Below are 1,063,323 nucleotides of genomic sequence, written 5' to 3' on the forward strand. Positions count from 1 at the left end.
GTCATAAACTTCTTTTTCTCATCGTCATGACACAAAGCATCGTCTATTTGTACTTGAATCGCTCGTGGCTTCATTTTTTTCTTGTAAGTGAGATGTGTTTGTTTTATAATTATTGGATACATACCTCATGTATCTCGGGCGGAGGAAGTATTTACATCGCGGAATTTTGGACTTAAATTGTTTTTAAAACGAAATCGTCAATCATGTACACTTCATATCTGAAATTCATTACACTTAACTTAGGATCTTTTACTATTATCATTTTAGCCATGTTGAATTAATATACCTTTTTATCATCTAATTCAGTCATATTGAGCGCGAGTATTTCTAGCCTTCAAACGAGGTGCAAGAGTGACGTAGAATACCTTTTAAGCGTGTGTCTGCATGCTATTCTAAAATTCTACGTGACTGCTGTACCTCGTTTAAAGGCTAGAATTGCCCGCTCTGAACATCCCTGATCTAACTGAACTGTTGCGAAACTCTGTGTATGTCTATACTTTGTAAGAATTGAGTCAAATCTAAGTTACCGACATTATTACCAAATCGCGAGATTGTCGTGTGCCAGGCAGTGCATTGGATTTTCAGTGCAACTTGTTTGCTTTAGCTCGGCAAAGATTAAAATGCGTGGATTTGCCATAACAACTGTTGCACTATGACAGCGACAAAATCCTGTTTATAGATCGCAGTCAATTGTCTGAATTGTATCGAAAAATATGTATTTTAACCAAGGTTACGTACACAGTACAGCAACGCATTTTCTTGACTGGAATGAAATTATTGAAGAAAAAGTCGTATTCGTTGTGTTTACGCAAGTTTCGGCAGTGTTTTCGACAACAGCGCACTGTTAAATTATTTAATAAGTGTAAATAAACAGGTTCTCGAACATTTGAAGATATATCTATGAGGAAAATGCATTACAGTGCTGTGTAACTATGGTTAAACATACGTACCTATTTCTCAATACACTTTAAACAAATGACTGAGAATGACAATGTAAAATGCCAGCAGAATTGTATCGTCGGCTTAGTGCAAAAACTGATGAGACAAAACCACGCAGTGTGTCCTTTGCCAGGCTGAAATCGTACAACTTGTCGGAAAAATCCAACGCACTAGCTACCACATGGCAACCTAGCGGCTCGGTAAGAATCTTAGGTTTGACTCGCTCTGAATAATCCACGTAAAGATTAATTTTTGGTCCTACAGAATATATGTCTTATGATAACAATGATTATTAGAGGAGAAAAATTCGCTCCGGTGCTGCACCGGGGATCGAACCCGGATCCTTGGTTCTACGTACCAAGTGCTATAACCACTGAGCTACGCCGAAGTTCAATCCACAGCACCGGATCGAATCCCTCTCCTCTAGTGTTTTTCCCTTTGTGGCCTGACTCCAAGTTCGACATATATGTTGACATATATTAAGTCAACTGCCATTATACAAGAAGCGCACTCAGCTGAGTGACTTGGTGGCCGGGATTCCCAGTAATATGTATTATTGGGCAAAGAATCGATGTAAAGATTAATTTTTAGTCCTACAGAATATATCTGTTATGGTAACAATGATTATTAAAGGAGAAACACTAGGGGAGATGGATTCGATCCTGTGCTGTGGATTGAACTTCGGAGTAGCTCAGTGGTTAGAGCACCTGATACGTAGAACTAAGGAACCGGCTTCGACCCCCGGCGCCGGAGCCAATTTTTTTCGTCTAATAATCATCGCTCTGTATAAGTTAAATTACTACAAAACAGAACATTGGTAGAAGCAAATGTTACGAACGTCAGTATGGTTTCAAATAGTAGAATCCAGGATTTTGAGAGGCCTAAGACGAGAAAAGATATTTCTTTAGAAATAGAAGGAGAAGAAATAGGTGTCGCTCGATGTGGTTAATTTTAAAATTAAGCAGAAAATCCGCAGAAGAAAGTGGAGCAAACAAAAATATGTACATGGCAGAACACCGCTTTCTAAAATAATTTTGAGTTATGCTTTCTACGGAAGAAGAACTATGAAAGAATGAGAAAGATTGAGGAATTAATGCTAAACAATAATTAGATGATGTTTATGTTTGTGATTATGAAGATGTTGAAGAAGAAATTCGTAATTTTTCTATCACATCTCTGAATTAATTGACATGTAGGTACGTGTTTCGCATCTCTAAAGGAATGTTATACCCATAAAAGATGAAGTAGACTCTATCTTACCATAAGCTCTTAGCTACACGTTACGTTTTCATAACGATTGTAGCTCTCATAGCTTAAGGCTTTACAGGATGCATTAAATACTGAACAAGATGTCGTTTGGTATTGCTGCTTTCACCCTCAGGTGCTTGTAAAATTCCTGCATGACTGCAAAGCTTTAATCGCAGATCAAACGCAACTTCTCTGAAGTTCGCACCTTTGTATCATACTTTCCTTTATGTTAAAATTAGTATCTAGTCAATTTATTTTCTAAGTTTAAAACTAACTCCACCTTAGATTGCAATACAATTTTGTTTTTCTTCACTGTAACATTGAACTGAGACCAAAAGTATTTTATTAAAATTTTCAACTAACTCCTTACGGCTATAATGAACGAGATTGATAATTTATAATGTTCACCACGGTTGAAGGTATGAGATAAGATAATTCATAGGTAAGGAAAGGGAGTATCATCATCTTGAAGATACACAACTAATTTATGTTACTTAATGTCAACCAGGTAGAGATACTATCTGATTTATATTTCACCCTGGAATATCATCATCGCGGCAATAAGCTGGCGCCTTGTTCACACAGCCCACAGTGCGTGCGAAGAGGTTGTAGCTCTTCTTTGCATGTTGCCTCTAGCAACCTAATATATCACCACGGGCTACCAAAGCGCTAAGATGATTTGGACCTGCCAGCATATGTTATTTTTATTTTTATAAGGGGACGAGAGCTACAAAAAAAGTGATAGTAAAACGCATGCATGTCTGAGTAGCTATCTATGGTATAAAATGATATAGAATGTTATCCAATATGCCCTCAAACTCACACGACACTTCATTCACCATTATTATTGTGCGAAGTATACACAAATATTGCTTGACACTTTTATTACTCGTATAATAGACCTATATATTGAAACCACTTTAGTACATTATGCAACGAGCCTATAAAGGTAGTAATTAAGACGCGAGTATGTTTATGAAATGAGCGCAAGCGAGTTTCATAATTTTCATACGAGCGTCTTAATTACCATTATAGTCAAGTTTCATACGACTTTTTATGCTCTAACTTGAAATTATTTATAAGTATTCATGTTATTCTTATCTGACTGAGGAGCGGAACTGACCTTGTGCAATACCTCGTAAATTGTGAGATGTGCATAGACGCGAAAGTATTGATTTTTTCAGAGAAACAAATTTCGAGGTTGACCTTGATATAATCTAGAGAGTAAAATAAACATTAATCTTGATATAACCTTGGAATTGAATTAGACATTGAAAAACGAGATGACAAATTCAATTTATTTGAATATTATTTACAATTAACGCTAATTATTATAGTAACAGAACTAGTTGTCTTTCGATTGCATATCCGAGAATAATCGATACTTGCGCTTTCATATTGCTACAACGGTATTTTCTGATTGGTGGAACACCTGAACTTTAATGAATAGGTGTACTTTAATGAGGTCCATTAAAGGGCTGCTACCAGATGTATAATTACTACATTTCGGCATGGTCGAGCATAAAAATTTTTTCAACATAACTACGAATATACGAGTATCATGTCAGGGCCTATATTAGGTTGATGCATATGTTAGTAAAGTTTTCATTTTCCACGGCAATGTGGCTCTTGTAAGAATTTTGTTTGGGATTTGTCACTTATTATTTTAATGCCATGGTATTGTGTCAATGAATAAGTCTTAATTTTTCCGTTTTAAGAAAGTTTGTGTTCATTGTGGGTTAAAGAAAATGGAGTGTCAAGAATTTCAAGTATACTTTTGAGTTTAACCGAAAAGTAAAGGCATAGGAGGCCGCTAGAGACATTTTTGTCCTCTAAGGAGAGAACGCCATCTAGGGGGAAAAAAGGTACGAACATGATTTTCTCGTTTCAGAGAGGGCCATTTTGACATGAATGAGATTCTCCACGTTCAGGAAGACCATCAGACGTTGATGAACAACGTTTAAACGCTTCAATTCACGACCACGTTAATCAATTTTGAAATTGGCCATTATTATGAACTGTGACGAATCAACCATTCTACGACATTATCGTAAATAATATATTTGAAAAGAATACAAAGTGAAAGGAAACGAATTACATTAATTTCATGCAAATTATAAGATCAGGTCACAACGAAAAACAATTCTGTCAAATACCGGTACATAATCTTTTTAAATGCCAGGAAGACCAAGCATTGCATTGCTGCTGACTGTGCAAATGTATAATATTCGGACGTTATGAATGTAAATTAAGATAAAAAGAACAGATAATCAAAACAAGAAGCCGCCCTATCGTCTACTTCGCACGTGCATAAGATTTTGAAAGTTTCACAAGAACAGTGCAATAAGATCAGCGCAGAAATTACAGGAAGTATTGACAGACGTCTTTGCGTTCGCTAAATTCGAATTTCGCCGCCTGTGAACAATAATATAGACAGGACAACGAATTTTCTGTTTTTTACTTGTTGACGTGGCTAATCAGAATATTTAATTTTATTATGGTGACAAGTCTATGAAACTTCAACAGTTTGTGGAGTGCTTTGGATTTTAGAACTGCTTAGCTGCAAGATATTTATTAATTTTGAATTAGTTTTTTTAACGATGCATAACAATAAATGTAGGCCTAATGTAGGCCTACTGTTTAAGCAGCGAGTTAAACGATACGCAAATTTCACAACTGATGGCGTCTTAATAGACCTATTCTTAGTAAAAAAGTCATTAGAAATAGTAAATTGCTTAAAATAAAGTTTTTTTTTTTTCAATTTTAACAATGCATATTTTGTTATTTTTAGTGCATATTTTCTGGTTTTTAAGTGCATACGAGCATGCATATTTTGCCGATTTTAGTGCATATGAATCTGCCCCATATATATCAGTCATTTGTATCTTCCACAATTCAACCCTGTCAATAGCTTTCTCGAACTTAGATAAGTAGTTGACCACTAACTAGAGATGAACCAAACTGCCGCTCTCGCTCGCTGTGTTCGTCGTACTTGTCTTTCGAGTCTCGTCCTGTCATTCTCGTGCGCTTCGAGTCTTGCTCATCATTCTCGAAATAGCATTTGGTCGGCGTGGAAAGATTTCGTAACTTTGAATAACATACATCATTAAATAAATAACATTATAAATGTTTAAATGAGACAAAAACACAAAACAAAACAGCATCATAGTTAACAAAATGTTCTGGTTCTATTATTAGATATTACCTATGGTTATATATTAAAAAATCTCAAATAAATATGCATTTCTAAGCAACATAAAACATAACGGTAAATAAAGCGTTAATATTCTTTTACTTGAGATTGTACACTTGATCAAAAACATACCGAAAAAAATCCTAGTCTTTCAATAAGATCCTAGTAAAATAAAGGTTAGGAAACGGATTATTGTACACTGAAAGGTAGAGATGATGTTACAAGTAGGCTACTTGATTGTTTATACATATATAACAGTTACCAAAACAGACAAAAGTTCAGTCTGGTATAAAGAACTGTGACGATTCAAGGCTGCCTGACGTTCGAGAGTTGACTACTCCCGAAGTCTTGATCGCTTGATTCACTCACAAGCAGTGAACGCGTCGTAGGAGATATTGTCGTGCGGGTTTTCGGCTTTGCGAGCGCTGTTAGTCTTGATTTCTCGATCGTTGTTCAACTCTACCACTAACATATTTTCAAAAAAATGTTGTGATCACACCGGTATCAAGATTTCAGAGAGAGTCCACTGCATATTTTAGTAACAAAACACTTGATTATGATATAAAAGTTGGTCATTCCTAGTTAATGAAATTGGATACAAAAATATTACACTCAATAGTCCTATTTTAAAATGCACCGACTACACACTGTCATGAAGTTCGACACATATTACTTTTTAATCAACTTCGCTGACAAGTAAGGAGATAGGATAGGTTTTTAAAACTCATGGAAACAAGTTTTACGTACGAAATATATAAACAGCAGATCTCTAATTACGTTTGTTTTTCAAATCTAGTTTCTTTATATATCTGCTATAAAACGTCGCTTGTAAACACAAAAATACTTCGACTTCGATGTATAAAAACAAGAAACTCTGTCTTTCCTTATACAGAAACTCGTGAAATTTCCTTTTCGCCAAATGGTTTAGTTCTGCGCTGCTAAAACCCATACTTTTTCCCCCCACAGCAAGACAAGATGGCGAAAAATAAATAAAAATATAAAATATAGAGTAATCAAAAGAACTACAGTAAAAAAAAAGGCTACAATTTCACGGATTCTCTTTCCACTAAGTAAAAAAATCTATTCACTATACAGTCTACGGTTTAAATGTTACACGATATTTCCAATAAAAAAAAAAAGTGGAAGAGAAAACTTGTCTCCCTATAAATTTTCGCATCTTACCTCATGTCTTGGTGATATACATGCTTCTTTAATGCAGAAGAGTTATTGAATTCGTTATTCTATTCATTTTCTGTCAGTGGAAGAAATTTATCCCTCTTGCCGAACGTCTTCAGTACGTATAAAGTTACCTGTAACAGAAGAAGACAAATATATGTAGTCATTCAGGTAGCTATTGCAGTATCGTGACGATTCAATTCAAATTTACAAAATTATGAACGGAAAATTGATGATGTTCATTCTCTTTAAGCAAGCTATGAGGCGTGACCAAATGAAACCCGTTTGATTCACCTCGCGTTTCAGTAGTCATTAACTGGTTTCATCTAGCTTGTGGCATACATTTCTTAAGTATTCTCCTTACAATAAGAACAAACCTCAGTGTCTAGTATAGGAGACTACAAGTGAAGTGTTCTATGATAACGGTTATTTGAAAGCTCCGTTTAAATGGTCTAAGTAGTAGTCATTCACTTTCTCATAGACAAAGACTGCCAATTTCAGGGAATTCATGCGTTAATTCACTCTTTATCTCCGTCTAACGAATAAGAAAAAATGAGTATTAGCCTCTGAGCACAGCAGAAGTGAAAAGTGTTAACCTGTTAAGGCCGGTCCACAATAAACCGGGAACGGAAACGACAAGAACGAGAATGGAAATGTATGTATGTACAGTATGTATGTATTTATTTACACTGCAAGTGGGCAAGCACCCGGTGGCAGTGGTATACACAATATAAACAATACACAATAAAATTACAATACACAATACAATTATACAATACACAATACGATTATATACACAATAAAATAAGAATACACAATACAATTATACAATACACAATCCAATAAGAATACACAATACAATTGAACACATAATTACAATTAATAATAACACATAAAATAACCTAATTAATAAGTGAACCTAATTTTACAATACAACCTACATATGTATAGGCCCTACATAACTTTCTCATTGGTACTGATAATAGTCTTTCATTTTACTCTTATCTCACTCACTGTAGTGGCACTATGACGCATTTCACTGACACTTTAGGACACATTTCACTGACCCTCTATAACACAATCCACTGACACTATAGAACACATTTCATTTACACTATAAATTATCACTGATCGGAACTATTCACTGCACTGTAAAACCATAACTTCACTGATTCACCACGCTTCACTGATACAACAGCTCAAATATGACAAATACTTACACCCTTATGCATACTTATAAACAGAACTAGATTTAAGCTAAACATTTCTAGCCTAAGACCCTCTTACACGCTATTTTCAAATAATTTACAATTCAAACTAAATAAATATGTCATCTTAAAAAATTAAATGTTAAATGTCACCTTAATTTTAATTTACACTTTATACACAACTTCTTAAGTTATCCTTGAATCTCCTTAAGGAAGGACAGCCCTCAAAGACCGCTGCAGGTAGTTAATTATGAATGCTTACATTTAAATACATTTATTTTAACATTATTTCCGTTCTTGTTCTCGTTGTTTCCGTTCCCGGTTTATTGTAAACCAGCCTTTAATGTGTTCTTTTTAAACGTTCGGGGAATTACAGACGATAAATTAGGTCTGAACTTAAGAATTTTATACTCAATAATCTTTAGAAATTAAAAAAAGAAACAATTGTGTGGTAGATAAAATAAAATATGAAAAATGAAGCACATGAAACCAAACTGATTGTTTATGAATTCCTTTCAAATATTTTATAAACTCATTTATTTAATTTAATATCTTTATGTGATAAACTACGATTTAAGTTAAGATCAGAGGTTAAATTTTGGGGAGAAAAAGATTCAAAATTTAGTCTTGTGTACCAAATAATTATTTGGAATTTTCTGCGTAAATTGGTAATTTATTGAAAAATTATAATTATTGTAAGTTCATTTAGTCACGTATTATTTTTTACATAACAAACTAATTTTTTATCCCGCATTATTGCATAAAAGTATCTACGAAACTATTTGGTGAAAAGGTTGTGGTTTGAAGTGTTTTGTAGCTGAATGTTTGTTTCATTAAGTTACCGGCAACATTGAAGATTATAATGGCTGACTTTGTTGTGAATTTTCAAAACAAGTATAGTATTCTGTGTTTTTAAAAATGTGAGTCTGCCTAATGTTTACTTTGTCGCTCGTTTTTCTCGAAGTTAAAAATTCACAACATATGTACTAGAGATGAAAAAGACTAACTTCCGCTCTCGCTCGCTGTGTTCGCTGCATTTGTCTTCGAGTCTCGTCTCTCGTCTCGTTATTCTCGTGCGCTTCGAGTCTCGCTCATCATTCTTGAAACAGCATTTGGTCGGCGTGGAAAGATTTCGTAACTTTGAATAACATGCATCATTGAAATAAATAATATTATAAATGTTTAAATGAGACAAAAATAAAATTCAAGTCAGCTTTAGAGGAAGCTATACCTGAAAGCCAAATCTAACAGTTATTATGTTTCAATTTAGGCCTCGTACAATCAACACAGTCGAATATGTATATAGCCCGAAAGTAAAGATATTTGTGGTGTGATAAATGATAGGATTGTCGGACCATTATTCTTCTGTGAAGCAAGAGTAAATTATACCGTGTAGCTTGACATGTTCAAACAGTTCGTGTATTCCAAATTAACTTATTTACAATGGTTCTACAATATCCATGTACATCTATGACAAGGTGAAAAAATAGACAAGTGCATTGCCTCACTTACTATACTGCACATCTTTACGCAGAACTACATGTGGGTGCAATCACCTATCGACAGGTGTATAACTTCACATAGAACTACGTGTGAAAGGTGCGATAAATGAAACAAGGAGAAGAGGAAGAATAACGGGAAGACAAGGAGAACAAAGAGAAACCAAGGGATCAGGGAAAGACAAGGAGTTCAAGGGGATTGCAAGGAGAACACGGGAATATAAGAGGAACAAGGCGAAGACAAGAAGAACTAGACGAAGACAAGGAGAAGAAGGTGAAGACAAGGAGAGCAAGGAGAACACAAGGAGAAAAAAAGAGGAAGGCAAAGAGAACAAGAGAAAGGCAATGAGAATCAGAGGAATGCAAGGAGACAAGGGGAATATAATAATAACAACAACAAAGCAAAAACAAAGACAAGGCGAAGACAAGAAGAACAAAGCAAAGATAAAAATAACAAGAAGAACAAGACGATGACAAGAAGAACAAGACAAATACAAGAAGAACAAGACGATGACAAGAACAAGACGATCACAAGAAGAACGAGACGATGACAAGAAGAACGAGACGATGACAAGGAGAACAAGAGGATGACAAGGAGAACAAGACGATGACAAGAACAAGATGACAAGAGGAACAAGACGAAGACAAGGAGAACAAGACAAATACAAGAAGAACAAGACGATGACAAGAAGAACAAGACGATTACAAGAAGAACAAGACGATGATAAGGAAAACAAGACGATTACAAGAAGAACAAGACGATGACAAGGAGAACAAGACGATGACAAGGAGAACAAGAGGATGACAAGGAGAACAAGGCGATGACAAGGAGAACAAGACGATGACAAGGAGAACAAGACGATTACAAGAAGAACAAGACGATGACAAGGAGAACAAACGATGACAAGAAGAACAAGACGATGACAAGGAGAACAAGAGGATGTTAAGGAGAACAAGACGATGACAAGAAGAACAAGACGATGACAAGAAGAATAAGACGAAGACAAGAAGAACAAGCTGACAAGAAGAACAAGACGAAGACAAGAAGAATAAGACGGTGACAAGAAGAATAAGACGATGACAAGAAGAACAAGCTGACAAGAAGAACAAGACGAAGACAAGAAGAATAAGACGGTGACAAGAAGAACAAGACGATGACAAGGAGAACAAGAAGAACAAGACGAAGACAAGAAGAACAAGACGATGATAAGGATAACAAGACGATGACAAGAAGAACAAGACGATGACAAGGAGAACAAGACGATTACAAGAAGAACAAGACGAAGACAAGAAGAACAAGACGATGATAAGGAGAACAAGACGACGACAAGAAGAACAAGACGACGACAAGAAGAACGAAGCGATGACAAGAAGAACAAGACGATGACAAGGAGAACAAGACGATGACAAGGAGGACAAGACGAAGACAAGAAGAACAAGACGACGACAAGAAGAAAAAGACGACAAGGAGAACAAGACGATGACAAGGAGAACAAGACGATGACAAGAACAAGACGATGACAAGAAGAACAAGACAAAGACAAGAAGAACAAGACGACAAGAACAAGACGACAAGAACAAGGCGATGACAAGAAGAACGATACGATGACAAGTAGAACGAGGCGATGACAAGAAGAACAAGACGATGACAAGGAGAACAATAAGAATACGAGAATAAGGAGAATAGAAGGAGAAGAACAATGTAAACACAAGGAGAATAAGAAGCATATATGAGAACAAGGGGAAGACAATGACAAGGACAGCAAGGGCAAGAGAAGGAGAAAAACGAGGCGGTTGCATTTTTATGTTACGGCCAAGTCCCAAGTTATGCCCCTCATATTTAGTGAGGAGAAAACGTACTTCTAACTAAAAATCTGAAGTTCAGTTTCAATTGCCAAATGATACAGTAGTAACTATACAAATAACGTGCACCTAAATGAAGCGAGACTGCCACTGCACAGAACGTAATACCTTATAAGCTAGTAAAGAAGTTCAGATTTTAAAGTAATACTAGACATAACACATAATGGGACACTCTGGTACTGTGATTGGTAATTCAAAAGGTTAGTGCTTGAGACAATACGAAACAAAATGCAAGAGAAGGGAGACACGCCGAAACCCTAGAGAGAAAAATTTACTATTTCCTGCCGCAAATCACACTCAACTAGACCAACGTTGGTTTTGTAGTCTGAAAAGCTATCGCTTGTGCCACAATTGTGAACTTCTTAAATTAGAATAAATTCCTTAAATTCCATTGCTTCGGATAGTACTTTCCATTACGGGTGTATTAACTACACGCAATATTTTTGTTCTGTCACGTAAAGTATGGAACAATCATGTTTAATCAGAGCGGTAAACATGACCTGGAACTGGGCGTTTGCTGGTACGATTCCAAACGCGTCCATAAATGGAAAGCAAATCTTATCAACAGATGTCCTTGCATATGTAGAAACGTGATAAAATTACTTGGCAACACGGCTGGAGAATGACCCGTCACTCTGTAAAATTAATAGTTGTGTGATTTAGAATGCAAGACCGCTGTGTTGCGATGCTACTGGCAGTGTTAAGCATGGCAACACATCACTCACTTTTCTGATGAGAGCAGATGGAGTTTGCAACAGGCATCCGTATACTCATATACAGTATGGGTGATACTGTCATGACTGCATTACCTGGAAATTTCTACCATTTTCCAAAGTATTTTTATCGTACTTAAAAGCTACTTTGAGCCGTATTCATAGACATTTTTAGCGCGGGATTTCGGTGGATGATCAACGTTTTTCGTATTCATAAACCAGTGTTAGCGATAGGATATGATTTGAATTCTGTACAAGTAACCAGTGGATAGTAGGGGCTAGCTTAGTACGCTCGTAGCGCGTGCTGCGAAATATCTATGAATAGCACCCATAGAGATTAATCACGAACGAAGCCAGGAGAATAAAACAATATAATTGTACGTATAGGTACGTGGATAGGACTTCGGATACTATCACTAATTGTGGTGATAATTCTGAATTGTCGGTCACAATTGCGCAACTGTTAATACTGTGAGGTTTGAATGGGGAAATCAAAATCGTTCCGCATAATACTACAATCTTTAGTTATTACACTATTTTATTATTTCATTTAATACTTCCTTGTTTTCCTATATAGCTATTTTTCTTTCCCTCTTCTGTAGTTATATTTCCATCTACCTTGCTCATTTCTTCTCTTTATTTGTTTCTGTCTCTTTTCCTTTCTCCTGTCTTTACTTTAAACTTCTTTCACTTTCTTTTACTCGTTAATTTTTTCTTTATACTTTCTGTTATTATTATCGACCTTCATTTTCTTGTTTCTTTCCTCCTAACCGATCTTGTTTTTTACTGTCCCTTACTCGTTTCCTTTTCTTCCGTTCTTTATCTTTTTCATTATGTTAATGATTAAATTTTCGTTATAACTTTCGCTTTTCATATTTCTTTGTCCTGTTGGGGCCCTTTCTAAACTCCTCTTTATTAATTATTTGTATCCTTTTCACATGTTCAAATCATTATGTTTAGTTTTTACAACCTACATAAATTATTTTTTAAAGTTTATTTTCTCTCTCTTAATGTATCTTTAAAAAATCCATTTGCGTTGACTGCCATTGATTTTAATTTACCATTAATATTCCATGGTTCTTACACCATGAGTTATAAACTTTTCACTACTCATTTATAAATATTGATTTTAGTTTAAATATTTTATTTATCCCATAAAACTGTGTTCCACATTGCTATTGAAGATCAAACATTACTATTTTCTCTGTTATCCCAAGATAATTTTTTCTTCTTTTGTAATGTCAACAAGAAAAGAAGAGGAAGACCTATGAAATCTAGCTGGAGGGTGTTACTGGCATAATGAAAGCGAAAGGATGGTGACTGGGAAGGTAGAAATGAATGGAGGAATAAAATTTAAAATTCATAAAAAATTGCGCATATAAAGATGTATTCACAATTTTGAAACTGTATATGTACACACATATTTCCTTTCTTTTTAACTCACTCACTCTCTCTCTCGCTCTCTCTCTCTCCTCCTTCCTCTTTTGTTAAAGTATTTCTCCTTTTCTGTGTTTCATTTATTGGTTTTTTTCTATATTTCTTTCTCCTTACAATTTCACTCTTTTACCATTTTCTGTGTTTGTGAATTGAAATTCTTTAGTTTCTTTTTCTTTTTTTCATCTTTCGCTATTTGGTTTCTTATTCGCTTTTAAATGCCTTTCTTGTGTTCTGTTTCATTGCACATATATTTCTTTCTTATTCACTTCTCTCGTGTTTCTCTCTTTCGTTCCATCATTATTTATTTTTTCGTTCTATGTACTTGTATTTATTTCCTCTTCCTTTTAATACCGGTGGTTCCTTTTTTATTCAATTTTTCTTTACTCGTTTTCTCCGTTTCATTTCTTCGTTTCTTTCTTTCTTCTATTCCAATTCTCATTTTACTCTCTTTTCCCTTTTCTTCGTCTGTATATTCAAATTCCTTCATTCCTTTACATCTTACTCTTTTGCGAATTTGATTCTTATTCGTTCTTTTCTTCATTTGTCAATGCTTTTCTTGGGTTATTTGTCCTACAAGTATACTTTCCACTCCAAAGGCCTTATTTTTTTTCAATTCTTTTCTTTCTCACCCACTTCTTACTTTATTGTTCGCTTTCCTTTCTTTCCGCCCCTCTCCTTTCTTTTCTCACAATCAGTTTTCATTTCATCTTTTTCATTTATTTCTCTCGTGCTTCTTTGTTTTATTAAATTACTTCTTCCTTTTCTTTTCTCTCTGTGTACACGTATTTATTCCTTCTTTCTCTTAATATGTTTTCTTTTATTCGCTTTTCCTTCTCTCCTTTTCTGCATTAAATTCCTTAGTTTTTTTCTTCATTCTTAATATTTTCTCCTGAGCCAATGTATTCAAATTACTTGCTTTATTTCTTACTCTTTCACTATTCCGTCTCTTACTCGTTGTTTTCTACTTGTCAATGATTTGTTTGCTTTATTATTCTTCTTTTCTTCCTTTTTTATTCTCATTTAGAATATTTCCTTATTCCCTCTTTCTTACTCTTGATTTTGTTCCCTTTTCTTTTTCCCCTCTTTGTTGACTTTCCTTTTTTATTTTTATTCATTCTTTTCTTATTCATTTACTTCTTTCGTACTTCTTTCTTTTATTCCATTACTTCTTTTTTTTCTCCTCTTGACCTTTCTCATCATTTCCCTTTTTTTCTGTTTCTTGCTTTATTCTTCAGTTCAAAGTAACGTTCGCACTCTAGAAAATTGTACAATTTTCAGACAAACCAGACATAAAACTTATAATGCCGGCACACCTTCAGTTCATTACCTGCGATCTCGAGTTCGGGCAGGGAGCTGCAATACCGGCAGGCTGTCTAACACGTGTGGGGTCCAAGTGGTTGGCAGGTCGGTCACGCCATTAATAACTGTAATGTACGTGAAGTTATTCAGCCTCTTATGGGCACTCTTACCATCTTAGGTGCGAACTACGTGCTCTCTAATTCCCCCGCATTCTGTATACAATGGATTCGCAAACAAATAAGAGGCCAGGTGAATGCCAAGTAGCGCTCTGCTGCAATGATTCTGTGGCAGTCTCCCTCACTACTCCTCCCTTGTAGCTGAATATATTATTCTTGCCGTATGCAACGTAACAACTGTTAACATTTGCGTACATGCAGGCCAACACTATCCACACAATGCCTATGGAAGGGTGCTGGGCCGTACAGTTTTGTCTCGTGTTATATGATAGTTGAGGAAGTTGATAACGTTATACTTAACGTCCATTTCAAACTAATTTGTAACGTTTCATTTAACCCCTTCAGACCTGTATTTATATTTTAAAAGAAATGAAAAAAACTGGTCACATAATCATTCTGGGGATTCAAAAATCCCAAATCAAGTCTTCACAGCAAATCAAAATTTGGAGGAAATTTTGACCCCTGGGGCCCCACAATTCTAAATTTTATTTTCAATTCAGGTATAGAAATGTTTCGAAAATTCAGGGTTTTTGAGAATAAGGTTCTTAGGAAAATATTTGGGGCTAAGGGGGATGAAGTTACAGGAGAATGGAGAAAGTTACACAACGCAGAGCTGCACGCATTGTATCCTTCACCTGACATAATTAGGAACATTAAATCCAGACGTTTGAGATGGGCAGGGCATGTAGCACGTATGGGCGAATCCAGAAATGCATATAGAGTGTTATTTGGGAGGCCAGAGGGGAGAAGACCTTTGGGGAGGCCGAGACGTAGATGGGAAGATAATATTAAGATGGATTTGAGGGAGGTGGGATATGATTGTAGGGACTGGATTGATCTTGCTCAGGATAGGAACCAATGGCGGGCTTATGTGAGGGCGGCAATGAACCTCCGGGTTCCTTAAAAGCCAGTAAGTAAGTAATGAAGCAATGGTGAAATAGCGGGTTAGTACAAAATAAATAGACGTTTTCAATGTTGCATAAAATAAAAACTGTGTGTGATGCCGATATGCATTTTGTGCTGTTAGGTTGAGGAAAAGTAGAAATTTCGACAAGACACACTGTTGATATTATTGCGTTGATTGATGTGCTGGTGCGAGCATAATAGCTAAGATGGCTATCTGTGATATCGATATGCATTTTGCGCTGTTAGGTTGAGGAACTGCCTCAACTGCATACGGAAGGGGGGAACTCCATCTTCTAACAGGATGACTGAGACAAGGGTGTTATGAATTATCTGGACGAAACAATTCTACAGCGCTGGATTGGCTGTGCAACAGACGACACCGCACTCTCGCACAGTGGCCACCAAGAAGCCCCGATCTCACACATTGTCACTTTCTTCCTTTGGGGATTTGTGAAACACAATGTTTATTTCCCCTAGTGATTTAGTCGAGTTCAACCAACGCATCACGATTGTTGTGGCTAGCGTTTATGCAGTAGCTGAGTGGTCAGACCTGCAGCCTGTCACGCAGGCTACCTATCGGGTTCGAGTCCCGGCCAGGTCTGTGATTTTTCATCCATAGTGGCATTTGTGACGGGTAAAGTAACAGTTGAGATTTTTCTAGGGATTTCCCCGCTTCTCTATATTAGCCATCTACATCATTCCATCAACTTCATTTCGTCATCATTCCATAGTATTCCCCAAAAGCCGACTGGAGACGCACGGAGGGGGTTGACCTAGCGATGAGTGGGGTTGCCTGCTCGAAACCTGGGTACGTAGTGCACCTTAATAAAAGTCAGCCGGTGTGGGTTGAGAATGCGCCTAGCTTGAGGGTTAGCGAAATATATAGAATGGGTCGTAGTGCCCCCTCCGAAATTCAATTAAATTCAAAACCTCATGCAGTTTCTAAGCGTTGCTTCTAAGCCTTAGGAATCACAAGTCTAGCACATGAAGGAATGCTCAAAAGTCCTTTTCTAAACAAAATCACCGTAAAAGACTAATTTACATATGGCAGCTTCTATAGGAAAGAAACTCGCTGCAATATTAATTATAATATCATAAATATTAAGTCTAGATACAGTTCCGAAGTACTGAGAATGTTAGAGCTAAATCCAGCGCACAATGAAATGTTAAAAATGTCTTTTTTTAAATACAATAACTGTGAAAGTCTTAAATCTCATATCATCAGCTTCTATAGGGAGAAAATTCACCACAATATTAGTTATAATAATAATAATAATAATAATAATAATAATAATTTATTTAATCTGACAGGATTAAGGCCATAAGGCCTTCTCTTCCATCCTACCAGATAGCACATATAAATACAAAAAAGAAATACAAACACTGATGAAAATGATACAAATTAAGTTAAAGCCCTATAGAGGGTCAACAGAGTCAAAAGTACATTATAGTGCTCTCATCGAGCTAATACAACGAAAAGAAAGAAAACAGAGATAGCAATGATGTTATTGATAACTGACAATAATAATAATAATAATAATAATAATAATAATAATAATAATAATAATAATAATAATAATAGTAGCAATAATAATAATAATAATAATAATAATAATAATAATAATAATAAATACATTACATATTAATTTTCAATTTTACAACAGCATAGTTACAATATTTACTATATGTCATGGGTTAAGGTGAAGTTGCGCAACCTGACATGTGTTCAACAAACAATTCCACGAACTAGAATGTGATTTTTTAATTTAAATTTGAATTTTGATATTGTCCGACAGTCTCTGACGTGGTCAGAGAGAGAATTCCAGAGACGTGGAATAGATATGCTGAAAGATGATGAGTAGAAGGATGTTCTGTGCAGAGGAATAGAGAGAAGGTACATGTTCCGGGTTCGAGGTAGTGAAAGGTAAACAAAACGAGATGCTAGGTAAGAGGGTGTGGAGGTGTGGATGATTTTAAATAGTAATAAGAGAGAGTTGAAGAATCTTCTTTCTTTAAGTGGGCTCCAAGACAACAATTCTAGTGACGGTGTTACATGATCGAATTTTCTAATGTTACAAACGAAACGAACGCAGATATTGTGAACACGCTGTAGTCTATGGGCAAGATCAGTATTTAGATTCGTGAATAAAGAATCGCAATAATCGAAGTGGGGCATCACTAAAGTTTGGATCAGGTTCTTTTTAAGGCTGAGAGGTAAAACATTGGTTAAATGTTTGAGGGAATGAATTATGGAAAAAGTTTTCTTAAATATGTAGGTCACTTGACTTTGAAAATTTAAATTTGAATCTAAATATACCCCTAAATTTTTTACTGTCTTACTATATGTAATTGTAGTATTATTTATTTTTGTATTTGATACAGTGGCTAGATCTATTTTGTTTAATGCTCGTTGGTGGCCCATTATTATAGCTTGTGATTTGTCTGGGTTTAGTCTGAGTCCAAATTTTTGCGCCCATTGAGCTACAGATGCTAGATCTTCATTAATTCTGGTCACAGAGTCATTGATTGTACAAGTTCGGGAATGAATGTAAAGTTGTAAGTCGTCGTTATATTAGGTACCATGAATATTAGACCTACATGCAGTTACGAAGCACTGAGAATGTTAAATCCACCACAGGATGGAATGCCAAAGAGTCCTTATCTGAACAAAATAACAGTGAAACTCTTAAATCTTATATCATCCGTTTCAATAGGAAGGAAACTCACCACAATATTAGTTATATTAGGTATCATGAATATTAGACCTACATGCAGTTACGAAGCACTGAGAATGTTAAGTCCACCACAGGATGGAATGCCAAAGAGTCCTTATCTGAACAAAATAACAGTGAAACTCTTAAATCTTATATCATCCGTTTCAATAGGAAGGAAACTCACCACAATATTAGTTATATTAGGTACCATGAATATTAGACCTACATGCAGTTACGAAGCACTGAGAATGTTAAATCCACCACAGGATGGAATGCCAAAGAGTCCTTATCTGAACAAAATAACAGTGAAACTCTTAAATCTTATATCATCCGTTTCAATAGGAAGGAAACTCACCACAATATTAGTTATATTAGGTACCATGAATATTAGACCTACATGCAGTTACGAAGCACTGAGAATGTTAAGTCCACCACAGGATGGAATGCCAAAGAGTCCTTATCTGAACAAAATAACAGTGAAACTCTTAAATCTTATATCATCCGTTTCAATAGGAAGGAAACTCACCACAATATTAGTTATATTAGGTACCATGAATATTAGACCTACATGCAGTTACGAAGCACTGAGAATGTTAAATCCACCACAGGATGGAATGCCAAAGAGTCCTTATCTGAACAAAATAACAGTGAAACTCTTAAATCTTATATCATCCGTTTCAATAGGAAGGAAACTCACCACAATATTAGTTATATTAGGTACCATGAATATTAGACCTACATGCAGTTACGAAGCACTGAGAATGTTAAATCCACCACAGGATGGAATGCCAAAGAGTCCTTATCTGAACAAAATAACAGTGAAACTCTTAAATCTTATATCATCCGTTTCAATAGGAAGGAAACTCACCACAATATTAGTTATATTAGGTATCATGAATATTAGACCTACATGCAGTTACGAAGCACTGAGAATGTTAAATCCACCACAGGATGGAATGCCAAAGAGTCCTTATCTGAACAAAATAACAGTGAAACTCTTAAATCTTATATCATCCGTTTCAATAGGAAGGAAACTCACCACAATATTAGTTATATTAGGTACCATGAATATTAGACCTACATGCAGTTACGAAGCACTGAGAATGTTAAATCCACCACAGGATGGAATGCCAAAGAGTCCTTATCTGAACAAAATAACAGTGAAACTCTTAAATCTTATATCATCCGTTTCAATAGGAAGGAAACTCACCACAATATTAGTTATATTAGGTATCATGAATATTAGACCTACATGCAGTTACGAAGAGCTGAGAATGTTAAGTCCACCACAGGATGGAATGTCCAAGGGTTCTTTTCTGAACAAAATAACTGTTAAAGTCTTAAATATCATAACATCAGCTTCTTTGGAAGAAATCTTACAGCTGTTTATCAACTGTTCAGACCTGTCTACGGATCCGAACCCCACAAGTGATACCAAAATGACACCACTCATGAGGCAAATGGCCTGGAGATAATGGGATAGGGTGGCCAGCTCCTTTCCCCCTTCATTGCATACATCGCCGTTTAGATACATATTACACTAATCAGACATCAGATGTACTCTTACACAAACAATTATTGTTCTTCCTCTGACACAAATCCTCAATTGACATGTACTGCCTGATAATAGATGTACATATCAGCCTGAATCTCAATCAGAGGTAAATCTCATAGTAATGTTGCTATTTTACCCTTAAGATGAAATTTAGGTACATGCAGTTCCGAAACACATGGAGAAATATTCAATGTCTGCTTCTGAAGACAATCACAATTACAGTTTTAAGTGACTCTTCAATTTTTGCACTGTCAAAACTTTGAGATCTTCGTTCAAGTTATCAAAGTATCGTGATTTCAGACGAACTAACATTCTCCTACTATCTGACATTTTTTCACAGCTCTCTTAGTCAATCTCCCATCCTACATCTCACATATTTTTAATTGGTTATTTAACGACGCTGTATCAAATACTAGGCTATATAGTGTCGATGGGATTGATGATAGCGAGATGGTATTCGGAGGGATGAGTCCGAAGATTCGCCATAGATTACCTCACATTCGCCATACGTTTGAGGAGAACCTTGAAAAAAACACAGGTAATCAGTCTAAGCGGGAATCGAATCTGCGCCCGAGAGCAACTCCGGATCGGCAGCAAGCGCATTAGCCGACTGAGCTCCGCCGGTGGCACATAATATGTTCAATCTATTTAAGTCGTCTGGCTTTCATTCTTTCTACAGCATCAGGCTCTTGAAATTTATCATAAATGATAACGCAATAGCCTCAATTTTTAAGAACTTCATCTATTGACGAGTACTGGGGTATTTCGAGTAAACTTCCACAGCGGAGGTTCAATGTTCTGCTGAGAGTTGAAGGATTTACAGAGCAATGTGATTATGCACGACAAATCAAATAATTCTGTGTTAACGTGTGTAGGAGCATTTACATCTGCCCGACACCACGCCGGCCTCCACCCAGACTTGGCTGCATGTACTATGGATATCGGCCGCAAGAATCTGCGAGCCACGAGCCGGACAGGAAGAGCGGCGTAAGTCCCACGCGCTCCTGTTGGATAATTGCTCTTCTTTGTAGTACAATACCAACGGTGGCAAAACTTAGGAAAAGCCGATCTTGAATTGTGAATCCTGTCATCCTAGTCCCAAGAAACTACGCAGTGAGAAAAGATTAATGTTCTCCATTTTTAAAAGGAGTTGTGAAAGAGACCGCTGCAAAATCTTGTATACATCCGCCATATAAGCGTGTCAGAGAACGTCTGGTATTTAATATTACCCTTCATTCTTTAAAAGGATCTACCGATATTTCTGTTTTAATGTTCAACAGCTGCTTACAAAATCGATAAGGTGATAGAAGCTTTGTTTTAATAAGAACTATGCACGCTCAAAGATGTAGATTGCTTGAAGTTAGAACCTTGCTTTTACAAATGGCTTTTAAGAAACCCGGAGGTTCATTGCCGCCCTCACATAAGCCCCTATCCTGAGCAAGATTAATCCTGTCCCTACCATCATATCCCACGTCCCTCAAATCCATTTTAATATTATCCTCCCAACTATGTTTCGGCCTTCGCAAAAGTCTTTTCCCCTCAGGTCTTTCAATTATCACTCTATAAGTATGTATGGATTCACCCATACGTGATGCATGCCTTGCTCATCTCAAACGTTTTGATTTAATGTTCCTAATTATGCTAGGTGAAGATTACAATGCGTGCAGTTCTGCGTTGTGTAACTTTCTCCATTCTCCTGTAACTTCATCCCTCTTAGCCCCAAATATTTTCCTAAGCACTTTATTCTCAAACACCCTTAATCTCTGTTCCTCTCTCAAAGTGAGAGTCTAAGTTTCACAACCATAGAGAACAACTGTTTTATAAATTATAACTTTCAGATTTTTTGACAGCAGACTAGATGACAAAAGCTTTTCAACCGAATAATAACACGCATTTCCCATATTTATTCTGTGTTCAATTTCCTCTCCAGTATCATTTATATTTGTTCCTGTTGCTCCAAGATATTTGAATTTTTCCACCTCTTCGAAGGATAAATCTCCAATTTTTGTTTCCATTTCGTACAATATTCTCGTCACGAGACACAATCATATACTTTGTCTTTTCGGGATTTACTTGCTTCAAGTAAAGTCTTCGTGTTTTCCTTAATCGTTTGTGGATTTTCTCCTAACATATTCACGTCATCCGCATAGACAAGAAGCTGATGTAATTCCAAACCCTGTCTGTCATCCTGAACTTTCCTAATGGCATATTTCAGAGCGAAGTTAAAAAGTAAAGGTGATAGTGCATCTCCTTCCTTTGGCCCGCAGTGAATTGGAAAAGCATCAGATAGAAACTGGCCTATGCGGACTCTGCTGTAAGTTTCACTGAGACACATTTTAATTAATCAAACTAGTTTCTTAGGAATACCAAATTCAATAAGAATATTATATAAAACTTCTCTCTTAACTGAGTCATATGTCTTTTTGGTCCACACCTGTGGAGTAACGGTTAGCGTGTCTGGTCGCGAAACCAGGTGGACAGGGTTCGATTCCCGGTCGGGGCAAGTTACCTGGTTGAGGTTTTTCCGGGGTTTTCCCTCAACCCAATGTCAGCAAATGCTGGGTAACTTTCGGTGCTGGATCCCGGACTCATTTCACCGGCATTATCACCTTCATCTCATTCAGAAGCTAAATAACCTAAGATGTTGATAAAGCGTCGTAAACTAACCTACTAAAATAAAATAAAAAATTTTAATGTATTTTTTAAATCTATGAATAACTGATGTATTGTACCTTTATACTCCCATACTAGAGAAATTAACCTATTAAAACCTAGTTTATTGAAGCTTTCATACCGAATTCCAACACAATTTGAATATGTTTTGTACAACTGCTGTTAGAGAATTGCTTAGCGAACGCCTTATAGTGGACAGCTAGGTGGGAGGTCTACATTTCGCCATGTGAGCTGTACTGCCGCTCGTAATCAAGTGGGCATATCCTGTGCGTTACAAATACAATCTGACAGCACTTGAAGAAACCACCAACGACTGCGGTCTGAGACAAAGATTACGGTTACTGCTCTAATACAGCATTAAACAATGGAAATTAAAGCCAGCGAATATCAATCCTACTGGCCGATATATCCACTGCGAACTATAAAACAATTTAATGAAGTTCATGTCATTAGTCATCCTGTGCTATTATATTAGTGTTTTGACTTATTAAAAGGAGTGAAGGGTGTTTACAAATGAGGTGCTACATACGTAGAGCATTTTAATTTAAAATTGTGAAAATAAGCAACGATGTGACAGAATATATTTGTCCAATTGGAAATGACATACAATAAAGAATTCTGACAGAGTTAATTGGAATAAACTTAAGGGGATTCTGAAGAAAACATGTGGATTGGAAATAGAGGAGGCTTTCTGTAACCTTTACATAGGGTAATTCACTTACGGTGCTTATTTCCGAAGACATTCTGAGCAAAAAATATCATATAAACATGTGTCCTAATCTCAATTTATTCAGAATTACAACTAATTTGAAGTTGTTTGTAAAATACCATTATTCTTTACTTTTAAGGGTAAAAGAATATTAGAGATAAAGAATGAACTATTCAGTAGTACCATTTCTTTAATGAGCTGTATTCTGAAGCTAATGATGTGTTGTGAATTCCAGATTTTTTTTTTATTTTTAACCACAAATTTACATTTTTCTTATGCATTTATCACAACAATTGTCACAAATCACGCCACTCTTGGGACATTGCTTAAAATGTCTTCGGAAATAAGCTCCGTAACTGACGATAAATTCTCGTAAATCACACTGCATATGAATCAACAACACAACGTCAGGATAGGATCAGAAATATCAGAGGATAGTGAAGTAGGGAGAGGAATACGACAAAGATGTCCTTTATCACTCACCTTGTTTATCTACTCCTACGTGGAGGATCTAGTGAAGAACTGTTTCCAGAACATGAAAAGGGTGATAGTAGGAGAAGGAAGAATAAAGTGCATAAGATTTGCTGATAATATTGCAATGTTAGCAGAAGAGGAGATGATACTGAATAATATCGTCCACACCTGTGGAGTAACGGTTAGCGCGTCTAGCCGCGAAACCAAGTGGCCCGGGTTCGATTCCCGGTCGGGGCAAGTTACCTGGTTGAGGTTTTTTCCGGGGTTTTCCCTCAACCCAATATGAGCAAATTCTGGTAACTTTCGGTGTTGGACCCCGGACTCTTTTCACCGGCATTATCACTTACATCTTATTCAGACGCTAAATAACCTAAGTTGTTAATAAAGCGTCGTAAAATAACCTACTAAAAAAAACGAATAATATCCTACTAGAGCTAAATGACAGCTGCGACAAGTATGGGATGAAGACAAATGCAAACAAGACGAAGAGTATAGTCATCGAAAGAAAAATTAATAAGATAAACGTGCGGATTCGGAATAAGACAGTACATTGGATTTAAATCTGACGATCGGGCAGGCCATTCAATACGTTCCCCTCGACCAATCCATCTTTGGGGAAAACGGCGATTCAAACGACGACGAACTTTAAAACTAAACTGAGCTGGAGCGCTATCATGCAGGTACTACATTCAGCGAATAATGTCCAGAGGTACACCATCCATTAAATGGTGCGGTTCGTTTCTGAGAAATCGCCGTTATATCACTCCTGTGAGATGTAGCCTAAGAGATAGGGACTAATAAGATGACAAAGTAAAACAAATCTCATAGCCTGCTCTAAATAAAAAGTTACAATAGGTCTATGAGAACAGTTTGAGTTGATTACTCTTCAGGAGTCAATGTAAGAACAAACGTCTTACAGACTCTAAATGTAAGGATTTTCAGGACCGTGTTTATTTGAAAATTGTTCAGTGTTGTTTTGTTAGGAACAGGACATCAAAATAATGGACACCAATTTGCATACACTTCGTATATGAATTATTACAGCCATCTAAAATTTTTTAGAAGTACAAAGCACAATTAATTAGTGAATCTTACTATTCCAGAAGGAAATTATTTCCATTCTGAAAATATTTGAGGCGCCTGAGTTTCGTACTAAATCATGAACAATCACCGAACGTTTCACTCCCTATGGAACAGGTTTCAACCGGTTAACAAACACTCCCTCCAGAACAGATTCTTCAATTGAGAAGTAGGTCCTTTATGAAATCAATCATTGTCAAGCAGAACTCTGAAATGCAAATTGATCTAAAGGCCGCATGCATATCGCGTGGCGCCAAATATAAATTGATTTCTGCATGAAGAAAGAACACCGTAGAAAATTAGCGATCAATCAGACTTTAATTAACCATTATATGTCTTACATGAAACACGAGTCTGCTGGAAAGATTTGCATAGTCTGGTGGACTACATGAGAAACTGACAGTTACGTCTGAAATTTAATTTGTTATTTATTTACTTATGTAGGTAGACTTCATTATTCATTCAATAATTTGCTTATTTACTATTTATTAGGCTTTCAGCACTCCTATGTTACTCAAAAAATTGTGCTTCCTCCTATAAATCCCGTGATCGTGGCTTCGATTCACGGCACGAATAGGATAAGACTCGCCTTTCTTTCACGGAGACTGGAAGTATGTTTCTCGTACAGTTGTCATCCTACTTGCTTTGTAGTATTTTATTTAAAGATGCCTTCAACTGTGGATTTTATTCACCGTCGATTTCATTTTCGTGTCATTTATTAGATTCCATAGACCTAACATCAACATTGTAGTTTTAAGATCCGTAAAAAGTAAGAAATTATAGCCTACAATAACATACTCACATATTGACACACAGTAAGCAAATTAATTCAACGTATGTGCATAGAAGAGATGAGTATGGATAAATGTTATTAATTCTGTTTCTACTTCTTTCCCTTCACCCTTCCAAGCTTTAAAAAAATTAGGCAGTGCATTGAGACCGTAATACATGAATTAGAGATGAACAAAACTAACCACCGCTCTCGCTCGCTGTGTTCGTTGCATTTGTCTTTCGAGTCTCGTCTCGTCATTCTCGTGCGCTTCGAGTCTCTCTCATCATTCCCGAAATAGCATTTAGTCGGCGTGGAAATATTTCGTAACTTTAAGTAACATACATCATTGAAATAAATAACATTATAAATGTTTAAATGAGACAAAAAGACAAAACGGAAGAGTATCTTAGTTATCAAAACGTTCTGGTGCTATTATATGATTTTACATATGGTTATATAAATAAAAAAAATTCTCAAATAAATTTTCATTTCTAAGAAACATAAAACGTAACGTTAATATCTTGTTACTTGAAATTGCACACTTGATCTCAAACATATGAAAAGAAAGTTCCTAGCCTTTTAAGAAGGGTCTAGTAATTTAATAAAGATTGGGGAACGGATTATTATACATTATTATACATTAAAAGGTAGAGATAGGCTACTTGATTGTTTATACATATATAAGTTGCCAAAGTAGACAAAAGTTCAGTCAGGTATAAACAACTGTGGCGATTCAAGGATGCTTGACGTTCGGGACTTCGGGAGTGATCAATCTCGGCGTCTCGAAACACTCAAAAGCTGTTTTTACATCAATGACGTGACGTACAGAACATTGTCGTGCAGGTTTTCGGCTTTGCGGGCACTGTTAGTCTTGCTTTCTCGATCGTAGTTCATTTCTAACATGAATAGCTCAGACTAAGGGAGGGCAGATGGAGAGCTTATTTGTGTCTTGCATTACAATCATGAATGTATGAATGTTGTGATTAGTACTAAATGTATCTTAATTCACATTTGAAGGGTCTTTATATCATCAAACTGTTTTCAGAATATGGTAGAAGTGATAGTAGGAGGAAGAAGACTAAAGTGCATAAGATTTGCTGATGATATGGCGTTCTTAGCAGCAGAGGAGATGATACTAAAGTATATACTACAGGAGCTAAATGGCAGCTGTGAGCAGTATGGGATGAAGATAAGTGCAAATAAGACGAAGACCATGTTCATAGGAAGAAAAAAACAGAAGATAAACTTGAGAATTGTAAATGACGCAGTAGACCAAGTGGACAGCTTCAAATATTTGGGGTGTACTATAAGCAGTAACATGAGCTGCTGCCAGGAATTCAAAAAGTCAAGAGGAGGAGAATAGAAATGACAAAGGAAGCCTTTAATAGAAAAAAGAGCATTTTCTGCGGACCTCTGTAAAAATAACTAAAGAAGAGACTAGTGAAGTTCTTTGTGTGGAGTTTGGCATTGTATGGAACAGAAACATGGAAATTACGAAGTGGACAGACAGAATAAGAAATGACGCTGTGTTGAAAAGAGTGGGTGAAGGAAGAATGATGCAGAAACTGATCAGGAAGAGGAAAATGAATTAGTTGGGTCACTGGCTGAGAAGAAACTGCCTACTGAAGGATGCACTGGAAGGAATGGTGAACGGGAGAAGAGTTCGGAGCATAAGAAGATACCAGATGATAGAAGAACAATTGTTTGTATGCATCTGAAGTCTGACTAGTGTAATATGTAGCTAGTCAGCAATGTATGCAATGGAGAGGAAAGGAACTGGTCACCCTACCCCAATATCTCCTGGAATAGTTGCCTCATAAGTGGAGCCTTCCTGGTATCACTTATGAGGTTCAGACCTGTCTTCAGACAGTTGACTCGAGGATATAGAGAGAATGGGTCTTCTCATTGGTGCTAGATGAACAATTCCAGGCTTCCTAGCAAAATTTTGGAAATCTCTTTCCCTGCCAACATCTATTTAAAAAAAAATAACTGTTGTCATTATCAGGGGTTCCCTACAAATATACAATATGTATATATGGATCATATGAGGAGACAAAGAGGAAGGCAGAAAATAGGAAAGATTGGAGAAAGTTGAGTTTGCAGTGAAAGACCTGCCCTTGGGAAGAACACTGACTGAATGAATGAATGAATGAATGAATGAATGAATGAATGAATGAATGAATGAATGAATGAATGAATGAATGAATGAATGAATGAATGAATGAATGAATGAATGAATAGGAGATAAGGATATCAATGCGTAACATTTCGTGTGATTACCCAATTTCGAACCAAGAAACTTTGTGCTTATAGATTGTTTGAGTTCATTTTCAGTTATAATCTAATATCGCAGGAAAACAGCACTATTATGTGTATTAAATATTGAACATAAGAGAAAATTGGCCGACCAATTTTGCCTATACCCCTCTGTAAAGGGCAGGGTATTTTACGTGTCAGAAAACTATGACAGAGTGGCCACAGTTTTATCATTGGCTGACTACACTAAGGTTGACTGCGTACCCAGGTTTCGAGCAGGCAATCCAACTTGTCCTAGATCAGCCCCCTCCTTGTGTCGCCAGCCGGCGTTCGGGGAGTGCTATGGAATGATGAAATGGAGAAATGTTGACGGAATGGTGTAGATGCCTAATGTGGGGAAACGAGAGAACCCAAGAAAAACCGCAACTGCGACCTTGTACGCCACAAGTGCAGCTATTCATTTTCAATAAAAAAATCTAGGACTAATGTTACTCAGTTATAAACTATTAAACTACACTTAATTTATACAGTTGGAGAGGTTTGCAGTGGCAGCAAAGGATAGTTGGAGAATGTAAACATTCACGCAGGGTCACATGCTTTTTACTTTCCCATTTGGTTGGCTCGTAGCAGGAGGGAACACGCTGCGGCGTATTTACATTTTCCAACTAACCCATGACGCGATTGCACCTCTCCCCTTAAGTGTTCATGACTTCCCATGGCTAGGAAATCTGAAGATGATACATCATATCGAAACTAGTCATTAAGTTAAATTACTAACATAGTTTCAAGTATTAGAAGTGTGCAATCAAGAATTAATAAAAAATAATATTCTGAGAAAGAGACCAGAATATTGTACGAAATGGAAATATAAAAACTGGAGATTTATCCTTCGAAGAGGTGGAAAAATTCAAATATCTCGGAGCAACAGTAACAAATATAAATGGCACTCGGGAGGAAATTAAACGCAGAATAAATATGGGAAATGCGTGTTATTATTCGGTTGAGAAGCTTTTGTCATCTAGCCTGCTGTCAAAAAATCTGAAAGTTAGAATTTATAAAACAGTTACATTATCGGTTGTCCTATATGGTTGTGAAACTTGGACTCTCACTTTGAGAGAGGAACAGAGATTAAGAGTGTTTGAGAATAAGGTTCTGGCGCTAAAAGGGATGAAGTTACAGGAGAATGGAGAAAGTTACACAACGCAGAACAGCACGCATTTATTCTTCACCTGACATAATCAGGAATATTAAATCCAGACGTTTGAGATGGGCAGGAAATGTAGCACGTATGGGCGAATCCAGAAATGCACATAGAGTGTTAGTTGGGAGACCAGAGGGAAAAAGACCTTTGGGGTGGCCGAGACGTAGATGGGAGGATAATATTAAAATGGATTTGAAGGAGGTGGGATATGATGATAGAGAGTGGATTAATCTTGCACAGGATAGGGACCGATGGCGGGCTTGTCTGAGAGTGGCAATGAACCTGCGAGTTCCTTAAAAGCCATTTGTAAGTAAATAAGTAGGCTATTCTGAGAGACAGAAAAAGCAATTATAAAGGGAAAATAAATACATATAAAGAAAAGAAGCGTAAAAGATGGTAGAAAAAAGAAGACAAATTGAAAATAAATAATGTATTGAAGTAAAATACTGACTCACTCTCTCACTCATTCACTGACTCACTGACTTACTGACTGACTGTATTACTGACTTACTGGCTCACTGACTGAAAGAGGAATTAAATTAAAATTGAAATAGTAAGAAACTCGGTCTTTTGCGATACAACGTCAAATACCGCAAAGACACGCTTTGATATTCCTCTCTTCACCGTCGCAAAATATGCATAACTCCTGAAACGAACCATGAAGTAAACACAATTTGTTGCAACATCCAAGATTCAGCTGCGTATTTTACATGTGATTTCCATACGATTACGTTCTTCCTTGTATAAGTTAAACATATGCCCTTCTCCCACTAACTTCATCTGTACCTGAGGAGAAGGTGTAGCTGTACACAAGCCCGTCACAAATTATTCACTTGAAGAACGGCTTCACGTTGCTCGGACGCGAACGCGTACTCAAATTTATTAAATAGGATTAAAATCATCGTATAGATAGCAGCAAACTACATCTCTGTATCCTGGAACTATCTCGCACTGATCACAGCTAGTATTACGCCATGCGGGCTGCAAGATCATTACTTTGTTGGTTACCGAAAGAAACACGAGTGAATTCGCACAATAGCCAATGAGTACATGCAACGTGAACTGCACATACACTGTTCTTTATTGTGTTATTTAAACAGCATTGTTTCAACTAAAGGTAGTATTTAATACCGGTAAGATTTGGTGCATGGTACAGTGATAAAATGTCCCGGATCCTAAGCCTGATCATAAACACTGCTCTCTTAAATTGATGAGCATATTGGGATTTAAATCAGTGGCTTTCCTAAAACATACCATGAAATGCTACATACAAAACAATTTTTATCTCGAAAAGGAAGCAAAAACGAGCTAAGTTGTATTAAACTGTTTTCTTTGAAATGTCTCAAAGAACAACCCCTGAAATTAATGATATTACTTACGGTTCACCCTGTATACATTGTAAATTAAAATCTTTTATACATTCAATGAACTTCATCGCATCTTAAAATAATTACACTTACCTTCATGTTTGCACATTTTAATTACTTCAATCAATGTCAATTTTATTGAGCCGATGGTACTTAAGAATAAATTATTTATTTACATCTAAGACAACTATATTAAGAATTCTTAGTGTTTCCTATAGTTGATGTCCATTGGAGTTTACAGTTTTGAGCCTAGGTTTACTTTCTCTAATCATCACGAACTACCATCATACCACTATCATCAGCCTCATCATCACATCCTATTTAAAAACGTAGTAATTAACTGCAGTATTTAATTTAACGACGCCATCAACTGCAGAAGTTATTCAAAGTCGAAATTCAACGTGAATGAAAAATGTTTGACAAATTTTGCCTAGAACCCTGTATACCCTGTGTGGTTGTATTTGTTTGTATGTGTTGTTTGTGTGTTGAGAATGTTAAAAAAAATGTTATGTTTTATTTAACGACGCTCGCAACTGAAGAGGTTATATCAGCGTCGCCGGATGTGCCGGAATTTTGTCCCGCAGGAGTTCTTTTACATGCCAGTAAATCTACTGACATGAGGCTGTCGCATTTAAGCATATTTAAATGCCATCGACCTGGCCCGGGATCGAACCCGCAACCTTGGGCATAGAAGGCCAGCGCTATACCAATTCGCCAACCAGATCGACGTGTGTTGAGATGTTTTTGTAGAGTATTATTTGTTCTGTATGCGATGTTGTAATTTAATTTCTTGAATGAGGTTGCAATCTTGTGTTTGTGTTGTATTCTTATGTTTTTTGTGATTATGTTTTGGCTTTCGTATTATGTTGTCTGTTATGTTGGGGTTTTATCCGTTTTCTTGTGCTATGTATTTGATTGTGTTTAGTCTTCTTTGTAATCATGTTGGTTCATTGGTATGTTGAGTAGTCTGTGTACCATTGTTCGGAATGCACCTTGTTTGTGTTGTGTTGGGTGATTGGATATATTGTGTATGTGTGTTGTTGTTGTGGGTTTTCTGTAAACTTTGAATGTGTGTTTGTTGTCGACTTTTGTTATTGTGATGTCTAGAAAATTTATGGATTTGTTGTTTTCAATTTCTAATGAGTAGTGAAGCTTTGGGTATATTTTGTTCATGTGTTGATGCAGGTTTTGGATACAACCACACAGGCGTATACAAACTCAAATGTAACAACTTATACATACGACAGACAGGCAGATCATTTCAAACACGTTACAAAGAACACATCACAGCCATAACAAAATTACAAAATACTTCCACATATGCAGAACACATCACAAATGCTAACCACACCTACAGAGACATCAACACAGACAGGGAAATTCTACACATCCAATCAAAAAGCCAGAAACTAAACACACTAGAACAATACGAAATATACAGACACACAAAAACACATCCAAATGAAATTCTCAACACACAACTCAATTTCAGAACACACACACACACTCTTTGACTCCACATTACACTACACAAACACACCCTCACAAGAAACAAAACAAAAGGCGCCAAGACCAGCAACAACCAGTTCTGAAAAAGACCAATAGCAGGCCGAAACATGTTAACCAGGTACGGTAAAATTTAACACGAGAAAGATATATAATACATATTCCGAAATAACTTCATTATCATATCGACGTTGTTCCTGCAACAACTCCTATGTGCAAAATATAAAATTTTTCAGTAGGAAGAAAAAACACATTTTTATTCACCCTATGGCAGACTGTGAATTCTTACACTTTCGAACAACATAATATCAATATTTGATCATGTTTGAAAGTTGGACTTTACAATCAGTAATATGATAGATTGGCTTTGCGTCTGCAGACATTAAAACCCATAACTTGTAGTATTTGTGTTCACACCAATACAACATTAAGAATTTTAACTTATTTTAATTCATCATGTTTTATCGACAATTTTAGAAGGAAATGTTTGTTACACATAACACAGTAATTTTAACATGATTGAAAGTATCATATTATCCAATCTTCATTGCATTCGTGCACACTTTTTCACAACATATTACATTTGATATTTTAAAACATTTGATATTGTTATGTACCGCCTGATGATGCACCAAGAAGGCGAAAACGTTCGTATTTGTAATAAATTCATAAAAAATGTTATATAAATATATATTTTCATTGTTAAATTATTAAGATTGATAATTATAGAAACTTGATATAAGTATACTTTTTTATAGTTTTGCGCTAATTTATTTCAATTCCGAACATAAAGTAAATATTTGTTAAATATGTACAGTACATACTGTATATAAATACTGTAGGCCTTTATATGGGATATCCGTTAATATTTGAACCTACAGTTTACTTTTGTTGTGTTTTAATTTTAGTGCTGAATGCACATAATAGCTTTATGAAGTCACATTGCGTATATTTGTCTTGTCTGTGGCATAAAGAAACAAGAGGAATAACCTACACGTGTTTTGATCTCCTGTCGATGACATCAACTGGAATTCCCCTCATATATGTTGGCGTGCAAAGATAGGACAACAACAAATCATATTACCATTGCTAGATTATTCAACGAATCTATGCAGTTACTATGGCCAAATACCCGTAGTGTACAGTATGATAGTGCATTACTTTTACTTATAGATGCTGCATCTTACATGCGGAAAGCTGCAGACGCCACATGTGTGAGCTTTCCAAAAATGTTTCACGTGATTTGTATTGTGCATGGTTTGCGCAGGGTGCGTGAAAGTGTCCAAACCCTTTATCCCAATGTGGACATACTGGTATCTAACGGAAAGAAAGTATTTGTCAAGGCCCCAACTAGAATTGATCTTTTCAAAAACAAAAATTCAGGTCTCCAACTACCACCCACACCCGTAATTACTTGCTGAAGTACTTGACTTTCCCCTGTGGTGTATTATGGAAATAATTTTGAGAGTGTCAAATCAGTAATAGACGCATCATAGAAATAATACAAAAGTTTCTAAATTACAGGTCTATAAAAAGTGACTTAGCGTACATTTCTGACAACCACAGTTTTTTATGTGAGTCAATAAAAAGATTAGAAGTAACAATGAAACTCTTGGCAGAGTGCGCAATGTCGGAAGAAAATTATACTCGCTCAGGGGCTCTAAAATGGAAACTCAAAAACAAATTCAGAAGTGTGTTAGAAAGCAAATATTTTTAAAAATTTTAGCACATAAGAATAAATATTTTCTCACTTTTTAGCACCTAAAAATCACATCCCTATTCATTAGATATTTTATCCAGAGATCGTAAACATTTCATTTCTAGGATTGGATGTGATTTTAGTTCTGTTTCCCTAATAGCCAACATTTACCATCAAAGAGTAATCCTGGGGTAGCCATAATCTAATATAACTTAAGTTTATATTTCTTTTCTAATTGTTTTGAATGTTCTTCTTAACATTCCACATATGTTCTGAAATTTGTGAAATTTTTTATCTTTGTATGGAACATACAGTAGTTGTACCTTACATCGCAGACTAAATATTTAAAATGTTAAACCTGATCGATCGTTTTATATTTTATTTCGATTTTTTTATCTAATAGGAGTTTCTGCAAATAAGGTTTTCAGGTATAACTCCCTGTAAAGTTGATTTGAACAATTTCGAGGGAAAAATTGTTCAATACGAGTTCTTCCTACGAATGTCATAATTCGTAGTTTTATTAATAGATATATTTAAGTTATAATCCTCATATATCTCAGAAGATGGTCAATACCGAACTACAGCTCTAATGTGTTTGCGGATCTCAAGGTCAACACCAGATGCTGTAATTTCCAAATTTATTCGTATTATGAATAATGAATGGGCTTTGTAAAATGGACGTACAATAAGTGACGACACAAGAACAAGAAAGGAACAAAAAACAACGCCACTTCACAAACGTCGCAAACCTGTTATTGTTGATTTCATCCATTCGTGAAAGTTAAGATGATGTCATCACTTTACAAAAACGAATCTTGTGCTTAAAAGATTATAATAATACAAATTTCATTTAGATATCTAACACTGCACACTTCATCTTATTAATCTTGAATGTCATTCTTTCTTACAAGAGATTAATTTTCAGCAAAACCTGCAAGCAGTAAAGGTCAGGGTAATGTGTACCTATTACACAACAACTCCATTGTCTATTAGAAAAGAAAAAGTTAATAGACAGTGAAGAAGATTTTTGGGTTTTCCAAACCTAGATTGAGGTGCGGTATCTTCGACATTTTAGACCTACTTACAGGCTCCATCAACAGTAGCGTCTCGCCCAAGATTAGTGAAATTGTCAGCCCAACAAATAAAGAGAATCGCTGAGGGGTAGAAATATAAGTTCCCTTCCTCTCTTTCACCTTTCCTTGATTCAAGTAACCACAACTTCGATCAGCTCTTTTCACACCTGCATGCCACTAGATTATTAGAATTCGTGGCGGAACAGCTCATGACCAGCTGACTGCTGGCCTCATGTCCGCATGCCTCCGCAGTTTTACAAGTATTGTAAGAAACATAGTGAATCTTCAGTGATTTATATTGGGTGTGCAGTGTGTTGTAGTGAAAGTGAGGTGAGCTTCAAAGCAAATTCCGGAAGTTATAGTGATGAGAAATGAGACTGATTTACAGTGAAAGGATGTGAGTTATAGTGAACGTGCTAAAATAGCATGTAATAGGGTCTAGGCTAGCTATTTTGAGATTCATATAGTAAGTTCGATTCTACGGAATAATAAGGGTGTCATTGATGTTTTGTTCTTTGAAGTGTTGTATCAGTGAAGAAGTATGTTGTGTCAGTGAAGTTTTAATAATAATAATAATAATAATAATAATAATAATAATAATAATAATAATAATAATAATAATAATAATAATAATTTATTTATTTAATCTGGCAGAGCTAAGGCCAGTAGGCCTTCTCTTCCGCCCAGCCAGACTCAAATTCTGATAGTTCTATAGTTTAGTATTTGAACAGTAAAATGTTTTTGAAGTGTTAGTGAAATCAGAAGAGTGCAATGAGTGAGTTGAGTGTAGTGCTGAAAGGTACTTGTGCATGTATGAACACAGTTTATACACTCGTGAGTTTAAGTTCGAACTTAGGGTCGATACAAATTGGACTTACTTTTAATGTTATTTTAATAACCGTGCTTCATTTAATTTAGGATGCTCCTTATTATTATTATTATTATTATTATTATTATTATTATTATTATTATTATTATTATTATTATACTATTATATTATTATTATTATTATCATCATCACCATCATCATCGTCCTTGCAGATATTAGGCCTAGTGGCCTGTTACGGTCTCCGTCCATCTTTCCAGGGGGCGTCCCAAAGATCGTCTTCCATGTGGTATATAGCGGAGAATTTGTCTTGGGAGTCTGGAACGGTCCATTCTATTGACATGATTAAGCCATTTTTGTCTATAGTGGTTGAGATGTTCATAAATAGGTGTAATTTTCAATTCTTTTGTAATTAGTTCATTCCTTTTGTGGTGAAGCAAGCTGTAGCCGGCAGTCCTCCTTAGGAATCTCATTTCCGCAGTTGTTAGGCGTTGAACATCTGAGTTTCGGACAGTCCAGGCCTCACTACCGTACATGAGGACAGGTCTTGCTAGAACTTTATATGCTTTTAACCTGGTATGTTTTTGCGTTTTCGTGGTTGAGAAAACCTGGTTGATGGTTCTTAAGGCTCCATTAAAATGTTGAATATTTTCAGATATATCAGTAACAGGTAAATATGTCAAATTATAACCTAAGTATTTAAATGAGTTTACCTGTTCTAACGTATGGGTTCCAATGCAAATTTTACTCCTAACTGGCTGTTTACCTTGGAACGCCATAATTTTTGTTTTGTTTGTGGAAATGTTCATATTGATATTTTGTGCTATTATATTCAGGTGATGTATAGAGTATGCAGCTCGTCTTCATTTGTAGCAAAAAGAACCTGATCATCTGCATATAATAATGTATCTAGAGTACAATTTCGGAAGAGCGGGATGTTTCCATGAATTGTTAGCCGCCAATGTCTGATGATGGAGTTGATGTATATATTGAATAAAAGTGGTGAGAGGGGGCATCCTTGACGAACTCCACAGTTTATCGGTCTCCATTCGGTATGTCCTGATCCAATAGTAATTTTGATAATATTGTGGTTATATAATTCGTAAATTGTTCTTATAATTGCGTTTGGAACTGAATCATCTACCAAAATTTGAAAGAGCTTATTTCTGCCAATCAATAAAAGCCAAGTGAGTTTCTTTATTAAATTCTCTATATTTTTCGATCAAAATCTTCAAAGTAAAATAATATAATAATAATAATAATAATAATAATAATAATAATAATAATAATAATAATAATAATAATATTATTATTGTACTATTGTTATTATATTATTATTATTAATTGTAATTAATCATCATTATTGAGTGTAATTAGCTACCACTACCACCGGGTATTTACCCATTTGCAGTGTGAATAAATACACACAAGTTTTCCGGAGTCATCCTCAAATGCTGGGTACTTTGTAAGTCGTCTTCAGCAAGTTCCCCAGAAGAAGGGCAGATGTTCCATGGCCTTCTTTTGATCCAGTCTCTAACCCATATTTTCTGTGTTCTATTTTCTTTTTCATCGAGAGCTGAAGTCACTACACTAAGCAAACGTTCAGCAATAATTTTCAAAAATTTTTTCACAGCTGATGTTCATTTTTGTGATTTCAATTTTGGGCTGTATGGCTCTATTCTACCATATTATTTTCCATTTGCGTGTGAACGGGTACTTACCAAATTCGGTAGAGTAGAGTAGTCTGGCTAAAATGTATTCTAGTTTACTCTACTGCTAACTCTACTAATGAAAACTAGGTCTAATTAGCGTAGCTTAGCTTATCTTGGATTAGCACAGCGCTCTGTGTGTGCCATTCCATATAACTACATTAGAGCGACTTTTTTCCTTAGCTTGCGTAGCTCTGTTTAGTCCAGCTTTCTATGTGTGGTGGCCTTTAATCTTCTGTTAATCTGTGGACCTCCATGGCCTGTAATAGGGATACATTCACCATTAATATAACTATTTAACACTTCATCTTTTAGAGTTCATTCTCATATTTTGGACTCAAGTAGATGGTAAGATGTCGATAAATAAATCGAATCTGTATATAAATTAATATTATTATGAGATTATTTATTTATATTTAATAATTTAATTTTATTTCTTTATTCATTTATTCACTTTGTTTGTTCGTTCGTTTGTTTGTTTATTTATTTATTTATTTAGGCTAACTAGCTAGCTAGTGAGTACAAATTAAATTTATAAAACAAAAATGTTTCTAGCCACTACCGTAAGAGCCAGGCTCATGTACGGTGTGGTCTTAGTCAAGAATATACCATAAAATTTACAAGGACAGATTACTAAATACAGTAAGTAACTTAATTCAAACCAATAAATAACACACAGGAGCAAAAACAAAAAAGAAGAAGAAAGAAAATAAAGAGAGAAAACTACACTTTTAATATAAATTGACAATCAGACAAAAGCCAGTGATATTCAATAAAAACATAAATATAGTCGACAGAAATAAAAGGTAAAAAAAATACACTTGAAGAGTTCGCGGGAAAAACGATGACTGTCACAGTTTTGTTAAGGTTGATGTCATTATCTAATTCAATGGATCACTGCGAAATTTAATGTTGTTCTTATGAAAAATGGTAAAAAGGAGAATATCACTACGAATACAGTAATCCTTTCCTTTATTTTCTATAGAAACAGCACTACATCTTGCAGTTATAGACTCAATTAGATCATTATCTAATCCTTAACAGATATGTGACATTCATCGTTTTTCCCGCGAACTCTTCATTTGTTAATATTATATATCATGAATAATTTTAGATCTTTGAATTTTTGTTGGTATAGTGATAGCTTGGTTGGTAACTGTCTTCGTTATTACGGTAAACTGTTTCACACTTAATGCCTCAACATAATGAAAATGTCAAGTGAATTCACACTTACGGACTCTGTCATGAAAATTAATATAAAATCGACGTATAAAGTCGTGACACAGTATCTAGCCAACACTTCGCCATCAATCATCGCCTTAACTGCCATAAAAAGAAATCCGTAGCAATGAGAAAGCCACAAAAAAGCATGAACACGCAATAGATTAAGTCTCTAGATCGTGGTATTAGGATTTTGAAAGCAGGGAGATCCTGTTTCAGGATTTCCAATTAAGTTAGAAAGGCGGCGGTACCTGTGCAGCTGTCAGTCTGTCACTTTCCATATACCTAAACAGGGCTGAGGAATCCTCGAGTCTTGCTTGATTCCTATTTGAGTGTTGTAACAGGTCATTACAAGAAGGGCACTGTGGAAGCTACGGCCCGCGGGCTGAAGGTGGTCCTCCTAACCGTATAATTAAATATACATGATGTATTATGGATGATTACATGACACGTTGTAGTATTAACATTTCTAAATGTGAAGAACAAAAATAAATTCTCCTCGGGTGTATACGCAGCAAATGGAGTCATATAGGGAGATGGCAATGTGTGGAGCAATACGGAGAATTTCGAAATGGACTGCCTTGAAGAGACGCCATTTAGAATTCCGAACATTCGATTGAAATCGAGTTGTAATCATTCGACTTATGATGAGCTTGTTTCCAAATAATGTTAGTAATACCGTACGTTGAAAAGTTAGATCTACGATACTATGTAAATTCTCACAATTTTGCATATCAAACCCAGAAGAGTATATAGTCCAGGTCAGCTTACTTCATACCGTAAGGGTGAAACCTAACCATTTTTCCCCCATTACTACATATGCTAGTAGATTGTGGTGATTTTCTAGTTTGCAGGTTGAATTTTCTTTTGCCAACTTCGTTTCGAATTTCGATACTGACAAATACTACAATTGGTAGTGATTTTGTAACTGGTATGTGGGCAGCTGAGACAAATGTCAACAATATTTGTCGGTATTGGAGTTCCATGAAATTAAAATTGTTCTAGATTTCTGAGCTGGTTGCTGGAAGCTAGTGAAATTTGAACATACTCGTACTAATAAGTAATTAATATCTGTATTAAAATTAATACATAATAGTTATTTTATGTGTTGAGTTGTGGTTATAATTCAAGACTATAGCCAGGGTGTTAGTTGGGAGGCCGGAGGGAAAAAGACCTTTAGGGAGGCCGAGACGTAGATGGGAAGATAATATTAAAATGGATTTGAGGGAGGTGGGATATGATGATACAGAATGGATTAATCTTGCTCAGGATAGGGACCAATGGCGGGCTTATGTGAGGGCGGCAATGAACCTCCGGGTTCCTTAAAAGCCAGTAAGTAAGTAAGTATAGCCAGGTGAGTTTTTGGAGTTAGTACTAATAATTTCATGTGGTCAAACAAAATACATTTTTAGGTTAGGTCTCGTTAGTCAAACTAATGAATTTCGTATTGCCAGACAAAATACTTGGCATGTTGATCCCTTTCTCGTATAGTTTGCCTACGAAAATATGTTGAAAATTATTGAATTATTTATAATAACCTTCCAACATAAAGTACGGTAAGTAAATAAGTCATTTAGTACGTAGGATTGTGTGATATCTGGTAACAGTTGGCAACCCTGACAACACGGCAATATTTTGCTGTTTAAGAATTGTTCTTATTTGATCTTCACTATAAAGTTTGTGCAATTATGCACTCATCAAAACTTAATTGTTTGAAATCACGGAACTAAAGACAAACATGAATAATGAATACAAACAAAATTAAGAACGAAATGGAGTTTAAAAAAAAGTAGGCTTAGTTTTGTAAAAAAGGAGCATCAAGCAACACCAGATAACGACAGAATTATTAGGGTCGTTAACCTTCGCCTGCAGAGGAAATTAATCTCCGAATTAAAATGTTTACAAAAAAAAGGTAATTGATTCACATTCTTCTATTACCTTGCAGTGCGAGACTTCGATCGACATTTGAAACACGAGAAGCACGCCGATAGATGTATAAATTGCATATTACGTATGATTAATGGTTAACAGCTAACATCACATATGTTTTCTATATCTGACGCTGTAAAAATAAGATATTAAAACCAGTATTACGAGAGCAGGAGTCGCGAAAGGTATTACAAAACGAGTAAATCAATTTGTGACGGATGAATAAATCATTTGAAAACTATCATCAAGTCATTTAATCCCATATTAATACTCAAGCACACAAATTGTAATTCTGAAACAATGATTTTAGAGTTTAAACATGGTTGAAACATTACTTTTCACACTGATGTCGGTTTCTTTATGTGATTTATAAACATAAAAATAAATTGCTGTATGTCAGCAATAATATGCTACAACAATAATAAAGTTTGATTTAGGGAAGTGTACAAAAGAAGTTATAAATGCAAGATTTATACACTTCTATCGTGTTTAGCGTAAATTTCTTCGGTAAGAAACTCAGCTATGCATTCAAAAATTTCGAACGCCCTTCAAGGTAGAGCAAAAGAGTATGTATTTTTGGCACCTCCGTAAAGTCACAGAGATTCATTCTTCACAGTACAAAATGGGTTATAGAGATGTTTTAACATGAAACGTTCATGCTTTTGACTATCGAAAAATCTGGTGACATTTTCTGCTAATATGGTGATGTCATTAATTACAGTAGGCTCCGGATGGCTGAAATTATGATGACTTTTAAACAAAGTAGTTTCGAATCCAGGCAGCGGTAATAAAACTTAAAGAGGAAACGAATGTGACATCATAATGAATTCATTATTATTCGTATACAAATGGGGGGTCATTAATCAATGCGAGGAGTATGATAGTAAAATCGAGTCACAACTCCTCCGATATCTTCCGATGCCCAGTTGCTATTGCTCCCTATCTGCCTAGAGATAATCTTCCAGTCCTCTTTACTTGATCTCTTTATCTATTCCTTCCCTCCAGCTTCCTCGTGGTCTTCCTCTCCTTCTTCTTCTAGCTAATGTTTACTGCAACACAATTTTGCAGTCGTTCTTCTGCCATTCTTTGAACATGTCAATACTATTTTAGTTGTTTCATTTTAATTTCGTCTACAATAGTGTGACCAAACCCACAATTTTCCGAATTCTGTCGTTAGGAATTCTTTCGAGCATGGATCTACCAGCGGCGCGTCTCCAGTAATCCATTTCTGTTGCCTCAAGAGTCTTTACTGATAGTCTATTTTACCTGTCAAACTTCACTGCCATTTATGGCTATGCTACTGATGATGGTATTATAAATACGGAATTTATAATCATTGTTTGGGGAGGGGGGGGGAGAGGAAGCTGCCGCTGTGGCTATGTGGATAGCGCGAACGTTTCCCGACTAAGCGGTCCGAGGTTCGATTCCCGGCGTGCAAAATGGAAGAAATTCATCTTCCGTTCACGTTACTGGGTGTTTTTCCGTTGTCTTGTGGCTGTCTTGTGATGCCTCTGCGGTAGCTTGTATCATGCTAATCACATGACCACGGGGGCCCGCACTTGCGAGATTGTATTGTATTGTATTTATTAAGATTCAATGGTATTCGTTCATTGCTTCACATTTAGAATATGGAACAAGTCAAAAAACGTAATACTACTATAAAGACTTTTTTTATTGGGTTATTTTACAACGCTGTATCAACATCTAGGTTATTTAGCGTCTGAATGAAATGAAGGTGATAATGCCGGTGAAAATGAGTCCGGGGTCCAGTACCGAAAGTTACCCAGCATTTGCTCGTATTGGGTTGAGGGAAAACCCCGGAAAAAAACCTCAACCAGGTAACTTGCCCCCACTGGGATTCGAACCCGGGCCACCTGGTTTCGCGGCCAGACGCGCTGACCGTTACTCCACAGGTGTACACTATAAAGTCGTAATTTACAGTCACAGTCTAGTTGAAATACATACAGAAGAGGTTTACAATAGTCTACTAATACAACACAAAGTTTCAGTAACAATTTCATGAAGCGTTGGTGAATGTCATGAATTCACCTACAGAATAGAAGGCGTGAGAAATTAGGTACTTCTTTAATTTGGCCCTGAGTAATCTTATGTTTTGTGTTTCATTTTTTATATCGATAGGGAGCCTATTAAAAATGTTTACTGCCATATAATGCACTCCTTTTTGATAGCATGACAGACCTGCCGATGGAGTAAGAAAGTCATTTTGACGCGTATTTATGCTATGAACTGTTGAATTAGTTACAAAGTTTTCTCGATTAAATACGAGGAAGGTTATTAATGAGAAAATATAGACAATGAAAAAAATATACTGTCAGATACAGATGTCTACTGTATGATTTAATGAATCTTCCTCCCCTACCCGCAGTGGCGTGTAAGACGGAAAAGGGAGAGGTTAAACCGACAAAGAAATAAGAAAGAAAGATAAAGACAGAAATAGTTAAGACAACATAGTATAATTCTAAAGTAGCTAATTAACAGTGATATTAACTTCCAAATGAATCCAATTTTCTGTAATGACATATTGAGTACAACTTCATGATTTTTATCCACATTTATATCAGTATTGATATTATTTTTTATTGTTTATTCCGATTGAATAATTTCAACATTGGATTCTGTATTGCTTTACTGTAAACTGTTTTAATAAGAAAGTTCGCACTAATTTTACAGCTGTTATCTACAATATTTTATTTTATCAAAGATTTTGACTACAGTAAGGAGGACGAACTTTGTTCTTTTAAAGCTAAACTTGAAATCTATGTAACTAATGCGTATTGTTCTATTTTATTTTATTTTATTTTATTTTACCATTTATTAAAAATATAATTATCTTTAATATATTATCATTATCACCATGATCTAAATCTTGTTATGGAAAACAAAAAATAATGTAGAATACGAACGGTAAAATTCTAATATTTCTCAATTAAATTTTCACATGTTATAACTGAAAGAAGTATTTATTTTTTAGCTGAACAGACGCTAGTAGCGATAAAAATAATGAGAACAGGTAGCTCATCAAAAGGAAGAAGAAGTGGTATAATTTATGAGACAGTTCTCAGTACAGAATGAAGTTGAAATCATATAAACATGTAGCTATGCTATACGTCAACGATATCTTTCAACAAGAATGAACTAGATAGAGGTTAAAAAGAGGAACTTACATTCATGTAATTAAATACCAACAATTATCTACGAAACTCGAGGAGAAATCATCGTCGTAACCACCATCTCACAAACCACAAGCAGGTGTAGTTGCTCTGCCGTCTACTTGAGTTGACGTGAAGGGTAATTGTTTCATTCCCGATGGCTTGTTTAGTATTTGATTCTCATCTCGAGCATACGAGCTGTCTATCTGCGGTACAAAAAACCCCACTAAAGTGTTGCATACCTTGACTTGTACAATGGATTCCTAAGTTCGTACACATTTAAAAACAGGGGTGAACAGGCTGACACAAAATCTTTGAAACTAGCCAATGTAGCTAGTTTGGAAAAGAATAATTGAAAAGAAGAGAAACACGCCACGAAAGGAAACCAATTTTGACTTAGAATGGGATGGAATGGGATAGAATTTCGGGAGAGGGCACTATGACCCAGCACTACAACCTTTCAAGATCTATTGCGCTAATCCTCAAGCTTGGCGCATTTCCAAACCCACGCCGGCTGACTCGCTGCGTACCCACTTTTCAAATAGGCAACTTTCCTCTTCCCTAGACCAGCCCCCTCCGTGCGTCGCCAGCCGGTGTTAGAGGAATGCTATGGAATGTTGACGGAATGGAAAAATGTTGACGAAATTGTGCGACCATGTCCTTCAATAGTATCACTACGGATTTTTCAATGACTGGGACTCGAACCCGGTAAGTACCCAGAGTAACAGGCTGAAAGTGTGACCACTCAGCCATCGCAGGGGTAATTTTGACTTAAGTTTGACTTAAATCTTCGCTCCACTCCAGTGATGACGAGTCTTTCTCTAAAATTTCCGTTTTGTTAATCAAATACAAATTTACAGTATTCAGTATGTGTATTAATATGTATTTTATTTACATTTAAAATGTTAAAATCTTAAAAACAATCATCTATAAATGGTTCCGGGTGGATTGACATACTGCACTTTACCTACTGCTATTTGACATAAAATAATTTGACACATAACCTATTTTACATACAAGTATTGGCTTATTTATTTTTTATCTAATGTAATTTGACACAATCTTTCAGTAAATTATACTTTTTTCTGGCATACAACTACTTTGTTTCATACCATATTCTGACATGCTTTAATGTAATTATATTGTGCACATTGTTAATAATTCCTCTTAAATTTTCTAACGTTACTTGTCTTTGCTTAAAAATTATAGAGGTTTCGAATGTATAAAAATTATGGAGGGTGAATTTGTAGAAATAACAAGAGGTGGGCAACATTTATCTTTTAGGCCAGGAGTTCTCAAACTGTGCGTCGCGAAGCCCTGGTGTATCGTCGGTCTATGTTTGGGGCGTCGCAGCTATAAGGTAAAACTAAAATAATTTATAACACAGCCTGTAGTGAAACATGACGTGCAAGTTCTCACTATGTGTAGATATTTATTTTATTCCAATTTTGTATTTTTACAAGCTGGTAAGGGAGGCTAAATGACTATTTTCTTAAAAAATACCACCAAATCTAATTTGAGCATTTTTTTAAATTTTGGGTACAAGAACGTCGCACGGAAAATCTGACATGTGAAGGACGGCGCAATCTCGAAAAGTTTGAGAACTCCTGTTCTAGAGGATTCTTATGTCTGAAGACTACAACATCTAGTCCAAAGATATCAACAACATAAGGGTGAGTGACGCATTTTGGATTACTTAAAAATATGTGGCCACAATTTTACTTTATAATTTGTTATGTTCATTTTTTTAAATGTCAGTACATTATACAAAATACTATACCAAATTAATAGTAATCAAATGATAAGGGTGCCAAATTTAATGAGTAGGCAAAATGTGAAGTAAGTAAAAAAAATTGTATCCAAGAAAAACATATATGTATGTTAATGAATGAATGAATGAATGAAATGAAATAGCCTTTGGATTTCCCGTGAAGGGCTATGGCCTCCTAAAAGGGGAGCTCTTTAGAGATCATGCGGTGAGCTAATCCGCATGACGGTAGATTCTGTTCTATATAAGTTTTGTTCGTCGTTTGTGTGTGTACACTTGCACTCTCACTCGATACTGGCAAACTGTAGCGATCTCCATTCTTCTCGGTTCTTGGCTGTTCTGGACCACAGGGGTCCAGCTAGGCTCTTGAAGAAGTCCGCCCATCTGGTCCCAGGTCTTCCTCGGTTTCGCCTCCCGATGCGTGGATCCCACGTGGTGGAAATATGCGCCCATCTGCAGCCTTGGAGTCTCGACACGTGGCCTCCCCATTTCCATTTCAGGCGTTCCCCTTGGTGTGCCATGTCTCTGGTGTTTGTCATCTGCTTTAGTCTGGTGTTGGAAATCTTGTCTCTGAGGGAGAGTCCTAGGATTTTCCTCTCCATTTTGCGCTGGCAGATTTGAATCTGTGTCTTCTGGTTCACGGTCAGTTTCCAGGTCTGACAGCCGTACAGTAAGGTTGGGAAGATACAGGATTGCAGCACCTCCAGCTTTAGTTTGCGGTTCAGTTTCTTGTCAAGGAGTATGAATTGCAGTGACCAGAAAGCTCTCCATGCTGATGCAATTCTTCTTTTTAGTTCTCTCGTCATGCAGCTTTTGAATCCGACCAATTGGCCCAGATAGATGTAATCTTCCACGTACTGTAAACTGGTTGCGTTGACTTGGATGGGTTGTGGTTGGCTGTTCGTCATGACTTGGGTTTTTTCCATGTTCATGCTTAGGCCTGCGTGTGCGCTGCAATCGCTTAGTTCCTGTATCATCTCTTGTAGGTCGGTGGCGTTTTTAGCGAAGAGTACGATGTCGTCCGCGAATCTTAGGTTCGTCAGCCGATATCCGTTTATATTGATTCCATGTCTTTTCTTCCACTTTAGCTTACGGAATATGTCTTCCAGGAGGCTAGTAAACAGCTTTGGTGAGATCGGATCCCCTTGTCGGACTCCTCTTCCTATTCTGAATATTTGTCCTTCTCGTTCTGTCATCACGATGGCGTGCGAGTCTCCGTAGAGCTTAGTTAGGATGTTGATATATTTGTGCTCGACTCCCTGGTTGCTCAGCGCCTGTAATACACAGGAGTGTTCTACCGAGTCAAATGCTTTCTTGAAATCTATAAATGCAAGATAGAGGGGAATATTGAATTCGTCCGTTTTTTCTATGACCTGGTTGATTGTCTGTAGATGATCCACCGTGCTGTAACCTGAGCGAAATCCTGCCTGGTCTGGAGCTTGGTTGTCATCCAGTACTTTCGTGAGTCTCCTTGTGATTATCTTAGAGAACAGCTTGTAGACATTTGACATCAGGCTGATTGGACGGTAGTTGTTCAGGTCGTCCTTGGCACCTTTTTTGTGGAGTAGAATAATTTTGCTTGTCTTCCATTGGTGGGGTACTGTCTCCGATTTGAGTATTTCGTTGAAGACTGCGGTGAGCGGTGTTAGCAAGGAGTCGTGACCGAGTTTCAGGTGCTCGTTGTGGATGTTGTCTTCTCCGGGCGCTTTTCCGGGTTTGAGTTCCCCTATCGCTGTCCTGACCTCGCTTTGAAGTATTGGTGGGACCTCGATGTCGTCTACGTTGTTCATCTGAATACTGTCGCTTGGATTCGCTTCCTGTTTGGAGCTGGTGTATAGTGATCTGTAGTAGTTTGTGGCTGCCGTCACAATGTCTTCTCTTTCTGTTAGGCGGTTGCCTCTGGGTCCCCGTGCTCCTAAGAGCCATTGCTTCCCACTTCCTCTCTGTTTTCTTGCTTGTCTTGTTGATTTGGATGATTCCAGTATTGTTCTTACTGCCTCTGTGTTGTGTTCACGTACGTCCCTTCTGATCGCCCTTTTTGTTTGCTTATCAATCTCTGCGTACTGGTTTTTATTGTCCTCGTTTTCATCCCTGCTTGGATATAATCTCTTCCTTTGTTCAATTAATGCAATTGTTAACGGGCTGAGCTTGGAACTGTTTTCTCTAGTTCCATTTGTTCTCCTGGCTGTGATTGATGCTTGGGTAAGGGCCTCTTCGATGGAGTTGTATAGATCCTGTGGGTCGCGCTGGGAGGATAGGTCCATTTCTTGTAGTCGTTCCTGTAGTGCAAGGCCGAAAGTGTGCCTATCTAAGCTGTCAATTGTGCTCGCTATTGTATTCCCAAAATGTCTTCTGTTTCTCTTTATATTCACTGTGGCACGTACCATTCTGTGATCCGTCGAGAATTTCAGGTTTGGTACGACTTGTATGTCCCTCGCACCTGCTAGGCTGTCGGTTAGTATGTAGTCCAGTTCGTTTTTTGTCGTGCCGTTGGGGTGTCTCCAGGTCCACCTTGCTTCGCTACGCTTTCTGAAGAACGTGTTTAGTATCACCATTCTCTGTTCTGTGGCGAATTGTACCAGTCGTTCTCCTCTTGCGTTCCTTGTCCCGTAGCCGTACGGCCCAACTGGGTCCTCTTGTGCGTGGAGTTTGTTCCCTACTTTGCTGTTGAAGTCGCCTAATATGAAGTTCCTGTGTGATCTGTGTCTCTCAATTGTGTCTTCTAGCAGTCTGTAGAAGTCTTCGCTGTCTTCGTCACTATGGTTCTCTGTGGGTGCATATATTTGTATCATAGTTACATCGCATGTCGCTGTCTTTATCTTTAGAACTATTATTCTCTCTGAAACCCCTATGATTTCCTTCACCATGGGTTTGATGTGTTTCTTTATCAGGAATCCCACTCCTTTCTGTCCTTTGGTCTGCCCGATGTAGCAGAAGAGGTCGCCGTTATTCTTTTCGATTATAGTTTCCCCCATTCTTCTGATCTCGCAGAGGCCCAGGATATCGCAGTTAATGTTTTTTAGAGCATAGTTTAGCTCCTCTTCTCTTTCTTCTGTCCTGAGTGTGTTCACGTTTAGTGTGGCTATTCTGAATTCTTGTCTGGTGGTACGTTGGTGTGGTGTCTGTACTGGTGTGTTGTGAGATTCCGTTGGCGCTCTTGGTGGTTCTAAGTTGTTGTTTGTTGCATAGTGCTTGTTCCTGGGATGCTGATTTGTTGTTGTGGCCGCTGCGCGTTTTTTGGTTGGGGCAGGTTCCGTGGTTGCGGCGGGTTTCTTGCCTGGGGCAGCTCGTTCCAACGTATCCATCTATCATTTATCAGTATTTTCTGATATCCCACCTTGACGTTGTTGCCTTTGTTTCTCTCTTCAGTAGCTAGATTACGTAGTTGGGTTTGTATACTCCTTTCCTGGAGTGTCATGTCATCATCGATGAAGCATTCCTCCCCCGCTAATTTGTGTTTGTTCTTCATTATAGTCATTTTGTCTTCCATGCTGGCGAGTTCAACCCTGGCTAGTCCTCTGTCGGAGTAGTCTTTGCAGATGTACATAACTTTGCTGTATGGTTTGTTGAATTCTACTTTTGCCAGTATTTCATTTACTTTATTGGTCATTTCTTCATGGTTGTCTGGTCGTATCTCTTTGTTTTTGATGATTATGTTTTGTCTTCTTTCTCTCCTCTGCCTCCTCTCTTCCGCTTCCTCTAGTGACCTTAATTTTTTCTCTATATGTGTGGTTCTCTCATCCATGGTGTTATCTAAGTTGCGTACTCTGGTTTCCAGGTTGTTGCACTTTTCTTCTATTCTCTTGTCAAAACCTTTTATTTCCTCTCTCAAGTCTGCTATGTCTTTCCTTGTTTCAGCCTTAAAGTCCGTGTTTTGTTTCTTTAGGTCTTTTAGTTCGGCTAGGATGTTACTGAACATGGCTTGTATGGTCTGATTCGTGTCGGTGTCTTCTTCACTGCCGCTGTTCCGTTGGTTCGCCCGTTGTGCAGGTGTATTTCGTGATTTTCTTGCCGCCATTTTGGACGTGCTCCTGGGTTTGTCGCACTTGTGAGGAGGTTCCGCCTAGCGTGTTGGTTAGGGTGGTTGGCTGCCCGCTGCCGTGTGGGCGGTTCCCTTCTAGCACTGTTACTGTGTGGGCGGGCTGACTTCCCGGGTTGGTAGTAATGTCCTCTGTCGCTAGGGCTCGCCCGCTTAGTTATTACTTCTCTTGGTGCTTGTCGCCTTCTGGTGGGGTATCGCTGAACTCGTTCGGTTATTGAGTTGAACTTCCCCTGCGTCACTTCCGGTGTCAGGAGCGCTTGTGTGACTTCCTTCCCTGTGGAGGCACTCTACGATCTTTTAACCTCACTTAATGTAGCGTTTGTTTTTTCTCTGTTGTGGCTTTTATCCTGCAAGGATGTTGCTACTAACACTCCCCGGCTGTCTCTGAACTATTACTGACCTTTTTGTGGTATTGTGGTTGGTTTGCCGCCCTTTATCTCGCTATTTTACGCATGGATAACGCACCACTATAATTCCACTTCTACTAGTAGTCCGCCATCTTCGATTCTCATGTATGTTAATAATGTATTAAAATTTGTAATGTCAATTTTGAATATGTCACATCTCTAATGTATTAAAATTTGTAATGTCAATTTTGAATATGTCACATCTCTAGTAAGTGAAAAGTAGTATGTTTTTCAACTGGGTACGTCTATAAATACTTTTAAATAAAATCTGTTACATGTTAAAACGCCCATATAGAATACAATAGTTGTTTGATGAAGTTTTACATGTTACAGAATTATAGGACTACGGCTACTGAAGATGAGGCAGCAAGCCTCGAAACATGTAGGCCTTCTTCTTCTTCTTCTTCTTCTTAATTGGTACAACAGCCCAGAAGAGCCTTAACCTCCTCGATGAACCTCTTCCATCCATCTCTATCCTATGCACGATGTCTCCAATTGCTTACTCCAAACCTTGACAAGTCTCGGTTTACACAATCCCACCATCTGGATAATTACTTAAAATCATGCCGACCCCCCTTGTCGCTTCCATTCGTCCAAAATGCCCTATCCACCTTAATCTTGATAGTCTTACGAAGGATTCTATAAGTGTTTCCTTGCACATTTCATATAGCTCCTTGTTAGAAAGTGAGTGCAAGTAGTGAGAGTGAACCGGAAAAGCGATCCAATAAAGTGAAAAAGTGATAAGTGATTCGATCAAGAAATTGCAAGAAGGTATCACAAACATTAGAACATTGCAATAAGAATTGAGACAAATAATATAATAAGATAAAATAGATGAGATAGTAGAAATATTAGTGAATACTAGTCAGAGATAAAAAGGTTTTAACGTTAAACATAAAAGTAGGGATAACGGTAACGAAAGATGACAAGGATAGTAGTAGAGATGGAGGAATAGATGTAGACGCGAATGTTTCTATATAAGAGTAAGGTGGACAGTTTTGCATAGTATTTGGAAATTATATTGAGGGAAGATAAAGAAGGTTAAGAGATGTAAATACTGTACATCAGAAAGGATGAAGGAAGAAATAGACAGAAGTAGGGTTAAACTTTAGATAAGTGGCAGACTGGGGGAGACATAGATGATAAGAGAAATATAAAGGATATATGATGGAATGTAAGCAAGGTAGTGGTGGACCGTATACAGAAATGTGAGGGAAACCACTACCTGAAAGACGCTTGATGACAATAAATATGAAAAAAAAAAAATATATATATATATATATATATATATATATATATATGAATACAGCTCCTTGTTGTAAACATGTAGGCCTATAGCTCCATTAAATAACTGTATTGTATATGAACGTTTTTAATTTGTAACAGATTTTATTTAAAATGTTTAAACAGCTGTTTTTTTTTTTTTTAGATTTTAACATTTTAAATGTAAAAAAATACCTAGCCTATACATATTATTAATTTCCGCTTTCATTCACTACGAGTTTCACTTTGAGCTCGCATTCACCTCAAGTTTATGTAAGTCCGAAGTAAGAAGCAAGAAGTCCAAAACTTCTAATAGATCCAACAGATAAATTCCCATTTTCCTGTGTTCCTTGAACACATACCTAGCTTCGAAACACTGACTAAGTCTGCATGGTGTAAAGACCAGAAAATCTAGAATCATTGTTTTACATACTATGTTTACAATTTACCATCATTATTATCAACTGCATGGTATAGACCATCAGCCTATTCCGACTTAGGACAAGACAACAATACCTTTTTTCATCTACCCTGATCTCTCCTTCATTCAGGGATGTGGTCAAGAATGCTCTAGGGATTCTTGCCCTGTTCATCTTTATACCATCCTCCTCCAATTTTGTCTATCACAAATGTCACTTCGACTATGCCCAAGATCGAGTCTCAAGTTAGTGGAACTGAGAGGTATGAAGCTATCGAAGGGATAAGATACCATTTCACAGTACCGGATAATACGTTGTAGTTATGTACTCCAAAGCTTAATGTTTACACATTGTTGATATAGCCTATCTAAAAACATTCGTAAAATAACAAGGGAAATGTAATTAAGCAAAGGAAATTTCCACTACAAAAAAATACATACAACTCTGATGTGAGCATTGGCGTAGCTTATGAATAGGTCAATATTCCCCGCTCTTGTTCGATAAGATGAAAGACTGTATTTCCAAACTCAGGAGTCTCCGCAATAGGGGATCTCAATGCAAGAGACCGGGTAAAATTGACTCCCCGTCATGACTCACCTGGCTATTATGAACATGTGACGAATTTGAGTTATTACTCCTCCTATCTAAATGAAACCATTACTCTCGGTAACGCTGAATTCAGTATTGAATGAAGGACCTCCATTCACGAAAGCGTATCGGATCATAGCAGCCAGAAATCCTGTTAGTTCAAACCCTCCCAGATTCCATTATAATGGTATAATCATCATCATCCTCTCACCGTCACTTAAAAATAATCACAGATGAATTTATCGTTTCATAAAGAAATAGCAGCAGAAACTATAGATGCATATGCAGCAATGGAAGTAGCAGCAATAGCAATAATACAGTATTAATGTTAGCAGCAGTCACAGTGGCAGTAGTTCATATGGTTCCCTGATAGCGATACTAAAACTTAAGGTAACTGAAGGGAGACAATTATTATGGATTGATTTGTAGTGAATGTAGGCTCTATTTTAACTATATGTCGGTGATCATTTTACAATGATTTCCGTGAATATTTCGTGGAAATATGAAGGTTTGGGTTAATATTTCGTGAAAATATCAGGAAACGGCATACAAAATTAATATTATGTGCAAAAACGTGTACAAATCTATTTACTAATTTTGTTACAAATTCCTTTCCTGATAATTTCAATATTACGATTTATGAACATTAAATTAGACTACATAAATTAAAATTTGCTTGAAAATAGCTATACTACCAATCATTGCTTAATGTATACATATTTAGAAAGAGAGAAAATTGTCTGGGTCACTGGCTGAGAAGAAACTGTCTCCTGAAGGATGCACTGGAAGGAATGGTGAACGGGAGAAGAGTTCCGGGGCAGAAAAAAGATATCAGATGATAGACGACATTAAAGGGTTACAGCAGTAAAATCTTAGAAATATTCAACTTTTATTTCCTCCGTTATTGTAGCTTATAGAATAATGAAAACTAGTATGTGTAAAATACTGTCCTCCTGCTATATGAAAAAATATTTTTACGATTAAAAAATTATTTATATATATATATATATATTTTTTTTTTTCCAAAATTCAGTTCACTGTACAGTGATGAAGCGTTTCCCACATAACTCAAAAACTATCCAACATTCTGTGATGAAATTTTTTGTGTGTATTTATGCAAGTCATATCTACAATATGATGCAAGATCACTTCTCTACCTTTGATAGATTGTCTGATAAGAAATAAATGCATTTCAAAAAATGGTCAAATATCAGTATTTTCTTCTAACACAAAATAAAAAAAAATATTATTTAATAAGGAATGTAGTTGAAAGAGCATGATATTGTAAACACGAGTTTCAGCAATAAAATAAAAGCTAGAGAACATGAAAAAGTTAACAAGTTTATGAGTTATGTGGAAAACGCTTGATCACTGCACAATAAACTGCCATCATTTTGAATTTTGAAAAAAAAAAAATTAAATCGTAAAAATATATATATATTTTTTTTTCATATAGCAGAAAGACAGTGTTTTACACATACCAATTTTCATTATTGTACAAGATACAGTAATGGAGGAAAAAATATTGACTTTTTCCAAAAAGTTTACTGCTGTAAGCTATACCTAACCCCTTAAGATATAAATGGATCATACGCGGAAAGGCAGAAAATAGGAAAGATTGGAGAAAACTGGGATTGCGGTGAAAGACCTGCCCTTGAGCAGAACACTATCAATAAATATTTAGAAAAAATATTGATATAACTCTGACCAATCCACAAAGTGGGGAGAGTTAAATCTGACCACAATTAGCATATCATAAATTGGTTTAGGTATAGACTAAACTATTCTGCTCTTGAATATGAAGGCTGAAAATATTTTCAACATTTCGCAGTTAAATGTCATCCACCTTCCAGATTTTAGTCAGATGTGTTTGTTTTGTACAATTAAGCTATTTCGTGTATTTCATTAATACCAAAAAATCGCACCCCTATGCATTATGAATACTTACTTCACCGCCACATAGTTTATTCGGAGCAATCAAGATTTGGTTACTCTTCAGAGCTACCATTCTAGTATCACGGAATTTAAGTGTCAAGAAAAATACGAGAATTACATAGATGTAATATATACTTTTACGCAGTGAATTATCTACGATCTAATGTTCAAATACAAGTTATATTAGTTATGGTATATATCGATCTTTCAAATACCACATTCATTCAAAATTTTGGAAAATAATATTTTTGCCTCACTTGAAAGCACATTTTTCTAGTTTACAAAAAATATACAATTTGTATCAATTATCTCAATAATTTATAATTATGTAGCCTTTATAATATAATCGTACTACAATTTCTACTCCATACGTCATATTTAACACCTATTTTCACCTATTGCAGATTTTTCTACATTTTTTTTTTATCCTTTCGACAGACAAAAAGTAAACTTTCAATTATGGAAAATATTTCATTCGGGTATAAAATTAAAGCTTAAAGATGTGGCTATATTTTACAATAAAGATATTAATTTATAATATCAATTAGAACTAACTAATTATAAAAAGTATGAAAAGATATTATATTTTTTACTCATATAACGTAACATCTATACTAATAATAAAACTGTAGCCGAAATTTTTCTGGTAATTTTCGATTTTCCAAAAATAATTGGTCCTAACATGTATAATTAACCACTCTGAAACCGAAAATCGCTTTTTTTATTTTTGTTTGTATGCCTGTCTGTCTGTCTGTCTGGATGTTTGTTACCTTTTCACGCGATAATGGCTGAACCGATTTATATGAAAATTGGAATATAAATTAAGTTTGCTGTAACTTAGATTTTAGGCTATATGACATTCAAAAAACTTTATTTAAAAGGGGGGGTTATAAGGGGGCCTGAATTAAATAAATCGAAATATCTCGCTTATTATTGATTTTTGTGAAATATGTTACATAACAAAAGTTTCTTTAAAATAACAATACAATACATATTCACCGCCACCTCAGATTATAGCGTCGTTGTTCCTGCAGTAACTCCTATGTGCAAAATATAAAATTTTTGATTAGGAATAAAAACACATTTATTCATTCCATGGCAATGGTACATAGGAGATCGTGAATTCTTACTTTTTTCGAAAGAACGAAATATAATTACATATCACTGTTTATGCTGTATCACTATTTAAGTTATTTGAATGGTTCAGAATAATAGTGGGCCAAGCGCCATTTACTGAAGACGTAGAAAACAAGGGTTAAAATTAAGTTATTACGATAATTCAGTGGAAACATATAGCGAGTAATATAAAGTTTACACATTAAAACTAAATGATATTTATACCTAGAATGACTATATGGTGATTTTTATTAAGATCTTGTAATATAGCTGCCCCACCTTCATTAAATTTATTAGGTGAAATTAGATTATTAAATAGTTTGGTTGGCTGGTCATGATTAACTATATATACTTTAATATTTTTATCGTTAAACTATGGTTGCAGGTAATAACAATTAAGAAACATGTTAAAGGAATTGTCATTGCACGACCAAAATGATCGCATTTTAATTATTTAAATACAATTTAAATTAAGTAACATATTAAACGATTTATCCTTCTATCAAACACGAATGTTCCCTGGAACAAATGTCCTATTTTAATTATGTGATTACTTTATATTTATTTTTAACAGGTGCAGCGGAGCGCATGGGTACGGCTAGTGTTTTAATATACCTATAATTTTACCATATAACAAGCACCATATGTAGTGGATCATTTGGGCAATAGAAATTTCGGCTAGGCCATAGTAATAGTGATCCACGATAGTTCTATAAATCAGTGAATAAAATAAGAGTGTTCTGTTAAAGACTAGTATTCTACCTGGACAAAAAAAATAAAATACTACATATTTGGAGTAAAAATTAGTAGTTTATCGTGCACCAAATTTGTGGTGAAACGGCTTAAGCACACATTACCGTGGATCACCAAAGCTGTTTCGAAATTTCACTCTAGGCCAATTTTCATTTTTAATTAAGTTAGCTCTGCCCGAAATTTTATTTAAAAATTATTTGGGCCCCAAAATTTTATTTTTACGTTTCAATTACAGTATATAAATTGCTTACTTTACGCCTAAAAATCATTTCGTCAAAGATTGAAAGAAAAACATTAAGTAAAAAATGTGAATTTCTGTCCTTCAGAATTGATGTATGTCTTAATGCTACCATTCAATCACAGTATTTAAGTGGCAAGAAAAATATGAGAATTGAAGGGTTCAGAGCCATAGTGGGCCAAGCGCGATTTATTAAAAACGGAGAAAGCAAAGATTAAAGTCAAGTGAATACCATAGTTTAATGAAGATTGACATATAATTTAGTTTTAATGTGTATACTTTATATTACTTGCTATATGTTTCCATTGAATTATGGTAATAACTTCATTTTAACCCTTGTTTCTTACGGTTTTAGTAAATGGCGCTTGGCCCACTATGGTTCTGAACCCTTCAATTACACAGATGTGACGTATACTTTTATAGAGTGAATTACTATCTGTGAATTTCATGTTAAAATAATTCGATAATATACATTAAAGGAGATATGTTACAGTTATATGAACACTTTATATAAACTGTAACATATGTCCTTTAATGTATGTTATCGATTTTATGAACACTGTAATATTGACCAAATATGTGTATTTTATAATTAAAATAATTCGCTTCCTAGCAATCTGCATTGACGAAACATTGAAGATGGCGAACTATTGAGAAATGAGTGAATGCATCTGATATCTAGATCGTGAGATGGCAGGCAGCTATGTTAGTAATTAGCTTAATGCGCGGTCAGGCTTCAAGATACTATCTCAGCATAATTTAAATGGAATGGAGGTTACTACTGCTATAAAATTCCAAGTGGAGATCCAGCCTTAGGATTCGATCCAGGATCTCCCGATTTGTAATCTAATGGAGAGTCCATTACATTTCTATCGAAAGAGTCAATCAAACAACAAGAATGAAACGGTGAAGAAGTCGGTTAAAAAAAAAAAGATACCACAAATTTCATAGCCTGGAGTGGGCTTCCAACTCCAGAGCATCAGCACCTATTCACTTCAACAGTACGTAAGTGAGATCAGTGAAATTGATTTTCATAGAAAGCCTAAGGCGATGCCTACGCAAGAATTTTTTATAATAAAAGTTAGTCATAGTCGGAGCTGAGACTTAGTCTCTGTGAAAGGTGTTGTGTTAATATTTCTTAATAATTAACTTGACATTTTCAAGTAGAGTTTCATTACTGAGTGATCACGACGGGTTTGTTCTGTGCCCACTGCACTTGGACCAGTATTGCAAAATAGGTCCACGGTATGACGTCGCATAACGTTACTGTAAGTGTATTACGGATCTGTTTCGTGATGTTTAATACAAGTACTGCCTACTCAGTTTTACTTCGCTATTTCGAAATATAAAAAAAAATAGATCTTGTAAGGCGAAAGAAAAGGAATAATGGATTGCAAGATAGAACTGGCGTTTTTTTTATCTTTTCTTTACGCGTCCCCATCTTTAAATATATTATATTCTTCCATTTCACTTTCCACTTCTCTCTCTCTACTCTCCCTTCTTTTCCTCCTCCTTCTATTTATTTTTTCATTTAATCTATTTCTTATACTTATGAAATTCTGCAGTCCAGAAAGTTAATAATTATGTGATCCGTGTTCCAGTATTCTATTTTCTAACACAATTTCTAACTTTGCTCTCTGTCCCTCCTTCACGTCGTTTTTCACTAATATTAAATCTCCATTTATTAAGGAAGCCCTATTTTACAAAAGTATGTTAGGGTTATAGTTAGAAACATTCTAAAAAATAACTACCTATGGTATACTATTAACTAGTGTGACTTAACCTATCTAAGATACACAGAAATTATATATTCAAAATTATCCATATCGTGATTTAATGAAATACCAGATTATTTATCATGTAAGTCTTAAGATACGAATAGAAAATATATAGTGAATTTAGTACATAGCTTGAAGTTTTGTGAATATTAAGTTAATGAACATTAAAAAACTCTTGCACAGCACTTGTGAAATAAATGTTACTGAGCGGGGTTCTGTAGTTCTTGTTTCAAATGTGGAGATGTGCAATCAACAGTAAACACTGGACAGTCAAACAAAAGATGTTCTAATAATGAAACATTTTCTTGCACATGCATAGTTTTCCACTGGTGACACTGATATTACGGTAAATCTCTCAAAGTAGCTGCCGAATTCACCATGTCCTGAGAGAAACTGGGTAAGAACATAGTTGGTTGAGAAACTTCTGCACTTGAGTTAATGCTTCTTATTTTCCTATTCTTTTCATTTTCATTTCATTTTATTTAACATATCCTATAGATCTTACATCAGCATGTTTGCTATAAGATGTGGAACAAGTATAAAGATACACGAAAATATACAATACATAGCAAACAGATTAATTCAATTTACAAGCATAAAGCAGTTCATCAGCTGAGTATAAGATACGAGTATAAAGAAATTTGGTTAATTCTGTTTTGAACCTTTTCTCATGGCCCTTCAAAGCTTTAAGAAAATTAATTACTCAGTACATTGAATTGTGAACTACTTTTTTATAACAGCTGAGACTAAAGTGGGTAGATAGAGATCTGATTTGTATCTCGTATTAGAATTATGAATTCTTTGATTAATACTACACATATCTTGATTTTAATATAAAACATTAACAGGGCCTCAATTGTGCATTGATCTCTTTTATATTCTACCTGTAATCCAATTATTCTGTTCTTCCCCTCTCTTTCCATTTTCGTCCTTTACCTTTCCTCTCCCAATTCTTCCACTCGTATACATTATTATTTTACTTTTTCTCCCGTCTTTCCTTCTTAATCTCTATACTTGTATTTCAACTTGTACTTCTAACTAGTGTTCTGTTTTCTGTTTTTAATTCACCTACTTCTTTCCTTTATTCTCTAACTTCTTTCCTCTCTTTCCTTGTCTCCTCATCGGCATTCATAATTCCATCCTTTCACAACACATCTCCTTTTCAAATAACCTCCCTCCTATTCTTCGTCTTCTATGAGCTTCTTATAATCTCATGTTACTGTTTGCCTCTCCTTACTACTTTTTTTCATCTCATTTCTATTTTCATCCGTGCTACTATCACAGTCTAGTATATAAAGTCACGAAGCTTGAGTTGTGAGGTTGCTAGGAACAATAGACTGTGCCGGTATTATTTTGCATTGCCTGTAATGAGGCGATATTAGCGAACCTAGTGGTTAGCAACTATCTATGGATGCATATTTACTACGTATTGAGCTTCGTGACTCTATATACTAGACTGTGCTACTATTCTCTTCTTGCTCTTTCTACTCTTCTTTCTTCTCTTTTCCATATTCTTTTCTTCTCTATTGTCCTTATTCATTTTTATCTTTTCTTTACGCGTCCCCATCTTTAAATATATTATATTCTTCCATTTCACTTTCCACTTCTCTCTCTACTCACCCTTCTTTTCCTCCTTTCCTCATATGAACATCAGCAACGCATTCAGTTCTCTAACTTGAGAGAACCTGACATCCAGTCCGGTTTCATAACATCCGAGGATATGTAAATGTGTAAGATTCGTGTGACTTGAAAAATAATTCTTTCCCGGCTGTTCATCTGAGTGTTGTAATCATCACGAACTGCAAGCCCACATGCACGTGGCTGGCTCCAGAACGTGACGTGTTGACTCAATTACGTGAACATAGAGTAACAAATTTATTTCTCCCCTTAGTCAAGCTACACCACGGAGTTCCGTTATTTGTTGTGACTTACGTCACAAGTGAACCAAGTATTTGCATTCTCACAAGAGTTCAGATAGGCTGAATTTTAAACTTAAGGAAAGTAACGTTCTCAAAACATGCCAGGCAAAAGTGACAAAGGATTCATAGGATCCCTGTGATTGCGTGAAACGCTTATGTTCTCGGTTGGCAGTCATTGTGATATTTAGATTTTTAATGAATATTTGTTCTTATTTATAAAGACTGTGAATACGATTTAAGGTTAAATAAATTTAATATAATTTATATGTTATATTATTATTTTTCCTTTATTTATTTATTGAATATGTACCATATATGTACAAGTACTTAAAATAGAATTACAGTAGAATTCCTCGTATCCGGTAACTGTGGAACAAAGCCAGTGCCGGATAACTGATTTTGTCGGATAATTGGAAATACGTTTATAGGTTATGTAAAGACATATGCCTACTGTATTGCACAAACTTTTTTTTTTCCATATTTAAATTTAGTAATTTTCATATATGTAGATATATGCCGGATACGAGGGATTTTACTGTACTATATTTCATCAGATGTTAAAATTCTCATAAAATTTTGTTCACCTGATACTCGATGAGTCACGTTAAAAATACAAACGGAATTAATAAGCAGTTAAAAATGTTACCCATAGGACATACTGGGTAACAGAAAATAAATAAGCTCTCATTTACAGTTTTAACAACCAAAGTGTTAATCTTTTATGGTATACATCAGTGGTCGTCAGCACTCGCTGAAATGTGCAACGGGTACGCGGTGCCGTCCCATGTACACCGTCGTGCAGCAGGGAGAGATAGAGAGCAAACCCGCTAGCAGCTGCGCAGTGCCCTATGGTGCGCTGCGTTTGCAGCGGGTAAGAGATGCTAGCCCCAGCGTGCTCTGTGCTGACGACTCCTGGTACACATCGACGGCCCAATTCAAAAGGGAAACAACTCAAAATTTAAAGTTTTGAGTAACCTGCATTTTAAATCTTTATTTTTCTGTAAAAAAAAATCAAAGGATCGTTGAAATTACTCCAAATTCTGTTAATGATATTTTATATACAGGGTGTTTCATAATTCCTATTAAAAACTTCTAGGGGTTGTAGAGGGGACTAAGTAGATAAAGTTTTGATTAGGAATCCATGTACGGAAATGTATCGTTTCGATGCAAAATAAGTTTGATGATCGATTCGATTTAAAATCTCCCGCTTCACGGTACGTAAACAAAATGGACTGAGGGCGACTTCTGCAGTCCCCTGATATTGTGTATCTTCTGTTTATAATCAGTTCTACTGAGTCGGCTTTCACATCAGTTGTGATTGAGCAGTACAGGACGAGACACACAATAGCAGGGGACTGTTTCTCGTCCTAGTGTAATTACTTAAAATTTAATTACAAAACATAAAGATATGTTTTTTTGACAATTATGTTTACATTATTTCATATAAAGTAACTAATAATAATGTGCTAAAATTTAATTATAGCTGCATCTGAAAAAATATTATTTTGTGGAATAAGTCCTTTTACCTGAACACCGTCGATATGCAAGCAAAATATTCCATAAAAATGCAAGAAATATATTTTGTGCCATGCAGTACGATTATTTAGTCCTGACAGTCGCCGGAGATGAGCGCGTGGGACAGGCGAGTCCATTTAGTTACGCCAAGGGGTGTTTGGGTTATTCACTCGCTTGCCTTTACCGACCGCTCGCCCTATCTCTACTCCGGAACTCTCCCCACTCCTCCTATTACTTCTCCTCTTTCGCGTCGCTGAGCTGTCAGGACTAAATAATCGGTCTATACTAGTTCATAATAAATTATTCAATTTCTCCATGGATACGACATAATTATATACATACTAGGTTCAAAAATTTCCCGGAATTTGCTAGTATCATAGAAACAACGTACCTTAAACACTATTCTACAGCATTCCCTTCAAAATAGTTGCCTTCCGCAACAACACACTTTTGCCAACGCGTGTAGAGTTCCTGGAAGCAGGCCTGGAAGCCATTTTGTGAAACCCGTCTTAGTGCTCTCGTCGCGTTTGCGATGACCTCTTCAGCATTGAATCTCCGTCCTTTCAGATGACTTTTCAGACGGGGAAACAGAAAGTAATCAGGTGGTGAGAGATCAGGAGAGTATGGTGGGTGATCCAAAGCAGTTATGTTGTGCCTGGCAAGAAAATTCTTTAGAATAATTGCGCGATGAGCAGGTGCATTGTCATGCATAAGGAACCAGTTGTTTTCTACCCACTTTTCTGGACGTTTCCTTCTCACTGCGTCCCGGAGGCGACGGAGGATTTCTATGTACAATTCTTTCGTTACAGTACGACCTTCTGGAATGAACTCATGGTGGATGAGACCCTGAGAGTCGAAGAAAACTTCCAACATAACTTTGCCTTTGGAAGTGTCCCTAGGAAATTTTTGCTTCCGAGGAGATGTTTTCGATTTCCACTCAGATGACTATCGTTTAGGGACTGGGTCGTACAAGTAGCACCAAGTTTCATCACCAGCAATAATTTTGTTTAAGAAATCACCATCTTCATCAGCCATACTGATCATGTCCCCAGCAAGAGTCATTCTTGTTTCTTTCTGTTCTGCCGACAACATTTTCGGAACTAACTTCTGAGACACGTAATGCATGTTGAGATGCTTGTGAAGAACATTGTGTACACTTCCGACTGATATTCCAACCTCTGCTGCTATCTCTTTTATGGTTTTACGTCGGTCGTCCCTCACAACATTACGCACACGCTGAGCGATTGCTTCATTTGTTGCAGTTGTTGGTCGGCCGCTGCGTACGTCATCTTTGATGCTATCGCGGCCACCAGAAAAGAGTTTATGCCAGGCATACAATTGAGTTTTTTTCATTGCTGCTTCGCCATATGCTTCTTCCAACAATCTTAATGTCTCTGCAGGAGTTTTGTGTAACAAAGCACAGAACTTGATGTTTGTACATTGCTCTGTGGACATAATTACAAAATGCGACGAACAAACAAAACACTATGATAAACAATTGCCTACAACTCAAAACCAACAATCGCCATTATCAACAAACTTAAAGGAAATGACATCATGAATGTTACCAACAAAATAAATGTATAATATCCCTTGTTACGTATTAATACGAAAAATGGTAGTAAAATTCCGGGAACTTTTTGAACCCAGTAGTATTATACAGCCCCACTATACCTTTGCGGGCCTAAAAAACTTTTAAAGGCCCTAGGATCAAAAAAATATGACGTTTGTTTACTTATATTTATTTAACTGACAACTTTTCTTCAGGTCGTCTGGCTTTATTGTTAAATTCAGAGACTGGTAACTTAACAACAAAGAAACAATAGCATCATCCATGGCCTTCCTCAACGAATATTTTTATTCTAGTATATACAGTCCCTAGATACCAAAACAAAACACGCTAAACAAGACAAGCAAACACAAAGCGAAATTCTAACTTAAAATTCTTATCAAAAGTTTTAATTTATCCAATTACGGAATAGCGCGCTACAAAATAATGTATGAACCTTTGACGAAATTTCATATTTAAACCTCGGGCCACTTGCACCCTCAGGCCAGAGACCCTCGGCAGCAACCCCATAGCCCTCGCTATAAACATCTTCATTTCGCCCTTGATACATAAATTACTATTTCTTTTAATTTTCTGTGACATCTAGATAGATTCTGATTTAGCGAATTTTATGGCGATATATCTATCTATTTTTAAAGGCTATTTCGTTAGAAGTTCAAACACTGTAGCAAACTGTCGTCAAAATACATACTTTTAAGTAGGTTATCTTACGACGCTTTATCAACATTTTAGGTTATTTAGCGTCTGAATGAGATGAAGGTGATAATGCCGGTGAAATGAGTCCGGGGTCCAGGACCGATAGTTACCCAGCATTTGCTCATATTGGGTTAAGGAAAAAACCCGGAAAAAATCTCAACCAGGTAACTTGTCCCGACCGGGAATAGAACCCGGGCCACCTGGTTTCGCGGCTAGTCGCGCTAACCGTTACTCCACAAGTGTGGACCAAAATACATAATTCTAGAGTTTTTGTTTATTGGCAATTGTTTCTGGATTTTGTTTCTTTACTACAATTTCAAAGTGAACTTGCCATAACTTCGCCCAGCTACTGTAACTACTAGATGATGATCACCATCATCAGGCGTGGAAAATATTCCCTCTCTCGCTCTTTTTTTCTCTTTCCCTTTCCCCTTCCCTCTCACGGGTTCGCTCGCGGCTTGCTGTTCACTCCCCACCAAGACAGGGGGCTTTGAATTATTATAACTACGGTTGTTGAGTTATACGATGAATATAAGATGATATAAAGATTTCAGAACACGTTACCCTCTTGTGTACAGTTGTGTAAGTCTTATTTAAAAACAAAACAAAAAATACAATAACAAAAAAGTATCAATCGCTGTAACCCTAGTGTAAATAGAAACTGCTAAACAGGCGGTTTCAAAACAGACGTTTTGTTTTATACTCTTTTTTTTCTTTAGTTAATCTATAAATGATACGATTTAAATGCTACAATGCTCGTTAATTCTCTACGGTTAATGGTAACGGATCGTTATATTGTTAAATGGAACAACCCGTGGTTGAAAAAGTGATGCAAAGAGCACGTAGTCTAAAGGCAAAGAAGACTTGTGTTTCTTCTTTCTTGCACACGCCACGATTCAGAATTTATTTTAAACACGAGTCGTTATTTAATAGAGTGGCTTCCAGTTTTTCACAATTCCTCGGCAATTACTTCTTCAGGATTTACAAGACTCATTTTCGCTTGAAAAAGAACATTAAACAAGCGAAGAATTGAAGACTAACAACAATAGATCTTAACTGTTGCTTGCAATTAATAGGAAAAGTTTATCTCAACTTCCCGAAGTCAAAGTCAAAGCATTTCATGTCCATTATTCCATATAACACGAGTCCATGTCTGGACTTCAGCGACAGACTCAAAGACATCTGAGACACTAATCCTATACGCGTATATCTCTTAGAGAGGCAAGGCCTACCATTAGACTGCTGGTCTCACGTTCACATACTTCTGCAGAGGTGAACGATCATTCAACTATGTAATACAGTTTGTGCTATGTTTAAAAAATCCTTCGCCTGTCATCAACAATTCCAATAAAAGAGGATGTGCTTACGATCTTAAGAGCCAAACATAGATCTGTGCTTAACGAAAAACCGAATGATAAGCGTAATGATTTGTTGCCATCTTGCTCAGGAAATTTCGAGAACGGCAAACATGGCGAAAGATAGGTTCAGTGCATCAGTTATGATCAGTATTTTAATTAAACACGTCAAGGTCTTTCAAAATACCGACAGAACTTTCATTGTTTGGGTTTTAGGTATGAATCTGACTGAGAAATTTAAAATTAGACTGCATAAGCCTAAATATTTTGAATTTAAGGACTACCACGAAATTATAGTCTACCAGTCCTTCTACAATTTATTTGAGGTAAAAATGCTGACATGTAACTTCCTGAAATCAAAAAATGTACGTACATCAAAAATACTATTTTTTTTTCAATTTGAACCTATTTTTTTGCATCAAAACCTTAGTATCATGAAATTAGCCAAGTCTACCCTACAAAATGTTTGGTGTGCTCGTTGTCTCAGACACATCCAGAGCAGTTAATTAGGAGGCCTACCCAGGTTATTACAGGCGAAGATGTTTGGATTGACGTAGAAGATAGCCGCAATGATGGTTTCTTAAGAAGAATTAAGAATTAATTGTATGTTTGGAATTGATGGCAGCATCAACCGCCCTAAAGAACACCATTATGCTGACTACAACTCTCATTACTAGAAAGAACTGCACATCCAAGGTGGCTTCACTATGAAAGTTTGAATAGGCACAGCTGACAAACAGGTCATTATAATCGAAGGGAATGTTGAAGCTACAAGCTACACAGCATTTCTTGAGCGACAATTGAATAATGTGTTAGAGGATGTGCCACCAGCAACAAGACGGCCATTCCACTCACACGGCATTAATGGCCCGTGCTGTATTAAATAGACATTTTGCATTTTCCAGGTATTAACATACATGAAATCATAAATATTTTGTTTAATAATAACAGTAATAATAATAATATATTATTATTATTATTATTATTATTATTATTATTATTATTGTATGTGTTCAACTATTAATTGGGCCAAAACTACGCCGGATCTCCAATAAATATGATAATACATGCATTCTATTTCTTTTATGTATTTATTAATTCATTTATTTAGCTAGCAAAGTGAGTACAAATTAAATTTATAAAACAAAAATGTTTCTAGACACTACTGTAAGTCAGGCTCGTGTACGGTGTGGTCTTAGCCAACAATATAACATAAAATTTACAAAAACAGTTTACTAAATATAGTAACTTAATTCAGACCAATAAATAACACACAGGAGCAAAAAAAAAACAGAGAAAAATACAAATTTAATATAAATTGACAATCAGACAGAAGCCAGTGATATTCAGTAAAACATGAATATAGCCGACAGAAATAAAAAGTAAAAAAATACATTTGTTAATATTATATATCAGGAATAATTTCATAAATTTCTTTTTTAAAAGGTTCAATTTTAAAGTATTTCAAATTCGGAAATGGTTTGTAATTTTATTATAAAGTCTTGGGCCGAAACTAGCACCATGTTTAAGTGCTGCACTTGTATGACATTTAGATTCAGTTATTGGGAAAGTAGACTTTTGTCTTCCAGTACGATATTCATGGCGATTAGATTTATTTGATTTTTAAATGTCATGTTTTATTTGACGATGCTCGCAACTGCAGAGGTTATATCAGCGTCGCCGGTGTGGCGGAATTTTGTCCCGCAGCAATTCTTTTACAAGCACACTTAAATGTCATCGACCTGGGCTGGGATCGAACACGCAACCTCGGGCATAGAAGGCCAGCGCTATACCAAATGCGCCAACCAGGCCGACTTTATTTGATTTCTGTGGAAGTTAGTAAACTATATTTATAAATTTCTTCAATAGTTAATACTTTAAAATCTGTATAAATTGAATTTGTTGGGTAATCCATATTTTTAGATAGACAAATTTTTATTAATCTTCTACGTAATAAAATTAATGGATTAAGTACAGATGATGCTACTCCACTCTAATTTATTATACCATACTGTATTGAGCTAAACATACAGTCAAATCTGGATATAGTGAAGCTAAAAATACAGTCAAATCGGGATATAGTGAACTCGGTTATAGTGAACATTCGGCTATAGTGAACCTAAATCGTTGGTCCCGATCCGCATACATTAAAAAGTACATTAATATTTCCGTTTATACTGAACCCTCATTTCGGTTATTGTGAACCTTAAAAATTGAAGTTACAAGAGTTATATCCTGAGAAATCCTTATTTGAAGCCAGATCTTTTTGTATAAAATTGAAAGAATGTGTTCAGAACAACATTCTAAGTTTCTTACTCCTTCAGTCAAAGGACAAAGGTAGGATTAGTGTGTACTGTAAATCCAGGCAATGCGTGAAGACCTTTCCTCGCTCAACAATCAAAGGGTTACCATTCTGTTCTCAGGCACACTACTCTATTGTTATTTCTAATCCTCCACCGTCAAATGTTTGTCTTTTGTTCTCAGAAACATTTCCAGTATGACGGATAGCATCGAAACGGAAAATGAAATTGTCTTCTTTTATTTTAAAGGGGACGGACATTATGTCCAGAGCATAAATGAAGGTAAGATTCCGATGGCTTTCAAACTGCATCAACTCCCTCCCTGTTTCAATTAAGTGACCCGGGAAATTCCAAGGCGTTTGTCATTTTTTACCTCATCAGTCTGTTTCTAGTGTTCGAACAGTGAATGCACATATAAAAATGTCGAAGCGTAAAGTGTTTCCTTTGGAAGATAAGGAGAATATTATAAATGACATTGAACGTGGTCTTTCGCGAGCGGACGTGGGTCGACAACATACAGAGGTGTGAAAATTATTAGAATAATCTTAATTTTAAAGGGTTTTTAATAGTTCCTTCACAAATATTAATTGAATTGATGAATATTGGTATATATCACTATACTGATGTAGGATATATTTACTACTAACAATGCCGGAAAGCATTGTTGTACATTGGTATTTTTCTTATTTTACAATTGTTATGGGAATTCAGAAATTATTATATTATGTTGGCGGAATTGGAAACATAAAAAATTATATGCCCAAAACAGATGTATACGTTCATTTGAACCTTCACAACAATGTAAACGCAAAGAACAATTTGTTCAAAGCATTTCTTAATTAATTGTTGATGTTTCCAATTCCGCCAACATAATATAATAATTTCTGAATTCCCATAACAATTGTAAAATAAGAAAAATACCAATGTACAACAATGCTTTCCGGCATTGTTAGTAGTAAATATATCCTACATCAGTATAGTAATGTTATATACCAATATTCATCAATTCAATTAATATTTGTGAAGGAACTATTAAAAAACCTTTAAAATTAAGATTATTCTAATAATTTTCACACCTCTGTAGTTTAGTTAAATCAACTATGAGTAACAGTATACAGTGTAATCCATTCGACAAAAATGAAATATTTTAATTACTGTATAGTATTTTATTTTCTTGTTCACAATTTCATTCATTCCTGTCGCTTAAGGTTAGGAGAGAGACACTTCGGATTTAGTGAATCTCGGATATAGTGAACGAAATATGCAAGTTCGCAGAGTTCACTATATCCAGCGTTGACTGTATTATGTAAATACTGATTAAATAAATACGCAAATAAGAATTAATTTTTAAGCATGTAAACAAGTCTCAAAAAGTAGTCTAAATATGAGCAAAAAATAAATTTTATTCATTCTTGTTGCAATAAGTCAACAGCAGCGAGAACTCACCGTAACCAATTACTTAAAACAAGATGATGATAATGTTAATACACATCATCATAAGAATGTGGTTGGTATGAAATACATCCACCAAACAAATAAGCCCATTACAATGACAAAATCAAAACAATGTCAATGTTGCAATTATTTTGCCTATTGTAATAGCCAATTAGGACGGGTTCAAAGTTGACTGAACCTGTAGCCTGTCGATGTTTCCAGGAGACCACCGCGCTGACAACACAATGAGACTTGTGCCCCGGGGACCCGCGTGCCCCACCTGTTCTCTCCGTCATGTCCCGCTTGGGGCCACGTAAACAATTCCCGATGAACAAAAAGAGCAAGGATACGAATGATGCGGCCATTGTTTTCTCAAACACTTGTTGTGGGGTTTGAAAAAGCGCTCTCCGCCCCCAGGCCTTGTTTCGCACCTGCTATTGATAAGATACCCATCGTCAATTATAAATCGCTTTGGCGGTTTGTTCGTACCGACACTTCATTATTACAATTGTATTCTCTAGGAAACGTACAGTCTGGTGATAGCTAAACCCGATTTCCTTATCTTATTACAGAATAAAGCATTACTTCCAGTTCAAATTAATGAGTTTTTAAATATTTGATGTATAGATTAGAAATAAAGGTTGTTTTGTGCACAAATATTAATCATTCTTGTCGGAAATTAAACACTCGTAACTCCATTTATAATAGTTTCCCTTTGTCTAATATAAAAACATTTCGATATTTCTCTAAGATGCTCCACGGAAAATGCAATATTGCTTGAACATGTAACCAATTAGGTTTACGAGTATACAACATAAATTATTATTTCTACAAATGGGTACAACATTTATCTACAGCAATAAATAGACTCATGAACAGCTACAGCGTAAAGTTCAAATACGAGAGGACTTACATAACAATTTAAAGCACACAAATAGAAAAGATCCAAAGTATACCCAGGCAGCATAACGTAATGGCGGGAGAATAGGATAAGGGGGCGAAGCGGATAGAAAAAAAAAAGTAAACCCCCGCCAAATTTCGAGATTGCGAGATATAAAAGGAATTGCTTACAGATGGTCACCAGTAGTGTCTAAGGCAGTCATGTCAATTGATGCCCATAGGCGCAAGCGCGCGCTTTAGAGCTCAGGAGAGCCTGAGCGCTTTACAGCGGAAAAGAGACAGACGAAAGAGGTGGTATATGCCGCTTGGTCGAATTGTATACAGGGATGGCCAGCACTGATTCAATAGATAAAGGGAAGAAAACTCATTACAACTGTATCCGTGTTAATTTTTAGATTTGTTTGAGAAGTATAAGTGCATTATAAGAATGTATGCTTTAATGCTAATGCTCATTTTTCACAAGTTTGCTTTCTTTTTATTCGAAGGAAATATTTTCTCAACTTTTTTTATAGAACAGTGAAATTTTCAGATATAGATCTACAGTATTTATTTAGTAGCCTTGCAGGTACTGAAACAATGTTTTCGTAAATGTAATATACCGTAAATACATATTACTGAGTATAGTGCATTACAAATTTTGAAAATATTCGCATGGGAAATGTTTGTAAGGAAATGAATTAGCAAAACAACTACTGTTACATCATAAGCAAAAGATATGTGTCCATGTGTTGTAAAAATGTCAGCTCTATAGCTTCAGCAGGTCCCGAGAAAATAATTTAATATTCTGGTGATAGGAAGTTGCTCACCAATATCACCTTAAAAGGATAATGCGATCAGAGTTTTGTTATGAAATATTAGTAACACATAACACATATACATATGTAACTTTGATCTGTACTATAATATTGTTTTGATTAGTTCATTGATTACTTTTATAAGGCTAAAGATACCATGAAGATCAATTCCAACTTATCACGTCATACTCAATCTCTTTTTGGGGGGGGGGATATCACAATATTAAGAAATTGGTGTTAGTAACCTACTTTTGTTTTACAGACAATATAGATAATTTCAAACAGAAAGAAGCCATATAAAAATAAAGACATAAAATGTCACGTTTCGTTTGAAGTTTGTGCACCACTATTTTCTTAATGCAACAGGCTGCTTATTTCTCCTTCCATACCTAGCGCTTGATGCCTACGCACGACGTCAAGGTAAAAAAAAATGCGCTTGCTTTGATATCACTGGTCTAAGGCGTCGCTGAAATTGCTTGGATATCAAAACGGACTAAGAAAACGCCAGAAATCAGTGCTTTTGTGAATTTAAGAGGTAAGTTTAGTTTGCATTTATCCAAATTTCTTAATTTTTACCAACAGAAAATAGTGAATATTATAACTCACTTAAAGTAAATTGTGTATACATTAACTAATACGCATAGGCGGAGAGAAAACCTTTTCCTTGGGGGGGTGAGGAGGCAAAGCAAAACCATAGCATCCCGATATAACGAGGTTACGGGGGATATCATTTACTTACTCCCCTGTTATAGCTTGACTGTGGTACAGTATATCGGAATATCATCATTTAATAAAAGTATTTTTGGGGTGCATGTTTCTTATAGTGTTACATCCATATCCACTATGTTTCGGGCAGAGTTGTATAGGGGCTGCAACTGTAGGTCTACTACAAATGATAATAGGGCATAACCATAGGCAGAGTTATAGGAGGGTATGTGGGGACACTGCCCCCCCCCCACGAAATTTGTTTGAACTCTTTTTGTTCTATTAACATTACAAAGTATTGAATTCAAAAGACTTTCCTTGTTTTTGTTTATGAATGGGATATTATTTGTAACATCTTCCTGGAAAATGGCTGTTAAAAAAAATCTTTGGACTATGGTTGTTTTATAAAAACTACTAAAAATTTTCACTCCTTTAACTTGGGAGTATGGTGCTTTTTTTCAATAACACCTAATTCAGTAGATGGGCGCTGCAGACTTCTAACACAGGAGTACAGGCTGTTGCAAAAGAAACATTACAGTGTTTCCATTCCTCAAACGAGGTATACAAATTCTTATACATTCAGAAATTTAAAATAAATATTATAGTCCAGACACATGATCTGAAGACATTAATTCAATTTAAGCACAGAAACTTAATCATAAACAAAAGCAAGAAAAGTGTTTTGTATTCAATATTCTCTAATGCTAATAGAAAAAAAAAGTGTTCAGACAATTTTGGGGGGGGGCAGTGCCTCCCCATGTCCCCCACCCTCATAACTACGCCTATGCTTGTCCGAAAGAGGATTCTTTGGGGAACTAGCAACTATTAAAATTTTTCATTTTGCCATTTTTATTACCTTTATAAACAGTGCTTTTTGAAATAACAACAAGGGTGAACAGGTGAATGGTATTCTCAGAATAATTCTGAAATCATAAGCTAAATTATTTTCAAAAAACAGTTGAATTATGAAATTATTTCTATGAGATAACATCTAGATTACCTTCGCGGTAATGCCATAGGAGTGTCTGACTTTAGATCTGAAAGTTCTGGTTCGACTCCCGGCACTCCCAAATTTTCTGAGGAGTACAGATTTTAACCATGTATGGCGGGTCCGCACCACCACAGACAGCATGGCGCATCCTCAGGTTGCGGATAGAGGAGAAGCCCTCCAGACATGGAGGGTAGTTGTGAATATATTGAATAAGCAGTTGTGGATAGTCGATAAGGAGTGGTTCTCCAGCTTGGAGCTTGGGCGAAGGGCTAACAACCCAAAAAAAACAGCTTGTTACGACACCAAAAATCGCAATGGGACTGATTGTCTGGCACGACCACAGCAAAGGAATATTATTCCGCTGAGAAGCTTTTGTTATCCAGTCGCCTCTCAAAAAATCTTAAAGAATTTATAAAACAGTCATATTACAGGTTATTCTGTATGGCTGTTAAACTTGGATTCTCACTTTGAGAAAGGAACAGAGGCTAAGGACGTTCGAAAATAAGGTACTTAGGAAAATATTTGGGGCTAAGAGGGATGATGTTACAGGAGAATGGAGGAAGTTACACAACGTAGAACTGCATGCATTGTATTCTTCATGTAATATAATTAGGAATATTAAATACAGACATTTGAGATGAGCAGGGCATGTAGCACGTTTGGGCGAATCCAGAAATGCATATAGAGTGTTAGTTCGGAAGCCAGAGGGAAAAAGACCTATCCTGTGCAAGATTAATCCAGTCTCTATCATCATATCCCACCTCCCTCAAATCCATTTTAATATTATCTTCCCATCTACGTCTCGGCCTCCCCAAAGGTCTTTTTCTCTACGGCCTCCCACCTAACACTCAGTATGCATTTCTGGATTCGTCCATACGTGCTACATGCCCTGCCCATCTCAAACGTCTGGATTTAATGTTACTAATTATGTCAGGTGAAGAATACAATGCATGCAGTTCTGCGTTGTGTAACTTTCTCCATTTTCCTGTAACTTCAACCCTTTTAGTCCCAAATATTTTCCTAAGAACCATATTCTCAAACACCATTAATATCTATTTCTCTCTCAAAGTGAGAGTCCAAGTTTCACAACCATACAGAACAATCTGTAATATAACTGTTTTATAAATTATAACTTTCAGATCTTTTGACAGCAGACTAGATGTCGAAAGCTTCTCAACCGAATTATAACAAACATTTCCCATATTTATTCTGCGTTTAATTTCCTCCCGAGTGTCATTTATATTTGTTACTGTTGCTCCAAGATATTTGAATTTTTCCACCTCTTCGAAAGATAAATCTTCAATTTTTATATTTCTACTAGCTGAAAGTACCCGGCGTTGCCCGGGTTTTCCTTTCTGCTTCTGTTTTCAAATGAACTATTTGTTAAATTTTCGAAGATTTCGGAAACCCAACTACAGACAACCAAAACGAATTGTTTTACTAAGCTTTCCTCGCACATAAAGATGAATCTTTACTTAACTTCACTTACATGAATTAATACTCCTTAGCCAAATGCCTGCCAGGTTTAACTAAATTTAAAACAATTGTAGATCAGGCACCGAAAAGAAAATATTTCATCATGTGCCTGACGTTCAACTTTGTTTTAAATTTATATATTTATTTGTTTTGTTTATTTATCTCTGCCGGTCAGTTACCGCTAAACTTCAAGTGCTTTATCTTAGTCGTGGCTGTCAGCGTATTAAACACCATTAATTTTTCTGCTGTCTCCTTTCCTCCCCGCCACAAATGTGACGTTGTACAGAGGCAGAGAAAAAATAATTATAAGATCTGTACATTTAACTGAAGCTGTGCTGACATACATTTCACGTAATTTCATGTCTATGTGTGCTTTCACTTGAACTTCAGAGACAGCTGATGGTAATTAGAGAATTCCCTTGTTCCCAGTCTGAATCGTTGGGGTGTCATCGTGAGCCTAAATTTATCTATCGATCGTACCAAAGAATCAATATATACGTATGTAATTCAATTTATATTGGAATATTTTTTACCCCTTGATAGCTGTACGCCCGCTTATATCATACCAGGGCTTTTTAAAATATGACTTAAGATATAATATCTAACAAATTTAGAACATATTAAATAATTACTTTTTATTATATATACAGAATGCAGATAGAAGTCATTGTTCAGCATAAATAATAATATTCTGAAAGACATCCTATGTTATAGAAAATGAAGTCACCGTTCTTTCCACAACGCTTGACATACTACACTGGCAACCTGATTACACAGATAAAATTTCGCAATAACACATTATTGGACATGGGCAGTAATATTTTGATAGATATATATTTTAGAATTAAGTAGTATATCGAAATGATAGCCGTCCAAATCTTGGATTTAAAATATCGGCATCCCAATCAATTCAAATTAACAAAAACAAAGAAAATGTAAATTAATGTCTTATTTTTAGTGAGCTTACGTATATTCACATACTACATTAGGAGCATGACAAAAGTCTCATTGATATGCATACAATTCGTTTTCCCATCTTTTGTATAAATATCTATATATGTTTACGTGTGCTCACTTGAAAGCAAGTTACGCAATTATTGACAATATGAAAAACACGGAGATTTAGGTGCATGTCTGCAACTTTGAGCGACTATCCTTGAGCTTTATTTTACTACGGTCATTACGAATGCTAGTTGCACTGAAATGGCAGTTGCTTAAAATCGAATGGCATGTTACTGGCTATCATAAGAATATGTGGGATAAAAACATCTTTTCCTTTCGTTTTGCCAGTTAATACTGTCACTTCTATTACGTTTGTCATCAGTTTTTTTCACACCAATTCCTGTTCCATTGCATAGTTCTTGTGGATCAATATTTCGCAATAGTACTATTGGTGATTCAATATTAAGTATTAAATTATGTGTTGGCAATCCTTGTGATTTCAAAGAATTTAAGAATTCAATTTGATAAAACACAGTCTGCTCACTATCTACAACTGTCTCGAGAAACACATAATAAGGTTGTGGACTGCATAAGGATACTTACTGCATGAATAAATTGTCTAGATTTTGGCCTTCATGATGTATCTACAATGTTATTTTATATCGTTTTGCTTTTTCCATGGCCTCATGAAAGTCGATGTTAAATACAACAGACAATAATAAAGAACAATTGACTATAGAAGATTGCATTTTAGTATTATACATTAATGTTTGATCGTATTTATTTTTTTTTTTTTTTTATCAATTTAACGTCCATTTTATCAATTTTAATATAGCCTATGTTCTTCTCCTGGTTATGAAGGTTAAATGTGCAAACTTTGGTACATATTGGTCAAAGCGTGTAGATTTGTATAGGGAACATACATACATACATACATACATACATACATACATACATACATACATACATACATACATACATACATACATACATACATACATACATACCCACATTCCCTTTTATATATTAGATTTCATACAATATTCTGGTCACGAGACATAATCACATACTTCGTCTTTTCGATGTTTACTTCCAAACCTATACTTTACTTGCTTCAAGTAAAATTTCCATGTTTTCCCTAATCGTTTCTGGATTTTCTCCTAACATATTCATGTCATCCGCATAGACAAGAAGCTGATGTAAGCGTTCAATTCTAAACCCTCCGTGTTATCCTGAACTTTCGTAATGACACATTCTAGAGCGAAGTTAAGAAGTTGAGGTAATAGTGCATAATGAAAAATTGTAAGTTTTAAATTTATAGGCCTATATTCTTATTGTGCAGTAGACATAAAACAAATTATATTTAATTAAAATTCAGGAATCCGCCCCTGAGCACGAGTTCTACTCCTTCAGGGGTGAACTAAAGTTTTATCTGTTTATATTATATTTTATGTTATAATTATTAGCAAAACAAATACATAAATAAAAATAAAAATAAAATAAATTACAAAATCGTATTATGGCAACAAAATTAGCAACAAACGCTTATGAAAACAACAAACACACAATAGTATTTCTGGCATAGTTCTAAAAAAATATAGCCTAAAATGTATTAATAAAGTATATTAATTTATATTTGATATTAAAGGATAACTTTTATAAATGTTGAAATTCGAGTGATATTTACAAACGACATTCAGAATAAGCTTATTATAGCAAATTCGCTCTGCAGGAGTAAATGTTTTGACTCCCGCACAGAAAATAATAGCAAGTTTTCAGAAAATCCAGAAGGCTGGAAATTCAATTCGAATACTGGTACCGGTAGACGGAATCCTAGTTAAACATTAAAGAATCGAAGAAAAAAATGCTGCAATTCGAATCGTATGCATGTAAGTCAGTAGTAAGAGAGGTTCTGGCGCAGGCGTGCCACACTACGCTATTACGATAATGCTAGGTCACTGCCATCTGGCCCCCTCGAACTGCAGCGGGAGCAGATTGCTCTCTTCCTCGTCCCGACTGCAGCAAAGTGCAGCGCTGCACAACTGCTTCAACTCGACAACGGTATATGTCACTTCATCCTCCATCAGCTTATTGACATTACAGCCTGTTTTTAGAGAAGAATCTTCAATTTCTTGAACCATCGCTTTCTTTTATTTCGTCTTCAAGAGGGCTCTGTCCATAGTCCTGTGGTACACCGAAAACAACGAGGTTGAGATTTACTCGGTGTCCGCTTGACTTAGTTTGTTTAAGTTACAATAGGGTAAAGGTTGGTAAACTGTGGTACGAGTAATATTGTAATAGTTCTTTTTGAGAATTTATTACAATTTAACTGGGCGAGAGGAAGACCGTGTTTTTGCGTCATCGTATTAAGGGAATGTCCGTGGACAAGTTTCTGCACAAAACCGGTTCTTCTCTCGCTCAGTAAAATTATAATAAATACTCAAAAAGAACTATCACAATATTACTCGTACCATAAATTACCAATCTTTACCCTATATCATAACTGAAAGTTCATTTTAACTTTGAAAGTCGTCTGCCGTCATTCAGTCGATCCTCCCCTTCAAAATAACCCGACAAGAAAAATCGAATGGGTTCAGATCAGGATGTCCTAGGGATCAATCAACCCTTCCTCTTCTACCAATCCAGTTTCCTGAGAACTTCTGATTAAAATAGTTTATCAATCCCTTACAGAATATGGAGGGCAACCATGTTGCTTGAACCAGATATCCTTCATAATAACTATCAATAACATTATCATCATATGGTCTTAGATAGGCCTACTTGGGCTTATTTTTAAAACCAGTACTATTATTTCTTTTTAAATTATAGATTCAATATAAACAAAATACAGTAGTTGCTTCCTGTTTGGTTCCCCTCTATTATAACAGCCAATCATCATCATCATTCATCATCATCATCATCATCACAATTTCAATTCTCTCGTCTTCTTTATGATTGGCATGTTGGCCAACTTAGGAGCACTTCACTCAGGGAATCATTGCTTATTCAATTGTTTTCGATTAGCGTCTGTCCATGATTATTGACTTTATACCCATCTTTGTTCGCAGTAGTGATAGATTTATATTCAGATGTAGGCTACTTCTCCATTTTAATTAATTGTTGGGTCCAAACAATAACAACATGCAAATACATAAAATGTTTATGATTTCATAATATATTACCCGGCAAAACGAACTTCGCACTTGACCTTGTAAGTCAGGGCGCTGTCTGTTTATGTTACGACACGATGACGTCACAGTGTTGTTGTTGCACATATTTTCCGCGTCGGAAGTTCGCTTTACCGGGTAGTAATTATGTTAAGACTTGCAGAATATAAAAATGAAAAAATTAACAGAGAATCTCATATAATTCATCGATTTGTGTTGTGGATAACGCGAACTGCACAATAAATAAAAAAGTGTAGATGTATGCTTAAATATTATTTACTATTTTCTGTATTATTATATAGTGTTAAAGGCCAATTCTAAATATTGTAGTATGAAATGTTAAAAATTCAATATTTATCTTATTCTTGTTTTAATTCAATAGGTATATCGCATTTCTTTATTAATAATAATGTTTAAGTTATTAGCATGATGCCCATTGCGGGGCCGGTCACTGAACAAATTGACAGAAAAGAACACATCTAAAATCTGCTGATTGACCCGATTGTACCAACTTTTGAAACGTAATACAATAATTTGGAAGTAAATAAGAAGGATTTTTCTCCATAATTTTTACCTTCACTTATTTAGTTTTGAAGTTCCTAATTAAGTTTGCCATGTATATCATATGTTGGTGATATTGGCGTTCCTTTTGTGAAAATTACAGTATATTTTACTGCAAGGTTCTGTTTGTCGGCCATTTTGTAAGACCATAAATAAGTGAAACGAGACATAGTATGAAATAATAGTAATATGCGTTACAAGAGCGGTATGTTGAAGTTTTCATGTTCGAGGAAAAGTTTGAAAAAGCGAAACGTACTTGAGCTTTTTTAATTTCCGAGAATTGAAAGAAAACATACCGCTCGTGTATCGTACATTATTTTGTGCGAAGATCGTTTGTTACATACCTGAAAGAGGAATTTCTAATTAGTTGCAATGAAATCTCCATCTTGGTTTCTGTTCAATGACGGCAAATTTGCAAAACAAAAATATCTATCTTCAACCCTGTTGCTTTAAAATATTTTCTGTGTTTACTATACTCCAGCAGGCCGTAATATACGTCTGTCTTTTTTTTCCCCCAGTCTATGATGAGTCCGGAATCTTGTTGATTTATTCACGGATTCCTTAATGTTACTGCATCACGAATGCAGTAACTTTAGTGGAGTTGTAGAGTTTACTTAATTTTTGCAAATATTTAAAAACAATAATTAACAGTGCAATTTAGGTGAAATTGTAGTGGTAAGTTTCCAATTTATAATTATTACTATATTGAACGTCTCTAAAAATAGTATGTTAAAAGCCTAAAGCAGTAAAATCAATATGTCACTTAAGCGTTAAGAAGAGGGACATTGTTATGTGTGTTAGGTTGGGAATACTGAATGTGGAATTTTAGACTTTCAGCGGTTTGGTTTTGTGCGGAAACCAAGCAAATACGCACGATCTCGCACAAAATATTTTACATTACAAGGGCGGAAGTGTTTTACGCATTTCTTTCGAAGTAAGCATTTCAACACATAAAAAAACGTCACTTCTGCCCGTGAAACGTAAATAATAATTTTTTTATTAAAATAACCAATATTTCAAAACGGCTGTCCAAAATATCTTGTATGCAATAAGTGTGAAAAGTATTACAGTCAACGAATTGTACACCGAGGTGAAATGGACAGTCTTCACGTTTCTTACATTTAACACTCACATTTCGCGACCTGTTACATAATTTTAGCTATTATGAAATTATATTCAGTTCACAAAGTAACCAAACAAAAATAATGTATACGATGTTCCAGTCATGCATCGAAATGTGCTCAATAATTTTGAATGGTGAATAGAGAGGACGTATGTACGTACGTACGTGTATACTAGTAAACACAGCAGAGTATTATAGCGGTAGGGAGTTGAGTTATTTCTCCATGTTTTAACACAGAGTGTGATTCCGCAGTGAAGCTTGTCTCTCAATCGCTTAAATGAATAGGGCCGCACCCAAAAATACCGTGACGAGCACCGCTTTACACGCTGCATCCTGTGCACGGCTTGATCCTCAGAAGCCATATATCATTCACAGTGAATTGATTAAGCTTACATGCTCTCAGGTATTTAAGGTCATGTTCACTTGCATGCAAGAAGACAAAATCTTCTGATAAAAGTACCTTTGAGACTTGCTGAATAAAGCGTCTGTGAGGAAGTTTTATCTAAACAATAAGTTTTCTCTTATTATTTATTAGACTGGCAGTTTTTCGGAGTAGGATTAATACGAAATAAATCCAAAATATGTGTACTTCTGTATTTTTTCATTGACGTCATAAATCATAGTTTTTCTTTGGTTTTAAACTATATACAATGTACCAAGTCAACTAAAAATGCGAGCATGGTACATTTTATTTATTTTATGCCGGTGAAATGAGTCCGGAGTCCGGCACCGAAAGTTACCCAGCATTTTCCCGGAAAAAAACCTCAACCAGGTAACTTGCCCCGACCGGGATTCGAACCCGGGCCACCTGGTTTCGCGGCCAGACGCGCTGACCGTTACTCCACAGGGGTGGACGGCAGCATGGTACATGTCTGCGATATAAACTAACTTTAGAAAAATTTACTACTTAGAATTTAAAAATCTGTAAAACTTATTTCTGAATACGTAACATTTTTCTCTAATGTCAACGTGGTTAAATGTGTTGAATAAAATACGATTTACGGTTAACAACTAATCCTCCATGTCTGGTCTATCTGGAACTGAAGGTAGCCTATATTAATTTTATAGAAAAATTATATACATACACATCGATTTAATGGGATCAATTTATTGTATACAAGGTGAATCATAAGTAAAATCATTAATTTCTGGGAGATATTCTTTGAGATATTAAAAAAAAAGTCAATTTAATTTTGCTCTTTTTTCCTTCTTTTCCGAGATAAAAATTGTTTTATATGAAACATTTCATTGCCTGTTTTGAGAAAGCTGTTGATTTAATTTCCAATCAATTTAAGAGAACAGTGTACTATGATAATAAATTATGGAAAAACTGTGAAGAGAATTATTATGTAGAAAGTGACAGTAGTTCTATAGATCAAATAGACATAAAAGAATTAGAAGCGGCTTTAAAAGTAACAAAAAATAGAAAAGCTACTGGATTGGACGGAATTAATGCTGAACTAATTAAATATGGTGGAATGATATTAAAATTCTGTTTCCTTCATTTTCTGAACATGTGTTGGAAAAATTGTTCAGTGCCCATGGAATGGAATACAGCCAAAGTTATTTCCCTATTCAAGAAAGGTAATAGAAATGACACAGGAAACTATAGAGGAATAACCTTATTAGATGCAGGATATAAAATCTATGGAAAAATTCTTAATCAAAGATTACAAGCTATTGCTGATGTAGTAATATCAGAGGAACAATCAGGCTTTAGAAAAGGACGCTCATCTAGTGATAATATATTTATAATGAGGCAGATTATTGAAAAACGTCGAGAGTTTGGTTTGGAAACCCACTTAGCATTCATTGACTATGAAAAAGCTTTCGATAAAGTGAAAAGACCCCTTTTATGGAAAATACTGGAAATAAGAGGCTTTCCTAAGCACCTTACTAGTGCCGTTAAGAGTTTATATGTAAATACCAAAATAGTTATTAGCTCAGGTTTTAAAGTGTCAGAAGCAATTTTAACAAATTTAGATGTTCGACAAGGGTGCAGTTTATCACCCACTCTGTTTAATTTATATATTGACGATCTAGTTTTGAAGTGGAAAGATGAAATACAGACTGCGATTAAAATAGAATCTAAAACACCTTTAAATACTTTACTATACGCTGATGATCAAATAATTATCCAGGAAACAGAAGATAACCTACAAAGAGCAGTGTATAGATTAAGCCAAAACGCAATATTTTACAATCTAACTATATCTGCAAACAAAACAAAGATAATGGCTTTTAAAGGGAAAAATCCTGTTAGATCTAAGATAATAGTAAATGGAAACATTTTAGAACAAGTATCCCACTTCAATTATCTAGGATGTGATATTAGTTTTAATTATGAGAAAGATATTGAGAAGAAAGTTAATAGATTTCAGATGATATGTGGAACAATTGGAAGAACTTTAGGAAGAAAAGCGAGAAAAGAAACTCAAATGAAATTTTATAAAGTTATGGCTGTACCTACTCTTATATATGGCTCTGAATCATGGACAATAACAAAAAAAGAAGAATCACGTATACAATCAGCAGAGATGAAATTTATGAGATACGTAAGAAGATGCACTAAAGCCGATAAAATAAAAAATGAAACAATAAGATCAGATTTAAATATTTTCTCAGTACACGACATGGTAGAAGAAAATAAAACAAAATGGAAAGATCATGTTGACAGAATGGCAGAGAATAGGCTACCAAAGAAGATAATGAATTATCGCCCGATCGGGAAAAGGGATCTGGGTAGACCTCGCAAGAGGTGGCTGGACGATAGAGACCGGAACAGGTGATATCACCTAAACCTTGAAGGGAGAAGAAGAAGAAGAAATTATGGAAAGAATTTTATCTTTGACCACTAAATGTGCAGAAATTTGATCCGAACAAACGTAAAATTTTAAAAGTCCTTTTCAGAACGAAAAGTTACATTTCCTCGGATCCAATTTCTACACATTTAAAGGACAAAACTAAAATTCTTTCAATAATGATTATTAGAAAATGTTTAGTTGTAATAAATTGTGCAATCACCAATGTGGGTTTTGTTATCTAATCTTTTATTATTATTAATTACTATTGCAAATTCATACCAGAAAGTAATCTAAAACCTAATAATTCAGAAAAAATATGGCCATTTCCTACAGTAACAACAAAGATGATTATAATTATTAGACCTGATATATTTTCCACACAAAAATTACATAGACTGTTGATGATCCTTAATCAATAACAAAATTGTGGACTGGACAAGGAAAACGGTATATGTGCCAAAATGACAACTTGTGGGAAAACACAAAAAATTGTATACTTGCAATTACTATTTAATTTTTTCAATATAAAGTGTCTCAACATCCAATTAATTTCCCTGCAAACATATTGAGCTGTGAAACAACCCATTACTGACAATATTATGTAGTGTAACTGGCTCCCACATTATCGAAGTCTGACAACGATATAAGTGCCATGTATAATTTCCTTGAAAACGGTACAAACAGTCGAGTGATTTGTGAATATTAAAAGATAGAACACTAACAATTTGATTTGTAAGCATGAGAAACGGTTTGTCTTACTGGCACAGATCCTTATAAAAACCATGGTACTTAGTGTCTATGAAATCTAACATTGCCAGAAGGTCTTTCTTCTCTGCCTTTAAAGAGTTCTTAGGAGTCAGCATAACAAAGTTCTCCAGATTTGTAATAGACTGCAGTGTTCGTCCTTTTCTTAGAACCTGACATGTCTTCCACTGTTCAGAACCACTCAAGTTATTCCTGGTAAGGACCAATGTTGGACGATCGCAAGCAACTCGAATCCATGATACTTGAGTAATGCGCAATGTTAACGAATTTAGAGCCCTATCAGCTTCTGAAGCCACATCCAAGAAGTCTTCAGATTTCATTGACATCACTTTGAATGTTTTATTAATTCTGGCCGACTTTACAATGTCCTGCATCTCATCAGGAACCATGGCTTTACAAATCCTCTCCCTTAGCAGTTGTGTATGGCTTCCCGTGCTGCCGTAGTTTCCTATTTTCTACACACTTCTTTGCCTTAGATACTTTTATACTTAGTGGCCTGTTATTATCCATGATAAATGCTACAAAACCGCTACATTCACTGCAGATCAACACAGTGAGTAACCCTCCACAGAACATAAACTAGGTGGTACTTATATCGTTCATCAGGACTATACTAGTCTACGGGACTTAGCTATATCGAGTGTCATCTAGAATGCACTCATTTGACTATATGGAAGGATGTTTGGCACATATTTCCATTACTATGACATTGGCGCTGCTACATGTATCACATTCCATGACAAAAACAAAATTTGACCTCGGAGGCACTTATACCGTTTTCCATGTCTGCTCCTCAATTATTGTCAAAAAACAGCAAACTCGTATAATGTTTGTATTTGAATAGTGATTATTGAATAATACCATTATCTTCTACATCACATTATAATCAAGTAGCCTATGCCTATTGAACAATCGCTCTACGTTAGTTTTGCCAACTTGAAGCTAAGAACATTTTTAAGGCCTCGGTACAACATAATAGTAAGTGACATTTATCAAAATCGAAAGGCCACCATATATTAGTATAGAAAGTGAACTCACCTTATTCACAGTTATATGAATGTATATTCCAAATGGATTGAAGTACAGACCCTGCAATTTATCGTCATTATGGATCTTGTAAAAATTTAAAAGACCGGCTCCGGGGGAGATAAAAAAATGTTGTGGTACATCTAAGTCTTCAGAAAACGTTTTTAGACAATGCAACCTGCCATCCAAAGACTGACTTGTCTAACGTGAAGTTAATCTATTTTCCATCAAACACAACTTCAGTTACACAACCGTTGGATCAGGGTACAATTTACACTCTGAATTGATGCACGACGCGAAGGAAATCCTACAACGTTTCCTTAAAAAAAAAAAAAAAAAAAAAAAAAAAAACCGCGGTAATATCCACTTTAAAAGAAATGTGGGGGCCAAGAAACTAGGGCGCAGAGAGAGAGGGGGGGCTGTAATTACGTATGTTAATATTACGAAAATAAAATTCACTTTGCATCTACTGTAGTAACTTTTATTTCAAACTATTTCTTCATTGTGTTCTTCCTACAGTGAGCATATTGCAGTAGTCTATTCTTTGTTTTGCCAAAACTCAACCCTTTGCAAAACGAAAACCTGTGAAAACGGAAAAAAAATTCTGGAACGATCGCGTTTCGTTTTAGGCAGGTTTAACTGTAACTGGAGAATAATAATAATAATAATAATAATAATAATAATAATAATAATAATAATATTATTATTATTATTTATTTAATCTGGCAGAGCTAAGGCCAGTAGGCCTTCTCTTCCGCCCAGCCAGACTCTAATTCTAATTGAATACAATTTGTTACATAGTTATTACATTAATATCTAGATCATAAAACAACATGAAAGTAAATAATGAAAGTTGGATAAGTAATGTTAGTGTGACAATAATAAACATTGGTAAGAAATAGTGATAATAATAATAATAATAATAATAATAATAATAATAATAATAATAATAATAAATTTTGAAAACGAGACGCAAGATAGACAGGGAGACAGGGGTGGAGAAATGCAATATGTGAAAGAGAAGGGAAAGACAGTGGATTTTCCTACGATCTTATAGAAGGAGCCAGGACAACATTTCGAGGGATGGTGTTACGTGATCAGCCCGGCGGATATTGCAGACGAAACGGACGCACATATTATGAACACGTTGTAGTCTCTGCGCCGAAGTAACGCTTAGGTCAGTAAACAGAATATCACAGTAATCGAAGTGGGGCATCACGAGTGTTTGCACTAACATTTTTTTCATGGAAAAGGATAGAAAATTCTTCAATCGCCTAAACGAGTAGATTAATGAGAATACGTTTTTGCAGGTTTCTGCAACTTGAATGTTCCAATTTAAACTTTTATCCATATAAATACCTAGATTCTTTACTGATTCATTGAACGGAATTTCGGTGCCGTATTTTTAATCGCGGACAAATTTGGTTTGGTAATAGTGCTTAAACAAACGTGAATGGCCCACAATGATTGACTGTGATTTTTCTGGATTCAGTTTAAGTCGATTCGTTGAATATAAATGGTTTCTAAACAATGAACTTGGCAAACATTTCAGTTTCTATTAAATAGCACAGCATACCGAGATAAGGTACTGGTGATGCAGGATTACGCACGATAACGACGTGTTCCAATGATACGACAAATTCAATTGAAGTCGAAGAAACGATTCAAACGCTAATGATGGGTGGAGATCGTAACACGCGAAGAGGTATTGTTGCAAGTCCCTACTTGTTCTTCCTTATTAAGGCAAGCAGACTAAAACTATTTTCACTTAAAGCTGTAGGGGAAGAGGTGATGAAATAAAAAATAGCTTTAATTTAATTGGGCCGTAAACTAGCATCAGAAAGCATCAGTTGGCAGTGCAGTACCTCCAACTGACTGGTTTAATTCTATTTCAAACACCTTCCGGATGTGTGCGTCAAATTATGTTCCCCGGCCCGGGCTAAGCATCGGCCTCGGTGCACGCCACCGCAACTGTGACTAATTAAGGTAACCGCACTTGTGCCACTCTTCCACCAACATATCACTCTCTTAACGATGATTTATGGTCTCGCCTCATTAAGCTTGGCCCATCGTACGCGCTCTCATACGCCAGATACCACGCAAAAAGGGAGCAAACACAATTTCATAGAAAGCCATAACCATATCTCTCCTTCATTATAGAATTTATCTTTCATCAAAATCATTAAATATTATCTTAGATTTCTAGTATTTCATTTATACTTCTCTTTGAAATCATAAATCTTTGGCTCCTGACACGGTTTATGAGCTACAATATCCCCGCCTAATGCTTTCGAATACGCCGCTCTTGCTCTTAGCTGTTAGCAGCACGAACTGTTTCAGGTCAGTCACACACATGGCTGCAATGTATGTATCATAACCTACTCTAATATTGTGACGATCCGTAACACTTCCCCTAACAAAGGGTACGTAGACTTCCTGGAAAAATTCAGAGCGTATCAGCACATGAGCTCTATCTATCGTAACTTCCTCTAATCTTGTGACGATCCATAACGCTTCCTCTAACAAAGAACACGTAGATATCTGAAAAATGTTAGAGCATCCTCTACTCTTGAGACCATCCATAACGCTTCCTCTAACAAAGAACACGTAGATATCTGAAACATGTTAGAGCATCCTCTACTCTTGAGACGATCCATAACGCTTCCTCTAACAAAGAACACGTAGATATCTGAAAAATGTTAGAGGATCCCCTACTCTTGAGACGATCCATAACGCTTCTTCTAACAAAGAACACGTAGATATATATTATAGCATCCTCTACTGTTGAGACGATCCATAACGCTTCCTCTAACAAAGAACACGTAGATATCTGAAAAATGTTAGAGCATCCCCTACTCTTGAGACGATCCATAACGCTTCCTCTAACAAAGAACACGTAGATATCTGAAAAATGTTAGAGCATCCTCTACTCTTGAGATGATCCATAACGCTTCCTCTAACAAAGAACGTGAGATATCTGAAAAATGTTAGAGCATCCCCTACTCTTGAGACGATCCATAACACTTCCTTTAACAAAGAACACGTAGATTTCTTAAATATGTTAGAGCATCCTTTACTCTCGAGACGATCCGTAACGTTTCCTCTGACAAAGAACACGTAGATATCTGAAAAATGTTAGAGCATCCTCTACTCTTCAGACGATTCATAACGCTTCTTCTAACAAAGAACACGTAGATATCTGAAAAATGTTAGCGCATCCTCTACTCTTGAGATGATCCATAACGCTTCCTCTAACAAAGAACACGTAGATATCTGAAAAATGTTAGAGCATCATCTACTCTTGAGCCGATCCATAACGCTTCCTCTAACAAAGAACACGTAGATATCTGAAAAATGCTGGAGCATCCTCTACTCTTCAGACGATCCATAACGCTTCCTCTAACAAAGAACACGTAGATATCTGAAAAATGTTAGAATATCCTCTACTCTTCAGACCATCCATAACGCTTCCTCTAACAAAGAACACGTAGATATCTGAAAAATGTTAGAGCATCCTCTACTCTTGAGACGATCCATAACGCTTCCTCTAACAAAGAACACGTAGACATCTGAAAAATGTTAGCGCATCCTCTACTCTTGAGATGATCCATAACGCTTCCTCTAACAAAGAACACGTAGATATTTGAAAAAAGTTAGAGCATCATCTACTCTTGAGCCGATCCATAACGCTTCCTCTAACAAAGAACACGTAGATATCTGAAAAATGTTGGAGCATCCTCTACTCTTCAGACGATCCATAACGCTTCCTATAACAAAGAACGCGTAGATATCTGAAAAATGTTGGAGCATCCTCTACTCTTGAGAAGATCCATAACGCTTCCTCTAACAAAGAACACGTGGATATCTGAAAAATGTTAGAGCATCCTCTACTCTTCAGATGATCCATAACATATGCCAGCAAAGAATAACATTTCCATTTTTGTCTAATTACTCTTCTTTGTTTCTTTCTTTCTTTTTATTTGTTCTCTTTCCTTCCTTCTTTCTCAGCCTAACCTCTCACTTCATCCGATTTGCACACCATTACGTGTAGAACAGAGAGATTTATTTGACCTCACAGTAGAATCTCTCAAATGCTGGCCTCCTTAGTCATTGGATCGATATGACGCAGGGCCATCGCAGAGACATCACAGGACAATCACAAGCAGATACAGGATTTTAAGTTAGAAACCTATTTTGTTCCTGAAAAGTATTAATATGTTTCAAGAATTGTTACAGTAAGTCCTAATTTTAGAGCGCCTAAAAATTACTAATTTGACGTTAGAACGTACTTCAGCTATTTTTTTTTATTTCAAGATAAGAGATGGGTGAAAATTCTAACTTATACAATTTTTCAAATACAGTGTTTAAATTTTGCACACCTACTCCTCTTGGAACACGTATATGCTACAAAATTTCATTCGTGTCACTTAAAAAAGTAGTTTGTTCAGTTACGCATTTTTCCAATGTGTTATATTTTCAAAATTCATCTTTTAGCACAAACTTTAAGTAGTGATCTACAAGTTTCTGTGTAATACCACAGTCTACTATATACAGTCACGAAGCTTAAGTTGTGAGGGTGCTAGGAACAATAGACTGTGCCGGTACTATTTCGCATTGTCTGTAATGAGGCGATATTAGCGATCCTAGTGGTTAGCAACTATCTATGGATGCATATTTACCACGTATTGAGCTTCGTGACTGTATATACTAGACTGTGGTAAGATACCTCTGACATATTTAGAAAAACATTGAGTATATCCATATTTTAAAAATGTGTCCTGAGAAAAAGGAACGAAAATTTACTCGCTCAACACACAAATCTTTTTTTCAAGAGACTTTCTTTCACCATAAATGGTAGGAATTTCACTTACCTCTCTCTTTAAAATATTAGTAATACAGTTTTGTCTCTTCCTTTTCTTTGTTACTATGAAAATCAACTCGCTTCATCTTGAATAAGTGGAAGACATTATTTCCTTTTTGGAAGCTAGGCACTTTTTAACTCCTACGTTAAAGGATCTTCTTAAGGTTGACTAAATTCACATCAAGATGGCTTACATCAGGTCACATTTTGCATTCTCGTGTGCTGTAATTGCTTCTTTGAAAACTGCAAAGTTATGATAGGGAGAAACTTAACTCAGGATTCGAATTAGTTGGAGGAAAATTACGCGAACTAGAAAATGTTGTTCAGAAGACTCCTGGACTTACCGCTCTCAATGGAGTAGCGATTGTTTCGCTGGAGAAGTGCAACAAAATGTGAAAAGGTGACTTTCCAGTACACACAATTCCAAATTTGAAATATGCTTCCCCAACATCAGTACACATTAAGCGATTAAGCGTTCGGTTTCTGCCTACAAGCTTGTAGTAACAGAAAAGAAGTGTGACTTGTCTCTGGAAGGTTTCAGAAAGTTATTTTGTGTATTGCGAGTGCAATTACGAAAAGTGCATGTGGTTAAAGTGAATGAATCTTAATGTAAATTCAGGGAATAAAGTATTTCTTAGTTATTCATCATCATTGCATAGTTTCATTCTATTTTAGTATACTCTTATGTAAACAAGTAGAGAAGTACACTATTGTTTAAAGAAATTTCTGAAGAACAAGATTTTTTTATAAAATTCTCAATACTTAATTAAAAATAGTAGGTATGAGATATTTATTATTTCCGAGTAAGTTGCTTGAGTGGTCATTTTTTAAAATGATTTTAGAGCCTATTATATTTAGAGGCTATTACATATTTTAAATGAGTCTATTTTAGGCGCATAAAATCTAATTTTTAGAGTCTAAAAATTCCTAGTGTAACCATAAGACAAATGATAACCATCTATAGTCCCGTGGCCGAAATATATAAAGGGGTGAGAATGAGATAGTCCAAAGCCACACTTTTAACAATTTTTTTTGTGCGAGATAATTTCTTAAACGTATGGGGAAGCTTTTAGTAAAATATTATAAAAAAAATACTCAACAAATGACGTAAATATATTATTATGATACCGCACCTAGTAGCATTGGACTCTAAAGCTTTAATACTGTTCTCCAACCAGGAGATCAACCGTGAAAGGAATGTGCTTACTATTGCCTCATCTATTGGAACGAAGTAGATAAATAATATTACAGTTATAACGCCAGTTTGAAAACCATGCGCTCTCCTGCATATGTTATTTCCTGTATGAAGAGGTTAAAAGACCAGGAGATTAACTGTAATCTAATTTTGTAACTAGGGTAGTATCAATATGTGTGATCAATGTTATTGTTTGTGCTGTGAGAGCTAGCCAATAGAGATAAGAGTACCTACGTGTGCGACCTTATGACATCTTATGACATCAACATTCATTCACAGCATTACCCTCCTTCGTCTCATCCGGCAGAGACTTTCTCGTGGTTGGAGCACAGTACGTTCTCCTGTAAAATTTTGTCTGTGTGGCTTAGGACTATATTATTCTCATCCCTTCGTATATTTCTTCCAGTGCCCTCTCCGGTTTCAATTTGTTTTTGTCATTGTTACGATTTATTGCTCCTTGTTTTTCTAATTTAACTTCATTGTTTATATATATATCCTTTAAAAAGGCTTAAGGACTTTACTAATAGACGGTTGTATATTATACACACTATTTAAAGAGTGTAATTGATATTTTGTTATTTGAAGTGTTGTACCAATGAAGAAGTGTGTTGTGTCAGTGAAGTTTTATAGTCTATAGTGGCAGTGCAAAGTATTTGAACAGTGAAATGTTTTTGAAGTGTTAGTGAAATCAGGATAGAATCAGTGAAATGTGTCGTAGTTCCAGTGCAGTGAGTTGACAGAGAAATGAGTGTAGTGCTGAAAGGTACTTGTGCAGGTATGAACATATTATCATACTAGTGGGTTTTAGTTCGAACTTAGGGTTAAGTTACAAATTAGATTTACTTCAAATGTTATTTTAAGTGATCGTGCTTCATTTAATTTAGGATGCTCCCTGTTGTTGTTATTATTATTATTATTATTATTATTATTATTATTAATTGTATTTTTATTAATTGTGTTTATTATTGTCATTATTTAGTGTAATTAGTTACCACTGTCACCCATTTGCAGTACGAATAAATACACACATAAAAAAGAGCATTTGAAAAATGTATTCTAATTTCGTAACGGACACATAATAAAGTATGTTATATTGTTATGTTATTATTAGGAGGAACTCATTATGAACCAGCAATACAACCTTGTAGATATTTTATGCCGACTCTCCCACTACGCGCATTTCCATCTGACAGCGCTAAGGTTCGCTGAGAATCAGGGTTTCGGCAGGCAGACCTCCTCGTCTCTAGATCAGACCCATCCACGATTCATCGCATATAATGCTATACTAAGAAAGATATTAGAATAGACACGCGATGGAATGATATTCATGCTTAATATGGGGAAATCCCCGAGAAAATACCCAACTCCGATCTTGTTCACTACAAGTGGCACTATGGAACTCTCAATGAAAACTTCCATGCCTGACCGATACTCGAATGTGGAAAGCTTTCTTAGATTTTATGAACCAGCAATTTTAAGAATCTAATATTACCTTGTAAAGAACTAGGCCTATAATGATTCCCCTAAGGACACACAGACTTTTCGAAAATTAATGGACTTCTATAACGAGATCCAAACAGCGGTGGAGTTTCCAGCCGCGCTACACAAGGTCAGGAATGTTGTGGGAAGGTGTGAAGAGATATCCCAACAGTCAACGGCCTAGTTAGGTCGCGTATTGCATTCATTATGAATCCATTATTTCTGAGTGATTGTTAGAGTTTGGAAAATAAAAACAAATATTAAGTGACTTCTTCTATAGCAGAGATAATTTTTATTTTTTAGTGAGAACGGAAGGTCATAAGAAACTGAAGCTACATTTTAGACGAGATTATCCGGAAACATAAGTTCCTTCGCAATCGTATGCCTATGAAGTTATGAAATTCATAATAAATGGAGCTCTACGGGATCTGTGTATAATAAAATGAAGACTATTATAAACAAACTCCTTACGAAGGAAAGGGTTAATGACGTTCGAGTGCAGTCCTTTATAAGAAGTTGTAAGAAATGTTTGGAAGCGGAGGGTGGTGACTTCGAGCATGACAATTAAATTTAGTAAGAAGGCCTAATTTCATGCTTAATTTATTATTTATTAATTCCGTATATTGCTTTATTGTTCGTTAATTTAATTTATTATTAATGAACTACTTAATTTATTTATTAATTATTAATTTAATAGAATGTTCCCTATTATATTAAGTGGAAAAAGCAGTGACAAAGCATTTTAGAGCAAACTCCATTTTTTGTTGGACCTCTCTGTATTAAACTCCAGGCTATCATCCACTCTTATCGCCTGACTATGCATGATACTACCACAGTCTAGTATATACAATCACGAAGCTCAATACGTAGTAAATATGCATTCATAGATAGTTGCTAACCACTAGGATCGCTAATATCGCCTCATTATAGACAATGCGAAATAGTACCGGCACAGTCTATTGTTCTAGCACCCTCACAACTCAAGCTTCGTGATTGTATATACTAGACTGTGATACTACCTCTGAACAAAGCACACATTAGATATCCTGTAAAATTTCACGGCATTTAGAAACATAAGAGAGAATAACGCGTCTACGATTTTTTTTACTAAATAACAGAGAATTTGAGGACATGAATGTTATCTCAATTTTCTCTAATCTTGTTAACATGCACAATACTTCCTCTAACAAAGGATTATGTAGAACCTTTAAATAATTCAGAGACTTTTAAAACGAGCTCTTTGAGGCAGTAGATAATCTTTACAAATCTACGTGATCGTCCAATTTTATTGAAGCCAAGCGATAAAATTGGTGCATGTACCATAAAAATGACAATTGCATGTTGAATGAGCAACTGGGGCCACAATCCGAGCCATGAAATGCAGGGTTTATTGACTCTATACGTTTGGACAAATTTGCGAATAATTTTCCCTATCATTTATGTAAATGATAGCAATAAAACAAGTAGTGACTCGGCAATAATAGTTTTAACCTAGCTCAATTAAAAGTACATTCCACTAATCCAGTTAATACAGAAGAGAATAAAAAGTTGTTTATTCTCTTAAACATCTTACAACCAGTATAATTGCTTCTCTCTGTAAAAATAACGCTATAATTTATTCGAATCCTACTATTTTCTTTCAATATTATGTTCTCTAGTTAAAAAGAAACTCCATTCTTTAAGAACAAACATTTATTCGAAACGAAGCTCAATTACGTAGCATTTGATGCAAATATTCAAACTAAACACGAACACATTTTTAAAACCAGTGTTTTCTTGTGTACTGCCTCATAAAAACATTTCCTTTCAGGATTAACTTGTAATATGAAGAGTTCGCGGGAAAAACGATGAATGTCACAGTTTTGTTAAGGTTGATGTCATTATCTAATTCAATGGATCACTACGAAATTTAATGTTGTTCTTATGAAAAATGGTAAAAAGGAGAATTATTACCACGAATACAGTAATCCTTTCCTTTATTTTCTATAGAAACAGCACTACATCTTGCAGTTATAGACTCAATTAGATCATTATCTAATCCTTAACAGAAATGTGACATTCATAGTTTTTCCCCGCGAACTCTTCATATGTTTTAGTGTGATTTAGGTTTTATTTTAATAGTAAACATTTACTTTTTACTCCATAGATTTTATAATTTATTTTAGTTTTGTACATAAAATTAAATAACAAAACACGCACACAGACATTCAAAAAGATTTTAATTGCTACATAGGCCTAAATTGCATTAGTTTTTTTTTCTTTTTTACAAACTTCACCAAGATCATCTAACATAGGCCAAGATAAGGAAAGATCTCTGCAAACTACACATGGAATCCATTTAAGAAACTGAAGCCACACAAACAGTGTTGCCAGATTCTCTCATCAGGAATCTAAGACAGTGATGATACTGCGTACCTTAAAGTAACTACACCTTTGAATTAATTCAATTTGCAATACAACTGATTTTATCTATTCGTTTTATGTATTTCAACTATTTATATAGAGCCTAACTTTTAAGTTTGTTATATTTTCCCTAGATTATGAAATTTCCTTTGAATTATGTATTGATAGAGTCTGAAAAAATAATGCCATAGTATAGCCTGATCTATACAGAAAAAAAACCATGATACAGTGTTTAAATCCTTTTAATAATAAACCAACTTCCAAAGAGAATACAGAATAGAGACACTGTATCATACTATAGCACTGTCACTTTTATTTCAATACAGTCCGATAGGAAGCGCCAGACAACGTTGAACATAGGTTGGACAGGGTCTGGAAAAAAAAAACGAATAAGGAATTTGAAATATACGAGTATATATACATATTTATAAATGAGAAAAAACTTGTATATTTTCAACTTTTTTTTATATTTCGGGGCAAATATAACTCAATCCACGGACATACGACACACCATTCAAACACAGAACAATCCTGGAAAATCCAGGAAGTCTGGCAATCCTGCTCACAAAACTAAAAAACATTGTTTCATAATTACAGACAATTTCATCTCGTTTCAAGTGCAGCACTAGAATAATGCATTCTCAGCTATGTGAAAACCGAGTGTCCATATAATATTCAGGTTGAAGTCTGGAATTTAAGAACAGTGATTACTTTCAAAGTACAAAAAAAAAAAAATGCAAAAAATTTTGCACCATGCCGGAACGATGCCCGTTGCTCATAAAAAAAAAGATATGTGAACTAGTTCGTAGTGTAGTTTATGAATTTTTGTGTAATGGAATTCACTTCCTTTAATAAAAAAAAGTATATAAAATAATAAACGTGAAAATAATACAGAATAATAGAAAACACACAATCACATTAATACAGTAGATTGCTTGTTCGCCTAAGTAGTAATACACAGTATCCAAAAGTTCCAGTACCATTATAGTTAAAGATTGCTCAAAAACCACATATAATAGAACAATACGGCTTTTGCAACATGTTCTACATCTCTCAAAGTTTTGTTTTCACTTTTTTTGCAGATTTTAATTAAACGGCAATGACGACAACAGTGGAGGAGCCCAATGTGTATGGTTCTATGCTGAGTGTAATTTGCAATTTATAGGTTTGAAGATGTAGCCGTTTATAGAAGACTTTATGGATGGTTGATTTGGATATAACATGCAGTTCCCGTGAAGCACGATGAATCGACTTCTGAGTATGCTAGTTTTAGAAAACAATGTGAATATTTCTAAGTTTGCAAAGTTGAAGTCTTTTTTAAATCGGAAGTCAGTTGGCTACAAATTTAGAATATCAAAGATTTTTACAAGAGAAGAAATGACTAAGGGCTGCGTTGAAATGCAACTTGCACATTGTCGACAGTTGGCTGAGTCACAACTGGTCGTCCACTCCGTGGCAAGTCCTACCAGTCTGTTGAAAGTTCATGACCCATCTCATTATGGTGAATTTGGATGGAGGATTCTTCCATATTGTCGACGAACAATTATTGGTAATTTACACTCAGCATACCACCACAGACATTGGGCCTTCTCCACTGGTGTCGTCATTGTCGTTTAATTGAAATCTCCAAAAAGAATGACAACAAAACTTTGAGAGGTGCAGAACATGTTGCAAAAAACAGTATTACTCTATGTCATGCGGTTTCTGAGCAATGATTAATTATAATGGTACTGGAACTTTTTAGTATTTGTTCCGCAGTCCCCAACAGTAAAAGGTCGACATTATTTCTGAACGATATCCGTTTTCTGGCGAGTGTTATGTAAAAGCGGTAAAGTATGTATGTATGTATGTATGTATGTATATATGTATATATGTATGTATGTATGTATGTACGTATGTGTACAAGGTCTGACAAAAATGTATGTTAAAACTCCAGGGAAATATTCCTCACATGTAAAGGATGAAAATATTATGTTACATGAACGTGAGTCCGAATATTTCCTTGACAGAGCTCTTTTTCTAAGCTCTGCTTGCATTGTACGATGAGCAAACTATTTTGTTTTTGTGTGGAATGTCATCACATCTATCATGTACATTACACCCCATACCAGAACATTGAACATCAGAATTGTGGGAAAAACACAAAAGCAGAATGTGATGTACTCCTAGGAAGAGTCTCAACGCAATTTGAAGACGTAACAGTCTCCCGAAGATTCATGTTCTAAACAGCTCGTATGATGACCATATCCCGAATCTCCAATAGTGCAAACTGCTAGTTTTTAAAACAAAACTCATAATTTTATTTCATATTATAAATTTGTAATATCCCTTTCATAAATAACATATTTTGAAAAAGGGTGTTTAATATTCTTTAATATATTATTGTTTGGTTGTTGTTTGATCAACTTTCCCAAGACAAGTTTGAACCTCACAAGTGATACCAAGAAGCCACTACTTATGAGGCAACTAGGTCAGGAGATAATTGGGTAGGATGGCCAGTTCCTTTACCCCTCATTGCATGCATCGCTCAATATATTACACTAGTCAGACTTCAGATCCATACAAACAATTGTTTTTCCTCTGCTACTCGTACATATCGTCAAGTGAGATGTACTGCCTGATATTAGATGTACATATCAGCCAGAACCTAAATTATAGGATGAATATAGTACTATTATTAGGTAAAATTAACGGCATTTATATTAATTGTAACACGTACAGAACACATTTTTAAACTAGACAAACGAATTAATTTGAACTTATCGTGGTAATAGTCTTCATACGAGCAATGTACGGAAGTTGTGTAACAAAGTATGTACATATGTTTGCAGAGTTTATGTATTTTCAAGTGACAAGCTATAACTTTCCTGTCAAGTAATATAATTACGATTTGTTCTCCTTAGGATCACATTAAGCTATACCACATTCCTGAGTGCCAGCGTTCCCACTCTTACTAACTTATTCCAAATGAAAGGCAACGTAGCCAAAGGGCTTTGTCTATTCGCAAATACTTTAAATATTTATTACTAATGAGGATGAACGTCGGTAGGTGCATGAGCAATCCTCGTCGTTGATGTATATTCATCAATATGCTAAAAACAATGTTAATAGCTCGTTAACTGGTTTCAGCAACTTTGAGACCTTAATTTTAAGAAATATTTATGACTAAATAACGTCGCCGTGTTTTGCATAATTAATTGCAGGCCGCGTATGAGAAATACATTTTCTGCTAAGAAATCATCTATATCATTCTGAACTTCGTCAACATCATAAAGTAGATTGAGAAGACGCTTCATAATGAACATGGTCTGCGAACCGCGTAAATTCTAAACCCCTATCGTAATAATTTTGCATACGATGTATGATAATTTCATAATACAATACATTATTTCATGTGTATAGTCATATATTTCTAAAACATGCTCCTCACTTTGAAAAACAAATTGCACATAAAGACAAAACTACTAGGTATTATTATTACTTACTTACTGGGTTTTAAGGAACCCGGACGTTCATTGCCGCCCTCGCATAAGCCCGCCATTGGTCCCTATCCTGAGCAAGATTAATCCATTCTCTATCATCATATCCCACCTCCCTCAAATCCATTTTATATTATCTTCCCATCTAAGTCTCGGCCTCCCTAAAGGTCTTTTTCCCTCCGGCCTCCCAACTAACACTCTATATGCATTTCTGGATTAGCCCATACGTGGTACATGCCCTGCCCATCTCAAACGTCTGGATTTAATGTTCCTAATTATGTCAGGTGAAGGATACAATGCGTGCAGTTCTGTGTTGTGTAACTATCTCCATTCTCCTGTAACTTCATTCATCTTACCCCAAATATTTTCCTAAGCACCTTATTCTCAAACACCCTTAACCTATGTTCCTCTCTCAAAGTGAGAGTCCAAGTTTCACAACCATAAAGAACAACCGGTAATATAACTGTTTTATAAATTCTAACTTTCAGATTTTTTGACAGCAGACTGGCTGATGAAAGTTTCTCAACCGAATAATAACAGGCATTTCCCATATTTATTCTGTGTTTAATTTCTTCCTGAGTATCATTTATATTTGTTACTGTTGCTCCCAGATATTTGAATTTCTCCATCTCTTCAAACGATAAATTTCCAATTTTTATATTTCCATTTCGTACAATATTCTGGTCACGAGACATAATCATATACTTTGTCTTTTCGGGATTTACTTCCAAACCTATCTCTTTACTTGCTTCCAGTAAAATTTCCGTGTTTTCCTTAATCGTTTGTGGATTTTCTCCTAACATATTCACGTCATCCGCATAGACAAGCAGCTGATGTAACCCGTTCAATTCCAAACCCTCTCTGTTATCTTGGACTTTCCTAATGGCATACTCTAGAGCAAAGTTAAAAAGTACAGGTGATAGTGCATCTCCTTGCTTCAGCCCACAGTGAATTGGAAACGCATCTGACAGAAACTGACCTATATTATTATTATTATTATTATTATTATTATTATTATTATTGTTATTATTATTATTTTAATATCATCATTATCATCATCATCTCAGCAAAAAGATTACAAAATCAGTTTTTTCTAGCTATACTTTGTCCAGAACGTACTGGATCATCAAAATAATTAATTAACTGTGGACGAGACAGGAATAATGAATTAAAATATATGCAATGAAGCGTCATTGGAAAGGGTCTTGATGTAGCTTATAGAAAACTATATGAATTCCATGTTTATTGGTCATTTTTATCACTCTATTGGTGACTGTTTCACTGAAGAAACTCAGAAAATTTTAAATCCGAAAAAAAAAGCCGAAGCGTCCTCTCTATGGGCTCAAAGCTAGCTGAACACTAGAATCCATCCTTGACACATTCATCTCAATTACATCCACAATTACAAATTCCTTATTTAACCCATTTATGACCACTGCCCCAGTAGTGGGCGGTGTATATTTTAGCCTCCCCTGTTCACGAAGGCTCTTTTTCCTTGCCGTAACCGTTTCGAGACGTTAAGTTGGTACTACTGAAGAACGACAATGATCAGTTTATACAAGCGGAGCCTTAAGTTCTAGACGGAGTCCAAAGGAGGAGGTTTTATGAGAAGATGGCATCTACAGTTATTGATAACGTGATTAAATTTTATAGTAAACACTTTCCAAATAAAGTAAGTCGAATATGCATTCATCATATTATTTCAGTCCACTTCAGTTTTCTTTCTATTACGTGTTACATTATACCGCACCAGAAGTGGGGCACTGGGCGGTCGGGTTTGGGTTTTTTCTGGTATACGTAAGTGTTTTTCTCTCCTTTCAGACTCACTATAGACGAAATTATTGCTATTGTTGAGGAAGATAGTAACATCCTGGATGCTGATATATTTATTAACCCTCCTGAGATAACCGTTTTGGAGAAATTTTACGATATTTCAATGTATGTGATAATGGAAAAATAGATCAAAAGGACAACTTTGCTTAAGTGAAGCCACTGTGGCCGCTTCTAAATGAGCGCTAGTTGCAGTTCTTTCCCGGAGAAACCAATTTCAACATCGACGAAGCAATAATACCACATTTTGGGTGTCACAGCACGAAACATGTTCAAGGTAAACCCATAAGATTTGGTTACAAGTCATGGCGCTTGTATACACGTCTTGATTACACATTCAATCTGAATCGTACCAAGAGTTTCTACTGGGAAGATAATTTCTGAGTAGGTCTGTTGCCAGAATTTATTATCTTGCCAATCTGTTGTGGTGGACCTTCTTGCTGAATTTCCAGAAGAAAACACTTATTTCTTATATATGGATAATTCCTTCACTTCATTGTCACTTTTCAGAAAACTGAAAGAGAATGGCCATGATGCAACTGACACTATAGAGGCAAATCGCTGAGCAAAGATTCTCCTGAAAACTATAGAGGTCATGAAAAAACTTCCGCGTGGTTCACATGAACAAGTGACTCTGGTGGGTTACTATGATAATAGTATCGTAACCGTTACATCCACGAGCACAGGCATAGAACCCATTGGAGAAGCAAGATGTTGGAGTGCAGTCCAGAAAAAGATCACAGTTCACACAATTATGAACTATAATCTGTTTATGGGCGGGGTAGACAGGATGGACCAAAATATATAATCTTACAGAATCAATATTCGAAGCAAGAAATATTATTGGCCTCTCATTGCTTTCGACTTCAATGCCACCATGGACAATGCTTGGCAACTGTATGTCTAACACAAAAGGGTAAAGAGGGTGGTATGGATCTTAGTCCACGTGATGCATTGTACAAACATATCAAACGCAATACCCAGAGACTAGATTACGTCCTCGTTGCTCACCACTCACTAGAAAACGACGGGTTCCTGATGACGCTCGCCTCGATGGTCGTAATCACATGATTGAAAAAAGTGAAACTCAAGTAAGATGTGCTGTGTAATACTAATTGATATGATATGCATAATCTAGTTCTGTAGATGTGTCAGAAAATGGATGACTGAGAAAATGAATAAAATAATGGAACAAAGAATAAATAAATAAATAAATAAATAAATAACGGATTTAAAGAATGAACGTGTGAAAGAATGAACAGGACATACATTGAATGAATGGAGTGAGTGAGTGAGTGAGTGAGTGAGTGAGTGAGTGAGTGAGTGAGTGAGTGAGTGAGTGAGTGAGTGAGTGAGTGAGTGAGTGAGTGAGTGAGTGAGTGAGTGAGTGAGTGAGAATGGTTCCGTGCCGTATCTGAATGACTGCTGATTCGATTCATCATGAGGGAAGACTTCTTTTCATTAGAGTTCGGCTACAGTAAGGGACCGGTGCCCACCCAACACCATGACGGACTTGAGGAGCTACAGTAAATAGCAAATTCTAGTCTTTCAAGCCAGCTATTAACGGCTAGATAGATCATCGTGCTAACCACGCGTTATTTCCGTACTGGTTGAATGATCATTCACCCCTGCCAAGGCATGTAGACGTGAGGCTGGTCGGCCTTAGCGCAATGGATTTCTTTCTGTTTTTTTTAATTTGGATTTATTAGGAGAAAGAAAAATGAATGAACATAAGAAAATTATTAAAAGTATTCTCAGTTATTAATATTTGAAGAGTCCACTGCAAGAATGATGGATGTCATTTGAAATACTTTTGCAGGAGAAGCAATTGAAATTTGAAATGCTTAGCGCTCAAAGCTTAACTGTGATTTTCCGATCATTACTGGACAATGACTATCAGTGTCAATGCCATATAACTCTCTATGTACATTCTATATATCTTAAGCTATGCATTGATAATCTTGGTTCATTTTCGACAAGAAAGTGACATCGATCATTCTTGCAGTGGACTCTTCATTTGTTTCAGACTTCACAAATTTCGTAAGCTGCCATAGTCTACAACAGCGGGTGAAATTCAAGGAAGACTTGAAGGGTTGCATCAAACCACGAGAATCGATCTCATTACTCGAATAAATCTGCAGCATAGCCTCGATAAAGAGAGTACTGCGATAGCTGACAGAGAACGCGAATCAAGACGCACAGATTAAATAGAATAATTACGAGTTCATGAACGATAATTACAGCGTTAAGTAGGTTAACAATCAATGAAATATTTCACTGACCACAAGGCACCCTGAATGTGCTACATTTCATCATGTTAGCTCACTACAGTGTACTTCAATGTTGTTATAATGTTAAAGAAAGTATTTTATTTATATTATTCAATCATATATATATATATTTACTTTTTCAAAGTTAATTTAACTCTAAAGATTATTTAATGAGAATGATATATTGGGAGATTAAAATTCAATGAAAAATAATTACTTACAAATAAAACAATATTCTCTTGCTTGAACTTACTCTCTCTCCAGAATGAATGAATGAATGAATGAATGAATGAATGAAGCCAAACGTGTCCCATTAAGGACTATGGCCTCCCGAATGGGGGTAGCTTCTATTCCTAAAACTCATATGTACTGTACTAAAAAATTAAGTCGACCAGCATATAGCATCTGCTTCACATATTGCAATGCAAAAAAGGAAAGAATCTGCAAAGAATTCCATAGATCCCTCAGTTATGGTCGTGGAAAAGTGGGTGTAGCTGCGAAAAACTAATTGGAAAGGGTCATAAACGCGAACCCGGACTACGGATTCTTTTGTTCAGTGAAGAAGGTTATTTGTGGCGAAAACTTGAATGAAGAATTTGACCTGACACTGTCACAAATACGTTCATTGCACCCAAACTTCTTGCGATGTAGAGACTTACAAACGCAAGAACCTCGCAGAAACCAATTTAGAAATGTTGTTAGGCTGACACCTGTGCAAAAAAATTGAAGCGAAATAACATTTGGAACAAAAATGAAAGTGCATATTTTAATGTATTTTTCACTTGATCGTGTATATTTCATAGTCTGATAGTGCATGAATGCATGCATATTTTGGGATTTTATAGTGCATAGAATTCTCGTCTCTAGTAATAAACAATTCAATTCCATCGTTAATGACAAAAAATCAAATGTATTCCTCACTTCAGTGAGAGATACAAAATGAATATTAATACATGGGAAGTGAAAGGACTTCTTTTGGCGCTAGGGGAACTTCATTTAAGTTAACCAAAACCATTCTCCTTTCTCTTAAATTTTCTAGTAAGGACATTAACAAAATTTGTTTAATGGTACTGAGAGATTCATTATCCATTTTACACAATCACTTGTATAATACTACGTAATATTTTTTTTTTTTACTTCATTTCATTACTCTTCAATGTACTTTCATCTCATGTTTCTCTGAAATCAAATAGTACTTTATTTTTAAATTTAGCATTGTTCCGTATTCTCTCCGCAATCATATTGTATTTTTAATTTAACCTCTTCTTTGTATTCTGGATCCTAGTCATCAGCCGTAGATGTCGGCCAGATGTCCCAAATTGTGGAATTTGTTGTTAATAAAAACGATTAGGCCTATCCTAACAATAAAAAATAACACAACATAAAACAATACAACAAAGACATATTTGTGCGAGATCGTGCGTATTTGCTTGTTTTCCGCACAGAACCAATACGCGGTAAGTGTGAAATACCACATTCAGTATTCCCAACGTAACACACATAACAATTTCCCTCTTCTTACCGCTTAAGCGCGACATTCATTTTACTGCTTTAGGCTTTTAACATATTTTTTAGAGACGTTTAACATAGTAATAATTATAAATTGGAAACTTACCACTGCAATTTCACCTAAATTGCAATGTTAATTATTGTTTTTAAATATTTGCAAAAATTAAGTAAAGTCTACTACTCCACGAAACTTATTGCATTCCTGATACAAGTAACATTAAGGAAGCCGTGAAAAAATCAACAAGATTCCAGATGCTGATGTTATTACTGCAATATGTTATATAAATAATATTGTTAAAATATTAAAATGAAAAATAAATCATTACATAACCTTACCGTTTGTTTTAAGTTCGCATTTATAGACTGGGGGAAAAAAAAGACAGACGTATATCACAGCCTGCTGGAGTATAGTAAACATAGAAAACATTTTATAGCAACAATGTTGAAGAAAGATATTTTGGTGTTCCGAAGTTGGCGTCATTAAACAGAAACCAACATAGAGATTTCATTGCAACTAATTAGAAATTCGTCTTTCAGGTATGTAATAAACGATCTTCGCACAAAATAATGTACGATACACGAGCGGTATGTTTGTTTTCATGTTCTCGGAAATTAAAAAAGCTCAACTACGTTTCGCTTTTTCAATCTTTTCCTCGACCATGAAAACTTCAACATACCGCTCTTATAACGTACATTACTATTACGCAATCATCGGGATTCTATGAACCCCTGTCTTTTTTAATTAGACTAAAAAAAGTACTATTTTTTATTCAGTCTCCCTCGATGGCCAAAAAAGAGGCAATTTACGATACTTAAAAGAATTCTGAGGCGGCCTGTGACACAATATAGGAAAAACCTTACGTGACTTAAATATAGGTTTCTTTGTTTCTTCTAACCAATATAAAAAGTCTCAAACGATTCAAGCCACTAATTAAACGTAGAAAATTCTGGTGACAGGCAGAAATAACTCTGAAAGAACTTTCGTGTTGTCAAAGCCACCTGTTAACTTGAACTGTGTTCCAGTTGTGATGCACGGAATGAAAATCTTGCGAAACGCGACATTAAAAATTCAAGGATGTTATTGTGCGTTGGGTCCAGCACAAAATGACCTGGCTGCCGTAATTAAGCAGGAGAACAGGGCAACGCGGTGTCCTGCAGAGAGCAGCTATAAGCTGACGACAGTGATGGCTTGTACAGATAGCCCAGGTTACACAAACGTAATAAGGGGTCGCGACTCGGCGTCTTTCATCACTAAGCAGCCATACAGCGGACACATTGCGAATACAAGCCATTAATTCTGGTTTTATCTCACAGTGACTCAATGGTAGCGCATTCGTGCCGGATTCCCTGCCCAGAAATTAAGATTTATAGGCCTCTGATGTCTGAAGCGATATTCTTAATATTCTTACGCCATGCTGACCATCTTACTAACTTTGAATGTATAATTAAGGCGCGAAACCCCGAGAATGGAACGAAATGTAATGAAGGATCCAACATCTGAAGTAAGGTCACAGCACAATATCCATAAAACTTCAGTCTTACAAACGTATTTACCATCATTCATCATCAATAGCGTAAGACGGTGGTTCAATTGAAGGGTTCAGAACCATGGTGGGCCAAGCGCCATATATTAAAGACGTAGAAAACAAGGGTTAAAATTAAGTTATTACTATAATTCAACGGAAACATAGAGCAAGAAATATAAAGAATGCGCATTAAAACTAAATGATACGTCATCTTTATTAAACTATGGTATTCACTTACCTTTAACCCTTACTTTCTACGTTTTTAATAAATGGCGCTTGGCCCACTATGGCTCTGAACCCTTCAATTGAGGGCAGTAGAAAATTTGAGAAAACTTCGGAAGTAATAATAATAATAATAATAATAATAACAATAATAATAATAATAATAATAATAATAATAATAACAACAACATAAAGATAGATAGTCGCCACTAGTTTTATTACTCGTACTTCTTCAAAGCATCTCCAGATCTGTGTCCATGATAATAGCGACATGTGTATTGTTCTATAGAGAGCGCTACGAATCCTTTCCTTCATAGATTTCTGCCCAAGGGTAGGTTCTTCACTGCAAACTCAGCATACTCCAAGTTTCCCTATTTTCCGCCTTCCTCTTTGTCTCTGCATACGATGTATATATCTTAATGTGTCTATCATTTGCTATCTTCTTCTGCCTCGAATTTTCCTCCCGTTCACCATTTCCTTCAGTGTATCTTTCAGTAGGTAGCCATTTTTTTTTTTCATCTTCCCGATGAGTTTGAGCATTATTCCTTCTTCACCCACTCTTATCTAGCACAACTTCAGTTCTTATTCTGTCTGTCTTGTCCACTTCACACGCTCCATTTTTCTCCATATTCACATTTCAAATTCTTCTACTCGTTTTTATTCACCTCGTCGTAATGTTCATGTTTATGCACCATACAAAGCCACACTCCGCACGAAGCACTTCACTATTAGTCTCTTCCTTAGTTCTATTTCCAGAGTCCGCAGAAGATTCTACTTTTTCAATTAAAAGCTTCCTTTGCCATTGCTATCTTCCTCTCGACTTCGTGGCAGCAGCTCATGCTACCAAGTATTTGAAGCCCCAAGTATTTGAAGCTGTCCTCTTGTTCCACTGCATCAGTTAGAATTCGCAACTTTACTTTCTTTATTTTTCTTACGATTATCCTGCTATTCGCTTTGTTTGCATTTATCCATTCCATACTGATCACAGCTGTCATTTAGCTCCAATAGCATACGCCTTAGTATCGTCTCCTCTTCTGCTAACAATGCCACATCAGCAAATCTTTTGCATTTTATTCTTCTTCCTCCTACTATCACCTCATTCATATTCTGAAAACAGATCTTTACTAAATTCTCCAAGTAGATGTTGAACAGGGTAGGTGAAAAGAACAGTCTCGTAGTATTTCACTCTCTATTTTACTTCCGTCTGACATTTCTTCTCTATACTGACTTTGACTCGTTTCATATTCATTCATTCATAGTGTTCTGCCCAAGGGCAGGTTTTTCACTGCAAACCCAGTATTCTCCAGTCTTTCCTCTGCCTTCCTCTTAGTCTCCGCATATGATCCATATATCTTAATGTCGTCTATCATCTGATATCTTTTCTGCCCTGAACTCTTCTCCTGTTCACCATTCCTTCCAGTGTATCCTTCAGTAGGCAGTTTTTTCTCCGACAGTGGCCGAACCAATTCCGTTTCTCGTCCTGATCAGTTTTAGCATTATTCTTTCTTCGTCCACTCTTCCCAAAACAGCTTCGTTTCTTATTTTGCCTGTCCATTTCACACGCTCCATCGTTCTCCATATCCATATTTCAAATACTCCTAGTCGCTTCAAATCACTTTATCGTAATGTCCAAGTTTTTGCCCCATAAAATGCTAAACTCCACACAAGCTATTTCACTAGTCTCTTACAAGCAAACATTCTGTTGGAGGCAGATAAAAAAGTTGTTTTTTTTCTTCCATCATGTTAATAATGTCAAAAGAAGTGCTTATAAAAATTTTGGCCACTCGACCGCAATTACGAGGCCGACCAGAAAGTGGTCTTTCCCTGGGGCCGTTTACAGAAAAAAGCACAATTTCTTGGAAAAATTTATTGAAAAAGATACAGCAGTTGTTGCGCTATTTGTCAACATACCTCCCAATGGAATTGAGACATCTGTCATACCATGGGTTCAACTTTTGTATCCTTTTTGTATCCCTGTCAACCGACTGGGATCGCAACCAGCATCTCTCTGTCGATCCCATGGTATGATAAATGTCTCAAATCCGGTGGGGAATATGTTGAAAAATAGCTCAACAACTGCTGTGTCTGTTCCAATAAATGTTTCCTATGAAATTCTGTTTTCTTTCTGCTAACGGCCCCTGACGAACTTAATTTTTTTACGGCCCTCATAGTTGCATAAGCACTTCTTTTAACATTATTAACACGGTGAAAGAAAAAAAAACTTTTTTTATCTGCCCCCATCAGAATGTTTGCTTGTTACTTCTTTTCCCAAAGGTCCGCAGAAGATGCTACTTTTTCTATTAAAAGCTTCCTTTGTCATTGCTCTTCTCCTTTGGACTTCCTTGCAGCAGTTCATGTTACTGTTTATATAGATATTACCCTAGATCATATATACCCAGATAGGTCGGCCTTATAGGCTTTGAGGTTGACAACTTTTGTCAGGTTTATTATGCTGCCATCTAGTTCTTACATAAGGAGTCACGTCATAATTCCCATTTAAATTGCAATTAGCGACTGTGCTGCCATCCCGTGTTCGTTTACGGCGGACGGGTCGCGATCCTGGCGGTTGTTCTCTTCAAAGTGCTGCCGATTTTAACATAGCGATGAGTTATCTGTTACATATATGATCTAGGATATTACTGAATAGTCTCCTCTCTTTCCAATCTACTTACACCAATTTTTTTCAGGATCCCCATACGTTTATTCCATTTAGTACTTAAATGTATCATGTTGTGAACAAAAGTTTAATCCTACAGCTAACCTGAATATGGTTATGCAACATCCCAATCCTCAATCCCACTATACACAGCACTTACTTCACAAACCACTATATGACGTACCGGTATTTCTACACATCCAACAACGTCATCGCCGTACCACAACTAAAATTAATCTCTTCGGCGTTCCTTCCATTACCGCTGCAATCATTGCACGATACCACAGCCATATTGCTGCAAATTGTAGGCACATTATCGTACACAAACACATACTTATAAACAAATAGCCGTCACAGCACATTTTATATGCTTATTTAGACCTCTAGGCCAATAGTTTAGGTAATGCCTCACGTTGAGATCACACATTAAAAATAATAACAATTTACTAAAATGAAATACAGGATCATAGCAATTTGTAACGCGGCTTAATTGATGAGTCTATTGCGAATTCTAATCAATCAAGCTGTTCCGTTTGGTCACGGTCTGGCTGAATGAAGCCTCTACAAAACGCAGTAATTTATTGTTTATACCTTCCAACAACGGTTGCTCACTCCATTATAGCAAGACTCCGTTCCTAGTGATACTCAGCATGTCTGGTAGGAATAAATAATGGTACGAAATCTTTCATTCATGACATTTGCATGTCTAAGGCATCTCCAAGCACTGTTATGACGGATTAAATCGAAAATGAACAAAAGAAAATACCAAGATGCAATAAATAACACATACTCATGTTTCGAGGGCTATGCACTTATATAGATGTCCCTGTAGGCCTAAATATCCATTATGTGTTATCGGAAACTTAGTTATATATTCAATCATTTCGATAATAGGAAGCATTTGATCAGTTAAGTCACTCTGTGTCATGAAATCATGACAATTGGATAGGAAAGAGTATTGTATTGTATTGTATTGTATTTGCTTACATTTCGTGGTATTCGTACATCGCTTCACAGCTAGAATATGGAATATTCATTCATTGTGTTCTGCCCAAGGGCAGGTCTTTCACTACAAACCCAGCATTCTCCAGTCGTTCCTATTTTCTGCCTTCCTCTTTGTCTCCGCATATGATCCATATATCTTAATGTCGTCTATCAATTATCTGATATCTTCTTCTGCTCCGAATTCTTCTCCCGTTCACTATTCTTTTCAGTGCAACCTTCAGTAGGCAGTTTTTTTCTGACCCAGCCAATTCCTTTTCCCCTTTCTGATCAGTTTCAGCATCATTCTTTCTTCATCCACTTTCCTCAAATCTCCTACAGTTTCAGAACTAACCAAGAACCCTCACAATAATTTGAAAGACATTTTGGCTTTTGGAAACAACAAATATATCCTGTCACAAAGGGAAATGACGCGTGAGAAGAATATCATTAAACACTAACGTACTGTATACTTATAGCATTACTATGTACCATTGTTTTACAGAGTTTCTTTCAACAGTTTGAACCTCAGGAAAGAGAGATCTTAATACGATGAAGTAATATATATCACTGCATGCAACAAATTACGGACAGTTTCACCATAAAGGATATTGTTTACAATAATTACAGGGTGTGCATCAGAAGGGGGTGTGACATGGACTGTACAGATAAATCAACAAGGAACATTAAGACCCCCCCTTCTCTTGTGCAATAAGGCGATTAGTAACTTAAGCCATTAAGCTAAGCACCAGTGTTCTTAATGGAGGTTGAGACGTGCCAGGAATGCAAGAATTCAGCTCACAGTGATATCTGCTGTACAGAAAGGCGTGTTGCTGAAATTTCCGTATAGTAAGACTCTGTAGGACACTTTAAACTAATTTTTTCGCCCACTATTATACAGTCTGTGGATTAGGCACACACATGAGCTTCATGGCGAAGAATAGTAAACTTTATTGAAGAGATGAGCTTAAAGTAAAAGTTTCTGCTAACCGATGTAATTTTGAGAAGCTTCCAATTGCTGACTTGTGAATGTAGACAACAAAAGGTTACGTAATTTGAAGCCCAGACAAAGCTGGACTTTTGTTTGGTTAGTTATGACCTTCACAGTCGACCATAATTATGTGACGTCAACTCCATTAAATGTCTCTATGTTTGGATTTTTTTGGAGCTGCGAGTTCATTATCCAACAGGCCCAACTCAAGATTTAAAGGATTAAGTTAAATTGTGGTATATTTTCATCTGAATAATGGAAATTATTTTCGTTTACCGGTACTCAAACACTAAATATTATGCTTCGTCAGTGCCACGTAAAACGAAAAAAATGTGCAAAAATAATAAATTTATTGAAGAACACTCTGAATCGTAAGAAGTGCTTCAGCAAGGAAGTAAAATTCCGGAGCACTTTTAAAATATGAACTGAAGAAAATGATAAAATTCGAAGTGTATAGCAGCACTTAATAGTGAATCTGACTGGATGATGATGATGATGATGATGATGATGATGGATATTATTATTATTATTATTATTATTATTATTATTATTATTATTATTATTATTATTATTAGCATAAGGGCAGAAAAGAAAAAAGAAAACTTGTTCTTAGTATCATCAATCTGTCGAATGACAATTACAAATATGAAAATGTTACATAAACCTTTAATTAAAGGTAAGTCACTTAACAGTCAATAAAACATACTATGCAATAATTCAATTCAGTGTATCAACAAGTAACTTCTCAATATAATTACACTAGGATCTCTTAATGTTATTTTTAATTATTACTGATTGAGTAATTAATCCACTTATATCGACATAGCCACACAGATCTAAATTGCGAGGCCGCCGTAAGGACCAACACGGGTGTATCAGATATATTATATATTACGAGATTCAGGTTAGCAAAGAAATGCTATAAAACTTGCCGCGTCACATGTGTCCCCAATTCAAATTAAATTTGTACCGATATATATCTTAAGATAGGTGCATGAAAATTCATGAATGTTTTAAAGCAACAAAAAAGCTTTCTTATACAAGACCTCCTATCATCACGAAGAACGATTGTAAGAAAAAAAGGAAAGAAAACAAAAAGAACGGGTTTTAGGAAATTTAATTGAGCTATGTAATGGTTTGAGACAGTCGCCATAAAACAAGAGACGGGAGATCATTCTTCATCGCAAGTATTTCAGGTACTTAAATGTTTTATATCAATATATTAATGGGCGCGTTTAAATTCAGCCACAAGCCTGGAAACTGAATTCGTTGATTAGGCTACTCTGGGTGGTAGAAAAGATATCAAGGAATAGGCGTGCACACTCCATTCATTTGGGTGGGCCTTCTTGTTAACTGCTAGACGATGTAGAACGGATCATGTCGCAAATTCTACTGATGAAATCGATAGAAATATAATAGAGAAGTGTGCCCCTCGAATTATAGCAGAAGGTGGCGAAAAATTATTATGAACAATGGAGAGAAAGTAGGTATTGTGTCATCACAACAATAAGATTTCGAGATTTCCACAGAAGAACATCATACCGGGACGATGCCTTCTAACATGTCAACAATCTCTTCGTGTGTATAGGCAGACTTCTGAATTATTCGATTAATGTCGTTCGTACTGAACATCTGCTAGCCGATTCACTGGGAAAGATGCACAAAAATACAGTGAAACTTACATTAAACGACCACTCATAGTTTCATGTAAAATTGGTCTTTCAGGCCCGGTTTTATAAATACGGTTAATCTAAAGGTTATGTTAAACCTAACCGTGAGTTTAACTCAATGTGCCGTACTACAGAGTCTCGGTTAAGTTAAACTGTAGTGGAATACGATTGTATTACTGCTAGGAAAGAAAAGGCGATCGCAAATTGTTTAATTATATTATTGACTTAATATAGCTGACCCTCGTAGAGAATCTTCATTAAGAAATATCTTTGTTCTTCGTTATCAGAGAGAGTATCATAATAAAACCTAAAGAGGCCCAATACCGCTCACTTCAAAATGCTTGTCAGACTTAACCTCAAAAAGTTTCTTAACGCTGGCTACCAACATTATACTCCCAAGCACAATGCAACCAAATTAAACCTTGCATGACCATCCGCGACGTAATCAACTGAGTAATGAAGTAATAATATTAGTGTGCGTATTTTATGTTGTTAGCTATAATATTTATGAAACAGAATTCAGTCAAACAATAAAATTATTTTTATGAGTCTAGTAAAATTAGGTAATATTATTAGTGTTTATAAATCGGGCCCCATAGTAAATCTTACCAGGAGACTGTCTGCCACACAAGGTATAATGCGCAATAGGTTTATGGTAGATTTACGGACACCTTCGAAATCTTCTATCGTTTTCAGTATGCCTACTACCAGAGGAAAAATATCGCAACGAAACTAGTAACTGATGCAGAGATTCAACATAATCTCTTCCAAAATAAAAAAGAAATCATTTACCTTTTCAAATAATCTTTAAATTGAAACTCTGAAACACATATTTTTGCACTTTCTCATTTTTCTGTTGAATGTTGTATCCGAGTTTCAATTTTTCGAAACATTTTTTTCATTTATGTATATTTTAAAGTGGTGCATTCTATTTCGAAAAATTCTTGGCCACCGTGGTCATTCAGTAATATTGATCACACATTAATCGTCACTCATAAGTTCTTGAAAAACATCTGAAATATCCATATGTATTGCGGGAACCGCCATCTTACACTGTTCAGCCTTGAACTGCAGTTTAAACGGCAGAGGACTGCCGATCAAGCTAAACCCAAATTAACTTATGATTAACTAGTAGTTAAGGTTTATAATACGAAGCAGAACAAAAAACTTCAGTTTAAACTGAACGTAAGGTTTAAACGACATTTATAATACCGGCCCTTAGAGAGGTAGATGTGTAATAGAAGGAAGCTACTTTACACAAATAATGAGTTAATTTGATATGTATTGTTAATTATATTAAGTTGTGTACAGAATTTTATCCTCAAAGTCATTAGTTTCGTCTTAAAAATCATAAATTGAATTCTGCGTCATTTTATTACTTTTTTTTTCTTTTTTAAATTTAATTCTCTGAACTATCCTTCATTTACACGTTCTCCAGTCACACAATCTTTCAATTGAATTCCACTGGGTTTTAATTTTTTCTTCGATTTTAAAACAAAAATAATGCGACTATGATTACATTTAAATTATTCCGCTAATTTTCACATTCACGAATCACTTTGACTCGATCCTTCAGCGATAATGCACTTCTCAATTTGCTGAACATGTTTTTACTGGTAACAACATTCATAATTCCAGAAGAAATTAAAGTGTTAAACAAGGGAGCAAATACCCTGAACACCGTATGCAGCGGTCACAACTTTCAACAACAACTCCTTTCTCGCTAGAAATTCCTACATTCCTAACGTAACAGGATTAAAGCAGCGGTCATCAGCACAGTGCACTCTCGGGCTAGCGTCTCTTACCCACGGATAAGACATTGCACTATCGTGCATCCGTGGCTGCTGGTGGGTATGCTTTCTCTCTCTTCCTTCTGTACGACGGTGCATATTCTGAGACACTTCTTACCCTTTATCCATTTCAGCGCAAGCTTACGACCACAGGATTAAAGAATCGGACATTCGTCACGAATAGCTAATAGCATTGTCAAATTCAATTTTAACTTTCGAAGATACAGTACAGTATTCTTATCAAGTTCTCATAACTTATTTAATACATTAGATATATACTGTACTTACGATGTTGGTGACGTATAAACGTCCGTTGATGTGATATATTACTGAATTTAAATACTATTATAGTCACAATCATGCCATGGTATGAAAGAAAAATTTCACAACCTCGAGCGGGATACGAACCTGCGACTTCCTGTACTCCGGTCAGGCGCTCTACCACTGAGCTATCGAGATCGCCTCACGCCAAAGGCTCTGGAATTATCCTTTCTACTGGCGGCTCGAGGTTGTGAAATTTTTCTTTCATACCATGGCATGATTATGACTATATTAGTATTTAAATTCACTATAATGTACAATTAAAATGCGGTACTGTACCTTAATATTCAAATCTAGTCTCCAAAAAGTGGCAAAATTAAGAAAACGGATATAAATTAGCTGGCCAGTGGTCGGGGAGAGAGGTGGTTCTTAAATGCATGTAAAATACATTTGCTTTATGAGTTTTATATCGGTTCTAAAAACATCAGTCTCTGACAGGGGTGATCTTATGTGTGGTTTTTCAAAGAAGCTTCTGTGTATAATACTAATTGTATTAAAACAACACAATACAAATTGAAAAACATTTGCTGAAATGGTCTCCAATACTTCAAACAATTTAGAACGTATTTCTACCATTTTATGTCAAAGAAATTAATTTTCACCAACAGGAGGTAAAAAGAAAGTCTTAAGTGTTCACAATATTTTGTACACTGTGTGCGTGTGCGTGTATATATACACACACACACACACACACACATATATATATATATATATATATATATATATATATATATATATATATATATATAACTACATACAATTTTTTTTAATTTTAATACATATGCTCCGTTACTTGTTGGTAATACTACAGCCTTTCTAAACATTTACATTGATCCTTACTACTTAATTACAATTATTATTATTATCCATTGCATATAAATGGCTTTTGCTTTACTTATTTGATTTTTCTTTTGTTGTTTCATATCTTAAGTTCGTCTGCCTCTTAACTTTAACGTTGTAATTATTCATAATTTCGTTATTAAGTAACACGTATCTTAACTTATCACTTACGTAGCCTATTTTAGGTCTGTAATCCATTCTATTATTACCATCTCCATACCGTTATTACTTATTACCATTATCATTATTAAATAAGCGTATGTATGTATGTATGTATGTATGTATGTATGTACTGTATGTACGTATGTATGTATGTACGTATGTTTGTATTTATGTACTTACGTATGTACGGATTTTGTGGAGGTATGTGTAAGTCATTTAGAGGTTAGTGGACAATATACAGTATCTTTTAAGTCTTGGTTCTTACAGCACTGAAAATGTGTAACTGAGGAATGTGAGCTGGGAATTGAAAGTACTCTTCTTAGTCACTATTATTATTCAATCCTGGTGTTTCAATAAGACCAAGTACAGAATTTCGGTAGTGGAAATATTACTTTGGTAAAGAAATGGAACTGTAGAAATATTATTGTGTCTTTTAATGATGGCCTACCTATGTTTTACGTTACTGCTATTCAAAAAGAGAAGACATGAACTATACTGTAACTGACTTTCGTACTTCCAGCTTGTGATCGATTAGTACAGTATTTGTATTTAAGGTTCCTTTGAAACTGTGGAGGCTATTCACAGAAATTTTAACAAGGCGATACTGAACAAATGCTGTCATAATATAAATAGTCATCCAAGTCTCGGAAAAGTCCTTCACGATTTTTATATCTAGCATGACAATCACGATATCTGTCCAGGATCGAACGTTAGGTTGTTTTGTGTTAACTTGGCCTCACTGAATAAGATATGGCTAGTCTGTGAATAAACAAACATTTTCTGGGTACTTGCATTTTGTTAAAGAAGATAAATGCAAAGTTTCTGGCAATTAGTTTATGCGGTTTCAGTCTTGGCTGTAATTTTCGAGTGTATCTTGCAATACTGTAAAAAGTCACGGTTAAGAAAAACAAAGCCCATTTGTCCGTTCCCATTCTTCACTTCTAAAGAAGTATTTGATTAAGTAATTTTATTACCTTGCACAAAAATATTCACAGCAAGATGGTTCGCATACGAGTGCAGCATCTTTCAGCTTTTTTTCATTCTTGGCACAGATCCCGACAGTTTTATCACCTCGCATTACTCTTCTCGTACACAAAATGAAGAAGTCCAGCAAATACTGAAGCACTTTCAGGAAATCTCCAAGAATAGATTCTTTACATTCTAACATTTAGCATACTTTGACTTTTTGTCACTGAAATCGAATAAACTTCCTTAAAGATTTATATTTTCTTAGTTTGAATGGAGTAAAAAGTGACCTAAAATGAATCTCTCTTAATCGTTAAAAGTCCAGTTTACTTAAGTTTTCGGCAATGTTGTACAGAAACTAAGACAGTGATTTAAAATCTGTTAAGATATGATTTTCGTCCTTGTTTTCGTCATTTCCTGGTACCTTAAATGGAAGACTGTCAACGTGGAAACTCCACTTTGCTGGAGTTCCATCACAGTCTAGTATATCAGTCACGAAGCTCAATACGTAGTAAATATGCATCCATAGATAGTTGCTAACCACTAGGATCGCTAATATCGCCTCGTTACAGACAATGCGAAATAGTACCGGCACAGTCTATTGTTCCTAGCACCCTCACAACTCAAGCTTCGTGACTGTGTATACTAGGCTATGGTTCCATCATGTGAATGTCTACTGGGGATCTAAAAGACCCGTAAGTGAATTTAGTGTAACTCCAATATGGGTTCGATGTGCTCGGAAACGAGATAATTTAATTATGCTTTCAGCTGCAGAGCAAGTCATAAAAGATAAAGTGCCACAGCGCACATCACTGATGCACAAAGAAGATAGTAATGCGGCCAACAAAGCTTTCTGACGGTCTTTAACTCTCAGGAGAAATATGAAACTCATTTTGCAGCAGTTTGAGTGCACCAACTGATACAAAACTGCTGATGACATCAATGATAATTATTATTATAATTTTTGATTGGCATTGTTGATGATAGCGATAATATTGGTGACAACGATGACTCTGACAATGATGACGAATGAAAATTACGACGCAGTAATGAAAAATAATTTTAAAATGACAGTAATCTATTTCCAATAATATAATTTCTTAAGCACCACCATAGCCGGACCCAAGCTATAGTAGAAAATCCCGTTAAAACACGCCACCCCAGTAATCTGTTAATATTCACCAATGTTGGGCTTGCCAAGTTTGTAAATTCTCTAACAGTAAGGAATACGTTAGAATATATAACAAAGAATACTTAATAACTTATGGCACTTTTGCATTTTTTCAATTCAGATTTCTTTCACTTATAAGCCCTTGTCTCTGTGATAGTTTTGTAAAAATATGTTACTTTTTCTTCCCTTTTCTTCTTTTTTCTGTTGTTCAATTGATCGCCAGATGAATTTATTATCGTACCCTTTTTATTGTTGACTATATAAATTTCGTATTTTTCTTATTGTATTACATTCCATTTGTTGTATTCTTTCTTACGTTTTCCCTATTAACTATTTGTACTATATTCCAATGTTTATATCTGTATTTTACTTTCTTTTTTTTTTCTATTGTGGTATTATTTTCATATTGTTTAGTGTCGATTTTGTTATGCTATTATTTTTTGTAATATGTTAGTATCCTGTTCTTTAACTTTTTGTTAAATTTTCACTCCTTGTATACTTTGGTTTCTGGTATAGTGTAAAAGAAGACCCTATGGCCTTAACTCTGCCAGTATAAATAAATAAATGAATAACAATTATTATTATTATTATTATTATTATTATTATTATTATTATTAATTATTATTATTATTATTATTATTATTATTATTATTATTATTATTATTATTAGAGAATTTGAAGGTTCATTGCCGTCCTCACATAAGCCCGTCATCGGTCCCTGAGCAAGATTAATCCAGTCTCTACCATCATATCCTACCTTCCTCAAATTCATTTTTATATTATCCTCCCATCTACGTGTCGGACTGACCAAAAGTCTTTTTCCCTCCGGCCTACCAACTAACACTCTATATGCATTTCTGTATTCATCCATACGTGCTACATGCCCTTCCCATCTCAAACGTCTGGATTTAATGTTCCTAATTATGTATGTACGGACACTGCTGTACGTTTCAAGGAGACACATTTTAATTATTCGATTAATTAAAATATAACAAAGAATAGGAAGAAAAAAGTCTCTCTTACAGGACATTTAATTACAAAAAAGGATTTGGTTACACAATGACAGAAGCTGATCACCATGATCACCACGGTGGCTCAGTACTGAGTGCATTAGGCTTATAAACCAGCGATCCTTTGTTCAAATTCCGGTGGGTCCGAATTTATAACTTGGGATGGGCAAGCCCGTGGTCAAGAAAGCACAGGGGTTTTCTCCAAATATTCCGTCCTCATGTGACATCCGAACAATTATTCCCCATTACCATGATCATTCATTAGGAGTGTAATGTGGATCCCCGCATATGGCGCACTCTGGATAGTCTGACACGAACTAAATGGTCTACGCTCCTCAGCACTAGCGACATCTATGAGCCACGGCCTGCCATTTGACATAAAAATGGCGGAAGCTGTTCATTAATGCACCTGCAGAGAATTCTGAAGTAGGAGTAAACCGGACTCTTACGGGCTGTTTCTTTCTTCTAAGATCTAGACTCCATGTCAACAATAAACGTAGGATCACGATATTTTCTACGAAATACGTTTTTTTAGTAGGGGAAAGGAGAGCGATGCCGCTCAGAGGGCAATGGCGCTCAGTAGCTTGCTTGAATAATCGTGCTACTGTAAAGCGAGAGGATTGTGCTGACAGCTAGAGGTCACTCCCGAAACCCCTTAGTAGAAGGCGGTTGTTCTAGAGTAGTTGCATGAAAGTTTATGACAGAAAAATGAATCCGCATTGATCTGTTATAAGAAGTCTTTATTCATATATCAAGGTATGAGACTATATTCTTTGTAATGGATATTTGCCTGTGTTATAATATTGAATCCTGTACACTTTGCTTTGATAATACCACAGTCTAATAGATACAGTCACGCAACTTCAACACTTTTTTTGCCAACATTCGCGGCACTAGCGCCCAAGCGGCAGGCAAGGCACTGCTCATAGGGTTGATACAGCCAGCACGTGCTTTAAAGGGATTCGAGATGTTATAATAACGTTTTAATCATGCGTCGGAATAAAGGCAATGTGTGCAATGACGAAAATTGCAGTAACAACAAGTTTAAATCCCGAATTTGTCGTTCTTCAGATTCCCTAAAGACCAAGAGAAAATCACAACTCAGTCATAACCAATAATCCACGTTGTAGGTAGTCTACGTATTGTGTTCTATAAGACATTTATTACTTATCAGTTACCTATTTGTATGTCAGGAAGGAAAGTTTAAATAAAAACGAAGTTAATGCCTGTTACGGTATATAATTTTTTTGTACAGATCATATGTGTAAATGTGTAACCATTCCGATTTTGGATAATGTATCTACAGTTTTTAATGCAAGTAATTCCATAATTTTTGTATTCGTGTTTTTTCCTTTATATTTTTCAAAAGTTGAATGTTATATTGCATGCAAGTAGGTATCATGGTGTTAATTTTGCAAGAATTCATGGAGTATAGTAATCCTTTTGCAAAATATTCAATTCTTGAATCAATTCAGACTGTGTCGATAAATTTCTGATGTGTTGGTGCAGATTCATGTGGCAGACGTATTAAATTCTCAAGAAATAAAATAACCTTTTCTAAATTTAATATAAAAAGGATTCTTTTCTGTAATAATTTGCATGACTGTTATTGGTGTTGATTTTACATTCCCAGTGATTATTTGATCCGTTCGTGCTATTCACTGACTATTAATAGTTTAAATACATTCAATATTAACTGCCACTTTGCGCTGTATTTTACAGAATGTTTACTTTAACCCTCATTACCCATTTTTGACTTACACCACTTCTGGTCTGAAAATAAAATTAGGCCTACATTTTCTGAGTTAATTGAAGTTACAATTTTTTCAACAAAATTGTGTGTTTATTTATTTGTTCTCACCTACGTCATATTAACAGTAAGTGCATGTAAATTACGTATTATATAGGCAGGATAAGTTAAAATTAGGCATTATGTGTGAAAACTGGAAATGTAATGTAAAATGCGGTAAACTTGCTATAAAAATTTAAACCATAACATCAGCGCTATTTGTGACTCAAAATAATAAAGGAAATACCGGTTCTTAAGAAATGGAAAATTAATGAACTTCATATTAATGTTTAAATCTTCCCCTTTTTTATTTTCAAGTTTACCTCAGCGGCCGAGTTTACCCCAATTTGCGGTATGCAAAATCGTTAATTTCTCAGGAAATGGGGAGAGGAGTTCACCACGCGATGTACCCTACGAGATACGCCCTACAATTTTGAAGCTACTAATTTTTACTTTTCTCACAGGAAATACAAAGTTCCAATGATTCATAAATATATTTAGGAATGAATTGAATTAACCGACCACGCACGAACAATTATATTATTTCAAACCATGATCCGTGATCAGGGCCATGATTCAGTTGTAAGGAGCAGAAATAATTACGTTTATTCCCAGCTTCTGAAACTTGTAGATTAACTGCGTGTGAAATTCTTCCAGGATTCTAAAGTAGAATTAATAAGAACCATATACACTTATTGTATAGCATAAAAATATAAAATAAATTACGCAAAACCCGTTTTCTGATGTGTTATCATATGTCGTGTGCACACTTTTAACTTGCCTGCCGCTAGAGGGCTACTGTCGCGCCAGCTGTCAAATGTTGGCATATTTTGTACGTATGAGTTGCGTGACTGTATCTATTAGACTGTGATAATACCATATTCGTCTTACATTCACCACGTGTTAGCGGCGAGACTGTAACAAATAACAAAGATGGCCATGTCGGGCGATGGCGCTCAGACCGAGCGGCATTGCCCTACCACTGAGCGCCATTGCCCTATACACGATTAAATATTAACTCACTATGAATTTATTTTATTACCGTTATTTTAGGTGTTAATAACTCATTATAATTAAATCTATCTTTACCTTCGATGGGAGAAACTGCCCACAATGTTTGTTATATTTTTATAAAGAATAAGCCTCGTTCGTTTTCATAACTTTCTATTTGTTAACATGTTACAAAAATAGGTTGGTATTCATTCTATGTAAGTTAAGCAAAACTAAGTATGTGTCTCCATGAGGGTCTAGTTATCCCTAAAATTAGCAAATGAAAATATCTCCGATTCCAGGACATTCCCATGCAAATAAGCCAGAAGCATGCAGGGCTCAGTCAAGAAAATTGAGATCAGAAATATTGACGGCAACCCCTATGAAAAAAACTGGAAGAAACTGAACGTTGCAGAACCAACAAACTCCTGAAAACCAAGGAAAGCAGTGGAAAAAAAACTCAAGAAAGAAAAAAGAGAATTCCTAAGAAAGTGTTATTTGAGAGTTCATGGGATGAGGATATTGATATCAATACACTATGCAATGATTCTGATGATTAGGAAATTGTAATGAATTTTGAGGATAACAGCGCACGAGATCTGTGCTTGGTATGTGGGGAGTTTGGGCGTGACAATGAACTTTGGTTTCGCTGTGTACTGTGTTCACAATGAACTCATGAGGAATGCAGCGGAAAAGACAGTCCATATGACTGTGTATGTGATTATTGCTCAAAATAAGCATTTATTGTCTTTTTTAAGAGATCAGTAAATAATTATTCAATTAGAATAATGCTGAGCGTAATTGCCCTACTACAGAGGGCAATGCCGCTCAGCGTACTTCTTTGTTTTTCCATTTTTTATTTTGATATTTACACAGCTAGAGTTTCAATTATATGGTCTACAAGAAGATAAATGTCCAGTGTTAAACTTTATACTTATATTAAATCATTATATATAAAATCTTGTTTCTTTTAAACATTCTTTCTTAGGTGAGCGCCAATGCCCTTCCTTCCCCTACTTATATTAAATTCATTAGACCTATAGACCTGTAGACCTATATTACATACCAACATTTTAGTTATTAACCAGATAAAAAATTATTTTTGTACAGTGTGGCTGTAGACTAAAAGAGATAACTTCGCTGCTTCGTAATACTGGAGTAGTAACCAGTACAAGGCAGCAGAAAAATGTGTACACCACATGTCTTTTGTCACTTGAAACAAGTTTGTAAGGGCGTGAGTGTCAAAATTACCGATCCTTCTTATCAAATACTTCCTATTCTTTGTTGTCAATACAGCCAATTCGGGAAAGAGAGATAGTCCTGTTATTGTATGCGTGAATAACGTACCAAATGCTTCACTGTGTGGCAGCCGTGAAGGTGGAGAACTATTGCACCTCTGCGTCAATAACACCTAACTTTGTCTTCTAACAGACGCCAGTGTCCTCAGTCATTTAGTACGCTACTTACTGGACAGATAGGTAGTCTATCGCTGAAGATTACTGATGACCAGAGAAAGGAAGTTCATGCTCTAAAAACGTGAAGAATATGTATGCATTTATGCCGTAAAAATAGATAAATATGCTACAAAATATGTATTATCAGTCTGAGATTATTTCAACAGAATAATAAGGTATAGGTAACTTACGTTTAGTCTATGGATTTTGAAGTGCTTGCCTCATTGCTGAATGCTCCATTTATGCTGTTACAGTTCACAACTAAGCAGTGACGTATGTTTTCTGTTGTCATTCTTCGCCTGTTGTCTCTCAGCATAGCTTTGTAGCGCGAAAAACTTCGTTCTACTTCACAAGAAGTAAGAGGGGCTTGCACAAAAGCTGTGAGCTGTTCTATAGAAAATTTTGTTGGTTTTTGGGGTGTTTTTCCTCCGAGAATATCTTGAATTTCTTTAAGTTGATAATAGCCAGGGTTTTTGGAAAGAATATTTGCTGTTTTCTCGTTCACTTTATCTCCTACATTTCCTGGAACTGATGTTAAACTGGACATTGCTCTATCGAAATCTGCTAAAGACTGCAGTAAAGGAATACCAATTGCTAACTTGAGAGGCTCCCTATGAGGGCGTCATCGTTACGTTCAAAATTCATAAACATAAATTAGTCGTGTTTACGAGGTTACATACTTTTAAAAATGAGGCGAAGACAAATAAACGTATATAATATGCAGTTTCTTTGCACAAATGTTAAAATATGATGCTTTTATAAATAAAGGCAAAATAGGCCTATGCACTCTTATGCACAAAAAAGTAATATCATTATATTCAGAAATTTGTGATTCATGTAGATAATCTTTCAGCATATTCACACAACGACAGAGAACAAATATGTAAATGCATGAACTTCCTTTCCCTACTGATGACTTCTCAAAGAGTGGTGATCAAGGATTACAAAATGGAGTAGTGTGAAACTACGAAAAATCAGTCAGGATAGCCGACCCTTAGGATTCAACCCAGGACCTTGCAAATAAAAGTAATTTTAACTTACATATTCTCTATAGGTATAAATCTATACAGGTCATGCACGGTACATTAGTCAACTTTTAAGTTATAGACTTAAAATCTACAGATTTGTAAACATGAAGGATGTATTCAACAACTGAGGCGTTCCATGGAACACACAACTTAACGTACAGTTACCCTTAAAAAGAATGAGACGATTCTTGGTCGTCGGAAGTTAAAGTTCTACAGCGCGGTTCACCCGATATCGACGTAACGATACATAACATGAGAAATAGTACAAGAATTGTTACAAGGGCCACAACAAGGACAAGGACCAGAATAAGGATCACGAAGAAGACTGCCATTTAAGGCCAGGATTTCACAACATAGCTCGAGTCACAAAATATCATTGCTTCACTGTACCGAATGGCAAATGCCTGCTAAGGGATCTACATTCTGGACTGCTGCTGTCACTGTCTTGTCTCGGTAGCTCATATAGTAGCGTGCTGGTTCCGCTGTATAACCGAAACGTCTCGTGTTCGATCCCGGGTAAAACTTTTTTTTATTGAGGTTTAATTAATTTGTTCAGAGTTCCTCGACTGTCTAATTTGTCGAAAAATATGGAATAATTTATGCCCAATTTCTGGGTTTTACAAGTTGGCTGAACCTCGTCAAAAAAAAATAAAAATAAAACTTACTTGGAAGTTAAAAGTATTCTTCCTCAAACAAAAATCATAGGAAACAAAAAGAGACCTGTTAACTTAAAATCTTGCCCACATGCCATCAGCTTCTAATACAGATCTAAGTCGATCCGGCATGGATGTCACGAGACTGTGAAATAAGTTCTGATCAACGGCGAGATCTTCCCAGGTGTCAACAACTTGATCCCACAATTCGTCTCGATTTCGAGGGCGTCGGTGGGCATAGGGACTATCCTTCTCTTTTTCAATTCCACCCATAAATTTTCGATGACATTCAAAACAGGTGACTTCGGAGGCCAATTAATGATTTCGATCTCGGGTCTCCTTTGAAACAATCTTTGAATGCTTGCAGCATAGTGCACGGGATGGCTATCCTGCTGGAAGAGCAATGTTCCTTCGGGAAAACGTTCTCGGGCGGAGGGAAGGAATATATTTTCCAGAATGTGCTCGTAAGTTCCCGCATTAAACCGGCCATAGATGCTTCTATAACGCCAGGTCCATCGTAAGACATCCACCCCCAACACGATATGCTAAAGCGCCCCGATCTTTCACGTCGGTGCACATAGCGCTGGTCATGTCGGAGACCATCCTCACGATAGACACGGACAGGACCTTCGTAATCACTCGAGATGGTTGTTTCGTCAGAGAAAATTACATTTCTCCAATCGAAATCCACTCGTTTGGTAGCGAAGGCAAGACGGTCGACAGCTTGTGCTTCCCCCAATATTTCCATTTGCGCAGCCCTCCGGCTCCTAATACCGCTGTTTCTCAACCTGCTGATCACAGTCTGTGAAGAGCCGGGAAAGTTAGATACTGCTCTTATTTCGTTAGCAGTCAGAAAGGGGTCCTGTCGAACTGTCTCGAATAAGAGAGCATCCTCTTCCAATGAAGAAATCCGCGGACGCCCAGGAATAGGGCGATTTTCGACCTCCCCTAAATTTTAGTAACGATAACCCACCTCGCGGCTGTACTTCCAGGAACACCGACCAAACGGCCAGCAGATCTAGCCCCATATCCAGCCTCAACTAGAGCTATAACTCGCTGTCTCATGTCACGTCGGTTCGCCATTACGATGAGAAATGAGGGATGACGATAATACTTTAGTGTAGACAATGACTATTTAACGTGATATAGAATTATTGAAATAAGAGGCATCTTGCATAGTAAGAGTTAATAAATCAACCCTAAATTAAATATCTAAATAACAGGATATAACAGGAAGTCCAACTGTTGCGAAACTAATCAAATTAAATCTAAGCTGAAGTAGCACAGCCATTGATAAATGTTTTGTACACAGAATTAGACTGAATTCCTATTCGACAGAACCTATAATCAATGGCTTGTCTGAACATGATAAACAAATCCTAAGTGTTTCCAATGTCACTGAACAATTTCAAAATATTAACTTAAAAACTAAGAAAGGATCGTAAATGTTGTATCTAATGGTTATTTACATTTATGTCTACAAAATGAATCTTGGAAAAACGTATATGATACTGGTACTACTGATATTAAGAGTTAATGTATTGCATTTTTCACTTAATTTCATAATCACTTCAGTGGATTTTCTCCACTCAATGTTGTGAAAAAATTCAAAAGTAAAAACATGTAGATAACGCAGGGACTTAAAAATCTCATGTATTAAAAAGAAGAATCTATATGTAATGGGTTGCAATGTAATGATCCTCATGTTCTTAAATACAGCAAGGAATACAGTGTAATTTATCAAAAATTATGAAAGAGGGAAATAGAATATATTTGAATAGAAAAGTACAAAATTCAAATAATTCAATTAAATCTATTCGGAATATTATTAAATTTAAACTTGTAGATATCCTAAGAAAGAAAATATTTTTTTCACTAAAACCAATGATTATAAAGTAGAGGATCCCAAATCTATTGCAAATTCTTTTAACGTATTATAGTATATAGTACAGAAATATTATTGACAACTTAAACATTCAAGATTTTGCAAAAGATACTGCAATTGGTTACTTAACAGATGTATTTAATAATTAGTATTAATATATGTAATTAGTCAATAACTGCAACAATGCTTTTCCATTCAATCATAACATGAATAAAATTGAATGCATACTAAATTAAACACTATTGCAAACACGTAGATAAAATAGTTAAAATTAACTGAAGGTGTGAGAATGAAATAATCTAAAGCCATACTTTTAACAAAAATTGTTTTGTGCGAGTGCATTTCTTACACATATGGGAAAGCTATTAATAAAATATTGTAATAATTACTCAACAAATTACATAGCCTAAGGACTCTAAACCTTTGTAAAAGTTTGTCTATTATTATATATATTTTTATAATTTCATTTTAATTGTTAGTTTTTAATATATATGCATTTACATTGTATATGTGTGTGTATAAATGCATTCATTAGATTAACGTTTATAATATTATAACTTGTAATTTTGTATTGTTTGCGATCATTAACACTTAATCTCAGGACTTTGTAAAACTCTATTTCAACGTTACTTAGCTACTTCAACGTTATTTAGACAAAAAAAAATCTTTGTATAAACTAAGAATCGAACTCGCACTCTCCTACACAACACGCAGAAGTCTTACCGTCTGAGCTATTGCAACGACACGAAAGCTTTCCTTTCTGTGTGGAGTGTCGATCTAGTCATGAAGGTCCATTGTCGATTTAACTACACGATTTATGTATATATTTATCTTTCATTTACGTAATATTATCATATTTTTTGCAGTTTTTGAAGTGAATTTCAAAACGATGCTAGTAACAAACCAAATAGTCTGAATTTAAGTAACTCAATATTCATTATCTTGTGTATCAGTGCTCTGGTCTCCGATCATGCGCAGTGTCTCACATCTGAGACTTAGGAATATTCAATCGTCTCATCCTTTTTCAGGGAAACTGTACGTTACATCGTCTTCCCGTTTGAAACTTCCTTAATAACACATCTCCCTCCTGACAAAATATTATATCCCTCCAACAAATGCAGCGCCCTCTAAAAACATTTTAATGTTGTTCTGGGAAATGCTGCTATACCAGATGTAAAATGTTTGATTCTCTGTACCTCAAATTCAATAAGTTATTATTCCATAGACCGCCTCAATTTAAGTCATAAATATATTACAAAATAACATAATTTTTTACTCATGAAGCCGGAAGATGGACCTAAGAATACTAATCCTTGTACCAAGTTCATGATGATGACGATAATAGTGACAGATATCTAAGAATAATATCAGAATATTCCAGTAAATATATACACAGCCCCAACTCCAATACTGTAACATCTAACATAACAAACAGGCAGTACAAGATGGGACATACCAGAAGATGCGGTTACAAATATTCCAACATTTCTTTAGGCTATTTTGTGTGCCCAAGGCATTTTAATTAAAAACCAATTCCCTTACTTCAAAAAAAGAAGCTTTTCGTGGTCCAGTGAAGCACGTAGATAACAGCTATTACTCTGGTAGATGCGGCGGTTAATGAAGGCCATGACAGGAGTCCGTGGCCAACTGTAATCTTTTCCGTAATGCTACATTCATTACTGTAACCAAACTGTTTACAAGTACGAAACTGTAAGTATAACGAGAACAGATATTATCAATGGGAAGTGATCAAAAAGAGTTGGGAATCAAACTGGCTGACAAGCTGTCAAAGAAATACAAGATCAGAAACAGTACAACTAACTAGTAATGGTATCGTAGTGCTGATGATGTGTAAGATGTTACATCAACGTCTTCGAGTTCAAGCAACGGTCTTGGTTTCTTTGAACCTTTTCATCCTCTTTCTGGCAAGTATGTTTGAACCAACATTAGACATTCACAAGAAATGGACTCTATTTGTACAGATACGGAAATAAAATTTGGAGCTCGTGCACTTCCTTGCACTTGTTATTAAGAAATACCATGACTTAAATCGATTATATTTTCAAATATCAGCTCTGTTATTACATAGTGAATAATAATTATTATTAGCTTATTATAAGTTGTAAGTTGTTTGATCATGAATTATTTCCAAAGTTATATTTAGTGGGACCTAACTTATTTTCCATACCAATTTTCCTATAGGCCTAAATCTGTTCAGACATTATCGAGTAAAAAGGTAACAAACATACAACAGACAGACAGACTTCCAAAGACAAATTTCTAAAGTGCTGTTTTCGGTCTCAGGATAGTTCATTATGTTTGTTAACACCAAATATTTTTGCGAAAGCGAAAATTACCAGAAAAATTTAAGTTACAGTTTTATTGTTAATAGGTTCAGATTAGCCTGATTGAGGCTGCATTGACATAAAACGCGTTATTGCCTCAAATCTAATATATCTCGTTAAATATCAATCCTATAAACATTTTACATATGATAAAACTTGTCGGAAACATTTTTAAAGCAACTTAAAGGAGATATTTCGATTTATTTATTTATTTCAGGACCCTTTATAACCTCCCTTTTAAAGAAAGTATTTTGAGTGCCATACAGCCTAAAATTTAAGTGGCGCCTAACTTATTTTGCATACCAATTTTTAAATAAATCTGTTCAGCCATTATCGAAACAGACGTACAAATAAGAATTAAAAAATTGCTATTTTCCGTCTCTGGATAGTTTATGAATTAATTATACATTCGAACACCACTTATTTTTGCAAAATCGTAAACTACCAGAAACGTTTAGGTTACAGTTTTATTATTATTAGTTGGGATAATGGCGCCTTAGAGTTTTTCGATAGTTTATGACTATTTCCGTTATCATCATCATCATCGTCATCATCATCATTATTATCAACCACGAATTAGGCCAAGTACAGACCTTATTCAGTAGTCTTTCAAAGGTCTTCTTCCTTATTTTTATCTTCGTGTTCTGTAAACTGTTACTATTTTAGAAACTGTTTTTCTTTAATTCTCAAAACGTGTCAAATCTACTAATTATTTTAATGCAATCAGATATCAGAAGAAGGCATTACAATAACATATAAATAAAAAATGACGAAAAATTAGAAGTCTATTTTTGCAGATGATTTTAATCACTAACCTAGAGGACAATGCATATAAGGATATACAGTATAAACATTGCGCATTTTTCGCAAAAAAATAATAATAACAATAATAATAATAATGTTTATTGCTAGAATAAAGATACATATTGTTATAATATGTAACATTTTAAAACAAGTATTTAATTAACTAACAAAAAAAAATAGTTAAAAGAGAAAAATAAAAACACAGATATTACAGTAATTGAAACTTTATATTGCCTCTTTAAACAATAATTTTTAACTGATTTTTTTTAAAATAAGGAGCATTAGCAAACTGAATGTTTGGTAATTTAGCTGTTATCTTGTTATAGAGCCTTGGACCGGAGATGCTACTGTGATTATAAGCTACAGCTGCGGTACATTTACAGTAGGTTCTGTCAAGCATATGTTGTCTGATCTTTTGGGTTTATATTTATGTGAATACAAATTAAATATATTACGGTTTTTATGTACGAAATTCAAGAAGACATTGTTATAAATTTTATGGATGTTAGATACTTCAAATTTTCAGAATACAACATTTCCGACAGATAATTAAGAGGCTTATTAAGACATTTTTATTATTCTTTTCCGTAGCAGTGCTAATGGATGTTTGAGAATAAGGTGCTTAGGAAAATATTTGGGGCTAAGAGGGATGAAGTTACAGGAGAATGGAGAAAGTTACACAACACAGAACTGCACGCATTGTATTCTTCACCTGACATAATTAGGAACATTAAATCCAGACGTTTGAGATGGGCAGGGCATGTAGCACGTATGGGCGAATCCAGAAATGCATATAGAGTGTTAGTTGGGAGGCCGGAGGGAAAAAGACCTTTAGGGAGGACGAGACGTAGATGGGAAGATAATATTAAAATGGATTTGAGGGAGGTGGGATACGATGGTAGAGAATGGATTAATCTTGCTCAGGATAGGGACCAATGGCGGGCTTATGTGAGGGTGGCAATGAACCTCCGGGTTCCTTAAAAGCCAGTAAGTAAGCAGTGTATCATACTGTAATATAGCTTATACTAACGCGATGTAAATCATTTGTAAAGTATGGATAGTCAAGGAGATTCAACAAGAATAATAATTTCCTTTTATTCGTTTTGGTGCGATTCACATACCGTGCGGTTACACTTTCGCCTAAAACAACACAGAACATGTTGACAAAGGGTAAACATCTATATCTAAAACAGGATTCGAACCCGTCACTGTTGCCTCTTAAGGGGTTAGGTACAGCTTACAACAGTAAAATTTTGGAAATATTTAACATTTTTTTTCCTCCATTACTATATCTTGTACAATGATGAAAACTAGTATGTGTAAAACACTGCCCTTCTGCTATATGAAAAAAATATATATATTTTGACGATTAAAAAAATTATTTAATTTTTTTTTCTTTTCGAAATTCAGTTCACTGTGCGGTGATGAAGCGTTTCCCACATAACTCAAAAACTTTCCAACATTCTGTGATGAATTTGTTTGTGTTTATTTATGCGTGTAATATCTACAATATGATACAAGATAACTTCTCTACCTTTGATAGATTGTCTGATAAAAAATAAATTCATTAACAAAAATGTTCAAATATCAGTATTTTCTTCTAACACAAAAAAAAAATATTATTTATTAAGGAATGTAGTTGAAAGAGCATGATATTGCAAACATGTGTTTAGCAATAAAATAAAAGAGATAGAACTTAGAGAAGTTAACAAGTTTGTGAGTTATGAGGGAAACGCTTCATCACTGCACAGTGAACTGCCACCATTATGAATTTTGAAAAAAAATATATATATATATATAATTGTTTTTAAATCGTAAAACTATGTTTTTCATATAGCAGGACAGTGTTTTACACATACCAATTTTCATTGCTGTAAAAAATGCAGTAAAGGAGGAAAAAAAATGTTGAATATTTCCAAAACTTTTTCTGCTGTAAGCTGTACCTAACCCCTTAAGCAAAAAAAACGAATTAGCCATTGCTTACATCACGGTTTCTAACTTCATGATATCGAAACTGATAAAATATCATCAAAAATGTAATGATAAGTTACTCGTATTACGAATACGTCCACTCTCCAAATGTAAGCTACCGTTATGAACGGTACCTCTTCGCCCACACCTTAAAAGTTATCTTTAACTGTAAACTGATGAGATATCGGTCGAAGAAAATATTCTGAAAGCGAAATGGCCTTACTACGATCATATTTATCTGCAATAATTTGTGAGCAAGTTAATTTATCTTCCATGAATCTCAGAATGAAGGTCGAACGAATAAAGGACTGTTCTCAAGCCATAACTCTAAACCACTCCTTTCATAAATAGTAATAAGGCGCAATTCAGAACTCGGTTTTAAAAAAAAAGTAGATGCAGTACTTAAAAAATATGCAACATTTATTCATCTCATTTTAGTCATAAAGAAGTCGCAGTGGAACGACTGCCTCAAGCAAAACAGATTTACTTTTCGATATCACGACATGTCCAAGTATATGGCATCTAACATTAGAGACTGACTTTTTACCTTCAACTTTCATTAAATATCCACTGTAGCCTTCAAGGACATTCAACCCAATTTTTAGCAAATTACGTACTGTAACATTAAAAGATCAGCTTCCATTAATTAAATATTCAATTTTGTGGTAATTCACGCCTACAATCAGCACAGATAAATCAAATGTACAGATTGTAGAATTCATTTGATTTAATCGATGTGTGAATAACCAACTACACAACACCTGCTAACCCGAGAAGGAACCTCAAATCGTATGCTCAAACCTTTAATATAAGTTAGATTTTAAAAAATTATAGTTTACAAGAGCGTTCAATTTTACGTCGTGGTTTCTTTAACCTCAGTGGCACGAACTGTATATCCGCAAGATTCGCGGTTCTAGTCTGTTACCTCTCAGAGATTGCGTTATCTACAGTCAACTAAGAAGCTGTCCTAGCCTTCAACTATCCAAACTACCGCATAATGTGCTCAGCCATATGGTATCCTTATGTTTCCGAGTAAGGTACTTTCACGTCGCGTCTGTGAATCAATTTAGATCCCCGGCCAGGTAGTGATGAAATTTGTGGACAAAGCAGATGTTGTGGAGGATTTTTTCGGGGCACTCTTGTTTCCCTCTACTACTCCACTAGCACTCTCCACCCCCTCATTTCATTTATCATCTGCAATAGTAAAAATAGGCTGGAGTGAAGTCCTGACAATAAGGATTTCCGATGCTGATATACAGGCTGTGAACGATATAATAATAATAATAATAATAATAATAATAATAATAATAATAATAATAATAATTAGGGCTAGGATTTTGATGGCCTATAAATCATGAAAAAATGTCCTAAAACAATGCATTTATGACCTAAAAATCTTTCAAAAATGCCCTTAAAAATACCCTAAAAATTGCTCTTACATAATTGGCTTAGTAGGAAAAGAGGTTTCGTACTATTTAATATTTAGACTAGTAATTAAATTAATTCTAGTACCAACATTTAAGTTTATTTAATTTTACATAATTTTTCTATGTGGTACGCTTTAATTAATTATTTTACCTGATGTAGTTTCCATGTAGTCCACCACAAGGCCACTCTTATCAGGAATTAGCAGGTATAGAGGAGTATACAGAGTGTTTCAAAAAAACGGGGCATAATTTCAGGTATGTATTTCCCACATGTAGACAATCAAAATAGTTCATTGCAACATGTGTCCGGAAATGCTTCATTTCCAAGTTATGGCCTTCACAACATTGAAATTCACCGGAACGTTTTTCTTTCCGCAGGTCGTTGTCATTACACAAGATGTTCAAAATGTCCACCTCCTGCTTGAATACAGACCTCACATCGATGTCTCATTGACCTGCGAACACGATCCCAAACTCCAGGAGTATTGCGTATATCCTCAGAACATGCCACAATTCGATTCCGAAGGGATTCCAAATCAGGCACCGGAGACGAATAAACCAATGATTTTAAATGGCCCCACAAGTAGAAATCGAGAGGGTTCAGATCAGGTGAGCGTGGAGGCCAAGCTATTGGACCACCTCTACCTATCCATCGATCAGGAAACCTTCGATCCAAGTACCGGCGAGCCGTACGACTGAAGTGTGCAGGATCGCCATCATGCAAGAAGTGAATGTGTTGACGATTGATCAGTGGAATGTCTTCTAAATCATGAGGTATGGTGTTTTCCAGGAAGTTTGTGTACGCCTGCCCCGTAAGTCTGTTTACAAGTACATGGGGTCCAACTAATCGATCACCAATGATACCGGCCCACATGTTGAGAGAGAACCGCACCTGGTGATGAGATGGAACAGTTGCACGTGGGTTTTCATACGCCCATACATGCTGATTGTGGAAATTTGTTGTGCCATCTCGTGTGAACTGTTCTTCATCTGTAAATAATACTAAGGCAGGAAATTTCGGATTTACACCACACTGCTGCAAGAACCACTGACAGAACCTAACTCGTGCAGGGTAATCTGCTGGTGACAGGGCCTGTACACGTTGCAAATGATAAGGATACAATTGATACTCTTTAAACAGTCTCTAGACAGTCGTATGAGGAACATTGACTTACAACGCTACCCTTCGTGTGCTGATAGAAGGAGTCATGTTCACAGCCTCCAGAATCTCCTCCTGTACTTCTGGAGTTGTAGATCTTGGTCGTCTCCTTCCCAAATCAGGAGAGTTAAATTTTCCATACTCGCACAGACGGTAATGGAAACGTACAAATGTCTTGCGATGTGGACATTGTCTCTGTGGGTACCTCTCCTGGTACAAACGACGAGCCAGCGCAGCATTGCCGTCCGCCTTACCGTACATGAAGTGTATCTCTGCCAGCTCTTGATTTGAATACATGTCGCACAGTCTAACGCCTACACAACACTGAATGTAACCTTCGCCTCGGAATGAACTGTCAGAGTGTCCTCTTAATGTCCCCTTTGACGGCAACGACCTGCGGAAAAAAAACGTTCCGGTGAATTTCAATGTTGTGAAGGCCATAACTCGGAAATAAAGCATTTCCGGACACATGTTGTAATGAACTATTTTGATTGTCTACATGTGGGAAATACATACCTGAAATTATGCCCCGTATTTTTTAAACACTCTGTATATTGAAGGGGTGGTTGGAGTGTACTACGATAAAATGGCAATATTTGTATAGAAAAACGATTAAAATATTATACAAAATAATGGGTATTAGCTACCGGGGTAGCTTTGTCGATTAAGGCGCTTGCCTGCCGATCCGGAGTTGCGCTCTGTCGCGGGTTCGATTCCCGCTTGGGCTGATTATCTGGTTGGGTTCTTCCGAGGTTTTTCAGAACAGTAAGTCAAATGTCAGGTAATCTATGGCGAATCCTCGGCCTCATCTCGATAATATCATATCGCTATCATCAATTCCATCGATGCTAAATAACCTCGTAGTTGATACAACGTCGTTAAATAACCAAGTAAAAATATAATTGGCATTAATGGACAAAATATGTAGACAAAATGTCAAAGGGAATAAACATTATTTTATATTAATAATGGGGATTTATCGCCAAAATTAAATGAAAATGTCTCAAAAATGTCCGAAAAAATTAAAATATGCTCTTATGAGTTCAAATAGACAAAAAATGCAAAAAAAAATGCCCTAACAAATATGTCTTAAAACACTCAGTTTACCCCATAACATATAAATACTAAAGCAGCAATGTTTCTGGCTTACTAGAAAAGAGATGCAATTTCATCAAAATCCTAGCCTTAATAATAAATAATAATAATAATAATAATAATAATAATAATAATAATAATAATTGTTATTGCTAGAATAAAGACACATAAAAATATGTATAGAAACATCACTCTAGCACCCTCAGAAAGAGTATATACAGTACTCGTCATAAGGGGGATTCCACAAAATTTTAAAACAAGTATATTTAATTAACGAAAAATAAAAAGTAAAACACAGATATTACAGTAATTGAAACAATAATTTTGTAATTATTTTTTTTAAATAAGAAGTATTAGCAAATAGAATTTTTGGTAATTTAGCTCATCTTCTTATACGGGGTGGGCAAAATAAAACTGGCCCGCGGAAAATATATATGAAATATATGAATTTATACGTATAAGACTGACGCGGAAATGACCCTGACAATGCAGGAAACCGTGATTTCGATGCAACAATGGGTTGCTGTCACATGTCCGCGCATGCGCATCTCCCGCATGCTCTGTCCCGAGCTTCGCTCTGTCATTACGTTTGAGTGAGTGAGATGAGCAGACGTGTTTATGGCCAGTTGAATGGAACACAAAATGGTGCTCACGATAAAACAACGCGTGTTCATTGTCGAGTATTATGCGAAGCACAATTCATGGAAAATTTGTGCGGAACTGTTTGGGCAAGAGTTTTAGGCTGGACGTGTTTTGGCAAAACCTCCAGCAAAGGCTGCAATGCAAAACTTAGTGGCAAAATGACGTGAAACGGGCTCTGTAGCGAATGAAAACCTTACATATCCGAAAAGAGTTCGATCACCAGAAAACATTGCTCGAGTGCAGGAAAGCCTGGAACAAAGTCCGACGTAATCCCAACGAGAAAAATGGCCAGATTTATTTTGTCCATCCTGTAGAATATAGAGCATTGGATCGGAGTTGCTACTATGATTGTAACCTACAGTTATGGTACATTCAGGTTCTGTCAAGCATATGTTGTCTGATCTTTCAGTTTTACATTTATGCGAATACAAATTAAATATAGTAGGTATTACGGTCAAATCGGCACAGAGGGTGGCGAGAGGTAAAGCTTCCACTTTTACAGACAATCGGAATTTAATCGCAGTAGAGATGTCAGTCCTACGTGCTCGCCGCCTTTACCTCCATTTTGTTAGAGGCTGGCCATAGTGCGGCTGGAAGGATTAGATCAATGGAAAAAATCAATGACCCCATTGGGAATCTAACCCGTGATCTTGCGCCTTGCAGCGTTACGCCTTAACCGCGATTCTATGGCGCGCCGCCATCTAATCCTCAATTATACCTAATTTATTTCAACATTTTGACTTAATAATTTTGCACCAGGCGTAATGCTGTTATTCAATTCTGCATAGTTTTGAAGATAAAAATCCAATAGCTTCGTTTACTCATCCTGTATATAGAGTTCTTTCGTTCTGTAAACGAGACAAATGAAGTAGGGCGTCTATAAAACGGGGTCAGAACAAATTCAGGTCTTGACACAACACATTATATACAATATATACAAACTCAGCCTCAGAGCTATATATTAACCGTTGTGTATACTACGATTTAAGAGATAACTGATTAATGATTACATAATATATATTTTATTTTCTGTATTAGTGTCTGAAGTTAATAATAACAAATAAGCTATTACTTGAACTATAAAAAAATAGTAAACATCTTTAGCTCATTATGGTTGAATAAAATGCATTGAACCTTCCGAAATTTCATCCTCATTTCAAGTAGGCCTATAAATAAAATTATACTGATCGTAAACGTGGAGCTCCCTATGACATTTATGATAGGTAAACTGTTGCTAGTGAATCAAACATTTTGATTCTGATTGGATGAGGCAAAGCATATACCGACAGAAAAAGAAAAGCGAATTACAAATGAATCATTTATCAGAAAACTAAATATAAGCTTACACAAGGTAAGTCGAATAGCATTAACATTTAATAAATTGATTGTAATGTTTATTATTATTATTATTATTATTATTATTATTATTACTATTACCGTTATAATTAATTCTCATGAATTCTTATACAATCTTTTGTTTCCTTGGCTAATTCTATGTATCACGAGTAATTGATTTTCACATAGTATTATCACAGTCTAGTATATAAAGTCACGAAGCTCAATACGTAGGGAATATGCTTCCATAGATAGTTGCTAACCACTAGGACCGCTACTATAGCCTCATCACAGACAATGCGAAATAGTACCGGCACAGTCTATTGTTCCTAGTACCCTCACAACTCAAGCTTCGTGACTGTATACTAGACTGTGGTACTATTTTAGGAGTCCTTTAAAGAGATATTATTATTATTATTATTATTATTATTATTACTATTATTATTATTATTATTATTATTATTATTATTATTCATCTCTCAGTTCTGTGCTAGTACACATTACAAATACATTAAGCTTAGTATAGTTTAAGACTTTTAAGGACTTTCACAAGGTTTGATACCTTTTGCTTTTGCTCTGCGTCACATATTCGGAAAAATACAATATTTCGAAGCTTTATGTCGACTTCATCATTAGGGAAAGAATGGAAAGGGAAAAGCACAATATATTGAATTCATTATGTAATACTTTGCTTTACAATATGATTTTGCAAAATTATTTTTTTACTCATTGTTAGTTCATATAAAAAAATTAATTATAACGATCTTTTGGAAATATGATCAAACTAAAATTAAAAATACATGGTGAGTGCACTAAATATGCTCCTAATCTCTAAATGTGAACATATATGCACGAACAACCATGCGTCAATGATCTTAACTAACCATTAAACACGTAATTACTAAGTTTCATCAAGATATGCAGTTGCGAAACAAATACTGTATGTATTTGTATACTCGTATATTACTTTTCACTATTATCCTTCACTGGCTGTGGTCAGTGCAGATTCTGGATGTGAGCCCGAATCATGCTATCACACGGCGAATGCGCCAGCTCACTCGCTAATGAAGTACACAGAATAAGTGCCTTGCTCCAGTATACATCATCCAAGACATCTGCAATTGCCTCCACGCTTTCATCTGCATGTCCTGTAATATTCGGTACGTGTTGTGTGGGTCTGTCGATAAATTCAACATGCAGCGTGAAGGCAATATATATTTATTTTTTGTACAACTTCGAACTCCAGGTGTATTCCTCGTTATTAATTACCTGGGAACAGATTTATATGGACTAAAAATGTATGAAGTATGTAAATATACTGGCGGACAAAAAATTTGAGACACTTGAATTTTACTCTGCAAATGTATAATCGCCGCGGCCTCATGCTTAATATGTCGGCATCATACAATAACGTGCGGTGTGCTTTTAAAACATAATTTTGCCGATCGATTGTTGCTCTGTAGGTTTCACTCTAAGCGTCACGTTGTTACGTCTGCTTCCTCGAAAAGAATATTGTTAAATGACTATTATTATTATTATTATTATTATTATTATTATTATTATTATTTCATATACGAGTACGTTGACATTCTTAACTCTTAATAATAACTCTTTAATAATAATTTTTAATCACATACCTTAATGTTCGGTCTCAGCACAAACATTGCAACCTCGGTTTTAGTCCACGTGGATTAGACAAGTAGATGTCATTTTGTAATGGAAGCAGCTTATTGGTTGCAACATTGAATTTGGGGCGAGTGATTGGAGCGGCGACATAAGAAATTGAAAACAATAACACAATTAAATTTCAAAGACGTGCCGAATGTTACGCACGAGGCCGCTCAAAGACCTGCCGAATGTTAAGCATGAGACCGCGGCGATAATATTTAATAGGTCACCAATATGTTTTAAATAGTGATTAATAAGATTATAATCTTACTATATAAAAAAAGAAAATGAAAATGACTTCATAACACCAACAATAATTTCCATTGTTGTCACACACTGCGTAAGCAAAATTTTGTTCAAATCTAGATTGTGAAGTTATTGTTGGTGGTATGAAGTCATAATCATTTACGTTTTCAGTCTATGTTACGTTTATAATCGTATAATTACATTAATCACCATTTAAAACATATTGGTGACATTCATTCATTCATTCATTCATTCATAGTCTTCTACCCAAGGGCAGGTCTTTCACTGCAAACCCAGCTTTCTGCAGTCTTTCGTCTTTTCTGCGTTCTTTTTTGTCTCCCCATATGATCCATATATCTTGATGTCGTCAATCAACTAATATCTTTTTATGTCCCGAACTCTTCTCCCGTTCACCATTCCTTCTAATGCATCCTTCAGTAGGCAGTTTCTTCTCAGCCAATTCCTTTTCCTCTTCCTGATCAGTTTCAGCATCATTCTTTCTTCATTCACTCTTTCCAACACAGCTTCGTTTCTTACTCTGTCTATCCATTTCACATGCTCCATCCTTTTCCATTTTTTTAGTTGGTTATTTAACGACGCTATATCAACTACTAGGTTATTTAGCGTCGATGAGATTGGTGATAGTGAGATTTATTTGGCGAGATGAGTCCGAGGATTCGCCATAGATTACCTGGCATTCACCTTACGGTTGGGGAAAATCTCGGAAAAAACCCAAACAGGTAATTAGCCCAAGCGAGATGGAACCCGCGCCCGAGAGCAACTTCAGACCGGCAGGCAAGCGCCTTAACCGACCGAGCCACGCCGGTGGCCACTCCTTCTCCATATCCACATTTCAAATGCTTCTATTCGCTTCTCTTCACTTCGTCGTAATGCCCATGTTTCTGCCCCATACAATGCCATATTCCATACAAAGCACTTCACTAGTCTCTTCCTTAGTTCTTTCTCCAGAGATCCGCAGAAGATGCTTCTTTTTCTATTAAAAGCTTCCTTTGCCATTGCTATTCTCCTTTTGACTTCTTGGCAGCAGTTCACGTTACTACTTATAGTACACCCCAAGTATTTGAAGCTGTCCACTTGCTCTACTGCCTCATTTAGAATTCATAAGTTTACCTTTGTTACTTTTCTTCCTATGACCATGGTCTTCGTCGTATTTGCATTTATCTTCATTCCATACTTCTCACAGCTGTAATTTAGCTCCGGTAGCATATTCCTTAGTATCATCTCCTCTTCTGCTAACAATGCCATATCAGCAGCAAATCTTACACACTTTATTCTTCTTCCTCCTACTATCACATATTACACACAAAGCAAACTTCAAGTCCCAAATTTTTTGTCTGCCAGTGTATGTATGTACTTATTCCTAACTTTTCCATACTGAAATGCTGATGTTCAGGGAAAGGATTTATATGTAAATACATATTTATTTATAAAGCTAATATAATTTATATTTTGCATTATCTTTATGTTTCACAATGTGTAGGGTTGAAAAATCCTACTTTTATTTTCCATATTTTTCCATATTTTAGAGTTTAGTACATATTTTCGTTAATTTCCATATATTTTCCATATTTCATATAAAACAGTCCATATTATATTAGGTTTAACAATAAAACAAAACAAAATTCCATTAACTTTTAAAAATACATTTTAACAATAGAGATTTAAACACATGTTCAGTAATCCCTTTAACATCAGAGTTATTTGAAAATTAGCAGTCCTATCAACAATGGGAAAGTAAGTTACAAAACTGTATTAATTTAATTTAAAATTTTTAACAGACTTCAGTTGTGCAGCTCAACAGTTAAATGCCAGTCAGAGTACACATAGGTTCAGTTTTGTAAATCATACTATAAAGACGGTAAATATGCCAAAAGTACGTCATTCAGTCAATTTAAAATCAAAACTAACAAGTTACATTTCAGAATTTAAAGAAGATGGTTTATCAACTGACAATAAAATATTATTTTGTAATTTGTGTCAGTGTGCAGTATCATCTACACAAAAGTTCCTGGTGCAACAACACATTACAACTAGTAAACATCAGGCCAACAAACAACTAAATTCCAAGCAGAGACAATTGTTTTTAACACAACCAACAACATCGAATGTAAGATCTGAGTTTAACATCGACCTGTGCCGTTCTCTCATCTCTGCTGATATTCCTCTCTACAAACTAAAGAATAAGGTCTTCAGGGAATTCCTTGAAAAATATACTCAACATACAATCCCGGATGAGTCAACACTTAGGAAGACGTATGCTCCATCCATCTACGATGAGACAATACAGAAGATAAGAGATGAAATTAAAGATAGTTCAATTTGGGTTTCCATTGATGAGACTCCCGACAAAGAAGGTAGACTTGTTGGTAATGTAGTTATCGGTTTGTTAAGTGAACAATATTCTGAACGAATTCTTTTACATTGTGATGTTCTAGAAAAGTGCAATAACAAAACTATAGTTAAACTGTTCAACGAAGCTATGGGTATCCTGTGGCCAAAGGGTATTATGTACGATAATGTGTTATTCTTTATTAGCGATGCTGCCCCTTATATGGTCAAAGCTGGACAAGCATTATCTGTTGTATATCCTAAATTGACTCATTTTACTTGTGTGGCGCATGCATTTCATCGTGTGGCAGAAGTGGTCAGAGACAATTTCCCTAAAGTAGATTTGTTGATTTCATCAGTGAAAAAAGTATTTCTCAAAGCTCCCAGTAGAGTTAACGTGTTGAAAGAAATGTACCCTGAAATTCCATTGCCACCAAAGCCAATTTTAACTAGATGGGGTACATGGCTAGAAGCAGTTGAATATTATGCCGAACATATAGACTCTATTAACAATGTTCTCCTTGCATTGGACTCTGAAGATGCAGTCTCAATTGATACTGCGAAAACAGTTACCTGTGACATAAGTGTGAAGAATGACTTAGCTCACATTCAGCATACATTTTCATGCATCATAAAAACGCTCAAAAGTCTCCAAAATAGGCACCTTTCACTATCTGAAAGTTTTGAAATTATAAATAGTACTGTGGAACAACTGAATTGTGGTAGAGGTAAAGTTGCAGATGCAGTAAGAGCTAAGGTGGACACTGTACTTTCAAAAAACCCTGGATATGAAGAACTACAAAAGGTTGTTGCTGTGATGAGTGGTGAATCAACAGTGAAGATTAACTTGGACTTATCCCCAGCAGACATTGTGAAATTGAATTATGTACCAGTTACTTCTTGTGACGTCGAACGCTCTTTTAGTCAGTATAAATCTATCCTCAGAGACAATAGAAGAAGATTCACTTTTCAGCACTTGAAAGAAATGTTTGTAACCTATTGTTATGGTAACAGACAATAAAAATTGTGTTTTGTTGAAACTACATTGGAAGATAAGGTACGTCCATTATATTTTTTGTTTAGTTTGATTAAAATGTACCAATATTTAACGTACATAGTCATTTTTTTATAATTTTAAGTCCATATTTAATTCCATATTTTGGTAAAAATCCATATTTAATTCCATATTTTGGTAAAAATAACTACATATATATTTACATATTTCATATATTTTTAGTCCATATAAATCCGTTCCCTGCTGATGTTGAATGCGTGTTCAATGTAATGAATTTGATGAAATCTAAATTCCGAAATAGAAGGAAAACTGAAACACTTTAGGCTATTATGTGCATTAAATTCGGCTTGAAAAGAGTCAACAAATGCTGTCATACCTACAGTTTACCAGAAGATGAAGTTATACAAATTGGTACCTTACAGTCATATACGCCCGCAGCGACAACTTTTCTAGAGGAGCATGTCGTCTTTGAAGAGGCGGGAGGAGAGGAAATTTTATAAGGTAGAATTATAATTTCTGAATAATGGGACGTATCTTTTATTTGTATTTTAACACAAATGCTACCACATAAGTAAAATTAATAAAATTCATATTTTGGTAATTTTCTGGTGGTTTTTATACTTCTATTTGGTGACATTTGATTTGACGAGTTGGCAACTCTGACTGGCTCAGCGGCACTTACTACCGTCCATGTCAATATCATCAAATTTTGTAAATCTGTAGGCTATACATTTTAATTTTAATTTTCCTCCTTCACGATTTTGATCGCTCAATTCTTTCCCCATTTGCCACCTAATTGCCCGTTTTAATTGTATTTCTCATTTGCATTATTAGTTGCCCATCCTCGTTTAGTTTCTTAAATGAATAATATTAATATAGATCTTAAGCTTATATTAGAAGAGCAGATGGGATTTCGTAAAAGTAGATCCACAATGGATAATGTATTTACTCTGAAGCAAGTGATACAGAAAAGGAGAGAGTATAATTGTGAAACACATTATACTGTTTGTCGATTACTCCAAAGCGTTTAACAAAGTTATTAGAAGAGATCTCTGGAACGTATTAGACAAAAGAGGTATCCTCGACATCTTATAAGAATATTGAAGAATATCTACAAGAACACTAAAATCTGTATGAAACAATCAATTGGTCCTATTTTAGAAGAGGGTATTAATATGGGTGTTAGACAAGGGTGTTCATTATCCCCGCTTTTATTTAACTTATACATTGACAATGTTATCCGGCAATGAAAACAGCAATTAAAGATTACGGATAGTTGGAATAAAAAAAAAATATGACACTCTTATATGCAGACGACCTAGTGATTCTCTCTGATAATGAAGACATATTACAAAAAAAGTATATAAGTATTAAACAAAATAGGGAAGCAATACAACATGACCATCGCGCCTAATAAAACTAAAATTATGGCTTTTAGAGGCAACACACCAGTGAGATCGAAAATAATAAAATTATTGATGGACAAAGTTTTGAACAAGTTAGATGCTTGAACTATCTTGGGTGTAAGATATCAAGTCAAGATGAAGCAGATGTCCAACATAAAATAGAACGATTTAATCAGCTATGTGGCACTATAAAGAGAACACTTAAAAATAAAACAAGAAAGGACACAATGATTAAATTTTATAAGACAATAGCTACACCCATATGGCAGCGAAAGCTGGACATTAAAGAAGACAGATATAAGTAGAATTCAAGCAACGGAGATGATATTTTTGAGATCAGTATTGGGAGTAACAAGAGAAGATAGAATAAAAAACGAAACGATAAGAAAGGGCTAAATATCTTGTCCAGGGTTCGATTATTCTCGGATGACTGTATCGTATATAGGGAAATAAAAGTCATGAAGATTTCTTCAGAATGACCACAATAGAATAAACGATTGGGCAATGGCCAACAAAATGAAAATAAATTCTCTAAAGAGCAAAGCCATTAGCTTTACAAGAAAAAGAAATAAAATAATTACATCGTATATGTTAGGGGTTGAAACCATTCCGGAAGTTAACAAATGCAAATACCTAGGAATAACATTTAGCAGCGATCTCGGCTGGGGGGAACATGTTACTGACACAGCGGGAAAGGCATGGAGGGCGTTACACTTTGTGATGAGGGTACTAAGGAAAGGCTCTGATAAATCCAAAGAGATTGCATATAAATCACTAGTTCGTCCAGTAATGGAATATGGTGCTGCATGTTGGGATCCTTACAGATTAGAACATATTAAGACACTGGAAAAGATTAAAAAACGGGCTCTCAAGTGTTGTCGTAATAATTCACCATTAAAATGGGACACACTCACGGACCGGAGAACGCGAATTCGATTATGCGCAATGTTCAAAACATACAGAAGTGAGCCTGCCTGAAGCGAAATAAAAAATAGATTGCAGCCGCCAAGTTACTCTTCAAGGAACGACCACTCATATAAACTGAGGGAAAGAAGACAGAGGACGGACACTGGAAAGTTTTCTTTTCTCAATCGTACTATCAAGGACTGGAATGCTTCACCTGCGGACTTACTAAAGGCTTTACCAATAACCAAAAATTTATTTAAAAATAGGCTTAAGGACTTCACTAATAGACAGCAGTATTTTATACACACTAGTTAAAGGGTGTAATTGATATCTTGTTATTTGAAGTGTTCTATCAGTGAGGAAGTGTGTTGTGTCAGTGAAGTGTGTAGTGTCAGTGAAGTCTATTGTGTAAGTGAAGTGTGTTGGTGTCAGTGAAGTATTCGAACAGTGAAATGGTTAGAAGTGTTAGTAAAATCAGGTAGAATCAGTGCAGTGAGTGAGTTGACAGCGAAATAAGTGTGTAGATATGAACCTGTCAGACTCGTGGGTCTTAGTTCGAGCTTAGGGTTAAGATGCAAATTAGATTTACTTTAAATGTTATTTTAAGTGACCATGCTTCATTTTAATTTAGGATGCTCCTTGTTATTAGTATTTTATTATTATTATTATTATTATTATTATTATTATTATTATTATTATTATTATTATTAATTCTTGTTTTTATTAGTTGTGTTTATTATTAATTGTCATTATTGAGTGTAATTAGTTACCACTGCCACCGGGTATATACCCATTTATAGTGAATAAATACACACATACAAATATATACAATATACATAAATGAAAGAATTGTGAATTTTAGAAATAAATGGCTAGAACACGTACAACGTATGCCAGAAGAAAGATACCCAAGAAAAGCTTTGAGGTACAAACCAAGAGGGAGAAGAAATATAGGAAGACTTCATAAGAGATGGATAGACCAATTTGGAGACGCAACAGGCTAATTAGTCTAAAGTATGCAGTAGAAGAAGAAGAATCTTAAGCTTTATTTAATTGTATACAGATCTAAAATGTTTAATATTTCGTATTCTATTGCTTTATCATTTTGTATTATTGCAAATTATAAATGTTATTTTTATCTACGTTTTTGTGTAATATTGAGTGTTACTAATTAGTTTCTTTACTGCTGTCCAAAAATTTGTATGTGTACATTATCCTAGTGGTGTCGAAGAGAAGGCCTGATGGTTTTAACTCCACCAGAATAAATAAATATTAACTACTCTTTAATCTGCCGAAATATTTCTACTTTAGAGTATTATATGAAAAGTTGGTTTTGAAGGCTTTCATGATCCGTTATCATCTCTACACGCTGTTGTAAGGAATTAGCAGTAAACACTCGTCAGAAGGCAGCAGTGTACGCCACAAGGAGTGTTGGTTGTGGCGCTAGATAATTCTTTATAAACTGGGTCATCCACCTCGCCTTTACCTTAACCCACATACTAGCACTCCCACGACATCGAAGGGCCCTTCATTTGCCGAGCATAAGCCCTACTACATGACAGATTGTGCGTGTTAAAAAGCCCATTCGTTATTCTTTCGTTGAATTAATTAGTGCACTGTAAACAAGAGAATATTACGATAAATTAATAGACATCATTTTTTACAAGCAAAAATGACGTCAACATCCGTGCGCTGTTAATGCTGTCACACCAAATTTCTCTTTATCACAACATCCTGCAATTTCATACGTCACACAAAATTAAATTGATTTCAACGACTCCAAAGACTTGGTCCGCTCATCTTCCTCCTTCTCCTCTTCGTTTTTGTGTCCTTCCTTCTCAAACCCCATGTCTTCTTTGTGTTTTCTTTCTCCCACTTCATCTCTTCTTTGTGTTCTTCCCTCCCCATTCGATCTCCTGTTTATGTTCTTTCTTCTCCTAATCAATTTCTTGCTTGAGTTCTTTTCTTTCTCTTACTCCACCTCTTCTTTGTATTATTCTTTCTCTTACTCCATCTTTTGTTTGTATTCTTCTTTCTCTTACTCCATCTCTTACTTCTGTTGTTCTTTCTCTTACTCCATCTCTTGTTTCTGTTGTTATTTCTCTTATTTCATCTCATGTTTGTGTTATTCTTAATCTTACTCCAGCTCTTGTTTCCGTTGTTCTTTCTCTTACTTCATCTCATGTTTGTGTTATTCTTAATCTTACTCCAGCTCTTGTTTCTGTTGTTCTATCTCTTACTTCATCTCATGTTTGTGTTATTCTTAATCTTACTCCAGCTCTTGTTTCTGTTGTTCTATCTCTTACTTCATCTCATCTTTGTGTTATTCTTAATCTTACTCCAGCTCTTGTTTCCGTTGTTCTTTCTCTTACTTCATCTCATGTTTGTGTTATTCTTAATCTTACTCCATCTCTTGTTTCTGTTGTTCTTTCTCTTACTTCATCTCATGTTTGTGTTATTCTTAATCTTACCCCATCTCTTGTTTCTGTTGTTCTTTCTCTTACGTCTTCTCATGTTTGTGTTATTCTTAATCTCACTCCAGCTCTTGTTTCTGTTGTTCTTTCCTCTTACTTCATCTCATGTTTGTGTTATTCTTAATCTTACCCCATCTCTTGTTTCTGTTGTTCTTTCTCTTACGTCTTCTCATGTTTGTGTTATTCTTAATCTCACTCCAGCTCTTGTTTCTGTTGTTCTTTCTGTTACTTCTTCTCATGATTGTGTTATTCTTAATCTTACTCCATCTCTTGTTCCTGTTGTTCTTTCCTCTTACTTCATCTCATGTTTGTGTTATTCTTAATCTTACCCCATCTCTTGTTTCTGTTGTTCTTTCTCTTACGTCTTCTCATGTTTGTGTTATTCTTAATCTCACTCCAGCTCTTGTTTCTGTTGTTCTTTTTCTTACTTCTTCTCATGATTGTGTTATTCTTAATCTTACTCCATCTCTTGTTCCTGTTCTTTCCTCTTACTTCATCTCATGTTTGTGTTATTCTTAATCTTACCCAATTTCTTGTTTCTGTTGTTCTTTCTCTTACTTCATCCCATGTTTGTGTTATTCTTCATCTTACTCCAGCTCTTGTTTCTGTTGTTCTTTCTCTTATTTCATCTCATGTTTGTGTTATTCTTAATCTTACTCCAGCTCTTGTTTCCATTGTTCTTTCTCTTACTTCATCTCATGTTTGTGTTATTCTTAATCTTACTCCAGCTCTTGTTCCTGTTGTTCTATCTCTTACTTCATCTCATGTTTGTGTTATTCTTAATCTTACTCCAGCTCTTGTTTCTGTTCTTCTTTCTGTTAATTCATCTCATGTTTGTGTTATTCTTAATCTTACTCCATCTCTTGTTTCTGTTGTTCTCTCTCTTACTTCTTCTCATGATTGTGTTATTCTTAATCTTACTCCATCACTTGTTCCTGTTGTTCTTTCCTCTTACTTCATCTCATGTTTGTGTTATTCTTAATCTTACCCCATCTCTTGTTTCTGTTGTTCTTTCTCTTACTTCATCTCATGTTTGTGTCATTCTTAATCTCACTCCAGCTCTTGTTTCTGTTGTTCTTTCTCTTACTTCTTCTCATGATTGTGTTATTCTTAATCTTACTCCATCTCTTGTTCCTGTTCTTTCCTCTTACTTCATCTCATGTTTGTGTTATTCTTAATCTTACTCCATCTCTTGTCTCTGTTGTTCTTTCTCTTACTTCATCTCATGTTTGTGTTATTCTTAATCTTACTCCATCTCTTGTTTCTGTTGTTCTTTCTCTTACTTCATCTCATGTTTGTGTTATTCTTAATCTTACCCCATCTCTTGTTTCTGTTGTTCTTTCTCTTACTTCATCTCATGTTTGTGTCATTCTTAATCTCACTCCAGCTCTTGTTTCTGTTGTTCTTTCTCTTACTTCTTCTCATGATTGTGTTATTCTTAATCTTACTCCATCTCTTGTTCCTGTTCTTTCCTCTTACTTCATCTCATGTTTGTGTTATTCTTAATCTTACTCCATCTCTTGTTTCTGTTGTTCTTTCTCTTACTTCATCTCATGTTTGTGTTATTCTTAATCTTACCCCATCTCTTGTTTCTGTTGTTCTTTCTCTTACTTCATCCCATGTTTGTGTTATTCTTCATCTTACTCCAGCTCTTGTTTCTGTTGTTCTTTCTCTTACTTCATCTCATGTTTGTGTTATTTTTAATCTTACTCCAGCTCTTGTTTCTGTTGTTCTTTCTCTTACTTAATCTCATGTTTGTGTTATTCTTAATCTTACTCCACATCTTGGTTCTTTTGTTCTTTCTCTTACTTCATCTCATGTTTGTGTTATTCTTAATCTTGTTTCCGTTGTTCTTTCTCTCACTTCTTCTCATATTTGTGTTATTCTTAATCTTACTCCAGCTCTTGTTTCTGTTGTTCTTTCTCTTACTTCATCTCATGTTTGTGTTATTCTTAATCTTACCCTCTTACCCCATCTCTTGTTTCTTTTGTTCTTTCTCTTACTTCATCTCATGTTTGTGTTATTCTTAATCTTACCCCATCTCTTGTTTCTGTTGTTCTTTCTCTTACTTCATCTCATGTTTGTGTTATTCTTAATCTTACTCCAGCTCTTGTTTCTGTTGTTCTTTCTCTTATTTCATCTCATGTGTGTGTTATTCTTAATCTTACCCCATCTCTTGTTTCCGTTGTTCTTTCTCTTACGTCTTCTCATGTTTGTGTTATTCTTAATCTTACTCCAGCTCTTGTTTCTGTTGTTCTTTCTCTTACTTCATCTCATGTTTGTGTTATTCTTAATCTTACCCTCTTACCCCATCTCTTGTTTCTGTTGTTCTTTCTCTTACTTCATCTCATGTTTGTGTTATTCTTAATCTTACCCCATCTCTTATTTCTGTTGTTCTTTCTGTTACTTCATCTCATGTTTGTGTTATTCTTAATCTTACCCCATCTCTTGTTTCTGTTGTTCTTCCTCTTATTTCATCTCATGTTTGTGTTATTCTTAATCTTACTCCAGCTCTTGTTTCTGCTGTTCTTTCTCTTACTTCATCTGATGTTTGTGTTATTCTTTATCTTACTCCATCTCTTGTTTGTGTTTTTCCTTCCCCTTCTCAATTTCTTGCTTGTGTTCTTTTCTTTCTCTTACTCCATCTCTTGTTTCTGTTGTTCTTTCTCCTACTGCATCTCTTATTTGTGTTCTTCTGTTACACCATCTCATGTTTGTGTTATTTTTATCTTACTCCATCTCTTGCTTCTCTTGTTCTTTCTCTTACTCCATCTCTTGTTTGTGTTCTTCTTTCTCCTACTGCATCTCTTATTTGTGTTCTTCTGTTACACCATCTCATGTTTGTGTTATTTTTATCTTACTCCATCTCTTGCTTCTCTTGTTCTTTCTCTTACTCCATCTCTTGTTTGTGTTCTTCTTTCTGTTATGCTATCTCATGTTTGTGTTTTCTTTATCTTACTCCATCTCTTGTGTCTGTTGTTCTTTCTTTTACTGCATCTCTTCTTTGTGTTCTTCTTTCTGTTGCACCATCTCATGTTTGTGTTATTCTTTATCTTACTCCATTTCTTGTTTGTGTTCTTCCTTCTCCTATAGGTGTAGGCAGATTTGTTAATGAAAGCTTGGGTGCAAGCAAATACTGTAGATACTAATACCGGAAAGCTGGCTGTCATATGTGCGACATCGACTAACAGCGCTCCAAGCGGAAAGGTTTGAATAAGTTGACGAGAGGGTCGGCCGTGCGAGAGGAGATCGAAACATTTCTTGTGTTGCCTGCAGCGAGCTAGAAGCACAGTCTACATAGACTGTGACAAAAGTAAGATACAGTACTACCTGTTCTAATATAACCTATGCATTCTACAAAGTCACAAACTTTTAAGTAAGCCCTGATTGTTGTATTTTTATATTCCTGGCCCTAATATCGTAATTGTTATTTACTAGCAAATATGATTACAATATAAAATGTTTCGAAATATAATATTGTAAGCCTTATAAAGCCCAAAATTTATCTTGTTACAGATAACTTGGAGAATGTTAGAACTCCAAAAAGAGAAAAAATTTCGTCTGAGAAAAAAATACAATTTCTTACTAACAAACTAAGGAATGCGCAGAAAATTATGTCAAGACAAAGGAAACTCATTCAAACCCTAAGAGCTGACGTACAAAAACTGAAAAAATCTCATTCATCTTTAGAATGTGATCAATCGCTGGTAGAAGATTCATTTCTTAAATCTCAGTTGAAGCTAAGAAAAAGAAAACCTATGGGAAGGCGATACACCGAGTATGAAAAAAATTTCGCACTGGCATTGCATTATTCTTCACCAAATGCATATCGATACTTGAGGAAGACTTTCTGTCTGCCGACTATTCGCTCCTTACGTAATTGGCTGCAACAATTGGGTGTGGGTCCAGGTTTCAATGGGCAATAATGCAACTGCTTAAGATAAAATCGAGAAGTCTGACACCAGCTCAGAGAGTTGTTTCCATTGTACTTGACGAGATATCTTTGAAACAAAGTTTCTCGTATGATGCAAAATCAGATTTATTCGATGGCTTTGTAGAATTTGGACCGTACGAGAGTCAAAATCAAACAGAAAGTGGAGAATTGAAACCCGCAAATCAGGCTTTAGTATTTATGATTAGGGGCTTGCAAACCAACTACAAGCAGATAATAGGATATTTCCTACCTAATAATTCCACGCCCGGTGATGTTCTAAAAGATCTTCTTTCCGAAGCCATCCGCGAGGTTAGTAAATGTGGTTAATTTCCTAAAGTAGTCGTTAGTGACCAGCCAGCCAGTAATATTAGAATGAGGAATTTATTGGGATGCGAGGTTGATAAACCATTTATTGAAATAGATGGAGAAATTGTGTACTTCTTGCATGACACACCACATCTCCTAAAGTCAGTACGAAACAACTTTAAGCGGCACGACCTTTCGTACAAAGATGAAGTATACAAGTGGCAACATGTTGTTGAACTGTATAATAAGGATAAAGATATGAATCCACGATTATGCCCAAATTTGAGACAAAAACATATAGAACTTCCACCTTTCTCGCCCATTAGGGTTTGTCTGGCTACACAGGTGCTTATTCATTCAGTCAGCAAGGCCATAAAAACTCATGTGTCGTTTCAGTCACAACCTGAAGAAGCTCTTCAAACAACTGAGTTTATAGAGCTAGTGGATCGTGGATTTGACTGCTTTAATTCATCGACCATGAACGATGCTAAATCCTCACGCAGGGCTTTACAAACTACTTCTTGTCATTGAACGACTCTACAAAAACTGGAAAGTCTGTTTTCAAAATTAAAAATTCTGAGCGAAAAAAAGACAAACCCACCTTGCTTTAAGGGTTGGATACAAAATATAATAGCGCTACGTCACTTGTGGAGAGATCTGGAACAAAATTTTAACTTTCGGTTCCTGCTTACAAGACGTATAACACAAGACAGTATTGAAAATATTTTCTCTGTCGTGCGTTCTAAGGGTAGTTATAAAGGGTAGTTATAACATTATCCCTGACAGCTGTAAATTCAAGTCTGCCGTCAGAGGAATTATGAGCTGCCAGCTCTTAACACCTTCAGAGAAAGGCAACTGTGAAATTGAAGTCAGTGATTTTTTAGTTACGAAGAAGGAGATTGAAGAAAGTTCATTTAGAATCTGCAGTGATTATCCAGCAACAGAAAACAGTTTTGTAGAAATCGCTGAACTTGAAGAGGACAATCATGATCAGTGTATGATTCCAGATAATGCATTAACATATGTGGAGTGTCGTTTCAAAACGTATTAAATACATCCTCGGTCGAAATTTGGTTTGAAGCGATTTCGCATAGCTGAGACGGTATTCTTTAAGACCCTGATCTCATATTGGAGCAATTCGTATTCTTTCCCGCCTTTTTTCTATGATGAAAATTGTGTGTTGGATCAAATCATATTGTGTACAACTTCCATGATGTGTCGGATCAAATCGTATTATGTGCAACTTCCATTAGTTAAAATCTTAAATGGACAGCGTTGGCCAGAGTGTTGTATCTTCCCACCATTATTGAGTTTCCCGCTGTTGTACAACATTGTGATTATCAAGGTATGTACAATAGCAAAATCTATTAAGAGCAGTAAGGGAACCAGAGAGACGAGAGGTGGTGCCCGAAAGAGAGCACTATATGTGGCTAAGAAGAGGGAAGTAGTGTAATTTATCTCTAAATTAAGAGCAAGTGGTCCACACCTGTGGAGTAACGGTGAGCACGTCTGGCCGAGAAACCAGGTGGCCCAGGTTTGATTCCCGTTCGGGGAAAGTTACCTAGTTGAGGTTTTTCCGAGGTTTTCCCTCAACCCTATATGAGCAAATGCTGGATAACTATCGGTGCTGGACACCGGACTCATTTCACCGGTATTATCACCTTTACTTCATTCAGACGCTAAATAACCTCAGATGTTGATAGAGCATCGTAAAAAAACCTACTATAATAAAGAGCAAGGGAATCATATTACAATAGAAGTAAAAGTCAGAGAATTTATTTGGCTTCCGACTTAAATATTACAAAGCTCTTCAAAATGTACAATAAAAGTGTTAATACCCGACTTAAGAGTAAAAAGATTCTTTTTTTTTTTTTTTTTTTTTTTTTTTTTTTTTTTTTTTTTTTTTTTTTTTTTCCCCAAATATTTCTCGGACAGAATTCAATAGGCTATAGGATTTTTTACACCGGCCAATGATGAATGCAGTTATTGCGCACACATGCTGTTCCCAATAAGAAACTGCGATGATACACTGAAAAAGACTAGGCTCTTAGTCGATTTAGGCGCACATAAGCTTCGTGCCAATACGTTCCATAAAATTATGAGAACAGAACCTAATGAGACACAGTCATTTTTCTTCGACTTACAGCAACTGCAACCGCTCTCGAAACTCAGCATAGGTGAAGTATATTATTCAAGACAATTAGCTTTCTATACTCTCTGTGTAACTGATAAAGCTTCACAGAAGCCAAATTTCTTTACAGGCTGGGCGGGCGCTATTGAAGTGGCATCTTGTGTCACTACATTTATCAGTGAATTTAATTTCGACAGTTCATCAAATGTATTAGGCTGTTCGCCGATGAATGAATGATATATATATATATAAGGATTGAAGAATAAAATATACAGAGTGGGAAAAAAGTCCCATTAGTCCATATTATTTTGTGTCATGAGAATAATGGGGAACATACTGACTCTTTAGATACTTAGGTATACACAGTTAGTGTACAGTGGTTATTTTGTTTGTATGTTTGAATTATGACCAGAATTACATCAATAGTGTGCATATTTGAGGTATTTCAGATATTTAAGGGGATAACGGAACTTTGTGCTCACCCTGTAGATGCCATAATTATTTAAAATTTATATTCAATGTGAGTTAGAGATCGACCCGGGTGACCGCACGATCCAAAGTATGTCTCTTTAGGCAGCTCCGTTCGAAGGGTTGCAGGTAAGAAACTCGCCGTTCTTTATCACTATATTCCAGCAGAAAGCAATAAGAACTATTGATTATCGTCCTACGTAGTATGCTGCTGTAAGAACCACAGAAAAACTGACAAATGACAGGGCACAATTCAGCGTGGTTTATAGATGCAAATCGTATTATGTGACAAAATCGCTTCAAAACGTATTAAATACACTGTGTCGGTGCAAAACGTATTAAGTGCAAACTTCAATTGACAATATCATGCAATAGATTAAACAATCAGTGTCAGTGTTTATTACATTTGGTGTCATTTCACAATGCCTAAAAAGTGACATTAAGATATTTAAAATTTTTCCATTATCTTAGCCGTGAAACGTTTTTTACGTTTCCTGTAAAATTTGTTTTTCTGCATTTAATACGATTTGAAACGACACTCCACATATGTGACAGGGTGGGCTTGTAGCAGAATACCACATGAGTTTTTCAAACTGGAACTAGCTAGTTTCAAATCTGAAAACTTGACAGGCATTTATCAGCATATTGCAAATAAAAAGTATGACAGTGCTAATTTTCTAATTCCCACAAGTTATTAGTTTCTTTATCTAAAATTATTCGATCAACATTTCACACGCACTTTAGAAAAATTCTTTCATCAAGCAGACAAGGTGTAAAAACCAAGTTAATGGCCCTTATTTTTAAACAAATAAATCAAACTAATTCAGTATGTAAAGATTTTAAACATGTTTTCGTTAATAAGTTCCTTAACGTAATGATCAATTGTTTTGTAAAAAATGAATGTGACAGAGTAAGTTGTAGAACAGTGACTGGAAAAAAGAACAGAAAGGCTAAAATAGTAATGCATCAGTAACCTGGAGAATAGAGAGTTAATGGGACAATTAAGAAGTATGTGCAGTAGCTATACTGTAGCTTTAATGATGTTTTTCACCAATGTGATATCTCTTTTAAAACATCTTATAATATTATTATTAGCATCATAATGTTCGTTCAATAGTTATGACAATTAAATTAACGAGAATGTAAATCTGACCGTTCTGTACTGATTTCTTTAGCTCTCATGTAATACTATATAGGCCTACCACAAGTCCTCCCAACCCCTCCTAGATATGTACGCAATCAAATACAGTAGAGAGCTTCGTACGTTATTTGAAGCAATACATATTGGAAGCATTGTTCAAACCAAGCCGCTAGACAGCGCTAGTGTTCTCGTGTCGCCGCCCGACACCATGTTAATCGCGTTGCTTTCCGGTATTAGCTCTCTACAGTATTTGGTGCAAGTTACCAATGAGTCACATGGCCGATATTTATCACTTAATGGATAAAATCGAATTTAACTGTACTGCATGCTCAATGTAAAGTATCATGCACAGTTTTCAGTAGTAATTCATTACCCTACATATAGGTTTTTTTTTTTTTTTCAGTATTTAGACGAACCACTCACACTCGAATAAAAAATTAATCATCCTTTAACTCCTCCAATCCGATATGCATTGAACTTATACCGAATCCCTTCTCTCTGTTGCCCATCACCACTACTAACTGTTTCAGCGCCATTAACTGATGATTCTTTGTATAGTTCTTTCGACAATTTCATCCTTTTCATAATAATGTTGTTACTTTTCTTCAGTGTGACGACATAAGTTCTTCCATTCTATTTGCACAATTTCTTCAATCATCCGGCGACATAATAGTTCTACATTTTTCAGTTTGAGTGTTATGTGTATATGCAAAGTTCTCAAAGAAAATGTAGTCTTTGATAGTAGGTATTATTCACCAAAATAATAAAAAATGTCCAAAAATATTCCAGAAGTTACAGATAGTTATTCCATTTGGCAAGCGTTACGATAAAGCAGCATTAGACCTACATCGAGTGTGAAGCAAGAAACATCTCATTTTAATTTGTTTACCTATACCTTACGCTAAGGCCGGAGGACGCTATTTCACATTCTAGCGTGCAAGGTCAATCAATGACTTCGATACATTACATCACAGGATTGTGCATACCCATCATCGGATACGTGAGCAATAAAAATTCTTAAATAATCGCGTGCTTCTCCGCATTGAGAACTGACCCCTGTGTAGAATTTACTGGACGCCACATACCAAAACTTATTGCAGCAACAACAATGAAATTCTTGTAGCTCAGTAGATATTAGACCTAGAAGTAGTTTATTTATTTATACGAGTATTATCTACTATGAAAGTCTGAAACTCTGTTCTTGAACACTTTGTATAAGTACAATTTATGTTTAAATAATATCAGTTTCTTCGTCCATCATTCATATTAGGTAATTAATTCACTGAATTTGTTAAGTCCATCGATATGCATTCCAAAATGTAATTTCTTAATTTTTCCAGCCCTATCACGTCTAAAATAATTCTTGAACATTTCACTTCTGCAGACTGTGAACGACTTTTGTTTTAAGTAGTTAAAATGTAGTTATAATGAAACCTCTTCCAATTCTGAACTTGCAGCTAGCTTCGGGTGGTTATGTTGGCAAAGGACATGTCCGCAAATAAAATACAATAATATACGGTACGACCTTTCAATAGTTTGTGAAAGTAAATGATCACCTAGGCCGTGTTTTCAAAGAAAAAATCTATTAAGAAGAGATTTGTGCGTAGTTATATTTAGAATATTATTGCTTCTAGCTTTCTAAAGCAAGAAAACATCAGTTTACACTAATCATAGCTTAAGAGTTTACCGCATCAAATGGTATATTACAGATTTTGTGCTACACAGAATTCACAAGGCAGTTGTTTCCTTCACACGATAATTTTTAATCGGTTCGTAAACACATGGTATTTTAATGGTATTTTAAAATTAATCGTTTAATCGTGCAACTAACCGATTAAATCGACAAAAATTATAATAATAATAATAATAATAATAATAATAACAACAACAATAATTTCAACATTTTTTTTTCTACATAGGCCTAATATCTAGTCTTCATACATTACAGTCACGAAGCTGAGATGATTTTTGCATTTCTCGCAATACAGCGGTTAGCAACTAGGAGTACTAAAACAATAGACTGTGCCGGTACTATTTCGCATTGTTGCTTGTGAAGAAAAGTTGTGTAAACTGTGAAATGTTCGTTATCGGTTGTAATAAAATAATGTTAATGCTAAAATACAATAATTGGAATAGTAATATGGGACAAGGAGGATACATTACACTTATTAATCCATATTTTCATTAATGGTCAGCGCGTCTGGCCGCGAAACCAGGTGGCCCGGGTTCGAATCCCGTTCGGGGCAAGTTATCTGGTTGAGGTTTTTTTCCGGGGTTTTCCCTCAGCCCAATAGGAGCAAATGCTGGGTAACTTTCGGTGTTGGACCCTGGACTCATTTCACCGGCATTATCACCTTCATATCATTCAGACACTAAATAACCTAGATGTTGATACAGCGTCGTAAAATAACCCAATAAAATAAAAATAAAATTTCCATTATTATTATTATTATTATTATTATTATTATTATTATTATTATTATTATTATTATTTTGTTGTAATGCTAACTGCAAATTAATATTTTATTAGTTTTGTAGTTCATTATCGCTATAATCTTCAATGAGTGGAGCGATTATAGTAAATTTCAGTTCGTTTTGCATAAACACTAAAAAATAACATCACTATTTCTTGTATCTTCTTGTTTATGGTGGAATTTAATATGTTTAATGAAAATAATAAACAAATCTTATGTATTTAATATTTCAATAATGGAAGGAAGGTGTCAATTTTTCCAAAAGAACACGATAACGAAAGTATAATATATTTTGTCTTCTGCTAGAAATTGGGTCTGTAATGAGGCGATAGTAGCGATCCTAGTGATTAGCTACTAGCAAGTTCAACCACAGTCTAGCATATACAGTCACGAAACTTGAGTTCATGAGGGTACTAGGAACAATAGACTGGCAGGTACTAGTTCGCATTATCTGTATTGAGGCGATAGCAGCGATCCTAGTGGTTAGCAGCTATCTATGGATGCATATTTACTACGTATTGCGCTTCGTGACTGTATATAGTAGACTGTGGTTCAACTGTCAATGGATGCATATTCCCCGTATTGAGCTTCGTGACTGCAACTTAATTACATAAAATTCAAGGTAATCTTATTTTCATCATACTGCCAATGAAGTTACAGAACAAATGGCTTCGAAATCTAATGCAGTTTTTTTTCGGGGGGGGGGGGGGGGGAATGGTCTAATAAAAGAAGTAGAATGAAAATCGACGCATGTTATTCATTTCTCACTTTAGGCCTATGTTAAAGTTATGACAAATGCACTGATAAACCAACGATTTCTTTTTTTCCTACGTTCAACACCAATTATTAAACTCATACATGACGAACGAACATCATTTTATTGAGCAGCTGTTTATCATTATACAATTCATTGCTTAACGAAATGCAGGCACGCATTGTTACGGTTACATAGCACTGCACATCTTGCAGGATATTACATTGCAAGCGATTGGTGGCAAACATGGGCAAATCAATAAACGCAGAGATATGAACGAACATATCTAATATTTCCAGTCGCTTTAATTGGGTTACTCTGTTTCGAAACAATGAGCAAAGCATGGTCATAAACCAATCAACAATCTCGTGGGCGTGGACTATTTCACTGACATCCACCGCCGCCTGGTGAGGTGTAAACGTATTATCACATCCAAGAAATAATGTCATGATTTATTACTAGAAGAAAGATTTGAGAGTATGAAGTGATACCTTGCCATGGGTACCGAGGTTGTTAAAATTCCTGGAGACGGCGAGGATACATGAAAACTATCCGGCAACATGGAGTGGGCTTACCTGGAAAAAAAGAAACGCACGAATCAAATTACGCACTTCGAATACATAAATAAAAATAAGATTGATACATATGTTGGGAATTACAATCGTAAAAATTAAACATAAATTTAAAACCTGACAGAACAAGCCGTAAGAACTACTTTAAAATACACAGTAGGTATATAATAAAACTGAACTTATTTTCGTTGTTAGCACGCAAGAATTGAGTTTGACGCTAGCATACAAAGATGACTATTAACAGATTTGATTACCATGCTGTTTTGACGCATATGATCCATTCGCATGAACACATAATGCGAAAATAATAATGGCCGCTAAATGACTCAACCAAGCGATTTTCGGCACGGGCGGAAATATATCCCCATCCCATGGGACTGGGTGCTTGTTCTTTGTCCTGTGATGGTTCCGCGGTAACTCTGTATTATACAAACCACACTATCAGATTCGCATTATTACTCTAATACACTTCTCTACACCACACTGTCATTTAAGTCGGTAAATAAGGAGAGTGTTAAAAGAAATAAATAAATTGTAAAAGTTATTATTATTATTATTATTATTATTATTATTATTATTATTATTATTATTATTATTATTACTACAGCGTGCTAGGGTGTAATGTGTCTCTCAACATAACTTCTAGAATTCTCATCCATTTTTTTTTTGTCCTCAAAACCTTCGGGTAGTGAGCCAAGACGTGGAAAATGTTTTCACCAGAATATTTCTGAAATGGAAAGGCGCTACCAAGAAAAATGGAGTCCAAATATTCTGGCAGACTACTGCTGGACACTCACAAGAGATGTTTCTCAAGCCAAATATAGCCTAAATTTATTTCACACATATTTTAGGTGAGTAAATATCATTTTAGGTAATATGTTGTAAGGTATAAATACTAGAAAAGCTTTAATTATATTTCGTATAATTACTCAAAAACTCTGGACGATAGAACAATGTTGGAAACAGATTTGAAATCAGCACGAAAAAATGCTATAAGAATCGCCCATTCTTTATATTTCATCAAAAATATGTTTAATTTTGTTGAAAAGTGTATAATTTAATAAAGATAGTGTTGTAAATATAGGCTTAATATACTATTAGTATATATATATATATATATATATATATATATATATATTACTTAATAGAAAGCCACTACCAAGAAAAATCGAGTCCAAATATTCTGGCAGACTATTGCTGGACACTCAAAAGAGACGTTTCTCAAGCCAAGTATAGCCTAAATCTATTTCACACACATTTTAGATAAGTAAATATTTTTGATAAAAAGTTGCAAGGTATAAATACTAGAAAAGTTGTAATTACATTTCATATAATTACTCAAAAATCCTGAGTAATAGAACAATTTTGAAAACAGATTTGAAATCAGCACGAAAAAATGCTATAAGAATCACCCATTCTTTATATTTTATCAAAAATATGTTTAATTTCGTTGAAAAGTGTACAATTTAATAAAGATAGTGTTGTAAATTTAGGCCTAATATACTATTAGTATATATTACTTAATGGAAAGCCGCTACCAAGAAAAATCTAGTCCAAATATTGTGGCAGACTATTGCCAGAGATGTTTCTCAAGCCAAGTATAGCCTAAATTTATTTTACACATATTTTAGGTGAGTAAATATCATTTTAGGTAAAATGTTGTAAGGTATAAATACTAGAAAAGTTTTAATTACATTTCATATAATTATTCAAAAACCCTGGACGATAGAACAATGTTGGAAACAGATTTGAAATCAGCACGAAAAAATGCTATAAGAAACACCCATTCTTTACATTTTACCAAAAATATGTTTAATTTCTTTGTAAAGTGTATAATTTAATAAACATAGTGTTGTAAACATAATAGACTATTAGTATGTATTACCTAATATTGGCACATTGTTCCATAAAACATTTCATCATTACCGCGTGAATCATCAGGCTAGATTTTTAGACATGATAGAAGTCTAATAGTATGGTGCTTATTTTTAATTTACTCCGTAAAAGCTTATACATTTCTAAACAGAAGATTTAAAAACCTAAAGAATCCTAAAACGTGGGTTAGAAAATTCTAATTTTAGCTTTTTAAAACCTAAAAATGCGGGACTTGATTATTATTACTTGGGCTATTACTACCAGTACAGTCCTTCATAAAACTTAATGGTCCATTCAGATTCACATTACGTTTGTGCACAAGTCCGTTGCAATGTTCAATTTACGATTTCGTGCGAACATGAATGAGACAAGGAGCGATTATAATTAATCGTTCCCTGATAGTAATCCTGAAATTAGCGCATTAAAAATTAATTCACCCTCAGGAAGGCGCTGTATAATTCAATTTCGTCGTGATCATGCCGTATCAGCAACATATATCTTGGCTTATTAAACACCGACGCTATGAGCCGTGTCGTCAACACTATATTTCATATTACAAGTTATTTAAGGTAACGGGAGGATCTGACCGAACGCTTGCTTAATTTCCTGCTGCCTACTAACAAACTGTTTCTTCTTCTATTGCTATTTTTCACGAATGAGCAGGCGAACTTCCCGTTCCGAGTTCATACCAAATCTTTTCATCTTTTTCCTGGTATTTGTACTATAGGGTCATTATAAAGTATCATTATAAATACTTTTCTAACAATTCTTGTCAACAATAATAGCTCTTTCAGGTTTCTCAATGTTTAATGGTTATATATATATATATATATATATTTTTTTTTTTTTTTTAATTGGGTTATTTTACGACGCTGTATCAACATCTAGGTTATTTAGCGTCTGAATGACATGAAGGTGATAATGCCGGTGAAATGAGTCCGGGGTCCAGCACCGAAAGTTACCCAGCATTTGCTCGTATTGGGTTGAGGGAAAACCCCCGGAAAAAACCTCAACCAGGTTACTTGCCCCGACCGGGATTCGAACCCGGGCCACCTGGTTTCGCAGCCAGACGCGCTGACCGTTACTCCACAGGTGTGGACTGGTTATATATAGGCCTATATATCACAGAATAAATATTTAAATTATCTCATTATTATTATTATTATTATTATTATTATTATTATTATTATTATTATTATTATCATTATCATCATCATCATCATCATCATCATCATCATCACTATTTCTTACCAATGTTTATTATTGTCACACTAACATTACTTATCCAACTTTCATTATTTACTTTCATGTTGTTTTATGATCTAGATATTAATGTAATAACTATGTAACCAATTGTATTCAATAAGAATTAGAGTCTGGCTGGGCGGAAGAGAAGACCTGCCAGATGAAATAAATAAATAATAATAATTATTATTATTAAAGTAACTAACATAGTTGAATATAATTGATAAAGAAATTGAGCAATCGAGATCAACTAAGCGAATATGAAATGTATGAAGAACGGGATTTAGTTATTCAGTGGTAAAAACAATTTCTTTTATTGTTATGGTGCAACAATTGAAGGGTTCAGAACCAAGCGCCATTTACTAAAACCGTAGAAAACAAGGGTTAAATGCAGTTATTACCATAATTTAATGAAAACATATGGCAAGTAACACAAAGTATACACATTAAAACTAAATGATATATCAATCTTCATTAAACTATGGTATTCACTTAAATTTAACCCTTGCTTTCTCCGTTTTTAATAAATGGCGCTTTGCCCACTATGGCTCTGAACCCTTCAATTAAGCTTTGAGCATTAAAAGAAGTTTGTTTCTCATTTGGCTTGTTTATTTATTACACATATTTTGCAAATTTGAGAAAATAGTTTTCAAAATTCAAACAAGAATTGATTTGGTGAATATGGTAGGAATTCAACTGCAGAATTAAGATGATATCGGACAAAATGCATCTGGGAGACGATTCTTTTAGAATTATTTCCTAACGCCCATCAATTAACAAGTTAGAAGCAGCTGGTCCAGTTCGTAATAAAATCAAATCGGAAAAACCATGGAATAGTGATAGATCTATTCAGGCCGCATTATGAAAAGCAAAACCTAGCTAGAGAAAACTTCGTCATCGGTCAGCACTGCTAATGTGCTAATCACAATATTGTCATCATCATATTCTGCACAATCTTCATGCATTTTACATTATCATGACATTCTACATCATCACCATCATCATCCTCTTCTTTATCTTAATGACCTTTATCATCATCTTCATTATCTTTTATCGTCATTTTCGTCATCTTTATCATCTTCATCACCTTCTTTAATTTCATCTTAATCACCTTCTTTATCTTTATTTTCATCACCTTTTTATTTTCAGCTTTCCCATCTTCTTCATCTTCACCATCTTCATCAACTTCACTATCGGCTTCTTCATCTTTACATACTTCCTCATCTATCTTCTTCTTCATCTTCATCTTAATCTCCATCACCTTCATCGTTAACATCTTCTTTATTTCCATCTTCATCTTCCTTATCTTCATCCCTTCTTTGTTTTCACTATCTTCTTTATCTTCACATTCATAATCTTATCTTCATTTTATCTTCTTTATCATTTTATTTATCTTCATCATCTTCTCCTGTTTTTTCATCTTCATTGTCTTTATCTTCATTACCTTCTTTACCATCATCATTGCCAGCTTTATTTTTATCATCTTTATCCCTATCTTATCGTCTTCATCTTAATTATCTTCTTTACCTTCATTCTCTTCTTCTTCATTATCCTTATCTTCTACTTCTTCAACATTAATCATCTTAATCTTAATCTCTACCTTCTTCTTGATCTTCATCTTCACCATCTTTTTGTTCTCATTTTTTAATGTTTATTCAAGATCTACTCTGATAGTACAGAAATAATTGTAAATTGTCTACACACCTTCTTCTCCGGCGCTCTTACGTATTTCCAAAATGTTTATTTGCATAAGTGCTCGGAGTGTCCTTGAATCCATGCTTACTTATGTTCGTACCAGCATCTATATATTTTCATTTACAGAAAAGACGAACATAAAGACCCAGGGATCGGTAAGTAAAAACATATTTGCAGATGGAACAGCTGAGAATTATATTGATTTTGTAGTGTCAGGTCAGTTATCGTTAGAAACATTTTGAGACAGTTTGTTAGATGCCTCGCAGCTGATCGACAAAATAATAACAAGCGGCCCACTTTTGGTTCATTTCCATACTGTCTGACCCTACCCAATAATGTTCTGCGTACGCGCGCCAGTGAGTGCCCTCGCTGTGGTAATCGTGACTACATTAATTGCTATTCGTGACCAGTAGGCGATACACACGCCCACTCCTCCGCGAGATGTCAGCACTCGCTGTATACAGAATGTGTCGCAAACATTGCCCTCGCATCCGGACTTGCTGCTAAACTTCTCATTTAACACTCGCGCTTCGGTTAGACGTCAGTTTCCTGAGAGAGGAATTTTAATTATATTCCGATCTTGTTGGAAATGGCACTTTCATCTTCCTCTTTATCACAGCTTCAAGTCTGACATTGAAAGTGACAAGACGTATAAAGATTGATGGGAAAAAAATTGTGAAAGGTAGCCCACTCTCATTATCTCGTGTTTGAAAGTCTGCGAGTTTATTGTACAATTTGTTAACTCAAAATTCTTCTTGTCTCAATGAAAAACTACTATGAGAACGTATGACAGGCAAAAGAGCCAAAACGAGTATGCATGAAAGTCTGGAAGCACGTTTATCACCAGGGAACGGATTTATATGGACTAAAAATATATGAAATATGTAAATATATATGTAGTTATTTTTACCAAAATATGGAATTAAATATGGATTTTTACCAAAATATGGAATTAAATATGGACTTAAAATTATAAAAAAATGACTATGTACGTTAAATATTGGTACATTTTAATCAAACTAAACAAAAAATATAATGGACGTACCTTATCTTCCAATGTAGTTTCAACAAAACACAATTTTTATTGTCTGTTACCATAACAATAGGTTACAAACATTTCTTTCAAGTGCTGAAAAGTGAATCTTCTTCTTTTGTCTCTGAGGATAGATTTATACTGACTAAAAGAGCGTTCGACGTCACAAGAAGTAACTGGTACATAATTCAATTTCACAATGTCTGCTGGGGATAAGTCCAAGTTAATCTTCACTGTTGATTCACCACTCATCACAGCAACAACCTTTTGTAGTTCTTCATATCCAGGGTTTTTTGAAAGTACAGTGTCCACCTTAGCTCTTACTGCATCTGCAACTTTACCTCTACCACGATTCAGTTGTTCCACAGTACTATTTATAATTTCAAAACTTTCAGATAGTGAAAGGTGCCTATTTTGGAGACTTTTGAGCGTTTTTATGATGCATGAAAATGTATGCTGAATGTGAGCTAAGTCATTCTTCACACTTATGTCACAGGTAACTGTTTTCGCAGTATCAATTGAGACTGCATCTTCAGAGTCCAATGCAAGGAGAACATTGTTAATAGAGTCTATATGTTCGGCATAATATTCAACTGCTTCTAGCCATGTACCCCATCTAGTTAAAATTGGCTTTGGTGGCAATGGAATTTCAGGGTACATTTCTTTCAACACGTTAACTCTACTGGGAGCTTTGAGAAATACTTTTTTCACTGATGAAATCAACAAATCTACTTTAGGGAAATTGTCTCTGACCACTTCTGCCACACGATGAAATGCATGCGCCACACAAGTAAAATGAGTCAATTTAGGATATACAACAGATAATGCTTGTCCAGCTTTAACCATATAAGGGGCAGCATCGCTAATAAAGAATAACACATTATCGTACATAATACCCTTTGGCCACAGGATACCCATAGCTTCGTTGAACAGTTTAACTATAGTTTTGTTATTGCACTTTTCTAGAACATCACAATGTAAAAGAATTCGTTCAGAATATTGTTCACTTAACAAACCGATAACTACATTACCAACAAGTCTACCTTCTTTGTCGGGAGTCTCATCAATGGAAACCCAAATTGAACTATCTTTAATTTCATCTCTTATCTTCTGTATTGTCTCATCGTAGATGGATGGAGCATACGTCTTCCTAAGTGTTGACTCATCCGGGATTGTATGTTGAGTATATTTTTCAAGGAATTCCCTGAAGACCTTATTCTTTAGTTTGTAGAGAGGAATATCAGCAGAGATGAGAGAACGGCACAGGTCGATGTTAAACTCAGATCTTACATTCGATGTTGTTGGTTGTGTTAAAAACAATTGTCTCTGCTTGGAATTTAGTTGTTTGTTGGCCTGATGTTTACTAGTTGTAATGTGTTGTTGCACCAGGAACTTTTGTGTAGATGATACTGCACACTGACACAAATTACAAAATAATATTTTATTGTCAGTTGATAAACCATCTTCTTTAAATTCTGAAATGTAACTTGTTAGTTTTGATTTTAAATTGACTGAATGACGTACTTTTGGCATATTTACCGTCTTTATAGTATGATTTACAAAACTGAACCTATGTGTACTCTGACTGGCATTTAACTGTTGAGCTGCACAACTGAAGTCTGTTAAAAATTTTAAATTAAATTAATACAGTTTTGTAACTTACTTTCCCATTGTTGATAGGACTGCTAATTTTCAAATAACTCTGATGTTAAAGGGATTACTGAACATGTGTTTAAATCTCTATTGTTGAAATGTATTTTTAAAAGTTAATGGAATTTTGTTTTGTTTTATTGTTAAACCTAATATAATATGGACTGTTTTATATGAAATATGGAAAATATATGGAAATTAACGAAAATATGTACTAAACTCTAAAATATGGAAAAATATGGAAAATAAAAGTAGGATTTTTCAACCCTACACATTGTGAAACATAAAGATAATGCAAAATATAAATTATATTAGCTTTATAAGTAAATATGTATTTACATATAAATCCTTTCCCTGTTTATCACCAAACATTTGATTATAGATGTAGGTCTAGGCAGAGTAAGGATGCCAAATTTCCCGACTTTTGCGGATTCACCGAAACTTAAAGAATTTATATTATCATTTCCCGCTTTCCGAGTTAAGCTATCAATTTTCCGCTTTTACTCTCTTCAAGTTGAAAAACTTTGTAAAAGTTGAATTTCTTTGATTTTGCATGTTTGGTAACATCACGTGACTCATAGGCGGAGCTAGAGAATTTCATTAGGGGGTGCCCCTCATGCCGAAAATTTTGTGCCTTGGAACTACAGCTGGATTACAATAAAACAAGTCCTGTATTCTTGCATATTGTATTTGTTCATTTTTATGCAAGAAAAAAGTTATATTTGCAGTAGGACTATATAATAGTTTCAGCAGTCTGTAGGGTAAAGTTACCTATTTCCGTGATACCCCTAATCCCGTGATACTTTTTTTTAAATTGAATGTCAGTCAAAGCTTTGCCGTTCGACCATAGCGCCAGACATCTTTCTCGAAAGAGTGCATCTTTCGCCTACTTTTGAGACATTGGTGAACTTTCTAGCAAGATACCTAACCCCATAACATTCAGTGAAAAAAAATGTATCACGAGATTAGGAGTACCACGGAATTAGGCAACTTTATCCTACTTAGAAAGAAATATATCTAAACATTTATTTTGTTGCATGTAGTTCATCTATTATTGCCTGGTTACTTGAAACATGGCATCACTATTATTCTGAAAACCGTACAGTCTACTGATAACTGCTTAAAATGTTATATTTTTATAAATAATTAAATTAGTTTATGTCAATGCATTTTTTCTAGAATTTCAGCCAATTCTGATGTAAGTAAAATGTGTCTATAACTTATTCATGTTATTTTTATCTCTTGATTTATTAATTAGAATCCGTATTGTATTCTTTAATATATCTGGATATATACATTGAGATAGACATACATTTAAAATTAGGATTAAGAGAAATAAAATATACAAAACAAGAACATCAAACTTTTTGACTATTATTAGGTGTCATTATAGCAAAAAACGCCTCTGAAAAGAAACCATGTTCGTAAAATTCATCGACTACACTGATGTAAGAAGAAAAGAGAGTTTGTCTGAAAACACGTGAGCTATACCATTCCGGTCCAGAGTTAGCCTTTCAATTTATAACTGCATGTTGGTATGAAAAAGGGTTATGTACGGAATATTTTTTGAGTTTGGTCAATTTTCGAGGAGTTTCTTTCAATTTTTGAGGAGTTCACAACTTCATTAGAGGATGTCCAGGCATCCCTGGCACCTCTCGTAGCTTCGCCTATGTGTGACTAATCAATTGTAACACTAAGCCTGAGCCAGTGTCATCTGTACTTACTTATATAAGCCATGAGATAAATTTGAAAATATTATTTCTTTATGAAACTCAGCATTGTTTCATTAAAAATAGTTTTATTTTTAGTTAGAAGGACATTAATCTTACGAACAGTCTTATTAGTTTAATGAGCAATGCAATGAACTTAAAATGTCTAAAATATCGGTTTCCCAAATTTTTGTAAAATTGAATATTTTCCAAATTTTTACAAAACCCATCTGGCAGCCTTAATGTAGAGAAAGAACCCTCGGTGATCCATTATCGGAAGTTGTCTCTCTTAAATATTATTAGGATTCAAATTAAGAGACAAAGGAAGAAACTAGTAAAGTGCTTTGTTTGGAGTGTGGCATTGTATGGCGCAGAAACATGGACATTACAACGAAATGAAGAGAAACGAACAGAAGCATTTGATATGGAGAAGAATGGAGCGTGTGAAGTGGACAGACAGACTGTGGAGGCGGCGGTACGATCATCCACTCCTCCTCTTTATCTTTCTTATATTGGCTGCTTTCGCCAGGTGGACGGCACATTGGAAGGATTGGATGTGCGCAGTGGAAGACTTTCAGAAATAAATAGCGTGAATTTGTAAAACAAATATAATTAACAAATATTTTTAGAATTATTTTGGTTTTTATGGGGTTTTATTTTGTTATTAATGACATAATTTATTTTATTGAATGGGATATTATCAAATATAAATAAAAAACATAAAAGAAATATTAATGACTGAACTATTCATCAAGAATTACCTAATAAACATAAAGGGATTAAAAAAATTGTACATAAATGGAAAATGAAATAACAATAAATATGAAATGGGTGAGTGAAAATAGGACAAACTAATCTGAAATGATATCCCCAGGATATGTAAATCATGTAAGTATCACAAGGCTGAGGCCAACACACTTATAAGTGATGAAACAATCTAATATGGCCGTCTCTCGACAATCAGTAACTAACCTATTAAGCATATGTTCATGAACCACTCTCTAAAAAAAAAATATATATATATATATATATATATTTTAACTATCTGAGTACGAATCTGAACACAGCACCCAGCCAGCACTTTAACTTAATGCATGATCCATTCAACCGTAGATACCACTCAATCTGAGTAACCAAACTATAAATACATGTACACTCAATAAGAAAGAAACTCTACCCAGCATAAGGCATTACATGACTGATCACTATACATTACCCATTGCACATATTGCTCACATAAACTGTGCAAATTGCACTAACACAAATCTCTGCACTTTACAAAATGAACACCCAACGGAGAGAGAGAGGGATGGAGACAGATATACGTAATATGTAAACGGACGATAATTCCAATCTCAACGATCATTTAAGTAGCAACAAACTCGACGCATATAACAAAATAGCGGCGAAGGAAACCAATAATCAAATGGAGCAGGGATTACACTAAAAACAATATGTGAGACCGTAACCGCTGCTCTATCACTCTAACCGTCTCGTAACATGAACTCACGTTTCAAATCAATCTCATTACATAATCCCCAAATCAATTTACCTCGACACATATATATCTCACAAATATGTTACTCGATGCAAATACTAAAACTTGCCCCCAAGACGTATCACTAGCAAGCGATGTTTCAAACTACGATCCACTAAAATCCCAAACACACACGACGCAATTTAACTACTCCACTGATCTATTTCCAACACGTACAAAGCCCGAGTCACGTTGTCTATGTCTGCCGCGTACTAAAATCCTAAGACTTGTTAATGTTTCTGCCGCGGACGAGAGCTTGAATCTGAGCCAACTGTTTCCGTATATCTCCCGCGTACGAGAGCCTAAAAGACTGTATCTGCCGCGTACCGGAACCCGAGTGACGCTCCGTGTATCTCCATTAAAACAGGTAAACTCTCTCCCCCTCTATCCTCGTGAGACGTAATGAACCGGCCAATAGGGTTATTTGGAAAGAACAAATGAAGGGATTAATAGCGCTATCTATACTGTGACGTCTGAGAGCGCTCTGACGGATGAAGTGACGTACTAGGTGAACGGCCGTGGTCGTGGGCACGGCTCAAGACTAAGAAATGAAGTTGTGTTGGAAAGAGTGGGTGAAGACAGTATGATGCTGAAACTGATCAGAAAGAGAAAAAGGAATTGGTTGGGTCACTGGCTGAGAAGAAACTTCCTACTGAAGGATGTACTGGAAGGAATGGTAAACGGGAGAAAAATTCGGGACAGAATAAAATATCAGGTGATAGATGACATTAAGATATGTGGATCATATGTGGAGACTAAGAGGAAGGCAGAAAATAGGAAGGATTGGAGAATGCTGGGTTTGCAGTGAAAAACCTGTCCATGGGAAGAACACGTATGTATGTATGTATGTATGTATGTATGTATGTATGTATGTATGTATATGAGAAGCGGGAAAGGAACTGGTCACCCTATCCCATTATCTCCTGCCCTACTTGCCTCGTAAGCGGTGTCTTCTTGGTGTCACTTGTGAGGTTTAGATCTGTCTTCGGACAGTTGACTAAACAACAACATATGAGAAACTTCCAAAATCATCAGATTGAAACTGCCTTTTTTAAATTGGTACTGTACATGGATATATATTCTAGAGCAGTGGTCGTCAGCACTCGCTGAAATGGGTAAAGGATATCCAGAGCAACATCAAATGCACCGTCGCGTCGTGCAGCAGGCAGAGAGGGATAGGGCATACCCGCGAGCAGCTACGGTGCACCATAGTGCAGTCTCTTATCCGCGGGTAATGGACGCTAGCCCGAGCGTGCTCTTTGCTGACGACCGCTGTTCTAGAGAATGTGCTCGGGGCGTGGCTTCGATTCCCACTTGAACTAATTACCAGGTTGCTTTATTACTAGGTTTTCCTTAATTGTAAGGCGAATGTTATGTACTAGTCTATGGCGAATCCCCGACCTCATCTCGTCTTTTCAGGAATACTCTGTATTTTCTCAAATCCTCCATTTTCTTTAATTTATTGGAAAACTGTGCAAGTTTGCTCCTTTTTTTTGGTATCACAGCGGTTGTCTTAATCTTTTTTACACTTATACACGTGATTATTTTTATTTTCTTTTTATTTATTTATTTATTTATTTATTCATTTGTTGATGAACATAACAGGGAAAGCCCAATTACAATGTTCACGACTAACAAATTAATTGATAAAACATAGACAAGGAAAAGGAAACATACACTTATTAAAAACTGAAACATAATAGAAAAAAGGGAAAGAAAAAAAGAGAAATTGAAATAAGGTGTGAAAGTAGCTTCAAATTAACTAACAACAATATACTGTAAAATATGATAACAAATAATTCTGTATCTAGAGAATTCATATTGAAAATATCAACATTCGGATGATGATGCAATTTATTGTATAACTGTAACATTTGGAAAATTGGGGAATTTTTGTGGGATTCAGTATTTGTCCTTGGTATGTAAAACAAATTTCGAAATTTAGTTTTAAGCTTAGGTGCATATAATGTTATATAATAAAATAAACCAACACAGTCCAACTTATTGTTAATAATTTTACAAAGAAAGTTTAAAGATTGACAATTTCGTCGAATTTGCAAACTAGTAAAATGGAAATGTTGAAGCATTGTACCATAACTCTCATAGGTAGGATAATCATTATAAAGTCTGTAGTATAACCATTTTAGAAATTTATTTTGAATTTTTTCTAGTAACAGAATATATTTGTTAGTAACTGGGTTCCAGATAACAGCAGCATATTCTAATTTAGATCGAACAATGGAATTATACAAAATTATTATAGTTTTCACTTTGAATTTACAAGAATTTCTCATAACAAAACCTAAACTTTTATAGGACAAATTTATAATATTATTAATATGACTATAAAACGTAAAATTGCTGCTAAATAATATACCTAAATCTGTATGTTCATTTTCTGCTGGTAAAACTTTTGCCTCTATTTTATATGAAAATTTAATTGTATTTTTCAATCTAGAAAAGGTCATATGTATACACTTATTTATATTAAATAACAATTTATTATTAATACTCCATATATGTAAGTTTGTAATATCTGTTTGAAGTAGCTTACAATCTGATATAGTTTTGATTTCTTTATACAATTTAATATCATCCGCAAATAATAAAATTTTAGAATGTTGTACACAATTCACAATATCATTAACAAACAATAAAAACAATAATGGACCAAGATTGGAACCTTGAGGCACACCAGAATTTACCGTAAAAGGCTTAGAAGTATGTCCATGAAAGTTCACAACTTGTACTCTTCCTTTCAAGTATGATTTAATTAACGATAGCAATGAGAGGGAAAATCCATATTGTTTCAATTTCAATAAAAGAATATAATGGTCAACCTTATCAAATGCTTTCTGAAAATCTGTATAAATAACATCAACTTGTAATTTATTATCTAGTTGGGAGGAAACAAATTGAGTGAAATGTAGTAAATTTGTAACAGTTGATCTTCCAATTATAAACCCATGTTGATCATGTGAAATTGATTTTGCTACGTAAGTATCAATTTGTTTATATATTAATGATTCAAATATTTTAGCTGGTGTCGATAAAACTGCAATAGGTCTATAATTTTGAATTTCGTTAATTTTACCAGACTTGAATATTGGAGTAATTTTTGTACATTTCCATTCTTTAGGGAAACAGCTGTGTTTTATAATGAGATTGAATATACTAGTTAGTGGTGATACTGAATTATCTGCACAAACTTTAAATACATAAGGTGGTATACAGTCTGGTCCTGCAGATTTTTTGGGACGTAATTGTCTTATAACACATTTTACATATTCATGTGTAAAATACATTATGTTTAAGAGATTACAATCATTGACTATATCAGTTGATACATCACACACAGGGTCCACATTATAAGTGGGTTCAGTTGAAGAATAAACAGATTTAAAATAGCTGACAAAACCTTCACATATGTCATTCAACAATGACAATTTTTTCCCATTATACTCCATGCAAAGCAAATAATTTGTGATTTTTCTTTTATTTTTAACAAAATTCCAGAAACTATTAGAATCAAACAAAACTGTACTGTCTATTTTATTGACATATTGATCATAAGCTTTTTTCATTTCATTTTTCGTGAGACTCCGATAAAATTGATACATCAGTAAGTAATATTCTGAAATATGTTTTTTCTTTCTAAACTTTTAAGTTTTAAGTTTTTTATTACATTATTATTAAACCATAAAGGATACTTATTTTTGTATGGTTTAGTTCTAGGAACACATTGATCTATAATAAAATACATTTTAGTATAGAATATATGAACAGCGAGATCAACATCCTCACTAAGATAAATACTTGTCCAGTCACATTGTTGTATAAGTCGATATAATTTCTCAAAGTCAGCTTTATGAAAATTATATTGTCCAGACTGACTGACTGACAGAGTTACTAATTTAACTAATTTAAATGTTACAGACAATGCAGGGTGGTTAATATCTATCTGTACTAAAGACGGAATTTCTTCTTCAACCTCTATATATTCTATATTGCTTATTATGAGATCAAGAGTTCTATTGTTTATATTAGATATTTTATTACGCGATTTTAAATTGAATAAATTCATAAATCTCATTAACTCTCTTGCTTTAAGCGATCCTCTCGACAGATCATACGTATCATTAATAATTTCAGGTATATTAAAGTCTCCCAAAATCAAAATTTTACTGTCTGAAAAAAATTTTATAATTTTTATAAGCGATTTCAAAAAAGTTATTATAAATTTCAGTTGTTGAATTGGGTGGGAAATATACTACACAAATTAAATATTTCGTATGATTATAAAATAATTTAACCCAAATACATTCCAAAGTATTGTCTGTTTCGAAAATACGTTCAACTTCGAATGAGGATTTTATAGCTAATAGTACTCCCCCTCCATGTTTTTTCTTTGAAGTATTAGGAGATCTGTCATTCCTAAAAACAATATACCTGTCATCAATTACTTCAGAATTATAAAATGAATTATTTAACCAAGTTACAGTTAATGCTATTACCGTAAAATTATTACAAAGCACATTACTAAAAAAATCATTACTTTTTGTCTAAGACCTCTAACATTCTGATAATAAATAGTAAAATCAGTTACTGCACTCAATGAGATTCAATAAATTTAGTAATATCGATTTCATTTCTAATTTGGAAAACAGGAGATTGAGCATGAAGACGGAGAAATATATTTCCGCTTCTTGTCCATACATACTTGGCGTTTTTAAGTCTTCTTGCTTCACGAGCCTTGGCTAAGAGTTTGCTCCTGTCACTGCAGAGAGATTCATTGATGTAGACTGGATTATTGAAGTTGTAGCCTGAATCAAGGGTGTTGAGGTTGCGCTTCACTCTTCGTTGCTTCAGAATGTCTTCTTTAAACCGCCGATGAGTGAATTTAACTACAATAGCAGGGAGTAGAGTATCAGACCTGGACTTCAGACGGTGACAAGCATCAATAAATTCATCTTTAATTTCAAGACCAAGAACTCTTCCTATATCTTGCACAACAGTAGTAGGATTTTCTGCAGGTTTCACAGGCACTCCGTGTATTTCAACCATGTTCACTCTTGAGTACTGCTCGAGATCAATGATTTTCATTTTCAATTCAGTATTTTCTTCACGTAAATTATTATTTGCAATTTTTAATTGTTCCACTTCCTGCATACATGCATCAATAATATCGGCATGCTTTTGCAGTAATTCAATATTTTCATCAAGTTTTTCATGTGCAAGATCCAAAGACTTTGCTAATTCAATTTCCCTGTCTTTACCTAGTCTCTTTAGCTCTTTCACTTCCTCAGACAAAGAAACAAGTAACTTATAAACATCCTTTACACTAACTTCAGGTTTCCCCCTGAAAACATGTTGGCACAATATAAACAATCAGAACGAATATTACAACAAATTAAATACAATTTGCTTTACTGTATGAGTGACTTGCGTGTTATCAACAGCTGCCTACAGGGAACACACACAACAGTGAAACATGGTTACGTCGAGAAACCCTGTAAGTCCGCGAATTAAGGAGCTTCAAAACCAAAGCAAGTATATGCTTTGTCCTCACAAGCATTCTATACACCAGACTTGCGGTGTTTCAACATAAAATGATGCGTCTATGTTGCGACTTTCCTTTTTTTCGCATAAAACAAAAATGATAAAATAAGTGACTTACAGGGTTTTAAAAATAACCGACTCAATTAGGTTCGGGCTGACTTGTTTCTTCCTCAAAACCTTCCATATATCTCTACACGGAAGTTTATCAAAGGCTTTTTCTAAGTCAATTCAGCAAACATGTATCTTGAAATCATGATTCTTACTTATCTGCTTGAAGATCAGATCTTGACTACTTTTTTTTTTTCCGGAAACCGCACTGTATTTCATGAATGCTTGGTTACAATAAGTAAATAGGCTTCAGTTAATCCAGGGTTAGATCTCGAACGGGACCTTGTAATAAAAAATAATGAATTACGATCGACTATTTCGAAGCGCGTGCTACCATAGAGCGACAACGGCTGATTATATTTTTAATAAATAATTTTTTAGCTTCACATTTAATAATTTATTGAATGCGCCCAATCATGCGATCGACCACTTCATTTCGCGCCGCCCACTCAATGATCTTATTTTAATTACAAACTTCGGCCCGTCCACGAGTTAACTTAATTAAAATATTTTTTGTAGTAACAAACAGGTTCAATATGATTTGCTACCCCCGCTGCTGTGCACGATCTGCGAGTCCTGCTACCTGTGGATTTGTTATTGAGGGGCACACGGACGGTCTGCAGACGCCATCGATTAACGACTCAAATGCAAGCAGGCGATGAACATTAAAGTCTCCTGCGGTACACTCCAGTGACTAACAAATATCTAGAATATTCTATTTTATTCGTTCTGAGTGTCGCAGAATGAATCAATATCCGATAGACGACAAATATATCTAAATCAGCATTTAATAATGCAAATCTTGAAGTTTTATATACAATTTAGTTTAGTTTGCTTAAAATCCATTAAATAATACAAATTGAAATAGGCTTAGTCAAAATTAAAACTATTTACATAAAATTACATTCAATATGTTCCTGCACTGTGTAAAAGTTTCGCTGAAAGATATATCATTTAATTTAGTTTTAAAACTCTAATATTATCGAAACTCATTTAATTTTAAAAAGGATTTTATTGAAAACTTTCACATCCACAACAAAATGACTATTACAAACCTTGGCTGATCTACATTTAGGAACAGTTAGGTTATGGTTATTTCTAGTCTCATGAAAATGTATCGTATTACCAGATTCATATTCATGTAAATGTTCATATATGAACATAATATTAGCAAAAACATACAATAAAAAGAGAGTTAGAATTCCAAATTCATTAAATAAGGACTTACAACATTTTCTTGAGCCACAACCCTTAAGAATACGCACAGCTTTTTTCTGAAGAAGAAAAACATCTTTTGCAATGGCAGTATTTCCCCACAGTAAAACTCCATAATTCAAATTAGACTGAAAAAATCCATGATAGGCATTTAATAAGGCAGAGATAGGAACTAATTGTTTTAATCTCCTTAATAAGTAAATAATAATTTTTGACAATTTAATGCACAACGCTTGAGTACCTTCCTTCCAGGTAAGTTTGCTATCGAGATAAAAGCCTAAAGGCCGTATTCATAGACATTCCTAGCGCGGGCTTCCGGTGGATGATCAGCGAACCAACGCTTTTCGTATTCATAAACCAGTGTTAGCGATATATGATATGATATGATATGATATGATATATGATATGATATGATGTGATATGTGATATGTGATATATGATATGATATATAATAATAATAATAATAATAATAATAATAATAATAATAATAATAATAATAATGGCTTTATTTAACCTGGCAGAGTTAAGGCCTTAAGGCCTTCTCTTACACTCAACCAGGATTAAAACTTGCTTACACAGTTGATCATAAAACTTGATCAGAATTAAGTAATTACATACTGATTACATAATGAGATCAAAAGAGGTGTTACATAAAATTTACCTCATAAAATAAAAATAAACATAGTGAAATACATATTAATTTGCGAGAATGAAATGCGAATCACATAAAAGCAGAAGCCGATAATTCAATAAAAAAAGAAAAATGTACACAATAAAAATAAAAATAAACACATTAGTATACATATTAATATTAGATTACAATTAAGTGGGACTTACATAATTAAATCAGAAACCGACAATGGAATAAAATGTACACAAAAATAGATTAATAATAAAAAAACAACAACACAGTGGGATACATATTGGCGTTAAGTGATAAATAAACACGATTTAGATAATCAAAATAAGAAAAAAAAATAATAATAATAAATACAGTGGAACACATTTGCAACACGTTAGGTCTGGCAACTCATCATAACACACTTTTCTAATTTACATTTAAAGGAAATTAAAGTTCGGCAGCCCTTGACTTCAGGCGGCAGAGAATTCCAGTGACGAGAAGTAGCAACAGTGAAAGACGAAGAATGAAGAGATGATGTGTGGAGTGGTATTTCTATCGTGTTGTCATATTGTGACCGAGTATTTAAGTTATGATACCGAGAAAGACTGTGGAATCGGACAGATAAGTAAGAGGGAGTAGAGGTGTGCAAAATTCGGTATAAGAGAGAAAGGGAATGTAACTTTCTCCTCTCATTTAACCTGAGCCACAATAATTTATCGAAAGAAGGCGAAATGTGATCGTAGTAGCGGACATTACAAATGAAACGAACACATGCATTATGAACACGTTGCAGTTTCTGGGATAAATCCACCCCGAGATCACTGAATAAAGCGTCACAATAATCGAAATGAGGCATAATAAGAGTCTGTACAAGCATCTGCTTTAATTTAGCTGGATAGTAGTACAATCTTTTTAACGAGTGAAGAGTGGAAAATACTTTCTTGCATGTGTGTTTGATATGTGTGTCCCAGGTAAGGTTAGATTCAAAATGAACTCCCAGGTTTTTTACAGTTGAACTGAATGAATGATCGCTTTATTCAGGGTCACAGGAGGAAGGTTGAGCTTATTAATATCGGGGATTAATCTTTTATTCGAAAATAAGATAGCCTGTGATTTATCTGTATTTAAGTTAAGTCCGAATTGTTGAGACCAAGATGAAACGGATTCGAGATCTTTATTGAGTCTATTAATACAGTCACTTAGTCTATCAGGGCTGGCGGAAATGTATAATTGAACGTCATCTGCATAAATATGATATCTGCAATATTTAAATGACTTGGCGATATCGTTAATATAGAGACAGAAAAGCAATGGACCTAATACCGAACCCTGGGGAAATCCTGACTCTACTCTCTGCCAGGAGGAGAACCGATTATTAAAGACAACACGCTGCTGGCGGCCAGTGAGGTAGGAGTGCATCCAGATGTTAACCTTTCAGAAAAATTTAACACTCGAAGTTTAGTTAATAGTAGCTCCATGTCAACAGAGTCAAATGCTTTGCTATAATCCAATAAAATTAATATTGTTGCTAGTCGTTTATCCATAGCCTCTCGTATATCTTCAGTTAAATTCAATAAAGCAGTGGAAGTGCTATGCCCGCTTCTGATTCCAGATTGGAAGGGGTCGATAATATTAAATTCAATCAGATATTTGCTTAATTGCTTATGGAGAATACGTTCAAGAGCCTTTGACAGAACGGGAAGAATGCAGATTGGCAGATAGTCTTTAGGAGATGTAGGTGTGTCTACTTTAGGTATTGGACGCACCAAAGCCGTTTTCCAAAGATTTGGGTAGGGAGAAGTACTGATGGAAGAATTAAAAATGTGTGTTATCACAGGAAGCACGATATCGATTAATTTATTAATAAAAACAATGTTTATATTGTCAGACACTTGCGCTGTAGATCTGGTGTTTTTAAGAGCCTGCCTAACTTCAGTGTCTGTAACATTAGAGAAGAAAAACTTTTCGCGAGCAGGAAGAGGAATGGCTAAGAGAGTATTAATGGTGTTAAGTTTTTGTTGTTTGTCAGGTTGTGAGGTGGGTGGTGAAGTAAAGAACTGATTAAGTTTATCAAGTGATGTGTTTGAGATTTCAGTTTCTGTAGTTTTACTTCCTATTCCCATGTCCCGTAAATGCTTCCTAAGATACCGTGGGGTAATGGAGGGGTCGACAAGACTGAGAGCATGACGGCGTTTGGCATTTCTAATGTTTTGCGTTGTTCTGTTCCTAATTTTTTTATAGTTGTAAAAATTTTCCTCAGATTTATCGTGTCTATACTTCCTGTAGGCAGCATCACGTGACGCCATGAGGTTACGTATGCTATCAGTCATCCATGGAGCAGGACGATGAGTGGCACGTCTTTTCTTTAATGGTGCATGTTTATCAAACAATTGTATCACCATGTTATTAAAAGCTGTCAATTTTTCATAAACATTGACTAAGTTAAATATTGTATGCCATGGCAATTCCATAGCGTCGAAAATTAATTGGTGAGATATGATATGATATGATATGATATGATATGATATGATATGATATGATATGATATATGATATATGATATATTATATATGATATATGATATATGATATATGATATATCATATATGATATGATATGATATGATATGATATGATATGATATGATGATATGATATGATATATGATATATGAATCCCGTACAAATAACCAGTCGATAGCCGGGGCTAGTTTAGCACGCTCGTAGCGTGGGCTAGCGAAATGTCTATGAATAGCATCGCATAAGTTTAGCTTATTTATTATAAAGACTCAATACAAAAGTTTGGGTTTTAGCCAGATAAAGACTTAGACAATATTAGCACTAAATCACTCAGATAATTATAATTATGCAGTGTGCTTGCCATATTTACATTTATGTAAATAAAAAAAATGTCTGCATAATTCATAAGCTGAATAGAAGATCCTTTACCATTCATATCTACAATTTGCTGTACGCCTGTGGGATACGACTTAATTATAGATAATTACTTTCCTTTTACACCATAAAATGAGAGTTTATAAAACATAACATCATGAGCTATTAATGGAGAAAAATTTGCTCCAGCGCCGGGGATCGAACCCGGTTCCTCGGTTCTACGCACCGAGCGCTCTAACCATGAGCTATGCCGAGGCTCAATCCACGGCACTGGATCGAATCTTTCCCCTTTGGTATTTTCCCTCTAGAGGAAAATACTCAAAAGCCACAGTATGAATTATTATTATTATTATTATTATTATTATTATTATTATTATTATTATTATTATTATTATTATTATTCATAGGTTAAGGGTGTTTGAGAATAAGGTTACAGGAGAATGGAGAAAGTTACACAACACAGAACTGCACGCATTGTATTCTTCACCTGACATAATTAGGAACATTAAATCCAGACGTTTGAGATAGGCAGGGCATGTAGCACGTATGGGCGAATTCAGAAATGCATACAGAGTATTAGTTGGAAAGCCGGAGGGAAAAGACCTTTGGGGAGGCCGAGACGTATATGGGAAGATAATATTAAAATGGATTTGAGGGAGGTGGGATATGATGATAGAGACTGGATTGGTCTTGCTCAGGATAGGGACCAATGGCGGGCTTATGTGAGGGCGGGAATGAACCTCCGGGTTCCTTAAAAGCCAGTAAATAAGTATTATTATTATATTATTATTATTATTATTATTATTATTATTATTATTATTATTATTTTACAAAGAAAGAAACTGGTCACCCTACCCCATTATCTCCTGGCCTAGTTGACTCATAAGTGATGCCTTGTTTTAAGAATGACTAGCCTACTCTTGGAGAGAAGGAATGCGGGTCCCGTATCATAGATATACAGAACTTCAAAAGACGATATTCCTGATGGATGACTTCAAGCCAAATTTGTCAGCCATTTCTTACCAACGCGACGTTCAACTTCTGCACTCGGAAACGTTAATTACAATACTGCCACCTAATGTGCATTCATAGCATGACAGAAAGTTTTGCAATACTCTCATATTATACGAAATATAGAAATATAAAGAGAATGTGTTATAAAGCTGAATAACATCTAATTTTGGAATTTCACTGAAAAACACGTTTTCACCACTCTTCATATCGAAGTGGTTTTTGAGCATACCGTCTTCCTATGTATAGAAATTTCTTCTAAACTATGGAAGAGATTTTAGTCACATTAAGTATTTTAAGTGTTAATTTATGCGGATGTGATGTATATCATCATCATCGGAGTGAGACAAGTGACCAACAGCTTTGGAGCTCACATATTTCGTTTTTCTCAGCCCCAAACTCCCTTGTATAGACGCATTTTCGCGTACCTTTTAATTGTTTCTCCTATTTCCTATTGACTCCATCATCATCATCATCAATGTCGAGGATTGGTTCTTTCTGGATCCGTTCCGACTCCAAACTTGTACTGCCCATCTTTTCAAAATTTTTCCTAATATTTCCTGCCAGCTTTTGTATAGCTATAGTGTAGAATTATCCTTGGTAATATGTTGTTGCTCATCCGCAGTACATGTCGCGTCACTGTGTTCTATTTGTTTAGTTCGTCTATTGTTAATTATTTTCTTATATCTTCACTTCTTTTGCCTAGAAATCTCTAGTCCCCCACTACTCTTAGGTTATAAATTTCTTTTCTGAATACTGTATTTTATGTATATATGAAATTTCTTTCTATTTAAGGCCTTTGACCCATATAATAACATTGTGACTGCCGCAATTTTATACAATTTGATTTTATTATTCTCCCTTGTTTTATTTCTTTAGTTATTTAGTGACGCTGTATTAACTACTAGGTTATTTAGCGTTGACGGCAATGATGATAGCGAGATGAGGTCGAGGGTTCGCCATAGATTATCTGACATTCGCCTTACATTTGGGAAATATCTCGGAAAAAACCCAAACAGATGATCAGCACGCGTCCTTGTATTATTAAGTAAGGTTCTTCTTATGGTCACTGATGCGTTGGAATGTGGGTATTTTCTTCGTGGATACCCAAGTCTGACGTGTAACTTAAGTATTTACATTTTGAAACTTGTTCTATGGTATGTTATCAATGATAATGCGAGTTATAACATGATTCGTTTCTTTAAAAATCATTACTTTCGTGTTAGTGTTCGAAATTTTCACGTTCACTTATAACATTATTAAAATTTCTGGGTCATTATTTGTAAAGTCGTCTTCAGAATTTTCAGTGTAAGTTGGTCATCAGTGCACATAAAATACATATACATATTTTTTTTTTTCAGTAAAAATTTAGTAATTGTATTTATGTTAGGAAGATATGGTCTGTGTATAAACCTTGAAGTAGTAGATTTTGATATAAATACCTAGTAAGTTCTCTTATATGCGTAGTTTTAAATAATAAAAAAAAATAATATTTTGCAGTGTTTCAATGAATGAATGAATGAATGAATGAATGAATGAATGAATGAAGGCATTCGACGGCACAATAGTCTCAAGAGCGCTGAGACAATCTGTTCGAAGGAAACTGTATAGAAGGAAGTTTTATAGCTTACAGATAAATGTATTTCACGTCTATTTGTATTTGCTTCTTGATAAAATCAAGCGGGCGGGGCTGAGAATTTTTCACAGGCCGAGATAATACTGCAGCCAAGAACAAGGTTGGTACAAATTTGCTCTTCCTTTGTAAGGTCGACTAGTTAAGTCAAGAACAATGGAATGAAGAATGAAATTCTTCTGCCTGCCTGAATATAAATCTCTTTCCCATCTATATATTTCATCGCATTATTCTGCACTTGATGATATGGAAAAGATTATCTACGATTCAAAATCAAATAATGGAAGAGATATCAATCAGTTTGCCTTTGAATCAGAACCTACGGGTTGGGAGTGAGACTGAAACCTTTCGCACTAACATCATGTTTGTCGTAACTAACTTTACTTTGATTATTGTTGTTGTTGTTGTTTAGTCAACTGTCCGAAGACAGGTCTGAACCTCACAAGTGATACCAAGAAGCCATCACTTATGAGGCAACTAGGCCAGGAGAAAATGGAGTATGATGGCCAGTTCCTTTCCCCCTTCATTGCATACATCGCCGATTAGCTACATATTACACTAGTCAGACTTCAGATGCATACAAACAATTGTTCTTCCTCCGACAAATATCGTCAAGTGAGATGTACTGCCTGATAATAGTTGTACAGATCAGCCAGAATCTCAATCAGAGGACATTGTATAACTTTGAAATGCATATTTTCTTAACATAAATACAGAGTGAACCGTAAGTAATGTAACCAGTTTCAAGGGGTTATTCCTCGAGACATTTCAAACAAAAGAGTTCAATACAATTGTATTGTATTGTATTTATTAACATTCCATGGTATTCATACATGCTTACAGCTAGAATATGGAACAAGTCAAAAAACTTAATACTATTATAAAATCTTAATTTATAGTCACAGTCTAGATGAAATATATACAGACGAGATTTACAATATAGTCTACTAGTACAACACATAGTTTTAGTATCAATTTCATAAAGTGTTATTGAATGTCATGAATTCACCTACAGAATAGAAGGCGTGAGAAATTAGGTACTTCTTTAATTTGGCCCTAAATAATTTTATGTTTTGAGTTTCATTTTTTATATCGATAGGGAGGCTATTAAAAATTTTTACTGCCATATAACGCACTCCTATCTGATAGCACGATAGACTTGCCGATGGAGTATGAAAGTAATTTTTTTGACATATATTTATGCTATGAACTGTTGAATTAGTTACAAAGTTTTCACGATTACATACGAGGAAGACTATTAATGAAAAGATATATTGACAAGCCATGGGCATTATTTGTAGTTTTTTTAAAATAGTCCTACACGACTCCCTAGATTTCGCACCTACTATTATTCTAATTACTCTTTTTTGTAATAGAAATATATTGTTACTATCTGTGGAATTTCCCCAGAATATTATTCCAAAACTCATTACCGAGTGGAAGTATGCAAAGTATATTGTTTTTAAGGTATTGATATTTACTATCTTTTGCATAGATCTAATAGCAAAACAAGCTGAATTTAGTTTGGGGGTAATTTCTTTAATATGATTTTTCCAATTTGCTCGTCCTTGCTTCCCTTTCGAGATAAAATTGTTTCATATGAAACACTTCACAACGTGTTTGAAAAGATCATTCATTGAATTCCCAATGTGCTCAGTTAGTTCAAGAAAGCAGCGCATTATTGTAATAAATTATTGAAAGAATTCCAGGTTTGTCCTCCAAATGTGCAGAAATTTTGTTCCGAATAAATATAACTTTTCGTTTTTCGGAGGAACTTTACAATGTTACATTTGTTCGGATGGCTGCAAAAGGGTATTTGTCGAATACAGAGGAGAGGGCCATTAATCCTTCCCATTGAATATATCTTAAGAAGGAAAAAAAGCTGCACAAAACTGAGTAGCATAAAATATGACGAGAACAAAGTAACAAATATAGATATTCCATTAGCGACAGAATACAATAATTTCGTAGTAATTGGCAGGAAAAAAAATTAAAAATTGCAAGACGAACTACGTAAAAAAAAAAGCGATATACCCAGAACTGAAACTCTAGATATAAGGAGTTCAACACGAAAATGGAGAATTTTCTTTGTAAAAACTGACTGTGAAGTCAAAACAACCTATTTTGTAAGTATGCCTATGGTAGTAGTGGGAGTTGCAGTAATAGCAGCAGCAGTAACATCAGTGGCAGCAGTGACATCAGCAGCAGCAGTAGTAGTAGTAATGTTGAATGCATTCTCCAGTTCTGTTTTGATGTTTCGTACAGATAACGGCCGTTGCTTTTAAACGCGAAGAGAAATAGATGATCGTTCACTGATCATGTGATCGCTTATAGTCCACTATATGCACAGCTAGTACCAGGTATAAATATGGGTTTATACAAAGTGCGGATAGCGATGCAATCTTTGTTTGACAAATAATATTGCATGTAACATTTCAAGCTGCAGATGTTAAAATGAGGCCAATTAGAGTTGATCCCTGACTTTTGCCAAGCAAGTGGTTGTAAAACATATGCAGGCCGTAAACAGTCAACCTCTGCCCGTACAAGGCACCCTACTGCCAAATTAATTCGCTTGGTTTCTGCAACTTTTTCATTTGCTTTCGTTCTTTTCTACTTTTTTAATATGAGCACGTTTCTTGAGAAAGTGATATCCCACGAACTGCCTTCACTGTAAAAGTCACTGTTTAGGTTTTCCTATATAATTTATTCAAATAAAATAGACGATATTGTTTTTATAATCTATTATTTCACTTGACTTATAACAAACTCGCAAGCCAAAATCTGCTATTAGATTTCTTTCAGCATCTTATTTTATGAAGTTTTTATAGAAACATATCCTTAGCGTCCATAATACTGAAAAAGTGGTTTGGTCATGCAGTCTGTCTGATATTTCTTCTACGTTACTGCATGAATTGTATTCATATTCAGTAACAAAGATCTATTAGGCTGATGTACAAGTTCATAGCGTTTTTGTTCGCTATCACAACACTGCGTTGTTAAGAGATTGTTTATCGTTTCTCGTTAAATTTATCATTTGTTATTTGGGGGTTCGGAATTTAATCCCAGAATATTTCACAGAAGAGACAATTCACTCAAGAATATTAATTTAAAGATAATTCGTCCAACACATTCCATTCTTACCTTCACCCTACGAACATTCACCCAACAATATTCCCATATCCATATCCGTGCTAAATTGGTAACATTTCTATTTTGTATACAGTTTTAAATTATCACTTGCTCATACAACAGTATACAGTTTTAAATTTCCAGCTGCTCATAAATGGTCTAATGAGCGACCTGGAAGAAATTATTTATACAAAGTGAAAGGAATGAAATGATTTTGGTCCACAGAGGATATCTATGTAACTTACACTCAAGAAATTCTAACAGAACTAAATTGTGTTGGGTTTGTAGAAGAAAATCAAATTGCACGAAACGGGATATTACTACAGCGCCGGATGCTAACAATGTACAGGTTTTGAAGGCTGTTGATCACGATCATCCACCATCGTTAGAAGAAGTGAAAGACCTAAGGTGTTGTATTAGGCTAAAGACAGTTGCAGAGAATGAGCCTGTTGCGGGTCCAGCGCAAATTGTCCAAGGTGAGCTGGAGAGTGTATCATCAGGAGTGCTTCCGTTCCTTCCTTTGCGTGAGTCACTAAAAAGGAACATAAATAAAAGACGTCAGAGAAAATTTCCCTCAAATCCAAAGACACTATCAGATCTTGATGCTTTACCGCAAGAATTTCGAATAACAAGTGATGAACAGTTTTTGATGTTCGATAGTTTTGATGACCATGACAATGATGATGAAGACGATTTTAATCGAATAATAATACTTGCTTCGAAATCCCACATACGAAAGCTGTCCTGTTCTGCCGGGACATTCCATACAGCTCCAAACATATTTACACAAATATTATAAATTTGGAACAATTTTCTTTAGTTGAACTTTCTTTTAGATTAATAATTTTGGGCAAATTATCCACTGGACGACTGTTCCGAGGATGAAAATGCTCCTGGGTGAAAATTTTCTGGATTAATTGGCACCAAACCGTTATTTGGAGTGTTGTAGTAAATAAACCTTGAATTTTGCGGATTTGAGAAAGTTTGTGTTATTTGTGGGCTAAAATAGATGGGTTATCAAGCACAGAAAACGAACACCCGACATATTCTTCTGTTTGAGTTTAAAAGAGGAGCAAAGGCAGCGGAGGCGGCTCGAAACATTTGTGCCGTGTACGGGGAGAATGCTATTGAGAAAGAACTGCAAGAAAATGGTTCACTCGTTTCAACACACAACAAACCATACAGCAGTTAGTGTGGGTAATAGTTATTTATGCAACAAGTGGATAATATTTATGATTAGGGCATGAGTGAATGCTTGTCGCACGGACGATAGTGAGTGCGACAATTTTCACGAGAGTCATAATCAGATTATACGCGAGTTGGATACAACACATTATGGCATCTCAGCATTATAAATTGTAGGAAAGAAATTATAAAAGAAATTCGAGATCCATAGAGCTGACAAATTGTCTTCGTATGTTCGTATCGATTAGTTGCGCCTGGCCTTGGCATTGAGTAAAGTGTAATGGATGACCTTGCAGTTTATGTTACTAATGTTTCTTTATTTTGTTAATATAGTTTCTCTGAACCACAGAACTGTTTTATGTGATATTACTAAAGTTATACAAAATTATTAAAGATTGGAAACAAATGATACATTACCTTCTGTCCTGCATTTCATTTCTTGTTACGTAGCGCGTAGAAACGATAACCAAGATAGCAAGCGTTCCGGTATTACGTCATTGCTTTTATCATCACGCGTGCCACAATAAGCCAATTATGCACGATTTTCGATTTAATAACAACCTATTTATAATGCTAGGATGGCATAAAATAATTGATGCATAATGAAGAGATTATTAATTACACAGGCAAGAGAAAGCTAAGAATCTCGAATAAAACATGCTATACTCTCCACTCTCCCCGAAAATGTTCCATAAAATTCTTCCGTGATAGAATCTCGGTTCCTTCGACGAGATACTATTGTCTATCTGAGCCTTGCTTAAGCCAATGAACGGTTTCCGATTGAAAAAGTAACAAAGCATGTACTTTAATACGGGCACTGTGGTTTTCGTACCTTACCATTACGTATCATAATTTATTACCTGCAATTTAGCTTGGAAGAAAAAGCGTTCCAAGCATGCTGCGCTGCTGAACTGTAATCACACGAAGTGCGGACCAGTTCCAATGAAAGATCGTAATTCCTACGAAATCCCGAGACCCTCAAACACTTAATTTTGCCGTAGAGTGTATTTTATTTGTGCGTAACAGCAATGGAAGAAATTCATATTGCAATAGAAAAATATTTCTAATTAACCAAACAAGAATCAACATTCATAAAAATAACAATAATCTCTCTTTCTACATTCAATCTTCTTTTATTTTCTTTCTCATTACACGAAGATGAAGAGAAAGTACTGGGATGCTGCAAAATTGATTTGTGATTTTCAACAGGATAAGGGCCCTGAGGGTGAACAACTCTAAATTAAGTTTTTCAGGTATTCTCAAAGAGAACTTCATGTTAAATCTACAGTGGTTTTCAGAAAAATTCTATCTTAAACCAATAAAAAGCTAGAGAACTTTAAATATACAGTCGTAAAATCATTCGCTTTGAATAAACAGAAGTTAAAGTTTACTAATATTCAACTTTCTTACTTTCACTTAGTTTTAATTAAAATTAAATTAAAAAAGACTCGCCTTATTCACAATTTAATTTCGTGTAGCTAGAACAAATTCTTAAAAAGCTGTATTGAAAAATCTAAACACATTATTAAAAAAAACAGCACAATGAAAAATGAGAATCATAAGAATAATAAATCGCATTTTAATAGATTTATTTATTTATTTACTTATTTATTCATTTATTCATTTATTCATTTATTCATTTATTCATTCATTTATTTATTTATTTATTTATGTATTTATTTATTTATTTATTTATTTATTTATTTATTTATTTATTTATTTATTTATTTATTTATTTTGCTAATAATTGTAACATCTTAATATATAAAATTGAATGTGGGTATGTATGTATGTATGTATGTATGTATGTATGTATGTATGTATGTATGTATGTATGTGTGTATGTATGTATGTATGTGTGTATGTTCTCTATACAAATCTACACGCTTTGACCGATATGTGCCAAAGTTTGCACATTTAATCTTCATAACCAGGAGAAGAACATAGGCTATATTAAAATTGTGCAAATGGAAGTTAAATTCATTAAAATTATAAAAAAACAAAAATAAATAGATCAAATCTTCATGTATAATATTAAAACGCAAAATCTTCTACAGTCAATTCTTTTTTATTATTGTCTGTTATATTCAACATCGACTTTCACGAGGCCATGGAAATTTTAACACGAAATTAAATTACATTGTTGTTACAGATCATGAAGGCTAAAACTAGATAATTCATACAATAAGTATCTTTACGCAGTCCAGGACCGTATTATGAATTCCTCGATGCAGTTTTGTAGATAGTGAGCAAACTGTTTTATACAACTGAATTCTAGAATTCTTTGAAACTACAAGGATTGCTACCACATAATTTACTTAATATTGAATAACCAATAGTACTATTGTGAAATATTGACCCACAAAAATTATGCACGAATAAGAATTTGTGTGAAAAACTCATACGAAACGTAATAGAATTGGCAATATTAACTGCAAAATTAAAAGGAGATGTTTTTATTCCACGTATTGTTAGGATACTCATTCAACTGCAATCTGAATGCCAGAAGCATTTGTAATGGCCATATTAAAATGAAGCTCAAGGACAATTGCTCAAAGTTGCAGACATTAACTTAAATAGTCCGTATTTTTCACATCCTCAACTATATTTTATACAAAGAATTGAAAAAAAAAAAAAAAAAAAAAAAAAAAAAAAAAAAAAAAGGATTTTACACATATCAATAAGCAATTCAATGATACTTTTGTCATGTTGCTGATGTGGTATGTGAATGTACATAAGCCTACTGAAAATAACATTGTAATAATTCTCAAAATATTGTTGTTCACGTTGCAAATTTAGTATATTAAGCGTTGTGGAAATAAAAATCTCTTAATTTCTAAAATACCGGTAGGCCTATACGTTTCTCAGAATATTAGTCTTTATGTTAAAAATGACTTATTGCGAGTTTATATTGTATCTGTATTCTGTGTGTAAAATTAGAATTAATATAATATGTTCTGAATTTATGAGATATAGTTTCAAGTTATATTAAAAAAAACTGGGTATGATATAGGCTAAGTGGGTGTAGAGCGTTCAAGAGGTAAAAAAGTCTTCCAATATAAATTAACCTATATATGTATATATCTTGGAGCAACAGTAACAAATATAAATGACACTCGGGAGGAAATTAAACGCAGAATAAATATGGGAAATGCGTGTTATTATTCGCTTGAGAAGCTCTTATCATCCAGTCTGCTGTCCAAAAATCTGAAAGTTCGAATTTATAAAACAGTTATATTACCGGTTCTTCTGTATGGTTGTGAAACTTGGACTCTCACCCTGAGAGAGGAACATAGGTTAAGGGTGGTTGAGAATAAGGTGCTTAGGAAAATATTTGGGGCTAAGAGGGATGAAGTTACAGGAGAATGGAGAAAGTTACACAACACAGAACTGCACGCATTGTATTCTTCACCTGACATAATTAGGAACATTAAATCCAGACGTTTGAGATGGGCAGGGCATGTAGCACGTATGGGCGAATCCAGAAATGCATATAGAGTATTAGTTGGGAGACCGGAGGGAAAAAGACCTTTAGGGAGGCCGAGACGTAGATGGGAGGATAATATTAAAATGTATTTGAGGGAGGTGGAGTATGATGATAGAGACTGGATTAATCTTGCACAGGATAGGGACCGATGGCGAGCTTATGTGAGGGCGGCAATGAACCTTCGGGTTCCTTAAAAGCCATTTGTAAGTAAGTAAGTATGTATGTATATATTGATTCAATGCTGAAACTGATCAGAAAGAGGAGAAGGATTTATATTTTCGTTGGGTTATACTGTGTTTATAGTTTGATTTTTCTATTAATTTATTTGTATTTCTGGTGGTGCGGAAGAGAAGGTCTAATGGCCTTAACTACACCATAATAAATAAAATAAATAAATAAATAAAAATAAATAAATAACTAAAAATAAATAAATAAATAAATTTAAAACAACAGTTTAACGTCAGGCACATGATGAAATGTTTTCTTTTCGGTGCCTGATTTACAACTGTTTTAAATTGAGTTAACCCTGCCAGGCATTTGGCTAAGGAGTTCATTAATTCATGTAAGTGACGTTAAGTAAAGATTCATCTTTATGGACGAGGAAAGCTTAATAAAGACAATTCGTTTTGGTTGTGTATAGTTAGGTTTCCGAGATTTCCGAAAATTTAGTAACCAGTTTAATTAAAAATAGAAGCAGAAAGGAAAACCCGGGCAACGCCGGGTACTTTCAGCTAGTAAAATATAATAAAAATTTTTAGCTCACCCCTGAAAGAGAAGAACTCGTGCTCAGGGGCGGATTTCTGAATTGAAATTATGAAGTATATAATACAATTTGTCTCATGTCTACTACGCAATAAGGATATATAAATTTAAATTTACAATGTTTCATTATTTATAAAATACATACATTTTTTAATTTAATACTAGAACTATATATATATATATATATATATATATATATATATATATATATATATATATATATAACTTAAATATAAATTTGTTACAGTATATATTCTTGGGCCTAAATTACTATTATGATTAAATACTGTAGCAGTGTTGCATTTTGGTTCAAACAATCTTAAAGAATTCATTAACAACTAACAAAAATAATAATGATGTAAGTGATAAATGTAATTCAACCAAATAATGTTAATATTATAAACTAGCCGTACTCGTGCGCTCCGCTGCACCCGTTAGAAATAAATATAAAGTAATTATATAATTAAAATAGGACATTTGATCCAGGGAACATTCGTGTTTGATAGAAGGATAAATCATTTATTAAGTTACTTAATTTAAATTGTATTAAAAATTAAAATGCGATCATTTTGATACAGAAACCACTCATTTGCTCATAAAAATTATTTTAGGAACTACAGAAAACGAATGTACAGAATAGCCTATCAAGTTTTCTGTGCATAAGAAGCTATTTTAATCTTACCTGTCCTCGATTCACTCAGAAGTTACTGTAATAACATTATAGCATTATGTCCATCTAGAGAAACTATATTTTCCAATGGTGAATTAATAATTAATTATACAAATCGGTTAATTTAGCTTCTGATATTACTTCATACAAACAGAGATACATTCTCTGTAGGCTATGTTTCTTAGCTTTCGATTGTTGTTGTCCAAAACCCCTTATAGACGAAGTCACTTTTTTATTTCATTACACTGCCTTAGATGGCGTTGTTATTGTAATTTTGAAACTCATTTATCTCATTAAATATCAGTCCTATCAACATTTTATATAGAATAAAACTTATCAGAAATTATTTTTAAAGAAACTTTTGGTATGTAATATTTTTCATGAAAATTAATAATAAGGGAGATATTTCGATTTATTTAATTCAAGCCCCCTTATAACCCCCCTTTAAAATAAAATATTTTGAATGCCATATAGCCTAAATTCTAAGTTACAATGAACTTAATTTATATTCCAATTTTCATATAAATCGGTTCAGCCATTATCGCATGAAAAGGTAACAAACATATAGACAGACAGACATACATACAAAAATTTCAAAAAAGCGATTTTCGGTTTCAGGGCGGTTAATTATATATGTCAGGACCAATTATTTTTGGAAAATCGAAAATTACCAGAAAAATTTCGGCTACAGATTTATTATTAGCAGGGAAAGGATTTATATGTAAATACATATTTACTTATAAAGCTAATATAATTTATATTTTGCATTATCTTTATGTTTCACAATGTGTAGGGTTGAAAAATCCTACTTTTATTTTCCATATTTTTCCATATTTTAGAGTTTAGTACATATTTTCGTTAATTTCCATATATTTTCCATATTTCATATAAAACAGTCCATATTATATTAGGTTTAACAATAAAACAAAACAAAATTCCATTAACTTTTAAAAATACATTTCAACAATAGAGATTTAAACACATGTTCAGTAATCCCTTTAACATCAGAGTTATTTGAAAATTAGCAGTCCTATCAACAATGGGAAAGTAAGTTACAAAACTGTATTAATTTAATTTAAAATTTTTAACAGACTTCAGTTGTGCAGCTCAACAGTTAAATGCCAGTCAGAGTACACATAGGTTCAGTTTTGTAAATCATACTATAAAGACGGTAAATATGCCAAAAGTACGTCATTCAGTCAATTTAAAATCAAAACTAACAAGTTACATTTCAGAATTTAAAGAAGATGGTTTATCAACTGACAATAAAATATTATTTTGTAATTTGTGTCAGTGTGCAGTATCATCTACACAAAAGTTCCTGGTGCAACAACACATTACAACTAGTAAACATCAGGCCAACAAACAACTAAATTCCAAGCAGAGACAATTGTTTTTAACACAACCAACAACATCGAATGTAAGATCTGAGTTTAACATCGACCTGTGCCGTTCTCTCATCTCTGCTGATATTCCTCTCTACAAACTAAAGAATAAGGTCTTCAGGGAATTCCTTGAAAAATATACTCAACATACAATCCCGGATGAGTCAACACTTAGGAAGACGTATGCTCCATCCATCTACGATGAGACAATACAGAAGATAAGAGATGAAATTAAAGATAGTTCAATTTGGGTTTCCATTGATGAGACTCCCGACAAAGAAGGTAGACTTGTTGGTAATGTAGTTATCGGTTTGTTAAGTGAACAATATTCTGAACGAATTCTTTTACATTGTGATGTTCTAGAAAAGTGCAATAACAAAACTATAGTTAAACTGTTCAACGAAGCTATGGGTATCCTGTGGCCAAAGGGTATTATGTACGATAATGTGTTATTCTTTATTAGCGATGCTGCCCCTTATATGGTCAAAGCTGGACAAGCATTATCTGTTGTATATCCTAAATTGACTCATTTTACTTGTGTGGCGCATGCATTTCATCGTGTGGCAGAAGTGGTCAGAGACAATTTCCCTAAAGTAGATTTGTTGATTTCATCAGTGAAAAAAGTATTTCTCAAAGCTCCCAGTAGAGTTAACGTGTTGAAAGAAATGTACCCTGAAATTCCATTGCCACCAAAGCCAATTTTAACTAGATGGGGTACATGGCTAGAAGCAGTTGAATATTATGCCGAACATATAGACTCTATTAACAATGTTCTCCTTGCATTGGACTCTGAAGATGCAGTCTCAATTGATACTGCGAAAACAGTTACCTGTGACATAAGTGTGAAGAATGACTTAGCTCACATTCAGCATACATTTTCATGCATCATAAAAACGCTCAAAAGTCTCCAAAATAGGCACCTTTCACTATCTGAAAGTTTTGAAATTATAAATAGTACTGTGGAACAACTGAATCGTGGTAGAGGTAAAGTTGCAGATGCAGTAAGAGCTAAGGTGGACACTGTACTTTCAAAAAACCCTGGATATGAAGAACTACAAAAGGTTGTTGCTGTGATGAGTGGTGAATCAACAGTGAAGATTAACTTGGACTTATCCCCAGCAGACATTGTGAAATTGAATTATGTACCAGTTACTTCTTGTGACGTCGAACGCTCTTTTAGTCAGTATAAATCTATCCTCAGAGACAATAGAAGAAGATTCACTTTTCAGCACTTGAAAGAAATGTTTGTAACCTATTGTTATGGTAACAGACAATAAAAATTGTGTTTTGTTGAAACTACATTGGAAGATAAGGTACGTCCATTATATTTTTTGTTTAGTTTGATTAAAATGTACCAATATTTAACGTACATAGTCATTTTTTTTTATAATTTTAAGTCCATATTTAATTCCATATTTTGGTAAAAATCCATATTTAATTCCATATTTTGGTAAAAATAACTACATATATATTTACATATTTCATATATTTTTAGTCCATATAAATCCGTTCCCTGATTATTAGTATAGATAGTGAATGAAGAAAGAGAATTTATTTTTTAAAAATTGCAAAAAAAAAAAAAAAAAAAAAAGGTATCCAGGACAGTGATTTGGATGAGTCTATGATAAGAGAAGTAATTATGAAGGATATGTAATATAGTTTTGCTGAAATTTTTAATTCTATAATCAGGGTATATCTATGTACTATTGGCTACACTGTTCATAGAATAACTAATGAAGCCACACTGACACGAAGAATTATCGATCACTATCGATTAGTAGGGATCATGTATCTTTGAACTACAGTGTACAACGGCCGTCTCTCACATGCATTTTTGTCCAAAGTCCTACTAATCCAGCAGAAAAGTTTCTACCACATTTATGACATTCTACCAAACCAATTCTTATTTGAAAATTTAAAACCATATTCTCAAAAATGGGAAAAATGTATATTAAATAAACAAGCAAAATATCTAACCAATTTGTTGATTCTTTCTAAGATAACTGTTGCGTCATTAACAATGGAAGTATTTGTTTTGGCATGGGAAAAAACAATTCCGCTCAGTTCACCTACGATAGTTACTTGAGAATAACCCTATACTTCTCGTCGAACAGAGTTACGCCGCGCAACCAAACGCTATCTATGGAGTACTTTGCTAACTACTTCATTCCGGCGAGATTACAATAGAATGACACTAGATGCCGCTTGCATACATTTTGCTTTTGGAACAGACCATAAAAAATAAATTGCTTAGTCCTTCCCACTTTTACGACAAGATTAGAGTGGAGCAGTGAAATGGATAATAGTAAATTTGGCCTAAGAAGGGAACTTAAGTAATAAAGATTATGAGATTTTCAAACTTTCACGGTAATTGTGTTCTGAAAGAGAATTTGGGGTTTGCAGAGTCCTGCCGCTGCGCCGGCGCTGAATGGTTCGTTGTGTCTGGCTTCAGATCTTATACCACCCTCATAGTAATACTTGCAAGTACGGAAGGTCGTATATATTAATTCTCAGCACACCATCATAAGCTCCCAATTTTCCTTCATTATTACAAAAGTTATTGTCATAGACGTTTTCAAATCATTTTATTTGTAGGTGGTTCAAGACAGTTGATAAAATGCTGCTAATCATGAGTTCTAAAATAGCATGTCAATACTCTTGCGTCATAATACTAGTCTTACTGACAAATATCTGTAATAAAAACATTATAAAGCTACTTATTTTAATTACCATAATTAGTCTACTGAAAACAGTAACAGATTTAACAATAAAAATAGCTGCAACCAGGGTTGCCAGATTTTCTGAGCAGGAATCCAGGACAGATGATGATACTACGTACCTTTACGTGACTAAATATTTTAATTAATTAAATTTGCAATACAATTGATTTTATTCATTTTATGTATTTCAGCTATTTATACAAGGCCTAAACTTTTAAGTTTGTTACATTTTTTAATAGATTATGAAATTTCCTTTGAATGATTGATAAAGTATAGTATACTGTTGTGTAGCATCATTTTTATTTTTTATACAACCTGATAGGAGGCACCAAGCGGCATTGAAAACGACACTGCACATAGATTGGACAGGGTGTTGAAGAAATTAATAAGGAATTTTAAAAATAATTTTATAGAAATTAGGAAAAAAAAATTTTTTTTAATTGCGGAACAAATATAACTCGACACAGGACACATCATTAAAATTCAGACCAATCCTGGTAGATCCAGAACGCCAGGCAACTCTGGCTCCAACAGTAATTATCCTTAATATTTTTTATTTCAGCGCGATCCATAAAAATTTTTTTCATCTTAAATTTGTTTATTTTAGCGCGTTTCATAAATGTATTTTTTTACTTAATTTTATTATTTAGCGCGTTTCATAAATCGTTTTTTCTCAATGATTTCTATTTTAGCGCGTTTCATACATCATTTTTCTGCTTAATTTTTATTTTAGCGCGTTTCATAAATCGTTTTTTCTCTCAATGATTTCTATTTTAGCTCTTTTCATACATCATTTTTATCAATTCCCCTTGGTTTGTCCGTAACAGCCAACTACACAGAGAAACTGGTATTGACACAATCAAACAGTTTATTCATTCACAAGCTAAGAAGTTCTATGACAACCTAGAAAATGTTCCAGGCGCCGTCCATTACTCTCTCGGAAAGAAGTCCACATTTCCCACCAGAATCAAGAGCCGACTTCCAATGGGCCTCATATTATAATCAAAATTTATCATCACACCAACCTATGTAAACAATTACTTATTAACAATTATTTTTGTTCATTGAGGAGCCCAATCTAGGCTGCCCTCAATTCAGTGTCATATATTGTATTTGTAATTTTTAGAAATGAGCTGTATAGCGCTAAATGCACTGATCGATCAATAAATTGTTAAAAAAAAAAAAAAAATCATTTTTCTGCATAATGTTTTTTATTTTAGCGCGTTTCATAACTCTTTTTTTTTTTCTTTAAACTTGTTTAAAACTGCTCTTCTGAAAATTATTTCTGGTGGAGATTTACAATAATGTCGTTTAAAACAAACATTAAGTTACTGTACTCTTTGAAGTTTTGTATTCCATATGAATTGGCCTACTTATTAAATTTATAAATGTATTATAAGATTTATAAGTAAAAAAATACATAAATTGACGGGGGATTTATGAATTGCTTTGGATTGCATGAAACGAAGTAATGAAGTTCACAAGTTCTAGGTCTTCTTCGTGTTACAGCCTATCACACACATTACAAATGTAATCAAACTTATTCTTAATAAAATACTTATAAAAACAACAAAAAGGTTCTTTGTAACAATGTCATTCTGTAACATTAATAATATTATATTTTGCACATTTAATTGATAAGTTATAGAGTTAGGCTATTATAGGCTATAGCTAATACAGTATAAAAATTGCTTGTCGTTCTTTTTCAATCGTCTATACTTTCTCAGACGTTCTTTTCTATTCTTTTTTTTTTGACAAGTTTTGGTTTTACCGGTCCATCATTATCTTGTCTTTTTCGCATGCACCTTTTTTATTTCCATGACAAAGCAATACTAACTCGCACAAAAGTTATCAATTTAGACTTTTACATACAGAAATATAATGAATTCTTAGATTTGTTCTTTTTAATTTCAAGTTTCATAGGTAGACTCGATTTGAGAACTGTCATCTATTGGTTAATGCAATAACGTAAGCGCTTGGCACTGTACATAGAATCAACTTTAGTAACTTCATCTTACACAAAGTGTTATATATTTTGGAGGTATGATATAGATTTTTCATGTCAAAAATACATTACAAGTTACTTTCAAACCAATCTCTACGTGTGATAGTAAAATCGTCAGAATCGGTGTAAGATAGTTTTAGAAAAACACTCACTTGAGAGGACGCGTTTTCATTTTTTTTTCTATACCGTTATTCATTATTTATTAGGTGATCCAGATTCTTGCCTGCTCCAACACATTTACCTTCTCCTAATTTCAAATTTACCCATAACCTCTTGCCGATTAGATCACTGAAAGCATGAAAGAAATCACCGCTCTACTAAGTCTTTCTACGACCAACTTCAAACTAAACGTAAAAATTACTGACGGAAATAAGATACACATACTGCGTAAGGCGGTAAACAATTAGTAAAGACAATGTCAGACTACGCCAAAACTATTTTCTGCCCACTTTACGAAGCAAGAACCACTCGTTCAGTGTTTATTCTCAATTTCTTTCAAGTGCAATTCCATTGTTTTAACATGAATTAGATTTTCATGCCAAATAGACTGAGATTAGATGAAACTTTTAAGAAGTACGGTTGTCAGTAGAATGGGTAAATAGAGGCTGTTCGATATGTTTTGATACAACCCACAACCACAATAAATATGATTGGGGGTGAAATTACAATTCGAGAATAGGTTGGTTTTTCTCTGAGATTCCATGGAACATTGGATACATTCACAATTCCATTGTAACAAATAAATGATAAAGCTTTTCTTATTTTCTTATACAGGCTCAAACGATAATTTAACTAGTTATTTATGTAGGGATCGAGAAATAGAATTTCATATTCCTTCTTTTAATAGGTAGCCTATTCGTAGAGTACGTGGCAAGCAATTTTATTACCTTTTATGAGTTAATAAAACTCATTTGGGTCTGAATGGGGCACTCATACGCACGTATATTGTTATTGTGTATAAAATTTCGTGGTATTGTTTAGATTTAATACCAAGCAAGTAAAAAGTATTCAACATTGCTTGAAACTTTCCTACGTTTAATTTTAATCTTACGAAGAAATTCTATAGCCTATTATGCACAAGTTATGAAGGTAAATAAGAAAAATTTTAAACACGTTTTCAAAAACAATGTAAAGAGTGTCCCAAGGCGCCTGTATTTTTAATGACCTTTTTTTTTTTCTTGTTTTCGTTTTGGTTTGCTTAGTTTGTTTTTTTGTGCTTGTCTGCTTATTTATTTATTTATTTATTTATTTATTTATTTATTTATTTATTTATTTATTTATTTATTTATTTATTTATTTATTTATTTATTTTTTATTTATTTATTTATGCATTCATTCATTCATTGGCTCACTTACGCACTCATTTATTTATTTATTTATTTATTTATTTATTTATTTATTCATTCATTCATTCATTCATTGGCTCACTTACGCACTCATTTATTTATTTATTTATTTATTTATTTATTTATGCATTCATTCATTCATTGGCTCACTTACGCACTCATTTATTTATTTATTTATTTATTTATTTATTTATTTATTTATTTATTTATTTATTTATTCATATAATTCCAATTAGATTCATAGTTGTAATTTTAAATTATTTTTAATTTATTGTATCAATTTTATTTTCAACTATAAGCAACTATTTTGTGGTCATGTACAAAGTGTGAATGCACTTCATCTCCCACACGGTCTCCTTATTATCTATAGTAATAAATTGGTGTAATGAAGCACTTCTCGTTACTATGCTCACATGCATTTGATACAATTTTTACAAAATAACAATCTACAAATGGTAAAAAAAAAGAAAAAATGATGTAAGTTTTGAGACCTGAAGAATCCAAATACTAAAAATAAGTACATATGTCATTTAAAAAGATAGACTCATTGTTACACCCTTTACAAATGAAAAACATAATTTTTTTAAACATGTCCGAAACATTACTTTTTCACCTGGAAAATAAGGAACTTCAATCATTTCAATACAATGAAATTATAATCATTGTAGTCTGTCATTTATACTAGTAACGCCAATTTTTTTGTTGTTATTCGCACAAACAAGTAATTATCTGCTGAAAGAAAAACTAATTTCATTTCAACCCTTGCTTTGTCATCATGACGTCTTACTTCTTTGTAACGAAGTTATATAAATCTGCAAATAAAGAGGCAAACAAAAATTTCTTGTCACGTACACTACGAATAACTATTAAAGAAACGAACATTACTTCAACATGAAGTTCTAGGCCTCGATCTCTAAATAAATAACTTGTTAAATTATCGTTTGTGTCTGCAGTGTCGGCGCTAGGATTTGCGAGGCCCTAGGTAAACCTGTAGTCAAGGTCCTGTATCAATATAATAATAATAATAATAATAATAATAATAATAATAATAATAATAATAATAATAATAATAATAATAATAATAATAATAATAATAACAATAATAATAATAACAATAATAATAATGGTTTATTTAACCTGGCAGAGTTAAGGCCATATGGCTTTCTCTAACACTCAACCAGGAGTAAAAGTGCGTTACAAAAAACACTACAAATTTACAAAGTACACTACAATATTACACACAAAACTGAATAAAGTAATAATAATAATAATAATAATAATAATAATAATAATAATAATAATAATAATAATATAATGTAAACAACAAGTAAGTAGAAAACAGACATAATATATAACATATAGAAAAAAAGGAAAATGCATAATAAAATGTGAACAGCAGGTCAAAATAAATGAGACAAACAGAGTGTAAAAATATAAGACAATAATAATATTGATCATAATAATAATAATAATAATAATAATAATAATAATAGTAATAACAATAATAATAGTAGTAATAAAATAGTTAAGTACAAAGCATACAAGAAACACAATATTTTAGGTACATTATGATTATATACCGGTATAGCTTATATACCACATAGATATGCCATTATCGGGAAATATGAAAGCAAAAAGATAAAATAAGTTAAATATCGCTAGAAGATATATATATATATATATATATATATATATTTATATTTATATATATTGTGAATACGTGGAAACATGCAATACAACAATAGAACAATTTTTAAGTTAGTTTGGCAACTCGTCATAAGATAATTTTCTAACTTGGATTTGAAAGATTTCAATGTTCGGCAGCCCTTGACTTCAGGCGGCAGAGAGTTCCAGTGACGACAGGTAGCAAAAGTGAAAGCTGAGGAATACAGAGATAATAATAATAATAATAATAATAATAATAATAATAATAATAATAATAATAATAATAATAATTTATTTATTTAATCTGGCAGAGCTAAGGCCAGTAGACCTTCTCTTCCGCCCAACCAGACTCTAATTCTAATTGAATACAATTGCTTACATAGTTATTCCATTAATATCTAGACCATAAAACAAAACATGAAAGTAAATAATGAAAGTTGGATAAGTAATGTTAGTGTGACAATAATAAACATTGGTAAGAAATAGTAATAATAATAATAATAATAATAATAATAATAATAATAATAATAATGAGATAATTTAGATATTTATCTGTGATATATATAACCATTAAACATTGAGAAACCTGAAACAGCTATTATTGTTAACAAGAATTGTTAGAAAAATATTTCGTTAGTCTATTCTTAAATTGGTTTGATGTCTGACAGTCCCTGACATTACTCGGTAGAGAATTCCAAAGTCGAGGAACAGCCACAGTGAAAGAAGATGAATATGAGGATGTTCGGTGGGAGGGAATGGATAATATTGAGGAGTGTCGTGATCGTGTGTCTAGGTTATGATGGGTGGATAAATTTTGAAAACGAGACGCAAAATAGACAGGAGTGGAGAAATGCAATATGTGAAAGAGAAGGGAAAGACAGTGGATTTTCCTACGATCTTCTAGACGGAGCCAGGACAACATTTCGAGGGATGGTGTTACGTGATCAGTCCGGCGAATATTGCAGACGAAACGAACGCACATATTATGAACACGTTGTAGTCTCTGCGCCGAAGTAACGCTTACGTCAGTAAGCAGAATATCACAGTAATCGAAGTGGGGCATCATGAGTGTTTGCACTAACATTTTTTTTCATGGAAAAGGGTAGAAAATTCTTCAATCGCCTAAACGAGTGGATTAATGAGAATACTTTTTTGCAGGTTTCTGCAACTTGAATGTTCCAATTTAAACTTTTATCCATTTGTTTTTTCAAATTTCAAATTTCAAATTTATTTACAATTTACATTTGAATTGAATACATATGAATAGATACCCGAAATGAGCATATGCTCGTGCTCGGGTACAGTCCAGTAGTCTACATAAATTTTACAGAAATAGCTAGATTCTTTACTGATTCACTGATATGTCAAGTGGCATTTCTAGCGTGTTATCGCTTTGTGATCGAGTCTTAATATTACGAGAGCGAGAGAGTATGAAAACGGGCGAATAAATAAGGGAGGGATGAAGTGTGCATATTTGTTTGATATTGCCCAGCCCACCCAAAAATCCTTTCACATGATTTAAAATCGGTGCCAGTGTTTTCTTACCCCCTCGATACAACCTCAAAATTACAACCAATGGACCAGGATATAATCAAAAGTTTGAAACAACACTATTGAAAATGAGTCGTTCGGAAGGTCGTCGGGAAAATTGATTGTGAACTGCCATTAACTGACACCAACCTTCTTCATTCTATAATGTTGGTGCATAAGTAGTGGGCCGATATTAAAACGGAAACAATTTCAAATTCCTTTCTTAAGCAGGATTTTCGTATGATGAGTCAGGGCGCGATGACCGTGAAGAAGATGAAGAGGAGCTAACCACCCTCGCTCCTGATGAATGGTAGTGCAACGGTGGATACGGTGGAATGAGAAGAAGTTGCGTTAGTTGAGGTTACGCAGATCGAATGTTATCCAACACCATCTGCGAACCAGGTGTTAGGTGTTCTAACAACAATTCTATCTTACATCCAGGGACAGTCGTATGTGAATCATAATCTTTTCAGTGCTGTTAATGTGTTGGAAAATTACGTGGAACAAAACAAGATGAAAAACGAGAAACAGAAGAAAATGACAGATTTGCAGTAATACAGCACTTCTCTTGTAAAACATAATCCCGCATACACAGGTAATCTTTTAAGGACATACAGTACTTTATTTTGTAATTTTCCAATGAAATTTCAATAACACGAAATTTCTATAAGTCGAGCTATTTTTTTGGTCCCGTTGCGAATCGATAAATCGAGGTCAGACTGTATGTAATCGGAGTCCTTGTATTGTTGAATGAACAGACGAGCGTGAATGAAATGCTACGGAACTGCAATGAAAGTTGCTTACTGATAAGAGTTACTGGGCTACGGTTTACACCCACATAATGGTTTACATACAATGGGAGTACTCAAATTGTGGATGTCACGTGGTGCTTAATGAGTGGGTGGGTGGAAAAAAATACACTCTGTATGATATTAAACTTGTTTGAATTTCGAGTGTACATGTAACATGTAACATTTATCTTTACTAGTTGTTATATAATTTTGTAAATTTAAATAATATTGCCTCCAGTTCTTATTTCCTTTATTAACATATCGATGGCCCAGAACCAGACTGTTCCAAGTCCATCGTATTAGTTCTAATCAACTATTTTGAAACTGTAAGTCTTCAATTTCGCATACTATTGTATTATTGGTTTTTATTTTATTTATTCATTTATTTATTCATTCATTCATTCATTCATTCATTCATTCATTCATTTATTTATTTATTTATTTATTTATTTTAATTATGTATTTAATTTCCAATTTTGAGCCACTTCTTGTAATACCTCCTTATTGCCAATTGTTGTTAGTAAATAATGCATTTAATTCGTAAATTTCAAGTCATCTCTTAATACAGATATCTATTGCTTTTAAAATAATGTGTTTAGTAACTATTTTATTTTTATTTATATATATATATATTTCTTACTATAACCATTAAGGTTGCCATTAGCAAAGAGTACCGTGATTCAATAAGTATAGAGAAATGTCTTGAGGCTTTATGAAACACGTTGTTACAGTGAAAAATAACAAATTGAAATAGATTGAAACACAAAATAATATACGAAATAACGTCAAGAAGATGTGAATTACAGTCATGGTCCCTTTGAATGATGCCTGAAAATAGCTATTAATCCTTTGCGTGTTTGTTTTTTAAAATAATGTGTTTAATCTGTAACTACAGTCAGTGTACTGTTATTAGTATCTCTTTGTTGTTACCTATTGGTTTAAAAAGAATGTGTTTAATTTGTAATCTTAAGTCATTTTTCTACTATTCCTTTACTGTACTGTTTACGTTTGTTTTTAAATCTTTTGTATTGCCCCTACCATTATATATTGCCCTTCAAGAATTTCGGTATTCGTTAGTTGTAAGTCATTACTTGTGTTATATTTTAATTATTGTAATTGTTCCTGAATCATGTATGTAACTTGTAACCGTAATTCATTCCTTGTAATATCTATTTATTACTCTTAACTGTTTCATTGTTCATGAATTTGAAAGTGAAAGTGAAACTTTGTTTTATTAATCTACTATTGATTATCTTTTTAAGATCGTGATTCACTCTGAAACGGTTAGACATTCTTGTATACCTTTTATATTGGTTATTCCTCAAGCATCTCATTAATCTTTAACAGGAGCCATTCTTTCACTATTGTGTATGTTTCTACATAATTAAGGTAAATTGTAACTGTGACCACTATTTTATGTTATCACTTTACTATTGTTTATTGGTTATAAAATATGTATTTTGATGCCAACTATAACCCTAATATACCTCAGGGTGAAATAGGGTTTATTAAATTGGATTATAAAAAAAGTCTTTTTTTTTCAGGAGAGCTATTTTAAGCTCCTGACATTCAAAGCTTCATGAAAAAATTTGGAATAGCTCCATAGCAACCTTATGGAGAGGAATATTTATAACTAGCCGTACCCGTGCGCTCCGCTGCACCTGTTAGAAATAAATATAAAGTAATTACATAATTAAAATAGGACGTTTGATCCAGAGAACATCCGTGTTTGATAGAAGGATAAATATTTTAATATGTTACTTAATTTAAATTGTATTTAAATAATTAAAATGCGATCATTTTGGTCCAGAGACCACTCATTTGGTGCAATGACAATTCCTTTAACATGTTTCATAGTTTAATGAATGTACAAAATAGCCTATTAAGTTTTCTGTGCATAAGAAGCTATTTTAATCTTACCTGTCCTCAATTCACTCAGAAGTTACTGTAATAACATTATAGCATTATGTCCATCTAAAGAAACTACACTTTCCAATGGTAAAATAATAATTAATTATACAAATCGGTTAATTTAGCATCCGATATTACTTCATACAAACACAGAAACATTCTCTTTAGGCTATGTTTAATATCTTTCGATTGTTGTTGTCCAAGGCCCCTTATAGAGGAAGTCATTTGTTCTTAGATGGCGTTATTTTAATTTTAAAACTAATTTTCTCATTAAATATCAGTCCTATGAAAATTTTGCAAAGAATAAAACTTATCGGAAATCATTTTTAAAGAAACGTTTGTTATGTAACATTTTTACAAAAATCAATAATAAGCGAGATATTTCGATTTATTTAATTCGGGCCCCCTTATAACCCCCCTTTCAAATAAAGTATTTTGAATGCCATATAGCCTAAAATCTAAGTTACAACGAACTTAATTTATATTCCAATTTTCATATAAATCGGTGCAGCCATTATCGCGTGAAAGGTAACAAACATCCAGATAGACAGACAGACAGACAGACATACAAACAAAAATGTCAAAAAAGTGATTTTCGGTTTCAGGGTGGTTAATTATATATGTTAGGACCAATTATTTTTGGAAAATCGAAAATTACCAGAAAAATTTCGGCTACAGATTTATTATTAATATAGATGTTGTTTCTATTCTTATATGAAGACAAGAAGTGGAACACAATGAAACACAGATTTCTTTCTCATAAAAAGTTGAACTTAGAACAGTCTGGTTCTCAGCCGTCGATATGTACCTTATTATTCACACTTCCGTATACGTTTCGTGTGTAGTATGCTTCATAGAACATAGAACTAAACACTAAACATTTCTTGGGGCTCCACGAGAAACTTTTGCTTCAAAAAGGGCTCCGTGGCTGAAAAAGTTTGGGAACCACTGTACTAGACTGTGGTCCAAACCATGACGTGAAGAAGAAGAAGAAGAAGAAGAAGAAGAAGAAGAAGAAGAAAATTTTCCTCTACTTAGCAATACTGGTCTAATGGTCTTAACAGACTTCCTGACATTTATGAATGGCACTTGTTAGCTACGCCGTAAATATTTAATTCTTGTAAGGAGAATCCGGATTCGTAATTGTCTGAGCGAGTTTGCAAGTCGCTGTTATGTAAATGCTGGGTAGTGTGTTACACTGTTTTATCATGAGATGACAGTCTGTGATTATAAATTACAGAATTTAAGCCAGACCGTGAATACCAATGGTCTTTGCCAGGTGACAGTTTTCCATAAATTTCGTTTATTTATGTGAACGATAAGGCTTTTCTTTTCGTAATTTGGGAGTAGAATTTTTCTTAACATACAAATGAAAGACAGATGTCATAATTATCATCAGCAAATTATCTACTTCCGTATTAGTGACGCTTGTACAATGATACTACACATTACAATAATAAACAATAATACAACTGTAGACTAAACTATGCTAATGAGTATTCATAATTTATCAATACATTAACCCTTTTCACTTCTACGTACTTCTTACTTGCAAAGAAAACAGAAGTAGGCCTACTGATGAATATAATATATTTCTCCCAATTTAACTTCACTCTTATAAGTTCTTTACCAACAAATGTTTTGAGGAATCAGTGATTATCAAGCGTTTAATTTATTATCATTATTTTATTTTATTTTTTATTATATTTTATTTTATTTTAAATCCACCACCAACAGAAGCAAGCTTCCAATTATAGGTGGCTTACATAGATACATACACAAAATACATAATAAAAGAAAAAAACAACAAAACAAACAACACAAACGAAAGAAAGAAAATACATAATGGTAATAGATGCTAGAATTTAATATTACAGTTAATATAGTGCCAAATGTCAATATAATGATGCAAAATTATTTAAAAACTAGAGTGAAAACATTATAATACACTTCTTCATAATTTAAATATCTAAGGAAATACAATTCTGTTTAATATTGTATGAAATTTTTCAATTGTTAAACTAAAATCCAATTGAGAATCACAGTTTAAAGACAGAGAGTTGTAAGTATTACACATAACAAACAATGGAGAGTACTTGAAGAAAACAGTTCTAGGAATAGGAATAATAAAAGGTTGCCTATGACGTAATTCTGTTCTTTTTACATTGAACTGAAGGAATTTAAGAAAATCACAGTTATTCAATATACCGTTAACAGTCTTATAGAGTAAAATTTGGCTATTAATTAATCGTCGAGATTTTAAAGTTATATAATTAAATTCAAAAAGTAACTGATTATATGAAATTTGCTTGTCATAAGGCGACACGTGATGTTTTTTAAAATACAAATAACGTAAAAATCTTTTCTGTATCCTTTCTATTTGCATGTGATGGGACTGGAACTGAGGTGACCATATTACAGACGCATACTCTAGCTTACTTCTAACTTATTATTATTATTATTATTATTATTATTATTATTATTATTATTATTATTATTATTTGGAATGTCACAAGTCTTTATAGAACAGGAGGGGTAACATTAGTAGCAAAGAAACCAGCTAGATATAATGTAGAATAGACTTTGTGGGAGTACAGGAGGTTAGGTTAGATAGGAATGGCGTATTACCAATAGGAAATTACATATTGTACTGTGGGGAAGGAAATAATAATAATCAATTAGGAACACAATTCTTTAGTCATAAGATAATAAAATCTGCAGTAAAAGAGGTCGAACTTATCAGTGATAGGTTATCGTACTTAGTACTTAAGGTAGATGGTGTGATATCGTAGTTATAAATGCTCACACCCCTACAGAAGAGAAAGACACCTTATAAAGGTTATATATTATATGAGTAATCAGAACACACATTTTATCAGAAGACACTTTTCATCAGTTATATAGATATCACATGAAAATTTTATTGGGGGATTTCAATGCTAAAGTAGGACGGAAGGATATTGTTACAGCGACTATTGGAAAAAAAGAGCGTGCACGTAACTAGTAATGATAATGGAGTTAGGTTAGTTAACTTTGCCACATCAAAAGATTTAATTGTCAAAAGTGCATTTCCGCCTAAGGATATACATAAATATTCTTAGATTGCACCAAATGGATTGACACACAACCAAAGAGAACACATCTTGATACATAAACGAAGACATACTAGTACAGTAGACATTCGAACATTGAGAGGGGCAGACTGTGATTTTGACCATTATGTGGTAATTGGAAAATAAGAGAAAGCCTATCAATAGCCAAGCAAGTAGAGCAACAAGTTAAGGTTAGGAGATGCAACATTCCGAAATTAAAAGACGTGGAAACTAAGCAACATTATCAGGTCGAAATTTCAAATAGGTTTGCCACTTTAGGATGTTCGGACGAAGTTGAGAAAGAGTTAGATATTAATAGTTCATGGGAAAATATCAGAATAATATCAAAATTGCAGCTGGGCAGAGCATAGCTTATTATGAAACTAAGAAATAGAAACCATGGTTTGACGAAGATTGTTGTCTGATAGTTGAATGAAGGAAACAGGAAAAATTGAAATTCTTACAAGATCCAGTCCAGGCGATTAGAGATAATGATTTCAATGAAAGACGGAGTCATGGACTTTGAAACAAAAAGAGAGATTACTTGAAGGAAAAACTGAATGAGGTAGAAACAAATAGAATAAAAACATTAGATATTTATATAAGGGCATAAAGGAATTTATGAAAGGACATCAGGCGAAGGTAGACTTGATCAAGGACGGGAAAGGTGACTTACTTGCAGACTCTCATTTCATTCTGAACAAATTAAAAATTATTTTGGGCAACTACTAAATGTACATAGGCCAAATAGAAATGATATGTACGAAATTCACAATACAAACTGAGGAGCTATTTATACCCGAACCCACACTTTCTCAAATCGAAATCGCGGAAGAAAATCTGAAAAATTACAAGTCTCCAGGTATCGATACAATTCCAGCAGAATTAATACACGAGGGTGGAAACGAAAATCTAGCGAAAATTAAAAGCTTGTATTTGATACTTTGGAAATGGAAATAGAAATAATAATAATAATAATAATAATAATAATAATAATAATAATAATAATATTTATTTAATACTATACACTTGAGCTACATTAGGCATTGCAGCTCGAAAGAGCAGAAGTTCGTGCTCGGGCGCAGTTCAGATCAGTTATACAAAATATATCACAAAATTAAGAGAGTTCATTGAGCACAATAACATTAATAAGTGGTAAAATGCATACAGCATGTAATAACAGGGTCTATATACAAATAGGAAATACAAAAGTACATGAATATTAGAGTATCAATTTTTAACTCAATTAGCTTAAACAATTAAATAATTAATCTGATTTATTTCTTAAATCTATGTGTGTTAAGTGTACTTAGCTCAGGGTAAGCTCTAATTAATGTATTATATATTTTGGGTCCAAAATTTCTGCTGTGTTTCAATCCAGCAGTTGTGTGGCATTTGGGAGTATTTAGAAAGAAACTGTAGTTTTGTCCCGTATGGTATTCATGAGGATCAAATTTAAATTTATTGTGGTTTTTATGGAAGTAAATCAGCAATGTTTGTTTATAAATTTGTTCTAGATTTGATACGCCAAATTCCTGAAAAATTAATTTTGTTGGGTAATCAAAAGGTTTATATAGACAAATTTTGATAATTCTTTTTTGGAGCAAATTTAAAGGATGGAGAGTCGATTTTGCCATTCCTCCCCAACCTAATATACCATGCTGAATTATTGATTGAAACAGAGCTAAGTACACAGTACGCAGAACATAAACAAGTAAATAAGAGCGTAGAATGGAAAATTTGTGGATTGTTTTACGCAATCTGTTACACAGAAAGGAGATATGCTTGTCCCATTTTAAATGTTGGTCAATAATAATGCCTAAATATTTAACTTGTGAGGATATACTCAAAGCATTATGAGCAAGTAGGTAGGTTACAATCATGTATTGTTAAACTTCTGTCATTATTCATTTTTAGTTGCTCAAGGCCATGTGATGTTAACGAAAATGGTATTAATTTTGTTTTAGAAACGTTCAAAGAAAGTAAGTGAGCATCCAGCCATTCTTTAATAATATTAATACCACTGTTAGAATTTTGATAAGCTTCATTCCAACTCGAACCGCTAAATATAACCACAGTATCATCAGCATAAGAATACAGAGTACCAGAATATTTCTCAATGTCAATTTTAAGTAAATCGTTGATATATATTAAAAACAAAACAGTACCTAAAATCGTCCCCTGAGGTACACATGTATCAATGTTACGTGATAGTATCAGAACAATTTAAGGAGTCCATAATTGAAGACCTCGGTGCAAAAATCGGTTAACCAATTTCATTGACGCTGTCGTTAAATAACAAAGTTAAGAAAAACTATTTACAAGCTTACTCATATTGGCTGCACTCAACATTTTAAGCTTTAAAATATAGTACAATAATAATAGTTTGAAAATATATTATATACGTTATAGGATCGGTATTGAATCGCTTACCACACAGGTGCTTCTTCAACGATCCAAAGAGATGGAAATTGGAAATCACTAGGTTCCCGGTCGATGCTGTAGGGAGGATGATCCAGTACATCTCACCGGAAGCGCCGTAATAATTCACGCATGTAAAATATGAAGAGAAAAATGTTATACCTTTTGGCCAGTTTAATCCTATTTACACCAGTCGATGTGATGGCATGCAACTCGAATATCTCCTAGAAAACCTCGGCACGCAACTATGACATTTTTCCCATTCCGCATGCAATTCGCAAACACGGACTTGGTTGACGCGGGAAGGAATTCGGTTTGTATCTTTATCTACTTATTATCAACCGCAAGGAAATCGAGTTCGCCCTCCGAAACTTTTGCCTATGAAGTGTGTGAAATCCTCTATACACAGTTATCTGTTGAATGTGATAATTAGTGTTGCGTGTAAGTTATATTGTGGTAACTGAAGTGTCATATTAAATTACATATCTTGCAGCTAAGCAACTAAAATTCAAATAAGAGACCTTTACTGCCCGTATAGATTCTTTGCATTCGTACGAGTAATTGATTCTATTAAAGTCGAAATACTTGAGCTGTACAGTTCGTAATTATATCATGGGATAGTTACTATGAAACATTTAAGTATTGTGCTCTGAATTAATTTGCCAAACCGGATTATATACTGCCAGGTATAAAAAAAATCAAGAATCCTATCAAGCCAAGAATTAGAAGGAAGCCATGATGATGATGGTGATGATGATGATGATGATGACGGTAAAAATAATAATAATAATAATAATAATAATAATAATAATAATAATAATAATAATAATAATAATAACTGTGGTTTGGTAGTACACCTGCCCTATATTAGACAAGTACAGAATGATAAAAATGATTTTACCATATGCTAGGCGATGCACCTTACCTTTAATATTTATAGAACAATAGAAAATACAAGAAAATAATATCGATGATTAAGAAGTGTTTGATACCTCGTATCTGTAAATTTGCAGGTGAATAAAAATACTGTTTTAAAAATTAATTATTCTCAAAATGAATGAACTTTTAATATACGTAAAGATTAATTTTTGGTCCTACAGAATTTATCTGTTATGGTAACAATAGTTAATAGGGGAGAAAAATTCGCTCCGACGCCGGAGATCGAACCCGGGTCCTTGGTTTTACGTACCAAGGCTCTAACCACTGAGCTACGCCAAAGTTCAATCCACAGCACCGGATTGAATCCCTCTCCTCTAGTGTCTTTCTCTTTGTGGCCTTACTCTATGTTCGACATATTGTACAGGGACATAATTTTATTTTTACTTCAATTTTTATTGTACTTGAGTTTTTTAATGTACTTCACTCTCACCCCGTCTACTAGTAAACTTCCAACCTTTCTCAACACAGAACCAAGCGTATACAGTCAAAGTCGCCTTACGGTCATAGTAAACACAAACAGTAGGCCTACTGAGTTAGTAAGTATAGTACGTTCTAAAAATATGTTCGCGTTTTCCAGCGACGAAAGAGCTTTCAATATTGAATCATATTTTCGCACAGGTAATGTCGTCCGTTTGCCTATGTCGCATCCCGGTTTCCCCCACCCGCTTCCGTTCACCCACCTCTGTAAAGGCTAGTGACTAGGGTGTCTTAGCTCTTTTCTGAGAAAATTAATTACTGTTAGGAATTGGACGTCTACGTAATATTATACAACTGTTTAAAATAACTTAAATAAAAGGGCGTCGTTAATTAATTAACTGTCACGTGATTTCCCTCCTTTCTACGACCCTGCAACAAAACCAATTGGATGCACAGGAGATAGCATGTCTGAGTAATTTTATATTTTCTGATCTGGCAGAAGTGAAGACTGAATTTGCAGTACGTAAGATACTCTTTTATAGAGTAAGTACAGAATTATTTCAACATGAGTTACTAGTACGAAGGACGAAACTGCTAAATGGAATTATTGGAATTAGGTACAATAATCTATAGTGCGATAATATGCAAAAAGGAACTGAAGCCTATATTGAAATGGACGGCCACCATTTTCAAAATTGTCTTTAAATATACATATTATGATTATTTTTCAATTTAACTTCATTCTCTATATTGTACGCTAATGTGCTGTAGACAGTGTAATGTACACTGCATAATGAATACGTCCGAATTGATAGCTCAGTTCGTTAGTGAAAACACTTATTGTTAATACCTACAGTACTGTATTTTGATTAAAGAAAAACCTAATGAAAATTATCAAACTCAAAATCGCGAAATTTCCTACTATACCTAGTAAAGTGATTTGTTTGTATTTTACGCCAGTATCATCGAACTCTAGTCGTGGAAGGGGGTAGCAAACAGTGTTTCCGGTTCTTAACCGTTAATTCAAAGGTATAGCCAGGTTAATATTAGAAATGTTAGTAAAAATAAAATGATCGCTGTATATTAAGTCAACTGTCATTATACAAGGAGCGCACTCAACTGAGTGACTTGGTGGCAGGGATTCCACAGTATATACATCTACGTAAAGATTAATTTTTGGTCCTACAGAATTTATCTGTTATGGTAACAATAGTTGTTAGAGGAGAAAAATTCGGCAAAACATGCTGAATTCAGTTGGGCAGTAATTCTTTAACATGATTTTTCCAATTTAACACATGATCGATTTGTAATCGATGTGTATTCTATAGCACTGATGATAACGAATATTGAATTGGAGAGTGACGGAGAAATGACGAAGGAAAACGGGAGAACCACGAGAGAAACCCTCAGGAACCTAGATTTGCCCATCACAGAGATTAGAACCGTGGTCTGCAGACATCGTAAACCATTGTTCTTCCAATTGAGCTACTTATACAGTAGAATCTCTATTATCCGTGGTAATGAAGGGTGTGGAGTCAACGGTTAACCGAAAAAATCGGATAATCCGTACCATATAATGTTTTCATAAATTAAGTGCATAACACAGTTTCGTATTTCCTCCGTGCTCTTGTGTTTTTAACATGCCAAGTAGTCGATCAGACGTTCACTAATTTAAGTCTGGTTTTCAATGACTAGTTTTTAAGAGTCAAGGAAACTCCTTATGCCGACTGTCTGTTGAAAGATAGGAATAATGCAGGTCTCCTGTTGTACATTTACATACTTATTACACTTTATTTTGTTTTTTAATTAAATCGTGCACAGTTGTAATGCCTATTTCGTATTCTATGCGAGATGACCCACAGTTTCTCTTTTCTCAAACCACTCAATTACTTGCACTATTTTTCGTAGCACAACTCCTTTTATTTCACACCTGTGGAAGGCATTTTACAAAGAATTTAGGCCCCTCGAAGAGTAGACCATACTGTAAAAAAAAAAAAAAAAAAAAAAAAAAAAAAAAAAAAAAAAAGTGTAGAAAAAATTCGTACTAATATAAGGTACAGTACTTCATATTTTTTCTGCAGCAGAAAAAAAAAGAGCTAGAGAGAAAAACGGTCGGATAAACCACCAATCGCTTAATAAGATAACGGAAAATCGGGGTTCTACTGTACATATGTTACAAAGATCTTTTTCTACCAGTAAAAGGAAGGTGATACCTTAGAATTTCACTGATTATACCCACATCAATTGTTTTAAATAGACTGTCCAACAAACAACACATGAAATTGATTACGTTAATGACATTTTTCGTGTATTTAGAGAAAGAACGAAGGATATATTTCTGGACAGTAGGTGCGATATCAAAACCTTTGTATAGCATGGAACGTAAGTTAGAAGCATACTTTACGTATAAAGCAAAGCTCTATCAGGTACACATCAATCACTAAGCTACCTACTCTGCTTACTTAATCAGCATTGCCGCAAATATCCATAAAACTCGGGCTTTCAATTGCTTGGAACGTAAATAAATTAATAAATTATGACGTCAGTAGTAACTATTAACCAATAACAAATGACGTATATTCTGATAATAAATTGACAACACGTGTATATTATTCTGTAGAACAGATAAACAGACCATCATACGTCACAAGGATTTTTATTTGAAACTTGTACATTATTACTCAAGTCATTCGTGGTATAAGTCACAGAAAAGAAAAGCAAAGCTGTACAATTACAGCTCCCAGAGGTTGCGTGATATGGCCATCGCAGCTCTATTATACAGATGCGAAAACTAGGTTTTAAGGAAGGATCATGTACAGCTGGCGCTAGCGTTTTTGGCGTGTGTCCTAGATATATAGTGCCCAGTTTGTGAGCATGTTGCTAGTGCAGCTGAGAATGGCACCACTTCCTATACATGTCACATCAACCATTTGCCAAACACAGTTGTCAGACTGACTGCAGTAAAACACTCGCACTTAACGTTACCATTACTCTTTTCACACGCCAAAAACGGTGACGCGTACTGTAAAAGGAGAATAGAAGTGACCAACATGCTTAGAGCTAATATATTCAGGTTTCTCAGCCCTGAACTTCCTTACAAGGGCCCGTTTTAGCGCGCCTTTTAAAGTATCTCCTCCCATTTTCTTTTCTAATTCATCTATTTGGCCACAGCAGAGCTGTGGTTCTGTAGTTTTTGAGAACAGCGTGCCTGCTCGTACCGCACCAAAACATTACTGCAGCGGTGACCAAAGCGGGTGTCGTGATTACATCGTGTAAACACAGACATTCAAACGGGTACGAGGAATTGCCTGTACATTGCTGTGTGTTTCATTCACGTACTGAAGCCAAGCAGTGGCGGTATCATGTTGCTCTACAAACTCTGTCTCTATAAGCAGTTAGAGGTGGTTTCGTAAAGAATGAGTAGGAGAAGTTTTTTGTTGTTCTGTCGGACAAAATCTAATGTATTTACTTTGCTCATCGGTTCAATTAGGAGTATACAGAAACATTAATTGCCACGCTGAATAATGTACTGCTACTACCACCACCACCACCACCACCACCACCACTACTACTACTACTGACCACTAAGTATACGTTTCTATTATTCTTCTGTACGTGCATGAATATTGATTTTTAGATCTCCCTAGAAGGATAAAATTATTAGGTTTTATCTCAATTTTAATCTTCTTAATCTTTAGATGAGGGTAACTATTTATTAGTTATTCATTTAATAATAATATTGTAGAAAACTGATTCAATATTATGTGTCAATGCCAGAAATTGACATGCCTTAAATCATAGCCAGGAAGACAAAGATGACAAATAAATGTAAGGAAGTCAGCTACCTAATGGGGTTTGAAATATCTTGCGCTCTAAAGCCTTTTAATAGAACAGAATTTCTCAAAAGAGTAATGATTAAAAATGGCTTAAATAACTTGTCCTTAAGAAGTTTTTAATTTTGAAAAACTACGAATTTCTCGACCAACTATCGAGAGAAGAATTTAGAAAATTCCTGATTAGGCCTATATTCAAGAGGAAGGTTAAAGAAGAAGCAAGAAAAATCGTATATTATTCACTGGCTCTTGATGACAGCAGTGACATTACTGATACAGCAAAGCTTGAGATATTTATCCGCGGGACTGATCAGGATGTTAGTAGTTTTCATTCCAAGTACCTTTCCTCCGTCCCCTTACTTCATAGGCTGTCTGTCGCATGTAATCACTGCAGCTCGAGATTTGGTCACCGCTGCATTACTGTCTCAGCCAGGGAAGTTGGCGTGGGGAGCTAAGAGTTGGTCTGCACGACTCAATTGAATTATTTACGCCCAAGTCTGATATAAAGGATGTTCTGAAAAAAGATTCCAATATTTAGAAAGAGGTAGTACGCATCAAAACAAGAAATAAAAGTTTTACAAACATGGGTTCTAAAGTTAATATCTTCTGAGAAATGAGCAAATGATTAGGCCTACCATCATAGTCACATGTCTTGTTTCTTGCCCAAGAGCTCACAGTACGTAGAAGATACTCGCATCATGCTGCTCGTACAGTTATGGTAACACGCTTCTATTCAACAGATACGAAACTAACTTACTTGACCAGTACTGTAATAGGCTACTACTGCAGTAGTACGATTACGAACTCTAACGTACTGTCGTCTGTTTATGCGTTCTTTTGATACAAACACATACGGTTTAGAGTTGAACAACGATCGAGAAAGCAAGACTAACAGCGCAGGCAAAGTCGAAAACCCGCACGACAATGTTGTCTACGTCATGTCGTTGCCGTAAAGACTGCTTGTGAGTGTTTCAAGACACCGGGACTTCGGGAGTGACCAACTCTCGAACGTCAAGCAGCCTTGAATCGCCACAGTTTATACCAGACTGAACTTTTATCTACTTTGGCAACTATTATATATAAGTATAAACAATCAAGTAACCTATTTTAAACATCATCTCTACCTTTCAGTGTATAATAATCCATTCTCCAATCTTTATTAATTACTAGGCCCTTATTAAAAGGCTAGGTATTTTCTTTTCATATGTTTGAGATCCAGTGTGCAATCTCAAGTAAAAAGATATTAACGTTACGTTTCATGTTTCTTAGACATGCAAATTTATTTGAGAATTGTTTTTTTCTATTTATATAACCATAAATAATATCATATAATAGACCCAGAACATTTTAATAACTAAGATACTGTTCTGTTTTGTCTTTTTGTCTCATTTAAATATTTATAATGCTATTTATTTCAATGATGTATGTTATTCAAAGTTACTCAATCTTTCCACGCCACCAAATGCTATTTCGAGAATGATGAGCAAGACTCGAAGCGCATGAGACTTATGAGACGAGACGAGACGAGACGAGACGAGACGAGACGAGACGAGACGAGACGAGACGAGACGAGACGAGACGAGACGAGACGAGACGAGACTCGAAAGAGAAATGTAACGAACACAGCGAGCGAGAGCGGCAGTTAGTTTTGTTCATCTCTAATATGGTTGCATTCTGTGTCCTTATTTGTTTCTTGTCAAAGAGCTTACATTGGAAGATATGCCGTTCTTAGAGTGATGGTAAACATTTGCTCATTTCTAATAAGATATTAATTTTAGGACCCATTTTTGTAGGACGTTTATTTCTTGTTTGAAGCATACTACCTCCTCTATTATGATATTTTTTTCAGACTATTTTGTACAATATGTAGTAAAGATTTAATGTACCTAGCAATCAAAATTATAAGAGCGTCTACACTTTGAACATGACGAAATATACTGAAAAAAGTGTGAGATAATGGCTTGTAAAGTTTCTATGGAACTCATATTCAAAGCTGCAGCCATTTAAATACAGATTAACTTTCATTAATTCAAGCGCTGAAAAACATGAAATTTGCAGGTCATATAGACTAAATAAGAGACTCCGGTTTCATTTTTCACATAAAAAAAACGAAAATGCGACTTTTGGCTGAAAATGATGAAAATTTCACCCGTCTCCTCCCTTAAGGTGTGTCTGGCCGATTACATAGCGCAATTTTTCCGTCCGTTTCAGGCTGTTTCGATCAATATTTTTGGGTCACTTTTCATTTTTGGTACTCGGGCATTTAGGTAAATAAAACATTTCGGTCCCACGAAATTTTTGGTACAGTATTTTCGGTAATAGGCCATTTCCGTACCGCGATTTTTTTTGGTACAGCACTTCGGTCACTTGGGTCACTTTATCATTTTTGTCATTGCTTTGTTTCAGTCATGTTGCTTGGCCATTGCTTATGAAATAAATTTAAGTTGAATCACATTTCTAGCAATGGGCAAAATAATTTGCAAAATGCAATAAAATTTGTGAGTAGAAGTAAAATCATTCCTAGCAACGAAAAAAAACTATTTGCAAAGAAACGTAAGGCCTCTCCTGATAAAATATACATCAAGAACCAGGAGCAAATGGTGTCCATTGTGGAAAGATACGAGGACTACAAGACCAGAGAACAGTTGGATGTTTATTTAAGGACACTGGTCTACAAACTGAAGATCAACCCCAGTGAGCGTGCGGCTCATAGTGGTAGTGAAGAGGAAGAAATGGAATCTACTCAGACAGTAAATTTCTGTGCAATTGCTTAAAATAAAAATAATTGTTCACTACAATCAAAATAATTATTCCTTCCATATCATTTCATTTTGAGGGTATAATGACCGAAGTGGGTACCAATATGCCATAATTACCCAAAAAGTCATTACCAATATGCAGTGACCCAAAGCTACCAATGACCGAAAAAGCGTGACCCAAGTGTCAGGTACCCATAAATCTGTTACCTATCTGTCTGTTTACCGAAAATGTGGGACAGAAACAGCCGCTAATCTTTCCTTCACCATAAGGTTCACTTTTATAGAAGAAAAAAGAAAAAGGAACATCAAATTGATACTGAGTTTATAACATCGTTTCCACTAGATGTTTTCGGGATTCCCTCAGTATTTCTTTTTTAGTTTATAAATAAAGTACAGTAATTGTAAAATTCAAGTCATGTGTACAACAGAACGTTGCGTAAATCTTTACGTGGGCATTCAACATGTGTTTTAAGCTGAAAGAACCCGCATATCACCGCGATGCTGCCTGAAAGCAGTCTCATCCTGAAGAGCAGTTGTTTCCGTGACATCACCTTGAACGTAATTTATTATTTGCCACCTGGCGGCGTATATTTGATAATGGGCGAGAGTGTGAATCTTCTTACTTCTCTCTCGAATGTTCTATTCAGAGCAAAATTGCAAGTCACTTTGTTATGAGATTAAGGAAAGAATAGATGATGAAATTCGCAAAGTTACAAGCAAGTGTTCGACAACAGAAGTTCCTTAATCGCTTTCAAGAGTTTGTGTGAAGTACTCATTAAACATTACGAGAACAAAGCAAACAATGTGTGTCGATCTCGCAAATGAAAATAAATCTGTATCGCCTCTTAATCAAACATGTTTGCGTATTGTTATAGAATTAAGCAAATTGACCAACACGAACTTCACAATGCTATTCTTCGGCGAAAACCAAGTATTATCGCCGCGCTCTCATGGTTACATTCGGCAGGTTTTTGAGCGGCCTCGTGCATAAAATTCGGCAAGACTTTGAAATTTACTTGTATTATTGTTTTCAATTTCTTATGTCGTCGCTCCAGTCACTCGCCTCAATTTCAATATTGCAACCAATAAGCTGCTTCCATTATTAAATGACACCTACTTTCTAATCCACGTGGACTAAAACTGAGGTTGCAATGTCTTGTGCTGAAGACGAACATTAAGGTATGTGATTAAAAATCATTATTAAAGAGTTATTATTAAGAGTTAAGAATGTCAACGTACTCGTATATGGAATAATAATAATAATAATAATAATAATAATAATAATAATAATAATAATAATAATAGCCATTTAACAATACAACAAACTAGTGCTTATTCTTATCGAGGAAGTAGACGTGACAACATAATGCTGACGCTTAGAGTGAAACCTACAGAGCAACAATCGGTCGGCAAAATTATGTTTTAAAAGCACACCGCACGTTATTGTATGATGCCGACATGTTAAGCATGAGGCCGCGGCGATAATAGCTTTTCCATTTATATACACAAATTCGCAAACTTTCATAACTTTATTCAGAAATATTGATTAATATTGGGGATATGGCAACACTATAAATATATTTGAGCGATGCTAGTTTGAATGAATTATTAAACAATTAATATTGGAGGAGAAAAATTCGCTCCGGCGCCGGGGATCGAACCCGGGTCCTTGGTTCTACGTACCAAGCGCTCTCATCATTGAGCTAGGCCGAAGTCCAATCCATAGCACCGGATCGAACTCCCCTCCTCCAGTGTTTTTCCTTTGTGGCCTGACTCCAAGTTGGGCATGTAGGCTATATTGACATTTTATTAAGTCAACTGCCATTATTATACAAGGAGCGCACTCAGTTGAGTGACTTGGTGGCCGGGATTCCACAGTAATATGCACAGTAATCTGTACAGAAATATGCACTGTTGCTAGAAGAATTTACTAAAGATTATTATTTTATTGGTCCTCCAATATTAATTGTTACCAATAACCGATATATTCTGTAGGACCAATAAAATATTTTTTGTGAATTATAAGTTTTGAGTTTTAACAAGAGAATCGCGTGTTTCAATCATGCTCCCCACCTTTTTCTTTTAAATTTTGATTATATTTATTTTTTTCCAAGTTGTAAATTACCAACTCATTACTTTATAAAAATAAAACATAATATTTCCAAAGATAAATAAATTATTTACTTCAAGAATCATTTATAAAAATTTTTCAGACCATATATATTAAGTTTTCAATGCCCGAATACACAGGGTGATCCGTTTGGGTATGGATAAAATAAAAACACCGTAAAACAATTAAATATACTGAACTTTATTTGTTGAAACTTTGTGCACACAACACTGAAAGATGGGAGATTCTTCAGAGCTCAACATGACTCTCATTGGCACCCTACACAACTCATAACGGTGATGCAATTCAGCCCATGTCCGAGGGGTGATTTGTTGAAAAGCTTGAGTAATTTTCACTCTCAGATCATCAATGTTCCTGGGTTTCTGTGAATAGACAATGTATTTAACAAAACCTACACGAAGAAGTCAGGAGGGGTTAGATCTGGAGAGTTTGGGGGCCAAGCCAAGAGATAGCTGCTTCTCGTACTGGGTTTCGCATGCGACATCTTGCAAGTTTTTTAACACAGAATCTGTTTCTACAAATATTCGATACCACAACATTGTGGAATCGTATTTAGGTACATTACGCACACCATACTCAGGTCGAAATTCCATTTAAACTATTTCAACACTCTCAAATTTAGCATACCAAAGAACACATTGTGCCCACTATTGATTTGGAGTAATCATTTTAATCATCTACGATTTTCATTTGTCTTTTCAGATTATGCATTGTTGATTGTCATACATGGAAACTCCCATATTTTAATTATAATGTAACCACCAAGAAATTTTTCCTATCATAATAGCTTTATAATAATAAAAAAATAATATTATCCATACCCACAAGGATCAGACTGTAGTACTGGAAAAAGGTTGTGTATAAACAAAACTAGTAACAAGCTTCCAAATCGGTAATGACATGTGATAATTTAATGGTCGAGTGCACCAATCTCGGTTAGGAACGTTTAAGTAATAGCTAATAGTTAACGACGCATTATGTTGTATTATTGTGGCACCAGGCCCGGTTACGAGTTAAACGAAACTAACCATGAGAATCTACTAACCGGTCGAATGCGAGCAGTTAAGTAGCTAACCGTGGCAGTGAATGGATATTTCACGAAGATCCTGACTCCACATTATAGTTCAGCAGAGTTTCATGCACATTTACACACAATCCTGAATTATAGGATTTTTTAACTTTTCCGAAACTAGCTTACTGTAGGTTAGCTCCTTTTTTCCCCGAGCATATTTTACAATAACGCTTCAAAAAATAATCTGTTCACTACCTCCTAAATGCTATGAAGAATTTCTCCGGAGATGAACAATGACAAAATAAACACTGGCAACTAGCCGCGGTTTCGTAACCAAATGAAGTCGAAGTTATATAGGTTTTATTCTTATTAGTTCACCATGGGTATCTAACCACGCATTCTAACCGACATTGGTGCACTCGGTCATAAGATTAATATACTAGATCCCTCTCAGTTGAACAGGAAATGCATGTGTGTTGTCTTCAATTCGACCACGAATTTAATTTGTTGTGTAAGAAACGACAAGCTCAAGTTTCTCACAAATAATTCAAAACGTTTATTGTAGATTTAAGTCAATAAACATCACCTGGAAAATAAATATGTTTATTCTATTTTTTCAGTAGACGATTTTACGACGCTTTATCAGCGGCTTAGGTTATTTAGCGTCTGAATGAGATGAAGGTGATAATGCCGGTGAAATGAGTCCGGGGACCAACACCGAAAGTTACCCAGCATTTGCTCATATTGGATTGAGGGAAAACCCTGGAAAAAACCTCAACCAGGGAACTTGTCCCTACCAGGAATCGAGCCCGGGCCACCTTGTTTCGCGGCCAGACACTCTAACCGTTACTCCACAGATGTGGATTAATTATATTTAAGCACTTGAATATTTTTCTCTTTTTATTTTCTTTTTAAATTAATATTGAATGAAATGATTTTAATTATTTTTACCGGCAATATCACAACGTATCAAATTTTCGCGACACGCCTTGCGAATTTCACTGCATATTCATTGAGAACCACTGATATAGTCCCATCACAGTATATTATCTTTCCAAATGCTCATAATACAAGGAATGCCATTATGTCTACCTCTGACATGAAGACAATAACATTCCCAAAGTATTACAATCAGCAAGACTCGATAGAAGCACCGTTACTGCTTGGTTTGCGTCAGTGCGATATTTCCTGTCCATACTTCACTGATTGAGTGCCTTAACGTCGAGTTACGCAACCAGCTACTGGGGAAATTACGAAGGAAAAGAATTTACACTCTTCAGTACGTCAAACATACATATTTTCAACTATTTCCAAGTGTTTTTATGGTTTATTTTACGACAATGTATCAACTGCGATGGTTATCTAGCGTCTGAATGATATGAAGGTGATAATGCCGGCGAAATGAGTCCAGGTTCCACCGCCAAACGTTACCCAGCATTTGCTATTAATGGGTTGAGGGAAATCCGTAAATAGATGAAATTATTGGGGATCATCAGTGCGATTTTAGATGTAATAGATCGAGTATTGATCAATTTCTTTTGTATTTGACAGATATTGGAGAAAAAATTGGAGTATAAGGGTACAGTACATCAGTTATTCATAGATTTCAAAAAGGCATATGACTCTGTTAAGAGAGAAGTTTTATGTAATATTCTTATTGAATTTGGTATTCCCAAGAAACTAGTTCGATTAATCAAAATGTGTCTCAGTGAAACTTACAGCAGAGACCCTAGAGGCCAGCTTCTGTCTGATACTTTTTCAATTCATTGCGGGCTGAAGCAAGGAGATGCACTATCACCTTTACTTTTTAACTTCGCTCTAGAATATGCCATTAAGAAAGTTCAGGATAACAGAGAGGGTTTGGAATTGAACGGGTTACATCAGCTTCTTGTTTATGCGGATGACGTGAATATGTTAGAAGAAAATCCAAAAACTATTAGGGAAAACACGGAAATTTTACTTAAAGCAAGTACAGCGATAGGTTTGGAAGTAAACACCGAAAAGACGAAGTATATGATTATGTCTTGTGACCAGAATATTCTACAAAATGGAAATATAAAAATTGGAGATTTATCGTTCGAAGAGGTGGAAAAATTCAAATATCTTGGAGCAACAGTAACAAATATAAATTACACTCGGGAGGAAATTAAACGCAGACTAAATATAGGAAATGCGTGTTATTATTCGGTTGAGAAGCTTTTGTCATCTAGTCTGCTGTCAAAAAATCTGAAAGTTAGAATTTATAAAACAGTTATATTACCGGTTGTTCTGTATGGTTGCGAAACTTGGACTCTCACTTTGAGAGAGGAACATAGGTTAAGGGTGTTTGAGAATAAGTTTCTTAGGAAAATATTTGGGGCTAAGAGGTTGAAGTTACAAGAGAATGGAGAAAGTTACACAACACAGAACTGCACGCATTGTATTCTTCACCTGACATAATTAGGAACATTAAATCTATACGTTTGAGATGGGCAGGGCATGTAACACGTATGGGCGAATCCAGAAATGCATATAGAGAGTTAATTGGGAGGCTGGAAGAGAAAAGACCTTTGGGGAGACCGAGACGTAGATGGGAGGATAATATTAAAATGGATTTGAGGGAGGTGGGATATGATGACAGAGACTGTATTAATCTTGCACAGGATAGGGACCGATGGTGGGCTTATGTAAGGGCGGCAATGAACCTGCTGGTTCCTTAAAAGCTATTTGTAAATAAGTAAGTAAGGATTGAGGGAAAACTCCGGGAATAAAACCTCAACTAGATAACTTGTCCCAGTCAGGATTCGAACTTGGATCCGCTCGTTTCACTGTCAGACATGGTAATCGTTATTATGCAGAGGTGAACTATCTCCAAGTGTTTCCCTAAAGTTCCTGTATTAACAATACACAATAAGGCGTGTTTATAACTGTTTATGTCCTTGTCGTGTTATCAGCGGCTCCCAATTATTTTTCTTCAAGGATCACTTATAATAGTGTTCAGACGTGGGCAGAGGACATAAATTGTCAGTTAATAATAATCAGATGGTTAAGAAAATATTCTATTTACATTTACTTACAAAACCGAAACTGTTTATCAGGATGCCTAATAATCAGAGTGTTTCCGGCAGTGAGCCAAGCTGAAGGCTCTCTCGTCCCTCTTTCTCATGTATACATGTATATATATATATAGTAGCACCCCGATTATCCGTCATCCTATTAACCGATTGTTGGATTATCCGTCTTTACTGTGCAGGAAACGTATTGAGTACTGAACAATACATTAGTAACTTACGTATTTTTTTTTTATAGAGAGTGATATTACAAACTTTTGCTCTTACATATTATGATCTACTGTTCGAGTGACATGTTTAATTTCTCTCCAAAATGTCTTCCAGAAGTGCCAAAAGAATACATATTGTGCTGCGTATCGAAGAGAAGTGCATATAGTTGAGTGGTTTTGGAAAAGCGGAACTGTTGTTCATCTCACATCGGAATACGAGATTGGAGTTACAACTGTGCGAGATTTCATAAAAAAAAACAAGGATAAAGTGTATTAATTACTTAAATCTATAACATGAGACCTATACTTTTCCTATCTTTCCACGGAAATTCATCATAGAAGTTTCCTTGACCCTTAGGAAACCGTCATTGATATTCATTTATTCATTCATAGTGTTCTGTCACTGCAAACCCAGCATTCGCCAATCTTTCCTATTTTCTGTCTTTCTCTTAGTCTCCGCATATGATCCATATGATCTTAGTCTCCGCATATGATCCATATATCATAATGTCTTCAGTTATTTGATATCTTCTTCTGCTCTGAAATCTTTCTCCGTTCACCATTCCTTCCAGTGAATCCTTCAGTAGACAGTTTCTTCTCACACAGTGACCCATCCAATTCCTTTTTTTTTTTTTTTTTTTTTTCTTCCTGATCAGTTTCAGCATTACTCTTTCTTCACCCACTCTTTCCAACAGAGCTATTAGGCCTATACTTAAAACTTCTCATCCACTACCTAATGTGTTAAAACACATGATCACGGAGAAAATTACAAAACTGTATTATGCAACACTTAATTTATGAAAGTCTTCTATGGTACTGATTATCCGATTTTTTTCGATTAACCATTCAGACCACCCCCTTCATTGCCACGGATAATAGAGGTTATACTGTGTGTATGTATATATATATATATATATATATATATATATATATATACTGTCTGTATATATATATATGCTGTCTGTATATATATATATTTATTTATATTTATATTTATATTTATATATAGGGTGAACCAGCCAGGACTAGACTCCTAACCGTACTCACGGCGGCTGATTCCTACGTCCTAACCCGCCCGTAGCCACCGTGACCTAACCCAGAGGTTCCCAACCTTTTTTGACTGGCGACACACTTTACTGAACGCCCACGATATCGCGACACACTTATTTGATTATTATTATTATTATTAATAATAATAATAATAATAATAATAATAATAATAATAATAATAAAACAACCAGTGCTTTTTTCTAAAGAAATAGGTGGTGGAACTTTGTGTAGAATATTTTATAGCGAGTGGGGAGATGATTACTGTTCATTGCACGGGAATTTTGTCGTTTTTATCCTCCTTTTGGTCAAACTAAGATTTTCAAAGTCTAAGCCGTTCTAGCGCGTTCCGCCAGAAAAAAAGAAAGCACTGATAACAACTTCTATGTAGTGTCGGACATCCAGTGTTGTAGATAGGTTGATGTTAACAAGCAATCGAAAAAAGAAAAACAAGCAGCAACTTGAGTGACATTAGAAAAAAACAAAGGTACAATACCTGTGTGTCAAGAATCCCAACTTAACTATACTGGATGTCCGATAAAAGATTTGTATTATCGTTTTTGAAAACTCACCTAGTTAAAATAATGTGAAGTCTGCGCTTAATGGCTTACACGTGGCCTTATACAGGCCAACACGTAAATGATCTTCAAGATGCAGCAGTCCGTTCCTTGTTTTAGATTTCACTATTTTCATGGTAGAAAAATGCTGACTGACACAAGTATGAATTTGAAAACGGCAGTTTCCAAATAAATTTTCAGTTTATTCGACACCATCGACTAATTTGACAAAACATTTCCGCATATAAGGGTTTTGTTTATATTCATCTCCACGTCACGTAAAACCATGTCGCAAGTATTCATCACTATATTTACGGAACGCAGTACGTTTTTGTGAATCATAAAGGGAATTTTCGCTCACATTATTTGAATTAGCACTTCTGTCATTTAACCCAGAACTTGATTCAGATTGTCTTTTTCGAATTAAAAATTTGTCCATGATAAAATCTAAGTAAAGCACTTTTGATAAAATAGGCGCACTATCACCCGCTTACACGTATATATTACTAAAACTCATCAATATGTTTTGACGATTTTAAACTCTGTTTTTTACTAAGTGGGAAGAGTAAACTAATCACAAAGCATTGTTGCAGGTGTTCACTTTAATTGGAATATCGCCAGGCAGAAAAATTAAACTGTGCATTGTTACAAGTATTCACGTTTCATTGGGAAAGTCTGTCTCAAAATAAAATGTACAATATCAAAGACTTCGTTGTAATTCGTTGTAAAAAGACTTTCTGAATGGAATAAAATTTATTTTTCAGTTCCAAAATTCCGCGACACACTCCATAAGGCTGCGTGACACACAGGTTGGGAATCCCTCTAACCTATGACTTTACAGGAATTAAGCTGGTAGTTAATGGTTGTTAAAATTTTTAACAATGTTGATGCACCTGGTATAAGTGTCTGTTTATTGTGATCTATTTGTCCTGCTTACGGCAATCTTCTGTTCATCAAGAGACTGAAAGTAAGAAAATTGTCTTAGAAACAATTTATAGTAAATAGTATTTAATTTATTCGAACAACAAATAATAATTATGCGCGCGTGTGCACGGGATTAGGCGTATATTTATTATTTGTGGACAAATTAATTTAATTGTAATTTTAACATGAAAACTTTATAATCCAGTGTCAAATGAATAAATGTTACAAAAACTTCAGTATCTGACGTCAATTACTTAGCAGGGATCAGACTCTTCTCTCTAATGCCATGAAGGTGTGTTGCAGGCATGCAGGTAGAGCCCCATGCTTTCATGGCCTCGGTACTAAAATGAAGCCTCATTCTCCTACCGCCTTTTACACTGGAGAAAACATATGATATAGCATGACAACATACAAAACATAGCGCTTCCGCTCTAGAGTTTTGCATAATGTCATACTTCCACATCCACTAACTGATAACGAGGGGCGTTGACAGACAGGTAGGCCATTTTACACTTTAATACTAATAGACTAACGTAGTACGAATACAACAATACTATGTTAAACTATCTAGAGTAAACTGTACTTCATAGAAGCCGATCTGTACTTTACCATAGACTCAAGCCAAATGACTAAGGATGGCAAAAATATAACCCGTTGTTTTGAAAACCGGTTGTTTTTATAAGATTAACAAATTAATTACCGGTTAATTTTCCTTGTCAGTTTAACCTGATAACTGGTTATTTTCGGGCATCGGGAACTGCACACCAAAATTTGCTATCTGGATTTTGCTCAAATACGAACTGCACACCAACATTTTCTACCTGGATTACGGTCATATAGGAACTGCACACAAAAATGTTTTCTACCTGCTTTGCCGGTACTACACATAGTTTTAATTCACCAAACTGTTTTAATTTTGTTCGAAATGTAGCGTTTGTTTACATCTGAAAGTGAACGGGGAAATTTAGCGCTGGTGTATGATGACTGTACATTTTATAAAGCCAGGAATTGAAAAACTATGAAGTAATGTGGAGGCGTTGTGTTAGAAAATGCAATGCAAAAATTTATACCTTGCTGAACAATATGAAAATTATTAGAGAACGCGGTGAGCATAACATGTGGTGGACATTAGCATATTAAATCGTCAAATAATTAATACAGACACGAAAAGAAAAGCCATCTATAACGTTAATAGTAAGCCATCAAAAATAGTTCATGCTGTATGTCAAATCTTGCCTAAAGAAAACCTGAAATTGCGTGACATATCTCGAATAAAAGATAACTTATACAGATCGCGGAGAAAACTTCAGCCTGTTCTACCTAAAGTTCATGACAGACTGAGTTATTTAAACTTTATTAATTACTAACCGAGGCGAACATTTCGTTCTTTTCAATGGCAAAGACAGTGGAATATTTGTGTTTACCTGCGTTTCCAATCTGGCATATATATGTGGACTTGTTGCAATATACATGGACGGAACATTTCGTTATTGTCTTCAGTTTTCATATCAAATATTTACAATTCACGGCGTAAAGAACGATCAATATGCCCCTTCGATTTTTTGTACTTTACGTAACAAAAGTGTTCAAACGTATGAAAAGCTATTGCTGGTAATTGTAAATAAAATGTGCAGCGTGCAACATGAGCTTCACTTCATCTAATGTAGTAATAGACTTTGAACTAGCTATACATGCTGCAGTGGTGAAAACTTGGGAATGCGTTACTATTATACTCGTAGGTTGCAGCAGAGGCTCAGGATGGTTTTTGGAATAATGTAGTTGAATCCAGAGGAAGTCGGGGATTTCTTCGCTATGGAACTGGCTGAAGTAAAACTTATAGATACTAGACTTGAGAAATTTTCACATTACTTACTAGAAACATACATCTCCGAAGATTCAATTTTCCCTCCTATTGTATGGGCAGCCATGACTGCATCGACCTCTCGCACAACAAATGGCTGTGAATCATTTCACAAGCATTTTATTGTCAGTTTTTACAGCAGTCATCCTTCATTGTATAAATTCGTGAATCAACTTTTGGACATTACAAACTGAGACTTATATTAAACTGCAAAGCAATGAAGGAAGTAAGCGCAATTTTAATGTAAAGTCAGCCAAATGCAAAAGAAACATATTTTGTAAATTGTGCAGTTTCCGGGTAGGATTAGTAAAACCCTCGTGAAATAGTGTGCAGTATCCGCGTAGGATTAGTGGGTCCCTCGAAAAGCAGTGTGCAGTTTCCGGATAGGATTAGTGGATCCCTCGAAAAGCAGTGTGCAGTTTCCGGATAGGATTAGTGGATCCCTCGAAAAGCAGTGTGCAGTTTCCGGATCAAAGTGTGCAGTTTCCGCCTACTCGTTATTTTAGTCAATAACCGAACGACTGGTTATTTTTTAAAATATGCACTAAATCAAATATATTTTAAGTGTGCCGGTATCTCAAATGCCAATCTAACATCGTTTCATTTTATTTGTACTCTATATAATGAACTCTGTAAACCAATTGTCTCCATTCCTAGAAGGGTCATGTGTTACTGCTTTACAGTGTGCCGGTATCTCAAATGCCAATCTAACATCGTTTCATTTTATTTGTACTCTATATAATGAACTCTGTAAACCAATTGTCTCCATTCCTAGAAGGGTCATGTGTTACTGCTTTACTTACTTCATCTGTCAATAAATGCAAAATGAGATTCGACTTCGATTCAATTGTCGATAATCTATGGCTAAAATAATCGCTGAATTTGTCTGATTCGCTTATATAAATGTGCGGGTATTATGGCATTTCAAACGGATATAAATAATATTTTCACTTCAGCATTTATTGGTTATAAAAAAGTAGATTTCCTATCGGAATGTGTTATCAAGATTAGTATGGTACAAATTATGTAATTGTGCCATTTGCTTCGTTTTTATTTATCCTACTTACAATCCTAATGTGAGTGAAGTCATTATGTAAATCGTTTAAACTACAATTTCATAACCTCTTATTGTTGGTTATACTTTGCTTAGATAGTCTTTGATAATCTTCGGCGCCTAATGACTTTATTTATCTATCTTCTGGTTGGTTCACATTTAGTAGTACATAGTTTTTTTATGTCCATCAGTAAAAACCTCTCATTTTGTTTTCGTAACTAATTTTCCGACTTTAAAAAGGTTTGAAAAATAACCCGTTAACCTCCTTCAGATAAATTTTTGTAACCGCTTAACTGATGACTTTTTTTTCGAATAACCTACCATTCCCACACCAGTCTGACAGAAGCATTTGGTTTCTACTCACTTTGAAATGTATGTTGTGTGATTTGGAGACTGTGTGGGCTCTGGTGCGTTCTGGAATTTTGGCAACGGCATCACCTGAAATTAAACTCAGGATCTTTCAGTTCGTAGTCACCTGATCTACCAACTAAGCTCTCCGACTGAGAGTTTTTCTACAAAATTGTGCTGGAAATGAATGACTAATAAGTCAAGAGTAGTATGTACAGGATCTATAAAATCATTTATACAAAAAGCGGAAGTTTTGCTTGTTACACAGTACCGTGTACACTTACCCGAAGAGTCACGACCTCATCACAATAAAAACTTTTATTACTTTTTCTAGATACCACGCCTGCAGTATCTCCCGTCATCCATCATAAGTTCGTCAGTAACTATGATGAATGGAATAGCAACCGGTCTATGTCAACGCTGCAGTCAAATAAAAAGCATTAGATATTTAATTGGCAGCAGTATCTTGAGTTGGGAGCAAAAGCACTTCGAACGTTCCTTGCACATTTCGTGTAGGCCTACCTTACACCGGAACGAGGTGAAAAGAGAGAAAATATTGAGGCCTGGGAATTTATTTAAACCTTTTAATATAAACGCATTGTAAAACGTGTGACAAATAATTACAGATGGCATAGAAAGATGTTAGAGTCACACGAAATTCTTCTATAATAATGGCAAAATATTGATGCCCCTCCCCTCAGAGTAACAGAATGTGCATAGGATTCCTGTAATAATTGCGTGAAACAATTATGTTCTATATTGTGTGTTATTGTGATATTTAGATTTTTACTGAATTTGTTCTTATTTATAAAAAATGTGGTTATGATTGAGATTGTAATAAATTTAATGATATGTATGTGTTGGTATGGTATATGGTATGATATGATAAATGATAAGACACGTCACGAAACGATGGTAAGATACATGTGATACGATATTATACGTTATATTACAAGGAATTCCAATATAATAGAAAAGAAAAGTTCAATCGTTCAGATAATGTGTTTACGCGAAATAAAGAAGTCCCCGAAAATTCCAAATTAGGTGGAGATCTTTCGATTTTTCCCAAATAAATACATTTTACTAGCAAAAGCTACTTTACAGTTTTCATGCCTTAAGAAGGATATCAGAAATCAGATTTAAATGCAGCGTTGCCGTACTAACACCCCTAAAAAGCCTTGAACGAGTGTTCATTTACGACAACTTTTTGAAATACGAATCTTGTAGAACAGTTGTAACAAACTTCCGTCAGTCATTCCCTGATTCGCCAGGCCTTCTAAAGTAATGATTAACAATTTAGTGAAGAAATTTCGTACAACTGGATCAGTATTGGACAAGAAATAAACATGTGTGAGCGTGTTCTCACTGAGGAGATGTGAGATGAAACTGGCCACCGACATCATTCTGCCGTGTAGCTCAGCAGGTAGGAGTGTCAGTCTTCAGTGATAAGAGGTACGAAACAATTAAAATTAAAACCTTACAAAATTCGTGTAGTTCAGAGGTTAATGGAGCCCGATTATCAGAGCAGACTTTGGTTTTACATAACTTATGGTTCCAACAGTCGGTGTATGATGGACTACTTGACCCCACCTTAATTTTTTATAGTGACGAAACATGGTTCCACCTCAGTGGTTAAAAGTAAAGTTTATGCCAATAACCCACATTCACTTCAGGAACTCAAAATATCCGGCACGAAATTCGAGCTATTTCGGAGAACGAACTGCGGCGAGTTTCTGGACATGTCTTCAGGAGATGTGCTGCCTGCCAGATATTATAACTAACAAGGACGACATTTCGAACATGAATAAACTGTGAATTCGGTAAATACATCATTACGCAATACTAACCGCAAAAGCGCAGAACGAATCCTACGCATATGGTATCGGCCATACTGAGGCCTATTGTGCACCCCGAAGTGTACGGTATGAATGAGGATGAGGCTGTACCAGCCCACCGGCCGCATGTGACTCCTCATCCGCTCACCCAATGAGGGGCCTCCTACCCTCCAACGCTCTAAGTTCACACCGCCAAGGCAACAAAGCAGCACGGATTCATTCCAACGGCCCTTCCAAGGTGTCGTTGTTAAGTCGTAAGTAACGGTGCACTAACGATAACCATTGTTAAAAGTTTGTTTAACAGCTGTAAGTTTTAATTGGTGATCGATGGCCAATTAAGTTATTAAACAATAGTTAATTACTTTTAGAAGTACAAGATGGTAGAAACATTCGGTAATGATAATTTTGAAGATGAAATGCTGCAGTTAGATTATTTAATTCGACATTAAAGTCAACATGATTAAATAAAAATAAGACATCCGAAGAAAAACAAGGCCAAAAATGTAGAAGAACTTTTGTAATATCAGCTCCATCCCCATTAAGACTTGCTTTTATAATTTTATTGTTAGTATAAGGTTAGGAAATGTTTTTATCTGCACTGAAACCCGGTCTTCAAGATAAAAAATTATTTTAGAATTTTCCAATCATCTTCACAAGCAGAATCGTTACCTAAGCCGCTGATATCTAAATGCCTTCCACTATGTAGGCAAATCGAATTGGTGCATAAATAAAATATTATTTTATTCAGAATTAAACTTCTAATTTATTAAAAATCCTTTGTTCATTTTTACTTTAACATCTTTGATTAAACGAATATGAATTCCTTCTTCTTTAAGCATGTCGAAATTTGAATTGGAACACCCTACTTCAATAGCGAGAGACAGCCACTACTGCTATAAAAAAAACCTGCATCGGGCACAACTCACCTTTCTTGCAACCCCTCATAGCAGTGCGCATAAGGAAACTATGCTGATTATTTGAACATAACCTACCTGCTCCTTAAAGTGATGTTTCTATGTACAGTATATAAAATTCTATTTTTACTTGAAACTATAATGAAACAGTATAATATAATGAATTATATTATTTTGACGTTTCGATTTTTATTTTCACTAAAGACAACAAAGAACATCAGTGTGTTTGAAAATTATATAATAGTCTTATTTTTAGTGTTGTGCTCTCACTAACCAATGAACAGCGTATTCAGTATTTAGGCCTATCCAAGGAAGATCAACAATAACAGTTTCTCAGTCATTGTTATTTCAGTTCTACTAAAATGTTCCGACAGTCTATGTGTAATCTTTGAATTTATATAAGTACAAACTTTCAGACCAAACGCCACGTTCATTTTAGGTTCTCTTATACTTTAACATGTAAAATTGTTACCGTTTTCATTTAGATAGTGAAAAAAGTTATCAAGCACTTGAGCAAGAAGATTTCTCGCGTACACACGTTAGGAATAATAACCATAAAGGTATAAGGAGATAGCATTATATTTACATAACCGTTTCATATGTTAATTGTGTAAATTAAGTAGAACTGAATAAGCGCTTTGGGTATTACTGAAAAGACACTTGATGTATCATTGGAACAATAAGTAATGACCATTTAGAATACAACAGACTTCTAATTTGAACCCAAATCTGTGTCAGGTTCGGATTGTGGTTTATCATGTTATATGGAAATATTATACATTGACACTACTTTTCACCAATAAAACGGTACGGAACGACGTATTTCAACCAATCAGGGCTGCTTATCCTACAATTTCTATCACCTCCTAGCATTTGTTTTTTTTATCACCGCCCAGCATTTGCTTATTTTTATCACCTCTCTAGCATTTGTTTCTTTGTTTACCAATATTGTACTTTCATTAATTGTACCTTTTAAAATTACTCATGTTTATTTCATCATCCTTAATTAAAACTTTTCTGTCATTTATCTTGTTTATGTTATTTAGGTTATGTTACAGCTTCTGCTGAATGAGATTATGGATAGTCACGTATAACAGATTATTTAATACTGTATAGCCTATATTGATAATTGAAGTGGAATGTAACTGTTTTAATAAAATTGAAACTAAATCAACAAAGTCTTCTTGACTAGTAATCGTCTATAGAGTTCGATGAAGATTGTATAGTTGGCACAACTGGTAACAAGAGAACAGCACATCATAACACACTACTGCCATCTTGCGGAATATTTGTAATGATGAGATAGTACAATAATACATTTTGGAGACAGTTTAGTATTTTCGTAAGTCAATTAATATTTTATTGTATTAGAGTACTTTATTTCTTCTAATCTTTATATACTTTCTTCTAATCGTGTAACAGTCAAATCTCACTCGAGTTTTGATTTTCCCTAGATAAATCAAACCCTCTAGTGGAACTACTGTAGATAAAGAACCTTAAATTGCTAATCTCATTTCGTACTTTTAGACTGAAATTATCTTTTTGGAGCAACTTTATTAAAATAAAATAATGGTATGTCGCCTAATTTTCGAACAGAGCAATTGATAGGAGATTTAAGGAAGTCCCAATTATTGTGTGAAATGTATATAATCAAGTAATAGGTAAAATACCATAATTGTACTGTAATGTATTTTATTTGATATTCATGTACAGTATACACCCAGTATTGACATTACTAATGTGTGACAAGTCCCGCGCCGTGGCGTCGTGCTCAAAGGCATTCTGCCTGGAATTCGGGTTACGGAATGTGCGCTGGTTCGAATCCTCATGGGAGAAGAAATTTTCTCATGAAATTTCGGCTAGTGTATGGGACCGGTGCCCACTCAGCATCGTGATGCACTTGGGGAGCTACGATAGGTAGCGAAATCCGGTTACGCAAACCAGCTATAACGGCTAGGGGGCTCATCGTGCTAACCACACGATACCTCCATTCTGGTTGGATGATCGTCCACCTCTGCTTCGGCATGTGGCCGTGAGGCCAGCAGCCGGCTGGTCGGTCTTGACCTTTCGTGGGCTGTAGCGCCACGGATGATGATTATTATTATTATGATTATTATTATTATGATTATTATTATTATGATTATTATTATGATTATTATTATTATTATTATTATGATTATTATTATTATGATTATGATTATTATTATTATTATTATTATTATTATTATTATTATTATTATTATTATTGTGTGACAAACCTCGAGACACATTAAACAGAAAATGGAGTAAGACGGATTGTGTGAAAAACCATCATGCACGAATTTCATCTTACACTTCTGTTTTATAGTATACCGCGAATGATATCACAGTAAATTATTCATGTAAAAACGTTACAAATTTTCTTTATTGTACTTCAAACATATTACGTTTTTCACGTAAAAATTGGTGTTGAACAGTAACTGCACACAATTCACTGGACATTAAGATTTTATAATATAGTGTCCTCATACCTTGCAGGCTTCGACTATTATTACGGAATGAGGAATGGTTGGAGTCTTTATGGAGGATGAAATCTGCAGTGCTTGGGAAAAGTGACATAAGTCAGTTTCCGCAAATCTTTTTTGATAATTTACTGACAACTTACGAAACATCTGCTCGCTTGGAAAAAGAGACATAAGTATTTCTCCCATTACAATAATTCATACAGAAAAAAATCAAATCGACATAAACCAGTGTGAGTTGTCAATAAATTATCAAAAAAGCTTTGTGAAAACTGACGTATGTCACTTTTCCCAAGCACTGCAGAAATTTTCTTATGAAATTTCGGCTGGTGTATGGGACCGATCTCCATCCAGCATCGTGATGAATTTTATTATTCCCGCGAGGTTACATGTCGATTAGGAAGCCTTGACCCTCTATGGGCTGCCCCGTCACAAATATATTTAATAATAATAATAATAATAATAATAATAATAATAATAATAATGGTTTATTTTAACTGGCAGAGTTAAGGCCATTCGCTCTTCTCTTCCACTCAACCAGTGCGATACAAAAATACAAAATTACTATATTGCTAAGGAGCAAAACATAATTAATACAATACAATACAATACAATACAATATATAACAATTCTTTTACCTTCCCAACAATCCAATGAAATAATTATGTACTAATAATAACATTAATAATAATAATCATACCTAAATATAATTAAATCATTAAACTCGGTTGTGATTATAATTACAACTTCAATTTGTCTGCGTCAGTAAGAAATTGTTTGCTTTGTCTTGAAGGTAGTTATTCTCTGGTAGTCCCTAATCTTCTGAGGTAGAGAATACCAATCACGTGGGACGGAGACAGTGAAAGAGGATGAATAGTGGGATGTTCTATGGGGAGGAATTGCTAGGATTTGGCTCTCTTGTGACCTGGTGTTTAGATTGTGATTGCAGGATAAGTAGTTAAACCGGGAACGTAATGACTAAAAATTCTTACGCACGAAATAAAAGAAGAAGTAACAATTACCTGAAACTTCTTTATTTAATTGAGGATAATAGTATATAGTCCAGCAAGTAAGGTGACATTAAAATTAAGGTGACATTTAACATTTCATTTTTTTAAGGTGACATGTATTTATTTAACCTGACGAGTTACTTCCTTGGTTTGAATTGTAAATTATTTAAAAATAGCTTGTAAGAGGGTCTTAGACTAGAAATGTTTAGTTCAAATGTAGTTCTGTTTATAAGTACAGTATGCATAAGGGTGTAATTATTTGTTTTATTTGAACTGTTGTATCAGTGAAGCGTGGTGAATCAGTGAAGTTATGGTTTTACAGTGCAGAGAATAGTTCCGATCAGTGATAATTTATAGCGTCAATGAAATGTGTTCTATAATGTCAGTGAAATGTGTTATAGTGTGTCAGTGAAATGTGTCCTAAAGTGTCAGTGAAATGCGTCATAGTGCCACTACAGTGAGTGAGATGAGAATAAAGTGAAAGACTATTGAAACTTATGTAGGGCCTATACATAATTATGTAGGTTGTAATGTAAAATTAGGTATTTTATTTATGTTTTATTATTATTGTGTTAAATTATATTGTGTATTCTTATTGTATTGTGTATTGTATAATTGTATTGTGTATTGTAAATTTATTGTGTATTGCTTATCATTTCTCTTTTTGTGTATTGTTTATATTGTGTACACCACTGCCACCGGGTGCTTGCCCACTTGCAGTGTAAATAAATACATAACATACATAACTCTTATAACAAAAAGGACGTTAATATTGGAGGACCGAGAAAAAGTTGAAGGGATCAATTTTAGCCTGCATATGAATTCGGAGAAACCACTCGGTTTAACCGATGAATGATGATGATGATGATGATGATGATGATGTAGCCATTTCATTAATTATTGCATAAAATGTACTCATAATTAGAAGGAATGTGCTAATTATAAAAAATGGCATTTCTTTTGTTTCTCCCGAACTCACAGCATCAGTCACATTACAATCCGACACTGATGCTGGAATTCACTGTTGGTTCTCAAGCATTGGACATAAAACTTCCAAGTGTTCGATGTCACCTACTGTTTGCAGAAACTCGAACAGTATGTACTGGTTCGTTTTGTTAACCTTGAAGCTTCTACCAACCGACAATATACCTTCCTACATTTTTTACAGTCGTTCAAACAATGCAGCTGTGTTCGACAAACTTTTCTCACCCGTGCTAAACAACCTGAATTCACAGCGAGACTATGCCAGCATCTTCACATTAACAAACATATATGACGGCATATCTAAAATTTCTTCTTGTGAAACGAGAAGGAAAAACGATAGAGACCAAGGGAATGCATTTCCTAAGATCGGTTGTAGGACCATAGATAGGGTTCCCAGACATATTGAAAAAAAATATGGGACACTTACCGGTTTTCACTGAGTAAGTTTAGTATGCGCATTCATCAAAATGCCAATCTTTAAAAGTGTTAGTGTAATTAAGTTTACTACACAAACACTTTACTAACTAACTAAGGGTAAGTAAACCAAAAGTAAACAAAATTGTTAGGGAGCATATTTGCATTAAGTTTAAGCTTCTTTATGTAAGTTGCCTTCAAATTTTTTTCACTAAATTATTACAGAAATAGCTACAAATACACTGAGTTACTCACGTGACAATATTCTTATAAATCAATCCGCCTTGGCCTTGCCATACTTCTCTAAAGAATGAATTTCACTTAACAATTGTTTATTTTGAAGAATCGTGTGTGAAAAGCAACACAATCCTCACTGAAAAATTATTTTACAATAAGCATTTATTTTACTGTTCTTACAGACAATTTATTTTTCTCATTAGTCCATAGAGCACACATGCGAGAAAATACAGTAATCTTTCGACACACGCATTTGTTCCAGGGATACACATAATGAACTCCACCACAGTCTAGTATATACAGTCACGAAGCTCAATGCTTACTAAATATGCATCTATAGACAGTTGAAATATGCATCCATAGATAGTTGCTAACCACCAGGATCGCTACTATCGCCTCATCACAGACCCTTTCCCTAGCAGACGATAAAATGTATTGTACTTTCGACATCGTATTCTTTTGAAAAAATTAACACCTTCCTTCCACTATTGAAATATGAAATACATAAGGTTTATATATTATTTTCATAAAGTATATATTATATTTTATAGACTCACCTTCCTGATCTTTCGGAAGGATAACTCTGACCTCCTTTTCTTACAATTTATAGTGCTACAAACGTCTCCTCGTCCCATATTATTATTCAAATTATTGTATTTTAGCCATTTACAGTTATTACAACCGATAACGAACATTTCACAGTTTACACAACTTTTCACAACAAAGCGAAATACGGCACAGCCAATGCCTTTTCGATCTAGACTAGGCCTTAATGTATGTTCGGGTTTTCTATTTCAGTGTATGTAGCTCAGTGAAATATTATAACTTTATTGCGTATCATTGCTAAGTTTTATTTAGTGTAATGTGTACATAATTTCCGTTTACTTCTTTTTGCATAATATTTGCATAAATAATCACAAAACTGTGTTATTTTAATGTGAAGAGAATTTTACATGTTAACATAATCTGTTCGCATCAACATTTTAAGTTTAGAATGGAAGCTATTTTGAGGTCTAATAAAAATAATTTATATTGTGATTTTAATTTAGCACATCATTAATTGTAGACAGAAAATTTATCATACCACTCCTATGAAATTAGTGTACGTACGATTGTATTACTTCATCTCTTAGGTAGTAGATAAATACAATAATTCAGTACTCAATTGTAGTATTAAAATACAGACAAATTGAATGTGAGGGGTGTCATACATGACATTATATTTAATTATAATGTATAATTGCGAATATAGGAATATAAGTTAAATATAGTAAACATAACCTATAATTTCCATATGACATAACATATGTAGTGGCAGGGCATTGGAGACCACTAAAATTAGACAGAAAGGGGCAACAGTACAGTAAACATAACCTATAATTTCAACATATCTGAATATCCGTGCGGTGCAACTGAAAATTATTGAATCGTGCATAAATGAATATACAAGAATTTCGCAATATTTAATCGAAATAAAGGCAGGTATTACATATACTAACAACGTAATTTTCACACCAAAAATAATATTACACCTTAACTCGCAAGTGAATTATGTCTGAAGTGTCTCATAATCATTGTTTTAAATTCTATTAATGCAATTATACTACATTTTAGAGAAATATGTGTTACTCTTTATGCATTCCAACTAATTTATATGGTTGAAACGCCGCCCTTCGTGATCCGGTTAAACGAGTCACATGGTCTGCCTTACGGCCTGTATTAGATCACGACATTGGCACAGTCTATTGTTCCTAGTACTCACAGCGCTCCAAGCGGCTAGAAACTATCGCCAGAAATGCAAAAAATCATCCCAAGCTTCGTGACTGTCTATACTAGACGGTGACTCCACTATCCCCTTCAAATTTGAGAGTTCTCCTTCAGCACTTTTAAAAGATCCACCAGGACTTCATCTAAACATTTGGTATTGCCATCACTCGCCTTGAGAAATTAATAACTCACAATAATATTGTTTCGTAATAGTCAATCTACAGTACAATGCAATGAAGAAGCGCGATGTTTGTAATTTGTAATATAGAATAGACATTGTAACTCTTCCATTTTTTCTCAGTTCAGAACTCTAAAATACGGGACGGAAATCTGTCGCGAAGACTTTTCTCGGGACAACGGGACACATTGGCGAAAAACGGGACGATCCCGTATTTTACGGGACATCTGGGAACCCTACCATAGAAGAACTGAAGACACGATAAGATGAAACTAAGGTACTAACATGGATATTAAAAAACTTGTATTGCATGACTTCAATATTTCATTATTGCATTATGTTGTATTTGTTCACTTTAACAAAATTTCAATGTAAATAAAGTAATTTCACTGTCCCCAAACTTTCATCATATCCACATTTGACTGTACACACTGTTCTTTCTATGGCGCAATACGTAAATATCCAAAACCTGTAACACAGTGACCACTGTAATCACCTTGAAATTATTATGAACATTAGATTTTCATTTGTAGAATCTCTCCTCAGTGTCCATGGATTTTGTTGATTATTTTCCTTTGTAAATTCACAGTCTACACTGCTTGAAACTTGCTGATCGAGATGTCAGAGTTGGCATTTGGATTAATGAACCCATAACGGGGAGGCTATCGCACTGGACGTAATATAATTGCTTCACTCCTTGAATAACATCCGGTGAAACAGGGTCAGCTGATACGGAAACAGGAAACCAACAAATCTCTGCCCTTTGTAACTCCCTGAGTAATTACTTTTTTCTCAGGCCATATACAAAAGAAAATTCCTACTCTCTGAAGTTACAAAGACTTCTAAATAAATGCAGCTCCACACTGAGAATTACATATTACAAGCTCAGGACTCCTCTTGTTACACGCATTTCAACTTTGTGGAAAATACTAAGACAAAGGACTTACTTCACTCGCCTAACTTGACTGAAAACACTTTCACTTGAAGGACGAATTTGAAATGTAAATAAACATGATATATTTCCTCCTTTATGGAGTTTTCTAACAATCCTACGAAAAAAAAATGTACAGGTACCCACCTTAATATTCGGCCAAACTTTAAATTTCATTATTTTCGAACTTGAGTCACGTAGTAAGTGCAGAAAACTTAAAAAAGTTTAATTAATAAATTCAAGCAAACGATAGAAGAATATTGAAAAAACACTTATTGATTCAGAATTAATATATACCATATAATTTGTAGTTTTGAATATAAAAAGCAAACAATTGTATACACTTTAATATGCGGTCAGTGTGATACGGTCCCCTTTTCACTGTGTTTACTATGTCGTCTGCAAGCACTGCAAGGTGAAGGGTGGGCGTGGTAAGCTTCAGTTGTCTTCTTACTGTTAACACTTGCAGACCTGTAGTCCGATTTTGCAAGATCATTGTAATAATGGACCGCAAAGGTAAGAATATTAGTTTTGAAAAACGACAGCTTATTTTCCACCATGCGAAGGGACGTACACATAGAGAGATCGCCGAAATGTTGAATATGAGAAGGAGTACAGTCGGGGACATAATCAGAAGATATGAGAATGAAGACAGGATTGAATATGTGCCGCAGAGAGGGCAACCAAGGAAGTTAACAGACAGAGATGTACGTTCGATCATCAGGAAAGTTAATAAGAACCCTCGAATAAGTGCTCCACAACTAGCAAAAGACCTAGCAAAAGAACCTTCAAAGACTGTGCACCATAAAACAATTAGAAAAATGTTAAGGAAGAGAGGTTACCATGGAAGAATGACTAGGAAAAAACCTCTGGTATCTGAAGTTAACACAAAGAAAAGACTTGAGTTGGAAACAACAATATTGACAAGGATGAAGCATGGTGGAATGACGTTATTTTCGGAGACGAAAGTCCATTTAGCGTTTTTGGTCATGCTGGTCGGGTGATGGTGTGGCGTAAGGTGAAAGAAGACACGAAAATCGACAACTTGCAACCAACTGTGAAGCATGGTGGTGGAAAGGTTATGGTTTGAGGCTGCATGTCAGCTGCTGGAGTAGGGGAGCTCGTCTTCATTGACGGTAACATGAACAAGGAATAGTATCTCCAAAATCTGGAAAAAAATTTACACAAGAGTGCTGAAAAGTTGGGAATACATAATACATTCAAATTTTACCAAGACAACGACCCCAAACATAAGTCGCATATTGTGCGCAATTGGTTACTGTATAACTGTCCGAAAGTTATCAATACGTTTCCCCAATCTCCCAACAGTAACTCCATAGAAAATCTATGGAATGAACTGAACAGAAGACTGAGAGAAGTGCCAGTTTCTTAAAAAGAAGAGTTAAAAAGACGACTGGAAGAGGAATGAAGTCGTATTGATGGAGCATATACAAGCAGGATCGTTGCCAGTGTGCCCAGACGATTGCAGCATGTTATCCAGCAGAACGGATACCCAACAAATGATTAATTTTCTGTTGCTGTTATGAAGAAGTATATTTTTGATTTCCTAACTTTTGACCGAATATTAAATTGACTATGATATTTTTGTTTATGTTGATAACAGAATAATGTATTATATTGTTTACTTTGTATGAAGTACAAATATTTTTATTTTATACGCATTAATGTATTTATTTCGCTTCAAATAGTTTATTAAAGTTTTTAAATATTGAATATAAAGCCTGACCGAATATTAAGTTGAGCACCTGTATGTATGATCAAAGGGTCCATCGTTGTGGAGTAACGGTTAGCATGTCTGATCGTGAAACGAGCGGGACCGGGTTCAAATCCTGATTGAGGTTTTCCGGAGTTTTCCCTCAACCCATGCTGAGTAAATGCTGAGTAACTTTAGGCGCTTGAACCTAGATTCCTTTCGCTGCCATTATCACTTTCATCTCACTCACAAGCAAACGTTCTGATGGGGGCAGATACAAAAGTTATTTTTTTTTCTTCCACCATGTTAATAATGCCAAAAGAAGTGCTTATACAAATTTTGGCTACTCGACCCCAATTACGAGGCCGTCCAGAAAGTGATTTTCCCTGGGGCCATTTATAGAAAAAAGCACAATTTCATGGAAATATTTATTGAAACAGATACAGCAATTGTTGCGCTATTTGTTAACATATCCCCCACTGGAACTGAGACATTTGTTATACCATGGGATCAATTTTTGTGTCGTAGATGTCAGCCGCCTCAGATCGGAACCAGTGTTTGACTGCCTCTGCACCTCTCTCTGTCGATCCCATGATATGAGAAATGTCTCAATTCCGATGAAAAATATATTGAAAAATAGCTCAGAAATTTCTGTGTCCGTTCCAATAAATTTATCCAATGAAATTGCGTTTTTTTTTTCTGTTAGAGGCCCCTGGCGAATTAATTTTTTTACGGCCCTCGTAATTGCGGTCGAGTGGCCAAAATTTGTATAAGCACTTCTTTTGACATTATTAACATGGTGGAAGAAAAAAAAATAACTTTTTTATCAGCCCCCATCAGAACGTTTGCTTGTCAGATGCTAGATAACCATTAGGCTAAGGAAAGTATCTGTATTTTCTTCGAACTAACACACATTTAATAACCATACACATCATGAAAGCATGAATACATATATACACATACATACATACATACTGTACATACATACATACATACATACATACATACATACATACATACATACATACATACATACATACTGTACATACATACATACATACATACATACATACATACATACATACTGTACATACATACATACATACACGTATACCATACATGCACACACACACACACACACACACACACACACAGACATATAGGGTGGAAGGAGAACGATGCATCAAAATGTAAGAGGTGATTCTATGTTAAATGTAACAAAACTTTTATTACACATTTCCTTCGATGAAGCACCGTTAAGTAGGAAAAAAAAAATAGTCTTTGCCCAATGTTTGCAGCGCTCTAAATATTGCGGTAATAGCCCGAGAGAAATGGCTGATTGCTACACAAGCAGATAGGTAAAAATAATCTAAATAGTTGTTTTTAATCTTATTTTTTTAATATCAAACCGTTTAGCCATGAATTTAAATTTATAATTGCGAAAATCGTTAAAATAAATCCGTCGCGCGTCTCCGACTGAGTACAGCAGAGGGAGAGGAGAAGTTAAAGAGAGCAGGCCGCGCTTGGTAGAGTTATTGTAGTAGCCGTGATGTTGTCAAATGCTTCATAGAAACATAACGATTTCCTCTAAAACGGTGAATGTTAGAGAAAAACTTATTTAGATTTTCATACCTCTCCTCATGACCTATTATCAGTTCCATTTTGGTGCAGAAGTCATCAACAGAGGCGTGGTATTCAGAACTTGATGTCTCGAGAATTATTAACGTGGCGGATTGCGGGCAACACAATTGGCACGTAACTGAGTTGGCATAACGAGTGCACAAAAAGCCTACTTGGATTGAAATCCTTAGGAATGCGTCTTGACCCTTTAAGCACCTTTACATTTAATAGATAATAAATAAATAAAATGCATAAATGCATGCAATACAAATAGTATAAACAATACTCGTACCTAACATACATAGGCCTACCTGTACCTACATGTATGTGTAAATACATAACATACATTTATACTGAACATAAAATATACGTTATATACATACACACACGGAAGTCTACACGTTACATTACATATTCAAACATCAAAATGGATGATAATTAGGAAAAACGAGCGTTGAGGTAGTTCCGGTGATCTTGGAAGTAAAAATGGTCGAATTTGTAAGTGATTTCTTGCGGAGATGGATTTCAAAAGTTAAGGATTTTATAGGCAAATATTTAAAAAAAAAAAAGGAAATTATTCGGAAATGTAGTAAATTGAGTGTGAAGTGTGAAGTGCGTGGTAATGGAAGTGAAAACGTTGCAGTTTCTAGTGAAGGAAGGGGATGTAAGGACATAAAATATATGATACTCTGTAATGTGAAGAACGCAAAACTTGGATTAGGTAATTGAATAACCACTGGAATATAGTGAAATACAACAAATAACAATGAAATAGACACAAAGTTTCTATACTGTAACTTCGTTTCCACGTCGGCCATTACAAGAGTCAGTACTGACAACATCGCTAAACAAAATTCACCAGACTTTGAAAATCCTGCAGAGATTCATATGTGCGAAGGATAATAAAAGCCTAAACTTAACCTAACCTGTCACATATTCATAAACACAACGCATAACAAAAGCCTAAACCGCCCTAACCTAACCTGTCACAGATTCGTAATGCAAGGCATAGTGTTAGTGTACACTAGCGGGAAACTTTCGTAATGTACCAAAGTTATGTTGGTATGAGACTTGAGACACTTGAAGATGCATAAGCGAAGTGTGAAGGGAACTACCTCAGCGTTCGTTTACCCGAAAATTATTGCGCAGAAATTTTAATAAATTTCAAGCGGTAATAAATTGGTCGTAAGTAGATGGCACGTTTGCAATTAAACTTTGATTATAATCTATACGAAAAAGTGTTTCGCTACATATCTTCACTTCATATCGCAATAATAATGAGCGCGAACAGAACTGCTTTACGTCAGCAGGAGTTGGTTTCGATTGGGACAGCGGGTGTTCAGTTCCCAGCAGGGACAGGTATAATTCTCCCCACCACCACGTCAAGGAAACGGGGGGAGGTCGAAGCCAAAACCTGATTTATCATCATCTGTCGAATGTTGGTGTGAGCAATTCACATACATCTCGTCACCTACTTAACAGCGTAACGTGAAAAGTAAGTTACGCAAATCCACACTAAATTTAATGATGAAAAAATGTTTGCAATTTCCCGGGGATAAATAATATTAATATCAACTTGACATTACAAAACAAAGAAGTTCATGGAAAAGAAGAAGAGTAGCACATTTTAATTTAACAGTTCTTAGCACCTCAATGCTTTCAATATGAATTAGAGATACGGAAGGCATAAAATGAAAAAACAATAGAGGTGGAAAAAAATAACGTAACGGTTATTTTGGAACAATTCTTTGTTTGGAACTGTTCCAAAATGTAACAGCACCTTGGAATACTACGTTCCAAAATAAGTGTTGTTCTGAGCTAGTACGAAATACTTGCTGTTACAAAATACTCGTTTCACTTTGGAACTACATTATGACAACGCCTGTTCCACAGAACGGAACATATTTGGCACTATTGGAAGCAGTGACGCCAACTTTTGGAAAACAGTGGGTGGGCTCAAACATTTGAGGTGTATAAGTTAAATAAATCTCATAACACGACAAATTATTGGGTAGGCTTGGACCCCCTCGCTATGAAAAGTTTGGCAAGCCCTGTTATAAACTATTATGTACTGACTGTAGCTGTAATGTGAGTCCATCGCTGCGTGAACATTTTGCTCCGGTTTGGAAATTGATTTATGTAGCTAATACTGTGAACTGTCAATGGATGCATACATAGGCGGAGGTATGGGGCGGCAGTGCCCCCCCCCCCAAACTTGTCTGAACTCTTTTTTTTTCTATTAACAATAGAAAATATTGAATGCAAAAGACTTTTCTTGCTTTTGTTTATGATTAAGCTTCTGTGTTTAAATTGACGAATTAATGTCTTCAGATCATGTGTCTAGAGCTCTAGACTATAATATTTATTTTAAGTTTCTAAATGTATAAGAATTTCTATACCTCGTTTGAGGAATATAAGCACTGTAATGTTTCTTTTTTAACAGCCTATACTCCTGTGTTAGAAGTCTGCAGCTGACATCTACTGAATTAGGTGTTAGCGAAAAGAAAAAAACACCTTAGTCCCATGTTAAAGGAGTGGAAATTTTCAGTAGTTTTCATAAAACAACCATAGTCCAAAGATTTTTTTTGTGAAAACAGCCATTTTCCAGGAAGATGGTACGATAGTAGCATTTACAAATAATATCCCTTTCATAAACAAAAGCAAGAAAAGTCTTTTGAATTCAATATTTTATAATGTTGATAGAAAAAAAATTCGGGGGGGGGGGGGGGAGGCAGTGTCCCCACATACCCTCCCATAACTCTGCCTATGGGTTATTTTACGACGCTGTATGTACATCTAGGTTATTTAGCGTCTGAATGACATGAAGGTGATAATGCCGATGAAATGAGTCCGGGGTCCAGCACCGAAAGTTACCCAGCATTTGCTCGTATTGAGTTGAGGGAAAACCCCGGAAAAACCTCAACCAGGTAACTTGTCCCGACCGGTATTCGAACCCGGGCCACCTGGTTTCGCGGCCAGACGCGCTGACCGTTACTCCATAGGTGTGGACCTCTGCCTATGGTTATGTCCTATTATAATTTGTAGTAAACCTACAATTGAAGCCCTACACAACTTGATCCCAAACATCGTGGATATGGATGTAACACTGTAAGAAACATGCACCCCAAAAATACTTTTATTAAATGATCATATTCCAATATACTGTACCACGGTCAAGCTATAACAGGGTAGTAAGTAAATGATATCCCCCGTAACCTCGTTATATCGGGATTCTATGGTTTTGCTTTGCCCCCCCCCCCCCAAGGAAACAGTTCTCTCTCCGCCTATGGCATGCATATTCCCAATGTATTGAGCTTTCCACTCCTTTAACATGGGACTAAGGTGTTTTTTTCTTTTTACTAACACCTAATTCAGTAGATGGCCGCTGCAGACTTCTAAAACAGGAGTATAGGTTGTTAAAAAAGAAACATTACAGTGCTTCTATTCCTCAAACGAGGTAGAGACAATTAGTCCATTTCGTGGGAACGAATTCTGGTTGTATTTTTAACTTATCATCTTGATGTCAGGAAGTGGTAGCACTGGACGGCTAAACGGAGCCGCTCTCCTCCCCTTGCACAGAAAACGGGAACCAAATCTCTGGGATAATGTCACAACAAATGACAGAAACACAACTCGGTTATCCTCTTGTAGTGCATCAATCACAGAAGTTGTTGAGTGTACAACTAAAAGATTATACACAATTTTTATAACCCTGTATTGTGGCTATGATATCAATGAGAGAGTTTAAGAAGAACATGTCATACAAACTGCGCGCATTTTTGTAGAAAAGTACCCCTGGTACTTCATGCACACCAGTGCACAAGGTGCTTGTGCATGGATCAGCAGCAATTTCTGTTGCCCTCCTACCAATTGGTAATATGCTAGAAGAACCACAAGATGCAAGAAACAATATAAAACCACACAAACATCACTCCAGAAAGATTTCCAGAACTGCTACAAATAAAGATATTTTCCTAAGATTTCTGCTAAAATCCAACCCTTTTATTTCTATTATCATACATTTTCCAAAAAAAAAAATTACAGGATCACTGTACACTGATGTAGTTAATCTTAAGAAGGCACCAGAATGTACTAGAATTTCAACAGAATTTCCATCTTCAGAGGAGGAGAATAAGGAAGAAAAAGAAGCAATAGAGGAAAACGATCTATCCGATTAGCTAGGTATCTTTTAAGCTATTTAAAAGCAATATCTTTTTGTTAATAGGTTGCAACATGTTGTATGGAAATAATGTATACTAGTAGATAATAATCAGGGCAAGTCATAGAGAGTTCTAAACGCTAATATTGGCATGTACACAGCCAATGTTTTGATTCTTCGCAGGACACGTACAGGTTCCGCGAGTAGATAGCATGTACTTTGTATAGTCCGGGTCAGCTTACTTCATACCCTAAGGGTGAAACCTAACCATTTTTCCCCTATTACTACATATGCTAGTGGATTATAGTGATTTTCTAGCTCTCAGGTTGAATTTTCTTTTACCAACTTCGTTTCGAATTTCGGGTACTGACAAATACTAGAACTGGCAGTTATTTTCTAACTGTTATGTTGGCAACAATAACTTCGCTTTGCAGTAAAGTAAACTGATGAAAATGCAAGTACCTAGGCTTGTGAATTAACAATCAATTAGTAATACCGGTATTAATATTAATATACAAGTCAGTTCTGTTGCGTTGTGATTCCAATTCAACTCTATATTCAGGTAAGTGTAATTAAATAAGAAAGAGTTTATAGACCTACTTCGTATGAAACATGAACATATTTGACAGTTTAATTAAATTCTTTCGTGCTTAGATTTTTATTAAAATGCCCAACAGAGGAATGAGCATGATAGCGACTTCTTCAAGAAAGAAAGTGCTTGGTAGTATTTTAAGTAAGCTATACATTTTAAAGTGGTGTTTTGTTTTCGGAACTGGTACTAATCATTTCACGTGATCAAACCACATTCTTAGGTTAGGTCTCGTGAATCGTAAACTGTTTAGTTAAAGCAATGAATTTCATGTTGCCAGACAAAATAAATTTTTATCTTTGATCATACTAATCCCAATTACCAATATAATATGCGAGAAGTCCAGGAGGAAAATATACTATTTCATAATTTATTGAACCATTTATAAAACACCTCGCAACATAAAGATGAGATGTGGTAAATAAGTAAGACATTATTATTGTTAATTACTATATTATTATTATTATTATTATTATTATTATTATTATTATTGTTTCAGTACGTAGTATTGTGATTCTTCCCTCTTTGGTGACAACTGGTATTAGTTGGCAACACTGAAGAGACGGCAAAAAAAGGAACTTTTAGGAACCACACTTACGTGATTCTCACTATACAGAGGCCACCCTTACTTAGTAACCAAACTCTGAAGCGTACAATTATGTGAAGGAAATAGCAACGTACAAGTTATTTATTTTACTTTCACGTTAAATATATTACGATTACAGCATTTCTATATTATACAAACATTATTAAAGGTACGTGCAATAAATTTATCATTCAATATATTATTATTTCTTACTATTATTGTAATTTTACGAGACGTTGTACATTATAATGCCGAAACATAAACCAAATACAAATAATAAACTGAAAGCATGTGTTTCAAAGTGTGGTGACAATGTGTTTGCTATTGCGAATAATAAACTGTTCTGCAAACTTTGCAATATCGAAATTTTAGACTGTAAGAATTTCAGTGTTGATCGTCCTATTCACTCGGATAAACATAGAAAAGGACTTGAAAAAACAAAAGTTCAGAATTTACAGCAAGAGCACGGTGGTTCATATAATACAGTGCATGACTTTAACACAGATTTATGCAATGCATTTATTTGCTCCAACATTCCACTCTTCAAATTAAAAAATAACACACTCCGTACATTCTTCCATAAATACACAGGACGACAGATTCCAGATGAATCAACATTGCGAAAAGTGTACGTAATACAAATTTACGACAAAAACATAGAAGAAATCAGAAATGAACTGAAAAATGAGAGCGTATGGGTATCCGTAGACGAAACACCAGATGCAGTCGGTCGTTACGTAGCTAGTGTTATTGTTGGTTCACTGAAAGCGGAAACTCCTAGTAAGCCGTATCTTGTGACCTGGAGCCCTTAAATAAAGTTGACTTTTCTACAGTATGTGAATTATTTGAAAGTGCGTTGAAACTGCTTTGGCCATCTGGTATCAAACACGAAAATGTGATGCTGTTCATTATAGATGCTGGAGCTTACATGATAAAAGCTGCAAAATCGTTGAAAAAGAAGTATAGAAAAATGATATATGTAACTTTCTGGCACACGCTTGCCATAGAGTTGCAGAAAAAGTGAGGTCACATTTTCCTATTGTTGACAAGTTAATTGAGGACCGTTTTCACAAAACTCAACAAACGCCACTCTAAAAATTTTACAGGAAACATTTTTTTTTTTTTAGTTTATTCTCAGACCTTTGATGCTACAATTCTGAAAAAAATTGGACATTGTTCCTCTTTCAGAGATGGATTAATTGATATAAAGTGCAACTTTTATTGTTATCTTATTTATTTGGAAAAAAATATGACAAAAGTTTAGAATTTTACAAACACATGATCCGGAGGCATATAGCTATGGTGACGGATATGAAAGAAATGTTTAATTTATTTAAAAACTTCAGAGCTTTCCAGATAACCAACAAGCATAGCAATCATTATGCAATTTTTATTCTGAGACCCACAAGAATCTAAAAACAATATCTAGGATTTTTCTGTGAGTAAACATTTTTTTTTCCAAATAACCTATGTAATCCTTTAATGTCGTAATAACATACCTGTCACTTTTCTAAACGTAGCAGCACATAGGTCTACTAGGAAACCGTCTCCATTTTCACCTCTTACGAAATATTAAATAGACACAAATCTTTCTAACTTTTTGAAGTCCTTCTATGCCGTTTAGATAGATCAACTTTCATATGTCTTAGAAAAAAATTATCCTGTTCAACTTTTGTGCTATCTCTGTATAAATTGTCTCCAAAATTAATTAGATCAGTTAAGCAGAACGAGCCTGCAGCGCGTTTTATTTTTTCCCTTTTCTCAATGATTACAGTCTAGTTTGGATGTATGCCGTTATTTTTAGGCGCAACTGTATATTTCTTACTCTTAGTTTAACGTACTCTGCTTCTACTCTTCCTGCTCCTTTCAGTAGCTTGAACGGATTTAGAATACTCAGGGTTCTTATCCAATTTTCATCAGTATTCACAAAATACATGTACTTAAAACAGCGGCCAGATTTATACTGAATTAACGCAGGAAACAACAAAATATTATATAATATTTGAGCACCGAAATGTGTCAGTGTTGTCAAAATGCAAATGTATTACATTGTTGTAAAATATTGTAGCTTGTGAAACAGGATAGAAGTGTGAAATGTTGAGTTAGAGGATATGTTGAGTTTTGTGAAAATTTAAGAACTGGAGATGTTGAGTTTTGTAAAAACTCTCTACATTGAGGCACTCTTTTCAACGGAAAATATTGAGTTTTGTGATATTATGAGCAGTGCATCATTTTCCCCTCATTACAATTGACCAGAATCCGTCAAAATCCGCAATTCGAAAAAAATGGCGTTTGTTGAGTTTTGTTAAAACGGTCCTCAATTGCAAATATGAAAAAAAAAAAAAAAAAAAAAGTATTTGTAAAATTTCCTGGCCGAGTCTCTGAATTCAAAAAAGAATGTCCTGATGTGCCTCTTCTTCCATGTCCAGTACTTACTCGGTGGGGAAAATGGCTGAAGTCTTGTAATTATTATTAGCGTTTGAATCTCGACAGTGTGAAGAAAGTGGTTCAGTTGTTTGATCCCAAGGACGCGAGTGCAATTGGAATTTGTCAGGAATTACTAAAAAAACTCTACTGTTGAGAACAACTTAAAAGACGTCACGGCATATTTCGGATTTTTGCCTGATTCCATTGTTGCATTAGAAAAATCTGGCGCGGGACTAATCAAATAAACATAATGAGATCTGCATTAAAAAAATTAATGGCGCGGAAAATAGCATTGCAAAATTAGTTTCTGAAAAAATGAAGAGTATTACATAATAATTCTGGGTACAAGATTCTAAGTCAAATTTCAGATATACTGCATTATTCCCATGATACAGTAGGAGATTTAGATCCAAGTGATATTGCTTGTTTCAAGTACGTGCCAACCTGGAACGGAGTTTTTCTATATATAAAATAATATTTTCTCCCTTCTAACAGGACACTTTCTCATGGGAAATTTTGAAAATGTTACTGGTTGTGTACTATAATACTTCGCAGAGGATTAACATATTCCTTGTATTTCAGTCCAGTACATAGTTTCTTGATTTGTATAACTTATGTGAAGTAACAAAAGTGTTGTTCTGAAGATTTTCAGTGAGTATGTGCCAGTTTCGATGGGCAGATTGTACTAATGCTCGTGCAATACCTGTATCCAGTGCCATGCGCTCTATCTACACCAAGTCGCAATATATTTTATTACAGCTCCCCATGCCTTGCCCTGATAATAATATGAAGTTAATAATATAGTACCGGTAGCTATAATTTAAAGATATTTTACGAGAGTTTTCTATTCTGTAATACTCTAATATAACAGGGTTTACATTGGTTATAAAACATGTAATACTCATTTCTTTCTAAAAAGTAGTTTGAAAGTGATTTTTGTAAATAATTTTGCCTCTATGATTTTTGCCATTTTTTGGATCACTATGCATCGTCCGGAGTCTTTCTTCATAAATATTCTTTATATTGTGAAAAAAAAAAACGCAGTCATAGCTCGTCACAAGGACGAGACTCTCACGTGGCTTTCGCAGTGACAGAACCGTTTCCCGTGAGGAGCCAATGTGATTGAGAGAAGAGAGGGGAGGAGTTGGAGGGAGGGGAGTTGGAGGGAGGGAGGAGTTGGAGGAAGGGGATGAGTTGGAGGGAGCGGGGGAGTTGGAGGAAGGGGAGGAGTTGGAGGGAGGGAGGAGTTGGAGGGAGGGAGGAGTTGGAGGAAGGGAGGAATTGGAGGGAGGGAGGAGTTGGAGGGAGGGGTTTTTTTTGGAGTTGTGGGATAGAGGGGTAGTTGGGGTGTGGAGAGGAGTTGAGGATAGAGATGAGGAGTTGGGGATAGACATGAGGAGTTGGGGATAGAGATGAGGAGTTGGGTATAGACATGAGGAGTTGGGGATAGAGATGAGGAGTTGGGGATAGAAAGGAGTTGGGGATAGAGAGAAGTTGGGGGTATGAAGGGGAGTTCGGGTAGGGAGGAGTTGGAGGTAGAGGGGAAGTTGGAGGTAGGGAGTTTTTTTTTTTAGTTGTGAAGGGAAGAGTGGCAAACACTTAGCTCTTGTCACGCAGGATTACGTTTTGACACCACTAGGCTCACGAATGAGTACCTATGACGGTTTTATTATTATTATGATTCGTGTTTATGTAGTAATGTTAACCAACACGTAGCATATGCAAGAGATAAACGTTATTCAAGTGTTGCAAATTTTTGTTATATGTACAATATATTTTTTTCATAGGGTTACGTAAATTATATATTTCTCTATCAAATGACACCAACTTCAATGATCTAACCATATAATCAAATGTGGGGAACTACGGCCATACCATGTTGACAATACCAGTTCTCGTCCGATCACCAAAGTCAAACAACATTGGGCGTGGTCAGTACTTGAACGGGTGATCGCTTGGGAACACCACGTGCCGTTGGCGTACTTTTTAACCCTAATCACGTAAGTGAAGTGGATAGGCATTGCGCACACACACATACTTCCACAATAGCCGAACATGACAAATGACAATTCGGTTGTTGTGTTTACGGTTCATCTATGGCAGTGATGGCAAAACAAGCGCATTTTTTCTGATCTTGACGTCGTGCGCGGGCAAGAAGCGCTAAGTATGGAAAGAGGAAGGGTTGTGTATATGAATAAGCAGCCTGTTGGATTAAGAAAACAGTGATGTACAAACTTCAAACGGAACGTGAAATTTTATGTCGTTATTTTTATATGGCTACTTTCGGTTTGATATTATCTATATTGTCTGTAAAACAAAAGTACTAACACTGATTTCATAATATTGCACTTGTGTTTTAAATCTTAATAACATAATAGAGAGTTAAGAAGGAATATTCACTTAAATTCCATAGTAGTATAATTATACTGTATTAAGTAAATGAAACACAACATTCATAAAGAAAGTGATATTTAAAAGAAAGAGATTGAGTATGACATGATAAGTTGGAATTGATATTGATGGTATCTTTAGCATTACAAACGTAATCAATAAACTAATCAAAACAATATTACAATATAAAGCAAAGTTACCTAGGTACTGTATATGTTTTAAGTGTAACTAATATTACATAACAAAACTCTTATCGCATTATGCTTTTAAGTTGATACAGTATTTGTGAGCAACTTCCTATCATCAGGATATTAAATTATTTTCTCGAAATCTGCTGAAGCTATAGAGCTGGCATTTTTACAACACATGGGCACGCATCTTCTGCTTCTGATGTAACAGTAGTTGCTTTGTTAATTCATTTCCTTACAAACAATTTCCATGCGAATATTTTCAAAATTTTCAATACACTACCTTCAGTAATACGTATATACGGTATACTAGATTTACGAAAACATTCTGTAAGGCTACTAAATAAATAGGCCTATATCTGAAAATTTCACTTTTGATAAGGAAAGTTGATAAAATATATATTTTCAATAAAAAAATCAAACTTGTGAAAAATGAGCATTAAAATTAAAACTTACATTCTTATAATGCACTTATACTTCTGAGGCAAATCTAAAAATTAACACGGATATAGTTTTAATAAGTTCTCTTCCTTTTATCTATTGAATCAGTGCTGGCCATCCCTTAATATAGCTCGACCAAGCGTCATATACTATCTCTTTCGTCTGTCTCTTCCCTTTCCGCTGTAAAGCGCTCAGGCTCTCCTGAGCTCTAAAGCGCGCGCTTGCTCCTATGGGCATCAATTGACATGCTGGTCTTAGGCCGGGAATACAAGGACGCCCTGCGGCAGTAACGCATTACATGTAATGCGCGGAGTAAATTGTGCGCTCTCGAACAAGCGGTGCGCACGATACGAACCATCTGAGCAGCGCGCAAGCCTCGAACACCTTTCTAGTTCCATTCTATCTCGCACGACCATGAAAAATGAGGAAGCTTTTTATAACTGCTATTTGCGCTTTGGTAGTAGCAGGATACGGTACATTTTCAACAGAAAGGAACGTAGACCTACGGAGTTGTACAAGAAGCGGTTTGGGAGTAAGACATCGGCGGCCAGTATAAAAACCTTAGGACTACTCGGATGATATCCACCAATTCTGGAGAATTATTGATGGAAATCGGACCTAACTTAAAAAAATCGACCACCAACATGCGAGAACCAATTTCAAGTCAAGATAGGACAGTATTTATTGTACTGAACTCAATTCATCCTTGAAGAATGTTATTGTGTAATTAACAAAGTATGTAAAGTACTATTTTTGGTTGATTGCATGTGTCAATATTCCAGATTCGCAGTTACTTTACGATTCTCGGTGACAGGGGATTCGTTTACAAGCCTTCAGTACCTTTTGCGAATTTCCAAATAGGCTATCGGAGAAATAATTCCAGAAGCTTGCCCAGCAATTGTCAGCGCATTAAAGGAAAGTATCAAGATGAATTAAATCATAGTACCAATATAATGTGCTTCTTTAATGGGGATATTTTAATTACAGCACAAATAATGAAATTTTGAGAGAATTGCAATTAAAACATTCGAAATATCACACCAAGAAAAATCAATAATATTTCGAAGTCGCATTGTAATAAAGAAACACGTAAAAACTACAAACATTTTCATTTTTCGGGTAATCAAAATTTGATTGCCAAATGATGTTTTTAATTTAAGTGTACAGTCAAAACAAGTATTTTAAATCAGCTAAAGAAAATTATTTTAAAATAAAACATATAAATGCAAAATATACACAACAAATACTACAAAAATTGTTATTCAATTCATTAAAAATAATAATAAGAAAAAAACAGAAGATATTAAACGTGCTGGTTTTGACTATCGTAGTAGCTTATGTGATGAACATTCTGGGGAAGACTCTTGAGGCGGAGGACGTTGTGGTGGTTCGGGAGCTGAACCATAGGAAGTTGAGGGAGTAATTGGTTGAGAAGATTGTCTAGGATAACCCATTTGGGAAGAAGACATCGAATGAAGGTGCAGATGAATGAAAACGTTGTTGTCCACAGTAAGTTGGCATTTCAAAGAAGTTTCGTTTTGCTTTCATCTGAATGTCATAAATAGCTTGCTGAATCCCTTTCCTAGTAGTCGCACGATATGCTATCATTTTCGATGAAAGGAGAGGACAAAATGATTTGACTTCACATTGTTCAATAGTGATCTTCAACCTCCCAGAAGCCATTGGCGTGGTTCAGGCGGTAGCGCGTTTGCCTGCTGATCCGGAATTACGCTCAAACATAGATTCGATTCCCGCTTGGGCTGATTACCTGATTGTTTCTCCGAGGTTTTCCTCAACGGTAAGACGAATGTCAGGTAATCTATGGCGAATCCTCGGGCTCATCTCGTCAATTGCCAACTCGCTATCACAATTCCATCGACGCTAAGTAACCTAGAAGTTCATAGAACGTCGTAAAAATAATCAATTAAAAAAATTAACGTCCCAGCAGTGGCTTGCATAATTCCAACGGCGGTTGCCAGTAATTCTGTACCTATCATACTGCTTTTTTCTCTCGTTTTGGAGCCCTGTCTCATTTTGCGCGTTAATTGGCAGGTTCTGTTGTTTTTATTATAATAGTCAATATCACCAGGTTCCACAAAACTGGACATAATTTATGAGGTCCAAACTACTTCAGACTATTCCATGCTTGAGGTGTGCGCGCTTCACGAGACAAACGGCAACGAACCCGTCCACACTGCGGCAACGAATCCCTTTGTGTTCGCGAGAAAAACCGACAAGAAACGGATCGCTGCGCGGCATTTGAGGTGTGCGCGTTCTTGCCGCAGCGTGTGCTTGAAATCGCGTACAAACGAACGAACGATGCCTCGAATTCTGTTTGACCCTTGTTGCATACAGCCGCGGCATGTTCGTGTATTCCCGGCCTTCATAAATCTTCTTCATACTGTGAAAAATGCAACGAAAAAAGGGAGATGAGTCGGAGATGTCACCAAGGCCGGGTCTCGCGTGGCTTTCGCAGTGACAACCGTTTCCTGTGAGAAGCTATCCAGGATTTGATGCCAAATTGATTGCGGGAGAGAGGGGGGGGGGCAAACAATAAACTTTAAGCTGCAGCAAGTTTCTGAGATCATTAAATGGGTATACAAAAAGTTTAGCAAGAGTATTTCGTTTATAAGACGTCATTCCATTTTCGGCCAATGAAGTGTAATTAAATTTTGAATTCCAACCAATCAGTCATACATCGCGATAATTTCTGCAGCTCGATTTATCACTATCAATTTACCGAATGGTGGTTCTTTTGTTTAGTCAACGTCGCCAACTGTTTCGAAGTAAATCGATGAGCACGAATCCATTCTACTAAATGAAGTGCGAAATCTTACTTCCACATCTACATCTTTACCTGTTAGTTCCATGTCCATTGTACATATCTAAAGAAAATGTCATTCCTTAATAACAATTATTCATTTAATTAATGTATTAATCAGTTTATTTGTAGTTATATTACAAAATATTTAAATTAAATTATGATTTCAGCAGATAATGAAAACGTATTTCTGTTATAATAACAAGAGAAAAGCGCAGTATATGTAATTAACATTTTTAAACCTGTATTTCGCTTTTCTCAATTGGCATTACTGAATAACATTCAAATTATTTATTGCAGTAATCGCTATTCACCTATTTCGACTTCATAATGTCTGAATAGGTTAATCATAAATATACAATTAACATTTTGTGAGCGAATTTTAGGGATATATGATTTACATTTTTATTTTATTCACGAAATAGTCCTAATAAATGTCACTCGAGGTCTGAGATTTGCCAATAAATCCACGAGCGAATCTTGTGACATTACTATAGATAAAGAACAATGTTCGTCTCAGTTAATTGAACTTATATTCAATAAAGGCTAATCTACAAATATGAGTAAAATGGAACATTGTCAAAATAAGCCCTGAGGTAGTACCTAAAATAGGGAGAAGGGACACTAGACATCAGAGGAATAAATCCAGACGAACAGGCACCTGCCTAAATCTTTATATACGACATTAACATATACAACGGAGAGTTAATAAGTTACAAATGGAAGCAACGACCTACATTTTTTAATGAGGCCACTAAAGTTGTTACCGCGAGATGGCAGTATCACCGATGTGTGTACAAACGAAATCAAGAAGCAGAAGTTGCAAAATGTCGTTACTTCTACACAAGTATACCAATGGGGATCTGATCGGAGCATTAAACCACCCTGTCTCTAGGGCTGGTAATGATACACTCCAGACTTATTAGTTTAATATCTCTATCTATCAGGGCTAGCATCGTCTCCTATGTACTCGGATCAAGTAGCTAATCAGTTGCACATTTGCCACCGTAACAACCTCTGCTGGCCAATCGACTCGGTATTCATTCTTTTTCGCCCTTCAGACTTCTGCGCTTTATTAACTTTGTAAATAAAATTAATTTGGGAAATATGCACCATTACCAGACATCGAAATTTTATTTTCATGAAGAAGCTCTATAATCAGAATATCACTAATTGTTGACCTTCCCAATTTCATTTTTACATGAATTGATCTAGTTACTTAAAAATTGCTTAATAAAACGATATGAAAGCATGGTAAAAGGGCCATCGCAGAAGAATTTTCGCCCGAAATCTTCTTAACGCGACAGTGAAACTTCTACCAAATTTGTAACTCTGTACCAAACCATTTCTTGTTTGAATATTTAAAATCATTTTTTAAAACTTGGAAATGTGCGTAGTAAACAAGACAAATGATTAACAAACTTTTGTTTATTTTTCAAAACTTAATTTTTGCAGCACAGCACCGAGAGTATTATTATTATTATTATTATTATTATTATTATTATTATTATTATTATTATTATTATTATTATTTTAACAAGAAATAGTGAAATCCAGTTCTTCCACATTCCATTGCCGTTTAGGTCATCTTGACTGCTCAATTTATTTAGTAATTATATTAAAGTAGGCCAAAAGTTCATTTTCGACGAAATTTGGTCGAAAATTCAATCTTTTTTTTTTTTCAGGTATTGAAAAATATTCATACTTCAGAAAATGTCTCAACAAGAACAGAAGAAGAATTCTGAGGGGGCAACATACGGAACAAGGTAGTTTTGTGTAAGGAAGATATATGAAAATTTTTGGTAACAAATCTTTATTTGCTTATTTTTCGAAACAATTTTTTCTGCTTCTTCCATCATATAAAAAGTTTCATATATTGTACTTTTAGTCCTATCGAGACAAAATTGTGCAAGTAAGTTAAGAAAAGTAAGAGGAACAAGAATAGGTAATATGTTTCGACGCAAAGGCTAATAAAGTGCACAATTCAGACGTTAAATTATGTATTATGATTATTTTATGCAATTTTGAAAAATCAGACAAAAAATTTCTACACGACAAACTAATCAAGACACATAAAAAACTGATACCAAATTTGAAGACTGTATCCATGGGGAATGTATTGACAAAAATTATAACAGGGGAGGATATTTTTATGACGTAAATTAGAAAAAATATGAATTATTTTATAATTCATAAACTATATTTAATATTTAGCCTAGGGATTTTAAATTTGATCAGTTTCTATTGTGGTGAAAATTGCAAAAGGATTAGGCGAATAGTTTCAGATTTCCAAATTTCACTCATGGTTAACCTTAATTTCAATTACGTCACTTTATAGACTAATAATTAATAACTCTATATATTTGATAAAACGTAATTTTTGTACAATATACATGGTGTTCTATTCAAACATCCCTGATTTCAATTAATCATTGCTAACAAGATATGCGGATTTATGAACTGAGACTGGTACTAGAAGGAAGAGAAACCCAAAGAATTTCTATTTCATTTGTTTGAAATTGATTGTTTTGTCACTACGTTGCGCAACAATCGTAAAAGCAAAGATGGCGACTCCACAACAACGCGGGCAAAAGTGATGTGATATGTGGAGACGAAATCCGTGATTTCAACGTAACGAAATTACAGGTTGTTGGAGGCACATTGAACTGCCTTGATGCCTGGCGAATGGATTTACTCAGGCTTCACTGAAATCCCGCTCAAATTTCTTCCACCTTTTCATCTTTCACGGAACGCCGAGCTCCACCAAATTGTTTTAGGAGACTGCCGTAGTAAGAAACTTATTGAACCAGAGCCTAATTGATTCAGTCGCCATTTTTGCTTTTGCGATTGTTGCGCAACGTAGTGAAAAAACAATCAACTTCAAACAAATGAAATACAAATTCTTTGAGTTTCTCTTTCTTTTAGTACCAGTGTCATTTCGTAAATCCGCATCCTAGTGATGAGATAAACTGCTCTTTTGTGATCACTGTTCGACCTGTGATTGCTCATTCATGATCACAGTGTTCTTAGACAGTGAAACAGTGATTGAACTGCGAACTTATTCGAGGGGAACACTCAACAGTTCATTCTTTCCCGCTCATCACAGCGTCTCACTGCGATGTTTCAGTGCTCTCGATATTTCGCACATGGTAGGTGAGGGCGAGAATATGTTGAGGTTGTGTGTTTGGACTTCACACAAGTCAAGTGTAAGCACAATACTGAGATGTAAATACAGGCGTTTCATCATTTTAAAAACAGATCGAAGATTTAAAGGTCAGTATTTATTTATTTACCTATTCATTTGTCTAATTATTTATTCATTCATTTAATCTAATGCTATAGACAAACTCAACATTTTTCGTCTGGCTACCCAATATAATGATTTCCATTTAATGTTGTCCACTCTTCCTGACGTGAAATATTATAAGGAAAAAATGGAAAATTAGTCATTTTGACATTGTGTGTATGTGTGTATGTGTGTGTGTGTGTGTGTGTGTGTGTGTGTGAAATGACACATCACTCAGAAAATGAATAAAACATTGTTATTTTTAAATCATTGTCATATTTCGTAAAATTTTGTTATTGTCATTTTACTGGTTGATTAGTGTAGCCAATTAATAATGTCACTGCTTAAAATAATGGAATCAATTAAGCAATGTAAAAACCTGCCAGGTTTTCGGCTGTCGGCTGACAATAGTATATTTTCCGGCTTTAAGAAATGGAAATCTGCCAGGATCAGCCTGAAATCTACTGAGTTGGCTACACTGAATGTATTGTTAAACTCGATCGCTTACAGTTCGCGGGCGTAGTTGTTCCCAGTGTTAAGCACAAGCACAGCAGTGAGTAAAGAAAGTGAACTGTTCAGCTGGTCAGCAGTTTAGCTCTCGAACTGTGATCACTGTTTAATCACAGGTGTGATCGTGACTTTTCGATCACCGTGATAAAATCACAGGTCAGTGATTTTCTGCTCATCACTACGCATACCTAGTCAGCAATGATTAATTGAAATCAGGGAGGTTTGAACGGAACACCGTATATTTTGTTAAAAGAATATTAAAAGTGATAGCACCTAAGGGTGCTATGCATAGACATTTCGCTAGCCCGCGCTACTAGTGTGCTAAACTAACCCCGGCTATCGATTGATTACTTGTACAGGATTCATATATCATACCGCTAACACTGATTTATGAATACGAAAGCGTTAGTTCGCTGATCATCCACCGGAAGCCTGCGCTAGGAATATCTATGAATACGGCCCTAAGTGTTTTAAATATAATTTTATCAAGCTTTTATGCGTTAATGATACATTTTATACAATAGTAGTCATTGCTGATTGTCATATTCCTTCATGGTGAAGAAACAGAGGTTTATCTTATTGGCTGAAACAGACAATAGTGTAGAAACTATATGAAAACATATTATGAAGACTGCGACTCCTTTTACTAGTTAGAGGAATGTTAATTTTACTGTTTTTTGTTGGCTGTTAAAAATCATTATTACATTATGTAATTTTGGTTACTGGAGCTCTTAAAAACTATGAAGTTGTGTTAACGACAATATATGTATGTACATAATAAACGAATAAAACAGCAAATAAAACAGAAGCATAAAGAGAAAATAAGCGCACCAGCTGCTCTTTCTGCCACACAGGAACAACCCAGAATTGAATCCCGGTCCTCTTTGGTGAACAGTTGACAGCTGACTGAACTACAGTGAATCCAAAAACACTTAAACTCGAATTTGAGAAAAATAATTGTTCGATTTATCACAATTACATAAACTAACATGGCAGTCGCGTAAATTCAGATGTTTCCAATTTCATTCCATACACATTTAATATTTCGATATGCTCGTGTTTCTTTGACGCAACAGTTAATTCGAACTGCGTCACAGAGCCAACGACATAATCTTAATTTAGTCAGTCAGAAGTGGCTTTGAAATGAGGGGATTGGACGGAAAGTCATTACATTAGCATTTCGCTTAATTAAGACTGATTTACGCTAGAGGTACACTCCCGGACAATTTTAAGCAGATATAAGTTGAGTTCATTCTGACTTCTATTCGAGCTGCTGGATGGCAGTAACATTAAATTGGACCTCAATTTTCAGTCACAAAAATCATAATAATATTGTATTTATCAACACCCTCATTATTGCTTCAAATGTTTGGAAAGTCTCTTGTTTCGACTTCAGCTTCCCAACTCATGACATAGACGACCAACGACTCTTTTTTTCAAGTTTGTATAAAATAAATATTTTGTATCGTAGTGCAGAGGTTCTCAACCTAGAGTACGCGTACCACCAATGGTACGAGAAAACTGCTGGGTGGTACAATTGTGAAATAATAGTACTTTTTATCGTGAAGTTTATTTAATTTTCGTATTCCTTTTCTTTTTTATTATTATTTTATTACATCCCATTTTGATATATTCTTCCTTACGTTTTTCCATATTAACCATTTGTACTAAATGAGTTGCTTTCAGTATATTCCAATGTATTTTACTTCCTTTTTTTTCTATTATGGTATTTTTTCATGTTGTTTAGTGTCGATTTTATTATGCTATTATTATTATTATTTTTTTGTAATATATTAGTATTCTGTTCTTTAACTTTTTGTTAAATTTTAACTGCTTGTATACTTTGTGACCTGGTAGAGTGTAAGAGAAGGACCTATGGCCTTAACTCTGCGAGTATAAATAAAGAATTATTATTATTATTATTATTATTATTATTATTATTATTACTTTATAGTATAAGGGAGTAAAATTAGATTTTATGCGCTCCAGTCGAAGCTGAAGGTGATAATTTCCACGAGCGCATAAAATTTGTTTACTCTCGTCTGCTATACATTATTTTATCCATTACTGGTATCTAAATTTCATTATTGGTATCTAAATTTAATTTTAAATTGTACGCCTTTTCCTTGTAACATGTAATTTCCGCGAGTGTATAAATATGTCTTGATTCTCTTGCACCATACATTTTATCTAACACTTGCTTATAAAGTTAAAGACAGACTTCTTAGTTTTTAAATTAAAATATATAAAATATTAATAATTAATTCCTGGAATAAATTTAGAGCACGACCATCTGGATATATGTCACAAACATCGTAATACGTAATATGAGAGAACCGATGAAGGCTAATCGTTTCTAGGCAATTGTTTTCATTGTTGTTTAGTTTGAATGGTACGGTAATTGATTCATTAATAATTATTAGGAAAATGTTTAGAGGTACTGTCGTGAAAGAAGAAGAGAATGTCTTTATTATCAAAGTTTTGAAGGAACCCAGGTTATATTGTTGAAAATACGTGGAATAATACACGTCTCTGATCTTCAGCGAATAACAATAAAACTCATTTCGAGCTTATGGTTAATAAAACGCCATTGATTGAACATATTATGCTAACTTCTAACGTGGCCAAAATGGTGTCCAACATTTACTTGTATCCAATCTTATTCTTGCCAATAATCCGCAATGACCTGAAATAGCTACTACTTTACTCCTGCATGGAAGAAAAAAAAAAAAACCGCTGAGCACCTTGACATTGTTACTTGCGTTTTTGCACTGAAACTCAAAGAAATGAAGATTAATACGTTCAGCATTTGACATAAAATTCATTCAGAGGAAAGTTCTTAAAAAAGAAAAAAAAAATTGGCAAGGTTACACTTCATTGAGTTATTAAGTTACTTTGAATGTTACATCTTTCGTGGAGTTTGTTTCATTATTATGGAAAATATCTGGTATTCTGCGTGGAAAATAAATCTGAAAAATCTTTATTTAAACTTCTAACGAACTTAGTCTGCAGCATTTGCTGCACTAGTTCTATATATTTCCTGGAGAAAAAGTTTAACTTCTTGGACGCTGCCAATGATTTTAACTAGCATTCCTTCCCTCCATGGATGAATGCAACTGATATAAATGCTGTAAATGACACCAGGAGGAGGAGTTGAAATTATTTTTAGCAGTGAGTGTACACGTGGTGGATGAAATAACATCGTCCTGTGGCTGCGGGGACCCGATCTGTTGACGTCAGAACAAGTGAGCCTGTATTTTCGTTCTAGGTATATCTGGAAAGTATAGGGTATTCAAACAAACACCCACATATCATGAATATTGAGACGGTTCCTCGTATAGGATGAGGAGATTTTCATTAGATTAGTATTTAGTGTTAATATTCTTATATGGATAGGATGCGCGGACGTGTAAGTTAGTTTCAAAATCTGAGACGGAAGTAACAGGTGGACAGGAAGGCCGAACCCAAGCTAGGGGGACAGGAAACATGTGTCCAGGCGTGGAGTTGACTGATGAGGGAATGTATGGACTTTGCCTGCGGGTGGTCAGTAAGATGACGCCAAGCCAGGTTCCAATAGAGATGATCTGGTATATGTCAGAGAATGGTCAGGACGCCGGAAGTAGGAGATGTTCTAGTTAACGAACAATTTTTGAAGAACGCGTCTTAAGTGACGTAAGTGTAATCATGGCCAATCAGGATTCTTAATAGAGACACGTGATATATAGATAGGAGGGCGAAATTCTATGTTTTGGTGGTTGAAAGTAGGGGATAGATTTGGCAGATGGACAGAAGGCTTATAGAACGCGTACGGAGAAGTTGCACTCCACATATTCTCGGCAAACCTAACTCGGAAGTATAACAATTTACGGACTTAGAATTTTTTAGTGAGTGCAGTAAGAAGTCGTGTGTTGCATTATTATTATTATAAGTCTGAATTCTTTCCTCTCATCACGTTATCAACTGTCCGTTATATTACTGGTGTTTTATAGTACAAAAGATATAATTACGTGAACTCAGAAATTAGTATACCAACTTGCGGGAAGTGAGAGCGAGATATTATACACTTGGACGCGCATTTCTGCTAATCTGAAACGAACACTTAATAATAATAATAAACGTTTTCATTGTTCTTACCAACAACTTCTGGTGTGCGCCTACATCATTTCAACCTACGAGCACGTCTCCCAAACCCCATGTCCCGACCGTTTTGCAGCTGACCTGGGAACCTCATCCTCTACCGGAGTAATCTCGGGGAGGCTGGCGCCCAAATTAATCAGTGTAAATAATTAATTATTTACATCGACGTGCCATCCTCGAGATACTTTCCATATTTCGGAGCTGGCAGCCGAGGGCAAGGAAAGGCGTCGTGGGCAACGACGACGACTGTTACAAAATTGGCGTCCCAACGTCGGGCACGAGATGAGCAGCGAGGCCCGAATGAACAACGAGCTACAAGATGAACACCTGATGGCGTGAGGAATCCACGGCGGGGATCGACGCGAGAGCCGACAGCCGACGCAGGGTTAATGCGGCTCGAGATGGCAACAATGACCACGGCGGGGATCGACGCGAGAGCCGACAGCCGACGCAGGGTTAATGCGGCTCGAGATGGCAACAATGACCACGGCGGGGATCGACGCGAGAGCCGACAGATGACGCAGTGTTAGTAGAGCAGCCTGCAATATCATGCAGTGTCAACGACCGACAGCCACAACACCATGCAGACCCGAAACAGCTGAGAACAACGTTGGACTGTGGGGGAGACGATCAACCAGGCGTAACCTAGAAGACGTCGATACGTAAGCATAAAGGGTTTCATTTCAATTGTTGTGTCCATATATATGTACATGTGTGTAATTCATTTTGGTAGGGTTTATTTTGTTTTTGAGTTTAAGGGGAATTGTTGAAGATATATTATATATTACATGTTGCTAAGGAGCCAGACTAGAAGTAAAAAAAAAAATGGAGACTACAGCAGGGACGAGTACTAGCCAAGATAAAGAAAGTTCGCAAGGTTCGGACAATGTCATGTCGAATAGTGTGTTAGAGCGGATATTGGAACAGATGAATCAGATGAGGAACGAAATGATAGAAACTAGTAATAAATTGAAGAGTGATTTGAAGAGTGAGATGGGTAATTTGAAGAGTGAGATGGCTGAGAATAGTAGCAGGCTAGAGAGCCATAGTAGCAGGCTAGAGAGCCATAGTAGCAGGCTAGAGAGCCAGTTCGGTAATTTGAAGAGTGAGATGGCTGAGAATAGTAGCAGGCTAGAGAGCCAGTTCGGTAATTTGAAGAGTGGGATGGCTGAGAATAGTAGTAGGCTAGAGAGCCAGTTAATGGAAAGTTCTGACGTATATCAAGAGCAAATTGGTCAATTAAGAAATATAATGAACGAGAGATCTAATAGATTGGGAAATATGATAGAAGAGAGCTATAATAGATTGGGAAATGTACTAGCCGAGAACAATAATGAAGTGGAAAGTAAATTAATTGAGGATATTAGTGAATTGAATAATAAGGTAGCCGAGAGTAGTAATGAAGTGGAAAGTAAATTAATTGTAGATATTAGTGAATTGAATAATAAGATAGCCGAGAATAGTAATGAAGTGGAAAGTAAATTAATTGAGGATATTAGTGAATTGAATAATAAGATAGCCGAGAATAGTAATGAAGTGGAAAGTAAATTAATTGTGGATACTAGTGAATTGGATAATAAGATAGCCGAGAATAGTAATGAAGTGGAAAGTAAATTAATTGAGGATACTAGTGAATTGAATAATAAGGTAGCCGAGAATAGTAATGAAGTGGAAAGTAAATTAATTGAGAATATTAGTGAATTGAATAATAAGGTAGCCGAGAATAGTAATGGAGTGGAACGTAAATTAATTGTGGATATTAGTGAATTGAATAGTAAGATAGCAGGGAATAATAATGAAGTGGAAAGTAAATTAATTGTGGATATTAGTGAATTGGATAATAAGATAGCCGAGAATAGTAATGAAGTGGAAAGTAAATTAATTGTGGATACTAGTGAATTGGATAATAAGATAGCCGAGAATAGTAATGAAGTGGAAAGTAAATTAATTGTGGATATTAGTGAATTGGATAATAGGATAGCCGAGAATAGTAATGAAGTGAGAAGTAAATTAGCTGTGGATATTGATGAATTGGGAGATAATCTAGATGAAAATTGTAATGTATTGGATAATAAATTAGAAGAGAATATTGATGAATTGAATAATATGGTAGCCGAGAATAGTAATGAAGTGGAAATTGAATTAGCTGTGAATATTAATGAGTTGAAAGAGAAACTAGTTGAAAATAGTACTGAACAGAAAGATAAGTTAGCTAAGAATATCAATGAATTGAGTAATGAACTAGATGCCAATTGTAATGAAGTGGAAATTAAATTAGCTGTGAATATTAATGAATTGAAAGAGAAACTAGATGAAAATAGTACTGAACTGAAAGATAAGTTAGCCGAGAATATTAATGAATTGAGTAATGAACTAGCTGAGAATTGTAATGAAGTGGAAATTAAATTAGCTGTGAATATTAATGAGTTGAAAGAGAAACTAGATGAAAATAGTACTGAACTGAAAGATAAGTTAGCTGAGAATATTAGTGAATTGAGTAATGAACTAGCTGAGAATAGTAACGAAGTGGAATTTAAATTAGCTGTGAATATCAATGAGTTGAAAGAGAAACTAGATGAAAATAGTACTGAACTGAAAGATAAGTTAGCTGAGATTATTAATGGATTGAATAATACGATAGCAGGAAATAGTAATGAAGTGGAGAGTAAATTAGCTAAGGATATTAATGAGAATACTGAGGAATTGAATATTAAAGTAGCCGAAAATAATAATGGGCTGGAAAGTAAAATAACTGCGGATTTTAATGAATTGGGAGATAAATTAGATGGTTATAGTCATGAATTGGAGAATAAAGTAGATAAGAATATTAATCAATTGAATAGTAAGGTAGCTGGAAATAGTAATGAGCTGGAAAGTAAAATAACTATGGATATTAATGGATTGGACGATAATCTCGATGAGAATAATAATGAATTGGAGTATAGGTTAACCGAGAACAGTATCAGGCTAGAGAGACAGGTGTTAGAAAGTTATAGAGCATTCAAGGAGCAAGTAAATAGAGTAATCGAAAAGTTTGATGAGTTTGGGAGCTATAGTGGACTTGTGAAAGAGGATGTGAAAACCTTCACAAACATGGGGCGGAGGGCAGAAGAAGCCTTCCCACTCCACAGAGGGTACAATAGCAATGACCATAATGACGGTTGGAGCAGGGATCGGCCACACAGTGCTGGCGGTCATGGTTTACAACCCTACAATAATGACCGATTTTCTAACAATGGTACAAAGCGGTACTGCGACGATCAAAGGAGTGAATATAGGAAGGGCTATTGGAGGCCTCATTTTTCTGCAGGAGGAGAAAAAGTTAAGTGGAAGCATGCTGGTAGATTTAATGTGAGGAGTAGCGTGTCTCCACGTGTAAACTGTCAATTTAAGAATGGCACAATGACATATGAGGAAGGCCGCAGACGATCCCATTCGGAGAATGACGATCCGATTTATGATAGACATCCAGGCGACGTACCAGGTTAATAAACGAGAATTTGTGTAAAGTTGAAAATAATATGATTTTAATTATAAGAAAAATAAGAATGTGTTTGTTTTGTGCATGTAGTCTTTGAGCGGTATAAGCAACTAGAACCAAGAACTGATTTCAGTGCTGAAAATGTTTCCTCGTGAAAAGTGTTGTTACTTTTGTTTTCTTTTTGCCACCTTCAGAATTAGTTGTTTTTGTGTGTTTTCTTATAAGATCACGCGATAAGTAGTATTCCCTGTGGCAATAATTTAAAGATGATATTAATAAGAATTAACAATGATTAATAATAATGATAGAATATTTTTTTTTTAATTAACTTCATTTATGTTCATTCATTTGTAGAGGTTGAATGATTCGATTTGAATATGTATCCATTTTTTTTAGAATCAATATTAAGTGCCAGACCATCATTTTAGTTCGAGACATAAAGTTGTCCTCTATATTGAGGGGACGTTATTCGAGATGTGTATTCAAGGTTGCAGCTAGTGTATGAGATAGGATAAGTAGGGTCAATTAGTATTTCAGAAGTATTGTGTATCGTTTAGTATAATTTTGATTCTGGTTAATGGTTGTTATTTCGGTTTTATGGACGTAAATGTGTTGTCAAGGTTTCAGCTAATGTGTGAAGTATGATATAAAGGGTTAATTGGTATTTTAAAATGTATTATGTATTATTTAGCGTATATTTTTTTTTATTGTGGTTCATAATTCTTATTTCTATGTTATAAGTATAAGTATGTATCAAGGAACCGATCATGAATGTGAGTGAGAGAGCGCCATTGTATTCGGATGTGCCCTGAATGTTACGATTGGATGCTGTATATATGTCAGGTAGAAGTCAGTTAAACTGGCGTGTGAGATGTAAGCAGGCGTGAGGTGTGTATATAGATTCATACATGTAAATAGTTGTAAATATGTAATAATTGTAAGTGTAAATTTGTACATTGTTTATAAGCATAGCAAAAGGTGTATCCAAGTGTGACTAATTAGGGGACACCGGAGACTAGTAGCGAAGGGATTTTATGGGACGTCTCATAACAACAAATATTCCCTTGGGAATATTCTTTGTTATGAGAGGGCATTTGAGACGGTTCCTCGTATAGGATGAGGAGATTTTCATTAGATTAGTATTTAGTGTTAATATTCTTATATGGATAGGATGCGCGGACGTGTAAGTTAGTTTCAAAATCTGAGACGGAAGTAACAGGTGGACAGGAAGGCCGAACCCAAGCTAGGGGGACAGGAAACATGTGTCCAGGCGTGGAGTTGACTGATGAGGGAATGTATGGACTTTGCCTGCGGGTGGTCAGTAAGATGACGCCAAGCCAGGTTCCAATAGAGATGATCTGGTATATGTCAGAGAATGGTCAGGACGCCGGAAGTAGGAGATGTTCTAGTTAACGAACAATTTTTGAAGAACGCGTCTTAAGTGACGTAAGTGTAATCATGGCCAATCAGGATTCTTAATAGAGACACGTGATATATAGATAGGAGGGCGAAATTCTATGTTTTGATGGTTGAAAGTAGGGGATAGATTTGGCAGATGGACAGAAGGCTTATAGAACGCGTACGGAGAAGTTGCACTCCACATATTCTCGGCAAACCTAGCTCGGAAGTATAACAATTTACGGACTTAGAATTTTTTAGTGAGTGCAGTAAGAAGTCGTGTGTTGCATTATTATTATAAGTCTGAATTCTTTCCTCTCATCACGTTATCAACTGTCCGTTATATTACTGGTGTTTTATAGTACAAAAGATATAATTACGTGAACTCAGAAATTAGTATACCAACTTGCGGGAAGTGAGAGCGAGATATTATACACTTGGACGCGCATTTCTGCTAATCTGAAACGAACACTTAATAATAATAATAAACGTTTTCATTGTTCTTACCAACAACTTCTGGTGTGCGCCTACATCATTTCAACCTACGAGCACGTCTCCCAAACCCCATGTCCCGACCGTTTTGCAGCTGACCTGGGAACCTCATCCTCTACCGGAGTAATCTCGGGGAGGCTGGCGCCCAAATTAATCAGTGTAAATAATTAATTATTTACATCGACGTGCCATCCTCGAGATACTTTCCATATTTCGGAGCTGGCAGCCGAGGGCAAGGAAAGGCGTCGTGGGCAACGACGACGACTGTTACAATATAAATACTGCACAGATCTGTTACCAATATGTCTGATGTAGTGATAAAAACATGATGACTGTTCATATCTCCCAAATTGGGAAGACTAACTCGATATATTCTTTGTGATTTCATATCATTTCATCACTATATATTACAGAGATTCTAAAAATAAGGGGAGAGTCTTCTCCTTAAGGCGATGTGAGAGACAGTTTGAAGAATGAATTAACATGAAGTGATTCTTCTAGAAGTTAATGTATCCTAAAGAGAGAGCTGGAACCATTCTAGCTACAAAGGAAAGGCGCGTTAAAAGTAAATACAAATAAAAAAATCATGTATAAAAAGTGAAGAGTATATCATGGAATAAGTTTTTGAAGACAGCCAACTGTTTTCATATAAAATAGAGGCAAAAGTTTTACCAGCAGAAAATGAACATAAAGACTTAGGTGTATTATTTAGCAATAATTTTACATTTCATAATCATATTAATAGTATTATAAATTTTTCTTATAAAAGTTCAGGTTTTGTTATGAGAAATTCTTGTAAATTCAAAGTAAAAACTATAATAATTTTGTATAGTTCCATTGTTCGATCTAAATTAGAGTATGCTGCGGTTATCTGGAACTCAGTTACTAACAAATATATTCTGTTACTAGAAAAATTTCAAAATAAATTTCTAAAATGGTTATATTACAGAGTTTATAATAATTATCCTACTTATGAGAGTTATGCTACAATGTTTCAAACATTTCCATTTTACTAGTTTGCAAATTAGACGAAATTGTCAATCTTTAAACTTTATTTATAAAAGTATTAACAATAAGTTGGACTGTGTTAGTTTATTTTATTACATAACATTATATGCACCTAAGCTTAATACAAAATTTCGAAATGTATTTTTATACCAAGGGCAAATACTGAATCGCATAAAAATTCCCCAGTTTTTCAAATGTTACAATTATACAATCAATTACATCCTCATCCGAATGTTGATATTTTGAATATGAATTTCTCTAAATACAGAATTATTTGTTATCATATTTTATAGAATACTTTTGTTAGTTAATTTCAAGCTACATTCACACCTTATTTTGAATTTCTCTTTTTTCTATTTTGTTTTTAATAAGAGTATGTTTCCTTTTCCTTGTTCATGTTTTATAAATTACTTTGTCAGTCTTGAACATTGTAATTGGGCTTTGCCTGTTATGTTCAATAACAAATACAAAAATTGTATATTCTTTATTATCTTCACAAAACTTAAATGAGTTCTGCGATCATTTTACATCACAATAATAGGACAAGTTAAATCATTACTAAAAGAATGTCTAAAGTAGATAAATGATTCTCGCAGAAATGGATACAAAAGAGAACAAAACTTCAGGGAAGTAGAAGAAGAAACTGAATAAGATGTTGGCAGTTGGAAATATGACAAATTGTGATAAGAGTGGTGACGGATTATGAAGATATTGGAAAAAGTAAAGATTATGGTGGTGCTGGTGGTGGTGGTGGTGGTCGTGATGATGGTAGTGGTGGTGGTGATGGTGGTGGTGCTTGTGGTGGTGGTGATGCTGATGGTGGTGATGGTGGTGTTGGTGCTGGTGGTGGTGATGGTGGTAGTGGTGGTGTTGGTGATGATGGTAGTGGTGGTAGTGGTGCTGGTAGTGGTGGTGGTGATGATAGTGTTGGTGATGGTGATGGTGGTGATGGTGATGGTGGCGGTGCTGGTGATAGTGGTAATGGTTGGTAGTGGAGGTGGCGGTGGTAGTTATGCTTGTGGTGGTGGTGATGGTGGTGGTTGTGGTGATGGTGGTAGTGCTGGTGGTGGTGATGGTGGTGGTTGTGATGCTAGTGGTGGTGGTGATGGTGGTGGTTGTGATGCTAGTGGTGGTGGTGGTGATGGTGGTGGTTGTGATGCTAGTGGTGGTGGTGATGGTGGTGGTTCTGGTGATGGTGGTAATGGTGGTGGTTGTGGTGATGGTGGTAATGGTGGTGGTGATGGTGAGGATGGATGTAGTGATGGTGGTGATGGTGGTAGTGGTGATGGTTGGTAGTGGAGGTGGTGGTGATAGTTATGCTTGTGGTGGTGGTGATGGTGGTGGTTGTGGTGATGGTGGTAGTGCTGGTGGTGGTTGTGATGCTAGTGGTGGTAGTGATGGTGGTGGTTGTGGTGATGGTGGTAGTGGTGGTGGTGGTGGTGAAGATAGATGTAGTGGTGGTGGTGATGGTGGTAGTGGTGGTGGTTGTGCTGGTGGTGGTGAGGATGGATGTGGTGGTGGTGGTGGTGGTGGTGGTGGAGGTGATGATGGTGGTGCACACAGTGAAGGAAAATATACTGCAATTATGAAGAGAAAAGTGGTAAGAACGAAGATAGTGGTAGTAGAATAATTATAAAAATAGTGATGCCTAAAATGAAGAAAGATTATTATAACTGTGGTTATGAAATGGTGAATGATGAGAACAGTGGTGATGGTAGAGGTTGTACGACAGTGATGATGGATGCAATGAAAAAATATGATTATAAATTAAGGTTATGAAGTGGACAATGATAAGATAGTGGCGAAGGTGGTGATTATGTAAAAGTGGTGATAGCTGTAATGAAGAAAATATTATTATAATTACGGTTATAAAATGGAGAATAAGAGGAACAGTGGTGATGGTAGAGATTATATGAAAGTGATGACGGTTGCAGTGAACAATATATGATTATAAATTATTATTATTATTATTATTATTATTATTATTGAGTGGATAATGAAGAAGATACTGGCGATGAAGATGATTATAGTATAATCATCTTCATTGCCAGTATATATAAGTGGAGACAGTTGTAATGAAGAAAATGATTGTTATAATGATGGCTGTCAAATGGAGAATGATCAATATAATGGTGATGGTGGTGATTATATAAAATTGGTGATGGTTGCAATGAAGAAAATGTCGATTATAATATTATGGCTTTGAAGTGGAAAAGGATGCGGATAATGGTGATGGTGATCATATAAAATTGGTGATGGTCGCAGTGAAGGAAAGGGTAATAATTAATAATTTATTATGAAGGGAATGAGGAAAAACGAAGATGGAGAGGAGGAAAGATAGAAGTCAAGGAAATGAAAAAAAGAAGACTATAATAAGAAAGAGATAAAATTTGGACAATGATGTTTGCGATTAAGAAGACAGTGATGGTAACTTTATTGGAATTGATAATAAGGACTAAGAGAAAAAGGAAAACAAAAATAAGTATCTAAAGATGCAGGAAGAAAAGGGATGAAGATGGACATTTTAAAGAAAATGAAAGTGATAATATCATAAGAAAAGTATATGATGATGATGATGATGATGATGATGTGATGGAAGTAGTGTTTTCTCTTTGTTTATTATGATAGATTCAAGCATTGACTTTTATTGTGTTAAGATTGCAGTTTGACAATATAAAATATGTGCAAAAATGGTCGTTACCTACGTACAACAAATCTATATTCAGATGCTGAGTTTAAGTTTAACCAGAGAGAGCATAATATGCATTACATCCGTGACGAGGAACAGTGCGATGCCCATCGTTTATGAGCTTACTGAGCGAATTCCTCACAGTCCAGTTAAATATCCATCCATGACAACTTGTGCGCCTCTTCGAGAATGAGAAACGTACTCCCATATTACGCTCAAATTTCTCAGAAGTAACTCTGGTACAACCTTTGTCAGGAAACCGCGGAGTAAAGAACAATGATATTGGCATCAAATTCTTGGAAATTTGCAAGTGAGTATTTTTCCACAGGAGAGTCTAAACAAAATACTTCATTCTTCATGCAATCAACTCCATAATATTATCTTACATAAAAATATGGACTTTAATGTGTCAACAAAATAATGTTGAGTCATTTTTAATTTGGTCGAGCTGTAATTCAAATGTATCTCACCGAAAGGAGCCCAAGGTTCTTTTTTTTTTTTTTTCAGAGAAAAATTTTGGTAAACTACGCAGTTTTTAATATCTCACCATCGCCATAGTAAAAAACCAGGCGCTGCTTCATCGAATAAATTAATTTTCCTTGAGGCCAATAGTTAGTAGTTTCTAGATTTATTCTACTCGTATGTAGCCTATTCATTTTTCTATCGTGTTGCATCCAAATAACCTTGTATATATTAATTTGTAGAAAATGTATTTGATTTCCAGTTTCTGTAAAATTTCATTTTTTTTTTTTTGATCTAACAAGGTACTTCCAGATGTTCAAAGAAGTCACATCTTTGTAATATTCTATTTTACTGATTTTTATTTCCAAAAAAATCAAAATCTTTCTACCACAAAGTAGTGTTGTAACTAGCAATGTCTTATTAAGTTTTGTGGTTAAGGTTAACAATTTTATTTTTATTTATATCTATGCATGTATGAATATTAGTTACCTTGATCTGAAATACTGAATATACGTAGTAAATTCGTTTAGTACTTGATTATTCGTATGCGCTATAATTTTTCTTCTAATGAATTGTTCCAAAAATAGAATTAATTATTCTAGAATGGATGAAGGGAAAGGAATGTTAAAAGCTCCATCATCAAAGAAAAAATGGCTTATTAATTCACTAAAGGATATTTTTGTGAAGGACATATTGATAACAATTTCGGACCAGATATCGGATGGTATATCAAATCCTTTTTTGTCATTTTAGCAGCTTTTCAGGAAATTAACATCTCCATTTATTTATCAGAATGAACGTTCATGTTTGTAGATTACCTCCACATTAGCATACAATAAGGCATTTCATATTTATCAGGTTTTAATAAACTTTATTTCGTTGATCAAAATAGGTTTAACCTAGTCATAACTGCTTTCAACTGTAAAAACTGGTCAAAATAAATAAAAGTCTTATTGGAAATGCATTAACAGTTGACTTTATTTCCAAAACCTTTCATGTACAAGAATGCATTTTGTAAATGAAACAATTTTATTTTTCACAATAATAGCTTTTTACGGTGCAGCCAAAGAGTACCAGAAAAATATAACATATTTTACTCCAAAAATGAATTAATGTAGTTTACTAAGTAACTTAGTTACAAAATGAACTCAGTATGACGGCAGAATGGTCATCGCTTCTGCTTGTAATCAAGAGATTTGGGGTACAGATACGGAAATAAAATTTGGAGCTCCCTTATTGTATAAGATTCGCTTGCAATACACTGCGCATGTGCAGTAAACAAGATTTTTTTACTTGGTTATTTAATGACGCTGTATCAACTACGAGGTCATTTAGCGTGGATGGGATTGATGATAGCGAGATGACATTTGGCGAGATGAGGCCGAGGATTCGCCAGACATTTACCTTATGGTTGGGGAAAACCTCGGAAAAACCCAAACAGATAATCAGCCCAAGCGGGAATAGAACCCGCGCCCGAACGCAACTCCGGATCGGCTGACAAGCGCCTTAGCCGACTGCGCTACGCCGGTGGCTAGTAAACAAGATCCCCTGCATATATGTTACTTGTGGAGAGACGTACGAAATTGTTGCCTACATACAAGTGGACTAACATCAAGACTCGCTCCAAATTTTAATTCCATATCTGTACAATCCCAGACAGGCTATTCTGACTTGGATTTTTCATGGTTTCACAAGTCCCTTCAGGCGAATGCTGGGATGTACTATTTACAAAGAGCCATGCTCCACCTCCTTCCGAATGTAAATAACTCTTCATCACCGTTTCTCATCAACTTCCGCGATAGATGTGACACCTAACCGTGAGGCATCTTCCAGGCAAACATGCCCTCCAGCGGGCATGACGGAGACTTCGGCATTGTGGAGAAATCCGGGTAGAGGGATTAAGAATTTAAAGAATACTGAGAGTGAACTTGTGGATTTTATACTTCACCTACAGATGTACTGTGAGTTTTGGTTGAATTGGGAGAATACTTTTACGTAACAGTTTCGTATAAAAGTTTATGATGAAAAGTGTGCTCGAATTTTTCCAGACACGAGTTTTTCCACGACTTGACCCTCATCGTGTATCCAATCTCATTTCGTTGTAGTTAAAAGCAACGTCAAATAAATAAAGAATTACATACCTATTACTGGGCAAAAATTCGTTCCGGCACCGGGAATCGTACCCAGGACCTTTCAGCTCTGCGCGCTGAGCGCTCTTTCCATCTGAGCTATACCGAGACCCGATTCACGGCGCCGGCTGAACTCTCCTCCTTTGTATCTCCAATAATAGATATCTACAGTATGACTACTCATAGTCATTGATTATTTAATGAGGACGGCGAAGCCTCATATATGAATATAAGTATATATGTAAAGAATTAGTATTGAAATTTGTAATAAGACTTAATTTTCAAAACACTTTACTTTCCGATACAGTTTTATCAGTTCCCTACAAGCATGTTTATCTTATTGAGGAGGTTCTGGAGTTAAGAAAACTTTAAAAAGGTGCATGAAAGTAGCTCAATCGTCTAATCCTGTACTTATCATTTTCATTAGGCCTACTTATAAAAAAAAAAGTAACAGTAAAACTTATTCAGTTTCACTTATTCCATTTCCAGTATGTCATTAATGACCATTCTATCTCACTTTAGGTACTTACAATTGTTATTTTTACGGCCTCATTAAATAAGTCAATATAATTTAATATCGAGATTAATGCATATGAACGGTATTTTTCCGTTTCAAACCTTCCCTCCGAAGTCATTTAATTGCTCTGAGTAAAGACTGAAACGGACAGAAAGAACAAAAATCATTTTCTGTGAAGGACAATGGCAACAATCGCTCTATTTCATATAATATCAAGACATTATATGGGCACAAACATAACACTAGTCAACAAATTTCAACTTTGAAAAATTGTACAGAAATAAAACACTGTCATTATCCATTATCCATATCATTATCCATATATTTACCATGCTAAATCCGAAAATGTAACCCATTTTTTCAGCAGCGCCCTCGGATTTTTAATTATCACACTTCTGAAAATTTTGATACTAACTAAGCAATTTCACATTTTAATATCTAATGTAGAATGCATCAACTTTATAATGGTGTTAATACTGGAGATAAAGTATCTTCATATTATGTTATGTAAATGGCTACTTGCATTTATGTAGTAGAAGGCAGGAATCGCTTTAAAACAATTTGTCTTTTATGTGTTGTAGTATCCTCTCTTTGTACGAACCAGCAGTAATCACTCGTAATGGATGGAGCCCATCTCCTTTTATAACGCTGTTCCATCTGCAAAATGTCTTGAAAAAAGAGTTCCCCTTGTTCGTCAATCGCTACACTCAAGTTTTCTTGAAAAAAATCGGAACGAGGGTGCAGAAGTGAATTTTTAGAGACATCCTACATCCCAAATCCTTGTAATTTTGAAGTGAGTTTTGAATTAATTCTTCACCATTTTCTTCCTTCTTGTTGCCGAGGAACCCAATCAAGACACCTTTAAATTATTCCCATGCTGCTACTTCATTATTTAGCGTTAAAAATTACAAAAAAAAAACATTCTTCATCTATCACTATCACTTTTTTAATCTGAGGCCCAATGAATACTTCTTCTATTAATTTTTCATCACTCAAATCAGGGAAAATTCTTCGTAGATAATTGAAACCCTGCTGTTTTGTCATATCTTCTTCACAAATTTAAGGGTACACGCTACTGAGTTTTCGTCAATTTTGGTCAATGTTAAAAGTTATTTTTTTTTACTGATGAACTGTATTGACTAGGAACAAACCCATGCACCATTTCATTGTAGGTAGTCTTAGCATAATTTTAAAAGTTTAAGAAACAAATTATCTTTATATGAGACCCAGATATTTGTTTACTAAAATTATAAACACTTTTTTATATTTTATTTTTTTCCGAATATATTTTTCAACATAAAATTTTGAAAATAATTGTGCACATGTAACTCATCAACATCTATTCGATTTTAAAATTTCAAAAACTTAAAATCAAAATTGTGGAGATTAGAAATCTCAGTAGCGTGTCCCCTTAATGTGTAAAGAAGAAATAAATATATTTTGTGAATCAACTAAAGGTTTAAATTCTATGTTATGATTCACGGGAGGGAATTATCTCTTCTTGGCCATTCCTTGACTATGTAGTGTTGTCGAGCATCACGGCCGTCCCAAAGAGATAGAAAACAAGAATATTTAGTAAATTCACTCTGTATTCCAATCAGAAGACTAATAACTTTAAGGTCCCCGAAAATATGTCAACTATGGTTTTTTTTATTTAATATCTTCAAGAATAAGACACATATTTTCGTAAGTTTCCTTCATTGCTACACAATATGCTACAGGTATAAAGGGAAGTTTATTGCCAATGTGTAACAAAACGGCCTTTAAACTAATTATTTTAGAAGCATCTATAAATAAGCGGCACTCTTCAGCATTATGTGTAATACTCAATTTTAACATTAGCCCATTTATATCGCTGCATACACAAACTACAGAATCTGTAACTGAAATATCTACTGTAATAGATCCTTATTTCTGTTTGTAAATAATGAAATTTTAGTAGCTTTATTCTACAACTTCCATAAAAAATATTCGGAGAGTTTTTACAACTACACCTTTGTTCTTTCATAATTTCACACAGAACACCTCACTACTATCGAAACCTCTGCACCCTAACTGAACAAACACAGACTGAATGCCTTGCTTACATTACTAGCCACCCCCTTACCTTTCTAGACGTCAACATCGTAAAATAACATAAGTCAAGTGAAGAGACACTTGGTATAATGGACGGAAATCAAAGAAGTGCTGTATGTAGGCCTATACATGGCTATTGATAAAATATGTCATTGAAGTCTGACGTCATACACAAAATGAGATTACACATTCGTAATCAGAGTATCAGAATTGGTAATGGTCAATGTTCATTATATCTTTACAAAAACTATTATTATTATTATATTATTGTTATTATTATTATTATTATTATTAATTTACAATAATTATCCCGAGATTTATTTTAACATTTCAACTGAAAAATAAAAGATTATGGCATTCAGACGGAATATCATAATAAGATCAAACCTAGTGTTAAACAATAAAGTAGTAAAATAGGCTGGAAAATTTAATAAATTGGTTGTAATGTAACATATAAAAATAATAACGAAAATTAAAGAGTAAACTAAATAAATATCAATACATTTGCGGAATAATAGAAAATACATCAAAATGAAAACTCCAAGTGAAACAAATCTAAAATTTTATAAAACAATGACTGTTCCGATTTTATTACATGCTTCTGAAACATGAACTATAAGGAAGACAGATTGGACTCATATAGACTACAAGCAGCAAAAGTGAAATTCCTTCGAACAGTGAAATCGTGTATTACTCGACCAAGGCCAGTGGAGTCCTGCAGCACAGAGCCGTGGCGCTACTGCTCCTGCGTTCGTAATACCGCATCGCGATAGTTCACATTACGCCCGCGGCTCCACTCGCCTTGGTCGATTAATATTAGATTAGACGAAATTAAGTATAAAGATACCCTATTCAAAAAAATTTAAAAATTAATTACGTTGAATGAAAAAATTATAATATACAAGAAGTAGTGGGATAATCACCTCTTGAGAATAGTAATGTTACTTTTTCTGGGAAAAGCATATACGTACATAATGTACATAATATACATACATACATACATACATACATACATACATACATACATACATACATACATGCATACATGCATACATGCATACATACATACATACATACATACATACATACATACATACATACATACATAAAAGTTCTGCAGGTGTTTCACTGCAAATCCAAAATTCTCCAATGTTTCCTATTTTCTGCCTTTCCCTTAGTCTCCGCATATGATCTGTCATCTCATATCTTCTTCTGTCCCAAACCTCTTCTCCCGTTCACCATTCCTTTTAGTGCATCTTTCAGTAGGCAATTTCTTCTCAGCCAGTGTCACAACCAAATCTTTTTTCTCTTTCTGGTCAGTTTCAGCATCATTCTTTCTTCACCCACTCTTTCCATCACAACTTCATTTCTTATTCTGTCTGTCCACTTCACACACTCCATTCTTCTCCATATCCACATTTCAAATGCTCCTATTCGTTTCTCTTCATTTCGTCGTAATGTCCATGTTTCTGCTCCATGAAATTCCACACTCCGCACAAACCACTTCACTAGTATCTTCCTTAGTTCTTTTTCCAGAGATCCGCAGAAGATGCTTCTTATTCCATTAAAAGTTTCCTTTGCCATTGTTATCCTCCTTTTGACTTCCTGGCTGCAGCTATGTTACTGCTTATAGTACATCCCAAGTATTTGAAGCTGTTCACTTGCTTTACTGCCTCATTTAGAATTCGCAAGTTTACCTTCTTTATTTTTCTTCCGACAATTATAGTCTTCGTCTTCTTTTCACAATTTTGTTTCTTTGCGTCGAACCTCGAAACCATTGATAGATACTTGTGTAGGAACAAAAGCAGATGTGATGCAGGATTTCTTTGAGTATTTTCATTTCCCCTGCCATTCTCATTTCTTTATTATTGTAGCAGTCTTCTCATAATTTCATCGTTTCTGACTGCCTCTATATAAAAAAATTACGATAAATTAGCCACGTAAATTTAAGTGTTTAAGTAATAACAATATAGCAGCTGACAGACAAAGATACTAAAAACTAATAAACATATATGTGCAGAATTACGTTTATATGTTAAAATGTTCCTTCGTATGTCACTAACATTACCACGAGGGGAAGAAAACATCAAATTCCTCTTTACAAGACAATACTAAAAGTAATAAAATTTAACTTCTTACCGCAAAATGACACCTATCTTAAACATAATGAACTTGTTAAACTCAAATGAAAAGTTGGAATTTTTACCAAGCTTCAACATTTCTCGAGTTCGTAACAAAATTATATATAGCTGCTTAAATTCTTGATAATGACCATCATGTCGGCTGTAAAAATAAAAATGAGTGGCCTCTCCCACTCTTGAGTGACGCAAAGAGTGACCTCGGTGTATGAACGCGACGTATTACAGGATGATAGAAAATAACTGGTTCAAATAAAATATGCCTCACGAGACACCATCATATAAACAAACAATACGGCAAAACTACTAGTCCCCTTGCGAAGTTTGAACTAAACAATAACAGATCCTGTGCCAGCAATCCACGTCCTACTTTACGAAACGTCTTTGTATTGAAGTGCACTTAATAAAGCTTTTGTCATAAACATCCTCCAGTTCATAAATATTTCTCTTTAAAACAAACGTTTGCATAGTGAACCATAAAACTTTCGTTTGCATGGCGAGTGTTTACGAACTCTAGAGATGAGGTTCAAGTCAAAATGATCGTACTCCTAGTAGTACGCCCAAAAAAAAGTTACGAGACCATCTAAGCACGTGCATTCAAATGTTTTATATTCCACCTTCAGAAAGACGACATCTTCGTATAACTCAAGTTTATAATTCATTCATTTAGTGTTCTGCCCAAGGGAGGTCTTTCACTGCAAACCCAGCTTTCTCAAATATTTCCTACTTTATGACTTCCTTTTCGTCTCCTTATATGATTCATATATCTTAATGTCGTCTATCATCTGATATCTTCTTCTGTCCCGAACTCTTCTCCCGTTCACCATTCCTTCCAGTGCATCCTACAGAAGGCAGTTTCTTCTCAGCCAATGACCCAATCAATTCCTTTTTCTCTTCCTGCTCAGTTTCAGCATCATTCTTTCTTCATCCACTCTTTTCAACACAGCTTCATTTCTTATTGTCTGTCCACTTCACACGTTCCATTCTTCTCCATATCCACATTTCAAATGTTTCTATACGCTTCTCTTCACTTCGTCGTAATTGCCATGTTTCTGCCCCACACAAAACACTTTACTAGTCTCTTCCTTAGTTCTTTTTCCAGAGGTCCGCAGAAGATGATCCTTTTTCTATTAAAAACTTCCTTGGCCATTGCTGTCCTTTTGATTTCCTGGCAGCAGCTCATGTTACTGTTCATTGTAGGCTACACCCAAAGTATTTGAAGCTATTCACTTGCTCTACTGTCTCATTTAGAATTCGCAAGTTTACCTTCTTTATTTTTCTTTCTATGATCATGGTCTTCGTCTTATTAGCATTTGAGCTATTCCATCTCAAACCGACCGAAATATAGAGAAAATTGACCTTACAATTTCTAAATATAATGAAACTTTTTTTGTACGTAGAGAACTGTGATACAATGCTTTGTGCAAAGTTTGAGGCATCAGAACTTCATACTGTTTAAATTAAAAATATTTAAATTTATCGTATTTTCATAAAATTAGCAACTTTAAACTGTTGTAGCTCCGAAACCCTTTCACCCAATGATCAAAATCATGGCTTATTTTGATGCTGAGAAATTAAAGTTTATATTGACATATAAACAGATTTTCTTACTTTTTATGGAAATGGAGAAATTTAGATTTTTCCTCATTAAGACGCCTTTGGCCAGGAAATAATATTTAAAAAATATATAGTTAGATTCCGCATTGACAGTAAAATTAAACACATTTTTTACTGATGGTATGTTGATAAGAAAGTATTGAAAATATCAAATAAAGAAAATAAATAGTACGTGCGTGAAGTAACCAGCTGACTGTGAGACGGGAGCTAGCTGAGGTAAGCAAGGCCAGGAGACAAACACGTGATGTGTCGTCTAGCAGTCATGACTGTGCTAGCTTTATCACAGGTTTTCATAAACACAGGGGTATAATGACGCCCAACGCTCGCTTATCTTCAGCTCTCGGCCAGTGCGTGCGGTATAAGCGCCGTTCAAGTCTAGGCGTGTGAAAATAATCTATTTAATACCCTCGAAACTTATTGCCGTACCACTAAGCAAACAATGCCGAATCCCTCTTAATAATGCAAGGTTTTTTCTCGATATTTTTTTACATTTTTGCAAATGGCCAAAAAGCCTAAAAGCAAGTAAAATGAGATTATCTGTCTCTCTGTGTACAATAAAAATAAGGATTACTTCTTAACATAACCTACCAAATGTCAGCTTCAAAATAAGCTCTCGTTCAATGTTCTCCAGTAAATGGTTCCAGAGTTCTGAACGCTGAAAGGGGCTTGTTTTTATAAAATACGCTAAATTTGTCACTCAATAATACGAAAACCGTTTGACTTTCGATAGTATATTTTTGAAAATGCACTCCCCTCAGCACCTTGTATAAGTAGAGAAAAAATTAGAGTATAAAAAATGCGAGGTTTTTTACTGATCGATTTCATATGGAATAGCCCATTTATTTTCATCCTATACTGCTCACATCTGTCATTTAGCTCTAGTAGCATAGCCCTTAGTACCGTCTTCTCTTCTGCTAACAACGCCATATCATCAGCAAATCTTATTACACTTTATTCTTTTGACTCATACTATCACTCCTCCTGTGTTCTGAAAACAGTTCTTCACTAAATCCTCCAAGTAGATGTTGAACAGGGTAAATGATAAAGGGCATCCTTGACGTACTCGTCTCCCTATTTAACTTCCTTCTGACATTACTTCTCCTATCCTGACTTTGACTCGTTTCATATAAAGATTAGGCCTAATAAACAGACTTCTCTCTTTTCAATATACATCTATTTTATTTAGGATTCCCGTCAGTTTATTCCAATCCACTCTGTCAAAAGGCTTTCGTAGGTCCACAATTACTACATACACTTCTTTATTCTTTTCTAGGTATCTTTCGCCGATTGTTCGTAGCATTCCAATTGCATCTCTCGTACCTTTTCCTTTCCTGAAGCCAAACTGCTCTTCTTCCAACTGTTCTTTCGTCTTAGAATATAAACGTCGATTCAGTATTCGCAAGAGAATCTTCGCCGAGTGCGATATCAGGCTGATAGTCCTGAACCCGTTATATTTCTTGGCATTTTTCTTCGATAATAGCTTATTAAATTATTGACATAATTATACAACTTCAAAATGATTAGATAAAAGTTATTAATATTTCATGTCCTGCACCGAGACCAGACAGTCTGTTATTTATTACCTATTATTCATCCTGGAATAGATGAATCAGCTGAAATTGAATGGATGGAGATTTACAGTCCGGAGACACCATACAGATTACCTATAGTTTCATAACGGTCACTAGATCTACGGAGCAACATCAGATGGAGGAATCGGGTGTCTTGGATTGGCTTGGTTGCTCGAACACTGGACTCGGGCTGGATGCATGCACTTTGGCTTGTAACAGTTCGCTGTGCACCATATATAAGCGATGATTGTTTCAAGCCCGACGGGTCAGAGTGGCATTCGTGAATCGGTTAAATTTCAGAAAAAAGTTACCTTTCTTCCCCTCTTCCCGCAACATTCTAACCTAGTGCACAAACAAATTATTGGCACTGAAAAGTTCCTTTCCATAAACATAATGATGCGCATTCGACAAACACAAACAAATCTGCTCTTTTCAGTATTTTAAGGGGTTAGGTACAGCTTACAGCAGTAAGTTTTGGAAATATTCAACATTTTTTTCCTCCATTACTATATCTTGTACAATAATGAAAATTAGTATGTGTTATACTTACTTACTTACAAATGGCTTTTAAGGAACCCGAAGGTTCATTGCCACCCTCACATAAGCCCGCCATCGGTCCCTATCCTGTGCAAGATTAATCCAGTCTCTATCACCATACCCCACCTCCCTCAAATCCATTTTAATATTATCCTCCCATCTACGTCTCGGCCTCCCTAAAGGTCTTTTTCCCTCCGGTCTCCCAACTAACACTCTATATGCATTTCTGGATTCGCCCATACGTGCTACATGCCCTGCCTATCACAAACGTCTGGATTTAATGTTCCTAATTATGTCAGGTGAAGAATACAATGCGTGCAGTTCTGTGTTGTGTATATGTTATATGTATGTGTAATATGAAAAAAAATATTTTTACGATTTAAAAAATTATTTACATTTTTTTCTTTTCAAAATTCAGTTCACTGTGCAGTGATGAACATAACTAAAAAATTATCCAACATTCTATGATGAAATTTTTTTAAGTGTATTTATGCATGTCATATCTACAATATGATGTAAGATCATTTCTCTACCTTTGATAGATTGTATGATAAAAAATAAATTCATTTTAAAAATGGTAAAATATCAGTATTTTCTTCTAACACAAAAAAAAATTATTTGTTAAGGAATGTAGTTGAAAGAGCTTGATATTGTAACCATGAGTTTCAGCAATAAAATAAAAGAGAGAGAACATGAAAAGTTAACAAATTTATGAGTTCTGAGGGAAACGCTTCATCATTGCACAGTAAACTGACACCATTTTGAATTTTGAAAAAAAAAAAATACATAAATATTTTTTTTAAATCGTAAAAATATTTTTTTTTTTCATATAGCAGAAGGACAGTTTTTTTTACACATACTAATTTTCATTATTGTACAAGATACAGTAATGGAGGAAAAAATGTTGAATATTTCCAAAAAAATTACTGCTGTAATCTGTACCTAACCCCTTAAGATAACTGCTGGCAGTGAGGTAACAGTAAAATGAAGTTTTTTCCCGTGAATCTGATGTTGTTAGATGCGCCCTGGCAGCCATTCCCAACAGCAGTCCAACGACTGAGAAGTCCAAGGACCCGGAGCCCTTTACTATATCAGCAGCGGAAACTCGTGCTACTCCTAAGGACTATATCCAAGAGTGTATTTCAGGCCTGGCGGAGCCAACTACTATTTTTTGAGCGCCAGGGCACTTGTCTGATTTTCTTATTATTAGGCTCCGTATTCCAGCTACCTCATGACTGAAGTTGTATACACATTTGGTATATAGTACGCCGAACACAGGTAATGCAACAGATAAGGATATAAACAAACAGATCGTCGCTACGTGTTCGTGGAGTACAATTAACTCCCGACATTCTGAAGTTATACTAGTAAACACATGCTTGAGCCGTGATGTTCATTTTCGTCGTGATCTTTGCAGTGAATAATAACGTGCATTCGTAACTTACGGTACTTGAACTTATCGGATCTCACTTGAAATGATTTTATATTGCAAGAAATTCTTTCAATAGCACATGACGTTTTGGTACTTGATGTAGTACAAGATATTCCTGTTGTCTGATACTTTTTCGTGTTTCATTAGGATATTGCACTGAAAACCCACTAATTTACTATGTACTTTTCTAGAAATTACCTAAAATGTAGATTATTTAATTTATTAATTGGGATGTTGGCACTGAACATCATGGTAAGCTATATAAATTCATGCTAAACGTCGAGTTAATATTTTCATAATTTTCAGATTTTGATGGTAGGCCTACTGGTTCTTATGGATTCCATGAATTGTAAATTAATATCAGGTACCGTACCGGTTCTCTTTCCGACCCCAATCGAAATTTGGTAGCTTGCCACTTTCAGATAACGCCCGGTAAATACAGGAAAATACACTAGATGGAATCCTTCAATTGGGAAAACGTCGTCGTCGTCTGTATGCTTCAACAGTAGCCAATGCATTACCATCACAAAATCAAAAACGAAAAGTATGTCTGCATATTCAGTATGCGAATACCCGACTTAAATATCAAGTGAATGTGTATTCAATTGTGTGCATTGCGCTGGCATTGCGGTGCTCGGATGCTGCCGTGTGCAAAATATCTGGCATAACCCGTCAAGTATAATATAGGGAACCGCAAGACGTTCCAGTATTTCTACCCTTAATTTCTCCCCAAGTGTATACATAGGTATATCAGGTTAAATCGATGTAGGTTAACGCAATCTACATTATCCTGAAGTATTTTACATTACTTCTGAGACACCCTGTATAACTATTCCCCATTCTCTCTTGTTTCGACCAAGAAACAGCGGTAACAAAATTTCGTCACGCTCCCCGGCCAGTGTGTACCCTAGTATAACCCCCATATGACCTGACAACAAGACGTAATTCAGGTTAAAACCAGAAAAGGATGACGTCGAGTGCTAAGAGAAGATAGTTAGTTGAAATTGGAAAGCGCTCTCCCGATGTTACACGTGAAAATTTAAATAAGAACGTAATTCCCGCACTTCAGAAAAGATAAAATAGTTGGAGGGAGAGAAATTTCTCCAAAAGCTCCCAAGAACTCTTCCGTGTAAATTCCAATTTCTTAAAAAGATTTCAATATGTCCACATAATTTAGCAAGCAGTTATGAAGGGTTCAGAGCCATAGTGGGCCAAGCGCCATTTATTAAAAACGGAGAAAGCAAAGGTTAAAGTTAAGTGAATACCATAGTTCAGTGATGTCAAAGCAAGCACATTTTTCTGACCTTGACGTCGTGCGCGGGCATCAAGCGCTAGGTATGGAAGGAGAAATAAGCAGCCTGTTGCGTTAAGAAAACAGTGGTGCACAAACTTCAAACGGAACGTGAAATGTTATGTCTTTATTTTTATATGGCATTTTTCTGTTTGATATTATCTATATTGTCTGTAAAACAAAAGTACTAACACCAATTTCTTAATATTGCAGTTGTGTTTTAAACGTTAATAACATAATAAAGAGTTAAGAAGGAATATTCACATTAATTCCTTAGCAGTACAACTATACTGGTGAAACATATCATTCATAAACAAAGTGATATCCATTGAGTATGACATGATAAGTTCAAATTGATATTGATGGTATCTTTAACCTTATAAAAGTAATCAATGAACTAATCATAACAATATTATAGTACCTATGTATATGTTTTAATGTAACTAATATTTCATAACAAAACTCTTATCGCATTATGCTTTTAATGAGCAACTTCAGAATATAAAATTATTTTCTAGAATTCTGCTGAAGCTATAGAGCTGACATTTTTACAACACATGGGCACACATATTTTGCTTATGATGTAACAGTAGTTGCTTTGTTAATTCATTTCCTTACAAACATTTTGTGTGCGAATATTTTCAAAATTTGTAATACACTATCTTCAGTAATACGTATTTACAGTATATTAAATTTACGAAAACATTGTTTCAGTACCTGTAAGGCTACTACATAAATAGATTTATATCTGAAAATTTCACTTTTATATAGAAAAAGTTGAGAAAAGCGCGCGCTTGCACCTATGGGCATCAATTGACATGACTGCCATAGTTTAATGAAGATTGGTATATCATTCAGTGTTAATGTGTATACTTTGTATTACTTGCTATAAATATGTTTCCATTGAATTAAGGTAATAATTTCACTTTAACCCTTGTTTTCTACGGTTTTAGTAAATGGCGCTTGGCCCACTATGGTTCTGAACCCTTCATATATTTCCAGTAACTGCTATGAAATGGATAAGGATTAAGGTTTATGAATTGACAAAAAAAAAAAAAAACAAATATCTTCTTTTTACTAAGTGTCATGCCCATCATACCGTATGATGCCTGCTTTCAAACTGTTGTGTAAGTTAAAAACGACCTGTAGAAATCTTATTCGGCAAGGCCTCCTCTTCTAAACTGAGACATCTTTCCTCGGGGTCCGGTATCCGAATTTATGTAAGCAACAAAGGACGTTCCCACGCTCCTGTAAAGAACGTAGGGTTGTTCTATCGCAGCATGTTTATCACGTCTTTCCTGGCACGATTATTATTTTCAACTGTAGACGGCGATTAGCATGCCTGCACCGTACCGGAACATCAACTGATCGCATTACACACGACGGATATAAAAAAAATACTGGTGCTAAATAAATCAAGGTCCCACAAACTCGTTTCTTCTTAAATTTATCTTCACGAACTAGGGGACTGTAAAGCGCTAACACAGCATGTTTAAGAAAACGCAAGCAAAGCATAGGCCTACAAGTTACGGTTATGGAACTGTCACTGTTAGAACAGTTGATGGATTTGATCTTTATAAACTGTTGTTCAGTGCTTGGGTTTCATTTAAATAAATTATCAGCAACATATTCTGTACGAATGCATTTTTATGAAGTACTGATGTTCTGTAGCACCGTTTCTCAAAATGAGTTTCGCGAGCAAATCCTAGAAGTTGCAAGAAACATAAAATATAGTTTTCAAATTCTATTTTATACTTAAGAATACAGTAGAGCATCGATTATCCGAATACCGATCAACCGAAACATCGGTTAACGAAAGTGTTCCAGTCGGCAAATTCAAATTTGCGAGCGCGGCATGTAGAAGTTTCGCTAGCGCTGTTTGCGAGATTTAGCGGCAAAAAAACGAGTCTCAGCTGCAAAAAAAAATAGACTTCTTTTCCTAAACTTTAGGCCTACTTTAATGGCCATTTTGAACTTGTCAAACTAGCCTAGTCAGTTTTCTGTGTTATTTGCAAGACGTGTGATACAAAATATATACCTACTCTATGTACAGTTTTATGTTTAATATCAGTGTTCCTTTGTTTCATACTGCTCCTATGACACCGGTACAAATTGTTTCGTAAATGGTTGGTTATCCGAAAAATCAGTTATCCGAACACCCCTCATCCCCAATTTTACATAATATAAGTTACACAGTAGGACAAGGACTGAATGGTACACGGATTTTACTATAAAATTATGTGGGAGTTCGTGGGGTCATTATATTGAAAGCAGGTAATGACTAATTTACAAGTTGGGAGAAACATTCCTTCCAAAAAGTAACTATAGACTTCATATTTTGTTCTGCAGCAATAAAAGAAAGAGGAAAAGAGAGCGAGAGAGAAATAGAGAGACAGTCGGATAATCGGTTAATAGGGTGTCGGATAATCGGAGTGTATATGCCATATTTCCCGAAAGTTGCATAACTCAAGAACTATTTAATCGACATGAATGAAATTTTGTTGTATGTATTGCTCTACATATTCCAAGACGAGCAGGTGTGCGAAGCTAAACTGTTGTCTTCTTCTTCTTCTTCTTCTTCTTCTTCTTCTTCAGTCCCTTCTGCTGCTAACCGTCGGGTTCGCCTTTCTCCGTCCATTTCATCCATTTTTCCCGGTCTCTACACATTCTCTTCATGCTAAACTGTCCAGTTAAAAAACTGTAGAAATTAGAATTTCCAACCATTTCTTTTTTCAGTCTTTCAGGACACGTTCCAAATAAATTTTGAAAGGAATGGGCGACAAGCAACATCACTCTTTAAGCCCTTTTCTAACTTTAAATCCTTTCGTTAGTCCATTACTTATCTTCACTTTGGATGTTATTCCGTCATAAAATATCTTTACATATTTTACAATCCAAATATTAAAGAGGTAGTATACATTATCATATCTGTATCTTTTTGAGATCAACGTAATATCACAATTTAGTATATACAGTTGCGAAGCTCAATACTTACTAAATATGCAAACATACACAGTTGAAATATGCATCCATAGATAGTTGCTAGCCACCAGGATCGCTACTATCGCCTCATCACAGACTCTTTCCCTAGCAGACGATAAAAATGTATTGTTCTTTTGATATCGTGTTCTTTTGAAAAATTAACACCTTCCTTCCACTATTCAAATACGAAATACATAAGGTTTATATATTATTTTTAATAAAGTATATATTATATTTTATAAACTCATCTTCCTCGATCTTTCGGAAGGAAACTCTGACCTCTCTTTCTTAGAATTTACAGTGCAACAAACGTCTCCTTGTCCCATATTATTACTCAGATTATTGTATTTTAGCTATTTACAGTTATTACAACCGATAACTAACATTTCACAGTTTACACAACTTTTCACAACAATGCGAAATACGGCACAGTCAATGCCTTTTCGATCTAGACTGTAATATATGTTCGGGTTTTCTATTTCAGTGTATGGAGCTCAGTGAATTATTATAACTTTATTGCGTGTCATAGCTAAGTTTTAAGTGTAATGTGTCCTAAGTTCCGTTTACTTCTTGTTGCATAATATGTTGCAGAAATAATTACAAAACTGTGTTATTTTAATGTGAAGAGAATTTTACATGTTAACATAATCTTTTCGCATCAACATTTTAAGTTTAGAATGGAAGCTATTTTGAGGTTTAATAAAAAGGAATTTATATTGTGATTTTAATATAGCACATCTACCATCCTTAATTGTAGATAGAAAATTTACCATACCACGCCTATTAAATTAGTGTACGTACGATTGAGCTATTTCGTCTCTTAGGTAGTAGATAGATACAATAATTCAGTACTCAATTGTAGTATTAAAATACAGACAAATTGAATGTGCGGAGTATCATACATGACATTATGCCTAATTATAATGTATAATTGCGAATTTAGGAATATAAGATATATTAAACATAACCTATAATATTTCCATATGAATGGCAGGGCATTGGAGACCACTAAAATTAGAGAGAAAGGGGCAACTGGGTCAGTAAACATAACCTATAATTTCAACATACCTAAATATTCGTGCGGTGCAACTGAAAACTATTGAATCGTGCATAAATGAATGTACAAGAATTTCGCAATATTTAATCGAAATAAAGGCAGGTAGGTTTATTACACATACGAACAACGTAATTTTCACACCAAAAATAATATTACACCTTAACTCGCAAGGAATTATGTCTGAAGTGTCTCCTAATCATTGTTTTAAATTTTATTAATGCAATTACACTACATTTTAGAGAAATATACAGTAGCGTGCAAATTAATCCGAACAACGTAATTACTTATACAAAAACATTCAAACGGGATAAAAAAAAAAAGGATCTAAGACATACCTCAGTAATCTATGTGGCCTCTCTTGTTCCTAATAACAGCTCTGAGACGATTTGGCATGGATTCCACTAATTTCCCACAAATATTCTTCATTTCTTCATCGCGAAACCATACACCAATGAGGGCAGAAATCATCTTCTCCTTTGTAGAACAATCCATTTTTTGCATTCGTCTTTTGCAAATTGACCACAAGTTCTCAATGGAGTTGATGTCGGGTGAGTTGCCTGGCCAGGGGAGTACCTGAATATTCTTCTTGTTGAAGAATTCTGTAGTTTTTCGAGACGTATGGCATGGTGCCAGGTCTTGTTGGAACACACCTCTGCCATCCGGAAACGATTTTTGCAGCTGGGGTTCGATTCTGGTTTCCAATAAGTGAATATATTTGTCAGAATTCATCATTCCCTTGATAGGTATTAATGCTCCAGGCCCTTCAAGTGTAAAACAACCCCAAAACATTACTTTAGGAGGGTATATGGGTGCTTGTTGGAGATGAGCTGCTGTTACTTTTTCGGATCCTTTCCGTACGTAAGAAACACGGTGGCCTTGGACCTCGAAATGAGACTCATCGGAAAAAAAGTACATTTTTCCAGTCATTCACTGTCCAGTGTTGATGTAATTTTGCCCACATTAAGCGTTTTTTGCACGTAACAGGGGTTAGCAGTTGATTCTTAATAGGCTTACGAGCCCTTCGTCCAGCTTCCAAAAGCCTACGCCGTACTGTTGTGGCGTGAATATTCGCCCCAGTGGTAGCCATTAACTCGCGAGTTAAGTCGACAGCAGTTAGTCTAGGATTTAATTTACTTTTCCTGACAATTAAACGATCATCTGCAGGTGAAGTCTTCCTTTTCCGGCCACAGTTTCCTTTTTTCTGGGGTGTGATGCATCCAGCCTCCCTGTATCGTTTTATGATGGAATTAAAAGTAGCCAAACCGATGTGACATTCTGCAGCAATTTGCCTCTGTGTCATAGAAGAATGCTCTGCTAATATTATAATTTTAGATCGTTTTCGTGGAGTTGTATCCATTTGTGAAGACGACAGAATGTACACAGGATTGCAGTATTAAGTCTTCAACACAACTAAAATGCTTATAAGTACAAAACGACAGGCAAAATGTCACATATTATAAAAAAAATAATGACAGACCTTCAACAATGGAATTACACGTACTACAGATGTCAATTAAAGCGTTATGAGCAGCTGTGAGGCCAACAATGACAGAAAATGTAAAAAATATGTCGTGTTCGGATTAATTTGCACGCTACTCTATGTTACTTTTTATGCATTCCAATTAATTTATATGGTTGAAACGCCGCCCTTCGTGATCGGGTTAAGCGAGTCACATGGTCTGCCTGACGGCCTGTATTAGATCACGATGGCAGTGACACAGTCTATTGTTCCTAGTACACACAGCGCTCCAAGCGGCTAGCAACTATCGCGAGAAATGCAAAAAAATAACCCCAAGCTTCGCGACTGTATATACTAGACTGTGATAATACGGTGACCATTTTCTCAATTATTTGGGTAAGCGTAAATAGATATTCGACTGTTAATGGAATAAATAAAATCGTCCCTTTCCTGTATGAAAATGCAAGGAAAATCGGCATTCCTCCAGTCTTTGCTGCTCTTAAGAGAGCGTGCAGATATTTCTCTGGCATGCTGTACTTGCGATGTTGTCTCTGATCAGGTGTCTCTCCTAAATTAATTTGCTACATGTACCAGGCTACCTATGTGACGTCATGTGTGACACGTAAAGATAGCCTCGCTGCTTGCATAGAGCAGGAAGAATAAGAGACTTGAGAACTATGATGGTTCAAAAGGCGAATCGTATTAGCTAAAATCTTGGATCTCTCTTCACTTTGGGATACAGTATATTATAATGAAGACAATTATGCCTTAACTGAGTTAATTTTAACAAAATAAATAATCCAGGCTTTTTTCATTATTTTAACCTGAAAAGTTTATGTGCTCCGCATTCGAGAAGTCTAGCTTCTTTTGTAAGCTCCAGGTATTCTTACATTCTTTTATCTACGCTCTGCGAAAAAAAGTATAGTTTCAACATTCCATTAGTAGATACATATTTCTTTAAGGAAAAACTAAAAAAGCTGCTGTTTAAAATTGTGCAAGAAAACAAACTCAGTATTTGTTGCATAATACGGCACATAGCTAAATTTTCCATGAATTTTTTAATGCACTGAAAGAATCAAATTTCTTTTTGTCAAGTGATGTTGACCAGTTTCCTTACAAATCCGTCGATTTTATCTCTCGCTGTTATTACATTAGCAACTTCGCCTTGCAAGCTACTATTGAAAGTGTTTAAATGTTAGAAAAATATATCAGTAAGGTAGGCTAGTCTAAGAATCCAAAGAGAATTGGAAAATAGGTTTGCATAATCCGATTTTTCGTCATGAAGCTACCAGCACTTCAGAAGTCGAATGGTATCACTAGTTTTGAGTACAATTATTACTGTTTTCGATTTTAGAGGAATTTGTATTTTTTGAATGGGGTTAATTACCGGTACGATAGTGAAGGGTTACAAACAAACTGTCTCGCCTGAAAGTGGATCGCACCTTCAAAACGTTTGGAAACCACTGATCTACACAATCATCTTAATACAGCGTTTCTCAAACTTTTCTGAAGTGGGGACCACTTTTTAAGTCGGAACAGTTCCACGGACCACCTTACTCTTGTTCCCTTCCAAAGCAAATTTATCATTTATGTAGCATATTTTAATACCAGTATACTTACATTTAATGTAGAAATAAGTAATTAAAATGAATTTAATTCAATTCATTTTATATTAGTATTAACTAATTAAGTTAATATTAATGGAAGAAAATTTCTTATATCGTCGTTTGCAAAAACAGAAATAAAAAAAAAATTAATGCACAAACATGTCCGATTTTCAACAAGTAAAGATGCAATTTTGCATGTTCTATTATTGGTGTACGACGTACAGTACGTGACCATTTGAATGTGCAGACTGGGTGTCAGCAAAACTATTAAGAAAGTCATAAATACATGAAAAGGTTCGGTACTTTGGTCCTGTTATGAATTCGGGTGGTCCCTAGCTGGGTAACAGGCACAGCGCCAGATTTGCACGGAAAAGATGGCGAGAAACACCAAATTCATAGTACTTTAAATCCATCTTTTGTTGCTGAGAGTAGAGTGAGAAGGTGATAGACGGATAGGTTAAATAAATTTCATAAAATGTCAGTACTCGGAGAAAAATTGAAAGGTGATTGCCATGTGTAATTTACAAAAACTGAGATTTTCAGCTATAGTGTGATACACAATTCGATTGAATTTTATTTTATCTTCTGTCTGTTTTGAAGGACCACAAGGGTAGACATCGAGGACCACAGGTGGTCAGCGGACCATAGTTTGAGAAACGCTGCCTTAATATATAGGATATTACTTGGAATTTGTAATGACTACAGAAAGGGAACCAGAATCCATAAGGCGCAAGAGGAGTGTCATATTTCTATATTTCGTAAAATGAATTCATGCGTTAAAATGTAACAAGTTCACCAGTGGGGTATATAAGATTTCGTTTGAGGAGGAGACAAGAAAAACAATTACTGAAAACTATGGAATAGTAGTTTCATGAATTAAATTCTAAGACTATATTATGTAAAGTGGATTGTACATTGTTTTCAAGTAAATTACAATACGCATTTGACACAACTGATGTATTTATTATTTAAGTGAACTGTTATTTTCTGACAGACAATCTCGTCTACCTACATCCTTTGCATCAATTTCTCGTACAGCCTAATTTGAACGTCACTTATCCTAGACATGACATGTTGAAACTTGAAATCTGAGAACACAATTTCATTCAAGTAATGGCAAGTGGTAGTGAAGATACCGAAATAGCTATGAGTGGGTTGCGCTACCATTTTGTAGTACGAAGAGGCATTAATGAAACCTGTCATTAGGTCGGGCCTCGTCAGATCAGCGCGGCCTTCAGAATAAACTTCCTCGCGGCCTCCACTACTTCAGAAGTCAAGCCCGTATGTGCTAGTAGGCCTACCTGCTTGGTATTTAAGCATCACAATAATTTTCCGATATGTTAATAGAATCCCTAGCATCGCATGCACCTGTCGTCGCGCAATGTACTTTCAATATTAAATTAGCCTCGGGCGTTAATTTACCTGAACCATGACCCTGTGTACTCACACATATAAATCCGTTGTTTGCACTGAGCTACGTTTTTGCCCGCACAGTATAAAGGTAAGAAACGAGTCAAAAGAATTTCGGCGTATCAGTTTCATGAGTTGCTGATGGAAATTTACCGAAGTGAAAGGAATAGAGCCAAACAAATGACAGACCAGTAAAGTAAATATAATAAAAGTATGTGCTACAAGACGACACAATTGTTCATTTCATATTTTAAGCGCTTCGTAGCAATTCAGTTTTTGTGATGTTGCGATTGGCATTCTCCTTTACAATGTACTGTATGTCCTTGAGTTATTCGAAAATAGGTACTTGTATATATAGGCCTATTACGTAGGCATCTCTGCAGTCAAATAAGACATCATCCCCGGTGTCTGGCAGTTAGTGTGTTGTCCGTTGGATCTGAAGTTCTTTCTTTCTTTTTCCGTTTAAGGGGAGAGGATAGTCTTAATATGGTGGAAAACCAGTGAATTAAAAAAATGTTTTTGCTTCAAAATAACCTTTTATAATGTGTGAAAAATATATTATATAATATACAACGCGCATTTATAGCCTTGTTAGCTTCTATAATAGTACATTATGCAACGAGCATATAATGATAGTAATTAAGACGCGAGTATGTTTGTTCATGAAACGAGAGCAAGCGAGTTTCATAATTTTCATACGAGCGTCTTAATTACCATTATAGGCAAGTTTCATACGACTTTTTATGCTCGACCACATTTCTAACTTGAAATTATTCAGAAGTATTCATTTTATTTGTATCTGACTGAAGATCGGAAGTGACCTTGTGCATAGCTCAGAAATTGTGAGATGTGCACAGACGCGAAAATATTGATTTTTTCCCGAGGAACAATAATGTCATTGACCTTGATGTAATGCAGAAAATAACATGAACTAATTTTGATATAACCTGGAAATTGATTTAGAATTGAAAAACGAGATGACAAATTGAATTTATTTGAATATTATTTTAATTAACGCTAATTATTATAGTAACAGAACATAACCTTCTGCGACAGTATTGGATTTCCAGCCTCCGTGACGTTTCCCTCGTTGTATTTCGATTGCATATCCGAGAATAATCGAAAACCTGAACTTTAATGAATAGGTGTACTTTAATGACATGCATTAAAGGACTGTTACCAGGTGTATAATTATTACATTTCGGCATGGTCGAGCATAAAATCATTTTTGTAGCTCTGGTGCACCAGGTTTTTAAATGACACTACATTTTGATTGCAATTTGCCGTAACTTTAACTTTTTGCTTTATTCTCGTGCAAAAAGCAATATATTTTTGAACCATTAATGCTACATACTTGATATGATATTTGAAACACAAATTCTAAAAGCTATTACGAAACTTTTCCTGTAACAGAAATTCGTTATTTTGTTGCATTTGTAAAATATCCTTCCATATTAATATAAAAGTATTTCTAAAATTCATTCTTAAAATGCAATCGTTTATCTTAAATTTTTAAGTCCCAAAATAAAAATTATATGCTACAGACATTTTAAACTGTGTTTTTAGGACTAAAATGTCAAAGATATTTTGAATTTTTCTGCAATTGTATTACAGTATTCTGATACTTTTTTTTTTTTTTCAAAATTTATGCCCCAATTTTTTTAATTAATCTCGAATTTAAGTTGCTGTAGCAAAGATATTTCTACAAAAAAGAAAAGAAAAAAATGAGCATTAATTAGGAAAACAAATGTCAAATTATGCGTCTTTTACCCTTAGCTTTCTCCTTTCCTACCAACTTACGGTATGATGTAGGGGAAGGTACATAGCTGTGGACCAGTACTTGACATCGCAGGCCTCCCTCGTCGTGGGGTCAGCGCGGCGCAGGGCCACTACTGAGACAACACAAGACAGCGCATGACAAGGGACATATCCCAGTCCTGTGGCCGAAAGAGAAATCACTTCCACTACCCACGTACGGAATCAAACCATAATTTCATAGAGTTTAAATCATTTTCTTCAAGAATATGTTTGCATTTTAATAATATCTACAACGTTTCATGTGTCAGCTTACACTACGTAACAAAAAATCACGAAGAAATCGTTGGCTTCGATTTGAAACGGATCATCGTAGTGTCATGGATTTCAAATAAAGTGCATCATTCCCGAATAAATTCCGGATTTTTCTAGTTGTCAAAACTTCCAGAACAGCCCCACATTCATCCAAATTGATTTCCGACGGTAAAAAAGGCACTCAAAGTTGGGTTCTGGGGTCTTGTCAGCCCATTTGATTTGTGTGGATATAAAGGAAAAATGTGACGGTGTCGTGTATAGTTCCTGGGTAGCTCATTCGGGAGAGCATTCGGGATCAATACCCGGCCCCGGAACAATTTTTCCTTGAAATTATTCAAACAGTTTTCCATTGTTTAATCAATTACACTGAGGTACTTGAAAGCTCTGAAATAGCCCATCTCCTTCTTCTGGATGGCAACTACAACTTTTTCAATTGAATCACGCTCCCAGGTTCGTCGCTTTTTGGCAGGCATCTAGAATAAAACCCGAAATATGTACTAGTAAACAGTGAAGCTAATTTTCGAGTACCCGAAATTGAGCAACACATCACTACCCGAAATTACGAACCGCGTCTTTGATTTTCTTCCGGCATTTTTAACCTCAAACTGAATAACTGTAGGCATTTTCAATCGATTATATATGAATAAGGACGACTTTAAAGTACTGGATCATATATAGTTTTAAATTGGGTCTTACCTTGACTGAAAAATGTCCTCAAGATGAACATGGCAGAAAAATTTATTTTCTTGCAATCATGCGGAATGTCTTCTAACTCAACACAGCTTCACGGTAGCAAGTTCATAATGGCGGCTCGGCCTGTCCTTCGCTACTAACTACTTACGTCAGTCGTAGAGTGCAGCACTAAACAAGTGGGATAATAAACTACCCGAAATTAGGAAACCACCCGAAATTATGATATTTTACCCTAGTATCGTTTACAATGACAGATTGAAGTCTTTGGACTTTTGTTCGGAACACGGGGAACAAGTACAAAATTCTCAGTTGAATGTTCTAAATCTCTTGGATATCCTTTAAATTTTGAAACTTATTACTTTAGGGACAGTGAAATATTCTATTCAGAGTTTAAGAAATCACCTGTAGGCCTTTATTTAATTATACGTCAATCTCCGGTAACCCGATAAGTCAAAGGAGTTGTCGATTTTTGTCATGCCCATGCATAATGATATTGCAATATTGAAATTGAGTTCATTTTCAAAACGTCTCTTGTCCATCTGATAACGAAAATGAACTCTGCATTCTTCAAATATAACTCTACACACAACTGTCATAATTTGGCTTCAGAACGCCCTCTAAACCACTAAAATCTTGCGTTAAAAGTGACTATTGGAATCGAACTTGCTCTTGTTCACAGCAAAATTGCGGCAAAATATTAGTTACTGCTTTGGAATCAAAGAGTCTCAGGTTCCCATTTGATCCTAAATGCAACCAACATCTTTGGTCTCATAATGTCTCATCTAGCTGGTAAGAAATTTTAGACCTAAAAACATTTTTCGTGATTTCCTACAAAGTTATGGGAATGGACAAGAGTCGTTTTGAAAATAAGCACTCAATTATGTATTAATATAAAATATTGTACAATGATGCATACTTGTAATGTATAACTATTAGGAGATATGCTATACAAAAAAAAATGTTTAATTACTTCTACTTGACAGAGAGTCTATTTCCCCTTCTCTACAACTAAGTGTGGATGCCTACATTATAAGCGAAAGTACAAACCTGTACAGATTTTGGTAACAGTGCTGAAACGTCTGTGTGCGACAATGTAGCTACAACAAATTCATAAATCATAAGACGTCGATGGAAGCAGCTAAGAGGAGTCTTCAAAAGCTAATTTATCAATTTCATAATACATTAATGCAATTAAAATGTCCAGCAATCTATCTCCGGTTAGATCTGTGGCCGGCAGAAGTTTCAACACAACCCGCTGTCGCCATCCCGGCTGCAACGAGACGGAAACTCTTGGTCACGTGCTGGGATTCTGTCGAAAAACGGAGCTGCTGCGCAACAATCGACACCATAAGGCCAGGACCGGTATTACTGATGTCCTCAAGCGTCGTGGGTGGAAGGTACATGAGGAGATCCACTGCGTTTCATCCTTAGATTCAAACAGAAGAGCAGATATTGTAGCCATCCACAGGACTCAATCTAAGGGAATAGTTCTTGATCCTACAATCCGGTTTGAGAGGGATGCCCTGCAGGCACAACACGCTGATGAGAAGAAATCCATTTATGAGTCCTGCATCCCTTATCTAAGTGAAAATATAACATTCCCACTAGTCAGTGGAGTGTTTCTGGTCTTTTGTTTGGTGCGCGTGGCACACTTCCTAAATTCACATGTAATATTTTAAAAGCACTCGGGCTCCGATTTTTTTAAATTCAAAAAATTGTGTTGAATATTCTCAAGGATTCAATCCAAATGTTACATTACCATTTATATTTTGGCCATTGATGATTCTATTGTGTTTGCATTTCTCTTAATTTTTTACTGAACAATTCCTGTCTTTCTAAATTATTCTGTAGTGCTTTTATTCTGGATATTTGTGGTCACCCTCATTGAGAGCAAATTATTTTGTTTAAAAATAATTATATAGGACTGTCTGAAGGTGAGTAAAATAAAATTACCTGCTTCTTCTTGTTTATTTTAGGATATTGGCTCAATATTAGTGCTGTCGATCGATCAAAATATTTAATCGATTAACTATTTGAATTTAATCGATAGATTAATCGAGCTTTGATCGATTTGAAAAAAAGTGAATATACTGTAATATACAATTACTCGTATTGTTAAATTTAACTTCTGTTCGATGATAAGCATAAGTATTAAAATGTTATGTATCTATACATATTGTATCGTTACATTACGAAACAACTATTTTAGTTATTTACTAACATATTTATTATGAGGCTTATAATTTATTGTGTCAATTTCTCCGGGAAGTTTTGAGACAACCATAAATAAAGAAAGTTTGAAGACTCACTACTTAATACTGTTTCATCCATGATTTTAAACATGTGAGTGCATTCACATGCTTCGAATTAAATGCCGCTCTACGTTTAGTAACAATGTTTCCTACATCACTAAACACGAAAAAACTTTTTTTTTCTGTCAAGCACCTCTCCACAATAGTTCAATTTAAATCCAAACGTTTCACTGAGTTTACCTCTCAAATTTTCATATGCCAAAATGAAGTTTTCACTTCTCACAGACCACACAAATTTGATTTTTTTTTCTTTAGCAAACTAAACACACAAGCTTCATCTACAAACTCAGTAAAACAACTGCAACAAAACAGCAGACAGGTCCCTATTCTAATCGGGTTACAAAATTTTAGAAGGAAAAGAAGACAGTCACTTGCACACAGTTTAGCCATGGCTAAGGGATGAGGAGGGCGAATCCCAGAAAAGTATGTATTTCATATGCCTGGAAGACAAGCTGACAACAAGGTGAAAGTTTTCTTGAAAAACCATAAAACTTAATAAGGGTTTCGCATTATACAACTTGCAATATGGGGTAGACAGTTCACTGTCCTCATATCTACATCTCTTTCTGAAGAGTTTGTGCAAAGATTTGCTGTACCAGTACAATTGTGCTTTGAAGTAAGCAATGTTGTTGGAGTTTTTAGTCTGAGTTTGCATTAGCAAAATAATAATTAATATCAAGTACAACCGATTAATTTTCATCGACTCGATTATTCGATTAAATATTTTTATCCATTAATTTTACAACAGAAATTAATCGATTAATCGGTTACAGTAATCGATTAAATCCCACAACAGATCCTCTGTCATTTTGCGAATCTGGCAACCCTAACCAAAGAGGATGAGTAGGTATTACAAGAGACTTCATAGTTCAATTACAATAGTATCGAGAAAAAAAAAAGAAACAAATGAAACGTTATCCATCCTTCCAGCTCCTCTAAAGAGCAAAAACTGGCAGTACTTCTTCTCCCCTCCTTCACGTGTGAAGTGAACCACAACACAACTGTGATGAGTGTCTATTAATAGCAGCGATTGTGTGAGGATGCGGGCGTAGATATATTTGAGCCGTGCGACATATGCGGATGCGTCACTTGGCCTCTTCAGGTGTTCCCACGAATTCTGAAAGGACGAATGTTGTGAGGTGACAACCAGCAGCACAGGGACTGCAATCCGATGATTCTCAACAAGGCGGATGTTCCAACATTGCCTTATAGGCCGCTTCAAGGAGCGCTAGCCACAGCTAAACCCAGTGTGCAAACTGAAGGGGGGAGGGGGAGCTGGGTAATTTTCCCCCTTCCCCAACTTCTGCATTCCTAATGTTCATTCCCAACCGGGAAGAGAAAGTTATCCTCTCTGAATATATGTTTTAATACCATTAGTAGCCCCCATGTATGGTGGGTCCCTATCACCACGGCATGGCGCGTCCTCAGGTTGCGGAAAGAGGAGACGGCCTCCAGATATGGAGGGTAGCTGCGAATATATTGAATAAGCAGTCGTGGACAGCCGATAAGGGGTGGTCCTCCAGCTTGGGGGTTGGGCGAAGGGCTAACAACCCATCACCGTAAAAAACAGCTTGTTACGAATTCCTACAGTAAGCCTCGGAATAGGACTGATTCTCTGGCACGACCACAGCAAAGGAATAAGGTTTTGAGATTTGGCACTTGGAACGTAACTAGTCTTTATAGAACAGGAGGGGTAACATTAGTAGCAAAAGAACTAGCTAGATATAGAATAGACTTTGTGGGAGTACAAGAGGTTAGGTTAGATGGGAATGGCATATCACAAATAGGAGATTACTTGTTGTATTATGGGGAAGGAAACAATAATCACCAATTAGGAACAGGATTCTTTGTACATAAAAGAATAAAATCAGCAGTAAAAAAGGTCGAATTTATCAGTGACAGGTTATCATATTTAGTACTTAAGGGTAGATGGTGCGACATCATAGTTATAAATTCTCACGCCCCTACAGAAGAGAAAGACGACTATATAAAGGATAGCTTCTATGAGGAATTGGAACATACTTTTGATCAGTTCCCTAGATATCATATGAAAATTTTATTGGGGGATTTCAACGCTAAAGTAGGACGGGAGGATATTTTTAGACCAACTATTGGAAAAGAGAGCCTACACGCAATTAGTAGTGACAATGGAGTTAGATTAGTCAACTTTGCCACATCGAAAAATTTAATTGTCAAAAGTACAACATTCCCCCATAAGGATATACATAAATATACTTGGACTTCTCCAGATGGATTGACACACAACCAAATAGATCACGTCTTGATAGATAAACGGAGACATACTAGTATAGTAGATATTCGAACTTTCAGAGGTGCAGACTGTAATTCTGACCATTATTTGGTGATTGGAGAATTAAGAGAAAGATTATCAGTAGCCAAGCGAGTAGAGCAACAAGTTAATATTACTAAATTCAATATTTTGAAATTAAAGGACGAGGAAGCTAAGCAAAATTATCAGGTCGAAATTTCGAATAGGTTTGCCACTTTAGAAAGTTCCGACGAAGTTGAGAAAGAATTAGATGTTAATAGCGTGTGGGAAAATATCAGAGATAGTATCAAAATTGCAGCTGAGCAGAGCATAGGTTATTATGAAACTAAGAAAAAGAAACCGTGGTTTGATGAAGATTGTTGCATGGTAGTAGAAAGAAGGAAACAGGCAAAATTGAAATTCTTACAGGATCCAGTTGAGGAGAATAGAGATAATTATTTCAATGAAAGACGGGAAGCAAGTCGTACACTTAGGAATAAAAAGAGAGGTTACTTGAAGGAAAAACTGAATGAGGTAGAAACAAATAGTAAGAATAAAAACATTCGAGATTTATATAAGGGTATAAAGGAATTTAAGAACGGGTATCAGTCAAGGGTAAACGTGATCAAGGATGAGAATGGTGACTTGCTTGCAGACTCTTCATCAATCCTAAACAGATGGAAAAACTATTTTGCGCAACTACTAAATGTACATAGGCCAAATAGAAATGATCGGGACGAAATTGAAATACAAACTGCTGAGCCATTTATACCCGAACCCACGATTTCAGAAGTCGAAATTGCGATAGAAAATCTGAAAAAGTACAAGTCTCCAGGTATCGATCAAATTCCAGCAGAATTAATACAAGAGGGTGGAAGTGCATTATATAGCGAAATTTATAAACTTGTACTTGCTATTTGGGAGAAGGAAATTGTACCAGAACAATGGAAGGAGTCCATAATTGTACCTATTTTTAAAAAGGGGGACAAAACCAACTGTGGTAACTTTCGAGGAATATCACTTTTGTTGACGTCGTACAAAATTTTGTCCAATATTCTTTTGAGGAGATTAACTCCGTACGTAGATGAAATTATTGGGGATCATCAGTGCGGTTTTCGGCGTAATAGATCGACTATTGATCAGATTTTTTGTATTCGGCAGATAATGGAGAAAAAATGGGAGTATAAGGGTACAGTACATCAGTTATTCATAGATTTCAAAAAGGCATATGACTCGGTTAAGAGGGAAGTATTATATGATATTCTTATTGAATTTGGTATTCCCAAGAAACTAGTTCGATTAATTAAAATGTGTCTCAGTGAAACATACAGCAGAGTCCGTATAGGTCAGTTTCTATCTGATCCTTTTCCAATTCACTGCGGGCTAAAGCAGGGAGATGCACTATCACCTTTACTTTTTAACTTCGCTTTAGAATATGCCATTAGGAAAGTTCAGGATAACAGGCAGGGTTTGGAATTGAACGGGCTACATCAGCTTCTTGTCTATGCAGATGACGTGAATATGTTAGGAGAAAATACACAAACGGTTAGGGAAAACACGGAAATTTTACTTGAAGCAAGTAAAGCGATCGGTTTGGAAGTAAATCCCGAAAAGACAAAGTATATGATTATGTCTCGTGACGGGAATATTGTACGAAATGGAAATATAAATATTGGAGATTTATCCTTCGAAGAGGTGGAAAAATTCAAATATCTTGGAGCAACAGTAACAAATGTAAATGACACTCGGGAGGAAATTAAACGCAGAATAAATATGGGAAATGCCTGTTATTATTCGGTTGAGAAGCTCTTATCATCCAGTCTGCTGTCCAAAAATCTGAAAGTTAGAATTTATAAAACAGTTATATTACCGGTTGTTCTATATGGCTGTGAAACTTGGACTCTCACTCTGAGAGAGGAACATAGGTTAAGGGTGTTTGAGAATAAGGTGCTTAGGAAAATATTTGGGGCTAAGCGGGATGAAGTTACAGGAGAATGGAGAAAGTTACACAACACAGAACTGCACGCATTGTATTCTTCACCTGACATAATTAGGAACTTGAAATCCAGACGTTTGAGATGGGCAGGGCATGTAGCACGTATGGGCGAATCCAGAAATGCATATAGAGTGTTAGTTGGGAGACCGGAGGGAAAAAGACCTTTAGGGAGGCCGAGACGTAGATGGGAGGATAATATTAAAATGGATTTGAGGGAGGTGGGGTATGATGATAGAGACTGGATTAATCTTTCACAGGATAGGGACCGCTGGCGGGCTTATGTGAGGGCGGCAATGAACCTTCGGGTTCCTTAAAAGCCATTTGTAAGTAAGTTGTAACCATTAGTAGCCCGAATAGCGATTCTTTCCTGAAATTGCATTTCGGAAAATTTACTTTTATTTTTTGTAATGGTCAAAACATTTTCTCCTCTACACTGAATTTTCTATAGAGAGCTTATTCTCAACTGCATGTCTTTTGTTTATATAACCTGGATTTTAACCTTAAAAATTATCACTTAATATAAAAATAGTACATTAACTGCATATTTTTTAGAACTATGTCAGAAGGACTATACGTTTGTTTCCATAAACGATCGTTATTTTCATAACACGATTTTGTAATTAATCTGTAAATTACCCACAGTGCACACGTACAGTTTATATTTCCACGCTCGCATGTGTGCAGCTGCGGTGTGCACTGCCACGTCCACTGTACAACCGCGAATGTAGAAAGATAAAATGTATACTCTATAGTATTTGAGTCATAAAGTCGGCTAGAAAGAGTTATCATGGTACCAGAAATTCGAAATACCATGTCAGTGTCACAGTAATTAAAATGGACGACGATGATAATAATAATAATAATAATAATAATAATAATAATAATAATAATAATAATAATCTTTCACTGAGGTTCTGGCTGATATGTACACTAGTCGCCTGGAATCTGAAAGCATAGCGACCATTAGCTTCGTCTGTAAAACAGAGAATGAGCATGCGCGAGCATACTACAGTACTGCTTCTACCTACCGCGTAACGTCACTCATGCTTGCAGATCCCAGGCGGGAAGTGTACGTCTATTATTATACCTCACTTGACGACTTGTATCAGAGAAAGAAGATTGCAGTGAAAGGGAAAAGTAACTGGCTACCCTACCGCACTATCTCCTGGCTTATTTGCGTCATGAGTTATGCCTTATTGGCGTCAACAACAGCAATAATAATAATAATAATAATAATAATAATAATAATAATAATAATAATAATAATAATACATGACTTTATAACAATAAACGTTAAAACCGAATATTGTTATAAATTGATACAAATATCTACTTAAAAATTAATGAAACATTAGTAGGCCTATATAAACGAGATATTCCTCTACATTTTTATCAATTTGAACACTGGTTATGCAGAATCAAAAGGACTCACCATGTCCACCAATACCAATACCTAGAAATTTAAAACTTTGATTATCAATAGCGCCATCATACGTCCTGCTTTAAACGGAACGGTCCTGATTCATAATATGCGGGCCATTCCGTCGGTTTTATTTAAAAATACTGTTTTGTAAATTTTAATTTGAAATTAATTTTAAATGTAGATCTACAGTAACTAAAATTGCCGCGTTTCTATGAAAATAACATCAAATTTATAACGTAAACCAAAAACAAGGCTCCAGCGTATGCTGTAACATTATTAATTCATAGGCTATATGAGTTACTCATTCGCCGGAATTTTAATGTTATTGTAACGATGTGTCCCTTGATGTATGGTCACAATTTATAATACTCTGTTCCGTTTTCAGCTCAGAAAGAATGATGGTTATAAGCTTAAACTGTCTTAGGCTCATAGTCTTCAGAACTTATGTTAGAGATGTTACGTGACATCTTCACAGAGTTCGACTCATCTACGTATCGTCTATAAACTAGGAGTACAGCGAAGTTTTTTGCCTTCCCTGTTTCGCCCGTTATACCTTACATTTTTTTTTACGTCTGGAACGTCCCATTATATTACTACAGTCTAATATATAGTCACGAAGCTTGAGTTTATGAGGATACTAGGAACAATAGACCGTGCAGATACTATTTCGCATTGTCTGTAATGAGGCGATAGTAGCGATCCTAGTGGTTAGAAACTATCTATGAATGCATATTTACTACGTATTGTGCTTCGTGGCTATATATACTAGACTATGATATTATTTCCCATGATGATGGGGTGCACGAAGAGAGAGAAAATAAACGCAAAATCGTTCATTTCTAACAGAAAAAAATATTTCTCAAATATTTAAAATTTCTTTCATGGATATAATTCCTTTAGTCTGAGTTTATTTCCTGGAAGAAGACCACTCTGGCTAGCAGTGGGAACTTGAATGCAAAGTTTTGTGATCAGTCTGGAACCTGATATTATAAATAGTACGCCTATTACACTAATATGTACATACCTAATAATGATGTATGTATGTAAATAACCATATTTTCCATGATAGGATTAGCAGATATTATTACAAAAATTGGCAACGATAAAAGGGGATACAATTTAGCAGAATAAGTTAATACAATATTTTTTATTCTGCCTGAACAGTCCCTAGAGACACGAGGATAGACACCAAAACAGTTTTCAAGACACTGCATACTGTACTGTCATAACACACTTTCTAGTCTGACGCGTGTTTAAAGTCAATTTCATGCAAAACCTACTACAATAAAAGTATACTGTACAATACACAATCCTTCCCACATCGTTGTATTGCAGTGACATTTGGAATCTCCAAGTAGAGACTGAAAGCAACTGAGAAGAGATTCTTAAGAAAACAGCAGTTTACGAACTTTTGGACTAAAAGAGAGAAAATGTAATTTTAGAATAACAGACCGTAAAAACCGTCATTAACAAAACATAAAAACATAAAAATAAATGGAATTAACAACTTTTGAAAATTGTATTAACAAAAACGTAATTAGAATAATAACACAACACAATATTAAACAGAATGAGAAACAAAATTAACTGTACGAAGTAAATTGCATATATTTTGTTCTTATGTAAAAGGAAAGGAACATAAAAGGAATTAACCATATTAAGGATATGGCACGTGGCATTTGAATTTATAATTTGGAAGAAATTCAGATTTTCCATGTTAGAATTCAATTCCAAATCCAGTAAATTTCAGACACTACATAAACGGCAAAAGAAAACCAAACTGCCTTAAAGAATTAAATACCGAACATTATAATTATTGTCAGTGAAGGCGTCAGTGCCGTGCGTGATATACAACGATAAATTAACACAATAATAGATTAAAAAATAGTTTTTTCCAAAAGTATTGTGAGATAAGTGCAATATTATCAGCTGTCAAAGCAGGGAAAACCTCTTTTGTTTATTGCTACGTCGACATCCACTATCGCCCTTTACAAGACTAAAGCAGATAGAATGCACTGACCAAAACGGCCGATAGTAATATTTTTTAAATTGTGGGGTTACTTTGCCACTATTCACTATCTCCTAAGTAACCATTTAATATTAAAGATAATGTAGATAATTATTACAGTTGTCTGAACACCATTTATTAATAAAATGAATAAGTTTATAATGAAATTTCAATTCAATACATTGGATCATTTTATTTTTTAACGATGTTGTCTTAGACTTTGTATTTTATAAATGTTATACTTTTAGTAGTATATTCAAGATCTTTATACATTCCATTCTCTTGTTGCAGTCGTGGTACAACCACTGATGATGGGGGAGCACAGCCCCCGAAACATGTATGGTTTCTAACCAATTTTATTTATTTTATTCATTTTATTAATAAATAGTGTTCAGACAACTGTAACAATTATCTACATTATCTTTAATCTTAACTTATGAACACTGTTGTATTTCGACCTTCTAAGTATTTAACCATTTAATATCTGAGAAAAAAAATAAGTGTACACTCCGCCGGTTTGGCCTAGCCAGGACTGTAAGCCTATTCGAACTTTTGTCCAAATCCCTCTTGGGCTGATTACCTGATTTGAGTTTTTTTTCCCCGAATGACCTTTAGCATAGACGTATTTAGGGGCCTACGTCAAAATATTTGTAGGCTCTAATGAATTAATGAATGAAGGAATCAATCAATGAGTCAATGAAGAAATTAATCTCCAATTTGTGTTACACATTTCAAATAATAACACATTAAATCTTCAGTAAAAATTATAAGACCTAATATTTCATGTGCATCAAAGCCGAATGAATTAACTCGTAGACTTTGAACGTTAGCAAAATCCGTCCAATGGTTTAAGACAAATTGCTGTCCATGTGACGACAAGACTGGCGCCATTAATATAATTGGTACTTTCTCGGTATTGAGGGTACTGAAAAACGCGTTATCACGGAAAATAATAAAATTAGCTCTATACGCACGGTAATAATTTCTGTTTATACTACAAACATTGAGAAACTAAAAGCAAAAAAAAAAAAAAAAAGATAAGGCTAACTCACAATCAGCAAAGCGTGAAAGTTATGCAATGTGAAAGATAAAAGCTACAAAATTATAATATACATGGAGGCAAATTGTAAAGATTAAATTATATAAGAAAAAGTTACAACTTATAGGTAGCGTGCAGAAAAAATAAACTCCAATTTACTAAAGGAAATCGACGAAGTTACCTTGCAACACTGCAGAGTTTTAACTGAACTACGTTCTTAGTTGCAGCACATACCTGGAAAAAAGAAGAAATAATAACATTAATAATAATAATAATAATAATAATAATAATAATAATAAGGCATAATTTACAGAAAATTAATGCTATGGAAACGAAATATGAGGGCTTTTTTTGAACATCACATCGTCAGCTCAGATATGAATGCCTTAAGTTAAATTATATTATCAGAGCTAATCTGGTGAACTTCATATTGCTCTGATGTGAGAACACAGTGAAACACAAATTTTTTCTTATAAAAAGCTGGACTTAGAACAGTCTGGTTCTCAGCCATCGATATTGCAATAATCTACCCTCCATGGACTATAATAAAGTACTTCTAGTAGATTATATACAGTATATGCGGCCTGAATAGGAATGGACTTATTTCATTGTCATTTTATCGGACATGACGTAAACATTTCCATGCAATATTAATTGAATTTCCGTTCCATAAAACCGTTCATTTTTGCTATTAGTGTAGTCTGAATAATATAAAGGTTACACGTAAAAAACTCGTATGTATGCTTCAGCTCCGCTATCATCTCTGTAAACAACACGAGCGCTTCTCTTCCCAACCATTCATTACAGCGTAAGCCGGGCTGTTGCTCCAGAGAATGCACAATAGTACGTGTCTGCTGCGTGTCCCAGTGCACGTGGTCTGCGAGTTCTTATTAACAACAACGTGGGTTGGGTGTCTGATCGCTCTTCTGACGTCAAAGCCCCTTCGTGTGGTATGCCGCTACATTGTTCCGCTGAACAAGCAAGCATCAGCTCCAGGCCGTGACTTGCTTCATCACTCCAACGCTATTCAAGCGAGCAACTCCTCCGAACTAAATTACTAAGGCGTTGTTGGAATCTACCTACAAATCTTGCAAACATATTTTACCAGATTCTTCTTTCTTTTGATTAAAAACAAAGGATTTCACTAACAACACTCTTGTAAATTATGGTGGTCAAGAATTAGATTCATTATTATTATTATTATTATTATTATTATTATTATTATTATTATTATTAACAATATCAATATTAGTAGTAATAGCATTAGTTTTTCTTTTTCGCTTCTCGGGAGAGAATTGCTGGTAGGACGCTTCAAATATCTCATTTTCAGAGATAAACACTGTGGTTGATTAATAATTATGAATATTATTACTAGCACAATTACAAAGCATAAACCATAAAAATGAAAATGGACTTTCCACAGACTGCTTCAGCAAAAGCGTGCATATATTGAACAGGAAATAGTGGATGCTCTATGGAACATTTTCAGACACGAACTTGGGGTCTGCGAAGTCAGATTAATGAGCAGGCTTCGAGACTTCGGACCCGATACAATAAGTTTACAGTGCATGCACTATAGGTTGTTGACTCGCTGCACGTAGGAAGAGATGAGTTGAGGTAACAACGTTACTATTTAGAGTAGAGTTCGGTAGTATGGGGGAACACACCACACACATATGTACATTCTGAAAGTAAATATACATAACACAACGACAATGTCAAAAGAATGTGAAAAGTATTTATTCTCCTGTCCTTTATAAGCATTTTTGTTTAATTATACTCAGTGTTAATGGTGGAAATAAACATGTAGCAATTTTAATTTCTTCATTTATCCTATTGGTCGTCTTTAGGAAGTGCAGTTACAGTACCGAATTCCAATGTACTACAAGATACATTCTCAGTGTCTCAAACGTAAATCTTTTTCAGTTATCTGCCAAAGTTTGTACTGTAGAAAGCTGCGCTCTACGTCGCATGACGTGATAGGAGCAAAACGAAAAAACCTAACATCATTGCAGTCTCTAAGAGACAGTTCTTTATTCTCGGGTGACTCTATGCCCACTAATTTGCTGTTTATGTTACACAATGTTCCATATCCGTTATTTTTACATAAAATTGATTTCCACTTCTGTTTCATACGTTCAGTAACCGGTGTACTTGGTGTCTCATTAATTCTCTGTGTTATTTCCTCAATTAATTTCAGGGCTTCCGGCATCTCTTGCTTTGACTTTTCTAACCGTGTAATAGTTTCAGACACAGTCTGAAAATGGGTATAAAGACCAAATTATTCGTCAGAACCTTCAAATCCAGAGCGTTTTCCTTTGCGTATTTGTTGGCATCCATTCTACAGTACCGCCACTCACTGTACGCTTTACCACTATACTCAGTACGCCGTTATGCGGATTTCCCACTGAACTGCTCTATTGGGTCCGAAATCTCGAAGCCTATTAATGAGATAAATGCTTACTGTTTTCATATTACCTACATTTATTATTTATATTCATTTAGTCCACACCTGTGGAGTAACGGTCAGCGCGTCTGGCCGCGAAACCAGGTGGCCCGGGTTCGAATCCCGGTAGGGGCAAGTTACCTGATTGAGTTTTTTTCCGGGGTTTTCCCTCAACCCAATACGAGCAAATGCTGGGTAACTTTCGGTATTGGACCCTGGACTCATTTCACCGGCATTATCACCTTCATATCATTACGCTAAATAACCTAGATGTTGATACAGCGTCGTAAAATAACCCAATAAAAAAATATATTCATTTACACTATAATTAGACATCGGATTTTTAGGCACTAAAAATTGCAGTTTTAGGCGCCTAAAATAAGCTCAAAATTTGTAAAATTAGGCTCAATTTTAATGAAAATAGGCATTTTAGGCACATCAAGGTATCATACTTATTTCTTTCACTGAAATTTTTAGTTATACACTAAAATACGCACAAAAAAGTATGTTTAAACATTAAAAAAGAATACTATATTATATTTATAAACAGAGCTGCACAAATTTAATATATTGAAACTAATGAAATAATTATTATTGATATCAAGATTACTCATTTTAAGTTATTGAAATTCAGTTCCATGCTCAGACTTTATTATAATTATCTGCACAGTACACCACCAGAATTTTTTCTAAATTCTCCACACTTAACCTTTGCCTTTTGTCACTGAGAATCATTTTGAAAGCAGAAAAACTTCTTTCAACCGAAACTGATTTGAGAGGAGCAAATTTTAAATTAGGTACAATAGAAACATCAATACTTACTGGAACATTTACACTTTCCCCCGATATCACTCTTGATACTTTTTCCAACAATGAAAATCCTACATTCTTATTTAATACGTTGTCCCACTTATTTTTAACTTTTTTCCCAGTTTCGCCCAAAGCAGAATGTATGTTCACTTGAGCTTCCTTTACTATTGCTATTTGGCTACAAAGAGATTGTTTTTCACGTTCTAATTGTTCAATGCTTGCAGGTATGAAAGAAAAGTTTGATGTTATGTAGGCAATATCGTTTTTCACTCATGAGTCATTCAGACAATCTTTCACTGCTTTCACACACGCTGCACTATCAGTTTCAGGTAATTTATCAATAACTGTGACCACTTCTTTAAAATACCTAGAATAATACACCACTGACTGAATCCAGGTTCCCCATCGTGTAACAACCGGCTGAGGTGAGAGTGGGATATCTGGAAAGTTCTCTCTGAATATTGAAATCCTGGATGGGGCTTTACAAAAACATTTTTTTGTGTTAGAAATAAACGAATTGACAAGAGGAAATTCATTCCGGATTGTTTCAGAAACCCTGTGAAGGCCATGTGCTAGACAGGTTACATGCGTGAGGTTAGGATAAAATGTTTTAAGAAGTGGAGCTGCAGCAACCATGTATGAGGCAGCATCAGTACAAAACAACAGAATTTTAGAATCGTCTATATTACCTGAGTATAAAGACTGTAGGCCTTTATTTACAAAATAAGCAATGGCTTGGCTATTCACTTTCGAAAGTTCCTTAACACATACGAGGTGTGGAATCGAAGGTCCATCAGGACTAAGTTTTCCTACTACCATATTTGCTATATACCTATTCATAGGATCTGAGGTTTCATCCACAGAGACCCATATGTAAGAATCACCTATATCCTCCCGAATGGAAGCTAAAGTTTCATTGTATATTCTGTCTAAGTAATTTTTTCTTAGGGTCGACTCAGATGGGATATTTTGTTTGCAGTATTTTTGTAAAAGCTGGCTTAAAACCGGATTTTCAATTGCATTCCAGGGAATGTTAGCAGCAACAAACGCTCTGGTTAAATCAGCATAGAAATTGCTGCTGAGATTGGATGAAGTTGGCTGTGTTAGTAAAGTTTGTTGCACTTGATTGTTCTGCTGAGCTTTAGCCTTATGAGCCGCTCCTTGCACATGCTGCTTTAGGTGGCACTTCTTTTCTTGCGAAATCTAAAAATGTAAAGTAAACTGAATTAAAATAAAATCCTAATTGTTGTATTGCCGTATTTCTATCACAAAGTTAGTGGGTTCGAACAATCAAAATTTTAATGACCTGCAAATACTTTAACTATCGGAATTTAAAAGGTTAAAGTGTAGTGGTCTTAAAAAGAATTATACCTCAGGATAGCTCACTCAGTGTATAAATATTATAGGCCTACTCATTAAAATTAATAGAATTTATATATTTCAACTATTGTTACATACCTGTTTGCTACAAATCTTGCAGAATATTATTTTTCTATCATAAGTGAATTCTGAATATTCTGTTAGCCATTGCCGGATCAATGTAGATTTTGCACTTATATTTTTCGGCATTATCGCGTTAAAATTCACAGGAAAACGTCCTACCGCTCAAAACTTCTCAACACAAATAAGGTGAGGGAAAGAGCAACTGTTAACGAGCATTCAAATGAACCGTTGTTATTGAGATTCAATTGGACAAAAATACAAAGTTCCACTTATTGTTGCATTTCCTGGTAGTGTTAACACTAGGCGGGCCATTCTTTTAAATATTTTATAACGGTTTACCCTACTAATTCGCAGTTTTACGACTTTTCATAAATATTTCAAAAACACTCTTTCTCCAAAAATTGTGATTTTATGACACTCTGAAGGGCAGTACAGCTAATCGGTTTCAGACCGAAAACAGTCATTTTTATAGTATAGTATATCTCTGAATCGGTAGCAGCACATGTTGTGATTGTTGCCTGCTTCAAAACTAAGGTTGGTTCTTTGTCGGCATTTATGCCTCCAAACATGTTAAATTCGGTGAAATCTATTGCGAGTGTTGTGAGATTCAAAACATTTTGTTTCCTTTATCAATGGTTTCATGGCCGGTGTGAAGCAAACTTTCCACTTTTTAAATGCCTTAAATTTCGCAGTGAATGCATGTATAAATTATAAAAAGTAAGAGTAAAATGCGAAACTTTACAGTGAGTTAGGCATTTTTAGGCGAATATTAACAAATTAGGCTCTAATAACCGTTTTAGGGCATTTTAGGGCACTACAAAACTCTTTGAATACCTTTAAATTTCCATGAAACACAAATATTAATAATTATTTTTACTTTTCTCCTAAAGAAACAAAATAGGCATTTGCCCTAGAATCCGATGTCTGACTATAATTAACATGTTTAGGGTGACCAGACGTCCTCTTTTGCCTGGACATATCCTCCTTTTTAGAACTTTGTCCGGGGTCCGGGCGGATTTAAAAAAAATCAAGAAATGTACTCCTTTTCGCAACTTGTATGTCTGATATTTTGATTTTATATGATTTCATGCCTTTTTCAAGTAATTTACCTGTAGGTGACAGTAGCATCGACGAAATATACTCTTTGCCAACGATCATAACTAAGAGTAAGGCTTACAAAGTGATATTAAATTCACATTTTGTGCGATCTTTTTATGTATTTTGATAGTAATTTATAGTTCCCTTGGCCTCATAATGTAGTTAACTGTGAAATCATTTTATATTATTAAGTTTTACTGTATACTGTAATAAAATAGATATTGACATAATTTTAAGTATAATATAGGTCTAAGCCTAAATCTAAATATATATTTTCTGTCCTCTTTAATAATTATAGTTAATTTGAGTTTCATATGTAGCTAACTGTAAAATCATTAAAATTATGGTTTATTTAACGACGCTCGTAACTGCAGAAATTATATCAGAGTCGCCGGTGTGCCGGAATTTTGTCCTTCAGGAGTTCTTTTACATGCCAGTAAATCTACTGACATGAGCCTGTCTCATTTAAACACACTTGAATGCCATCGACCTGGGACGGGGTCAAACCCGCAACCTCGGGCAAAGAAGGCCAGTGCTATATCGACTACACTACCCAAGCCGACTGTATTGTAAATATTTTGTAAGAAAATTAGATATTGACGTAATTTCTAGTATAATATAGGCCTAAGCCTAAATCTAAGTACATATTTTCTGTCCTCTTTTTTCGAACAATGTCCTCCTTTTTGAAGCTTCGTGTCCTCTTTTCTATCGGTGTGAATCTGGTCACCCTAAACATGTTTATTATTTTTATATCGTTTACAAATATAAGTAGGTTCTAGAAATGAGGGTCACATGTATTTTTTACATTTATTATTTCCACGTAGGCAATCCATCTATTTTTTGTTTGTTGATCTATCGTCCACAAAGTGGTTTTCTGTCCATAGTGTTTACATTGTCACATTGCAAATCATGATACAAGTCAACGACCCTTGCATACCATTCGAAGAGTTAATTACAGTACGTTTTCAACTCAGAATTGTAAATGATATAACTATAATTAAACATATATAAATAATAATTGCAAATAAATACAAATATTAAGTGCAAATAAATGTGGAAATTATGCAAAACAATAACCGATAGCGATATACTGTACATGTTTAAGCTCTTATCACCTTCAATACCACAAGTTCCATACCTCAAATGTTCTATACACCATCCCGCATTTCTGTTAAATTTTGCACTGGTACTTTAACTTCGATCGTGACTGTAATATAATTTGAAATATATAATTTGATTATTAATCATAATCAGGCATAATTTACCAATAAAAAGCATAAAGCTTAATGTCTGACCTCAGAAGTCAGCATTTTAATAACAAATCATCAAAATAATTTTCTACAGAAATATCTAATAATATAGTGTACTTCAAAATTTCATGAATATTACAAAAACGGTAATGAACTACCAGCTATTAAAAAATTTATTCTGACTGCTTTCTCCAGCCTACATAGTGTGCAGACGAAAGTAGTTCTGTGTTTAATCCTGAATATAATAATTTTTGTCTTAATGCCCTCTTTAAAAATAAGTACCTACTGATATAGTAAATTAGAGATATTACTATATGTCATAAAGATTTTTTATCTCCGTTCAAATTTGTGTGGGAACCTTCATTTCGTACAGAAAATTACCGGAATAACTTACAATTTGAAAATATATCTAACAAGGTATTACAACGGTGGTAGTAGTATTAGTATTAGTAGTAGTATTAGTAGCAGTGGTAGAGCAGCTGGCTACGGACTGGAAGGTCCGGGGTTCCGATCCAAGGTGGTGACAGGAATTTTTGCTCGTTACCAAACTTTCAGAACGGCCCCGAGGTTCACTCAGCCTCCTATAAAATTGAGTACCGGGTCTTTCCCGAGGGTAAAAGGCGGTCAGAGCGTGGTGCCGAGCACACCATCTCATTCTAGTGCCGAGGTCATGGAAAGCATGGGGCTCTACCTCCATGCCCCCCCAAGTGCCTTCATGACATGTTACGGGGATACCTTTACCTTTTAGTAGTAGTAGTAGTAGTATTTGTAGTAGTAGTAGTAGTAGTGGTAGAATTAGTAGTAGTAGTAGTAGTAGTAGTAGTAGTAATAGTAGTAGTGTGTAGTAGTAGTAGTAGGAGTAGTAGTAGTATTTTGTTTAACGATGTTTGTAACTGAAGAAGTTTTCATTGACGAAAAATAGCCGAAAAATTCTTCCTGAAGCCCTTTACCAGGGATAGAACTCAATTACACTTTTGTCTACATTATTGAAGTTTACTGAATAACGGTTTGGGCATACAGTAGACATCGATTGTCCGAAACAATTGGGGACGGGAGGTGTTCGGATAACTGATTTTTCGGATAACCAATCATTTACGAAAACAATTTGTACCTGTGTCATAGGAGCAGTATGAAACAAAGAAACATTGATATTACAAAACTGTACATATTATATAGCCTATATTTTGTATCACACGTCTTGCAAATAACACATACAACTGACTAGCCTAGTTTGACAATTTGAAAATGGTCATTAAAGTAGGCCTAAAGTTTAGGAAAAAAGTCCCTTTTTGACCCGAGACTCGTTTCTTTGCCGCTAAATCTCGCAAACAGCGCTAGCGAAAGTTCTACACGACGCGCGCGCAAATTTGAATTTGCCGACTGGAACACTTTCGGTTAACCGATGTTTCGGTTGATCAGTATTCGGATAATCGATGCTCTACTGTATTCTAGATTTTAACTGAATTTGATGAGTCCACTTGCTTTATAAATTCCAATGTGATGTTTATTTTCAGTGCACTTTGATTTTTCAATAGTTATGCAAACTTAAAATTGTAATAATCATGTATTATTCCAACATAGCAAGAATAGCTCCGAAACTGTTTACTCAGTCAAAGTGTTTCAAATAATCTTCGCCTATATAGCGTTACGTATGGTAGTGCCCTGGACCATTCGGTCTCATTTGTGTTACGGCGACGTAATGTAGCGGAAATACTGAAAAACTAAGGAAATTATCAATAGAGCCCAGGAAATCGGAAGCTGTGGTTTACAAACCTCATTTTCCATTATAAAAATTGCCTTCAGTTACGTAACAGAGTACTGCGATAATTACCACCCGTAATATACGAGTAACTTGCCTCCTTCGCAACTAGCTGTCATGCGTTGAGTTAACTTGGCAGAGAAATGTTTGCCTTCAAAATTGATCACATCTCGAAAATGCTCAGAAATAACTATTCTAAGACAATTTTAAAAATTTTGCTCGCACTATACCATTTTTTACCTCAATTTATATAGCCTATTAAATTACCATACACTTTTAACAATTTATTCTGTTAAAATTGAGATAAATTTCTCGCTATAAAATTTATATATCTACAAACAAAAGACTATAACCTCTGAGATAATGTAAACCAAAATAATAAAAAAAATGTCAAATTACAAATAGTGTATTCGTAGATAATTTTATATCAGTTTTAAAACATGAACAGAATAAATATTTGTAACAATTAAAATTACAAAACTCAAGAAGTAAATGAATAAATTATGGAACGCCTCTTTGATGTGGTGGTTAGCTTGCATCTCTATGAACGAAGAGGTCCCGGATTCGATTCCTGCACAATGAAAAAATGCCAGAAGAGAATATTATAGTGTTTAAATAGTAATTACCGGAGACCGGAACTTTGGCAGAATGCCTTTTTGAATGTGTTAAATCTAATCTTCATTTTGAAAGTAAATCTGTACGAATTATACCTTTGTGATTGAAACGTCACTTTTGTGTTGCCCTTTTCTGCATTTTCTAATATAATTTCCTAATTTACAAAACAAATGCTTTTTTGCCTTCATTTGATTATTTATCTATTATTATTAATTTATTATTAAAAATTGCCTACAGGCATATTTTTATTACCATACCGCTACAATGAAAGTGACTTCACCGAATGTATATTATTGTTAGCTCATATTCTCTTTGCAACAATGAGTGCTGCCGTGCAAAAATGTATAACAGTAAGCGTTTTAATTATTGCTTGTGTTTATTTGACAAGGCAACAATGAGTGTGGGTCTAACGTTAATTTTAACAGTTATTTTTCTTTCAGTTTTCATTGCGACGCACAGTGGTTCCAAACTCAAATCTGACTGGACAAAAGGTATAAAAGTTTGAACTTCAAAACAATATAAATACTGCAGTTCTATAATCCTAAATAGTCGTGTATCTACGATTCGTATTCAGTTTCCCATAAAAATTATTGTGCTCTGCGCAGGAGCAGGTAGAAGTCAAGTGTTCAGCACAGACATTCTATTCTCGTTAGCATCTCCCGGCAAGTTACCTTCGGAACATCGATGTGTGAAGATATAATATATTGCCAATCCCCTTCGAGTTTCGATGAATAAAACTACAAGTATTTCCCTACATTTTTAGTGCATTTTCGAACTTTAACATTGTGTTATTTAGTTATAATACTCATTAATACACAGAGAAGTGTTCCATGAAAATTTTTAAAATTGTATTTGCTGTAGCAGGCCCGCAAAAGCAAAGGCCACAAAAGGCCACTGTCAAAGCAGGTTCAGCATTTACATTAGTCATTTAGGTATGTAATTATAAAGGTTTTGTAACTAACTTCAACCACCTTCTCCTTTTATTTATATTTTAGTGATGGTAGACGGAATTCCAAGAAGAGAACTAGTTGACATTTCGTGAAAAGAAAATAATATTTTAACTCTTGATGTCCCAATGTCACCTACAGGTGACGCTCCCTAACAAGCTGTCCAAAATTACCAATAAATATATTTAAACATAAATTGCCGTCGACAATGCCTTATTAGACATCTGGTAACTGAATTTCAACCATTTTTGGCGACTAGCTCGTAAATCTGCAGCAGTAGGGAAGAAAACATCAGCGTGGATGCAGAAGAATCTCAACTTCGTGCGCACTTCACATAATGGCTTGTGAAAATAGTACTAAGAGTTAAGTAGTTTTATTTTTGTTTCCATATATACATTACTAATCTATTGATATTGTATATGCAATTTTCAAAAACAAGTAAAAAAGTTGCATATAGTGTATATAGGGACTACAAAGTGACATGTCACCTCCAGGTGACATTGGTCAGATAGACCTACATTAAACGTCCGATCTCATTATATTAGTATAGTTATGTTACTTATTTTTCTTCTATAGTCTGACTGTGTATGAAATACTGGAGGTGATGGACGAAGATACAGTTGGAGCTTCGTCTGTTATTGATATTACCATATTTCCACTGGCTGATGGACCAGTTATCGGTGAGGAAAGTGGTGACGAAACAACCAGTGACATCAACCATCTTCCAGGAAGAATACTCAGACCTACATTTGAAGTCAACGTTACTTCTGCCAATGACGTACTAATAGATAATGATGAAGGAAGTAACCCGAGACTATCAACAATTGACGAGATAACAATGTCCAATTCTTATATTGAGGAAATAAACACTGAAGTTTCAACAGACAAAAACAAACTACCGAAATCAGATATGAATATACATGGAAGAAATAATTATGGTCTACGAAAGAACACAGTGTTATTCTAACATTTCTCGCGATGAAAGACAATCTATTTCTAATATTAGACTTCAGCAGAGAAAAAAAAATTAATCTACTTCTAATATTTCTTTTCGTAATAAAGAGTGGTCTGACAAAGAAGAAATCTTTACTTGTAAATCTGGAAGAGGCGACGTAGATGAAACATTTACAGATTATAATGATTCAAAACTTACTCCTGTCTAATGTTTCGAGCTCCTGTTCAGTAAAGAAATACTCGCTGTCATGTGTAAAATGTCAAAATTTTATGCCCTCCAAAGGAATCATTCTATTGAATTGGACAAAAATGATATAAAAAGTTTACATTGCCATTCTATTACTGATGGACTACATGTCTCCCCAAAGCATAACAATGTTTTGCGAAACAAAATCAGATGTACACAATGAACTTGTATCCAATACCATGAGGAGAAATAGGTTTACAGAAATCCGTAAGTATTTACATCTTTCGGACAATTTCAGTCTTCCTCCTAATGATGAATTTGGTAAAGTCCGAAGATACTTCGAGATTCTAAATGGCAATTTTGGCCAACAGTTTGAAAAGATATGGTGGAGTCACAAATCTATTCATGAAACAATGGTTCCTTATTATGGGAGACATAGTGGCAATCAGCATATTCATATTCATGCGTTTTGGATATAAACTATGGTCAGCTGCTACACGTCTTGGCTACCTCGCTAAGCACATGAAAAAGCGCAATCGTGGTGCAATATCTTTCGCTGTGACACAGGATGATGCTGTTGTTCGATGGCATGATAATAATATTGCCACTCTTGCTTCAAACTGACACAATATAACTCCAATTTTGAAAGCAGATCGAGTCAGTGCTATTGCAGGGAAACGAAGCAAAATTCAAGTGGATTGCCCTTCAGTTATTGAATAGTACATCAAATATATGGAAGGAGTAGATAGATTTGACGAAAAAGTTCATTCTTTGAAAGTGAGCTTTCATGGAACGAAATGGTGGTACCCAATTTTGCATGCATTTGATCTCGATGCAGTCTGTCATAATGCGTGGTTAGTATCAAGGAGAGATGCAATACAAAAAGACTTGAGATATTGTGAATTCCGGCGAAATATCGTGCAAGTATGTTGTGGTCTTTATAGAAAAGCTCCATACAGACATCCAGCCAGCGATTCAGTCCCATCCAGTAGTATTATTACATATATGCTAACTTAAATATTCTCCACTGAATAAAATATGATATTGCAGTCATTAAATGTGACAAGATTTATTGCCCAATGTCACCTACAGGTGACACCCCTACAATTCGTTTGTAAATATGATTTTCCATGAATTCTCAATAAACAATACTTCTATAGGCTATAATAAACATTATTTAATCATTTATAAACAATTTGTACATCTGTAATGAGTTTGGGCTAAGACGGGTTAAGAAGATTAGCCTGTGTGTGTGTGAGTATGTATTAATGAAAATGGTTTAGGAGATTCTGAGGGACATGATCGTAAATTAGTGCAGAAAAAAGTGCTGAATTCTGAATGAAACAAAGAGCAATGGACTAATTGCCTCTACGTATTAAAAAATTTTCTTAAGGAAATACTAGGATTGGTTAAGTGTTAAAATGACTTTTTTTTAAATAGAATGTGTCTAGCAAAGAAAAAACAAAAATCGTCCACAAAAGCCGTTTCATGAATGTGCTGAGAAAAGTCAGAAGAGGAAGCTGAAGCCTTTGCTGGAAACACACTCGGTTGAAGAGATTGCTCTTGTCGCAGAAATGGATTTGAGATCAACATACAGGCTTGATGCAGCGCAAATGGTAAAGCAAGTGTTAAGTTTTTACTCAGAAAGGGTCACGAAAATGAATGAAAGAAAAGAAAACAAGATCGCTTGCGTAAAGAAATGGGACTTTATGTCGACATTCCCAAACCAGAATTTGGTACGACTAATGCCGGGATTAGCACGCGGAGGTTCTTTGAAGATCCAGGTTTGGCATCAGAAACTATTGGCGTAGATGAAGGCTTGATTCGGTGATTTGGAACCATCTTTAAAACCAGTGGTCGTCATTTCGTAACTCGCGAATATACAAGCAGGGGGGAGGGGTAAGGCATGATTTACATCCCCTTAGCCAACACTTGTTCATTCAACGTTAAGCAATCTGGATATCCTTCTCTCCTACATTCCCCTTCGCTGTGTATTGCGGGCTGCATTTTATATGACGTAATCTTTGCCGACCACTGCTTAAAACAATCGCCAGTGGGTACAGTATTAATATTGGAGAGTTTGAAAAAATACTGCTTGGGCACTGTAGAATTATACATCCAGAAATATAAGTGGCATTACATGCGGCAAAGTGTGCATAAAATACCTATGGTGCGCATTTGATAAAGGAAGCCGTACTTCAGTTGGGATGATGTCCGAGGAACCCCAAGAAGTCCGAAATAAAGATTACAAGAATTTCAGGGAACAAGCTTATCAAAGCGCAAATTTTGTAGAGCCGATACGACGATGGATTTGATGGAATTTCCTCTGGCCCGATGGTAAGCAGTCTTCATATCTAACGCCAAAAGATTAGAAAAAGTGTATCTTCTGATGTACACCTATTGAGACTGCTCCAGGATCACGATGGTGATGATGATGATGATGATGATGATGATCAAGATGATGATGTTTGAAAATTAATAGAGTTACAACTCTCCCAAATATCTGTAAATATTTCAAATGTAGGTTTATTTAACCAGAGTTAGCGGTTTTGTTAAAATGTATTAATATGTAGGCTATTTTATTAAAAAAAAAATTAAATGATATTTGACTCAGTATGTACACTGTTGTGTATTTTTAGCATCTTTCACACATTAAAATCTAATAGAAAGTATATAATGCATTTGTGATTTCGTTCCAATCCCTGCGAAAATCAGTTTTGTAAAATTATTATAATTTTTTAAAATTCAACCCCTGTAGAAGGGTGGTTTATTTTATCCAATCGTAATCAGAGTTTACACACAAATGCAAAATGCCATTTGTAATCTGTATACAAAATTTCATGAAAATCTGTTAGAAACGAGGAGAGTTATTAATTTTGTCCTGCTAGATTTGTATTTGGAACCACTGTGCGACGTTGCGAATATTTCATACCGCAGCATATCAGTACAATCAAACACAAAAATGCACTTTCCAAGGCTACTGGGAAGAAGATTTCTTTGCTTCCAACAGTAATTGCAACATCGAGTCGAAAATTTCTTGCTGCCGAAATTACTTTGTGCAAAGTGCAAGGTTGTGGGTCTAGTGCAAGGTTTTTGTAGTTGCCTTTTATTGCGATTTTAGCTATTTATAATGCCTTTTTGCCTGCCTATTTTAGCTATTTATGATGCATTTTTGTCTGCCTATTTTGGTGATTCATTATGCCTAAACTTCCGGTCTCTGGCAATTATACTGAAAATGTACTACGCGTATATACTGAATGGTGGCATAATAATATAAAGTAAATATTGCAGTTCGAGTAAATTTTATTTCACTTGATGTATAAACACAATATTAGAGGACCAAGATATTTTGGACTCAAGAAAGGTCATCTGTAAAGTCAGACAAAATATGTGTGACAAATAACTGTGGGTATAAAATTGTACAAATTTTATTGTTGGACAAATATATACAAAGAACAACGTAAACGAGTGGGTAAAATACTAGTGGACATGTCCAATACCGATAAAATGTGTTTGATGTTATAATACGTTACAAAAATTAACCTATTGCGCAACACCCCATGGAGGACCAAGGCCTTCCAGCCGACTCACGGCCTCACATTCATATGCCTCAGCACAGGTAAACGATCATCCATCCGGAACAAGGGTAAGGTATAGTTAGCACGATAATCCCCCAGTCGTTATAGATCGCTTTCGAAATCTCATTTCGCTACTCATTGTAGCTCCCCAAATTCATCATTATGCTACATTTGCCGAAATTTCATGATAAAATTTCTTTCCCATGAAGATTCGAACTAACGCTTATTCCGTAGGGCTAGTCCAAGGCATGACGCCTTAGATCACGCAGGTACGGCGAGGGACAATATGTGATATATCACATAATATAATGGGATATTATATGAGACATACCTTGCGATACACGAGGTGGAAGGGCACTAAATAGGGCTATTTTGAGAGATGAATGAAGGAGGGCTAAATATAAAAGTTTACTGTAATATCATTCATCGTTCTCGTCTGTAAACGATGTGTGAGCTATTAATTCAAATAACAGCAAACGGATGGCAACACTGCAGCATTTGTAACACAAGTTAACGTAACATTAGCGGTTCAGTTGCGAAATTATGTGTCCTAGTGTTCTCATCTCCAAGCTTTATGCCAAAATAAGCAAAGTATGTTTTCCGAACAAATTCCGATATTTGTCGGCGTCTTGTATTTCACATAAATTCCACATAAGTAACAGACTGTATCAGGGCTATTAACACACTGTCTTCCTGAAATGTTACAAACAAACACCACTTCGATGAAACAACGCCACTGACAAGTCGCGTAAGTGCCTTCTTCCAGCCCTCGCACGCACTAAACTGTGGTAAATAGCCTGCAGTAGATTGGGAAGAGGGGTAGCTGTGCAGAGAAAACTGTAGGTGATGGAAAAAAACTGATGTCATTTTCATGTTCAGGGGTGCCAAATTAGTAGAGAACACCACTTACTTTCCAAACCCCAGAACCCATGTTGACCTGTGTAATGTCATTCAGTTCTTCCATTTACTAATATTTTCTCTTTCAAAATCTGTACAGAATTCAGAAGAAATCCTGCTAATTGTTCCCTATCTTCTCAGATTCTCCAATGCATTCATATCACGCACTAAGACCAGTCCGCGTCTTGGTTATTTCGAGAAATAAATATGCAAAAAAATAAAAGAAAAGAAAGAAAAAGGACTGGAAATGTAACAACCCAGACAATAAAAGCTTCAATATTTGTATTTCTTACATTCCAAATAAACATTGGCAAAGTAACGGAAAAGCAGCAACTGAACACGTGTTTTCTGGTCCCGTGTTCCAGAATGTTTAGCTCCTCATATTAAGCAAATTTTAATGTAGTGTCACTCCACTTATCAGAGTTGCATCCTGCCATTATGCATGGCACATGATACTGAGCACAGATAGTCAAATAGGTTTACGACCACGCAACTTTCTCGTTAAAGACAGTGGACATTTTGAAATTTCTTCATATAATAGCATGATAAAAACGTAAACTTATATCATGCATTCTGATTTATAACATGCACATTAGATGTAACGCAGTTTCATCACAGAAAGTAGGATGTTGCTTGTCTTATCCAAGTTTTTAGCTGTTCTTTAGTTGACGAAGATAAAGAATTACCGTTAGAGATTAGAAAAACAGAAGAGAGCTTAAAGGGAATAAGCTTGAAAGCGGTGGGATGAATATGACCAGTGTTGCCAACTCCAATCTTAAAAACCCGCTATGAAACAATGCAGAAACCGCTAAATTGCTATATTGTCAATGTAAAGTGATATTATCCGGAAAAACTAGATAATGCGCACGGTAGAGCAATGTCAATAGTCGACGTTACTCGCTGGCCACTAGTCACCGGGTCGTACCGATCCGTGTCAAACAAGACAATCGAAATGGTGGTAGTAAAATTCGCGACTATATTCTTAAACAAATCACTCCATTAGTCAAGTGCAAGGTTTATGCAGTACAAAGACGATGTTTTGAATGCACCAAAATATAATGCATATGTAGTAAGATGTTAAAGTAGGTTATGAGAACGAAATAAATGGAAAAAAGGCGTGTTTCATGGAATATCATTTAAGTAACGGAAAATAAATTTCCGGCCAATGTTCGCCAAAGCGTTAAGTACGTAATTGTGACCGCGTTGCAGTTTTATTTGTGGCCTAGAGAAAATAGCTATCCTTTTACGAAAAAAAAAAAAAAAAAAAACTTTTAGGGGCCATGAAATTATTCCCCGTTTTAATTATATTATGGTTTATCAATATTACGAAACAAAAACTGTCATAAAGGCTATGACCGACTAGAAACATCGATACCGAAGAGATATACCCATTCGGCCGTGATGAAACAAAAGAAAATACGAGAAAGATTTTAGTTCGAGATAAAATGGACCCACACTTTTGATGACCATACTGTTAGACATATTGGAGAACGCTTGTAAGATCTGTCTTAATCTTCTATTTAGAAATGTCGTCCAAACAAATTGGTGATCCAGGGAAAAATCATTGAAATAGATGAGAGTAACAGTAGTGCTATCTCTCAGTAATGTTCAGAACGAAGGAGGTAGAGAGAAAAAGAAATAAATTTCTCCTTCTAACAACACCACAGACCAAAGCCATGTTCTTATGTTGGCAACATTGTGTATTTAGTTAAATTTGGTCATAACCGTTTCGGCACGGTACAAAGCTACTATTCTAATTCTCCAGTTTAGCGTATTATCCCGCTGTGAGTGCTAAAAATATCCGCTAAATCCCTATATCAGCAATACAAATTTCATCAATTTTACCCGCTAAACTAACACAGAAAAACACCAGATCTAACGAGAAAACGCTGAATTTGCAACACTGAATATCACGTCAAATTACACCAACTTCCCACTATCCTCCGCGAACCGGCAAATATTCAATTGTTGATATTTTATATGGCTATATTTAAATATCTATTTAAAATTTCAATAATGGTTATTTCTACAGCAGTTAAGCAAAAAATTTCAGGAAATACTCTGACTGTTCACATGCAAGTTTTAAACTGCGTAATTAGAGGGCGGATTTTAGCATATTTGCATGTTTTATTCCTTAGTTTCAAATCATATTCCATCATTATATAAATTCACTTCAAGTTACTTGCAACCTAAGATCAAGATTTTATGTGCATATACAGAGTGTCCCGCAGCGGGACCTATGTGCTCCTGGGATTATATTGATTGAAAAAGTTCTAATCAACATGGGTCTCAATTTCAATGGTATCTGCAGAAAACACAATTCTAAATTAATAATTTTACTTGTGATTTACTTATAACAGTATGCTACTTGTGATTTACTTATAACAGTATGCAACCTCGTCGTAAGGGTTACTTCAGTTGATTCTAAACAGAATGCGCGCACAACGCTCAGCTACATGACTTTGTTTTATACCCATTTCACATCTAAGTGTCCAAGCTCTAGAACCAAATCGACGGTCCCTAGGAAGAACATTGTAACTGACATTTTGAAGAATTTGAGTTTTAATCGTAGACCTGACGGTTTCATAACAGACTATCTGTGGAATAAATATGATTAAGATCGGCTGGATATTTGGGCAGTAATCGCGCAATATTGAAATATTGTAACCAACATTCGTACATTTTATACGTAGAAAAGTATTGTTTCTCACTTAAGAATTTGTCGACTGCCTCCTTTCGCAATAAGGTCCCGTTAAAACTATTGTGACACAGTTACCATAGTATTCTCCGAATGAATAATTGAATCAGTGTATGTAATTTAAAAGTATTGTATCTGCATTTTGCAACAACATGCAGACCTATAATAATCCGAGACACGACAGCCCATGAAGGACCATGACCAACGAGACCAGCCGACTGCTGGCCTCACGTCCACATGCCGAAGGAGATGTGGACGATCATCCAACCAGAATGCAGGTATCGTGTGGTTAACACGATGATCCCCCGAGCCGTTATAGCTGGCTTTCAAAACCAGATTTCGCTACCTATCGTAGCTCCCCAAGTGCATCACGATGCTGGGTGGGCACCGGTTCCATACACTGGCCGAAATTTCATGAAAAAATTTCTTCCCCCATGAGGACTCGAACCAGCGCGCATTCCGTAACGTGAGACCTAGGCAGGATGTTTGCGAAGGAGGTGTATCTATAAAGATGCAGAAGATGATGTTCCTGGTAAGTTTGATTTTGCTATATTTTGTTGTTACTTACTATATAGTGTGTTTTTGAAAACTTTAGCTTAAGAATGAAATATCCAAATAACTATCGTGTGACCACATTCATAACTAAAAATAGACAAGTTCTCCTTGCACGAACAATATAGGACGTCCATATATTCTACTGTATATAATAAAGCATATGGTTCGTGTGGCTCTGGTTTGTTGCAATATTAAGGCACGGTTATTACAAATCTATCTACAGTTTACTTGCATTCTAGATTTGTTAGTAACTGCAAGCTTGTACCTCAGTCTTGACATTTTATTTTGAATCTCAGTTAGCTCTGTAATGGTTTTAAGTTATAATTAAATACACGTATATTCTTACAAATGAGTTCTATGCTCTTAAAATAATTTTAAATGAAAAAGGTGAGTTTTTAACTTCTTCTCCACCGTCTGAAATTTCCAGAGTAGCCTATTATAAAACATTTTCCATACTTGGGTCTGAGGGCGAATATTTCGATTCAGATTATTCATTGAGATCCAACGTTTAGTTTCCCTACTGATAACCTAACATTAACTATAATATTGTATTGTATTACTTCAACTAATACAATCATGATTCGCTTTTTGAATGTTGCTAATTTCATAAGAAAAAATTGCGATATAACAATGGAATTCTAACATTTCATTTTGTATCACAGATTGACCTGCAACAAATGGAAATGGCACCACAGCAAGATACTTCTGATGATAACATTGTATTTGACAATAGTATTATAATATGTCTGTTCAGGATAAATTCCCGGAAAAAAGAACACACATGGAATAAAGCAGATTCAATCCATCCTTTAAATGAACGAAGAAAAAAAGGACGAATAGTATTCATTCTGAACAACAGATAATGCTAGTGAAAATGGCTAAAGCTAGTGGAAACTCTATGAGGTAACTTAAATAGCACAAATCGATTTTAAAAACTTGAAGTCTCTAATCGCCAACGAAAAGGACAACTGAAATTTGACAGAAGAAAATGAAAAAGTGTTTCGATGAAAGTGAAACAAATTCAAATTGTTCCTGAATTAAGCAAGAAAATATTCATAAAATACAATCATATTGATGAACAAGAACATACAGTAGCATTGATATACAACGCAAAGTCAAACTCAGGACTTGGAAGGAAATAAATCTAAAATATGATTACATTGCTCCACTATCCATCTCCCAAAGTAAAGTATTCATCTATCTGCTATCACTGTAACGAAATACACCCCATATCCCTGGCATTTATCACGGCAGTGATGAATAACATTAAACTCAGTGGCATTGTAAAACAAATTACTATACTTTTTGCAAATATTTATGTACATTCCTGTTTGTAGTTATGTAGTTACAATTCTGTTAAATGTAAACTATGACATTATCGCTCCTTCTTTCACAAGCAATACTATTGTATGTCACATACAATGTTCTTACCGGGAATTTATGTTAACTTTCTAATATTGTAAGTAATAATACGCATATAAGGAATGATTTCAGAGAATGTGTTATCACTATAATGGAATAAGACAACAATTTCAATAATGGTAATGCAAAGAAAAAAAGGCCTAATGAAAAATCCTGATTTTCACAGCCATCCGAAGTTGTTTTTAATTCTACTGCAAAAGTTCATTTTGTCAGTTACAATGTTCTTCCTTGGGACCGTCGATTAATGATGTTCCTCTTCTTATCAGACAAGGTATGGTTGCAGCGAGGTGGTGCACCTCCACACTTTAGCAAGCGTATGACTGAATTTAAAAATTCCACATCGTTGGATTGGCCAGGGAGGTCCAGTGGCTTGGCCACCAAGATCACCAGATCTGTCTCCATTAGATCACTTCTTTGGGGGCACATGAAATCGGTTCTGTATGCTGCTTGGTCGAACTTCTCTGGAAAATAATGGAGTGCAGTGAAGGCTTGAGAAATGATGGAGGTGTTGTAATGAGAGTGATGAAGTCTCTTACAGACAGAGCTCAAAGATGACTCTACAACCATGGTGGTCATTTCGAACCTCAAATGTGACAATTCAGAATGTGTAATCCTCAAAACAAAATTGTAAGTCAATCACAAATAGGCTAATAAAATTATTAACTTAGAATTGTGTTTTCTGTAGATACCATTGCAATTCGGATCAATGTTGATTAGAACTTTTTCACTCAAAATAATCCCAGGAACACGTAGGTAAGCCATGGGCATCCCGTTGCGGGACATTTTGTATATGCATATTTAAGGGATTAATGCATATTTTAGCTTTTAGCGCATATAAAAACATATTTTGTTATTTTCTAGCAATGTCAGCTTAATCCAAGGTTTAGAATACGAAATATCTAAAAAATGGAATACAGAAGAAAAATAGACATTGAAACTACATTATGGTAGTTACATTGTACTTACTGCAATATGACAACATGCAGACAGTGCATTGTTGTCCAGGAATCATTGTGCACAATAATTTACGTGGCAATCAACAAAGCGCCCCATAATTAAATACATTGCTGACTATGCAAATGTATAAAATTGCAAAGCTATGGTGGATGAAAGTTGAGATTAAAAGAACAGATAAAGATATACTCAAAACAAGAAGCCGCGTTAGGGTCTGTTTTGCATGTGCATAAGATTTTGACATTGTTACGAGAAGACTGCAATATGATCGGCACGGAAGTTATAGAAGCCGCCCTCAATCGAGCTCAGGCGCTTTCCTTTGTAAGCGACAATGAAACACTTTTCACTGTTGACCACCTTCCTACTAATTAAAAAAAAAGCGGGGAGGCAGTTGTTTTGTGACGCGTTGTTGCCGTACTTCATACTCTACATATTGTTAAACCTATTCGCACTTAATGAACACTATGCAATAGCCTACTACTAAAACTAGTTAATTACGCACTATCAAATAAAACTACAAAAGTAATAACTCTATACAGAAACATCCAACTAAAACACGTGCTCACTAAACAAGAATGCACTGATTAGCAACAGACGAATTAGCAACAGCGCAAATTCTGGCCATAAATTATAATCCACAGCTGCAAGACGGTGTCTTTGACACTGACATTGTCGTCTGCTCTTTATACCTCAAAGCCTTCCGGTTTCTTTGATAGCGCCTGAGCTATCATCATCATCATCATCATCATCATCATCATCATCATCTTCTTCTTCTTAAAATTAACCTTGGCGCGCGTTCCACATGCAGCAATCGTTGCAGCTTACTCTATCGGGCACTAACTTTTAAATTATAATTATGAAAATTCTAATTATGACACAGGTAAGATTAGGGTGACCAGATTCACATCGATAAAAACGAGGATATAAAGTTTCAAGAAGGAGGACATTGTTCGAGAAAAGAGGACAGAAAATATGTACTCAGATTTAGGCTTAGGCCTATATTATACTTCAAATTACGTCAATATCTATTGTATTATTAGTCTAAATATTTACAGTACAAATTTAGGCTTATAAAGTATGTTAATATCTATTTTCTTACAAAATAATTATGAAAACACTCAATAATAATAATTTCACAGTTAGCTACATATGAAAATCAAGGGAACTATAATTATTAATGAGGACAGCAAATATCTTTTCAGATTTACATTCGCACCTCGATCTGTCGATTTACTATCTGTGAGCAACGACCATAACAAGGGAGAGCAAAGAGAGTTATTATGATAGTTGGCAAAGAGTATATTCCGTCGATGCTGCTGCTACCTACAGGCAAGTTACTTGAAAAAGGGATCAAATCAGATAATTTCAAAATATCGGGCATACAAGTTACGAAAAGGAGGACATTTCTTAATTTTTTTTAAATCCGCCCGGACCCCGGACAAAGGCATAAAAAGGAGGACATATTCGGATGAAAGAGGATGTCTGGTCACCCTAGGTGAGATGCACATGTATTCGATTTTCACTTATTTATGAACATTTTCTACGCAAAACAGGTTTCAGAAACTGAAATTACTATCGCAGAAACGGCGGCGATTTTGCGGTAACTGTGCGAAGCGTATAACACAAAAACGAGAAACTGGCGCTGAGCTTGCGGAGTGAGAGGTAGTAGTAGTAGTAGTAGTAGTAGTAGTAGTAGTAGTAGTAGTAGTAGTAGTAGTAGTAGTAGTAGTAGTAGTAGTAGTAGCAGAGATAAAATTAAAACATCTTTGCCGAATCACTTCTATCCAAAGTTCCGGCCACGCCTCCACTCCTACAGCGAATAGTCCGCCAAAAATAAAGGTTGTATACCCCTGCACTAGACCATCGAGGACGAGTATGCAATGGAGATGTCTAACTCAGGATGTTCAATCGGAATTTTCTAACTAAAGACTAAAGAACAGTTAAAACAAACCAGGCAGAACAACAATCAACAGGCAACTTGCATGTTTGAAAACGGCAGGCATGAGATAAGTTTGGGGTTTTTCGTATGATACTTTCGTATCAAGACAAGTAGTAATTTCAAAATTTCCACTGCCTCTCGAAAAGAGTTGCGTGGTCGTACATTTACTTGGCACTCTGTGCTCGGTGTCACGTGCTATGCAAAATGGCAGGACGCATCTTCACGTGCCTGATAAATTGGAGTCAGTAAGACACTGTTTTGGTACATTTGTCCTTAATGCGAGGTACTGAACAGCTTCGGAACACGGGACCTGACAACACGTGTAGCTTTGCATCAATGGGAAAGCGCAAAACTTTAGTACTAAACCTGTAAAAACCCCGTTTACAGTACCAGCCCAAAGGCGACGAAGAATGTTAATAGTAAATAGAATAATTAAACTGTTCATATTTCAGACGGAAACAGTGCAATCTCTCATGACAAAAATAATAATTATTTTTCTCAGAATTCAAACTAGTAAGAAGAGCAGGGGTTCATAAAAATATAAGGTTACAAAATTCGCAATAATTGAGCCGCTCAGAGCAAAAGTGGTGTAAGTCAAAATTGGGTAATGAGGTTTAAAGTAAAAATTCTGTAAAATAAAACGCAAAGTAGCAATTAATATGTCCTTCTTGTTATCCACTGACTACTAGTAGTTCGAATATTAATTGCTTCTTTGCGCTGTATTTTACAGAATGTTTACTTTAACCCTCATTACCCATTTTTTACTTACACCACTTCTGCTCTGAACGGCTCAATTGTCTAGAATTGTTTAAAATTCAATTACATCTTTGAATAGCAATTCCGGTCGCAATTATACTGGTTTGAATTCCAGTCCCGACATCCACATGAACTAGATCTCTTGCCTTGTGTTTATGTTATGTTGTAAATCGTAATCATACGCCATGCTGACCACATGATAGTTGTTGTTGGTTAGTCAACTGCCCGAAGACAGGTCTGAACTTCACAAGTGATACCAATAAGGCGCAACATATGAGGTAACTAGGCCAGGAGATAATGGGGTAGGGTGGCCAGTTCCTTTCCTCCTCCATGGCATACATCGCCGATTAGCTACATGTTACACTAATCAGACTTCAGATACATACAAATAATTGTTCTTCCTCTAACGTCTAACACATATCGTCAAATAAGATTTACAAAACGTAAAGGTGAAATGGATCTAAGTTTCCAACTTTGAAACTGATAAAGAATGGTGGTGGTGATGGTGATAGTGATGGTGATGATGATGATGATGATGATGATGTTGATGATGATGATAAATTCCCGGTCGTTCTTCCGAATGCAACTCATAGATGGATAATTTTGTGACCAACAGTCAGCAAGTGATATAGGCTTATATTCGTCTTCTGTCTTCTTTGTACGTCTGGTAGTCTTGCAGAACGCTATTAATAATTTCAGCCAACCCATTGCGGGTTCTATTATCTGAAGTTCCCACTCCATCTTTAATACAGTACAGAAAAAAACCTTTAATCGTTCAACATTAATTGCGGACTTAGGTAGTTATCTAAGGTTCCCTCTCCATCTTAGTGAAATTTGATATTGTAGATGTTCCATTAATATACGTAGAAGTTTCAATTCATTATTGCTACTTATTATCGGAACGTAGTCTAATAGAAATAACTGTACTACTACTACTACTACTACTACTACTACTACTACTACTACTACTACTACTACTACTACTAGTAGTAGTAGTAGTAGTAGTAGTAGTAGTAGTAGTAGCAGTTGCAAAAGTAGTAGTTATGTTAGTCTAGTAGTAATAGTAGTAGTAGTAGTAGTAGTAGTAGTAGCAGCAGCAGCAGTAGTAGTAGTAGTAGTAGTAGTAGTAGTAGTAGCAGCGGCAGCAGCAGTAGTAGTTGTAGTAGTAGAAGCAGCAGCAGTAGTAGTAGTTATGTTAGTCGAGCAGTAGTTGTAGTAGTTGCAGCAGTAGTAGTAGTAGCAGCAGTAGTAGCAGCAGCAGCAGCAGCAATAGTAGTTGTAGTAGTAGAAGCAGCAGCAGTAGTAGTACCAGTAGTAGTAGCAGCAACAGCAGTAGTAGTAGTTATGTTAGTCGAGTAGTAGTTGTAGTAGTTGCAGCAGTAGTAGTAGTAGTAGTAGTTGCAGTAGTAGTAGTAGTAGTAGTAGTAGTTGCAGTAGTAGGAACAATAGTAGTAGTAGTAGTAGTAGCAGTTGCAAAAGTAGTAGTTATGTTAGTCTAGTAATAGTAGTAGTAGTAGTAGTAGTAGTAGTAGTAGCAGCAGCAGCAGCAGTAGTAGTAGTAGCAGCAGCAGCAGTAGTAGTAGTAGTAGCAGCAGCAGCAGTAGTAGTTGTAGTAGTAGAAGCAGCAATAGTAGTAGTAGTACCAGTAGTAGTAGCAGCAACAGCAGTAGTAGTAGTTATGTTAGTCGAGTAGTAGTTGTAGTAGTTGCAGCAGCAGCAGTAGTAGTAGTAGTAGTAGTAGTAGTAGTAGTAGTAGTTGCAGTAGTAGTAGTAGTAGTAGTAGTTGCAGTAGTAGGAACAATAGTAATAGTAGTAGTAGTAGTAGTAGTAGCAGTTGCAAAAGTAGTAGTTGTTAGTCTAGTAGTAATAGTAGTAGTAGTAGTTGCAAAAGTAGTAGTTATGTTAGTCTAGTAGTAATAGTAGTAGTAGTAGTAGTAGTAGTAGTAGTAGCAGCAGCAGTAGTAGCAGCAGCAGTAGTAGTAGTAGTAGTAGTAGTAGCAGCAGTAGTAGTAGTAGTAGCAGCAGCAGTAGTAGTTGTAGTAGTAGAAGCAGCAGTAGTAGTAGTACCAGTAGTAGTAGTAGCAGCAACAGCAGTAGTAGTAGTTATGTTAGTCGAGTAGTAGTTGTAGTAGTTGCAGCAGCAGCAGTAGTAGTAGTAGTAGTAGCAACAGTAATAGTTATGGTAGTCGAGTAGTAGCAGTAGTAGTAGTAGTAGTAGTAGTAGTATTTGTAGTAGTACTAGTAGTAGTAGTAGTGGTAGAATTAGTAGTAGTAGTAGTAGTAGTAGTAGTAGTAGTAGTAGTAGTAGTAGTAGTTGCAGTAGTAGTAGTTTTTCAACTTTTCTATTTTTTTCTAAATTTAATTAGTTGAATTTTCAATTTTTAGAATTTTTCATTTTTCATTTTTCGAGAAGAAATAGAAGAAAATTGAGAATAATATAGACAAAAAATAGAGGATAAAATAGAATGAAAATAATATTAGTAATAATAATAATAATAATAATAGTAGTAGTAGCAGTAGTAATAGTTGTAGTAGTAGTAGATCTAGTAGTAGCAGTAGCAGTAAACTTAATAGTTTAGGCCTATGTATATTTAAAGGAAAATAGAAATTGATATTTATATACCTACAAGGACCGCAATGCAAGAATTACGGAATACTTCCGTTTCCATTTCATATGACTAAACTTTTAAAATTAGCTTTTACGTAACAGGCCTATATTATTAGAGCATAGCGTATTTGGTGGTGGGGTAGTAGTACAAATTACATCTAAACATGGATCCCGTCGTCGTAACTCCCTTTCTGTCAACATGAGAACAATAAAGCGAGTAATAACATTTTTATGACCCCCTTATTTGATCAGGAACTATATGTCATTTGGCGAAGAATGTCCTTTGCAAAGAAAGTCGGTTAATGTTTTTTTTTTCATTCTATCTTGACGTAATATTCTGCTGATTTCCGTCTCTTCCAAATATGGAAGAAAAATACTTCCTGCGTCGTCGTAGGCTACCTTTTTTTCGTTTAATGCGCAATCGAGAGTGTGATCACAAAACGCGTTCAGTTCATTTATGTGAAAGAAGTGGGCTAGTTTTTTTTTTTTTTTTTTTTTTTTATCCACCGGTCTCCGGACTTGCCGAATTTTCAAGTGACATGCACAATAACACAAACTTTTAGACAAGTATTGGCGTTGTTTTGAAAGAAAACACGTTTAAAATATGATAGCAGCACAGTCTATTATATTCTGTAGTGCTCGGGAAAAGTGGCACAAGTCAAAAATGTTAATTTTACAGGAGAAGGAAAAAAATTGTCTTCACACTGGTTTATGTCGATTTGATTTTCTTCTCTATGAATTATTGTAATGGGAGAAATACTTATGTCTCTTTTCTCAAGCGAGCAGATGTTCCGTAATTTGTCAATAAATTAATAAAGAAATGTTTGTTGAAACTGACTTATGCCACTTTTCCCAAGCACTGCAGAATATACAGTCACGAAGCTCAATACGTAGGAAATATGCATCCATAGATAGTTGGTAACCACTAGGATCGCTACTTTCGCCTCATCACAAGCAATGCGAAAGAGTACCGGAACAGTCTATTGTTCCTAGTACCCTCAACAACTCAAGCTTCGTGACTGTATATACTAGATTGTGATACCAAATGACCAAATGGACTGAGCGAGTTTTGGGATTACACTCTTAAATTAGGCGCTAAAACAATAGAAAAATATATTAACAGTTTTAGTTCTATTACTTTTTGATTCTACTGTTTACCAAAACGAAAAAAGTAAAATTCAGAATCTTATACCCACTAAGCTTTCTAACATCTATCTAAAATTTCATCCTTGATGTTAAAATGGCACAAGAATACCGAAATCTTTCTAGTGTCACAGTCAAGAAAGCATGAAGCTCTATATGTTTACATTATAAATAAAGTTTTATTTTAAATATTGCTTCGTGATGCACGTTAAGTTTAAAAAATTCAAGTGTCAACTGAGATTAATTTTATATTATATGATTTAGTCTCTCACAAGAAATCTGCACGTGGTCAAACTATTAGGAATAATATTTAATTTCCTCTGTACGAGAAAATTAACTTATTTTTCTTCTTCTCCTCCTCCATTTTACGGATTAGACTTGGATCTCTTTCGAATTCACACATATGACTTTATTATTGAACCACCATCTTCGATCTTCCTACATCTCTCGTTTCCGACAGTCTGTAGTTATAAACCGTTTTCGATATCCCGTCGTTCTACCTATAGGCTTGTATGTGTTCTAACCAATTATTACGGTAGTTTTTTTCTGTAAATTATGGCATAAATGTTTAATTCTCGCCTCATTTTTACTCAAGTACATCTACTATTTCGGTGGGTCAGTGGAGAATCAGGAGAGATAATTTGTACCAATAAGTTTTATGTGTAACATGCCAAATGTGCCGTAGTTTTACACAGGCGTCCGTCGATCAATTAATAAAGGAAAGTAAGCTTACATGAGTGCGCATCGTTGCAAGAACTCTTGCGACCCATCTTAAGAAAACTTAATGTACATGTGATCTCTTACAAGCAAACATTCTGATGAGGGCAGATAAAAGAGTTACATTTTTTTCTTCCACCACATTAATAATTCCAAAATAAGTGCTTATACAAATTTCAGCCCTCGACCGCAATTACGAGACCGTCCAGAAAGTGATTTTCTCTGGTGCCGTTTACAGAAAAAAACACAATTGCACGGAAAGATTTATTGAAACAGATACAGCAATTGTTACGCTATTTGTCAATATATTCCCCACTGGAATTGAGACATTTGTCATACCATGGGATGAATTTTTGTATCCTCGTGTCGTAGAAGCCAGCCACCTGGGATCGAAACCATGTGTTTGACAGCACCTCTCTGTCGATCTCATATGACAAATGTCTTAATTCCGGTGGGGAATATGTTGAAAAACAGCTCAATAATTGCTGTGTCTGTTCCAATAAATTTTCCAATGAAATTGTGTTTTCTTTCTGTTAACGGCCCCTTGCGAACTTATTTTTACGGCCCTCGTAATTGCGGTCGAGTAGCCAAAATTTATATAAACAGTTCTTTTGACATTAATAACACGGTGAAAGAAAAGAAATTAACTTTTTTATCTGCCCCATCGGAATTTTTGCTTGTTAGCCTAAAACACCATTTGTCTCATTTCGTTCACGCCATCCAACTTAAGGGACTTAGGCCTAAGTAAGTTTTGCAGAGGAAAAAGTTGGGTCCGTCTCACTCTAGCCTGTATGTAATTTGGCTGGTGGTTTTCTACGCCGTCCATCTCGCTCTATTCTCAATCTATTTTTAATAGAGTGAACGGTTCTCTGTACATACTTAAAATAATTTAACCATATCCACTTAAATATTTGATTCCCTTTAAAATGTCAAGTTAACCACAAGGAAAATTAACTGTAAGTTCTCATGGCTAAAGGCTTCCGCAGCTGTATATCTGATTCTAACGAGAGCACGGTTTCTAAACTCAATATGGAGGCACGTCTACCATTACAATTTATTCTGGCTCCACCGCTACCCACTGATTGAATAAGATGAATGATTGAACTATTGCTGTTCAAAATTTGATGGTTGAACATCAGAAATCATATTTGGGAATTTTTGACGTACCTATATACCTCTACAGGTAGAGCCATAAGTCACGTTACCCCTGTAATACCGCATTTTAATATTTTGCAATTAATCAATGAGGAAAGTGATTGTTGTGTTTTTTGTACAATTAATCATAGTATTCAGGAATATAACAGAAGATTTTCTTCACAAAATCTCTCGTCGAACATGGTGTCGTGTTCAGTTACGTCATGATAACGACGATGTACACATAGATCTTCTGGATTTGGTATGTGTACGTATATGAGTCGTTAGTTAGTTGCGAAATAAACAAATTGGAGAGGGGGATAACGTGACTTATGGCCCTACTTGTATATATAGAAGGACCACAATGCATGAAAAGTAATTTTCATAGAAGACGTATTTACGTCCAACTCTTTGGAACCAATGTTCTACTGTCAATTTTCTTCTACCAAGAGTAATCTTTGCATCCCTTTGTGCTTCCAATAAAACTCATTACGACACCCTGTATTTTACTTTGAGTTTTTGTGTTGCTACGCATGTTTGGGAACCGTCAGTAGAGCGGGGCATAGCCATTAACTTTTATAAAAAGATTCCGGCGATGCCTAGGCCCTAGAAGTAGCATAGAAAATGTTTTATTAATGTTGTTTAAATTGTCTGAAAGAAAGCGCTTTCACTTAGGAGTCAAACTCTTCATTTAAGCAGTAGGTCGTCTACGCTCTAGATGTAGCACGAAAAATGTTTGATTAATGTTGTTTAAACTGTCTGAAAGAAAGCGTTTTCACTTAGGACGTCAAACTCTTCGTTTAAGCAGTAGGCCGGCCTAGAACCTAGATGCAGCAAGGAACATTTTTTATTAATGTTGTTTAAATTGTCTGAAAGAAAGAGCTTCCACTTAGGACGTCAAGCTTTTCATTTAAGCAGAAGGCCGGCCTAGGTCCTAAATGTAGCACGGCAATTTTTTTTATTAATGTTGTTTAAATTGTCTGAAAGAAAGAGCTTTCACTTAGGACGTCAAACTCTTGATTTAAGCAGAAGGCCGGCCTAGATCCTAGATGTGGCACGGAAAATTTTTCATTAATGTTGTTTAAATTGCCTGAAAGAAACGCTTTCACTTAGGATGTCAAATTCTTCATTTAAGAAGCAATAGGCTAACAACATGCTAGTACCGAACAACGTAAAGGTATGAAAGTGAAGATAAAAGAAAGAAAGAAAGAAAGAAAGAAAGAAAGAATGAAAGAAAGAAAGAAGAAGATGATGATGATGAGCAAGACAAGGAAAGAAACAGAAAAAGACTGGCTGAGAAAGATGACGAAAAAGAAAGGAAAACATTAGAAAAGGGGAAGTGGAGAAGAAATGAATGATAAAAAGAGAAGAATGTAGCCTAATTATAATTATTAACCATGAGTGTTCAATATTTGTAGGCCTATTTTATTCAGAGTAGTACCCTAGAATCGAAGGATATTACTTTTATTTCATTTCTCTAGCTAACAGCAGATGCCACACGGCAATATTCGTCAAGTATACTCATAAAAATCAAACGATAATTCACAACAGTTAAAAAACGAGTTTCCACTGACGTCATAGCACAAAAATGTAAGCCACTGTATTATAGTTTGTTCATAAATCATTAGATAGTATCTCGAAAGACAGTAATTGCGTAATGAAGACAAGAACATAATTTATTGTACTGTTTCTTAAAATGTAAGGATACGGTTGATAGAGGATATATAAGACAGGAAACGTTTTATCTCTACGTATCTTAGACTTGACAAAAAAATCGCATTACAATTCACCATCGGAACTATCAGGACTGCATGACGCTTTGCATGCAGCAGTTGACGAAAACGTGTCTTTCCAGTATACTTCATGAAAAAAAGTTAATATGCCAGATTATTATTACTGTGTATTACAATACATTACATTATACGGCGTAGTTAGCAGAAGAGACGATACGAAGGGATATATTAGTGGAGCTAAATAACAGCTGTGAGCAGTATGGGATGAATATAAAAGCAAACAAGACGAAGACCATGGTTGTCGGAAGAAAAATGAAGAAGGTAAACGTGCGAATACTAAATGACGCAGTAGAGCAAGTGGACAACTTCAAATACTTGGGCAGTAACAAGAGCAGCTGCCAGAAAGTCAAAAGGAGGATAGCAGTGGCCAAGGAAGCTTTTAATAGAAAAAGGAACGTCTTCTACGGACCTCTGGAAAAATAACTAAGGTTGTGTGGAGTGTGGCGTTGTATGGATCAAAAACATGGACATTAGGACGAAGTGAAGAGAAGCGAATAGAAGCATTTTAAATGTGGATATGGAGAAGAATGGAACGTGTGAAATTGACAGACAAAATAAGAAATTAAGCGGTGTTGGAAAGAGTGGATGAAGAAAGAATGATGCTGAAACTGATCAGGAAGAGAAAAAGAAATTGTTTGGGTCATTGGCTGAGAAGACTCTGCCTACTAAAAGATGCACTGGAAGGAATGGCGAACAAGAGAAGAGTTCGGGGCAGAAGACGATATCAGTGAATAGACGACATTAAGATATATGGATCATATGCGGAGACTGAGAGGAAGCAGAAAATAGAAAAGATTGGAGACAGCTGGATTTGCAGTGAAAGACCTGCCCTTGGGCAGAACACTGAATGAATAAATGAATATCACATTGTCGTTGTTTAGTCAGCTGTTCGAAGACAAGATTGGAACCTCGTCAGTGACGCCAATGAGCATCACTCATGAGGCCGTCAGGTTCTTCTCCCCTCCAGTACATACATCGCTGACTGTTATCTGTGCATTTCGAACTGGCGGCTCAAGATCAAGCGGCGGACTGCATTTTCCACGTGTGCTTACCCCAATCCTGGACAATTCTCCTCAACTAAAGTCAGTTGGGACAGCCGTAATTACCAGTACTTCAGTTCACAGTTTTTAGTTCAGTGACTCTTGCATAGTTTGTACGTTTGTACGTGACCTTGATCCGTCAGTTCGAAATGCACAGAGAAATAAATATACAAACGTACAAACCACGTACGAGTCACTGAACTGAAGCACTGATAATTTCGGCTGACCCAGCTGACTTTAGCTGAGGAGAATGGTCCAGGATTGGGGTAAGCACACGTGGCAAATGCAGTCCATTGCTTGACCTTGAGCCGTCAGTTCGAAATGCACAGATAATAATCAGATTTCAGATGTCTACAAACAATTGTTCTTCCTGACACATATCGTCAAGTGAGATGTACTGTCTGATATAAGAAAGAACCTCAATCAGAGGTATCTATATATTATATTATATATTATAGTCCGCCGAGTTAGTTATCTCTGTGGTAGCGTGTCTGCCTCCAGATTAGTCGGCCCGAGTTCGATTCCCGGCTAGGTCAGAAATTTTCATGTAAAATTTCCTCGAGACTAGGAGAGAGTCCACACCTGTGGAGTAACGGTCAACGCGTCTGGCCGCAAAACCAGGTGGCCCGGGTTCGAATCTCGGTCGGGGCAAGTTACCTGGTTGAGATTTTTTCCGGGGTTTATCCTCAACCCAATACGAGTAAATGCTGGGTAACTTTCGGTGCTGGACCCCGGACTCATTTCACCGGCATTATCAGCATTTCATTCAGACGCTAAATAACCTAAATGTTGATACAGCGTCGTAAAATAACCCAATAAAAAAACTAGGAGAGATGGCGGTGCACAACTTCTAATCACTAGATTGTGCACCAATATGCCTGGGTTAAATCCTAAATCTCTCCGCAGTACATATGAAGAGAAGGCATATGTCACTATTGATAGTGATTCGTCCGTCGGACGGGGACGTTAGCCTGGTGGCCCCCTTGGTGTTATTCGACAGGAGTAAGCTACGTGCTGGCACCGGGTTTCCCCTTCTCCCTTCATCATCTTCATCATCACTAATTCCAGACACTACACTTACACATACACTCACCCTAGTACACGACATAACTTTCCACAGATTCACATCATGTATAGCGTGGCCCGCGGAAGTGGTTTACAACTAGAAAACGGATCACAGTCTTGCCATCTACCGCAATATGAGGAATCCGAATCACGTAAAGTGAAGTGGGTAGGTTTTACATACATACATACATACATACATACATACATACATACATACATACATACATACTATATTAGTAGTTGTAGCAGCATAGTAATAGTTGTTGTAGTAACTATTTTATTTAACGTCGCTTTTAACAGCAGATATTCGACGTGGACGAGAAATGATTGCCAAATTTTGCCTAGATCAGTCATATCAACGTTACGCCGAGCCAGTTGACGATAGGCAACATCTAGGCTGATATTTCGCGCGCGTTACCATAAGGTGGGGGACGAAATAATCCCAATTATAAACGAGAGTGAATGAACTTCAGGAGGCTTCAAAGAGAGCCACAACACGCTGTCTGACACCTCTGGCCTAGATACTAAGCACTTTATCGTTCCTCAAAACCCATAGCCCTGGGCGAGGTATCAGTCCGTGAAGTTAAGAGTCCAAGCTTGCCTCATTGGGCTCGGAGTGTTGTTAGCTGTGTTCCGTTGGGAATGATGAGAAAAATCCGGTTATAAGTGTTGTGATTCTGACAATTTTAATCTAATATTATAAATATCCATTATTTACAGAATTTCCCGTTTTATAATACTGATATTAGCCTATTATTATTATTATTATTATTATTATCATAATTTTTATTATTGAAATATAAAATCGTATTTTTGTTTAGCCGATTTAGAATTCCAGTCAGAGACAAAGTAACCATATGAGCCACTTTTGTTCAGTTCGTCAGCGATGAGATAACAATAACAATAATAATAATAATAATAATAATAATAATAATAATAATAATAATAATAATACAGACGTGGACAAATTATTAGCAAAATTGAAGATTTTTATTATATATTTTTACAAAATATAATTCTTCAATTTAGACTACAGTTGACATTTTTGCGTATTTCCAAATTATTAGCAAAATTGAAGATTCGTATTGTATATTTTTAGAAAATTTAACCCTTCAATTTGGACTACATTTGATATTTTTGCATATTTACAAATTATTAGCAAAACTGAAGGTTTTTATTATATATTTTACAAAATTCGATTCTTCAATTTGGAATACAGTTGACATTTTGGATATTTCCAAATTATTAGCAAGACTGAAGATTTTTATTTTATAGTTTTACAAAATTTGACTCTTCAACTTAGACTGTAGTTGACATTTTTGCTAATTTACAAATTATTAACAAAATTGAAGAATTTTATTATATATTTTTACAAAATTTAACTCTTCAATTTAAACTACAGTTGACATTTTTGCATATTTATGTCTACTGTAATGATAGAAATATGCAAAATTGTCAACTGTAGTCTAAATTGAAAAGTCAAATTTTGTAAACAGAATTATCGTAAAAATCATCAATTTTGTTAATAATTTGTCCACGTCTGTAATAATAATACTACTACTACTAATAATAATAATAATAATAATAATAATAATAATAATAATAATAATAATAATAATAATAATAATAATAGTTTCATTTTCCCTGGCAGAGTTAAGCCCAACAGGCCTGTCTCGATGCTGCGTGTTTGGCTGAAGTCTAATATTCCCAGTTATGCACATATTTCTCCTCATATTAAACGCTGCGAAACAAAATAGGCCCTAGTATGTCTAAAACGTTTTTCTTGGGGATCATTGGAGTTAGATCTTTTAAAACAGTGGTCGTCAGCACTCGCTGAAATGTGCAAAGGGTAAGCGGAGCCGTCCCGTGTGCCCCGTCGTGCAGCAGGAAGAGGTAGAGAGCATACCCGATAGCAGCTACGAGTGCACCATGGTGCACTGTGTTCTCCGCGGGTAAGAGAAGCTAGCCCCAGGGTGCTCTGTGTTGACGACCACTGCCTTAAAACATACAGATGATAGCACGAGCCCTTATTTGAGTTGCATCCCACCCTCTAGAACCTGTTCCCAGGGTTTGCACAACTGCCATTTCATTATAAACTTGTGATTATAAATGTCTCCGTTATTCACCGGAAATATATAGAAAGGAACAGTGTATTTACAAACGAGATCTGAGGTTTATTACTTCCCGTACTCTCATATTAAAACTAATTGCCAGTGCGGCGTTTTATCGCTTCCACTGATACCAGTGTGTAGGTTACATATTATCTGCAACTCCACCCACTGAGTGTGGCAGCCAGTAATCAACCAAGGAGACTGAACCAGAGACCACTCTGCATCATACGTTCAGTTTACATCCTACAGAAATCAGTGTGATTCATTTTTCATTTTCTTCTTTTATTTCTTCTCTTTAACTTTCTTGTGTTCCTCCTCTCCGTCTTCTCTTTTCTACTCCTTCCTTTCTTTCTCTTCCTTCATTCTTCCTCTTCTCATCCTCTCGCTTCAGCTGCCACATTTCTTCGTTCTCATTGCATTCTTCGTACTGTTCTTAAGCCATGGTTTGTCTACAACGATCTTCGCCGAACGATCAACGCTGACGATTGAAATCGCCAGAGTTCATCGTCAGAGAGTGGTTTCTTTACCGGCGAACTTCGTAGGTGAATAGTAAATTGTTTTATATAGTTGACCATGTCTGATCAGCTGATAAGTGAATGATAATATGATAACGTTATAATATAAGTTTTGCCTTGAAAAACAAGTATGGATCTTTAAAGTAGCTAATGTCATGTTTAGAAATAGATATAGAGAGGGCTCTTTTAATTCATTGATATTGAGACATCTTGAAGATGATCCCAGGAATATTTCAGACTTTCTCGCCATTCCACTGAAGAAACGCTAGACAAATTTGAAGGGGAAAAGCCTATGGATCTCGAGACACGTTAAATACAAATGTCGGGATAAATCCTAAAAGAAATGGGCCAGAGACCTAGATAATGAAGCGAGACGGACCGCGCGGAAAGCCACAAGGCTCGAATTTTATCGCAGTCACATTTTATGGTAGGCCTACCACGGAAGATATCAAGGTAAGCCTTTCATAACAAAATGTTACAATTTTCCTCTCTTGTACTCGAACATAGACGCTTCGCGAGAAACAGTAAAGCTACGGTTTATCTACGGCGATCTTCGCCGACGATCATCGCTGGGATTTACAAATGCGGCGGGTTTTGAATGTGCATGGTTTCTTTACAGCGATGAACGTCAACGAACATCGCTGCTTGTCTATGCGGATGACGTGAATATGTTAGGAGAAAATCCACAAATGATTAGGGAAAATACGGGAATTTTACTTGAAGCAAGCAAAGCGATAGGTTTGGAAGTAAATCCCGAAAAGACAAAGTATATGATTGTGTCTCGTGACCAGAATATTGTACGAAATGGAAATATAAAAATTGGAAATTTATCCTTTGAAGAGGTGGAAAAATTCAAATACCTGGGAGCAACAGCAACAAATACAAATAATACTCGGGAGGAAATTAAACACACAATAAATATTGGAAATGCCTGTTATTATTCGGTTGAGAAGCTTTTGTCATCTAGACTGCTGCCAAAAAATCTGAAAGTTAGAATTTATAAAACAGATATATTACCGGTTCTTTATGGTTGTGAAACTAGTTAAGAGCTGAAGTGGAATGCGAACCGACATCAGATCAGGAGACCACCACCTCCTCCTCCTCTTCTCTAAACTACGTTGATGGCGTTGTAATTTTTAAATATCACTTTTCGACAATAATAATTAAGTAATAGTAGAAATTTTTAAATATACGAATAAATACTTTAATAAAATTTATGCAAAATTAAATCATGAACATACTTGAACTTACAATTAAGAAATTAAGTAGAAAACAGTATTCGTTGTGTGTAAGTCAAAAAATAAATTTTCACCTTCTTATTTGTGAGTAAGGTAAATGGGGTTTCTTCCTTGTGTCGTATAAAATATTCCAAGAAATAAATTACAAATGGTAAATCCGAACATAAAATAAATTAACTATTCCGGAGCATGTAAATGTACTATAAAGAAAGTATGTGTCGTCTTAGAGAACTTTTCTTTCTACAGTTGACTTTAATAGTGGTCGATAGAGAATGTTCTCTCGAACTTCTCTGTGAACTGTTAGTGGATGGCGAATCACAACTTCCATGATACTTTGTCAGGCGTGGGAACACATCTTTGCAGTTAAGAATAACGTCTGGACCCTTTCCTTTATTAAATTAACTCTCAAACGTTTCCTTTCAAGACACTAATACGAAGTGATAAAAACCACAATGAAAATAGCAGGAGAGAACATTTCTCTCTTTCTGCTAACCAAGCTTCGTTGCTAATAGCATTGCGAGATAACTATCGAGCTGCTTAGGAGAAATTTATCTATAGTAATCTCAATAGAGGTTTTGATTTATCTAGATAAAATAAAAACTCGAGTCGGATTTAATTGACTATTACAAGATTAGAAGAAAGTACAGTGATAATGTTTTGTTTAGCCGCGCGGTTTTCATTTTCTCGTCGCCCACCGCTAGGAGCTTATCTGCGGCCAAGCGGCCACCCGGTCTGACGGCACTGAAACTTCCTCCGTTCACCGAGCTTATCGACTTGACTCGCCAAGGACACGCAAGCAGTGGAAACGGACGCGCGGAGGATTACTCACCCAGTATTATCAGGCAGTTGCATCTCACTTGACGATGTCTCAGAAGATGATGTTTGTATACATCTGAAATCTGATTAGTGTAATATGTAACTAGTCAGCGATATATGCAATGCAGGGTAAAGGAACTGGCCACTCTACTCTATTAACTCCTGGCTAGTTGCTTCCCGAGTGATCCTTATTGGTGTCATTTATGAGGATGAAGCCTCTCTTCGGACAGTTGACTAACAAACAACATCCCAATTGGGCACTGGATTGAAAACGGGAATAACGACAGAAATCTGCCTCATCGTTTTCGTCCACTATAAATTCCAAATGGTCACGGCATTGGAAAAGAGAGTACCGAAAGAATCCTGTTTCATCGTTTGTTTCTGTCTATTATAAATCCCAAAATTGGGCATTGCAGTGGAAAAAGAGTACCGTCAGACATCTGCCTCATCATCTACCATAAATCTTATATGGCATCTCCGGTGTGGACAGACGATAACCATTTGACTAATCGGCTAAACTTGAAAAATCTTTGCGTTTCTTTTGGAATACATTACTATTTCCCAGGATTTCATTACAAATTGTGAAGCTTATCGTGAATGTACCTTTCTGTTTCACGCGGGAAATCAATAAAACTTGATAAACTTCCTGTCGTCGTCCAAATCTGTTCATAAAGTGTCTGAAATGATGTACCATTTATTGTGAGATCATACATTTGTGATAGACGTCGCAAAGAATGTGAAAGTGAAACGATCTTGAACTTTACAGGATTTGAGCTTGATTATATGTTGATATTTCAAGGAAAAAACCAGGATTCTTAAACATTACTACACCTCATTTGTATTCAACATCATGAAAATAATACCTGAAACAAAATAAAATATTTTATTCTAAACTTGCAGGCCTGCGCAATAAAAAATTCTCCATTTCAGAAAACGTATGTAATGAATGAATTTTATTATCAACGACCATTTTAATATCCAGCTCTTCCTCTTCTTGATATATTACGATTTTAGTACTTTCTTGTCTCATTTCTTTATAAATAAATTATTAGTTGTGCATAATTGCAATGACTCAGGTTTTGTCACGATCAGAAATGACGCTATTATTGTGTATTGAAATGCCTCTTTCTGAAAGAAAACGATGCGGTTAGACCACCCATTAAACTCTCCTTGGCTAGTGGGTAATAACTATTAAAAGTACTGATTTTTTTCTCGTTCAGAAAAGGAAGTTCACTGCTGGCACTAGAGAATAATGAATTAACCATACCATACAAGGCAAGCGAATGAAATTTTTTCTTATTCTCCAGCGAAGATCCTCCAACTAATTCTCACCTCTATTACAAATATAATAATTATGATTATTACATCAATATTGCATTCTACAAGACTGTTAACGGTATACTGAATAAATGTGATTTTCTTAAATTCCTTCATTTCAATGTAAAAAGAACAGAATTACGTCATAGGCAATCTTTTGTTATTCCAATTCCTTGAACTGTTTTCTTCAAGAACTCTCCATTGTTTGTTATGTGTAATACTTACAATTCTTTGTATTTAAACTGTGATTCTTAATTAGATTTCAGTTTATCAGTTAAAAAATTCCATACAATATTAAAAAGAATTGTATTTCCTTAGATATTTAAATTATGAATAAGTATATAATAATGTTTTTTTACTCTAGTTTTGAAATAATTTTGTATTAGTATATTGACATTTGGCACTATATTAATTGCAATATTATATTCTAGTATCTATTATGTATGTATCTTTCTTTCGTTTGTGTTGCTTGTTTGGTTTTTCTTATTATGTATTTTGTATATAAAATGTATCAAAGTAAGCCACCTATAATTGGAAGCTTGCTTCTGTTTGTGGTGAAGTTTAAATAAATAAATAAATATCAATAATAATCATCATCTTCTTCAAGAAGTTAAATTCTGTACAATGTTAAAATTGATGATTCCAACATTATTGTGGTCTTCCTTTACTTCCCTTTTCTTTTGGATTTTTGTGCAATTCTGTTGGCTTTCGTTCTTTCAACATGCGTCTTATCTAATAGTCAAATATCTTGTTAAACAGGTCGAAAATTCTTATCCTGTTTCTAATTTCTTCATTCCAAACACGGTCTGTTATTTTATACTCTACTATTGATCTAAGAAGTTTCATTTCTGCAACTTCTGTTTTCGTAGAAAGTTTGCTTAGGATTCACCATTCAAAGTTATAGAGTAAAGTAGGAACTGTCATTTCCTCGTAGAATCTGAGAATAGTGTATTTGAATTGGTTATTTAACAACGCTATATCAACTACTAGGATATTTAGTGTCGATAGGATTGATATTACCTGATATTCCTTTTACTTTTGGGAAACATCTCGAAAAACCTCAACCAGGTTATGAACCCAAGCGGGATTCGAATCCACGTCCGAGCAGAGCTCCTTATCAGCAGATCAAGAATGTTTCTTCCTCTAAAAGACACGTTGACTGCTAAGCACCAATTCATTGAACGATATCTTTGCACGGCACAGTAATATGTATCATTAGAGTGCACTAGAGATAACAATAAGTGTTAAAATCCTTTATTTCAAGGATTACGCCAACAATGAGTGAATATAAGGATGCAGATATTCTGTATTTTGGTTTCGTATCTAAAAATAAATGATACGCATTTAGAGACAAAACAATGGATCTGCACATACGATGTTCTGACATTCAACATCATAGCATAACACATGGAGCCAAATTAACGTATAAGGCGATACGTTGTTCTGACATTAAATATAATCATGTGCATTTGTAGATAAGCAACACACTATTTCCGTAACGATAGACGTTCCGTTGTTTTGTCATTAAAGAGATTGGTTCCTCAAGTCAGTAATGATGCAGATATGTCAAAATGGCCAATTTTGTAGATAAGTTGTTATGGCTCTAAACCCCCGATTTAAAGGGTGATCCGTTTGGGTGTGGATAAAATAAAAATACCACAAAACATTTACTACTGAACTTCATTTGTTGAAACTTGGTGCATACAACACTGAAAGATGAGAGATTCCTCAGAGCTCAACATGACCCCCATTGTGCACCCTGCACAACTCATAACGGTGATGCAATTCAGCCCATGTCCGTTGTAACATAAGAGGGGTGATTTGTTGAAAAGCTTGAGTAATCATCAATGTTTCTGGGCTTCTGTGAATAGACAATGTCTTTCATAAAACTCCACACGAAGAAGTCAGGAGGGTTTAGATCTGGGGAGTTTGAGGGCCAAGCCAAGAGATAGCTGCTTCTCGTACGGGATTTCGCCTGCGACCTCCTGCATGTTTTTTAACACAGAACCTGTTTCTACAAATGTTCGATACCACAACATTATGGAATCTTATTTAGGTACATTACGCACACCATACTCACGTCGAAATTCTCATTGAACTCTTTTAACACTCAAATTTAGCATACCAAAGAACACACTGTGCCCGCTGTTGATTTGTAGTAGCATTTTAATCATCTTACTTACTTACTGGCTTTTAAGGACCCCGGAGGTTCATTGCCGCCCTCACATAAGCCCGCCATTGTTCTCTATCCTGAGCAAAATTAATCCATCCTCTATCATCATATCCCACTTCCTTCAAATCCATTTTAATATTATCTTCCCATCTACGTCTCGGCCTCCCTAAAGGTCTTTTTCCCTCTGACCTCCCAACGAACACTCTATATGCATTTCTGGATTCTCCCATACGTGGTACATGCCCTGCCCATCTCAAACGTCTGGATTTAATGTTCATAATTATGTCAGGTGAAGAATACAATGCGTGCAGTTCTGTATTGTGTAACTTTCTCCATTCTCCTGTAACTTCAACCCTCTTAGCCCCAAATATTTTCCTAAGCACCTTATTCTCAAACATCCTTAACATATGTTCCTCTCTCAAAGTGAGAGTACAAGTTTCACAACCATAAAGAACAACCGGTATAAACTGTTTTATAAATTCTAACTTTCAGATTTTTTGACAGCAGACTGGATGATAAAAGCTTCTCAACCGAATAATAACATCCCATATTTATTCTGTGTTTAATTTCCTTCCGAGTATCCTTTATATTTGTTACTATTGCTCCAAAATATTTGAACTTCTCTACCTCTCCAAAAGATAAATTTCCAATTTTTATATTTCCATTTCGTGCAATATTCTCGTCACGAGACATAATCATATATTTTGTCTTTTCGGGATTTACTTCCAAACCTATCTCTTTACTTGCTTCCAGTAAAATTCCCGTGTTTTTCCTAATCGTTTGTGGATTTTCTCCTAACATATTCACGTCATCCGCATAGACAAGCAGCTGATGTAACCCGTTCAATTCCAAACCCTCTCTGTTATCCTGCACTTTCCTAATGGCATACTCTAGAGCAAGGTTAAAAAGTAAAGGTGATAGTGATTTTCATTTGTCCTTTCAGATTATGCATTGTTGATTGTCATACATGGAAACAACCATCTTTTAATCAGCAAGCAATTTTTTCTACTATCATAATAGCTTTATAATAATAAATTAATATTATCAATACCGAAACGGATCAGACTGTATTATTTATTAGTTTATGTTAGTTCATTTTGTAAAATGAAACATTTTGGATTTAATAACAAACGTAACAGGCCACAAGGTGTAATACTTGATCGGAAGATGACGATGTTGAAAACAATAATAATAATAATAATAATAATAATAATAATAATAATAATAATAATAATAATAATACGAAAATAAGAATTTAAAAGTAATACAGGTAAATTAAAAAAATTACCAGACATGTTTCAGTGGTTTACTCACACATAATAGGCCTAGATAGTTACGTTTACATGGGTGGTATTCCTCGAACAATGACGAGCTCTCATAACCTGCCCTGTTATAGTCTAAGGACTTTTTAAAATCAGACAATTTGTAACGAAAAGTAAGAAATGGTTCTTCATAACAATTAATTTCTCTTAGGAAAGCATTATTATCTTCGTCGATACTAACTTCATTCGTCGTTTATATGTTTATTCTATGTTATAACTTTATAAGAAACATCAAGAAGAAATTCGTTTGGGGATTCCTGAATAGATCGTCGTTTTATAATTTTGATTTCTAATACATACTGCCTTTTATATACTAAAAATTACTACTATTTCATACGTATCAGTTCACCATAAATTGACTCATAGATATTAAATATGAACAAAACCTTCCCTGTAGTTCAAGAGAAATCGAACTGACAGCACGTTCAAAATTAGTTTTCCATAACCGATTTCTTCAAACATCCTGTAATGAAAATGTAAAAAGTTTGTAATCTACGAAAACAACTCTTCAAGAAATCAAAACATTTCTTTATGCCAACGAAATGTAGGCGAGAGTAAAATTTCATTACTTCTGTCGATATGCTAAACATTTCCTTTCGAATACCGAAACACTTATTCTAAATTTACGTATTTACGTCTTCAACCTTAAGTATTTAAACTGTACTTTATCTATCCTTTCAAGCCGACTGGTTTCTCTAGGTCAATTTTAAACGTTTAACTGTTTCTCCCGCGTGCACCATAATTTAATTTATAAATACACCTCCGAACAATCAGAAACTAGAATAGGCCATTCGTTATCTCGTGAAACGTTTCAGCGCGTCAGGGAAAGAAAAAAGTAAACTGAGAAGCTTTCCTCCCTCTCTACGCTTCTACTTGTATCCAGCGAGCTCGCTTACCCCCACCATAAGGTTCTTACTATATGTTACGGCGCACACAAGTATTTGGTTTCACAAGAAAACGAATGACCTATACACACGTGTGTCCTTTTCATCTTGAAATAGTTCCAGTATTCTCAAACACTTTTAAGATCTTTATCTATTATTTCTTTATCACTGAAAGTCTTTAATTCAAGAAGTGCTGTCATACTCTTCTTCTTTCTAGTCATCTGAGCTTTCCATTTTATTTTCCCATCATATGAAGTTTTTTTTTTTATCCAAAGGCAGAATAAAACATTTTTTATCAGTTTCTCTAATGATAAGAGTAAAAATCAGAATCATACAGATAGTATTTGTCGAGTAAAACGCTGTTAAGCTTTAGGGGATAATTATTTTTTTCTGAGAAAAGTATTCATTTGGGACTAATATTTTTACTGCTTTCTATCCAAGTAATAAGCAGTTAAAATCTCAACAGTTTTATTACTTACACTCTGTATTATGAAATGTTTGTCCCGAAAACTGAAGTTATCTTACATACTAGCGTCATACATTACAAGCGCTATGTTCGGTTCAAGTTCGTCGAGTATGATAACGTTCGATATTCGCCGATGTTCGATCTTCAAAAGGAGACCTGTCGTGTTTGTTCCACTTTGTTATAAAAATATTCGTTGTCCACTTCCACCTCTTCACGTTTTAACCGCTTGAGAATTTTATCACAGAATTCGCGATTAGTTTTTCATATGAGCTAAGAGGAAGTTTGTAATATCTTGGTTGCCTCTCTCATGTTCGAACATTGCAGGACACTACTATACAGGATGTAAGAGGTATAAGTGCCATTATTTTAATTTATGATTGTCCATGTCATAAGGAAGAAAAATGTCCTCACAATTTTTTTCTAATTGCAATATTTAACTAATTATTAAAGTTCACAATATTAGGCGTTTGGCAACGTTGCTAGATGGGGAGGAGGGCGTTTACAAGTAGCCTACACGTACAGCTCAAGCGGATACAGACATAGTCTACTGGTACAAAACAGATGCTCTGTTCTAATGCAGTGGCGGACCGTTGTTTACATAAAACGAATAGCAAATACAAACTTTCAATCTCATTAATAGAACTTTATGGTAAATTTCCAATTTTTTTTAACAATATTGCCAATTTTGATCCATTTTTATTGTACGTCTAAAAATAAACAATAATGGTTTACTGCACAAAATCACACGAACTTCTTTTTTAATGCAAAATTTTAATCTCTCCCGCTTCCATAAAGCAGTACTTACCATTTTTAAAGAAATTTCTGTTTGTGTGATTTTCGAAACGAGGTAAGAATCTCCTATTTCTTATAATTGTTGAGAAATTGCTACAAAAGTTCGCCGATTAGGTAACCTTCATTGCGGAAAACATTGACGGTATATCTTCTTTCCTTACTTGAATTACGACGATTTTCTCCATAAATTAATAACATACGATATTCCTAAACTGTGAATGACATTGTAAGTTATTTATCGAATACCTGGTACCGAACTGTCATCCGCTCGGCAGTAGACCTATGGACAGGGAGCTTGAACTCAGCTGACATGTACTGACGTACGTCTGTGCAGAGTACTGCCTGCTGAACACGTTGGCACGTCTCTCACGCAAAAATATTAACAAATTTAAGCATCCAATTTTATTTAATTTCACGAAAACGTAATAACACACAAATATGTATTGAAACTAATATTAACTCTTTGCTAGATGTACCTACTGATGTAATTGTTTTCGTAATTTTACTAAAGTTATAAGCAGTATAACGCGAATAAAATAAGAGAAGATTTTTTTTTTCTGGGACAACTATCAAGTTTTGACTCTATGTTGTATGGACATTTTTTTATCCTGTAGACCGTCACCGTCGACTGTGAAAAGGACGGCACTTATACCCTTACACCCGTATATGTCACATCGAAAGTATGAAACAGAGGAAATGTCTTCTGAAATGACAACACAACTCTGATTCCAATATGAATTTTATTACAGTACATAACTTTGTGAATTACTACAGACACAATATAGTTTTATTTATTACTAGTCGTACCCGTGCGCTCCGCTGCACCTGTTAGAAATAAATATAAAGTAATTACGTAATTAAAATAGGACGTTTGATCCAGGGGACATTCGTGTTTGTTAGAAGGATAAATCGTTTAATATGTTACTTAATTGAAATTTTATTTAAATAATTAAATTGCGATCATTTTGGTCCAGAGACCACTCATTTGGTGCAATGACAATTCCTTTAACATGTTTCTTATTTGTTATTACACGCAACTATAGTTTAATGAAGATTGACATATCATTTAGTTTTATTGTGTATACTTTCTATTACTTGCTATATGGTTTCATTGAATTATGATAATAACTTAATTTTAACCCTTGTTTTCTACGTCTTCAGTAAATGGCGCTTGGCCCACTATGGTTCTGAAACCTTCAAATAACTTAAATACTGATACAGCATAAACAGTGATATGTAATTATATTTCTTTCTTTCGAAAATGTAAGAATTCACGATCTCCTATGTACCATTGCCATGGAATGAATAAATGTGTTTTTTCTTCCTAATCAAAAATTTTATATTTTGCACATGGGAATTACTGCAGGAACAACAACGCTACAATCTGAGGCGGCGGTGAAAACGTATTGTATTATTATTTTAAAAGTCTATCAGACCTACCAAATTTTGCATAGAATAAAACTTATCGGAAATAATTTTTAAAGAAACTTTTGTTATGTAACATTTTTTCACAAAAAAAAATAATAATAAGCGAGGTATTTCGATTTAATTCAGGCCCCGTTAAATGAAGTATTTTGAATGCCATAGCCTAAAATCTAAATTACAACGAACTTAACTTATATTTCAATTTTCATCGAAATCCGTTCAGCCATTATCGCGTGAAAAGGTAACAAACATCCAGACAGACAGACATACAAACAAAAATTTCAAAAAAGCGATTTTCGGTCTCAGGATGAATAATTATACATGTTAACACCAATTATTTTTGGAAAAGGGAAAATTACCAGAAAATTTTCGGCTACATATTTATTATTATATTATATTATATTATATTATATTATATTATATAAAAAGTGCGTTGATAACGGATGTACTCCGATAAGAAAGTTTTTAATTTGTTGTGGGGGCTCTTGAATCTCAGAAGCAACAATCTTTACAACAGCGCAACATAATCTGCTTGGCTCATTAGTATTACCCAATTTTTTTTTGCATTGCATTTATTGCATATATAGTCTATTTTATGTATTTTAACACGATTCAATTGAGCATAGTTAAAATTTGAATTATAAAATAATGGATTGCTAAGCTAACGTACTGTTACTGCATACTAAATCAATACACTCTCGTTGTTCATTAATTCTCTGAGATTAAAATGAGTGTGTATATAAATATTATTTTAAGAAATACAGAAAACGAATGTATAAAAAAGCCTATCAAATTTTCTGTGCATAGGAATAGTTTAATAGCTTTCGATTGTTGCTGTCCAAGGCCCCTTTTTCGATTGTTGTTGCCCAAGGCCCCTTATAGACGAAGTCATTTGTTATTTCATTGCACCGTCTTAGATGGCGTTATTTTAATTTTAAAACTCATTTATCTCATTAAATATCAGTCCTATCAAAATTTTGTAAAGAATAAAACTTATCGGAAATCATTTTTAAAGAAACGTTTGTTATGTAACATTTTTCACAAAAATCAATAATAAGCGAGATATTTCGATTTATTTAATTCAGGCCCCCTTATAACCCCCCTTTTAAATAAAGTATTTTGAATGCCATATAGCCTAAAATCTAAGTTACAACGAACTTAATTTATATTCTAATTTTCATATAAATCGGTTCAGCCATTATCGCGTGAAAAGGTAACAAACATACAGACAGATATAGAAACAAAAATTTCAAAAATGCGATTTTCGGTTTCAGGGTGGTTAATTATATATATTAGGACCAATTAATTGTGGAAAATCGAAAATTACCAGAAAAATTTCGGCTACAGATTTATTATTAGTATAGATAATCAGTGCATTTCTTCTTTCTCTGTAAACCTTTCTCCCATTAAGTCTATTACAACCATTAGATATTAGATGAGCAGTAGGACTCCCATGGCCCATGATGTAGACATATATTCAGACTTTCGCATGAAAAAAAACATAGGGCAACATATAGAGAACGGAAAAACGCCATTGTCCGAGGCGAGTTTCGAAAAGATTGTGTTATCCGCACTGCTAGAGGCGTGGCTATCTCCACCGGTTTAGAAACGAACTTCTTTCCTCCTTAAAATCATATCTTAACTATTAATATACTGCAATTGGAAGAGTGGCAGTTATAACGTGTACTTCTCGAGTTAACTTTATCCCTAATAATAGAGATGTTGAGGATAATGACAGATGTCGGTAATAAAGCAGGAGATACTGAAAATACAACGGTCATTAAGTTTTGGCATGGGCTATAATTACTGATAAGGTAAACGCAGGGCTTCCTACAAAGTTTAATTTCAATAATGTGTTCTTGTGTTACTTACAACACTCCTTCGCAGATAGTCAAATTCCAAAGTTCTAATTTTATTCTATAATTATTCCTCTGTCACAACATAATTATCATAATCTTACAAAATAACTTGATATCATTTCATATAACGTAATACAGAATATGAAGAATATAATTGGATCTATCTGTTGCTACGTATAATACGTATTATAATAGTCTATCATACATGCTGGTATGGTCTAAGGGTTAGCGAACGAAATGCACACCCCTAGACTGTTCTCGGATGTGGCTTCAAGTTCGTCGTGGACTGATTACCTGAAGCGTCTCCAAACTATAAGGCGAATTTAAGGTAATCCCATGGCGAATTCTCGGTCTCATTTCGCTATAATCAACGTGCCTTAACATCATAAAATCGCGCAGTACCGTTAAATGTATTACATTTCATTTTGTTATGTTATGTTATGTTATGTTATGTTATGTTATGTTATGTTATGTTATGTTATGTTGTATGTGTTTTCTATATTTTTTTCGTTTGTGTGTTACGTTACATCATATTCATTCATTCTTAGTTTTCTGCTCAGGGGCAGGTCTTTCACTGCGCATTCTCCAATCTTTCCTATTTTCTGCATTCCTCTTTGTCTCCGCATATGATCAATAGGTCTACAGTTTAATGTTGTCTATCATCTGATATCTTCTTCTGTTTCGAACTCTTCTCCCGTTCACCATTTCTTCCAGTGCATCCTTCAGCATACGATTTCTTCTCAGCCAATTCCCTTTTTCTCTTCCTTATCAGTTTAAACATCATTCTTTCTTCACCCACTATTTCCAAAACAGCTTCATTTCTTATTCCGTCTGTCCATTTCACAAACTCCATTCTTCTCCATATCCACACTCTTCTAGTCGCTTCGCTTCACTTCGTCGTAATGTCCACGTTTTCGACCCGTACAACGCACACACCATGCAATGCGCTTCACTAGTCTCTTCCTTAGTTTTTTTTCAGAGGTCCGCAGAAGATGCTCCGTTTCCTGTTAAAATCTTCCTTAGCCATTGCTATCCTCCTTGTGACTTCCTGGCTGCAGCTCATGTTACTGCTTATAATACACCCCAGGCATTTGAATCTTTCCACTTGTTCTACTACCTCGTTTCGAATTCGCACGTTTACCTTCTTTATTTTTCTTCAGATAACCATGGTCTTCGTCTTGTTTGCATTTATGTTCTTCCAATACTGCTCACAACTGTCATTTAACTCCAGTAACATATTTCTTAGTATCGTCTTCTCTTCTGCTATGCTACGGTACTGTGCTGTACTTTGCTGTGCTGTGCTATGTTATGCTATGCTATGCTATACTATACTGTACTATTATATTACATTACATAGTGGCTATAGTCTTTTGTACCACAGAGAAAGCAAATTAATATAATGGTCTCCCATCTTCAAATTCATACACCTCTAAACGAATACACCTCCATTCTCTGCCAAAGAGCGAAATAATATATTAATATATTTTATTCCCCTTCTTGTAATACCAGGCGACCACTAGGCTTTAGAATATTAGTAACCTACACGTTTTCACAAAATTATTAGCAGTTTTTTTTTTTCAGTTTTAACTCGTGGAACAGATACGAGGCGCATCCAGAAAGTAAGTTTCCCGATTTTTTCCCCTTGAAAGTAAACGTAATTAGCCGTGTCAATTGCGCATGCGTAACAGATCTATGACGTATCAATCATATGCCAGCCGAACAGGTCCCGCCTGGTGCCAGTAGCGTGGCAGCAGTGGTCCGAAATGGAAGCTCTTATTCCTTCTCCCGCCGCCTGCGAGGTTCGGTCGGTGATAAAGTTCTTTACTGCACAAAGCATTGCGCCAATTGAAATTCATCGGCAGCTCTGTCAGGTTTATGGGCCGAACATCATGAGTAAGCAGATGGTGCGTCGCTGGTGTAGGCAGTTTTCCGAAGGTCGTCAAAGTGTCCATGATGAAGAGCGCAGTGGGCGACCGTCCCTCATCAATGATGATCGTGTTGAGCTGGTGCGGCAGTGCATCATGGAGAACCGTCGCTTCACGATTACGGAGCTGAACAGCCATTTTCCGCAGATATAGCGATCCTTGTTGCATGAGATTGTCACTAAGCACCTGCTGTTCAAAAAAGTGCGTGCCAGGTGGGTGCCGAAAAACCTGACACCCGAACACAAAATGCAACGTTTAGGAGCAGCACTGACATTTCTGCAACGGTATCACGATGACGGCGACGAGTTACTCGACAGGATCGTCACGGGCGATGAGACTTGGATTTCGCGCTTCACCCCGGAAACCAAGCAGCATAGTGGATCTCCGGTCAGGACGAAATTCAAACAGACACTATCGGTACGGAAAGTGATGTGCACGGTGTTCTGGGACAGAAAGGGCATTCTGCTCATTGACTTCCTTCCAAGAGGTGAAACAGTGAACGCTGACCGTTACTGTGAAACAATGCGAAAATGCGACGTGTAATTCAAAACAAAAGGCGTGGAATGCTTACTGCAGGTATTGTGGTCCTCCATGACAATGCTCGTCCACATACGGCTCGGCGCACAGCAGCTGTTTTGACGGAATTTGGCTGGGAGTTGTTTGATCAACCACCCTACAGTCCTGATCTTGCTCCCAGCGATTTTCACGTTTTCTTGCACCTCAAGAAATTCCTGTCCTCCGGTGAGCGTTTTGGCAACGACGAAGAGCTGAAGACGTCTGTCACACGCTGGTTCCGTTCACAGGCGGCAGAGTTCTACGACAGAGTGATACAAAAGTTGATCCCACGATACGACAAATGTCTCAATTCTGATGGTAGCTATGTTGAAAAATAGCTGAAACATTGCTGTACCTGTTGCCAATAAACGTTTTCCTGAAAGTGTGTTTTTTTTTAATAGGGAAACTTACTTTCTGGATGCGCCTCGTATAGTTAAAAATACAAATGGTAGTAATATATATATATATATATATATATATATATATATATATATATATACAATCTTTTATTAACTGTACAATAACATCACGTTATGAAATCCACTGAGAGGCTCAATTCTCGGAGAATTTGAAATTAGTTTACATGCATACCTAGACCTACTCTGACTCCAAACAACAGACCGTATACATGCCAGCTCTTAATAGGTATTTTATAGAGAGTACTGAGGTAGATCAGACATACTAAAATACAGACATTTTTCCTGTATTACCTTTCACACTTACGAGTAAAATAACGCAGTTTCTTCAGTTTAGAAAACTAATGCTCAAACCAACCGGCAAACAGCTGGCTTATTTTATAGGAATACATATTTCATGTAGTAAAGCAACATTTTCAGTCTAAAATTCACTAAACCAGTTTGCTGCATACATTTATCGTATCTCAGCACGTCTCACGTGCCAGCATAATGCAATTTAGAATTTTCCCATCGTTCTATTTCTACTTTTCACGGTTTGTCTAAAGTCTAAAGAATGGCGGCTGAGTGGCAGATGCCAATATATTTCTATCGCCGATACTGACGCCTTGTCTAATTGCACGTATCACATGCCATACACAAATCTTGTTAGCCATTAGCTAGATATTGAGTTAACTGAGCCCCAGTTGTCAAGAAAACGGATTATTCCGTTGTCCCAAAATTCCATCCATTAGCATTTAAGTAGGTATTATCATATAATGTTAATACTGTTTACGAGTACGTCAAATATTAAAAAAAAAATGCATATTTTTATATTATTCCTCCAGCACTCTTAAATGACAGCCTGAATATTTTAAAACTTTTTGCATGTATTTACAGTAGACCTCTGCATTCTCTTGAAAACGGCCGACCGAGCTCGCCGATCAGTCCTGTGTGAAGAAGGATGCCTGGAAATGAGTCGCTCGAGTGCATGCAGTCGAGAATTTATAACCGATCGGTTGAAACGTTTGCTCGGTCGGTCGTGAGAGATCGAGGTTCTTGCACTGCAATTACGTCATCTTTTAATGCCTGATACTCAAAACAGCTACCATTTTGTTTTTATTTCGGATAGCACGAAAATTAGGAAGTAGCTATTTGAACATTTAAACAGGAAAACATAATTGTTAAATAACACAATTATTAAAATGAAATAATGCTTTATATTATTAATAATGTTATTCGGCATCCATCTTGTGGAACTCATTATATCAGTAATGAAAATGTTTAATGTAGCTTAGTAAATATGTGATTGCATAAAAAGAACAGAGATTTTTGTGATGCGTCTCAAATTTCTTCGAAAGCAGACTTAACCTCGTATTTCAGTCACAGTATTTAATAAAAATACATGTTCATTTTGCTTAACATTTTTACAATAATGAATGTTAAGAGACGCTTAATTGCAGACAATAATTTACACGGAGGTGACTTATGGTAAGGTGAGTGTAGATTCTATTATTCAACATTCAACGACCATATTACGAAATGTCAAAGATGAAGCAAACAAAATACATGCTGAAGTTCTTCCAAAATTAAAAGAACCAATGGAAAAATTTTTGTTCAATCGTATCTAGAATTTCCTCCTCGGTTTCTTTAATATATTTGCTTTTGTCCTGTGTCTTTACGAATACAACACTGTTACAAAATATTATAAGTTAACTGTTCCGTTCAACTAGAGGATAAAGGCTAGCATATTTTTATATATGTTTTCTAGTCATGCTTATACTTTATAATTATATTCTTATAGGAATTTGTTAAAATGTTTTATTTTACTGATTTATTAATTTATTATTATCTAAATATTTTGTCATTTTTATTCAGTCTGATAGCCTATATACCTACTAAGTTCACTAATCAGGTGATAGGTCATCAGGCAGTTTAATATTTCCATACTTAGCCCATACTGTAACCACATTGATGGAAGACAGTTTTCAGTCTATGATACCCTTCAGGCGATCGAGACGACAGGTCATCCGTGATGCTTAATTGAGTGTTTTGCTTTCTGCGGAGTCAGGACACGCTGCAGCCAGCCTGCTACGTATAGTACGGAGCGAGCGACTAACCGCGCGTATATCACGACTCTCGACAGTCGTTCTTAATGAACTAAAGAGCTCCTACTTTTCAGTACAAGTAAATAACTCAGTAAACTAGTTCAATCTCCAAACGAGAGTATATAAAATAGTAATTTTTATCACCTTTCTAAAAAAAAAAAAAAAAAAAAGAAAGAAAAGAAAGAAATAACTTTACAACAGCAAATTCATATAGTACTTATCAAGCAAGGCAATTTAAGATCTACAAAATAGAGTTTGTCAATTTAGTAACGTCAAACTAAAGTAGGCCTACATTTTACTAACATTTTAACAGATTTTCAATGACGTTCATAATAAATTTTGGAAATATAATGCATAAAATATCATATCTGTAATATCTCTAACACAGGATTGCTGGTCTTTAATTAGAAAGTAATTATTTGAAGAAAGAAAGTTCTATATAATATAATATAGAATTGTTTGGTCGTAAGTAATCACTGAAATAAGTACTCATACTTTAATACTCGTATGTAGGGTCCAGGTTGCCAGATTCTCTCATCAGGAATCCAGAACAGATGATATTGCGTATCTTAACGTGGGTACACATTCGAATTAAAAATTAAATTTGCAATACAACGGATTTTACGTATTTCAACTAATTATATAGAGCCTAAGCTTTTAATTTTGTTACATTTTTGCTAGATTATGAAATTTCGTTTAAATTATTGATAAAGTCTGGACAAAATTTTGTATAACAGCCTGATCTATATAGAAAAAATTATCAATAATACAGTTTTTAAATCCTATCAATAACAAATCAACTTCCAAAGGGATTAAAGAATAAAAATATTATATAATATCTAATACATACTATAGTACTATCGTTTTTATGTCAATACAGCCCGACAGGAAGCGTCAGGCGGGGATAATGACAACATTCAACATAGGTTGGACAGAATCTTAAAAAACAAATAATGAATTTTAAAAATAATTTTATTGAAATGAGCAAAACATTGCGTTTTATTATTGTTATTATTATTATTGTTATTATTATTATTATTATTATTATTATTATTATTATTTTACATTTCGGGACAAATATAACTCAATCCAGGATACAGCGCACCATTCAAATACAGAGCAATCCTGGGCAATCCTAGTAGGGACTACTAGTAGCTTATATTATATTCAAATTCAAATTTTCGTAAATATAAAATTATTACAACTGGCAATATCCAAATTGTTATTTTAAGAAAATTTGTCACAATTAATGGTGATCCTTCTACCTAAACCTTACAGTAGGTACGGTACACGGTATATAAGAGAAATCAAATGTCTTACTTTTGATACCGGTACTATACCTGACACCTGTTGTATGCATCTTATTTTATGCATATTGCATTAGTTAATTTTATTCTGAATAATAAGCCCGATGGCGGGCTTGTGTGAGGGCGGCAATGAACCTTCGGGTTCCTTAAAAGCCATTTGTAAGTAAGTAAGTATAATAGTTCAATATAATAACGAGAAACGAAATGAGACAAGTGGCCAACAAGCTTGGAGCTCACACAGATTCTCACCATTGCTCCAAATTGCATTGCAAGCACGCGCGATCGTGTACTTTTTAATTCTCACTCATTCCAAATTTTTTCCACATTCATATAAAATAAGAATACACTAAATATTAATGAGAAACAGATGAAATATGATGAATAAAAGAACAAAATTCGGCTCTTCGTCGTCTTTCACGCTTGCAAATGTGACCGAACGCATCATAAAAACAAATGAAAGTAACCGGACAAAAATGCTGTCATTCCGATCTCCAAAACGAGTGACATCGAGTCGTCTTTACATTCGCCGGCATATTCGTTACGCTGCTATATATAGGATGACAGCCATGAATTCAGTAATGGGTCCGGTCACAGGTTATCTCAAGCAGTAAAAGAACATTATTTAAGTTAGAAATTATTGTAATTGCAATTCTTTGTTTAATGTCTCGTACGTCAAATACAGAGGAGATATGAGGGAAAAAAATTACCCGGATGTTCTTACTAATTACTATTGGAAGTATAAAAGTATTATATTGCGGTAAGAAGTCGATTTCGATATTTTGAAGGAAATACACGCTTTGAGCTTCAGTTATACCGATAAAGTGGACTTGGTGATGGCGTTTGCATACAGTGATATCACAGTTTAGTATATACAGTCACGAAGCTTGAGTTGTGAGGGTGCCAGGAACAATAGACTACTATTTCGCATTGTCTGTAATGAGGCGATAGTAGCGATCCTAATGGTTAGCAACTATCTATGGATACATATTTACTACGTTTTGAGCTTCGTGACTGTATATACTAGACTGTGATGATATCTCCTAAACATTGGTCGGATTTTGTTCATATTTAATACAAGCCTACACAGTAGGGCGTATCGAAAAAGGCCGAAAAATTTTTTTTCCTAACTTAAAAATTTAAAGGTTTACAAAAGCTGCATTATGGTGCCAACGTTTCGCAAAAAAATAATTGGGCCTCCCAGAAGCACGTTTAACCGAGCCACAGGAGAGCTAATATTAGCGTATAATGTAAAATTTGTATTTATTTAATTATTTATTTATTTATTTATTTATTTTTACAATTCTTCAGTGCATGGTAAATGGGTCTTAAAGCATTTTTTTTTTTTTAGTTTCAGAAAAGCTATTAAAAGAAATAACTTAAGTTCTCATTTGTATTACGGAGTTGTGTCTGGTAGAATACAAGTCATAACACAGTAAAATGATCAATTTGCTTTAAAAGTTTTATTTTCTAACATTTTGGTTACTGAAAAACTGTGTTCTGATTAGAAATTAGACAAACTTTTTATTTTTATTTAACAGACTAAATTGAACGAACAAATCAGGTTAATATGAAATCTAGACGTTTAAAAATACAGCACGTATAGGCGTACATTAAAAAAAAGCAATTAACATGCAATACTATACACTATTTACCACTTTTTTTTAATAACATGGAACGTCGGTTAATCTAAACTAGGATAATCGAGATTCTACTGTATTTGTACAGAACAATAAGTTTAACGATAAGTCCTTTGTTGATTGTTGTAATACCACTGTCTGAGTGTCTTGAGGTTGCAATAAGTTACATGAAATTGAAAATTGGCTCCATTGTCTCAGTTTCTTGTAATTTGCGTATTGCGATTTTCTCTTTTTGAGCATTATTTTGAGGGTCGACTGATTACAATAAACAAATATGAATTCATATGTAGTCCTACTAAAAGTGGAAACATTCACTAACCTTTGAAATATGCATATAATAGGCTATATAATAATAATAATAATAATAATAATAATAATAATAATAATAATAATAATAATAATAATAATAATAATCCGTGGCGCTACAGCCCGTGAGGGGCCCAGACCGACCAGCTGGCTGCTGGCCTCACGCCCACATGCCGCAGCGAGGTGGACGATCATCCAACCGGAATGGAGGTATCGTGTGATTAGCACGATGAAGTCGTTATAGCTGGCTTTCGCAACCGAATTTCTCTACCTATCGTAGCTACCCAAGTGCATCACGATGCTGGGTGGGTACTGGTCCCATACACTGGCAGAAATTTCACGAGAAAATGTCTTCCCCCATGAGGAAGTTCCGTAACGCGAGTCCTAGGCAGGATGCCTTAGACCACTACGCCACGGAGCGGGACATAATTGAAGAGTCCACTGCAAGAATGATGCATGTCACTTTCTTGTCGAAAATGAACCAAGACTATCAGTGTATAGCTTAAGACATATAGAATGTACATAGAGAGTTACATGACATTAACGCTGATGGTCATTGTCCAGTAATGATCGGAAAATCAAAGTTAAGCTTTGAGCGCTAAGCTTTTCCAACTTTCAATTGCTTCTGCTGAAAAATGTATTCCAAATGACATCCATCATTCTTGCAGTGGACTCTTCAATTATAATAGGCTATATATGCACTAAAAATCCTGTCGTTTGGTGGCAAATTTCTTGAAACGCATTTAAATAATGATAGCGTATGATTTTGGACTGAAACATGCAAATATGCTAAAAATCCGCCTCCTAGATATAACAGAAGTAAAAGGGCACATAAAAATTGCCACCACTAAAATTTTTCGCTCTGTGCTGTAGCCTACTTTATCACTTAATAAACCCGGCTCTTCCTCTAGATATTAAAGAATAAAAATTCTTAGGAAATACGGTACATAGGAAAAATAACAACCAAAACCATATGATAACTGGAATTTGACAAGCATTTAAAGAAGGTGAGGAACAAGAAGAATACGAAGCAGAAGATTAGATTGAGAAAGAAAAGAACGAAAAACGTAAGGAAAAAGAAGAGGATGAGACCACTTCTGTATACCAATTAGCATACTGTTATCGGTCCGACAACTTTTGAATGAAACTCTGAGTTAAGAGACATGAAATATTCATTAGCTGCGACATCAACAAGTCTTTTGGTATGTATCGCGAAGTCATGAATGGTCTGGAATTTTCAACGAGTGTAATGATATTACTGTATGCTGAGTTATATATAGAACAAGTAGAACATAAAATACGTCAAATGCTTAGCTATACATAGGTATCCAGCGGGTCGTGATAACCCACTTGTGGACACAGCTGCCTGGCACAAATGGATAACACATTTCGCTGCTTCATATTGAGAATACCTTGTCAGCCAATGACGTCACTCCTTTGTGGACCAGTACGTGACGCACACGAAAAAAGTTTAAATGCAGGAAATAACATCTGCCACGTGGGGTACGTTCTGCGTATAACTGGAGACTCTGAAGGCAGAGCTTTCATAGCGAATATCGAGCACGTTCTGTTAGCTCGAAAAGCTTAAGCAAAGTAATTACGAGACTTTGCTGTGTCTCGAGCAGTAGTGCTTGTATTACAAATCTAGCATATTGAGGATGATAATGAAGGAATGAAAATGGTCAGGGGAAAAGGGAGAACCCCGAGAAAAACCTCTCTCGCCCGCTTTGTCCACCATAAATTCCTTCGTGACCCAGACGGAATCGAACCAGGGTCGCCACGGTGTAGGGCAGAGACGATAGCCACTCGGCCACGTCTCTTCCCCATTACAACTGGGTATGTATCCTTATCTTATCTTAAGTTTTGTTCTCTCACCATGCTAGCCATATATGCAGAGAGTTTGTTACTTATGTGTTCAATGAAAGGAGAGGTGGATAGATGAGTAAAATAGTATAGTGAAGAGACAGAATGAATGAATAAAAAGAATAGATAGATAGATAGATAGATAGATAGATAGATAGATAGATAGATAGATAGATAGATAGATAGATAGATAGATAGATAGATAGATAGATAGATGGATAACACTCACCTACAAAAAAAAAAAAAAAAAAAAACTTTTTGTCTGCTACTGAGGAAATTGCAAGTGTTCTAAACTGAAATTGATGCGCTGATTCTAGATCTGTAATCAGATTCATCATATCACGTCACGTTTTTAAGTTATGGGACTGTAACATTAATTCTAAATCTTACTATTCAGTACACAGCTGTACCGTAAAGTCTGAGATATAAATTGAGCTTAGTTTATATATTCTTTGTAAACTGTTACATTATATTACTTTAAATAAATTTATAAGAAGATATACACTTACAATATGTAGTAAGCACTAAAAACTTTGTTAAAAGTGCTTGAGACCTTTACTTTTCCACTTATGTTGGCATGTGATCGATCGCTGTAGGAACCAGCAGAAATCACCCATTATGCTCAAATCATATTGACCCTGATACCTGGATTTCATCGTTGATATATCCTCATGAAACCTCTCACCATGTTCGTCACTTACAGCGCCGAGATATGATAGAAAAAATTCAAGGTGTGAATGAAGAAAGTGCATTTTCAAAGACATGCGACAATCTAGATTCTGAAATGCTTTAAGCATGTTATATACTAGCTCAGCATAATTATCAGCTCGATAATTTCCTAAACACCTAGTTGACACTAGTACAAATGTGTCCCAAGCTTAGAGTTCAAGAGCACTCAGTTTTGTCCAGAATGTAGTGTCACACATAATTAAAAATTTAAAATGTTATTTTAAAATTGTGACGTGATGGAAAAAAACGGACTTCAGATCTGTAATCAGCTCACTCAAATTAGGGTTGGTACACTTGTTTTTGTTCAGTAGCAAAATCACTGTAGACTAGTGTAATTAGTTCCATGAGTAGATAAGTTTATGGAAGGATAAACGAAAAGATGTGCGGATGATTAGATAGTATAGTGAGTAGGTAAGTGGACGAATGTATAGGCCTAGATAAACGGATGTAAGGATGATGGATATATGAATAGATGGATAATAGTTGCTTTAGTGAACAGAGAGAGGAACAGAAAAATGAGTACGCGGACAGGTGGACAAATTATCAACTGTTATCTAGCGTCTGAATGAGATGAAGGTGATAATGCCATCGAAATGAATCCGGGATCCAGCGCCGAAAGTTACCCAGCATTTCGTTCTTAATGGTTTGAGGGGAAACCCCCGGAAAAAAATCTCAACCAGGTAACTTGTCCCAACCAGGATTTGAACCCGAGCCCGCTCGTTCCAATAAATGATGAAACTGTTAATAATATAATTAGAATAATCTTCATTTGCACTAATTCATAATGTAAACATAATTAAACCAAGAAAATAATTCGTTTTCGTCAATATAATACAGTTTTATATAGGCTAACCATATAACGACCTCTTACATATAATCATTTACTTTTAAATAGATATTTGAATGACTGGGTAATTGGATGTATATTGTTGGCTCAAAATCGTCACAGAGTGAGAAAGGAGACGGCTTTTGAAGCTAGTTGTTGATGAACAGATGAACAGACATTCTGTATTAAATTTAAATTGGTCAAATAGATAGGCCTATACAAAAAATGGTGGAATTAAGATTGTATGGAACTGAAGGTGTGAAAGGAAATCAATATTACGGTCATTTTCTAAATCTTTTAGTATTTGTTGGGAAATCATCGGCTGAGTGAGATATGGTTGAGTTTAACAAAGACGGCAGGATGCTCTTTTTAACTCAGTGCCCCAGACATGCGTTAATGGCGTGTTGTATGGTCGTTAAAAAGAAATTTCCTCACAGCTATAAAATGCGGTCAGACACAGATCCCTCCTCAGGTCTAGAAACACGCATCAGTCTTGCACCGCAGATTTATGGGAAGTATGACCAATCATGTCACGTCGACTAACTTACATATACCTACGTACATCAGCACCATCATAATCTACTGTACAGTAGGCTCCTTGGCCCGTTCTGACTCAAAAGTCATATGTATACTCGTATATGTACTATAGTTATATAAAATTAAAAACATACTTATTTGCACCTTTAACTGCAATTTAATGATATAGAAAATATTTCGTATTCCCACGCCTATTCAACCATCTACATATTTATTTATCCATCCATTCTGCTGTCTATTTATCTATCCACTTATTCACTCACTGAACTTTCTACTTATTTAATAATATATTAACTATATTTTCTTCTCATTCATTCAACTCTCCGTGCACCCATTTATAAGCTGAACTACATGATAATTCAACCACCTTTCTGTCCATTATAAAACAATGTACTGGGTGAACAGTATAGAGCAGAACAGAAACCTCACGTGGCCTTGAGTTCCCCACCTCCGCGCTCATAGCCGGCCGGCCAGCCGTAAAACCTGTTCTGCTCTATACCGTTCACCCAACATTTACTTATTGAACTATCTCTTTATGTAACCACAATCTAACTATTTATCTATTCAATAAACCAGTGGTTCCCAAACTTTCTCAAGGCGCGACCCACTTTTGGGCGAGATTTCGACTCGCGACCCTCGCGTAGGCCTACCTATTCTTGACTCCATTCGAAGAATGTAAATCCTGAACCCACTGGCTAAGTTCAGACGGCAGAGGCGCTTGTCTTCTGATTCGGTCGACCTGGTTGGCAAGTTGGTATAGCGCTGGCCTTCTACGGCCAAGGTTGCGGGTTCGATCCCGGGCCAGGTCGATGGCATATAAGTGTGCTTAAATGCGACAGGCTTATGTCAGTAGATTTACTGGCATGTAAAAGAACTCCTGCGGGACAAAATTCCGGCACATCCGGCGACGCTGATATAACCTCTGCAGTTGCGGGCGTCGTTAAATAAAACATAACATTTAACATCTTCTGATTCAGAGTTGAGCTATTATATGATCATTCATCTAGATCTATGTTCATATGTGAATATAAACCTACATAACTTATCTAGGAAGGTAGGTAGATGATCATGTAGTTTAGTGAATAGATAAATAGATGAATAGATATTGAGCTTCTTTAGTAAAAGATAAGTTTACGTATAGATTGCCGCTTGGGCTGATTATCTGGTTTGGTTATTTTAGAGGTTTTCCCCAACCGTAATGAGAATGTCAGGTAATCTATGGCGAATCCTCGGCCTCTCGCCAAATACCATCTATCACCAATCCCACTGATGCTACCTATTAGTTGATACAGCGTAGTTAAATAACCAAATGAATAAAAATACAAATCTCTGTAAAATCGCAACAACTATACTTTACTTAAAACCAATGGAAATTCACTCATAACCAGTGAAATTTTACTGAAAATCAGTGGATACCACCCGAAGTTCGATTTTAAGCAACAGCTTTTAGAGCTGGTCCACATTAAACCGGTTACGTAAAGAAGACTGGAAATATTGTTACAATAAATGTATTTCAATGTGAGCATTCACAATTAACCAGAAGCTTGCCGGAGTCCGGGAACGGGAATGTAAAAGTTAATTGCGAATGCTCACATTTAAATACACTTATTTTAACAATATTTTCGTTCTCGTTCTGGTTGTCGTTTCCGTTTTCGGTTTATTGTGGACCAGCCTTAACTACTTCCCATTTATCGATGGGTAAAGGCTGATCCATAACAAATCGGGAACGGAAAAGACTACGAGAACGAGAACGTAAATATTGTTAAAATAAGTGTATTTAAATGTTAACATACCGAGCGGGTTAAGGCTGGTTCACAATAAACCGGGAACGAGAACCAGAATAAAAACGAGATGCAGGGACGTGAATATGAAAATTTTTTATTCACAATAAACCGAGAACGTAGACGACTATGCATATCGATATGTATGTCAGTAACGATATGTGAAGTCGATATTACGCATTCTGATGTTATTTGTGTATAACTGACCAATGGCGTTCTCTCATGAGTACAAGGCAGCCAACATAAACACAGGTTAACCAACTTCGAAATTTCAACTGAAACATTTCATTAGGTACGGTACTATAAATATGCCCATGCATCTTTATTATCACAACCTATTTTAAGTCTATTATAACGTAAAATAATTAGAGAAGAAACATTTGTAATAGAACAAAAATGAACACAACAGTAGTTATTGAACTGAAGCGTGAATATGTAGTGTGTAATACAACCAATATATACAGTAATAAAATATGATTGGCTTCCGATCGGTGTTCAAAGATGCAGCTATTGAAAGCTACGTATTCTCCTTCATTTTCTCATCTTTATACGAGGCGCGCCGCTTATCGTAAATGTGAGGATTTCAATATTAGAATCTCATCAAATAAAACTTGCTCCATGATGCACAGCACAGAACAAAATAATGCATAGGTTATGTCACGGTCTTCTTGCTACAAAATATACGACAAAATAGCTTTTAGATGGCAATAGAATGAATCTAGTGGGCTGTGATCGGAAACGTGAACGCCAAAGTTGAAACTTGGCCAACTCTCCGTTCCCGATCTCGGGCTCCGGCAAGTTTTTCGTTAATTGTGAATGCTCACATTTAAATGTATACATTTTAACAATTTTACCGTTTTCGTTTTCGTTCCGATTCTCGTTTCCGGTTTATTGTGAACCAGCCTTTAGCGGCGTGGTAGAGGGCTGGCCTTGCATTCGGGAGGTCCGGGGTTCTATACGAGGAGCCGGCAATCCTGAGGTTTTTCATGGTTTCCTCAGTTATTTCCAGCCAAATGCCGGGATTGTACGTCTTGAAAGTCCGGCCATGGACGGCGATCCTTCCCTTAATCCTTTCATATGTTTGAGTGAATGCTGTGTAATGTCTTAAATGTTTGTGTTGTATCGGAGGTGGCTCTGGCATTGAGCTGATCCCTCATCCATGTCCCTGTGTGGTCAAAAAAAGGATGTATGTGATCCAATAGATTAATTATTCCTCTCCCGACAGGTCGCGGCCCTGTAAGGTCCGGGTGGCGTGGGTCGTATAAATGAACCTAAAAGGGAGTGGTTAAACTAAGATAAAGTAAGAAAGAAATGTGAGCATTCACAATCACATTTAAATACATTTATTTTAACAATATTACGTTCTCGTTGTCGTTTCCGTTCCCGGTTTATTGTGAACCAGCCTTAAATTCTACCTATTCACTCATCCGCCTGGCTACGTTAAAGAGGATTCATATCCTGTCGATGTTTACCATAAGCCTGGATTAGGACAGACATACAGTGGGACTCCCATGAAATGGTGTAAGCATAACATCAGGCCTACAACCAAGTGAGCAGCGATTAATAATATATGTATAATAATGTTAAGCACACAAGAAATTAACAATTAATGAAGTAGGAAATAAGAATAATTAGCTGTATCAAGAGATAACAAATAGCTAATTCTTCTGAGTCATATACGCACTTTCATGTGTTGCTGAAGTCCTGACATGTAAACAATGTGTAGTACAGCGTAGGAAGGAAGAAGGAGACGTAAAGTTTATTTTTATAGCCCTTGCGTGAGAGTTACTGCTCCGCTTGGAGAAGTACTTCTATTAATAGCGGAACATCTCCAGAGACGTTCTATTTATTCTACACGATCTTTATCACATTCCGGTTGAGGCTCCTATTCCTCCTCCTGGAATAACTAGTAGTTTCCATCAGCCTACAACGCAGGCGGTCCGGATTCGAGTCCCGATCAGATCTGGACCAGTATGAAGGAAATTTGATGATAGTGAGAAAGAAAGTCGTAAGGTAGGCGGTCAGAAGGGATTGGGGTTACCTACTAGGAGTCGTTGCAAACAACTATTCTGTTTCATTTGACTAACGATGATTCGCAAGATCATACAAGGAAACTGACAAAGTAGGAAAATAAAACAATTAGATCTCGTACATCAAATGATGACAGATTGTGTATTAAACGCAAACAACATTATATAAACCATGTACCTAAGTATCATCTATGTGTGTTGAAAAATTTTGGTAAAACAGGCTTCTGTATGCTACAATTTAGCGACATGTCAGACTCACATTGTAACATAACCTCACATTACAGTAAGAAAGAAATTCGCAGATGGCATGACGTAAAGTAATACCAGCGTATAGATAATTATACAGTATGGACACTTCGCGTCGATACCTTTGATGTAGCAGGACTGATTTCAATTACCTTCAAACCAGTTTGAGCGTGAGATTATGCTTTCTCTCAGGAGTTGGCACTGACATCACACCAGCTAGCAGTCGAAACGGAGGAAATATAACACATACAATTAATACATCTAGGTACATAATGTACTCAAGTAAAATAAATTGGACCGATGAAATAATAAATCCGACATTAACTCCTATGAGAAGTAAAACCATAAACCTATATTATATTGTATACAAATATTAAACGAATTTGATACACAATTTTATAATGTATTATATTATTTTAAAATATAATTTATTATATATAAAATATAACACATTATTATTACAAATAGTTTGTCACTGAGAAATAAGGAAAAGCTGTTAACTTGAATTTATTTGAAGCAAAGCGTAACTGGATTATGTAATAAGGTACGCGATGTTTGATTCCTGTGTCTCAACTCTATACTCAATTATCTTAGCGTGTACTCGATTACACTAACCTCTAGCGCTTGAAAGTGGAACTAAACGCCGGCGCACTGAGAAACAAAAGACAGGAAAATTCGCTCAGTGTCCATTCTTTGTAATCCTTATTCGCTGGTATTACCATGTGGTATTACTGTATGTAGCTTTCAGATACTCTGCCATCTAACGTTGGTTATCGAAAGCTCATTTCTCGACTGTAGCGACGCATAGCGTCCGTTATTTTCCACATGCTACCGTTTCTAGCATGGGATTGAGCAATCTAAATACGTAATCAGGGGTAACAATTATGACGGATAAAGACGTCGCAGTTGAAGTTTTTCCTTTTCCTTAGGACAGACATGAACATCATTCAGGCCGATCTCCAATTTTCACCACTTCTCTGATTACTGGTTGGCATATTTGGAAGATGGTAGTGTAGTGACAAGTGGGATCTATTAATTTATTGATATGATATGGTCGAACGCCGCCTTCCTATATCCAATCGCTAATATGTCCCGTCTCCGGTATCCTGTACTCCTGATCACATATATAGGCCTATCAGATTGGCCATTCCCATATTAGGAAATGGCAACATAAAATGAGAACAACCATCATAGCCTCCACCGTCGAAAAACCATTTTTTGGTAACGATCGCGAGATGGAAGTACATTTGCTCCATAAGGGTTATAACGTGACTCTTTTGCAGTCGCTAGATGGCAGCATAGTGAAATTTATAAAAGTGGTTGCCTTGAAAGTCCATTAGGCTGATTAATCTGTTATACATGATCAGGTCCTTTACCTGCAGGCCTCTAGCTCTCATGCCTTGAAACACTTCTTCCAAAATTTCCTAGGTCTGATGCGTACTCTTTACGTTGCTGGTTTCCATTCAACATGTGCTTAGAGGTCATATTTCATTTGACATTCTCATCAGGTGAGCGAATCAATTAATTTTTTTCTTTTCTATACGTTTTACAATAGTGTATAAGGCATTCATTTCTTTCCGAATGTATTAATTTGTTTTAGGTTATGTTGAAATTCAGATTATTCAGCACTTCGTATTAAATCATTAATTTAGTTATCTGTGTTTTACATAATACCCATACTTCCGATCCGGATATGTCAGTTTTGTGAATGTGTTTTGGCGAGAGCTTTTCACAATCAGTCCAACGGACATGTTGGACGCAGATCTACTAAAAAAAAAATATATATATATACACATATATATATATATATATATATATATATATATATATATAAAAATGATTCTCATTAGAAAACAATATTTCCCTCCCGTGTTGCTTGGTCGTGTCTTCATATTTCTTTGCCCACTGGAGTTGTTTCTTGATTATAATAAAATCAAAATTACTTTCTTCGCTGGTCGACGTGCTTTACAGCCAAGATCCGTGGACGGTCAATAGGCTCAAATTTTACTTGCTCTCAACAAATAAGTATCATTTTTTGCTATTGTGAAGGGTTTTCATCAACTTTTTTTTAGAAACAGAACCGGTTTTAGTATTCAGCTTAAGAACTTCTGACACAGCACTTTGACTAACACCAATCTTAGAAGCAGTCTATCGTTCGAGATAGAACACTAATAATAAAACACACTAAGCACAGCCAAAAACACACTGAATGACAAAATGAGATTAGGGTTCCAAGATATAATCAATATGAAACTAAATCATCTGATAAGAACAAAAGACTAATTGAATTATTTGATTACGTTTTACTTCATAACAGTTATTAATATACAGTTTTATCATACTGTAGTTTATATAGGACAATTCGAACCAACATGACCAACCACAGGTAAACGAATTTACCTACTTCATTTCATTAATTTGCAGAGTAAGGTTGCCTAATTCCGTGACATATTTAATAAAGTCTATATTTATGCCAAAATTGTACTAAAAATTTTCAAATAACACCTAAATTATATTATTTGGACCTTTAGCTACAGTTTCTACAACATTTAGTGTCAACAATTTCACAAGTTTGATATAATATATGATTCTTCATTGTTACACAGTGCCTCCTAAATCCGTGACAGGGGTCCTAATTCCGTGACGGTGGTTTCCTAATTCCGTGATACTAAAATAATCCTCATTAACTGCTCAGAAAACAAACGTGTATTTTGAAAAACACTTTAAAGTCATTGTATATTGTTTTAATATGGATTAAGCAAGAAATTAAAACATAGAAAAAGGGCCTAAGTGACCAATTTCATAGAAAATACTTGTGTAACAACAGGAATACATATTACATATATACATATATATATATATATATATATATATATATATATAATTTGAACTGGTAATGGAAATTACGGGAAAACGGCTGAACGGATTTTTATGAGTGACCCCTCATTTTCATGCCTGGCAACCAAAGTTTTTCGGAAAAATAGTAGTTTTCAGTGAAATGTTAATTTTCCTACATAATTTTCCTATTTTCCAAAATCCATCTGTTGTCAGTTTTGAGAACTAATTTTATTCAATCACGGCCGACTTGATTGAATTTCAGAACAAAACACACACTACAATAAACAATAGGCTATTACACGAAGGCCATGACCTGCAGGATTGCCGACATATTTAGAGCTCAATTCAATTTGTTATTAAAAACTGATTCTGCAGTGTATAATTTTCTGAGTACAGCTGTGTATTGGATATTCAAATCTACGAAACTTGAGGTGGTTTAATGACATTATTACCATTAGAAATTAAATATTATTATAGTTAATATCATGATGCGTCTATTTTTCATTAATTGTACATAATATTGATGCTATATTGATGACATGAAAGTGAAACGTTTTGAGGTTATGTAAGTAAATGCAGAGAATATCTTAATTTAGATCTTCATTTCTATAATTTACTGAGTGACTGCTATATATAACTACAAAACTTAATATAATAATATTGTTATTAAAAATTAAATATTTTTATACTTATTAACCCAGTGGGGTTGGGTCTTTTTCATATACTTAATGGCGGTGTAGTGTAGATATTGATATGTGTCATTGTCTTCAGTATTGGCTCGAGAGAGCGCAAAAATTACAGTTTCTAAGGAAAGATAAAAAGGTATTACTTACTGATAAAGTAAGAGGCCTAGAAAATTTTGTAGTCTCCAGATCATTTCAGCAAGATCTCTTAATAGGATAAAATGATTTTACGCTCTACATTTCAAGTTCTACATGCAGCAGCTATACGAAAATGCTATTGTTCGAAAGCTTAGCAAACCTGACTTTTTTTAACTTTTGCCTACAATCCACAATGACCTGAAATAGCTACTGCTATCGTCCTGACATTGATACTTGCGTTTTCGCGTTGAAACTCAAAAACTGAAGTTGGATAGGTTCAAGAAAAAGGATTTGGCCTAAAAAAATCCATTCAGAGGGAGTATGTTTCATTATTATGGAAGCAAATAAGTATCAAAAAGACAAGTATTCTTCATTGAAAATAAATCTGAAAAATTTTTATTTGAACGTCTAACGAACTTAGTTTGCAGCAGCATTTGCTGCACAAGCCACTAGTATATATATATATATATATATATATATATATATATATAATAAACAAAAACTTAAAGTTAAATTCAAAATAAAGTTAAATTTGAATAAATTAAATTATAACACAATTATTTCTCATTTTATATTTCTAACAACAGCAGTAATTAAGTTAAATATATATTTTGTTATAATTATAGACTAATTGATGTTTTCTATAACTTATTTCCACGAACTATTTTCTTTCATAGATATTAATTTTCACAATTTACCGTTGGCATCACTGGTCGAGAAATATGAAAATAAATCCGAAAATGGGAAAGTTCCTGTAGCATTGTTATTGTCTCACAATGTTTAAATAAACATACACATTGATTCAGCTGACTACAGTATTATATCATTTTCATAAAGCTGTATTAATTCTTACCTCAAATATAAAATGTTTCTTCAGGAGCGGTCACATGAGAACCACCTTTCAATGAACAAAAACTTCTGCAGTCGACTGCTTCTATTCAAAAGGCGGGTAGTCAATAGAATTGAAAAGAAGACATCTCCTGGCATCTGTTAAGTATTTCAAAAACTTAAAAGTCAGAGACCCCCCCCCAACTCCATGGCAGTCAATTTAAATTTTATCACAGGATTAGGGGTATCACTGAATTAGGCATCTTTACCCTACAAGAGTTTGTGAATTCAGGAACCGAAAACAGTTTGTAAATGAGTGGCCGAAAACAATTCACATAATTTACATACAGTAACAATTCCTTTAGTTACAGTACTGAATGAAGCGTATGAAGAGAAATTGTGTGTCATTTACATAACGCTATTTATTTTTTCTGTCAAGAATCTCTAGAAAAGAAAATATCTGTAGTAATCACTCGGCATTTTAAGCAAGTAATCAGCTTACGAGTATGTGTGTTGCATACTTCTCATATCAAAATGCATTACATTCTATAATATCGAAAAATTTAGTGTTCACTTTGAAAGCTAATTGCCACAAGATATGCGGTACGTTAAATGACGTAATTAATCACTAGCCTTGAGCATATTTTAGAACTAAGAATATCTCTTTCCTGCACATCAGACCCTTGTTTCATTAGCATTACATACCAAGTGCACGGTGTCACAAAATCTTATTCTATCTTCTCAGATTTCTGAAATATTTAAAATATAATAATAATAATAATAATAATAATAATAATAATAATAATAATAATAATAATAAATCCCAGAATTCAGAAGTTGATGCACACCACACCGAAACTAGTCAGTTAAAGTAAAATACCAATACAGTTCAATACTAACACAGTAAAATAGTTATTAATTGAAATAACTTAATATTTCTTTAGTTAATTTAGATGTTGTATAAATATAAAATACAAAATAAACTTTTAAAGCGGCGCACAAAAGAACTTAATTAAGCAAAATAAAAATTGATAGTGTAACAATGATTTTGACGTATCTCAATACGTCTTTGTATTGCAATTAGCTTAGGCATTAAATGGAACCACATACAGTTTATATAACAACTTAATGCAACATACGTTACGTCGTTTTTCCGTTTTAGCACAAGAACACAACTCCCTCCTAACAAAATACTATTTCTCTTCAACACAGAGCCCTCTAGGAACATTTCAATGTCCGTCTGCGTAATGCTATTACACGAAATCTAAAATATTTATGTTCTGTATCTCAAATTCAAGATTTTGTATTTAAGTTGTTGTTCCGGAGAACGTTTCAGTTATTTTATTTTGTATTGTATTAAATCCCTATATACATTGTTATAATTAGATTTATTAGGAACCACTTTTGCGTGGTACCATACGACGAATATTAAAAAAAAAAAATAAAGCTTTAAAAACAACATACGTAATTAAAGTTTTATAAAGTTATGGCAGTACCAACTTCAACATAATATGCAAGTGAAAACTGGATTGTAAATACGAGTAGTAGAGAAAGAAGGAAAGTTGAGATGCATAAACGTCTTACGTTCTGCGGTAGGTTTGACAGTATTTACTTACTTATGGCTTTTAAGGAACCCGCAGGTTCATTGCCTTCCTCACATAAATCCGCCATCGGTCCCTATCTTGTGCAAGATTAATCCAGTCTCTATCTTATCCCATCTCCCTTAAATCCATTTTAATATTATCCTCCCATCTATGACTCGGCCTCCCCAAAGGTCTTTTTCCCTCCGGCCTCCCAACTAACACTCTGTGTGCATTTCTGGATTCGCCCATACGTACTATGCCCTGTCCATCTCAAACGTCTGGATTTAATGCCCTTAATTATGTCAGGTGAAGAATAAAATGCGTGCAGTTCTGCGTTGTGCAATTTTCTCCATTCTCCTGTAACTTCATCTCTCTTAGCCCCACATATTTTCCTAAGAACCTTATTCTCAAACACACTTAATCTCTGTTCCTCTCTCAAAGTGAGAGTCCAAGTTTCACAACCATAGAGAACAGCCGGTAATATAAATGTTTTAATATAAAAAAACGAAAATTTCAGAACAAAACTGAATATATGTAATTTAACAGACTGGATAGATAATATACGAAACAATCGGTATGAACATATCCAAAGAATGGCTCCAGACAGAATACCAAATATTTTATTGAATTACAGACTAAGAGGACGAAGAAATGAGAGTGCCCCACTTTCGGAAAGTCTCTTGGTGTGCAAACAGGTTTTAGGCCTAATTTCATGAATATGAACATGAAGAAGAAGAAGAAGAAGAAGAAGAAGAAGAAGGAGAAGAACCACGCTACAACTTTTGCTCCTTATAATCGTTTTTTCTTTCTATAATCTTTCTACTATCTTAGCATGAAGATTGTTCATTGTTGTATTTTCGTACACGCAGTAATGGGTAGTGGGCAATTTATCGTACCTTTATTTTAACGAAGCTTTGTTGAAAAGAGTGGATGAAGGAAGGATGATGCTGAAACTGATCAGAATGAGGAAAAGGAATTGGCTGGGTCACTGATTGAGAAGAAACTGTCTACTAAAGTATGCACTGGAAGAAATGGTGAACGGAAGAAGAGTTCGGAGCTGAAGAAGATTTCAGATGATAGACAACCTTGCGAAAACACAGCGCAAAGCAGAAAATAGGAAAGACTGTAAAATGCTGGGTTTGCAGTAAAAGACCTGCCCTTAGGCAGGACACTATGAATGAATGAATATTTTGTATAATGAAACGTTTCTAATTTTCAAACTATTAAATTTGTTGCTGCTAGCTCAAATCTGAAAACACCTTTATTTACTGATAATTTTGTATAAGTTATTGATTGCATCATGTTCAGCCTTACCATTTGCAAGTTGTGGCACGGTGAAGTCAGCGTTAAGATTTTGTTTCATCTTAAGTGGAATATTTCGCTATAGTTTTTGTTGCATCAATCTTCCGCATGGATGAATTGACGTCAAAAAATTACATATTTATGAAATATATATTTGGCTTAAGTGACAGGTGATTAAGGCAAACAGGTAAATGGCAAACTAAATGGACAGTCCAGTAACAGAAACATTTTTTCAGTCAAAAAGATATGGACAATACGAGTTTATAACTGAGAATTAAGATGTGCACATTCAGTAAACTTGAACTCCCCCAGGGTAAAAATATACACAGTCAATAAGAAGTATTTGAACCGCATTTCCTAACAAGGTGATAAGCCCAATTGCCGGACAAGTGTACCAGTAATGTAAGTATTGGGTTTTTATCTGCGGAACTAGTTTGAGCCAGTTTCGCGAGTATTGTATCCAAATGAATTAGGTGTTTTGTCAGTCGTAGCAATTTAGTGTGACATGAAAAATGTATTCCTTCAAATATCGTGATGTATAACCAATATAAAAAAAAATGTAGTCTACTTATTTTGATATAGATTTAATTGGTTATATAGCTTCAGATGTTTACGTTTGTTCGGCCTTTAAATCTTAACATGATCTGATTGGGCTCAGTTAATACACATTTTCTTTAGTTTTATTTAATTAATTTAATTTACTCAATACTTGACAAGTAACATTAAAATATTACAAGCAATGATGAAACTACGAGTATAATAAAAACAAAAGAGCAGTATGCAAAAACTAATAAATAGCCTACATAAATTCAACCCCGTATGGGATTAAATCCTTATTGTAAAGAATTTCATTTACAATGAAACGTTTTCCATGCACGTTTTTGCCTATAGCATATAAAATTTTTATTCATTCATTCGTCATTCATTACTTGTTTACTTCCTTATTTGCTCTCTTGTTCACTTGCTCATTTATTTATTTAATAGCCGTACCCGTGCGCTCCGCTGCACCCGTTAGAAATAAATATAAAGTAATTGCATAATTAAAATAGGACGTTTGATCCAGGGAACATTCGTGTTTGATAGAAGGATAAATCGTTTAATATGTTACTTAATTTAAATTGCATCCAAATAATTAAAATGCGATCATTTTGGTCCAAAGACACTCATTTGGAGCAATGACAATTCCTTTAACCTGTTTCTTAATTTTTATTACATGCAACCATACTTTAATGAAGATTGACATCATTTAGATTTAATGTGTATATTTTATTTTACTTGTTATAGGTTTCCATTGAATTATGGTAATAACTTAATTTTAACCTTTGTTTTTACGTATTCAGTAAATGGCGCTTGGCCCACTATGGTTGTAAACCCTTCAAATAAGTTAAATTATATTATATAATATTACATTACATATTACATTATTATATTATATATTCTATTTTTATATTATATCAGAAGTTACTGTAATAACATTATAGCATTATGTCCATCTAGAGAAACTACACTTTCCAATGGTGAAATAATAATTAATTATACAAATCGGTTAATTTAGCTTCCGATATTACTTCATACAAACACGGAAACATTCTCTGTAGGCTATCTTTCATAGCTTTCGATTGTTGCTGTCCAAGGCCCCTTATAGACGAAATAATTTTTTTTTTCAATTCATTACACGGCCTTAGATGGCAGTTATTTTAATTTTAAAACTCATTTATCTCATTAAATATCAGTCCTATCAAACTTTTTCAAGGAATAAAACTTATCGTGAATTATTTTTAAAGAAACTTTTGTTATGTAACATTTTTCACAAAAATCAATAATAAGCGAGATATTTCGATTTATTTAATTCAGGCCCCCTTATAACGCCCCTTTTAAATAATGTATTTTGACTGCCATATAGCCTAAAATCTAAGTTGCAACGAACTTAATTTATATTCCAATTTTCATCGAAATCCGTTCAGCCATTATCGCGTGAAAAGGTAACAAACATACATACAGACACACAGACAGACATACAAACAAAATTTTCAAAAAAAGCGATTTTCGGTTTCAGGGTGGTTAATTATATATGTTAGGACCAATTATTTTTGGAAAATCGAAAATTACCAGAAAAATTTCGGGTACAGATTTATTATTAGTATAGATTGGCTTATTTATTTTTAATGTGAGTGTGAAGAGTGTCTGTGTGCTTGCTTGCTCTCTCTCTCTCTCTCTCTCTCTCTCGTTAGTTTATTTGTAGCTGTGTTCGAAAGAGTGGGTGAAGAAAATGATGCTGAAACTGATCAAGAAGAGAAAAAGGAATAGACTGAGTCACTGGCTGAGAAGAAAGTGGCTACTGAAGGATACAATGGAAGGAGTGGTGAACGGGAGAAAAGTTCGGAGCAGAAGAACATATCAGATGTTAGACAAAATTAAGATACGTGGATATGTGGAGACTAAGAGGAAGACAGAAAGTGGGAATTATTGGAGAATGCTGAGTTTGCAGTGAAAGACTTGTCTTGCCTTCATTTATTTATTTACTAGCCGTACCCGTGCGCTCCGCTACACCAGTTAGGAATAAATATAAAGTAATTACATAATTAAAATAGGACGTTTGATCCAGGGAACATTCGTGTTTGATAGAAGGATAAATCGTTTAATATGTTACTTAATTTAAATTATATTTAAAATATTAAAATGCGATCATTTTGATCCAGACAATTCCTTTAACATGTTTCTTAATTGTTATTAGTCCAGGGAAAGGATTTATATGTAAATACATATTTACTTATAAAGCTAATATAATTTATATTTTGCATTATCTTTATGTTTCACAATGTGTAGGGTTGAAAAATCCTACTTTTATTTTCCATATTTTTCCATATTTTAGAGTTTAGTACATATTTTCGTTAATTTCCATATATTTTCCATATTTCATATAAAACAGTCCATATTATATTAGGTTTAACAATAAAACAAAACAAAATTCCATTAACTTTTAAAAATACATTTCAACAATAGAGATTTAAACACATGTTCAGTAATCCCTTTAACATCAGAGTTATTTGAAAATTAGCAGTCCTATCAACAATGGGAAAGTAAGTTACAAAACTGTATTAATTTAATTTAAAATTTTTAACAGACTTCAGTTGTGCAGCTCAACAGTTAAATGCCAGTCAGAGTACACATAGGTTCAGTTTTGTAAATCATACTATAAAGACGGTAAATATGCCAAAAGTACGTCATTCAGTCAATTTAAAATCAAAACTAACAAGTTACATTTCAGAATTTAAAGAAGATGGTTTATCAACTGACAATAAAATATTATTTTGTAATTTGTGTCAGTGTGCAGTATCATCTACACAAAAGTTCCTGGTGCAACAACACATTACAACTAGTAAACATCAGGCCAACAAACAACTAAATTCCAAGCAGAGACAATTGTTTTTAACACAACCAACAACATCGAATGTAAGATCTGAGTTTAACATCGACCTGTGCCGTTCTCTCATCTCTGCTGATATTCCTCTCTACAAACTAAAGAATAAGGTCTTCAGGGAATTCCTTGAAAAATATACTCAACATACAATCCCGGATGAGTCAACACTTAGGAAGACGTATGCTCCATCCATCTACGATGAGACAATACAGAAGATAAGAGATGAAATTAAAGATAGTTCAATTTGGGTTTCCATTGATGAGACTCCCGACAAAGAAGGTAGACTTGTTGGTAATGTAGTTATCGGTTTGTTAAGTGAACAATATTCTGAACGAATTCTTTTACATTGTGATGTTCTAGAAAAGTGCAATAACAAAACTATAGTTAAACTGTTCAACGAAGCTATGGGTATCCTGTGGCCAAAGGGTATTATGTACGATAATGTGTTATTCTTTATTAGCGATGCTGCCCCTTATATGGTCAAAGCTGGACAAGCATTATCTGTTGTATATCCTAAATTGACTCATTTTACTTGTGTGGCGCATGCATTTCATCGTGTGGCAGAAGTGGTCAGAGACAATTTCCCTAAAGTAGATTTGTTGATTTCATCAGTGAAAAAAGTATTTCTCAAAGCTCCCAGTAGAGTTAACGTGTTGAAAGAAATGTACCCTGAAATTCCATTGCCACCAAAGCCAATTTTAACTAGATGGGGTACATGGCTAGAAGCAGTTGAATATTATGCCGAACATATAGACTCTATTAACAATGTTCTCCTTGCATTGGACTCTGAAGATGCAGTCTCAATTGATACTGCGAAAACAGTTACCTGTGACATAAGTGTGAAGAATGACTTAGCTCACATTCAGCATACATTTTCATGCATCAAAAGTCTCCAAAATAGGCACCTTTCACTATCTGAAAGTTTTGAAATTATAAATAGTACTGTGGAACAACTGAATCGTGGTAGAGGTAAAGTTGCAGATGCAGTAAGAGCTAAGGTGGACACTGTACTTTCAAAAAACCCTGGATATGAAGAACTACAAAAGGTTGTTGCTGTGATGAGTGGTGAATCAACAGTGAAGATTAACTTGGACTTATCCCCAGCAGACATTGTGAAATTGAATTATGTACCAGTTACTTCTTGTGACGTCGAACGCTCTTTTAGTCAGTATAAATCTATCCTCAGAGACAATAGAAGAAGATTCACTTTTCAGCACTTGAAAGAAATGTTTGTAACCTATTGTTATGGTAACAGACAATAAAAATTGTGTTTTGTTGAAACTACATTGGAAGATAAGGTACGTCCATTATATTTTTTGTTTAGTTTGATTAAAATGTACCAATATTTAACGTACATAGTCATTTTTTTATAATTTTAAGTCCATATTTAATTCCATATTTTGGTAAAAATCCATATTTAATTCCATATTTTGGTAAAAATAACTACATATATATTTACATATTTCATATATTTTTAGTCCATATAAATCCGTTCCCTGGTTATTACCAATAATTTTTGGAAAAGCGAAAATTAATAGAAAAATTTTGGCTACAGATTTATTATGTTTATATTATATTATATTATATTATATTATATTATATTATATTACGTAAAAAGTGTGTTGATAACGGTTGTACTCGAATTAGAAAGTTTTTAATTTGTTGTGGGAGCTCTTGAATCTCAGGAGGAACAACTTTTACAACAGCGCAACATAATCTGCTTGGCTCATTACCCAATTTTTTTGCATTGCATTTATTGCATATATATTTTATGTATTTTAACACGATTCAATTGAGCACAGTTAAAATTTGAATTATAAAATAGTGCATTGCTAAGTTAACGTACTATTACTGCATACTAAATCAATACACTCTCGTTGTTCGTTAATTCTCTGAGATAAAAATGAATATGTGCATAAACATTATTTTAAGAAATACACGAAATTAATATACAGAATAACCTATCACGTTTTCCGTGCATAAGAAGCTATTTTAATCTTACCTGTCCTCAATTCACTCACAAGTTACTGTAATAATTCATTCCCGAACTTGTACAATCAATGACTCTGTGACAGAATTAATGAAGATCTAGCATCTGTAGCTCAATGGGCGCAAAAATTTGGACTCAGACTAAACCCAGACAAATCACAAGCTGTAATAATGGGCCACCAACGAGCATTAAACAAAATAATCTAGCTACTGTATCAAATATAAAAATAAATAATACTACAAGTACATATAGTAAGACAGTAAAAAATTTAGGGGTATATTTAGATTCAAATTTAAATTTTCAAAGTCAAGTGATCTACATATGTAAGAAAACGTTTTCTATAATTCATTCCCTCAAACACTTAACCAATGTTTTACCTCTCAGCCTTAAAAAAGAACCTGATCCAAACTTTAGTGATGCCCCACTTCGATTATTGCGATTCTTTATTCACGAATCTAAATACTGATCTTGCCCATAGACTACAGCGTGTTCACAATATCTGCGTTCGTTTCGTTTGTAACATTAGAAAATTCGATCATGTAACACCGTCACTAGAATTGTTGTCTTGGAGTCCACTTAAAGAAAGAAGATTCTTCAACTCTCTCTTATTACTATTTAAAATCATCCACACCCTCTTACCTAGCATCTCGTTTTGTTTACCTTTCACTACCTCGAACCCGGAACATGTGCCTGCTCTCTATTCCTCTGCACAGAACATCCTTCTACTCATCATCTTTCAGCATATCTATTCCACGCCTCTGGAATTCTCTCCCTGACCACGTCAGAGACTGTCGGACAATATCAAAATTCAAATTTAAATTAAAAAATCACATTCTAGTTCGTGGAATTGCTTGTTGAACACATGTCAGGTTGCGCAACTTCACCTTAACCCATGACATATAGTAAATATTGTAACTATGCTGTTGTAAAATTGAAAATTAATATGTAATGTATTTACTACCACCACCACCACCACCACCACCACCACCACCACCACCACCACCACCACCACCACCACCACCACCACTACTACTATTATTATTGTCAGTTATCAATATCATCATTGCTATTTCTGTTTTCTTTCTTTTTGTTGTATTAGCTCGATGAGAGCTCTATAATGTACTTTTGACTCTGTTGACCCTCTATAGGGCTTTAACTTAATTTGTATCATTTTCATCAGTGTTTGTATTTCTGTTTTGTATTTATATGTGCTATCTGGTAGGATGGAAGAGAAGGCCTTATGGCCTTAATCCTGTCAGATTAAATAAATTATTATTAATAACATTATAGCATTATGTCCATCCAGAGAAACTACACTTTCCAATGACGAAATAATAATTAATTATACAAATCGGTTAATTTAGCTTCCGATATTACTTCATACAAACACAGAAACATTCTCTGTAGGCTATCTTTCATAGCTTTCGATTGTTGTGTCCAAGACCCATTATAGACGAAGTCATTTGTTTTTTATTTCAATACACCGCCTTAGATGGCAGTTATTTTAATTTTAAAACTCATTTATCTCATTAAATATCAATCCTATCAAAATTTTTCGAAGAATAAAACGTATCAGAAATCATTTTTAAAGAAACGTTTGTTATGTAACATTTTTCATAAAAATCAATAATAAGCGAGATATTTCGATTTATTTAATTCAGGCCCCCTTATAACTCCCCTTTTAAATAAAGTATTTTGAATGCCATATAGCCTAAAATCTAAGTTACAACGAACTTAATTTATATTCCAATTTTCATCGAAATCCGTTCAGCCATTATCGTGTGAAAAGGTAACAAACATCCAGACAGACAGACAGACGGATAGACAGACAGACATACAAACAAAAATTAAAAAAAAGCGATTTTCGGTTTCAGGATGGTTAATTATACATGTTAACACCAATTATTTTTGGAAAATACCAGAAAAATTTTGGCTACAGATTTATTATTAGTATAGATTTATTTATTCATTTAATTAACATATTTATTTTGTTTTTGATTATTTTACATGAACTATTGATAATGAACAAGAGCCTACCCTTGGGCAGAAAACTATGAATGAATAATAATGCCCAACATTATGAAATAAATTTGTAATGAATATACAATTGCACAGCAGTAATTCACACGCATTCGCTCAATATCAGTACGACAGAGACGATTTATTTTCCAAGAAAATGCAATCACATTTTACTTTATAATTTATTATTATTATTATTATTATTATTTAAATCGATATCGTTATCATCACCGTCACCATCTGCTACTTCTCCTCCTCATCCACCTTCTCGGTCCAGGGCCTAGGCCTTATCAGTTCCATTCTTTCTCCAGAAAAGTGAGCTCTTCATATGTTCCTTATCTTTCAAATGATCTTTTGTAATGTGATTCTAAGGCATCCTTACATATCTACATCCGGTATGCTCAGAATACTATCTTTCAAAGGTTTGCCATATGTGAATAAATTTGTTGGTGCAGTTCAGTTCGGAAATCCCATCTCATTTCCAGCCACTTCTGACGGTCTGGAGATAATATTTCCCTTCCTTATAACATGAAAAAAAAAATCGCTAGCAGACATCTCATAGATGGTAAGGCTAACCACACGCCTGCTGGCGTCACGTCTACATAGCTCGGCAGAGATCAACAATTATCCAATCAGTACGAGAGTGAAGTGTGGTTAGCACAACGATTCCCCATCTGATGTTACAGCTGGCTTTCGAAACAGGATTTCACTAGTCACCGAATATACAAATATAACGGAATGTTGCCTATTAGAGGCACAAAAGGTTTCCGTCAAGGAAGATGGTGCTTAAATTGTATTTTCACAGCTACACAGATTTCTGAGTAGAGATGAGAATTTAATTTCTCACTATTTATAGTCTTCATTGACTACATAAAGGTTTTTGATAGAATTGTTAGAGAAATCTTCTGGAATATATTGGTTGAAAGAGGTTTACGAAAGCAGCTTATAAGAGCTATTCAAAGCCTCTATCTAAACACAACAATAATAAAGACTGGAAACCAGAAATCAAAACAGAGAATTTCAATTCATCAGGGACTAAGACGAGGGTGTCCCCTCTCACCCACTCTTTTAACGTAAATAATGACGTTGTCAGAAAATGGCAATTAGCCTTAAAAATAGAACTAATAAAGTCCTAGTTGACACAATCTTGTTTGCCGACGACCAGGCTATAATAACTCGATCTTGGCTTGGGGGAACACGTTACAGACACAGCGGGAAAAGCATGGAGAGCGTTACACTTTGTGATGAGGGTACTAAGAAAAGGCTCTGATAAATCCAAAGAGATTGCATATAAATCACTAGTACGTCCAGTAATGGAATATGGTGCTGCATGTTGGGATCCTTACAGACTAGAACATATTAAGACACTGGAAAAGATTCAAAAACGGGCTCTCAAGCATTGTCGGAAAAATTCACCATTAAAATGGGACACACTCATGGACAGGAGAACGCGAATTCGATTATGCGCACTGTTCAAAACATACAGAGGTGAGCCTGCCTGGAGAGAAATAAAAAATAGGTTGCAGCCGCCAAATTACTCTTCAAGGAATGACCACTCTTATAAATTGAGGGAAAGAAGACAGAGGACGGACACTGGAAAGTTTTCTTTTCTCAATCGTACTATCAGGGACTGGAATGCTTTACCTGCAGACTTACTAAAGGCTTTACCAACAACCAAAAATGTATTTAAAAATAGGCTTAAGGACTTTACTAATAGACGATAATTATACACAGTATTTAAAGGGTGTAATTGATATATTGTTATTGAAGTGTTCTATCAGTGAAGAATTATGTTGTGTCAGTGAAGTGTGTTGAGTAAGTGAAACGTGTTCCTGTCAGTGAAGCTTTATAGTTTATAGTGGCAGTGCGAAGTATTTGAACAGTGAAATGTTTTTGAAGTGTTAGTGAAATCAGGATAGAATCAGTGAAATGTGTCGTAGTTCCAGTGCAGTGAGTAGTGACTGAGGAGATAAGATTGCCATAAAGCAGCTCTGTGTTTTCATACTCATATTTAACATAATTCTCATATATATATTCATAGCATCATATTTAAAGATACTTAAAATACTCACTAATCATCTGACATATAAATCATAAATTCATAACATCCATTTTCCACGCAATTTTGTAATAATATACTTCGCATTTCATACACAACATAAATCGCCATATTGTAAACAGTTAACCTCAAATCAACACTTTAGTCACTATTCCCGACCTTTTCTTCTTTTAACTTGAGTAATTCTTAACCCATAAGTTGACTAATTTTAAGGCTCTTTGTTATTTGTAAAGTTGAAATATTTAATTGATACATAAGTAGGCTTAATTGTAACACCTAATATAGAACGTGTTTACATATTTTAACAAGGACTAGGCTAAATTATTAATAGCACATTTCAATATAAATACTATTGTTGGTTAAGAAATTGCGTGTGTTAAATAACATAAATAGTGAAGTTACATCAAGACTGAAATATAAGTGCAGTGAAGTGACGTATCGTGTAGATTAACGTCGACAAGTGTTGTACTGGTATAGTGAAGTGATAAAGTGTAGTGTTGGTCCATTGAAATATTGTAGTGTGGTGATACTTCAAAGTAGAAATAATTTAAAACATAAATAGTGAAGTTTCATCTAGACCGAAATATAAGTGCAGTGACGTGTCGTGTAGTTTCAACGTCGAAAAGTGTGGTATAGTGAAGTGATAAAGTGTAGTGTTGGCCTATTGAAATATTATAGTGTGGTGATACTAAAGGGTGGAAATAACCTAAAACTAATATACGTAAGTACATTAAATTGAAAAGTGAGTAAAATTGAATTTGTAAATAAGGTACAATATATACATAATGTGTGCTATGGCTGCTCTGTCTGGAAACTGTCGTAGTTGTAGAAGGATTGTAGTGAAAGGATTGGTATGTAACAATTGTAATTTCTGTTTTCATTGGAAATGTATAGATATAGATCCTGATAATTTTGTTGACAAAGGTAGTTGGGAATGTACTGATTGTATATATGATAGAAAGATGCGCGATCAACTGGAGAGAATCAGAGCCCTAGAATTGGAATTAGATGCGGCAAAGTGTGAAATTAATAAATTGAGAGCTTTGAAGGATAGCATTAGTGTTTCGAATAAAGAGAGATCTCACACTTGGATGAAACCGAAGAATTCCAAATCTAGGAGTAGACGTTTCTCTGCGGATGATGCTGCATCAATCAAACTGACCAACAAATTCAGTGCTCTTCAAGCAATGAATGTTGATCAGGAGAACTCAGACCCAGTATCGACACTAGTAAAGGTAAGTCAGAAAACAGATAAGGTTAATGATTGTAGGAGTAAAGTATTGATTCTAGGAAGCAGCCATGCAAGAGGTATTTCCTCACTTTTGAAGTCGAAACTGGGCGATGAGTTTGAAGTATCTAGTGTATGTAAGCCTAATGCTCCTCTCAAGAATGTTGTTGAGGATATGATGAAATTGAGTTCAGATTTTTCTAAGAGGGATCATGTAGTTATAGTGGGTGGGCCAGGTAATAGTATTGATAACGATTGTAACTATTCTATTGAGAAAGATGTCAACAACATAATTGAGATGAGCAGCCATACCAATGTGGGATTTCTCAGTCTTTTCAGCAGGTACGACAAGCCGTATCTTCGCAGGAGGGTGCGGAGTGTGAATGTGCGGCTTGAGCGGGCTCTGATGAGACCTGGGGCATCACACATTGGTTTGATAGATGTAAGCCCTATAAGAAGGTATGAATATACGTCACATGGCCTGCATCTGAATGGTAGAGGCAAGGAGCACCTTTCGGTTCTTATTGCTAATAGCATCGGAGGCAGCCATGTTAAAAAGCAGAGTTGTAATATTCCTGTGTTAGTTAATGCTAGGGCTTCTCCTTTTTTAGGTTAAACCTCCCACCAGTAAGGTGTTTGAAACAAGTTCAACTAAATTGTAAATGCTCTGATGTTTCTAGTAATGAACACAGTAACTTAACTATTTTTCATCAAAATATTAGGGGATTAAAACAAAAAACTGATGAATTGATCACTTCTTTAGCAACTCAAAAGCATAAACCTCAGATATTATGTATAACTGAACATCATATGAAGCAACAGGAAATACTACAACTGTCTTTACATAGATATGTATTAGGTTCTCATTTCTGTAGAAATGTCTTCCAAAAAGGGGGTGCCTGTATTTTTATCAGAGAGGATCTATTATTTAGTAAAATTGATATATCTGATTTTTGCCTTGAACAAGATATTGAAATCTGTGGAATACAAATTGGTTATGAGATATCAAATTTAATTATCTTATGTGTTTATAGGGCGCCAATGGGAGATTATAAGAAATTTACAACTAACTTAGATTCATTATTGAAAAGACTTTATAAACCACATACCGAATTTGTAATCTGTGGTGACATAAACATAGATTATCTATCAGAAAGCTCACGTAAAAGAAAATTAAACTCACTTCTTGAAACTTATAATCTTAGTCACACAGTAAGTTTTCCAACCAGAACACAAGCTGGAAGTAGTACTGCCATTGATAATATATTTATAGATAAAAGTAGATTGAATTCCTATTCAACAGTACCATTAGTCAATGGCCTGTCTGATCACGATGCACAAATTCTAAGTGTTTTCAATATGAGTGAAAAATTCCAAAGTGTTAATCTAAAAATAAAAAAAAGGATTATAAATGCTGAATCTCTTCATCATTTAAATACATGTCTACAAAATGAATCTTGGGAAAATGTATATAGTACCGATACCATTGATATTAATACTAAATTTAATGCATTTTTCACTACATTTACGAATTATTTCAATGAATGTTTTCCAGTCAAGGTGGTGAAAAAATGTAAAAGTAAAAACATGTGGATAACTCAAGGAATTAAAATATCATGTGCTAGAAAAAGAAATCTACATTTAATGAGTAGGAATAGTGATGATCCTCATGTTCTTAATTACTACAAGAATTACTGTAAAACTTTGACAAAAGTTATAAAAGATGCAAAGAAAATGTATCTGAATGAAAAAATACAAAATTCAGATAATAAGATTAAAACTATTTGGGATATTATTAAAAATGAAACTAATCGATATTCAAAGAGTGAAAATATTACTTGCATTAAAATCAATGATAGTAAAATAGATAATCCAAAATCAATTGCAAATCATTTTAATGACTTCTATATAAATATTATTCAGAACTTAAACATTCAAGATTGTCCAGAAGATGCTGCACTTGGTTACCTAACTGATGCATTTAACACTGAGTTTTTAGGTCTCAAATTTATTCCCACTACCGCAGCAGAAATCATGCATGTGATAAAACAACTAAAAACAAAATATTCCTCTGGATATGATGAAATTCCAAGTAAAGTTCTGAAAGCTTGTTCTGAAATATTATCCCATCCGTTAAGCTATCTATGCAATTTGTCAATGCAATGTGGTATTTTTCCAGAAAGACTCAAATATTCAATAGTAAAACCAATATACAAAAAGGGAGATAAATGTACTATTGCTAATTACAGACCCATATCATTATTAACAACATTTTCAAAAGTGTTTGAGAAAGTTATGTATAATAGATTATATCATTACCTGGAGTCCAACAATATATTAGTTTTAGAACAGTTTGGATTTAGAAAACAAAAATCGACAGAGAATGCTGCTTTTAGTTTGGTGGATGAAATACTAAATTCATTAAATTCGAAACTACATGTAGGTGGGATTTTTTGTGACTTGGCTAAAGCATTTGATTGTGTAGACCATAGTATATTAGTAAAAAAATTGAAGTTTTATGGTATTAAAGATGAGATGTTGGGTTGGTTTACATCGTACTTATCAAATAGAAAACAAAAAGTAGAAATAAATGTACCAAATAGTCATAAAGTTACTTATTCAGAATTTAGAAATATTAAACATGGTGTTCCGCAGGGGTCAATTTTAGGTCCATTGTTGTTTCTAGTTTATATTAATGATTTAGCCTTGACCATAAACAATTTATCTAAAGTAATTTTATTTGCAGATGATACAAGTGTAATTATTTCAAGCAAACAATACGATCATTTTATAAACACTTCTAATACAGTGCTGAATCTAATGAATGAATGGTTCCATGCAAATAAACTAGCACTTAATGTTGATAAAACCAGTGCAGTCAAATTTAGTACACACAATAGTGCTCAGGTTTCCTACAGTATTCGATTAAATGGAACTCATCTCAAAGAATCTATAAGCACAAAGTTTCTTGGTTTAGAATTGGATAATCACTTGAACTGGAAAACGCATATAGAATGTATTACTCGTAAATTGAGCTCTGCCTGTTATGCATTAAGATCCTTATCTACTATTGGTGATATAAACTTACTTAAAATGTCATACTTTGCATATTTTCACTCTGTAATGAAATATGGATTAATATTCTGGGGTAACTCGTCTGAAGCTAAACACGTTTTTGTTTTACAAAAGAAAGCTATAAGAATAATGGCCGGTGTGCACAAAAGGACCTCATGTAAAAATATTTTCCGAAACTTAGAAATCTTGACTTTACCTTGTGAATACATTCTTTCCCTAATGATGCTGTATATTAAGAACCAAGATAAATTCAGTACTAATCAAGACATTCATCATTTTAATACAAGACATAAATCAGATCTTCATCTACCCTCTGTTAGTCTAAGCTGTTTTAAAAAAGGAGTTCGCTATTCATGTATAACAGTCTTCAATGCACTGCCTAATAATCTTAAAGATTTGAAGAACAACGAGAAAAGGTTCAGAAAAGAATTAACCAAATTTCTACATACTCATACCTTCTACACAATTGATGAATTGTTTATGCTTGTGAATTGAATTATTCTACTTAAATGACATGTACAATTTTACATAGCTCAACTAAAATATGTTTTTATATTGACTTAATCTGTTTACTATGTATTGTATTTTTTGTTTAGCATAACTGATGAATTGTATGTACTGTATACGTCAACTGATGAATTGTTTAAGCTTATAAATTGAATTAATCTACTTCATATGAATTGTATAGCTTAACGAAAATAAGTTTGTAAATTGAACTAATTTGATTGTATATGTTTGTATAGTTTGGCTGATGAATTGTATATGTTCTTAAAATGATTACTAGTCTGTGTAGCTCTACTGATGAATTGTATATAGACCTACTGTAAATTGAATGGTAATATGTATAGCTCAACTGATGAATTGTTTATGATTATAAATTGAATTAATCTACTTGATATTAATTGCACAAATTTGTATAGTTTAATGAAAGTATGCTACTTTGTATTGTATATATTTGTATAGTTTTGGCCGATGAATTGTATATGCTTTAAATTGAATAGTAATCTATATAGCTCTACTGATAAATTGTTTGTGTTTGTAATTTGAAGTAGTTTGCATGATATGTATTATCAATTTCTGTATATCACAACTGGTTGAATTGTTTATACCTTAAATTTAATTAAATTGTTTTGTATTATAATATAGCTCAACTTATGAATGATCGTTTGCGTTTGTAAATTTAATAATCTGATTGGCTATGTATTGTATACTTTTAGTAGAGCCATCGATGTAGCTCAGTCGGCAGACTCGCTGGGCTGCTGTTCCGGAGCTGCGTTCGGGCTTGGGTTGGATCCCCCTTTGGACTTTGGTTTCTTCCGAGGTTTTCCACAGCCGTGGGACTGAAGCCGGATGGTCTATGGCGAGTCCTTGGCATCAACACCTTTGATTGATTACCCCCTTTGATTTGATTACCTGGTTGGGTTTTTCCGAGGTTTCCCCCACCGAAAAGGCAAATGCCGGGTAATATTTTGGCGAATCCTCGGACCTCATTTCATCTCACTACATCTCGCCAAAAAAAAAAAAAAAAAAAAAAAAAAAAAAAAAAAAAAAAAAAAAAAAAAAAAATTGTACAACATTGTAAAAATTTTAGAAAATTACTAAATTGTAAAACTATAAAACTTTGTAAAAATTGTAATTGTAATATTGTAAAATGTTGACATGTTCCACATCTTAAAGCTTCATTGCTCATGTAAGATCTATGGAATAAAATGAATGAATGAATGAATGAATGAGTGAGTTGACAGCGAAATGAGTGTAGTGTTGAAAGGTACTTGTGCAGATATGAACATATCATACTCGTGGGTTTTAGTTCGAACATAGGTTTAAGGTACAAATTAGATTTACTTTAAATGTTATTTTAACCGATCGTGCTTCAATTAATTTAGGATGTTCCCTGTTATTATTATTATTATTATTATTATTATTATTATTATTATTATTATTATTATTGTTAGTATTAATTATTAGTATTATTATTAATTGTATTTTTTATTAATTGTGTTTATTATCGTCTTTATTGAGTGTAATTAGTTACCACTGCCACCGGGTATATACCCATTGCAGTGTGAATAAATAAATACATACATACATACATACATACATACATACATACATACATACATACATACATACATACATACATACATACATCTTCTTCGGATAACGACCTGCAGAAAGCTATTTCAAGTTATCGTACGAAATTACAACCTACAAATCTCTTTAACAAAAACAAAAGTTATGGCCCAAACGGGCAAAGAAATATGAGTGAAAATAGTGTTAAAGGACTGAATATTAGAACAAGTAAAAGATTTTAATTATTTAGGAGTATCTACAGGTTATAATGGAGGAAAATATATAGACATTAAACTACAAGCTTTTCAATATTTATGTAGTATATTCAAAAGTACATTAGAAAGGAAAGTAAGAAAGGAAACACTCCTGAAATTCTACGGAATATTAGATGTACCTGCGCTTTTGTATGGCCCAGAAACAAGTATCCTCAATAAATACACAATAAAATAAACTGAAGCTGCCGAAATGAAATAGGCCTATCTGCGATGTGGCAAGATACACGTTAATGGACAAAAAACGCAACGAAGATATTGGAAATGAACTACAAATATTCAGTTTGAAAGATGCTGTTATTTTTCAGCCGACCTGGATACACGGCCATCAAGCATGTTCAATGAAGGGCAAGGAAGAACAGATGCCATAATGCCAGATACCAGATCCTCAGTGCTGCACACTGTAACAACAAACTCGCAAGTTCCCAACGTTCGTAGGTGTGTCTGAAATCAGCGGAAACGGAAGTGCGACCTGATAAACAATGAAGCTATGCCCATACTTCACACCACAGTCCTATTAAGCCATGCAACTCCCTCAGGCAAGAAAAATTATTATACTACACTTGATATCTTAAACTTTCATAAAGACTTCTTGAATGAATCATCCAATCAGCTAGCCAGTCACTCAGTCGGTTGTTCTGTCTGATTACCAGTCGATATATCAGTATGTCTGTCACTTCAGTGTGTCGATCGGGCCATTTCTAAAGCCTCGTTCACACTTTTCAAGTAACTTGAATTCAAGTCACTTGATTCGACGAACTTGAAAAGTGTGAACTATGTTTCAAGTTGACATGAAATTAATTAACGGCTTGAATTCAAGTTTCAAGTGACGTTGAACCTCTTTCTACTTTTTACTTGACTTGAAAGGACACTTGAAAAATGTGAACGTGACTTGATAACTTGAAATCAAGGAGAAAACCGCGGGAATTAAAATTAACAGCTGTTTTAAGAGCGTTAAATTACAGCTGATTGTTTTTTTTTTGTTCTACTGGGAACGTAAAAATAATAGGAAACAACAGTAAGTGAAATAATGACCAAATATTTGAGTTTCTGAAGTTTTATAAAACTCACGAAGGCCTGCGGATTATAGAAACTGCAAAGTTTCGTTACATAAATGCAAAGGAACCTTCCAAGGAAGGAAGAGTTCATTGAAAAATTGAAGAACAGAGACTTCAACGTGAACACAGATGAGATTATGAAATACAATTAAAAACCATTAAACTGTAGATAGAGAAGAAGTGAGGAAGATAGAAGGGATTAAGAAGAGTGTTGCTTGAAGGGATGATATTTTTCGGTTGAAACTGGCATAGTTCAGTGTGGCTGAGAGATTTTTTTGGGAACTGTAACAGCTTCAAGATAATCATTTTCAACTATGGTAAATCAGACCTGCTTATATTTTATTACATTAACATTAAGAATTACTAAATCTGCTTGAAGATTTCACTTATTCTATTTGTAATGGTCAATGGTCGCATATTTCTCTTACCAATCTAATTCCTAACCCATACCGAACAACGCGTCTTCCATTTCTTCAATATATTTATTTTATCATTTCCCTGGCACGGAGGCTTGCTAATACAGAAATTCCTAATTGCACAAATTCCATCGATGCCATTTAATCCTACTTGAAAACAAAATAACTTGAATATGTCTGAACTGCGACTTGAATTCAGGTTACTTGAAATCGCGTGACTTGAATTAAAGTTACTTGAAAAGTGTGAACGAGGCTTAAGGGTGTGATTTTTTATAGTGACGAAATATGCGAAACGTTTGAAAATTTTATTTTATTCGCAGGCAACAAATCTTATGAAGGTAATCTAGAAAATCAAAGGTATTTAACCGAGAAATATCGCGAAATCTAAATGATTTCAACAATATAGCCTTGTAATCATGAAATTAGTAGTCTAATTAAAAACGTGTTTTTTCCACAATGCTTTCAAATAAAATAAAACAATGAATTTGGCTGTCTTCTGAAACTTGTAAACTAGTTCTAATTTACAAATTCACTGAATCAGACAAGAATCACAACAGTTTTGCTTCAGCTTGTCTTCCAGTGCTGTGGTTTTCCATTTCAAACAGTGAGGTGAGAGAGGATTTTCGACATATCATAGCTATTTGTGCAACAAGTTTAGAAATGATAGCGTTTTAAGCACGAGAAGTGAAGAAGGGTCGGTGGACATCACGGCGAGTGCTTAAAACGCTAGTTTCGCACGTGTTTCATACAAGATTTTTTTTTAGGCAGTCGCTCGAGAAACCCTAATGTATTCGTATTTTGAAGAGAATAAAATTGATTTTTTTTTTTATATTTTGATTGATGTTAAAGACGAAAGAGTATTACATTCGCATTGAAAGAGACAGATTTCACGGCCTCGTGATATGTAGTAGGCTATGGTGATTGGTTTGCTCGTTGTTAGGAAGTTGTTTAAGTGCTTGTCATATAATTTTGGAATATACAACTACAACGAAAGTGATAATATAATTAGGAAAATGAGTGATCTGGAAGTGAATAATGTATGTATCAAATCTCCAAACGTTGTAAGCCTAATTTCCAATTTAAATAATTGTGTTGTGAATATTTATAACAGACAAATAGACAAACAGTTTGGGATTTATGTTTTCTGGATTTTTAATTAGCGTGTTTAAAAGTACTTTAGGCACGGAAATTTACTTTTAAGCACACTAATTTATGGATGCCGAAATCAATGACTTTTCGATGCTAAAATGAGAATCAAAAAGTCGTCATTATGAAACGACTGTCTAAAAATATATTTTATCTGATCGACGAGTTCGCTTGTCAGATTCAAATGTTGAAACTATTCTAAGTCATTATATTACATTGAAGAGCAGGATAGTTAAGTGCTGTAAACTGGTGGTAAGATTTCAGATTGAATTCATCCCGATTTGTGAATTGATCAGAATACTTCTCAATAATTTTTCTAATAATGTGTAAACGGATGTTAACAAATGACTGGAAGCAGACCACCTTTTCAAGAAAAATGTTTATGCAATCAAATGTTCATAATACATATTGATAGAGTCAGGAAATTTGTAACAATTAAAATTAGTAACTGGGTTTCTACAAGTTGTACGTAATATTATTTTTGTATACCGTATCTAACTGATATTTTCACAAAATATTAACTCTAACTTTTGCATTTCCACGAAATATTTACTGTAATCGTGATAACATAAACACCAAAATAAAGGTAAAAGTAATCACCAAAAAATTACAACCATAGCTATCTCTCGACCGATCAGTCAGTATGACGGTAAATCGATAGATCGGTCGGTGGAACAGCCGGTCGGTAGATATTCCGGTCGTCGATCAGCCGATCATTCGGTAGGGGTCGGTTGAATGGCTGATCTTTGGTTAATCGGCCAATCTGTCCGTAGATCGACTGACTGGCTGGTCAGTCCGTAGAACGGCTGGTCGGTTGATATTTTGGTAGTTGATCAGCCGGTCTTCAATCGGTCGATCATTCCGTAAATCGACTGATCGATAGGTATTTTCGTCGTCGATCGACCGATCAGTTGGTAAGTTGACTAGTATTTTGTTCAATAATCGGGCGATCAGTCGGTAAATCGACTCATAGGTATTTTCGCCGTCGATTGGCCGATCAGTCTGTAGGTTGGCTATTCGGAACATATTTCAAATCGGTGTTCGGCCGATCATTCGGAAGTTCGTGGGTATTTTGGTCGTAAATCGGCGGAACAGGCGGTAGGTCGGATGATCGGTAGGTATTTCAGTAGTTGATCGGCCGATCATGCAATAGACCGGCTGATTGGTAAGTATTTTTGTCCAGTGGCGGAGTTGATTCCGTTGCGCCTCCTTCTCTTTAGAACATTATGCTCCCTTTAGCTTCCCCCTCCACTTAGCCCTCAGGTTATCACGGCACATTATTTTTAAGAAACTTACACTTTTTTAATGTAGGGTTGTATCATTTATTTGATACATAAGTAGGGAAGAGTCGGGAAGTATCGGACCTCGGGTAATATCGGACAGTGAGTTTCTTTCATCTACCACACGATGATAGTACCTGATTGACATGGTTACGTTTCTGTGATGTCGCATAGAGAAACGTAACCATGTCATTCAGGTACTACCAAATGGTGGTAGATGAAAGAAACGCACTGTCCGATATTACCCGATGTCCGATATTACCCGAATCTCCCCTACTGTTTTAATACAAAGGATTAAATGCGTAATGCTTCTATAAATAGTATAACATATTACACAACTTTTTACAAAATCCAAAGAAATGCTAAAAAAAGTATTGGTTTTCTTTTTTTAGAAAATATTCTAAAACTTCTACATTCGGGACTTCGATGCTGCAAATGAATCGATAATCAGACTAAAATCTGTCTCCCGAGCTGTGTCGTTTTCAATGCTCAAAATAGAAAGTCCATTGAGTCGCTCCTGTGACATTGTACTTCTAAGGTAGATCTTGATTAGCTTCAGTTTTGAAAATGATCTCTCAGCCGTCGGAGTCGTCATGGCAATGTGGTAAATTAAATGTAAGCTGTACACACGTCGGGAATACTGGCAGCAGACAAAGTTGAATTTTGACATATAATAGCTTTAGCCAGTTGTCTGATATGTATGGCGTTTTTATTTCCTTTCTCAGAATTGAACGGAAACTAACCATTTGTTGAGGGAAACAATCCATCAGATCCCGTAAACATTCTGAGAAGTGATAAAGTTCACTGTCAGTAGCTCTGTTAAAATTTTGAATAACTTAAATAGACAATTTGGAATTCGCGGAGGCTGCGGGTCTGTATCTCTGCCCCTGTTTTGGTCAGTCAGTCGGTAAATCCGCTGACTTTCTTAGCAGTTTGGTTGTTGATCGGCCAGTTATCTTTATTCTGGCTGGTCGGTAGATATTTCGGTTGCCAATCGTTCGATCAATATGACGGTCGATCATTATTGGCCGGTCAATTGGTAGGTCGGTCAATTGATCGGTCAGTCGATGTCAGTCCATTTACCAATCGATGTTTCGGTCTCTCTTTCGGTAGATAAGCCAGAGTCAGACCTGAAGTGTTACATAATATTGTCGTCCACAACAGTTTTGTTGTTTCATGACGTCAGTCCGCTCGTGCATAGAATGATGTAAGGACTGATTATTCCCTTCCTAGGCAAAGAGTACCATAGAGTCCAGCTTATCTCATACATATCTTGAAAATAACAGCCCATTTTAAATATTGCACTGTTAGAATCGTGACAAGGTCAAGTAATCTCGTCTCCCACGTTGCTACTGTCATATTAACTGGCAACATTCACGCCCCTTCAAGGAAAGTTACAGTACCACTTAGAAATTCGTAGAAATGTAGGCTAAGTCCGTGAGACTTTGGAAATGTCTCGTATAAGCTTCAAATGAATCCTGAGAGGAATATAAAACTCCATATGTTAATATTATTTTTGTACAATAATAAATTAATACAATATTTGCTAATTAAATAAAAACGTAAATACACAGTATAAGAACGAACAAAATTCACGCTGATACTTTGTGAACACTCTACAAATATTGTAAAATGCAATATTAAATCAATATTCATAACATTATTAAGCTTCATCATGCCATATTTGCAGAGTTTCTTGGGAAGGATAAATCTGGTAGCTTCCCATTCCTTTCCGCACACCACTCTCTCCTTCGCATCTCGAAAAAAACTAATGGACATCCTGAAGGAAATAGGTGTGGACTGCAAAGATAGGAGGCTGTTCAATAACCTTTATATGAAGCAACGAGTCAAAGTCAGGATAGGAGAAGAAATGTCTGAAGGAAGTGGAATAGGGAGAGGAGTACGACAAGGATGCCCTTTATCATCTACCCTTCAACATCTACTTGAAGAATTTGATGAAAAACTGTTTTCATAACATGGGAGGAGTGAAAGTAGGAGGAAGAATAATAAAGTACATAAGATTTGCTGATGATAAGGCATTGTTAGCAAAGAGGAAACGATACTAAGGGATATGCTACTGGAGCTAAATGAGAGCTGTAAGCAGTATGGGATGAAGATAAATGCAAACAAGACTAAGATCATGGCTTTCGCAAGAATAATAAACACGGTAAACTTGCGAATTCTAAATGAGTCAGTAGACCATGTGGACAGCTTCAAATGCTTGGGATGTACTATAAGCAGTAACATGAACTGCAGCCAGGATGTCAAAACGAGCATAGCAATGACAAAGGAAGCTTTCAATAGAAAAAGGAGCATCTTCTGCGGACCTCTGGAAAAAGAACTAAGGAAGAGACTAGTAAAGTACTTTGTATGGAGTGTGGCATTGTATAGAGCAGAAACATGGACATTACGACGAAGTGAAGAGAAGCGAATAGAAGCATTTGAAACGTGGATATGGAGAAGAATGGAGCCTGTGACATGGACAGACAGAATAAGAAAGGAAGATGTGTTGGAAAGAGTGGGTGAAGAAAGAATGATGCTGAAACCGATCAGAAAGATAAAAAGGAATTGGTTAGATCATTGGATGAGGAGAAACTGCCTACTGAAGGATGCACTGGAAGGAATGGTGAAGGGGAGAGGAGTTCGGGATAGAAGAAGATATTAAATGATAGACGACATTAAGGTAAGTGGATCATATGCGGAGAGTAAGAGAAAGGCAGAAAATAGGAAAAATTGGAGAAAACTGGGTTTGCAGTGAAATAACTGTCCTTGGGCAGAACACTCATGTATGTACGTCATTAACAGAAAAAAGTAATATGCGGAAATAACATGGATACTCTTCGTAATTAATGACATATTAAGGCAGCTGAGAAGAAACTGCCTACTAAAGAATGCACTGGAAGGAATGGTGAACGGGAGAAGAGTTCGGCGCAGAAGAAGATATCAGATGGTAGACGACATTAAGATATATGGATCATATGAGGAGACAAAGACGAAGGCAGAAAATAGGAAAGATTGGAGAAAACTGGGTTTGCAGTGAAAGACCTGCCCTTGAGCAGAACAATTAATGAATGAATGAATTTTAAGACAAGATATTGCTAAAATTTGATTTTTTTCCCTTTGTGGTGCAATTTTTGTGTAATAAGTTCATATCTGTACAACTTAAAAAATAATTTAAAAAAAATTGAAGATCTCGAATTTTTTAAAAAGTACTAGACCTACCGTAATAGGCCTACAGCAATCCACTACAACGTGATATAGCCTATGTAAACTAATTTCAAAGACAAATGTATTCAGAACTATTTTAACCTTTTACTCTCAAACAAATTCTCGTCTAACAGAAACAGAATTCTGACATATAGACCCTACCCTTACAATTACGCTCACATCACATAGATTGAATGAATTTTATAGAAATAGAAATGTTTCTTAAACGTAACACAGAGTTTCTAACAAAGGGAATGTTCTGATAGTCCAGAGAATGTGTTCCAAATTTCATAACTGTATGTGTATTTTTCATAGTTACAAAAATGTATATACAGTAGTACACTTGACAATATAGTAAAGAATGAAATTACGAGAAATGGAAATCAAAGTATAGCATGCATTGTAGGAATGTAAATCTTACTTTCCCCTCTGTTGTGATTTTACTAGTAGGCCTACTACATCACGAATTTTTGCACAGAAATATTAATATATAGGTATACCGTGATTCTGTATGTACGAGTACAATCTGAATTCTAAACTACAACTATCGCAGCCATAAAAACGACTTCTTATGTCTCTAACGAAGCACGTGGAAGATACAGGGACGGAGCGCGGCATTGCAACAAGCAGCATTCCCCTTCTCCAAAGGCAGACAATAGGTGAGCATTACTATTAAATGTGGAAGGAAGTGTTTACATTATAACATCTAAGGTAAGAATTTATATTGCAACACCGTCTTCACTTGCCTTGCGGCGCCAGAAAGACGATTCGGTTTCTGTTAACTATTATTCTAAAGAGGCAGCGGATAGAAAGGAATTAAAAAATATTTATGTTCTGAACTTACGTATCAAAAGTCGATTGTTTGTTTGCGAAACCTTCACAATCACTACTTACAGAATTATTATTATTATTATTATTATTATTATTATTATTATTATCGTCATCATCATTATATACATTTCAGAAGAATTGTGATGCTGCCAGAACTTGAGATAAGAAAAATCTGAGATCGTGGGATGGTGTTTCTACATTGTTTATATTACTTTCCGGATCTGAAGCATAGGCCTTACACAAAGTATAAATTTCCTCTGTAGATGGACTTTCTGGGAAGCCTTAAAGATGAGATAATAAATCACATTATTCTGAACATATACTATAGGCCTATAGGAAAACGATGACACAAAAGATAAATACAGTAAAAAAAATATATACTGATCTACAAAGTCGGTTTCCAAAAGGTACTAGTTATAATTAAAAGCCTTGTGGAAAAGATGTTCTTTTTTTAAAATTCCCAGAATTCTAGTTAACGAACACCCGTAAGAATAAATAGGGCCTAATTAATCAATAACTCTGCTAATAGACAGACTTGGATGATGACCAGTTGAATTTTGACGAAGACGAAATTTACTCCAATTTCTCTCTTTCAAAAGCAAGTTTTTAAAATTCCATAAATCTACGACACATTCTTCTCCAACGACTGTTTACACTTCTTACGTAGAAATTCTTACTACGAAGTTTCGATCGGTCTGAGTTGGATTTAAAACTGCAAGCTTATCTAATGGCGAGCACGGTAACCGTTACACCACCAAGGACAGCTTCTCGGCCACCGTAGCGAGACTCGTGATCCGGTATTCCGTTCGGACGTGGCTGAAGTCTCGTTTGGACCGATTACCTGTTTGAGTTGGCTTCTTTCCTAGGTTTTCTCCCACTGTAAGGCGAAATTCAGGTAAGTCTACGGAAAAACCTCAGACTCACCTGCTCAAATACCATTTGAAACCGACAATAAATAACCTCGTAGTTGACAGAGCGTCGTTATATAATCGATTTAATAAAAGGACTGCTTCTCTGAAGTTCGATGATGATGATGATGATGATGATGATGATGAGGAGGAGGAGGAGGAGGAAGAGAAGGACGACGACGACGACAAAGTTTCGAAATTTAAGAAAAGATACTGAAGACTTCTAAAAATAGTTGTGTGTATAATTATGAAATAATAAATGGAAAATGACGCAACCAAGGTAATATAGATAACAACTACTACCTGGTGTAAAAATATCTACTTTTAATGTTATGCTTCCCATGGCATTAAAGTTCTCGGACTGTTGCCAGCGCGAGAGCGTCTGTAGGGTTCTCTTGTTCTTACAATTTAAATCATAGAGGAAATGCGTCAGTAAAATGACGTAATAAAAATAATAATAGAACGCGTGTGAGATGTTTATAATGAATTATGTAGATTTGTAATCATAGTTAATTTCTCTTCGATTTGAATTTAGCATCGCAGTAATTTTATTCTTCTGAAACAGCGAACACTATTATAACAAAGTTAGACAAACGAAGGATACAAATAACCTCTTGAATCTTTTCCCGCCTGTCGAATTTAAGTTGACCACACTTTCAAACGATGGTAGGGCATTTATTTAACGGCTCTGTAGTACTGAATAAGGAGAGTCAAAGACAATAAAAATGTAACGATAGAGAAATTTGAGTGGCAGCAGAAAATGAAGTCCTGGAACAAAATTTGCTACACAGCCATTTTCAACACAAGTCGCATGGAAACTATCGATAGTTCAATCCAATTCTTTAGTGAAATTTCTGCTGGAAGAGAACTAAAAGAAGGAATGTTTGAGGGAGAAAAAAATAAGTAGAAGGAAAACCGGATATAAAGCAATATATAAACAAAGAAAGAAGAGAAAATTAAAGAAGAACTAAGGAAACGAGAGACCAAAACTAAGAGACGAATAAATGAAACAGACAGGAAGAACAAATCAAAAGTGAAAGAAACAGAGAAATATAGGTAGGAAATAGGTAGAAACAAAGAAAGCAGGGAAAAAGAAAGTGAAAACAAAGAAATATACAAGGGGAAAAGAAAAGACAGTGTGAAAAGGTAAGATGAGGGAGGAATAAAAAGAAAGGAGAGAAAATCGTAAAGAAAAGAAAGAATCAAAGCTATCTAAAAGAAGCGAGAGAAAGTAAAAAAGAAGCAAAGAAAGAACGCAAAGCAATAAGTAAGAAACAAAGATTAAAGGGAATAAAAGTGGAGACAAAGGGAGGAAAAAAGTAATACGGGGGAATAAATTACAAAAGAAAGGAAGAAACAACGTAATAACGTAGGAAGGGAGGCAAAACATTCATGAAAAGAATGAAAGAAACGTACAGAGACAAACAAATCAACGGTGTCACGAAACAGAACTCGCAATGTTATTGCACCCAAACTACAACGCAAGCATTTCCGCTCTCCGCGCTCCGGCGATATAGGCGAGTGAGTCAAAAGCAGCCGCATGGTGGTTTGACTCACCACGTACTGGGAATTACTGTCTGCGAATGAAGTCAAACATCGCTATCGTGTGTGTGGTAACTCTATCTTTTTTTATACAGGACTAGGCTGAACCGATGAGGATTATGTATGAGAACTGAGTCGTGTTTTTCATCATATTCGTTCAGATTTCCCATTTATAGGCTATTTAAACTCTCTTTTTGCATCATCACAATACTTTCACGTTTCACTTCATTTAATGAGGAAGTCAAATTGATTGTTACGTTTAAAGACTAATGACACTCGGAAGCTTGTTACTTATTACTAGAGCCCAGCTTTTGGTCACATTGCACTATACGTTTAGTTAGCTAGTTAACACATTTAATATTTAATATTTAAGGAGAAAAATTCGCTCCGGTGCCGGGGATCGAACCCGGGTCCTTGGTTCTACGTACCAAGCGCTCTGACCACTGAGCTACGCCGAATTCAATCCACAGCACCGGACCGAATCCTCCTCCTTCAATGTTTCCCTTTGTGGCCTGACTCCAAGTTAGGCACATATGTTGACGTATATGTCCAATGTCAACTGCCATTATACTAGGAGCGCACTCAGCTGAGTGCACACTAGAGGTGGGGAAAAAATAACGTAACAGTTATTTTGGAACCGTTCCTTGTTTGGAACTGTTCCAAAAAGTAACAGCACCTTGGAACACTGTGTTCCAAAATAACAGTGTTGCTCTGAGCTAGTACGAAATACTTGCGGTTACAAATACTCGTTTCACTTTGGAACTACATTATGATAACGCCTGTTCCACAGAACGGAACATGTTTGGTACTATTGAAAGCAGAGACGCCAACTTTTGGAAAACAGTGAGTGGGCTCAAACATTTGACGAGCCTTAAGTTAAATAAATCTCACAACACGATCAATTATTGGGTGGGCTCGGATTCCATGAGCCCATATAAGTTGGCGCCACTGTTTGAAAGCAGAATTGGGAATCCTTTCGTCGTACTGAAATAAATGTTGGAAACTAAAGTAAAAAATAAATGGTAAAGATACGAAGATAGTCTTTAAAAAATGTACACATTATCTTGGAACTGATGTTAATTAAGTATAGGATTCTATCAAATAACATAATGCCTGTATTATAGTAACTACATTGTGAATTTTATCAAGGGAGATGAAAATATATAGGTTATGTTTTATTTACAAATATTTTACAGTTTTAGTTTCATTACCAATTCTTGAAATTAAAATAAAGTCTGTTGAAACATGACTGTATTATTGAAGTTCTTTTGTTTAAAAAAAAAGTACAACGGTAAATTTTCATGTTTCATTACAATGAGATTATTATTCTTCATGACGGTACATTATTAATATGACTTTTAGCAAGGCCGAAATGATTATAGCTTTTATTTATGCATTTTTGGAGAAATTGATCACTATTGCGACCTTCAGCTAAGCAGAAGAGGAACAATAGGTTAGGTTTTATTTACCACTGGGATCCATTTCGATTTCGTGACCAATTTACAAATAATTTAAAATTACATTACATTTCCTGCTTCTAACAAACCTGACCTACGAATTAAATTTAGCATTAGAAAAGATTTCATTTCCAGGAATTCACATCTCGACTCATTATGACATCGTACTGCATCACATGGCATACAGGGAAGTATGTGATCATTTAGCGTCCGTACATGTTCCTAAATACCACTGTTACATTACGTACCAGTAGTACGTGGCTCTTCCACTGTTACATTAAATACTGCTGTTACAAAAAATACTCGATGTTATGGAACTACATTATGAGTAATGACATTAACGTAACGGCCTGTTCCAAAACATCACTGTTACATTACATACTAGTAGTACTGTACCTGTTATACAAAATACTTGCTGTTACATGTTACAATATACTCGATGTTATGGAACCCGGCCGACTTGATGCTATTTCGCTTTCAAAGTTGAATCGAAGCTAGCATCAAGTCGGTCGTGTATGGAACTACATTATGACAACCGTTGCTGCAATATTATCAATTTAGCGACTTTGTCACTAGATCTGGCTACTTTTAACAATTTTCAGGGACAAAATCAATACCAACTTTTAATCCTGAACTGGCGTCGTGCATAAATATAACGTAACTGGTTTCGTGGTGTCAATACTGTCAGTATGACTTCTGGATTTTCTCATGGCCCTCGACTTATATTATTGCCCTTTTTACCCAAATGTTTGCATAAACTACTTTGATTAAAAGGTTTTAACATAAATAAATTGTGTCACACGCTTCACAGAATGACAGAAGTGAATTTAGGGACTTGACTCTGGAGGAGTTTCGTTCATTCCTGGTGTGTTTTATTTTGGTACAGTTTCCACATTATATATATATATATATATATATATATATATATATATATAATGTAAAAATTAATTTCTGATCCTACAGAATTTATCTGTTATGGTAACAACATGGAGTCAGGCCACAAAGGGAAAAACACTGGAGAGGGATTCGATCCGGTGCTGTAGAGCGAACTTCGGCGTAAGCTATATAATATGTGGTGGTACTGTTATTTTGGAACTGTTATTTGGAACCTAATATTTTCATGGAACTGGAACAGTTGGAACTGTTATGAGAAAATAACAACTTTTCCCATCTCTAGTGCACACATACCTAGCTCTCGACTGTTCATGCAACAAAAGATGCGGTAAGCACCCAACTACTGATATTGGGCTAGTATAAACCTGTACGAAAGAAATTTATGCATTCATATGCAAAATATAAATTTAGGAAATGATAATTGTTTATGTTATAAGAAAAGCATATTAATTAATTAATTAATTCATTCATTAAATGTTCTCCCCAAGGACAGGTCTTTCACTGCAAACCCAGCTTTCTCCAATCTTTCCTATTTTTTGCCTTCCTCTTTATAATTGTTTATAATTTTTTAAAATAAATAGACCTGTAATGTAGTAATTATAATTATAATAAATAAAATATTCCAAGACTTTCATAACAAATAACATTTATGACCTCTGTTCAAACATTATATTATATATATATATATATATATGTATATATATGTATATATATATATATATACATACAGAGTGATTCACGAGGATTTACAGTCACTTACAGAGCTTATTTCCGAAGACATGCTAAGCAAAAAATGTCATATAAACATTTGTCCTAATCTCAATATTTTCAAAGTTATACTAATTTGAAGTTGTTTGTGAAATACATTTTTTTCTTTAGATTTAAGAGTAAAAGAACATTACAAATAGAGAATGAACTATTCAGAAGTATCATTTATTTAATTGGCTAGTGTTCTGAAGCTAAAAATGTGTTGTCAATTGTTTTGTATAGATTTTGTTTTTAACTAAAAATTACATCATTCTTACGCACTTATCACAAATATTGTTACAAATTATACAACTTTAGGAACTCGATTCTTTACAGTTTAATTATCCATCCTAATGTACAATCTTGAATTTACAAGAGTGACGTAATTTGTAACAATTGTTGTGATAAATCCGTAAGAAAATGTAATTTTGTATCTGTACGAAGCAACTATGGAATTCGCAACACATTTTTAGCTTCAGAATATTAGCTAATTAAAGAAATAATACCCCTGAATAGTTCTTTCCTTATCTGTAATATTTTTTTACCATTAAAACTCAAGAATAATGGTATTTTACAAACAATTTCAAATTAGTGTAACTCTGAAAATATTGAGGTTAGGACAAATATTTATATGACATTTTTTGTTCTGAATGTCTTCGGAAATAAGCTCCGTAAGGGACGATAAATCCTTGTGAATCACCCTGTATATTACGACTGTGATATTCAGCATTTAAAACTTTCAAACGAAAAAACTCTCTCTCTCTCTCTCCCTCCCCCCTCCCCCTCTCTCTGTTTGTACTTCGGGAAACTTCTTTCAATTTCACAAAAAGTTGCTGGTGCACACGCAAAATATTATAAATGATTACGATATGAATACAATAATTTTATGCATTTCTTAAAATGAAATGCGTCTGTCTATTTGTACCGGACAATTTATAAATGTGGTCAACTGTGTTAATTTTTTCCATTTTATGTGTAATCCAGTAAATAAAAGTTCGTCTTATTTGTGTGCTTATTCAATTACTTAATTTAAATGTGTATTCTGAATAATAGTTATAGAATATAAATTAAAAATGGTAGGCAATAGCATTAGCTACATGATAACTTATTACAAAATGTATTACTTCGCAAGATGTGTGTATGTGTCATCACCATGATAATAATTTTGTTTGTAACAGCGTTATCAGCAAAATGATAATAATAATAATAATAATAATAATAATAATAATAATAATAATAATAATAATAATAATTTAAACAAAAGATAAGGTTTTAAAAGGTGGAAGATAAAATTTAGAAGATCTTGAACCAGGAACAAGATGCAATATTGTGGAAGTTATTTTATTAAAACAGAAGCAGTAACAAGATTAGATGAAACCGAAATATCAGAATTACCCTTTATAATAAATAAATTATCGTATCATCTGGCCAAGAAAATAAGTCACAATGCAGGTATGTTACATCACATAGAACTTCAATTTCCATTGAAAACCTACATAGCTTGGCATAGCGAAAAATAATGGCGGAATCGAAAAAAAAAGGAAGATAATGATATTATTTCGATGGCATCATGGAATTGTTGTTTTTACGAGTATCTTTGTCCACATAACAAGGAACTTTCTTTGATTCTTTCTCATGTACATTCTAATTCTCAAACGATTGTTTTCAAACAAAATACGTTCCAATAAATAATTCAATAACGCAAAATTTGTTGATACGCCCTTCTGGCATGATGTCCTCGATTTTTACCAGTAACAGTAGCAGTATCGTAGTCATCATTGTCAGATATCAAGCTTTCGAAGTGCATTATACAGTAGCCACATTGGTAACAGCTAATAACTTGAATTGTAATCCATAATTTACACAAAAACTATGAGAATTGACTGACGTCATCATTTGAATTTAACCAGACAGAAAAATTGTGAAATACTAGCAGACTACATTGAAGTTTATGTGAACTGAATATGGCATATTAAAACAGACATAGCCTAATGAAAGATTAAGGATACAAAATACATCTCTCAACAAAGAAACAGATACAACAATACTACACTTGAATTACTGGAGTCGGAACAGATTCAAATCATATGACGACGATGACGATGATGTAATTTGTAGTATGTCTATACATACACACTCACACACATACACTCATGCACACATTGACTTGCTCACACAGACATACACATTCATACATACACGCACACACTATCCCACACACCCACACATACACATACTGTATATGCATACACACATGTACACACATAATACTGGACATATTTGTTATTGCCTATAGAAGCTAATGATTGCTTAGGAATTCTAGAAAGCGTTTCATACACGTGAGACAGTGTTATAGGGATAGTAACAGCTGAAATTCAGGCTTTGGAGAAGATGTTAACTCTATTATTAAATGTTACGTGAATCGTGGGGCATGAGAAATATGAACTTAGAGAGTTCTTTGTACCCATGCGAAATAAAGTTAGTCTTTGAGATATTTCACGAGCGGAATATTAAGCAATCGAAGTCAACACGCACAGATTCTTTTCTGAGGTTCTCAAATACAGTAGCGTAGTAAGAAAGTCTAAGCTAAAATTAATATATTCGTAGAGAGATCCCGGACTATACTTAAAAATGGCCATCTTCATTAATGTCCAGTATCAAAAATGCACCCAGTTATCGAACTTACATTATAAAATATGTCCACAGTCAATAAATGGCCATTAACTTAAATGTCCACAGACATTAAACGTCCAGTATAAAAAATGCCCACAATCATTAAATGTTCATTATAAAAAAATATCTGGAGCTATTCCCTCTATGTTACCATGAATGACCAAAACAATATTTATTAATAATGAATATTAATTTAATAATGAAAATGTACGCTAAATTTACAATATCCTGCAACTAATTTCATTGTCTAATTATTTTCTTCTTCACCAGGGTCAGCACGCAGCTTCATATGATATGAAAGTGGCAGCAGATATTGTTGCACATTATTGTTGTCCTTATATTGATTGTATCGGTGTACAATCCCTTCAATTCGCCGTTGATTTGTAATAATACTGTATACTCGTACTTCTTGTTTACGACGTGCCTTACGCTTATGCGACCGTAGTAAATTTGAATTATAGTATTCTCTGTTTCATTCTGTTTTTGAGTTATGTCTCCGAATACGACATGATGTCCAGGAAACATTTTTTGAAATTTAGAGTGGAAACCTTCCACTACATTATTCGTGTTATGGCCACCTCACAGCATTACTTCATGGAATTCCAAATACAAGATGGGAATCTTGGCGGGGTAATTCTCCGAAAAGAACGTTGAAGAATCGTCTGTATACATACCATATTATATTTGACGTTTTCACTTGTGCACACTTCTGTATATTGAACATTCTGATTTATGGACATCTCTATAAAATGGACATTTTGACTTGTGGATATTTCTCCATATTGGACATTTTGACTAGTGGCTTTATTTAATTGGACGTTTTAGTTGTGGACATTTTTGTAGTGGACTTTCTATACAGGGTGAAAGTGAAATAATCTTGCAGATTGAAAGAGACGATAGGATACACGTAAATGAATAGAAAACCTATATTACGTTTTGTGATTAAATTCACGGTTAATTATAAAATTAAGTTTGGAGTTTGAGCAGACCGGCAACATCGTCGCTAAAATATTCTACTCGTATGCAGATGTAAGAGGTCAACGAACTCGATGAGTCTCCGAACGTAAGCTGTCAAGGTGCCAAGACGTTGCCACGCGTTCGTTTCGTCCAAGGGTTTGAATTTAGGGTTTTGCATTAATTAAATTTATACGAAAACAGTGTACGCTATTGAAATACGGGATAAATTATTCTTTATTAGATTTCCTATCGATATGGACAAAAATCACGATCCTACTCGCATTAGTTACAGAATAAGATATTGTTAAACATTTAGGAAAAAAACTTAAAAAAAAAAAAACCTATGAACTTTCCACTAATATGATATTATAGTTTTTTGTAACATAGGCCTAAAACATAAGTTATTCGCACTGGAAATCTGCAAAATTTCACTTCTATCCTGCATATTAGAAATTATGCTGCAATTTGATCTGGAATGGTTGAGTTTATCAGATATGACATAATAATTTCCATGGCAAACACAGTCGAATGATATTAATTTAATTTCCGTTCCACAAAATCCTTTTATTTATTTATTTATTCTATCAATTAGGTAGAATATAGGCGTTACAAGTTGAAAAGTTACCTGACAGAAAGAACTAAGAGTAAATATGTATGTGTGTGTCTAATGCCTACCCACTTCACTTGCGTGATTCCGGTTCCGCATACTGCGTAAAGATGGCAGGACTGTGACCCATTTTCAATTTGCACACCACTTCGGCGGGCCACATTATGCATGATGTGTATCTGTAAAGAGTTATGTCGTGTACTAGAGTGAATGTATGTGTAAGTGTTCGTATAAGTGGAGTGTAGGGAATGGGTGAGAATGATGATGGTGAGGAAGGAAAAAGGGAAAACCCGGTGCGTACACCTGTCGAGTGCAGTGTAGGGAATGGGTGAGAATGATGATGGTGAGGAAGGGAGAAGGGAAAACCCGGTGCCTACACCTGTCGAATAGCATCAAGGGGGCCGCCAGACTTAACGTCCCCATCCGACGGACGAATCATTATCAACAGTGACATATGCCTTCTCTCCATATGCACTGCGGAGAGATTTGAAATTTAATCCAGGCATATTGATGCACAATTTAGTGATTAGAAGTTGTGCACCGCCATCTCTCCTAGTCCCGAGGTAGAAATTTTACATGAAAATGTCTGACCCCGCCGGGAAACGAACCCGGGCCGGCTACTCTGGAGGCAGACATGCTACCACAGAGCTAACTCGGCGGACACTAAGAGTAAATAATAATAATAATAATAATAATAATAATAATAATAATAATAATAATGTGGTATATGATGGTAGAGACTGGATTAATCTTGCTCAGGATAGGGACGAATGGCGGGCTTATGTGAGGGCGGCAATGAACCTCCGGGTTCCTTAAAAGCCAGTAAATAAGTAAGTAGTAGTAGTAGTAGTAGTAGTAGTAGTAGTAATAATAATAATAATAATAATAATAATAATAATAATAATAATAATAATAACATTCCAGACATTACTACATTAATTCAAGACAAAAATAAATATTGATTGTTAGATGGAAAAAGAGGGAGCCAGCTAAACAATGAGTGGAGAGTGGATGCACGAAGACAGATGAAGCAGCTTTAACTGGGGGAACAAAAAGGATGCAAATGGTATAAAGAAGAAAATGTAGGGTAAATAGCTATACACAAACAGTATACCCAGCATCGCTCTTTCGATATCAGGGATAATGAAAACGTAAGCTATTCCCATTGAAGTCTCGAAATCGACATTTGCAGTATGACAGCACAACCACATTATACTTTGCATAATGATAAGCTAAAAGAACTCAGGGAACAAGATTTTTATATTGACCGAATGAGCAACGGCGGAGTCTTTCTCTCAGGTGACTGTAACACAGGATAGCAGGAGCTTGGTGATAGAGCACCGAGATTGCGTAACATAGACTTGACCTGCAGGTCATGATCAACAATATTGACTTCAGGGAAGAAATGAAAGCTGGATTATCAAGACGTTTCATTTGGACATCTTCCAGGGCTGAAATTATATCCTCGCTGATCCACCTTGCCTGGATCCTAGGTTCGAGGGCTCAGTCCAGGCGGAGACAATACCTATAAATACGGTCTACTTTTTAAGAGAAGAATTGTTATAGGTGAGAGGCCCGTGTCGTATATTTTCGGTAGTGTACGTGAAGTAACCCTACTTCTGAAATAGGAGCAGCCATTTCTCGTTCATAGTTCCTGCTTTACGAGGAGAGATGTAAACCTTTGAGAATGCAGCAATTTCTGCTCATCGAATCAGAAAAATAATCCTAGTATCGGTGTAAATTTCTGAACAACTTCTGTAACATTGTAAAACCTTGCGAAAGGAGCGGAACTAGGTGTTAGGTATGCAAGGGCGTAAAAAAAACCGACAGATTCCTTCATATAGATGTTTATAAATACTTCACTGCAAATATAATCTAAATTCATTGTTAAGAAAGACTCCTCACTTGTGATAACGAAAGGTTCAACTTCCAAAATACCATGTTGTCATATTACACTCATTCCGGGAAAACTGGGAATTCCAATGAAAATATCAATTCCAGAAATATTTGAAGAGTTCGCGGGAAAAACGACGAATGTCACAGTTTTCTTAAGGTTGATGTAATTATCTAATTCAATGGATCACTGCGAAATTTAATGTTGTTCTTATGAAAAATGGTAAAAAGGAGAATATCACCACGAATACAGTAATCCTTTCCTTTATTTTCTATAGAAACAGCACTACATCTTGCAGTTTTAGACTCAATTAGATCATTATCTAGTCCTTAACAGAAATGTGACATTAATCGTTTTTCCCGCAAACTCTTCATTTGTTTATTATTAGTGTAAGGCATAGATATTATAAATATTGCAGATTTATCCTTCGAAGAGGTGGAAAAATTCAAATATCTTAGAGAAACAGTAACAAATGAGCCGTTCAGAGCAGAAGTGGTGTAAGTCAAAATTGGGTAATGAGGTTTAAATTAAAAATTCTGCAAAATACAGCGCAAAGTAGCAATTAATATATCCTTCGTGCTATCTACTGACTACTAATAGTTTAAATAAATTGAATATTAATTGCTACTTGGCGCTATATTTTACACAATGTTTACTTTAACCCTCATTACCCATTTTTTACTTACACCACTTCTGCTCTGAACGGCTCAAATATAAATGACACTCGGGAGGAAATTAAACGCAGAATAAATATGGGAAATGTCTGGTATTATTCAGTTGAGAAGCTTTTGTCATCTAGTTTGCTGTCAAAAAATCTGAAAGTTAGAATTTATAAAACAGTTATATTACCGGTCGTTATGTACGGTTGTGAAACGTGGACTCTTACTTCGAGAGAGGAATAGAGATTAAGGGTGTTTGAGAATAAAGTTCTTAAGAAAATATTTGGGGCTAAGAGGGATGAAGTTACAGGAGAATGGAGAAAGTTACACAACGCAGAATTACACGCATTGTATTCTTCATCCGACATAATTACGAACATTAAATCCAGACGTTTGAGATGGGTAGGGCATGTAGCACGTATGGGCGAATCCAGAAATGCATATAGAGTGTTAGTTGGGAGGCCGGAGGGAATAAGACCTTTGAGGAGACCGAGAGTAGATGGGAGGATAATATTAAAATGGATTTGAGGAAGGTGGGATATGATGGTAGGGACCGCATTAATCTTGCTCAGGATAGAGACCGATGGCGGGCTTATGTGAGGGCGGCAATGAATCCGGGGCAAGGCATCGATCGCGGGACCCTTCGCTTAGCGCACGAATGCTCTACCGACTGAGCTACCCCAGGAATCATACACGACACCGTCACAATTCTTCCCTTTACACTACCGGTCAAAAGTTTTCGATCAGCTATGAAAACAACTATATGGGTATACTTTATTTCAATGTACAAACACATCGGAAAAACTAAATAGACCAACAAAATAAATATTTTCTGTCCTAGAATTATGATATGATAGAATATTCAAAACGAAATCCCTGCTTTAATCACAAATCCATAGTTGTGATAGGTGATCGAAAACTTTTGACCGGTAGTCTATATCCACACAACTCAAATGGGCTCACAAGACGCCAGAAACTCGACTTCGAGTGCACACAATAATTCTGTGTGGCTTAAACTGTGGCTTTCTGTTAACGTACCTACAGTAACGGATATATTATGCAACTCTGACTTTCAGGTAGAAGCTCCCTGTGAAGCAGGCTTGAATAATTTCAAGGGAAAAATTGTCCCGGGGTCGATGCCCGGCCCCAGAACAATTTTTCCCTTGAAATTATTCAACAACCTTATTATTTGTGGCATGGAGTTATTCATCGTCAGGTGGAATAATATGTCTTTCTGGATTGTGAAGCGATGTTGTAGTTTTCAGTTAGGCTACTTTGTACTTTGTACCCGTGATAAGAATTATTATGAATTATGAGGAAATTGCAGATGGCAGGAAAACTGGACTTCGACAAAATTCGATTCTACACAGCTCCTGCTCACCACATGTCGCACATACAGTAAAAATACTGTCGTATGTCGAAAATTACATTTTACTTTCGTAAATTATTTCCAATGCTGTTTCACTGATTGGACGTACGAAATCATAATAGTAAAATAGTAGATTTCAAAGGCTTCGGTACCTATTTATTAAACTATTTTACAGCAGTATTTTACTAGGAAATAGCATATCTTTACGAATCACAATCTTAGAGTTACGACACTATTTTACTGGGAGTGCGATGTATCGTACACGGTGTGGAATGTCATTATTTCATGCGACGCCATTAACAAAAAGTTCATTTAAAATACTGAATCATGAGGATTATTCTCACTAAATCCTTCAATTTACCTAATTTTCAAATTGAATTCAAGAAATATAAAACGTGCAATACACTTAGAGATATTCTGTTATTTTAATACTTAATTTCAATGTTCTTGATGGATTAATACACAAAATTTATTTTTGATGTGGCATGAAATATACAGGGTGAGTTTGAAGTCCACCGACAAACTTCAGAGGGTGATTCCTGACTGAAAGTGGAGCATAAAAGTTCATATCACCTTGTGTCCGGAAATGCATAGTTTCCACGGTAGATGGCACTGATAACTTGCAGTGTGCGTTTTGTGTGTTGTAGATAGTGTTATTTAAGCAACGTAGAAGCACAACGGTCCGGTATTCATTCCAGGAACAAGATGATGTACCGAACAATGGCTCCAAATGTGTGATGTGGGTGGTGCTGTCTGTCAGGGTACGTGGCTCGGTACATCCGTGTGCCTCTCCACCGTTTCCATCTGCTTGGCCATACACGAACACCATCTCGGCTTGTTCCTGGAATGAATACCGGATTATTGTGCTTCTACGTTGTTTAAATCACACTATCTGCAACACACAAGACGCACACTGCAAGTTATGAGAGAATGTCGTCAGTGCCATCTACAGTGGAAACTATGCATTTCCGGATATAAGGTGATAATTATGAACTTTTGTGCTTCATTTTCAGTCAGGAATCACCCCCTGAAGTTTGTCGGTGGACTTAGAACTTACACTGTAGTTTTGCAATTAATTTTGATTGATTTTCAGAAAAGTCTGTAATATATATTAGGAATATTTATTTTTCAGTCACTGACTTTACTGCATTATATGTAAGGTACAGAACCTTTACGTTACATGTTTTAAAAATCGTATGAACGTTTTCGTTGGATTATGCCATCATCATCAGATACGACATTCACTCTAGCAATATCATTAATCTCTACAAATACAATTCATATTAAATAGCATACAGAGTAATAAAAACAGACTAAAACCAACATAATTAGGATACAAAATGTCATTCTTGAGTGACTGCCCTTATTGTCAAATAGTTAAAAGTACACGTGTGAATTACAATATATATGTGTTTGCAAGTCTTCACGAGTAAAACAATAAAAAATAAAAATAGAATAAACTGCATATTGTAAAATGTGAAGAGATGCACACACACACACACAGATATATATATATATATATATATATATATATATATATATATATATATATTTTAATTAACACGTGCACTTTTAACTATTTGACAATAAGGGCAGTCACTCAAGAATGACATTTTGTATCCTAATTATGTTGGTTTTAGTCTGTTTTTATTACTCTGTATGCTATTTAATATGTATTGTATTTGTAGAGACTAATGATATTGCTAGAGTGAATGTCGTATCTGATGATGTTGGCATAATCCAACGAAAACGTTCATACAATTTTTAAAACATGTAACGTAAAGGTTCTGTACTTTACATATAATACAGTAAAGTCAGTGACTGAAAAATAAATATTCCTAATATATCACACTGTAGACTACGAGTACGAATTCCGGTTATACATACCGGTACTTTTCTGTTAATGTCATGTCTTATTTGGAGACAAGTTACTTCAAAAGTTAGAGTTCGGAAAATTTTGGGTCGACTACACACTCAACAGAAGAATAACTGAGGTACGTAATAAATTTCAGAGGGAAAATTTAACAAATTATAATTTGTTTTTGTTAAGGCGCTAAGCTTTTCAAATAAAAGAATCTAGTTTATTTCAATTCGGTTCTTCTGTATGGTTGCGAAACTTGGACTCTCACTTTGAGAAAGGAACAGAGATTAAGAGTGTTTGAGAATAAGGTTCTTAGGAAAATATTTGGGGCTAATAGGATGAAGTTACAGGAGAATGGAGAAAGATACACAACGCAGAACTGCACGCATTGAATTCTCCACCTGACTTAATTAGGAACATTAAATCCAGACGTTTGAGATAGGCAGGGTATGTTGTACGTATGGGTGAATTCAGAAATGCATATAGAGTGCTAGTTAGGAGACCGGAGGGAAAAAAACCTTCGGGAAGACTGAGCTGTAGATGGGAGGATAATATTAAAATGGATTTGAGGGAGGTGGGATATGATAGAGATTGGATTAATCTTGCTCAGGATAGGGACCGATGGCGGGCTTATGTGAGAGCGACAATGAACCTGCGGGTTCCTTAAAAGCCATAAGTAAGTTTATTTCAATTTACTATGCTGCAGTATTACTATGAGCAGAGCACAGAAAAAAATCGATTGTAATATTAAACTGGAGTTACAAAATATCCCATGGTGGTTTAATAGTTGTGTAGCCATTGTATGGTTTAACTATGTTACTGAAAAGGAATATCTTTAATATTTATGAACTTCTTGCTAGTTCCTTTTTCTAAGACTACGACTAGGCCTATAGGCCTACATTTTATAAGATCAAATCATCAAGGAATTCGTAATACCATACGGCTAAAATATTAAAAGAAATTATTTCATGAAACAGAATCAGATTCTATCCCTAGCTTTTTCATAAATATCATACTAAAATTACTTTTTTTTCCTTTGAATGAGCATTAAAATATTAAGTTACCTGTAACTTTTGCTATCGATATTTAGAGACATGTCGTCACGTTATGTTATGCAATATAACAAAACTTAATTTTATACGTGAAACTTTTTTGTTGAGACAATTTTACTTAATCGTGTTTGTAATTAACCTCTTCCTTCAATGGTCATGAAAATACACATAAGCATGACAGCTGAAATGGTGGAGACTTCACAAATGAATGTGTTGACTTTTTTTTTCCTAGCTACATACGGGTAACTTGCATAACAGGTTGTGATTAAGTAAATTTCCCAAAGACGTAATTGTTTTTTGGTTTGTGGTAAGTAAATCTATCAGGGCCGTATTTACGTATGGGTCAACATGGGCCATAGCCCGGGGCGACAAATCTTGAGGGCGGAAAATTTTTGCGACTAGCGTTTCTTGTACCGTACTCGAGCTGTGAAAATTTGAGAAATTTAATATACGCGCATATGGCAAGCGTTTTATATTAACTAATGTAAGACCAAACAACAGGTAATTAACTAATACATATCAGAAATTACGGTTCTCTGATTACAATATACACCAGATAAGGCCCTGTTGTCGAACGTGCGTCGCATAACTAAACTTGTCTCGTAATTGTTACATTAAGGTTACGTTCTTTCAAAGCAAAAGAACAGCTACTACTCGTGTATGTTAACATTGGCAACTTATTAATTAAATACTTTAAATATAAAGAGTCCGTTTAGTTAGAAAGACTTTAAAATTATCACTTGATTTATGTTCAATATTTTTCTTCGTCCATTGTTGATATCGCAGTCTTTACAGCAGTGGTGCCCAAAGTGCGGGTCGCGACCCCCAGAGCTGAGGGGCATCGCGAAGTGATTTACACAATAAAAACCACGCCTTATTAACATACATTTATTTCTCACTAGCCGTACCCGTGCGCTCCGCTGCACCCGTTAGAAATAAATATAAAGTAATTACATAATTAAAATAGTACATTTGATCCAGGGAACATTCGTGTTTGATATAAGGATAAATCGTTTATTATGTTACTTAATTTAAATTGTATTTGCATAATTAAAATGCGATCATTTTGATCCAGAGACCACTCATTTGGTCATAAAAATTATTTTAGGAAATACAGGAAACGAATGTACAGAATAGCCTATCAAGTTTTCTGTGCATAAGAAGCTATTTTAATCTTACCTGTCCTCGATTCACTCAGAAGTTACTGTAATAACATTATAGCATTATGTCCATCTAGAGAAACTACACTTTCCAATGGTGAATTAATAATTAATTATACAAATCGGTTAATTTAGCTTCTGATATTACTTCATACGAACACAGAAACATTATCTGTAGGCTATCTTTAATAGCTTTCGATTGTTGCTGTCCAAGGCCCCTTATAGACGAAGTCATTTGTTTTTTAATTCATTACACCGCCTTAGATGGCGTTATTGTAATTTTGAAACTCATTTATCTCATTAAATATCAGTCCTTTCAAAATTTTTCAAGGAATAAAACGTATCGCAAATTATTGGAAAAGAAACTTTTGTTATGTAACATTTTTCACAAAAATCAATAATAAGCGAGATATTTCGATTTATTTAATTCAGGCCCCCTTATAACCCTCCTTTTAAATAATGTATTTTGAATGCCATATAGCCTAAAATCTAAGTTACAACGAACTTAATTTATATTCCAATTTTTATCTAAATCTGTTCAGCCATTATCGCGTGAAAAGGTAACAAACATACAGAGAGGACAGACATACAAACAAAAATTTCAAAAAAGCGATTTTCGGTTTCAGGGTGGTTAATTGTATATGTTAGGACCAATTATTTTTGGAAAATCGAAAATTACCAGAAAAATTTCGGCTACAGATTTATTATTAATATAGATTTGGAAACATAAAAATAAGCAATGCTGAACATAAAAATAAAATAACTCTTTAAATAGTTATAAAGTAAAAAAAGTAATTAAGGGGACTATTACACTTTTACTACGTCATACTACTTTTGACCAATAAAACGGTACGAAAGGACGTGTTTCAACCAATCATGGCTGTTTATCGCTACAATTTTATCACTGTCCTCGCATTTGTTTGTTTTTATCACATCCCTAGCATTTGTTGTTCGTCAATATTTCAAACTGAAAATTCTTTACGGTACTATAAAACATGCTTTGCGATCGTCATTTGTTTCCCGCATAGACAGACAACTGAAAATGGCGGCTCCGTTCAAACGTTTTGGTGAAGCTAACATTGGTGAAATACAATTTTATTAAGTCAACTAGCTGAAAGCACCCGGCGCTGCCCGGGCTGTCTTCTTTGCTTCACTTTTAATTAACCTGGTATATATACTTATTTATTTATTCTGGCGTAGTTAAGGCCAACAGGCCTTCTCTTTCACAGCACCAGAAATACAAATAAAATAATAAACAAATGAAACTATAAATAAAGTCAAATCAAACGAACATATTATATATATATATATATATATATATATATATACATACACACTGTATATGCTACAGTCACACAAACTTTAAATGAATTAGCATTGTCTTGAAGTTTAGCAAATCAAAAACACACCCCTCGGTCCCTACAGGCCCACTTAGATGTTTTACAAGTCTTACATTTTATCTCTGCCGGTCAGTGACTATGACTATCTTAATCATGGGAGTCGACGTATTAAAAAGCATTACAACCTTTCTGCCGTCTCCTTTCCTCCCCCAGAAATGTGACGTTGCACAGAGGCAGAGATAAAATAATTATAAGATCTGTACATTGATTCTGAAGCTGTGCATTTCACGTAATTTCATTCTGTGTGTGCTTTCGCTTTAATTTTTAGAGACAGCTGACGATAAACAGGGAATTCACTTGTTCCCAGTCTAAACTCGTTGGGGTGTCATCGAGAGTCAAAATTTATCTCTCTATCGGTCGTACCAAAGAATCAATATATATGTAAATATATAATTTAATTTATATTGGAAGATTTTTTACCCTTTGACCGCTGTACGCCTATATTTTTAATATGACTTGAGAAACTATATCTCACAAAGTCAGAACATATTATATTCATTCTTATTTTATAGACAGAATACAGATACAATATAAACTCGCAATAAGTCATTTTTCAACATAAAGACTAATATTCTGAGAGACGTATACCGGTTTTCTTTATTAGAAACTAGCCGTACCCGTGCGCTCCGCTGCACCCGTTAGAAATAAATATAAAGTAATTACATAATTAAAATAGGACGTTTGATCCAGGGAACATTCGTGTTTGATAGAAGGATAAATCGTTTAATATGTTACTTAATTTAAATTGCATCCAAATAATTAAAATGCGATCATTTTGGACCAGAGACATTCATTCGGTGCAATAACAATTCCTTTAAAATGTGTCTTAATTTTTATTACATGCAACCATAGTTTAATGAAGATTGACATCATTTAGATTTAATGTGTATATTTTATTTTAATTGTTATAGGTTTCCATTGAATTATGGTAATAACTTAATTTTAACCCTTGTTTTCTACGTATTCAGTAAATGGCGCTTTTCCCACTATGGTTCTGAACCCTTCAAATAACTTATATTATATTATATTATATTATATTATATTATATTATATTATATTATATTATATCAGAAGTTACTGTAATAACATTATAGCATTATGTCCATCTAGAGAAACTACACTTTCCAGCGGTGAAATAATAATTATACAAATCGGTTAATTTAGCTTCCGATATTACTTCATACAAACATAGAAACATTCTCTGTAGGCTATCTTTCATAGCTTTCGATTGTTGCTGTCCAAGGCCCCTTATAGATGAAGTCATTTGTTTTTTAATTCATTACACGGCCTTAGATGGCAGTTATTTTAATTTTAAAACTCATTTATCTCATTAAATATCAGTCCTATCAAAATTTTTCAAGGAATAAAACGTATCGCAAATTATTGGAAAAGAAACTTTTGTTATGTAACATTTTTCATAAAAATCAATAATAAGCGAGATATTTCGATTTATTTAATTCAGTTCCCCTTATAACCCTCCTTTTAAATAATGTATTTTGAACGCCATATAACCTAAAATCTAAGTTACAACGAACTTAATTTATATTCCAATTTTCATCGAAATCTGTTCAGCCATTATCGCGTGAAAAGGTAACTAACATACAGACAGACATACAAACAAAAATTTCAAAAAAGCGATTTTCGGTTTCAGGGTGGTTAATTATATATGCTAGGACCAATTATTTTTGGAAAATCGAAAATTACCAGAAAGATTTCGGCTACAGATTTATTATTAGTATAGATTAAGATATTGTTATTTCTACAACGCATAACATACTACATTGGCAATGTGATTATACAGTTAGAATTTCGCAGTAACACATTTTCGGAAATGAACAACAATATTTTGAAAAATGTACTTATATTTTAGAATTAATATTGTTATTTTCAGCCGCCTTACGTACATTCACATACTACATTAGCAATATGACAGAAGTGTCATTGAATTGCTTTTTGATGTGTGTAAAATCTTTTTTTTTTCCTACTTGTTTGTATAAAATATAGTTGAGGATGTGAAAAACACGAAGTTTTTAAGTTAATGTCTGCAACTTTGAGCGACTCTCCTTGAGCTTAATTTTAATATGGCCATTACAAATGCTTCTATTTATTTATTTTATTTTATTGGGTTATTTTACTAAATCCAAAGTTTCCAAAATAACGAAAAAAAAAATTGACAAAAATGTAGCCTATTATTAATCTGTTGAAATCAACGGGTATGCAAGTTATGATGTGCTTAGAAGTAGGCAGCTGCAACTGTGATTGCTAGATTAAAAAACAGTCTTAAGTTATTAATACTTACTTACTTATTATGCATGATTTAAAAAAGAAACTTATCTGTTATTAAATAATTATGCAAATAGAAATGTGTAACACATTTATTTTTTCCCGTATTATTCTTTGTTAAATGTTGATGCCTCGTGCTTCTATGCATTCGGTTGCGTTACAGTCCAAGTTCAACATCGGAATTACGATAGAAACTTCCTAGTTGTCATTACAATAAAAATATAAATTTTCTTAAAATAATTATGGGTTTAAAATGATGTGCCACATACGAGATACCGGTACACTATTAGATTCACAAAGTAGTAGATGATAGTAAGATATACTGTTTCATATTTCAGATTTGCTCCAGTAACGTCTTGTGACGTAGAACGAATATTTTCAGAGTATAATTTTTTTCTGAACATAAAAGGAATATTTCTTTTGATAAAATGAAAATGTTTATTCTTATTTGTTATAATGAGGCTAGAATCATAATTGTATACTTTTATGTTATTTTTATATGTATGGGTAAATTATTTTAGTTTGAAGTTACGAAGTTTATAATTACAAATTATTGTTTTTTATATTATTCGTTTATTATTTTCTTGTTCTAAGGCTGTGGGCGAATAGAGCACATGTTTGGTTACCACCCGACTGTACAGTAGTGGCAAAACCGGACCGACCCTTGTAGCTGATTTCAGAGTCACAGATTCAAATTTTGCTAGTCACAAAACACATCCATCTTGTATAATTAATTGTAACAATGAAATTTATTGCATTTGTTCGATTCTTACCGTCTTTTTTTTTTCCTTCAGTGCCTCAAATTTACAGACGAAAAAACTTTGAGAGTTTTATTTTCATCTGGCATCAATATTACATTTCTACCTCTATTCGGCAAAGATAACTGCGTATTTTACATTAAATAGCAGTACATACCCCTGGCTTCACTATCCATTTGAAATGACCACAGTTTGACACAATACACAGCACAGGATTCTTGTGTATCAGCTACAAGGGTCGGTCCGGTTTCTTTTGCCACTACTGTACAGGTTTGTCGTTCTGGTTCACTGACATTGAGAGATGCACTATTACTTTTCATTGGGTAGAGATATAATCCAAGCTCGCACAACTTAACAGTTTTGCTACCAACTTCCTAGCTCTGGTTATAATCTGCATGGTGTCAATACCGTCACTTAACCTAGCATTTTATATAGGCTAATGTATGCTTCTGTCCCACGGCGTGGCGTGGTGATCTAAGGCATCCTGCCTAGGATTCGCGTAACGGTATGCGTGCTGGTTCGAGTCTTGATGAGAGAAGAAATGTTCTCATGAAATTTCGGCCAGTGTATGGGACCGGTGCCCACCCAGAATCGTGATGCACTTGGGGAACTACGATGGGTAGCGAAATCCGGTTGCGAAAGCCAGATATAACGGCTGGGGGATCATCGTGTTAACTACATGATACCTCCATTCTGATTTAGATGATCGTCCACCTCTGCTTCGGCATGTGAACGGAGGCCACAACCGGCTGGTCGGACTGGGCCCTTCAAGGGCTGTGGAACCACGGATTATTAATGTACGTATGCTTCTACTTTTCTTTCTACAGCATCTCGAGGCCTTGAGTCGTGGCTTTTTAGAAAAGCGCGATTCTCATTATGTGATTCTGTAATTAGATGAAATTTTTACATAAATATCTACTATAATATAAACGACAGTAGCATTTTTGTTGAAGTACATACTTTTGTGTATGCCACGGTTAGCGCGCCTGGCCGCGAAACCAGGTGGCCCGGGTTCGAATCCCGGTCAGGACAATTTACTTGGTTGAGGTTTTTTCCGGGGTTTTCCCTCAACCCAATATAAGCAAATGCTGGGTAACTATCGGTGCTGAACCCCGGACTCATTTCACCGGCATTATCACCTTCATTTTATTCAGACGCTAAAGAACCTAAGATGTTAATACAGCGTCGTAAAATAACCTACTCAAAAAATTTGTGTATGCCTACAGAATAACGTTTTCCAATCACATGCCTTGAACGCTTCTTGTGGCACGATTCGAGTACTAGTATGAAAATTGCAATTCCTCTGTTTCTTTGGCTCTGGGATTCAAAGGTGATTTCTCAGTTTTGCTCTACCTTCTGTAAATGCAAGCAAATAACACTATATTTGCACCATACTGGGTGACATGCAAAGCCGTTTCAATCCTGTTGTTTTCATATCAGTAGAGCAAGGACCGTTGTGACGTCATTATTGCGTGACAACCACAAATGTTGTAAAATGTGTAGTATATTTTCCTTGTCAAACATACAAAGTGCATTCGTATAAAAAGAAAATGTAAATAAAAAATTTTACAGCACAAGTAAAATATTTATGGGTTTGAAGTAATTTAACACGAAAATAAATCCTGATATTCGCAAATGAATATATCAATATTATTCATATTATTCTCCTCCGGGCTACAAAACTCGCTTCATGTTACCGAATATATCAGCAGAACTAAAAGAGAAATGCATATTACATACCCAATTATCGCAATTCATAAACCAGGAAACTATTTTATTTTATAAGTCCCGACCTGGACTGCTTGTTTTCTTAAGTTTTAGTGCAGATAGTTTACCGGTTACAAGACTCGAATGTAGAATTGTTTGTATGCCTACCAGGATTCGGTGATCCTCTACTTTCCCAAAAACCTCCTGAGACCTGAGACTTTTTTGTTTCATTTTTGAAGTTAAATATAATTCTACACTTTAAAAAAGTCACTGAAATGAGGAAAAATACTGAAAAATTCTGCAGGTTACAGTTAGGGCACAAATGCAGGTACCATACTTCGAGTCTCTGCACATACATCTTATATCATAATTTGTTTTACCCTAAAATATAACTTCTACTGTGTACTTATTTCGAAAGCATGTCCTACGGTGCCTTGGCGTTGAGTTGCTGGTAGCCATTTTAATTTACAAATAGTTGAAACACGAATTGCAATGATTGAATCGATCTTCTTGTGCTTTCTGTAAGTCCCAAGAGATGTCAGGAGCTTGACAAGCACAGAGAAGAAGTGATCGACAATGATTCCACCCAGTGGAAAATTTGAAACTAAATGCATGTACTATTAAGTAAAGTATACTATACTCCAGGATCCAGGAGGATAAACACAAAAGTTTGATCCAAAAAAAGCTCAAGAAGCGCGTCTTTATTTATGCCAATTCTTCGTTGGATGGAAACACCCTCAGACAGCATGTAAAAAAAATCACTTTTACGATATCAGACACACAAAAACGTGTATTTGCGATAATATTTTAAATATATTTTTATAGAATCAGAATACGTTCTTTTTATACGTCGTACATCTAATGAAAACGTAAACACATTCCAATAAATATGTATAAGTAAGTCGAGAAAATTGAGTTTCCTATAAAAGTTCGAATGCTGAATATAAATTCACATTCATTCCTTAGAAAGTGAAGTAAAAGACCTTACGCTGTTTAAAATCAACTGTTGTTTGCACTTCCCAACTGCATTTATCGATTCGACAAAATAAAATATATCACCACATTTCATAATAACGGAGTTTCTATCGGGGCACGAGAAGTTCAGGAGCTATTTTCAGACGTTTCAAATAATAACAGAGAAAGAACATCAGTTCGTATGCGAAGAAACACTGCAAAACTGTATTCTGTATTCTGTTTGTCTGCGAACTGTTTGAACGTTTCATTTTCTTTGATATCACTCGTCTCAGAATGTAAACAGGAAAGTACTGTATTTGTCCTATGCCGCTATTATTTTGCATATCAGTTACTAGTGTTAATATTGCATTCATCATTCTCATAATGTACTAATTATGTTATATAATACGCATACCTATGTTCTAAACTAGTCCGTATAACCCTAACATAATCTCAAGATGTAGTAGAATTTATATATTCAGTACGACTCCAATTCTGTGAATGATTGTTGGCGTATCGTGGCTTAGTATATAATGATGATGTCAGTTCAGTTCAGTTCAGTTCAGTTCAGGCACTGGCACCAAGCAAGCACATTACAGACGGTAAAAGATGTCTGTCAAGCGGACGTCACACTGCAAGTTATTCGTCGAAACTCTAAATCTAAAATAAGGAGAAAAAAAATCCAAATAATTGGAACATAATAAATATTCTATATTGCAATTACTAAAACTCTAAAGAAAAGCTGTAATAAATTACTTACACATAAAGAAGAAAAGGCAAGTTCTGAATAAAGAAGCCTTATGTAAAATCCACCAGTCAATATGCTATAGAGCTGTTTCTTTAGTAGGTTATTTTACGACGCTTTATCAACAGCTTAGGTTATTTAGCGTCTGAATGAGATGAAATGAGTCGGGGTCTAACACCGAAAGTTACCCAGCATTTGCTCATATTGGGTTGAGGGAAAACCCCGGAAAAAACCTCAACCAGGTAACTTGCGCCGACCGGGAATCAAACTCGGGCCACCTGGTTTCGCGGCTAGACGCGCTAACCGTTACCCCACAAATGTGGACATCAGAGCTGTTTGCAAAATACTATTTTTTTATTTTCTTTAAGAACAGAATAAAAGTATTTGTTAGAAACTCTTTTAATTCTAAAAATATTACAACTCACAAAAGAGAAAAAAGTTGTATATTTGATGTATGAAGATGAGGTTTGTGTTCAGTATTAAAGCAAATATTACTTTATGTAATACTGCGTACTTATTTGTAGTACTACTGTATCGTGTTATGGATTTTTCCCTAGTACGCCTGCGTAACTGCGATCCTAAAACAGGTGGGCTCTTTCTTGGAAGGATTTTATACAGAATTTTATTATTTATTTATTTAATCTCGTAGAGATAAGGCCATCAGGCCTTCTCTTCCCCTCTACCAGGGGATTACAACTACAATATTAAGAATACAATTACAATTATAATTAAAATTAATATTAAATTTACAAATACAATAAAAATCTAAGTACTAAAAGATTAACTGATTAATAAAAGCTAGACAGTTTATTGTAAAAATTAAGAAGAGAGAAGCATTTCTTTTATTGATTAAGTAAAAATTAAACCTACTCTACGCAGTAAGAAATTACTTAATAAGCTTGCTTTTGAACGCTACTAAATTCCGACAGTCTCTGATGTCACTGGGTAGGTATTCCACAAGCGCGAGAGCGATATTGTGTATGATGATGAATACGATGATGTCTTATGTATTGGTATGGCTAGTATGCGGCTATTTTGCGTGCATGTGAAAAGATTATGATATGATGACAGGTAACTGAAACGGGGGGCAAGGTAGGTAGGTGTAGAAGTGTGAAGGATTTGGAAAAAGAGAACAAAAGAATGAAATTTCTACGTTCGTTAAGCCGTAGCCAGTTTAGAGTTTGGAAGGATGGGCTAATGTGGTCAGCGAGACGGACATCGCAGACGAAGCGAACACAATAATTATGAACACGTTGTAATTTTTGCGACTGGTTGACATTGAGGTCAGTCAGTATAAAATCACAATAATCGAAGTGGGGCATTACTAGTGTTTCCACTAGTATTTTCTTTAGTGATAGCGGAAGGAATTTTCGAATGCTGTTTAAGGAATGTAGTATGGAAAGCACTTTTTTGGTAGTATGGGCTACTTGGTTATTCCAGTTTAAATGCTTATCAAAGTAAACTCCAAGATTTTTAACACAGGAATTGGAGTTATATTGTATCTGGAGATTTAAGAATATCGTCCCTTATTGTAAATTCTTTGTTGAGCTTGAGTGTATCACTGAAGCAAAGTCAAATAAAAAGACGAGTATTCGTGTACAGTAGTGGCAAAAAAAAAACCGGACCGACCCTTGTAGCTGATTTCAGATCCTTGTTGACTCCAGAGCGTCGGTGCATATTCCTTGGACTCGAAAAGTATTTTCCAATTATCCGGCAAAATCAGGTATCCGGCACTGGCTTTGTCCCACAGTTGCCGGATACGAGGAATTCTACTGTATAAACCAAATTCTGCCTACATATTACTCATTTTCTTTATGACGATAATATGGGTTTTTGCTACTCAATGAAGACGAAAACGGTAACCAGTTGCGTGGCTGTTGTTCAACTGCTCAGGTGGTTTCGGGTCCGACGCTCTGGAATGAACAAGACTCTGAAATCAGCTACAAGGGTCGGTCCGGTTTTTTTTGTCACTACTGTACATTTGCACCGTGTGTAGTAAGTACTTTCACTAGTGTACACTGTTCTGAAAATTGTCTAATCTTTAGGCACTCTTGACTTTGTCTTGCTGAATCAGTGATCGACAAACATCGATTGTAGCGCTTAAAAGGCGAACTAAAATACGTAATCAATCAACGTTGTAAATTGTATTTTAACAGATATTTATTGGGTCAGTTACAGTATGGCAGGACGAATTATGTTAAATGACGCTCAGGGCTCAATTAAATTCTCTACGGTAAGTGATTATTTATTTTTCGGAAGTAGAAAACGAGGCAGAGTGTTCAGTTTATGAAAGTTATTACTACTGTTAGTAAATTCCATTTACAACGCCATTATAAAACATATTAGTCAACATGGAGATGTCGCAGGAGTGGATCGTGAAGCCCTTATAAATTATCTTTGTAATAATGAATTTGGGTTAGAAGTAAGTTTATTAAACTTGCTGCATAACCTGAATATTTTATACATTATTGTAGATCTTTCGTCTAGAAAAAATGTTTTTGTTACAAGTTACTTTTCAAAGAAGCATTTATTTACTTTATATTCTTTTTAAGTGTGCTGACTTTTTAGGTCCAGTTCAGACATTTAAAATTTAAAAAATGCTTACATACTTACTTACAAATGGCTTTTAAGGAACCCGAAGGTTCATTGCCGCCCTCACATAAGCCCGCCAGTGGTCCCTATCCTGTGCAAGATTAATCCAGTCTCTATCATCATACCCCACCTCCCTCAAATCCATTTTAATATTATCCTCCCATCTACGTCTCGGCCTCCCTAAAGGTTTTTTTCCCTCCGGTCTCCCAACTAATACTCTATATGCACTTCTGGATTCGCCCATACGTGCTACATGCCCTGCCCATCTCAAACGTCTGGATTTAATGTTCCTAATTGTGTCAGGTGAACAATACAATGCGTGCAGTTCTGTGTTGTGTAACTTTCGCCATTCTCCTGTAACTTCATCCCGCTTAGCCCCAAATATTTTCCTAAGCACCTTATTCTCAAACACCCTTAACCTATGTTCCTCTCTCAGAGTGAGAGTCCAAGTTTCACAACCATACAGAACAACCGGTAATAGGCTATAACTGTTTTATAAATTCTAACTTTCAGATTTTTGGACAGCAGACTGGATGATAAGAGCTTCTCAACCGATTAATAACAGGCATTTCCCATATTTATTCTGCGTTTAATTTCCTCCCGAGTGTCATTTATATTTGTTACTGTTGCTCCAAGATATTTGAATTTTTCCACCTCTTCAAAGGATAAATCTCCAATTTTTATATTTCCATTTCGTACAATATTCTGGTCACGAGACATAATCATATACTTTGTCTTTTCAGGATTTACTTCCAAACCGATCGCTTTACTTGCTTCATGTAAAATTTCCGTGTTTTCCCTAATCGTTTGTGTATTTTCTCCTAACATGCTTACAGTACAAATAATTCTTCAAAGTACTATTGCGACTACTTCTTATAGGCATACGAGATTTATTTCACTTTGTTTACACCATCGACTCAACTCCGAAATTCTTAATCCATACTCGCGAACCATGCATGATTTATTATGCACGCCGTTTCAGCCTTGCACAGTCCATGCACGCAGTATAGGAATCTCTCATCACTGACCTAATACATGCAAAGTTATGCAACACTAATCATAATATGATTAAACTATTTAAATCGTATAATGTATAAATTAAGTAAAATATTTTGACTTTTTGGATTGTGAAGAAAGCTTTCTGTTGGAAATCCAAAGAACTAAGTTCGTCTTCTGATTTTAGTGTACAAAAAATAATATTTTTTGAATAATAGTTCAAAAATAAACTGTAAAGAGTACTTTCATTTTTAACCCTCAACTGGCATTGCTTTTTAAATGTACGTTAAGATATCTATCCATATGGGTCTATATTACCCATAGATACCAGCTGAGGGTTAAATATAATAAAACAACCGAATTGTTATGAAACGCGTGAAATATAGCATATAATGATAAAGTTAGTCTACATCGTCACATCAATGTTTAATTATGAGGTCATGATTGCCATATACTTCCGGACAATAATGATAACTCCTCATACGAAAAACCTGGATGTAGAGGAAGTCTCAGAAATTTTTGTAGCGATTTTTTAAACAAAATTCATTCCTCATAGCAATGTTCGGTAGCCGCGTTCGCATATACAGTATAATATAAATTACCGCAAAGCTAAAATGGCCGCACAGAAACCACGAGCAGCGGAATTCTTCCTGATAAAATGGGATGACGTCCAATACACAGAAGTGCGTCAGTCATATCCACTATATAATTATGGTTTGTTCCTCCACAATAGAAGGAGTAAGGCTGCTTGTTGTGTTATGATAAATAATCAGCAATTAGTTTCCTGGTGCGATTATGAAATTTACAGCAATCAGAAAAAAGGGGAAAAGATAAGCTTAGTTGTATGAAAATATGAAATAATTTGTAATGAAACATACTGAACGCTTCATAAAGTAATTACAGGTATATGAATGGCATCAGAAAGAAAGATTCGATAATATGTAAAACTGCCATAAATAACATTACTGGGCAAGTTTTATAAATTACTGGGCAAGTTTTATAACTATTGAGAAAACTGAAATTTGCGCGACAGGGAAACAAATAACCATAATAATTTAATTATTTTTCCAATTTCGAAAATATCATTATACAATAACACTGTCATTAAAAACTCAATAAACGTTGAACAAAGTTATACCGTATAACAGCCCATTAACTTCACCAACTATTTACGTATATATGGCAATGAAAACTGGACTCTCAAGGCGAAAGATACATAAAAATAAAAGATACAGACATTCCAGACTATAATACAAAATTAAAATATGTTCAGCTTTAGACAAAAATGATATAAAAGCAAATTGGTAGGCCTACATAATGCTGGCCAAATAATGAAATTAACATACGTACCAACATTACCTAAAAATTATTATAATAATAATAATAATCCGTGGCGCTACTGCCCATGAAGGGCCAAGGCCTACCAGTCGGCTGCTGGCCTCACGACCACATGCCGAAGCAGAGGTGGACGATCATCCAACCAGAATAGAGGTATCGTGTGGTTAGCACGATAAGCTCTCCAGCCGTTATAGCTGGTTTGCGTAACCGGTGCCCACCCACGATGCTGGGTGGGCACAGGTCCCAATTTCATGAGAAAATTTCTTCCCCCATGAGGACTCGAACCAGCGCGCATTCCGTAACGCGAGTCGTAGACAGAATGCCTTAGTTCACGACGCCACGGCGCGGGACACTTAAAAATGATTAGTGTTTCAAAAGTATTCACACAAATGAGCAATTCTTCATTTATAATCGCATGCAGATACTAACTTTTTCAATGGCAGATTCATGCAAGGATACAAGGTTGTAAGCAATAGATTGTCTTAAGAACATTTGCCCATTAACTGTGCTTCGACCAATTCATACAGATCCAATCGTCGCCGTTCATACACAATCCAAACAGAGATGGTGACAGACTGTGATCTGAGAGGAATCAAGACTTGCCGATAATCCACTACTACTATGTAATCCTACTCTTTCAGTTTGGTGGATATATATATTCATTTATTTATTTACTCTGGTAGAGTTAAGGCCATCAGGCCTTCTCTTCTACACCACCAGAAATCTAATACAATTACAAGAAAAATTATACATTATGGTGCAATTAATCTACTGTAATACCGAGTGACAGAATGAATATGACATAAAAAACAACTGAACATACAAGTAGAAATTGACAATAATAAAAATTAGTCTAACATATTAAATGATTCAAAAAAGAAAAAGAAAACAAAAAGTAAAAACATACACAACAAATACAGACACAAAATAACAGTGATACTCAGCATCATTGTCATTAACTAAGGGACAGTAAGCTGTTCTAGTATCCTGGCACAAAGACAAGAGAAAGGGTTAATCTAACAAAAGGAAATTATTGCCAAAATACTAAAGATAAAAACTTCGGCATAAATTTAGCAACTTCTCAGAAACGGATTTCGTGAAATAAAACATATTTTTCGAGTTTACTTTTAAACTGCGACTGTGTCCGGCAATCCCTGACGTCACTAGGTAACGAATTCCAGAGGTGAGGCAATGATACAGTGTAGAAGGATGAGTATAGGGAAGTTGTGTGACGAGGAATAGAAAGGGGAGATTGACGCTGATTTCGTGAATAGTTAGGAACTGAAAGCATGAAGACAAGTAATTTGGAGAAGAGTTATATAAAATTTTGTATAGTATATAGTCTCATTCTCTGGAATACGTGGTCTTCTCGGCGAGGTATATCTTCAACGATTTGGTCTTTATAATTTAACCGCTCAAAAAAAAAAAAAAAAAAAAAAAAAAAACTTTGATGCCGTCTTACTACTGATCACCCCTCTACAGTACCTACCACTCGCATATTTCTTCAGTCCAGATTTTGCACTTATGTCTTTTTTGTAGGTCATATAGGCGTAATACAAATAGATATACAGTTATACAGTTAAGTGCTTCTTGAAATATATGTCTCAAAACAAGAACAACAGATATAAACAAGTCGCTAGTTGCCTAGCAACAAATGGATAAAACACTTACAGGAAAATAATTTTGAAACTACTTAGTATTTTAATAGTTTTATTTCTGAATAAAACGTTTAACTCGTTAGCTGTAAATATATTGGACGTGTTTCAGTAGTAGCATTCAATATCATATGGGAGATAGACCAAAAATTGTACTTCAACTGTAAAACGCCTGTGATGAGACTCGCCTCTTTAAATACACGCCAAAGGCAACCAGGAAACAGGGGATTAAGAAAGGCACAAATAGCACTTGCTGACGGAGCTATAAAATCACTGAAAGTTTCAAGGTCAGAATATGGGAAAAAGACAAACCCTTCGAGTATATGATTTAAGTATTAATGGATAAAGGGAATCGCCCCTGCGAAGCTAGCCCCTCCAACTTTATACATATAGTAACGCTAAATAAAGGTTGTAGTATTATTTACGTTTGAACAAATAAATATCAACCAAAAGGCTAAACAGAACAAGGACAAATAGAAATAACTGGTCTTCCACCGTAAGACCATAACGGTCACAGCTCTATTACACTCGTAGCTTTATGGTGTAGTTTAGTCTTAAGCAAGTTTAATAAATGTTTTTCTTCCTTCTCATGTATTTTACCTTGTCAGGGTTTCCGTATAGTACCTCTCTACAGGAAGTTCTAAATTTAAAACCTTGTTTTCTCGACTTGGCTTTATAGATGGCTTGACCAGGGACGGATTCTTACACTTACAAGCAAACGTTCTGATGGAGGCAGATAAAAAAAGTTAAATTTTCTTCTTCCACCATGTTAATAATGTCAAAAGAAGTGCTTATACAAATTTTGGCCACTCGACTGCAATTACGAGGGCCGTAAAAAAATAAATTCTCCAGGGGCCGCTAACAGAAAAAAAAAGCACAATTTCATTGGACCAATTTATTGAAACGGATACAGCAATTGTTGAGCTGTTTTTCAACATATTTTCCATCGGAAACATTGAGACCTTTCTCATATCATGGGATCGACAGAGAGAGAGATGCAGACGCAATCAAACGCTGGTTCCGATCTGAGGCGGCTGACTTCTACGACACAAAAATTGATCCCATGGTATGACAGATGTCTCAGTTGGGGAGGATATGTTGACAAATAGCGCAACAATTACTGTATCTGTTTCAATAAATATTTCCATGAAATTGTGTTTTTTTTCTATAAACGGCTCCAGTGAAAATCACTTTCTGGACGGCCTCGTAATTGCGGTCGAGTGGCCAAAATATGTATAAGCACTTCTTTTGACATTATTAACATGGTGGAAGAAAAAAATTAACTTTTTTATCTGTCCCCATCAGAACGTTTGCTTTTAGCTTGCTATGGCCCATTGTGTTCCCTTTATATGCGCTGATTGTCCAAGCCCGACAAGTGGTCTAAGTGGCATTCGCGAGTCCGATGTTCACAGGTGAGCCATCCAGCTTCAGCCCTCTGGTCCCATCCCCAGATGAGTACCTGATAAACTCCAGGGACCACAAAATTCAAGACCTTATATCAGAACAGGAAACCCATTAAATATATTACCCCCAAGATTCACTCCCGGCCTACTTTTAACTACTGCAGATGACAGACTAAATGAAGGGAAGGTGAAGAGTATTCGTGGAATGAGAGATGGAAACGATAGTACCCCGAAAAAAAGCTTTGAAACTTTTTAGTTGGTTATTTAACGACGCTTTATCAACTAGTAGGTTATTTAGCGTCGATGGGATTGGTGATAGCGAGATGAGGCCGAGGTTTCGCGACAGGTTGCCTAACATTCGCCTTAAGGTTGGGGAAAACCTCGGAAAAAATCCAACTAGGTGATCAGCCCAAGCAGGACTCGAACCCACGCCCGAGCGCAACTCCGGATCGGCAGGCAAGCGGCTCAGTCGACTGAGCTATGCCGGTGGCTAGCTTTGAAATGTCAGTTTCTCCACCAATTCCATTACGATCTGGCCGAGGATCGAACACGGGCTGGAAGACCAGAGTATAGCGCGCTAGCGCTTGAGCAACAAACACGGCAAGTTTAAGCCCTACACTAAATATAAACATACAAGAAGTACCGTAACAAGGGAATCGCCAAGACACCTGGACATCTACTTATAACACGTAATATCACAATGAAAAAAGTAAGTAAGTAAACGAATTGAAGGGTTTCTGGCAGAAACAATCAATGTAAAAAATTCGGAAAATGAGATATTAGACTGTATTTTCCTATATGCATAACGTATTCTACGAAAACAGCCATAGTCATGGATTAGACGGCCATGAAATATTGGTACTTCTGTAAAAACGACCAATGTCAATTACCTTTAGCGTGATAACAACCATAATCAGATGACAGTGGTATTTGCTTGCAAGCAATGTCCGACATTTTATGTTCGAGCACTGCTCTTCCAAAAGCAAAGCTGCAAGACATAAAGCGATTAAGTGCATTCTTTCAGAAACCAGAAAGCAGGCTCATCTACAGAAGAGTCCACACGACACATGATAGTGGTATTGATGTATATGAAGAAGATAATAGTGATGGATGCAGTGAGTGAAAACATACAAGTGAACTATGGAAAATGTGTTACTTGGAATTCAGTTGTTCAGTCCTACATGAAGGCTAGTGAAGACCACAGCTAATTAAACTACACTATTAAAAATATTTGCCTAAAATGTGATAGAGGAATGTATAAAAGTATAAGGATAGGCTAAATATGCTCACAAAATATAAGGAAACATTTTGTTTCATGAAGTAAATATAAATAAGCTTCTTCTTCTTCTTTTTTTTTTTTTTTTTTTTTGTAAGTAATTATTTGTCAAGATGTTTTTATTTTTTTAAGGGCGTAATTTTTTTATTTTCAATAACAAACACTTCTGCAATATTGTTTCTGTCTTGTGAACAAAATGTATGAACATATTACCAGGTTTCATTGTACCTTACAATCACATTTACACTGTTTTTTGTTCCTCCCGAAAATTTTACTACTTTGACATTGGTTGTTTCTGCCAAAAACCCTTCAATTCAGATATGACCTGTGAGCTCAAAGTTCATCCTCCGTAGAATTTTATGTGCATCTGAATTTCTCTAGAATAATTTTGGGACGTTCACGAAACATTCAATTTCAGAAAACTTGGTTCAAACTGTAAAAATATGTGAACCTGTGGAATAGTCCCCACGTAGCCCCGACCTTACTTTGCTGGGTTTTTACCTGTGGGATCACTTAAGTAAAGGCCCATGTTTATGAAACAAAATCAGGCCGGTCCCTCAATTAAAGGCTAGAATCACACAGTGGTACTCCTGACATCCTCGAATGTGCGTGTAATATTACTGGGTCACAGAAAGGTAAGCACCCTGACCACATTTGAACAGCTTTTAGCTTATGGCATGTGAGTTCTGTAACATTCTGTACACTGATTTCACACGACCAATAAGAACTCTTGACGTGAAATCACTTCTGCCCAGGTATCGGAGTATCTTGATTTAATATACTCAATAGAGCAGGCTTTCGTAAGTGATAAGAGACTATTGCGATATATGCCGTGTCTGTTATTGGTTCTATATTCAGAAACAGAAGTAAGTAGTTTTGAAACTTCAAAAACTCCATTCTACCAAGTGGATGAAACGTCCAGGTTTAATTAATTTTTCTTTGAGTCATTTCGCCTTGATTTCTAAGATCGCAATGGAGCTGAAGTGACTTTGAAATAGGCCAACGACATAACTATAGGATATGAGGCAACTAATCTGGTGGAGACTTCCGTTACTAGAGATATTAAAAGCTGTGGAAGTAGCTCCGACATTCAAGCCAGAAAATTAGTGTTTGCAATTCACATAGTCTGCTTGTTCATGCAATTTAAGCCTACAATATTTAATCTGGAAAAGATAATTCTCGCGAACTACCGTTGAAATAAAAATAAGTTAGGGGTTGCGGTTCTTAGCACTATTCTCAGCCATATTTCAGTCAATCCAATCAAGATTAAACCAGAACGATGAAATCTATTATAAAAATGTAACGGAAGATTCATCGAATTCCTACATTTGCATGAAGCCTTTATGCAGTTCGTGATTGTTACTGTGGGTATAGATGGAATTGTAAGGATGTTTCGAATTTGAAATAAAGTTTTAATGTTTCTTTTCATTTCTGTCTTTATCTTCCACGCATTTAAATTTAAAAACGCGGAGCCTTCTCGTTACTTAGGCTACTTCATAATTTACTGCTTCCTCATTCCATGAGAGCTAGTCTCGAGACAATAATAAATGAGGCGTTCCCTGGAATAACAACTCAACGTACGTTACGTCGTTTCTCCGTTTTCAGCACATACTGAATCCTTAATAACACATCTCCCTCCTGACAAATTATTATTTCCTAACATAGAGTCCTCTAGAAATATTTGAATATCCTGTGCAATACTGCTATACGAGGTCTGGAATGCTTGATGCGCTGTATTTCAAATTTAAGATTTTGTAGTTCCAGAGATCGCCCTAATCACGTAATAGTCGAAACGATTCACACTTCAATATTACACCGATGAGTTGTTTAGAGAATTGGATTCATTTATAAATTATACCACAGCTTCACTTTGAGAGAGGAGCAGAGGTTAAGGGTTTGAGAATAAGGTGCTTAGGAAAATATCTGGAGCTAAGAGGGATGAAGTTACAGAAAAATGGAGAAAGTTACATAACACGAAACTGCACGCATTGTATTCCTCACCTGACATAATTAGGAACATTAAATCCAGACGTTTGAGATAGGCAGGGCATGTAATACGTATGAGCGAATCCAGAAATGTATATAGAATGTTAGTTTGGAGGCCGGAGGGAAAAAGACCTTCGGGGAGATCAAGACGCAGATGGGAAGATAATAATAAAATGAATTTGAGGAAGGTGGAATATGATTGTAGAGACTGGATTAATCTTGCTCAGGATAGGGACCGATGGCGGGCTTATGCGAGGGCGGCAAGGAACCTCCGGGTTCTTTAAAGCCGTAAGTAAGTAAGGTCATACGTAATAATGACTAGCTAAGTAACAAAAATAAAACTTCATTTAAAGATGGAGAATATTTTTTGTATACAAGTAATATGAAACTAAGTTGGCTATTCTGGTTTATTTACGAACTTAGTAAGACAAAATAAATTTATATGATAACTTTTTGGAAGAAATAACATTAAAAGCATGGACGTGTATGTTACTCGATTCCAAACAAGATATTTTATTGGCTGATTTCTATAAGAAAAGCAGGTAATTATAATGCTCTTGTTACATAAATACTTAAGAGTATTCCAGATCAAACGTCAATATGAACAACATAACACACACTTATTTAATGAAGGTAAACCTCAACATAGGCTTTATCAAAATTAACAAATTACTATACTAAAAATGTGTCGAAGAAACACTTTTAGTTTCAAATATTCACTTAAAAACCGAGGTAAAATAATAATAATTATCATGAAATGGTTTCAATTCATAACAGAGCCAACAAATGCAATTTACCAATATAGGCAATACATAGAGTTTACCTCAATCATTTTTCCCTATATAGTATGTTTCAGTGCGCACCTTTTGTAAGTATCTACGTTATGAAAGAATAACACTGGTATCGAATTCAATGTTATAATTGAGCCATAAAGATGACTTAAATGTTTAATGTTCGTGATTGTGCTTGCAGTTTAGCAGTAATTGACCTACTAATACAATGTCATTTTATTAATAGGCCTACATTATCAATATTACCAACAATAAGTCCTACTCAATCATTTCACACAAGCTGCTAGAAATTTTCTGTCTCGAACTAGACGTAACTAATAGGCCTACCTCCTTAAAAATTTGCTCTTTATGAGGGATACACAGGCACGTAGAATATGCCACCTCCGGATTGAAAGTAGGCCTATAGGTGTAATGGTTTGAATGTTTTATTTTTATTTCGGTTTACAAATGGTAAGTATGAATAGGTAATAATATTAATGAATGGCATGCAATATATTATTTTATCAGCATATGAGGCATTAGTCTCAGCTCACAACAAACGTTTCACTATGATTCACTCAATGTGTATCTTAAGTGTCTATTATAACTTTAATATTGCAAAACTCACGATCAAAAATGAAACGAGTGGTAGCACAGGTCTAGAACTGCTCTTGATGCTGAGATAATTACTCAGAGAGTGAGCACGGCACTCTAATTTTATACACAACTTCGACGCGTATGTCCTTAGCGAGGGAAGGTGGCGTTAATGGGAGTGGTTACATAAGTTACGTTTGTTCATGGCCTAATTATTAATAACATTAGCATTCGGCTGTGACTCATAGTGTTGTTACAGTAAGCATTTAAAATTCTGCCATTTTTTTGTTTCACCATGGATCCCGGAACGGATGCCCAAACTCAGTGAGCGGAAAGACGTACAATCGAATGCTAGTGTTATTGTACCTGAGTTTCTGCATGTACTTCACTCCCACCCCATCTACTAGTAAACCTCCACCCGTCTTCCACACAGAACCAAGACCGTATATGCAGTCAGAGTCGTACGGTCACAACAAACTGTACTGAGTGAGTACAGTACGTTCCAGAAATATGTTCGCTTTTTCCAGTGAAGAAAGAGCTTTCAATATTTTCGCACAGGTACTGTCGTCCGTTTGCCTATGTCGCATCCCGGTTTCCCCCATCCGCTTTTGCTCGCCCTTCTGTAAAGGCTAGTGGCTGGACTGTCTTAACTCTCTTCTGAAAACATTAATTTCTGTTAGAAATTGGACGTCTACGTAATATTATACAACTGTTTAAAATAACTTGAATAAAAGGGCCTCGTTAAGTAATTATTTGTCATGTGACTTCCCCCCTTTCTACGACCCTGCGACATAACCACTTGGACGGACAGTAGATAGCATGTCTGAGTAATTTTATCTTATCGGATCGGGCAGAAGTGAAGAACGAATTTACAGCACGTAAGGTACTCTTTTATAGAGTGGGTACAGAATTATTCCAACATGAGTTACTACTACGAAGGACGAAACTGGTAATTGAAATTAGGTACAATAGTCTATAGTGCGATAATATGTACAAAAGAACTGAAGCCTGTATCAAAATGAACGGCCACCATTAAAAAAAATGGGTTTAAATATTCATATTATGATTATTTTTCAATGTAACTTCATTCTCCATATTGTACTCTAATATACTGTACGCAGTATACTATATACTGCGTAATGACTACGTCAGCATGGATAGCTCAGTTCGTGAGTAAAACACTTATTGTTAATATTGTACTCTATTTTGATTAAACAAAACCTAATGAAAATTGTCAAACTCAAAATCGCGATATTTCCTAGTTTACGTAAATGGATGAGCTACTTTCCTTCCCTTCTATACCTAGTAAAGTGATTTGTTTGTATTTTACGCCAGTATCATCGAACACCCGTCTTGGAAGGGGGTACCAAACGGTGTTTCCGGTTCTCAACAGTTAATCCAAAGTTATAGCCAGGTTAATATTAGAAATGTTAGTTATGCCATGAACCAATGCAATTTGTGTGACAAGATTAGCCGTGCCGTGCAGCCCCTTTCAGCAATATCTAGGCATGACACGCGACTACTCGTTGGATTTCTAATAGCAAATTCCGTAATATTTTAAGTGACTAGTACACTTTTACTACGTCATACTACTTTTGACCAATAAAATGGTATCAAAGGACGTCTTTCAACCAACCATGGCTGTTTATCGCACAATTTTATCACTTCCCTAGCATTTGTTTATTTTTATCGCTTCCCTAGCATTTGTTTGTTTTTATCACTTCCCTAGCATTTATTTCCTGCATAAGTAGTCGACTGAAAACAGGGGCTCCGTTCAAACATTTGGTGAAGATAACATTAGTGAAATAGAATTTTAGTAAGTCAGTTAATAGCCTATCTATTTTATTGTATTAGAGTACTTTACTTCTTCTAATTTTTATATACTTTCTTCTATTTTTATCACCTCCCTACCGTTTGTTTCTTTGTTTACCAACATATCAAATTGCACATTCTTTACAGTACTATAAAACATGCTTTGCGATCGTCATTTGTTTACCGCATAGACAGTCAACTGAAAATGGCGGATCCGTTCAAACTTTTGGTGAAGCTAACATTAGTGAAATACAATTTTAGTAAGTTAATTAATATATATTTTATTGTATTAGAGTACTTTATTTCTTCTACTCTTTATATGCTTTCTTCTAATCGTGTAATAGTCAAATCCCACTCGAGTTTTGATTTTCTCTAGATAAATCAAAACCTCTAGTGAGATTACTGTTGATAATTTGTTTTCCTCTTATGTTCATTTGTTTCATTTGTATCGTCTCTGCTTCGATATATTAGTAATCTCAACATGCAACAATAGTTAATTACAATAATTTCACAATTACTTACTATAAGTAAAAATGTTTACAATAAAATTACACAAGTTGAAAATTATGCCTATAGATAAGCAATGATAAAAGAGTTCAAAATAAAGTGTTGTTATAACCTCAAATGTTGAGTTGTTTTTATTCCAAGGAGCCTTTTATTCTTATCATCTCTGCTACGACTAGACTGTTTTTCTGGATCTGATTATTAAAACCTCGAATGTTTGGTTGTTCAGAATTACAGTTGTTCCCATTGGTATAATCTTGCCGAATACAATTCGTGATAATAGTTATCCTTAAGTAATTTAATTTCACTTTTTAAACTTATGTTTGCTGTCGTTAGTTAATTATTTCCCGACCTCCGGTCTCGAAATAATTATCGTGACAACAAACATTCGTTAAGCTCAATTAAATTACAGGAAAACTATCAGCACTCGTATTATACAAGATAACAGATACGTGCGATGCACGGTAAGTGAACTCTAGTGAAGAATTTGTTGATGGTTGGGACTAATTTGAAAAGCTGCTTCATATGAATAAAAAATATATTGCATGCCTTTCATTAATTACTTCTCTTATCATAGAGCCACATTATCTATTTGTAACCGGAAAACAATATTAAAACATTCAAACCAACTTTCATTTCCGAAACTGGTGACGTACTCTACATGCCGGTGTATCCCAGTTATGGCAAAGATTGTTTTATCCAATTCCTCCTCTTCTCTTAGTACACTACGCCACTATTACCTTTCTCTTGCCTGAAACAAATCCGCTACGTGTTGTCTTGTATACCGTATACCGTAGCACTCTTAACAATGACGATATCAGGGAATCTCCGTGAAATATTTCCCATGTCACCCACAGTGACTCAATTCTCACATGAGTATTGTAAACAAACATTCGTTGTTGTGACACGTATTGCACATTTGATGTGGTCATATTCCACAGCTGTATGGTTAGCAACTGAACTTGTGTTTCTTTGCACCGAAGTAACGGAAAACATTGCTCATCTGAAAAGCATGCGACTTAATAATACATCGATTTTTTTTTTTAGAAGTAAGAGTCAGATGTATATTAAGGTATATGTACACCTTTACATACAAAAAATTTTGTTTTGCGTAATTTTGCTCTGTAAAATTTTTATACAATTTAGAATGGTACCAGAAAGAGAATGAAGTGAACAGATCCCTTGAAATTATGTCTAAATTGTTTATAAAAATTATTTTGTTCATAATTTTGACATACAACTTGAAAAGAAACATGATAGCTAATGCAGTTTTTAAGATAGAGCCACATTTTTTTACTGTTTTATAGCTAAAACTACTCTTTAGTGCTTGACATAGAGCTATTTTTTATTTTCATTTACATTAATTAAATATTACCATATATGTAACTTATACTAATATTTTATTTGGCATATGTCATTTAAAAATCCATAGATAATTATTAACTATATTAATGTTATTTTACTCATTGTCAGGCACTAGGGGACATTTCAAGCTTCAAAATGACACCGATATCTTCTTGGTATCACCATATTTGGCTGAGATATCATGTTTGAAAGAATTAAATATTCTAAAATTACTATTTACAGGAAATGAGCCACAAACTTTCAGAACCTAGAAGACTACATCATCATATGCCACCCCTTAAGCAGCTTCATGTCGGTTCAGTTTCAGCTTCTTTCTGCTTCTCAAATACCTCCTCCTTGTTTTAACTTCAGATGTTGAATGTTTTTTTTTTTTTTTTTGGCATTTTGTCCTTATTTTCCATTGATGCAACAAATCCTGCGATGGTGTTTGTCCCAGGGTTTATTCCCATCCTCCTCAGAATTTTAATTTATACTTTTGGACTCTTATTAAAATGACATACAACATCGCTGACACACAAATTTACAGTTTTATGACTACGAGTAAAAGATTACAAATTACTTCATTATGTAAAAACGTGTTTTCAATCTAATGATCATGCCTTGATATCTATGTATCTATTTTGGAACTAGAAAGAAGTTTATTTTACAAGCAATGCTGGACGAGGGGATTGACTGCTACGAGGATCACTCCAAAAATAATCCACAATATTTATTTAAAAATTACATTTTTATCCTACAGCTTTGCTATTTTCATAGAATGTAGATACATCCTTCAGGAACAATACGTCACTTTTCCACATAATCCCCGCACCTTTCAACTGCCTTACGCTACCTTAGAATGAGGGCCTGTATACCTGCACGATAAAAGTCTGGACCAACACGTCTGAGCCTATCTTTAGTAGCGTGCACGAGGGAGTCATCTTCAAACCTCGTTCCTTCAGTTTACCAAAGAGATGGTAATCGCATGGTTCCAGATCAGGACTGTAAAGTGGATGTTTCAGTGTTGTCAATCCAAGTACAGCAGCCATCTCGAAGAAGTGTCATCATGGCGCCACACATGGGAACGACTTAAATTAAATTTGAATACAAAGGGGAAGGATGTATCTATGACCTCCATAAATTGCAAAGGTTTAGAATAAAAAATCAATCTAAAAAATGTTGTGCATTACTTTTGGAGTGATCTTCGTAGAAGTGACTGTAGCTGATGACGCAGAATTTTGGAAAATGGGACTTATCTGAAAAACCATAAGGCATAAATCGAAAATCCTTATATCAAATTAAAGGGGAGAAAATTCTCTATTAAAATAGTTATATTTTGAAAATTCTATTTTTTTCATCATTTTTTGCGTTTTGTGAGTGTACATATACCTTAACAAAATGTAGAGGAAACTCGGCTAATTCCGCAGTACGGGTAATTCCGCAGTAGTGCATATATGATTTTACTGCGGCTTTACAATAGCCTGAACGTAAGTTTTGAAAGGCTGTCAACAGGAAGCATGTCCTCTGCAGTACTTTAGAAGAAACTCAAGGATATTGGTCGACACCTCTGTCGGCAATACAGTGAAACATCGAAAGTTGGCTATTTTTCGTGTTTTGCTACACAGCTGTGAAGAAAGTAAGCATTGTTACATATAAATTGTTCCTTTTACATTACTATCATAATGTATTTCATAATTATTTACTACTGCGGAATTAGCCAAGTCCTATTGCAGATTTATCCGCACTGTTGCGGAATTACTCGAGTTGTTCCTTTTCAACTGTAATGTATGTACAACTAAATATATTTGCAATTTAATAGGTCTCTTTATCTCATTTGGTAATGAAAGTTTCGTCCATGTCTACATACCTTGATAATATTTTTCAATAAACATTTTGATAAAAGTATGATAGATTTACTTCTTAATATTGCGGAATTAGCCAAATCTCCCCTATGTTTCCCGGGCATTGCGGTGAGAGGATCTCGATAGTAGCTAACCACTAGGATCGCTACTATCGCCTCATCACAGACAACGCGAAATAGTACCGGCACAATCTATTGTTCCTAGTACCCTCAACAACTCAAGCTTCGTGACTGTACATACTAAACTAGATTGTGATGATACTAGCAGTCATTCTCGGTGGTCTAATAGTTACAATGTTTATTATTTGATTCTAGATTCGTCGGTTCAAACCAGGTTGAGGGCAATGGATTTCTAACGGCTATAAATATCAACAGAATGGATTCCTTCGAAAAAGAAGTAGGCCTAATGCTGAGGATTCCCGAGTGCAGATTTACGACATATAAAGAACCTTTGACCCAGAATGAAGGGATTTGAGTCTAAATTTACCGGTCATTTCCCAAATATAGCATAACAGCTCCATACCTGTAGCCTAAGTGTAGGTATGTCAAATAGGTACGTGGACTTATTCTACCATCAACCTGACATCCATAAATACTGTAATAATAACCACAGCATTTATTTCAAAATTTTAGTTACAGCACAACGATGTTAATAAAACTGCGGAGAATATGCGAACTAACCAAGTAGGGATAAAAGGAAGCACTGGCTTACACAGAATTTTGTCAAAGGGGGAGGGGGAGTTCATTAAAATTCTTTACAATATACATTATTGGTAGTTTAAATTTGGTATATTATTATTATTATTATTATCATTATCATTATTAAAAATATGAACTGTGAAATGCACAAAACGTTAAACGAACGTGTCATAATAAAATCAGAACTCTAATGAACGGGTGAATACCGCTAATAATGTAGTTTAAAAATCGAAAATACACAATATTTAACATCTGCATTGCAAAACTGTCAAAACCTTTTCAATATATTTCACAACAAGTTAAATTTCATATTCTGTCTGCTTCATTTTATTACATCGATGGTACTGGACGGTAGGTCTCTCTCTATAATAAAGATAGCGTTGTTATAATTCGAACGTGCGCAGCACCAAGTACAGGGATTATATTGAAGAAAGGGTAGGAGGACTATGCCTTATGTCACTGTAGATTTTGTTACTCTGACAGTGAAAAATTAGGGAAGGGAAGACGATTACTTACTTATGGCTTTTAAGGAACCCGAAGGTTCATTGCCGCCCTCACATCAGCCCGTATCCTGAGCAAAATTAATCCAGTCTCTATCATTACATCCCCTGCCTCAAATCTATTTTAATATTATCCTCCCATCTACGTCTCGGTCCCCCCCAAAGGTCTTTTTCCCTCCGGCCTCCAAACTAACACTCTATATGCATTTCTGGATTCGCCCATACGTGCTACATGTCCTGCTCATCTCAAACGTCTGGATTTTATGTTCCTAATTATGTCAGGTGAAGAACACAATGCGTGCAGTTCTGCGTTGTGTAACTTTCTCCATTCTCCTGTAACTTCATCCCTATTAGCTCCAAATATTTTCCTAAGAACCTTATTCTCAAACATCCTTAATCTCTGTTCCTCTCTCGAAGTTAGACTCCAAGTTTCACAACCATACAGAACAACCGGTAATATAACAGTTTTATAAATTCTAACTTTCAGCTTTTTGACAGCAGACTAGATGACAAACGCTTCTCAACCGAATAATAACAGGAATTTCCCATATTTATTCTGCGTTTAATTTCCTCCCGAGTGTCATTTATATTTGTTACCGTTGTTCCAAGATATTTGAATTTTTCCATTTCAGGGTAGACGATTATGGACGATTATAGATTTTAAAATATTCAAATCTAAATATGTATTTTTTTTATTTCAAGGGGGGGGGGGGGTTCAAACCCGGTAATCCCACCTTACGTACACCCCTGAAAAGAAGTAAAGTAAATCGTGCCTAGGGTAATTTTACTCCTTAAGAGCTACTGACAATAAGATGTATATACAATCTGTGTAGCAAAATTTGCTTGCAGTGTATGATTGTCAAGGACAATGTATCGACAAACTTTGGAATTAGGTAGAGAAACTTTTTACTTTTTAGTCACTTTTTGATACAGAATTCATACGCGCATGGAAGGCGCTGGTTGTTCGTTTCCAAGTTACAGTGCATATTTTTAACCTTAGGCCTCATGCTCCTCCTACTCGCAGTGCACTCCCAGTGCTTATATCATACTTCCATGCAGTTTGGTGACCTCCACATACTAAACTACATAACTGAACGTTAGGATGGAACAAGTTGGCGGACATGGACATGGCATAAGGAGCAGCATCTGGCCCTGTTCATCGGGCTCAGGATTTACCAGGAACTATTCCCAAACTGACGAGTTCCTCACCACACTACTTTGACAGTATTGATCGTAGACTAAGAGATCGAGCATAATTAATTTTTAAATAAGTTAAATTATTAGCTTAATCTCTTCCTGCCAATTCGACCAATATAATTACATATTATACCAAACAAAAAAAAAAACCCTACTGCGCTGACAAGAAACATCCTTAATAAAAATGTCTAAAAAGAAGTTCTCTATCCAACCTCAAAGTTCGTCGGTCCAATTAAGACACATCCTGTATGATAGCTTTATGCAGTACAATAACTGGAGTACAAGAAGGGTGTTGTGTCAATGAAGTGTGTAGTGTCAGTGAAGTCTGTTGTGTAAGTGAAGTGTGTTTGTATCAGTGAAGTTCTATTGTTCATAGTGGCTGTGCAAAGTATTTGAACAGTGAAATGTTTTTGAAGTGTTGGTGAAATCAGGATAGAATCAGTGCAGTGAGTGAGTTGATAGCGAAATAAGTGTAGTGCCGAAAGGTACTTGTGCAGGTATGAACATATCATACGCGTGGGTCTTAGTTCGAACTTAGGATTATGATACAAATTAGATTTACTTTAAATGTTATTTTAAGTGATTGTGCTTCATTTAATTTAGGATAGTCATTATTATTATTATTATTATTATTATTATTATTATTATTATTAGTAGTAGTAGTAGTAGTAGTAGTAGTAGTAGTAGTAGTATTGATTTTATTATTAGTATTATTATTAACTTATTATTAATAATTGTTTCTTTATTAGTTGTGTTTATTATTAATAGTCATTATTGAGTGTAATTAGTTACCACTGCCACCGGGTATATAGGTATCCATTTGCAGTGTGAATAAATACATACAACTTAGTATTTCATTACTCTGTTATTTAGCGATCCTGTAACAAGTGCTAGATTATTTTTCGTCGTTGGAATTGGTGATAGCGAGATGGTATTTGGCGAGATAAGGCCGACAATTCGCCAGGGATTACGTGACATTCACCTTACGAGTGGAGAACATGTCGGAAAACCGCAACCAGGTAATCAGTCCAAGCGGGAATCGAACTCACGTCTGAGAGCAGCTCCGAATCAGAGAAAAACGCGCCTGCGCCCGAGTTACGCCGGTGGCAACGTAGCAGTAGCAGTAGTAGTAGTAGTAGTAGTAGTAGTAGTAGTAGTAGTAGTAGTAGTAGTAGTAGTAGTAGTAGTAGTGTAAAAGTATAGATGTCATTCCAGTTATCACGGATATTACATTTTTACTATTTTCAAACTCTATATATTGAAAATGAAATGCCTTTTGTCAACTTTTATTATTACAACAAATTTATAAGATAGTATCATTTTACAGAAAAAATTGAATAAAATTGATTATTATTGCAGAAATAAAGAATATGTTCCGTCACGAATGTTAAGGTTTACAGGATTTGTGAATTCACTTCACACCTCATTAACAAAAAGTGTAAAACTCAAATATCTGCCTCAAACAAAATAGATTCATTCTCATAGTGCCCATGTGGAAGTTATGCGAATCTCATGACATCCAATCAGTTCACAATAGTAATATACGTTACAAGAGCGGTATGTTGACGTTTTCATGGTCGAGGAAAAGATTTAAAAAGCGAAACGTAGTTGAGCTTTTTTAATTTCCGAGAACATGAAAACAAACATACCGCTCGTGTATCGTACATTATTTTGTGCGAAGATCGTTTATTACATACCTGAAAGACGAATTTCTAATTAGTTGCAATGAAATCTCCATCTTGGTTTCTGTTTAATGACGCCAACTTCGGAACACCAAAATATCTTTCTTCAACATTGTGGCTGTAAAATGTTTTCTGTGTTTACTATACTCCAGCAGGCCGTGATATACGTCTGTCTTTTTTTCCCCCAGTCTATAAATGCGAACTTAAAACAAACGGTAAGGTTATGTAATGATTTATTTTCCATTTTAATATTTTAACAATATTATTTATATAACATATTGCAGTAATAACATCGGCATCTGGAATCTCGTTGATTTTTTCACGGCTTCCTTAATGTTACTTGTATCAGGAATGCAATAAGTTTCGTGGAGTAGTAGACTTTACTTAATTTTTGCAAATATTTAAAAACAATAATTAACATTGCAATTTAGGTGAAATTGCAGTGGTAAGTTTCCAATTTATAATTATTACTATGTTAAACGTCTCTAAAAATAATATGTTAAAAGCCTAAAGCAGTAAAATGAATGTCGCGCTTAAGCGGTAAGAAGAGGGAAATTGTTATGTGTGTTACGTTGGGAATACTGAATGTGGTATTTCACACTTACCGCGTATTGGTTCTGTGCGGAAAACATGTAAATACGCACGATCTCGCACAAAAATATAATCAGTAAGTATTTTATAGCCGTTTCTTCCATGTCACGGATGTTACACACATTTTGTCACGGATGTTACAGATGAGTTAATGTCCTTAATTTTTCCAGTTTCAAAACAACTGTGACATTTCTAAGTCAAAATATTCACTTGAACTGTAAGATTAATTGCTATTAACCCAAACTACGGAAAATAAGTGACAAAAATAACATAATACAGAGTAAAAAGCTCCTTGATCCTGGAGCTCTAGAATTAACAGTGCAGACTCTCAAAATATTTCTTCAGCAATAGCTCCTTTATTTATTTATTTATTTATTTATTTATTTATTTATTTTTTTAGTTGGTTATTTAACGACGCTGTATCAACCACTAGGTTATTTAGCGTCGATGAGATTGGTGATAGCGAGATGGTATTTGGCGAGATGAGGCCGAGGATTCGCCATAGATTACCTGGCATTCACCTTACGGTTGGGTAAAACCTCGGAAAAAACCCAATCAGGTAATCAACCCAAGCGGGAATCGAACCCGCGCCCAAGCGCAACTTCACACCGGCAGGCAAGCGCCTTAACCGACTGAGCCACGCCGGTGGCTAATAGCTCCTTTAAAAACATACATTAACAGCTGATGTATCTATGAGTATGTGCTGCAAACTTCAGAGAAATAAAACAGTACATATTATTACCCCAGATCACATATAAATAGATTGCTCATCCCTGTGTTAAAATCGGTAGCACTTTGAAGAGAACAACCTCCATGAACGCCACCAGTCTGCCGTAAACGAACACGAGATGACAGTACACTCGATAATGCAATTCAAATGGGAGTTATGACGTGACTCCTTATGTAACAACTAGATGGCAGCATAGTAAACCTGTCAAAAGTTGTTATAGTCCCGACGCTGTTATTTCCGGCGTGACTCCGCCTCTTTGCTGACGTCTTAGAAAGTGAAGGCTCTTTAAAGTCTAGGTAGGTAGTATCGTTCGCCATTTTTGTTCTTAAGTTTCTGAGCTACCATACGAGGAATCTATTTGCCACACCGTTAAACATGATCATGTCGTAGCTCCTATGATAATAAATCAAACGCAATGTAATTCAGCAAATAATTGAGCGGCAAATAATGTCTTCGTGTGCTTTCTGCGAACACCAACGAAAGAGCTAAAATGGCGGGCGATTATATTAAGTATTTATCGAGCCTTAAGAAATGAATCAGCGAATCACAAGACGCACATGTTTAAATGTAGCCGACCTGCAACGCGATTGGCTGCCGGAAATTAGAGCGACGGGACTATACCGTCAAAGCCTATAAGGTCGAGTAATCTGGATATATATGATCTAGGTTATTATCTAGCCAAGACCACTTAGATCAGGGAAGCAGAACTGGAAAGAGAGGGGTGAAAGTATGGGGAAAGCGTTGGTTCCCCGTTCACAGTTCACTGGCGTTGAATGACGTATCTATGACCCGTACGCAATCACGTAAGACAGACACTGAATACAAATCCCCTACCCTACCAAGTCAATGACGGAGGGGTGGAAGGAAGGAATGAGTGACCCCTCATTGGTTATAGTGTTAACATGGTCAGGCAGTAACACAATCAAATCATTAACGTAAGCTACATACAGTATATTTATTTTAAAATATGAGCTAATTTTCTATTCAAGCATTTCTCTTTTTATATGACTATACGTTTACAGTCATATGGTGCGAAGACAATGAAACAAGGGATTTTATTTTTACTTCTAAGGTCAATAATCCGTGACGCCACTGATGTGACATGTAAGGTTTATCGCTACAAAACGTGCACAGACCCCTCCTTGAGATGAGTAATTCTGTTGTCATAGAGAGGCAGGGAATCCCGTGCTATAAAATTTCAAGGAAGATACACAAGCTGTACGATATTCTGTTAAACACGGTTGGTGTAGTTCTCTTTCGGTATTGCTTATTATGCGATTTGATTATATCTCCAAGATTTACAAAATCTGTTTGGGCATATTTTCCAATTTTATTTGCTAAATAAACACAGATTCGTCTGAACTGCTAACTTCACGATACTTATGACTAGCGAGAAGAACACTATTTATTGTATTTTCTTCTTTTAACGATAAAGGGAAAAGTTATTTACTGGTGAGGCATAAAGTATGTGAGTTTCGTGCATTACAAGTGATCTATGGCCGTTTTTTAATGTGTATTTTAGTTATTTCTGTGATTTGTGACCGTTCAGGCGATAAACACGAAAAATGGGATGTTTTTGTAATTTATGTTACAAAAAAATATTAATCATTTAAGTAATTTCCGTCATCACTGCCACTGAACATAGGTGTGTGTGTGTGTGTGTGTGTTTTCGCGCGGGCGGATGAGACTTCTGCCAGTGTTGCGAATTCAGCGGTTTTCCCGCTAAATCGGCCGTTTTTTATGATATTTGTATTGATGATATAGAGATTAAGTGGGTATTTTTTAGCACTTCCATCGGCAAAATAATCTCATTTTACATTGACCATATAGCAATTTAGCAGTTTCTGCACTGTTTCATACTAGGTTTTTGAGAATCAAGTTGGCAACACTGTCTTCTGCATTTAAATCTTAGTAGACCCATTATGAATAAAACTCATAATAAGCAGGAGTTAGATGAATGGAATAAGTACAGCTAGATTCTCAGCCACTGAGGGCCTGTCCACACGGTGCTGGAATTTCTCGAAACGGATTATTTGAATCGATTTCTTGTGAACAGCAGTGTACACACGGTTCGATTTTTTTCCATACAGGTATAATGAAATTTAAGTTATATACCGGAAAATATCGAACCGTGTGTACACTGTTATCCGCACGAAATCGAATGAAATGAATGCTCGTTTCCAGAAATTCCCGTACCGTGTGAAACGGGCCCTAATACATGAACAACACAAAGATTATTCAGGCAGTTCCCAAATGGTCATATGCAGGGCTGGCGGTTTCGGAACCCAAACACTGCACTGGACATAAGACAACCACCGATTACAGTGATCTTAAGGAAGCGGTGTTTTATGAAGGTACAGGGAGTTCAGTTGTTCAGTGAACGTTACCTATACTATGAAAATTAACGTTAATTTTAATTTAATTTCTTGAAGCAAAAGTTCAGCATTTCCATATTTTTATCCCATTTAGAAGATCGTAAAGTATTAACTGTTACGTAGAAATCAGTATAGTGTCTGAACAGTAGTACAAATGCCACAAGAATACAGCAGGTAGCAGAGAATTTTATACGAGTCAATTCGTACAGGAAAACTCCATTATATTGTAGAAACTACAACACGTACATTCTTTCTTTAGTTTAGTTCATCAGTAAGTTATATGACAATCTAAAGAGAATACAGTAAGTAATTGAAATCTGCTCATCTTTAAGCTGGTAGGACTGGATAACGTAACAGCAGCTGGAAGTACGATAAACTGATAAGCGTTATCAAAATATAAGACTATATCCTACTAACTAAACCGAAAATGGAAATATGAATATTTTTCAACAGTCAATTTTTCTGCAAAAATTTGTGCGTATAAATAAAAGCATTTATTGGAAATGTCCCTCGAACACCCTTCAGCATAAAAACACTCGATGTCCTTCACTATGTGCATGCGTGTGTGTAGTATTGAATATACACAAGAAGAGACTCTCACAGCATGAGGTTGACACACAATCTCGAGTGTTCACATAAAGAGAAACAGAATACATCGCTCTAAAACTTAGCCTATTGTTGTAAATATACAGTAATTTATGTACGTACAAATTTTCATATCGACCTCGTAAAAGCCAGCAAGAAGTAATTATTTCCAACTAGTAAGCAATAAGTTCAATTTCGTAGGTCAGCCTTTTGATGTAATGGTTAGCAACGCTGGTTTCTAACCAGGATATTTCCGGTTCGATTCTCGATTCTGTCAAGGGATTTTTCCTGGGATATGAATTGTTCCTTGATATGTATGGCCTGGGTGTTCATGTTGTCCTTAGGTTTAAGTTCCATTTAGATAAATACTAGTAGGCCTATTAGAAGAGGACTGGAGCGCTCTACCAAAAATACATTATGAATATTCCCTTACTAGATCACCAGGAGTCGCTCGAGACCCGATGGACTTAGATTCATCAATCCATTTCGTAAAACCGGTGAGGAATGTGTTGTCATTTCAAACCCGCATAACCAAGCAGAATGTTTTATTTTGTAGATAGGGCTATAAAAGATTGGTATTATTATTATATGATTATTATATTACTGGTTTTATTATTATTATTATTATTATTATTATTACTTATTATTATGGTACAATCATTAATACAGTATGGTATAACAAAATTAGGGTGAAGTAGCATCATCTGTACTTAATCCATTAATTTTATTGCACAGAAGATTAATAAAAATTTGTCTAACCAAAAATATGGATTACCCAACAAATTTAATTTATACGGACTTTAATGTATTAACTATTGAAGAAATTTATAAATATAGTTTTCTAACTTACTACCACAGAAATCAAATAAAAAATAAATCTAATCGACATGAATATCATACCCGAAGACAAAAGTCTACTTTCCCATTAATTGAGTCTAAATGTCATACAAGTGCAGCTCTTAAACCTGGTGCTAGTTTCGGCCCAAGACTTTATATTAAAATTACAAACCATTTTCCAAATTTCAAATATTTTAAAATTGAAACTTTTAAAAAAGAAATGTATAAAATTATTCATGATAATATAATATCAACAAATGTTTTTTTTTTTACCTTTTATTTCTGTCGACTATATTCATGTTTTTATTGAATATCACTGGCTTCTGTCTGATTGTCAATTTATATTAAATGAGTATTTCTCTCTCTCTCTCTCTTTTGCTCCTGTGTGTTATTTATTGGTCTGAATTAAATTACTTACTGTATCTGTCCTTCTAAATTTTATGTTATATTACTAAGACCACACCGTACACGAGCCTGGCTCTTACGGTAGTGGCTAGAAACATTTTTGTTTTATAAATTTAATTTGTACTCACTAGCTAGCTAGTTAAATAAATAAAAAATAAATAAATATTAGTCCGTCAATAATACACTGTAGACGATGTTTTTATCATCTAGGCTAGGGGTACGCATACTCCTGGGGGTACGTGAAGAATTTTTAGGGGGATACATGAAATTTAAAATAAGCATATAGGTCTACGTTTCATGAATTATCAGAGCTAATGATTGGATTACAAATCCATTTTACACCACAACCGTCAATTCCTCTGAACTTCCTTTAAAATTGAAAGAAAGTTCGCTAGAAATGTCCGTTGACAGTACACTGAAAATAAAATTCGAAACCTTGTCAATTTGTGACTTTTGGTGTTATGCCCACAAAGATTATATGAAACTTAGTGACTGTCATTTCACACCTCCTGCCATTCCCCTCTACTCGTTTGTGTAAATAGAGTTTCTCTGCATTGACATCAATCAAAATGAAACACAGAAATCGCTTAAATCCAGAATCATTTCCGATACTCTGCCAGGTTAAATAACCATTATTATTATTATTATTATTATTATTATTATTATTATTATACTCGTACTCACGAAGACTGGACCAAGAATTGAGGAGCTGGTGTGCAGAAAATAACATCAGGCATCTCATTAACAGGACATAACCACTTAAATTAATAATGCAGCAAGATAACTTTTCTTTTCTATATCTGTAACGTTGTTTCTTTAATTATTTATTTAATATCATGATTATGTCTTTTATAGTTTAAAATTAGGTGATATTGTCGAGTTTAATTAAGTTTAAATATAATTCTGTATAATTTTAAGTAACAACTTTAGGGGTATATATACAAGCTTAAATGAAAAAGTGTCTCTAGGGGTACGGGGAGAAAGGAGATTGAATACCACTGATCTAGGCAGCAGAAAAACAAAACGCTTACTTCACGTTATGACAATAATTATGTCACTGTTTATGAATCGACTTTTTACCGATGACGCGTTTGCGTATAAACAAGGGCAATGTACGCAGAGGAAATGTCAACTCTGCGATGTATATAAACAACGCATAACCATAGTAGACAATATGGCGCCGAGATGAAATCAAGTTTTTTTTTTTTTTTTGCGTATTTTGTAAGACTTTCTGAAACTTTTAACAGGATGTGGTGTATGCAACGACAAATGCAAGAAGCTTTAATCTTGTATGGAAAAAAAAAATCGTGAATTCAAATTCCTGTAAGGGCGTGGATGTTTATATATTGTGATGCGATGACTTGTATTGTCTAAGTGGTAGTCCACCATGTGACGGCAGAGACTTCGGCGGTTGTTAACTTATTCATATTTGCGTACTAAAGAGTAGATCTACAACAAAAATTGTGTGCACACTTTTAACAAAATCTTACACGTTCTTAGCATACTATTTACGTAAGTAGACAGGTTTTCAGACAGCAAGTTCTAATTTTTATTACTCGAGCTGTCCTTTCATTCAGGCGGCCCGAATTCGGTTTTCGGTCTGGTTGTGATGGAATTTATGGTGAACAAATACTTTTTAGAAAGTTTTCCTCACGAGTACTTCCGTTTCCTCTTTCATTTCACCTCAATCTCATTTCATCGTCTGCTATACTTAAAAATAGGCTGGGATGAAATCTAGGGAATAATACGGGCTCCCGATGTTGATGTAGGATTTGAGGGCCTTGTGGCTCCATGCCTTAGGACAGACCTGCAGAACTGTAGCTCCTCAGAGCGATTGCCTTCTTACTCCCATCTACCCCACCCACCTTTTCTACTAGTGTGGTCATGGCGTTCTAGTTGCTCTCGGCTACAATATATCAACATTCATCCTAGCGGCGGCAGGTACACAATACGCGTACTGCAGTTCGAAGAGAACTGAAACATGGCAAAATCTAAACCCGTGAAGAAATACTACTTCCAAAGGAAATGGGAATATCATTATTTTGTTTTTGAAGAATACGAAAAAACTGTTTGTTTACTGCATCCCATCCAATTTATTTCTACTCGTCATTTCAATATTAAACGTCATTTTAAGCAAAGTCCACGTTAAGAATTTATTATGGAATAGACAATCTTTCGGGTAAGTTCATTATTACGAACTGTATATTGATTACTTACTTATGGCTTTTAAGGAACCCGGAGGTTCATTGCCGCCCTCACATAAGCCCGACATCAGTCCCTATCCTGAGCAGAGTAATTTAGACTCTACCAACATATCCCACCTCCCTTAAATCCATTTTATATTATCCTCCTATCTACATCGCGGCCTCCCCAAAGTATTTTCCTTCCGGCCTCCCAACAAACACTCTATATGCATTTCTGGTTTCGCCCATACGTGCTACATGCCCTGTCCATCTCAAACATCTGGATTTAATGTTCCTAATTATTATTTCAGATGAAGACTACAATGCGTGCAGTTCTGCGTTGTGTAACTTTCTCCATTCTCCTGTAACTTCATCCCTCTTAACCCCAAATATTTTCCTAAGCACCTTATTCTCAAACAACCTTAACCTCTGTTCCTCTCTCAAAGTGAGATTCCAAGTTTCACAATCATACAGAACAACTGGTAATATAATGACTTTACAAATTCTAACTTTCAGTTTTTAGTGAGCAGACTGGATGACCGAAGCTTCTCAGCCGAATAATATATTCTGCGTTTAATTTCCTCCCGAGTATCGTTACATTTGTTACTGTTGCTTCTAGATATTTGAATTTTTCCATCTTTTCAAAGGATAAATTCCCAATTTTTATATTTCCGTTTCGTACAATATTGTGGTCAAGAGACATCATCACATACTTTATTTTTTCGAGATTTACTTCCAAACCTATCTCTTGTATATTGATTATTTATTTATATATTGTTAAATTAAGGAGATCACTCGCTGTGTTCAGTTTGTATTAAAATGAATAGCGACATTTATACTAACTTTCAAGGTTCATTACTTAAATGGTACAAATTTATGTTTCCGTAGGTGATAAAAGGAGGAGAGTTTTGGAAAATCTAAAGCAGGCTAGGTGCAAAGAAATCTCAAAGAAACTACCGACAGAAAATCTAGCATAATCGTAAACCTTGAAATGTCATAACCAGGGAACGGATTTATATGGACTAAAAATATATGAAATATGTAAATATATATGTAGTTATTTTTACCAAAATATGGAATTAAATATGGATTTTTACCAAAATATGGAATTAAATATGGACTTAAAATTATAAAAAAATGACTATGTACGTTAAATATTGGTACATTTTAATCAAACTAAACAAAAAATATAATGGACGTACCTTATCTTCCAATGTAGTTTCAACAAAACACAATTTTTATTGTCTGTTACCATAACAATAGGTTACAAACATTTCTTTCAAGTGCTGAAAAGTGAATCTTCTTCTATTGTCTCTGAGGATAGATTTATACTGACTAAAAGAGCGTTCGACGTCACAAGAAGTAACTGGTACATAATTCAATTTCACAATGTCTGCTGGGGATAAGTCCAAGTTAATCTTCACTGTTGATTCACCACTCATCACAGCAACAACCTTTTGTAGTTCTTCATATCCAGGGTTTTTTGAAAGTACAGTGTCCACCTTAGCTCTTACTGCATCTGCAACTTTACCTCTACCACGATTCAGTTGTTCCACAGTACTATTTATAATTTCAAAACTTTCAGATAGTGAAAGGTGCCTATTTTGGAGACTTTTGAGCGTTTTTATGATGCATGAAAATGTATGCTGAATGTGAGCTAAGTCATTCTTCACACTTATGTCACAGGTAACTGTTTTCGCAGTATCAATTGAGACTGCATCTTCAGAGTCCAATGCAAGGAGAACATTGTTAATAGAGTCTATATGTTCGGCATAATATTCAACTGCTTCTAGCCATGTACCCCATCTAGTTAAAATTGGCTTTGGTGGCAATGGAATTTCAGGGTACATTTCTTTCAACACGTTAACTCTACTGGGAGCTTTGAGAAATACTTTTTTCACTGATGAAATCAACAAATCTACTTTAGGGAAATTGTCTCTGACCACTTCTGCCACACGATGAAATGCATGCGCCACACAAGTAAAATGAGTCAATTTAGGATATACAACAGATAATGCTTGTCCAGCTTTGACCATATAAGGGGCAGCATCGCTAATAAAGAATAACACATTATCGTACATAATACCCTTTGGCCACAGGATACCCATAGCTTCGTTGAACAGTTTAACTATAGTTTTGTTATTGCACTTTTCTAGAACATCACAATGTAAAAGAATTCGTTCAGAATATTGTTCACTTAACAAACCGATAACTACATTACCAACAAGTCTACCTTCTTTGTCGGGAGTCTCATCAATGGAAACCCAAATTGAACTATCTTTAATTTCATCTCTTATCTTCTGTATTGTCTCATCGTAGATGGATGGAGCATACGTCTTCCTAAGTGTTGACTCATCCGGGATTGTATGTTGAGTATATTTTTCAAGGAATTCCCTGAAGACCTTATTCTTTAGTTTGTAGAGAGGAATATCAGCAGAGATGAGAGAACGGCACAGGTCGATGTTAAACTCAGATCTTACATTCGATGTTGTTGGTTGTGTTAAAAACAATTGTCTCTGCTTGGAATTTAGTTGTTTGTTGGTCTGATGTTTACTAGTTGTAATGTGTTGTTGCACCAGGAACTTTTGTGTAGATGATACTGCACACTGACACAAATTACAAAATAATATTTTATTGTCAGTTGATAAACCATCTTCTTTAAATTCTGAAATGTAACTTGTTAGTTTTGATTTTAAATTGACTGAATGACGTACTTTTGGCATATTTACCGTCTTTATAGTATGATTTACAAAACTGAACCTATGTGTACTCTGACTGGCATTTAACTGTTGAGCTGCACAACTGAAGTCTGTTAAAAATTTTAAATTAAATTAATACAGTTTTGTAACTTACTTTCCCATTGTTGATAGGACTGCTAATTTTCAAATAACTCTGATGTTAAAGGGATTACTGAACATGTGTTTAAATCTCTATTGTTGAAATGTATTTTTAAAAGTTAATGGAATTTTGTTTTGTTTTATTGTTAAACCTAATATAATATGGACTGTTTTATATGAAATATGGAAAATATATGGAAATTAACGAAAATATGTACTAAACTCTAAAATATGGAAAAATATGGAAAATAAAAGTAGGATTTTTCAACCCTACACATTGTGAAACATAAAGATAATGCAAAATATAAATTATATTAGCTTTATAAGTAAATATGTATTTACATATAAATCCTTTCCCTGGTCATAACGCATTATAAATACAATGACTTTATTACAATCTTGTTTTTAATTACAGTGCCGCCACTGATAGACTTTCCCACATACAAAGAATGTCAACAAATCTACGTAGAAGTCAATCATCTCCAATAGAAGTGTAATGAGGCTGACGTCATATTTCCCCTATTTAGGGGTTCTGCAGGGCTGCCTTAGGATTCTAAGGTCTGATCTGAGAATGAATCTTATTTTGCAAGGTTGAGATAGGATGAATCGACTGTCAGTATCGAATTCACGATGTTATGCAATGGTCAGCCGACGGGTGGCGGGTTTGGAAAAATCATGGAAAATACAGAACCCGATGTGAGTCAAACTACATGGATTCGTTTCGGGTCCGCCCTCGTAAGCCAAGTCTATACTGTATAGTTTACGTAATAAATTAGGCCCATCCATGTCAAAGTTAACAAAGAATTACAATTACAGAATTGCTTGCAGAATTGAAACGTATGAAGTTACGAACACGCGGACGACTGTGTTATATGGATGAGGGGGATGGGAGATGGGACGTGCAGTTGCTCGTTGTCTCAACATGTAAACATTTTATCACAGTAGAGCACAAAATAAATGTTCACGTTTGCATATATAATATATGCAGTGCATTTCTAATACAGAAAGAATTGCTTTACATTACATGTTTCAATTTACTTTATACTATAAATGGTTATATAGCCTAACCTAAAATAATCATGTTCCGTGTATGAAAAGAAAAGGAAAAATATACAGTAGGGCCTACATAAAATATATTTCTTCACAATTCATTGGACCGAATTACACGGCACATTTGCAATTTATCAAAAGAAAAGCACTATACCTACCTACTTGAGATCCTTGAGTAAACAAGTAGTGGTCTATACTTTATCTTATTTCATTTACGTATTTATGTATGTATCCATATTTGTGTTAGTGTTAATAGGCCTGCTTCACTGTTTTGTAATACACAGTGCTTAGGAATAATATGTCGAAAATTAAGACCAAGCAACAATAAGAAAAACGATAATGCACTTTGTTACGAAACCAACTGTACTCTCGCAGCACCACCTCATCCCACCCCACGGGTCATGACGATCCAAACGTCAATCTGGTGACTCGGTGACCCTAGGCCGCGGTCTGCTATAGGCATACGTTGTGGGAAGTCAAATTATGTCGATCGTATTGTACACGACTTTTAAGACGAAGCTATTAAGGTAGCGTGGAAATACCATCGGACGTTCAAATTCTTCCATAACACTATGAATGTACATGAGAGTTTGTTATAAGAAAAGGTCCGTCGTCACGTCATCCCCACTTGTCGAGAATCACATTGTGTGTTCGAGCTCAAGGAAGTCCTCTAGAGATCTGAAGAAGAAGCTAAGTCATACAGTAAATATTATACAAACTAAAACTAAAAGAAAGATAATGAAAACCCACCATTTGTTACATTAGGCTATACAGAATCACCGTGCGCTAAAAAGTGATACGAATCCAGTTTCGGTACTTAGTAGGGTGTAACATTTTGTTAATGGCCAAAACTTACTAGTCTACAATGTAATAAATTTCAATTAGACCATTTATGCTTATTTTATGTTACAATTATAAATTTTTTTATTACTTTGTCACATTAACGTTTTCGGTACGTTCGTGTACCATCTTCAGATGTGTGTATATGATACTAATTAATAACCAAGCCAATAGGCGCATGTATCGTAGACTTAAGTGATCTGTGTTTGTGTGCATAATATACTATATCCATGATGTATTACAATGATTACATAAATAAATACCTTAAAACTCTTATATGCTATTAGCTGGTAAAACACTCTATTAAAATTAAATTGTTTAAAATCAATATTTAAAAATATTATTTAAAAAGCACATTGGTCGTTGCTGTTACGTCGTGATCTGTTGATGTGTGTTATCATGATGATTTAATGGGCAACAAGTTATTAAATTTCACTATGTTGTATCACTGTATTAGTTGTGACAAATTAATAAATAAAAAAAATAAAAAAATTATAATTGTAACATAAGATAAGCATAGATGGTCTAATTGAGATTTATTACATTATAGTGAGATAATCGGAAAATCAAAACAAAGATGAAATTACTAGTCTACACCTTTACCTTTTTTTATAATAGGGTCTAGGCTATATGTGGTGACAACTTCTTATAAAAATAATTCTGAATTTGTATGTTAAATGTAGGCAACTTGACAAAGTATGTTTATACGAATGAACAAACATAGAAATATTTCGAATATTTTTAAGTCTAGCTCTTTTACAATAGGCTAGGCCTATACTTCAGTTATTTATGCAAGATAAATAGGCTATTTGCAACTTATGGAATAAATATATATTTTCTTGTCCAAATTTTAATTTTAAAGTGCGTTCGCAATTTAGAAAATATCATTGGGTAAATAGGAGTCTTCTCAGCGGATATCCCTCCCCCTTTCTTATATAAAAAGTCTAAAATAATTTATTTACGCACTTTCTAACACTTATAAAATAACAGAAGTAAATCTATTCCATTTATTAGGTTACTGGAAATACAACTTAACCAATATTATAATACTCATATTTATAAGCATATTTAAAGTGTTTACATTTGAAGACATGCTTAGTTCTATTGCTTATATTTATTTCTGTTATTTTATATACATTAGGAAATACGTTAATAATTTACTTTAGTTATATTACACAGAGAGGGAGCATGTCCGCTAAGACGCCTATATAGCTACCCAATGGTATTTTCTAAACTCCGAACACACTATAGTAGTAGAATTAATTTTTTTAACCTGGTAGAGATAAGGTCGTCAGGCTTTCTCTGCCGGTATAGCATAGTTGCGCCCCGCGGTCAATCGGGAGACCTAGGCATGGCATAGTTGCGCCCCGAAGAAATCGGGTAGCAGAATGGACATGGCATAGTTGCGCCCCGAAGAAATCAGGTAGAAGAATGGACATGGCATAGTTGCGCCCCGATGGACATAGTACACTAAATTAATAAATTACTTAAAAATATTATAGTGGTAGCTGCAGTGAAATCAGGTGGGCCTAGCATATGATCAATTTTGCTATTTAAAATAACACTTTTTTTTTATAGATCACACATAATAAATGAACTGCATTTTTTGTTTGTACACCGATATCTTAACCCTACGGCACAGGGCTTCGAAAATTGAAACTTGGAACCATTGTGAATTGTTAAGTCTTTACGCTTTTCACTAAACTTAACATTCATTTTAAATTAACCTCACTATACGCCACAGACGGTGTGAAAATCGCTAATAAAATGTCAAGACTGCTAAGGCCCCATATTCCAACGGCTCACTCATTTGAATATGTCAGTAAAGTACTGCCAACTTCATGATGTTCATTTTTACGGTAGGCTACCGATGATCGCTGCATAAACAGTAGAAAAACAGTTAATAAATTACTGCCAACTTCATGGTGTTCATTTTAATAAATATTAAATCGAATAAGAAATCAATAAGGCTGGTTGATTACGAGGCTCGAGTTTCCTTAGTGTCTTTTTCTCTATTTATTTAATCGGGGCGCAACTATGCCATGCCCTTTTCTCTACCTGATGGGAACGGGGCGCAACTATGCCCACAAAGTAGGGACCCTTTTTTATCTGTTGCATCTTATCTGACCGTGGGGCGCAACTATGCCCTGCCCTTCTCTGCCCCTCTACCAGGGGATTACAACTATAATATGAAGAATAAAATTACAATTAATATTAAATTTACAATTAAAATTACAATAAAAATCAAAGTACGAAAAGATTACCTGACTAATGAAAGCTAGACAATTTATCATAGAAATTAAGAACAAAGAATATTTTGTATTTACTGAATTACAAATTAAACCTAGAATAACAGAATTGTATAGCGATGAAATTACCGGATATTGAAATATTTTGTGGTAGATTAAGAGAACTATTTACAAGAAACCATGTCTGAACGAGTTTCAATTACTGACCAAGTGCCTAGTAAGTTTGCGTTTGAATTCAATTTTAATTCGACAGTCCCTGATGCTAGCAGGTAGCCAATTCCAGAGTCTTTGTAGCGCTATTGTGAAAGGGGATGAGTATGAGGAGGTGCGATGGGATGGTAATGTTAGTAATTGTTTCATGGCGAGAGCGTGTGTTCAGATTATGGTGGGAAGAAAGGTAAGTGAAGCGAGACGACAGGTACGAAGGAATAGAAGAGTTCAAGATTTCGAAGAGAAAGAGAAGTGAATGTAAATTTCTTTTGTGCGAGATCGTGCGTATTTGCTTGGTTTCCGCACAAAACCAATCCGCGGAAAGTCTAAAATTCCACATTCAGTATTCCCAACCTAATACACATAACAATTTCCCTCTTCTTACCGCTTAAGTGACATATTTATTTTACTGCTTTAGGCTTTTAACATATTATTTTTAGAGACGTTCAATATAGTAATAATTATAAATTGGAAACTTACCACTGCAATTTCACCTAAATTGCACTGTTAATTATTGTTTTTAAATATTTTTAAAAATTAAGTAAACTCTACAACTCCACTAAAGTTACTGCATTCTTGATGCAAGTAACATTAAGGAAGCCGTGAAAAAATCAACAAGATTCCAGATGTCGATGTTATTACTGCAATATGTTATATAAATAATATTGTTAAAATATTAAAATGAAAAATAAATCATTACATAACCTTACCGTTTGTTTTAAGTTCGCATTTATAGACTGGGGGAAAAAAAGACAGACGTATATCACGGCCTGCTGGAGTATAGTAAACACAGAAAACATTTTAAAGCAACAATGTTGAAGATAGATATTTTTGTTTTCCAAATTTGCCGTTATTGAACAGAAACCAAGATGGAGATTTCATTGCAACTAATTAGAAATTCCTCTTTAAGGTATGTAATAAACGATCTTTGCACAAAATAATGTACGATACACGAGCGGTATGTTTTCTTTCAATTCTCGGAAATTAAAAAAGATCAACTACGTTTCGCTTTTTCAAACTTTTCCTCAAACATGAAAACTACAACATACCACTCTTGTAACGCATATTACTATTCTTATCTAGTTTAAGCCAACCTATTGCTTCCAGGGATGGGGTAATATAATCATATTTACGAACATTGCTTACAAAACGTACACACAAATTATGAGCACGTTGAAGTTTCGTTTCGTTGTCGCTGGAAAGGTCAGTCAGTAAAATGTCAGCATAGTCAAAATAGGGAAATACAAGCGTCTGCACAAGGGGCTTCTTTAAGCAAGAGGAGAGATAAACATTTATCCTTTTAGCACATTAGCACTATAGCCCTTATCCTACGGAGAAAAAGATGTCATCAAACGTTGGTCACTAAATCATAAAATATTAACAACAGAATGCTTTATCTTAAAATATGCAGAAGCCCTTAAACGTTTGGTTAAAGCTAGGCCTAAGTTTATATACCCTAGTTAAAAAACAACTTATGGAATAGGCATAAGATGAATATTGAATGGTAATAATGCTTTTAGGAAAATGCAAAATATTGTGTGTTATAACACGAATTTTAACATACAACATTACGCTCGTTCTTGGTGAAACAGATGACATCAAACATGTCATGCGTCTAGCGTAGTGAAATCATTTTGAATACGATCCGATCCCACTTTTTAGGTTATCGGCCTTGAGACTCAAATTGTTTTGAATCCCAGTTTTCATGAAGGTTTCAATACGTAAGCGTAACTTATTCAAATCGATTTGAATACTCAATGAAAACTGTGTAATTACAACCTATTTCTTCTCCGTAGATTTTACTGTTCTTTCTAGACAATCTAATAGGTAAATTCTATTGGTATTTCAATCTGGAACTTCTTCTTGGCTAAAATAACCATGCGTGTACGTAATGCTGTACGTAGATAACACATAGGCCCTACAGATGCGGAAGTTATGTTCTTGAACATGTTTAGTAACAGTAACTCACGGCTAATTTCAACATGACATTTGCAGTTCGTTTCGAAAGAATTTCATGAATTTGAAGGTAGGCCTACTATATTTAAAAAAAAAAACTGCATTAAATAGTTTTTGCATGAAATATTACATAATATTTAGCATACATATGGTTTATTACAGGAACTTATTGTTCAAATTTGGAACTGAACTAAATCAAATGTTTAATTTGCGATATATTTGCAAGATAAGGCAGATTTTTTTCCGAATTAAGGTGTACTAATTACACGAAAGCTAGTCTGTATAAATGGGACTTTCTAATAAAAGATTCCAATATTTTTAGTTTTAAGATTGATATATTATATAATTAGGACAATCGTTAAATTTTATGAGCATTGCATAATATATTTTCTTATTCTTTAAGTGCTATAATTCCACATTTAGATTTGAAGCTAATTGCATTAATATAGCCTAAGATATTTACTTCAAAATGTTTTTCCATTCCTATGTGTTACAATATTTTTCTGTTCTTAAAATTCAGAGTATTATTTACTGATTTCTTCAATACGGTATTTTTGTCTTCATTATTATTTGAATTAACTTAACTTCCAAATTTCGTCTTTAAGTAATTTCACATATTTTCTCCTACTTTTCCAAGTGAAGATAATTAAACGAGTGTGCGAGTGTGTGAGCAAATATTTACTTTATTATTCAATATTGATACAGACTTTGGCGCCATTTTATACACCTATAAATTATCATCGAAGTTTCGGTATTGCCTACATTATAGCCGAAAATAAATCTAAGACCCAGTCTTTAATCGCACTTTATAGCAGCATAATAGTACTAACTTAAAATTATACTGTACACGTCTACGTAATTATTATCTTACTATACTACTCAAATCTACTTTGGGTAGAATATATTTATATGTTAAATTCTAACAGATTTTACTGCTGAAAATAAAGATAAAATATGACTTCTTATCGCATTTTAAAGACATGACAGTAGCAGAATAGCACTGCTTGAAAATCGTTAAATATTAAAAGCAATTTCCAACACATGTCTAGGCTAATTCAAATAGGCCTATGACTTAAATAACGACATGTACCTTTGGTTTGGTCCTGACGGGCTGCAGAAGAGCATCACAGCTGGCATCTTCGTCGCCGCTAAGGGTGCTGCAGGTGCTGCAATCCGAAGCCTTCCTTTCAGGAGTCCTGAGAGCGTAATCCGTATCTAAGGCACTTGCACTAACACTGCCACTCACAGAACTCGCGGCACTTCCACACTCTGACGATGACACTTCTTTGCGTTGATGAGACGAATTCTCGATCCTCAATTGTTCCAACTCCTCCAGGGTGACGGAAGTGAAGTAAGGGACATCGTCCGAGTAGTCGCTGACCACCACCGACGGTGTTCTCCAGTACCGGTACTGGGAGTTCGAACCCGATTCGTCGTCGTCCGTCTGGAAACTCTGGGTAGATTGTCGTCGGAGATCGACAAGGTACTCATCGTTGTCTGTGTTTTCCCCAGGCTCTGCCGTGCTGCTTTTTCTGCTGCAATCTTCATCCTCAACGACGCCACTCTCACAACTTAACATACTCGTCAGTTTCCTGAACTGCCTTCGTCTGTGTCTATAAGGGTAGCCATCGTCGAAAGATCCGATGGAGGATCTGAATTGATTTCTATCATCGTCTACACTGTATGTCTCACCTTCGTCGGTTTTCACATCCACAGAACTAATATCCCAGCAAGAATCGCCGGCACTGGTTAAGAATGTATCCCTGTCTATGCCACTATCACAGACATCGTCGCACACTGTTTCCTTTGTATGCCGCATTTCCTCAAAGAAAATATCTCCACGCGGTACACCAACATCGGCCGATTCCGGAAAAACGTCAGAATCCCTCCTCGTTTCCTTTGGAGAAAGCCCATCTTTCCAAAAATACTTCTGCAGATTTTCCACGTCGAAAGAGAACACTGTGGTAGATTTGTTCGCGTATCGGTCCAACAGCATCGCTTTGTCGCAAGAAGCGGGACCCGCAGAATTCATGAAGTCTATGTCACTGTCTGTACTTGGCTGTCTCCGATCTGACTCCCTCATCTGCATCCGTCTCTCGTCGTCGCTAGGCAACAGACACACGGCAGAATCCGAGCTCCCGCATCTGCCATATTCGTGTCTCTGCAGGCGAGCTTGGACCTCGTTGTCCTGGTCATTGTTGACGTGTGGCCACGTCCATCTCGACGTAGAGGACTTGGGCCCCGCTCTGTCGGCGAGCTTCTTGATGTCGTCTTCGCTGCTGCAAGGCGTCAAGCTGCTCTCGGGTGGTGGGATTACCGAGCATCCCTCGTCCGAGGCAGAGCTGCTTATGGCGGGACTCACAGATCGCTGAGGAGCACGTGGCAACTGTAATGTATGGCGACCTTCGTCTCCCGCGTCTTGTGCACCTGTGGATGCTGTAGTGATGCCGCCCACGTGGCCGATGTTTGGTTCGACATGTGGCGATGCTTTGATAAACAATGAGGTCGTTGATTCCACAGGGTTTAAAAGTCCATCATCGTCGGTTTCTTTCGCTCCCTCTTTCTTGCTCACTTTACAACCCTTTTCTTCTTTCTGGGCATTCATAACAATATCGTTAAGCGGTTGGCTGTGTTGTGAATGCACAATACCGTCACTGCAGTCCACTTCACTCACTTTTAATTCGCACCTACCCATCGGATGTGTCATATCACTGTCCGTCTCTTCCCGCCCTTCAGAAGGTTTAAACTCAACGTTGCACTGTTCCCTATTTAACGAAAAATCCCCACTATGACGGTCAGGTCCTTCGCTTTGTTCTGTCGCACAGTCCCTGGCAACGGCGTGCTGTAAACAAGCCTCTGATTGCTTTATTGCACCACACGTCAGAGGATGTTTGGCTGTAAATACCACATCGTCATCTTCCCTGTGCGGTTTTGCGATACTTCTGATGTGTTCACCATATAGCACACACTGTGATGTCGACTGCTCTTTACCAACATTCCGGCATTGTTGTCGGTCCTTCGTTGCTTGTTCCGCAGTGTCCACGCTCACGTTTTGTAGTGGGAGTTGCGACAAACGGCCGCTAAGATCGCTGCTAGAGCTCCAACTAACAGCAGACAGGTTCGAAGCCTCACATTGTTGGGGGTTGTCCTCCATGTCGCGCTGCTTCCTTCTGGACTGGTTCTGCCTCTCCGCCAGGACTCTCTCCCGCTGCTCCTCGATCATGGCTGTGTACTTGTGAATTAGTTTCTCCACGCAAGGGAAGCGCAGCGCTGTTGACGTATGAGTCGCTGCAACTTCCTGCTCGGGAACTGTGAAATCATTCCGTTCTTTCACCGATCGCGATGGAGTTATTGCGAAAGCGCCCGTCTTCCTCTGCCTGCCCTTAGTAATTTCCTTCGCGTTATATTTTTCTAAAGAACACCACGTTTCTTCGACTTCCGCATCGGACTGATGTGTTCCGTCCCTCGTGGTCGACGGAGGGTGTTTGTAGGAGTAGAAAGGGGCGGGGGAAGGGGCGTCACCCTTATTGCCGACAACCACCCCACCATCTGTTCCTATACCGTTTGTTGTCGGTAGTGCGGGTCCCCTCATGCCGCTGACAGCTCGTGGAGATAACGACGCCAGCGACTTAAAGCGACTATCTCTCGAATTAACATTCCTATTACTTAGAACATAGTTCGTTCTATCTCCACCAGGAACGGTAGTTACTGGCTGTTTCCTCGCTGGGGAATCCATATCGTATAGTTTGGAACTGTAACCATTATGCAAATAGTTTAGCTTTCTTCCCGTAGTAGACGAGGTCTGGCTACTGCGTGTGCAGCAAACGTCGTCTCGGCGTGAGCGAACTTTATTGCCTCTCGAAAAAATGTTTCCTGGTTTTGTTGGAAAATTAATTTGCAACTTTTCAGAAAAATTAGATCGGATTAAATGGTTCATGTATCTTCTGTAGGAACCTCGAGTGAAATTTGGAGATAGGACAGGAGGAGATTTGCTGTCGGGGTATTCTTTCGCCCCACTTTGCTTTTGTTGTTGTTGACTCTGACTAGTGTCGGGGCGAAACGAGCTGGACGACCAGGACGGAGCATCTCCTTCCTCCACACGACTACTCCAGAAACCAGCAACACTGCAACATAAAAACAAAAGCAATTCATGTAATTTAACAGTTTATATTTCAGTTTAAATGAGCTTTAGAGTAAACGTTCAGTTTTATTTATTATGTACTGAAAATAAATACAGACCTATTCACTTCTGTTTATAATAATAATAATAATAATATTAATAATAATAATAATAATAATAATAATAATAATAATAATAATAATAATAATAATTTACATTTAATATTGGTTTTCCCTTCTGTCATTGATATCTGTTCCCTTCTCAAGTTTCTGTTCATTACTTTAATTAACTCTTTATTACTTTTACAGTAATTTAAAACCTCTCTTGGAATTTTCTCTCATTCATGAGTTTTAAAAAGATTCCTTATGTTTTTGCTTTCATTTAATTTTCTTATATGTAGTTACTGTTCAGTTCGCTATTGTGACTGTAAGAATATTATTATAATTAAAAGTATCTTGATTTCTAATATAAAACATCATCAAGAAAAGAATGTACTCAAAAGGAAAGAGCAAGATTTCTAAAGTGATCCAGTGTTAGAACGATGGGTTTATAAGCCAGGGGATACGGGTTAACATCCTGCTCTAGGTCTACCCTGAATTTGTAAGTGGGTGAGTGAGTTTATTGCATTACGATTGGGAAGATACATAGTGGTAAATTAATGATGGTACAATACAAAAAAGGGAAATAACACAATTTACACAAACAAATACAAAAGACAACACAAGGAACAAAACAAAATACAAATATAAAACACAAAATAACACAACAGCCTACAAAATAAATGAAACAGCACAATAACAAATCGATAATAAAATTACAAAATCACAACATGAACACAATTCACACCAAAAATACAAAAGTATAAAGAACAAAACAAAACACAAAACAACATGTCAATACAAAAAAAAAAAATCAAACCACAATTACACAACAATAACATAATTACAAAATAACAACATGAACACAACACAAATCAACCCTAGCAACCTGAAGATTGTAATGAAGGCTTACGAGACACTTGCTACGCTTACACAACATGTCAACCAATTTTAATACTTGCGAAACACTTGAAACACTTCGAACACTTACATTACGCTTATTTATTTCAGAAATATTTCGCATCACTAAACACTTTCACTAAACACAAAAGAATCAGCAATACAGAAAACAATAATCTTTAACTCAATAGTTAAATATTCATTACACAATCACACTTACATAACATTTAGTTAATAATAATAATAATAATAATAATAATAATAATAATAATAATAATAATAACAATAATAATCCATGAATTGTGGGTCCCAATCACCACGGCATGGAGCATCCTCAGGTTGCGGATAGAGGAGACGGCCTCCAGATATGGGGGGGTAGCTGCGAATATATTGAATAAGCAGTCTTGGACAGCCGATAAGGAGTGAGTGGTCCTTCAGCTTGGGGGTTGGGCGAAGGGCTAACAATCCACCACCGTAAAAAACAGCTTGTTACGAAACCTTCAAATAAGGCAACAGTAACAAATATAAATGACACTCGGGAGGAAATTAAACATAGAATAAATATGGGAAATGCTTGTTATTATTCGGTTGAGAAGCTTTTGTCATCTAGTCTGCTGTCAAAAAGTCTGAAAGTTAGAATTTATAAAACAGTTACATTACCGGTTGTTCTGTATGGCTGTGAAACTTGGATTCTCACTTTGAGAGAGGAACAGAGATTAAGGGTGTTTCAGAATAAAGTTCTTAGGAAAATATTTGGGGCTAAGAGGGTTGAAGTTACAGGAGAATGGAGAAAGTTACACAACGCATAGCTGCACGCATTGTATTCACCTGACATAATTAGGAACATTAAATCCAGACGTTTCAGATGGGCAGGGCATGTAGCACGTATGGGCGAATCCAGAAATGCATATAGAGTGTTAATTGGGAGGCCGGAGGGAAAAAGACCTTTGGGGAGGCCGAGACGTAGATGGGAAGATAATATTAAAATGGATTTCAGGGAGGTGGGATATGATGGTAGAGACTGGATTAATCTTGCTCAGGTTAGGGACCAATGGCGGGCTTATGTGAGGGTGGCAATAAATCTCCGGGTTCCTTAAAAGCCAGTAAGTAAGTAAGTAAGTAAATAATAATAATAATAATAATAATAATAATAATAATATTAGTAATAATAAACAATCAATTTATAATTACTATTATTCTTATTGTAACAGCTTATCTAAATTATTTTTTAATTTTTAGCGAAACTTGTTGACCAGTGGGAGAGAGGCAAGTGGTTTCAGGTTAATTTTGTTCTAGAGTCCCTCTAGTGTGCACAATAGAAGGCGGCGTGGGCCGCGCTCCGTTGAACTACTGTGCCTTAGTGTTGTTCGCTATTTACTTGCTTTGTGTTTCAGCATAGCCCTCTCTACTAGAGAGGGGGTATGGTTTCAGTCGACGAGTTACTTTTTTTAATTCGTTATTTCTCGACGCTTCATCAACTGTGACGAGAAACTTACATAATGGGCTAGAGACCACAGAATTCCGTATTAATTTCGAAAAAAAAATCGCGATAAAAATATTATATTTCGCGTTTTATCACTAGTTAGTTGTAAAATAATAGCAATAATTTCGAATAAATTGAAAAGAGATTTTTACGTGAAAAAATAACCCTGTATTACGCATTAGGCATCAAAATAATGACCAAAAAAAAAGGTTTCATATATCAGTTTATGCAACAGACGCACAAAAAACCCAGACACATTTCAACACAACAGGGTAATTCAACATGAGACCTCGTAATGCTCCAATCACGTCAAATTTAACATTGAAAGTACTGGATGATTGTTTACAGTTAATTATGAAATGAATTATTCATTCATTTCTTCAAATACCCTTGCGGACAGGTTACAAGTGTCCTGTTATTATACTGCCCCGTTTGAATGAAGCGCTCTTCGGAACATGCTTCTGCTGCTCATGGAGGATGTATCCTTTACGATATGAGGAGACATGTGATTCAACATAACGTCCCAAAGCACTTCAACCTGGTTGTACGAGCACATCTGAACGACATCTACGGGGAACAATGGATAGGGAGAGCCAGACCTGTTGCGTGGCCAGCGTGATCACCCGACTTCACACCCTTAATCTTGTTTTTTTTCTTTTGGTACATGTGAAGTAATACACCACTCGAATTGACACCAGAAAGGAACCGACTATGTGAATATCAGTTTCTTTTGATCAAATTCGACACAGACCCATAACCACTGCTACGACGATGTAATGAATGTAATCAGGTTCAGGGTGGACACTTTGAACACCTGTAACTTGTCAGCAAACATACTTGAAAAATAATTCATTTCATAATTATTGTTTCGATGTCGCTTAGCTCCTAAACGAGGCATCGGAGAACATGTTTTTTCTTTTTTACGAAAAATGATCCTCATTGTAAGATCTATCGATCCCCAGAGTTTATTGCTGAGGTCCTGAATCACTCTGTATGATGTTGGTCGCAAACTAATACTGTGTTTTAAACCTGCCGTTGTCAAAAATCTTTGTTCTCTTAATAGTTAATTAACGTTCAATCTAGTATTACAAATACAAGAAAACGGTATATAATCTTTATGGCGAAGTGCATCAACATTGATTAAAAACGCAGTAATCATAGATTACGAAACGATGGTTAAACAGTAGCCGTGGTTAAAATGTAATTTATGTGCACCATTCATAATCACCGATTACTAAGACATGGCTAGCTGACACCTCATTTAACCAGAGTAAAGTCTATGATGGTACATTGTTTCTACAAAATGACTAAAGGAAAGCATCCATACCGCTGCAAAGATAATAGTCAACGTCTAAAAACGACTGCGCTCACTATGTTCTACATCGAAATGAACGTATCCTACATTTTCGCGTTGCATTTGTTTGCCTTTGGGCGCTGTAATATTTGTGAGTTCCATTTCTTTGTTTTTCAGTACTTTTAGGTTAAAATCGTACAAAATGGAAAATTGAATCCAAAAATGATTATATCCCATTGTTAGGTTGAAGTATCGATAGACTTAATTACTAGATTTAAATGTAGGCCTATTATATAAAAAAGATGGAATATCCATAAAGGAAAAGGATGCAGAAAATTGGTAGGAATGTGTGTACGATCTTGGACTACACCAGGGAATTGTGCATTATCCTAAGATCCATCCATAACCTCTCTTTGTTCAGCCAGTGACATAGAGAAAGAGATACTGGTATTCGAGTATTCCCTCTTAAAATACAGAAAATAATAGTTACATAGAATCGTAATATAAGCAGCCGATCCGTAGGAGAAATATGATTGTTCTTGTGTTATTTCAATTGATCCATTTGTAGATTTTGATAAATGAAATCCCTCCTGAAATTTTCTGTCACCTAATTGCTCGCAAGAATTCTCTCTTTCCACTAAAGAACCTTCACGCTCATGCTCTATCCAAGTAATTCAAGTACTGCACAATAATAATCGTCTTCGAAATAATCACCTGTGGTTATGGCCGCCATTTTGCTTTACTTGCTCTACTAATCGCTGGTTATCTCCTTTAACCGCTCATATTTGGCCGGTTAGAGATTACTGTGGTTAACTTCCTATTTAAGTCGTAACCGAGGTCGATCCATCGTAAAAATGCTTAATCGGGGATTAGGTCACAATTTTAACCGATGGTTACACTAACCGAAGTTGATGCACGTGGGCATTAAGATTTTTACGACAATACTTTAATAATATACGGAGTGTCCCAAATTGATGTATACACTCTTTGAAATGCTATTTCACAGTAAAGAAACGTGATAGAAATACTATTTTTGCGGTTTATGATTCAGAAGGCAGTGGAAAGCATGAAAACATGTTCATCTGTTTATAAACAAACATGGCGATGCAATTATCGTTCGATGAACGTAAATGGATACTGAAATGTCATTGGAAAGTGGGGAATGTTGTTGAGGTTCAACGACGTTGGAGAGTTGAATTTGGAACACAACCACCAACAAGGTTAACTATCACAAGAATCCGAGACAAGTTTGAAGTCGACGGAACGGTGCAAGATGTTTTGAAAGGGCGGCGTTGCGGAAGAAAGAGAAGTTCCACGCGAGTGTTGCTGCAGTCATATAGGCTTTTCTACAATCCCCAAAGAAGTCAATGAGACAATGTTCTCGTGAGACTGGTATCAGCAAATCCAGTGCGAGCTCAAAAATGGAAGCCTTACAGTACGATTATTTAGTCCTGACAGTCGCCGGCAATGTGCGCCTGGGTCAGGCGAGTCCATTAAGTTACGCCAAGGGATGTTCAGGTTAGTCTGTCGCCTGCAGTCAGAGCGATTGGATGACATGCATGCGGTAAAGCGTTGTGTTTCCAGTACAGTTAAGCTGTACTGCATTCCTTTACCGAACGCTCGCCCTTATCTCTGCTCCGGAACTCTCCCCACTACTATTACTTCCCCTCTTTCGCGCCGCTGAGCTGTCAGGACTAAATAATCGGTCTGTACATTCAGAGACTTGACCACGCACTAAATGAGGACGACCCTGAGATGGATAGGACGAAGAGGAAATGCTGCGGAGTTCCCGGCTCGATCTCCGAATCCCCTCCAGAATTCTATCCATGGGGAGCTCTAAAGGACACAGTGTATATCACAAAACCACAGACAATGGAGGAACTGAGAGTTCAGATTGAACATACCTGTAATGATATTCCATTAGCAACAATTCAGTTAGTATGTATCTCTGTTGTACGTCGTTGTTGGGAGTGTACTGTGGCGGAAGAGGGCCATTTTGAAGAAGTACGGGCTTAAGGAATACAAAACCGCAAAAATCGTATTTCTGTCTCATCTCGCTCCTGAGAAATAGTGTTTCAAAATGCGTATACATCAATTTGGGACACTCTCTATATTTCTACAGGGATACTGATTGTTTTTACTAACATTTCTAATATTCACCTGGCTATACCTTTGGATCAACGGTTGAGAACCGGAAACAATGTTTGCTACCCCTTCCCACGACTTGAGTTTGATGATACTGGCGTAAAATACAAACAAATCACCTTACTAAGTACAGGGAGAAAGAAAAGTAATTCATCCATTTACGTAAAGTAGGAAATACGCGATTTTGAGTTTGATAATTTTCATTAGGTTTTTCTTTAATCAAAATACAGTACTCACGAACTGATCTATACATTCGCAGTGTATATTATACTGCCTACAGCACATTAGCGTACGATATAGAGAATGAAGTTAAATTGAAAAATAATCATAACATGGATTTTAAACACAATTTTGAAAATAGTGGCCGTGCTGTTCTTTTTTGCATATTATCGCACTATAGACTATTGTACCTAATTCCAATTACCGGCTTCGTCCTTCGTACTAGTAACTCATGTTGAAATAATTCTGTACTACTCTATAAAAGAGTACCTTACGTATTGTAAATTCAATCTTCACTTTTTCCCGTTCCGAAAAGATAAAATGACTCAGACATGCTATCTAACAAGTGGTTTTGTCGCAGGGTCGTAGAAAGGAGGGAAATCATGTGACAGTTAATTAATTAAGGAGGCCCTTTTATTTAAGTTATTTTAAACAGTTGTATAATATTACGTAGACGTCCAATTCCTAACAGAAATTAATGTTTTCAGAAAAGAGCTAAGACAGCCCAGCCAGTAGCATTTACAGAGGGGCGAGCAGAAGCGGGTGGGGGAAACCGGGATGCGACATAGGCAAACGGACGACAGTACCTATGCGAAAATTTGATTCAATATTGAAAGCTCTTTCGTCACTGGAAAACGCGAACATATTTTTCGAACGTACTATACTCACTAACTCAGTACTGTTTGTGTTTACTATGACTGTAAGGCGACTTTGCATACGCTTGGTTCTGTGAGGAGAGCGGTTGGAAGTTTACTAGTAGAGTAGGTGGGAGTGAAGTACATTCAAAAACTCTGGTACAATAAAAATTGAAGTAAAAATGAAATGATGTCCCTGTATAATTGTTGAATCTCACAGATATTAAATTCAGAAAAGAAGAGTTTAGAAGGGTAATCAATAGGTTTTAAACATATTTCCATTATTCTTTTTTGTAAAACATTTAGAGGATCTAAATAATTTTTTGAAGTTCCACCCCACGCAGTAATAACATTAATGCATGGTGGACTGAAAAAGAGCTAAATAAACTGATGTAAAATGTTGATGGGTAAAATACGATGAAGAAAAACAAAATAAAATGACGTTTCTTTTGGTGCAATATAAATCTTTATTAAAAGTTAAATCCATATGACTGATCAAAGAATGGGGAGCGAAAACGTTCTTACATATCTAATACCTCGTCTTCTGTTCGTATTAATTACGTAACTGTCGTTATTTTTATATGGCTTCTTTCTGTTTGATATTATCTATATTGTCTGTAAAACAAAAGTACTAACACCAATTTCTAAATACTGCAGTTGTGTTTTAAATGTTAACAACATAATAAAGACTTAAGAAGGAATATTCACATAAGTTCCATAGCAGTATAACTGTACTGTACTAAATGGATGAAACACATCATTCATAAAGAAAGTGATATCCCAAGAAAAGAGACTGAGTATGACATGATAAGTTGGAATTAATATTGATGGTAACTTTAGCCTTATAAAAGTAATCAATCAACTAATCAAAACAATATTACAGTACAAAGCAAAGTTACCTAGTATTGTATATGTTTTAAGTGTAAATAATACTCCATAACAAAACTCTCATCGCATTATGCTTTTAAGGGGAGAGGATGGTATTTTTTTTAACTTTTTTCCTATTTGGTATAAATTATTAATTTTTTGTATGTAGAGAGCTCATATCTGTGGCAACTCAACCAAATAAAAATATTTTAAAAAAATTATTTGGAGGCCCAAATTTGAAAAAAATATACCCAATGCAGGATTGTACTAAAACCGATATATCTAAACCGTTTTTAAAGATGTATTCAAACAGTTTTTGCAATGAATTTGCAAAAGTATGTTCTACAAACTGTCTGTAACAGAATTTTGATATTAGTCCCTACGTTTGTAAAATAAACAATTAAAATTTAGTAACAATTTTCTGATTTCCTTTCTTGCAAACAAACGGACGTATTTTTAAAATGAAATCAATTAACAAAATTGTGTTACAGAGAAAAGTTTCCTAATAGTCTAAAGAATGTGTGTTCTAAATTTCTTGCATGTATCTTTAACAGTTCAGAAATTATATCCATTTTGTCTGGCAATGTAGCAAAAAAAATGAAGCTACTGGAAACCGATAAAAGCGGACGTGTGATTTAAAAATCCATAGCGCAGGAAGTTTAAAAATGACGTCTTAACATCCGATAAGGGCACAAATACCCACAAAATGTCATGCAATGTATTCCACACATATCAAAGGGTATTTTAAAGAAAAAAAAATTTTTGAAAATTTAATTTACCGGAAACAACAATAAAAGTGGACGAGTGATGCATAATGCAGGAAGTTTAAAAATGGCGATCCACACATATCACAGAGTATTTTAAAGATTTTTTTTAATTTAGTCATTTTTCATCAAAAATACCATCCTCTCCCCTTAAGGTGATATTGGTGAGCAACTTCCTATCATCTGAATATTAAATTACTTTCTCGAAATGTGCTGAAGCTATAGAGCTGACATTTTTACAACACATAGGCAGGTATCTTTTGCTTATGATGTGACAGTAGTTGCTTTGTTAATTCATTTCCTTACAAACAATTTCCATGCGAATATTTTCAAAATTTTCAATACACTATCTTCAGTTATACGTATTTCCGGTTTATTAGATTTATGAAAACATTCTGTAAGGCTACTAAATAAATAGGCCAATATCTGAAAATTTCACTTTTCTATTAAAAACTTGAGAAAATATTTCTTTTGAATAAAAAAAATCAAACTTGTAAAACATGAGCATTAAAATTAAAACTTTCATTCTTATAATGCACTTAAACTTCTCAGACAGATCTAAAAATTACCATGGATACAGTTTTAATAAGTTCTCTTCCCTTTATCTATTGAATCAGTGCTGGCCATCCCTGAATATAGCTCGACCAAGCGGAATATACTACTTCTTTCGTCTGTCTCTTTCCTTTCCGCTGTAAAGCGCTCAGGCTCTCCTGAGCTCTAAAGCGCGCGCTTGCTCCTATGGGCATCAATTGATATGACTGGCTTAAAAGATCAACACAACATTAAATTCAACAGATACAAACATCTTGAACCCAGAAAGGGTTAAAGGGCGCAACCAGTGTTGTTGTCGATGATGATGATGATGATGATGATGATGATGATGATGATGCATATTTTGATTATACTTTCATGATAAAATGCATATTTTTTATACATTCACAAAATATAAATATTCTGCATCTAATTTTAGAATGTATATTTTGAGATGACTGTACTTTCAGGAATGAATCACTGCATCGTTTGAAATGGCTGCAGTCTGTATTTGTTAAACCCTCGGTGGCTATAGGCCCATACTAACAGCAAAAAATGTAGGTATTCCCACCCATTCTAAGGATAATATTATTTAAGTTTGTAAGGGTGACCTACGTCACAGTGTTGTTGTGTGTTGTTAACGAAGTGGGTTCTTCAGTTCTAGGCATGGTTGAGAAATACTGTGCAAACCAAGAATATTAGTCCACTTGTAACATCAAAATAATATATATATACTGAGTGTTTCATAATTAAATAGAATATAATAAATTACATTTGAAATACCTAACAAATTCAAGATAATCTCTCCGGATATAGAGTAGTAGGAATAAGTAATAGGCCATTTTTAACGATGCTTCAAAGTTTCTCTTGCAGTACATCATCCAGAACTGCACGTGTATTGCTCAGTCGTTAGCCACTAGCTACCCAAATGTAAGCCGAAGTCGTGTCACTTTTAATGGCTGTCTTCATTAGCATTTTACTAAAGCTTTTGAGGACGAAAATTTTATTTTAGAATCTCTTTCGATGTATACATACATATATTTTAATTGAGATTCATTTAAAAGCGTAAAAATAAATAACAAAGATACATTTTGAATAATTCTATGATAAACATATTTACTTTATGGAAAAACTGGATTAATATTTCACTATGCTTATATACACCGTGTATTTCCACAAGAGCAGTAGGCGTATTTGCATGCCATTGATTATAAACTGCAGAAATCTAGACTTAAAGCAAAAACGGCGCACGTGAATGCCCAGTGCCCATTCCTACCAATCAGGAATAAGAAGTTACCGATAGTTATACAGGGACATCATTTTATTTTTACTAACATTTCTAATATTAACCTGGCTATACCGTTGGATCAACGACTGAGTACCGGAAACACCATTTGCTACCCCCTTCCACGACTGGAGTTCGATGATATTGGCGTAAAATACAAACAAATCACTTTACAAGGTAGAGGAGGGAAGAAACGTAGTACGTAAACTAGGAAATGTCACCCTTTTGAGTTTGATAATTTTCATTAGGTTTTCGTTTAATCAAAATACAGTACAGTATTAACAATGAGTGTTTTTACTCACGAACTGAGCTGTCCATGCGGACGTATACATTATGCAGTGTATATTATACTGTCTACAGCACATTAGCGTACAATATAGAGAATGAAGTTAAATTGAAAAATAATCATAATATGGATATTTAAACACATTTTTGAAAACGCTGGCCGTTCATTTCGATACAGGCTTCAGTTCTAACGTGCATATTATCGCACTATAGACTATTGTACGCAATTCCAATTACCAGGTTCGTACTTCGTATCAGTAACTCATGTTGAAATAATTCTGTATCTACTCTATAAAAGAATACCTTACGTACTGCAAATTCAATCTTCACTTCTGCCCGATCCGAAAAGATAAAATTACTCAGACATGCTATCTACTGTCCGTCCAAGTAGTTATGTCGCAGGTCGTAGAAAGGGAGGAAATCACGTGACAATTAATTAACGAGGCCCTTTTATTTTAAGTTATTTTAAACAGTTGTATGGGTATAATACTACGTAGACGTCCAATTCCTAACAAAAATTAATGTTCTCAGAAAAGAGCTAAGACAGCTCAGCCACTAGGCTTTACAGAGAGGCGAATAGAAGCAGGTGGGAGAAACCGGGATGCGACGTAGGCAAATGGACGACAGTACCTGTGCGAAAATGATTCAATATAGAAAGCTCTTTCGTCAATGGAAAACGCGAACATACACTCAGGGACAAAAAAAAACCGGACACTTCTATATTTGCTTGTATTTTGTTGCCAATTATTTCAAAATGAAACAAAACCCATTTAAACAAAATAATGTTTCATTAAGCACCTTATACGATAACATTTGAAAAAAAATCTCTGATGAGAAAATTTACAAAAAATTACAAAGGGCGTATAACTATGGCATCGTTTGGTGTAACTTTTTTTTTTTCATTTTATGGTGCCTTAAACATTAAAAACTCTTTTTAGTAACGGGCATTACTCCCTCTGGCTTGAATAACAGCATCCAGACGTCTTGGCATGCTCTCAATTTGGTTAGCAATGTCTTCTTGAGGAATAAGTTCCCATTCTTCGCCAAGTGCTCGCCTCAACTCTTGTAACGATTCTGGTCTCGGTCGTCTATTCATAACACGCCGTCCCAGCATGTCCCACACGTGTTCAATTGGGTTCATGTCTGGACTCCTTGCTGGCCATGGAAGAACATGGATTCCCACTTCTTGGAGATAATCTCCGACCGCATGGGCAATATGCGGCCGTGCATTGTCATGCATTAAAACAAAATTATCGCCTACAAATTGGCCAAATGGCACAACATGATCAGCCAAACATTCATTTATACTCGTATACCTATCAGCTGTTAGTCTTCCATTTTCAACAAAAACCAACTCTGTACGAGCATCTGTACACGCTCCTGCCCAAACCATCACTCCACCACCTCCATACGGCACATTTTCGGAAATGCAACACTGTGAAAATCGTTCTCCCCTCCTTCTTCAAACTCTTTCACGTCCATCAGGTGAGCACAGATTGAAACGGGACTCATCGGTGAACAGAACACAGCTCCACTGTCCATTTCTCCAATCCCTGTGATCATTTGCAAAACGCAGTCGTTCAACTCGATGCATCCTGAGAAGTCTGGGACCAGTTGCAGGTCTACTTGATATCAGTCCACTTACTTTCAACCTCCTTCTAACTGTTTTGGCCAAAATTGGGCGTCCATGCATGTTAACAAATTGCTGGGCTACACTAGTAGCTGGCAGGTTGCGCTCCCTAAGAACTCTCAACACCATATACCTGTCTTCATTTGGATTTGTAGCTCTTGGACCCGAACCTGGTCTTCTGGTATATTCTAGGGTCTCTCTATACCGTTTTATGGCATCATGGGTTGTGCTTCTAGCCATATTAATAACATTTGCAATGTAACGTACACTGCGTCCATCATCGTAAAGGGCTACAGCTCGAGCCACATCTTCAGGTCGCATCTTGTTTTAAGACAAATGTTACAACCCCACTTAAACTCAGAAAATGTAAAAATAAAGAAATAACGAATGATAACGATAATGAAGCACAAAATGGTTGAGACAAAATTGTTATAGCTGAGACTCCGAAAGCAAAATTGGAATATTTGATTGTAATGGCTTGTTTATAAAACAAAAAAAACAATCAACAATGTATACACGTCTCCATAACAACAGATGGCTACCATAATATTGTATGAGAAGATAATGTTTTGCAAAATACCAGCAAATATTAAAGTGTCCGGTTTTTTGTCCCTGAGTGTATTTTTGGAATGTACTGTTTACTATGACCGTAAGGCTACTATGACTATATGCGGTCTTGGATCTGTGTGGAGGACGGTTGAACTTCATTAGTAGAAGGGGTGGTAGTAAAGTACATTAAAAAACTCAGGTACAATAAAAATTGAAGTAAAAATAAAATGATGTCTCTGTATCAGTACATACAGTAAAAAAACAGAAACAGTAAGATAAAAAATGCTTAATAGGAGAGGGGAAATTTTCAGATTTAAAATTTTCCGAGAAATTTTTATCGTCCTGATGCATACATAAAAATGTTATTCAACGTTAATAATGATAATAATGATAATAATAATAATAATGATAATAATAATAACAACAACTTGTTATTTGCCGTCTTTCAGCCTCTATTACGGGTCTTGCCTCGACACAAGACCATCGCTTCACACGGCACACCAGTGCCTCGGCTCACATGTGCACATAGTCGTCTTGGCAAGTGGAACTCTAATAGACTGTTTACCTGAACGTTTTTTTTATCCCCAGGCTATTTGTTTATCAGCAGAATGAAAATCGCATCACTGATGCAGGAATCTTACAACACAGGAATGACTTCGAGCTATCGAGTCCACTAATAACGATATAGTATCGAACGGGTTTTGGGTGCAGTCCAAGCAAAGACAACGTTTCCTTCTACGAGGTCAAGGCAGACGACAAGACGTGTGATGTCAGGATCCCCAATCACGCAGTGGCTAATTGCCTGCTTATTATCACTCCCTGTCTGCTAGTTCGAGGACGGTATGGGATGAAAAAGTTTGAAGTATCTCTCAACATGCGAGGAATTCTACAGGAGATATAGTTATTGCATACTATGAATCTATAAGAATGTGTTAGCTTTAGCCTATATTTTATAATAAACATGTCAAACTGATTGGGTTTGGGTACCCGTTATTAGTAGGACTAAGAATTGTATGCCATTACATTGCGCTTCATGCAACTCTGACTTTAGGTACCAGTACGTAATTGGGTCATTTGCAAAATTTGTATAACAAATGGACGATTGAGAACGTCAGAATTAAAGTATTATTTAGTGCATATTCTGCATGTATTATTATAATGCAATGTCTCTGCCATAGTAATCAGCCACTGTACACTCACCTTGCTTTACAGCACTGTTTTGAATGATGTAACAGACATGATGGAGTAACAGATCTGACAGGTAACAGACTTGACAAAGCAAACAAGCATGTGCTTACCTATTTTTTTTTTTTTTTTTTTTTTTTTTGCTTAAAATCTTCAAAATAGCAACTTAACTACTGGACACGTGTACTATTATGTCCTCTTGATCTTGACTTTATATGTTGTTATTTGTGGAAAACACAACACAAACAGATCTGACAGAGTAAAAATGCACGCTTAGACTAAACATAAAGCAAGAATATGACACACAAACTCGCCAAATCAAAATGGGTGAACATAGCAGTACAATCAAAATGGGTCTTTGTGCATCATTTTGGCTTGTGCTGACATCTGTGGGATTTCTTTTTCAACTGTGTATCCATAGGAACAGAATGGTGTAACAGACCTAACTGACTTACTGGACTAGAGTAATTATGTAATCGTGTTTAAGGAAATATAAACTCAGACATAAATGAAGAAGTTTTGATATCTATCAAATGTTTCTTTACTTTTTTTCTCAATTACATTATTAAACAAACCTTTATCTGGACATAATCATGCTCCATTTTAGAAATTTAACTAGTATGGACACGGCATTTTAGCTGTCACTATGAGAATTTTATTTTATTCTCGTGAAATATTTCACATGAAGGAAATAATTCTTGTGACGTTTACTACATTAGTATTGAAACTACTCACTGTTAGGGATTTATAACTCTATCGTTATAAATGCAATAATGGGAAGGGTAAGAATTGATGGACATCATTTGTTATGCAAATTCTGCAAATGGCCCAATTGCGTTAGGGTGGGGATTTCAGTGTGTTTCGTTCAGCAGTGAACTTCAGTTGATCGGTTACATTACGACCGAGTACTGCTAAACGTAACAGGCAACATTCAACGTCCTGTAAAGAAGAATAATAGCAAGATGCCGAGGACGAAATTTGTGACTTAATTTCAAATGAGGAAATTTATAATAATGATACAGACTTTGAAATAAATAATGCTTGTGTAAAATACAGTATTTCAAATATTTCCCCATTGTTTCTTCAGAAGTCGAAGTTTCTCTAGATATAAGGCTGTGTTTTCTAGCAACAGGCATTCATTCTCCTTCGAAAATGTGAAAATGTGGATTGTTATTCACTGCAACAATATATGAAATGAAAAATTATGTAAAACAAAAACGTAATACACCATCATATTAACATAGTGAAATAATAAGGCTGATACATGTCAAAGGTATATTAGGTGTATTTTCTATAGACAGAAAATAACATGTAGTCAATGATATTGTGACGAACCGAATAGTTGGAACACGAAATAGGAAAAAAATGTAGCAAACAAGATGAAAAAAAAAATACTGGATGAACATTATGGATATTGAGTTCTATGTAAAATTTTTGACAATTTCAAATGAGGAAATTTATAATAATGATACAAATTTTGAGATAGATAATGCTTTTATAAAATATTTCAAATATGTCCTCATTCTTTCTGCAGAAGTACAATTGGCAATCATTCTCCTTTGAAAATTTGAAAATGTGGTTTGTTATTCACTGCAACAATATATGAAATGAAAAATTATGTAATACAAAACGTAATACACCATCATATTAACATAGTGAAATAATAAGGCTGATATTTATCAATGTTATATTAGGTGTGTTTTCTACAGACAGAAAATAAAATGTCTTTAAAATAGTGCAATTTTTCTTTAATAAAGAAAATGATGCCTTTAATTTTTTCTTTAGCAGATAGTTGTGCTTCGAAGACAAAGGAGTGGCTTTCAACCATCCAAATGCAGAAGACTACTGTATCTTACCGTGATTATAAATAAGCATGAGTTCAAACGAAAGAAAAACACTGCGTTAACTCACCCCCAACTCAAAGTTAGAGGCGTACGAAGCGCAATGGTAATGCAACAGCATATATTTCTCAGGCCTACTGATTAGTGAATTATGTTATTAGTCAGAGATGTATCCAACAAAGGGGAGATGGAACTGGCCATCCTTAGTTGTCTCATGAGTGATGTCTTATTGGCGTCACTTACTAGGTTCCAACCAGTCTTCGGACTGTTAACTAAACAAACAAACAAACAAACCCTATTATATTTCTCCCGTTTTATAATATCGCATTTTATTATATTTTAATGTGAAACAAGAGTTTAAGAAGAAATATTAATACACATATCAAAATTGTTCAGAGAATACAACAGTCATTTAAAAAAAAAAACTCCATAGACTCAAATGAAACCAAATACTGAGGAAATATGAGTCCACAATTTATTGGTCTGTATCTTACTGTTACCATGGTAACTTCTGATTTTGTTTACATGTTGTAACATGCATTAGGATATATTTATTTATTTATTTATTTAATATACAAAGACAATTGCAAGAGTACAACTTAAAGATAAATAGTTTAGAAATTCATAATTTTTTCTCTGGCCTCCCAGTATCTGTCCACAAGACTGTTAGCTGAGATCAGGATATTATAATATTGTGTTTTAATACAGGATTTTTTTTTTAGTTTTAATAGAGTGAAACTCCAATGCAGGGGCCTGTTTCATAAAACTAATAAATTAATATTATTAGTAAATAGCTCATAATATTAACTAATATTAGTGTTCTGTTTAATAAAATTATTACTTAATTATTATATAAAATATTTGTGTAAACGCTCATAATATTAGTAAAAATATCTAATGATATTAGTAAAATGTTTCATAAAGCAGTAGAACTAATAAAATTCACTCATTATTAGGGTTATTCCCATGATTGTGTATTTTTTTCTAATAAGTCCATTATTGGTCAAAAATAAATGCAGTATGGGGTTTTATCTTGAGGAAAAAACTGTGGGAAAACACTGAAAATTCTGATTCAAATAGTGATAAAAAGGGAGTGTATGTTCGCCATCCAAGAAATTTTAGGGCAAGAATATCTTACAATCATATGGGACAAACTTATGAAATAAGAGAAGTTTGGATTAAATGTTGAAACATTTGTGTATGTGTTTGAGAAAATTGGTAACATGTTAGAATATCCCACTGCAAGGAATGAAGCGCTGTCCTCAAACCAACAGTTTCAAATTACTCTGAATTTTGACACCAATACGAGTTTTTTCTCCTGAACAAAAATAAAATGGTGTTAGGCATTCCGTTTATCTGTCAGTCCACTGCTTTGTCCACGTCTGTCTTTTTTGTTAGCATCCGTTGTTGCTAAGTAGTTGGCTTAATTTTATTCCCAAGCAATATTTACTAATCGATTCCATTCAGAAAAGTATCTAAACTAGTGATTTGCTTAAAATTGACTTCAGTCATATCTATTTTCCTTACACATGAAATAGACTTTTTAATACAGGGTGGGCGGAAAGTAGCTAGGCATTAAAAATACGTATAAAATCTACATTTTCAACGCTAATTTATTGAAATTAATTTTATGTGTACATTATTAAATCTGAATACGGATGCATACCTCAAATTTCAACGCAGACACCTGTGGCATCGGCCAATTTCCTCAATCGGTCGGGAATGGAATCCACGGTCTTCTGGAGGAAGTTGCGTGGAACATTGATAACTCACCGAATCCATTCTTCTAGAGTTTTTAGGCAATTTTTATTACTGCACAAATCGGCACCAAAATTCTAAGATAGGCCTACTGTTGGCTGTTATGAGTTAATTTCTTATATCAATTTTGCATAATTATGCTACAATTGTTTACATTACTTGTACTTTTCTGTTTACTGTAACTGTGTGTAACTTATACAACGCAAATTTCCATGAATACAAGGCTATTGCTTTCACTTAGTAGGCCTATCTGTTGTTGTCTTTTAACTTTTATTACTGCACAAAATTTGCTTTATTACTATAAATATTGGTTTATTACTGAACAAATTGTGTATGACTGCACACTAAAACAAACTCTGCGTGCTTCTAATTCTTCCAGTGTGCGAGGTTTTGTCTGGTACACCTCATATTTTGCCCAGCCCTATAAAGAAAAGTCGCGGGGTGTCAAGTCAGAACTTCTTGCAGGCCATTTGAGATCCGCATTGCCCCAGCCAACGTCCCGGAAACTTCTCATCCAACCTCGTACACACGATATTTAAAAAGTGAAGTGGTGCGCCATCCTGAACGAAGATAATGTCGTTGATGTTTTCCCATCCAGATACCGTGGGCCAAACATAATCTTTAAGTACCTCATGGTAGCCTTCCGCGTTCAAGGTGTCTCGCAGGAGATATGGCCCGATGACACTTGTGGCCTCATTTCACACCACACGGTCACTTTTTCACGAGACAGCATCTTCTCCACCGTCGTACCGGGATCTTGTGTCGCCTAATAATGGCAACTGTATCGATTGACGAAACCTTCCACATGAAATATGATCTCGTCACTCCAGAAATGTTTTGAAACAATTGAGGCCAATCCTCATGCCAACCCAGCATCAACTCCCCATACTTCATTCTGCGATCGCAGTTTTTTTGTGTCAGCTGCTGCATGTAATGGAGTTTCCATGGGCGGTAATTCAATCCTTTCTAGCATCTATTACCGTTATGTATTTTCTTTCTTTCATTTGTCTTGTTTGTTTTGTTTTTTTTTCTTATTATGTATTTTGTGTATGTATCTGTGTAAGCCACCTGTAATTGGAAGCCTGCTTCTGTTGGTGGTGGATTTAAATAAATAAATAAACACCTGACGTACAGCGTACCTTGTGAGTCCGCTTCCGCGAGCTGTCTGACGTGTTGATTTAGTTGGACTACGATTGAACATTTCCCGCACTATCGCCACATTCTCCTCAGACCAAGACGTGGATGGACGGCCAGTTTATTGTCTCTGGACGGTTTGTGGCATTCCTTGCCTTCACCGTACGCCACCATTTACACAGTGGGCCAAAATAAACGGCACAAAATTAGAAATACTCTATTTTCGGAATTATATAATCTTAATTTACAATGAATATACTGCTGGAAAGAGTAGACTTTAAAGATGAGCAGGAATTTTTATTATGTTTTTTGAGACTCAATTAAAACCTTATGGAGGTCAATACTCAATGATGCGAAAAATGTGGTTTTTGAAGACAATTTGTTATTTCAAAATGCAGAAACTGAATGTTGGTAAAATTAATAATAATTATTCTTTCAAATAATCAAAATTAAAAACGAGCTGTCTGTGACTGCCATTTGCCTGCACAACCATTTGTAGGCGTCTTCTTCATTGTCCAATAGCACTGGATATTTGTCTTTGATCAAGCCGATCCCAACATTCAAGAAGGCGTTGTCTTAAATGTTCATTATTACGAATTCGTTTTTATTATTATTAAACTGCTTTTTATAGTTGACTCCATGCAAAATAGTCCATAGGATTAAGATCTCGTTTGAAATTCCAGTGGAAACCATCAGAGAATCTGAGAAATGCGATCTTTCACGCTATAATCTCTAAGAAGGGACATCATGTTCCTATCTTGTTAATCAATCGTCGTACACTTGAAAGAGGAAACAGACCATTCTCGCTGAGCGTAGTTCCTTACAATTTAACGGGCAGATCATATTGGTGCAAATGTTTAATGGAAATCTTGTCTTAGTTCGTTATTCACAAAATAAGAACTCAAAACGGAAGAAAACAAATAATGATAGCACAACAAACGGCTTGGCCTGCTGAATTCGTAAGACCATAATGCCTAGTTCGGCATAAACGATCGATTTTGTACTGCCTTACAAAAATAAAAAATAATGTTTAATAAATGGTAAAAAAATTAAATATTACAGTACTTTCCCGGTCTACAAGGACTGTGAAATTTTCCTGTGAAACTTTCAAGTGAAATCATTAGCTACTGGAATATAACCATTTAAATGTTGTGTCTTTATTTTTGGTCCACTGTGTATTCACGAGAACAACGGAATTATACACTTCATAGCGTGCAGCAATCTGCGCTCGCTCGCGAACAGACAGGCGATCGGTCATCTTTGCTATTGTTGCGCGTACTTCCTCTCACGACCACCGTTTGTATTACCGACGCGCGAAAATTTATATCCCATTTAATTACCTATATGTACACACTATTTTCATTAAGATTCCATTGTAATCGCGAGTTCTGCAATATTAAAGTGTTAACAGACACGTACGATACACTTTGAGTGAATCACAGTGAAAAATTTGCTGTTTTAAGCTAGGGCAAATAATTTCGGAATTCGCTTCATATAAAGAGAAAATAAATTGCATATCCTTTATTAATTACAGTACTTCTGTTGTCATAGATCCATATACAACTGTATGGCTGACGTATTCAACGTGTAGGTGTATCAGTGATAAAATCAGAACTTTTAAATATATTAAGTAGATTTTTTTATATTTTGTATTATAATCTAATAATATTTTATTTAGAGTTCAGTCTAATTGACATATCACAGTTTAAAATCAAGAACACTTACAAATGTAAATGATCATTGCATATTATAAAATTGAAATGCAAACGTTTTCGCCCTTGGGCATCATCAGGCATTTAACTCACAATATCTTATACAATTTTTCATATCTTTGCTGTGGAGTGCGTACCAGATAATTAAAATTTACAATCTTGTATATATTAATAAACAACTATTTACATGGTTAACTCTATGATAAATAACAATCTGAAATTTAAATGAGTACAGGTATTAAAATTATATATGATAAAATTGTGACTAAAATGTTGTATTGATCTTATATTTCAAATTATAAAATTGTGATCATTAAAACAACATGATGAAAAACCATATGATTCCTCTTAAACTTCATAATAAGCCAATACACTTCCATTAGTTGAGTGTTTGTAGTGCGAGCATTGGTCTCAATGATTTGTCATTCCATTCAATGGTGGAATCATTCTGTAATATATATTATTTGTTATGTGATATGAAAAATTGTATAAGATATTGTGAGTTAAATGCCTGATGATGCCCAAGGGCGAAAACGTTTGTATTTCAATTTTATAAGATGCAATGATCATTTACATTTGTAAGTGTTATTGATTTTAAACTGTGATATGTCAATTAGATGAAATCTAAATAAAATATTATTAGATTATATTACATCATATTGACTATCGGAATATCTCTATCATCATGCTTTCTAAGATAAAAAATATTTTGTTCACGAATATGTATAACTCCCATGTGTATTGATATCATTACTGAATGTTACAATTAAAATTAATACCATGTGTATCAAGGAAGTGTTTTGCCTCTAAAGAAATAAAAACCTGCTTGCGCTCCAACTACAGACCAACATTGTGTCAGGATGTTGATTGAACGCAGAAATGCTACAGTTCTGAAAGGTGAAAAGGGGATGCACCGTCGTGACTTTGTCTCAAATACAGCCTTTGTTCACCAAAAATCCCAATTGAACAAGCAGAGATTGAACCTTGAGTCTTCGACGCAGAAAGATGACGTTCAGTAACAGACAGATAAAACATGAGACAAACGTAACATGTAAGTCTACGACCTCAAAGCGTGAGAAATAAAAGAGTGAAGGATTATTTATTAAATGGATGTTTTCAGATGACTTCAGTACCCGCATGGACAAACTTGATGTTTTCCTTGACGCCTGAGAAGGGTCAACAAGATCAATATAAATGCAGAAATATTCACATGACGTCCAGCGAAGGGGGGTAATGACATAGGAAGGACGCAAACTTATCTGTAATTGCGTTTAGTAAATCAATGTCCAGCCACTTGGAGCGGTGCACTTCCAACGCGTGGGACTTGCCAACTTCTTTCTAATGCGTGTAACAACACTCGTAGGCGTAGCGTATTCAACAGACGAAGAGTAACACGCAGGTTTGCATTCTGCATGTACCTCACGTGTCTTACACGCTGTTATCTACTGGGAATTTGTGTAACACATTCTAACCATGGTTCTTACTTTCTTATGATACGAAGTGTAGACATTCAGTAACTTATTGTGATCCTACAAAACTTAAGTGGCAAGGCATTTAAGGAAATCACTATGATTGGGTGCAGGCTAATGTCTACACAGGAATTAGGATAAATAAATACAATTTGTTCTTATGAAATAAACTGTGGATTAATAATAATAATAATAATAATAATAATAATAATAATAATAATATAATAATAATTTACTGCCGCCCTCACATAAGTCGCCATCGGTCCCTATCCTGAGCAAGATTACTGCAGTACCTATCATCATATCCCAACTCTCTCAAATCTATTTCAATATTATCTTCCCATCTACGTCTCGGCCTCACCAAAGGTCCTCTTTTCCCCTCAGGTCTCCGAACGAACACTCTATACGCATTTCTGGATTCACCTATACGTGTTACATGCCCTGGCCATTTCAAACGCCTGGAGTTAATGTTCCTAATTATGTCACATGAAGAATGCACTGCGTGGTGGAGTTCTGCTTTGTGTAACTTTCTCCATTCTCCTGTAACTTCATCCCTCTTAGACCAAATATTTTCTTAAGCACTTTATTCTCGATCACTCTTAACCTCTACTCCTCTCTCGAAGTGAGAGCCCAAGTTTCACAACCATACAGAACAACCTGTAATATAACTGTTTTATTATTATTATTATTATTATTATTATTATTATTATTATTAAGAGATTTTCCCCGGTCCCAATTATTTCGGACTAGCGGAGTTCTATTATGTAACCACTAGACCACCGGGGGCGACTTTATTTGAAACAATCCGATTAACATCACTCTAATTGAAACTTATAGAATAGATTAAACATCATTAACAGAATTTAGAGTACAGCAGTCTCTCGATTAACCGATCATCGGATTCTCAGACGATCTTCCTGCTTTTCCTCCCTAATTAATCTCGAAAACCCAGTAAAATTCGATCTTCACGCTTGAATATAAAGTACGGTCTAGCAACAGACCCGTGCGAGACTGCTGCTTAATGGTAAACATGTGACTAGCCATGCCTAGAACTTTAGAATCAAAATTTGTACAATTACCCCTTCCTTTACCACTCTGTTGCTATTCACAACAATTTACACCTCACTCACTCCTCTCGTGCTAATACAGGGAAATAATCTTGACAATGAGGAACTTCCAGACGAATTTCAAGGATTTGAAGAAAATGACGATGGTGGAAGAATATTAATGGAAGACATTAAAAAGTTTGTTGGAGTAAATTGATTATTTCTTTGATGTGGACGAAGAAAACATTAATCAGTGGCGTGATATAGAAAGTGATGAAGACATTACTGCTAACCCCGCATATGAGGCAATGACGACAGCGAAGAAGGAAAAATAGTGCCTGAATCATGTGTTTCATTAAAAACTGCACTGCACTTAAATCACTGTTTATTGGAGCAAGCAACTGATACTTCATTCCCGGACATTGTTTCACTTCACAGAATTGGAAGGAAGATCGGAGAACTTAATTCTGATAGTAAGACTGAGAAAAAAGCAACAGACTTCTTTAAAAGAACAAAATAAAGTAAGAAAAACAGAACCGATTACCCGCCTTCTTCGATTAACCGTTTCTCTCCTCCCCTTCATTTTTTAAAATTTAAATACACATTTATTATAATTATTATAATCAGGAAACTACAAAAATACATCTATACTAATAATAAATCTGTAGCCAACATTTTTCTGGTAATTTTCGATTTTCCAAAAATAATTGGAGTTAACATGTATAATTAACCATCCTGAAACCGAAAATCGCTTTTTTGAAATTTTTGTTTGTATGTCTATCTGTCTGGATGTTTGTTACCTTTTCACGCGATAATGGCTGAACCGATTTATATGAAAATTGGAATATAAATTAAGTTCGTTCTAACTTAGATTTTAGGCTATATGACATTCAAAATACTTTAATTAAAGGGGGCGTTTTAAGGGGGCTTGAATTAAATAAATAGAAATATCTCCCTTATTATTAATTTTCATGAAAAATGTTGCATAACAAATGTTACTTTAAAAATAATTTCCGATAAGTTTTATTCTATACAAAATTTTGATAGAACTGATATTTAATGAGATAAATTAGTTTTAAAATTACAATAACAACGCCATCTAAGGCGCTGTACTGAAATAAAAACAAATGACTTCGTCTATAAGGGGCCTTGGACAACAACAATCGAAAGCTATTAAACATAGCCTACAGAGAATGTTTCTGTGTTTGTATGAAGTAATATCGGAAGCTAATTAATTGTTTAATTATTATTTCACCATTCGAAAGTGTAGTTTTTTTAGATGGACATAATTCTACAATGTTATTACAGTAACTTCTGAAACATATAGCAAGTAATATAAAGTATACACATTAAAATTAAATGATATGTCAATCTTCATTAAACTATGGTTGCATGTAATAACAATTAAGAAACATGTTAAAGGAATTGTCATTGCACCAAATGATTGCTCTCTGGACCAAAATGACCGCATTTTAATTATTTAAATACAATTTAAATTAAGTAACATATTAAACGATTTATCCTTCTATCAAACACGAATGTTCCCTGGATCAAACATCCTATTTTAATTATGTAATTACTTTATATTTATTTCTAACAGGTGCAGCGGAGCGCACGGGTACGGCTAGTATTAAATATAATAGAAACAAACACACATTAAAAACCATTATATAAGTTACATCAAACAACAATGAACATGTCAAATATTAAAACAAAATATAAATATAAATTAAGTGAATTTCCTCCATATGAGCAAACGCTCGTGGTCGGAAGTTCAAAACAGCACTGTAGATAAGCAGAAAGAAGAAGGAAGACAAAATAAACAAGCAATATAAGCAATAAAACAACACAGATTACAAAAACAAAAGCCGATATGATAAAAAGCAATCACAATTGAAAAAGTTCATAACCAATATTCACAAGCATATAAGACTAATATTAATCAATTAATTATCTAACCCTGTATTAAGTTCCCTTAATATTTCTTTAATCTTCAGTTTAAATTTAATCGTAGTTATGTTAGCTAAAACAGGGTACTGAGAAATTAATTTGTTGCATAGTTTTAAACCACAGTTGAAGCCATGTTTAATACCAGCAGCTGTTGAACTTTTGAATTCTGTGAAATCTGTATTAATAAAAAATCTGTAGCCGAAATTTTTCTGGTAATTTTCGATTTTCCAAAAATAATTGGTCCTAATATATATAATTAACCGCCCTGAAAACGAAAATCGCTTGTTCGAAATTTTTGTTTGTATGTCTGTCTGTCTGGATGTTTGTTACCTTTTCACACGATAATTACTGAACCGATTTATATGAAAATTGGAATTTAAATTAAGTTCGTTGTAACTTAGAATTTAGGCTATATGGCATTAAAAATATTTTATTTAAAAGGGGGGAGGTTATAAGGGGCTTGAATTAAATAAATCGAAATATCTCCCTTATTATTAATTTCCATGAAAAATATTACATAACAAAAGTTTCTTTAAAAATAATTTCCGATAAGATTTATTCTATGCAAAATTTTGATAGGACTGATATTTATGAGATAAATGAGTTTCAAAATTACAATAACGCCATCTAAGGCGGTGTAATGAAATAATAAACAAATTACTTCGTCTACAAGGGGCCTTGGACAACAACAATCGAAAGCTGTGAAACATAGCCTACAGAGAATGTTTATGTGTTTGTATGAAGTAATATCGAAAGCTAAATTAACCGATTTGTATAATTAATTATTATTAATTTACCATTGGAAAGTGTAGTTTCTCTAGATGGACATAATGCTATAATGTTATTACAGTAACTTCTGAGTGAATCGAGGACAGGGAAGATTAAAATAGCTTCTTATGCACAGAAAACTTGATAGGCTATTCTGTACATTCGTTTCCTATATTACTCCTAAAATAATTTTTATGACCAAATGAATGGTCTCTGGATCAAAATGATCGCATTTTAATTGTTTTAATACAATTTAAATTAAGTAACATAATAAACGATTTATTCTTCTATCAAACACGAATGTTCCCTGGATCAAATGTCCTATTTTAATTATGTAATTACTTTATATTTATTTCTAACGGGTGCAGCGGAGCGCATGGGTACGGCTAGTGAAATAATATATTTATTCTCTTATTCTAATTATGCCAAGAATTATGACAGATAATGGTAATTCTACTGTAATTTCAACGATTCTTGGATTTTTTCACAGCAACATGAAACCTTAAAATGAAATTTTCTCAAACTATACATTCCGAGTTGTTTCTCTTTTGAACTGGCTCGTCGCGTCGGTTTATTCTTTGTAATATTCATTTAGATAGTTAAATACTGCTTCATAGTTTGCGAATGCAGGTCTTCGGCGTCTCGCTAACGACAACGCGTCGTTGTTCTCTTCTCTTCTCGCTTTGATAGACATGCGATTAGTTTGGCGGTCTGTACCGTGTATCAACAATGTGCGCGCGATGACACAATTCCCCTGCAGTGCCCGTGGGGGCACATCGTAGTCGAAACTGTGCCAAGGTTGGGCGGCTTGCTCGGCGCTCATGTCTCGACCAAAGCGCCTGCTTGAGGAATCCGTCGTCAGTGCGTTCTCATCGATGAGGCTCGTATGCCCAAATATTGAAACACTGCACTAACACTTTCTCATTAAATTAAAGTATGAAGAGAAAGTAATGTGATGCTGCAAAAAAAAATTATTTTTATTTCATGGCACGCCCAATCACGTTTTCAGCACCTCTTATATGTAAAGAGCCGTTTTCTGCCATGTCCAGGTACAGCAATTTGTCCTAAACTATGGGATGGACTTCGTTGAAATTCCGTATCTTCTAGTTACTTCAACACGCTACACGAAATACTGTACTGCATAATTCCTACTAAATTGGACTCTTTATTTGATTTACAATACATCAACTTCAACTCCTTGCTGAAAAATATAACATGACAATTTCAAAATCAAAAACCAAAGTTATGGCGTTTAGAGGGCGAATTCCTGTTCGTACCAAGATATGTGTTTATAATAAACCTATAGAACAAGTTTCTTCATTTAAATATTTAGGATATCATGTCTGTTATGAAAATGAAATAGACATATCTGCTAAAATTTTAAATTATAACCGAGCAATGGCAGTCATAAATAAAGTGTTTAAACCCTCACTAGTTCAGAAACATAGGATGATTAAAGCTTATAAAACATTGGCAAGACTAGTATTAACTTATGATTGTGAGGCTTGGACTTTGAGGGAAAGAGATAAAACCCGAATAGTAGCCAACGAGATGAAATTCCTGCGAAGAACAGCTGGCCATATTAGATTAGACCGCAAGAGGATGTTCTTCAAGAGCTTGAAATATCGTCTATTTTGGATTACATCTATAGCTACAGAACTAAATGGCAGCAACATGTTCACCGCATGGAAAGGATTCTCATTCCTAGTCACATTTCTACCTACTGTCCAAGAGGGACGAGAACCCTAGGAAGACCTTTAAAGAGATGGATTGAGACCGTAATGGGCCATTAGGCCAAAATACTTGTTAGAAGAAGAAGAAGAAGAAGAAGAAGAAGAAGAAGAAGAAGAAGAAGAAGAAGACGATGATGATGAAGACCATATTTATATATTCGAAATCGGCTTTAAAATTGTTTTCAATTTTTTATTTCATAAGCGATAGTGTGCCACCGGCTATCTCAGAGGGCAGAGAGTTTGTCTGCTAATCCGGAACTGAGCTCAGGAATGGGTTCGATTCCCATTTGGGCTCATTACCTAGCTACTTTCTTTCCGAGGTTTTTCTCAACTGTAAGGAGAATGTTATATAATTCATGCTAAGAACTTTTTCAACGACCAAAGATTCATATACATCAACTTCAATGAAAGTGAAAATAAATAATTCTGGAATTTCTTCAAAACGAATTGTTAAATAGAAAATAGCTGATTATCGTGAACAAATTGAGTTATCAATTATATTTTTGGGAGAAGATTTGGAACAGAAAACTAAAGAATTCTCCCCCAGATGCAATGCACCAGGCTCGGTGGATAACAAGAGCAATCTATTCATTAAAAAGTGTTTTTGCTGAGATCTGAACTTCGACTGTGTGACAAAGATTGCCAAGCATTAAGAAACAATTGTTTGTAGCCAACATAGCAAAAGCACAGTCTAGTATATACAGTCACGAAGCTTGAGTTGCGAGGGTGCTAGGAACAATAGACTGTGCCGCTACTATTTCGCATTGTCTGTAATGAGGCGATATTAGCGATCCTAGTGGTTAGCAACTATCTATGGATGCATATTTACTACGTATTGAGCTTCGTGACTGTATATACTAGACTGTGGTAAAAGTCTGTCTTAAACCTTGACTTATGTGTCAGTCAGCTGTAAAAACTCCAAATTAAGATTTGCCGTTTTTAAAGTCAGTAAAGAAATACGAAATCGTAGAAGAAACTAGTATTTCTAAGGCAGTTTTGAAGTAATTCAGGTATCACTTATGGTATGTGTCAGAGAAAGTATTAATTCTATTACTATTTGATGACGATGTAGACGTGGCAACAAAAATGAGAATGGTGGAAAATTCTGTGTGACTAGAAAGAATGCATAATTTCGTGTGTATACATATTTGTGTGTGTTCAAGTGCATAACATAATAGATGTTCACTTTATTGGCGCTTCGTAAGGTGACACCGACGGGGTGCTCTTCATAAGGAAACATAGAGCGATCGGCTTTAATTTCTGTACTACAGTCTAATCAACTTTTATTTGCGCATTCAATTAAATCTTCAATTAAATCAATAGTTAATCGACCGATTATTCAGATTTAATTGAAGTGCTAATTGAATCACAAATTCAGTTAATAGATTTAACCTTAATAAAGACAGCTCAATTATTTTAATAAATAGAGTGTGACATCCACTACAAAGGTGGGAGATTGAAGTTATAATTGCGCAGACGAATGGCTGAAGATAAATTATTTAAACCTTCTATTCATGTCGTTAGAACATTGACGTTAATGTACGTTGGTATTCTTAATAAGGGTATAGTCAAGGACAAAATGCTTGATAAAACGTAGTATGCAAAATGATGGTGGTTAATTTGAACCATATTTACATAACATAAAAAAACAGTTTGTTATCAGACTATCAGACAGAAGTATAAAAGAATGTAGCAAATATTTCATTATGATTTTAGACAGCGTCACTGACAACTTTTCGCTATAAGTAGTAGGCTTCAAACCCTGGCAGATCTTGCGAGATTTGTGTGGAACAGACTCCTGTCCGGTATATCCCCACAGAATACTTACGTATGCAAAGTTATTTATATCCGTCGTTGTGTAACTAACCGACTGTGAATTGCCTCTTCAGTTGAGAAAGGTTGTTAAATACAGAATTACGTGCACACATACAACGTAAATAATATCAGAAGTTTAAGAATGCATCGTATGGTCTGTATTATAAAGTAAGAATGTAGTCACAGTAACAGCAGGCCATCAGATGAGACTTCAATAAAAAATGAGGATGATAGTTACTTCCAATATATTTACATACACCACAATAAAATACTAGATTCTTGAAAAAAAAAGTGAGTGGGGATTCAATTGAGTCAACCACATAGGCTAATAAAATGACATTCATAATTGTTCAGACTTTCATTTTGGCAGTTCGTAAAAAGCAGAAATAATTTTACAAAGAGCCATAACAAGAGAGAAGAAAAAAGGGGGAAAAAAAAGAAACAAACAAGAAAGAAAGAAAGAAAGAAAGAATTATTATGCCGTCAGCAATGTAATTACGAAATGATCAACACTAACAATAATTTCACCTTCATGATTCCATAAACACAAAGTATTCGCCGGAAAATGAGTTTTCGCTCAGATGATACCGTCGGTCCTTTTACTGTTACCGGTCCACCGCTGTGGAGTAACGGTTAGCAAGCCTGACCATGAAACGAGTGAGTCCGGGCTGAAATCCTAGTTGGGACAAGTTAAGGCTGGTTCACAATAAACTGGAAACGAGAATCAGAACGAAAACGAAAACGGTAAAACTGTTAAAATGTATACATTTAAATGTGAGCATTCATAATTAAAGAAAAGCTTCCCGGAGCCCGAGATCGGGAACGGAGAGTTGGCCAAGTTTCAACTTTGGCGTTCACGTTTCCGATCACAGCCCACTAGATTCATTCTATTGCCATCTAAAAGCTATTTTGTCGTCGTATATTTTGTAGCAAGAAGACCGTGACATAACCTATGCATTATTTTGTTCTGTGCTGTGCATCATAGAGTAAGTTTTGTTTGATGAGATTCTAATATTGAAATCCTCACGTTTACTATAAGCGGCGCGCCTCGTATAAAGATGAGAAAATGAAGGAGAATACGTTTCTTTCAATAGCTGCATCTTTGAACACCGATCGGAAGCCAATCATATTTTATTACTGTATTGGTTGTATTACACACTACATATTCACGCTTCAATTCAATAACTACTGTTGTGTTCATTTTTGTTATATTACAAATTTTTCTTCTCTAATTATTTTACGTTATAGTAGACTTAAAATAGGTTGTGATAATAAAGATGCATGGGCATATTTATAGTACCATACCTAATGAAATGTTTCAGTTGAAATTTCGAAGTTGGTTAACCTGTGTTTATGTAGGCTGCCTTGTACTCATGAGAGAACGCCATTGGTCAATTATACACAAATAACATCAGAATGCGTAATATCGACTTCACATATCGTTACTGACATACGTATCGATATGCATAGTCGTCTACGTTCTCGGTTTATTGTGAATCAAAAATTTTCATATTCACGTCCTCTGCTTCTCGTTTTCATTCTGGTTCTCATTCCCGGTTTATTGTGAACCAGCCTTTACCTGGTTGAGGTTTTTTCCCGGGACTTTCCCGTAGAAAATTGAAAATAACATATATCCAAACTGATGTGGCAATAGAGACCCGGGTAGATCTATAAAACAGTGAATTAATGAGCCGAAATATACTACTGGGTTTATATAGTAAAGATAAAGATTATTTTCCCGATTTCGCTGAAATAATGTACGACAATCCTAGGCTTAGGGGGGAAAGGGACTGGCCACTCTACCCCATTACCTTCTGGTCTTGTTGTCTCATAAGTGGTGCCTTGTTACTATAACTAGTGAGGTTCAGACCTGTCTTCGGACAGTTGACTAAACAAAACAAAAAAAAATCATAGGCATAACCGATTCAACAGAGGAAGCGATCCTTTAGGTTCTGCACTATGTAGGTCTAAGTATTTCCAAAAATTTGGCGATATTAAACCCACATATATCACACAAAGCCAAAACTTTTTTTTCCCAAACACAAGACCATGAAACCTGATACGTTACGTTGATTGTGATTATGATGACATTATTATTATTATTATTATTATTATTATTATTATTATTATTATTATTATTATTATTATTATTATAAAGAAGAAGAGAACGATAGGAAATCAGTCATGTTTAATCTTTTGCTTCAACAGCAAGACTTAATACAACGAAGAAACTTCAATACACTTCAATGCAATTGATGCATTAATTGCATCGTGAATTGCAGAAATTCCGCATGTCCATTTGGTTAAAATTTTCAAAAGACATAAAAACTTGATTATTTTCAAAAGAGTTTGATATTTTGAAATAACTATTTTTTTATTAAAGCATAATAGTAAGTTCTAGCGTTTGACGTGGATGAACTTCAATTTTTTTTCTTTAGCATTTTCTGGAAAAATCTGAATTGATTTGAATGTGGGATTTCTGCAATTCACGGCTAGGAATAATAATTTCATTTCCTTAAAACAATTTTTAGGTGAAGAAGAAGTACAAGGACAATTTTTTGTCTTATAAAGAACTTTAAATGTACAGTCTGATCCGTTTGGATATGGATAATATTAATTTATTATTACAAAGCTATTATGATAGTAGAAAAAAATTTATTGCTGGTTATATCTATACTAACAATAAATCTGTAGCGAAATTTTTCTGGTAATTTTCGATTTTCCAAAAATAATTGGTCCTAACATATATAATTAACCACCCTGAAACCGAAAATCGCATTTTTGAAATTTTTGTTTGTATGTCTGTCTGTATGTTTGTTACCTTTTCACGCGATAATGGCTGAACCGATTTATATGAAAATTGGAATATAAATTAAGTTCGTTGTAACTTAGGTTTTAGGCTATATGGCATTCAAAATACTTTATTTAAAAGGGGAGGTTATAAGGGGGCCTGAATTAAATAAATCGAAATATCTCGCTTATTATTGATTTTTGTGAAAAATGTTACATAACAAAAGTTTCTTTAAAAATTATTTCCGATAAGTTTTATTCTATGCAAAATTTGGTAGGTCTGATAGACTTTTAAAATAATAATACAATACGTTTTCACCGCCGCCTCAGATTGTAGCGTTGTTGTTCCTGCAGTAATTCCCATGTGCAAAATATAAAATTTTTGAGTAGGAAGAAAAAACACATTTATTCATTCCATGGCAATGGTACATAGGAGATCGTGAATTCTTACATTTTCGAAGGAAACAAATATAATTACATATCACTGTTTATGCTGTATCACTATTTAAGTTATTTGAAGGTTTCAGAACCATGTGGGCCAAGCACCATTTACTGAAGACGTAGAAAACAAGGGTTAAAACTAAGTTATTACCATAATTCAATGGAACCATATAGCAAGTAATATAAAGTATACACAACAAAACTAAATGATATGTCAATCTTCATTAAACCATATTTGCGTGTAATAACAAATAAGAAACATGTTAAAGGAATTGTCATTGCACCAAATGAGTGGTCTCTGGACCAAAATGATCGCAATTTAATTATTTAAATACAATTTCAATTAAGTAACATATTAAACGATTTATCCTTCTAACAAACACGAATGTCCCTGGATCAAACGTCCTATTTTAATTACGTAATTACTTTATATTTATTTCTAACAGGTGCAGCGGAGCGCACGGGTACGGATAGTTATGAATAAAGGATGGGAGTTTCCATATATGACAATCAACAATGCATAATCTGAAAGGACAAATGAAAATCGTAGATGATTAAAATGGCTACTACAAATCAATAGCGGGCACAATGTTTTCTTTGGTATGCTAAATTTGAGAGTGCTAAAGAGTTCAAAGGGAATTTCGACCTGAGTATGGTGTTCGTAATGTACCTAAATACAATTCCATAATGTTGTGGTATCGAACATTTGTATAAACAGGTTCTGTGTTAAAAAAAACATGCAGGAGAACGCAGGCGAAACCCTGTACAAGAAGCAGCTATCTCTTGGCTTGGTCCCCAAACTTCCCAGATCTAACCCCTCCTGACTTCTTCGTGTAGGTTTTTGTTAAAGACATTGTCTATTTACTGAAACCCAGGAACATTGATAATCTGAGAGTAAAAATTACTCAAGCTTTTCAACAAATCACCCCTCTTATGTTACAACGGACGTGGGCTGAATTGCATCACCGTTATGAGTTGTGCAGAGTGCGCAATGGGGGTCATGTTGAGCTTTGAGGAATCTCCCATCTTTCAGTGTTATATGCACAAGATTTTAACAAATAAAGTTCAGTAGTAAATGTTTTACGGTGTTATTTTATCCATATCCAAACGGATCATCCTGTATATTTAAGCCAATAAATTAAAAAAGTACCTGAACAAACATACAAAATTTCACAATTACGTGAATGACATATTGAATTCTTCAAACTTCTTCAGTCCTATAAAAAAAAAAGAAAAGAAAATCAAACTGAACATTTTTTTTAGTTTCTAAAAAATTCCACATGCCCTGGATTTGTGGTGTTTCTGCAATTTCTTTCAATTCAATGTAATTTATTTCCACTGTGAAATGTACTTACGCGGAACACTGAAAGTGTGGGATTTCTGCACTTGGAAGGCTTATGTATGAATATTACAACCATATGAAAAACTAAATTTAAGAAAAACTGTGAATTGTGATGTTTCTGTAATTCAGGATTCAATTAAACAACAGATTTTCCCCCACATGGTCTTAATCGTGACTGTGTGTTTAAGAAAGATAAAAAAAAAAACCAGATCGCTGAATAATAATCACTATATTCCATCGTTACCTGCTCTGAAAGCATAACAATACCCAGTTGTTACTTCTGATCAATGCAAGTCGGGTGCATATATCAAACGCTGACAATGATATTGCAACACAAGGGACAGCCCACAAAAATGGGGGCTGTATAACCGCAACCATATTTGGATCGTTCCCCGAACAAGTCGCTTTTTAGTGCTATTTTTACTACCTGTTTTCCTTGTTTTGCATTCCAATAGTCGTCTTACATCGGGGCTATTATCCTAGTTTAAGTCTTCAACCACCTGCGCCGTGTATTGTTCGTATTAGAAGGCACTGCTACACGTTTGAATAATTCAGAGACCGAGAATCGCTGTCAAGTGATCATGATGTCACCACTACTATTTTTTTTTAATCAGAAAAAGTCCTTATTCACGGCACTGAAGCATATAAGAAACAGAGTTGTACAAACCGTCAGTCTGTTTTGAACTCGGCACCAGAAGAAATTAACGCGAACAGCTCCACAGTGGGCCACTTTCACCGCAAAAGATAAAATTGCCCCTTTTATATGAGACGAAATGAACTTTGCTGCTATTCGGAAAGAAACAGCGATGTGCAAAAATTCACCTTCGTATGAGTTTTGACATGAGCTTCTCCAGTTCGTAGCTAACTCGAAAATTCTTCAGTACGGTACCTTCTCATCAGTGATTCCAGTAATTCACCTTTGCTGGTGTTCAGTCACCACAGCAGACGATTTTCCGTATCCATGGAGACACCTACCCGTTCTACCTAGGCTCTTTAGAAGCATTATATTGCACTGATCGTATAAGTAATGAAGATAAGTGGCGAGAGATCGCAGACTTATCTTATACATTTGCTTTCTGTTTTCATTGAGAATACAGTCAGCTCTGGATATAGTGAACTCGGTTATAGTAAACATTCAGTTATAGTGAACCTAAATCGTTAGTCCCGACCCACATACATTAAAAAGTACATTAATATTTCCGTTTATAGTGAACCCTCGCTTCGATTATAGTGAACCTAAAGCCAGAACTTTCCCGAGAAAATGTAATTTTAAAATGGCCAAAATGGTAATTTTCTCCTATAAACTTCCCAGAACATGTTCAGAAAAAAAATCTCAAAACCTTCTACTCCTTAAGTACATTGAAAGACAAAGGATTCGATCAGCTTCCTGGACAGTTTGAAACATGTTAAAGAAAATAGTGTACGCAGTGAGGGATAAAGGAAGGATTAGTTCTGACCCCTTTAAAAGAGGTTATTAGAAAAATAGGAAGATAAAGTGTTTTCTTTTGTAAAAGGGAGTAGAGTGATGACCAAAGGGTAAATACAAGAAGGATTACGGTACATTGGTCCTCAACTCTTCCTCCCGCATCTTTGTAAAAGTGAACCCGGGGAAATTCCAAGGCCGAGTACATAGTAGCATACCTCTAGTGAGAAGAGGTGCGAAATCGGTCAGTGCCTACTACCTACATGGCCAGATTAGATTCAAGTTTCGAACTGTGAACATCAGGATGTTAAAGCGTACAGCGTTTAAGTTGGAAGATAAAGAGAACATTAGTACTGATACTGAACGTGGTCTGTCCCAAACAAGCTTTAATACTGTATGTATAGCAACGTCAGTAGTATAAAAACAGACACTTCGGTTTTAGTGGACCTCGGATATAGTGAACGAAATATGCTGGTCCGCAGAGGTTCACTATAACCGGAGTTGACTGTATTAGTTCCACTTTTTGCGGTTACTACTACTAATGCTGCTGTTACTGCTACTGCTCCTCCTGCTGCTGCTGCAACTGGTATTATTCGACCAAGGCCAGTGGAGTCCTGCAGCCCGGAGCCGTGGCGCTACTGCTCCTGCGTTCGTAATACCACATCGCGATAGTTCACATTACGCCCGCGGCTCCACTCGCCTTGGTCGAATAATACTGCTGCTACTGTACTAGGTACTGTATCCCCGTCACATGCCATGAAGGCACTTGGGGGGGCATGGAGGTAGAGCCCCATGACCTCGGCACTAGAATGAGGTGGTGTGGTCGGCACCACGCTCTGACCGCCTTTTACCCCCGGGAAAGACCCGGTATTCAATTTTATAGGAGGTTGAGTGAACCTCGGGGCCGTTCTGAAAGTTTGGCAACGAGAAAAATCCCGTCACCACTCGGGATCGAACCCCAGACCTTCCAGTCCGTAGCCAGCTGCTCTACCAACTGAGCTACCCAGCCGCCATTATTATTATTATTATTATTATTATTATTATTATTATTATTATTATTGTATGTAAACAAACTTCTCCTAAAATAGGAGTTGTCCTGAAGGACAAATTATACCAAATATACAAGTATTAGTAAATACGTACAATTTTATGAAAATGTTTTCGTGAGAATTATTATTATTATTATTATTATTATTATTATTAATTTACTTTATATATGTAATACTATTATTATTATTATTATTATTATTATTATTATTATTATTATTATTATTATTATGTCAATTTATTTAAACTCTCAAAATTTTATGAACTGTAACAAATGCACACTGTACAAAGTTTCCACGTAGCCTATAATGTTCAGTTTGTGACAGAAAACTTATACTTCCTGCATTTTCTGCATAATGAGTGCGTCCGTTATATTTGCAATATTCGTAAGTATGATCATGTTTCTCCGTATTTCCAAAATGTCTTGACTAAGTCTAAGCGATCGACGAGCCCTGCATTCTCTTTTTCTCTTATTTCAAATTCTGCGCACCGCTACCCCAATCTAATTGGCTTCTCGTTTTCAAAATTTATCCGCATATCATCAGTTAAGTACCAGGTCTCATCATAACAATTTACCACAAGACAGCTTTATATTCTTCATCCTATACAGTTTCAATTGATAGAAATTGGAACTCACTTCCTAGTGATGTAAGGGGTTGTTGGACAATAACTTCATTTAGGTCAAAATTACATAAATGTTTACTTAACAGATTAATTACTGATTAATATTTGTTACTTATAATGAAACTAACTTCTGTCCATTCTTATCATTACCATTAATTTCTCTAAATAGAATACAAAACCTCTAATGGCAAAAATCTCATTACATTAATATTCTCATTATATCAATCTTTTTTAGATTTATATTTTGCTCTCTATAACATAGTTCTAGTAAACTTCTAGTAAATTAATTCTCATCATTTTCACCAACTAGCTATCTCAGCTTAATTACAATTCTTTACATATTGCATATAGACTGACTTCAATTACTTTAGCTCATAAATTAAGTTACTTTTTCTTATAGGTTTTATCTCAATTTAAAGAAACATGTACTAGTCGTTAAAACTTAACTGAAGAATATTGCTGGGGAATGTTTTAAGTGTATTGTAAATATTCATTATTTAAATATGTGCGTCACTATTGTGATTAAGGCTAGTTGAGTGGAAGAGAAGGCCTTATGGCCTTAACTCCGCCATCGAAATTAAAACATTCTATTCATTTGTGTTATCCTGAGAATGAGATCTGAATTGCATATTGAGGAGGATTAGCATGTATTAAAGATTTCAGGGCATTATTTTATTATGCTTTTGTATATTATATCACCATCACCAATATAACAACCAAAACCTTAACCTTCCTTCAAATTGATGTCAGATCTGCATACAATTATTTCTCTTATGGATAAGGAATGTACTGACCCATGTAGACAGAAGCTAAATGCCACGTTTTGTTAGCACTGTAGCATTCGTCAATGAAATACGAGATCCTCTATTTGGAAACACATGACTTACTTATAGTAGAATTTATTGTTTATATTTGCCGACCATAAAATATAAGACTCTTCAACAGCAAGCGAATAGTTACTGAAGAGTGTCATCATCCATTTGCTGTGACCTTTCAGCGACTGGTCTGAAGCTTCTGCCCACTGAGCTTCAAAGGATCGCGCCCCCCATGTAAGAGAATCTATCATCTCCAAACAATTCGATAAAACGAGTTTCATAAAAGGACAACCGAACCATCAAGCACGTTGTCTCTGCAAAGGTAAATGGAACAGGTCAGGCTCTTCCAGACAGCAGTCGAACATGCCGTGAATAGATAATTCTTAATTTACTGCCCCTTGTTAATTTCTCATTTTGCAAAGTAAGAGAAAGAGTCCTGCAATGCTGCAAAAAAATCGATTTCAAGAACTTTACATGAATGTACGTTTACAGCAACAATGACAAAGAAAAGTGGTTTTTGGCATGTCGCCTGACTTCCTGTCTCGCCGTCAAATTCGACACAGACCAGTAATGTTCGACAATCTCTGCTACGACGGTGTAATGAACAGTGTTGCCAAATCAGAATTGCATTTACCGCTGCACAAGCTCAAAGAAACCGCTAAACTGTAGTTAAAAAACTTCAGATTTTTCTTAACACATTACTTCCAAATTTGAAATACAAACTATACAGTTTTAGGAAGTGGAGAATTTTATAAAAAATGTAGACTAAATTATGGAAAGTGTGTATCACTTTGTAGACTCTATATTCTATGCAAAATCGTATGGACAATTAAATCTGAATATTTTGCATTCAATATCACCTTACACCATTTACATCGAGCTTTTCAACTATCACCGGCAACTTGTTCCACCCAATCTTTCAACATGTGTTTTGCTTTCCCACATCTCTATACTTTTGTACGTACGGAGTTTTACGGTATATTCCTTCAAAATTGAATGAAGTAGATCAAGAATATACTGGATACTTCGGAAACAATCACATTCACTATCGCACCAATTAGTTCGAAATCTGATTTCACACTGAGCTGGAGACGTGCCTGCCAACAATGAGTCTGGCTTTAAGTATTGAGTATGTCTGTGTTACATAACCTATAATGCAGAATGATAAATTAAATAATATAACATATTATATCATATGTGAAAATAATAATTCAGTTTTTATCTACTCTTTATGAATAAATATATCAATTCATTTACAAAAACAATGCATACATGATTAGTTTAAGAGTTTAACGAATGTGGCATACCTTATTTTGTATAACAACAATGGGTGAGGCAGGAAATGGACGTGGTTGTACCAAATCGAGTTAACATAAAACGTTGATATTTCTTTTTATACTCGCACAGTGGAAAATTATGACAATATCATATTAAACTCTGGTTTATGGTTAACTAATATTGTTGTCTGGAAGTACATATAGAAACAATTATAATTTATAACATCTTTCCAAAAAAAAAAAAAACTTTAAAATATCTTCTCCCTTGTCGGAATCATAAAAAAAACCGCCAAATAAATAGCTAGCCGCTGACGGTAAAATTCTGTAGCTGACCATAGTCCTGAAAACACCAGATTTAGCTATAAAACCGCTGACTTGGCAACACTGGTAATGAATATAATCAGGTTCAGGGTAGACACTTTGAACACCTGTAACTTGTCAGCAAATATACTTGAAAAAATAATTAATTTCATAATATTGTTAATGTCACTAAAATCTGTCGCGTAGCTACTAAACGACGCATCGGAGAACATAACCTCATTGCGAGATCTGTCGATCACCAGAGTTTGTCAGAGAAACATCCTGTATAATAATTTTTATCCCTATGAAGTGTTATATCATTAGCAGTTACGAGAATATTTAAATTAGCCCTGTTTCTGGCATATTTATCACAAAAATGTAAAAACATAATTCCCAGAAAAACGCTAGACTATGTACGTGAAAGGGGATTCCCAATTTCGGAACTGAATCCATTGTTGTTGTTTAGTCAACTGCCCGAAGACGACCAAGAAGGCATCACTTTTGAGGCAACTAGGCCAGGAGATAATGAAATGGATTCTATTATCATACAAAATATGAATATAAGACCTCTAGTAATCTATCTAGTAAAAGAGAAATAATTCTCCTTAATAGATTTACAATCTATCACCTATTTAATCTCAGCCATTCTACTAACTTTGCAAGGATGAATATTTTCAACAAATCATAAGGATATTGGTACTTTATATTTCATTTTTGTGTCAATATGGAAATTGACGGTAAAATTATTCCAACTGGAATAATTTTATTATTATGAAATTGAATACTTCATTTTGGTTCAATATATAAAATTATGAAACTTGCGTAACAAATCCGTAGATAATAATATAATGTTATTAATGACATAACTATTATAAATGGAATAATGAAGTTTATTTCATTTATAATTATACAGGGTGGGGCATAGGAAACAAGTGTTTTTAAAATAATCATAAAACAGTTTTTGTTTACAACACATTTTATTGGTATAATAACGTTTGTGAGAACATACCATTTGAATTATGAGCAGAAAATTACATCTGGCATGTGATGTCCGTCTGTGTTGACGCATTGTTTAAGGCGCTGACGAAAATTCACCTCTATTCTTTCCAGGAGATCTCTGTTGATTTGAGTGATGTGTTGACGTACTGTGTCCTTTAATTCATCTAATATTCGAGGCTTATCCTTGTAAACACGTGCCTTTAGGTATCCACATAGAAAAAACCACGTGGACAAGTCAGGGGACTGAGGGAGCCATGGAACATCACCAAATCTCGAAATGAGACGATTGGAATACAGGAGGTAAAGAGCTGCCATTCACGCTCTGAAGATATGCGCCGTGGCCCCATCTTGCTGAAACCACCCATCTTGTTTGGGTGTAAATGTAAATCGCCATGCAAAATCCGTCTTACCGTACGATTGCTGATTCCAAGAGCAGCTGAATGTCTTCGAGCAGACCGGCCTGGGCTGAGCATTATCGCTTGTGTGACTGAAAATTTTCTGGAGTACGGACTCTGTGTTGGGGGCCGGGCGATTTATTCTTTAGTATTGCGCCTTTTTTTAAGATTTTTTAACCCAACATAAGATTGTGTCACGCACGGGAACAGAATCATTGCGATTAATATTGAATCTGTAGCAAAACTCGAGCTCACCGACTCGCCATTTCTAACAAAACAATCATACGCAAACATGCGTCCACTGCTCCATGATGCCGAATGCAGGTGAAATGCTATGAGCCACGGAATGGACTGTCACATGCCGCACGTCTCTCCCTTTCATAATGACCGAGTACAAGCCATTTAAAAAACACTTGGTTCCCATGCCCCACTCTGTATATTGAATAATAATGTAATTCATTTTGGTAAAAATCCAGTGGCCAGTTCCTTTCCCCCTCCATTGCATACATCGGCGACTAGCTACATATTACATTAGTCAGACTTCAGATGCATACAAACAATAATTGTTCTTCATTTGACCTGAATGCACTATAGGCTAATCGTAGGCTTACAAAATCACCTGTTTTCATTCGAGTGCAAAACAAAAGGTTAAAATGTGTTGTTCAGTGTAATTACCACCATTTTCTTTGTTATATGCTCTCAGGGACGCTATTATTATTATTATTATTATTATTATTATTATTATTATTACTTACAAATGGCTTTTAAGAAACCCGAAGGTTCATTGCCGCCCTCACATAAGCCCGCCATCGGTCCCTATCCTGTGCAAGATTAATCCAGTCTCTATCATCATACCCCACCTCCCTCAAATCCATTTTAATATTATCCTCCCATCTACGTCTCGGCCTCCCTAAAGGTCTTTTTCCCTCCGGTCTCCCAACTAACACTCTATATGCATTTCTGGATTCGCCCATACGTGCTACATGCCCTGCCCATCTCAAACGTCTGGATTTTAAGTTCCTAATTATGTCAGGTGAAGAATACAATGCGTGCAGTTCTGTGTTGTGTAACTTTCTCCATTCTCCTGTAACTTCATTCCGCTTAGCCCCAAATATTTTCCTAAGCACCTTATTCTCAAACACCCTTAACCTATGTTCCTCTCTCAGAGTGAGAGTCCAAGTTTCACAACCATACAGAAGAACCGGTAATATAACTGTTTTATAAATTCTAACTTTCAGATTTTTGGACAGCAGACTGGATGATAAGAGATTATTATTATTATTATTATTATTATTATTATTATTATTATTCTTGTTGTTGTTGTTGTTGTGTTGTTGTTACAGGTTTTAAAATCCGGACCACAGAGCGTGCTCTTGTATATCCTCACATATCCTTGCTCATCTCGCTTCTTGGAAACATCTATACAATATCAATCTTCGTCACATTGTTCCCAGTTCCCTACGGAGAGAATAGTCACTCACTCTGCTCTGCCCTTCAGGACTTATTTCCGACTTATCTTCGAGGACAGTAGTTACTTTATTCTGAGTTCGGCAACAATAATCACCCTACTTCCAAGACAAACCACTTCCACGTGCCGTCTGGGGTACAAACATCTTCATCTCGATATTGGCTAAATAGAATCATATTGTGATTTAGTTTGTTTCCGATACTTTTCATTCTAAATTTTGAATTCTATATTAATCAGTCATCGACTATTTTATATTTCGTTTGTTACTGGGGTATCTTATAGTTTGCATTTCTACAACCTCTCGTCAAAGGCGCAATTCTTCATTATTGTAATAATTTGTAACTAATGCCATTATATAAGGAAGGATTAGTTCACATTCGAAACATTTCTATGGTATGTGTATTAAAGTTTTGTCAATGGAGTGGAACAGAATTTCGGGAGGGAGGCACTTACGATCCAGCACTACAACCTTTCAAGATCTATTGCACTAACCCTCAAGCTAGGTGCATTCCCGATCCACACCACCAGCTAGTACTACTAAGATTTACTTAAAATTATCCGTCCTCAAGTGAGGTTGACCACTGGGATTCGGAATTAACAAACATAAAAAGATAAAGGGACATGAAACGAGTAAAATAATTATTCGATTTGTACTGTAAAACAAGAATGTATGTGTTAACATACAAGTGATAGTGTAGAATTTGAACAGAAGCCCTCAGAATTTCCATCACGATCTTCTGAACCTCATAAAAGGGAATTTTAATGGATTTAAGGATATTACACGTAAATTTTGGTAAACAACCCCTCGTTCCAAATAGTAAACCTGTAACATCCCAGTTGTAAAGCGAAATGCCTTATTTTTCACTGCGGTATGGAAGACAAGTTACATATTTAGCTCGCTTGTCATCATTTATCTGCAGTGCTTGATTCGTGTCTCGTTCAAAGCAAATCGTAGGGTCTAAGACCATCGCTTTCTGGGTTCTTCTATTGATGGCAATTATATCCACCTCTCTATGAGAATCATCTTCAGACACACAATGAATCTCCTCATGTACTTTCCATCCTCTATTTCTCAGCAGGTTGGCAATTTCTGTACGGGCACGATGGTGTCTTGTTACGCAGTAGCTCCCCCTTCTTACAGAACCCCAGTATGTGGCCAAGTGTTCCAGTCTCGCTACAGTACAAAATCCAAGGGGAAAAAATATAAATTACACCACTAAATACTGTGTTTTCGCCTCGGTCCGCTCCAAACCCTTATTAACCGAAACAATAATTGATTTCCTTATCCACCTCCCTACGCGCCACAGATTCTGAATTCGGCCACGCATCGACGCGTACCGAGCAAATAAAAATATCTCTGAGTGATCAACTATTACTTGAAATACAAACTTCCTTACTAAAGCGACGCCATTGAAATGAATGGCACAGGTCTGCAAAGGAAGCGAAGTCCGTAGCTCTGATAGGATTAGGTTCAGATAAAGGTTAGGTAGGTTAGTTAGCGGATAGATGGGGGTGGGATCCCTCTCCATGGACTGCAACCTTGACGTGGTGAGAGGGCTTGAGTGTCTCTTTTAACGAAGAGGCCAGACTAATGGCAGTCTAATGAAAATTGAAGTTCAAAACTTAAAAAGTAACAACAAAATTAAATACACTAATAATTCATATAAGAATGTAATTAAAATTAATTGAAAACGGCCAATGTGACAAAATGAGAATATTGCTGAGGAAGATACTATATATAAAGTATCTTTGAAGCAAAATAATTAAGCTTGGCTCTTGAAATGTACGCAAAGTTCACTTAGGCGGGCTGCACACCAGGACGATACGATTTCTATCGTACAATCAATGCGATTCGCAACTTTTATCTTAAGAGAACTTTGCTACACGCCAAAAGATATAATATTTCGGCAATCAGTTGCAGTCTACTGCAATCTTGAGCTCTTCGAGTCAAGATGACGTTCTTGAATTATTGTACAATAATAAGCGAAGAGACCAGCAAAGCATGTCGCTTAATACACTTATCTTAAGATAAATATTGTCATCGTACTGGTGTGCAGCTGTTTAGTTACTTTAATACAGTTTTAACGAGCATAATCGTGTCGTTTATGATCTTTAGATATGCATCGTATCGTCTTGGTGTGCAGCCCGCCTTACACATCTTCACGATCATATCTCCTGAAATTTAGGGATTCAGAGGCCTATATCTACTCTTGAAATGATAAATTATTACTCGATTTCGTAAGAAATAGATTCAAATCAGTTTAAATTACATTCATTATATTTACGATTGTAAAATAATATTTCTAAATACATTTTGCCAAACTTTAAGAGCATTTCCATGGAAACAGATGCGTATTGTAAAGACTACATTATTGCTTTCGCTGTTTACGTCAGTGACTCAAATATTCTACTGTTCAGAAAGAAATGTTCGAAAAATACGATTTTAATGTGGTGTTGTGTAACTACAAAGGAAATAATGCCAGGAATAGGCTATTTCAAGTAACAGTACTCTATTTTCTAGTACAGGGGTCGTCAGCACAGAGCACGCTGGGGCCAGCCTTTCTTACCCGCGGAAAACGCAGTACACTATAGTACTCTCGTAGCTGCTAGCGGGTATGCTCTCTATCTCTCCCTGTTGCACGACAGTGCACATGGGACGGCACCGCGTACCCATTGCACATTTCAGCGAGTGCTGACGACCACTGTTCTAGTATTTAGTTTAACTGGACTTTCACAAATTCATAAATAAGAGGACAGTCAATGTAATGAAGGAATGAATTATTTAAACTAATGTCGGATATTTGACTTTTCCCCATTCACATATTTGAAGCCAGTTGTGTAGATCAATTTACCGACAGAGTCGTTGGCAAGGATGTGCCTTAGGAGGCTGGTGTACGTTACACTCGCGATGAGATGAGATGATGGAGATTTGTTGAGATGCTACAGAGGAACTGGAGCTCCTTGAGAAAACCTCTGAGTTATCTGGACCAACACTACTTGATAAGCCCTTAGCTTAACCAAACTCCTTAATCTTCATTGTTTACAAGCACGTCTGTTTAGGTCTACACATCACAGCTACACGCCATATTGCCCGCCAAGTCTTGGCCACGATTGCATCATGGGTAATACTCTAGAGATCATATGAGTTACTTATTTTCGGACGTAATGATTGAATTTTTCTTCTCTGTGCTATTACAACACAGTACACATTCATTAATCCAGTATGAATTCCTTACACTTTGTTTCACATACGTTTATATAATACACTCGTGCAGGGATGTCAAAACGCCTGTATAACGTGCTCATACTACAAGCAATACAAATCCAACTAGGTTCACTTATCAACGAGATAAAGTACAATCATCGCTCTTAGAGAAATGGTGCGGGTTCTTGAGAGCACGCAATGCAGGCGTTTTGACATACATGCATTAATGGCTTGTGCAGCAAATGCTGCAAATTAAATTCGTTAGAAGTTCGAAAAAAGATTTTACGAGTTTATTTTTCAGAAAGCATAACAAAAATTTTGAAGTTATTTTCTTCCATAATAGTGAAACATACTCCACTGAAGATGTAATATTGAAACCAAAGCAATTAGTCTGTGACGTGCAACCCTGTTAAAATTTGTCTATCAATGACTAGATATGTAGTCAATGAAATGAGTGCTTATTTATCTCCATGAACGTGATATATCAATGAATTCTTTGTAATGAAATGGTTTCGTAGGTGTACGATATGGTTTCCTATGGTGGAATAAATTTGATTCGTTGTTGGTTGGGGAAAATAAAATAACCCATTATGGCAGCAAGAAGTGAAATAGCCTGATATTCTTTCTCCAGAAAATGACAGATATTAGCATCGCGCATTACCGGCGTTTGCCGATTATGGCGAAGTTCGCTTTGCAACAGAAGGCCTATCGTGTTTGTTCCGCTTTGTTATAAAATATTCACTGTCCTCCACTCCCACTCCTTCATATTTTAGTCGATTAAAGATTTTAGTATAGATTTTGTGATTAGTTTTTCATATAAAATAAGACGAAGTTTGTAATGTCTTGGTTGCCTCTCTCATGTTCGAACATTGCAGGACACTAATAGATGTGGCACTTACCTGCCGATTAGGGCGCGGGTTTGATTCCCGCTTGGGCTGATTACCTGGTTGAGTTCTTTCCGAGGTTTTCCCAAACCGTAAGACGAATGTCAAGTAATCTATGGCGAATCCTCGGCCTCATCTCGCCAAATACCATCTCGCTATCATCACTTCCATCGACGCTAAATAAGGTTGTAGTTGACACAGCGTCGTTAAATAACCAAGTAAAAAAAATTAAAAATGATATCCTTGGCAGCGATTATAAATTTAATCCATTAAACCTAAGGAACAGATAATAATTGTATCCTCATTAATATCTGCATTCCTGAAACTGGATTTCGTTGCAGCTGCGCCTGTTCTTCTAGCAGTAACCCTTTCTTCCGTGGACACGCGCCACGCGACATACATCTATTCGTTGTGTTTTTGTACCATTAGTCGCGTCTGATGGGGCGCCTCCTATCTGACATACCTAACCGCATAAAATAGATATTAATATTTATGCGGTGTAAAGACGGATCTAAAATAGAAAGCATGACTCTTTTGCTAAAGCCTCTTCCATAGTACTGCATTACTTAGGGCAATAAGATAGTAACGCATTTAATGTGTAAATCGAACCATCATTAAATACTTTACAAAAAACCATTCGATTAGTTATAAAGATATTTCACTTTTAATAACTCTATAGTTATCTTACATAAATCATTTTTGTACTCTCTAATAACAAATATGGGCTATACCGTTACTCAGAAAATAATAATAATAATAATAATAATAATAATAATAATAATAATATAATAATAATAATAATTGTTGGCAGAAGAGGAGATTATACTAAGGGATATGCTACTGGAGATAAATGAAAGCTGTGAGCAATATAGAATGAAAATAAATGCCAACAAGATGAATACCATGGTCATAGGAAGAAAAGTAAAGAAGGTAAACTTGCGAATTCTAAATGAGGCAGTAAAGCTAGTGAACAGCTTCAAATACTTGGGGTGTACTATAAGAAGTAACATGAGTTGCTGCCAGGAAGTCAAAAGGAGGATAGCAAAGGCCAAGGAAGCTTTTAACAGAAAAAGGAGCATCTTCTGCGGAGCTCTAGAAAAAGAACTAAGGAAGTGCTTTGTATGGAGTGTGGCATTGTATGGGGCAGAAACATGGACATTACAACAAAGTGATGAGAAGCGACTAGAAGCATTTGAAATGTGGATATGGAGAAGAATGGAGCGTGTGAAGTGGACAGACAGAATAAGAAACGAAGCTGTGTTGGAAAGAGTGGGTGAAGAAAGAATGATGCTGAAACTGATCAGGAAGAGGAAAAGGAATTGGCTGGGTCAATGGCTGATAAGAAACTGACTGGAAGGAATGGTGAACGGGAGAAAGGTTCAGGGCAGAAGAAGATATCAGATGATAGACGACATACCTGTTGAGATTTTTTCCGGGGATTTTTCTCAACCCATTAAGAGCAAATTCTGGATAACTTTCGGCGATGGACCCTGGATTATTTCGCTGGCATTGTCACCTTCATCTTATTCACACGCTAGATAACCATCGCAGTTGATAAAACGTCGTAAAATAACCCACTTAAACTTTCTGATAAGCCATTTTATATTGAAGGGGCAAAAAATGAGCATAAAAAATTTAAATTATTTATTCTTATTTTGTTTGTGAATTTGTATCAATTGATTATTATTTCTTAATAGAAGAAAAACAGAAACAAGAAAGCAATTTTGGTTTTTGGTTTTAAAACCTTGTGTATACTGTACATTATTTGTCCATATACAGTCCCCTGCCTCTAATTTATTAACTTTTGAGGTCACTTTTTTAATTTTAGGCCATTTATGTAAATATAAGGACTTTTATTTGTCATGTTTCAGTTAGAAAATAGCAACTAAATACTAGGAGAAGTATTAGCTTTATGAAGAGAATCAAGAAGGTTAAATTACAACCAATTAACCTCATCCGACTCCGAAAAGTTAAGGTATAATACAAAAATAAACACACATTGTTGTAAAGTTCAGAGCTTACACCCGTAATGGTCATGAGCATAGTTGGTATGGTAGCACGTTTATTTACCGCTCCGAAACTTTTTCTCAGCGTGAGTTTGAATCCCTCTTGAACTGATTATCTGGTTCGGTTTTTCCGATGTTTTCTCCAACTGTAAGGAGAATACCAGGTATGTACTGCTAAGACGATCCCTCGACACAATCATCAATTCCATTGATGTTAGATAACCTAATAACTGATACAATTTCGATAAATAATCGAATAATTAAAAAATAAAGCTCTTATTTTTATGTTCGGTAATTCATTCTCTGAAAGAAAATGTGAGCAGTACAATCAGTTATTGTTAATTATTATTTCGTTACAACCGAATTGTTATATAGCAGGATCAGAACACGTGGCAAAATTGAAGTACATGACTTATATCTCTGATCAAAAATATAACAGATTGGCCATTTCCATGTTATGAAATGGCAACATAAAATGAGAAGAGCCTCCACCGTCGAAAAGGAATTTTTTGGTAACAACGGCTAGTTGAAAGTACAGTTGCTGCATGTGATTCTAAAAGGGTTATAACGTGACTTCTTTTGCAGTCGCTAGATGGCAGCATAGTGGAGTTGATAAAAGTGGTTGCCTTAAAAGTCCATTAGGCTGATCAATCTGCTATATATGATCAGGGTTTCTATCAACGTGACTTTCGGGATACCATAGCAGAATTATATTATTAAAAGATGAAACCGTCATTCGTGTGAGAAGTTACTGCTTGTAATAACACCAATATAGCTCTTGAAAATCCAATTGACTTTAATATGTTTCCTTAAGGCTATTCTTGAAATGTTTGTTCACGATTTATATTAAGCTTCCTAGGTTCTAGGAGGCGTGGCTATAAAATACCGCATTTAACATCAATAAACGAAGTTTCCGTCTCATCTTGAAAGTTGACAATACAACATATTTTAATGGTGAATAAGGAGTTATGTACAAAGTAAGAATAAAATATAAAGTATTTGCAGGTTTTATCATCCAAATATTAAATATTCACAAACTTTCAATCGATATTTTAGAATACTTTAGTCACAGCTAATTTACACCAGAGTTGTGTGTTAGTCTGACGTTGGCCATCGCGAATAGAGTTCACAACTTGACAGTACAAGGAAAGAGGAAGACGAAAGGAAGAAGAGATAACCAAGGAGAGAAAATGAGGAAGAAGGTGAAAGAAGAAACAAAGAGGATGTTTGGGATTTCAAGGTTGACAACTCTGCCTTATACCACAGTCTAGTATATACAGTCACGAAGCTTGTGTTGTGAGGGTGCTACGAACAATAGACTGTGCCGGTACTATTTCGCATTGTCTGTAATGAGGCGATCTTAGCGATCCTAGTGGTTAGCAACAATCTATGGATGCATATTTACTACGTATTGAGCTTCGTGACTGCATGTACTAGACTGTGCTTATACGTTAGCGTCTGTAAGTGTCATGGAAGTGTACTGTTGCAGCAAGAAGCCGTCAAACAATAAAACACGTTAAATCTACAGTCCACGTGTGTTTTAAACATCAATCGAGCTACCAAGGCCCAACAGAGGAAATGAGAAGAAAAAGAATCGAAAACGATGAAAAAGAAGAGAGAAAAAGAAAACAAGTGTAGAAAAAAAGGAAGAGAAGGGTATAAATATATGAGCAGAAGAAAGAGAAGATGCGAAAGAAAGGAAAAAAAGAAATAAATATGAAGAAAAGGGGAAAGGAAAAACAAGTAGATGAACAGAAAGGGAAAACGAAAACGTGAGGAAGAAAATAAGAAAAAAGAGAATGATGAGGATGAAAAAGAAATTGAAGGATGCAAGGACAAGAAGCGAATTAAAGGAAGAAAATTTAAAGATGAGAAAAGAAAAGAAAATTAAGAAAAGGATGGATAAAGGAAGAGAGAAAGATGAAGAAGAGAAAGGAAAAAGAAGGTCGAGGAAAAAGAATGGATGCCTTTGTCTGTCATGGTCACTTCGTAGAATTGACAGGGTTCAATTTCTTTCGGAATTCGCTTTAAACAATAATTTCTTGTTATGGTTCTTGCATTTACTCGTTTTGAAAAATAAAGTGAAGTTCATATATTTTATATGCATATTACCGACATACTTTAATGTACCTCCACATTTCTTGAAAGGATTTCAAAATCAAATCCTCAGGACGTGTAACCACAAGCGTTGTCTAATATTTCATTTTTCGCACATTGCAGCGTGCGATATTTAACAGATGACAGCTTTTATAGATTTTACAGACACATGATTTTCATGCTTCGAAATGAAGCACAATTATTGTTCATGTCAACAAAGATTTATAGATGCAGTAATGTAGTTTACGAGAGAAGCAAAGCTCTCAACGACACAAGAGTTCACGAACCCGAAGTCAACCGCTAAATGATCTGCAACGCAACATATTCAAGTATGACAGTTCAAGGTGGAAGGAATAAAGTGCTAAGGGGGACATCCCAGCGGAACGTTTTATTAAGTTCGTTACAACGCAAAATTAAATAGTGTGTTTATGTTGGCATGAGGCGTCACGGCGGAGCTCTGCACTCATAATTCTGTGGACCCTGGTCCGATCTCCGACCCGATTTATGACGTGTTAGGCAAGTCCGTGGTCCAGGTAACACGTGTTTTCTACGGAAGCTCCGATTCCTCCGCTGCATCCTAACAAAGCTCCATCATCATGTCATCTCATAGCGGGTGTAGCGTAGACCAGCCTCCTATGGCACACCCTGGGCAAAAAAGTACAGATATTCCCTTAAATCAAGGCTTGCCAAACTACGGCCCGCGAGCTACTTTTGTTCGGCCCATTTACTAACTTGAAAAAATTACAAGTCAATAAAAGAAGATTAATTTATTCACGAATTTTGATCGATGAAATCAAATCAGAGGCCCAGATTCTTAAACAAATTACTCATATACTCTGGTAAAATGATGTTGCTACAATACAGGCTACTGGTTGCAAGCGTTCAGCTGCCAGGCGACCGTGGGTTGTCCAGCCCAAGCGCGAAGTGTGGCAACAGAGCAACCAGAGATTGCACCGCTGTAAGCTGACAACAGCAACTTCTTTCGGTACACGCTCACACATAATAGAGCAGTGGAAATGTGAAGTGGTAAATATTATCCAGTTAAAAATAGTATTAGCACTTTGAGTAATCCACAAGCATTTACTAGTAGTTCTTACAGCGTAACTTAACTTCAATTATGGCAGGGAAAGAAAAATAGAGAAAATGGACAGTGAATGTTCTATGTTTAAACAACAATGGAGTATGGACTATTGTATGACTAAAACTGGAGCATTATGAAATCAAAATTTTTCAAAATTTTTACAATTTACGGGGAAGTTACTGGGTGATAAATTTGAAGCAATGAAAAGTGGACTAGCATCTCAACAGAATATTTTCAAGAAACAGAAATCAGACAATAAAGCAACAACTGACGAAAAGGGCAAAATCTTTTAGTGATGGTGAACTTATTAAATCGTGAATGATTATGGCGGCAAAGGAGATTTGTCCTGAGAAAGTACATTTATTCAAGAATATTAGTCTTTCAGTACATGTAGTTGCTCGTAGAGTGGAAGATATTGCCAAAAACATAACTTGCCAGTTGAATGAAAGAAAAAACAGTTTGAAAGTGTTGGTTTTAGCTCAATAAAACACAACGTTTGAACACTAATGTTATTTATGAGCTTTGTTTATTAGATTTAATTTAAACTTACGTGACTTGGCCCGCGATTCTTTCTCGGATGGTTAATGTGGCCCTCGCTATGGAAAGTTTGGCAAGCCCTGCCTTAAATGAAGCATTAAATATATTGAAGTCGCTGTGTACGGATTTATGAGAAAGAGGGCATAACTGTTAAAGAAGTACTGTTAGTTGGGTAATGTGAAACAAAAAACATGTGTCTCCTGAAGACATAACTAGAATGGTTCACTGTTGAAGGTTAATTTCTTGCAACTTAATGTGTCTTATTTTGTGCATTATCTTTTCTTCTTCTTCTTCTTCTTCTTCTTCTTCTTGCGTTCAAGCATAAGGTCCAAAATCTTTTTACGATCTTAATCCAGAATTTTCAGTCCATCTCTTCTTTGGACTGCCCAAGAATCTCTTCCCATATAGGTGGAAATGAAGCATGGCGTTTGGAATTCTATGTGTATGTATAATTTGTAAAATTATTTTTCCGTTGTAGATGGTAATATATAACCGGTTAAAAATGAAGTTCCTGCGTTACACCTTCGTTTCTTTTGTGATTTCATCATATCCCGCTGTCACAATCATAAATTTCATTTTGCCTTTAATTCGAATTATATCCTTATTCGTCATTGCCCATGTCACTAAAGTAACATTCTTAAAATGTCTTGTTAATGTTAATGGATTTTTAGATTCATTGAAACTATGAAATTTTTCTTGGTGTTAAGTAAATTATTTTTGAGGGAATATGTACACCTTTCGGTGATAAAAATTCGGTAAAATTCAAAATTTAATTTAGGCCTACACATTATCCTGAATTTGGTATAGTCATTACGTAACACCTCTAGATTAATAAACAACTTTTAGAATATGTACAAAAAACCTTTTTATTTTTAAGGGTACTTATATTTTTAAATTTGTAGGTGCAATTTGTGTAGACAGTTTCTCTGTTATCTTGTACAATTTTGAATATTTTAATTCTTTCTTCTCCGTTTTATTCGTAAGTGTGTGTTAACAAATCTTGCCTTATAAATTGTATATAAATTAAAGATCTTTTTTGTGACTTTTTTCCATGAATTGTAAAATTTAATTTTTATATAAAAATTATTAATGAAAAAAGAACTTGAGATGATAACACAGTGCTAAAGGCAGGGTTTCCTCTCCAGTATGAAATATACTTGTGTGCGAAATTTCATAAATTAATCTAAAAAGATGTGGAAGTTATGAGTGAAACGGGGTTGAAAAATATATGTTACGTAACATAAGCGACAAACTTACCGCAAGTGACAAGTTCTGTCTATATTTAAATTGCCAATTCAATTGACACAGTATCAAATTTTAGGTCATAGCTCGTAAAGTTTTAGAGAGATATATATTTCTTTTTCACCATACTTCTGAGGAAAGTTCATTCAACAAAAAGAAAAAAAAACACAGTTTTTCGACTTCTCAAAGTGTATATGCCCCCTTTAATATTTATAAGTTTAACTTTTTTGCAGAATAACAGAACTTCCTTCGACTTATTACTGAACCCACTATGCCAGACCTGGGCGCTATTAAATCGATTGAGTCATTGCACATCACCCCTCAACTCCCCACTCCACCTTTCCAGGCTGAGACAGTTATGTTTGATAAGGTACAAGCAGACAGAAAGGTCAGTGACGGATTGTATCAGACTTCTACGACCTTTCGGCTCTCGCTAGGCCTAAAATCCACCACTGATGGATAGAACCTTACTCTGCGTTTGTTTATAAGCGAAAAGGACATGGGCGAGGATTTCCACTTCCCCTCTTTGCCCAGGGCTGCACTGTGCTTCCGTCTAGTATAGATAAAAATAATTTCCAAATTTTAAAATCACAGTATTGTAACACCATTTGAAACACTCAATGACATGTAACTAATTCTTACACAAAAAATAGTTCTAGAACTGAATCAGGAGTAAGCACCAAATTGTTTTTAATTATGGTTTATTTAACGACGCTCGCAACTGCAGAGGTTATATCAGCTTCGCCGGTGTGCCGGAATTTTGTCCCGGAGGAGTTCTTTTACATTCCAGTAAATCTACTGACATGAACCTGTCGCATTTAAACACACTTAAATGCCATCGACCTGGGCCGGGATCGAACCCGCAACCTCGAGCACAGAAGGCCAGGCTATACCGACTACGCTACCGAGGCCGTAACCAATTGTTTCTGTGGCTGTGCCCACACGCAATCAATACTCTTGAACAGTCAAATACCAAACCAATCAATAAACATGTAACTGATTCATAAGTCGGTGCATATATTACAGAGCATAAAAAAGAATAGCGGGTGAGAAAGCAGGTTAATACTTTATTTCGTCACACTGACAATGTTACCCTACATTACAGTACATACCATACAGAAGATGTATGTGTTATGCATATCATTTCACTCACTCTGATAGACTGGTTGTAAATCTCTTGCACTGTTCTCATTGTGGTCAGTTAAGTGCAGCTCTAAGTTCGATTTATCTCCAGCATTAAAGTGACTCATCTGCATACAAACAACAGCTTCCAGGTAATGTAATGTATCGAGACACTCTATAGTCGTTTGCACTAAGCGATAGAAGAAAACGGAGTGGACATTAAAGAAAGCCGTGAAATAAACTAGTGGCTATCTCGAGAGCTATTTGCTCGTTTAAATGTTCTACTAACGCGAGTTTCATTGGTCTGTCTCTTAAATTCACTCTAAATGTAGAACAACAGAAGTCAAGTACAGTGCAAATCAAATTCTGTGAATGATTGTAGGCGTGCCGTGGCTTATTAAACGATGATGCCAGTTCAGTTGAGTTGAGTTGAGTTCAGTTCAGGCATTGGCACCAAGCACATCACAGACGGTAAGAGATGTCTGTCAAGCGGACGTCTTTAAACATGCAACAAAAATGGTAAGTTGTCGAAACTCTAAATCAGTCGTGTCAAGTTTGTATTTACGCCTTTCATCGAGTCTGCAATAACTCGCCAAGCGTGGTGACGTAAGCTGTGGTCATCTGGTACAGTTTGTAGATAGATGGATTTTTGAGCTACATACAGATGTGCTATATTACCAGAATTTTCTCTTAAATCCAAAGCACGGGTCTTCTGACCGTACGTGCTGTGTAAAACAAGTCATACTTTGTAGGTTTCACCCCCTTCACCTATGATTAGATCCAACCACTCTCCAAAAGAACACATAGATTAAAATGAAAATGACACAAATAAAACAATTATATAATATATCCTAACCTAAAACAGGCATAAAAGTATATAATTGAGTATCCCTTCGTCAGTTCGCATCACAAACTTCAACAGCTGAAGTTCTAATCTGTCTCGCCTTCAAGAGGAACAATCCAGTCTTTTGTCCGCATTCTCTATTCCCCATGAGGTCAAGACATGCAAGCGAACTCCTATTCTGACTTAGCATCGAGGGTAGTAGATATTTTCTCCGGATATGTTCCGATTCGACACAATGCAATAAAATGTGTCTCCAGGAGTCCTTTTCCCCGTACAGTGGACAAAGGCGCTCTCCTTCTTCGGACATCCGAATGGGGGGATAGTTTACGTCCGGAATCTTTTACTGTGGAAAGACTCATCATGCCATGTTTACAATTTTTTTGGAAAAGGTAAATGCGGTAGCTTCCCGTTGCTTTCCGCACACCACTCTCTCTTTCGCATCTTAAAAGATTCCAGGGACCCCCAGGGTGGAGGTGAGGAGAATGGCTCTCCGGACTTCACCGAAATTCACCGCAAGGGTTAAATATCAGTTCTATCAGGGTTTTTGACCTGATCACAGACCAGGAAGTCCCAATTAGCCTTTCCCCGTGGGCAGGGGCGGCTTTCGAAGGGGAGTTGCGGAGCTGCAGCACCTCCAGATATTTGTGGTTCTTGTCTCGTTTTATGTTGTAAAATACATTTATTATACAGTCTATTTAGCGGCTCGAATTTTTTTTTTTTTTAATTTCGCTCTCATTGACATGCACGCAATCGTTAGTGAAGTCACTTCCTCCCCTAGTGCTGCCAGAGCGAAACTAGAGACAAGGACTATAGGGTGAAGCCACTTTCTCCACTGGAGCTGCCAGTCTCTTCTCGGAAGTTTTGCGCGTTAGTTTTACCCCTCCCCCCGCCATGAATCCAGAGTTTCCAGGCGCTGCAAAATTTGCAGCAGTTTGTCAGTAGCGCGCAGTTTTAAATACATTTTCTTTAACATTGTGAGTATAACAAGTGCGACAATGTTTAATTCTGTACAATATTTACAGTCTATTCACTTCAATACCTTAGCAATTCAGGAGAAATGTGAAATTAAGTGCCCATCAGTTGAATCTCATAATTGAAAGAGCCGCTAAACAAAATAGCCTACAAAGCTCGCATATTTTTTGCTAATGCATCCAGTATCCCTGCTTTCTTCTCTCGACCTCCACACAGTCTATATTGAATTAATGTGTTTGAAAGACAATTCCATCAGTTGGGACAGCAAGATGGAGTTTTAAATAAGAACAGTAAATGTCGTTCATGACAAGAAGGAGCCATTGCTAGAATGTTTTCAAACCATAATGGAATCTGAAACATCTAACAACATCACAATAAATGAGGCAAGCGCCCTGGTGCGTACTCTTGAAGATCCTGAATTCAATTTCTGGCTCAGTTTTTTTCATTTATTGATGTATCATGTAGATATATTATACAACCAACTACAACATCGCCAGTTAGATATTTCTAAGGTTCAAATCTGCATATAAAAATTAAATTATGGTTTATTTAACGACACTCGCAACTGCAGGGGTTATATGAGCGTCGCCGGTGTGCCGGAATTTTGTCTTGCAGGATTCTTTTAAATGCCAGTAAATCTACTGACATGAGCATGTCTCATTTAAATGCCATCGACCTGGGCCGGGATCGAACCCGCAACCGACTATGCTACCGAGGCCGACTCTGCATATCAAGATTTGTTAATGCCATACAGACAATACGGAACAGTGCACAGTTGAGCAGCGAGATCTGTGAAAATGAAAACCCTAAAAAGCGTCGTAAGGTCGAAGGGATTCAGACAAGGGTTGCGGCAGCCAAGGAAGTGTGTGACCTCATTATCGCACAAGCTAACACCCGATTCCAGTTCATAGATAATCTGATATTATCTTCTCTTCTGTGTCAAGAAAAATTTGAATGCTACAAAAGTTCATTTCCTGAAAATGACCTAAATGTATGTGTGAAGCGTTTCCCAATGCTCGATAAAGACAAACTAAAAACGAAAATCACTGTGTTGTATCAGAAACAAGAATTCAGAAATATCAGCGACGCAGTCAAGCTCCTGCAGTTTCTTCTATCTGAGAACTTGCAGGTCTCATTTTCAAAAGTTGTGAAACTACTACGCATAGCTAGCACCATACCAATGGCAACTTCCGAACCAGAACTTTGGTTTTCGTGTTTGAAGAGAGTAAAATCCTATCTTAGAAATACGATGAGAGAAGAGAGACTGACCGCATTAGCTATGTTTTCCATTGTAAAGACTATGTTAAACGACATATCGGATTTTAATAAGAAGATGATTCAAAAGTTTGCAACCTACAAGACAAGGCGCATGGAACTTATCTTTAAATAAAGTAAGTTGCATGGTTTATTTTTGTATGCAGCCCCCCCTGAATTCAATACCCACGAGCCGCCACTGCCCGTGGGAAATATAAAAATTCAAATATAGATATAAAAATTAAAATATATATTCTATTGAGCTAAAGTTACCCTTAATGAGCCAATGTTACTCCCATTGACGGTACTTTACAAGATAGTTCCCCAATTTTGGATCAAAAGAAGGTGAAGATCATAGTAGTGACTATGATGATGCTAGGCAATAATAATAATAATAATAATAATAATAATAATAATAGTAATAATAATACTTATTATTATTATTATTATTTCAGAAGTTATTACTATTATTATTATCATTATTATTATTATTATTATTATTATTATTATTATTATTATTATTATTACTTTAGCAGCTTACATTTGTTTCACGAATCATTTTTTTATACTGTCTATATAAGTTTTTACTTGATTATCACTTACGAAGCTGTACCAGCTACGAGATTATTTAGCGTCGAGGGGCTTGGTGATAGCGAGATAGTATTTGTCGAGATGGGGCCGAGGATTTGTCATAGATTAAATAACATTTACTTTACGGTTGGGGAAAACCTCGGAAAAACCCAACCAGGTAATCAGCCCAAGCGGAATCGAACCCCCGCCCGATCGCAACTCCGGATCGGCAGGCAAGCGCCTTAGTCGACTGAGCTCCGTCGGTGGCTGCTGTCTATATCATACCGCTACCGTACATATGTACACTTTGAATTCCGTTGCGCGACAGCCCATGGAGGGCCAAGGCTACAAACCAACTGCTAGCTTTACGTCCACATGCCTTATCAGAGGTGAACCATGATCCAACAAATACAGTAGTAACTCATGGTTAGCACGAAGATCCCCTCAACAGTCATATGTAGGTGGCTTGCAAAACCGGATTTCGCTATTCGCTATCACTATGGTGGGTGGCTACCGGTCCCATACATTAGCCTAAATTTCGTGAGAAAACTTCTTCCGCCATAAAGATTCGAACCAGCACCCATTTCGCAATGCTAGCCCATTGCATCGTGCCTTAGCCCCGCAGCTACGGAGCGGGACATATATTTTACTTCCGCTGAATGATAAATTTATCAACACAGAGGAGTTCGATTCCCACCGATGTAAGTGTAAACCTGTCTTTTCAGAAGAGTTGAGAACGTGACATTCATCATCTGTTTTTCCTCCGTTCTCTAAGCCCTAATCATGTGCCATAATATTATTATGAATAATAATATGAATATGAGAATTTCTGTTAGCGAGACGCAATTCCAACGGTGAAGCGAAGTTGAAGGAGAGGAAATACAGATGGTGACGACGTAAACAATGACGGCGATGGTAATGGTGTCAAGTATACAAGTGAATTAATAATTTAAGAACATAATGATACATTCTCATTGTGATTTTGGCATGATCCCAACCGAGCAGTCATTTCCCCTCTCAATTGACTCGAGTGACGAATGTAACACATGGGATGAGACTGAACTATTTAGTCCAGGAACTACTGAGAAAGCAGGGAAAATTTATGCGGAAAGCACAGGCATTATATATTAGAATTATGAAAATTATAAATATGACACTGAAGATCAGAGTGTAAGAAAATGAGGTTAATGGATGAAAAAATGAAGAGGAGAAGATGAGAAAATGAAGAGCAGAAGATGAGAAAATGAAGATCAGAAGATAAGAAAATGAAGATCAGATAATAAGAAAACAAAAATCAGAGAATAAGAAAATGAAGACCAGAGAATAAGAACAAATTAAGATCGGAGAATAAAAAATGTAGATCATAAGATAATAAAATGACCACAGGATAGTGAACTGAAGATAATTAAATAAGAAAAATGAGTTCCGAAGATGTGAAAATTAAGATTAGAGTGTAAGGAAATGAAACCAGAGACAAGACAGTGAAGACCAGAAGATGAGGAAAAATGAAGATCAGAGGATAAGAAAATGAAGATCAGAGATTATTTCCAGAGGATAAGAAAATAAAGACCAGGGAATAAGAGTAAATGAAGATAGGAGATAAGAAAATTAAGATCAGATAATAATAAAATGATCACAGGATATTGAACTGAAGGTAATAAAATAAGAAAAATAAGTACAGAGGATGAGGAAATTAAGATCAGAGTGTAAGGAAATGAAACCAGAAGATAAGAAAGTGAAGACCAGAAGATGAGGAAAAATGAAGATCAGAGGATAAGAAAATGAAGATCGGAGATTATTTCCAGAAGATAAGAAAATAAAGATCAGAGAATAAGAGTAAATGAATATCAGAGAATAACAAAAGTATGATCGGAGAATAAAAAATGAAGATTAAAGGATAAGAAAAATAAGATCAGGAGATGAGAAAATGAAGATTATAGGATGATAAACGTGATGAGAAAAAGAAGCTGTCAGGAGAGGATGGAAAAGAAATTACTAAGAGAAATGATTAAGCGAAAAAGAGGATTAAGAAGTTAAAGTAAGGAGAAGATGACGAAGGGAAGATAATGGAAAGATAAGGATTGAAGGAACTAGGTGGACATGTCGAGAAACGATGAGGAGAAAGGGGTGAGTAGAAGAAGATGAAAAGAAAATAACAAAGAGATGGAGCATATGAGGAAAGATGGCGAGAAGACGAGGATGAGGGGAAGAAGTGGACTAGAAGCTCAAGACATGGAAAGGATGAGGAGAAAATGTTGAAGAGAAGGAAGTGAAAAAATAGACGACAAAAGGAGAGGAGAATGACATGGTGACAGGGGATGGACATGACTAGGGGCCGATGAGGACAGGATGAGGGAGAAAAGATTCAGGAGAGGTTGAGAAAACGATGACTGGAAGTAAATTATTAAGAGAAAAAAATGTAAAGGGACAGGTAACAATGACTAGTTGAGAATTTGAGTTTGAAGACGATTAGAAAGCGAAGATGACAAGATGAGAAAGAAAAAATGAAGAGTTGAAGAGAATAATGAAAAAGAAATTATGAGATAAAGATGATGAGAAAAAGATGGGAGAAGAGATTAAGAAATAAAATTGGAGATGAGAAGAAAAGAGGTGAAGAGAACTGAAATTAAAAATGTGAAGGTGAGAAGGTGATGATAATAGTAGTGTTTTTTATTTAAAGACACAGTTTCACTTTTTTCCTCGGAGGAAATCATACTGAGAACTTCATCGGTCGTGTTTGATCCTAGTGGAGGGCAACAGAAAATGATAATGAGAAAAGGGTAAAAGAAAAGGATGAAAGGCGGAGAAAACGGATAATAAGGCAGGGAAAGCAGGAGGACATAATTTACCACGAATGTCTTTATAAAAGTAGTGATTAAACAGCCTTTATTTTTGTTGAGGATAATTTGATCACGTGTTTGTAATTTTTATCACGTGTTTGTAATTAACCACAAAGTCGTAACGTTTCATTACAATTAATTTTCTCAGCATCTCTAACTGAATCGGAAATTGATTTCGTCTGGGTTCAACTGCCTAGACTGGACGTCGTGATAGCATCTTCAGAGTCTTCTTCGAGCAAACTTGTATCCGAACAGCAGAGCTATAAATAGAAGAGTTATGTTGCAGAACACACATCGACAATACACAATAAGAAACGGAGAAAGCGCTTTACCTGGAACGAGTATTAAATCAAAGTTCCTTGACCAGTTGCGGCAGTTTGACGTCACGCGGCCTAAACAAAAAACGTCTGACGTTGTTGACAACATTCCATCCGCCAGGGCTGCCAACTCCCCTATTCATCTTCTGCTTGGAAATCTTTTTTTCCTCAATAGAGATTTTAAAGCTATTTATCAAGCTTAAAACTCCTTAATTAGCTAAGAAAGAAATAACGACAAACAGTTGAATGATTAATTTGTAAGTAAGATTTTATCTGGAGCAAAACATTATTTTGTACACTCAGGGAATTTGACGCCTTTACAAGTCAAGAGATGTGACTTGTGTAATTATGTCCCGTCTAAGTATCTACAATAATTTAATAATATACAGCACATTTAATTAAAGTGATGCATTCACAGCTTTGTGCCCAAGGACAAGTCTTTCATTGACTATTACACTTTTACTATGCCCTACTACTTTGATCAATAAAACGGTACGGAAGGATGTCTATCAACCAATCATGGCTGCTTATCGCACAATTTTATCGCTTCCCTACCATTTGTTCAAGTTTATCGCTTCCCTGACATTGTTTATTTTTATCACTACCTTAGCATTTGTTTCTTTGTTTGCCAACATTTCTAACTGCAAATTCTTTACGGTACTACAAAACATGCTTTGCGATCGTAATTTGTTTCTCGCATAGATAGTCGACTGAAAATGACGGCGCCGTTCAAACATTTTGGTGAAGGTAACATTAGTAAAATAGAACTTTAGTAAGTCAGTTAATATCTATTTTATTGTATTAGAGTATTTTATTTCTTCTAATCTCTATATACTTCCTTCTGTTTTTATCACCTCCCTACTATTTGTTTGTTTGCCAACATTTCAAACTGCAAATTCTTTACGGTACTATAAAACATGCTTTTCGATCGTCATTTGTTTACAGCATAGACAGTCAACTGAAAATGGCGGCTCCGTTCAAACGTTTTGGTGAAGCTAACATTAGTGAAATAGAATTTCAGTAAGTCAATTAATATTTTATTGTATTAGAGTACTTTATTTCTTCTAATCTTTATATACTTTCTTCTAATCGTGTAAAAGTCAATTAAATCCCATTCGAGTTTTGATTTTCTGTAGATAAATCAAAACCTCTAGTGAGATTACTGTTGATAATAATCTAGCATTCTCCAATCTTTCCTAATTTCTGCCTTCCTCTTAGACTCCGTATATGATCCATGACTAAAATATGGTGTGTGGCAATGATCTTTCAAACCAATAATGATCATTCAACATGAAAAATGTAGACGATCTATGCTGATGAATCACCTCACAAGCTGAATGTACAGATTTCATACTTCGGCGATTAAACTTTCCACGTAGTGGCAAAAAAAAAAAAAAAAAAGAAAAAAGAAAACCGGGCCTACCATTGTAGCTGATTTCAGAGCCTTGTTCACTCCAGAGCACGATAGACTGGTAACTAAGATTTTCGTGGTTCCAATCCTGCCTGGGAAGGAAACTTTTTTTTTGTTCCTTATTCAAATTTATTCCCAATACTTTTCGATTGCAGCGATATTTTACTACTTAATTAACTTATTCTTCCCAGAACATGAATTTTACCAGCAATCGAAAAGAAGTGGGAATAAATTTCAATAAGGAACAAAAAGTTTCCTTCCCAGGCAGGATTCGAACCACGAAAGTCTTAGTTACCAGTCTATCGTGCTCTGGAGTGAACAAGGCTTTGAAATCTGCTGCAAGGGTCGGTCCGGTTTTTTTTTTTCCCACTACTGTACATACAGTATAAAGTACACTCCGGTAGAATATTTTGAATACAGGATCTATCTGTGAGATACGCAAGACATACAGACAGGCCCGTTTGGAAGGACGTACTATAAATCCTCTATAAAAATAACATCAAGAATGATGCATAAGTTATTTACACAGGAGTTTTGTATGGCTTTTAAGAACAAGAGAAATTAGATTATCACTAGCAACGACTAAATAGACAAAATGCCATTTATTGCAAGGCAACGAACGAAATGTGTGTTATGGTTTGCAAAATGTGAAAGTGTATAGGCCTACGTCTGTTCAACGTCATTTGTGTTCGGAGGGTTCCCAGTTACAAGTCGATAATGTTATGGTAAGGGGCAAAGGCTAATTGAAATTTCCCGGTTTCTGATCGGGTCAAAACCTCTCATATAACTGACATATTTTAACCCTTGCGGTGATTTTCGGTGAAGTCCACTCAGGATAGGCGACAAAATGTCAGAAGGAAGCGAAACAGAAAGAGGAGTGTGACAAGAATGTCCTTCTTTACTTACCCTGTTCAACATCTACTTGGAGGATTTAGTGAAGAACTGTTTATTGATAGTAGGAGAAAGAAGAATAAAGTACATAAAATTTGCTGATGATATGAGGAGACAATACTAAGGGCAAAATGACAGCCGTAAGCAGTATGAGACGACGATAAATGCAAACAAGACGAAGACCGTGGTCATATGTAGAAAAGGGCCTACAGACCGATTATTTAGTCCTGACAGCTCGGCGACGCGAAAGAGGGGAAGTAATAGGAGTAGTGGGGAGAGCTCCGGACTAGAGATAAGGGCGAGCGGTCGGTAAAGGAATGCAGTACAGCTTAACTGTACTAGAAACATACCGCTCTATCGCACGCATGCCATCCGATCGCTCCGAAGGCAAGCGAGTGACTAACCCAAACACCCCTTGGCGTAACTAAATGGACACGCCTGACCCAGGCGCACATCACCGGCGACTGTCAATACTAAATAATCGTACTGTACTTGGGGTGTACTATAAGCAGTAACATGAGCTGCTGTCAAGAAGTCAACAGGAGGATAACATGACAAAGGAAGCTTTTAGTAGAAAAAGGAGCATCTTCTGCGGACCTCTGGAAAAAAACTAAGGAAGAGACTAGTGAAGTGCTTTGTGTGGAGTGTAGTATTGTATGGCGCAGAGACATAAACATTACGACGAAGTAAAGAGAAACGATTAGAAACACTTGAAATTTGGCTATGGAGAAGAATGGACAGACAGAATAAGAAACGAAGCTATGTTGACAGGAGTGGGTAAGTGAAACTGATCAGGAAGAGAAAAAGAATTTGATTGGGTCACTGACTGAAAAGAAACTGCCTACTTCCATTGTATCCCTTACTTAAAAAAAAAAAAAAAAAAAAAAAAAAAAAAAAAAAAAAAAAAAAAAAAAAAAAAAATGGGAAAATGAGGACAACATTTGTTTGTGTTAAAATATATAAATAATTATGGCTTTGCTATAAAATATTTCTCAACAAACGTTCTATACCTTCAATCAGAGGGGGCACAGAAGATATAGGTCTAATCAGCTGTTTAACAATGGCTAGTACAATACTGCATTAAAAATTCTGTACTGGGCCATTGTGAAAACTAGGCCGCAACATCCAGTTATCTGTAATTGTTATTTTTCAGCGATACAATATCAGTAGCTGTGGTTTTTGTTCCTATCGAGACATAATTAGCGCATAAGAGGATGTCGTGTCAAAACAAGTGGGCCATGCTAGCTGTACAGTATTATCACGATGTTTTCTTTGGAACAATTGAGGTTAGAGGTGGAAAACTATCTAAAACTACATCAAATCCACGGCCATTTGTATTAAACACATACAGAGATAATACACGCAATAGTATATTGCGACACAATGGTGGTAGGTTCATTATAGACTACCAGAATAGAGAAAAAGTTAGAAAAGACTAGTCGAGACGAGATTTCTTACATTCTGGTGCCACTTAACAAATGTGTATTGCATACAATTTTTTTGCACGATCATACTTTTAAGATTGCAAATACTGTATCATCCTTACGATATTTTCGTATAGAAAATAATTCTTTAATAATAATAATTCTTTATTTAATAATAATTCTTTATTTAATAATAATTCTTTATTTATACTGGCAGAGTTAAGGCCATAGGGCCTTCTCTTACACTCCACCAGGTCACAAAGTATACAAGCAGTTAAAATTTAACAAAAGTTAAAGAACAGAATATTAACATATTACAAAAAATAATAGTAATAGCATAATAAAATCGACACTAAACAACATGAAAATAATACCATAATAGAAAAAAGAAAGTAAAATACATTGGAATATAGTAAAAGCAACTCATTTAGTACAAATGGTTAATATGGAAAACGTAAGGAAGAATATAGGTAACAAAATGGAATGTAATAAAATAATAATAAAAAAGAAAAGAAATACGAATATTAAATAAAACTCACAATAAAAAGGCTATGATAATAAATTAATCGGCTGATAAAGAGAACAAAAAGGGGAAAGGAAGGAAAGAATTATAGCTATAGCCTATATTTTTACAAAACAATCGCAGAGAAAAGGGCTTGTAGCTGAAAGGAATCTGAATTGAAAAAGTGCAATTTTAAATTTAGAGTAAATACATTTTTCAATGGCTTGGCGTGGGTACAGTGCACTTCTCCCTCTACTTTTCCCTTATAAAATCGCATAAACTACAGGTACACGTTACCTTCTGCTCGACTTCTCTCCTCTATTCTCTAGACTCTAATTCATTAATTTTTTCCTGATTCTTCTGGAATGGATGACGAAGGTAATAAATAATCACACTATTCTTTACTCCAATTATACACCACGACATAAGTTTCCAGACAGTAGCCTGTTGCTGTGACTTCTGCACCAAACACACTTCCTATCGTCCTATGTAATATTCATTAAGAGTATGGTCCAGTTATATTTCACATCACTGATTTTAAGGTCAGAATTTATTTTAATTAATGCACTATCTTTCTCTAATCTCAACTAATTCCATTCTAATTCACAGAGCCGTCTTCGGCACGATTGCTATTTAACAGTAATGCTTATCTTAATTACTACATTTCCACAAAACTCACTACTTTAAATTGAACATTTTATAATCTAACTACAAAAATAAACTGAATTCACTGGCGCCTTAATTCTTATGACACTGCGTAATAAATAATTCCTGTATAATTTCTATAATTCCCTCCTCTTAATGAAATTGTGATAAAAAAAACTGAATGACAATTTTGTAGAGAAAATCTCCCAAAAATTTAACTTTGAATTTGTTCTTAAATGATGTATTAATAAAATACTGCCAGGCTGCAGAATACAAGGTGGCCCAAAAGATCGGGAAATTTTGAAAAGTTTAATGGTAACCCTGGGTAACAGATAGCAAGGATAACAAATTAAATATTGTTTACAACAGCTTACCAGTTTGTTATTGTTATCATGGAAAATTGGAGTGATGATTAACGTGAGTTTCCAATCAAAGCATATTACAAGAACAATGACAATGTGGAGGCCGTACGTAGATAATTTCGACGCCATTTTAATTTAGGACGGCATTGTTGTATTCCATCAGCACATGCAATAACACATGGATACGTAATTTAGAGGTAACTGGTTCAACTCTGCAAAAGAGATCTGTAGGAAGATCGCGCGAACTTCTCGTATACTAGTACCAGACAATATCGAGGCTTGACTAATTTCAAAGAAAAAATTGTTCCGGGGCCGGGTATCGATCCCGGGACCTCTGGTTGAACGTACCAGCGCTCTACCAACTGAGCTACCCAGGAACTCCACCCGACACCGTCTCAATTTTTTCCCTTATATCCACACAACTCGAGTGGGCTGACAAGACGCCAGAGACCCACAATGAGTGCACACAAACTCTGTGACTTGGAATTTGAAAAACTAGACGTGCATAATATCGAGGCTGTTCGAGCTGTTGTCCTAAGAAGCCCACAGCGTCCAGTTCGACGTCATGCAGTTTCTCTATAGATGAAACGTTCGAGTGTTCAAAGAATACTGTCACTGGATTTAAAGTTTCATGCATATAAGCTACAGATAGTCCAGCAAATCAAATCCAACGATTACCTAATGCGTCGACAATTTTGTGAACATGATAGTAAAGCTGAACGAGGACGATAATGTCATTGATGAAATGTGGTTGTCGGTCGAAACCCACTTCCATCTTAATGAATTCGTTAATAAACAGAATTTTCGCTATAGGTACGAAGTGTACTAGTATATTAAATACTCTTAAAAACAACTAAAAATGAAAAATTGTTGTTGTATTCCTATAAGTAAAAACTAGGGAAAGCTTTTTGCCTTGTTCGATCAGGTCCCGAAAGATTCTGAATATCCTATTTTCAATCTTAAAAAATATAACTAATTAAATTTCGCCTCAGTATTAAACAAAATAACTACTTCAAGTAAGGAAGTGCTGGCTACAGTTTGATTTTGGAAGAGGGCAAAGAAAAATTGTAATAAAAATATATGCAACCTCGACAGCAAGCTATATTAGCTTAGATCATATTCAGTATTTGTAGAAGTCTTCGAAGTTTACACATGCATTTTACAATGGGACGATACTAGGCCTACAGTATGCTCTCGAATAACTGGGATGATGATTATTATCCAGGACGATCCGTAGTGAAAAAATATATGAGCCTATAAATAATATAGTCTATCTATAAAATAAGAAAGTAAGGGAACCTTGACTCCAAAAATCCTTCTCGTGAATAATGCCTTTAATTTAGACTAACTAATAAAAATCATGTTTTAATTTAAATGTTAAAAATTATCGTACATATTCAAAACTGCATGTCTTTAACCTACAAAACGCACGAATAATCGTGATACTGCTTCGATTATATTTTATCATCCTATTAAAATTTGCATTTGATCTCTCTGCAACTAGAGAAAAAATACGAGGAATTCAAGCCCGATAGTACCTCCCATTTATATATATACATTGGAGGCTGAATGTTCTAATTTTCGCGTAAGGTACGTACAATACTATTGATTAAAGAGGCAATATTCACTTTCGACAAAGTTTCTATTTTTTTTATTCGTGCACCTCGTTCTCAAAGTTCTCATTTAGATTAATAAACATTCAATTTACTCGTATCTACAGTATATTCTGCATACTGTAGATTTCCTCATCCATCTCTTAAAGGGAATCGCTCAGTATTATACAAATTTACGCTATTATTATTGTAAATTAAATTAAATTATGAGGTAAGAAAATACTGAATGAAATTAAATTATAATACTAGATTATATAAAATAATATAAATGTAATTTTGACACGCACAGAAAACCAACAAACGGGAGAATGTAATGAATTTTAGCATATGACGTAATATGGCCCTATAACATGTTGTCCCGCATGGAACGCCCCTGCCACCTAACGGTAAAACGTAGCATAAGATATCCCTATTGGTCTCGCATAATCCTCGTCAGCTACACCAGCGTCATCTACACAGCAACAAAATTACCGTGTGTTGCCGTGTCTTCATCTGGGGTCATGTGCCCTTATTCTTTTTAGGATGATGATGGGCGCGCGATCATTGTCAATTCTGTTCGGTACGTTGCCATGATGAAAACCTTTGTAGCGCACGAACTACAGAATTTTCCACAAATCACCTGTTTCAGCAAGTACGACAGTTGGAATTAAATAATGTATTTGCCGTTTTAGATAGCTTATCAATTGCTATATGATTATTTATTCACATAATTAGCATAACATATAAAACGATTGTAAATCGATTAACGTTTTCGGCAGTGATTTGCCATCTTCAGATCATTAAATTGTTATGTTAGAAAGTATGAACACTTTACAAGATATATATACAAAAAATTTCATGGTTTAAAATCAATTTTCATATAAAATGGTTAAAATATGTAAAACGCTGATTACTAAATAGTTTAAATGTAACTGAAAGATTAAAATTAAAATTAAAAATTGATGTATGGAAACACCATTAATGTTGTTTGGCTGTAGTGTTATTTGTAGATTCTTGTGACTAATGCTAGCGACAGATTCTTCCAGAAGGAAGATCGTTGCATGTTGTGTGGTTCAACCAGGCCATATGCAATTGCAGAAACCCCACACGTCCTGGTAATTCAAAATTTTTTTTCTAAGAAAATACCGAAAGAAAAAATTGAAGTTAATGTACTGTACGTCAAACAGTAGAACTTATTACTAGGTTTTAATAAATAAATAGTCACTTCTAAATACCAAACGCTTTTGAAGATAATCGGTTTTTTTATGTCTCCTGAAAATGTTACCCAGGGTTTCTGCAATTCACGATCCTCTTGTCACTCGTACTGTAATGAATGAAATATGTTAGTAATATTCGAGTTTCAATAAATATAATAATCATTTTTGTTGACGTCGTACAAAACTTTGTCCAATATTCTTTTGAGAAGATGAACTCCGTACGTAGGTGAAATTATTGGGGATCATCAGTGCGGTTTTAGGCGTAATACATCGACTATTGATCAGATTTTTTTGTATTCGACAGATATTGGAGAAGAAATGGGAGTATAAGGGTACAGTACATCAGTTATTCATAGATTTAAAAAAGGCATATGACTCGGTTAAGAGAGAAGTTTTATATAATATTCTTATTGAATTTGGTATTCCCAAGAAACTAGTTAGATTAATTAAAATGTGTCTCAGTAAAATGTACAGCAGAGTCCGTATAGGCCAGTTACTATCTGATGATTTTCCAATTCACTGCGGGCTAAAGCAAGGAGATGTATAGTCCCGTCGCTCTAATTTCCGGCAGCCAATCACGTTGCAGGCCGGCTACATTTAAACGTATGCGTCTTGTGATTCGCTGATCAAGATGTTAAGCATTTCCTAAGGCTGGATAAATACTTATATATAATCGCCCGCCAATTTGGCTCTTTCGTTGGCGTTCGCAAAAAGCACACGAGGACGTTATTTGCCGCTCAATTATTTGCTGAATTACAGTGCGTTTGATTTATTATCATAGGAGCTATGACACGATAATGTTTAACATTGTGGCAAATAGATCCCTCGTCTGGTAGCTCGGTAACGAAAGAACAAAAATGGCGAACGATACTACCTACCTAGACTTTATAGAGCCTTCACTTTCTTAGACGTAAGCAAAGAGGAGCCGGGAATAACAGCGTCGCGACTATAGTATCACCTTTACTTTTTAACTTCGCTCTAGCATATGCCATTAGGAAAGTTCAGAATAACAGACAGGGTTTGGAATTGAACGGGTTACATCAGCTTCTTGTCTAAGCGGATGACGTGAATATGTTAGGAGAAAATCCAGAAACGATTAGAGAAAACACGGAAATTTTACTTGAAGCAAGTAAAGCGATAAGTTTGGAAGTAAATTCCGAAAAGACAAAGCATATGATTATGTCTCGTGACTAGAATATCGTACGAAATGGAACTATAAAAATTGGAGATTTATCCTTCGAAGAGGTGGAAAAATTCAAATATCTTGGAGCAACAGTAACAAATATAAACGACACTCGGGAGGAAATTAAACGCAGAAAAAGTATGATAAATACCTGTTATTATTCGGTTGAGAATCTCTTGTCGTCTAATCTGCTGTCAAAAATCTGAAAGTTAGAATTTATAAAGCAGTTATATTACCGGTTGTTCTGTATGGTTGTGGAACTTGGACTCTTACTTGGAGAGAGGAACAGAGATTAAGGATGTTTGAGAATAAGGTTCTTAGGAAAATATTTGGGGCTAAGAGGGATGAAGTTACAGGCGAATGGAGAAAGTTACACAACACAGAACTGCACGCATTGTATTCTTCACCTTACATAATTAGGAACATTAAATCCAGACGTTTAAGATGGGCAGGGTTATGTAGCACGTATAGGCGAATCAAGAAATGCATATAGAGTGTTATTTGGGAGATTGGAGGGAAAGAGACCTTTGAGGAGGCCGAGACGTAGATGGGAGGATAATATTAAAATGGATTTGAGGGAGGTGGGATATGATGATAGAGAGTGGATTAATCTTGCACAGGATAGGGACCGATGGCGGGCTTATGTGAGGGCGGCAATGAACCTTCATGTTCCTTAAAAGCCATTTGTATGTATAATAAGCGATGTAGCTAACCTAAAACCAGAGCTGCACTCAGACAATGAAGTAGGCCTAATTGCACTGCGTAGACACGAACCGAGCGACATCAGTTCCGCCGACGAAATCCTCGCTAATTCACGGCCTTGTAAAATAACGTAACGAATAGGTCAACAACAGACGAGATGCTTTCGAGACGCGTAAGAGATGAGTTGACATACTTCGGTAAAGGGCACTGTGCACAGCATGAACATAATGAATAATTAGGCATTTAAAGAAAATTGCCAACATTAAAGATAACAAATAATTACTCCCATACAACCTTTCTGTAATATATAGCATTTCTTGTGACGTCATTTCCCGAGGTATATGCACGTATATTATTGTACAAGAAAGAATAATGGCATTCGTATTGCATACTCGTTGGCCGTGAATCGCAATTTGGCACGCATTCGCACTAGCATTTCCATAACGTAATAAAATCCACGTGTATGCAGAGTGGAAGTGCTATAGCAGTGCAGATTGAAGGGGGCAATAGAATACACTAAAATAAATCAAAGAACCTATTGTGTGTTTTGTAATTGAGTGCATGGTTAATTAACAAATTTGCCTACAGGCCTACCGTCAAGTATGCGTAGTTTGGCAATAGCTTGCTTACCTACGAATAGGCCTACACACGAACTCACGTCTGAATAGCAGTATTCCGTCTCTTAGTCCCTGCAGAAGGGTTGCTAGAATTCGTAATGACAGGAAACAACGTTATTTGTTAATATTTTACTTAATTTGCAAGAAAACAGTTCATTTTGCTTAAAAACTGCAAAGTGATAAATAATTCCTTATCAATTTCTCTAATTATAAAGGCCGGAATCGTATGGATAGAACTTATCGAGTAAAACAATGTTAACAATTAGGAGGAAATTATTCTTTTCTGAGAAAAATATTCACTGATAATGGTATTACAACTTTTTGTTGTACTCTATTCAAAGAATAACTTAAGCTGTTAAAATCTTGCACAGTTATATTGTATTATAATACAAAAAATCGTACTGAAAATCATGAGCAACACATTGCTATAATTTCAATTTCAACAATGTAACAAAAACGATTATATGATTATAATCTACAGACTTTACACTATGTATTGAAATATTGTGACGTCATTAACTACTATCATGTGACCACAGGCAATGTTTGCATAATGGTCAACAACGATGATTCGTTTCGACAGCGTGCTGTCATTAAATTCCTTGTTAAAATCTGCTGTTGAAATTCACCAGACTTCAGCGTGCATACAGAGATGTGTGCATGGGCGCCAGCAATGTTAGGAGATGGTGAAACATTTCGAAGATGGAAACACGAACATCCAAGATGAGTCTCGTAGCTGTCGCCCTCGAACTGCCTCCACGGAACGTAACAAAGAAAGAACTGATGAGTTCTGGGATGCATTTTTGTTGAATTTATTGAACCTGGACAGACCATAAATGCTATCCGCTATATTCAGACAGTTTTGAAGCTCGTCGTGTATTGGGCGAGGAATACCCTGGAAAGAAGATCATCCTGCAACACGATAACGCGTGGCCTCACACTGATCGTGTCACCGTGGAGAAAATCAGAATATTTTGGTGGGAAACTCTTCTGCAATCTCCCTATAGTCCCGACTTGGAACTCTCCGACTACCATCTTTTCGGTTCTGTAAAGGAGCAGCTGCGAGGCCAACGCTACGAGACGCTGGAGGACATCCGGAAAGCAGTGCGTTAGTGTCTTCGGGAAGATGAAACGGACTCTACAGCAAGGGAATTTTCAAACTTACAGAACGGCGAGAAAAATGTGTGCAAAGAAATGGAGACTATGTCGAAAAGTGACAGAAAAGTCTGTAGATTAAGATGATGTACCTGGTTTGTCTAAAAAATAAAAATTAAGATTTATAACAATGGATTTCTCATGATTTCAGTATGACCCTCGTATTACTTCCACTCTGTACGCACCACTTCTACACATTCCACTCTCCTCTATAGTGGTGTCGCTAAAATCTATTGATAGGTGATGCGAAAGGGATGCTAGAAAAATAAAAAGGGTGATTTTCTGTTGTGTTGGCATCATACTAATGCACAACAAAACATTGTTCCCTTTTCCATGTACTCTTCTTGCGTATAACAGCTTAACTATTATTATTATTATTATTATTATTATTATTATTATTATTATTATTATTATTACGTTCTTCTTTGCAATGGCAGAGCCCTCAACTTGTCCCGCGCCGTAGTAGTGTTGTGGCCTGAAGTCTAATGCATAGGACTCGCGTTGTGGAATGAGTGCTGGTTCAAGTCCTCATGGGGAAGGAATTTTCTCATTAAATTTCGGCCAGTGTATAGGATCGTGCCCACCCAGCATCGTGATTAATTTGGGGAGCCACGATAGGTAGAGAAATCCGGTTACGGAAACCAACTATAACGGCTGGAGAGATCATCGTGGTAACCACACGATACCTCCGTTTACGTCTGCTGAGGCATGTGAACGTAAGGCAGAAGCCGGCTGGTCAGCCTTGTCCCTTCATGGGATGTCGCGCCCATGGCTCGTAGATGTCACTAGCGCCGAGAAGCGCAGACCACTTACAGCCTACCAAAAGTTTAAGAACACCCCTCATAAGTGATGTTTCACTCCTGTTCTTAAATTTACGTGAAATCCCCTGATGTTTACATAGGGAGCAAATGCCTATGAAAAGTGGTTTTTATTGCAAACCTAATCTATCTTCCAAACTGTGGAATATATAACAATTTTTCTGTTATGAAACTTATTGATAAATAACATATTTTGTATGTTTGTGGTTTGTGAATCCCACGCGCTAACATTGAGCCACCGTAAGGGTTACAGTTTAACTATTATACTGTATTTCCTCTGAAACAGCACAGTAGTGGCAAAAAAAAAAAAAAAAAAAAAACCGGACCGACCCTTGTAGTTGATTTCATAGCCTTGTTCACTCTAGAGCACGATAGACTGGTAAGTAAAACTTTCGTGGTACGAATCCTGCCTGGGAAAGAAAGATTTTTTTCTTCCTTATTCAAATTTATTCCCAATACTTTTCGATTGCTGGTAAAATTCACGTTCTGGGAATAATAAGTTAATTAAGTAGTAAAATATCGCTGCAATCGAAAAGTATTGAGAATAAATTTGAATAAGGAACAACAAAAAGTTTTCTTTCCAGACAGGATTCGAACCACGAAAGTCTTAGTTACCAATCTATCGTGCTCTGGAGTGAACAAGGCTCTGAAATCAGCTACAAGGGTCGGTCCGGTTTTTTTTTTTTGCCACTACTGTACATGCTGTAGAGTCTTTTGGTTTATCAATAACTCACCCGCACGTCCATAGCAAACACATGGACATACGTCACTTATAACTTATTTCAACATGAGGATTTTCACAGCCTCCTTTCGCTTAAGCACACTTGTCAACACACTTTCACTTGCACTACGTTTGGACGTCAATATTAGTTACAAAAATCGCTAAAAAAAAGAATGCAGTTATAAAAACGTGGATTAAAATACTCGAGAAACACACATGTTAATACAAGAAAAAGTATAGAAGCTTCTGCAACGCTGAGCGGATTGCGTCTTGCAACTTTTTGTCTACTGCGTATGACCAACGATAACAGTGAATGAAATAAAATGGGTTACACTTCATTTCGCGGAAGGAGCGACATGCGGATAGCGAGGATTAACTGTAATTTGTTCCCGTTTCTATTCCCTAAAATCTTGCTTGTTCTGCAGCCAAGTTTCTAACTTCGTTGCGACATTAGGAATGACTGTCGGTCTGTAGATTCACCAATCTTGTTTCCTTAAGCAGGACTCTCAAATCTGTGCGAGAAATGGTGAGATAATCGTTTACCTCAAAAGATTTTTCTAACAGATTCACCTATACTTATCTTTATTTGATTTTCCTCATTTCAAAAATATTTCAGGGTGTGGAAATATACTTAGAAATGAATGAGTAGACTTTCGCTTTCCTTAACTACATCCGTGCTTTTAAGAAAATAATAAATATCTTGCATGATGGACATTTTGTAATTATTATCGACTTTAAAGTTAACAATATTTTTTACTTACCGAAGTAATGCCTAAAACCGTACAGTAAAGCCTTACTTACTTACTTATGGTTTTTAGAGAACTCGGAGATTCATTGCCGCCCTCACATAAGCCCTCCATCGATTCCTATCCTGAGCAAGATTAGTCCAGTCTCTACCATCATATCCTAATAATAATAATAATAATAATAATAATAATAATAATAATAATAATAATAATAATAATAATAATAATAATCCGTGGCGCTACAGCCCGTGAAGGGCCTAGACCGACCAGCCGGCTGCTGGATTCATGCCCACATGCCGAAGCAGAGGTGGACGATCATCCAACCAGAATGGAGGTATCGTGTGGTTAGCACGATGGTCCCCCCAGCCGTTATAGCTGGCATTCGCAACCGGATTTCGCTACCTATCATAGCTTCCCAAGTGCATCACGATGCTGGGTGGGCACCGGACCCATATACTGGCCGAAATTTCATGAGAAAATTTCTTCCCCCATAAGGACTCTAACCAGCGTGCATTCCGTAACGCGAGTCCTAGGCAGGATGCCTTAGACTGTGACGCCACGGCGCGGGACACTATCATATTCTACCTCCCTAAAATCCAATTTAATATTATTCTCCTATCTACGTCTCGGCCTCTCCAAAGATCTTTTTCCCTCTGGCCGCTCAACTAATACTCTATACGCATTTCTTAATTCGCCCATACGTGCTACATGCCCTACCCATCTCAAACGTCTGGATTTAATGTTTCTAATTATGTCAGGTGAAGAATACAACGTGTGCAGTTCTGCGTTGTGTAACTTTCTCCATTTTACTGTAACTTCATCCTCCTTAGCCCCAAATATTCTCTTGATCACCTTATTCTCAAACACTCTTAACTTCTGTTCTTCTCTCAAAGTGAGAGTCCAAAAGTCTGATGTCGAAAAACTGTTGCCTTTACTTTGAACAATGAAACTGTATATATTCGAAATATAAAAACATCATGTCTATCCATAAATATAAAAAGTAAATCAGGAAAGGACTAAATATGATCGACATACATCAAAAGATCCTCAAAATAGAACAAAATGAAAGTAAACGCATTTCAAAGAAATGGACAGTTCAAGAATATTGTAACAATTCTTCACATACAAACGGATAGGAAAAAAAAGAGACATTGGAACATCGAAAACCAGTTTTATACGCAACAAGCAACATCTTTTAACTCATAAACTAGGAATGAGGAAAGGAGACTGGCCGTGGTGTGTCTAATGGATAATGTTCACTAAGAAAGGCTTCTTTTTTATTTGTTGCTAACATGATATCCTGTGAGTTTGGTGTTACGTCATGTTACTAAGAGTACTGCTACGTGTCCATCTAGTGCAGTGGTTGCCAAACACCACGAAATGCTAACGTAGGGTAATAGAAATGCAACTTGCACACCACTATTACAGAGAGGGGTGGAATGGGTATTTGCTCAGGTATTGCAGTGAATGACAGTGCACGGGTAGGAAGAGGGTGGGGGTAGATGAGTAGAGGCAGGGGCATGTGTTGCAACACAGTTTTTGGCGATCACTGACATAGTGCGTAGACCGAAATAAATCGAAACACTGACTTAATGTAGACCTATTGCCTACCCTAAGTGAAGTACGGAAACTCTGGTTAGATAGGTAAAGGTTGGTAATACTGTGATACGAGTAATATTGTGATAGTTATTTTTGAGAATTTATTACAATTTTACTGAGCGAGAGGAAGATTTTTTTTTTTTTTTTTTTGCGTCAACGTATTAAGGGAATGTTCGTGGACAAGTTGCTGCACAAAACTGGTCCTTCTCTCGCTCAGTTAAATTGTAATAAATTCTCAAAAAGAACTATCACAATATTACTCGTGTCACAGTATTACCAACCTTTACCCTATATATATATATTTTTTTTTTTTTTTTCACTTATGTTTTGACAGAAAGAAATATCTCAATTCCATCGAACGTTGGTTTATTACAGTATGTCTAAGAACTGTAATAAAAATCACAAACAAATAGACTACGCGAAAATCAATTACAGTGCAAAATTTTATTAACATAGACCTATTCGTAACTTACGAAATTAATAGCAATTTATGATACCAAAATCTAAGTCTAACTTACACATGTCTGCATTTACATATGAATATACATACAACAAGGCATATATACACATGCATGCATATACAAATGTGTAAGTACACACACACAGGAATACGTACAAACTAATATCCTGCAATGTTCGAACATGAGAGAGACAACCAAGATATTACAAAATTCGTCTTATTCTATAAGAAAAACTGATCGCAAGACAGTGACGTAACCAGAAATTTAAGATGAGGAGGCTAAGATTGCTTGTTCGGGACTCATCAGATCCCAACCCAAGTCCATCTTAAGACAGAGCCATGTCCACTCCCAAATTCCTGCCTTCGTTTCTTCCCTTATCCTATTTGAGCTGACGGAGCTGAACTCGGTCTCTGGCGGCCTGGAATACAGCATCAGGAGCGACCTGTAAAGCGCCAACAACTATCGCCTAACAGAGTCTCAGGATCAGGATCCATTCCCTGCTTATCTTATGCGAGAAACATACCAACATCCTGTGTCGTGGTGAAATACAATTCGGTCTGTTACAAACAAGAACACACACCCTTCCCAACATCATGCCCTTAAAGCCGATGAGACTGTTTCTTAATACAGTCATCTCAGAGCCAAATGACTAGTCTCCTAAATTGAGACAATCCATCCTACCAATGTTTTTCCATGGTTTTCCAAAGGCGCTAAAACAAATGTCGGGATGAGTCCTAAAATTATCCGTGGACCTACATCTCCCTCCGTACAAGTTTCGGTATTTTTTCAAAATTAAACCCTTCGAAATAGCAGCCTTGGTTTTCGCATATTGTCTTCGGTACTTGGGACGAGTTTATTCGACTGTCACTAGCACAGCACAGCTCGGATGCCTTCTCTTGCGAGGATGTACGAAATTCGATTTTTTTTATTTGGTTTTTAGTAGGTTATTTAATGACGTTCTATGAATGTTTTAAGTATTTTAGCGTCGCCGAAGATTCGCCATATGATTACCTAACATTCGCCATACAGTTTGGAAAAACCTCTGAAAAACCCCCAACCAGACAATCAGTCCAAGCAGCTACAGAACCTACGCGCAGTTGGGGATTGTGTGCAAACGCGCCACCGCCTGAGCTACTCAGTGAGTGAACTGCAATGAAAGAGGAAATGGGACGAGATATATAGGTTGGGCGGAAAGTAACACTCTATTGTAAAATGCTTATAACGTTTGTATATATTAATATTTTTTATGAAACTTAATACATAGTTTCTTAAAAGAGGTAGAAAGTGATTCGTAATGTCACATCGCGTAACACTGCAGGAAAGGGCTATGGTGGCCGCCCGTTATGAAGTCTGGCATTCCGTGTACTGGTGCAGAGATTGTGGCAGACAGTGCACGAACCTCGCGCTACGCTGGATCCCAAGGCCATCAAGAATTGCCATTACAAGCTCATGAACACAAGATCTGTGGTGGATAGCAGACGTGATCGTCCCTCGACATCCAGGACAGAAGCAGCAGTGCAAATGGTGAGGGATATGTTCACCAGAAGCCCGAAAAAGTCAACAAGACAGGCTGTTCATGAAAGTGGTCTTACCTTCTACACAATCCGAAGTTTTCTGAAGAACGATTTAAATTTTCGTCCCTAGAAGCCGCATTACTGTCGACACTTATCGGCGGAAGATTGTTACCATCAGATGAGGTATGGTGAGATCATACTTGGTTGGCACGAAGACTGTCTCCAGTTGTTCAAAAACATCATTTGGAGCAACGAAGCCATTTTTCATGTGGGAGGGTTTACAACTGTCACTACTGGGCACCAGAGCATCCGGGGCCACAATTGAGAATTCGCAAAGCCATCCTATGCGGTATGGCATAACGTTCACCCAGGTTGGATCCGTCCATTCTTCGATACAACATGAACGCAGCCATAATGGAAAATGAAGTTTGGCCTATTGTCTCAATCTGGCCAATGACTTCATTTTCATGCATGATGGTGCCCCCCCCTCATTCTGCACTCGACGTCCGTGCCTGGCTTGATCAACATTTTCCAGGGTGTCGGATGGGTCGTCGTGGTCCGCATGAGTGGCCTGCACAGATTCCCGATCTCATCCCATGTGACTTCTTCCTATGGGGTTTACCGCACCAAACCAAGAAGTTTGGATGAACTGGAGGATTGCATTCGCCATGTCCTCATTAACGTACCACAACAGTTCCTGCTGAAGTCAATCAAGGCTATCTCCAAGAGGTTACACAAACTGATGGAAAATGTCGGTGAATATGTGGAGTTTTAATTTTAATTGTAGATGACTTCTACTATTTCACACTCCACAACAGGACTTGTTTCATTACCATAGACAAATTATTAAGAAAATTATTAAGAATTAGTCACGAAATCCCGTGAAGGGCAAGGGCCTCCTGACTATGCAGGGTGGCTTGTCAAGCAGTTCCCGGTTAGCCACTCCGAGAATGATGGTCACTTCTGTTTTAAGATGCTATTTGGGTTAACATTGAAGGGTCCACTGTTCATTAGTCACTGCTTGGGTTGCAAGTCACTTTGGGATGAGCCTTCATTGTTGTCGGTCTTTCGCTGTTCTTGACAATAGATGGCCGAATCTTAAGTTCGTCCGCCCACCTTGTCTTCTGTCTTCCAACGTTGCGTTTGCCAATTCTTGGGTCCCATGTTGTAAGGATGTGTAGCGATTTCTAGTAGAGTGTTACTTTCCGCCCTATCTGTACAATAAAAAGGAACGCGATAGTGCGTCCTTGCAAGGGAATTTGGGGCTGTGAGGAATAATCTACGTGAGCTCGAAGTCGGTTGGACACTTGTCTCACTCAGTCATTTTACTATTAAGTTGAAGAAATTTACAGAATTTCAGCTATATCGATGGGCGACATTTATTTGGAAACCCCTGAATGTACAATGACACCCACAACACCTATCTTTCAGTCCTACTGATCGAATGTCTTTGTAATAATGGATGTGTTGCCATTCTGTGTACAGTGCAGATACAGTGGTGCGTCACAACAATTCTAAGAACAATATTCCTCAGCACCTACGTCGCGTTTCCGGTCAGTAGGCCTCTATGGAGAACGCAACTCATAATTTACGGCTCGACGTGTCTGTTCTGCCATAACTATTATGAAAGTACTTAATGGCGTTTCGGGTGAAGCAAGCTTCGTCTCTAACCATGATATTCCCTACAAAATCTGTATCCTGCATTCACTGATTACGTAGCCACTCACAGAACACACGTGGAGGAAAATCATGTGGCGATAGAGTACGCTCTGGATGTGATATGGGCATAATAACTCTGTGTAGCGATTTCTAATACAGTGTTACTTTCCGCCCTCTCTGTACAATAACAAGGAACGCGATTGTGCGTTCTTGCAAGGGAACTTTTTTTGATAATTTATTTACAACTTACGGAACATCTGCTCGCTTGAAAAAAGAGACAAGTATTTGTTCCGTTACAATAATTCATACAGAAAAAAATCAAATGGACATAAATCAGTGTAAGTTGTCAATAAATTATCAAAAAAAGGTTTGTGGAAACTGACTTATGTCACTTTTCCCAGGCACTGCAGAACTGATCTCTAAGAGTGCTATTCATAGACATTTCGCTAGCCCTCGCTACGAGAGTGCTAAACAGGATTCATATCATATCATATCATATCGCTGACACTGGTTTATGAATATGAAAAAAGTTAGTTAGCTGATCATCCACCGAAAGCCCGCGCTAAGAATGTCTATGAATACGGCCCTAAATGTTCTTAGAAGAGCCCAATGTGATACTCAAACTTTACGACCAATGTCACTGCCAGTATTCTGTGGATTTTGTTCCACCAAATTCAACATTTCTTCCTCCATGTTGACAACTTCATAATGTCGTTTATTACAACAACTACGAAAGCCAGGTATCACACTTTCTATGTCACGGAAACGATGATCAACTGAAATAAATACCTTTACATTTGAAACATTCCTACATGGAAATCTTTCGTCATTCAGTCATCGAGAGTCATGAAAATTGCGTGATTCACCGTAAATTAAAATTATGTCGAGATATTCGTGGCTTAAAGTTGTGGCATATTTTATTTAATACACACATACACACTAAATAATTTTCTAAGAAAAAAAGGAATTACAGTGGTTCGAAAATCAGGTTAACTTCCATCCCCGAATGTAAATGCATTAACTACCATACTGCAAAAACATTAGTACCATAATGGAACCAATAAAGACATTATAGTTTATTTTACTGGGAGTGGAAGAGTGAAAAGAGAAGACTGCGTTGTGTTAAGTAAGAGTGTTTGGATAGCAGTGAGAGGAAAAACTGTGATCACCCATGGAGTGCAAGTACGTGACCAATGTTTTTCAACATAGCTATGACGAACAACATGCATGCAGTTCTCCTCTTTCACCCTCCTGCCCCACTGAATATGCTGAGAAACTGACTCACTCCACATTCACCCCTACTCAAATGTCCGCGCATAACATCGGCCAAGATATCTAAACACAACAGCATATAGAAGTTTCTGTATACTTTGTTTCCTGCAATTTCTCTGCCTTGAGAATAATAAGAAAATGCGTAGTAGTAATTTTTTTGTTCATCAAGAATGTTTTTCTTACAGCGTACAAGCTCGAATTATTCAACGTGAACAATGACAGACCACGAAGAAAAAGATCGCAGTGTAACAAAACCAGAACACCGTGAACATTGAGACCAATATTTGACCTCGTGCAGTACGTGCAGTTTACAAGCCAGCGTCTCCGTTCATTGATGGCGACCACTGTGGTGCACGACCTAGCCGGAGGGAATTGGCGATTAACAGCGTTCTTAAGGCAACATCTAATGCGACCATTTCGTGGTATTTCATTCATTCTCTCATTCATTCCGTGCCAACGTCCTACAAATCCACTGCGAAGCTCATTCTTACAATCAGATGCACTTTCACGTATGCATATAAAAACGCATGTCTGTATTTTAATGCATGAATGTACAGTATGTGAATTCATGTATAAAAGGACGAGTATGTTTTTTAATGTAAGTCTACAAGTATTACCTGTCTCTATTTGTTTGCAGACGGAATAATTAGAAACTACAGTTCCGAATGCCCATGACCGCAAAGGCGTGTAGAATATAACAGACGACAATGTAGAATACAAAAGAAGACAGATTAGAATACAACAGAAGGCAGGGTAGAATACAACTGAAAGCAGAGTAGAATATAACAGAAGGCAGAATAGAATATAACAGAAGGCAGAATAGAATATAACAGAAGACAGAGTAGAATACATCAGAATGCAGGGTAAAATACAACAGATGGTAGAGTAGAATAAACAGTAGGTAGAGTAGAATAAACAGAAGGCAGAGTAAAATACATCAGAAGATTGAGTAGAATAAACAGAACACAGAGTAGAATATAGCAGAAGGCAGAATATAGAAACAACAGAAGGCTGAGTAAAATAAACAGAAGGCTGAGTAGAATGGAACAGTAGGCAGAGTAGAACACAACAGAAGGATAAGTAGAATAGATCAGAAGGCAGAGTAAAATACAACAGAAGGCAAAGTAATAATACGACAGAAGAAAGAGTAGAATAAACAGAAGGCTGAGTAGAGTATGGTAGAAGGCAGAGTAGAATACAACAGAAGGCAGAGTAAAATACAACAGAAGGCAGAGTAGAATACAATAGAAGGCTGAGTGAAATACAACAGAAGGCTGAGTAGAATACAACAGAAGGCTGACTAGAATGTAACAGAAGGCAGAGTAAAATACAAGAGAAGGCTGAGTAGAATACAACGGAAGGCAGAGTAGAATACAACAGAAAGCAGAGTAGAATATAACAGAAGTCAGAGTAGAATACAATAGAAGGCAGACTAGAATGTAACAGAAGGCAGAGTAAAATACAACAGAAGGCTGAGTAGAATACAACGGAAGGCAGAGTAGAATACAACAGAAGGCAGAGTAGAATATAACAGAAGACAGAGTAGAATACAATAGAAGGCTGAGTAGAATACAACGGAAGGCAGAGTAGAATACAACAGAAGGCAGAGTAAAATACAAGAGAAGGCTGAGTAGAATACAACGGAAGGCAGAGTAGAATACAACAGAAGGCAGAGTAGAATACAACGGAAGGCAGACTAGAATGTAACTGAAGGCAGAGTAAAATACAAGAGAAGGCTGAGTAGAATTCAACGGAAGGCAGAGTAGAATACAACAGGAGGCTGAGTAGACTACAACAGAAGGCAGAGTAGAATTTAACAGAAGGCAGAGTAGAATACAATAGAAGGCTGAGTGAAATACAACAGAAGGCTGAGTAGAATGCAACAGAAGGCTGAGGGAAATACAACAGAAGGCTGAGTGAAATATAACAAAAGGCTGAGTAGAATATAACAGAAGGCTGAATAAAATACAACAGAAGGCTGAGTGAAATACAACAGAAGGCTGAGTAGAATATAACAAAAGGCTGAGTAGAATATAACAGAAGGCTGAATAAAATACAACAGAAGGCTGAGTGGAATACAACAGAAGGCTGAGTAGAATACAACAGAAGGCTGAGTGAAATACAACAGGAGGCTGAGTAGAATACAACAGAAGGCTGAGTAGAATACAACAGAAGGCTGAGTAGAATACAACACAAGGCTGAGTGAAATACAACAGAAGGCTGAATAAAATACAACAGATGGCAGAGTAGAATACAACTGAAGGCTGAGTGAAATACAAGAGAAGGCTGAGTAGAATACAACGGAAGGCAGAGTAGAATACAACAGAAAGCAGAGTAGAATACAATAGAAGGCAGAGTAGAATACAACGGAAGGCAGAGTAGAATACAACGGAAGGCAGACTAGAATGTAACTGAAGGCAGAGTAAAATACAAGAGAAGGCTGAGTAGAATACAACGGAAGGCAGAGTAGAATACAAATAGGAGGCTGAGTAGACTACAACAGAAGGCAGAGTAGAATACAATAGAAGGCTGAGTGAAATACAACAGAAGGCTGAGTAGAATGCAACAGAAGGCTGAGGGAAATACAACAGAAGGCTGAGTGAAATATAACAAAAGGCTGAGTAGAATATAACAGAAGGCTGAATAAAATACAACAGAAGGCTGAGTGAAATACAACAGAAGGCTGAGTAGAATATAACAAAAGGCTGAGTAGAATATAACAGAAGGCTGAATAAAATACAACAGAAGGCTGAGTGGAATACAACAGAAGGCTGAGTAGAATACAACAGAAGGCTGAGTGAAATACAACAGGAGGCTGAGTAGAATACAACAGAAGGCTGAGTAGAATACAACAGAAGGCTGAGTAGAATACAACACAAGGCTGAGTGAAATACAACAGAAGGCTGAATAAAATACAACAGATGGCAGAGTAGAATACAACTGAAGGCTGAGTGAAATACAACAGAAGGCTGAGTAGAATACAAAGAAGGCTGAATAAAATACAACAGAAGGCTGAGTGAAATACAACAGAAGGCTGAATAAAATACAACAGAAGGCTGAGTGAAATACAACAGAAGGCTGAGTAGAATACAACAGAAGGCTGAGTGAAATACAACAGAAGGCTGAGTAGAATACAACAGAAGGCTGAGTGAAATACAACAGAAGGCTGAGTAGAATATAACAGAAGGCTGAATAAAATACAACAGAAGGCTGAGTGGAATACAACAGAAGGCTGAGTAAAATAAAACTGAAGACTGAGTAGAATACATCAGAAGTCAGAGTAAAATAGAACAGCAGACAGAGTAGAACAAAGCAGAATAGAAAGAAGGAATGGAAGGAAGAAAAAATAAAGAAAAGAAAGAGAGACAGATAGAAAGAAGGAAAGAAATAAAGTCTGTGATAGAGTGGAATCAATAATTATGGAAGAATACTGGTAAATAAACGCAATGAAAGAAGCTGTTGAGATTACTATAATAATCTAGAACCAGAGAGTGAAGATAATATGGAGCCTGAAGGTTTGTTTACCTGACACAACAAATTGCAGTTCAACCAATAAAGCTGTTACTGCTCACATAGCAGATGAGTCGCATCTCTCTGAAAGTGATTTACAAACTGTGCCCTTCGTTACAACAAAATAATTAAGGTAGGCCTATTGTGCAATATGAATGAACAGTAGTCTAAGTTAACAATTCAAGCAAGTCGTGAAAGTTGTAGTAAATAGTTTTACTCCCTTCTACACGCACTTCTTTCAATGTAGTGCTCCACTTTCCATTGAACAGAAATATACCTCGCGTCACGTCTGCATTCACAGAAGCATCGATAGACGTCCGTGTAAACAGATCACAGCAAACGTAAGAGATCCAGGTAATGTGTGTAAATGCATGTTACCGTTAAAACCCGAAATCCGTCAAACCTAATTTCAACTAGTAAAAACTAGTTTCAAAAATGTAGATAGATAGCAAGCGAGTTTTCGTAAGATCTAGAATCAATGATAGGTTACGTTTGGTTTGTTTAGGTTTTTGGTTTGTTTAGACTTTTTCAAATAAAAACCTAAACAAACTAAACCTAACCTGTTATTGATTGTAGATCTTACGAAAACTCGCTTTCTATCTATCTACATTTACTTGAACTAGTTTTTATTAGTTAAAACTGGTTTTGACGCATTTCGGGTTTTAACGGCAACACATACATACACATCACACACAGTGTCATACAATCGCATTACACACACTGTCTCGGATCTAAAACGTCAAACTTCACCAGAGTAGGCCTACTTGGGAGTTAATCTAAAAAAAATGGTTCCTCATGGGCCAATTCGCCTTTATTAATGAGAATTGGTTGAATTTTCTCTACGAAGTGTTATTTACTACTGATGTTGGTCTCTTAATTTAGATTTCTTCTCGCATTATCATCGACATAACTTTCACAAATGCTTTTCAAAATGTGCTTCTCATATCTCTAAGCATGTTTCTAGACATGATTCAATCGGTGGAATAGGATATTATTCAGATTTGAAGATCTTTAAGTCATAAGTAAGTATGACATAAATGTTTATTTAACATTTCGTCTTGAATAAATTTTTTGGATGCTAGGAATATCGGAGCGTGTTTCGTGATATTCATAAATAAATAATGTAATACAATTTTTAAATAGCTTTTTAATGACGTGTTCTTAACTACGTGGCTATCACTTGTTAATAGAATTTATGACAGCCAGATGAGTACAAGTAATTTTGACATTCGTTTTAGAGTTGAGGAAAAAACTTGAAAAACAATTCAGATAATAAACCCAAGTGAATTCGAACTCGGGAGTGCAGCCTCGTGGCATAAGTCCAGTGTCACACCTCACCAATGGCCAATAATCTGTCGTCTATCGGGAATTAGGCTGTTGTATACAACAGCTTATTCGTTTTGATTTTCAGTGAATAACACAAGCCGAAACAACTGCCAGAGAAAGGATGTACTGCGATTACATTTGGACCCACTGTCTACTAGTCCATATGGATGAACTCACGAGAAGGTACTTCGTGGTGACCCCGGAGGTCGGCATTTTCACTTCTGACATAAAACAGCAGCAAATTATATAAGGTTTGTCTTTACGAGTACGTGTCACAGTTGGTAACATTCTAAACTAAGAACGAAGGCGAAGTAACTTTGGTTACAAATTATTCCAAGTACTGCTCACCTGCTTATTATATTACCTATTACCCATAATGCGTAGCTTTCAAGTATTTGCACTTAAACCAGAGCAGCTGTTTAAAGTACGAGATCTCGTAATAAATAATTTTATAGATAAATACATGATACGCTTATACATACAGAGTCCGCTGTATACAATACTACTGGACGTACAGAAACGTTGTCTCCCAAAGTACCTCTGTAGTACGCCGAGGTTCGAGTTTGTCGAGCGTTACAAGCGTGCAGTTCACCTCAGTCTGTTGTGAGCTACTGAAGGGATTCCTCATTCTTGAGCAATGTAGTACAAGCTATCTTGTTTTTTCTAATTGTTTGAAAATGGTTTACATCGTATTGCAGCGTGTTTTTGAAGTTTTAAGTTATGGTAGGAAATATCCGACAAGTGGACTAATTTGAAAAATTTCGCAAGAAGAGATTAGTCGAGTATTTCAAAACAATTTTCGGAGATTTTAAAAATGTATCTTAGCAGAAGGAGGACACTTTGAACACTTCTTGTGACACAGGTAAGATGCACTTGTATTCATTTTTAATTTGTCTTGCTAAACAGATTTTAGAAACTAAATTTACTATCGTAGAAACGGCGACTGATTTCGCGGAAATTATGAAAGGTGTACCTGAATATAACAGAAAATGCTCTGACTTTGCGGTGTGAAGGAAGCATCAGATATTGAGCACTCTGTATCTGCAGTCTTACTGGATATGACTGCAACGATCGCTTCATAGTGTCTCATTTTGGTTGCGTAAACATTGTCTTTCATGTTACCTCTAAAAAGAAATCTATGGGGTAACATCAAGAAATCTTAGAGCTTCTACCTGTGTAACTGCTACCAAATTTCTGTATAATTTCATTTTGTGAGAATCCACACTTCCACACCATATGTTAAGTTTTTAAGACTGTGGCGAAGCCATGACGACAGAAAAACTCACAACACGACCGCAACTACATTCTTTAGTGGGAATTGAAAACATTATAAACTATGGAGAATTTTATCTCGAGATGGCCCCTGTTGTTTCATCATATACTGAACTGAACCATTAACTTTTTACAGGAAATTGAACTAAGGTGCCCTCATGCTCAGAAATAACCGGAAATTGTAAACAGATCACTTGCGTTTGAAGCCTACTATTTGAGGCAGAACACGCCAGCGGTTATGCTCATAAGAAAACACGGAAGTTCCAGTGGCGGACAGTAGGAAAGGAGTTAGTCTTTGCGTATTACCTCTTCTGTTCGACCATAAAAATATCAAATTAATCAAATTTCAATTTCATATGTAGACATATTGTAATTATATGTGTACTACTAATGGCAATCATGTTGTCATAAGTGTGTTAAATAACAAGAAAACTGAAGGAACGCCTCTTTAAGACCACAGATCAGAAATCAATGAACACAACAGAGAGATCTTACTCTTGACACTTCAATTTAATTTGATACTACACAATAATTTAACTTCTCAATCTCCCCCCCTACACACATATTATTTAATAATTTATTAATCCTGTCACCAATGCAATCTGTCACAGTTCTAAAGGGACGTGGCACTGAATTAATTAAATGTTCGAAAAAATCAGAATGACGCTAAAGCTCTTCCAAAATGTGGCACCTTGTTAAGGAGTCTTAAGTCTTGGTCTGAAATTCTGTTTTATGTGGTCCTTCAGCCCATCTTCGCCTTGTTTTTGCCATATATATAAAATCAATATAACCAATTAGCCTATCTGAAACATCTCTACCTTTCAGTGTATAGGCCTTTATTGAAAGGCTAGAAATTTCTTCTCGTATGTTTGAGATCAAGTGTACAATCCCAAATAAAAAAATATTAACGCTTTATTTAACGTTATGTTTTATGTTTCTTGGAAATGCAAATTTGAGATTTTTTATTCTAGCTGGCTACGGACAGGGAGGTGTGGGATTCGATTCCAGGTGGTGACAGGATTTTTTCTCGTTGCCAAACATTCAGAACGGCCCCAAGGTTCACTCAGCCTCCTATAAAATTGAGTACCGGATCTATCCCGAGGGTAAAAGGCGGTCAGAGCGTGGTGCCGACCACACCACCTCATTCTAGTGCCGAGGTCATGGAAAGCATGGGGCTCTACCTCCGTGCCCCCCAAGTGCCTTCATGGCATGTGACGGGGATACCTTTACCTTTTTTTATTTGATGGCAAAGGAAGCTTTTAATAGAAAAAGGAGCATCTTCTGCGGACCTCTGGAGAAAGAACTAAGGAAGAGACTAGTGAAGTGCTTTGTGTGGTGTATAGCATTGTATGGGGCAGAAACATGAACAGTACTAAGAAGAGAAGAGAAGCGAATAGAAGCATTTGGAATGTGGATATGGAGAAGGATGGAGCGTGTGAAATGGATAGACAGAGTAAAAAACGAAGCTGTTTTGGAAAGAGTGGATGAAGAAAGAATGGTGCTGAAACTGATCAGAAGGAGGAAAAGGAATTGGCTGGGTCACTGGCTGAGAAGAAACTGACTACTGAAGGATGCACTGGAAGGAATGGTGAACGGGAGAAGAGTTTGGGGCAGAAGAAGATATCAGATGATAGACGACATTAAGATATATGGATCATATGCGGAGAAAAACAGAAAGGCAGAAAGTAGGAAAGACTGGAGAATGCTTGGTTTGCAGTGAAAGATCTGCCCTTGGGCAGAATACTATATATATATATATATATATATATATATATATTTTTTTTTTCAAAGAGGAAGACAGAAAATAGGAAAGACTGGTGGAGTATGTTCTGTTTGCAGTGAAAGACCTGCCCTTGGGCAGAACACTATGAATGAATGAATGTTTCATTGTCAAATTCTGACCCATATAGAGTTCACTTAACACTTTCCCATTGTATCATGTAAGCTCATCTTACCTCCACTATAATTTTAATTTAGATTAGGAACTACATAATAATAAATTCTAGTATTGAAAATGTATTGTTTATCGTTGCAATTTTACATTTCATCTTTTGAATGTTATGATGTTAATTTCAATGCTAATAAGGAATAGGCTATTAAAATTTAAGTTTATTGTAATAAATGTACACCTACAAATGTAACTGCATTAGTATCTATTAATTTGCTTACGAAATAGCGATATATCGAATCGTTTCGATATACCGATATATTTTTTGCAATATATATCGTTTATCGAAATTAGGTTTGCAATATATTGCAATATCAATATAGCGGTATTCAAATTATTTCCTCCATCTCTATCCGGTGCTGCTGTGGATCAAACTTCGGCGCATGCTACAAAGCATTAAATTTATTACCTGCTTTTTGATCTACTGGGTTCCACGCACTCTTATAATAACAACGCACGCTTTCTGTGACAGGTTGTTAGAGAAATGCATTGTTCTTATCCAAAATATTTCATTTCATTTATAACTCACGCAAGCTAGCACAAGGAGAGAATTTATAGAGGCATTAGAAACATTTAAAACAATAGTTTTATTCCCACTCTTTGCACTTTTATGTTTGACTACAGTACTGCCATAATATCACAACCGTGGAACGAGCTGTATGTTTCCTCTCCGAATAACGCCATTTTAGAGTAGGTCATTCAATATACTATGTTACTATATCATGTTACTGTAAGTGGTGGCTTATAATGATGTAATCTTATAAGGTAAATATATCTGAAATTAAAATGTAATTATTTAACATAATGTACTTTGCTTGAAAATAAAATATAAACGGTAGAACATAAAATATAATATCGGACTATATTGTTTTACGTCGAGGTATCTAGTATGGTGTCCCGCGCCATGGCGTCGTGGTCTACGTGGGACTCGCGTTACGGAATGCGCGCTAGTTCGAGTCCTCATGGGGGAAGAAATTTTCTCATGAAATTTTGGCCAGTGTATGGGACCGGTGCCCACCCAGCATCGTGAGGCACTTGGGGAGCTACGATAAGTAACGAAATCCGGTTACGCAAACCAGCTATAACGGTTGGGGGGCTCATCGTCCTACCCACACGATACCTCCATTCTGGTTGGATGATCGTCCACCTCTGCTTCGGCATGTGGCCGTGAGGCCAGCAGCCTGCTGGTCGGTCTTGGCCCCTCGTGGGCTGTAGCTCCACGGATTATTATTATCTACTATGGTAGAGAGTCTATCATGAGACACCACAACACGTGCATTTGTTGACAAAACATTTCATTCTTGCGTTGGGTTGGTAATATCTTGGGCCAGAATTCGTATGGAAAAGCATTATGTACGTATTTACTGATCAGTTGAAATTCATGCAACAAAAAAAACTTTTTATATACTATGTTTTGAACGTTTGCGATGACGAATATGCAAATTTAATAGTGCATATTTTTTTATATTTCAGGCGTTCCTGCATATAATAGACATTGTGTATAATTATAATGTAGCATGTTTTCAGGATTTTGTTGCACAAACCCCAAATTTGCATATTTCGAAAAAAAAAAACAAAGATTTTGGATTCTTTGATTATTTATTAGCACAATATTTTTTTGGTTGGCTGTACTCGTTGGCTGAAAATTCCTTGCATATGGAGTAGAGGCTGTGAAAAAACCCTAAACAACTACTCCCTGCTTTTGTTCCACTGAACTACTGCACAATAAGTATTCTCATAGACATACATACCCGACTCTAACACCCCGTACTCACATTTCCTCTATTCGTGCGCCAGCATTCCGAGTATTAAGTGCGTGATTTTGTTGTATTTTGTTTGCGATTTGTGTGAGTGCGTTCGTTCGTGATGACCCCTGCAACCTTACTGAAAGTCGTATAATCCCTATCTCACGCACAAGAGCCCACTGTGTGGCTGCCAAGATAAAACTAGACACGGTGCTATCAAAAAGCCCTGGTTACAGCACTGTGTTTAAAATAAAGAAGGTCCCGTACCAATAAAGCGTCGCTTGTTTGAATCTGGATTTTTTTAGTTGGTTATTTAACGACGCTGTATTAACTACGATCGGCAGGCAAGCGCCTTAACCGAATGAGCCACGCCGGTGAATATCTAGATCTTACAAAGTCACAATTTGTACATTAAATTTTTTTTCTTGTGACCTCAAACGATGCTGAACGATCTTTTTAAGCATTCAAAAATATCCTTGTAGATAACAAAGTAAGTATTAGTGTTATTTATTAATAGTTCAAAAGTACATAAACTCAATAATTAAAACTGATATATGCACAAATATTGATTATACACAATAAATATAACAAATTTTCTATCATATAACTATTCAATTTATGTTGATTTATCTTACACTTACTTCTGGTTTTAGTGCAAATTTTCACCCTATTGCATTTATTTTAAACAATCAAACTTCTTTAGTTGCTAAGTTTGAAATTCTCTTTTTTAACTCTATAATAAACAAGTGTATATAAATCGTCCCTGCTGCTATATTCATCCAATAATCTTTTACAACAGACATATTTATATTTAAATTTTAGGTCCTCCTTTACATAACACTTAACTATTTCATATAATAAATATCGCATTGAGGTTAGCAGAATAACAAAGTATGACATAAAGAAACTTGGAAAGTTGTTGTTTTGCAACCAGAAAAGGTAAGGAAAAAAAAACAAAGTGTACATATTGAACATTAACATATAGGCCTACCTATCTGACATATTATGTCACTTTTGTTTTTCAGAAAGGTAATAAACTCTTACAAAAAATAGATTTTCCACATTTCTTGTTTCATTGTGCATACTTCGGACACTGTTTGTACAGACCCAGAAAAAAAAAATGGGCCACCCAATTTTACTAATTTCCAGATACAACACATTGCACATGTGCAGTAAACAAGAGCGCCTAAATGTATGCTACTTGTGGACAGTCTCGCGAAGTTGTCTACATTCAGGAAGACTGCTACCAAGACTCCGCCCACATTTTATTTCCGTATCTGTACATATAAGTCCTAACACTAGTACGTAATAGCATTGTGTTCATGTCTACCCCACGGATACTGCGAGGGGAAGTAACGTGGGAATTGTTTAACAGGTATAAATAAGCATATACAGTAGAATTTTTCATCATGTCACTCACTGACAGTGTTAGCTTGGCAGCAGCTGAACTATTGTCTGTGCCTGCTTATCACGGAATTCCATTTGTCTCATAATAACCCGCTTATCTGACATGCGCACTCAATATCGGTCAACTTACACAGCCGTGATTCAATCAACAAACTTTAGTTTTTCTTCAGAATTGCTAATTAAGCATGAATTTGGGTTCTATCTGAAGTTATTTTCATAATTTCTCCTATTACTTTTGTCGATTAAACTACCTTGGCATGAAAGATACGCTCGGTATTGAATACCCAGAATAGTAATATGCGTTACAAGAGCGGTATGTTGAAGTTTTCATGTTCGAGGAAAAGTTTGAAAAAGCGAAACATAGTTGAGCTTTTTTAATTTCCGAGAATTGAAAGAAAACATACCGCTCGTGTATTGTACATTATTTTGTGCGAAGATCGTTTATTACATACCGTACCTCAAAGAGGAATTTCTAATTAGTTGCAATGAAATCTCCATCTTGGTTTCTGTTCAATGACGGCAAATTTGCAAAACAAAAATATCTATCTTCAACACTGTTGCTTTAAAATGTTTCCTGTGTTTACTATACCCCAGCAGGCCGTGATATACGTCTGTCTTTTTTTTCCCCCAGTCTATGATGAGTCTGGAATCTTGTTGATTTTTTCACGGCTTCCTTAATGTTACTTGCATCACGAATGCAGTAACTTTAGTGGAGTTGTAGAGTTTACTTAATTTTTTAAAATATTTAAAAACAATAATTAACAGTGCAATTGAGGGGTTGGGTGCAAGAAAGGCACTTCTCTCAAATGCAAGTTTTGAGAAAATTGATGTTGAAAATTCAAACCGTAATGACATTACCTATGCACGCCTTTACATTTTGGTTACTCTTGACCTCTATAATCACAGTACTGAACTACAACTTGGTGATCATATGCATAATAGATCAGAGAACACAATAAAGCGTTTTACTCAAAAAGGGCACATCCTCTAAAATGCCCTTCTTGCACCCAGCCCCTCAATTTAGGTGAAATTGCAGTGGTAAGTTTCCAATTTATAATTATTACTATATTGAACGTCTCTAAAAATAATATGTTAAAAGCCTAAAGCAGTAAATTCAATATGTCACTTAAGCGGTAAGAAGAGGGAAATTGTTATGTGTTAACACACATAACAATTTCCCTCTTCTCTTGGGAATACTGAATGTGGAATTTTAGACTTTCTGCGGATTGGTTTTGTGCGGAAACCAAGCAAATACGCACGATCTCGCACAAAACTTATTAGTTTATTATTGATCCTTTGCACTGTAATAAGTCTCGGCTTAAACTCGGTCGACTCTTGACGTCAGTACCAAACGTCTGCCGGAAGAAATCGTCAATGAAAAATATCGATGCATTTGATAGTATGAAAAACCATGAACCTGCAGTGCAGTATTCAAGGTAAACATTACGATCATATTAATTTCAACGCCTGCTTATTGTCTGTAGTCTCCAGAAGAAGTTTCATGTTATTCGAATTGTTCACTTATTGGACTTAGCCTATTTATTGTATTCTATCGGGAAAGTCACCATATTATCTTAAACTACCGAGATGTTTAACAGTACTAGAAGGAAGTGATGTAATTGCACTCTACTTTATCCTTAAAGGGCGAACCCTATCGCTACGTCCATTTGAGAGAACTTTTAAGCTGATCCCCACCTAGACGCATTCCCAATCCGCACCAATTGATCACAGCGTTTCTCAAACTGTGGTCAGCGGACCACCTGTGGTCCTCGAGTTCTGCCCTTGTGGTCCTTCAAAAAATACAGAAGAAGAAATAAAATTCAAATGAATTGCGTATCACACTATAGCTGAAAATCTGAGAGTTTGGAAATGACACATGAAAATCGCCTTTCACTTTTTCTCTCAGTACTTATATTTTATGAAATTTCTTACCCTATCCGTTTACCCACTCTACTCTCAGCAACAAACGAGGGATTTAAAGCGCTATGAACTATGAACGTGGCGTTTCTCGCAAACTTTTCCCTACACATCTGGTGCCGCGCCTGTAACCCAGCCAGAGACCACCCGAATTCATAATAGAGGACCAAACTACCGAACCTTTTCATGTATTGATGACTTTCTTGATAGTTTTTTCGACACCCAGTCTGCACATTGAAATAGGCATGTACAGTACGTCGTACACCGATAATAGAATGTGCCAAGTTGCATCTTTACTTGTTGAAAATCTGGCATGTTTCTACATTAATTTTTTAATTGTGTTTTCCAGATGGCGGTTTAAGAAAGTTTAGATTCCGTCCATTTTAAAATCCGACAGGTTTACTTTTTACACTTGCGTGTTTAGTCTCTTAAGTGCCGTTTCAATTTCGCGGGTTTCATACACTCGTTTGAAAGCACTTCGCAACAAACGATGCACCGAGGTTTTGGTTCACTCTCATTGCCACACCAAGTAAGTCTAAGTTACAAATAACTCTTGTCATATTTACGAAAGTACTTTCTCTTTGAATAGCTACCACTAGGACTAGATATTTCTTTAATGACACTATAATCACTGATATTAATATATTTCTTCACACACAGCTTCTGAACTATTAGAACTGCCTAATATCATCATGTTCCTTTCTTTTCAAAGATCAGGATCGAAATCGGTTTTCCATTATTTATAATGGGAACTATTTAACAGAGACATGGACAACTACTGCGTGTACCACATAAGAAGGATTTCAAACAACTGCTAACAGACAAGCGATGAATCAACAATTCACAGAATTTGTTATAAGTTACTTCTGATTGGCTACAAAAATATAATTGGAAAAGTATTATAATTAATTAATTATATTTTAAAATACAAGCAAACCGGTGTTAAAATATGCTACAAAAATGATAAATTTGCTTTCGAAGAGAACAAGAGTAAGTTGGTCCGCGGAACTGTTCTCACTTAAAAAAGTGGTCCCCATTTCAAAAAAGTTTGAGAAACGCTGCACTAAGGTAAGCAATACCACTCGTCCGTTGATCAACTCTCTTCGTGCGTGATCGGTCGGGGAATGCAGTGGAATGATAATGGAAAAGAGATCGGACGCAGTGATGTTCATGCTTAACGTATGGAAACGGGAGAACTCTGAGAAAAACCTGAATTGGGATCTTGTCCGTCACAAGTGTTGCTATTAATTTTTCAGTGAAAAATCTCAGGCCAAACAGCGACTCGAACTCAGAGAAAAGGGGAATACAAGAAGAACAAGGGCGAGACTTGTGTCTTTATGTGACTGTCAATTCCCGAGTAACCTTCCATATCCAGTGAGAAGAAAGATATTGTTCTACGTCAAAATTATGTGTCACATTTCTTCTTCTTCTTCTTCTTCTTCTTCTTCCTCTTAAATTAGGATTCAATCCTGTTATATTTCAATCGGTGCTATTGTGTTCGGAGGCAGGTGACCAGCTTTCCTGCCAACGTTTCAATGGTCGTCCCTGAGGTCTAGGGGTGTCTAGTTTTGCAGTTATTGCGAGTTTTGGTAAACGATCGTCCGACATCCTCAATACGTGGTCTCTCCATCCTTTTCTTGCTTTGGCCCATTTTACTATGCCGTGTACTCCACATACAGGGCGATTCACGAGGAAAGGTAAAAAATTTAGGATACGATATCTCAGTGAAAAAGTTTATATGAACATAGGTCCGTCTTCGAACGATGGCGGAGCTAGATGCATTTTTTTTTGGTCGCCCCAATGTGAATCAGACGTTGCCATATGCTGCTGACATGAGACGTGATACAAGGTCACCGATCGCAATGAATGTCGTAACATTGGAATCTGCATTGTGAGAGATGTAGATAAGAAAAGTTCATTCACCTCACAAACCGGGTGGTGGGGCATTACAAATGACCAATCGCCTGTCCTTGCCTGATGTAATGACACAGAACCCGCACATAACACAAATACACTACCACTTATCAGTTCCCAGCAGTTCAGTCAGCTACCTACATTACAGTAGTTATACAAATACAGTTATCGAAAGTGTTAAGTTGTGTTTTTCAAGATGCCTTATAAATTTTCGACTACAGAATACACCGATATTGTGTATGTTAATGGTTTGTGTGATGGAAGTTCCTTGCGTGCTGTCGCTGAATATGAACGACGCTTTCCGAACAGAAGGGTACCATATCGAAGAGTATTTACTGTCTATGAGGTTGGATGAAATACTTGGTATGGCAAAGGAAGGTGGAAACGAGAGAGGCGCTATTCGACCGTATTTTGGATGCTGCACACCACATAATGAACAGCCACGAGCAACTCTCCCGAGCAACGAGCGCGATTCACGCCCGAGCGCAACAGTGCATTGAAGCAGAAGGACGTACCTTTGAAAATGTTCGAAAACGTCGACCCCGACGTCCAGAATATTAGGTACGTATGCATACGTGAATATAAACTTTAAATTTGTCCGCTATCTGTCTCTAAATGCGAGTTAGTATAATGGAATATCAGAAGTTTTTGTGGAATCAAAGATATCTCCGTAACTGTTCGAAAACGAACCCATATTCATATGAACTTTTTGACTCAGAATGACTTCAGAATTCATATCCTAAATTTGTTACCTTTCCTCGTGAATCACTCTGTATATTTCTAATGTCATTTGTTTTTCTGTCTTGTAAGTTGTATCCTGTGATGTGTCACATTTGTGGCATCTAATTTTATTTCTCGGACAGAACGACTCTGATATTTAGGATCTGTTATTTTTATTGACCTCTGGACATATACTTATGGGACGGATGATCATTTACGAATGATTTTACAGTCTGGGATACGTTACAGGGATAGAACCTCGGGTTTACTTCCTTCCCTAAAAAATTTAGAGAACTCGAAACCTAATGAATAGCACGGACCACCGAGAACACCTGTGTAAGTCATCTACTGATAAAATATCACCCTTGACACTTAGAACCTGAAGTAACTTCTACTTTTTCAATGTACGAGTACATTAATTTGCCTGTCACACCCACGTAACTGTTGACCCCCTTCCGAAGATTAAAAGTCCCCTCCACTCAAGTTGAAGTATTAGGTAAATGAACGACGGAGAGGAAGAGTTTACAAACCCCCCTGCATAATAATTCAGAAACAAGAGGACGAGCAACATTCGGACACGCCCACATTTCCGAGGAGTGAGGACACCTGTTCGCTCAGCGCTTGAACACTTCTTGGCTGTTACTGCTGTCTAAGTGGCTGTAAATAATACATTTCGTCGGGCATGAACAAATAGAAAAGAGTAGAAAAAAAAGAAAATAAGAATTTAAATATTAAATAGGTTAAGAAAATCAAAACAAAACAGAAAGAGCAGAACAGAAATTAAAATAAAATGTCGCTCTCACTCTTGTAACAGCGTTGGTATATGGGTAGGCATCGTATTTCATGCGCAACAAATGATTAGATTGTATCGGTAGACATTTGAAGAATTCTGTGCACACCATGCAGTAATAACGTTTTTTGTTTCTAATAACTAAGGCAAAATTGATAATACAAATAATTTAAAATATTCAGAATATAATGTAGGTCTAAGCAAAATATACTTACTTACTTACTGGCTTTTAAGGAACCCGAGGTTCATTGCCGCCTTCACATAAGCTCGCCATTGGTCCCTATCCTGAGCAAGATTAATCCACTCTCTACCATCATATCCCACCTCCCTCAAATCCATTTTAATAATATCTTCCCACCTACGTCTCGGTCTCCCCAAAGGTCTTTTTCCCTCCGGCCCCCCAATTAACACTCTATATGCATTTCTGGATTCGCCCATACATGCTACATGTCCTGCCCATCTAACCAATCGAATTAAAGAACAAATGTGAATTGAACAGTAGGCCTAACTTTGTGTACACAACAATCAATAACACATTATTAAATATATAAAATAGCATAATTGGAAAGATCCAACAAAGAGTAAACAGACAAGTAACATGGATGTATTTTAAAACATAGAATATTTCAACATGATAACGACAATATTGCGGCCAGTTACGCCAATATAGATCTCAGGCGAAGTCCCGAGCGACAAGGATACGTATCTCAAAATGTAACAGAACTGGCTACGGCACAATCTTTTTCTAACAATAAGTAAGGAACGAAAAAAGAAGGTGAAACGAATTACGGGAACAGCGGCACTCTCTAGAGTGAATGATATGAACCGAAATAATGGGAAGACAATACCTATGCAAAATGTGATAATCACGTCTTATAAGTGTTGACCTCAAGAACTAATGGGGTATACTCTTCGTACTTCACATTACCTACAACAGCATTTAGGGCATAATACAAAAGCAGACAGAGTAAAATACAACAAAAGGCAGTGCAGAATACAACATAAGGCATATTAAAAATCAACAAAGTAGAGTAGAATACAACAGAAGGTAGAGTAGAATATAACAGAAGGCATAGTAATATACAACAGAAGGTAGAGTAAAATACAACAGAAGGTATAGTAAAATACAACAGAAGGTAGAGTAGAATATAACAGAAGGCATAGTAATATACAACAGAAGGTAGAGTAAAATACAACATAAAGCATAGTAAAATACAACAGAAGGTAGAGTAGAATATAACAGAAGGTAGAGTAGAATACAACAGAAGGTAGAGTAGAATACAACAGAGGGCACAGTAAAATACAACAGAAGGTGGAGTAGAATATAACAGAAGGTAGAGTAGAATACAACACAAGGTAGAGTAGAATACAACAGAGGGCATAGTAAAAAACAACAGCAGGTAGAGTAGAATGTAACAGAAGGTAGAGTAGAATACAACAGAAGGTAGAATAGAATATAACAAGGTAGAGTAGAATACAACAGAAGGTAGAGTAAATATAACAGAAGGTAGAGTGGAATGAAACAGAAAGTAGAGTAGAATACAACAGAAGGTAAAGTAGAATATAACAGAAGGTAGAGTAGAATACAACAGAGGGCATAGTAAAATACAACAGAAGGTAGAGTAGAATATAACAAAAGGTAGAGTACAATACAACAGAAGGTAGAGTAGAATACAACAGAAGGTAGAGTAGAATACAACAGTAGGTAGAGTAGAATACAACAGAGAGCATAGTAAAATACAACAGCAGGTAGAGTAGGGTATAACAGAAGGTAGAGTAGAATACAACAGAAGGCAGAGTAGAATATAACAGAAGACATAGTAAAATATAACAGAAGGTAGAGTAAAATACAACAGAAGGCACAGTAAAATACAACAGAAGGCATAGTAAAATGCAACAGAAGGTAGCGTAGAATATAACAGAAGGCACAGTAAAATACAACAGAAGGTAGAGTAAAATACAACAGAAAGCATAGTAAAATACAACAGAAGGAAGAGTAGAATATACCAGACGGCATAGTAAAATACAACAGAAGGTAGAGTATAATACAACAGAAGGTAGAGTAGAATACAACAGAAGGTAGAGTAGAATACAACAGAAGGTAGAGTAGAATACAACAGAGAGCATAGTAAAATACAACAGCAGGTAGAGTAGAGTATAACAGAAGGTAGAGTAGAATACAACAGAAGGCAGAGTAGAATATAACAGAAGACATAGTAAAATATAACAGAAGGTAGAGTAAAATACAACAGAAGGCACAGCAAAATACAACAGAAGGCATAGTAAAATGCAACAGAAGGTAGCGTAGAATATACCAGAAGGCATAGTAAAATACAACAGAAGGTAGAGTATAATACAACAGAAGGTAGAGTAGAATACAACAGAAGGTAGAGTAGAATATAACAGAAGGTAGAGTGGAATGCAACAGAACGTAGAGTAGAATACAACAGAAGGTAGAGTAGAATACAACAGAGGGCATAGTAAAATACAACAGCAGGTAGAGTAGAATATAACAGAAGGTAGAGTAGAATACAACAGAAGGTATAGTAGAATATAACAGTAGATAGAGTGGAATACAACAGAAGGTAGAGTAGAATACAACAGAGGGCATAGTACAATACAACAGGAGGCATAGTAAAATAGAACAGCAGGTAGAGTAGAATATAACAGAAGGTAGAGTAGAACACAACAGAGGGCATAGTACAATACAACAGAGGGCATAGTAAAATACAACAGCAGGTAGAGTAGAATATAACAGAAGGTAGAGTAGAATACAACAGAAGGTAGAGTAGAATATAACAGAAGGTAGAGTAGAATACAACAGAAGGTAGAGTAGAATACAACAGAAGGTAGAGTAGAATACAACAGAAGGTAGAGTAGAATATAACAGAAGGTAGAGTAGAATATAACAGAAGGTAGAGTGGAATACAACAGAAGGTAGAATAGAATACAACAGAAGGTAGAGTAGAATATAACAGAAGGTAGAGTAGAATACAACAGAGGGCATAGTAAAATACAACAGGAGGCATAGTAAAATAGAACAGAAGTTACAGTAGAATATAACAAAAGGTAGAGTAGAATGCAACAGAAGGTATAGTAGAATATAACAGAAGGTAGAGTGGAATACAACAGAAGGTGGAGTAGAATACAACATAAGGTAGAGTAGAATACAACAGAAGGCATAGTGAAATACAACAGGAGGCATAGTAAAATACAACAGAAGGTATAGTAGAATACAACAGAAGGTAGATAAGAATATAACAGAAAGTAGAGAAGAATACAACAGAAGGTAGAGTAGAATACAACAGAGGGCATATTAAAATACAACAGGAGTCATAGTAAAATACAACAGAAGGTAGAGAAGAATATAACAGAAAGTAGAGAAGAATACAACAGAAGGTAGAGTAGAATACAACAGAAGGTAGAGTAGAATACAACAGAGGGCACAGTAAAATACAACAGGAGGCATAGTAAAATACAACAGAAGGTAGAGTAGAATATAAAAGAAGGTAGAGTAGAATACAACAGAAGGTAGAGTAGAATACAACAGAGGGCACAGTAAAATATAACAGAATGCATAGTAAAATACAACAGAAGGTAGAGTAGAATATAACAGAAGGTAGAGTAGAATACATCAGAAGGTAGAGTAGAATACAACTGAGGGCATAGTAAAATACAACAGGAGGCATAGTAAAATACAACAGAAGGTAGAGTAGAATATAACAGAAAGTAGAGTAGAATACAACAGAAGGTAGAGTAGAATATAACAGAAGGTAGAGTAGAATAGATCAGAAGGTAGAGTAGAATACAACTGAGGGCATAGTCTAATACAACAGGAGGCATAGTAAAATACAACAGAAGGTAGAGTAGAATATAACAGAAGGTAGAGTAGAATACAACAGAAGGTAGAGTAGAATACAACAGAGGGCATAGTAAAATACAACAGGAGGCATAGTAATTTACAACAGGAGGCATAGTAAAATACAACAGAAGGTAGAGAAGAATATAACAGAAAGTAGCGAAGAATACAATAGAAGGTAGAGTAGAATACAACAGAAGGTAGAGTAGAATACAACAGAGGGCACAGTAAAATACAACAGGAGGCATAGTATAATACAACAGAAGGTAGAGTAGAATACAACAGAAGGTAGATCATAATACAACAGAAGGTAGAGTAGAATACAACAGGAGGTAGAATAGAATACAACAGAAGGTAGAGTAGAATACAACAGAGGACACAGTAAAGTACAACAGGGGGCATAGTAAAATACAACAGGAGGTAGAGTAGAATTAAACAGAAGGCAGAGTAAAATACAATACAAGATGCCATCGTATGACTAAGTTTTGTGCAATCGTAATATCTTTTATGACACCATATTGCAATAAATTTCATTATCTCTTACAGCCCTGGCAGTTTGGTCACTTTTCATGGCAAATAACTTAAGTTATTATATAAGACAAATTAAAACATAAATGCAGTCTTATTAAATATTATTTATATATAAAATAGCCGACTGATAGCGCCAATTAATATGGTATGTGAACATTTTATTTAGCTTCTTTCAATAACAAAGAAACTTGGTGTCAAAGCTGTAGAAGTGAATGAAAATGGTTATGTTAGGGAATAATAATTAATTCACATTAATATAATAAGGGCGTATGATCACACCTATAAAACAATTATATTGAATTAAAAAGAAATAAAACACATTTTAATTGTCAAAAGAATAACTTACATCAGTAAATAGCACTTTCTGAATCAATTAAATAACATAAATAATACAGACTAAAGCTGAATAATAAATAATACATTTGTGACTCCGGCTGCAGCAACAGAACTGACACGAGTTAAACAGGACGTGTAAACTCCTTCAGTAACCATAACTCACTAAGCATAAACTAGGCTTTTATATCACGTGGTGCACATAGCAATTTAAAACATTTTATCGGATTTCACAAGTGGAAGAAACGTTCAGGTTAGCAAACCCATGACCACTCATGCGGCATCCCAACCCTTTACAGCTCTAATCTCACACATAACCTGATAATGTAACGTCCGGATAATTTCCGGACTGCCTTGCTTCCTGTATTTTGTGGTCTTCTGTAAAAATAAACCCATGTAGACGACTTAATGGTGATGTGTCCGCGAGCTTTCTGCCTTAATTTGTTAAAATATTCGATTAAGTTGTACATTTTGCTGAGTTAATTTGTCATGAAAACGATCTTACATCTCTCTTTCAAGGTAAGCGTTCACTACTTCGTATCTCACTCATCGGACGAATCGCACGGGTCGGAAAAAGACAATCTTCGCTGTAATTGTTATGTAACTGCGTTCACTACATCGTATCGTAAGCACCGGCTCTCGGCAAATTCGTCCACGTTTCTCGGATGAGCAACTTTTCCGATGCGTGCGATCATGGCCTTCTTTAATAAATCAATTTTAATTGGTCAACTATTACTATTATGGTGTGTCACGTTCAGTGTCGCGCCAAAATGGCAGACGGAAAACTTATTTCGCTTGTAGAAAATTGCAAAGAATTATATAATTTGACGCTTTTCCATTATAGTAATTAAGTCGTTTCTTACATATATATTATGTAACCAATATTTCTTTCGTTTCTTCCTCTTCAATTAAGACGCATGAAGGAATTACAAATTCTTATTCGCTAACATTAATAAATAATAGCCCTAACCTCAAACTCCTCTCTTTTCAGCAATGTCAATATCGTACGACGTCATGTTTTTAAACAGCTGATAGGGAATCCGATGAGGCGATGAGGTAGATCCGTTACAGTGAACGCACTGCACCTAAAATATCCGTTGCTTGCGATTCGTACGAGGAGTGCGATACGATGTAGTGAACGCTTACCTTTAATCTTCATCTTAAGGCTGCGGTTACATTGGAGACACGCTTGAGCAAGTGAAATGGAAGTGCCTGCATGCCCAAGCGTGCCTGAAGAAACAAAATTAGTGAATGTCTGTTTGAAACTATTGGTGGCGCGGCGAAAGTGTTCACACTAGAAGCAAGTTACAAGCACAAGCTTGTGCACGCTTATTCACCTGTCTCCGCCGATCAAATAAATTTGCTTTTTCTGGCACGCTTGCCGTGTGACGTGATATTTGTAGCTGTTTTTGTGAGTGATTTTTTTCCACAATGGATGTTAAAATACTAAAAACATGTATTCAAGAAAGAAGGGCAATATTAGAGGCATCTTGCAAGGACATTCTAAAATAATTAAAGGATAACTCTGGCTGTTTAAGAAGATCGGGAAAAATTCGTTTATATTCTCCATCTTCCTCCCTGTCCTTGAAATATTCGTTCACCCATTCATCCCTTAATGTACCCTCATCTATCTTTAAAAACTTCAACATTCCATTTTCTAACACTAAATGCTCTTCATCCGAGGAATCCATTTCGACAATTAGACTGGAAGTGGAAGCAGTTACTTGCATCCAATGTGGAATTTCTCCAATGCCATTGGAAAAAGTAGGAAGTCCATATAAAATCATTGACATCCATTCGGTGGTTGGTTATACTAATGTCTCCAGTTGAAAAATCTGGAATGAGAGGGAAAATATATCCTATTTGTTCGTGTTATGTTATTACTAAGCTGCGGATTTATGCCTATATGCCTATTTTAATCCTTAACCTGAAGGCGGAAGATTTTAAGTTACATATCCATTTTAAGACATTGTGAGTATTATATGCGAATTCTATAGTGCCTATAATTGCCTATTTCACTAGTAAATGTCTATTTGCTTATAAATGCCTAAAAGTTGCCTAAATATCCGTATTATATATTATACTTGAATTTACTGACCATTCTATCGATATTTCTTGAATCTGTCATTTGTTTCTTTTTTATCTAGCAGAGGGAAGTGATATAGAACTATAAAAAATTCTGTGTGTTACGTTTTACTGCCACCAGAGCGCGGAGAAATCGAATAATTTAAAATCAACCAATAAGAAAAAATATATTTCGAAAGCCGCATGAATCATTGTGGTAGTTGACTAGGGTAGTTGTTTTAAACTGTGTATCCGTTTTGTGAGTTTGTGAATTGAGTATGGAGTTGAGTTTTCTGCTGTAATACGTGAAGTATACCGTGGAGATATGCCAAAGGCAAAAGTCATCACAAGCACTGATTGGAAAATACATTGATATTACTGCGTTCCCACTGGTTTGGTCCCTAACTGAGATTTGATCCCTACAGTATTGCCCCATCACTTCATGTGAAGTGGAAGGGAGTTTCTCCCAATTTAAGAACATTCTTACAGACAATAGACATAAGTTCTCATTACAACATTTGGACGAATATTTAATTATTCACTGCCATAATGACATTCCTATAGAAAGTAGTGTATAATGCTACGCTATGGTCGTGTTCCATGTATTGTGGGTTCCTATCACAACGGCATAGCGCGTCCTCAGGTTGCAGATCGAGGAGACGGCATCCAGATTTGGAGGGTAGCTGTCAATATATCGAATAAGCAGTCGCGGACAGCCAATGAGGGGTGGTCCGCCAGCTTGGGGGTTGGGCGAAGGGCTAACAACCCATCACCGTAAAAAAAACAGCTTGTTACGAAACCTTCAAATAAGCCTCGGAATGGGACTGATTCTCTGGCACGGCCACAGCAAAGTAATAATGTTTTGAGAATTCAAATACCTGGGAGCAACAGTAACAAATATAAATGATACTCGGGAGGAAATTAAACACAGAATAAATATGGGAAATGCGTGTTATTATTCGGTTGAGAAGCTTTTATCATCAAGTCTGTTGTCAAAAAATCTGAAAGTTAGAATTTATAAAACAGTTATACTACCGGTTGTTCTTTATGGTCGTGGAACTTGGACTCTCACTTTGAGAGAGGAACATAGGTTAAGGGTGTTTGAGAATAAGGTACTTAGGAAAATATTTGGGGCTAAGAGGGATGACGTTACAGGAGAATGGAGAAAGTTACACAACACAGAACTGCACGCATTGCATTCTTCACCTGACATAATTAGGAACATTAAATCCTGACGTTTGAGATGGGCAGGGCACGTAGCGCGTTTGGACGAATCCAGAAATGCATATAGAGTGTTAGTTGGGAGGCCGGAGGGAAAAAGACCTTTGGGGAAGCCGAGACGTAGATGGGAGGATAATATTAAAATGGATTTGAGGGAGGTGGGATATGATGATAGAGACTGGATTGATCTTGCTCAGGATAGGAACCTATGGTGGGCTTATGTGAGAGCGGCAATGAACCTCCGGGTTCCTTAAAAGTCAGTAAGTAAGTAAATATAATTTACTTGCACTCGTATGATGAACGCACTAACACTTTCATTCACTTCACTCGTAATACGCCGATAGACTAACGCGGATTCCGTTCATTCATGTAGGATAGAAGTAGCCCACGTTATCTCTTGAAGAAACGACAGTATAATACTGCGTAGATATTGCAACATCGAACTTACTGCACGAGGAGTCTTGTGGTCCCATAATAATCAGTCAATTAACTTGTACATTACTGGCGGCGCGGCGGCGAGCTACAGTCAAGACTCAATGTGTACGCCGATGTTAACTAATGAGTGGGACGATTACAACATATTTATTTTGAAAAACTCAGTACCAGTGTTGCCAACTTGTGGGTTTTCCCCTTAAATTTCCAGGGAGAGATTTGGGGGGATAAAAATGTTAGGGAGATTTTCAGAGGAAAGATAAATTTTAGTGGGGCTTTTTGGGATGTTTTTCTAACCTACGTCATTAGGATTTATTTTTAAAATTAATTATAAAAACTACTGTGTTGTGCAATTGAACAATGGATATCATGATCATGAATCCTTTGTTCGGCCGGTATCGCATCTTGCAAGCCTGTTTTCTCACTTGCTGCCTTTATTAAACGTATCATAATTAGTGCTGTTGATCGATCAAATATCAATATATATGTAATCGATTAACTATTTGAATTTAATCGATTAGTCGATAGACTAATCGAGTTTTGATCGATTTGAAAAAATGTTTTAATATACACAATTATTGTTAAATTTAACTTGTGTTCCGTGATAAGCAAGTGTTTCCCTCATAACTCATAAACTTGTTAACTTTTTCATGTTCTCTCTCTTTTATTTTATTCCTGAAGCTCATGTTTACAACATAATGCTCTTTCAACTAAATTCCTTAATAAATGATATCTTTTTTTTATTTTATGTTAGAAGAAAATATTGATATTTGACCATTTTTAAAATGAATTTATTTTTTATCAGACAATTTATCAAAGGCATAAAAGTGATTTTGCATCATATTGTAGATATGGCATTCATAAATACACACAAAAAATTTCATAACAGAATTTAGGATAGTTTTTGAGTTATGTGGGAAATGCTTCTTCACTGCACAATGAACTGAATTTTGAAAAAAAAATGTAAATAATTTTTTTAATCGCAACAATATTTTTTTTTTCTTATAGCAGAACAGTGTTTTACACTTACTCATGTTCATTATTGTACAAGATACAGTAATAGAGGAAAAAAAATGTTGAATATTTCCAAAAATTTTATTGCTGTTAGCTATATCTAAACCTCTTAAATTGACTGAGCATATTGAGAATTTAATCAGCAACTTTCCCAAAACACGCTATGAATTTTTTAAATTATGGAACATTTTTATCTCGAGAAGGAAGCGATAACGAGGAAAATTGTATGAAGCTTTTTGGATTGAAATATCTCAAAGAATAACCCCTGAAATTAATGACATTACTTACGGTTCATTCTGTATAATGTTATTAGGTGTAGTTCTTTCGCTATAATTTCTTTTTTCTTAGGAATTATATTTTTGAGAGAGAGAATAATTTTTTACTTTTCCTACGAGATATCGAAGGGACAGCATTATTAAGATCGACAATAGTAGCATTCAATATCGCATGGAGTAACATAATTTTATTGCAACATACTTTATCTCTAAAGAAAGAAACATACAATGATATAACCATTGTTCGTACCATTGCTGTGTAAATTATAGAAGCAACTGAATAAACATACATTCAGATCGCCATTTTGCGTAGTACTTATATTGTTCGAAATGTGTTGACACAGTTTCCTTACTTCTCTGCTTTCTTTGTAAATAATTTCATTTTATCTTTGCATAAAGACGTATTCTGAAGACGCCGTCACACACTGGCACATTTAAGATCTTGTGCTTTTACATAGTACTGAGCAGTTACTACGTTTTCATGGAGTACTCAGTTCGATCTGAATACGATCCCCGTTTTCATGTAATTTTCGATACGTATTGAAAACGATATGAGTACGGAAGCTGAAGTTTCGAAAGTAGTTATGTTGGTTAACATGTCATCAACATATTAGCGTATTGGTCACTCTGTAGGCATTAGCTATACACAATGTTGAGTTTTCCAAATGAGGCGAATGAAAACTTAATATTCTGGCTGTTAATGAATAATTGTAATAATGACTTTTAGAAAAACACGAAATATTATATTTACAACACTCTTTTTCAACATAGGCCTACATATTTCCCTTGCTGTCGGTAAAACAGCTTAGCGTATTGAGATCGAATTGAATACGATACCCGTTTTCATGGAACTCAATTCGAACTGAATACGATCCGATCCCACTTATAACAAAACGCAGAAGTCTTTGGTCTGCACCCTACATACCGCAAGACCATCAATTAAGACAACTCAATACAACCACAATATTAAGATATAAAATTTTACGTTCGTGAAAGATAAATTTTCTCTTACTTTCCGAGAATCGAACGCGGGCTTTCTGATTTTATAAGCGGTAACGCCAACGTATGAACCACAGCGGTCTACAATATTAAAATCAGAGTAATTGAAGGGTTCAGAACCATAGTGGGCCAAGCCCTATTTACTAAAACTGTAGAAAACAAGGGTTAAAGTGAAGTTATTGCCATAATTCAATGGAAACATATAGCAAGTAATATAAAGTATGCACATTAAAACTAAATGGCATGTCAATCTTCATTAAACTACGGTATTCACTTAAATTTAACCCTTGCTTTCTCCGTTTTAAAGAAATGGCGCTTGGTCCACTATGGCTCTGAACCCTTCAATTCAGTAATACACAATAATTTATAACATACGAGGATTTAATACGTATTTTCACTTTCATTTTATAACACTCTGAAATATTTTAACAAAAAACTAACGCGGAAGCCTGTATCAATAAATGAAAACTACACGAGAAAAACAAAGTCATAATTCTCTTAAGTATGACGTCATTATCTAATTCAATATATTACTGCAAAATATATGTTTTTTTCTTATCAAAACTGGTAAAGGAGTATTATTATCATGTATACAGCCATCCTTTCCTATTTTTCCATTAGTAACAGCAATAAATTTTGCAATAATATAGGTACTGAATTAGATGACATTACCCTTAAGATAATAGCACAGTCTATTATATACAGTCACGAAGCTTGAGTTGTGGGGGTGCTAGAAACAATAGCTGTGCCGGTACTATTTCGCATTGTCTGTAATGAGGCGATATTAGCGATCCTAGTGTTGAGCAACTATCTATGGATGCATATTTACTACGTAATGAGCTTCGTGACTGTATATACTAGACTGTGATAATAGTGACTTTGATTGCTTTTCCCCTGTACTCTTCAAATGAATTCATACGACACCCAATGAACTACACGAAATCAGAGGTCCGTGCTTCCAATAGGCGAAGTTATGGGGGGCGGGCATGGGAGGCACTGCCCCCCAAACTTGTCTGACCTCTTTTTTTTTTTTTTTTCTATTAACATTAGAAAATATTGAATTCAAAGGATCTTTTTTGCTTTTGTTTACGATCAAGTTTCTTTGTTTAAATTGATGAATTACTGTCTTTAGATCATGTGTCTGGACTATAATATTTATTTTAAATTTCTGAATGTATAATAATTTCTATACCTCATTCGAGGAATGGAAGCACTGTAATGTTTCTTTTGTAACAGCCTGTACTCATATGTTAGAAGTCTGCAGGTGTTCAGGTCGCCAATTGGAGGTGTATGAATAACATACTGCACAACAATGCAGAAAAAAGACAAGTGATCCCGGTATAATGTGTATACTGGGGACAGAACATCTAGAAGCTTGGAGACGGTTACTTTTACTGTCCGACCACCCCCTCCTACCGCACTAGCAGGTATACGGTACCATTCAGCTGCAAAACATTTTCTGAACAGACGTTATTGTATTGTGAGAGCGCAGTTGGATCAGTGAAAGTAGATGGTCAACGTTTTCAGTTTGTAGTGCAAGGAACAATTCTGCTATATGTGGGTTCTTCTGTAGTGACGTCACTGAAGCCTCTAGTTGTTCTGTCCCCGGTATAAACTTAAAGACGAGATTAAATAAAATTTAAAATTTACATTTCATATGATATCTTCAGGAAGGTAAGCTTCATATAAAAAAGTTTCTGTTAACACTGTTACGTAGTTTTATTGATGTAGTATGCATTTGTTTTTGTACGAGAGAGAAAAAGAGGGAGATTGTTTTAAGTTATGCGCTATTACAATTAGTATACCTATTGTACAGTTCAAGTCCTATACAACACAGTTCGAAACATCGCGGGTATGGATGCAACACTGTAAGAAACATGCCCCCGAAAATACCTTTATTAAATGATCATATTCCGATATACTGTACCACGGTAAAACTATAACGGGGGAAGGAGGTAAATGATGTCCCCCATAACGTTCTTCAAACTGTCAGATAATATCCTGTGTAATTTCTATGAAATAAAAAAAGAAGAAATACTAATCTATATCACAGACACACTCATTGCTAAAACTCCGGTTGTGAACGAAATTCCTCCATGGAAATGGGTGCTTCCAGAACATAGCATACAAATTCCAGGAAATCATTTAAAAAATGATCCTCCATACATTCTTAAGTTACATGCCATGGAACTACTCTGCAGCACATATAAGGATCACCTTCAAATTTATACAGATGGATCTCTAAATCCTAATAAGGGGACATCAGGAGCAGGGTATTATATTCCAAAATATCAAGAAAGTTATTTCATACCCTGTTCATCCTCTTCCAGTCTTGACACTGAATCACTAGCTATTGATGCTGCTCTTCAGTGTGTTACTCAAATTACTGAAAAATGCTTACCGACTCCAAGAAGGCTATATTTAATATAATTAAATATGTACCAAACCTATATGCACATAGAATTATTCCAATTCAGAAACAACTATGTAAACTAAAAGAACTCCAAAAGGAAATAACATTTCAATGTATACCTAGTCATTGTGGTATACCTGGAAACGAGAAAGTCGATAATATTGCAAAACAGGCAACATATTTGCAACCAACACCTCTTCAAGTGATATCTCTATCCAGTGCTTTTGCTTCAGTAAAGTCTCATTTTATAAACCTACGGATCAACAATTGGCTCTCTTCTGACAAAGGAAAAATTTTACAGTCTGTGCAAAAGAAACCAAATGACCTGGAAATGTACAAAAACTTGCCCAGACATGTTCAAACATTTTTAACAAGAGCCAGAACAGGTCACATTGTCACTCAATTGTACCTACATCGATTTCACATTTCTGATAATCCTTCTTGTCTGTGGTGTAATAATCATGATGATGATCTGGAAAACGTTCTTCTGCACTGTCTATCCATAAACCACAAAAGAAGTAAATTAAAATCATCAGTACCAGTTGCAGAAGACACAGCCCTGTCGTATATATTGACTACACCCCAACTCTGGCTTCTAGCAACAGGCATCTATAATGAACACCGATCAAAATACCCCTCATTTCTCGTGAAGAACAACTGAATAGACTACAGTGGACTATAGTGGACTTTATGTTGTCAGCAAACTGCTGGATACATTAAGAAGATTGATTGATATCCCCCATAAGCCCGTTACATGGGGATTCTATGGTTTTGCCTTGACCCCCCCCCCCCCAAGGAAACGGTTCTCTCTCCGCCTATGGTCCTTCCTCACGAACACAATTAAAAATAAATAAAATCTTATTGCTCAATTATATAGGACACTCGAAAGTCAAACTGCTACCTCATCCTCATGATTATCCAACTAAATTAATTTATTCTGAATTTAATGTATTTAATATTGAACAAATTTATAAATACACTGTGTTAAAATTTTATCATAAAAATCGTAATAAGTTTATATTACAGGCACATAATCATGTAACAAGACGAAATAATAATTCAACATTAGTAGAACCTAAATGTTTCACTTCTGCTGGTCTAAAGCATAGCATTGATTTTGGCCCTTGGTTGTATAATTCTTTCGCTAAGTTACACCCAGAACTTCTAACATGTAACCCACTAACACATAACAAGAAAATTAGAAACGTGTTAATGTCTTCAATTTTATTAAATAAATTTATAGCCTATGTGTATGAATTAATCAGTCTATATTATATTTGTATTCTATAATTTTCGAATATATATATTTTTCATAAATTGTCCTACTTCATTCACGTACGATATTATTCTTCTCTATGTTAATATTATATTATGACCTGCTGTTCACATTTTTTTATGCTTTTTCCTTTCTTTCTATATGTTATATAATATGTCTGATTTCTAATTACTTGTTGTTTATATTATATTATTATTATTATTATCTTATTCAGTTTTGTGTGTAAAATTGTAGTATACTTTGTAAATTTGCAGTGTTTTTTGTAACGCAGTTTTATTCCTGGTTGAGTATTAGAGAAGGCCGTATGGCTTTAACTCTGCCATGTTAAATAAACCATTATCATTGTTACTGTTATTATTATTATTATTATTATTATTATTATTATATTAATTGGCCTCTGGCTGTTGTTCAGCACACAAATATTAATAATAAATAAATAAATAAATAAATAAATAATAATAATAATAATAATAATAATAATAATAATAATTATTATTATTATTATTATTATTATTATTATTATTATTTCATTGCAGCTGTAATTTTAATTTTAATTCCTATCTTATTTTATTTTCTACATTCCTATCATATTAATATATTATATTATATAATTTTACTGTAGCTGTAATTTTAATTTTAGTTTCTATTTTATTTTATTTTGTATACTAGCCGTACCCGTGCGCTCCGCTGCACCCGTTAGAAATAAATATAAAGTAATTACATAATTAAAATAAGACATTTGATCCAGGGAACATTCGTGTTTGATAGAAGGATAAATCGTTTGATATGTTACTTAATTTAAATTGTTTAAATAATTAAAATGCGATCATTTCGGTCCAGAGAGCACTCATTTGGTGCAATGACAATTCCTTTAACATGTTTCTTAATTGTTATTACATGCAACCATAGTTTAATGAACAGTGACATCATTTAGATTTAATGTGTATACCTTATTTTACTTGCTATATGTTTCCATTGAATTATGGTAATAACTTAATTTTAACCCTTCTTTTCTACGTATTCAGTAAATGGCGTTTGGCCCACTATGGTTCTGAACCCTTCAAATAACTTAAATTATATTATATTATATTATATTATATTATATTATATTATATTATATTATATTATATTATATTATATTATATTATATTATATTATATTATATTATATTATATTACATTACATTATATTATATCAGAAGTTACTGTAATAACATTATAGCATTATGTCCATCTAGAGAAACTACACTTTCCAATGGTGAAATAATAATTAATTATACAAATCGGTTAATTTAGCTTCCGATATTACTTCATACAAACACAGAAACATTCTCTGTAGGCTATCTTTCATAGCTTTCGATTGTTGCTGTCCAAGGCCCCTTATATACGAAGTCATTTGTTTTTTATTTCAATACACAGCCTTAGATGGCAGTTATTTTAATTTTAAAACTCATTTATCTCATTAAATATCAGTCCTATCAAAATTTTTCAAGGAATAAAACTTATCGCAAATTATTTTTAAAGAAACTTTAGTTATGTAACATTTTTCACAAAAATCAATAATAAGCGAGATATTTCGATTTATTTAATTCAGGCCCCCTTATAACCCCCCTTTTAAATAATGTATTTTGAATGCCATATAGCCTAAAATCTAAGTTACAACGAACTTAATTTATATTCCTATTTTAATCGAAATCCGTTCATCCATTATCGCGTGAAAAGGTAACAAACATACAGACAGACAGACAGACAAACAAACAAAAATTTCAAAAAAGCTATTTTCGGTTTCAGGGTGGTTAATTATATATATTATTGTTAGGACCAATTATTTTTGGAAAATCGAAAATTACCAGAAAAATTTCGGCTACAGATTTATTATTAGTATAGATTCTCTTATAGGGCTATTAATAATATATCTGAACTGCGACCGAACACGAGCGTTGCTCATTCGGTCCTCAGATTTTGTTAATATTGCAGTATATTCTTTTTTATATTAATTGTGTTATTTTATTTCTATTTCTATTGTAATTATATTCCGTATTCTGTATCTCGGAAGAGCAGCCACCAACTTATGAGAACAGCCACATCATTCTAATCGTTTCTGACACATGCTAACAGAATATCAGATTCCATGATCAGAATTAATTAATATGCAGTATCACAGAAGATTTAGCGGAAATACCCAGCGACTGCAGTTAGGTACCAATGTTGCCAACTTCGCCAATGAAACTGGACATTTCAATTAAGAAATGTATACACTGCATTTATATCTCATACTTGACGGTTGTGATATGACCACAGTCCAGTATATACAGTCGCGAAGCTCAATACGTAGTAAATATGCAAACATTAGATAGTTCCTCACCACTAGGATTGCTAATATCGCCTCATTACTGGCAATGCAAAATAGTACCGTCACAGTCTATTGTTTCTAGCACCCTCAAAACTCTAGCTTCGTGACTGTATATAGTAGACTGTGATATGACCTTGCTGTAAGAGCGTCTTAAAATAACAATAAACAGAAAATAGATGTTTTGGTATACCTTCCTTCGAAGCAGACACTGAATAGGTATAGTTCTAAGTGTGTAGTAATGTCAATATATTTATAAGCGACTTACAATGTACTGGCAGCCCGGTGTTCACTTCCCATTGCAAGTGGTTATGCGTGTTTCCAGCACCTTCGTCAACCGTCGGATCTCTACTGACTGATTTCCGCATCTTTCGCGAGCACAATACGCGGAAGCATCACTATTTCCTGAGGTAACTGTCCTTATTACGACCAGTTGAATGTCTTGGCGAATCAGCTGACTGAATTCGTATCATACCAGGAGATCTGTACTTCATTCTACGGTTTACACTTACCACAACACATTGCTTTCATTAATGGCATTATAGACCACTATTCTGTCCTAGAAGTCCACCGATCTTAACAAACCGGTTATAGTTACTCTAATATATTTATCTGATTGCTTCTATAATATTTTTCCTTCTTTTACCTCATAAAGTCATTATAAGTATGGAAAAATTATAACAAAACATCTCAAAAATAAATTGTATGGTTTTACGAAAATACAAGTTTCCAGATTTCTGATACCGAAAAAAGTAGTTTATTGCAAGTCACATGTCGGTCTACATCAGTCGTTCCCAACCTTTTCAGTGTCGCGGATCCTTGAAGTTCCTACTTCATGTTTGCGGACCCCAAAAATATTTTGCATAATTTAACCCCATAAATACAGAGTTATACAAAAGTTCGTTTACAACGTTTGAGAGATGGTAAGGGAGGTCAAGAAGAACAACTTTTTTATGTACTAAAATTCATGTACATAGACCGTTTTGCCGCTAGGAGCGCTGATAAGGTAGAACGATGAGAGGTATAGGAGCTCGCATCCTCCATGATTAAAATGTCGTTTACAATGTTTAAGATATGATAGATGAGGACAAGACGAACAACTTTTTAATGTAGATACCAAAATTCATGTTATAACGACCGATTTCACAGCTCTTCATACTAAGTACCATTTCCACAAAAGGAGAGTTCACATGTTTAACTTACAGATGTTGTTCAAATAGCTCGCCATTATCTTCAATACAGAGGTGGCATCTGTGTACCATTAATTGTCAACCTCAACTAGTTAACTTGTCAGCCACGATTTAAACCCAAGTCCACTCGTTTAGGCCTAACAGTTCAGACATGCTAACTGCTTGCTACTCTACAGCGGCGAGGAACAAGTAACCTATGTATGTATGTACTGTATGTATGTATGTATGTATGTATGTATGCATGTATGTATGTATGTATGTATGTATGTATGTATGCATGCATGCATGCATGCATGCATGTATGTATGTATGTATTTATTCACACTGCAATGGGTATATACCCGGTGGCAGTGGTAACTAATTACACTCAATAATGACAATAATAAACTTATTAATTAAAAATACAATTAATAATAATACTAATAATTAATACTAACAATAATTTAATATAATAATAATAATAATAATAATAATAATAATAATAATAATAACAACAGAGATATCCTAAATTAAATGAAGCACGATCACTTAAAATAACATTTAAAATAAATCTAATTTGTATCTTAAATCTAAGTTCGAACTAAAACCCACGAGTATGATATGTTCATATCTGCACAAATACCTTTCAACATTACACTCATTTCGCTGTCAACTCACTCACTGCACTGGAACTAAGACACATTTCACTGATTCTATCCTGATTTCACTAACACTTCAAAAACATTTCACTGTTCAAATACTTTGCACTGCCACTATAAACTATAAAGCTTCACTGACAGGAACACGTTTCACTTATACAACACACTTCACTGACACAACATAATTCTTCACTGATACAACACTTCAATAACAAAATATCATTTACACCCTTTAAATACTGTGTATAATTACAGTCTATTAGTAAAGTCCTTAAGCCTATTTTTAAATACATTTTTGGTTGTTGGTAAAGCCTTTAGTAAGTCTCCAGGTAAAGCATTCCAGTCCCTGATAGTAGCCTACGATTGAGAAAAGAAAACTTTCCAGTGTCCGTCTTCTGTCTTCTTTCCCTCAATCAATAATCACTAATGCTGTAAACAACACTCATACTAACAGTGAATAATACAGCAAAAATAGCTGATCAACTATAACAAATTTTCCTTTGCCAAACACTAATATTATTAATTGAACGTAAGTTGCAACTTGCACTGCATCTAGTCTATGCAGTGGAGCATTCTCAGATAAGTGACGGATTGAGGATGGAGAAGCCCCTTAGAATATACGTGGGGTCGTAACGCTGGTTTAACATAGTCTGTAGCTGGTGATTCACGTGGGTTACAATTATCATTAAAGTTATTAGAAGAAATCATTGATTTTGAGATCGAAAACCCATGTCATGCCAAATAAAAATTCAAAGAAAGAGGAAAAAAAATATATTTTTGAAAATGACAAGGAGTGTTCATGCGCCCAAATTTCTCTCTCCAAAATTTCTAGTATTCCAAAAATTCGCAAATCGCCTGAAGTAAAAATTAGTCGCAAACAGGACTTCGGAGTAGCCCAATCCGCGACTTTTCGCCCAATCTGGCAACCCTGCGCTTTGACTACAACAGGGCCGGGCATGAGAGCGGCTCTATTTAGTCGGCCAGAGCTGCTGTCGCTCCGAAAGGCACTTCAGTTACAAGCCAGAGCAGAACGCTCACGCAGTGGCGGACTTGCATTACAGCTACCTTCCCTGCATTAATAGCCTGTAACAAGAGCCACGGTTGTTCTAGTCATTCAGTCTGTCAGTACATAATAGTTTATAAGGATATTACATCAATCCATTGTACATTACAGAATTTATAACACTCTTATTAATTTAATGAAATAAACTTCGCTCTTCAAATCATTAGGCTTATTTACATAATCCATACGCACATACTGCAATATCCTCACAACGGTTCTACGAGACAGGCGTATGGCTTCCACTTCCCCTACTTGCTGTGGGCAGAGTTCATCTGCCAATATAATTAAACATTGCTTGATGAATTTACCTTCATTGAATGTTTTCAATTCCTTTGCAATTTCGTGGCAAATTTTGTAGCTAATTCTTATAACCGATTCACTAAGTGCATTACTGTCATCCTGTTAATATATAATATAATATAATATAATATAATATAATATAATATAATATAATATAATATAATATAGTATAATATAATATAGTATAGTATGATATATGATATGATATGATATGATATGATATGATATGATATGATATGATATGATATGATATGATATGATATGATATATGATATGATATGATATGATATATTATAATATAATATATGACCATAAATTAGTACAACTTAAAGAAAATGTTTCTCAGGTACATTATATTAGAGTATCTATTCGATATTTATATTGCATTATAAATTATTATAGTACATTTAGTAATATATATATATATATATCATATTATATATCATAAACTGTAATATACTATCCTATGATATATCATAGTATTTGTATAATTTAAAATTATATATTACTAAATGTATAATAACTTATGATGCAATATAAATATCAAATAGATACTCTAATATAATGTACCTGAGAAACATTTTCTTTAAGTTGTATTAATTTATGGTGCTCATTACTAACATATTTGTCATATTCAGTAGCATGTTGTAAAGAATAATGTCGTTGGATATTGAACTTCTTAATCAGTTGGAGTGTTTTATGCCAAATTAAACACTTTGCTAATCCACTACTCTCTACCAAAAAGAACTCCTCCTCCCATGATACATTAAAAGCATTGGGAATAGCGGGACGCTTTAGTGTATGAGCGGAAGCTCCGTCTTCAAAGTTCGCCAGAGTCACCACTGCACCGCGACACTGAATGACGTACAGTATGCTTACGTCACAGCGCTCGTAAGACTGGCTCTTTAAAGCACACAGCGCTCATTTCTCAGAATCACGTAATGTGCCCAGCCCTGGATTACAACAACTTTTATCAATTTCACTATGCTGCCATCTAGCTACTGCATCAGAAGTCAAGTTATAACTCTCATTTGAATTGCATGGAGAACTGTACTTCCATCTAGTGGTCGTTCCCAATCGACGATGACGATCCTGGTGGTTGTTCTCTTCCACATGTTACCGATTTTAACATGGGAATGGCCATTCTGTTATGTGTGTGATCTGGGCATAACGGATCTAACAATTATTATTATTATTATTATATTTTCACAACCACATTGATTATATTTATAACCATGCAATAAGAAAGTTAGGAATAATTCGGTCAATTACTTATTCTTTTTCAACATCTGACTCTCTTTTAATACTATACTATACATTAGTGAGATCAAAACTCGAATATGCATCTGTAGTTTGGAACTCTATCACTAGTACTGATTCGGCGAAACTGGAAAATATTCAAAGGAAATTTATTGCATTATGTTAGTACAGATTTCTGCATAATAACTCCGGGTATAACTATGATAAAAATGCGAGCACTTTAAATGTCGAAGCTTGTATGCTAGACGTCATGATCTCGATTACTTATTCTCATGTAAGGTCCTTAAAGGTGACATTAATTGTCAATCTTTCTTAAACAGTGTCAGCCTTCGTATTCCTATGAAGGACATTAGACATCATAAGCTCTTCTATATTAGAAATTCCAAATCTTCCTCGCCGGTCACCAGATGTATTAGAAATGCATTAGAAATGCTAACTTACATGTAGGCGATTTCGATCCATTCGATGTATAGAAATATTAGAATATGGCAATGTCTTTGCTAATATTATTTGCATAATCCTTGTACACAAATTGGTAATACTTTTGTAGAAATCAACTCCTTTTCATAAAATTGTATAGTATTAATTCTTGTCAATTAATCTATGTTCTTCATTTTGTTGTTATCTCAAGCATTTAATTTGTACCATAGTTGTTCATTTTATTCCATTAATTATATCACTGTGCTGGACTTTTATTGGCCAATGGCTGTTGTGCAGCACATAAATATCAATAAATAAATAGTACTAATAATATTATTATTTATTATTATTATTATTATTATTATTATTATTATTGTTATTATTATTATTACTATTACTTCTTAATCAATTCGAATAATTTTATTTTCCTTGCTCCTCAGTATTTTGTAAGTACAGAACACTGTTCTCCAGCACGCTGACAAACATTAAAATACAAGCAGTTAATCATTAGTATTATTACACGTTAAAACAAAAAGAGTCTTGACATTCTTCTAGGTCAAAAACCTTTAACTGAAGTTATAACCTTTCGATGAGATAAATATTTTACAATACGTACGTACAGTTGCACATGATATGACGCTTTGAGATAAAATAAGGCGAACAGCAAGTAAGCAGTATCTTATAGGTCCCATGTAGGGCCTACTAGCTCGGTCTCGTGACGTCAATGCTGATATAAAGCCATTTTTTTTTACAGACAATGGTTATATCTAAAAACGCTTATAGATATAATAAGCATTAGTACAAGCTCTGGCATTAATTTCATGTTGTTTGTTATGATTAAATACGTGCACGTGATATTTAACAAATAATGATCTACAATGTTAATCTATGCAACGATCCCGAAAACAATTACAATTGAAAAGTCTACCAGGTGAGTGAAAAGTATATAACACTGCTTGTAGCTTTATTATTTTCAATTTTACGAAGATAATATAAGTACAAAAGTAATAGGGAGTGAAAAGATGAAAATTCTGAACACGTTTTCAAAAACTATGTTTTATTGATTTATAAAAGTGTGTCAAAGAGTGTTTTTATGGTACCGTGTATCTATATTTTTCTATTTTTGTCTCAAAACGTATAAATCATATTTTTTACCATTTACAAACTATTATTTTGTAAAAATTACTTCAAATTTATTATCCCAATGTATGTGTTCAATACAAAGAAAAATAATTCAGTAGGCCTATATCAATTTATCACTATGGAGGATAATGAATATGAGTAATTAAGCTAAGCTTTTGTCTATGATTAATTCATGGCCCCATGTTCTCCATAGTGATATATTTGTATTTCTCTGTTATGTTCACATCATGTTGGGATCATAAGTTTGAAGCAATTTTTACAAAATAATTGTCTACAACTGTAAATAGTAAAAAGCATGATTTTCTGCGTTTTGAGACCTGAAGAATTCGAAAATCGAAAAATAAAGAGATTATAGTAATAAAAAAGACATAGACTCCTTAAAAATGCTAGTAGTAGTAGTAGTAGTAGTAGTAGTAGTAGTAGTAGTAGTAGTAGTAATAGTAGTAGTAGTAGTAGTAGTAATGGTAGTACTGGGTTTTCATTTCAAAGTTTGTCATGACGTCACTGTTGATGAGTCAGCGACTTGAAGCGAGTTTCAGCTTTTGTGTCAGAGAAGTTGCCTATTAATCAAGGCGTTCAATCTGAACTTGAGAACGTGTACGGTATAACTTGAACGTCGTAGCAACAGATGGCGGTCTGTACGGTCTGTGTGCTACCATAACCTCTTTCGAACTGTGTTTTGCGCGGCCAAGTCGTACGCAGGGTATTTGTTATCATCGGTTGCGTACAGGCAACATTCCACAATACAAATCAAATGCTCCGTGTCCATGTTGACCGTCGAAGTTAATGTCAACAAATACGTAAGTAATCTTCTTAACCCTCTCCCCATATCCCGACAGTAAGAAAAAACTCACCTTAGGGCATGTTTCGAAACAGTTCACATTCCTGCCACTACCGGCGTTACCGTACGTATCGGTAAGTACTCTTCTGAATGAACGCCGTACTTGCTAAGCAAATTCTCTGGCAGATAAGTAATACACCTCTGCGGAAGTGTAGGAAGATTGAATTCTCTAGGCTCATCGACTAGCCACGTGACGGCATACAGCGAGCCATGACACACTTTGAACTGAACACGTAGTAGTAGTAGTAGTAGTAGTTGTTGTTGTTTTCTTTCTTCCTATAACTGTTCAAGCAGCCAGTAACAAGAAAGTAATTTAAATATAGCTGCATTAATTAAAAGATGTAGACGATCTGATGTAGATATGAAGATAATATATAAGAAACAAATTAAGTAAGTCACCGAAATTAGTTTCAATTCGACAACGAGAGAAGTGGCATGGAGATTTAGAAACAATGTAAAAAGAACGGCCACAGAAGTAGACAAACATAAACTCTTAAATGGTATAAACATTTTTATTAGTGTTGTGGAATTTAATCGAATAATCAAGTCGATTAAAATTAATCGGTTGTACTCGGTATTAATTATTATTTTGTTAATGCAAATTCAGAGTAAAAATTCCGACAATATTCGTCTCTCAAAAATTGCTTACTTCAAACACGATAATACCGTTATTTTGTAACTGCAAGCAGGTAGCATAGGGCAAATCTTTGCACAAACACTTCAGGAAGAGATTAAGATATTAGGACAATGACTTGGTCTACCCCCTATTGAAAGTTGAAACACAATGCGGAGCCCTTATTAAGTTTATCAGCACGTCTTTCTAGCATATGAAATACGTACTTTTCTGGAATTCACTCCCCCTCATCCCTTAGCCATGGCTACACTGTGTGCAAGTGAGAGAATAATTCTCTTCTTCTCTTTCTAAAATTTTGTAACCCGATTACAATACGGTCCAGTTTGCTGTTCTGTTGCAGTTTCTTTACTGAGTTTTTAGATGAAGCTTGTGTGTTTAGTTTCCTAAAGAAAAAAAAAAACAAATTTCTGTGGTCTGTGAAAAAAAAGTGAAAATTCCATTATGTCATAGGCCTCTGAGAATTTGAGAAGTAAACTCGGTGAAACGTTTTGATTTAATTTGAACGATCGTGGAGAAGTGCTTGACAGAAAAAAATTAATGTTTAATGATGCAGGAAACATTGTTACTAAACGTAGATCAGCACTTAATTCGGAACATGTGAATGCACTCATGTTTAAAATCATAGATGAAGCAGTATTAACTAGGTAAGTCTTCTTACTTTTTTTTATTTATGTTTGTCTCAAAAATTCCCAGAGAATTAACACAATAAATTATAAGCCTGTATAATAAATATATTAGTAAATAAAATAGTATTGTTTTGTAATACAATGATACAGTATATAGATATATACTACATTTTATACTTATACTTATCACCAAATACAAATTAAATTTAAATAATTGTGTATTACAGTGGTATATTAAAACTTTTTTAAAAACTAATCAAAGCTCGATTAGATTAATCGATTAAATTCAAATCGATAATCGATCAAATATTTTTATCGATCGACAGCACTATTTTTATTTTAAAACAAAAAACTGGACGATCGATCTGATGATGGTGATGGTGATGGTGGTGATTTTGGTGGCTGTGGTTGTGATAGTAATGGTGAAGAATGATAGTGATAGTAATTGTTTTCAAGGCGGTAGTGGTTTTAATAATCATGGGCATGGCTAAGATAGTTTTGTCAAGTTCTACACACCAGAGGTGGTTTCTTTCTTGACAGTAATAGGCCATAAGAAGAGCTGAAACACATTAAAATTAGCCACAATAACAACAATAAGAACTTCCTTCCAAAGGAATTTACCACGTATTAAATTACTGACAACACTGCGTCCATTTAAGATATGGAAATGTTATAGAAGAAAAAATACCTGTTCACAAGCCTGATTTACAATTTCTGAGGCCCGGAGCTTAATTTTCTTTATGAGGCCCCTTCTTTTCATATATGATAACTAGGCCTATCTTATTTTATTTTAATTCTGTCATCTATCTCCTTTCACAGAGGTTTCTATTAATTCTCTATTTTGAGGAGAATAATTAAAACTAAAGTTGTTCCTTAAGGTAATCAGTGATTATGTGTGGCCACAAGACAGGTCAAAGCTGATTGCATTGGTTACAGTACCCGTATTATTCCTTCTTTCCTCTAGTGCAGTAATTCAGGAGTTTAAAAAGAATGTTCATTTTTACTAAATTATGGCTTAAGCTTATACGAAAAAAAAAAATACCTTGGCTCTCCACAATTTAGTAGCTGTGGCGGACTGTTATCTCTGTATGCCAAAATCTTCATTAGTCTGCGTTAAAACATTCTTAACTTTTTGAAACTGGAGGTCTCTGTCGGTAAAGCAGTTACTGCTAGTAACATTTGAACGAACGTACTGCTCAATGATCGCCGTTGTTTTTCTTGTTATTGAATTTCAATAGCTTTCAGTTTTCTTTTAATGGCTCCTAACTCAAATTTGCGTGGGAATTCCATTTTTAATTATGGACATTACTACAAAAACACTTTAAACTCTGCATTCAACTTATGACTCTAAACTTAAAACAATAAAGTGATTTTTGATGCGTTTTCTAACATAATAATTAATTAGGTAATTGCTTATTTTCTCAATTCTGATTTTCAGTAGGCAGATTTGTTGTCTATTCTATTTGCATAATTCATTTAAAAAAGGCTTGTTCCTGAATTTTGAGGCCCCCAGAATCAGAGGCCCTGAGCAGGGGCACCGTAGACTCCTGCCTGTTCGTGCTATTTTAGGTCAACGAGCGAGTATCCTCAAAGTGAAAATGTCAAGAAAAGTGTTTTCTCTGACAATGCGTACTTCTTGTAATGAAAATGTAGACTATACAGGGCTATTCAAAAAGAAGGAGCAGATTTCAAATATTTATTTCTTTCAAACTACAAAAAATAGAAACACAATTCCAACGTTCCTGGACAGACGAAAGTTTAAATTTTGAAAAGTCCGGGTAGAAGTTCCAATCATGGCCGCATTGGCGCTGTTGCTTGTCATGCGCGGCCGCATTGGCGCTGTTGATTGCAGTGTTAAGGCCAATGTCAGGCATAGGGGGGATAAAAACACGGTCTTTTATGTATCCCCACAGATAAAAATCACAAGGAGTGAGGTCTGGAGACCTGGGAGGCCACCGGCGATGAAGTTGATCTTCTCCTCCTCCTCTTCCAATCCATCGTCCTGGAATGGTATCATTGTTGTTGTCGTCAGGATGCAATGCTTGCAATAACTGCAGTTTGTAAGGCTTCATGTGCAGACGGTGTTTCAGAACTCGCCATACTGTTGATTGAGGAATGTTCAGTTCTCTGCTTGCTCGTGTTGTGGATTTTTTGGGCTCCTTTCGTAAACTGTGCGAATACGCTCGACATTTTCATTCGATGTGCGTGGACGTCCCGTGCTTTTCTGTTTGCAGATACAACCATCTTCTACGAATTTTCGATACCACTGGTAAATCTGCTTATGACGGCGAAAAGCACTTTGAACTTCAATAATGAACTCTAGTTTTGCTAATTTCAGCACACAAAATGTTTTTTCCTGTTGTGTCGTCATTTTACTACAGACAATCAACAGCGGCAATGCGGCCGCGCATGACAAGCAACAGCCGTGATTGGAACTTCTACCCGGACTGTTCAAAATTTAAACTTTCGTCTGTCCAGGAACGTTGGAATTGTGTTTCTATCTTTTGTAGTTTGGAAGAAATAAATATTTGAAACCGGCTCCTTCTTTTTGAATAGTATACTTGTAGAGTATGAGACAATATGGCCATAATGAAAAATTGTCGAATGAGAGAGAGAGAAAACTGAAATATTCTCATAAATTACTTTGTCGAGTATCGAATTCTAGTTCCTTTGGCCAAGGCATTCAGCTGACTAACATAATGGGTAGGAGTAATAAAGTGATCGAAAACGAAAAAAGGACCCTTTTGGCTATACATAAACATTAATCACATAGAAGGGTTCCTATTGATTTATTTTGACGATATAAGCCAGTCAATATTAAATTGTAAGCCAAACATTTATAAGACAATCTTCAAAGAAATGTCTGCCTATTGGACAACCCTTAATTATGGCTTTCAAGCAGTTCACTCATTCCACCTCATATGACGTCAAAGCTTTTTATGAACATATACAGTAAAAATATTATTACTCAAGAGATGTTGATGTAACAAGGGAAACTGAAGCTGCGTGGCTTCTATTTCTTCATCTCTAAGAGCTTGTAAATTCTTAGAGAATTATAAATATAAATACTATCAATATTCTTTGCATTCGTCTGAGTGGAAGAATACAATTACTATAGTAAAATTCAGAATAATAGAACTCTAGTTTTGTATCGAAAACTTTGGCACATAAAATATTATCGCCGTTTTGTTGACAGTAGACATTTTTTTTCTCTTTCCTACACATGGCTTAGGTCAATGATCTCTTGTTTTTCTGCAATATTTGTTAAGACCTCATGGGTTACGATTTTTTTCTCTTTTTTCCTCATGTTTCATAACTAGAGAGCGGAATTTAGGCAAAAACCGATTTTTTTCCTTGATACATACAGGCTTGAGATTTAATATTTACATTTTTCATGGACATATGGGCCTAGGTATAAATAAAGGGGTTTTATAGTGCCTAAAAATGCCTATTTCGACGTTAGTGCCTGTTTATAAGTTTTTTTTAAATTTTTGCATCTTTTTCTTAACTGTTTACTGTTTTCTTAACATCCTGTACCGTTTACATTCCAAGACGGATAACAACTCCTTCCTAACAGTGAATAACACAATAGAGAAGTACCTCCGGGCACCCCTTCTCATTCTTACACTCTTTCAATCCTAAAATGCAAACTTTCAGTCGGCCTGGGTAGCGTAGTCGGTATAGCGCTGGCCTTCTGTGCTCAAGTTGCCAGTTCAATTCCGGCCCAGGTCAATGGCATTTAATTGTGCTTAAATGCGATAGGCTCATGTCAGTAGATTTACTGGCATATAAAAGAACTCTTGCGGGGCAAATTATCATTATTATTATTATTATTATTATTATTATTATTATTATTATTATTATTATTATTATTATTATTATTATCATTATATTTTCCTCTGTCTGTCAGCAATTTAACACAAACTCGGATAAGCATTCTCTTACATTCCAAGACAGATAACAACCCCTTCCTTTTTTCTCACCATAACAGAGAGCGACACAATAGCCACAATAGTTGCTGATCATCTACTGTGGAGCAAACTATGGAAATGTGATTGGTGAATGAAAAACACTAACTTAAAGATAGAATGTCTTCATTTTGTGTATGCATGTGTACCCTTGTAAAATGTGAAATGTGTGGAAGTTTCTTTTAATCCAAGAATTTTGCATTAAATAAATGTTGAATCTTATATTAGTGACATTCCTTAACAAAAAAAAAAAGCTTATTTTTTAACCTAACTTAACCTAAAAAAGCCTATTTTTTATTTTATATAGCCTAAATAAAGGAGTTTAAGAGCCTATTTTAGGCGCCTAAAATGCCACTTTTAGGACCTAAAATTCCGCTCTCTATTCATAACAATTCTAGTACGTCTTTATGCTTCCATTCTTTATACTGTACCTCATATTGAACTCGCATTCAATTTTCCATTTCTTGTATTTAATAAAATTATCTGACAGTGTTTTTCCGTACTACGTTCTAAAATGTTTTTCAGTAAGTGTCCCAATGACCTTCATTACGCAGATTCTTTAAATATATCTTGTTTTACTTGTCTCTGTTCTTGTTTCAATTGCGTATAAAGAAACTGGTAACACATTATTCTCTGTAAATTCTCATTACGCTGGTAAAATTTACATATGCATTTTCTTTTTCTAGATTACATTTCTCTCACATCCAGAGACTGGATCAGCTTTATGCACTTAGGCTTGAGGCAGACAACGCAATAGCATTTGGCCCTATATAATCAATCACCTGTTATCTGTAAAAATTAAAAACGAAACAATTTTAAGACATCAGTCTTTACATTCATAGTCGTTAACTGAAAAAATAATTACACAATTATAATGCTCTATGCATTTATTATCTCTTTGAACGACAGAGAAATGTATGAAAATACTGTAAGCTACGGTATAAACTGCTTAACAAGAATGAAGGCGAACCGAAAATGCAACCCGTCCTACAGCCGCTTCGTCTGCCAAAAATCTCTCGGATGAAACGGAGATTAATCTCCCATAATTTTGCTGAGAATCTGCCAGGTAAGGTATGCCATAATTTCTTTAAAATGTCATATACGTATCTTCAGAGTTATGAGAGCTTAATCCAATAGATCAGCGTTTCTGAAACTTTTCTGAAGTGGGGACCACTTTTTTAAGTCACAACAGTTCCACGGACCACCTTACTTTTGTTCCCTTCGAAAGCAAATCTATCATTTATGTAGCATATTTTAATACCAGTATACTTACATTTTAATGTAGAAATAATTAATTAAAATTAATTCAATTCAATTAATTTTATATTAGTATTAACTAAGTTAATGTTTATAGAAGAAAATTTCGTATTTCGTCATCTGTAAAAACAGAAATAAAAAAATTAATGCAGAAACATTTCCGATTTTCAACAAGTAAAGATGCAATTTTGCATGTTCTATTATTTGAAGAGTCCACTGCAAGAATGACGGATGTAACTTTCTTGTCGAAAATAAACCAAGACTGTCAATGCATAGCTTAAGACATATAGAATGTACATACAGAGTTATATGGCATTCACACTGATAGCCATTGTCCAGTAATGATCGGAAAATCACAGTTAAGCTTTGAGCGCTAAGCATTTCAAACTTTCAATTGCTTTTCCTGCAAAATGTATTCCAAATGACATCCATCATTCTTGCAGTGGACTCTTCCTTTGTGTACGACGTACAGTACGTGCCCATCTCAATGTGCAGACTGGGTGTCGCCAAACTATTAAGAAAGTCATAATATATGAAAAGGTTCGGTACTTTGGTCCTGTTATGAATTCGGGTGGTCCCTAACTGGGTTACAGGCACGACGCCAGTTGTGCAGGGAAAAGACAGCGAGAAACACCACGTTCCTAGTGCTTTAAATCCCTCTTTTGTTGCTGAGAATAGAATGGGAAGTCAATAGACGGGTAGAGTAAATAAATTTCATAAAATGTCAGTACTGGGAGAAAAAGTGAAAGGTGATTGCCATGTGTCATTTACAAACTCTGAGATTTTCAGCTATAGTGTGATGCGCAATTCGTTTCAATTTTATTTTTTCTTCTGTCTTTTTTGAAGGACCCGAAGGGCAGACCTCGAGGACCACAGGTGGCCCGCGGACCATAGTTTGAGAAACGCTGCAATAGATAAACAAAAAAACTATTGCATTGTTTTATGATGATATATTAGGAAAAAATACAAGTTAATTCATACACACGAAGTCTGTGACAACGTAAACCACTGCTATTTACAACAACCAACAGATGCACATGAAGTATCTATCTGATGGAAAATGTAGGACATTTCTTCTTAGAAATGAATATTGCATCATAGTCTGGGACTGATTTGCATGCTTTGTGTTAAGATCTAATTGTAAATAATGTCACATTTCGTAATCACAAGCTTTGATCAATTTTGAAGTCCCAACCTTGCATTTTTTGAAAGGACTGTACGTCTAACATTGACTGTGAAATTAAGAGAGCAACTGCACTGTGTTAGGGCCTGGTTATTTAGGTAATCTTAAATTCAACGTCTTCATCCTTGAACAAGTGTAAGTTCCTAGAATTTCATGGAAATTATTTAACTTATTAACCAGATGTTTCAGAAATGCCAAACATAACAAAAATAGCAAGCTCTCTGTACGTACAAAGATGCCGAGACGTCTAACAAATTGATGATGTCTTACTATGGATGGATGAAGGGGCGCGAAGTTAACACTTGGTGTTATCTTAACATAACACGTTCCGCAATAAAATCACAGATAATAGAAATATAATTGGTAAATAACTTTCAGAAATAAAGATATGTTCTCGAGTTTATGCTAAAACAGAAGATTCTTTTAAAAATATGTACATTTAGACACTATAACTACACCGCATGACAATCACTACATTTTCAGTATCGTCATTACCGTCACCATCATCATCAACAGTCTATAATATCGACATTCGCCCCATGCAGAAAGGGTTTTAGTCCATTAGACCTAGTTTTGAGAAAAAAATCTGTACACTATATTCCTTTCTGAAATCATTTCAATTAGAATTACTGTAAAGTTATTCAAGAGACATTTCTGTGAAAAATTGGGGGAATTTTTATAGATTCAAGAATCTGCAAGTCTAATATCCCGAAACATCTTTCAAAAGTAATTTATTGTTGAAATTATTGAGGGAATTGAAGAACAATAAAGTTATTAAAAGGTTAGTAGGTTATTTTTACGACGCTTCATCAACAGCTTAAGTTATTTAGCGTCTGAATGAGATGAAGATGATAATGCCGGTGAAATGAGTCCGGGGTCCAACACCGAAAGTTACCCAACATTTGCTCATATTGGGTTGAGCGAAAATCCCGGAAAACCCCTCAACCAGGTAACTTTCCCCGACAGGGAATCGAACTCGGGCCACCTGGTTTCGCGGCTACACGCGCAAGCCGTTACTCCACAGGTGTGGACCTTATTAAAATATTTGTAGATTTTATGAAAATGGTTTCTTAAACTTCTTTGTTTTCTTCTCTATTTTCCGAAACAACTGCAATTAGAACTGCCAGATACTCAGTGTAATGATGCAGTCAAAGGAGTTTCAATCCTAAAGATTTGATAAAATTCTATAATTATATTAACACCAGAGTATCCAACGTTGAGAAACCAAGCTCGGAGTACGATCTCCATGTTTTCACCGACATATGCTGTATATTATATGAACAAGCATTTTTAGAAATGAAAATTCGGAAATCAAAATTAAGGTCGAACTAGAGGGACAAACATCATCAAAACGTCTTGCTTCTCGGCACCACTGAACACAAAACAGACTTCAGCAATCTATTATCTTCAAAAAGCAAGTTCCACATTTTTCATTAGATAATTATGCTTGCACTGTTCTCCCAAAATTTCCAAACTTAACTAGTACTGGTATCAGTAATAAAATTAAATGCATGATAAATAGATTTCCCTGCGAAATATTTACTGAAAATTTGAGCAATCATCTTCACTATAACATTGATCATCCTTGTAATTTCCTGCCCTCCAAATGAAAATGTTTGGGCGCCTCTGACCTATAATAAACTGAAACATTCTTTGTCTTACTTCACTCTAAATTTTCCGTTATTGTGAGTTTATTGTTCTTTCTAACTGCTATATAATTTACACGCAAGTAAAAAAGATCTGGAACAACCAGAACTCAATAAGCCTGGTGATGACTTCCAGCTAAAAAAAAAAGGTTGAGGGAGGGAGGGGGAGGGAGGGAAGGAGAGAGAGAGAGACCACAGTCTAGTATATACGGTCACGAAGCTTGACATGTGAGGGTGCTAGGAACAATAGACTGTGCCAGTACTATTTCGCATTGTCTGTAATGAGGCGATATTAGCGATCCTAGTGGTTAGCAACTATCTATGGATGCATATTTACTACGTATTGAGCTTCGTGACTGTATATACTAGACTGTGGAGAGACTTCGATCCGGACAGCCCTCTAAGGTTTTTCTGTGAAATAAGAAGCTCCTCTCGTGCTATTTCACGCTGCCTTTGTTCCTTACAAATCTTATAATGACATTGTCTCCGAGAAGTTTACTGTAGTTAACAAGGAACGTCATACAAAGAATTAGAGGATAATAAAACTTTGTTGTATGTGAGAAGGCACACATTATGGCTAAAGTGTTAATTGTTAATTATTATATATTAAATCTTGTCGCAATTACAAAACATTTAATTACTCTATAGCTGCGGCTCACACATTTACTTAACAATTAGAACGAAGCCTTAATTAGTCTACTATAGCGCTTCACAGCGTGTCCGTTGGCATCTCGTATTAAAGCGTAATATCTCGTTGGTCGGCTCGTGTTTCTCGAGGCGTAGTTTTGCAACAGCCAAGACATGCAATGCTCGGGCAAGGAGAAAAGCAAGTTAACAGACGTATAGAGGTTAATCTGTGCACGTAGTTATAATTTTGGTTGAACAGTATCTCGTTCAGCGTCATGCACCGCACTACATCACGCCCAGCTGTTCCACGAGATCACGCTTAACACAGTCAAAAGGGTTTAGCTTTCGTTTCGCGTTCAGCTTTGTTGTCCATTAGCCTATCCTTACGTATTACTTTACTGTAACTGTTTCCAACTCCGAAAGCGGGAACGAAACTTCTTTATCTTGAAAAGTTTCATGAACGGGAAGTTTAAATACAGTAATACTCCAGTTTTACGGATGTCCAACCACAGAATACACCAGCTACTATTTAATTACAGACGTCTTGAGAAGAGACATCTTGAACGACCGAAGAAGCACTGGAGGGATCAGCAAGTCTGAAGTGCAGAGTTGCAAACCTGTTTAGACTAAAAATCCCTAAAACAGCCCTAAAAAATCCCTAATGTGGCGATTCAAGGCTGCTTGACGTTCGAGAGTTGATCACTCCCGAAGTCTTGAAACAGTCACAAGCAGTCTTTACGTCAACGACGTGACGTTCTCGATCGTTGTTCAACTCTAATCGAAACACTCTCTGGTCATGCGATTAACACAATGTAAAATCAAAGTGTGGAACACACAGAACAAATACCAAACAAATAACATATTCAAATCATATGGAAGAGAGTTAACGGTCCCCAGCGTGGTCTAGAGGTTAGCGTGCGAGACTTGCACTCCGAGCTGCGGCCTGGGGTAGTATCTGACTCCAATTCGACTAATTGCCTAGATTAGTCACCCCGATGTTTTCCACTGTAAGGCAAATGTCAGGAATCCCATGGTGGATCCTTTAAATTAGGTCTGCAATATATCGACGAAATACCATTTCGTTAACACCAATTCCATGAACACTACTCCTTTTCCAGTTAAAGGTTGAAGTAGATGTAAATAAATGCACGTGGCATAGACGCACAATACCTCCAACTTCATACTTGTCAGCCCCTTCCTCGCATTAAAAAAGTTCCTTCGACAATAATAATATATATAATATACATTTATAATATGGAATATGGGTTAAATTAAATATGTTTATAAAAACACTTTCTTATGATTTATACAATATGTTTATTATTAGTGTTAGATATTCCATGATTCACTAACACCCAAGATCACGTGACCTGCTTCACACAACACATCCGATAGGGGATAACACAGTGCAATGGCTGAAGCTGACCAGTCCTCTGCATCTCGTATTGTTAAGAAGGAAACCCCTTAAACAGTGGAGAAAACAGGGCGATCTTAAATGTTTTCAATTCTTTCTGCAGAAAACATCTCTTTTTTTGCTATGGTAAGGCTGGTTCACAATAAACCAGGAACGGAAACGGTAACGAGAACGACAACGGAAATATTGTTAAAATAAATGTATTAAATGCAATGATTCACAATTAACTACTGTGAATGCTCACATTTAAATACATTTATTTTAGCATTATTTCCGTTCTCGTTCTCGTTGCCGTTTTCGTTCCCGGTTTATTGTGAACCAGCCTTTATTAACCTTATGTAAGTATATTACAGGTTGTTTTCTTAGTTTAATGAATGTGCTTCCCTCTCGTGTTGAAATGTCTGCAGTAGGCCCTACATCAGGTGGATAGCACGCGCGAACGCGGAGTAATACATTTCCACTTTCTTTAGGTCTACTTCAATCTCTAGCTGGAAAGACAGTAGATAATCGCGCATGTGATACAGCGTTGTTAAATGACCGATATAAGATGAGTGAACTCTCCACAACTCTTCTGGAAATTGAACTTGCACCTGTTGAATGTTTAATCAAAATCGTTATCAAAACAGCCACAACGGAGGGTAACTACTGGATAATAATGTCATCTTGGATATTACTGATAACTACAAATTCTAACACAAACACGACAATCAGCATTACGCGATTTTCGTTCTCCAGTGCACTGTTAACACGAAGTGCTGTTATTAACAGCTAAAGTGTGCTGCTAGATTGTTAAATGAGAGAGAATTCATGGAAATTATTATTATTCTAAGAGTATACAACTGCTACTGAAAGCATAATCGACAAACAGGCTTCTTCCTTGTTTGAGTAAAAACTTGCTAGTACTTTTTTTTCGTGCTTTGGAGCGTTCATCTTGCAGCTGTAACTCTGAATAGCATTTGAAAAACGACAAAATTGCTTTTAAAACAAATTACAGCGCATTTGTTATGGCCAACAGGAAAGTAGTTAATTATTTTTGTAACCTTCAGAAACTTGTGTTAGATATAAAGGTTCGGTTAAGATCGTTTATACACACATAATTAATTACAAAAAAAATTATCACTTCATTTCCTCTTTACCCTCATCAGAATACTGATACCTAGGCCCATAACAATTTTAAGCAAATATAATAATAAATGTCGAACGTAGTAACCGATAGCAAAGGATTTAGGGTTACTCACTAAATAAATAAAACAAAATATATTCGTTTTAGATTCATATTACTATAGTCCCGTCACTCACGTTGCAGGTCGGCTACATTTAAATGTGTGCGTCTTGCCATTTGCTTCTGATGACGTTATGCACTTCCTAAGACTCGATAAATATTAACTTAATATAATCGCCCGCCATTTTTGTTCTTTCGTTAGCGTTGATTTATTATCAGAGGAGCTACGACATGATAATGTTTGACGGTGCGGCAAACAGATTCCTCATCTGGTAGCTCGGCAACGAAAGAACAAAAATGGCGAACGATACTACCTACCTAGAGTTTATAGAGCCTTCACTTCCTTAGGCGTAAGTAAAGAGGAGGAGTCACGCCGGAAATAACAGCGACACGACTATAGCATGAGAACACAGTAAAGAATGAATAAAGTTTCGTACGGGAATATTATTAAATTAATCCTTCTGTTACATTCGATGTTGATTATTGCTAATTTTATGATATCATGGCTACACTGAAAATAGCTACAGATAAAAAAAAGACAACAGAAATAGAAGCCGAAGGAATGAGCAGCGGGGTTTATAAAATCTGGGCTCCTAGATGAGTCTCAGTTTCAGGCCCTATTATTATTATTATTATTATTATTATTATTATTACCATTATTATTATTATTATTATTATTATTATTATTATTATTATTATTATTATTATTATTATTATTATTGGCATTATGAACGTAGTTCTTTGGAGAAGGAACAATTTAAATAAAAATTTATAAGTCAATGATACAAAGTGTTATGATACACGGAGCTGAAGCTTGTATATTACACAGAATACACGAAAACAAATTATTGGCTCCTCAAATGGATTGGCGGAGAGCAGCATGAAAATCAAGAAGGGAGAAAATTATAAATCAAAGAATTAGAGAAATTGTGGAAGTAGAAAAAAACGTTATTGAAGATAGAAGATTAAAATGGTTAGAACACGTGAAGAAAATAAAAAATGGAACAATATCGAGGATGATGCTGGAGTGGACTGCGGAGGGAAGGATAAAAATAGGAAAACCAAGGGAACAATAAAATTGATGGATGACGTCAGAAGAAATATGACTGGGCGAGATCTTACTGAAGAGAGACAGATTTGTGGAGGAGCTAAATTTCTTTGGGTGAAGAGTAACTATGTATTGTAGAAAAATTCCAATAGAATTATCACCACCACCACCATTATTATTATTATTATTATTATTATTATTATTATTATTATTATTAAATTGTATTAATTAATCTGTAAATATAAGGCATGTTGTTATTTCTTATATAATCTCCTACTATGCTAATAGGTAATAGTAATATATGTTAGTTTTAATTAACATTACCAGTAGTTAATCTTGTTCTTTTTATTTCTTTATTTTTAATAGTATATCACTGTTTTTTTAAATTGTAACTCTATTATACTATTTACATTGTTTTTATTTGTATTACTGTTTTTATTGTTTTATTGTATTACTGTGCTGGACTATAATTGGCCAACGGCTGTTGACCAGCTCATAAATATAAATAAACAAATACATAAATAAATATTTACTTACTTATGGCTTTTAAGGAACCCGCAGGTTCATTGCCGCCCTCGCATAAGCCCGCCATCGGTTCCTATCCTGAGCAAGATTAATCCAGTCTCTACCATCATATCCCACCTTCCTCAAATCCATTTTAATATTATCCTTTCATCTCCGTCTCGGCCTCCCCAAAGGTCTTATTCCCTCCGATCTCCCAACTAACACTCTATAGCTATGCATTTCTGGATTCGCCCATACGTGCTACATGCCCTGCCCATCTCAAACGTCTGGATTTAATATTAAATAAATAAATAATTAATTAATTAATCAATTATTATAAGAATGTGAAATTGCGATCCAACTTCTTAGAACCAAAAATAAGCAAATATTCAGTGGATCCCAGGCCATTGCAAGGTATATGGTAATGAACAGGCAGATAAATTGGCTAAGAAAGCCACTAACATGGTCCTAATATATATATATATACACAATATATAATTATATATATATATGTATATGTGTGTGTGTGTGTGTATTATCCTTGAATTCCATCGAAATGCATAAATACATGTCTTTCAAGACGTTAAACACACCCATCTCGAAACAATTATGCAACAGTGGGCTAACATCATTCTCTCTACCCCTGGCTGGCCGAGAAAAGAAGCGATGGCCATATTCCGCCTCCATACTGGCCATGATTGTCTGGCCGCATACCTTCATCATGTGGGAATGCTACCAGAACCAGACTGCAAACTTTGTGGGCTCAAGGAAGAACGTAATGAATAGAGATCACCTCCTCCTCTGCCCAGCTTTTAAATAGGACAACAGAATCCGATCGGTATTGGGAAGCTGGAATGCTTATGGGCCAATAATGAGCTCATATTTCCGCTTGATTCCATTTCCAAGTTTTAATGTACGCCTATTTCGTGTATTAAATGTAGTTAGTATGGTAACTGTATTCAGTGATCATTTTTTGTTTGTATTTGAATTGCTCTTTGGGTTAATGTCACAGCACAATGTTCCCGCCATTGGAATAGGCCTAAATAAATAAATGCATTATTATTAGGCCTATTATTATTATTATTATTATTATTATTATTATTATTATTATTATTATTATTATTATTATTATTGTGTGCGTTTTATGCAGCTGGTTCCCATCTCCTCACTTTCAGTCTCCACAGTTGCCGATTTTGTACATCCTCTTCTTCCAGATGTCGGTATTTCAGTAACTTTTTCATATGTTTATTCCATAAACGCCTCTTTTCTTCCTTCCGGATTGTGTCCATTCGTACAGTTTTTGGGTCACTTATTACACATTAGCTAGTCCTAATCTTCCCACTTCTAGCCTCCACAGTTGCCGATTCTGTAGCTACATCCTCTTCTTCCAGATGTCAGTATTTCAGCAACTTTTTCATATGTTTATTCCATAAACGCCTCTTTTCTTCCTTCCGGATTGTGTCCATTCGTACAGTTTTTGGGTCACTTATTACACATTAGCTAGTCCTAATCTTCCCACTTCTACCCTCCACAGTTGCCGATTCTGTAGCTACATCCTCTTCTTCCAGATGTCAGTATTTCAGCAACTTTTTCATATGTTTATTCCATAAACGCCTCTTTTCTTCCTTCCGGATTGTGTCCATTCGTACAGTTTTTGGGTCACTTTTTACACATTAGCTAGTCCTAATCTTCCCACTTCTAGCCTCCACAGTTGCCGATTCTGTAGCTACATCCTCTTCTTCCCGATGTTATTTCAGCATCTTTTTCATATGTTTATTCCATAAACGACTAGGACGACCTCTTTTCTTCTTTCCGGATTGTGTACATTCGTGCAGTTTTAGATGTATTATTATTATTATTATTATTATTATTATTATTATTATTATTATTATTATTATTATTATCCTAACCCTACAGTGCCGCATTTTTGTGAAGCCCCTCTTGACTTTCAGCCCCTGGACTACAGCGTAAGATAGTCTTGAAATGAGATTCCAATTAATTACCGATAAAATGTATCGCAGAATAGTGCTAACTGCAGTGATAACGATAGTAATAATAACCGGCAGTAGTATTAGCAGCGCAAACAGTAACAGTACCTACCAGTACAAATAGTAGCAGCAGTGGTAGTAGTACCATTTTTCCAGTTTGTAGGTCGAATACCTATATAGCAGTTTCAATCAAAAGTGATGGCAAAAAGAACTACAAATTCGTCGCGTCACTCCTACATGGAGACACTTAGGTTAATGACGCAGAGTCAAGTACCAGCCATTGGAAAAATACTTTTATGACTTTTAAATAAGTTACTAATTTTTTAAATAGAAATATAATGTTAGAAATTATTACAATGTAAGTGCAATTACTTTATTTTAGTTTATGCATAATTAATTATATACACCTACCTACAACTAGCAATTTATAAATTAAATTATTTACCTATTTTTTGGAATTACGAGTAGGTCTATAATCAATGTATTTTGTGTACAATTAAAAAAAAACTAAGTTTATGTTCTTATTTAGATTAAGAGTAATTCAACAATATAAACTACATATAAAAGGCGACATAACTGAATTGTCATGTAACACATGAAACGTGTAATGAGAAAGTATGTGTCATTTATTATGTCATCTTTTATTTTACATTCCATTCAGTCGTCAGGCCGTCTTTGATTTACTTTCTGATATTGCTACACTTTCCTGGCATCTCGTATGCTGCTCATATTGTCATTTGTACGTCATTCCTTAGACCCGCTATAATCGCCTGATCATTAGCAAAGAGAACTGTGTCCGTGTCCTGTTTTAAGCCGCAACTTCGCTATTAATGTTATAACAATTGTACGCCTGAAAAAAGGTTTCGCTTAGTACGGCGCCGTTAGTAAAGAGCCATGGGCAACTAACAGCACGCGTAGCGTGATTATCGCCCCAGCTTATGGCAATAAATCTTGAGGCTTAACATTACATTACAAATATATAATTTATTGACTGTCCTTATAATAAGTACTGGAAATATCGACAATCCTTTCTAATGCACATTTGATACCTTTTGAAAATATTTCTAGACTCACGCTTGATTTCGTCCCTTTAGGACGAACTTAGGCAAATAGTCCGTCCTATTCAATTTATGAATGACTGTTATCTTAGATACACTTGTCTAAGCTAACTTTCTTAACAATTTCGTGTAGGGTGACCAACTTTCCCGTATTTTCCGGGAACTCCCGTATTTTAGCTAATTTTCTTTTAATCCTCTCAACTTCCATATTGATCTCCTAATCGTCTCATATTTTTCTTTATTAATCACGGTCACTAACTTGTTAATGTACCGAAAATTTAATAATAATATCCGCCAAATATATTTAGACGTAAACTGGCATTAAAATCGATAGTTTAGTAGGCATTAATCAATACACTTCTTTTACAATCATCTGTAATCTTTGGTGGAACTGCATGCGCGTATGATTGTAAAGTTTTTTTTTCTTTCCAGTTTGCACAGCGAGATATGAAATTAGAAGTTCTGCAACATCCTGCTGATAAATATAAATTAATTAAAACTAAGAAAAGTGCATATTTTTATAGGGCGTATGATGGTATTCAATATTGTGACCAAAATAATATTTGTTTATTGTTTATTGTTAGCAAAATGAAATGTACAAAAATACAGTCCTAATTCTTCCCTGAAGGAGTAAAAACTCGTGCTCAGGGAGTTATATAAATGCATTTAACACAAACAAAGATAATTATTTGACACAAAGTGGGTCAAGGAAAAAAATTATAGGAATAAATTAACTTTAAAAAATACAATTTCAATTTTAACAATTTAACTCATACAAATACATATACATATTAAATTTATATATATATATATATATATTCTTTAAAAATTAAATTCCTAACGCTATTTTTGAAATTTCTGATATTAAAATTTTCCAAATTTGGGTATTTTCAATTAAATTTTTTATATAACCTTGGACCAAAGTTGGTACCACGGCTAAGAGCTGTGCTTGTGAAACACTTTGGTTCCTGTAGTCGTATAAAATCGGATATTTCAGTTCCATATTTATGATGATACAATTTCAATTTATTGCGATTTTTATGTATGAAGTTTAATAAGGCAATATAATAAATTTGTTTAATTTTGAAAACATTAAAATCAGTGAACAAAAGTTCGGATGAGTAATCATTTGGTTTACTAAGGCATATTTTAATTATTCTTTTCTGAATAAGTATTAGTGGAGAGAGATTATAATTACAAGCATTTCCACACTCTCAAATTCCGACTGGAGAATGGATTGAAATAAAGCTAAATAAATGAGACGTAAAATATTAACTGGTAAATATGACCGAAGTATAATAAAGATATAAATTGTATTATAATTAAACTGACAATTGTATATAACAAACATAGACTATTTCATCATTGAATTCTAGTTTAACATTTCAAAGAAATGTGCTAAAATCTGTTGTGACCAAATTTCCCGTATTTTTGTGATCAGAAGTTTGTCGTGGGAGACTGTTCTAGCTTATAGCCTATATTATTATCAAATTTTTCTTCAGTAGAAAGCGATTTATGCGCCTTATTTTTATGTAAAACTGAGCCAGTGTTCAGTATTGTTCAATCATATGGTTGTTGAACGTCAGAATACTTCCGTAGAAATACAGCAGGCCACTTTTTTACTTTCTTCGTAATATTATGCGTGTTATAAATGAAGATTCGCTGTTTTATTGTGTACTGCATTGTCACAAACTAAACTAAATTGCACTGAATGGAAGTCAGCTTTATACTAATACTCTAACCTTGACGTCCCTTCAACCGTTACAAGAGAAATGTGAATAGGCCTACTATATCCTCGGCAGTCGTGTTCGTTCTATGAAAGTAAAATTTTGAAGCGAAACCTGCTTCCTGGCTAACGCTCTGTATAATATTGCTCTTAGTTCGTGTATCAATCTTCTGTCTTCTGATATTGACGCTGAAATGTATGAACGTAATAAGAATATTTAGGAACCTTCGATCAAAATACGGTAAATACGGATAGCCATGTAATTTACTTATGCATTTGAAATGCTGCGCTGTGCTGATTGTCTCTAAATTCATATCTCTTGAGTTGGTATGAAAATCTCGTTTTATTTTACTCCCAGTAAAGCCTGGTTTTTTTGAACCAACGCATGCGACGTGCGAGGTGCGAGGCCCGCCTCGCACAAATACGGACTACACATGAGACAGTGAGTGATTTCTATAACTGCGAGACAGTGAGTGGTTTTTATAACTGCGAGATGCGATAGAAACCGCTCACTATCTCTCGTGTAGTCCGGATTGCGAAGCATCTCGCAAGTCGCATACGTCGGTTCAGAAAAACCAACGCTTAATCGCAATTGCAGCTACAGAAATTGAATATAAGACTTTTTCGTCTGCAAGGAGACAGGATGTCTGATTGTATTCTTGAAGTTTTAATTGAACTAGAGAGATTAATTTCTTGACATGAACGTAATTAATAATTTATAAGAGCGAGTTGCTAATTAAGTAATTTAATGTACAGCAGCAATTTGTTTCGAGATATTTATGAGCTGAGACGAGCGAAGCAGATATAGAATTAGCTCCACTAGTTAGCAAAAAAAGTTGCGTCCTACTTTCCGTTTCTTATCGCTCTTCATAGCTATTGCCATTTGTCGTGACACGTTACAACACAGGTGCTTACGAAATTTTGAAAAGATATCACCTTTTCATTATCATTTTTTGCAGTGGCTAATCTCTTGTGCTCTATTTTTTTCACCGATATGCTCCAATTCGCTTTCAATGAAATTTACCATTTCTTTGCTTTTTAAAATATACCAAACATATTCGCGTTTCGTTAAAATGCATTATTCTTTAACAAAAAAAGAAAGTGTTAGAACTTTCTTACTACCCTAGGGTCCTCGTAAATTTTTTTGCAACTACTATGGTAGCATATAATAATAATAATAATAATAATAATAATAATAATAATAATAATAATAATAATAGTAATAATAATAATTTATTTAACCTGGCAGAGTTAAGGCCATACGGCCTTCTCTAACACTCAACCAATATACTACGTTTTAAGAATACACCGGTAATTTTATTTTTGAAATCCTTCAACATAGTCAATACTCATGTGAACAATCCTTTGCGCCGCCAGATTTTAGTAAGACGTCTAAAATGGGATTCACATTTGGAGTAATTGCAGTGGCATATCATCCAAAGCAAATTCCACTATTTTAAAATTTCGCACTATTTCCATTCAGAGCAGAAGAATATTGCCTCTGAGAAATTCATCAACGCATAATCAGGAGGGTTTACAATTTAGTGATAGTTAATTTCTTAAGAAATAGCAATTTCTTATCTTCATAGTCACTTGTCCAGTACAGCTAAACTTCAGTTTCAAATCGCTACTCAAAATAGAAACAATTTTATAGGGCCTAATATATTATAGAATCTGTCATTTCTCTTAGGAAGCCGGTTTTCCTTCGATTGTAAACTGCATTGTTTTATTTGTCAGTTTACTATAATAAAAATATAAAAATGGAATAAATTCTTTGTATTTTATTTGAATAATTACGAGATTACTAATTTCTGTTTGTACCTCCAAATAAACATTCATTACATTTTAATAAAATCTATTATACATCTAAATTGCATACAAGAGAATGAAGGGAACTCCAACAAAACAAACAACATAAAGAGAATAAAAGAAAAAACATAGAATAAACAAAGAAACACAACAAAAACACAAGAACACAAAAAATACATCACACTAATGTATGAAAACAAAAACACAATCGCGACTTGACTCAGGATATTAAAGTACAAATTGCATACAGAACATTGAACACACTACAAAAACATCTCAGCACAAATAACACAAACAAACAAATAGAACCTAACAGAAGTTTACAAATTAACACGCAATAACCTATTTTTAATTACTGCTACATCGGACAAACTAGGAGATTATTTCAAACAAGATACAACAAACACATCACATCCATAACCAAATCACACAAAAATTCCACCTGCACAGAACACATCAACACCAACCACATTTACAGTAACATAGAAACAAACATGTAAATCCTACATGTTGAGTCGAAAAGTCAGAATCTGAATACACTAAAACAATACGAAATATACAAAAGCACATGCACAATATATCCTCAACACACAACTAAGTATCAGAACACACGCTCTATTTGACACAACACTACCTATCATAAACGCAACGCCACCAAGCCATCAAAAATAAGAAACCGGAAAGAAGCACAGGACTTCGTTAGAAATCTGAGGATGGCGGATATAAACATTAACTAAGGTAAAATATCATAATAGCTTCAATTAATATAACAAAGTTGTTTATATAACAAATTCACCGAAATTTATTGTATTTAATGTGCATAATTTCCATATACGTAGATTCGTAAAAACTGAATATGAACAAATCTAAGCAAAGACAGTCTTTGAAGAAATCGCTACATACATAGACATCGCCTATATGCAGAGAGGCAGCAAGCCAAAAACCAATTTTCATTATAAAATCTGCCGAATGTTCGTAAAAATCTCGATATCTTTTTCTTGTAGCATAAGAGTACTTTTCTCTTTATGCTTCGTATAACGAGAAAGCAAAAATCTATCGGCTGAAAGTCGAAATTTTTGTTTCTGGTCATTCTAGCAATTTCATGGTAGTGAATAGTTAAACTTTACACTATTTTTGTAAGTTTAATAAGATTGCTTATTTTAAAGTAGATTGATTTCTACTGTTTTTCTAATTCAGATGGACGCATAATCTCCTCAAGGAAGATATACGCTACAACGATGTTTAAAAATAACTCCTACCTGATACGGTTTTCAATATGAAATTATCCTGCAGCCATGAAGGCACTTGTTTGTTCAGTATTGTTCATTGTTCTCGAAGGCTGTCCTTGAAGATGAAATGCAATTTTAACCTCGCTTGTTACTGCAGTAAGTAGAACCACAATGTTTTTATAATTGCCGTTTTGATTGTAGGTAAATTTATAATTTTATCTTGTTGATGGACATACCTTTATATCACTTTGAAACTAGCACACTATATTAATGAGATATTATAACCATCTGGAAGACAAGAAAGTGACGTATAAATATTAGAAGGATCATCTGTTATGCCTGCAAGACTGCAGAAACGTAAAAATAACAAATCTACGTAATCTTAAAGGTCAACCATGGAAGAAATGGCGTGAACTGCCTTGAAGAGATGGAATAAACCAAAAAGTCTAATACGGATAACGATGGTGAATTTAATTGGCACCATGCTTATCGTGTAGTACAGAATAATTAATTTCATAACTTTACATTCAGTAAAGTAAACAAATATAAAAAATCTGTAAGAAAGTATATCGAACGAAAGTAAAGACACAAAATCAAAAATAAATATTTTGAATTTCGGAGTAAAATTTAATGACAAAATGGACAGAATACTTTTGATCCTAAGCTGAAAGAGGAATGAAATCATTTATTCAAAATCAGTATTGAAATGTGTTGTCTGAAGATTATAACAATAATAATTGATTTATTAATTTATTTTTCATACTGAGGGCAAATACTGATTCGCACAAAAATTCCCCAATTTTCCAAATGTTACAATTATAGATGCTATAGAGTTACCAACAACGAAAAAAAAAAAGTTACATCCTCATCCGAATGTTGATATCTTCAATATGAATTTCTCTAGATATAGAATTCTTTGTTATCATATTTTACAGAATATTGTTGTTAGTTAATTTGAAGCTACTTTCACACCTTATTTCAATTTATTATTTTTTTTCCTTTCTCTTTTTTTTTTCTATTTTGTTTCAGTTTTTAATAAGCGTATGTTTCCTTTTCCTTGTTTATGTTTTATAAATTAGTTTGTCAGTCTTGAATATTGTAATTGGGCTTTGCCTGTTATGTTAAAAAAATAAATAAATAAACAAATAAATAAATACATAAATAAATAAACATACAAAGAAATAAATATACATACAAACAAATAAACAAAAAACAAACAAACAAACACATAAAGAAATATATAAGTAAATGAGACTAAATAAATAAATAAATAACTAAATTAATTAATTAGATATAATATTACAAGGAGAAAAGGATAGCAGTAGCAGTATTTTGTTTAACGACGTCTTCAGCTGCAGAATTTAATCAGCGTCAAAATTCCAAATTTGACAAGAAATAGTCAAATTTTGCTGGAGTTCCTTATGAGATGCCGGGTTCTTTTAGGTGCATTAAATATACGACAGACATCTTGAAGTTTATTTCCTTTCCGGACGAATCTAAGTTAAAAAATTTATTGTCATCTAAAATCCACTGTGTTCGACTGGACTGGACCCGTGAACCTCTGATCCGCAAGATAGACCGCTAGGTTATCGACGATGAAATAGGGAGAAGAAATGACGCTATGCTATGTGACTAATATACAGAATGATTCAAAAGTCCGGCGACATAGACAACTCCGTTATTAGTGCAGATAGTGAAAAATGAAAAGAGGAGACAGTTGTTGGAAATAGGTAGTTTCCAATCTAATGTGCTTGAATTTTCAACATAGAATGCACCGCTTATGTTGTACACTAGTACGACACACACCTGCCAATCCCAATGCTGCCATATTAGTGGCTTTTCGGCTAGTTCTACCGAATTTCAGATACGTATTATTTAACGGAGCAAAATAGTTGACACGCAGAGCATAGTGGTTATTTAACTTCTCACAGTGCAAAGAAGCATTTCTTTACATTGATGGCATAAGAATACAGGGGAATTTCATTCTTGCTTGGCGGTTTTCCCTGAACATGTATTGGCTACACTGCTAATCATCATCAATTCGTAATTTACCCGATACACTACGTACCTAAAATCCGGTAAAACTAGCGGTAAATCCACTATTTTCCCTACATTTGGATTGGCGGGTGTATCGTACTAGTGTACAGCCTCAACGATGTATTCTACGTTGAAAATTCAAGCACATTAGATTCAAAACTACCTATTTCCAACAACTTCCCCGCTTTCCATTTTTCGCTATCTGCACCAATAACAGAGTTTGTGACTTTTGAATCACCCTGTATACAGATTGTCGAGAAATGCTGTCCAAGCAGCACAAGATGTGAGAGAGGCTCAAGACATGTAAAATCAGGAAAATGCCGTCAAAAAGGTATAAGATGTGACAGAGGAGCTTGAGGTAACTAAAATTATGATGGGAACTTACTTGTTGACTCGCAATTTTACTCAAAAGATACACGGAGTGCACTGTAATTCTGCAGGCTAACGTAACCTTTATCAAGTTTTGACCTAAATGCCAGAAACGATATTACCTACGCTTTCTCTTTGAAATCGTATCCGTTATGTTAGAACTGTTCTAAGTTACGCAACAGGAGGCATCGGGTAGCTCGCGTATTATATTGCAGGTACAGTATAAATTCATTAATTTCATAATAGGCCACGTATCTCCACTCCTATAACAGGCCACCCCCAAATCCTTTCTTTATAGGGTTAGTTTTTTAGTCCGTCTCAGCAAGGCACATCGGTCGACCAACTGCTATTGACGCTGTTTGCCTCCGCGAAAGATAGGCGCTAATCCATCATGGGTACAGTAGCAGCATGAGCTGTAACGTTACACTGCTGAAAACAAGACGTGCAATATACAGCAAATGTTAATTAAACACACAACATTAATACCCACTTTTGTAATTGGATGTTAGAAAACGTTAGTAACGGGAAAGTTGAACCCAGATCGATTTATTTTCCCATGAAGCTTGGTTTTTTCCGCATGGCCACGTTCCATCACATAATAACAGATATTGGTTAGCAGACAAGCGAAGAATCGTGAAGTTCTACAGTACTATAAAAAATAGGGATGTGGTGTGTCGTCAATGCCCATAGAATTAACAGTGCGAAATACGTAAGTCACATTTTAGAATTGTTACATGAAGTAACATTATTAACAAGTAGGAATATCAATCGTTCGATTGTGAATAATATATTTCAATATGCGGCAGAAACTTATTATTGTGATGTACCGAAGTATGTATGACATTTCCGTGCAGGAATTCTGCATTACCATATGATGAAAAAATGTGGAGAGGAGAAAAATTCTCTCCGGCACCGGGACTCGAACGCGGGTTTTCAGCTCTACGTGTTGATGTTTTATCCACTAAAGTCTTCGTTTTTCTGAACCTACGTATGCGACTTGCGAGATCCGGACTACACGAGAGATAGTGAGTGGTTTCTATGGCTGCTAGGTGCGCAGACCTCGCATCTCGCGGTTATAGAAACCACTCACTATCTCTCGTGTAGTCCGGACTTTTGCTTGGAGGGCCTCGCACCTCGCACGTCGCATGCGTCTGTTCAGAAAAACCAAGGCTTTAACCACACTGGATTCCAGTTTTGATGCCGGATTGAAACCTCTCAGTTTGAGTTCCACTTTTAGTTTCCCTTTAGTGGCCAACCCTCATGCACTGTGTCACAAATGTGTGACAGTGGCACAATGTCCAACACAATGTGTGCAGAGGTGCACTCATTACGAGTGACTTAGTGGCCGGGATCCGACGGAATGAGCGCCATGCCATCACGCACACGCACACACACACACACACACACACCTAGAATAATACTATCGTAACTCCCAAAAATTGAATTTTGAATTTACAGGCAGTTTTGTAATCTTTAGGCTATTTAACCCTCTATCAACAGTAGAACTGTCGTATGTCCAAGTTCAAGTGCAGGACTCATACTGATACTTGCTAATCCTGAGTTTTCATACGACTTTGAAATGTTTACCTTGCATTTACACAAAATTAACTTTTGGTAGTTACGACAGCATTATTTTAAGGGTGCGATATTTTAAAGGAACTTACAACTTCAAATTACAAAGATCACAACAAATTGAGTTCGATAGAAGTTATGTGCATACATGAATTACCAACTTATGAATTGAACAGTAAAATACTATTTATTATATATATTATTTTATATATTATTTTAATGTACCGAATTACATATGATATTTCCACGCAGATATTCTGCGTCATCATACGATGAAAGAGTAATGGAACGGAGAAAAATTCTCTCCGGCGCCGGGATTTGAACCCGGGTTTTCAGCTCTACGTGCTGAGCCACTAAGCCACACCGGATACCACCCCGGCGTCGGACAGAATTGTCTCAGATTAAGCTCCAACTCTTGGGTTCCCTCTAGCGGCCGCCCTCTGCACTACGTCATAGATATCTATGAACGTAGGACCGAAGTCCACACATGTGCTGAGGTGCACTCGTTATGAGTGACTAGTTAGCCGGGATCCGACGGAATAAGCACCGTCTTAAATAACGAAGTGATTTACGCATATCATATATTATTTGAATGTACCGAAGTACATATGATATTTCCATGCAGATATTCTGCGTCATCATACGATGAAAGAGTAATGGACCGGAGAAAAATTCTCTCCGGCGCCGGGATTTGAACCCGGGATTTCAGCTCTACGTGCATCAGCAGCTGTACGTGCACGTAGAGCTGAAAACCCGGGTTCAAATCCCGGCGCCGGAGAGAATTTTTCTCCGTTCCATTACTCTTTCATCGTATTAATTATTAATTAAACAATGAGATATAAACTGTGTAGCAAAATTAAACTAGTATACATAGAATGTTAATATATTTCAAATAATGCTAGATAATAGGAAGAAATTATAATGAGAACAACTGTGAAAAACAGCGTTATCAGCATGCATGTCTGAAGAACAAAATCACTACGTCAGTGATCGTTAAAGTCAGTATAATTAGAATGAATTGCTAAGAAGGTTATCCTTTAAGCTATTTTTAAAAGTGTTTATTGTATTGCAGTCCCTAATACATAATTATAAGGAATTCAATTTTCGTGAGGCGGAAACTGTAAAAGATGAGAAATAAATAACAGGATGTTCTATGAAGAGGTATACTTAGTGTACTATAGATGTACTCTGGAATTTAAATCGTAGTTAGAGTAGACCTATAGATACGAAAAACAAGGCGAAAGTGGTCGACCAGTGAATCCTTTGATGAAAAGACGTCGACTGACTGACTGACTCAGACAAACAGACTGCCCGCTTGATATGTACAACCAGAAACTTTTTAATGTAAGTAAACGTTAAAACGTATAAAACCATCGTCTGTGATAACACACCTTATGTTTATGTAAGCGAGAAATTCAAGCAGAGACAATGACATTCATATAAGTCTAGTCATGAATAAAGTAACAATAATTATAAAAATTACCAGCTGATGTCATCCTATGTAAACTTGATGCAAAGTACTTTTCGTTCAACAGATATTAAATCTTAATTTATGAACACTCTCCTTGACCTACTTGAATAAAAAAAATCTCCCACAGCCTTAAAATTTGCGACGTAGTACGACTACCTATCTGATTAGCAGTGTAACAATGTATGTATGAATTATAGCATTGCCACTTGCATAAATTGCCATATGATTACATGTTATCTATAACCCGAGAACACAACCTAAAATCTGCCGATATATTTTATCAGACTGCAGTACAAATTGATTCTCACTGCATTCAAATTGCCTGATTGCATTGTGACTGCCAGTACGCGCGCTTCAAGACGTGACGAAATAATTAAATGTTTCATCGCCTAAATCTACTCGGAACCCTAGGGGCGATGTGAGGGTTTCTTTACAGTCCAGGGCCACGTTAACCAAGTGTTAGTTCACAAACCAGCGTTGCCAAATTAATTATTCGTGAAGATCATTATCAAGTTTTATGACTGGAATTAACATTTCAAAAAGTAATTAATAATGTTATCTTAAGACTTGATTTTAATTTGCAGAATACAAATGTGGGTTAAACGTGCGGCTTGTCAGCTCTTCCGGAACATGAAGCAAGTAAGGCATTTTTAAAAACATATTTGAACGCATAGAAAGCAGAAGAAAAATATTATAATGATCATTAAGGTAAATAGAGAATCGAAACAAAAAATCATATGACATTTTAAAATTCTACAATTATGAGTATTCGTCTTAAGGCGATGCGCTACTGAAAATAGTTGAATTTTGACAAATCTTATCATTTTTTTTTATTTTCGCGCTAAAAATGTACGGTTTCATGAAAATTGTATCTCAATATCTTAATTTTATTATAGGTATTGTTGTTGTTGTCTAGTCAACTGTCCGAAGACAGGTCTAAACCACAAATGATACCAAGAAGGCAACACTTATAAGGCAACTAGGTCAGGAGACAATGGGGTAGGGTGGCCAGTCCCCTCCATTGCATACACCACTGACTAGCTACATATTAATTTTAATTAATTTTACACAAAAGGTATTTAATACATTACATAATCGCAGAAATTTAGACGTGATTTACCTTGACTTTTCCAAAGCGTTTGATAAAATTGACCATAAAATTTTAATTAATAAACTTTCAAGTTTTGGATTATCTTCTTCATACTTACAGTTAATAACATCATATCTTACAAACAGGCAGCAGTATGTTTCATTCAATCAAGTAAAATCGAAACCATTCACAGTAACTTCAGGTGTACCCCAAAGATCCAATCTTGGTCCCTTGTTCTTTTTACTTTATATCAATGACTTACCTAAACAGATTTTGCACTCTAAATGTTTACTATATGCTGATGATGTTAAATTGTATAAAGTCATTGACTAACAACCAGACGTTTTAGATCTACAGCATGTTTTGGACAGACTATATAGGTGGAGTATCGATAATTTTCTTCTGTTAAATCTAAATACATGTTGCTTTATGACGTATTCTAAAAATAAGACAGATGCTCAAAATTCGTATGAAATTAATGGTGTGACGTTACATAGACTATAATCATTTAAGGATTTGGGTATTTATTTTACACACAACTTATGTTTTAAAATGCACTTAAATCACTTGGTAATTGATGCATATAGAAAATTAGGACTTATAATCAGAAATACAAAAGAATTAAAAAACATAAATAATATTGATATTCTATATAAAACTCTAGTTAGGAGTAAGCTAGAGTATATGGTCACCTCAGTTCCAGTTCCATCAGATGCAAATAGAAAGGATACAGAAAAGATTTTTACGTTATTTATATTTTAAAAACCATCACGTGTCGTCTTATGACAAGCAAATTTCATATAATCAGTTACTTTTTTAATTTAATTATAAAACTTTAAAATCTCGACGATTAATAAATAGTCAAATTTTACTCTACAAGACTTTTAACGGTATATTGAATAACTGCGATTTTCTTAAATTCCTTCAGTTCAATGTAAAAAAAAAAACTGAATTACGTCATAGGCAACCTTTTGTTATTCCCATTCCTAGAACTGTTTTCTTCAAGAACTCTCCATTGTTTGTTATGTGCAGGGAACGGATTTATATGGACTAAAAATATATGAAATATGTAAATATATATGTAGTTATTTTTACCAAAATATGGAATTAAATATGGATTTTTACCAAAATATGGAATTAAATATGGACTTAAAATTATAAAAAAATGACTATGTACGTTAAATATTGGTACATTTTAATCAAACTAAACAAAAAATATAATGGACGTACCTTATCTTCCAATGTAGTTTCAACAAAACACAATTTTTATTGTCTGTTACCATAACAATAGGTTACAAACATTTCTTTCAAGTGCTGAAAAGTGAATCTTCTTCTATTGTCTCTGAGGATAGATTTATACTGACTAAAAGAGCGTTCGACGTCACAAGAAGTAACTGGTACATAATTCAATTTCACAATGTCTGCTGGGGATAAGTCCAAGTTAATCTTCACTGTTGATTCACCACTCATCACAGCAACAACCTTTTGTAGTTCTTCATATCCAGGGTTTTTTGAAAGTACAGTGTCCACCTTAGCTCTTACTGCATCTGCAACTTTACCTCTACCACGATTCAGTTGTTCCACAGTACTATTTATAATTTCAAAACTTTCAGATAGTGAAAGGTGCCTATTTTGGAGACTTTTGAGCGTTTTTATGATGCATGAAAATGTATGCTGAATGTGAGCTAAGTCATTCTTCACACTTATGTCACAGGTAACTGTTTTCGCAGTATCAATTGAGACTGCATCTTCAGAGTCCAATGCAAGGAGAACATTGTTAATAGAGTCTATATGTTCGGCATAATATTCAACTGCTTCTAGCCATGTACCCCATCTAGTTAAAATTGGCTTTGGTGGCAATGGAATTTCAGGGTACATTTCTTTCAACACGTTAACTCTACTGGGAGCTTTGAGAAATACTTTTTTCACTGATGAAATCAACAAATCTACTTTAGGGAAATTGTCTCTGACCACTTCTGCCACACGATGAAATGCATGCGCCACACAAGTAAAATGAGTCAATTTAGGATATACAACAGATAATGCTTGTCCAGCTTTGACCATATAAGGGGCAGCATCGCTAATAAAGAATAACACATTATCGTACATAATACCCTTTGGCCACAGGATACCCATAGCTTCGTTGAACAGTTTAACTATAGTTTTGTTATTGCACTTTTCTAGAACATCACAATGTAAAAGAATTCGTTCAGAATATTGTTCACTTAACAAACCGATAACTACATTACCAACAAGTCTACCTTCTTTGTCGGGAGTCTCATCAATGGAAACCCAAATTGAACTATCTTTAATTTCATCTCTTATCTTCTGTATTGTCTCATCGTAGATGGATGGAGCATACGTCTTCCTAAGTGTTGACTCATCCGGGATTCTATGTTGAGTATATTTTTCAAGGAATTCCCTGAAGACCTTATTCTTTAGTTTGTAGAGAGGAATATCAGCAGAGATGAGAGAACGGCACAGGTCGATGTTAAACTCAGATCTTACATTCGATGTTGTTGGTTGTGTTAAAAACAATTGTCTCTGCTTGGAATTTAGTTGTTTGTTGGCCTGATGTTTACTAGTTGTAATGTGTTGTTGCACCAGGAACTTTTGTGTAGATGATACTGCACACTGACACAAATTACAAAATAATATTTTATTGTCAGTTGATAAACCATCTTCTTTAAATTCTGAAATGTAACTTGTTAGTTTTGATTTTAAATTGACTGAATGACGTACTTTTGGCATATTTACCGTCTTTATAGTATGATTTACAAAACTGAACCTATGTGTACTCTGACTGGCATTTAACTGTTGAGCTGCACAACTGAAGTCTGTTAAAAATTTTAAATTAAATTAATACAGTTTTGTAACTTACTTTCCCATTGTTGATAGGACTGCTAATTTTCAAATAACTCTGATGTTAAAGGGATTACTGAACATGTGTTTAAATCTCTATTGTTGAAATGTATTTTTAAAAGTTAATGGAATTTTGTTTTGTTTTATTGTTAAACCTAATATAATATGGACTGTTTTATATGAAATATGGAAAATATATGGAAATTAACGAAAATATGTACTAAACTCTAAAATATGGAAAAATATGGAAAATAAAAGTAGGATTTTTCAACCCTACACATTGTGAAACATAAAGATAATGCAAAATATAAATTATATTAGCTTTATAAGTAAATATGTATTTACATATAAATCCTTTCCCTGGTTATGTGTAATACAACTCTCTGTCTTTAAACTGTGATTCTCAATTAGATTTCAGTTTAACAGTTGAAAAATGTCATACAATATTAAAAAGAATTGTATTTCCTTAGATATTTAAATTACAAATAAGTGAACTATAATGTTTTTACTCTAGTTTTCAAATAATTTTGCATCATTATATTGACATTTGGTACTATATTAACTGCAATATTATATTCTAGCATCTATTACCGTTATGTATTTTCTTTCTTTCGTTTGTGTTGTTTGGTTTGTTTTTTTTTTCTTATTATGTATTTTGTGTATGTATCTGTGTAAGCCACTTGTAATTGGAAGCCTGCTTCTGTTGGTGGTGGATTTAAATAAATAAATAAATAAATAAATAAATTACACTAGTCAGACTTCAGATGCATACAAAAAAAATTGTTCAGCCAGAACCTCAATCAGAGGATAATTCTAAATATACTTTCATATAATTGGTAGAAGTTGTGTTAATGCACGAGATAACTTTACATTTAATTATCTCAAAAAAACTATACGTTTTCAACGGGAAGGGTTCATTTTATTCCTCAATGGCTAAGGCTAGTGATGAAACTTGGCACACTTATTCATTAACATCTCTGTTGTGAAATGGAGCATTTGATTGGCTGTTTTCAGCATAGTTTTATTGTCAGATAATTATACGCAAAACAGTATTTTTTATTAATGTTTGAAAATTGAAGAAAGTATATATATTTTTTTACAAATGAACAAATTAGAGTAGGGCATTACTAGTGCTCCATTGCACAAAATGCAGTGTTATCTTAAGAAAAAATTAGATTTAAAAATCTATATTATAAATAGGATTTTCACTAAGAAAATAAAAAATAAGTTTAATTTTTTTTAATTGTTTATGAGAAAAGATTAAAATTTACAAAGTGTGATTATGATATTCACATAGGGGAGAGTCGGGTAGTATCGGACATCGGGTAATATCGGACAGTGAGTTTCTTTCATCTACCACACGATGATAGTACCTGATTGACATGATTACGTTTCTGTGATGTCGCATAGAGAAACGTAACCATGTCATTCAGGTACTACCATATGGTGGTAGATGAAAGAAACGCACTGTCCGATATTACCCGATATCCGATACTACCCGACTCTCCCCTACATAGTCAGTAAAAGTTTCAACTCTCTAGCTCAAAAATAATTGTGGATTTTAGAAATTTCAATACCGCTTCGCCTTAAGAAACAGGAAAAGTCATAATAATATTTTTATAGATAAAAGTATATTGAATTCCTTTTCGACAGAACCATTAATCAGTGGCCTGGCCGATCATGATGCACATACCTTAATTTTATTGCTTAAAATGTCACTGAAAAATTTCAAAACATCAATTTATAAACTAAAAAAGGATCATAAATATTCAAACTATTAATCTTTTAAATCCCTTTCTGCAAAATTAATCTTGGAAAAAAATAGGCCCATAGTACCACCGATATGAAGAGAAAATATTATGTATTTTAACTGCATTTACGAATTATTTAAATGAATCTCTTCCACTCAAAGTTGTGAAAAAGAAATCCAAAAGGAAAAGCATGTAGATAACTTAGAGAATTAAAGCCTCATGTATTACAAAAAGGAATCTATAAATTAATAAGTAAACGTAGTAATAATCCTCATAATCTTAACTACTATAAGGACTACTCCATAAAAATGTAACCGATTGATATCCAAAGAAGAAAACATCAATTTTAATAAAATCATCTGTATGAAGTAAAGGATCCCACTGTATTGCAAATTCCTTTAACTACTCCTATATAAATAGCACTGACAACTACTAAACATTTAATATTGTGCAGAGGATGCAGAAATTGCTTATTTACGAGATTTAATAATGAATTTCCAGTTATCAAATTTATTCTCACTACTGCAGCAGAAATTATGCATGTGATGAAACATCTACACACGAACATTTCTTCTGCATATGATGAAATACAAAGCAAAGTTCTGAAGTCCTGTTCTGAAAAATAATCTCTTCTTTCAGCTATTTCTGCAATTTACAAATGCACTGTTGTATTTTACGAGGAAGATTCAAATACTTACAGTAAAACCAATATGTAAAAATAGATATAAACCTACCATTGCCGATTACAGACTTACATTATTATTAACGAACATTTTCAAAATTGTTTGAGAAAGTTATAGCTATAATAGATTACATCATTATTTGTAATCTAACAATATGGCCTACATTAGTCTTAGAGAAATTTAGATTTAGAAAACAAAAATCGACAGAGAATGCAGCTTTTAGACCGGTGGATTTCTTTAAATTCGAAAGTACATGTTGGAGGAATATTTTGTGATTCAGCTAAAGCATTTGACTGGTTGTTTCAGGAACTGACAGCAATAATAATAATAATAATAATAATAATAATAATAATAATAATAATCATCATCATCATCATCATTATAATAAAATAATTATAATATTTACTTATTTATTTATTGATATTTGTGTGCTGGCCAACAGCCATTGGCCAATTATAGATCAGCACAGTAGTACAATAAAAACAAATACTACAAATGTTATTAATATGTTAAAGCTTAAATACAGATATAATATTAATAAATATTAAAATGATCAGTGTTAAATTAATAAATAATCATAAAGAAACATAAAAAGTGCATAATATGCCAAAATTTACAGATTATATAATGCAATTAAATCATTTGACAATCAGTCACTACTGTACATTAAATGGCTCGAAATCACAAACATCCATATTGGCATTTTTTATGCATCTAGAGACCGGAGAAAGAGATTTAGAATTTCTAGTATAGAAAATTTTGTGAACTATAAATTCTTTAGTAGGAATGCGAAAGCTGGCATTACTTATGATAGAATCACAGATAATGGCACCCTTGATGATCTTATAAATGAAAATGTAATGAAGTTCATATCGTCTAGCGTAAAGGCTTCGACATTTAAATTATTCACTAAATATCTCATAGTTAAAACCAGTGGATGTAAGCAAAAATGTATATGGACATAAGGATATAAATTTTCTTTGAATATTTTCTAATTTTGTCGAATCAGTTGTTGTTAGAGAATTCCAAACTACAGATGTATATTCAACTTTCGATCTCACTAATGTACAGTATAATATTAACATGGAATAATAATAATAATAATAATAATAATAATAATGATAATAATAGTAATAATAATAATAATAATAATAATAATAATAATGATAATAATAGTAATAATAATAATAATAATAATATTTTCCGACGTTCTTTCCACAGAACAGTGGTTTAGGTGTCGTACACATCGGGCACAGTTTTCCGAAAACGCTACTCAGTCGAACAGATGTCAGGCCTGTCGCGGGGAGATGATCTGATGATAAATGAGAAGTAATGATGAAGTAGTAGTGAGGATTGGGAAGAAGTCGGGTCGTGGGAAAACAATGAAAACCCAAGTCAGGATAGCCGGCCACTGAGATCGGTGTAATAATAATAATAATAATAATAATAATAATAATAATAATAATAATAAATAATTTTATTTATTTATATTTATGTGTTGCACAACAGCCAGAGGCTAATAATAATAACAATAACAATAATAATAATAATAATTTTATTTATTTATATTTATGTGTTGCACAACAGCCAGAGGCTAATAATAATAACAATAACGATAATAATAATAATTTTATTTATTTATATTCATGTGTTGCACAACAGCCAGAGGCTAATAATAATAATAACAATAACAATAATAATAATAATAATAATAATAATTTTATTTATTTATATTTATGTGTTGCACAACAGCCAGAGGCTAATAATAATAACAATAACAATAACAATAACAATAATAATAATAATAATAATTTTATTTATTTATATTTATGTGTTGCACAACAGCCAGAGTCTAATAATAATAACAACAATAATAATAATAATAATAATAATAATAATAATAATAATAATAATAATTTTATTTATTTATATTTATGTGTTGCACAACAGCCAGAGGCTAATAATAATAACAACAATAACAATAATAATAATAATTTTATTTATTTATATTTATGTGTTGCACAACAGCCAGAGGCTAATAATAATAACAATAACAATAATAATAATAATAATAATAATAATAATAATAATAATTTTATTTATTTATATTTATGTGTTGCACAACAGCCAGAGGCTAATAATAATAACAACAATAACAATAATAATAATAATAATAATAATAATAATAATAATTTTATTTATTTATATTTATGTGTTGCACAACAGCCAGAGGCTAATAATAATAATAAAAACAATAACAATAATAATAATAATAATAATAATAATAATAATTTTATTTATTTATATTTATGTGTTGCACAACAGCCAGAGGCTAATAATAATAATAACAACAATAACAATAATAATAATAATAATAATAATAATAATAATAAACAATTTTATTTATTTATATTTATGTGTTGCACAACAGCCAGAGGCTAATAATAATAATAATAATAATAATAATAATAATAATAATAATAATAATAATACATAATTTTATTTATTGATATTTATGTGTTGCACAACAGCCAGAGGTTAATAATAATAACAATAATAATAATAATAATAATAATAATAATAACAAAGTAATAACTCACATTAAACTATGCACGCACATCGTGGGATATAATATTAAGATTCTCGAAATTGTATTAGAATAACATAGAAATTAAGACATTTTATTATTTGTTTGTTTTAAAATGAGAAACAATTATTTTGATCTGAAAGATCAGCTATCCAGGTTGAAGTCTTTCGACTGCTATTTATGATATTTCCAGAAAACTTCGGATTGTAACTTATTAGATGTCATTCTAGTTATTTTATTCCACCTCTCATGCTGCAAATAACTTTTTAGCAGATAAGTATAAGGGCATTAACAGGTAATAAATATCATGAAATAAATTTTCTTTCCTGCCATATGTCACTGTCAGCATAATCCTGCTGCTCCAAGACAAAATGTCATATGTCATTTCTTACAGTTTTTCAGGAGCGAGCATTTAAAGTTTGAACGACTGCATAAATCGTTACAATTATGTTTTATGGCAACGGGTTAGGGAGAAAACTAATGGACATATCGCCTTTTGCCTTGAAACCACAAAATTATGTTCATAACGTGAATATAGAGGGAAATATAAAGGAGAGCTATATAGTGGGGAAAAGAAAGACAAGGAGACAGAGATAGTATCCTTAAACAATTAGGTAATAGCATATATGTAAAATGCTCGTTATCATAACGCACGTCATGTTTCTCACTTAACGCGCTTCACTAAGCATTTCATTATCAGCTTTCTCTCCACAGATGACTGCTGCTGCGCGGTGTACACTCTTGCTGTATATGCGAGAGGGAAATGAAAAAAGGAAACTTACAAGTCAGTAATTCGAAAATATATTATGTAAAAAACAAGAGAATCACGTTTGTTAAGTTTATCTCAGAGAGGATTAGTTGTTACCTTTGAAAGACTACGCAGAATTCAGAACTACGTACAATTAATTGTGTAAAGTCTGGACTTGTTCCATTGCTGGTGAAGTGAACAACAACCATAGGCGGAGACAGAACCGTTTCCTTGGGAGGGGGGGGGCAAAGCAAAACCATAGAATCCCCATATAACGGGGTTATGAGGGACATCATTTACCTCCTCCCCCGTTATAGCTGTACAGTACAGTATATATTTTTAGTAGGTTATTTTACGACGCTTTATCAACATCTTAGCATTTGCTCATATTGGGTTGAGGGAAAACCCCGGAAAAACCTCAACCAGATAACTTGTCCCGACCAAGATTCGAACTCGGGCCACCTGGCTTCGCCACCAGACGCGCTAACCGTTACTCCACAGGTGTGGACTACAGTATATCGAAATATGATCATTTAATAAAGGTATTTTCGGGACGTATGTTTCTTACACTGTTACATCCATACCCGCGATGTTTCGGACTGAATTGTATAGGGCTTAAACTGTAGATCTACTATAAATTATAATAGGGGGTAATTTAAAACAATCTCTCTCTTTTTCTCTCTCGTACAGAAACACGTATACATCAATAAAACTAGTAACAGTGCCAGCAGAAACTTTTTTATATTAAGCTTTCCTGAAGATATCACATGAAATGTAAACTCTATTTTATTTAATCTCGTCTTTAAGTTTACACATTATACCGGGATCACTTTTCTTTTTTCTGCATTGTTGTGTAGTAGCCTATGTTATTCATATTTCTCCAAGTGGCGGCCTGAACATCTGCAGACTTCTGACGCATGAGTACAGGCTGTTACAAAAGAAACATTACAGTGCTTCCATTCCTCAAATGAGGTATAGACATTCTTATACATTCAAAAATTTAAAATAAATATTATAGTCCAGACACATGATCTGAAGACATTAATTCGTCAATTTATGCACAGAAACTTAATCATAAACAAAAGCAAAAAAGATCTTTTGAATTCATTATTTTCTAACGCTAATAAATAAAATGAATTCAGACAAGTTTGGGGGGCAGTGACCCATGCCCCCCCCCATAACTTCACCTATGCAACAACGTACAAAGTTTCGAAAACAATCTACTTTCTTCTGCAGGGGAACAAAATGATGAATAAGGTGTGCTACTTATCTGGGCCGTTAGTGTTGTTATAGTACATGGATCCCGAACACTACAACAGTCTTTATGTTCATCTGAAGACGAACCTAAGTCCAACCTTCGAAGAGTATACGTAGCCTACTTCACTAATAATGGAAAAAGCAAAGCTTAAACTCCTCTTAACCCTTAAGTACTATGGACAGTCTGCTAGGCCGCTTCCTGTTTTGCCCCTTCTCTATTTATCTTACCTTCAACCAAATTCCTTCTTACTTTGTCTACCTTTCAGTTCGAACGAAACCTGCCACGCGTGTTCAAAGACTTTATACAGGCGCGGGTTATCTCAATTTTTTCTCAAGTGATATTCAGTTCAGTTTGCTTGAAGCGGTCTCACAGACGTACTATAGTAGTTACGTGCGTGTATTTCAATACATTTTTTTATTTCTTTTAATTTTTCTGATTGTTGTGTGGTAGGCTATAACTGTCATGTCTACATGTAAACGAAGCGGAAAAATCAGGACCTTCTAGGAACAAGATTTCCAAGCTTGAAGAGAAAAAAACAAATATCCATGCTCTCGATGTGAAGTTCCTATTTGCTTGATGTGCTCCAGGAAAATTTGTATGAGGTGTTTGCACGAAGATTGAGTGGTCCTATGAAGGAGTGCAGTGTTATAAAAAAAATGTTGTGCTCTTTAATTTTTTAAAAACTGGAGAGTGAAAAGTGTGTTTTTTTATAGTCAACATTTTTCGTTCCAGAAAATTGAACTATAATTGAACAATATATTTCACTGATATGTTGAAATGTAGTAAATATTAGCATTATATTCTGAATTCTTATTATTCCGACAGTATAAAAACATGATAATCGTTTAATGAGTTTAAAAATGAAAACGTTAGGAAAAGCATCAAGTCATTACCTACTGCATTTTTTTTGTCATTTCTATTGTTTGTAGCTGTTTCAGACTATTTAAATTTTCCTAACGACTTAAATTTACATGTAGCTGGCTACATAGGTGGATGGATGGATGGATGGATGGATGGCTGGGTGGGTGGGTGGGTGGGTGGGTGGGTGGGTGGGTGAGTGAGTGAGTGAGTGAGTGAGTGAGTGAGTGAGTGAGTGAGTGAGTGAGTGAGTGAGTGAGTGAGTGAGTGAGTGAATGAACTAGGGAAACGGAAGAAGAAACGTTTAAGATATACGCGAAAACTCGTCCTTGCAAAGTAAATTAGGGTTGAAAAATGTTCGTGTGAGCTCTAATCCTATTGACCTCTTGTCTCACTCTGATTTCCGCCATTCCACATGAAGAAATATTAGAGAATTTTGAAGGAGAAAGTCGAAATTAGATGTAATCTAATAGCTACTACATGATAAGGGGAGACGAAGTACGATAGAACAAGAGCATATGATCGCCCAAGATAATTAAAAGCCTGGGAAGCGAACGGGGAGAGAGGCCAGTAAAGTCCACACAATAATAATGAAAATATTAGCTATATAGATTATGTATACAATGCATTTTATACATTCATATCAAAATAAACTACGGTCCTAGATCATATATGTAACAGATAGGTCTTCGCTATGTTAAAATCGTTTGCACTTTGAAGAGAACAACCGCCAGGATCGCCACCGGCCCGCCGTAAACGAACACGAGATGACAGTACAGTCGCTAGTGCAATTCAAATTGGAATTATGACGTGACTCCTTATGTAACAACTAGATGGCAGCATAGTAAACCTGACAAAAGTTGTTAACGTCAAAGCCTATAAGGCCGACTTATCTGGGGTATATATGATCTAGGCTACGGTATAGTGTTAAAACTAAATCCTAATTTAATACTTCAATTGAAGTATAGACTTGGGATTCCCTAAATCTTCTGTAGCTTTTTTTCCTTTCTACTTAATGTATGCTGCATAAGCAATAATCCTCATTGGGATCGATTTCTGCAACTAATAAAAATACAGATGACATTACTAACTACATAGTCGTAGAATGATCACAGCACAGTCTTGTACCAAAATACCAGAAGTAAAATTTTTACCGTTATTTTCATACTTAATATACTACATTTTGCTGCACTTCGTAATGACAAGTGAAATATAAACACTGACAAGTGGATTATGGAATACTTATATCGTGAGGACCACGTAAGAGTAATTTCTAAAAGACTAATTTGGCAGTCTCTTCAGTGTTGCCAACTAGTACTAGATATCATCAAAAGAGGATAAAATCACACAATGTCATGTACTATAATAATAATAATAATAATAATAATAATAATAATAATAATATAGTATTAACAATAACGATGTCTTGCTTATTTAACATCTCATATTTATGTTGAGGAGGTGTTTTCTAAAAGGTTCGATAATTTGTGAAAAAGTATATTTTTCTTCTGGACCTCTTGCACATCATGTTAGTAGTTACGAGATTAATATAGCCTATGATCTAATATTAAAATGTATTTTGTCTGACAACATGAAATTAATTTCTTTGATTAAACAGTTTACGAATCACGAGACCTAACCTCAAAATGTATTTTGTTTGATCACGTGAAATGATTAGTATGAATTCCGAAAACGAATGCCACTTTGAAATGTATGCTATAGAATATTTACTCCATTATTGTAATAAAAGTCTAAACACGAAAGAAATTAATTAAAATGTGAAATGGTATTTCTATCGATTACTCAAGGGCATGTGTAACACGAAATATGTTATATATATTTACACTTAACCTACCTGTCTCTAATCTTGAAATTGTAACCACAATACAAAGCAACACATAACTTTTATGTATTAATGTTAATACTGATATTAATTAGTTATTAGTATGTTCAAGTTTCACTAACTTCCAATAATGGGTTCAAAAATCCAGAACAATTTGAATTTTCAGAATTTATATATTGACAACTTGTGTCACTGCTGCCAACATAACAGTTATAAAATCACTACCAGTTGTATTTCTCAGTACCGAAATTCGAAAAGAAGTTGGTAAAAGAAAATTCAACCTGCAAACTATAAAATCACCATAATCCACTAGTTTATATAGTAATGGGGGGGAAAATGGTTAGGTTTCACCTTTAGGGTATTAAGTAAGCTGACTCGGACTATAGTCTATTATGACAGACTAGCAAAACGCGAACAGAATTTTGTTTTGATCAACAAAGTAAAAGGCTATAACGAAGGGCAAGACACTAATAAAGAGAAGCTATCAAGATAGCAGGCAAAATAATCTCATAGACATAGTTTAAAGAGATTTATAAGAACCATGCTTATTTAAAAAATTGTGATTAATCTTCTAGTGTAACGAATGCAATAATTTCTTCAGATCTCTGTACCAATTATCAAGACATACGACTGCGCATTTTCTAGCACAACTGCTGTTGTACGCGCCTAAAAAGGACTGCGTAACTGAAAACTACGGTCACGAGGCAACGTTTGGAGGCCTTTGAAGAACGCAGTTCTCGGACGCTACACCCAGCTCCCAATTCTTCCCTCGCCTTTTGATGTAATGGACCTTATGAAGTCATCACAATTGGTTATGACATGGCAATTCCCTCCGTTACTTCCATTAGTATGTAGCGATACATCCACCGCACAGCGGTCGACCTTGCTTCACTTTCCTCAATCAAAGCCGACTATCTGACTCATAATACTGAATGACAAGACTATCTTATAAGGCAGAAAGCTCGCAGCAATGTTGTGAAGTTGGTCAACCTGATCTGAAGCAACTCTCGATAAATTTTCATGCAGATTCCAATCTAATCGTGAACACAGGTTGAAATTGTAGACACATAATCAAAATCGTCAAAGGCAGTCTCGCCCTTAATCATGGCTATTCCTTTTGTATTTGTATTTTCAAAAGTTCTAATTATACCTAATAAAATCCTATTCAAACAGATGTGCAAATAAAACTGCTCGTTTGCAAATCGAAGTATCCATTCAAAAAGAGGACATACTCAATAGAATATTCTTGTAAAAACTAACAATTTTAGAATAGACCTATTAAATATGTACATTTCTGAAAAGGCTGGTAAAATTGAAACAAATTATATTTAATTTAACATATTGCAGCCACGACGTAGCTCAGGTGCTATCGCGTTTGCCTGCTGATCTGTAACTGCTCTCGGGTGTGAGTTTGAGTCCTGGTTGGGCTGAATGTCTGGTTGGATTTTTCCCGAAGTTCTCCCCAACTGTAGGGTGAGTGTAAAGTTTGTGAAACGAGGCTTCACGAGGACCAAAAAAATAATTTTACGAATGTGTACCGGTATCATACAATGTTTTTTTTTCTATGATAGTACAAATTTACATTAAATGAATGTTTCAAGTTGGAGATGTTACACAATCACGATTTAACGGCAGTCTAAACTCAAAACCATTAAGAAATAAGTATTCATGGAATTACAGCTTGTTTCATTCACGATCACAATTTCGTGGCCGTCAAAACCGACCATAATCAGCAAAGCGTTTGTCAGAGAGTAAATAAAACATACTAATTACGCAATGAATATGATATAGTCTACACTCCGTTTCTGGAATCTGTAAAGTAATTCGGCGCATTTGGGTGGAGCCGATGACAAGCGAATGGGTGGAGCCTATCAGTTCTAAAGTGTCTTCCGGGCTGCATCGGCTAACGATCGCTAAGGGGTAAGATGCGTGTGGCAGAAGGTGATAGATAGGGTGGCATTTTGGACTCTCGTCTTCAAGCAATACTTTCCCCCAGAGCGGTCATTGGCTTGCCCCCTCCACCCACCACTTGCGCAAAAGACTTGTTTCGTCTCCTATACTCTACAGATTCCAGAAACGGAGTATAGTAAGTTAATATGTGTTATTCTTCTAATTAGGCCTAGAGTCTCTTCCAGAAATTCTTGTAAGTTATTGATTTTAACACACCATTCTAGACACGTTTCTGACCTCAGAATGATAAATAAATAACCATGGAATCATAGCCTATAAGACTAACGAAAAGTACAGATCCTTGAAACAATGCAAGCAATGAGTACTACATGTAACTTCAGAATAGTAGTGCTAAAACGTAGATACATGAATGTTGTTAACTTTGTTACTTATTTGTGTTACGTATACATTTTTTTCACGGAAGATCTAGTTACTGTAGGCTATTAATTTCTTACTGAATGAAGTTTGTACATTGAACATTGAATTTTCTTCGGCAGTGAGTAAAGTGATTGTTTACTTTTTTACTCACTAGTGTTTTAAAGGCTCACTTTATGCACTGATAACATTGGATAATATGTAACGTTACGCACCATCGTAGAAAAAGTCGACCTGGTTGCCGAGTTGGTATAGCGCTGGCCTTCTACGCCTAAGGTTGCGGGTTCGATCCCGGGCCAGGTCGATGGTATTTAAGTGTGCTTAAATGCGACAGGCTCATGTCAGTAGATTTACTGGCATGTAAAAGAACTCCTGCGGGACAAAATTCCGGCACATCCGGCGACGCTGATATAATCTCTGCAGTTGCGAGCGTCGTTAAATAAACATAACATTAATATCGTAGAAAAAAATCATTTAATGTGCACACAAATAAGGTGAACTTTTATATCCTGGACTGCACACAAAACCCTGCTTTATAATCTCAAAAGTGGGACATTTAACTATTCAAACATTCATTATGTTTACTAAAAAGTATTGCATTTGTATGCGTAATTTGGGAAAAAGATCTTTGGGGAGGCTCAGACGTAGATGGATGGATAATATTAAAATGGACTTGAGAGAGGTGAGATATGATGATAGACACTGAATTAACCTTGCACAGGATAGGGACCGATGGAGGGCTTATGTGAGGGCGGCAATGAACCTGGGGGTTCCCTAAAAGCCATTTTTAAGTAAGTAAGCAAGTAATATCTGATGAATTGACTCGCAGATACTGAGTATGAACAAAATTTTTTTAATAGTTCAGAAAAAATCGCTTTACACTGACGGGCATACATGTCCGAAATCAATTTTTTGGTCATCAGGAAGTCTAAAGACGTGTATTTCCGCGTAAAACTCTAAATAGCCTACATTTTTTCTACAAAAATTCCTGAAGGTCAATTTCACGCACTGTGTGTGAAGTGAGCAAGCCTCGTTTCCCAAACCTACCCACTTCACCTTTCAATATCACAATGTTCTTTCTTTACATCGCATCGTGTATTTGAAAAATAATGAAGACTGCACAACAGAATGCAATAGACGTGACCAGAAACCACATTCAACGATTCTGGAATAACCATGAATACAGATTACATTTCAGTATATAGTCTACATATCGAGTCTACGTATTTGTGCAATGACTGTACAAAATCAGTTAGCCCTTCGGGGCAGAAAAGAGAAAAAGACTACAAGTAAGTCCAGATTCCTCCAAGAAGGAGTCTATCATTAACACCTCCGAACACTGAGCATTTACACTTTTCAATTTCCGATGTAGATATTTCTCTCTCCCAATATTTATTAGTCCTATGGATTTAATTGCTGCTTCAATTTGTGACTGACGCACTTAAATGCCTCGAGACATTTCTTAGAGACGAAAGAGGCTCATGAGTGATTATTCCACTTGTTTAGGACAGGTTTGTGCACGATTATGATCTCTATGCATCATCCTCAAGGCGAAACTTTTTGCGTAAGCAACTGCAAAATTGTCACTCTGCCTGGAGATAGTAAGACTTATTTAACATGAAAATCCAATAAAATAAAATAATTTATATATATGGTTCTGTCAATTGCTTATCTTTAATATATAAATAAGTCAAAACATGACCTAATTATACAAACTCAAAATAGGACCCCGATGGGGGTGAGGACAAAGTACGTTTTCGCCATAAATGGCATCTTCAGGTCCTTTGTTAGGCGGTAAACACTAAATGAACACCTTAGCACAGGACTGGGCATCGGGAGCGGAACCAGACTCTAAAAGGAGACGTTTAATATTCATCCGTAACTGAATCAACGCTGCGCGGTGTTCGGCTGGGAAGAAAGGGGATGAAGAGAAATCATATGGCTCCCCGTGAGGGAGTAGAATCCGCTCTTGCTGCCCAGCCCTGCCTTAGCATATCTGGTTATCTTGGAAATACACATATACATGCAGGTACTACACATTAAAAACACTGATATGATATATACAAATTACAAAAAATGATTCATACTACGAGTAACATATATTTTACAATTATCCTCTTAAAATGCATGTATATGTGTATTTCCAAGATAACCAGATATGCTAAGGTGTTCATTTAATGTTTACCGCCTAACAAAGGACCTGAAGATGCCATTTATGACGAAAACCTATGTCCTCACCCCCACCGGGGTCCTATTTTGAGATTGTATAATTAGGTCATCTTTGACTTATTTACAAATTAAAGATAAGCAATTGACGGGACCATATATAAATTATTTTATTTTATTGTACCCGCTTATCGGACCACTATGCCAATGTAAATGATAGGCCTAATCCAAACCAATCATAATTTTTATCTTTAACAGTTTGTAAAGAAATAAAAAATACCCATCGAAAAGAAATAGTGAAAATGCCTGTTATACCCAGTCCTTTCAGGTCTAAGTTTTATTACTAGTAAATACGAGTATATAAATTTATATTCCTCTGAATGAACTCAGTGTGTTCAATTTGTCTTGATTTGATTATGTAACTAAAAAATTGCGCAATCCTTAAGCATCTACAGATGGTGGGTTAAAACTGCACAAAGCTGAAAATAAGTTATCATCGACATACTAAGATAATGATATCTTGTTCTCCTCCGTTTTCTCCTCCTTCCCTGTTCCCATCACCACCATTGTTTCCATATTACTACTGTATAAAGATACAAAAGTTTCTGAGAATCCTATTTTCCAAAAATCACCGACAGAAATGTGTTCTTTGGAAGCATTTCTTATTAGAATCGTGCACAACCGGTTACGAAAAATAGAAATTATACTTATATTGTTAGTGAACGCCTGATGCTGTAGTCAATATGCAAAGCTCTTCCGTCTTGCGAAATGTCTCAGGTTGGTTTAACGAATATTCGAGTTGTTTCTCATTCTTTGTGGGTAGACGGCAAAGGCAGACCACATTGAGCCATGCACGAGTTCCAAGAGCCCTTGCAAGGACGCGATTATCATCATGTAGGCCTAGTATTTAATTGATAATTATTATTTTCTCACTACAATCAATCAACCATTCATCCATCGACTCATTAATTCATCCACGAATTCATTGAATGATTGGTTCATTAGTGATTGATTGATTAATTAATTCATTCAGATATTACAGTTGGTATCGTCAAGAGCAAAACATATCTTCTTAAAAATGAATTATTAATGAAATAATAATGCAGTTGCTTAGAGTAATTAAAAAGCATTAACAACTACTGTTTTAGAGGTATGCATTTTGAGTTTAAAGTGTAAACGTTACACTAGAATATATGTACTTATTTTCTCTTCTATTTAGTAAGTAATTGTAATTTATTCTATTCTTGCATTTCTTTACACATCAGATTTAATATTATGCATTACACTTATCTCCTTTGTTGTTATAGGTGTCCATTTGTTCATCTATATATGTTATGAAGATAAATGTAATAAAGTATGCAATCAATAGTAGGCCTATTTTAAGCAAGTACATTTTTTAAATTAAATTTTTCCTTCAATTGTTACTCCATTTGTGTAGGCCTACTCAGCAAATATCAGTGTTCTGTCTAGCCTGCAAAACATCAGGGGCAACCGGTTGAAATTCGAACATTCGGTCGATTCTCTACCTTGACGGATGCTCTCTGACCGGTCAAATGAAATCCGATTGTAAGCCCGATTCTGCAGCTCTCTATTTCTCATACTCATTGATGGCGTGAATATTTTTCTGTAGGCCTAGTTCAAATTATAGCTCTTAATGAGAATGACTTTGTCTTTATGTTACTCAGGGGCAGTGATGTGTAAAAGAAACTATCTTATCGAAAACTCATACTTATCTTCCCGTGGTGAAACCTATTTTCACAAATGAAGATCTAAGAATCGAATCACGGTGATGTACTATAACTATTCCATCTAACAGTGAGGAAATGCAGCATCATTTAGCTGGTCTGATAGCTGTAAGAAGATATCCTCCATCACCAGACTTGCTCCTGCCTGGCTAGCAACCAGTTTGATGAATAAACCATGTTGCTTCCAAGTCTTGTGAGAAAGAATGAACAAATTTACTACAAGAAAAATAAGGAAATTTTGAAAGAATAAGGAACAAAATCAATGTTAGAACTACAATATAAGCTACCGAAATTACTGCAGGAATCATGCGGATAGATACCTAACACGAGTAAAAGAAAGGCTATCTTGAAATGCCGTCCTCATGTGAATTCTCTTGACCACCACTCAAAAGATGGATAGAAAACTCAAAACTCAACAGGGGTGTCATTCAGCAGGTTCGCCCGAACCATTTGTTAAATTTTTCGCAGTTCGTAGAATCGGTTGTTGAATATATATATATATATATATTTTTTAATTAGATTCTTTACAGAAAGGAAGAACATTAATTTAACACGAAATTCTATACATTTTCATTATTGCAATAAACGATGTAAAAATGAACAATACAACTAGAAGCGATCATTTATTATTATATTGTTGTTTCCTATTCATTCAAGTGTGCAGTCAGAACAGGAATATATGCATTCAACCTTGACATCCATCTACTATTATTTAGGCAGTCGTCTATCCTTTCCCGTTCGATACTAATACCGCATGCACAGCAATGAAATATGGCAGGCCTATTCAGAAATAACTTCAAAAAATAAATTCACTTTAAACTACAAAATGCACCATTAGCACATTAATAACATACTTCACCTTCCTCTTTTAATACTTCTCCTACAATTTGTATTCTATTTTAATAAAATAAATTATTTTTTTTTAATTAAGAGTATTGACAATACTGATTTCAATATTGATCACTGGGCAATGATATGTGCGATAGTTGACGTTTCGAAAACTGAAATGTTACATTTGTAAATGCTTAATACTTCCTAGGAACATCAGAAGTTATTATTTTTTGTCCACTTAAAGTATAATTTCCGGTTTAAAATTGATCATTTTTCCCCATGCAAGATAATCACAGAATTTACAATAAAATTTTATAAAAATCAATTGGAGCTCCTTTAAAGTATTCATAATCCTCAACCATTAAAAAGTTGAATGCAAACTAGTCTAACAACTACAAATTAAATTAAAGTATTATAAATAAAATCAAGGCTGGCTTGTTTTTAACAGTCTACAAGCAAAATTTTAATTAACATTGGAAAAAAGACTCTTCTGGTTTTAATTGCGCCTTCCTTTCGCGATTTGTATTTGTTTCTTCTTATACACCTAGCAGCAAAAATTGCACACTGATAAGAATCTTATTTTGTTTTACTAACACACTCTCGAAATTCATTGCTGAGGAATGAAAGAGAATCTGTGGACCTCTTCTACTTGAGGGAGGAAGCAATGGTGAATTATTCAGAAAAAATGTAGCTTACGCTTCTTCCATTGGTGGTGAAATATGTAAAAACTCGCACTACCTTCATCTTCAGATAAAGAGAATGGAGTAAGGGAAAGGGGCACCTATACTTTTATGGAGCATAAAACGTTTTTCTCTTAATAAAATGACTTTTCTCTTTCTTATAGTGAAGTAATTTCTTAAGATACCTCTAATAGTGTCCGAGATATGCCCTTAGATCTTCCCCATTGTCACTTAACTATACGTTTAAATTTACTTTTTGTCGCTCCTTTTCCGAAACTTTAAAAATTTACATTTGTTTTCCCTGATTACTCAAATAGTATTAGATACCCTAAACTTTAGTAAAATTTTACATTCTTTTAAACTTTGAAGTTTCCAAATATACTTAAAAATTTCATGTACACCTACTTTAAATATTCCGTACGGCCGTTTCGAAGTGTTTTCCTTCGTCGTCAACGGTCTTATAAAGAGTAAGAGTAATATTGAGGTATAGACTGCCACGCCAATTTAGGAGATTGCATTTGAGTCTATAGAAAGTAGCAAACAGTACAACGTTGTCTGTTGTGACGAGAATCCAAAGCCTTGCATACCAGTAAGGCATGTCTCAAAACGTTCACAGTATTTTTGACAAAGTAAACATTATTCAACGCCTAGAAAACAGCGCAAATATTAAGGATATTACTGGAGAGTTTAAGGTTATTTATTTATTCGTTCGTTCGTTCGTTCGTTCCTGCCTTCATTCATTCATTCATTATTTACTTATTTATTTATTTACTTATTTACTTACTTATTTACTGACTTACTTAGTTACTTATTTACTTATTTATTTATTTATTTACTTATTTATTTTATTTTATTTTATTTTATTTTATTTTATTTATTTATTTATCTACCTATCTGTCTGTCTATCTACCTACCTACCCATATACTTACCTACCTACCTATCTACCATCTATTTATTTATTTATTATTAAGAGCCATGTCAAGCACCTTTGCTTCGACGATAAATGGCTACTAAAATGCAGGTTTTAAGCTATATTTGGAAGAATGTTTGCTAACCTATATTGCTAGATAGTTTAAGTGTTTCATTTAACGTACCCAGTCATGTACGATTTCTCAAGGAGATATTTGACTTGATACTTTACGAAGATTTTTCTATTACCAAATTCTTGAATGTAGACGAAGACAATGAGATGGCGATGATAAGACAGTGTTGGTTATTAAATGTTATTCTCCGACATAAATATAAAATGTAATAGTTAATTTCATGTAAGCAAAACATTGCTACTCAGCAACTTTGAACAGGCAATTCATTAAATCTTTAAATGAGCAAGCTGTATTATTCCGTAATTCAGTTGCATGATTTTCCGTGATCCTAGAATAACTCACAGCAATAACAACGAAGGTATATCAGGTGTAGCCATTCATTTAACCTTCAACTGTTGCACTTGTTCAGTTGAAAATGAGAATATATTCACTCGTATATCCTGATTAATTACACCTTTTCAATTGCACAGTGTGTCTAGCATTCATTGGAGCGTGTTACGCGAAACTGGTTGTTTGCAACCTACAAGCTAAAAGTGAATGGAAAGTGGTGGGATGATCACGACCAGTAAATAGGAATATAATACGTTACCCAGGAGACCACCCTTGTTGATGACGTAGTACTCGAAGGTGAAAGGTGAATATCTCTCCTTAACGACCAGTCCGTTACCTTACAATTTTTCACTAGTTCCATTTTTAGCAGCTCTTGTGGTATTTATGAAGAGCAAAGTGGCCGTAGGACATGTTTTATCAAAATACTGAGCTTTTGCTAGACGCAACACTTTCATATGACCATTAGCCTACTTTTTATAGTCTTATATTTTTGCTTTTGAATAACTTCTATACAGTAGTACCACACGAATGTAAAACGAAAGAGTACCTTACTTATCTTATAAGAAAACAATAATATTTCACAAGATAGTAAACAATACTAGCAATAATAGGCTATATAATTTATTTCCAAGAAATAGTCTGCCCAGGCATCCTGGGTTGCCAAAAACACAGAATAATACACATATAAGAATAATAACGATTACAGTAAATAGATGAGTCAAATTGAAACGTGAACTTAGGGCTTAAATTTAAAAATTAATAAATTTGTACATATATTGCAACAATCACACACTAACGAATAGAAATGGGGGGATTATGATATTCCGTATAAATGATTTTTCAGAATTGCCACAGACTCTTTAATGCTAGAAGTAATTATTTTTGGAATGATATCATGGATTCCAAATGTTTTGATAGTGTTTACAGTTGATCGTGGGATGGTGCCCCTCGCTCCGATCATTAAACCATGTACTTCCCAGGTGCCTTCCATATGATATTTTTCTCGAAAATACGGAATAGTAGGCTCATAAATATGTTGTTTCTCTTTGTTGACCTCAGATGGTTGGGTCTGACTCATCTCAAATCTAACAGTTGGGTCCAGTATAAAGCCTTTACTATTAGTCTTGTCTAGAGCCACGATGTCCGCTCTTCTAATTCCGCCGCCTTCAGACGCAACGCAGTGCACCTCTTCATGGACCTCGTAGGATCTTTTTCTAAGGGCCTGTGCTATTAGTTTTCGGATGTTATGATGGCGTGAATTTCTCAGGAGTTCTCCATGCTGACAGGATCCTAGGACATGTGCTAAGGTTTCAATCTCGTTGCAGTATCTGCAACGGAAACCGTCCAAGGATCTTCCATGAAGACTTCTCACTGGTGCTACGTTAGCATTCATCTTAATTGCGTCCCGCCATTCAGAGGAAGACAGACCCTCCTTAGAAAAAATCCATTTATTTCCGGGAGTATATTCTTGAAATAAACTAACACCTTTTCCTGGAAGTGCACGTCATTTATCGTATTCTTGTTTCCTAAGATTTTGTAATATTGTAATTCACTGATGTCGCTTTGCTGTGCAATAAGAATCTGCTGCCTGACAATACTGACAGTTTCATACAAACAATTTTAAAAAGTGGCGGAGTAATGTCGAAGCAATAATCCACTACAGTAGAATACGTCATCACAGGTACTGACAAAGAATCGTTTTGTATTCATAGTTCTCTGTGGAATTAGAAAACCTTTTCATAGAGTTATGGCAGCTTCTAGGGAATCACTGTTGTCATTTTAAGTCACATGGCCGGTGAGTTGGTCCGGGAGCTTCACCGATGCATCGCTTAGATTTGATTTCAAGCTTTTTCACCTGTATGGGAGCATCTTTGCAACGCAGCCTTCAAAGCCTGGTTTGTTCTGCCCCCCGAGAGTGGCTGCTTCTCTTCTCTCTTAGAAATATCTAACGTTCTTTCACTCGGTATACATTCTCTGATTCTCATTTGTTACGCATGTGACGGGACATTGTGAATTTTGATTATAAAATTCGACAGTTTTTACACTTCCACACTAATTTCAAGTCACTTACGAAAGATGTTGCTTCTTAACTTTACAGAACTCGACGGAACAAAACATTTGGTGCAAGTCCAATCGACTTAGCACTCTCCAGTGCCGAGTTATGACTGCCCGAAGCATCAGGAAGTGTGCTATTTTAACCTATTTTGACACGACCTCCATCAAGTGCTCAAGGTCGCTCAACTTCCTTCCTAGCTCTATCATCGACACTAGTTTCATTACTGTACGTTGTTTGGTGAGTGAGTGAGTGAGTGAGTGAGTGAGTGAGTGAGTGAGTGAGTGAGTCCTAGGAAAAGGGACAATATATTACTTTGAACTGTTCATATCATTCGAAAAGTGTTGTAAATGAAATCACTCTCCGAATCTATTCCTGAGAATCCTGGTAGCCACCACCGACGAAGCATAGGGTAACGAGCGGGACTCGTGCTTCGAGACTAACCTCGCGTCCCACTTAGGGTGACCAGACGTCCTCTTTTATCCGGACATGTCCGGGATCCGAGCAGATTATTAAAAAATCAAGAAATGTCTTCCTTTTCGTAACTTGTATGCCTGATATTTTAAAACTATTTGATTTGATGCCTTTTTCAAGTAATTTGCCAGTAAGTTGCAGCACTATGGACGGAATATACTCTTTGCCAACGTTCATAACTCTCTTTGCTCCTCCTTTTGATGATAATTATAGTTCCCTTGGCTTTCATATGTAGCTAACTGTAAAATCATTTTATATTAAGTTTTATCACAAGTATACTGTAATAAAATAGATATTGACATAATTTTAAATACAATATAGGCCTAAGCCTAAATCTAAATAGATATTTTCTGTTCTCTTTAATAATTAGGGGAGAGTCGGGTAGTATCGGACATCGGGTAATATCGGACAGTGAATTTCTTTCATCTACCACACGATGATAGTACCTGATTGACATGGTTACGTTTCTGTGATGTCGCATAGGGAAACGTAACCATGTCATTCAGGTACTACCATATGGTTGTAGATGAAAAAAACGCACTGTCCGATACTACCCGACTCTCCCCTATAGTTCCCTTGACTTTCATATGTAGCTAACTATAAAATCATTATTATTAAGTTTTATAATAATTGTTTTGTAATAAAATAGATATTAACATACTTTTAAGTATGATATAAGCCTAAATCTGTACTCTATATTGACTTAATTTAAAGTATAATATATGCCTAAGCCTAAATCAAAGTAGGCTACATATTTTCTGTTCTATTTTTTCGAACAATGGCCTTCTTTTTTAAGCTTTATGTCCTCTTTTTTATCGACATGAATCTGATCACCCTAGTCCCACTTGCTCTGTTTACGTGGCTGGGTTTGTTTCAGAGGTAAGAAGTGTATGTCTGGTGATCCCACGGCAAACTCTCGGACTTATCTCGACAAAATAGTACTTCGCTATCACCAATTACCTACACTGACGACAGTCAACCGCACACTTGATATAGGCTAGTGTTAATTAATATTAGAGGAGAAAAATTCGCTACGACGCCGGGGATTGAACCCGGGTCCTTGGTTCTACGTACCAAGTGCTCTCACCATTTAGCTACGCCGAAGTCCAATCCACAGCACCGGATCGAACTCCCCTCCTCCAGTGTTTTTCCCTTTGTGGCCTGACTCCAAGTTGGGCATGTATCTTGGCATTTTCGATCCGGTGCTATGGATTGGACTTCGGCGTAGCTCAATGGTGAGAGCACTTGGTACGTAGAACCAAAGACCCGGGTTCGATCCCCGGCGTAGGAGCGAATTTTTCTCCTCTAATATTAATTGTCACCATAACAGATATTATATTCTGTAGGACCAAAAAATAATAGTCTTTAGTAAATAGGCTAGTGTTAGAAATTTGAAGGAAAAAACGAAAATTGAAAAGGATCTCTGACACACAAATTTTAAAATTATACCCTTCTAATATCGGTTGTCTAATGTCGATGAGATCTTCTGATTGCTAGTAGTCACAGCCTTCTATCCATCCAATCTCCAATCTGCAGTTGTTTTTCCTTCACGACAGCATAAATGCTTTGGCTCCAGGAAAATTTAGATCTTCCTCTGCATTCTTCCTTTAGATTTCCACTCCAATATACTTTTTGACAGTCGTTCTTCCTCCATCCGCTGAACGTGGCCCTACCATTTTAACTGCTACGATTTGATGTAGCTAATCTAATATTGTATCTTGAAATTTCATCTTTTTTCGTATAACTGAGTTAGAATTTTTTCTTTTCTTGAAATTTTCGCTGCTCTTCTTGAAAAATTAATTTCAGTTGCCTGAATATTTTGCATTGTTGCTACGTTTACTCTTAATTACTGTATTATATGGTAATTTGCCTCTGATTGAGGTTCTGACTCATATGTACCTCTATTTTTAGGCATTAGGCCTACATCTCACTTGACGATATGTGTCAGAGAAAGAACAATTGTTTGTATACATCTGAAGTCTGATTAGTGCAATATGTGGCTAATCGGCGATTTATGCAATGGAGGGGAAGGAACTGGCCACCCTATCTCATTTTGTGAGGTTTAGACCTGTCGTCGGGCAGTTAACTAATCATAATTTCAGTTTTTTACCGATATTTTCGTCCCATAATATTCTATTTAGGCAAGCAATTGCAAATTTTACTTTATTATTTCTATTCCTTATTTCGTCTTCATAATTTCCATCTTTATTTATTTTAATTGCCAGATATGTTACTTCGTCAAAAGATTGTATAATTTCTTTATATTCCAAATTCAAATTTTATCTTGGTTCACCAATTGATAAATATTTTATTTTCTTTACAGTCAATGACAATCCCCAATTATTACATTCCTCTATCAATTTTCTTGTCATATATTCTAAATCACCATAAGTTTTGGCCATTAATAACTGATAATCAGCAAAATGTAGAGTATACAATGGTCTATTATTAGCCATTTTTTTAGATTTTCTTTTCCAATTCCTTAAAACTTCATGCACATAAATGTTATACAACGTGGATGACAAACTGACCCTTGACGGAGACCCTTATTTGTCAAAAAGTCTTAGATTTACATCCACAATACAAATTTTGTATGATTTGACTAAGCACTTCTCTAATTCCCATGTTTCTTAAGGCTGCCAATAATTTGGCTGTAGGGACGTTTTCATACACTTTTTCAAGGTCTACAAATAACAAATGTAATGCCTATATTACATATTCTTTTCAATAAATTTGGTGATGGAGAAAAAATTATCAGTCATGGAACGAACTGACTGTTCTTCTAATTCCATATCGCTATAATTCCTTATTAAATAATATTATATTATTCATCTACAAAGTCTATTCATTGTGCTCATTACTGTCATGCCTCTATAATTCTCACATTTTCCTTTTTGTGGAATGGCGATAACGTATCCTAATTTCCATTCCTCAGGTAATTTTTCACCATTAATGAATTTTGTAGGGGTGAAGAAGGGTTAGTGACGCGAAACATACAGCCTCTCCTATCCAAATGCCATCCTCACCTTCCCGTGGTCCACCCTGTTTCTACCAACGAGGAAATGGCGACCGAGTCACAGCGATATAACGTTTCATCAAATGCAGAGGAAATGCTGCATTACAAGCCTGTCCAGAGGCTAAAAGTGGCAGCCCCACTACTGGACTACCTAACGATAAGGCTAGTAACCTATCTTAGGGAAAATTACATTACTTTCAAGCCTCAAACAAGCAGTATAAGGACAGATAATTTGATGACAACCCAGAGCAAGTCAACGGTTAAACGAAATTGGAAAAAACAAAATATGTTCACATACGCTACCTGGAATGTTAGAGGGATCAATCACAAAGAAGAAGAACTAGACGAAATATTGAATAACAAGCAGATTAAAATAGTAGCAATAACAGAAACAAAAAAGAAACTAAAAGGCACAACTGAAACAAAAAACTACATAATCATATATAATGGTGTTAACAAGAAGACAAGAGCACAGGCCGGAGTAATGATTTGGATTCATAAATCAATAAAAAACACAAAAAAAAAACAATTATACATATTGGAATGAAAGAATATTAGAAGTACAACTTCAGATAGGAAGAGGCAAACTAACTTTTAGTCTTTATGCTCCAGAGGAAGGAAGAGTTGAAGAAACTGAATTGTTTTATGCTCAGTTGCAAGAAATTTTGAATAAATTAAATAAAATAATTACATATTATTAGCTGGAGATTTAAACGGTAGAATAGGTAACATCGAAATAAAAAATACCATAGGAAAATTTGGAGAACCTACCATAAACAATAATGGAGAAAAAATAAGAGATTTTGTATTATACAATGAAATGAAAATCATGAATTCACTTTACAACCATAAGGATATTCATATGTATACATGGTCAGCACGTGGCTCAAAATCTATCATAGATTATTTTATAGCAAATAAAAAATTATCCGAATTGTTTTTAGATGTCAAGGTCTTCAGAGGAAGTGACATTGGATCAGATCATTACCTTGTATTAGCAAAAGTGAGATATACACCAAGATGGCTACATTTAACAAATATAAATTCCCCCAAAAAGAATTAATGCGTTACAAAATTAGATAATTCCATGACGACAGTGTACGCTGGCTTTATCAAAAAATACTTGAACAAAAAATGTTAGAAACACCTGAAGATGAAGACATTCACAAAGAATGGGAAAATATTAAAACTCAAATATTACAGGCAGCCACGGAGAGCATCGGAAAATATAAGGCTTTCACACAAAAGAAAAAATTAAGATCATGGAATGATGAAATTAAGGAGATCATAAAAAATAAAAACATAGCTTATAGAAAATACTTTCAAACAAAATCCGTCAATGATGAAATAGATTATAAACATAAAAGGGCGATAGCTAACAGAGAAATTAGAAAACGACACAGGCAATCATGGAAAGAGTTTATATCTTTTTTAGAAACTGACATTTATAAAATGAAACCCAATTCATATAAAATTTTAAAATACATGAACAGAGACATAAAGGAATCCGCCAAGATAAACCCTTGCCCCAAAATAGAAACATTCCTAGACTTTTACAAAAACTTATGGAACAATCCTACTTTTGATTCAAAATTCTGGGACACAAAAAACCCAGATGAACAATGCATTACAAAAGAAGACCTACAAGAAGCATTAAAGAAGACGAAAAATAGTAATCACCTGGAGAAGATAACCTAAATTCAGAATTGTATAAATATGCAGGAGATCTATTTCAAGAAAGATTACTAAGATTTCTAAACAGAATATATCTGACTGCCACTTTACCGGAAGAATGGAAAAATAGTGTAATTATTCTCATATATATAAGACAGGAGATAAACAGAATGTTGAGAACTATAGAGGGATTAGTATCCTCAACACATGTTATAAAATATTTAGTAGGATTTTAAATGAAAAATAAAAAAAAAACATGCTGAAACTTTCCTTCTGGAGTGTCAAAATGGCTTTAGAAAAGGAAGATCATGTGTAGATCCATTATTTAGTATCAAACTATTGTTATAAAAAATAAGAGAATTTAATTTAGAAATCCATATAGCTTTTATTGATTTTGTGAAAGTTTTTGATAAAGTCCGAAGAGACCTTTTATTCGACATATTACAAGATAAAAATATTCCAAATTTGCTATTACAAAATATAATAGAAATCTACACAGACAGCAAAATAAGTGTCAAAATAAATAACTGTATATCCGAAAGAAAATTAGTTAATAATGGAGTTCGACAAGGTTGTCCACTATCACCAACTTTATTTAATATCTATATAAATGAAATTATTTTAAAATGGAACCAAATCTACACATCAGGAATCAAAATAACAGTGCTCTAACATTAAATACCTTACTCTATGCCGATGATCAAGTCATAATTTCCAATTCAGAGGATAATTTACAAAGAGGATTGTATACATTAAATAAAATATTAAAAGATTTTGGGATGGAAATTTCAGCACAAAAATCAAAAGTAATGGCATTTTTAGGACAAGACCCAGTCAGAAGTAAGATAATACACAATAACCAATGCCTCGAACAAGTGCAAAATTTCAATTATCTGGGTTGTGAAATATCTTATCAAAATGAAAAAGATGTGAACAAGAAAATTACAAAATTTACACAAATTCTAGGAATAATAAACAATACATTAAAAGCTAAATTAGTACAAAAATCTACAAGAATAAAAATATATAATACACTAGCATTACCCTCCATTTTATATGGAAGCGAGATTTGGACATTAAAGAAAAAAGACATGAACAGAATCAAAGCAACGGAAATGAAATTTTTCAGTAGGAAAAGGAATGAAGAAATTTTAGAACAATTAGAAGTAGAGTCAGTAGAAGAAAAAATCAGCAGATACAAATTCAATTGGCTAGATCATGTAAGAAGAATGGAAAATTCAAGAATCCCAAAAATTATGATGCAGTATAAACCTAGAGGACATCGTCGACCAGGAAGACCTTTAGGAAGTGTGCTAGATGGGGCCGAAACAGGTCTACAGAGGCCTAATTCGTGAAGGATGGTGATGATGATGAATTTTGTAAATATTTTTTTCAGTCTTCCAAATAAATGTTCTGAACCATGTTCCAATAACTCGGATGGATTAGTAATAATAACAATAAGAAAACTAAATATGGTCCCTCGCTCTAGCCCACATGTTCCCTCTTTTACTGTCTCAAACACTACAGTTTACACAGCAATTATATTGCCGGTGGAAAATAATATTTCGATAATTTGACAGAAATACTCGCTTTGAAATTTCAGGTTTCATAATTCAAGAAACCCTTAAAAATTAAGCCTAAAATTTAAGTCTAGAAAGAAATATTAAGGTGGTTGTTTATTAAATTCTTATTCTTGCAGCAGGAAAATGCTTTTTCATTAGCCAGTAATAAAATAGAAACGCCACGAATATAAGTAAGCAAATAAAACTTTGAGTGTCTTATAAATCCAAGCATTTCTAAATACATAAGAACGTAAACTTTACATTTTTATAGCGCCTGTAAAACTTATGCTATAGCAAAGCGAATGACAGCCATTTTAACTCGTCGAAATATATTTTATGGCTGAAGTATTATATAAACAAACATCATGCAGTAAGTTCATCAATCTTCTTTGCATATTACAGTACTGCGCAGTACAAAACAGTTGGTGGTATCCATTATATAACACTGAAATTAAAACTCAAATTCTTAAGTGTGGATTGAGACTCTCTGTTCAATGGAAGAGAAACATATGCTTTGTTATTAGTCAACATTATTATTACCACTGTCATCAATTTCGAGAAGCGTCCTTTAACCTGGTTTGTCCTCAGTCTTCTATGAATTATGAACCAATATTAAACTTCGTTACGTTATTCGTAGAATACTGGGTGAGTAGATTGTAGAGAAACCGCAACACAGCGACCCTGTTCTCGGGCGAGCCGCTCGCAGATTCCGGTTAAGCAAGACAGTTTTTCTATCGATAATATGCGGAGTAATATTTGTAATTCGATACACCATAAATTATTAATATAACATATTACAAAACATGAACAGTTAAAACATTTTATTGACTCCAGTTAAGAAACGAGACGCTAAAACTATCTGCTTTCATGTTCAAAAACTTATTTTTCTTTTTCACTTCATTGCATCGGCAGAAATTGCCTGTTTCCGGCCTCAAAGATATCTCCATTTCTTCCTTGATCGTCCCTGGTCTTTTCGTCCTTGAGGTTTATATTTTGCTGCTTGCTTAGAAATTTGCGCAATAGATCTTTTAGGTTGCAGTGCTAGGGCTGTTAAAGCTCTCCCCCTCTTAAATTCAATTCAGTTCAAAAAGTCTACAACCTCCATCCTGTTTAAATGGGAGATCTAGCTATTTATACAACGTTATATTTTTGTTGATGTAACAAGCTTATATACTTAACTTTTTTATAATCATATATATTTTGTCGACTTTTGCACGGTATGAATAAACGCATTTCTGATTAATAACTTCATTGTCACTTTCTTTGTATGAACCCAGCTTTTGGAGTCTGAGAGAAGTACTGGGATACCCGTAGTTTCATATAATATTATTTTAGTATCCCTTAGTATTTTATTACTAAAGTTATATTTGCTATACCACACATAGCCTCAAACACCTGCATTTCATTCTTTATATAATTATCTTATTTATAACTTGCACTTATACAATTATCATTTCGGCCTAACTGTAATAAAATAATGAAACATCTGTGAATTGTTGAAGGAAAAAATATACCTATGTACGATAGCTGTCATGCAGAATTCGTACGATTCAGGCTCGCCTAAAATAATAGATAGGCTATATTATACTGTGTGAAGCGTATATAATAAAAAGGTACTTGTTTGTTCCAGTTACGGGGCAGCCGTTCGTTTATAGAGGCCTATTCTATGTTACGTGACTAGGGAAGTATGTGATTTAAATGTAAAATAAATGGATCCGGGCCTTTTAGAAAAGCAATAGGATACCATCTCGCCAAGCCGCAAGCGCTGCAACCGAATGTAGCACCAGAACACGTAAACAAATCTCAATACAACTAGGCGACCTTGAGAAAATTTCGCACCTGACTACATACAGTTTTTTGGATACCGTACTGTAATTATAAGTGTAACGATCAGAAAGAAAGTATATTTTAAAGTAATTATTGTTCGGACGTGTACAGATTGCATATGAATTACAAATTAAAATACGTTAGGTAATATAGCCTACGAAATACCTAAATACAGTATAATACATACATACATACATACATACATACATACATACATACATACATACATACATACATACATACATACATACATACATACATACATACATACGGGCTATTCCATCTCAAATCGACCGAAATATAGAGAAAATTGACCTTGCAATTTTTAAATACAATGAAACTTTTTCTGTCCGTAGAGAACTGTGATATAATGCTTTGTGCAAAGTTTGAGGCATCAGAACTTAATAGTGTTTAAATTAATAATATTTAAATTTATCGTATTTTCATAAAATTAGCAACTTTAAACTGTTGTGGCTCCGAAACCCTTCCACCCAATGATCAAAATCATGGTTTATTTTGATGCTGAGAAGTTAAAGTTTATATTGACATGTAAACAGTTTTTCTTACTTTTTATGGAAATGGATAAATTTAGATTTTTGTTCATTAAGACGCCTTTGGCCACGAAAAAATATTTTAAAAATATATGGTTCGATTCCGCATTGAAAGTACAAATAAACACATATTTTTTACTGGTGGTACGTTGATAAGAAAGTATTGAAAATATTAAATAAAGAAAATAAATAGTAGGCCTATGTGCGTGAAGTAACCAGCTGACCGTGAGGCGGGAGGTAGTCAAGACAAGCAAGACCAGGAGACAAACAAGTGATGTGTAGTCTAGCAGTCATGGCTGGGCTAGCTTTATCACAAGTTTTCATAAACACAGGAGTAAAATGACGCCCAATGCTCGTTTATCTTCAGCTCTCGGCCAGTGCGTGCGGTCTTGATGCGGTATTGCGCCGTTCAAGTCTAGGCGTGTGAAAATAATTTATTTAACACCCTCGAAACTTATTGCCGAGCCACTAAGCAAACACTGCCGAATCCCTCTTAATAATGCAAGGTTTTTTCTCAATATTTTTTTACATTTTTACAAATGGCAAAAAAACCTAAAAGCAAGTAAAATCAGGTTATATGTCTCTCTGTGTACAATAAAAAATTAGGATTACTTCTTAACATAACCTACCAAATGTCAGCTTCAATATAAGCTCTCGTTCAATATTCTGCAGTAAATGGTTCCAGAGTTCTGAGCGCTGAAAGAGGCTTGTTTTTATAAAATACGCTAAATTTGTCGCTCAATAATACGAAAACCATTTGACTTCGATAGCATATTTTTGAAAATGTACTCCCCTCAGCACCTTGTATAAGTAGGGAAAAAATTAGAGTATAAAAAAATGCGAGGTTTTTTATTGATCGATTTCATATGGGATAGCCCATACATAGTACACATAGGTCTATTTACTTATACATACATGCACTAATTGCATAGATATTATATTACTAGAATCCGGATTTTATGTAGACTATATTGACTCTAAAAAATTGTACAGTAGTGGCAAAAAAAAAACGGACCGACCCTTGTAACTGATTTCAGAGCCTTGTTCGCTCAGAGCACGATAGACTGGTAACCAAGACTTTCGTGGTTAGAATCCTGCCTGGGAAGGAAACTTTTTTTTTGTTCCTTATTCAAATTTATTCTCAATACTTTTCGATTGCAGATATATTTTATTACTTAATTAACTTATTATTCTCAGAACATGAATTTTACCAGCAATCGAAAAGTATTGGGAATATATTTGAATAAGGAACAAAAAAAAGTTTCCTTCCCACGCAGGATTCGAACCACGAAAGTCTTAGTTATCAGTCTATCGTGCTCTGGGGTGAACAAGGCTCTGAAATCAGCTACAAGGGTCGGTCCGGTTTTTTCTTTGCCACTACTGTACATAAATATGTAACTAAAAATCTCAAAATATGTACTAAGTACGTAGTATCGAAACTGCACAGGGAGATTAAAAATAAATTATTTCAGAAAAATAGTTTTATTTTAACTAAAGAAGATTCATTTTATACAAATTACACATTTATATGTCACGTTAGAGTTTTTGATGCGATTTTAAACTTAACCAAGACATGAAACACAATGTGCCACAAAATATTCCTCCATATTTTCGGGAACTGAAATTCCGTCGGTGATTGGATAGTAGGCCTAAGTTCTTATGCGCCGAAAATGATCTCTCGACGTCACATGAGGTTACTGGTACTTACTTAAACAAATAGATGTGCCTGACAGAATGTCTTCTGGATTGTTCCGTGTTTTTTCGATGATTAAATTAAATTAAATTATGGTTTATTTAACGACACTCGCAACTGCAGAGGTTATATAAGCGTCGCCGGTGTGCCAGAATTTTGTTCCGCAGGAGTTCTTTTAAATGCCAGTAAATCTACTGACAAGAGCCTGTCGCATTTAAACACACTTAAATGCCATCGACCTCGACCGGGTTTTTCGATGAAGATCTGGATAACAGTAAATAAGCTGGCATAACCCCGGTTTATTTCAAGGACTGTTTCGAGTCTTTTTACGACTACATAAGTGAATGTCTTGTCCTGAAAGCTGAAATGGTAGGCCTATCCCATTATGTACTGACAACATTGAGTTTAAAATTGTGTAAGTATTTTTATAATTTCGTTTTAGTTCATGCTGAACTATTGACTAATTCCCTTTATTTAATTTATTTTATTTATTTTAGTAGGTTATTTTACGACGCTTTATCAACATCTTAGGTTATTTAGCGTCTGAATGAAATGAAGGTCATAATTCCGGTGAAATGAGTCCGGGGTCCAGCACCGAAAGTTACCCAGCATATGCTCATATTGGGTTGAGGGAAAATCCCGGAAAAAACCTCAACCAGGTAACTTGTCCCGACCGGGAATCGAACCCGGCCACCTGTTTTCGCTGCCAGACTCGCTAACCGTTACTCCACAGGTGTGGACATGTAAAAATATATAATTATCTTAAAAATATGTAATACTGTGCGAAATATGTAAAAATATATAGTATTAAAATTAAATATAATGGTATTAGCAGCTTTATGCTAACATTTTTAGATTTTATACAGATACATAGTAAGGAAAAATATGTAATTACATAAAAATCCGTACTCTAGATATTAATTGGTATTATTCAATCATCAGCAATCATGATTCACAGATCCTATATGATAATTCAGGGTAAACCCCCCCCCCACCATTAGGTTATTAATAAAACTCAGTTTGTTGATATATCTGATAGTCACGCACGTAGAGTTAGCATGGCGCAGTGTGTCCAACCAAGACAACGCAAGACATAAAACTGACAACATTCATGGCTAGAACTGTCTGCACATATAGTACAGTAGTGGCAAAAAAGCCGGACCGATCCTTGTAGCTGATTTCAGAGCCTTGTTCATTCCAGAGCACGATAGACTAGTAACTAAGACTTTAGTGGTTAGAATCCTGCCTGAGAAAGAAACTTTTTTTTGTTCCTTATTCAAATTTATTCCCAATACTTTTCAATTGCAGCGATATTTTACTACTTAATTAACTTATTATTCCCAGAACATGAATTTTATCAGCAATCGAAAAGTATTGGGAATAAATTTGAATAAGGAACAAAAAAGTTTACTTTCCAGGCAGGATTCGAACCACCAAAGTCTTAGTTACCAGTCTATCGTGCTCTGGAGTGAACAAGGCTCTGAAATCAGCTACAAGGGTCGGTTCGGTTTTTTTTTGCCACTACTGTACATAACTACGTCTTGAACGACGCGCGCAGCACATCACGCCAACCTTAAGGAAGGTCACGTCATTAAATAAGTACACCAGCATAGAAAATGCTTTCAAACTGTTCTTCACATCTGCGTGTAGCAAATAGCCTAGATACTACCCGCATAACGAATCAGTCATTGCAGTGCTGAGCTAAATACAGTACGTAATAGGCTGCACTTCACATCGCATGAGGATATCGTTTTTATGCAGGTGTGTTAAGTGCTCAAAACTGTGATCTGAATGGTAAATGCTTTTACTGGGCTTTTATGTTCTGTCTGAATTCGTATTCCAGCTTTTCGTCCACCTCAACATAAATTACATAATATGTACTGCAACTTTTCAACTTTTAACTAGTCTTAGAACATACATACTAAATATTACCTAAGTATTTTATTAGGTTATTTTAAGACGCTGTATCAACATCTCAGGTTATTTAGCGTCTGAATGAAAACCCCGGAGAAAACCTCAACCAGGTAACTTGTCCTGACCGGGATTCGAACCCGGGCCACCTGGTTTTACGACCAGACGCACTGACCGTTACTTCACAGGTGTGGACCTACCTAAATATAAAATCTCATCAAATATTACACCAATTGAAACATTTGTTTTATACAAGGGTGTAAACAAAAGTATCCAATATTTTAGAGGTGCTAGTATGCATCAAATAAGAAAATAATGTCGAATAAACATGGGTCCTACAACACATACTTCCTGAGATCTGTACACTTGTTCATAGGAGGTGTTCAATGTGACGTCCATTCATGGCAATGCATTCCTCTGCCCTTCGGCGTAAGGAATCACGCACTCTTTGAAATTTGTTTTAATACGTTAATAAGGAAGTCCTGATAACGGTCCCCAGTTAATCTCTTTGGTAGTACGTGTGACCCTATTAATCTATCACCAAGAATGCCTGCCCATATATTGATTGAGAATCGGTGCTTATGCCTTGTTTCTTCACCTCCATGGGGGCCTTCATCAGACTACATATGCTGATTACAAAAATTCACATCATCTCTGCTGAACCCCGCTCATATCCTCAATCAGACTTTTGTTTTCAGTATTCCTTGCGACGTATCATTATTCCATGCCAGTATGATAATCTGGTAGTCTGCTGTATTGTAGGGCAGAGAAATACATTGCCATGAATGGGCGTCACATTGAGCACCTCCTATGAACAAGTGTTCAGATCTCAGAAAATATGTGTTGTAGGACCCATGTTTATTAGACATTATTTTCTTGTTTTGATGCATATTATCACGTCCTAAAATATTGGATACTTTTTTTAACATCCTGTATATCTAGATCATCTTCAAATACTTTGGGTATACTATAAACAGTAACGTGAGTTGCTGCCAAGAAGTCAAAAGGAAAACAGCAATTGCAAATGAAGTGTTTAATAGAAAAAGGAGCATCTTCTGCGGACTTCTCACAATTCCAGCTTCGTATTGCGAATACCTAAGAATCGATCCCAAGTGCGTAGTTTACTGTCCTGGTTTGATTTTCTCGATGTCTCTATGTGAACGCCGGCAGAAATTCTAACAGAAGTCACGATCGCTGCCTTTCACATTCTTACTTCAACATTCATTATCACAAATATTTGTCATCGATACTGTTGTTAATTATCAAGTGATATTGGGGATATAGAAGACTGGAAGTTTTCAATATCTCTTCAAGTAAAGCAGACAATCCTTCACTATGACTCGAACAATAACATTTCTGACCATAAATATAGTGGACCAAAGATGAACTTTCGGCGAGGAACTAGGGATGCAATTCTCATCAAAAAGATGTGTGACGCATTATTTGTATTCTTTCTATATTCAGGACGATAAAATGATTTAAGAAATAGAGTTATATGAATCATTCGATCCTATAGCGACTGATAATTCTATACATTCACAATGTTTAAAGTTTTTGGCTTTTAAATGGACGCTAATATAACACATTGTAATGTGAATGGTTTCTTAAAAGTAATTGTCTAAAACTTACATTCTTAAACATTATTCTTAAATATGAAGAATGGATAGAACGGAGAAAAATTCTCTCCGGCACCAGGATTCGAACCCGGTTTTCAGCTCTACGTACTGACGCTTTATCCACTAAGCCACGCCGGATTCCAATTCCGATGCCGGATTGAATCCTTCTCAGTTTAAGTCCAACCTTTCAGAGATCCGGCATTGGAATTTGAATCCGGTGTGGCTTAGTGGATAAAGCGTCAGCACGTAGAGCTGAAAACCCGGGTTCGAATTTCGGTGCCGGAGAGAATTTTTCTCCGTTCTACCAATTCTTCACCATGTGGTAAAGCAGAATTCTTGCACGGAAATATCATATGGTGAAGGATCTTAACATTGAGAAATTGAGAATTACTGAAAAAAATGCACAAATTTATTACTTATTTAAATAACAACAATTAAATCCAGACGCATTAAATTGATCGTTCATATTATGAAATTTACGCACGACATATTTATTAAAGCAACGACCGAAGAAATTCCAGAATAAAGAAGACCTTTAGGATGTCCAAAATCACGATTTCAAGACAATTTGTAGAGTAATTTCAAATTTTTGAAAGTGGAAATTGAAATACTTATTGTAAACACAGCAACAAGAAGCTTGTACGAGTATAACGTTTAATTAATTAATAATAATAATAATAATAATAATAATAATAATAATAATAATAATAATAATAATAATAATAGTAATAATAAATAATATTTCTAATTGAGATTCTGGCTGATATGTACATCTATTATCAGGCAGTACATCTCACTTGACGGTATGTCTCGGAGAAAAAAAATTGTTTGCATCCGTCTGAAGGGTACTTCGTGTAATATGTAACTAGTCAACGATGCGTGCAATGGGGGGGGGGGAAGGAACTGCCACCCTTCTCCATTATCTCCTGGCCTAGTTGTCTCATAAGTGATGCCTTGTTGGTGTTACTTGTGGGGTCCAGACATGTATTCGGACAGTTGACTAAACCCAACACAAAAACAATATCATTATATGTACGATAAAAATTTCAGTGCGGTTCTATTGTGCCTAACTTTATTTTTAATCGCCCACAGACAAAACGATAACTCACCTCAGTTTCACACCACACTGCACTCACAAGTCTCAACAGTCATGACAGCGGGTTGCCGTTTTGTATTTAAATTATAAGATAAAGTAAAACTTTTGTATCGGTATCTATAATCAGTAATTTTCTCGTATCTTAGCTGAGTTTGCCCCAAGTCCATACGTACTTCCTTCGATGTACGTCTGGTGAGCACATAGGTGGACTTCCGTGGCTTGAAGCCAGCACGACGCTGGATGTTCACATTAGACAACACAGGACATTATGCTAATACTTTAAGCGTGTGTACAAGCGCTAAGAGGCGGTAATTGACTTTCAGGTTTCTGGAATTACAAATATGGAATTTCAACTCGACTGTGATACATGACGATGTGAGTTCTTGTAAGAGAATAAACAGATAGCTTACCACGAACAAGAAAAAAATAATTCAACATAAAAAGGCGACTTGATTAACATAAACCAGAGAAACAAGTTGGCGCTCGGTGAGGCACAGCTTCCAGTCGTCTGCTTCTTTTGCAAGCAGTATTATTTTATGTTTTCAAGCTGCCAACAGCTTCTTTGTGTAGCCTACGTGCTCTTCATGTCTGTCTAGAAGTCGCGGTTTCTAATCCGGAGCATGAATATTTTTGTATAATTTTACAGTCCCTAATTATTGTGGTCTGCTTCAGATCGCAGTTTGTGGGTCAGCCTTGGATTAAGATAAGATCAAATATGGAGATGTCAGTTTTTACTTAAGTTAATCCCAAGAATGTGGGTGCAGCGAATAATTCGTACAGACCAAGGAAGGGGACATGATTTCAACCCTTTTCTGAAAATGCTGATTTATCAGTGTATGCGGGATGACTTAAGGAAAAGTGAAGTTGTTTCGTATCGGAGTATATGGCACATGCCGCGTCGTCCGTCCTTTGTGTACCTGGCGAGTATTATTATTATTATTATTATTATTATTATTATTAGTGGGGGTTAAAGGGCGCGTCAGCGTCTATGGCTATTTGCGCCCTTTTGAAACAGTCAGTACAATAACTCATTTAAAACTGGTAGACCTAAAAGCGACATCAATTAAAATCTCGGTGTTAAAACCGGAAGACACAATATATATATATATATATATATATATATATATATATATATATATACATATATATATCACAAGGAAGTCAGTTACTAAAACTGCCACCAGATGTAAAAGGTCTGGCGACCAGAAATATTAATACATAAAATGTAAGCGGATATAAAAGTCCGAGTACAGGGCAGATGAAATTTGTGTTCCCTAGATGTAAAGGAGTCCATAATTGTACCTATTTTTAAAAAGGGGGACTAAACCAACTGTGGTAACTTTCGAGGAATATCACTTTTGTTGACGACGTACAAAATTTTGTCCAATATTCTTTTGAGAAGATTAACTCCGTACGTAGATGAAATTATTGGGGATCATCAGTGCGGTTTTCGGCGTAATAGATCGACTATTGATCAGATTTCTTGTATTCGACAGATAATGGAGAAAAAATGGGAGTATAAGGGTACAGTACATCAGTTATTCATAGATTTCAAAAAGGCATATGACTCGGTTAAGAGGGAAGTATTATATGATATTCTTATTGAATTTGGTATTCCCAAGAAACTAGTTCGATTAATTAAAATGTGTCTCAGTGAAACATACAGCAGAGTCCGTATAGGTCAGTTTCTATCTGATGCTTTTCCAATTCACTGCGGGCTAAAGCAGGGAGATGCACTATCACCTTTACTTTTTAACTTCGCTCTAGAATATGCCATTAGGAAAGTTCAGGATAACAGGCAGGGTTTGGAATTGAACGGGTTACATCAGCTTCTTGTCTATGCGGATGACGTGAATATGTTAGGAGAAAATACACAAACGATTAGGGAAAACACGGAAATTTTACTTGAAGCAAGTAAAGCGATCGGTTTGGAAGTAAATCCCGAAAAGACAAAGTATATGATTATGTCTCGTGACCAGAATATTGTACGAAATGGAAATATAAAAATTGGAGATTTATCCTTCGAAGAGGTGGAAAAATTCAAATATCTTGGAGCAACAGTAACAAATATAAATGACACTCGGGAGGAAATTAAACGCAGAATAAATATGGGAAATGCGTGTTATTATTCGGTTGAGAAGCTCTTATCATCCAGTCTGCTGTCCAAAAATCTGAAAGTTAGAATTTATAAAACAGTTATAGCCTATTACCGGTTGTTCTGTATGGTTGTGAAACTTGGACTCTCACTCTGAGAGAGGAACATAGGTTAAGGGTGTTTGAAAATAAGATGCTTAGGAAAATATTTGGAGCTAAGCGGGATGAAGTTACAGGAGAATGGAGAAAGTTACACAACACAGAACTGCACGCATTGTATTCTTCACCTGACATAATTAGGAACATTAAATCCAGACGTTTGAGATGGGCAGGGCATGTAGCACGTATGGGCGAATCCAGAAATGCATATAGAGTGTTAATTGGGAGACCGGAGGGAAAAAGACCTTTAGGGAGGCCGAGACTTAGATGGGAGGATAATATTAAAATGGATTTGAGGGAGGTGGGGTGTGATGATAGAGACTGGATTAATCTTGCACAGGATAGGGACCGCTGGCGGGCTTATGTGAGGGCGGCAATGAACCTTCGGTTTCCTTAAAAGCCATTTGTAAATAAGTAAGATGTAAAGAGTCTAGGGGTCGATAAAAATTAAATGACCTGGCGAGTACAGCAGCGTATAAAACGAAGGAACCCCGGTCCGTTCATGGTAATATTCCAACGCAATGTGTTATCCTGCTCAAGTATTTAGTACGCGTTGAATAGTGTTGTGTTGATCCATTCGTAATATGATAGGCAAAACGTTCAATTAGTTCAGAGAGACGAAGTGCAATTAAGAAGTATGTGAGTGACATTTTATGTATTAACGAAGCCAATATCGTGTGTAATGTATGTAAAATTTAAATAAGAGCCAGAACAACTCAGGCTATAGAGAATAGTTGCAATAGTACATCGCACATGAAATGAAATCTGAGTAAGCATCTACTACATCATCATCATCATCATCATTTAGTTGTGCGGGAAACGTTTTGCAAAGACATGTGCAACATGATGCTCAGTTTCCTCTAAAGAAATTGAGTGATCCCCATTTTAGAGGTTTTCTTCAGAAATTCTCTCGATACAAAAACTGTTTAAGCGATAGGCGAAGACGATTCAGCTTCGACAACTTAAGAAAATATATCGTCGTTTACTGCAACGATAATTCCATCAATGATGACGAGGTATGTGCTACAGTACGTCATTTTTATTTTCCTTTTGACTGTACAAAGATACAGTAGCATGTTGACGTCGTCTGTTTACGTTTAAAACCTGTTGAGCCAATGGTCTGAATGAAAAAAATGTAACATATATAGTAAATGTGCTCCTACATTCAATGGTAAGTCATCCTGCATCCACTGTCTACTGATTATCATATCGAACTTAATTTCTCTCGTACCAATACAACAATAAACAGTTAGATAAAAGAAGATAGCCTATGTAATTTCCAACGGTGTATATAAATACGTTCGTCCTTTGACGATAAAAAGACAGGAGAGAAATAAAAAGGTGAACTATTATGGCCGTCAGATTACCCATAGTTCCTATCTTTCTTCCGGTGTGTTAATCAGCTGATTTGTTCGTATTATTGCATAGTTTCGTGTTGTAAATATTTGAAGTGTAGTCAAGTTCAGCAGGTGTTATTTTGTTACAAATAAGCTAGCATTCTGTTCGGCTCAAGTGTAGAATATATTCATTGTTATGTCCCTCTATGCTTTAACATATGAAGGAGTGTCAACAACCTCCTTAAAAGAAACAATGTGAAAATGAAGTGTTCAGTCCATGTAACAACCATAACTCACTTACAAATGGCTATTAAGGAACTCGCAGGTTCATTGCCGCCCTCACATAAGCCCGCTATCGGTCCCTATCCTGTGCAAGATTAATCCAGTCTCTACCATTATATCCTACCTCCTTCAAATCCAATTTAATATTATCCTCCCATCTACGTCTCGGCCTCCTCAAAGGCCCTTTTCCATCCGGCCTCCCAACTAACACTCTATATGCATTTCTGGATTCGCCCATACGTGCTACATGCCCTGCCCATCTCAAACGTCTGGATTTAATGTTCGTAATTATGTCAGGTGAAGATTATAATGCATGCAGTTCTGCATTGTGTAACTTTCTCCTTCTCCTGTAACTTCATCCCTTTTAGCCCCAAATATTTTCCTAAGAACCTTATTCTGAAACACTCTTAAACCCTGTTCCTCTCTCAAAGTGAGAGTCCAAGTTTCACAACCATACAGAACAACAGGTAATATAACTGTTTTATAAATTTTAACTTTCAGATTTTTTGACAGCAGACTAGATAACAAAAGCTTTTCAACCGAATAATAACAGGCATTTCCCATATTTATTTTGCGTTTAATTTCTTCCCGAGTGTCATTTATATTTGTTACCGTTGCTCTAAGACATTTGAATTTGTCCACTCCTTCAAAGGATAAATTTCCAGTTCTTGTATTTCCATTCCGTAGACCTACTATGTTCTAGTCACGAGACATAATCATATACTTCGTCTTTTCGGGATTTACTTCCAAACCTATCTCTTTACTTGCTTCAGGTAAAATTCCCGTGTTTTCCTTAATAGTTTGTGGATTTTCTCCTAACATATTCACGGCATCCGCATAGATAAGCAGCTGATGTAACCCGATCAATTCCAAACCTTCTATGTTATCCTGAACTTTTCTAATGGCATATTCTAGAGCGAAGTTAAAAAATAAAGGTGATAGTGTATCTCCTTGCTTTAGCTCGCAGTGAATTGAAAAATCGTCAGGATTTGGCCTATACGGACTCTGTTGTACGTTTCACCGAGATATATATTTAATTATAGCTTCTTGGGAATACCAAATTCAATAAGAATATTATATAAAACTTCTCTCTTAATCGAGTCATATGCCTTTCTGAAATCTATGAATAACTGATGTACTGTGCCCTTATACTCCCATTTTTCTTTTTCAACATCTGTCGAATACAAAAAATCTGATCAACAGTCTGTCTATTACGTCTAAAATTACACTGTTGATCCCAAATAATTTCACCTACATCTGGAGTTAATCTTCTCAAAAGAATATTGGACAAAATTTTGCACGACGTCAAAAGTTACAGTTCAGAATTATAACTGCATTATATTTAAATGACTTTTTCTGACTTGTTTGAAGTTAGAGAGATACAGAGGTGCTGTCTTCCTCTTTATTGCAGTGTCTTATGACTCGCAACTTTGTCCCAAGTAAGATGCAGAGATGCAACTTTAATCGTACTTTCATGTCGGTGCTGTTATATAGAAGTGAGACATGAACTATGAAGGAAAGGTCACAGGCGGCCGAAATGAAATTCCTTAGAAATATTGCTGGTTATAAGAGGACTAATAAGAAATTAAACACAGATATTATGAAGGCGTTTGAATTATAGGAAATCAATGAGAAAATTGAAAACTATAGACGTGAAAAGATTGAGCATGTGGACAGAATGAGCAGTTCTAGATTACCATATAGGTTCTGGCAATATGAACCCACCAGCAAGAGAAACTCAGAAAGGCGACTAAACGCTGAAGTGGTCAAATGCAGTTGCTACATGCAGAAAATTCCTAATGCATAATGAGATAACAATAATAATAATAATAATTATTATTATTATTATTATTATTATTATTATTATTATTATCATTATTATCAGCATCAGCAGCAGCAGTATCATTAGCTCCATAATCTATGAAGAGGAAATGAAATAATCGAGCAACGATTTTGGTTATTTTTCTTGAAGATTAGCTATAGGTAACAGTTCATTTTTTCGCAGTAATAAATATTATTTATTTATTAGAATTTCATTTTAATATTGGTATCTTATCTTAAAAAATACATAGGTTCTACATTCTACTTATGACAAAATGATTTTCAACATATGATTGAACGTTGAAAAATAAAGTAAGAAAAGAGACAATGATAAATTTTTACAAAACTATGGCCACATTAATGCGCTTATATGCGAGTGACAGGTTCTAAGAAAAAGAGATTAAAATAGATTGCAAGTAACTGAGGTGTGGTTTCTTAGATCAGTAATGGGGGTTATATGATATTAGAAAAAATTGAAAATGAAACATTTAGACAAGGACTGGGGATATATACTATAATTGAAAGACTAGATTACAGACAAAAAATGGCTAAACCACATACATCAAATGCCAGCTGAGAGATTACCTAGAAGAGCTTTAAATTACAGACCGAAGGGACGCAGAAACATAGGCCGACCTAACAAAAGATGCAGAGACTAATTTGGAGTCGCAACGGACTGACGTCCAATTTCTAAAGAAGAAGATGATGATGTAACAATCTTCCTTTATGTGGTAAATCTTTCTTGGCTGGTTCTTATTCCAAGAATTTAAATTCAGAAATTCCTGGAATAACAATGGCAAGAACAACCGAAACTCTGGAAAAAGTACACCTCTAGTACTAAGTATACTCGTAAATACTGCAGAACACCGACATACTTTGGTAAGAAACCTTCATCTGAACTACACCTGGTTCTCTATGTCTGGATTCTTGATGTGATAATTACTGCCTTCAAATGAGTTACAGAATGGAGTGAGAAACTCGAAATATTACAGAGTGCTTTGTTAAGAAGTGCCTTCGAAGATGCAGACTTGGCCGGTCTATTGCTGTCCCACTAACAGTGCACTGTCACTCCCAATCTGATTCGACGTACTGCATGAAGTAACTGCATTCTGTTTATGATGAATTAGGCCAGGGATGGTCGCGAGCGATATTCTGAGAAAGATGAATACCTGTTAATTGACTTGTGTCTCGAGGCTACAATGTACAGGAATGGGCAGTGGCGTGCTGGAAAGTCCAGCGTTGACCAAGCAGTTACAGGACAGACCAAGCATATACAGTAGACAATACAGTCCTTTCGGAGGCAGGGTTAGGAGCAATAACGCAATGTAATGACTAGACATCGGATGTTTAGGAAAATGTCTATTTTATTTGAATGTTCATATTTAAAGGCTTTTAGTAAATGTGCACGAAGCATGAGAAATGAAGCATTCTGATGAAGTTTGATCTTGCCTTTCCCCCCCCCCCTTTTTTGCCGTTTACGCCTTTTTTACTTTCATATGTACTTTTTTGTCCTTTCCTTCTTTTTATATGTACCTTTTCTGCCTTTTTTCTTTATATGACTACTTACTTGTTTTAATGTTTGCACTATAGCCTGGTTTCTTCAATAATGTTATTTTGATTACTAGGCCTATTTATTCTTGTCCCTTATAACCCACTCCTTTTTTATATCTCGGTTGATCCATATTCTTTCATTAGTCCCTCCAGTTTATATACTGGCATTGCAAATTGTTTCCGTTGTTAGCTATAACTATGAGCGTATTCCGAATCTCACCGGTGAGCAATCCGATGGTATCACGGTGTTCCGAATTCCACCGATGACGTCATTGATGCTCCACCGGTGTCGCACCGGTGCCAACAACTTGCAGAGGTGGTGGCAGTCTCCATCAGCCGCCATCAGTGAATCTGATTGGTTCTTGTATAGGGAGGGAATTAGCAGACGAATAACATCGTGTTGTGTCATGGCGGTGTGTTCTGCTTTAGTTCTGCTGTATTGTTTGTAATGAGCACAACGTAAAAACAATATGTTAATGGCTTATGAGCGAACATGTCAACGGACCCGTTATTACTACCGGTTCAAGAAATAAATTGTTTATGCTATCTTTTCTTTGAACGAGATGGAAGTACGAAAATTTCGCAAAATTTTGCTAGCGTAGCACAGACAACAACTTGTACAGTCGCCATGACAGCCATCGATCCTTCCAGCAGTTTTGTTCCTTATTTCGCTGCAACGTGACGTCATTGATGCCACCGGACCGGTGAGATTCGGAATACGCTGTATGACAGGGATGCAGAACTCACAGAGATGGGGTAAAGCATTGGTTCCCCTTCCACAGTCCACCGGCGTTGAATGACTTCTCCGTAACTCGTCTACAACCATGTGGCGGATTACAACAAACTCGTGCTCACGGAAAAAATGACGAAAGTATTTCCGATCACAATAATTATAACAATAAACTTCATAAATGAGACAACGTGCTTTGTGATTATTTTGAATACAGAAGTATTCATTTTCTCCATTGCTCTATAAACTAGTACTTTCCGACCGATATTGCTTGAATTCCACCTCTAGACAGTGCATACAAATCTTCTTTACCTTTTCATGTGGATGACGCGTGGCCTTGGGGGGAGGGATGAATGACGTAATCCGGCTCGTGACGTATGCTACAATTGGAGCACAGTTCTGCATCGCTGAACTATGACCTTCTTCATCATTTGAAAATTGTTTATATGTATAAATTGCTTATATTTTATAACATTTTATATATTGTTTTTATGTCTTGATATTTGTAACCTAAATTCGCTCATAGGTGGTTCACTCATACTAACCCATTCACCCTCATAATGGTTTAGCTACGGTCCATCTTTTATTTCATACTCGCACACACACAAGCTGTAGATTTATGATGTACAGTATAATATTACGCATTATGTTTCTTACGCGAAAAATCAACAAAAAAATAATAATAATTCTGGACGGTCGCATGCGGCCCACGTGCAGCGGGTTGGAGACCACTACAATAATCCTACACACATGTATGTAGATAAACCTATATTTAATACCAACACGTCTACTGTTCAGACCAGATTCATTACAAGGAATTAACATTGTCAAGACAGATTTTGCTTCATTAAGTTGGTTTAAGCAACATCCACAGCAAATCTCTTAAGTATCAAATGTAACGTCAAGGCCACCAAGCTTACAGCCACAACATGGAACAGCCATATGGAAAAACGACATTGAGCTCTCCATTTTGTTCAAACGGCAGCCAATATGTCTGCAATAGGTGTACTAGCCATCTATCTAAAGCATGTGTTCATCGACCGGTTGGAGCAAGCAGCACTTACCGGCATAACAAAGAACATTAGTTTGCTCACATTTTGTAGACATACATAGTACTTGCAGAAATTCTTATAGGATTATTAATGTTTTCTTCTTCTTCTTCTTCTTCTTCTTTCTTCTTCTGTCTTTCAATGATCAGTCCTATTGACCTGTCCCGGTGTCAATTCCAGTTTTTAGTTAGTCTTCCTATAATAAACTCCTCTCTTTAAGTTTATATTGTAAAGTAAGGTGCCCATATATCGTCCCCCGTTTGGTTTTTGCTTACCATTCACAGGTCATTAAAGTTGAAGACTTGAAAATTATGTAGTTAAGACCCTTCAACATTTAGCTACGATGTACAGAATTCGAAATTTATAAATGCGGAAACAAATGGAATATAAACACATAAAGAATGAATTTATGCATTTTTCGACATTTCAATGAAGCGGTCTAAATTTCGTTCCCTATGCTTTTTAACACATTCAGTGGAAATTATTTTAATAATACAGTGAAATTAAAAGAAATGGAACGAACGATCATTGAAAGTATGTAATACAGCATTCTAAAAATTATTTTAATGACATTTGGCAAAAAAAAACACCTTTCTCATATGATATTTTTAAACACTTTGAACAAATATTCCACAGTTTAAACCGAGATTAAATAGTTCAATGCGTTTTATTTCGGCATGAAATATAAATGACAACAATCTTCTTGAAATTCCACGAGATGGGAATAGCGTTTCGGGGACAAAATTGTCGAAATATAGGCATATGCACCATAAACATATGGCAGCATCTTGTCCTGCAATATCCGGTTCGCTGACTGTATAATCTTACAACTAGATACTTTAATGTATATATAGAAGCAAAAATATTATGGAAATATGTACCTTGGGCCGTCAATGACTACTGAGAGTATCCAAGAAGAACAGTTTTCCAACTTCAAAGATATTAAAAACTTAAATAACAGCGAAATAGACAGTATTATACTCGCTCAAACTGAACGCACGCTTGCTACTGCGTAAAGGACGATGGTTTGTACTCACTACCACCAGGATGCAACACATCATGGAGGAAAAACCGTGGGGGACGAATTTAGGCAAGGGTACGAACATTGGGTACTACACCTTAAGGTCATTCTTGAAATACTCATTTAATCCATTTTTTCAGCGTTACTTTCAGTTTTGTTTAGTTGTTCTATTCTGTCATGTACTGAAAAATATTTAATTTCCTCCAATTTTTTTTTGTAGGTACCCTATCAACTTCGATGCAATATTTAACTGATCTTAAGAACAACTTTTCTTACTTACTTACAAATGGCTTTTAAGGAACCAGGAGGTTCATTGCCTTCACATAAGCCCGCCATCGGTTCTTATCCTGAGTAAGATTAGGTCCAATTCATATAGGCCTATACCATACAATGAACATAAAAAGAAAGTTATATATTATAACATTTGTTCTAAATTTATTTATGCCATCCTAGCATTATAAACAGGTTGTTACTGCATCCAATATCATGCGTATTCGGCTTATTATGGCACGCGTGCCAATAACAGCAATGACGTAATACCGCTTCAACGCGCCACGTAACAAGAAATGAAATGCAGGACAGAAGATAACGTATCGTTTATTTCCAATCTTTAACAATTTTGTATCACTTTTGTAATAACACATAAAACAGTTCTGTGGTTCAGAGAAAGTATATTAACAAAATAAAGGAACATTTATAACGTAAAATTTGATACCTAAAGTATAACTAGAGTTTGTAATACCTGCAAGGTCATCCATTTCTCTTTATTAAATGCCAATGCCAGGCGCAACTAATCGATACGAACTTATCAAGACAATTTGTCAGCTATGGATGCCGAATTATTTCATAATTTATTTCCTACAATTTATAATGCTCAGATGCCATAAAGTGTTGTATCCAACTCGTGGATAATCTTATTATGAAACTCGTGAAAATTGTTGTACTCACTGTCGTTCGTGCTACAAACATTCACTCATGCCATAATCATCAAGATTATCTATTTGCTGCATAAATAACTAGTATACTGTAGGTGCAAACGTTTTCGCCCTGAAGAGGCATAATCAGGAAATACATAACAATATCAAATATAAAATATTAACATTATTGTACTTGTGAAAATGTGTATTATACCTACAACTGCGAATTCGAAGATGAACTTAAGAGGGCTTGTTGCCAACATATCAATTAACAGGATTTGCATATGACGCTCACTGTAGAACACTATTTATTCAAGAAAAAATTTTAAGTGTCATAAACTTATACATATTTCAATGTCTATTAAAAATTAAGGAAAAACCTTAATACTTATAACCCTAAAACAGAAGTTCACCACTATAATACAAGGTACAATTATTGTCTTTCAGAACCTAGAGTTAGAATAAGTAAAAAAAATGGTTCAATTCTATTGCTATAACCTTTTTTTAATAAGTAACCACAAAAGACAGTTTTATATAACTGGTTAATCAACCATCCATTCTATAGTATTAGTGAATTTCTTGACACCATTGTAAATGTATTCTAAATTTCTGAGCTGCATTACTCTGTATTATTAATATTTGTTATTGTTATTATTATCACCAGTATTGTTATATCATTTGTATTGTTTGTATTCATTTGTTTTTACATTTTGTCAAATATTATTTTATATATCTTGTTATTTAGTACATTTTATGTTTATTGCAACAAACTGTTGCTCATGACATTAATAAACGATTGATTGATTATTGATTGATTGATTGGTTGGTTGGATATGTATATTAAAAGTGATTTGCCTATGTGTAATACAACATTGCATTGAAATGTCAATGAGCAATAATTATTAAAATTTGTTAAAAATCATTAGATGCTGCTATGATGGGAGCAAGATTATTTAAAATTACCATAAATTGTGACAATTAAAATAATATTTGTAAAACATTAAGAATCCATAGTCTTACTAAATGTCAAGCCCAACCGTAGACATTTCAACTTGATCACGTATTATTTTTTTTTTATTATTATTGAGAAGACATGATGTAAATTGATCGGTAGAATCGTGAATACCTCCATGTGCCCAAACATCTGTAAAAGATATGTATATTATAGCAGATAATATTACAAGATTTTATGTTATACGCCGTGTTTGTCTGTACTTACGTAATAATAAAGGCTGTGATGCGATGATCTCTGTTAGCGTGTATTTGTATGATGTCTTAGTATTGCAGAGTGCGCACTGCTCTAGCATCTGCGTATTAATATGAACTTTGTTTGGATAAGGAACTATTTTTAAGAGGTTAGAGAATAAACAAAGGACTATTATTGTGAATCAAATTCTTATTTATTACTATGCCATCTTGTAAATATTGCTTTGTTATGTAGAACTCCTCTGCACTATTTATTAATTTATAATTAAACACAATGTTATAATTTTATGACCCAACTCGTGTCCCATTTCTGGGACAACACACTATTCAGAAGAAAATCCCACGGAATGTTTTGGGCTTCCTGAAAAATTGATTTTTAAGTATCCAAGTTTTTTAATAGAAGACATATCAGAAAAAATATTTTTCAGTCACTCCATCCATTGTCTATCCTTCCATCTACCTATTATCCACAATTCTACCTATAACTACACATAACTACCTACCCATCTAACCATCAATCCATCCATGAACCTACCCAACCAACCATCCACCCTTCCATCTATCTAACCATCCAGTCATCCATTCACACATCTAACCATCCACCTACCCTAACCATTCTTCCATCTAACCATTTAACCATATAGATCCCTAATCATCCACCCATGTACCTACCTATCCTCCTGTCTATCAACCTACCAACGTACTTCCCACCTCCTAACCGCCTGCCTGCCTGCTTACCTAACCGCTATTTACCTACCCACCTATCCATCCGATCTGTTCTTATGTGTCTTTCGGGTTTTGTTTTTTAATGTTCTTAAAGTTCCTCATATCTTATTTTATACTTATGTGAATGAAGTTTTTGTGGACTGTCCTTCATTGGAATAAATTTCTCAATTTTTAATTTTGTTTGCGAAGGGACTCTAAGTCCTATCGAAATATGTTTTTATGAGCATTCCAGTTTCCCCTGCCATGATTCTGCCGTATCTCCACAATTGAGGGGTGTTCTGCAATAAGATATGTACACATACCTCGGTATAGTCGCCACCATTAAAAATACAAAGCAAATGCAGATATCTTGCTGTTCCATCACTTAGGTGGAGATTATGAAATGTATTATTGTTTATACACATGCTTATAATATGACTACGTCACAGTTTCGTTACGTTGACAGTAGAGATCTCTACTGGGTGTTCAGTTCGAAATGTGTCATGTCTCGCTGTATGCCGTCATGTGGCTAGCCGATGAGCCTAGAGAATTCAATCTTCCTACACTTCCGCAGAGGTGTATAATCTAAGAGGCAGAGAAGTTGCCTAGAAAGTACGGCGTTCATTCTGAAGAGTACGTACCGATACGTACGGTAACGCCGGTAGTGGCAGGAATGTGAACTGTTTGGAAATACGTACTATCGGGATATGGGGAGAGGGTTAAGACGATTACTTACGTATTTGTTGACGTTAACTTCGACGGTCAACATGGACACGGAGCATTTGATTTGTAATATGGAATGTTACCGTACGCAACCGATGATAACACATACCCTGTGTACGACTTGCCGGGCAAAACACAGTTCGAAAGAGGTTATGGTAGCACACAGACCGTATAGACCGCCATCTGTTGCTACGACGTTCAAGTTATACCGTACACGTTCTCAAGTTCAGATTGAAGAACGCCTTAAATAATAGGCAACTTCTCTAACATATAAGCTGAAACTCGCTTCAAATCGGTGACCCAACAACAGTGACGTCATGACACACTTTGAAATGAACACCCAGTAGTGTCGGTGCAGACGTTTAGACGTCACTGAAGGAAGCACTAGATCAGGACTGGGCACCAAGAACGAATTCTACTCTCTCACGGGGAGCCATATGACTTCTCTTGAACACCTTTCTTCCCGTCTAACACCGCGCAGAGTTGACGGATGAATATTAAGCGTCCCCGTTTAGAGTTTAGATTCGTTCCCGATGCCCAGCCCTGCACTAGATTCTGAATGTGATGAATCCGAGCTGGAATACTGACTGATATAAAATATTCCTTCGTAAAGTGATAAAATCAATGTGAAGAAAATGTTTTGGAAACAATACTGTAATAATACTCATAAGGTGATTCCATTGTTTTGGATATATTTTGATTTTAAGAAGCCTAATTTTTTTCCTCCACTACCTAAAAGTACTGGGATATACAAGAAAATACACAAGTTCTATCTTTTTATATCTAATATTGTATACTTAATTTGTATTGTGAAAATAAAGTTCAAGTCAAATTATTTTATGTTCATGTATTACATTTTAACCCATATTACATTTAGCAACCTTAGAAAGAATCTGCAATGTTCTCATGGATATGAATAACAAGGCAAGTTGTATCCTATGTCTGCAATAACAAGGTAAGTCGAAGTACTTTACTGTTAATGTATAAAAATAATAAATTGAATAACAAGATTTTGACGAATAATACATTAAACTTATACATGTAAACTCTCCATAATACTAATTCAAAAACGCAGATTCGCAAAAGCCTTTCTTTGTTAATGAAAACAATATTACTTTTACTTCTGCCAAAAACCCACTTTTGACACATACCTTGTTATTGCAGAGCACTCCTCAATTGTCATCACACGTGTAGTTGAAAGTGAAATCTCACTACACTATAATCATTCAAGAACACCGCTACGAAGATCACGATGCCAAACAGTGGAGAGCGAGAGAGGCAGAGTACCGGTAGGTGAGGGGTCAAGAGAGTGCGATAGAGCGGGGCGCACGCATTTCAACCAGTCCCAGCCGTGAGGCCCAGCGGTTGTTTCCTTGCCGTATTCCATATACATTCGTCAATAGTAACTTTAAATGATTCTGAAAGCCTGCAATTTAGTGTATGTGCTGCCGCCATTCATGAAACGCGTTTTCGTGTCCACGCGCTTCGTGATGGAGTTGGTTGCCTAGTGACGGATCTAGGTCAGTGTTTAGACCACCAAGGTGAGTCCACTGCAAGATAGTACGTTTTGTCTGCTCGAAGCGTCCTTCAAGCGGTATCAAATTAAAAAGTGAAGCATACAACTATTAAATATTGTGCAAATTCTGGCCATATTTGGAGACGAAATAAAAATTTTATGCAATAGAAATAAATTATTAAACAGAGCCTCGACATATGTTATAGCATAATAAAAATATATATTAAATATGTACAAAAATCCTTTAAATATACACGTAATAAATATAATTAAACATTCCATAAATGTAATTGTATATTAATAATGTCTGTTACATTTATGTTATTCATTTTGCTTGAATGCATCGTTCTTAAGGCATCAATGTTTTACAAAAAAAAGTGGTAAAAGAAAAAATAAACAAGGGCGTTTATTCTTTCATGATTAGGTAAAAGAAATTATTTAGGCTACTAGAAAACTGCAAAGAACAGAAACATCTAACCAAAATGTTTAACTGCAAATAAAGATTGAACAAAAATCTAATATTGAAATGTTGTTTTAATCAATATCCAGGTTAATTTACCACAGTCATTTTATAGTTTTCAAACCCTCTCTACTGAAGATAATACCATTTCTTCCCAGTATTTTACATCGTACCTCCTTTTTTTTCTTCGCGTGTAGTAATGTTTTATCATAACTGTAACCGCGGATATGAATAATTTTTTATATGTTTTATTTATTTGTTCCCTTATCCTTTTCTAATACGCGAGGTATACAGACAAAATAGATCTGATAATGTTGCAAAAATGATTTAGAAATGTATCTTAAACTACGAGTATAAGATGAATTTTGTTCAAAGTCACTTTATCCGGAACTGATGTACTAAAGGCATAATAATTTTAATAAAATAAATAATTGCACTCTCTTTTTAAAATGACAAAAAATGCCAAATAACTCCAAAATGGCTCTCAAATTTTCAGTTCAGTGATAAACAAGAATTAGATATTAAATAGGCTAAGCATATCTATGCTAATGTTTTTTGTAAAATTTACTTAACCATTGACGTTACGGGAATGAAACGAAAACAAAATTTACCAGTATGCATATTATGTAATTATTCAGTTAATTGCTTGCATATACAGCGTGAGTATAAATGACTTTCCTGATTATGAAAATTATTTGTGGACAAACGATTGAACGTAGAAACATTTTATGTATAGCAGTATATGGAGAAACTCTCCAAGTTTTTAAACATACCTTATAGGTGCTCGATATGGGCTTCCCTTGTGACCCTGCAGACATCAAGCCGATAGTTCAATTCGTCCCACACACGGCTAAGTGTATCCATATCGATTGCAACGATGGCGTTGATGATGCGGACGCGTAGCTCTGGCAGATTTTTCGGTAAAGAAGGTACAAAAACAGAGTCTTTAACGTACCCCACAGGTAGAAGTCACACGGTGTTAAGTCAGGGGAATGTGGAGGCCAGAACAAGAGCTGCATGTCGTCTCTCTTCGCGCGACCAATCCATCTGTTTGGCAATCAGTCGTTCAGGAATGTCCGAACTTCGTTGTGGAAGTGAGGTGGAGCGCCATTTTGTTGATATATGAAATCAGCACTATCACTCTCCAGCTCCACTCTTCTAACATGTCCTGACACTATGGTTTCGAGAAAAAAGAAAGGGTCGAACACCTTGGACTTGGAAAGTGCAACAACAAAGACGACATGTATCTCTTGTCCTGGGCTCCACGTTCCCCTGACTTAATACCCTGTGACTTCTACCTGTGGGAAATATTAAAGACTCTGTTTTTGTGCCTCCATTACCGGAAAATCTGCCAGAGCTACGCGCCCGCATCATCAACGCCATCGCTGCAATCGATATGGATACACTTAGCCGTGTGTGGGACAAATTGGACTACCGGCTTGATGTCTGCAGGGTCACAAGAGAAGCCCATATCGAGCACCTGTAAGGTATGTTTAAAAACTTGGAGAGTTTCTCCATACACTCGTATATTTAACAATTTTTTAAGTTCAGTCGTTTGTCCACAAATAATTTTCGTAATCAGGGAAGTCATATATACTCACGCTGTATTATAGTCATTTTTGTCTATTAAAACTGAATAAGTCCAATTACTAAAATTTGAACATTCAACATTCTGGGCTATTAAATAAAAAATGAAACTGAAGTAATGTTTACATCGAAGAAGAATGGGTTTCAAATTCTCTTTAAAGCAAGACGACCCATATTTAATTCAATTTCATGTTCAAATTTTAATAAATAATAAATGAAGAGTCCACTGCAAGAATGATGGATGTCACTTTCTTGTCGAAAATGAACCAAGACTGTCAATGCATAGCTTAAGACATATAGAATGTGCATAGAGAGTTATATGGCATTAACACTGATAGTCATTGTCCAGTAACGATCGGAAAATCACAGTTAAACTTTGAGGTCTAAGCATTTCAAACTTTCAATTGCTTCTCCTGCACAATGTATTCCAAATGACATCCATCATTCTTGCAGTGGACTCTTCAAATATAAACTTATTGAAGATCCCTTTGTCTAGAATACGCTCGCATATCACGTGATTTTCAGTTGTTAACGATGAAAAGAAAATATTGGTACATCGCAAGTGCGTTCAGAAATGAATGATTCACAACTGGGGCTTCATTGTAAATCTCAATTTTGTCTCGATGACTGTAAAACAGTTTTAGATGTAATTAAATTATTTATATGTTTTAGTTTTTGAGACTTCACAATCATTTCCTTTTATCCCAAATTTCTTGCTACGCCACTGATATAAGTTAAATTTAAAACTTGAGGAGGGCATTATTTTCACCGGTTGAGGTAGCAAGAGCAGATTGCTGCGATATTACCCCCTTACAGCAGAAGACTTGCCGAGCCCAGCCACGGTTGATTACCGCCGACGTCCGTGTAATTCCCTCATGAGATGCATTAGGGGAAATATAAAAACTTCATGATGAAGTCATGGTTAATTCTGACGACTGAAATATCCCACAAGAAGCAGATGAAATATGAGAAACAAGTCGACGGAGCAACAAATATCCGCGCATGGCTAATGAGAGCAGAAGCGGCAAATTGAGCCACGGCCTTAATAGAGTTGCTTGTCGCCCTCAGGAGATAACTTAAACGGAAAATTAAATTAATATCGGCTACTTAAGTCGTGTAACATGTGACTTCACTAAAGGAAAGTCATAAAGTTGCCATTTTCAGTAATGACATTAGCCTACGTTTAAGGCAGCTCCGAACATTAAATTGATCTTTCATTTAACGATATTCTCAACTGCAGCAAATATCCAGGGTCAATTACCTACTTGCATTTACTCACCCATTCACTACCTAATTCCGCATACAGTTCAGTTTATTGACGTACTGAACAGGTCCCCATAATTTCTATTGGGTTTCCTACTTAGTCATGGAACTTGCGATTTCAATGGAAATATTGGCCGGCAGAAATAAAACAAAGAAATTTTCTCATGAAATTTCGGCCAGTGTATGGGACCGGTGCCCACCCAGCATTGTGATGCACTTGGGGAGCTACGATAGGTAGCGAAATCCGGTTGCGAATGCCAGGTATAACGGCTGGGGGGATCATCGTGCTAACCACACGATACCTCCAATCTGGTTGGATGATCGTCCACCTCTGCTTCGGCATGTGGGCGTGAGGCCAGCAGCCGGCTGGTCGGTCTAGGCCCTTCACGGGCTGTAGCGCCACGGATTATTATTATTATTATTATTATTATTATTATTATTATTATTATTATTATATAAACAAAACAAGAAACTTGATATGGAGGGAACAACTAATCTACGTCATGTTAGGAAGTAAACCTAGAAAAATCATCTGGTCGAAATCCCCTTATCAGTAATCTAAAGGAGAGGCAAACTAGAGTTGAGTCGCTGTTATTTCCGGCGTGACTCCTCCTCTTTGCTTACGCCTTAGGAAGTAAAGGCTCTCAGCGTATTCCGAATCTCACCGGACCGGTGGACAACAATGACGTCACGCTGCAGCAGAATAGGAACATAACTGCTGGAAGGATCGATGGCTGTCATGGCGACTGTGTAAGTTGTTGTCTGTGCTACGCTAGAAAAATTTTGCGAAATTTCCGTACTGCCATCTCGTTCAAAGAAAAGAGATCATAAACAACTTATTTCTTGAACCTGTAGTAATAACTGGTTCGTTGACATGATCGCTCATAAGCCATTCACATATTGTTTTTACGTTGTGCTCATTACAAACACTAAATCAGAACACACCGCCATGACACAACAGTGCACGATGTCATTCGTCTGGTAATTCCCGCCCTATACAAGAACCAATCAGATTCACTGATGGCGGCTGATGAAGACTGCCACCACCTCTGCAAGCTGATGGCACCGGTGACGTCATCGGTGGAATTCGGAACACAGTGATGCCATCGGATTGCCCACCGGTGAGATTCGGAATACGCTCTCTGTAAAGTCTAGGTAGGTAGTATCGTTCGCCATTTTCGTTCTTTCGTTGCCAAGCTATTAGACGAGGAATCTATTTGCCACACCGTTAAACATTATCATGTCGTAGCTCCTATGATAATAAATCAAACGCAATTGAGCGACAAATAACGTCCTCGAGTGCTTTCTGCGAACGTCAACGAAAGAACAGAACTAAAATGACGGGCGATTATATTAAGTATTTATCGAGCCTTAGGAAGTGAATAACGTCATCAGCATCGAACGACAAGACGCACACGTTTAAATGTAGCCGACCTGCAACGTGGTTGTTTGCCGGAAATAAGAGCGACGGGACTATAGAAGAACATAGTTTCCAAACCACCTGTAACGCAGAGAAGACAGTTTCGGAAAATATAAACTGTTGAAACACGAGTGCTTGACGTGACTTTGTGGTCCTTCACATTTTCTTATAACCTATACTTGTATTTTTTTTTTATTTTTAGTGAATTATTTAACGACGCTTTATCAACTACTAGGTTGTTTAGCGTAGATGAGATTGGTGACAGAGAGATGGTATTTGGCGAGATGAGGCCGAGGATTCGTCATAAATTACCTGGAATTCACCTTAGGGTTGGGGAAGACCTCGGAAAAAACCCAACCAGGTAATCAGCCCAAGCGGGAATCGAACCCGCGCCCGAGCACAACTTCAGACCGGCAGACAAGCGCCTTAACAGACTGAGCCACGCCGGTGGCTCCTAGAATTGTAGTAGAACATACTGAATTTATATAGTGTGTTTCAGAATATATACTGAATTTTTTTAGAGATGATAGCTTGGGTCCAGGCGAACATTTTAAGGACAGAAATATGATGTCACCGATGATTATTTTGGCGGTACATGACGCCAAAGTTGTCATTGCGTAACCTGAAGGTGTCGTGACTGTGGGATGAAAGAGGGAAAAACGCAAGGTAATTTTATGAGTATTGTAGTGGTAAGTGATGGGCTCCTGAACACAGCAAGTCTCAAGAAGAAAAGATAGGAGCGGTCAGCTGATGAACTGGAGAGTACCACGTTTCGAAAGTTGGTGTACCAATGTAAACAAATGAAAGTAGATCTCTAAGTGCTCTGCCGACTGTTTAAGTGTCTACCCTCCAGACGGACAGACGGCAATTTGGAATTGCATAGTGCCGAAATTGTATTACCTTACTTAAAATTATCCCTAAAAATCGGTATTTATTCCTGAAACATTCTGCATTGACATATTGGTAGAGAGTATGGGGAAATTATTCACTAGTGTTCAGTGGTAGTACACAACATATACCTAGTTAATAATAGACACAACCCTACGGCACAACTTCCACACGAGGGGCTAAGACCGAGTCGATCTTCTGCCATCTGGTGGTCAACTGAGTAACTAGCACACAGGATAGGGGTGCTGCATGATCAGTGCTGCTAGTACTCAGGTGTTACTAATCGGCTTTATTTTGACCGGAGTTTGTCACCTATCGTGGCTCCCCAATTTTCCGACTACGAGACTGGGTAGACCCCTTTCCAGACCCTATCCTCATGATTTTTTGGCAGGGTATTGCCGGAAATCGACCCAAAGACCCTTTTATTTATAGCCAAAGAAGTTAACCACTGCACTGATCTAGTTCAATTGTGACATAAGTTACAATAATCTGCTTCTAATGTATTTTAAGGTGTGATACATATCATGTATCTTTAACCCTTAAATTCACAAAGTATCTATATGATACAACAGGTTAATATATGCTATAATTTAATAGAACAGTAAAAAAATTGGTAGGAAAATAAAATAACCAAAATTACACAATACTATAATATTGTACAATATACAAAATATGGACATTGCGATAGTTGTTTTCTTTACAGTCCGACACGGTTTAATAAACTAGTGTGAGAAATGACGTTTTGCCAATTTAAGGGTAAGCCTATTGTAACGAACTCGGGGATAACCTCTGAGATTATCTGAAACAATCTTCCTTAATGATATGAAGTACACATAGTATATTAGTCTCAAGTCATATTTCTGATGTCTCGACTTTTAAAGGTCATAGATCTTGATAACTCCCTTCGTAAAAAGTTCATTAAGAGCAAAATCATGCTAGTTAATACTCTGTGTGACGATTTCAAATAAACACGCCTCCATGCCCCCAGGCGTGCTATCATGAAGGTCGATACATGCGCAAAAGCTATAGCCGAAACACTTTTTCTTAAACGTGAAATGTGAAATCTCTACAATGTACAGTAATTACGACATCTCGTCCAGGAAAATTACATCTTCCTTGATAAAGATTTTATATACAAACAAACACCGATTTTTTAAATAAATAGGCTAAATGAACTTTAAACGTAGTTTCATTTTCCAATGACGATGTTTTTATGTCATCGATTATTTACACCTGTTGTATAACATAAAACAAAGTAAAGTCGCATAAGCCCATTACAAAGCGAAAACTATGACATTAAGAGAAAACAATGGTCTACAATCAAATCAAATAGACTAAGTTCTTACTGAAGTTACCGTACATGGTAACAAGTCTTAAATATCTGGAATTTGGGAAGAGATGCATATCGGCTTTTAGTTCACATTTTTCATCTTTGACGTTCGTTCCATTTCGCTTGCCGCCATAACGCCTTTCGCATCCTCTTCCATTTCGTCTTCTCTCTATTGGTTTCCAATTCAAGATTGCTAGTTGCAGTTTCTCACCCCCACCCATCTAACGTGATTGTAACATTTCAGTTGCCGTCGTTCTATTCCCTTCATCATGCCAGGTTTATCTTTCACTTTCATTATTTCCTTAAGTTGTTCATTGGGTGTTCTTTGTACTCGTGATAATATGCTTGCATCTATTCTTTTCTTTACTTATTTTTCACATTTCAGAAATCTTAATTACTTAAAAAAAATTGGGCATATTTTATTTCTGGTGAATTTATTCAGGCATGAAACCCCTATATTCGACCCACAAAAAGGAAAATTGTAACGTTTTAACATGAAAGATTTACTCCGACGTCACTCATGATGCCGTGGAAACAAAAGTGTAAGATGAACTTCATGTCTCGTGATTTTCCACACAGTTCGTCTCGTTCCATTGTCAAATTATTGGGTAGGATGTACTCATCCTGCCTGTGGTAATATTTTTTTAGTTGGTTATTTAACGACGCTGTATCAACAACGACGTTATTTAGCGTCGATGAGATTGGTGATACTGAGATGGTATTTTGCGAGATGAGGTCGAGGATTCGCCATAGATTACCTGACATTCACCTTACGGTTGGGGAAAACCTAGGAAAACCCCAACCAGGTAATCAGCCCAAGCGGGGATCGAACCCGCGCCCGAGCTCAACTTAAGACCGGCAGGCAAGCGCCTTAACCAACTGAGCCACGCCGGTGGATTGTGGTAGTATTAATTTAATTATTAGACTAAATCAATCCTTACCTAACCTAAAAATTACATACCAGGAATAAAGACGTTTCCAAGGAATTTTATAAATCCCCTGTCACTTTTCTTTTGTCTTCTCACTTGGCCATTCTCGGATCACATGTAATTAGTTGTTACTAATCTATTCGCATAACATATTTAGCCTATTTACATTTCAGATTTATATCCAAGTTAGCAGCGATTTAAATTTATATTTAAACCGTGATTTTCTACGTAACTTATTCTATACGTTCCGTTATTAATAATTTATTATATTTGTTTACAATTATTGCATTATTGGTTAAAATACGGTACTTATATTTTGAGTTCATTTTCCTTTAGTCTTGCTATATTTCTCCTTTTCTTATTTCTTAGCCTAATTTTAACTACTCAATTTTACGTTGCCAATTCTTAGCAGATTTCATTCTGACTTTGTCCGAGACCACGTTTGTGCTTCGTATAAAAGAAAAGATGAAATGCAATTATTACTCTTTATGACTTTTATTTTCGAATTAAAGCCTATTATTATGAATCATGTTGCTGGTAGATGGCTATCCGAAAATTGTACCTATTTCTAAGCTAATAATAATAATAATAATAATAATAATAATAATAATAATAATAATAATAATAATAATACTGTCCCGCGCCGTGGCGTCGCGGTCTAAGGCATACCGCCTAGGACTCGCGTTCCGGAATGCGCGCTGGTTCGAGTCCTCATGGGGGAAGAAATTTTCTCATGAAATTTCGGCCAGTGTATGGGACCGGTGCCCACCCAGCATCGTGATGCACTTTGGGAGCTACGATAGGTAGCGAAATCCGGTTTCGCAAACCAGCTATAACGGCTGGGGGATCATCGTGCTAACCACACGATACCTCCATTCTGGTTGGATGATCGTCCACCTCTTCTTTGGCATGTGGACGTGAGGCCAGCAGCCGGCTGGTCGGCCATGGCCCTGCAAAGGGCTGTAGCGCCATGGATTGGAATAATAATAATAATAATAATAATAATAATAATAGTTTATTATTTTATTGCTCCAAAGCATAATGTTAAGGCTAGTAATTGTTTTTAGAGTCTGAGAATTTCTTCTTTTAAATTCTAAATCATTAATTATTTCTGTTTTCAGCACAAATCCTAGAAACTGTTGTACTGTATTCCTTGTGGACGTGAATTAATTTCATTGTCGATCTACAGACTTTTTTACTTCCAAAGCACGTAACTCAGTTTTCTGGATATTTATAGCCTATCTGTAGCTCATACACGGAGCTGCGATAGTAGTCTGCCTCATTCCGCCTTCGTGATGGTCACGTGAACATCCTCTTTCTGTGACCCGCCTGGCTATTACTAAGAGCTAGTAATGTCCTAAAGCCTTGGTTTTTCTGAACCGACGCATACGACGTGCGAGAACCGCCTTGCATAAATCCGGGCTATACGAGAGATAGTGAAAGGTTTCTATAACTGCCTGTTGTCTCTCATGTTGTCCGCGTCGGTTCAGAAAAACTAAGACTTAACAGTTTATCGTAGTACGAAGCTAGCCTGTTAAGATTTCGTATTTTCCGAATGTTCATGAAAATATAATTAAACGCGTTCACTATTAAAAAAATCTGTGGATAAACTTTGTATACACCATTTGTTTACCTTCAGCATTATTTATGAATATTCCTTCCTGTCATCTCTATTTATGATTTTAAAACTGTTCCTGAATAGATGCTAGGTAATTGTCACTGAACAAGCCAACAGACCTGATTCATGATGATTATGATAATGATGATTCCAAAAACATTGCACTACGAAATTTTTAACTTAGAGAGAGAATGGCATGAACGAAATTAGACCCATACATTTTCAAGTAACAAACCCATTGAAAACAAGGAGGAGAGCAGATAATATTTATAATTCGTATATATTCGAAGAAAATTCAAGTGATTTGGGAAGTTAGTTAACCAGATTAGTGGGAAGGAAGAAGTAAAATTGTTTCTGTGAGTGCAAGAGCTGAAAGAGTGAGAAGTGAAGTAAAGAAAAAGAATGTTGAGTTTATAGCAGAAAATGGTGAAGTGGATGTTCCTAGTCCAGAGACGGCTAAGGACTTAGTAAATAAATTGAAATATGAATTAGAGAAATGTAATAGGAAGTCAGATAAGACGATAGGGGTAATGAAAATAGGTAAGGAGTATGGTGGAGGAGGCTAGCTAGGATACCGAAGTATAATATGTAGAAAATTAGTGAGATCGGAAAATGAAATGTACACAAAAAATAGACATAATAACGAACATATTGGACAATTGTGTAGTATGTTTTAGTAACGAGTATTATTAGAAACAGTCAGTGTTGATATAAGCGTACTGAAAATCAAGAACAGAGTCGTAAAAGTGTCAATTTTTTAATAATTTAAATTAAGTTGTTAGGCTTTAAAGGTGGGAATACTGATCAACTTAAATGGGGTCGAAAGTTAAATTATAAGAGGGTCTACAAAAGGTGTATCTGTAATGAATTAATTGTGGCATCGGATACAAAAATTGAGGTTCACATTACACGGATGTAAATGTTGACATCAAATATATATCATATATATGATCGAAGAGGTTTTATTATCCATTCTTTGTGTGACATTATTAGAGATTCTTTGACAGATTATGTTTTGATTACACTTTTTCATTGCTGGTGAAATATACAAACATAAACCGTTAAAAATGTTAGATCTTCTACAAGTAAAAAAGCAAAATGGAGAAAATGTGCTTTACTCACTGGGACTATTGCCAGTGACTAAATCCACTTTATCGATAATTTGCAACAGCTCTAAAAAATAAATCGAAGTCCTTTACCTTCCTCCTCTTTTCATCTGACGACGATGGTGAATTTCAAATTTCGAAACGCTGTGTGTTCTATATTTCACAGGCAACCGAAAATGTGTACTCCACACCACTCTTCAATAAGTTAGCATTGTTTCCTTCATCCTTTAAAGAAATCTTCTATGGCAGTAGTTCCCAACCAGTGTGTCGCGCAGCCACAAAGTGTGTGTCGCGAAATTTTGGAATTGAAAAATAAATTTTATGCCATCCAGAAAGTCTCTTTACAAGGCATTTTTATTTACAACTAAGTCTTTGATATGGTACATTTTACTTTGAGACAAACTTTACCAATGGAACGTGAACAACTGCAACAATGGTCAGTTTAATTTTTCTGTCTGGTGATAATTCGAATGAAAGTGAACATCTGTAAGAATGCTTAGTAATTCGTTTACTCGTTCTACTTAATAATAAACAACGTTTAGAATCGTCAGATGGTCAGTTTCAGTGTATACGTGTGAGCGGGTGATGGTGCGACTATTTTATCAAAAGTGCTTTATTTATAATTTATCATGGACAAATTTTTAATTAAAAAAAGACAATCTGAATCAAGTTCTCGGTTAGATGACAGCAGTGCCAATTCAAATGATGTTAGCGAAAATTTCCTTCAGGGTTCACAAAAAACGCATTGCGTTCCGTAAATATAGTGATGAATAGGTCTATTTGCAATATGGTTTTATATGGCGTGCAGATGAATGTAAACAAAATCCCGAGTGTCTTATATGCGGAAATGTTTTGTCAAATGGTGCCGAATAAACTAAAAATACATTTAGAACTGTCGTTTTCAACGTTATACTTGTGTGAATCAGCATTTTAGCATAAAAATAGTGAAATCTAAACAAACAAACAGACTATTACATTTTGAAGATAATTTACGTGTTGGCATGTCAACAATAAGGCCACGTATAATAGAGAAACTCTGTGCAATCCACAAAGCGCAGACTTCACATTAATTCAAATACGTCGAGTTTTCAAAAACGATAATAAAAAATCTGTTATCGGACATCCAATATAGATAGATTGGGATTTTTGACACATACTTTTGTTTTCTTTTTCCTAATGCCACTCAAGTTGCTCCTTGCTTTTTTTTTTTTTTTTCTAGAATTTTCTATTGTGTATTAACATCGACCTGTGTACAACACTGGATGTCCGACACTACAGGTAAGTTATCAGTGCTTTTTTTCCTTGCGGAACTCGTTGGAACGGCGCTCCGGCACTTTTTTGTTGCATTCTTCGTCATGTAACCGAAATATGTGTGAATAACTGTTTTTAATCTAATTTTTCTTTGAATTCCGTTTAGACCTTGAAAGTCTTAGTTGGACGAAAAGGAGGTTAAAAAACTACAAAATCTCTGTGCAGTGAACAGTAATCATCTTCCCGTCCGCTATAAAATATTCTACACAGAGTTCCACCACCTTTTTCTCCGGAAAAAGTCACTGATTATTATTATTATTATTATTATTATTATTATTATTATTAAAAACAAATAAGTGTGTCGCGATATTGTGGGCGTTCAGTAAAGTGTGTCGTCAGTCAAAAAATGTTGGGAACCACTGTTCTATAGAACAAAAACGTCTGATGCATGAGGGACGACAATGATGTCTATCGATGAAGTAATAAACCGGAACAATATCCCTTCGCAACGTGAATACATATAATTCTCTTTCTTGTTGAGTTCTGTCCGCTTTCTCGTCGCACAGTTTCTCCAAACGCATATGAAGCTATGACGTCAATGTGAATTAATAAACATAAGTCTCGGGTCTCACCTCACTTTCGCACAGCTCGTCTTTGTCTACGTGTGTATCCGGTCATTAGGATAATTTTTCACGGCAGCCACTTTCGGATGTTTTGGACGCCCCGTCACTTACATTGAATTGCTGTTTATCCCCGTGGTCGTGTTCCGACAGCATCATTATCTCTGTTACCATTTTGTTCCTTAAGTGCACCACTTAATGGGGTGCAACAGGTCTCGAGACACAGCCTGTTCAACAATCACGGCTGGACTAATCTGCTGTTTACAATTACACATGTCGATACTTCTAGAGCATAATATAACAGCTGTGATAAACATTTTGTTATGGAATCTGTCGTAAGTACAAATTATTGCATGTATACAATTGAAGAGTCCACTGCAAGAATGATGAATGTCACTTTCTTGTCCAAAATGAACCAAGACTGTCAATGCATAGCTTAAGACATATAGAATGTACATAGAGAGTTATGTGGCATTAACACTGATAGTCATTGTCCAGTAATGATCGGAAAATCACAGTTAAGCTTTGAGCGCTAAGCATTTCAAACTTTCAATTGCTTCTCCTGCAAAATTTATTCCAAATGACATGATCATTCTTGCAGTGGACTCTTCAATTATTATTCTCGACTTAAAGAATACACATTTGGAATTATGAATTATTTATTTTTTATTTTATTGGGTTATTTTACGACGCTGTATCAACATCTAGGTTATTTAGCGTCTGAATGATATGAAGGTGATAATGCCGGTGAAATGAGTCCGGGGTCCAGCACCGAAAGTTACCCAGTATTTGCTCGTATTGGGTTGAGGGAAAACCCCGGAAAAGACCTCAACCAGGTAACTTTGCAACGGTCGGCCTCTATTTACTTTGTATAGTTGGTAAAAAAGATAAGTAAACAATACTTAAACAATTAAGTATTACCCTGCCGTCGAAAGGTATGATAGGGTCGACTGTCTCTTTGGTGAGGCGGTACAAAGAAAACACTCCATATAAATCATTAACTCTCTCTGTTAAAATTTATTAATAACACTTTAGAAAAATGGAAATGAACCAAGGTCTCCAGTAAAAATACAATCACTGATAATTCACCCACGCATCGACACTGGCTTGCCACTAAAGTTCACTGAACTGGCATTCACCATTACACAAACTAGTAACGCTATCTGTACTCACAGTTTGTAATTATAAATGGCTTGCTAGACAAGTCCCAACTTGTCTGATATGGCCGAAAGGCACTAATACACAACCAATGTAAAACCCTTGACGAATGCCAGCTTGTTCATAAATAATCTCATGAAATCAAAATCAAAATCTTTCTACTACTCACAACAAACTTAACCTTACTGACTTATAAAAAAACCTGTTATGATTCCTGGTAGGCCAGTCTCGAAACCAACTCAACAATGGTCTCTCTTCAACACTCACGCCTCCATAATCACACAGCATACTTCACCGCAGCTCGGCTACGTTTCTGCCTGTAGTAAGTCACAAACCCCGTTCGATCCCAGACTACAATAGTCCACGTCCTTCCCGAACTGGGTTATCCGTGATCCCATCACGGATAGCCGTTACGCCAGCCCACAGCTCTCCACAGCTGTCGTCCAACCTTACTCCACGAGAGTCTCCCCCAAACTAAATCGTGTCGAAATTCTCCCCCAGAAAACCGACGCCAAAGAAAAAAATAAAGCAAAAATAGCCAATGAAAATCAAAGCCCCTGTCACGTGATAACTTAAATTCGCTCCTTATACGTGAGAAAAAGGAGACCAAGAATGGCGGAAATAAAACAAGCTATCTATAGGAGAAAGAAAGACTAAAAATGGAGGAGAAAGAAGCTCCCTATAAAAAGTAAGGGTAACTAATAATAAAAAAGAATATAACAAGAATAAATAAGGAAAAAAGGAAAGAAAGAAAGATAGTGTGCCGAAACTAAAACGGCACAACTTGCCCCGACCGGGATTCGAACCCAGGCCACCTGGTTTCGCAGCCAGACGCGCTGACCGTTACTCCACTGGTGTGGACTGGAATTATGAATTTTCAGTATTTTGTACAAGGTACATTTGAGGTTGCGATGGTTTATAAAATGTCTAAAAATGTACATGATGTAGCTCATTGCATTAAATTTAATATTTCCTTATGATCTGATAACTAACATACGAAAAGTTGGGCAGATGTTCAGTTTCAGACCCTTTAAATGTTGCACCGTTGCCTTCGTCATTTTTTACTATTATTATTATTATTATTATTATTATTATTATTATTATTATTATTATTATTATTATTATTATTAGTTGGTTCCTGTGACTTTTAATGACTCTGATTTCATGAGTTTTAGCAAACCAAGATGAAGTTCACTGAACCACATTTATAACGTCTGCTTGCTGACTATGATTCACAAGAATTTTGCTGAAGAATCGTCGGACGATGAAACACGTTCTCAACAGCGTAGCCTTCTGTAATATTAGGAATGCGTTGTTCCTGATTTGCAAGCATATGCGAAACTCACGAAGAATGTATGGAATTTCATCTGCTGTTGACATGGGTACTGGCAAATTTTCACATCAGTTACCTTTCCCAAGTTTCAATATGAACTACTCAGAATATTATGTTTTGGTTGTGTATCCAGGCTGTAAATTCAGTGTGTGTGGGACTATTAGATCTTGTAATTAACCGAAACAATAACATTTGTTTAGTTATGTCCAAATAACCAGTTTGCCAATATACTGCTTCATTCAAAGTACGCATTTGGTGAATAATTTTCTAACAATTTATACGTAAGACTATATTGATAATTTAGCACATTGTCTGATGACACTAAACAGTAAATACTTACTGGTAATTTGGTGTAAAATTGTGACTATTTTATCAAACTTCCAATAATAATCAACCTGGGTCATTGTGTGGCATCCTGGTATTACATGCTGAATGTTTCAAACTGAAGTTTCACACTTCTTGTCTAAGTCACTCTCGTCAACCTCAATATACCGTACTCATTCATTCATTCATTCATTCATAGTTTTCTGCCCAAGGGAAGGTCTTTCACTGCAAACCCAGCGATCTCAAATATTATATATTTTCTGCCTTCCTCTTAGTCTCTGCATATGATACATATACTGTATTTTAATGTATATACTATATAATTTCTCTCATTTTTGGTGAAACAAAACCTTAAAAAAAATCACTATTTATTAACCATCTGTTCCATGAAATTTGATCGATGTGAGGTTCATGATGATGATGATGATGATGATTATTGTTGTTATTATTATTATTATTATTATTATTATTATTATTATTATTATTATTATTATTATTATGTTGAACAGTTCGAATTTTCTCTGCAAATGTCTATAGGAACTGTTTTCAGAACATAGGAGCGGTGATAGTAGGAGGAAGAAGAATAAAGTTGCCTACATAAGATTTGCTGCTGATATGACATTGCTAGCAGAAGACAAAACGATACTAACAAGAGGTATACTACGGGATCTAAATGACAGTATGGGATGAAGAGAAATGCAAGCAAGACGAAGACCGCGATTATCGGAAGAAAAATAGAGAAGGTAAATGTGGGAATTCTAAATGAGGCAGTAGAGAAAATGGACAGCTTCAGATATTTGGGCTATACTGTAAGCAGTAACATCAACTGCTGCCAGGAAGTCAAAAGGGGGATACCAATTGCAAAGTAAGCTTTTAATAGAAAAAGGAGCATCTTCTGCGGACCTCTGGAAAAAGAACTAAGAAAGAGACTAGTGAAGTACTTTATGTGGAGTGTGACACTCTATGGAGCAGAAACATGACATTACGACGAATGAAGAGAAGCGAATAGAAGCATTTTAAATGTGGATATGGAGAAAAATGGAGTGTGTGGAATGGACAAACAGACTAAGAAATGAAGTTGTGTTGGAAAGAGTGGTGAAGGAAGAATGATGCTGAAACTGATCAGGAAAATTAAAAGTAAATGGCTGGGTCACTGGCTGAGAACAACTGTCTACTGAAGGATTCACTGGAAGGAATAGTGAATGGGAGAAGAGGTCAGGGGCAGAAGGAGATATCAGATGATAGAGAACATTAAGATATATGGATCATATGCTTATACAAAGAGGAAGGCAGAAAATAGGAGACATTGGAGACAGCTGGATTTGCAGTGAAAGACCTGCTCTTGGGCAGAAAACTATAAATGAATGAATGGCGTATCAAATTAAGCCATTGTTGGTGTTTCGATTAGGGTGTATTGTACTGAGAAACTTCTGTAAAATACGACACTTAATAATAAATAGTATTTATTCCCTTTCGTATCTTGATGAATGAAATATTATCGTGTTTATATGTCCTCTTTGTGATACGATGACCAGCATGATGACAATTTTGTACATCTTTTCAAAGCCGTTACAGGCTATTTTTCGTAACAGTTATTTGTTCTTATTAATTGGTTTTGTGAACGTTGTTTTATCTCTGTTTTTTATTGCTTCAATACTATGATTTTATGTAATTTTATTTCGCTTATCAATAACAATAGGATCTGACCTTTTACGGTGTATTTTCTCATCTGTTTTGATAGGGCTATAAAAGTAATATTGCTGAGAGGTACCCTTAAATTACTGGTGCACTTTCATATCGCTTTTGGCTATGTTGCGCATATATTTTCTGATCACCTACTTTAAGGATTTTGTGTGTGAGTCATTTGTATCATGCTGTAATGTGTTATATCTACATTGATTTTAAGACGAAATGACGTTTTCTGCAAGTGTCATTAACATTTTCTTTAATTCAGATTTTCTTTCTACATTATCACTGAAATGACGATACTTACTTACAAATGGCTTTTAAGGAACCCGAAGGTTCATTGCCGCCCTCACATAAGCCCGCTATCGGGCCCTATCCTGTGCAAGATTAATTCAGTCTCTACCATCGTATCCCACCTCCCTCAAATCCATTTTAATATTATCCTCCCATCTACGTCTCGGCCTCCCCAAAGGTCTTTTTCCTTCCGGTCTCCCAACTAACAGTCTATATGCATTTCTCGATTCGTCCATACGTGCTACATGCCCTGCCCACCTCAAACTCTGCATTTAATGTTCCTAATTATGTCAGGTGAAGAATATAATGCGTGCAGTTCTGCGTTGTGTAACGTTTTCCATTCTCCTGTAACTTCATCCCTCTTAGCTCCAAATATTTTCATAAGAACCTTATTCTCAAACACCCTTAATCTCTGTTCCTCTCTCAAAGTTCACAACCATACAGAACAACAGGTAATATAACCGTTTTATAAATTCTAACTTTCAGCTTTTTTGACAACAGACTAGATGACAAAACCTTCTCAACCGAATAATAACAGACATTTCCCATATTTATTCTGCGTTTAATTTTCTCCCGAGTGTCATTTATATTTGTTACTATTGCTCCGAGGTATTTCAATTTTTCCACCTCTTCGAAAAATAAATCTCCAATTTTTATGTATCCATTTCGTACAATATTTTGGTCACGAGACATAATCATATACTTTGTCTTTTCGGGATTTACTTCCAAACCTATCTCTTTACTTGCTACAAGTAAAATTTCCGTGTTTTCCCTAATCGTTTGTGGATTTTCTCCTAACATATTCACGTCACACTGAATGCCTATGCCGAAAAAAAAACAGTGTTTGCCATACCGTATATCTGTTTACAGCAATTTTTCTTAAACAATTGGTTGATTTCATACATATCCAGAATATACGAGTCACCTTAAGAGTGAATGATGCAAACGAAATATAATAATTTTTATCCTAAAATTAGTGGGAATTTATTTGACAAAAATCACAAAATGGTAATTTACTCTTAATGACCTGTATATATATTTTTACACAAGATAAAGGGAGCAGTTAAGTGGTATACCAGTATGTCTCCAAAAATACTTGTTATAACATTAATTATCATTGGTATAAAAAACAGAAAATAAATAAGAACCTATATGGTATGGAAGAAATTCTAGAGTCTGAATTCCATCTTGCAGTATAAAATACGTTGGCAATAAAATAAAATTTTAGGTCCTCGAAAGTTTTATTATACCAGTAACGTTCTATAGTTGCCAAGTACTGTCGCGTACGCACCAACAAAAAAATTACTGGTTCATGTATGACAAAGGAAAATGTAGAAAAAAAGTCTTACACTTGAGGCTGCAACACAGGATAAAACACAAATATTAGAATAAGAATCGGTAGGATCCAATGGTGCTAGTGCAACCACTGACTGGAAATGGAGCGGACACGTGAGCAGGGTAGATTGCAGCAAGTGAATCTACGTCTACATATGTGGGACTCGCGCATTGGGAAGAGAAGAGGATGTCCAAGATGCAGATAGTCTGAGGTCTTCCAGTGAGCGACGAGCGCACAGTGGTCGAGGACAGCAAGGAACAGGCAGGCATGAAGGACCCTGGAAAGAGACATTACATCCAAGGAGTTAGCAAACATTTACATTTATGTTTAGAGTGTAGCAGCTAAACTCTTTTCGACTGGCTTACCAGTTTCCGATCACACCCTACAATAAGGTCGTTGTCCTTATGGGATTTTTAAACCATTCATACATTAATTCGTACAATTACAAGTTCAATTAAAAACACTTTCATAAATATGACTTCAAAATATCTACATGAATGGTTTAGAGGAATTAAAACAATTCTTCAGTTTTTCCATGTCTAATTTCTTCGTCACTTGTCTTCCTCTTATTTCCTTCAGATGAATATCTACTTCGCCGATCAGTAAGACATAATCTGAATTAATATCCGCTCCTGGTAGAGTGTTTGCATTTCTACTATGTATCTACTTAAACCATAAAATTTATAAATGAAGCCAAGTATTGGGATGCAATTGATAAAATTGAAATTTTCTGTTCTTACTTGGACATGTGGCTTCATTTCTCTATATTTCACATGAGAGTTGAAAAAAATAAAGTATAAACAAATATAATGTAGGCTAGTAACATGATAAAGACATAAACGTCGTGAACGTATGTAACATATACTCAAAAAGCATGCATTACATTCGCGACACAAATTTTTACGTTTGTTTTATAGCATAATAGAAATATCATTACTTGAAAGAAATCAATATTCTAATATATTCTCAATCTTCAAACTTTCTGTGTCAGACAAGATCAAATCCTGACGAAATGAAATAAAATTCATGGTGTAAAAATGACACGTTGTTGCAGGCTTAATCCAGTTGTTTTATTCCCATTATTATTATTATTATTATTATTATTATTATTATTATTATTATTACAGAAATTGGAAAATTGGAAATTTATCCTTTGAAGAGGTGGAAAAATTAAAATATCTTGGAGCGACAGTAACAAATATAAATTACACTCGGGAGGAAATTAAACGCGGAATAAATATGGGAAATACCTGTTATTCGGTTGAGAAGCTTTTGTCATCCAGCCTGCTCTCAAAAAAGCTGGAAGTTAGAATTTATAAAACAGTTATATTACCGGTTGTTCTGTATGGTTGTTAAACTTAGACTCTCACTTTCAGAGAGAAACAGAGGTTAAGGGTGTTTGAGAATAAGGTGCTTAGGAAAATATTTGGGGCTAAGAGGGATGAAATTACAGGAGAATGGAGAAAGTTACACAACGCAGAACTTGTCGCATTGTATTCTTCACCTGACATAATTAGGAACATAAAATCCAGACGTTTGAGATGGGCTGAGCATGTAGCAGAAATGCACGCAGCAGAAATGCATATAGAGTATTAATTGGGAGGCCAGAGGGCAAAAGACCTTGGGGAGGCCGAGACGTAGATGGGAGGATAATATTAAAATCGATTTGAGGGAGGTGGGGTACGACTGTAGAGACTGGATTAATCTTGCTCAGGATAGGGACCGATGGCGGGTTTATGTGAGCGCGGAAATGAACCTCCGGGTTCCTTAAAAGTCATAAGTATTATTATTATTATTATTATTATTATTATTATTATTATTATTATTATTATTATTATTATTATGAGCATACGTCAACGATTTTGCTTCGCTCGCATCAGAAGTGTTCTGTTGTCTGTCGACATGGTTCGCTCCACGTGAGATAAAAACTTGTTAACCAGTGTTTTATAACATTTCTTTACTATCTATAAGTAATCTGTACGTAATAAAATATATTGCACTGTTAATTATTGTGCTAACAGATAAGTTTGACTGCAAGAACAATGGTGGTATACAGTTAAAATCTCTTATTATTTCGATTTGACGAGATTTTGTACATCCCTATTATTTTCTGCGACTGCATTGTTTGTTACTAAGAACTATATTATGACAACATAATATCGACTTTCTCCTGCATCAAATATATTTTACTTACTTATTTGACGACTGTTTGTTATTCTGCGAAAATCAGTATGCTGGACTGATTGGGGTCAGCATTGGAGTTTAGTGCTTCATATTTGCGTTGAACGCAACTGCACACGCATAACTTTATGACTACGTGAAAGTCACGCTTCTGGGTTTGAATCTCGCTCTACTTACAGACGTTGTCAACACGACGTAAGTCCCATTGCATTATTGCCTTAATTTATATTCTTTAGCTACTGAATTCAAAAACAAATATTGCTCTCTGTAAATTGTTTTCAGACTTGGGTAGAGTAATTTGGTCGTACACAAAGAGCAATGTATTTCGGGACATATTTCGAATAAAATTTGTCTTCAGTTGTGCTTTCATTATTCTCAAAACTTAGTAAAAGTAAATAAAGTAGATTAGATGACAAGGACAAATGTAAAATTAATAGTAGGCCTATTGCTCGTATTTAAATGAGTCAACTCCCAATGGAATTCAATTATTAATCGCTGGATGAATTTAATTACTAACAAGAAATCATAAAAACGCTAGTGTGACCAGTCATTTGAGGCTTAAGAGCCTAATAACTTTATTATTTACAGTAAAGAAAAGATGAAATTATAAAGCCTTGGTTTTTCTGAACCGACGCATGCGAGGTGCGAGGCCCGCCTCGCACAAATCCGGACTACACGAGAGATAGTGAGTGGTTTTTATAACCGCGAAAAAGAACATTTTCTTAGCTTAAACAAATTTTTACTGGCAGTTATAGTAAAAGATATTAATTTCATAATCTCAGAATATATATGTTTTTCTTCACCGTAACGGAGTTGATTTCGTTAAATGAATTAATTGCACTTATATTATATTTACAGTGTATATGCAGTTAATATGTATCATGTTTGCTATTATGTTCTATAATATATTAGTTCAGTATTATCATCGATCTAATTATATTTCCTGTCATATGTAGCACTAATATTTTGTAGAGAGCTAGTTTCTCAATGTGTTCTTCCTACGTCACATGACGTTACAGGGACAAAATAATAATAACAAAAATCAATATACAAATGATCAATATTTATATTTTACACAATATATACAAATAATTCGTTTATCAAAACCTATCCCGTTGCAGTGAACGAAAACATATATTCTGAGGTTATGAAATGCAAATCTTTTACGAACATCATATAAAGTTTATTTGAACTAAGAGAATGTTGTTTCTACGTCATATGACGTTACAGGGGCATATTTATAATACATTACATCATTATTATTTAATGACCCCATGCGTACCTGCTTGCAATTCGACCTTGCTTACGCATCCACATGACGTAATAGATGTAGCTACCAGAAGAAACTACTCGATCCGCTATAGTTTGGGAACGAAATGCGCTGCTTGGTGATCATTTAAATCTGAAGTGCCAGAGAGAAAAATCTGAACTTTTGACCTAGTAAGTACAAACAGACAGCTCCATACATCCCTTCTCGACAGCCACCTAACTTGGGTATGAAATAGAAGTGAATGAAGCTCTGCACCCATTTTACTGCATAGAATCGAAAATAGTAGTGAGTTCATAGCTCCGGAATTAATTAAGTTGACAAATTCTCACCGCTTCATTAAAAATTGTCTTCAGATCAACCAGTTAAAGCCTCGCAAAGAATGCTACAATGTACAAATTTAGCGGTTTGTGCAGGTTTTCAAATCACGAATTTAAAAAGGTAAATTACAGCTAAAATGCAATCCATTATTCTGAATTTATTTAATAGTAAGCTGTGTGTTTTACTGAGTATTACTGAATTAACATTAAGAGGTTTGGTGAAATTGGCCAACAATTAGAAATATTAAAAAGCACCTTAATGAAATAATTTTATATTCAAACACACATGATTTAAATAATTTTACTTACTTTTTCATTGTTTTAAGCTTTGAAAACAACTATATACTTTCATATTTTACGCGTTCCATAGGTTGAGAACCGCTGCTTAGACGGATATAAAGTATCAATCCAAATTGTTCCAATTGTTTGGAAATGGGCGCTTAAGTAAAGTCGGCGGATATGAATGGAGTCTCGTTTCAAGTAAGTTATGCGCATGCTCTTACTCTGCATAATTTACAATTCTAACTTTTCAATGTTCGTATCTGATATTTCGGACTGAGTTCCTCCATTACTGCGCATGCTGTGAGTCAAAATAGCATATTTTTACATCTACTGACATAACGGCAAAGAGAGAGAGAGCATCCAAGGTGGTTCACGTGTTTGTTATAGACTCCTTTCCATGCGAGAAGAATGCCATATGCCAAAAACGGCAGGCACTACTGTAGCCAAGAAACTCCGAGAGCTTTTCATTTCATCACACAAAAAGTGACGCCACAATTCAACCACAATGAAAACCACAAATCTCATGCGTAGATATTGATATTGATTATCCAGCAGTAAGAGATTTGAAGTCTAGGAAGAAGATTAATGATTACAAATAAATTTACTTTCTTCTCGTTTCTACTTTTTTACGATCTAATTGCACAGGCAGTTTCGTGATTCCTGGCATTAATGAACTTGTATTTATGTTTTGTGCATGGTAATGTTCAGTGAAAATACATGTGAATTTATACCCGAGAATCGATATGAAAATACACAGTTCGTATAGGAATTGAGCGATTTATCACCAGTGATGTAAATGTATGAAAACTAATCTCCTGTCACATGCACATACCGATTATTTAGTCTTGACAGCTCGACGACGCGAAAGAGGGGAAGTAATAGGAGTAACGGGGTAGAGATAAGAGCGAACGGTCAGTAAAAGAATGCAGTACAGCTTATCTGTACTGGAAACGTACAACTCTACCTCATGCATGACATCTGATCGCTCTGAAGGCGAGCGACTAACTAACCCAAACACCTCTTGGCGTAACTAAATGGATCCGCCTGACCCAGGCGCACATTGCCAGCGACTGTCAGGACTAAATAATCGTACGTAAGTTATATTATATTTCTACAAAGAATTTTCTTTTTCAAGAAATCACTCTCCACACCTAACTTATGCTAAAGTAACTAAGCAAACATCATTACTCTATAGCTCGTACGAAACATCCATGACAAGAGTTTTGTTATTATTTACCAAGGGCCTATTTTACTATCAAGTTGAGTAATAGACCTAATTTAGAAGTAAATTTGATACTAATATAATATATGATATGATATTTATTTGTCAGCCAACTTTACAATTCATAGTTATGGTGGACCATCACATTTCTGCTTTTCGATCCACCATCCCTTTAATACATACCACCCTTTTCTATTAATATATTCATTTGCCAAGTATTTCATGATTACTTCCTATTCTTCTGTTTTAAATGAATTGCTATCTATTCATCCCTATCTATCTTATTCTATTCTCTCTCTCATACATAGACTGTCTCCCTTTCATTTCTCACTTTCCTATTAAATATTACTAGGCAGTGGATGCGGGATGACATCGTTGAATGTAGGTGCACATTTACTATATGTTACAATTTTTTTTATTCAGACCATTGGCTGAACAGGTTTTAAACGTAAACAGACGACGTCAACATGCTACTGTATCTCCGTACAGTCAGAATGAAAAGAAAAATGACGTACTGTAGCACATACCTCGTCATCATTGATGGAATTACTAGCGTTGCAGTAAACGACGATATAGTTTCGTTAGTTGTCGAAGCTGAATCGTCTTCGCCTATCCTGCAGAATAACACAACTGCACACATTGCGTTGCAATGTTACTATGAACGGACCGGGGTTCCTTCGTTCTGTACGCTTCTGTACTCGCCAGGTACACAAAAGCGGACGACACGGCACGTGCCATATACTCTGATACGAAAAAACTTCACTTTCCTTAAGTCATTCCGCATACACTGTCTAAATATTACACATTCCCTTCCTTAATAATTTATATTATTTATTTTATTCTCTATTCTCAAATCTACCTGCTCTTAATCAATATTTTCCAGGTATTTTCTTCGAAATTATTTGTTTACATTTCCCTTTTCTCTATTTCACAACACATCACTTAATATTTCCCTACTATTCAGTCCTCTATTTACGTATTTAATTTTCTCTCTTCACTTCACTCCTAAATTCCCTCTTTTATTACCTCTTTCCATAAATTTATTTCTATCCTGCCTGGAGAGAAATAAAAAATAGGTTGCAGCCGCCAAATTACTTTTCAAGGAATAACCACTCATATAAATTGAGGGAAAGAAGGCAGAGGACGGACACTGGAAAGTTTTCTTTTCTCAATCGTACTATCAGGAACTGGAATGCTTTACCTGCAGACTTACTAAAGGCTTTACCAACAACCAAAAATATATTTAAAAATAGGCTTAAGGACTTTACTAATAGACGGTAATTATACACAGTATTTAAAGGATGTAAATAATATGTTATTATTGAAGTGTTGTATCAGTGAAGAATTATGTTGTATCAGTGAAGAAGTATGTCGTGTCAGTGAAGTGTGCTGTGTAAGTGAAACGTGTTCCTTTCAGTGAAGCTTTATAGTTTATAGTGGCAGTGCATAGTATTTGAACAGTGAAATGTTTTTGAAGTGTTAGTGAAATCAGGATAGAATCAGTGAAATGTGTCGTAGTTCCATTGCAGTGAGTGAGTTGACAGCGAAATGAGTGTAATTTGAAAGGTACTTGTGCAGATATGAACATATCATACTCGTGGGTTTTAGTTCGATCTTAGCTTTAAGATACAAATTAGATTTATTTCAAATGTTATTTTAAGTGATAATTTCATTTAATTTAGTATATTCCCTGTTGTTGTTATTATCATTATTTATTATTATTGGTATTAATTATTAGTATTATTATTAATTGTATTTTTAATTAATAAGTTTATTATTGTCATTATTGAGTGTAATTAGTTACCACTGCCACCGGGTATATACCCACTGCAGTATGAATAAATACATACATAATACTCCTACAGTTATAGTACCCCTGATTGACTGAACTCCCATAACTGCAGTTTTATTTCCTGATTAATTTTTATGAACCCTAATTTAATTTCTTCTATAATTAATTCTCTCATCTCTTCCCTCTTCACAAACGTTGGTCCCGGATTCACTTCAATTCCTTCCATTACTACTACTATGACTGCTCCAATCGCCCATTTTAATTCTTTTCCCAGCTTTCCCATCTTCCCTCTTCTTTAACTCTTCTTATGCTGAACCTTCCAATTCTTGATCTATATACATACAAATTCACACCCATTTTACTTTCGTCTACTGTTGTTCCTGTTGTCCGACGATCCTTTTTTTACATTAGCTTAGACAGCCGTGGCGAGAACGTGACTCGCGAGACATTGTGGCTCGCAGTGATAGCTGTGCATTTCGCTTGCCAAACCCCACCCTCTCATTCACTGGATCAAACTCCGTTCCATTTGTATTTGTCTCTGACTTACGAGTGGCATATGTCTCTCTCGAAACCATATACGAAAGTTCCAAGTAGGATGGGAGGACCCATTTTTTTGCTGTCAATATGATGAGAATATTAAATGTATGATTTGTTCACAAGTATTACGGGGAAAACGGTTTTATAACATAAAACGGTATTATACTACATGTTACTGATGAAACATTAAAAGGTTAAGTATCATCATCATCATCATCATCATCTCTGTACGTCGACCCTTTTTAAGCAGATGTACGAATAATGCGGTTAGCTCTTCAATAATTTGAACTCACTGATTTACTATGCGATGTCAAATGAAAGCTAGATGTAAGGACTTGAAAAATGTTGAACTTTCAAATCTTTGCCAAAAAATAAATATCCGAAGCTCCGTTCTTTCGCTTGCTCTGTTGAAGCCATGTTCGTTACAACTTACGTTTGTGAAAAATTATTTTCAACAATTAAAATAGTAAAAACCAAATTTAGATCACGACTGACAGACAAATACCTTCGTGATCAACTACGACTGGCAGTAAGTGACATAATTCCTGATTTTGAAACTTTGTCGCAGAGACATTTTGAAGACAGTTAATTTTAGGTTGTGATAGCTTATTGTTCATTTATTGTTCATTTCTTTCTTCGTTACACGTACTAAACATTAGTTTGTAGCCTTGTACTGTATAAAATTATATTTAAGTGCTTGACGTAAGGAAAATGAAAATCCGTTAATAAGTCAGACAGTTGCTTCACTTCCCCTTCGGGTGTCTGCCTCCCTCCATAGGTGCTATGCACGTTGCAGGTTACACAGTGGCTCGGCGCACGATTACATTTTCGCCACCGCTGGCTTAGAGCATCGCTCTCTCTATGTTGATTCTGCAATTTTGTAGCACAACAGTACGTCCACTCGGCTTGCTTTCCAGTTGCTGACTGATCCTAATATGGAGAAGAAATAACTTATTTTACACTCGCACTTTATAACTCCATGCTTCATGATTCCAAGTGATTCTAATTCACAAAAATAATAGACTACAGTTAGTGCGGTAAGATAAAGTGACTGACACATTCTCAGCATGTATTTTCAACCCCATCCTAGTTCGAGGCCAATCGCAGAAAATTAAAAGCCAAGCAGCTTATTCTTAGAATAAATATCAGCACTGCATTATGATCAACCTAGCTAATTTCAAGCGCAATAGTTAACAATAGGTCTCTAATAGAAACAACACCAACCAAATTTCTTGGCTTACAAATCGATAATCGAAATTGGAAAAATCGTATTAAAGAAATTACGCCCAAACTAAATTCAGCATGTTCTGCTATTAGATTTATGCAAGAGATAGTAAATATCAAATACCTTAAAAAAACAATATACTTTGCATACTTCCATTCGGTAATGAGTTTTGGAATAATATTCTGGGGAAATTCTACACATAGCTAACAGTATAGTCCTACTAAAAAAAGAGTACCTAATTAGAATAATAGTAAGTGCCAAATCTAGGGAATCGTGTAGGACCATTTTCAAAAAACTACAAATAACATCCATGGCTTGTCAGTATATTTTTTCATTAATAAACTTACTCGTATGTAATCGTGAAAACCTTGTAACTAATTCAACAGTCAAAAATGACTTTCATGATAATCGAAATTGGAAAAATCATATTAAAGAAATTACCTCCAAACTAAATTCAGCACGTTCTGCTATTAGATCTATGCAAGAGATAGTAAATATCAATATCTTAAAACAATAATTTTATTATACTTTGCATACTTCCACTCGGTAATGAGTTTTGGAATAATATTCTGGGGAATTTCTACACATAGCTAACAGTATAGTCCTACTACAAAAAAGAGTACCTAATTAGAATAATAGTAAGTGCCAAATCTAGGGAAACGTGTAGGCCCATTTAAAAAAAAAAAACTACAAATAATGTCCATGGCTTGTCAGTATATTTTTTCATTAATAAACTTATTCGTGTGTAATCGTGAAAACGTTGTAACTAATTCAACAGTTCACAGCATAAATACGCGTCAAAAATGACTTCCATACTCCATCGGCAAGTCTCTCGTGATATCTGAAAGGAGTGCTTCCTTTTGAATATAAAAAATCAAACTGAAAATATAAGATTATTTAGGGTCAAATTAAAGAAGTACCTGATTTCTCACGCCTTCTATTCTGTAGAAGAATGTACAGTAGACCTTATGACATTCAACAACGCTTCAAGAATATTTGTCTTGTATTAAATATTGATACTAAACCTTTGTGTTGTACTAGTAGACTATATTGTAAAAATATTCTGTATATATTTCAACTAGACTATGACTATAATTAAGACTTTATAGTACTAGGTATTAATTTTTTTTTTTTTTTTTTTGAGATGTTCCATATTCTAGCTGTGAAGCGATGTACGAATACCATGGAACGTAAATACAATACAATCGCTATCAACAATAGTTTTGTACGGGATTTAGTTGATCACTCCGCAGTTGTGGCTATGTGGATAGCGTGAGCGCTTCCAAGCAAGCGGTCCGTTGTCTTGTAATTGTCCTGTGATGCCTTTGCGGTGCTTCTGTGTCATGCCGATCCCATGACCAGAAGGCCTGTATTTGTGAGATTTTTAGTGTACACTCTAAAGAATCTCCCTCCCCTACCTGCAGGAAAGTGAGGTTAAATAGAATAAGAAACAAATAAATAAGAATTCAGTTGATCAATTCATGTGAAAAAAGTAATTAATTGCAGCAAAATATTTCTCGTCGTTTATTATTTTATTCTCTACTACCTCACATTCAGGTAATAAATTCAGCTAATAAGTGATTGAGTTCCTACGGTGCAAAATCACGTTTAATTGTCTGGCAATACCATTCTCAAAATAATTCTCATACAAATATAATGTGAAACATTAGCTTACAACGTTGTGATTCACCACCTGCAACACACTCAATAATTATAGAAAACAAATATCTCAATAGGATATTTTATTTGATCAAGCCTTGTGACAACAGCAAATAAATATAACACAATCTCTATGTTGGAATCCCATTTTACCTGCATCCCTCATACTGGACAAATTTTTACGATTATTATAAACTGTCATAGAATTTCTCTTTAGCTTAAAAGATGTCCCTCTATTCTGATTCTCTGACATCTTTTAAATTGAATTGTGTTCTATTTTTTAAGTGATAAAAATACGTGAATATAGAATAATATAATTAATTATTTCAATCATACGAATCTCGAATGTATGGGTCTTAAACGTCGTCTCAAACTAAGAAATACTATTAAAAAAAGTGACAAACATTTTTAGATACGTTTCTGTTTTTACGTTAAATAATATAGTGAAAAGGCCTATATAATTATGTTAATGTTTATGTAAATTTCACAGACCTCTGAAGCCCATCCATGAATCCCGGGTTAAGAAACACTGCACTAGGAGATTAGCGACTGAGTGGCCGCCACTGAACTCCTCTTGCCTCTTATTAAGAGAAACAACTGCCCAGTACTCGCCCACCTAGCCCAGGGCATGTCCGATTCCTGACCCCCTATGGTCTAGTAGTTTTATCAATGATGCGCGTAGTCTATTTAAACAGAAAATAGTGGACGTTTCATTACTAGCAACATGTATTTCAAGTCTAATGACTGCATTTGAGTTTATATACACAAAAAAAATCCACTTTATTACACTTCCCATTATTACTTCCTTATCAAATCCTGCAAGGCGCATATGGAAATAGCCTCCAGTATCTTAAATTCAATCAAGACTTCCCCAGTTCTATTTATTTATTTTATTATTATTTTTAATTTATTTAGAACAAGAAACCTTAATTTCTCCACAGTACGTTTTACAAAAGAATGACTGTTCGATGAAGAGTGAATAAATGTATATAAAACTATAAAAAAAGATAGGCAATAGGGGTAAATAAATATTCTTCATCATTTAATACCGCATCTCAAAAGCCTACAATTTTCCCTCGTTTCGCTTTACTCGCTTTATGTTGTTTGTCATTCATTTACTTTCCAGAACGTTTCTCGCCGGTAACATTGTTTTCATTGATACTGTACATTTTGCCTCAACCTCAGTGACAAAACAGCCCTCTCTGAATCAAAGCTTTATTTTTGAAGTTCCTGCCAGGCTCCTCGATTCAGTGCCAAAGCTCACCAATTTGCTTCTCCCAGGAATTTAGTGGCTTTAATTGCCCCATCTTCCTATCGAAGTTTGGTCGTTCTTGGGATCTTTCGCCTTCAACTTTTTAGGTAAGTATTTTAGTGGGTAATCGGTTGTGGCGTCTTATTGTAGCATGTGCCATGTTAAAAAATCTCTAGCTTATAGTAATCAACTCTATCTTTACTATAAATCATCAGTGTTTGCTTGACATCCGTAGTAGGACAGACACGTGTAGGATCTTGCTTTCATAGAGTTGTCACTTCTGTCATCTTATCCTTTGTAAAGCGCGTACAATACTAATGTGACAGTCATTCATAAGAAGTGGCAACGTTGTAGCCCTATTACTTAGAAGATTGTATAAATAAATCCACACCCCACAGTCAATTATATGTATTTTTTGTACTCCATGAAGATGAACTCTTAAAGTTGTGATGGTTTCGTTAGCTTAAGCACATCGTCTGTCATTAATATCTAGATTTGTCCATCACAGGTGAAGACTTTTGGATTATTTTACGACGCTTTATCAACTGCTGTGGTTACCTAGCGTCTAAATGTTATGAAGGTGATAATGCCGGCAAAATGAGTCCAGGGTCCAGCGCATTTGTTGTTAATGGGTTGAGGAAAACCCGTAAAAAACCTCAACCAGGTAACTTCTCCCAATCAGTATTTGAACCCGGACCCGCTCGTTTTACGGTCAGGTAGGCTAAGTCAAGGCTTTTTAAATATGGCACGAACTATACATGTCTTGGTCATTTTGGCAGTTTTACTCTTAGGCCTATATAGATTATAACGCCCATATTTTTATGTAAGTCGTAACTTGCTGCTGTTATTCACTACTCTTTATTTATGTTTACTGGCCTAAATATGACTCATTATGTTTCTTTAAAAAAATACAGTCAAGATTTTCGTCAGATTTGTTAAAACCCATGTTTCTGGAGCAAATGTTAAAATGGGTTTAGTAATTATTGTTTGTATCATTTAATGTTACTCTGGATGTTTTTTTATTATTTTCATTTTTATTTATGACGCTTTATCAACTGCTATAGATTATCTAGCGTCTGAATGAGGTGAAGGTTAAATATTGCTAAAATAAATTATACCTAACCAATTGTATCTAACCTATAAAAGTTTTCCATTACTATAGGCTACGAGTTTACGCCATTCTTGAACATATATTTTATTTCAAGTTTATAAAAAATATAACGAAATTACTCACATGTCAAAGAAACACACAAAACGCGGTAACCCCAGAGCAAAAGCTTTTCTCTACGACAGAAGGTAAATACAGTACAATGACGCAATGAAATCTGTGAAATGCGCATGTAAATAGAATGATGTAATTAACGCGCGCAACACTGAACCTGCAAATACCGTATTTCTGTCTTTGCTACATAATAATTTCTACTCACCACTCCATTGCGATCTATCTTGCAGTGAAATTAATCCTTTGTGAAGAATGAAAGCTCCATTCATAATCCACGTGTCAGCCGATGCACGACGAACACTCACGTGACGACACCAACTGCTCCTTGTACACCCTTGACACTTCATTCACAAGCACCACGCTACACTGGACACCAGCACACATCTTGAACGCACAATTCGTCATAGTCACCATCGATCCTATTCAGAGAAATTTTAATGTCAATCATGTGTTAAGAACTGGGATTTTCAAGAAAAAGGATGGCTCTCAATATTCAGTTTTATGTGAAAATGAACTGGTATGAAATGTAGGAGAGAAGGTATTGTTCTATTGTAAGACCCCATACCTACAACACACAAAGTACTCAAACATTTTATTATTTTCTCGTCTTTGAAAAGATTTAAATAAACACTTTAAACATCGATAAAATTATTTTTCTAGAATATATTAATGTTGTTGAAATTATACTTTCAGATATTAAAAAGTAAAATATTTTCAAGCTCCATTTAATTTGTTTCAAAAAATAATTATCACAATCGATTGTAATTCGTTATTCCTTCTATGAAATTAACTTCACAATAACAGAGTACAGTATAAATGTTACGCGACTTTCTTAATATTGTAATTGTCACATTAACGTCAACAGTCATTTCAGTTCCCAAGGTGTGACTGTGTCAAAATTGAAAAATAAATCCCAATTAATGCACAATCACATGATAAAATATAATATAAAGCTAAAAAAATTATCAATGAACTTTGTGATCGCGTATACCAACCGTAGTTCACACAACTATTCCACCTACACTAGAAAACAAACGAAGGCACAAGAAAAAAACACATTCAAAAACAAAAGAACGAACATGCTCACGAGAAACACCGGTAGAGCGAAAACGCGATCGACACGCCACGTAAACAAAACACTATCGGAGATATTTTAAATAGAACACGAGATTCAGGAATGCATGAACTGGCCGTTGCAACGGGGCCGGTCGAACTGACAACTGGTTACTTCATAGAGGTTACCGACGTACTCTATCTCTCCATCTCTGTCTTGTCTTCCCCCTCCGCTCTCGCCATCGTAACACTCCCCACCCTGCATCTTAATTTCTCCATATCTACATATTAATATTCCCTGTACAATAACAGACTTCGCACTGTTCATACTTCTATACTGCATTAGTCTTGTCTTCATTATTTTAATTTCTTCAGTGACGTAATATGGCATCATAAGGATGATGAAGCAGTAGATAAAGCGATAATTTTAACAATGCAGAGAAGACAATGTTTGCTTGTTCCGAGATAGCGAAATCTTCGCAGTAAATCGTGTTCAAAATATTTATTATAAAGGTAATATTACTAAGTACGAGATGGACAATATCTATAATTTCAATTAAGGCACCTGTAATAAATTATCATTTGTCACGTAACTATTTACTATTGAGTTACTATGCTCTTTTAGTCATATCAGCAGGGAAAGGATTTATATGTAAATACATATTTACTTATAAAGCTAATATAATTTATATTTTGCATTATCTTTATGTTTCACAATGTGTAGGGTTGAAAAATCCTACTTTTATTTTCCATATTTTTCCATATTTTAGAGTTTAGTACATATTTTCGTTAATTTCCATATATTTTCCATATTTCATATAAAACAGTCCATATTATATTAGGTTTAACAATAAAACAAAACAAAATTCCATTAACTTTTAAAAATACATTTCAACAATAGAGATTTAAACACATGTTCAGTAATCCCTTTAACATCAGAGTTATTTGAAAATTAGCAGTCCTATCAACAATGGGAAAGTAAGTTACAAAACTGTATTAATTTAATTTAAAATTTTTAACAGACTTCAGTTGTGCAGCTCAACAGTTAAATGCCAGTCAGAGTACACATAGGTTCAGTTTTGTAAATCATACTATAAAGACGGTAAATATGCCAAAAGTACGTCATTCAGTCAATTTAAAATCAAAACTAACAAGTTACATTTCAGAATTTAAAGAAGATGGTTTATCAACTGACAATAAAATATTATTTTGTAATTTGTGTCAGTGTGCAGTATCATCTACACAAAAGTTCCTGGTGCAACAACACATTACAACTAGTAAACATCAGGCCAACAAACAACTAAATTCCAAGCAGAGACAATTGTTTTTAACACAACCAACAACATCGAATGTAAGATCTGAGTTTAACATCGACCTGTGCCGTTCTCTCATCTCTGCTGATATTCCTCTCTACAAACTAAAGAATAAGGTCTTCAGGGAATTCCTTGAAAAATATACTCAACATACAATCCCGGATGAGTCAACACTTAGGAAGACGTATGCTCCATCCATCTACGATGAGACAATACAGAAGATAAGAGATGAAATTAAAGATAGTTCAATTTGGGTTTCCATTGATGAGACTCCCGACAAAGAAGGTAGACTTGTTGGTAATGTAGTTATCGGTTTGTTAAGTGAACAATATTCTGAACGAATTCTTTTACATTGTGATGTTCTAGAAAAGTGCAATAACAAAACTATAGTTAAACTGTTCAACGAAGCTATGGGTATCCTGTGGCCAAAGGGTATTATGTACGATAATGTGTTATTCTTTATTAGCGATGCTGCCCCTTATATGGTCAAAGCTGGACAAGCATTATCTGTTGTATATCCTAAATTGACTCATTTTACTTGTGTGGCGCATGCATTTCATCGTGTGGCAGAAGTGGTCAGAGACAATTTCCCTAAAGTAGATTTGTTGATTTCATCAGTGAAAAAAGTATTTCTCAAAGCTCCCAGTAGAGTTAACGTGTTGAAAGAAATGTACCCTGAAATTCCATTGCCACCAAAGCCAATTTTAACTAGATGGGGTACATGGCTAGAAGCAGTTGAATATTATGCCGAACATATAGACTCTATTAACAATGTTCTCCTTGCATTGGACTCTGAAGATGCAGTCTCAATTGATACTGCGAAAACAGTTACCTGTGACATAAGTGTGAAGAATGACTTAGCTCACATTCAGCATACATTTTCATGCATCATAAAAACGCTCAAAAGTCTCCAAAATAGGCACCTTTCACTATCTGAAAGTTTTGAAATTATAAATAGTACTGTGGAACAACTGAATCGTGGTAGAGGTAAAGTTGCAGATGCAGTAAGGTGGACACTGTACTTTCAAAAAACCCTGGATATGAAGAACTACAAAAGGTTGTTGCTGTGATGAGTGGTGAATCAACAGTGAAGATTAACTTGGACTTATCCCCAGCAGACATTGTGAAATTGAATTATGTACCAGTTACTTCTTGTGACGTCGAACGCTCTTTTAGTCAGTATAAATCTATCCTCAGAGACAATAGAAGAAGATTCACTTTTCAGCACTTGAAAGAAATGTTTGTAACCTATTGTTATGGTAACAGACAATAAAAATTGTGTTTTGTTGAAACTACATTGGAAGATAAGGTACGTCCATTATATTTTTTGTTTAGTTTGATTAAAATGTACCAATATTTAACGTACATAGTCATTTTTTTATAATTTTAAGTCCATATTTAATTCCATATTTTGGTAAAAATCCATATTTAATTCCATATTTTGGTAAAAATAACTACATATATATTTACATATTTCATATATTTTTAGTCCATATAAATCCGTTCCCTGCATATCAGATATGCTCTTCGGTTATTGACTCATGTCCCTGACACTGGATGAATTTTGTGTTACAGAAAAAAGACATTCGTATAATTTGCAATAAGAATCTTTACGCTCATTGCAAACATTAAAAAAAAAAAAAAAAACTTTATTTATGGCAATTACCAACATATGAGAAACAAACATAATCTCAATATAATACCAAATTGCCGATTGAGTAAGAGTGCATGGTTTTCCTATAGTAGCTAAGAGACTTTTTAATAAATTGCCTGACAAGAGCAAGGATTATTCCCTACATTGATTTTAAATTCGGGGTTAACGTTATATCCATTTTATAATTTGAATGACATTTTAAATTATGCTAACGGTGATCGTTGGTATTAACTTTTGCAATTGTTTTACTCATAGGCTACATTGGTAATGTCTATATTGTACACTATTATAACAAATGACTGTAAATAAATGATTGATTGATTGATTGATTGATTGATTGATTGATTGATTGATTGATTGATTGATTGATTGATTGATTGATTCCTTAGTGAAAACCAGATAATAACGGTTAAGAGATGAATGATAAAAAGGAGGAAGAAAGGGAAGGAAGAATAAAAAGTTAAAGGGAAAAGGAGTAAAGAAGAAGAAGGAGAAAATAAGAAAGAAAATAGTGACAATAATGAAGACGAGGAATACGAAAAGTGGTGGTGGTGGTGGTGGTGGTGGTGGTGGTGGTGAGAATGAGGAAAAAGAGAAAGAAAGAAGAACGAGATGATCTAAAAAGAGAAAGATAGACACGAAGAAGTAAGGAGAGGAGAGGAGAGGAGAGGAGAGGAGAGGAGAGGAGAGGAGAGGAGAGGAGAGGAGAGGAGAGGAGAGGAGAGGAGAGGAGAGGAGAGATTATAGTAATTATGAGGAGGAAGATTAAAAAGATAAAAGACAATGATGATGATTATGATGATGACGACAATGCTGATGGACGGGTTTTGTAAACAGACTTGTATTAGCCTCATGCAACTGGCGCTAACGTCTGCTCAAAGTGACTGTGGAAAAGGTTTTCTTCGAAATATTAGGTTTTCCCTATCATTCTCATTTCACCATGCATTATTATTACCACATCATAATCTCACCGTCTTTGAATAATCCCTGTCAACGAAACAAAATGTTAAATTAGCTGCAATTGACAATCTTTAATAATAAATTTCATTTGACGATTTTTTGTCTGTTTTAAGGTGCTGCCACAAGATCTAGCTGGAGAAAATGAAGAGAACTAAGATAGGTCCATGTGATCCTCTGCTAAGTGGATTGGACCTGATAGACAAGTTAGTTGGCCTATTCGTTCTCCTAACTTTACGCTATAGGACTTTTTCTTTGGGAAGCTGTCAAGGACGGTGCCTATCTTAATGTTCCAACACAACTGGAGGACAAGCAGCAATGCAGTATTGATTCTTGTGTACATACATTCAGTAGGCAATATTACAACGATCTAGGTGTTATTCATCCAAAGATTGTAATTATGCATTAATTCCAATTATCGCCACTTTGATTATAAATATTCTGTTTTAGTAGCAGTACCAAAGTGTCATTGTACTTCGGACTTGCAATAAGTAAAAGTTCCATATTTTTTTGCACCTATCAATGTTTTGTTTATTAGAATAGTACATTGTGATATATTTTAAACAGGTCTTGAAGAGATTAAATCAGGAGTTCTCAACCTTTTGAAGATTGTTAGCACCGCCCACATGTCATATTAAGTGAGCGAGCACCATGGAATGGAATAGGTTTAATAAGTCTATATGAATACATAAATAAAATAGATAAATTTTTTGAAACACTCACGAGAATAATGATATTTTTGAACTTTAATTTTACTCAGAATCTCAATGATGTCGGAGAACTCGCCTATAGCTACACGTAAAGAGTTCTGCAGATGTGAATTAGTATTATTCTGAATTTGTTCTTGAGCTATTACATAAGTGAGAAAGCTTTTTTCGCATAAATAGGTTGTCTCAATCATATCCAAAAATTTGAGAAAAACACTCCGCAGTATTTGGAGCCTTTTTGTATCTTCTGCTCCCCAAAGGCTATGATTTCTCCTTTTAAAACAAATATTTCAGAGATGAAAAGGACTGGAGATCTATCAATTCAAGTTCCTCGCGTGCACCTATATTATTCTCTTGAATCCCCGTGATTTCTCTGTGTCAGTTCATACTGAATTGAAAGGGATTATACAGCATGAAATAGGTGAAGCTCTATCAGGTCTGTAAGAGAATATAATAGATGGATAGGAACACTATTTGTTCAGGGTCGTACATCAAGGATAAGTTAAAGACAGAACTATTATTAAGATTTTTCTGTACAACAAAGTCTGAATGGAAAAAATGACAGACGCGTTCGGGCTCGCGAACACTTTTTTTATTTGCATGACGAGAGCGCCAAATGCCATTGAAAGAGCACCAAATTGAAAATGTCTGAATTAAATGATTCATTGAATAAAAAATACTGTACATGGTGCTATTAAAAAAATGAAGTCATTACTTGTATCTTCTTAATGAACTAGGTTACAAGCAAGATATAGGCCTACTCATAATATTAATTCTCCTTTCTATTTAAACAGCATTTGTTAAAAACTTTTTTTTTGTTTGGCGCTTTAGAAGAAATTTATTTAAGATGAGTACAATAAGTGTGATATCATATATACGTATTAAACCTGGAGTTCGCCAAGGATCAATTTTAGCTCAATTATTGTTTCTAGTTTATATTAATTATTTAGCCTCAGCCATAAATAAGTTTTTCGAAGTAGTCTTATTTGCAGATGATACAAGTGTGACTATTTTAAGTGAACACTATAATTTTTTAATGAATGGTTTCGTGCAAATAAACTAGTGTACAGTAGTGGCAAAAAAAACCGGACCGACCCTTGTAGCTGATTTCAGAGCCTTGTTCACTCCAGAGCGTCGGTGCATATTCCTTGGACATATAAATATAGATAGCTATGCTAATAACGATTTTTGATGTGCAACAGTATTGTTATTAAAACATCAGGGAGTTGTGATTATGCCAGCATAAATTATCCTCACTAGTGAGATGACAAATGATTTTAATACAGTGTATTGGAAAGAGATAGCATGCGGCCTTTAGTATAACAAACCAGCTGCGTGGCTGTTATTCAACTGCACAGGTGGTTTCGGGTCCAAGGAATATGAACCGACGCTCTGGAGTGAACAAGGCTCTGAAATCAGCTACAAGGGTCGGTCCGGTTTTTTTTTTTGCCACTACTGTACTTAATGTTGATAAAACCAGTAAAATCAAATTTAGTACACATAATAGTGCTCAGTTCTCCTCGAAGACCTGAAAGCATGTACAGAGTGTAAACGATATAAACTGACAAAAAAATACTGGTGACAGAGCATAAATTATTGAACAAAAAAGTCTAATAGCATTTTGCAGTAACTTTTATGGTTTCCCTAGAAAAAAATGTTATCTGTGCGAATCATGTTTTGGAAATAATAGTAGACCGTCATTATTTACTTCGGTCCGTCACGTACAGTCTTAGAAAAACGCTTTGTCGCACAGATACTTTATAGGCCTAAGTCCCAGAAAGGAGGCATTGTGCATGATCTGACATACAATGAAACAAAACTAATTTTATTACCTCAACTAGTCCTTCTCTTGTGAACCGGCTCGCCCGTCCTCTCATCATGCGCAGTGCCTCCTTTCTGGTACTTATAAAGTATCTATGCGACAAAACTTCTTTCTAAGACTGTACATTGCAACTGTGGTGATATTCATGTCTACAAATCAGGGTACCGTACTCTGTTGTCTCTCTATTGTGGTGGTGTTAGCGTGTGTTGGACGGAAGGTCATTGGCAATGACGTTCACATTTACTCGGACAGTAAATATTAGACTACTATCAATCCTAAAAACATGATTTTTTAGGAATTAAAAACAAAAATATAAGAAAAAAATTCATTGCACATCACATCATGTTTAGTAGACCGAGATGTACAGTTTGCATAATTTTGGCAGTTTATATCGCTTACACTCTGTATAAGGACAAAGTTTCTTTGTTTGGCGTTGGATAATCACATGAACTGGAAAACAAACAGAATATTATATTACTGCTAAATTGAGCTTTGCCTCTAATGCATTAAGAACCTTATCTTCTATTGGTGATATATTTCTTATTGGGTTATTTTACGACGCTGTATTAACAACTAGGTTATTTAGCGTCTGAATGAAATGAAGGTGATAATGCCGGTGAAATGAGTCCGGGTCCAGCACCAAAAATTACCCAGCATTTGCTCGTATTGGGTTGAGGGAAAACCCCGGAAAAAACCTCAACCAGGTAACTTGCCCCGACCGGGATTCGAACCCGGGCCACCTGGTTTCGCAGCCAGACGCGCTGACAGTTACTCCACAGGTGTGGATTTGATGATATAAAAACCCATAAAATATCATAATTTGCATACTTTCATTCTAGCCTATAATGAGATATGGACTAATATTCTAGGACAACTCATCTGAAGCTAAACATATTTCCATCCATATTCTTGGATATACTCTTTTAACGCTTGTGGTAATCACTGATTAACATTACTGCTTTACTGTACAATTAAGTGAATTAACTATTGTGAATGCTCACATTTAAATGCATTTATTTTAACATTATTTCCGTTCTCGTTGTCGTTTCCGTTCCCGGTTTATTATTATTGTGAACCAGTCTTAATTTACCATAATATTAGTCTAACACAGTAAAGCAATAACGTTAATCAGTGATATTTTCCAATTACAAAAGAAAGCTACACGTATAAGGATGACAGATGTGCATAAAAGGGCATCATGTAAAGGAATTTTCCAAAGATCTGGAAATATTGACCTTATCTTGGAGTACATTCTTTCCCTGATAATGTTTTCTTTATTAACAACCGGGACATATTTAGTACTAATCAAAACATTAAGGGTGCTATTCATAGACATTTCGCTAGCCCGCGCTACGAGCGTGCTAAACTAGCCCCGGCTATCGACTGATTACTTGTACAGGATTCATATCGTATCTTATCGCTCACACTGGTTTATGAATACGAAGAACGTTAATTCGCTGATCATCCACCGGAAACCCGCGCTAAGAATGTCTATGAATACGGCCCGTATAATCTTAGTACAAGACACAAACCAGATCTCCATTTATCCTCTGTCAATCTCATCTAGAGTTCACTATTTATGTATTACGGTTTTCAATGCACTGCCTGTTGTCTTAAAGTTCTGAAGGGCCAAATTTCTGCATACTTATACTTGTAATCTGATGAATTGTTTATGCTTGTAAATTAAATTAATCTGCTTGCTATGTATCTATATATATATAATTTTAACTGGTAATGGAAATTACGGGAAAATGGCTGAACGAATTTTTAATAAATGACTCCTCATTTCGAAGCTTGGAACCCAAAGTTTTTAAAAAAAATAATGGTATTCAGTGAAATGTCAATTTTCCTACATCATTTTCCTATTTTCCAAAATCCATCTGTCGTCAGTTTTGAGAAATAATGGCTTTTCAGAATAAAACAAAACACAAACACACTACTATAAACAATATCACACGAAGGCCATGACCTGTAGGACTGCTGACATATTTAGAGTTCAGATGGATCAGATTCTCTGACATCGTAATGCCAATATGTCGGTCAGAACGTTTCTGTAATATTGGTTATTAAAAACTTCAAGACTTACTAAAAAGAATTTACAGATCAGATTCTCTGGTATGTAATTTTCTGAGTACAACGTTCTGTGTATTGGATATTAAAAACTACAAAACTTAAGAATGTTTGATGACATTATCATTAAAAATGAAATATTATTATACTGAATGCCATAATGTGAGCATTGTCACTAATTATACAGATTAATGCTTTATTGATGATATGAAAGTGAAACCTTTTGGGGTTATATAAGAAGGCGTATCTGAAGTTAGATCTTCATTTCTTTAATATTTACTGAGTGACGGCTATACAGTAGTCTATACAAAACTTACGTAAGATAAGAATATTGTTATTAAAAATTAAATAATTTTATAGTTATTAATCAAGTGCTATGGATCTTTTCCATATATTTAATGGCGGTGTGGTGTAGGTAATTAAAGCTCAAAGTTAGAATTTATAGAACAGTTATACTACCGGTTGTTCTTTATGGTTGTGAAACTTGGACTCTCACTTTGAGAGAGAAACAGAGATTAAGGGTGTTCTAAAATAAGATGTTTAGGAAAATATTTGGGGCTAAGAGGGATGAAGTTATAGGAAAATGGAGAAAGTTACACAACACGGAACTACACCTAACGTAATTAGGAATATTAAATCCAGACGTTTGAGGTGGCAGCGCATGTAGCACGTATGGGTTAATCTAGAAATGGATATAGAATGTTAGTTGGAATACCTGAGAGAGGCAGACGTAGATGGGAGGATAATATTAAAATGGATTTGAGAGAGGTGGGATATGATTGGTAGAGACTGGATTAATTTTGCTCAGGATAGGGACCGATATTGTGCTTATGTGAGGGCGGCAATGAACCTTTGGGTTCCTTAAAAGCCATTTGTAAGTAAGTGATATATGTGTGATTCTCTTCACTACTGTCTGGAGGAAGCGCAAAAATTATAATGCCTAAGGAAAGACCAAAAGATATTACTTACTAATAAAATAAGAGGCCTACAAAATGTTATAGTGTCCCGATCACTTTAGCAAGATCTCTTAGCAGGATAAAATGATTCTACCCTCTACATTTCAAGGTAGTTCATGAAACATGCAGCAGCTATACCAAGACGCTATGTCTATATGTTGGGAAGCATGGCAAACCTGATATTTTCTTAACTCTCACCTACAATCCGCAACGACCTGAAATAGCTACTGCTTCACGCCCACATGAAAAACCGACTGATCGTTCTGGCATTGTTACTTGCGTTTTCGCATTGAAACTCAAGAACAATAAAAAGTATTTAGCATAAAGAAAACCATTCAGAGGGGTGTGTTTCATTATTATGGAAGCAAAAACTTCTAAATGCCTGGTATTTATTGGAAATAAATTTGAAAAATTTTAATTTGAACTTTTAATGAACTTAGTTTGCAGCATTTGCTGCACAAGCCACTAGTAATTCTTTATATATCCGTTGATTGAGGAGGAATGCACACTGTTCAAGGCTGTTTAAAATCATTATATGTAATGTTTCCTTGACAGTCCGGGACAAGTACTTAAATACCTGATAATGATAATGAAAGGTCGGTACCAACTCCTCGAGGATCTATCTTAGGATAGATACTCGAGGAGCCGATACCGGCGGCCGTTCATTATTCTCAGTATACCGTACATGACGCGTCGTTCCAGTGTTGTCACTAGCTGCCGCATCAGCGTGCTCCCAACTGTAAGGAAGCATGCCGAGATGTAGGGCCTACTCTGCTATTTTGCGAAGGGTAGAACCACCGGGCTGCTGTAGGTTCTTTATTGCAGCTATCACGATTTGGGCTAACTTCCTTGCCTTCATCTCCGTTGATTAAGTTTTTTTTTTTTTTTAGCAAAGATTTGTTCTGGACCGAAGCTAGATAGGACCTTAAATGTGCATAGTTAACTGACAAAAAAAGAAAATAAACAAATTGTGTCTCATCTGATTTATTTACAGCATCGTAGTAGTAGAAATAAACCTGTCTGTACGTGTACAAGGCATTTATTCGTAGGAATTTATATTTTATTACGAAATATATAGAGTACCTATTACTTATGGAAAATTAACTGAATCTTTCTAGCAAACGAAATAAAAGAAAGTAGGCCTACAAGAACTTACAATTTTTTACCAATAGAATATAACAAGACTAATAAATTCTTATTCCATCACAGTAAATAGATATTTAATATGGTTTGCACATTGCTTAAGTCGAAATGTACAGTACTAGAACAATAGGATTAAAAATAACACATTTCTTTAATTAAAACAATTCGTGAAAATTTTTTCTATTCGTTTTGATTTTGGCGGGTGTCATAATGACTTCTAATTTCGTGAACACTTCAAACTTAAGTACTCTATTACAAAACGTTTTTTGTCTCTTCGAACAGTATAACAAAAAATGTACACATTAAAACAATACATCTATACATTTAATTTGAACTGGTAATAGAAATTACGGGAAAACGGCTAAACGGATTTTAATGAATGACCCGTCATTTTGAAGCTTGGCATCTAAGGATTTTCAGAAAAATAGTAACTTTCAGTGAAGCGTTAGTTTTCTTACATAATTTTCCTATTTTCCAAAATCCACTTTTCGTCAGTTTTGAGAACTAATTGCATTTCAGAATAAAACAAAAAAACACACTAAAATAACAATAGGCTATTACACGAAGGCCATGACCTGCAGAATTGCTGATATATTTAGAGCTCAAGTTCAATTGGTTATTAAAAACTTCAAGGCTTACTAAAAATAATAAAAATTACAGGTCTGATTCTGCGGTGTGTAATTTTCTGAGTACAGCTGTGTATTGGATATTAAAATCTACAAAACTTGAAGTGGTTTGATGACATTATTACCATTATAAATTAAATATTATTATATTTAATGCCATGGTATGACTATTTTTCATTAATTATACATATTATTGCTATATTGATGATATGAAAGTAAAACGTTTTGGGGTTATTTAAGTAGATGTAGAGAATATCTGAAATTAGATCTTCATTTCTATAATTTACTGAGTGGCGACTATGTAGTATAACTAAATTGGAATATGCTAAATTGGAATATGCCTCTGTAATTGGTCACCCACTTGCAAATCATATAGTAATCAAATTGAAAAAATTCAAAAACGATTCTCTAGATATCTGTATTTTAGAAAATATCATTGTTCGGCCTTCCATAACAAAATTTCGTACGACAATCTACTTGCTGAATTTAATTTAATGTCCCTCGTAGATTACTTGCTGAGCAACTTTTATTATGTAAAATATTCAACGGTCTACTGGATAATAGCAAAATATTATCACAAATCCAGATTAACGCTAGAACGTCACATGTAAGAAATTGTCAATTGTTTTATTACAAAAAACCAAACACTTCAGCACATAAAAATTCACCAGTGTTAAAAACGTGTTCAAATTTCAATGAAATATGTAAAACATGGGATCTAGATTTCAGCATTCCTTACATGGAATATAAACATTTTCTTATTGATATACTGAAGGTAGTTGATTTTAAATAATATTGCTATCTATTTGTTACTCTGTAATTTGCCAATGACAGCTACATTTTACATTTTTGGCTATGATATCTATACTTAACTATTTTTCATTTATTTTTATTTCGTATTTTTCATTTATATCTATATCTGTGTCTTTTATTTAGGTAGTATCTGTCTGGTTTTTTTTCATTTTTTATTTGTATTTACACTTGTATCTTGCATTTGTATCTGTTTTATCTCTTTTCTCATGTTATATGCAATTCTATGTTTTTTAAACAAATATCTGTACTGTCTATTGTAATTGGGGCTTTGCCCTGTTACAGACTAAATAATAAAAACTTACGTAAGATAATAATATTATTAAAAATAAAATATTCTTATAGTTATTAATAAAGTGTAGTTGGGTCTTTTTCATATATTTAATGGCGGTGTGGTGTAGATATTTATATGCGTCATTCTCATCAGTAATGGCTCAAAGAGCGCAAAAATTACAGTTCCTAAGGAAAGACCAAAAGGTATTACTTACTGATAAAATAAGAGGCCTAGAAAATTTTGTAGGCTCCCGATCATTTCAGCAAGATTTCTTAGCAGGATAAAATGATTTCACCCTCTACATTTCAAGCTCGCCATGCAGCAGCTATACCAAGATCCTATGTCTATTGTTCGAAAGCAGAGCAAACCTGACATTTTTTTTAACTTTCCCCTACAATCCACAATGACCTGAAATAGCTATTGCTTTACTCCCACATGAAAAACCCACTGATCGTCCTGACATTTTTACTTGCGTTTTCGCGTTGAAACTCAAAACCTGAAGGTGGATAGAAAAAGTATTTGGCATAAAAAAATCTTTCAGAGGGAGTATGTTTCATTATTATGGAAGCAAATAACTTTCAAAATGTCTGGCATTCTTTGAAAATAAATCTGAAAAATTTTTATTTGAACGTCTAATGGACTTAGTTTGCAGCATTTGCTGCACAAGCCACTAGTCTATTATATATACACCTCAACAAATGAAATTAAATGTAAATGTTGGGAATAAGATTTTAGTTATTCCATATTACTTGCTTGAAGTTACGTCTCTGTATAGTCACGAAAGTGATAACCTTATCAGAATAAGAAATTTCTATAGTCTTGTCCATGACCTGCTTCAACATTGCCATAAAGGTCTGATAATATTTATTTTTAATACGAGTACCTACTAACGATTTCTAGTTAAATGGCTATGCTTTTCGACTGCATTATACGCAATTAAATTATACATTACAATAAAATAAAATTATATATATATATTTGCTTCTTTAATTTTATTGTAATCTTTATTTAATAACTTCCATTTTATTACGATATTAAAAGTTAAATTTCATTCCGGTTTATATTTAAATTTGCGTAATTTATCAACAGTAATTTCACTAGAGGTTTTGATTTTTCTAGAGAAAATCAAAATTCGAGTGAGATTTAATTGACTATTACACGATTATAACTATTACGACTATTATAAAGATCAGAAGAAATAAAGTACACTAATACAATAAAATATTAATTGACTTACTAAAATTATGTTTCACTAATGTTACCTTCACCAAAACATTTGAACGGAGTAGTCATTTTCAGTTGACTATTTATGCGGTAAACAAATAACGATCGCAAAGCATGTTTTATAGTACCGGTACCGTAAAGAATTTGCAGTTTAAAATGTTGGCAAACAAAGAAACAAATGGTAGGGAGGTGATAATAACAGAAGAAAGTATATAAAGATTAGAAGAAATAAAGTATTCTAATACAATGAAATATTAACCGACTTTAAAATTCTATTTCACTAATGTTAGCTGCATCAAAACGTTTGAACGGAGCCGCCATTTTCAGTTGACTATCTATGCGAGAAACAAATGACGACCACGAATCATGTTTTATAATACCGTAAAGAATTTGCATTTTGAAATGTTGGCAAACAAAGAAAAAATGCTAGGGAAGTGATAAAATTATATCGATAACAGCCATGATTGGTTGAAACACGTCCTTTCGTACCGTTTTATTGATAAAAAATAGTACGACATAGTAAAAGTGTAATAGTCTTTTAAAAAACGCTATATTAATACTCTTATAGCTAGCTGGTTTTTCCAAGGGTCGCATGCGGAATGGATCTATGCACATAGGCATACATTGGCCTATTCTATCCCGACAGGTAGGGTTCGGAAATTACACAAAAAAAATAATTTATACACGACGCGTATTTAAATCCGTAATTTATGCCATAAATGTAAGAAATGAAATAATTTCAAAACTTGCTGCAATACATTAAAATAAACAAAGTGTTAATTTGTTAGCCTGCGACGAATCCCAAGTTACGATACTCCATACTTATGTTCCTAATCCGGAACATTAGAACTGAATCAGCTCCCTTCGGATTATTGTCTCCCTTCCGAGTGACTATCTCCTTGCTGTCCCCCTACCGAGTGCTTGTAGCTTAGAATTTAGCTTTCCAAGGAGACTAGGTTCCCTCCCTCTCTTCGCTTACCTACGTACCCGTGCTGCTATTACGAAACGGATATGAAAGGAAATGCCCGTAAAATGCTGATGAAAAATATGGCGTTGATAGATGTGAGCCGACCTCGCAGACTGAGCCGGCATACACGGCTCACACTTCCAACTGTGTTTGTTCTTGGTTTTTTTATACAAAATCCAAATGTTGCATCCAATTGTTACGGTGTGATTTAAATTGCATATAGTTCCCTTATTGATACATTTCCGTAACGGCTATAGTTACGTTGTTTTCTTTTAAATGAATTCATACAGATCTCTTGAACCCCTAACCTGTCTGAAAAAGTTCACAATTGAAGATTTATTTCCATATATGTTAATTAATTAATAAAAGAAACTGAAGTCCGGTTTTGCTGTATTTACGTTACGGCTAGAATTATCTCAATTTCATAAGGAAATTCGTATAGATATTTTTATGCTGTAATCTTAAGTAGATTTCAATTACAGAAATACTAATGTAAATAAAATTAATTTAATTGATAAAAATTTATTGGAAATATGTACATATCACTTCATTTAGCCACATTGTACTTACTTAAAAAAAAAAAGTATCCAGATCCTTTTTCAAGTAAATCGCCATTTTTGTCTATTTCATTTCTTCTATAAAAACTGTTGTATTTCATGTGCATGATTCGCAGTTTAACGACTCTTAGCTACAAATACGAACAAAATCCGTCCAATAGTTTAGAAGCAATCGCTGTACACGGACCGACAAAACAAGAAACGGCAATGCAGATGACGAAGCAACTTTCTGCTTACGTTTTTGAGCCACCAATACTCCAAGAATTTTATTTTATATTACTCTGCCTGAAGTAAATCCAGAAATTGCTCTCGTCAGACACATGTCATTTTGCTTTTTAAAGGACACCAAAATACACTCTATTTTAACGCAGTTTGCTTTTAAAATATACCGCTGTTTGAAAAGAATATTTCATGTCTAAAGTATTTTATAGGCTAGTAAATTAATATGAGTGTAAACATAAATCACTGCTTAATTGTCAGTATCGTCTAGTAAATAAATCACAATGTTTATGACTCAACAGTCTTGTGTCACATCTTAAATTTCTTCTTAGTTTGACCCATTAATGTGATATATTATTGCTGGCTTGATTGAATATTCTATTGTCCTTTCAACAGAGACTAAGAAAAATTTTCCGTACAGTTTTAGACTTAAAAATGACCGACATCCTTAGCGTGAATTTGTCAAGTCCACTTCGAGCAGCGCCTGGTTCACACGAAGGGAAAGGATGTTTATTTTAGCACCTAATTTACCCCTTGAATATATCTTCGTTATATATTAGTTACAATAATACTTGATCTATAAACAGACAGAAAAAGCAACAAACAAACAAAACAAAGGAAAACCAGAGCGTAGTCATGCAAAAGAAATTCGTTCACCTGTGAACCTAAGCTCTCACGGAATAAACCGAAGTCTTCCGAAGAGGACTTAGGTTAGCATATGGCAGCTAAGATTATACATAGTTTTCTTTGTGCCAGATAATATTGTCTTCTCAAAAACTGTTCGTAAAAAAGACGACATATGATTTTTGCTTTGTGTCAGATATAATTTCCACTTTCTCATACGGTATTTTCAGTGTATTTGATACCTAAAAACTGTCATCTGCCTGGAAGTCTGTTTGTCCAGCGATTCTATTAAACCACTTATCACAGTTTGTTCATATTATTCAATAACTATGAGTCAGTTTATCTGAAAATTATGTAAGCCCAAATCAAACATAATAATTTTAGTAAAAAATTTTATTTTAAATCAGAAATACACAATGGATATGCGATCAAAAACAAAGTCATCTTGTTTTGCTTGTAACAGGCTGACAAACGAAACGGTCTGGTTCGTACAAGCAAGGAATTATTTTCCAAGAGAAACTAATTATTAACTTATATACAGAATTATTTTTACTTCTCGTTGCGAATTTAGACTAAGTATTGAACTTCTCAAGCTGGGTAGGAAGTGAAAAGACCTTACGTGAAAGGAACATCTGAGATTGGCTTTAAAATATCCTCTGTCCTTATGAATCAGGAAACTGAAGTCAAAGACCTAGAAGTTCGGACCTCCCTGATGCCAAAGAACCAACATCCCTAACAAATAAACACAAATTTAATACGAATACTATGACTTTACATCATTATGAAATAACTGAAAAATATCTCCTGCAAGAATGTAAATATATGTATGGATTTCACCTCTCAACAGGAATTTGCATGACACATGATTAAATTCGATGGGAATCTTCTCCATTCATTTTCTAACGCAACGAGACCAAGTTCTTATCACTAGAATCAGAATTGGTCACAGAAAACTATCTCATCAACATCTTCTACTTAAAAATAATTTTCATGCAATACCAGCTTGAACATCACTCGCGTCATCACAGAATGCATTTTTTCACAAAACTGGAGAAAACTCTTAAATATTTCCCCAGAACTGTCAAACACAATGAGGGATTCCAGTTTTTGTGTGATATTAGTTACATTTTTCAAAGCCATAAACTTGTAAGGAAGTATTGTAATGTGTACACCTACCGGACTAATCATATTGAAGCAAAAATATTGCAATGCGTCCTAGAATACTCATATCAAATGAAGACTACAGGGGAAAACCTAATAAGTCACATTTTACTGTTTTTACAGAAGAGCAAGTTAAAAGTTTCAAGATCCATTATATTCTATTGTCTTTGAATTATCATTCTTCAAATTTCTTTGGACTAATGAGATTGTTATTCTGTACAGTTAAACTACACAAATCTACACTACCTGAGCTATTATACGACATCTACAACAGAAAATCGATCTTCAAATGTAAAAATGTTCTGTATACTAGAATATTTACGTCAAATATAGAAGTGTTATAATGAGTATTAAAACATTCATATAAAAATTAAAATTGTTGTTATATGAACTGGAATACTCTTATCAAATGCAGAAGTATTGTATCTCAGGGTAATGAATAGCTACTAGAATACTCGTATCAAGTGTAAAATTATTGTAGTGTATAATACAGTACATGACTAAGCGAAAGAAGCTAAGTTAAAGTACAGTAGCTATGTCCGAAATACGAGTATTCTGGAAGAGATTAATTAGATCTTTTTACCGCCCCTCCCTTATGCCCATGCCTGGTTGTGGAGTCTACTAGAATACTCATTCATATCAAGTGTAAAAGTGTTGTAATGTATACTAAATACTCATATCAAACATAAATTTTATAATATTAAGTAAACTGTAGTCGCTATAAGATCATGCAGTCAGGCTACTATAAATAAGTCCTATGAACAATAATGTCATTAATTTCTGTTAGAAGTTTGTGGGTCGCTTGTTTAAATCTCAGTTTTTACGCGCGTGAATTATTTTTCACAGAAGAAAAGTTGAAATGACATAATATTATTATCATTATATACCATTACTATATTTTAACATTGTCCCGCGCCGTGACGTCTTGGTCTAAGGCATCCTGCCTAGGATTCGCGTTACGGAATGCTCGCTGGTTCGAGTCCTCATGGGGGAAGAAATTTTCTCACGAAATTTCGGCCAGTGTATGGGACCGGTGCCCACCCAGCATTGTGATACACTTGGGGAGCTACGATACGCAGCGAAATCCGGTTGCGAAAGCCAGCTATAACGGCTGGGGGGATCATCATGCTAACCGCACGATACCTTCATTCTGGTTGTATGATCGCCCACCTCTGCTTCGGCATGTGGGCGTGAGGCCAGCAGCCGGCCGGTCTAGGCCCTTCACGGGCTGTAGCGCCACGGATCATCATCATATTTTAACATTTATATTACTATGCAATAATTACATGGGACCTACAAGTATTCAAACCATATTATTCATAGATGAAGTCAGATATCTTACTCTTTGGCATTAAAAAGAACTTTTGCGTGTGCATTGTAGATACTTATTATTTTAATTATGTGTAGGTCTATGTTCTTCGAATAATAGTTAAGAAAAATAAGGTATGGACAGTAATAGTAATATTCGCAACACGATGAAATGCTTTAATTGTTAACAAAGGCGTAGAAAGTAGAGGAGAGTGGGGTAAATGCACACACCTAATTTCCTATTAGTATAAATTCCAGGATAATTTTAATGTAACACTGAAACTTTCGGAGATAATAAAACTTTTAGGTTCTAATAATATTTACAAGTTACAAAATGTATTTGAAGAGTCCACTGCAAGAATGATAAATGTCACTTTCTTGTCGAAAATGAACTAAGACTGTCAATGCATAGCTTAAGACATATAGAATGTACATAGAGAGTTATATGGCATTAACACTGATAGTCATTGTCCAGTAATGATCGGAAAATCACAGTTAAGCTTTGAGCGCTAAGCATTTCAAACTTTCAATTGCTTCTCCTGCAAAATGTATTCCAAATGACATCCATCATTCTTGCAGTGGACTCTTCATTTCTAAACAACATTCTTTACTATTGATTATATAATTATGAAAAAGTTGTAATGCGTGCCATTATTCTACCAAGTGGAAAATTTATTGGACGCAGGTAGTTGGAGTAGTAGTACGCAGATACAAATGCAATTTGAATATCTATTAATAGGTATAGAATCAACGTTTAACAACAATAAATGTAAAAATTAGAGAAATCTAACATTAAATTTTCTTTCATGTGGATTGGCAATAGTCACAAATGACATTTTGAGGAGTTTCAGCTGAACTGCAATCTGAGTGAACTCATTCTGAACACAGGACACAACGATACCATAGTTGTCTTTACTGAATTCACCACAAACAGGCACTTACTGTTACAATCATTTTTTTTTTCTGATTTAATGTTGGAACACAGGAATATTGGCAAGCACAACCGAGTGCGAATACCCCAACTGTAGCCATTAGAATAGTTTAGCTGTGAATGGCCATGAAAGCAAAGTAACAGAAAATCTTTATACTCAAATTAGCAGGTAATTAGTTGTACTTTTAGGACACATTACATAAAATCCAGATCACTCAGATGTAAATTATTTACCTCAAACACAATGAAGCCACAAAATTATACGAAAACTGCAAACAAATCGACTGATACATTGAAAGCTCTTGAATCAACAATACAGCGTTAACACTCGACTAGATCGACGTTGCCGCTAGACTAGGGATGGGAGGTTATTCGAAAATAACCGGTTATTTTAAAATTAATTTAACCTGAAGAAGGTTAACAGATCAAAAATGACCGGAACCAGTTATTTTCCGGTTATTATTATCATTTGGAATTTTGGTTATTATTATTTGGAATTTTGAAGTCAGCAAATTAGTCACGAAAACAAATTTATTTATTTAAATTTAAATATACAGAATAAAGAATATAATTACAAACAAGAGAAATAGAAATAAAATAATACAATCAATATAAAAAAGAGATATATTAGTATTAACAAAATTTGAGACCGAATGAGCAGCGCTCGTGTTCGGTCGCAGTTCAGATATAATATTAATAGGCCTATAAGAGAATATAAAATAAAATAAAATAGGAAATAAAATTAAAATTACAGTTACAGAAATTATATAATTTGTTAGTGGGTTACATGTTAGAAGTTCTGGGTGTAATTTAGCTAAAGCATTGTACAACCGAGGGCCAAAATTAATGCTATGCTTTAGACCAGCACATGTGAGACATTTAGGTTATGAAATTGAATTTAGTTAATTACTTCACTCACATTAGAGTCATAGTAAGATAAATAAAAAAATAACAAAACTGCATAATTTTTATAATAATAATAATAATAATAATAATAATAATAATAATCATCATCATCATCATCATAATTATTATGAAACATTTTGACGGGCAATTTATTCTCCTATAACCAATAAATATTGACGTCAAAATTTCTTGCCGTTTGAAACACTTCAATACCGGCAGATATACTGTAAGTCAATCAGAGAAAGTCCGCGATTAAGACAGGCATAGATTATTGATATTAAATTGAAATCTCATTTCATTTTGCCAACTATGGACAGATGAACTAAGTAAAGCAGTAAACCATATCCATCTAGGAATGGCCTACGAGACAATTTGCATACAGAATTGATTGCATAGAGTACAAAATAATAAAAGTAAACGATATTCGACTGACCTTAAATTTGAGATAGACTTAAAATACATTTGATTCGATGGATATTAAAAAAAATAAATAACCGGTCGTCCGGTTATTGAGGAAAATAACCGATTATTAGGTTAAACCGGTAAGCAAAAATAACCGGTAATTAACCGGTTAACCCAGTCATGTTAACTGATGCCCATAGGAGCAAGCGCGGGTTTAGAGCTCAGGAGAGCCTGAGCGCTTTACAGCGGAAAGGAAAGAGACAGACGAAAGAGGTAGTATATGCCGCTTGGTAGAGCTATATTCAGGGATGGCCAGCACTGATTCAATAGATAAAGAGAAGAGAACTTATTAAAACTGTATCCATGTTAATTTTAGATTTGTCTGAGAAGTATACGTGCATTATAAGAATGTAAGTTTTAATTTTAATGTTCGTTTTTCACAAGTTTGATTTTTTTTGTTCAAAATAAATATTTTCTCAACTTTTTTAATAGAAAAGTGAAATTTTCAGATGCAGGCCTACTTATTTAGTAGCCTTACATAATATTTTCGTAAATCTAATATACCGTAAATACGTATTACTGAAGATAGTGTATTGAAAATTTTGAAAATATTCGCATGGAAAATGTTTGTAAGGAAATGAATTAACAAAGCAACTACTCTTACATCATAAGCAAAGGATACGTGCCTATGTGTTGTAAAAATGTCAGCTCTATAGTTTCAGCACATTTCGAGAAAGTAATTTAATATTCTGATGATAGAAAGTTGCTCACCAATATCACCTTAAAAGCATAATGCGATAAGAGTTTTGTTATGGAATATTAATTACACTTAAAACATATACAGCACTTAGGTAACTTTGCTTTGTACTGTAATATTGTTTTGATTAGTTTATTGATTACTTTTATAAGGCTAAAGGTACCATCAATATCAATTCAAACTTATCATGTCATACTCAATTTATTTTTTTGGGATATCACTTTCTTTATGAATGATGTGTTTCATCCATTCAGTACAGTGTAGTTGTACTACTATGAAATTTATGTGAATATTCCTTCTTAACTCTTTATTATGTTATTAACATTTAAAACACAACTGCAATATTAAGAAATTGGTATTAGTACTTTTGTTTTACAAAAAATATACCTAGATAATATCAAACAGAAATACATAAAATTTCACGTTCCGTTTAAAGTTTGTGCACCACTGTTTTCTTAATTCAACAGGCTGCTTATTCATATACACAACCTTGCTCTTTCCATACTTAGCGCTTGATGCCCGCGCACGATGTCAAGGTCAGAAAAATGCGTTTGCTTTGACATCACTGGGTTAAGCGTATGAAAATAACCGGTTATTTTGATAACCGGTTATTTTCGCAAATCCCTAGCTAGGCTAACTCACCGAAGTTTGTGGAGTTTGGTAATGTATAATTGTGTATGCAAGGAAGACCTCTTAGTCCCTAACATTTGGACAACATTGCTGTTATATACTGCAAATCAAATTACAGTCACCAGGATGATATGGGTGGAAGATCATTCAATGTGAGTAAAATTGACAACCGTTTTATTTAAACGTACTTGAGCATAGGCTATATATTTTTTTGTTTTGTCGGCATAAACGCATGCATACTTCAAACTTTTCAGTGCACATAATTCCGAACTCTAGTCATTACAAATGAAAGGCTTGTACATAAATGAGCAGCTTATTTCACGTTCCGAGTTGCTGGTATAGTAGTGTTTCTCAAGTTCGAAGATCTAGGTTTGAAAATTTATTACGAATTTAACTGTCACTGTTAGACATTTAGTATAATGCTATATAATGGGCTTCATTTCAGAGTTCCCTATTCGTGTTCTAGTGTTATTGTACGTTCGTTCGGAGAAAAACCGAAAAACCAGAGGAAAGAGTACATGCAATAAGTAAGCAAGCTACCGAAGCAGTGGTTGTTATTACACAACTCGACACATGCCTAAGGAAGCAGCATTGCAACATCTACTACAATACGTCACTTAAATGTCCCACTTACGATCTATATTTATTTTCAATAATGACAATTTTGTCATTCTTGTTAGCCTATTATTATTATTAGGCCTATTATTATTATTATTATCATTGTTAGTGTTATTATTCATACTATTATTAACTCGCTAGTGAACAGATCATGAAAAGCTACGTAACTGCACGGGTTGGGTCTCTTAGACCCATTTTCTAAATATGAAAAAAATATATTTGAGTCATATAATAGTTTTATTCTCCTATACAATTGTTTGTTGTTTAATCAACTGTCCGAAGTCAGGTTTGAACCTCATAAGTAACACCAACAAGGCATCACAAATGAGGCAACTAGGCCAGGAGATAATGGGGTAGGGTGGCCAGTTCCTTTCCTCCCTATACAGTGAACATCATAAATTTGTGAATTTCATAAATTTCAGAATAGTAAAGCCTGTAACAATTGAATCATATGTTTTTCAACAATACAGCAATATACAATCTGTTCCTTGTGTCTTTTCTTGCACTGCACTTAAAATGATGTCCAATGTAGGGGATATGTGGCTGTTGTAACATTCATAAATGGTGTGTCGTATTATATCACGTCTGAAATCATCAATTTCTTGAATTTCGTAACTGTTTGTAATGCAGTCTGAGTTTTCTTTTTAGTGTTATACTTGGTTATATTGGTAGAAATTATTTTCTTCACTAATTGTCTTGAAACACCCGTAGCGCGAACAGTTTTAGCAATTGGTGAATCACATTTGCCTTCTCCTTCACTGAAAAATAGGTACTGCATACGTTATTTTTATAATATGTGCAGCTTGTCTCTCTAATGAATGACCTCTTCTAATAGAAGAAGTACGAACATTACAATTTATTATTGTCGTCATCATCATTACGTTGCTTCTTGCCCGAGCCCGACTGTCGGTTAACACTCCCAGGGCTAGGAACTTATCAAACCACGCCTTAATTGTCTTTACGTCTGGTGGCTTCCCAACAGTAGATTTTTTCCTTTCTCTCTTTCCTTCCACCTGAAGACGAAGGGAGAACCACCCTTCGAAACGTTGTGTCTTAATTTTTTGATTGTGACAATCAGCAATGGAAAAAGTCCAAACCCCTCACCTAAACATTATCTATATTGTCTGTAAAACAAAAGTACTAACACTGATTTCTTAATATTGCACTTGTGTTTTAAATCTTAATAACATAATAGAGAGTTAAGAAGGAATATTCACTTAAATTCCATAGTAGTATAATATTATACTCTATTAAGTGGATGAAACACATCATTCATAAAGAAAGTGATATTCCAAAGAAAGAGATTGAGTATGACATGATAAGATGGAATTTATATTGATGGTATCTTTAGCCTTACAAAAGTAATCGTTAAACTAATGAAAACAATATTACAGTACAAAGCAAAGTTACCTAGGTACTGTATATGTTTTAAGTGTAACTAATATTACATAACAAAACTCTTATCGCATTATGCTTTTAAGGTGATATTTATGAGCAACTTCCTATCTTCAGAATATTAAATTATTTTCTTGAAATCTGCTGAAGCTATAGAGCTAACATTTTTACAACACATGGGCACGTATCTTTTGCTTATGATGTAACAGTAGTTGTTTTGTTAATTCATTTCCTTACAATTTCCATGCGAATATTTTCAAAATTTTCAATACACTATCTTCAGTAATACGTATATACGGTGTATTAGATTTACGAAAACATTCTGTAAGGCTACTAAATAAATAGGCCTATACCTGAAAATTTCGCTTTTCTATACGAAAAGTTGAGAAAATATTTTTTTGAATAAAAAAATCAAACTTGTGAAAAATGAACATTAAAATTAAAACTTACATTCTTATAATGCACTTATACTTCTCAGGCAAATCTAAAAATTGACATGGATACAGTTTTAATAAGTTCTCTTCCCTTTATCTATTGAATCAGTGCTGGCCATCCCTGAATATAGCTCGACCAAGCGGCATATACTACCTCTTTCGTCTGTCTCTTTCCTTTCCGCTGTAAAGCGCTCAGGCTCTCCTGGGCTCTAAAGCGCGCGCTTGCTCCTATGGGCATCAATTGACATGCCTGTTATAAAGCATCAAGTTGTGTAAATTGAAAGTACTATAAATGGACCTCCCTCCAACCCACGCGTTTAGTTTCAGTCAAATGCGACACAGCATGTTTACGTTGGTCAACGTAATCATATTCAAATTTGAAACACACGATTCACTTCATATATCTTGAATATAATCATCTGTAGTGAATAATAAGGATGCAGTGTTTTAATCAGAGTGATTTATATAGAACACATTTTTTCTTTATTTCAAAACGAAAGATGCTAGCCACAATTTTTTATACCTCAAATGTAGAGTATCTTTGGGAGATTACTAACTTCTATAGCAAATGTTGAAAATTCTTTATTTATTCGGCTGGAAATTCCCTTAATGACTAGTTTTTAACGTCAAATGAAGGAGGAGTTTTGATTCCCTGTCACGAGATGCGCGAATTTTTATTCTTTATTCCCTATTGTTGGCAGCTATTTTCGACATTTTGTTTTAGTCACTGAAAATTCAGTACACATTAAATCAACGGCTCTTCCTTGTGAAGCAATACTGGATTACGAATTCAATTACAGCTACCCAAAGGGCATACCGGTGAGAATTTGGTGTTCCTAATCCCTCCCTCCCCCAAGGAAACACAATACTATGACTGGTAAACAAATCGGAAACAACTGGATCTCTAAAAGATCAATAATCAATACAGAATAAAGAATAAACATCTGTGCACCTCGTGACAGGGAATCAAAACTCCTGCTTAATTTGACGTTAAGAACTGATCATTAAGTGAGTTTTCAACATTTGCTATAGAGGTTAGTAATCTCCCAAAGATACTCTACATTTGAGGTATAACAAATTGTGGCTAGCATCGTTCGTTTTGAAATAAAGAGAGAAAGAAATGTGTTAGTTCTATATAAATCACTCTGTATATATACTGTACAATAAATTGTTTAAACATGTATCCCATTTGACTAGAGAAATAACATTTCAAGTTAAAATGTAGGTTCTTATATTGAATTTAAACTTGATCTCCTCTATTATGTGCAGTTCTTTTCAGACGAAATTTATGAACTCCCTGTACGTATCCATAAATACAACATTTCTCGTCCATTTCGTAAAAAGATAAAAATTAACATCTATGAAAAAAAAAAAACAAACAAACAAAAACAAAAAATTGGAGATACAGTACAGAAGGTGACCCGTCAGTCTACTGTCAGAATAATTCTTTTAAGCGTACGTCCAATTTTAAACTGTTGCAGAGTTATCGGAGTTTGTATACCGATAAAACAGAGTTTGAATCAATGGCGGCTCCTGCATATTTCTTAAGAGGAGGAAAGACTTAACAGCACAAATTGACACCATCTTGAATTAAACATGCAATAAATTAGTCTACATGAATATGTAAAAACAAAGTTGATTACCTTTTATGAGGGTCATTACTGATAGAAGAATTCTGCTCGTCGCTGCTTTGCTGTTGCGAAATGTTCCATCACTTGATCATGCCATTTCGGATCTTTTTCCATTTGCAGCAACAGTTCTTTCTCGATTGACATAAGTGCAAGAGAAGATAACCTGTCTTGACCCATAGTGTTTCGACAATAAGTTTTTATTCTCTTCAGTGAGAGTCTTAAAAATGAGCTGCCGGTGGCCGATTATTTCTTTTTGTTTATGTTAAAAATAGAGTACTTTCAATTTCAAAAATATTTGTATAAAATTGGCAACTTGGCTGTCGTCTCTCTAGTAATGTATAACTACTTCCGCTTTCTTCTATATAAACCCGACTTTTAACTTTCAAATATCCTCGAAAGTTTCAAACCATAAATAGAATCCTCTATAAAGTGCAATAAATAATATTTGATTTATAATTAAACAAGAAGTTCATATTATTTTGTCTTTCATAGATTTGTGTTAAAACTGTTTTTATTATGGCTCCACCTCGCGTCAATGGAATTCCTTGTCACAAAGTATTAGGGGCTGCAAGACAACAAACACCTTTAAGAACAGCTTAAAAGATAACCTTATTAGCATTTCACTCCAATCATACTGATTTAAAATATTACTGACTACACTGTTGCTTTTTTTCTTTAGACATCATCCTGATTGTGCTGCATTTTCAAAATTGTCTCATAATAATCTCTTTCTATTATCTAATATAATTTGAAATATATTAACATTCTATGTATTTTAGTTTAATTCTGCTACCCAGTTTATTTCAGTGTTTAATTAATAGTTCATAGTATTTTGTTGTTTAATTCGTAAATAACTCTTGTATACATGTAACTCTCATCTAAATCAAATTGTTGAATTCTTTGTAAGTTCATGCATATGTATATACACTTTTTGCTGGTTGTGTGGAAGAGAAGGCCTTACGGCCTTAACTCTGCCAGCTAAAATAAATCATTATTATTATTATTATTATTATGGTGTTATAGTCTGGTTAAATGCAATGTCGCTAGATGGCAGCAGTAGCCAGCTTGCCACGCGACCTGTCGGTTTGTCTGCTACACTATTTACCGCGCATGCGAAGAATCAGAGGAGGAACTCCTCCCTACACGTTCATTCGCTTGCTTTAAAACTCTACTTCTTTCTCTGGCCGCTAGTGCGCTGTGTCTATGTCTACCTGCAGTAGAGGAGGAATGGAGTGCCTTTCCTCACCACTAACAATCTCGCATCTTTCTCACAGTTTTCGCGCAGCACATGAGCGCGTGCCGTTTAAAACTCAATCAACCCAGGTTTTCTTATAGCTGTGAACATAAAAATTATCGAATCTTTCTTGAATTTCAAGGCACATATTTTATTTAGTATTGACTTGCAGAAGAAGAAAAATGTGAGGAGGACGTTCCTCCCTTCCCTCCCCCGAAAAACCGCCACTGGTTTGAATCATTAAAATTATAGAAAGTGAACTGTAGTATACAGTCTAAAACGAGAACAAGAATGTTGTTAAGACTAAAGTACCATAATCATAAATCTAAGGTACCAGATGAGGTGTTACTGGGAGTTCTAATATTTACTAGTACAATAGCGAAGACAACTGCGAGTTAGTAGTTAAGACGAGTGTAGGTCTACTGTATATATCGCTTTATGTCCTGCGAGATACCTATTGTCATAACGCGCCGACTCAGCTACATCTCTAAAAGCGACTTATGTAACGATAAGTATGGTATCTTCTAACATGCTCAGAAAACTGGAAGGATACCGGTATCGAACAAATTGGATTTTTTTTTTGTTATTATTTACTATAGCGTTACCACGTTACGTTGCAAATGTATTTATATCCTTGGGTTGTAGTCGAGTCATAAGTTACATATCATATATGAAAAAAAAAAACGAGTGCCTGCTTCAATTTCACACCCAAAGAAAGGGTTGAAAGTTGCAGTGAACAGTGAAACTGCTGGCCGGGGGAGAGGTGCGGGAGGCGGGATCGCTCGTGTGGTGGAAGGGGTAGGTGGCAGGGAGGGGAAGGACGTATATATCATTTTCGTACGTTTCCTGATTCACAGAGAAAAGGTAAGTTTTCGTAAAGTCGAATCTGTGACAGGTGTTTAGGCTTTTGGTATGCCGTGGAAAAGGGCACATTCTTAAGCAACTGCGAGTAATTATATGCAAGGCATAGCAAAAGGATAAACTAACCGGAACCTAACCTGTCATTGATTCGACCAAAGCGAGTTTTCGCAAAGTTGAATCAGTGTCAAATTAGATTAGTTTTGGCTTTTGGTATGCCTTGGAAGAAAGGGCACATTCTTAGACAATTGTGAGTAAGCCAATATGCAAGGCATAGAAAATGCCTGAACTAATGGGATCTTACGAAAACTCTCTTTTTTCTCTGTGATCACGGAAATGAGAAATGCTGCTCCTCAATGTCGCCCACCCCTTCCACCCCGAAGGATTGATCCTCCCTGTCCGAATCTCTCCACAGATCCCCACTTTCACAACCCCTATTTTGCGTGTGAAATTTGTGCCGGCATTCACTCAGAAATCTTTTTTTTTTCTTTGCAAGATCCATGACTCGTCTAGGACTCAAGAATGTAAATACGTACATATGTACTTTAACGTGGTAACGCTATAATAAAGAAATTTCGGATTTTTAATGTAGGTACTATTCATACGACTGTAAATCTAAAAAGTACTGTATTTTGCAACAACATTGGTAGAAAAGTAGGGATTTTGAATGCCCCTACGCTGTTAATCGCCCAAAATAAAGATACAGGAATGTAATTATTTAAACGTATAATTTACAATAAATTTATATTCTAAAGTTCAGTACACTACCTGAGTACAGCACTACATTTCCATCAAAAGTCTCCAGAAACTCACTCTACTGATACAGGGATGCGATTATTTAAACGTATAAATTACAATCAATTTATATTCTAAAGTTAAGTACACTATCTGAGTACAGCACTACACTTCCATCAAAACGTCTCCGGAAACTCACTCTACTGATCACTTGCACAGTCAGTATTGCCCACCTTGCAATATTGTTTTTTGTATAACATTTGAAGGTCACGTCACAGTCTAGTATATACAGTCAGAAGCTCAATACGTAGGGAATATACATCCATAGATACTTGCTAACCATTAGGGTCGCTACTATCGCCTCATCACGGACAATGCGAAATAGTACCAGCACAATCTATTGTTCCTAGACTAGACGGCATTTCGGAAGGCGATTAGCTTCTATATGCGCCGTAGCATTTCTGGTATGTGACGTCACAAGCTTGTACAGTAGAACCAATCAGAATCAGTCTGTAACAAGCACTTCCCGAGTTCGTTTGTTCACGTGCGAGTGTTTCAATACATTGAATAAGTAAAACTAACATTTACAGTGTGTATGTAAGGTAAATAAATGGAAGAAGAGACTGTAAAAAGACAAGTATTACACAAGCAGGCGCGGAAAATAGTGTTCAAGGCGTATAATTATTTTAAAAACGTTAACGAACAGAACGCTGCCGGCCATCTTGATGCTGGCAGCAACGTTGCCAACATGCAAGAAACGACTGCAGAAGCATGTGGTGTGGGATTGAGAACCGTGCAAACAATATTGTTAGTGAAGGAAAGAGGGTTTGTTTGGTGTCATTCTTACAGTAATCAACGGCTAAGGTCATTATTGTCTTTTGATAAATTAAATTGTCTCCTGCGCTATTTGTATTGCACGTGCGCATGAAGTACGATGTGGCAATGTTGTACGCTGCCTTGCTCTCCCTATCTGTCTCTCTCGACGCAAACGCTAGCAGACAACCGCCTTCCGAATTGGCGTCGACTCTAGTACCCTCGACCAACTCAAGCTTCGTGACTGTATATACTAGACTGTGGTTACATGCTCTCATATCTAGTAGGGAAATTTTGGAGATGAATTAAAAGCGCACACCGTGAGCACTTTTTTTTTTGCCATCGATAAACTTGTCAACGGGGTAAGTAACTATAACGCCATTGGTCAACGGCAACGTACTTTCAAGTCGTTCCTAAATTCAGCAGAAAAAAAAATCCCAACTGAGCTCATAGGAACTGTTTTAAAAGCATCGATGATGATAATAATCATCACATTCCAACAAGAATACAGTTAATCAACTCATATCTGAACGTAAACCCCCCACCAACTGGCTCGAGATACTACGCCTATTAAACATAATATATTATATATAGATTAATTTAATTTAATTTCCTCCTGTAACCACTACATGTTATATATATATGCAATATTTTCAGATTTAATTTTCAGTACTTATAATTTATTGTATAGATTTTAATACAAGGCTGCATTCATTTATTGACAAAATGACGGAATAAAATGTACCATAGGAAAAATAAAACTGAAATTATGAAAATATTACTTAAAAGTATTTTTTGTTAAGATTTTGCGAATAAAACAACAAGTATTGCTGGAAATCGTTTAAAAACTTGAAATAAGATTTTTCTCGTTATTATACGAATCACGTTATTTTACGATTCAAAAGTTTGTTTTTGAGGGGAGGGGCTCTAGGAAGAAGTACCGGTACATAAGACAGGGAGTTGTACCACCCGCCATGTAGAGCAGACTTTTAGATGCATGAAACTCAAATTATCCACGATACCGTGGTCAAAACTGATTCAGAAATTCAAGGGGACAGGTTCCGTCGAGGACAAAGCAAGATCTAAGCGGCTAAAGACCGCAACAGATAAAGGAAGGTACATCAACGCTGGTGATGACAGCGTTGGTGAAGACCACGAAGAGGAAACCCGGCGCCTGTCTGCAGAACTCGGGACCAGCCAAAGAAGTGCACACAAATAAGTGGCACCCGTACAAGATGCAAATGCTTCAACATCTGTCAGAAGACGATCTTGGTCGTAGGGTGAAGTTTTACGAGTGGACCTTGAACATGCAAACGAATGACCCAGATTTTTCAGATGCCAGAAAATATGTTGTCAAGTATTCACCGTGAGCAGCAGGAGGCATGTCACTTTGTTATGACACACGTATCGAATATATCTTATTGCATATATTATAATCAAATGGATCTGCTGCAGAGTGATTGTATCACCATTTGTATGGTGACTTTTGTCTCGTCCTGTATAAACTAAGTCTGCCGTGGAAATGTAAGAATGTGAAAACACAGTGTGACTGAGACGGTGATGAAGATGGCTATGTACCTGTTTGTGATGAGTACGAGCAGTTGGAAGATCAGGCTCCATTTGATGACCATGGGGATGCTTTTTTTTTACTTGAGTATTTAACGATGCGGTATAAACTACTGTGTTATACATACATTTAGCGTCGATGGAATTGGTGATAGCGAGATGGTAGTTGACGAGTTGAGGCCGAGGATTCGCTATAGATTAGCCTACTTGACATTTGCCTTACGGTTGGAGAAAACCTCGGAAAAAATACAATTATGTCATCAACCCAAGAGGAAATCGAACTCACGTCCGATTGAAACTGCAGTTCAGTAGGCAAATGTCTACGTCATCATCACTGAAGCCATGACGATCCCCGAAATTGTTGAAAGCATTCAGCGGGAATTGTCTGGGGATGATGATGTAGATCAGGGATGCGAAAGTGTGCTACAATTGTGACAGACGTCATAAGTCGAAACACGTGACTCATCCCTTCCTTTCACCCCACACATCATTGGATATGGTAGGGGGAAAGGAAATATGTACTCAGTGTGCTTGCGGAAGTCACAGATATGTAATTCAAGGCTGGGAGATTGTGGACGGGGAACAAACTCTTTCCCCGTGCTTCCATCCCTCTCTTCCCCAGTTCTGCATCCCTGATATAGATGATGAGCCAGCCTCCAAGAATTCTGTGTTCTTTAATGACGCCGTTACTGCTTTAGAAACAGTGAAACATTTCGTATCACATCATTATGTAATTGAACAAATTATAGAACAGTTATTAAAATAACTTTTTTTTTACAAAATAATCACATATTAAATAACAGATGGTGTTAAATACCATGCTTTTTTTTCCTTCAACCCTCATAAAAATGTATAAATGTTTTACCGTATAATGCAACTTTCGTTTTATTTCATTTAGTTTAAATTTCGTAATTTCATTTTCCCCCGCTTGCTCATGTTGTTCTCACATACAGACTGATTCAATACCAACTGAATTGAAAATCATAGTATGTTTAAAAAAAAAAGATGCCCCGCCCATTTAGGCCTATAAACCAAAGTCATCGTTAACTCACAGGAACAACTCGTGATGTCACTAGCCTTAACTGAAACTATAATAAAAAAAATTCTATATTTAGTTATGATTAAAAAACCGCAATTTTTAATTATAAACTTGTTAATAACAAAGGACAGTACCTATAACATAACACCCTTTTATTTTCCACGTTCCAACTCTTCCATTCAGTGTTAGGAAAATAGCTACGATGATGAAATCATAGTGTTAACCATATGTTACCCCATACTAGTTGGATGATCGTTTATCTCTTATGCGTGGATGTGAGGTCTGGCAGTCATCTGGTAGGCCTTCGCTCTTATGAGCTGTCACATAATGGATTTGCTATCTAAGATAAATCATAGAATTCGCACAATTCTGTCCCATGATTATGATGGAAAAACTAAAAACAAACAACACATAGTACTGTACTTTTAAACTTAAATAGTATATATATATATATATATATATATATATATATATATATATATATATATATATATATAATATAGGATAAATAAATGTTTACTTACCTTAGAATATCAGAGTTGTCTGTCTCGTCATTCTTCGAAATGTGGGTAAGTGTACAATCCAAATTTTTATTCAAGCATATCTTTAAATATGATTTCTTATGACAATGTAATGTAACATGTTTCACCCAATAAAACACTTAATAAGAAAGATGAAAATATCTGAGAAGCACATTTTAAAAAGTTTAAATTACCAAATTATTGCACCGTAATGATCTTCAACCTGTCATTCTTAAAAAAAATATAACTTAAAACATGCAGTAAATATTTGTAAATTTCATCAGCCTAATTGAATGATTCAGTAAACAATGTTTGGTTAGGTAAAAGTTTTATTTTTATAATTACAACATTTTATACATATTTCACTAAGTTATGCAGCCTGCTTGTACATGGCTAGTTTTCATTTTGCCCTTTGTCTACAAAAATGTAGACATTTCTCCATTTCGACATCATTCCATAGCATTCCCTAAATGCAAGCTGGCAGTGCTGGAAGGAGCTAGCCTAAGGATGAGTGGGGTTGCTTGTTCAAAACCTGTGTTTGCAGCAAACCTTAGTGTAGATTTGAATAATTTCAAGGGAAAAATTGTTCCGGGGCCGGATATCGATCCCGGGACCTCTGGTTGAACGTACCAGCGCTCTCCCAACTGAGCTACCCAGGAAATCCACCCGACACCGTCTCAACTTTTCCCTTTATATCCACACAACTCGCGTGGGCTGACGAAATGCCAGAGACCCACATCGAGTGCACACAATCTCTGTGTGACTTGGAATTGTGGTTTTGTGTTAACGTACACAGTGACGTATATATTATGCAAATCTAGTCTTTCAGGTGAAGCTTCCTGTAAAGCAGATTTGAATAATTTCAAGGGAAAAATTGTTCCGGGGCCGGGTATCGATCCCGGGACCTCTGGTTGAACATACCAGCACTCTCCCAACTGAGCTACCCGGGAACTCCGCCCGACACCGTCTCAACTTTTCCCTTTATATCCACACAACTCGCGTGGGCTGAAGAAATGCCAGAGACCCACATCGAATGCACACAAACTCTGTGTGACTTGGAATTGTGGGTTTGTGTTAACGTACACAGTGACATATATATTATGCAAATCTAGTCTTTCAGGTGAAGCTTCCTGTAAAGCAGATTTGAATAATTTCAAGGGAAAAATTGTTCCGGGGCCGGGTATCGATCCCGGGACCTGTGGTTGAACGTACCAGCGCTCTCCCAACTGAGCTACCCGGGAACTCCACCTGACACCGTCTCAACTTTTCCCTTTATATCCACACAACTCGCGTGGGCTGAAGAAACGCCAGAGACCCACATCGAGTGCACACAAACTCTGTGTGACTTGGAATTGTGGTTTTGTGTTAACGTACACAGTGACATATATATTATGCAAATCTAGTCTTTCAGGTGAAGCTTTCTGTAAAGCAGATTTGAATAATTTCAAGGGAAAAATTGTTCCGGGGCCAGGTATCGATCCCGGGACCTGTGGTTGAACGTACCAGCGCTCTCCCAACTGAGCTACCCGGGAACTTCACCCGACACCGTCTCAACTTTTCCCTTTATATCCACACAACTCGCGTGGGCTGACGAAACGCCAGAGCCCACATCGAGTGCACATAAACATGTCACTGTGTACGTTAACACAAAACCACAATTCCAAGTCACACAGAGTTTGTGTGCACTCGATGTGGGTCTCTGGCGTTTCTTCAGCCCACGCGCGTTGTGTGGATATAAAAGGAAAAGTTGAGACAGTGTTGGGTGGAGTTCCCGGGTAGCTCAGTTGGGAGAGTGCTGGTACGTTCAACCAGAGGTCCCGGGATCGATACCCGGCCCAGGAACAATTTTTCCCTTGAAATTATTCAAATCTGCTTTACAGGAAGCTTCACCTGAAAGACTAGATTTGCAACTTTAGTGTAGTCAGCTGGTGTGGGTTTAGGGATGCGCCTAAGTTGAGGATTAGCACAACAGATCGTGAAAGGTCGTAGTGTCCCCCTCCCGAAATTGAATTCTATTCCATAACTGCTTAACTTTCTCGACAAAGTTAATCAGAATATATTCTTGCATTATTTTCTTTTTTAACTTTCCAGGTTATACTGTAGTTGTCTATTCTGATTTTCATTGTCCCCTCATCTTTTGAGTGGCCTTTCTTGGTCTCTTCTGTCTCCTCATTGTTTACACGACATTGCTACTTTTGGAAATTGATCATTTTTCATCCTTTCTACAAGCTCTTTCTATTTCTACCTGTAATCATAGATTTCTGATACCAGTACTATATTTTTTCATTTCAATTTTGACCTTATAACTTCATTTCTTTGACAATTTAATCTTGTTAATCTTAATGATGGTCGCAAAACGTTCATTGGGTCTGCCTCTCAATTTTTCTCTTTGTTTCAGTGACCACGACTGAGTTAAAATTTGAGTACATAAGTATGAGTCACAATGTAGCAGAGTCTGGCTCAGGCACTGAAGATCTGCAGTACTATGTACAGTATATGAATATTTCTATTATAAATGAGAGGTTATCACTTTCGTATTTAGCTTTTCATTTTTCATGTCATTTATTGTATCCCACAGATCTTACATCAGCATTATAGCTTCGAGATACGGAAGTAAAAAATGATACAGAAATATATTATACATAATATCAACACAAATTTGCTGATGATATGGCGTTGTTAGTAGAAGTGGAGATTATACTAAGGGATATGCTACTAGAGCTAAATGACAGCTGTGAGCAGTATGGGATGAAGATAAATGCAACAAGACGAAGACCATGGTCATAGGAAGAAAAGTAAAGAAGGTAAACTTGCGAATTCTAAATCAAGCAGTAGAGCAAGTGGACAGCTTCAAATACTTGGGATGTACTATAAATAGTAACATGAGCTGCTGTCAGGAAGTCAAAAGGAGAATAACAATGACCAAGGAAGCTTTTAATATAAAAAGAAGCATCTTCTATGGACCTCTGGAGAAAGGACTAAAGAAGATACTAGTGAAGTGCTTTGTGTGGAATGTAGCATTGTATGGGGCATAAAAATGGATATTACGAGAATGTGAAGAGAAGCAAATAGAAGCATTTGAAATGTGGATATGGAGAAGGATGAAGCGTGTGAAATGAACAGACAGAATAAGAAACGAAGCTGTGTTGGAAAGAGTGGGTGAAGAAAGAATGATGAAACTGAGAACAGAATACAAAGTGTTTTGGAAACAGCAATAAAAGAGAGTGGGAAAAAGTGAGTGCAAGCAATTCAGGGATGACGAAAGTGATAGAATAAGTAGACTACAGAGAAGAAAGTGACAACTGAAAGAAGTAAGTGCAAGTAGTGAAGTAAGTTGAACAATGGGACTATGAACTGAAGTAGATAAGTGTACAACAAAGGAGGAAATGATAGGAGTATAAGAGAGACAAGGTAAAGAGGAGTAGGTGAATAAATGAAACAATAAAAAATAAGTAAAAAAAAAAAAACGTGGTCACTAAGAGAAATATCTGCGATAGAAAAGTTAGTATATACTCTGTGAGCCCACTTCCACTGCTTGTGGATCTTGGGCGAGTCAAACCGATAACCGCAGTGAACTGGTGTTTGTTGTGTTAAGTTATTATATTACTAGCAAACACTTAAAAAATAAACAGTAATAAACACTTAAAAAATCCACTTACAGTTTGTCACGTAAGTTAATATTAATAAACACTTAAAAAATCTACCTACAATTTGTCATGTAGGCCTAAGTTATTACTACGGTTCGGATAAAGTAGCTGTATCAGGATAGGCATCCTTGGTCCGTGCATTTAGTTTACAAACATTAACTGCTGGGAAGAGCGCTTCCCAACTCTAGCTAAAACATGGACAGGACAGACCTAGTTAATGTTTGTAAACAGAATGCAGAGACCAAGGATGCCTATCCTGATATAGCTACTTTATCCGAACTGTAGTTATTTCCAATAAATACTAATACACACTTAAAAAGTAAAGTAAAGTAATTTACTCAGTCAGGGAATCTCTCTTGAAATAATCTCTTTACAGCACGAGCCGATTCTGTATGCACACATGAATCTTAGATGAATACTTTTGGTGAAATACAATACAGTAGGGACTTGATAATCCGAACAGATTGGGGAAAGGGATCATTCGTATCAGCGAATTGTTTGGATTATCGATTTTTTTAACAACAAAAAACACAAACTTTTATTATGGAAAAAGAAACTTTTATATGTATATACAATACATACAGTATATGTATGGCAAAACGTGCTAAAACCTTCCTTAAAGGGTTTAGTACAGCTTACAGCAATAAAATTTTTGGAAATATTCAACATTTTTTTCCTCCATTATTATATTTTGTACAATAATGAAAATTGATGTGTAAAACACTGTCCTTCTGCTATATGAAAAAAATATATTTTTTTTTACGATTTAAACAAAATATTTATATACATATATTTTTTTCAAAATTCAAAATGTGCAGTGATGAAGCGTTTCTCTCATAACTCATAAACTTGTCAAATTTTTCATGTTCTCTCTCTTTTATTTCATTGCTGAAACTCATGTTTACAATATCATGCTCTTTCAATTACATTCCTTAATAAATAATTTATTTTTTATTTTCTATTAGAAGAAAATACTGATATTTGACCATTTTGTAAAGTGAATTTATTTTTATCAGACAATCTATCAAAGATTGAGAAGTGATCTTGAATCATATTGTAGATATGACATGCATTAATACACACAAGAAATTTCATCACAGAATGTTGGATAGTTTTTTAGTTATGTGGGAAACGCCTCATCACTGCACAGTGAACTGAATTTTTAAAAAAGAAAATGTAAATAATTTTTTTAAATCGGAAAAATATTTGTTTCATATAGCAAAAGGACAGTGTTTTATACATACTAATTTTCATTATTGTAGAAGATATAGTAATGGAGGAAAAAAATGTTGAATATTTCCAAAATTTTATTGAGTGTACGTAACCCCTTAATACATACCATTTCGTTACTACATAATATTTTTAACACTGCCTTGATCGAATGCACAATCTCACATATGCCGCAGCAAAATAATTTCAGCAACTGCCTTTGCTGTTTTCTTCAGCCCATTGAAGAGCTATGTTCAAAGCATTCACTGCTTCCGAAGCAGATATTCTCATAGTGAGGTTCATGTCAACATTGTCTTCTTCCTCCTCGGCCTCCTCGTTGTTGACAATTTGCACGGCTCATCAGTCACAATTTCTTGGTACTGTTTCACATCATCACAGCCTCCAGATCCTACTCTTGAGTCTCATCTTCACTGATGATCTTGTTGTCTAGTGCCAGTAAAACTGGGCTGAGACTAACCTTGTTTTCTGGACACTGGGGACGTTGTTATCTGACACCAACTCTGGAGAAAGATTTTTCCACTATTTTTGCATCAAACGTGACGAAACAAATGACCAACAGTTCGCTAAGCTGTTTGCAAATTTGGACAAGTATACAATAAGTGAGAAGGCAGGAGGAGGGGATCTCTCGAGCCTATTTGGACTACAGCGTCCTTCGGTTTACAGAGTGTTTGGATGGTCGAGTCCCTATTGTACCTGAATTGAGCCATATTAACTTAATTAACACACTGTATTACGTCGCCTAAAGAATACGCACTTATCTTGCACACTGATGCCTGCCGCGACTTTCAGAGTGGTGAAGTCTCAGCAGACTAGCTGTAAGCCATGAAAGCGCAGGCGTGCAAAGGACTGCTAACTCAGTAGATACTGAGAAAGTGGTAGGCGAAATTGTAGTAGAGTATACCATATAGAAAAGTATTAGACCAAGTACTGAAGTAGAGAGTAGAGTAGGCTGACCAGATGTCCCCGGTTTTGAGTTACTGTCCCTGGAGAGCAAATGTCCCCGATTTTGTTCCCAAAAATTAATTTTGTCCCCAGAAGCTTTGATTTTGTTTCAATAACATTTTACTGGAACTGCTGCAATTCATGCACATTTCTGAACGGTTCTCAGTATCAGATAGAAGAACCAGTGAGCACAGTACGTGATATTCTGCAGTCTTCGAGAAGAACATAGGATCTTTGTCTTTGGTCATTTTAGCATTCGCGTTGTGCAAAAACGTTAGAACTGCCACAGCGTCCATTTTTAAGTACTTCAAAAAATGAGAAATTTTGTGACAGACCAACAGGTGTAAAGTGGTATGATGTTTTTCAACATTAAAAAAAAACAAAAATCCATTCCATTTCAAAATCTTCTCAAAATAGTGTCATTAATCCTGTGTCTTCCATTCAGTAATTCATCAGTTGAAAGGCTTTCCTCGACATGATGTTTTTCAACATTAAAAAAATCCATTCCATTTCAAAATCTTCTCAAAATAGTGTCATTAATCCTGTGTCTTCCATTCAGTAATTCATCAGTTGAAAGACTTTCCTCGACATGATGTTTTTCAACATTAAAAAAAAAAATCCATTCCATTTCAAAATCTTCTCAAAATAGTGTCATTAATCCTGTATCTTCCATTCAGTAATTCATCAGTTGAAAGACTTTCCTCGACATGATGTTTTTCAACATTAAAAAAAAAAATCCATTCCATTTCAAAATCTTCTCAAAATAGTGTCATTAATCCTGTGTCTTCCATTCAGTAATTCATCAGTTGAAAGACTTTCCTCGAAATGATGTTTTTCAACGTTAAAAAAAATCCATTCCATTTCAAAATCTTCTCAAAATAGTGTCATTAATCCTGTGTCTTCCATTCAGTAATTCATCAGCTGAAAGACTTTCCTCGACAATGAACTCAATCTGGAGTGATGAAAAGTCAAGAATAAAAGTTGAAATAGTTACAGCTTTTTTACAAGTGAAAACAAACTTTCATTTCTCATGTGAAGAACTTAGTGTGAAGCTGTATGGAAATGAACAGATCCTTAAAAAGGTACATTCTTCAAACAAGAACTTGTAAAATGTGTGTGATAGAGTTCAGTGTTTACAATATTATGTGAAAAACTTCAATGCATGCGTCAATACTGAAGTTGAATTCTTAGTGACTATAATTTAAAAAAAATTAAAATTACAGTTTATTTAATGACGCCCACAACTGCAGAGGTTATATCAGCGTCGCCAGTGTGCCGGAATTTTTGTCCCGCAGCAGTTCTTTTACATGCCAGTAAATCTACTGACATGAGCCTGTCACATTTAAACACACTTAAATGCCATCGACCTCACTGGGGTCGAACCAGCAACCTCGAGCATAGAAGGCCAGCGCTACCAACTGCGCTACCAGGGGTGACGAATCTAATTATGTTTAAGAGTTATGTATGTTTATGCATTTAATTAAAAAAAAAAGTTACAATACTCTACAAATTTAGTGTGCAAAGGTATATCACTGTATCTACTGTTACATGTATTTTCTGTAACATTTAACAGAGAGTGACTAGGTAAGCATTTGTGGTTTTTCTTGAAATTGCCGATGTCCCCTGCTGGACCATAAAAAATCTGGTCAGCCTAGAGTAGAGTGTACATAAGGTATAAAGGTTAAGGAACATGAGTGTAACTGATTAGATTTGAAGAAAACAGTAAGGGAAATTAACAAATGATAGATAATGGACAATCATAGATTGGAATAGGAGTAATGGTACATGAACTATAAGAGAAGAGGATATAAATGTAATAAGAGAATTACATAAGGATGTATTGAAATGAAACTAATGCAAATATAATTAATGTTGTGGTGGCACCATATGCAGAAAAGTGAGGGCTACCACTACATGAAGCAGCTGTGATAATAAAAAAATACATAGTAAATACATTAATTTGCAAATATAAACACTTCAACATTTGAGTAGAAAGTATGAATATTGGCAGAAATTGGTTAATTTTCTTCTAATTTTTTTTCTCTTAGCCCTCCAAAGCTTTAAGATAATTAGGCAGTGCACTGAAAACTGCAATACATGAAAAGCGAGTTCCTTTTTTTCTAACATCTCTAAATATCAGAGTGCTGGCATTGTATGGGCAGAAACATGGACATTATGACGAAGTGAAGAGAAGAGAATAGAAGCATTTGAAATGTAGATATGGAGAAGAATGGAGGATGTGAAATGGTGAGATGAATAAGAAACGAAGCTGTGTTGGAAAGAGTGGGTGAAACTGATCAGAAAGAGAAAAATGAATTGGTTAGGTCATTCGCTGAGGAGAAACTGCCTACTAAAGGATGCACTGGAAGGTGGTGAATGGGAGAAGAGTTCGGGGGAGAAGAAAATATCAAATGATAGACGACATTAAGATAAGTGGATCATATGCGGAGACTAAGAGGAAGGAAGAAAACAGGAAAGATTGAAGAATGCTGAGTTTACAGTGAAAGACCTGCCCTTGAGCAAAACATGTATGTATGTACAGTACGTACATTACACTATGAACAGCTGATTGAAGGTTAGCAGTCTGGCCAATGTACAAACTTCACAATCAACTTCAATGTGAAAGAGTAAAAATGATTCAGGTACTTTTAATATTTCGTGTTCTATTGGAATAATTTTTATTTATTTTTGTTAAGAAGGTTTGAATTGTTTAAATAAAGTTCAGTACATTTAAAATGCAGTGATTTGTTTCGTATAATGTATATTAATTAACACTACCTTTTGTGTATGAATTCTACATGCATTGTAGGATTGTGGCATATGACATCGTACATAAAAGGCAGTAGTGTTCATTATAACTCTAGAGCAGTTATTTGTAATATTTCAACATACTTATCTAGGTTGGCAACTCTGAATTCAGTAAAATCAACTTTTAATTATGACGGCCGTTTGCTGTAACAATGACAAAACACCATCGTGCAAAAAAATATATTACAGCATGTCTTTTTATATACATCTGTTATTATTCTTAGAGTCTTTCTTACTTATGGCTTTTAAGAGACCTGAAGGTTCATTGCCACCCTCACATAAGCCCGCCATTGGTCCCTATCCTGAGCAAAATTAATCCAGTCTCTGCAATCATCTCACTCCCCACAAATCCATTTTAATATTATTCTCCCATCTACGTCTCGGCCTCCCCAAAGGTATTTTTCTCTCCGGCTCTTCAACTAACACTCTATATGCATTTTCGGATTCGTCCATACATGTGAATTGAATTCTTAAATATTCCGTGTCTTAAATTTCGAAGTTGTTTAACCTGTGTTTATATTGGCTGACTTGTACTCATGAGAGAATGCCATTGGTCAAGTATACACAAATAACATCAGAATGCGTAATATCGACTTTATATATCATTATTGACATGCATATCGGTATTCATAGCCATTTCCATTCTTGGTTTATTGTAAATAAAAAATCTTCACGTTCACGTTCTTCGCTTCCCATTCTCATTCTAGTTCTCATTCCCGGTTTATTGTGGACCAGCCTTAATGTTTTAAAAATTCAGAAGCGTATAAGGGTTATGTTATAATGTAATGCATTGTTGTTGTTTAGTCAACTGTCCAAAGACAGTTTGAACCTCATGACACCAATAAGACGTCACTCATGAGGCAACTAAGCCAGGAGATACTGGGATAGTGTGGCCAGTTCCTTTCCCCCTGTAATGCATTGTAGCGTTCTAAAGTAATTTGTAACAGCTCTATATTAAATACATGTAGTTGTGTATTCAAATAAACATGATTAGAAAGTGTTATCATGGAGTTATAAGACATTATGTAGAGTCTGATACATACAAAATCAGAACATGTCAGTCAGTTACCAGCATCGAGGTGTCAATTACTTCATTGCATCAGCTGAAGAAGATCAGGTAATACAATAATTTATGAACCAATATTTTTATTTATAATCAATTAGTAAATACTCAAGTTTTGTTCGATTTAAAGTTATGGTTTCTGAAAAATCTTATTTCTTATCTGAAGACCTCCACATGGAATTTGCTCATAATAAAGTTTTATCTACTCGTATTTCAGAAATGAAGAATTTGATTATATATTGTACTGCATTAATGTGATGCCTCAGATACGCAGCACATGTCCAAAATACTTTTGTTGTTTAGTCAACTGTCCGAAGACAGGTTTGAACCTCATAAGTAACACCAATAAGGCATCACTCATGAGGCAACTAGGGCAGGAAATAATGGGGTAGGGTGGTCAGTTCTTTTCCCCCTGAAAGACTTTTAAATGTTATAAATGTATTTCACTTTGTACCACATTGATAGAAATATTAAAAGTGTTATGAACTGTTAGTCAGCAAACTGTGAAACTTCTCTTCTATGAATTTTTGGTAAGTTACTTTAATTTAATATTTTGTTCTTCCAATTTTATGCTAAGTACTGTCTTATTTAAAGCTGAAATATTGACGTTTAATGACATCCTGGCTTAAGATCGGTTCAAACTATGTCTATGACAAAAACCAGGGTCTGTTATCATTTAACGGCATTATTACTTTTTCTGTATGTACTTTTCAAGTCAAAATAGATAAGAAAAATAAGAACATTTTTCGTAATCGTAAAGAAAGTATAAAATTGTACATGTCTAATGTCAAATACCACTGGACATATTTTTATTTCAAATACTAATATATCTTTTGCTCTAGAACACATCACTTTGAATGAAAGAGTTAAGATATTTGATTACCATATTATTAAACCATTAAACTGTTACAAAAATATCATCACAATTTAAAATGAAAATACAAAAGTACTACAACAAAACCAACTAAGTCACTTACTACATATTCTGTACATAGCCTCCAACAGTGTACATTGGCATTCTTCATCAAAAGAGGCACATCCAGTCATTACATCTGCAATGACAATTTATCTGATTAAAAAATCTTCTATAGAATTCAGATGACGAACACCATGTCGAAACTAGTCAATAAGGTAAAAATATCATCATAGTTGAAGTTTAAAAGTTGCTTAGTTAAATAACTTAACAGATCATTAATAATAAATTAATGTTAAAAGAGTGTAATCAAGAATGAATAAGAAATTATACCCAACCAAGCAATTTTTAAGTATAACAAGTTCCAAGCTTCAGTAGTTCAACCATATCATAATGCTTTCGAAGAAATGTAAATACTGACAAATGCTTTTGCAATAGAAAGTGATAAGCTTATAGCCTATACCAATAACAATATTTCATTCTATCTCTTTTTCATATGCTTGTCACATCTACTGACGAGTTTTCTTCCAAAACCAAAATTCTGACAAACTGAAAGTAGAAAATGTTCGACCTATAATTACCTTCTAGCTGACAGCTGATAAGAGGTTTCATAAGTAATGGTTAGGTGAGAGTATTTCTGCATCAACTTCGTATTATTCAGTAGGTCAATAAGCACGAACTTATGCTTGACCCAGAATTCATCAGCAAAAAAAATCACAAGTAACTAGTGAATAATACTAACAGCTAATCGAATTTTCCTTCTATAAAATTACATTTTTTAAATGCCATATCATTTCAGTCCATGATGAATTTATGCAAAACTTAAGACAAAATGGAGGAAAAAAAGAGTGATATTAATTTAACATGGCAAATGTAGGTCTATTTTGTTATGTAGTCAGTGATGTCTTTCTCTTAAAATCTCAAATTTCATAACAGTACATTATGAAACTAGTTTATAATGGGGTAAATTTCAGAACACGGATTCTTTCCTTTCCCTCGTACTTCAAAATTTCAACCTTGTGCACACAAAATAAATTATTAGCACTGAAAAGATCCTTTTCGTAAGCAAGATGATAAGCATTTGACAAACGCAGATAAATCTGCTCTTTTTTTGGTATTTAAAGATATGTCAATGAAGAATCCGTATACTGAAATTTTCCCTCTTTATTAATTGTTCTGTAATGTTGTTATAAAAAAAAGCGTAGCCTAGTGAAATTTAACAATAAAACTTACCATCATTGGAAAACGAATCAAGATGTAGTCAATACATCTAACTTTTTCTGTGTTTCCACAAGTTTAACAGCAAGTCTATCTCGCCTCCATTTCATCCATTTAATTCTCCATTCCTTTGCTTTATAACCTAATACAAATCCTGTTATGAAGGTTAAAATCAGTATTGCTTTACCAGTTCCTGAAGAAACTTCTGTCATTATTAGAAACTTTAAGGTAAAGTTTATAGTCAAGCATAAAGGTGCATTTTACAAGATAAAACACTAGATTCTTAACGTATAAAATATATCAAATACAATTAAAATAATTTTACTTTTCTCTTCAACAACACCGCCATACCATTATTTGCACATTAGACACCAAAGTCGCCAACATGATTCTTAAAAATCCCCTACTAACCAGTACAGAAGTTGCTAATTCCCTATATCAGCAATACAAATTTCACATGCTAACCTAGGACGCTAACCACACACTGAAAAACGCCAGATCTGGCAGGAAAGCAGCTATATTGGTAGCACTGCTGGTCACGAGTGTGTGGGCAATGTTACCAATTCAAAAAATATTTTTTTCCATCAAAGCCAAGTTGGAAATCCGCTACGCTCATGTAATCTAGAGATGGGAAAAGTTGTTATTTTCTCGTAACAGTTCCAACTGTTCCAGTTCCATGAAAATACTAGGTTCCAAATAACAGTTCCAAAATAACAGTACCACCATATATTATATAGCCTACGCCGAAGTTCGCTCCACAGCACCGGATCGAATCCCTCCTCCAGTGTTTTTCCCTTTGTGGCCTAACTCCATGTTGTTACCATAACAGATAAATTCTGTAGGATCAGAAATTAATTTTTACATTATATATATATATATATATATAGTCCAGAAATCATACTGACAGTATTGACACCACGAAACCAGTTACGTTATATTTATGCACGACGCCAGTTCAGGATTAAAAGGTGGTATTGATTTTGTCCCTGAAAATTGTTAAAAGTAACCAGATCTAGTGACAAAGTCGCTAAATTAATAACACAGCAGCAACGGTTGTCAACGTCTTTGGTTGTCATATTGTAGTTTCATACACGGCCGACTTGATGCTAGCTTCGCTTCATCTTTGAAAGCGAAGGGAGCATCAAGTCGGCCGTGTTCCATAACATCGAGTATATTATGTAACAGCAAGTATTTTGTATAACAGGTACAGTACTACTAGTATGTAATGTAACAGTGATGGTTTGGAACAGGCCTGACTCATAATGTAGTTCCATAACATCGAGTATTTTTTGTAACAGCGAGTTATTTTTTGTAACAGCAAGTATTTTTTGTAACAGGAGTATTTAATGTAACAATGGAAGAGCCACGTACTACTAGTACGTAATGTAACAGTGGTATTTAGGAACATGTACGGACGCTAAATGATCACATACTTCCCTGTATGGCATGTGATGCAGTACGATGTCATAATGAGTCGAAGATGTGTCATCGGTCTGTCTCCGTGAAGTGCAGGCGTGTTCACTGTCATCGTTTATCATCCCCAACTCATTCATGTTTTTTTTAAATAGTTAGTCACCGGTCGGTGCGGTACTTCGGTGCTATTTATTCAGTACATAAGAGAATACAATTTTACATTAGAGAATTTAGCTGGCTACATGGGATCATTGAATTGAACCCGAGGCCAAGAAAGAGAACGAAGAAGAAGAAGAAGAGTCGAAGATGTGAATTCCTGGAAATGAAATCTTTTCTAATGCTAAATTGAATTCGTAGATCAGGTTTGTTTGAAGCAGGAAATGTAATGTAATTTTAAATTATTTGTAAATTGGTCACGAAATCGAAATGGATCCCAGTGGTAAATGAAACCTAACCTATTCTTCCTCTTCTGCTTAGCTGAAGGTCACAGTAGTGTTCAATTTCTCCAAAAATGCGTAAATAAAAGCTATAATCATTTCGGCCGTGCTAAAATTCATATTAATAATGTACCGTCATGAAGAATAATAAACTCATTGTAATGTAATGTACTTTTTTTTTAAACAAAAGAACTTCAATAATAGTCATGTTTCAACACATTTTAATTTAATTTCAAGAATTGGTAATGAAACTACAACTGTAAAATATTTGGAAATAAAACATAACCTATATATTTTCATCTCCCTTGATAAAATTCACAATGTAGTTACTATAATACAGGCATTATATTATTTGATAGAATCCTATACTTAATTAACATAAGTTCCAAGGTAATGTGTACATTTTTTAAAGACTATGTTCGTATCTTTACTATTTATCTTTTACTTTAGTTTCCAACATTTTTTTCAGTACGACGAAAGGATTCGCAATTCTGCTTTCAAACAGTGGCGCCAACTTATATGGGCTCGTGGAAGCCGAGCCCACCCAATAATTTATCGTGTTGTGACACGTTGTGAGATTTATTTAACTTAAGGCTCGTCAAATGTTTGAGCCCACGCACTGTTTTCCAAAAGTTGGCGTCACTGCTTTGAATAGTACCAAACATGTTCCGTTCTGTGGAACAGGCGTTGTCATAATGTAGTTCCAAAGTGAAACGAGTATTTGTATAACCGCAAGTATTTCGTACTAGCTCAGAGCAACACTGTTATTTTGGAACATAGTATTCCAAGGTGCTGTTACTTTTTGGAACAGTTCCAAACAAGGAACGGTTCCAAAATAACTTACGTTATTTTTTCCCCACCTCTAATGTAATCATCATCATCCTTCACGAATTAGGCCTCTGTAGACCTGTTTCGGCCCCATCTAGCAGTCTTCTTAACGGTCTTCCTGTTCGACGATGTCCTCTAGGTTTATATTGCATCATAATTTTTGGGATTCTTGAATTTTCCATTCTTCTTACATGATCTAGCCAATTGAATTTGTATCTGCTGATTTTTTCTTCTACTGACTCTACTTCTAATTGTTCTAAAATTTCTTCATTCCTTTTTCGGTCTAAAAGAGTATATCCTGCTGTCCTCCTGAAAAATTTCATTTCCGTTGCTTTGATTCTGTTCATGTCTTTTTTCTTTAATGTCCAAATCTCGCTTCCGTATAGAAGGGTGGGTAATGCTAGTGTATTATATATTTTTATTCTTGTAGATTTTTGTACTAATTTAGCTTTTAATGTATTGTTTATTATTCCTAGAATTTCCAATGAGGAAATGGCGACCGAGTCACAGCGGTATAACTGTTTCATCAAATGCAGAGGAAATGCTGCATTACAAGCCTGTCCAGAGGCTAAAAGTGGCAGCCCCACTACTGGACTACCTAACGATAAGGCTAGTAACCTATCTTAGGGAAAACTACATTACTTTCAAGCCTCAAACAAGCAGTATAAGGATAGCTCATGTAATAAATATTAAAATCCAACGAATAAAAAAAAATACGTACACATTATTTACAGTATTTGGTTCTCAGCCAGGCCATGATGATTATTCCCAGTCCTTATACATTTAATAATAATAATAATAATAATAATAATAATAATAATAATAAATTCATTTATTTATGCGGAATTCCGAAGTCGAAACTGATTCCCCTTGGCAGAATCTTCCATACCTAAATACCTGCACTTATTTGCTGACAGTAGGCAGAGGGATATGTGGTAAGCTCATCACCTGAGCTAGGTGAAGTTACCTAGTATGCGACTGTAGCTAACGAGAAAGACAGACTATGGCTAGAATCAAAGTCATGTTACAGTCTAGTACAGCGGTCGTCAGCACTCGCTGAAATGTGCAAAGGGTAAGCGGTGCCATCCCGTGTGCACCGTCTTGCAGCAGGAAGAGATAGAGCATACCTGCTAGCAGCTACAAGTGCACCATGGTGCACTGCGTTTTCTGCGGGTAAGAGACTCTAGCCCCAGGATGCTCTGAGCTGACGACCCCTGGTCTAGTATATAGTCACGAAGCTTGAGTTGTTGAGGATACTAGGAATAATAGACTGTGCCAGTATTATTTCGCATTGTCTGTGGTGAGGCGATAGTAGCAATCCTAGTGGTTAGCAACTATCTATGGATGCATATTCCCTGTGTATTGAGCTTCGTGACTGTATATACTAGACTTAGGGTTACCATCCATTCGGCAAAAGAAGGACATGTCCTATTTTTAAATAATTTTATCCTGTCCGGCAGGCAGTTTAAAAAAAAAATTTAAATGTCCGGCATTTTGCACTTCAACTAGAATTAATATGAATATTGAATAATGTGCGATATTACGCATAGAATATCTAAACAAAAGGTGAAAACCTATGAAATAATTTAACTGCTTTCAATAGTTGAAGCTGGAGCACATAAAAAAATCATGACCTATTGCCATGCATTGAATTCTTACACTTTAAAAATGTCACTAATCATAATTCTAAGCTTTTTATCAATTTTATTCAATGTACAAAGATATGCCAATCAAGTTAATTTGGACAAAGATTTAAGTTTAGATCAACAATGGTGCAAATTCTTCAATTCCAATAGTTCTGCGAGCACTGGAACTTTCTCAGAACTCTTAAAAATATGTCAATTCTATTCCTCTATCCCAAGTCACAATGGAACTGCTGAGAGAGTATTTTTCCTAATATCTGCTCAATGGACAAAAGAACGAAATCGCATGCTAACGGAAACAGAGGTATCATCATGGTGAAATATAATTTCAAGGACATATCCTGTGAACAGTGCCATAGTTATTTAGTACAGGATAGAAGTTTGTCTCTTCAGGCTCTTGTGCATAAAGTGGGCTGCACCGATAAATAGGGTACAGATGTAATACTGGTCCAGCAACTATAATCCCGTCGCTCTAATTTCCGGCAGCCAATCACGTTGCAGGTCAGCAACATTTAAATGTGTGCGTCTTGTGATTTGCTGATTCATTTCTTAAGGCTCGATAAATACTTAATATAATCGCCCGCCATTGGCGTTCGCAGAAAGCACACGAAGATGTTATTTGCCGCTCAATTATTTGCTGAATTACATTGCGTTTGATTTATTATCATAGGAGCTACGACATGATGTTTAACAGTGTGGCAAATAGATTCCTCGTATGGTAGCTCGGCAATGTAAGAATAAAAATGGCGAACGATACTACCTACCTAGACTTTATAAGCCTTCACTTTCTAAGACGTAAGCAAAGAGGCGGAGTCACGCAGGAAATAACAGCGTCGGGACTATAGTGAGAAAACTAACTAAGGTGAGCCATTGTTTTCATTTTTAATTTTCTTCATACCAATTTTTAAAAAGTCCTCCTTTTTTCAGCAATGTCCTCTTATTTTAGATTCCATGTCCTCCTACAGAATTTCTTCTCATGGTAACCCTAACTAGACTGTAGTCACATGGTTATCTTGGTCTAGTATTGGCCATCGTACCAATTCCCTAATAATTCACTTTATAAATATGTTTATTTTAATTTTCTGTAAACAAAATTTATGTAAACATTTAATATTGTAAAATTCATGTAGCAGAGTATACTGACTAATGAATATGTTTATTTTAATTTTCTGTAAACAAAATTTATGTAAACATTTAATATTGTAAAATTCATGTAGGAGAGTATACTGACTCCTTCTGGGCTATCTCCAATGGGAGGCAGTTAATTTAAATTTAAATTACATGTTCAAAGATCTAAAAAAACAAAGCAATTGCTATATTAAACTCATGTTAAATGTGCATTTATATATAAACTTGTTCAATGTTGGCCATGTTATGACTAAGAATGTGACATCGTTAGCCATGGTATGCAACTAAGGTATTAGGATACTAGAACATGAAAGAGAGGATAAATTAGTCCAGAGGCTCTAATTTAGGCTTGAAGGTCTTTAATGTGCCGGAAAACTCCGGCATGGGACACATGGCTTAGAGCAATTCTTACGTTTTGTCAGTAAAAACCATTTTTTTTTTTTTCGCTGGGCTGGACTTTATTCCAAAAAAGTGGAATTATGTCAACCCTGCAGGAATGTGGTCCTACAGACTTAATCATCCCTACCAAAGAAGTGGTAAGCACACTAAGCCTTGGGGTACTAGTTGCAGACTACAGAATGTTAGGCAAAATGAAGTGCATTGAATGAGTGCACAAGATCATTTGTATGTCATATCCACAGAAAGCAGCCTCTCAACAACTTTCTCCAAGTATGCACAGCTGTTTCTTAAAACAGCACTCCAAGTAAGTTTTCACACACAGTATGAGCATCTAATTTTATATCTATGTACGTACTTTTAAGAATAAAATAATTGTGAAAATGCCTTGCAATTCTCTGTGGGGACAGGAGTAAGAGAGGAAATCAAATGATTATGACACTAACATATATGTAATTGGAAGGATGCCTGTAAGTAGTGGGTTATTTTCAGCTGGTCCATATCTATTACCATTAGGGTTGCCAACTTTTTTTTTTTCAAGAAAATACAGGAGATCAAGGAATCGACAAAATTTCATACAGAAAATTAACAAATTATTCCATTCAGTTACTAAAAAACAACTTTATTCTACATTTCGCCAGCTAGGTTTAAATAAGGGTATTTTGAGACACATTTTGTCTCATGTAATAGTTGAATTAGACTACAGCTTGCAGCTCTGATTTGATTAGACGTGTCATGCTCCTGTTTCTAACATCTGTTCAATTACTGTTCATGAGATAAAACATTCTCTTTGTACGAGCATGGCTACTTGGTATTCTTAGAACAAAACTAACCAGTTTCTCAAATTTATAACATTAATAGACTCAACTGTTTGATTTTAAATAGGTGAATACTAAAACCCATTTCTGGCAAGTATTACCTTCTAAAGAGCCTGCACACTTTAATGCATCTCTTGAAAAACAAAACTCATATAAACAATCACGGAAAAATCAAATGTTTAGAAGAATGATTTTTACATTATGCAAAAATAAGAGAGAAAGATGCTCGAAGAGAAGGAAAATACGGAGCCGGGAGACTGTTGAAAATTAGAGGCAAATACGGGAGGGTTGGCAACCCTTATTACCATGCAACATTATTCATAGATGTTATATGTAAAATTATGGATACAGAGGTAGTTCACATGTGTAAAAGGAGCCAAGGTTTCAAATAGAACTAATGTTTTTCCAGTAAAATTGTTCTAAGTATACATGTACATACTTCCCAACTGTATTGATTGAAGCAAAATCTGTCCAATAAATAAATTTAATATAATTCCATCACTGACTTAACATATCATACATAAGGCATAAAACTTTTATACTATATATTTAATTGTTGGTATTAACGTTTTCGTCATGGCATGCGACATCATCAGATACCATCATTTGCATTCATTATATAATAACCTCTGTTTTTTATATATACCCTTGATATCAAAAGTTAAAAGCTTAAACTAATATACATAACGTCGGCTGGCGATCAAAACCTCGTAACTCCAAAATTGAAAATTTTACAGGAGAAAGAAATAATGTTGCTGTGACTGTTTTTTTAACCGAAATGTGATACATTAAATGTACGATAACAGTATATACTGTAAATTATATACATTTGTGTGTGGTGGAGTTACGGGTTTTTGTTACTGGTTAGGACTTTGAATTTACGTGGTTTTTACTAAATGAACACACTTCTTTCGTACACTTTATGTTCTTTTAAATAATCTCAATAGTTTTTCACAGCTACATGGATGCCAAATTAGTAAGTGACTACACTTAAGTGGAATACAGGCATGTTTGTATATTTTATGACAAATTTAACGACGATAAAAATGAATACAAACTTTACAGATAACCATTATACAAACTGTTAAAAAAAATTAACATAAACGATGTAAAGACAATTTTAATTTTTAATTTCCCAATTTTATAAATATTTCTGTTGTTCGTTGTGTTGGGATTTATACAAAATTATATACTTTCCACTAAACTGGAAGAAAGTGTCTGCTGACGTTTTGCAGGAAGTCGTAGAATACATTGAAATCATGGGACATAATTTTATTTATTTACTGCAAGTAGGTGAGAATTTGTATAAAGCTGTGGTAAAGACACATTTTCTCTGTTCTTTGGCATCCTTTTAGAAATAATGTCCCATGCACAATTCAAATTCAATTTGTATTCAATAATTATTCCCGAATTGTCAGCGACAGTTGGGTCTCCTGCTTTTGAAATAAGTCCAATGGAGAAGTGCCTCGAAACTTTACTACATACTTTGAAGAAGTCATGGTGAAGATATTATATGATGTATGGCTAATTTTTTGTCTGGCAGTTTTGCATGCTTCAACATACACTGCAGGTGTGTAAATTTAGCAATTGCTTAATTTTCTTTCTATTGTAGAGTGAACAGAATCACACTTCATTTGATTGTAACCTATCTCAAGAAACTCCCGAACAATTCTCATGGTTAAGGCGATTAAATCATTTGCCAAAATACTATTTCTGTTTTGTTAAGTACATTCATCACTATACAAAATTACTTCATCTTCAGTTACTTTTTTGTAAATAAAACTCACTATTATACTGGTAAATTAATTTCAATTTAGTCTATCTTTAGCTCATGCCATCGATAACAAAATACATCTTTTCATTGTGAATCAAACAGCGTAAAGTTATGCAGTTTCAGTTTCGTCTTAATGGTACAGAGCTGAGTCATGGAGAGATAAGCACAGAAGTACAACCTGCAAGTCAATAGTCAGTACTCTTTTAGTGTCTTTTTTTTTGTCTGCTTCCTTAGACTTTCTTGCATCATATTTTATAAGAATATGATACTAATATTTTTCATCAACATTTCCTGCATCACGAAAGCAGCACAAATGACAGTGTTGTTGTTTTTAGGAGAATATATTTATTGAGGTCTGTGATTTTTTATGTATAGAATGTCTCATATTCTTTGTAGAGGGCAGCTTCACTCAGCCAATTTGGTTCAAAATATATTTTTCCGGAAGTAGTTTGGTAATGATAGAACTCCAATTTAGGCAGCTCAGAAAAAGTAGAGAAGTACTCATTCTTAAGTCATTACTTTTTTTTTTTTTACTATTAATAGCTTCTTTGGTTTGATGGTAGATTTAGAGCTAGCTTAGGTCCCATTTCTTACAGACACATTCCCCTATGGAAAATGTGTTAAGAAACGTGGTCTTGTAGACTTTCTGTCTTTTACTGCCATAGTATAAAATCGATTTGATTCTTTTGAATCTCTCCTTCGATGCTGAACTGGAATACAATCTACAAGCCCTATTACAAACATCTTTTTTTCCTCCCATGACAGATTAGTCCAGAAATTATCGAAAATTGTCTTTTGTTGATTTTCTGAAATTATTTTACAAAACCTATTTTTTGCATTATACGAATGCATCTTTCTACTTCATATCTCCATTTTTCTGCCTCATCTTTCGCCAGCTCCATGTGATCTAGTTCTTTCATTCGTTGTTTCTTGTTGACTATCAGTTTCCATTAGCCGCATCCTGATTTCTTATATATTAAGTTCTGCCACTTTATTGCTAATAGTAAATGAAAAAAAAAAAAAAATGTTTCATAACCATTTTAACAAACCATAACAAAATAATGTATACCAGTACAGCAACAATTAATTTCAAGTGTCACTCACTTCGTCCATTTATCTTCCCTCCATTTTCGTCTTCTGATTCACCTTCGTTCTAAAAGCTATTATTTTTGGCATATAGTGTTCATTACAACTACCGTCAGTGGATTCCTCTTTACTGCTCTTATCAGCCTTAGTATTACTGCTGAGTTGAACGGGGGTATTGGATATTCTGATGCCTGTAACAGGAGTTTTTGCAATACCTCCACAGAGTGCAGACTAATTTCTAAAGTGTTATGTTCTGTAACACCGAAGTTTACAGCGGAACCATAATAATGGTGTTTAATATTTATCTTGTTCTAAATAAAAAGAATGTAATTAGAGCATTTATTTATTTATTCATTTATTATTTAATTATATATTTATTTATTCATCTTTTAGGCCTAATAAAAGCCATTTCAGTTCCCTTTATTCTGCGTGTTATTTCCACACAGTGCAGGCACAATTTCTGAACTGTTGTCCTCTGTAACACCGAAGTTTGCAGTAGATTATTGTCATACTGATCACTAGACAGAGTACAATATTTTTAACGTAGCATCAGTCGCAATGCCTCGTATGTCAGTTTCAGTCTGCAAATGATCAATCAGCATGGTATTTAAAACCTCGTAATATCCCACCCAATGGAGTTCCGAGCTTTTGAGTCTGAGATTAAGAGCAGTGGAAACCTCGTGATTCCAGTCTGCTGGAGATCCGTTTTGAGTCTGAGATTAAATGCCAAGGAGATACGAGGTCTTTGTAATTGGTCAGTAGATGGCTTCTGTAAAATTTGGAGTCACAATGCTTTAATAGAACATGGGAAATGTTATTTTTTGCCAGGTTATGGCAAAAAACCGATTTTACTTGTAAATGGAGTTACGAGGTTTTGATCGCCAACCGACGATAAATAGATATAAAATTACAAGGTTTTATACCTTATGTATGATATGTTGTCAGTGACAGAACAACATTAAATTTATTTATTGCATTTCAATGACTTTTCTGAAAAATGCCTTCAAAATTAATTGTAAAAAAAAATATATATATATATATATATATATATATATATATATATATATATATATATATATATATATATATATTCAATTGTTTTGGTTAAATGTACAATTTATCAGTAAAATTAAATCCACAAAAAAATTTACCACTCATCTTTAAATTTTGCAGCATCACTTTACAGTCTATGCACTTTGTAAGATGAGAAAGTAAAAATCAAAGCACATTAAAAGGTACTGCAAATAAAAATACTCAATAGCATTTGTAATGGTTTTACTATTTCTTGGTTCAATATTTCGTTTTAAAAAATTACGTTACTAATATGGGTACTATTAATTACAAACAAATAAAACATGTAACTTCATATTTAAATTTTATTCTATTTCCTTAAGCCTACAACTTCTTACAAGTTTCAAATAATAATAACAGAAATTTTTTTTACCTTTTACACTATATTCACACAGTAATATGTTATTATCTAACTTAACTCCCTATATTCTATATAGTAATGAAGAAATTGCTGTTATGTAGACAGTATTCATGTATGTACATAACATTAATAGACATTCTGTATTAAAAATTATAGCAGTAAGGACTCAGTCTTGTAATGTTTATAAATGTATTCATTCTATAACATCGTGTGTTCAATGTAAAAATTGTATCACTTATTATGAAAATAGGCATATATTCTTCTAATAGCTTTTACTCATACATTTATTCACTCATAATTCTAAAATTTGTTCAATGAGACACATCACCAATGCAAATACTGATATTCATGATCTCTGCTTATTTAATCAATAAAATTAATTAAAAACGATTACGAAAATTCAAGTATTGTAAAACGAAAACTGAACACATGTAATACAGAGTGTTTACCAAAACAAAATCCCAATGGTCTCCAATGCTTTTTGATATAGTCAACTAAGACTTTTCTGGAACATTCTACTTCTTCTAAGTAAATCACTGTCACAAGAGAAGTGCAAAATATAAGAAAACGAAACGATTTAACTAATAAGAGAGTACCCATTGTAAATGAATAAATTTAAAACAAAAATTCAGCTAATAGATAAAAATGAAAACAATCACTATCTATGGCAACATTAATTATTTATTTTGTTTGATTATATGTTTACACACCATTGAAAGTATTTATGTAGACAAGACAAACAAATGTTGGAAAGTAAAAAATATTTTCTTTCCACCAAACAAAGATTTTTGCTTGGATAATAATTATATTTCTGTTCAATCATTTTTATGTTATTGCAGTTTCTGAATCTTCCTCACCATTATATATAGCGAAGTACTTTTGCCGACTCAGGAGAACAGAGAAACAAACAAATATAATTTTCTCACATTGAAACAAAAATCTGATGGATAGTCTCCAGAAAAAAAAAATGCTTGAAATGAAGCTTGACATAAAATTCTGCAACTATTCCCTGAGAATTTATTTTTATTGTTTCATTTATAGCAATCAAGTTTGTCAAAAAGCAACTAAATATAAAAAATAAGAATGCATATAATTTAAAACATTTAAATATGCTCATATTAAATAAAAAAAGGGGAGATGCACATACTTTCTCATTATACACATGTTACTAGGAGGCTGCTCATAAAGTAACCTCTATTTCTGTGTAGTGGGGGGAGCAACGCCATTTTGTGCAGAAATACAGTGGATCAGTATGGATCCAGAAGTGTGACAGAGAAGGTCTTGCTCCTGTTCGTCTGCTTGTGAGTGCATTCAAAATAAGTGCTACAATAGAAAATCCCGCAAAGTGTGAAGTACAATCAGTGATACTGAAATCTTAAAAAAAATTGAGAAGAGCCATACAAAACAAACATCGTGGTTTGGCTGAGTTCTAGTATGTTGTTTTTTTTTCTCGATAACGCCCATACTGCCACTCGCATTCAGCAACTTCTTCAGCAGTTTAAGTAGGAAGTGTTTGTTCATCCCCCATACAGCCCAGATTTTGATCCTAGCAATTACCATCTCTTACACATACATGAAGAAGTGGCTTGCTTTTTGTGGTTTGATGAAGAGCTGAATAGTAGTGCTGAAGGGTAATGTCCCAGGCTGCACAATTCTATGCAGAGAGGATTTCAAAGCTGGTTAAAAGATATAAGTGCCTCAATTTGAAGGACGACTATGTCGAAAGTAGTGTAAGGCTGTAGCTTCAAGTTGTTATAATAAAATGCTCTGTGCCTGTATTTGCGCTTTTTTAATTACCAAACAAAGGTTACCTTATGAACAGGCCTTGTATTTTACAGAAGTTGCCAAACTGTCTACAACTCGTTCTGTTGAGAATTCACAATGATCTCATAATTACACTTATACTAAATTGTAACTGTAGTTGACAGAACTACATCTTTTCCACTATAATCCTTGCCACACTGAATTGACGGTAATAAAAGTATTAGTGCAGTATTGATATATGCTCAGTGCAACTGCATTTAAAATGTTATTTTGCTGAAAGAAGCACTACTACTGTAAAAGGATAAAGCAAAAAATTAAGATCTTGTATCCAGAAAAAATTACATTTCAAGTACATACATATATGCACAAGGGATTTGTAAGTATTTAATTTGAACAAAATTCGTTTAAAAGTTCAGATAAACCATTGCATAGTTGTATGAACAAATCAACATATGTAAGTCAAAGCCATTTATTTTATACCAGAATTATAAATGTTTAAAATTGTATTTCGTAAATCTAGATATTTGATTTGTGTAACTATGTACAATGAGGAAGTAAATACAGGAAATTAATACCGAAGTCTCTAAAAAAAAAAAAAAACTTTTGTCATTGGTTAATTACAAACAATAAAAAGAAACAATTCAATCATATCACACTCATTCATTACACAGAACAACTACATTCCGTTCATCATCTTTTATTAAAAGTGTAAGACAAGTAGAGACATTGAAAGAACTTTATGGTTTTATCCAATTAATTTCTAGACACTGACGTTTGATTTGTTTTCATTCACTGAAAGTATTATTTTTTTCAATTACTCATAAGAGTGTATATTATTTCGAACGCTTCATAGAACAGACCATGACTATAAGAACTGAACTTCCGATTTATAACCTGTACTAATTCACATCTTGGGATGGACGAATAGATTGTGACACTTTGATGGTGTTACCACATTACTTCAATTACAATTAATAATCCTACGATTATAATTAGTGTGTTTCTTAGAAATCATAGAACATTTTGCAATTAATGTGCGTACCATTACAGCACAAGATGCATCAATGTGATGTTGTATTTGCATATTAATAATTATGCATAAACATGATGAAATGTAATATACAACAGGAATCACCAATTTTCCAATATCCACAATTCACAGCGAGTTTATAATGCTCATACAATTCTTTCTAATATCCATGATAATGTGAAAGCCTCATAAATAAACTAGTTCTATCACAATGGAGAAGAAAGCTGTATTATTACTAACACAATAAATACAATATACTTGTACTTGCAACCTTGATTGAATTACACTACCATACATGTTTACTTTACATCCCTACCATTAGTATAATATTTGAGAATAAGTAATGCAAACCAACAAGGGTCATTTATAAAGTTTTGCACACTGCACATCCGCAGCCCCTAATACGATGCACTTGCTCAAACTGTCATGCCAGCATCGATCTAGAACAATGTGTGTAAGTTTGCTGGCTAACTTGTCCCTGTTCTGAAAAACTGTACCTCTGAATTAAAGAAGAAAATGAGTCCGGCCAGATCTCATATAGTGATCAGCAATCCTATATTAAAACTGAAACTTTGTGAGGAAAAAAATTCTACTGAAATGCATAATGCTTTACTCGAAGTTCGTGGGATAATGTAGTGTCATAACACAGTTCCATGATTGGCTATTCATTTCTGCAAAGATCAGGTAAACATCGTTCTCCAAATGCAATGGACGAAACATCTGAGGTTATTGTCAGCCTCTCGGAAGAACATCGACTAAAAACATGTGGAGAAATTTCATATGAAGCAAACATGTCAATTGCTTCGGATTTTACAACCTTAATAAAATAAATTACAGAGAAGAAAATGCGCTGCCAAATGGGTTCTGCACCATCTGAGTGAAAAGCAGCAAGCAGGTTGCAGAAGATGGTTCAGCATTAACAAGACAGAAGATAAGCAGTTTTTAAACAGAACTGCTGTCGTAAACGAAATATTAGGAATATGAGAACTGAAATCCCAGTCCTCTTAGTGAAAACATCAAGATTCTCCTCACTGAAAAAATTCCACCACAAACAACCAATAATCGAAGATTAAGCAGATGACAATAGCAACAGATAAGAGTGGTCAAGGGGACCACTATAACAGCGATATACTATAGAATGTTTTTTTTTTTTTCCAAGACATTTTATGTCTGAAGATTCACCTAAGGTGGCCAAACATACAGCTGATGTCCTCATTTTGCAAAATAACACCGCGACACATGTTGACTCCACGAAATGCTTCCCCATCATTATAAAGTCCTGACATGAGCTCACCAGAATGACTTTTTAAAACTGAAAAATCCGCTCCATAGTAAATAATTCAGTACCTTTCAGGATGTGACATCAACAATGCATGTGTCGTGACAGGAATACAAGATTTGCGCAAATGTTAAATCACTGTGATAAAGAAAAATGAAGATTGCTTTGAAGCCTCTGTAAAGTATTTTGTAAAATAAGTTCCTTTTTAAAAGAAAACCTTTAGTGTGCACAACTTTTGTAATGACCCTCCATTTACCAAGGTAATTATTTCTATATATTATATTTTTGATGAATGAAATTAATTGCATTTCATCCTTGTCTAAATTAGTTGCAGCAGCCACATGCATTGATGATGATTATTATTATATATTTTCCAGTAAGGAATTATAAATGTATGAAAACTGTATGAAAATTTTGGGAGAAGAATTCAATTTGAGTAGTTATAACTGTAAAGTTTGTTACATTATAATCTATCTTAACATTTTTATATACAAGTCTTCATCTTGGTTTATAATGTCTAATAGCATGGAAAGTGTAAAAATCTATTTACCAAATGAATTCGATAAAATATTATGAAGAATGCTGTTAAATTTTATGATCCCATTTCGTGAATTGTATGTCAAACTAGATACTCCTACTGCATCCTGAACTATGTTCATGTGTGTGTGTAAGCATATTTAATATAAGTTTATTCACAATTACACACTATACAATGAAGTCATCAATATTTACATTACTGAACCATCACAATAAGTGCACTCTAGTAAAGAATTTTTTCAACTTTAAAAACCAAATTTTGTGGAAATTGTTCTATTAAATGAAGAATGAACTACATCCAAAAATCTTAAATAATAGGGTGGAGAGAAAAGAATCTCAAACATTGCATATTGTAACAGAAATCATACTTTCACATATGCATGGACAGTTACATTGCTATAGTATATTCAATCCAATTTTATCAGCGACTGTAACAGAATGTACGACTACACAACCCATTTCCTAAACAAGAAACAAACCGAAGAGGAACTAATAAATAACCCAGATAATATAAATAAGAAGCTTAGAAATAAAACTATTTAAGTCTACTTCCAATCGTAACTGAATTTAAAATGGATTCATTCTCTCTGAAGGTTTCTGAATTAGGCTAAAACTCCATTCAAAGAGAAGTAATTGAGTTGAAAGCAAATGAAGTTTGTAACCCGATAAGGCCTTCACAGAAGTATAAATACATTTCAAATTCAGTTACAATAAAATTGGAGGGGGACTTAGCAGGTTTTTTTTTTTTTTACAATTTTTCACATATGAAGGGTACACGGGAAAAACGATCAAGGTCCATAAAAAATCGAAATTGAGTTAATAATGCTATCTTATATTGGAAAAGAAGTACTATCATGTGGTCTAGCTAGTAATAAGAAATCATCGTTCTCGACATTCCACTACGTCAATTTCTATTAAATACACACATAACAAACTATTAAGTGCTTAAACTTTAAAATTCGTTTTTCTCGAAACTTTCTAAAATGGACCTTGATCGTTATTCCCGTGTACCCTTCATATGGCAAGCAAGTTGCTTTCAATTTCTATCAATCCCAAAAATATGAGGGGCATGACAATTGAAATTTAAAAAAAATCTAGTAAAATTGGATTTAATGTTATATTTTCTATATAGTAAAGCCACAATATGAAAAGTATGTGTAATTTTCTGCATTTATATGCCAATTCACACAAAAATCAATGCATTTGGCAGGTATTGCAAAGAATTCAGATATATGACATGTAGTTCATAATTTCCATAATATAATTTATACTGCCGAATTTGTAAAATAACATATTTTCAAAATTGAAGGTTTCAAATTAGTAACAATAAATTAATATCTTGAGAAAGACACACCATTTGAAATATTGAGTTACTTTTCATTGTGTAATTCTGTAGGAGTTTTAAAGACAGTTGTTTATTTAACAGACAATATAAAAACCAGTTTCAGACTAGTTAACAAAAGACATAATGTCAGCAATATATATATATATATATATATATATATATATTTTTTTTTTTTTTTTTTTTTGAAGCATTAATTATGCCATGCTGTATTATAAAAAAGTTTTGTATGTGAAATGTGCATTTAAGCCAAGAATTATATTTAAAATTTTGGAACAGAAATATTGCACAGAACTGAAGTTTCTACTGTTGTAAATTAACAAATATGTACTTTTTGTCATCACAAATTTCCATAAAGAATAAGTGGCAATCATTATCATCATCACCACTAAAATTACATTTTACATTCAATCAATTTGAAACCAGAGTTGTGGATTTATGCTTCTCTGGTGTATTTTAATCAAAATGTTTTTCCTTTATGTTAATATACTTCGAAGTCACACATGATATGCATTGAAAACTTTACTGATACCATTCTGAAGCTATCATTAAATACTTTACAGATACTATTCCAATGGTTAGGTATCTTATTTCTCTCACAGGACGCAACTGTTTTGCTCATAAATGTTATCTCAGAGCTTGATACAAGTTGAAACCTTTTCCTTTTCTGCTTATTTGCATGATGTTTTAAGTACAGAAAAATCGATAAATATTAATTTTTAGTGTTTGAAACATATACATGTCAAATACCTTCACATGAGAAAGTTTCTTCTGTAAGATTCTTCAAAACACCAACAAGATACTTGACTAAAATGCTCTATGATTTTAATATGGTATTTTAGTTTTATTACAATATTTTATTTATAAAAAACACAGTAGGCTTACTAATCTTCTAATGCCATCTGCACCGTGCATAAATAAAAACTAATCACAGCCATTATCTATTACAAAACATTTGCACAACAGCAAAACTTTCACTGGTACTGAATTGAACGGTAGTCTATGTTGATATAATAATAATAAAAAATACATTAAATTCCATATCTATGCGATAACACCAACAATGTGTTATTCACAATCTATTTAAATAATGAAAGCTAAATTCCTTTACATATTTTCCATTGTTTTGAGAGTATGATACCAGATAAAACCATTTTGAATAATTGCTTGGCTTAATACTCAAGTACGCCCACATATACACACAATACATTCAGAAAACTACTTTCAAATAATGCATCAAGAGCATCACCAGGTACTAATTTCATATATTTCTAAACCGTTGGTACAAAGTGTTTCCCAAACTTATTTTTTAACCCAGAAGTACAGCATAGATCTCTGAAGTCAATACATTTATTTCTAGAAGAGAATTTATAAGTCACTAAAAAAGCTAAGTTCGTTGACTGGAATACATCTAATTCAGTGCTAACAGTATAAACCTTAAACACGTTACTAACCACAGAGTATTTAAAATTAAATCATAGTAACAGTTTGCATTTATCAATATATTTTTTGTTTCAATACAACTCTTTAAAACTTAAATGAAGTACTTTTTGAAAAATTCGATTCGTCTTTTATTTCATAAAACAGTTTGAGAAACCAGAAATAGGTATGATCAGAGGGGTCGTCACACACAATGGCCCCTATGGGGTAAGTGACCCCTCTGGTCATACATATTTGCCCTGATGATGAAAATTGTATGTAGTTCCAAAATTTTGAAATTAACTGTAAAAGCCTAAAAACACAAAGTTTGGGAAACATTCAACTGTACGGGATTTCACTTTTTATATAATAGAGAAACAATATATAAACAAACTTTTACTACTTACTACACAAAAGAGATTAACCCATTCAGCATTTTATGCATTCATACGCTTTCGTCTGACACTGTTCTACCAGAAACTTAAGCACTTAATCACAATCTCAATCTTTTTAAACAAGTTTTTATTACAACCTCACTTTACACATTTTGTCTTTTCTTTATGCACTTTAACAAATAGTATTAATTACCATACTTAATGCAATAGGGAATGAATACTTCAAGCATAATTTCTCATATACTTGACACTGTAACAAATTTCAATATTGCCAAGTATATTTCCAAAGTAATGTTGTAACTTCGTTAACTATAATACATTCACTTAATAAATGCTTCTGCTGGAACTTTTCCCTGCTCCTTCAGTTGAGTGAAAACATATGTAGCGTGGTTAAAGTCCCAATTTGTTTCGTCAAGACACCTATGAACAGAAAAAAAAATAATTTTGGGTGATATTAAAAGCTGGATTTCGTTCACCTGCTAACTTTCAACAATAAAAGTTACCACCTGAAATTATGTCAATTTAAGACAGTGAAATAACTTAATTCTATTAAAAAAAGTTATTCCCACTGCAGGCCATAGAGGACTACAGGGTAGTAGTTGGTAAAACCTTTCACCTTTGCATTTACAGTAGCAGTAGAGGTGTCAGTCTTATGTGCTTGCCATTTATACCTTCAACGTAAACTCCCTGTACTCATTCGACCTCTTGCACTCCAAAATTTTTCAAAGATACTGTCATGGTCAGCCACTGAAGCACATTATTTTACATTTTACATCCATTTAACCAGTATGTAAAATGTAAAATAGAGTTAAAATCCCGTTTTAATGTTCCAGTCTTTTAAGTAATACTCTGTTTAAGTCTTAGCCAAATAATAATAATAATAATAATAATAATAATAATAATAATAATAATAATAATAATAATAATAATAATAATAATAATGTAATTAATTCCCACTTTTAATAAAACCTGGTTTAAGGAAAATTCCGCTTTTAAGGAATTCTTTTTAAGTGGATTCTGTGATAATGAAGCCCGAAATATTGAATTGACTTTCAAAAACCAATAGTACCAGCATATTAATAGTGCATTTCATTCGATAGTAATGCAGTGCCACGCAGCGATGTTATTCTTTATTGTTCTTAATGGTCTTGCTTTGCGTTGCTTTCACAGAGTGGTTGTTTTGTTTGTTTCGTTCTCGCGAGTTGTGTGGATCCTGTTTTCAACTTTTTTTTTTATGGTTTATGTTGTTTATGCATCGTTATAATGGCTACTGAATGGAAGAAATTAACTATTGGACAGAAAGTAAAAATAATAAAGGATGTCCAGGCTAATCCTCAAATAACACTACCGCACACAAGCAGGTATGGGCATGCTGTGTGTCAGCCAAAAGAAGAGGAGGGAAGTACTAAGACTTACCTTTCCCCTCTGTCCGCTGAAGCAGAAGCAGTGACGTACCGTAATATACAGAGTGATTCACGAGGAAAGGTAAAAAATTTAGGATTTGAATTCTGAAGTCATTCTGAGTCAAAAAGTTCATATGAATATGGGTTCGTTTTTGAACGGTTATGGAGATATGGCTCTTTGATTTCACAAAAACTTCTGAGATTCCATTGTACTAATTCGCATTTAGAGACAGATGACAGACAAATTTAAAGTTTATATTCACGTATGCATACATACCTAATATTCCAGAAGTAGGGGTCGATGTTTTTGCACATTTTCAAAGGTATCTCCTTCTGCTTCAATGCACTGTTGTGCTCGGGTGTGAATCGCGCTCGGGAAAGTTGTTCGTGGCTGTTCTTTATGCCACATCCAAAATACGGTTGATTAGCGCCTCTCTCGTTTCTCCCTTCCTTTGCTATACCAAGTCTTTCATCCAACCCCATAGACAGTAAATACTCTTTGATATGGTACCCTTCTGTTGGAAAAGCATCGTTCATATTCAGCAACGACACGCAAGGAATTTCCATCGCACAAACCATAAACATACACAATATCGGCATATTCTGTAGTCGAAAATTTATAAGGCATCTTGAAAAACACAATTTAACACTTCCGATAACTGTACCTGTATAATGTGCTGGTTCAGTGTCATTACATCAGACAAGGGCAGGCGATTGGACATTTGTAATGTCCCCCACCCGGTTTGTTTTTCTTATCTACATTGCTCACACTGCAGATTCCAATGTTACGTCATTCATTGCGATCGGTGACCTTGTCTCATGTTCTCACATCAGCAGTATATGGTAACGATTGATTCACATTGGGGAGAGACGTTTTACCAAAAAAATGTACCTAGCTCAGCCATCGTTCGAAAACAGACCTATGTTCATATGAACTTTTTCACTTAAATGGCTTAAGGTATCGTATCTTAAATTTTTTACCTTTCCTCATGAATCACCCTGTATTTTATGCTTTGATTTAAATACTTGGGAACTACTATTTAAAATGTGGCACTTGTATTGTACAAAAGGAAATAATCGTTTCAAATCGACGTATTTGTGTTTAATAAATCCATAAATACAATCTTGCAACGAAAAGAGATGTATTTTAAAAACATTAACAGAAAAAATGAACGTGAAATCACACAGTTTATTTACTTAAATAAAAAAATTTTTGGCGTCAAATTTAACATTCTCAACCAGAGAAATACAAAAATAATCTTACACCAATATTTATTTATTCAGTACTGTTTTCAGTAGTGTTTACGTTATATTTTAGCAAGGAGAAAATTTCTTGGCTTCAAACTGGACACTATCAGCCAGAGCATTGACGCTAAATTTATTTCTGACAACCTAAAACAGTAAAATGATTTTGTAAACTTCATATGAGAAAAAACTGTTCACAGATATATGATGACTTGTAATATTAGTCTTCATTCCAAAGGTACGCAGGTTGGCATATTATTTTTTTAGACAGAAATGTTCTCTGACACAGAGATAATATTCCTCAATGAACTCTGAGTTACACTGAAGCTTCAATAACTCTACCTGTAACTCTGGTGGCACTTTATTGACAGGAACAGTGAATGGATTTCGAAAAACCTAGATGATGGCCTTTGTAATATTTTATATTGTTAATAATAATAATAATAATAATAATAATAATAATAATAATAATAATGTTTAGTCAACTGTCAGAAGACAGGTTTGAACCTTATAAGTGACACCAATACGGCATCACTCATGAGGCAACTAAGCAAAGAGATAATGGGGTAGGGTGGCCAGTTCCTTTATCCCTCCATTGCATATATCGCTAACTAGTAACATATTTCACTAATCGGGCTTGAGATGTATACAGACAATAAATAGTCATTCCTCGTGACACATATCGTGAAGTGAGATATACTGTACTTCCTGGTGATAGATATATGTATCAGTCAGATCATCAATCAGAGGTTGTTTATTACTATTACTATTATTATTATTATTATTATTAATGTTAAAAAAGTTATAATAAAAATGTTAAATGAATGAACAGTGTTTTTGTGCTTAACGTGATACTGGCACTTTCTCAAAGAACACAATTCTGGGTGGTGTTACAATGACGATGTTGTATAAATACACAGTTCCCCCCCCCCCCACAGCACACAGTACATTGCATTATCTTTGTAAGCCACAAAATATGGCAGAGTCCATTCCTATTTAAATGTTCGACCTCTTCTTGTGGGATAAATTGCCTGTTTATAATGCACTTATATTGGTGGTCCGCCAAAGGCTAGCAGTAAGCACATTTAGGTCGTGCTCTTTATAAACATAGACAGAAGGAGGGATGAAAGCAGTCTTGACATGCGGGGTCTGAAATCCCCATGTCTGGCACATGGCAAAAAAAAAGCATAGTTTGCCAACTACTTCTTTATGGGGAATACTAAAGAATGAAAAAATTTTCAATGCCGAGTTTCAGTGTGGTTCGGGTTCAACCAAACGGTAAAACATTCGTGCCTTACCATTTGAAGAGTTAGAAAATATTTTATAAAATTTATTGTAAATAATTATTGTAGGCTTAATTGAATGATTATAACATTTGGTATATAACACAATGTTAGTACTAATTATTTTAGCCTTTCCTTCCCAATTTACTTAAAGAAAAAAAATAAATAAATAATCCTTCCAAGGTTCGTTAAAAAGAGGTTCTACTGTATATCCCACATCAAAAGAATGGATACTATCAGACTGCCCTATAAAATAAATTATTATCGATCAATTTGAAGAAGCAGCACTGGGAATCCAAGAAAATGACAATATTATCAAAATAAGTACAGTTATCCATAATGTTTCAACATTTTCCTACTATTTTTGACACCGTAACTGTAATTTCTAAAGGTCAATAAGAATCCCAGAAATGAAGCTATGTCAAATTTAACACGATTACAGTGGCTATTGATACTGCGTTCAAGAATTAAAGAAAGAAAGAAAGAATGAATGAATGAATGAATGAATGAATGTAAGTAAGGATAAGTTATACATGCACATTAAATGTCCCACAAAATGTTATGAAATTCCAATTGGTTTACAGTACACTATAAGAACCTCTGAAGACGGGAATGCATTAAGGTAATATAATATCTTATCTACAATATAAATATGTCCAGATACACAGCATTCAAATATAAACAATGTAAAATAAATTCCATAATTAAACTGAAGCCTACTTACTTTTTTGTCCAACTCAAATTCATCCCAGATTGAGCAGCAAAAGCTTCCACCATCTGCTGTTTTGTATTATCATCAATTAAAGCTCCATGAGGAGAACCAGCAACTGCAACTGGTACAGGAGTGGGAGCTGGGGTTGGCGGTGACATTACTACTGGAGGTGTCTTGAATGCAGCCTGCAACAAATGACATTTCAGCAAAAAAACACACGAGCACACATATACTGTTGGTTGTACCTACGGTAATAAATTAAGAGTGAAATGTTAACTACAAGCAAGGACCTTAACCCTCACATTACAAATGGGCTCCATTATGGATCTACCACTATGTTTCGTAAAATATTACAGAAATTTTGCACACTTTTGTTTTATTATGTTTGTTATTCCTCTATTAATTTAAAATAAAAATATATGGAAATACAGTCAACTCCAGATATAGTGAACCTCTGTGAACTTGCATACTTCATTCAATATATCCGAGGTTCACTAAATCCGAAGTGTCTCTTCCCTAACCTTAAATGACAAATGAATGAAACTGTGAACAAGAAAGTAAAATATTTCATTTTTGTGGAATGGATTACACTGTATACTGTTACTCACAGTTGATTTACTTAAACTATGCTGTCGACCCACGTCCGCTTTCGAAAGACCACGTTCAATGTCACATAATATTCACCTTATCTTCCAAAGAAAACACTTTACACTTCGACAATTTTATACAGTACATTCTCTGTTGGAACACTAGAAACAGACTGATCAGGTAGAAATGACAAACGCTGTTATGGTATGACTGCATACTCAGCCTTGGAATTTTTCAGATTACTTAATGGAACTGGGAGGGATTGATGGAGTTTGAAAGTCATCGGAATCTTATCTTCATTTATGCTTGGGACATAATGTCCGTCCTTTTTTAATAAAAGAAGGCAATATCATTTTCCATTGTTTCAATGCTATCCGTCATAATGAAAATGTTTCTGAGAACAACAGACAACCCTTTGACGGTGGAGGAGTAGAAATAACAGTAGAGTACATAGAGTGCCTGAGAACAGAATATCAACCCTTCGACAGTGGAGTGAGGCAAGGTCGTCAAGCATTACCTGGATTTACAGTACAGCTCATTGTCTAGGAATCGCTAATCCTACAAAATTGCATCACATTCCAAAACTTAAAAGAAGCAATGTAAGACAGAGTAGCAAAGTAACGTATATATGAAGCCTGCTCCTCGTAAGTATTTATTACATAAAAGAAAGCCATACAATAATTATTTTACAAAAACTGACATAGTTGCTTGCTTACCTTGGTTTGTTCATCAGTTGCATTTGTAACAAACAACTCCTCATTCACGATGCAAAAACCCTCACCAAAAGGCACTATGACAAAGACCCTGTTGAATGATCTAAGTGCTTGATTTCTTGTAGGACTAGGCTCAAGAAATACACCTGACACTGTTAACATCATAAGCTGCGGCTATGAAACACAAGAATAAAGAAAATGAGATACAAAATGCTATGGATAAAGAAATCTACAGTCTCAATATAAAGAATACATAGCTTAATTATGATAAAGTGCCAAAAGGTTTGCTAAAAATTTCATATATGATTGAAATTGTCACACTTTAACAGAATATGAACTATGGACTATTATTACAGTTCAATAAATTTTCGTATAAAACTAATTTTCGAAGTATGTAACTATTCAAACAATAACATATCTTGTGAAACTACAGAGTACACGAGTCAAATACCCTTATCATTAGTAGTTTTATCCAGAAACTGAAAATGAATTAATAAATTAATTAAAAATTATAATTATAAAGATTGACCATTTCAATTTGCAAAAAAAAAAAAAAAAAAAAAAAAAAAAAAAAACTTTTCCCTGGCTTCCCCTGAACAAAATTAATTTTAGGTTTCCCTGACTAACCAGTGATCTGAATGAAGAATGTTAACCTCTCTGCTCTAAATGATTTTCTTCGGGGGGGGCAAGGAAACCCAGCTTCCAACATCCCCATAGCTGGCCTAGCTCTCTCCACTTCTTGGCTTTCATTTTTCTTTTCAAGTTGTTTTTATATTTACTTTACAAACTTCATGCAAATTACAAAGCAATTTTTTAATTAAAAATCAACACAGCAAGAGCTGAATGGCTGCCTAGAATAACACAGTGAGTAACTTTTTTTTTCTAAAAAGTGTTAAAATACTCGTATGGTAGAAAACATGCGACACTATGCTACCCCAAAAGTTTCGACTCCGATTTTAGGAGTAGTCATTATTGAAGAGATTAAAAATAAGATAATTGGAAAATATACACTGATTAGCCATAATGGTATTCTTTCTGAAACTTTAATAATGAAAATCTGAAACAAATTTACTTCTGTTGCACATCTAAAAAAAGTTACTATAACCTGAGTTGCGACAGGTTAGAGCATAAAATTTTTCCATCAAGTTTCATCACTGAAGAAATTTTCCTGACTTTTCAAGAATTAGAATGATATCCATAACTTTCCATGACCAAATTTAACTTCCTTCACTTCTGACTACCACCGACTTTCCACAATGTAGACATTCTGTATATATTATTAAAGGGCAATATTTTCATTGTAGCATTATATTATTTAGTGATAGTTTCTAATGTGGAGATTATTCAGTATTGAAGTTCAAAGTGAACAGGAAACAGCCTAAAGCCTACTAGAAGTAGAAGGGATCTTTTATGCGCCATAAATGTAATGGTCTCATTGAATGGTTTCTTCCGAGGTTTTCCCCAGCCGTGGGACTGAAGCCGGATGGTCTATGGCGAGTCCTCGGCATCACTTCATTTCACCCCTTTGATTTGATTACCTGGTTGGGTTTTTCAGAGGTTTTCCCCAACCAAAAGGCAAATGTCGGGTAATCTTTTGGCGAATCCTCGGACCTCACCTCATCATTGTAGAAAATTACTAAATTGTAAAACTGTAAAAATTGTAAAATATTGTAAAAATTGTAATTGTAATATTGCAAAATTTTGACTTGTTCCACATCTTAAAGCTTCATTGCTCATGTAAGATCTATGGAATATAATAAATGAATGAATGAGACAAAGGATCCAGAATTTTACTTCCCTCCCACAGGAAACTATGGTAAGGATTTTATTGTTTCTAGCCGTGCCTAAATCTCGAAGCTTCAATTAGCAGCTAGCATGTCAACCACTTGACCACTGAGAACCACCATAAAAATATCACCACAGGAAGCTGTGTGATACATGCATAAATAACCAACTAAGAATAAACGTCATATTATCATGATTATAAATATCATGGGTTTTCAGCCAATAACCCATTTATATTATTACATAGAGTACGCTGGAGGAACTTTACTGCTGCCCTATGTTCCACCTAGGAACAACAGGATACAAGAAGAAGAAGATTATTACATAGTAATAAATATGATTGGTTAGGTTCCAATGTTAATTGTCACTTCTCAAATAGTCTTGGCTTAAATGATATCCACTTTTAATTTGTACATCAGTGGGTATCATTACATATACAATAACAATTACTCATTTTCTTTTGGTAAATACAATATTGAAAAAAAACATTATTTTAAAATGCATGATTCTATCATATTAATATTAAAATGCAAGATTCTTTGATAATAGGCAAAGAGTTTCCAAATTTGAAATTCTTTTTAAAAATTTATAACCTCTTTTCCATGAATAAAATATCAATCAAGAAATTTACTAAATTCTAATATAGAAACAAATAGTTCTAACTTACTGTGCACACTGATAGATCCACAGCAAATGAAAGAGGATCATGTTGCGTCTTTGGCAGCTTTGTGAGACATGTAATAACAGACATTTTCCCCTGGTACAGTAACCTCTGTCTCCGAATATTGTCTTTTACACGAAGAAGGTTCCGACTATCACTTATGTAATTAGCCAACCTGAAATATATAATGACGTATCATTTTAATAAATACATAAAAACATAAACAATAAAACGATTCTCTGTTCTGTTCCAGAACAATACAATATCTACATAACATTTAATTGCAACATATTTTCAGTATAAATAAAAACTGATCCTCATGAAAGACAAACAGTATTACATAAAACTGAACTTTAAATGAAAGAACATGTAGAAAGCATACATCAGTCATGTCAATTGATGCCCATAGGTGCAAGTGCGCGCTTTAGAGAAGAGCCTGAGCACTTTACTGTGGAAAGGAAAGAGACAAGCAAAAAAGGTAGTATATGCCGCTTAGTCGAGCTATGTACAGGGATGGCCAGCTCTGATTTAATGGATAAAGGAAAGAGAACTTATTATAATTGTATCCATGTTAATTTTTAGATTTGTTTGAGAGGTGTAAGTATATTACAAGAATATAAGTTTTAATTTTAATGCTCATTTTTCACAAGCTTGCTTTTTATTCAAAAGGAATATTTTCTCAACTTTTTTACAGAAAAGTGAAATTTTCAGATAATATGTTTATTTTGTAGCCTTACAGGTATTAAAACAATGTTTTCGAAAATCTAATATATTGTAAATACGTATTACTGTAATAGTATATTGAGAAATGCCATGATCAAAATTCTTACAGTGATCATTGATTCAATATGATAATAAGTAAAAGTCAATACTACAGGTGTATGATGATACAACTGTAATATTCACTTTTATTTATTATCATACTGAAGATAGTGTATTACAATTTTTGAAAATATTTGCATGGGAAAATGTTTGTAAGGAAATGAATTAACAAAGCAACTACTGTTAAATCATAAACAAAACATAAGTGTCCATGTGTTGTAAAAAATGTCAGCTCTACAGCTTCAGCAGATTTCGAGAAAGCAATTTAATATTCTGATGATAGAAAGTTGCACACCATTATGACCTTAAAAGCATAAAGCGATAAGAGTTTTGTTCTGTAATATTACAGTTAAAACATATACCTAGGTAATTTTGCTTTGTACTATAATATTGTTTTGATTAGTTTATTGACTACTTTTACAAGGCTAAAGATACCATCAATATTAATTCCAGCTTACCATATCATATTCAATCTCTTTCTTTGGGATATAAATTTCTTTATGAATAATGTGTTTCATTCACTCAGTACAGTATAGTTGTACTACTATGGAATTTATGTGAATATTCCTTCTTAACTCTTTATTATGTTATTAACGTTTAAAACAAAAATGCAAGATCACAAAAATGCGCTTGTTTTGACATCACTGGCATGCTTCTTCTTTCTTCACAGCTCAATAAGTTTCAATGAATAATTGTATTATTGTTAACACTTCAACAACATGCGAAAACTGAATGTGTTTTAAACTGAAAGCAATTATTGCCTGATTTAAATTAATTGACTGTTAGCTTGCTATCATGAACAATTTAATCTCACTCACTAAAGCCTGACTGTTTTTCAGTAACACGTGCAGAAAAAGTTGGCACATATAAAAGAAATTAATTATGTTTCGACAGTCCTTTATTAACAATAATGAGAGGGTCGATATGCTTGGATAAATGTGTGATTTCCATTTCAGTTTGTATCAAAACGTGTTAAAGTGAAGTATTAAAGTCTTCGGTGAAGAAAGATTTAAAATGGCAAAAGAAGAACAACTTACTATTGAAATGGAAAATGAAAGAGCAGGATAAATGTTTTTCCAGCAATGCTGAAATGCTATATTTTCAAGTGTATGAAAAAACAATAGCATTTTTAAACTGGGGAGACTTAGTTCCTTGTAATTATTCTCCTTTGACTCGTTTATAATCTCATTCTTTCCCGACACTGGACTTTCTGGTAACAGCATTTGAAAATATTTTGTGGCTTTTTCATTGGTTTTTGTATTTTTACGTATTCTATGTGCAAAAATATTATTGTTATTAGTATTGACTTTATATTATTATTTCAATATTATCATTATTACATAATTTATATTATAAAAATATTTTATACTTGGTCGGAGGCAAATGAAGAAAAATTTCGGCTAAGCAGTAAATTTTACTTCACTGCATATCATATATTTTTAGTGCACATTTCGGCAATTTTAGTGCAAGCAATCTAGTTAGTGAAGTCGATCATGCCTGAATATAACACGTCTTTTTTATTTAGTTATTTACTTTTCTTTGCGAGTAAACATGAAATAATTACTCACTTAGAATTGGTAGTAGAACTTTGACCAGGTGGATAGGTTGATGTTATTGAAAATAATGCATCATTATGATAAGCATTTATCAATGGCTGCCTATCATCACTATCATAAATTTGATAGTACTGTTCCAGGAACTGGCGAGCAACAGACATGCCGCCTTCTGCACAGAAGAAGTTTCTTTTATTTGTTGGCATCTGGAAATCTTCATTGACGTCAAACAGGATTGGCGGCGCAAGCTCCACTCCATCCTTTGCAAGAAAGCATATTCTCATTACGTGATACATCAGCAAGTGTAACAAATTCAACATTAAACTGATTACTATATATAAGGTTTATGCTTATTCCAGTAAAAATCGACCAAGGAATTTGGTCTGAGCAGTAAATGTCAAAAGCAAAAAAGTTTAAAATGTAATATGTCCAATGTACGAAAAGGTCCAATACGCAATAGATCCAATACGATATACAAAATGGTTCAATATGTAGAAAAGTCCAATATGCAAAAATTCAGAATTAGGCTACAATAATAGTTCAATCTCTTTATTCATTATTTGTTTATTACTGTTTTTACACAATACTAAATGAAAGAGCTTAAAGTTTAACAACATTTAAGATGAATTTTACAATATTCCGTATTAAATTTGACTGTGCAAACATGGCGCAAATTACCTATGCACAGAAGAACAAGCCAATGCTTTAATACATTATTCAGAAAACAGAAATAAGCCAACTTTATACTGGAGATGTTATGAGAGGAAATCTTGCAATACTAGATGTGTAACAAATTCTTAGATATTATTATAAGAGTAAAGAGAGATGGCATTCGTGTAATTAGCTGAAGTACGTGTAAGACTATGTGCATAGATTAACCCTATAGACCCTCCTGTTGCAATTGTGAGAGTTTTCATTTGCAATTTCAATGGCTAGTAGTTGCATACCATGTAAATAAGTGGCGTTTTATTGGACATCTCAAACAGCAACACAACCAAACGGAAACCATGGTCTTACAATTACTTGCAGGTCACACTAGAACCAGCCCCTAAATAAAATGTATATAGAGAACCAACAAAGAATCGCCATTCTAGTAAACAACTACCATCAATATAAAGCTGAATATAATTTACCCCGCTATTTTAAAACAATTTCATATCATCTCACAAATTATACAGTAACCCGGATAAGCCTGAAATGTTGATGAAGAGTAAATTATGTTACCTTGCATATTCGAAGTTCATAAAAATTTGGTTATAAGGTTTCTGTTACAACTATTATACTACCAAATAAAGTTATATTACAGAGATCACTGCATGAGTAATTGTGTTCTTAAATTATGTTTAGGTTGGACTTTTTCGTACTTTGGACATTACCAATCAAATGGACATTATGTAACAGACCTTTTCAGTAAATTGGACCTTTTTGTACCCTGGACATTAAAAACATATGGGCATTCTCATATGTTGGACCTTTCTATATTGGACATTATGCCCTGTGAGTAATCGAAAGTATGCAACTGCACTTCTCTATGGATACTCAGGATTTATAGTCAACTCTGGATATAGTGAACCTAAATTATTGGTTCCGACCCGCATACATTAAAAAGTATGTTAATATTTCCGTTTATAGTGAACCTTAAAAATTGAAGCTACAAGAGTTGTATCCTGACAAATTCTTATTTGAAGTCAGATCTTCTTGTATAGAATTAAAAGAATGTGTTGAGAACAAGATTCTAAGTTTCTTACTCTGTTAGTCAAAGGACAAAGATTAGAGATTCCTAGACAATGAGCTATACTGTAAATCCAGGCAACGTGTGATGACCATGACTCACTCCACTGTCGAAAGGTTGCCATTCTGTTCTCAGGCACACTAACTACTCTTCTGTTATTTCTAATCGTCCACCATCAAAGGGTTGCCTTTTGTTCTCAGGAACATTTCCATTATGACGGAGAGCATCGAAACGGAAAATGAAATTGCCTTCCTTTATTAAGAGGGGAAGGACATTATATCCAGAGCATAAATGAAGGTAAGATTCCGATGGCTTTTAAACCCCATCAACCCCCTTCCAGTTTCCATTAAGTGACCAGGAAAATTCCAAGGTTGAGAACGCAGTCACACAATAACAGCGTGTCGTTTCTACCTGATCAGTCTGTTTCTAGTGTTCAAACAGTGAATGTACTGTATAAAAATATCAAAGCAGAAAGTGTTTTTTTTTTTTCTTTGGAAGATAAGGCGAATATTATGTGACATTGAACGTGGTCTTTCGCAAGCGGACGTGGGTTGACAGCATAGTTTAAGTAAATCAACTGTGAGTAACAGTAAAGACTACAGTGTAATCCATCCCGCAAAAATGAAATATTTTAATTACTGTACAGTATTTTATTTTCTTGTTCACAAGTTCATTCATTCCTGTCATTTAAGGTTAGGGGACGAACACTTCGGATTTAGTGAACGAAATATGTAAGTCCGCAGAGGTTCACTATATCTGGAGTTGACTGTATCTTGTTGTACAATGAGACACTCCCATCTTTTATTACTTGAAATATATATTATATCCTAATATTCTGAGATGATTAATCTTTTAACTGTTAGGAATGATGAAGTTGTCATGGGGTTTTGTAAGATATTATTATTATTATTATTGTGGCTAATTATGATTTCAAGAGGTCCTGCATTAAATAATAATTACCTTCTAATAGCAAGGCAATCAGCAGTTTCATTATCGCATAATCCAGTAAAGTATCGATACTTTTAAAATGTTTCTCAGTGATATTCTGTATTTTATATTATTGAAATATAGTTTAGCTAGCTTATACAATATATTTTAGGATAAAATAGAAGCATAACCATTCTCAGTGGTAAAAATATGAGAACTTTAACTCTGCTTCTTAGCAATATTTTGTAAACTATTATAGACTACATTGCATAATGAATACTCTCGTTTGTAAATTTCTTTAGCTGATTTTGTAAAGCTTTTCAAACTTTATAAATTAATAAGATTACACTATGATACAGAGCTTACAAGCATTTGTAATCTTTTACTTGTGATTTGTATACTGTTAATTTGTAAACATTGTGAAATGGGCCTCTGTTCAAAGTCATAACGTCTGCATTTCAAGAAGCTCCTAGTGCAACACTGTTTCAATCATCATTTTTGTCTCAAAAATATGATGGTTGCGAGAAGTAGAATTATCTCAGCTGCAGTTAATAGCAAATGGAAGATCTTTTTAACTAATCCTCGAGTAATACCCCAAAAATCACAAAAATATACAGTTGTAATGTTCAGATGATTGCTTAACCCTCGGTCTATACCTGGGGTCTTTTGTGACCCCAATCCTTTATTTTTTACAAATGGATATGTAAAATGTTGACATAACTCTCCCATGTTCCAGATATGCTATTTGTGAACGTTTGGCTACAATTGTTACATTGACATGATCCTACTATAAGCGGTATAACAATTTTTTTCATTTTTATCACATGGGGTCAGAAAAGACCCCAGGTATAGAGTACGCTATACTAATTTTTTATAATGAATTTATTACTTGGTCTCGCTCTTGGTGTATTTTATGACAACAATGGGACAAATACAGATCAAATATTGATATTTCTTGAACTGGGATGCACTGTTGTGAGATATTTGAACATTTTTAGTTAACTGTTTTCAGTTTGCAGTAGATTTCTAATGAAGTAAGTCGGTTTGTCTCTCTCTTTACTATAAATAATAATTTATAATATTGATTTTCAGAAAGGTTATAGCTTTATTCATGCTCTAAAAGACGCAGACCACAGTGATGGTGAATGTGACAATGATTTCATATTCGAAAGCGACAGCGGTGTTGCAGAAGTAGATGTGACAGGAAGATATTCAAGTTGAAGACGAAATAGATATTGATTTTATTGATGCAGATGATAACGTCAATGTATTAGACACATTTACTTACATAAAGAAATGGACAACTGAACTATGCTACTCAGCCATCACCACAGCGTAAGCAACCTTCTAGAAATACAGTGGGCCAAACAGCTAATATTTCTCAGCATGTTAGGATATAACCTACTTGCAAATTAGATCGGATTGTTTCTCACTTTTTATAACCGATCACATTTTGAATAGAATATCAATGCATACTAACAATCGTGATGAAGATGTGAAAGATAAATGCATTTCCCTTCAACACTGGAGTAAGCCAGATTCAACAAAACTACAGCCTTTCTTCGGTCTTCTCATAACAGCAGGGGTGCACACAGCAAGGGGGAAACTACTTGATGAATTTTGGTCCAAAGAATATGGTTTGCCTATTTTCCAAGCTACAATGACTTATTCGCGATTTTCAAGTATTTTGATGTGTCTCCGTTTCGACGACAAACTGACAAGGAAAAAAGGAAAGCTGCATGAGGGTCAAAAGCAGAAGTCATACGTGTAGATTCTGAAATGTTTGTTGATGGGTGTATGTCGTCTTATATTCCTGAACCGTACACTACAGTAGACGAACACCTGTGTATATTCAGAGACGATGTACAATCAAAGTTTACATTTCTTCCAAGCCAGGGAAACATGGCATAAAGGTATGGACTGCCGTGGATCGTGAGACAAACTTTTGAAAAATGCACAAATTTATACAGGAAAGTCTGCAGAGGAAAGAGAGCTAAGTCAAGGAAAAGGTGTCGTAAACGATATTGTGGATTATGTGAGAGGAAGTGGAAGGAATGTTACTGTTGACAATTTTTTCACAAGTTTTGAATTAGGACAAGAACTGCTACAGAAGAACCAACACTAGTGGGAACACTTTGAGCCAATCGAAAAGAGATCCCTAAATATGTAAAGTAAAGTAAAGCAAAGTAAATCCATGGCGCTACAGCCCATGAAGGCCCAAGACTGACCAGCGGGCTGCTGGCCTCAGGTCCACATGCCGAAGCAGGGGTGGACGATCATCCAACCAGAATGGACGTATCATGTGGTTAGCACAATGATCCCCCCAGTCGTTACAGCTGGTTTGCGAAACCGGATTTTCGCTACTTATCATAAATCCCCAAGTGCATCACAATGCTGGGTGGACACCACTTCCATACAGTGGCCGAAATTTCATGAGAAAATTTCTTCCACCATGGGGAATGGAATCAGCGCGCATTCCGTAATGCGAGTCCTAGGCAGGATGCCTTAGAAAATGACGCCACGGCGCGGAACATGTTACAAATGTATGAATACAAAAACACCCTGTATAATGACATTCTAATATGAGGTAATTTATAGTCTAGTAATTATTAGTCGTGTTTTATTATTATTAGACTTATGGCATTCTAAAGTGTTATTAACAACAACAACAAAACAACAGTGCAATGCGTTTGTGAGAATTATGTGCTGTTAAATTTTCATTAATATTTTTTAACAGTAATAAAACAACTTTACTAAAAATGTACTCCCATAAACTCTTGAATCAATACCAAAATACATCAATTAACCAATAATAATCCTTACAACTTCCTATTCTCAAGTTAGTTGAAAGAAATCTATCAGGGGTCAAAAAAGACCCCAGGTATAGAGTACGTTTTTCCAAAGCAGATAGAGACCGAGGGTTAACAAGCCACCTTCACAGGATGGAAATTAAAAATAAACGAAATAGTATTCTGCGCAATTCAAAATGATGTAATAAATTTGGACCCTCAGTACACAGCTCTATTCATGCATGATACCATCCATAAAAAATATTGGAGTGCAAGAAAACTAACTAAAGGCAAACAACTTCTAGAAGAGAATACACAGAAAAGGAACAACATAGATGACGAGTTCTACGCCACTAGCGCCATGGTAGACCGAAGTTGGACTGGGACTAATCAACGCATGAGGAACGTAGTCACAAGGCTAGCAATGCATGGATTTCACTTCAAAGTGTGCAGCACAACACAATTCCATACAGTGTCCGAGAAGTGTGTCCGCAAATTCTGTGGTGCAAGTTGTGACAAGTACCACGTCCTGCAGTGTACCGAGTGCCCAAAAACAGTGACCAAACTTAGCACAGAAGACTAACGAACAAACATCCTATGCACATTTGTGCGCATTTCTTCTTTATTTATTGTCAAATGTTTAGGAATTAGAACAACATACAGTGAAACCTCGATTCAGGGTTTTTCAGGGGACTGGACAAATTATACCCCAGAGTCGAGAAAAACCCAAGATGGAGGTTTTGCCAAAATTGAAAAAGAAACACATGAACATATTTAAAAACTAATTTTTATGGTCTATCCTTATGTAAAAGAACAAAAATAATTTAAAGAGCTCCAAGACATTAAGTTCACTGGTTGACTGCATTAAGTTTACCTGTCACTTCTTGAAGAAATCAAGAATAGATGTCTGCTTTGCAGTCCAGGCAATCTTGTTCTTGTAACTGCATGGCAGTGTGTGAACATTTTTAAAATACCTTGGTTTTTCATATTTGCCAATTACAAGGGTTTCAACTTATCAGAACCATCTGCATTTGTACAGAGAAGAACAGTAAGCCTCTCCTTACTTTTCTTCCCACCATGGCAGGTCTCTCTTTTCATGTGGAGGCTCTTATCTGCCATCGGGGAGAAGAAGAGTCCCATCTCATCGGCATTATAGCCTTCAGTGAGACATGGAAGGACCTCATCTTTCCAATGATCCACCGACTCATCTAGAACATTTGGACTTTCACCACACATTGTATGTGATATGTCGCTGCTTAAAGCAATGTAGCTATCCATTAGAAGCCTTAAAATTGTCCACTTTCAATCTTAATGCAATGCTTTGTTGTGAACTGAATCTCACAGACTGCAGCATGTGATTAACGCATGGTTTCTGACTAGCGCGTGGCATCAGGTATCTTGCGTGGGTACACGTGGCAGATAAGGAGAGGAATGGGAAGTGTTACTGAAACGATCTTAAACAAGGATATAAGCATTTAGGGGTGGGAAAATACAAATCGAAGCTAGTTTGCCTTGTTAGCACAAAAAACTTGTTTCTTAAATGCGGGTAAAACACTAAATCGAGAAACATTAAATTGGGGTAAAAAAAGCATTGCATATATGGGACTTCTGCCAGGACCACAAAATAAGAATGCAAAATGCGGGTAAATCTTAAATCGAGAAACCCAAAATCGAGGTTCCACTGTATTAGGCTACTAACTTACATAAATTTATAGTTCCATTACTTCTTAAACAAGCATTCACAAATTAAAATGAAACTCTGCACAACTTACCAACTTCAACACTTTCGGAAATCTCTTCCTCACTTCACTGTACAGAAGGGAAAATGGGTATGATCATTGTAAACAGACGTATATAAGGTCACGCCTGCAAACATCTCACAACAACATTAAAATACCACAATCAAAGACATTAATTTTAACTTTCAAAACACCTTTTCTCAACAACATATAATGCATAACAGCAACACCAAAACTTGAAAATATACAGCGTGATAGAGACTTTTAAATTTCTCTATAAATGAAATTTCTGTTATTGTATCCATGTTTGCTTGCCAGTTTTGCATAATAAAAAATAGTTATCTACAACTTATTCCTCCCATTGTAAGATTCCAACAATAAATGTTTAGCATATATTTTGTTTATAATTAATAACTTTCCTTGTGAAAGCTGCAGTGGAAACCGCAGAAAATTAAAACATTTTTATTTTAATCTAATCTGAAGAAGACATATTGAAATTATTATCACTATGAAGGGAATGTTTATCGTTCAAGAAATTTATCTTTCAGGCACACAATATACATGACGTCCACAGTTGTCTCACATGTAACATTTGCAATATCGCATTTATGAAAAGCTGTATTCATAAATCTACCCACAATAACTACCATGAAGATTAAGTAAAACTAATATGTTTTGCGTTTTAAATTAATTTCATAACAGCGTCGCCTAGTGCCAAAACTAGATTCACAGGAATATTTAAAAAATATATTAAAGAAGAAGTAATTTAATTATTTTATTCCATAATTTAAACATATCTTGTAATCCACGTTTCTTTTTCTTTTTTACCTTTCCAGATAGATTTTTCTCTTTTTTCATATCAATTTTTTGTATCTTCCACTCCGAAATATGTAAACTGTATCAGCAAGTTTTGAAGATCTGATTCTTATTCACTGACTGGGTAAACGTAATAGTGCCTGCTAGCGGGGATTACTTTCTGTAATCCCGTCGCCGTCCTGGGTCACTGACGTTCACAATGCAGCTGTCTAGGAACAAGCAGATGTTCACCACTTCCGTTCTTTTAGTGTTACATAGTGGTAAACAACCAGTCAAATGAATGTAGGGCAGTATGATGTATCAGTTCAGTATCAGAGAATCTTCTGTTGTCAATTTAGTGCTTTCAGTTATCTTTCAATAGCTATTTCTTCTTTTATAATTGTATTTCATATTTTCCCATGTGGACTACAAGATTTGTCTTCTACAACTCAACAGTATTTAATCATAGATAACTTTTCTAATGTTCATATTTTACACAGAATCATAATCATACAGTAATTAATACAAATACTTTTTCCATAATGAATCTAGTCTCAAGGCACTGTATTTATGTATTTTCTGTTTTGTATTGTATTCACAATATTTATATTATATTAAATTAAGTTTATAAAATATTCACAGTAGTTATATAATTTTTTAATTCATGAACACAGCTGGAGTAAAGAAATTCATATTTTATTCGGAAAAAAAGAAAATGTGTATATGAGACAACATGGAGTCTTTTAAACAAGAACGTGGATACCATAATTACTATGCATTCACAAGCTCAAAAGTGATTTAAAATGTAACAACGTGTGCACACAACAATGATGATTTTGTGACAAATTCAATATTTCATTCTTCAGATTACAAGATGAATGCCATCAAAAAATGCACACAGTGTAAACTGAATCTATAAATTAGTCTTGAAAATTAAAACCAGAAGATTTGCACCTTCAGTATGTCGTTAAAATAATGGAGAACAGCATAATATTTCAGCTTAAATTTTTAACTTCCAGAATGAGTTTTCAAGACTGGAAAAATAACCTCACACAAAGTGCAAGCCCGTACACACATCAAATATATTTACAATGACGACTGATTTTTGTATTAAACATAATCTTTGAAAAAGGAAAACTTCAACTTTCCTTCTTCACCTCCTCCAGCACCCAAGCAAGCAGAATTAAACACATTCTCACAGTTATCTAAACTCAAAGTGAAAATTCTTTCATTACCATAAATATAGAAAAACTTTGGACTCTTAAGTTATGGAAATGATAGTAAGAAGGAAGAAAATAATGTATCATCACTAAGAAAGCTATGTCAATATGCGTCAAAAACAATTTTTATATGGGTTACATCAGAAAGCAGGCAGCTGCACATTTAAGTGCATCTGCAAATATTAACTTAGAAATGCTATACAATCAATTTATCACCAGTCACAGATTTGCTTAAAAACCGTTAAGTGAAACGAACACGTAGATTTGAATGCATCTTCTGCATTATTCTAAGAAATCTCATTCTCAACGATATCCTTTGGGAGATACAGTATAACTTCTTTTATATGTTTCATACTAATGCATTTTTCACATTTATTCTTTTTTTTCCACCTGAGATCTCAGTAAAATTCCTAGACATTCCAAGTTAATTCGTGTTTTAAGCTTATATGATTGTATTTTAAATTCTGAAAGATACAAAATATAATTTATACATTCTAAATCAATTTTGCCATGAAAATATAAGAATGCGAAAATACAGTATGTGTACAGTTTCAGAAAAAAAATGGCCCACCTGAATTTTCTAAGTTCTAGATTCAATGCCCAATGCTCCAAAACAGTGATACATACGAGATCGCTTTGATAGTTATTAAAATTCATTTTACTTCAATTGCTGTCGTAATCTGAAAGGAAATTAAAAAGATGTGATAAAAATTGATCTATTCCCAACAGCAGATGAATAGTTATAAATCGTGCAGTAAAATAGAATGGTAACCGAAATTATTGTCAGACCATCGGATCTGTGCCCCTGTAAGATATGCGAACTGAACCCTACTTCCTTCTCAACCTCGGTAATTCATTTCTCTCCCTGCATTCCTATCTCTCTCCCTTTCTCTCTCCCACTACTCGCAATTTTGGCCTTGTTGCTGGACAGTTTATTTGCACTTGCAGTCCAGTGTTGTCAACTCAACATGAATACTGTAGCACGGAGTGACGAAAGAAATATTAAGCAAGTACATAATAGCATTTTGCGATGAAGAGAAACAAACAGGTCAATATCTGTTTCCTTTAAATCAGGCAGCGAAAAGAGCAGCTGATGAGGCTTATTTTATTTCAATTGATTATGTATTAAAATTACTTACTTAACTAATACTAATAATACAACATTTTATATAATTTATATAGACAGGTCAGAGCTCCTAATAAAGAAAATCAGGAGAGAGAAAGTCTGTGCAGGAGATGAAAAGCTAGAATCACCAGGGAAGAACAGACCAAGTGAACTTTTAATTCTTGTAGATGATATGAATCGATGTATTTTAAGAAGAAAGATACAAGAATTATATACCATGCAGAAAGAAGTTCCAACATTGAAGAAATTACTGAAGGTTGCAAGAGAAGCAATAATTTCCAAGTTTGGAGAGAAACGCTACGGAAAGTGATTCGAGACATGGGATTTAGGTTTAAAAAAATGTAGAAATACAAGATGTATTTTGATTGAAAGAAATGATATTGTAGCATGGAGGACCAGTTATGTTGTTTTTCAAAGATATTATCATGACCAGCCAATGAAGCACAGATTTTGAGGTGTTCCGAATCCATTTCTTGGTTTGAGTTGCACAATGGGCAGTTAGGGGACTGATATATTCCAATTCTATGCAGGAGGACCAGTTATTTATGACACTGTTTGACGGAAGTTTGGCAACATCCCTATTTGGCAAGGTTCATGGCCTGCTGTTTAAGTGGTGGGAGGAAAGCAGGTGGAATAGAGTGAGTACAGGTGTTAATGTATCCAAAAACGACGACAGCGCTGAAGGGGCACAGATCCGATGGTCCAACAATAACTAGCGTAATTAATTAAAAAACTCTTTCCTCAACAGTATCCAAACCCTGAACTTTCTTGTCCGTGAGCAAACATGCTAGGACAGAGCCTACCAGAATGCTTGTGATGAGTTGTCATAATTGGGGTTGTCGTACTATATCGTGTTTGTTACAGAATGACTCTCAGGCATTACTTTAGTCTTATTTTCAGATTAATTTCGTGCTCTTTGTATTAGTTGTGAAATACCTTCCTTTAACACTATTCGAATAATACTGGGTTGAACACCACTGTTAAATCACGGTGTGAATCATGCTCTCTAAGGATCTTCAAGTGTCAGGCCATTTTATTTTCTGGGACTGTACATTGTTAAAATACAGCCCACTTTTAAGTTCGAAGCAGACTATGCTTGCTTTGAACAATCTTGTGTCCTTTAATGACACTGTTATTGCTTTAAAAACAGTGAAACGTTTTGTAACTGAACAAATTATGGAACAATTATCACAATATGAGAGCATGGTTTATTCCTTAGAAGCAAGCAGTCCACATAACTGACTTTTCTGTACAATAATCTCATGTCATTAAATGAAAGTCACACGGTAAAAACAAGATAAATCAATTTCATAGAATTTTGTGGATTGCAGTTTGAAATTTAATATTTATCAGCCAGCTTCAGCTGTAAGGAGCTAAATTTTACTACAAATGATCGTAAACAATCTTCAAGAACATGTGTTATATGAGCACTGTATTATATACTCAAAGACGGCTTAGCCACGAAGTTCTGAATTTCTCTTTTGAAAAATGTTATTAAATTGACTTAGCTTGTTCTTCCCATACAGTCTTCAAATGCTATTTCAGATGTTATGAAATGCCATTTCAGCTATAAGTTTTTCCTCACTTATGCATTTTTTTTTCAGGCCCCTAAAAACGTATAAATGAAGTTTTACTGCATATGTTTACAGTTTGGTTCAGGAATTTAAGATGTAATATTTTGATTAAAGTTTCCTCTATGTATTATAGATAGCAAAACACAGTTCAAGGAAAATTTTATATAAAACTGAATGTGTTTAATGATAGTGTTAAACCCTTAGCATGCAATGAAGTTAAGCATTCCCATCTGAAAAGCAAACATGACACTTTTTTATTACTGTACACAATATCGGAAATTTAAAAAAAAGAGGAAGAAAGATTTGTATTAATGCAACCATGATTCATTCCTATATGGATTGTGACATTTCAAGATTCCATTCTTTACTATGTATAAAAATAACAGACCTTTGAATACTTGCAACTCTCAAAAATTTACTTTCATTATGCACATTTTCAGATAATATATACTTAACCATTTCATGCTTTCGTACCCTCAAAAGCAACAAACAAAATTTAAAAAGCTATTCAACATTCATTTTAAGGGAATTAATCAACAATTTTCTGCTATAAACAGAATTTCAAATATTCATCACGTAGGTAGTTCTGAACAAACCCTTTCGTTGATGTTAACTTAAATTGCCTTCCTTGCTTCACAGAGGCCACATAAAATTTTAACATATCACATTTTATAGAGATAAAATAAATAAGCACAATTTTGGGAGATAAAGACACAGTAATCTATTTGTCTTGAAAGTATCCTCTATATTAATGTGAAGGATATGCTCCAATATCTATCAATGAAAGGGTTTAAGTAACTTCAAATGTCTACAGCACACAATTCTTCAGCAGAAGTTAGTTGTAATTCCTGAAATTTAGACAATATTAACGATTATTTTTTTAACTGAAACCAGAATAAAGTAATTGCGTACCTCATTAGTACTATCAATATGAAAAATGTTTTATAATATAAAATTATATTGATAATTATTATTGTTTTAACTGCAGATTTATTGTAATTGTCTGTTAATGTCCATGATAAATAATGTTTAAGACAGAGTAAAAAATAAATACAAATAGATAATTAAATATCAAAGTAAAAAGATGAATGTTTGCAATAAACGTGTATATATTTTAAGATACTGTTATTTTTATCTATTTATAATCATACCCAGTATGTTTGGAATTCTGGTTACAGCATTTCCAAATCAGAATACTCACAATTTTCAGGACATCTTTCTTACCTCCCTGGTTTAAAAACAGAAGTGAGAACACTCTATTTCACAGAAAACAGTTCCAAAACTGTGGCATGCACAACAACCTTTAAAGTGAGAATTTTAACACAGACAAATTCAAAGTTCATCTGCATGGAATAGTCATCTTTTACACATTCGGGAAGCTTCAGAATGCACATTAAGTCCAATCGTAATTCATTGAAAAAGAAGAATTAATAGTATTTTAACATCATCTATGCTTCTAACACGTTAAAACTGAATGAATTAATAAATGTGACGTAGTTCCATGCTACAGATGAGGTACAATGATAAGAAAATACACTATGATGCGCGAAATACAAAAACAAGTAGTGACGAGCTTTGTCAAGATGGAAGTTTCACGAAGAGCCACCTGGATTAAACAAGTAAGTCAAAACCAACTTCTCATGACTCAAGAAACACAGGTCACAGGATGTAGAAGGATGTTGAAGGAGTTGAATATTCCTGAAAAAGTAAAACCTATAGGAGACATCCCCAATCCATTGAATTATACTTTAGTATTGGCCAACCTGTTTCTCCCAGACAACCTAATTAAAACACACATACACCAATTTTGAAATGCTCAGCCTTTACATGTTAAGTGAGAAATATCCTGAAGAACAATGGCTGAGGGTGTATACAGATGGATCCAAAATTGATGGAACTGTAGCAGGGATTGGAGTATACTGCCATTTGTTTTCCATTACATACCAATAAGTAGGTACAAAACTAACTTCGATGGAGAAACTGAAGTAATTATTCACATGGCTACACAACAGTTAATCTATCGACCCAATACCCTCCAAAAAATAGTCCTTTTTGTAGACTCCCAAGCCATCATTCAAGAAGTATCCTCCAATAAACAGACACAAACAAAGAGAATACATGACATCCAATGAATGCTATAAGGGCTAAAGTGTCTTGGAACACTTTCGTCTTCCAAAGAATCCCTGAACCTATGGAGATAAAGGGAAACGAAACTGCAGATAGGCTGGCCAAGAAAGTCGAGATAAATGGAAGACCTCTAGAGGTGAATTCTATCAAGAAAATTATATCGCAGAAAATTTAAGTAGAAAAGAAGCTATAGGATAGGAAAATGAGAGAAAAAGAGGAGATATACGAGAATTAAGGGAAACCAACAAGAGGAAACCTAGAAAGGAAGCTGTGGCAACTTTTAGACTGACAACCGGAAATGATTCTTGCAACATACCTTGCATGAATGAAGATATATTCAATAAGTGATTGTACCATTTGCCGTACCCAAACTTCTATCATGGATGCTGACCATCTGCTGCACTGCACTGAACTCAATTATATTCATCAAAAGAAACAAATTTAGCCATACTTTATTGCGACATCAGAAGTAAAATGGAATAATTCTCCACGAAACCATAGGAACTACACACTGATGTGTGAAACTCGTCACTACATCAATCTTCTTAGAAAACGCTTAAAAAGAATACCTGAATGTTATGATTCGATTTTAAAATATAGGAGTAAAATGAAACAGTTACTCCCTTCTTCATATGTGGGTGGTTCAGGAACCTGAAACACTGTTTACCCCAACAACACACGCAAAAAATAATATCCCCCTGCTAAAACAAACTCAAGAATTGGAAATACTTAAAATAGTTTTCTTCTAAAACAGCAAGTATAATCCCATTCATACCACAAAAGGAATTATGAAGTATGTTATTAATTTTTAAAATATAGTTACAACTTTGTATTCATGAATCAATTTTGCAATTATGTAATGATTATACTAAATAGGCTAAAATAATAATGAGAATTTCCAAATACATTTAGTCACAGTTCCTCACTCTTACGGATTAGAAGCCAAATACTGGCACACTATACCATCTGATATCACTTTGTTTACAGTAATGCATACTGAAAAGTTGGCCATGGCTCATCCATCTCACCAGCTTTATAAATGCAGACATCTACAACAATTAATCAAGTCCACCCATACCTTACATATACAGTCTGGTCCTGATATTTGTCACACAGAGGATTTCCATCCAAGACAAGCTCTTCCAACCGGAGACCCTCCAAACAATCCAGCTGGTGCATATTTCGTATCTAAATATACAAATACCATTAAATAGCAAGAGTTACATTTTTTACAAGATTAATTTAACACAAATTTCATAAATTACTCCTAAAGTCAAAATTGGCATTTTTGAATATGTAAATATCCTTTCCACTGATGGCATAAGTATTTTGCAAATTTATGTGCAGAAAGGAATATGTAAGACAATGTATAGAAATCTGTATGAAACACATTTGAAGGAGGACAAAAAAAAAAAAAGACATACGTTGACCTAATGGTTTATGCATCAGCTAAATAAGGACAGTGCCTTACTTGTTCTCTTTTGGAAATGAATATATATATATATATATATATAGCCACCAGCATGGCTCAGTCGGTGAAGGTGCTTGCCTGCCGGTCTGAAGTTGCGTTAAGGTGCGGGTTCGATCCCTACTTGGGCTGATTGATTACCTGCTTAGGTTTTTTCCGAGGTTTCCCCAACTGTAATGTAAATGCAAGGTAATCTATGGCGAATCCTCGGCCACATCTCGCCAAACATCATCTATTACCAATTTCATCGATGCTAAATAACCTAGTAGTTGATACAGCATCGTTAAATAACCATAATATTAACTTCCCTGCTAGGAATAAAATAAGAATCTGCTGGATTTGTAACCAGAATAACTACACTTGAGTGGCGGGGGAGAGATCTTTCAATAATATAAATTAACATAAAATATGGTTCATTATGTTGCTTGAAATATAATGAATTTTGAATCTGTTATTGGATGAAGTAAGTATGTTTGTTGCATGTTTAATGTGACTGTGCTATTCTTGGCTCTCCATGTTTGTTCCAAATCAGTTGTCTTTCGCATTAAAAAGTCACAGATTCGATCCCATTTCAAGAGAAGAAATGTCACTGCCAAAACCAGTTAACATTTTTATAATTTGAAGTAAAGCTAGATATAGCTTTCTATGTTTGAAAGACAGTAGTAGATGATGAGTCTCTAACCTCTTCATTAATGTTATTTTTGTTTTCCAATGTAAAGCTTGGAGTTTTTGGAATGATTAAAAATATATAATCATTCGTAAGAGAGTACTGGTTGCCCACATTATGCAGTTAGAGGGGGTCTCATCCCAGGTGCGAAATTTCTTTTAACACCCTGTCACAGCAGTAGATTTTTTTTTTATTTTAGTAGGTTATTTTAAGATGCTTTATTAACATCTTAGGTTATTTGGCGTCTGAATGAGATGAAAGTGATAATGCCGGTGAAATGAGTCTGGAGTCCAGCACCAATAGTTACCCAGCATTTGCTCATATAGGGTTGAGGGAAAACCCCAGAAAAACTTGCCCCGACCAGAAATCGAACCCGGGCCACCTGGTTTCGCGGCCAGATGCACTGTTAGTCCACAGGTGTGGACTCACAGCAATGGATTGGATGTGGAAACATGAATGATGATAATCTCCAACCCGCCACCTCGTTCCCCTGATCTGATACACTAATTTTTTGTAGGATTACATAAAGGATGTTGTTTACATTCCTCCTCTACCCCAGTCCAATGACGAACTGAGGGTATGCATTAATGAAGCCAACCAAACAATCACCAATGATATACTCTGGCGTGTATGGCAGGAATGTGAATATCGGATAGATATCTGCACAGTAACAAGGAGGAAGCATAATGAACATTTGTAACACACTGAAGGAAACTTGATGAGTGTAGTGACAAGTCAAAAAAAAAAAATTTTTGCTTCTATCTTAGAAGTGCAAATCACAGTGATTTTTGCTAACCTCGACAATCATTTAGAAAAGGCTTGTACAATGGCCCATTTGAGATCAAATTTCATACTCATAAGTAATTTAACATGCAACACACACTTACCATGTGACACAAAATACCCATCTTCACTTCCTCCTAGAGGAAGCCACAATTTTTATTTGTTTGAAAAGTACTTCGCTCTTGCCTGAGTTTGAACGTGTGATGTTTGAATCCCCAAGATTTTTGTTTAATAAGAAGGAATCCTTCATGTAAAATTAGTACCAAATGCAGACTTGTAATTACTTACCCTGTTTTTGCCTATGTGAAGGACTTTGAGATTAGGAATCTTGTGAGAAAGTACACTAAGGTTTTCAACTGAGTACAGTTTGTTGTTTGACAAATCAAGTGCTGCCAGCTCGGGAATATTATCCACAATGATATTCAACACTGCTATCATCATATTCGGTCTGAACAGTGCCACTGCATAATTGTCCACCAGATCTGAAATAGTTTGTTCCATATCATGTTAAGATTAATTAACTGGTTTCTCAAAGCATATGTATATTTAAACACAAAATATAACTTCGGAATGTGTATTATATATCTTTCTCATGTTAAATTCTATCGTATCTGGTTAACATGTTTCGGCATCATATGGGCCTTCTTCAGAACTGGTTGTTGCTGGTCTTGGCGCCTTTTGTTTTGTTTCCTGTGGGGGTGTGTTTGTGTAGTTTAATGTGGAGTCAAAGAGTGTGTGTATTCTGAAATTGAGTTGTGTGTTGAGAATTTCATTTGGAAGCGTTTTTGTGTCTGTATATTTCGTATTGTTCTAGAGTGTTTAACCAGGTACAATAGAATTTAACACGAGAAGGACATATAACATACATTCCGGAGTGATACAGTGTTAAAAGTTGTGTAATCAAGATATACAAAATATAACATTTAGCTGAATAAATTAAGATCAAATATTTATATTAGACCTGTCAAAGATACACGAAAAATCAAAAACATATAAAATATAATAAATACATTTATTACTGCACATCTTATTTAAGAAACAGTGCACAATTTTTAAAATGATGCTAAATTTACTATACCAGAAACTAACAAATAAATAAATTAACTTTGTAACTTCTTCAATGTGGTAACATTAAAAAAATTACCTGGCTGACTAGTTTCGAAGTGGTATTCTTCATTGTCCGAAGCCTATTGAAGGTCCCGCACTATCTTCTGGTTCCCTGTTGTGGTGGGGTGCGTTCAAGATTGTGTCGAAAAGGATGTGTGTTTTCAAATTCAATTGAGTGTTCAGGATTTGCTGTGGGTGTATTTTTGTATGTTTGTAAATTTCATATAGTTCTAGTGTGTCACGTTTCTGGTTTTTTCCTGTTCCTTGTAACGTTCACACCCATAACCAAACCACACAATTCAACCTACACAGAACACATCACAAACTCCAATGACAACTACAGCAACATAGACACTGACATGAAAATACTACACATCCAGCCAAAAAACCAGAAACTTGACACTCTAGAACAGTGGATCTCAACCATTTTTTGTTCACGGCACACTATCCCATGTAGTGAGTTCCCGCAGCACACTAATGTACGAGTTGGCAACAATGCAAGAACCTCGGTATAGCACGCTCACAGCTTTCCTTCACCAGTCAGTTGTTTGTAAACTTGTAGTTGTAAAGCTATTTTGTCCATATTCCGGCATATTTTGAGGTCGATTTTTAGTTTCACGTGTGTTATTTGCGTCATTATGTTAATCTAACTTCAGTATGGATAAGTTTTTGATTAAAAGGAAAAAAGTTGAAGATGAGTCAGTGAAAATAATTTAACAGTAACAGAAGTGAGAATGAAACAATTCCAAGTGTAATATTGTCGTGAAAGCAGCACAGGAGGGCGTAGAACCTACTGGAACAGTTTGTAACTACTAAGACCGGTATTTGAACTTTGGATTTACGTTCAGAGGACCTGAAAACGTCCTGTATCATGTGTGGAGAAAAACTAAGTAACGAATCCACGACCTCTAGTAAACTGAGAAGACTTTTGAATATCAAACATAGGTACTTATCCGGGAAAGATAAGAACTATTTTAGCCGACTGTTGTCATCGGAAGAAAAACATGCAAAAACTATGGACCTGAGAGGAACTATTTCCGAAGAAGAGTTAAGTGGGCAGCTATAAAGTTCCCAAAATAGTAGCGAAAAAAGTGCAGCCCCACACTCATTTTACCTGCCTGCAAGAAAATAGCGAAATCGATGTTAGGTGACGGCACCAAGGAAATATCCTTGGTTCCATTGTCAAACTATACTATTTCCCAGCAGATTGATGACGTCTTCAGTTATTCAGTGCAATGTACGTGAAAAGCAAAGTGATAGTCGAGTATTTTCACTACAGCTTGATGAATCAACTGATATAACCTAAGTATGAAATGTAAATTACTGAGTTACATCACATTTGTTCATGAGGATTCGAATATTGAACAATTGCTTTCATGTACTGCATTACCCTCAACATCATCCGGAGCAGATGTATATAATTATCCAGCATCTTGGAACAAAATGGGCTGGGCTTAAGACAGTAACAAACATAAAACAAAAACAAGAAGCACGGGAGACTTCTCTCGGTTGAACAAGAAATGCATGTGTATTTGTCTTCAATTTCACCACAAATTAAACTTTTGTGTAAAAAGCAATAATAAATATTCAATGAAATTATTTTAATTACTTTTACCAACAATAAAGTTTCAGAAGTTTTGCGGCACATCTAACTGATCTCACCTGTTGAGAACACTGCTCTAGAACAATATGAAATTTACGAACATACAGAAGCACACCCACAGTACAACCTAAACACTCAACTGAATTTCAAAACACACACCCTTTTCGACACTATCATGAACACACCCTACCACAAGAGGAAACCAGAAGATAGCACAGAACCTTCAGTAGGCTTTGGACAATGAAGAATACCACTTCGAAACTAGTCAACCAAGTAATTTTCGTACATTAACACTGTAAAGAAGTTATAAAGTTAATCAGTGATTATATAACTTTTAAAAGTGTATATCCAACAATGAAGAAAAAATAAATGAATGTGATAAAATGAGTATCAATAAGATTACTCATATGTTTCTTGCAACAATTCAGTTCTTTTATCATGCTGTAAATGATATTACCATTTCTATATTATAATGGGACAAGTTACAGCCACCTTCCCCCATACCATTTGCTAAGCCATACTTCCCCCAGAAACTGCAAGCGCTGTGCTTACCAAGATTACTATATTTTATCCCTCACAGAGTTAATCATTTTTAGTGAGTTGCTTCTCTTGCTCAATTCACGACATACTGGTCACACACAAAAGAGTAAAATGATCGCATAATACTTACAGAAATAAAAGTAAATTACAGCAGCGCCTTACTAGTTCAAACTAATTAATGGGAAAATTCAGAATAATTACAGAGAATGTATTATTTCGACAATTTAAAAAAATAATGATATTGTATAGTTGTTAAGTTACTAACTTAGCGTTTAATCATGCTATTTTAAAAACACATGGAACATTAAACATCAATTAAAAAAAAAACTATTTTGAAGTTCTTTGATTCAAATCAATTACTGCACAGGAAATACTAGCTTTGGGATTTTAAGCTGTAACTTAAAGAAAGGGGCAATTTCTTTTTATTTATTATTTTACGACGCTTTATCAACTGCTATGGTTATCTGGAATCTGAGTGAGATGAAGGTGATAATATCGGCAAAATGAGTCCAGCATCCAGCACCAAAAGTTACTCAGCTCTTAATGGGTTGAGGAAAAACCCCGAAAAAACCTCAACAAGGTAACTTGTCCCATCTAGAATTTTTGAACCCAGGCCCACTTGTTTCACGGTCAGTATGCTGTTACTCTACAGTTGTGGGCAGATAAATGTCTGCATATGTTTGCACTGGTGTTCTTTATGTACAGTACCTCATGACGCATTTCTCTTAAGGTAGAAAAAAAAAGAGCTGACCGAATTTGTATTTAATATGTAATATATACAAGATATAACAGTGAAACGATTACACACTCAACTTTAACAAGGACACTGTGCAGAAGACTGTATATGATTCCTACAATAAAGGTTACTCTAAGTTTGGAAACCAACATTCATACAAAAGCTCTAATTCGTTACTTACAGAATACTGCGAAGCTTTGACTTCAGATATAAAAAATCAAATGATGAACGAAAAATTTTAATGAAAGGAGAAACACTATGGTGGCTAAATTGAAGTTTCTATGTACAACACATAAAATCTCAATTTCTGACATTATGAGACTAATATTTTGTTTAGAAGAGACTTACATATGAATCAAAATCAATCCGACAAAGATTCTATAATAATGATGAATGATATCTGTTGGAGAGGAGACAGATTTTCAGACCTAAAAGCAAATGAATATTTCGCTCTAAATCAACTTCCGACCATTATGAGGAAATATATCTGCTACATTTAAGGAAAGTCTTTTGAACAGATTCCTAAATTATGTTCAAGAGGAAATAATAATAATAATAATAATAATAATAATAATAATAATAATAATAATAATACTGGATAATGCTCCTCTAGATAAAACTCAAAAACCATCCACTGAAAAGATGATATTCAGAGATCTCAAGAAAAAGAAATTGAATTTTCAGTTTAAAAAAAAAAGTATTTTAAAAAACCAGCATAAAATGTACGAACTTGATCAAATGGCAAATGAAAAAGGGCATCAGGTCACATGATTGCTATCAATTTTTCAATTAAGCTTTGTGATTTTTAAAGTGGGGGGGGGGGGTTGAAAATAGAAGTAAGACTTTTAATTTAAAAGGCCAATAAACTAAGAAATAGACATGACACAAAAAGAAATGATTAGAATACCGTTAAAAACTATAGGAGAAAGACTTAATATAATTTTAGAAATGAGGGCAGTGAGAACATTTCTATAAAAAAAAAAAGATTATGGTGACAAAAGCAGATCAGATGACGAACATCTAGCAGTTCCATTGGATTAAAATATTAGGTAATTAAAGTAATAATTATTTACTTTAAAAGGGTGTATGGTTAGACAATTTTTGTTGTAACATGTCCAAAATAAAGTTAATGTGCTTGCCAAGGACAGCAGGGGAAGGGGAAAAGGAAAGAACACAAAGTGATAATGCTGTGCAATTATTTGCTGTTTTGGAAAAAACTTCCCATCTGAAAAGGATTGTATAGAATCACTATACACAGGGATAGGCTGGCGAAAACCATATTTTCAGTACTGAGGGTGCTGACAAATACACATTTGCAGCATCACAAATATATTTCTTATATTTCGTACAATGAGACAATAAGAAACTAATATTTCATAACCAGTGTGCTCACCTTGATCTGTGTGGAATCGAGACAAATCAAGTGCCTTTAGGTTCGCATTGTAGCGCTTCACCATTGCACCCTTTATCTTCTCTTTCAATTCTGAATCAAGCTCAACACGAGGAATACCAGGTTTTACTTTCACAAGCAGCTGTTCACATGCCAAATAAAGAAAATTATTACAAATACATTAACATTTTAACACAATATCTTGGCACAGTTACCAAAGTCAAACCTCTTAACAATGGATGGGCAGCGGCAGTGGCAGCAGCAGCAGCAGCAGCAGTAGTAGTAATAGTAATATAGTATTTTTAGTACCCGTAGTAGCATTAGTAGGCAATTTATTACATTCAATAATGGATTTTTTCTTTCAGTATATTTTAAAATCAACCACCTTAATTAATGTAAGATATTGGTATACAACCAAAATGTTTATCCAATAAACTGGCGACAAACTTAAAAAATTAAATTACTAAACTCCTGGATAATTACAGTGAAACCTAGATCCATTGTTTTTTAGGGGAACAGGGAACAAAAACGATAAATATGGAAAAACCGTAATACAGTACAATACCTCTTAACTGGCACCAAAGGAACCAGGCTAGTTCTGGATATGAGGTTTTGCTGGATAATTGAATAAGTACCGTATATACAAAAAAAATTTTTCGTATTTCATGGTACCAAATGTTGAAACTGAGACATATGAAGCTTATTTCTCTATCACTTGTTCATAACTGAATAAATTTAAAAACTGTGTGAATTTTCCTTATTAAAACACATCACACAACACAAATAATGCACTAATTTTAGGTTAAATTATTCACTGAAATTGAAAGTACGTGCAACCTTCCTAATGTAGCAACACTGACGGTCCGAACATAACTAAAACATAAAAACTGTGTTGATTATCTTTATTAAAACACATCACGCAACAAAAATAATACATTAATAAATTTTAGCTTCGATCATTCACTGAAAATGAAAGTTTGTGCAAACTTTTTAATGTGGCAAAACTGACAGCCCAAACTGTGGCAGAGTTAAACTTTTTTTTTTTTTTTTGGCTTAGCCAAAAGCGCAGTTGTTTTGGTATTGCCAGTTATTTGGGTGCCAGTTACAAGGGATTGTACTGGAGAAACCATTAAAAAAATTACTGTACGGGGGAACCATTAAAAAATTACCGCATTTACACATATAATACACGCAATAGAGTTATACACTCATCCCATTGTTCCCTGGACAATTTAAGTGATAAATACTCACATAATCGATGCGTGAATTGAACAATTTTTTATTACACTGAATGCACCTTTATTAGAACACTATGCACACTACTTCCTTGCAAAAAAATTTTATGATTAACTTTTGTTTTGTGTACATTTTATGCCTGACTGATATAGTGAATTTCAGATAAGAATGATACTGAGAGTGAGGTAAATATGAAGGTGGAGTTTTACAACCTCCCACACCATCGTAACAAGCCATGAATATTCTCCTATTGGCTAGTGATAATGTATGAGCAAGAAATTAGTTCGCAATTCCTTATGAGATGTTGGTTGTTACTGGTAATTTAGACAGGAATGAAGTGTGTTAAAATCATGAACCTTGATTCGTGATATGTTCAGAATGCAGATATGTGTTACCATAAATCTAGTCTCATAAAATTGAAGGGGTGAGAATGAGATGATCCAAAGCCACACTTTTAACAAAAATAGTTTTTTTTTCTTTTTCTTTTGCAAGTAGCCAGAACAACGTCCCTCCTCTGGCAAACTAGCGAAAGTGACAAATTAGCGACCCTGTACTTAAGGTCTGTATTATACTATTAAATAGCACAATATAGACCTTAAGTACAGGGTCGCTAATTTGTCACTTTCGCTAGTTTGCCAGAGGAGGGACGAAGTCACATTGTCACACAATTGTACCTACATCAATTTCACCTTTCTGATAATCCTACTTGTCTGTGGTGTAATAATCATTCTTCTATACTGTCCATCCATAAATTACAAAAAGAAGTAAATTAAAATCATCAGTACCAGTTGCAGAAGACACAGCTCTGCAGTATATATTGACTACATCCCATCTCTGGCTACTAGCAACAGGCGTCTATAATGAACACCGATCAAAATACCCCTCATTTCTCATGAAAAACAAGAATTAAAACGACTACAGTGGACTATAGTGGACTTTATGTCGTCAGCAAACAGCTGGATACATTAAGAAGATTGATTCTTTTGGAAGTTCATTTCTTACATATATGGGACAGCTACTAGTAAAATATTATAAAAATTACTCAACAAATGATGTAACTATACACCAAAGAAATTATGATTCCGCACCTAATAGCACTGGACTCTAAACTTTCAATACGCTCTCCTGTGAAATTTTGTCTGTGTGGCTTAAGACTATATCATTCACATCCCTTCACTTAATAATACTGTTTAAAGTAGGCAGGCTTCTGATAGCCCATACTGTTGCAGTCCATGCCACTACAACCTGTGTCACAAATTAGGCCTATACCTACCATATCACATGAAAACAATGCCAGTACTTGGCTAGCTCTTCAGTAATCCTACAAAGATAGTTCTCCTTAAGTGTCTAAGCATATAAACATGTACTGAACATAAACAATGAACAGACACACTTGCCACTGTGGAGATTGGCATCTGTGCTGTAGCATGGTCGAAACAAGTTGCAGCATTAAGACGACAAATCAACTTACTTAAGATGACTGTGTATTACATTTCATAATAATAAGTGTTTATTTATTTCCACATCGTTGTGTGTAAAAATCGGACAAATCAATAAGGTACTATAAAATTGTATTTCTTTACAGAATCCAATGCAAAAATCGGATTAATCAATAAGGTACTATAAAATTGTATTTCTTTACAGAATCCAATGCCTGTCTTCATAGCACAGCTCATACACATAGTAACTACTTTCTGTAATAACAGACTATATCCATGCACAATGAGAGTTCGCATGCTGCACTAAGACGACGAATCATATTACATAACATGGCGGCATAATACATTTCACATTTCTCTGCAAAATTTGGCACAAAATCGGTATTAAAATCTTCTGCCACTTCTTAGTTCAAAGATAATAATGGAGAGCAAAAAGTTCACCCTTTCAAAGTAAAAGAAAACTATCCACGTGCGAAAATACTGCATTGGAACTGTGATTTCTCAACAATCAATGCAACAAAACAACAGTATGGGGAATGATGGAATCGAGAAAAAATAGTGTTATTTATGTGGGACTATTTCTGGGACCAAAAATAGAGGACGAAAAAAGCAGTAAAAAAGACAATAAAGGAAACAATGTAATGACATTCCACTGTGTAAAGCAAAATTTAAGTAATATACCTTAAATCCCTTAGTTGTTGTAATTCTCCTGTCGATACTAGCCAACTTCTCTGCAGCATAACTATCATCAACATAAAATGAAGATTCTGAACCTCGAACTTCATACTGTAAGAAATAATAAATTAAAGTCAATTTACATACTTATTTTTGGAGAGTAATGAGTAAAGCATCAGTGAGTTACCTTTCATGATTGTTTCTTTTGCCTGGTGCTCTGTTATCAGGGACATGGTTATTTTACATGCAGTAAATAAATGACACGTATCTCCCAGCTTTACTTCCTCCCAACAGAAACCATGCTAAGGACTTCATCACCTCTCAAAATCCATTGTCCCAAGCTGGGTTTGAACCAATAAACCTTAATTCTAATGACTAACAAGAAAACTGCAAAACCACCAAGGATGACTAACAGGACACATTATTTCAATAGAAATTTGTAAACACTAATATGCATGTATTTTTTTACGAAGGAAACATCGAAAACCATATTTGTTGAAAAAGAAACAATGTTGCTGTCGGTTACTGACAAGTAAGGGGCGAATTTCTATGACATGTCATATTTTTTTCCTATGGAACTGTTTCGGTTTTAGACTGATTTAAACTTGATTCCAAGCATTCTGAAGGAAATGGAAGGATTTTTATTGTGCATATAACTTAAATGCATATTTGAACCATTTTTAATGTTGTGGCATATTTACTACGAAACTGCATATTAACGTGATATTTTGGGAATAACTGTATGCATATTTAAGTATTTTTTAAGTTTTATAGCATATTTAGTAAAAATTCGCGTCATAATGTTATAGTTTGAGCATTTCTCATATTTAATGCATTCATTCAAACCACAACAAGACATGGTACAACGTAATACTATGAAAGTTTTTCAGGATAGCTAAAATATCCATATTTTCGGAGAAATGTAATACTATGAAAGTTTTTCAGAACAGCTCTAAAATAAAGTAGAAGCCTATATAACACGGCTTTTGGGAGACGCTATAGTTTAATCCCGGTATACTGAAGGGTAACCTATAGAGTGACAAAACTTCTAAATTTAAGTTGTTATTTCATCCAATCTTCTAATTGTTCCTTCTGGGATGCAGTCCCCACTTGATAAATTTGCTTTTCACACTCCATTTTTCACACAAATAATTAGTTTATATTTGTGGCTCACTGAAAAAGCTTTCTTTTCTGTGACATCACACGTGCACTGAACTCAGGTTGTTAGTGACCAGATAGGGAGCCTAAATACAAGAAACCTATGTGAAGAGAGTCTCCTGAGAGAATTACCAAAATCAGCTGATGCAGAGTTAACTCTTTATTTGAACTGGTTTTCAACCGCTAGGAATTCCCTGCACTTCACAAAACTATTCAGAATCAAAACATTGAGAAATGTAAAATTGCAATATTAGGATGCTAGGAATGGCATGGGACTCCCTCTCAACTCGAAATAGATTGTGATAAATTGTAGAATACAGAATAGTTCTATGCAAACTAATGAATGAGTAATGTTGCTGAAAGTATGACTGAACATATGAAATCACTGACATCTAAACTACTTTGTGCTGAAAAAAAACGAGTGGATGAAAACTCCCTTCCTAGACTCGGAATATGAACTGTCTTCTCTCGAAGGAGAACTTATCGAGCTATCCTGTGATTTGACGTTCAAAATGCTGTTTCATTTGTTACTGTTACTGGAGTTTTGGTTCCAAGCTAAGTCTGTTTACCCTGAAATTTCCAAGAGGGCTTTAAGACACCTGTTGCCACTTGCCACTACATATCTGTGAGAGACATTTTCTAATCTTGTACATAAGTTGTAAAAAACAAATACAGAAACAGACTTAACGTGGAGCCAGATCTACATCTGAAAATATCCAGTTTTGATCCTGACATCTGAAAAACAGCACCAGCCATCACATAAGGTGAGTGTTAAATTAATAACATTAGGCCTAATTATTATGTTCACATTCTTCCGAATATTTCCCTTTGTAACAGTATTGCATTATCATAAATGGCACATTTAGTATTGTAAAATTGTAATTTATTACTTCATTTTTATGATATGTAAAATGTAAAAAAAAAAAAAAAAAAAAAAAACTCCAGTTTGGATTTTATGGGGGCCGCTGTGAATTAACATTGAAGGAGTTCTATGTAATACAGATCCATACCGTCATGGACCATTTTTAGGGAGATTGCATTTTCTGAGTGTATAGTTACATTGTTGCACCTGCAAAGTTTCATTGCGATATCTCAATATATGAACGTGTGACAGCCATTTTGAAATCAGTTTTTGTAGGAGAGACAAGCCATTACGAGAGTATGAACTGCAGTTGTGTTATTGATTATGTTATTTGAAGATGTCTGAGATAGCTGTTAATGATGGAATTAAGAAATGCAAGGGACAGTCACAAATAGATCATGCTGCGAAGAAGATTAAAAGGAATTCCGGCGAAAGCTATACATCTGTTACTGGTGAAGCTATTTCTGCAAACAGTTTCTTCTAGTTACACAATGCTGTAAAAATAAATGTTTTGAAAAATGTACAGTAACAAAACAAGATTTAAACAAGAAATACTTCAAGAAAAATGACTGACATGGAATATTGACACTAGGTTATTGGGAAGCCAGCCTGTGCAACTGAGCCCAGCAAAAGAAAAAGATGTGTGCAGTTTATTTAAGTTCCTGGACCAAATGATGTTGCTTGATACGAAGAAGTTTTCCTGCAATCCAGAAGTGAAAATGCACAAGGAGCTAGTGATGATGAACTAAATCTGAATGATTAACTTCACTTAGTGTTAAGAAAGAATCACTTAAGTGTCAAAATTCATACAAAGTAGTTTATGTTTACATTTTGTTAAAATCTGTTTAAGATAATTTTTGTGTTCTGTTTACTTCTAAGTTGTATTTTTATATTACCACACTGTGTAACATAATAATGTAACACTCCTAAGTAAAAAAAAAAGGACCATGAACAGTTGTTCTCCCTAAAAAGGACCCATATAAGCATCATTTCGAACATCAATATCTATATGAAAACTGAAGAAAAACTTAGTTTCTACTTAGCCCTTGATAGAATAAAATATGAAAGAGTATTTTTTGTATAATGTTGCACAAGTAAATAAGCAATGAATAAAATGTTATGCTAGTTGAATTCTTTATTCCCATTTTTCTCAAAACATGGTTTCCTGTCATGGGCCCCTATTACATAGAACTCCTCATTTGTTACAGGGGGTCCGTGACATCAAAAAGGTTGGGAAGCTTCCCACTTTCTTCTGAAAAACAGCAATGACAATCTCAGGAAAATTTTCAATCTTTGATGATATTACTTACATAAAAAGCCGCAAAGAATTGCTTTTTGTATCTATGACTGCTTTTTTTTATTTTTCTCAGAGTGCTCAGTCTGCCTAGGGTCTTACTTCATTTCCTTCATCAATTTCTCTATGGTCAGCAAATGTGGGAAACAATAACTTGCCTCAACAAAACTCTCCTGCCCTCATCACGTTGAGCCTCTAGGCAAACCAGCTCTCCAGATTCATATTCACTCTAAACCACAATTCCTTTTCCCCTACCACGTGAAGCCAGTGGCAAAGAGAAATTTTTATAATAAACAATAAAACAACATTCAGCCAATCTTCAAGCATCACCTCATCACTATAATTCGACCTTTTCTGTGCCATCATTTCTCCACTTCCTGCCTATAATCCAGAGATCAATAACAGCAATATTATGACTAAATAAATAAATGAATAAAAATAACATTTTTGTGAAAAAAACTTACTGCAAGTGGAATGAATACTATTGGTGCAACATTGGCCAATAATGTCTTCAGGATGTATTCCTTACTATACTTTCCTCCATGAGGTAGCTGAAATAAAATGAAAATGTAAAATTTCGTTATTTCGTCCTTCATTAGAACAATATTATTCATTCAAAGCATTCCTAAAGTTTGCCACCTCCATTCAGTCCAAACAAAAATAATTACTTTCAGTAAAAATAAGTCACATACTATTTGCGGTAAGAAAGAGGATGTCAGTGTGCATAGTTCAAGTAGTACGCTAGTTACTGGCTCACAAATGGCAGTGGAATTCAAAATGAATAGCAATAGCCTATATAATGGAATGAAATTTGTATAGTATGTACATAATGGAATTAAGTATGAATAGTGAAGTAGTAGAATTTAGTTTGTACAGTATGTAATGGAACCATTCATACAGTATGGAATGAGATTCAGTTTGTGTGACAATATTATTATTCACAATTTAAGTACTAACATTGTTTTCCTGAAAACTCAGATATCTACATATTATGAGTAATTATCCAAAAAAATGAATAGAAAAGTAGTACTGATATATAGGGTATTTCAGAAGTCAGTTCAAACATTAAACCACTATAAATATTACAATATTTGAGATAGGGTTAAAAACAAAAACATCACAACGTTGGGCAAACAGCGGGGTTTACAAAACATTGGGAAGATGTCCACCATTCTCTTGTTCAACGTACAGCATTCTGTCTGTGACACCATGCACAGCATTTTGCAGATAATGTCTTGGAATATTGGCATTTCCTTGCGAGATGGCATCTCTCAGTTGCAGTAAGGTTGTTGGATGTGTTCTTTAAGGTAACCCCACAACCAAAAGTCGGCCGGATTGAAATCTGGAGATTGTGGAAGCCATACTGTTGGAAAGTGCCTGATAACCTCAATTACGAGTGTTAACTCCACCATTAATTTTTTTAGTACGTTATTTTACTACGCTTCATCAACATCTTACACTATTTAGCGTCTGAATGAGTTGAAGATGATGTCAGTGAAATGAGTCCGAGGTCCAGCACTGAAAGTTACTAGCATTTGGTCATATTGGGTTGAGGGAAAACCCAGGAAAAACCTCAACCAGGTAACTTGCCCCGACCGGGAATCGAATCTGAGCCACCTGGTTTCCTGGCCAGACGCGCTAACCATTACTCCACAGGTGTGGACAATAATGGAATAAGACAGACGTGTTACAGTAAACAGGGAGCACTAGTACAGCAAATTACAGAACTTCGTCATCTCTAGACTGAGGAATCACGATATGGAAAACATAATCTTCATGCAAGATTGTGCTCCACCCCACATCTTTATCCCTGCAAAACAATTTAATTACGCCACTGTTTGGCGATCGTGTCATCAATAGGCACTTTCCAACAATGTGGCCTCCGCGATCTCCAGATTTCAATCCGGTCGATTTTTGGTTGTGGGGTTATCTTAAAGAACGAGTTTTCCTGACACATCCAACAACCCTACTGCAACTGAAAGATACCATTCCGCAAGAAATTGCCAATATTCCAAGACATTATCTGCAAAATGCTGTGCATGGTGTTGCAGACGAATGCTGTACGTTGAACAAGAGAACAGCACACATCTTCCCAATGTTTTGTAAACCCTGTTGTTTGCCTAACACTGATCTCAAATATTATAATATTTATAGCGGTTTAATGTTTGAACTGACTTTTGAAATAGCTTATACTTTTTAAAAGTTAAAACCATTACTAATTGCCTCTGCATTCAAATGCACATGTTTCTTGCAATTAAACAAGGAATCAAATTTATATATGAACATAAATACTTATTATTACTTTATACCACGATGCTGAATTTCTTCGAGTGAATTGTGTTGATACTGGCAGACTGTTATTCATATATTTGTGCATAATTACTTACTGTTACTTTGTACCAAGATGCTGAGTGTTCAGGAAATTTTTTACGAGTGAACTGAGTTGTTATTGGTGGACTGTTACGCCCAGATCTTCTCCTCCCATTAGAACTTCGTCCTCCAGCACCACCTCCACCAACAAAACCTCCACTGCGAGCCCTTCCAGAATATGGATTACTGGAACCATTATAACACAAATTGAATAAGTAAGTTATTGTAGATCCAAAACAAGACAACATATTAATTATGTTAGGACTTATCTTTCTTAGGGCATATTTCATAAAATGTGACAGACCTGTCAAATGTATAACAAATCTACAATTTTGTCAAATTCTACATCTATGTGTTTTGTTTTACTAACTAACAATTATTCTGACATGCTGGACAGGGGAGAAATCGAAAACTGTAAAAGTAATTTCATAAACATGACATTGATATAATACATATGTCATAAAATATCTCAATTACTTTATTACCGAAAAAAAAAAAAAAAAAAAAAAAAAAAGAGAGAGAGAGAGAATACTGATTATTCAGAGTTATCTCAACCAAAAAAAAAATGTAAATGATTTAGGCTTCTGTTGATCACTGAAAGATTACTGGTTATTTAGAATCGAAATGCTATTGGCTGATCTTCTTACCAGGAAAGATGACTAAATGTAACCAAAGAGAATAAGGAAATATTATTTGGAAAGTTCAACCTTACTCTTACACGCAGTGAAGGTACAGAAATAAAAACAGCCGATTCTATCCTATTTTATCTAATACAAAATTCAAGTGGTATCTTATTGCTACGATATTTTCTTTAAACACTGCATCATTAAAATAAGTTAAATAAATAAAATTATGCCTGAAAATTCTAGTGCTAGGCTAAATCCTCTATGATGAAAGATGAGTGGAACAGAGAAAAATTCTCTCTGGCACCAGGATCTGAAATAATTTATCAAATTAAATTAAGAAAATTTTAAACCCTAAAAAGATTTTCATTATAACGGCGGTATACATATATCAATCTCAGTAAGGTTCAATGTGGACTATCTATTCTCTTCAACCGGAATCAAATACCTTATATGATTTATAACCCAAGAATAAAGGTATATTAGATATACCATAAGTAGAAATATAAGGTATACGAGTTTTCAGCTCTATGTGCTGACACCCTATCCACTAAGCCACAAACTGGATTCCCATCCCGATGCCGGATCGAATCCTCTCAGTTTAAGTTCCCCCTCTTGGGTTCCCTCCAGTGGCCTACTCTCATGCACTGCGTCATAGATGTATGACAGTGGCACAATGTCAACACATGTGCAGAGGTGCACTCGTTATGAGTGATTAAGTGGCCGGGATCCAATGGAGTAAGCGCTGTCTTTCAACACTAAATGATTATTTTTCGCATATCATATATTATTATCCACTTGTGTGGACATTGTGCCACTGTCATACATCTATGACGCAGTGCATGAGGGTAGGCCACTAGAGGGACCCAAGAGGTGGAACTTAAACTGAGAGGATTCGATCTGACATCAGGATGGGAATCCGGTGTGGCTTAGTGGATAGAGCATCAGCATGTAGAACTGAAAACCAGGATTCAAATCCCGGTACCGGAGAGAATTTTTCTCCGTTCCACTCATCCTTCATCATATGATGCAGAATTTCTGCACGGAAATATCATATGTACTTTACATCATAATAATATATAAATCCTCTATGTCATTATCACTATTACTGTTGCTGCTGCTGACATTTATCATATTACAAAACTAGTATAATTCACATAATATAACTCCTAATATACTATTGGTTTGCAGTTCTTTGTCATATAACCTATAATACAAGGGTGTATCGGAAAGTAACGCACAATTATTTTCTGCATTGGTATTGCAGCTGGAATGTTGATATTTCACCAAAATATAGTTTGAAGTTTTCACTACAGACACAATTTGTTTTGCGCGTGCAGCTCTAGCAACAGAAGCGTGAACTATGCAACAAAGATAGTGCGCATGTTACTGTCACTAACTTTGAAGAGCAGCAAAGTGTTGTGCGATTTTTGTGGGCTAAAGAACATAACCCGAGTGAAATTCACAGGGACATGTGAGGTGTGTACAGGGAAGACTGTATGGACCTTAGCAACATCTCCAGGTGGTGCGCAGATGGTCGTGATAACCTTTGTGATTCGCCACGTCAGTAACAGTGCAATGTTACAGATATTGAGGCAGCAATTTTGAATGACTGGCGAATCCAACTGCGAACCTTATCTCAGCAGTTCAACATTTCATACAGTGCAGTGTACGATATCGTGTATGACAGATTGAAATTTCATAAAGTCAATGCCCGCTGAGTGCCTAAGAACCTGACAGACGACCACAAGGGCCAGTGAATGATGACATGCTTGGACCACTTAAGGCATTATGCTACATAAGGGCACGACTTTCTGAAAGGAACTGCCACTGATGATGAGTCCTGGGCATCCACTACACACCCAAAACAAAACAGGCCTCTATGAAGTGGAAACATGCTGTAAAGAAAAAATTCAAAGTGACATAACCTACTTAGAAAGTGCTCGTGACAGTGTTCTGGGATATGCATGGTGTTTTGTTGGTGGACTTTGCTAAACTCGGGACCACTGTGAATGCTGCACCTACATTCAAACATTGGTAAAATTGCCTTGTGCCCTTCATAACAAACACTGTAACATTTTTGTTGACGATGTCAAACTTCTTTATGACAATGCTTGCTTCCATGTTGCGGCTCCTGTTTACGAGAAAATCAACACATTTGGTTGGGAGATGCTCCAGTATCCACAATACAGTCCAGACCTTGCACTGTCGGACTTTCATCTATTTGGTCCTACGAAGAAATTCCTGGCCGGTCATCACTTTGCGACCGATGCAGAAGTGCAATCAACTGTCTGCAGATGGCTATACTCCAACCAAACGACTTCTATGACCAGGGATACTGAAACTGGTCCCATGATGAGAGAAATGTGTTGAGAAACTTGGAGTCTATGTAGGAAAGTAGCTAAAAAATGCGAGTTCATTTGTGTTTTATTTTTTGTTTACCTATTAAACTTTTTTTTTTAATTATTGTGCATTACTTTCCGACCCACCATCGTAGTTTTCATTTGTGCCCAGAAGTGGGTATATTATTTAATTGGTGATAGCGAGACAGTATTTGGCAAGATGAGGCCGAGTATTTGCCATAGATTACCTGACTTTCTTCTTACGGTTGAGGAAAACCTCGGAAAAAAAACAACTAGGTAATGAGTTTAAGTGGGAATCGAGCCCATGCCCGAGCACAACTCCAGATCAGCAGACAAACGCACAATCGCCTGAACTATACCAATGTCTTTGAAACAGTGATAACTGTAAAGGTGACAATAACTGTATATGACAGATAACTAACTACACTAACTGTACATGTACAGGTAACTACAATAATCCCTAAGACTGCGGTGTGTCCAGAGTAATGATGGGCCTAAATGTTGGCGGGGGGGGGGGGACTACAATAATTGTATATGTACAGATAACTGTCATTACAGAAATTGGGCATAAGGCTAACAAATATGGAAAACTGTATGCTAGTCCAATCAAGTCCGTGTTTAATCAGCTCTGGTGTAATTAAAATATCTTTGTGGTTTTCTGAAAGAAAGAAATTTATGAAGAAGATAGCTGGACAATTTATTTCATACAAATTTCTCTAAAGAGCTGTTTCATTAGTTATTACAAAAAGTATATAAGAAAGTATGAGCAATTTCACATTGCTGCTTCTATTTTAATATCTTGCATATTGCATTTTTATACATTTCTTTTAATTAGTTTACTTACAAACGTCCAGATAGTCTTGCGCTTGATCCTGGTGCGGCCATGTCAACATCATCATCTTCAACATGGGCACGGATTGCCATATCCAAATCACGAGTTCTGTGTTTTCCAATGCGGTTGCTTCCAGGTTTGAAAGACACCCTCCGAATAATATCACCTCCTCTATCATCATGTTCTGAAACACAAAATATACCTTGACATTGATTAGTTCATATACATGTATTCCGTGACTGAATAATTAAAACCTGCATGATTCCAAGAAACATGATTCTCCTCAAGGTGTTTAAAATGTCAAAACTTGCTATGTCAATTGGCAAGAAATAATAAAAATCCACCCAATATCACAAGGAACAAAGATGCTGATGTTTTGGCAAAAAATTGCCTCAACCTCCTTACTGTGCCAGGACCTTTCATAGGCTTATTATTATACTTGCCGGATTCAAAAAAGAACTTAAAATATTAAAAAAAAAAAAAAAAAAAATCGAAGAATCTGGAATAAAGTACAAGCTCCAAGACGACCATATTCTTCATCGAAAGTCTATGGCCTGACTTTGGTGAATCCCTCTTTTCCTCACCAGAATATTGTGAACGAGATATTGTTAGGCCACTGTCACCTAAAAATATGCCTACAAGCCATCACCATCACCAATGAACTCATTTATAAATGGTGAAGAGGCTGAAAGGTCAGAAGAGACTTCTTCACATATCCTGCGTCAATGTTATGAATTGTAATTTAATCCTCAGTCTTTACAGTATTTTTGGATATTTTACTTAATACCTTCTCGAAACTGATATGGCCCTACAAGAATATGAAGCAAACGTGATTTTGTCTTCTTATTTTAGGTTTTATGATACTGGGGCTTTCCACGTAGTAGCCTACTATATGTGAAAATAGAACCATACTACATTTTAGTTTCAATTTAAATTTTAATCCAGTTAACATTTAGGTTATTATTTACATAGAACCAGGTTTTCATAGTTAATGTTAGTAGTAGTTAAGAACAAAGGTAATAACATGAACGGTCAACTTCTGCTAATTATTTAGTCAATATCATTTCATTTTCATTCTGGCACCTAAAAATCTGTTCCCTATTAAATATTATTGTAAGTAATATGCTAATATTTTAAAGGCATATAATTATATATTCTGTAAATTAGTAAATATAACACTAAGTTAGCTGAGAACAAAAAAAAAGTAACCTACTCCAATTCAATAAAAATACTAATCCCAATGTTCATTTCTTTTTAATATCGACTGTTTATCAGGAATAAAAATCGATTCTTAGCTGCATATATACACCGTGGAACCATCTAGAGTCGACCTGGGGGTCTAGATTCGACCACTGTGTACATTTTCTAATTTCACGTGTTTATTCCAATAGAATTTCCTACTAGCCGCCACTGCTTGCATCCAGCTGACTGATGACACTTCCCCTTTCAATCTCGCAAGGTAGTGCCAAACGTATTTTGTATCCTTGATTATGTAAAATTCATTGATGCCAATAGCAAAAACAGTAACAAAAATGTACTCTGCCTAACTTTTAATAATTTAACCTTGTTTAACTGTAATGCAATACAAAATAACTGTATTTCCGTAATCAGAATTTTAAGCTTAACAACATATTACAACAAAAAATATTTTTCCATATTATTAAGATATGTCAGAAGTTGAAGTTGTATTCCAGTACAGAGTCGACCATGCAGGCCTTTGGAATTAATCCATTCGAGCCACAAAGAGTCCTTAATAAACTACCACAATCTGGTTTGACAAAGTCTCCAGAATCTCAGTCCACACCGGCACTGGTGGGAGAAGCAGTCTCAAAGTGCTCCAGGGCAGGAGATATGAAAAATAAATAGCTGCCAAGAAAAGGAAAATTGAAATTGAACCAGGAAAAAGTATTGTATCAATAGGCCTACTGAAGGCGGAACATCTCAGTCAAATGAAGAAATCTCTCATCCTGTCTCAACTGAGGAGACCAGAAAAAGAGAAGCCGAGAAAACCACCAAGAAAAGAAAACAGAGAGGATACGGTACCAGGAGTCCAGTGATAATGATGAAGACGGACAACATTCCACTAAGGATTCGTCAGATGAGTGGGTTGAAGAGGAAGATAACAATGATAATGAAAATTTCGATGACCCTAAATCAGGGGATCAGCTTTTAGTGAAGTTCCCAACTAAAAAGACAATTAAATTTTATGTCGGTTGCATTGAGGAACTGATTCCAGGAGGACTTGAACTTCGTTTTGTTAGAAATTGTGATGGATTCCAGTTCAAATATCCTGAGGTGGAGTATGTGAGTCTTATTGACTATGTCCAGGTAGAAACAAAGCTAAGTGGTTTTGTTCCTATGGAGGAAAAGGAATTCGTAAAACTTGGTGTTGATTTTCAGGGTTATGATATTAATTAGGAGATGAAAACTGTATTTTCTGTATTTTTCAGGGCTATTTTATTAATTAATACATTAATAATATGATAATGTTGTCTGTAGTTTGACGTAATTTTATGTCTGCTAATTAATTAAAGATTTCCTATTAAATTTATGAGCCTTAATCTCTTTAATGTATGCACATTAAAATAACTGTCTTAAAGTTCACATTTTTCTATCCCAAATAAATGAAAAATAAAAAATAGAAAAGTAAATAATAATAAAAGCATCCAAAAGGAGGTCGATATCGACCGGAATGAGAGCAAACGTTCATTTACATGTATTTTTAATATGGTGGTCAACTTAACACCATGTACAGGGTTGAGTCGACCAGCGTTTAAAATTTGTTTTCCTCAGTGACCGTGAGTGTTCATAAAATGAAAATAACAGAAAACAATCCCTGAGTTGTGCGCTATAACATAACATTTTCGGTGAAATAGTAGATCGCATTGTCTGTGAAGTAGCGTTAAAAATACGAAAAAAGTGGTCGACTCGAGACGGTATATATATATATATATATATATATATATATATATATATATATATAAAGTCACGAACCTCGGTTTCTTCTCAAATCACGTCTCAACTTCGTTTTAGAAATTGCACAAGGATTCAGACTTCAATCACAGTTTAAAAGTTGGGGTTTGGAACCGCGATTTCGTCCATGTTTTAGAAATCGACCCTATGACGTTTACCCACGGAATATTTGGATGTATGTGCTGTTGCATAATCTTGCTGGAGAGGAAACATGCTTTTATCTTTTTCATCAGGATTCTGCGACAGCATATATAGACAACTGTTTTATGGACAAACTTACGAGTATTTAAGGGGGGACTGTACGTCCAATACAAGCAAAGTTAAATCACTATAGTTTCAGGACAAATTTCTCAGAAACTATTTGTGGTAAGTTAATCAAATTTTCTGCATTATATTTTACAACCTTTCTGTATATATTGTCATTCTTTTTACTCCTTTAAACATGAAGTGTATTTTTTTATGAGTTTTTCTTCAAGAGACAAATATTTTCAACATTTTTACCTGAAATTAAAATTGAGTTATGACTATTATGGGTTCAAGAGCTTCCAAAAAATGATAAAAGATTGTCACATGATACACAAACATGCTGGAAAAATTTCATGGTTCTATGGCTTATAGTTCCTTAATGTCACAAAAATAATTTTGCGGAAAAACTGGATTCAATTTTCAACGTGTTTGTCTTATATTTAAACCTTTTAGTTTCATATATTGTATACTGTATAGAAAAAAAAAAAAAAAAAGAAGTTGCAAAATACGAAACCCATCCTAATCCAGAGCCTACACCGTTTCAAGGTACCAGTCCTATATTGACCGCAGTCCACTCCAGGGGCGGCTAGTCATGCTTACCGATCAATGAGGGGTTTCAAACCCACTCCATATCACTGGTTAAATGTTAACCCTTCAAGAGCGAACTACAGCCATCTGCAGGCTCGTCCATATTAGCCACAAGTAGGCTACCAAAGTCTGGCCATACCCCAGTTTTGCCTTAACTTCTGTTATGCGCAGATTGTGTATATATTCCAGTATATATGTTGGAGCACGTGTGGCATGAGTGGCAATATCACCTTGATGTCTGCTATGTGACATGTACGTTTAGTGTTTGTGAGGCATGCACTATAACATTTTTGAGTTGCTTTCTTTGGTGTCACCATTTTCATGCCCATATGAGTACCAACAGGGATGATATACCCATTTATAATCATGGAGGAAACTAGCGAATAGATACTTTTCTTCAGACTCTGCTTATACACCACTGTTTCTTCTGTCTTACCTACATGACCAAATGTGACATTACGAAAGTTCCACGCTGTGTACACTTGAATTATTTCGGTGTTTTTCTAGAAAAGCTACACAAAAGAAGGCACAGTTTTCTTTTGTTTCACTGGCTTCTGGGTAATTTATACGAGGGGGATCCAGGAAATAACGACTGTTCGTGCATACCCGCCGCGCAGCTGACTCCCCTTCCTTGTTTGAAGGTCAACTGGCTTCCTTAACATGTGTTCTCATAATGTTGTGAGTACTGGTTGCAACAAGTCGCCACTGTGCATTTTGTGTTACTTCAAAATGAACGACGTGATTGATAATCCCGCCGACTGTGAGGTGAGGAGTGTGATTCGATTTTTGAATGCCCGACATTTGAAACCTGCAGAAATTTACCGGCAATTGAAAGAAGTGTATGGTGATACTGTAATGAATGAAAGAAATGTGAGAAAATGGTGCGAAATGTTCAACAATGGGCGAACAAATGTCCACGATGAAACTCGACCCGGACGCCCATCACTCATCACAGAAGACCTGAAGACTAAAGTGAATGACAGAATCTTGCAAGACAGGCGCACATCACTTGACGAATTGCATATTGCCTTTCCTGACATTTCTCGTTCTTTGCTTGGTGAAATTGTGTCGCAACATCTTGGCTACCACAAAATCTGTGCACGATGAGTTCCACGGCAACTGAGTGACCAACACAAAACTCAGAGAATGGCCACAGCATTGACATTCTTGATGCGATATCACACAGATGGAGACGCCTTTCTTGATCAAATTGTGACTGGTGATGAGACCTGGGTGTCTCACAACACCCCAGAGACCAAGCGCCATTCACGTCAGTGGCATCATCCCTCATCACCCAAGAAACTGAGAAAATTCAAACAGACTCTCTCAACACAAAAAGTCATGGCTACTGTCTTTTGGGATCGCAAAGGTGTTCTTTTGCTGGATTTCATGCCAAAAGGCACTACAATCAATGCAAATCGTTATTGTGAGACTTTACGAAAACTACGGCGAGCCATCCAAAACAAGAGGCGAGGAATGCTTTCGAGAGGAGTTGTGCTTCTTCACAATGCCCGCCCGCACACTGCTGCTTCAACTCGAGAATTGCTGGATCAATTCGGTTGGGAAGTCTTTGATCATCCGCCCTATAGTCCAGACCTTGCTCCTAGCGATTTTCACCTTTTCACTAAGCTGAAAGACTTTCTAGGTGGTACGCGTTTTGGAAGTGATGAAGAGTTGAAGAAAACAGTGAACACCTGGCTTAATGAACTGGCGGCAGAGGAGTATAACACGGGAATTCTAAAGCTAGTGAACAGATACGACAAATGTTTAAATGTAGGTGGTGATTATGTAGAGAAGTAAAGGAAGCTTCAGTTATGTAACAGACTTTGTTTTTTCAAATAAATATATTTTTTTTTAATTATTACAACAAAACGGTCGTTATTTCCTGGATCCCCCTCGTATAATGCACTGACAAATACTTTCAACATAAATATTTTTAATTCTTTGGTAACTTATTTACCTCTTTACACTAATGCACTGTTGTAACCCCCATTCCCCTACTTGTTACTACGTTACTAATTTATTCCCAACATAACATGCGAGAAGCCCAAGATAAATTACGCTACCAGCGAGATGGTCTATTTTCCTAGTACTCTAGTGTTATATTTATAACAAGTGGGGAGGGATACTACAATAAATTAGAATATGGTCAATTCCACTGTGACGGGTGTTACTTTCAGAAAGAGATTCTTCGAAATTTAACTGGAATACAATATTTAATAAAATATTTTTACTAGTGCTTTTGTACTCCAATGAATCTCCACTTCTTGCTTGTCAGACACAACTAATTGTTTTTTTCTAACCATTATTTGTCAGGTGATATAAGTGAAATAAACAATGTGACGGGTGTAACATGAAGAAGACATGCATAAATGAATGATACAGTTTAACTGATAACTCTGTGAAGTTCACAGTTTGAATTAATTGTGTTACCTATTTTCAGTGAGAGGAAAGTTCAAGGAATCGAGTGATATAATGGATGTAATTAAAATATTAAGACTTGCACTTGCAATTTAATTAACCTTATGTGATGGGTGTTACTTAATAATGTGACGGGTGTTACTTGTCTGAAGAAATTTCACTTTTTTTTTTTTTTTTTTTGGTTTAAATCATAGAACATAAATTTTCTGTAGTTCACTACATAGACTTAAGAGTACTGGTAGCCTAATATCAACGGTAGACATATGTTTTAAAAGTGTGCAATTTTTTTAAGTTAACTTTCACTTAGTAAATTACAAATATGATGTTGACAGGTTCACAATTGTACTTCTGACGCTCTAAAGTAAATTAATACAAATATTTAATAGAAACAATAAAAAATACATCCATAAAATCGAAATAGTGTGGCTAGAAAAACAGATTCGCTTTTGATATTAAACTGTTGTTCCTAACAAAAATTTACTTTTTAGTATATATGCTCACTTCAACAAATGCTAAATATAAATGGAATTTAATAAATTTTACTAAAACTGTAATTGCAAAACAAAATGCAACAACTTAAGCAGCATCATATTCAGAGCTGTCTCAATTTTTACTATTTGGACAGATTTTTCCCAGTGACTGGAATTTCGTACACAGGTGAATCACTGAAAATACTAGTGTTTATTAATGCAGCTTTTCTTGCCCTTTAGTTTCAAACTTTCAGTTTTGTTTTCTTACTGTGAGCAGTAATTTCTTTTCTTGATAGCTTCTTTGTTCTCCTAAGCTTTTCCCTCTCTCTCTCCTGCAAATAGTCTTCATATCTGTGTTGTTTGGGTAAAGGGGGATGTCATAAAAATGAGTTTGGAGATAAATGAAAATTAAACTTGGAACTCTTACTGAAAATGCTTTTCTACACAAAACACATCAACTGCTAGTATTCTTTTCATTTTCGCACACTCACTTGTATAATTTATTTAACTTGTGTGTTCATCTGGGGAACAAAATTCCATCTGCATAAAAAATTACTTATCCCCCTTTACTCGAACACCACAGAATTTTTATCTTTATTTAATTTTCTTTGCCTATGGCATTCAGGTTGCATTCAACTGCTGATTTCCCCATGCAATTAAATATATACAGTATCCAGCTATCTCAAAACGTTAAAATAAATCATTTCATGGTTAACATGCAGCTTCGTGTATCCTAAAAATGCAGCAGCTTAATCTACATTTATTTTTAGGTTATGCTAGTGGTTAATATCTTCAGTAATTCATTCCTTGTTAAGTAAGCAAGAAATAATATTACAGAATAGAAAAGTAATATGATTAACTAAAATAGAACATAAGTACATTTACTTTTGTAGCCTATAATTTAAGTAAATCAGAACTTTCGACCAAACATTCAGCTTAATGTAAATTTGGTGGGAAATCTTTCAGACAAGTAAGCTTTTGGAGGAAACAGGTATTGACGACTGTTGATAACTTAAACTTCAGATTTACCAACATTTGAAACCTATTTAATAATGTGTTGTGGGAACTACCTGCAATAAATCAAAATATAGAATTCCTGTGTTCTCTGTGTTCTAATTTTGTAACACCCGTCACATTAAAACACTTGTTATTTTTAGTTTAAAAAAATTTAAAACAGACTGTACTTTTGGCATCATATTTTGACTTAGCTATCTAAAATTGGTGCCTTCAGGACAAAAACTGAGAGCAAAAGAGTAACTTTAAGCATATTCTGTGACGGGTGTTACATAAAAACACTTATTTTTAAAATAGCAAATTTTTAAACTCACTGACATTCATAAAAGTAAATTGATACTGATTTTAAAGTCTTCTCTTTCTGTTAACAGAATTACAACAGAGAACAGCCTTGTTTATTAATTTTAAGTTATAGTTTGGCAACAAACTGCCAAAGTAAATTTGACAGATCAAAAGTACACACTAAAAATATTCACTTCGGATGTATGTAAAACAAAGATGAATTAAATAAATCGAACTTTTCTGCTAATTTCTAAAAATATGAACTTTCCTGAAGAAAATGATATAAAGAACATATACTGAAAACGAAATTTAATTTTAACTTCAATGGCCAACCTATCGTGGAATTGACCATTTACCATACAGGTAAGCATTAAACGATTTTTATGTTGAAAGTTTGTGGCTGCAAACTAAAACCACGTGTTTAGCATTATATAAATCTCACAGAAGCCAATGAAGCAATAGAAGATTGGGCTTTCTAAGGTATAGCTGTTCTGAAGAATTATCTTTTTGTTTGGGGTTTCTCTAGTGTAGGCTAGCTGTTCTGGAGAATTACCTTTTTCGTTATGTATTGTTACCTTACATTAGGTTAGCTTAGATTTTACGTATGCCTTACATGAACAAATCTGGGACAGGTTAGGTTACTTTAGGCTTTTGGTATGCCCTTCCTCCAGACGTATCACTATATATAATCCTTACATTTTCAACTCCATCTACACAAAAAAAAAAATTAAAAAATGGTTAAATCACTTATTAAGTTGGTTACTTTAGGCTTTTGGTATGCCCTTCCTCCAGATGTATCACTATATATAATCCTTACATTTTCAACTCCATCTACACAAAAAAAAATTAAAAAATGGTTAAATCACTTATTAAGTTAATTCAACGATTTTGTATTCCAAAATCGGTAATTTCCTAGAATCTGTTCCTTATGTTGTTTTTGCACTTACCATACTCAGTTGTATTCCCGTCTTCCGTGCCGCACGCGTGATCCTGACCTGGATTTCTTTTTGCATCCCATTTCGGATTAAATCAAAAAGTTCCCTTCGTGCTCTAGTTACGCCCCTTGCATATACGAAGGTTAGATTTGGTTAATTCAAGTTATTAACCAAATCCGCGCATGCGCAGCCAACGTCTAATATAGCTGACAATGTAGCTGGAGTTTAGCCCATATTTCATCTGATCGATTAGTGATATTAGTGTCGGGAATCCTTAGTGTCTTTTGTTTCACTTGTTAAATTTATACAAGAGAATGGAAACACAGTAAAGTTCAAAAATGACAGGTGGGTCTACCAAATCAGTTCATAGCGTAGTGATAAAGCGTCTGATTACAAATCGAAATATTATCAGATCGAATCCCGGGGACTGTAACTGGTAAATAAAAATAAAAATATGGGCTCAAGTATAGTGTTTGTCCCACTATGCTTTTAATTTCTTATAAACACAATTTAACGCAAGTGCAAAAATGGCCTTTGAAACATCAACAGCTTCTAGGAAATTACCCCAAAATCACCTCAAGTACCTGTGCGCTAGTTACAAGATTTCCATTCACGGCCATTGTCGCATTTCTGTATGCATGATTCCGAACAGATGGTGATGGGTACAGGTGATGTAATGCGTCATATATTTCTGACGATTCACGGACCCAATTAAATCGTTTATTATACTTAACGTAAGTTGCCCGGTCTTATTCCTAACCACATCCATATATACACTTGAAACTAAACTTATTTCTGTAACTCCTAACTACACACTTGCCAATGATGGCGCAAGCCAAGGAAAAGAAAACATTGTCGTTACCATAATAATATTTTCCTTCACGACCTGCTCCTCCTTCTGAATTCCATATTCTGTTGCCTTTGTTACGTTTTGGCATATTTGTAAAATTTCTTTCTTGGATCATCTATTGTTTTTTAAAATCTTCTATCCCTGATATACACAGTACACTCAAATAACTAATTCACCTCGCCTTCCTCTTTCCTTCTTCCTTCTTTCTCCTAAACTGCACTCTAGTGTTTGCTTTGCAAAATGTCCTTCTTCCTCTTTGCCACACGGACAATACCAACATTTTGCAAATTAAAACAGCAAATTGTAAGTTTGTATTCTATTGTTTACGTTTGAAAAGGATGCAACTTATCTGAAAAATACATTCAGTTAATTAAATGGTCTTCATTATATGTACTTATCAAGTATTACTTCACCGATGCAAAATTAACAATATTCTATTCTAAGTTAAATTTGGCAGCTCTGGAGGGCAACCGCGTCTTATAGTCTGCGTTCCTTTTTACACCAGCGAGCACAAGCGCAGTCCGCCCGAGCCCAACGAGCTACTAAGGTAAGCGTTCACTACATCGTATCGCACGCATCGGACGAATCGCACGGATCGGAAAAAGACAATCTTTGCTGTAATTTTATGTAACCGCGTTCACTACATCGTATCGGACGCATCGCCTATCGGCAAATCCGTCCACGTTTCTTGGATAGGCAACTTTTCCGATGCGTGCGATCATGGCCTTCTTTAATAAATCAATTTTAATTGGTCAACTGTTACTATTATGTTGTGCCATGTTCAGTGTCGCGCCAAAATGGCAGACGGAAAACTTATTTCGCGTGTAGAAAATTACGAAGAAGTATATAATTTGAGGCGTTCCCATTACAGTAATCAAATCATTTCTTGCAAATATATTATGTAACCAATATTTCTTTCAGCAAATCAAGATTTCAGGTATAACTCCCTGTAAAGTTGATTTGAATAATTTCGAGAGAAAAATTGTTCCTAGGCCGGGCATCGAACCCGGGACCTTTGGTTTAACGTACCAACGCTCTCCCAACTGAGCTACCCGGGAACTCTACCCGACACCGATCCAATTTTTCCCTCTTATATCCACAGACCTCAAAGTGGGCTGACAGCCTTCGAGTGCACACTAACTCCGTGTGACTTAAATTGTGGTTTTCTGTTCACGAACAGTGACGTGTATTATGCAAATCAAGATTTCAGGTATAACTCCCTGTAAAGTTGATTTGAATAATTTCGAGGGAAAAATTGTTCCGGGGCCGGGCATCGAACCCGGGATTTTTGGTTTAACGTACCAACGCTCTCCCAACTGAGTAGTGCCAGAACATTTAAGTCAGAAACGAAAAGTAACGATAATATATCGTTTTATATCGTGAATATTTTATATAAATAATAATAATAATAATAATAATAATAATAATAATAATAATAGACCTAGTAATAAATTGATATAATAAATTCACTGAACTTTGAAGTTTTCTAAACTGTTCTGTACTTGAATTCTATTTTCCTGTAATTTTCAGCAAAGAGTTCAAAGACTTTCTGCCTAAAATTGGGGATCTTGCTACCACAAGTGAACTAAGTCCATTATACTTTTCTTAGATCAATACCAGATGCATTCAAAAAGAACACGAGGAAACAGAAGAAAGAATTTTTAATATCACATCAACAAATCTATTTGTTTTTTTGCATAAACATTTTACTAGCACCTTTTATTTACATATTTATGTTCAAATCTAGAGTTAATCTTTCCATGTGTATTTACTTTCCGTTTATCTTCTTATAATAAGAAAGTGTATTTTATAATGGAATATTTTATTCATAATTTATTGTTTCTCATCAACACAACACAATTTTCTTACAGGCATAATTATATGACGCCAGATACCGCACTGTTTTCCCTACGCTTGCGCTCTTTTCAATAACTCATTTGCCGAGAAAAAAGTCAGCCGTGATTCGTTCGCTGCCACCTCGAATAGAGTTGTCAACTGAATGGCACGGATAAGACCTTTCTCCTTGTCCTTTGCACAACCGTGAAGCTCACACGAATGGATTACAAAACACTTCTGCGCATGCCCATACAGAGGTAGTTGGCAATGGCTCGAATGACATATGTACAGTGTACAGCCATACAACAGCACATGAGCGGGCGAACGGCATTGTTACTCTGACACGACGCGGTGCGGTAGTTCAAACCGATGTTCTGCTGGATTCACTCTATGATAAATCCATATTTTTTTTATAATATTTATAATCTTACAGTGCTCTGAATGTAAGTTAAAAATAAGATTTAATTATATTTTATTTAGGCTGTGTCATGGCACGAGGGCACTACCCCTAAAGCCGTCCTGCTAGTACAGTGTACAGTCGTACAGCAGCGCATGAACGGGCGAACGGCATTGTTAACTCTGACACGGCGCGGCGCGGTAGTTCAAATCGATGTTCTGCTGGATTCACTCCATGATAAATCCATATTTTTTAATAATATATGTAATCTTATAGCGCTCTGAATGTAAGTTAAAAATAAGATTTAATTATATTTTATTTAGGCAGTGTTATGGCACAAGGACACTACCCCTAAAGCCGCCCCTGCTAGTACATAGTCACGAAGTTTGAAGTAATTTTTTGCATTGCTTGCGATACCATTCTTCAAGCGGTTAGAACTAGCAACTGAGAGTACTAGGAGCAATAGATTGTGCGATAGTAGCGATCCTAGTGGCTAGCAACTAAAGTTCATCTGTCATTGTATGCATATTCCCTACGTATTGAGCTTCGTGACCGTATGTACTAGACTGTGTTAATACTGTGCTTCTGATGTCAGCAGAATAGATTTTCTACGAGCGAAATCGGGATATCAGAAGCTAACTTAAGACATTAAACCTATCAAGACTTTTTAATAAAATTTCTAGTCGTTTTCTGTAAGTAGTGTTCGCGTACTTTTTAATGTCATTTTCGCCTCCGTGAGGAACACTAAAATACGAATGGCACACAGTACAATGAACACTAAAATCGTTTTTCCCTTTTGTTAACCACGAATATGTTTTAATCATTTACTACAAAATTAACTTTTTTTTGTGACCGGTATTGCAACAGTTTCACTATCTGACGATTATCCATGTTTGGACATAGTTCATTAAACTACAAACTACAAATAACTTAATTGTATGTGTTCTATTATTAGAGTAAAATACGATACCAAAACGCTATCTTTTTTGCCACTCAACACAATTAAAATGCACATTGTTTACCGACTGCGATAGCAGCGACTAAGTACCGAAACGGATTAATCAACAATGTGGTAGAACTAGGGGAAGTATATTTGTCTATGGGAAGTATCATCTTGTGAGTAGAAATTGCATTATGACAATCAATTGGGCTACCTCATGGACTTCCTAAAATCCGCGGATTATCTCTTTTACAATGTTGCCATTTGAGTCAATATATAAATCAAAATATCTGTTAGACTAATTTGTTTAAATATGATCTAGGTTAATATCTATGATATTTTTATCAATCCGAACTCGCTTTAATGCAACTTGCTCTTCTCGTTCTCCATGCCAAATCAAACACTATTTACGATAATTCGACTAACAAATTAATAATAATTACTGCAATTTATTGTGATGAGGTTACTATCATTGTGTGGTGTACCAAAGATTTTTCTTTATATGTTCATTAAATTTACAACAGAAGACAGAAAACGTAAGGAGATGAGACATTAACAAAAAAGAAAATCGTGAGGAGCAGATGCGCATGTCCATGTGGGCAAAAAAAAAAGTTCCTGATTCTGACATTTGTTTGTGTTTTAGGAAAATCCTTAAATATGGATTGTATGACATTAGGAAGCAAACGATTTCTTGTGTTAGTACTAAAATCAGCTTCTTTGAATTGTCTGCTGCGGACACGTGATGCTTTACTTCGCAACAAATGACTGAACACCACTTCTTAGTCCATCGCTTTGGAGTAAACTGTTAGCGTGTCTGATCGTGTAACGAGCGGACCCGGGTTCAAATTCTGGTTGGGACAAGTTACATGGTTAGGTTTTTTCCGGCGTTTTCCCTCAACCAATCGCAGCAGAATTACTGGGTAACTTTCAGAGTTGGACCTCGGACTCATTTCGCCATCATTAATTCAAATATCACATACGCGCCAATGTCGGCTGTTTTCGTCCCAAAGCCACGTGACTCGTCCGTGTTTCGAAAAAAAAAATTATGGTTTATTTAACGACGCTCGCAACTGCAGAGGTTATATCAGCGTCGCCGGTGTGCCGGAATTTTTGTCCCGCAGGAGTTCTTTTACATGCCAGTAAATCTACTGACATGAGCCTGTCGCATTTAAACACACTCAAATGCCATCGACCTCGGCCGGGATCGAACCCGCAACCTCGAGCATAGAAGGCCAGCGCTTGTTGATATCGCTCAGTAGCCTTCTGCGCAACTATAGCCTACACGCTCTCTCTATATATTACCTATGAAAGTGACAAACTTTCAAATATTTCTGCTTGTTCTCAATAGGTGATCCATGGTCGACTCTAGTAGACTATTATTGGGACGAGTGAAAAAGTGTTTGGGAAAATTTTGACGCAAATTAAGTTTAAATCATTCTCATATTTGACAGTATCAACGGTTTTCCGCTAAGACTATTGGCAACATTGACTTATCTTCGCCATCTATTCATAGAAGTAGAGATATCGCCATGTCCGCGATGCAGAAACCAATTTCTGGTCAGTCACACTGCCTTTAGATCACGTGATAGAAGTCCTCCGCGTTATACTCTCCCCGATACTGCTCTCAGCCACGCACAGATCACAACTAACATGCGGTTCACGCAGTCTACTGATTTTTCAACCTTGTGCAGGAGTTGTATCGGCAATCTTGCCTTCATGAGTGCATGAAAATAAATGAGAGACGCTTTATCCTTGCAACTGATGAATCTGTAAGCTCCACCCTCCCACCACCATCTGCGCACCTCTCGGACAAATTACATGGCTGCATCTCTAATAGGCGCCATAAAGAGATTATTTGTCCTGCAGGCAATAGGAAAGGCTTCAGACAAGTGCATTTATTTACATGCAGTGTCTTTTCGTAGGCCTATGGACTAAAAATGAAGGTTTTTGGTAAGCGAATTTTCGTAATACCGTATTGCATAAGGACCATAGTTTTCAACCATCTTGGGTTAAGTAATAGGCCTATGGACTGAAAATGAAGGTTTTTGGTAGATACATAGACAGAAAGCGGGTTTTCGTAAGGTCAAGTACCGTATTGGATAAAGACCATAGTTTTCAACCATCTTGGGTTAAGCAATTTCCATGGGTATTGTATAAAAAAAAACCAGACGAAGTTATTTTGTCTAAAATATGTGAGGAAATTTTTGAGAAGCAGCACCGTAAACTGGGGTTACTTTGACCACAGAGGAAACTTTGACCATTTTTTCAGAAAATCATATTTAGGTTTCTACATGCTGCATTTGTTATAGATGGAGGTAAATTATCATAAAATCATTCTCATACCAAATTTACCTCCATCTGTAACAAGTGCAGCATGTAGAAACCTAAATATGATTATCTAAAAAAAAAAATGGTCAAAGTTTCCTCTGTGGTCAAAGTAACCCAGTTTACGGCAATTAAAATTTTCTCAGACTTTTGTGCAGAGTCCTGTCCTCCCACCACCAATATATCAAAGCAGTCGGCACCTACTGAAGGGCAATTTCAATATGAAAGTAAAAAAAGGTGTACCAGAAAAAAAAACTACACCACATACGATATAAGTAACACAAACTTGATGGATGTTGTACAAACACTACTTCTTGAAACATAAAACAAATCAACTTACCTCTAACACTATAAACAAGGAAATCAATGACTTTATATAATAATAATAATAATAATAATAATAATAACAATAATAATAATAATAATAATAATAATAATAATAATAATAATAATAATAATGTGTTAATACTACCATTTAATCTTCTTGGAATTGGTTAGAGTTTTACTATATATTCACTAGATGTCAATAAATGTAAGGAAATGAAACAATACACTGGCACAATAAAAAATCAGTACTCTGTCACTGGACCGGAAGACCCTACACGATATCCTTGATCAACGACACACCAACCTGATGTACTCGATATCTGCCTCATTAAGACAAAGACATACCCTGCGACTCAAAAAGTATCTTAGCGCTTGACTCAGATCATGTACCAGTACTATTGATATTCAAGATCCCAGCTACTAAATATAAGAAATCTACCACAACAACCAGAATAACCGATTGGAATGGATATACCAAACATCTTCATGCATCGATAACAGTGAATCCTCAGTTTCTACAACCACAAGATATAGACGTTGCAGTTAAGATTTTCACAGACACAATTACCACAACCCTGAACTCCGTCACCACAACATCTTATTCGTCTCCTCCAGAGGATAATCGAAATGAGTTAACTTACCTACTCAAAGCCAAAACTGAAGCCAGGAAAAAGTGGCAAAATACTCGAGATCCACAAGCAAAAAGGGCCTACTACCGGTATCAAAGAGCCATACGACGGAAACACAAACTCCAAAAAATTAACTCTTTTGCAGATAAAGTTGAAACACTTCAACCAAGTGGAAAGGAATTCTGGAAAATCACAAAACATTTATTAGGCAAATCCACACCTTTACAAAATGCAGAACATCAGATGGTGTATGATCAACAACTCAAAGCAGAAACATTTGCAGACTCCCTTTTCGTGTGGTTCCAACCTCATCTTGTTAACTCTGATCCAGCCTTCAATAAACAAGTAACAGATGAAGTAAGCCTTTATCTTCAACAAACTTCTGTTCATCAAATTCCAAATACCTCACTAAAAGAAGTCAAGGACATCATAAAAACATTACTGCTCCATAAAACTTCTGGTCCCGATGGTATTTTCCCTTTAGCCCTTAAACGATTGCCCAAACGGGCATTAATACATCTAACAAAAATTTATAACGCCTGTCTGAAATTTTTACACTTTTCATCACAATGGAAAGAAGCAACTGTCATGACAATTACTAAACCAGGAAAAGATCCCACACTTCCTAACAACTATAGACCGATAAGTCTACTTGACTTCCTTGGAAAAATTCTGGAACGCCTAATACTAGCCCGCCTAGACCCAATTCTAAAAGAGCCAGTTAGAATTCAACATGAACAATTCGGCTTTAAATCCAAGCATAGCACAAGAGATCCACTTCATATGCTCACTCATTACATAAACAATGGATATCAACATTTCGAACACACAATAGCAACATTCCTGGACATATAACAGGCATTCGACACAGTGTGGCATGATGGTCTTCTTTACAAACTACAGAAAATTTCAGTTCCTGACGCATACGTACATTTTATTGCAGACTACCTGAAAAACAGATCATTCAGAGTGCGACAAGGTAATTGTCTTTCCAGTTCAAGACCAATTGAAGCAGGAGTTGCTCAAGGCTCTGTTCTGAGTCCAATTCTCTACGCCACATATGTTCATGACATTCCCAAGCACACCAACTGCCGACACGCCTTATATGCAGATGACACAGTCCTTTATACAAAACATTACGACATCAAATGTGCTTTACAACAGATGCAAGAAGCCTTGGACTTACTCACCCAATGGTCTACAAGATGGCGACTGAAAATTAACGGTGAAAAAAGTACAGCAGTGGTTTTTACAAGGAGATTTCCACGATTATTACAACCGCTCTCTGTTCAGAATCAACACATCCCCTTCAAAACAACGGTCAGATATCTTGGTCTAGTACTGGACAGTCGTTTGACATACAGACAACATATACAGTTAGTACGAGACAGAGCTCTGCAAAGATTCTTAGCATTATATCCAATACTTAAAAGCTTCATTCCCCTCAAAACCAAACTATTGCTGTACACATCACTTGTACGATCATACATGTCCTACGCGTCAGAAATTTGGGCTCAAACCCATCCCCGCCACATCAAGAAACTCGATGCCATCCAAAGAGCTGTGTGCAGAACCATCACAGGAGCTGATTTTTACATTACTAACACACAACTCTACAGTGACCTGGAAATCATTTTATTCAGTGACTACATGCAGCACTTACGTAAAAATTATCTTCAGAAACTACAAACACATCCTAATCCACTTATTAAACCATAATCACACATAGCATTCAGTGAACAATCAAGTAAATGTTTCTGCAAAAATCATTGACTCTGAAAGTTTACCTACACATCCAGCTTACCAGTCTCCGTTTCTGATGGAGAAGATGGTCACAGTTCATTTACGTACTCATGTTATAAGCAATATTCTGGTTAAGGCAAGGGTCCACGTGACCTGAAACTTGTAATGACATGTGTCTTTATTGACACCATCAAATAAATAAATAAAATAAATACACTGGCACAAAGTATTCTCTAGAACAGTGTTTCTCAACCGGTGGGCTGCTCACTGATTTTGACGTGAAGTCAGTCTCTGAGAAACTATCAAATATATCATCTCAAGGCTTTCGAAAGTTTTAGAAGCATATTTCCCAGAAGATGAATAGACTACCCAAGAAAAGACAACATCTTGACAGTAAATCCATTTAATGAACAAATGGGTATAATACTCTTCAAATATGAAGAATGGGGAAAACTCATTGACTTGGCATGTCAAAGAAGTTGAAACCATCTCTTCAAGATACTGAGCATTCCCAAGTTTCGTATAAAATTCAAAATATCCGAAGCTTCATGAAAGGATTATTAAATTCTCTTTTTGCTTTTAACCACCTACCTGTTTCAAACTACTTTCTCAGCAGTGACTGCACTAAAAACCAAGCAAAGAAACAGACTCGAATTAAAAACGGTTTACGTTGAAGTGCAACCAAACTTGAGTCCATGGAAGACCTAATTAAGAATAAAGAACAGCAGAAGTGTCACTAGAAAGACTAATTTAAGATTAGTCATCATTAGTAAAGAAAGTAATTTTAGGAAGTGTATCACTGTAGAATTTTTAAATTCAATTTTTGTATTGTTTGATTTTTGATGTGAGATAAATAACAAAATGGCAATTACAGCGCCTTCAACTTAAGACGCAACCCAGGCACTGGCAGGTGGGCAGCACTCTCAAGCAGTACCGTAATACTCAGCGCCATTGTGCGGTAAATGAACTGCTAAGTGGCCGGCATGCATTTTTTTCTACCTTTATTCAGTGTTAGTTTACCTTCCATAAAATTAATTTAATGGTGTTTATTTCCTTACCTTAATACTAAGATGTTCAAAATCACTTCCACCAGCTTCAATAAAATGCTCACACTGGCAAAGAAGATTCTGAAATACGCGATCCAATTCCTGCCTTGAAATGCTGGAGATCACGGCCTGAATATTTTCTTGAAGTTCCTCTAATGTATGAGGATTGTTCACATACACTTTATGTATGATAAAAGTCACATGGTGGTAAACACCATGATAAATTTAATTTTAAACAGAGCACAGTTCACCAAACACATTAAATGAAAACTGACCAAACATGTTCACACCTTACAGAAGACAAACTAACACTAATTGCATGCTGGGTCGCACAACACCACTGGGTTTTCCCACTTGAAATACTGGCCTATCCGCTCACCTGCTGCTGCACAACACCGCTTGGTTTTTCAGCTATAGAGAACAGTATATCACCCGCCTGCCTGCTGTGACCAGGGTTGCATCTTAATTGAAGGCGCTGTACAACAGTAAACCTAATGTACATTACACAATTTTTCTATGTGTCAAAAACCTACTTAGCCACTGGTATACTTGGCAGGGCCACAAGTGATAGTGTAAGTATGTTGGTAGGTCATCAGGGCTTTAAAGTTGAGAGACACTGTCCTCCAACACAAAGTAACCCCATCTTGTCTGACTAAATCTCTCTCTCTACTGAAAGTAACTTGGTTATATTTCAAGTACTGTAAAAAGTTTTGTACGTTATTTAAAATGTGCAGGTGGTAACCAATATCAGCAGCAGCATTGGTGGTGATGATGGTATTACGTAATATAAAATAGTGAGAGATAAGTAATGGGATATAAACTAAACATAAAAACTCGTTATTTAGTCAGGTATTACTTTTATTATCAATTTTAACATCTTAATTTTTCAAGATGTTTGCACATTAATCCTGGAATAGATGTGCTTTTATTAACTCCAATTGTTCCAACAGTTATAATAAAAACAAACAAAAACAGGCATCTTAAAACTAAATTCAAGAACTTAACATGTACAGAATGTAATCAACTGGAATGTAACTTATATCACACTAACCCTAAATAGAACAGTGATACCCAGAAAAAATGCATCAGATCTTATGTCATATTTATGCATATCTTTGTTTACAATAACAAGAACATATTTTATATGAACAGATTTTGTAAATGTTTAAGCTGGAGCTCTTAAACTAATACATTACTTTTTCGATATCTACTCCAACTTTTCCACATTGTGATATACCCAAGGATGTATTTCTGACCTGGCAGGTTCTGGCGACACCAGGGTACTATTTTTCGAGGCCAGGTGGTGCTAGGGCACTTTTATAATTTGCATATTATCGTCAAATTTTGCAATTATAAAAAGTCATATTTTATTCATATTTAAAAGATTTCATAGTGAGATCTACCCCGCAAATCTCTTTGTCTGTATTCAAACCCACAGTGTATTTTCGTCTGGCATTCCATAAGTATTCCTGCTGAAATGGTGTTGGTGATGATGATCATGATGATGACGACGATGACAACGAAGACAACTACTACCGAAATCGCAGAACCAGGGTACTGTTTTGTTTAGTAATACACCACTGGGTATGTCTACATGATTGAAGATATAGTTCTTCTTATGTATTACGTGTGAATTGTGTTACTAGATTACGATACACAGCAGATGATGTAGGTCCAGCTTGAAATTATTGATATAGGCCTACGCTTCACTACGTCAAGAAGTGATGCCTAAAATACAGTAGTCGTAATTTATGTATAGGGTATAGTCTACTCTGAAAGTCATTTGCAGTCATATGATTTTCAATATATGATATACTCAGTACCGTAACTGTAATAACTTGAAGAAAACCAAAACGATATTAACAGAATTAATTTAATTTAGGCCTATTAAGTATTTCTCTTTCTTTACATAGCCTATTCTTTGCACTTGCTCATTAGAAACATGGTGTTACATATCACAATGTATAGTACCGGCACATAATTTAAGAGAACACATTTCGACAACGGGAAATTTGTTTATATGAATTCATTAATTGAATCGCACTTTTTAGAAAGGAACTAAGTCAAAATTTGCGATTTTTATTTTAACTGATGAAATGATTAATACTTTCAATGCGCACTAATTGGCGGAGAGAAACACTTAGTCAAACCTCTCCCTGTATCTTTAACATCAAGTTGATATTTATATACAGCGCTGGTAAACTGGTATTTATTCGTAAAATAAGTTTCTTTTGCTCTTCAGAAAAGTAGCATATTTTGACTTAGTTCCTTTCTAAAAAGTGCGATTCAATTATAAATAACTTCGACAGATTGTATATAAGTAAAATTCCCTGTCCATATACAGAACACACAATATTACAATTTTAACAAACTGTGTGTTTAAATAATGTTAGTGTTACAGAAATAAAAAATACTGTAAAGTAACTGGATTTTCTTCCACGGCTATGAAACCAAAACCAAATACGCAATTCTATACACACATCCAGGGCCTGATTTAGGCAGGAGCCTATGGTGCCTCATAATCCAGGAACAAGATTTTTTTTTTAAATGAATTATGCAAATTAAATAGACAACTCTGCCTACTGAAATCAGAATTGAGGAAATAAGTAATTACGTAATTAATGATGTTAGAAAACGCATAAAAATCACTTCATTATTTTTAAGTTTAGAGTGATAAGCAGATTGCAGAGTTTAATGTGTTCAACTTGTAAAAGTTGGCTATCTTGTACAGATTATTCAAATTGTAACAGTGTAACAGTAAGCCTATTTAAACAATTAATAATGAATTCAGCAGCCAAAGTTAACAACACTGTTAGTTCTCATTGTATTGAATGTTCAACCAAGTGCTAGTGCTTGTATTCCTGGCAGGTTACCTAATTTTTGTTAATATAGGACTATTATCGGTGTGTAGTGGTTGTGTTAAAAAGTTTTTATAGGAATATCCAAAATTAAAAATGAAATTCCCAAGCAAATTTGAGTTAGGTGCCATAAAAGAAAACGGAAAGATATTGAAATTCAACAACAGGAAAAACAATGCTGATCACTGAGCAAGTCTGTTTCTTCAAATGTTACTAGCAGTAACTCTCCTTTACATACAGAGACCTCCAGTTTCAAAAAGTTAACAATATTTTAACACAGACTAATGAAGATGTTGACATACAGAGACAACAATCCGCCACAACTACTAAATTGTGGAGAGTCAAGGCATTTTTTGTATAAGCCTAAACTAGAATCTAGGAAAAATGAACATTCCTTTGAAACTCCTAAATTACGGCACAGGTACTACAACCAATACAATCAGCTCTGACCCAGTCTTGTGGCCACATTTAATCATCGATACCTTATGGGATCACTTTATTTTTAATCCTGCTCAAAATAAAGAATTAAATACGTGGTGAAAGAAAAAGGTGACAGAATTTAAAGTAAAATGAGACAGACAGTCACATATGAAACGAAGGGACCTCGAAGAAAATTATGCTGTAGGCCTCTGAAATTGTAAATCAGGCCCTACACACATCAGTTACTTCCACTCAGTCTGTGATTTAGTAGGAAAAAAAAAAACATTTACAGGAACTCACTATTAATTTAGCAATTACCAAATGGACTGGTACTGGGTGTCAAGTTTGGAGTTTGGCATGCTCACATTTCCGATGTGCATACCTACATTTTTATTTACGTCCTGGTAAGGTGTTCCAGTCCAAATAAACCACTACTTTCACTATCACGACAATGGCAATGTAAATAAAGCTGTGTTACTGGCAAGTGAGTAAGAAATAGTCTTCAATCTTAAGTGTTGTCTTAAATTTTTCGGAAAAAAAGATCAAGAGTAAAACTCATTTAAAAAAGGCGTATGTTAGAAAATAAAGAGGATACACATTAAATAGAGCAAATAAGCGGAGAATGTATTCTGTATACCATCTACTGCTTATTTCCAAAAGTCAAATTGATTAACTCATTTAACTGTCATGTGAAAGCTTGACATCACGGAAATATCGTCCACTTGAAAGAATATCTTCAGAGACAAGAAGTATTAACATTTCAAGCATATGCGTAGGTGAATTAGGCCTATATCTTCTAATGCTTAACAATATCAAATCCAAATTTCACGAGTAATGGACTACTATGTAAAAGAAAACACGTCAAGAATTTTCCATCAGAACCTCATTTTTAAAGCACACATTACAAAGTTATATTTTTCTTTAATGTGATTAGATTAAAACAGAACAATGGTGTTTTTTTTTTTTTTTTCCAGCTGCTCTCTCCAATATTCATCTACGTAAGTATACACATACGAACCATGTTATAATATAACAAGCAATGTAATTTGTTGTAATGCTACAGGTTCTTATGAAATAATATTATTTCTATGTAGTAGAATCTAAATAACATTACGATGAGAATTATTTTCAATATTTATGACGTAAGTAGGCAATCACTGTTCTAGATCATTATCGAAGTGCAGTTGAAAAAATTATAAGTTGTTACACTGATGGAATGAAAACACAATTATAGGTTATTAAAATACGAAGTCCCTATTTTAATTTTTGAAAGCACTATGTCTAAATTCAAGTTTAATACTTGGTCAACAGTGTTATTGTTCAGCTTCGAACTTTCTGTACAAATTTTTTATTGTTACCGGTACTGATTCTGATTTCGAAACATAGTCTCTGTTTAACCAAATCTGGCACTTGACAATTCCTGCCCAATGGAAGAAATTCATAACTGTACCACTCTGAAAATCAAAGAAGTCAACAAGTAACATCTCCAACTATCGAGAGATATCACTAACCAGTAGGATATGCTAATGAAAACAATGGAAAAGGATGATTAATACTAGATTAAACAGGTACCGGTATATCTTGGAAGTAACAACATACCGGTACCGGTACTTTGTAATGAACAGGTAGGATTTCATAAAAAAGGGTCAATTACGCAGCAAATATTAAACAATTTAGTCGAAATGTTAAAGATAGATTAATTAGAAAACAACGCTGTTGATTTCAAGAGGGCTTATGACTCATTGTGGAGAACAAAACTGTTGAAAAATTAGAATCGTATGGAGTTAATAGAAGAATGCTGAAGTGGATACTGGTATGTATGTGTTTAGGACAATGATTGAGTGCAACTGGATTTAATGGAGTGAGCTCAAGATTTAAGAAACAGTGCGGTTACTAGCCCCATGCTGTTAAATATAGGCCTAATGATTAATGACCTGCCTACCACTCTAAATGAAGAAATTGAAATAGAGACTGCTTTATATGCTGGTGATTTGATAGCTTTACCAAAAAAAAGAACCATAGCAAATTATTCGAATCAATGAATAAGGTGTTAAAAATCTTGGGAAAATAGTCAACTACCCAATTTTCTCTCTTGCATGAAACATCTCAAATACTGACTTACAATATACCGTAGCCTATTCGTCAAGCTGTAGAACCTAAATATCTTGGTATATAATATCTAGATTACAAACTCATGTGGAAGCAACATGTTACAAATGTTGTTGAAAAGACCAGATGTCGATTAAACATTTTTAAAAGATTTACTGGGAAAAATGTGGATGTTCATCCTCTGTCCTCAGCTATAGGCTACACATAAATCGTAGATTAAACCTGTAATTTTATATGGATGTAAGACATGCCACAATTTATAATCTCATTGGATTATGAAATAAAGAAATTGACTCTAATACAGTACGAAAAATTAATAGTCTACCTCCGAAACTTTTTGGACTGAATTATAAGAGAAAACTTATGAAACTGAAGGCTCAAAGGGCCCACTTAGACAATGCATAGGCCTATGAAATTAGAAATAATTAAATTTCGGAAGTTAAAACAGAAGAATTATTGCTCGAACCTAAATATCTTGGTATATAATATCTAGATTACAAACTCATGTGGAAGCAACATGTTACAAATGTTGTTGAAAAGACCAGATGTCGATTAAACATTTTTAAAAGATTTACTGGGAAAAATGTGGATGTTCATCCTCTGTCCTCAGCTATAGGCTACACATAAATCGTAGATTAAACCTGTAATTTTATATGGATGTAAGACATGCCACAATTTATAATCTCATTGGATTATGAAATAAAGAAATTGACTCTAATACAGTACGAAAAATTAATAGTCTACCTCCGAAACTTTTTGGACTGAATTACAAGAGAAAACTTATGAAACTGAAGGCTCAAAGGGCCCACTTAGACAATGCATAGGCCTATGAAATTAGAAATAATTAAATTTCGGAAGTTAAAACAGAAGAATTATTGCTCCCAGAATATTCACTATGGGACACACACAACTAAATTATAAATCAGATCTTAACGAAAAAGTAAACAAAGGCGAATTCAATAAAGAAATCTTAATAGTACTCTGACACTGGAATTAATAACCACCATATACCCACACTAGGAATGGCTACATATTTTCTCTGCGGTTCACTGATGAAAAAGGGAGAAAGTGTTGGTGCTGGAGTTTCAATTTTCATTTTCTGTTGGGAAATTCAACACAGACTTTGGTGAAGAGTTAGCTTCGTACATCGCCTTCTCTCAGACATGTCCTGGTATCAGGACTACATTTTGTGACTCCATTTAAGCCGTCAATCTATAATTACTGGTACATCAGAATATCCCCTGACTTCAAAGTGATACAAATCAGAACACCACTTAATTAGTCAATTAAATGCTGCAGGAAAATAAATCGCATTCCAATGGATTTTCTGCCAGATTGGGATTAAGAGTAATTAGGAATCTGACTTCTTCGCTAAGATGATTATCAAAGACAATATACGAAAATTACACATCTGTCTTTCCAGTCAGCAATTAGGCCTATTACAATTAAATACAGTACCGTACTTTATTCTCTCTTTTGTGTTATGCAATTCAAATGAACTTAGAACAATTAGGAAGATTAGAACCCTAGAAAAAGAAGATTCTATACCTCAAAAATACTGGAGTGCAAGAGGACTAATGAGTTGCCAAACATCTAGGCACATGTACAACGAAAATTAAATCCCGTTTCAAGTCTGAAAGATGTGACATACCTCATCAGAAAAGCCAAGGCAAAAACTCATGGGCTGGCCTTCTAAACAATAGAGATATGACAGCAGAATTTCCAAGAAACAAAGCTGTGGCGGGATTCCGCGTAATAACCCACTATAAATGTTTGGCAGAACATCTACATCACTTCAACATCATCGCATCTCCAAACTGGATGCTACTTAACATATTTGTTGTACTGTGTGCGACTGGGCTCTAAGGAAAACTGGGAGTGGGGATGTAGTGGAACTGATAAGAGGTGCTGACAGGCTAAAGGTCTGACCATTCAGCTACTGCAGGGGTTAATACAGGTATAGTGATTCGTTAATGTTTTTATGAAGCTTGTACTGTGGACATTATCAGTTCGGAAGCTGGCAAACAGGCGTGTGGTTTCAAGTAGCTTTGGAGTGAGTAACAGTTGATCCATTCCTTTTGCTTTCTTCACAGGGCCAGTGAGGTGAGTCTTGTATAATAATGAATTGGAAGTTAGAACCATTTCAAGGGTGTACAGTACAGCAGTTTAGAATCACAAAGGCAGAACAAAAGGATTAGCTGTTTGTACTGTGTTCTTAGATCAGCGACCACTAGATGGTGGTATGGTACATATCAACGATATATGTGCTCGAACAGGGTGATTGAGGGTTTGCGGTTTAGGCAAATGCTCTCTTGCTTCTTCAATTGTCGTGGCTTTACAGGGGTAACTGGGGGGGGGGAAGGAAAATAGCGTGAGATTCATTGATGGCAGAAGCAATTTCTGGCAACCCCTCTCCACAGCGTTATGAGGCATGTCTCACGTCACGACAAACCACAGCAACCAATATGAAATATTTGGATTTTCCCGATCTTGAAGTCAGTGTTACCAATTTAGCTACTTTTAACAATTTTTCGGCAACAAAATTAATTAAACTTTTGTATTATAAATTGTTTTATTATAATTTAGTGCTGGACTTTAAAATCTCTTACAAAGAAATACACTTTTATCTATTGATAACATAGTAATGTATTATTGTTTTCTATCTACCCACTCTTTAAGTACTGGCTTCGCTACTGTGTATTTGAAAGCAAGATGACAATGGTTAAAAATGTCTGAGCATTAGATTAAATAAATAAATAAATGTTTGTTTCACTTACTTTCTGAAATACGAATTACTATATCTCCATAATCCTTCATTTCATGAGAAGTACCGGCACTTCGAGACATTTTCATTGTACGTATTATAAGCAATCATACTAAGACACTAGTTGTTGCTTAGCTAGGGTAGTACAATTACAAACAATTTATTTTTATACAAGTGTTAAAGTGAACAACAAAGACAAATGAATTTCAAACCATATAACAACATTATTTTGTTTCCTGGTTTACCTACTACTGCATTGATGAGACAATTTATTATAAATTGTTTTAACAAAACTATCTTATAGGGCTAATTAATTAAATTCAACCATACTAGTATCAAACTAATTTCATACCTAATATTGTTTTAGCTTAATTTATGCAGCTGTCATTAGTAAATATTACAAATGTTTATTACCCTAATAATGCCAACAAATGTTGCTGCCAACTAAAAATAAAAAAATCAAATATCTCTAACTAGATAATATAACAATTATACAGACTTAAAATGAAACTTTTTTCATATATGTACATGTATAATATGCGAGATATAGTAAAAATATACCAAAATATTGCATTTCGTAGCAAGTTACATATTATAAATGCTAGTTTGGTTACTCTTCGATGACCTTCACCATAACTAAGGAAGCGAATTAATACAAGCCTATCTATGCCATTTGTCCTCTAAAATAACCAGCACCATAGCCTCCGGAATTGTACTTGCCGCTAATTATATCCATATAGGCTGTCGAGGAGAAAATGCTCCATTTTTATTATTTTGGTCCACGATAAAATACTAATATGTACTTCATTTATACTGTATTTCAGGTCCAGGAGAAATATTCGTCTTTTAGAAAAATACTCGTCCTTTATTCAGAGATTTATAGTACTATTTTTGGTCCATGGAAAATACTAGTCTTCAACGCAAAAATGGCCTAAGGATCACCTCGAATATACCGTAAACTTTAATCTCCACACTGAGGGTAAACTAAGTTTTATGGCTAGTTTCTTTTTTTTTTTCTTTTCTTTTTTAATTTTTACTAACTTTTGATAGATATTAATCAAACTAGTAAACACAAGAATTAACAAGAAATTAATGTAGCTATGTTAAAAATATAACTTTTTAATTATTCAGATTATAAATCAGCAATTTTATTACTTTTAAATGGATATAATTTAATCTCACCAAGATCAATTTTATTTATAAAGAATAGACCATTAATTATTCCATAATAGTTACAATTACCGCTTGAATTTCATTTTAATTGCATTTATAGGTCTTCTTTATGTATTGGTACAGTAGATATTCTTTTTCTTTAATGCATTTTTCGCTTTTTCAGCGTTTTGACCCATAATTTCTTAACAAGTGACATGCGTGCAGAAACATCAGTTTCCTGAATTATTGGAGAGAAAATTGAACCTTTAAAAATAAAATGTTGCAACATTATTAATTAATAATGTTGCAACATTTTAATCAGTGAAAATTAAAACTAATTAAACCTAAGAAGACACAATGCAACATATTTTGAAACTATAAAATAATTCAAAATTCATAAATACCGTATTAGAGTGGCCATAGTGTGAAGGAATTACAATATGTTTACGTCACTCTATATCTAAAATTATATCAAATTTCAGCACCATTATCACAGATATGCTTATTAAAATGTTTGTAAGGCAAGGGACCCACAAAACTGAAAAACTGTTTATGAAAGAAGCTACATTATAGAAGGCATTTTACTACTTATAACACTTAAATTTTTAATTGAGTTACCGGTACATTATTAAATATAATGTGAATGGCTTTATGATGATGGTAAATGATTTGGATAGATACAAATGTTTAATTCAATACGCCATATAGAATTTTTATGAATTATGCAGTGTGAAGTTCGGGAACATTTCTGTAGCTCCACATACTGTGGACACAAATTCAGTCCAGCATACACTAACTATATACCGTATTATTAAGTGTCTTAATTTTTTCATTACAAAAGTCTTTAAATTTTCAGATTTCACGTCTCAGACACACAGAAATATCATTTAAATATTAATAGACTACCTACGTATCATAATATTGATCTAAAGTTATGCTTTTGTCTCATTTAGTTTTCAGCAATGTTTCTTGTACCTCAAATTCAAGCACAAGTCTACGACTTAACATTCAAAGGGCTAGTTATTTATCTTCATCTGCATTCATTGCATATGTGTTATAAAAAGTGAAGTATTGCTTATAAGTATAACTTTTTAATTTTAACTTTTAATAAAATGTTAGACACAGCACTTAATATTGTGCATGTAATTTAGAACATTTATTTCCTTAGAGATACAGAATGTGACAAAAAACATATTTTTCTTAAATGGTAGTCTATTTATTTTAAAATTTTTTAAAATCTGCTCATAATTTTGTGTATGAATACTTAATTAAATGTTTTAAAATCAATTTTAGTACAGTAAAAACTTATTTTTAACTGATAGTGACTTTGACCGAAAGAACCTTATGTAGAAAAAATATATTTTTTTTTCCAATGCCACCAGGTTGTTATTTGACATTTCTGGTTTCTCCCGGCAGTGGCTTATTTGTAACTCACTTCTGAGGTTGGGGTGCCTGGAAGGTGGAGTTACACTGCCATGATGATATTATGATAGGATGATTATGAAGTGCCAGGAGAGGTCTTAAATCTAAGCCTAACCTAATTTCCAGACCATGGACGAACACAGGAACATTCCTAACTGGGAATCGAGCCCAGGACCTCATGAACTCTAGTCAGAAACTCTGACCACTAACCCATGAGGCTGATCAAATATAAATTAACATGAATATAAAAATTGTTTAGAAATTACAGGAGGCCATGAATTATACTGCCAAAAGAAACTGACAACAGTGAGTTTCGTAATTTGTCTTATGGACTTGTTGGCGTAGTCATCGTAATGTGGAGCACTGCTTATTATGGTGAGTTTCACTGAAAGCGAAAGAATACAAGTCTTAATGATAGTTGATTAGGATAATAGGAAGAGGACTCAGCAAGAGGTATACGATTTGTTTAATTGGGTGAATCCAAAAAGAAACATAACACAGCCCACAATGTCAAAAATAGTAAAGAAGTTCAACGACAAGGGAAACATGAAGAGCAAGATAAAATCTGAAAGGCCAAAATCTGTTACCAGTACAGAAAATGCCCTTAAAATGTTATTATACTATATGTCCAAGTAGATCCACACACACATCCACAAGACAACGTGTAAGGAACTCAGTGTTAGTCAAGCATTTGTAATTTAATGAAATAAGTGGAATGGCACCCATATAAAATACAGCTTTGCAGGAAGTGAAGATGATTTTGACCTAAGAAGTGAATTATTTTGTAAAACTTAATTGAGATGACAAAGCAAAGTCCGGAGCTTATAATACATTTCATATTTTCAGATGAGGCCACTTCTGTCTTAATAGTATAGTGAATTGTCATAAGTCATAACTGCCGATACTGGTCTCTGAACAACCCATATTGGATGGTGCAACAGCATAGGCCTACACAACAACCACAGAGAGTTAATGTGTGGGCAGGTTTGCTTGGTAATAACATAAGTGGACCATTTTTCATTGAAGAAAAGGTAAATTCTGATATATATTTACACCTGTTGTGAAACAGTATCACTCCAGCTTGTCAAATTTGTTTCCTGGTGAGGATAACATGCTCTAGGAAGAAATTTGGTATCAACATGGTATCCCTGTATACTTTGCAAGAAGAATGACTGACTTCCTTAATGCAACATTTCCTGGAATATGGATTGAAAGCAGAGGACACACTGAATGACCATCTACATCACCAGACCTCAATCATTTAGATTACTATCGGTAGGGCTATTTGAAATCCAGAATGTACCACAATAAATCCAACAATTATTTAGAACTGAAACAAAAAATCATAAATGAGATGCGCCTAATTAGTTCAATTAATGTTTGAAAGATATTATACAATATTTTCGTGACAGAGACAGTGTTTGATGCTCATTATGAAAATTTGTTGTAGAACTATTATTGTTATTTAGTCAACTCTCCGAAGACAAGTCTTAACCTCTCAAGTGACACCAACAAGGCATCACTCATGAGGCAAATAAGTCAGTAGTAATGGGGTAGGGTGGCTTGTTCCTTTCCCCCTTCATTGCATATATGGATACGAGTATGTCACTTATTTCTATATTTCGGACTCTACTAGTTACCAGTATTTGACAAAATGTTATCTAGTAAAGAAACATGATGGGCAAAATATCAACTAAAAAAAAGCAACTATCCATGAAATAAGTGCGATTTAATCAGAAAAACAATTATATACCGATACCACAGAATTGACAGAAGAGTTAGAAAATTGTAAAAGTATGTGTCAGTTGTTATGTATGAAAATTTATTTTTTGTCACATCTTGTATACCTAAGAAAATAAATTTTCTAAATTTCATGCGTATTATTAATAATATATGCCTAATAGGTTTTGTGTTTGACAGTTCTGATTGATGTTTGTTGTTTAGGAGAACAGAAACAGCTATGCATATCGATATGTATGTCAATAACAATATCATCCCCCTCATGTCAAAACCATGAATATGCATTTTCTCTGTTCTGGGAACAATAGTAAAGTCCATATTACGCATTCTGATCTTATATAATTGACCAATGGCGTTCTTTCACAAGTACAAGCCAGCCAACATGTACATAGGTTAACCAACTTCAAAATTTATGGCACGAAATATTCAAGAATTAAATTCACGTGGTAATCTGGTCACATATACACATGTAGCATATATTGAAAGTGATTCTACTGAATTTCTGGGTTAATTGAGGGGTTGGGTGCAAGAAAGGCACTTCTCTCAAATGCAAATTTTGAGAAAATTGATGTTGAAAATTCAAACCGTAATGATGTTACCCATGCACGCCTTTATATTTTGGGTACTTCTGACCTCTATGATCAAAGTATTGAACTACAGCTTGGTGATCATGTGCATAACAGATCAGAGAACACAATAAAGGTTTTACTCAAAAGGGCACATCCTCTAAAATGCCCTTCTTGTACCCAGCCCCTTAATTATATAAGTAATGGATGAAGAAGAAATTATGTCACGGCCTCCTTGCTAATATGACAGCCAAATAATTTTTTGATGATGGCAGAAAAAATCTAGTAGGCTGTGATCGGAAAAGAGCAAAGTAAAAGTTTGCAAACTTTTACGTTTCCATTCCCGGGCTCCGGTAAGCTACTCTTGCTCACATTTAAATGTATGTATTTTAACCATTTTCCGTTCTCGTCGTTTTCGTTCCCAGTTTATTATGGACCAGCCTATATTTTCTTATTTATTTCCTGTTCCAGTTAATCACAACTATAATGTATTTATTTCTGCACAAAAAAAGTTTACTTAATTAAAAAAAATTGAAGTTTTTACCTTTTTTCGAAGACTATAAATAAGAATGGTTTTGCCTTTCGTTTTCAAACCTACAGTAAACCTTACTTCAACGTGCTACTACAAGAAAAACTAAAAAGTGAGAGAATAACAACTGCACTTCGATAATTTTAATTTTAACAAGTACTCAACTAGATGAAACATATACGTACATATGGCAATATTACATAAACCCTGAAAAATAATCATAATAAAAACTAATGCAAGGAAAAATGTATTTAATAATATTAACAGTTTGAACTTAACAGCACTAAGTGCATTGAATCCTCCTATTTCCTTCAGGAATACTGGCGTACATAATTATTAATGCTGAAATGCCAATGAATGTAAATAGTTGCCGATACTTCATTAAGGATGCCATGTTTTTATCAAGAGTAAAATGAGAATCAAGTTAATGTTCGCATCCGAATACAATGAAATAGCACACAGCTTCTTCATAAGAAACATCTAGATTCAAAGTCTTGATCCATTCAAGAAGCTTCTTATTTTCGAGATTTCTTCTGATGCAATGTAGACGTTACATACAAATCTTGGTATTAAGAAATGAAAAAGTACACAAATGTTTTGACAGTATCTGCTGGGTTAAAAGAAACTAATTTCTTAATTTACACCTGTTTGGCTTTTGATAAATAGATGAATTGTTCTATTCTGTGAACATACATCATACAGTTCTGTTGATGAGATTGGCGAGCTCTCTATATAGGAAGCACTGCCTGTGAACAAAAGAGATGAAACTTTTGAAGTTAATTTCAATTTCAATTTCAATATTAGAGTATAAAACCATCTAGTAATATATTAACAAATTACCTTCATTTCATATAAAATATATATTTTACCTTCTATATCTTCTAATTAATTATAAACTACTGGTAATTATGTACGTATTTCTTATACGATTAATGACCTCCCAGAAAAAGGATGTACCATCAAATTATTGACGTTTGTGACTTAGGTTTAAGAACTAATTTTGAAGCATTCATTTATAACAATAAATTATTGCATTCTAAGCACCCACTAAATAAATGTGTAAGGTAAGAAGGAATTGCACTGGTTCGAAAATCAGATTAACTTCCACTCCCAAATGTAAACACACACTTTCCGGCTGTCCATGTAATGCTATTCGCTTTGAATACTTACTTACTTATGGCTCTGAAGGAACCCAGAGGTTCATTGCTACCCTCACATAAGCCTGCCATTGGTCCCTATCCTGTGCAAGATTAATCCACTCTCTATCATCATATCCTACCTCCTTCAAATCCATTTTAATATTATCCTCCCATCAACGTCTCGGCATCCCCAAAGGTCTTTTTCCCTCCAGTCTCCCAACTAACACTCTGTATGCATTTCTGGATTCGCCCATACGTGCTACATGCCCTGCCCATCTCAAACGTCTGGATTTAACGTTCCTAATTATGTCAGGTGAAGAATACAATGTGTGCAGTTCTGCATTATGTAACTTTCTCCATTCTCTGTAACTTCATCCCTTTTAGCCCCAGATATTTTCCTAAGAACCTTATTCTCAAACACCCTTAATCTCTGTTCCTCTCTCAAAGTGAGAGTCCAAGTTTCACAACCATACAGAAGAACCGGTAATATAACTGGGCTATCCACGACTGCTTATTCAATATATTCGCAGCTACCTTCCATATCTGGAGGCAGTCTCCTCTATCTGCAACCTGAGGACGCGCCATGCCATGGTGATAGGGACCCACAATACATGGACATTGTCAGTTATGCAAACTGTTAATAGAAATTGGAAGCAATTGCTAAGAAATACTGCTGAGTTAAATGTAATCAATAATTAAAATAATGAGTACATTTCGTTGGAAATTATTCTACTAACATCAATTATGATAATGTACGTGAGGAGTAATAAAATTCTTTTGAAGTTTAAGAAATATACATTATTGAATTATAAGAAATCCATATGCAGGTAACAAATTTTTCTAGGGTGACTTTTACCTTTTGAATTCAGTTTGTATATGTTAGTTTACTTTCAGGAAAGAATTCAGAATTGTCATTTTCATCGATAATTCCCACGTTTCTGTTTATTATACTATAATTTCAAAAGATACTACCAAAATTGAAGTTCAATATGCAGAATTTTTTTGTTCGATGACAGAAGTCACAGAACATTACAGCATGTGGCATGTTAGAAACTATAGTGCACCCAGTAGCACTCAAAGACTACCAAACGAGACAAACCATTTTTCTGGAACTGTGCTAGAAATCTCCTATAAATTTCAGCATTACCAGTTCCTTGTGCACTGAGAAACGTTATTATAATTATTTACTGTGCAGTAATATTTGAGAAACAAACATCTTCCATGTTTGTTTTCTCCTGCTAATTATTATTGACGGAAACGTAAAACAGAGAAATGCAAAAATACAAGTGTGTAAAACAAATTAGCCTACCTAGAATTATTACGAGTAAATATGACTTCAATTCAAGGAAAAAATAAAATCCGGATCAATTTTGAAGCACCATCATACTATTAGCCTATAACATTTACAATGTTATAACATTGTAAGCTTATGAGCTTATTTTAAGAGTGGAACCAGATAATCTGACCAATTTTTAGCTACAAAAACTGTGGTCGTTTCGTGTTTTTGGCTGAAAACATTATGGTTATCCTATTATAATACACTCTTCGAAAGCTTTGAATATTGAAACACACCTGCTTGATGGCTTACAGATATTTCTGTGGTCCAGTGGTGCACCACAAAGCTCACCAATCCCAAGATCTGTAAAGTGAAATGTAAATTATATTTAGACACTTTACATTACCGGTATGTGCATATGCATGTATAAAGTATACAGGTACGACTATTCACATACGAGTATCACTAATAGTGAGCTGGGATACACTAAAAAAAAATATAAGGTATACATAATTATTTTTCTATTATGCGACATATTTAAACGAGATCATTACAAAATATTATTTTCTACTTGAGTGATAATTAACTTTCCTTTACAACCCTTAATAATTTTGATACACATTAAATTTGTGTATTTATGAAAGTTTATTGAATATACTTACCAGTAGTTACATGACTTTAGAAACATGGCATTAGTTTATGAAAATGCTTAAGAAATACTGATGTACTGATATATTATATTATAAAGAATGGATACTTGATAAACGACTAGAGTATAGTATTAGAGCTAATACAGTAATAATAGTAGTAATAATAATAATAATAATAATAATAATAATAATAATGATAATGATAATAATAATAATAATAATCATCATCATCATCATCGTCCTAACAAGTATTGGGTATAATGGCCCATTACGGTCTCAAGCCATCTCTTTAAAGGTCTTCCTAGTGTTCTCTTCCCTCTTGGACAGTAGGCAGAAATGTGACGAGGAATGCGAGTCCTTTCCATTCTGTGAACATGTTGCTGCCAGTTAGTTCTGTAGCTATAGATGTAATCCAAAATAAAAGATATTTCAAGTTCTTGAAGAACATTTTCGTTCCTCTTGCAGTCTAATCTAGTATAGCCAGCTGTTCTTCGCAGGAATTTCATCTCGTTGGCTACTATTCGGGTTTTATCTCTTTCCCTCAAAGTCCAAGCCTCACAATCATAAGTTAGTACTGGTCTTGCCAGTGTTTTATAAGCATTAATCCTTGTATGTTTCTGCACTAGTGAGGGTTTAAACACTTTGTTGATGACTGCCATTGCTCGGTTATAATTTAAAATTTTAGCAGATATGCTGTGTCTATTTCATTTTCATAACTGTCATGATATCCTAAATATTTAAATGAAGACACTTGTTCAATAGATTTATTATAAACACATACTGTATCTTAACAATAATAATAATAATAATAATAATAATAATAATAATAATAATAATAATAATAATAATATTAATAATAACAACAATCATAATAATAATATTTCCTTTATTTTTGGTGGTAAAATACTCACCAGCAGATTCCAATGATACAATCTGGATATACAGACACGTCATGAAGGTTTGGACAGTTTCAATGAAACTAAAAATTTCAACTTGAAGTTTCTTTGTGTCAATGAGTGAAAGGAACTTCGCATGTAGCTCTAGCACTTCACGACAATCTGAAACAAACGAGGTTTGACAAATATGTGACTACAATAATTACTCGAAAAAATAAATTACATGATTCACGCTACAATGAATTTCTCTACCTATGGTTATCAATAAACGTTTCATAAATATCTATTCATGAAAATAGTTATTCACATACCAGGACTGAACATTTTCCCAGGATTTAAACATATGACTAAACTTGATCCTAGTCGCACAATGCCTTCATTTTCTTTAGTGGTTGCTTCTTACATTTTCAAAGTTCTTGTATTACTTCATTCAAAATGTAGTGTACTTTCGGAAATGGCGTATGGGAGCATTGCGGTTAAGATGTTGCGCTGCAAGCCAAAAGGTTGTGGATTCATTTTCCGATGGGATCATGAATTTTTCCCATTGACATAATCCTTCCAGCCGCACTATGGGCCTCTGTTTCAGTCGGCCTCTTAACAGAAATGAGTAGACCTACCAGAAAGTTCTCCTTAGGGATAAAGGCAGTAGGCACATAGAACTGATACCGCTACTACTAAAAATCTGAATGTCTGTAAAGATGAGAGCCCTTACTTCTAGCTACCGTTTAAGCCTCTGAGGTTTGTATACGTATAACTTTATTATCTACCTCCCTCGCCATCTTTCTCTCTGTTTCTCATATACTCCCACACGCATATATGCACTCAGGCATAAAATAATGAAATCAAGTAATAATTTAAGCGAATTCGAAATGAGGTAGTGGAACAAGTGGACAGCTTCAAATACTTGGGGTGTACTATAAGCAGTAACATGAGCTGCTGTCAGAAAGTCAAAAGGAGGCTAGCAATGGCAAAAGAAGATTTTAACAGAGAAAAGATCTTCTGCAGACATCTGGAAAAATAACCAAGGTAGAGACTAGTGAAGTGCTTCGTGTGGAGTGTCGCATTAATGGGGCAGAAACATGAACATTACGACGAAGTGCAGAGAAATGACTAGAAACATTTGAAATGTGGATATGAAGGAGAATGGAGCTTGTGAAATGGACAGACAGAATAAGAAATGAAGCTGTGCTAGAAAGAGTGGTGACGAAAGAATAACGATCAAATGGATCATGAAGAGAAAACGAAATTGGCTGGGTCACTGGCTGAGGAGAAACTGCATATTGAAGGATGGATGCACTGGAAGAAATGGTGAATGGAACAAAAGTTCAGAGCAGAAGAAGATATCAGATAATAAAGACATTAAGATATATTTATATATGGATATGTGGAAACTAGGAGGAAGACGGAAAATAGAAAAGATTTGAAGGATGCTGGGTTTGCAGTGAAAGACCTGCCCTTAAGCAGAACACTATGAATGAATGAACCTTATATCCAAAATAAATAATTTACATTATATTTCAGTCTCCCTTTTATTTTTTAACATACAAAATAAGAGGTGTTAAAGATTTAAACATATTTTACAATGGTGATATTTTACAATGGTGATAAGGAAATAACTTGTACAAATCTGTATAATCTTAGTGTTATCAGACATCCGTATTTAGCAGGATATTTTGAAGGTCTGTTTTGTCACCCATACCTATTTTTGAAAATTTGTCAAATGTTCGCATTTTCATGAAAAAATCCTAGTCATCTACTTTTCAATAAATAAATTTGAAATCATTATTCTAAACTGTGAATGAAACTTGTTTTTCGTCCATAAATTTTATGCAGTGATTTACCTTATTTTTTAAATAACTTTGGAATGTAATTTGTATAGAACCTAATACCTTGAAAATTTAGAAACTCTTTAACAAGTTAGCAATTTAGAAGTATTCTTTGACTGAATTTCCAGAGGTAAAACAATAGTGATTTTATTTTGAAACTGTATGTTAAGCACTTTTGATTCTATGTCATTCGGTTAACCCTTTTGTGTCAGAGATAAAATCAAGCCAAAATTTCAATTTTTTTTTCTAATCTGAAAATCAGCACGAATGAAAATGTGAATAGGCTATATAACTTAAAAGCATTTCTCCTATATAGTAAAGGTGTCAGAATTTTTTTAGGCATCTGTCAGCAAAAATATGGCGACTGAAGTATTTTTCTGATTATGTAAGCCTACATGTAAAATCTGATAAAATAAAATAGCTTGGCATTTTTCAATCATGATACTGTATACAGTGCTGACACTAAAAGATAGTATGCTGTAGTAACTGTATTGACTTTTGTATTAACTGTATTTTAATGGCTTTCTTTTCTTGTACAGATAATTATTTAGTATAAACCTACTATATAAAGAGTAATGCAAATTTTAAAAGTGACTGTTTTAATAAAAAAGTCCTGAGATATAGAACTTCTACAAATTTTTCTTGTCCTTATTTTTGGCTTGCTTTTTTAATTGATTTGTCCTGTTTTGCACTCTTGTGTATCTGCTAATGAATATTCATTGTAAATTTTTGTCCAAGCAGTAAAAGTTGGTTAACGTAATTATTCTCTTTACCTTTCTGAACTTCTGTAAGTTCAACAGACTGTCTGAGCAGTGGTAAATTGATGTCTGCACACGGGGATCCCCGGTGAGGAACACTGTAGAACATGATACCTCGAGTGTTGGCGTAAAAACCCGACAGTTTTTCATCGCCACTTTCGTATGCTGTCAATCAGACGAAGAAAGCTTCCGTAAGTTTTAAAAAATCGTTTGTCATAATTAAGATAACATATACAAGTTACCAATATAGTATTGCCTCTGCAACATTTTATAAATACATATAAATATAAACTAAAATAATTGATACATATTACTGTATTTCTACACATATCAGTGGAATTCTTTACTTGCTTTTAGTAGCTCCTATCTGAAAACTTAAATATGGTACCGGTAATATGCAATTTACTTACCATCCACAATCATCTGCTTGACGAAGAGGCCACCTTTTGAGTGTCCTACCCAAATTATGGGATTCTTGCCAACACCAACCTTTCTTAAGTGATCCATCATCTCACGACTCCGTTCTAGCATGCAAGTCCTGTAACAATTAAATTATTAACCCTCAACTGGTATCCCTTTTTAAGTGTACATTACGATATCAAGCAATATGGGTCTATATTGACCCATAGATACCAGTTGAGGTTTAATATTCTATATCTGTATGTCGAAGGAAATGAAGAAGCAGACATTTTAGTATTAAAAACGAAACAAAACAAAATGAAAAACACACAAAGCAAACAAATAAGCTACAATTATTATGTTACAGACTATTTTCCAGATTGCAAATAAAAGGAAACTGAATAGAAAGAAAATATTTTAAAACCAATTCTCCAGATAATAAATGCAATCCCTGACTTACAAACCATAAAAAAGAGCATGGCTCCGTTCCGTTTGGAAATTATTATATAACTGTTCATCTAAATATTCCTCAACCCTGAACCAATAGCTTCTTTGCGAACAGACAGACACAATCATGGAAAGAGAGCATCTTCAATGTGCAGCAATCATAAAAATCCCGAATGACCTACTAATCCAACTTAAGTATACTGCAAATGTGATGCAAAACGAAGGATGAAACAATTCGATATGAAAAGGGGACAGAAGGTAAAATATTGAGTAAAAAAATCACTTTTCTGTTCATTTGCTGGTGTAATAATTTTTCCTTTAGTGTTTCATCACTTTGTTAAAACACTCAATAGCCACACTATAACTCCCCACATATTTGAAAAGTCATATAATGTGAATAACTACAAAGAAACAAGAAAATAAAATAATTTTATTCATTTAAAAGGAGAAGTCAACAGCAACTTTACAAATGCTGATAGTTTTCTGGTAATTTAACTGGGTTACCGAATGTTTCTCGTCATATCTTTTTAACTATATTCATATCGGAAAAAAAAAAAAAAAAAAAAAAAAAAAGCAAGCATTACTTTTCAGCATACCCTCGTATGAAGTAACCGCCCTCAACACAACTAGATTTATTTAGGATCGGCGTCTGTTCATTCACTCTTCGACACAGAATGTATTTTGCTTCATAACAACTTTTGGGGAGACTAGAAACTGATTTTAAATTTCATAGTACTCAACAACAACAACAACAACAACACAATATAATAAATTAATAATAATAATAATAATAATAATAATAATATTATTATTACTATTATTATTATTATTATTATTATTATTATTATTATTATTATTATCATCTCAAATATGTTGCATTTAAGTTATAGGCAAATTTTCCAAGTAATGTTACCAAAACTTGTCCACCATCTGATCATAAATTCCTGGCTATGTCACTCGGGATATTACCACACAAATGCAACCGTGTGGATATGCACACACAATGATGTCGTAATGTAAGCAACATTGAACAAAAATGGCTGTTGCTTCGTAAAGGCTGGCAGAAAATTAGTTTTGGTCTAGTCTGGCACACTTCACTAATGGTTTCCAGTCTTATGCGATAGACCTAGTATGTACCTATCTTTTCTTTCTTTCAGTGATCGTTGTGTTTAGTTGGAAGTTAGTCATAAGAACGTTTAGTGTCAATGATAGCTTTGATTCTTTTAATGGGCAAGAGATTGGAAATGCAAATATGCAAACTTGCGAAAGAGCAAGATTGGCAAGAATGTTCATTGTCTAACAACAAGTTCTAGTGATTAAAAAAACTACACAGAAGAAAAAAGAAAACTTGTTGAGACAGATTATTGTATATCTTCATCAAAAATAATAAACTTAACAATTTGAAGGAAGTTGGAAAGAAAATAAAAAGCCTTAAGTGCTAAAATACAGTTAGAGCTATTTTTACACAATCGTCTGTTGCTGTTTTGAGTAAAGCAAATACAGTAATTAAAGAAAATAATACTTTTATAATGACTTTATTGAAAAAAAATATTTGTCAAGTGGGCAAGTACTAAAACACATGGGAATTTATGACATGCTAATTTGCATCACAGTAAACAACACTTTATTAACTGCCTTGAGGAACTCCAAATAAAATTGCCTACACAAGCCTATGAACAAAAGATATAAATAAAGACCTTGGCCTTCACCACTGTGAAGTTCATGGATAAATATCTGACAATAGCTGTAGAAGTAATTATGAAAGCAGTTAATATAACTTAAATAAAGACCTTGGTCTTCTTGGAATAAATCAATTGCACGTAGTTGTAAAATCTATCGCTCTAGTATGGTAAGAGAAATACTATGAGTGCAATATGATTCACAGGGAATTCTTACACCAATATACGCGCCTTGAAATTAAATTAGCATGAATTCATTGTTTTATATGTTTATTGTGTGTAAGTCGTAAAGACCGATATGTTAAAGTTTAATACAAGTATAGACCTATAATGCATATTGGCTTACCTGAAAATCAACATTAATTATAAATTACTAAAATCGTCATTAACCAGTTTAATGGAGCTATGTATCTACATATTTGATGACAAATATTATATATTTATTGTAGGCCTATATAGCCTATTTAATATTTATCCCATGGCTCCATAATCACCATATCATCGTTCCATTATCTCTAAGTAGTGCATAAGGCGACGAAAAACCAGACTCACCACATTGTTTAAGGCACAAACGGGACACAAAGCATGGACTGACATCAATGCTAGATTAGCAACACCATCATACTTAGGCAGGGCAGATCATATTAGGAAGTTTAAATGTAGAAAACAAAGAACGGACGTTGCAAAATTTTCCTTTGTTAACCGCACAATAGTAGACTGGAACAGCTTACCTGCGGCAATCTTTCAGGGTGGTCTTCTCAAAATCAATACATTTAAGGAAAGATTGAGAAGATTAGACTGAAAATGTAATTGTAGGTGCAGTGTAATTATCTAAGTTGTGTCATTTAATTAATTAAGTTGATTTGTAATTAAGATAATATTTAATTTAGTTAATATGTAAATAAATTAAGGTGATATGTAATTACTTAAATTGGCAATAGTTGGGTGAAATAGAAGTACTGTACTTATAAGTTAGGTTTACTTTTGCTTATTGTAGCCGTTATTATAGAATAGTTTTTATTTATAGTCCTAGGTTTATTGCATCTATTTATTTATAGTTATAAATAAATTTAGGTTTATTTTATTTTTTTATTACTTTTTTTATTGCTGTAATTATTGTATATTATATCACTGCCACCGGGTGTATACCCAATTGTAGTGTTAATAAATACATACAGGGACATCATTTTATTTTTACTTCAATTTTTATTGTACCTGAGTTTTTGAATGTACACTCTTAGACAAAAAAATGACCGGACTCTTGAAGCGTAAATTTTTCTAAGTTCCATTCGGCTGTGCGCCTGATACACAAGACTAAAATCAGAGTAGCAAGGACGAAACCAGCGAGATCCAAGAACCTACTCTTATATAGGCAAACAACGGTTTGAACTGTATATGTGCCATAGTTCCGTGGTAAAACTCTGACTTCACACGCAGAAAACCCGGGTTCGTATCCGCCTCCCGTATAAGTATATACAGTATATATTAGTTTCGTTTTATTTTTTTCTCTAGCTGGAAACGAATGATACATTTATTAACGTGCACAGGAGTTGGGATTAGTTGTCAAATTAAACAAAAACGTTAATTAATATCGGAGACTTCTTCCTAATTACCCTTGAATTAAAACAGATGTTCAGTTCTTGGATCTTCTCCCTTCTCCATAAGGAGTATTGTTCAGTTACTAAAATTAGTAGTAGTAGTAGTAGTAGTAGTAGTAGTAGTAGTAGTAGTAGTAGTAGTAATAATAATTATAATAATAATAATAATAATAATAGTCTAATAATAGTATTGCAACAACGAGAATAATAACAATAATACTATTCATCATCATAATCATCATCATCATCATCATCATCATCATCATCATCATCATCAGCTTTCAAGTGTTAGACCCCAGTGGATCTGTTACGGTCTCTTGCCAGTGTTTCCTAGGTCGTCCTAAATTTCTTCGACCTCTTGGGACATACGACAAAACCTGCCTGGGCCATCTAGAGCGATCCTCCTCTTGACATCTGTCTGCCACTGAAGCCTGTATTGCTGCAGATAATGGACAATAGAATCAATCTTTAATTCCTTCAGAATATCTACGTTTCGATGATGGTCAAGAAGGGAGTATCCAGCTGTTTTTCTCTTGAACCTCATTTCGGCAGGTGTTAGCTGTTTATACTATTCACAGTAATACAAACACGAGAATAATAATAATAATAATAATAATAATAATAATAATAATAATAATAACAATAATCATAATGTTAATAGTATTGCAAAAACGAGATGAATAATGTTAAAAGACAAAACCAATGCGTTCCAGATATAGGCTACACTCGTAAATAGTGCCGTTACATACTTGCTTTGTAATAGCCCAGATCATATATAGATTGTTCATTCCTATGTTAAAATCGGTTGCACTTTGAAGAGAACAACCGCCAGGATCGCCACACATCCGCCGTAAACGAACACGAGATGGCAGTACAGTCGCTAATGCAATTAAAATGGGAGTGCATTACTGATGCCCACAGATTATTCCGCCTTGCATTTGCAGAGGAAAATGTTAATTTCGATTGAAATAAGGTAATATTTTCAGACGAAGTTACTTTTTCCTCTGACAATTACGGGCGGGAAATAGTCCACTGTTCACGGGGATCCCGATATGATCCTACGCATGTGACAACTCGCTTTCGCAGTGGCCATGTATCTGTTCCATGTTGGAGCTGGATGTCCAGTGACGGTCTAGGTGTTCTATGGCGGCTAGACGGAAATCTTAATGCCCAACAATACAAGGTCTTATTGGAAAATGTTATGCTTCCCTCTGTACGGATGATATATCCTGATGATGATGATGATGATGACGATGATGATGATGATGATGATGATATATTTCAACAGGATAATCATCGTGTTCACACATGTGTCGAGGTCATAAGATGATTTTCAGAGAGGTCATATATCAGACTGATAGCACGGCCTCCGTGTTCACCAGATCTGAATGTCCTAGAAAATGTGTGGTCGGAGGTGAAGAAAACTGTGAACGCGATGATAAATATAATGCCACGTCGGCCGACCACAAAAGATGCACTCTGGAATATTATCGAGGACGCTTGGGATCGTGTATCTTCACGTCGACAGTACCTGAGACTCCTAATCGCATCCATACCCCGTAGGATCCAGACGGTTATAGATGCGGAGGGATTACATACCCGGTGTTGAATGTTTTGTCTATTTTGATTTTTGTTTATTGGTCTCCGAGATGTATTTCTTTATTTTGTTTAATACACAGAAAAGGATTATGTTTGTTTATTCCTATCCAAGAAGGATTTCTTTTACTTAAGGTTTATTTTTGTTTATTTCTATCCGAGAAGGTTTCGTTTAGTCTCTTTAAATACAAGATACAAAGGAAGGGATTGCTATTATGTATCTAATTTGCCCTTTGTAAATATTTAACTTTCTGTTAAATATTTCACAATACTGGTTATTATCAGTATACAAGAAGTAAAAAATGCGAATGAAAAAAACAAAGTATAGACTGAGGTACGAACTCAAAACCTTTGGAATACAAGACCACAATGCTACCGACTGCGCTATGCGAGAGAGACGATGTATCTTCCCTTTAAGAAGCATGTTATATAATCATCATATTATAGTAGTGACAGTGAAGTGTTGGAAACATTTACGGCAGAAGAAATTCGTCCGCGTGTATATCATGCTCTGACGAATCCACCCGAAGTCTTCCGAATCGGACATAGAATCTGGAGCCCGGTCATTTTTTTTTTTTTTGTCTAAGGGTGTACTTCACTCCCACCCCTTCTACTGATGAAGTTCAACCGTCCTCCACACAGAGCCAAGACCGCATATACAGTCATAGTAGCCATACGGTCATAGTAAACAGTACGTTCCAAAAATTTGTTCGCGTTTTCCAGTGACGAAAGGGCTTTCAATACTGAATCATTTTCGCACAGGTACTGTCGTCCATTTGTCTACGTCGCATCCCGGTTTCCCCCACAGCTTCTATTCGCCTCTCTGTAAAGCCTAGTGGCTGCGCTATCTTAGCTCTTTTCGGAGAACATTAATTTTTGTTAGGAATTAGACGTCTACGTAATATTATACCCATACAACTGCTTAAAATAACTTAAATAAAAGGACCTCGTTAAGTAATTAACTGTCACGAGATTTCCCCCGCCTCCTTTCTACGACCCTGCGACATAACCACTTGGACGGACAGTAGATAGCATGTCTGAGTAATTTTATCTTTTCGGATCGGGCAGAAGTGAAGATTGAATTTACAATACGTAAGGTACTCTTTTATAGAGTAGGTACAGAATTATTTCAACATGAGTTACTGGTACGAAGGACGAAACTGGTAATTAGAATTAGGTACAATAGTCTATAGTGCGATAATATGCACATTAGAACTGAAGCCTGTATTGAAATGAACGGCCACCATTTTTAAAAATGTGTTTAAATATCCATATTATGATTATTTTTCAATCTAACTTCATTCTCTATAGTGTACGCTAATGTACTGTAGACAGTATAATATACACTGCAGAATGAATACATCCACATGGACAGCTCAGTTCGTGAGTAAAAACACGTTGTTAATACTGTACTGTATTTTGATTAAACAAAAACCTATTGGAAATTATAAAACTCAAAAGAGTGATATTTCCTACTTTACGTAAATGGATGAACTACTTTTCTTCCCTCCTACACCTAGTAAAGTGATTTGTTTGTATATTACGCCAGTATCATCGAACTCCAGTCGTGGAAGGAGGTAGCAAACGGTGTTTTCGGTTCTCAACAAGGTAGGCCTATAGCCAGGTTAGTATTAGTAAAAATAAAATGATGTCCCTGTACATACACATACATAACTTTTTTGTATACAAATAGACTATTGAATTTCTGTACTCCCTTTTTAATTATTTTTTCAATGAATCGCTAATGTATTATAAGAGGAAGAAGTCCAAAATCATAAATGTCTGCACCAAAAAAGTCGCTACACCACTTGGAACACTCCTACAGTATGCTGAAAAAAGCCGACAATTTGGGCTTTTGAAGTGTCATGATCTCATATTGAAATCAATTTACAAAGATCAGAACATAAATGATTTTTCGACAATAGCGTGACCCAATACAGAGGTCACTAATAAAATGAGAATTAGCCTAAAGGTAAAAAACAGAGTTCAAATTAATTTGGTCAGAGTAGATGCAATACGATTTACTATGACGTCAGTTTAGTGACCTCTTCCAAATTGACAAAAACTTCAAGAATCTGAGGTCGTCAGTCAGACACGTGTCTCTATGAGTTTTAGGAAACATAAGCATCGTCACTTAATCATTTGACTATATAGTCCATCAATTTAAATTTAGAAGAGGGCAGAGGTTGAATAAATATTAGATCTGAAGGTTAGAAAATTGTGATCAATTTACTAGTCTAGTCTGTGATCCCACTTCGCATTAACACAGAGGATGAACAAAGTGTAACTGAAAACTAGCCTATGCAGTTAACATATAACAGGATCGAGAAGGTGTTTCTCAGTACAGCTTTGACCTTTGATATAGAAGAAACGGGAAGTTAATTATATTTTAAAATATGTATAAAAATATACCAGAGGGCAAAATGACAACAAATACTGCGAAGATTTGAAGTGAGAATTATTTATCCATGCCGAAAAGAACCCTTAAAAACAAAACAAAAAACAGTATTCAACAACTCTATATTTTACAAGTTTTAAAATTGGTCGAGAAAGAAAGGCAGAAGGAATTAATAATCAATGATTCAATGAACAATAGCTGAATAGTTAGGATTGCCAGAAATATTGATTTCCAATCTCGTGCGCCTCCAACACTTACCGGCCGTTTTCTGGTTTGTTGCAAGCCCTTTTCCGCCGAATCTAACGGTATCTGTTTTCTCTGCGATATACGCGAACAGAAACTACTTTTCAATCTTACGATATAAACTACAAGATTAAGAACATAATTAAATGCTATCACAGTGTTTACTATCCCTCTGCTCATAGATAAGCTTCGCATCACTTCAATGCATTGTTGAACACTAGGCCCATGTCTTCTTGTGTAATACAAAGTTGTTTTTCGTTTGGTTTATACCTACCGGTATCGCATTTGAGCCGGTCGGCGCTAATCAATCGTCTGTCGTCTACTTTGCTTCCCGCGTCACTTCACGTTGGACGCGTCCATGCGTGTTGTGAAATTGAGCGATTGTTATGAGTGCTGTTTTGTGTGAGATACCTCACAGAATGACTCCCTATTATTATGAAATTTCCCGATACTGAATTGCTGATGAGACAGACAGTACATTGTTAGAGAATAAATTTGAGAACACGGATCGGTGTTACAAAAAAACGCCTTAGAAACAGACCAGTTTTAACAGAGACTATATTAGATGGTACTGGCGCTATTTCGAACGTTCGCCACAAAAATCATTAAAAAAAACTAGCTTAGCATACTGGCGTGTTTGCATCATATGCAAGAAAAATACAAATACCGATGGTGGCGAAGTTCTTAAGAGGCTTTTGAGGCTCAGACTACCCAAAAAAATTGAGTTCAAGGTTGCCAGATGATTTCAGACCAATGTCGCCAACTATACAATAACAAGGCGCCAGAAAGTAGTCAATTATCTCTGAAGTTGATAATGAAGGAGTAATAAACTTAAAAAAATCTACAGTGTAATTATGAACATAACCATTAATATTCAGTCACAAATTTGTACTAATTTTATTGTTAATGTTATTTAATACAAAGATATAGAATCATTAAATGGTATTATTCAGCTATGATGTGTATCTTTGATACTTGCATTTTGCTGTTTGTTCAACCTGTATTCTGTTCTTTATTTATTTACAAAATTTACATATTTTACAAATTGCTTCATTCGATTTTTTCTTAAAATTTGTAGCCTCTTGAAGCCAGCCTGAAAATATTAATTTTCTGCTTTAGGTGTGTCTGTAGTCTAATGGTGAATTTTTTAAAATGGTAGTGATTTTGAATGACTAAATACCGGCACCGAATTTTGAGGCTTGAATATATAATTTTAATTAAACTACAATTATCTCCCACTCCTTGTTATACTTTCTGCACCTCTCATATTTCGGCATCTTCTACATAAACGTTATCACAGTTAAAGAAAGCAACCAAGTGAAAGAATCTGCTAATAGGCCCGCTAAATCGCTGAATTCCCGCCATTATTAATTAACGCTTTACTGCTCAACATCGTTTCTATTAATTATCAAAGTTTAGAAATAATGTATAGGAATGGATTTCATGTATTTTAAACTAAAAGTTTGATTGATAATGAGATCCACTTATTTTATCCATTAATGTAATATATTTATATGCATTAATTCCACTTAATTATGCTATTAAAACATCACAGATCATACATACACGTTGTATCCCCGTATCAGAGTCTGGGGAACTTTGCTACACAACTTTGAACGTTACTCTGCCTTCTTTTGAAAATTAACGGGACTACAATAACTGATGAATATTTACGTACTGAAGAATATTACGTACAGTGTATCATATTCTTGTGAATATATATATATATATATATATATATATATATATATATAATTTTAACATTAAAGACGTCAGAAAAGTAGTCAGGTCGCCAAGTGAAAATTTTCGTCTCCACATGAAACATAAAAGGCGCCAGAATGGCGACAAGTAGCCACATCTATCAACTCTGAGTTATTATATCTAGTAACAGTACAAGTTCGTAATAACGATGTATGGTAATACTTGGTTTCACTCTGTTCCTTCTACAGTATACATTAAATTCACTGTTGATAGTCATTCCTCTGCGAGAGGCTTGTGGCAGAAGCCTCGTAGCGACGAGCGATGGCCTCGCTCATAGGCAGCGACACTCGCAAGCTTGAAGGAGCGCCGGGGAGGAGGGGTTATCGTTTCGCTGACTCATGTCAGTAGCAGGATGCGGGACTAGTCTCAACAGCGATATAATACTCCGCGCTAGATTTTTTGTGAATGCACTGCATTGTTGAGTGTTAGTTAAATCAAAAGTGCATGCGTGTATGTATTACATACTCATTTTGTGTAAAATGAGCTCTTACTGAGAGAACATCGAGGTCCTTATTTGCAGAATTAAAAGGGAAACCTTTTTCAAGTTAAACAAAACGTGTTTACAAAGATAGAAGATTGACATCACATTTACAAATTAAAATAACAGGTGGAGGAAAACAAAGTAAGAAATTCCAATTTTCATGGTATAAGAAATATCCTTGGCTAACAGGTTGCTCTGAGACAAATAAGTTATAGGGTAAAGGTTGGTAAATTGTGACACGAATAATATTGTGTAGTTCTTTTTGAGATTGTATTACAATTTTACTAAGCAAGAGAAGGACCGATTTTGTGCAGCAACTTGTCAACGAACATTTCCTTAATACGTTGACGCAAAAACCGATATTCTTCTCGCTCAGTAAAATTATAATAAATTCTCAAAAATAACTATCACAATATTACTCACATCACGATATTACCAACCTTTACCTTATTGTTATACCTATATTCTGTTTGGGGGTGAAAATGAGTGGTTATCATCTTCTTGTATAGTCTGTGTCACAAAAAATGTTGATAGAAAAACCGAGAAACATCTGTTGTATAAAAAGATACAAGGTAAGCAGATTTTTTTCAGCCTACCCAGTATTTACATCACTGAATACCGTACAGTAAATACAATACCAGAAAGCACAGAAAACAAGAAATCGGACAGTATTATCATTTATTTTGTTTTTACTGTTCTGTATGCTTTAACTGTTTGATTATTTATTATACTTCATACACTGATTTCTACGATCTAGTATAGGGTTACCATCCGTCCGGCAAAAGGAGGACATGTCCTCTTTTTTAATCATTTTATTCTGTCCGGCAGGCATTTAAAAAAAATTGAAATGTCCGGCATTTCGCATTTCAACTAGAATTGATATGAATATTGAATAATGTGCGATATTATGCATAGCATACCTAAACAAATGAATTATACTGCTTTCAATGGTTGAAGGTGGAGCACATAAAAAAAACATAAAATATGATGACCTATAGATATGCATTGAATTCTTACACTCTAAAAATGTCACCATTCATGATTCTAAGCTATTTTATCAATTTTATTCTGCACTGTATAAAGTTATGCCAATCAAGTTAATTTTGACAAAGATTTAACTTTAGATAAACAATAGTGCAAATTCTTCAATTCCCATAGTTCTGCGAAACTGAAATTTTCTCAGAACTTTTAAAAATATGTCAATTCTGTTTATTTATTCCAAGTCACAATGGAAGTGTTAAGAGAGTATTTTCCCTAATATCTGCTCAATGGGCAGAAGAACGAAATCGCATGGTAATGTAGACAGTCAGAGGTAATTTCAAGGACATGTCCTGTGAACAATTCCATAGTTATTTGTTACAAGACATAAGTTTGTCTCTTTAGGCTCCAGCGATAAGTAGGGTACAGACGTAATAATGATTCAACAACTAGTGAGAAAACTAAGGTAGCCATTGTTTTTATCTTTAATTTTGTTCATATCGATTTTTAAAAAGTCCTCCTTTTTTCAGCAATGTCCTCTTATTTTAGATTCCATGTCCTCCTATTGAATTTCTTCTCATGGTAACCCTAATCTAGTATAGTACTGTACAATGCTATTTTTTAATTGCAGGTAGGCCTATATTTAATAATCCGAACGAACTGATAATCCGAACTACCCCCAGTCCAAATTAGTTCGGTTTGAGGCTCTACTGTATTTCAATATGTTCTACAATGTTTTCTTGTAATCCGTTCCCAATAAATTAATTTCTGGCATGCTCTGCTCGAAGCCCACTAGAGATCTAAGAAACTGAATTTGTTGGTCTGCTAACAGTTTCTTATCTTGTTCTGCAGAACTTCATAGAGGGTCTCAGTTATAAAAGTTAAATTGTCAATTTAAATATTACATTTTCGAAGTGGAATTGCATATGGCGTTTCTTCTCACAGAACTTGTGAATGACTAATTTACTGAAGTCAGGAGTTTCAGCTACCATTTTCTTTTCCCTGTACAAAAATTTATTCGACACTGCACTATATCAAATTTATGCTACCATACAAGCAGAAATAGATTTATAGGCCTATATCAAATTGAAGGGGGATCTACATTTTGGATCTTCCTGATGTACTTTGACTGCAGAACATGTGAACAGTACGATAATGGCACAGCTGTGAGCCTGTGACTGGTTGGTCGGTCGACGGGTCAAAGTTCTACTTCATTGAACTTACACAGTCTGTACGCCATTTATAAAATTAAGAATGATTCCTCATGGTTGTACAAAGTCTTACGCTACTCAAACGAACAGAATGGACTTCACAACAGTAGAGTAACGTGAAATTCTGAATTGGAGATGCCGAATCATACTTAGTGTTAGAGATGATGTGGGAGAATGTTGAGAACAGACTGAACAGTGATGGATTCAGTGGGTCTAGGAAAGTAATCCCTCTCTTTTTGGTCTTAAATTTTCTCCTCCTTTGGGTATCGCATGTGCATATAAACTATTTTAATTTAAGTTTAGTTATTTATGACGAGTTTAACTTGCAAAATCCTAAAATTTTAACGAATCGAATCTCTTGTTTTGAATCATACATAGATCAAACTGACAATGGTGGTTCTGTAGCACAGATAAGGATTTCTGTAATAGGCCTACTGCAAGAACTGTGTAGCTATTAATATAAACTGTAATTACGTATACTTGGTGGCTGAGCTGGTAGAACAACTGGCTGTAGACTGGAAGATCCCGAATTCATTTTTGGAGAATAACGGAGATTTTTCTTACTGCCAAACCGTCCACACGGTGCCGGTGCCACTCAACCTCATACCGAATTAGGTATCGAGCTCTTCCTGGAGGTAAAAGTCGGTCGGAGCATAGTGTTGTCCACATGACATTCTAGTGCTGATTGTGGGATAGCTATACCTACGTCTTAAGGGGATGTATTTTAACTCTAAAATTAGTAATGTAATTATACGCTTATAAAAATAAATAGAAAATAGTATGTAAGAAATCTACCGTGGACAATTTGATAATCCTTCTTTTAACACTGTGAAGATCCCAGTTATTGCTTAATAGCCTATAGTCTACAATGAGAAATTATGTTAAGAAATGACATTTATTTTTTTTGTACAAAAATCGAAGAGCTGTATTTACGCATATCGTGTTGCACAGATGGAGTGTTATGCTTGGTAACCATATACAGTGATCTATACAGTCAGTCACTGTATAACCATAGTAACGAAAGCGACATCTGGCGGGAACTATTCAAACTACTGTAATAGTGTACAGAGGAGTAATTACGTAACAATGTTTATAAGTCACGTGACAATGTTGTTAGAAGAGAAAAAAATACTTGTTTGTAACTGCAGGCGATGACGACGTTCGAGAGAGCATGGACGAAAGAGTAGATTGCAAATCTAGATTCAGACTACTTACGCCATTTTTACATTAAATTTCTGTGGAAGTACTTTCGTTAGAGGTAGAATGAATTAAGTCCAAAAGAAAAGCAAATTTATTATTTCATCGTTGTTAAGTGAAAGTCAGCAAAATGAGTTCTGAAAGATCGTATATAGTAGTGCAGTGGTATTCAATCTTTTTTGCTAGCGTACCCCCAAAATACATTTTTTTACCTTCGTATCCCCCAAACTGCATTGAAATTTAAAAATAGCAAAAGATTATGATTGATATTGTATGCAAAATAAATTATGATGATAATGATTATAAAGATGAAGGTTAACTTATTATTATTATTATAACTATTATTATTATTATTATTATTATTATTATTATTATTATTATACAGTAATTGCAGTATTAACGCAATAATAATAGCAATGAATTATCCACAATGTTACTGAAGCAAGGTAAAACAAGCGTTTATATTGTAAAAAGAAATATATAACTAAAATAATTATCAGCAAATACAATAAAATAAATGTGTCAGTATTTTTACATGCCTATTAAGCGGGATGAGTACCCCTCGAGATAAACCCGTTACACGTACTATAGATTGAATACCGCTGATATAGCGTATCTTTGAGAATTATTTTTAAATTGGTTCTTTAATGAGATGTAGGCCTATCAAATGTATAGTCACGCAACATCGATTAAATTGGCGATAGGATAGTATTTTGGAAAAGTGAGTCTTGAGGATTCGCGATGGGATTATCTAATATTTGCGTTATAGCTGGGAAAACCTCTAAAAAAATTCCATCAGCACAGGCGGGATTCGAACTTACAAGCATACTACACTAAAACAAAATTCTACCCATATTAATGATATTCCATGAGAAATGTTCGATCAGACCAGAAAGAGTGTTAACAGGTCAACAGAACAGATTTCAAATACTTTTCATACGGGGAATGTGTTGCTTTCATATGAAACTGGTAAAGAATACAAGAACATACATAGGCTTAGAGCTCATATTTTATTCTGTAGTAATGACATTATCGTATTACATGTACTATATGGCTGTAACGTTATCAGCCACTACTGTGTGTATGTATATGTATACAAAATTTATACCAAATTGCTAAAAATTAAATTGAACCAATTTTATGACACTATACTGGATGAAGCACAAAATGGATTCCGAAAAGGCAGATCGTGCGCAGATGGATATTTTACACTGAAGCTTTTGATCGAAAAACAGAGAATTTAATACTGAAACCCATCTGGCAGACCCAAAATTAATGAGGTCGGACAGAATATCTTCCGACGAACTAGCAAGTACTAGAATAAGGAAAAATTATGCATGTCGGCACGAACATTTTAGAAGTAATACAAGAAAAAGTTTGAGATGTTACTGGCATTTAGAACGGATGCTAGAGAACAAAATACCAAGGAAGATAGGCCTACTGAATTTAGGAGTTGGAAAGGAAAAGAAGAAAAGGCACATACCAGAATGCTGAATTGGTGGGCGCAAGAAGCCTATGTGAGGAAGATGCCTTGGGCAGAGACCTTTGGCGGCAGAAGATCGTTTTTGATGAAAAAGAACCATTGTATAGCAGAATATCCCTTATATTACTATTATTATTTTTTTAGTTGTGAACAGAAGCTCATTTAGGACTATGCAAAGTACTTAGAGTCATTTCTTTGCCTTTATTTTTATCCATAGTTCTCTCATTCTTTGGCTGTGGGCTTATTTTCTCTCTTCAGTCCACGTAGTTCTAGTCTTTTTCTTCGGTTTTTCCTCTTTGTCAACTTGCCATTTATGAATTTTGATTCTAAAGATCTTTCTGTTTCAGATGTCTTCTTGTGTAATTTATGTCAATTTTAAGTTATTTTTTATTTCCATTTTGTACTATCTGTTTGTGCTTTACCCCTATTTTCATAAAATTCAACTATTTGTTTTGTGAGTCTGTCGCGGTTCATTCTTTTGATGTGTCCGTAAAATTTTAATCTTCGTTTTCTAATGTCACTATGAATTTCTGGGCATTTTTTATTTCTTGTTTACTTCTCTGTGTCTATACTGTTCACCTATGACTTTTGAGCCTAAAATTTTCCTTATGATTTTGCATTCATATTTTCTCAATGTTTTCGATATCTACTTTCCTTTTCAAAATTAACATTTTATTGTAAATATTTTCAGTCAGCTGATATGCTGTCTCGATTTTTTGGTATATAATTTCGTTCGCTTTTGTTTCAACTCCATTTTCCTGAATCATTTCACCAAGGCATTTAAATCGTGGAACTCGTTTAATTATTATTATTATTATTATTATTATTATTATTATTATTATTATTATTACTGTTAGGTTACTACTATCCTCATCATGATTTTATTATTTATACCACTGATAATAGCCTATTATTTCCTTGGAAGTTGAGACGGTTCCTCGTATAGGATAAGGAGATTTTCATTAGATTAGTATTTCGTGTTAATATTCTTATATGGATAGGATGCGCGGACGTGTAAGTTAGTTTCAAAATCTGAGACGGAAGTAACAGGTGGACAGGAAGACCGAAAGGAAGCTAGGGGGACAGGAAACATGTGTCCAGGCGTGGAGTTGACTGATGAGGGAATGTATGGACTTTGCCTGCGGGTGGTCAGTAAGATGACGCCAAGCCAGGTTCCAAAAGAGATGATCTGGTATATGTCAGAGAATAGGACGCCGGAAGTAGGAGATGTTCTAGTTAACGAACAATTTTTGAAGAACGCGTCTTAAGTGACGTAAGTGTAATCATGGCCAATCAGGATTCTTAATAGAGACACGTGATATATAGATAGGAGGGCGAAATTCTATGTTTGGTGGTTGAAAGTAGAGGATAGATTTGGCAGATAGACAGAAGGCACATACAACGCGTACGGAGAGGTTGCACTCCACATATTCTCGGCAAACCTAACTCGGCAGTATAACAATTTACGGACTTAGAATTTTTTAGTGGGTGTAGTAAGAAGTCGTGTGTTGCATTATCATTATAAGTCTGAATTCTTTCCTCTCATCACGTTATCAACTGTCCGTTATATTAGTGGTGTTTTATAGTACAAAAGATATAATTACGTGAACTCAGAAATTAGTATACCAACTTGCGGGAAGTGAGAGCGAGATATTATACACTTGGACGCGCATTTCTGCTAACCTGAAACGAACACTTAATAATAATAATAAACGTTTTCATAGTTCTTACCAACAACTTCTGGTGTGCGCCTACATCATTTCAACCTACGAGCACGTCTCCCAAACCCCATGTCCCGACCGTTTTTGCAGCTGACCTGGGAACCTCATACCTCTACCGGAGTAATCTCGAGGAGGCTGGCGCCCAAATTAATCTGTGTACATAGTTAATTATTTACATCGACGTGCCATCCTCGAGATACTTTCCATATTTCGGAGCTGGCAGCCGAGGGCGACGACGACCAACAACAACGACGGCGACCCGCATCAAATTTGGCGCCCAACGTGGGGCTCGAGATGGCAACAATGACTACGGCGGGGATCGACGCGAGAGCCGACAGCCGACGCAGGGTTAATGCGGCTCGAGATGGCAACAATGACCACGACGGGGATCGACGCGAGAGCCGACAGCCGACGCAGGGTTAATGCGGCTGATGGCAACAGTGACCGCCGCGGGGATCGACGCGAGAGCCGACAGCCGACGCAGTGTTAGTAGAGCAGCTTGCAGTATCATGCAGTGTCAACGACCGACAGCCACAACACCATGCAGACCCCAAACAGCTGAGAACAATGATGGACGGTGGGGGAGACGATCAACCAGGCGTAACCTAGAAGACGTCGATACGTAAGCATAAAGGGTTTCATTTCAATTGTTGTATCCATATATATGTACATGTGTGTAATTCATTTTGGTAGGGTTTATTTTGTTTTTGAGTTTAAGGGGAATTGTTGAAGATATATTATATATTACATTTTGCTAAGGAGCCAAACTAAAAGTGGAAAAATGGAGACTACAGCAGGGACGAGTACTAGCCAAGATAAAGAAAGTTCGCGAGGTTCGGACAATGTCATGTCGAATAGTGTGTTAGAGCGGATATTGGAACAGATGAATCAGATGAGGAACGAAATGATAGAAACTAGTAATAAATTGAAGAGTGATTTGAAGAGTGAGATGGGTAATTTGAAGAGTGAGATGGCTGAGAATAGTAGCAGGCTAGAGAGCCAGTTCGGTAATTTGAAGAGTGAGATCGGTAATTTGAAGAGTGAGATGGCTGAGAATAGTAGCAGGCTAGAGAGCCAGTTCGGTAATTTGAAGAGTGAGATGGCTGAGAATAGTAGTAGGCTAGAGAGCCAGTTAATGGAAAGTTCTGACGTATATCAAGAGCAAATTGGTCAATTAAGAAATATAATGAACGAGAGATCTAATAGATTGGGAAATATGATAGAAGAGAGCTATAATAGATTGGGAAATGTACTAGCCGAGAACAGTAATGAAGTGGAAAGTAAATTAATTGAGGATATTAGTGAATTGAATAATAAGGTAGCCGAGAATAGTAATGAAGTGGAAAGTAAATTAATTGAGGATATTAGTGAATTGGATAATAAGATAGCTGAGAATAGTAATGAAGTGGAAAGTAAATTAATTGTGGATATTAGTGAATTGGATAATAAGATAGCCGAGAATAGTGATGAAGTGGAAAGTAAATTAATTGAGGATACTAGTGAATTGGATAATAAGGTAGCCGAGAATAGTAATGAAGTGGAAAGTAAATTAATTGAGGATATTAGTGAATTGAATAATAAGGTAGCCGAGAATAGTAATGAAGTGGAAAGTAAATTAATTGTGGATACTAGTGAATTGGATAATGAGATAGCCGAGAATAGTAATGAAGTGAGAAATAAATTAGCTGTGGATATTGATGAATTGGGAGATAATCTAGATGAGAATTGTAATGAATCGGATAATAAATTAGAAGAGGATATTGATGAAGTGAATAATATGGTAGCTGGGAATAGTAATGAAGTGGAAATTAAATTAGCTGTGAATATTAATGAGTTGAAAGAGAAACTAGATGAAAATAGTACTGAACTGAAAGATAAGTTAGCTGAGAATATTAGTGAATTGAGTAATGAACTAGCTGAGAATAGTAACGAAGTGGAATTTAAATTAGCTGTGAATATCAATGAGTTGAAAGAGAAACTAGATGAAAATAGTACTGAACTGAAAGAGAAGTTAGCCGAGAATATTAATGGATTGAATAATAAGAAAGCAGGAAATAGTAATGAAGTGGGGAGTAAATTAGCTGAGGATATTAATGAGAATACTGAGGAATTGAATATTAAAGTAGCCGAAAATAATAATGAGCTGGAAAGTAAAATAACTATGGATATTAATGGATTGGACGATAATCTCGATGAGAATAGTAATGAATTGGAGTATAGGTTAACCGAGGATAGTATCAGGCTAGAGAGCCAGGTGTTAGAAAGTTATAGAGCATTCAAGGAGCAAGTAAATAGAGTAATCGAAAAGTTTTATGAGTTTGGGAGCGAGAAAGAGAATGCGAAAACTATCACAAACATGGGGCGGAGGGCAGAAGAAGCCTTCCCACCCCACAGAGGGTACAATAGCAATGACCATAATGACGGTTGGAGTAGGGATCGGCCACACAGTGCTGACGGTCATGGTTTACAACCCTACAATAATGACCGATTTTCTAACAATGGTACAAAGCGGTACTGCAACGATCAAAGGAGTGAATATAGGAAGGGCTATTGGAGGCCTCATTTTTCTGCAGGAGGAGAAAAAGTTAAGTGGAAGCATGCTGGTAGATTTAAAGTGAGGAGAAGTGTGTCTCCACGTGTAAACTGTCAATTTAAGAATGGCACAGTGACATATGAGGAAGGCCGCAGACGATCCCATTCGGAGAATGACGATCCGATTCATGATAGACATCCAGGCGACGTACCAGGTTAATAAACGAGAATTTGTGTAAAGTTGAAAATAATATGATTTTAATTATAGGAAAAATAAGAATGTGTTTGTTTTGTGCATGTAGTATTTGAGCGGTATAAGCAACTAGAACCAAGAACTGATTTCAGTGCTGAAAATGTTTCCTCGTGAAAAGTGTTGTTACTTTTGTTTTCTTTTTGCCACCTTCAGAATTAGTTGTTTTTGTGTGTTTTCTTATAAGATCACGCGATAAGTAGTATTCCCTGTGGCAATAATTTAAAGATGATATTAATAAGAATTAATAATGATTAATAATAATGATAGAATATTTTTTAATTAACTTCATTTATGTTCATTCATTTGTAGAGGTTGAATGATTCGATTTGAATATGTATCCAGTTTTTTAGAATCAATATTAAGTGCCAGACCATCATTTTTAGTTCGAGACATAAAGTTGTCCTCTATATTGAGGGGACGTTATTCGAGATGTGTATTCAAGGTTGCAGCTCATGTATGAGATATGATAAATAGAGTCAGTTAGTATTTCAGAAGTATTATGTATCGTTTGGTATAATTTTGATTCTGGTTAATGGTTATTATTTCAATTTTATGAATGTAAATGTGTTTTCAAGGCTTCAGATAATATATGAAGTATGATATAAAGGGTTAATTGGTATTTTAAAATGTATTGTGTATTGTTTAGTGTATTTTTTATTGTGGTTCATAATTCTTATTTCTATGTTATAAGTATAAGTATGTATCAAGGAACCGATCATGAATGTGAGTGAGAGAGCGCCATTGTATTCGGATGTGCCCTGAATGTTACGATTGGATGCTGTATATATGTCAGGTAGAAGTCAGTTAAACTGGCGTGTGAGGTGTAAGCAGGCGTGAGGTGTGTATATAGATTCATACATGTGAATAGTTGTAAATATGTAATAATTGTAAGTGTAAATTTGTACATTGTTAATAAGCATAGCAAAAGGTGTATCCAAGTGTGACTAATTAGGGGACACCGGAGACTAGTAGCGAAGGTATTTTTTTTTGGGACGTCTCATAACAACAAATATTCCCTTGGGAATATTCTTTGTTATGAGAGGGCATTTGAGACGGTTCCTCGTATAGGATAAGGAGATTTTCATTAGATTAGTATTTCGTGTTAATATTCTTATATGGATAGGATGCGCGGACGTGTAAGTTAGTTTCAAAATCTGAGACGGAAGTAACAGGTGGACAGGAAGACCGAAAGGAAGCTAGGGGGACAGGAAACATGTGTCCAGGCGTGGAGTTGACTGATGAGGGAATGTATGGACTTTGCCTGCGGGTGGTCAGTAAGATGACGCCAAGCCAGGTTCCAAAAGAGATGATCTGGTATATGTCAGAGAATAGGACGCCGGAAGTAGGAGATGTTCTAGTTAACGAACAATTTTTGAAGAACGCGTCTTAAGTGACGTAAGTGTAATCATGGCCAATCAGGATTCTTAATAGAGACACGTGATATATAGATAGGAGGGCGAAATTCTATGTTTGGTGGTTGAAAGTAGAGGATAGATTTGGCAGATAGACAGAAGGCACATACAACGCGTACGGAGAGGTTGCACTCCACATATTCTCGGCAAACCTAACTCGGCAGTATAACAATTTACGGACTTAGAATTTTTTAGTGGGTGTAGTAAGAAGTCGTGTGTTGCATTATCATTATAAGTCTGAATTCTTTCCTCTCATCACGTTATCAACTGTCCGTTATATTAGTGGTGTTTTATAGTACAAAAGATATAATTACGTGAACTCAGAAATTAGTATACCAACTTGCGGGAAGTGAGAGCGAGATATTATACACTTGGACGCGCATTTCTGCTAACCTGAAACGAACACTTAATAATAATAATAAACGTTTTCATAGTTCTTACCAACAACTTCTGGTGTGCGCCTACATCATTTCAACCTACGAGCACGTCTCCCAAACCCCATGTCCCGACCGTTTTTGCAGCTGACCTGGGAACCTCATACCTCTACCGGAGTAATCTCGAGGAGGCTGGCGCCCAAATTAATCTGTGTACATAGTTAATTATTTACATCGACGTGCCATCCTCGAGATACTTTCCATATTTCGGAGCTGGCAGCCGAGGGCGACGACGACCAACAACAACGACGGCGACCCGCATCAAAGTATAGCATAACTTGTTCGTAAGTTTACAGAGTGTACAAACACTTACTAAAAAGTGTCATGAAGTGGACACATACACTTTCATTTCACGTTTGATGTGTTTCATAACAATTAGTTTTCATTTTAGCTAGAATATGCTAAATCTCCAGTTGGACCAACAGTTTGCGGTACCGGTATGATTTTTGTTTTTGATGTTCCATGTGCGTTGTTTTCAAGTCTTAATTTCCTTAAAGGCCAACTCCATCTTCTCAGTTTCCCTTCGACGGAAATGAAACAAATATTCGTATTTTAGTGAGAAGAACTTATTTCTCTTCCTCATTAACATAATTATCAGACTTAATGGATGACTCGTTTACATTTGTACGACTTAGGTCGCTTAATGAAACTGTGGCAGACTTATGTTCATCAATAAATGCTATGAATTTCCTACTCTATTACCTGTTATAATATTATATAGTGTTCTTGAATCACCTTCGATATCAAACTGTAAAGAAAAGCTGAATGTGCGTGAAGTAGACGTGCGTAGATCATGAGTTCTTGACGCATATTCCAAGCATTTTTGTTCCCTCCTGAATACATCAGCACCGCTTGCACGGTTTTACCTCTGTGCTGTAGTTGGTGTAATTTGAAGGAGAAAGAAAGAGAATACAACCTTGAAACTGCAGAATTCCGTTTCCAGCTGACGGAGCACAACACAGAGTAGTATGATTGTGTAAATATTGTTCAACGTCACACTACATTACAACCCGGTGACTAATACCAGAACCACAACACAAAATAACAACGCTGGGTTTTCTCAATGAAAAACGAGGAAGCGAAGGAAACTGGAAAATCACTTCATAGTAAAACATCCAGCAATTGTGAGAACTTAGAATGCCAATATAGGTGGTAGCTCAGTTGGTAGAGCAGCTGGCTACGGACTGGAAGGTCTGGGGTTCGATCCCGAGTGGTGACGGGATTTTTTTCGTTGCCAAACTTTCAGAACGGCCCCGAGGTTCACTCGGCCTTCTATAAAATTGAGTACCGGGTGTTTCCCGGAGGTAAAAGGCGGTCAGAGCGTGGTGCCGACCACACCACCTCATTCTAGTGCCGAGGTAATGGAAAGCATGGTGCTCTACCTCCATGCCCCCCCCCCCAAGTGCCTTCATGACATGTGACGGAGATACCTTTTTTATATAGGTGGTGTTGACTTTTTGGACCGAGTCGCCTATTACAGAATATTTCCCAGGACGAAAAAAAATGGACAGTGAGAATAACATGCATATTATAGATTTTTCCATAGCTGCCAGTTGGATTCAGTTCCTCAGGGACCCGATTGCATTGAAACAGTCTAAAAAGGAAATTTTAGAGCTGCTTGGTTGCATTATTCAGATTCATGCTAATGAGGAACTGAGCACATCAAAATATGAACCAGAATCTCCTTAAAAGAAATTCAGGGGAAGAGTTGCATATCCTGCGGGTCATTCGAGGAAGAAAAGAAACCTACACACGCCAGAAATTCCAACACCTGCGAAGAAAAACCGCTACAGATTACCAGGGAGTAATGCTAATTCTACAAAAATTAGATGTTCAACATACAAAGTATTCCTCTGTTTAGTGGGGGGAATAGAGTGTTTCAAAATGTAGAGATGTAAACAACTCTGGTATTCCTGATTCCATTGTAAGGATATATTGAATGATGTCTTACATATTTTGATTTACTCTCTTGATTAATATTTTCCTACTTACTAAAGATTTGAAAGTAAATCTAGTTTTGACAAAAATAATTTTGTATAATAATGATTATTCAGGTTTAAATGTTTAATGACCTTAAGATTTACAGTGTCAATGCCATTTTAACTTTAACACCTTATTCAAAGTAAATTGTTATTTTATATCACATTATAAAACAAAACTGAATATTCAATCAGAGTTAATGTAATTAAATTACAATACATTCAGTCCCAAGCTCTCCTACAGAATACATAAATTTTGAGTTGCTTCCATTACTTAAACATTTTTTCATGAATACATAGTCCATTTGCAACACTATATTAAAATCTCGTAAATTTCTGAATCTAAAAAATTTCTCCAGGACTGAGGAGGTTTTAAAGTGTGACATTAAACAAATATCTAATTGCATTTCACTTGTAATCTGTACATCAATCTCCTAAAGTAGCGGAACTGACTTTTAATTATTCATGTACTGTATAAAAACTAAAAGTGACAATATTCTCAATACGTATTAAAGGAATTAAAATTTAAAGGTGACATGATATTGTTTTTCTGTACCATTATGATTCCGATTATTACAATTATTTATTTATTTATTTATTATTAAAATGGTCTGAAGAGAATGACACGAAAATAAATGTTTCCAAGATTAATACCGTTTCGAGAAAAACTACTTTTCTTATTAAATTCAACTATAACTTAAATAATAACCAAATTTACAAAGCAGATTGTGTGAAAGTCCTTGAAGTATTCTTTGACAGCAAACTTTATGTTCACAAGCATGCAACTTTCATAGAACTACGAGTTTAATCATATAATCAGAATATTGGCCACCGGCGTAACTCAGGAGTCTGGTGTGTCTGCCTGCTGATCCAGAGCTGCACTCGGGCGTGAATTCGATTCCCGCTTGGGATGATTACCTAATTGGGTTTTCCCGAGGTTTTCTCCAATTGTAAGGCGTAATCATATTGCGGATCCTCGGCTTCATCTCGCCAAATACCATCAATTCTATCGACTCTAGTAGTTGATCCAGCGTCATTAAAATAACCAATTAAAATAGAATGTTATGTCTAACACGGACAATAACTTTTGTTTGTCTACGTCTGATTGACTAGTTATCATAGTGTGTGAGAAATTGAATATGCATTCGTAGTATTGCATTTTGCTACCAATGATTCGACTAAATGTAAATTAGAAAGTATCCAATGCAAATTTATATCGTCATATTCGTATAGACTTCTGCACAGTGCTTTCAAGAACAGTTATGAGAAAAATAGTGATTATTTCAAATGTCACAGTTCATATTTCAGAAGCAAAGATCTTGATTCTATATTTTTTATCAAGGCCACTGCAGGTAATAAGCTTTCATAAACAACGTTAGTTCTTACGAAAGACATGATAGGTTACAAAACTTTTCTGCAATTTGAATTGCAAATCTTTTACTCGTCACTACCTACTACCTGCATGATGCATTAAAACTGCCAACTTGTAAGCAATACATTTTTGATCCATTTAACTATAAATTTAGAATTCGCATAATTTTAAATTATTATTATTATTATTATTATTATTATTATTATTATTATTATTATTATAATAATATTGATCTCTATCAGAAATGTTTAAATCAGCGCCTGAACAATACTGAATGACTGAAAGGTGGCTTAAGACCTCAGAATTTAATGTCCTTTACTATGAAGACTAGATTAATTTCTTGTCACAACAAACTCCAACTAAAATTTTGCTTCAAAACCGACATTACTTATGAGACAATATCTGTATTAATTTATCATAAGCGGTTTCTTTAATCAACTCCACCATAGATGCGTATGACTCGGAGAGTAGGCCTAATCGCTTTATATTGTCAGTATTAGGTTATTATTTATTACATTTCAGTTACACTGAGCTTTATTTACTATTTTCTTCGACTGTCAAATATATGGTCATTATTCTTTCCTCAGCGAGTAGCCCCTTTCGTCATCTCAGAACCGTGACTGGCTTTAGCATAATTGTTACTTTATCTTATAATCACAAAAGGAGGAGACAAAAACAACAATCATCCATCGCTCTATTAAACACCACAACTTTGCACGTAAATGCAGTCACACGAACTTGGAAACTACAGTAGTTCTCAAGGTCAAATGCAAATGTAACTAATGAAAGTGGGAATATCTACAAAAACAGGGCATCTTTTTACTGTAGTTACACCGAAAAACGCAGTACGTTTTCTATTCGTACATAATACTAATTGGCGTCTTGAAGGTGACATGTACAGGCTAATTACAAAAAGATCCGATATTTGAAAATGCATATAATTTTCTATACATTGAACCTATGTTAATGATTTTGGTGTCCTATAAAGTCACAGACTTCGGAGTTCACATCATTTTAATATGTGATCCTTCCGCATCCAATACATTTCATAAACGTCTATCGAAGTAGTTTATTACTGGAGCTAGTTAGATGTGCTCTACAGACAGCCACTATTATAAGCAGGGTTGCCAGATTCTCTCGTCAGAAATCCAGGATAGGTGAGAATACTGCGTACCGGTATCTTAACGTGACTACACATTTTAATTAATTCAATTTGCAATACAACTGATTTTATTCGTTTTATGTATTTCAACTAATTATACAGGGCCTAAACTTTTAATATTGTTATAGTTTTGTTAGATTATGAAATTTACTTTGAATTGTTGATAGTCTGGAAAAATAATGCCATATTGCAGCCTGATCTATACAGAAAAAATACATGATACAGTGTTAGGCATTTGTGTGCAATAGTGGCATAAGTCTTCCGGCTTCTAAGGATTAAAATACAAACTGTCCGTACAAACTACGGAAGTATGATATCCCTAAATATAGTAGGTAGCCGTACATTACCTATCATTCAGGAAAGCCGCAATGCTTGTATGACTATGAAGGACAGCATTAAGGTAAATTATTTATTATTGTTGGGATCCCTATAGAATATATCAGATAAATTCCTTAGAAAGAATCCAGTATAGGGCAGCGAAATTTGTTAAAGGTAAAAGAGAAGATGGAAACGATACGATAAAAGAACTTAAATGGGAAACTTTGGAAAACAGACGTAGGAAAACTAGAATAACATCATTGTATAGAGCACATCTAGGTCAGAAAGCATGGGTAGACATAACGGCTCGGTTAGAAAAGCCAACGTACTACGGTAGGAACGATCATGATTTTAAAATCAAATGTAGGAAACAGAAAACGGATGTAGGTAAATTCTCATTTTTAAATAGAACTATAAATGATTGGAATGACCTACCTGCAGCGGTCTTTGAGGGCTGTCCTTCCTTAAGGAGATTCAAGAATAATTTAAAAAGTTGTATAAGTGAAAATTAAAATTATGGTGACATTCAACATTTAATTTTTTAAGGTGACATGTATTTATCTAGGCTGACGAGTTTACTTCCTTGGTTTGAATTGTAAATTATTTAAAAATAGCGTGTAAGAGGGCCTTAGACTAGAAATGTTTAGTTTAAATGTAGTTCTGTTTATAAGTATGCATAAGGATGTAATTATTTGACTTATTTGAACTGTTGTATCAGTGAAGCGAGGTGAGTCAGTGAAGTTATGGTTTTACAGTGCAGTGAACAGTTCCGATCAGTGATAATTAATAGCGCCAATGAAATGTGTTCTATAGTGTCAGTGAAATGTGTGCTAAAGTGTCAGTGAAATGCGTCATAGTGCCACTACAGGGAATGAGGTGAGAGTAAAGTGAAAGACTATTGAAACTTATGTAGGACCTATAGATAATTATGTAGGTTGTATTGTAAAATTAGGTATTTTATTTTATGTTTTATTATTATTATTGTGTTAAATTGTATTGTGTATTATTATTGTATTGTGTGTAAAATTGTATATGTGTTGTAAAATTGTATTGTGTATTGTAAATTTTATTGTGTATTGGTTATCATTTTATTGTGTATTGTTAATATTGTATATACCACTGCCACCGGGTGCTTGCCCACTTGCAGTGTAAATGCATACATACATACATACATACTATACTTCGGCATGATAACAGTTTCTGAACGTCTGTTTTTAACTCCCTTCTGCTCGCTACCCGCTTGGGTCACCTAGGGTTACCATATTCTGAAATGTGAAAATGCTGATACATTCCTCTCATCAACGAACTCCTTGTATCAACTTCGTCATTTATATCACTTTTGCAGTTTCTGAATATTTATCACTAGACCTAATTTTCTTTAACAGTTCCTTGTTACTGTACAAATAGTCAAACATACGTTTGCATGTAAAATATTTTAAATTACATTTCACTGAAACAAGTCCTTTCACAGAATCTATGGTAAGTCGCATCCATGAAATTTAATAACTTACTTGATAAGTCCACTGCTATTTACAGTTAACGAACTGAAGGATGTATCTGGATTAACAGCATTTATACGTTTAGCAACAACACACACGGCAATAAGTTTCTCACAGCTCACAGCAACATGAGACCAAACGAAACAAAATTGAATAAATAATAATGAGAAAATGCGACAAATTAGAGGATTTCCAAAAATGTTTGCGACGGCTGTTTTTATTATGAAAAAGCGGGCTTGTCCGCATAAATGCTGATGTATGATAACCCTAGCTCAACCAATAAGAACTACAGTAATTCATCACTCACCTTTTCGGCGCCACGAGGCAGTGAAGACAGCGTTGTCACATCGATACTTAGCTCAGTTGCCTCTTTGTAAACGCTTCTCAGGCTTATAATAACTCTTTGCCTGTCTGAGTCCAGGATGTGGGGTGGGAAATGCAGCTAGCTGCAACGTCGCGCTCTGGCACTGTACTTTCCACGTGCTTCACTTCAAACATCATAAATGGATTCCTTCATTGTGGAAAGTGAAGGATAAATCCTGCTAGGTCGACAGACAGGTGAAATGGTGCAATAGTGATACAAAGTTGATGCAACATCAATTTTTGCTTCCATTATAAAGCCAATTAGATAGTAGTCGGTCTCTTCATGCGACAGATACTTCTGAGAATTGGTTGTTCAGTGGTTAAGTTCCAGTATCGGTAAACGATAAGGAAAGTATATTCCGCTGTGCTGCCAAGACACGTGTTTGGTATGACACCACTTAGTGGCTAGCATTCATGCCCCTGGCTGCTCTTCTGGAATGGTGAGACGTCATACATGTGATCCCGTGCCGGAACACGAGATTAGGATGTTCGAGCTCAATATATCAAAACTCGTGACGTCACTATACAAATAGCTGCCTTCCCTTCTCCACGCTCTTGTTAGCACGTTTCGCAGGCCTTCATAAACTCACACGTGCGTAGCGGTGCTGAACTCCCCCACAATTTGCCAGAATTTTGGCCTTCATATGCCTGCAGCTAAATCAGCTGATGGCTTCCCACCGAAAACATCGGCAGATCTTGCGAGGTTTGTGAAGGACACAGTAGATGTGGGGCAGATTTTAGATCAACACTTAAGTTTCTCGCCGGGTAGGGTAGCTATGTAATAGCAGTCCACATACTCTCACTCTTTTATTAACTTTTGAATGCACACTCCAGTCGTCTCAATCAAAAGTGCGCGTAAATGAACGATATCGGGCACTGTGGAATGAAGTATGAAGTTTCAACCTGTGCGCATTCCTGGAGTGAACATAGGGTTACTATGAGAAGAAATTCTATAGGAGGACATGGAATCTAAAATAAGAGGACATTGTTGAAAAAAGGAGGACTTTTTAAAAATTGGCATGAACAAAATTAAAGATAAAAACAATGGCTCACTTCAGTCAGTTTTCTCACTAGTTACTGGATCAGTATTACATCTGTACCCTACTTATCAGTGGAGCCCACTTTGTGTACAAAAGCCTGAACAGACAAACTTATATCTTGTAACAAATAACTATGGAACTATTCACACGACATGTGTTTGAAATTATATTTCGCCATGATGATACCTCTGACTGTTTCCGTTAGTATGCGATTTCGTTCTTTTGTCCATTGAACAGATATTAGGGAAAGTACTCTCCATTGTGATTTGGGATAAATAAATAGAACTGACATATTTTTAAGAGTTCTGAGAAATTTTTCTTTATATTCTACCTGATTACTAATAATTATTGAATAAAAGTACTTTCCCAAGGGTAGCTTCCATTTGAAAATAATAATCATATATACTGATACCACAAATGTTTATTTTTATTTGTTTAGTATGCTGTGTCTTTTGGCAACCCTTACTGAAGGGCAGCTATCCTTGTGGGATTTATGTATGCTCGTAGAACTGCTGGAATTGAAGAATTTGCACCATTGTTTATCTAAACTTAAGCCTTTGTCAAAATTAACTTGATTGACATATCTTTGTACATTGCAGAATAAATTTGATAAAATAGCTCAGAATCATAAATAGTAACATTTTTAGAGTGTAAGAATGCAATGCATGTCAATAGGTAATCATATTATGTTTTTTATGTGCTTCAACTTCAATCATCGAAAGCAGTTAAATTATTTCATACGTTTTCACCATTTGTTTAGATATTCTTTGCATAATATCGCACATTGTTCCATATTCATGTTAATTCTATTTGTAATGCGAAATACCGGACATTTCAAACATTTTTTTAAATGCCTGCCGGACAGGATAAAGTGATTAAAAAAGAGGACATGTCCTCCTTTTGCCGGACGGATGGTAACCCTAAGTAAACACGGGAGAAAATAGGCAAATGTCGAATGAGTTGATGCGTGATTTTATAGAACTCTATCAACAGCACGAATGTTTATGGAAAGTGAAATCTCCAGCGCATGCTAATAAAAACTTACGAAATGAAGCCTACCAAAAAAATTGTTAAGTTAATTGAACTAACTTTTCCAACTGCAGACAATGAATTTGTGATTAAGAAAATAAATATAATAAGGGGGTGTTTCCGAAAGGAGTTAAAAAAAAACTGAATGAGTCCAAACGGTCTGGTTCTGGGACTAACAGTATTTACAAGCCATCATTGTGCTATTTCAATTTACCGCTATTCACATGCGACCAGGAAACTCCAAGAATTAGGGTGTCAAATTTGGATGCCAAATTGAAAATGAAAATGATCAGACCCAAGAAAGTTCATACTATTTTATTTATTCATATATTACATACATCATTATCATCCTTGTTAATCTACTAAGTTTCCTTGCAATCCCTCCATAGCTGTCCATATAAGGAAACTCAGCTGATCAATAAACATATCCTTAATTAAATTCATCTAACCAAATGTACTTCTTTGTAGAAGCCAGTTCTTCGTCCAGTATCGTCTCTGTTTTTTTCCTTTTTATTTTTAGATTCCCCATTTTCTATAACTATGATAGCTGTCGCTAATTTTCTTTTAAAAAGGAATGACATTTCGCTCGCTGAGGAGTGCACTCATAAGTGAATCGCCTGTGGTCAAATCGGGGAGTGGATGGAAATTCTGACATCAAGAAAAATCCCGCCAACACCACTTCGGCTACTTTTAACGGCATACTTTTAAAAATTTAATGGAAATTAAATCATTACAATTAGTACAGGTTACTTCAAATGTACTGCAAAAACAAAATAGCATAAATTATGAAAAATTGCAATGATGGTGATAATGATCTATTAGTCCACCTTGAGAAGAGGGACACGGGCTGGGGACTGCCCTAGTACGTAGGCTGCTAGAGTGGGCCAATTGTACCCGGGATGTAATTATGTGCATGCCCTAAGGTCCCTGTTAGCCGCGCCCGACCTCCCTTACAGCCTGCATAATCCTTTTAGTTTTTTTGTTGGTTAATTAACGGCGTTGTATCAATTACTCGATTATTTAACGTCGATGGAATTAGTGATAGCGAGAAGGTATTTGGCAAGAAGAGACCAAGGATTCGCCATACATCGCCTTACAGTTGGCGAAAATCTTGTGAAAAAACAAAGCGGGAATCGAACTCGCGCCCGAGCGCAACTCTGGATCGGCAGAATTCTTTTATCTTTCCACGTAGGCAACACCATGTTCCCTAACCTTAGGTCCCACGAGCTACCATGAGCCCCAGAGTGACAGCCCAAGGTACATAGCACTACCACCAGCAGCTAATGACCACACACCATGTGGTCCAAGTTCGGTGGCGGCCTGCAGCCGACTCTACATCGGACGCAAGTCTGACGGCCAAACGAGTCAATTGTTTGGAGGAAAAACTGTCCTAACTAGGATTTGAATCCGGACCCGCTCGTTTCACGATCAAACATGCTAACTCTTACTCCACAGTAGTGGACGACGATAATGACGGTAACTATTGTTACAAGGATTCAAAAGAGGCAGCCGAAGTACATAATATAATATATGTGGGCTTCTTTCTAGAGCTCACTATACGGACTACTCGCCTATGACACTAGGTCTGTGAGACGACGGACGTCTACTGGAGACCACACGGAGCATTACATTGATGACAACTGTATCGTAGAAAAGATTCGAACACACGACGGCTACTTTTACACAACTTTAAGAAAGAGCCGCAGACGTTGTGTAAACAAATACAGTAATTACAAAGAGTGAGTTGTTTCTACTTATTCTTTTCGCAATATCTGTTCATCTCTCGTACTTATTGCGTTATTTTAGTAAGTAAGCGACGTCATTTTGAATATTGGGGTTTTAACGAGGCACAGATCACATTCCGCTTGTAAACCGCAGTCAGAAGGACGCAGCGTAGGCTTCTGGCTGTCAGCGGTGAATGATATATGAATTTAAAACGATTAACAGAACCCTTCTGCAGCTTAACCCACAATTTGGGGGAGGGGGTCAGTTCCCGACGTGACATGTCTTTCCCTCTTTCACGAGCCTCCTCATTGTAATCATTACGTGGATTGCGTCACGTCGTCGGATCATGGACCGCAGCAGGGGTTAGTAAAATATTTATCACACTATCTCGATTCAATTGTGCTACGCTGACCACATGACCACGGAGTTCAGATATTTTTTGTGAAAGTCAAGTATCGGCTCACGATTCTCTGTGGAATGAATACAGGCGGTATTTAGGGTCGGTGAGATGATAACGTAAGGAAGAAACTGTGTATGAAAGTAACAGAGGGAACCAAGTAGGCCTACTCATTGGAAATCTTAATAAATTATACAATATTTTCTTGACATGGGTAAAGAATACGAAAACCACATTGAAACAAATCCTTATACATTACTAATGATGATACTAATTATATCCACACTCGACTAGTTAAAGAACGAATAGCTGTAAGTGTAAGAATATTAACTGGTCAAGTACCTTAGGGTAAATAGTACCCATTACTGCTTGGTCAGTGGAGATCCGAAGTCTGGTTCTCCTCAAGCCAGAGCACTGAAGAATTTGAATGACTAAATTTCAAATTAAACAAAGCTGAGATATTTTACATCATTCTTCTTTTTTTTTCTGTTAAGCCTGATTCACAGGTGTCAAGTGCTTGAAGCCTCTAAACTTGACGCCATATTTGTGATCACACTGAGACTTAAACTTGAAACCATGTTCCATGTATAAAAAAAAACGCGCGCTGAATGTTGTATGCTTAAAGGTACACTGTTTTTTTTTTTTTTTTTTTTTTTTTTTTTTTTTTTTTTTTTTTTTTTTTTTGCGAACCACTTCTACATTAATGTTTTGGACACTTTGTTCCTTAAGTTTCATAACAAGTTTCTGAAATTATTGCCTCTTGTTTAGTTTTAATTTTTATTATTATTATTGAAATTTTCTCGTGCCGTATAGCCTATTCAACGGAAGTTCGTACATCTCTTACACTTCTAAAAATAGGGTCTATATATTTATTTTTATTTATTTATTTATTATGACTTACGGGAAAGTAAGTACACAAGCTAGATGCCCATCAAAGCACCTTCTTCACATAAATTTAATTTATAAATATTGATAATGATTCACATGGACAGCAGTTATAAAATAGGTACTAATATATGCAACTCATTAGCAATAGGAATAAAAGAAATGAAAACATGGAAGAGATGTAGCTTATTATGATTAAAAAATCAGAAATTTAATAAATCGATACCGGTAATAAATTGCAGGGCCGAAACAAGGAAAAAGTTTTCATATTTGTCTCGATCTACAGATATTAAATACCAAATTTCTTCTATATATGCTTGGAGGGACATAAAATGGAATTATTTTGAGTGTTTCAACGGAATCAGTATTATTTTTGTTCATATTTTTCTGAGAAATATCGAGTAAATTGTTCTTGTATCACTGAGCGTATGGGAACAAAAAATTCATCTCAGTAATCTAGTTGGGAACTGGAATGGACAAAGTATTTTGAATATTTTATAATATAGGAACCAAAGGAATTTATTCTGTATCAACTCGATAGAATGAATGTTTTTGCAACGAGGATTCCAAATAATTATTGTAGCACATTCCACTTGCTTTTAATCAGGTGTAGGTCTAATCTAAAAACAGGTGGTTGCTTGAATAATTTCGAATTACAAATCCAAGTGATTTGTAAGCAAAATTAGTAATTGTTAAAATGTGGGGTGTGACAGTTAAATTAATCTCAAATTCGATACCTAAATTAATTAACTATTAATTTAAACAAACCATACACGGACACTATACACAATATCTGCTTGCAAGTTGCTACAAGTTAGCATTCACACGAGGAAAGTGGTGGAGTCAAGTTAATCACGTGACGGGAAAGTGAACACAAACGTTGACGAGTCGTCAACTCAAATTCTGCTTGACCGCCAAGTCACAACTTGACTGTCTCGACCATATCACACGGGGAAAGTCGAAGGAAAGTCGAGTTGCTTCAAGCACTTCTTGTAGGCCTACACAGAATTCGCCTAATTCATGTTATTTCCAATTAGTGCGATACTGTTAACATTGATACTTGATTGAAAATATTTGTAAATAATTTCTGAAGTCATTTCACAATATGTATTAATGGAAACCTAATAAATCTACACTTAGCTAAAAGGGATGTTTCAACGTTTCTGAACGCTGTTCTAGTTCGAATTTCCAGGAAAAAATAAGACTAAATAACTCGCATACTATTTCAGTTTTACTTAAGGTAACAGAGCGAGAAAGCCTACACAGCAGTACCAGTTAAAATTAATTTGTCATAACGAATTCAAAGTACTACGCGTCTTGGCATCCATGTACAAATTTTGTGGCGGACGGTGGTTTCACCTTAGTGAAACAAATACAATTTACAGGAGTCACAAGTTCGAATCCTGGCTCAAGTAAGACAATGTATTCAGCAAAGGGTTCGAATCTGTATCACTGTGAAAGATGGTGCTGTTAGATTGCAATCCATAGAGCAGCACGGACATGTAGCAGAGAAAGCTATAAGTTATTTTGTGAACTAGTCATAGTGATATACTCCCCTGTACCTTTAGGCGTTTGAAGGATTATTGTACATTCACTTTTCAGTCTTTTCCGACTATCATAATTCTTCAAGTACCTTCATTGTGACGGTGAAATCCGAAGTGAGACAAGTAGTCTACGGGCTTTGAGCTTACATTGTTTAATGATTCAGTCTCAGTAGCTTTCAAACGAGATGTGAAAACGCACGAACGTTTAATTGTAAGTTCTTTCTTATGAATAAACGAATTCACATACATAAATACATACATGATACATACATACATACATAGGCCTACACACATCCATCTATACATACATACTGTACATAAATACATACACAGGCCTACATACATCCACACATATATGCATTCATGAATACATAGGTATACATACATACGTAGGCCTACACACATCCATAGGCCTACATACTTACATGCACGCATACATATATACATCAATACATACATAGGCCTACATACATACATATGCCTACACACATCCATAGACCTACTCACATCCATCTATACATACATACATACATACATACACAGCCTACATACATACATACATACACAGCCTACATACATAAATGCATTCATACATACATAGGCTTACATACATACACATACTGTACATAAAAACGTACATATATACATAGGCCTACATACATACACATACTGTACATAAAACATACATATACATACATAAATAAATACATACTTACATATATAGGCCTATATGCATTCACATACTGTATATAAAAACATACATACGTGCTCATGCATGCATACTTACCACACATACAGACATTTACTTATGGATTATGGCTCTAAATCCTCGTCAATATTTGTATGCACACTACTATTCAGAAATTCGATTTATTTTCTTCTGACCTAGTTGGCCGAAGCTGCGAAATATGCTCGGGTTCCGTCTTAATCTCAGCTGAGAACTGGAATGCGTCTGCCGGTCTCAACTATTTTTGAATTCCTCTGTTGACACGATTTTTATTGCCCCTCAAGGTTGGCTCTGTGATCGCATTTGGCCATGTTCTCCAAATGATTAGTACTTACGTAAGTAGAACAAGCCTGGGGATAAAGTGGTAAACGGCTTGTTAACTTTATTTTCAAAATTATATAAACTTCCCAGAAGCTGTAAAGACGTGAGCTATCACGATTCCGCGAGCATTTCTCCGCGAACGAACGTAAGAGCACATGTAGCCTACATAGACATGCCGTCCCGCAGTTATTACGCTCGCCGTTGGATCCGGGGATCGCGAACTCAACCTCGGCCGAGAGCGATGATTTTAACGGAGGATAAATCACTTAGGTCACCGCGCCGTAGTGTTGTAATCCAAGGCATCATGCCCGAACTCGCATTACGGAATAGCGCTGATTCGAGTCCTCATTTGAAGGCTTATGATTTTGTCGTTGTGATAGCTATGTCGCAAGTTCTGACTGTGACTATAGGCCTAGTTTAAAAATCGCAGCTCCGATAAATCGCCATCTCCACCGAGTATGTGATTCATAGCGATCCGATTATTCATTTATTTAGTGTTCTACCCAAGGGCAGGTCTTTCACTGCAAACCCAGCTTTCTCCAATCTTTCCTATTTTCTGCCTTTCTCTTTGTTTCCTCATATGATCCATATATCTTAATGTCGTCTATCATCTGATATCTTCTTTTACCCCGAACTTTTCTACCGTTCACCATTCCTTTCAGTGCATCCTTCAGTAGATAGTTTCTTCTCAGCCAGTCACCCAACCAATTCCTTTTCCTCTTCCTGATCAGTTTCAGCATAATTCTTTCCAACACGGCTTCATTTCTTATTTTGTCTGTCCTCTTCAAACGTACCATTGTTCTCCATATCCACATTTCAAATGTTTCTATTTGCTTCTCTTTACTTCATCGTAATGTCCATGTTTCTGCCCCCATATAATGTCACACTCCATACAAAGCACTTCACTAGTCTCTTCCTTAGAAAAACTAATTGAGATTTCCTGGTCTCTGATCGGGTCAAAAACCCTGATAGACTGATATTTAACCCTTGCGGTGAATTTCGGTGAAGTCCGGAGGGCCTAAGTAGTCACATCCACTCTCCACACCTCTACGCTGGTCCCCCCGGGATCTTTCTAAGATGCGAAAGAGAGAGTGGTGTGCGGAAAGCAACGGGAAGCTACCGCATTTATCTTTCCCAAGAAAAACTGCAAACATGGTATGATCTGATTATATGTAAAGACATTTGGTATAAAGACTTGGTATAATGCAAATAAAGAGAGAATATTTTGGAGGAAAACCCTTAAGGAAGCTGAGGCCCACACTGGGATGTAATGTTATTGATGATGATGTCTTAGTGTGGCTTCCTACGGAATTTAAGGCACAGAAAAGAACCCTGTTCCTGATGGAGGGTTTCAGGCGAAATCTACAACCATTTCTCAACCACGTGCAATTTCGACCCTGAATAATCTTTACAGTTGAAAGCATCGTTAAATAAAATATGTAGGGTAAAGTTGCCTATTTCCGTGATACCCCTAATCCCGCGATACTTTTTTAAAATTGAATGTCAATCAAAGCTTTGCTGTTCGACCAAGCTTGAGACATCGGTGAACTTCCTAGCAAGATACCCAATCCCGTAACATTCAGTGAAAAAAACTGTATCACGGAATTAGGCAACTTTACCCTACTAGTAGTTCTGATATTTTAGCAATTTTCTGTTGCTATTGATGATGGTGATTATAGTTGGGAGATCTGAGGGAAAAAGACCTTTGGGGAGGCCGAGATGTAGATGGGAGGATTATTATTAAAATGGATTTGAGGGAGGTGGGATATGATGCTAGGGACTGGATTAATCTTACTCAGGACAGGGACCGATGGCGGGCTTATATGTGAGGGCGGCAATGAACTTCCGAGTTCTCTAAAAGCCATTTGTAAGTAAGTATATGTGGGCCTATCTAACCAATACAGAACGATACAAAAGCAGACAAAATTAGGCCTATACTGAGTTGTTACAGGAGACATATACATATAATGATAATTATGGTAATATTCCGTGATAATTTTAAAATGAAAATAGTGGTAATGGTGTGAAGAATTAAAAATTAAATTATGGTTTATTTAACGACGCTCACAACTGCCGAGGTTATATCAGCGTCGCCGGTCTGCCGGAATTTTGCAGGAATTCTTTTACATGCCAGTAAATCTACTGACATGAGCCTGTCGTATTTAGCACACTTAAATGTCAACGACTTGGGCCGGGATCGAACCCGCAACCTCGAGCAGAGAAGCAATAATAATAATAATAATAATAATAATAATAATAATAATAATAATAATAATAATAATAATATCGAAACAACTAAGTTATTGCACTCCATTTTACAACAGCTTTATTATCATTCAATACTGAGCGAAAGAGATATTTAGGCTATCGTTAAGAACGGCCTTTTCTAATGCATTCTAAACTATTATTCCCTGACAAAGACTCCCGGATTGCACACCGCTAACTTAAGAGAAGAGACCTGACTGCCCTTTTTCTTTGATCAATTTCATTCAAATCCAGTAGCTGACGAGCCGGCAGCTGTTCTTCCGCGAGACTTGGAACTAGTCCAGTGGAGCTGTCATTAATATTCAAAGCAAGTGTGAAGACAAAAGTGAAGTCGTTGATATCGTCATACAAGGTTATCTGGTTTGAAAGCGATCATGCGAGACTGCAATGGCATGATATGACTGAGTCTTGTTGCAAAACAAATGCAATTAGCCGATTTCCTGAAGAGAAGTTAATAACAATACAAGAAATCCAAATGGCAGGCTACAACCAACTGCTAGCTACGTCATCCCTGACTTGAGTACTTTAAATGAAGAGTCCACTGCAAGAATGATGGATGTCACTTTCATGTCGAAAATGAACCAAGACTGTCAATGCATAGCTTAAGACATATAGAATGTACATAGAGAGAGTTATATGGCATTAACACTGATAGTCATTGTCCAGTAACGACCGGAAAATCACAGTTAAGCTTTGAGCGCTAAGCATTTCAAACTTTCAATTGCTTCTCCTGCAAAAATGTATTCCAAATGACATCCATCATTCTTGCAGTGGACTCTTCAAATGTCTTTGCTTTCTATATGCAAGTATATTATTATGATGTACCGAAGTACATATGATATTTCCATGCAGGTATTCTGCGTCATCATATGATGAAAGAGTAGTGGAACGGAAAAAAATTCTCTCCGGCACCGGGATTTGGACCCGGGTTTTCAGTTCTACGTGCTGACGCTATATCCACTAAGCCACACCGGATTCCCATCCCGATGTCGGATCGAATCCTCTCAGTTTAAGTTCCACTTCTTGGGTTCCCTCTAGTGGCCTACCCTCATGTACTGCGTCATAGATGTATGACAGTGGCACAATATCTACACATGTGCAGAGTTGTACTCGTTATGAGTGACTAAGTGGCCGGGATCCGACGGAATAAGCGTCTTAAATCACTAAGTGATTATTTTTCGCATATCATATATTATTATGATGTACCGAAGTACATGCAGATATTCTGCGTCATCATATGATGAAAGATGAGTGGAACGGAGATCTGAAAACCCGGGTTCAAATCCCCGTGCCGGAGAGAATTTTTCTCTGTTCCACTCATCTTTCATCATTCTATATGCATGATTAAAGGGAGTTAGGTACGAAATGACACAATTAATTTCGTAGTGTAATTGTCGGGAGAATAGAGAGTGTAGGCCTAATTGTATCATCATCATCATCATCATCATCATCATCATCATCATCAATTTTATTAATTTTGATATGCCAGTTATTTTCATAATACAACTCTATCCATAGGGGAAAGAAGAATACTTAACAATAAGTAACAAACTAAAACATTGCAAAATCGAAATTGACAGAAAAATAATTTCAGTTCGTAAGTGAAAACTGGTTCACAATAAACCGGGAACGGAAACGACAAAGAGAATGGAAATATTGTTCAAATAAATGTATTTAAATGTGAGCATTCACAATTAACTTTCACGTCCCCGGGCTCAGGCAAGCTTCTCGTTTCCATTCCCGTTTTATTGTGGACCAGTCTTGAGCCGATTACCGGCGCGACCTCCTCGCAACTGCCGGTATTTCCTTCCCTGAACTCACGGCCCACAACACTTCACCGGCAATCACCTACATTCCTCTCCTTAAAGTTACGGCGTACTACATATTAATTAAATATATTTATTCATTAATTCGGTACTTACCCTTGTCACAGAATAATAAGAAAATACACATACAAGCCTACAGTTCCTGACGTGTAACGTCTATAAGTATTTTACCTACATTAACAGAAAAAATGAAAGGATTTGGTAAAACGGAAATTACACGACGTCCGTAGTTTGGGCAATGATTTATAAGAATTTTTGAAGTGATTCTTCATTACGAGAAGAGGAGACATTAAACAAATGTCAAAGTATTGTGAGCTAGATGTCAGCTGGATACCACTTACGTCAGAATAGCCTATTTAACCAGTGAATTCATACTCAAACTCTTCTTAAGAAAATATAAGCTGTCGGTGCTTACCTATTGCGCTTCGTCATCCAGAGAGGTCTCCATAGAAACGGTTCGGTCGTGTAGTTGAGGGCGATGACCCTCACACCGGGGCAATCCTTTGGCAGCCAGTCCCGTGGCCAGCACTTTGAATATGGCTCCTTTTCATTGTTGTTGTTTTGCTCCTCTTCCTCCAGAAGTTGGTCCAACAGAGTCTAAGGGAAATCGAGGTCGTCGTTAAGAATCAATCTAGGTAAACACTGATTTCAGTTGTGCTACAGGTTTAAGTTTGTTCCTGGTAAAATAACATGTAAAAGATTACAAACAAAATTCATTCCTGAAGGAGTAAAAATTCGTGCTCAGCACAATTAACACATACTTAACAAAGATAAACATAATTATTAGAGACAAAATGGGTTAAAAAGAAAATTTAAGGACAAATTAACTACAAAAAATACAATTTCAATTTCAACAATTTAACTCGTACAAATACACATAAACACACATTAAACAAATATAATATATTATCCTAACGTAATCTTTGAATTTGTTGACACTAAATTTTGTTCTTTAGTATTTTGAGAGGCATAAAGAGAAATTATTGGGATGCTGCAAAATAGTTTGTTTATTTATTTTTTATTTATTCACTCATTTATTCATTAATGCATTCATTAATTTAATATAGTACCTGGAACATTACTTCAAATATTAACCTATCCCATCGCAAGTGTAATAGTATATTTCGAGATTTTCACAGAAATACATGTTTTCAACATCCGCCATACAATTAAAGTAAACAGGTGTACGGTTGCAAACAGGTTTCTCTTAGTTTGGCGCCATTCGAAAAGTAACAGTCCACTTAGCGGTAATTCACCGCGTCACATTTCGGCAAAAAGATCAATTAACGGATCGAATCACCTATCAGTTTTTCATCAACTTAGGATCTGATTCAGATTAGGACAATTCCGATGAGGAGGAGAGAGTTAAAGATGATGGGAGTGCAACTCCGACGTTGGACTGTGAAATTTAAATTATGGTTTATTTAACGACGCTCGCAACTGCCGAGGTTATATCAGCGTCGCCGGTGTGCCGGAATTTTGTACCGCAAGAGTTTTACAAGCAATTAAATGTACTGAATGAGCCTGTCGCATTTAAGCACACTTAAAGTCATCGACCTGTGCCGGGATCGAACCCGCAATCTCGAGCATAGAAGGCCAGCGCTATACCAACTGGACTGTGAATGAGGTATTGTAGCTACGATTTATTATTAATTTATTTTGCATGTATTTAGATAACTAGATATAATTATTCGAGAAATATTGTAAATGGAGCTCGCACCGAACATTACCGCGCTTGATTGTTTCATTTTTAATATGTTGTGAGCTAATGAACAAGTACAGTATTTTGAAGGATATTAAAATGATAAAAGTTCCATCTCTTACCTAAACACTTAATATGACATGAAGTAGTTAATGATTCATTCATCCATTCATTCATTCATAATGTTCTAACCAAGGGCAGGTCTTTCACTGCAAACCCAGCATTCTCCAGTCTTTCCTATTTTCTGCCTTCCTCTTAGTCTCCGTATATGATCAATATATCTTACTGTCGTCTATCATCTGATATCTTCTTCTGCCCCGAACTCTTCTCCCGTTCACCATTCCTTCCAATGCATCCTTCAGTAGGCAGTTTCTTCTGAGCCAGTGACCCAACCAATTCCTTTTCCTCTTCCTGATCAGTTGCAGCATCATTCTTTCTTCGCGCCTCTTTCCAACACAGCTTCGTTTCTTATTCTGTCTGTACATTTCACACGCTCTATCTTTCTCCATGTCCATATTTCAAATGCTTCTAGTCGCTTCTCTTCACTTTGTCGTAATGTCCATGTTTATGACCCATACAATGCTACACTCCACACAAAGCATTTCACTAGTCTCTTCCTTAGTTCTTTGTTGATTTCAAATAGATCTATCTGATTCTTCTATAACATTCTAATCGGCTAGCGTAATCCGTGTGAGCGAGTCTGTTTTTTAGGGTTGTCATAGTTTTGAAACATTGGGAACCTTTTTCTTCCTTTCACCACCGCGTCACGTGACTTCGGTTTGAAATCGGAGGCGGGAAGAGTCCATAAACTCACCAAATGTGGAATAAATTGGGTTTATTGCTTTCTCTCTCTATTATTCCTTAGAATAGCTCGCGGAGTCCTTGATCACGTCTCACGGAGAGGAGCACTCTTTGAGAAACCCTGTTTTAGATCATGACTAAAGACGGAATTTGTGATATATAGCGAATTGACTGTTCAAACATAGGACATAATGTAGAGTTAGTTTATTTTTGTAAGATATACATGTTATTCTCCATTAGATTCGCAGTAAATGTGAAAAAAAAAAGTTTCAAATGTATTTCATAATATTGATGCCCTTTAATTTAATTCGTATCCTACATTTTTGTATGTTAATTATACGTATAATCATAAAACTATGATAAGCTTTATCTCAGCTAGTGTAATCAGACAATACCCTTCCTAATCTAAAACGGTATCACATAAATGAATACAGATTTTGAGAACATGGGACATAGACATCAATCAAAGTGCAATTACTAAATACAAAGCAGTCGAATACAGACATGAAATCACTATTCGAGTGAAAGTTTCGATTCATAAATCGATAAATGTATTCGAGTACAGAGTATTCGATTTACCTATGATTGAGATTCTGGCTGATATGTACAGCTGTCAAAAGAAAAAGTGGCCGCTCTCCTGAAACAATGTTCCCTTCGGGTATCTTCGCTACAATTCGGAGAGAGGCGATGTTACATGTTGTTGGACCACGTTGCCTGATATCTACAGTTATAATTGAAGTATACTGCGTGTTATTCGATAGCATAATGGTAGCGTTCAGGCCTCTTATTCATGAGGTCCTGCGTTCGACTACAACCTCGTGCTTTTTATGTCCTTTTTTGTGTCTTTTTTTGAGAGAGACAAACTAGACATAATGGCTCCTTTCTCTTTTATGATTATTTTAATAATTAACATCAGGTTCATTAATATATTATGCCATGACTTTATCATTATCATTATGATATTGTGGCTGCAAATGGAAAGAAAAAAGATTTTATTCTCAATAAAATATCTTTCGTGGCATAAACATAACAAATTTACTGGCGTCGGCCTTAAAACATTCAAACAATTAAGCGTTCAAAAAACAAAACAAAAAGCCACAATTCAATATTTGGTCTATCTTCCTCTTATCTCGATCATCTTGCAGTCGAGTGGACATGGAATTGACTAGTCTTTGCAAATAGCGACTGTTCTTAGACACGATATTCCAGGCATTCTGAACATACACACATAAATGTTCTGTCCATGGGCAGGTCTTTCATTGCAAACCCAGCAATCTCCAATCTTTCCTATTTTCTGCCTTCCTCTTAGTCTCCGCATATGATCCACATATCCTAATGTCGTCTATTATTCTTTTCAACCAGAGACCCAACCAATTCCTTTTTCTCTTTCTAATCAGTTTCAGCATCATTCTTTCTTCACTCACTTTTTCAAACACAATTTTATTTCTTATTCTATCTGTCCACTTTACACGCACCGTTCTTCTCCACATCCACATTTCAAATGATTCAATTCGTTTCGTAATGTCCATGTTCTTTCCCCATACAATGCCACACTCCACATAAAGCACTTCACTAGTCTCTTCCTTAGTTCTTTTTCCAGAGGTTCGCAGAAGATCCTTCTTCTTCTATTAAAAGCTTCCTTTGTTCATGTTTGCAGTTTTCTTGGGAAGGATAGGCCTAAATGCGGTAACATCCCGTTGCTTTCCGCACACCACTATCTCTTTCGCATCTTATTAAATTCCAGGGGGCCCAAGCGTGGAGATGAGGAGAGTGGATTTGACTAATTGGGCCCTCCGGACTTCACCGAAAGTCACGGCAAGGGTTAAATATTAATTCTATCAGGATGTTTGACCCGGTCAGAGACCGGGAAATCTCAATTAGCCTTTGCCCCCCGCATCCTGGACTAGCTTCTACGAATCATCAGAAAATCTTAGAGTGTGATTGGGCCAATTTTTCCGAAAATGTTTCCACACTTTTGCTCTCGTAGCTCAGCGGACGAACGTCGGAATTTAGATGTCACCGTCTCAGGTTCAATTCCTCGTTACTCCTTTTCATTTTACTGTGGTTCAAGATAGTATAATGTAATAATACAAAAAGAAAAACTAATAGCAATATTATGCAACTGGATTTTTCCAAACCTAATATTAAATTTATGTTATTTATATCGCTAAAGAACGATTACAATATAAATAACTTGAATATTATTTATACAGTATCACTAAAGAACGATAACAGAATATAAATGATAAATATCGGTTTGTTTAATTAATATATTGCGAAAGAACAATAACAATATAAATGACTTGAATATTGTTTTATAATGCTAATGAAGGAAAACAGAATATAAATGATAACTTGAATATTATTTAAATCGCTAAAGAACGATAACAATATAAAAAACGTGAATATTATTCATATCGGAATTTCACAGATTTATTACAGATGTATTTAAGAAATTGTAGAAGAATAGTAATTAGTAACAGTGTCCTATTTATTCTTGTTGGAGCCAAATTTGTAACTTTTAAAAGTGTGGTTACTATGTTGAAGTGTATGTGTTGTAACGGATGCTTGATTTGTTATGTATGTGAGTCAGTTATGGGATGCTTGATGTCGTCGCAATGTCGTAATTATAGTTTGATTGTGTTTACAGTATGTGGCTATTGTGTATTAATTTATGATGTATGGTACGGAAAGCTGCATATTTGTGTTATAGAAGTGTTACGTATGTGTGTTGTTAATGTTTTCGTATGTTTCAAATTGATACCTGATATTTGTTTTGCAATCGCAATGCCTAATTTACGGATTGTTTATGTTTTGTTTACATCGCGTAAGCTAATTTAATTTTCTTTCCCATTTCTCTTTATGCTTATCTTTTTAGTGTATAAAACTATAGCCCTAACATACATATGTAAAATAGGGCTAACCCCCATTGGATATACAATAATAATTATTATTCATATCGTTATAATACGATAACAGAATACGAATGATGACCTGAATTTTATTCATATGTCTAAAGAACGATAACAAAATATAAATAACGTGATATCCATAAAGAACGATAACTGGATATAAATGATAATTTGAATATCATTTATATCGCTAAAGAACGATTAAAAAATAAAATGAAAACTTGAAAAAGGCCCGAACCCACGACCTTTGAATCATTAAACAAGCACTCTACCGCTGGTCTACGAGGCGCAGATATGGAACACTTTCATAGTTCCGGAACTGCTTCTACAAGCACATGCATCGTGTAACATCGCCGCGACACGAAGTGGACTTTAAAAATATATGCGCTGTTCACGAGTGCGGCCACTTTTTTTTTTTTTTTTGACAGCTGTACATCTATTATCAGACAATACATCTCACTTTACGATATGTGTCAGAGGAAGAACAATTGTTTGTACACATCTGAAGTCTGATTATTGTAATATTGTAATATGTTACTAGTTAGGGATATATGCACTGGAGGGGGAAAGAAACTGGCCATCCTACCCTATTATCTCCTGGCTTATATGTCTCGTGAGTGATGCCTTATTAGTGTCACTTATGAGGTTCAGACTTGTCTTCGGACAGTTTACTAAACAAGCATTCGATTCTTGAAAACGTTGAATTCTGCCCAATACTTTTAGCGATATTGTGACGACATCGAAACGAAATCAATCACTTTCGAACACAACAGACAGACAGATCGTCAACGATATGTCCTTACATGGCTTAACGATCTGAATGAACGCCATTTTCTGAACCTGCTCCAAAGAATGCAATTTATAACGTCATAATTAATAACTATGTAGAAACATGTAATATCATTAAAACAAAATAGAGTAGTATACAATTAAAACAAAATAAACTAGCAGAGTCTGGTATTATTAAAATTATAGGGCTAAAGCAATTTCTCACATCCTACTACCCGAACCTGAAAGAGTTTTGTAATGACCAGACATCAAAACGATGCGTCTGAGATCAAATTGGAGCTCCTTTGTGTATTGGTTTATTAGCAAAATTAGCTTATTCTGACTGCTATAATTTCCCAAATATTGTACATGCTTTCCTGTGATGCACCCTAACAAATGAAGAGATCAGGTGAGAGGTGGAACCACAAATTCTTATGCAGTATCTTTCTTCCACTTAAGTAACAGCTGCTTCAGTCCAATTGCCCTCTTGACTCTACTTTTTCAAGCTACATTATCGCGAAAATTTTGTAACTTATTCTAAACATACATATATATATATATATATATATATATATATATATATATATATATATTTAAATTTCACACGGAATTAAATACTATATTTTAATCTATTTAGGTGCAGTAGTTAGTAAGTGAGATTGGAAAGAACAAAATGAAAATACCGTAAACAGAGGAAATGAAGCACTAAAGCAATAGACAAATGTTTCAATAAATGGCCCAACATGCTAGCAAAAGATTAAATGATATTTACAGAGCGATGAGTGAAGCTAAGATATTATATAATGTTGAGATAAGGAAAAATTACTTTTCAGAAGTAAATATATATACAATAAGATCTAAATTTTGTAAGAAATATTTGGAGATCCCATGGAATGCCTCAAATATAGCAGCCAGATTGGAAATGGGGATGAAGGATAGTAGGGGAACAATATTAGTTTGGAAAATTAAATTTTTGGGTTATATTGTAGAGAAAGAAAAAAAATGATACGTTGAAAAGATGTTTAAGATTCCTACAAACGACGAAAACTAAGTCTAATTGGATAAAAGAATTAGAATTAGGACTAAACTGGTTATAGCAAAAAAATGGTGAAATTAATATAAATTTGATAGGCAAAATTATAATAAAGAGAAGTAACGAGATAGTGAGACAGGAAATGTTTAGCAAGTTAAATGGTTTAAAATCATTAATAAATTACAAAGAAATGAAAATCATGTGGGGACAGAAAGAACATACAAAAGTTAACAACAGGGAGGAAAGGATGGAGCTAGCGTGATGTAGATTGGGAATTTGGAGCTTAAAAATAGAAGAGGAGACGTAGGAAAAGATATATATCCTTTATGTAATCAAAATCAAAGAAGACGTGTTACACATTCTTTTATCTTGCCCAGAAAATGAAAGAACAAGACATATTTATATTCAGGAAGCTTTACTAAAACTAAATGTAGAAATAGGAAATTGTATAGAACAGTAAACGGAAGAAAATTGAGGGAACTCGAAAAAATTGTATATAGACTACAGTAAAGAAAAAATGGGAAGGGAAAACTGAACTATTAACGAATGTATATTCATTCATTCTGTCCAAGGGCAGGTCTTTCACTGCAAACCCAACATTCTTCAGTCTTTCTTACTTTATGCTTTCCTCTTTGTCTCCGCATAGGATCCATATATCTTAATGTCATTTATCATCCGATATATTCTTCTTCCCCCCGAACTCTTCTCCCGTTCACCATTCCTTCCAGTGCATCCTTCAGTAGATAGTTTCTTCTCAACCAGTGACCCAGCCAATTCATTTTCCTCTTCCTGATCAGTTTCAGGATCACTCTTTCTTCATCCACTCTTTCCAACACAGCTCCGTTTCTTACTCTGTCTGTCCATTTCACACGCTTCATCCTTCTCCATATCCACATTTCAAATGCTTCTATTCGCTTCTCTTCACTTTGTTGTAATGTGCATGTTTCTGCGCCCATACAATGCTACACTCCACACAAAACACTTCACTAGTCTCTTCCTTAGTTATTTCTCCAGAGGTCCGCAGAAGATGTTCCTTTTTCTATTAAAAGCTTCCTTTGTCATTGCTATTGTCCTTTTGACTTCTTGGCAGCAGCTCATCGTATGTATATAAGAAATATTAATTAAAGTGAAAAAGTTTTTGTTAATAAATAACTATAATGATTGTATGTAGTACGGAATATACAAGGTGTCCCATTTATCGTGTGCATCTATTATAACTTCGTTTGGATAGGTATTTGAATTTTTGTTTTTGAGCGTTATGTTAGAACGAGGGGCTAACATGAGTGTGGAGATTTGGTGCATGTACTGTCCGTTACTCAGGAGAAGACGAGGGGCAAGAATGTGATCTTCTTGACTATCGTTGTTGATTATTATAAACATCGCTCAGATAAGCATCCCAGTAGCCAGGTTATTACTCGTGTAGGAAACATGAGTAACAATGCGTATGGAAATTAAAGCTAAGTTGAACAGAAGGAGACTTAATGTTTCCGCTTACTACATTACAAATATTGACGTGCTGTCTTACGTTATCTGTTCACATCCCTTCTCCCTCAGTCCGCTCTCGTCTTCTCCTGAGTCACCGACAGTAACTACATTATGGTACAAGATATACGTGACGTCATACATTTTTCAAATAGCACTACATATTTTAATCATGTTACATTGATTACACACATTAAATCGAGTTCAAAAATGTATCACGTCACCTTCCTAATCAATAACAACAAAACGAAACAAAAACGTACTTCCAATGTGATATATTATGCCATGAGAGTCACAGAAGATGTTCCAAATGGTGACCATTCACATTAATGCACATTCGAAGGCGTTCCCCGAAAGACCGTATGACTGCCCAGCATGTTGCTGGCTGAATGGGCACACAAGCCTGTCGAATGCGTTGCTGCATGTCGTCTGGTGTTGTCAGAATGTTCTGGTACACAGTCCTTTACAGTTCCTCACAGGAAGGAGTCGAGTGGCGATAGGTCCGGAGAACGTGCAGGCCACTGTACGTGGATTGTGGCGTCGACAGTTGTGGTTTGTTTACATGTTAAGACAGCAAACACACAACACACGACGTGTACGAACATTAGTAGTCTTTCGTTTTGTGTAAATTAATGCACAAGATGAATGGGGCACTACAACAAACGGCACATTCTGATGGCATTTTGCATTTTGTTGTTATTGATTGGGAAGGTGACATTGTGATACATTTCTGAACTTGTCTTAATGTGTGTAATCAATGTAACATGATTAAAGTGTGTAGTGCTATTTGAAAAATTGATGACGTCACGTGTATCTTGTTTCATAATGTAGTTACTGTCGGTGACTCAGGAGAAGACGAGAGCGGACTGAGGGGGAAGGGATGTGAACAGATAACGTAAGACAGCACGTCAATATTTGTAATGTAGTAAGCGGAAACATTAGGTCTCCTTCTGTTCAACTTAGCTTTAATTTCCATACGCATTGTTGGGTCTACTCATGTTTCCTGCACGAGTAGTAACCTGGATACTGGGATGCTTATCTGAGCGATGTTTATAATAATCAACAGCGATAGTCAAGAAGGTCACATTCTTGCCCCTCGTCTTCTCCTGAGTAACGGGCAGTACATGCACCAAATCTCTACACTCATGTTAGCCCCTCGTTCTAACATAACTCTCAAAAACAAAAATTCCAATACCTATCCAAACAAAACAGTTATAATAGGTGCACAAAATAAATGGGACAGCCTGTATAGTAAGAATTATTAATAGTAAAATGTAGTTAAGCGTGGTTTCCTGGAAAACAGAAATGTAACAGGACAACCATTAACGAATAATACACAAATTATATATTATTTTGATGACAACAAATATGCATACACATATTTTAATCACAAAATACAGTTTTGATGGTGTTACTGCCATGTACCTTTCTTTCTGGCAGGTCTGTATCTCGGACCTTTCCCTCGACGATGCTCTTGCTCCGACTGAGACGTGGGGCGGAGGCCTGCTCGCTGGGCGGGGCGGGCTGCGAGTTCCTGCGTCGCATCGGCACCGTCCTCACCTTCTTCACGTCCCAGATGCCCTGCTTCCAGGTCTTGTCCAGAGACCCGTGCAGGCCGTGGATGAATATGACATCGGCGCGGATTGGCTCGGGGCTGGGGTCGTACAGAACATCGCACTTAACGCACTTCTCGGGCTCCGATGACACCTCTACCTTCCGCTCTTCTTCTTGTACCTGTTCTTGTTCTGCCGCTCGAAGAAACTTGCGAGGTCGAAATTTTATCACTCTGAATGTACGCAGTATGGGGTCAAACTTCGAGGAGGGGCTGAGAACAGAACCTGCAAGCAAGGAAGTAAATTTTACCAAAGTCCTTCTCCATGGCCGATGCTTGTAATCAGAATCGAAGAGTTCAAACCTAGTCGAAAACATCTGAAAGAAACCGGGAAGAAAGCTTTTTGTCACATGTCTGTAGTGTTGAGATAATCCCAATATTACATGGACATGAAGCATTCTTCCCCCTGCCGGTCAACTTTCAAAGCGGTTTTTCGTGTGACTCAGATCGTTTTTTTTTTTACAATAAGTTCCAGGTCACAAGGATCCATCTCTTTTTACAATAAGAAATAACAGAAGAAATGATACAACGTTATGTAAACAAATTAAAACAAGAACTCCTTGATTAACAACTTGAACAAATTAAAATGTGAGCAACAGACAAAGTAAATACGTACTCGTAACTTCAAAATCAAGTGTTAGATAAGAGTTCTCTTATCAATGGACTGATATGGGATCTTGAGGAATGTAGAAAGGTTGATCTCTCTAACTTTATAATGCCACTAAATAAGCTGCTATTCAAATCTTCATAAAGTTGCGTTTCTAATAAGGTAATCAGATCCTGTGATAGTTCGGCAAACTGATAGTTTTCTAGTTTTAGTGCTTTAGTCACTTGATAGTGTTCATGCTAAGCTACTATAGGGGAACAACTTAATAAACTCCGTTGGTTTGCACGTGCGTGAATCTTAAAGAGTGACACAATATACTATTCATCTCCTTATTCTTAATTGTCAGCCAATAACAGAAGAAGGCGTTACTTACGTAGACTTTCATTGAAGCAGAATATTTTCGCAAATTTTATACTTAATAACAACTCAAAAAGTAGTAGTCAGATTCTAATAAGGAAAAAAAGTATGTTGAATATTGTTTACAGATTTTTAAGATGTTTGAGTCACTACAATATAACAAATGTAAGACTTCTTAATTGAGATTTGTTTCATATTACAGTAGTGTGGGAAAATATGTTTTTGAAGTAGAAAATCGATCAACGATAATTTTTTTTTTCTTGAAGAGATAAGTGGGTAGTTGCAGTGTATGAAATCGTCTATGTAGATTCTACTTTATGATGAAAAAACCCATGTTAATAGAATGAGTCAACAAGATATCATCACTTGTTAAGTTTATGTCTGACTGTTCGCGGTCCGTCAAATAGCGCGTACATAAACATTATTTATCTTCAAAGCCCAACCATGCTTTAAAAATAAGCATTTATTGTTTTGATTGGTTTCATTTACTTAAAGAGACAGACTAAAATGTTTAGTCAGTTGTCTCCAGTCTTTTCAATTGGATTTTTGTAACAGAAATTGGGCCCCCACTTTACGTAAAGGAATGATTGTGTCGCCGCCTTTTCGCAGAATATGAAAAAGACAAGTGGAAGAAATGTGTTGAGCACGTTAAAATAACAAAGAACAATATTTTTCTAGTGCTAATGTAACAGACAGTGAAACTGACAGAATAATTGAAGGGTTCAGAATCATAGTGGGACAAGTGCCATTTACTAAACCATAGAAAACAAGGGTTAAAATGAAGTTATCATAATTCAATGGAAACATATAGCAAGTAATATAAAGTATACACATTGAAACTAAATGATATGTCAATCTTTATTAAGCTATGGTATTCACTTAGCTTTAATCCTTGCTTTCTCCGTTTTTAATAAATGGCGCTTGGCCCACTATGGCCCTGAACCTTTCAATTTCGTTAGGAGAATATTTGACTGATAGCAGTGATGCATCAGATGACTTGTCGATCAGTAGCGACGATGGTTCAAATTAATGAAGGGAAACTCCGACTCCGCCGTCAGCGCAGCGGTAAGGTTTAGTACCCTCCCATAACGGAGTTTTCCCAATTGTTAACCTATAGCTAGATGGTAGCATTACCTCCTTTTGCACCGAAAGTGAATATGAAGCTCTCTTCCTGCTTAGCCTTCAATTGGTTTTTGAAGGCGTTAAAAATTTCTAGAATGCCTTTCATCTTAAAAGAAGTAGAGTGGACGGTTTAACCATAACTTATTATATAGCACGCATTAGAAAAATGCTAAGGGTGTAATAAAATAAAAATAAAAACAAATAAAATTATGTTTTTGATTGATGATCCTGTAGACAAAACTCATTCGTAATTTTTTCTCCACATTAAAGTGTATAACTTTGTTATTTAATCCAAAGAAGGAATATACGCGGAATATACTGGATAGGTCACTTGCTTTTCTGAAGTCGAATCTTTCTCCGCGACGCGACCACTGTAGTCACTTTTAATGTTCTGTAGGCATTCGTACATTATTCTAAAATTGATTTTTAAATCAGTTGTTTCGAATGAAAGTTTAATGGAGAGCAAGGAGTAGAATATCGGTTGGGATAGAGCGAAGGAGAACAGCCTCGTCTACCTGTATTTATTTTCCGAATTGTAACCATAATTTATTCTCGCACGTCATTGTATTATCTTGAGTAATGCATTCCACCGTACAGGTGTACGCATCTCGGAAATGGAATGATTTTCACTGCCAGACTAGCAGAGTTCAATAAGCCCTTACTTGATTGCATCTGGAGGCACTGAAAATCAGCCGAGGAAGAAGAGAGGAAATATAAATGGAAGATAAAGAAAAGAAAAAGAATAAGAAAATGAGAAAACAGAAACAAAACGATGCTGATGAAAGAAGAAAATATCGGTTTCTTCTATATTACGTTCAGTCAACAGTCCGAAGACTGGTTTGCTAGTGGTTGGGACCTCATGAGTTACACCAATACATCACTCATCAAACAACTAAGCCAGGAGATAATGAGGTATAGGAAATTTTGATACATAATTGAATACCTGTAAGGTTCTAACGGATATGTATGTTACATATATTATCAGGCAGTACATCTCAGGTTATGTGTCAGAGAAAGAACAACTGTTTGTATAAGCCTACAGTACATCTGAAGTCTGACTAGTGTAATATGCAGCTAGTCGACGATGCATGCAATGAAGGAGGAAAAGGAACTGGCCACCCTACCCCATTATCTCCTGGCCCAGTTGCCTCATAAGTGGTGTCTTGTTGGTATCACTTATGAGGTTCAGACTTGTCTTCGGACAGTTGACTAAACAACAAGTAATACAATGAAACAGTTCGTTTGAAATACTAAGGAACGACATGAAAATTATGCAAATTAAATATCAGACTAGCAGAGCTAAGGAATTATTAATAGACTACTATATTTGGAGACGATGGAGAGCAATGGAGGAAGAAAAAGAATCAATAGCAGAAAACTAAAGAAAATGATTATGTTGAAGTCTCAGAAGAATTCACTGGTTTCCCTGTACTCTGAGGCGTGATCAGGCATTTTAAGGCCCGCTCCCACAGCGGAATCGAACCGAACCGAACCGAATCGAATCGAAAAGTCTGCTCCGCTCACATCTAGTGAATCAAGCCGAACAGTACTTTTGTGTTTTGTCATAGAAAAGAAGATAATTCTACACTAGATTTATTATTTTTTCTTCGTTCATATTAAATTATGATTTTTGTATACGTACTATTTCAGCAATAACTTTCAATAGTAAATGAATTAAGCCGCCAAGAGTGGATATGGTTCATTTATTTTTTCACGAAGGTTTCACGAGAACTTACGATCATACCCGAAACAAGAAATTCTGTTTCGACAGTGGAATAAATATTCTAGCTCCTGAATTCTGATCTGTTCGATTCGATTCAACGCGCCGCTTTCTGCTATCTTCCATTAAAATACATTGTGAAGATAAATTCTGTTCGATTCGATTCCGTTAAGTGGGAGCGGGCCTTTAGACTTGTAAATGAAGCCACTAAAGAAAGACAAATATAATGTACACTTCATCAGGTACAGACCTGACAGAGAAGTCAGGGAGATACTGCCGGCAATAGCTGCAAGCGTCGCCGGAGCCAGCTGCCTGCGCACTCCGTTCACGATGGTCCTCTGGTTGCGTAGCCAAGTGTAGTATACTGCGAGGCATACAGGGAGCAGCAATCTTAAGACGAGAGTCAGATAACTCGTCACATATCTCATCTTCCTGTAATCACAACAGAAATGCCGTACATTACTTCAAATAATAAGAGTTATGACGTTCCAGCTTAACCTGACACAAAGAAGAATGGCTCCTCAGCAATAGTTTTAGCCTTCGAACCAGATTTTTACTTTCTCATCATGTCAGTACTCCAAGTTTGATGATACTGCAGAAGAGTCCATTTTGAGACAGTCATGAAATTACAAATTTTAGGTACCCCTAAATATATATACAGTAGAAGCCCGATTATCCGTCATCCTATTAACCGATTGGCGAATTATCCGACCGTCTTTCTCTCGCTCTATTTTTTTTTTCGCTGCAGAAAAAATATGCAGTACTGTACCTTACATTAGTACGTACTTTTCTAGAGTGTGTTATTAGTTATTACAAATCTTAACCTTCACACAATATTGCTGTTGTTGCCGCCAACAGTTACTTCTGGGTGTTTTTCCAATTTGCAAAATAATCACTCTACTTGCTTTCAAAGAAATTACTCAAGAACTTCCACACAATTTATAGCAAACCCGTGCACCATTCAATCCTTGTCCTACTATTCCTATGGCCGTTACCGTATAACTTTGATGTTTTTCATAGGTGTCAAAAGAAAATGTGTTTTGCCAAGTACCGGTATATAAGAAATGTTCAAATAATGGCGGGGTTTGAGAAAGGAGAAACTGTGGCTCATCTCGCAACAGAATACGAATTGCCGTTACAATTGTGCACGATTTATTAAAAAAGTATATCAAATATGTAAACTTACAACTCGAGATCTAACAAACAGCTAGGCATAAACAATGTTAGATGCGATGTTTGAACTGAAAATGAGAGGTGTAGAGGTTCCAGTGAAATAACTTCAGCTATTTACTACAACTTGCAGAAAGTGGATTCAGCAACATACGGAAAATAGACTCTTTTCAAACGGCTGCACTGATCAAATAAAAACATGATTATGGTTTCAGTGATAGCAACTTGGTTAGCAACTAAGTAACAAAGAACATCACTGAGGTAAAACTTCACTTTCCCGTTACTGACCATTCATTTTTACCAGCGAATAGTGTTTGGTTTCATAGAAACAGCAGTAGGCAATGAACAAGAGATTTTGAACCTACAATATTACATCAACATTATCTGTAAATGTGGTAAGGTGTGCTGCCTTGGAAGAGATTAGTGTGAAAGTGCGCTTTATCAACTGGACGGCAGCCTCGGGTTACTTTGCTCTATGATAAAAAACAGAATTGTGTGAACGTACGACTTATAATACATGCGCCACTGGCGATCTAACATATATTTTTTTTCTTTTAGTTTGCAGAGACAAACCCGAATGTCGTCAGCGACAGAATCGGTGATTTTACCGATTTTACACTGTTTAGAGCTGTTTTGAGAACATTCACATATAAAATTTACGGGTTGTTCCTGATCTCCGATAACGAATTTGAATGACATCATGTGCGTCAGGCATCACACCGACAGCTGAAATGCAGCGAGAGGTGACAGACCAGTAGTGAGTGATTTCATAATCAGAGTGCACGGTGTATCACAGTAGCAATGCCCAAGAAAATCGAGCCTTTTTGGGAAGGGTACATAACAACCATTTCCGATGCCAGGTACAGTTACGTGAAAAATCATAGGAGCCTGCAAAAAAACGTGGTTTCGTTATTTCCAAGAAAGGCATCTTGTGTGTACCTAATAAGACTGCAAATCCACCCACCGTCACAACGAAACCTCGTTAATTGCAGGCTTCTTTTATTTTCACTTGTCATGTACCCCTCCCGAAAAGGGTAGATTTTCTTGGGAATTTCTGCTGTGAGTCGCCGTGCACTCTGACTATGAGATCACTCACTACTGGTCTGTCACCTCGTGCCACAGTTCAGCTGTCGTGTGACTCCTGACGCACATGATGTCATTCAAATTCGTTATCAGAGACCGGAAACAACCCTGTATTGTCACTGCGGTGTCTGGTAAAATAATCGCTTCGGTAAAATGAGCGATTCGGTGTCGTGTGAATCCGCTCTTAGGGCTCTAACATTTTACCAGTGCGCTCCGATGACGTCAGAACGGTGGGAAAAATATCAGTTCAAGTACGAATGCTCAGCGTTGGCTTCGGAAAAAGATTTCAGCCATTTGCAAGAGGAAAGTGGGCCTTATAAATTGTTTTCAGAATTTCTTGCTTTAAATTCCTATAGGGTAAGGTTGGTAATATTGTGATACTAATAATATTATGATCGTTCTTTTTGAGAAATTTTTTACAATTTTACTGAGCGAGAGGAAGATCGGTTTTTTTTTTGCGTCAACGTATTAAGGAAATGTTCGTGGACAAGTTTCTGCACAAAACTGGTCTTTCTCTTGCTCAGTAAAATTGTAAAAAATTCTCAAAAAGAGCTATCATAACATTATTAGTATCACAATATTACCAACCTTTACCCTACTTATTTTATTTTAATATAGGGTAAATATACAGAGTTTTTCATAAGTAAGGAATAATGCAAATAAAACTAAAATTAATTGATTTTTTAAAAAATGCTCGGACAAGTCAAATTAATATTTTTAAACGAAAATTTTACAAAAAGAAATTTCAACCGTTATTGTACAGAATGTGACATCATCGACAACATTTTTTCTGAAAGGTTGGTATCCTATTCAGTTATTTATTTAGTATCATTTGTTTCATACAAAACGTTTGATTACTGTATATATACTTAAAATATAAAATTATGTATTGTATTTTTTAAAATTATTTGAACAACTGATGTTTCTGGAAATGCAATAAGTGTACGAGTGTTCTACGCATGCGCACAGTTTTCCAGCACTGATTTTCATACTCCTGCCTCGCACAATAACGGACTCAGAACGCACAGATCAAGCGTCAGAACTCTACTGAAGTTTTCGTGAGGTTACGTACATAATTTTGCGGCTCAACAGCTCAATTACGTGAACACGTGTTGCAATATTACAGTCTGTTCGCTTTTATTTGTATGAATATCTCAAGAACCTTCATGAATGACCATAATGACCTTAGACATTCATATTCAACTCACTGCCCTGATTTATCTCTCAAAAAATCCTCTTTAGTCCCCTTTCGCCAGATATGCAAAACAGTTCATATCTTCTTGTAGGGTCTAATAACATAGAAGTATCTTAACGATAAATCGTTTCCATTCACCTGGCATACAAAACAAATACCTTTTAGTAGGGTCTAAGAATATAAAACACATCGTAACGATAAATTGAAAATTATATATATATATATATATATATATATATATATATATATATATATATATATATTTTCATTTTGCACTATATGAAATTGCGATCGGTACTGAAATTAAGAAAGTTTTTGTAGCGAATCATTCTGTATGTCAAGCGAGCACATGTTCGATTCCCAACAAAAATGTGCAGCTTTATCTTCCATTCATAGTCAGTATTAGTCGTGCTCTGTGTTCTAGAGTTACTATGCTCGTCCTTAATTTCGAGGTTCGTTGGTTCATACCCTGTGAAGGACGATGTAAACCTATAACATGACTTTCTTCCGAACAAAATAAAGTTGAGGTACAGTGTCGTCACATAAAATAACCCTGTTCCTGAATGAGAGAACTTCAGTTAAAATTGACTGGCTAATTTTCGCCCACATTACAATTTTAAAATAGTGTAATGGACCCATATCATTGGTCAAAGTGTGTTTGGGCTTGTTTCACTTTCACCTGCAATTCATATCATCCAATGTTAAGAGCTCTCATATCTGCGTAAATACTCAAATTTCTTCTCATGTTTGTTTTTAACATTATTATGAGGAATCTACCTTTCCAAACCCTGTACTAGAAAAATGAATGGCGAGACTCCCCATGTTCTATGATCATCACGGCACATCGGGAATACTTGAATCTGAATTTGTTACTGTCAGCTGTGAAATGTCTTGCTGTAATTTCTATACAATGAGAAGAGTTAAATTTTTCATCATTAGGATACAAACTGCATCTTTTATCGGTATAAAGCTAAAGCAACAGTTATAAAAACTACTGATACGCTGAAAGTTGTCATTTTAACATGCAATGAAAACAAATGACCCCATGTGGTGACCGGAGTTAAAGAATGGTCCCAACGTAGTCCATGCGTGTCGTAAGAGACGACTAAAATGGACACCCAGTGCCTGGGGGTATAACTGGGTCACCCTGCCTTCAGGGGATATAAACATGGAGGCAATGGGAAGGTTACTCATCAAACCACTTCACACTGGGCTAATCACCCATGTGGAGGTAAAAATGATTCAGAGATTTAAACGTAGTCTCGGACTGGACGGATCTGTATGACGACCGCAATGGAAAAAGGAAGCGAGATCTAGAACATGGAATATAAACGTGGGAAGACAATGGGAGAAATGAAGACATTGAGTAGTAATAGACAGGAGTGGCACAGATGGATAGACCGAGGTTACCCCGACGCTTGACAGCATAAGGGATGGAAGAAGAAGAAGAAGAAGAAGAAGAAGAAGAAGAAGAAGAAGAATGAAAACAAATGATTAGGTATACACTCTGGAACAAACGAATGATTAATGTTCTGTTTGAACCTGAATTCTGTCGACGTTTCTTTTATAAATCAGAAGCCTACTAGTCATGCGTCACGCGAACAGAGAATAGACTACTGCATTCGACTTTGATCTACGTATTGGTTTCCTTTGTGCAGTTTTGAATCTTAAATCGTTAGAATTTTAATATAAATATACCATGGGCTTGTTTGATTTAAAACCCCACAAGTCGAATTCAACATAATATCATTTCGTAAATGTGAATTAATAGTACATTACGCAACGAGCCTATAATTTTTTTATTTTATTTTATTGGGTTATTTTACGACGCTGTATCAACATTAGGTTATTTAGCGTCTGAATGATATGAAAGTGATAATGCCGGTGAAATGAGTCCGGGGTCCAGCACCGAAAGTTACCCAGCATTTGCTCGTATTGGGTTGAGGGAAAACCCCGGAAAAAACCTCAACCAGGTAACTTGCCCCGACCGGGATTCGAACCCGGGCCACCTGGTTTCGCAGCCAGACGCGCTGACCGTTACTCCACAGGTGTGGACACGAGCCTATAATGGTAGTAATTAAGTCGCGAGTATGTTTATGAAACGAGCGCAAGCGAGTTTCATAATTTTCATACGAGCATCAATCACCATTATAGTCAAGTTTCATACGACTTTTTATGCTCGACCATATTTCTAACTTGAAATTATTCAGAAGTATTGATTTTATTCTTATGTGACTGAAGAGCGGAAGTGACCTTGTGCATAGCTCGTAAATTGTGAGATGTGCGCAGACGCGAAAGTATTGATTTTTTCCGAGGAACAGATGTCCACATTGACCTTGATATAATCTAGAGAGTAAACTAAATATTAATATTGATATAACATTGAAATTAAATTAGACATTGAAAAACGAGATGACAAATTGAATTTATTTGAATATTATTTACAATTAACGCTAATTATTATAGTAACAGAACATAACCTTCTGCGACAGTATTGGATTTCCAGCCTCCGTGACTTTTCGCTAATTGTCTTTCGATTGCATATCCGAGAATAATCGATACTTGCGGTTTTATAATGGTACAATCAGTACCATGGAGATTTCTCATTGGCTGAACAACTGAATTATAATGAATAGGTGTACTTTAATGAGGTGCATTAAAGGGCTACTACCAGGTGTATAATTACTACATTTCGGCATGGTCGAGCATAAAAGAATAATCATGTTTTTTAACTTTACAGTCATATTTCTTAACTTTTAACTCGTAGTATAGTCTATGCCTGCATATTTCTGCGATACTAATAGAATTCTAATTACATTATTGTTATTATTATTATTATTACTTAAATATTATTATTATTACTTAAATATTATTATTATTACTTAAATATTATTATTATTATTATTATTATTATTATTATTATTATTACAGCGTTATAAAGCACCGCAGTAAAGGGAAATGACCTGCCGGCGTTTGTGTTATTAGCTGTAATGATGTGAGGAGGTGCGACTGGTTTCGTAACAAAGCAAAGGGGAATATGATTCACCCACTAGCTGCAGTCGAAGCTCGCGTTCCAACAAAAAGTTGTCACGTTTTAACAATCTGTGCCCAGGTCTGTGTTCAATAGTTCTGGCAAATTTATTTTGAAGTGCCTTTCTTCCATACAGAGCCAAATGGTATACATGCAGTAATTTTGTGTTTCTCTGAATATAATAATAATAATAATAATAATAATAATAATAATAATAATAATAATAATAATAATAATAATAATAATGTGTTAACAATAACGATGTCTTGCTTATTTATTTATTTATTTACCACATCTCGCCTTTATGTTGGGAAGGTGTTTTTCTAAATGGTTTAATAATTTGTGAAATAGTAGGCCTATATTTTCCTCCTGAACCTCTGAAACATTAAGTTGGTAATTAGCAGATGAATAAGGTGTAATATTAAAATGTATTTTGTCTCACACATGAAATTCATTCATTTGACTAAACAGTTTACGATTCACTAGACATAACCTAAAAATGTATTTTGTTTGATCACGAGAAATGATTCCAGCAATCGGCTCAGAAATTTAGAAAAAATTTAATTTTATTAAATTCCACTACTGTCAACGGCTGTTGCTGCTGCCAACATAACAGTTAGAAAATCACTACCAGTTGTAGTATTTCTCAGTACCGAAATTCGAAACGAAGTTGGCAAAAGAAAATTCAACCTTCAAACTACAAAAACACCATAATTCACTAGCGTATGTAGTAAAGGGCGAAAAATGGTTAGGTTTCACTCTTTTAGGGTTCTATTAAGTAAGCTGATCCGGAATATAGTATTACACAAAATGAATAGACAGAATAACACAGCGTACACCCGTCTGAGTAAGCTCGTGTCCCTTAAAAAAATTGTACTAAAATACAATATACAATAATTCAATAAAATTACAAAATTTAGTGAAGTGATTACAAAATAGGAATTACTAAGATAAAAAAAGAGAATCAAATCAAGGACAGAGTATAAGTTTGAATGAATAAACATGATATTAAGAAAGAGAAGAAAACAGGCGGAACATGAATATTAAACAATTTGCTTAATTTTATTCTTGAATTTATTAAAATTAAAATTACCTAGGCCTGGATATATTATCAATATGAAATTATTTAACCTTGTTCCTAACTCTGACTGTGATTCAGTTAGTGTTATTTATAAATGTGTTTTGAAAATAAATATTTGCACTTAAACTATATTTAGGAACAAAACAGCAAGCCCTGCTCTGAATTTCCAGCCGCCACGGTGGTCTAGTGGCTAGAGCGCTGGACTTATTCCTGTGGATCCGGGTGCGATCTTCGGCGTATCCACGATTTATGACTTGTGTTGGACAAGCCTGTGGCTAAGGTAACATAGGATTTTTGTCTGGGAGCTCCGATTCTCCTGTGGCATCCCAACAAATCTCTATCATTATTTCATCTCATCGCGTGTGTAGCGCAGACCAGCTTCCTATGGCGCACCCTCGGTCTAACGACTCTCGGTAAATTGGTCTATACAACTGGCTTGATATGGGTGAATGACGAACAGCTAAGTACCCACCATTAGTATAAAAAAATATGTTTTTACATGCCAGACGTAGAGTAGTCTATACAACTACTATGCGGAGTTTTAATATCGAATGAAAATCAAGATCGTGAATTTGAATATCATCACGCGCATAGATGTTTGTCCGCTGTTTATGTTATGCCTCGCATTCAAATCACACATCGTATAAACACTTTTATGTCTCCATTAATAATTCAGATGGCGAAAGAGTCCACGTATAGATTTTGGCAAAGGTCCGATACCGAATTGTAGTATTTGTATTATAACATACGAATAAGAATCAGACAGCACCGTTTCATCATAATTACTGTTATACCCAAAAATTACTAAACGTAAGTATATTTTTCCTTTTACTCAAATAGCCCCACGTAAAGCATTATTTCATTGCTGCTGAAAAATTATTTGTAAGGGAAAAAATTTTGTGGTGTCCTTTATTACCCTGAATTCACAGCTTTGTATAAGTAATTGGAAAGAAACTTAAGATTAGTGTGTTTATGTTTACATGAGTAGATCAATAATATTAGCTTTACGGACTTCATTTAACATGACGTATATTTATTCTTTTTTCAACCAGTAGCTTAGACAACATGGAGTTCAAAGTCACGAGGTTGCGTGCAGTTATAGTATCTAGATTCATAAATTACGTAATCCTAGTTCGATTATAACAATTTATATCAAGCATTTTGAAGATCTCAGAGAAGATGGAATGATGTAATGTTGAAGGCGGTGACGACGATCAATATGGCAATGGTGGTGACGACGATCATACAGCACTGACGTGACTGTCATATGGCAATGACAGTGACGACGTTGTGGCTGTGCCGGTGACGACGATGTCGACGATCATATAATAATGACGGTGACGACGGTATATGGCAGTGTCGGTGACGACGGTCATGTGGCAGTGTCGGTGACGACGGTCATGTGGCAATATCGGTGACGACGGTCATGTGGCAGTGTCAGTGACGAAGATCATGTGGCAGTGTCGGTGACGAAGATCATGTGGCAGTGTCGGTGACGAAGATCATGTGGCAGTGTCGGTGACGACGATCATGTGGCAGTGTCGGTGACGACGATCATGTGGCAGTGTCGGTGACGACGGTCATGTGGCAGTGTCGGTGACGACTATGATAGGTATTGGCGGTGACGATGATACGACACTAGCGGCAACGACGATAACACGACAGTGATGGCGACGATGGTACGACAGTGGAGGCAACGGGGATGATACGGCAGTGGCGGCGACGATGATGCGACAGTGGAGATGGTACAGCAGTGGTGGCGACGACGATGATGTGGTACGACAGTGGCGGCGACGGGGATGATACGGGAGTGGCGGCGACGACGATGGTACGACAGTGGAGGCGACGGGGATGATACGGCAGTGGCGGCGACGATGATGCGACAGTGGGGATGGTACAGCAGTGGTGGCGACGACGATGACGTGGTACGACAGTGGCGGCGACGGGGATGATACGGGAGTGGCGGCGACGACGATGGTACGACAGTGGCGGCGACGGGGACTATACGGCAGTGGCGGAGACGACGATATGATCACAGATTACAAACCTATCTACATCGCTAACTTCGCATCGGGAAGTAACGCCGGAAGCTGTCATTCTTAAAGCGGCCAAGAACTTGTGCTCTCTTCACAGATTTCTGTCATAGGCTATGCTATATAGAAGTGCACTATACATAGACCTAGTGAGTGTGGCATAACATAAAATGACAATGGGGTGCATCACTAACTTCGCATCGGAAAGTGACGCCGGAAGCAGTCATTTTAAACCTGTGCTGGCAATGGCGGTAACGATGATGACAATGGCTGTGACGATGATGATAATAATGATGGCAATGCAAGTAGTAGGCCTAGTAATGACAACAGTGCCAGTGGTGGTACCGAAAATGATAATGACAACAGCGACTATGATAGTGGCAATGAGAATGATGATGGTGATGAAAATGATGATAACGGACGATGGTAATAGATGATCATTATGGTGATGCGATAGTGAGTGGTGGTGAGAACGATAACAATGATATAGCAATGGTGGAGGTAATGGCAAGAACGACGACTATGAAGATGACTAAATTGGTGATCTGATGACAGTGGTCAGGGTGGTGATGACGATCAATGATAAATGACTGAACTTACCTCTGTACTTATAATTCTCCAATTATATATCTACACTCAGTTCTTTACACATCATAATAACTGTTTCTTAATACTGTGTGCCGAGCCCTTCAGAAACGGGAATGGCCTAATCTCTAACAACCTATTTAGATATAATTCTAACATAACGACTTTATCTACAGGTCAAGAAGATAGCAGTCACTATATTTTTAGCTTATGCAGAGCCCAATAACTGTAGATAAGTTACATCATCGTACACTCGCGGATTTTATTAGTTACGATCGATTTGAAGAAAGTGTTAGGAGCAGAAAACTCAAATCTTTCGCAAAAAGTTTAGACTTTGCACCTCTAATGAACATTAAAAAGACAAACTACATGTCTGAATCTTATTATTTTCAAGATAAAAACAAATGGTCAGCTTTGTTCAGATGTCGGCATAAAATTAACAGAGCGCACTATGCAATAATTGGAATCCTTCCTAACGACAGCGCAGAAAAGATGATATTCCAATGCTTTCAGGAATGGTATACATAATGGACTAATGCAGCGGTCATCAAAACACTGCACGCTCGGGCTAGAGTCTGTTACCCGCGGACAAGACATAGCCGTAGCGTGCAATCGTCGCTGCTGGCGGGTATGCTGTCTCTCTATCCCTTGTGCACGACGGAGAGGAGTTCCTTACCCTCCATGCACTCTAACCATTTCAGCGAGTGCTGACGACCACTGGACTAATGGCCCTTAATGGATTATGAAGAAATGACAGGCCGACAGCAGGAGAAGCGAGAATGCTGTAATATTTGATACAATGTAGTCTTTGATTAAAAATTCGGCACTGCTTTATCTGTGTTGATGTCAAATTTCCGGAAGTGAAAGTCAACGGTCTAGCCATTGAGCAAACGGTGCTTTCAATTAGATACTGTGTATTCTAGAAAAAAATTGTGTAGGCATATGCATTTTGACAATTCATTACCTGTATTTAAAGATATTTTATTTGAAATTATAAATGGACACTGAAAAATATTTGCTATTATTTTCATTAGGCCTATAGCTACAAGTAAAAGAAGTTTACGGAAACGAAGAAGAAAAATATACCGTATAAAGAGAGAAGAAACAGGAAATTAAGAAAAGCGGAGTAGGAAAAAGCAGAATAATGAGAAAGAAGAGAAAATAAAAATTGAAAGAAGCACAATAAAGAGCAGAATGGAAGTAAGGGACAAAGAAACGAAGAGAAGAAGAAATAGAATAAGCAGAAAATGAAAAGTAGAAAGAATAAGTAAAGGGGAGAAATGCAGAAAACAAAACAAGAAACAAGGAATGAAGAAGAGAAAAATATTTTCTCTCCACCCAAGTTTGAAGAACCTAGTCTTACTCTCCAACGAAATCTTCATATACGAAAAACCATTTGAGCTGAACGAAGTAAGAAAATAGTCAGGAATGACATATTTTCTCATAAAAAATTGACTTTATTTACAAAATGTACGGCTAAGTAAATATATGTAATTAATTCTTCACAAATTTACATAACATATTTTTATACTGTTACTTTGATACGACACAAGGATACAAAAGTTGATCGCATGATATGACAAATGTCTCAATTCCGGTAGGGAATATGTTGAAAAATAGCTCAATAATTGCTGTATCTGTTCCAATAAATCTTTCCATGAAATTGTGTTTTCTCTAAACGGCCACAGGGAAACTTACTTCCTGGACGGACCTCGTAGCTTACTTACGTGTAAAAAATGACTTTAAGGTATAATAATACTTAACAGTAAGCCCGCTCTACCCTGTTTCCCGTCATACCTGCGCCCTTCAGTGTTTTCACTTCCAGAATTGAAGTCAGAATGAATTCACAATGGAAAGGGTAAACAATTCTGTGTACCGGTACACAACAATAATTAATTTATCTAAGCGGTTTTCCTGGACATAAAGTAATCGGTCTTATTTTTCAATTTATTCTGCGTAATACAAAAAATAAGAAGAAACTCATTAGCTGTTTCAGACTGGAACGACATTATGTTTTTTTATTTGAAATAAATACTCATAACTTTATTGAAACATTATTAAATTTTATTATATTTCATGTGTATAATTTCTGGAATAAATTGACTCGTTGATACTGAGTCTAAGCAAAGTCATAACAATAGTCAAAGAAAAATGATTGTACACAGACATACAGAATGCCAAAACCACCTTTTCGATATCAGCAATGCTGAAAGCTTGTATTTCTGCAAATAAATTTTTTGCTGCAACATAATACATATCAATAAAAATAAGTGTCGTTTATTACGTTATGTTTTGCAATGGTTACATATTCAGTGTGTGAACATTTTGAAAGTGTACATATGGAAAATTAAAATCTGTGGACAAAGGAAACTTTGGAAGTAAATTTGCTGGTTGCCCAGTTCCATGTAGAAAAACAATACTAAATTTAGTAAATAGGTTTAATGAAACAGGTTATGTGAATGATATGATGTGAATTATGTATCACACAAGATAGACAACACTTCCAGCAGCTACTGTGAAGAGGGTGAGTACCGAATGTTATTAATATAACAGTAGTATGATTAAGTTTTAATCCGTAGATGCAGCGTGAGTTCGCGGATGCAAACAGTGGCGAGAGCAGGGGAGGGGATGGAGGGGGGACCTGCCGCTGCGCTGCTCGGACAACAGAAACACCGTGAATGTTTACTGAGACTCTTCTAAAGAGAAAGTGGTAAAAAGGGAGACGAGAACAGATAGAAAAATTTGAACAGTTGTATTACGTGAGTAAAAATATTACTGTGAAAGAAGGTGAGATAAAGTCCTTTCATTCGTCAAAGGTTTACGAATTCCAAACGAAATTTACCATAACATGTACTTCGACTTTTTAATTTGAAATTAGTTGGACATATAGTGGAGATGAAATAAAAGTCAATCAGCAAGACACCGGATATTCATATAAGGAAACAGTGTGAGAACGGACGAATCATGTCCTAGGCAGCATTCGAACCCAGGACTGTGGTTTTCAAGCAGCGTCAAACCTACTCCGTAACATGCAAACCACAACCTGCTGGAGTGTGTTACCAAAATGGTTGACTTATTTTCACTTTATCGAGAGGTATAATCCAAGGATCATATTACGCTATGCATCCGGTTACCATAACAATCTTTATTTTTGTTCAGTCAGCCGAGTTCTCCATACAATGTGTGTGCTAATGGGAGAGCTGGCAGTACATCCGGATTGTCATGGTTATCTTTCAGGCCTAATGACCAACATACCACAACAAACTTCGTGACCTATTCCTTAACACAATACTCGTTAGCAGGATCTAGTTCTCATTGTATAGCCAAGCCTAAGACGGATGTTTGCAGAGAAAATTTATAGCACAGGATATCACACGGACACATCTCTATTCTATGCAGGATTCGAACCTTAGTCCCTGGGTAAAAATCGCTGGGGACATATAAAATACAGGGGACGCAAAATATCTCCGAGCCTGGTCTACGCCACAGAGAAAGGAGGGCGAGATAAGGAGAAGTAAAGCTGTAGTTCGGATTGTTGTGCGTGTATGTTAAAATTGAAAACATCGACTACTCACCGCTATCTATGCCACTTCTATATTACAGTGAAGTAATTGAGTCTGATAGTGACAGTGAGCAGATGTTTTTAATTTCAGCAATGTGAAGGATTTACTTTTATACAGATAATATCTCCATACACGTCTCTTCCTCTCGCAAGTCCACTTCTAGGAATTGAAGTAATTATCATAACGGTCGTCAGGCTCGGAGATATTCTGTAACCACTGTAATGCTATTAAGAAGACATTCAGGAATAAGTCAAACTGAAATTAGTAATATATTGGAACAAGTCATACAAAACTGTGAACACATTGGCACTAGATGAGGTGTTGTCGACACTACACCCCCGATCGTCTTTAACTCCTGGGTAAACCCGATGAAAAATCCCGTCTACACCAGTTCTTAGGTCTGTGGTCCATCGCTCTACTGACAGAGTTAACGTGGTTCCTGTAAACCGAATCAATCTAACTCTATTAGCCATTATTTTAGGATTAGGTAATGAATTAATGATATAGTCCAGAGGTCATCAGCACAGTGCACCCTTGGGCTAGCGTCTCTTACCCCTGGATAAGACATTACATTATCGTGCATCCGTGGCTGCTGGCGGGTATGCTTGCTCTCTCTCCCTTCTGTACGACGGTGCATATTCCGAGACACTTCTTACCCTTTACCCATTTCAGCGCATGCTGACGACCACTGGTATAGTCGATAGCAAATCCACAGGAGACTGGTTTTATTCTCATTGGTAGGTGGTTTTTCTCTCCCATAGGGTTTACGAGTGAATTTCCTTCGTATTTTGTCGTACGATGCATCAAGCACTGTCTTGTTGACAACTTGATGAGAAAGTTCCACTATTTGTGAATATCTAGAGCTGGTAAGGAACGCTCATAACATAGAGTTAAGATAAGGAAGACAGGGACATAGTAAAAGAGGAGAAGAAAAATAAATTAAGGGAAGCACTATATAATTCAAGCATCTATGCCCTCCAATGAAACATAAATATGCTTCATTCTGGAGGGCTTGGAGTGGATGAACAGCCAAGAGACGGGCTCAATTCCTCATAGCGACCACGGCCGGCCTGAGTTCAATCTGGTGTACTATGCACAATCATCATTGTCGTCGTCGACACTGCAGGGAATAGGGAATGCCGTTTGTTCACACGTCACAGATCAGGATAAGTGCAGTCTTATTCTTAATCACTTATTTGCACTTGCTATTGAGTTTACCGAAGTGCCTCGAGGGTCAACCTTTAGCCCTTCTACTCACAGCTACTTGTTTATTTACCTCTACTTGCAATTGAAATGACGTAAAGTGTAAACATAAAAAGACACAAAGTCCATTATTCGGGTAATGTATGGAATTAACCTTGACTGATGAGAACATACAGTACGTGTAATGATAGGAATGAGACGTATGGACCTCGTTACGCATAATTTCGTACTGAAACTACGAAAAACCGTTAATAAAATTGGATTGAACGTTACGTACAAGTGTGCACCAAATGAAAGCTTCCGTCAAGCCTTGCGAGTCCTCTGACCCGCGACAAGTTTTCAGAGCTGAGCGAGTTTAGTGAGAACCACATATGAAAAGCTATTTTTATTGTATTAATTGTAACCTTTAGCTGTGGCTTTGTAATGTTAACAATATGATTAGGCTTATTTGTAAATGTGTAATGTTCGTTCAGTCTCACAAGAATAGAGTGACCAGATTCACATCGATAGAAAAGAGGACACAAAGCTTCAAAAAGGAGGAGTAATTGAACGGAGAAAAATTCTCTCCGGCGCCGGGATTTGAACCCGGGTTTTCAGCTCTACATGCTGATGCTTTATCCACTAAGCCACACCGGATACCCATCCCGGCGTCGGACAGAATCGTCTCAGTTTAAGTTCCAACTCTTGTGTTCCCTCTAGTGGCCGCCCTCTGCACTACGTCATAGATGTCTATGAACGCAGAACTGAAGTCCACACATGTGCTGAGGTGCACTCGTTATGAGTGACTAGTTGGCCGGGATCCGACGTCGTATGATGACGCAAAATATCTGCATGGAAATATCATATGTACTTCGGTACATTAAAATAATATATATTCAAAAAGGAGGACATTGTTCGAAAAAAGAGGATAAAAATATGTACTTCAACTTAGGCTTAGGCCTATATTATACTATAAATTATGTCAATATCTATTTTCTTATAAAATATTTACAGTATAGATTTAGGCTTATATCATACTTAAAAGTATATTAATATTACAAAATAATTATGATAAAATTTAGTAATATTGATTTTACAGTTAGCTACATATGAAAGTCAAGGGAACTATAATTATTTACTAAAGGTGACAGAAAAGATCTATTTAGATTCAGGCTTAATATACCTATATGATACTTAAAATTATGTCAATTCTATTTTATTACAGCATATTTATGATAAAAATAATATAAATGATTTTGCAGTTAACTGCATATGAAAGCCAAGGGAACTATAATTATTATCAAAATACATAAAACGATCACACAAAATGTGAATTTAATATTATTTTGTAAGAAAAGAGAGTTATGATCGTTGGCAAAGAGTATATTCCATCGATGCTGCTGCCACCTACAGGCAAATTACTTGAAAAATGCGTCAAATCAGATAATTTCAAAATATCAGCATATCTACAAGTTTCGAAAAGGAGGACATTTCTTGATTTTTTTTTAAATCCGCTCGGACCCCGGACAGAGGCCCAAAAAGGAGGACATGTCCGGACAAAAGAAGACGTCTGGTCATCCTACACAAGAATGAAGGCAGAGCGGCTAGATGACCCAAATCATGAAGACATATTATTTTTGTCAGTTATTTAACAACGCTGTATCAACTACACCGTTATTCAGCATTGATGGAATTGGTGTTAGCCAAATCGTATTTGGCGAGACGAGGACGACGATTTGTCATGAATTAGATACCTGACATTCGCCTTACAGTTAGGAAAATCTCAGAAAATATCCAACCAGGTAATCGGCCCAAAAGGGAATCAAACTCACTCCCGAGCGCAACTCGGGAACAGTAGGCAAACGAGCTACTGTTGGAGCTACACCGGTGATTGATAATGTTATTAATAATACATTCATATAATAATAATAATAATAATAATCATCATCATCATCATAATACCTGACGCCATGCAAAATGAATTGAAAAAGGAACATCATTACTAAGATAACTAATTCACATTATTATATACCAAAATACTGTTAGCAACAGCTTCGCGCCGTAGTTGTGTGATCCAGCGTATCAATTTCGACACGATAGGACAAGGTTGTATGCGTGTTATGGCTAGCTAAGTTAAAGTCTCTTATGACAATCCAACTTCGTTTTAGAACGCAATATGGACGTGAACCTTCAACACGGTTCTGGTTCTGGAACGATAAACTAAAGGAAATATTTTTACACATTTGGTTTAGTCTATCTTTCATTCGAACACCCTATATTTTTATTGAATTCCAAGCGCATTTAAACAACTAGTTGGTTTAGTGATTTGGTATGCGAAAAATGGATTTCAAAATATGCAAAATTTAACAAGAGAATGCAAATAATATGGCAATATATATAATTATTGATCAGCAAAATCAATTCAATAAAACAGAGATTCAGGTCTTGAATGTACGCTAGTCTGTGAAGTCAGCTACTTCAATAACAGAGAACAAGCTGAAACTGACGAAAATAATCAGTAGAAATCCTGTTTGTTAAATATATTTCACTCTATTTTTCAAAGATAGAAGTTCAATTCATTCGGTTAAGAAGTCGTAAATCGGATGATGACACAAGAGTTTTACACTAATACACAATTTCTCTTGTGCGAGAATTTTACTCTGAATCAAGAACATCTGGGCAGTTTTGCGTGACATTGAATCGTTGCCTACACTATCACAGTTTAGAATACCCCACGCTAATTTGAACTGGTGCCAATTAGCTATCCACGTGTAGCAGATCACACTGTATTACAGACACACAAATAGCCAAGACTTGTACTGTTACGTCACAATTCCCTATTCATTAAAAAAACCTTGGCATCTCTTTGATATAGGAAGTGGACGAGATAACTGACCTCGTAAGAAGGGGTGGGGGAAAGTTTCGATGTGATATATTTCAGGATATGTTTTATCCTAATCGAGAAAGACTAGCTATAATTTATATTCTCCCAGCGAGCATTGACGCAGATTGTTCCCCAAATAAAACTAAAGCATATACTTAAATTGTCAGCCACAGAAGAATAAAAAAATAAACAACGCTGCAACTACAGTGCGTCTTCGCCATCACGTCGCGACGACCGCCCGGCCAGTTGCAGAAGCGCCCCCCCCCCCCCCCACGGACACGCGGCCGATCAGTCGGTCAGCGCGGGCGTGATGGCGAAGACGCACTGTAGATTACTCGATTACTCATCATGTACTCCATCAGTGTACAAGAGTGATGATTAATTATTATACTATGAGAGCAGATTATTTTCTTACCATGACGCGGAAATTTTACTATCTTCCGACGCGCTCCCTCGCGCCGGTTAAGCCTTGGTTTTTCTGAACCGACGCATGCGACGTGCGACGTCCGTCTCGCACAAATCCGGACTACACAAGAGATAGTGAGTGGTTTCTATAACTACGAGATGCGAGGTCTGCGCACCTCGCAGCCATAGAAACCACTCACTATCTCTCGTGTACTCTGGATTTGTGCGAGGCAGGCCTCGCACTTAGCACGTCGCATGCTTCGGTTCAGAAAAACCAAGGCTTTATGGAGAAAGCGTGTTATCGATGACAAAACATTTTCAAGGACTGCGTCGCAGTCTCAGCTTACCTTAGTCTAATAGTGGAAGCCAAGATGAGATTAGATACTGTGCAGTGCACAGGTTTGTTCGTGTTTGTAATTTATGTAACTTATAGCTTAAAATTAACATAATATAGGGGTTTTGGTGCGATAATTACTCTTGAAATTCGAACTCAGGAATGATTCCCTTGTGTTACTCTGCCAAGAAATCCAACAATCCATGACCCTGTAAATAAATTCCTGGTGACAGAAACGCAGAAGAAGACGTATTTTCATCATCGAGAAAAATTGAGATAGGCCTATATGCTTGCAAAATTATTCCTCTAAAGAATTTATTCGCCATATTTCTGCAGAAAACGTGTGTTTTTTACAGTTCAGTGCGAAATGTTACAAATCTATTGAAGTTAAAACCTTACAAATTTACACTGGTGATCCTATAATTATGTTTTGTAAGTCCCGCGCCGTGGCGTCGTGGTCTAAGGCATCCTGCCTAGGACTAGCGTTACGGAAAGCGCGTTGGTTCGAATCCCCATGGGGGAAGGGATTTTCTCATGAATTTTCGGCCAGTGTATGTGACCGGTGTCCACCCAGCATCGTCATGCACTTGGGAAGCTTCGACAGATAGCGAAAATCCGGTTTCGCAAACCAGCTATAACGTCTGAGGGAATCATCGTGCTAACCACACTATACCTCCATTCTGGTTGGACGATCGTCCACCTGTGCTTCGGCATGTGGAAGTGAGGCCAGCAGTCGGCTGGTAGGTCTTGGACCTTCATGGGATGTTGCGCCATGGATTTACTTTTTACATGTTTTGAAGGGGATTCTAATGGAGAGCACAGTTGTAAAATTGAGTATAATACCCTTCTGTTTTTGGACAAGGCTTGGTTTTATATCCATAGCATGTAAATATATATTTTTTTCTTTTATAGAGGAGGAGCCCGAAGGCTTGAACCTCAACCTGAGGCTTACTATGCTTACCATTCCTGTCCTGTGCGTATTTGTCGCCGAACGGTCGCGCTGAACCGTGAATTTAACTTGAGTTATGGTAATAATGATAATGAATGTGAACGGATGATGGCAAAATGAGTCCGATGCGCAACGCCGAAAGTTACCCAGCAATTTTGCTTCAAATGGTTGAGGGAAAATCTCAACCAGATAACTTGTTCCAACCAGGACTTGAACCCAGGCCCGCTCAGTTCACCGTCAGATTTACTAATCGTTACTCCACAATAGTGGACATGTAAATGTGCAAAACAAGTATTAGAGGAACTAGGTAAAACCTAATCTCGTTCATGAGGATCACTTCGTGGTGTGAAAACGGAGAATGTACGCTCCGAGTGCGAGAGAATAACAGGCCACCCCCCTTAAAAATAATTTGTTAATGCCCAGAGATACTAGGAAATTACGTACTTTGAATTCCTTTTTTGGCGAATTAACGAAGAGGAGGCGTGCTTTCGTCTTTTTTCCAACAGGATTCTGCGACAGAAGATGAAGTCCAGTTCTCTAAGAATGAACTTCATACAGTTTCCGTGGATCAGTAGAATTGTGTGACACTCTCAAACACAAGTGATTCTATCTCTGGAGAACTTTAGACGACAAATTGCATAACAATAATCCATACACACTGGGAAAACATCGCCTTAATTTCTTAAAGGGAACAGTAATAGTTTGAGTATGTCTGTCGCCTTGACTTTGTGGATATCGTATGCTCTTCCCAACCAATCGATCCGCAGTTCGATTTCCGGCGTAGGCAATGAAAGAAACTTACAAAAAAATACGATTATTTAGTCCTGACAGTCGTCGGCAATATGCGTCTGGATCAGGCGAGTCCAAGTACGCCAAGGGATGTTCAGGTTAGGCTGTTGCCTGTAGTCAGAGCGATCGGATGTCACACATGCGGTATAGCGTTGTGTTTCCAGTACAGTTACGCTGTACTGCATTCCTTTACCGAACGCTCGCCCTTGTCTCTACTCCGGAACTCTCCCCACTATACTCCTATTACTTTCCCTCTTTCGCGTCGCTGAGTTGTCAGGACTAAATAATCGGTCTGTATCTTCTCTCCACGGAACTGAGCGTTTTCCCATTTTTATTCCCTGTTTTGTCTCAGCGGTGGCCCTGTGCCGTGCTGACCACACGATTAGGGAGCCCCGCAATGTGTGCCAGTCTAGTAAGTATTCGTTAAATGACAAACCCTTCCCAACACCGCATCGGAGTATAAGTTGGTAAGAAAAGGCGAGGTAAAACATGACAAAGAAAGAAAGAAAGAAAAAAAAAAGTTTGAGGATTTTTATATTACAAATTTATTAAATGTTTTCTTCGTAACAGTCACATGGGAGAACATCGGTCGACTGTCAAATTGCTGCTTCGTGGTATAGAATTAATTCACTCTCCCAGTATATGAGGGTTGTATGTCCGAATTCCATTTCTTTCCACATTTTTTTTCCTGTTCAGAAACTGAAGATAGGAGGATAAGAAATAGTACGTGAATTGTATATTAATATTGAATGAGAGTTTCACTTCAATTCAGAAACATCTGGACATCATTTTGCATAACTATGGATAATTGCCTTCATAATCATAGTTTATAATAAAATATGTTGTAGCGGTTTGGCTTCAGGAAGGAAAAAGGTACGAGAGATGCAATTGGGCTGCTACAGACAATCGGCGAAAGATACCTAGAGAAGAATAAAGAATTGTATTTAGTAGGTCTACTGTATTTGTGAACCTAGAAAAGGCTTTTGACAGAGTGGACTGGAATAAACTGATGGGAATCCTAAAGAAAATAGGCGTGGATTGGAAAGAGAGAAGACTTTTCAGTAATATTTATATGAAACAACGAGTGAAAGTCAGGATAGGAGAAGAAATGTCAGAAGAAAGTGAAATTGGGAGAGGAGTACGTCAAGGATGTCCTTTATCACATACCCTGTTCAACATCTACTTTGAGGATTTAGTAACGGATTGTTTTCAGAACACGGGATGAGTGATAGTAGGAGGAAAAAGAATAAAGTGCATAAGATTTGTTGATGATATGGCGTTGTTAGCAGAAGAGGAAATGAAATTAAAGGATATGCCACTGGAGCTAAATGACAGCTGCAAGCAGTATGGGATGTAGATAAATGCAAATAAGAAGAAGAGCATGGTCATAGGAAGAAACATACACAAGATAAACTTGCGAATTCTAAATGAGGCAGTAGAGCAAGTGGTCAGCTTCAAATACTTGGGGTGTACTATAAGCAGTAACATGAGCTGCTGCCAGGAAGTCAAAAGGAGGATAGCAATGGCCAAGGAAGTTTTTAATAGAAAAAGGAGCATCTTCTGCGGACCTCTGGAAAAAGAACTGAGACTAGTGAAGTGCTTTGTAAGGAGTGTGGCATTGTATGGAGCAGAAACATGGACATTACGACGAAGTGAAGAGAAGCGAATAGAAGCATTTGAAATGTGGATATGGAGAAGAATGGAACGTGTGAAATGGACAGACAGAATAAGAAATAAAGCTGTGTTGGAAAGAGTGGGTGAAGAAAGAATGATGCTGAAATTGATCACAAAGAGGAAAAGGAATTATTTGGGTCACTGGCTGAGAAGAAACCGCCTACTGAAGTATGCACTGGAAGGAATGGTGAACGGGAGAAGAGTACGGGGTAGAAGAAGATATCAGATGATAGACGACATTAAGATATATGGATTATATGGGGAAACAAAGAGGAAGCAGGACATAGGAAAGACTGGAAAATGCTGAGTTTGCAGTGAAAGACTTGTCCTTGGACAGAATACTAAATGAAAAATGAAAAAAAAAAATATATAATACAACATAATACAATACGATATAATAATTCAGAACACCGGTTTCGATTCTCGGCGGGAGTGGAAATTTAACTCCTATATGAAACGTGTGTGTATCACTTGTCTTGTGACTGACCATTGTTGTCGCATGCATTGACCTTGTGTAATGTTGACTACATTATCAGAGACTTCCGCTACTTGTAAATGGCTTACGCACGTTCAGAACTTCTCATGTGGTTGAAGAATTAAAGATTACGGGCCAAGGAGCTAAATTCTTAAGGCTGGTGAAAAGGAAATTTAACCGATATATGAAGTAAAAAATATTTTAGAATCTTCATGTATGTTCACAATTTCAATTATTATTTCAACAAAGACATATTCCAGGTATTACTCAACGAAGTTGGAAACAACTAGAGTTACCGTTATAGAAAGCCTTGCTCCTGAATATTACCTAAACACTCCGAGAATGTCTTTACGTAATGGAAGAAATGTAGCCGAAATTTAATTTGTTCTTAGTTATTAAACATAATTCACAGATTCTTGCTTACATTTTAATTCAACATTTGGTGGAATATAAAATGCACCAACTACTTACCAATAGAATGTAATTTAATAATAATATTAATAATACTAGTAATAATAATATTAATAATAATAATATTATTATTATTAATAATAATATTAACAATATTAGTATTCATATTAACAATATTAATAATAATATTAATAATACTATTATTAATAATAATAAGAATAATAATATTTTTAACGACGTAAATAAGTAAATTATATTTTGAAGCTAAATTCTGAAGTTAAACAGATAAAAGAAATATGTCAAACTGCAAACGCCTCTTACTTAAGGAAGGTAACCGATATGTCAAAGCGGTTATCAACGTTAAAAGTGACCTACACGTGTAAAAAGTTACGAAAGTTGGAGATAATTCCCATTACAACACATATACAATGAGGGACACAATAGTTGAGCAATTCGATTTTTTTCCAAGTCAAAGAATGCCACACTGTGCATGCTCCGAGCTGAAAGTTTTCGGTCGTACGTTGACGAGATATTAGTTTCGCTTTTCTGTTTAAATATTAACATATCTATTTTGAGAAGGAATTAAAACTATAGCCTCTTATGAACCACGCCACAGATCTTAAAACATTTTCACCCGCTCAACAATAAATGTTCTTTTTTTTTTTTTTTTTTTTTTTTTTTTTTTTTTTTTCACTGAGGAGGGACCCGAAGGCTTACACTTCAGCCTGAGGCTTATTGTGCTTTCCACTCCTATTCTTGTGAATGATTGGGTAGCCGAACGGCCGCGCTCTTCTACAAGTACAGCACGCAGCACCGTGAAATTAACCCGGGCTATTGTATGGATGATATGTGGCGAAATGTCCGAGGTCCAAAGCCGAAATAATAGGCCTATCGTATAGTATAATAGGCTTATAGTATCCATAAAATATACTACAATATACAATATTATTATATATGCGTTTTTTTATTGTTGCATACCTATCTTCTTGCTGTGCATGTTCGAAATAATTAAGTCAGAAATTAATTGTCGCTTATCTTGTAGGTAAATTCGGGTGTCAAAGTGGCGGTGTTATAAGACACACGTCTTCACTGGAGTGTCATTTCGCATCGTCAATGACCTAGACAACCAGAACGCTCTTCAACGACCCAGAAAACTTTATAAACGACATTATCGCCAATTACGACCGACATAAATGAGCTGTCAATAAATTAATAATCATTATGTTTGTGTAAATTCCTCATGTGCCTGCTCCCAGTGTACCGAATGACATGCGCGAGATAACGAGGAGTACAGAGGTTTCCCTATAACGACTATAGAGTTCGTTCCCCGATTATATGTTATCTTAGGTCATCCCTGCTAATATGTCGGCTTTATACATCCTGAGAATATTAAGATTGCATCATTACTTTTGCTTCAGGTAAAGCGAACACTCAAGTCTTATTTAGGCCTACGCTTTTCAATATTGCGAAAGTAAGGCGATAGTTGTGGTAGAACGGGTATCCATGTCTGTGACAAGAACTTTTATCAATAGCTTCGCGGACGATCGAGCGTTTGTAGCAAAAATTAATCCAATTTAGAGCAGTGGTCAACAAACTAATCAATTACGAGAGCTAATTTTGGAATTAAAATTGTGAGTTCAGCTACATAAAGGCCTATAATGAATTTATCATTTAGGGTACTAACTAGCTTAAAAATCACAAAATAATTTACCGGCACACAGGCCTACATAACGTGTAAATGACAATGTCTGCTGATAACAGATTTTTTTTTTATCTATTTCCTTACGGACATTATATCAAGGAAATCTTTTCCAGCTGGAGAGCGAGTTGTTTTGTGGACAATATTAAGAGAAAGAAGCAACTTTGAAACCAAAAGAATGCAGAAATACACTTTGTAAACGACAATAAATCAGTAATATGGACCGTGTAAAGTGTACAGACAGAATAAGAAACGAAGCTATGTTGTAAAGAGTAGATGAAGAAAGAATGATGCTGAAACTGACCAGAAAGAGGAAAAGGAATTGGCTGGGTCACTGGTTGAGAAGAAACTGCCTTCTGAAGGATGAACTGGAAGGAATGGTGAACGGGAGAAGAGTTCGGGGCAGAAGAAGATATCAGATGATAGACGACATTAAGATATATGGATCATATGAGGAGACAAAGAGGAAGGCAAAAAATAAGGAAAGACTGGAGAATGCTTAGTTTGCAGTGAAAGATCTGAATGAATGAATCTTCATACATGTAAGATAAGATGTGCAACAACCGAATGTGAAGTGGAAAGCATTGTAATGCGGGTTATGCTGCCACACAATCTCCGAATAAAAAAAGAATACTATGACAAATTTATTTTCAGGAAAAGCTTTACCACACGAGCTACCGAAAATATCGTCGCAGTAAAGGTTTGGCAATGGCGGATATAGAATTTATGGTACTGTACACAAATTGTACCGTCTAAAAAATTGGGCTAAGAGATTAATTTGAACAATTCGGGGTATGTCAGCACTGCAACAGATGCCAATGATTTGCAGATAGTCTCAGATGTACAGATACGCAAATTTCAGCGTGCCAAGAACCTAGGACAGCTTAATTGACAGAGAACTGTAGTCTTTAGATCAGCCAAAACAGACGAGTATTTGGCTGCCTGAAAAACATTTAGTTAGGAGTTTCTTCATAAATCTAAACTCTATGTAAAGCCTGATCCAGTTATAGATTTAAGCTTTGTCCTCACCTGCCAAAAAAGAGGATTAGATAACTATGGAGAAGTAGAAATGGTGGATCGAGTTTGTAATAAAGTATGATAATTTTTTTCGTGGTCGTTCGCCTCCATTACAATATTCAGATAGATTTACATGAAATTTAGTTCCAGCATGTGGTCAAATATGTTTTCATTTTCTAAATATAATTATAATCACTGTAGAGGAAAGACTAATATCTCTATTGTTCAATATAAATTACACAATTTATTTCATATAAAAGAAAATAATATTTTTAAACATAACTCTGGCATTACATTTTACTTAGAGTTATTATGAAACCTAATTTATTTTTAATAATCATTCGGAGCATCCCATAACTGTGGAATTGCACATGTTCCTTCCAACATTCCAGAGCGCCTGTCTACCCCTCCTTCAATATATTCTCATGCCAGTTTCAGTCTTCATCTCTGGTGAGTTCCATGTTTTATTATTGTGTTTGATTAAATTTATTTCAATATATTTGATTGTTTCCATGTATTTTTCTGTTATGTAAAGTAAAGTTTCTTACCTATCATATACAAATAACTGTTGATTAAATATATATAAATGATTGATAATGATGACACAAGCATTTTTTATTATACAAAATTAAGCAGAAGTTAAAATTAGTTAAAAATTGAATGGCTGTGAAAATATTACGTTTCAAAGATTTTACAAGGACATTCATGAATATAATATTAATAAATATACCGCAACATAATAGTAATAATAATAATAATAATAACAATAATAATAACAATAATAATAACAATAATAATAACAATAACAATAATAATAATAACAATAATAATAATAATAACAATAATAATAATAATAATAATAATAATAATAATAATAATAATAATACGTGGAGCTACAGCCCTTTATGGGCCCAGACCGACCAGCCGGCTGCTGGCCTCGCGTCCACATACCGAAGCAGAGATGGACGATCATCCAACCAGAATGGAGGTGTCGTGTGGTTAGCACGATGCCCCCTAGCCATTATAACTGGCTTTCATACCCGGATTTCGCTATCTATCGTAGCTCCCCAAGTGCATCACGATACTGAGTGTACCGGTCCCATATAGGCCTACTGGTCGAAATTTCGTGAAAAATTTCTTCCCCCATAAGGATTCGAACCATGTGTCTCGTACTACAGTACACAAAATAAAAATATTACAAAAATTATTACATAAAACATTTCCTTCTGACTGTAGACTTCCCTTGTTGCAAAAGTCGCAGTAACAAACGTCAAAAAAATGTAGGCAGAATCTCACGCAATGCCATTCAATTAAGGAACAAGCCATAATCATGTCTATTTATCTGTATTTTCTCAATTTACATTACATAAACGACAGACAATGCGGGCAGTACAAGCCGCAGGAAACGACAGCAGGACGGACATACGTAAGCAATTAAGTTTTACGTAATCGCAGAAGCTGGTTGCTACTGCACTGACAAAGGCAAGCGAATATTTAACAGTTATCCTGAATCATACTCAATAGGAAATCGAAAGGATTACGCAACCAATATCAATGCATTCATACAAATTTTATAGCCGACAACAGTGTTTCATTTTCCGAAACACGTGCTTTGCAATGTGATATTTCCATTCAGTCCTAACATGTTAAAAACCAATTTAAAATAAAGCAGCTATGAAGCGTATTTTCACTTTACTAGTCGTGAGAAAATTTCATAACTATCAGCATACTACCATTGTGTGATTCTCTTGGTGACGATCATTGCTGCTTTTACCTACAAATAAAATTTATTAATTATAATATACACCACTAAACACCACCACTTCTGGAAGTTCTGACGACAGTAATAATTATTAAAAAAATAAATGGAGGGAAAAATGTTTATATTACACTCACATTTTCGACTAAATTTGGAATTAAAAAGAGAAACATTACATTAGTATAAATTTGCCTTAATGTAAATGGTAGTTACTAGAGATGAACAGAACTAACTGCCGCTCTCGCTCGCTGTGTTCGTTGCATTTGTCTTTCGAGTCTCGTCTCGTCATTCTCGTGCGCTTCGAGTCTCGCTCATCATTCTCGAAATAGCATTTAGTCGGCGTGGAAAGATTTCGTAACTTTGAATAACATACATCATTGAAATAAATAACATTATAAATATTTAAATGAGACAAAAAGACAGAACAGAACAGTATCTTAGTTATCAAAATGTTCTGGTTCTATTATATATTACCCATGGTTATATAGGCCTAAATAGAAAAAAAAAACAATTCTAAAATAAATTTACATTTCTAAGAAACATAAAACATAACGTTAATTATTTTTACTTGAGATTGCATACTTGACCTCAAACACATGAAAAGAAAATTCCTAGCCCTTTAATAAGGGTCTAGTAATTAAATAAAGACTGGGGAACGGATTATTATACACAAAGGTAGAGATGATGTCTCAAATAGGCTACTTGGTTGTTTATACATATATAACAGTTGCCAAAGTAGATAAAAGTTCAGTCAGTATAAAATACTGTGGCGATTCAAGGCTACTTGACGTTCGGGACTTCGGGAGTGATCAATCTCGACGTCTCGAAACACTCACAAGCAGACTTTACGTAACGACGCGAAGTGTACAATATTGTCGTGCGGATTCTCGGCTTTGCGGGCGCTGTTAGTCTTGCTTTCTCGATCGTTGTTCATCTCTAGTAGTTACACTACCAACTGATCACTATTTCACTATTTGGTCATCTTGACAAAATATTATTATAATATATTGTATAAGCTGTTATGGTAAAATTATAAAACTTGGCAGGCCAATTACGTAAAGTTTAAAGTTGCTTAAGGAATGACACATCATCACCATAGTCGTGACATACTACACTCCATGGAGCTATTGCCACCGAGAGATCCGTGTCTAGCATGGCGATATACAGAGTGGAAGTAACTGCGCAGATTTCAACAGCTTATTTATTGGATAGACTACAACAAAAAAATTATAATACCATATTAGTCCCATAATAGAAAAAGGACCATCTGCGGGCCTCTGGAAAAAGAACTAAGATACTAGTGAAGTGCTTTGTGTGGAGTGTGGCATTATATGGAGCAGAAACATGGACATTACGACGAAATGAAGAGAAACGAATAGAAGCATTTGAAATGTGGATATGGAGAAGAATGGAGTGCGTGAAGTGGACAGACAAAATAAGAAATGAAGTTATGTCGGAAAAAGTGGGTGAAGAAAGAATGATGCTGAAACCGACCAGAAAGAAGAAAAGGAATTATTTTTTGGGTCACTGGCTGAGAAGAAACTGCCTACTGAAGGGTGCACTGAAAGAAATGGTGAACGGGAGAAGATTTCGGGGCAGAAGAAGATATCAGATGATAGACGATATTAAGGTATATGGATCATATGCGGATACTACGAGAAAGGCAGAAAATAGAAAAGATTGGAGAATCCTGGGTTTGCAGTGAAAGACCTGCCTATGGGCAGACTATGTATGTATGTATGTATGTATGTATGTATGTATGTATGTGTCCCAAATGAATAGGCCTACTTTTCCCAGAAAAAATAATTTTTCCTTAAATGTTAGCACTGGTTTACACGGTAAATATTATCCGTACGATTTCCATTTTTACTCTCATCATTAGAGAAACTGATAGTAAAGCCCGGATTTCTAAGCACAATCAAACAGTAAAATAAGCACGAAAAATGGTGAAAATAAGCACCAAAATAAGCAAAAACGAATACATGAAAATATGATAAATTATTTGTTTTGTAGAATTCTTCCCTTACTGAAGGCTGTTGCAGTATACAAGGAAGGTCATCCAGAAATTTTCCTGCGTGAAGCTCCTGCGTCTGTAAATGAAGAATGATCTGTACAGTGAAAATGTTCTTTCGACGCCTCATGACGTCACAGGCGCATGTGAAAAGCACCACAGTTCTTCTTCGGTGAATTCCTCTTCAATATATGTTTCTTCACCAGAAAGTTTTTAGAAAATTTGACACAGTGTTTTGTAACCGGAATTTTTTTGTAATACCTGACTGAGTTTGTTGAACTCAATTTTTGCAACCCATGTGTTTCTGAAGATAATGTTACCGAAATTTCGTCTATCAGAGAAAGTGAATGTTCCAAGCCAATAAAAGAAAGGGAATCTGTGATAAATTACGGCTAGGAGTGAAATATGCACTTTTAAAATTACAGTTTTGGGTAAAATATGCCGTTTTAATTAAAAATTGTAAAATAAGCAAAAACGTTTTCTTGCGAAATAAGCATTTATAAGCACTAACAAACATAGTTAAAACTGTCCACACCTGTGGAATACGGTCAGCGCGTCTGGCTGCGAAACCATGTGGTCCGGGTTCGAATCCCGGTCGGAACAAGTTGCCTGGTTGAGGTTTTTTCCGGGGTTTTCCCTCAACTCAATACGAGCAAATGCTGGGTAACTTTCGGTGCTGGACCCCGGACTCATTTCACCGGCATTATCACCTTCATTTCATTCAGACGTTAAATAACCTACATGTTGATACAGCGTCATAAAATAACCCAATAAAATAAACGAAATAGTTAAAACTGCTTATCTAGGTGTGTCTTACGAAGTATAACCTTTCTGCTTAGCTTTAAAAGTGTGGAAAATATGCATTTTGCTTAGAAATCCGGGCTTTACTGATAAGGGATATTTATCCCTTTGCAATTTTTAAACAAAATGGATGGTTTTCTTTAAAAGTAATAGACAAACACTTATCGTTATTTCCTGTCATTAGTAAGTCTGGTAGCCCTACTGAGGTGACGAGTTGTGTAACTTACTGTTATGACAAGTGTTGTATTGCATGTTTCCACGTATTCACTACATTTTTTATATTCTAGTGATATTTATTTATTTTATCTGTTTTTGTTTCATCATTTTAAGATAATGGTAAGTTGAGCTACTTATAATTTTTCTTGCTGTGTGTACTAGCGTCGTGCATTACGGGCGCTGTTCGTTTGAAGTTTGTCGAGTATGGTGAAGTTCGATATTCGCCGATGTTCGCTCTGCAGAAGGAGTCCTATCGTGTTTTTTCACCTTGTTATAAAAATATTCGCTGTCCTCCACTCATGCTTTAACCGCTGAAGGATTTTAGTATGGATCTTGCGATTAGTTTTTCGTATAAAATAAGATAAAGTTTCGGAATGTCTTAGTTGCCTCTCTCAAGTTCGAACATTGTAGGACACTAGTGTGTACCTAATAAACATTGTGTTCATTGTATGCTTTGTACTTTACTATTTTGTTATTATTATTGTCTCATATTTTATATCTAATTTATTTTGACTTACTGTTCACATTTTATTACGCTTTTTCTTTTCTACCTATACGTTATATATACTGATCAAAAATTAGCGGAACAGGTTTTTTTGTCTGCTGTAAATTCTTAGTATAAGGTAATAGCTGTGAACTTTGAAATCCACACCGTATAATGTGATATGGTGATAAACAAGTAAAGATGAAATAATTGATAATGGTGTGAGGAAAAGAGCACTCAAAGAAATCCTTGTTCACATCGCTGTATCCACTACTAGACTCTCACGATCTATACGGCATCGAACCAGTGAGCGGAGGGAAACTATAGGGGCATAGGGTAAGAGCCAAGACTCCGAGACTGCCAGGCTCACGTGCTCAATACGAAGCGTGTAAATGGCATTGTTTGTGTTCACAGGTGTCGAGTCAAAGCTTGGACGTTGGTGACGTACCAGACTTTGAGCTCGTGCTTCGGTCGTGGCTGCTCCACTTCATTCTGTGGATACATCAGACAACATCGCGCCGACTGTCAACCTCTGGCGATGGGCGGCGAGTTAATGGCCCAACGATATAAATCGCTTCTTTTTGGGGTCAATCTAAATCAGGAAGCTACAAGCATCGCGATAATGTACATTCTCTAAAATTATTAGTACTAATAAAATAATAATAATAATAATAATAATAATAATAATAATAATAATAATAATGATAATAGTAATAATAATACTAATAATAATAAAACAAGTCATAACGTAATAAAAAGTGAACATAATATAATGGCAATAAATACCCGTATTAAAAAAATAGAGCAGATACAACACAGAGAAAATGATGGAAGAATGATATATTTTTTATGTAACATTATATAAAATACAATATAGAGCGCCCATAAATGAGCTTTCAAAGCATACTCTCGCAGAAAAAAAGTGCAGCACTTTGTCCTCTGGTTTCGAAACTTAGAATCTTCCACACCGAGCGGGCTAGCGGAGTGGTAGAGGGCTAACCTTGCATTCGGAAGGTCCGGGGTTCGATCTCAGGAGCAGGCAATTCTAACAGATTTTTCATGGTTTCCTCAGTTATTTCCAGGCAAATGCCGAGACTGTACCTCCTGAATGTCCGGCCATGGACGGCGATCTTTCCCTTAATCATTTCATATGTGGTGAGTGAATGGTGTGTAATGTCTTAAATGTTTGTGTTGTATCGGAGGTGACCCTGGCATTGAGTTCATCCCTCATCCTAGGAGGCCTTCCATGTTCTTGTGTGGTCAAAAAAGTATGTATGTGATTCAATAGATTACTTCCTTTCCAGACAGGTCGCGGCCCTGTAAGGCCCGGGTGGCGTGGGTCGTATAAATGAACCTAAAAAGGAGAGGTTAAACTACGATGAAGAAGAAGAAGAAGAAGAAGAAGAAGAAGAAGAAGAAGAAGAAGAAGAAAAAACCCTCCACACAGTCGACTTTGGTATTTGGTGGCTTTGATGGTAGATTTTCACTGACTATATAAGAAACTTTCACGGACACGCTGAACATTTTCCTTTTCCTCGCTTACTGGCGGCGTCCGGTTTATTTCCTCTTACAAATGCATCCATTTGCCTTAAAATCGGAGTAGGCCTACTACTTGGGAATTGTTAACTGGTTAACATGAAAATCAAGGATACAAAAAGTTTTTCTGTCCTCTATAGCAACAGTTTTGTCTCAATAATGAACAAAATATGTTATTGCGTAGCAGTGTCATCACGTGTGATGTACTACTCGTAAAACAAAACTGTGGGTGATCTCATATAAAAATGAGCAAAATGAAATTCTGGTACAATGGATAATAAACAAGCGCAAATAAATAGATAGATAGATAGATAGATAGATAGATAGATAGATAGATAGATAGATAGATAGATAGATAGATAGATAGATAGATAGATAGATAGATAGATAGATAGATAGATAGATAGATAGATAGATAGATAGATAGATAGATAGATAGATAGATAGATAATTTGAACGTAATATAAAAAACAGAAACATGAACATTACGACGAACTGAAGAGAAGCGACTAGAAGCATTTGAGATGTGGATATTGAGAAGAATGGAGCGTGTGAAATGGATAGACAGAATAAGAAATGAAGTTGTGTTGGAAAGAGTAGGCGAAGAAAGAATGATGCTGAAACAATCAGGAAGAGAAAAAGGAATTGGTTGGGTCATAAATGACGACAGAAGTAGAGAAGGAAAGACATAAATAAGAAGAGAGAGAGCGAAATGGATAAGGGAGGAGAAAATTATACAAGGAAGGAGATAGGTGAGGTCAGAAGTACAGAAGGAAGGAGATAAGTTACAGGAGAATTAGAGATGAAAGGAGGTATCTCAGGAGAGATTTAAATAAGTAACGAGACAGATTAATATGGAATGTAATTGAGGCGGTAGCCGGAAAAAGGGCCCATAAAGAAAAGTCATGTTTGGAGAAAACAAAGGTTGAAAGATTTAGTTTTATGTAATTACGATTTTAATGCAGTTTTATCAAAATAACAATTTGCATACTGTTAGAATATTTGTCTACAAGTTCTTGTTGAATAATGCATTCCGACTTCAGTAGTGTTATATATATATATATATATATATATATATATATATATATTAGAGCATTTTATAGGCCCTTTTTCTAGAAACCAAGTTTATTTTATAAAAATATTTTAAATATCATTATATTTTAGCAGAACTTAAACATCAGCACTGAACAGGGCACATTACAGAGGGTTACAAGTTCAAAATAATTTTAGTAGAATTATATTTCTTACATATATCTTATAGTTATGTCATAAATTGTACTGAAAACGTAAAAATCAAGAATATCTGTTGGGCACAGAATACAGATTACAGATTATTTAGTATTAATCTAGAATGGATTCACACTCACTTCAAAGTTTATTTTCAGGGTGGAGTTTACATTTTATTGCACATCCTGGATGGACTCACTTTGAGGACCATCTTCACTGATGTTTGCGAGTTCCACAACTACAGTACGCAAGGGTGCATAAGTTCTCTCAATTAGCTACCCTCCCCTCTGTTTACAAGATATTGAAACGAAACTAAATAAGCAAGTAGATTTTAAAACTGAGAATCGAATTAAACATTCTCCCGAAAAAGGGCCCATACACCTATGGGCCCATTTTCCGGCTACACCTCAATTAAAGGTATAGGAGGAAGGAATCAGAAAAGGAAGAAAGGAAGACAAATCCCGAGTCAGGGTGGAAGGAAGGATATAATTGAGACAGGGAAATCAAAAACTCCCTAACTCCTATAAACCAAATTTTACAGGAGAGAGAAAAAACGTATTATTTCTCTTACTAACTTTAAATATAATACATTTATCTATTAATATTGTGTAAAATTACATTCTTTATCAATTAAATACTTCAAAACCTAAATTTTTACATTATCTTACGCTACAATTTGAAATAAACATTGCCGGAGTTAGTGGTTTTCTGACTTCCACAATGTATGAATTAAGAAAAGTGAATAAATATGAGTCATGTGAAGAAAAAAAGATAAGTATATTATAATTCCCTTATGAAACATTGGAATATACGAGAAAATGGAAGTTTATTATTAAGATTAACATTGCTATATATTTTTTTTAATTTCAAATATATGAGACAGAAAACCACAAATTACCATAAAGCACATCAAAATACACAAATAAAACCACAAACAATATTAAAATGTTAACATAGTCCCATTCATGTTACAGATTCTGTTTTTTTCTCTTACTCTCATGTTCTTCCTGTGCAGCCAGATCTAGATTATTACTGTCCGCAAACAGAGTTTGGTAATTCATCCTACTTTCCTCAGAAATAAACTGCATTAAATTTTGCAAGTCCTTTTGCTTTCTTCTTTCAATGACAATGCTGAATTGTACTTTAGTTGACTGGGGAATGATGCATCTGTATTGGGTTTCTGGAAGTTAATCGACTCGATATTGTGCCTTTAATAGTCCTACTTACATGGATTTCATAGATTTTTGTGACATTCTGAATACCGTATCGTATCACTTTACTCAGCTGGTTGAGCGATAGTGTTGCCACCTACCGGGAAATTAAGCTTGGAATGCAAAAACTCTCTTATTCCATGGAGTAAGTGGAGTTCTGACTTACACGAGTTTTAAAACAGCCCCCAGAATGCAGATGAATGTCGATATTAGTGTATTCTTGCCTTCCATGCATGCGGGAAAAACTAAAACGCATCATCCAGCCCATAACTCAATTTTGTCAAAATTGGAGTTAGTGGGTTTTTGATCTCCCAGTCTCAATTAGAAAAGGGAGTAAAGCAAGTGACTCAAAGGAAATGAATGATGAAAAAAAAGACGAAATATAAAAAAAATTCGGAAAATATAATGATGATGATGATGATGATGATGATGATGATGATGATGATGATTAAAAATGGGAGGATCATAAATAAAATAAATTACAATAAATAACACAAAAATAAAGAAATAAAATAGAATAAGAAAGTGTGGTAATAAGGGAGTGAAAATAAGGATTTTGACTATGTATAACTTACGGTATCAGTATCTAAATAAACGTTCTTATAATACTGTATTACGAGTTTTTAGGCTTTCGCGGTGAATGTGTTACAGTTAATATCACTTTTTTCACATCTGGTTTTGAGAAACAAAAGTATGAAGCACAGACAGAGTAATCGTAACATATGAATATTTCTAACACATTCGTTTTTGAGTTCCTAAGAACTTCTGTTTCTTGTCTATCTATTAAAACGGGTTTCTTCTTCTGTATGTCCTTCCAGAGGTCAAGGGCATTCTCTTCGTCTACAGTCTTACACTGTAGGAAGCGCGTGTTGTGGCTGTCTACTCAGCTTTGGATAATGATGGATTACATGGACAAGTGGAATAATACCTGCTTCAAATATCGAGGACTGTCGGCTAGTTGTACCAAGCCTTCAGCATGTCTGTCACACTATCAGCCAAAAAATAATTCTGCATTTCGCAAGCGTCTTTGAGTTAATCTTGCTGGAAGTGAAATAAAATAATTCTTCTGAATTTGAAGCGTACGGAGGTTATGACAATGATTATTTTCTGAAAAGAAGATTCCATCTATTATTTGGAATTCCTACCGATTCCAGCATTCCCTTATTTCTGTCAATTATAACAGCTTCTGAGCAAAAGTGATCCTATGAGATTTAAGATGAACAAATCTGTGGAGAACATTTTCTACGAAGTAAGTGGATTTACGCTGCCATTCCCATACCACCTTTGCTCCAATGTCGCCATATTACACTGGGCAACTAATTTGAACTTTATGTTTTACATCGACAGAAAATAGGTAATTTTGCATTAAGATTTTACCATATATTCGTCACAAATATAACAAAATATGTTCGGTGAATTTAAACAAAAGACATATTAGCACTGTAACTAAATAAATCTATCAATACCGTCACACTTGTACATACACAAATTACCACTATTTAAATAAAAACTATCATTTGGACACAGCTAAATTAAACATTAAATTTAAAGGAATAAATTGCAGAACTGAGCGCCAAACAACTATACCTCACAAAAGCGAAAGTACTACTAAAACTATAAGTTATAATTGCCACTATCTACTTAAATACTTACAAAGGGTCTTTAGAGAACCCGGAGGTTCATTGCCACCCTAACAAAAGCCCTCCATCGGTCCCTATCCTCAGCAAGATTAATTCAGTCCCTAGCATCATATCCCACCTCCCTCAAATCCATTAATATTATCCTCCCGTCTACGTTTCGGCCTCCCCAAAGATATTTTTCCCTCCTGCTTCTCAACTAACACTCTATATGCATTTGTGGATTCGCCCTTACGTGCTACATGCCCTGCCCATCTCAAACGTTTGGATTTAATGTTTCTAATTCTGTTAGGTGAAGAATACAATGCATGCAGTTATGTGTTGTGTAACTTTCTCCATTTTCCTGTAACTTCATCCCACTTAACTCCAAATATTTTCCTAAACATCTTATAATCAAACACCCTTAGGCTCTGTTCCTCTCTCAAAGTGAGAGTCCAAATTTCACAATCACACAGAACAACCGGTAATATAACTGTTTTATAAATTCTAACTTTCAGCTTTTTTTTTTTTACAGCAGACTGGATGACAAAAGCTTCTCAACCGAATAATAAAATGTATTTCCTAAATTTATTCTGCGTTTAATTTCCTCCCGAGTGTCATTTATATTTGTTAATATTGCTCCAAGATATTTGAATTTTTCCACCTCTTGAAAGGATAAATTTCAAATTTTTATATTTGCTTTTCGTACTATGTTCTGGTCACGAGACATAATCATATCCTTTGTTTATTTTTCGGGATTTTATTCCAAACCTATCTCTTTACTTGCTTAAAGTAAAATTCCCGTATTTTCCCTAACAGTTTGTGGATTTTCCCCTAACATATTCACGTCATCCGCATAAACAAGAAGCTGATGTAATCCGTTCAATTTCAAACGCTGTCTCTTATCCTGGACTTCCCTAATGGCATATTCTAGAGAAAAGTTTAAAAGTAAAGGTGATAGTGCATCTCTTGGCTTTAGTTCGCAGTGAATTGGAAAAGCATCCGACAGAAAATGGCCTATATGGACTCTGTTGTGCGTTTCACCGAGACACATTTTAATTAATCGAACTAGTTTCTTGGGAATACCAAATCTAATACTTCAAAATATTATAAAGCAGGTATAGAATAGGTAAAATTTTTGGCTGCATTGGCTATTTGTAACATATGCAAAACGTGTAGTCTATCACGTCGAAAACATACAGCTGTCTGCAACATGTACAGCTGTCAAAAAAAAAAAAAAGTGGCCGCACTCGTGAACAGCGAATATTTTCAAAGTCCACTTCGGGTCGCGGCGATGTTACACGATGCATGTGCTTGTACAAGCAGTTCCGGAACTATGAAAGTGTTTCGTATCTGCGCCTCGTAGACCAGCGGTAGAGTGCTTGTTTAGTGATTCAAAGGTTGTGGGTTCGGGCCTTCTTCAAGTTTTCATTTTATTTTTTAATCGTTCTTTAGCGATGTAAATGCTATTCAAATTATCACTTATATTCACTTATCGTTCTTTATGGATATCACGTTATTTATATTTTGTTATCGTTCTTCAGAGATATGAATAAAATTCAAGTCATCATTTGTATTCTGTTATCGTTTTATAACGATATGAATAATAATAATTATTATTGTATCTCCAATGGGGGTTAGCCCTATTTTACATATGTATGTTAGGGCTATAGTTTCATACACAAAAAAGATAAGCATAAAGAGAAATGGAAAAGAAAATTAAATTATCTTACGCGATGTAAACAAAACATAAACAATCCGTAAATTAGGCATTGCGATTGCAAAACAAATATCAGGTATCAATTTGAAACATACAAAAACATTAACAACACACATACGTAACACTTCTATAACACAAATATGCAGCTTTCCGTACCATACATCATAAATTAATACACAATAGCCACATACTGTAAACACAATCAAACTATAATTACGACATTGCGACGACATCAAGCATCCCATAACTGACTCACATACATAACAAATCAAGCATCCGTTACAACATATACACTTCAACATAGTAACCACACTTTTAAAAGTTACAAATTTGGCTCCAAGAAGAATAAATAGGACACTGTTACTAATTACTGTTCTTCTACAATTTCTTAAATACATCTGTAATAAATCTGTGAAATTCCGATATGAATAATATTCACGTTTTTTATATTCTGTTATTTTTCTTTAGCGATATAAATAAAATTCAAGTTATCATTTATATTCTGTTTTCCTTCATTAGCATTATAAAATAATATTCAAGTTATTTATATTGTTATTGTTCTTTCGCAATATAAATAGTCTGTAATTATTATAACACAAATAAACATCTTTCTTTGTAAAATAGGTTATTTTATTTAGATAATTAAATACGTAGGCCTATTATATAATATCTTATATTAATTAAACAGACCGATATTTATCATTTATATTCTGTTATCGTTCTTTAGTGATACTGTATAAATAATATTAAAGTTATTTATATTGTAATCGTTCTTTAGCGATATAAATAACATACATTTAATATTAGGTTTGGAAAAATCCAGTTGCATAATACTGGTATTAGTTTTTCTTTTTGTATTATTACATTATACTATCTTGAACCACAAACTGAAAAGGAGTAACGAGGAATTGAACCTGAGATGTTGACATCTAAATTCCGACGTTCGTCCTCTGAGCTAAGAGGGCAAAAGTGTGGAAACATTTTCGGAAAAATTGGCCCAACCACACTCTAAGATTTTCTGATGATTCGTGGAAGCTAGTCCAGGATGCGGGGGGGGGGGGTCAAAAGCTAATTGGGATTTCCCGTCTTTGATCGGGTCAAACATCCTGATAGAATTAATATTTAACCCTTGCCGTGACTTTCGGTGAAGTCCGGAGGGCCCAATTAGTCAAATCCACTCTCCTTATCTCCACGCTTGGGCCCCCTGGAATTTAATAAGATGCGAAAGAGATAGTGGTGTGTGGTAAGCAACGGGATGTTACCGCATTTAGGCCTATCCTTCCCAAGAAAAACTGTAAACATGAACAAAGGAAGCTTTTAATAGAAGAAGAAGAAGGATCTTCTGCGGACCTCTGGAAAAAGAACTAAGGAAGAGACTAGTGAAGTGCTTTGTGTGGAGTGTGGCATTGTATGGGGAAGGAACGTGGACATTACGACGAAATGAAGAGAAACGAATTGAAGCATTTGAAATGTGGATGTGGAGAAGAACGGTGCGTGTGAAGTGGACAGATAGAATAAGAAATAAAATTGTGTTTGAAAAAGTGAGTGAAGAAAGAATGATGCTGAAACTGATTAGAAAGATAAAAAGTAATTGGTTGGGTCTCTGGTTGAAAAGAATAATAGACGACATTAGGATATGTGGATCATATGCGGAGACTAAGAGGAAGGCAGAAAATAGGAAAGACTGGGGATTGCTGGGTTTGCAATGAAAGACCTGCCCATGGGCAGAACACTTATGTATGTATGCCTGGAATATCGTGTCTAAGAACAGTCGCTATTTGCAAAGACTAGTCGATTCCATGCCCACTCGACTGCAAGATGATCGAGATAAGAGGAAGATAGACTAAATATTGAATTGTGGCTTTTTGTTTTGTTTTTTGAACGCTTAATTGTTTGAATGTTTTAAGGCCGACGCCAGTAAATTTGTTTTGTTTATGCCACGAAAGATATTTTTATTGAGAATAAAATCTTTTTTCTTTCCATTTGCAGCCACAATATCACAATGATAAAGTCATGGCATAATACATTAATGAACCTGATGTTAATTACTAAAATAATCGTAAAAGAGAAAGGAGCCATTATGTATAGTTTGTCTTTCTCAAAAACAGAACAAAAAAGAACATAAAAAGCACGAGGTTGTAGTCGAACGCAGGACCTCACGAATAAGAGGCCTGAACGCTACCATTATGCTATCGAATAACACGCAGAATACTTCAATTATAACTGTAGATATCAGGCAACGTGGTCCAACAACATGTAACATCGCCTGTCTTCGAATTGTGGCGAAGATACCCGAAGGGAACTTTGTTTCAGGAGAGCGGCCACTTTTTCTTTTGACAACTGTACAGTACAATACACGTGGTCCACTGCACCGATAACATACCTCTTGCTCGTAATGAGTATTTTCCAAAATTTTATATCACAAGACGGATTTTAGTTTCTAAATTAGAACCATATTTCGAATGGTACTGTGTTTATAATACGTTTAATTGAAGGATTCAGAACCATAGTGGGCCAAGCGCCATTTATTAAAATCGTAGAAAACAAGGGTTACAATGAAGTTATTACCGTAATTCAATGGAAACATATAGCAAGTAATATGAAGTATACACATTAAAACAAAATGATATATCAATCTTCATTAAACTATGGTATTCACTTAACTTAACCCTTGCTTTCTCCGTTTTTAATAAATGGCGCTTGGCCCACTATGGCTCTGAACCCTTCAATTGCTTGTACTATAATTTAAAACACGTAGCCTACATAAGGAAAATAATTTACTTACGAAGTCCAAGTAACAAGATACAACTTTAGTTTTCTAGATTAAGCTACATACAGAATTACTTCTTATAATAAAGCAATTTAGATATGTGGCTTCCTTTACAATAGAAGGGGAGAAAACTACATAGGAAATAAAAGGAAATTGAAATGCAGAGCTAATTACAGAAATGAATATTTTTCACAGACACGAAAGACAGCAACAAATAAAATAAATGAAGGAGATATAACAGCTTACAAAACCTCAGAGAACACACACTAATTACAATCTATGTAAGAAAGATAATTAAAGACGGTGATGATGAAAATGATGATACAAATGAGTCGGTTAGAATCATAACTCACTTATTCCAAAAATGAAAATTTTCACAAATGACGGAAAACATTTTATAACACTTGAAGTCCACTTTCTTCACAATGAAGGTTAATAAATGAAAGAGCAATGATTGAAAACTACTATTCAGATTTGTAACCGTATTTATTTATACAGGAGTAAAAGTTACCTAACTTTAAATTATGGCTCATACGAGTTTTGACAATGACCTTTGGATCATGAGTGTTATGACAGTTCTCCATTTGGAACATGTGAGTTTAGAAAGTGACCAGTTGGGATCATGTGGGATTTGACAGTAACATATTAAGGTATTACACAAGAACATTGCCTCAAGCATATTTTTAAATTCAATGTAAAAAAATAATGTCCAATTATTAAATTCTTTAGATGAGTACATTTTACAAAATAAAGTACAATATAAATTGAGTGATCCAGTCAGAGAGAAGAATAAGTCACACATCTTGAAATAGAGAAATTAAGTATTTTGAGGACAGTCTGCGAATTTCTGGCGGAAATTTAAAACTCCAGTGCGGTAAGCTATAGCCAGAGATGTTACAATAATTATGACACAACATTCTAGAGGCGAAAAAAAAAAACTAAATTTTCTCAGAAAAGCGGGTTCCCCCTTATTTGAGTCTAACTCTCAATTTTAAACCTATAAAAGAAATATCGGTACTGATTAATAATAATTTTATCAAAACTCAAATTTTCCTTAGTACGTTCCTTTATACCACAAGATTAACATCTTGGTATTAAAAAAATCCTTTCACCACTTCCGCATATTTAAAGATTACAATTTCCATTAAAGAAACAGAGACGTTACATACAAGTATTTGGAAATGTTTATTTAAAACAAATCGCTAAAATATCGGTTAAAAATTAATACATATATTATATTATAATTCTGACTATTACACTCTTACTACGTCATACTACTTTTGACCAATAAAACGGTATGAAAGGACGTATTTCAACCAATCATGGCTGCTTATCGCACAATTTTATCGCGTCCCTAGCATTTGTTTAATTTTATCGCGTCCCTAGCATTTGTTTCTTTGTTTGCTAACATTTGAAACTGCGCTGGTCTGGACGTCAAAAAAAAAATATATATAAAATTACAAACCACTCCAGTCGATGCACAGCAGTTTCAAATATGACTCGCATTGGCATTCAAGAACAAGAATTAATCAAAATCACTGATCATACCTATGCATCTTCTGAAATCCTATTTACAAATAAATGAAGAGCACCATTCGGAAATCCTGAATAGGCTGAATACACCATGTAGGCCTAAATCAACGAGTTCCACTTCTATTACGCACACGTCCAATATAACATCAATTGAACCACCAACCACATTCAAATTTGAAAATTGTACATTCAATAATTATTCCTTTTAAAATTATTCATGTTTATTTTTTATGTCATCGTCGTTAATTAAAACTTTTCTAACACTTGTGTATATTAGTTAGGTTATGTTATAGCTTCTGCTATATGATATTATGGATAGTCACGTGTCAGAGATTGTTTAATACTGAGATTTATTGAAAATCATCTGTCAAGTGACGTTGATTACTGGGATCCGGATGATTGAAGTGGAATGCAAATGTTTTAAAAAAACGAAACTGAGTCAACAAAGCCTTCTTGACTAGTAACCGTCTACAGAGTTCAATGAAGATTCCATAGTTGGCACAACTGCCATCTAGCGTAATGGTGCAATAATACATTTGAAGACAGGTTTATTTTCGTAAGTCAATTAATATTTTATTGTACTGGAGTACTTTGTTACTTATAATCTTTATATACTTTCTTCTAATCGTGTAATAGTCAATTAAATCCCACTCGAGTTTTGATTTTCTCTAGATAAATCTTCTCGTGTTCCACTCGCAGATTTATCGATAAAATCAAAACCTCTAGTGAGATTACTGTTGATAAAACATTTGGCCCTCCTTAATTTAAAAATATATCCCTAGGACCCAAACAGGATCAGAAGATAATACTAACCTTGCTAATTTGGTTTGGCTTCTTTTCGTTATTTCTGAAGCTGCTATACATTTCCGTGATCGTCCTCTCTCTCCAACCGGTGATACGTTCTCTTCCGTAATATTACGTTTTACGAAATGCTCAATTACAGCCGCTAAATTCAATGATATTTATAAAAATAACACAGCACATGCAAGATACTCATCCACAACCCTATTCTACACAACAAGAAGTGGAGAAGCGGGAGGGAAATACTGATCGGTGATTGGTCGAAAAGCGCTATACAACAGAACTCGCAAGTTTCAGTGGATCATGTGACTTGACAGAAACCGGGAGGTTTGTCGCCCGTTTACACAAGCATCATGTAAAAAATGTGAAAAATTAACCTATGAATCATGATGTATTCGTACGCGGATAACCTCATGGAAATATAACGGTATCCCATTTTTTTTATTATTTTTTGGAGCATATAAGTTATGACTCTAACCGACTCAAATGAATATAATAAAGAAAAATATAAAAGAAAAAATGAGTAAGCAGAGGAATAAAGAAGATGAAGAATGCAAGGGAAATGAAGATGAAGCACACAGGAAATTTAATCTAGTGTTGAGAAGTTATGACAAACATATACTGAAAAAGATATGTTTTCAACAATAACAGTACATATCCAGAAATGTGTATATTTTTTTGGCCCTAATCAATGAACCTTTCAAAATAAATCTTATGTAGATAGTTTTTGTCTGCCTGGCACGAAGACTTGTGAGGGTGTATCAAAGTTCAGAGATTTTGTTAGTGTCTTTGACCCCTAAACAAGTTTATCGTACAGCAAGTTGGCAAGACATTGAAATCAGCCGCAATTACTTTCCATTTTAAGGGATATATGGTATCCATTGACATCAACCAATAGAAAATAGTGTTTTAGTTTTGCTGCCACCTCCTAAAATTTGTATTAATTAAATAAAAAAAATGCTCTTTTTGAATGGACTGCTTGATATTTGCTATCGGTAAGCATATGTCAGGAGTCTAATTAATATTCTTCGCGGAGTCTATACGTAGTTCTTATGTAAACTAGCCTATTGTATTTATGACGGTTTAAAGTGGCCAGATGTCCTGCTTTTCGCAGGATACTCCTCTTTTTAACATCCTAGCCACACCTTCCGGTACAACCACTAGGTTACGACTCATCTCAATTAGTAAATAATAACAACAACGGGCGATGTGTACATATTTTAGAGCCAAAATCACCATTATAATCTACAAAACATCATATGCAAAATATTAATAATATAAGTACGTATCTTTGTGTGTTAAATATAGGATAGTACTGCAGAAACAATATCACGTTAAAGATAACATGAAGAAGCCTTCTCAGTCTAGACGACTTGGACAATTTTAAAACTTATAACGTACTTCTGCTAATCATGAAAATCTAAAATTTCATATGAGTCTACTCTACAAAAGTCTGAAGTATAAAAAATAGGAAATCTTTCTCTCTGTATTCCAAAGCACCTTAAAGATATCTACCAGAGCTCTTTTCACTTTCTACAAAATCAACATAGTAATTTAGTGTCCTTCACTTAGCAACAAAAGATATTTAGAGACTATGGATCGATAAGATAACACAGCAGTGAGAAGAGAACTCAACAGGAATCTCTAGTCGTCTAGCAGTGGGTTCTTCTTTGCACTAGAGATGGGTAAAAAAAGCTGGAACAGTTTTTTTGAAACTGTTCCACAATTGAAACTGTTTCTTATTGAAACAGTTTCGTGAAATAACCTGTTCCAACTGTTTCAAGAATGTTACACTGCTCCAGTGATCACTTCAACGTTCCACATGGTTCCAAGGGATAAACAGTTTAGTTTCTAAACAGCTTCCCTGTTCTTTGCTGTCTACAAAGGCCACGTATAGCGCTGTCATCGGCCTTCAATCGAAAGTAGACATAATATCGATGTTCCACACTGCCTTCGTGCAACAGTAGCTTATGTAGGACAGCGCAATTTAACTGTACGAATCAAATTCCCTAATAAATGTGCTATTAATTATTATTAGCTGCCCATTGATGGAGAATATGTTCATGGTGCCCAAACATAGTGTTAATTATTAATATACCGCGAAAAATATGATCGGCTAATGTCTTATCGTTATTAAACTCTCCTAGGGTTATATGTGTTACTTTTACTAAAATCGATTCATTTTGAATTGTAGTTATTTACTGCACTCTTTAACAGTAACCTACGAAAAATGACTTTCGTCGTCATAATACACTGAACAGCTGATTTAAAGACGATTCAAGCGCTTTGAAACATGTTCCTGAAGCAGAAGAGAAGTTGAAACAGTTGGAATACTTTGAACAGTTGACACTGATGTTGTAAACATATTCTTACGAAACTGTTATTTTTGGAACAGCTTCGTTCATGAAACAGTTACAGTCGAAACTGTTTCTTAAAAAGAACAGTTTATCCCATCTCTACTTTGCACTGCACTCGGTCGAATACCAAAAAGGAAATATGCAATCCTAAACCAATTTTATTATTCCTCTTGAAAGACGACTCTTTATTTATAAATGGATATTGGAAGTCCGAATGTCAGCTTTCTGTGCAGGTATCATGACTCAACTATGTTTGCCCCTTCTGTCGATTCAGCATGTAGGTTCCAGGTTCCAATGAAGTTCCACTACAGCAGACATGGACATAACGGAGGGGATATAAATATGATCCAATCACTCCTTCCACAATATTTCGGATGTGTTTACATCATATGGACTTAGCTTCTCTTCCGCTTATGGATGTACAAAACTAATGCGCTATGCCATTACATCAAACATTTCAGATCAAGTAAAATAATAATTTATTTATTTAATAATAATTTATTTATTTAATCTGGCAGAGCTAAGGCCAGTAGGCCTTCTCTTCCGCCCAGCCAGACTCCAATTCTAATGAAATACATTTGCTTACATAGTTATTACATTAATATCTAGTTCATAAAACAACATGAAAGTAAATAATGAAAATTGGATAACTAATGTTAGTGTGACAATAATAAACATTGGTAAGAAATAGTTATTATTATTATTATTATTATTATTATTATTATTATTATTATTATTATTATCAGGGAACGGATTTATATGGACTAAAAATATATGAAATATGTAAATATATATGTAGTTATTTTTACCAAAATATGGAATTAAATATGGATTTTTACCAAAATATGGAATTAAATATGGACTTAAAATTATAAAAAAATGACTATGTACGTTAAATATTGGTACATTTTAATCAAACTAAACAAAAAATATAATGGACGTACCTTATCTTCCAATGTAGTTTCAACAAAACACAATTTTTATTGTCTGTTACCATAACAATAGGTTACAAACATTTCTTTCAAGTGCTGAAAAGTGAATCTTCTTCTATTGTCTCTGAGGATAGATTTATACTGACTAAAAGAGCGTTCGACGTCACAAGAAGTAACTGGTACATAATTCAATTTCACAATGTCTGCTGGGGATAAGTCCAAGTTAATCTTCACTGTTGATTCACCACTCATCACAGCAACAACCTTTTGTAGTTCTTCATATCCAGGGTTTTTTGAAAGTACAGTGTCCACCTTAGCTCTTACTGCATCTGCAACTTTACCTCTACCACGATTCAGTTGTTCCACAGTACTATTTATAATTTCAAAACTTTCAGATAGTGAAAGGTGCCTATTTTGGAGACTTTTGAGCGTTTTTATGATGCATGAAAATGTATGCTGAATGTGAGCTAAGTCATTCTTCACACTTATGTCACAGGTAACTGTTTTCGCAGTATCAATTGAGACTGCATCTTCAGAGTCCAATGCAAGGAGAACATTGTTAATAGAGTCTATATGTTCGGCATAATATTCAACTGCTTCTAGCCATGTACCCCATCTAGTTAAAATTGGCTTTGGTGGCAATGGAATTTCAGGGTACATTTCTTTCAACACGTTAACTCTACTGGGAGCTTTGAGAAATACTTTTTTCACTGATGAAATCAACAAATCTACTTTAGGGAAATTGTCTCTGACCACTTCTGCCACACGATGAAATGCATGCGCCACACAAGTAAAATGAGTCAATTTAGGATATACAACAGATAATGCTTGTCCAGCTTTGACCATATAAGGGGCAGCATCGCTAATAAAGAATAACACATTATCGTACATAATACCCTTTGGCCACAGGATACCCATAGCTTCGTTGAACAGTTTAACTATAGTTTTGTTATTGCACTTTTCTAGAACATCACAATGTAAAAGAATTCGTTCAGAATATTGTTCACTTAACAAACCGATAACTACATTACCAACAAGTCTACCTTCTTTGTCGGGAGTCTCATCAATGGAAACCCAAATTGAACTATCTTTAATTTCATCTCTTATCTTCTGTATTGTCTCATCGTAGATGGATGGAGCATACGTCTTCCTAAGTGTTGACTCATCCGGGATTGTATGTTGAGTATATTTTTCAAGGAATTCCCTGAAGACCTTATTCTTTAGTTTGTAGAGAGGAATATCAGCAGAGATGAGAGAACGGCACAGGTCGATGTTAAACTCAGATCTTACATTCGATGTTGTTGGTTGTGTTAAAAACAATTGTCTCTGCTTGGAATTTAGTTGTTTGTTGGCCTGATGTTTACTAGTTGTAATGTGTTGTTGCACCAGGAACTTTTGTGTAGATGATACTGCACACTGACACAAATTACAAAATAATATTTTATTGTCAGTTGATAAACCATCTTCTTTAAATTCTGAAATGTAACTTGTTAGTTTTGATTTTAAATTGACTGAATGACGTACTTTTGGCATATTTACCGTCTTTATAGTATGATTTACAAAACTGAACCTATGTGTACTCTGACTGGCATTTAACTGTTGAGCTGCACAACTGAAGTCTGTTAAAAATTTTAAATTAAATTAATACAGTTTTGTAACTTACTTTCCCATTGTTGATAGGACTGCTAATTTTCAAATAACTCTGATGTTAAAGGGATTACTGAACATGTGTTTAAATCTCTATTGTTGAAATGTATTTTTAAAAGTTAATGGAATTTTGTTTTGTTTTATTGTTAAACCTAATATAATATGGACTGTTTTATATGAAATATGGAAAATATATGGAAATTAACGAAAATATGTACTAAACTCTAAAATATGGAAAAATATGGAAAATAAAAGTAGGATTTTTCAACCCTACACATTGTGAAACATAAAGATAATGCAAAATATAAATTATATTAGCTTTATAAGTAAATATGTATTTACATATAAATCCTTTCCCTGATTATTATTATTATTATTATTATTATTATTATTATTATTATTATTATAAGAAAAATAATAATAATATTATTATTATGTAGGCCTAATATAAGCATTCATATGGTCTCTATGGCTGTAGGGATTCAAGGCTGCTTGACTTCGGGAGTGATCAAACTAGAGTCTCGTAATATTCACAACCAGTCTTTACGTCAAGGACGCGACGTTATACAACATTTTCGTGCGGGTTTTCGGCTTTGCGGGCGCTGATAGTCTCGCTTTTTCGATCGTTGTTCATCTCTATCCCGAACGTTCCGTCCTTTGTTAGATGTTTTATTTAACGACGCCGCTCGCAACTGCAGAGGTTATATCAGCGTCGCCGGATGTGCCGGAATTTTGTCCCGCAGGAGTTCTTTTACATGCCAGTAAATCTACTGACATGAGCCTGTCACATTTAAGCACACTTAAATGCCATCGACCAGGCCAGGGATCGAACCTTGGGCATAGAAGGCCAGCGCTATACCAACTCGCCAACCAGGTCGACCCGTCCTTTGTCTATATATACGGAATATATATTCGAATTGTCTTTAAAAGGGTGGTTTCTGCAGGGAAGTCCCTCCATTGTCCATGTCTCGTGTGTGATTCAAAGAATTATTACTTCCTTACGGGCACTGGCTTGTAAGACCCAGAAAGGAGGTTAAATGGGTAAAGGAAAAGAAAATAAATTACTACATATTACAATAGGCCTACGGTGCTTACAGATCTTAAATATTCTTTGAGTATGCCCATATAATTCCTCTGCCTAACTTTAATGGACAGTAGTCTATAGAAAATCATATTGACAATGAAATATCCATGTCCTAGGAGGGATTCTAATTCGTGATCGTAGCTTCTACACAGCATTTAATATGGTCTTAGTTGTTGCGTACATGATATCTTTGATAAAACTCAAGAAAAAGCACCACGTGAACCGACCGTGCTAATTTTATTGATACTAGAAACGACGTTGATACCACATATCAATGACTGCGAATAAGTTTACTACTGCAGCTGATAAAAATGTCCAGTAATAGTGTCGATCTTAATTTATCTTAATTTGGTGGGAGGCGTTTTCGTACAAGGATAGTACACAGCCTCCCCCCACCAACTATCTTAATACATCTGACCTTAAGAGCTGCCTAGCGAACTCTTCGTAAGGCCATGGTTGTATCTTTGTGAAATGTAGTCTGATATTATTTGGCTTTGAGGAAAGCTACAGCAAACTGTTCTTTCTCCGCGAATAACGACTATACAGTTACATGTAAAGACAATAGCATTTCTCGAGGTTGCGGGTTCGATCCCGCCCAAGTCGACGGCATTTAAGTGTGCTTAAATGCGATAGCCTCATGTCAGTAGATTTATTGTAAAATAATTACTGCGGAACGAAACTCCGACACCGGCGACGCTGATGTAATCTCGGCAGTTGCAAGAGTCGTTAAATAAAATATAATTTACAATTTTACAATAGTGTGAAAGATTCGTGCGCAAGATCAGCGTGTACAGACCGATTATTTAGTCCTGACAGCTCAGTGACGCGAAAGAGGAGAGTTCCGGAGTAGAGATAAGGGCGAGCGGTCTGTAAAGGAATGCAGTACAGCTTAACTGTACTGGAAACATACCGCTCTACCGCATGCGTGACATCCGATCCCTCCGAAGGCAAGTGAATGACCCAAACACCCCTTGGCATAACTAAATGGACTCGCCTGACGCACATCTCCGGCGACTGTCAGGACTAAATAATCATACTGTACTCGTAGATCAGCATAATATAGGCCTATACAATTTGAGCACCTTTGCAGTTCAGCTCGAAAGCGCTAGTTTACGACTGCGGACCTGAGTTCAAATATCACCAGGAAAAGCCAAGGTCATAACTCATAAGTGTTTTGTCGGAGTTCTCCCGTTTTTTCCACCACCATTCTTCACAATTCCCCTTTCATTATCATATCAGTGTTGAAAAATTGAGCATCTCCTATGTTATTTGACGTCGAATCCACAGTCCGGCACAACGGTTGTTCCTGGCGTTTTATCCAGAGATTGACAGAGGGCAGTGTGGTAGGTTCTGACATATAGATCTACAAGGCTTGTTCAGAAAGTAAGTTTCCCTGGTGCCGTTTCAAGAAATAACACAATTTCATGGAAAGATTTATTGGAAAAGAGACAGCAATTGTTGAACTATTTTTCAACATACTCCCCACTGGATTTCAGACATTTTGTCGTACCGTGGGATCAACTTTCGTATTCCTGTGACGTAGAAGCCTGCCGCCTGGGATCGGAATCAGTGTGTGACAATAGTCTGCACCTCTCTATCACTGTGAAAATGCTGATCGGACGGAAATTTCTTGAGGTGTAAGATACGAACATCGGCCACATACGGCTCGTCGGACAACAGATCTTCTGCAGGAGATCAGCTGGAAGGTATTTGATTATCCATTCTACATCCAGTGTCTCGTTTCCAACGATTACCTTCATTTCTTACACCTCAAGAAATTCTTGCCCGGTCAGCATTTTTACAGTAACAGAGAGGTGGAGACGGCTATCACACACTGGTTCCGATCCCAGACGGCAGACATCTATGACACAGGGATACAAAAGTTGATTTCACGATATGACAAATGTTTTAATCCGGTGGGAAAGATGTAGAAAAATAGCTCAACAATTGCTGTATCTGTTCCAGTAGATCTTTTCATGAAACTGTATTTTCTTTCTCTAAACGGCCTCAGGGGAACTTGCTTTCTGGATGCGCATAGTATATTAGGAGGAGCACCGAAGTCCCCACCCATCAAGATTTTGATTTTTTGACAGAGATAAGACGACTACGGTATATATAGACACACACGGTGTTTCAAAATTATGGTAAGACTTTCATAATTGAGGCGTTGATATGAGAAAGGTTGTAAAGTCAGAAAAAATCGATTTTTCGTTTTGTCATGGAAAAAATAGTAAGCACTCGTGCCAATGTCGTGGAATGTGTGACAGTAAACAGAGTTATTTATTACTATTGCCTGTCTGAAAGAGTGATTCAGGTGTCCTAAATCTATTCCATTCAGAATGGTAAGTTTTCATTTTTGTTTAATCATCATCTCGACAATAAGAAGTTCATAGCTATTCTTCGTTTTTGTACATAGGTACTATATTAAATTTATTTCGTTATTTTCTTTGTGCAGGCTACTTGTAAGTCCAATATATGAGTAGGTATAATCATGATGACGCCCGACGATTTTTGTGACTTTGCCAAGGAATGTGACAGATTTTTAATACTGTACCTATCAAAATTAGCACTCTCTCCTTAGTAAGGATTTCAAGAGCAGATTTCCCGTTAATAAAACAAGGCAGTCAAGTCATTCAAGGAGGACGAACCGTGGAAAGGGTTCAACATCTTCAAAAGAAGGCAGTCTTTCCAGACCATCGCAAATAATATGCACTCATTACAACCTCTTACAAAGAGGCCAGTATTAAGTCAGCCCCCAAAAAAAGGTCCCACTAGCCATGGTGGATTTTCTGGATAAGAAGTACAGTGAATTTTATCGGAACATTTATGCTTGAAAAATAAGAAGCGGCATACACTATTTTAGTTAAACTCAAACTCATTTCACTTAGATTTTTAATTACTTTTCATACAAGCAGAATAAAGTTTTGTTAGATAAAATCTGTTTGTTGGTGTGCTTTCAACAAAAATACAGTTTTTTTGTAATCAGGTAATTTTTTGTTATGCTCCCTAAACAATATTATATATTTTTAAATAAAATATACTTTCTGGTGTTCTAAAAAATTTCGCCTCGCCTGTACAATTTCATTTTTATAACTTAAACCTTTCCCATGTCAGCGCCTCAATTGCTATTAATAATACAGTAACTTGGTGCAACATGAACTGCAGTGACCATTCCTGGGATATGTTGAAAATGACAGTTTTCAATCGTCCACAATCTCCAGAAACACTTCGGGACCTCGTAAGAGCTGCTCACAAGCAGACATTCTCATGGAGGGGGGGGGGGTAGATAAAAAAAGTTAATTTTTTTCTTCCACCATGATAATAACGTCAAAACAAGTGCTTATACAAATTTTGGCTACTCGAGCGCAATTTCCAGGGCCGTCAGAAAGTAACTTTCCCTGGGGGTCTACAGAAAGAAAACACAATTTCATGGAAAAATTTATTGCTATATACAGAAACTGTTGAGCTATTTTCAACATACTCCTCACCGAAATTGAGACGTCTGTCATACCATGGGATCAACTTTTGTATTCCTGTATCGTAGAAGTCTGCCGCCTGGAATCGAAACCAGTGTGTGACAGCCTTCTGGACCTCTCTGTTGATCCTACGGTATGAAAAATCTCATTTCCGGTGGAAAATATGTCGAAAAATAGGTCAACAATTGCTGTATCTGTTCCAATAAATCTTTCCATGAAACTGTATTTTCTTTCTGTAAACGGCCCTAGAGAATCTTAATTTCTGGACGGCCCTTATAACTGCGCTCAAATAACCGAAATTTGTATAAGCACTTGTTCTGACATTATTAACATGGTGAAAGAAAAAAAAAACTTTATCTGACCCCATGAGAATGTTTGCTTGTCAGATGGAAAGGGACCTTCCGCCTCTAGAAGGCATCAACGCAATGATCACAAGCATGGCACGTGTTAGAGACCTACATACACATTGCCAATGGCAGCCATGGACTGTACGTACGTACTACGATGCAGTGAAAAATAAAGAAACCTTCACCTGCCAGAGACACCAATAATTTATTATTTATTTATTTGGGATATTGCAAAAAGAAATTTTTGGTTCGGAATATTTAACATTTTCAAGTTATTTTTCTGTATGATAAAATAAAGTTGGTAATTAAAAAATTCACTACTTTCTTATACATATTCCAAACTTTTTTGTGAGGTGCGTATATTGATAATAAGAAAAATAGGAAAGGGCCATGAATATTAAACAATTTGCTTAATTATATTCTTAAATTAAATCAAAATTAAATGCATACATTGGCTATAATGGCCACAAAGCAATGGCCTGACAAGATTCCAGTTCATGAAAGGCTGGCGAGACAACTAATAAAGAGTCACTTAAGAGTTCAGAGCATTCATATAACTTATGAACTGCGTGCTTGCATACGTCTTGTTCTGGGAATTAAAGAAGAAATCCAGCATAGAAGAAAGAGGCTCACCAAAAGGGAGGCCTGCATTACTTTCCATCCCAATAATGAAAAGAAAAAAAGCATACATATGCCACAGATACAATAAAGACATTTACTTGGAATGTTAAATTAAAATCTGTATGCGTTCTGTGAAATAGTTTTGAAAATCTAATGAATAAAGACACTTTACAGTTCTCAAGAAATGCATTCATACTTTGTTTTCATTTTTATATTAACATTTAATTCGTATATATTATAAATGCATTACCATGATAATTAAAATGGGCATTATAAAAATTTGTGCAAGTTTCTCAATGTTTTTCACAGAATCACTATATGAAGGGTTCAGAACCATAATGGGCCAAGCGCCATTTATTAAGAACGGAGAAAGCAAGGATTAAAGTTAAGTGAATACCGGTACCATAGTTTAATGAAGATTGACATATAATTTAGTTTTAATTTGCATACTTTATATTACTTGCTAGATGTTTCAATAAATGATGGCCTTCATTTAATTTTAACCCTTGTTTTCCCTTTTTTTAATGTATGGCGCTTGGCCCACTATGGCTCTGAACCCTTCAATTAACGCTTGCATGTAGACACTTTTTAATCTCTTGCTTTATCATTGTTATAATACTTCCAAATTGACACTAACGAACAATAATTTCAGTGAACAAAACAGAATTATACTTTACTTTGTTTTTTAACAACAAAATTTAATAGAGATCTTCCAGACTGGATCAGGTTGTTTGTCTATTATGGTAGTAGTTGAAGGTAAAAAAATCCTTCGCTCTAAGCCGGGTTTGAACTTACGATAATGATAATCATGATGAGTTGACCACTAGATCGCTGAAGACGATTTCTGTCACTTGGAAAGGGGCTCGCACGGGCGGTACCTCAAATATGGCCTTGATCGAACTTCCTAAATACATGATGTAACTTCGTTCCCGCCAACTGTCTCAATTATAAAACTCCGCGAGTTCCCAGCTGCGCTGTCCTCCTTGCTCTACAGAACGTTAAGGAGGCGGTGGTGTCACGTGAATCTATCGTCACAACTACCATGGTTAACAGAAATTGCCTAACAAATGACATCTTGACATCGCGGTTGCAAATGGCATCGACCAGCAATCAAATTACTACACTAAACGCGATGGATGGTTCTTATCGTTTACTACGCTTCTCGACATTTCTATCAGTATACACCCTTTCTCTGAAGAAGTGATGCAACAAGTAATGTAAATACATTTCAGCACAGAGTTGGAAAAGCAATTAATAGATTCATGATTTACTACACCCAAAATCCATGTTTCACACACGTACTCGTAATAAGATACAGAGGTGAATCTTTTATAATACCATATTTTGCGAGAACATTATCGTATTTTTATTAAAAGGTTAATATAATAATTTTCCAAATTTATTTTCTTTTACACATATTTAAGCATAATATACTGTACATATATTCAATGGGAAAATATTTTTCGACAATTATTATCCTTTCTTATTAAAATAATACTTTTACAAATGTGCCGGTTCAATATACCTCAAGGCACATGCCCATTATGTGGACAGAGAGAAGATGACATTCACATCGTTCTCGAATGTCAAAATACAAAAGATATACGGATGAAATTTATAAAAGAAAAGTTCCTACAAATAAATAAAGAAATAGCTATAAAAAAACTGATGAATAATGATAACACAAAATTGCAAAAGCAATTAGGTTTAGGTTTATATCTTTTTTTGACTAAAAAAATTAGAATGGAAAGAATAAATGAAATAGAATTGAATGAAAAAAAAGAAAATAAATAAATAAATAAATAAATAAATAAATAAATAAATAAATAAATAAATAAATAAATAAATAAATAAATAAATAAATAAATAAATAAATAAAGAAATAGGAAGGTGAACAAATACCGATTGTAACTACATGCTAGAATGAGTTGAGTCTTGCACAAAACTAAAAGCAAGTGCAAGATAAAACAAAAAAAAAAATGTTTACTAAATATGTAAATTGCAGAAATTGTATTTAAATAATACTATATCTTTGTGTAAAAAATTATTATAAAGTGTGTAATGTAAGGGTTAAATTGATTACTTGTATGTACGTTTCCTGTGATCTATAATATAATAAATATCACATCATAAAATGTGCCGGTACAGTGGTTTAGTGGCTAGAGGACTGGATTTATAATCTTCTGAACCCGGACCCGGGTTCGATCGCCGGCGTAGGCCTATCCCCGATTTATAACTTGTGCTGGGCAAGCCCGTGGTCAAGGTAACACAGGGGTTTTCTCCGGGAGCTCCGGTTCGCTTGTGGCATCCTAACAAATCTCCATCATCATCTGCCATACGTACAGCGTAGAACAGCCTCCTATGGCGCATCTTGGGAAACGGCTCTATTGGTAAATTGGTATGTATAGGGTGTAACAGAATAACTATTCCTAATTTTCTGATGTGATAGAGGATATGAAAATAAACATTTTTTCTTGATAAAGTAGTATCCAAAAATAGTTCGTGTAAAAGACAGAGCTCATCACTCACATTATGGCTGCATTTATGTTTCAGCTGTTCTTGTTCCAATGGAAATAATAACTGAAGTTGGTTTGTTGTTGTATGTCACAAAATATCGTTTGTGATTGACACGAATCCTAAAGCTGTGGAGAATCTCCGCAGTCAATGGAAGTTTTCTCTAAATATTTGCGTTGGATTTGTTGATAACTATCTAGTGGAGCCGCATCTTATGTATGCGCGATTTAATGAACATGTTTATGGTATGTTTCTTGCAGAAATGCTTCCGGAGCTATTTGAAGATGTCCCGATTAATATTTGGAGAAACATCATCTTTCAACACGACGGTGCACCCCCATATTTCGGCTTAAATTGTTGAAATTATTTAAATATAAATTTTTCGAATCGTTGGATAGGGAGAGCAGGTCCAGTTGCTGGGACGGCACGTTCCCCAGATATGACTCCAGTTGATTTTTGTGTTTGGGATCATTAAAACAATTGTTTACGAAACACTTATGATACAGCAGAAGAATTAGTTGCTATAAAATATTGTTCTTACTTTTGACGATCTTCTAACAAACCACAGATATTTCAAAGGATTCGTCGTTAAATCATACGGCGTTATAATTTGTGTCAACAATGGCGGTCAATTTTGAACAGTTCCTATGGTTTGTCAATACCATTTTTTTTTAATATCTGGTATTAGATTAAAAGGCTACTGTGTAACTATAGACGGTAAATAAAGTTAACTTTCCAAGTTGAGATTCATTTCTTCCTTTCTATCACTATCACTTGAAAACGAAGCATTTCCGGACATTACTTTATTAAGAAAAAATGTTTAATTTCTTGCCCTCTATCACATTAGAAAATTAGGAATAGTTATTCTATTACATCCTGTATAACTGATTTCATATGGTTGAATAATGAACAGTGAAGTATCAGTCATTAGTAAAAGAAAAAAAATATATACAAATTATTTTTCTTTTGCATGTATTTGATTAAGTATATAAATATATATTTGATGAGGAAATATTTTGCGATATTATCCCACTTTTTTTAAAAATAAAAATTAACAATTTTATAAACTGTCGTTCTTTACGAAGCTGCGATCTATTAAGAAATCGTTATCTTGTTTTACGTTAATGAATCCTGAAAATTCTCCAATAACTTCAAAACTACATGCTTACGTAAACTTAAAAATTTTACTCTATGTACTGTAGTGTAAGGGTAATATATTGTGATATCAAGAAAAGATAGCAGAGCATTCATAGAATCCCTATAATTGCACGGAATGTTTAAGTGGTTCATAGTTTTGCGATTTAAAATAATCGTAGATTACCGCTTTACGAAATTCATGTCAACATAATTATAGGAGAAAGAATTTGAACTTTTAATGAATATCATAACAAGTGCAAGAAAATAAATAAATTAATGAATAACATAACCAGTGCAAGGAAATAAGTTCAGCATTCGCTGCTCACGCCACTACACTGCGTTCCATAGTGTCTGGACAGGCGATGTATAGACCCTACATTGCCGGCAGAGGATGGGAGAAGGATAACTGCTAATCAGCCAATGGCAGAGATCACATTCTAGGCTTATCGTGAAGTTGGGCAGAAGTAGAAGAAGCTTTAGATCGCATAACTTCACGATAAGCCTGGAAAGTGACCTCTGCCATTAGTTGATTGGCAATCATCCTTCTCCCTTTCTCCGCCGGCAATGTTTATGTCGCTTGTCAGATATTATGAACCGCAGTATAGTAATATCTTGAATGTACTGTAATATAGGGTGAGTCAAAAGTCAGAAACCATAGTGTTATTCACTTCAGCTTGTAATATCTATCTATATCAGACATCGTAAAATTGTGTTCCGTGAAACAGCGCCTGAACTCTGACGCAAGTTCCACGTGACAACATCCCTCTTCGCGCTGAACCCCTTCCTCTAGCATTGTCTGTAATGTCAGCAGTGGCTCTTTCTGTTATCCAGTACTGTCTGGATAGTGATTTGGCGTTCATAACAGATATTTCTGAACAGCGATCAGAACATAGTTGACATGTATGATGCGGTGAAATCTTTTTCCATGATGATAAAATGTTTGGAAAGTGCAATTGTAACAAAATGAGTTTCGTCAGTTTTCTTGTCTGAAGTCATTTTCAAATGTTTCTGATTCAAGAACAGATAAATGCTGCGACATCCTGGAAACATTAATTTCAGAATTTAGAGATAGAAGTTTTTTTGTGATTTTAAACAAATTAAAAATGATTTCTCTCTATTTGCAAATCCTTTTAACACATCTATTCTGAAGGTACGACCAGACTTACAATTTGAGGTTGCTGATCTCCAAAATGACACCTTTGTGAAAAGCAAGGATAAGGATTGTGTTGGTTTAGATGTATTTAAAAATATTGACTCCTCTAAATATCCACGTCTTAGATCATTTGCTGCCACAATCGTAGCTATGTTCGGTTCTACGTATATTTGTGAACATTTTTTTTTTCAAAATTAAACATATTAAAATCAAAAAGAAGGACACGCTTAACAGATATCAGCCTTCGTGCAATTGACAGTGGCTACTTATGAGGCAACCCCTAATTTCGAAATCTAACCGAATGGAAATACTGTAATCAAAAAAATAAACATATTAAATCAAAAAGAAGGACACGCTTAAAAGATATCAGCCTTCGTGCACAATTGGCAGTGGCTACTTATGAGGCAACCCCTAATTTTGAAATCTAACCGAATGGAAATATTGTAATCAAAAAAATAAAAGAATGCAGATGAAAATAATACAATCCTAAAAAGATATTCAGTCCTTTCTCTTGTTATTATGAAGACAGAATGTAGTGACGATCACAAACCGCCTCTTATTGCGACCGATGCTCCCCATCTCCTGTCTTCACCTTGCGACTGTAGCGGGTAGTAGGGCCTATACTATATATTCCGCCATGAACTTGTGATGTTTCGCGATGCCTGATCTATAATGATATGCTCAATATGATGACCCTATTCAGCAAGACACAAATTCAGACGACGCTTCCAGTTCTTCAGGACACTGAGGGCAGGAAATTCATATTTGGGCAGTGAACATAAATGAAAAGCGAATAAGATACGAGAGAGAATTGTATTACACAAATATAGGCCTATGGATTAAAGTAAAAGGGCTAAAAAGAACAGGACATGTAACAAGACCTGATGTCCAATATTAAAAAAAAAACTTACCTCAGAAATTGAATGCAAAAGCTTCAAAATTTCGATGGGAAAAAAGCGTAATTAAAGAAACTAAAAATACATCAGCGATTGTATGACTTGATGCTTTCCCGGCGTTTCATGTAGAATAACTCCTCTCGGGTTCTCTGCCATCTTCTTCAGGGAATGAAGAAGATGGCAGAGCTAGCCATCGAAAGCTTGGAAGCAAATATCCAACTCACCTGACTGAGAACCCGAGAAGAGTTATTCTACATCAAACACCGGGAAAGCCTCAACTCATACACTCGCTAATTTGTTTTTAGTAAGATGGCAGAGCTAGCCATCGAAAGCTTGGAAGCAAATATCCAACTCACCTGGCTGAGAACCCGAGAAGAGTTATTCTAAATCAGCGAGTGTTGCACTGAATAGAGGAGGCTGGGAGGAACTTCAAAAGAAAGCTATGGCTATGGCCCAAAGAGAGCTGTTGTGCTACTGATGATGATACGTATCAAAATTTTTATTTAAAGCTTCTTTTACTAAAAGAGACGACGAGTTAGGGAGTAACGATGCAAATGAGAATAGCATATGAAATTGGATTAATAGGAGAAAATCTCTTTTGCTTGGGAAGTTCCTATTCAATTTTAAAATTTGGTGCCATATTTCCATGTAACTTATTATAGAAATAGCATATAGGTCTATGCGTTTTACACATTTCCATTACAAGGAATATGTGATGCTGCAAAAATTATTTGAAATTTTTCTTCCAAATTACAGTTTCAGAATCCTTGATATCGCTCAAGTGATTTTGGCATACTTTTTCTTAGAACGTGCGTCCATTTTTCCTTCGACGATTTTTTGCGTATAAGACAAATCATCGGTACTGTATGCATCTACAATAAAATCCCTGTCCATCTAAAATTATATTAAAAAATAAAAACATTTCTCATAATATGAAGTTACAGAAATTATTTTGAAGATGACAAAGATATTTTCTATCTTCACAGAAAAACAATTTAACTCCATTTCTCACAGCATTAACTTTATCCTTGGAATATCAACTGCCCGTTAGTCTGTTCATATGGGTATAGTCTTTCCTTAAAAATTAATGTATGGATTTTGGTTGTATTCGACATCTACCTGGTAAATGTTCTCGGAACAGTAGTCATACGGTTATGATGAAGAATGTGGAAAGATAATAAAACTTCGGGTGCTCCGAAAGAATTGGTCTAAAATCGTATTTCTCAGTTATAAAATACATTTGGACTTATCAGATTTCAATGATAAATTTCCGACATAGAAAACCGATGCAACAGTCATTAGGTTACCAAAGGATTAGATTATTAGAATAAGAATGACAAAAATAAAACAATAACAATTAATATTACTGTACTGGGATAATAATAATAATAATAATAATAATAATAATAATAATAATAATAATAATAATAAACTTCACTGTTTTTGCACCATTGCCTACAACATTTCAAGAGCCCACTGCTTTCTAAGTTTTGGCCTGTTCAGTCTTGAAATGCTGAAAACATTTTAGTTTCTATTCCCTTAATTGCATTTTTAATAGCCTTATTTTTATTCTCATTCCACGAACAATATCTTTGTTTCTCATGTGACTTCAACTCGCAAATGATAATCGATAAAAAATAATAACTAACACTGAATAACATTTATTACAGATGTTAAATCTCAGTAGGATATCAAAAATAGATAAACGATTTGAATGCAAAAGGTTCAAAGAACCAAAAGATAAAAAAATACTTACATAGTACCTATGAAGTGTCTTTGTCACATTCTTTCATGCAGTAAACAGCTGTGTTTGACAAGATCCAGCCATTCCTTATCTGCATGATTCTACAAAATCAAACGTGTGAAGATTTAGATAAAGAAATTATTATTATCATTTTATGACTTACCGCCACAAGTGGCACATTGCTGCTTCCTCTAGAATCTCTTCTTGCGTATAAATAAGGTTATGTTCAAATATCAACCGTTTCCAAGGACCTTCTAGTAGTTCTAACCAATCCAGGGTCAGAAATGTAAAGTGGCTGCTAGAAGAAGACGTGTGTATTCGAATCTCGTCGAAATTAAACTGGACATTCACAGAGAATTCTCTGGAATTTATTATATCGGTCTGGCAATTATATCATAGTACTTTACAGCAATTAAGATAAACAGTGCTTCATGATGGTATGGGCTGGTTGCATCCAGTGTTTCGGCGCCGTAACAAGCCTCCTATCAAGTGCACTACCACTCCTCGAATATAACTTCAAAACTATACCTGTCAAATTCTGATAAAATATTACCTAACTTTAACGAAAAAAATGTTCATGTTATAAGGAAATTTCAGATAAACTAGATGATATGAATATATTCTTAAATTTACGTAATTTTAATTTACGATCTATAGGATTGATAACTTTATCTATTTTGTGAGAATTTTAAATTATCATGTTAAGTGTTGCTAGCACGAATCTCAACCTGCAGTGATACTGAGTGACTGTAGGCCTACAACTAGACATTTCTGAACGTGAACAGAAGGTGGAATTCGCAATTCTCTGTCTCCTAGGCAGGGGTGTATTTCAGGCCTGGCAGGCGACGCTAGGGCTCTTTTCTGATTTTCATATTAATGTCAAATTTTGCATTATAAAAAGTAACGTTTTATTCACATTTAAACAACTTCATAGTGAAGTCACAGTCTAGTATATACAGTCACGAAGCTTAATACTTATTTATTTATTTATTTATTTATTTATTTATTCTGGTGTAGTTAAGGCCATCAGGCCTTCTCTTCCACAACACCAGGAATACAAATACAATAATATAAATAAACAGAAATAAATACACTATAATATACAAAGTAAAGCTGCTCAAGAAATAAAGAGAGAGAAAAAAACACTATAAACAATGTAAAGCCACACAAAAATATACAGGTTGCAGTCACACAAACTTTAAATGAGTGATTAAGTATCATAATTAATTCCATCCTAACTAATTAACTAACATAAACAAGAAACTTGCAATTTTAATCTAGGTTAAAAAGAAAAAAAAACACAAATCAATACTTCTAGCAATACCTAAAAAACATTAACTAAGACAAAATTTTCCAATTTAATTTTGAATTGTGATAAAGTCCGGCAGTCCCTGACATCATTAGGTAACGAATTCCAGAGGCGAGGTATTTCTACAGTATAGGAAGATGAGTATAAAGACGTTCTATGATGAGGGATAGAAAGAAGTGCTTGATGTCGGTTTCGAAGAGTTGTAAGAAATTGAAAGCGCGATAACAGATATTTCGGAATAGAAGTATGCATGATTCTAAACAGAAGAGACAGTGAATGTATTGTTCTTCGTTCCTTCAGACGCACCCATGAAAGTAACTGGAGGGAAGGTGTTATATGGTCAAATTTACGAGTATTGCAGATGAATCGTATGCACACATTATGAACACGTTGTAGTCTCTCAGCTAAGCGTGAACTTACATTAGTTAGCAAGGAATCGCAATAATCAAAATGGGGCATTACAAGCGTCTGAATAAGATTCTTTTTTAGACTAAGTGGTAGAAATTCTTTCATATGAAACAAGGAGTGAAGTTGAGAAAATATTTTTTTGCAAATGTGTGTTACTTGAGTATTCCAATTTAGATCGCTATCCATAAAAATGCCAAGATTTTTAACGGTTTCACTGTATTTAACAATAATCCCATTCAATATTATATGTGGTATAGTACTGCTATCAAGAGTGCTTCGTAGACGATTATGCCCCATTACGATTGCTTGCGATTTCTCTGGATTTAACCTTAATCCAAATTTGTGTGCCCACAGTGAAATCGAATTCAAGTCTTCGTTTATTTTGTTTACTGCGTCACTAGTCTCGTCAGGGTGGAAATGCAAATAAATTTGCAAGTCGTCAGCATACATATGGTATTTGCAGTGTTTTATCATATTAGTCACGTCATTAATATAGATCATGAAGAGTAAAGGTCCGAGAACTGATCCTTGTTGAATTCCAGATTTCACGACACACCATTTTGAAGAATAATCGCATGCAATGACACATTGTTGACGGTCGCGAAGGTAGGATTCAAACCAAGTAACAGAACTTTCAGAAAGATTCAGAAGTCTTAATTTACATAATAGAAGGTCCGTGTCAACTGTATCAAATGCCTTACTGAAGTCAAGTAATGTCAGTAATGTTAATTTACGTTCATCCGTGGCTTCACGTATATCCTCATTCACTTTTAGTAGTGCTGTAGTCGTACTATGTCCATTTCTGAACCCGGATTGGTATTCGTCCAGTAAGGCATGTTCGGTTAGATAGTTCATTAGTTGTTTGTGAACAATACGTTCCAGAGCTTTTGATAGGGCAGGTAGGATACTAATTGGACGGAAATCATTTGCACATAATGGGGTTTTGATTTTAGGGATCGGACGGATAAAGGCTTTCTTCCAGAGGTTCGGGTAGGTAGAAGTTATGAGAGAGGCGTTGAATATATGTGTTAATGTCGGCAGTATTATGTCCAATATTTTCTTCAATAATATTATACTAATATTATCCACACCTTCAGCTTTAGAAGTAATACGTTTTATTGTCGCTCTTACTTCAGTTTCTGTGACATAAGTGAAGTAAAATATTTCTCTATCCGGAATTGGAGTCATTTGTAATTCGTTAACTGTCTGCTGTTTGTCGACCGTATCCAAGGTTATTGACTGTACCGTTGCAAAATGGTCATTTAGTTCGTCAAGAGAAACTGGCACACTGTCTACCTGAGTCCTGGGATTTCCTAAACCAATTGTCCGTAAGTTTCTCCACAGATTGGAAGGGTCAGCTCCCCCCTTCAAGATGTTATGAAAATGTCTCAGTTTTGCGTTTCTAATGGCTTGAGTAGTTCTGTTACGTAAGAGTTTATAATAATTATAAGAGATTTCTGTCTTGTCATGTTTAAACGTTTTGTATGCAGCGTTTCTGTCCATAATCATACTACGTATGTCAGCAGTCATCCATGGTGCTGGTGTCCTTTTTACGCGTTTAGATTTGATAGGAGCATGCTTGTCATATAAATTTATAATGTATTCATTTAGTTTAACAAGTTTCTCGTCAGCAGTATGTAAGGTCCATATTGAGTCCCAGGGAATCTTCATTGCGTCTTCAAGTAGTTGGGTTTCATCAACACGTTTCAAGTCACGGTACCTTATGAGTTTAGGCGTGGGCTTGGGACACTTCAAGGAATATACTAGATAAATAATACTAAATATGCAAACGTGAACAGTTGAAATATGCATCCATAGATAGTTGCTCACCACCAGGATCGCTACTATCGCCTCATCACAGACTCTTTCCCTAGGAGACCATAAAATGTATTGTACTTTCGATATCGTGTTCTTTTGAAAAAATTAACACATTCCTTCCACTATTGAAATTTGAAATACATAAGATTTATATATTATTTTCATAAAATATATATTATATTCTATAAACTCTCCTTCCTGGATCTTTCGGAAGGATAACTCTAACCTATTTTTCTTACAATTTATAGTACTACAAACGTCTCCTTGTCCCATATTATTATTCAAATTATTGTATTTTAGCCATTTACAGTTATTATAACAGATAACGAACTTTCCACAAAAATGCGAAATACGGTACAGTCAATGCTTTTTCGATCTAGACCAGGTCGTAATGTTTGTTCAGGTTTTCTATTTTAGTGTATGGAGCTCAGTGAAATATTATAACTTTATTGTTTAGCATTGCTGAGCTTTATTTAGTGTAATGTGTTATAAGTTCCGTTTACTTCTTGTTGCATAATATGTTGCAGAAATAATTACAAAACTGTGTTATTTTAATGTGAAGAGAATTTTACATGTTAACATAATCTGTTCGCGTCAACATTTCAAGTATAGAATGGAAGCTATTTTGAGGTTTAATAAAAAATAATTTATATTGTGATTTCAATTTAGCACATCTACCTTCCTTAATTTTAGACAAAACATTTACCATACCACTGCTATGAAATTAGTGTACGTACAATTGTGTTACTTCATCTCTTAAGTAGTAGATAAATACAATAATTCAGTACTCAATTTTAGTATTAAAATACAGACAAATTGAATGTCCGGGGTATCATACATGACATTATGATTAATTATAATGTATGGTTGCGAATTTAGGAATATAGGCTAAGTTAAATATAGTAAACATAACCTATAATTTTCATATGAATGACAAGGCATTGGAGATCACTAAACTTAGACAGAAAGGGGCAACTGGTATAGTAAACATATCTATAATTTCAACATATCTAAATATCTGTGCGGTGCAATTGAAAATTATTGAATCGTGCATAAATGAATGTACAAGAATTTCGCAATATTTAATCGAAATAAAGGCAGGTATTACACATATGAACAACGTAATTTTCACACCATAAATAATATTACATCTTAACTCGCAAGTAAATTATGTCTGAAGTGTCTAATAATCATTGTTTTAAATTTTATTAATGGAATTACACTACATTTTAGAGAAACATATATTACTGTTTATGCATTCCAACTAATTTATATGGTTTAAACGCCGCCCTTCGTGATCAGGTTAAGCGAGTTACATGGTCTGCCTTACGGCCTGTATTAGATCACGATGGCTGTGGCACAGTCTATTGTTCCTAGTACTCACAGCGCTCCAAGCGGCTAGCAACTATCGCGAGATTTGCAAAAAATCATCCCAAGCTTCGTGACTATATATAGTAGACTGTGGTGAAGTCTACTCTGGAGATCTAACAACCTCTTTGTCTTTGCCATAAGAAAGTCGCTCCAACTTTGTGTTCTATGTGTAAACAATCGGTTCAGTTTAAACAGAATGGAGCAGCAGCTCCTCCATTGTATGTTGGGAAAAAGTTAAATATTGCTTGCTTAATGTTTCTAGTATTGTTAGTACAACACATTCATTTTTCATACAGTTCCATTAGTATGTTGGCTAATATTTTAGTCACGTGTACTATTCTCATTTGCACGTAGGCTACTGCTGTAATGTACCAACAACAACAATAATAATAATAACAATAATAATAATAATAATAATAATAATAATAATAATAATAATTTACAGTGGATCATGGAAAGTTACATTAATTTTATCTATATTTGAACCCATGTATTTTCGTCTGACTTCCACAGGTATTTTTCGGAAGTGGTGGTTACGGTGATGATATGATGATATGATGAAGACGACTGCGACGACGAAGACAACTACTGCTATGCTATCGAAATCCCGTGGGCAGGGTACTTTTTTTTTTTAAGAAATAAACTACTGCTCCTAGGGCTCGTCTGCAGGATTATGTCTACCAGATAAATAAAAAAAGAATATGATATGAATGACATATACTTCCTCGTTAAAATTTTATTTTACACTTTTCAGGAGCAGATTGTTTTTCATAGAAGACTTGAAAGCACCATAATTGTCCTACCAATCGGTTGGTAGCCGAGAAGTAGTAAGTTTAGTGGTGGGTTTGCCACCCTAAAGCCTCTGAACTTGCTGACTTTTTCTCCAGGGGTGTGCTACCTTAGCACAAAAGTCTTGGTTTTAAGGCGCCAAGAACTCGCCTTCATCTGCTTCTCTTTGCTACAACTAAATCCAGTATGTCAATAGGATGGACCGTTCCAGATTGCCTAGACAGATCCTCAGGTACATACTTCGAGGGAAAAGATCTTTAGGTCGGCCCTTAAAAAGATGGAAGGAGACCCTAACACGCCACTAGGCCTACTACTTCAATTGATGATGATGATTATTATTATTATTATTATTATTATTATTATTACATTTTTCAGGAAAAAGAATCCTGTTTCCAATGATACCCAATTTTCTGTTTATTTTCTTGAACTATTCAAAAGGGATACGTACTTAAAATGATTTGCTGAGAATAAAGATATAAGAATCTTTCTTCTTCTGCATTGTATATAAAAGCCGTATTTAAGCCCACAAGAAGTAAAATATTTCGGTTAATTTAAATCGTCAGATTTATGTAATTTTATATAATTAATAATGTAAAAAATTACGTAAAATATACCTATATTTTGTGTGTGATAATCGCTCCTGAGATTATTTTACTGTTTAAGAAAATCGGTATTTGAAATTATTGATACTAAATGTATTAACCGTTTAAAATGGGTTAATGAGTACATTACTTGCTTATCAAATAACCAAGAATACAGTGAAAGCCAACCGTTGGAAATGAAGTAGCAAACAATTCTATTACAGAAAACAGCTCAGACATATTTCAACGGCCTAGATAGCTGAATGGCGACATGTGAAAATAGCTTAATTTATTTTTAAATTACTTGTGACGAGAAATTTGCAAATTGTCAGCTTTACAGAATGAAACAATTTTTACCGAAACATTTTTTATTATTTTGCTCTATTTTCGTAACAGTGACTAGTATGATATTTTAAGTAGTGTAGATGTCTTGCGCCATAGCTGCGTGGTTTAAGGCGTCATGCCACGTATTAATCATTAAGAATACGGGATGAGGGCTTTTACGAGTCCTTATGGATGAAGAAATTTTCTCGTGAAATCTCAAGCTGTATCAAAATGAATTTGGGAATCTAGAGTGAATAGAGAAATCCGGTTTCGTAATCCAGTTATAAAGGCTGGGAGTGGGAGGGGGCAAACCATAGTACTGACCACACGTTACTCCTGTATTGACTTTCTGATCGCTTAAGGCTGGTTCACAATAAACCGGGAACGGAAACGACAACGAGAACGAGAACGGAAATATTGTTAAAATAAATGTATTTAAATATAAGCATTCACAATTAACTATTGTGAATGCTCAGATTTAGATACATTTAGTTTAACATTATTTCCGTTCTCATTCTCGTTGTCGTTTCCGTTCCCGGTTTATTCTGAACCAGCCTTTACTGCTGCTGAGGCATGAGGACGTGAGGCTAACAGTCAGCTGGTAAACCTTACGTACTGTCGCCCCACGATTTATTGTTTAACTCGCAAAGATTTTTATTTTGCCGAAAAGCACAGATTTCTAAGTTGTGTTGCAATAAGTTCTTAATCGGCGATATATTTTCGTAGGTAATCTTTATATAGGCACAGTGAAAATGTTTCCTTTTTGCTCTATTGCCATATACCGACAGAGATTAGACTACGTTTATTTCACAAAATAATTAATATGCCTATACGGGATGTTTCCGAGGTGATGTTACAAACTTTCAGGGATGATGGCGACGGGCACATGTATCAATTTGAGATAAGGAACCCTGGTCCGGAAATGACCGAATCGAAAGTTACAAACAAAAATAGTTGTGTGCAAATGACATAATTTTATTCCTCTGTACATCTTATTTATGTGGTTTTATCTGTACATCTTACACATACTGTATTCATCTGACGTTGTTTACGTTGTCTACTTACAGTATTCCATTCAGTGCGCTGTCTGAGGGATGGGGACAGGAAACTACACTAAAGCAATGCAGATAGCGTAATGTGTAACGGACATGGTCGGTTCTGATATGCACGTCTGTAGACAGCAGTGTATGTGTACAAGTTGCAGTGTCCAGTCAATCAGTCCTAGTGAAATGGAGGAGTACACGAGAGCGGAATAAGCAGACCTGATTTTCGAATACGGATGAGCCAATGGGAACAGTAGACAAGCTCACAGATTGTATCAGGCCAAGTACCCAAGTAGGAGACATCCGGTCCATACTATCTTTCCACGACTATTTCAAAAGTTAAGGGAAGGAGGGCACGTGGTGCCAAATTAAAATTCCATTTCCACACAACTATTTTTGCTTCTAACTTTCGACTCAGTCATTTCCGGACCAGGGTTCCTTATCTCAAATTGATACATGTGCCCTTCGCCACCATCCCTGAAAGTTTGTAACACCATCTCGGAAACACCCTGCATAATGTAAATCTAATTTTTATTGTAGGGAGAAGGTTCGCATTGGAGGTATAATTTTATAAGTAATTTATATGAAACTATTGTTTTTGCAGATATAGTATCCATATAATTTAATTTTTAATTTCGTCTTATGCGATGTTTATTAGAACTAATAGTTTTATATGTACTTATTTTTAAGAAGAAACAAAAATGCTAATTCAGTTTTACTCATATTTATTTAAATTCCGGTCCCAAACCCAAAATCGATACATTAATATTTGTGTCATCATCATACAACAATCTACTTTCAATAGATGGGTTCTTAAGTAATTTCCATCTACAATTTAGGGGTTGGGTGCAAGAAAGGCATTTCTCTCAAATGCAAGTTTTGAGAAAATTGATTTTGAAAATTCAAACTGTAATAATGTTATCTATGCACGCCTTTACATTTTGGGTACTCCTGGCTTCTATGATTACAGTATTGAACTATAACTTGGTGTTCATATGCATAACAGATCAAAGAACACAATAAAGCGTTTTACTCAAAAGGGGCACATCCTCTAAAATGCCTTTCTTGCACCCAGCCCCTCAATTACGCAAGAATATGTTATGGAGCACAGTAAAGTTACACTTTCACGAGAAACAGAACCTTCTATTCATGTGGTTAGCATGGCGCAAGATCGTTTGCGAATAAACAAAATAAACAGAAATCCAGTTTCTACAGAAGGAAAATGAATTTAATTTCCATCTCGGGAATAGAAAGTGAATTCGCTCGAGCAGTAGATAGGAACGTCAACGCTCGACTTATATCGGAGTTATATATAGCAACTTTACATTAAAAAATCTACATGATCCCTCATTACGATAATTTGTATCGTAACACTATATTTCGACATTAAGTCGAACAGCTATCACACGATGGTATTTCTATGTTTTCAGAACTCGGTGAATGATATGCTGTATGACGAGAATCTTCTGAGAACAGCAAGTAAATTGTGCGAGAGACAAACAAGGCCGACTACTTAATGAAGAAGTGTCTCATTATCCTGTATTCATCTCAACCACATCCCAGGTCCGTCCTTGCTTCGCACTTGAACTGTGGAATATGATCATCTCTAACGATTGTAATTGTCATTTCTGTCTTGTGTGTTACTTGCAAGCTTGACAAGAGCTCTCATTACACTTTCAAGTTCCTGGTAGCAATTTATGTCGTTCCCATGATTCACGCATGAAGTATCTTCCATCCCTCTTGAGAACACTAAGATTCCTATGATCGTGCTTCTTTTTACTCCTGTTTTTTTTGCGTTGTGTTCATTAGTTAAAATTGCGTCTTATTACCAGGCAGAGCATTTTCGTTCCCAAACAAATTAGGAAAGTTATCGGTTAGTGTTCAAACTCTAACCTTAAATACTTACGTCAGGACGCTACGAAAGGTAAAACCTAGTTCGGTAAATAATAATAATAATAATAATAATAATAATAATAATAATAATAATGGAGATTGACAACTGTAAGTGGGATTGCTACTAAATTGAAATGGTCTGTGCAGCTACTTTTTAACCACATAAACGCAGTAACACTGCGAAAACTATCGCTCTACAAAATATTAGTGCTACATATCACAGGAAATATAATTAGATCGATGATAATATTGAACTAGTATATATAACATATATTATAGAACATAACAGCAAACATGATACAAATCAACTGTATCCTATATACACTACAAATACAATATATACAATTAATTCATTTAACAAAATCAGCTCCGCTATGGTAAACAAAAATATATATTCTGAGATTATGAAATTCATATCTCTTACCATAACTGTCAGTAAAAATTTGTTTAAGCTAAGAAAATGTTCTTCCTACGTCACAAGACGTTACAGTGACACAATTATAACAACAAAAATCAATGTATGACTTGAGGCTTTCCCGGCGTTTGCTGTAGAATAACTCTTCTCAGGTTCTCAGCAAGGTGAGTTGGAGATTTGTTTCCAAGCTTTCGACGGCTAGCTCTGCCATCTTCTTCAGGGAATGAAGTGATGTGGGACCAAACCGAGTCGAAAAATCGAAAAATCGAAGGAGAATTGGGAGGAAAATTTAAAAGGTACGCAAAACGCGTCCTTGCAAGGGGTTGGGGGCTGTACAAAACTAAATATGTGAGCTCCAAGCCTGTTGGCCACTAGTCTCACTCCGGGTTACGCTGCTCCCCTGAAGGAGCTCTAGAAAATTTTGAAGGGGAAGCCGAAATTGGACGTAACCTCTTAGGTACCACATACGCGAGGGGGGCTGAGATTGATCAATTGATCACGGAATGATGTGGGACCATGTCTAGCCGGTATATATGCAATAGTAGGGCTTCCCGCTGCGGGCCAATCAGGAGCTAGTTCCTATTCCCGACCGCCAGGCGCATTCTGGTTGGTGGAAGCGGTAGATCCTTATTGGCTACCGCTTGGCTAAAAATTATTTTAGTGATGCAAAAAATCTATTTCGCGGAAATATACTTTCAGCATCCCTCGTACCGTATGAGTCGTTCTGGACATGCAGTGTGCCTGTACGTCAGTGAACAGAGAATGCTCCTAAACTAATGGACAAAATTTATTCATATAGAATATCGGTGAGTCAATTTATGCGTAAATGGTGCATATGAATAATTTGAGTCAAACAAAATAACGAACTTTTTTTTCTTAATTAAAAATAAGAATGGCGCTCCACTTTAGGCATTCTTCCATATTAGCGCATGTAATTCTACAGGGGATTTCAAAATGTCCGTTATTGAGAGGTGTCCGTTAAGATAAGTGTCACTGATCAATGAGGCCATATGATTTCACTATTACTATAAAATGGTAATGTAAAAATTTATTAAGGCGAAATATTAGAGCAGTAATCCTATGACTTGTTCGATATGACTTAAAAAAAAAACGGAATTTTTGAAGTTGTATTGAAAAGCATGCTGCAGTTAGTTTTTGAGAAAAAAAATATGGGAAATCTCGTACAGTATGTGAAGTCGTGATATCTGACAGCCTACTTAGAGTATTTCAGAGAATTTGGTAGGTACAAACTTTGGAAAGTAGTGAACGTATGAAATGAAACAATTTTGGCTAATAAACCTGAACTCAGCAGCACTTCAGTACGGTATTGCGTATCCCTTAAAGGCGCCATACCTGGATCAACGTTATGTTTAAAAGTTTATCTGAAAAGGGATCCTACTGCTAGGCCACCACATTCTCCAGATTCTGACACGTTTCTCTAAAGTTTTGCGAAAATATAATCCATGAAATATCAAGTAACAACGTGGAGGAACTTTTAGTGAGAATCGTAACTGCTTATGTTTGCATAGAAACGGAACTAAGCATGTTTCAATAGTCAACGGTGCGACGTTACGACTGCATTTACAACGATGTGAATAGACGCCAATCTCAGAATTTCCTCTAAACTATACACGTACCGTAATTTACAAATACAGTATTAGATATACAGAAAAATATAATACGTAATTTAAAACACATATGAAGATTAGGATTGTCTCGATAAAACTGAAACCTAGCTCCTCGCATCCCACTATGCAAAGGAGCAAGGGAGTTTTCTAATGGTAAGACGTAAACGAGGTTTCTAATAGAGTCCTGCACAACCAGTTAGGAAAAAGGGAAATGATATATTGCTACTGTACGCCTAACGCTGTAGGCAGCATGCAAAGTTCTTCCGTCTTGCGAAATGCCTCAGTGTTCGGTTTAACGAATGTTCGAGTTGTTTCCCACTCTGTGGGTGGACGACTCTGGGGTTTAAAAGGCAAATCACATTAAATCATCATCCAGGAATCTCAAGAACCCTTGCAAGAACGCGATTATCATCGTCTACCTTTTAATTTATATGTCCTCTCTCTCATTAATTAATTAATTAATTAATTCATTCATTCATTTCACTATCCGGGTTTTAACAGTTGCGTATTTTCAAGGGCAACAACACGCAGGGTGAAACTACAACCATTAGAATTCTGAGAGTACTTTTCATTTGTTACTAACATTTTATCTTCCTAAAAGTTATTTATTGATGAAATAATAATGCATCTGCTCAGAGTAATTAAAAGGCACATAGTATGAACAATTATTGTCTTGGAGGTATGCATTTTGAGTTTGAAATATATAAACGTTACAATGGAATTTATGTACTTATTTGCCCTTCCGTTTTGTAAGTAACTGTAATTTAATCTATTCTTGCATTTGTTTGTAGGCTACATCAGATATCATATTATGCATTACGGTTATTTCATTTGCTATTACGGTGTTCGTGTGAAATTACCGGAAGTCGAAATAATAAAAAAGATAAATGTATTAAAGTGTCCAGTCAGCTGCAGGCCTATTTCAAGCTTTGTTTTAATTAGACAAAGTAAATTTCCTTCAATTATTACTCTGTTTGTGTGCAGAAAATATTTGAGTGTTTGTGTATGATGAAGTGCGCCTGGTGTTCTGTCTAGCTTGCAAAACGGTAGGGGTAACCCGCTGGAAGTTGGAACATTCGGTCAGATGCTCGACCTTGACGAATGTTCTCTGACAGGCAAATATAAACCGGTTTTAAGCTCTATTATTCAGTTCTCTAGCTTCTAAGGATATCAATATGGAACGCTGTACTGGAGCGTAAAGATTCATTAGCAGAACGTGTTCCTTCCAGTACCTATTATCACTTCCTGAAGTTAGTAAAACTCACCCGAACACACTGTATAAGATGATCTACATCTTATGGTTATGACCAACAGAAAGAAAGTTATTGTCTGTATCATATCCTATTCTTTTCTTCAGTAACAGACAATTGAGCACAGTTATCAAATAAGGATCGAAACAACATCCTAAGAATGTGCAGCTGCTGTGAGTCGATTGATCAAAGGAACTAAGTCCCTGAACTCAATGACCGCCGTACGCGTCACATGTCGGTGTTGCTTCCTCGTCTTGATGAGATCTCGAGGTCGTATCTCAGAGAATACATTTGGCATCCCTTTCCAAATGCAGAGCGGGATGGCACTTTAAATTCAATTTGCAATTACGTAATCGGAAATTCAGCATAACATAGTGTCGTTTATTACACTAAACGAACAACAACAAAAAAGTGCCTCGTTACTACAACGCAGTTCCGAACATCCCTTGCGTGCGACATAAAACACGTCTAAAGTAGACACAAATCAACAGAATTTATGTACAATAGAAAAAAAAAAATTATAACAATATCTGAATTCAGATCAACAGATTCTTACAAATTAAACATACACAAAGTTAAATGAAAAATATAACAACGAAAACAGGATCGGTACCAATATTAATGTGAAAATAAAATATGATACAAATTATACTCTCATTGTACGTTTGACGCATATAAATTAATTTTTTTTTTAAATTTTTTTTCTTTAACTAATGCTCAAAATGCTTGGGTGAAGACAAGAAGGAAATTCTATCATTATGCAACGAAATATATGAGTAAGGCGACTGGCCTTAAGATTCCCCGGAGACAGTGTTGCTTCCAATACCGAAGAAAAATGATGCAAAGAAATGTAACGAGTTCAGGCCTATCAGCCTGATATCACCGGCTGATTACACTAAGGTTCGCTGCGTATTTCCGTGCGTCGCTAGCCGGCGATCGGGGAATGCTATGGAATGATGATGAAATGGTGACGGAATGATGTAGATAGAGAACCCCAAGATAAATCCCAACTGCGACCTTGTCCGCCACAATTGTCACTATGGATTTTTCAATTAAAAATTCCAGATCTCACCGGATCTCGATCTTCTTCCATTTAGCCTACAGTCGAAGGCTGCCTCTGGGTACATATTATGTCTCATTGTAGATAACATGATCAATCCAATTTGGTCTGTGTTTAGTTTCGATATTTATTTATTGTTTTATTCCGTTTTTGTTTTACTTTACCATTTAATTGTTATATACCTTATATTCAGTTCTATTCTAATGTTTTCATTCTTTATTTTATCCAGTCTAGTGAAGCCTTTTACACTTCTTAAAATTTCATCTTAGTCGCCTATAGTTTGCTTAACCCTTTTTTGTGTTGGATCCCAGGTTCCGCTGCCATGCAGCTCTATAGGTGAGGCGTCATTACCTTATATAAACTTCACCCTTGTAACTTTCCTGGTTTTATTTTCATTCTCTGAATTGTGTCACATATTGCATAAAATTTATTAATCTTGTATTATAGAATTCTCAGTTCACAAAGTGTAGTCATAGAGAACGGTTGTGTAGTAAGCAGCATATGCAAGTAGGTTATCGTGTGAAGAAGGTATGGGCGACGACCTAAATTCTTACAGGGCGCGAATCGGGTGCTTCAATGCAGGGCAGTGTTGCAGATGTTCAAAAGGTGAATATGCTATAGTGTCGGATAGAATCAACACATTTGTGGCCGCGGCTGTTTTATCAGTTCTACTGATTATTGGAAATGTGGAGTTAAACCCTGGTCCTGGAGATACAGAAGGAAGAGTCTTCAGTGATGAAGTGTTTCAAAGAGAATGGATAGACTATATGAAAGAAACGAGAGAAGACAGACTAAAGACAAGTGTTCTACTAAACAAAGTAGCAAGTGATATAGATACATTAGTAAACAGGTACACTGAAGTGGAAAAGAAGTTAAAGGAGGTTATCCAAGAGCAGGTGGTGTTAAAATCTATAGTTAAAAAATGGGAAGATGATAGTAGAATTAATAACATTGTAATTTATGGTGTTGAAGAGTGCAATCATGAAAAAGGAATTGATACTGGTTACGTGGTGTTAGAATTATTAACTAAGTATTTCAGTCTAAACTTGGACATAAGTGCGATAAATAACGCGTATAGAGTAGGTAAGGGAAATAAAAGACCAATTATAGTGAAATTGAACAGTTACTTTATCAAAGAACACATCATTGCCAATACGCATCAACTCAAAGGCACAAATATATTCATACAAAATGACTTTGCAAAAGAAATTAGAGAGAAACGAAAGAAGTTAATTCCAATATTAAAAGAAGCTCGAGGGAAAGGATTTAGGGCAACTTTAGTAAAAGATAAAATGAAGATAAACGGAAACATAGTTAACGTAGAGTCCTTAAATAATCAAAACATTGAGGATTTATTCAGTTGCGGTAACAAGAACAGAAATAAGGAAATAGAGACTTGTGGAAATAGAGCATCATCGACACCACACGTAAACAGAAGAAGTGCATCACGAAACAGGAAGTCTAGAAGCGTAGAGAGGACTAATAAGAATAGTAACTCATCAAGTGGGCAGAAGAAATCAGAAATAACAAATAGAAGAATTGGTGAGCTTACGGGAGTGAATGATATTAGAGCATACCTAAGTAAACTAGAGAACAATGTTTTCACAGACCCCTTTAGAAGAAAGAAGAGTGAAGAAGGAAAACCTAGTATGGAAGAAGATGCTGGAAACAGTGTAGATGCTGTTTGGGGAACTGAGGCACAGACTGAGAGAACGACCAGTGAGGGTAGGCTGAGGCGCGCAAGTGAAAACTCAACAAGGAGAAGCGATTGTGGATCAACCGGCAAAGTCAGCGAAAGTGAAGATCAATTTATAAGAATGCCACATGCCGTTGGTAGTCCGGGGTGCGCGAGAGGAAGTGCTACAATATGGAGGAACTGTGCGTTACCGACCGATGGAGTAGAAGAAGGTGACGAACAGTTATTAAGAGGTAAATTGACAAATAGAAACTCTATCAGAAATAAAGTAGATTCAATCAAAACTATAGATACTGAACGAAACTACCTACTAAGAGATAGGCATCAGCAAAGACTAAATTTTCCTAAAATTAGAAACACTTATTATTAATTAAATTAGATAAGCAGACAGGTTTTGAATATAAGATAGAATTACGTCAAGATTTTAAAATAATAAAAATTGAAAATAGAGAATTAAGGCAGTTATTAATGTATTCAGATAGCTATATTATTTAGTAAAGGTTCAGAAGATAATTTTGACTTTATAAATTGCTTTACTAATATGTCTTAATTTCAATAATAATGCATTTATAATAAATTTAGTAGGCATTATAATAGTAATGAATTGATAATGAGTACATGCGACACAATAAAGAAACTAAATTGAGGTTGATTATGTAAGCAACTTGTCAAGTTTGTTTTTAAGCAGGTATGCGGTAGTCTTCATTGAAGTTACGCAAACGTTTCTGCTGACAAGGAAATATTGTAAGAAATAAAGACAACCTACATATAGAATGTATTGAGTCAGCTAATTCAGGTTCATGACTTACAATATGTCGACATCTGATCACCTAATTGGAATAATAAGTTATTATTAAAGTAAGATCTAAATAATTACAATTAAATTGTGAAAAGGAGCAGATAAAATAAGGTTTAATGTCTTAATGGTTATCACGATTGGTTTAAACATGCACTAAAACCAGACGTAAGTGCAAGTTTGAACCAATAAATTATTGAGATTTGCAATAAAATAATGAGTCTAGGAAATTGTATATTTAGTATGTAGAACTACATTTGTTTATATATCTTTTGTTATATTATTAAGTTTTGTACTTGTGAACTATATCAATAAATCAATATGTCAATATGTCAATATAGAATTCTAGATCACCTCATAGTTGAAATTTATATTAAATTATTATTACTATTATATTATTATTCACCCATCATGTAAATATTTGTATTAGTTTCCTAACTAAGTTTTGATTCTTTAGTATCTGTCATTTCCTTAGCATAATAAAAAAAAGCATTTTATGCTACCTAAAACTGTAATTTTACAAGTCTCATCCACAAAATACAGATTAAGTACATTTAAAAGTGCAAACAACTACAAGTTATTGTGACAGAACAACGCAAATTTGCAGCTGAAGGAAAAGAAGAGCAAAAACTTCACACCAGTAAAAGAGAAATCGAGTTACAGAACACGTATCTAGTGGTTAAGAGGCTCAAGGTACAAACTAATAAACGTGTAATAATGGAAGAATTAGTTCCACTCAGCTGCATTTACGAGAATACTATAATCTGCTACACTGCTTAAAATGACATGCTGCAATGCTTTCAAATTGTTCACCATTACCATGGCACCCACCATTCCGGGAACTAACTAACAAACCGAGAACTTCGGAGTATCAGAGTTTATTATTTCGCGAATTTGGTCCGAGCCTTGGAGTTAAGTGAAATGTGTGGTGAACAAGGTTGGGGGATAAGAATTTTACAGTTCTCCCATTTATTTCAACTTTATAAATCTCCCATTTATCTCAACTTCACAAATTTCATTCAATTACCACTTTCCATTACACCTTGCATTTCCCCTCATTATGCAACTTGTCAATAAAGAAATATGGCACAGGACTGCATGAGAGCTTAAGTGATACCAGACGAGGATGGCGAGTTCGATGACAACTTTCTTCCCGTGTACCCAGGGAATAGGGATTATATAGAATGGACAATGAACGAATTTTCCTGTTTTGTTTCTCTGTGCGCCGGCTTTTAGTTCCACTTTCAAGCGCTAGAGGTTAGTGTAATCGAGGACACGCTAAGATAATAATTGAATTCAATTATATAGGGTAAGTCATTTACATAAATAATGAATAAAATCGGTCCCAAAATGGGACCCTGCGGTACACCAATATTAGTAGTTGTGTATTGAGAAAAACTGTTACTAAAATATACCGTCTGTTGTCTATTGTTTAAATAATTCTTAAAAAAAATTTAAAGTTAATTCACTAAAACCATAAAACTTCAATTTCATTAAAAAGGAGTTTTGTTTCTCCATTTTCAGCACTATCAAATCATTACATATTTTAATTGTTGTTGGGGTCAACATCTCAACTCTCATTATAAAGGAACTCTAGAGTCTAGACATTACAGATAATGACGGATTTATTATTTCATTAATCTATTTATTTTATTTGAGTACATAATGTACCTAGATGTATAGATTGTATGTCTGTTACTGTATATTCCTCTGTGTTTTAATATTTGTGTTGATTGATAACTGGTGTGATGTCAGCGCCAACTCTAGGGAGAACGCAAAATCTCACGCTCAAACTGGTTTGAAAGTGATTGAAATCAGTCCTGTTACATCAAAGGTACCGATGCGAAATGTCCACACTTGTAATTCCCTATACGCTGGTGTACCATTCCAATACCGGTGCTGGTAGTGCCCAGTTGGCGGGGCCCGCTTCCACGGTATCTCCGAGCTAAGCCGATCATTAAGGCCATCACATCCCATTTTCTCACCTCATTTCATCTCACCCCATTCCATCTTTCCCAGGAGTTCAGCAGTGGCAAGGCTAAGGTGTAAATACTGGATAGGCTGATAAAATCTCCATACCTTGTATATTTTTATAGAGAAGATGTTTCTCGGCTTTTCTATCAAAATTCTTTGTGATATAGACCTCACAAGAAGATGATGACCACTCATTTTCATCCCCAAACAGAATATAGGTTTTTGTTTAATCAACTGTCCGAAGAGAGGTCTGAACCTCACAAGTGACACCCAAATGACACCACTTATGAGACATCTAGATCAGGAGATAATGGGGAAGAGCGGCCAGGTCCTTACCCCTCCATTGCATACATCGCCAATTAGCTACATATTACATTAATCAGATTTCAGATTTATACTACAAATATTTGTTCTTCCTCTAACACATATCGCCAAGTGAGATGTACTGCCTGATAACAGATATACATATCAGCCAGAATCTCAATCAGAGGTAAAGAATACAGATAAAACAATATAAATTATTTGTCTTAGAGCACCTTGTTAGCCAAGAATATTTCTTATACCACGAAAACTGAAAATTCCTCTTTTGTCTTCCAACATCCGCTATTTTAAAAGGAAAATGTGGTATCGATTTCCTACCTTTGTAAGCACATTTTGTTTCATACGTCCAACTTGAAAACGGTTTCTATTTTAATTCTACAAATAATGACCTCAATGTTTTTTCAGTACGAGCCATTTACACAAAATTAATATGCAACACACACAAGCGCATGCACCCATTCACAGAACACCAATACAGCGCGACGTATTATTGTGAAGGAAGGCTAGCCTAGTTTCGTGTGGAGATCAATAGCGAATCGAAACCCCCTCCCCGATCCCCCCTCAAGCTCGCGAGTCAAGATCGTAACCGTCGTAGCACAGGCTTCTGCCAAAAGCCTCGCACTGAACTCTCCATACTGAAATGACAGCCGAAGTGAACTTAATATGTGGAAGGATCGCAGTGCAACGAAGTGTTACGATACATCGTTATTACAAACTTATAGCCTACTGTTGGGTAGGCTAAGCCTCAAAAGTTAAGTAAGTATAAGAGATCAAATATTAATAACAGTGCAGGAAGGGTTTAATTCGCTCCCTCCGCAGCTAAATATACTTGAAAGCATCCATTGAAAAGACCTTTGAATAAATTGATTCGGATCAGATACTGTAAGGAAAAGTGTGCTTAAGTGTCTATTTTTATAACTAATGCCAATGGGTAATGATTAGACCTGAGAAATATATGCCGTTATATTAGCAGAGCGCTTCGTGCGCCTCTAACTTTGAGTAGGCCTACGTCTCGGAGTTGGGGTGAGTTAACGCAGTGTCTTTCGTTCGTTTGAACTCATGCTTATCATCACGGTAAGTTAGTCCTCAGCATTTGGGTGCTTGAAAGTCACTCCTTTGACTTAGAAACACAACTGTCTGCTAAAAAAAAATTAAAGACATATTTTCTTTGTTGAAGAAAATTTGCACTATTTTAAAGACATTTTATTTTCTGTTTGTAGAAAACATTCCTAATATAACAACGGCAAGTATCAGCCTTATTATTTCACTATGTTAATATGATGGTGTATTATATTTTTGTTTTATATAATTTTTCATTTCATATATTGTTGCAGTGAATAACAAACCACATTTTCAAATTTTAAAAGAAGAATAATTGCCTGTTGCTAGAAAACACACGTCACGTGATTGGGTGTTTGTTCTTCGTCTTATGCTGTCCTTTGTTGTCTTTGCGGTGGACCGTGCCGTGGGGAGGCTCTCATTGTGTTACTGTTTAATGTTTGTCAAAAGATAAAATGTTCCCCTAAACCGTATTAAATGGAAAGTCGGTAATACAAAGGGAGCTAAAGCTGACAAAGCAAGAAGAAAAAAATGGCTAGGGAAAAGAGAACCTTTGTTCCAGGATTAACGTTGAATAACATTAAATATTAGGTTTGTAACATACGAACTGGGCACTATCTTTCTTCGTTCGGGTAACTTATTTTGTTACTCACAAATGGCTTTTAAGGAACCCGGAAGTTCATTGCCGCCTTCACTTAAGCCCGCCATTGGTCCCTATTCTGTGCAAGATTAATTCAGTCTCTATCATCATATCCCACCTCCCTCAAATACATTTTAATATTATCCTCCCATCTATGTCTCGACCTCCCCAATGGTCTCTTTCCCTCTGGCCTCCCAACTAACACTCTATATGCATTTCTGGATTCGCCCATACGTGCCACATACCCAGCCAATCTCAAACGTCTGGATTTAATGTTCCTAGTTATGTCAGGTGAAGAATACAAAGCGTGCAGTTCTGTGTTGTGTAACTTTCTCCATTCCCCTGTAATTTCATCCCTCTTAGCCCCAAATATTTTCCTACGAACCTTATTCTCAAACACAATCTCTGTTCGTCTCTCAAAGTGAGAGTCCAAGTTTCACAACCATACAGAACAACCGGTAATATAACTGTTTTATAAATTCTAACTTTCAGATTTTTTGACAGTAGACTAGATGACGAAAATTTCTCAACCGAATAATAACAGGCATTTCCCATATTTATTCTGCGTTTAATTTCCTCCCGAGTGTCATTTATATTTGTTGTTGTTGCTCCAAGATATCTGAATTTCTCACCTCTTCGAAGGATAAATCTCTAATTTTTATATTTCCATTTCGTACAATATTCTGGTCACGAGATATAATCATATACTTTGTCTTTTCAGGATTTACTTCCAAACCTATCACTTTACTTGCTTCAAGTAAAGTTTCCGTGTTTTCCCTAATCGTTTGTGGATTTTCTCCTAACATATTCACGTCATCCGCATAGACAACAAGCTGATGTAACCTGTTCAATTCCAAACCCTCTGTGTTATCCTCAACTTTCCTAATGGCATATTCTAGAGCGAAGTTAAAAAGTAAAGATGATAGTGCATCTCCTTGCTTTAGCCCGCAATGAATTGGAAAAGTATCAGATAGAAACTTATTTTATTACTAGATAATAAATTGTCTTTCTCTTCAGTTTTCTTTTTCTATAAAGTCTCGTATATTCTGCATGACTGCTTCAATTAGACATCTTTATCGCTTCGTGACGTCACACGCTTACAGTTGTTAAGGTTGCTGAATCATGTCTCAGCATATCAGTTGCGTAAGCCAAACAAAATGATCCTCAATTCTAAACAGTAAGAGATGGATCAAAGCAAATTGTATGTTTTAAAAAAAGGTCACATTTATTAACGCATTTCACTCGCATCTTGTCCAGAATGTAACAGTACTTTCTTGTGCCGTTTGTGTTTTATGGTAGTGCACGGGCAGCAAGAATTCAGATGTAATTGTGATAAGTTCTGACGTGAAATAGTGGCAATGAAATCAATCCTGGTCCAGCAAGTCTTACTCCGAAAAATCATATTGAATGTACTGAAATAGGCCTATAAAATATGGAAAAAAATGCAGGGTGTTAAAAAAGTATCCAATATTTTAGGCAGTGCTAGTATGCATCAAAACAAGAAAATGTCTAATAAACATGGGTCCTAAAACACATAGCCTATTTTCTGAGATTTGAACACTTGTTCGCAGGAGGTGCTCAATGTGACGTCCATTCATGGCAAAGCATTCCTCTGTCCTTCGCCGTAAGGAATCACGCACTGTTTGAAATTGACCTGGTTCTTGATAACCAAAAGTCTAGGATTTAGGTTTGAGGAACGAACAGGCCAAGGTGTGGGGCTTCTCCGATTAATCCAACGGTCCTGAAATGTCAGCGTCAGGTGTTCACGCTTACTGCGGAAAAATGTGCTGGTGTGCCATCATGCATGAACCACATCTGTAGTTTTTGCTGACATGGCACATACTGCAGCAAGGTAGGCAATACATTAATAAGAAAGTCCTGATAACGAGCCACAGTTAATCTCTGTGGTAGTACGTATGACCCTTAATCTATCGCCAAGAACGCCTGCCCATATGTTGATTGAAAATCGGTGCTGATGTCTTATTTCTTCAACTGCATGGGGATTTTCACCAGCCCACACATGCTGATTACGAAAATTCACAACACCATCTCGGATGAACCCCGCTCATATCCGCAACGAAATTTTTGTTTTCAGTATTCCTTGCGACGTATCAGTATTCCATCAACTATGGTATGATTGTCTGGTAGTCTGCTGTATTGTAGGGCAGAAAAATGCATTGCCATGAATGGATGTCACATTGATCACCCCCTGTGAACAAATCTCAGAAAGTATGTGTTGTAGGACTCCATGATTATTATACTTTTTTTCTTGTTTTAATGCATACTATCAGCTCCTAAAATATTCGATACTTTTTTAACATCCGTATATCGGTACAGCAAATGATGGTAAATTATCCCTAATTTACGTAAAGATTAGTTATACGGTACACTAATGGAAAAAAAAAAAAAACTGTGAAAAGGCTAGATGTAGGTTCTGGTTCTTCTGTTCCTCCCGAGGAGGAAGAAGTGATGCCTTCCACTTTTAAACATTCTCCTAAGGTAAACAGAAAACAGTGTGCAAATCTGGCTTTCAGGTAGAAGCTCCCTGTGGAGCAGGCTTGAAAACAGTGTGTTTAAAAATAATTTTATGCGCCCATATTTAATTTTTAGCAATTATTTCCTTATAAGAACTAAAAAAAAATATTTAAATAAAACATTGTGAAGAGGTTTAAGTAAAATAATCAAAATAGGTCTATATTTATATGCAGTATATGATCCTTCAACGAAAAGTACGATAATTTGTAAGCAATTTTGCGATCCAGCCAAGCAGCAGAATTGGCAACGCTGTGTCTAGTTTCATATTTTATTATTTAACTGTACCAAGCCGTTGGAAGTCTGTAAAATTAGAAGTATTACATGTGTTTTTGTTCTTTTTAAACAATGTATAATTTATTTTGGGAATAAAATTATCATTTTTCATATATATCAGTTTTTATTCTTCCATTTGCATATAAGATGTTCCAATAAATACGTCGTACGTAATAAATTATTAGCAACCAAAGACGGAGTTGCGACAGTATTACAAGAAAATCTGTCCGTTCCATCCTAGTAACCCTCGAATAATAACGCTTATTATTACAAAAATCCTTTTTTGTAGAAGCAGAAACTGTGTCATATAGAACAACACCTCCAACAGCAAGTTCTTTAATAAACAATGACAGATACTTATTCACATCCTAGACAACGATATTTCGAACTCCCTGTGGGTGTTAGGAAGTATTCGTTATAGTGCAAGAACAGCTGTTGAGGAAATCTTGATTGAAGGTAATTTCTCGCATACTTACGCAGCGGTGTGATGATGAATGGACTTCCTGTGTGTTTCTGAGTTTTCACGTAATTGCTGCTCCCTCATTACGTCACACTGGCTTGCAACCAAGGTCACGCTGAAACAAAAGCTGTCGTTATTGCACGTATTCAGTACACATGAAGTACTCACGTCCTACATATTTTTGTTCAACAACTATTTCTGTATACATTATATATCGCAGATAATGTATTTGTACACAACTTGTTTGTTGTTGATCAGGTTGTTATCAATAGAGTTGTTAAAGATGCAAATTATGTAGGAGGGAAACTACACGAATATGACAAATATGGAGCTTAAAATAAATTATAAGACAAACATTTCACTGGGAATGCAAATCCAAATACAATATTCTAAATATTTGGGTTCTATTGTGCAAGAAAATGGCTCGTCTGATTTTGAAGCTGAAAAACCGATTACTGAAACATGGGGAATCATTATTTTGTATGAATAACTCATGTGGTATGGAGCAAGAACATTTTGCGAGAAACAAAATTATTATACAGGGCTTTTATTTCAAAACTTTCCAGTCTAAATAACTAATTATTTAAATTGAATTCAATTTCAACAAAAAACGCGTCAATTTAGATATTGAGGGGGAAGTCTGAAACCAGGCTCAACTGCATTTTAGATTTCACTTCCACCCGCAGCCTCCCTCACTTTGAAATTTCAAATGGCACCCCTATATTTTTATACTTAATTATGAAAGAGCATTCAATTTATTTATACACCTCATTCATTTGTTTTCGCATCTTTTGTTTTCTATCGTCGCCTGGCAACCTGTATTTCTGTTATTATCAGTTGATTGTAGGATGAAAACACAGCATATTTTGTGTAATTTCCTAAATTTAATCAATGAGGATGATTTATATTCTCTCTTGAAGGGTATACACCATTTTAAAAGAATTTAATACACAAACACAACTATTACATGAAATGCTCAATAAGTTTTTGTAGCTTTATTCTCTTCAGCTCTAATCAACAATAACAAAAAATCTTGGTTGCCAGGTGGCGATAGAAAACAAAAAAATGCGAAAACAAATGAATGAGGTGTATAAACAATTGAATACCGATACTCTTTCATATTTAAGTATAAAAATATAGGGATGCCATTTGAAATTTCAAAGTGGGGGTTGCGGGGGTGAGGGATGAAATCTAAAATGCAATTAAGCCTGGTTTCATACTTTTCCCTCAATATCTAAATAGACGCATATATTTTTAATTGAATTCAATTTAAATAATTAGTTATTTAGACTGGAAATTTTCAAATGAAAGCACTGTATAATTAAACTGTTAAAAGTATACTCAAATAAGATGCTGGAACATGGACATTCAAAGAAGTATTACTACTTCTACTACTACTACAAGTTTAGGCTAAAAAGTTTGTTCTAACTCAATGCGTATCCTCCCATCTAGCCATAGGACGGCCGATGGTATTCTCTAGGTCACTGGTTCCCAAAGTGTGAGTTGCGACTCCCTGAGAGTCATTTAAAGAGCTGAGGGGGGGGGGGGGGTCGCAAGATGATTTACAAAATGAAAAAAAAAAACGCCTTATTAACATATATTTATTTTGCATTTGGAAATCTAAACAATTTTCAACATAAAAAATTAAAAAATCTCTCAGCAGTAATAAAATAAAAATAATTAATCCTAATAACTGTGCCTGTTTTTCAGAACGTAGCCTCTTAAATCTGGACTATGTATTCGATACACACACAGTGATGTCATTTTCAAATTCGAGATTTCTCGCTTTTGTTTTGATGGCAATCATAGGCAAGATACTTAATTTGTATGAATTCGGGGTGTTGCAAATGTTACCAAAAATATAAGAACTTCTTTTGCAATCTCGAGGTATATTTTCGTGCAAAACTAGTCAATGCTCTGCGAAAAATAGTCTAGTTTCAACATTCCATCATATTTTCCTTCATATTTTTTGGAATATCAGCCAATTGAACGCAATGGATTCAGTATCCATCTGTGACTATCGTAATTCTTTTGATTTTTTTTTTTCGAAAAGTACTCAAAAAGCTGTTCAAAATCGTACTTCTAGTGGAAACTTACACACTGGTGTTGAGTAAATTTTTTTATAGTTGTTTACGATTTTACAGGGATTTGTATTTTTGAAATGGAGTCAAGACCCGGTACGGTAGTGAGGAGGAGGAGATCGCAAACTGAAATCACGTCCAAAAGTGGGTTGCGCGTTCAAAAAGTTTTGGGATCACTGCTCCAGGTTTATATTGCAATATTTGTTTAGTTAGTCTTCCTAACAATAAGTCTACCCGCTCTGTATGCTGAAGCCATTGTAATTTAGTGTTATTTTGTCAACTAAATCGAATATATTTAATTCTCCTCTTACTAAGATCTTGATGTGATCTCAAACTGTATTCTGATATACGTCTTACGAAACGCATTTCTACGGCTTCTATTTTTTCACAGGATATACTCAGGTGTCCAGTTTTCACTTCTGTATGTTAGAAATGTCACCACTTTGTCTCTTCTACTTTTATTGCGTAGTGTCCTTTGACTAGTTCCAAAGAATAAATTATTAACCATAGAAATGAATTATTTTAAGCGTGCAGTAAGTTTATCTACTCCACACCTGTGGAGTGACGGTTAGCGCGTCTAGCCGCGAAACCAGGTGGTCCGAGTTCGATTCCCGGTCGGGGCAAATTGCCTGGTTGAGGTTTTTTCCGGGGTTTTCCCTCAACCCAATATGAGCAAATGCTGAGTAACTTTCGGTGCTGGACCCCGGACTCATTTCACCGGTATTATCACCTTCATCTCATTCAGACGCTAAATAACCTAAGATGTTGATAAAGGGTCGTAAAATAGCCTACTAAAATAGAATAAAATAAAAAAAAAAAGATTATCTAAAGTGGATAGTGAGGAACGAAAATATCAGAATGAAAACGGAGATTAACGAAAGCATTGCACAGAATATTGAATAACTAAGATGGTATGGACACAAATGCGTATGAACAACAAAATATATAGTTAAACAGACACTGAACTGGATGCTATAGGGTAGAATGAAGCGAGGCTGACCAGTCAACGTATGGATGGGACGAGTTACACTGTTAGCATGTGAAGAATAGATTTAAATGGTAAAGATTATTTCGGTAGGAGAGTATGGAGAAGTAAAATTACATATGTAAAATTGTATCTTCATGTTGAGAAAAGCTATGTAAGAATAAATAAATAGATAAATAGATAGATAAATAAATAGGTAAATAAATAGATAAATAAAATAAATAAATACAAATAAAATAAATAAATAAATTTAATAAATTAAATAAATAAATTAAATAAATTAGATAAATAAATTAAGTAAATATATTAAATAAATTAGATAAATAAATTAAATAAATTAAGTAAATAAATTGAATAAATTAAATTAATAAAATAAATAAATTAAATAAATAAATACATACATTAAATAAATAAATAAGTAAATAACTAAATTAACATTTAATGTCGAGAGCGATAGACTTCTAATTCTGTGGACCCGGGTTCGATCCCCGACGTACCCCCGATCTATAACCCGTATTAGGCAAGCCCGTGGTCCAGGTACTCAGGGTTTTCTCCGGGAACTCCGGTTCCTCTGTAGCGTGTGGCAGCCCAACAAATCTTCATCACTACCTCATCGCGGTATAGCACAGACCAGCCTCCTGTGGGCCACATCATAGGCAACGACTCTGTCAGTAAATTGGTCTACACAACTGGCCTCATATGGGTGAATGATGAACAGTCAAGCACCCGCTACTGTTTCCAAGATACCACGTATGTTATCAGAGCAAACTTTTCATGTTAAAACGTTATAATTTTTCTCTTTTGTGTCTCGAACATAAATTTTATCATTTAAGAGAAATATAAATGAGTAACGTTAATGAAATTGATCAAAGTAAGATTACTACCAAATTTAACCAACAAGATTGATGCGAAACGAAATCTCTGGAGACAAAGGTAATTTTGGTCTGAGTTATATAGGCATATTAGGCATACATTATTCTTTTACAACAGATGTCAGACTTTCTTATTATCTTGTTTTGAATTACTCTTTGTTACGCAATTTGTTCATTTGTCAATATGGAACAATACATTTTGTAACCTGCCTACACATTTTTAACAGCAGCACTGATAATATTACAGGCTATACTGTATTTAAAATGCATTCCTGGTATTGTTGTATGGGGTAACTTTCAATAACAGATAAATGTCATGCAAGCTGTAACGTAACATTGCGTGAAGGCAATCAGACTTTCAATGCCCACCTTAATTTCAAGGATAAGTATGAATTACCATGGGAACCCCAATAACTCCGGCTTCGTTTAACAATTGAAGAACGCAACTTAATGCATTATGTGTCGATGGTAAGACAATAATAACTTATTTACTTACTTACTGGATTTTAAGGAACCCGGAGGTTCATTGCCGCCCTCACATAAGCCCGCCATTGGTCCCTATCCTGAGCAAGATTAATCCATTCTCTATCATCATATCCCACCTCCCTCAAATAAGACAATAATAATAACAACAATAATAATAATAATAATAATAATAATAATAATAATAATAATAATAATTCAGAAGAAAATATTATTATTATTTTCAAAGCAGCTAAACAAAGGAAAGTTCTCTTTTTGGAAACAGATTCACGATAAATATAAAAAAATAGACGTAATAAATTGATTTTGAAGAGGCTTTCGATCCAGTAAATAGAGCTAAGTTATGGAATATTATGGAAAATCAAAGCAACCGAAGAAAATCAATTAATATAATAAAAAGTCTATATTTTAAATCGAAAGTAATGTTATTATTGTAGTCAGTGGTTTTGAAGTTAGTAAAATCCTGAATTACAAATAACAACCCTCTGGGGCTATTGTCTGCTATGATGGTCAAAGGAATGCAGGAAAATTCCACCCCTTTCCTTTCGAAGTAGCCCATGGTCAGCCCCAGGATTCTGTAAAATGACTTGGCGCAAATGGAGGAGGAGTCTACCTGTGCCAGAGTGTATTGCGGGCAGCATCAGCTCGAGGCCGCTAAGGGGTAAGATGCTCGTGGTAGTGAGTTCAGATAGAAATGATCTCCTTCCTGCAAACGATTGGAAGCTTCGTTCAAACAATGTCTCCCCTCCCAGAGTGGTCACTGGTTCTAGCCCTCCCACATATCACTTTCTTATTTCGTCTTTCTACTCTACAGATTCCTGGGACGGACCATAGCCACTTCTTTGTATTGTAAATGGTAAAAGCAAAGCCCCGTTACTCGGAGAGGTCCCGTTACTCAGAGACTAGGAAATAGAAACAGGCAAGGAATATCCAAAACACAGGTAAAACCAAATTATTATACCTAATGAAATTGTCCTTAATTTGAAACATATATGTAAGTTTCTTGGTAAAAGTGACCAAGTCACATTGAAGGCTTCCAAGCATTATGAAAATTTAAGACATAATTTTATATTAAAAACTAAAATAATATAGCATACTTACCTTCAAAATAACTAATTACTAACATCTAATGAAGTACAGTTATATTTATAGATAAAACACACATGTTGGGTCAATTATACAGTGTTCATAGATTTGATAAGAAACATTAAAGATTATATATTACAGTTATTAGTGTTCATATATCTTTAATGTTTCTTATCAAATCTATGAACACTGTATAATTGACTCAACATGTGTGTTTTATCTATAAATATGAAAAAAGCTAGTGAAGAAAAATTGGTCAATTTTTACAAAAAATTATTAGTGTTCATATAACTGTAATATATAATCTTTAATGATTCTTATCAAATCTATGAACACTGTATAATTGACCCAACATGTGTGTTTTATCTATAAATATGAAAAAAGCTAGTGGAGAAAAATTGGACAATTTTTACAAAAAAATTATTAGTGTTTATATAACTGTAATATATAATATTTAATGTTTCTTAAGTACAGTTATCTCTGGATGGTTCATTAAACTTTTAAATGCCTTTTTCAAACAATTTTGCATTTTGGACTTGGTCACTTTTATCAAGAGACCGACGATATGTCGAAATATGTTGTAGTGTATAGAATATGCAATAACTCCAATAATCCTCGAAATATGCATTTGCATATATGCAAATACACATTTTTTAAAAATCCGGTCCCTAGTTATCAGTCTTTATTATTTGAAGAACATGAAGGAGAATTATTTTAGATTAAGTATTTTACACGGTATAGATTATATAATTCCGATGTTTTTGTTTGTTCGTTTTGCAACCAAGCATGTACTGATGTTATTAGACTGTAATGATAAAAGAAACCTGCAATTTACCTTGCAACACAACTTCATGTACAAGCCGATAAGGAAGCCAGAAGGTCAAAGTAAGATAAAGCATCGAGTAATTGGAGGCTAGACAATCAGTAGCCACAGTTTATTATACACAGTCACGAAGCTCAATACGTATGGAATATGCATCCATAGATAGTTGCTAACCACTACGATCACTACTATCGCCTCATTACATACAATGTGAAACAGTATTGGCACATCTATTGTTCCTAGTACCCTCATCAACTCAAGCTTCGCGACTGTATATACTAGACTGTGCAGTAGCTTCAACGTGAAATGAAGCCTCATGATTTTCACCTGTGCACAGTCCAATATGCCACTGATGTGGTGTACTTCCTGTTCGCAATTTTCACGAATTACGAAGCGAAGAAGAGAAGCATCCACTTTAGTATTAATGAAGCATTTTCATGGCTATTCTTCTAAAAATCTTGATTTTAGAATTATAAAACTCATAATGTGATATATTTTATTTTAACAGCATCAGATATACTTCAACAGCTTCTTCGCCACTGAATTGTATTAGGCCAGACCTGCAAAACTGTAGCTCCTCAGAGCGACTGACTTCGTACACATCCTACCCCACCCACCTTTTCTTCCAGTATGATCATAGCGTTCTAATTGCGCTCGGCTATATCAACATTCATTCTCGCGGCGGCAGGTACACAATACGCTATCAAGAATTACAAATGAACAGATAATAAAATCCTTAGAAACATACCTTTGGGAAGTAAGAGAAAAACGAATGTGGGAAATAAGTTAAAAGACAAGTAAAAAAAGGTCTATATATATGTACAGTATATATATATATATATATATATATATATATATATATATTTTTTGTTGATAAGTAAGTGATAGCTATATGACCGGAGGTCAATGCGGCCATTCAACATTGTAACGCACTGCAGCCGAATGAATGAATGAATGAATTACACAAAACGCGTACTGCAGTTTGAAGAGAACTGAAACATGGCAAAACATAAACCCGTGAAGAAATACTACTTCCAAAGGAAATGAGAATATGATTATTTTGTTGTTGAAGAAGACGAAAGAATTGCTTATTTACTGTGTCCCATCCAATTTATTTCTACTCATTTCAATATTAAACGACATTTCAACAAAGTTCATATTAAGAATTATGGAATAGACAAACTTTCGGGTAAATTCATTATTACGAATTGTATATTGAATATTTATTTATATAATGTTAAATTAAGGACATAACTTATTGTGTTCATTTTGTATTGAAATGAATAGTGACTTTATATCAATTTCAAAGTTCATTACTTAAATGTTACAAATTTATGTTTCCGTAGGTGATAATAGGAGGAAAGTTTTGGAAAATGTAAAGCAGGTTAGGCGCAAAGAAATCTCAAAGAAACTAACGACAGGAAATCTAGCATAATCGTAAGCCTTGAAACGAAATGACGCATTATAAATACAATGACTTTATTACAATCTTTTTTGAAAATTGCAATGCACCAATGATGAATCTTCCACACGTAAATAATGTCAACAACTCTCCGCAGAAGTCGAATATCCCCAATAGAAGTGGAGTGAGGCTAACGTCATATTTCCCCTACTTACGGGTTCTGCAGGCCTGTATTAGGCCTACTCATGAAGGGTCGGAAACGTATGATAGGGAACCAGTTACGTTCTAGAAAATACCACAGGTAATGAAAGTATCTAACAAAGAAGTAAAAATAGATCAAATATGAGTAAATAGAAAAGTAATGTAACAAATTAAAAATGTCATATATTTTATTGGGTTATTTTACGACGCTGTATCAACATCTAGGTTGTTTAGCGTCTGAACGATATGAAAGTGATAATGCCGGTGAAATGAGTCCGTGGTCCAGCACCGAAAGTTACCCAGCATTTGCTCGTATTGGGTTGAGGGAAAACCCCGGAAAAAAAATCTCAACCAGGTAACTTGCCCCGACCGGGATTCGAACCCGGGCCAACTGGTTTCGCAGCCAGACGTGCTGACTGTTACTCCACAGGCGTGGACAAGATCATATATGTAGAGGTCACGTTTCACTCCATGAATATATCAAAAAGACGAAATTACAAAGAAAGAAAGGCAGATAAGATACGCAAATTGTGTTTCATACTAGTGTCGTGCAATGTTCGAACATGCGAGGAGATGTCACGATACTACAACTTCGCCCTACTCCACAGACAGCTCAACAGTATGTGAAAGTGAAGCATATAAACTAAAATAACCGAGTCTATCAAAAACCGGTAAGAGGCCTTATGTTCGGTTCATGTTTGCCGAGTCTCTGAAGAACCAAAGCTCCCTTTGCGTTTGTTCTATCTTCCTCTTTCCTTACATATGTTTGGTGCCTTTCTCCTTAGATACTCTTCTCTCTTCACCTTTATGCTTTAGCTGCATAATGATATCAGGCACATATCTTGCGAACTTACGCATAGTAATGAGTATAGGTAACTTTTCTTGTTATTAATATGAATAAATATTCACAAAAATATACGTATAAATATGAAACAAAATATATTAAAAAACGCGTATGTTCGAAGTACCGACTAATATTGTGCAATGTTCAAACATGAGAGAGGAAACCAAGACATTGCAAACTTTGTCTTATTCCATATGAAAAACTAATCGCAAGAAAGTGCTCAAATCCTTAAGCGGTTTAAAATAGTGCCCTGCAATGTTAGAACACGAGAAAGACAATCAAGACATTACAAACTTCGTCTTACATCGTATTTAATATAAAAAAACTAATAGCGAGATCTATGTTAAAATATGAAGGGATGAGAGTGAAGGACAGCGAATATTTTTATAACAAGGTGGAACAAACACGACAGGCCTTCTTTTGCAGAGCGAAAATCGACTATTTTGAATTGAACATAATGCTTATAATACACGTCGCTAATACTTTCATCATCCGTATAGTCACATAAGTAATGTGTCCGAGCAACTGTGATTAATTTGAATATTATGTTAAGTGGCATTTAAGCACGAATCTGAGATTAAAACTCCTCTCCACTGAAATGAATTATTTTAGACGTTCCACTAGACATTCTAAATTGGAAAAAAATTCGAAACACAACCATTAGACACGAAATTGTTAGATTTCGTTAGCTACAAGCAATTAGAAAGGTATGGCCACGTACGTAGAATGCCAGAAACAAGATTGCTCAGACAGATTTTGGAATGGATTCCGCCCGGAAGAGGAAAGAGGGGAAGACCAAGGAAAACCTGGATGGACGATATAAGAAGTGGAATGAAGGAGAGAGGCTTGAAAGAACGGGATTGGAAGGCAAGAGAAGAATGGAGGAAGAAGATAAAAATTTAAACACTTTGGATACAGGAAGATGTAGTTTACATTGTAACCCTGTTAATGGATGTTAAGAATGTAATTACAGCTATTTTCTGTCGGTAATTGGTTCAGTAACAACTGTCATGCACTTTTAAAACATAATGTGATGTACTTATCTATATGTACGAATATTTCTGTCGAAGTTTAATAATATTTTTGTAATAAAAATTACCTGTCTTTACATCTAAATAAAATTCCATCAGAATTGTTCTAAAAACTTTACTCAGGTAAAAGCATGATGAGATGGGAGAAGCCAGCCAACTTGAAGGTCACAGATCATACAAGGCGCAAGTTCGAGCGAGCTGTGACAGACTCGCTTCTTCAAAGCAGACTTCGGTTCTTGTCACGCTCGACAAACTTGAACCGAACATAGCGGTTGAAATGCACGACACTATTTCATACCGTAACAAAAACCATTTATTCTCTACAGCAGTTGAAATTTGTTGCAGAACAAATAAATACCTGTAAAATTATATTTTTATATTCCCTAATATGCATAACATGATACGTTAGAAATAAACTTGAGAAATCGTTGGGAGTTCAAAGGAGGTTTTTATTACAATCCAAAATTACGAGGAGACTATTCAGTAAAAACTCGCGGCCAACGTGACACCTCTCTCCTCTGCAGACGAAAATGTGTATCTACAGGTGGATTGAATAATAACGATACTACAGAAAGCTCGTTTAAATATCTAGAAAACAATTTATACAGAATTATTCAAACGAGTGTCAAAAGAAAGTAATCTATGAATAAGTGGCTGACAATGATAACAGGAGGTTTCAAGAATGAAAATTCACAAATAACGCGAAATATTAGGCCTACTTTTTTAAGAGTGCAAGAACTCATGGAAGATCCACATAGGTTCCAAATTTATTGGTTATTTGTATTTGAAGTGAAGAGCCGAAACGAAAACGCAACCTGCTTAAGGAAAGTGAGACAGCCTGGCCTAACCCCATTATCTCCTTACTTAGTTGCCTCACGAGCGATGTCTTTTTGATATCACTTATGAGATTCCAATCTGTCTTGAGACAGTTGACTAAACAACAACACTGAGGTTTCATGCAAAATTACCTCGGGCACAGACGGCCAGTACTCTATCGACTGCGTCATCCAGGCCGACGCACAGTGTGAAATTTCGCCAATCTAGCTGGCCAAAAGTCAATTTTTGACTTCGAAAATTGAGATCCATGCTGCAGTACATTTTATTCTTAAATGTCTGGAGTATCTTGTTCTGCATTTTGTTTGGCAAGGGTCATCATAGTTTACACTCAGCACAAGCATAAACATACGCCTCGAGATAAGGTTTCGGTTGCCGTTCTCAGTTGCGTTCAGCGCACCATAAGAAGCTGTGTAACTTTTGTCAGAAGCGTGGTATTTTAAAAGTGAAACATGGAAAATGCAGAGGAAGGTATGCACTTTAATCCTATATATATTTAAATAATTTGTTTTCTACTAATAAGCCACAGCATTAAGTTTAAAATGGCCAAAAAATATAGGATTTTAAAAACATATTTTCTCCTTTAAATAGAGTTTTGAAAATTTCCAAAAAGTTCCAAACTCTGGAATTTACATAATTATGAAGATCGATTTGTTTTAAATATGCATGCAAAATCTCAAAGTGCGGAAATGTGCGGAAGTTTGTCATTTTCAGACTCGCGCACTTCAATTGCAAGGCGGAGGCTGTTTGAAGTGTGGCGTAGTAGCTCCAAACAAACAAACAAGGAATACAAAAATGCTGGACTCGCTGCTTCAGGCTTTGGACATAGAAGAATGTAATAAAACAACTCTTAATAAAATGAAAATTTTTTTTGTCAAAACGTTCGATACAGTTTAATAACAAGTGGGTTAAGTGTGGAAGACGGATGCATCAATTTTTTTAATTGAATCATCAGTGGTTAGATTGTGACTTAACATTCGCAGCAGAAATACATAGAAACATGAAATCGGACTGTGCAGAATTTACGAACAAATCGGGTTCAAGTAAGGTAGGCCAAAATTATTCTTTGGTGATAGTAGTTACAGGAGTAAGAGGCGGAAAGCTAAATATTTTTCTCAGGGGCAAGGTTCCGGAGCTGTAATGTTAGCAGCTGAACTAGATCTTAAACATTTAGGGTAAAGAGATGCTGCTAACATTGTTAAAGAACTGTTCCTAGCTTCCCTTAAAAGAGCAACAAAAATAAAAAGCCAGGCAGTTATTCGAATCAAAACCGAAGCAAATTACTCCTGAACAGGCATTATCCTTCTATGTTAATGCCAATCTTACGTACAATCAATATAAAATTGTGTACAACAATGCAAAAGAATTAGGATCACTGATAGATCCTTCCTACTACATTTTACGTCAGGCAAAAGAAGCATGCTACCCTCTAGAGGACAGTATTTCGATCACAGAAGTAAATGCAGAAATTAAATTACAGTCATTATTGGACCATACAGTTCATAGATTACCAAGTGTGTAAGAGGATGTTCTAAATAGTATTAGGACACCAATGAAAATAAATTCAAACAATATTTAAATCAAACAAGAGAACTGTACATTAATTTATATCCATGGTATTATATGGCAGTATCTGTTCATAAGATCCTGGTACATGGCCCAGAAATTGTAAGTAATTTCATGCTACAATAGGTCAACTATCGGAAGAAGCACAAGAGGCTCGCAACAAGGACTGTAGAAGATACAGGCAGAATCATACTAGAAAGATGTCAAGAATCCATACTAACAGAGATATACTTTCTATGATGTTGATTTCAAGTGATCCTATCATCTCCAGTCTCAGAAAGTTTCGGCACACAACACATGTTGATTTATCACCGCTATAAAGTTGCTTACGGACCCTGACATTCCCTTTAATGTTGGAGATAGTGAGAGTGATAATGAGTTTTAAGCATTTGTTAGTCTGAAAACATTCTCTTGCTTAGATATTACCCGTTTTAATTTAAGTGTCAGTCAGTATTTTAATATATCCCTTCTTTATTATATTAATATTTTATTATTCACTTTATTTTGAGTTAGTATTATTGCCTTCTTACCGTTTTCATTCTTTTTTTAATATTTCTATTTCGTATTATGTTCTGTTTGTGTGATCAGTCTGCTCTATCTCCATTTACACAAGAGTATTTATTTTCTGTTTATTCAATTATTATGTTTAGTATGCTATTATTATTATTATTACTATTATTATTATTATTGTTATTTTTATTATTATTACTATCATTATTAAATGTTACTTTTAAGTGTAATTTCATTCACTTATAAACTACTGGCTAACATGTCTTTATTTCCCCACTGCTGGACAATAATATTTTATATATTTTATTATGTTCTAAAGTGTGATGTATTGTGAAAATGTTTAAGATTCTAGATGTTAGATAGAATATATGTGAGTTAAAATACAGTAGGTTTTTCCATATCTGCTAAGACAGTGATTAAAATGTGTACGTGTCAGTATTATAATTGTCCGATAATTATCCCTCCAACACTTAACGCAAAATAATTATTTTTGGTTAAAGAAGTAATAAAATTATTTTTAAAATATTGAACATTACCTACAGTAATTTTTCTTTTCCAATTGCCCAATTTAAGAATTTTCTATGCCAATTCCAAAATGTAACATATTTTTTTGTAATCCGTAGAGATTCGAACCGACATCCTCGCGAGTTCAGAAACCTCGCGCATCTGAAACTGTCTTCAAATGATAGAATAAGGGTAATCTCATGTTATTGTAACATAAAACATTACTACACGTGCTTATAGAAGCGACAAATATTTTTGGCCAGCTAGATTGGCGAAATTTCACACCGTGCGACGTCTGGATTTAATGTTCCTAGTTATGTCAGGTGAAGAATACAAAGCGTACAGTTCTGCGTTGTGTAACTTTCTCCATTCTCCTGTAACTTCATCCCTCTTAGTTCCCAATATTTTCCTAACCTCCTTATTCTCAAACACCCTTAGCCGCTGTTCCTCTCTCAAAGTGAGAGTCCAAATTTCACAACCATAGAGAACAACCGGAATGTAACTGTTTTATAAATTCTAACTTTCATCTTTCTTGAGAGCAGACTGAATAACAAAAGCTTCTCAACCGAATAATAACAGGCATTTCCCGTATTTATTCTGCGTTTAATTTTCTCCCGAGTACCATTTATATTTGTTATTGTTGCTCCAAGATATTTTAATTTTTCCACCTTTTTGAAGATTAATGTCTAATTTTTATATTTCCATTTCGTTTGAAACTTTCACATAGTGTCTTAAATTGTGATATTACGATTTGAATATTTTAATGTCCCTACTGGACTGCATTCGAAAATTTCTATTAATTGCTCATTTACCAAACTATAAATGGTGTTTAGGAGACTACTAGAAAGGTAGAAAGTAGGAAAGATTGGAGAATGCTGGGTTTCAGTGAAAAACCTGTCCTTGGGCAGAAACCTATGAATTAAATGAAAATGGTGTTCAGAGTTTACGAGATCATGCCATGATTTCTTGATAAGTGAAGATGTCGATTGAAATGAAGTACCACACTTAAAAAAAAAAACCTGTATTATAATCACTTTGCCCACATTTCTCGCAAAGAAGTGTTGGAAATCTAAATTCATTTTTTTCTGTGGAAACTAAGTTCAATAAATTACGGTTAAATCTCGTTTGTGGACCAGAACAATCACTTTATCTCATTTCCGCGGCTCCAACTGCTCCGTCAGGCATCGAAGTCACAAAGCTGACCTTTGAATAGCCCGACAGGATCAGACTCATAGCAGTGGCGTCTCGTGGCCTAGAATTTGTCCGGGGCTATTTGATTATAGTTTGCCATGAGTGGTACTAAAACTAAAAAGTCATTTCATTATTGCTCATAAAATTACATTATCTTTACTTGTATTACATTATTTACCGCGATACGAAAGCGACTGCGACAGAAGTGAATGAGCCCTAACAGTCGTCCCTCTCCTGGCGCCTTCATTCGCAACATCTGTGTTATAGGATCTAGCATCCCCGTACACTGAGCGCTACGCCGAACCAGGAACTACGTCATACTCTCCTCGTAAGGTCTATATTGGGGGATCTAGCATTTCCGGGCTAGAATTATTCTGTCGCTTCTACAACAAAAGACTATAGCATCTCCTCCGCGGAGAAGTCCAAACCTTGACTACAGAGAGAACGAGACTTCCTCTATATTTGAGAGTTGTTCGTAAATATCTGAAATAATATACTACGTAAATGTTCATGCGGGGCTGAGCCCCGAAAGCCCCCAAAGGACGAGACGCCCCTGTCTCATAGAATCTCTCCTCTAACAACACTACTAGGTCAAATTGTGACCGGTTTGAAGACTGGTTCTGTACATTTGGAATCTCTGATTTAAAAAATAAAGGTATTCCGTAACACCTTACGGTCAGGATTATGAGCTTACGCGTAAAAAAATAATTTGTACACGACGCGTAAAATTCGTAATATGTCATAAATATAAACAAATGTGATAAATTCAGAACTTGTTATAATACATTAAACGGCCTAAATTAAGTGTTTAATTATTATTCGAGTTCCCAAGCTACCAGCGTGTATTACTTGCGGTATTTCTCTCTGGCACCGGGATTCGAACCCGGATTTTCAGCTCTACGTGCTGACGCTTTATCCACTAAGCCATACCACATTCAAATTCCGATGCCGGATTGAATCCTTCTCAGTTCAAGTTTTACCTTTCTATTCCCCTTTGGATAATTTTTCTCCGTTCTATCCATTCTTTACCATGTGGCAATGCAGAATTCCTGCACGAAAATATCATAATTATGTACTGTACTTCGGTACACCATAGTAATATGATAAGCGTAAGTAATCATTTCGTGATTCAAGACGGTGCACATTGATCCTTTTACGGTATCTGGCCTAGCAAAATTCGATTCAGTATTGAAATGATGTTATAAACATTAAAATAACAATTTGTACACATGTTAAGCATTTTCCTTAACCATATTGACATGCTCGAATTCAATTCAGGTTTAATATTAACTCTCAATCACAGACATATAGATATTCTATAACAACACTGTACAACTTCAGGTCTTCATCACTGCATGTATGAAATACTGTATATATAAGTAAAATACGTGGAAGAAATCAGTTACATTATCATTTTTATTTTAATTACACTCTTAACTTCACACATGACATAATATTTCAATAAAAACACTACATGGTTTCCTTTATGTTAACCTCTTCCCTTACTATTTATTTTACCAGTTTTGTGAAAAAAAGTGTCATATTTTTTTTTATTTTCGTAAAGAGGTCATTTAATATTGCAGAATCACTGTACATCACTAATTTTCTTACATACTTAAAAAATCACTATGAAGTAGACAATGAGACTCAAACTAGTTAACTCGGGTTAATAAATTTTGACACATGTAGCAACCCGAGTTAACTCGGGATAATAAGAGACGTGGTTAATGAAGTAAGATATTTCACTACAATCAGCAAGTACATTTTCTTTCCATAGAGAAAGTAGTGGGTGCCTCAAATTTTAACAAGTTTATCATAACAAAATATAATATAATACATTAAAACTAGATACACGTGAGTGTATTCCTACATATATTTATACGTATATTCACAATGATGATTTCACCTCTACAGTAGCAGTGAGGCGCGTGCCATTCCTGCAGCTATGTGCTACTTATGTGGTCCTTCTAAGAAAGGTGGTATTGTAATCAAACATTCATTTTGAGAGATGTACCACCCATTTATCATTTCAGTGTTTTTTATTATGACATAGCTAGATTTTTATTATAAATTGTGAGAAAAATTTTACAAGTATAAAGTAATGAGGAAGATGACACTAATAATGAACAGTTGTCACTACTAATTTTTCCTTTAATGTAATTCAGTGTTAAAAGTGTTTTCAATAATATTTAGTTTTCAGTGCTGGTGTGAGCTTCAGATTAAGTTCCTGAAGCGGGCGCGGGGTCTTGATAAACAAAGAACTTCATTGAGTATAGATCCACTTCTCTTTCGCGTTTTCTTTGTGAGACTGCTTATTACACGATCTGACGACACCAAAAGCATATTCAGAATTTGATGACAAGCCACTTATGGAGACTTGTTCTATATTTTGTTCATATAAAGCATATTTCTCTCTAACCATTTCTTTTTGTGGCTGGAATTTACTCAGAATTCGGTGACAAGCAAGCAAAATTAACAATCTTAACAGTATCTTCAAAACGGATTATCAGTAAGTTTTCAAATCATTATTTTACAGTAAACAGTTACACAGTTCATCACTTCTTTCTGCTTTGTCATCTGTATGGAGCCAAACATGAAAAAGATCGTTCCGCGATATCTATTCTGAGACTACTAAAACCTGAAAAAAGGCAAAGTTGCAAAACGTAGCAGCTAGTCTTTATATAGGAGAAAAAAAATTGACCAATCGTTGACAATTCTAAATTTCAAACTAGAAGTTAAAATAGCAATAGTTTCTCAATTTTCAAGCAAATTTCACTTTAAAATAGTAAGTTGTGTGGGATTTTGAAAATATCACAAACATAGCACATACCTCGGCCTCTCATATACACCAGTAACCGATTAAAATCCTCGAAAAAACACGTCCTTTCAAGCACAGTTATCGAACATAAATTATGAGCTCGGCTTCAGACCAGACTGACTTCTTTTACAACACAAGAGCTGCACAAATAAGCATAACTGTAATAAATCTTGTATCCTTGGATATTATAATAATTAAAAACTCCATAAAACATGAAAATATGTGATATTCAATTTTTGTATTTTGTGCGGCCAGTTAGCGAAAAAGGATCACTGTGCGGCGCCTTGTTCCGTCGGACCCCGGCCACTTAATCACTCGTAATGAGTGCACCTCTGTATATAGTGTTGGACACTGTGCCACTGTCACATATTCTGTGACAGTACATGAGGGTAGGCCACCAAAGGGAAATAAAGAGGTAGAACTTAAACCGAGAATGATTCAATCCGGCATCGGAATTTGAATCCAGTGTGGCTTAGTGGATAAAGCGTCAGCACGTAGAGCTGAAAACTGGGGTTCGAATCCCGTTGTCTGAGAAAATTTCTCTCCGTTCTACCCATTCTTACCATATGGTAATGCAGAATTCCTGCACGGAAATATCATATGTATTTCGGTACAAAATTGTTTTATCTTAATCAACTTTAATAACTGTACTAGTTGTGCATTTAATTTCGTTATAAATAGGTATTTTTTTCCTTCATGTTATTGCTATGACGTTAGTTGAGAACTGGCTGTGTGATATCTTTTGGGGAGCGTCTAGCTGCAGCCCAGACGAAAAGCTGACCAGACAAACATATCCAACTACGGCCCAGGGTATTTTAGTACATAGTCCATGTGCGGCCAGACCTAGATTTTTTGCAATTAAGTTCTGTGTTGAAAAAGAATATAAATCCAATATCTCGGAAATACGGCAGTTCTTAAAGTTGTTCTTTGGTAAGTCATTTCTGGACTCGACATAAGTGGAAATGTTTATATATGGCATTATGGTATTGCAACCGCAAGACGATCGTCCTTCATTTTACTGATTACATATTGGAAAATTATGTCGGGAATGATGCAAGGTTTCACCACAACATCTGGGCAGAGCTCAACGCATCACAGTAAGTACCTGCGAACCATTTCATCACGTATGAATGCGCTATTTAAACAAGTTATCCTAATATTTTTATTTTTATAGATATCTAAACAACATCCAAACCGAAAAATATGTAAAGCTAAGAGGAAGACCAAGGCTATACAGGGTGGAAGTGAAATAACCCTACAGATTTTCAGAGCGAATAACTCATGTTTTATGTAACAGAAAGGTGTAAAACCATATTGGTGGAAGGTTCACAGTTTTCTAAAAAAAATGTTTTATCCAAAATATTTTACACCCTCTTATTCGGTAACTATTGCGAGTAGCATAATAATTGTTGTCCATATGGATAGAAAATGTAATAAAAAATCATTTATTCCTCTGGTGTATTTCCATAGTGTGGACGGTTTTCGTGTAGATTTAATTTAAAAACCACTAATTTTAAGCCACTGAACGATGCGAACAGATTGCAACATTGCCAGAGAGGGAGAGGTTTACTAAGGGCAGTCTTGTCAAGGTCATTCGCTAATACACGAGGTTGTGGCTCGCGTGGCAATTGTAGCAACTATCTCCTATAAAAATAATCTACCACGCACTACAACCTTGAGATAGATACTTACAAATGTTACAACGTTCTTACGTTAAGTGTTAAATTTGTTATTATACTATACGTAAAATCCAAATCCCTATGTACAATATGTTCGTATTGAAATAGATTCATACAAGCGGTTTACTCCGAAACTGCAATATTAAACATGCTTATTGAAAAATATTTAATTAGTTAATTACATAATATATTATTTTTCCCCTCACATAATGGATAATACATTCTAAACTATTTTTAATATTCTAAGTATGGAAAACAGGTTTAAAAACATTGATTTTGAAAGCACTGAAATTGAATTATCTCACACTTCAAACATTGCACAAGAAAATGTCTATTTCGTAAGTATTGCACAACACGTTATTGTACTTAAAAGAAAAATCTTTCGGTATTCACTAATTATTTATCAAGGTTGTAATTTTTACTTCCACAACAAAACTTTATTATAACATTACAATAATTAATCACCTTAAGAAAGTAAACTCAATAGTAAAACAAAAACAAAACAAAAAAAAAAATAAAACCCGTGCTTTTAGTATCTTTACTACGACAAGAGACTAACAACTTATCTTCGAGCAATCGAATTCTTAGCTGAGCTGTCAGTCACCTAGCCACTGTAGAAAACACGAACCACGGATATGACAAATGCCATCTATGGCTCACTTCGATATGTCTACCCTAGGGAGACAGACCTGAGCTCGTTGATCTCTTACATCAGTACAGTATTACGAAAAGAAGGAAGAAAGATGTGTTAGCGGCGTTGTTGCCAGACTCCTGAAATATCTAATTTAATTTTCTAATTAACCGTCCATTTAATCTCAAAACGTAATATAGGTTTTCTATTCATTTAATTGTACCCTATCGTCCCTTCAATATCCAGTGTTACTTTACTTCAAGAGGAAAGATGCACCAAAATTTAAGAGGTGATTTTACATGTCAAATGTAACAAAACTTTTATTACACTTTTCCTTCGATGAAGTATCGTTAAGCAGGAAAAAAAAATAGTCCTTGCCCAATGTTTGCAGCGCTCTATTGTAATAATGGCTCGAGAGAAATGACTGATTGCTATACAAGCAGATAGGTAAAAATCATCTGAATAGTTAATGTCTTTAATCTTTTTTTGTATATCAAACCGTTTAGGCCATGAATTTAAATTGAATAATTACGAAAATCGTTAAAATAAATATTGCAACGTAGCACACTGTCGCGCGTCACCGACTGAATACAGCAGAGGGAGAGGGGAAGGTAAGGAGTGAGGCCTTGCTTGATAGAGTTATTGCAGCAGCAGTGATGTTGCCAACATAGAAACAAAACGATTTCCTCTAAAACGGTGATGATAGAGAAAAAACTTGTTTGGATTTTCCAAATCTCTCCTGATGATCGATTCCCAGTTTCATTTTGGTGCGAAGATTACCTCCACTCTGTATAGTTTTACAAATAATATTTTTAGCCACACCAGTAACAAATTTTAAACAGATAATATTACAGTATCTCACTATAGTATCGACAGCTATACTCGTATTTAAAATGCATTGTTACATATCACTGTAGGCAGTCGTAAGTATGCAAAATGGGTAGGAAAATATTCTTTGTATTTATACTATAACTCAAGTATTCCCGGGCCGCACCCGGACGATTACCTAGCAAAAGTCGTACAAAGACAGGATTTCCAAGAAAAATGGCTAGAAATGTAGCCTATCCTTATATTGAAAATATCTGTGACACCCTCAGTTGCACAGTAAATCAATAGGATTAATTTTAAAACATTAATATCATCCTTCTTCTCTTGAAGCAACAGCCAACAAGTGAGTCGATGTCAACACGAAACGTGCGAATTTTATGATACTCCTAGCGAGATGCACAGAATGACGGTGTATTAAAAACCACACAACAGTACGCGCCACGCACACATCAAACTTTTGGTTTCAAGTTGTGTCGCACCTCGTTCACGCACGTGTCATTGAATGATTGTTAAAAACCAAATCTTAACTGTTTTATAAATTATAATTTTCAGATTTTTCGAGAGCAGATTGAATGACAAACGTTTTTTAACAGAATAATAACAAGCATTTAGAATCAGTCCCATTCCAAGGCTCATGTTGAGGTTTCGTAACAAGCTGCTTTTCACGGTGGTGGGTTGTTAGCCCTTCACCCAACCCTCAAGCTGGAGGACCACCCCTTATCGGCTGTCCGCGACTGCTTATTCAATATATTCGCAGCTACTTTCCATATCTGGAGGACGTCTCCTCTAGCTGGAACCTGAGAACGCGCCATGCCATGGTGACAGAGACCACAATAATGATTAGGGATCGGAATATAATTATACACTATAAAGCAATATTGCTACTTCGCATATATTATACATATTTAACCTAGCCCCTATACACGTTTGTTATAAAATGTCGATAACTATATTTGGGTGGACGTGATGTACAGTAGTGGCAAAAAAACCGGACCGATCCTTGTAGCTGATACAAAAGAATCCTGTGCTGTGTATTGTGTCGAACTGTGGTAATTTCAATATGGATAGTGAAGCCAGAGGTATGTACTGCTATTTAATGTAAAAATACGCAGTTATCTTTGCCGAATAGAGGTAGAAATGTAATATTGATGCCAGATGAAAATAAAACACTCAACATTTTTTCGTCTGTAAGTTTGAGGCACTGAAGGAAATAAAAGACTGTAAGAATCGAACAAATGCAATAAATTTCATTGTTACAATTAATTATACAAGATGGATGTGTTTTGTGACTAGCAAAATTTCAATCTGTGACTCTGATATCAGCTACAAGGGTCCGTCCGGTTTTTTTTTTGCCACTACTGTACATTACTGTTGAGAAAGCGTGGTTTACAATGTTACGCAGTTTAAATCTTCCAGTCTTTATCTAATATTAGGCTACCTAAAGGAGTCAAGTAGTCACCTACTGAACCGCGCGCTGAGAGTATTACACGTGCAACTTATCGTTATAGCAGTTATCAAGAGAGTTGCGCTTAAATTTGTTTTATCTTCTTTAAAGGCTTCTACGTAATATGCGTTGCTTCCCACACCATGGCTAATTATCCAGAATATCTGATATCAGACGCGCATGGGGACATGGTTAAATACTCGTATATACAAACCAGCAGTGTAGGCCTACTACTTTATAGTGCATAGACCAGCGGTGACCAAAACTCGAACTGCAGTGATTACATGCAACAGACAGCCTATGAAGTAAGGAGACGTAGGAAAGGTACTTGACATGAAAATTACAACCAGTGTTGGTTCCTGTACTAACATCTTGATCAATCCCGCGGATAAAAATCTCAAGCTTTGCAGTATCAGTAATGTCACTGTCATCAACAGCCAGTGAATAATATACGATTTTTCTTGCTTTTTTTTATCTTCCTCTTGAATATAATCAGGAATTTTCTAAATTCTTCTCTCGATACTTAGTCGAGAAATTCATAGTTTTTCAAAACTAAAAACTTCTCATGGACAAATTATTTAAACTATTTTAATCATTACTCTTTTGAGAAATTCTGTTGTATTAAAAGGCTTTAGAGCACGAGACATTCAAACCCCATTAGGTAGCTACTTCCTTACATTTATTTATGTCATCTTTCTCTTCCTGGCTATGATTTAAGACATGTTAATTCCTGGCGTTTAACAGTTCGTTGGCACATAATAGGCCTATTGAATCAGTTTTTCTACAATATTACTATTAAATGAATAACTAATAAATAGTTATCCTCATCTAAAGATTAAGAAGATTAAAACTGAGATAAAACCTAATAACTTTATCCTTCTAGAGAGATAATCTAAAAATATCAATATTCATGTAGGTACAGAAGAATTATAGAACCACATATTTAGTGATCAGTAATAATAATAATAATAATAATAATAATAATAATAATAATAATAATACTTACTTACTGGCTTTTAAGGAACCCGGAGGTTCATTGCCGCCCTCACATAAGCCCGCCATTGATCCCTATCCTGAGCAAGATTAATCTATTCTCTATCATCATATCCCACCTCCCTCAAATCCATTCTAATCTGTTCCTAATTGGTGATTATCGTTTCCTTCCCCATAATACAACAAATAATCTCCTATTTGTGTTATGCCATTCCAGAGGCGTATACTGGTTAAAGGGTTTGGTCTACCGCTGACCCTATTATTACACAAAATATATCTAACAATTACTTTAATTTTAATTACTATGGTAAAACTAATAATACAAAATTATTACATTATGTTATATTATAAACTTTTTCTTTTGTAATTTCCTTGGGCTACCGCCGGTAGCCCGCAAAATATGCCCCTGTGCCATTCCCATCTAACCTAACCTTCTGTACTCCCACAAAGTCTATTCTATACCTAGCTAGTTCTTTTGCTACTAATGTTACCCCTCCTGTTCTATATAGACTTGTAACATTCCAAGTACCAAATCTCAAAACCTTATTCCTTTGCCGTGGTCGTGCCAGAGAATCAGTCCCATTCCGAGGCTTATTTGAAGGATTCGTAAAAAGCTGTTTTTTTTACGGTGATGGGTTGTTAGCCCTTCGCCCAACCCCCAGGCTGGAGGACCACCCCTCATCGGCTGTCCGCGACTGCTTATTCAATATATTCACAGCTACCTTCCATATCTGGAGGCCGTCTCCTCGATCCGCAAACTGAGGACGCACCATGCCGTGGTGATAGGGACCCACAATACATGGAATAATAATAATAATAATAATAATAATAATAATAATAATAATAATAATAATACATTATTCAGTGTGGCAATTAATGTTTTTATATACTCCTAATTGAACCGTTGAGCAAAGTAAACATATTACATTTTGTCCGACTTACTTACAAATGGCTTTTAAGGAACCCGAAGGTTCATTGCCACCCTTACATAAGCCCGCCATCGCATCGGTCCCTATCCTGTGCAAGATTAATCCAGTCTCTATCATCATACCCCACCTCCCTCAAATCCATTTTAATATTATCCTCCCATCTACGTCTCGGCCTCCCTAAACGTCTTTTTCCCTCCGGTCTCCCAACTAACACTCTATATGCATTTCTGGATTGGCCCATACGTGCTACATGCCCTGCCCATCTCAAACGTCTGGATTTTAAGTTCCTAATTATGTCAGGTGAAGAATACAATGCGTGCAGTTCTGTGTTGTGTAACTTTCTCCATTCTCCTGTAACTTCATCTCTCTTAGCACCAAATATTTTCCTAAGCACCTTATTCTCAAACACCCTTAACCTATGTTCCTCTCTCAGAGTGAGGGTCCAAGTTTCACAACCATACAGAAGAACCGGTAATATAATTGTTTTATAAATTCTAACTTTCAGATTTTTGGACAGCAGACTGGATGATAAGAGCTTCTCAACCGAATAATAGCACGCATTTCCCATATTTATTCTGCGTTTAATTTCCTCCCGAGTGTCATTTATATTTGTTACTGTTGCTCCAAGATATTTGAATTTTTCCACCCCTTCGAAGGATAAATCTCCAATTTTTATATTTCCATTTCGTACAATATTCTGGTCACGAGACATAATCATATACTTTGTCTTTTCGGGATTTACTTCCAAACCAATCGCTTTACTTGCTTCAAGTAAAATTTCCGTGTTTTCCCTAATCGTTTGTGTATTTTCTCCGACAGAACAACAAAAAAGTTCTTCTCCTCATTCCTTACGAAACCACCTCTTACTGCTTGTAGAGAGTGTTTGTAGAGCGACATGTTACCGCCACTGCTTGCCTTCAGTACGTAGATGAAACACACAGCAATCAACGATGTAATCACGACACCCGCTTTGGTCACCGCTGGCACAGGCCTATAAGCTACTTCCGAACCTAAGTGATGATACAGCCATACTCTTTATAAGAGGTTGGAGATTTTGCACAGTATTGTTCTTATAAGGAGTTCCTAGTAATGTATCCTTCTATTGAATATAATTTGTAGCACCCTCAGTCGCACAGAAAACTAGTAATCTTAAATCATCAACAACATCATCATCATTCTCTTCTTGAAGAAACAGCCAATAAGGTAGCCACAAGTGGGCCCATGTCCACACGAAAATTACGAATTTCATGATACTCTTAGCGAGATGCACACAATGATGGCCTGTTAAAACCCACGATAGTGCGCGCCACGCACACGTCTATCTTTTGGTTTCACGTTGTGACGCAGCGCGATCAAACAGGCGTCATTGCGCGGTTGTTAAAAACCAAGCTTTTTAGTTTAATATACTTGTGTACCGTTTAAAAGTGCATTTCCAAGTAAAAAAAATAATGTTTAAGTTTTTTTTTTTTTGCCACGTTTTGTCAGAGAAATATAAAACTCTTACAAGTGTTGTGGAAATAACCTCACTGTTTCGATTTACGTTCCTTTAGCATGTTATCAAGACTTAATTATAAGTTGTATTCAGAATTGTAAGGCAATCATATTGAAAATTACAGAAATCTATATCAACAATTATATGATAGAGTTAAAACAGAAACGCGTAAAAAGCAATCTTATTACGGTTCCACGTCTTGTAACGAAGGAAGATTTATTTTGTTTTCATCGTAAAATATTTTCAAACCAACGCAAACACATAACATTAAAATAAGAAACAAATACGGAACTTAACAGACTGCAGATACACTAACAATTTAGGACTCGGAAATTAATATAATCAAATAAGGAACTATACTTGCAAACGATTGACATTCTTTGCATTTAAAGTTCAATGTTACCTAGCCTATATATGCTAATTTTGTTAAAAGTTCAAAATATATATGCTAACATTTTAAAACCAGGCACATACGATGCAGCATCACAAAATGAACGAAATATGCAAAAATATGCAATATCAAATCAGCATTTTCGTGTTTTCTTAATCTACCGTAATTCATATACATTTTAACATTAGAATGCAATACAGTGATTAAAAGATAGTGATTTATAGTATCAGAGAGTAAAATCATATTTTATCCGCGAGTGGAAAGTTTAGTATCCGAAGCGAAGCCGAGGGTGATAATTTTCACGAGCGTATAGAATCTTTTTACTCTCGTATCCTATACAATATTTCATCCATTACTGGTATCTAAATTTCGTTACTGGTAGGCTATTTAATTTTAAATTGTAGGCCTCTTCTTTGCAACGTGTTGTGAAGAAGTTATAAATATGAATGAATGTCTGGGATTTATTGCTGCTAATTGTTGGTTGTCAAGGAGACAGCGATTTAAGAAATTTTAAATCACAAGTGAATTACGAACTTTAATTCACTGCTGTGAATAAAGGTATTGTTTAGGTTGCTAAGGTCGGTGAAATGAAGACCAGTTTAGATACCAGTCATGGATAAATATATTATTTTTTTTATAAACTTTCGTTTTCTACTAATGACTTACGTTTTCACTTAGACGTCCCTGCGCGAAGACAGTCCACTATCAACTGACCTGGGTACGTATCACAACACTGCCTTCTATACTGCAAGGATACGATTACGCGAACTCTATGCTAGGGTGTTGAAAATAAACGGGAGACTCAAGGCCAGGACGAACATAGTTGCGAAAATTGAATTGCTCGTATGTGCTAATACTAAGCTGGGGTAAGCTAAAGACTAATCCAATTTACCTACGCTATGTTTCCTCTTACCCACTGTTGAGATTCGTCACGATAGTCTACAGCAGCGATTATCAGCACACTGCACCCTCGGGCTAGCATCTCTTCCCCGCGGAGAAGACAATGCACTATAGTGCATTCGTAGCTGCTGGCGGATATTCTCTCTACCTTTTCCTGCTGCACGACGGGGCACAACACGTTGCTCCGCTTACCCTTTACCCATTTCAGCGAGTGCTGACGACCACTGTTCTACAGTACTTCAAAACTTAAGCGCGATAAAATATACGCTTTCTGTTAAATTTAAATTTGTCACTCAATACATGTGAATATTATTTTAATATATGTGACAAGAAATCCAATGGTCAAGATGTGCATGGCTCAGTGTTCTAATCCAGTACAAATTGCTTGAAATGGAAAAATGTGTGCGTGCATGCGTGCGTGTGTACATATTTATATTTGCAGTGTCTCATGAAGTTGCAAGTTGTCTCATATTTTTCAACTTGCACAATTTTGTCACCATCGCTTTCACCGTCGTCACAGTCTTTATGAACTTCGACACTACAATCAATCAATCCATTCATCCATCGATCCATCCATCGACTCATTGATTCAGTCATCCATGAATTCATTGATTTACTGATTCATGAATTGATTGATTGATTAATTAATTCAATCAGGTATTGCAGTTGGTATCATCAAGAGCAAAACGTATCTTCGTAAAAATTATTTATTAATGAAATAATGCATCTGCTTAGAGTAATGAGGCATTAACAACTACTGTTTTACTGTAGAGGTATGCATTTTCAGTTTAAATTGTAAAGGTTACAATAGAATGCTTGTACTTATTTTCTCTTCTATTTAGTAATTTGAATTTATTCTGTTCTGCATTTCTTTACACACCAGATTTCATATTACGCATTACACTTATTTTCTTTGCTGTTACCTGTGTCCATTTGTTTATCTATATAATTATGTTATGAATGTAAGTATAATAAAGTATGCAATCAATTGTAAAGCCTACTGTGTATTAAGAAAATACATTTTTTTTAATTACACATGCTAAATTTCCTTCAATTGTTACTCCGTTTGTGAACTCAGAAAATGTCAGTGTTCTATCTAGCCTGCAAAACATCAGGGGCAACCGGTTGAAATTCGAATATTCGGTCGGATGCTCTACCTTGACAGATGCCCTCTGATCGGTCGAATGAAAACCGGTTTGTAAGCCCTATTCTGCAGCTTTCTATACTACTAGAGTTACTGAAGAAACAGATCGGCACTCATGCACAAGTATAAACTAGCGTGCCTCGCTCGGGGTTTTCCCGTTTCCTTGTATCATTCCACCGTCACTCTCCTTTCAACATTCATTATTAGCGCAAAACTAATAAATATGCATGTAAATATGCCCTTAAAAATTGCAAAATATGCCAACGAATATACACTAATAAATACATTTCCTGTAACAGTACGAATGTTAATGAGTGTGAACTTACATTATTCCTTATAGCAGTGGTTCCTAAACGTTTTGAAGGCGCGACTCACTTATAGGCGAAACTTCAGTATGCAACCCTTAACTACCGAACTGGTAGAGTAGTTAACCCCACTCGAAAAATACAAATCCCTGATTAATCGAAAACAAAGATGATAGATATTATTCAAAATTTCTAGTTACCACCCAAAGAACGTCAAGAACAATGACACGAAATATTACATGAACCTTATTTCTAGTAGCCTACTTTGCTAATATTTTAAAACACTTAAACACTTTGGGTAGTAGTTTGCAAGGTCAAGATGTTAACATAATAACAGCCAGGGATAAAACCAAAGCTTTCAGGATTTATAAAGGAACGTGATTTCTGGTAGACATTACTTGACAAAAAGAAATATGACGAGTGCATTGCCTTTTTATGTTATGTATTATTATTTTTATCTATTTTTGTCCCATTTTAATGTCTAAGTTGTATGAAATTCGTTGTACGTAGTTTCTAACGGTTAAGCCAGAATAATTAATATACTTCAGAAAAAGTGCTTAATTTGTTGCAGAAAAATACTGTCGTTACTTTAAACAATTCCTGTAACTTTTTTCCAACTGACAGTGGGTAGTGAAAGAATAATTTGTTTTCCTTTATTACAGTATATCTACGTACTGTACTGTACAGTAATTCCTGCATATTGCTTACTGCCTCCTCTATGAAATACGAAAAGGGAAATTTCTTTCTTTTCTCATTTATACATCTTGTTAAGATATTTACAAATTTATCGCTATACCAGGCCTAGGCGTTAATACCTCAATTGAGATACTGCAGATTACCTTTATCTCCAATCCACTTTTCCCAACAGAGACAGTTATGTATCGGACCAATATGAGTAGACCTGAAGACAAGCAGTGCTGAGTGATGGATTCTACAGGGACATCATTTTATTTTTACTTCAATTTTTATTGTACCCGAGTTTTTTAATGTACTTCACTCCCACCCCTTCTACTAGTGAACTTCCACTCCAGGCCGCATATGCAGTCAAAGTCGTCTTACGGTCACAGTATGCAGTACTGAGTGAGCATAGTACGTTCCAGAAATATAGTCGTATTTTCCAGTGAATAAGGTGCATTCATTATTGAATCATATTTTCGCACAGGTACTGTATCCGTTTGGTTACGTCGCTTTCCTGTTTCCAACATCCGTTTCTACTGGCCCCTCTGTAAAGGTTAGTGGCTGGGCTGTCTTAGCTCTTTTCTGAAAACATTCGCTGTCAGGAATTGGACGTCTACGTAATATTATACATCTGTTTAAAATAATTTAAATAAAAGGGCCTCGTTAAGTAACTGTCATGTGATTTCCCCCTTTTCTATGACCCTGCGACATAACTACTTGGACGGACAATAGACAGCAATCTGAGTAAATTTATCTGTGCGAATCGGGCAGAAGTGAAGTGATTACAGTATGTAAGCAAGGTACTCTGTTATAGAATAGGTACAGAATTATTATTTCAAGAGGCACAGGATTATGGCCCCCCATGTCGACTGATGCTTTGCATTATTTCTTTTGGGGTTACTGTAAAACAGTTGTATTTGTTAAACGTCCTACAACAATAGAAGAATTAAAGAATTACATTCCAGAAACAATACATTCAATTTCAGAAGACAAGCTTAAGAACGTTTTCGATAATATGCACACAAAAGAGCTGAAGCCCGTATAGAAATCATTTTCAACAATTTGTTTAAATTTCCAGATTTTGATTATTTTTCAATTTAAATGCACTCTCTATATTGCATGCTAATCTGCTGTAGACAGTATATTATAATACATGAATACGTCCGCCTGGATAGTTCAGTTAATGAGTAAAAATTTTATTTATACTGTACTGTATTTTGATTAAATAAAATACCTAACGAAAATTATCAAACTCAAAATCGTAATAGTTCCTAGGTTACGTAAATGGATCCACTACTTTTCTTCCCTCCTATATCTAGTAAAGTGATTTGTTTGTATTTTACACTAGTATCAACAAACTCCGGTCGTGGAAGGGGGCAACATAGTGTTTGCGGTTCTCAACCGTTAATCCAAAGATATAGCCAGGTTAATATTAGAAATGTTGGTAAAAACAAAATGATGTCAGCTTTGGGCTCTCGCTGGTCACCTAAAATCTACCTCTGAAGCACAGGCTTTACTATGTATTTGTTTCTAAAGTGGTGAAGCGGAAAGGATATGGGCGTGGTTATGTATTTTCCGTTTCCCTTCCCCTCTACGCCCAGGGCTGCGTGATACCATGTGCAGGTTCAATCTGTGGTGTACTAGTCCAAAACATATTTCACGCCACTACGTACAAGTTTGAACCCGCAGACTCCTACAAAGTTCCCTGTCTCAAAATACTTACCTAGGAACCCTCTACAACCCCTTAAAATGTCTTCAGTTGAATTCTGAAACACTCTGTATATGTTATAGTGGACTGTCAATATATTAAGTTTTATTGATAATTTGCCTTTCAGTTACTTTCAATTTCTCTCTGGATTGCAAACCTTACATTTTATTACGCAGGGTACATACAAAAGATCTTTCCGGTTTTCAACAAATGTAATTTACATTCTCTGAATCTGAGGTGCATGAAAATAGCACCAATGGAAAAATAAAAAACTAAAAAAAGTTTAATTGTGGCAACATTGTTTTCCTAGTTGGTAACAATGCCTCATAATAGCGCATATAAACAAATTTGTTCATTGCTGAGGCGAAATGGCTGCTATAGAGGATAGAAAAACTTGATTTTCATGTGAACCAGTCTGTTATTAATATGTAACGGCATTACCAAACAAAGTTTGGTGCATATCCATCCAGTGGGTCTACAATCCGTAATTGGTACACTGATTTTAAGGAAAGATTCTTCGCAAGACGTTGCGATTTTATCCGTAACGGCTACAGTTGCTGTAAGTCCTAAAACCAGAGGACAAAGTGCTACGAAAAAATTTCCACATAAGTATGCAGACTGTAATTGAAAACGATGATGAATTTATTCGTTCCGTGGTGTTTTCTGGCGAAGCCACTTTTCATATTTCTGGTGAGGTGAACAGACATAACCTCAGAATCTGGGGGTCGGAAAATCCGCGTACCTACGTGAACTTAACTATAGGCTTATGTGTGTCGTGTTACCAGGGGGGAACACATTGAACATCTTTAAGGTAAGGAACTGAACTTGTTGAGTTTCTCTTTCCATTGGTACTATTTTCATGCATCTCAGATTCATAGAACGTAAATTACATGTGTTCGAAACCGTAAAGGTCTTTTGTGGGAGCATTGTACACGTTTCTAGGTCTGAAATGAAAGAACAATGGAAGGAATTAAATGTTTTACTTTCGCATTAAACGAAGTATCAAGAGAAAGTACTGTGATGTCGCAAAAATCGGTTTCGGGCATGCCATCTGTCTTCTTGTCGGTCGGTATACAACAATAATTTCCCCTCATACTTGACAAAGGGTAGGGAAAAGCTTTATCACCATATTCCATAAATTCTATAACATCACTAATTACCAACACCATTGACAAAGCACCTGGCCTTAACAAAGTCTTCGGCCCATGACGTCAATTTGATAAGTCATTTGTACTAAAATAAGTTTAAGAGGGGCCAGGAAAAAAAAAGTCATACATTTCACCTTTTCCGTCGGACATTTCTGACAAACGACCTATTGTCCATCTCATATCGTTCGCTGATATATACCGTCCATTATCTTAACGATAAAAGAGAAGTCACGTTTCAAGAAAGTTATATAATTATATACAGGGTGTAAGCGGTATAAGTGCCATTATTTTAACTGATGATTGTTCATGTCATAAGGAAGAAAAAATGTCCTCAATTTTTTTCTAATTGAATATTTAACTAATTACTAAAGTTTACAATATTAGGCGTTTGGCAACGTTGCTGGATGGGGAGGAGAGAGTTTACAAGTACACAATACAGCTCACGCAGATACAGACATAGCGATACAAAACAGATGCTCTATTCTAATGCAGGGGCGGACCGTTGTTTACATAAAACGAACAGCAAATACAAACTTTCAATCTTATTAATAGAACTTTATGGTAAATTTCCATTTTATTTAACAATATTGGCAATATTGGTCCATTTTTTTCTTGTACGTCTAAAAAATAAACAATAATGGTTTACAGCACAAAATCACACAAACTTTTTTTTAAATGCAACATTTCAATCTCTTACGCTTCCATAAATTGTAATTGTATTCTTAATATTGTAGTTGTAATCCCCTGGTAGAGGGGAAGAGAAGGCCTGATGGCCTTATCTCTACCAGGTTAAATAAATAAATAAATAAATAAATAAATAAATAAATAAATAAATAAATAAATAAATAAAGCAGTATCTTTTTAAAGAAATTTCTGTTTGTATAATTTTTGAAACGTGATAAGAGACTCCTAGTTTCTAATAATCGTTGAGAAACCGCTACAAAAGTTCGCCGATTAGGTAACCTTCATTGCGGAAAACATTGACGGTACATCTTCTTGCCTTACTTGAATTACGACGATTTTCTCCATAAATTAATAACATATGATATTCTTAAACTGTGAATGACATTGTAAGTTGTTTATGAATACCTGGTACCGAACTGTCATCCACTCGGCAGTAAACCTATGGACAGGGAGCTTGAACTCAGCTGATATGTACGTACGTCTGTGCAGAATACTGCCTGCTGAATACGTTGCCACGTCTCTCACGCCAGAATATTAATAAATTTGAGCATGCAATTTTATTTAATTTCACGAAAACCTAATAGAACACAAGTATTTATTGAAACTAATATTAACTCTTTGCTAGATATACCTACTGATGTAATAAAATTGTTTTCGTAATTTTACTAACGATATAAGCAGTATAACGCGAATAAAATAAGAGAAAAAAATTTTTTCTAGGAAAACTATTAAGTTTTGACCCTATGTTGTATGGAAATGTTTTGATCTTGTAGAACGTCCCCGACGACTGTGAAAAGGACGGCACTTATACCCCTTACACCCTGTATAAAGAGTGTAACGAAAATATTAGGCAAAATTTCATTGCATGAATTCCTCATATGTATAGAAGAAAAACGGTTATATCAACACGGGTCCGGAAATGCTTGGTTTCCGAATAGATCTTTCAAGTATGATCATAGTGCACTCCACTACTTTTTTGCTGGAAGTATTATGATACATTCTGTCTACATCTCGTTGGTGTGCTCGACTTCTATGCATAATGAAGAAACTTTTCGTCAGCGGATTCTACAAGGCTGTCAGACAATAAGAACTATACCAGAAATTTGGTAGCATGTTCGGAGATCGATGAGACAAAGAGCTACGACTTGTGTTTAGACAGTAGGTCGACATTTTGAACAATTCATCCAAGGAAATGCAAACAGAATGCATCAATAATTCCAGCAAACAAACGTACTGGATTACACTTTAATCATACTTGCAAGACCTACTCGGAAACCAAGTATTTCCGAACACATGTTAATACAGCCATTTGTTCTATGCATATTAAGAATCCGTACATGAACTTTTGCCCACTTTCTTCGTTCCATCCTGTATAATTGAAACGTTCAGAGCTAAAGTGAATTAAGTCCATAAGACGTAGTTTTGAGATAATAGGACTTAAAGTTACCTTGCTCTAGTGAATTATCTAATTTCACTAGCAATAATTTTATTGCTCCATTCTCAAATTCTAGATTTATAAAATATATATTTATTCTCTTCTTATAAATCGGTGATCAACTCGAAGTCCTGTAACGCCATCTCAGCCTGCCCTGCTGTCCACTGCACTCATGTTTCGTAGTTCCAATCGCAATTGAACAAATCTGGAGCTAAATGTAATTTCTGTTGCATGAACTGGTATCGCAGCAATGTTACTACCTTAGTCGATTCAAATTACCTCTCAATTTACATGAAGGTTCTTTATCAGGCGTACAAATTAATAGCAAAGAGGCTTCTCATTTTCATTCAACAAAGTTAATGATCTGGGATGAAGCATCTATGGCTAATATGCATGCCTTAATGTGTATAAATTGTTTGCTCAAGAATATAAGAAATAATGATGAGCAATTTGGCTGCAAAATTATAGTTTTGGGAGACGATTTCAGGCAGGTATTGCCTGTTGTGCCTCACGGATCGAGAGAAACTATTGTCCAAAATTCCATACGGTTCTCTCCTTTGTGGCCAATATTCAACATATTTAAATTTAGTAAAAATAAGCCAAAGGAATGTGACTTGGTCAAGTCAATTCTTTTCCACAAATTAAGAGTGGCGAATACCCACAGGTTGATCACGAAAAACCAGACTTGATCGATTTCCCACCCTCCATAATTTCTGAAAATGATATCATTGAAATATACTGAAATGAAGCAGCCACATTGAAAGATATGTCGAACTGGTTGGCGCAGTTGGTATAGCACTGGCTTTCTATGCCCGAGTTTGCGAGTTCGATCTCGAACCAGGTCGATGGAATTTAAGTGTGCTTAAATGCGACAGGCTCATGTTAGTAGATTCACTGGCATGTAAAAGACCTCATGCGGGACAAAATTCCGGCACACCGGCGACACTGATATAACCTCGGCAGTTGCGAGCGTCGTTAAATAAAACATAACATTTTTTAACATTTTGAAAGATGTATCAAGTTTTAAAAAATAGATAATTAAGCACTAAAAGTGAACATTATAACGAAATCAATGGTATAGATGCATCGAGGAGTTCCATCAGTGTGAATAATTCAATTACTGAAGATGAGAGAGAAAATATGTAGTTTCCAACTTAACTCCTAGATGGCTTATTTGTAGATATGGATTGCCGCTTCATATTTCACTGAAAGAAGGTTTTATTGTCGTGTTACTGAGAAATCTTACAGTTTCGCAAGACCTATTGAATGGCACTCGACTTACAGTTTCGAATATGTATAATAACTGTTAAGATCTGGGGCGTCAGTTGTTGGGTTGGCTTTAACGTGGACTGGACCCGGACCAGTCCCGGACGTTCGTGCACTTAGGCACAGTTTGACCAATGTGTACCCTTATATGCGATGATTGTTTAAGTCCGACTGGTGGTCCGGGGTGAATTCGTGAATCTGACGCTGACAGGTAGGCCATCCTGACTCAGCCCCTGATAGAGATATCCCGTCCGCATACAAGTAGCCTGATGAGCCCCAGGGGCCCGGAGCCCCAAGCCCTTCCTATATCAGCATTGGAAATCGCTACTATAGGCATCCTACAAGCAAAACTCAGCTCGGACTCCTCGCGGCGCCCGTGTTATATCCCTCTTACACCCCTGCAGTAGGCGTGAGAGCATGCTGGGAACGGGAGCATACATCTTCTGCGCGAGACAGTCCCGCCCGCTGGTTTCTGCGCACTGGGTTTTCCTTGTTGGATGCCTATAACCCCAAGACTTCACTCCAGCCTATTTTTACTATTACGGATGATAGATGAAATGAGGGGGGAGGTGGAAAGTGTTGGTGGAATAATATATGGAAACGGGAGTACCCCGAGAAAAATCCTATGCAACGCCTGCTTTGTGCACCACAAATTCCATCACGACCTAGCCGGGGATCGAATATAGGTCGCCTGGATGGAAGGCCAGCGCGATAGCACTATATCCACTGACGCGTCAGATCTGGGCATTATTAGTGGCGTAAATTTTTGCCAAAGAATACTATTTCTTCGCACTGACGTAACGTCGTCAGAGTCTTCCTTGTCATTTTCGTTAAAAAGAAAAGCAATTTCCAATACGTTTGACTTTTTGTATAACGATCAATAAAGCTCAAGGCCAGGTATTAGGTGAAGTAGGCAATTACTTACCAGAATCTATATTCAGCCATGGACAGCTTTATGTCGCGCTATCCTGAGCTAAGTCTTGAAAGATTTGAAGATAGAAATACAGTAGAACCAAAGGGCAGGCACTAGAGTTGAACAACGATCGAGAAAGCAAGACTAACAGCGCCCGCACGACAATGTTGTCTACGTCGCGTCGTTGACGTAAAGACTGCTTGTGAGTGTTTCAAGACATCGAGACTTCGGGAGTGATCAACTGTCGAACATCACACAGCCTTGAATCGCCACAGTTGTTTATACCAGACTAAACTTTTATCTACTTTGGTGAATGTTATACATATAGAAACAATTAAGTAGCCTATCTGAAACATCATCTCTACCTTTCAGTGTATAATAATCCATTCCCCAGCCTTTATTTAATTACTAGGCCCTTATTAAAGGGTTAGGAAGTTTCTTTTCGTATGTTTGAGATCAAGTGTACAATCTCAAGTAAAAAAAAATATTAACGCTTGATTTAACGTTATATTTTATGTTTCTTAGAAATGCAAATTTATTTGGGAATTATTATTTTTTCTATTTATATAACCATAAGTAATATCATATAATAGAACCAGAACATTTTGATAACTAAGATAATGTTTTGTTTTGTATTTTTGTCTCAAACATTTCTAATATTATTTATTTCAATGAAGTAGGTTATTCAAAGTTACAAAATCTTTCCAAGCCGACCAAATGCTATTTCGAGAATGATGAGCAAGACTCGTAGCGCACGAGATTTACGAGACGAGACTCGAAAGACAAATACAATACAACGAACACAGCGAGCGAGAGCGGCAGTTAGTTTTGTTCATCTCTAGCAGGCACACACCAGATTTAATATGGAAAGAAGTTTGTGCGAATGAAAGCTTCGGCGCACCACGGGTTCTCTAGTATATTAATAATATGCTCCTTATTTTTAATATTTTATATGAAAACCTACACATTTCTAAATAGAAGATTTAAAATCCTAAAAATTCCAAACATATTGAAAAAAAACCTACTTTCAGTTTTGTAAAAGCTAAAAATCCGGAGCTTGTTTATTACGTAGGCCTATAATTATAATCTACTGCAATTTTCATTGAATCGTTTCTATTGTCATTGTCTAGTATATTAATAATATGCTCCTTATTTTTAATATTTTATATGAAAACCTACACATTTCTAAATAGAAGATTTAAAATCCTAAAAATTCCAAACATATTGAAAAAAAAAAACCTACTTTCAGTTTTGTAAAAGCTAAAAATCCGGAGCTTGTTTATTACGTAGGCCTATAATTATAATCTACTGCAATTTTCATTGAATCGTTTCTATTGTCATTGTCTAGTATATTAATAATATGCTCCTTATTTTTAATATTTTATATGAAAACCTACACATTTCTAAATAGAAGATTTAAAATCCTAAAAATTCCAAACATATTGAAAAAAAACCTACTTTCAGTTTTGTAAACGCTAAAATCCGGAGCTTGTTTATTACGTAGGTCTATAATTATAATCTACTGCAATTTTCATTGAATCGTTTTTTATTGTAATTGTGTATAACATGGGTGTCCAAACGCCTATAGAACCAGGAGGCACGTCAAGCATGCTCTGCTAAGGTCAATAACATTCCATATAAAATAAGAAAAACGACGTTAATGAATGTGCGCTGCGGGTTGCTTGCGCCAGGGGTTACCTCGTAGCCTACTAGTTACAAATTGGACATCTATGATGTATAATTATTCATTGATTCTAAATATCTTCTGTCGTTTGAAAGAATCATTAAATAACTTTTTCCTTAGATTTTTTTTACCTAATTCGAATACTAATAAAATTAATCTCATGATGTATCTTCGGACTTGCTCACAAAAATGTCATGGCGCTATCACTGCTAACGCTAAATAACAGGTTAAAGATCATAATAACCGGAATAGAGAAATATCTATGTATAACGTTCTTTGTGTCACTGGTAATCGCTTTTACTATGGTTTCCTAGCAGACACTTTGCTCTTTCCGAAGTGAAGCCTTGCGTGTTGCATAACGTAGAATACATTAGGCGACTGGAAGGCATAAGGAGTAGTTCTTACTGTCCTAGAAGATAAATTGACACAGTCGACCCACTTTGCGCTTTCAGATAGCAACGAAGGAGGAACACATCACTAACCTGAGGTGTTCGATATTGTAGGATATTAATAAACTAAATCCTGGCTCGTAGTCTACGAAACGACAGAGGCCCAGGTTTGATACTATTTGGAAGCCACTACTGTGGGTTCAAATCCCATTAATGCTCAAAATTCACCAAATTGGGTTAAGTAGGGCTAATATGATACAGGAAAAAAAAAGGTCCGTGCATATTCCTAATTTTATAAGGCTTTAATTTTTACAGTTTGGTTGCAATATGAGCTGCTGTTTTAGATATTCCACACTGTGCAGCAAGACGTCTTAAAGATTTTCTAGGGCAGTGATGTCAAAGCAAGCGCATTTTTCTGACCTTGACGTCGAGCGCGGGCATCAAACGCTAGATATGGAAGGAGGAATAAACAGGCTGTTGGATTAAGAAAACAGTGGTGCACAAACTTAAAACGGAACGTTTAATTTTATGTCGTTATCTTGATATGGCTTCTTTCTGTTTGATATTATCTATATTGCCTGTAAAACAAAAATACTAACACCAATTTCTTAATATTGCAGTTGTGTTTTAAACGTTAATAACATAATAAAGAGTTAAGAAGGAATATTCACATAGATACCATAGTAGTAAAATTATACTGTACTTTGTGAATGAAATACATCATTCATAAAGAAAGTGATATTCCAAAGAAAGAGATTGAGTATGACATGATAAGTTGGAATTGATATTGAAGGTATCTTTAGCCTTACAAAAGTAATCAATAAACTAATCAAAACAATATTATAGTACAAAGCAAACTTACCTAGGTATGTTTAACTGTAACTAATACTACATAACAAAACTCTTATCGCATTATGCTTTTAAGGTGATATTGGTGAGCAATTTCCTACCAACAAAATATTAAATTATTTTCTCGAAACCTGCTGAAGCTATAGAGCTGACATTTTCACAACACATAGGCACATATCTTTTGCTTATGATGTAACAGTAGTTGTTTGGTTAATTCATTTCCTTACAAACATTTTCCATGCGAATATTTTCAAAATTTATAATACACTATCTTCAGTAGGCCTAATATGTATTTACGGTATATTAGATTTACGAAAACATTGTTTCAGTGCCTGTAAGGCTACTAAATAAATTGGCCTATATTTGAAAATTTCACTTTTCTATAAAAAAAAGTTAAAAATATTCCTTTTGAATAAAAAACAAACTTGTGAAAAATGAGCATTAAAATTAAAACTTACATTCTTATAATGCACTTATACTTCTCAGACAAATCTAAAAATTACCATGGATACAGTTTTAATAAGTTCTCTTCCCTTTATCCATTGAATGAGTGCTGGCCATCTCTGTATATGGGTATACCCGTAGCTCGACCAAGCGGCATATAGCCTACTATCTCTTTCGTCTGTCTCTTTCCTTTCCGCTGTAAAGCGCACAGGCTCTCCTGAGCTCTAAAACGCGCGCTTACGCCTATGGGAATTAATTGACATGACTGTCTTCAGATTAAGCCATATGTAATTATTCATACTTATGTTAGTTAAATGTGTAAACTTAAAAAAAAGAAAATTGGAAAGGTATTTACTAGTTGGGTTCGGGCTCTAGTCTTTTAGAAAAAGGATTTACTGGGCCACGGTCACTGAAAGGTTGAGAACCACTGTCGTATATGATATATTATATCATATTACATTACATCATATAGCTGTATTATATCATCACATACTTGGGATGTACTATAAACAGTAACATGAGTGCTGCCAGGAAGTCAAAAGGAGGACAGCAATGAGAAAGGAAGCTTTTAGTAAAAAAAGGAGCAACTTCTGCGGACCTCTGGAAATAGAACCAAGAAAGAGACTAGTGGTACTTTGTGTGGACTGTGGCATAGTACGGGGCAGAAACATGGACATTACGACGAAGTGAAGAGAAAGGATTAGAAGCATTTCAAATGTGGATATGGAGAAGAATGAAGTGTGTGAAATGGACAGAATAAGAAATGAAACCATGTTGGAAAGAGTGGGTGAAGAAAGAATGGATGCTGAAACTAACCAGGAAGAGAAAAAGAAACTGATTAGGACACGGCTGAGAAGAAACTGCCTATTGAAGTTATGGTGAACGGAAAAAAAGTTCGAGGCAGAGGAAGATATCAGATGATAGACGACATTAAGATATAAGGATCATATGCGGAGAATAAGAGGAATGCAGGAAATAGGGAAGATTGGAGAATGCTGAGTTTGCAGTAAAAGATATGACATTGGACACAACACTATGTATGAATGAATGAATCATATAATTATATACTATATTATATTGGGTGAACAGTATAGAGCAGAACAGGTTTCACAGCCGGCCGGCTATGCGCATGGAGGTGGGAAACTTAAGGCCGCGCGAGGCTTCTGTTCTGCTCTATACTGATCACTCATATCATATATCATATCATATCATATCATATCATATCATATCATATCATATCATATCATATATCATATCATATCATATATCATATCATATCATATCATATCATATCATATCATATATCACAGTCCATCATATATTATATCACATTTTTATTTATTTATTCAATCTGATGGAGACATCGCCACATCATCAGAAACACAAACACAAAAAACAGAGAAAATAATTAAATAAGAAAAAAAGTACAAAAAAAAAAAGAATACAAGTAAAGAGTTAATATCACAAGGTAGATCTACAAATGCAAAATGTGCAAAATAATATTACGAGTAATTACCTAATTATACAGTATTTAGTGATTAAGGAACTAATATTTGAAGTTGTATAAGTGACTGGTTGTACGATTTTGAAGCAAAACAAAACAGTAACTTTTTTAACCTTTTACAATAAAGTTAAAATTTTTAGCTGATTGCATTATCCTCTAATCAACAAAAGAACGTTTACAAAGCTTGTTGTAAATACATATTATTAAATTCTCATATTTCTTGCATTGCAAATAAAGAAATCTATTGAGATTCCACGCGTGTACAATCCTTGAATTGGAAAATACTGTGTAACCGTGTTGTATTTGACATCAGACATCACCTTGAACTTTGAAATGAAGCATCTCTATAGTGCTACGCTGATAATCATGTTTGAGTAACAGGCACGTGTATTATCATGCTGTATTCGCCTCACGTATTTAAAATTCTCTCTCCATCCATTATCAAGTGGAACAATATTTTATTGTAAATACTTCGATATGTATCTCACAGGGCTTCCCAGCAAATAGGCTTAATCTAACCTTGGATTATGGACGTTATTCGTTATTGGACGTCCCATTCCGAAAAGTAAAGCTGTTAGCTATACGACGATAATGAAGTGATGAAAATACTAACTTATGCATTCAGAAAAAAAAAAAAAAACTTATTCCATCCATAAGCGTTCAGACCACCGAATTCTCAGGCGATCTGAAGAGGACGAAACAAAATGTAGCCTACTTCTTGAAGATAAGCTGGTGCTGGTGATATGAGGGTAATGACAGTGAGTGCAATGGTGACGATTGATGACAAATAATAATGATGGTGAGGATGGCGATAATGATGGGGTTGCAATGAAAATATTCGTAGTAATAACAATCATAGTAAAGGTTTTGGTGATGGTGGTGATAACGGAGATGACGGTAGCAGTGTTATTGAGATCATTACAATGGTTATGAAGATGATGATGATGATGATGATAATAATAATAACAATAATAATAATAATAATAATAATAATAATAATAATATACTGTCCGATATGCATATCCACTAAGTCCCTTGAACATTCGACGTATGGACGTTGTACTGATACCAATTATCAAAGCTGTTCGCCGAAGACTTCTTTTCGGAGACTAACACCTGGGTCAGGAGCCAACCAGATTATCATTATTTGTCACAGTAACAGGCCGACCTGTGCAGTCTTTTGTTTGAGTGAGGACGCTTCCTGTACGGTGAAACTTAAAAACTTGTAACAAAACCGCGTTATTCGGCGGAGCTTTGTGAAACTTATCACGAAACTCATTTGAAACTTGTTTCAAACTAGGGCCATTTGCGCGTTCTAGCCCGTATGAACGGAAATAATACTCTACAATAAACACTTTTTCCTCAATTGTGAGCACAATTCCAGCAAATCTGCACTATATTATACAGTATGATTCACAAGGATATACCGTCCTTTACGGAACTTATTTCTGAAGACATTTTGAGCAAAAAATGTCATATAAACAGAGTTCCAATTCTAAATATTTTCAGAGTTACACTAATTTAAAGTTGTTTGTAAAATAAGTTTTTTCTTTAGTTTGAAGGTAAAAGAATAATACAAATAGAGAATGAACCATTCAGAAGTATCATTTCTTTATTTAATTGACAAGTATTATGAAGCTAAAAATGTGCTGTGAACTCCTTAGTTGCTTCGTACAGACATCTTTTTCTATTTTTAACTAGAAAATTACATTATTCTTACGCACTTATCACAACAATTATTACAAATCACACCACTTCCACCGACTTAATTATTTGCAGTTCAATTCTGCATCCTAATTTACAGTCTTGGAGAGTTTACAACACATTTTAAAAAATGTCGCCGTCCGCTTGAGTACACTTGGCCACACGCTTGTGAACGGCTCTACGTACCTGCATACGGCTATCTTTGATTTCCGTAGCGCTCGCGTTGGCTACTGACTGCACGCTGACCAAGATCACGCGTTCACAGTAATGCGTTCCAATAACAAAACGTACCTATGTAAATATTGAGAATAGTACCCATGTTTATAGGACATTTTTTGCTCAGAATATCTTCGGAAATACCCAGGCTCCGTAAAGGACGGTAAATCCTCGTGAATCACCCTGTACATTAACAATACAACAAAGAGTTCAGATAAACTTCACCATGGATACGATATGTACATGAGCAGTATCAGTGTGAGAATTTCAGTAGTTTGTTTTCGCGCATACCGTATTTAACTGTCTTATAGGTCGACTTCGAAAAAAAAAAAATCGCAGAAAATTTGTTATAATACAATATCAGACTTTTCAGTGTACAAAGTTTGAAGGTCCTATCCAACCTTCCAGTGTTGAACGTTACTTTGTTATACTTCATATATGAGGACCTCGCCGTCTTCATTCAATAATCAATGACTATATGTAGTCGTACATGTAGATACCTACTATTGTTCCAGCACCGGGAATCGAACCCAGGACCTCTCAGGTCTGCGCGCTGAGCGCTCTTTCCATCTGATCTATGCCGGAATCCGATTCACGGCACCGGCCGAACTCTCCTCCTTTGTATCATCAATGTCCTTGTTAGTTCCAATTTTTTTCAGCCTTCGTGACTTTATTTTATTTCGCTGTAGCTTTCAACTATCTTTTGCGTTCTTTAGATTGTACATATTCCTCTAGTATTGCAGTAAATAAATCTACAGTATGAGTGTAATACATTTTCATATTGCGATTTGTAGTCAGTCTTTACGTGTTATTTTCCAAAGTTATTCTTAATAGCGGCATTTTTTGTTGTTCTTGAATAGTAGACGCAGTGTATTCATTTATTATGACAGCCAATTATTTTCAATCCGGTTTGAGCGTCAATTAAAAGCTTTAGCAGACCACCGCATTCACTTTCATTTTTCTCGGAGTTGATCGTGCTAGCTGGATTACGAGAGAAATGAAAGTTTCTTCAAACTGACCACAGGCTGGCAGGGTTTGTGTTTGATCCCCCCACCCCCAGCAATGATGGATTTCTTTTCCTTCCTCGCCACTTTCAGAACTGTGGTGTTATCCAGTTTACTATTTATACTTGCCCTTCTCTGATCACACACAATATTAATAAGAATGTTATAAATTCCTTCCGTCAATTAATGGACACTGCAATTGAGTCTCAGCTAAAAAAAAAAAACACAGAGACCGTGTAAACCGGTTGTAATGTAAAACGTTTACCGCAGAGCAACGTTGAAATTCTTCTGATATTTCAAGGTCTTGCAAATCAAAATGCCTACCGTGACGACGCAACACGGCTAAGGCATAGCTTTGAAATTACGTTGTTGGTTCGAATTACATCCGAAGAATGGGTGTACGTCCATTAGTATTGTGAAGTCTTGTGCTGTCTAGGTAAAGGCCTGTTGTGCTTATCCCATGACATGGAAATTGTATCGTTTGTCCTATAATGTTGAAAAAAAAAATCCTCACTGGAATATGAAATTCCTAAAATACACTATAGACCTAATTACCTTAAATTGATATAATACTTACTTACAAATGGTTTTTATTTCGAGAACTCTGAGATTAATTCCCATCCTCACATAAGCCCACCATCGCATCGGTTCCTATCCTGAGCAAGATTAGTTCAGTCCCTAGTATCATATCCCATTTCCCTCAAATCCATTTTAATATTATCCTTCCGTCTACGTCTCGGCCTCTCCAAAGGTCTTTTTTCCCTTCCGGTCTCCCAACTAACACTCTATATGCATTTCTACATTCACCTGTATGTGCTACATGCCCTGCCTATCTGAAACGTCGTCGACCTGGTTGGTATAGCGCTGGCCTTCTATGCCCAAGGTTGCGGGTTCGATCCCGGGCCAGGTCGATGGCATTTAAGTGTGCTTAAATGCGACAGGCTCATGTCAGTAGATTTACTGGCATGTAAAAGAACTCCTGCGGGACAAAATTCCGGCACATCCGGCGACGCTGATATAACCTCTGCAGTTGCGAGCGTCGTTAAATAAAACATAACATAACACCTGAAACGTCTGGATTTAATGTTTCTAATTACAGTATGTTAGGTGAAGAATACAATGCGTGCAGTTCTATGTTGTGTAACTTTCTCTATTCTCCTGTAACTTCTTCCCTCTTAGCCCCAAATATTTTCCTAAGAACCTTATTCTCGAACTGACATAATAGTAGGAATATTTTAAGATCTTCATGAGTCAACATACTTACTTACAAATGGCTTTTAAGGAACCCGAAGGTTCATTGCCGCCCTCACATAAGCCCGCCAGCGGTCCCTATCCTGTGCAAGATTAATCCAGTCTCTATCATCATACCCCACCTCCCTCAAATCCATTTTAATATTATCCTCCCATCTACGTCTCGGCCTCCCTAAAGGTCTTTTTCCCTCCGGTCTCCCAACTAACACTCTATATGCATTTCTGGATTCGCCCATACGTGCTACATGCCCTGTCCATCTCAAACGTCTGGATTTAATGTTCCTAATTATGTCAGGTGAAGAATACAATGCGTGCAGTTCTGTGTTGTGTAACTTTCTCCATTCTTCTGTAACTTCATCCCGCTTAGCCCCAAATATTTTCCTAAGCACCTTATTCTCAAACACCCTGAACCTAACCGGTAATATAACTGTTTTATAAATTCTAACTTTCAGATTTTTTGACAGCAGACTGGATGATAAGAGCTTCTCAACCGAATAATAGCACGCATTTCCCATATTTATTCTGCGTTTAATTTCCTCCCGAGTGTCATTTATATTTGTTACTGTTGCTCCAAGATATTTGAATTTTTCCACCTCTTCGAAGGATAAATCTCCAATTTTTATATTTCCATTTCGTACAATATTCTGGTCACGAGACATAATCATATACTTTGTCTTTTCGGGATTTACTTCCAAACCGATCGCTCTACTTGCTTCAAGTAAAATTTCCGTGTTTTCCCTAATCGTTTGTGTATTTTCTCCTAACATATTCACGTCATCCGCATAGACAAGAAGCTGATGTAACCCGTTCAATTCCAAACCCTGCCTGTTATCCTGAACTTTCCTAATGGCATATTCTAGAGCGAAGTTAAAAAGTAAAGGTGATAGTGCATCTCCCTGCTTTAGCCCGCAGTGAATTGGAAAAGCATCAGATAGAGCAACATACAATGATTATTTTCTGTATCAGAATACATTTGATTATTACATACGTAATTGCCCATAAAGTAAATTTGACGACCTTAAAAGACATCACAACCACAACAAAAATAACTAATAAAATAAAAATAATAAACAGACCAATCATACATAAATAAAACAAATTATTAATATAAAATCATTTACTAATAAAGGAATGTATAACAAACCAAGCAAATTTTAAATATAAAATATACCAACTAATAAAGGCAGAGATGCCAACAAAGTATAAAATAATAAATAAATACCAGCTTCTAGGTCCTTACACTTTTTCCATAACGTTACGCCGGCTTTGTCAAAAAATGACCCTTGCGTACAGACGTATTCACGTCAAAAACTGCTTGTATTGACTATACTATTAGTAATAGATGAAATATTAAAATGGATTTGGGTTGCTGGAAGCCCAATACGTATTCCATACGCAATATGTCCGGATTCACCTCTTACTTACTTACTGGCTTTTAAGGAACCCGGAAGTTCATTGCAGCCCTCACATAAGCCCGCCATCGGTCCATATCCTGAACAAGATTAATCCAGTCTCTATCTTAATATCCTACCTCCCTCAAATCCATTTTAATATTATCCTTCCATTTACGTCTCGGCCTTCCCAAAGGTCTTTTTCCCTCCGGCCTCCCAACTAACAATATGTGCATTTCTGGATTCGCACATACGTACTACATGCCCTGCCCATCTCAAACGTCTGGATTTAATGGTCCTAATTATGTCAGGTGAAGAATACAATGCGTGCAGTTCTGCGTTGTGTAACTTTCTCCATTCTCCTGTAACTTCATCCCTCTTTTTTTAGTAGGTTATTTTACGACGCTTTATCACCATCTTAAGTTATTTAGCGTCTGAATGATATGAAGGTGATAATGCCGGTGAAAAGAGTCCGGGGTCCAGCACCGAAAGTTACCCAGCATTTACTCATATTGGGAAAACCCCGAAAAAAAACCTCAACCAGGTAACTTGCCCCGACCGGGAATCGAACCCGGGCCATCTAGTTCATCCTTCTTAGCTCCAAGTATTTTCCTAAGAATCTTATTCTCAAACACAATCTCTGTTCCTCTCTCAAAGTGAGAGTCCAAGTTTCACAACCATACAGAACAACCGGTAATACTCGTATAACTGTTTTATAAATTCTAACTAGACTAGACTAGATAACAAAAGCTTCTCAACCAAATAATAACAGGCATTTCCCATTTTTATTCTGCGTTTAATTTCTTCCCGATCTTCATTGGATCTCCATTTTGCCATCACCATTCTCTGTTTTGTGCAAAGAGAGTGATAGTGTCATGGGCTGGAATTACGTTCAAAAGTGTAGTGAATTAAAAGACTTTCAGTATAAGTCAACAGGTGAAATCTACTTGGAAGTACGTAGACGAATGACTGCGTCAAACGTCTAGGTAAATAAATTAAATTAAATAAATTACATAAACAATTAAATAAATACATTTTCCCCCGAGTGACATTTATATTTGTTGCTGTTGCTCCAGGATATTTGAATTTTTCCACTTCTTCGAAGGATGAATTTCCAGTTTTTACATTTTCATTTCGTACAATATTCTGGTCACAAGACATAATCATATACTTTGTCTTTTCGAGATTTACTTCCAAACCTATCGCTTTACTTGCTTCAAGTAAAATTTCCGTGTTTCCCTAATCGCTGGATTCATCTCTTACCGTTTTTAAGTAGCGGACGCTTAACGAAGCAGATACATAAAGAACAGAAAAACTATTGTAATTACAATAAGAATAGTACTTATTATTAAGGATCTATATTTTGTGATTATTTTATATGTAAGTTTCCATACCCTCACCCTTGACGTTATTGAAAAATTATTATTATTGACAGTTGAAGTTAGCGTAGATCTGGATCTGACATATTTTCGTGTCTTACATTATTTCTCTCAAATGACCTTTCAATATAGACGTATTTACTCAATTCTTGTATCAAGAGACATGAATCACCATGCACAGAATGGTCCCACTGAGAGATTTCTGCAGTGAAACAGATTAACGTTGCTCTAGCCGTTATTTTCTTTCCGTTAATGCCTCTGGAAATGGTAAACACAGTTCGTCCTGACCTCTGTTAGCTTGGCGATCATGTGAATTCCATTTCCTTTTTTAATGTTTGACACCTGTTACGCGAAAATCATTATCCCATTGGTGTGTAGTGGGAGAGGACGAGTAGTTGTTTCGAAAGTTGAATTGAGTTGGGAGTGCAAAGGCGTTCAACAAAGAAAACAAAAGAGTTGAGCAATTATATAAATTATAATATATAGCATGGAACTTCGGTCCATCTTAAAGATGAAGAACAAGAAAGAGAAAGAAAAGTAGTAGTAGTAGTAGTAGTGTAATGATACGAGAGAAGAGATTGGCAAGTAGCCTAATGATCGGACTTGTGCTCGGGCATAGGTTTTTGGTTCAGGACACTGCCGTAACTTACAATCCCGCACACCACGCGTTGCGGGGGGGGGGGGCCGAGGCCAGGTATCATTTTTGCTGGGGGGCCCAGCTATTAAAAGTTACGCCACTGGTTCAGGAGATAGATTTGAGCCTTCCGCACAGTTCTTCGAACATATTCCCTTTTAGAAAGTTTAATTGCTGCTTCACTGGAGATTCTTAAAGATGTTGCTGAATTATGGTGATGTATATTAATAGAGACTATGCTGATGTGTTAACTACCGTTTTCATTGATTGTAAACACTTTGTTGACTGTATCTTTCCCAAGCAGGAGCGTTATCCGAATGCTCTGATAGTCTTTCAACTATGCGTTTCGGATCATGTAAACCAGAGGTCTCCAAAAAGCGTATCGTCATTCGTGCTCTCGATGCTGCCCGCCGAACACAGTGTGCTGTAAGACTAGAGAAGGGCAAGAGACTCGTACCTCAACAGATGAGAGCGGTCAGTGGGGAATAGCGGCAACGGTCTGCTTATGTTTACAAATAATATCAAAAGAATAAGAAATATCATACTTTTGTATATTATTTTGACATACTATGAAGCTGGAGCCCCTTCTGTTGCTATTGACACAAGCCATTGCAAATTCAACCTCTTCTGTTCTATGGTGCCTTTCAGTGCCTGGAAAAGATCTTCTCCAGTTATATTTTGTAATTACATCTAGAAGACATTCAGACACAGTAAAATGTTCATTAACTCCTCGGATGAAAATGGCTAGGTGAGCTTCGTCATTTCTATCTGTGCTTTCGTCCAATGCAAGTGAATAAGCTACAAACTGGTTAATTGTGGTTTCGACTTCAGATTCAATTACATTTATAATCTTGAAATTCCTTCTCTGAACTGTAATTGGAAACAATTTAATTTTCTTAAACTTTGGCTTTGTTCTGGACACGGTATTTTAGTAGCGTTCTGTATGCACGATTTTACAAATGATGCTTCTGTAAAGGGCTTCATTGATTTTCCAATATTCCAAGCTAGAACATAGCTAGCAAGAAGCTGTTCTTGTTTAAGATTGAACAAGTGTATGATTTGTGTTTATATTTCCTTGTTTTATATTTATCAAAATATTTGTAGACCTAAGCATTTCACCTAAAATTAAACAAAAAACTATAAGTATGTCACGCGGAACTGAGTGTAAACGTATTGTAATATACTGATTATTATTATGTATAACCAACAGTTATACAGATAGCTCCAAAATAAATTATTTTCACATGTCCAACATGCCTGTAATTGTATGATATTCTTTGTGAAAAGTCGAGTATTGTCGCATTTTGAATTTTAACACACCCTTAAGAATTTTCGAACAAATTAAACATTTCACATTCTCCCCAACTAACACAAAAAATTTCTCTTCCTCTTCATCCTTGAATGTACTACGTCCATGATTAGAAGACATTGTGAAACGGTGGAACACGCCGACCAACATAGTGATAATGGCAGTCCACCACTGCTCTTCGTTTGCGCTTAAACATTGAGTACAGTACAGGTGGGGATGGGTGAGGCGGAGCTCGCTCGTTACGTACTGGCTTCGGTTCCGTTCAGGGGCTTACTCGCGAGTACGGTTTTGGAGACGGCTGATGTAAACTCTAGCAGAGATTTTCATTCATGACGTAGGTCACAACGCACGGAATACCATTCTTTCATACCCCATGTCTCGTGAGTGTGTTCGCTTTGTTTTAATATACAGGGACATCATTTTATTTTTACTAACATTTTTAATATTAACTTGCCTATACCTCTGGATCAACGCCGTTTTTTGCTACCTCTTTCCACGACTGGAGTTCGATGATACTGGCGTAATATACAAACAAATCACTTTACTAGGTATAGGAGGGAAGAAAAGTAGTTCATCCATTTACGTAAACTATGAAATATTGCGCTTTTGAGTTTAATCATTTTCATTAGGTTTTTGTTTAATCAAAATACAGTATAGTATTAACAATGAGTGTTTTTACTCACGAACTGAGCTGTCCATGTGGATGTATTCATTATGCAGTATATATTATATTGTCTACAGCACATTAGCGTACAATATAAAGAATGAAGTTAAATTGAAAAATAATCATAATATGGATATTTAAACACATTTTTTTAATGGTGGCCGTTCATTTCGATACAGGCTTCAGTTCTAATGTGCATATTATCGCACTATAGACTATTGTACTTAATTCCAATTACCAGTTTCGTTCTTCGTACTAGTAACTCATGTTGAAATAGTTCTGTACCTACTCTGTAAAAGAGTACCTTACGTACTGTAAATTCAATCTTCACTTCTGCCCGATCCGAAAAGATAAAATTACTCAGACATACTATCTAATGTCCGTCAAAGTGGTTATGTCGTAGGGTCGTAGAAAGGAGGGAAATCACGTGACAGGTAATTACTTAACGAAGCGCTTTTATTTAAGTTATTTTAAACAGTTGTATAATATTACGTAGACGTCCAATTCCTAACAGAAATTAATGTTCTCAGAAAAGAGCTAAGAGAGTCCAGCCACTAGCTGGCGAATAAAAGCTGGTGGAGGAAACCGGGATACGACGTAGGCAAATGGACGACAGTACCTGTGCGAAAATGATTCAATATTGAAAGCTCTTTCGTCACTGGAAAACGCGAACATATTTTTGGAACATACTGTGGCTACTATGACTGTATATGCGGTCTTGGATCTGTGTGGAGGACGGTTGAACTTCGTTAGTAGAAGGGGTGGGAGTGAAGTACATTTAAAAACTCAGGTACAATAAAAATTGAAGTAAAAATAAAATGATGTCCCTGTATTTGAGAATGCCACGTTTAGTTTTTGTTCATCTGTTTTCGGCCTCCAAAAATGTTTTGCGACACTACAAAAATAAAAACCAGGGAAATATTTTGCGACAGTGGTAAAATAGTAACCATGGATTGTTTTGTGACACTGGTGAAATGTTTTGAGACACTAGAAATAGAAACCATGGAAATGTTTCTTATACTCGAAATATAAAAACCATGGACATGTTTTGCAATATTGGAAATATAAAAACCATGGACATGTTTTGCAATATTGGAAATATAAAAACCATGGATATGTTTTACGATACTAGGAAACTATAAACTATGCAAATATTCTGTGATAATAGAAAAATAAAATCCAGGGAAATGTTTACAGTACTATAAACATAAGAACCATGGAAATGTTCTATGACAATGGGGGAATTAAACCTATGGAAATATTTTTCAATACTGTAAATATGAAAACATGGAAACGATTTACGACACTAGAGAAATAAAAACCATGGAAATGTTTTCTGATGCTATAAAAATGAAAATATGGAAATATTTTGCTACAAGTCTACTATAAAAATGAAAGTCGTGAAAATGTTCTGTAAAACCAGAGACATAAAAAGCATGGAAACATTTAGTGATACTAGAAAACCATGGACATATTTTTGCAATACTACAAACATAAAAACCATAGAAATATTTGTGATACTAGAAAAATAAAACCAATAGAAACGTTTTGCAATATTGTAAATATAAAAAGAACATGGAAATGTTTTGCGATACTGAAAAAATGAAAACTATGAAATTATTATGTGATACTACAAAAATAAAAACCATGGAAATGTTTCGCGATGGTACTGCAAATATGAACACTCCAGAAATATTTTGCGACACAGGAAAAATTAAAACTATGAAAATGTTTCGCGTTAGTCCAAATATATAGTAAACACCATGGGAATATTTTGTGATACTAGAAAAATAAAAATCATGAAAATGTTTTGTGATACTGGGAATTTGAAAATCATGGAAATGTTTTGCGACACTGGAAAAACGAAAACCATGGAAATGTTTCGCGATACTGGAAATATATGCATTAAACACTAGAAATATTTTGCGATAATAGAAAAACAAAAGCGTTGGAAATGTTTTGTGATACTGGAAATATAGTAAGCATGAAAATGTTTTGAGATACTGAAAACCCCATAGAAATGTTTTGCGATATTGAAAAAAAATAAAAACCATACAAATGTTTTGCGATAATGGAAATACAGAAACTATGAAAATGTTTTGCGATACTGAAAAAAAAAAATAAAAAATAAAAACCATACAAATGTTTTGTATTTTTGTTTTCAGGAACGAGTGGACATTCTCACTATCTTTTTCTAATCACCCCTTGCCGTTGCGGCGAGTGATTTTTGTAGAATTCAACCCACTCGTTCCTGGAAAGAGTAACATGAAAATGAAGGGTAACTGTAGACTTACAGTATATACTAAATGTTTAGTACGAAATTACTATAATATTTATTTATTAAACATTTCCCAAATCAAAATAGCCCGCTGTTATATTGATATTTAATATATAAAATTATCCTTTATATTAATTCATATTACCGTTGCTAGTAATACGGACTGAATATTTCGATTTTTTTGGTTTTAGATATCGGTACTAGATACCGTAGCAACGAGTAGTTTTTATAAACTTTTATCCACTCGTTCCTGACAATTGTAATATAAATATGAAGGATAACTTTATAATTAAATATTTAATATTAAATTATTATTTTTGACTTACTAAACTTCTTGTATGCTACACGAGAGTAAACAGATTTCATACGCTAAACATTACAATAATCCGTAGCGCGAAAGCCCATAAAGATCCAAGGTCAACCAGCCAACTGTTAGCCGAATGCCCACATGCCTGTGCAGAGGTGAACGATCATCCAACCAGAACGAAGATAACGTATGGTCAGCACGAGGATCCCCCTAGCCGTTATAGCTGCTTTACGAAACCGGATTTCGCTACCTATCGTAACTCTCCAAATTCATCACGATGCTGACTGGGCACCGGTCCCATACACTGACCGAAATTTCGTAAGAAAATTCCTTATCCATGAGGATTCGAACCAGCGCGCATTCCGTAACGCGAGTTCATGCACAATGCCTAGACCACGAGGCGGGACGCTAAATATTCCACTCGTCAATAAAATCTTACTTTTCACTCTTGTAGCATAAATTACTATTAGGCCTATTTTTTGTTTGGAAATAGTGAATTATATACGGTGATGAAAAGGTTATCCTTTTCTCTATTTAATAGATTCACTTTACTTTTGTCATTCTTGTTAGTAAAATTCAGTCTTCTCACCAATATATGTATATTTATTTCCTTCAGGAGGAAAATATCTTACAATTCAATACTGATCTCACAACTTCCTTTCGAGAAAGTAACTGCTTGCAACTAGTAACTTAGATTATCTTAATCACACAGTTCGGATATCATATGTGATCACTGATCAGTTACACAAGATGGAAACAGATGCTGAGAGGCAGAAATTCAAGCCGAGGATGACCTGGAAAAACCACGGTACGCTGGTTACCAATGAACGACATACAGCAGAGCTATTCCATCTCAAATCGACCGAAATATAGACAAAATTGACCTTACAAATTCTAAATACAATAAAACTTTTTTTGTACGTAGAGAACTGTGATACAATGCTTTGTGCAAAGTTTGAGGCATCAGAACTTCATAGTGTTTAAATTAAAAATATTTAAATTTATCGTATTTTCATAAAATTTGCAACTTTAAACTGTTGTAGCACCGAAACCCTTTCACCCAATGATCAAAATCATGGTTTATTCTGATGCTGAGAAATTAAAGTTTATATTGACATATAAACAGATTTTCTTACTTTTTATGGAAATGGAAAAATTTAGATTTTTCCTCATTAAGACGCCTTTGGCTAGGAAAAAATATTTTAAAAATATATAGTTAGATTCCGCATTGAAAGTACAAATAAACACACATTTTTTATTGATGGCACGTTGATAAGAAAGTATTGAAAATATCAAATAAAGAAAATAAATAGTACGAGCGTGAACTGACCAGCTGACTGTGAGGCGGGAGCTAGCCGAGGTAAGCAAGGCCAGAAGACATAAAAACGTGTTGTGTCGTCTAGCAGTCATGGCTGTGCTAGCTTTATTACAGGTTTTCATAAACACAGGAGTAAAATGACTCCCAACGCTCGCTTGTCTTCAGCTCTCAGCCAATGCGTGCGGTACTGCGCCGTTCAAGTCTAGGAGTGTGAAAATAATCTATTTAATACCCTCGAAACTTATTGCCGTACCACTAAGCAAACAATGCCGAATCCCTCTTAATAATGCAAGGTTTTTTCTCAATATTTTTTTACATTTTTACAAATTGGCAGAAAGCCTAAAAGTAAGTAAAATCAGATTATCTGTCTCTCTGTATACAATAAAAATAAGGATTACTTCTTAACATAACCTACCAAATGTCATCTTCAAAATGAGCTCTCGTTCAATGTTCTGCAATAAATGGTTCCAGAGTTCTGAGCGCTGAAAGAGGCTTGTTTTTATAAAATACGCTAAATTTGTTGCTCAATAATACGAAAACCGTTTGACTTTCGATAGTATATTTTTTAAAATGCACTCTCCTCAGCACCTTGTATAAACAGGAAAAAATTAGAGTATATAAAAAATGCGAGGTTTTTTACTGATCGATTTCATATGGAATAGCCCAGTAGAATCTCATCGTTTACAAAGATGCAGAACACATTCACTGTTTCTGTTTGCTAACCAATCTCGTTTAAGCTTTAATGTAACGATTTTAAATACACGTAAACATTTCTCAACTGCGGTTCATTTGACAACTGTTCAAATAGTTCCGCCCGCCTCCCTTACCTTAAAATAATGATATCTATATGGGAAGCTGATTTAGAATGTTGTGTAAACTGAAACACTGAAAACCTGTAATATAACTAAAACATCTCTAAATTTTCAAAGTTAACACGATGTAAATTCTGTTTACAGCTGAAAAGAGCTAAATTTTAATATGGTAATATAAATATAAACGTAAAATTTACGAAGAAAAAGAAAAATAGTTTGTTTTTAAACATACGCTCTTCTCAAAATTGTATTTCTGTACAAAGAACACACAATACTTATATAGGCTTACTTAATTCTACCCTAAATAATTAAAAATATTTTATGGTAACCCAATGAACACTATTCTCCGACAGTCGCTGTTTAAAATAGAGTACCACATAGTTCCACAAATATTTTAATAATAATTTCATTCCATAATTCCACTAATTGAATGTATAGGCCTAAACCGTTTCTTATAGTTAATGAAATAATATTGACATGTTGCTAAATAAACACTTCTTATATTATGTTTGAGTACCAATTTAAATCCTCTAAAGAAAAAAACAATTTAATTTATTAATAAACACGTTCTACAGATTCGACTACTATCTCAAAAAATAAACCACTAATTGCTAATTAAACACCTTTCTACAGGTTAGAACAACAAGTCACATACAGAGAAGAAACAATTGAAGTTGTTAACTAAATAATTCATATCATAGGAACAACAATTATATTAAGGAACAATGGAATTGCTTTAATATATATGTAATATTATAGCTAAGATTTTTATAAACATTGTGGCTGTAAATATTGTTTCGCCGAAGTCTGGAAGCAAGGACGTCATTTGAACGAATAAACACCACGTGTTTTGTAAACAAGAAATGCAGCTAGATAGTTATTTTCAACTAAATTCGTCAATAGTGAAACCTTGGAAAGTCTCAAATGAAGTTACACAAGCAGTTTTCTTTTTCCAAGCGGAAGTAATAAACACGGAACAATTTTACTTGAATGGGTGCCAATTAAAAACGTTAAAATAAACTAAAAAACGGTACTTAATTTCATTGTTTTGTTGTCAATATTTCGCAGGAGATAAAATATAAATAAAACTGTCATCAAATATAAAAAATAATTGTCTTGTTCATTTTGTTTTTTTTTTTTGTTTTGTTTTTTTTTTTTTTTTTTGGCAATATCTTAAACATACTGTATGTATAAACAAATGGTCTAGTCTAGACAACCCATGGAAAAAGAACGTTGTGAGCGATTCGAACACACGGCTAATTTATACAACTGTACAAATAATTTTGTATGCACATATTAAAAGCTCAGTAACAATGTAAGAAGCTATGTCATTGTATTTTTATACTGTACTATCAAATACTAGAGCTACAACAAACACTAACATCTACTTACCTTTCACTTTCAATGTCCAACTGTGTCATGTTGATGGAATGTCACCACATTTATCACATTAAAACTTATTTAACCATAGTCACTTGTAAAACACAAACGAAAATCATTCCGACTCTTACAACTCTATGTACCACCTGCATGGAACTGACGTACGCAAGACACGGTGTTCCTACAACAAGCTATACAGCTGATCTAATAAATAAATAACGAAGTTTATTCTTTCTGCTACAAGATGGCAGAGCACTCCACCATCTCTCTTGACCAACTCTCACCGCGAACGCAAGAGCGTAGACTGACAATGAGAGAAGAGGTTGAAAGCATTCTCTCTATTTTACGAGACCTAAAATCATCACTATATTCTTTCAAATCATCCGCAAATCACGTGGTGGCTCTCTATTACAAGATGCTGGGGATTGGTCCATATCTAATCAGAGACATCAATGGCGAGGATTGAAACTACGTTCAGTGTTATACAGACAGCAGACAGACAATATAATTACGATTTAACACACAAAAAATCACTTCCAAGGACACAGCTAGAAACAGTTTAATAAAGCACCGCGAGAGGCGTTGTTCGTTGTAAAGCAACATAAAATCAAGTAATATTATCTAATACAAGAAGGGAGCGTCACAGAGTGACCACCCACAGTACTTTCATACTAGATCTCGTAGTTTTTACAATTATACAAATTTAGTGTTCTAGTACTTTCATTAAGAAAAATCTAGTGCATTTTTTACTTCGTTTTCTTAACCAGTATTAATTTGAAGGGCACAAAGTTAAATTGCAATATCTCCCTCTCCCTCTCGTCTCTTTTCCTACCCTTACTACCGCAATTCTTATTCTATTCCTTTCTATCTCCTTTTTTACTCTCTTAATTCTCTCCTCCCTCCCTCTTTTTCTCTCTGTCATGATTGAAAAAATTATACAGTATATATACAGAGTGATTCGCTAGGAGTTACCGTCACTTACGAAGCTTATTTCTGAAGACATTCTGAGCAAAAATTGTCATATAAACGTGTGTCCTCTACTCAATATTTTCAGACTTGCACTAATTTGAAGTTGTTAAAAAGTACCCTTTTTTAGTTTTAAGGTAAAAGAATGTTACAAACAGAGAAGTGTTTACTTTCTTTAATTGGCTAGTACTCTGGAGCTAAAATAGTGTTTTTAATTCCTTAGTTGCATTGTACAGATTTCTTTTTCCAATTTTTAACTAAAAATTAAATTATTTTTACACACTTATCGCAACAATTGTTACGGCTTACACGACTGCTAGCTACTTGATTCTTTATAGTTCAATTTTGCATCCCAATGTACAGTTCTTAAAGAGTTTACAAGAATGACGTGACTTGTAACAATTGAAGGGTACACGGGAATAACGATCAAGGTCCGGTTTAGAAAGTTTCGAGAAAAACGAATTTTAAAGCTTAAGCACTTAATACTTTGTTATGTGTGTATTTAATAGTATTTCACGTAGTGGAATGTCAAGAACTATTATTTCTTATTACTAGCTAGACCACATGATAGTACTTCCTTTCCACTATAAGATGGCATTATTAACTCAATTTCGATTTTTGATGGACCTTGATCGTTTTTCCCGTGTACCCTTCAATTGTTGTGATAAATGCGTAAGAAAAATGCAAATTTGTAGTTGAAAATTGAACAAAAATATCTGTACTAAGTAACAATGGCATTAACAACACACTTTTAGCTTCAGAATATTAGCCAATTACAGAAATTATACTTCTGAATAGTTAATTCTCTAATCATTGTAAGCTAATATTATTTTACCCTTAAAACTAAAGAAAAAGGATTTTTTTAACAACTTCAAATTAGTGTAACTCTGAAAATATTGAAATAGGACCCACGTTTGTATGACGCTTTTGTTCAAAATGTCTTCAACAATATGCTCCGTAAGTGGTGGTAACTCCTCGTGGATCACTCTGTGTGTGTGTGTGTGTGTGTGTGTGTGTGTGTGTGTGTGTGTGAGCGTGTGTGTGTGCTGTGAGCAGTATGGGATGAAGATAATTAATGCAAACAAGTTTTGCCTTGTTTGCATATTTTGTTGTTGTTGAGTCTAGTGTCCGAAGACAGGTCTGAATCTCACAAGTTAGGTATATCAAGAAGGCACCACTTATGATCATGGTTATCGGAAGAAAAATAAGGAAGATAAACGTGCGAATTCTAAATGAGGCAATAGAGCAAGTGGACAGCTTCAAATACTTTGGAGTGTACTATACTCTGTAACATGAGCTGCTGCCAGGAAGTCAAAAGCAATAGTCAAGGAAGCTTTTAATAGAAAAAGGGGCATCTTATGCGGACCTCTGGAAAAAGAATTAAGGTAGTTACTAGTGAAGTGCTTGCATGGAGTGTGGCATTGTATGGGATAGAAACGTGGACATTACGACGAAGTGATGAGAAGCGATTAAAAACATTTTAAATGTGGATATGGAGAAGAATGGAACGTGTGAAGTGGACAGACTAAATAAGAAATGAAGTTGTGTTGGAAAGAGTGGGTGAAGGAAGAATGATGCCGAAAATGATCAGAAATATAAAAAAGGAATTGGTTGGGTCAATGTCTAAGAAGAAACTGCCTACTGAAGGATGCACTGGAAGAAATGGTGAACGGGAGAAAAATTCTGGAATAAGAAGATATCAGATGATAAACGACATTAACATTTAAGTAGTCGCGTGGTGGTCATGTTGACCCCCAGTGTTATATGACACTAATGTCACAAAATAGTTCGCGAGTACGTAAATGTTAAGATATATGGATCATATGCGAAGACTAAGAGGATGGCAGAAAATAGGAAAGATAGGAGAATGCTGCCCTTGTGCAGAAAACTATGAACGAATGAATTCTATATGGGTAAACCTGTTTATTTTGTTTTGATCGGTTATTTAACGACGCTGTACATACTGACTTGTTATTTATCAGAAGAAAGAATTTTCATAGGCCCTATACATAACCTAGTTGGAAGAGTTTATTATAATCCATGGAGAGAGTTGCAATACATCTAAAAATAAATTATTTTATTCAGTTGTGCAACTCCCACGGAGTAATTAGCCTCTCTGTCTTCAACGGTGGTGACCTGGGTCACGAAGGGATTTGTGGACGAAGTGGGTGCGAGAGGTTTTTCTCCGAGGTATTCCGTTTCCCCTCACTATAATCGACATCATCATTCCATCAACATTCCATAATCATTCTCAGTTTGCGAGGTGTCGAGCTAGACCTTCAGAACAAGTAAAAAATGACTGAAATTGTACACGTTTAAGTTTAATAAAGACTTCAACAGTAAGTGAATAACGTTATTTTTTTAGATAATTTATATTGCAACTCCTGGACATTAGAGTGACGTGAATGAAACGTCCACGGGTGCATTTTGAGTCTCAGAGATAGGTAGAACAAACATGGTTCAGACAATTTCCATCACTTAGCAGATAATATCTCCCATTGCAAACCATCTCCATCTCATCACGGTCTCGACCACTTGACGTTCCCGGCCGCGCTGATAGATTACATTTTTCACAGAGAAGTTAATTCTGGCTGGTCATCTTCAACGGCATTACCGACGTTTGTATGCCATCTTGTACAATTTGGACAAATTAAATTAGGAGTCACTCATCGGGACTCTTACTCAGAGGCTACGCTCGGGGGTGGGTTCGAACCCCGCTTGGACTAATTACCTGGTTAGGTTCCTTGCGAAGTGTTAGTCATTGCAAGACGAATGTCTGTTAAGCCCATGGTGAATCCTTGGAATCGTCTCGTCAAAACACTATTTCGCTAACATTAATCCCCTAAACGCAGTTGTTAAAGAGTTGTTACAAAACTTACTAAAACAAAATGAATCGATATGGAATGAGATAAAAGGAAAATCAATTTAAGTTTCGCTCTGATTGAGAGAGAGCAATATAGGAACTGAAATATTAAGATGGTCCTACCAGCTAACCCAGTTTTAAACAAACGAAGGAATTTGTGGTAAACAAAGCGGTCGCGAGGAGTTTTTCTCGGAGTTCTCCCGTTTCCACCAATACTCCACAAACACCCTCACTCTGTAAGGTCCCGAGACAGGTCTCCAGAACAAATAAGAAACGGCTGAAAGTTGTACACATCTATGTTTAATACAGACTATTAGATGTAAAGAAATTCTCCAAAATTTACAGCAGTTACCGAGACAAAGATGTTGAACTTCGGACTAAGCATAGCCCTATTATTGTACATTTATACAACACGTTCCATCCATCCATTCATTGTAGGACCCAGTACCGAGGTAACAACACAGTCTAGTAGGCTATAGGCTATACAGTCACAGTCTAGTATATACAGTCACGAAGCTTAATACTTATTAAATATGCAAACATAGACAGTTGAAATACGCATCCATAGGTAATTGCTCACCACCAGGATCGCTACTATCGCTTCATCACACACTCTTTCCCTAGCAGACCATAAAATGTATTGTACTTTCGATATCGTGTTCTTTTGAAAAAATTAACACCTTCCTTCCACTATTGAAATATGAAATACATAAGGTTTATATATTATTTTCATAAAATATATATTATCCTATTCTATAAAATCACCTTCCTGGATCTTTCGGAAGAAGGATAACTCTAACCTATTTTTTTTTTACAATTTATGGTACTACAAACGTCTCCTTGTCCCATATTATTATTCAAATTATTCTATTTTAGCCATTTACAGTTATTACAACCGATAACGAACATTTCACAGTTTACATAGCTTTTCACAAAAATGCGAAATACGGCACAATCAATGCTTTTTCGATCAGGCCGTAATGTTTCTTCGGGTTTTCTATTTCAGTGTATGGAGCTCAGTGAAATATTATAACTTTATTGCTTATCACTGCTAAGCTTTATTTAGTGTAATGTGTCCATAAGTTCCGTTTACTTCTTGTTGCATAATATGTTGCAGAAATACTTACAAAACTGTGTTTTTACATGTTAACATAATCTGTTCGCGTCAACATTTCAAGTTTAGAATGGAAGCTATTTTGAGGTTTAATAAAAAAGAATTTATATTGTGATTTCAATTTAGCACATCTACCTTCCTTAATTTTAGACAAAACTCCACTCCTATGAAATTAATGTACGTACAGTTGTGTTACTTCGTCTCTTAAGTCCAGGGTATCATACATGACATTATGATTAATTATAATGTATGATTGCGAATTTAGGAATATAGGCTAAGTTAAATATAGTAAACATAACCTATAATTTTCATATGAATGGCAAGGCATTGGAGATCACTAAATTTATACAGAAAGGGGCAACTGGTACAGTAAACATAACCTATAATTTCAACATATCTAAATATCCGTGCGGTGCAATTGAAAATTATTGAATCGTGTATAAATGAATGTACAAGAATTTCACAATATTTAATCGAAATAAAGGCAGGTATTACACATATCAACAACGTAATTTACACACCATAAATAATATTACATTTTAACTCGCAAGTGAATATGTCTGAAGTGTCGCATAATCATTGTTTTAAATTTTATTAATGGAATTACACTACATTTTAGAGAAACATATGCTATTGTTTATGCATTCCAACTAATTTATATGGTTGAAACGCCGCCCTTCGTGATCGGGTTAAGCGAGTTACACGGTCTGCCTTACGGCTTATATTAGATCACGATGGCTGTGGCATAGTCTATTGTTCCTAGTATTCACAGCGCTCCATGCGGCTAGCAACTATCGCGACAAATGCAAAAAATCACCCCAACTGTATATAGTAGACTGTGATACAGTCACAGAGCTCAATACGTAGTAAATATCCATCCATAGATAGTTGCTAACCACTAAGATCGCTAATGTCGCCTCATTACAGACAATGCGAATATTACCGGCACAGTCTATTGTTCTTAGCACCCTCTCAACTCAAGCTTCGTAACTGTATATATTAACTAGACTGTGGTTATAGTCTCATAACCAGGGTTTAAAAGTTAGTGCCCGATCCAGTAAAGAGGGTCGATTCCATTTACCAGTGCATTGGCTATAAGAGTGGGGATCATTTCCTAGGCTTACACAACAGATCCGCAGAGTTCCAGTCGATTCGTCCACAGTTCGTGGTATGAAGACTACAAAATAGTTAAACAGTGTAGTTTGTCTCTTTTCATGTGTACAATACATGTTTAAAATGCCAGAAACCAAGGATTTTCCCTGCCAGAAACTGTGTTCTAAAACGCATACGTACCTATATTGAAACATTTGGTAGTACGTGGGCCCATCGTATGTAAATTGTTGATAAGCATTACGTGAGGACAAAATACAATAATTTATAAAGAACATTGTAAAAACCAACTTCCCATCTTAAGATTTTGGCCAAGAACAGATACTTGCTATCAATATCTTAGGCCTATGTACTTACTAATAAGCAATCTGACGCATATATATTTGTGAAATAATGACTGCTGCGAATATCCCATTAAAAACGAATAATTCCAAATTTAACACTTTGGATGAGAATTATTGTGCTTGGGTCAGAAATGTAGACTAATGAATCAGGCACAAATGTCACCGTTCACGCGTAAA

General features: G+C 35.2%; 3 protein-coding genes, 1 long non-coding RNA gene, 1 other non-coding gene and 1 pseudogene across 10 annotated transcripts; 1 reads left to right on the plus strand and 5 right to left on the minus strand.

The window, feature by feature from the left end:
* Nucleotides 1-6,575: 6,575 nt before the first annotated feature.
* LOC138697982 (uncharacterized) lies at nt 6,576-712,930 on the minus strand. Of its 2 annotated transcripts, XM_069823617.1 has the most exons (4): nt 712,718-712,930; nt 711,928-712,141; nt 472,709-475,742; nt 420,898-421,482 (listed from the first exon to the last, which is right to left on the minus strand). In XM_069823617.1, exons 2-4 carry the CDS (start codon nt 711,933-711,935, stop codon nt 421,111-421,113), a joined length of 3,414 nt encoding a protein of 1,137 aa, XP_069679718.1. In that variant the 5' UTR covers nt 711,936-712,141; nt 712,718-712,930; the 3' UTR covers nt 420,898-421,110. The 2 variants fall into 2 exon arrangements, with proteins under 2 accessions (XP_069679719.1, XP_069679718.1); XM_069823618.1 differs by lacking the exon at nt 420,898-421,482 and adding an exon at nt 6,576-6,690 and having other exon boundaries at nt 711,928-712,930.
* LOC138698990 (5S ribosomal RNA) lies at nt 253,444-253,562 on the plus strand (annotated as a pseudogene).
* A 43,267-nt stretch (nt 712,931-756,197) lies between the features above and the next one.
* Nucleotides 756,198-757,976, minus strand: LOC138697983 (uncharacterized). The gene is made up of 2 exons (XR_011331642.1): nt 757,474-757,976; nt 756,198-756,379 (listed from the first exon to the last, which is right to left on the minus strand). It is a non-coding gene; the product is annotated as an uncharacterized lncRNA (long non-coding RNA).
* Nucleotides 757,977-776,289: 18,313 nt separating this feature from the next.
* sbr (small bristles) lies at nt 776,290-832,140 on the minus strand. The gene is made up of 14 exons (XM_069823619.1): nt 831,911-832,140; nt 822,132-822,303; nt 818,319-818,487; nt 816,396-816,482; nt 812,624-812,728; nt 809,271-809,409; nt 804,180-804,373; nt 802,052-802,161; nt 794,165-794,201; nt 786,960-787,204; nt 784,576-784,744; nt 782,127-782,297; nt 780,835-781,007; nt 776,290-776,599 (listed from the first exon to the last, which is right to left on the minus strand). The coding sequence occupies exons 1-14, from the start codon at nt 832,011-832,013 to the stop codon at nt 776,500-776,502; spliced, it is 1,974 nt and encodes a 657-aa protein (XP_069679720.1). The 5' UTR covers nt 832,014-832,140; the 3' UTR covers nt 776,290-776,499.
* A 9,838-nt stretch (nt 832,141-841,978) lies between these two features.
* On the minus strand, nt 841,979-1,057,108 carry LOC138697986 (protein SERAC1). 5 transcript variants are annotated; one of them, XM_069823620.1, is made up of 10 exons: nt 1,056,762-1,057,108; nt 1,000,450-1,000,548; nt 915,888-916,069; nt 911,645-912,057; nt 901,937-902,118; nt 861,657-861,784; nt 861,262-861,411; nt 858,678-858,824; nt 857,413-857,479; nt 841,979-855,447 (listed from the first exon to the last, which is right to left on the minus strand). In XM_069823620.1, the coding sequence occupies exons 1-10, from the start codon at nt 1,056,788-1,056,790 to the stop codon at nt 855,396-855,398; spliced, it is 1,449 nt and encodes a 482-aa protein (XP_069679721.1). In that variant the 5' UTR covers nt 1,056,791-1,057,108; the 3' UTR covers nt 841,979-855,395. The 5 variants fall into 5 exon arrangements, with proteins under 5 accessions (XP_069679721.1, XP_069679722.1, XP_069679723.1 ...); XM_069823621.1 differs by lacking the exon at nt 1,056,762-1,057,108 and adding an exon at nt 1,026,718-1,026,742; XM_069823622.1 differs by lacking the exons at nt 1,000,450-1,000,548; nt 1,056,762-1,057,108 and adding an exon at nt 976,954-977,097.
* On the minus strand, nt 931,146-931,217 carry TRNAY-GUA (transfer RNA tyrosine (anticodon GUA)). The gene has a single exon. It is a non-coding gene; the product is annotated as a tRNA-Tyr (tRNA).
* Nucleotides 1,057,109-1,063,323: the final 6,215 nt, after the last annotated feature.

Source organism: Periplaneta americana, chromosome 4, assembly GCF_040183065.1.
Source record: "Periplaneta americana isolate PAMFEO1 chromosome 4, P.americana_PAMFEO1_priV1, whole genome shotgun sequence".
Taxonomy (NCBI): Eukaryota; Metazoa; Arthropoda; class Insecta; order Blattodea; family Blattidae; genus Periplaneta; species Periplaneta americana.

What these genes read in the sequence shown, in the direction of transcription:
- sbr (XM_069823619.1), bottom strand. Translation starts at nt 832,013, where the DNA reads ATGATCCAAGAAAGAAATTTTACAAATATGCCAAAACGTAACAAAGGC. An exon ending in GACCAGACTGTATATGTAAG is followed by an intron (nt 794,202 to 802,051) that starts GTATGGGTGGAC and finishes CCTTCTGTACAG; the next exon opens with TGAAGTGAGGAAGAGATTTC. An exon ending in CAACTGATGAACAAACCAAG is followed by an intron (nt 781,008 to 782,126) that starts GTAAGCAAGCAA and finishes CATTTGTTGCAG; the next exon opens with GCTGCATTCAAGACACCTCC.
- LOC138697986 (XM_069823620.1), bottom strand. Translation starts at nt 1,056,790, where the DNA reads ATGACACAGTTGGACATTGAAAGTGAAAG. An exon ending in TTGGACATTGAAAGTGAAAG is followed by an intron (nt 1,000,549 to 1,056,761) that starts GTAAGTAGATGT and finishes CTTTTGTTTCAG; the next exon opens with CGTGACCTTGGTTGCAAGCC. An exon ending in CAAGCAGATGATTGTGGATG is followed by an intron (nt 861,412 to 861,656) that starts GTAAGTAAATTG and finishes TCTGATTGACAG; the next exon opens with CATACGAAAGTGGCGATGAA.
- LOC138697982 (XM_069823617.1), bottom strand. An exon ending in CCGTCAGGACCAAACCAAAG is followed by an intron (nt 421,483 to 472,708) that starts GTACATGTCGTT and finishes TATTCATTCCAG; the next exon opens with GAACAAGCCGAGATGGTGTT.